The sequence below is a fragment of the Leopardus geoffroyi genome, chromosome C1, assembly GCF_018350155.1.
Source record: "Leopardus geoffroyi isolate Oge1 chromosome C1, O.geoffroyi_Oge1_pat1.0, whole genome shotgun sequence".
NCBI classification, from domain to species: domain Eukaryota; kingdom Metazoa; phylum Chordata; class Mammalia; order Carnivora; family Felidae; genus Leopardus; species Leopardus geoffroyi.
Genome location: NC_059328.1, coordinates 143,904,706 through 145,036,589, shown reverse-complemented (window position 1 = coordinate 145,036,589; position 1,131,884 = coordinate 143,904,706). Strand labels below are relative to the sequence as shown.

Here is a 1,131,884-nt window from a genome sequence, read left to right as displayed (position 1 = left end):
GTTTTTTTATATGATCATTTTGGCAGCTGGGAGGGTGTGAATTTGGTGAGGAGGGACACATGTGGATACAGAAGATTAAGAGACTTGAGTGAGGGAAGTATCAGTGAAGAATGAAAAGTTGACGTATTCAAGGTATATTAAAAGATGAAACTGACAGAAAAGTATCAATTGATTGTCTGGGTGTGGGCTTTAGAAAAAGTGAGGGTATCAGAGCTGACTTCTAGATTTCTACAAGCAATAGATGATGGCAACAAGATTCTGACGTTTACTAAATATGAAACAATGCAAGTTTTGAATTCTATCTTGGGCATTTGAGTTGGAAATTCAAGTTGACTACGTATGTCTAAAATACAGATAGATATAAATTTGAGAGTGATTATCACACTGGCAAACTCAGTGTTCTCTCTTCTCTAGTAACACTCTCGTTTCAGGGAGTATGAATTATTATAGAGATGAGAAAGGGACTGAATTGGGAAGAAAGTAGGAAATGTTTCAGTTGGTACAGGTTTGTTTTTTTTTTTTTTTTTAAGTTAAAGTATGGTCAAGATGTGTTTCTTTTAACTTCGCTCAAGATACTGCATTGCCTGATCTAAGAAAAAGGGGGGGAAAAGATCAATATAGTTTGTAAATAATCCTTCAAAGCATTTTTTTCTTCTTTATTTTTAAGAATGGAAGGGAGGTCACAATGAATAAGCAGTTCCTAGTGGCAGTGAAAATCAATAATAATCTAACTCTAATCATTTCAACAAATGTTTCCCTGGTTTTTATTAAGATATTAATATATCTATATATGTCGATATTATTTATTCTTAATGTTAGAAAAATATGTGCAAATGTTGCCTGACCTATCACGGGAATGGGTTTTCCTGACAATAGGTTTTACTTTCATGAAAACAGTGACTGTGACATCAGAAAGTTATGGATGACTAGAGAACAGTAGTCATCAAAAGTCTTTCAGAAATTATCAACAGTGCTTCTCTGGGAAAAACTGAGTTTCCCAACAAAATGATCGTTCTCTTATGGCTTGGAAGATCTCAGGTATAGACCCTGGAATCACTAATCTTAAAGTTGACAGAGCTGTGAATGCAAGCAATGGTGGATGGCAGTCAAAAACAGGGTGGCTTTCTTTTGGCAAATACATTCTTAAAAGCGATAAAAGATATTGACAGAGTATTGACATAGAAGTAACTGTTGAAAAACAAGATGAAACAAAAAATTGGTTATGACTATTGAAGAAATAATTAGTAATTTGGAGGTTTATTTACCTGTTCTTCTAGGTCAAAAACTTAAGCTGATAGCCATCTATTTTTTTTTAAATCAACTTAGACTTATTCATTGTAATAGAAAAAATTTCAGAGCAATAATGAAAAAGATCCAAGTGACCTCATGCTCACAAATGTAGCAAGCCATTTGACATCCATTTTTACCACTCAAGTTGCATTTTTTAAATAAGAAATCCTTTTTAAATCTTAAGAGTTCACTATAACTACTCAAGAGTTCCCTGTGGAAAGACCTAACCTGTCATTTAATAGGACTCATAGTTTAGGGACATTAACTGCCAACCTATCTCCTTGGCTGTGGGCACTGTGATTGGCAGAAACTCTGTCACAGAGTTGTTAAATATTTTGAATATGTCTCCTGGGCCTACCTAAAGCTATTATTGGCTAAAACCTGGAGGAATAGTTACACCTTATCAAAGAGATTTGGTTAATCCAAAATGATACATGGCATGAAGAGCATTCATATTTAGCTTTGAAATGTATTTTTGTGCTAACATTTGAATGTGTGTCTGATGTTCAGAGAAATTACTTCAAAGAGATTAATGAAGCCATACTGTGAAGACCTGACTCAGGAGAGCTGGGAAATTGTCCAGTGTTCTCTTCATTCTGCTTCCCTGCTGAACTCCTCTTTGACACCCACTCTCTGACACCACAATGAATAGCTAAAATGTCTTTTAGAATAATGTCAGTCTTTATAGAATGAGAAATGAGAGTTTGTGTACCAGACCATACTTTTTTTGGAGCAGCAGACAATTCAGATTAAAAAAATAATAATAACTGTATTTGTTGATTATATCTTTAGTATGCATTTTACTTTCATCCTACCCTTTTCAACCATCCCTGGTGTTCACTTAGAGATCCCAGTGTTTCCAGGACAATTCCAGGAGCTAGGCTCCCCTCCTAGCTTCAGGTGTGGGAATGTGACCATGGCTCAGTACATCCCAATCACTTCACCAGAGTTAAGGAGTTCAGAGCTAAACATTCATGCTAAGCTGGCCCAATAACAGTAAACCTTACAACTGGTGAAGTGTTGCAAATGGATTCCCTTTCCTTAGGTAGATATGAGGTCTACACCTACTGCAGTCATTTTTAATAAAGCCATACAGGAAAAAACACTATGTGAAGACGAACAAGGTTGAGAGATATAGAGTTGGATCCCTCATGATAGATAAAATCATGTCTGAGCCCTGCTTTTCCTCTTCCACCGGTACATGCACTCAACCAAAAGTTTCCTGTATTTGTTTAGTCAACTACAGTGGGCTTTCTGTTATTTGCAATGCAAGGCCTCTTAATTAATGCAGTACTCAACAAACAGGTAATTAGGCTGATTTGGAACTGTCAATTATGTTAAAACATAAATGCTGCCAATTAATATAAAACAAAATTTCACCACAGATTATCACAAGTTGATATACACATACCCACATTGACTTCCCTCTTCGCATAAACACACATATTCACATACACACACAGACACACCAATCTATATTGCCTGCTACATTTTAATTCAGTTGAGCCGTATATTTTCCAAGAATACATGACAAGAAGATAGATATAAAAGGAAATTCTATATTATGAATTAAGGTTCACTTGATCCTAGGAGAGCAGCCTATGAGAAAGCCAAAGTATACCAATTATTGGTATGTTTACCCTCTAAAGTTCCGTAGACTAAGCCTCTGTACTGAAATCAGGAGTAAATGGAATCATTTTGTGCAAAGAAGTATAGAAATGTATACAAATTTTGGTTAGTAGAAGGATAACCAGAAATGGTGTTAGCAGTGAATGAAAATAACAAATCAAATGCAGTGAATTAGACTTGTTTTGCAATTGTAATCATACTGGCATGCCATCACTGTCAATATTTTGAAATATTCAAAAGTAAGAGTCTTATGTCATTTGTAGGTGTTTCTTTTGCTATATTACATAAGTAATAGTATTTTACTTTTCTTTTTTTTTTAATATGAAATTTATTGTCAAATTGGTTTCCATACAACACCCAGTGCTCATCCCAACAGGTGCTCTCCTCAATGCCCATCACCCACCTTCTCCTCCCTTTCATCCCCCCCATCAACGCTCAGTTTATTCTCAGTTTTTAAGAGTCTCTTATGGTTTGGCTCCCTCCCTCTATAACCTTTTTTTTTCTTCCCCTCCCCCATGGCCTTCTGTTAAGTTTCTCAGGATCCACATAAGAGTGAAAACATATGGTATCTGTCTTTATCTGTATGACTTATTTCACTTAGCATAATACTCTCCAGTTCCATCCACGTTACTCCAGAAGGCCATATTTCATTCTTTCTCACTGCCAAGTAGTATTCCATCGTGTATATAAACCACGATTTCTTTATCCATTCATCAGTTTATGGAAAGAGCCTAAATGTACATCAACTGATGAATAGATAATATTTTACTTTTCTGACGTATGTTAGAACCGAAGGCAAAATAAGTCAATAGTCAACAAAGTTACCAAAGTGAAAATGACGCCTTGTCATTTTTTGAAATATGATGGTAAATATAAATATGTAATGAGTCTTTCCTTCCAAATTTTGCTACAGCAGATTCTTTGATCTATAATCCAGGGGTTGTACAAAAACCAATCCACCAGATAAAATACTGTCAATATTACTGGATTCCTTGCACAGAAGTAATTAAAAAAAATTAATAAACAGAGTACCATGCTCAAAGATTGTGTTGTGCTCATTCAAGCCCCATAACTAGGAACTTCCTTTCTCTAAGAAAATTTTTGGAGATTGTTCATTAGCCATGCCCTGTAGTTAGAACAACTGTAGTAAGGCTGTTCCTAAAAGCGCTTGCTGACATTTAACTACCAGGATAAATGGCTTTCCTTGGCACTCTGCTTTCAGCTGCAGAGATGTGTGGGACCAATTGACAGGCTCATCATCAGCAACAACCAAGAATTAGGACTTAGGACACAATGGAAAGAAAAATCTATTCTAGCCACAGCAGCCAGAGAGATGGAAAGAGGAAGTTCAGTGATAGAAGAGGCGGTTTGGGTGGCTTCAGTTGCAGACTATACGATTGAGTTAGCAACTAAATTCTGAAACTCATCAGAACTGAGAAATTTCAAAGTCTTTGCAAATCAACAATTGGTTTTGGTAATGAAACGGTTTTAAAAAAGAAGCTGTCCTTACTCTGTAAATAGGCAAGGGAATAAATGGCCTTACCTATAGATTCTTGACTTCCTATAATTCAAAAAAAGAGGAATTTATTACGTCATGTTATATCATATCATATAAATTTTATATTGATAATCAAATAAATTGTATAATATCGTGAACATTTTTTTCTTTTTGTACATAGGATCAATGTGAGCTGTTTGTCTCTTGGTGTTTCTCTGCTGTGACATAGAGGAAAAATAAGCCCCATTAGCAATTGCTGAAGTGCCAACAGCACTCTATAAAAAGGATCGCAGTTTCTGTATAACAGATATGTCCAAGTGTAGGGAAGATTTCATTCTATTCATGGCTCAATAACCTTGGACATAGGAATATTGCAACCCACTCCCCACTTTCTAGCTTCATGTTCACTCAGCGTTTTTTAAATAATAATGTGACTTCTCACATAACATTCCCTACAGCAGTGAATATAATTATTCCTCTAATTGATTATTAGTCACTTGACATTCATATTTTTTATGCATCAGCTCCTTGTTAGTATATTTAACAGGAGGCTTGTTCCCCACAATCCTATGATCTCTAAATTTAATATCATTTCTAATCCTGAGTAAAGGAGGAAGAGACTTTGAATCAAGGACACCAATCTATGCAGCAAAACATCCATCCCAGGTAGCATCCCATTCTCTTCCTCTGTGCCTTTAGTTTTCTGATGTTCATTACCCTTCCTTCCTATTTACCAAGGAAAAACTCTTATTATTGTTCCAAGTGTCATTTTTGCTAATTCACAATAATTATCCTAAAAAATTGGTGTATAAGAAAATGGTTAATTCTTTTCTAGTAAGATGTGAATAAACAGCAAAGGAGGCAAGGAAAGAATAATGCATATACTAATTCAAAGGAAAGTATATATTTGATAAATAAAATTTTCCATAGTCATAGTAATAAATTGAAATACTATAAAAATTCACAAAACAATGAGAGGAGGGGTTAAAATATGAAAAAATGGAAGCAATGATGGATTTTTTTCAATTTATTGATTTAAATAAGTATATCATAGATCTAAAGGGAAATGAACACACATTTCTAATGGGAGTATATGTTAGTATCAACCTTGTGAGTAGATTTCAAGTAACTTAAAAGTGTTCACACACTTTGGATTGGATATTCAATTGCTCAGATAGCATTCTAAGGAATAATTCTGTATGCAGAAATAAGGTTCATCCACAAAGATATTGAGGCATTGCTTACAACCTAACCAAACTGGTCAAACCCAATGACCTACAATAAGAAAATATTTATGTAAATAATTGGCTCAACTACAAAAATAATGTTTACTAAGATATTGGAATAAAAGAAGATACATTATGTTTTTTTTTTCATTTTTTCATTTTAAGTCCAGTATTGTTAACATAGTATTATATTAGTTTCAGGTATACAATATAGTGATTCAACAGTTTTAAATATATATATATATATATATATATATATATATATATATATGTGTGTGTGTGTGTGTGTGTGTGTGTGTGTATGTGTGTATACATCGCATCTTCTTTATCCATTCATCAATCAATGGACACTTGAGCTGCTTCCATAGTTTGGGATTGTACATAATGCTTTAATAAGCATAGAGGTGAATATATCCCTTTGAATTAGTGTTTTTGTATTCTTTGGGTAAATATCCAGTAGTGCAATCCTAGGATAGTTATATTCTTAACTTTTTGAGGAATCTTTATACTGTCTTCCACAATGGCTACAACAGTTTGCATTCCCACCAACAGTGCATGAGGTTTCCTTTTTCTCTGCATCCTTGTCAACACTTGTTGTTTCTCGAGTTACTGATTTTAGCCATTCTGACAGATTTAAGGTGATATTTCTTTGTGGTTTTGACTTTAATTTCCCTGATGATGAGAGATGGTGAGCATTTTTTCATGTGTCTGTTGGCCACCTGTATGTCTTTTTTGAAGAAATGCCTGTTCATATCTTCTGCCCATTTTTAAATTGGATTATTTGGTTTTTTGGGTGTTAAGTTGTGTAAGTTCTTTATAAATTTTGGAGATCAACCCTGTATTGAATATGTTATTTGGAAATATCTTCTCCTATTCAGTATGTGTTCTTTTAGTTCTGTTGGTTGTTTCCTTTACTGTGCAAAGCTTTTGTTTTGATATAGTCCCAAGAGTTTATTCTTGCTTTTCTTTCCTTTGCTTCAGGAGATATAACTAGAAAGATATTGCTACATCTGATGTCAGAGAAATTACTTCCTGTGCTCTCTTCTAGGATATTTATGGTTTCCTTTCTTACATTTAAGTCCTTAATCCATTGTAGGTTTATTTTTGTGTATGGTGTAAGAAAGCGGTCCAGTTTCATTCTTTTGCCTGTAGCTGTCCAGTTTTCCCAACACCATTTGTTGAAGAGACTTTTTGTCATCATACATTCTTTCCTCCTTTGCCGTAAATTAATCAACCATATAATTGTGGGTTTATTTATGGGCTCTCTATTCTGTTCTATTGATCTATGTGTCTATTTTTGTGCTAGTACCTTAATTTTTTGAGATTACAAGAGTTTTGTAATACAACTTGAAGTTTGAAATTGTGATACCTCCAGTTTTGTTTTTCTTTTTCCAGATTGCATTGACTATTTGGGGTCTTTTGTGGTTCCATACAAATTTTAGGATTGTTTGCTCTAGTTCTGTGAAAAATGCTGTTGGTATTCTGATAGGGATTGCATCAAATCTGTAAATTGCTTTGGGTAGTATAGACATTTTAACAACATCTGTTCTTCCAGTACACAAGCATGGAATATCTTTCAAGTTTTTGGCATTGCCTTCAATTTCTTTCATGAGTGTTTTTATAGTTTTCAGAGTATAGGTCTTTCATCTCTTTGGTCAAGTTTATTCCTAGGTATTTTCTTATTTTTGGTGCAATTGTAAGTAGGGTGAGTTTCTTAATGTCTCTTTCTGCTGCTTCATTACTGTATAGAAATGCAATGGATTTCTGTATATTGATTTTGTGTCTTGTGACCTTACTGAATTCATTTATCAGTTCTTGTAGCTTTTTGGTGGAGTCTTTAGGGTTTTATATATATAGTATCATTCATCTGCCACATTTTTTTAAAATAAATAAAAGGACACAATTTATAGGTGCAATTTAAGTGATACATATCACATAAATTCATATTTAATAAAAGGATTATCTTAAAATATTAATAATATGTATCTTTGGGTGAAATGATTATGATTATGAAATTATTATGGTATTGTTTTACTATTTCTTTTTCCTTCTTTACATTTTCAAAGTTTTTAATAATAAGCTTGCATTTATTTTATAATGGAAAATTGCTTCCTATTGATTTAATATTTAAAAACAGTGATAGTAAAAATGATAATTGTCACTCTAGATAAATTGATTTATGTATAAAAACATCTCTCTTGAGTATTTCTATTAAGCATTTTCAATCTTTGAATCAAATACTTCTTCTCCACTGATTTATTTACTTATCTAAACAATATTTATAGAACACTTACTGTATGCCTAATGCAATGAAATGCTCTGAGAATGCAATGAAATCTAAGATTTTATTCTTCAGAAGATGTTTTCAGTTTATATCATGACACTATTGTAACGTGAGGTTAAAATGGTTGTGGCAACATGGAAATAAATACAGGGCAAATAACTCAGGCTGGGGAAGGAGGTTAGAGACGATTTCCCTGTGCTGAATCTTCATAATTAACGCCTATTAAGTGCTTATAATGGGCCTAACAATGTTCTCCTTACATGTATTAACTTATTTTTTAAGTATAACAATCCTAGTATATTAACTTTGATATAAATTTTATCATACAGATTGTATGGATGAGAAAACTGAAGCAGAGAGAGGTCATAAAGTAATAAGTGACAAAATGGGGATTTGAACCCATAAAGCCTGGTTCCAGAATCCCTAATCTTAGTCACTATACTCATTTGTCAAGTGTGTGTGGTTGACAAAGAGTAACTCCAAACAAAGAGAGAAACAGGTGGAATGGCAAATAGGTAAGGAAACCCAGAAACATAGCTGGTGGGGTAGCTGGATTACAGGACATTAGTTACAGGGTTGGGGGTGCTGGGAGGGAGGTCGGGAAGGTGGCAGGCACCAACTTACCACAGACTCTTGGTGTCACGCTCAAGAGATGAAAATTTATCATGAATCAATGGGGGAATACTTGAAGTGTCTCCCAAACGTGACATAATCAAATATATCTTATACAGATTGCTCTTTTGAGTGAGAAGAATGGATTGAAAGAAATCTAGAAAGAGGGGCGGGTGAGATGGAAGAAAATTTTATGATCTGATTATTTGGATCGACTCATTATCAGCTGGTACTTCTTTTCTTTTTTTTAATTTTTTTTTGTAATCTTTATTTATTTTTGAGGGAGAGACAGAGTGCAAGTGGGGGAGGAACAGAGAGAGGGAGACACAGAATCCAAAGCAGGCTCCAGGCTCTGAGCTAACCGCAAAAAGCCGCACGTGGGGCTCAGACTCACGAACGGCAAGATCATCACCTGAGCTGAAGTTGGATGCTCAACCCAACTGAGCCATCCAGGTACCCCTGGTACCTCTTTTTGAATGTTTGATGATTTTACGTGATTATGTGAAATCTAACTAATATGATATCATATAATTTAAACAACCAGTAATTGAGTATAAAGATGATTATGATTACCACCTTTAAAATTAGACAGAAAAAAAAATATCAGGATATTCATTTTGTAGATGCAGGACTCTTGAATTGGCTTTCTTTACACATTGCACGGAGATTAACCATTTGTTTAGCAAGTCTTTGAGTGAGGAACAGCAGAGAGGTAAGCTGTCTATTTGCTCTGTTGAGATGCAGCTTGTTTTTCTTATATATCCAGGCTTATTTATACAAATAAAAATATTAATAAACCCTGTCTACCTGTATGAGTTTGCTAGGCTGGCCATAACAAATTACCACAGACTGGGTGACTTAAGCAACAGATTTTTTTTTTTTCTCTCAGTTCTGGAGGTTGAAAGGCCAAGTTTAAGATGTCAGCAGTAGGTTTGGTTTCTCTTAAGGCCTTTCTCCTTGGCTTGTAGATGGCCGTCTTTTTCTTGTGCCCTCCCAGGAACTTTTCTGTGTGGGGGCCCACATCCCTAGACTTTTTTTGTTTTTCTTAGAGTGACACTTGTCATATTGAATTGGGGTCTCACCCTTATGACCTCATTTAAACTTAATTACTTCTTTAGAAGCCCTATCTCCAAATACAGTCACATCCTGAGATACCAATGGCCTGGGTTTCAACATTTGAATTTGGGGGAGATAGAATTCATCCTATAACAACAACTGTTCTAATATATTGTACGAAATTACAAGTTAGAAGAGAAGTTAATTATTTATTTTAGTTTCCTAAAATCAATGCAAATAATTATAAAGCCAGGAGAATATATATAATTAAAGAAACGAAGCATGATATTTTTTATTTTTATTGTTTCCCAGCTATATGGAGATATAATTGACAAAAAACTTTGTGTAAGTTTGAAGTGTTCAACATGATCATTTGCTATACATATATATTGTGAACTAATTAGTACAATAAGATTAGTTAACACATCTACCACCTCATGTAATTACCATTTGTTCTTCTACAGTGAGAACATTTAAGATCTGCTATATTTGCAACTCATATAATATTTGAAAAACTAAGTAAAAAATGTCAGATGAAGGCAGGTAAAATATGCGTGTGTGTGTGTGTGTGTGTGTGTGTGTGTGTGTGTGTGTTTTGTCAGGTAGAAAAATTACTTTAAAATAACATCCAAAATAAATTCATCAAGATTTAGGAATAGGGAAAAAAATCTGTTGTAAAGAACCAAAATATAGCCAAATATTTTTCTTAGCGACTAGTCAGAATATTGGAAAATATGTAAGTAGAAATGCATAAATTCAAATTGATAATAACCCAAATCCTGAAGTATGATATAGGGGAGATTTTATAATTTTTGAAGGAAAAAGCCTTTCACATCATCTATTACACCAAAACAAATGATCAGTGAGCATTGCCTACTTGGGAGAAAGCCTAAGCATTGATCACCTAGTTAGTTCAAAATTTTTTTCTCAATCATATTTGTATATCTAGAACAGTTACTCCAGTTGTGAGTTTACTGAAATATAAAGCATTGATTTTTGTTGCTGTCCACATTATCCCCCAAAAAATATGAACATAAAAGAGATGAGGATTAGTTTACTAACATAATGCCACATCCTTAATTCTCTTAAAGTATCATTTTCTTGCAGAGATAATGAGAGAAAAAGAAGTATTTGGAACTAAGAATTGTGTTGGTCACAGTTTTGAAGGATCTAGTTGTCCAGATCAAATTTATCATATTTAATTAGAATAAAAACAGTACCTATTATTTTAACTACTTAACCAAATTATTGTAAGAATTATATAAGATAATGCTTAAATGCCTAACTCAGTGCTTAAAGCTAAATAGGAAGAAGGGCCTTGTCTCCTTCTTTTCCTTCACATTCTCTCTCTCTCTCTCTCTCTCTCTCTCTCCCCACCCCCTTTTTTTTTTAAATCCAAAAACTAGTGGAGGGGTAGTTTTGTATTTTTGGAAACCAGGAATGAGAAAGTCATATCAAAATCCAAAATGATTATTATTTTTGTTATTATCTTAGTTTGCGTGTCTTTTTATTTTTCTTATGGAAGAGCAGCCCTAGTATTTCCTGTAGGCTAAAAATTTGTCTACAATGCAACATTTGTGGGTAAGTAGTAGGAGAGACTTCTTTCAAGAAATATCTACTCTTCAGGCCTGTTGTGTTATTTTCTAGAACTTCACATTGAAGTTCTAGAAAGTCAAACATTGATCTATCTTCTTTATAACAGGAATATCTTTATGAGAGTAGCTTTCATGCTTTTCTCTTTGGTAGCAGAAGGACTTATTAAAACAAGCACTAGTGGCATTTGGAGAAACAAAACAAGGAAAAGCAGAACTACTCTGGTGGAAGCAGACTCAGGAAGCCAGGAGTCCAGAACACCAAGCTAAAATAGCAAATTTGGAATACCATTATCTTATAGAATGGCATGTTTCCCTGTTAGTGAGTTTAGCAATTCATTTTCTGCAAAGACCATAAAAATGACAATTGTAACTGAAATAGACAACTGAAAATAGGGTGTCTTGGGGATTGAGGCCAGTACTAATTGGCCTCAATTCTGAGTCTTGTTTCTGAAATGCTTCTTTTCTATGGCTTGGCTACAGCTACAAGAAGTGTATGGACAGAATTTACTTCTTTTCCAACTAGGCAGCTTTTTCCTAGAATTATTTTATCAGTGTTCCCAGTTGCTCACCAAACCATGTGGTTGTCTATCTCCAAGAAGTACATTTTAAAAAAAATTTTTTAATGTTTATTTATTATTGAGAGACCGAGAGAGACAGAGCATGAACAGGGGAGGGGCAGAGAGGGAGAGACACAGAATCTGAAGCAGGCTCCAGACTCTAGGCTGTCAGCACAGAGCCAGACGCTGGGCTCGAACTGGTGAACCACGAGATCATGACCCTAGCTGAAGTCAGACCCTTAAACGACTGAGCCACCCAGGCACCCCAAGTGGTACATTTTCATTCAGAGACTTATTTAGAAGTATATAATTTATAACTTGCACAGATAAATTATTCAAATAGGGCCACAGGTTTTTCCATGCCTAGGTGGCTCTGGAGTACTTGAACTAAGACATCAACAGCCACCACTTCATTGACTGATTTGAAAATTGTCTACTCAATTATAAGGCATGTAGCCACATCCAGATGTTCATTAGTTATTGCTTATTCAGAGGAGTGGCTATATTGGTCTTCATATATTTTTAGGTTTATTAGAGTGTGAACATATACTGTAATTACAAGACGCAGATGAGCAACCATCTGCACATATCTCTCCTCCTCTCAAGGACTTTCAGATCAAACTGAGTCATATTCCACTGATGAGTTTCCCCTGGATTAAAGCTTGAGAGCACTGTAAATGACAATAATTATGGTGCTGAAAATATGTTTCTTTGGACTGGAAACTTCCTTTTCTGTCTTTTCATGCTTTTAAAATAACTTGGAAAATAAACAATGTCTTGTGTGATATGTTAATAAGCCCCCTTAGGTCAATATTATTAGTTATGTTTCCAATGGACTATTATTGATAAATGAGCAATTTATTTTTAGGTAACAATTTACGGACCATAACTAGCAACCAAAATATCAGATCATAATTCTTAAAGACCTATCTTTATGCAGTTAAGTCACCTCGACACATCATTGTTTTTAATAAAAAGACTCATCCTGTCTCAGCTGTGGTGTGCGTATGTTTTTTGGTATTTTGAGAAATATTTATTGGGAATGTCTACCATAGAAGGGTCCTCTGGTAGTTCTCCAGGTTTTCCTGCCATAGCTTAACGTCCCATGGAACGTTCCAATTCTGTCAGCAATTTTTGCTCATGAAAACAATGAATTCACGAAGCTTATTTGAAACAAGTATTTTTCGATTGTATTTTCCTTTGGAGGAATACACACTCAGAAATATATTATTTCAAAATCATGGAGCAAAATAGTATAGCCATACCTCATTTTATTGAGCTTCTCTTTACTGCATTTTATTGCATTTTTTACGAATGGAAGGTTTGTGGCTACCCGTGTCAAGCAAGTTTATCAGCACCATTTTCCAACAGCATTTGCTCACTTGTGCCTGTGCCACATTTTGGTAATTCTCACAATATTTCAAGCTTTTTTATCATTATATTTATTATGGTGATTCCTGATCAGTGATTACAATTTGCTGAAAGTACAGTTGATGGTTAGCATTTTTTAGCAAGAAAGTATTTCTGAATTAAGGTATCCACATTAGTTTTTATGCTATTGGACACCAAATAGACTATGGCATAGTGTAAATCTAACTCTTACATGCATTGAGAAACCAAAACAATTCATTCAACTCACTTTATTGCAATATCAACTTTGCTGCGGTGGTCTGGAACCAAACCCACAAAAATCTCTGAGGTATACCCATATGACTTTGTGTGGTCTCTTGGAGAGCACCAGCTTTGTTTTTGAATTATAACAAATTAATGGGCTCTGGGGAGATAATTCAGAGAACTATATAACAAGTATGTCCAGTTTAAAAGATTTCATTCCCATCTCAATGTTACATTATTCAGCACATCTATTGCATGTCTAGAATGGGCAGAACACTACTGAATATTTGGCAGATTGAGAAAAAAAATAATATAACATGGTTTGTGATGTCCTGCTTATTAACTAGCAGGGGCAGATATACTTAAAACTGTTAAGAATGGTAAAATGAACTAAGCTGACACCAGAATATAGACTCAAACAATATCTTGGGCAAAGGAAACTGAATAGAAAGGATTGATTATGATTGGGACTTCTCAGATTCTTGTCTACCAAGCAATTCCCCTTCTTGTTTTCTAGTTCAGCTCTTTATATATTTATATTCTTTTTATTTCATTTTTATAAATTAGGTATAGGGAGTCAAGACTCCCATTTAAACTCAGATTTCAGGGGCACCTGGGTGGCTCAGTGGGTTAAGCATCAGACTTCAGCTCAGGTCATGATCTCACAGTTGGTGGGCTTGAGTTGGTGGGTTCGAGCCCCGCATTGGGCTCTGTGCTGACAGCTCAGAGCCTTGAGCCTACTTTGGATTCTGTGTCCCCATCTCTCTCTGCCCCTCCCCTGCTCGCACTCTCTCTCTCGAAAATAAATATTAAAAAAATTTTTTTAATAAAAATAAAAAAATAAACTCAGTCTTCAAATCAAAAAATCAACAAATGACAAACTACTTAGCATGCCCATGGGAATGCAAATTAAATAGAAACAATATATCCCCTCCCAAGAAAAAGGTTGATAAGTTTTGGCAAAAGTAGGGAGAAACTGGGAGTCTCAAACACTGCTGATGTGAGTGTAAATTGAGGGAGGTCAATTCGGCAATGCCTACCAGAATTAAAAATAATCTTGTACTCTTATATAGCAATTCAGCTTCTGTATATTTATCTCAGAAAAACAGCCATATCTAACCACAAAGAAAAATGTGTAAGGGTGCTCAAAGCAACCTTTTTGAAAGAGTAAATGTTAGTAAAATTCACTCACTAAATCTCCATCAGGATGTGAATAGCTAAATTATCCAGGAATGAAATAGATCTAGAGATACTGAAATAGATTTCTAAGATACCCAAATGACAGGTTGTTATGCAAAGTAAAGAAATGTACACTTAGAAATAATATATATCTTTTTTAGAGGTATATACATGTGTATGTAACTACAAAGAAATCATTCTGCTAAAATAGCTTATGAAGAGAAAGGCATTGTTATTAGAGGTAGTTCAGCATTTAGTCATATGTAGAATAAAGCAAAGGATGATCAGAGGTGGAAGGAAAGCAAAGAGACTACGGCCAGACACAGATCTGTGATCCTTAGACCTTGGTTTTAGTTCATGTTGTGTAATTTTTACAGAATTAGAGTGGATTGCCAGTACCTCGATCTTGGATTTGCCCTTCGCTGGTTCTTTCTCATTATAAAAATCTTTAAAGAATATGGGGCCAAACGCAGAAGGGTATCTAATTAGCAAGCTCCAAATTTCTAGCTCATTCCCACAATTCATATCTCTATTGTCTGCTTAAAAGACATTTGCCATTTTTTGTTCCTGATTAATCTATTAGACTTTGAGACTGAAGGCTCCAATAAAACCTCTGGTTTTTCATTGCATTGTAAAACATTTTTTGACCATCTCCTTTGTCTCTTCCTCCATTGGTTGGTGAACTTGCAAACTTGAAATCTTATATTACAAAGAGTCTCACGTATTCAACCCGGTAACTTCTTTTCTTTTTTCCTAACGTTGCCCATTTTGGCAATTTTTCAGCCATATTCACATTAATATTCATGAGAAGGTGGATTAAACTTGAAATTCAGATCAAATACATGTTTTGTGCTATAGCAGAGCTAATAAAAGTTTATGTGAAAAGGACTGTCTTTGCATGACCAAAATAAAGATATTGAGTTTTCCAGAATTTATTTTCTTATTATAATTTTTGTTTCATTTTGCCAAGATATTCAAAAGATTACTTATTTGCAAAATTCATGACATTAATATTTGCTAAGTTTTTCTCTTAAATTCAGTGTTCACATTTGCTTTCTTATTTGATGAATGCAATGTGTTTAATATAGAGGTAGCTTATTAAATATTTGTTAATCTAATGAGTGACAAATGATGTATATTCAAACTGAATCTGCATAAAACAAGAATATAAATATACCAACATTCTAAAATATTAATTGGTAAATTTACTTAATATGACTCTGACTACAATGAAAATAATTGCATCTGATTTAATATATGTGTTTTATCCTCTCTGACAAACTTTATAGCTACATTTTTACCCAAGACCACAATCTTAGTCCATGTGGACTGCCATAACAGAATACTATAAATTGGGTAACTTATAAGCAACAGAAATTGTCACAGTGTCTTGTGAGAGTCTGCTTCCTAGAAGTCCTCTCACTGTGTCCCCACATGGCAGAAGGGATGAAGGAGCGCCTTTGGGCCTCTTATGAAATCACTAACCCCAGTCCTGGGGATTCCACTCTAATGACCTATTCGGCTCCCAAAGACTCCACTTCCTAATATCATGTTGGGGGTTAGAATTTCAACACATGAATTATGAGGGGGGACACAAACATTCAATCTAAAGCAATCATCTTGTTATGCTCATTTTCAATTTAATATGTAGCATTTATAATGGGGGGAATACTACACATTCCTAGAAATAAAGAGTTTGTGTCTGGAAAACTAGTAGTCTGATAAGATCTTAATTCCATGGCAGCCAGGAAGAAAAGCCTGAGGACCCTGAAAACGTCTGATTAAATACAAAAGTACTAAACACCAAAGGGTCTTGTAGGAAGGACACAGAAACAAGGAAAGCTATTGAACAGTGCTCATTCATCCTTTCCACTCTTTTATTTATCTTGGGAACTGGAATGAAACCATGGTAACCACCGTAGTGGGGAAGTGAAACATTATTTATCCAAGTTTATATTTTAATGATTAAATTCATAGACTCTAGAATGTAGCAGAGCAAAATTTAGAGTCCTGTATCTGCTATTACTAGCATATAAACCCGTCTTAGCTCAGACTGCTATAACAAAATATCATATACCAGGTGGCTTAAACGACAGAGACATATTTCTCACAGTTCTGGAGACTGAAAGTTCAAGATCAAAGTACCAGCAGATTTGGTGACAGGTGAGTGTTCTTCACCTGCATCTCAGATGGCTGTCTTCTCACTGTGTCCTCACATTACCTTTCCTCAGTGTGCGCTCCTGGAGAGACAGCTCTCCTGTCTCTTCTTCTTCTTATAAGGGCACTAATCTCATAAGAAGCACTTCGCCCTCATGACCTCATCTAAGCCTAATTACTTTCCAAAGGCCCCGATTCCAAATACCATCACACAGGGGATTAGGGTTTGACATATGAATTTTGGAGGGACACAAACATTCAGTTCATAAAACAAACAGAAGCAATGTAGTTTATCTTTTTAAGTTTCAGTTGTCCTATCTGAAAATCAGGACAATTGTAGTGCCTATCAAAACATTTTTATATTAAATAAGATAACGCACGTAAAACACATATCATCTCCATATATTTTGGCATAACCTATATGTTAACAGTAGACAATGTTATTTTGTAATCATTTACTAGATTGTCTTTTCTTCTGTGAGACAACTGTCAAGTTAATATCCTTTTAATGTTAACTTCAGCTGTAATAACTGGTATTATTTCACTTATCTGTAAAATAGAAAGATGTCTCTTTGCACCCATGCCTATTCATTTGTCTAGATAGATAAGAGACATAGATAGAGATGATAGATTAGATAAATATATAGAATTTCTCTATTGAAAAATCCGTATTTAAAATCCACATGTAAAATATCATTCTTTTATTTTTACTCCAATAGACAAAAAATACCAAGTACCAAGAAAAATGAATGTGCTCGATTGTGGTTTGAATATTGTCTTTGGCCAATCTTTTTACCTGCATTTCTTGACACTCCAAAAACTAGGTTGTGCCTAACCTTTCAATCCCAAAGGAATATTCTGCTCTCAGAATACTAAGAATGGGTGAGGGAACAATGATGAGCTACAAGTACTTGCTTGAATGTAATTTTAAAAGTCAACAAAGCAATCTGAATCATTTTATGTCTGTTATAATTACACACTGGCCTCAGTATATCAGAATATTCAAAGGTCCACACATTCCTGGATGAGAACCTGAGGTTCACTAGCCCGTAGATAAGCCATGCTACAATTTACAATTGGAAGACAGAGCCAATTTAGAAATTACTGAACCAAGTAAAAAGCTGGGTTGCTCAGACATGTCTACAAGGACAAGACATTTGCTGAGAATGCACATTCAAAAAAAAAAAAAAAAAAAAACCAACCAGATAGTTAGAGGAAAAAAGATAAATTTCAAAAGTTACGCCTAAGGCACAGTTGTCATTTTACACTCCACAGTTTTCTTGTGAAGGAAGAATGAAACCTTTTAAAGTGTTATCCAGTTTTGTTTCAGGGTTCTTGGATCTGTTGGCCTAAACGCCCTTCACTGTCAAACATTATGTCAGCATCACATTGTGGCAGAGGTGGCCAAATTTAGAACTATATTGAAAAAGAGAACAATCAAAAAATGTAGCTACTCAAGCCAAAATATCTCTCAGCACTTACTTTTTTTTTTTTGTATTTTTCAATAAAATTAGCCAATGGTGAGTTACTATTACTTTAGAAAAGTCATGATGAATTTTTCAAAATGTGTGGTCACACAAATCAATGGGTGAAATATCAACCAAAAAGGGAATTTAAGTTTCTTATAATCCTTCCTTTTTAAAATAACTCCTGAGGAAGAAGTTCTACAGATCTTCTACATATCCTTATTACAAAACTTACAGAGCCTGGTACCATGTCTGAATGCAAGTTACAGAGTCAAACCACTGTGTGTGCGTGTGTGCGTGTGTGTGTGTGTGTGTGTGAGAGAGAGAGACAGAGAGACAGAGAGAGAGACAGAGACAGAGACAGAGACAGACAAGGGAGAGAGAAGAGAAAGTTACAGTCTGTATTTGTGAGAGTAGCGGTTACGTAGAATGTTCTAGAATCTTTAAACAGGGAAGATGGACAGGAGGAACATCTGAGAGTTTCTTAAAACTTACACTTTTCTTTTTATACTCATAACCCTACACCTTTTATCCATTTCCCTATCTATTAATTATGTGATCAGTATACAATCATCCCATCTAATTCACAGAATTATTGTGAGAATTTTAATTCTATGTGCAAACATATTTTGTGTCAGTGTAACACATTAAATATTATGTCATATTATAATTTTTTAGAAGAGTGTCAGGTTCAGTATGTTTCAGTATGTGCAATTTCCAGTTTACATCAGGAACATTTCATACGAACTCAGTTTTGTACATAACTAATTTGATTATCTGGTATCCTGTTATTGTGGGAGCAGCATGGCAAAGTGGGAAATGTCACGACTATATAGTTAAGACCTACTTATGTTAAAATTGTAGCCCCAATACATTATATGAATCATTCTTTAATCTTAGTTTCTCCTGAATAACAGATTTAATAACATTCATTCATAGGATTAAATATAGTTATGGAAATCCTAGTTTACCACAACGCAGATACTTAATAAATACTAGTTATATCCAATGGTCTATTGAATAAAACATTAGTTGTTTTGAAAAAAACACATAAAATTCCCCTTCTTGGTTAATTTGGTCACTCTTCTTCCAGCTTCTAAATTGAGAAGCAAAAACATCTTGTGGAAAACAAACACTTCACGCCTGATAATTCTAGCAATAATGGACTTCCATTCTGTCACCTCAACTGTGAAATAAAGCCCTTTACCTTAAAATACCAACTATTAGGAATAGAGTTTTAGAACTCTATCTTTCCTCTACTCTGTTGCATTATTGCATTTTTAAGGAAGGAAAAATAACCTTAAATCTCTAAATATTTCTTAAGGATCATAGAATCTTGACAAGAAGTAAAATCAGCATTCGAGAGTACCAGTTTTCATATGCTCCCATTAATTAACTTTAAATTTAAAAAAAAACTATAAAAATCGGTAACTAAATAAAATGTTGTCTTTTTAAAAATGATAAGTACACTAAATTCCTGCTAAACATTGTATTTATAGAATAAGTATTTTAGCTTCAAATAGTGTTATACTTCTAGGACATTCCAAAATAAAAATCAGGTTAAAGTATACTAAATATTGAGAATACTTCAGATCCACGTTTATGAATACTTTTTACAATTTAGTAATCTGTGGAACTGTATATAACAGTGTTTGCAAAAGAAAACCCTGCCAGCAAGATAACTATGATTAGTAAGCTGTGTTTTCTATTACCCAGAGCTCTCCAAAAATTCTCCTGCTGGGATGACATTTGCAAGGTTACTGTACCAAAAAGCATTTCTCCTTTAAAAAAAAAGAATTTTAATATATTTTTACAGATCCAAAAATGAAGATAACAAAAACCTCATTTTTCTATAAATTGGGAGCTTGTACTACATCTCCTAACATGAACATCACACATAATCATAGGAAATGCTTTTAAAATATTTCAGCTGCATATCTAAGTTTAGTTTTGAATTTAAATTCAATTTAAAAACAGAGAAATGTATTTTACCAACAGCATTCACTTAAATAATTTATTGATATAATTAATATTATAAATCACATTAAATTTGGAATCCCAAAATAAACTAAAAGTAGCCACAACATTTCATGTAAATGCTCTATTATTTACTCAAGATTGAAGTTCAGAGTAAGACAACATGTACATCCATTGACCTGTTGTTTGATTAGGCTTATTTTAAGTCCTCTGCTACAAAAGTTAAGGGTTGTTATTCCTGAAAACATGTTCAAATTAGTGATACAGCTTCAGAAGGCAGATTTAAGCTCAGTACAAGATGCAGTTTCTAACAATTGGAACTCTCTGCCCTGGGATGAAATGATTTGGAAACATCCACCAGAGGACTGAACTATCTTTCAAGGATGATCACTAGAGGATCAATGAAGTGACAGGGATTCAGAAGTTCTCTAAGAGGAATTTCATTGCACAGTTGCAGTTTTCCAAATTGAAAATGAAGTGGGGCTAGCTAGACTACTTGTCAAGAGAGGAAGATTGTTTTAAGCAAGAAGAGACCTTATACTTTTTAGTTAAAACAATAATGTCTCGGGGCGCCTGGGTGGCGCAGTCGGTTAAGTGTCCGACTTCAGCCAGGTCACGATCTCGCGGCCCGTGAGTTCGAGCCCCGCGTCGGGCTCTGGGCTGATGGCTCAGAGCCTGGAGCCTGTTTCCGATTCTGTGTCTCCCTCTCTCTCTGCCCCTCCCCCGTTCATGCTCTGTCTCTCTCTGTCCCAAAAATAAAATAAACGTTGAAAAAAAAATTAAAAAAAAAAAACAATAATGTCTCAAAATATTATTTTTTTAGGAAATAATTCACAGTAATACACATATTTCCACTATTGCAAATAGCTATGTAATTTTTTCCCACCTGCTAACACGTATTATAGAGTGTACTATATTTTTATTTTTTCCAGTTAATATATGAGAACTTTTGTAAGGTTTTATCTATTCTTTTTTTTTTTAATATAATTTATTGTCAAGTTAGCTAACACACAGTGTATACAGTATGCTCTTGGCTTCAGGAGTACATCCCCATGAGTCGTCGCTTACATACAACACCCAGTGCTAATCCCAACAAAAAAAAAATTTGATGAAAATGCAACGGTAATGAAAGATAATGATCATGAAGATGGGGATGGTGATGACATCAGTTGACTAAATCTTATACGCCAAGCCCTATTGAAAGTATTGGAGGGTAATTATCTTATTTAATCCTCACAACCCATCTACAGATGGGTTATTTAGGCAAAGAGAGTTTAAATATTTGCTCAAACATAGAACTATTTTGTAGTATAATGAGTGATTACACAGGTAGATTCTCCAGGCTATTATGTCATAATTTTCTAAATAGTAAAAACTTACTGTAGAGGCAAGTACCCAGCAGAGCCTGACATGGGGGAGAATTTCTCATGTCAAATGTTATTTAATTTGTATTTTTCCCTATCTTCTTAGAAGTAAGAATGTATGCATTTCTGTATAACACTTCAGTCTATTAAATGGAAGTAAAAGCTGATTGGGGCACCTGGATGGCTCAGTTGGTCAAGCGTCCAATTCTTGATTTCAGCTCAGGTCATGACCTCACAGTTCATGAGCTCTAGCCCATGTCAGACTGTGCACTGACAGTGCAGAGCCTACTTGGGATTCTTTCTCCCTCTCTCTCTGACACCCCCTGCCCCCCGCTTGTGCTCTGTCTCTAAAATGAAATAAATAAACTTAAAAAAAAAGAGATGATAATCTGCATTCCGTTTTGAGACTCTTCAACTTGACATGTCGGAATTAGAATTACTTTGGCATTCCTAGGAAAAATTCTAGGAATACCTCTGGAGCCTAGGTATTAGCATGCTTAGATGAACCTAGAACTTTTGCCGGGGTAGAAGGGATGGTACTCTGTGTAATAAAGTCTCAAAATCTCACAGGAATAAGGAAAGATTCTTCAACTGAAAACTACACAAGTGGATACCCCCTGAAGGGTGAAAGTGAGGTGCAACAGAGGACTTAGTTCTTATTTGTGTCCAGATGGTAACAATTTGTATGTTTTTTTGTTTTTTGTTTTTTGTTTTATATTATGGTAGTGGAAAGAAAGGCAACTAGGACCAAAGTTTCCAGTGTTGCAGTGAAAGAGTTATTTTAGAACTTATAGCAGACTCAGCTCCAATGTAGCTAGCAGACTTCATGGAGGTAAGATCTGTAATATTTTTCTTTGTCTTCAACAGGATACACTGGAAATTTCAAAGACTAAAAGTATAGAGGAAGATTCTTCCTAATTATTTGGTTTGTTGAAAGAGTAGAAAAGAGAAAGAACATTTATTTGCAAACAATTAGAACCACTTTCATTCTAATAGATAAGTCTTCATTATCTCCCTAATGCATTTAAACTATTCATATCCTGCAATAATGCCCTAAGATTTCAATAATTTGCTTCCATTGATATTACTGAGTCTAGGAAGCTTTGTTTCTGAGTCAGAAATTCCTCCAGTTTCCATATTTCTCTTTTCTTTGCCATCTCCTCTCTGAGCATTTTTTGGCCTCAAAACAAGCCTGGAATTAAACTCACAGCTCCAAAATTAATTCCCAGTTTCTGACTTTTGAGCAATTTCCTAACTTACTCTGACATACTGCTCTGTGGGTTCTTGCCTGGCCTTGAGGGGAAACGGTAGGACTGGAAGAGGTCATGAAGGGAGTGAGTAAAGATAGAAAAGAAAGCTTGGGCTGAAATAATAAAGTACTTGGAGGTCTGGGAGATGAGGAAGAACTGGCAAAACAGACTGTTAAAAGTCAGGAAGGGGTTTAGAGGCAATAAGCCAGAAAAAGGAGATATTGGTCTGAGGCTGAAACAAAGTTATTAATAATGACAAGACCTAGGTGAGTTATAACCATGAGAGTGGGCAGTGGAGAGACCTTGTCTCTAACACGTGGGACATTTAGTAGAGATCCAACTATGGTCATACCTTGATAGTGGATTGAAAACCAGCCTTACAGTAAGGGCTACTCAAGACCCCATTTTTAAAGCTTAAAAACAAGCCTTTGAAGCACACTGAGAAATCCGATAAGAAAGTCCATATACGTGACTGGACTCAGGTCCTTCCAGGGTCTGTTGACTGCCCCCAAAATTTCAAATTTCCTTGGGTAATAATAATTATATGTTGATTTTTCTCTCAATATGTTTGCTTTATTTAAAATAATTAACTGGCATTAATTGCTGTGATCTGCTAAAATTTGGTATTTACTTTGAAGAGCAAAGAAGGGTTTAGTTGGGATGAGAGTGCCATTTTAGGAATGATATGAGCAAGGCTCAAGAAATCACTTAATAAATGTGAATGGTTCTGCCAAGCATGAGGTAAATGAATTGTTTCTGTGTTCCAATGAAATTAAAAAGGCAGTTAATGTCATCTTCAAATCATCTCTGTACTACAACCAATTTGTCATTTTTTTTACCTTTATTTTCTATGCCTTCTTCCCCATTGCAAACACAAAATTTTATCATATACTCCTATAAAATAAAAGCTTAAAATGAAAGTTTAAAGAAGACAAAAACTCAGGGGAAAAAAATGCAATGAGACATCATTATTTAGCAATGATATATATATTTTTAGTATTTATTTATTTTTGAAAGAGAGAGAGAAAGAGAGAAAGAGAGACAGAGAGACAGAGTGTGAGCAGGGTAGGGGCAGAGAGAGAGGGAGACACAGAATCCCAAGCAGGCTCCAGGCTCTGAGCTGTCAACACAGAGCCTGATGTGGGGCTCAAACTCATGAACTGTGAAATCATGACCTGAGCCAAAGTCAGACACTTAACTGACTGAGCCACCCAGGCACCCCAAAACAATTTTATTTATTTATTTATTTATTTATTTATTTATTTATTTATTTTAAATTTATTTAAAATTTAAATTTATTTATTTATTTAAATTTATTTATTTACTTTAAAGTTTATTTATTTTCAGAGAGACAGAGACAGTGCGAGCAGAGAGAGAGGGAGAATCCCAAGCAGGCTCTGTAGCGTCATTGCAGAGCCTGATACAGGGTTTGAACTTACCAAACTGAGGTCATGACCTGAGCTGAAATCAAGAGTCAGATGCTTAACCAACTGAGCCACCCAGGTGCCCCCAATTTAGCAATGATATATTAATGCCCCAGAGAATTCTTTCCATGTAAGTAATTCAATACTTATTATAAGAGGGAAATTTAAAAAATGGATATGTATGTGACATGATACTTCACATAGTTTACCTCTAATATTATTAAATGTTTATCTTTATTTTGTTCCAGAACAAAACCATATCATTTTGATCCAGCAACAACACCATATCTAAAAATTTACAGAAATTTTTTACAGAATGTTATACAAAAATATATTCTCATATATGTGAAATGATGTCAGCACAATGACATTGATGCATTGTTTGTCATGGTAAAATATTAGATAGAATCTAAATCAGTTAAGTAAATTATGTGCAATCACTAATGAAATACTATGGAATACTGTCTAGCAACAAAACAAAATAATGTTAGAAACTGTAGTTATATTGTGAAGTTGAAGTTGATTCAAACACATCTTTTCTCTTGGCTCTGACACAATAATGTATGTATTTTATCTACCACACCAAACACTAATTTCTGAAATACAGTGTATCACTTGGTCATATGAAATTAGTTATATGAAAATTAGTAATTCTGAGGCATCTCCATTAATCAGGTCTTCCCTATAAACATGGTACACTATATACAGTTCCCTTCTGCATTTTAATAACAAATATGATTTTCCTCCCATTCATGTTTGCATTGCTAACTTCTAATTTTATTTTTCTGTTACATTATGTCTGCAAGTAACAAAGTAATGATCTATATGATTTAAAATGATGTAATTTCCCACTTTCTATTATTTAAATCCATTTTTAATGTTTATTTATTTTTGAGAGAGAGAGAGAGAGTGAGCAGGGGAGGGGCATAGAGAGGAGGACAGAGGATCCAAAGCGAGCAGTGAACCCAGTGTGGTGGGGCTTGAACTCAGAGACTGTGAGATCATGATTTGAGCCAAAGTTGTATGCTCAACTGACTGAGCCACTCAGTAGCCTCTATTTAAATCCGTTTTTAAAATGCACCTTTGGGGTCAGGTGTTTTACTGAGAAGGGTCATATTTAAGATCTCCAGGTCCATCAACAATGGATGAAAAAGTGCTCATTTCTCAGAGCATCTCAAAAAGTATTTGTTACTTTTTATAACTTCCCTATTTTCTTTATTCTTGCCATCTGCAACATATTTAAAATTTGAGTAAAATAATACTGGGTATTCTTCTCTGCTAAATCAGAAAGATAAACATTTGTTCAATGTCTTCTAACAGTGAATGTAACAATTTTATTTATTTATTTATTTATTTATTTATTTATTTATTTATTTATTTTGATAATCACCTCTAATTATGATAAACTATATCCGAAAGGTAAAAATATATACATACACTTATATACTCCATAGGCATAATAAACACTTGAAGAGTGGATTCCCAGCTAGCACACCTCAAGACTCTAACAGGGGTCAATTAATAAGCTTGGTGTTGTCACACTTCTTTCTCACAGCTTTAAGGAAAGGAAGGAGCACATGGTGAATCCATTTCAATCAAGAAAGCTTATGTGCAAAAAAAAAAAAAAAAAAAAGATCTGGAAAGAATTAGACCACAAATTGATGTGTGCCCTGGAAGACAAAGGATACATATTGAACATGTATAATGATATTCTTGTTTGTTCTTTTCAAATCGGTTCTTACTACATATTCATATATATCCAACTTACTGAGTAATATATTTTTAAAGTGTTTGATTTTTTTAACCACCCTGTAGGTGATGGGGAGCTAGGAGAGGAAAATCGTGAAAAGGATTTGGTTTCAGACATTTATCTGGCTTAAAAGACAGGAACCTATCAAGCACAATCAATTGCGGGCACAATGTCCCTATTTTATATATGTATTATCTTTCTAAAATGTTTTACAAAAAGTGGCTTCCTGACAGCCTCAGAATCCCAGAAGAACTGGTTATTGCAGCCTGAACTTGTCGAGTCAGAAGTAATACATATAAATCTGTAACCAAATTAGTGACATCGATTCAGACTGGCAGATTGGAAATATCAAAATGGTTTGGGGAAATGTATCTTTTTATTTATGTCCTATATATGGAGCCTAGAATTTGTAACTTGCCTTGGTTTTCAGATGACTTCACTGATAGATATCAATAGTCACGATTCTACGATAGTATAAACTAGGCTGAATTTGTGTTAGCTCTGCAAAGTGTATAAACACTCCATTTAAAAAAAAAACTCCATTTTCAACCACATAAATTTTAGGCTGAGAGCAAGTAGAGGTCTGAATCCCTTCCCAAAGTTATCATAGCATATTTTCTGGCTCTGATTTAAAAGTTGATTTTATTCTTATAAGTAAATATATAAACAAGATCATTAAATCATTAATACATACCAAATATTTTCTTTAAAATGCGTGACATATAAACTTTTTGTATTATAGAAATATTTGAAAATCTGTTTAAAGCTACTGAGGAAGTGAACTTGATAGTGACAAGTGTTCTCTCTCAGTGTTCATCTGTGAGGCAGGGCAATTTCTTTATTGTCAGATAGCTCAGGGATAGGAGAGTTCAGGCTTAGCCTCAAATTGCCCACTGGGGTAGAATGGGTATCTAGAATATTCAACACAGCAGGTGACCTGTTTTTTAATTCTATTCACTATTCAGGCCCAGGGCAGGTTGAAATAGCAGGAGTTAAAGTTCAGGATCCTAGCTCTGAAGGAATCCATTTCTGAAAGGCAAATAGAGGAACACTAAAAGTTTTTGGAACAGAATAGGATGAAAAATAGGATCTGAACCGGGAACTAATGGACACAAGAAAATTCACACTTAGGAACAAGAGGCAGGGGTCAAGCTATCAGAAGAGGCTCTCTCTGAAGGCAATTGAGTTGCAACTCAAGGAATGATGTGGAACTCAGCAGACAGCATTAGGATGTGAAATTCGAAGTAAGAATTATACCAAAATGACACCTGCCTTACACTATGAGATCCAGATAATGCTTAGGAATGAAATACTAAAATCTCAACAAAAGCAAGGAAGGCTAACAAAGAATAAACAGTGCATTATAGCATGGGTTTAAGCCTATCTCCCTCTATAAAGAAAGGATGGATGCCAGTGGTTTGGCAATTAGCCAGAGTTGGAGATGCTTAGCAACTAATGACTGAGTGGCATTATCAAAACCCACCTTCTTTATACCTTTTCAAACATAGGCATTTATGTTCTTACACAAACACACACAACCCTTTATGTCTTTGGGCCAATACAAGCTCAAATAAGAACGTTCATCCCTCTGCAAGATGAATTAGCATTACTCTCAGCCGTCATTGGACCAAATACCAGGTTAAGCAATGGGAACCTCTGTGTTTATCTAGCAATAGCCTCTCCCAATCAGATATGGCAATTTTATACCTTATGTCAATGATGGCAAGCCTGTACCACAATGACCTTTCCCTAGTGATTATTATTTGATCAGAGATGGGCCCATATTTTAGGTGGTCTTATCAGTCTGAAGGGAACAGCTTTTATTTTCATGGTTAAATGAAATAATTATTTCTCTTTCTCTCTTACTCATTCCTCTCTCTCTCTCTCTCTCTCTCTCTCTCTCTCTCTCTCTCTGCCCCACCCCCCGCTTACCCCAAGCATATAACCTCAATTGCTTCTAAGCAACCATTTGGTGTTGAGGAGGGAAGCAAGCCTGAGAAAGGGTTTGAAGTTGAAAATCATTGCAACATTCGACATAACTATTCTCCATATGAAATCAATCTGGATCAGGTTTTTTGTTCATTGCATTCAAAAGCATTTCAACTGAGAATGGTTTTCTTTCTGTTTTTCTTTTTCTTTTTCTTTTTTCTCCCTTTTTTATTTCCTAGTCATCTGACCAGATCAGATAATCCTGATCACAATCTTCTCTCTTTTCTTGATCTACACACGTCCTTCATTGATTTCATCCATTCCCATGGCTGTAATGACTTTCCAAGCATTGACATAGTCATGTCAGAACTCACTACTGAGTAACAAACTCATATTTCCAAATGTCATTAGATGTATCTTCCTGAGTCACCAATAATCTCAAATTTGGCATTCTATTACTGAAATTCTCATCTGTGTTAATAACACTGATTCCTCCACCTACGTTCTCATTATTTATTGTGTTGTTTTCAACCTAACTTGAAACTTCAACATTTCATTATCAACCTCTTTCGAGATCTAATCCAATTAGTAGTACATATGTGCCTTTTTAATTTCCTAAAGTATCCCTGAATTCATTTCTTCTTTGTCCTGTATTATGTAACACTTCAGGCCAGGTTCTTCATCATCTCTCACATGGAGTGTTCTAATCTCGTTTGAACTCCCAGCCATGAATTTATCCTTCCTCCTTCTATTCTTGAGACACAAATGCCAGAGTTTTCCTTCTCAATAAAAAATACAAATAATTCACCCTTTTTTCCCTATAGGAAAATCAAATTGCTCAGCATGTTTTCATCCACAGCTCTTCATGACTACAACCCAGTCCACCTCCCTGGGCTTATTTTCTTCTACTGCCCTTCTTACACACATTTCTAGCTTCTGGTTTAGAAACATTTGGTTTGTATGTCTCACTTTTCTCCAAGCATGACATCTTTCCTCTTGATCCATGTGGTTATACATGTTATACATGTTTCTTTTGCTGCTTCAAGTGTCCTGACCCTAATTCTCTGCCTGGAAAACTGTGGTTTGTTTTTCAACATCCAGCTAATTAACTTCTCTGAAAATCTATCCCTGGGAGCAACCTCAGCTATTGGCCAGAATTAATCTACTCTTGCCATGCTTTCAAATCACATGTTATACATCACTTCTTATGGAGCATTCCCCACGTGATACTATCATTGATGGTTTGGGAGTCTAGACCTACTCTTAAACCATTAGCACTTTAAAAAAAGAGAGAATGCACAATTCGCCTGGGAATCTCTCAGATCAATTAACAAAGGGTCTGGCATATAACGGTATTTCAGCAAAAGTCTGAAGGATGGAAGCTGCAGGCTCTCTCAGGGCTCCACACAATGGAAAACACAACTTTCTCAGGAAAGGTTTAGATTCTGTATGGACCGTAGTTTGTGCTAACTACACTCCTACTCTGTCATCACTCTGTCACCTGGCAATTCTACCTTACCTCCCAAGTTATCCTCAAGGACAAACAACTTGGAAACTCCTCTCCCAGCTAAAAGCTGAAAAAGTACATAGCTATGTCCTAGATCTAAATGAAAGAATAAAGATAATCATGAATTTGTTTATAATAAGCAACCCATCACATCCTGAGGCTGTTATAGGTGAAAAAGTCATGAGAGACACATTGACAAATGTAATGAGGTTTGAATAAAATCATTGGAGAGACGTAAATTGATATAATGCTCTTATTTTTTGTCCCTCTGTTATAGCTCTATTGGGATTTCTTTTCTTTTCTTTTCTTTTCTTTTCTTTTCTTTTCTTTTCTTTCCTTTCTTTCTCTTTCTTTCTTTCTTTCTTTCTTTCTTTCTTTCTTTCTTTCTTTCTTTCTTTCTTTCTTTTTTGCCTGGAGTAAAATCGTTTCTGGGGTAAGGTGGATCTTTTAGCAGAACATGGCAGAGAATGCTGAGCCAAACTTTTCTTGACCCAAACATGGATCACCTCTTAGTAGCCTTCATAAGAAACAGTTCACCATAAGTGCTGTAACACCTTGTGAGACACAATGATACTCTGTTTTCAAGCTTGCTAACAGAGATGATGGTCTGCCGCCGAATACTATGTGTCATATTCCTGAGTGGTTTTGCAATGGTGCTAAATTCTTCTGAAGTGTTGCTTTGCCCTTTCTTGCATGAAGGTCTTGGCACATGGATCAGGAGGCTCTATATAGTTTATCAGAACATAATTATTGAGTTTCATGTAGGCCTGGCACATTCATGAAAATGATGAAATTACCTAGACTGAAATAAAATCCAAATTTTTAACATGAGATAATTCTGAAGTACAGACATGTTCCCAGTTGAATCTAAGGTGAAATAAAGCTGTAAGACTCTGTAGTTTATATGTGGCATATTTATTTATTGTAGTTACATTCTAAGCTTTTTTAGTAAGAAAACAATTGAGAAAATCTAGAATAAGTAGTTCATGAATACATTTAAATGTCCCAAGAATCTTGTGAAGTGAGATACTGCTGTTATACCCATTGTAAAGAAATCGAATTTACGGTCTTAAAGCAATTTGTCCAAGGGCACAAAGCTAGGAATTGGCAGAACAAATAATAAAATCCAGTCTGGCTCTGCAGCCTACATATTTTATCACTATGCAAATTGCCTCTCTATTTAGTGATGTCTAAGGAGAACTATCGGCTTTCTGAAAAAGGTGGAAAAGTTTATTGCACATTGCTGAAGTCAAGATATAATGTCAATTATAAAATCCACTTTATTTTAGCCTTTCATCATGCCATTTGCACTTGTGCATACCCAAGTCATGAATATTCAGGATCATTTACATGTAAATTGTCTTTACCTAGCTTCTGTTAATTTAACACGATTTAATGATTGAGTTGTATATTGGAAAGTAATCTGGAAAATATACAAGAGTTGGGATGCCTGGGTGGCTCAGTCGGTTGGTTGTCTGACTTGGGCTCAGGTCATGATCTCGCAGTCCATGGGTTTGAGCCCCATGTCAGGCTCTGTGCTGACAGCTCAGAGCCTGGAGCCTGCTTCGGATTCTGTGTCTCCCTCTCTCTGCTCCTCCCCCACTCATGCTCTGTCTCTCTCTCTCTCTCTCTCAAAAATAAACAATAAAAAGATTTTTAAAAAAAGAAAATACACAAGAGCAAACACAGCCCTCAATGATTCAAACAGCTAATTTGAATCCTTCCAAAATAATAAGCAAATTATTTAAAGTTATTTTGGAGTCCAACAGAAACCCAACTTAATCAGTATGTCATGGTCAGGTGAACTATACTGCATGGTACAAATGACCCTGCAAGGGAGCAATTTCCATAGAAGAGAGGAGTGGGCTATACAGTCACCCCGGAAGGGAGTCTGCAATTGCTTATGTGAATTAAATCATTTAATTAAAATTATCATTAATGGATCCTAATGACCAGCTTGCCCTATTATTGTGCACGATGAAAAAGAAATTCTGAAAAATAGAAAGTTTCAGCTTAGGAGATATGAATCAAAGCCTGCTAGAGTATCTTCATATCAAGGTAAGAGACACTTGCCAACTCACCATGAGAAGGGATGCTATCCAGTTTTCAACTTCCTATAGGAGCTGAGAAGTAAAATATGTTCAAAAAGCGGAATGAAGTAGATCTCGTAGCAACCAAATTAATCTTTCATTAGCAAATAAAAACCACATATCGTCATCCAATCTTAAAAACTAAATAGTAAAAATCCCAGGAGCTTAAGACATAAAACATACCATTGAAGCTTGAATATCCCATCTATGAGTAAAAAGAAGTTCAGAAATCCAACCATTAGTGCTATCCTTTTCTAATTTATCAAGTTCGGCTTCCACCTTCAGTTAATGTATTTTGGGTGGAAAAAGCTCTTTATGTGAGTCATGCTGAGGAAGAGAATGTAACGTTTATAGGGTAGAAAGCTCCACACAGAAAAAGGAGGAGATGCTAGCAATGGCATTTCCACATCGACACTGCAAGGAAGGCATTCTGCCATAGAAACCGAACTAATTCCAAAGAAGATTAAGGGAAATAGAGACACATTTCAGACCTATTTAATGCATTGTAATCATTCCCCTTTGCTTTGGCTAAACCACCAAAGCAGGCAATCTGGTCTTTTCAAGGAGGAAAGAAAAGGGAAAGAAAAATGAACACACACACACACACACACACACACACACACACACACACAGAAAATCTTAGCTGACATTTTGAATGTAATAGAAAGCATGCCAAATTGTTCAGCAATAGTTTTAAAATTTTATAGTGCCCTCCACCATAAATGCATAATTCAAGGTTAACTTGGTTTATACAATAAGAAGAGACAGTAGAAGGCTCTCTGCTGTGATAGCTTATAGGGGACAGGAGTCAAATGTAATGTGGCAAATAAAAGTTCTGTGCCCCAATATTTTAGAGATTCCCATATTTTGTTAATTAATTTTTCAATGGTATTGCTCTTCAAGTCTTTCTAACATACTACCTGTTCTGTGGTTGACACAGCACCGGAATTAGAATCAGAAAGCATGGGCTTAAGCTGGGCCCTGTTATGTGTCGTCATTTAGCAAAAGTAATGTCACTTCTAAAATGGAAAAAAATAAAACCAAAGTGACATATTTGTGATGAAGATTAAGTGAGGTTGCATGTATGAGACCAACTTGTAAGCACTATATGTTCTACTATAAACTCTAGGTCGTTACTCTACTATGAACTATAAAATGTTAGGCTAATAATAATAATAATAATAATAATAATAATAACTTTTGGCTAGCCATTATTACCTGGACTGATGGCATGGATTTTGTAACATTCAACTTATAATCATAAAGCACTAACTTTCTACATAAGGTGAAATTTTGTACAGAAATATAGGATTCCCTAGATAATATGAAAACAAGATTTTCCAGTTTTAATGCTTGTTCTCTACATATCCTGTTAAAGTGTCTATGACTATACCCAAAAAGCCGAGAAATAGTAGAACTGGAACTAAAGATAAAATTAAAATCGTATGTCAACAGGTAAAGGAATGTTCATCAACTTTATTATTGGTGAAAATTTATTGGGAAACAGAGGCTTGAGTTATGCATGATGTGCTTTATCTTCGGTAAATAAACAAGCCAAAAAAAACTCTCTAAAAACAAACAGAAAAGCATATTCTTGAAGTTCTGAGTGTGGTTTGGGACCATGGGACTAGCAGCATCAGCATCAACTGGGACTTTGTTACAAATACAAATACAGCAAATTACAGGGCCAAACTCAAGGCCCTTACCAACCAGGTGATTTCTATAACCACTGAAATTTGGGAACCACTGGCAAACACACGAAAAAACACAAAGGAAAATATTTTGATTTATGCTTATCCTATGATTTAACTCCAAAAGAAGAATTTGCAATGGCTCAAAACAGATGAGTAGTATTATTCCTACCTTCAGGTGAAAAAATTAAGAAACGGGTCTTAAGAGATTTGACCAACCAGCGCAATCAGGAAAAGTCAGAACTAATGTGTTAATTATTTCACCTTGAAAATTATTTCTTTCTTAACCATTGATATATACCACTTGCCTAGCTTTGAGACCAGTAGTTTGAAAACTACTTTAAGTAAACAGAAAAAAAAAAGGAGGCTTCTTGCTTGCTGTTTTCAAAAACATTGTAAGGGACACGGTCTGGATATTTGTAAGATGTAAACAAAATTAAATGGGAGGAGAGAGACAAAAAAGATGGGTGAAGAAATATGAGTGTGAGAAATCCCAACAGACAGTGGCAGAATCAGATTTACATTAATAAGAGTAGAATAAAGGCAAACAAACTGGGGAGACAGAACAGAATATGAAAGTAAAAGACTTAATGTTGAAACTACAACAGAGAAGATAAAAGACGTGGAATTCTGACAACTGAGATGTAAATAAGAATGGCATTGGTTTTCAAGTAAAATATAAAAGCAGGAAGAGAAGCCCCAATATATGATACAACATGGGGGAAAAAGTCTGGCAATGAGAAAGGACTGAGTATACATATGTGTAGTAATCACAGAATTCTACGTAAAATTGATGATAGGGCACCTGGCTAGCTCAGTCGGCAGAGCATACAACTTTTGGTGACAGGATTGTGAGTTCAAGCCCCACACTGGGTGTGGAGCCTACTTTAAAACCACAGCAGCAAGTGATGATAAAAGACCAATCAAAACATGACATATGATAATTTCATATATTATTCGAATTCCAAAGGTAGAAAACTAAAATTCACAAAGCACCCAGGCTCCAAATCTATACAACATTGGAAATAAATGAAGGCCACCAAAATGAGAACAAACGGAGGCTATTCAGTCAGAGCTTGCTATAATAGTGAGAATCAGCTACCATCACTTGGATTTGCCAGAGACCTAAAGGCCGGCAAGGAAGCGGGAAAACTTTATAGTGAAAAGAGAAAAAAAAAAAAAAAAACAAGAAAAAGAAGAATGCCTCAGATATGCTCTGATTGGAAGTCGATGGCATGAGGAGGTGGGCTAATTAGAAGCAGGGCACCTTGTGTGTTTTATTACGAGAATATACATAGCTTCCTCTGGTGGATCCTGAGTTAGAAGTAGAGGCAAGAATTAGAGAAGCTGGAAGTCATTGACCAACTCCTGACCATGCTAAGCTGTGGTCTGTGGAGGTAGGGCTTTGTCTTCCCAGACCCATTGCCACAGAGGCTGTCGGTCAGAGCTCCACTGTCATGTATAGTTTTACTGTTCATACCAAATGAAGGAAATAGTTAAATTCTCCTGCTTTTACATATAAGCTTGCAGGCAGTAAAAATTTCATTTGGTCACAACCACTTCTGTATTTATTAGACTTGTATAGATGGAATGCATTAAAAGATATTTATAGTATTTCAAATATTAAAAAAAAACTTTCTTGTAGGTTAAAAAATTTAAGCCAATAAAATGTAGAAAAATATATCAGAATATTTAACTGACATCAGATAATGAACAATTTTCAGAGCTTAATAGCAATAGAGGATATCACCAATATCTCTAAGGAAAAGATGAGTAGATTTTACTGCATAAACATTTATGTAAATTGCAATGAAAATGTAATATTAAAATGTACAAATATGAAAATAAAAGATATTTTATTATTTTAATTCTAGTATTGCCAATATACAGTGTGATATTAGTTTCATGCGTACAATATAGTGATTCAACAATTCCATACAACACCCAGTGTTCATTACAAATGCACTCCTTAATCCCCATCACCTATCTCACACATCCCCCCTCTGGTAACCATCAGTTCATTCTCTTTTAGCTAAGAGTTTGTTTCTTGGCTTATCTTTCTCTATTTTTTCCTTTGCTCATTTGTTTTCTTTCTTAAATGCCTTAAATTCCACATATGAGTGAAATCACATGGTATCTGTCTTTTTCTGACTGACTTATTTTGCTTAGCATTGTTTTGGCACATCTTTCCAGTTCATCATCTTATTATTATTTTTTTACTTTGTTTCATACAACATGCACTCTATGAATTTCTGATCTAGTACTGTTGATTTCAAAATGACCCCACACGTGGAGGTCACTGAGAAACTGAAGAAAGAGGCAGACAAGATTGGTAGGTAGGTGGCAGGTATAACAAAGCGAAGGAACTCACAAGGCTTGTCTTGGGCAGCCCCAAGACAAGTTAATCTCTGCACTTGCTCACCAGAATCTTAAAAGTTTATACAGAGGCCTTAACTGAATTCAGTCATATATAGCCTCTGGATGGTCTCAACACCACATTGCTCTCTCAAGGCTGCATCCTTGTAAACAGTTCCCACTGTGGGAACAGTAGGCAGGATGTACATTTCACGGACAAGGGAGACAGTGGGGAGCCTCTGATGGCCTGGGATAGGCTCCTGGGTCAACTGGTGGTCATTTCTTCTCAATTAACTATTACCTACTCCAACAAAGGAATTGTTTTTCTTTTTTTTTTTTTTTATTATTTTTTTTAACGTTTATTCATTTTTGAGAGAGAGAGAGACAGAGACAGAGCATGAGTGGGGGAGGGGCAGAGCGAGAGAGGGAGACACAGAATCTGAAGCAAGCTCCAGGCTCTGAGCTGACAGCACAGAGCCTGATGCGGGGCTCAAACTCATGAATCACGAGATCATGACCTGAGCCGAAGTTGGACACTCAACCAACTGAACCACCCAGGTGCCCAGGAATTGTATTTCGCATAAAAATCATCCCCCTCCACAACCCCCTGCACATCCCATTAAGAAAACAAAACAAAACAAAACAACATAAAAACGTTTTTAAAAGTGGAAGAACCCCTTGATGCTGGTACAGAAAGGAAAACAGGCACACATATCCATTACTTGTGGAAGTGTGAAACTGTACTATCTTTAGCAGGCAATTTAGCAAAATAAATCAAATGTTTATTTGGAAGTATTCTTTGACCTTGTGATGACAGCTACTTCTAAAAATTTACCCCCAGCTGTTCTTCTGAACTTGATTTTTCCATGTACTTTCAGGATATTGATATGGTATCCCAAGATTTACTGGAGGCTATGGAGTAAACATAGTACTTTTCCTGGCTCACATTTTGAGGAGGAAATAAAAGGAACTTCTCATTTTTTCTCAAACAACTTCGTCACATACATATATGCAAATTATCAGTATCCTGGTTTGATGCGGGAGTATTCATTGTTTCCTGACATCAAAAAAGTAGCATTTCCAGGGCACCTGGGTGGATCAATTGGTTATGTGTTCGACTCTTGATTATGGCTCAGGTCATGATCTCACGATTGTGAGATCAAGCCCTGCATCAGGCTCAGTGAGGAGCGTAGAGCCTGGTTGGGATTCTCTCTCTCTCCCTCTCTCTCTCTCTCTCTGTCACTTCACTGCTTGTTCTCTCTTTCTCTCTCAAAATAAATAATAATTAAATTTAAAAATATATCTAAAAATAGCATTTCTATGAGCATAGACTGACAAATATGGAACTTTTGTCTTAGTAAACTCCATAAAATGCAGTCAACACAAATTGGGCTAATCATTACTCTTGGCTTCTTTGAACAAGAAAGCTAGATTATGTGATTTCTCTGTGAGCCCTAAGAGTTCACTGAGATTCATGTTTTTAAATGTGTCAGCAATTTAAAGTTTTTCTCTATATTTTAATTCACCCTTGAAGAAATATACATTCTAATAAATCAGTTAAGCTTCATGTGAATGTTGCAATTAATTAGACTTAGTAACATTTCTCTTTGAGTTACTTATTAACCGCAAACATTTTTTTTTAAGTGGGAGGTCAGTAATTTTAATATCAATTTGTGTCTTTTTAAAATTTTTTTTACATTTATTTATTTTTGAGAAAAAGAGTGAGACAAAGCGTGAGCAGGGAGGGGCAGAGAGTGAAGGAGACACAGAATCTGAAGCAGGGTCCAGGCTCTGAGCAAGTGGTCCACACAGAGCCTGAGGCGGGGCTTGAACCCATGAACTGTGAGATCATGACCTGAGCCAAAGTCAGATGCTCAACCAACTGAACCACCCAGGCGCCCCTGTGTGTCTTTTATATTTTTAATTGTGAATGTAGAGTTGTACGTAAAACCAGCAATTTGATGTGTTACTTAAAAACTCTGATAGATAAGATAGGAAAATGCAATATATAAAATCCTAAATCTCAAGTGTTTATTATTATATTGACCTGAGGCTCCTGATAATGAAGATGACGTAAAAGACCTATGAGAGTGATAGTTCTTTTCAAAACCTTTATGCACCAGAATCCCTTTCATCATGATTCAACAAATACATGTTGTATTGAAGGTTTTGGGTTTTTTTTTTATTATTATTTTCCTTCATTGTCAGTGGAATTAAATTTGAAAGAAATAAATGGCTTAAATATTTATTTTAAAGAAATATTTAATGAAATGGAGAAAACTTGTAAGAACTAGTTCTCTTAGGGAAATCTATGCTAACCTCAAGAGAAAGAATGTTCTGATAGATTTTTTAAACTCTGTTGTATTAAAATTTTTGTTATGGAAGGAGAAATAGCCAAACGTGTGATTATATACCTATTCATGAGCTGTGGCCAATGGTCTAGCTGAATGCTGAGGGACTTGGAACGAATATGAAAAATTGGTGGCAAGAAAATTTGAAATGTGAGGCTCTTGGGTGGCTCAGTCCGTTAAGCGCCAGACTCTTGATTTCAGCTCAGGTCATATCTCAAGTTTAGTGAGATAGAGTCCCACATCAGGCTCTGCACTGACAGCACAAAACCTGCTTGGGATTCACTCTCTCCCTCTCTCTCTGCCCCTCCCCAGCTCATGCACTCTCTCTCTTTTTCTCTCAGAATAAATAAAGTTAAAAAAAAAAAAACAGAAAGAAAGAAAATGCAATATGTGGACAGATCCTTCTGAATGGGCAAAAGATGTGAAGTTATGTGTGTCCCATATGGATACCCACTGTAGGGTAACCTCAGCAGAGGAGGATTTGAATAGTCAGGTGGATAGGTGACTGTCATAAAGGGACAGTATTTTGTTTTACTAAAATAAATATTCTAGATAGAGACTTGCCTTCCCTATGCACGATGCTTCTGCCAAACTACTACCTCTAGACTTACAGAATGCTTTATTCACCATCATGGAATTCCACAGCATTACTTCTGATCAAAGAACTTAACTTGCAGGGAAAAACAAAGACAAAAACAAACAAACAAACAAACAACAACAAAATGTGTCAATGGGCCCATGCTCATGGAATTCACTGGTCTTTAGTTAGAATGGTGGAATGACCTTTGGAAGGCCAGCAGATGCTTTGTAGGACAAGAGCAAAGTTCTCTAGAAGGTTGTATATGCTGTGAATAAGCATCCATTATACGGTGCTTTTTCTCCCATAGCTAGGGTTCACAGAGGTAGAAATGGAAGCAGCACCACTCGCGATTACTTACACCTAGTGACCCACTAGTTCAATTTTTCCTTCTTGTTCTCAGGGCTCCGTGCTCTGCTGGTCCAGAGGTCTTAGTTCCAGAGGGAAAAGTGTTTCGATCAGGAAACACAATGATTCCGCTGAACTAAAAGTTAAGACTGCCACCCATCCACTTTGGGCTCATCAAGCCTCTGAATTAACAAGCAAAGTAGGGAGTTATGGTGCTGGCTGGGGTAGTTGATCATGACTACAAAGGGGAAATTGGACTACTTCTCCACAGTGGAGATAAGGAAGAGTGTGTCTAGAATACAGGAGATCCCTTAGAGCATCTCTTCAAGGCATTTCCATGCCTTGTGATTAAGGCCAATGAAATACTACAACAACCCAATACCGGCAAGATTACTAAAGGCCCAGACCCTGCAAAATGAAGGTTTGGGTCACTCCACACCCATAGAGAACAATTACCAGCTGAGGCAATTGCTAAAGGCAAATGGAATACAGAATGGGCAGAATATGGTAGATATAAATATCAGCTACAATCACATGACCAGCTACAGAACTGAGGACTATAATTGTCTTCAGTAGTTGTTCCTTATTTTGTTATGAATATGTTTGTGTGTATGCATGTTTGATTTATTTCCTCTCTTACTCTCTTATCATGTAACATTAAGATATATTAATTAAAGAATTTAAGTTTGTTAATGTTACATCATAGTATTTAGGTTACAAGATATCATGAAGAAGAGTAAATATGACTCAAGACCTTTACTTCCTCTTCCGGAGAAGCAGTTAGTGTATTTTCAGTTGTATGCAGGATCTTTGCATCTTACAAGGCAGAGTTATTATCTTGTTAATCTATTCATTTGAAGATAAGTATGGTTTAAGGAGTGTGTATCCATGCCAAGTCAACAAGGGGTGATGGTCAAATTGACTGGGCCACATGATGCCCAGAGAGCTGGTTAAATACTGTTTCTGGGCATGTCTGTGAGTAAGGCAGATGGTCCTCCCCAGTGTGGGTGGGCATTATGCAGTCGTCCTGTCCTTTGAGGGCTTGAATAGAACAAAAAAGCAGAGAGAGTTTGAATTCAGTCAGCCTGATTGCCTTTCTGGGACATGGATCTTCTCCTGCCCTGGGCACTTCTGGTTCTCAGGCCTTCGTTCCCAGACTGGAATCTATACCATTAGCTTTTAACTCTCAAGCTTTACAAACCCCTGGCTTTCCTTGGTCTCCAACTTTCACATGGCAGATCATGGGACTTCTCAACCTCTGTAACCATGTGAGTCAATACCTCATACTAAATCTCTTGGTTCTATTTGTCTGAATAACCCTGAGTAATGTACTGTATCTTCAAATATAATAATTGCATGATTCTGATATGTAGAAATTGTATAAGAAAATGGTCAAATCTAAAATTTAAAATAGTTAATTAAAGTTAAAACATCAAAATAAAAAATTTAGTTTTGTTTGTATTTGGGCTACTTTGAAGCCATATTTTATATTAAACACAAAGAATACAGAATATTAAGTTTCTAAAGTAACCATATACAAAAGTAAAAAAAAAATTAAATAAGCTTAATTCTTTAAAGGTTTTAAATTCCTTTCTGCCAAATATATCAGACAAGGTAATAGCCTGACTCCTTAGAAACTGTGAAATATCCCTTGAAGATCCAGATTGCTTTACTACGTTTCAGTAGAGGCAGGCATCTATATACAAATGCTAGTGGATGATAAGTTAGTACAAAAACAAATGGTTTAAGATATTCAATTAACCAGCCCAACAATGTAGAACAAGTATTAAAATAGATTGAATAAATTTCCATGTATCTGATGCTGTGTATCCAACATAGGGCATATACTCTATTGTATAGTGTTAATTCCTATGACATAATATAATGATTATGACTTTTTAAATAGAATTATAATTAACCATACAATATTATAGTAGTTTCAGTTATGAAAGATAGGGATTTGATAATTTTATACATTATGAAATGGTCACCATAGGTCCAGGTCTAGTTATCTTCTGTCACCATACAAAGTTATTATGATGTAATTGACTGTGTTGTCTATGCTGTATATTTAATCTCTGTGACTTACTTTCTAACTGAAATTTTGGCACCTTTAAACCCCTTCACCAATTTTGCTCATACCCTCACACCCCTCCTCTCTGGCAACCACCAATTTGTTCTCTGTAGCTATGGGTCTGTTCTGTTTTGTTTTGTTTGTTTCTTAGATTCTATGTATAAGTGAAATTATACAGTATTTGTCTTTCTCTGACTTATTTCACTTGGCGTAATAACATCTGAGTCTGTCCATGTTTCCCCAATGGCAAGATTTCATTCTTAATTTATGGCTATGTAATATTCCATACACACACACACACACACACACACACACACACACACCACGTTTTCTTATCTATTCATTGGACACTGAGGTTACTCCCATGCCTTGGCTATTGTAAATAATGCTGCAATAAATGTAGAGGTATATATCTTTTCAAACTACTGTTTTTGTTTTCTTTGGATAAATACCCAGAAATGGAATTACTGGATTATAGAGAAGTTCTATTTTTAGTTTTTTGAGGAACCTCCATCCTGTTTTCCACAGTGGCTGCACCAATTTATACTTTACATTCCCACCAACAGCATGTGAGGATTCCCTTTTCTCCACATTCTTGCCAACGCTTGTTATTTTTTATTTTCTGATAGTAGCCATTCTGACTGATATGTGAAGGTATCTCATCAGAGTTCTGATTTGCACTTCCTGATTAGTGAAGATTGAACATTTTTCATGTGTTTTTTGGCCACTTAGAAAATATCTATGCAGGTCCTCTGCCTATTTTTTAATCAGGTTATTTGGGTTTTTTATTAGTAAGTTGCATGTGTTCTTTCTATACTTTGCACATCAACCCCTTATCCAATATAACATTTCAAGTATGTTAAGAAGGATGCATTTATGTATTGTGGGACATATGTGATGTTTATGTCATTCATTAAACAAAAAAATCATTTTTCAGATGTTTTTAGTGTACCAGAACCTGTGGTAAAGAATACAAAAATGAACAAGCTATAACTCCTCCTCTCAAGAATTCTGAGTCTGGTGAGCCCCAAAATAATGAGAACCAAAAGACACAGCTCAAAAAATGTGGACTATGCAAGGTGAATGAGAATCATGGAAAAGAAACTGAGGAAGTGAGGTGCTCTAAGTCTTTCTGTCTGAATGGGATACTAAATGCCTTAGTGTGGTCTGCTATTCTCTGGGTGAGGAACGTGTGTGCGCGCGCGTGCACATGCGTGGGCAAACATGCCCCCAGGCACAGCTGGCGGAATGAGGAAATACCTGCCCATGAGCAGAAGCTATAGAAGCAAAGAAAAGGAGGACACAACAAAAGGCTAGAAATATTCCTTATTTCTTGATACCCACCTGAGAATCACGCTTAGAAATCATAGCTTTGCTTTAATGCACTGAGTTCATGACACTCTGGGACATGACAGATTGATCTTACAAAGGAGCCAATTCATCTTCTATAGATGGGAGGTTTATTTCACACAGAATCATTCAGAGAAGGAAAAGGAAAATTATGCGCTAATATTTATTGAAAACCAAAGAGAATAGAGAGACACGTATTCCAGCACACATTGAGAAATACACTTGAGAACAATTGTACTAGACGCCAATTTGCAGTGTGCTCTAGGGTAAAAATGGGAAAATGGAAATGTTTTTCCAAACCCAAGGTGAAAATGAATACAAAGTGTAATAACACTAATAATATTTGTAAATGAGGCACTCAATTACAGAATATTTTTATACTCTGAATCCTGGTGCTTTTTAATTTTCAGATATAAATTTGGTTAAATTTCTTCTATTTTAAAAATGATTCCCTCTGCTATAATCTTCTTTAATATATAGTAATAGAACAGCTTGAAAGCTTCCTCACAGAAGGTTGCCACAGCAACATCCCTTCAATACGTATGCATGGAATTGGGGGAAGGGGGGTAGAAATGCAGGTGAAATGCAGTGGACTATGGAATGTAATTTAGTCGACTTTCAAGGGAGGAATAAAAAATCCAAGGGAAATGGAGAAAGGGGAAAAGATCAGACTGCAGAACATGCAGACTATTTTAGTCCTGATCACCTCTGTTCTTGTGTCACTGTGAACACACCTCTAGATAACCTAAAAGGAGAGATGCTGCTTCTGAAAGACAGGCAAGGAGAATGGACACAAAGATGATTCTTAAGGTAGGAACAGGGAACACATTATGTCCCAAGGCTGGCCCACAGCCAAACAGAGCCAAAGTGAGGTAGCTACCCAAGAGGGAGGCTCAGCCTACTTTACTCCCAGCTGCCTTCAATGCCAAGTGTGCCTATGTCTTTGCCAATATTTTTATGCTTCTTTACACTCTGAAGAAAAATTGACTTGAATTTAGCTATTTCACCCTCTTCTTGAACACTTTGGTCTTACTGAAAGAAGTTGTTCCTGGCTGAACAAATCCAGTTACACTTAAAAAGAAGGCAGTGTTTGACTTAAATATCAATTCCCTGCTTCTTTGGAGATTCAAAAACAGTCTCGGTACTCAGGTGTCTAATATCAGAGGACATGCTGGGCAACATTCAAATTTCAATACCCATTTTCTCATCTCCTCCCTAGAATTTCCTCCCTGTATAATTTTCCCTTTTTTCTCTATTTATATGGAAATTTACATTAACCTCCCCCTTTTCCTCAGGACCCTGGTAAATAATTTCAATCAATCTAATAGGAAGGGCTAACTTGTATTGAGATACTATTGGCCTACCTAAGCTCTTTATAGGTATTGTCTCATTTCATGCTTATAACCATATCTACTATATGGTCATAATATCTACTATGGGTAGATATTATTCTCATTTATAAGGTTAGAAACCTTAGAAACCTGAGTTTTAAAGGTGTTACATCACTTGAATAGTGTCACACAATTAATATGTGAATGAGCCAGGAATTGATCCTGGCTCAATTGGAGTACTATCTCAAGGTTCACCTCTTTTTTTTTTTTTTTAACTTTTTAACATTTATTTATTTTTGAGAGACAGAGAGAGACAGATCATGAGCAGGGGAGAGGTAGAGAGAGAGGGAGACACAGAATCCGAAGCAGGCTCCAGGCTCTGAGCTGTCAGAACAGAACCCAATGCGGGGCTCGAACCCATGAACTGTGAGATCATGACCTGAGCTGAAGTCAGGTTCAGGTGCTTAACTGACTGAGCCATCCAGACACCTCTCAAGGTTCATCTCTTAGCCATCACATTCACTAACCCACGTAAAACATCTATGATCTGTAACGGCCTCAGTGTGTTTCTTTTCTTTGGAAAACTATTTCCTTTTTTTTTTTTTTTTTTTTTTTTTCAGATAAATCTTTAATGCATCAGTAGAAAGAATCGATTATGAAAGAGATTTCAGATTGGAGTATGTTTGGGCCAATCTCTCAAATTCTACCACACAGTGACTATTCTTTCCACTTTCACTAGCATTTTTGTTTGAGTCTCTGCTCTGTTTCTGTCAGGGAAAACCCCACATTGATATTGGTGCATCTGTCTACCTCAAGAGTCCAACGTCAGGGGTGTAGGCCCTTGAGGCTTTTCTGGGTGACACACTGCTCCCTCTGCTGGACTACGGAGGACACAGACAAAAGCATCTTCAAATCCTAAAGTTTGACAAGGTACATTAACTTTTTTTTTTTTTTTACTATTATTGAGAAATTAGGAGACATAAAGATCACAAGGAATTCAAGGGTATTATGATCTAACACAACTGAAAAATAAGTGATTCCAAAGAGACGTGTCCCTAGCACAGATGTGTCTTCTGTGACCAGGTTTTATTTTTTATCTAGGAGGGACTGCAAAGATATGTTGTTCACACCGGCAGGAGAAGCTGACTATTGTCATCGTGATCTCTTTTGAAGATAGAGCTGGCATCATTATCTTAAATTTCTGCTATTTGTGAACCATTTCTGGTGTGTAGGCTGCACATGCTTTATTCTTCTGGGAATCTTTTATAATCTAGAAATATATCAATGTAAAAAATATGCAATGACAAAGTGAAACAATTCATAGCAAAGATAATCTACATTTACTACAATGCAGACATGATTCTGAATTATGTGCAGTGTAAAAATATGGTAAAAGTATAGTGGTTGAGTCATTTCAAACCTTAAAAGACTTTATATAAATTCAATTAACACAGCAAGATTCACGGTATGTTATTCTTACTAGTCTATTCATCCATTCATCCAACAGACTCTTATACAGTTCTGACTATGTGATAGGGTCAGAGTTGGCCACAGGGAACTTTTTTTTTTTTTAATGTTCTCACAAAAGCAAACACTGGGACAGGGTTTGGTTGTAAGTTGTGTTTCTCTGGGAAGTGATGGCAGGAAGCACTTGGGTAGGGGAAGGGGCAAGTGAGACAGGTAAGTTATGGCAGCCAATGAAGGGTGTGGAATTAAGCCAGCTACTACTGTGGGTAACTAAAATTTAATCATGCTGGTGAATTCTGGAAGGAAGTGTAGAGCACATGCTTCATAGTTTTCCCACCTGAGGACAAGAGGGCTGGACTAGATATATCCCAGCTTTTTTATAAAGTCATCAGTTGAGGGCAGAACCCAGGCCAGACAAAAGAGGTGATTGATTCCTAGGACCTCCACATAAGGCACTGCCCCTAGAGAAAGAACGGGCAAAGAGACATAAGAATAAGTCTCAGGGCGTATAGGTAGGCCATTCACATGTCTGCTGGAGGACACTAGAGTGGTTAGGACACATTAATGGGCCTAGAAAAACTCACAGTTTATGAGAGACAGAGGTCAGGGACAATTGGGGTTGATATGTGTTGACCAGGATTGATCTGAAAAAAGAGAAATACCCTTGAATTATTTGTGATGAGAGGCCAGATAATGAAGTTGAGAAATAAGTCTGTCACTGGAAGTACAAGCAATTAATAAATTAAAGAATACAGGCCTCATCTTCTGAGGAGATAAGACTTAGAGAATCCATGAGAGTCAGAAGAGAGAAGATTCAGTGAAAGATGTTCAGGGAACTGGAAGGGGAGACAATTAAGGACATTTTGAGGGGGGGGGTCACACATAATGTTGAAATAAGTGTACAGAAAAGCATTTTACAAGAATTTCAGTTGCAAAACATACATTTTGGACCACATGCATAGAGAGATATTTAGTGAAGAGTAAATAATGTATATACTTTTCGATAGAATATCATCTGTCTTGTAACATGCTCAGCTGGTCTCTGAAGAATCTGATTTTACTGTGGGTCAGCACTGAGAACACCAGCATTCCTAACCCACATCAAATCACTCACACTTAAAATCTTAGGTTATGGCACTAATATCCATGGAACCTTGTTAAAGCAAAATGCTTTCTATCCTTCATCCACTTCTATGAGTGTTTTCTTACTTGATCACAATTCTTGCTTATAGCACCATAAAGATGCATGGCTGAATCACATTTTCTTAGTGCCTCTTAGGATGCCTTTCACTGAATTATGAATACTTCTTGTATCTTCACATATTATGAAAGATCTGAAATAGTCATATGAAACTTGATTTTATATTTGCTTTGAATTTTTCATTAATGATATTGCTCATTATATGATCAATGCCTGCTTTGAAGACCCATATGAAAAATTTTCTTACTTCAACTGAAGTAATGATACACATTCTCCCCTGTGACAGTAAAATGCTAGACCTTCTTTTGCCAATATTACCCTGGGTAAAAGGAGCTTGGAAAAAAAAAAATAAAAAACATGATACCTGATTTTTTATTTTCATTTACCATATTGGCCATTTGCTGTTTTATTCTGTTATGATTTTCTTTTTTTAAATGTATTTTTGAGAGATAGAGAGACAGGGCATGAGAAGGGGAGGGGCAGAGAGAGAGGGAGACACAGAATCTGAAGCAGGCTCCAGGCTCCGAGCTGTCAGCACAGAGCCCTATGTGGGGCTCAAACTCACAGACTGTGAGATCATGCCCTGAGCCGAAGCCAGATGCTTAACCAACTGAGCCACCCAGGCGCCCCTCAGTTATGATTTTCTAGGTCTATTTTTATTGTTATTATCATTGTGAATTTGTATGTGGCTGAACATCTCATTTTGGAAAAATATACGCAAATAAATTCTAAAGTGAAAATAATTTTTAGAGCAATGTAATTTTTAAAAGAATTACAAAACATGAATGTCCAAAGGGCATATGGCTATACATAGAATGAAGCCGCTTATTTATGCTAACCCCAGGGCAGCAAAAATCACTGTTCTATCTTTGCCACCACATGTCTTTTCATGCTGATATGATTTACAGTCTACAGGGAGTCTATGATATAAATATATCTGCATTTCAACATAATGAAGCAGCTCATTTTCTACCTCCACACACCTAGGAAGAAGACCCAGATTCAGTGAGACTCAATTTGTCACTTTAAATTCATCAATGTATCACATCCTCTGAATAATCCCATGAGGTGGACTGCATTTCATACTAGCTAAGTAAACTTGCTGTTAACAGAAGAGGTCAGGATTCAAACAAATCTGTCTGAATTTAGAACGTTCTTTCTGCCAAACACTTTATTGTGACTTTTGCCTTCCAACTATACAGATAACAGTATGTAAAGAAGAAAAGAGGTGTATATTAATACACTTTCAATGCCTGGTGATTATAAAAGTGTGAAAAGCTTCACAGTGCCAGCATTTGCAGACAATTATTTGTATCAAATCATTAATTGTTTGTGTCATGTAATGTGGCATTTCATTCTTACGTGCTTTTAAAGAATAGTTTATATGTCTCTAAGAGGCTTTTCTTTTAAGCTGTGTCATAGGAAATCATCAAATTTGCACATATGTATTTTCTGTGGAAATGGAGATGAAGTCAGCCAGGTGGATGATTCTAATGGCAAGACTGAGGCCCTTACGACGGGTAGCTGAACTAACTCTATGCTGGCAGAACTAAAAGCAGAAAGATGGATGATGGTAAGAAAGACACACATGTGTGATATAGCAAAGTAGCCATCTAAGAAATGGAGTCAGTACATCTCTCTTTTGCAGCTTGGGCGTAAAGGATGCAAGCTACTGGTCTTCTCTAATTTGCACAGCGGTGTGAAAGAATCAGTGTGTTGTCACTGATGCCGAAAAACAAGGATATCCACTAATAGATGATGTTATCATAAGGAAGGGCTGATGGCTAATGGTAAGGAGTTTCTCCTCTCCAGGTTCACCTGATTTCCTCCATCCTTTCACTGACAGTAAGAGCAGCTTCATAGGCTATGGGTAGTGCAAAAAAACATCACTGAAAGTACTTGCTATAATCATTGGGCGAAGATGCCTGGGGAGAATGCTACCTGTTATTACAGTCAAAACCCTGTTAACAAGATCGATTTTTGCCAAGAGCAAGGCTGAAGTAAGAGCTACATCTCAATGATAGGTCACCCACCCAGTTACGATTACAGGGGTGGTTGGAAAATGTCAAGGAGATGTGTGACATGGGCAGGCGCCTTTTACACCACGGCACTTTTCGCCAGTGTGGTCCTTGTGGTTGTGCACCAGATTCCCATAAGGGTGGTTTTGAAAATTGACCAAATCAGAACCTTTGAGAGCGGCAACCAGAAATCTGCATTTGTCGCAAACAGATCAAGAATTTCAATATTGAAATTGACCATTACTCACTTTAGTTGGGCCATCAGTCTACTCCAGCTTGAAGGGAAAGAAGTAACTTTTCCTTAGTCTCTACCATCAAGTAAAACTGTTACACTAATAAGGATCGTTTATAACGAATGAATACTTCTTTTTCATTGTAAGTGGTTCAAATTTTGAAAATTCTGAAACCTAGATCTCAGGCTGTCAGCTAATTCTCCTTTATTATCAAATTTAAAATACAATAATTCAAATAGTTCACATCAATGTGATAATTGTTGAATAATGTTTTAAATTATTACCAATATTTTAGAAAACATGATGACTAAACCTCTATATCCTTCAAGCCAGAGCTATTGTTTTAACAAATTATCCTTGTCTCCCTTTATACCAAAAAGGATTTTAGTCATTTTTGTGATTGGCTTATCATGGGACTAGCCAGAGAATTCTGCCAGTCTGATTAATATGGTTATGAATAAACCATACCTTTTAATTGTGAGTTCCTGGATGGCTAATTTGGTCACTTGCTCTTTGCAAAGTTCACATAAAAGGAAAATGTGAATTATACAACCTCATTTTCTGAGCAAATATATGTGGCCCATAAGTTAATGGGCATATAATTAAGATAGCTATAGGTAGAATAAGTGATAGTAGAGATGGGTGAAAAACTAAGGGGAAAAGTAAAACAAACAAAAAAAAAATGGATAAACAAAAAGTTGGTGAAGTCTTAGTTTCTTGCAAACACCATAAGGGTGAGTTAATTTTATAGGAAATTGTTTTAACTTCTATATCCCTTGACTAGGATTTGATTCAATAGTGCTACATGAAGATTTCAATATCATTTTTTCATGTGAGTGGTATAAATTAGGAATTCATTTTCTGAAAGAACAAGGCAAACCGAATTGACAGATCATGGTAGGATTTGTAGCTTTTCACAACTAATGACCAATTTGAGTTCTTCATGCTCTTATCAAACAGCCATTTAACAGAATATTAGTACTAGAACACAAATAGCATTAGTGTAACATCAACTTCAGAAACTGTATGATATTTACAATGTATTACTTCTAGCCCAAGCAATTACAATGGACATATAAAACAAGAAATAAAATTTTAAAATATATTTTTTACTTATTTACATACACATTGATTTTTCATGTATATTAATTAAACATCTAATAAATGTGACGGTTTATATAGACACTCATTAAACTGAAGAAAGAAACAATTATTTGATATATGTCATTTATGCGAATTCATGAAAGTCTACATTTGGAAGAATAATCTTTAAGTCTATTTAATTTTACATTTGCTTTGTGCCTACAAATACTAATCCATGTATTCCTCACGCCAGCCTTATGAGTTACACGTAACTCCTGTCATCTCCATTTTTTCATATAAACAAAATCACGATGCAGAAAAGAGCTTACCACACATTGAGTAAGCCATTACATATAAAGATTCAAATGCAGTCTAAAGTTCATGTACTTAATGGCTATGTTCTATGGACTCTGACATGGGACCACTGTTAAGAGGTGAGAATACAGTCATACATATAAATCATTTTCTTGCTATGCTTTTTTGTCTGTATGTATATTTTAATCTGGGTAAGTTACAGACCTGTTGAGAAGCCTTCCTACATATGACAATGACCTAATGACACTTGCATGAACCATTAAAAGCTCTCCACTCTGTTAAGGTTCCAGAAAGCAAATTCAATTTTTTTATTTAATAATTTATATTCTATTTTTTCTATAAAATAGCTTCATTAATGACTATAGATAGTAATAGTGTCTATAATTTATAGAAATCACAGTAGACATTATGGAACTCTGGAGATAAAAATACGATACTGTTATGATTATTCTGAATAAACCAATTTTGAAGATAAAACTCAGAGAAATTAAACACTTTGGGGTTGTTTGCTGTACAATGGGCAGCATTCAATTTCTGTCTGCGAAGGATCTTGGCCTCCCCCCCTCATAGGACCTCAATTTCCTATTGAGGAATGACTCGTCCCCATTTCAGTCATATTGAAGGGAGTGAACAATTGACATTGTGAATGTCATTGGGGCCACATCTTCCCTCTTCTTGGCCAACTGCACCTGTGGCCCACATATATCATAATCTTCACCCTCAAGGGAATTTAATCTTGAGCATCTGAGGTAAGTATGAGAGAATATGAGTTGTCCCAGTGGAACATGGTGGCAGTAGCTGATTATATCTGGTGTCTTATACCTGCAGCTGTCTTAGCTTTGAAACAGTTTCTCTTTTTCTTATTTCTAGCCCTTCAGAAGAATTGCTGGTCTTAGTTTCTACTCCTCAGTCTCTGAGCCTTACGTAGATCCTTACAATAAAACAGGGCTCAGTTAATTAGCTAGAATTGGTTTCGGTTACTTATGACTGTGAGTTGTAACCTATATTTATTGGTTTAATTCAATACATATCTTGCCAACTCCCTGGTTCCTGGTCACACAAACATAAAGCACAGAAAAAGGACTTGAATGAGTCTTTCTCCTTACTTGAATTGTCACACCTTTTCATAAAGGAATCCTGCCTCCCCTATATACACAGTACCTTCACTGTCCTTCACACCCAAACTCTTGCTATATAAACTCTTGGTATACAAAACCCAGAACCCTTTCTCTCCAAGTTATTTATCTAAGTGATCATGATTCAAAATAAAGAAACAAATCAATGGAGAGAGAAAGGGATATATGATGGGGGCATAAACTCATTCTATAATTCATATTACCCATATGGCATAGCAAATGGATAGTTACCAAATAAATATTCTGAATAAGGAGTGACATTTTATATTGAGACTCAGATAACAATTGTAGAATTAAAGACTTATGAAAAATGTAGTGACAGGGTAGTACAATATCCTTTCAAATAGCTTTCATTTCTTTAAAATACATATACCATTCTGTAATAAACATTATATGTAACTGCCTGCATCCTAAGTTCTCCTAGGAAAACTTATGACTCATTACAGAAAACCATCTAAAAACCTATACCCTATGATAAGACTCTCCTGAACCTTAATTACCAACTGGTGCTTTAGAAGTTGCTTTCATGTAAGAACATTAGAAATTTCAATTCCTCAGATTGTGATAAAATAACCTAAATGAGAAATCTATTATGTTAACGGTCAGAGATTGTTCAACTTGCAAGGAATCATAATGATTATTTAGCTTGAAATTCACATATTTATAAATGTAGAAATGGAGGGTCAGGCTGATAAAGTGACTTGTCTAAGATCCAGGGCTTGTTAGTGGCCTTTTCTGACTCTAGGGCTAGTGTTTGCCCTATTATACTACATGTATGGTTGACAAATAACTTCTATTTTGTTTTTGGTTATTATAATGCTTGCTTTTCAAATTATATTCACTAAATTTCATGAAATTTTACAATTCACAAACATGTTTTATTAGGCTCGCTATACCATGTATTGTAAATCATCATGCTTTCAGACATTTAGGGCTTTGGAATGTCCTATTCCACTGAACAAGACCAGGTTACAAAGAAATAGTGTGGGTATATGGAACTATGGAGCAAAGAAGCCTGATGTAAGAAGTAATTCAGAAGCAAAGTAAAATAGGAAAATACTCTAAGCAAAGAGAAAATACATCAGGCTTAAGTCTAAAAGAGAATAATGTGGGTTTCTATTTGACAGGGAGAGGAAATACTCGATGGGAAACATTAAAAAGGAAATGATTCATGGCACTTCACTCGAGTCTTTATACATAAAAGATGTCACTTGTGTTCAGACGAGTGGAGAAGGCCACACCGTAGGGAGGAGTGCAGGAATCATTCTGACATAGCAAAGAATAAGATGACATGGATGAACTCTTTATACCTGTAGGAACCATATTTTAATAATTTAAATAATTTTTCAATACTCTATCAAGTTAATATAAATGACTTTTGACATTCAGAAAAGAAAGACAGCCAGATGTAAAATCTGGGAAAACTAAAGAAGAAAACAATTATTAGAGATGGAAACTCTTTAAATCTACCATCAAATCTTTCCAATAAAGTTTTCTTGTTGTTATAATTACTGAGGACATTGAAGATCCATTTTGTGCTAAATATCAGAACCATACATTTATTAACCAGTGTGGAATTTCACCATAATTTCCTTCTGCCTCTACATATAGACAGGGCTGATGATCTCTAATTGTTTTAATGCTGTATCTCTTTATGAAGCAATGACATTTAGCATAATCATTATAATATTCATTTTCTAACTAGTGTCTCTATACTATAGCTGCTCATCAATTGTAGAAATTTATTAGATCATCCTTATGTTGCTGAACATCAAACATCAATAGTTTGTACAATAGTTACTCTGTGGTTTCTCAGAGACGTGAAAAGGGTGATCACCCCATAATTTAGAGATTTTTGACACTATGACTTACCAGTTTCCCTGCTTTGGTTCTGTTGAAAACTGAAGCTAGCCAGTGCCTGAATCACCAATCATTGTGGTCATAGGCTCCTAAATGCATCATCTGCCCAGGTTCTGGGAAGAATTTCTCAGTGACAGATAAGGCAACACACCACAGTGGCAGTGCCCTATCAAACATGTTATTTCACCTGGTCCTTACATAGACGAAGATGGGTGGGATTTCATTTTGAGATGTGATATAAGCAGTGCCTGGTCAAATGTCAATCATGTAGGCAGCAGACTAGAAAAGTTTGCCACAATGAGTGCCTTCTTTGGGTTCTTCACCCTATTACACCTTTGTCAAATACACTTCTGTTGCTTGAGAGGTGTTATTTTTTTTAATTCCCTAATCTCAGTGAATAAAGATATAGAATTTAGTTTCTTACATTAATCAGAAACGGTTCAGAAGATAGAAGACAAGTACACTTTGATGGAAGAGAGAAGCTTAAAAAATAAAGCTACTAATTGGAGAAAATATGTAGATGAGACTCTCAGCAGTCACAGAACAGCATGAGTGCACTAGATTCTAACAGCAAATGGTTGAACAAGGACCAGTATTGAAATTTGCCAATGTCCTGTTCAAATTCGTGAGACTATGTCCCAATAGGGATTACCTTTAATATCTGATCCTCTCTGCATTCTCCAAATGAGTGACTAACAAATACTGCAAACTCCAAAGTTTGGGCAGATATTAAGGCAAGTTTATGATCCAGATATCATGCTATATAATTAACAAGTGTCAGAATATTCCAGAAGAAACATTCTTCAGGCTTACTGCAGTAGTGAACGCTGCTGGTTGCCTACTTCTAAGACAATTCTTTATGCTCTTGCATCCTCTCAGACAGGACCCTGATTTTGTTCAGGTGTTAGATGGTCATGTGTTTCAGGGGAAGATGAGCCTACGCCAATCATGGTAGTCTCATTACTCTTGCCATTATACTTGATTGGCTTAGTCTGAGAAAATGTTTAAATTCTAGCCAATGAAATATGAAGGCAAGTCTAGTTGATACCACCTAATTCTTATAAAGCGACACAATGTAAAAACCATCAGTTCTTCCATGATATCTGGAACTAAGAATTATCCCAGGACCATGATGGTAGCCAGTCTAAAAAGACAACTCAGTATAATGAGAATGGCAACACAGAAAGATTGAAAGAGAATGTATCCTGGATATTTAACCTCTCAATTAATCAATCTAGTTGTCTTATTTTTTGTATTTATTGGATGGAAATATCTCATTAGAAATAATTGTGTTGGTTTTTTCATTATTTGTAGCTGAGCACATCTTCTCTTTATATAGTAGCCAATTTATAGCATCAATATGGAATTGCAACTCCCTATCTTCTTTAGACTGGAGTGATTTAGATAGATGGAATATAAATTCATGAATAGAAGATATGAATCAGGAGTATGTGAAAAATATGGCTACTTTATGAAGCAGGACCCGCAAACAACATAAATCCATTGCCTGTTAAAAGTAAATGGCTCATTCAAAATTAATTCATCTGTGAAGGAGACAACAAATACTAAATATGGTGACAAAACTAACAGGAAGTAGACATTTCCAACAGAAAACACAGAGCATATTACACCTAGCCTGAAGAAAGTCCACATTCACTATATAAATGGAAGAAAACATTATGGGAGAAAAAAAGAGACAAAGTCAGAGTAATTTTAAGGAGATTTGGAGGAAGTTCTAGTCTACTAAGTGACTGTAATCCTTAGAAGACCTATCCCAGGTGGGTCAGGCAGTAAATTACTTGATTATCACAATCCCAATCCAGCAAGTAGTCTAATCCTGAAGCTTTTTAAACTTTCTTTGCCTCCCTTCTCCTGGCAGATAAGCCTGAGTGGATCATTAGCCCGGCCATTTCCACACCACTGTGATTCTTGACTTCATCTCTATTTCCTGTGTCTATTTCCACTTTCATAATCCAGGCCTTTAACACATCTGACCTAGATCATTTTAAAGATGTCTAATGGAACTTCCCACTGCTAATCTCCACACACTTTCTTACCATTATCTGTCTAAAACACAAATTCAGTAAAGTCAAACCTCCTGCTCAAAAATTATTCACTGACTCTTCACTGAGGGCCTAAAAATTAATGCTCAAGCTCCTTATCACTATTTAAAATATAAAGCTTTCAATTTCATTTCCTACTGTTGCCAGTTACATTAAAAATGTTCACTTTTTTCTCATGAAGTCATGTGCTTTTTGTTCTATTTTTAAAATCAGATACGCTCATACTTACATGCTTTACTTCATTCTGCTTCTTCTTGTATTTCAGGGATAATTTCATATTCAAATTTCTTCTGCCTAGAACCTCTTTAAGTCATCTTTAGGCCTTTCTCAAATACCACATTCCCTATGATATCTTCCCTAACTTCCCCAAGTCAGAAATGTTCTCTCCCACTTCTGTCTTGGTTGTAATGTGTTCATACAATGATACAGCTCTTTTCAAAGTCTGACTACAACATTTTAGTTACATGTGACTGAGAGCTCTTTAAGGTCGGGAATCAGCGACCTTTAGATTCCCACCTTGTTGGATGGGGTTGGTGGTGGAGGAAGAGGTGAGTTTACTAGAGATGTGTACTAACTGCTATCTGTCTCATTGGGTGGAAACTCCCTGCTGTTCAGGCATGAAGGACTAGAGAGAAAAACAACAAAACAAACAAACAAAACACCTTATTAAAGTGTGAGTATAAGGTACAAACTGAAAGGTTTCTGACGGCAACATTATTTTACCTCTAGTATGACAGATTCTATAAAGATTCATGTTATTACAGCACATTGCCTTTTTTTTTTTATTTTATTTTTTTTAAATTTTTTTTTTTCAACGTTTATTTATTTTTGGGACAGAGAGAGACAGAGCATGAACGGGGGAGGGGCAGAGAGAGAGGGAGACACAGAATCGGAAACAGGCTCCAGGCTCTGAGCCATCAGCCCAGAGCCTGACGCGGGGCTCGAACTCCCGGACCGCGAGATCGTGACCTGGCTGAAGTCGGACGCCTAACCGACTGCGCCACCCAGGCACCCCTCACATTGCCTTTTAAATAGAGCAATGTTAGGCAGATTCTCCTGAGTTTGAGCCTGTCGCTCTCTGTATGGTTTAATTACACCCCATTCTTCATTCATGTCTTTTAAAAATATAAATTAGATCCTATCTTTCCCATAAGTCTTTACCATAATATTATTGAAAAACAAAAACCAAAAAAACCTCCTTCCTCCCAAGGCCTACAACATCCTTTTCAATCTGGCCACTGGTGCCTCCCTCTGATTCTCATGTCTCACTTCATTCATCAGGCTTCAAAAATCCAGCCTTTTTTCAATCCCTCATCAAATTCATTCCATGTCCAGGGGTTTAAGTCTTGCAGTTTCCTCTGCCTGGAGACTTCTGAGACCAGCCATTTGCACAGCTGGCTTACTCTCTCACTCATGTCTCAACTCAAATGTATTCTTCCTGACATGGCCTTGCCACAACACAGTAGGTAGTTTTGTTCTGTTTTGTTTTCACTGTCTAAAAATATTTTAATTATTAGTTTGTTTGTATGCCTGCTGTGGGTTTCCTTGGTTAGAATATAAACTCGTTGAGGGCAAGGCAGATTTTGCCTTTCTTGTTTACTGCTGTATCCCCAGCAAAGAACATAGAATATAGTTAAAGATCAATATGTTTTTATTGAATGAATAAAAAGAGAAACAAATGAATAATATTCTTAGAAAGATTTTTGGAGAATTCTCGGGAGGATATGGCCTCAGCATTGCCAGCAGAAGTGCAAGAGTATTTACTCTGAAGTTGTAATGCACTGGACTTTCCAAACCACTTCCTGAATTAGGAACATACTGATGGAGGGCAATTTAGATATGAGGATTTTAAATATATTGAATAGATTTTTCTTTACAGTGTTCAATAGAATCGAGTGTACTGTTTCAGATTCTTTAAAAATATTATGTATTTACCCAGATAACATGATACTCAATGGTGAAAAACTTAGACCTTTTTACCTAAGGTCAGGAACAAGACAAAGACATCCACTCTCACCTCTTTTATTCAACTTAATACCAGAAGTCCTAGCCACAGCAGTCAGACAACAAAAAGAAATAAAAGGCATCCAAATCTGTAAGGAAGAAGTAAAACTTTCACTACCTGTGGATGACATGATACTATATGTAGAAAACCCTAAAGATTCCACCAAAAAACTATTAGAAATGATAATTGAATTCAGTAAGATCACAGGGTATAAATTAATATATAGAAATCTACTGCATTTCTATACACTTTAATAAAATATCAAAAAGAGAAATTAAGAAAATAATACTATTTACAATTCTACCACAAAGAATAAAATAACTAGGAAAAAACTTAACCGAATAGGCAAAGGACCTATACACTGAAAACTATAAAACACTCATGAAAAAATTAAAGATAACACAAAGAAATGGAAAGACATTCCATGTTCATGGATTAGAAGAACAAATATTGTTAAAACATCTGTACTACCCAAAGCAATCTACAGATTTAATGCAATCCCTATCAAAATACCAACAACATTTTTCATAGAGCTAGAAACCTAACATTTGTATGGAACCGCAAAAGACCTAAATAGCCAAAGCAATCTGGAAAAAGAAAAACAAAACTGAAGGTATCACAACTTCAGACTTCAAGTTATATAACAAAACTCTAGTAATCAAAACAGTACGGTACTGACACAAAAATAGACATACAGTTCAATAGAACAGAATAGAGAGCCTGCAAATAAACCCACAATTACATGGTCAATTAATTTTTGACAAAGGAGGCAAGAACATGCAATGGGAAAAAGTTTCTTCAACAAATGATATTGAGAAAACTGGACAGCTACATGCAAAAGAATGAAACTGGACCACTTTCTTACACCATACACAAAAATGAACTCAAAATGGATGAAGGACTTACATGTGAGACAGAAAACCATAAAAATCCTAGAAGAGAGCACAGGAAGTAATTTCTCTGACATTGAACACAGCAACACTTTTCTAGATATATCTCCTGAGGCAAGGGAAAGAAAAACAAAAACAAACTCTTGGAGCTACTTCAAAATAAAAGCTCCTGCACAGGAAAGAAAACAACCAACAAAACTAAAAGAACACCTACTGAATGGGACAAGAGATTCACAAATGACCTATCCAATATAAGGTTAATATCCAAAATCTATAAAGAATTTATAGAACTCAAAATCCCAAAAATGAATTATGCAATTTAAAAATGGGCAGAAGACATGAACAGATGTTTCTCCAAAGAAGACACACAGATGGCCAACAGACACATGGAAAGATGCTCAACATCTCTAATTACCAAGGAGATGCAAATCAAATTCCCAAGGAGATATCACCTTACATCTGTCAGAATGGCTAAAATCAAAAACACAAGAAACAACAAGTGTTGGCAAGAATGTGGAGAAAAACAAATCAAAAACCCTTGTGCACAATTGGTAGGAATTGAGACTGGTACAGCCACTGTGGAAAACAGTATGGAGCTTCCCCCCAAAATGAAAAACCATATAATCCAGTAATTGCACTACTGAGTATTTACCCAAAGAATATGAAAACACTAGTTTGAGGGGATATATACACCTGTATGTTTTTTGGAGGAGTATTTACAATCGCCAAATTTTGGAAGCACCTCAAGTGTCCATCAATTGAGGAATGGGTAAAGACGATGTGGTACATGTATACAGTGGAATATTATTCAACCATAAAAAAGAATGAAATCTTGCCATTTGCCATAACATGAATACAACTAGAGAGTATAACATTAAGTGAAATAAGTCAGTCAGAGAAAGAAAAATACCATATGATTTCACTCAGATATGGAATTTAAGAAACAAAACAATAACAAAAGAAAAGAAAGACAAATCAGACATCAGTCTTTTAACTACAGAAAATAAATTGATGGTTACCGGAGTGGGGAGGTCGGTGGGGGATGGGTGAAATAGGTGAAGAGGATTAAGAGTACACTCATCATTTGGGGCACTCGGGTGGTTCAGTTGGTTGAGCGTTTGGCTTTGGCTTGGGTCATGATCTCACGGTTTGTGAGTTTGAGCCCCGTGTCTGGCTCTGTGCTGACAGCTCAGAGCCTGGAGCCTGTTTCGGATTCTGGGTCTCCCTCTCTCTCTGCTCCTCCCCTGCTTGTGCTCTGTCTCTCTCTTTCTCTCAAAAATAAATAAATAAACATTAAAAAATTTTTGAAAAGAGTACACCTATCATGATGAGCACTGAATTATATATAGAATTAATGAATCACTATACTGCATACCTGAAACTAATGTTAACACTGTATGTTAACTCTCATGGAATTAAAAGAAATATATTTTTTACTTAAAAAATATATTTATTTAATTCTTACATCTTATTACAAACTATGAGAGGGAAAAACCATTCAAATTCTCCAAAAAAAATCATCAGTTTTTGTTTCTTAGCTGCATAATTACCTTTAAGGTAAATTGCATGCATGCTTTGTCTTAAAAGATTTTCTTTAGGCTTTCAACATAGAAATAAATAAGTAGAACATAAAAATTTAAGCACAAGTGTTAAGCTTTTTAATGCTTTCACAGAGAATGGAAACCACATTTAACATGAGATAACCTCTCTGTATTTTTAAAAATAAAGGTGATATTTTATAATCAGTAATTTTCCTTATTTTCTAAGCTACTGGGTTTTTTTTTCATATTATTTATTCTTTCAGTTGTTCTCACAGATCTCCTTCATCTAATGAGTTATGAGACAAACCTGATTTGACCAGTATCTGGCTTTTCAAATTATGTTTTTAGCGGAAGGCAGAATTTCTGGCAGAAAGTTATGCAAGTGTGGAGTCAAAGGTTGGGCTAAGTCTTTCAATTCTTACAACAGCTTCATGCGGCTCATTAAGCCATGCTCAATTGTAACAGATAAAAGATAAAATCCTGGATTTTACTGAAAAACATAATAAGCTCACATCAAAGTGAAAAGGTTAAAAAAATAAGAACATAGTTTCCATAACAGATAGAGTTGAAACTACTCTCCTTTCCCTCTTTAAACATGTTGACTTAGATAACAAGGACATGGGTGGGTTGCTGAATTACTCGAATACTTACAACTATCATTGCTATGTCTTGTTCAAAGCCAGGTATATCTCAGTATTTGAAAGCTGGTTTTATTTTTTTCTTCGAAAGAGGAGGATAGCCATTATTTTAGGAAATTCAAATGATGTAGCCATGTGGAGCTTTAGCTCATGGCCGTAGTCAAGGGACTACTTGAAGTCGCAGTGCCAAGATGGGGGCAAAAATATAAGTTCAAGGGGACAAGAGCAAGATGTTACAAAATTAAATATTTAATTGCCTGGGTACTTAAACCAAGTAATTTGTTGATTTAGTTTTCAAGAATCAGGCTGATCTACCAAGGGCTCGTTTGGACATCATATTGCATATGGACACAAGCATGACTGTATTGCTATGGCCAGGTAAGCATTTCCCGTTGAGCAGTGGAAGTGTTAGAACAGCCAGAGAGATCAGGAATTGGCTGCCGCTCGATGATAGTGGACTATCACAATTCATAAAGATAGCATAAGATACAGTGCACTTGGAAAAGATAGAGAAATAGATTACTTGTGTTAAACTAATTAAACAAAAAGGTCATCAGACCGAATTGACTGCAGTGCTTTGGCGGCCTAGGTAAGCAAACCAAAACCTAACGCTGTAAAGGCTTCAAGTTAAAAAATTCAAAACGGAAGAACAACCAGTTACAGACAACTAGGCTGCTCCAAATCAGGCAAACACGTAAGCTACAGCCATTCAAGTAAGTTCCTTGCTTGGCTCTCCCATCCTATAAGCGTTTCTCCTGAGCTTCTGTAGGTGGAGCGCTCCTAACCACTCCCAAGTTGGCCTGACCAATTAGACTTGATCTTTACTCAATTAAACTCTTAAAAATTTTAATGTGCCTTGTATCTTTTAACACCTGTGAATTAAAAACTGCAGAGGATTCTAATATTCTGGAGAGGGATAAAGAGAAAGGAGGAGGAGGAGGAGGAGGAGGAGGAGGAGGAGGGGGAGGGGGAGGAGGAGGGAGGGGCAGCAGCCATGGCGGTGATGGTGGAGGAGGAGGAAAAGAAAGATACAGAGTTCGCAAACGTTTTTGTTTAAGTGTGAAAAAAACATGAGGATGGAATTTGACTAGAAGTATTTCATCTTCAACCAGAATATGCTGGGAGGAATAAAAAACTGTTCATAAAAATAATTATTGGAGTTTTCCAAAGCACTAAAATTCAAAAACTAGTAGACACTTGTTATAGATTTATGGCTTAGGAAAAAAATAAATAAAAAGGAGGAAACACATATATTATAATATCTATCTCCTTCCTGAAGTCATACTGGGTAATGCCTCCTAATACCCCTAGAGCTGTCAGTGGAATCGTTTTTGGGAACAGAGTTGCTCCTTCTCTTAAACGTTCATATTAACAAGTAAGGTAGCAGTGAAGCCGTTAATCAGAGCTACTATTTATGTATGCTACATACAGAGGAGAATTTGAGCAGCAAGGATCTCCAATTACTTCATCTGAATATTGAGTGAGTTGATCATACTGGGGAAACCTGACAAGACTCTGGGAAAACTGTAAAGAAGAAACACATTGACTTGAAAAATAGCAAAATGCTCTAAAAATATTATTATGGTAAAGACGACATGAAAGATGATGAGATTTCGAAGAGGCACACATATGCAGTCTTCTGAAAATAGCACCATTCAGAGAATCTTAGGATGCTCACAATATCAGGGAAAGAAAAAGAAAAGCCCAAGTATTTTACTACTTGCAGTGTTTTAATCTGAACTTCTGGGGGCTTGCACAAGGGTGGTGCTTCAAGTGTTCTGAGCTTATATTGGAAACCATCTCTTTCTACATGAAAGAGAAAAGTTTTAAATTTGACAAAGCTAATCAAGTCCTGACATATCTCTATTTATACAGATATCAATGTATCTACAAACGTGTTCAATGAAAAGCAGTTCATAGCTATTGTTTTGCAAATTAACACAAAGTTATCCTGCCTCGTGTAATTATTATAGGATTCCCACCATTCTAGGTGCTAGCAAACTGATCACGCATTATTGTCAGTTACCTGCTTTGACCTTTTGTATATAGTTCCAGAGATTGGTGCTTAATATGTGTCTATTAATGGATGCAGGAAAACATAAATGAGTGTGTAAGTAAATTACTGAGTAAATATCAAACCCCTCATCTTTTTGCATTAGAAATAATAGTACCTTAGCTTAAAGTATTCTCTAGGAATTGTCTAACGAAGCCTAGTAACTTGTTTCGTTAGCTCCCAATACATTTTTATCAGTCAGAGGTCACTTGTCTGATTGCTGCTGCTATTTTACAACAAATATTCCATGTCCGTGGTTTGCAAGCCCAGGGTTTTTTCTTTACTCTTTTTCCTTATTTTTTTTTTTTTAATTTTTTTTTTCAACGTTTATTTATTTTTGGAACAGAGAGAGACAGAGCATGAACGGGGGAGGGGCACAGAGAGAGGGAGACACAGAATCGGAAACAGGCTCCAGGCTCTGAGCCATCAGCCCAGAGCCCGACGCGGGGCTCGAACTCACGGACGGCGAGATCGTGACCTGGCTGAAGTCGGACGCTTAACCGACTGTGCCACCCAGGCGCCCCTCTTTTTCCTTATTTTTTAAGTGACAACTGATTAAGAAATCAGTCTCCTGCCTTAGTATGCTAATATCTGATGTATCATAGCCTACTGAATTCTAAAACTGTAATCTGTTCGAGCTCACAAAGAATGTTGTACAATTGAAATTCATTTCAGTTTAAGCTAGTTTAGTTAAATATCAGATTTCCAGTCAATAAGAAGATAGTGAAGATACCTATGGATAAGGATCATTTGCTGCTTTAGAAAAGATCCCAAATCACCATTTCATACATACTCACAAGTATGGCATTGACATCTGCACAATGAAATAAATATATAGATTTCTGCAAGGCCTTTTACCGTTTGCAAGATTTATTTGATTATACTATATCCTGGTAAGGCATTTATACTTTACTAAATTCTTGATATATTCCAGTACCATGTCTTCTTGTTAACAACTATGTTATTAGTTTAGTGTTTGGAGTCTTAATTTGCAGTCTCTGTGAGTGGATGTTGGACTGAAGGAGACAAATAGTCACTGAAGAAATGTAAGTCTGTTTTTAAGTAGACTGACACTAGGTTTGCCAGAAATACCATGTTTAATTATGAAAAGGCAGAGTGCAACTTATAACCCTGCACTTGAACGAGAGAAATAAATGGTGAGATGGAACACGAGTGAATGCATTGCCATGGGTTTATTGGCTTGAAAAGCTGCACCTACTCTGACAGCTGCAATATAAATAAATTTGGAATGCAAAAAAAAGGATGTAATGGGGCATATACAGACAATTTTCTATTCTCATCAATAACTTCCATATTTTAAAAAAAATGTTTCCCTTCTGTTCTTTGGTTAGCCTTTTCTGTTAATTAAAAACACTGTGAGCTTTCCCTTATATAATCAAAGTGTCTATTTCTCTTCTCCCACTTCCTTTGATGCAGATGCCACTCAGAAGGTAGACATATAAATATAAATCTACCTTTCTGCTGATAGGTTTCCTTTGTGTTACACACATGGTAGTAATGACTTTTTAGGTATTTTATTTTCTTTGGCATTTTTCCATTTAAAATGTGAAGCGCTAAGCTAGGAAATGGTAAAAACAAATAGTATAAGAGAGTTTTCACTCTCTCTGTCACCGAAGGTAATCAATACTGAAGTTTGCAGCTCCAATTCTGTGAATACCTTTCTGCCCTAAGCGATGTCTATGGTTCTACAAGCAAATGGTTGGGAACAACAAGTCTGTAAGGGAGGAAATAATAGCTTATTCCTCTACTCATCTAAATTCTCAACTGGGGACTTTGTAACAAAAGACAGATTAACAAGAGAAAAGCATACACATTTATTGACTCTAAGTTTTATATGACAGAAGTCTTCATACGGAAATGATGAATCAAAGCAATGGTTAAACCCAAGTGCTTTTATGCTAGGTGTGATGAAGAGTGGAAAGTTGTGGAAAGATGTGACAGGACAAAGGTGAACTAAGTGTAATGAACTGGGGGGGTGCAATTAGCAAGGCCTGTTCTTTTAGATGCCTTCTCTGTGTCTCTTTGTCTTTGGACATAAGGATGCTCCTTTCCTCTGGGTATAGGAAGGGGGTCTCCCACATGAAGGTTTTTGACTTACTTCTGGGGAAGGTCCACAAACCCTTCCTTCACATGCCATTTCTCAAATTCCTACAGCTTGAAATATATAATATTCCATGGTACCATATTTTGGGGTAGCATATCCTGACCATACTGATTCCCATAAAGCTATTTTTGAATTAAAAATAACAGCAGAAACAACACAACACAACAGCAAACAACACAAACAACATAAAGTCTTCAAACAGACATTCTCAGGCGCAGGGCTGCTGGGATGACCCGAAGAGAGAAATTCTGACCACCCAGGGCTGGATTTACTGTGGGTAATCTCATACCTTCTTATGTTTGCAAAGAGTTGGGTAGGGCAGGGAGAGAACCAACCAAGCTAATGAGGTAAAACTTTGCAATCAAGCTTTCTCAGTAGCTGTGAGAAACCAGCTATTCTGGGATGCAAGTCTGGAGAATCTGAATATCAGAGGTTTTACAGGTTTTTCTGCATCACACTTGGCCACCTAACGGAGAACTGCCTAGAGCATTAGGCTCCAAAATAGGTTTGTCTGTCTGTGGTTATAAGATTGTGAGTTTTCCTTGGGTGGTTAATAGCTCCACAAAGAAACAAGCAAGCCCTTGTCTATACCAGTGTTCCCATAACTATTTATCCCAAATGATTTTTTTTCTCTCTCTCACTTTGTTGCACTCGAGGCAAGAAAATTCAGGGTTGAAGGGCCGAGGAGTACTCACTGAGAGATGTGCTTTGTCTCTGGGGGAAGGCTCAGAGTAAGGGTCTTAAATGGCACTAAGTAAGGAGGCAGGCATGATTTCAAGTAAAATAGCCCATTGAAATTCTTATTTCTGCATTTCTCTCACTGGTAACCCTAGAAGACCATCTGTTGTACAATAAGAGGAAATGATATCTGATCGACAAGGGTGTTGTGAAGATTCAGTAAAACACTGTACATGAAGTACTAGTCCAAATCTTGGCAAATACTATATGCTAAATATGTGCACATTTTCCTCCACCTCTAAATGGCCAAAGCTCCCTCCAAGAGGCAGTTAATTAGGCTCTAACAGGCTACCTGGAGGCCGGCATAGGGGAAGGGTCGGCCAGCTCTCAGAAAAGTCAGAGGCCTGTCCTCAAGAAGTGGATCAAACTAGACAGGCCCAAGATGGTGGGTGCCATGACAGGAAACCACTGATCAAATAAGGAAGAAAAGGCAAGAAATCTTGCTTCCAAGAAATTCCTGCCCCAAGTGATGAATATTCTACCCCCTAGTGAACAACTGTTAATAAAAGGTAGAAACCCACCCCGCAGAGTGTGCAGCTTATACTCGCTCTCTCTGTCTCTGTCTCCCTGTCTCTCTCTCTCTCCACTTGCACCACCCAACCACTGTGTCAGTCTGCCCTTGAATTCTTCCTTGAGAGGAACCTAAGAGCCTCTGGCAAAATCCTGGGGACAGGCTTGGAGGCAGTCTCAGGACCCAGGGGTCTCCCAAGTTCACCCTGCGATACCTCCACATCTTGACTTACTTCTTGAAGTCCAAATTTTACCAAAATAAATCTATGGATTCAGGAGAACAAATGAATCTTCATGGCTCTCCTTGAAATTATCCAGTTAGTCAGGATCAAATCTTCAGATTAGAATATCAACCACACCATATCTCATAACCACCTTTGAAAGAATACTTTGGATTTAATATACAATAGACACTTGGGCAATACTTCTGTATATAATTAAAAAAGGTGTTATTTTACTTAAGAGAGCAGATGAAATTTGAACCTGTTTAAAAAGCAAAGTTCAACTGGGTAAATTTTAATACTTTATTATCTCTATTCAATGATTCATGAATTGGGCAACATTTCACTTAGCAGAAAGAAAGGAGCTCTGAGGAGCTGTACAAAATGAAAGACTTAAGTAGGCAGAAAGGAGCAGGACAAGGAAGTTCTGACAGCAAGAAGAGGATTGATTGTGGTAAGGTCACCTTCCTTTAAGGGACAGCAGGGGTCTATCAGGCAAACTACTTCACTAGTGTTGACCACACATTTTAAATTGACTGACTTAAGACTGTACTCTAAATAGGTAATTAATTTAGGTATTAAGGCTTGGTTTGGTGACATGGGGCTTAGCATAAATGACGCAATTTGAAATATATTGTCTTTTCTTTTAGCAAACCTGAACAACAAACTAGGAGTTTTCATTCTCAGTTTAGCAATTTGCTGAGAAAATTTGATGACTGATGAATTTAAGAAACTTAAATTAACAAAAGTACATCTGTGACCCTCACCACCAATGAAATAAAAAATAATTATAGGTAGACTTTTATTTTATACAATCTCAAATAATTATGGTAAAAAGGACATGCAAACTTATACCTGATTGTTTTTCTAAATGTCTGGAAAATACGTAGAGATTATTCCCACATATTTCACCGGAAAAAACAATAAAACCAATTACACTTTCTAATGCAAAAAAAAACAAAACAAAACCTAAAAAACTCTACAATTTAGCTCCGTAGAAATCTCCCATTGAAGGACAAATGAATTATTATAATAGCCTTTGAAGAAGTAGTTCAAGTCATCCCACCCATATTTAAATATGGGAAATGGAAATTAAACACCCGCATAATTCTAGAATGTTCTAACATGTCTTGAACTCAATAGGTGCCTAGTAACTATTTATTGTCAGATGTGCATGCTTTGACCTTTGAAAATAGAACATACATTTAATTTAGCAAGCTTCATACATAATGCCAAAGCATAATTGTGAATACAGTATGTTTCAAGGGGACAGTAGCCTGGAAAAGTGGGAAAGACCGTGATAAATTACTCCTCAAATAATGTTCTTTTTGAAGACACAATGACCCAGTTAGCAGTGCCACACTTTTTATCATGTCAAGTATATTCCCTCCTCCCCCCAAAATTAACAAGCATGTCTATAAGAAAGAAAATGTCTAAAATATGATGTAGTTATAAATCTAACTTTTTAAATATATTTTTTATTTTTTTGAGAACAGATTGGACCTGGCTACAATTTATAACAGGAGATTTTGGTGTTATTCTGTCTTCCACAGTCACTGAACCCATTGCTTTCCACCATTAGGACACAAGTGGCATGTTTATGCACAAGCCACATGTTTATTTCTAGGATATGAATACAATGAAACCCAACACAGACCTTCTTTTGTCAAAATATCTTAGAAGTTTATCTTCTGTTCTTTGATGATAATCTTTCTGGTAAACCAAGCTATTGTGACAATGGATGCTACCAAGTTTCCAGTTAACCTTCTTATTTTTATACAATGTTCCTGGAAACTCTACCTTTTTGAAAATTATTGGTTTTGGAGGAATATCAGGAATATAAAATATTATGCCTCAGAAAACATGTTTCCCTTTAATTCTTTGAGGTAAAATGTCACCTAAGTACCTGCCGTGTTCACTGTAATCAAATCTGTACCTGAAAGAATGGATATTTTTCTGATTTTCCCTGAGGACCTGGTTTGTGGTCTAGTTATATGAGCTAAGAGTAGAAAAGTGAATAATCTAATACCAGCTGTGGCTCAAGGTCAGTTGCTGTTATAAATCAGTCTTATCAGAAAAAAAAATCAAATTAAAGTAAATTTTTAAAAAATTCGCAGGAAATTTCACAGCTGTCCTCAGACCCTTAAAATATTTCTATTTTATATCCTCTAAAACTATTCCTTTTTTAAAAAAAATCTCCAATAATTACATTAAGGGCTAGGCAGAATACATAAGGCCAAAGAAGCTTTTGGCTTCAAGATATTAATACCATTTACTATTGAAAAATATCTAAAATATAGTTCTAATAAGTCCAGAATGAGAAAGAATTTTAATCTTAGTTTATTATTATAAACAATTTTTATAATGGTTCCACAATTTTTATAATATATATGTTGCTGAAAGTATGTTTGTATTTCAGCATGTATGTTAAATAAGGTAACTTTAGCTACTGTATTAAATAAACCCTGAAATCTCCATAGGTTAATGTTATTAAAGTTTATTGTTTGCTTATTTAAAGTCCAGTTAGAGGCAAAGGCTTAAGAAATACACTTTAGTGATTCAGGAGTTCATATTGATGGAGGCTCTGCCATCTTGAATACATGTCCCTGAAGATCATCTTACATATTGATATCCAATCAGCATGCAGAGAAAGATAGAGTCTGGAGGACAGAATGGGAGACTTTTACCAACCAGGCTTGGTAATCACGTACATCACTTCCATTCACAGTCTATTGCCATAATTCAGTCACCTAACCCTCCCTATAGAGGTAGGCTGGGAAGTAGTCAAAGAAGACAAGAAAGAACAGAAAAACAGTTTTGCTAAATGGCTAACCAGTGTCTTTTGCAGTCCCTGATTCCATTAACATTCCTGTAATCCCATAATTTCAATGTGTCTTCCTTTAAAAATGTTTGATCTCCAGATACATTTCTTAGGCTCATGTAAAAAGCAAACAAAATTGATGTGTAACTAGAGATTAGTGAATATCTTACCAATAGTTCTAATACAATAAAGGAATATTAAATATAATAAGAGGTTATGATAAACAATGAAATAGGTATTTGTTATAAGCACTAGTTTCTGTAAAAGAGAGCTCTCAAGAGAATAAAGATGTAATATATGACGGCACTTAACCACCCAGTGGAATCATTTGTACTTGTTTAGTGTGCCTATCCCTGAGCAGCCACGAGTATTGATCAAGGCTCACATCTACAGCTTCTCCAGATCCTTGCCCTTCATTAATTGGAACCACTTCTTTGTGAGTTTCCTTTGGGTTACATGGTGGGATTTATATTTAGTAAAAGAGTGGTGGAGTTTACAAAACTCTAGCTTTCTTGCCTAAAGTTGGGACAGAATCTGCATTACAGAGTAAGTTCTCATTCCTTGAGGGGTACACAGAAGCTAGACTACACCTGCTAACCAGGGACTAGTACTTCAGCTTCCTCTCTCTTGTCTGGCTCCTCTCATTCCCTTACAGGTTTTGCCTAATATGACTCCCTTAACAAATCTCTTTCATGCACAAAAATCCTCACTTCAGTCTCTGGTTTTAGGAAAACTGACTCAATACAGAAGATAAGTCATTTAAAGTATGTTTTTAAGTCCCTGGCACCTCTAGACATATTTAGTATAGGTAGTGAACCTGCAAAGACTCTGCACTGAAATTCTGGAAAATATGTCTGCATCATCTCTTTACAAATCAGACTTCTCTTGTTTTGCAACTATGCTGAGAGCCTTTGGTTTCCTTTATACTATCAGAAGCACACATGAAAAAGCAGTGAATAAACATAAATTAAAAAAAAATAAAGTTAGAAAATGAAGAAAGTTGACCACAGCAAGCTGATGAACAGAAAACAAGGAATGCAAGGAAATTGATTACCAATAGGAACTATTTCAAGTTAATCCTGAATCAGTAAGTACATATGTAACTGAAGTCAAGTATATTTAATGTCCTAAACATTTTGGCATACACTGAATGATTCTGACCTACACAAGGCTAGGCTACTTTAACAGATCTTTTTTTAATTTGATTATTCAGAAAATTTAAATATACCTTCTATATCCTAGCAATTATTGAAAACAAGAATACTAAAGTGTTACATTTTGCCAAATTAATAGATAGATGTTTTGCAATCAAAAGAAAAATCTCAGGGGCACCTGGGTGACTCAGTCAGTTAAGCATCCAACTTTGGCTCAACTGTCGTGATCTCATGGTTTGTGGGTTTGAGCCCCACATCGGGCTCTGTGCTGACAGCTCAGAGCCTGGAGCCTGCTTCAGATTCTGTCTCCCTCTCTCTCTGCCCCTCCCCCACTCATGCTCTGATTCTCAAAAATAAATAAACATTAAAAATGTAGAAAAAAGAAAAATCTCAGTAGATGTATGTATATGTGGAAATTGACAAGCTGTCAATCATAGCTATATATAAATGTAAAGGGCAAAGAATAATAGATACTATTGAACAATTCTTATCCTTACTCTGTTGGGTATCAAGATCTATTACAGAGCTATAGTGAATAAGAATATCTATATGATAGAGATATTGATGAATGAAAGAAAACAGAGTTCATACACTGAATAATGCTTCTTTCCCCAAATATGTTCAAATCCTAGTCCCTGTGAATGTTACTTTAAATGACAAAAGGGACTTTGCAGATGTGATTAAGGCACAAGCCATCAAAGAGATAAATAATGGAAAGATTTCTTTATGATGAGGGTAAAGGATTTAAGAATCAAGAGAAACACAAAGGGGTCTGCAAGAAAATGTACCACTTATGGGGTATTTAGGTAGCTCAGTCAGTTGAGCATCCCACTCCTGGTTTTGGCCCAGGTCATGAAATCAGGAATTGTGGGTTCAAGCCTCAGGATGAGCTCTGTGCTGACAGCACAGAATCTTCTTGGGACTCTCTCTCCCTCTCTTTTCTGCCCCTCCCCGGCTCTCTCTGTTTCAAAAATAAATAAATAAACATTTTTTAAAACAAGAAAGAAAATGTTTACATGTAATACATCTAATACATGTAGTTGTATTAGGAATTTAAAATTCTCATTATATACTATCAAAGACAAAAACAAACATCATGAATATTCTAAACAATAGTCTAGATCCCAAGTTTCAGTTCATCAAGAAAGATATAACTATGTTAAATTTATGTCTACCTAATAAAACAGCTTCAAAATAAATGAAGCAAATGTTTATAGTAATTAAGGCTAAATAAATATTATATGTTACATTTAAGTTATGTATGTTAATGTAAAATTATATTAATTATACAGTTCTATCAGCCTACAGTTGCATAAGGCTAAAGATAAAATCCATAAATCTACTGGAGAATAACACACACACACACACACACACACACACACACAAATCTGTGAGTACACAAGTGTCAACCATAGAAAGAGTAAACGGATTTGTATATTTTTATGGTGGAATACTATTGATCAAAGGTTCTTTGAACACATGAAATTAAACTAGAAAACAATAATAAAATATGACTAGAGAATCCCATGTTTGTAAGTTTAAAATATAAATACAAATAAATGAATAAATAAAATCATACTGAGAATTTTTAAATATTTTAAACTGAATCACATAAAATGCAAGAGATACAGCTAAAAGATTACTTTGAAGGAAACTTATCAAGCTAAATGTATGTATTAAGGGGCGCCTGGGTGGCGCGGTTGGTTAAGCGTCCGACTTGAGCCAGGTCATGATCTCGCAGTCCGTGAGTTCGAGCCCCGCGTCAGGCTATGGGCTGATGGCTCAGAGCCTGGAGCCTGTTTCAGATTCTGTGTCTCCCTCTCTCTCCCCCTCCCCCGTTCATGCTCTATCTCTCTCTGTCCCAAAAATAAATAAAAAACGTTGAAAAAAAATTAAAAAAAAAATAAATAAATGTATGTATTAAAAGAATAAAATTTTTAAAATTAATATGGCATTCATTCTAAGAACTAGGTGGGAAAATCAGCAAATAAACCCCAAGAAAGTAGAAGGAAGGAAATAATAAAAAATCAAAGTAGAAAATAGGGAAATGGAAACACACATATAATGAAAGATCCACAGACTGATTAAGAAAGGAAAGAGGACACTATAAAACAACTTCACAAATGAAAAACTGTGCGTTATTACAGATACTTCACAGTAAAGATATATAAAACCATTACTATGAACAACATTATACGAAGAACTTAAAAATGTATACAAATAAAAAGATAAATTCCTAAAAAAAAATCCAACTTTTAAAAACTGACTCAAGAAGAAGTAAAAACACTGATGGAATACAGAATTTACCAAACAGTGAGTAGTCACTCTTCTAGTCATTGAATACACGTAGGCAATGCAGTACCAGTAAAAGTTTGTTTCTTTTGGTTAAATGAAACCCGTATGAGTCTGCATTGACAATTCACTTCTTTATATAAACAGTTGTATGTCATCTCAATAAAATACCAGACTTAAATTTCACTGAATATTAACAATAGTTTCTGGGGGGGCATGCTATATTTGCTGCAATTTGGAGGGCTTTTATTTAGTGTTTTAATTTATAAAATAAAATTTTAAAATAATGTTTTGTAAAATGTAACATACTCAATACACTCCATTTTTAGCTCCTAAGTAGTTTATTTGAAAGTTATTTAATAGAGTCCTGAATAAAATTATTTAGCAACCTATGTAATATTTAGCAGCTTGCAATTGTGACAACTTTCTTTCTATGTAGCAAGTTGTTATGCATAATTCCAGAAACCTGAAATTGAGAGTATATTATAGAAACATTTATTCATAGCTGGTGCTTCTAAAATGTAAAGTGATTTTCAAGGAAAATCAGGGACATATTTAGAAAGCCACTACCACATGCATTCACTACACAGTGTCAACGGGTCTTCAGTTTTACAATATTAGTCAACTACCTCAGCTAGAGAATCGTCTCTTACGCAAATGACTCAATTTTCCAAGGCTGGCAGCTATTCTGGGATTTAAAAATAATTTTAGTATTCTGAAAACACCGCTTCTCCTCCCTCTTTTTAGTTAAATGTTATTTCATCATCCAAACCCAGGAATTGGAAAGAAAGTCTTTCTTATGAAATAATAAGTGTATATATAAAGATAAAAGCATAAAAATTAGGTCAACTTTAAAATTGCCCTTTTAATGAATACTAATAATTTCATTTTTCTGTATCTGAATAATAAATGTGATCCTTATCTATGATTTGTTCGATATAAATTTATTTGATTATTTCTTCATTTCTTGAGGGACAAGTTAAATTCCAATGCTATATAACACTTCAAATGCAGTCTTGCACATTGTTCATATAAAAACCCCATCAACAACAACAGCAACCATATAACATAACTAAAACTACAAAGTTTATCACATTTGATTTTTTTTCTTTTTTTCTTTCTTCCTTTCTTTCTTTCTTTCTTTCTTTCTTTCTTTCTTTCTTTCTTTCTTTCTTTCTTTCTTTCATGAAAACCACACACTTGACAGTTTGGAAGATTCCACTGTTATGGTCATCTCCCTTCAGAGACTATGTATCTAGAAAGAAATTCCAATTCTTTAACTTAGAATCATACAATACTAAGCATAAAAATGAAAAGTAAAAGAAGGGATTCCACAAATTAAAAAGAAATACAACCACATTTAAAAACATGTATTTAAAAAAAATTTTAATGTTTATTTATTTTTGAGAGAGAAAGAGCCACAGAACATGAGCAGGGCGGGGGTTGGGGGGGGCAAAGAGAGACAGAGATACAGAATCTGAACTAGGTGCCAGGCTCTGAGCTGTCAGCACAGAGCGTGTCATGGGGCTCGAACTCACAGACTATGAGATCATGACCTGAGCCAAAGTCTGACACTTAACTGCTGAGCCACCCAGGCACCCCTAAAAACATATCTTAATGACTGAAAATGATGACACCATGTGGGGAGAAAACTCCCCTCATTCACTTACTTATGTTTACATAAATTGGCCTAAGCCTTTTGAAGGAAAAATGATCAATATATGTGAAATTAAATATGTGCATTGTCTTTGCCCTAGAAACCTCACTATTTAGAAATCCATAATCCATACAAATAGTCACATGTATACGATAATACAAGAGTGCCCATTGTCATTTTGCTTGTGTAGCAAAACTATAGAATTAACTTAAAAGGTTATTAACAGAAAATGGCATTCGATCATGTTACCATGAAATACTATGCAGCCATTCAATAAAAAAAAAAAAGTTACTTATACAGGAATAAAAATGTGGCTTAATTACATTGTTATGTTTAAAAACTCTCCTTACATTTTATAATCATACATATTGGAGAAATAGAATTATTCACACATTGGAAGGATAAAAAGGATATAAAATTATAAGAAGAAAATACAAACAAAAGAGTAGAGAAGGGTATCAAGTTTTCAGTTTAAATATTGTCTCTGCCTTTGAAGAAATTGATTCTGATAAAACAGCTCTTACTTTTAACTATTTTCTCTCTAACGAGTCATGTAGGAATAGTAGTATGCCCAGGGGAACTGCCTGAGTTACCATTACGTGTAAAGTGCATTGTAGATTAATCTCACGGCATTCTGCTCACTCCTGCCACTTGCATTCACAATTGCTCCCACCATAGGTGAGGTGTCTTACCAATCTTTTGACAGGTCTCCTGCAGCTAAACCCTATTCTAATTGGCCTGTGAGTACAAACTGAAGAATTGAGATAAAATCTATATTATACAAAGAAGTTTCATGAAACAAATTTGCCATCATTTTAAAATGAAAAAAATATGGTGCATAGTACAGATCACATGCTCAATCTAAAGCATCTGAATAAAAAGATTAATATTAATCTCAATTTGACAGTCATTACCATTTATGGCCTTAGGGACATTTTTATTCAAATAAGGTCCAGAGTCATTTCTCCTCATCAGCTGGTTGTGACAGTGGAAAGGAGCACCTCCCCAGTTTCTTTCTTCCCACACAAGAGTACCTGTACAGATATTTCATACAATGGAAAATTGAAGGGAAGGGAATGAGAAGTTTAGGCATATATATTTTCTTTTTATATAATATACATATCTTAAGTCCCCCAGTTTCAAACATGAACAATACTATTTCTAATCTCTCCTATTCACAGGTGCTTCTTTTGACAATTTCCAACTCTCTTGAATATCCAAACCCTCAATCATGTAAAATAATTCAGTGTTCCTTAAATCACTCATTATAATCACGATGAGATGCATGATTAGTCATTGTTATAATGAAAGGGGAAGATGTAAGCAAATATTTATAAATGATAGTCAAGATGTGATCACTCTGGTGAAATTCGTTTTTCCACAAAAGGTGATGAAATAATTATCTCAGTGTTGACAATTTTTTCTTTTGGATATAACACATTAAAAGTAAATATTAAGCTATCAAGATCGCAATTTATTCATCTTATGAGCTTAAACTTTTGCCCATATACCAAAATGTTTCCATATAAAAACTTTCATTTTAAGGTGCTACATATTTATAACAAACAAACAAACAAACAAAATACAACTTTTATCTGTGTGATGTTATTTAATCCTCATAAAAATCCCTTAAATTACGTTATGTAATTTTTACATTGGAGATTAGGAATCTAAAGTTCAGACAGAAAAGAGACCATACACAAGTACTAGAGCACAGATCAATAAAGTAAGGACTTGGGACCTAGATATTCTAGGTTCAAATCCTCTCTACTTCCTATTTATTGGTTGACTTCGTTCAAGTTACTGAAACTCTGTTTTTCAGTTTCCTTATCTATAAAATGGGGTAATGGACATGATAGTACCTTTATCAGAGCCTTATGATGAGGGGTAAATGAGTTTAAATGTTCCTGAAACAGTTCTTGGCATATAGAAAGTATAATATTAGTGTAGGGTATTATTACTTTAAAACTGGCAACTGATTGAGTCCAGACTTGATGTCTTTTGATTTTAAGTTTGGAGTTTGGAGCCAAACAAACCTGGATTCTACTTCTTATCCACTATGCAAAAGCTGTGATTTTGGGGGTGAGTAATTTTCTTCATCAATTGAATGGGAATAAAAATACACACATACATAACAGACTGCTTGTGAGGTTTGTCGATATAAAAAGGAAAACATATAATGTACTACAGAAGGCTGATGTATACCAGCAGGTTAGTAGATTATTCCACTTGCAAGTCCTGAGCAAGTACTTACATGTATCTGTTTATGATATGCTGATTAACAAGTATGTTTATTGAAAGCTTAATGCACACACAGTGCTGAGTTCAATGACTCATTTATTTCTCAAAACAATCCATAAGGTATTATCCTCAATTTACAGATGAGGAAACCAAGACAGAGAAAGTTAGGAAACTTATTCAAGATCATAAAACCAAGTGATGAGATAAGAGCGAGAATCTAAACAGTTGGGTACCAGACCCTGTGCATTCTGCTGCCTCTGAGCATTGCCATATTTAGATGTGATACATAAGGAAACAGTCCTTAATGTGATTACTTTTTTTTTAAAAAGAACGCATAAAAATGCTATCTATTCTGGAAACCTAGGCGTCAAGATTGCCTAAAAATGCTTCCTCCACCAAATATCTAGAAATACTGGAAAAAATGCAACAGTCTCCCAAATTAAGCGATCTGCCCTGAGGCCAAAAATGACAAGGCAGCTGAATGAGTTTTAATCAGTTTCTAGGAGTATGCCGGTCTCCCTGGCTGAGAGACTCGTGACTTAAAAGGCAAGCTGTAAACAAGAGGTGAGGCTTTGGATTCAAGCAAGGTGGAGAGCTGGTATGTCCCACAAAATACTGGATCTCTAAAACATGGGCTAAGGATCCATTCACTGGCTAGCAAAAGGAATGGACTAGGAACACATATTTCCTGGCCACGGCTCTCAGTAGGAAAAGAAAGAAAAAAAAATCTCTGACAATTCATAATCACTGGATTAACATTCATTGGTTTGTTGTGCAGATTTATACTCTGTGTGTTCCAGGAAATCCTAAATAAAGGAATGGTTCAAGAAGTCCAGATTTTAGGGGCGCCTGGGTGGCGCAGTCGATTAAGCGTCCGACTTCAGCCAGGTCACGATCTCGCGGTCCGTGAGTTCGAGCCCCGCGTCAGGCTCTGGGCTGATGGCTCAGAGCCTGGAGCCTGTTTCAGATTCTGTGTCTCCCTCTCTCTCTGCCCCTCCCCCGTTCATGCTCTGTCTCTCTCTGTCCCAAAAATAAATAAACGTTGAAAAAAAAAAAAGAAGTCCAGATTTTAACATGGCAAGGCCCTTAGCTGAGGTAAATGCAAATCATTTCTTAAGAAATTCACCCACGACACAGGGCTCGTAACATTTCCACGGATTAAAATCAGCTGAATATAAGCTCAAAAATCACATTCATAAAATAAATATGCAGTGAACACTATCTCTGAGAGTTGGCAAAAACAACACACATTAGTCCCGCAAGGATTTTGTAAATTTAAATTATAAAATGTGGAATACAAAATAGCATATCAAAGAGAAAGAAAAAGACTGGATTTTTAAAATGCAAATTAATTAATTAAAATGATGAAGTAAATGCTTAAATTATTAATAAGAAAAAAAAAGAACATGACCAAGAAACATGATACAATTTAAAAGTCTAGGCAGATTTGAAAGGACATTAAATAGTACTTCAGGAAATGAATGCAACCATTAAAATAAAATATAACTCCAAGGACAGGTTAAACAGCACAGTTGACACTACTGAATATGGAATTAATGACATAGAAATATGGATCTGAAGATATAACCCCAAATGTAAGATATGGAAAATAAAAAGAGTTCATGCAATGAGAGAGAGTGGCATGGTCTTACAGAGAGGTCTATTTGAGTTCCAGTAGTCTGACTCAGGCTGCAGATTGAGGCTGACTTATTAACAACAAAAGACAAAAGATGGGAAAAATTTTTCCAAGATGCTGTGAAAAAGTCAGCATTAAACGATTACTGAGAATTATGATTTAAATTAAGATAGTCATTGAGATGCAAGAATAAAATACAGACATTTTCATACAAACAAAACTGATTTTATCACTAATAGACTCTACGAAAGGAACTTCTGAAGGATGTCCTTTAGGAATAAAGAAAATGTGAAAATGATCCTGCAGAAATGTCTAGTGCTCAACACAATAATATAAAGAAATGGGAAATATATAGGAAATGTAATAAAAGACTAATTGAATAAAACAATAATAATAATGACAACATCTGTTTGGATAATAAAAGCCAGAAAGGACCATAACCATGGACAACAATAACAGTAAGATAGGAATGAAGGGAAAGATATAAGACATTTTTAAAATTTTGTAGGGGCGCCTGGGTGGCGCAGTTGGTTAAGCGTCCGACTTCAGCCAGGTCACGATCTCGCGGTCCGTGAGTTCGAGCCCTGCGTCAGGCTCTGGGCTGATGGCTCAGAGCCTGGAGCCTGTTTCCGATTCTGTGTCTCCCTCTCTCTCTGCCCTTCCCCCGTTCATGCTCTGTCTCTCTCTGTCCCCCCAAAAATAAATAAACGTTGAAAAAAAAATTAAAAAAAAATAAATAAAATAAAATTTTGTATTATTCAGAAAGAAGGTAGAGATTGATTTCGTATAGACTTCATGAATATGAAAAATGTTTAAAGTAATTATGAGAATACAATATCTGTATAATGTTTAACATCCAAACAGTTATGTTATAGAAAATTTAAGTAATATAAAAAAGGACAAGAGAGAAGGGGGGGAAATGGGGGAAAAAAAACAGGTCTTAGAGAAGGCACAATACAAGTGGTTGAAATAGATCCAAATACCAGTAATCACAATAAATGTGAATAGAATAACACTATTTAGAGGCCAAAGATTGCCTGAATGCAAAAGAAAATCGACTCGCGCATTGTTTTATAAAATTTACTTTAAATAAAACAAAAACCAAAACACAGTTCTTTTACACGTTATAAAAAATAAAAAGAAAAAATACCTGTAAAATAAAACCAAAGAAATGCTGCTCTTGATATATTAATATGAAGCTAAAATAGTTTTTTAGATGCAAAACATTGTCAGGAACCAAAAGAGTCACTACCTTAGGATAAAAGGTTCATTTTATCAAAAGTATTGTACCTTTCTCAACTTAAAAGTGGCCTTAGAAAGCAAATATTCTCCATCAAACAGAGATTTTAACTGTCTTACTAGTTGATAGATGCAGCTGACACAAACATAAAGCAACTTTTTAACAATACGACTTAGCAGCTTGATTTCTCTACCTCCAAAGTAAGAGAATGCATATTTCTCAAGCTTTCATTAATAAACAAAATGTTACATTTTAAGGCATAAAGACAGTCTCAAATATATTTTAGTAATTATTTAATATAAATTAAAATCCTCTAAGTTAGAAAAAAATTTAAAAAATTAGAACAATCAGAAGAAAAATCAACCATATACTTAAAAGTAAAATTAACAAATCACTTCAAAATAACTCACTGGCAAATAAACAAATAAATAAATAAATAATATTTAAAAAAACATAGCATAAATTGAAAAATATAAAGACTTGATAAAGAAAACACTACAAATCAAAATGTAATACAGGCAGCCACAGGAGTTAAAGAAACTTTTGTTTTCTTAAAGTTTTTTTTATGTTAGAAGACAACAAAAATAAATAAATAATGAGCTCAGCTTTTAATGTAAGACATTAGATAACATAGAACAGAACATTTAAAATACGAGCAGAAATTTAAAAAGGAAAACAAAAAGACAAGTTGAACAAGTATTGAGTGGTTTTCTTTAAGTCAACTAAACAAATAAAATAGACCCAAACTTCTGATAAGCATATAAAAAGACAAATTATAGATACAGCATAGGTGGAAGAGAAGTTTGCAATTATTTTTATTCCAAAACAGATGAAATATTTATAAGAAAAATAAAATTAGCAAAACTGACTCCAAAAAATCTGAATATATCTATAACTATTTAAGAAATTAAATCAGATGATAATCTTATATTCCCCCTTATCCACCTCTGAAATAAAAAAGAAACAAAAACTTAAGAATATATGGGGTTTCAGATCCCATTCAAAGAATGAATAATTTCATCTGCATACAAGCTCTTTCACAAAATAGTATATACTGACCCATTTTATGAAGCTTATATAATCTTCATGAAAAAAACAAAAAAAAATTATAATAAAGACAAACTGAAGTTCAGTATTATGAATACAGTGCAAAAATTCTAAATACTAACCCTTTATCTGATACGTCATTTGTAAATATCTTCTCCCATTCTGTCGGGTGCCTTATCAGATAAAGGGTTAGTATCAAAATCTACAAAGAACTAATCAAACTCAACACCCAAAAAACAAATAATCCAGTGAAGAAATGGGCAAAAGACATGAAGAGACACTTCTCTAAAGAAGACATCCAGATGGCCCACCGACACATGAAAAAATGCTCAACATCACTCATCATCAGGGAAATACAAATCAAAACCACAATGAGATACCACCTTACACCTGTCAGAATGGCTGACATTAACAACTCAGGCAAAAACAGATGTTGGCGATGATGCGGAGAAAGAGGATCTCTTTGGCATTGTTGGTGGGAATGCAAGCTGGTGCACCCACTCTGGAAAACAGTATGGAGGTTCCTCAAAAAACTAAAAATAGAACTACCGTATGACCCAGCAATTGCACTACTAGGCATTTATCCATGGGATACAGGTGTGCTGTTTGGAAGGGACACATGCACCTCCATGTTTATAGCAGCACTATCAACTATAGCCAAAGTATGGAAAGAGCCCAAATGTCCATTGATGGATGAATGGATAAAGAAGAGGTGATATATATATATATATATATATATATATATATATATATATACATATATATACACACACACACACACACACACACACACACACACACACACAATGGAGTATTGCTCGACAATCAAAAAGAATGAAATCTTGCCATTTGCAACTACGTGGATGGAACTGGAGGGTATTATGCTAAGTGAAATTAGTCAGAGAAAGACAAAAGTCATATGACTTCACTCATATGAGGACTTTAAGAGACAAAACAGATGAACATAAGGGAAGGGAAACAAAAAATAAAAACACGGAGGGGGACAAAACAGAAGAGACTCATAAATAAGGAGAACAAACTGAGGGTTACTGGAGGAGTTGCAGGAGGGGGGATGAGCTAAATGGGTAAGGGGCACTAAGGAATCTACTCCTGAAATCATTGTTGCACTATATGCTAATTAATTTGGATGTAAATTTAAAAAAAAATAAAAATTAAATTAAAAAGATTATAAATAAATAAGACTGTAAATATCAGCTTTCAATTCAGCCAACTACTGACCTTAGAGCTAATTAAAAAAAAAAAATCGTGGGGCGCCTGGGTGACTCAGTTGGTTAAGCCTCCGACTTTAACTCAGGTCATGATCTTACAGTTGGGTGTGTTAGAGTCCCGAGTCAGCTCTGTGCTGACAGCTCATAGCCTGGAACCTGCTTCAGATTCCATGTTTCCCTCTTTCTCTGCCTCTCCCTCACTCGTGCTCTGTCTCTCTCAAAAATAAATAAACATTAAAAAAATAAAATTAAGAAAAAAAATTCTAAATAAAATACTAGCAACCTGAGTCCTTTAACATATAAAAATAGAGTAGGTCATGAGCAATTTGGGTTTTTACCACTAATGCTAGGATGGCTTAATAATTAAACATTGATTAATATCATTTATCACTTCAACATATTAAAAGACAAAAACATATGACCAGCTCAATAATCATGGGGAAATAATTTTTTAAAGGGAAACACCAATTTATAATAAACATCATTATTACATTAATAACATTTCATCCATGATAAAATGTGTTGGTTGCAGACAGCATGCTCATCAAACATTTCATTTTCTCCTATATTTCCTACGTCCTTTGTAGTAAGGCAGAACCAAATGACTACGTATGCCCAGTGAATTGTGAGTGATCTATGGGCAATTTTCCATTTTTTGTTCCCTGACTTGACCATAAATGTGCCATAGTTCAAAGCAACTTAAATCCCAAAAGAGCTGTCTGGATCTGAAGTAGCATTTGTGTCAATCCAGAAACAAGATGTTGATGTGCTAATTCACTGAAAATTTGGAATTATTTAATAGTGAATCACAGCCTACCCTATCATTAGTCATACAGACAAAAGACTTACAACCAGAATTTACGACACAATAGAAAAAACAAAACTATAAACTATCCAATAGAAAAAATAGGCAAAGGACATAAACAGAGTTCACAAAAGGTGAAATTGAAAAAAAAAAAAAAAAACCTAAACATGAAATAAACATAAAAAAAATACTCAACCTCAATATGGAATGGAAAAGTGCAAAATAACATCATAATGGTTTACAATTTCTTACCAACATATTGACAAAACTTCAAATGTGTGATAATGTTAACTTTTGGCCAAAAAGCAGAGTACCAGGAACTCATATATGGCTGGTGGGTGTGGATTGAGACAAACATTTTAGCAAACAATCTGGCAATATTTTGGAATGTTGAAAGTGCTCATAATTTCAACATATGCTCAAATGGTAGGACCCTCCATAAGCCCTTTCCTGACTCCCCAAACAGTCTGAGGCAAATCTCCTATATTTGCACTAAATTATAGAAACTTGCATTAGAGTATAGCAGACATTAGTTACTTCAGGCTTCCCAGAATCCAAACGTACATTCTCTCTTGGGGAAATACAAGACCTCAACCAGAGAAGGCTTTGTTATCAGTAAATAATAGTCTCACTTTCTCACTAACTTATTTGAGGCTAAGGCAATTATCTTCTTATACTTGTGTCTCAACATCTAGCAGAAAACCTGCATAGTAAGTATGCAAATATGACCATTCAATTTAAAATTGTTGAGTTATTCCTGGGCACCAATTAGATTCTATGCATTGTGGTTCATAAGACATTACATGTAATATCGGCATAGAAACTTAAGAGTGAAACCATTCTAATAGTCTGTATGGTGGTTATTCCTTAGTGAGGAAGTTGTTCAAAGATAAACTCATTCAATGTGCAAGTTTTGGCCTATTTTATAACTCTTACAATTTCTTCTTAATTTATATGGTTTTTCCAAGGTACTATTTTTCTCTACTGGGAACAAATTATTTTTGAACTCCAAGAACCCAAGGTAACTGTCAGGATGTTGTACCTCAGATGCGACAAAAATTCATTTAATTTAGAAATGGAACTAGAAAAAAAAATTCCACAACTTACATATGCGTGAAATGCTTTTCCATCTTATAAACATATATGGCCTTTCCCTGTCACAAGCTTCCTGTGTTCAAATGTCCATGAAACATCTGATAACTTTCTGAATTGTAAATCACAGCGATCTTGCAGAGCCAGGGAAAATTTGCTTGATTTTCTTTTATTTTTTGCATTGTGCAGAGTAGTCCATGGCATATTCAGGGAGATCAATAGAGTTTCGGCTTTGCTTTATACAGCTGGGCAGGTACAGTGGTGACTGAAAGTTCATCTGGGATTTTAATTGAATGTGCTTCTAGAGATGCACCAAAATGGATCAAAATGACTTGCTTTTAATTTCCTTTGGGGGCAACTTGCTGGCATGGGCAATGCCAAATTACCATCTTGCCTCTTTCTCTTCTTTTTGAGTTTGTCCCTTTGAGCAACGCTGTTATAGCTGCTGGTTATGCAATTAGGCATCTCTGTCTGCCTCCCCCTTCAATCTTTTTCTCCTTATTAAGCTAGTAGGAAAATGTTAAGCCCCTAGGCATTTGCATCTATTAATAGGAAGAGAAGATTAACTGTCACTGTTGCATAGATTCATGATTAGTAGACTGCTAGCAGAGTTCTCTTTTATTTCCTCCTTTTTAGTAACAAGAAAGCCATAGGCATCATTGCAACATCATAAAGTGGCTCTGCTGTAGGACCTCTAATCTGGCCCTGATGGAAGATTATTGGCGCTTCATCTTGAATTGCCCATCCACAGGATTAAGACAAAGGAAATGATTAGACTTAGTCCAACATTCTCATTTCATAGAGAAAGTGACAGAGGTCATATGACCTGTCGGAGGGTAGGCAGGTAGGTAATTCATAACAAAGTGAAAACAAATCGAGTATCTAGGCCCCTTGCGATTTTAAGTTATTATACTGAACTTGTTATAGTGCTTATTATTTCAGTACCAGGATTTAACATTTTCCATAAATCAAATACTTAGAAAATTATTTTCTGGGATAATGGGAAAATTTATGAGGAGAATTTCCTGGACAGAATTACTGGAAATGAGCTAACTGTAAAGTCTGATACGAGGAATTCCAAAAGATGTTTTACTTAATTCAAAAACGCTATTTTCTGAATCATCTGACAATTCTCAATTCACATAATTCATCTGGGTCTTAAAAAGGACAATTTTAAGCCATAATTATGTAAGTTAAAAACTAGCAAGCACAGAGAGGTAGTATGTCACATAATGAAGTGATTTTCCAAGGGTGATGCCTGAGCCAATCATCTGGGAACTTGTTAGAAATCGTCAACCTGAAAATAAAGAGCCAAAATGAGAGGCAAAGAAGTGTTTATTTAGGATTAAAGAATTGTAACTTGGGGAGCAAAGATCTAGGTAGAAACTCAGAGTCTCCCACGTGTGAGATGAAAGCAAAGAGGATTTTTATTTTTTTTTTTCTTTTTCAAATTTTTAAAAAATTAATTAATTAATTAATTTCAATATTTATTTATTTTTGAGAGAGAGAGAGAGCAAGCAGGGGAGGGGCAAGGGTGGGGTGTGGTCGAGGATCTGAAACAGGCTCTGTGATGACAGCAGATAGTCTGATGTGGGGCTCAAACTCATGAACCATGAGATCATGACCTGAGTTGAAGTCAGACACTTAACTGACTGAGCCACCCAGGCTCTCCTCTTTTTCAAATTTTTATTTAAATTCTAGTTAGTTAACATATACTGTAATATTGGTTTTAGAAGTAGAATTTACTACTTCATCACTTACATACGAAACCCAGTGCTTATTATAACAAGTGCCCTCCTTAATGCCCATCACCCATTTAGCCCATCTCCACCCACCTTCCTCCATCAACCCTCAGTTCTCTACCATTAACAGTCTGTTATGGGTTGTTTGCCTCCCTCTCTTTCCCCCTTCCCCTTATTCATCTGTTTTGCCTCTTAAATTCCACATATGAGTGAAATCATATGGTATTCATTTTTCTGTGAATGACTTACTTCACTTACCACAATACACTCTAGTTCCATCTGTGTCATTGCAAATGGCAAGAATCCATTCTTTTTTTTTTTTTTTTAATTTTTTTTTTCAACGTTTATTTATTTTTTGGGACAGAGAGAGACAGAGCATGAATGGGGGAGGGGCAGAGAAAGAGGGAGACACAGAATCGGAAACAGGCTCCAGGCTCTGAGCCATCAGCCCAGAGCCCGACGCGGGGCTCGAACTCACGGACCACGAGATCGTGACCTGGCTGAAGTCGGACGCTTAACCGACTGCGCCACCCAGGCGCCCCGAATCCATTCTTTTTGATGAGTGACTAATATTTCATTGGATGTGTATACCACTATTTTATCTATTCATCAGCCAATGGATATGTGGGATCTTTCCATAATTTAGCTATTGTCGGTAATGTTGCTATAAACACTGGGGTGCATGTATCCCTTCATATCTGTATTTTTGTATCCTTTCGAAAAATATCTAGTAGTGCAATTGCTGGGTGGTAGGGTAGTTCTATTTTTAACTTTTTGAGGAACTTCCATAGTGTTTTGCAGATTGGCTGCATCAATTTGCGTTACACCAACAGTGTAAGATGGCTCCCCTTTCTCCACATCTTTGCCAACATCTGTTGTTTCCTGAGTTGTTAATGTTAGCCATTCTGAGAGGGATGTTGTGGTATATCATCATAGTTTTGATTTGTATTTCCCTGATGATTAGTGATGTTGAGCATCTTTTCATGTGTCTGTTGGCCATCTGGATGTCTTCTTTGGAAAAATGTCAGCTCATGTCCTCTGCCCATTTCTTAACCGGGTTATTTGTTTTTGAGCTGTTGAGTTTAAAAAGTGTTTTTTTTTCTTTTTTTAATTAATTTTTTAAAAAATATTTATTTACTTTGATAGAGACAGAGTGTGAGCAGTGGAGGGGCAGAGAGAGAGGGAGGCACAGAATCTAAAGCAGACTCCAGGCTCTTAGCTGCCAGCACAGAACCTGATGCCGAGCTCAAACTCATGAATTGCCAGATCATAACCTGAGCCAAAGTCAGATCCTTAACTGACTGAGCCACCCAGGCACCCCAAGTTGAAAAAGTTCTTTATAGATTTTGGATTCTAACCCTTTATCAGGTATGTCATTTGCAAATATCTTCTCCCAATCCATAGGCTGCCTTTTAGTTTTGTTGATTGTTTCCTTTGCTGTGCAGAAGATTTTTTATCTTGACGAAGCCCCAATTGTTCATTTTGGCTTTTGTTTCCCTTTTTTCTGGTGAGTGTCTAGGAAGAAGTTGGTATGGCCAAGGTCAAAGAGGTTGCTGCCTGTGTTCTCCTCTAGGATTTTGATGGTTTCCTGTCTTACATTAAGGTCTTTCAACCATTTTGAATGCATTTTTGTGTATGGTATAAAAAGTGTTCCAGTTTCATTCTTCTGCATGTTTCTGTCCAGTTTTCCGAACACCATTTGTTGAAGAGACTGTCTGTTTCCCATTGGATATTCTCTTCTGCTTTGTCAAAGATGAGTTTACCATACAGCTATGGGTCCATTTCTGGGTTTTCTATCCTGTTACATTGATCTACGTGTCTGTATTTTGTGCCAGTACCATACTGTCTCAATCAATACAGCTTTGTAATATAACTTGAAGTCTGGAATTGTAATGCCCCTAGCTTTGCTTTACTTTTACAAGATTGCTTTGGCTATTTGAGGTCTTTTGTGGTTCCATACAAATTTTAGCTCTGTGAAGAATGCTGGTGGTATTTTAATAGGGATTGCATTAAATGTGTGGTTTGCTTTGGGTTATATAGACATTTTAACAATGTTTGTTCTTCCAATCCTTGAGCATGGTATGTTTTTCCATTTCTTTGTGTCCTCTTCAATTTCTTTCATAAGTATTCTCTAGTTTTTAGAGTACAGATCTTTTACGTCTTTGGTTAGGTTTATTCCTAGGTATCTTATGATTTTTCATGCAATTGTAAATGGAATTGATTATCTGATTTCTCTTTCTGCTGCTTCATTACTGGTGTATAGAATTGCAACAGATTTCTGTATGTTGATTTTATATTCTTCAGCTTTGCTGAGTTCGTATATTAGTTCTAGCAATTTTTTGGTGGATTCTTTTAAGTTTTCTACACAGAGTATTTCATCGGCAAATAGTGAAAGTTTTACTTCTTCCTTGCCTATTTGGATGCCTTTTATTTCTTTTTGTTGTATGATTGCTGAGGCTAAGACTTCCAGTACTATGTTAAATAGCAATGGTAAAAGTGGAGATCTCTATCTTGTTCCTGACTGTAGAGGAAGAGCTCTCAGTTTTACCCCATCGAGGATGATATTAGCTGTGTGTCTTTCTTATTTGGCTCTTATGATATTGAGGTATGTTCCATCTATATGTACTTTGTTGAGAGTTTGTAACGATATTGGATGTTGTATTTTGTCAAATGCTTTTTCTGCATCTATTGAGAATCATATGGTTCTAATCCTTTCTTTTATTAACGTGGCATACCATGCTGATAGATTTGTGAATATTCAACCAGCCCTGCCGCCCAGGAATAAATCACACTTGATTGTGAATGATTCATTTAATGTATTGTTCGATTTGATTTGCTAGTATCTAGTTGAGAATTTTTTGCATCCATGTTCATTAGGGACATTGGCCTGTAATTCTCCTTTTTAGTGGGGGTCTTTGTCTAATTTTGGAATCAATGTAATGCTGTCCTCCTTGAAGGAGTTTGGAAGTTTTCCTTCCATTTCTATTTTTTTGGAACAATTTGAGAATAGGTACTAACTCGTCTTTAAATGCCTGGTAGAATTCCCCTGGGAAGACATCTGGCCTTAGACTGTTGTTTGTTGGGAGATTTTTGATTACTGATCCAATTTCTTTGCTGGTTTTGAATTTTCTGAAGTTTTCTATGTCTTCCTGTTTCAGTTTTGGTAGTTTGTATGTTTCTAGGAATTTGTCCATTTCTTTCAGATTGCCCACTTTGTGGGCATATAGTTTTTCATAATATTCTCATAATTATTGGTGTTGGTGGTGATCTCTCCTCTTTCATTCATGATTTTATTTATTTGGGTCCTTTCTCTTTTCTTTTTGATAAGTCTGGCTAGGGGGTGGTCAATTTTATTCTTTCAAAGAAACAACTCTCAGTTTCATTGATCAGCTCTATTTGTTTTTCATTTGTTTGTTTCTATATCATTTATTTCTCCTCTAATTTTTATTATTTCCCTTCTGCTAGTTTCATGCTTTATTTGCTGCTACTTTTCTAGCTCCTTTCAGTGTAAGGTCAGATTGTATATTTGAGACTTTTCTTGCTTCTTGAGAGAGCCTATATTGCAATATACTTTCCTCTTGGGACTACCTTTGCTGCATCCCAAAGGCTTTGGACTGTCATATTTTCATTTTCATTTGCTCCCATGTGTTTTTTTTTTAATTTCTTCTTTAATTTCCTGGTTAACCCATTCATTCTTGGTCAGGATGTTCTTTAAGCTCCATGTATTTGGGGGCTTTCCAATATTTTTCTTGTGGTTAACTTCAAGTTTCATAGCGTTATGGTCTGAAAATAGACATGTTATAATCTCGATCTTTTTGTACCTGATGAAAGCTGATTTATGAATCAGTATGTGATCTATTCTGGAGAATGTCCCATGTACACACAGAAAGAATGTATATTCTGCAGTTTTAGGATGGAAAGTTCTGAATATATCTGTTAAGTCCATCTGTCCAATGTGTCATTCAAAGCCATTGCTTCCATTGATTTTCTGCTCAATCTGTCCATAGCTATAGGTGGGGTGTTAAAGTCCCATACAATTATTGTGTTATTTTCAATGAGTTTCTCTATATTTGTTATTAATTGAATTATATATTTGGGTGCTTCAAAGTTGGGGCATAAACATTTATAATTGTTAGACCTTCTTGATAAATAGGCCCTTTAATTATGATATAATGCCCTTCACCATCTCTTGTTACAGTCTTTGTCTTAAAATCTAATTAGTCTGATATAAGTATGGCTACCCAGCTTTCTTTTGATGTCCATTATCATGACAGATTGTTCTCCATCCCCTCACTTTCCATCTGCAGATGTCTTTAGGTCTAAAATGAATCTCTTGTAGGCAGTATATAGATGGGTCTTTTTTTTTTTCTTTAATCCATTCTGATACCATATGTCTTTTGATTAGAGCATTTAGTCTATTTACATTCAGAGTAATTACTGAAAGATATGAATTTAGTGCCATTGTATTACCTTTAAAGTTAATGTTTCTGGTGATGTTCTCTTTTCCTCTCTAGTCTTTGTTGATTTTGGTCTTTTGTTCCCCACTCAAAAAGCTCCTTTTAATATTTCTTGCAGAGATAGTTTAGTAGTAATGAAACTCCTTTAGTTTTTGTCTGGGAAATTCTTTATCTCTCCTTCTATACTGAATGACAGTCTTTGTGAATAAACTATTCTTGGCTGCATATATTTCTCATTCAGCATGTTGAATATATCATGCCACTCCCTTCTGGCCTGCCAAGTTTCTGTTGACAGATCTGCTGTGAACCTGATCTGTCTTCCCTTGTAGGTTAAGGACTTTTTTTTCCCTTGCTGCTTTCGGGATTCTTTCTTTGTGTATTTTGTGAATTTGACTATGATATGTCTTAGGGATGGCCAGCTTTTGTTAAATTTAGTGGGAGCTCCCTGTGCTTCTTGGATTTTGATGTCTGTTTCCTTTCCCAGATTAGGGAAGTTTTCAGTTACAATTTGCTCAAATAAACCTTCCGCCCCCTTTTCTCTTTTCTTCTGGGACTCCTATGGTATAAATGTTACGATGCTTTAAGGAGTTGCTGAGTTCCCTACGTCTATATTTGTGATCCAATACCTCTCTTTCCCTCTTCTTTTCAGCGTCATTATTTTCCATATTTTTTTCTTCTATATCACGGATTCATTTCTCTGATTCGTCTTTCCTCATTGTCATGGCAACCGTTGGACTTGCATCTCTGTTACAGCATTTTTTATTTTGGCCTGCCTAGTTTTTAGTTCTTTTATCTCTGCAGTAAGGGATTCTCTAGTGTCTTCCATGCTTTTTTTCAAGCCCAGCTAGTATTCTTATAATTGTTGTTTTAAATTCTGCTTCAGACATGTTACTTATATCTGTATTGATTAAATTTCTGGCCATTACTTCTTTCTGTTCTTTCTTTTGGGGTGAATTCCTCTGTCTTGTCATCTTATTAGGTCACTGTTTTCTTGTGTAATTGTTAGAAAAGCCTATTATATTCCTGCTCCTGAGAGTAATGGCTATGTTAAGAAGAGGTCCCAAAAAAGGGGGCAGAGGATCCAATATGCACGTGCTATTGTGTTTTGGCTGCTCCTACTCTTAGATCAGTTTTGTGCAGAGTTTCTCCTTGCCTAGTGTGAGAGGTGTTTAAAATTTGTCCACTGTGTGGCAAGTTTTAAGTAGGTATTTTTTGGTCTGCTAATAAGAAGCTAGATGGGAAGAAAGAAGGAAAGGAAGGAAAAGAAGGAAAGGAAGGAAAGGAAGGAAGGAAGGAAGGAAGGAAGGAAGGAAGGAAGAGAAAGAAAGAAAGAAAGAAAGAAAGAAAGAAAGAAAGAAAGAAAGAAAGAAAGAAAGAGAAAAGAAAGAAAAAAAGAAAGATCCTATTTCCCTGAGAGCTCAAGATTTGAAGCACGCTATGATAAGTAGACTTGGTGCATGCAAGGGGTTTGGGCTGCTCTTGTGGGAGTGTGGTCTGCTGCACTGATTCTCAGGTAGACTTGTCCTAGTGGAGATGCACCTACAGGGCACAGGTAGGTGGGGTTGCTGTAAGTGGCTCTGGTCTCCACTGGGGGGCCATTATGTTGCTTACTGAAGTTGGTCATTGCTGATGGGCTTAGAGAAAATAGGGTGATCTCACGCTCTCATCCCTGGATTGGGCAGTTCACGCCCACTAATCTTTAAGGAGCCCTCATAGAAGAGCAAACAAACATCCCTCTTGTGTCCCTGGCTTCTATCAGATCTGCCTTCACTCCATCTGTTTCCAAGCTGTCTGCCTGCCAGGCTGCACAGTACTCCTGTGTTTTCTCTCAGGCGCATGGCTGGGTTTCAAAAAACCAAATTTTATGGACACACATGGCGCAGACCTGTGCTGATCTTCCAGGGGAGGGCCTCGCCATGCTTCTGCCATTTGCCAGATTATCCCAGAAAATCAGTCACATGACCACGGAGTGGTTCAGAGTTTATGGTGAAATGCAGCAAAAAGCCACCACCAAGGTTCGCTGCCCTCAGCTGGTGTCTTTGTTCCTTTGCTAGGGAATGGGGCAGTACATTGGCATCACCAGTTCTTTTGTACCCAGAGAGGCCATGCCACCACTCCTAAATGCACTCCAAACCGGGGAACTATTTCTCCCCATGCAACCTAGGGGATCCTCAGACCACATTGCCCACTTCGGGTGTCTGCCCTCCTTCCCCACAGGAGCACCACTAAGCCTGCCAGGATGACCCTGGTGATGGCATGGACTTCTTAGACTTTGCACTCCACTGCTTATAATAACTGAAAGCAAAGAGGTTTTATGAAGAAAAAGGAAGAGAGACAATTACAGGTGTTGAGGAAAAGGAAAAGCTAAGAGTGTCAACAAATTAAATTAATCTGGGTTATACATTGATTGACTACTGGCTTTATCTTCAGAAAGTCCACAACTATCAGTCTTGTGTTTAGGATGTCTGTTCTTCTGATGACGTCTTAAAAAATTGCTTAGAAACATTCTCATTTTGTCTAGTCCAAAGCTTTGGGCCCAGTTTAAATGGAAACAAATAAGGCAGGTTCTCTGCTGTGGCTGCTCCATTTAAAACTGGCTCAATCTTGGGGCGCTGGGTGGCGCAGTCGGTTAAGCGTCCGACTTCAGCCAGGTCACGATCTCGCGGTCCGTGAGTTCGAGCCCCGTGTCGGGCTCTGGGCTGATGGCTCAGAGCCTGGAGCCTGTTTCCAATTCTGTGTCTCCCTCTCTCTCTGCCCTTCCCCCGTTCATGCTGTGTCTCTCTCTGTCCCAAAAATAAATAAACGTTGAAAAAAAAATAATAAAACTGGCTCAGTCCATGTCAATTCTTCACAAAACACAAATTCTCAGGACATGCTGCCGACCAACTGCATCAGAAATTTTTAGAAAGGCATTTTAACAAGCACTCCAGGTGATTTTGATACATGCTGAAATTGGAAGAACATAGGCAGAATCGTTCAGAGCACTGTCTCTGAGGTCAGTCACTTGGCTTGAATCCCTGCCTGCCACTTAAGTATATGACCTTAGGCAAATCACTTTATCTCTGTTCTTCAGTTTCTTTTGTAAAATGATGAAGGCAACATTAATACTACTTATTTCACAGTGTTGTTATGAACATATATGTAGAGTATGTGCCTGGCACATTATAAGCATTATATACATTATGTATCCTTATTATTAACATATTATCACACTACAACTAATCTAGTGAATTAAGTGATCAGAATTTATCATTAAGAATGGCCTTGAAGAACAAGACTATTAAAAATAATGAACAAAATGATTTTAAAAAGTTCTACTGGGAAGACAAGCCTGAGTTGAAGGACTCACTGGGCTGAGAATGAAGACTGCTTATGGATCTAGAAATTTCTACATATAATTAAGAGGCGTTTGCCATAAAAATGCAACAGAAAACAAGTTCATTGCTTCATGTTTCATCATGAGCTTTCTAAAGAAATGCCTAACTTCTATGAATAACAGGGCTTTGTTTTCCACACAAAAATTCTCAATTGTTTCCACAGTTCTTTGAGAAAACTAAGATGTTTTACCTGTTCCTGTCCTATGATCACTTTATAGGAATTTGTAAAGAAAATATTGAGACATCCTTTGACTACAAAACAAAGGAATGAGGCCTGTCATTTTTTTACTCTTTTGTCTTCCTTGTCCAGTGCTTCTCAAACATGGATGTGCATACAGATCACCTGGGAATCTTGTTTATATGCAGATTTTGATTCACTGGGTCTCCAGTGGGGCCTGAGATCCCACTTTTCTGTCTAGCTTCCAAGACATGCCAATACTTTCGGCCCAATCTTCACACTTTATGTAGCAAGGATTTCTATCACATATGATTATTAATAAATCCTGTTTATTCTTTCTCTACAGACTTTGAATATCATTTCTTTTGTAGCCCACCTGGTAGGGACGGTTAACCTCCCAACCTTGTGTCTGATTTTTAGTCTTCCTCACTACAATTCACACATCTTAACCACTGCCAAAGTCATCACTTCGAAACAGCTTTTAGATCACATTCCCCCTGGGCTCAGAAACTATCAGTAGATCCCCTGCCTAAGATTCATTTACTGGCCATCAACTATATGATGGGATGATCTCTGTTAAATCCTAAGAATACAAAGATTAAAAAACACAGTTTCTATCTCTGATAAGCTCAGACATAACAAAACAATTTTAAAACAATAAGAAAAAGACAATGGTATAAATATATCTATGAGATGTTATAAAAGCATCAGAAAAATGTTTAAGAAGAATTTCTGAATTTTAGTGGATGGATGAGTAGCTTTGAAAATAAAGCCAGGTGAAAATAGGGAAGTTCATGGAAGAAAAGTAGTCAGCAGAACAAGAGCAAAAAGGTAGTGGCGGGATGCTAAATGTTTCAACAAGAGACTCTGGGAAATAAGTGTACATAGTTGGCTCCTTCAAGCAGCTAGGAGCAGACCTCAGCACATCACTTAATAGATGTATGCAGCAGTGTGGAAAGGGGAGCAGGGAACTATAAGTAGTTTGGTGTTACCAGAACATAAAGTATGTCTTTGGCTGCTATTATTCAGGATTTTCCATAATTTAACCAGACTTTTAGATTAACACTTTATGGAGACTTGGGTTAGTCACAAAACCCACTTCCTTAGATTTCAATTTACTCTTAGAGAAATCAAGGGGTAGAATCAGGCAAAGTCTAAAGGACACTGCATCCAACTCGTACGGGTATCATTGAATTTTAGTCATTAATTACCATCATTCACCTTCATATGCTCCATATATGAGTGGTTAGATTTTCTAGACCACCCCCAAAAGGCCTTGTGTTGTTCCTTTCCCAAAATTATGTTGTAGTAGTAGGGATGCCAGATCTTCAGCCAAGCTTACTGTGTCTGATATATAGGAAAAATTACAATTTAAGTCCATTTTCACTATAGCAACCATTGCTACCAAGGCTGGAATTGTAGTCCTTTGGCTGGCTCAGTTAGACTCGAGATACAGAGACAGTAGGGTCAGTTAGTATAACATGGTAGTTTAGCCAGCTCTGGGGCCAGATCGATATTGTTCCACCACTTACAGGTAAGCTATTTGGAATACTTAACAGCTTTGTACCTTTGATTCCTCATTTGGAAAAATAGAGATAATAATTAGACTTGACCTCTGTGAATTTCTGAGAAGATTAGGTTGAATGTGATAAAAGTCCAGTTTAAGTGGCAGAAATATATTGAGTTCTCAGTAAATATTAATGAAATGGTTCATTTTATGTATTAATTTGTCTGGGCCATTGGGAACCCAGATATTTGAATAAACATTATTGCAAGTATATCAATGAGTGTGTTTCTGAATGAGATTAACACTTGAGTCAGTAGACTGAGTAAAGCAGATTGCTCTCCCCAGTATATGTAGGTCTTGAAGGTCTGAATAAACCAAAAGATTAAGTAAGGGAGAATTTGCTCTCCACCTGACTGTCTTCAAGCTGAGACATTGGTTTTCTTCTGCTCTCAGACTCAGACTCGAATTAGGACTTACATCATTGATTCTGCTGGTTCGCAGGCCTTTGGACTCCAATTAGAAATATACCATCTGCTCTCCTGGGTCGAATTGGCAACTGCAGATCTTGGCACTCCTCAGCTTCCATGATCACGTGAGCCAATTCCTTATAAAAATACACACATAGAAGTGTGTGTGTGTGCATGCATACACACACACATACATACACGTCCTATTGGTTCTGTTTCTCTGGAGAACCTTGACTAGTACAATTAGTTATTCTTGTTATTAGAAAGACAGCCCAGAGGGACAAAGATTCAAAGTAATCTAATCAAAAAGTTAGTGGTCAGGGTAAAGGTTGTAGAAGGTCAGATCAGAATCCTAGAAGACTTTTGTTGCTGTGATTAAGGCTTCTCATTTTCCACAGCCTTCTATGCTACATGCTATGGATGATTCTACAGTTTCAAGAATTCAAGATTTATTATTTTAGACCATAAATGTTATTTAGGACTCTTTGGAGTCTGTGCTGGTTATGCAATCCATGTCTCTGCTGTACTAAGAGTGAGGCCTTTGAGGGCTAAGGGGTGGAAAAAATAATTTTCCCTGAAACTCCTGAAGATCCTGTGAAGTCTGGTATATCGGGTACTGGACTGGTGGAGATTTCTGTGTACAGAATCATCCCCCTTTTTCTCTAAGCTTCTCATATTTAAAGCTACTTGTATCATTTTACGTACTGAAGTCTAAACAGAAGATGAGCCCCTCGTAATGATTTGAGCATTCCTTCTCCCCTACTGAAAATAGCTTTCTTTCTCTGAGAATATATCTCTCATGTCCTTTAAGGTCCAGATTCTTCAAAAAGCCTTCTCTATTTATATCAAGTTTTTAAGTAACCTCTGATTCTTCTTAATTCTCAGAGGGTTTCATGGCTAGACACTCAATGGAGGTTTATCATATGCTTCATTATTTCTAAATGTTTTGCAAAGTTCTTAGAACTTAAAAGGCAGAGACACTCTCTGGCATTTGCATGTAATCTGAAAACCATTCCATATGCTAGTTATGTTGGTATTTTCATAAACACTTGATGGTGAAGATGTGATTAGTGGGTTCAGCACTGGGATGAAGTACTATTTTGGGGACAATATCCAAATGGAAGTTCCCTTTCTCAAAAGACAATGAAGATATTGGAGCCAGATATATGTATACTTCCTCTGGAGAAAATAATTTGTGGGTGACCTGATAACTGTTCTCAAATATTGAATGGACTTCCTAGGAAGCTGGGATTGGACTATTTGTGACAGAATATTATATACTGTATTAGTATTATTATTTCCACTTCAAGCTAAGCCAGAAAGCATGATGGCACTTTGGTTACATGTACAAGTTCAGAAAAAGGAAGAAGCCAGTGCATGTGGGAATCAAGTCTACAAGACCTGACTTGTGGTGTAGCCATGCACAAGGGTAGAAAACCCACACTCCACCTAGTCAATATCAAAACACTAATTAATAAGGGTTTTCTCAGAAAGAAGGCAGGACCGAGTCTGGCACTTAACAGCCTCAGTGCCAGTAGCTGTAAAGAGCCAAGGAAGACAAGGCATCATCTGGAAGAAGGTGACAGAAATAAATATTTTATTTCAACCATTTTTGAAGATGTGCTTTCTCACTGTTAAAAATAGTTCTTTGCATATAACAAAGATATAAGAAATTTTATACTTCAAATATTTTCTTATAAAACAAGTCATGCTTTCAAAAGGAAACAAGTACAGGGTTTTCCAATTTGTTCTCTCCATTCTACCCAAGTGACAAACAAGCAAACAGCATAAAGAAGGTAGACAGAACCTCTGAGCATGGAGCAAAGTTTATATACAATTTAAGATCAAGCTAAGGCAGAATCTACAGCAAAGACTTGTACACACAGAGCTGTTGGGAAAATGTTGATACTGATATCACATACTTTGGATATCTTTTAAAAAGTAAACTTCATTTTTGGAACAGTTTTTGATTTAAAGAAAAATTGCAAGAATAATGCAGAGAGTTCATATATACCTATGTTTAGAGTCATTATTCACATTATCTGAGTATATATTTGTTATAATTAAAGACTCAATATTGATATATATTATTAACTAATATCCATACTTTATTCACAGTTCCTTAGTTTTTACCTAATATCCTTTTTTGGCTAAGGTCCTTCCAGGATATTACCTGAGATTTAGTCATCATGGTTCCCTAGACTCCTTTAGGTTATGAGAGTTTCTCAGATTTTCTGTTTTTGAGGGCCTTCACAGTTTTAAGGAATATTAACCACATATTTTGTGAAATATTCTTCAGCTAGTATTTGCCTGGTGTTTTACTCATGATTACTCTGAGGTTATATGTTTTGGGAGGAAAAACACAGAAGCAAGGTGTCATTTACATCACATCACATCAAGGGTACATACTATCAACATGACTATAGGAATTTTTCTAGATGTTCTTTATCAAGTTGAGCAAATTCCCCTCTATTCCTGGTTTGTTGAGAATGTTTATTATTGATTACTTCTGGGTTTTATGAAATTTTTCCCTCCTCAATTGATATAATCATATGATTTTCCTCTTAACCTTGTTGATGTGATAGATTACATTGGTTGATTGATTTTCAAATATTTATCCAGCCTCGCATACCTGAGAAAAATCCCACTTGGTAGTGACATATAATTTATACATTGCATACATTATTGAATTTGATTTGCTAATATTTTGAAGTTTTCTTTAAAAAATCTGTGTTCATGAGAGATATCGGTCTATAGTTTTCTAGTAATATCTTTACTGGTTTTGGTATTAAGATACTGCTGGTCTTACAAAATGAGTTAGCACATGTTCCCTCTGCTTCTTTTTGATGGGAGAGATTGTAGAGAATTGATATCATTCGATCCTTAAATGTATGGTAGAATTCACCAGTGAAACAATCTGGGCCTGTCACTTTCTTTTTTGGAGAATTATCAATTTTTGACTCAATTTCTTTGAGAGATGTAGCCTAATAAAGGAGGTGACTGGGGTGTGAGCTCTGGATTGGTTTGTTTGTACTTGAAAAGCACAATTGCTGACAAGTTGTTTACTATCTCTAGATGTTGGCTAACCTTGGAAAAGGCAGTTCCTCCAGGGTCAGCAAAGGTCCCAGATGTTAAAACATCAGGATACAGGTAATAAAAGACCTGGTTAATACATGGCTCCAGAGACTTCTACTCCAGGTAAACAAAACTTACTTGTAACTCTGAATTCTCCTGTCTCTCCAGATTTCAGAGTGACAGTTTCCCTGCAACTACAGTTCTCTCACGGATCAAAGACAAGTTATTGATTTTCTTTGCTGTGTTCAGCTTTTTCTTGTTGTAAAGAAACAATTGAGGACTTTGAACCTCATTACATGCCAGAACTGAAACCAGAAGTCTTTAACTTATTTTTAATTGTTCTGCTGACTTTAGTTTTATGCCAAACTGAAAATATTGGTAGTAGTTTCCAGATCCAGTACAATCACCTTAAGAAGTTTCTTTTTATGGAATTTTTTGCTCAGCCTAGGAGTGAGATGGGAGGCAATTCATTCATACAGCAGTAGTATGTGCTTTTATTTTGCTTTAAGTGTAAGATTAAAACATACAAAATATTATCTCATGGTTATCTTTTTAGGAAACTATCAGTAAATTATTTTCCTTAACATGTTAGTTATTCAAACATTCCTTAAGTCAGCTAAGAAATAAATTACACAAGGGGCGCCTGGGTGGCTCAGTCGGTTAAGCGTCCGACTTCAGCTCAGGTCACGATCTCGCGGTCCGTGAGTTCAAGCCCCGGGTCGGGCTCTGGGCTGATGGCTCAGAGCCTGGAGCCTGTTTCAGATTCTGTGTCTCCCTCTCTCTCTGCCCCTCCCCCATTCATGCTCTGTCTCTCTCTGTCTCAAAAATAAATAAACGTTAAAAAAAATTAAAAAAAAAAGAAATAAATTACACAAAATTACAATAATCTCTGTAAAGACTGAGATTAAAAATAAAATAAGTGAAGCATAAACAAATGAAGGATAACAAACCAGACTTGTCAAAATAAACAATCAAGTTCATGGTTTCTCAGAATAGTTAGCTAGGGAGTTTAAATTGCCTCTGTGACAGAGTACACTCCTGTTAGTGGCTGGTGTAGTCAAGTGGGGATTCCAGTACCTATTACCATGACTGTTGACAAAATCAATAGAGTTCCTGGCTTGACAATATGTCTTTTTCTTTAGCAACAAATTCTATTCAAATGACAAACTACAGACAGAATATGACCATAGACTATGTTTTGGGTAATACCACTGGGCAGAGAAATTCATTGCCCCATAAAGCATAGAGGTGAGGGTAAAAATCTCCCTAAATTGTCTGTTTACCACAATTGTGTTTCTATATTTTTAACATTGAGCATGGTGAAGTTTTATTACCCACTGTTTGTTTATACCTTGGTTTCATAGCAAATAGCATCATGTCTTGCTAAAGTCCAAATGAATTCACCTGGCTAAGATATTTAATGTTAAGAAAGGGTGAGAAAGAATTAATATTATTAAACTGTTAACATTACCCAAAAATAAACCTATAGACTCAATACAATCCCTACCAAAATTGCAATAAGATTTTTCACAGAACTAGAACAAACAATTCTGAAATATGTATGGAACCACAAAAGACCCCAAACAGGCAAAGCAATATTGAGAAAGAACAAACCTAGAGGCATCACATTGTCTGATTTCAAACTACATTACAAAGCTAAAGCAATCAAAGCAGTATGGTATTGACATAAAAACAAATACATAGATCAATGGAAAAAAAATACAGCTCCCAGAAATGAACCCATGCTTATATGGCCAATTAATTTACAATAAAGGAGGCAAGAATATACAATGGGAAAAGGAAAGTCTCTTCAACAAATAATGTTGGGAAAACTGGACAGCCACATGTAAAAGAATGAAACTAGACCAGTGTCTTACACTATACATGAACATTAACCCAAAGTGGGTTAAAGACTTGAATATAAAACTGGAAATCATAAAACTCCTAGAAGAAAGAAAAGGCAGTAAGATCTTTGACATCACTCTTGGAAATAGTTTTTTGAATCTGAGTCTAAAGGCAATGACAACAAAAACAAAAATAAACAAATGGGACTACATCAAACTAAAAAGCTTCTGTGCAGTAAAGGAAATCACCACTAAAATAAAAAGGAAGCCTTCTGAATGAGAGAGGATTTTCAAATTATATAGCCAATAAATTATTATTAGCCAAAATATAAAAAGAACTCATATATCCTCAAACAAAACAAAACAGAAAAACAATTTGATTAAGAATGGACAGAGGGCCTGAGTAGACATTCTTCTAAAGGAAACATATAGAGACTCAATGGGCACATGAAAAGATGTTCAACATCACTGATCATCAGGGAAATATAAATTGAAACCAAAATGAGTTATCATCTCACACCTGTCAGAATGGCTAGTATCAAAAGGATAAGAAAGAAAAAGTGTTGGCAAAGTTATAGAGTAAAGGGAACACTCTTACATTACTGTTGGGAATGTAAATTGGTGCAGTCACTATAATTACCATATGATCTAGCAATTCCATTTCTGGGTATTTATCTGAAGAAAAAAAAACACTAATTTGGAAAGATATATGCACCCTTGTGTTCTCTGCAGTATTATTCACAGTAGCCAAGATATGAAAACAACAAAAGTGGCCATTGATGGATGAATGGATAAAGATGTGGTGTATCTCTCTGTCTCTCTTTCTCTCTCTCTTGATACTACTCAGCCATTAAAAAGAATGAAACCTTGCCATTTGTGACAGCATGGATAAAAGTTGAGGGTATTATGCTAAGTGAAATAAATCAGACACAGCTAGACAAATACCATGTGGTTTCACTTATATGTGGAATCTAAGATACAAAACTCATACATGCAGAGAGCAGATTGATGGCTGCCACATGGAACAAGTGAATGGGAGTAAGCAAAATGGGAGAAAGAGGTCAAGAGGCACACACTTCCAGTCATAAAATAAATAACTCACGGGAACATAATGTACAACGTGGTGACTATACTCAACAATATCGTATCCCATATTATGTAAATTTATGTAGTGATGGTTGTAACTAGACTTATGGTGGTGATCATTTCCCAGTGTATTCAAATACCAAATCATTATGTTGTGCACCTGAAACTAATATAATATGTCAACGATACCTCAACAAAAAAAGTAGAGTATAATCATACCAATTTTATTTAATTACCATAATGTTCTTGAGAGATAAAAATGTAAATGAATGGTGCATAGAATACTGCCATGTTTTGATTATGTAAGTTGAAATTTTGATGTAGAGTTATTAAACAATTTTCTCAGATGCTAACACTTTACAGAGTACAGCTAATTTTCTTTTTTCTTGTTTTGACTAATCAATGTTACTTTCATAGAATTTTTTAAAGACCCTTGCTGAAATTTTAATGAAGACAGTCCCTAGAAGAGATTAATAAGTCATCAATTGTCTAAAGGTCATTTAAAACAGGCCATTTCTCATAAATATTCACTAAATAATGGAAAATCACCTTTTGAGGGTGAATAGGAAGACAGGTTAAAGTGTAAAAATCATTCTGAGCGTGGCAACTGAGATAGAAAGTCAGATCATAAATGCTGTAAATTTACCTACTGTATGTTAACATAACAAAAGTAACACCAACAATAAATGAGTTCATTTATCTGTTGTTTTCTAGGAAACAACTTCTAGTAAATTTCAAGGTTTCAGAATAACAAACTCAAACTATAATGTGTCTTTAAAAAGGCAGTAAAGGGGAAACTTCTAGAGTGTAACTTCTCCTGGAATTGCTTATTAAAAGAAGATCCTGAAATAAGCAACATTTCTAGACATATTTTAATGGACTTTCTGGTTATACTCTATTTTATTTGACCAATGTACGTAGGAAAAAAAAAACTATGAAATTTATTTTTAGAGGCATAGTTTTAATGCGTTACAATCTAACATAGCTAATTGATTAGCAAAATATTTTTGGTATGTAAGACATAAGGTTTTTCACTGTGTAAGTTAAACACTTGGTACATTTAGTGCATATTCATAGAATATAAAAGTACTCTTAAAAGTTATATTTATATTTTTAAAATAATTATATCCTTCTGTCACCTTACTTTTCTATAAACCATGAAGCTTCTCAAAAGAGTAGTCTTCACACACTGTTTCTATTCATTAAACTCTAATTTGAATTTATTTATAAATTATAGTATTTAATATTATTTAAATATATAAATTATTTTAAAATTAATATTTAAAACACACATATGTCCTGAGACTAACAAAATTATAGATGAATTTGCCCTTTTATTTCTGTACAAGTATAAAACAATGGATGCAGAGATGGGCTAAATGGGTAAAGGGCATTAAGGAATCTGCTCCTGAGGTCATTGCTGCACTATAAGCTAACTAACCTAGATGTAAATTAAAAACAACAACAACAACAACAAAACAATAAAACAATGGATGCATGTGATCATTCATTGTAACATTATTTGTTATAGCAAAAAGAATGAATTAAATGTATATCAATAGGGCACTAATTGAAAATAACTATTTACTTAATTAATTTACTTAATTACCTACACAATGGAACTAAATGCAACTAAAAAAGGACAGAAAATCTGTACACCAATAGGGAGTAATCTATAAAGTACATTTTTAAGTTAAAAAAGGCAAAAAGCTGAACAGTTCACATAGTAGCTGCATTTTCTATAAGAAAGAAGAAATTGTATAAATTGAGTACACAAAACACATGCATATCTGCTTACTTTTGCATAAAGAAGCATTGGAAATATAAACCTAAAGCTAAAGTAGATAACTACATGAGGCAGCGAAAATGTGCTAGAAATAAAAAAGGAAAAGACACTTCTCTGAATAAAAAAATTCTACATAATTTTTACCCTGAGTTATATATATGCTTTATCTATTCAATAATATAAAATTACCTAAAAAGCAAACACTAAAACTTCAAATAGATAGATATAAATGATTCTAGCTATTTATCAGTTTGTTAACATTAACCACAGAGGGAGGGATATTATATCAAGAGATTTTAAAGACTGTATTTTGTACATTCTTGGTAGTATATATGTGAAGGAAGGAGGGAAGGAAGGAAAGAAAGTAGGAAAGAAGGAAGGAAGGAAAGAAGGGCATTAGGAAGGAAGGAAGAAAGGAAAAAAGAGAGGAAGGGAGATCAGCAAAGAAATCTTAAATCTAACTCAATAGGTATAATGTTAGTTATAAATTACCAATGTAATATTCACACCATTCTAATCATACTATAAGATAAAGCAAATAAGTAATTATGTTTATATATTAACATTATTAGGTACTAAGATTCTCAATGAAATAGAAAAGAGATGCAGATATTATATCAAGCACACTAAATAAAAAATATCAATATAAATACATCATGCCTATTAAAAAAATTCCTAGCTCTGTTTGCTGAAAGTAAGTAGAATTATCTCAGTAACAGCTCAATAGTAAGTACCCTTTGTTCCCAAATCTTCGTGTCCAATAACATACCCAGGTAAAAGAAATAAGGGCTTTGTGGAACAATTGCTATTCCAAGTAAAGGGCAGGGAAAATACGGGTGAATTGTGGGACATCTTCTCATATCAGAAAGCAAGAAAAATTTTAAAAATTACTGATGCTGAATCAAATGGACCCTGGAAACAGACTTATCACCAAATTAGGTAAAATATAAACATCTAAATAAATAACATCTGCAATTGATGGTTACACACTGAATACATATAAACCTATAATGAAAATCAAAAAACCAAAAGGAAAAAAAATACATCATTAACCAGGTTGACTATTACAGGAACTCCTTACTCCAAAATTGGAATTAAAGATAAAAAACTAATCATTTGCCCTGCATTTTCATAAGACACTGGAATTCATCCCAGTGGATAATTAAAGTCTCATCATTAGGTAATAATACTAGCTAATAAAACAAGAAAAATGGCAGAATTAGAAAATCACAATTTTGCAACCCTCCATGAAGTAATTAGTTCATATAAGTATCATTAATAGATAATAAAACCATGAGGTAAAAGGTTGATGAAGCAGATATTTGCACATTACCTGACAGATTACTTTCTGAATGCAAAGGAAAAGGTTTTCCAGAGAAATATCTGACTGTGACTACCATAACCTAATGATCAAACCTAACACCACGAGTGGTACTACCTAACGCCCCATGCTTCCTGATATGATGCAGTATGAAATACCCAGCATCATTGATGAAATATTCTTGCCAAAAGTGTATAAAAAACTAATCAAGCCTTTAGTCCTAACTCCAAATGTTCCTAAGTAATTTTGTTATTACATTAAAATCAGTAATCTATAGATGTTTCTATTTTCTACATCCTCTGTAATAACTACAGTTCTTTTTTTTACTGCTTGAGACTATCTGAATATGGACTAATATTCAACAGTTCTTTAATTTCCACTTCCATGGTTACCAGTTAACCGGAATACCCATATTTTCTCTTCTCTGATTTGCTAGTGTGCAAAATCTATTTTTTTATTTGTAGCAGGAATTTTACATAATGTTTGCATTGTTAAGTATATGAAGATAAATTTTCTTAGTCTGTGGTTCTCAACCCTAATTACACAATAGAATAGCTAACGAGGATTTAAAATTTCAATGCTTAGAGTGCAGATTTCATACAATGATTGAAATCTTTTTATTTGCTTGCACAGGCTATTACTGCCCCAATTTTCATACTTTCCTCTTGGCTTTGGACCTTGCCAGTTGTATATTGCTTTTGATCATTATTCCACCCACGCCCATCTTTTTCTCAGATTTCAGGGAAGCATCCACCGAGCGTATTGCTGTGTTTTCTCTCATTTTTGGTGTACACAGCTCTTTACCCTGTTGTTGGGTTATTGGCTTTGGTTACCACAACTAATCCTCTTCAACCTTGCCTATGCACTTTATGTTTCACTGCTATTTTTTCTGATGTTTTGAGGGGAAATGCTAAAATAAACATAGGGCCTTGTTGACCAGGTTCTCTCCATTTTTCAACCTGTCAGCTACCTAGATCATTAAAATCAGTAAGGATTTTCAATTCTTTCCTTATTTATTATTCAGTCAATGAAGTCATAAATACATTTATTCTGCTTTCTACCTGCCACGCACTCTACTGGTTGGAGAATGATGAAACCACCATCTTGCTTCTCACCAGAAAAGGAAACTAAAATCAAAGAACAAAATACCTGTCTTTTAGCTCACAGCTTAATAGGAGAGCCAACCATCACATATTTTCACCAAATGTAAAATTACAACTGTGATAATTATTAATAACTGGATATAAATAAAACTATAATAATATAAAATTTAGATAAATTGATCACTGAGACTAGGAAATCTTTTCTGAGTTATTGATGGTTGAGCTGATACCTAAAAAAAATGATGGTTGAGCTTATGGTTCTTCTGATACCATGGAAGAACTAAGTTTCCTTTTATGTCTACTGTTTTTGAAATACTGTGTGCTACTGTGAAAAATAAAGTATACTGTAGAAATTATGGAAGAATTAGCCAATGTTAAATATTTGATTAACGTTATTTCCTGTGATTAGATCACCAATGATGGAGACAGTCTGTTATCTTTGATTTAATAACACTAGCAGAATCCAAATATTTTAGGATAGATTCTCTCTTGATCATAAATCATTATGTAACAGGAATTAATCATAATTTTCAGTATCTTTCCACCTATAAGTACTTGTGACCTATGCCTTTGAAGAAATACCAGCTTGTTTTCTCTGCTGTGGCTTTTTCCTATCAAAGTATTTCATGCATTGACCTTTTTTTTTTATATACTCTTTGTTAGAAGTACTTTCTAATTAAGGTTCAATGATTGAATACTAAACAAGAAAAAAAATTATTTGAGCTTAGAATTTTCTAGTGAGACTCCTGAGTGAAAATCTTCTTGTAAATACACTAGAGTTAGAGGTCCAATCTATTTAAAAAAAATAGATAATCATAATGATAAGAGAAAAAAATAAACTATGATTCAACCCTTTAACAACAATAAAGATGATATCACTTTTCTACATTAAAATTAGGAATCTAAAGTAAGTGGTAATTACTATTGGATTACTTCCTTTTAGTTAAAACCACTTAATTCATTCATCGATAAAGGTAATAATACAAGGTTTTTAAAGTTTCACATGCTGAGAAAATTCCAAGTTGTGTTATTCTTGCTTAATAAGAATGCTTATTCCCAAAAGTTAATAATTCCCCAAAGTTAAGAATGTTAAATATTGAACATCCAATTACACAAATAACTCAATATTCTATAGTTACAGGCAAAGCATCTATGAAAAAATATTGGAAGAGGGCATCACTCTTCTTAGCACCCAGCTACTGGCAACTAGCCAATATTTTGCAAGCATGACTCTAAACTGACTTTGTGGGGAAGCTTCCTTATTTGTACAAGAAAATGGAAGAACCGGAGATAGTTAACTTGATGTTGCAGTTAAATAAAAATGGAAGAATGGAAATAAATAATAAATCCACTGGAAGAATATAATATATATAATGGGAATTATATATATTAATTATATAATGAGGATTATATTATTAATATATAATATAGATTATATATGTATATGTATATATATATGTATATATGTAATTATAATAATATATATTATATATATACATACATATATACATACACACACACACACACATATATATATACACACATATATATATATATACACACACACACACACACATATATATATATATATATATATATATATATATATATATATAATGAGGATTACAAAGACAACTCAATAGTCAGAAATTCTAGACCTTTACCTTAAAAGCACAAGGGATTTTATTTCAGAGCAATTAACCCTTAAGTATACACAGAACATGTAAATCATTCATCAGTTTCTTTAAATATCCAGTCTACAGTGAGTATAGCTTCAGGTGCATACACACTCTTAGAAAAGGCAACTTCTTCTTACATATATAAATGCATATTATGTAGTCTCATAAATACATATATGTCAGCAAATCATACATAATTTTAAATATTGTAATCTTAGAGTTTTCTTCCCTTTTCCTCCATTGCCCAAAAGAGGAATTTTGACTCATTTGCATTCTGGGATATTCCAAGGCACTAGCATTCTTGATATTAGATCAGCAATTAAAAAAAATCTACTCAATGGAAAATACTATTTTTAGGTGTTATTCAGAGCACATGCTCAAAGCAGGAATGTCTCAGTGTATTTATAATGGATTCATTATTTCTTTTATTTTGCTCTTTTACAAAGTAGATACAATAAACAGCCTTTGTCCAAAATTATTATTTTTGAATTATGGTAAAAATTGCGAAGTCCTCAAAGCTAATCTATCTACCAAAAGGTTTGTTTTGCATAGATGTTCTAACATATACACACAAAAAGAAGATAACTTTATTTCATGTTAATGCACCACTCATAAATCATCAGTCATAACAAAATAGTATAGAAAAATCAACAACTCCATTAAAATAAAACTCTACATGCCATTATATCAAACAAGATTTTCTTCTCTAGCAACAGTTGCATAATTATTTTCACTGAGTCATATCACCATATAGCACATTTGTCTACCATTTTCCTTTTCACTCTTAAAATATTCTGGGTTGGAAAATACTTTCAATATAATATTTTTAATTTCTAACAAAATAATTTCCTTCTTCTAGGAAATGCTTTTGTCAGGGATTTGGCAAGTGCTCCATTGAACTATAAACTCTAATTGCTACCTGAGCACGTAGGCTCCTGTGGCAAGGGACTAGCAGCAAGAAGAGTCACCATTTTGAAATGAGTTATTAACGTTGATCATGAGGAAAAAGTCATGTTGCTATTAAACAGGGAGAATATTTAAGAATATGGTTGGCACCTAAGTGATTAACTTGGGTGCCACTCTTTTCTCCCTTGGTCAATTTGACAGTAAATAGTCTGAGAAAGTCATGGTGACCAAAGACACAGAACTCTCAGAAATGATGGTCAAGACATCAAGAAGACAGGTCCACTGTAATCCTGTAAGAGTTTTCTCAGGCCTTATATGAAGAAATGGATCAGAGTCTCACAAAGATTAGTCTGTAAAGGATGCTGCCTATATCACCTAGACACTCTTTAGAATTAAAAGCCTTGTTATCCCAAATGCTGGGAATATTGCCAACACATATTCCTCACCTATTAGTCCCTTTGGGGGATTGCCTTATATAATAATAGGTGCCTCACCCAAGGCCATTCTTTCTTCTCAAGGCAGACCACAAGAAATGCCTAAATGACATGGTGTAAAGGACCGGCCCTTTTGACCCAACTTGGGGTAGCTCTGAAAGTTTATCCTAGTAAAGTCAGCTGATACTTTGTTAAGACTGTATCTCTCTCTGCCTAATTTTGCTCCCTTTCTTTACCTTCCACAAATGTTTCCCCCTAACAGCACTCCATGAATCCTACTGGCTAAACAAATAAACAAATCAACTATGGAAAACAGAAGAGGATTCAGAGTGTATATTTGAACTCTTTATGGGGGCACCTGGCTGGTTCAGTAGGTAGAGCATGCGACTTTTGATCTTAGGGTTGTGGGTTCAAGACCCACATTGGATGTAGAGATTACTTAAAATAAAATCAACCCCCTTATGAATAAAAACAATTTTTACATTATTTTTGTTTTGCACATGTGCTGTATATGATTGTTCACCTTCATTCCCATAATCCTTCATATATTTGCAATTCAGAGAGAAGAAAGCTAACATTATTTTCCCAGACTCTGTTTTTGCTAGCGTTCTGTATATTGTTTGGTTTCATCCATGGTTGAATAGCCAAGGAAGAGGCCATTGTCCTGGTGAGAAGGAAACCATTCTTCAGAGGCTTCTTGCTGTTGAACAAGGCCAGAAACATTTCAAGCCAGAAGAAAGTACAGAGTTCTGCAGATTTACATGCTCATCATGAGAATAGAGTTACCCTATTAACAGGTGCTTCTTACTGTTTGTACCTTATATAATCCATAACAATGATTCTGAATGGAATAAGATAGCACCCCCAATTATGAGCGGTTTAGGGACTATACACTTAGATTTCTCATATTTCAACCTTAAGATAGTTTTATGAAGTTATTTTCATGTATTTTTATTAATTTAAAAATTGAGACAGAAAGCATTAATAAAATATAGGGCCCCTGGATGGCTCAGTTGGTTAAGCATCCAACTCTTGATTTCAGCTCAGGTCATGATCTCAAGGTTCATGAGTTCAAGCCCTATGTCGGGCTCTGCATTGACAGAGACCTCTCCTCCCTCTCTACCCCTCCCTCACTCACATGCTCTCTATCTTGCTCTCTCTCTCTCACTCAAAATAAATAAATAAACTTCTAAAAATGCATTAATAAAATAGTTTATTTTTCACTTTTCTATCCATCAAATGGAAGACTTATTTTTTTCTCTCATTGCCTGAATAAGAATAGGGAGCCACCACAATTGGTTTTGTCCATATGAAGCAGTGCAACACAACTTTAGAATATAAATTCTCAACCACCGTGCCAAGCTCTCTTCACCAAATTCTACAAAAGTTTCCAGCAGACTTGTTACATGAAATTTTAAGAACTGAAATTAACTTTTTTCTATTTTCTGTATTAGACTTTCTATTTAGAGGAACAGTACACACTTAAAAAAATAATATATATATATGTATATACACACACACACACATATATATGTATATATATATATATACATACATATATATATATACATATATATACATATATACACACACAACTTTAGGTTTTAAAGTATGTATTTCTTGAAGAGCATTGTGATACATCTGGGCATTTTTAAAATAGCTCATATAACATTTCATCTGCCAGGAATCATTTGCTCAGCAGGACAATTCTAACACTTTAGGTGGAAGTGTATGGTTCCTTGGGTAATGTGTATGCTATTATATTTCTGTACTTATTTTACAAACACTGTGGATCTGAAACAGATCTGTATATACAGAGCACATATTTTAGAAAAAAAATGATACACAATTTCAAATAAATAAACGTTCCACTTGCATACACCTACCAATTTCATTACCTTTGTGGCATCCACTTCACATAAAACTCCATGTTGTAATTCATCTATTTAACCTCTCACATAAACATCTCTCCACCCCACCCTACCCCCGCTCACTCCACACTCACTCCCAAACTCCTTCCACAGTAATTATGGCATCTGTTGGCTTCCAGTGTAGTCTACAAAACTGGAAAATATAAAACTGTTCAGAATTAATGGACTACTTGAAAGTGAAGAAGGTGAAGCTCTCCAAGAAGTATGTTTTGATGAATGTTGGTATCAATTACAAAAATACCATCACTGAAATGAATATTTATCCTGAGTCATATATTCTTGGTAAATAGTTTCCAAGAGTATTTTCATTTCAAGAGATAATTTTAGGATGCGGTTTTTTAAATCCTAATTTGCAAAAATTTTTTATGCCAAAGGAAAACCTAGTTTCCTAATACAGCCAAAAAGGCTATAGACAAGAAAAATGTGGTAGATTTCCAGAACCATCATAAGCCAATTAGTTAGATAATGAAAGAAACATGAGATCCCATACACAGAGAGTTAGACATTACAATTATCAGCATTCCTAAAACTAACAAACCTCTGTAGTTAATACAGGTTGAGAGTAATTCTAACATGATACTATTGTCCATCAAATAAAGAGAATAAATAATAGCTTCTTGTATTTCTTTAGCACTTACATGCCCAAACTCTTAACTACAACACTAGACTTCCTAGTTTATTCAGATTTTATATTTGTCTTCTATAACCCTCTGAAGTCTTCAAATCCTTCTGTATCTCATTGGATCCATCCAGAGAAACAGAAACTACTCTAGCATTTCAAACAAAGAGTAGTTAATAGAAGAAAGAACTGGTTACAAAAGTGTTTAAAGGGTCAGGAAATGAAACAGAGAGTAGAATTACCCAGAGCCCATCTCCAAGGCCACTACTGTGTCAGCAGAATGCGGTGGAAATGTCACCAAGTTAGATAAACAAGCAGCTTATCTAAGACCTCAAAAGACAGAGCAACAATGACATGGCTTCTTCTTAGAATTCTACTTAAGTACAAATGCCTCACTTCGGTAGAGCTTAACCACCAAACAGCTGGCAAGAGAGTCTAAGAAACGTAATTTCAGGTTTCTAGCCCATAACACAGGGCAGAGTGAATGAGAAATTGGACTCAGAGACCTATTTAGCACTATTCCTAGAGAGATATTGAATAATTATATTTTAAGGTTTTTTTTTTTTTTTGGAGGGATGATTGATATCTATTAGTATTATATATAAGAAACATGTGCTGTACTGGTGTGGTCATTAGAAGCAGTGTTCTGATAAGAGTATCTGTAGGGTTAGGTTGCTATTAATGGACCCTCAGTATCTTTCACAGCTCATATTTTACACTGGAATAAATCTTACTTATTAAGAACAGCAAATTATGCCACGAGAAAGTGTCTTCCCCATAATAAGCATGCAACTGATCCTAAAATATCTTATCACTGTTAGGTCTGCTAACAGTGCTGTGCTGACACAGGGAACCTGTAATACAAACTGTCAATAGTTCCATGAGGGTCTTCTGTTAGAAGAGTCTTAATTGAAAATAGAGTTTTCGATTGCAGTCCATACATTATTCAGTAGTAGACAATTTCTAAAATGCATAGATAGTTGCTTATGGTACCCTGTATTCTAGATACATGGATTTCCAGATGTTTTTAAATAATATTTAAATTATACAATGTGTGTGTGTGTGTGTGTGTGTGTGTGTGTGCGCACGCGCACGCGTGCGCATGCATGAGTGCGTGTGCATAGGGAGACATGTGTTGGGATAATGTAACACAAAGATCTGAATACTTAGGGATATTAATGTCAAGACTCTAATATGAATGTAATACCTCCTAAGAGAATGCTGGCCAAATAGAAATCTAATCTACATGTATTTTTCTTTACTAGACTGTAAGAGGTCGGAATATAAGACATTTTTTTAAATTGTTGATTGATTTTAGAGGAAATATTTCTAATATTCCAACCCTAAATGTAATGTTTCTTGTATATTTCTGGTCTATCAAGTTTGGACATGTTCTTTGTTTTTCTGGTTTACTGTTTTTAAGTTAGAAATATCTAATAAGTCATATCAAATATATTATTTATCTTTCCTTAATGTTTTTAGTATTTTAATTTATTAAAAGATTTAGGCTTATATGTTGTCTAGTGCTATTCTTACACACTTCTAGGATTACTGGGACATATTGTATTAGTCTGTTTATACTCTGCTGGATTGCATAAACAAAGGTCTATAGGCTATTTGTAATTATTTTTAATTAATTTTGGATGTGATTATTTTGTTTTGTATTTCTATTATTCTTATACTGTTGTATAATCAGGGATATTACTCTTACAGAGTATTAGAAAACTATATTTTTCTGTTTTCTGGGGAAAAATGTATATACGTTAAAACTATGTTACTTGAAGTTGCCTGGGTCTAGTGACTTTAAGGTTAGAAACTAGGATGGAGAGTTAGATTTGGATACTATTTTTTAAATTAGTACAAGATTCAAATCTTCTACTGTTTCATGAGCCAATTTTGGATATTTTCATTTTATGAGATTTACTGCATCCATTAATGAAGTTTTAAATTTACTGGTAAAAGTTTTAATGAAATTTTTATTAAAATGTTTATTTTCCACATATGTGGTTCTAACCCTTTTCTCATGTTTAATATGGTTTCTTAATATCTGTTCCCAAGTATTAGGGACCAAATTGTGCTCTTCCTCAAAATTCATATACTGAGTCCCTAACCCTTATACTTTAGAATGCAGCTGTATCTGGAGATGGAGCCATTGAAGAAGTAAGTAAGTAAAAACAAGGGCTTCAGATTGGGCCCTAATCCAATTGGACTGGTATCCTTATAAGAAGAGAAAATTATGACATACCAGGAGAGAAAGCAGGAAAGCCATCACAGAGAGGAAGGGCCATGTGTGGACACAATGAGGAGACCACCATCTTCAAGCTAAGGAGAAAGGCTTCAGGAAAAAAACCTACCAACACCTTGATTTGTACTTCTAACCTCAAAAACTGAGAAAATAAATTTCTGTTGTTTAATCCACCCAGTCTGTGATATTCTGTTATGGCAGCCCAAAGAGACTAATATATCTGGTATTGATCAGACTTACCGCAAGTTTGCTATTTTATTTTTCCTCTGCCTAAAACCAACTTTTAGTTTTATTAAGTTCATAGTTTTAAATTTATTTTAAGCTATTTCTGTTGTTGCTTTTATTAAGTCTCCTGTATTTTAAAAAGCAACTTATTTCATTTGTTTCTACTTTCTCCAAACTTTCATAATTTTATAAATATATACTTAAGGCTTATTCCAACTGATTCCATCAGTTTACCTATATAGTCCCTTCTTTCTATCTATAGAATCTATAAATTTCTAAAATTTATAATTTCAGTGGAATTTTAAAAATTTGTTTTAATGTTTGCTTATTTTTGAGAGAGAGATTGACAGACAGAATACAAGTGGGTGAGGGGCAGAGAGAGAGGGAGACACAGAATCTGAAGCAGGCTCTAGGCTCTGAGCTGTCAGCACAGAACCCGATGTGAGGCTCGATCTCAATGGACTGCAAGACCATGACCTGAGCCATAGTCGGATGCTTAACCAACTGAGCCACCCAGGCACCCCTGCATTTTTCTTTTTAATCTCAACAGTTATGTATAAGGGGTTTATATAGAAATGGATTTTGTTTGTTTCTTTTTTTTTGCTTTTTGTGACGAATTTCTAGAGTATTGCATTGCATTTACACAACATAGCCCATATAATTTCTAAAGAAATAATATATTCCTTGTTGCTAAAAACATGGCTTATCTTTAAATATTCCATGTGTGTTTTACTCATTCTTTCAACAAACTTTTATTGAGCAACTTTTTTTGTGTGCCAGGCTGTGGAAAAAGCAGGAAATAGCACCATGAATAAGAAACAAGGTCACAGGGATAAAGCTTACATTTGAAATAAGGGAGACAGATAAACAGAAGTAAGCAAATAAAATAATTTCAAGTCATTAACAAAAGTTCTAATAAAAACAAATAAGGGCTTAGATAGAGAATACAAAGCAAGGCCTAATCTAGGTAGGGTGGTCATGGAAATCTTCCCTGAAAAGATGACATTGTCTGAGATTCAAATTAGAGAAAATCTCACCATGAGAAGTTGGTTGTATGTCAGGGGGAAGGTGAAGCCAGGGGCTGTGCAGGGGAGAGCTAGACCTGCCAAGAGGGTTCCTTTCCACTGGTATTGTGACTAACTTACCATTTACTCTAAGGAGGATGGCTTACCGTCTGGTGGCCTAACAGTAACTGTGGTACTGTTCCACCTCTCTGGCTCCAGTACCAACTCTATGAATCTCCTTGTCACAAGATCCATCTTATTTGGAGAATTATATGCATAGATTTAATCTGCAAAATTCTTCATCATAGCCTTTTCTTTTGCTTAGCCTCTACCAGTCCTGATGATGGAATTATTATGTTTCTACCAGAAAAATTCAGCTTTTGGGATTTTCTACATTGGGCTGGCAGAATCCTCAGTTCCTTTGGGTTTCTGTCTCACACTGATAGTATTTGCTTTATAACTTTTTGAATTCCTATCTATTTTGTCTTGTTGATGGAAATTTTCTAGCTGCCTAGTACTGTTGTGAATTTATTCTCATGATCACATTTTTTTCCCCTGTCATTTCATTGGGATTTGGGAAATGACTAGAAGTAAATACACAAGATCAGTCAACTCTATTTGGGGTTGGGGAAGAGAATCATTTTCCCTCCACCCTTCTAGATTCTTAGCTGAGACCACCATGTAATGAAGGATAGATTAACAGGAGAAAAACAAACAAAAGTTTAATAATATTTATACCTCTTGTATACATAAAATATATCCTGGAAAACTGAGTAACTCAAAAATATTTGAAGCTAACATTTTGGAGATGTTACTAACATCTCCAACTAAGGACAAAAGAAGCTGCGGGTGACGGGAAACAGTTATAGGAGGACACCAGGAAAAACACAGTAAACGAGAATAGGTTGTTATGCAGAATAAAAGTTTCTAGAGACTTAGAGTCATTCATCTTTTCCAGGTACAGAGAGGGATACAACTTTACAAACGAAGATCTCCCTTATAAATGAAAACATCTCTTATATAAAGAGGTAATTTCTGCATTTTCAGAGTTTAAGCTGTGTCTGATATTTCTTAAAAATAACCAGCTGTAAATAATCAATATACCAAAGAGGTATATTTAAAATTGTTCTTTTATTATTTATTTGAGAGAGAGAGAGAGAGAGAGAGAGAGAGGTGAAGGGGTAGAGAGAGAAGAGAAAGAACCCAAGCAGTCTTCACGCTCAGTGAGGAACCCACCATGGGGCTTGATCCCATGACCCCAGGATCATGACCTGAGCTGAAATCAAGAGTAAAACACTCAACTCACTGAGCCACACAGGCACCCCACCAAAGGCTTATATTTTAGAGTAGAATTTTCTACTCCAGTTTACATTGGAGTCCTACAATTTATTTCAAAAGTATCCTTTCATATATTTAAAACATGTTCAATGAAGTCCAAAAGCAATTGTGTATGTTTGTGCATTAGTTTGTGAAAATCTTTATGAGTCGTTGTCACCTGCTTTTAGAACTTCATCTTTGGGGCGCCTGGGTGGCGCGGTCGGTTAAGCGTCCGACTTCAGCCAGGTCACGATCTCGCAGTCTGTGAGTTCGAGCCCCGCGTAGGGCTCTGGGCTGATGGCTCAGAGCCTGGAGCCTGTTTCCGATTCTGTGTCTCCCTCTCTCTCTGCCCCTCCCCCGTTCATGCTCTGTCTCTCTCTGTCCCAAAAATAAATAAACGTTGAAAAAAAAATTAAAAAAAAAAAGAACTTCATCTTTATTTCTTCCCATTTCCCCTCATTTTTCTATATTCTTCTGTGCTATTACTATTCATTTTTGTGCATTTCTGTCTATAATATTGTGATTTATCAGAAAAAATACATATTTGGTCATTCAGATGACCAAAATATGCTTCTCACATATATTTGTTCTTGTCCATGGTTTCTGACTTACAGCTCCAAAAACAATTGGTATTTCCTAAGTGACAAAAAGCTTAAAGGTGTCTCATATGTTATTTAATAAGGTGACTTTCAGAAGGCACCTAAGGCTGGGGACTGTGTGCCAAGAGAACCAACCATTGGATTAGAGGGTTGGGACTTTCAGTCTTACCCCCTGACCTCTTGGGAGGGGAGAGGGGATGGAGATTATTAAATCACCAATGGCCAGTGATTTAATCAATTGCTCATATGTGATGAGGCTTCCATAAAAAAACCAAAGACACAGGGTTCAGAGAATTTCCAATTGATGAACAATTTGGAGGTGCTAGGAGAGTGATAAGCCTGGAGAGGGCATGGAAGCTCAGTGCCTTGTTCTCAGACATTGCCCTGTGTATCTCTTCCACCTGGCTGTTCCTGAGTTATATCCTTTTATAATAAGCCAGGGATCTAGTAAGTAAGTAAAATCTCTTTGGAAGTTTCTCTGAGTTCTTTGAGCCACTCTAGCAAATTAACTAAGCCCAAGAGGAGGTGGTGGGAACTTCTCATTTATGGCCAGTCATTTTTAAATCTCATATATGTGTACGGTGATTGATTTAAGTAGGACATGAGTATCTATATGGCTTGTGACTGGCATCTCAAGTGTGACGGGAGGCAGTCTTGTAGGACTGAACCCTTAAACTGTGGAATCTGATTTCATCTCCAGATAGATCAAGTCAGAATTTAGTTGAATTCTTAGGGAAATCCTGTTGGTAGCCAAGAACAGCTTATTGATGGTGTGTGGAACTCTCCACCACACACACACACACACACACACACACACACACACACACACATACACACACACACACATGGAATTGGTAGTAGAACCCATTGGGTATAATGATTAGTATTCCAGTGAATTATTTAATAAATGAATGAATAATGTAGAATAATTTGGTCCCTCTTACATAATGTATATAAACAGAAGAAAAGGAAACCAACATTTACTGTGCCTTTACCAAAACCAAGGCACTTTGTATATATTTTATATAATTACACATTAAAACAACCCAGTCTAGTTATAGCTCTAGTATACTTGTTCACTTACCTAAGATCCCAGAGTTAACAGCTGGTTTAGCCAAATATTGGAACCTGTTTACTGTTTCCAAATCCTTGCTCCTCAAAATCCCCAACAAAACCCCAAATCCATAACAAATGGACAATGTTATACACACAATTTTTAAGAAAAGGATCTGAAACTTCTGAAAAAAAAACTGATGCAGAAAGACTACATTATATTCAGAAAAGGATGAAAGAGGGAGAGAATGGTTAACTACAGAAGGGCATTTCTAATAAACAGGGAAGTTACCACTTACTGCCACTAGTATTATCCCAGAACCTCAATCTCATCCTGTGGTGGTTCACAGGAGAAGACAATGGCTTCAGCATTTGTTGCCATGAGAACACTGATTATATTTGTTTTCTATTTCAAGCTGCAGATTTCTCACTTCAGTGCTTTTAATAGTGACAAAAGAATAATCAGTCCTGTTCATCATTCATCTGTCCTGTGGTATGCTTTGGAAAACATTGGTCAGGATCATATTTGATAAGCTTGGGAAATTGCTTGATTTTTAGCAAAAAAATGCTGTGCAAAATATTAAGTAACATGGCAATAAAATAATATTGAGTAACATAGCAAGTAACAAAGCAATAAATAGTGACGTGTATTTTTAAATTGAGGTAAAATTTACATAAAATGAAGAACAGACCTTAGGTAAACATTTTGATAACTTTTGATTGATGTAACCACCCATTTTCCCATTAAGATATAAAACATTTCCATTACCAGTTACGGCAATAGGTTGATAAGCACGTAAGTGTTCATTAATAGGTACTGGTTATATCAATTATGGCAAAACAGAAAATGTATACTTGTATCTTAATAAAGCATATCTTTGTGTATTAACTTAGAAAGAATTCCATAGTATATTAATTAAGTGAATAAAGGTAATTCCCATACCCTAGGATCAAAATTATTTTTAAATCTCATATATGTGTATGGTGATTGATTTAAGTAGGACATGAGTATCTGTATGTATATTCTCGTAAATATCCAAAAATTGATTTGTTAATGAAACTAATTTCTGGGAAACAATTGAGAATGGAAAGAGAGTAAAGAAGTATCTGTTTCAAACCAACAAATGGCTTTTAAAATAAAGAATAAATAAAAGAAGCAGAAGAGGGAAGCACTCTCTGAGGACCTAGTGGTCCTTTGCAAATTGCCTGCTGTGCATGGCCACGCCATACAGAACTCACTTTGTAGCTTTCTTCAATTTGCTCATTTTTCTGGATAACTTGGGAACTTGTCTGAAATCTCTGGATATGCACTAGACAAATAACTACATAAATAAATTCAAGTACCCAATGGAGACCACCTCTCCAGCTTAGTTCAGGAAAATGGGTAGATAGTACCTGACTCTATTTTACCCTTTACTTAAAAATGGACTTTAAAAGATAGCAGTAGCCCTGGAATCATCTACTAATGAAATATGAAATCTAGGAATCTTATCATCTTCTATTACATCTTAAGCATTGTTGAATGCCCATACTCCTTCCTGTGCTGAAGAGAACTGGTTACTATAACAACCACTGCAGCAGTATTACTAACCACACACACACACACACACACACACACAAAACCCACAACCTCAAACTGACAAATGTTTCTGTGTTCGCAGTTTTATCAGGTAATTTAAAAATAGACAGAAACGTAGTAACAAAGGAAGAAAATGAAAGGGATTTGAAATTAGATATGAATGCAGAAAGCAAGTTTAAACAAAATAGAAGACAGAGAAAACTAAACAGCTAAAGTGGCTTATACCTTGTGCTTCAGGCCATACTGTTCTGCCTTGGGAGGGCAAGACAGCAGTGTTACAATTATATTCAGAGAAGCAAAGTCACAACCTTGCTTTCCAGCTAGCCTCGTGGCTACAGGTGAAATAGGGAGAGATAACCATTGATGCCAGACAAAGCAATGTCTATTTCCAAATATGCACTCTGATTTCATAATAAAGGCTGCTGGTAGTGGTGAGAGCAACTGAAGTACAAATTTGGGAGCTTTTATTTTTACTTGGTATAAAATGGAGGTAACATTTCTCCTCCTTTCCTTATTACTGTGAGTATAAAGTGACGTAGCTCTCTTAGAAAGTGATTTAAAAACAGTTAAGTTTCATAAAATATATGTAATATGTCTAATCAAGGAAATTTAAATAACTAAATATCTGTAATTCATTGACAAGCTGCTATTTGTCATAATGTTTTTACTATTGTCATTTCTCCTTTAACAACAAAAATGTTTATATCTGAGACTCAAACAATATCCTTCTAATTCTTTTCAATCAATTTAAAACTCAGTGAGTTAAAAAATGAAAATAAATTAAAAAGCATATCCAAGAAGGGGTGGATATAGGGAATTTTGAAATAGTCTGAGTCTGAGATTGTAAAATATTTTTTTAGCTAAGTCTCTAAAGAAATAACCTTTATTTAAACTCTCCCTTTATATGTGCATTTGGTAGTCAATCAGTAGCTTTTTGCTTTTCAGAATTTAATTATATTTAAAATACCGTATTCTTGCTATGCTGCTAAACATATTTCCTTCCATATAAGAGCATAATGATCCCAGTTTTGTTTTGTTTTCTTTTGTTTTTAGATAGAGAAAGAGCACACGAGCAGGAGAGAGGGGCAGAGGGAGAGAGAAAGAGAATCTTAAGCAGGCTCCACACTCAGTTCAGAGCCCAGTGTGGGGCTCAATGTGGAATGACATGGGGCTCGACATGGGGCTCAACACAGGGCTCGTCATGGGGCTCGATCCCATAATTCTGGGATACGTATGATCTGAGCCAAAATCAAGAGTCAGCAGCTCAATTGACTGAGCTACCCAGGTGCCCCCCAAAGAGTTAACTCATTTAATGGAGCCATCTTTATGGCTGTGAGAAAGTAAGTATAAAAATAACAATCTCTCATTTTAGCCCAGTTTTTCTGAAACTAAGAAGTAATCAAATTAGCTTGTTTTAAAGAGAAACAAAAAGATATGTGATCAGCTTGTCTCAAATGAGCTCATATATACCAAATCTAAACTGTAACAGTATTTTTATAGCTAACTGATAAATGTTGGTAAGCTTTAACTAAAAAGCTGGATTCTGTTTCTATAAACACCAGACTTACAAAACCCTAGATGATTGTCCTATGTGTTAAAACAGAACACTAGAAAGGAAGGACAGAACATAGCAGTGAGTGTGTGAGTGTGTACCTTTAGAACTAGGGTTTGGTTTTTGTTTGATCAAGTAATATCTATGATTACTTTTATGAATCACCCACCATGCTAACAAAGGCAGAGTCTATAGAAAACTAGGAGAGGAAAGATACACAGTCACAACTTCTCCTCACAGCCTGTGGAATGTCAAATTCTACATCAATAAAGCAGCTTTTCCTGTGGCTATGAAAACCAGAGCGTGTTTCTAGCCTTTAGATTTGATGTACCTTATCTTTATAATAGTACTAAAAAAAATATCAGGCATAATAAATTTCTAATCATTTAAAATCTATATTTATTTTTTCTTCTAATGAAAATTATTTCTGCATCAGGAATTCTCTTAAATTTTGTTGTTGTTTGTTTTAATATTTTGTATGCAGGATTTCAAATCTGCATTTTGTTCTTTGCTTTCACTGTAAAAAAAAATATGGAGAGAGAGATTCTACTAAACTGAGAAAATTTGAGATTCTTATCTAAGATTTGGTCCAATGTTAGCTAGAGACATGACACAATTTCAGATGACATTTTTGAGTAAACTTGATCAGAAGATAAAATTTTTCTGCAAAGGTCCTAAGCCCTTTATCAATTTACCATTATCCGTGGAAAAGTCTAACCTCTGGTCTGGCGTTCAAAGTGCTCTGCTATTCATCACTGTCTCTCTCTTTCATTGTATTTCCTCTTATTCCTTGACACAAATCACTCCAGCAGCCAAATCTGCAAGCTATCCCCCATCCACACCAACGTCTAGGTCTTTGTTCATTTGATTCCTCCTTGGAATTTCCTTTCTGTTTCATTCTGTTTATCTGCACTTAACTAATCCCTCAAAGTCTAGCTCAAGTCCCTTCTTCATGAGGGTTGCCCGTGTACATCAGCCTTGAGTAATCTCTTCCTCATCCAAACCTTAAAATGCCTAATGCGTTTTGCTCATTTGGCACACATTTGCTATTGAACAGTATTTGCCACTTACATGAAGTCCTTGGTCTTTAACCATATTGCACTAAGGCAGTAGGGAAGAAAATAAAAGAAAAAAAAAGAATTCCACAGAAGCTAGCAGGTTTTCTTGAACATAAGAATAGTGATGATAACCAGCTATATTTATGGACTTATCATTGTATTGACTGTGGAGGAAGAGATATAAGTGAGTTTCAATCCAAACTTCACCATTTATTAGCTCTGAAGTTTTGATCAAGTTATGTAATATTCCTAAGACAATATATTAAAGACTTCATAAGTGTTACCTCACTTAAGTTTCAACATAACCTTGCATGACAGCTTCTATTATTAGATCAATTTAAGACTGAAGAAAGTGAAGTCTGGGAAGTTTGTGTAAGGGCCAGAGCTAGTAAAGAAAAGAGGCCAGAATTTCCTTGATTGAGAGCCAGAGCTGTGGTCTTACCCGGAGAGAGACATAAACTTACACAAAAAATAACATGTTGCATATGTCCTTGCTAGCAAAATGGATTTCAGGGTTATTGGGGGATGGCAAGAGGAGATGAACCTTCCTAATTACAATAAGAACCAGTTACATGAATCAAAGGACTTTCTAACATTCACAGGAGGGAACTGTCAAAGGACAACTTCCTATTTGCAGAGCAAAGCTAAAAGCCTGCTGTTCTCCCTTACACTGGTAGGCTGGATACTTTTGGTTAAATTCGCTCCCAAATTTACCCAAATGAGTAAGGACATGACCTGCTAGAGGAGGTCTGACGTCAGCTAGCCATGGTTACAAGGATAGTTTTCTTCAACTACAACTGGGCATTTGAAGTTGAAGCCGGTTTCCAATTAACCATTCAAAATTAAAGCAGAATGTATAAAGGAAGAAAAAGGAAATATCTCAAGCACTTCTGCTTTTTAATAGGTTTGACCTTTTTAAAGTTGAATTTTGTGACAGGCTATGCTGCAAGAAAACTTGGAAGAAACAAAACTGCAAGGTTCTAAAAATATGAAGTACAAATTGTAATTTTAAAAGAGCGTAAGTCACAATTCAGCTCAGATGTCCTAAGTACAAATACCTCTTAATTACCACCCCAATGCTCTCTAAGCCACGCAAATAGACACATATAGACAGTCTTTATCTGCTGCCTCTCCCTGTCTTCACCAATTCCTCTCCTCCTGGCTTCGCTCTCAGATCTATTTTGTCATAACTTCACTCAAGCATTAAGCTGATAGTCATTGGCTACATTCCTCCAGGCTAAAGCTAACACTCTTTTCTAAGTGCTTATACATGTGGATGTCTCATTTCCATTGAGGACCAAAGGCCATCCAGTGGGTTCCAGAGGCCAGTCAAAAATTAGGAAGACCCGGGGCGCCTGGGTGGCGCAGTCGGTTAAGCGTCCGACTTCAGCCAGGTCACGATCTCGCGGTCCGTGAGTTCGAGCCCCGCATCAGGCTCGGGGCTGATGGCTCAGAGCCTGGAGCCTGTTTCCGATTCTGTGTCTCCCTCTCTCTCTGCCCCTCCCCCGTTCATGCTCTGTCTCTCTCTGTCCCAAAAATAAATAAACGTTGAAAAAAAATTAAAAAAAAAATTAGGAAGACCTGTTTTATAGGCTACAGCTTTTCAGAAAACTATAGCAGTTGTAAGATCTTGCCTAAATCACAACTATTCTTGATCTCAGTTCTCTCATTTAGGAAATAAAATTTTTTCTAGATTACAACCAAACATGAAACTCTGATTCTATGCCTGTGAACCTACCTATCCTGCATAGCTTCCACATCTGTAAACTCTTCCTTATCTTCTCTAACATCAGTTTGTGTTTCTTTTCTGGTTACTAGGCACTACCCTCCCCTAAGCTGATTTTCAAGCTTTTTCTGCCCTTCCACTATTTCCAACCCTATTCACTTTCTCTCTGCATTCATTCACTCATGGGATTTCAGCTGTCAATTGTTTGAGACTGAATACCAAATTTCTATCTCCAATTCTGTAACCATCATGTAATATCATTTTTTCCAGGTAACTGATATTAGCCATACAGGTCCTTACAGCAAGGTATTTTCACATCCCTAAGTTCCGGAGTTTCTCAATCTTGGAGTCAATTTATACTCCTTCAGTAGTATTCACAGATAAATCTTATTCTCTCTATAAGCTTTGATATTTGAAATCACCTGCACCATATAATTCAACTGTTGGGTCTGAGAACTGACGCCATTTACATCAATATAGCTGTTTGCTCGAGGAAATATTTTCCCCATAAACATAAGGCTATAACCCAAAGGACAACAGAACAATTTGTTTCAAGAAAAAACAAGTTGTTTTGTACCAGATATGAAATCTTTATATCCAGTAGGATAACCAACACCTATGACTATCAGCCCCTGGAGGAAGCACTGGGTAAGGAAAGGTCTGAAGGTAGAGTCAGAGGATCAGAGGAGGCACCTACCAGTCCATCTGAGAAGCCAGCAACTGAAACCATTGAAGTCAAACTGAGAAGGGTGAGTTGGTAGAGAAGTCTATAGGAAGCTGCTGCCTCTATGGGTCTTTAGCCAGTGGTCTGGTGATGGGCCTGAGGCTGCTGTTAGTCAACAAAATCAGCAGTTGGGTGGAGACCAGACCTGGAGTGGAGGAGAATGAAGAGAAGCTGAAATCTCTTATCACCTGTGTGTCTGTATTGTCACCACATCTAATGATAGAGACCTTCAGGGAGGAGCCACATCACTCCCACTTTCCAAATCTCATGTAAATTTTCCTTTTAGTCAACATAATCCAGAACCATGCAAAGAAGAGGACTAGAGGGGCAAAATAAGTTGGGCCTGTTAAATCAAGAGAAGTTTAAGTGAAGGTAGTTCATCTGAGAACAAAGAGTGGTGGATTAGAGATGGCTGCAAATTCTCAGTTGCTCTCCATAAATACGCAGAAGCTATGTCCCCTCCCCTTGAATCTTGGTTGGGGTTTGAGACACTCTGGTTTGCAGAAGTGAAGCTATGCCTGTTCTTGGCCTATCCTTTAAGAGACTTTGCAGGGATTCTGGTTGACTGGACCCTCAACAGCTTTCTTCCTGGATCCACCCCTGGGTCAGTACTGAGGCCATACTTTACTCCAGATTCTCCTATCTAATGGTCAGGCATGGCAGGGGCACTAACGTAGATCCATTGCTATAATGCTTCAACTTATGACTTTGGCTTGAATATTCCTTATTGGCCTGACAGAAACATTATCGTAACTGTGCTACAATCTCAAATCCCTTTTACCTGACCTTCTTCCTTTCCTCTCCTTCACAGGTGGAAGACCTTCCATGGCTTCCTTTCTATTTATCCTTCACAGACATTTCTCTCAAGAAATGTCTTGCACATCTAACCCCATCTTGTTATCTACTTCTTGGAAGACCTGAATTAATATAACTGGTTTGTTATGAGGCAACAAATAACTGAAACAGTTGGCCATTCTTCCACATTTGTCTAAGACAGACATATCATGTAATGAAATTCTATTCAATAAAGATATTTTTATAAAGTGTTTGATTAAGGGCTATTCATTTATAAATTTTATATAAATCACAAATTAGGGACAAATAGCCTTTGTTCAAGTCAGGCATTCTTTTATTTTTATAATAGGATGTATGTTTTGAAAAGAAATATCACATTCTCATAAAAACCATCTTCAGATTCACGTGCTTACAATGAGCAATCAGCAAATCTTTTCTGAGTGCCTGCTTTCTGAGAGGTATAAAGCCCTGAAGAAAACAAATTGATAAGACAATGATTGTATCTTCAAAGCATGTATTGTACTATGGAGAAAATGAATTGACAATTCTAATCAACAATATCATGAGGTTCACTCCTGGTTAGTCTACTTTCTTTATCTATTCACTACTGGAATAGGCTAGTAATTAACCCCAGAAATGGCTGCATTGGCTAGTGTTTGTAGAAAGAGTGGTGTGTAAAGGAGATAAAGGACCAGCAAAGAGGACAAAAATAAAAACAAAAACAAAAGAGTACTTAAAAAAAAAAAAAACAAAACACTAATTCCAGACTCAGTGAGAATTAGAATCGTTCATGGAAAGAAAAATGGGACTTTCAAGGTAAGCCAGGAATTTTCACACTGGCAGCCTAATTTTATTGTCAAAAATTATCAGCAGAGTGAACTCTATCCTAATATAGGGAACTTGATGCTTAAGGAGCTTGAGAGTCTGGAGCATCAAGGTTCTTTACATGGCAGAGCAAGGATTCAATATTACTCTAATTTGTTTAAACATGGTAACTTGTGGGAATTCAGAGGGTAAGAAAGGAAAGTTGAAGCCATAGCAGCTAGGAAGAAGGAAAACAAAGAAAAAAATTACATTGATAAGAGGTCATTTGAAACCTTCAACATTACAAATTCATATAGAGTGAAAAATCCTATTTCAAGGAGTATGTAACTAAGAAACCACAAAAAAACCCTTAAAAAAGAAAAGACTTTGAAATTCAACATATTTTTTTCTTTTAACTTTCCATTTTCCTTCTAATTCTTGGTTGGTGAAAAGTAGAAAATTTTTTAAATTCCCCAATCAGAACTCTGGGCCACTTTTGAAAGAAAAAGGATTACTAAATCAGGCAAGTTAGCCCAATGAGTTGTTATAACTTAATAATAATGACCCCCTTTATTGAGTGATATGTGTCAGTCAAGGCATTCAATGTACTATCTCATTTAATCTTTCCCAGAGGGTGTAGAGAAAGCACTATTTCTGCCCCATTTTTTAGATGAGGTCTTTGCTCCACAAAGTTAAAATGAAATTACTCAAATTCACACAGCCTGTAAGTAGTGGAGCCAAAGATCAAACCCTGACAGAAGTCTTGTATCTATATCCTTTTATTTATAATTCAACTGATGTTTTAAAATTGTATTTGCTATTTTTTTTTAAATTTATAATCACATGGTTCAAATTACAAATGTTAGTAAGCAATGTTAGATTTCGTTATGTTCTAAAAGAAAGACTATAAGCATACATAAGCAAAAATGCATATATATGTGTATGTATAATTGCTATTTTTAAAACACAAACTATCAGGGTGCCTGGGTGGCTCAGTCCATTAAGTGTCCAACTCTTGGTTTTGGCTCAGGTCATGATCTCCAGCTTCATGGATTTGAGCCCCACATCAGGCCTGCTTGGGATTCTCTCTCTCTCTCTCTCTCTCTCTCTCTCTCTCCTTCTCTATCTGTCCATCCCCCACTTTGTGCTGTCTCTGTCTCTCTCAAAATACATAAATAAATTTTTAAAAAATTAGAAAAGAAGCCCCACCCCCATCACAATGTAGGCTCCTCTACAACATGCTTTTTTTAAGTTACTAATTTTCAATATCAGCTTAGAAGAAACTGCTTTTGTTGTTGTTGTTGTTGCCATTTTTGATGGCTACCTAGTCTTCTTTTATATGGCTGTATCATAATTTGTTAACCAGCCCACTATGGGTTGGGCATTTAGATTGTTCTCAATCATTTGCAGTTACTATCATTAATAACCTTGTATTTACTTCATCTTACATGTCTCCCAAGTTCCTCTTATTCCTATCCATGCTGCTTTTCTGAGATACCTAAATCATTCTTGGTATAACCCCAAGATATTTTTTTAAGTTAGCACATTTTGAGATATGCCAATATGTCAGTGTAGTATTTTCCATCACTTAGGGAAGACTGAACATGAATTTTTACCTCAAAGCATTTGTTAAACCAATAGAACAAGTGGGAGACAATGTTAGAAAAAAAAAGGGTGAACAGGATTGAGGACAATTAGGAGTGACAAACAAGACTAGTCATCAAGAGGTCTTTAATGACTCTTATGTTTTAGCAAGGCTATTCTTCAGAAACTAACCTCTCACAAATGTATATCCCGGCTAATACACTGCATGTGTTTTGCCAGCTAATTCTCTCACCAAATATTTGCCTGATGCCTAGACATACTTTAAAGAGCTCTGGAAGCTATAATAATTAGTCCTAGAGGTTATTTTTTTCTCACCCATATTAATTACTTATTTGGAGAGTCAGTTCATAAAACCGAACAACTATCTTCAGCAAATCAATTCTTTTTTTGAGCTCTCCGGAGGATACTTGTTATATAAACCCACAGTAAAGTTACGAATGATACTATTCTTGTTAATAACAGGGACTTTGGAAATTTTAATGCTTCTATTTTGAAGATATTTACTAAATGTATCTGTTCTCTGAACATTTGCTCCTTCTGGTTCTTTCTTTCTGATTATGCCAATCCCATTCCAATGCATTCTTATCTCACCCCATTAAGGAGAATAAGCTTTATTAAAGCTCTTTAAGGGCAGGTCAGTAGAGTGAAACCCTCAGATATTAAAGTCAGAAGCTTAGAGGATGTTCAATAAATGCTATTGCTGTAATGATGATAAAATGACATTTGCCCAAGATAAGTAGGAATTAAGACAGAGGAGACTCCTTTAGCCTTAGATTGTTCATCTTCTATTAACTCTTGATGATCAGAGGTTGAGCAGTCTCTGATGCTTTAGCATCACTAAGAAAAGGTTCATCATTATATATCTTGGTTTAGAAATCTTCCCCACATACAAATGGTATAATGAAAATATTTCTCATAAAGACTAATTTATATCTAGCTTTTGTTCTCAGTTGAATGATTATGAAGACATTTATTGAGTGAAGCCATAATCAAAGGAAGAAAAGACCAGAAGCTATTTCTAAAGTATAGGTGAACATAGAAAATATATCTTCCTCAAGGAAGCAGTATCATTCAGTTATGAATTCATCGATTAACATTTATTGTGAGCCTACTCTATGCCAGCTATTAGGATAGGAGCTGATGGTGAATAAGGCATGGTTCTTGTTTCTGTCTAGTAGGAGACACATATATAAACAAATTAATGTTATAGAATAGTATGCCTATAGTAGTAGTAGTAAATAAAATTGAAAAACTAAGAGCTGGAATGGTCAATGGGTTTCATCTTATCTATCATTCATCAGAGGTTGCTGTTAGCTTCTATATTTTTTAAGGTGTATTTATTGATTTTTTAGAGATAGTAAGAAAAAGAGCGAGCGAGCATGGGGGAGGGTAGAGAAGGGAATAGAGAGGGAGAGTGAGAAAGGGAGAGAGAGAGAATCCCAAGCAGGCTCCACACTATCAGTGTGGAGCCTGATGTGGGGCTCAAACTCAGGAACCATGAGATCATGACCTGAGCAGAAATCAAGAGTCAGATGCTTAACCAAGTGAGCCACCCACTCAGTCACCCTAGTTGCTGTTAACTTCTAGAGCATGATTTAGAAGCATTTGAAATGGAGTCAGAGATATGATCAGTGATGTCTATGGGATGGAGAAGGTCAGTCTTCACATTGTCTATTTGCTGTCTCTGCTGTTCTGTGTAGCATAGAACAGTTGTACACTGGGTGCCTAGGTGGCTCAGTGGGTTGAGCATCAGACTCTTGATTTCAGCTCAGGTCATGATCCTGGAGTCATGGGATCGAGCCCTAGACGAGGCTCCATGCTGAGTGTGGAGCCTGCTTAAGATTCTTTCTCTCCCTCTGCCCCTCTCCCCTACTTGTGCGCATGCTCTCTCTCTCTTAAAATAATAAAATAAAATTATATATATAGTGGCCTGAGGTTTTAGAAAAGAGTTGACATTTGTGATGAGCCTTGAAAATTGGACCTAACTTTGAAGAAAGTGGTGAAGGGCAGTCAAAGTGAAGGGGAAAGTATGAAGAAAGGCAAAGTTATAAAATAGCTGCAGTATTACATTCAGCACTCCCTATAACTAGAAAGCGGGTTGGAAGAGAAGCCAGGGAGTTACAGGCTAGCGTTCAACAGGAGACAATCATAGGTCCCATTTCATGTAAACTGAGGAGCTGGAACATAATCCACTGGGCCAGTGTTCCTGGGAACTGTAGTTCACAGATCAATCGTATCATATTTTCCAAGATGCTTGTTAAGACAACCAAATCAGAATATCTGGATATGGGGTTAAGAATCTTCATTTTTCACAAGCTTTCTAGATGATTAAAAATTGGGAAACCATTATAGAGTGAAGACCAGACTGTTCTTGGAATTTTCATGCTGAATAGTTAACTCGTGTGTTCACAAATATTTCTCACACTAGAGCAGGCCAGGCTCGTGTTCACTATCAGCACCTGCATCCACAGCCTCTCTGAATCCCCTTCATGGGCCAAGCAAAAGCAGCATTCCAGCTGTTTAATTTTATTTAGTAAGAACCTTCTGTGTAGTGAGCAAATTATAACACTAGAATTTAAGTGAAATTGGAAGTATACAGTTTAATCTGAGCATGTTTTAGTAAATTGGAGAAAAGGGAAAGATTTCATCCTGGTCAGAAACATATTTTCAGCTGTGCCAATAAAAAGCTTTAGCAATGGGCGGGATGGGGGTTACCTGGATGACTCAGTTGGTTGAGCATCAACTCTAGATTTCAGCTCAGATCATGATCTCGTGGTTCTTAAGTCTGAGGCGTGCGTTGGGCTCTGTGCTGAAGGCATGGATTCTGCTTGGGATTCTCTCTGTCCCTCTCTCTCTGCCCCTCCTGCACTCATGCTCTCCCTCTCAAAATAAATGAATTAATAAAAAAAAAAAGAAGCTTTAGCAAGGGAATAACTTGCTGTCATCAGAATGGTCCTGGTCATGGCTAGGTTTGCAACAGTTACCTACTTTCAGCTATGGACTTCTCCTGGTTTATCATAGAAAACAAAGGAAAAAGCTACTGCTATTTAATGAAGCACCCTACTTCACTAAGCGAACTCTTCCTAGTAGGTAAGTAACCCACAAGTAATTGAGATGTGTTCCCTATTTACATGTGTATATAGTATACAATCCAGTAGTTGTTTGTTTTATTTCTTTAAATGCAGGTTTGTAAAATACAACCAGAAATTTCAGATAGAGATAAGAAGATCCTGAGGATTGGGATGTGATTACTCTATACAAATCTTTACTATGCTTGTTATTATTTTATGGTACATGTTATACTCACTACATGGCATTTATCAACACTGGTTCATTCATTCACTTATTTATTCAAAGGATATTTATTGCCACGATGCTAGGTAATGGGGACAATACCTAACATAAAGACTCTCATATGGACTCATGACTATGAAAATAGTTTCAACTATAATAAGTGCTTTGAAGCAAAGTCACATAACACCATGGGACTATCAAATAGGAGAAAAAGAGCACATATTTAGGTGTAGGAAATAAAAACCTTAGAGAATGACCCCTCTGAACTAAAAGTAGTAATTATGAATTGGGAATGTGGGAATTGATTTTAGGTAAAGAGAATTTTATATTTTCAGGCCAGGAAGATGACAAGTTTAGGGAACATAAAATGTGGAGGGACAAGGGAGGAGCGCTTATAATGAGGAGTTATGTCAGGGCTGGCAATGAAGCCTTTCAGCCATGTAAAGTATTTAGGTCTTTGATTCGAGCCCTTGATAAGATCAGTTAACACTTATTAAGTATATACTAAATGGCAGGTTCTGTGTTTATTTTATATGAACAGTTGTAGGATATGCTGTGGTGTTGCCCAGAAAACCACGCTCCTTTCAGGACTGAAATGCTCATTCCCCTGGCTGCTGGGAGTGTTGCCTGCTGACACAAAACCCAGTCCACCCCAAAGTTCCCTTGACCAGAACAGCTGCCTCCTGTAAGATTATGCTCATTCCCTGGGGCAACCCTCACTCCACGACTGGTTAATGCAGGTAAAGGCCTCTCCCCCTCACTCTTGTAAAGTGAAAACATATTTATGAAAATTATGCATTATTCTATTAAATCTTTCACTGAATGAGTTCTTAACAGTCCTTTAGGCTACTGACCTATCAGAGTAAATATTAGCTGAGAAATACAGCATATGTAACATCGTATCAACAGGTATACTACTTTGATTCTGCATATAAAATAAAAATAGTATAATATCAATAAAATAATAATCAGATAATCGAATAAAATGGCTTTTAACATAATTGGTCAAATATGTTGAAGGAGGCAAGCAGATTTGTTGAGATTGCTTTATGCAGTAAACCATTCATAAAACGCCAAATTAAAAAAGATGTTTTTCTATTCTTGGCTATTCTATATCTTTGCATTTGATACTTTTGAGCCTTTCTTAAACTCTGTACCCTTGCTTTCATGGCATTACGTGTACTGGTTTCTCCTCAACCTTTTCTGACTATTCCTTTTCTGTCTCGCCAGGGTTCTGCTCCCTGAGCCCACCCTGCAAGTGTAAGCAGTCACACAACTCAAGCCTCACATCTACTCCTATCACTCGTTTTACTGTACTATTACTCTGACTATTCTCAGAATTTCACCCGTTTTTATGATTTAGCACCTTCCTAAAAGATGAAAAGAGATATTTTAAATCTCTCTTTTTTAATTCCCAACTTACTCCTCTGGCTTAAGATCTCCATCTTCAGGTGTTTGCTGTACAGTTTCAAAGCTGGGTATAAAAACACAAAACAAACGAAAGCAAAAATCCTGAACGGAAATCTTAGATTTTTCCCCAACTTTTTTCTCTATCTCAACTCATGGCTAAATGTATTTGTGGCCTGTGACTCTTCCTCTTAAATATTTCTAAAATCGGTCCATTATTTCAGATACAGCCTCCACTTGGCAAAACAAACAAACAAACAAACAAACAAACACACAACGACAACAAAAAAACCCCAGGTTTTCTTTACCTCTTACTTTTGCCTCTGATCTTACCTCCCTCAGATTCATCTTTCATTCTACTACCAGAGTGATCCAAAGAAAATCCTAATTCAATGTGTCACTTCCCAGCCAAGAATCCTCCAGTGCTTTTTTATTTTCTACATATAAATTCCCAAATCCTTAGGCTGACACATACATTTCTGAAGATATAGCCCCTGATTATCCCTGTAGCAGTAGATCTTATCTTCATTTAAGTGATTCATGGAGCATTCTGTATGGTACTTAGTAGCACACAAAACATATTCAGAAGTGAATTACTAAATGAATGCTAGACATATTGCAATAGATTATCATGGATGACTGGACAAAAAGATCTATAGGCAACAATAAGTGATTGCACAGTGACATAACAACATTGCCAATAGCTAAGCAGTAGTGATGGGTAATAAAACAGCTGATATGGCAATCTGAACACATGTGTTGCACCAATAAGACAATTAATTTGTCCACTGATTGGTATCTGTCTGCTCTAGAACTAGATACAAATAAAACCTCCTAAGAACAATTGGGCAAAATCTTTTGAAAATGAGGTGTTCCATAACACTCTTTCTATTTTAAGAAGTCCTTACCCGTTTTGAATTGGAGACCCCTTCTACAGCAACTAAATGAATGCTAAAGGCACTTTTAGAAGAAAAATATATATGAACCTGCATTCGCAAATGTTTACATAAAATTTCAGTGCATTTACTGAGCTTGACTTAAAAATCCCTGCTATAATCAATCTTTAATACGAATTAAATTTCCCCTATTGTTTGGTTAGGTAAGGTTTAAAGGTTATATCAAGAAAAATTTCAATAGTGTTATATACTCTATTAGAGTAGATGGTAAAACCAAAAGGCAAATGATTGGTTTAAGCATAATAGGTCAATTAAAAATTAGTTTTATTAGTAGTAAAGATTTCTGTTATTAAATTAAGATGTGTATCTATATGCTAACAGTCTCACAGAGGCATGTTGCTGAAGTAGATGCAGACATGATATTTGAACATAGGTCCATCAGTATAGAAACAACTGTGAAAGTCAAAAAACATGGCTATTCACATTTAATCTAAAAAATCCAGATGGTTGTCTCATGCATATGTTAATTTTTAAAATGTATTTTTCTGGACTTTCAGTCTTACTTTTCCCTTTGAATTTCAGACACACACAGAAGCAAAAATACAACAATGCTTTAGCATTACTCGAAGCATTTAATTAAAGAATAAACATTGTCATTCCCTTTTTCAGCCCCATAGGCAAAGATTGCATTATTTAAGGAAAAAAGAATGAAGAGCTGAGCAGTAAGTGAGTGATTCAAAGCTGTATAAACACCCCTCCTGGAGTATTCAGTCAGACTCTTACCCTTCATCAAGCTCAGGATTCAGAGGCAGAATTATATGGACAATTTCCCCATCTTTCCACTCTGCCATCTGTCCTACAGTAACCATTATTTTTCTACAACAATTGCATTGTGGAATCTTCATTAAGGAACAAACCACTACTTGGAACAATTAGGCTGGCATTGAGGCTGTTGGCCCAGCAAAGTACATTATTCACAAAATCCACATGCTCCACATATGTTGGTTCCACTGCAGTCAAAACTGAAAGTCTCTAGTTTTACTCTGATTGAGAGCTGAGAATTAAAGCCTAGTAAGTTGGGTAATTCAAGCCAAATTTCAATTTTAGGTAAGAACTAAGGGTCAAGACCTTTTGAAGTCCTCTTAATTGTGGGCAGCAACTGGATAATCGGATACTTTCACTTTATGTATGTGCTCATTGACCACAGTTCTGTTTAAAGCCTCCCATTTGATTTTTATTCCTTTCCTTTGTACGTTGCTGTCAGCAATTACAGATGTCAGTTGACATAGCTCACAACCACTGAAATGAGTGAGAGATTTTGTGTGTTTGACAATTCAATAATGTCATGCCCTACTAACTCTCCCTAAGAATTGAAATAATTTTAAATGATATGTGTACTAGATAAAAATACCAGATCAGTGTTCTCTTTATTCCTTTGTTCAATAGCATGCAATCAATACCTGCACTAGCACTTATGATCAGTCTGAAGAGCCCAGGAATAAAACTGATGTTTAAGCAATTGGGAGATGGCTGTATTTATTATATTGTTATACAGTAATAGAATCAAAATAGTAGATTTCATCAAGCTACTTTTGTCTTATTTTCAGGCGTACCATTCATTTGCTCTGTTTGCTTCTGTTTGGCAATTAGTGAGAGTAAAACACGTATGACAAAGGTTATTTCCTATACATAAAATTGCCTATAAATTTTTTTTCTTAAAATATTTAAAAATATTTAATCATAACTCTTCATGCTAATGGCTAACAGAAATATCTGGAATATTTTTGGCAGACTCAAAACTAAAGAACACCAGGTCAGCAGAGAGAACAGAAAGTTGATACATGTCATATGTACTACTTTATCATTTATAAATTCCTTTTTGTCTATGCAGAAAGGTAGGGTGTTCTTCTAAATCCATGTAATATTTTAATAGATAGTATAAGGAATTAGGAAGGACGTTTTCCACACTGTATTTGTAAGAGAAGTGGAAATCTTCTGTCAAAGAAAAGTAGTTATGGTTTTATTTGAATAATCCACCAAGTTATTATTTTATTAATAACCATTGTCCCTCCCAGAAATGAAAGCAAAACCCAACACCTTCTCTAATAACCATGCTTTCCCAAGCTTAAATCTAAAATATTGTCAAATGTAGGTAAAATATATTTTATATCCATTAATATGGCTGTTATAAAAATGGAAAATAAGCATTGGTAAAGATGTAGGGAAATCGGAACCCTAGTGCACTGGTAGTGTAAATGTAAAAGGATGCATCCACTTTGGAAAATAATAGGGAAGTTCTTCAAAAAATTAAAAATAGAGTTACAATATAATTCAGCAATTCCACTTCTGGGCATATATTCAAAATAATTGAAATCAGGGGCTAAAGCCTTGTTGATAGCAGCATTATTCATAATAGCCAAAAGTTGGAAGCAACTCAAGTGCCCACCGACAGATGAGTAGATAAACAAAATGTGGTGTATACATACCATGGAATATTATTCAGGCTCAAAAAGGAAGGAAATTCTGACAAATGCTACAACATAGATGAGGCTTGAAGACATTTATGCTAAGTGAAATTAACCAGTCACAAAAGCACAAATAATATATGATTCCACTTGTATGAGGTACCTAAAGTAGCCACATTCATCGAGACTGAAAGTAGAATAATGGTGGCCAGGGACTGGAGGGAGGAGGGATGGAGTGTTATTGTTTAATAAGTATAGAGTTTCAGGGGTGCCTGAGTGGCTCAGTCAGCTAAGCGTCCAAGTCTTGACTTTGGCTCAGGTCATGACCCCAGTACCGTGGGATTGAGCCTTGTGTCAGTCGCGCGCTGAGGCTAGAGCCTGCTTGGGATTCTCTCTCTCTCCCTCTTTCTCTGTCCTTCCCCCACTTTCACTGTCTCTGTCTCTCTCTCTCTAAATAAATAAATAAGTAAATAAATAAGTGAACTTAAAAAAGGAAAAGAAATAAAGCAGTACTAAGTAACTTGAATAGTGTTTTAATTACTTGTATTTCTTAGTTTTCATTAGTGTAGGCAATTAAATAAGTTTCTCCAGCAGGAGTATAAGTCAATAAACAATTCTGTTACATTTAGTATTTTTAAACCAAAGGATGAGTTCATACTCCAAACCTTTAAAAAATTGTACAATAGTTATCATCGTCTTTAAGACCAAATGCCACTAGGATGTTTTTAATCTTTTCAATGTCTACTGTTTATATCATACTCATATTTTTTCAAGGCTCTCTCTGTGCTAAATTTGCAAGGATATTTCATCTCCAACACTCTCCCATTTTCTAATCGTGCTCCTTGTTTCTTTACAATATCCCACTATAGACCATGGGGACATTGACGTCATTTTGCCACACAGGCTGGCTCCTGTATCCGGATATCTCTGTGTTCTAGATCTTTGCTTCTTTTTTCAAATTCTAATGTAAACATAACTTTTCTGTGTCTCGTTTTCTTAAAACCATGTTTTAGTGAAAACTAGCTAATTTGTTTAACTCAAATGCTAATTAGTTTGTAAGACTCCGTGGTACAATGTTATCCATCTTTGGTAAAAAACTAATCTAAGCCTTCTAGGGACAATTAATCTAAAGAAATTTATATTGTGTTTGGGATTTCAGGCACTAATTTTGGGCTTAAAGGAATATTTTTCTTTAGTCAGCTGGTTGTTAGTATCCCTTAATACTTTGCTACTCGATGTGTAGACCTCAGACTTTCAGGTCCCTCCCCTGACCTGATCATAATAATCTGAATTTTGGGACACCAGCGTGGCTCAGTTGGTTAAGCGTCTGACTTTGGCTCAGGTCATGATCTTGCAGCTGGTGAGTTCCAACCCCAAGTTGGACTCTGTTCTGATAGCTCAGAGCCTGGAGCCTGCTTCAGATTCTGTGTCTCCCTCTCTCTCTCTTTGCCCCTTCCTGTCTTGTGGTCAGTCTGTCTTTCTCTCAATATAAATAAACATTTAAATATTTTCAAAAAATAATAATCTGAATTTTAACAAGATTCCTAAGGATTTACGTGAACATTAAAATATTTGGTAAGCACACTTTAAGCCCCATCATACTACTACTTATATAATAATACTATATATAAATACTAAGACCTAATATTTTGGGTGTTACTATGTGCAGGCACCATGATAAGTACATTGTATGTGTTATCTTACTTAACCCTCACGATACCTCTAGAATGTCGGTACTGCTGTTATTGCAATCTTACAGATTGGGTGCAAAACCTGAGAACTTCCATAGTTTGCTTCAGTTCACAGAGCCATTACTTGGGAGAGTTGGGAATTAAACTCAGCCCCACTGAACGCCTAACCATGATAATTTGATCATCTTTTCTGCGTGCAGAAGGGCTTATGCCACTGGGCAAAACATGGAAGTGGTAAGAACATTACCCTGGGATCACTACACCTAGTAGCCGTGGTGGTTGCATCTTCAGGTGGAAATGGCCAAGAAGAGCATTTTATCCATCCGTATCGGGTGAGTAAGGCTCCAAAGCTCATAAATCTAACAAGAAATAATAAGCACACAGGATCTTCTCAGTTCTACTTTTCCCTTTTTCTCTAGGGTCACTTTAGCACCATTATTAGCCATGCAAAATCCATTTCTGGAGACTTGACCTTGCCCTGTTTCCACTTTCTATGTTACCATCTTGGGGGATTTAAAATCAAAGTTTCAGGTATTAAAGATTTCCAAGTATATCAGAAAGTAATTCTACTTGCCTTTTCAAAGAAGTAGTACTGGGAAAATGTTTGACTTGGATAGGAATAGCAGCTTCTTCAGACAAAGACTAACTGGGGAAGCATACAGAAGTGATGGTATGAAATGGAAAACAGAGGGACTCCAAAATTAGTTTATTTTTAATATGAAAATTTCTTTTTTTATATAAAATATAGGATTATTTAAACAATACAGAGATGCTAAAAACAGAAACTGAAACCACTCCCAATCTTGTCCTTACAATTTTACTTTCCAGAAACAAACATTGTTAAGCTAGATGATTAGTCCTTACAGGGTACCTGTCTCCCTATCACATCTATAATTTTATAAAGTTTATTTATTTATTTTTGAAAGAGAGAGAGACAGTACACAAGCAGGGGAGGGGCAGAGAGAGGAGAGAGAGAATCCCAAACAGGCTCTGCACTGCCAGCACAGAACCCGATGCAGGGCTCAAATTCATGAACCGCAAGATCATGATCCGAGTGAAACCCAAGAGTCAGACACAACTGACTGAGCCACCTAGGCGCCTCAATTAATATAATTTTAATTTTCAAAAATTTAGATTATACAAATCATGTTATTTTGTACCATGCACTCATCAACTAATAATAAATTATAAATTTATCTTACTGTCAGGATATGTAGATCTATGTCATTACTTTAGTGGCTGCAGGTAGTCAATTGTACAGAGCCATATTGTAAAAAAAAAACAAATTTTTATGGATAAATATTTTGTGTCATTTTATTTCGTCATTACTGTGTGACAGAGAGTATCCTGAATCCATATCACTGCATACTTACATGAAAATGTGAATATCTTTAAGGATAACTTACTTGGTATACATTTAAGGTATACTTCTACATTGCCAAATTGCTCCTTTTTACTTTCATTTTTATAAGATTTTATTTAAATTCCAGTTAGTTAACATACAGTGTAATATCAGTTTCAGGTGTAGAATTCAGTGATTAAACACTTACATGCAACATCCAGTGCTCATCACAAGTGCCCCTCTTAATACCCATAACCTATTTTACCCATCCCCCTACCCAACACTCCTCTGGTAACCATCAGTTTATACTCCATAGTCAAGAGTCTGTTTTCTCTCCCCACCCCTCCATGTTCATTTATTTTGTTTCTTAAACTCCACATATGAGTGAAATCATATGTATTTGTCTTTTTCTGACTTACTTTGCTTAGCATAAGACTCTCTACCTCCATCCATGTTGTCGCAAATGGCAAGATTTCATTCTTTTTTATGGCTGTGTAATATTTCATTTTATTGGGTATATATATATATACCACAACTTTTTAAATGTTTATTTATTTTGAGAAAGAGAGAGACACAGAGTGCAAGCACATGAGTAGGTGAGGGGCAGAGAGAGAGGGAGAGAGAATTCTAAGCAGGCTTCATGGTGTCAGCACAGAGCCTAGCATGGGGCACTCATAAACCATGGGATCATGACCTGAGCTGAAATCAAGAGTCAGACACTTAACCAACTGAGCCACTCAGACCCTTAGCCAACTAAGCCACCCAGGTTCCCCTATACCACATCTTCTTAATCCATTCATCAGTCAATGGATATTTGGGCTCTTTCCATAATTCGGCTATGGTTGATAATGCTGCTATAAACATCAGGGTGCATGTATGATTTCAAATTAGTATTTTTGTATCCTTTGGATAAATACCTATTAGTGCAATCGCTAGGTTGTGGGTAGTTCTATTTTTAACTTTTGGAGGAAACACCATACTGTTTCCACAGTGGCTGCAACAGTTTGCATTTCCATGAACAGTTAGAGAGTTCCCCTTTCTCTGCATCCTCCTCAACATCTGTTGTTTACTGTGTTAATTTTAGCCATTCTGACTGGTGTGAGGAGGTGATATCTCATTGTAGTTTTGATTTGTATTTCCCCAATGGATGATGAATGATGTTGAGCATCTTTTCATGTGTCTGTTGACCATCTGTATGTCTTTAAAAAAATGTCTATGTCTTCTGCCCATTTCTTCAGTGGATTATTTGTTTCTTGGGTGTTGTGTTTGATAAGTTCTTTATATATTTTGGATCCTAACCCTTTATCAGGCATGTCATTTGCAAATACCTTCTCCCATTCTGAAGGGTTCCTAATTAAATTAGAAAATTTTTATTTCCTAATTTGCTCTTCATGAGCAGGGCAGCTCCCTCAGGGCTCTATTCCAGTCAAGCCCACCAACCTTTAAAACTCCAGGCTTTAAGCTCCATTGGTTGCAAGAACTCACAAAAATCAGGAGGAAGATGGCGGCGTAGGAGGACGCTGGGCTCACCACGCATCCTGCTGATCACTTAGATTACACCTACACCTGCCTAAATAACCCAGAAAACCGCCAGAGGATTAGCAGAACTGAGTCTCCGGAGCCAAGCGCAGACGAGAGACCCACGGAAGAGGGTAGGTAGGGCAGAGAGGCGGTGCGCGCTCCACGGACTGGTGGGAGGGAGCCAGGGCGGAGGGGCGGCCCGCGGTCCAAGCAGAGCCCCTGAGTCTGGCTCGCAAAAGCAGAGGGGCTGGACTGAGTGTGTTCCAACAGCAAGTGCTACTTAGCATCTGGGAGGTCATAAGTTAACAGCTCTGCTCGGAAAGCGGGAAGGCTGGAGGACAAAGGGAGGGAGAGTTGCTGAGCCCTGGGATGACAGAGCTCAGTTTGTTGGGGAACAAAGGTGCTTGCCAGCGCCATCTCCCTCGCCCATCCCCCAGCCAAAATCCCAAAGGGAACCAGTTCCTGCCAGGGAAATTGCTTGCTCCACACAAACACCCAACACTGTGCTTCTGCGGAGCCACCCCTCCGGCAGCGGGTCTGACTCCCTCCCGCTGCCACAGGGCCCCTCCTGAAGTGGATCACCTAAGGAGAAACGAGCTAAGCCTACCCCTCCTGCCCCCGTGCACCTTGCCTACCCACCCCAGCTAATACGCCAGATCCCCAGCATCACAAGCCTGGCAGTGTGCAAGTAGCCCAGACAGGCCACACCACCCCACAGTGAATCCCGCCCCTAGGAGAGGGGAAGAGAAGGCACACACCAGTCTGACTGTGGCCCCTGCGGTGGGCTGGGGGCAGACGTCAGGTCTGACTGCGGCCCCGCCCAGAAACTCCAGTTATACACCACAGCACAGGGGAAGTGCCCTGCAGGTCCGCACCCCTCCAGGGACTATCCAAAATGACCAAACGGAAGAATTCCCCTCAAAAGAATCTCCAGGAAATAACAACAGCTAATGAACTGATCAAAAAGGATTTAAATAATATAACAAAAAGTGAATTTAGAATAATAGTCATAAAATTAATCACTGGGGTTGAAAACAGTATAGAGGACAGCGGAGAATCTCTTGCTACAGAGACCAAGGGACTAAGGAACAGTCAGGAGGAGCTGAAAAACGCTTTAAATGAGATGCAAAATAAAATGGAAACGACGACGGCTCGGATTGAAGAGGCAGAGGAGGGAATAGGTGAACTAGAAGATAAAATTATGGAAAAAGAGGAAGCTGAGAAAAAGAGAGATAAGAAAATCCAGGAGTATGAGGGGAAAATTAGAGAACTAAGTGATGCACTAAAGAGAAATAATATACGCATAATTGATATCCCAGAGGAAGAAGAGAGAGGGAAAGGTGTTGAAGGGGTACCTGAAGAAATAATAGCTGAGAACTTCCCTGAACTGGGGAAGGAAAAAGGCATTGAAATCCAAGAGGCACAGAGAACTCCCTTCAGACGTAACTTGAATCGATCTTCTGCACGACATATCATAGTGAAACTGGCAAAATACAAGGATAAAGAGAAAATTCTGAAAGCAGCAAGGGATAAACGTGCCCTCACATATAAAGGGAGACCTATAAGACTCGTGACTGATCTCTCTTTTGAAACTTGGCAGGCCAGAAAGGATTGGCAAGAGATCTTCAATGTATTGAACAGAAAAATATGCAGCCGAGAATCCTTTATCCAGCAAGTCTGTCATTTAGAACAGAAGGAGAGATAAAGGTCTTCCCAAACAAAAACTGAAGTAATTTGTCACCACTAAACCAGCCCTACAAGAGATCCTAAGGGGGATCCTGTGAGACAAAGTACCAGAGACATTGCTATAAGCATAAAACATACAGACATCACAATGACTCTAAACCCATACTTTCTATAATAACACTGAATGTGAATGGATTAAATGTGCCAACCAAAAGACATAGGGTAGCAGAATGGATAAAAAAAACAAGACCCATCTATTTGCTGTCTACAAGAGACTCATTTTAGATCTGAGGACACCTTTAGATTGAGAGTGAGGGGATGGAGAACTATTTATCATGCTACTGGAAGCCAAAAGAAAGCTGGAGTAGCCATACTTATATCAGACAAACTAGACTTTAAATTAAAGGCTGTAACAAGAGATGAAGAAGGGCATTATATAATAATCACATGGTCTATCCATCAGGAAGAGCTAACAATTATAAATGTCTATGCGCCGAATACCGGAGCCCCCAAATATATAAAACAATTACTCATAAACATAAGCAACCTTATTGATAAGAATGTGGTAATTGCAGGGGACTTTAACACTCCACTTACAGAAATGGATAGATCATCTAGACACACGGTCAATAAAGAAACAAGCACCCTGAATGGTACATTGGATCAGATGGACTTGACAGATATATTTAGAACTCTGCATCCCAAAGCAACAGAATATACTTTCTTCTCGAGTGCACATGGAACATTCTCCAAGATAGATCACATACGGGGTCACAAAACAGCCCTTCATAAGTATACAAGAATTGAAATTATACCATGCGTACTTTCAGACCACAATGGTATGAAGCTTGAAATCAACCACAGGAAAAAGTCTGGAAAACCTCCAAAAGCATGGAGGTTAAAGAACACCCTACTAAAGAATGAGTGGGTCAACCAGGCAATTAGAGAAGAAATTTAAAAATATATGGAAACAAATGAAAATGAAAATACAACAATCCAAACGCTTTGGGATGCAGTGAAGGCAGTCCTGAGAGGAAAATACATTGCAATCCAGGCCTATCTCAAGAAACAAGAAAAATCCCAAATACAAAATCTAACAGCACGCCTAAAGGATATAGAAGCAGAACAGCAAAGGCAGCCTAAACCCAGCAGAAGAAGAGAAATAATAAAGATCAGAGCAGAAATAAACAATATAGAATCTAAAAAAACTGTAGAGCAGATCAACGAAACCAAGAGTTGGTTTTTTTGAAAAAATTAACAAAATTGACAAACCTCTAGCCAGGCTTCTCAAAAAGAAAAGGGAGATGACCCAAATAGATAAAATCATGAATGAAAATGGAATTATGACAACCAATCCCTCAGAGATACAAACAATTATCAGGGGATACTATGAAAAATTATATGCCAACAAATTGGACAACCTGGAAGAAATGGACAAATTCCTAAACACCCACACTCTTCCAAAACTCAATCAGGAGGAAATAGAAAGCTTGAACAGACCCATAACCAGTGAAGAAATTGAATCGGTTATCAAAAATCTCCCAACAAATAAGAGTCCAGGACCAGATGGCTTCCCAGGGGAGTTCTCCCAGACGTTTAAAGCACAGGGGCGCCTGGGTGGCGCAGTCGGTTAAGCGTCCGACTTCAGCCAGGTCACGATCTCGCGGTCCGGGAGTTCGAGGTCCGCGTTGGGCTCTGGGCTGATGGCTCAGAGCCTGGAGCCTGTTTCCGATTCTGTGTCTCCCTCTCTCTCTGCCCCTCCCCTGTTCATGCTCTGTCTCTCTCTGTCCCAAAAATAAATAAACGTTTAAAGCAGAGATAATACCTATCCTTCTCAAGCTATTCCAAGAAATAGAAAGGGAAGGAAAACTTCCAGACTCATTCTATGAAGCCAGTATTACTCTGATTCCTAACCAGACAGAGACCCAGTAAAAAAAGAGAACTACCGGCCAATATCCCTGATGAATATGGATGCAAAAATCCTCAATAAGATACTAGCAAATCGAATTCAACAGCATATAGAAAGAATTATTCACCATGATCAAGTGGGATTCATTCCTGGGATGCAGGGCTGGTTCAACATTCGCAAATCAATCAACGTGCTACATCACATTAATAAAAGAAAAGAGAAGAACCATATGATCCTGTCAATCGATGCAGAAAAGGCCTTTGACAAAATCCAGCACCCTTTCTTAATAAAAACCCTTGAGAAAGTCGGGATAGAAGGAACATACTTAAACATCATAAAAGCCATTTATGAAAAGCCCACAGCTAACATCATACTCAATGGGGAAAAACAGAGCTTTTTCCCTGAGATCAGGAACACGACAGGGATGCCCACTCTCACCGCTGTTGTTTAACATAGTGTTGGAAGTTCTAGCATCAGCAATCAGACAACAAAAGGAAATCAAAGGCATCCAAATTGGCAAAGATGAAATCAAGCTTTCGCTTTTTGCAGATGACATGATATTATACATGGAAAATCCGATAGACTCCACCAAAAGTCTGCTAGAACTGATACATGAATTTAGCAAAGTTGCAGGATACAAAATAAATGTACAGAAATCAGTTGCATTCTTGTACACTAACAGTGAAGCAACAGAAAGACAAATAAAGAAACTGATCCCATTCACAACTGCACCAAGAAGCATACAATACCTAGGAATAAATCTAACCAAAGATGTAAAAGATCTGTATGCTGAAAACTATAGAAAGCTTATGAAAGTAATTGAAGAAGATATAAAGAAATGGAAAGACATTCCATGCTCATGGATTGGAAGAATAAATATTGTCAAAATGTCAATACTACCCAAAGCTACTTACACATTCAATGCAATCCCAATCAAAGTTGCACCAGCATTCTTCTCGAAACTAGAACAAGCAATTCTAAAATTCATATGGAACCACAAAAGGCCCCGAATAGCCAAAGTAATTTTGAAGAAGAAGACCAAAGCAGGAGGCATCACAATCCCAGACTTTAGCCTCTACTACAAAGCTGTAATCATCAAGACAGCATGCTATTGGCACAAAAACAGACACATAGACCAGTGGAATAGAATAGAAACCCCAGAACTAGACCCACAAACATATGGCCAACTAATCTTTGACAAAGCAGGAAAGACTATCCAATGGAAAAAAGACAGTCTCTTTAACAAATGGTGCTGGGAGAACTGGACAGCAACATGCAGAAGGTTGAAACTAGACCACTTTCTCACACCATTCACAAAAATAAACTCAAAATGGATAAAGGACCTGAATGTGAGACAGGAAACCATCAAAACCCTAGAGGAGAAAGCAGGAAAAGACCTCTCTGACCTCAGCCTTAGCAATCTCTTACTCGACACATCCCCAAAAGCAAGGGAATTAAAAGCAAAAATGAATTACTGGGACCTTATGAAGATAAAAAGCTTCTGCACAGCAAAGGAAACAACCAACAAAACTAAAAGGCAACCAACGGAATGGGAAAAGATATTTGCAAATGACATATCGGACAAAGGGCTAGTATCCAAAATCTATAAAGAGCTCACCAAACTCCACACCCGAAAAACAAATAAGCCAGAGACGAAATGGGCAGAAAACATGAATAGACATTCTCCAAAGAAGACATCCGGATGGCCAACAGGCACATGAAAAGATGCTCAACGTCGCTCCTTATCAGGGAAATACAAATCAAAACCACACTCAGGTATCACCTCACGCCAGTCAGAGTGGCCAAAATGAACAAATCAGGAGACTATAGATGCTGGAGAGGATGTGGAGAAACGGGAACCCTCTTGCACTGTTGGTGGGAATGCAAACTGGTGCAGCCACTCTGGAAAACAGTGTGGAGGTTCCTCAGAAAATTAAAAATAGACCTACCCTATGACCCAGCAATAGCACTGCTAGGAATTTACCCAAGGGATACAGGAGTACTGATACATAGGGGCACTTGTACCCCAACGTTTATAGCAGCACTCTCAACAATAGCCAAATTATGGAAAGAGCCTAAATGTCCATCAACTGATGAATGGATAAAGAAATTGTGGTTTAGATACACAATGGAGTACTACATGGCAATGAGAAAGAACGAAATATGGCCCTTTGTAGCAACGTGGACGGAACTGGAGAGTGTGATGCTAAGTGAAATAAGCCATACAGAGAAAGACAGATACCATATGGTTTCAGTCTTATGTGGATCCTGAGAAACTTAACAGAAACCCATGGGGGAGGGGAAGGAAAAAAAAAAAAAAGAGGTTAGAGTGGGAGAGAGTCAAAGCGTAAGAGACTCTTAAAAGCTGAGAACAAACTGAGGGTTGATGGGGGGTGGGAGGGAGGGGAGGGTGGGGGATGGGTATTGAGGAGGGCACATTTTGGGATGAGCACTGGGTGTTGTATGGAAACCAATCTGACAATAAATTTCATATATTGAAAAAAAAAAAGAACTCACAAAAATCAGCCCCTCTCATTTTTCCAGTCTATGGCTTTGGGGAAGTGTTCTCCTTGTGCATTCCCCTATGTGCCCCTTCTCTCTCTCTCTCTCTCTCTCTCTCTCTCTCTCTCTCTCTCTCCCCCCTCTCTCTCTCTCTCTCTCTCCCTCCCTCCCTCCCTCTTTCCCTCCCTCCCCTTCTCCATGACCATAGCTCCCTTTCCTCTGCAATCCAATCCATTTCTCCCTCAAACTATGATCTACACTTTCTATCTTCTTCAATGTGGCTTCTTCTCTCTTTAGTTGTAGAGTTTGATGTGTCAGTCTTCAGGTTGATTTCTGGGGTATTTAGGAAGATTTGATAGTTATCTAGCTGTGTTGGAGGGAAGACCTCTACTCTGTCCCCTTAGCTCTGCCCCCAAACTGCTCTTTTTTAAAAGTGACATCAGTTGACACTCCCATCAACAGTGTAAGAGCCTTCGTATTGGTTACCTCAGACTTTTAAAAATACTACCCATGTGGCAGCTGAAAAGTTATACCTTATTTGGTATTTTTATTTTTTATTTATTTGATTATTAGCAAAATTGAATGCTTTCATATACTTATTGACCTCTTGTATTTCAATTTTTGTAATTTCCTAATGTAATTATTTTTCCTATTTTACATTTGAATGTTCATATTATTATCTGTAGGATTTATTATATATTATGGGTGTTAATGCTTTCCAGAAGTTATACACTTTTCCTAGCTTGTAACTTAACAGTAATAGTATCTCTTATACAGATACTTCAAATTTTAGGAAATAAAATCTATAAAATGTTTATATTATCTTAAAGCTCAAGTTACCATACACTGTAATCCATTTTCATTTCTGGAAAATATCATACATATGTTTGTCAACCAAAAATTAAAAATACATTAAAGTCCAATGGCTTCATGCAATTTTTGGTCATTGTGAGTAGAGTTGGAAAAGTATTTATTTTAGTTTGTCCATTCTTTACTGATTTTTAGGTCATATTAGTGATAACTTCCTAAATTATTTTTGTTGGCAGTCATTTTGGACTGAGTGTCTCAACTGAAACTTATTAAGATCCTAGAGAGTATAAAGTAAATAAATGCAACGTGTACACATATTTCTAACCTGGTGTTCACACTTTTACTGCACTGCACTTTGAACTCTAATACATGTGAGAGATCACTAGTAAAGAAGGTTATTCTTTCAAATGGACTTGGAGATTCAGGAGGATTCTATGCAGTCCTTGTGACAAGAAAAGAGGAATTGTGCCAGGAAGGTCAGTTAAATCTATGGTGATAGATTAGTGGAATGGCAGATATCATGGTCCTGTTGTCTATTCATAAATAGAACAGAATCCAAGGTCAAGCTAGATTCAAAGAATCCTGAAATATTTGCGAAGCCACCTCATTTGTTATTTATTCCCCAAATCTCTTGCTACCAATGATTATTTAAATTACCTAAATTTAGACAACTCTCAGTCAGATAAAGGAGTGTTTCAAGACGGTAGACATTGCAGTTTATCCCGAGAGTATGTTAATAACAACCAAAATGCACATGGTTTTAGAAACAAAATATTTCCCCAGTGGTGCTGGAGCACAGAAGACACCCAAGATGTACATGTGAAGATAGGGAGGATGGCACAGTAGAGAATGCAGAACAGTTACTCCATGGGGCTCTCTGTGTCAGGAAAAAAAAAAATGACAATGGGAACAATTCCCGCCAGAAACAAGACTTAAGACCTGTCGACTGCCTACTCCTCCCCCAGGAGACCAACAGAATAATCTGTGATCAAGCAAGCAAAGTTTACTTAAGTTATTTCAGAAAGAATGAACAATATCTTGACATTTTTAATAGTGTCTCAGAAGAGGGAAATCACATAAAGATATTTATAGGGTTTAGGTTTTGTCTCAGTGGTTTAATTCAGGTCTAATAAAGCTTTTGTTTGATAAGTTAGCTGTTTGCTCAGGTGAGGAAATTATTTGCCTAAATAAATGGATCTTCAGGAATTTCCTGAAGTTATTTATTATTTTACAGCATTGTTGTCTTGGGTAAGAGTTTCCTGGAAGGAATGTTTACATCAAGTTGACACAGGTGATCTCATTTCCAAATCCTGATAATTAAATGCTCAGGATGCAATTAGTCTCAATGCTAAGATTTCTAAAAAAAAAAAAATTACATGGGAAACAAGTCTTTCTGTCTTCTAGCTCATTGTCAGTCCTCACCTCCTAGCCATCCTAATCCTCTACAAGATTCTTGTTAATTGCTGTGGAATAACTTCAGAGACCTGCCAGCACCCCAGAATACTATGCGTTACATGTGGTGATGTCCACATTTATAATTAGACAGGCTTACAAGACAAACAATTGGTTAAGGCATGGCTAAAACTCCTTGAAATGAATGTGTGATCAGCCCATTAACTACCAAGCTTAAAAAGATGAAATAAATGTCTCCTCTGTTTCGAAAGGACGAACAGATATAAGAGAACAGAAGCACTTTACCATCTAAAATCTGGAGGAGATGGACGTTCAAAGTAGAAGCAAAAGATGGGAACAGAACAAATGAGACCAGGGTTCACTATTTTGGTGTAGCTATTGCAGGCCACTTTAGTTCTGTTTGTAATGAATGTGAAGAATTAACTAGGTAGATGAGTAATCTAATTATTATAAAATGCAGGTTTAATCACTGTTAAACTTTCAAAAATAAAATAAATCTTGAGCTTGTCCCTTTTAACTTGTTCAGAAAGTTTTATTTTATCCATTTATTTTTTAATGTTTATTTATTTTTGAGAGAGAGAGAGACAGACAGACACACAGACAGAAAGAGGGAGACACAGAATCTGAAGCAGGCTCCAGGCTCTGAGCTGTCAGCACAGAGTCCTACACAGGGCTTGAACCCATAAGCTGCAAGATCATGATCAGAGAAAGTATTTTAAAATACTGAGTCAGTTTTACCTAACTGTTCACTGGCCAAGTGAATCAAAATACAATACAACCTACTGACACATTTTTAGGATATAGAGACAAGTAATTTTAGTGTATATGATCCAAATCTGGATCCAGATACAAAATATTTACCACCATATATAACGTTTACTGTAATCTCCTGCCTGACCTTTTTTATATGTAAAAAGACACTAAGAATTCTCTGTATGAAGTCAGAGCCATTAGGTGTTAATACCATGTAACTTACTTTGTGAAAAGTACAAAATAAATATGCTGTTTGGGTGTCACTTCTTTTCAGCATATGTTTTATCCTCCTAGAATTACTTGTCTGACAACAGGTGGCCTCCTAAGAATACAGAATGACAGTTTCTCAGTAACTAATCTGTAAACATTTCTTCCTGGAGGACTAGCAATGAAAGTAAACAAGTCACAGTTTTCACATTACCAGATTTGAAGAATAACAGCCAAAATTTAACTATTATATCTAAAGCGATCTTAAGTACTGTTTTTATTATGCATAATTAAGGCAGGAGAATGCCTATATTTTCAAGTATTTACAGATAAATACGTAAACATGGTCATTCTGTTTTGTTAATTACATTTATTAAATGCTATGTATATACACTAATGATTTTGAGATACTGAACATAAATCATTTCTTCCAATCATAGGTATACCCCTCTGGTGCATTAAATTCATATGGAAATTTTTCTGGCACATGAAAAGGATAGGGAAGATGAATATTCTCATTTACTGTAGCGATGATTGATGTTGACATTGACCTCCACTATTTCATGCTCTTTAAAAAACTATGACTAGAATGAGCAAGATTATCATTATAATTTTTAACTTTCAAAATAAGAACTCCACTGTCCAGCATTTTTTGAAAATTAAAGCAATGAATTCATTCTACTTTTTATTAAAAAGAACATGTCAGCTCTATTAACAATTATTAGAGTACTCTCTTCCCATAATCATTAATCTCCTTCCATTTTATATTCTTGAATAGGATACAATTATGTACTCAATAGTCCTTATATAATATTCTGATTTACAAATAATTACAGCATACAAAGAGGTGATTTATTTGTTTCCAAAAACTGAGCTGATATGAAGAGATACAGTTTCACTGTTTCATTACCAGAACCTAAAAACGATATCAACATATATTTTCAACAGATCATTTCTTGCATTTTTTTTTCTGCTGCATTCTTTGATCAAATTTAGGATTTTTAATAGGAGGTAAAAACAAGTCTTCATGTTTGGGAATATTGACTGAAGTAAACAAAGAACAAGATGTGCCCCAAAATGCTCACTTTCTAAAGCATCCTGAAAGGCTAGCACTTTCCACCTCCAGGCTACAGAAAGAAAGGCTGCAAAACACAGAAGGAAGAATGCCTAGAGAAATTTCTTTGCAAAGATTACTCAAGGATCGTCTTCTTTTCCCCACCCTTCTGCTCAGAAAAGGGAGCAGCTTCTGTCTTTATCAATCACGTTGGGTCATGCTCAAGAGAACCCCTTGGAGAACTTAAAAGTTGGGTGTCCACAACAACTGGTATCTTCCTCATATGTAAATAATCGCTAATGGTCAAAGCCTGGCTGGAGCTGTCTCTGTAAGAAGAGAAATGAGAAATCTGCAATGGGAACAAGCCATTCTTTTACCAGCGACAGGGCAGAGGTGCTTCGAGGAGCCAACTATGGCACCTGAAGAACTGAGTTAGAATTCAGTTACCTTGAAAGGAACCCCATGTACAAGGCCTAACCGCATGGCCAAAGTCCATTCAACCAAGAGCATCTTTTGACAACAGAAGCCAAGAGCTGAAGAAGTCATAAGCAGCCAGCTGGAGAAAGGTGTCACCTGAAGAGCAACTCAGCTTTGGGAGGTCACAAATGAGTGGGACTTCTTAGTAGTCACAGAATCACCCCATGAGAAAGGTAGCATTTGGGCATCTCCCGGAGATAACTCCAGAGACAAAATTATTTTATTTTATTTTATTTTATTTTATTTTATTTTATTTTATTTATTTTTTATGAAATTTATTGTCAGATTGGTTCCGTACAACACCCAGTGCTCATCCCAACAGGTGCCCTCCTCAATGCTTATCACCCACCCTCCCCTCCCTCCCACCCCCTATCAACCCTCAGTTTGTTCTCAGTATTTAAGAATCTCTTATGGTTTGCCTCCTTCCCTCTCTGTAACTTTTTCCCCCCTTCCCCTCCCCACTGGTCTTCTGTTGAGTTTCCCAGAATCCACGTATAAGTGAAAACATATGGGAGGAGCCAAGATGGCAGAACAGCATGGAAGCTTTTTGTGTGTCTCACATCCATGAAATACAGCCAGACCAACACTATACCATCCTGCACACCTAGAAAACTGACTGAAGGATTAACACAACAATCTGCACAACATGAACCACAGAATTCAGCAGGTACGGAAGTGCGGAGAGGTGAACTTGGGGAGGGAGAAGCCGCGGCGGGGAGGGAGCCGCTTTTGGGGGCGGAGAGAGGATGGAGATAGAGGGGGAGGATATGGGAAAAGCACCCCTCCCCAAAAGCAGCTGGAGACAAAGTGGAAAATTGGAAAGAGGCGCAGCAACTAAACTAAAAAGGGAGAAAGAAGAAAGGAGAGGGTTTAAATTCCACTAAGACTGTAAACAAGGGGAGCGCAAAGGCTGCAACTCCACAGCTCTATACCTGACGGTGCTCTGGCAGGAAGGGCGAATCCCAGGAACAGAGTGGGGTCCGGGAGGTCCTCGGGCCACACGGGGAAAAGCAGTTCCACTGCTGGGAAAGACATTTGGTAGAGACTGTTGAAGCCACCTCGTCCCAGCAGACCCCAGAGAACTACCACATTCGCTGGTGCTGGAACAAGGTCGTTAAGGGTGAAGCCTCCTGCCAGATGTATGTTGCGATTTTCCATAATCCCTGAATCCCTGCTGCTAAACTATGTCGCGAACTTTTTCTGGGGCGTGCTGGCACCTGGCCGCAGTCTCTGGCCACCAGCAGCAGCAGGGTCCAGCAAGCGTTCCTGGGTGCAGCTGACATTTGGCCATTGCTCTTTCGGCCATTGCTCGGTGAGACCCTCCCGCAAAGGGGCGGAACGGGTCAAAGCCGCAGTCCTTCAGAAGTAAGGAGCGGGGGAAAACAGCCGCATCTGAGACAAAACTTGGGACAGAGGTACTGCCTGGGTCCCGGTCACGGAGAGTGAAAAAGCGGGGAGTGGGCAAGAGCTGAAGACAGAGGACGGGTGCGCAATTGCTGATTGGAGAGAAAAGTTCCTATACTAGAGGTTGAGGATCTGGATGACTCCATTTTCACCCCTCCCACGCATGCGCTTTTGCACCTATGAGCCCTGCAACAATCCACCCCAGTAGGCTAGCAGCGCCATCTAGTGGAGAACGGAGCTGTTACACTGAGCCCCGCCCAACTGGGCCAACCTCCCTCTTCAAGAACACAAGTCTCACCAGATGCTTAGTTTATGAACTATAAAGTGCTTCATAGTCTGACTTCTAGGGGAAAACGAAGTAATTTGAGACCTATTTCAATCTGTTAGCAGGACCATCTATTCAATTCTCTTTATTTTTTCTCTTTTTCACTTCTTTTCTTTTTCTTGAATACAGAAAGAGAAAAAATTCATTTTTATTCTCAATTTCTATTAAATATATTTTTAATTTTTTTACTATATTTTTAATTTTGTGTAAATTTTTTCAAATTCTATTTTACTTCCATCATTTTATTTTAGTCTACTACAGTGTATTCACTTTTTCAAATTTCAAACGATTTGCTTTTTTTTAATTTTTTCTCTTTTTTGTTTCTTTTCTTTTTTCTTAAATACAGAATAAGATTAATATTTATAATTTTTATTAAAAATATTTCTCTTTAATTTTTTCTACTATATTCTTTACTTTTGTGTATATTTTTTTCAAATTCTATTTTACTCCCATCATCTCACTTTAGTCTACTTCAGTGTATTTATTTTTTCAAATTCTCAAACAATTTCCTTTCCCCCCCCTTTTTTCTCTCTAATCTGTCAAACCACTATCAACACCCAGACCAAAACACACCTAGGATCTAGCATCGTTTATTCGATTTGTGTGTGTGTGTGTGTGTGTGTGTGTGTGTGTGTGTTTCACTTTTAATATTTTCTTAATTTTAATTTTTTTAATTTCAATGTTTCTACTTCATTAATTCCTTTTCTCCCTTCAAAATGACAAAACGAAGGAATTCACCCCAAAAGAAAGAGCACGAAGAAATGACAGCCAGGGATTTAACCAACACAGACACAAGCAAGATGTCTGAAACAGAATTTAGAATCACAATAATAAGAATACTAACTGGAGTTGAAAATAGGTTAGAATCCCTTTCTACAGAGATAAAGGAAGTAAAAAATAGCCAGAATGAATTAAAAATGCTATAATTGAGCAGCAATCACAGATGGATGCAGCAGCAGCAAGGATGGATGAGGCAGAACAGGGAATCAGCGATATAGAGGACAAACTTAGAGAATAATGAAGCAGAAAAAAAGAGGGAGATGAAGGCAAAAGAGCACAATTTAAGAATTAGAGAAATCAGGGACTCATTAAAAAAGGAACAACATCAGAATCTTAGGGCTCCCAGAAGAGGAAGAGAGAGAAATAGGGGTAGAAGGGTTATGTGAGCAAATCATAGCAGAAAACTTTCCTAACCTGGGGAAAGAAACAGACATCAAAATCCAGGAAGCACGGAGGACCCACATCAGATTCAACAAAAACTGACCATCCACAAGGCATATCACAGTCAAATTCACAAAATACTCAGGCAAGGAGAGAATCATGAAAGCAGCAAGGGATAAAAAGCCCCTATCCTACAAGGGAAGACAGGTCAGGTTTGCAGCAGACCTATCCACAGAAACTTGGTAGGCCAGAAAGGAGAGGCAGGATATATTCAATGTGCTAAATCAGAAAAATATGCAGCTAAGAATTCTTTATCCAGCAAGACTGTCATTCAAAATAGAAGGAGAGATAAAAAGTTTCCCAGACAAACAAAAATTAAAAGAGTCTGTGACCACTAAACCAGCCCTGCAGGAAATTTTAAGGGGGACTCTCTGAGGGGAGAAAAGATGAAAAAATACATACATATATACATACATACATACATACCAAAAGCACCAAAGATTAGAAAGGACCAGAGAAGAGAACACTACCAGAAACCCCAACTCTACAAGCATCATCATGGCAATAAATTCATATCTTTCAGTACTCACTCTAAACGTCAATGGACTCAATGCTCCAATCAAAAGACATAGGGTAACAGAATGGATAAGAAAACAAGGTCCATCTATATGCTGTTTACAAGAGACCCACTTTAGACCTAAATACACCTTCAGATTGAAAATAAGGGGATGGAGAAACATCTATCATGCTAATGGTCAACAAAAGAAAGCCAGAGTAGCCATATTTATATGAGAAAATCTAGACTTTAAAATAAAGATTGTATCAAGAGATGCAGAAGGGTATTACATCATAATCAAGGGGTCTATCCACAATTGTAAACATTTATGTGCCAAATGTGAGAGCACCCAACTATATAAATCAATTAATCACAAACATAAAGAAACTCATCAATAGTAATACCACAACAGTAGGGGACCTCAACACTCCACTTACAACAATGGACAGATCATCTAATAAAAAAATCAACAAGGAAACAATGACTGTGAAGGACACACTGCACCAGATGGACTTAACAGATACATTCAGAACATTTCTTCCTAAAGCAGCAGAATATACATTCTTCTCAAGCGCACATGGAACATTCTCCAGAATAGACCATATACTGTGACACAAATCAGCCCTAAGTACAAAAAGCTCGAGATCATACTGTGCATATTTTCAGACCACAACGCTATGAAACTTGAAATCGACCACAAGAAAAAATTTGGAAAGGTAACAAATACTTGGAGACTGAAGAACATCCTACTAAAGAATGAATGGGCTAACCAAGAAGTTAAAGAGGAAATTAAAAAGTTCATGGAAGCCAATGAAAATGATAACACCACAACACAAAACCTCTGGGATGCAGCAAAGGTGGTCATAAGAGGAAAGTATGTAGCAATCCAGGCCTTCCTAAAGAAGAAAGAAAGATCTCAGATACTCAACCTAACTTTATGCCTTAAGAAGCTTGAAAAAGAACAGAAAATAAAACCCAAAACCAGCAAAAGACAGGAAATAATAAAGATTAGAGCAGAAATTAATGCTATCAAAACAAAAAAACAGTAGAACAGATCAATGAAACCAGAAGCTGGTTCTTTTTTTTTTTTTTTTTTTTTTTTTTTTTTTTTTTTTTAATTTTTTTTCCAACGTTTTTTATTTATTTTTGGGACAGAGAGAGACAGAGCATGAACGGGGGAGGGGCAGAGAGAGAGGGAGACACAGAATCGGAAACAGGCTCCAGGCTCCGAGCCATCAGCCCAGACCCGACGCGGGGCTCGAACTCACGGACCGCGAGATCGTGACCTGGCTGAAGTCGGACGCTTAACCGACTGCGCCACCCAGGCGCCCCGAGAAGCTGGTTCTTTGAAAGAATTAACAAAATTGATAAACCACTAGCCATTTTGATCAAAAAGAAAAAGGAAAGGACCCAAATAAATGAAATCAAGAATGAAAGAGGAGAGATCACAACCAACACAACACACAAATAATAAGAGAATATTATGAGCAATTATATGCCAATAAAATGGGTAATGTGGAAGAAATGTACAAATTCCTAGAAACATATACACTACCAAAACGGAAACAGAAAAAAATAGAAAATTTGAACAGACCCGTAACCAATAAAGAAATAGAATTAGTAATCAAAAATATCTCAAAAAACAAGAGTCCAGGACCAGATGTCTCTCCAGGGGAATTCTACCAAACATTTAAGGAAGAGTTAACACCCATTCTCTTGAAGCTGTTCCAAAAAGTAGAAATGGAAGGAAAACTTCCAAACTCTTTCTATGAAGCCTCATTACCTTGATTCCAAAACCACTAAAGAGACACCACTAAAAAAGATAATTAAAGACCAATTTCCCTGATTAACATGGATGCAAAAATCTTCAACAAGATCTTAGCCAACTGGATCCAACAATATATTAAAAAAAATTATTCACCATGTCCAAGTGAGATTTATACCTGGGATGCAGGGCTGGTTCAATATCCGCAAAACAATCAATGTGATTCATTACATCAACAAAAGAAAGGACAAGAACCATATGATTCTCTCAATAGATGCAGAGAAAGCATTTGACAAAATACAGCATCCTTTCTTGATAAAAACTCTCAAAAAGTACGGACAGAAGGAGCATACCTTGAGATCATAAAAGCCATATACAAAAGACCCAACGCTAATTCCATCCTCAATGGGGAAAGACTGAGAGCTTTACCCCTAAGGTCAGGAATAAGACTGGGATTTCCACTCTTGCCACTGTTATTCAACATGGTATTGGAAGTCTTAGCTTCTGCAATCAGACAACACAAAGATATAAAAGGCACCCAAATAGTCCAGGAGGAGGTCAAACTTTCACTCTTTGCAGATGACATGATACTCTATATGGAAAACCCAAAATATTCCACCAAAAAACTGTTAGAACTGATTCATGAATTCAGCAAAGTTTCAGGATATAAAGTCAATGCACATAAATTGGTTGCATTCCTGTACACCAACAATGAAGTGACAGAAAGAGAAATCAAGGAATTGATCCCATTTACAATTGCACCAAAAACCATAAAATACCTAGGAATAAACCTAACCAAAGAGGTGAAAAATCTATACACTGAAAACTATAGAAAACTTATGAAAGAAATTGAAGAAGACACACACACACACAAAAGGAAAAAATATTTCATGCTCCTGATAGGAAGAACAAATAGTGTTAAAATGTCAATACTATCCAAAGCAATCTACATATTCAATGCAATCCCGATCAAAGTAACACAAACATTCTTCACAGAACTAAAACAAATAATCCTAAAATTTGTATGGAACCAGAAAAGACCCCAAATAGCTAAAGCAATCTTGAAAAAGAAAACCAAAGCAGGAGGCATCACAATCCCAGACTTCAAGCTGTACTACAAAGCTGTAATCATCAAGACAGTATGGTACTGGCACAAGAACAGACACTCAGATCAATGGAACAGAATAGAGAACCCAGAAACGGACCTACAAACGTATGGACAACTAATCTTTGACAAAGCAGGAAAGAATATCCAATGGAATAAAGACAGTCTCTTCAGCAAGTGGTGCTGGGAAAACTGGACAGCGACATGCAGAAGAATGAACCTAGACCACTTTCTTACACCATACACAAAAATAAGTTCAATATGGATGAAAGACCTCAATGTAAGACAGGAAGCCATCAAAATCCTCGAGGAGAAAACAGGCAAAAACCTCTTTGATCGTGGCCGCAGCAACTTCTTAATACGTCTCTGGAGGCAAGGGAAACAAAAACAAAAATGAACTGTTGGGACCTCATCAAAATAAAAAGCTTGTACACAGCAAAAGAAACAATCAGCCAAACTAAAAGGCAACCGATGGAATGGGAGAAGATATTTGCAAACGACATATCAGATAAAGGACTAGTATCCAAAATCTATAAAGAACTTATCAAACTCAACACCCAAAAAACAAATAATCCAATGAAGAAATGGGCAAAAGACATGAATAGACACTTCTCCAAAGAAGACATCCAGATGGCCAAGAGACACATGAAAAAATGTTCAACATCACTCATCATCAGGGAAATACAAATCAAAATCACAATGAGATACCACCTCACGCCTGTCAGAATGGCTAACATTAGCAACTCAGGCAACAATAGATGTTGGCGAGGATGTGGAGAAAGAAGATCTCATTTGCATTGCTGGTGGGAATGCAAGCTGGTGCAGCCACTCTGGGAAACAGTATGGCAGTGTCTCAAAATATTAAAAATAGAACTACCCTATGACCTAGCAATTGCACTACTAGGTTTTTATCCCAGGGATACAGGTATGCTGTTTCGAAGGGGCACATGTACCCCCATGTTTATAGCAGCACTATCAACAATAGCCAAAGTATGGAAAGAGCCCAAATGTCCATCGATGGATGAATGGATAAATAAGAGGTGGTATATATATACAATAGAATATTCCTTGGCAATCAAAAAGAATGAAATGTTGCCATTTGCAACTCTGTGGATGGAACTAGAGGGTATTATGCTAAGCGAAATTAGTCAGAGAAAGACAAATATCATATGACTTCACTCATATTAGGACTTTAAGACACAGAACAGATGAACACAAGGGAAGGGAAGCAAAAATAATATAAAAACAGGGAGGGGGACAAAACATAAGAGACTCTTAAATGTGAAGAACAAACAGAGCGTTACCGGAGGGATTGTGGGAGGGGAGATGGGCTAAATGGTTAAGGGGCATTAAGGAATCTACTCCTGAAATCATTGTTGCACTATCTGCTAACTAATTTGGATGTAAATTAAAAAATAAAATAAAAAAAATGTTTAATCCTACCAGCACTTTTATTTCCATGGAGAACTTCATTCAGCTCACACATTATCCCACTCTTCATAAATCACTCAGCTACTGACTTCAAACTTCAATGCACTCAATTCAACACTTATTGAGCAACTAGCAAGTGCCAAGGATTGAATTGGGGCTTGAGGGGATTCCAAGATAAATAGAACGTCGCCTCCACCCTCCTGAGGGATCACAGTCCAATAGGGAGGAGAGAAACATACATCAGTAATTGTAAAACAAGGGGTCATGGAGTGCCCAGGTGGGTGCTCAGTCAGTTAAGCATCCAACTCGATTTCAGCTCTGGTCATGATCTCATTGTTCATGAGATCGAGCCCTGCATCAGGCTCTGTGCTGACAGCCTGCTTGGGATTCTCTCCCTCTCTCTCTGCCCCTCATCCATATACACCCTCTCTCTAAAATAAATAAACATTTTTTTAAATAAAATACATAAGTAAAACAAGGGGATCTTTGATGAGTGTTTCTACTATTATGTGTGGAAAGAGAGATGATTCTGACTGTGTGCAAGCATCTAGGAAGACCATTTTCTTTCTTCCATTGATGACTTTTGCAACCTCCTCACAGAAGACTCAATTTTTGCTCACCGTGCTATGACATATTACTAAGTACAACACTTACAGTTGCAAGTACAATAATAATTAGCCTTGGCTTAGTGAGAAAAAGAAATCTTACACACAGAAAATATAGTTTGACGTAGGTGATTTCTAAGTGAGATGCAGTACCTTAAGAATATCATTAAGGACCTGGGCTCTTTCTAACTCTCCACTCTGTCATCTTCAGTACTTGATCTTTAATTATTTAGTTTGTTACTCTCTGGTTGCAAGAGGGCTGCCTCAGCTATAAACATCATTTGCTATCTAATCTATCCAAAGTAAGAAGAAAGGGGTAAGATTTCTCACTGTTTCTTTATAGCAGGGATGAATATCCTGCCCACTAGCAACCCAGGACATTTCTCTTACATCTTCTTTGCCAGTCCTGAGTCATGTTTACACATAAAGGAATTACGTAGCCAAAGGGAAAACAGTCATCTTACTTGTCTTTGAGCAATTACAGATCATTTCCTAAGTCTGTGGAGGGGCCTGCTTTCCCTGAGTCTGTCATTGTCCAAACAAATCTGAAACTGTGTTGACCCAAAAAGGGGAGGAAAACAGAACTGACAACCAAGAGAATCTGCCAGAATATATAACCAAAGTCTCAGCAATTACATCATTACTAAAACTGCACCATCACCAAATGACTTATACTATCACCAAATCTAAAATAATTTTTGCTGATACAAAATCACGGGGCAAAAAAGGTGAAATTGTGGAGGATGAGGAATAGATTCATGGCTCAGTCAGGGGTTCTTGGTGTGTGACATAAAGGCACAAGCACTTTACACACTTGATTCTTAAGCCGCATTCTAAAAGCCTGAGCTGCTTTTAAAAGTACTGATGCCTACTTTCAATACCTTGCTTAAGTGGAATTACGCAGTATTTGTCCTTCTGTGGCTGACTTATTTCATTTAACATAATATTCTCAAAGTTCATCCATAATGTAGCAGGTGACAACAGTTCCTTCTCTTTAGGGGTGAATAACATTTCATTTTGTCTATATACCACATTTTCTAATGGCTTATAATTTTAGTCACGCAGAATGAAAAAGTTCTAGAAGTCCTAGAGATCCGCTGTATAACAATGTGCATGTCGTTAACAATTGTAGTCTTAAAAACTTGTTAACAGGGTAGATTTCGTGCTATATGTTTTTTACCACACACACACACACACACACACACACGTACACACAATTACACACACACACACACACACAATTACACACACACACACACACACACACACACGTAAATGTCTATGTCACTAGAGATACTGATTTAAAAAAAATTTTTTTTCAACGTTTATTCATTTTTGGGACAGAGAGAGACAGAGCATGAACAGGGGAGGCGCAGAGAGAGAGGGAGACACAGAATCGGAAACAGGCTCCAGGCTCTGAGCCATCAGCCCAGAGCCTGACACGGGGCTCGAACTCACGGACCGCGAGATCATGACCTGGCTGAAGTCGGATGCCTAACCGACTGCGCCACCCAGGCGCCCCGAGATACTGATTTTTAGATTTAATTTGTGTGGGCTAGGGCCTGGGATGTTCTTGGTTTGGCTTTTGATTGGTTAGTTGTATATTACCATGACAATTCTAAAGTATAACTGACCAAGATAGTCTCGATGGCTCCCTTAGCTTGACCAAACTTAAAACAGGTTTCTTCCTCACTGTAGGCCTCTGCCCTTCCTTTTCTTAGAGCATTTACTTTAGAAAGCTTGAATTTTTTTTTCCTCTGCTCCTTTGAAATGTATGGAAATCTTTACCTAGCCTGTTGCCAGTTTTATAGACAAGGAAGTATCTTTCTCAAGGACCTGCTTACTACTTTCTGGAATTTAAACATTCACAGAGAAAGTCCCCCACTCAGGAGTAACTCAATGTGCTCATTATACCCCATTGAGGAATATTCCTTCTAATGTCCTCCAGGACTTTTCAACTAAATCACTCCAACCCATAAAAACCCTCCCACCCTTTGTCCCAGTAGAGTTGGCTGTCTACACTTGACCTGTGCTCACCCCTATTGCTAACAATAGTATAGAATGAAATTAACTTCTGTCTTCCGACCGACCAGTGTGACTTTTTTACTTTAGCAATACCACAGTTAAGAGTATCTAAGTGCCTTTAGAAGATCTTTCTTGGGGAGCCTGGGTAGCTTAGTCAGTTAAGTGTCTGACTCTTGATTTAGGCTCAGATCATAATCTCACAGTTTGTGAGTTCAAGTTCCATGTTGGGCTCTGCGTTGACAGTGTGGAGCCGGCTTGGGATTCTCTCTCCCTCTCTCTGCCTTTCCTTGCTCATATGCACATTACATCTCTCTCTCTTTCTGTCTCTCTCTCTCTTAAATAAGCTTAAAAAAATCTTTCTGTCTACTGAACTTCAATAGGGCTTCATTTCCCCAAATGTAAATAGCACTCTCATCATAAAATGACTATAGGGATTAGGTGAGACAGGCACACTTCCTGACCTGGGGTGGGAGAGCACTCGAGAATTTCTTCCCTTGGGAACAATAGTTGCATGGGGATAAGCGTTAGACAAGCTGACCTCCATAGGCTTCAATTTATTTACTGTAAGTCCACAGTGTTACATTTCTCTGTTAATACAACCACCCAAAAATAATTTTGCTTCATATGGACGGCTATGATTAACCAATCTCATCATTACTCAGACTTTAAGAATACAGAGGAGCCAAAGAGCTGGGATAAAGAGTTAATTGATTTTCATTTTAAGTGCTGGAAGCCGAGCTATCCCAGCCTGAGTGGCAGGGCCCGGGCTGTGGACAGATTGGTGACTGCAGGGCGGCCCGCCGATAGTGAAGTTTCTTGTACTCCCGCTTTTAGGTAATTTGGCCTTAAAACTACCTGGGGTATTGTCTGTTGGGGAATTGCTCTGGGCAGGACCCTGGGAAAAGAACCATTAGGGAAAAAAATAAGGTTCTGCAAAAAATTGTGCGGCCTTACATTTAGCCCTCGCCATCCTCTATGGAGACTCCTCTACTTACAGGAAGGATAGCCTCGCACCTTTGCCAGCAAGGAGGGCCTGTAAAGGAGAGACATATGGATTTGAAAGCCCCACTCCGGCAACTAAGGAGTGTATCTCTGGGCACAGGTGACTTCAACCCCTAGGCCCACCCGGCCCCCCGGAGGCATTCCAGATGATGACTGAACCTAGTTGGTTAAGCTACAGAATGGTTCATTGGTTCCTAGGTGCATTGTCTCTCTGAGAATGTATGAGGCATGGGTTTCTAAGGCTTTTTCAGCCCCTTTCTGGCATCTTGGACTGAGGCAAACACTTTGTTCTTCTGGCCTCATGTGGTTAGGAGGTCATGTCCCTGTAACTGTTCCACTTGAGGTGTTGAGAAATGGAGGGCCTTTCACGAGAACAGCAAAGCAAATGCTTTGTAGATTATAGATAAACGCAGATGCATAATGGGATAATGTAAGAAATTAATCTATAATCAAAGGGTATGTGGGAAAGTTAGGGGAAAATCACCATGTTATTTCTTAAAGGTTGTTTATACATAGGAACATTTTCAAAATTAGGTAATGTTAGAAAAACATAGATGACGTATGCTACAAGGAAATCACTAGCATACATAATGCCACGTTTACTGCAATAAATCGGCCAGTTCAATACACTGCTGTTGTCTGTGTCCATTTTTATTTTAGTTTTAGTTTTTATTTTAGTTTTTTATTTTCTAGTTTTTTATTTTAGTTTTGTTTTATTTTCACCGATGCCGTTCTTCCTTCGGGAACCCCTGGTTGCTGGAGCTGGTCTCCGGCATTTAAGGGCAATGAGAAGTGATTATATTCTGGGAGTTACCCCCACAAAGAATATTCAAGTAGGCTGTCTATCTTTTTCATTGTGTCTCTATTCTAACCTTCCTTTATGTCTGAGTACAGAGTTAAATTCTCTCTGTGGACATTACCCTCTATTCCAGCTTGTTTGTTTCCCATCATATTGCTAATGCTGGGCTCTCTTTCTCCTATTGTCTTCTGTTCCTTATTTTCTTCTGTTTTTTTCTTAGCATTTAACTTCATATGTGTGTTTGTTTATACCCCTCTCCTGAGCCTCACACCCTCCCTATGAGAAGGGTAGGCCATATAAACCCCATTATAAATTAATAAACTAAAAGCAGTATTTTTCACAATCTGAGTAGGTAGCCACTGGAAACGGTTGGATGAAATTCCCATGATCTAACTCTAAGCTCAGTGTATTTCTATGTTGTCATGCTAACATATTCTAAAATATGTAATCAATATACCTTTATATTTCCAGCGTTCATGAAAACATCAGGTTAAATATCGACATCCAGGCCCCTAGGGCTTATGTATTATTCTTCCTTAATTAAGCCACCTGCCTGACTGAATTTTTGAACAATGCAAAGACTGCTCGTTACCTGTGTACTGAATGGCATATTTACACTTTTGGGGTATACTTGAAAAAAACTGCTGAATTAGATTAAGAGCTGTAGATGGGCTCTTTGGTGATGCTGTTCCAGCTGCCAGGCTTCCAGATCTCCAGCGTTCGGCCATGGCTGCATGCCCCCACACCATAGCTAGTGCCAGAGTTTCTTCACCTCCGCCTGTCTCTTTGTGTTAGGACTCTGTACCCCAAGCCTGGGCATGTTGAACTATGATAGATATCAGTGCTGGATAAATGTAGTTGTCAGGTAAATGCATCCTTAAGTATAAAACCTTTTAAAGAGATGAGTTTGGTAATGGGCTCACCAGGTCCTATCCAAATGATCTCTTTCATGGCCAAGGCTAATAATGAGAGAGAAAGTTTGCCTTCTGATGTAAATCAAGGCCTCATATGTAGACTTCCGGGATTAAAAATCACAAATGATTTATCCCACCACTGTATAAAGGAATTTTAATACTTAACTAAAAACATTTTTTATTGCCAATATAAGAAAATTTAACCCCCCAAAAAGAAAATTAGGCTTAAAGTCAAAAGTTACTACTAATAATTAAGGATTCAGAAAGTTGCCCAGCTGTTTGTTTAAATTCTGCTTAAAATTGTATCTTTCCTTAATTTGAAAGGCTTTTATATTTTTAAAAATTATGTTTATAGTTTTCAAAATCTAACAATTCATCGAACCTTACATCTAACAACTAACGCTTGTCTTCTTCCCTTTACTATGACTTGAGTGTTACACAATCTGATGGAATGGCAAGAACCTAGCTTGAATTGTGTGGCTCAAGTTTTTCTCCCTGGAAGTAATGGGCAGAATGACTTTTTTTTTTTTCATATATTCTCCAATCTGAGGTTCATTTGGGCTGTCAGTTGTTTTAAAAAGAAATATCTCGGGGCACCTAGGTGGCGCAGTCGGTTAAGCGTCCGACTTCAGCCAGGTCACGATCTCGCGGTCCGTGAGTTCGAGCCCCGCGTCAGGCTCTGGGCTGATGGCTCAGAGCCTGGAGCCTGTTTCCGATTCTGTGTCTCCCTCTCTCTCTGCCCCTCCCCCGTTCATGCTCTATCTCTCTCTGTCCCAAAAATGAATAAACGTTGAAAAAAAAAAAGAAATATCTCATTTTTAAAAATTTTTTAATGTTTATTTTTGAGAGAGAGAGAGAGGCAGAGTGTGAGTGGGGAAGGGGCAGAAAGAGAGGGAGACACAGAATTCAAAGCAGGCTTCAGGCTCTGAGCTTTCAGTGCAGAGCCCAATATGGGGCTCGAACTCATGAGTTATGAGATCACAGTCTAAGCTGAAGTCGGACACTTAACCAACTGAGCCACCCAGATGCCCCTAAAAAGAAATATCTCATGTTAATATCCATCCTCCATTACCATGTCCATTATCTCTTACTGTGAATTATTAACATCAAAATGCCATCTACCTTGTCAAGGACTGAAACAAAGGGACTTTTTGCTTTAGAAGGGGAAGAGATGATATAAAGCTATTTGGATGGCCAGAAAGATGCAGGAAGACAATATTTAGACACCGAACACTAAAGAAGCTCCTAATTCCTATAGGGAAGAAGGAAGGATAAGAGATGGAGAAAAGAGGGTGACAAAGATAAAACTAGTCCATTTTCAGGGTGCCTCTGAAAATTCTTGCTATAGACACTGCAACCTAAGGTAAAAAGACTTTGACTAGTTTAACATAAATCAACAGCCTAACTCACCCTAAGCTAAGTACCAATTTTCTACATTCAAATCTTTCCCTCCGTGTAGCAGGAAGGGATAGGGGAAAAGGACACTGATGACACTGAAACCTGTATGTCCTCCATTCTTCAGTGTCAAGTTAGGGCACCATGTCTGGCATATGTTGACTGTAGAACTGATTGCCCGTGAGTGAGGAATATTGGCCAGATCTGCAGGAACAATTCCCTGGAGACTCTGAAAATTCAGGTCTCAGACAAGAAGGTATGTCTGGAAGTTGGAGAGAACCTTCATTCTCTCCCTGCATGGAAATCAGCACTATCTACAACCTTTACTACCCCATATTGAGAGAAAGACACCATCCTCTGGCATAGGTATTGGCATCCCCATGTAGGTTGTGGTAATGGCAAAATTTCTCCAACAGAATCAGGCAAGACCCAAGGGGGAGTCAAAGCAAAATGGGAAGAAGCCATACTGGCACTGAAGCTGACAGAAAAGATTTTAAGGTATAGGTGAAGTACCCCTTTTGTAGTGTTAGAAACAACATACTTCTCAGTTAAAACTATGACTAAACTACCAATATAAACTGGCAAAAACAAAAACATCCAAAAGCTCATTTTTTCTTGGGAATGGCTTAGATAAATTGATTCTATGGGAGCCAATACTGTCTCTCAGATAACCATGTCTGGACTGGCCATCAAGCTGTTTGCCATTGAAACTATGGGCATAGTACCTAAGGAAGGACCAGGCTGTTCAGGGCTGGTCTTACAGATAAAACACATGAGGCAACTTTAGGTATCACACACATTTCCAATCTTCTTTAAAAGTTCAGAGCCAATCACCAGCCTACTCAGTTTATCCACTTCCTGAGTACCACTGTGAACGCAAACTCATTAACTCTTTCTACCTATAATAAAAGACTGACTTTTTGGGAAAAGCCTGAACATCTTCCTTGATCAGAACTTCATCAAGACTACAATATAGAACTATTAATATTATTGCCAGATAAACCTTTTCTCCAAAAATGAACACAGGTAAATTTTTTACGAAGAGCCCAGGAACCATTTCTCCACCTAATTCAAAACGTGTTCATTCATCAAATGTTTGCAGGAGGCACTTGGTGCCCAAGCACCACAATGGACGAGGGAAACACTGCCGAGCAAAGGGAACGCAGCCACAGCTCTGACTACAATCACAGTTCAGTGGAGGTACTGAGCACGAAGGAAATATGCCCGTTAACCAAACTGTCCTGAAGGAAACAAGATCCCAGCTTGCACTTATAACTAAATTCCTGGCCGTGAGTGAGGATTGGGCAAGAACTCCATAGGTAAGTGACAGGAGACGGGAGAGAGAAGGATTAAAGAAGTTAACCGGACGTAATTAACTCAGCTTTCATTCAAACCAAAGTGACTAACAACACACCAGACTCTGCAGTTTGAAAACAAAAATCCCTGGAGAGAGCTACAGTTTAGCCTTCAGCCACAGTCTGATCTTTATAATCACATGCAGTGTAACAGGACATAGCTACAATAATAGGGTCAAGTAAAATGTTGTTCATGTGGCAGACACAACCTTAGGAATTTTTCTTACAATCGACATTTCAAAAAAAAATTTTTTTAATGTTGATTTCTTTTTGAGAGAGAGAGAGTGTGAACGGGGGAGGGGCAGAGAGAGAGAGAGAGAGAGAGAGAGAGAGAGAGAGAGAGAGGGAATCCCAAGCAGGCCCTGTACTGTCAGCACAGAGCTCAATGGGGGGCTTGAACCTACAAACTGTGAGATCATGACCTGAGCGGAAAACAAGAGTCACTTGACCTACTGAGCCACCCAGGAGCCCCACAACCGACCCTTTTGTATTGAATATGATTTTCCCCTCCAGTTAAGACTATCAGGCTTGCAGTTAAGCCTGGCCTACATGCCCATAGCAATGGTGCCCCCTTGTTCCCTGAAGTTCCATGAGGAACAGCAACTACTATTACCTGTCATCTGTGTCTTCATTACCACGTGATGACAGATATTACCTCATAAGTATGTAATTAAATGTGAAATATTCTTAGCCTTAAAATTCCATTAGTGCTTTCAACATACCACTGTGAAATAGTAGAAAGAGCAATCAGAAAAATGGAAAAGCCTTGAAAAGATGCAGATGTGACTGTGGGGATTTACCATTCATGAAGCTTTAGTCTCCCATCTGTAGCAATATTACTCTGTGATCCCGAGAAAGTCACTTATTCTCAGTCTCCTGAATCTATATTAACAGAAGGGGTTTGTTATTTTGCTCTTCCTCTAGCTTTTAAGGGTAGAATAACACAACCTTGAATGCACCCATCTTCCTTTTCTACTTTGTTCTTCCTAATTTTCAGGAGGGTTTTTTGTTTGTTTGTTTGCTTGCTTGCTTTGTTTTTAATTAATGAAATGTTTCCTTTGGTTTCACAAAATCTTACTCTCCACCCTTGTGAGAAAATCAGGCTATTACATACATGTAGTCACTTGAAGAAAAATAAGGGCAAGTGTGTGAAAACAACTTGAGCTCTAAAAGAATGTAATTGTCATCATTCACCATAACTGAGCACTCATTGTGTGTCAGAACTTTTGTCATTAAATAGTAAACATGGGTTCTCTCATTTGACTTTCAAGATAACCATTTGAAGTAGGTATTATTACTATGGCATTTTACAGAGGGAAAAACTGAGGCTTGGGGAGAATAACTTCTCAAGGGGATACATTTAAGTAAGTGTTAGAACTGGTATATTTTTCTTGAACATGTTCTGAATGATATCCTTACGTAGTATAAATTACGTAACTCTTCATCTATAGCTGGATTTACATTAAAAAAAATTTACCATGCCAAGTTGCAAGGTCAATTCTCTGTAGGTAGCATTCTTCTGTACTTTCACCTTTCCAGGGAATGCAAAGTAATTCAGTTAAAAGTCAATATACCTGTTCCCTAGGTTTTTTGTGTAGCCCTGCCATCTTGGAGGGAATCTCCAGGTAGATAGTCATACTACTCTTAATACACTGATTTGTTTTACTTTCTCCCCCAAAATTCAATCTAGCAGACTCAGGGTATGAAAAATATATATATAAATAAACCAGGAAGAAATTAATTAGTAGTGCCATCCTTTCCAACACTTCTTTGTGTGAAAATCATACAGAATATCCAGGGAGGAATAAAAATAGACCAAAGTCCACACCCAGATCCCTGCCTTTTAAGCACATTTCCTCAAGGGTAGTTGATACCATAGTTTCATCTTGCTAGAGGAAATATTAATAAACCCCTAAGAATATTCTAAATATTAGGACACATTCTCGTCTCATTTTTGTCTCTTTTTGAAAAATGTTTACTCATTTTGAGACACACAGAGAGAGAGAGAGAGAGAGAGAGAGAGAGCGCGCACAATCAGGGGAGGGGCAGAGAGAGAAAATCCCAAGCAGGCTCTGCACTGTCAGTACAGAGCCGGACATGGGACTCCATCCCATGAACCATGTGATCATGACCTGAGCCTAAATCAGGAGTCAGAAGCTCAAATGACTGAATCACTCAGGCGCCCTCTCATTTTTGTCTTTTAAAGACTGAATCCCATGCTCTCCTGTAACTGGAAATCACGAAACTTGGTTTCTGAGTCTGACAATTCAAATCCAAAATTATTTAAAGAACAGAACATAAGGAAACACTTTTCTAATTTGACCTTACACAATTCAGTCCTCAGGGGCTAGAATTTGCAAATTCTATAATCAGAAAATAAGACTCTATACACTAAATCTCTTCAATTGATATGAAATTAGAGAACAGAGGCAAACATTCAGCTAATTTCGACAAAACAGGGGTGTTGGGGTTGGGTAGTTCTGATGGTATTAGCTCAGTAAAAAAATAAAATAAAATAAAAATGATGATTGATATGCTAAATGGGTTACTCATTTACTAACTTCTTAGGTGAGCCTATTATGGACCAGGCTGAGGATTTCTACAAGGGTATTAGTACTTGCTATACACTATCTTCTACTATGGGTTTTCAGAGTAGAGTAATAACAAGGATATGGGCTTCTGGTTAATTTCCAGCTTAGCTTCTTACTATTTATGAGGCATTATACAACATAGTTAGACTGTCTGAGATTCATTTGCCCATCTGTAATACAAGGGCAAATAATATTCACTTATTGTTATAAGCACTAAATAAAGCAATGTGCATCACAGAGAGTGGAAACCTTCTTCCAGATTTCTTTGTGTCTTCGGCAATGCCCAAAATACTGAGATTTACTAACGATTTTTTTCTGAAGATTATCAAATGTCATTTCTGATAATTCACCATTAGAGTTGTCCCCAGACCAATAATTCATAATTGGAACAGTTCCCATTTACAGAATAACAACACCAGCATCATCACCCAAAAGTTTCAATTTATAAGGTCCACACACATGATTTTATAATTTTATGGCCTTCTTTCCAAGGTGCTGTGCAAAGCAGTTAATTGGTGTTCGGCTTTGAGACTCTCTCCTCTGAATTTATTGGCCTGTGAATCATTCCAGATCCCTCATTGTTCTCTACCACTCCAAAGGCTTAACCTGCTTCATCCACTAGGGGCTTTGATTTCAACTAGTTCTGATCTCTTTTTGATAGGGTGCTTCTAAAGTATTGGATTGAAAGGGATTCACCCATTCATTCCATTAATATTTGTGAGGTGCCAGCCACGTATAGGAACTGTTGCTAAGTATGAAAACATTATACGTGACATAAGCTATTGGTTTTGTTTTGTTTGTTTGTTCACTTGTTTGTATCAGGGTTCTACCCAGTATCAACCAAATCATAGCAAGTAAAGCCACTTTGCTACCCTAAAGAATGCCTTATTTTATAAAGATTAATAATGACTCAATCCCAAAGGCCAGTAAGAAAGAGAGAACTTTAAGTTCCTCATTATTTAGGGGATGAAATTTAAAGCAGTAGGCAGAGACTGGAGGTGATAACCCCTTTCCTCACTGCTGCATACTCGAAGCAAAGACATAGTTGAATATGAATCACCCTCCTCAGCAAGCTTTAATTAAACGGCTAATTACATGTGTTGTTCTAGAATAGAACAAAGACAATTAACCCAGCAGATTTTCCACCTAAGACTAATGTGCCTAATATGGATATGCACACACATTTGCAATAAAACAATCCAGAAATCCTTGATCAAATCTGTAGGAAGACTACATAGATATGAAAATGTTTGCTTCCAATTTTGATCAAAGTGAAGTATTTTGGGTTAGAAAAATGTGATTACAAATAAAAGCCTGTGCCAAGTTCATTGATGTTTCCCATTTTAGGGTAAATGAGATGCTTCTTTTTTTTAACCAATATTCTGATTTGTCTTGGGGGAATAAAAGATTTTAAATCATATTCCATGTTGTATGTTCTGGAAGGTCTTACTGCCTACTAATCCCATTGCCATTTCTTAAATATAGTAGAAACTTCTGATAGTAGGTATAGAGCAGTGTTTTAAAAAAATTCCCTTGACCTTTTCATTGTTAGTTCAGGGAAGAATAAGAAATAAAAATGGGTAAGATGGTGTTTTGAGAGCTAAAGAAAGAGATGTTCTTTCTCTCCTCACTTACTGCCCCAGTAAAATATCTGTCAAGAAAGTTAATACCCTTGAAAGGGAGTTTGGTCTTCACTCAATTCTAATCAATATTGGAGAATGGAGGTCTTTGACATGCACTGTTTCCAGCACTCAATATTTCCTAGAGATCATTCTTCATAGTTTGGCTTTTTGAAACTACCTTGTTTTCTTTTTTTTTCTAATCAAGTTACCATCTCTTCTACTTGTTTAAGAGAATTCATGAAAATTTTCTAAATCTAACATAAGTGATATATGTCTTGGATTTTTATTTTTCATGATGTATTATATGACTCATCTTCCATACACCTCTCTTGCTTCCCATTGTATTTCCATGCCTGGTGCCTGGCATGCAGAATAGGCCCTGTTTATTAAATAGACTGATGAATCTCCTTTCCATAGGCATCACCTCCTGTCCCCCAGACAAAGGAACTAAAAATCCTATCAGTGATGTTTACTCCTCGTGAGTTGTGGTAAAATGCATGCTGCATAAGATTGAAATTATTTACCAAAATGAAACTTCAAAAGTTGACTGTGACTATAATCTGTAATGACGGAACTGGCACATTTTCATATATGGTGTGGAATAATCATCAAGAACACTTCTCTAGAGTCACAGTGTTTGGAATGAAATTCTGCCTCCGACACTTCTTACCCATGTGATTTGCGTAGATCGTTTACAAACTATGTGCTTTGCTTTTATCATCTGTGATAACTACCTCATAGAGTTTCAGCAATTTAAATATGATTATCCATATAAAAGGCATTGGGACGGTGTCTGGTCCATAGTAAGTTGTTGTCTACATTACATCTATTCCATCTTATTCTGCCATGGAAGAGTGCTTTCCCACATACACCACTGGCTGCAGCCTGCATAACCACCAAAGGAAAGTAAGAATTGTCTTGACAAGGAAGGATATTGTTCACAGGGGCATTTTATCTCCTGTTTTTAAGACAAAGAAGGAAGATCCCTCTGTGCCCCAGCAACAACACACTAACCAACGCTTGCAACCAACAAGGAACCTCTCCGACCTCGAACTTCTGTTCTTCTCCAATGAACTTTTGCTTAAAACAACCCTTCTTCCCACGTTTCTCATAAAATCTAATAAAAGCTGACCTTCCCTTTGTCTCTCCAGATCTGCCTATGATTCAGTACAGCTTGTATCTCAAATTGTTATTCCCCTGCCATTCCAGAACAAACTCATTTTGCTAGTAAATAACTGCCTGTTTCATTTTGAAGGTTGACAGCTCCAAAAGAAGGTAGCGATGCTTGCCAACCTTACTGTTTTTCTGCCCCCTCAATTTGGAGATAGACAATTTGGGTTCTAGTTCCAACACTGGCACTAATTACTGTAGGCAAAAAAATTTCTGCTGTCTGGGCCTCTTATTTCCTCCTGGGAAAAAGTAAGAGGTTAAATGAAATGATCTCAGCGGTTCATTTCAGCTCTAAAGTTGCATGATTTTTTAAGTTTCCCCTCTTACACTCTCCTCAGAAGGGATTATTTGGACATGATTTTTATAAGCGTCAAAATTAGTAAGTCAAGGGGTGCCTGGGTGGCTCAGTTGGTTAAGTGACCGACTTCGGCTCAGGTCATGATCTCACAGTTCGTGGGTTCTAGCCCCATGTCTGGCTCTGTGCTGACAGCCCAGAGCCTGGAGCCTGCTTCAGATTCTGTATCTCCCTCTCTCTCTGCCCCTCCCCCACTCTCCCTCTGTCTCTCTAAAATAAATAAACATTAAAAAAATTAAAATTAGTAAGTCAAATTTTTACATTTGCTAATAATTGCAACCTTATAGCTATTTTGTTGTAATTTATAAGCAGTAAATACTACCAATTCGTTCAGGGGTAGTAAATAACTATACTTCCCAAATGATTATTTTAATCATCAACATCATCATTATTTATTTCATTAGAATTGAAAAGTGTTGCTTGCACAGCATTTTATATTATATGGTTTTGCTGTTTATTAGAGAAACAAGTGCAACTTATATTTAGGAATCTTAGCATTGGGTGAATCGTTAGTGACACTTTTGCAAGGATTTTGCCCTTCTGTATTTTATTTATTTTATTTTTTATTTTTATTTTGCAGAGAGTGAGAGAGAGCATGCCCATAAGCAGGAGGGGGGCAGAGGGGGAGAGAGACAGAGAGAGAGAAAATCTGAAGCCGTGTGTTAATCCCAAGACTTGGATCATGTCCTGAGCCAAATTCAAGAGTCCCATGCTTAACCAACTAAGCCACCCAGGCTCCCCTGTTCTTTTGCATTTTAGTAACTCTTTTATAATTATTGGAAATTACTAGAGGCAGAAATGAAATTATATTCTTGGAAATACACAAAATGTTTTAGAAATTTCACAATATATGTCCTAAAAACTTTAGCACAGATGAGACTGAACTCTGCCAAGTTTAGGTATGTTGCTTCATTTGGGAGAGAGCATCTCTGCAGAAAATGAAGCCTGTCTTGATGACATATACATCAAGGCTTATTGTGTTTCAGCTACCAATTTGAAAGGAAGTGTTTCAACATTTCCAGGCATCTCATTATTTTCTTACTTTCAATAAGATTCGAAATGACCTTTAGAAACATTTTGAAAAATATTCTCTGATGCAAACTTTGGAGGAAAAAATAATGCCATGAGCAATCAGACACAGCATACTGCTGTCTGCCAGCCATTAATATACCCTACGGATCTACAGCAGGAGGGAGAAGCCTGGAGGATATATTTCCAAACATTTGCAGGGTGAAAGCTGCCCTACTCTAGTGGGTATATTTGTGCAGCTGCTTTGGAAAACATCCCCTTGATAGGGCTCCAGTGAGCAGCTTTTTCAGCAGCTTTTTCTTTTCTTCTGGTCGTTGCTTAATCTCTTAGAGCTGGGTTAAGCATTATTTTCTCTAATTTCTCCCAGACTGCTGCATTCATTCATTAATTTCCCACCCACTAAGCACCAAGGCTCAGGTAGGCTGGAGAACAAAGAGGGCAGGCATCAAACCACAAATACTGTCTTTAAAAGAAAATCATCAGTACAGTTTCTTTTGAGAAAGGGGGTTTTGCAAATGACTTGTGCTGACCACTGCTATGTTAGGAAGCTTGACCCCGGTGGCCCATTACCTATCTCAAGGAAACAGCAAATTTGGAATTCTAAATGAGTTTCCCAAACTCATTTAACCTTGAGATTGTGCTGGTGTTATAGTATATCCCTATGATTCTGAGTTCAGGAGGTAAAAATCACTTATTAACTTAAAAAGACACACAGCCTCACAAATCAATTGCTAGAAGAAATTATCAAAAGGAGATGATAAAAATCTGAATTTGGGGGCTGAAGTCATCATAGTAACTCCTGAAAATTACTAGTTTTAAGTAAGTTTAATTCATAGTTTTAAGATTACTTTTAATATTTACAAAAGCAAACGACTTTTATTCTGCAACACTCTTACAAAACATTAATTTAAAAGCATTTAAAACCAGAAGAGTGTTTTACTTTTTTTCAGTAATTGAATATTAGACATTGGAAAAATATTAGAAATATTGCTGAGTTTGATTCTCACCTCAAGAGCAGCATCCTGCTTATCATAATACTTTGTTTACACTATCGAGTAACATATATATACTATGCCTTAGGATATATAGAAAAAGAAGCAACATGGAATCACACAATTTTCAGGTTTTTTTTTTTTTAATTTTTTTTTTCAACGTTTATTTATTTTGGGGACAGAGAGAGACACAGCATGAACGGGGGAGGGTCAGAGAGAGAGGGAGACACAGAATCGGAAACAGGCTCCAGGCTCTGAGCCATCAGCCCAGAGCCTAACGCGGGGCTCGAACTCACGGACCGCGAGATCGTGACCTGGCTGAAGTCGGACACTTAACCGACTGCGCCACCCAGGCGCCCCAATTTTCAGGTTTTAAAAGAGTTTTAAATTATTTAAAAAACAAAAATAAAAATTGTTTCTTCACCAATAATTGAGCGTTTCTTTTAAAAATCAAAATATACAATGTTTAGAAATTTATAACTATTATGAAAATTGCAAATGTACATAGAAAATGAGAGAATAAACTTCCATGTTCCTATAACCAAGCTTCAATAATTACCAACATGTTATTTTTATTATTTTACCAATAATTTCCTTTATTTTCTGGATCTAGTTAGTTAGATCTACTTATTGAGTATTATATTGAGCATCCCATTGCATTGCATTAAGAGACACATTATATCAGTCCTCTGAATTTAATATTATAAAGATTCATCGATAGATTCCTACAATATCATCCCTTTCTTACATCCCTATCAAATTTTCACTGAAGGATTTTAGCATCTATTAATGTTATTGCCTAGGTATATTATTCCTTTAGTTATTGGACTTACAGGACTTTCTAGTTTAGCAGTCCTCCTGCATTGAATAGCCGTGATTCTTACATAAAGAATCTGAATCAACAATTTGATGACTTAGAAAACCTACTGAAGACAGGGGAATGTTTGATTCCTCCTTTTTGTTAATTCTCAAAATAATTTTGAGTTGGTGCCCTTTCTTAAGGAGACCAACAATTTTTTCTCTGTTCTGTCATTTGTTTTAAGAACGCATGCATTTTAGCATACTTTATGATTTCAGTCCATTGCAACCATAATTTGTGTGTGTGTGTGTGTGTGTGTGTGTGCGTGCATGTGTTCAAGCTATCCTGTCAATGCCAGTGACTCCTGTTTCCTCTTTGATGGATTTCTTGCTTTTAGGTACAGCAGTCTATTTCAAGTTCATCTTGTACATTTCCTGCCCTAGACTCTGAGTCAGCCGTTTTCCCAAGGACCACAGTTCCTTTCACTGGTAAGTTACATTTAGGGATGACACTATGGGCATTAGGAATGCTGCTTGCTTCTAGAACTTTCAGGGCACAGAGCTAGAAGATATACAAATTGTAGAAAAACAATAAATTATGAATTCATGCTGATATTTGGAATTAGCATCATATGGTTTAATGTGTAACACTTTACATGATTTTTAAAATATGTATATTTTTTCTCCTAAAAACTGGGAATCTAGGGACGCCTGGGTGGCGCAGTCGGTTGAGCGTCCGACTTCAGCCAGGTCACGATCTCGCGGTCCGTGAGTTCGAGCCCCGCATCGGGCTCTGGGCTGATGGCTCGGAGCCTGAAGCCTGTTTCCGATTCTGTGTCTCCCTCTCTCTCTGCCCCTCCCCCGTTCATGCTCTGTCTCTCTCTGTCCCAAAAATAAATAAACATTGAAAAAAAATTAAAAAAAAAAAAACAACAAAACTGGGAATCTAAATGATGTTAGCATAATTATATTTGCTTTATCTTATGCTAATATGTATGTGTGTTACATCCAACACAGTTTGTATATGTATATTATATAGTTTCAAAATATAATTATCCACATTGTCATTAAAAATAAGCCTGTCCACGGAGGGCAGTTTACAGTCTGTGTTGTTCTTTTCAGAACTTAGAATACGTACTTCTGCATTTTTGAGTCAAGTATTGTTTTTAAAAGTCATTTCAAATAACTGCTGTACCTGGTTATTCCACCAAGTTTATATTCTAACAGGCTCATTTTTGGTTTCTTCCATTTTAAGGGATTACTTTGGTTTTTCTGTTTGTTTTTATTTTATTTTGGCTTTAAATTAATGAAAAATATTGACAGGATTTCAAAGTCAAAACTATGAACTAAAACACTTTCAGTTTCCAGCTTCATCCTCTTCCCTCCTTATTCTCTCCTTCCCATAGAGTAACCATTTTTCTTACTTTCCAGATTATCTTTCTGCTTAAAAAAAAGTTAGCAAACTCTTCTTAAATGTATTAGGATTTGATCAGTGAAGGAGAACTACTATGAGTGATATAAAGGATTTATTGTAGGGATTAGACATTATGCAATCAAGAACGCTGGTTAAGCTGTCTATGTAAGCCTGGTGCCCCTGGATCTCGTGCTGGGCTTAAAGTCAGCCTGCCCAGCCGTCAGGGAAGGAATGCTGCACATAAAGGGAGGAGAATAGGGACAAACCAGAGCCTCTGAAGAGGTGCTGGAACCTACATCTGTCTCTCATCTGCACTGGCAATGGTGTCTCAGCATCTCCAAGCCTCTGACTCTGATGATGTGGATGACGTGCCCAAGAGCTGGAATGCCTTGCCACAATGTTAGCCCCCCACACCACCAGTATTGGCAGAAGCTGAAGGAGAATCCAGGGGAATTTGAAGGAGCTGCCTGCTGAGCCGCTGCCCTATGCAGAGCCATCACAATGACATAGGCTGTATGAGCTGCAATGGTGCCTGACCTCACATTGATAGAAGTATATGTCTAGCAGCTGATTCCAATCAGTCTTCAAATACCATGCAAATTTCGCTTGTGACCAATCCTAACCTAGAACTATGCATGGAAGAGAACTCTAGAAAACTTAGCTCCAACTAAGCTGACACCATACAAAGCTACCACAGTCCATCCTTTGTCACTCTGTTATCCAATATACATCTCTTTTATTCATACTTAAGTGTCCCCCAAAATTCAATAGCAAAATCATGATTCCATCTAACATAATGCAACTATACCTCATTTAACCAAAAACATACCACCCTCTTCCCAAAAGAGGACACAAAGTTCTTTTACTCATCTTGAATAATGTTCATTCCTCTTCTTGGTGAAGCATGCTTCCCCTTTGGTATTCTATAACTTAAGTACTGACATGGTGCTTCCTACTATTAATACATTAGATGGTAGAGAATGGTAGAGAGTAAGAAAAAGATGGCTTACGTATATATGTAACACATATATGTAAACATATATGTAAACACATATGTTTATGTATGTATATCAATGTGAGGAAGAAATATTCATGACTATCAATTCATTTCTTCAACTTGACAAATGGTCATTACTGATTTTATGATGATCCTCCACTACACATTCCATTTCCGCTATGACCTTGGCAAGCACCTTAACGCATGGTGGTTCCTTGCCTAGGAGGGTGACCTAACTCTTCATTCCTGAAGGTCTGGGCCATTGGAATTGCTCCCTCTATGGATCCATTCTAGTTACCACTGACTTTAGTGACAAGACATGGGGGTTCTCAGAGGCACCTTAAAGGATCTCCTGAATTTAGCTGTACTCTTCCTTACTCTCATAATATAATGACAACCCAATTTTCCCTTGATATTTAGGATCAATCCAACCTATAAGTGTAATAACTCCCTTTTTGCCTATTGGTTCCAATTTAATGATTCATTCCTGTACCCCCTGGTGGAAGCATTTTGCCCTTGTAATCTAAGACTTCCATATCAGCAGAGCCCAATGTTACAGATATAGGAAGCAACTACTATATCCCTGGGGTTATAGACAGAACAGCCACTCCTACTCCCACTCCTTGATTCCCAGATGCATAAATCCTAACTCTGAGAGAAACCATATTATATATTAGTTGTTCATTTAGAATATACACTGCATCCTGGAAAATATACACTCTCACTCCACAAGGTACAGCAAAAAAGCTGGTTCCATTACTGAGTCTTCAAAGGCCAATCCACGCAATATACATGAACTCATTGCTTCATTTGCTGAAAAAGTAGTTTCTTGGTCAGAAGTTTCTTTGTAGAATATCATGAAAGTGAATAAGGCATGTTGTAAATGCAAAGATGGTGATTGTGGAAATATTGTGGGAAGGAAGGGAAATCCACATCTAGAATTAGTGTGTATTCCACTGAAAATAGAGTGCTACTCTATCCATGATGAATCCATGCTACTCTATCCATGATGAATATAGTCAAAAGTAATCAACCTTGTGACTGGCAGAAGTTAATTGCCATTTATAACCTAGTCTTGGAAGTGACATAATTCACTTCCACCATACCTTAATGAGACAGTAAAAAAGTCTCCCGAGTTTCAAAGTGAGATATGTATTTTTATATACTCAACTTCTTGAAGGAGGAGTAGCAGGGTTCAAATGAACATGTTAATGTTGGATAAAAAATAAGTTGAACAATTCTTGGAAAATAGAATATACTATTCTATAAACTGAAGTTTTATTAAGAATAGGTATTTGAGATCACTACAGAGTAATATAGACAGATATTTTTTTATAGCTGCATCATATTCCATTGTGTGATTATACCATAGCTCATTCAACCAGCTCCCTACTGGTAGATATTTTGGTTTGGTATAAAAAATAGGTTTGTTTAACAAAACTAATTGTTACACAAGTAATGCTGTAATGAATAACCTTGTTCAAAAGTCACTCTTTTTTATTTTTTGTGTGTCTTCAGAGTTAAAAGTATGCATTTGTAAATTTTCTATTTTTGCTTTTTAATCCAAATTCAGTGAGAAACAAAACATTCTATTCTTTTCTTGAGATGAGCCACTTTTATTCACAGATTCTTAGAGGGATGCATTTGTGGACTATAAATTAACATTATACAATAAGAACCAAATAATGTCCCAGACATATTTGGAAATTATGGTACATATTACATAACAAAGAAGCAATCATTGAATAGACAGTGTATTAGAATATTCATTATGCAGCATTATGTGGTTTGTACCTTGATGAGAAAGCAAATTAATCCTTCTAGCTTCTCAAACAAGTCCACAAGAAGAAAAAGTCTTTAAAAAATACCATTGATTTAAAAAATACCGTTGACGCCAGCATGAAATTTTTATGACTACATGGGATTCTGCAAAAAACAGTGATCCATGCTGTTTCAGATCTAGTTAAAAGCAGAATTCAATTTTGATCCAACTAAGTCTGTGGGGATTTCCTCTAACATCACACTACAGCTTTCTCTGTGAAAATGAGGTTTTTCTATGATTTAAGTAAAGAAAACTGATTCAGTCTGTCAATCTAAATCCACATGCGCCAATATCATTAAACTTTTCATTGAAAAATACTGTATTTATGTGAGATAATTCAGCTCTAAGAATTGAAACTGATGATTTTCTTTGCTTTTTTTTTACATTCTTAGTCATGTTTTATATTCTTAGTCATTAAGGTGTGAAGTAATCTAAGAAGTTTAAAATACCTGAAGTAGAGCGTACTGTTTTTTTAATTTTCAAAGTAAAAAAAAAATATTTTTAGAGAGAGTGCAGACATGTGAATGGGGAGAGGGAGAGAGGGAGAGAAAGAATCTTAAGCAGGACCCACGCTCAGCACAGAGCCTGACATGGGACTGGATCCCATGACTGGGATCATGACCTGAGCCAAAATCAAGAGCTGGACACTCAACCAGTTGAGCCATCCGGGCACCTCCTGAAGTAGAGGGTTCTTAAGCAGGTATGAAAGGGTGCTGAAAAAATTTTTTTGAAGCTGATGAAAATTCAGAAATTACTATGGAAAAAGAAATGGGGTATTGAGAAAAAGATGAGGGTTCAAGACTCAGGAGACTGGATGTGCCAGGCATATAGGATCAGTGGGTGTGAAGTAAGGGTATATTGTTTGTAGGGGCAGGACAGATAAGATGTGTAACATCTGTACACCAAATGTTGAACTACCCAATGTGACATCCATCAGCCTGTGGTTGCATAAGAAATTTTCGTTAAAAGGGAATTATAGATGGATTTGAAAAGAGATGAGAGCATTCCATGTGGGTTTTGCAGCTCATTACTTCCCTGGCTCCCTTTTACTTTCTCTATCACCTCCTATCCAGATTTCTCTTCCCATGCCTTCTCCTTACATGGTCCCCCAGTTTTATTGCCACTTTTCTCTACTTCTCACTCTACATTAATGCTTTGGAAACTTTGTTATGTATAGTAATAAATATATTTTATATTATGACCCAGAACACAAATCTACTTAATTAAAAAAGTAAAAGTTTTAAGACACAATACTTTCCTCCATTACATTCAATATATGCTCATATTTTGTATTCTATCCAACCCTAACTACTGTATTACTATGTCACACACACACACACACACACACACACACACACACAAACACACTGGTTTCCATCCCCTAGGGTGATATAATATCTAATTTGCATAATTCCTTAAAGTACTTACTGTACATTAATGATTTCCAAATCTAAAACTCCAACCTAGATTTCATTGTTGAAGTCTAGACATGCATATACGTATTTTTATTGGGTATCTTTCTATAGATGTCCTACATGTCTCACAAATCCAACTACCTATCAAACCTTCTCTCTTCTATTTTCCAGCTTAATGAATGGAACCAACATCCACCTTGTCATTGAAAGTAGAAATATGGGAGCTGTGCTAGATGGAGAAAAGAAGTTATTAATTAATGCTTTTTACCTGCAGGTAACAGAAATCTTAAACTGATTTAAACAAGGATATTTATTAGATCATTAAGGTTGGCTTAAATCCTGGCTTACTCTTAAGAGCAGGAAACTTCTTTCCTAGAAACTCACAGAAAAACTCCCCTGGCATCTCACTGACCTGAACTGCCATGCTCATTCCTAAACTAACCACAATGTTTGGGGAAGTGTCAAGTGCTGATTAGCGTTGGCCTCAGTTCATAAACCAATCCATCTGCAAAGATGGATTGGATAACTTATCATGAATATCTACTGAGGTTTCCTTATGTGAACAACTTCTCTCAAAGAATATGAATTATATCCCAGAGTAGCTGTCTGGGAGAAAATTAAAGTTCTTGAAGGAAGAGAGAATGGGGAAACAGTTTCTAGTTAGGCAACCAATAATGCCATTTTCACATGACAAATGTACCCCATCTCTCCCTTCATGCCAACCAACTATGTTTAATCCATCACTTTTCTAGAACATGCTCAAATAGCCCTCCAATCACTCTGAACTGAGGACTCCCGGCAGGCACTTTAAATTCATCAGAGTTATCACTCTCTATTGAAATCTATTTGCTATTCCTGCCCTGAATTCTTCCCTCTACTTCATCCCCATCACCTATTAAGTCATAGAATTTCATCTCTGACACAACCCACAAATCACTCCTAAGTCACAGCTCTATTTCAAGGTCTAATCCTTTCAAGCCTAATCTATTGCAAAAGTCTCAACTTCTCTACTCTATCCCTTCTGGTTTTAAAGAGGTATTTCTAAAATGCAAATAAAACCTCCAAATCTTTATGAGGCATACAGAGCTGTCCATGACCTGGCCCCCTCTTATTCCTGTCCGCCCCCATATAAACTGCAAGCTCCTGGCACAGTAAACCTCATACAGCCCCTTAATTGTACCATCGAAATTTGTATCTTTATGCATTGCATACATTACTTCCTCTGCTCAGACAGTTCTTCCTCTTGACCTACCAACTTTCTCTCACAAAGACATCCCATGGTTCACCAGGATATTCACCTTGCTGTGACAAATTAATAAACCTGATTTTGTTTGACAATGGGCGTGTTTCTCATTGTCTTTGGGCACTGTGCTTTATCAGTATAGAGCAATGCTTCATGGCACAGTCTGGCAGCAGAAACCATCACCTGTCTTAAAGACTGAGGTATAACATCATCTCTATACCTTTAACCTAATATTCAGTGTGAAGAGTTCTAACAGGAGATTTTGGAAAAATGATGACAGGTAGAAAAGATTACTTTTGGCAACAATCCTGTATATAAACTCCTACCAAGCAAATCAAAAGCCATCCTCAGAACCCCTTTCCTTGAGGCACCTGGGTGGCTCAGTTGGTTAAGCATTGACTTTGGCTCAGGTCATGATCTCACAGTTCCTGAGTTCAAGCCCCATGTCTGGCTGCTCTCTGCTGTCAGCACAGAGCCTGCTTCAGATCCTCTGTCCTTCTCTCTCTCTGTCCCTCCCATGCTCTCTCTCGCTCTCTCTCTCTCTCAAAAGTAAATAAACATTAAAAAAAAGTTTTAAAAGAACCCCTTTCCTTATGAAAAGCAGATTGTTACACATGGTTATCAAATGTCTGACCCTTCAAGGAAAGAGTTTCATCGTGTTTCACTTCCAATTCCCCATTTCTTTAATTAAAGTATTTCACAGAATAAGGAGTGAAAGGGACAGATCTCTTCATCTTACCACATTCTCAGAGAGATTTCTCCACTGCAGTGATACGGCAATGTTTCTTATTTCGGCCTGACTGCCCTGGTTATTAATGGAGTCTTGTCCACGTAGACGTTAGAACCACATGAGGTGAGACTTGAATCAAGTGGAAAGCTTGAAAATAACATTGCATACTTCTTAATGTTTCTTAGAGGAAGTTCTGATTGGTGATCATCAGTATTTGTATAAAGGAGGTAGGGAATAGGGGAGAGTATTACAGAGAAAATGTGTGAGTATAAAACAATATTCACGTTTTGGAAGAAAAGGGGGTATGGAAGAATAGGGACAAAGCACACATAAGGTATAGAGCATGGATAAGGATAGCAGTAATTGAAGGCAACTAAAGTGCCTCCATGACTTCCTTAACACTTTTGTTTTTGTGAGTGAGCTTTAAAGGAAGAGGCAAACCTTAAGTGGCATGGGTTGGATTGTGTCTCCCCAAAAAGATATGTTGGAATTCTAAACTCCAGTATCTCAGAATGTGGCCTTATTTAAAATAAGGTATTTCCAGGTATAAGTGAGACAAATGAGGTCATTAGTGGAGGCCATAGTCCTATACAACCAGCCTATGAAAAGGGGAGACAGATAGGCACAGAGAGGACAAAATGAGAGGAGGTGGCCACATGACTGAAATGATACTTCTCTATAAGTGAAGTAACACCAGGGATGCCAGCAAACACCAGAAGCTGGAAGAGTCAAGGAAGGATTCTCCCTAGAGCCTTCAGAAGGAGCCTTGCCCTGCTGACACCTTGATTCCCGGCTTCTAGCTTCCAGAATAGGGACAGAAAAAATTTCTGTTGTTTAAGCTACTCAGTTTTTGGTACTTTGTTACAACAGTTCTAGGAAAATATGGGGTGCCTGGGTGGCTCAGTAGGTTAAGCATCCAACTTTGCTTAGGTCATGATCTCGTGGTTTGTGGGTTCGAGCCCCGCATCGGGCTCTGTGCTGACAGCTCAGAGCCTGAAGCCTGCTGCAGATTCTGTGTCTCCCTCTCTCTCTGCCCCTCCCCGCGGGCATTCTCTCTCTCTCTCTCTCTCTCTCTCTCTCTCTCTCTCTCTCTCTCTCAAAAATAAAACAGTCCTAGGGAAAGAATACACAGAGAAAACATCCTGGAGGCAGCTTGAAAGAGAAAGGTGACCTTGGAAAGCAACCGGGTTAGATCAGCTCTGACAGGAAATCTTCACAGGAAGCCCCGCTGTTCTTCCCACCCCTGCTCTGCTTATCAGAGATGGCAAAAGTGCCTTGAAGCTTTATTTTCTGAAGTTTAGCAGAAGACTGAATTCAGAATACCCAACTTTAAACTCCAAGCCTGGGGGCACCTGGGTGGCTCGGTCGGTTAAACGTCCGACTTCGGCTCAGGTCATGATGTTGCAGTTTGTGAGTTCCAGTCCTCATCAGGCTCTGTGCTGACAGCTCAGAGCCTGGAGCCTGCTTCAGATTCTGTCTCCTTCTCTCTCTGCCCCTCCCCACTTGTGCTCTGTGTCTCTGCCTCTCAAAAATAAATAAATGTAAAAAAAAAATTAAATTCCAAACCTGTTCCATCAAACCAAGGGAAGCATAGCAGATTATTCTTAGGCTGGTTGCAAGCATGTATCTATTGTTGTTTTTTAAAACAAGATCTCTTTACACACATACACAGACACACATGTGCATGCTAATTGATGGGTGGTTTTGAAAGGTTTCTCTTCAATAGAATTTAAGAATATTTTTATAATTTAAGATTTTGTGTATTGGCTTTAGGTCTACATTTTATAACTATTAAAAGTCTTGATTTCACATCTTTATTAGGAAAGCCAGTCACGAAAATACTTGCTTTGGCCTCTGAAGGATTACCTTTGAGGTTTTATTCTTGCTATAACACAGCTACTTTGGTTTCAAGCACTGACTCAATAGCACACCTTTCCCACAGACAATATACTAAATGATATTGTATTACTAGAATATTGCATTTACTCCATTATACTAGACAAAATTACAAAGTTAATATATTCTCAGATGACACGTGAAGGTAAGCAAGGGTGACAATAATGTTGATGTCTTTTCATAATATCATTATTTAACCATCTTACTTATGAAAGCTCCTAGAAAGTGGAAATTGGGTCTATTAAATCATTCACAGAGTATTTAGCTTTAGTTCTCAGAAGATAGGTGCTTAAAAAATTTAAGTGATGAGTATTAATTTTCATATTACTTATGTTATTCACAAGACTATTCATAATTTAAAATTGTGATGAATATTACTTAATATTCATATTACTCATGTTAATCATGTTATTGCTGGTATTATTTGATAATTTAAGTGATGAAAACATTCACTTGATCTAATCAAATACAAAGTGATTTATCTTCTCCAAAGTAAATTTCATCATTGCTTTAATCCATTCATATCTCTTGTCACTCATTGTCCACAACTAAAACACTTAGTTGTGTCTTGATTTTAAAAAGACTTTTTGGGGTGCCTGGGTGGCTCAGTCAGCTAAGTGTTCAACTCTTGACTTCAGCTTAGGTCATGATCTCACAGTTCGTGAGTTTAAGCCCTGCATCAGGCTCTATGCTTACAGCACGGATGCTGCTTGGGATTCTCTCTCTCCCCTATCTCTCTGCCTCTCTCCTCCTTGCGTTCGTGTGCTCTCTGTCTCTCTCTCTCTCAAAATAAATAAACTTAAAAGAAAACTTTTAAAAAGACTTTCTTATTAGATGCTACAGGTTTGGAGAATCTATTTTATGGGAAGCAGAATTATAATGGCTTCCTTTATAATAACCAAGGGCATACTTTAACAGAGGTGAAGGTTTTGGCTATAAACGGGTAGAATTATAGTTTATAATCACTGTACCTTAGATGCTATTTAATAAACACATTTTTACACTTGAAGCCATTACATTTTAAAAGTAGCTAATATAGTCCAAAAGATATTTTTATCTTTATAAAAACTTAAAAAAATCATCTCAATTGAGAGAAATTTTGATATTAAAGCCCACTTTTTTTTTTTTTTTTACTAAAACAGTGAACATTAAAGAAAAAAAGTCACTGTCATTTAGCTTAAACTCTAGGTACATTAATGGTGTGTAAGCATGTCACTTGGGTATATAATAATGTCTGTTTTACATGCTCTTTTTCTTTGGTGTATTGGAAATAAGAGTGGATAGAAAAAACTAATTTCTTTTGTATACCCTCTTAACTCACATACAGTCAGATGACTTGCATAGATTACAGTTTATAAGAAATATATGACATACAGGGCATCTGGGTGGCTCAGCTGGTTAAGTGGCCAACTTTGGCTGAGGTCATGATCTCGTGGTTCATGAGTTCAAGCCCCGCATCAGGCTCTGTGCTGACAGTTCAGAGCCTGGAGCCTACTTCAGATTCTGTGTCTCCCTCCCTTTCTGCCCCTCCCCCGCTCATACTCTATTTCTTTCTTCCTCTCTCTCAAAAATAAACATTAAAAAAAAAGAAATATATGACATGCATTTTATCATTTACACTGTACAAATAAGGAAACAGACCCAGCCAGCTTATGTGATTAGCTAGCATAATCTTATTTTCATGTGCCTAAAACCTAATCTAAACTAGTTTAAGGAAAAAAGGCAGTTATTGATGCATTAGTCAAACAAAAAAAAGGATGAGGATAGGACTGGATTTAGTGATGTTTGGATCTATGACCCCAAACTCTTTAAACTCTTTTTCATTATTCTCTATTCTCTGTATTTTCTTTCAACTCATTTCTGCATGAGGCTGGAGCGCAGGCTCTTTTAGTTGATTCTTAGAGAAAATGAGAATATTTCCCAATAGGTCCAAATACAACACTTAAAAAAAAATTAATTGGCTTAGCTTCTGTCACAGGTCCATTTCTGGAACAATCACCACAGCCAGGAACAGAGAGTTCCATTGGCTCATTCTGAATCATGTGTTTATTCCTGTTGTTTGGGCTTGCTACCTCTTATCAGAAGAGGGTATGAGGTAGGGATGGTCGGTGTAGTTGACCCATGAAAGCAATATTTTTAAGACACTTTCCCAATGCTGCCACTGTCAATTCACTTGGGATCTATCAACTCCAGTGCTGTCCTTTCAAATGCACCACATTATTGTAAAAACACATTTACTATAATTATGGAGGGTTAGGTTAAAATTGAGTCAAACTATATTGAAGAAACATCACAGACATTTTCTTTTGACTATACAGCTTTGACGTAGAGGGGATACTTCTTATTTTCAAGTAATAAAATAAATAGTTGTTATAGTAGGCAGGAAGTCATAAGTCAACATCACAGTAAATGTGTGAGCATTTCTCTCCGTCTACCCATTTCATCACCACCTGAATATTCAAACAGCAGTCTCCTCACAGAGCATCTGTCAGAAACTAGATTTATCTAATTACATGTTAGCTCAAGAGCTTTAATTTGAGAATGATTTTCTAACCATGTTCTCTAACCATGAAATACTAGCATATAAGCATAAGGATTCATGTTACTATATCCTTCTTGTTTTCAGTGCATTTGGGTGAGCAGATCACAATTTTCCTTACATATGCGTGTTATTTTAATTAGAACAATATTTTTTTTACAGAGATTTATAAGAATTTCAGTTTTGCTTCGTTTTTTTTTTTTAAACTTACTTTTCTCAACCGCTTTTTTTGCCTTAATCCCACCTTCCCTTGCCTCAGATCTTGGCAGATTTCCGAAGTGCCAAAAGCACATCATCCTGGTTGGGAAAGGGAGGGGGGCGGGGAATCAGATTGAAACATTCTGCCTGAGTGGAGAACAAAGAATGAGGTGAGTTCTTTTGCTTTACTTGGGTCCCTTACCCTTTCTGAAGCTTATGACTTCATGAGTCAATTTAAACTTAACTGTTAGAAAATGCAAATAGATGCTTTTCACCTTTCTTTCATTTTTGGATAGTGACATTAGACAGTAATCAGGTAATAACTGCTGTTTGACGTTTAATTATGATGCATACTGCAAGTCCACACACACCACACACGCTGCGAACACTTTCTTGCACCAAGTGTTCTTATGCTAGGCTTCCTAGCAAAATTCAGAGCATAAAAGAAAAAGTCAATAAATTTTATCTTCTAAGAGAATCTGGCAGTTGACCAAAACCAAATAGTTTCAGAATCACAAACTGTACCTGTAGTCAAATGTTTCTCACTTAGTGACTTTCTCTGTAAATAGTTTTTTTTTTTTTTTTAATCAGAAAATATTCTAACAAGTCATTATGGGCAAAATAAATGGTTCTAATTTTTAGTCCTTGGTAATAGTTAATGATATTTTTAAGTTCAAGGCTATAGGCAACTTCAGCTTCTCAGGTCAGAACTAATTTATATAATGACTCGTGTATAGGCACATGTACATTAACTTGAGCTTTGCTGATAATTAAGTCTTTTGAAAAACAAAGCAGCAATAACTCTAACAGCATTGGACATCTTTTAAAAATATTTATCTGCAGAACCCAGAATCAGGGATCAGTAGAGCTTATCACAAGGAGTTTTGTATTTCGGTAGCTACTGAGGAACAGCTTAAAATGTTTGCATTCTGGGCTTCTGCAAATCTATGTTGCTTCTTTTCAGAGAAGCTGATCTGAAGGGCTTCTTACATAAAGTTCCTAAATTCCAGAATGAATCTGCTTCAGGGTGCTCTAGTTTAAATCCTATCCCACTGATTGTGGGGCCACAGGGATAAACACAGGGCTTTTAGCTGCTTATTGTGCAAAACAGAAGCTTATTTCCACACACGGTGGGAAAATGAGGGATAAGTATGAAATGCTTGGACATTTCCTAACCATCAAAAGCATGCTTTGTGTCAGCTATTCTTCTAGATCGAGGGATTGACAATGAGCATGCCAGACACAGCATAAACCTGCCCTGTGTATCTTGCGTTTTGTTCAAGAAACACTTACCTGAATCATTGCTAACCCTCCCAAGGGCTCTTCAAGGTATGCCCTGGGTGGGCACGTTGACTGATAAGGACCAGGAGGCTTGCAGCTTTGCAGATGTGTGGCCCACGTGAAATGGCCATATAAGTCACCTGGTTTCAAAATCCGTATTCTTCCTACCACACTCTAATTACAGGGTTAGAAGGTCAGGATGCATTTCAAGGCAAATAAGACTGACCCCTGTGGTTATCTAAACAAGAATAGCTCTTCTGGTGCTTGACTGGTATTGAAATGGATTTCTGACAGGTGCAAGCAACTGTCATTAGATCTTCCAAGTCTTCCCCCTGTACTGCAGTTAACAAGAGCCTCTACTTTCACCTGTTGCCAAAAGTGACATAGTGGTTAGAGCTTCCTGGATTTGCCCAAGGAGGATGGAAAAGAGAAAGTCCTAGTGTAGAGGTAATACCACTTTAGACCTGGGAATATAATAGGGAACAGTCCATCTACTTGCCCACATCCAGAGACTTGTGCACATACATTTTGACCCCAACGAAGGGCACGGCAGGGAAAATTTAACTTTCAGTATTTTTAAAATTTGAAATGTATACATTTATACGATGTATTTTCTTTAAATGCATAAACATACATCTTTAGAAATGTCTAAGTGCAGTTTTCAGAATATGTCTGAAGTCCATTTCAGAAATGTCTAAGGACGCAGTTTTGAGAAATAAATCTTAGATGAGCACCTGGATAGCTCAGTTGGTTGAGCATCTGACTCTTGATTTTGGTTCAGGCCATGATCTTGTTGTCTATGAGGTGGAGCCCCACTTTGGTTTCCATGCTCACAGCATGGAGCCTGCTTCAGACTCTCTCTCTCCCTCTCTCTCTGCCCCTCCCTCGCTAGCACTCCCAAAATAAATAAACTTAAAAAAAAAAACGAAAGAAAGCTTACAAATTACAATCAATTTGTACAAATAAAGTTCGCCTGTGATAGCAACTTTTTTTTTTTTTTTTTTACATTTCAGGTGTTGCCCTGTCATCCTAACATTTCATTATCCTATCACAAAATACAATGCTTCTTTTAGAGGAAAAATGCCCATCGGGGTCACATCAAATTTAATTACTGTAATATTCATATAATTATGCATTTTCTCAAGTTCCAAATTTATTATCTTAAAAATTAACTGTTTTGCAATGAAGAAAGACAGTGTAATCCTTACGGGAGGACATTTAAAAAGTAAAGAGGAAGCTAAAATATCAACACAAAAATAATGAGAAAAATATTCAAGTCCTTCTCTCTCTGCTTCCCCCTTGTCCTCTGCATGTAGGAATATAGTACACCAGTAGAGGGGAGAAAAGATGCAGATTAATTCAATACTCAACAAATATTTGTTGGATGCCTAGTATGTATTAGGCATTGTGTCCTAGATACATGCAATGTATCACAATGATGTTGAGATCCCTGCTCTTTGGTATCTTGTATTCAAGTGGTGGATGCTTGGTAGGGGTGGGAGTTGGAGAGAAAGAGATAATAAGTAAGCATTAAAAAATAATAAATAAGTAAACTAGATAATATGTGAGCAGGTAATAAGTGCTATGGAACAAAAAGGTGAAGCAGGATTACGGACTGGTTCATTTGGCGAGAGAGGGGAGGTAGGCCAATGCATTAAACAAGTGGGAAGGGGAGCCACCTGAAAACATAAGTTGTAATCAACGTGAGAGAATTAGCATGTGGATATCTCAGAGCAGGTATTCCAGGCAGAGGCCCTAAACCAAGAGCATGCCTGGCTTGCTCAAAGAAATGGCAAGGGGAGTGACTGGAATGAAGCAAACAGGATGGGGTAGGAGTAGGAAAGGAGGCCAGAGAGTATACAGGGGTCAAAGCATGCAGTGGCTTTTAGGCTCTTGTGAGGCCACAGTCGTTTATTCTGTGTAAAACAGAAAGCCACTGGGGGGTTTTGAGCAGCGCAGAGGCATACTGGGTTACATCCGGCAGCATCATTCTGGTTCTCTGGTAAGAACAGATGGAAGACGCAAGGGTGTAACCAATTACAAGCGCACTGTGGTAAACACGATGATGACCCTGACAGGCGTGGGGTAGCACAGGTGTCAAGAAGGGGTCGAACCTGGGAAATATTGTGAAGGTGGGATCAACAGGATTTGCTAATTGAGAAGGAGGTACCAAGGACACCAATATTGTTGGACTGAGTCACTGCAGAATGGAGTTGCCACCAATTGAGATGGAAAGATATCTTTGAATTGAACATATTTGTCGGGTAAAGTAAGGACTTCAGTCTCAGACACATAAAGTTTGGTATGCGTATTAGTCATCCAGTGGAGAAGTCCAGTGGAGAGTTGAATTTTAAAGAGTTTGGACCCAGGAGAGACATTTGGTAGACACCAGCCTGTGGCAGGTACCAAAATCCACAGTTCTAGAAGAAATCCCCAAGGGAGCGAGTGTACCTAAGAGAAGATGACCAGGGCACCTGGGTGGCTCAGTTGGTTAAACCTCCTCCAACTCTTGATTTGGGTTCAGGTCATGATCTCATGGTTCGTGGGTTTGAGCCCTGCGTCAGGCTTTGGATTCTCTCTCTCCTTCTTTGTCTGCCCCTCCGCCGCTCGTGCTCTATCTCACAAAATAAATAAGTAAACTTATAAAAAAAAAAATCAGAGACGATGACCAAGGCTTGCATTCTGGAGCGCTCCAATAGTAAGAGAGGAGAGGAAGGAGGAAGGCCTCCCCGGCAGGCGCCGAGAGCACAGGTGCCACTCATCCTTGAGAAGACCGTTTTCAATCGTTTCGACAGGGCCCATCTCTTGGTCTCCGCCTTGGAAAACAAGTTTCCACGTGGTCCGCACGGGGTTCTTGCTGCGCCAGGCTCACGTGTCTCCTTAACAGAAAATTATGAACAGGCGTTTGTGTGTTTATCTAGGTTTCCGCTCCACGAAATTGGTGAAGAGATTTGTCAGCAGAAATTCAGTCGATTCTCTGCCAACTCTTTCCGATGGTAGAAGCTGAGCCTGGTAATATCCTCTGCCACGTGGCAAAACATAATCGTTACGTCAGTAAAGAGGGAGTTATCAGAGGCCAGCAAATAGCTCCTCCACTGAGGACGCAGGAAGGAGCCGCTGTGGAGCAGAAGAGCCCACATTTTGTTGCTACCAGGCGCTGAAGCAAAGCAAAGCAGGTAAGGTACAGGACTACCTGCTTTACTAGGAGCTGCTTTCCTGGTTAGCCTGGTTAGTGCTTGAAATGCAAGGCTGTGCTGCTGGGCAAGAGTAAGAAAACAGAAAGCCGGTTTAACAGAGAGTCCCGCCTGGGTACAGAAAGCCAAGAAGGGACTTCTTAGGGTGCGGGAGACACAAAGTCTAGACGACGTACTTTCCTCTTACTAACATAGAAAACTTTTTGGAAAGTTAATGAGCTATTCATGGTGTTTGCAAATCAATCAGCTTCCGAATCATGCGAACGATATTTTAGGTGAGTTTTCTTCAGAATAAAATAAAATATTAAACTAGCGTTAGAATCCTCCCATCCTCCTCCCTTCTCTCCTCCCTTTTTTTCTTCCTTCTTTCTTTTAGCTTAGCAAATGAAGCGATAACTCTCTCCCTTGAGTCTGTGTGTGACTAGGATTGCAGGGTTGATCCTGGGAGATACTATCCTTGGAAGGGGTAGCCTCTTCACCTTCCCTCCTAACCCTGACAGAAGGTCGTCTAGGATTCCAGTGTCAGAAGCAAGGAATTTGCCATGAGTCACATCAGTCTGAAGAATAATTTTCTTTTTTTAAATGTTTTATTATTTATTTCTGAGAGCGAGAGAGAGCGAGCGAGCAGAGGAGGGGCAGAGAGAGAGGGAGACACAGAAACCGAAACAGGCTCCGAGCTCTGAGCTGTCAGCCCAGAGCTCAATGTGGGGCTGGAAGTCAAGAAATGCAGGATCATGACCTGAGCCGGAGTCGGACGCTTAACCGACTGAGCTACCCAGGCGCCCCAAATTTTCATCATATAATATGAAACGTTTTAGCTTTCCTGTTTCATTTTTATAAACCAGAAAGAAAAAAAATATCAATTTCAAATCATTTTAGAAGAAAAATAAAATGATAAATTCTTCAAATCATGCACATTTTAATGTTTCTATTTTATATATTTTTTGCTGTCAAAATTGTAGGATCACAATATTTTCTTACTGCTAAGAGATATCCATAGGCACTTAATCATTTATTTAAATAATCTACAAAATGGAGCATAAGCATGAAACACTGAACTTGTTTGTTTAAAATGCTAACAATTTTTTTTAAAAAGACAGCATGTAGCAGAAAACTAAATTGGTATTTTTTTAATTCTACAAAAATGTATAAATATTTAAATTTATAGCAAAAGAACAATTATACCGTTTAGTAATGCTTACAATATTTAAAATGTGTAATTCTTTATGCACAAGCTACTTTTATAAATGTTAAAGAACCATGTGCCAAGCATATATCTAAACCATTTTTAAGATTATTTCACGTTAGCTGTGGCTACACTGAACAACAAACAAAAGCTCCAAAAAAATAAAAATCATATAATCATCAAGTTCTTTTTTCACTTGTGCTATTTTTAGTGGAGAGTAGAACTGAAAGCAAGCAGCAGCTTACATTCCTTTTTACACCAAATTAAATGCATGAGGAAGATTTCATTTTTTAAACCATTATAGATCTAGCCTTAATCATCTAATGTTCCACTCTCATTCGAACTCATTAAAAACCTAGTATTAAGTGATTTGTTCTCCCTAACTAAAAACAAAAACAAAATAACTCTATATCATGATGATATTGGTTAACGTAGAAGCGGTCTTTATCTAAAAAGATAGTTAACAAAAGATCTGCCCTTCATCACTAGGATTTCAGAGAGATTTTGTGAACAAATACAATGAAAATTGCCTTTAGAATTTATTGAACAATATAAAAAAAAAGTTGGACACATGCACACAAACTATTTAAAATACGTTGCAGGTGTCCATTCAATGCCTTCAATTCCTACAATAGCTGACACTTAATAGCGCTTTGAATGTGGTATAGTCCTACCAGATGAGTTCATGTGCTGTACAGAAGAGCTCTGATTTTACCTATTCCATACTTTGACATATTGGGGAAAAATAAGAAAAAAAAGCGGTGGGTAGTGACTGAATCCTGGAAAACAAACTGCTTTCAAACTTAATTGAATTTTTTCTGTTCGACTTAATTAGAAATTTATCCAAGATGTGCAGATCTCCACTTTGCAGAGACACAGCTTGTGGACAATGACACATCCGTTAAGATCTTAAATTTCTTACATCTTCCTATTTGTTAAATGAGTATACTCGATGACTTATGAATGCATATAAGTTTTGCCTCCTCTGAGTCTAGGCAGAACATCTATAAATAAGATACAAATAAAATGGTTGTGATTTACATACAGTCATCATTTCTCAAGTGGTAAAAAGCAATGTAGGTGGGCAGCCAATATTTTGAGGTTTACTGAACCAATTCCTACTATTCTCTTAAGTTCCCACTAAGAAAAAAAAAAAGATAACATCATTCCCATTGTTTTATGGTTGTAGTTATTCATTTTCTTTCTCTCTCTTTGCTCCCCCCACCTTTTATTTATTAGGCTTCTTCCAAGAACCATGGCAAAATCGAATTTATGGGTGGTGTTTACTGGAGTCTAGGGAGCTCCACTGGGAAGCAGAGAAATCTCTAGTGATTACCCTGCTGACTTGAAGCCTGCATAGCCTAGAATCTACCGATGCTCACAGTAATAGATCTTCTAATTCTCTGTGCAAGCTATAGGACAATCATTTTTAAGTGGAACATAATTATAAGGAAAACATAAGTGAGGAGAGGGTATGCTCCATTACTTCTTAAGAGGCTTGCTTCCCTGAAACCCATTTTGCCCAATAATGCCAGGATGTTCTGGAATCCTACTGTTTCCTGTTAATTTCTTTATTGTTGCTACAGGTCTTTATTTCCTGTGGTGGTATTTTATAGAACTAAGCTTACTTAAATATGAAAGGTAGTGAGAAGTTATATATCTCTAAGGAATCAATGTACATATCACAAAATATTTAATGAAGACATTTTCTCATTGTTGTGCCCTTTCTACTTTTTTGAGTGCTTTTTAATGGAAGACAATAATAGGTTATATTAACAACGATGAGTCTTGGCAACACCGCTTATGGTTATCTGATCCCTGGGCGAGCCACATTACATATCTGGATGTCAGTCTCATTACCTGTAAATGAAGAAGCGAGGAATAGATCATCTTAAATTCCTCTCAAAGTTACTATGCTTGTGTTTTGTTCATAGACTTGCACCGAGAAAGTAAGTCATAGCTCCTATGAAACCATGAAAATACATGTGATTTTTCAGAGGCTGATACATCTCTACTCTAAGGGGGGGGGGGGGGGGAAACTCCTTCAGGTAGCCATTGAATACAACCAAAAACTAAAAATAAAAATTTTTATCTTAATAAAGCAACTTAAATAATATAGCAGCATGTTTATAATCTGCCATATTTCACTTTCATAAGGCAGGATATTTTACCATAGAGAACAAAATATAGTCCATACTTTAATGTAAAGAATATTAGGAAGAAAATTATCATTTGGAGACAAAGCTATGCAAATCTTGTCTAAATATATTACTAGATTTTATTTTAAAATTTAAAATGCTGTGCAAAAAATATGATACAGTAGCACTTAGCAACTTTAACACACATTTTTCAGTTCATTAATTCAAGAAATATTTAAAGAATACTTACTTTGTGCCCAGAACTATATTAGATGCTGGGGATACCACAGTGAATAAAACTGGCAAAAACTGGACTTAGGGGGTTTATATTCTAGGGTGTGTAATGAGAATGTTGGGGAGTGGGGAGACGTGAAAGGTTAGACAGAAAATAAGGAAGCAAATTTAGTTTGTCAGAGAACACACGGGATTGGGAGGACACGGGGGAGAAGAGTTTGCATTACTGATGAGATATTTGGACAGACACCTAAAGAAAGTGAGGTGAGAGAACTCTGTGGGGCACAGGGAGCCAAACAATAGCAGGGACACTTGCTTGGCAGCCAGAGTGGAGCAAGTAAGGGGGCACTTGAGCAGATGCAGTCAGAAATGAGTGCTCTTGCGGGGGGGGGGGGGTGGAATCAAGCGCGCATGCGTGAGTTCAGAGGTGTAGTTCACCAGGGAACTTGAAGAACACCGTAAGAAGTTTGGTTAGAGAGACATGGAAAGTCCTTGCAGGGTCGTGAGCAGAGAAGTGACCCAACCAAATTTATGTCTAACAAAATCACTATGGCTGTTGTATTTGATAGAGACTGTTAGAGGCAAGGGCTGGGAAATCGGGGAACCAAATTACAACCCTATCACAATTTAAAAAGTTAGAGGTGGTGGCACACCGTGGATGTCGTGGTAAGTCCTTGGTTTCTGGTTATATTTCAGAGATAGAATCAAGGGAACTTGCTGATGGATTAGATGAAAGTTGAAAGAACAGAGAATCAAGTGACTTAAGGTTTTTGATCTGAACATCGGGAAGGTTGGAATTGGCATTCAGTGTGGTGGGGAAAACTTTAGAAGGGGAAGTTTGAAAACATTTGAAATTATCTATTAGTCTAGCCCCACAGATAACATGTATTGTGAATCCAACTGTCATTTTTAGTTTTCTGTACTGCATACAATAAGTATTTTTGTTTAAATTGAGTGTTAGTCATTGTTTTCAGGGTTTTGGTGTTTTATAACATTTTATGCCTTTTTTATTAGACCCTGTGATACAATGTGTTTAAACCATCTGAGTGTTCTTTGAAAATCTTCTGTGGCATGAAATTTACAGTTTTAATTTTTCCTGTATTGTTGCTATATAATGGACTTTCATATGTTAAAAATGCTGCCACAGCGGGTCAAATTCAGTTTCTGTGGAGCAGCTGTATTTTTAAAAATTTGTCATTGTCCACTTTGTAGATAACCTAAGCATTTTTATTGGCAAATCCATAATTGGAACAGATAGCATAAGGAATCCTTGAGTGTTTGAGCTTTTCAAGTTTAAGGAAGAACACAGTGCAGGGACATTTTACTGTATTTTAGTCAAGACAGGAGGCAAAGAGAGCAAAATGGAAAATGTAATTGTTAACTCAGGCTTCGGTTGTCTTGTGAGGACACTATCAATTTAAGGCAGTGGTTCACTGGTTCTTGGGAGTCATAGTTCCTTTGAAGTTTGCTGGAAGCTATAGATTCTTTTCTCAAAACATTATGCCCCAACAGTCAAACTTTTGTTTATAATTTTTGGGAGATCAGGGATTCCAAGACACCGTGAGGTAAGGGGTATGTATGTACACTTGAAGGAGTAAACCTGAAATGCTTCAGGTTGTAGAAATCTTCTTTAGATTTGTACCAGTATACAGCCAAAAGAGAAAGGGATGCTAGCTAAGAAAGTCATACAAGAGTTTACTGGCCTTCAGAAAGTGTCCTCCTTTTCATTATAAAGCTGTGTGTGTGAGTGTGTGTGTGTGTGTGTGTGTGTGTGTGTGTGTGTGTAGAGAGAGAGAGAGAGAGAGAGAGAGAGGCAAAAACAGAGGGTTTATGTGTAGAAAAACTGATTAAAAAATCTCTCTGAGATTTTTAAGATGAGGGCCAGAGATGTAGCATCTGCCACTCCAGAGGATGCTTTCATTTTTCCCCCAAATTTCTTTTAAGCAGCCAAGTGTACTTCTAATGAATAAGATATGTTGAGCAACTCTACGGTCATTTTAAATGGTATCAGATACTAAAACTTACTAGCACAAATCTCAGATAGATTTCCCTTCCTTTTCACGTCTTCTACTCATGGATTTTGAACACAAAGAGTTTTAAGATGGAAAAAGAACATGTGAAGCTAGCCTAGTTATGATTGTGCTCTTGAACTACAGTTTATGGCAAGTGACTTTAAGCAGTTTAATTAGAACAAAAGTTTAATGGATGTTTACTGAGTTCATTCCCCTGATGATGAAAACCTTAGGTACTGTTGCATGGCAATGAAATTCTGATAGTACTGCATTGTTTTTTAAAACATGAAGTTAAAGTGGTAATAGTGACCTAACTAGAATCTTTTTAAATGCAATAGAATTAAAAATTATGGATAATACTCTACCCTTCCCTACAATTCTGTATAGCTTAAGAGACAAGTCATGCTCTAGAGTGAAAAGGGTTTATGTAGTTTATGCGACACAGAGGCAGTGGTTAAGAATTGAGTTTCTGGCATCAACTCTGGGACCAAGATGATGGTTATGCTCAAACTATGTTAGGAGTGATTGCAACCCAAACAGAATATCTTTTAAAATGATTTATTTTTTTTCACCTTAGCTTCACCTTGCCCCCCTCAATGCCTAACTAGTTTCTTCTGATTTCATGCCCTTTAAATTGAACTTTCAAACTCTCCTCTATTCTGTGTAACTGTGATGCTTTTATGAGGACTCTGTGAGAAGTCAATCCAATTTAATTAAGTCATCCAATTTAATTTTTTTCCTACAAAATTTAAACTTATTTTGTAAGATGAATTCACTGCTCAGAAATAATTTCGTGGCCTTGTTGACACAGAAATTCAACATGTTTCCATGAAGGTCCATTAGAAACCGAGTGAGTTTTAAAAACATTTGATACTCTATCCTAATGAAGATATTTCATAAGGCATTTACATTGTTTCTCTTTCAATCACTAGGACAAGAACAAAATTAAAACAAGCCCCTGACTAATCTTGTGAGATGAGGGCAGTAAAGATTTCTTTTTAAAGCAAACACAATTTCTTTTTCAAGTTGTTCTGATGTTTAATAACAGTTTGCTGTTATTTATGTATTTTATGTGCTTCTTTGATCAGATACAAATTTTAGTAGGGAAATAAGCAAACATTCCTAAAAATGAATTATAAACAACTGTATTTTAGAATACTAAAAGGATTTTAAAACTTCCCACTCAGCAAAGTTAATATTTTTCCCTAATTGAAATAATGGAAAAACAAAAGTGTAGACACTTCCACGGCTTTGGGGAAACGATCTTCATGCCCCCAAGGTCATGTTTCTTAGCAGCCATTGTTGGGATCTGCTTCCACTACAGTCCTGCATGGTAGGCACCATTTTGTCTTCTTCGGAAGGTTCATCGAGGCATTGGTTACTGTTAACATGCCTCAAGGTGAGTCTCTGTAAAAGATAACCAATAATCAGTGCAACCTATTTTATCTTGAACTTCACTAGCTCATCAGATTAAATCTCTTTTAAAAACCCCTTATTTTTTTACTGTAAACCCAGTGATCTATATGTTTGTGAATCAAACTGTGCATGTGGCTCTGAATTATTATATAACTTTTAGTGTTACAGTTTCATCATTGTCTAATGCACCTTTATCTGCAGATGGTTAAGGAAATTGGCTGACCTTTATCATGCATTGCCAAGAATTCAGGCTCCTTTGCAAAAAGCCCATTTGTGAGCTCTGAGTTCACTTGAGGGCTGCAAATATTAACATGCTTTCACAAAGCCTTCGTTTTCTTAGGCGTGTGTTCTTCAGTAACCATTTGGTAAACATGCAAAGAGATGTCACAGCTGTGACCCAAATGAACAAAACTGCTAGAGATGTTCCCATTTCAAATACTAAACACACCATAGTATCTGTGCCTATGAGACATTCAGTGTAGAAGAATGATCATCATAGCAACAAAGAACTTGATAGTATGCTCACCATATTTTGGTTTTCATTTTTAAGCATATTAAAAATGTCAGTGCCAAATATAAAAAGGGATGTTATGGTCATATATTTTAAAATCTTATATCTATATTTTACTTTCTGCATAATAATGATTTTCATTAATAAGCATCCTCTCAGTACCTAAATGCTGAAATGTAATTTCAGTAATTGTACCATGTGAACCAGTCATCACATATTTTGTCTTTTGAGTTCACATTTATATAATTTTTTAAGGTTTTATTTATTTTGAGAGAGCGAGAAAGAGAGCATGAGCAGGAGAGGGACAGAGAGAGAAAGAAAGAGGGACAGAGAGAGAGAATCCAAGCATGCCCTGCACTGTCAGCACAGAGGCTGGTGCAGGGCTCAAACTCAGGAACCATGAGATCATGACCTGAGCCAAAACAAGAGTTGGATGCTTAACCAACTAAGCCACCCAGGAGCCCCAAGTTCACATTTATATTTTGAAATCATACTTTTAAACTTTTCAAACATACATTTTAAATCCACATGTTTTATGCATATTGACTTATGCACATAAATTATATAAATTTCTGCTCAGTTTCATGGGCAATGCCTAGAATCCTCTTATATGGAAAAACTCCCAACCTGAAGAAAAGTGTTTGAACATGACAGGTGATTTGCCGGCATATCTTGAAAAAAGCACATATTATACTTTTGTTGCAAATACCAAAATTAAAGGTCGACAAGTCTTTTTGGGGGAAGTGGGGGGTGGATCTTGATATTACATTGAAAGTTGGATTTTAAAAATGTGGAGGGAGCACCTGGGTGGCTCAGTCAATTCAGCACCCAGTTCTTGATTTTGGCTCAGGTCATGATCTCACAGTTCTGAGATTTAGCTGCATAGGGGTCTGTGCTGACTAAGATTCTCTCTGTCCATTCCCCTGTGTGCATACACACCCTCTCTCTCAAAAAAAAAAAAAAAAAAAGAAAAGAAAAACAGGGGGCATGAAATAAAAATGGTGGAGAAACACTGCCTGGACAGTTGTAATTTGTTTGGATTAGGACTGCAAATACCCTGGACTGCACTGTCCTGAGAAGAGATGGGATGGAAAATAGGCTTGTGGGGATGCTTAATAGACAACACGCAGGAAATTAAAAGCACAAGGCTATTAAACGTGAAGAAGATTTCAAGATTGAGGCCTTTGTTGCTCTTTCAATACATGAAATCAAGCTATTTATACTAAAAAGAGAGAGAAAATGAAATGGCAAAATATAGGCAAGAAGATGGATGATGATGCCAGAAGATGGCTTATGATGCTAGAAATTATGCTGTTGGCTAATGAACCAGCAACCAACTTGAAAAACAAAACATTTTTTCTAGAAAATTTTCATTAAAATCAACAAAATATTCTTTATTGTTACTTACCTGAGGTCCTTCGTATATACATGTCCTCGTTCAAAAAAAGCAATTTAGCCTTGATTGCTTCCATTAGATTTTTCTTAAATGTGACTTTAAGGATCAGCTTATCAAGTACATAATGATAATTTACACAATATTAGTATATTTTCCCAAAAAGTATTTTCTTTGAAGGAATTCGTTAATAGTCAAAAGCCACCACTGTAAAGATAACAAAGAACTCACCAAAAACCTCTCCTTTTTAATGTAGTGCAGTAGAAAGACCAGACCTTTTAGGGTCAGGTAGACCTCAGTTTGAATTCCTGTTGCCCCAGTTACCAGCCATGAACACTTGGGCAAGCTGCCAAATCATTCTGAGGACCCGATTCTTTATCAGAAAATGCTTAACTATACATATGAGTATTTAAAAATGCTCTTTTCCCATCTGCTTAACAAATTTAACCTTTATTCACCTATATAACTGTGATTCCCCCCTTAGTGATCTGATAAGGGTAACAATGTTAACATGTTTCTAGGCAACATTAAAAATAACCTCTGAATGATAAACTGCATCTGTATCTGACACGCCGCATTATAAACACCTGATAGGAAACCAAATCCTGGGCATCTCTAAGCACCAAGGCTTGTAGTTTTGCATACTCTTTTGGGTTCCTCAGAGCTGGGCCTATGGAGTGGTTACATACATACGTGTTCAGTGCTTCAAGGGTGGTTGCCACACCACCCTGATATGGCTCTCATCCCTTCACAGAGGGCTGTCACCTGTTGAAGAGCTAGCTCCCCTAAGGCTAGATGAACTGCTGCAGGGTCTGCTGACAGAAGCAAGTCGTGGTTTCTGCCCTAGAATTATGTAAATAAACTTGGGACACTAAGTGTCAAGTTAACTCTAAGAAGACCCCTTTTGGGCATTACACTGCCAGGTAGGCTTTGAAAACAAACTAAGATAATACATGTAAATTACTTTGTACACAAGTTCTCTGTGCAAAACGTCCAAACTTTCCCAGCTTTCTAACACGTCTCGAATGTAGTTCTAATGTAAATAATGCCCCTTGTCTTCACTCGTCTCCATACCCCATTCAGCCTTGTCACTGAGCATTCCAAGCTCCATTGTGTCTTCTACTAACAACTTGAACTGGTTCATTCGAACCAGAATAATGCCCTAACTTCCCATCTGTTCTCATAGGAAGCTATTGCACAATGTAATGTCCTTTATTTACAGGACGATAATCCCCTTAAGATCAAGAACTAGGACATGTTCTTATTTGCACTCTTTATAAGAATTCCATACTGGTTTTTTGACTTAAACTGAATAACGATTCTTTTCATTGCTTACTGAGAAGATATTCACAAATCACACAGGTGATAAAAGGTATAATTTTTAAAAAGCTTTTATTGTATCACTTAGCCAACCACAAAGAAAATCTTAGATATAATTTATGTTATAAACTTACTGAAAATTACATTTTAGTTTTCAAAAATGCATTTCCTTAAAGCTTCAGGTTAAAATAATAAATTCTAGAAAAGCTACCCTAAATCTGCACACAATGGAAGTATCTGAATAAAAAATTAACAAGATTAATTAATTTTAATGTCCCCAAAACAATCCATAGTTTTGGCTATGTTTTTTTAAATTGATTATTTTTAGCTCTAATGCAAAATCTATTATATAAACATGACTATAGTTAGCCTAAGAAAGCTAATATGTCATAATGTATTCCATTAATTATATTTATGCATATATAAATATTTGAAATAAAGTAAAAACTGGAAAATGTCTATTAATAATTGACCAAACACTTCTTAATATAGTCAGCCTCCAAATTAATAAGCCGCTAAAAGTAAAAGACAGAAAAGTAACTCCGTGGAGAAATAGCACATAAAGATTTTTCTTAAGTACATTTTAAAGAATTTCTAGATTTCAATAACAACATAACAAAGAGTAAAATAAATTTAACAGTCTGCAAAACAAATTTACAAGACTTATTAGAGAATGTAATCAGTAGGATTCTCAAAAATATTTCTAAAAACTTCCATTCTTGTATAGTTTCTTAGTAGCCATTTTTGCAAAGGGCTATCATTACATGTTTCCACAGTGGGCTTCTGGGAGCCATCAGCTACTTTGCTTACTGAGAGACAGGACTGGGTGATTATGTGAAGAAGAGTGTGGGTCTGTTTGACAAAGAAAATAATGAATAATGACAAAATCAAGTACAAAGACAGTAATAAATCAATCATTCTTGGCAACATACAATTTCTACTGGGTAAGGATGGAAGGCACACGTCATAATAATTGCATCCATGGAGCTAAGAGCCACATCCTTTTAGATGACTTTAGTATCAACTGTATTAAGTAGGAGCAAATGAAGATAAGACTGGGAAGATGGAGCAGAGCCTGAGATCAGATGTTGAAACATTTTGAGCAAAAGGTTATTTTGGACAGAAAAGGTATATTCTCAATGTTCACTCTAGTGATAAAAATATTTTTTTATAGTGATAAGTGGGTTATTTTGTGAGTAGATATTCAAAATTGTTGAATACCCAGAGTTTTTTCAGTTATGGTTTGTGAGTTCCTCACTCCTTTGCCCTAAACTTGAACAGATGCCAGGGAAGAATCCAGGGGAGAATATATTGATTTAATGCTTTGCTTTACTTTGTACAGTATGGTACTCAAATTGTTTCCACCATGTTTTCATGCAGCTGACCTGTGTTAAAAGTGTTGCACATGTGCATTGCCGAATTCATCTAAATGTCAATTAGCAAGTTAATGAAGAGAGGAAAAAGAAAAGGTCAGCTCCACTTGGGCTCTTAATTTGACCTAATTCTCCAAACACAATTTGTAATTAATTTGTTTCTTGTTTTCAGTCTATTTCCTCCTCAGGAGCATTAGCTGCAGGGAGGCCAGGAACTATAACTATATACATCAAGCCTAGTGCCTGCCCACAGGAGGCTCTTTATAAGTTCTGATTGAAACACTTATGAAAGGCCAATGCAGAAAATAAATTCTGTTAAAATTAAACTACATTTCTTTTGCTGCTTAATGGACACAAATCATTGGATTTTCTATTTCAAGACATAGACTTAGTGTCTATAGTAAAATTGTAGACAAATGATTTATAAATCTACAAAGGATAACGTATATATTATCATATATGATTGTCATATATATAATTTATATTTAAGATTTTATATGTACATGTATGTGTATGTGTATGTATATATATATATATTTAGCCAAACTTGAATTTCCTATCTATACTGTTGAAAATTCCTAAACTTGATAATCCTCTATCTTCAGTGATGTTTCTTTTCATAATAAATTTTTCTTGGTAAATGTCATGTTAACATCAAAGACTTCAGTGTTAGTGATTGTGAATTTCATCTTTTATTAAAACGAAAAATGAATTATAAAGTTTTCCTTGAATTCAAACAAAACAAAACTTGCTTTACCTATTCTCAGGAAATATAACTCCAGAGCATAAATACAGTATAAAATTTTCCATAAAAAATACTATTATAATATTTCCCCTAAAGTGTTTATCACATGAGTGACCATGAAAAACATTCAAAGAACTTTCACTCCTGGTACTTCTGAAAAGCCAGTAAGGGGGTGCCTAAGTGGCTCAGTCAGTTGGGACTCTGACTTCAGCTCAGGTCATGATCTCATGGTTTGTGAGTTCGAGCCCTGTGTTGGGCTCTGTGCTCATAGCTCAGAGCCTGGAGCCTGCTTCGGATTCTGTGTTTCCCCCTCCTCTGCCCCTCCCCTGCTCATGCTCTGTCATGCTTCGTCACTCAATAATGAATAAATGTTAACATTTTTTTAAAGCCATTAAGCCAGAAGAAAAATTAGAAATCTCAAATAATCCCATTGGGATAAAAAAGTATTTTTTATTTAAAAAAACCCAAAAAAACATTGAGTTTTCATTTGTTTGAAAAATAAGTGTAGTTTACTTATTTTTTCTCAGTGTTTCTCAATGATTAATATTTTATGTGTTTTCTAGTTATTTTTAGTGCTCATATTATGCAAATTTATATTCATCTAATGAAATATCCTTCCACTTTATCATGATCTTTCTTATTCTGTATTCAAATAATCTAAAAACATAAGAATTACACAATTTCTACAAAGTAGATTTGCCAAAAATCCTTTCCCTTTTCCATTTGGGGGAGTATCTTTCCAATTTGGAGCTATTATAAATAATGCTTTCATAAACACCTCTGAACATCTCTCTCCACATGTATAGTCACTTATTTAGAAATTATTCTTGAAGTGAAATCACAAGATCAAAAGGTATAAACCTTTTAATACATACTAGCAAAGTTTAAAAAAAATCTACGATACTTGTTTTGTAATAATAGCAGTAGCAGCTAAATTTCTCATGCTTATTATATGCTAGGATACTGCATGGGTGTCAGTCTTACTACATCTACACCAGTGTTGTGTGTTCCATTAAAAACATTTCTTGACACAGACAGGATAGAGAAATAAATATAAGAACACATGTGAAATGATTTTTTTTTATTTACGTATTTCTGATAGCTCTAAATAGCCAATGACAATGAAAGAGAAAGTTAATTTAAATATTTCTCCTGTGCTGATTATTCAAGACCTTGCATAGTTTTATATTAGGTATACTTTTTATTTTCTATGAAAAACTTTTTATTAAGCATATCAGCCCTTATCGTACTTGTTGCAAATGCCTCTCACAACTTTGGAGGACTGTCATGTTAATTCAGTTTTGAAGGTAATGTGACATACAGGCTGACATGAAGCATACTGCCGAATATCTTTCCCTATTGCTTTATTTAAAATATTGGCTGGATGGGGCGCCTGGGTGGCGCAGTCGGTTAAGCATCCGACTTCAGCCAGGTCACGATCTCGCGGTCCGTGAGTTCGAGCCCCGCGTCGGGCTCTGGACTGATGGCTCAGAGCCTGGAGCCTGTTTCCGATTCTGTGTCTCCCTCTCTCTCTGCCCCTCCCCCGTTCATGCTCTGTCTCTCTCTGTCCCAAAAATAAATAAACGTTGAAAAAAAAAAAAATATTGGCTGGAAAACAAGGTAAGATGAACCCTAAGCCAGGATTGGTTTTTGTTTATAACCTTACTTAATCATTTTCCTTTGAAGTATAAAACATTAGTATTTTCTGGGATTTACAAAATTTGAATTATACTATTTAAAGATGTATAAGAAAATAATTCCTGTCTTTAAACATATACATATGTTTTGCTATCTAAGACAGGATGTGTCATGCATGGAGTATCCCTAAATCTACCCTTTTGAAAAGATAATTACCATTGAAAGCCAAGTGACCTCAGACTAAGAAAACGAGTTTAATGACAAAGTAAGAATTATAAAATTAGGTCATACTTTTGCATCTTCTTTATTAGAGAGCACTAAGTGAACAACTTGATAATTTAATGAATGAATAGAAGTGACGGCCTCGTCGGTTAAAGAACCAATCAATCATACAGGCTTCAGTTTAAAAGATTCCTTACTAAAATTTAGTTTAGAAAGTTAAAAATTTTAAATGAAACTCGATTGTTATATATAATAAGCAAAAACAATGTTATATTCAATAGCAAAGGCAGTAAGATTTCCCCTATTGATAAAGTATGAAATAATAATTATTTAAACAGTAATATATAATGAAGTTGTTATTCAAAATATTAAGTATGATCTCCTGACATGGTGAACTGTGTTTCATTAGAACAGAATATGAGTATTCTAAAAAAAAAAATGAGTGTAAATGTTTCAGAAACAAGAACTAAAATTACAATACTAAACTATTGAAATTCCTATTCACTAATTGAGTCTACATACGAAACCACAGCTATGGGTCAATGGGAATGTGGAAAGGTAACACTAGTCAGATATACACAGCCTTCTAAAGGTAAATTGAGTCACTGTTTTTATTAGGAGTGCTACACAGGGAAATGGCTGGGTTGCCATTATAGATTACTTACCTTGAAATTATATTGCCATTTACCTGCTTTCTGATGAAGGTAAAAGGAGGAGGTGTTAGGTAAAGTCTAAATATAAGCTTCTGTGATTTCAGTAAATATCAGTCCAACATATTTTACCTACTGAAAAAAATCCCTTATCTTGTGACTCTGGGAAACATTTGATACAGATGGATATTGAATTCATTTTTTCAGTCAACTTGCTCAGTCACATGAAAAACAAGACTTATTTTTAGCATCATATTTTGCTCCCTTATTTTTTTCTTTGTTGCATAGTGTTTGTTGAGCATAAGTGCTCTGTCCTAAAATTAGATTCTTACACTGTATATAGCTGCTTGAATGTTCAGAAAGAAATGTGATCATATGCGCTTATTGTCAGAAAATGTAAATTTCAAATGCATTGGAACACAACTGCAATGTTCAAATTGAGTATAAGGAAATCTAAGTAGAATAGAATGGATGGGTGACAACTTTATAAAAATAATTTTTAAAATGTTTCAGTGCGATGAAATTTAGATTTTTTTTTCTTTTTTGTTCTAATTCTGTGGCAGTTGCTTTCATAGCACCATAGTGTTCAGGTAATTGATTTAAGAGGTTATAGACCAGGTGAGGATCTTGTAGTTTTGTTGGTGATGCTCAGTTGCCCCCAAACTGAACATGTGTTTAGCCAGGTATAAAGTGATACCGAATTAAATTCATGTCTGTGTTAAAAAAAAATATTAAGAAAGTGAAAAATTCTATGTTTCAAATTAAAGTTGGCCAAAGACATGTATCTATTGCCAACATGTGCTTAGTTTCACTCAAATAAAAGGAGAACCAATTAGATATTAAATTATGAATATGTATAAAGTTCGTAAGCAATTAGACCATACTGACAAAGTGGTTTTATGACTATTCGTCTAAATAGTCTATTGCAGAACATCTTTCCAAATATTAAGGAAAGGAGAAATTCTATGTGAGTAAAATTGGTAAATTTTATTTAACCAATTGATAATTGATGATATTTAATCCCTTTCATTTATAATAATACCCATTTAGCTTATCAGATCAGCATCATTAAAAGCATCAAATTGTTTCTAGTTTTTCAGTGACCTCAAAAGGCAATGTAGGGTAGTGGAAAAATTGCTGGATTCGGTGCCAGAAACCTGGGGTCTAAAACCTAGAGAAACTGTTTTAACACTGTAAGCTTACATTTACTAATATAAAGAATACAAATAATAATAATATCTTACAGGACTACTATTAGAATTTTTTGAGAAAACAGATGAAATCATAGACCCTCTAAATTTCGCTCCCTTCGCTTTTCCCTTCACTCACCCAAGAAGCAAACAAACTGGAGAGGCTCCATGTTTTGAGGTTTTATGATACTGTTTGAATTTTTCTCTGGATTTTCTAATAATTCTCCTATTAATGACTTTTCTAAAATTGAAAGTGCTATGGGAGATGAGGTGATGGAATGTTTCAGTTGTTCACACTGTGAGATTTGCAGTTGTACCAGTCACTAGCTTTCTTCGATTACTATATGAGAATGTCATTTCTGCCCCCATCGCTGGCAGTGTGATCTTTGTGCTTACTTCCTGCCTGATAAAGGCTGAACGAAGAGAACTTTAAGAAAAGTTTCAGCTCTTGTAATCCTGTGAACTCCACCAAGTTTTATTCTGCTTTGATAGTATACCACCCTCAGGTTCCTCAAAGAAAACTAATTTTGCCTTTGATAGCAGTAGATAAATAACTGAATTAAAGAAGCAGCAAGTACCACTTCCTACTTCCCACAGGGTGGATGCCAGAAGACAAGCACTACTTGGCAATGACTCCTCTTTCCCAGCACCTCTCACCCTTTACTCCCTATCCCTCCCCCATCTCTCCTGAAGGCCTGTCATTTTCCAAAGTATATTTATGCCTTTTCTTAACTTTGCAATAATTCCAACAGTTTATAAAAAGACTAAGGAAGATAAGTAGATGTTTGGCCACTGTCTAGACCTTCTCAAACTTTAATATGTATGTAAATGACTTGGGGATTTGTTAAGATGCAGACTCCGATATAGTCTTGTAAAATTCCAAATTTCCAAAAAGTTCCCAGGTGATGTTCCTAGTCTGAGAATCACACTTTGAGTGGTAGGAGTTGGGACTGTTCTGTAGACTAAGTATTAGATTTAAATTTCTTTTTAAAAAAGTCTCTATTCTTCTGACTTTTTTACAAATAAAATCAGTCTTATTTCAAAGCTGAAAATTCCAGAAAGGTGATTCATTATTCCTACAATTATTCTATTATGACCTCTCCATAGTATGATTTATGCACTCATAAATTTGGCAAAAAAAATCTATACTATGACTTAAATATTTTAGACAAGTTGAACATCACGATTTAATTTTAAAAACAAACATAGGGTAAAGTATGTTATATAATTATTACTATGATCAGATCTTTTAAAACCTAAACATTTCTCAATATTTATGGAATATTATAAGCTTTTTTATGTGTGTTCCAGAAATGAAGTTTACATGACACAAAATATTCCAATGCTATAAAAATACTACAGTAGCTAACTACTAGTCATCCAAAATAGTAAATTTACAAAAACTATTTATTTGTCTTAGGTGAAGCAATCTATTTTTTTTCTCTTTTCTTTCAAAATCCCTTAGTATTCAACAGTCTTACTGCTGGCTGATAAAAACGTAAACAAAATATACACCTAAGTACCAATAATATAGTTATTTCAGAAATTAAAGAATCTGAGTTATGACCATAGTAGCCATTGCCCACTCAAAAAATAAGGAAAGTTTGAAGATTAAAAGTGGTACTCTGAAATTCAACACTGCTTTACCTTATCAAAAGTACATATACTCCTTCTCCTTTCCTTATAAATATATATTCTAGATTTCTTAATTTTTAACACCAGGCCAATAAAGTTCTGGGTTCATTGCGAAAACTAAAGAGCAACAGCAACATAAAGTTTTATTTAAAAAAAATGCTACTTGTAGGATTTCTCCTTTATCTGTACATTTATCTGTACTGTACAGAAGGAGAGAGCCAAGGGTCCAGGTTTACCCCCATGTATTATTAAAGGAAGTATCTTCTGCAGTCTTAATATAAAGGGTGGTGATGATGATAGCTCAAGAGAAAAAATGGGGGTCAGACAAAGGTGAACAAGGTACAGAGAAGACAAGTCTGAATAGAACACACTGGTGCATTATCGGAATGATTCAGGATGTTTGCCCTTAATTATGTCACAGAAGAAGAATATTTTATGTCCAAAGAGCTTGATTATATAAATTTTGGAGCCAAATTTTAACCCTACATAATCAATTTCAAATTACATAAAAAATCAGTAAGTTTTCCTGCTAAGAAACTACAACATCATGCAAATTGGAAGGACATTCAAAAAGTTTTTTAAAAGAAGACATTCTTACAATATCAATAATACCAACGACTATAGATTGGTTTTTAAAATGTTACACTTGCAGAGTATTTTAGGCTTAGGTAAAACAGTGCATTTGCGAAATTTGTTTACCTCTAGTGCATTATTTATCTTGCAAGAATAGTTCTTATTTTAAGTCACCAACCATTTAATGAGGAAAATGTAACACGGATGACCCAATTCATTTTGTTAAGCAAAGGGAGCGGAAAGGAACGGAGCTGTTTCAAGGCAACTTCCTTCTGGAGAAGAAAATATTTCTTTTTTATTAGCTCCATCTGATGGTTGATCTGGTTTTTACACACAGCCTGGCTATAAATTCCCAACAGTAATTTTATTGTTTGCTCTCCCTCTCTTCTATCAGAAAGATGTACTACATTGAGGAAATGCTGCTTGGCTGATTATGTACCTAATTAGGTTATCGAATTTTGCAAAGTATTTACCATTATAAAGAGCATTCTTGCTTATCTTATCAGCTTTTTTCTTTTTTCCTTTAAGTTGGGAAGCTGTAAAATTTAAAATTTGAAAATATTGTTGGTATTGTCCTGTAATGCGCATCTTCATATATACCTCTCACCTAAGCGTAGCTGGCCGCTTGCCTAACTTATACGAAGCATGTACATGTGATGACACGTTTTAAGCACATAAAAATGAATTTACTCTCCTTCTTCGTGTTTTACACTAGTGGACTAGTTGGGAAAAAACCTATTTATATGCTGTACCATCCTCATGCTATCAGACAGAGGCGTGCATGCTTGAAATACAGTTCTTCCAATGCAGAAAAAGTAGCTGAGCATTTAAATGTATTTGGAATATATAAATGAGTTTAAGCACTAAATAATAAGTAAATTGAAGAAAATACTGTACCTCCGCATCATATTCCCATAACTGATTTCCTCTCATGTGGTGACATTTTAACATGATTACAGGTCCGCTGAGTCTAGACACATCCAAGCACAAATCATCAGTTCGGATTTCTTTGTCAGCAGTGTAAGAAAACACCTGGGAATATAAAATTCAGCTAATAAAATAATCTTCTTAAAAACAAAAAGAAACCCCACCATATAGCAGATTTCTCTGTGGAAGCATTGATATCAACTTGTGTTTTCAAATAGTGTCTGCCGTGTGATCTTGAGAAAGCTAGTTGACCTCTGAGTCCTTTCCCTCAACTGCAAAATAAGTCCGTGTCATCTGTTTCATAAAGTTTTTGTGAGGCCTCAGTTTAACAAACTAAAATAGTAAATACTTATTATTTGGTGGCACCACATTTCCTGCACTATACTTGTCTCATATATCATACAACCGGTTCAATAAAACAAACTGTGTTAACCATATGGGGCTCAACAAAGGGCACTCCTTATTCTCACCACCATATGACCAGTACCCCAGCTCTATAGAGCTAATGATGTCTGCATAAAGACGTTTAAATCTTTCTTTCCATAGGTACATCATGTAAATTTTATTAAATATTGTCAGTGTGTTTCCAAGGTTGTAGAATTAGCTTCTCCAGAGAGCTCATTAAAGGTAGGCTCTCTGCTTATCTTATACGGTTATAGCTGGGATTGGCTACAATTCTCAAAATATCCAACAAATGTCAAGGTGGATTGTGGATTCATTGTTAGCTAATTTAAACTGATACTATAAGAATCTCTTTTTTTTTAAATTCCTGGTATGAATAATTTATTTATAACATTGATTATTGAAGGTTCATGAGTTAGTAAGTACCTAAATTATAAAAGTTACTTTCTTCTGTTAGCTATGATAAGCATGGTTCAGTGTTTTGTGGGTATTTTTTTTCTTTGCAATGTCAAGAGGGAATATAATAAGGAAGATTATATGAGGATCTTTTAGTTTTCCAATGCAGTCTGATAAAATTGGAGGAAGTCAGCTCTAGAAATCAATTATACACACTGGAGCCCTGGCCTGTAAGCTGAACAAGTTAGTCTTGAAGGGGTTGGCCTCTTCAGCACCGAGACTCAGGACTTCTCTGAAAATCACAAGTGGTAAGAGGAGAATGCAAAGTCAATGATCAGGAAATTCTTCACAAAAGTTTTACATTCTACTCAACAGTATAAAACCTTGAGAAGTATATGAAATTCATTTAATTAAACTATGTAAACTATAGATTTGATGTATGGCACTCAGAAAAAAATTTCCTATATTTTGTACTTTTTAATGCTCACACTTTTAATGGGAATTATGAGTAACCAAGAGAATAAAAGAAATACCTATCAAACATAAGTACTATATCCTTTCCAAACATGGTATTTATTAATACAATATTCAATTTAATACAAACATATTTAATAGCTGAATTTAGTAGGAGACCTTGATTTGAAGGAGGGAAATTTCGGGAGAAATTTCTTTTATCTTTTGTTTTAATGTGAAGTATAATTTTCCACATTGAAGTATTTTCTTTTAGTTGTATACAGATGCCAGTGTAAATGGAAACACCAAAGCATTCACATTTGCCATTAATTTTGTATGAGGAATACAATCACAGCCTGAAAATGATTTTTCCTCAGGTCTCTTATGATAGTTTGGAAACTTTACCACATTCTTTTTTCCTTGATTACTAATTTTAATTCAATCAGTAGCTATCTTAAGTGATTTATACTCAATAAAGATATATTTGTAGAATATATTCTGAGTCTATATACATATAGTACCTGAAATTATGTTTCTTTGGCCTTTGCACTTGAAAAAAAATTAACTGATGTTAAAATGCTTGGTCCACAGATAATTTTTTCCTAAAACTGTATGTAATGTTTTATTTTCTGGCATTAATTTGTTCACAAATCCTAACAATTTATATGATTAATTCATTTTTCATACCTGAGAATCTCATTTTTATGCTTGATTACTATTTTTCTTGAAGTAAGTGGCATACTTTATTACACAGTGGTAAATGGGAGGATGGACTTTTTTTTTAATATGAAATTTATTGTCATCTCCATACAACCTCCAGTGCTCATCCCAACAGGTCCCCTCCTCAATGCCCATCACCCACTTTCCCCTCCCTCGCACCCCCCATACTCTCTGTTTATTCTCAGTTTTTAAGAGTCTCTTATGGTTTGCCTCCCTCCCTAACTTTTTTTTTCCCCCGTCCCATCTCCATGGTCTTCTGTTACGTTTCTCAGAAGCCACATAAGAGTGAAAACATATGGTATCTGTCTTTCTCTGTATGACTTATTTCACTTAGCATAACACTCTCCAGTTCCATCCACATTAGTACAAAAGGCCATATTTCATTCTTTCTCATTGCCAAGTAGTATTCCATTGTGTATATAAACCACAATTTTTTTTTTTATCCATTCATCAGTTGATGGACACTTAGGCTCTTTCCACAATTCGGCTATTGTTGAAAGTGCTGCTATAAACATTGGGGTACAAGTGCCCTATGCATCAGCACTCCTGTATCCCTTGGGTAAATTCCTAGCAGTGCTATTGCTGGGTCATAGGGTAGATCTATTTTTTTAATTTTTTGAGGAACCTCCACACTGTTTTCCAGAGTGGCTGCACCAGTTTGCATTCTCACCAACAGTGCAAGAGGGTTCCCGTTTCTCCACATCCTCTCCACCATCTATAGTCTCCTGATTTGTTCATTTTAGCAACTCTGTCTGACTTGTGTGAGGCGATATCTCAGTGTGGTTTTGATTTTTATTTCCCTGATGAGGAGTGACGTTGAGCATCTTTTCATGTGCCTGTTGGCTATCTGGATGTTTTCTTTAGAGAAGTGTCTATTCATGTTTTCTGCCCATTTATTCACTGGATTATTTGTTTTTTGGGTGTAGAGTTTGGTGAGTTCTTTATAGATTTTGGATACTAGCCCTTTGTCTGATATGTCATTTGCAAATATCTTCTCCCATTGTGTCAGTTGCCTTTTAGTTTTGTTGATTGTTTCCTTGCAGTGCAGAAGCTTTTTATCTTCATCAGGTCCCAATAGTTCATTTTTGCTTTTAATCCCCTTGCCTTTGGAGATGTGTCAAGTAAGAAATTGCTGCGGCTGAGGTCAGAGAGGTTTTTGCCTGCTTTCTCCTCTAGGGTTTTGATGGTTTCCTGTCTCACATTCAGGTCCTTTATCCATTTTGAGTTTATTTTTGTAAATGGTGTAAGAAAGTGGTCTAGGTCATTCTTCTGCATGTTGCTGTCCAGTTCTCCCAGCACCATTTGTTAAAGAGACTGTTTTCCATTGGATATTCTTTCCTGCTTTGTCAAAGATTAGTTGGCCATACATCTGTGGGTCCAATGCTGGAGTCTCTATTCTGTTCGATTGGTCTATGTGTCTGTTTTTGTGCCAGTAGCATGCTGTCTTGATGATTACAGCTTTGTAGTAGAGGCCAAAGTCTGGAATTGTGATGCCTCCTGCTTTGGTCTTCTTCAATATTATTTTGGCTATTCGGGGTCTTTTGTGGTTCCATACAAATTTTAGGATTGCTTGTTCTAGCTTCGAGAAGAATGCTGGTGCAATTTAATTGGGATTGCATTGAATGTGTAGATTGCTTTGAGTAGTATTGACATTTTAATAATATTTATTCTTCTAATCATTGAGCACGGAATGTTTTTCCATTTCTTTGTATCTTCTTCAATTTCCTTCATAAGCTTTCTATAGTTTTCAGCATACAGGTCTTTTACATCTTCAGTTAGGTTTATTCCTACGTATTTATGCTTCTTGGTGCAATCGTGAATGGAATCAGTTTGTTTGTCTTTCTGTTGCTTCATTATTAGTGTATGAAAATGAAACTGATTTCTGTACATTAATTTTGTATCCTGTGACTTTACTGAATTCATGTATCAGTTCTAGTAGACTTTTGGTGGAGTATATTGGGTGTTCCATGTACAATATCATGTCATCTGCAAAAAGTGAAAGCTTGACTTCATCTTTGCCAATTTTGATGCCTTTAATTTCCTTTTGTTGTCTGATTGCTGATGCTAGCACTTCCAACACTATGTTAAACAACAGCAGTGAAAGTGGACATCCCTGTTGTGTTCCTGATCTCGGGGAAAGCTCTCCGTTTTCCCCATTGAGGATGATATTAGCTGTGGGCTTTTCATAAACGGCTTTATGATGTTTAAGTATGTTCCTTCTATCCCGACTTTCTTGAGGGTTTTTATTAACAAAGGCTGAATTTTATCAAATGCTTTTTCTGCATCGATTGACAGGATCATATGGTTCTTTTCTCTTATTAATGTGATGTATCACATTGATTTGCGAATGTTGAACCAGCCCTGCAGCCCAGGAATGAATCCCACTTGATTATGGTGAAGAATTGTTTTTATATGCTGTTGAATTCTATTTGCTAGTATCTTGTTGAGAATTTTTGCATCCATATTCATCAGGGATATTGGCCTGTAGTTCTCTTTTTTTTGCTGGCTCTCTGTCTGGTTTGGGAATCAAAGTAATGCTGTCTTCATAGAATGAGTCTGGAAGTTTTCCTTCTCTTTCTATTTTTTGGAACAGCTTGAGATGGATAGGTATTATCACTGCTTTAAATGTCTGGTAGAATTCCCCAGGGAAGCCATCTGGGCCTGGACTCTTATTTGTTGGGAGATTTTTGATAACTGATTCAATTTCTTCACTGGTTTTGGGTCTGTTCAAGTTTTCTATTTCTTCCTGTTTGAGTTTTGGAAGTGGGTGGGTGCTTAGGAATTTGTCCATTTCTTCCAGGTTGTCCAGTTTGTTGGCATGTAATTTTTCATAGTATTCCCTGATGTTTGTATCTCTGAGGGATTGGTTGTAATAATCCCATTTTCATTCATGATTTTATCTATTTGGGTCCTCTCCTTTTTTTTTTTTTTTTTTTTTTTTTTTTTTTTTTTTTTTGAGAAGCCTGGCTAGAGATTTATCAAATTTGTTGATTTTTTTTTTAAAAAACCAACTCTTAGTTTCATTGATCTTTACAGATTTTTTAGATTCTATATTGTTTATTTCTGCTCTGATCTTTATTATTTCTCTTCTTCTGCTGGGTTTGGGGTGTCTTTGCTGTTCTGCTTCCAGATCCTTTAGGTGTGCTGTTGGATTTTGTATTTGGGATTTTTCTTGTTTCTTGAGATAGGCCTGGATTGCAATGTGTTTTCCTCTCAGGACTGCCTTTGCTGCATCCCAAAGCATTTGGATTGTTGTATTTTCATTTTCATTTGTTTTCATATATTTTTTAATTTCTTCTCTAATTTCCTGGTTGACCCACTCATTCTTTAGTAGGGTGTTCTTTAACCTCCATGCTTTTGGAGGTTTTCCAGACTTTTTTCTGTGGTTGATTTCAAGCTTCATAGCATTGTGGTCTGAAAGTATGCATGGTATGATTTCAATTCTTGTATACTTATGAAGGGCTGTTTTGTGACCCAGTATGTGATCTATCTTGGAGAATGTTCCATGTGCACTCGAGAAGAAAGTATATTCTGTTGCTTTGGGATGCAGAGTTCTAAATATATCTGTCAAGTCCATCTGATCCAAGATATCATTCAGGGCCCTTGTTTCTTTATTGACTGTGTGTCTAGATGATCTATCCATTTCTGTAAGTGGAGTATTAAAGTCCCCTGCAATTACCACATTCTTATCAATAAGGTTTCTTATGTTTGTGATTGTTTTATATATTTGGGGGCTCTCATATTCGGTGCATAGACATTTATAATTGTTAGCCCTTCCTGATGGATAGACCCTGTAATTATTATATAATGCCCTTCTTCATCTCTTGTTACAGCCTTTAATTTAAAGTCTAGTTTGGGGGCTCCTGGGTGCCTCAGTTGGTTGAGTGTCCGACTTCAGCTCGGGTCATGATCTTGCGATCTGTGAGTTCGAGCCCTGCTTCGGGCTCTGTGCTGACAGCTCAATGCCTGGAGCCTCCTTTGGATTCTGTGTCTCCCTCTGTCTCTGTCTCTCCCCTGATCATGCGCTCGCTCTTGCTCTCTCTGTCTCTCTGTCTCTCTGTCTCTCTGTCTCTGTCTCTCTCTGTCTCTGTCTCTCTCTGTGTCTGTCTCTCTCTGTGTCTGTCTCTCTCTGTGTCTCTCTCTGTCTCTCTGTCTCTGTCTCTCTGTCTCTCTGTCTCTCTGTCTCTCTGTCTCTCTGTCTCTCTGTCTCTCTGTCTCTCTCTGTCTCTCTGTCAAAAATAAACATTAAAATTAAAGTCTAGTTTGTCTGATATAAGTATGGCTACTCCAGCTTTCTTTTGACTTCCAGTAGCATGATAGCTAGTTCTCCATCCCCTCACTTTCAATCTGAAGCTGTTCTCAGGTCTAAAATGAGTCTCTTGTAGACAGCAAATAGATAGGTCTTACCCTATGTCTTTTGGTTGGAGCATTTAGTCCATTTACATTCAGTGTTATTATTGAAAGATATGGGTTTAGAGTCATTGTGATGTCTGTAGGTTTCATGCTTGTAGTTATGATTCTGGTACTTTGTGGTCCTTGCAACATTTCACTCACAGAATCCCCCTTAGGATCTCTTGTAGGGCTGGATTAGTGGTGGTGGATTCCTTCAGTTTTTGTTTGTTTGGGGAAACCTTTATCTCCCCTTCTATTCTGAATGACAGATTTGCTGGATAAAGGATTCTCGGCTGCATGTTTTTTCTGTTCATCACATTGAAGATTTCCTGCCATTCCTTTCTGGCCTGCCAAGTTTCAGTAGATAAATCCATCACTAGTCTTATAGGTCTCCCTTTATATGTTAGAGCATGTTTATCCCTAGCTGCTTTCAGAATTTTCTCTTTATCCTTGTATTTTGCCAGTTTCACTATGATATGTCATACAAAAGATCTATTCAAGTTACGTCTGAAGGGAGTTCTTTGTGCCTCTTGGATTTCAATGCCCCTTTCCTTCCTCAGATCAAGGAAGTTCTCTGCTATGATTTGTTCAAGTACACCTTCAGCCCCTTTCTCTCTCTCTTCTTCTGGAATTCCTGATACAGATATTGTTTTGTTTGATTGCATCATTTAGTTGTATAATTCTCCCCTCATACTCCTGGATTTTTTTATCTCTTTTTCTCAGTTTCCTCTTTTTCTATAATTTTATCTTGTAACTCACCTATTTTCTCCTCTGCCTCTTCAATCCATGCTATGGCTGCCTCCATTTTATTTTGCACTTTATTTATAGCATTTTTTAGTTCCTCATGACTATTTCTTAGTCCCTTGATCTCTGTAGCAATAGATTCTCTGCTGTGTTCTATGATTTTTTTTCAAGCCCAGCAATTAATTTTGACTATTCTAAATTCTTGTTCCATTATATTGCTTAAATTGGTTTTGATCAATTCGTTGGCTGTCACTACTTCCTGGAGTTTCTTTTGATGAGAATTCTTCCATTTCATCATTTTGGGTAGTCCCTGTGGTAGCTCCAAACTGCAGGGCACTTCACCTGTGCTGTCTGGAGAAACTTGTGTTGGTGGGTGGGGCCACAGTCAGACCAGATGTCTGTCCCCAGGCCACTGCTGGGGCCACAGTCAGAATGGTGTGTACCTTATCTTCCCCTCTCCCAGGGACAGGACTCATTGTGAAGTGATGTGGCCCCTGTCTCGACTACTTACACACTGCCAGGTTTGTGGTGCTGCTGTGATGGGATCTGGCCTATTAGCCAGGGTGGATCTGCAAGGTGCACAGGGGTGGGAGGGGCAGGCTTAGCTAGCTTTGCTGTCAGTGGTCCCCTGCAGAAGGGGCCCTACAGCACCAGGGTTGGGGTAGGGGAGGGAGGCAGGCCTGTTGGAGGGATGGATCCACAGAAGCACAGCAATGGGCTTTTGCATGGTGAAAGAAAGTTTGGTGATGAGAACTGGTTCCCTTTGGGATTTTGGCTGGGGGATGGGCGAGGGAGATGGCGCTGGCCAGCACATTTGTTCTCTGCTGAGCTGAGCTCTGTCTTCTGGGGCTCAACACCTTTCCCTCCTGGAGTCCTTTTACCCTCCCCACTCTCTGAGCACAGAGCTGTTGACTTTTAACATTCCAGATGTTAAGACCTGCTGGCTGTCAGAACTCACGCAGTCCGGCCCCTCCACTTTTGTCCCTCTGCTTTTGCAAGCCAGACTCGGGGGCTCTGCCTTGCTGGGCGGGCTGCCCCTCCACCACCCTGGCTCCCTCCCGCCAGTCCGTGTAGTACACACTGCCTCTCTGCCCTTCCTACCCTCTTCCGTGGGCATCTTGTCTATGCTTGGCTCCAGAGTCTGTTCTGCTAGTCTTCTGGTGGTTTTCTGGGTTATTTAGGCAGATGTGGGTGGAATCTAAGTGATCAGCAGGACGCGGTGAGCCCAGAGTCCTCCTAAGCTGCCATCTTCCCCTTACTCTACTATGCTTGAGTATTTCTAGGATGGTTTTTATTCTAATAATAAAAAGGTTAGTGTATGTCATGTACATGTCTTTCTTGATTTTATTTGGAAATTATTAGGCTTGATCTCAATTATTTACTCCTTTTTATCTATCCACTTTTTACCCATAATTATCATCTTTGTGCTTTTTCATATCTCCTACTGTAGGATGTTCATGGAATTCACTTTGGGATAGACTAAAATTGCATATGCAAAATACTTTGCAGAGATCCAGGTACCCAGAAAGCAGTCAGTAATTGATATTTAGTGTTAGAGGTCCTCCCAGGTTGTGGCCTTGTATGTGAATTCCTGCCTTGATAGTATGCACAGTACCCAAAGAATTTTTAGGACAGGGTCCAGCAGGTTTTGCTCTTACCTATCTGTGTTGAGCCCTCTGCACGCAGTTCTGAGGAGAGGCTGTAATACCTGAAGACTATCCTGACACTTGCAGCATATATAGTCACCCTTTACTGAATTTCTTACGACTTTGGGGACAATATCCTTAGATTCCTTAGGAAGAAGGTGCTCCTTATGGCTGTTGCCTATTGGCTGTGTCAGTACCCCACATAGGCTCCCTCAGGTGGTATATGTAGCTCCTGGAAGAGTATCTGCCCAATCTGTTCTCCTGCTATAATTAAAACCTTTATTCCTGATTATAAGGTAAGGTATTTAAATCCTGAACACATATGAAGCACATTAACTTAACATCACACATGTTGATGACTTTGAGATCGAGCCCTTCATTAGTGAAGTCTAATTGTATGTTCTTTTACAAAAATTGGACACTATTCCTCCCTTTCTAGTTAAAGCACTGAAATTGCTTTATCATTGGTTATCAGTACTGATTCTTACCAAAACCAGAAGTGAGTTACATAAATACTATATTGAGCATATATTTCCAGTTGCTCTAATGCAGTTTGATTCTAATAACAATTGGTTAAATCAAAGTCTAATCACTTTAAGTTGACTAGAAGCAGAGTAAAATAATCTCAGTGTATTCCCATCCATTATAAAAGAGGAATAAGGAGGAGGTTAACATTAATTGAGCACCTGTTTTAGAAACCATGTATAATATGATTCCTATATATTACATTAAATTTGCCCTTTTGTATCATTGTACAATTGCATTCATGTTCCTAGGCACACCAACTTAACATTATTGCAAAGCATAGTAAGTAGAGCTCTTTACATGAATTGTACAGATGCAATAATTTATGGTGCTTTGAAAATTCTGTTTTGTACGTAATCAGCAAATTTAACACATAACATTATGACCATCTAGCATTACGCATCTTCTTTTGTAGTCTGCTGGTCAAGCTAGCTCTACAAACAGCCACTAAAAAGGCCATTTTTACTCAATTATTTTAAGTTCAGCTATCTTATAAGAAGTGATTGATCCTTTGTTCCATTTTGTGAGCCCTTTTAGTTATTATGCCTTCCAAAACTACTTTGATGACTATAACATTTTAGTTTTTATTGTCTCCTATTACATTAGTTTGCTAGGGCTGCTGTAACAAAGTACTCCACACTAGGTGGTTTTTAATCTCCTCAGAGCACTAGAGGACAGAAGCCCCAGATAAAGGTATCAGCGGGATTGGTTTCTTCTGTGCACCCCTCTCATTTGCTTGTAGATGACTTCTTTTACTTTGTGTCTTCACATGGTCTTCCCTGTGGCTGTGTCCTAGTCACTTCTTATAAAAACAACACTCTTATTAGGGCCCACCCTAATGATCTCATTTAATCTTAATTGCATCCTTAAAGATCCTATATCTCCCAATGTAGTCCTATTCTGAGGTATGGGACTAGGACCTCAACATATGCATTTGAGGTTGGGGAGAGACACGATTCAGCCCCTAAAGCCTATTAACCCCTTAAACTGAAAGAAATAGCATGTCTTTCCCTACCTCTAGATGAAAACTGTAGATTTTTCCACTTGTCTAGGACCCCTAGGGTTCAATTCAGAAAACACAATGGCCTGTTGAATATTACTAGTGAAAATTCTGAATGAAATGTAATCCCAGACCTTCTTCCCTTTTCCTAGGTTGGAAGCCTGCAGTGGGGTAGAACATAGTTGACTCCTTTATCTCACCATTTTAAGAACTTCTTTTCTTTCTTATCTCTCCTGCCCACTCACACATTCCCCCACACTTCTAATTGGTTTTTGATTCCACCAGGGTAGTAGAAAGTATAAGGGGTCTTACCTGAACTGTCCTTGGTAACTCCTTCCTGTTCTCTGGCCTGGCAGAGATTTAAAGCTCCCTCTCCTGAGAGTGTTTAAGGTTCTTTAGAGATTCCCATAGCTAAGCACCTCTTACTGCAGTGCTGAGAAGACAATGCATATTTTATAAGTGGGCCACTTAAAAAAAATGTTTATTTTTGTGAGAGAGAGAGCATAAGCAGGGGAGGGGCAGGGAGAGTGAGGGAGGGAGACACAGAATCAGAAGCAGGCTCCAGGCTCTGAGCTGTCAGCACAGAGCCCGAATCGGGCCTCGAACCCAGGAACGGTGAGATTACAACCTAAGTCGAAGTCAGCCACTTAACTGAGCCACCTAGGTGCCTCAAGTGGGCCACTTTTTATGGCTTGACCAAGGAGGCAAGCTGACTCAGGCGGTGCAGTCACTTCAATTCAGTTGTCACAGGCCAGCTGTACTATGTGTGAGTCAAGTCACAGCCTGCCACATTCCCCAAAAGCATGAAGCGCATAGCAATGAAGCCCTTAAAATAGTGTTCTACATAATGTTCAGGGCACAATGAACTGCAGATTTTTTTCTTTTTTTTTTTTTAATGTTTATTTATTTTTGACAGAGAGAGAAGCAGAGAATGAACAGGGGAGGGGCAGAGAGACAGGGAGACACAGTCTGTAGCAGGCTCCAGGCTCTGAGTTGTCCGCACAGAGCTTGACGCGGGGCTTGAAGTCACAGACCACGAGATCATGACCTGAGCCGAAGTTGGTCGCTTAACCGACTGAGCCACCCAGGCGCCCCAGCAGGATTTTTTTCAAGAATTATTCAGACTTTCAAATTTCAAACCCTGCTTGACCTCATGGGTTGTGCACCCATGAAGCTGCCACCCCTGCCTTGAGTCCTCTCAATAAGGTTTGTCCCTGGAAGCTAGACTCCCACCCCCTCCTCTCTAGAGGGCGGGCAACTACTCCCTCCATAGAAAACCTCAGTCTTCTCCACCCTTTGATGCCTCCTGTCATGGGTTGAATTGTGTCCCCCAAAAGATATGCTGAAGTACTTTCTTGTAAGCACCTCGGAAAGTGAATGTATTTGGAAATAAGGTCATTGCAGATGGAATTAGGTAAGTTACCATGAGATCGTACTGGAGTAGGGTGGACCCTTAATCCAAAATGACTGGTGTCCTTAGGAGAAAACAGAGACATACAGAGAGAAAATGCCTCTGTGATGACGGAGGCAGAGATTGGAGCCAGGTGTTGTCTACAAGCCATGTGGATCGCAGGCAAATACCAGAAGTTAGAGGCAGCAACAGATGATTCTCCCTTACAGGTTTCAGAAGGAATATGGCCTTCCCAACACCTTGATTTCAGACCTGTAGCCTCAAGTATTGAAAGACAATAAATTTCTATTGTTCAAGGCACCCAGTTTGTGATAGTTTGTTAGGACAGCCCTAAGAAACTTATATGCCTCCTTCTATTTCTTATGATGGTTGCAATATGATGGTTGCAAATTTTGCATAGTAAAGTCTGATTTTAGATTTCACATCAGTGGCATCTTGGTGTCTGGGCTGAAAATGGTAACATCCAGTTATACTTTCCGAAAGCATCAATCATTTTTATAATCATTTTTCTATTTAAATACATCTTCATAAAGTGGCTTTTTGCTCTATGAGGTGAATAACCTGCTTTTATTGTAGATTTTATAGAGATCAGATTAATTTCTGTCTCTGAATTGATGTACTCAAATAACTGTAGGAGTAATGCCCAACATATAAAAGATGATAGCCAATTTCAATCTGTTCCTCTCAATCAACATTTTTTTTTTTTTTTAAGAGAAGGTAAGCATTTTCATTATTTCACCTATGCGTATGGTTTGTTCTTGATTTTTCACTTTGGGAAGTATGTTCAAAGGCATTTACTTCATATTTTTTCAAATATCTACAATTAAAACATTTTAACAATTTTCAAGGATTGTTGTGAGAATGATCTAAAGTATTTTTGCATTCATTCTTTATTTCACACAATTAAAGATTGTGTCTATACATACCTTGCTTAAAATGCTAATGTTATACAGATACTTTTTTGAAACTACTTTTATCTTTACCCCTTTGAAAAATTTGAAGTTTGAAAAATTGCAAGCAAATTTTGCTCAGATTTGTAGCATAAGCAGCTGTATGCAAAACCACTCAAGCAACACAAGTTGCAAAAGGAAGTTCACTGTTCTGAGCCAGGGGTTCAGGAGCTAAAACGCCCTCTGGTGGCTCTGTATTGTTACAGTATTTCTTCTAACCTGACGAAATACTTTGTAATACACACACTAATTTTTCTATATTTATATTATGTTTATATGTATTCTGTGTTTAAAGGGTTCATAAGTGTATTTTATTCACCTTTATTATATAGGCTGTGATTTTTCTAGATTTAGTTTTGAATTTGTAAAATACTTTTCCTGCTGAGTCCTCCTATTTACTATAAACGTTCTCAGTTTGAAGGGAGGCTCTGTCACTGTATGCCAAATGCTGCACTTTCTAGATGAAGAAACTAAGCAACAGAGTTACAGGATTCGCACAATTTTCCAGAGCCACTTAGTGACGGAGGTCTTTCCAGACCCCAAATTCATTGCCACTATTCTTTTACTTGAGTACACTACCCCTTAAACCCCCGTCACTTGGTCATTTTGGAAATTTGCACCCTCTGGGAGATGACTTTAGGTATTTCAAGTGTGGTCAATTTGAGAAATCTGTTAAGAATCCAGAAGGATAAATTATTAACATTCCCCCACTAACACACACATATCATAGTAGTTTTCCTCCCCCTCATTCTGTAAAAGTAGCCCAGGAGAATTGTTTAACAATAAAAGACCTTTAGCAATGTGATTTATGTTTCAAAATATCCTCTCAGTGTATGTCACACCATTGTGACATTAGCATGAAGAATGCATACATGGAATTGAATTCCTCAATGGAGCTGCCAAGGAAAGAACCTTTGCTTCTAGACCGGATCTTTTTCTGTCTTAATTGATTATTTCAATTTTCATCTCCAGCCTGTTACCTCAGCGGTCTGTGTGGAAGAGGGTAAGGAGAATAGGTAGCTTCTGGCTGTGTGCTCTTTACTTATCTTACATGCCTAGATGATATCTATGGTCTTTTACAGATTTGATGCTCTAAAACTCTATTACTAAAAACAGAATGTTGGTACATATCTCGTATTCAATATTCCCATCCTCTCTTCAACATCAGCCATGATGCATCAACTCTTTCCCCTTTTACTTTGATGTAACAACTTTATATTTCTGAATTTGTGATCAGCAAGTCACTTCATCCTTCCATCCCTGACTGGGTATGTTTTGATCACTTCATTAGCGCTCTCCTTCCCATTCCACTTTTTCCAGAAAAGGGCAACTCTCCTTAAGGTTTTATTACCTTCTCCACTTTCTTCTTGTAGCACTTTGTAACTACTCTCATCTACTCATCTGCATTGTATTGCAGGTATGGTGTCATTTGCACATATGGTGAGTGGGATGGCACTCAAACAATGGGCTTTGGGAAAATGACACAGACCTGGGTTTGGCCTTCCCTCTACTACTCATCAGAACCACAGTTACTGTGAGCCTTTGTCAGAATCTTGCCTTCCTTATCTGGGAAAAGGGATAAAGATGCCCACTGTTTTCTGGGCTACTTCAGAGGTTGAATGAGGTAATTCATGTAAACTCTAAACACAGTACTTGATGTAAGTAACATTTCAGTACTCGTTGTTATCTGCACAAAATCCAGGCATATAATTCACATTTGATTACATTCTGTCTCACCTCTGTGTTCTATTTTATTTTATATTTCAAATCTTGCTGCCCCAATAACAAATCCTAAGGATGTACTTTTGAACACCTATGGAAACAATTCTAAGAAAAGAATATTTGCCCAATAATTACTTACTCAATTGAAATGAAAACAATTTGTCTTTGGAATCTCTAGTTCACTTTGTGAAAATTAGTGCAGGAGAGTTAAGTAATATAAGCAGGATGCACTAATACAATAACAAAATGTTACATTTCTTTTTTTCTTTGTTTCTATTTTCCTTCTACGTCATTGTTAAATCCTCCCATTTTAGACACTATTGATGTTAAAGTTTATGTATGTTTAATACTTTACTGTCTTGAAGGGGTTTAAAGGAAGGCTTCAAGAAATGTAAAATATAAACATTAGGCTCCAAGTACTCATATTTTAGTATTGTGCTACTGAAGAATATAACTTACAAATTTAAGCCCCATTGGATATCCCACTAGATACGTTTGCATGTGCAGATGTTTTCTATGCCATTGTGGTAGAATTCTCAGATGGCCCCAAGATTCCTATCCTAATACACATGCCCTTTATAAACACCCTTTGCTTGAGTGTGTGTGAGACTCTTCTCTGACAGGAAAGTCACTCTATAACTATATTATGTTATATAAGACCTAGAATTAGAAACCCAAGTGACAGATTTTCCTGCTGCCCTTGAAGATGCACACTGCCTTGTTTTGGAGACAGCCTTGTTTGGGGAACTAGAAGAGCCCCCAGCTGCTGAGAGCAACTCCTGGCACACAGCCAGAAGAAAAACAACACCAAAAACCAATGATGGAAGCTCAGTTCCCCAACTGCAAGGAGCTAAAATCTGCTAATAACCAGGAAGCTTGGAAGGGGGCCCTGAGTCTCCAATGAGTTCTCAGCTCTGGCCAACATCTTGATCTTAGTCCTATGAGACTCTAAGCAAAGAACCAGTCATGTTGCTCCTGAATTATACCTGTAGAACTGTGAGATGATAATTTTGTGTTGTTTTAAGCCACAGAATTTGTAGTATCTTGCTATACAACAATAGAAAACTAATACGGTGACCATTAGGAAAAAGGAAATATATACAAAAATTCGAATTATTCTTACCATGTGAATACCTTCTCCCATGCTATGTCTCTATCATTTAGGTATTTATTTAATTATTCATCCATCTATTTATTCAAATACTTTTGGGCATGTTAAATGCTTCAGGCCTTATCCAAACTATATAGGCTCTTCCTGAAACTGAATTCAAAACCCAAATAATCTAATTGAGTGCCAACATTTTTGTAAGAGATTCCTCCAGTATTCCAGCCTACCTTAAACTCTGTTTTCCATGTTCCCATTGTAATGATTTTCTGTAACAAATTATCTTTCTCTTGATGGTATTCTCTGCTACATTTACCCTGATTATATTATTCCTTATATATTTATTCTCTGAAGAATTTGCCCTCACACATATAAATTGCAAGGAAAGTCAAATGCATTACTGGATGGGGTATTTTCTTTCAGCCATGGGCAATATAATACACACTTTCCCTTTATCACTAGCTCATGGAGTGATACCCTTTATCACTAGTACCATGGAGCACCAAGATATTTGGTCTTTAGGTTCTTACTGACTTATGCCTGCGAATGTAAAATAGACACAACAGCAATAATATATATCATTCATGTGACATCTATATAAACTAGTATATTTGTTTGTGTTTATTAACCAGAAATTCATGGTAAAAGACTTTTGTGCCATCCTTTCTGAATATATTTTTAACTGGTATTTTGAGAATATTTCATATCTTAAAAGGTATTCACTTATTAGGTACTTCTTGAAAGTCTGGTGTATGGAATAATAGATAAAAATGATTGAATATATGAAAAGCCCCGAAAGGCAAATTATGTCGTAGATGGCACAAAGATACATTTATTGTGTATCAGTTACAACTGCCTCTTTTTGTAAAGGTAAACTGTACTTTAGATTGAATTAGACATAATTTTAAAAATAATTTCCAGATTATTATAGCATTTGCACTGAATGCAAATAAAACTAAAATTTTCCAGGTGATTTCAAACTTAAAGTAGTCCTTTTATAATTTATGCCAGTCATCATTGCTGCAAAGATCAGACTCTGTTTAGTTTGCAAGTCAAAGATTCAAGTGTAAGTAGTTTATTACTTAGATGATCCCAGGAAAAACCAGTAAGTGAGTAATGAAGGAAAAGAACTAACAAATGGTACATTACAAATTAATTGTACTATGGATAACTGGAACTTATGCCTTTTGGGATCTCTGCATAGAACAAGCAGTCCCCTCAAAGGGTGAAGAATTTGGGATAATGTATGTTATCTGCCATCAGTTTGCTTGGGATGTGCTTCCGGATGGAAATCCCCAAGAGTGACTAGGTAGGCAAAGCAGGTTCTGGCAGTGAAAACCCTCAGGCAAAGGGACAGAGGTTGTGGCCTTTGGATGTTGGGATGAAAGCAAGTAGAAGGAGAGAAAGTACAGACCACTGGGGAACACCTGCTGTGTGTTAGGCAAGAGGGAAGTCATTTTAAATATATTGCATACCCTAGGTATGATAATCCACATATCATATGTTATATGTTTCTTTAATAACCTTTCAAGGTAAGCATTAGAATTCTTTTATAAATGAGGGGTAAGGGGTTTGAAAGGTTAAATAAATTCCCCTCAGTCACTCACTGTCTTTGATGTACAGCCTATCAGCCCCCAAATCCCATGCTCTTTTCACACACTTAACATTTCCTTCTTTGATAGTTTAAACATTAAGCTCTAGACTGTTCAGATTTCAATATTTTCCCCTAAACTGTCCATTTAATCTCCTATTCATTTTTTTCCAGGATCTCATCCAGAATACCACATTACATTTAGTCATCATGTCATCTTAGCCTACTCAGACAGATGCTCAGACTTCCCTCTTTTTGATGAGTTTGACAGTTTTGAGGAGTATTGGTTAGGTATTTTATACATGTCCCTCAGTTTGGGTTTGTCTAATGTTTATCTCATGATTAGAATGTTTTTGAGAGGAAGACCATGAAGGTGAAGTGCCGTTCTCATCGCATCATATCAGGGGTTCATGGTACCAACATGGCTCACAGCGTAGAGCCTTGATCACTTAGGTAGTATCAGCCATGTTTCTCCACTGTAAACTTACCATCACCACCACTTTCTCTGTTTACTGTTTAAAAGTAAGTCGAGAAGCACAGACCACCTGAAAGGTGGGCAAGAGAGTTAAAGTCTACCTTCTGGAAGGGGGATTCTCTACATAAATTATTTGGAATTCTTCTTTACAGGAGATCTCAGAGATAAATTTTAACATGTCTCTAAAAACTTCAGGCTAAAATTGGGGGCCCTATCTTTATAACAGGTTTATCTGTAACACACTATGACTCCCGTAATAAATCTTCTCTGGGCCACTTGTTTCACCGGCAAGATGAAGGAAAGTTCTCTTTAGTAGATGGAACTATAATGTGACCATTTTTACCACAGAGAAGTGGCATTTGCCCCTAGCTGTGTGTAAGACATGGATTAAACATTGGCCATTGTGAACAATAAAAACCACTGTGATCATTCCTTGGTGTTTCCATGACCATAAAATGCACCTCTGAATTTGAAAGCTTTTTTTTTTTTTTTTTGAAAAAAAATGCCTCAAAAAAAATTCTGCAAATCCCCACGAGATACACAAATTTTACTTCTTAAAAAAAAAATTCTGGGGCACCTGGGTGGCTCAGTCAGTTGAGTGTCCAACTCTTGATTTCAAGTCAGGTCATGATCCCAGGGTTGTGGGATCAAGCCCAGGGTTCAGATGAGCATTGAGCCTGCATGAGATTTTCCTCTCTCTCTGTCTCTCCTGCTGCCTCTCTTCCCTGCCCACACAGTTTCTCTCTAAAAACATACACAAATCTGGGGCGCCTGGGTGGCGCAGTCGGTTAAGCGTCCGACTTCAGCCAGGTCACGATCTCGCGGTCCGGGAGTTCGAGCCCCGCGTCAGGCTCTGGGCTGATGGCTCAGAGCCTGGAGCCTGTTTCCGATTCTGTGTCTCCCTCTCTCTCTGCCCCTCCCCCGTTCATGCTCTGTCTCTCTCTGTCCCAAAAATAAATAAACGTTGAAAAAAAAAAAAATAAAAAAAAAAATAAAAAAATAAAAACATACACAAATCCAAAACCAAACCAAACTGAAACAAAAAATCCCCAAATCTGTTTAGAATGTTAGTAACTAGAAAGTTTGAGTAGAAATATATCTATCTGATAGGTTTTTGTTAGAAGGTTAACATCCTTCATTAGAAACTGGAATGGACACTAGGCTGTTTTTATGGTAACCTACTGAAGCCTTTTTCTCTTGAATGGAAAGGTGTAATTTCTGTATATACTACATTTAGCTTCTTGCTCTATATTGGATCAAGTCCTTTGATACAAGAATAAAAGAAATGAGCTGAAATAAAGGTCTATAGTCTGTCTCTGCTTGTGGTCAAATTATACTTGGGTTCTAAATAACTAGAATAAAAAGCCCTTTTCAGTTTGGCTGCATTCACCATGTCATTTTTAATAACAGAAGTGCATGTCCAAGTATTTTCATGAGGTTGTATTAGAAATAGGTTACAAGCTCTCCTTTGACAACATTTACAGCCTGAAAGCCCTTTGCTCCTTTTGCCCCTTCAAATCAAAATTCCCTTGCTTGACATTTACATTCTATTATCATCTTATCTCCTCTACTTAGAAAACTTAGTTCCACTATACTGGAACTGAAGTTCCAATAGAAGCAGGCTTTCTACTCCATTTGGGCCAATATCTTTGCTGCCCTTCCATATACTCCATTCTTTGTGCTCACTGACAGCTATGAAGCCTTTCAGACCCACTCCTGTTCTTATCTGACCTTCTTAACGCTTCCTCAGGTGTAGCAGTACAAATACTTTTTGTTTCAATGATGATTGTTTTGTATTCCCATCAAGATTGAGTATGGGGATTGTGTACCTATTTACTTATGTTTCATCTCATAAAAAGGTGGAAGTGGATTTCAACAGAATTTTACATAGATATGTAACATACAGATAGTAATAAGAAAAATCCATCCACATAAACATTGGTAATGTTTAAAAGAAAGTATCCAATATAAGGTCAATATATTTTTCCATAGAACGATATTAATGGCCTCTGGATGGATCAGGTATTTGGCAATAAAAGAGAAAAGAAAAACCTATCTTGGGAGACAACCAACCCTTCCTATTACTCCGTGGGGTATAAAATTCTCTCAGGGATACTCATGGAAGGAATCTATGAGATGTAACAAACAGTATCTTCACCAACTTCTTTATACACAAAATGGTTTGAGTTTTAGGTATATTTTTGTATTCCTCTTGGTGCCCATACATTGCTGAGTATATATACAGTGCTCAATGAATTCTTGATTGATAGAGTGTGTTACTTTAAATCATTAGGTTTTGGTTACTGACAGTTCAGAATTTTCACATTGTTCTAATACATTTTCTAAAAACGTTTATTTTCTACATTTTTTTTCTCTAAATTCCAGCCATGTCCCCTGTCATTGGAACAGAGATTTCACAAATCATCTGGACTTGCTGCTCTTACTTGTCTAAAGATAGAGATAAAGACTATTAGAACTGATGAACATCTAGTTCAACCATATCAATTTTACCGTACTAGAAACTGAGGGCAGAAAGGATAAAGAACTTCCATTCAGCCAATGCTATGAAATGGATGTTTGTGTTTCCCCCTCTCCCCAATTGATAATGTGACCCTAGCTGTCAATCTGATGGTATTTGGAGGTGAAGTGTTTGGGGATTAATTAGGGTTAGATGAGGTCTTGAGGGTGGGGCTCCCATAATGGCATTAGTGCCCTTACAGGCAGAGGAAGAGACCAGAGTCAGCTCTCTTTGTGTCATGTGAAGACACAGCCAGAATGCAGCAGTGCAGTGTACCAGCCAGCAAGAGTGTCCCCACAAGAACTTGACTGTGCTGGAACCCTCATCTGGGACTTCCAGCCTTCAGAACTGTGAGAGAATAAATGTCTATTGTCTAAACCAACCAGTCTATGATCTTGTGTTATTGCAGCCTGAGCAGGTTTAGGGTAGTGGACACTCAGGCCTTCTGATGTTATCTTGACATTTTAGCATGGCTGATTCAGATCAGATATAAATAATGCTGTACAGTAAGGTATATGAAAAATATAATGCATTTATGATACTTTTCTATTAGGGTTATTGTGAGAATCAAATTCCAGGCATATTGAAACCATCTGGTAAAGGTCTACCATAGGACTAGTGTTCAATATATAAGAGTTTCCATGCCCATCACTGTCATAGACTGTTGGGACCAAGAATTCATGCCCCATTCTTAAAAAGCTTATAATAATAACTAAACTATCTCATACTGATGATCTGGGCTTTAATTTAGTATAGGATGCAATTAATCTGAAAAAGACATTGAGAAGTACTGTTTTATGCAAAGAAGAAATTACTGGTATACTTCTATTTAAATAGTGATAGGTTTTAATGATGAGAATAAATTATTAACTAGGAAGACAGCACAATAGAGTGAGAAAGAATCATTAAAGGTCCTAAAACCATTAGGACCATTAAAATATGAAAGATATTTTGATATTTTGTCACGATTATGTCTACATTTCTAACAAGGAAAAATATTTGTGGAATATATACTCTGAACAAATAAAATATCTAAAACATTTTGTTTTCTTGCATATCATAGATATGTAAGCTTTTATTTACTTACCTACTTATTTAAAGTTTTTATTTTTTTTGAAAAGATGGAGAAAGTGTGTGCATGAGAGAGAGAGGGAGAGAGAGAAAGAAGAGGAGGAGGAGGAGAAAGAGGAGGAGGAGGGGCAGAAAGACAGGGAGAGAGAGAATCCCAAGCAAGCTCTGTGCTGTCAGTGTGAAGGGTCTCCATCCCATGAACTGTGTGATCATGACCTGAGCTGAAACCAAATCAAGGATGCTTAACTGACTGAACCACCCAGGCACCCCTATGTAAGCTGCATTTAATTGGCTCATCTTCATAATATCTTATATATGATGACTCCTTTTAAAAATTAGTGTTTTAAGTAAAGAATTCTTACAAATCTTGGTGCTGTAAAAAATTATACCTGACATTTTATTTGCCTTGCAGATTTCACGGATTTTTTCTTTTTCCAAACTTTGTTTCTTTTCCTGGCATTGGTTAGTCAAGTATTTGATTATGAATTTCTTTCCTAGTTTTGTTGTTGTTACTGAGGCTTTATTGTACTACATTTTCTTTCCTAAAATAAAAAAAAAAGCTTTCATATTTGAAAGAAAAACAAAGACCTAGAAATTCCCTTTTCTATCACTTCTATAGAATTTAATAACTATGATAGAATTAAGAACACAGTAGGATGAAGAATATCTTAGGTGTAGCAAAGCAAATCAAAATAAGGATGGATTCTGCTTGGCTTCCAGTGAAGACAAAGTGAGCTAGCCAACCCTGTTAATTTGGAAATCATAGACACTGTTACCTTACTTAGAAACTAATAAAATGGCCTTTACTATTAGATTAAGCCAAGATTAAATTTCATCTAAACTGCTTCAAATGGTAATTTTAAATAATTATTTATGTCCTCTGTGAAATTTAGGCATACACATGGAAAAGGGGGGAGAATAGGAGTTCATTTCAAAGGACCTTAATATTCATTATATATAGTAAATTCATGCATTCACACCATTAGTTTTTTTGGTATTAAATGTATGAAAACGTTGGCAGAAAGTTCACCTGAACAAAGAAGCAGCTGAGGGTAATGATTAAGACTCAGGTGTGGACTGAAGAAGAATTATGCACAAGTCAGGAGAAAAGCACTTGAAGATAAAATGGAGAGAGGAATCAGGTTCAGAAGACTGAAACAAGTGTAGAGAGGAGAGCTCTGCTGGCACTTAATGGTTTAATGGAGACAAGCCTATCCTGGTAATGTTAGCGGGAAGCTTGGAGTCTGTCTTGCACTTAACAGGGCTGCGGAGCAGATAAACAGGTGAGCCCAGGGTGAGCCGGGAACAGATGGACCCTGCTAAGATTTTTGTGCTAACAGCCTACCCTTCTCAGTATGAAAAGTTCTTCTGATGGTGTAAGATAAGAGAAGTACTGTGTGTGTGTGCTCACGGGTGTGTGTGTGTGTTGGGGGGGGTGGATTTTATTAAACTAGAGTAGTATTAAGCTTTTCTCATTATGAGAATGTATGATAGTTTAACTTTTCAAGGGAATTTTTAAAAAATATTCTGGGAATCCCGTTAATAAAATGAATACAGATTTACATGAATTATTTCCCTAAGAGCTTAAAATATTTTAACATTTAAGCCCTATAGAAATTTAATTTTAAGTTCTTTAGAGCATAGACTGATATGATACACTATAATTAATCAATAGAATAAATAGTTCTTTTGTCCTGCTGTGTGCACTGACATACTTTGATATCATTTCCTAAGACTGTTATTCCTCTAGGTTTGGTCTGGTGTCCCTCCTTGCTTTTTTCTATTTTTTTTTTTTTTAATTTACATCCAAATTAGTTAGCATATAGGCCAACAATGATTTCAGGAGTAGATTCCTTAGTGCCTCTTACCCATTTAGCCCATCCCCCCTCCCAAAACCCCTCCAGTAGCCCTCAGTTTGTTCTCCTTATTTATGAGTCTCTTCTGTTTTGTCCCGCTCCCTGTTTTTACGTTATTTTTGTTTCCCTTCCCTTATGTTCATCTGTTTTGTCTCTTAAAGTCCTCATGTGAGTGAAGTCATATGATTTTTGTCTTTCTCTGACTAAATTCACTTAGCATAATACCCTCCAGTTCCATCCACGTAGTTGCAAATGGCAAGATTTCATTCTTTTTTTTTTAATTTTTTTAATGTTTATTTATTTTTGAGATAGCATGAACAGGGGAGGGTCAGAGAAAGAGGGAGACACAGAATCTGAAACAGGCTCCAGGCTCTGAGCTGTCAGCACAGAGCCCGACGTGGAGCTCCAGCCCATGGACCGTGAGATCATGACCTGAGCCAAAGTCGGACGCTTAACTGACTGAGCCACCCAGGCGCCCCATGATTTCATTCTTTTTGATTGATGAGTAATATTCCATTGTGTGTGTGTGTGTGTGTGTGTGTGTATATATATACCACATCTCCTTTATCCATTCATCCATCGATGGACATTTGGGCTCTTTCCATACTTTGGCTATTGTTGATAGTGCTGTTATAAACATGAGGATGCATGTGTCCCTTTGAAACAGCACACCTGTATCCCATGGATAAATGCCTAGTGCAATCACTGGGTCATACAGTAGTTCTATTTTTAGTTTTTTGGTCCATACTGTTTTCCAGAGTGGCTGCACCAGCTTGCATTCCCACCAACAATGCAAAAGAGATCCTCTTTCTCTGCATCCTCGCCAACATCTGTTGTTGACTGCGTTAATGTTAGCCTTTCTGACAGGTGTGAGGTGGTATCTCGATGTGGTTTTGATTTGTGTTTCCCTGATAATGAGTGATGTTGAGCATGTTTTCCTGTGTTGGTCGGCCATCTGGATGTCTTCTTTAGAGAAGTGTCTCTTCATGTCTTTTGCCTGTTTTCACTGGATTGTTTTTTGGGTGTTGCGTTTGGTAAGTTCTTTATAGATTTTGGATATGTTCTTTATAGAGTTTGGATATGTCCTTTATATGATATGTCATTTGCAAATATCTTCTCCCATTCTGTTGGTTGCCTTTTAGTTTTGCTGAATGTTTCTTTGTGAAGAAGCTTTTTATTTTGATGAGGTCCCAATAGTTCATTTTTGCTTTTGTTTCCCCTTGCCTCTGGAGACATGTTGAGTAAGAAGTTGCTGCGACCAAGATCAAAGAGGTTTTTGCCGGCTTTCTCCTCAAGGATTTTGATGGTTTCCTGTCTTACATTGAGGTCTTTCATCCATTTTGAGTTTATTTTTGTGTATGGTGTAAGAAAGTGGTCCAGGTTCATTCTGCATGTCGCTGTCCAGTTTTCCCAGCACCACTTGCTGAAGAGACTTTTTTCCATTGGATATGCTTTCCTGCCTTGTCAAAGATTAGTTGCCCATACGTTTGTGGGTCCATTTCTGGGTCCTCTATTCTGTTCCATTAATCTGAGTGTCTGTTCTTGTGCCAGTACCATACTGTCTTGATGATTACAGCTTTGTAGTATAGCTTGAAGTCTGGGATTGTGATGCCTCCTGCTTTGGTTTTCTTTTTCAAGATTGTTTTGGCTATTTGGGGTCTTTTCTGGTTCCATACAAATTTTAGGATTATTTGTTCTAGCTCTGTGAAGAATGCTGGTGTTATTTTGATAGGGATTGCATTGTATATGTAGATTGCTTTGGCTAGTATCGACATTTTAACAATATTTGTTCTTCCTATCCAGGAGCATAGATCTTTTTCCATTTTTTTTTTTGTGTCTTCTTCAATTTCTTTCATAAGCTTTCTATAGTTTTCAGTGTATAGATTTTTCACCTCTTTGGTTATATTTATTCCTAGGTATTTTATGGTTTTTTTGTGCAACTGTAAATGGAATTGATTCCTTGATTTCTTTTTCTGTTGCTTCATTGTTGGTGTATAGGAATGCAAATGATTTCTGTGCATTAGTTTTATATCCTGCAACTTTGCTGAATTCATGAATCAATTATAGCAATATTTTGGTGGAATCTTTTGGGTTTTCCATATAGAGTATCATGTCATCTGCAAAGAGTGAAAGTCTGACCTCCTTCTGGCCAATTTGAATGCGTTTTATTTCTTTGTGTTGTCTGATTGCAGAGGCTAAGTCTTCCAATACTATGTTGAATAACAGTGGCGAGAATGGACATCCCTGTCTTGTTCCTGACCTTAGGGGGAAAGCTCTGAGTTTTTCCCCATTGAGGATGATATTAGCATTGGGTCGTTCATATATGGCTTTTATGATCTCGAGGTATGCTCCTTGTATCCCTACTTTCTTGAGGGTTTTTAGCATCAAGAAAGGATGCTGTATTTTGTCAAATGCTTTCTCTGCATCTATTAAGAGGATCATATGGTTCTTGTCCTTTCTTTTAATGAAGTGATGAATCACGTTAATTGTTTTGTGGATATTGAATCAGCCCTGAATCCCAGGTATGAATCCCGCTTGGTCATGGTGAATAATTTTTTTAATGTATTGTTGGATCCGGTTGGATAATATCTTGAGGATTTTTGCATCCGTGTTCATCGGGGAAATTGTTCTAGAGTTCTCCTTTTTAGTGGGGTCTCTGGTTTTGGAATCAAGGTAATGCTGGCTTCATAGAGTTTGGAAGTTTTCCTTCCATTTCTATTTTTTGGAACAGCTTCAAGAGAATAGGTGTTAATGCTTCTTTAAATGTTTGTTAGAATTCTCCTGAAAAGCCATCTGACCCTGGACTCTTGGGGGGAGATTTTTGATTACTAATTTGATTTCTTTACTGCTTATGGATCTGTTCAAATTTTCTATTTCTTCCTGTTTCAGTTTTGTTAGTGTATATGTTACTAGGAATTTGTCCATTTCTTCCAGATTGCCCATTATATTGGCATATAATTATTCATAATATTCTCTTATTATTTTTATTTCTGTTATGTTGGTTGTGATCTCTCCTCTTTTATTCTTGATTTTATTTATTTGGGTCCTTTTTCTTTTTGATCAAACTGGCTAGTGGTTTGTCAATTTTGTTAACTCGTTCAAAGAACCAGCTTCTGTTTTCATTGATCTGTTTTACTGGTGTTTTTTTTTTTTTTTTTTTTTTGTTTGTTTGTTTTTTTGGTTTCGATAGCATTAATTTCTGCTCTAATCTTTATTATTTCCTGTCTTCTGCTGGTTTTGGGTTTATTTGCTGTTCTTTTTCCAGCTCCTTAAGGTATAAGGTTATTTCTTCTTTAGGAAGGCCTGGGTTGCTATATACTTTTCTCTTATGACCGCCTTTGCCATGTCCCCAAGGTTTTGGGTTGTGGTGATATCATTTTCATTGGCTTCCATGAACTTTTTAATTTCCTCTTTAACTTCTTGGTTAGCCCATTCATTCTTTAGTAGGATGTTCTTCAGTCTCCAAGTATTTGTTACCTTTCCAAATTTTCTCTTGTGTTTGATTTCAAGTTTCATGGTGTTGTGGTCCTAAAATATGTACAGTATGATCATAATCTTTTTGTACTTACTTAGGGCTGATATGTGTCCCAGTATATGGTCTATTCTGGAGAATGTTCCATGTGCGCTGGAGAAGAATGTATATTCTGCTGCTTTAGGATGAAATGTTCTGAATATATCTGTTAAGTCCATCTGGTCCAGTGTGTCATTCAAAGCCATTGTTTCCTTGTTGTTTTTTTGATTAGATGATCTGTCCATTGTTGTGAGTGGGATGTTGAAGTCTCCTACTATTATGGTATTACTATTGATGAGTTTCTTTATGTTTGTGATTGATTTATATATTTGGGGGCTCTCACATTTGGAGCATAAATGTTTACAATTGTTAGGTCTTCTGTGTGGATAGACCCCTTAATTATGATATAATGCCCTTCTGCATCTCTTGATACAGTATTTATTTTAAAGTCTATATTGTCTGATGTAAGTATGGATACTCTGGCTTTGTTTTGTTGACCGTTAGCATGACAGATGGTTCTCCATCCCCTTGTTTTCAATCTGAAGGTGTCTTTAGGTCTAAAGTGGGTCTCTTGTAAACAGCATATAGATGGATCTTGTTTTCTTATCCATTCTGTTACCCTATGTCTTTTGATTGGAGCATTGAGTCCATTGACATTTAGAGTGAGTACTGAAAGATATGAATTTATTGCCATGATGATGCTTGTAGAGTTAGAGTTTCTGGTGGTGTTCTCTGGTCCTTTCTAATCTTTGTTGCTTTTGGTATGTATGTATGTATGTATTTTTTCATCTTTTCTCCCCTCAGAGAGTCCCTTAAAATTTCTTGCAGGGCTGGTTTAGTGGTCACAGACTCTTTTAATTTTTGTTCGTCTGGGAAACTTTTTATCTCTCCTTCACTTTGAATTACAGCCTTGTTGGATAAAGAATTCTTGGCTGCATATTTTTCTGGTTCAGCACACTGAATATAACCTGCCACTACTTTCTGGCCTGCCAAGTTTCTGTGGATAGGTCTGCTGCAAACCTGACCTGTCTTCCCTTGTAGGTTAGGGACTTTTTATCCCTTGCTGCTTTCATGATTCTCTCCTTGCCTGAGTATTTTGTGAATTTGACTATGATATGCCTTGTGGATGGTCAGTTTTTGTTGAATCTAATGGGGGTCCTCTGTGCTTCCTGGATTTTGATGTCTGTGTCTTTCCCCAGGTTAGGAAAGTTTTCCAGTATGATTTTCTCACATAACCCTTCTACCCCTATTTCTCTCTTCCTCTTCTGGGACCCCTATGATTCTGATGTTGTTCCTTTATAAGGAGTCACTGATTTCTCTAATTCTTAAATTGTGCTCTTTTGCTTTCATCTCCTTTTTTTTCTGCTTCATTATTCTCTATAAGTTTGTCCTCTGTATCTCTGATTCTCTGTTCTGCCTCATCCATCCTTGCCGCTGCTGCATCCATCCAGGATTGCAGCTCAGTTATAGCATTTTTAACTCATTCTGGCTGTTTTTTACTTCCTTTATCTCTGCAGAAAGGGATTCTGATCTATTTTCGACTCCAGCTAGTATTCTTATTATTGTGATTCTAAATCCTGGTCCAGACATCTTGCTTGTAGCTGTGTTGGTTAAATCCCTGGCTGTCATTTCTTCGTGCTCTTTCTTTTGGGGTGAATTCGTTCGTTTTGTCATTTTGAAGGAAGAAAAGGATTAATGAGGTAGAAACATTGAAATTTAAAAAATTAAAATTAAGAAAATATTAAAAGTTAAACACACACACACACAAATCGAATAAACGATGCTAGATCCTAGGTGTGTTTTGGTGTGGGTGTTGATAGTGGTTTGACAGATTAGAGAGAAAAAAGGGGGGAGAGTAAAAAACATTGTTTGAGAATTTGAGAAAATGAATACACTGAAGTAGACTAAAATGAGATGATGGGGGTAAAATAGAATTTGAAAAAATATACACAAAAGTAAAGAATATAGTAGAAAAAATGTTTTTAAGAAAAATTAAAAATAAATATGAATCTTTTTCTGTATTTAAGAAAAAAGATGAAAAAGAGAAAAAAGAAAAGGAAATCGTTTGAAATTTGAAAAAGTGAATACACTATAGTAGACTAAAATAAAATGATGGACGTAAAATAGAATTTGAAAAAATTTACATAAAAGCAAGAAAAAATAGTAAAAATATTTTTAATAGAAATTGAATGTAAAAATGAAGTTTTTCTCTTTCTGCATTCAAGAAAAAGAAGAAAACGAAAGAGAAAGGAAAAGAAAAATTAAAAAGGAAATTGAAATTTTGAAAAGGTGAATACACTGAAGTAGACTAAAATAAAATGATGGAAATAAAATAAAATTTGAAAAAAATTTACACAAAAGTAAAAAATACAGTAATAAAAGTTAAAAATATTTTTATTGAAAATTGAAAAAAAATGAATTTTTCTTTATTCAAGAAAAAGAAAAGTGTAAAAAGAAAAAAAAAGGAAAGAAAGAAAATTGAATAGATGAACCTGCTAACAGATTGAAGTAGGACTGAAATTACTTCATTTTACCCTAGAAGTCAGTCTATGTAGCGCTTTATAGTCCATAAACTAAGCCGGCAGTGAGACTTGTGTTCTTGAAGAGCAAAGTTGGCTCAGTTGAGAGGTGCTCAGTGTAACGGCTCTGTTTTTCCGCTAGATGACGCTGCTAGCCTACTGGGGTGGATTGTTGAGGTGCTCATTGGTACGTATGCGCATGCATGGGGGAGGTGAAAAATGTTGTCACCCTGCTACCCAGTCTGTTCTCCGGATCAGCAACTGTGCATCTGTCCACTGTCTTCAGCTTTTGTCCACTCCCCGCTTTTTCACTGTCCGTGACCAAGCCCCAGGCACTACCTCGCTCTGAGTTTTGTCTCAGATGTGGCTGTTTTCCCCGGCCCCTTACTTCTGAAGGACTGTGGCTTTGACCACTGCTGGAGGGTCTCACTGAGCAATGGCCAAAAGAGCAATGGCCGAATGTCAGCTGCATCTAGGGATGCTTGCTGGACCCTGCTGCTGCAGGTGCCCAGAGACCGCGGCCAGGTGCCAGCCCGCCCCAGGAGAAGTTCGTGAGATGGTGTAGCAGCAGCGTTTCAGGGATTATGGAAAATCACAACACACATCTGGCACCAGGTTTCACCCTTAAGGACCTTGCCCCAGCACCAGCAAATGTGGTTGCCTTCTGGGGTCTGCTGGGTATAGGTGGCTTCAACAGTTTCTACCAAATGTCCTTCCAGCAGTGGAACCGCTTTTCCCCCTGTGGCCCGAGAACCTCTGGACCCCACTCTGTTCCTGGGGATTCGCCCTTCCCACCAGAGCACCGCCAGGTATGGAGCTGCAGAGTTGCAGCCTTTGTGTTCCCCTTGTTTACAGTCTTAGTGGAATTTAAACCCTCTCCTTTCTCCTTTCTCCCTTTTTAGTTTAGTCACTGCGGCCGTTTCCAATTTTCCACTTTCTCTCCAGCTACTTTTGGGGAGGGATGTTTTTCCCGTATTTTCATCCCCACCCTCACCCCTCCCCCGCCCCCAGTGTCCATCTTCTCTCTGCCTGCAAAAGCAGTTCCCTACCCTCAGCGGCTTCTCGCTCCCGAAATTCACCTCTCCGTGCCATGTACCTGCTGAATTCTGTGGTTCAGGTTGTGCAGATTGTTGTGTTAATCCTCCAATCAGTTTTCTAGGTGTGTAGGATGGTTTAGTGTTGGTCTGACTGTATTTCATGGACCCTTGCTGCTTTATCAGGATTCACATTAGAAATTTTTATCATTTCCAATACCAGGAATAATTGAATCATTTTGAGGGTGGTTTGTTTTTATATTACTGACACAGTTAATCACATAACCAATTTCATACTTATTAGCTAGAAAGCTCAAAGCCAAAGGTGTGGCTTGTTGAAATGAATGTAGGATTTCAGGAAATTAATTTTAAATATTTTACAGTAAAATAGTAAAAGTATATGCTAGGTTAACTTGCACTGCCAATTTTTTTATAGCTTTTGAAAAAAGTCATGTGATAAGATAGTGATGAGGGAAATAAAGGCAAAAGAAATGTAGCATAAATGAAATCTCCCTACAGCTTGCAGCCCACCTGTAGACACCTGAAACATGCAGTGTGACCTTCCTCAAGGAACTCATGGCTGCCTTACTTCCTTAATGCTTTTGTTTTGCTAAATACTAAAAGTCACCTTATCTTAATAGTAGCTAGCCCCTCAAGGTTCTGAAAGTCTTCCAAATTCCTTAGAAACTTACTTTATCCCTCCTCCCTCCACAAATCTAAAAATTTATAATCAGTCAGTCTTCACAACCTCAGTGCAGCTCTTTCAGCCCATGGGCCTTGTCTCCATGCTTGAATCAAATCACCTTTTTTGCACCAAAGATATCTCCAGAATTCTTTCTTAGCCTTTTGCTCAAGAATCCCATCAGATAGTAACTATCATTATGTAGAGACACAAAAATTAGACTGTAGAAGAAAAGATAAATCTAAGAAAAGGCCAATATTAGGGCTCATTTTTTAGGGAACCTTAAGAAAAAAATTTCACAGTCTCTGAGTAACGAAAGAAAGGGGTTGAACACAACAGATTTGCTATTTGTTTTTATGCCAGGAAACACTCTAGCCAGGCAAACTAGGCAGAATCACATCATATGTTTAAGTTCCTGCAAATTTCCATCAATTCAAGCTTACTAGATGTTCCTTTAATATAAATAATGATGCTCTCTTCTAGGTTGCTATCCAGATCATTTAAACATTTAATGAATGGTTAAGTTCCTTCTTTCCTCTTAGGCTATTTCATTTCAGTTGCAAATTTACCCTGGTGAGTTTTAATTCAATACTTATAAAAATGCAAACTGTAAAGTCAATTCATATCTGTTGAATGAATGTATTCATTACAATCTGTGAGTACATTAGAATAAAATTATTACTAAAATAGTTTTTTAGGAGAGGGTCGTAATAAGGACGTAATAAGGAGTTTATTTACTCTCAAAATTTATTTACTGCCATAAGGTGAGATTCTTTTTAAATATAATCACATTTTAGAGGAGAAGATATTTGAAAGTATTGATAAGACCTAATAATCTCTTCTTTACCTTGGCAGAAAACAAGGTTAAAAAATGACTAGCATAAGCTTCCCTAAAGGCTTGCTACCTTGAAAAATGGCTGTGAATCATTTACTACAATAAATTACATGGAATATTTCCATATGCTTTCTAGCTCTCCCCAGATGAGTGGCTCCAGGGAGAAAAAGAATCATTAGAAATGCATTTGCTAAAATATGAGTATTTTTCCATCATTTTAGATTTTTTGTCTTTAGAAAAATTGAGTACAATATATATGGGGCCTGCTTTTTCCCCCTTTTTTGATTAAAAAGATATTATAATTCAAAGGAAGGAATCACCACTGGATGTTTAAAAATTTTATATTGATATTTGATATTAAAGTACAATGGTTATTTTATAAATATTAATCTAATTTATACCCAATTATATTTTATAAAAATTTTAAATTAAAACTAGTGTCAGATATAATATATGACCAATAAGACTAAGGCCTGTTTGCCAATTTTGATATTGGCTCTTTAAAGATCATATAAATGGGGGTGCCTGGGTGGCTCAGTTGGTTGAGCATCTGGCTTTGGCTCAGGTCATGATCTTGTGGTCTGTGAGTTCGAGCCCCGTGTCAGGCTCTGTGTTGACAGCTCAGAGTGGAGCCTGTTTCAGATTCTGTGTCTCCTTCTCTCGCTGACCCTCCCCCGTTCATGGTCTGTCTCTGTCTCAAAAATAAATAAACGTTAAAAAAAAATTAAAGACGATGCAAATGACATTTAAAATCACCTCATCAAAAAAGAGTAGTAGGGGTGCCTGGGTGGGTGAGTTCAGTGTCAGACTCTTGATTTTGGCTTAGGTTGTGATCTTGGTTCTGCTGACAGCTGGAGCCTGCTTAGGATTCTCTCTCTTCCTCTCTCTCTCCACCCCTCCCCCACTCACATGCTCCTGTGCTTATGTGTGCTCTCTCTCTCTTTCAAGATAAAATTAAAAAAAAAAAAAAAAAAAGTATTTCTACATCAAAAAGAGAAAGCAAAAGACAAACAATGATCGGAATAAATAAGCTGTTTAAAAGTCTGTACATGAAAAAACACCAGAAATAAAATGTCAGGTCAGAAGAATATCTGCAACACATATCACAGAAGGTAATGATCTCAAAGTATTTGTACAACTGGACAAGAGAAACAAGAACTCCCTCAATCAGCAAAGAAAATATAGGCAAAAACATGACTATAATATCTTCAAAGTATTGATGTCCATTTTTAAACTGCTTAAGTGCATTGATAATGTTTGAGATATGATTTCAAATAAGATAAAATGTTTCTCATACTAAATTGGCAAAGTTGAAAAACAACGCAAAAATACAATACCTGTTTAGAGTTCTCCACTCTGACCATAATCCTGGGGGAGTGGAGTTGGAAATCAATACAAATGCAGTGAACATACACTTGATGGGGTGTCGGCCAGATTTAGAATCAAACTGGCTTTACCCCCTAATCATGTTACCAATCTCTCAGGGTTCCCATTAGACTCATGAGTAAAATCAGGAAAGTAACACTATTTCATAGATTGTTGTGGGAATCAAAGGCGGTAACGCATATAAAATGTTTAACTTAGTACCTCTTCCTATTTTAGCTATTAGTCCCATTAAACTGGTAAAACCTTAAAAAGGACAATTTGTCACCATATATAAAGCCTTATAACATTGCATCAGTTTTGACCTATCAAATTTACTTCTAGACACTATTTTTAAAGAAGTGAATATGGATACTCACTAGATTTTTGCTACAAGGTTATTGATGAGCCTGATCTATAATGATAAAAATTCACAAATGGTACTGTGTATTAAATAATATGGGACTGGTTAAATAAATTAGAGCTATACATTAAAAATATGACCTGTTTAGGTTAAGAAGTTATTAGTCAACAGATAGCTGAAAAGAAGCTAATTTTTTTTTGGTTTTAAACAGTGAATATGTCTTAAGTTTGTAAGTGTAGTATGTGGTCAATAGTGTAAGTAGAACACTAACAGTGAATTGAAGATACATGAAAATGCACAGAGCACACACAGAACAGAAAATTATCAGACATATGTCTAGAGTACAAAAAAACTATTAGAACATCAAGGGAGACAAGGCTGGAAAGTCAGATGGCGATGAAATTATGTGGGATTTTGTATATATCATTAGTAAGGAATTTTTACGTTATTCACTGGGCAGTGGAGAATCGCTGGAGATTTTAATCAGATTTTAATTCTAATGTGGTATATAGAGAATGTATGTATGAAATTCCATATGATATATGGAAATAATGAGGTCTTCTGACCACACAGGTGAAAGAAAATACAGACTAGAATAAAGATGTAGACCCTAGTTACAAAGGGTCTTAGAGGTGGGAGTCGAGGGATATCATTTTCATGGAAATACCAGGATTTGGTGGCCAATGAAACTTCAGAAGTGTGTATGCTGGATTTAAATTTTGGGTGCTTATGTGAAAGAGAAGAAAATGGGTACAGTGTGGAACAACTGAGTTTGAGATGCCTGTAGAGATTTCCAGTAATTAATTGGCAACAGATTCCAGAGTTCAGGAGAGAGGTTGGGGATGCAGATATAAATCTGAGTCATTAGCACTGGAGGGGACATGGAACTGCTTCCAGAGAATTAATTTCATCTTTTCAGAAGTATAGAGAAGACAATCCCATAACTTTTTAGTATGTACTTTCTACCAGGAAATTGTTCAGTTTTTCTTTCACTTGTAAAAATTTGTGTTCAAGTTTTAATCAAATTCCTCTTTATTTTCATTCTTTTGAAAGTGTTTAATGACCTCATATTACTTGTTAATGAAAGCATTTCAAGAATAAATAGGAATGGGCTTTCTAATTTATTGTTTGAGATAGAAGATTTTATTAAGGTTCTAAAAGAATACCTCAAGATCAAATGTTGACAGTTGATGTCTTGTTTTTATGGTATTTGGGCTACAAAAACTTCCATGCATTCTTCCATTTACTTGGCTAGTTTTTATTAGGTGCCTACCATATCCCAAGCCCTGCAGGTGCCTAGGGGTGAGAGAATATGCTGGATATTGAGTGTTTAAGACAAATATTTCCAACAACTACTGAAAAGAAGTTTTTCTGATATCTCCAAGAAAATTAAAACCAACAAACAAACAAAAAAAACTGTGCAAGGAGAAATGGTTAAGGGATAGTTGTCAATTAACATAAAGCACCTTCTTTTAGAAATGCAACTGAGTGAGGCATCTGGGTGGCTTAGTTAAGTGACTCTTGATTTCAGCTTAGGTCATGATCTCACAGTTCATGAGTTTGAGCCTTTCATGGGGCTCTGGGCTGTCAGTTTGGAGCCTTCCTCTCTCTCTGTCCCTCCCTCTCATTCTCTCTTTCAAAGGAAATAAACTTAAAAAAAAAATGCAACTGAGTGGAAATGCTAAAAAAATGTTAACATTTGTTATGAATTTTGTGCAAAGCAAGAGTGAGAAATTTGAATATTTTATATGGGTTGGGGCTACTTTTAAAATTTTTAAACTAAATAACCATAAAAATAGATACTGCTTCCATGGTAACATAAGAGAATAACAATAAAAAACAGGGAAGGTAGCTCTGAGAATAAAATCCTAAAATCTGTTCTTTTTTAAAGTCAAAAGTGTAAACATGTTCCTAAATATAGACTAACTAGGATTAATCATCCAAGAAATATTGAGTTCCATCAAAATATAAATCGTAATAGGGTTTTTATGTGATGGTTTAATTTTTTCATAATATACATTAAGGGGCGCCTGGGTGGCGCAGTCGGTTAGGCGTCCGACTTCAGCCAGGTCACGATCTCGCGGTCCGTGAGTTCGAGCCCCGCGTCAGGCTCTGGGCTGATGTCTCAGAGCCTGGAGCCTGTTTCTGATTCTGTGTCTCCCTCTCTCTCTGCCCCTCCCCCATTCATGCTCTGTCTCTCTCTGTCCCAAAAATGAATAAACGTTGAAAATAAAAATTTAAAACAAGAGGCAGTTAATTTTATTAAGCTTAATAATACCATTGAAAGTGTTGTACATTTTATCTTGCCTCTGGCATTAGCCACTGAATGAACACTTTATTTTTTCTAGAGAAAAGAGAAACAATTGAGAACAAATGGAAATAAGAGAATTGATGGCAATAGACCAATATATGTAATGAGTGTCTAGAATATGCCAAGCTAGTATTAGTTATGCAAATTTTACTAATCTGTAGAGGAAAAAAAAAGGGCAAAAGTCTTTTATTCACTTTGTAAATAAAATATTAAAGCTAAAAATTATTTTACCATAAATGACCCAATTAACCAGATCAGAGCAAGGCTCTAAAATGATACTCTTTTATACTCAATAGTTCAATTTTCTCCATTTTAATTATGAAAACAAAAGATATATACAGAAAAATAGGGTAAAAAGTAAAATTTCCCATTCCAATTCATTGTTCTCAGCAGAGGTAATTATATTCCAGATAGATCTCTAAGCATTCTTAACAGATTATATTACATTTATATAAATATAGGTATTATAGATACTTTGAGAAAAATGTTTATATATTTTTCATAAATAGAATCATTCAAAGTAAATCATATTCCAAATTTCTTCCCTTTTCAATTTTCCATGATAATAAATATAGACCTCTCTTACTCCAATGGCTATATAGTATTCTATATTATAGATGCACTGTGATTTCTTTAAACATTCCTGTCTGGGTAAATATTTAGTCATATCCATTGTTCATGTTATAACAAAAAGGGCTCCTATATAGACTTTTTTCTATGTGTATTTGTAGACCTGAATTTATGTAGATGGAAAAATACTGGTTTTAACTTCTATCTTGCCATTAAGTTGGTAATATAGAAACATTAGAATACATGTAGGTATGGGCTTTTTGCTTATTGTTTGTTCACTTTATTAATGAATCCCTAAGATTGGCGTCTTTAGATACTTTTGGTTACTATGACAATAACAACATTTTTTGGCAACGTCTACATAGTTGTTAGGTACCTGCCATATCCCAGGCACTCAGCCAATGGCTGGAGATGAAGACAGGAGTAAGACATAGTCCCTGCCAACAAGAAGATTATGGTAGAGTGGGGTAGCTTATTCCTGCATATTTGAACACTTACAAATGAATAATGTAATTTTTAACATTTATCATCCAGGTGTTTTGTGTCATTTAGAAAAATACAGATATATGACTAGTTATCCTTTTTAATACTATGGCAACTTAAAAAACTTTAGGAGGATTGGGGTGCCTGGGTGGCTCAGTCGGTTGAGCGTCTGACTTCGGCTCCGGTCATGATCTTGCAGTCCATGAGCTTGAGCCCTGCGTTAGGCTCTGTGCTGATAGCTCAGAGCCTGGAGCCTACTTCGGATTCTGTATCTCCCTCTCTCTGCCCCTCCCCCGCTCATGCTCTGTCAAAAATAAATTAAAAAACATTAAAAAAAACTTAGGATAAATCATCTAGGTTATCTTCCTCCTTCATTTTCATCTGCATTAGAATCAGAAGGATGTCGTAAATAGTGTGGCTTTTTGGAATTCTACAGATCATCATGGTCCAGATGATCAGTTGACCTTTTTTCATAAGCTGCTGAAATACATTATGGGAGACACTTCTACATGTCCACTCAGTATCCATGGTAAATGAACTGTATGGAGTAGTCACATGTAAGTGTAGTAAAATATTCAGTGTTTTTGTGCTAGAGGTATTCAAGTAACACGTTTCTGGCCAAAAAGACTTATAGGGAGGTATGTAAAGCCTTTAGGGAGTCTTGTTTTTCCTAATAAAAGGACAATCATGGTTACTGCAGCTCTTCTCTACCCCTATTTCTTCCTGCCTTGAAAGTGGACATGATATCTGGAGTTTCAGCAGCCCTCATGTGACCAGCCAATGATTAAAGGTAACTTTATGGATAGAAGAATGCAAAGATAGAAAGTTTTTGGTTTCTTGACAAAGTCACTGACGACCCAAACAAATGTTAAGAGTTGACTACTTCCAAATTTCTTACTGTCATTTGGGAAAAAATTAAACACTGCACAGTTAGTCCTCTAACAGTTCAACTTTTCCATTTCCAGCTGAATTAATTAGGATTACATTGGTTTTGGTAGTAGAGGCCTCTCACATTCATGGTGAACCAATATACAAGCTGAACTATTTGTGAGTGCTTTGCCATTGTTCTGCCTATATTGTTCCTATTTTGTTTCATAAAGTTACTTTTCCATGCTTTAATTTAGAGACTATGGTTTAAATATTTTCCTGCTTACATTGAAATTTTGGACAATTAGGATTTTAATAAATATTTTTTTTTGGTTTTTAAAAAATTCCTTTTTTAACGTTCTCCATTGAATCACACAGGTCCTATTTGAAGTATAGTGTCAAAACTCAACATGGCTATTGCTTTTTCTCTGTAGATTCTTGACACATTTAACTGCATTACCTCTGTAACCATGATGTGCTGGACAGAATAACTTTTGTTTCCTAATTTTACTCTAATGTACTAAACAAAGAACTCACTGGTGTATATCTCCTCAACTTTTGTAGACAACTTGTCTACTGAGGATTAGCTACTTCAAACTCTATTATAAATCTCTACAAATTCCAAATTCTGTTTCTCAAAATGGCCACAACAGCAGGGCTGCCCCATCTGAAGACTCACAGCTCAGCAGCCTGCACATGCCCACCTTGCAGAGCCACTTTTCAACATTTAAAGAGCATACAAGAAACCTTGTTATAGTCTGACAGGACTCTAATAATTGGACTGCAACACGCAAAAAAAAAAAAAAAAAAAAAAAAAAGCTGTCTTGGACTTTTAATCAAGCATCAATTTTGTTTAAATACTACATTTTTACCTGGTCCAAAGAGCATCTTCAGACACCCAAAGCAAAAATGTAACAGAAGTGCTTACTCATGCATTTAAAAATTTTACTGAACCCCAGAAATTCATAGAAAACACGATATACATTTACAAAAACAATTTAGAATAAGCACCATTGGGAAAACATCATAGTTGAGGGGTTATTTCATACTATTCAGTTAATAACAGAATAAAATGTGGTCCTCATTTGCCCATACATGGTAAATTGAGATAGGTCTAAAATATTTGGCTATCTTCATTAATTGGGATCATTGAAAATGCTGCCCTATTAAATTCTGTAGCGCTTTCTTAAGATACTTAGGGTAATAGGCAAATTAGTTCTTGATTTGAATGCCCATTAATTTCTTAAGCTAAGACTTTATTGTTATTGGCATGTGAGTTCTGATTTACTATGATTGCTTCACAGCAATATTCTCCCCCAAAGATGAAGCTGATAAAAAAAAAGAGTTTACCTGATTTCCTCCCATACCATGACAGTTGAATATACCCACTTTTTCATTTTCCTTGCGGCCCATGTTGTCTAAACACTGGTTGGTTTCAACATTTCTTATCTAAAGGAAACATACAAAAACATGTCAGAAAATCTTCCTGGTGTCATCAAATTGTATATTGATAATAAGATGATACATGTTTGCAAGGAAATTTCTCCAAGAACACAAAATATTTGTCTTTTTCTGTCTAAACTCCTACTTAAGTAAACTTGAACAGCAATGGCATTGTCATTAGCATATAATCAAGAGGCACTCCTTGTTTATAGCATAGTATCAGAGAATGGGGAAATATCTACATATTACAAATTATTCATTCCCAAATCCTTTTAAAATTAGGGCAGTTGCCAAATTCCACTCAAAAATCCATAGTCTATTCTTGAACTCCTGTGGTACCATATGCAAAGGAATTGAAACAAATTGGTTAAATATCAAATTTATGTGTCTTTAGATTGCTTTATTACTAGATATTCCATCATATGTTAATAAAGATTAATTATTGTTTTTCTGTAACTAAAACATATCCATTCATCTTTTTTCATACCTAACGCCAAACTTAATGGAAAAGAGTTGACCTAAGAAGAGCTATTATAAAGCTAAATGGTGATTTCATATTAAAAATCCCTCAAAAACAAGATTAAATTGCCAAGTGCAAGCATAAGATTCTTGGTTTAAACTCAAATACTGCATTAGTTCCATAATTAACATAATGTCAATTTGTCTTTGGGACACATGTAATTACAAAAGCCAATCATTGAGTTTAAAGATGCTAAAATTACTAAATCAAGCACGAACGAATAATTAAAAAGGCATTTACAATAAATGGAATGGGAATGTTTTTAATTTTTCCCTTAGTCTAAACTACAAGTATGTATTTATACTTGTCCACTCTGCTTCCGAAAAGTTCTTAGCTGTGACTCTTACTAGAACCTGCATATCTTACTATTCACTTATACATTATTTGCATACATCTAATTAGTCATCTATGCTTTAGGTACATATTTCTTTCTTCATATTGGCAAATGAATAAGATCACAAACTTCTAAAAAGGATAGATGAGGTTTATATGAATCACTTTTTTGTCTGATGCAGAATGCAAAGGGCAAGTAATGGTTCCTGGAATTGGGAAAAGTGGTGTGATTTGCTTTAAGGCCCCAGTCAGCAATTGAGAATAGTGGGGATTGGAATTCATACTTTGCAAAGGTTGAAAGAGCTGAGCAGAAGTGTCAATGCATTGAGATTCAGAGCAGGATTATAGATCCTTTCATCAAGAACCTGAGCTGCAACACATTAGAAAGATCAGAACACACCATGAATGTTAAAGAGAAAGGACGTAAACTTCAAGAAGCAAAATCATGTTCAAGTTCCACACTGGTAGGTTTAGGGCTGAAATACACTCTTAATCTGATATAGGTTGGTTCAGGCACTGAAGGATACTGAGACTATAAGCGAAGATTAAAGGTTTCAGGACCTGTAGCTTGACAGAATTGAGAAAGGTAACAATTGATAGATGATGTTTATCAGGCTGCCTATGTTGCATATGACCTAATCAACACATGACATAAAGTTTATATTTAAATTCTTTATATCTGACTTTCTTAACATTTCATAAAAGGCAGACTTCTTGAGAAATAATAAAATGCTATATTATTCTTAAAACGTACAGAGTAGTATAATACTATAACCCTTAGAGGAATAAATTGTCACAAAATGATTAATTCACCTTTACATGTAAGCTATGCAATCTGATTCAGAGGACCTCTGCTAGATTCATGATACTTGAATAGATTCTGGTTAATAATTAAAGGGGCAATATGCTGTCATTTATAAAATTTTGTCTTTTTGATGGACAAAAGAAGATTTGAAGCCATATTCAGACCTGTACATACTCTGACAGTAGCATTTTAAAGGGACATATGAGGATGCATATCATCCTACTTTTTGACAAACTAAGCACAGAACTTAAGGATGCTTCCAAAGTATTTTGTCCTCAGTAATTATTATTAACCTATAGCTTATAGACCTATAAGCTTGGTCTGTAACTCCTCTTATGAATGCATTTATCCAACAAATATTATTGAGAGTATGTGTACTTCATGTAAACACCATTGAAGGTGCTGAGGCTACTGAAGTGAATGAAATAAACATAGTCCTCTCCACCTTGAAGCTTATATTTTAAAGAAGAGTTTAATGCACAAATACATTTGTAATAATCAGAAGCTCAAGAACTTCTATGAAGAACACAGGAAGGGTAGAGAAAGTGATGGAAGGAGTACTATTTTAGGGGACTAGGAAGGCCACTCTGAGAAAATGATACTCGAAGATATACCTCAGTAAAGTGAGAATAACCATATTTCCATGTGTGGAGAAGTATTCCAGACAGAGGGAACAGCAAATGTATGCTCTCTGCAGCTGAGAAAAACTGAGTCAAACAACAAGCTTAGCAATGTGGCCAGGGTGCAGTGAACAAGGGGCAGAGGAGAGAGGTATCCAATGCTAAATAAAGTAAGAAATCATTAAGTGTTTAAGCCTGAAGATGACCTATTTATAGCTTTCTCTGGCTGCTGTGAGAACAGATTAGAGGGAGTAAGGAGTAGAGGCAGAGAAACACGTAAGGGGAGTCTTGTCGTCATGCCGGCTAGAGATGGTGGCCGCTTGAAATAGGATAGCGATAGAGGTGGATAGGTCAAACTGGGGATGTTTTTAAGACAGACACAAATAAGATTTGTGATTGAATTGGATATGAGCTATGAGAGGAAAAAAAGACAAGCCGCATTCCAAGGTTTTGCCTGAGCAAATGGACAAATGATGTTTCCCTTTACTGGAAACAATTTTCTGAGTTCTTGCATGTTGATAAATATATATATGGCCTTTATATTTGAAAATCAATTTGGTATATCTGAAATCCTTGGCTCACAATCTATTTCCTTGAGTATCTTTAAAATGTTATGCAATTTACTTCCAGCGTAAATAGTTGCTTTTGAAAAATCTAATGATAATCTGGTTTTCTTTGCCTTATTCTTTTTTACAAATGTCTATTTGCTTGAATGCCAAACTGATCTTTTTCTTTTCTTTAAAGTTCAATAGAGTTACCACTATGCATCTTAATATCATTCATTCTGGATCACTCTTCCAGAAACATAGCATTCCTTTTCAACATGTAGTTTCAATTTTACTTTCAGGAAAGCATTTTCTTAAATTATAGTTAGTAATGTTCATTTTATTCTATTGTTTTGATTTTTCCCATTAGAAAATCCTATTGCTTTGGATCTTCTTGCTTCTCTTCTATATGTGACCTTCTATTAAAAGTGGAATTATTGGGGGTTTCTGGGATTATTGACTTGTGTTGTTTCAAGGTTAGCCTTTGTTTCTAAATGAATTCATTCTTTAATTTCTAATTCTTTACTACATTTCACGCACTCATTTTAAAAGTATTTCTAAGTTTGATTTATAGCATTCTTTTCTACATTTTATCATTATACAATTTATTTTAGTTCATTTTGAAATATTAGGTACACTTTTCCTGTCTATGGGCATAAAGCTTTGGTGTCCATGCATTGTTTGTAGAGAGATCATTCCCCTCCTTGTTATCTTTATTTTTACTGTGGCCATCCTCTTCTAATTATTATTGTTCTTATTATTACATGAATCCAATTCTCCTGACCTTTTAAGAGAGAGGGTTTTATCAGGAGACCATTTCTTTCTTTTCTATTTTTGGGAATCAGCTGGAATCTTTAAACTCTTCTGTTGCCTGATTCCCAAGTCCACACATTCCCATTTAGATGGTGGAGGGTATCACTTGGCCATCTGGGGTTTTAAAATCCCCCAGGTAATTCTAATGTCCAGCAAAGTTTAGCAACTACCATTTTGGAGGGAGTTATGCAGGTTTTTGATGTTAAATGGTGACATTACTATTATAATTAGTCTTCCTTTCTAAAGTAACTTTTTCAGTGGTTCCCATCTGGAAAGCTTTTATAATATGCTTCTGCCTGGCCTTGCCCTCATAGATTCTGATCCAAATGGTCTAGAATAGGGCCAGGAGAGAGCTTAAAGCTCTGCACATAACTTGAGTGTATATTCAGGGTTGAAACCCCTTGCATCAATAGAACATAGTGGAGTACTTGCTAGCTGGAGGACTACCTATTTTGAAGACTCTGGGTGCTGGTGGAGAGAAAAGGAGGTCTTCATAGTAAAGTCGATTCCCTCAGTGCCCAGTGGGAAAGTTGAAGGGCAAATGTTCCCAGCTGTCCCAACTGGGAATGTTGATATAGAAGACCACTTCTAATTAACTTCACAAGTCTGGCTCTCCCGTTCCTGTACTTTTCTGAAAAGTTGAAATAATAGCCTTCTGTTTTTTGAGATCTCCTGGTTCTGTTCATTTCTCCTATTTTCATCTGGATTTTCCATTTCCTTTGTCCTCATTGTCTCTTACCCCTTAATTGGGCTTTATTCCTTGAAGTTTCTTCTAAGAAGGAACTTCAGCTAGTGAGTTTTAAGAAATCACAAGTCTCAGAGTGTGTAAGCCTTTCAGACATTAGAAAGGAGACTTTTCACTGACTTACAAATTGGACTGTATAGAAACACCTCTCCCAGTTTCAGCTACTATTATCAAAGTGGCCTGAGGCAATTTCTCATGAGTATCTGTAAGCACTTTGGGGGTTATCTGGGTCTCATTTCCATCAGACATCCCATTGCTTTCTTTGCTTCCTCCGGCAAAGATTGGAGTATCACATGGTCATGAAATTGACAACTTCTATTTTGGGATTTGTGAGAATACCTGCCACCTAATTTGATAGTGTTTTCTATCAATTTTTTGTTTTGCTATCCAGGATGCTCTGTTTTAATGGGAGAACTCAAAGAGATTCAAACACTGCATCACTGCTGCCACTGTTTATTTTTGGATTTCTAAAATAGACTGATTTGGGGGACTTCATGAAAAGATGCTTGTGCTATTTTTGATAACGTTCTAACTATTCCACAAAATGATTTTGTAGTTTCTAGACATGTAATATTACCTGTCCCTGAGGATATAGCAGGTGCTAAGAAGATATAAAATAGAAGCTCAAGTCAAATCTGATGAAGTTGGCTAGATTTGGGATCTGGACTAGAAACAGATAGGAGTCAGTGGTTTAGGACAGCTGTCAGAATGAGATGAGATGGGGTGACGACCACCACCACTAATACCACTGCCACTGCAATAATAATAATTAGCAATCGTTATAATTATATGTGCTATGTGCTGTTCCAAGCACTTATGTGTAACAGGTAATTTAATATTTACAACCAACCTATTGCCCCCATTTCATAAATGAAAATATTAAGATACAATGAAGTTAAATAATTTGTCCAAATAAGGAATTGAGAGCTATTATAATGACATTGGGAATTGCCCAGTCCTGACCTCCAGATAGGCAAGCAGTATTTATCAGAAAGGAGATGAGAGGAAGGAGCAAGGAAGGATTGAGTTCTAGCTAACCAGAGGTAAAGGGTACAACAGGTCATTCAGACAATGGTGAAGACATATGGAACAAGACACATGAAAGCAGGCTAGGATCAGACCTAGGGGACTAAATCATGAAGACTAGATGCCCCACTGTTGGGCTGAGGTCATGTAAATCATTTCTGGCTATGGCTAGGATGACATTAGATGTAAAAAGGACAGAACACAGAATGGGTATCAATAGCCAACTTAAAAATTGAGAGACAGAGACAGCACCTGGATAGAGACAATATCAAAAGGTTTATGTCACTAGGCTGATACAATCCAGATTAAAAAAAAAAAATCCATGCAGGTTAGTATACATCAGATTATTCTCAAGTCAGTGAACCCAACACTATGGGAATCTGCTTTATTTTCATAAAAATATAAAAATGGCCACCAATGTGTACTGACAGTCCTCATCAAGCAACTCTTACTGTAAATGATAAGGTATTGGCATACAGGAAAGTTCAATCTATGTACCTTATCTTTTGAGATGCAAAAGATGATGTGATTTAGGATGATCCTGTGTGATTTTTAAATCAGAACCTTTCTAAGTGTACCCTGGGGCCTCAAAGAATGTTGTTTAAGCAAAACAGTCAACTTCCGGAAAGACCCTGATGTCATCACTGGTACCATATTACCTGAAAACATTACCAATTACTTGGTATTGCCATTAATTCTGAGAAAAATCTAGGCAGCCAACCACTGATGATCTTCATTCATTAGAAATTCCTTACCGATTCTATTTTATTACCTGTATTCACATAAGAAGAGCAGGCTGGTACTTCTCAGACCTGGAAAATTCTTTTGACTCATTGCTTATGGTATGGGGTATCTGTGAATATGTGGCATAGGGCCAACATAGTTTTAACTTTAATTGTTGTCTGCTTTGAGATTCCTTTGTTTACACATAATCTTTTATTGCTTGGAAACAATTTTTAATGACATAAAATTGGGAGTATTTTTCCCACTTGTGTTTTTGTGTTTGAAATCAGCAAGCCTTTTTCTAAATGTTTCTACTCAGCAGCAGCCATGGTAATGTTCTTACCACTTACATAGTTTGTTCATTAGCTTTTGCTCCCTCTGCTGGATTGTAACAGCAAGCAACAATGAGAACTCTCAGTTCTAGAAAAGAGGCATATACTCCCCCCTCACCCTCATACCTTTGCATTTTGAAACCAATATGTAAAATCCATTCTAAAGATAATAATCTAAACTTAAAATAGTTTTTTGCTTTAATTACTCCAACACATGCTTATCTTTCAATTGCACATTATGTTACTCATTATCATTATTTTACATATGTCAACCGCGTTTGGTTTCTCTTTACTTCTAAAGAAAATAGGCACATTTGCAGTGAATTCCAGTTTAATGTTAATGTTTCCATATTATAATTGCTGTAGTGAATATGCATTTAAGTAGATTTTTCTCTTTACCAAATTGTGCATAAATCAGAAGGATGAGTGCAAAATCTATATATTTAAAAAATCCAAGCTGACTGCTTATGTAGACCTGGGTTTAAAATGCCCCAATTTTAAAATTCTGACTATATGACATATTTATCCCTGTCCACACACATACACTCAATGTAAAGAGCATAGAAAATCAAATAATTTCATTTATTTTGGTGGATAACAAAAGCACACAACAAGAATAGAGAGAATTCAGTAAATGCCTAATTGGCATGTAATTTGTTATGATTGCTTGTGCCAATATCTATTTAAGTAATACAATTAGAATTAGTTCTAGTCTATCAGCAATGTGAAGTAAAAAAATTTTTTTAGGTGATAAACTCACTTTATTCTCAGGTGGGTTACACAACCCAACAGCCTTCAAATTAACATCTGATGAAGGAGTAACATTTTTTTTTTCTGTACATAGGCATGTTCAGTTATCCTGGGTTGAAAATTAGCTACTGGACCCCAAAGAGTTTTAGAAACATAATGATGGGCAGAGAGAATGTGCCCGTTTGTGTAAATCATCTAAAAGGAGGCTTCCTCACTGGTTATCCTATTGAAAGGTCAGGAAGACTGTGGATCTATAAATAGATCTGATTACCAACAGAGGGTAAATCTCTAAGCATGTTAGCCTCTGAGTTCAGCTGTCACTGATTGTACCCTCAATCCCTGAAGCCTAGCAGCTTCACATTTCCTATTTTTAGTTACACAAATTTGCTTTTTAACAATATGTATAGAATATGGTACCAATATGCAACAGCACCCTTAACCAAAGCTGCTATGGTTAAAGGATACAAAAGGAAAAAGAAGTTGTGAGGTCAGGAAGGCAATCCAAACTGCACAGGCTAATGTCTAAATGTCTCTGAAGCAACATGCAAGTGTAAATTATGAGCCCCAAGAGTCAAGTCACTTGGCTACAGAAATCCCTTTCTCCTGATACTCCTGTATTCTATATAGCTCACAATGCATTTTTTCCCCTCAAAATGCTGGCCTGTCATTGGTCCAAAAACTTGAGGTGAGACATACGAGTTTAGAATCTTATTTTTCAATCCTATAGTACTGAAATTGGCCTTTACATTTACAAGATCAGAAACTGACATTCTAAATCTCCATAAGCTAAAGAGCTGGTTAAGAAAGAATTTAATGCTATGAAGAACTCAACTTCCTTCTTCCATTATGATATGCTTCCTGAGCCTAAAAGGCACATGCTTCATTAAGCTATTTAAAGGTTTTAGTTCAAAACAATTGCACAGCTTTTAACTTCCCATTGGGAATTGTATGTAATTCATGGGCTGGATAAAGTAATATTTCAATTACCTGAGTAAGATTCAAACATAAGAAATTAAGACACTGATATCAATAATTTTCCTAATGATTATTTTGGTGATGATACAGGATAATGAGAAACTGAATATCACATTTGCATCTTCCAAAACAGCTAAAAATGTTATAAAGAAAAAATTGACAGGGAAGCATTTATATTCACCAGTACACTGTGATATTAAATAACAGGCTTTGAACAACATTGAAGTTTAAGGAAACTTAAAATTGTTAAATGCTACCAATTTCATTTTAAATTAAGTGATGAGCACCTATGAGAAATATACATATTACAAAGAAATCATTTGTTGTCTTGATAAGTAGCTTAGATATCTGATACCACTCTGAGGCTCCCACTACTTGAAAAAAAAATAACCTTCTTGTATAAGGAAAGACAGCTTTTTACTTTCTTCCAAAAATGGTTAATGGCAGGAGGTAAGAAAGAAAAAGCTTTAAGTAAATGTCTGTTGTCCATTAACAGTTGATCCCAAACTCATTATCAAAATGTCCATCTTAAATTATGTATACATGACTATGCAAAATTGAATTGGGAAGTAGTGCTTGGTAAAATTGTCCTTCTGTTTCCATGGAAACAGATGCTAGATTGCATCTCTTTAAGGCTTGTTTTAAAGTGGAAAACTACAGCACATTAATATCCCACTATCCAAGTTTAAAACTTATTATATCTCATAGGTTTTTGAATTTTGGGGGATTTTGAAGCAGCACTTCATAGCATGCCTATGTACTTCATATAGGGCATCTTTTATTTCTTGGGATTTCTTAACTATTTGTGGGTTTTTTTTTTGTTTTTTTTTTTGCCATATCTCCTGCCCCCATTTTGGTAGAATGGGTTAAGAGTAAAGGGTTTCACTTATTTGACTTTGCATCCTTAGCATGTAACATATAGATTCCAACTCCACCTCTTATTTAATGAAAGCACTTTGAATAAACTGTAGTAATACAAGCTATTTTGTCTTTCTAATTATAAGAAAAAGCAAGCTTTAATGTCAGACTAACATGTATTTGAATCCTGACTTTAATAGGTAGCTCAATGACCTATAGGTGAATCACATAAAACTTCTATATGTCAGTTTCCATTTTAAACGGGGATAATAATAAATCCCAAGTCATGGAGTTGAGATTTTTTTAATAAGAAATTAAATACTTTTTAAATATACATGGAATTGTTATAAGGCATCTAGCGTAGTGTTTGACTAAATGAGACATCAGTAAATGGTAGCTATAATAATTACAATAACTGTTACTACTGATGCTGCTCTACTACTCCTTGCAAGGCATTATGCTAGATGCTTTATATCTCCAATCATCACTATAGCCCTTTATGATTGTCTTCACATTGCTAACAGGCAGCAGAGAGGATACCTAGTGCCATTTGAGTAGTAAGCTATGACTTCAGGATTTAAACCTTCCTCTGCTTGCCTCCAAGGTCTGGGATTTTTTCAATACAACATGCTGCCTTTTCTGGATATGTTTCAAAAACCCAGAAAGGTGCAATCTCTCTCTTTCAACCCATTTCTGCACATTAAAATACGGCCAACTGATCTATCACAGAAGACAGCCAATTCAAAATCAGTAGGTTGTACAAAGGAATTTACCCACACTATATTTTTAGTTTTTTAGCAAGTCAGTTAATTAGGTTTCCTTGATGTAGCACAGGAAACCATAAGATTGGATTTAAAGAGAAATTTTTTAATGTTTATTTTCGAGAGAGAGACAGAGAATGAGCGGGGGAGGGACAGAGAGAGCCAGAGACACAGAACTCGAAGTAAGCTCCAGGCTCTGAGCTGTCAGAACATAGCCCCATGTGGGGCCCAAACCCTCGAACTGCAAGATCATGACCTGAGCCGAAGTGGGACAGTCAACCGACTGAGCCACCCAGGCACCCCATAAAATTGGATTTTTAAAACAGAAGTAAATATCTAGGTTCTGTTTTAGAGCCCTTTCTCAGGAGTCACTCTGGTGGCCCCAGAGAATTTCAAAAAAGTCTCCTTACTCTTATCTGTTTTGTTATATGCCCTGGTGATACCTCATTTTAGAAAAAGTAATCCATATTTACTCATTAGCTGGGTCCACTGACTGCAGCCAGAGAAACACTCTACTACAAGAATGGAAACATGCCCTTCTTCTTAGGGTACTGTCAAGTTCACAATTGTTAAACTTTTCAGTAAAGAAATGAAAGAAAGTATTAGATATTGATGATCTTCAGTAGCATTAGATCATAATAACTAGCATGCAAACAGTGTTTTAGTTTAAAAAGCACTTTTTTTAATGTTTTAAATATAAATCACTGTAACATTAGTACTTACGTGGAAATGTTGCATATTTGAAAAACAATGGCAACAACCTCCCCCCAATAAAAGCCAACAAGAATTAAAAACAACAACACCCTGAGGCACAGGACTATTAACTAGAATGACACTTAGAAACTCATACATTCACTGTTATTTACACATGAATTTTTGCACTACATTATTCAGATTAAGGTTAAATAGATGTAAACTGAAAGATTCTATAAAGAGATATTTACATGGTTAACCAGGAAGAGGAGATTTGACAAATAGTGCCAGGATGTGGCACAGAAAAACAGCCTTTAAAAACCAGTTCAGGTAGGGGTCCACCCAGTTTCAGTGTTTTTTTTCTTCAATCATTTTCTACTTAATCATAAATAAATTACATTTATAGATTAAAGTTACAGATTTTTATTTTCAGCAAATGAACCAAAAAAGTGCTAGATTATATTCTATACATTTCAGATATTCTATTATGATCCAAGAAAATGGCAATTTTAACCGAAGGACAGACCTAATTAATAATTATTTTCCAAGTGCATTGCATCATTGCTGTCAAAATTATTTAATTACAGCCAGTATTAAATTAGTTATGATTCTTAAATCTAATCCCTATTTAGTGGAAAATTACAAATGTGGAACATATAATTCATAAAGGAATGGGTTTTAAGTTTGAGACACTGAATATATGTTTATATAGTCATAATGAAACCAACTATGTATTTCTAAAGATAATAGACATTTTAGAAAACAATGGCACAGGGTCAGTGGTTTTCAGTGGGCCTACACAGTCAACACGATTTAAATTACACTGAGATATTAGTCCTCATGGATGTACAAGGAGACTCTCAGAGGCTACACGATGTGTGATATTACAGTAGACTGAGTACCAAAACAGATGACTCCAGTTAACTTCTATTAGGCCAGACAGTAATGCAATTTACAAAAATATAACTGATGCTAATCTTACTATTTGATTTTGCTTTGGAAAATATATATTTTTAAACATATTACTTATATTAACATGTAATGGATATCATCATCATCCATTTTTTTTTTAAGTGGATTCCATGCCCAGCATGGAGCCCAATGTAGAGCTTGAACTCATGACCTTGAGATCAAGAGTCAGATGCTTAGCCAACTGAGCTACCCAGGTGTCCCCAGATAACATGATTTTTTTAAAAAGAAATTTTCAATGTTTATTTGAGAGTGAGCGAGCGCGTGTGAGCACGAGTGGGGAAGGGTCAGAGAGACAGAGGGAGACACAGAATCCAAAGAAGGCTCCAGACTGAGCTGTCAGCACAGAGCCTGACGTGGGGCTCGAACCCATAAATTGGGAGATCATGACCTGAGCTGAAGTCGGACGCTTAACCGACTGAGCCACGCAGGTGCCCCCAGAAAACATTATTTTTAATGGATTAATAAGTAAGTTTTAAAATTATCAGGTTTAGTTTCAATACATTAAATGTAGATTTTATCCCACTTAAACCAAAGCTCTTAGCGTTCACAATAAATTATAAAAGTGGAAGATCCATATGACCAAAAAGTTTCTGACCTGTTGGTAAATAAATAAGAAAATACTAGTCTTAAACTATCCCTTACTTTTGCAAATCTCAGTGATAAAGACCTTTACAGTCTTTGAGACTATAAGTGACTTGAGAATTTACTTAAAATAGATCTATTTAAAAACGCTTAAACCATTTTATTCATAACATAAAAAAACATTGAGTTCCTTAGAAATTGCTCCATTTGCAAAATATATTTATAACTTAACCAAAATAAATAATTCATACCTCACCAAGTGAGTAATAACGTCTTGGGATCTGGGAGTCCGGATAGATGTTTTCAAGGTACCAAGAAAAGGGCTTACACTTCAGATTTTCTCTTAGTGTTTTCCTGACTGACACATCTCCGTAATCCACTTTGACAACACCTGGAATTTTTCAGAGAAACAGGCAAATCAGTTCTATTTTCGTCTTAGTACTGTTTCACTCTGTTTACTTTGCTATCGGTTTTTTTCCCCCTCTATAATTACAATTCCATCAAATTCAAGTGCATTTGCAGCTGCTACTAAACTGATTTTCTTACTAGCAACAAATTAGTACATGAAATAGGTATCCAAAACAGATTTTCCTTTGGTTATGGCTTTTCAAATGCAAATATTTATTACCAAGTACTTACACTTCTTAGATTGAATAATTAATCAAATAAGTGTAAATTGGTATTAATTTAGCATCTCATAATTAAAGCTTAACTGAGCCGTGTGATAATGTAGCTGCTTCTCTTTATTAAAAATTCCAATCCTCATATTTTCCTAGTGTCTTTTACTCACCACCATAGATTTCATGATAAATTTATATAAATAGGATCCTCACAATGAACACTTGTGTGTTCTAACTTTCTCTCTTCTAGAAATTTTACTCTATCTCAGTCTGCCATAGACCTGATTTTTTATTTTTTTCCTGTATTATTTTATTAATTAATGTAAGCCAGCTTGAATTCTTGGATAAGTTAGTAAATAGATAAGAGGTTAGCATACACAAATGACTTATACTCACATATGTACATTAAAAATGCTTAATTTCACTTCATGTAACAGTATAATATATGAAATTAAAACAAATATTTCCATTGATGGTCATAAAAGATGCTTTCCAACTGAGAATTAAAACCAACAATGCTACTGATTTTTACATAAAAAGAAATCATGGTGGTATTATTCATTACTATCAATATTAAAAATGATTTGAATGAAATAATGATGAGAAGATTACATTTCTTAGATTACTTTGAAAAGGTCTCTGTTTAACCTGTTTCCTTTGAGATGAATAAGCAACCAGACTTGGGTACGCGCGTGTGCGCGCGCACACACACACCCAAAGGGCCCAGTACTTGGTATATACTGTCCCAATTAAACAGCAAAACCTAACAATCCTATAAAATAATGAATAATTGTTTAGACCATCCAAATATCTGTAACTAATGTCATTATTTGAGTCACTGTATTCAAGAGGCAACACTCTTGAAGTTCATTACCTGTTAGTTTCCCCCTTCCCCCACTGTTCTTCAAACATTCTTCAGAATTTTTGTTTTTCCAAAATTAAATGCCTTAGTGTTGTTAGAAAGCATTCTGATGATGCTTAAGCAACCAAACCATTTCCTTTTAAAAGACAATATTGATTTTTCTAGCTGGTGTTTGGATGGAAAACAATAAGGTCTTTGGGCTTTTAAAACAGATAAATATTTGCTTTCAAAATAATTCTATTCAGAACTTCCAATCTGGAGTGTAACCTTTAAAAAAAGAGGCTGGAAAACATTTACAAAACAGATCACTACAAGAATTTCTCTTTGTATTAACTGCTACATGAATTGCAATGACCTAATAAACACTCTTGAAAATCATATATAGAGATGCTATATATAGAGTGGGAGGAGGGCTGGAAGAAAGGGAGACACAGAATCAAGAGAAGGCTTCAGGCTCTGGGCTGACAGAACAGAGCCCACACAGGGCTCAAACTCACGAACCATGAGATCATGGCCTTAGACAAAGTCGGATATTTAACCAACTGAGCCACCCAGGCACCTCTTTCCTAGAAGGCATTTATGAGCAGTTTTCTGATTAAAAAGGAGTTTGAAGATTCATTTACATATGTTTTACATTAGATAAGAGAAAATGTTAATTGCCCACATTAGATTTGGCAAAGATTTGGTTGGTGGAAAATGACAGATGCTATTAGAAGAAGCTAAAACCTTCTCACCTTACCACCTCTAAGCCACCCCTTGGCATTGCCACTACAACATGGGTTTGTCTTAGTCCTAGATAATTACTTTAAATTACTGTTAGAAATGTACCAAAATACTATGGGCTTATGTTAATATTTTGGTGTGGATGGCTTTTTCCCTCTGTTTTTACCCACATAGAAATCAGATACTATGAGGGTCAGTATCCAAAATACATAAAGAACTTACACAACTCAATAGCCAAGAAACAATCCAATTAAAAAACAGGCATAAGACATGAAGAGAGTTCTCCAAAGACCTGCAGATGACCAACAGACATGAAAAGATGTTCATCGTCATTTATCATCAGGGAGATCCAAATCAACATTACAATGAGGTATCGCAAGTGTCAAAAACACAAGAAACAAAAGTGTTGGCAAGGATGGGGAGAAAAAGGAACCCTCTTACACTGTTGGTGGGAATGCAAACTGGTGCACCCATTGTGGAAAACAGTATGGAGCTTCCTCAAAAAATTAAAAATAGAACTACCTTACAATCTACTAATCACACTACTGGGTATCCACCCAAAGAATATGAAAATACTAGGAGGGTACATACACCTCTTTTTTATAGCAGCATTATTTCCAATAGCCAAATTATGAAAGCAGCCAAGTGTCCATCAATAGATGAATATATAGAGAAGAATATATAATATTATTCAGCCATGAAACAGAATGAAATCCTGCCATTTGCAATGACATGGATAGAGCTAGAGAGTATAATGCTAGGCAAAATAAGTCAGAGAAAAACAAATACCATATGATGTATCTCATATGTGGAATTTAAGAAACCAAATGAGCAAAGAAAAAAAGAGAAAGACAAACCAAGAAACAGACTCTTAACTATAGAGAACAAACTGATGGTTACCAGAAGGGAGATTAATGGGGAGTAGGTGAAATAGGTGATGGGGATCAAGGAGTACGTTTGTCATGATGAGCACTGGGTGATGTCTGGAATTGTTGAATCGCTATATATACACCTGAAACCAATATAACACTATGTTAACTATACTGGGAATAAAATAAAACTAAAAATAAAAACAACTATTCATTGAGCCCTAAAAAAAGTGATATGTGAGAGACAGCAGTGGTCACCCAACATTCATGCATTTTTCCACATTTCCAGCCCTTGCAGTTATTAGGCAAGGGTATTGACTAGTCCTGGGCATTAAGCTATTAGGGGAAAGGGATAAATGTCACTTCTTGTCCTAAAGACAGACCAGGTATGACACCCTCTGGCTCTTTTTTCATCTATCACAGGGGCTAAGGAGGCCTTGTACCACAGTGGGTACGGCTACAAGATGGTAAGGCCTTTATTAGCCTGTGTCAATGAGAGACTGTGAAGTGTAGCCTGAATTATCCAGTTCCATGGCTTGAATTGATCCCCCCCTCCCATCATCCTGGGTCATTGCTCTATCTTCTATTCTGCTTACGCATTCTCCACTTGTTTCCCAAACTCTTATCTACAACCCAAACCTCTCTAAAGTACTTTATCCAATTGTTTGCCTAGCAATTTCACTGGGATCTAAATAGGCATCCCAAATTTGATATGTCCAAAATAGTCCTCTTGATTTTCCAGCTTCATTCATCCCTAGGGTTCTCCTTTCAGCAGCTACCACAAATGTCCACCCATTTTCTCAGGGCAAAAACATAAGAGTAATTATCTTTAACTCATACACACACATATTCAGCTCATTAGCAATTCCTATTTGTTCTACACTCAAAATATGTCCTCAGCCCCTCAAAAATCCCCTTTGCCATCCTGGTTGCACAATCTCTCATCTCTTGCCTGAACCAGCATTGAAACAGGCTCCTAAATAGTCCCCCGGGCTTCTATAATTCTCCATCTATGCTTTATTCACTATTGCCTACTCCCTGGACAATACAATTGAAATATAAAGTCATGTCACTATCCTGCCCCAAAGCTTCCAATGATTTTTTTCATTGTGCTAAGAATAATTGACAATATCCCAGCCATTGCCTAAGATCCTTCATGAAATGAGTCTTGATTATCCCTATTACCTAACCATCTGTATTCATTTCACTGTAGCCACAATGGCTTTTTTGTATTATTCTTTCCTTTTCTTCAAACATGCCAAGTTCTTTCCCAGCTCACAGCTTCTACTTGTCCTTTTTCCTGTCTAGTATGGTATTAATCAGGACCCTCCATGAGTTGTCCTTCAGTACACTGAAGTGTCTGCTAAGACTTCACTTCCTCAGAGTCATTTTGACCTTCCTACCTAAATGGATCCCTCCCTCCCATCATCCTGCATCATTGCTCTATCCTCTATTCTGTTTAATCATTCTCCAGGGTACTTATAACTAATTGACATTATATTATATTATTGACATCTTATTATATCCCCAAGAAAAATTTTGTATAAATTACTTAATCTCTTGAAGCCCAGGGTATCCTATCTGATAATGTCTCGTGCGATGCTGTGAATACTATGTAATATATGAAAAGAGCACAGTATGTAGTATAGTATACATTATTGGTATATAATAATTACTGAATACATATTGTATATTTTAATGGATATCTCTTGTTTCTGCATGCCTGACATCCATTCTGCCTTCTGATAAGGGCATTCAAATTCTCTTTGAGCAATCACTTCTCTCTCACTTTCAGTTTGTGTGAATTGATAACCACACCGCTCTTCCCATCTTTCTAGCTCCAACTGGGTACATAAACTAAAGGGATATCACCAGGGAATCTTGTTTAAATGCAGATTCTGATTCAGTTGGTCTGAATGAGGCCTGAGAATCTGCATATCTAATAGGTTCCCAGGTGATGCTGCTGTTGTTCAGGCCAAATCCAAGTAACACCCAAGACAATCAAGGCTTTCCATTTTTCCATCTTACACATAACCCATCATGATGATTGGCTCAGGAATGGACCTATGAACCAGCCAGCCTAATAAAAATATATACTCTGAGAATTTTCTAGGACTATTATGAAGTTGAAGCTCTATTTCCTCTGGAATTGCTAGCTGTAAAGATGATTTAAGCCTGGAATTTCTGAGGCTACCATATAGAGAGTGCCTAAGACAGTGACATAAATACAGGAGTGAAATAAACACATAGATAGAAAAAGAAAGTGAAAAAAAGACAAAAATACAGAACAGAGGCCAAGCCAAGATTAAGTCTGCAGATATTTATTGTGTCCCAACTATATACAAGGTACATTTTCTAGACACTTGGGATATATCAATGAACAAAACAAATTAAAAATATCTTCCTCTATGGAGTTTACATTCTAGGGGAGAGAGACATAAACAGTAATACATTCGAAGGTGATACATGTTATGACAAAAATACACTAGTGTGAGGGAGGAATGTTGTAATAGAATTCATCTTAATATGCTATTATTTTTTTTCAAAGGCAGCTTATAAAAGTTTCAAATTTTTAAAGTAAGTCTTTCAGTGAGACTTGCAGAGACACTGGGGAAGCTCTGACAATTAGATAAAGCTTCATAATAAGTTAAAAAGATTATTTTTATCAACTCATGATTTGTAAGTGTGATTAATAGGTAAATAACAAGTACAGTTTTGTTATCCTTTATTTAATAACCTGTCCTTTGTTCATCATTTTAAAATCTATTTTTTTTTTTTAACGTTTATTTATTTTTGAGACAGAGACAGAGCGTGAACAGGGGAGGGGCAGAGAGAGAGGGAGACACAGAATCTGAAACAGGCTCCAGGCTCTGAGCTGTCAGCACAGAGCCTGACGCGGGGCTCGAACTCACAGACCGTGAGATCATGACCTGAGCTGAAGTCGGACGCTTAACCGACTGAGCCACCCAGGCGCCCCTTAAAATCTATTTCAAGGTAGTATTAAATTTAGATATGTAGAGCAATCATGCTTTAAATTTTTAAATTGATAATAAATTGAAGATCAATAATCTCAGTTAAGTTCTTCCTTAGTAGATGGCTAATAAGCCTATAGTTCTGGTTCCCTATAATCAACGTACCTGATGACAGAATGGCCTGATTATAGGCCAAAGCTTAGAGTTTTATATGCAAGAATATATATTGCAGCACAGCTTAATGTGGAGAGAAGGGGAAATTATTTCCTTCAATCAGGAATATGTAAGTAGATCAATGGTATGTATATCTAATTATCAAAATACTTATATTGAAACAATTAGGTCTATGAGAATATGGAAAAATGTTAATAAAATACAGATAAATTTAAATATATATAAATATTTTTATTGTCATTATAACTAAATAAAACAAATGTGAAACAAAAAACAGAAAAAAAACAGCACATTCCCTTTGCTACTAAAGGAGAGGAAAAAAAAACTTTTAAAAAAATCTTTTTCCTTAAGCACACTTAAAACTATGCAGCTAATCAGTGTTTTTTATGTACAATGATATCATATTAACAATATACTTGTATATTAGACTATTATACATAGTTTCAACTCAATTTTTTAATATACTTTCAAAATTCCTTATTAATAGAAAATCACCTTCTTTCTTTTTTCTTTTTTTTTTTATTTTCTTATTTACTTTGAAACTTTATCAGGAGCTTTATGGATGAAGATCTGCATTTCTTTCTCCTCAAAAGTATTCATAATAAAGAATCATTTTTAAATATTTATTTACTTATTTTGAGAGAGAGAGTGAACACAAGCAGGGGAGAAGCAGAGAGAGAGGGGAGAGAGAATTCTAAACAGTCTCTGTGCTGTCAGCACAGAGCCAGATGTAGGGCTTAAACTCAGGAACTGTGAGATCATGATCTAGGCCAAAACCAAGAGTTGGTCGCTTAACCAACTGAGCCACCCAGGCACCCCTAAAAATAATTTTTAAGCCACTTAGAGATTATTATATTCTAGAGTATTTAAATACTATATTTCAAATTTTTTTTAACTGAAAACTATTCTTTTAAGTCACCATTTTAATTTTTATCTGTTCTTGATATACACACAAATTACTCAGGCTCATAACCACTCACTAGGAAGTTACTGGGTAGAATTACATTAACAGGCTGATGGCACATGCCAGCTAATAATATATAGTGATTATCTATTGAATTTAATATTTCCTATTATTACTGCAATTTTATTTTAATGGAATAAAAATGAGACGATGAATTGTGCAATGATTATAGCTTCTACTGAGAGATATATCACATAGAAGCTGCAAATAAAAGACAACTTCTCAATTTATTTAAGTCTGTCTGATTCCATAGTCAATAGTTTGGGTAGGTCTTGAGGCTACATTTTCTAGGTAATTGCCTCAAACTTCAGTTCAATTTGGTAATAAAAACCTCATTTTCAACTGCTTACTCCCAGATCAAGGAGAATATGGGAAATAAGAAAAGTGAATCTTTGCAATGGCCTTTAAAAATAAAGGTCAATTTAGTATCATTTAAGGCAAATGGACTATAAAATCTATGGTAGGAAAAAGAAATCCAAGTAAGGATGTTCAAGGCAGTGTTTAGGACACTAGAACAGCCAGATTATGTAGTCATCTTCTCCGTATTCTATGGAAAATGCAAAGGAGATATGGAGCCAATAAAAATACCAGTGATCTAGGGGCACCTGGATGGTTCAGTAGGTTAAACGTCTAACTTCAGCTCAGGTCATGATCTCGTGATTCGTGGGTTCGAGACCCATATCAGGGTCTGTTTGGACAGCTCAGAGCCTGGACCCTGCTTTGGATCTGTGTCTCCCTCACTCTCTGCCCCTCCTCGCTCACCCTCTGTCTCTCTTTCTCTCAAAAAATGAATAAACATTAAACAGATTTTTAAAAAATACCACTGATCTACTTGCATGAATTTGTTTTTTATCCCTCAGCAGTAAGGAAAAGTTTGCACACAATTTACATATTGGTCTTTTTAAAACCTCTTAGAGGGGCACCTGGGTGGCTCAGTGGGCTAAGCGCCCAACTTCAGCTCAGGACATGATCTGGTGGTTTGTGAGTTTGAGCATCATGTCGGGCTCTGTGCTGACAGCTCAGAGCCTGGAGCCTGCTTCAGATTCTGTATCTCTCTCTCTCTTTGCCCTTTCTCTGCTCACACTCTGTCTCTCACTCTGTCCAAAATAATATAAAAAACATTTAAAAATTAAAAAAAAAACTTCTTATAGTTATTTGAGATATATTCATTGCAGATAATTCTAAAACATTAATAAATACGAAAAGTAAAATAAAAATCAATTGTAATATGGCTATATTTACCTTATGGTATTGATTTTTCTAGATTTCTATTTATGTATAACTGTAAGATACATTTCTTACAAAAAATGATTCTGTAATATGTATAATGTAATATTAACTTGCAATGTAATTTTTTGCTAAAACAGTATGTCATGATAACTTTTCAGGTCAACTAAACTCTTCTATACCTTCGTTTTTAATGCCTCTGTGGTATTCTATTTTATGAATTAGTAATAACTTAATCCATTTCCTATACTTGGACATTCAAGTTATTTCTAATTTCGGACTTTAAAATCAATGAACATCTTTGCACGTTTTTATCATGTCTTTTATTTCATTAGGATAATTTTTTGGAAGCAATGTATTTTGATAAATTATATGATTTCAAGACATATATGTGTGTGTGTATATATATATATATATATATATATATATATATATATATATGTATATATAAAACTAACCTGCTTTCCAGAAAGGTTGTTCAAATTTACATACCTTCTTACAGTGTAGGAAGCTAATTTCCCTTCCAGAACACTGGCTATTTTAATTTATCCTTTAATTTACCATTTTTTAAATAATGTGAAGGTAAATGGTATTATATTACTATTTAAAATTGATTACTAGTGACTTCTGGGGAAGATGGCAGAAGAGGAGTATGGTAAGCTCACCTCATCCCATAGATACAACTAGATAACACCTACATGACTATAAATAACCCAGAAAACAATGAGAAGACTGGCAGAACAGACTCTCCACAGCTAAATGTACAGAAAAGGCCACATCAAAGAGGTTAGGAAGGCTGGGGAGGAGGTCAGGAGCTAAATAGACCCGTGGGACTGTACACCGGAGGGAGGGATGCCATGGGCACAGGAAGAGAACGAAACAGACCTTCATACCAGGCACCCCAGCCCCAGGGAACTCACATAGGGAAGACAATCCCCATAATATTTGGCTTTGAAAACCAGAGGGGCCTAATTTCATAAGTTCTTACAATTAGGAGGGCTTAATTATAACTTTAAAAATCAGCAGGTTGAGCTATAGCGTAGAAGCAACAAGTTGAAAAATGCCTATTGTATATGAGAGGGAGATTTGTTTGCTAATCTCAAAGCTTATGCTGGAGAGGCAGGGATCCTTGAGAGACTTCTTCAAGAACAAAAGATCTGGCAGGTGCCATTTCTCTCCTCTGGCCCCCAGCCTAGATACACAGGCACCTACAGGAACTAGCATGCCCCCTCCAGCCAGGCCTCAGCTCCAGGCCCCTTCCCACAGCAGACACGTGAAAACTTTCCTAGCACCCCATGCCCTGTACCTGCATTCTCCCATAGACCTATTTTCTCCACTATGCTCTCAGCTAGAGCCCATCCACGGTGGTGCCACAAACCTGGCAGTGTATAAGCAGCCCCAATAGGGGCCAGCATCACTCCAAAGTAACTGCTGCCCTGGGGAGATAGGAAGACAACCACATGCTCCAGTACAACTGCAGTCTCTGCAATGGGCTGGAGGCAGAAATCTGGTCTGACTGCAGGCCCCATGGACCAACAAATACTTCCCAGGAAACAACATAGCAATAGCACCCGACAATTCAGTGCTATTGCATCTCTGGCAAATGCCTAACTTAAACCCAAAGTGGCCCTAGACTGGCCCACTAATAACACAGGGACCAAACCCTGCCCACAACAGGCAAAAAGAGCCATTGCCATATGTGAAAAACCCACAGCCAACATCATAATAGTGAAAAACAGATTTTCCCTGAAGATGAGGAACAAGACAAGGATGCCCACTCTTAACCGCTTTTATTCAACATAGCACTAGAAATCCTGGCCATAGCAATCAGACAAGAAAAGTAAACAAAAATCCATCTAAATTGTAAGGAAGAAGTAAAACTTTCACTATTTGCAGATGACATGATAGTGTGTGTGTGTGTGTGTGTGTGTGTGTGTGTGTATATATATATATATAAAGACTCCATGAAAAAAAAACTACTAGAACTGATAAATAAATTCATAAGGTTGCAGATACAAAATCAATATACAGAAGTGTATTTCATTTCTGTACATTAATAATGAAGCAGCAGAAAAATTAATAAAAGGATCCCAATTAGAATTGTACCCAATATAATAAAATACCTAGGAATAAACTTAAAGGAGGTGAAAGACCTGTGCTCTAAAAATTATAAAACATTGATGAAATTAAAGATGACACAAAGACATGGAAATCAACACTAAAAAATAATTCAATTTTATTTATTGGTTTGCCTTTAAAAAAGGCAAACCAAAATCACAATGAGATGTCACCTCACACTTGTCAGGATGGCTAAAATCGAAAACAGAAGAAACTACAAGTGTTGATGACGATGTGGAGAAAAAGGAACCCTCTTGCACTCTTGGTGGGAACACAAGCTATTGCAGCAACCATAGAAAACAGTATGGAGGTTCCTCAAAAAAATTTAAAGTAGGGGCACCTGGGTAGCTCAGTGGGTTAAGTGTCCAACTTCCGCTCAGGTCATGATCTCACTTCCTTCGTTGGGCTCTGTGCTGACAGCTTGGAGCCTAGAGCTTGCTTCAGACTCTGTGTCTCCCTCTCCCCCTCCCCTGCTCACACTCTGTCTCTCTTGGTCTCTCAAAAATAAACATTAAAAAAATAAAACTGATTACTAGTGAGAATTCTTCTGGCAACCTTGCTAATTTTTTCTTTTCTGAATTGCCTATCCTTCCCCTTTTCTGAGATCTCCATAGAAGTGTTCACTTTTTGATGTTTAAGCACCCCTGATATAAATATATTTGGGGGGTGGGGTGTCCGGGTGGCTCAGTCAGTTAAGAGTCTGACTTCAGCTTAGGTCATGATCTCACCTTTTGTGAGTTTGAGTCCTGCATCTGGCTCCATGCAGACAGTATGAAGCCTGTTTGGGATTCCTTCTCCCTCTCCCTCTCTCTCTCTCTCTCTCTCTCTCTCCCTCCCTCCCTCCCTCCCTCTCTCTGTCCTTCCTCCCACTCATGCACAATCTCACACAAAAAAAGTGAAGTACAGTAAAACATTAGTCTGTAACTTGTTCTGCAAGCATTCTGCAAGATGAGCAAACGTTTCTAATAAATTTTAACTTGATAAACGAGTGGTATCTTGCATCACTTCATAAACACTGAATGTCACAAGATTACAATTGAGCCAATCAGTGGTTCTTCTCTTTCTCTCACTCACTCACTCACTGTGGGATGGTGGGTGATCATCCCTTATGCCAATGCTTAGTCTCAGGCCACAGTGTTTGGCAGAAATCTGATTTTTCAAAACATTGGAAGGTGCCCACAACTGTCACTAGTGTATTTTTTGTCACTTCAGAGCACCCATGGACAGTCCTTTGCTTTTCCATGCAAGAGTAGCTTAGGAATGCTTTGCTTCATTCTAGGTCAGGCTGCCTGCAGATATAGACCCTTTTCCTCTGCTGCCTCATTGCTAGTTATATTACCAGTATATGACAAGAGTTTATTAATACTGTACTGTAGTCAACATCTGTGCGAGCATATATAATGTCCCTCATGCAGAAACAGGTTGAAAAGAAAGGCGGTAAGAAGGAGATAATTACGTTGGAAGTTAAGAAGGGAATCATATAGAAATACAAATGAGGTAGGCGAGTGGCCGAAATTGCAAGGTTTTATAAGAAGTCCTCGTCTGCATCTAATCTGGAGAGGAGGAGAAGATTTTATAAGAAGAAAAAGAGGAATCATTCACTTCAAATGACGTTAGGTATATGTGTAAAATGTGAGAAACAGTGCAAAATTTTATAGAAAAGCACCAACCAAATAAGGCTGTAGCAGTGCGAACGGTGAATCTTTTTAATGACACTGCAATGTCACATTTCTGTGAAATCCTCAAAAGGCAGTAAAAGCAAGTGTCATCGGATAGGTTCCTATTAAAGTTGCACGAAAAGAAAAAGATTCCACTGAGCCAATAGATAGTGATGATTCCATTAGTGATAGTGAAAGTCATACTACATGATAACCCTCCTCTCTCTCGTCTCCCTCACATCAGCCATGAAAGTTTTCAAAGGTAAGTGCAGGTTAATGTGTTTATTTTTCTTTATATTTTGTATTTTCTTTATTATTTTGTATTAAATACTGTAATCATTTTTATATGAATATTTTGGGGTTTTGGAACGAATCATGTGAGTTTCCATTATTTGCTTTGATTATACACATGCTTTGGATTACAAGTATACTTCCAGACTGAATTATGCTCACAAACCAAGATTTTACTCTATACTGGGGACATCTCTTGCAAATATTTAAATTTTCAAGTGCTTATTTTTGCAGTACAAAAAAAAAACTTTCCCTTTGTTTTCTGCCCTTTATATTATGCTTAGAAAGGCCCTTACTATCCTAAGATGTAAAAAATGCCTAGCCATATCTTCTAACATTCTTAAAATTTTTCACTTCATATTTTTTTCATTTAATTATCTGAAATTAATTTTAGTGTATCTCCAACCATGTTCCTTTTGGCTTTTGCTGTTTTTGTTTCTTAGTACATATAGTATACATATTTTTTAAAATGATTCACTTGTCTTTCCTTCAGTTTGCTTTAATTAAGGACACTTAACTAGCTCTGTAATATATCTTATTGCTTGAACCATCTGTAGGCTATCCACTTTTGTAACCTAAATTTTATGTAGGATCAACTTAGTATAATATAGAGCTGGGATTTTATTTTTTAAGTTTGTTTATTTTGCGAGAGAAAGAGGGAGAGAGTGTGTGTGTGCACAAGCAGGGGAAGGGTAAAGAGAGAGGAGAGAGAGAATCCCAAGTAGGCTCCATGCTGCCAGTACAGTAGAGCTATGCTTTTAGATGACATTATTTTGACCACTCTGAAATCTAAACGAGAATTTGCTTTATGATATTGGTTTTCATTAAGGGTAAATTAACAAAAAAACCCTGCATTATGGATAAGCTGAGGTCCTTGAGTATCTCATCACATAACATTGTTTGCTTTGTTTTTAATAAGAAGCCTCAGTAGCAATTTCTTTTATGAATCTAGAAACAGGAAAGGTTGTATTTTTCCTTAACAACTGATATGTTTTTATCCTACAAACACTGATAACTTTATAGCTGATAAGGTAGCTTTCTATATTCTCTCCAGTGTATCATATGAATTTAGAATTTAGGAAGACATCTCAAACCATTCTTGGTTTAGGACAAACATCCATCCATCCAACCACTGATGGTATAGTATGGTTTGGTTCAATATCAGAAGTATTAAAAAAATACAAACAGCATTCTTTAAAGGACTTCATTCTCAAAATTCCACAATAAACACTTTTTTGTATACTTTCTCATTAAGTCTCTATAACTTCTCTATTATGGTGGCTTTGGTTTAAAGATGAAAGTTAAGTAACTTGCTCAAGCTTACTTAGAAAATAGCAGGAGAAGGATTAGAAGTCACTCATACCCATCTAATATTTAACTCCATGCTCTTACAAACCATTCTGCCAATGGGAGCAAAACACTGAAGAAACTTTGAAAAAATCTATACAGAGATATCATTCTCTAGATGGCAGTACAAAACATGGTAATTATCATTCCTTAAAGTATAGAATAGGATCCACTTGGAAAATTCTCCCCGTCTCAACAGATCAATGTGATCCAGGATACTGGACAAACTTGAATTTACAGAGACAAATGATCAGTAATGATATAAGTGGAATTTATTCTACTGATAGGACAATTAAATACAAGCTGGAAAGTTTCAGTGTGCAATTGACTAACCAATGTATTTCTGTAAAGTGCTTCACAAATTGTACATTATTCATCACTAGTTCCATAGAATGCTAGATATAATTGTGTCTTCAGTTCTTGACACATACTATATTATTATATCATCCCTGAAATAGTGATATATTTTATAATCAATGTTATCTTACATTTGCTCCTTGCATCTTACATATGAGAAAAGACAACTGTAGTGTAGGCATGGCTTGACCATGTGCAAACTTGTTTTTCTCTTTGTGGTAAACTAGAAAATTGCAATTTTAGTAATTAATTAATGAGCATTTAAATCAATGAGCATTTAAATACATCCCTATTGCCTGAAAAACTTCCATTTGATACTTCTAGTAAAACTAAGAAAGTGTCAGGGTACCTGGCTTGCTAAGTCAGTAGAACATGCAACTTGATCTCAGGGTTGTGAATTCAAGCCCACGTTGGGTGTTAGAGAATACTTAAAAAAAAATCAAGAAAGTACTAAAATGAAAATTTGCCAAATGGTTGCAGGGACTTGAAAGAAAATCCCAGGGATGACAATGTTTGTAGACATACTACATCACCGATCATCTTGATGGCATTGAGAACAGAGTAGATGGAAAACACGTACATACCAGCAAATCTGACCCAAAAAGTGATTCAAACGAGTCAACCTCAAAATATGAAGTTTCTTGATCAATTTACTTTTCTTATTTAAAAAAAAAATTCTATGTATGTACAAGAATGAGATATGATCAAAAAGCTGTCTGAATTAGTTTGTGTCTTGAAACACTTTAAAAGGGACACAATAATTCTAAGTGATGAGGTTTTACACTATAGTTTAATTGGAACTTTTTATTAGTGGTATATAATAAAATGGTGATCTTTAAATTGATGGCAGCTTAAATTAGATTAAATGCAGTACTTACACATTTATTATCTGGTCATATTTTAATAAAAACAATGAGTTAAACACAGGTAACTTTACTACAGGACTTCTCATAACTTTTCTTATGATGAAGAGTATTAAAGATATCCTAGGGGCGCCTGGGTGGCGCAGTCGGTTAAGCGTCCGACTTCAGCCAGGTCACGATCTCGCGGTCCGGGAGTTCGAGCCCCGCGTCGGGCTCTGGGCTGATGGCTCAGAGCCTGGAGCCTGTTTCCGATTCTGTGTCTCCCTCTCTCTCTGCCCCTCCCCCGTTCATGCTCTGTCTCTCTCTGTCCCAAAAAAAATAAATAAACGAAAAAAAAAATAAATAAATAAAATAAATAAAGATATCCTAACTGGATAATATTTCCCAAACTTATTTGTCCTTTTCCAAAATTTTGAGACAATGCTCCATTGAAAACATTTTGAGAAACACAGCTTTATTGTGTTTTCTATGTCTAAACCAATACATTAGTCATTCACAGGACATAAACTGATATTAGAGAAAAATCTTTGTGGGGAAAAATTCTATATGCTTTTCAAATTTTTTCCATTAGGAAGTTTCCATCTTAAGATTTTAATTAAACCAAGAAAATGGTATGAAATACTTATACATATTTGTTAATGTATTTATGTTCAGTTCTTAGAATAGTATCTGGCATTAATGGACATTCTTTAGATATTAATTGCACTACTCTCTGGCATATGCTCTCTTTTCTCCTGTTCTTCCCATCTCATTCTTTCTCTGCCTCACATATATGTATGTATAAGAAATATGGCTCTATATAATTTGCTTTCATGACTTAAAATGACTATATGTATTAAACATGTTTTGACATATATATATATTATAAATAGACCATGAGAAGATGCTCAAATATACATACATATATACACACGTGTGTATATACATATGTACACATGTATGTGTATGTACACATGTGCACGTGTGTATACATATGCACACATGTATATGCATGTATACATATAAAAGTATGTATGCATGTATACATACACATACACATATGCATGTATACACACACACACACGTTAGAGGGGGGAGAGTGAGTTTATGCAAAGTTTGGTTCCAAAGTGCTACTTGGTCTCATTAATAATTATTAGTATTTATTAAAGTGCATTTTCCTAGTTTGTATTTAGTCAGCACTCTTGTCTGCAGAGCCAATAAGGAAGTCTAATTATGTTTTTGAATTATGGGAAAAAAAGGAAAAAAAAAACCCTAACACGACCCAGAAAAACTAGTGTGAATTGATTATCCCATCTTATTATGGCAAACGATATCTGAGATTATATTACGGGACGTGTTAAAGGCAATATTAAGTACACATAGTCAATTCTTGATTATCAAGTTTAACAGAATGTAAACCTAGGGTATATAATTTTTCTCAGAATGACTTCTATAGCATTAAATATTTCTATTTATGCAGCAAAGGAAAGGAATCCTGATTATATGCAGATATGATTAAAGGAGATTAAGAACACACCAGTGCACTTAAGGAGTGATTCACACTGCCTGAGTTTGAATTCTGTTTTGCTACCTACCAGATGTGTAATTTGGGGCACTATAAGCAACCTCACAAGGCCTCAGTACTTTCCTCTATTAAATGGGCATGATAATAGAACCTCCTTCAAAGTGTTAGTGTGCTTATTCACTGAGTTAACATGTAAAACAAATAATGCATGATACATAGTAAGTGCTCACTAAATGCTACCTGTTATGTTCGTTGTTTTATGGTGGATATGGACTCTGAGGGGCACTTCATTCCCTAATAGAGAGTAGGCTGGTTATTCTCTGAGCCTGTGCACTTGTTGTATATTAGACGAATAAAGTGGGAAATCAACAACTTAACTTTGGCCCAGCTGCCCTTTCAGTGAGAAGTATACCATGAACTGCTTTTAAGACTCCTCAGAATGGCACTACTATGGACACCATTCAAGGTCTCTACCCAAGCATTTTTGTAAACCCAAATTACTAATAAAATGAAGCTGAAGTGCCACACGTCTCTGCACCAGCCACTTTCCCCATCCATATTTGTGCACTGCTGTGATTGTCACACATAAGCCACACAAGAAAAACAAATTCCATAATCATGGTCTTTCAGTGTAGATGATACGCTACTAAGTACAGTATGAGTTAAGATTAAAAAAAAACATTCTAGGAGAACACACTGATTTTATGTTTTGAAAGAAAAATTGCAAAAGTATACTCAGTCTCCATTGTCAACAGATTTCCCCCTTGTTTCCTAAACATACTATAAATGAGTGAGCTGGGAAAGGCTGAAGGAGAGCCATTAGTCACCCCCTGGGACACTGTGCCATTACTGTGGAACAGCCAATGACAAAAATTTCAATAAGCATGAGTTTGACTTATGATGTTGGGAATGGTCGAGTAACATATTACTCCTGGGTTTCCCATGTGCAGTATTTATCTTCTTCCAGCGCTAGTCATGTCAAAGACTTGATGTGGAAAACAACACAAAGTTTATTTATTGCATACATAAGATGCAGTTCACAAACCAGACTTAACATTGGTTGGCATGACAACTTCTCAGCAGTTACTACACAAGAGCAACATTCAGTAATGATGAAAACAGGCCAAGTGTGTCAGCTGTGCTATTGTGATGCTAAAATATCCTTCTACATAATAGTCTAGTACCCCATTATACAGACAATTCTAACATGTCTCTCTTCTTTTTTAGAGCTTTGTATTATTCTTAGGATGTCACTGGGCTAAGTCTATACTACCCTCTAATTGAACGAGGCCTCTGGGTCCATACAGGGGATTGGGCAGCTGAAGGGAAAGGCAGAATGCCAACATCTTGCATCGTTGCATGCTTGCAATGTAGTTTTTTGTTTTCTGGTGAGGATGTGATTTGTCTAGAGGAAACCAAAGCATTCTGAATCACATCATAGCTATGGTATTCAAATACAAACTCTGAAGGATATCAGTATTCTTTAAAATGTAAATGATCTTGCAGATGCTGTTTAGGCTTCTCACGTTATTTCTTCTATCCTCTGACTTTACTTGTTGCCAGCAGGTTAAAACCTCAAAATCAGTGGTCAAAAGACAGAGGAGTAGTTACTGAAAACTGATGGAAAAAAAATTCAAAGCAGTGGAAATTTACTGATTAACAACTGTATAAAATCACAAAATTGTGGCAAAAAATTATTACTGTTTGAGTTACAACTGACCTTTCATGGATGGAAAACGTAGGTAAGGCTCAAAAAGTTGATTAGACCTGTGTGAGGTAGCACAGCTGATAAGAGAGTTTATATCGGAACCCAGGTCTCTTGATTTCCTGGTCAGTGCCCATAATTCTGCTCTTTCACTCAACTTGTTTTCATTGTTTCTCTGTTACATATTGTGCTCGCTGATATGGATGTTGAACAAAAACTATAAATGGTTTCTTCCCTCACAGCCTAATCAGTAATCAAATAACTAACACAAAGAATTTCATAATCTAATGACAAATTGCCATCTTATTATTCCACTTTTTGAATATTTAGATACAAATGAGAAAAATTTCATGTTTAACTACATTCCTGCTGCTGAATTGGAACAATTTTAAAGCAATTTTAACTGATTTTAGTCACATATTAGGATATTTGCTATTGCAGATATTAGTCATTAAGATAGTTCTTTATTAATATTTTCATGGGGCTCAATGATCTTAATCCCTTTCATATTTTTTTATGTAGTCCTTAATCTTGCATTTTTCCCCTTCCTGCCCAGTATTCAGTGTTTACTGAGGTAAGAAGTACTCTACAAAGTAGTGTTACTGATTTCATCACAAGTTTTTAAGAACGTTAAAAATTATATTGTTACCATATAGTATAATTACAGATTTCTGCTTGATGATAAACCAGTGTTTCCTGTTTCAGTATTGCACATAACATAAACACTATTGGACTTAATTCATATCCACTAATTATTAGCATATTAGCATGCTTTTACATTTTAAATGGTTGCTAGGTACTTAATTTTTTAGTGTTTTTTTTTTAATTTTATATATACAACATGAGAATCAAATAGCCTTCTAAGAAACTATGTGGGAAAATATTAGACAATGTCAATAAACCAAATATGAATTTCTTTAACATTATCAACACTATTCATAACTCTATGGTCAACTGATCTTCAACAAAGCAGGAAAGAATATCCAATGGAATAAAGACAGTCTCTTCAACAAATAGTGTTGGGAAAACTGGACAGCAACATGCATAGGAATGAAACTGGATCACTTTCTCATACCATACACAAAAATAAATTCAAAATGGATGAAAGACCTAAATGTGAGACAGGAAACCATCAAAATCCTAGAGGAGAACACAGGCAACAACCTCTTTGACCTTGGCTGTAGCAACTTCTTACTAGACATGTCTTCAGAGGCAAGGGAAACAGAACCAAAAATCAACTATTGGGACTTCATCAAGATAAAAAGCTTCTGCACAGCAAAGGAAATAATCAACAAAACTAAAAGCCTACAGAATGGGAGAAGATATTTGCAAATGACCTATCTGATAAAGGGTTAGTATCCAAAATCTATAAAGAGCTTATCAAACTCAACACCCAAAAAACAACCCAGTTAAGAAATGTGCAGAAGACATGAATAGACATTTTTCTAAAGAAGACATCCGGATGACCACAGACACATGAAAAGATGCTCAACATCACTCATCATCAGGGAAATACAAATCAAAACCACAATTGGATACCATCTTACACCTGTCAGAATGACTAAAATTAACAACTCAGGAAACAAGTGTTGGTGAGAATGTGGAGAAAAGGAGAACCCTCTTACACTGTTGGTGTGAATTGAAACTGGTGCAGCCACCCTGGAAAACAGTATGGAAGTTCCTCAAAAAGTTAAAAATGGAACTACTGAATGACCCAGCAATTGCACTGCTAGGTATTTACCCAAAGGATACAAAAATGCTGATTTGAAGGGGCATATCACCCCAATGTTTATAGCAGCATTGTCTGCAACAGCCAAATTATGGAAAGAGCCCAAATGTCCATCGACTGATGACATGTGTGATGTACACACACACACATACATAAACACACACACAATGGAATATTACTCAGCTATCAAAAAGAATGAAATCTTGCCTATTGCAACAACATGGATGGAGCTACAGTGTGTTATGCTAAATGAAATAAGTCAGAGAAAGACAAATTCCATATAATTTCACTCATATGTGGAATTTAAGGAACAAAACAATTAAAGGGAAGGGAAAAATGAAGAGAGAGGAAAGCAGACCATAAGAGACTCTTAACTATGGAGAACTGAGTGTAGATAGAATGAGGTGGGTGGGGCAATGGGCCAAATCGGTGATGAGTATTAAGGACACTTGTGTTGAGCACTGGGTGCTATGTATAGTTGCTGAATCACTAAATTCTACTCCTGAAACCAGTATTACAGTATGTTACCTAACTAGAATTTAAATAAAAATTTGAAAAAAAATTAATATTACCTATACTAAAGCATATTATGTTAATTTTGATTCATAGCTTCTTCATAACCAAGGTCTCTACTCTTAAATATGGTCAATAGTAACATTAACAAATGGTTAAGATCTTATCAAACCTTGTTAACAAAAATTCAATTTAAGTCTTTCTTAAAAAAGGAGAGGAATCTCCCTGACATTTTACATAGTGTGTTTATTTCATTAGGACATATAATTATTAGTCCTTAGCCAATATGATACATGTGTCATTATACATAAATATAAAAATTTCAACTGTTTTACCAAGAAGGGCCAAAGACATAAAATTTAGATGGCTTTTTAAAAAATAACTGCTGGGGCGCCTGGGTGGCGCAGTCGGTTAGGCGTCCGACTTCAGCCAGGTCACGATCTCACGGTCCGTGAGTTCGAGCCCTGCATCAGGCTCTGGGCTGATGGCTCAGAGCCTGGAGCCTGTTTCCAATTCTGTGTCTCCCTCTCTCTCTGCCCCTCCCCCGTTCATGCTCTGTCTCTCTCTGTCCCAAAAATGAATAAACGTTGAAAAAAAAAATTAAATAAAAAATAACTGCTGATGTGGTTTTGTTTTCTGGTTTAAAAGATCTAGGTATCATTTATTAAGCAGACATTATGTATTTCCAGCCACCTATTACATGTTCTCTGAAATACTATTTTTAGGGTTTAATTTTATACAGGAAAGCTAAATTTTCCTGAGCCTGGGCCTTAAATATAAATATAAAACTACAGTTTATCAAATTTTAAGTGCAGAGAATAGTTTTCTTAATTATGCAAGCCAAAGCAGAAACACCATGATAAAATGGTGCAGATTAATGGTTAATCCTAGGGAAATTTACTTTTGACTTTATAATATAGAAGTTTTAATACATATTTTTGTAATACAAGAAATTGTTGCAGCCAACCTGCCCTCTGCCTTGTTTAACTTAGACAAAATAAAATGCAATTTTTATGCATATGTGAACTATTTCAGATAAGGTGCCTGAACAGAGGAGAAATAATGGTTTTGGTAAGTTTCCTAGAGTTCAGGCTTTTCCTATTAGAAGGATATTCAGAAAGAAGTAATTTTCCCTAACATAAAATATTAATTATACACTTACTCATTAAATCAAGAGAAGAAGCATGGAATTGCACATCACAGATCATAAGGTAGTCAACCAGGGGGTTTCAGTGACATTTATGATAAATGAACAATTCTTAATCTGAACACTGAGTATGTGTATTAGAGCAACCTCCTGCTATGATCCCTGTGAACTTCTTAAATGGGTGTTTAATTTAAATGTGGTGTATTGGGATGGGATTCCCTGCGACAGTTCCCTCGACAGGAAACTGGAGGTAAAATGGTCAGTGGGTCTGAAATTTGAGAAGTCTACTTAGGTTTAAGGGTACTCCTAGATAATGGGGCTTATATGGACATAGTCACAAGGAGGTAGGTTAGGATAACCCAGCTAAAAACATACTATGTCCTCAAAGACCTCTGAGCTTCTCCACCAGCAGGCCACAGTGCCAAGTATAGTCAAATCACTAACTCCTCTCCATGAAGCCTTTCCTAACTACCCTACCTAACCTGGCACAGCTAGTCGGGCCCAGTCCCCTTTCATGACCTACTAATCTCCTTAGCTATATCATTATCAAACATACTATTTATCTTAAGAATGCCTGGCACGTATTAAAAAGTCAATACATGTTTGTTAAGTAAATGAATAAACTATTCAAGTCAGATCAACTAATTCTGTAACTTCTCATTTTTGTTTCATTTGTAAAGTCCCCCTTAAATAATTTAAGGTTAATGCACAGATTAAAATCACAGAGTGATTATTTATTGCTAAATTTAGAATGTCTGGGCTTGATTTTGTTAGAGGAGAAAGTGCAAAGAAAAAGATAATTTCTGCCTGTCTCTCCAATGGCAATAAATTTTCCAATGCAAAAATAAAATAAAAAGTTATTGGTGTCAATTAGCATGGGCTATAGATATGTGATAAAGGTTGGTCATACAAAAGATAATGAACGGAACATACACAATTCAAAATGAGAAAGCTATGGGACTAAAACAGGTCCTCACTAAAGAGAATTACCATCACATCACTCTTTGTAATTTAATATTTGTTGAATATACATATCAAGCTAAAGTATACTTAAATATAAACTACAGTATCTATTATTCTCAGCAAACCATTTCACAGTCTTCAAAAATCCTATTTTAGGGTAGTCTTCAGGTATAAATATAAGGTCATATCTCAACTGGGTAGATTCTAGCATCTAGTATATTCCAGGTTCTGATGCTAAGAATATTCAAGATGAGGTCCATGGCAACCCTAATGAATTGTTGTAGCAAGACTTAAACTTTTTTTTAGATGTGGAATTATATATTCACTAATTCGTAAAGGAAGGAATTTAAAGTCCTAGGGAACTCACCTGGGAACCTTTAGGTATTTATCGTACTTTAGTAGACAAATCAACATTCCTCTGCTTTATTTCTTCAACCAAGTCTTTTGGGACTGTGGAAAACCCACAGATAATAGTGTCCCAGATATCTGAGTTTAAAGTAAAATTTTTTTTTCCTCAGGACTTTAAAATTTTGTCTTATTTGTCAGACAAATAGTTAATGCATACACATAGTTACACATAGACATTAACCTGGAACTTCTAGTTCATTTTCATTCAGTATAAAAGATATTCAGTATGATTTATACATGAATTAGGATTACAAATTCAAGAGACTTCAGTAAGACATAGACACCTACAACTTATGCTGCATGTACTAAGTTTGTTTTAAATAAAAACCTTAAATTCTAATGTTCTTTTTTAAAAAAATCCAACCTTTGATGGGGGATAGATCTTTACCTCTTTGTATTGACTCAGCAAAAGATTATAAAAAAGGAATTATCACATGACTTATCTCAAATTGTGTACATACCCCCTAGTGTAGTTCAGTGTATGCCCCCTAAAAGGACCCCTGCTATTATCTTTGTAATGCAACATTTTGGCACGAAGATATGTCATTGGGCACCTGGGTGGCGTAGTAGATTAAGCATCCAACTCTTGATTTTAGCTCAGTTCATGATCTCCAGGTGAGATTGAGCCCTGCGCTGCGCTCTAGGCAGACAAAGTAGAGCCTGCTTGGGATTCTCTCTCTCCTTGTCTCTCTGCTCCTCCTCAACTCGTGTTCAGGCACACTCTTTCTCTCTCAAAATAAATAAATAAACCTCCAAAAAGTCTTAAAAAAACATGAAAAAAAGTAAACATGAAAAAGAACATGAAAAAAAAAAGTAACATGAACTGAACTGAAACTAGGGTCACTCTAATGGAGTTAGTTTGTGAAATGGCAATTTTTAGAAAAGAAAAAAAGTGAGGTGACTATTTGTATAAATAAGACATTCCATTACTTTCAATCATTTTGATACTCCATGTCAAAGTTATTTTCATTGCAGATTTTCTTAAGAGAACTTTTTTGTTGGATATATTACTGTTTCATAGCATTTTTTAAGGGAAAAGGTGTTATGTATTCCTTTTGACTCCCTTGTGTAACATAAAGGGGGGAGGTTTTGTAAAATCTGGATGTGTTCATTAACAAATAGAGTCTTAAAATGAAATTTAAGAGAATTATGAAACTTCTAAGTGGACATGCCGGGTTGTGCACTGCCATCACCAAAAGAAAATCTAATGTGGAATCATAGTCCTTATTACTCAAAGAATCCAGTAGATGGAAGCCTTTCCCTTTTAAAACTCAAACTGCTTCAAAAGCTTGTGGTTGTATTTGCTATTCCTGATGAGAGAGTAGCTGAAAATAGCTGGGGGGGGGGGGGGGGGGGGCGGTGGTGAGGGAAGCTTGCTCTCTTAAGAGCATATCAGAAAGACCACAATTTACCTGCTTTGTAAGTGGTTTGAAAATTGCATTATCAAAGTCAAGTTGTTTTGACCCCCATGAGGTGAAGGAGAAAGGGAAGAATAAATAAATCGATTGATTCCTGAGGCCAGGCTCTTGGTGGCTAAAGTTTGGTTTGTCTTCCTGCATTAGTGTCCAGGTTCTAGTTGCCCTACCTCAGTGATAAATTCCTTAGGCTAGTGGTTACATCTGTTTCCTTCCATTATGGTTCTTTACTCAGATAAGCGAGGACATCCAGAATTAGGCTCCCCTGGGCCGGGATTTCTCCTGACAGAGGACACTGAAGTGCATGGCCTGGACGTTTCTCTCTGTACCTGTGTATGGTCTCTATCTTTCTCACTCTGCCTTCTTACTAGAATCCTGAGTATTATCTCTGAGGACATCTATAGATTGTTCTCACACTTGACTATCCAGGGAATAAATGCATTCTAAATAATTGATCAGATTTAATTACTAAGCTGAATTAAATCACTATTAGTCTATTAGATTGGTTGTTTAGCTCTCTGTCTCTCAGAAAGATATTCAAAACTAGGATAGTTACAATGTCTGGGTTTGGAGCATTTCACTATACAGTGTAAGCTGAGTATTTTTGTCAGTTCAAATCTCAATATGGAATTAACACTCTGGCAGGAGACCTACACTTTTCTTTAATTCTAAAAGGGGCAGTTGAATGGTGTTTTTCTATGTGTTTACAAGTCAAACTAATGAAACAATTATGTACAATGGCAACCTCTGCTTGTGTAGCTAGGGTACTTGAAGTCAACACTACCTACTTTCCACTGAATTGCATTACAATTAGATAATGGTTCCCGCTCCCTTTGTTACTCAGTTTTGAAGTTTATAGTTAAGCTTTAATTTAGAGCTTTATCTCTAGTAATGGCTCCTAACTGCTCTAACTGCTCATCAGTTTTCCTTGTACTAAGCAGGAGCCATCAGCTCACGTTTCATTGAAAACTCATTTAACCATCTCCCATATGTTTTTAAGGACAACAAAGCAATATACTTAATTAAGATTTGAAAAACAACAGCTACAACAACTTCTTTAGGTTAACAGTATGGAAGCAGTCTTCAACATGCAGAGATCTGGATAAAATATTTGAATGATGTTTGCTGAATACTGGAAATTCGTTGTGTATCTAAATGGCTTACAGTGAAGCAATTAAATAATTTTCCAATTTGCAAAATGAAGAGTTTCATCTCCCAGTCACAGACCTAATTTCTATACTGCACAAGAACCAAGAGAGAAGGAAGCAGGAAAAGGGAGGAGGCCAGAAGTAGAAGAAATATCATTATAACTGGTGAACTGTTTCAGTTGACAAGGTGTGAAGGAGGAACTCACAAAAAGCCTTTGAGGAGTTACTGCATATTTGAACACAACTTTAACCTTACAACATGAGGCCAAAAATAGCACTCACATATATGAAATTTGCCTTAAACAAACCAAACAAAGCACAATACACATAAAATCCACAGAGCTATTAGTATCTTTGTTACTACTCACACCCCATTTAAAAATCTTTAAAAGTCCTTAAAGCAGTATTCCCGCTACACATGTAACTACAGTTAGAAGGTCAAGGCAAAATTTATGCCCAAGATGGACAAGCATTTGTTGTAATCATTCTGTGATCAAAACCGATTTTGTGCTTTTGACTTAGCCAGTTGTAAGATGAAGTAATTTTTTAATTAAACTTTTTAAACGTAGTTTAAATTTTTTAAATGAGTTGTTCATTTATTTTAAAAGCAGGTATAGATTTTATATAAGATTTTGGAGAAAAAGAAAGTCCACTGATGGGGTACTGTGGTCTATCCGTATTGTCTTTGTGATCTTCAACAAAGAAAATATATTTTTGTACATTGCTTTTCTTAGTTGGGGGGATAGACCAGATCTGTACATTATATTCAAGGTTTTTGAATTATTAGAGACATGAACAAAATCAGAGGAGAAAGGGACAGAAAATTCCTGGTGTCATTCAGATTCAAGTCTCAGTTAAATTTTTGAGAATACACATGTCATACTACTTCAATTTTCTCATGTCATTCCTATATTTACTTTGATGACTAAAACAGCTAAGTTCAACGCTTTTTTTTTTCCTGTTTAATTAGTGTGTTTCCTCATACATTATGCCAGATGTCTCAGTCTCTGCATCAGCATCTGGTAATAAATTACAAGTGCTGAAGCTTTATTACAAAATGAGGGATTCTTTTTGCACATTATTCGTTTTTCAAAATGTTTCCATAATTCTAATTGACTTTGCATTAAAATACTTATTAAAATGTTTTGAATTTTTAATATAAAAATATAATTTTCACTTATCTTGGTTCCTAGAAATAGTATCCTTTAAAAAATAATGTTCTTTAAAAAACATTTATATACATATATAAATACATATATGTATATATATGTATATATAATTAAATTGAAAGATCAAATCTCCATCTTTTAACTTATTTTAATGTATTGAAAAGGAAAAAAAGTAAATGGAGTTTATAACATTTTCATTATTTGAGTTCATCTACAAAAGGCATGACTTTTTCTTAAATATAGAGAAATATATGCTCATATGTAAAGTTTCAAATATATGGAAAAGAAAGAAAAAATAATCATAGACAATCCCCACTACCCAGAAATAAGTAAAAGTTATGTTTTATCACATTTTCAATATTTATTTTCTATGTATTTTTCATCTCACTGAAAACATAAAAACACACAGTATTTTACATTTTTGTTTTTGCTTTTATATTTTATCATACTTCCTAAGCAATTTCCTAATGAAAACAGTTTATATATATTTTAATGGGCATATGATAATCTATTTGATGCACCATTATTTACTTAGCCCCTAACTGTTCTTAGATCTTATCCCTGTACAATATTATAAGTAACAGTGTGATAAATACACCTGTGAATAAATATTTGCATGGATTTTGTAATAACCTGTAAACCTCTTTCATAATGGGGCTCCAGGGAGCAAAAATCTTTTTTCTATTGCCTCTAGTTGCTAGGAAAAACTTACAACCACCCAAATACATCAGCAAAAGCAAAGGGAATAGTGAATTCTTCTACACCTTAAGATCTTGAGACCCCTAGGATTATAGTCTGAGCAAGTTCTAGACTCCTCTCTAGATCAAATTCAAGTTAGTTTGACAATAAAATCTCACTCAACTTGATGAATTTTCTAAGTTTTGAATTTTGAATGAATGTGTAAGTTTACACATTCATTTTGTGTAAATCCAAGTAACTTTCCTGTAATCCAAAAAAATGGCTTATTTGGTTTTTGTAAAGCCATTAAGCTTCAGAATCTTCTCAAAGATGTCTGAACTATTCATCAAAAAGTAGCCTTCTATATTCTCCAAGCTTGATGAAAGCATCTCTTCAATTCTACTATATTACAATGATGTATTGAATATGATTTTAGGCAAGAGATTTCCATTTTGTTACTATGTCAGGTGTAAGCACTATGTCAGGTGTAACTTGCTCTCTTAAACTTAGAAAAGCTCTGTATTGAATAAATTGTTCATGCTAATTTAACTAAATATGGGATAGGTGAGTATTTCTAGACATGTCTTCCAAAGCTTTTGATCACAGTGACCCCAAAAGACTAATGCTTCTATGGGAAATACAAATTTAACTAAATCACTAACGTGTATTGAGAACTTTATTAAGAAACATAAAAGATAGAAAAATCATGAACAGTTTATAAAATTGTTTTTGAAAATGAATTTTTTTAAAAAACCTAATGACCTGTTTCATGTTTTCTCCAGTCAGGATCAGACTACAGCTGCAAGTCAGGCAAAATGAATCCCTTCAGTGATAGAAAATAAATATGTCTGCTCCTGCTAATAGAAGATAAGATACCTGAAATTATACAGTTTTTGTCCCTTCTGGCCTCCTCAGGACTTCCTTCTTGCTATTGTTGCTCTTTATCCTGAATTATTAACTTCTCCCTCTCTACTAGATCCTCCTCATTAGAACATAAATATCCTCTAGTATTTCTGATTTTAAAAAAACACAGTCAAAACAATAATGACAATAACAACCACAACAAATACTTTTCTTGCCACTGTCGCCTGTCTTCTTTCACACACACAAAACTTCTAGAAACATTGGACAATAAAAGTGTCTCTCAATACTGGCAGCAAATTAGAATTGCCTGAGGAACTCTTGAAAAATAGTCCAAGCTCCAATCATACTTCTAAGCTCTTTCCTCTACTCCTTTCCTCCCTCCCGGAGGCTCTTGTTTAACTGATTTGATATTAGACTGGTTTAGGATTAGGCACCGGTAATTTTCAAAGTTCCATAGGTGATTCTAAGTTGAAAGGTTGAAAGATGATTGTTTGTATTCCCTGTTTGCAATTCCACACCTCCCATTTTGTTTTCAATCTACTCTAAATTGGTTCCCATCAACACTACTCCATTGAAACTCCAGTAAGGGAGGTCACCAATCACTTCCATGTTACCAGATACAATAGTCACTTTTTGTCCTCAACTTACCTTCTCAGTAGTATCCCTTGAAGGTGACTATTCCCTTCCTGCCAGCTTACTTTTTTTTTTAGCTTCCACAACACCACAATCTTGGTTTTCTTCTATCTCAACAGCCACTTTAGATTCTCTTTGGTGCCTCCTCTCTTGCTAGGCTTCAAAATATTATGTCCCAAAGTTCAATTCTGAGACTTTTTGTTTTAATCTCAACTTTCTCTCTAGGGAATCTCATTTACTCCAATGGATTTAGATACTAGCTATACAGAGATGACTCTCAAATTGTTAATACTACTCCTGACAACTCAAGATTTGTAAATCCAACTGCCTATTTGACATCTGCACTTGAATATCTAGAAGGGCAGCTTAAGAAGTACAAAACAACTCTGGATTCAATTCTACTCAACCTGAAACAGCTCTTTTCCAATTTTCTCCATTTTAGCAAATGGTACCTTCAACCACTCAGTGACTCATAGCTAAAATTCAGAAGATTCTTATTTCTATTTCTCTTACCATGCCCCCTCCCATCCAATCTATTAACAAGCCTGTTGACTCTACTATGGTACACACTAGTGTAGATCACTATGTCACCCTGCTTACCACTGTCCCCATTAAAGCTAGCATGAATTCTCCTTTTGACTGTGAAAGTAGCCTTCAAACTGGTTTTCTTGCTTATACTGTTTCCTCTTATATTAAGTATTCCAAAGAGCCACCATAGTAATTTTTTTAAATGTAAGTCAAATTTTAATATGCTTTACAAACTCTCCAATGAGTTCTATTACCTGGGATAAAATCAAACTCCTTAGAATAGTCTAGAAGACTCTGCATGATCTAGTGCCTCTCTATTGGTCCATCTATATCTTATAGCAATGCCTCCTTCACTAATTAAGCCTTACTGGCTGCTATGGATTGATATGTACTCCCTTCTCTCCTCCCCCACATACTATGTTGAAACTCTAGCCTCCAATGTGACTATATCTAAAGATAGGGCCTTTAGGATGTAATGAAGGTTAAATGAGGTCATAAGAGTGGGTCCCTACTCCAATAGGATTGGTGGCTTTACAAGAGGAGGAAAAAAGAGAGATCTCAGCACACTCACAAAGAAGAGGTCCTGTGAGCACACAGTGGGATGTGGACCACCTACAAGCTAAGAGAAGAGGCCTCAGCATAAATCCTACTTCACTGATACTTTTATCTTGGACTAGTCAGCCTCCAGAACTTTGAGACAAAACATGTCTGGTGTTTAAGCCACCGAGTCTATAGTATTCTGTTATGGCAGAATAAGGAGAACATTCTTTCTTTTCCTCAGAAACATCAAGTGCATCCTTATGGTTTTGCACTTTCTGCCTTGACCACTGTCTCCCAGATCTTTACCTTGTTGCACCTATTCATTGGTTCAGATGCCACTTGCACAGAGAGACATTTCTGAACTATTCAATGTACAGCAGCCATCTCCTCCAGTTGCTCTTACCCTATTTTATTTTCTTCATAGTACTTTGTCTTTGAAATTGTCCTGTTTATTTCCTTGTAAATTATTCATCTACTCCACTAAAGTTAAACTCTGTGAGCACTGGGACTGTATGTGTCCTGCTCACGTAGTATCTCTAGCATTTAGAACAGTACCTAGGTTAATAGAGGCTTGTTGAATGAGTAAATACCTAAAAATCATAAGATAATTTAATAAAGCCAAAGGACTTCTGAAAAAAGAAGACAAATTCCATGATCTGAGAAATACTTAAGTGATTTGAAGGAGCTACTCAAGGTTATTGATACAGTAGTGGCAAACATGCATTGATTAAACAGAGGTCTTTGATTTCCTTCCTCTCCTGAGAGCTGGTATGGACTGGGTGGAAATTTTGCATAGGTATTGTACTGTTTCTTAAATAATTTTCACAAAACCCAGGCACATATGGATTATGATTTCATTTCATTTAAGAATACCAAAGCTCCTATAAGTGAACCTTAACCAAAGTTACAAAGTAAGCAGGATTTAGCCCAGTCTGCTTAAAAATTTGTGCTCTCTCAATGGTGTCATGCTCAAAGTCCCTTTAGATACAACTAGGCACAATGTTATCTGAAAGAAATTTTGTCTCAGGCTTTAAAATTCCCCAAGGACTCTGTCCTAACAGTGTGGAGCCTGCTTGAAATTCCCTCTCTCTAGTTCTCTCTCTGCCCCTCCCCCACTTATGTTCATGAGCGCGCGCTCTCTCTCTTTCTCTCTCTCTCTCTCTCTCTCACACACACACACACACACACACAAATAAATGAACTTAAAAAAAAACAAAAGTTCCCCAAGGAAAACTTTGTCTTGGATAAATTAAATACAATCCACAAGAAAATAAACTTGGTGGCCCTTTGAAGTCTCTACTAGATACTCTGTGATACGGGAACATAATGGAACCTTCACTTGATGAAATGTGGTATAAAACTAGCAAGATGTAACTTGTGAAGGTAGTTAAGGACAATGGTGCCTCTGTAGCATCTTATTGCCACCACCTCTTACTAGCCACCACAAAGTTATGGAGAATTTTCTGGGATGTTACACTGAGGTAATAATGACAGTAGTCAACATTTATTAAGGATTTCCTCTCCCAGGTCCTGTTCCCATAACTATATTATGCAAGTGTTATATCCCCATTTTCAGAATGAGAAAACCGAGACTCAGAAAAATTAACTGTGAGGCCTGCAACAAGGCAACGGCAGAAACAGGATTCAAACATGGGTCTGGCTCCAGAGTTCTGGTTCTCTAGGCCAACTCAGTCCCACTCACTACCTCCCACTAGTCAATTCCTCCAAAGTTAAAACCCAGTCGATTTTTACTCTCCAAGTAAAACATGAACAAGGTAGTATTAGGGAGACATCTGATTGAATATCTTCCATAAAGATTTTCCTTCATCCCATCTAAATAGCACCCACGATTCTTTAAGAGAAAGACTGGCCTGCAGCTGGTCAGCCATCCCTCCCAGAAGGGGCTTTGCTATTATCTCAGTGTTGGTGGGGGATTTCCAAGTTGTGGCCAGCTTTGCCTGAGCAATAGTGACCTTTGCATGGTCTATTCTACTATAGGAACAAGCTCATAGTAAAAATACCAAAAAATATTAATGCAGGATTTTCATTATGAAGTTGTAGTAGCAAGTCTGTGACATCAGAGCCACAAATATTTTTTTTACATATTTTATCCACATTATCTACTGATTTTTTTTAAATCAAAGTGAATTCATTGGAGACATACACACATAGTTTATTCTAAGGGAAAAAAGACCCTACGTTTCAAAGTTCATATTTTACTAAAACCTAATCTTTCCTACCTGTAAGACTGGCCTATTGATTCTTTACAATCTAGCACTATTCATTTTCAACCATAATTCAGAAAATATCGTGAGAATCTCTATTATAATAAATTATTACACCTTACTCTTGAACTTTCTATTCTTCCTCCAGGATTCCCATTTCCCATGACAAATGTTTTCATTCTAACTGCTTTTGTTCCATCACTATTCTACTTTAGACAATTTTTTATCCCTGCTTGTCATCTAAAAATGCTTTTAGATATCTCTACCTTTTCCAGTCTTGCTTTATCAATAGAGAAATTGGCAAGGTCATAAAAACTTAGCCTTATAATTTTGTTCCCTGACAGTGAGAATGATCATACTTAGATCATTTGTGTTTTATCTCTTCATTCATGGTTTACACCACAGTTATCTTATAACCAGGAACTTTCCACACAGTAAAAAGTAGATTCTATTTCTACCCCATTATAACAATTTGAATTTAAAAAAAAGTTTAATTTTATTGCCTTCAAACTCCATCTTTATATGCATATGTTTCTCTTTGATTTCCAGCATATATTTTCTCCTGTTCTTTCAGGATTAAATATTCATTTCTTCAATCTTCTTAACTTATATTTGTAATGGTAATCTCCAAAACCTTGGCATAACTCAGGGTTATACCACTCCAACCATTTATTGAGATTTTACTATATTCTAAGCTCTGTAGTAAAATCTCCTTATGTATACACTAATTCACTTAATGTCCTTTACTATCTTAGAGATAATTTTTTCTCCATTTTCTTTAAAAAGAAACTGAAGATAAAGGATGCAATGTTAACTTTTAATGTGATGTAACTAATAATCAACATAATCTGGATCTAAGGGCAGCCGTTTCTAACTATGCTTTTAACTACTCTATTTTGATTCCTCCAAGGATATGGTCAACAAGTTCTATTTTGTCATAGACCAAATCAACTTTAGACTCTATGATAATACATAGTTTACTTATGGGTAGATTTAAGAAAGATATCCAGTGCCTATGATATCTATATAAATGAAGCTACAAGGCAGTAGCAATGAAACTCCTTCTCACAGTGTCCAACCAGGCATAAGAAAAAGAGTACTCTATGGTATTTCTTGATTTACATCACTCATAATCCAGCCTAATCAGTCCCCATACACTTACTTTCAATGTGTGACCCAGTTTGTTGGGACTCTTGCACCTTTAGTGACATCTTGGAATTGACTCATATATGATCACCTGACTTCAAAGTTGGACTTGCTTTTTCTGTGTAACTATCTTCTCCTTCTATCCTCCCTGTTGACCTTTTTTCATACGTTAATTATTGCTCAACTCCACTCCAGTTTCTATCCATTTCACAGAGAGGGTCTGTTCCGTTTTGTGTCAATTCCTGCCCAGTCCCTTGAGAGGTCACCTTAATTTTCACCTGATAATTTTCATCTAATTAACACTGTTCAGAAGTCTTGACATATTATATCACATTTTGGAAACTAATGCCAGTTTGGAGCAGATATGAACTTGATTTAACAGTTTAACTCTTTGTGGGGTGCCTGGGTGGCTCAGTTGGTTAAGTGTCTGACTTTGGCTCAGGTCATGATCTCGTGGTTCATGAGTTTGAGCCCCACATTGGGCTCTGTGCTGACAGCTCAGAGCCTACAGCCTGCTTTGGATTCTGTGTCTCCTTCTCCTCTCCTCTCCCTCCCCTAATTGTGCGTTCTCTCTCTCTCTCTCTCTCAAAAATAAATAAACATTAAATAAATTAAAAAAAAGTTTAACTCATTGCATTTGATGTCTTATTAGTTCAAAAGAGATGTTCGTCTCTTACATGCACGCATATATACATATAAATACATTTATGTTTATATTCCTATTTCTGTAGACACATGCACATACTCATAGGTATTATTGTGTTTACATATATACATACATAGATTTTCTAAACTATATACATCAAAGACAATTTTGAAAACTTTTTTTTTAAGCACGAATTTTACTATGGCTTCAAACATAATATCGGATTAGTTCATTATTGGTAATTAGGGCATTTTTTGAAAAGGAAGATGAAAAATAAATAGAAGAATAGCCCTAGAACTGATATGCCACTAAATCTTTCCTAATGGCTTTGGCATAAATCAGCGTTAAATGATGTATGTGCACACAATCAGGAAAATATTTAATGTATTATTAATTAAGATTAATTACAGGAATACATCAACAGCCTTTAGTTCTCATCAATGATATTTATTTCTTAAGTACTCTAGTGCAAAACATAAAAGCACTTGATGATTGTCAATAACATTGACTTTATACTAATGGACACAGGGCTAGGTCTCTTCACCAAGCTGGTATTAGGTCAGATTTCTCCAGAGGGAAATATTCATTACTCTTTGCATTGAAGACATCCTTCAGAAGATTTGGCTATCAAGGGGGATTTCCTTTTACAGAGATAGTTCTTTCTATGAAGTAAATAAGACTGTTTAGTCAGTCAATCAATCTAATTACATTTATTGAATATCTAACAGGAAAGAATGGAGGCAATGGAATCCTAAGCTTATGGATGTTTCTACTTACTCTGAATAAGACCAGTGGAGACACATTTCCTTGTTTTAGACAAAATGGCAAGTCTGGGTCCATTTACGGGATGATTGTGTCACACCAGCCCATATTACTTTATGGAATATGCTTTCACATATCGAATCTTACCTTTATTGGGAAAGCTTACTCTTTCAAGAAATTTTGGTATGAATCATTACAATAGTGCACCTGTGAGACTGTGGAACTTTGTGTAACATAAATGGCACATTCTGTGGGGTCAAGTTTTTTAATTCTTTTTTTTTAAATATTGGCATTTTAAAGCAAAAACTGAATATACTTTTGTTTCTATTCTTTATTGGTACCATAGTTATGTTTTCCTGGTTTATCTAAATTTAAGGTTGCAGTTGGGAACAATGTACATAAAAACTGTATCTATCAACTGATTGGATTAGGAGAAAAACATGCCTATTTTTGTTTTCCCAGAGCCTACTGTAGGAACAGACTTGGTGGAAGTGGTTAGTGAAGGGAATAAATGAGTTAACAGAACCATTCAAAAAGAAGAAAGCTGTAGAGAAGAATGTAAAAACCACCCCAACTAAGTGGGATTCTATTTCACATATGTCAAGAAAGGGTTATTGAACTAGATTATCTAGGAGGTGCTAAATTGGCAATTATATTTATGCAGAAAATATAAGAATTATATATATATGTACATAAATTCTTATATAAAATATAAGAGTGTACATGCGTAGAATAACAATACTTAGTCTTAAAAGAAGATGGATTAAAATTTAATTTCTAAAACACAGCATTTCGGGTGAGATCTGATTTCATTGGGCCCAAAGTAGTCTAACTATATTAATTTGTTGTATTTTCCAGTTGCTATCACATCATTTTCACAGTCTTGAAGGAATTCCCCAGAAATGATATGTTCTCCCTTCAACCTTCAAGGCCATTCCACTGTAATCATCAAATTTTGCTGATTTCCCACAGGGGAAGTAATATTGAACAATATGTTAATGCTTTATATGGTTAGGCTAAATGTCTTCTTGCCAACAAGGAGGTTGCATTATGAGGTTCCCAAAACATTAATTAAAAACTGTTTCTATTTTAACTCCATGAGATAAAATTAGAAATGTCTACAATTATAAGAGTTGTAAATTATTTCTTTGTCTCTTAGTGCAATATCACTTGCTTACAAATAGGTATTCTGAGATTATTTGAATTCTATAATGAGAGACAATAGTATCTTATCTCTGTGCAATATAAGAGATTTTGCACTGTATTCCATTCAATACATAACCTGTGTGATCTTTGGCTTATGCAATTTGTAGCTGAAGGATGATGGATTTTAGATGCTCTTTACATCAAAAAATAATTATTGAAAGGTAAATGATTGAGACCATTTCACTTTTTAGATACCTCTCCCCTTAGTTAGTTTCATCTGATGGCTATAAAGGGATTAAAACTTTTATGCCAACCCACTGAGCAGTACTGAAATGTGATTCCTTTGTAGCTGGGATAAAGCACTTGGGTGATATTTTCAGATGAATAAAGACATTGACTTAAAAACACAATTGCATAAACATGATGTGGAAGGCACAGGTCTGGGAAGTCAATTCAACACTTCTATTTAACTCCAGTCTTTATCTTTTATATTTATTCTAAAAGAGCTTCACATAAAAACTCCCTACAGACAAAGAATTTGCCCACATTTAAATTTCAGTCTATAGACATAACCATTTCATTTCATCTTGCTGCTCTTTGCTTTTTTTTTTCATATTTTGGAGTGTGCTTTAATTTTCTTTCATTACTATAATGGGTCAGAGTATGCAGAAAAGTGATTGCAGCAAAATTGAGTTTTTAAGAAAAGGTCGTGCAATTAGCTGATGGATTGACAGAGATAACTATGGTTGGCAAATCCTCACTAGGTCCATCACAGAAATCCATAGAATAAATGATCAGGACATTTACCCAAAAAAAGATAAAACAAATGCCATAGACATAATTCAGAGTGCTGCTCTGAGAAGGCTGGAGGCAAGCCAAAGTTTGAGAACATCTAAGCCGTAACGGGAAGACAAGGTTGATGATGAAAGGGTAGTGTTTCAAACTGGGATGAGCTGGTTGGACAGGCACACATCTGGCTCACCAAACCTTTTTGGGTTTTTGACATAACTAAGGTATTACAGTGCTAGAGAGAGTTACAAAAATCAAACCTGGATTCAGAAAACTTCAGCAAGTCCCAGAGATTAGTAACACTGGATGAGAAAAAACAAACAAACAAAAAACAAAATACAAGCACTGAATGCATTTAAGCCTAGAAAATATTCATGGGTTTAAGTAAATCAGAAATAAAAATAAATGTGGGACAATGATAATTTAAAATCTGCATAATGAAGTTTGATACCTCAAAAACAGACTATAAATTTTACTTGTGATTTAAATCTGTTATGGTGAAAATTCAAACAATGTATTTAATACTTGCAAGACTTTAAAAATTATAGCAAATGAAAAATGTTACACAGCTGGTAAGTATTATACCTAAGATTTGAGCCCAAGACAGTTTGACTCCTTACGTTCTGCTTTGAACCACAGAATTATATGGTCATTCCAAAGAAGATTATAGCCGAAAGAAATACTAGAGACCACCTAGTTACGTTTCAGAAGGGCTGATAACTTAAGCCAAAGTCACATATTTGGTCACTGTCAGAACTGGAACTATAATTTATGTCACACACACACACACACACACACACACACACACTACACAGATACATTGTTCTGTCTGGTGATCTGCAAATATGCCCGTTTGTTGTTACATCCAGCAGTGTTGAACACCTTATGCTCAATAAAATCTTCTTTGAACTTAAATAATAAAAAATAAATAAGATATTATTTTAGGTGTTTTAGTCTGAAAAATACATAGGAAAATTAGACTGTTCAAGGTCTCCTTATCTTCTTTCCCCACCAAATTTCCATGCTCCAATTACTTTATGTAACCCACCCTTCCAAATTAGGTACTGTATTTCTCTTGCTTTATTGAATTCCCTAGCTTTTTCACCAATAACAACTTCACCCTGCTACCCCAACCCTCCAAAGTACAGTTCATCTTTATGGACCAACTCAGATGCCACAACACCCCTGGGATGGAGTAATCTTACTCTCTCCCCTCTGAGTTCTTGGAGCATTGTATGCACACAGTTTGCATAGGACTTAACTTTGCCTGATCGTTATTGCCATCCCACGCCAAACAGTTCCTTGAAAGCAGAAGGTCTGCTTTATGTTTCTTTACATCCCTGGTGTATAGTATACTACTTGGTACAAATTATATACTCAATAAAAGTTTAGTGAGTGGTCTCATCTATGAGAATAGGCTTTCTCTGGGACATCTATCCAGACACAGGTACACTGTTGCAAATCTGTCACTATAAATGGACATGGAATCAGAAGCACAACCCATGATGAACATTTCTAGTGGGAAACCAAAAGCTCACAATCATTTTGAAATATGTTTTGTTTTCTGCCAAAGTAGCACCCTGTACTGGAATAAAACCTAATCTTCTGTATCCCTTCTGACACCTTCCTCTCCTGTCTGGTCTTTCCAAACCTCCAAGATCTACCTAAGAAAAAGAGATGGACAGAGAATTGCTTGTTCCCTTAATGATCAGGAACATGAATGACTGGATGGTTTTTGTGTTCAAGAACAAGCTTGAATAGAGAGCCAATGAACTGTATATGGATTATCATTTTCTTTACATTGTAAGCAACAGCAGTAAACAAGGACATAAATGTTAATGGTTTTCTTTTAGCTGAAGCCATCCCATCAGCACTCTTGCATTCAGAGCAATGATTAAACTACTGTAACATATGCATATGTGAATATTTGCAAACACCCAATCTAGGAGGAAAAGCAGTCGATGTAATACTGTATAACTCAAAGGAACATGATTATCTATCTTTTTTATAAGATTTATTGCCAAGCCTTTTTTTTTTCAGAGATATGCTAAAATTCATTAACTACATTTTCAAAGACACAATATGGTCCCTTCGTATGATATTTATATCTATGCTCATTAAATCATAGTATCTTTTGCAAATGTTTATTTTTGAGATCAAGAGCTGCATTTTCAGTCAGTTCACCTTAACAGATTGCCTTAGACAGCATTCTATCACATTAGGTTTAAGAAAATAGCTGTTCTAACTTACAATCCATTTTACTGGGAAGCAGCAATCTAATTCACATTGATTTTGAATAAACCTTTACATACCCATCTGCTCCATTTTAAGCTGGACTTGTACAAATCAATGCATCAACATGCACTAAGTAATCAATGGGTAAGGAAAATCATTATTTACTGCTCAGTAATAGTGTTTACATTCAAATAAAATATAATAAAATCTATAAGGCCATTTTGGAGGAAGAACAAGTGACCCACGAATCACAAGCAGACTGTCTTCCTTTGAGTAGAGGATCTAAGGAATTTTACCAGAAAAGGAAGTCTCAGTGTAGCCTGATTTTAGCCTTTAAGTACGGAGGTAGTTGTCAACATTTTCATGACCTTTCAATCCTAGGAACTCTCCAGTTGGTGAACTGCAGTTCCAGACACCATGCTCCAGGCAGTAGCCCTCTTTGCTGGATTATGATGAGCTCCAGACCAGATCTGGTCTCTATCCACCTGCTCGCTCTTGGCTCTGATCCCTCATTTTAATTACCCCTCTTGTTTTTTGAACTTGGAGTATATAGTGGGTCTCTCTTGTGTCTGAATCCATTCTCCCTAGTGGATTATAACTTGGACTCATCCCGCTAATTCTCTAATAGGATACCTGGGCTCATTCCAACTCCACCTGAACTCCCTTCTCTGGTCCCACTGGATACCTGATTGCTGCTGTAGTCCCACTGCGAAGGCTGGGGCTGGAAGTCAAGCAACAGCCCCAGAAATAAATGAAATACCTTGTTGTTTTGATTCTCCACACTTTCATAAGGCAGCTCTACAAAGAGCAGGACAGATAAGCCCAGGTTTCTGCCACACAGCATAACCGAACAGATGGGCTGTGATGAAATTGCCCATCAAAATTTGTTTTGTCCTATTTTATTACAGTTATTCAGGCAAGGAATGCAGAATGAAATAAGAAATGGCTGAAAATAGGTTCTCTCTTTAGTAAATTTCAGTGAGGTTAAAAAAAAAAATCATAGTACCATGAATGCAGACCACACATTTCTTTCACTGAAGTTTCTTGTAGACTAAAAGGGCTGGAGATTGTACTTGGCAAGTATGTGAATAGTAAAGCTTGATGTAGAAGACTTGGAATAGCACAAGGAAAATGGCAAGTACCTTGTTCAAAGATCCTGCAGATCTGCGGATCAAATCATCAAATAAAGATAGATTTTGAAAATGGTAAGATTGTAGTCCTAAGAAGGAAAATAATTAAACAAACTAGTAAACAAAATAGCACCTGTTATGAATCTTTCATTTGGTATTGTATAACCTTTCCTATAGTTTGAAGTTATTAAAACCCATGGAAAAGTCAAGTGATTTTGAACTCAAATAATGTTTTAATAGATAAGACCAGAAAATTTAAAGAAAAGCAAACATAGTTTTATGACGCACATAGAATTGGCTTAGAATGAATAAGTGATCTCTCAATCTGCTGATCTTTAACCAAAGTGTCTAGTAAAATGCAACCATGTTTAAAAAAATGTGAGCAAAAAAAAAAAAAAAAAAAAAATTAAAAAAGGGGCGCCTGGGTGGCGCAGTCGGTTAAGCGTCCGACTCCAGCCAGGTCACGATCTCGCGGTCCGTGAGTTTGAGCCCCGCGTCGGGCTCTGGGCTGATGGCTCAGAGCCTGGAGCCTGTTTCCGATTCTGTGTCTCCCTCTCTCTCTGCCCCTCCCCCGTTCATGCTGTGTCTCTCTCTGTTCCAAAAATAAATAAACGTTGAAAAAAAAAATTAAAAAAAAAAAATGTGAGCCAAAAAAAAAAAAAAATTAAAAAAGGGGCGCCTGGGTGGCGCAGTCGGTTAAGCGTCCGACTCCAGCCAGGTCACGATCTCGCGGTCCGTGAGTTTGAGCCCCGCGTCGGGCTCTGGGCTAATGGCTCAGAGCCTGGAGCCTGTTTTCGATTCTGTGTCTCCCTCTCTCTCTGCCCCTCCCCCGTTCGTGCTCTGTCTCTCTCTGTCCCAAAAATAAATAAAAGTTGAAAAAAAAAAATGTGAGCAACTCTGAGTTCACATAATGAAGAGCAGAGAAAAAACTATTTTTGGAAATACCAAAATTCACTTAAAATAATCGCCTTATGACATAAATGGCAGAATTTTCAAATGAGTGATTCACTAAAAGAAATAAGAGGGAAGAAAAATAACATCAAAGATAACTAGATCCCTCTTTCATAGTAACAGAACTTGCTGTTTGGAAGAATAGTCTTCTTGGTTTTAGTGTGTATATGTAGTGCACCATGTAATTAGTGTCAGGGCAAAAAAACCAAGGAGATGATTTCAATAGGTATCCTAGTAAGCAATATGCAAAATATTCACATTCTGTAGAAATATTTATAGTTCATAAGGGCATAGTCCACATAAAGCTCAGCTATGTTCAAAATCTGCTAAGTTAGAACCTCAGGATAGAAGACCAAAGAGCAATTAGAGGTAAATTTAAACAAAGGAGAAAAGTCAAAATGTTAATAGTTTCATTTTATCTAGTAGTAATTTAATCAGTAGCTTATTTTATGAATCCATAAACATAACCAAGCATGATACTGCCATTTTTATCTTCTCTAAGGCACACACTGAAAGATCAATGATATCTATATATTCCTGCCATTGCACCAGCCTAACCTCAAACCTGACTGATAATGATGTGTTAGAGAGTGTCCTGACCACCTCCACTGAATGATCAGCTATCCCTTGACCAATACTCTCATGGCAGTTCAAATAATTGTAGCTTTGGTACAGGTGGAGAACATGGAAGATCTGAGGATTTGAGTAGCTTGCCCAATGTTATAAAGAATATCAAAGTGAAGTCTTCCTTGGACTGTTTTCCACCAAGCACAATGCCTCACAATTACCTCCTGCTAGTGGCTAACCTTAGCTAACCAAATAATTTGCGTTCCTTAAATATCAGAAGCACCCTACTTCCTACACTGAACATGTAGTCAAATAAGAATGAGTAACAGACCTGGGATGCCAAGCCAGACCTTGAACTCTAGGAAGGTTACAAGAACTCACATGGAACATCCTCTCTTCAGTGATAGAAGACAATTTTTTAAAAGTAGTAACAGTAACACAATTTCAAAGATGTGTTATCCAAGATAAAGCATCATCCAAGAGTTCTATATACCATTTCTGACTCTCCCAGAAAGTTAAAAGCTTGAAGGTATCTTAGCAAATCTATAGTTTAATGTGGAGATGAAGCAACTGATCTTGTCTCAGAAGATTATGTACCCAAAACTGTATCACAAGAAAGAAATACAAAGTTAATTAGAAGACAGATCACTTCTTCTAATTCCCTATACTATGTTCTTTTAACATACAGACTGAGTCTCCACACCTCTTTTTTTTTTTTTTTTTTGAGAGAAAGGGTGCAAGTGAGTGGGGGCATGGAGAGAGAATTCCAGGAGGGACAAAGAGAGAGGGGGAAAGGGAAGGCAAGGGGGAGGGGAGGGGAGGGGGAGGGCGGGGAGAGGGAGGGCGAGGGCGAGAGGGGGGAGGGGGAGGGCGAGGGCGAGAGGGGGGGCGAGGGGGAGGGCGAGGGGGAGGGCGAGGGGGAGGGCGAGGGGGAGGGGGAGGGGGAAGGGGAGGGGGAGGGGGAGGGGGAGGGGGAGGGCGAGAGGGAGGGCTCACTGATGTGGGACTGGAGCTCACCTGATGTGGGACTCGAGCTCAGGAACTGTGAGATCATGACCTGAGCAGAAGTCAGATGCTTAACAACTGAGCCACCCAGGCACCCCTATTTCTCTACAATTAACTTCCAGGTTAATAGAAACAGGTCAAATATCCATATTTATATAAACAGGTAGGAAACCAAAAGCTTTTCTTTTCTTCTTCTTTGTTTTTAATTTTTATTTTAGAGAGAGAGAACACAAGCAGGGAAGTGAGGCAGAGGAAAAGAGAATCTCAAGCAGGCTCCATGCCCAGTACGGAGCCAGTAGTGGAACCCGATCCCACGACCCTGGGATCATGACCTGACCAAAATCAAGAGTCCAGTGCTCAACCAAATGAGCCACCAGGCTCCCCCAAAAGCTTTTCTTAAAAAGGTACCTGTGCCCCTAGGGGAAAACATGATTTTTAGGAGATGTGGTAGATACAAATTTAAATCTTAACAGCTATGTATGTATTTAATGTGCATCAATCTGTAATTTCATAGTTGAAGGTTTGGTTAAATTGGTGGATTTGAAATTTATTTAAATAAAGAAAAAGATATAGGTTAGGATATGGCAAAAATAATAAAATATGCAAATAAATTAATTACATGTTTGGGAACTACTGATCTGAAAAAGAATACATTAACATAGAAAATTGAGAAAAGGGGTTGTTTACCAAAAGCTACATCAGTGATTCGGTTTCTTAAGTGGAATAATCTAGTGTGATTAAATGCCTCACCTAAATATGAAATAAGCTAGAATACTCCATGATATTCACCCTATAAAGGTTTTTTTCAAGATAATTTATTTCTCATGCTTTGCTTTATTGCTATATTGATTTCAAGAACTGATTAAGAAGCACTTTTTACATGGGTCTAGATTTCTCATAACTGAAATCCAATCCGAGCAAATTGAAAACTGGCAGTTCCCAGGCTCTTAAGTGAAAATTCAGGATTTTAGAATAGGAGTTTAGAAAATCTGAGTAATACACTAGAGGCACAATTCTTCAAGTGTTTTGTTCCAAAGAGTGCTAAGGAAAAATCTATTTGATAGCAGTTAGATTTAAATTTACTTGATTAATAGCAGAAAGCTAATGGGAAGATCTGTAGAAAACTTTGTTGAAATTAAGGCAAACAGGTTTTAGAAACAATTCTAAGAGGCTTTGCTTACAAATAGTCATAAAACAGTGATCAAAGAGAAATCATTAGAAATCATGTTTAGTAGAGATTTAGTGAACAATATCAGACCTAAATGAAGTCAAATTGAGATATGTGAAACATTTTAATTTTAAAGGGAACTTGATGACAGACAAAAAAAAATTCTGTTCTCAGTAAGAACAAATGGCAATTAAAGATATTGAGAGGAAGAGACAGTGCTGAGATTTTGACTTTCCACTAGCAAGGGAACTTAAATCCTGTCCTTGGTGCACTGGTATCAGGAGGAAAAATGTGACCTCACAGTCCATTATTGAAAACGATTTGACCTCAGAACATAGTGTCTAAAGTTCTAGAACATAATGAAATAGATAATTTTGCTTCAGGAAAGTACTTATTTTATGCCGTCTACTAAACAAAAAGCTGTCCTGTGGATGCTATGAGATTTTACTAGTATGCTTATAAATAAACTCTAGGGTTATCAGCTAAGCATATCAGCAATAATGAAAATGAACTTTTCACAATTCTAGAATCAACTTTTATTGTATGTGTTTTGTGTTTCATATATATGATTTTAAAAAGCAGATGGCTTCTGCAATATGTAACATACATTCTGAGGTGCTATCTACCAACATCTGAAATATGTTTGTTTCCTAAAGATAAATTTTAAACAATGTCAACCAGAGTTGTGATTCGTATCACATGGATTAAGATAAACTACATTTGCCTAAAAAGAAACAGTAATCACATTATCTAAAATAATAGTGTAGGGGCACCTGGGTGGTTTAGTTGGTTAAGTGTCTGACTCTTGGTTTGGGCTCAGGTCATGTATGCTGGCATGGCGGAGTTTGCTTGGGATGTGCTCTTGTGCTCTCTCTCTCTCTCTCCCCCTCACCCTCTGCCCCTTCCCTGCTCATGCTGTCTCTGTCTTCCTCAAAATAAACAAACTTTAATAAAATAATAATAGTAAGTAAGTAAATAAATAAATAAATAGATAAATAAATAAAATAGTGTATGTGGTAGTGAAGAAGGTTCAAAAGATGTGGGGCCCTCATCAATAGTAGCTATGAATAAATGCCAAATACCTATTAGGTGCCAAAATTAAACATGTCTTACAACCACAGGTTCCCCACCAGTTTCATTAAGACTACACTAGATGCTCTTTCAGGCTCAGTAGTGAAAATAACCAACAGAGTCAATAGATTAAGTCCATAGACAACTACTAGGTATCTTAGGGGTTACCAGAATATTGGACAAATAAGAGACAGTGCAGATACACATGGACATTTCAAGAATTGGCATTATACTTGTGAAATCAGTCTTATGTCTCCATTTCTATACAGAAATCATGTTACTTTCAACCTCAAAAGTCTTACATATTTCATTGCTTTAAATTATGTTTAAATAATTGAAATGCACTTTAACTTTAAATTATGTTTGAATAATTGAAATATATCTTATCATTTTTAAAGAATCTCTACCTTCTCTGAAATGTTTGAAACATTGCATTTTCCTAAGATGACCAATCCATTGATGTCAAAACTCTATTTAAACTTTTAGATGTATAGACACTTAAGAAAAATAAAAACTGAGTTATTTTAGAAAAATATTCAGATAAAGTGAATATTTTTTGCCAGCCTCTGCTGTACCTCCCAACAGTGTAAAATAGTCAATTATTTTAAAATGGTTCATTAAAATGATAGGATCTATATTACCCAAAACAGTTTTGAAAAAGAGCCACTTTATTTTTTTTTTAATTTCTTTGATGTTTATTTATTTTTGAGAGAGACAGAGACAGAATGTGAGTGGGTTGGGGCAGAGAGAGAGGGAGGCACAGAATCTGAAACAGGCTGCAGGCTCCAAGCTGTCAGCACAGAGCCTGACGCCGGGCTCGAACTCACGAGCTGAAAGATCATGACCTGAGCCAAAGTCACACGCTTAACTGTCCCACCCAGGTGCCTTGAAAAAGAATCACTTTAAAAGACTTATCTCATTTCAAGACCTATAAAGCTACAGTAATCGAGATACTTTGGTATGCACAAAAGAAGAGACTTACAGATCAGTGGAACAAAATGAGGATTCCAAAAATAAATATACATTTAAATAGATACCTGACTCTCCAGAAAGGTGCCAAAGAAACACAATGAGGAAATGAAAATATTTTCAAAACTCTTGTTGAAATAACTGAGTAACAACACAGGCAAAACAAAACACTCCACCCCTACCTCACTACATACAAAAAATAATTTAAGATTAATCACAGACTTAAACATAAAAGCTAAGCCCATAAAGCTTTTAGAAGTAAACATAGGAAAACAACTCTGACACAGAGGTAGAAAAAGAAGTCTTAGGGTATCATAAAATCACCATGAATAAATTAGAATTCATCAAAAGTTTAAAAATTCTGCTCATCAAAAGACACTATTAAAAATGAATAGGCAAATCAGAGAGAAAATACTTAGAAAAAATATCTGACAAAGGACTTACATACAAGATATATAAAATTCTCCACAAGTCAATAATATAAAAAGACAACTCCATATTAAAAACTGGAAAATATTTGTACAGAACTATTTCAAGTAAGGATATTCAAATGGCCAATAAGCACACAAAAGGTTCTAAACATCATTAGTTACTTGGGAAGTGAAAATTAAAAGGAGATACCACCACAGACACCCCAGAATGGTAAAAATTAATAAGCCTGATAACATCAAATCTCTGTGAAGATGTGGCAACATCTTCATATATTGTTGGTGGGATTATAAAGTGATCTGATTATTTCCCATAAAACTTAAATCTGCAACTATCTCATGACTCAAATTCTGCCTCTAAACATTTATGGAAATTATATGAAAGCAGATGTTCACAAAAAATATTTGTTCATAAATGGCCATAGCATTTTGATTCATAATAGCAAAACAAAACCAAATTGAACTGGAAACCACCCAAGTATTGATTAATAGCATAATTAACTGGTAAACAAAGTGTAGTATATCTGTATAATGGCATTCTATTTTAGCAATAGAAGAGACCACTGATGTATGTAATATCCCAGACAAATCTTTAAAAATGCATAATCAAAGAGGCCTTACATACCATGAGTCTATTGATACGACAGTCTAGGCCAAGCATCAGAGTTGCAGTGGAGTGGCAGCTGATTTCGGGATGATGGGACTGGCGGGTGAAGGGCAAAGGGCAATTTTTGGGGGTGATGGTAATGTACTATATTTTGAGTAGAGTCTTGGGTTACATAGTAGTTAGTATCCATTTGTCAAAACTCAGAAATATGCACTTAAGATATTTATATTTCATTGTAGGTAAATTTCACCTCAAAAAAATGTCTCAACAAATATTGACTTTAGCTGGTGCTATTTAAGTATTTAGTGCTGTTTCAGTATTTAAGTATTAAATATTTAATATTAAGTATGAAATACTTAAATATTTAGTATTTACATAAACTATTACAGTTAAGTATACAGGGGAAGTGTACTAATGTCTGCAATTTGCTTTAAAATGCACTAAAAATAAAATGGATTAATGTGTAAAAGGTTAGGTAGGTTAATAGGTATGTGATAAAGGAAGTATACAATAAAATTTTAATAGCAGAATATAGGTGTTTGGATACACAATTGTTCTTTGTAAAGTTCCATCAACTTTGCTGTATGTTTAAAATTTTTCATAAAATTTTCAAGAAAAAGTATACTATTTTACCTATAGATAAAATAGTAGAAAGCTAACATAACTGATAGTACATTGAAAAATATATACATAGGACACTATATCCCCACAAAATGAAATTATTTAGGGTATTTTACTTCAATATGGAGAATATATAAGGACAGTGTTATCTATCACATGTTAAAATTGGTTTGATGACAGATTAAAAAGCTCTTTTCCTCATCAAACACCACACTTATCAACAAGGTTTTAGAACTTATTTGAATTCTGTAATGACATCCTTAAAAGAAGGTTAGAGGCACCCAGTGATTTCTGCAAACTAAAGCAAGAACAGTATTTTTGTAGTACTTATCCATGCATCTTTGATCACAACTTCTGTGAAATGGTGTCCATACAAAAACTATCTTTCTGTTTCATGTTAAAAGCTTTGAGCTTAATTAAAATATAATCATAATTATTCTTTGCATTTTGAGACTCTCAACAATATTTTTGAGTACTGCTTATAAATCATTAAAACACTTAAACACTTTTAAGTAAAGTGCCCAAGGCACAATGTTTCATTGATGTACGTTATTTCATCTATTTTGAGAAAACTGATGTTCTAAGGGTAATATGAGTTTGCTAATCTCATACAAGAGATATCTCAGAATGAATGAAGTTCAAAAAACCATTTATTTCAGGTTCCTGTTTTTTTTTTCCTTAGGTTCCTATTTTTACCAATAGCCCAGATACAAGCAAACTGAGTGTCCATCAATAGATGAATGGATAAAGATACAGGCACGCACACACTGCCATCACCACACGATGGAATATTACATAGTCATAAAAAGGGTAAGATTGTGGGGCACCCGGGTGGCTCAGTCAGTTAAGCGTTGGACTCTTGATTTTTGGCTCAGGTCATGATCTCATGGTTTGTGAGATCAAGCCCCACATGGGGCTCTGTGCTGACAGCACTGAGTCTGCTTGGGATTCTCTCTCTCTGTATCCTTCTGCTCATTCTCTCTCTCTCTTTCTTTCAAAATAAATAAACAAACATTAAAAAAAGAGATAAGATCGTATCATTTGAGACAACATGGATAGATCTAGAGAGGGTGTTACGCTAAGTGAAATTAGACTGAGAAAGACAAATACCAGATGATTTTACTCATAAGTGGAATCTTAAAAAAATGAATAAACAAACAAAAAGAATCCAACTGATAAATACGGGGAAAAAAACTGATGGTTTCCAGAGGGGAGGGAGGTGGGGAGTTGGGCAAAATGAGTTAAGGGAAGTGGGAGTTACAGCTTTCCAGTTATGGAATGAATCAGGGGAATAAAAGGCACAACATAAGGAATATAGTCAATGATACTGTAAGAGTGATGTATGGAGACAGATGGTAGCTACACTTGTGGTGAGTACAGCATATAAACTTACTGAATCACTATGTTGTGTACTAGAAACTAGTGTAATATTATGTGTCAACTATTCTCAAATGGAAAAATAGATATGAAGATATTTTGCATAATGAAGGCTTAATACACATATACTACTCATTAAGTAGTGCCTGATAATTTTAGTTAATTTGTCAATTCAGTTAATAAAGATTTATTAAGCAGCAACAGTGTGTCAGTCATTGTGCTAAGAAGGATATATTGAATTTATAGGTTTGTACAGAAGGTTACCCATCTTTTCATATTGAACACATAACTAAAGAAGGATTAGTGAATATAACACAAGGTAAGAACATCAAGGCAGACTTCCAAGCATGACTGGAAATTTATCTCTGGGAGTTGGAGAGAGAAGGAAGAAGCTAAGGAGGCTTGCATATTATATCCCTTGATGATGTCAGGACAGCATCTGATAGAATCCCATTTTTTTGTACAAAGAGAAAGCCTAAAGATGGCTTCTCTCGTTTCAGTGTGGTAAATACCACCCTGTCAGAATGAATCTGAAAGTACTTAGTACACGACAAATATATCTTTGGCAATACAACCTGAGTTTGGGAAGAGGGAAGATATGGGGCCAGGTATGGGTGCAAGGCTAGGGTGTATTATTCTGCTTGTAGGTGAGTGAGGACTAACTCTTAAAAGTTGTTTGCAAATTCAAAATCAGTTCACAGAAGTTAAGAATTACATGTTTAATCTTAAATTCCAATTGAGTCTAATTTCTGGTTGGAAAGGATTATGGCAGAGATCCAGACAGGAAGAAAATCATTATCATAGTAACAAACGGAGAGTCCCAGTCATGGAAACCCTAGCATGCAAGTAGAGGAATCCAGACATGAGGGAACTAGAATACAGAAGAAAGAATTGGTATGGAGAGAAAGGCTTAAGAATTCTAACAAGATGAGGGTGGTGGTGTGTGTGGGGGGGCTTGCTTGTTTGATGTCTGGGTGGCTCAGTCACTTTTCTGCCTTTCTGCTGTCATTGCAGAGCCCACTTGGGATCCTCTCTCTCCCTCTCTTTCTGCCCCTCCCCTGCTCTCTTCTTCTCTCTCAAAAATGAATAAACATTAAAAAAATATTTAAAAGAATCTTAACAAGACAGGTTTATTGAATGCTAATTATAGGAGGCATTATGCTAATAGCCTCTACATCCATTATTCAGTTTGAATTGGCAATAAGCCCAATGAAAAATATAGTATATATCCATTATTCAGATGGTAAAATGAAGCTCAAAGAGTTTAAGTCACTTGACAAAAGTCATACAACTAGTAAATGGCTGAGCTGATGTTTGAAATGGGATCACTATTGTGCAAAAGTCATGATCATTCTATAACTTTCTACAAGAAAATTACCCATTCGCCACATAAAAAGGCCCATTCTCCCTCTGTGAGTAATTAGCATTCCAAGTTAGACTCCAGCTTCCAAGGAACCAGAGCAACAAGATCCGTAAGATACTACCAGTAAGACTAATGCTGCTCAGAGAAGCATTGTCCTGTTAGACTCTGCACTTGACTTGCCAAGTTCTCAGAATGCTAAGAGGAGGCTGACTCAACAAGCTTTGGTAGGCAGAGCTGGAGGAGAGTGAGTGGGAACACTGGGTAGGATGTACATTTAAGATTCCTACACTAGTAGGTCCACCAAGGGACCTTAGGTAGTATTGGGAATCATTTCTTACAATGGTTGCCATGGAAGGGGAAAGGAGATGAGTGTGGGCAAGATAGGGGCCATAGAGTTAGGCTGACTCAGATTAAGTTCAAGCTTTTTGTGCCATCACTCCCTACATGGCAGACTTCAAGAAGTTATTTTAACTCAAATTTGCCTCACTTTTCTCATGTGTAAACTGGGAAAAATAAAAGGACCTGCCTCATGGGCTATAAGTTTTAAATGAGATAACGCAATGGACCCCACTCAGATCTGTGTCTGATAACATCAGCAAGTACTGAATAAAGAGCAGCATTTGTTGATTAGAAGGCAATGCAGGTTACTTTTCAGAAGATGGTTATAAGTAAATACCTGTTTCATCTACCTGAGAATTAAAGCCAAGTTTTAGGGAAACCAAGCATGGCACAAATTTAGAGAGAAAGTGGCCCAGACTAGGAGCAGGTTGGGCAGAGCTGTGGAAGGGCAATTGCAATGGCAGGTCTGTGGTTCAGCTGATTGTTAATTAGAGTATAGGCAGGGCAGGCTACTGTAAAAAAAAATGGGGTTAAGGCAGGTACAGTGATACTTGGTGAATCTCTGCTACCCTTGGGCTTCAATTTATTATTAAAAGGGTTAGTGCTAGTTATTTCCTATGCTGTTACAAGGATTGTAACCAATTAAAATTGTGTAACTACACTTCCAAAATTGGAACAATATGGACACTAGCTTTGTATTATCAAACAGCATTGAAAAAGAATTAAAAAATGTTCCTCATGAAACTGAAATGTAGAAAAAAATTCTTATGAAATAATTAGACATTCTGAGAGTTGGTGTATTTAGTAAATAGTTTGTCTCAAAGAAAATCAAGCCCTATGGCAAAGCTTTTATAACCCATGGCTGATTAATATGTGTATTTTACTTTTTCATTTTTATCTACTTATATAAAACTACTTGCTTTATTGATCAAAGTGGTGAGAACCTATATTTTTCCTTGTGATAGAGATGCATGGATCAATACAATCTTATAAGAGATTTATTTGTGTACTGGTGACTGAGTGATCTCATAAAATACAGCTCTGGTCTTTATTGAATTTTTTTTTTCAGTTCAGCTCTAAAAGCTCACAACTGCAAACTCCTACAAGATGCAAGAATATTATAATGCTAACTTAGGCTTCCAAATAAATTTTTCAGATTTAATCTGAGATCTTTCAAAATAATGAAATTATGTTTACGACACCATTTCCAAGAAAGTATTCCATGACTTTGCCATTAATGCTCAGACTGAGTCAGAACTAAACTGTGCTAAGTCATCCCTGTGGCTAAAAGTCCTTCCATGCCTATGTTCTTCATAATAGAGACCAGAGTTCTTTATGTGGCATATGTCAAACTTCATGGAACTGTAAACGTCCCTTCTCTTCAGCTTCCAATCCTGCATCCTCCACCTTCTTCACCTCCAGCTCCTACCCCACACCCATATACATATCTTCTTAATCTTTAGTAATAAACTACTTCTCACTCTCCAGTAATCCAGACCTTAATAATACATACACACACATGCGCGCGCGCGCGCGCACACACACACACACACACACACACTTCCTCTGTCATATTCTTCTTGAAGTGGAATTACTACTTTCTACTGGTCATTTAAGACATGATTCAAGGGGCGCCTGGGTGGCGCAGTCGGTTAAGCGTCTGACTTCAGCCAGGTCACGATCTCGCGGTCCGTGAGTTCGAGCCCCGCGTCGGGCTCTGGGCTGATGGCTCAGAGCCTGGAGCCTGTTTCCAATTCTGTGTCTCCCTCTCTCTCTGCCCCTCCCCCGTTCATGCTCTGTCTCTCTCTGTCCCAAAAATAAATAAACGTTGAAAAAAAAAAATTTAAAAAAGAAAAAAAAAAAAGACATGATTCAAGTGTGAGGCTTTCTGGTAAGTCTTTGCCTGGTCCCGGCTACCTTGTGCCCTCTGCTACATGATACTACTTTCCATTTCTTTACCCACATGTCTCCTAACTTGAATAGAAGCATATGGGGGCTACTGTACTATTTCTATGTTCCTAAAACCAGTATGTTCATTTGCACATAGTAGGGAATCCATGAATATTTAAAAATTTTTTAACGTTTATTTATTTTTGAGACACAGAGTATGAAGCAGGGGATGGCCAGAGAGAGAGGGAGACATAGAATCCGAGGCAGGCTCCAGGCTCTGAGCTGTCAGCACAGGGCCCCACGTGGGGATCAAACCTATGAACTGTGAGATCATGACCTGAGTCAAAGTTGGACACTCAATGGACTAAGCCACCCAGGCACCCCTATTTACGTCATTTAAAAATTATTCATGGGGGCACCTGGGTGGCTCAGTCGGTTGAGCGTCCAACTTTAGCTCAGGTCATGATTTCATTGTGGGTTTGAGCCCAGCATTGAGCCCCATGTCTGGCTCTGCACTGACAGTGCAGAACCTGCTTGGGATTCTCTTCCTCTCCCTCTCTCTCTCTGCCCCTCCCCGACTCATGCTTTGTCTTTCACTTAAAATAAATAAATCAACTTAAAAAAAATTGAAGTGAATAAAAACCACCCTTACTGATGACTCTGAATTAACTTTTTAAATACATTGCTTCTGCTTTATTCTTTTGTCCTTGAATCCCATAAGCTCTAGGTTACTGAATCTCTCTTGCTCTAAGCAGCACCTACGAGATTGGACATCTATTTCTGATCTGCTCATAGTTTAATAAAGCAGAACCCTCAGACTTCCAGCAGACTTGACTGACATGGTCCTCCTTCTGCTTCTCATCCAGAATTGCCATGCTCCGCAGTCAATGAGCAAGCCTCTAAGTTACTGAACACTGGATTCATTTTACATTGTTTGAGGGCTTAGATGGCCACCTAGAAAGTGTCCATAGATTTATGATATTAAGTTTTCCGGGTTGGACATCTTCCAAACTTTAGTTTCTGGATACACCTATCTCCTTCCTTCTTGGCTTCTTTATTGCACCTGTGTCACCCTAGGTTTGGATTGAGGTCTGTTCCCTGATCTTTCCCAATTTGAATGATTCCACACTAAATTAAGCCATAGTGAGCCACATCCTAAAGAGTGGCTTCTGATAGCTTTAATGTTATCTCTAACAGCAGTGCTGCTTGTGAATAATTTGACTTTATACAAAGAAGATTTTGATTTCTTCCACTTTCTAAGGAAAATATCATTAAAAGCATTTATGTTCATCTATATTTTAGTCATGGAGGAGAAAAGTCTGCATGTCGATGCCTTTTGTCAAAAATTCTTTAAACTATTCTACATGGTACATAGATTATCCTTGCAATATTTCCATAAGCAAGATATGATGGTTGTACTTTATCCACATTTCATGAATAGGAAAATTTAACAGGGTAAATCCAGTGACTCATTCCCTCAGTTATGTGTCTGATTATTAATGATAACTAAATGGAGATCCTTGGATCCCTATTTTATGGCTCTCTCCTTGGATTATACAAACCTGTTTACCGATGATTGCCCAAGTGCACATTCTTGGTACTCTCTAGAATTGCATTTGGGTTATAGAACAAGTATGAGTTATGGCATTTTCAAATATTATGGTAATTTCAAATACTTGGATATTTAAGGTATTTTAGTGAATCGGCAACAGAAGTGATCTGGAAATCACAGTATTCATTTCTAAAAATCTAGTGAAAAGTGCAGAAAGGCAGAATTATTAGAAGGGATTCACTAGTCTTTTCATTTCCCTGACCCTTTAAAAAGTTTGGAAAGGCTCTGTTTGATTCTGACTATGCTCTTTCATCCTTAATGCTCACCTCTGAATAACGTGTCAACTCCAGAGAGTGAGACATTCAAGTGCATTTCCAGGACCTTGTAGAATAAAAGTGTCAAGGACTGCTTTGTGAAGGTTTTCCGACTGTCTGGTATAAAATGGTATTGGGACTTCCTCAAATAGATTCCCCTGCTGAGACACACAGCTGGGAAGCAACTCACAACACATCAGAGACAGGCCAGGCCCAAACATGAAATAGATGCTGTGGCTTTGTTATGAATATGGCAGACTTCAGGGTCAAAGCTCCTGTCAGGAGGAAATGCACACTGTTTTTCAAAGGAGCTCTAGTCCATGCTAGGAAACCTCACTTGTGTGGGTGTTTCTTCTCTCTTAACTCTGATTTCTGACTAACAGAAAGTACACTTAAAGAAAGCAAATTTTTAACACTGTGAAACTATTAAATAGTACCAGCACTATTAAACTTGCAGTGAATACATTAAGTGCCTAATCAAGCCAATGTGCTAAAAACAACAATAACAAACTACCTGGGCAGCAATTCCTGAGAGTAACTTCTTTCCACTCTGAAATGGCTGAGAAGTCATTTAAAGTATGAGATAATACACAGTAGTTTGAAGCAGGACTATAGACTGGTTAAGGGCCAAGAGTTTGGAACAAAACCAAGATTATAAGCCTCTACTACTTGACAATTCTGTGACCTTGAGCCTCTGTTTTCTCATCTTTAAAACAGGGATGTCATACAACTCTATAAATTAGTGATCAATACCTAATAAGATTAAGCATAACAAGTCTTGAGTAGGGTACATGTTTCCTAGGAAGGATCGATAATTATTAGCTATTTCTGAATCATTGTTAACATGAATGTACCTGAAGGTAAGGTAAGTGGCCTTCGAAATATCATTCTGGGGATGAGAATATGGACAGAAGCAGTTGGATCTGGATCAGGAAGCCAGGTCCACTAATTTCTAGGACATGATTTTAACACTTAGCCTTTCAGAGACACAGCTGCTTCCCCTCTGAATAAGAATAATATCTACTTCTGAAATTTGTAAATAACATGAAATAAGGTCACAGATGCCGAATGCCTACTGTAGTACTTGACAAGTCCCTTTGACCTTCATGGGAAATCTATGGTTATAATGCTTTAATCTTATAATCTTTTTTTCCATCATTTTAGTTGGGCAAAACCAAAGAAACCAAATATTTCTTTCATGACTCTTCTCTGACAATATATGACCTCTTTTCTGATGATATTAATCTAATTAGTCTAATTCTGTTAACTTCCAATTATGAGCAAAGACAGAGATAAGAGCAAACAAAATATATAAGCAACTGATTGTTAGAGAAAGAACAAATTTGACAATAATTGGCCAAACCATTGGGGAATGAATGATTTACAAAGTTCAGGAGAGAGAGAAAAAAGTTACAAAGAACAATAAATTCAGGTTTCGGTAAATAAATATTTTGGAAGTCCTACCCTCAAACTATGTTACCGAAATAAAAAAAAAGGCATTTGGAAAAAAATGTTATATTTATAACAAACATGAGAGACCAAGGGTTATTTCTTTTGTATAATATGTGCTCACATGAATTGACAAGATACTAAGACTGATAAATAAATGGGCAAAACCAAAAATAGACTTTACAAAAGAAGAAACACAACTATTAAATAAACATAAACCAAGATGTCCAGAATTTTTCTTAATGCAAGCATGTAAACTAAAATACTGAAATAGTAGTAGTCAGCTGTTATGTTAAAATTTAAATTAATAATTACTACTGGTGATGATGTCTAATAAAACTCTAACTTTCTAACATTGAATTTCCTCTACTTTTCAATTTTTTTGATGCAGATTATTCTTGACCTTTTTACATAAAATAGATACAGATATCTATTCATTTTACATAAAATTAATATATAGATATCTATACATTAATTATATCTATTAATATAGATATTATTATATCTATACATCTGTATATCTATATATATATATCTATACATTAATATATCTATTAATACATAGATATCTATACATTATCCATATACATTACATCTATATACGTTACATATACATACGTACATATCTGTATATCTATACATTAATATATCTATTAATTATATCTATTAATATATAAATATCTATATACTAATTTTATGTAAAATTAATATAGATTAATAGATATATCTATTATATAATACATTATATATATTTATATATTTATATATATTTATATATTATATATTTATATATTTACATAAATGTATTTTATAATTAGGTAATAAATATATCTATTATGTATCTAATAGATATATCTATATATCTATATATCTGTATATCTGTATATATCTGTATATCTATACAATATATCTATTAATTCTATCTATTAATATATAGATATCTTTATACATTACATATACATACATATCTGTATATCTATACATTACTATATTAATTATATCTACTAATATATAGATATCTATATATTAATTTTATGTAAAATTAATAGATATAGATATTAGACTAACAGGTTTGGAGTAGTTTACAGAAGTTTTCATACCAGAATGAGACACAGGGAACCCACAGTTCATTGCTATCTATGATGATTACATATTAAATCTTTTTTTGAGAGTGTTTCTGGAAACTAAGTTACATGGGTATTTGATCAAAGTCTAAGAGAAAAGCTATGCATCGGGGAGTAAATGCATGCAGTGTTACATTTAAAAATGGAAAATATAATGTCCACTGTGAATATTTGATATTAAATATGAAACTTAAGAAATGGGAAGAAAGGATGGACAACTGACAAATTAATTATAATTTCTAACATTTCCCTAACATTTTATTTTTTTAAGGCACTGCCATACATGTTTCTCTCATCTAATCCCTTCAAAGATTCTGTAAGATATATATTATTGTGCTTGTGCAGATGGGGATAAAGAGCACTAAAGAGGTTAAATGACTTCCTTCCTCAAGTTCAGAAAGCCAGTTAAAGACTTCAGCCAGGGCTTGAACCTCAATCTCTTGATTAAAGGTTCTCTACTGTCCACTATGCCAGCCTGATGGAATAAGAATTGGTATATGAGCTTCAATGATAAAGAGTAAGTAAACTATCATAGAGATTTTGGACAGAGAATGAGGTGGATAGAGAGAATGACACATACAAATGAAGTTTTCTTAAGTTTTTACTGTTTTGAGAACATTGGATAAAATGTTCTGCCGATTGCTAGATTAACTGCAGTGAAGGCCAGAAGCATTGTTGGAAATTGGAACTTGAATGGCTTTGGAATAAAGAGGAGCATTTGCACCTGACCTTGTGTTAATAGTTACCAGCTCTGAGGCTCTCCATACAAAGTTAATGGAGATCCCAGCAGAGATTGAACTTCCATAATTATTGCAAGTTTGTGTGACTATAGCATTCCTTAGTAGGTCTCAAAAGTGATTTGATTTTAGAGCTATGCTTTGGGTCAAGTATTACTCTCTCTAGAGCTGTGCTATCCACATAATATAAATTCAAATAAAATTAGAAAAGCAGTTCCTTAATCATTCTAGGTACTTTTCAAGTGCTCAATAGGCAATACAGGTAGTAGCTACCATGTTGAACAGTCCAAAATGGTAGAACATTTTTAATTATTGTAGAATATTCTATTGGTAACAAATTTCCTAGAGTCTGGCTACTTCTTTGTGGGGCAGGAGGTCGGGGGGGGGGGACGACTCTCAACTCTGAGAACATGGGAAGTTGCTGAACAATTTGGCAAGCTTGAATTCTTTCTCTAGGGTTGTTCTTGATCTCAGAGGACCATTTGTCTCATGCTCCAGGTGTTTGGGGATTACTTACGTACTTTCCACTTACCAAAGAGTCAGGAAAGAACAGCAAAAGCTAGAAGGAATCACATCAATCAACAGTACTGTTGGGAGTGCAGTGTGTACTTATTTAAAGTATCCTAGAAGAGCTCTATCTCAGGAGATATACAAAAGCTGCTCATGGGAAATTCTACTCTTCTTGACATAATTCCCCAAATAGTAAATCTTCAGGCATTTCCAATTTGAAGCAAAGTTGTACAGTACATGGAGTTTGTTTTTAGCAACAATCAGATATTGTTCTAAGTGTCTCTATCTTTCCATATTTTTAACCACAGTAGGCTTGCAGGCTTTAAGACTTCCTCTCATGGTCCTAGCATTCAGCATGTGATCCTAGGTAACTTCTCAATCTCAAAATTTATCCTGCTTTTATCCCTCCATATGCCATCAAAATACACCTTTCATACTTCTCTCCAGCCAACTGCATTACGAATTCTTGTCTGTATAGTTAATGATGATGTCATAAAAAGAATGCCCAGAAATAAGAGTAGTTGGATTTCATGTGTTTGTAGTAGTTTTACAAGTCTGTATTCTTGAAAGAGAATGAAAATTGGGATAAAAGCACCTGGATTTAGTGCTGTTTCCACCATGTCTTAATCATGTAGCTACAGGCATAGTATTCAACTATCCAACTATATTGACCTGGATTCTTCATATGAGGAATAGAGACAGTAATACCTACAACACATGGTTTTTGCAAAGATTAAATGAGATAATGGATTTGGATATAAATCCATTCTAACAATTTTTCCCCATGATGTCAGATTAATATCTTCACCAGTTTTATTTTATTCCTTTGTGAAAGCATTGATGTCAGCTCAGGGCTGTTTTCTGCAGAAAAATTCAGATGTCCTTTAACACTGTCAGAATGTTATTTGTTAGTCTGAAGATAAAAGGATGACAGTAACGGCAACATAATGGCACATTAACAGTCTTTGTTAGGCCAGACAACAAGCAAAAACTTCTATTTGTGAGCTGTGTTGTAGGAGTTAATTTGCTTTAAGTTTTGCAAATTTACACTATGTAATTATGGAGTTTGCAAACAAAGTCTTTTGTGCTTTAAAAGCAGAAAATTTTAGATCTTAGGTTAATGTTTCTGCCAGATAAAGGGTTTGTAAAGATCATAGAGACAGGATGCATAAAGCCCTTCTTTAGAAATATTCTATCAACTAACGGGTCATAAAATCTACACAGGGGAGAGAAAGTAGTATATATTTGGAGCCATGTTCCTATTTCCAAGCCACTGAGGGGACACTCAAAAACACTGAAGCATTCTGTCTATAAAGAGACAAGTGACAGAATCATATATCTTCTCAAAATGCAAAATGTTCTTCTCAGGGGTTCACTTAGGCCTAGTAAGTCAACAAGAGCAACTCCCTTCCCAGGTTTGAATAACCCGTATTAAAAAAAAAAAAAAATCATAATTATCTTATTTCATGCAGCCAAATCCCAAGGACTTTTCCTTTTCGAACAATACCATTATGAGTGGACCTGTTTCATTGCACACAGTGTTACAATCATGATTTGGGATAGCATATTCAAGATGACCTACAATTTCCAGGACACGGGACAAAAGGCATGTCGGGGAAGGGCACGGCTGTTTGATTGTCAATTGATTTCTTTTTTTTTGGATGTAAATTTCAAAGGTTAGTAATAAACACCAAAGTATTTTTTAATGAAAGCTCTAGTGTTCTTTTTTTTTTTATTTTTTTATTTTTTTAACATTTATTTACTTTTGAGACAGAAAGAGACAGAGCATGAACGGGGGAGGGTCAGAGAGAGAGGGAGACACAGAATCTGAAACAGGCTCCAGGCTCTGAGTGGTCAGAACAGAGCCCAACGTGGGGCTCGAACTCACGGACCATGAGATCATGACCCGAGCTGAAGTCGGTCGCCTAACCGACTGAGCCACCCAGGCGCCCGAAAGCTCTAGTGTTCTAATGTATTGGGTCTATGAGATCACGCCTATTTATACCTCTTTCATAATAAAGTTGCCTATCTGACCATTGGTTTTAAAATTTCTTGAAGTCAAGGAATGTGTCATTTATCATTTATCTCCAGGAGAGTGTCAATTAAAGTCACTTTCTGAAAATAAATTTATGAAGAGTAATATGTGTAATTAACAGATATCACTCAATTCCAGCCCACCCAAAACAAATAGCTTTAATCTTTTCAAGCAGGCAATAGTCTCTAATACTGTATTTAAAAAATCATTTTAATTACCTTTCTCTAAATCTCTGAATATTCTCCAAATCTTTGGCATCTTCTTTGAGAGGACCTGCTGGAGGTGCATACGGCAGGTCAGGTGCTGATACCGCATATATTTAATTCCACATGTTAGGATGACAATAGAGTAAAAGAAATCCCAGACTTAAAAATGAGTTTGTACTCTGATATCTAAGTCAATCTCTCTTACCCTCAACTTTCTTATCTGTAAAATGGGGATAGAAAACTCATACTAAATGTGATAATTTGCAAAGCACTTGGCACACAGCAGAGGCTCAAGACATGGTAATAGGCTCAGTGAGCTTAACTCAGGCAAGTTAAATGTGTGTTCCATAAAAACATGTTTTAAATATCTTTAAAGTTAAAAATCCTAAAGAAAATTCTGTATACATTATAAATGTCTGTATGTATACACACACGATTATATAGTGTGCTTTACTTACATGTAAGTGCATAGAATTGTATAAACCAGTAGTTGTCAAATTTTTCTGTAAAGGTCCAGACGGTACATATTTACAACTACTCAGCTCTGCTATGGTGGTGCTGAAGCAGCCCTAAATAATACATCAACAAATGAGCATGGCTATGTTGTAATAAAACTTTATTTATGGACACTGAAATATGCATTCCATAGAATTTTCAGGACCTAAAGTATTACTCTTGATTTTTTCCCCCAGTCATATAGAAATGTAAAAACAACAACAACAAACAACATTCTTAGCTCACAGGCCATAAAAACAAACAAACAAACAAAAAAGCAGCCAGCAGGCTGGATTTGTCCCATGACCATAGTTTGCCAACTTCTGGTATAAACCAAGTCATGTATACTGAATTTATGGGTGATTTAGGGAATTTTTAAGATTACGTTTACTATACAGTTTTTCTTCCTTATTTGCTAACTTAATAACTCAACCACCTTTTGAGAGGCAAATTGACTGTTATTGTTAGTGTCTTTGAATGGCATTAGATTTGAACTTATTAGATCTCATTTTCTCTACACCTACTCTTGTGGTGAATTCATCCAGTGTTCTGACTTAAAAATCATCTGCAAATTGATGGCTCCCAAATTTATATCTTCAACCTAATTTTTTTCCTGAACTCTAGATTCATATTTCAAAAACCCTATTCAACATCTTCACCTGGATGTCTAAATTTGACCTCAAACTTAATGTGCCCAAAATTAAATTCATAATCTTCCTTCTAAAATTGTTTCTCACATAGTCTTTCTATCCCAATTCATGGCAACTCCTTTCTGTTTGTTCAGGTCAAACACTGAGTCATCCTGATTCTTTTCTCTCTCTTACAACACACTTTCAGTCTACTTGCAAATACTCTTGGCTCTATCTTCAAAAATATATTTTAAATACAATCATTTCATGTCATCTCTATGGTTACCGTCATTATCATCTATCGCTTGAATTATTGCAATAGGTCCCCAACTAGTCCCACTATCTGCCCCTCTCCCCAACTCCTATCTATAGTCTATTCTCAATACAAGATTCAGAGTAATATGTTCCAGTCTCAGCTAGATCATGTCACTTCTGTGTTCAAAACCTTCTGAAATGGCTCAATTTCACTCAGAGAAAATGCCAAGGCCATGCTTTTTCCTACATAATTCACCCATATTCCTCATTTCCTCTTCTCCCCCTCCCCAAACTGCCAACCTCCTCTTCCTCAACTCTTATAGTTATCACCTGCTGCAGCCACAAGGGTCTCCTTGCTGTACTTTAAGCATGACAGGCACACCTCTGTCTGTAATACTGTACCTAAGGCTGTAACATAGGTTTTTACTCAAATGTTACTTTCTCAATGAGGCACTTCCTGATTACTGATTGATTTCATCCCACAAATCTAATCCCAACACTTTGCTGCTTAATTTTTCTCCATCACACTGTCACTGTTTGACAAATACTGCACAATTTAACTATTTAAACCATCCTATCACAATGTAATCTTTATGAGATCAGGGATTTTCATCTGCTTCTTTTCTCACTGCAGTTATCCCTACTAAAGTAGAATGGTACCTGGCAGAGTGGGACTTCAAAATGTATTTATTGAATAATTGAACAGGTTAGTGCTGGAATTATGGGAGATCTTTATTTTTTCCTTTGTGCATGCCCATATTTCCTATTTAGAAAGTAGAACAAACTTTAGATCAAGAGACACAAATGTTGGGCTTTAGTCTTGGATAGGTCACTTTACATCTGTGTGAACTTGAGTAAGTTCAAAAGTCTGTGACCTGAATTTTTATCTGTATGACTAAAATATGATAAAATGGTATATATTACATAATGTGTATATATATGTATATAGGTGTATACATATATATGTATATATAGAATTATATATATACATATATATAATGAAGTAAAAAGATACTCTATGACTGCCTAACATGGATTATTTTGAGGATAAAATATAAGTGTTTTTGAAAATATTTTGTAAACTATTAAATTCTATTCAACACGAGATGATTAGAAAGAGTTTACTATATGTATTTCTACTAATCATTTTAGGATAAGCAATAGACTCAATTATATTCTCATATTTATTTCTGTTCCATAGACTCTATAATCTGAATTTAATGAAGGACTCATTTTGAATCTAAATTCAGGTTGATGGTATATTGATTTTTTTTTTTTCTGCTATGGAAGAAGAAAAGAAGTCTTGAACAAAATTCAATTTTACCATCATCATCAATAAGGTACATCAGGTGACACAGGAACAATAAAAAAATAAATTGGAAAACCATTTTATTAAGTTGAAGTTATTAATGAAACAATGTCAAGCAGCATTAAAAGCCAAATAATTTTCATGCACTGCATTTAAAGAAGATTTGTGTATTACACAGATGAGGAAGGATGAGAAGGAATGAAGGGGTTCAAGGATGATTTGTGGAGTTGCAGCTAGAGGATGAGGGAGCCTTGGTCTCCTAACCAAGTTAGACAGTTGGGGTGATGGAAATCTGCTAAGACATCGACAATGGGATTAACACAATACTATGCTGGCTGGTTTAGGAAGTCTCAACAGGTTCCATTACCTAAAAGCCATATACAATATTCCATTTCTTTCCACATTTATCATTTGAAGAGGGAAATGAGAAAGTTCTTTTCAAATTCAGTTTGGGGGCACCTGGGTGGCTCAGTAGGTTGAGTGTCTGACTCTTGGTTTAGGTCAGGTCATGATTTCACAGTTTGTGAGATTGAGCCCCACTTCATCAAGGATTCTCTTTCTCCCTGCCCTTCCCTCATGCTCATGCATGCTCGCTCTCTCTAAAAAATAAACTTAAAAAGATCAGTTTGCTTAATCATCTAATGTACCTGCAAAATATTCTTGCAATAAACATGAAATATATATTTACAAGGAATGTATTGCAACTGATAGTATGTGTGTATATATATATATATTTTTTTTTTTAATTTTTTTAAGTTTATTTTTTGAGAGACAAAGAGAGAAAGAGAAGGAGAGAATGAGCGGGGTGGGGGGGGAGAGAGAGAGAGAGGGAGGGAGGGAGGGAGGGCGACACAGAATCTGAAGCAGGTTCCACAGGCTCTGAGCTGGCAGCACAGAGCCTGACATGGGGCTGGAACTCAGGAACTGTGAGATTATGACCTGAGCCAAAGTCGGTAGCTTAACCAACCGAGGCACCCAGGTGCCCCTGAAAGTATATTTTTATCTTTCAATAAACTTCTAGTAGATTGAACATAAAAATCCCTTCTAGGGGCACCTGGGTGGCTCAGTCGGTTAAGCACCCTACTTCAGCGCAGGTCATATCTCCCAGTCCATGGGTCTGAGCCCTGCGTGGGGCTCTGTGCTGACATCTCAGAGCCTAGAACCTGCTTCAGATTCTGTCTCCCTCTCTCTGCCTCTCCCCCACTCATGCTCTCTCATAAATTAATAAATGTTAAAAATTTTTTTAAAAATCCCTTCCAGTCATTGGGAAATAAGCCATCGATCTGAGAAACGGTGGTATACACGGAGAGAGAAGGCTCAGGTCCCAAAACTGATTGTCAACGTAGAGTTTTTAGCACTAATAGTGATTCAAATCATTTCTTGGAAATCAGAATTTAAACCAGTAATTGGCAAAAACCTAACAATTTAATACCCACTGTCACTAAAGTGTATATTCATTTCTGTGTGTGAACTGAACACAATTCAAAACTAAAATTCTACCCATGTCCTCACAGCAAATTTTAATCCTTATATTATTTCCAGTCAAACATGTGTGTAAGAACATCTATATTAGAGAAGAAGACCTGCAATTTCTTTCCAAATAATGAGTATATTTCAAACATCCCATTTGGCCAGCATACTTCTTGACTTATTAAGGAGGGTGGTAAGTACTGAACTGTATTAGAATATTAATGCTAGCTTAAAATATGTTTATTATTTTATTGAGTCACTGCAAAAAAAAGGCTATCAATTATCCTCCAAATTAAGATCAAATGATATAATAGTATTGGCTTATTAAAGAGTAAGGCAAGTCTGAAAGCCTAAACAAGTTATTATATATAGAATATACAGAAGATAATGATAGATATACCAACTACATATTAGTTACTCTTGGTTTTGGGACATCTTGTATTAATATACTTTATGGGAAAGCTACATTAGTATGATGCACTTGCAAATTAGTTTCCGAATAGAAGTTAAATGAAAGCAGGGTCTGTGCCTGATTTTGTCCATGACTAAATGCCTAACGTGAGGTAGGTGCTCATAAAATATTTGCCTAATAAATACATAATTTTCACAACCATGTTATCTTTGGTCTAATTCCCTTAGTCCTCATGTGCATTATGCACTTCAGCTCATTCATTAAAACCATCATATGTGATATCAGTTTGTGTTAACCATACCTTTTATTTTCTATATTATGATGCTTTGACATCCAGGACCTTGCTGACCCTGAACGGACTGACCCTCCCAAAGTTAGTTTATTTCTGGATACAGTAAACAACCTACCAGGGAGCATGCCTGCCACACATAAACCAATATGGAGCCCACACCCCCATGACTTCTATAGGACTCTCACAGTTTTATACTGCTCTTCAGTGACCAAATAATCCACTTGTCCTAATCACCCAGGGCTAAGCACCAGATAACAAGGGACAGTCCCTATATACTAGAGCCTGATGGACACATTAAAATAGCCAATCCTAAGCCTGCTCACCCTGCTTTGTTTGTTCCTTTCCATGGAAACTACAGGAGAGGCTCTTGTACACATTGCCTCATTCCCTCTGCCTCCAGACTGACCCCCTGTATTTTTCCCCAAGTGCCCCCCACCCCTATGTCATATCTGTTTCTAGAGATCTGCGAGTATAACAAACTTCTTCCTTTCTGATAGTTGTTTTCATCCCCACATGTTTTATCATACCTGACTAAAACAAATCTCTGGGAAAATGTTTCCTTTCAAATTGTTGGGAAATGAAACATAACTCTACATTTGGAAAAACATGATGAGAGACTTCTCACCTGTGAAGTTAGCACACGTTTTTAAGTTGGTCATTCTGAGTATACTTTGGTGCTAACTTTCCACTTTGGTAAAGCATTTTGGTAACACTTAGACCAATAATGCAATGATTAACTTGTGATAGGAAAACAACAACAACAAAAAAACTAGCTTAAATGCGTGATGGAAGAGAATGATGTTAATAATATACATGACTCTATAACATGTACTATATCTTCTCAGGGAATGTATAATACATTGTTCAAAGACAAATATAAAATGTATAATTCCACATTTATAAGAAAATATGTATTTGGTTATTCATACAACAAAGGCTGGAAGGTTAAACACTGAAATGCTGAATGCGTATCCTGTGCAGTGAGTTTAGGAGTGTTTTACATATTCTTATTTTAAAATTTTAAATATTGGGGCGCCTGGGTGGAGCAGTCGGTTAAGCGTCCGACTTCAGCCAGGTCACGATCTCGCGGTCCGTGAGTTCGAGCCCCGCGTCAGGATCTGGGCTGATGGCTCAGAGCCTGGCGCCTGTTTCCGATTCTGTGTCTCCCTCTCTCTCTGCCCCTCCCCCGTTCATGCTCTGTCTCTCTCTGTCCCAAAAATAAATAAACGTTGAAAAAAAAATTAAAAAAAAAAAATAAAAATAAAATTTTAAATATTAAGAAATAGAGAAATTAAACTACGTACCTATAAATCTAGGTGTAACAGAGGCAAATTGTTTACCATATTAGCTTTAGATCTCTTTTTAAAAAATAAAGCATTACAAACACAACCAAAAGGCCACTTAACCCTCTTCCTTTCCTTCCTCCCCATAATTTAGCTACAAAACAATGATGTTCCACGTAATTTTTTACAGTTTCTGTAGTAAATATGTATATTACTTTGTAATTAGGAAAACCATATTAAATTTATCTGGTGTCGTACTATAACATATCCTCATACTGAGCTAATGTTAATCTACATCACTGTTTTATTTTTTTAAATGGTAGCGTTTCCACTAAAACCTTGACTTTAACTTGCAATACTTATCGTATGGGTCCTAACATTCCTCTAGAGGCTGCCGGGCATACCAGGGATCCTTTGACAGGGATATGTATATATTTCTTTATAGAGAAATATTATAACCATTTAAGATTTATATTCATTTGTTAATAATTAAAAATGGTAGATTCACAAAGTTACTGATTATAATGGTTACTGAAGTAATACTGATTATAAATTTTGCATCAAACTAGAAAAAAAACGGCAATATCCTGAACCAATTAGAACTCTTGCACGAGGGGCGTCTGGGTGCTCAGCCAGTTAAACCCAACTTTGGCTGAGGTCCAAGCTCTGAGTTGGGCTCTGTGCTGACAGCTCAGAGCCTGGAGCCTGGTTCAGATTCTGTGTCTGCCTCTCTCTCTACCCCTATCCCGCCTAGGCTTGGTCTCTCTCACTCTCAAAAATGAATAAATGTTAAAAAAAAAAAAAAAATTAAGAACTCTTGCACCAGGGATTTAGCAGTTAGGTAAACTGAAATTGTTTGCACCAATAAGTCCCACTCCAGGGGAATGACTGTTAACTTGAAGTAATTTCACCATTTCCTTTAGTAATAAATATCAGAACATTAAAATTTGAAACAACTGAATGCCAAGTTATAATTACTGTATCAATAAAATTTAATCAGAATAATAAATTTGACCATTTCAAACTAATGTTATAATTATATTGACACAGACTCTGGTTTTATGAAGTTTGCTTAGACAGAAGAAATTGTCCAAGATCTCCAATTCTAAATTGAATTCTAAAAGCACCCTTTAAACATAACCTCACTTTAAATAAAATGTTCCACCTGTAGAGTAACTTTGTATTCCTTTGGTGCTTAACAGGGGAAGTTCTCCACTTGAAATAAACCCAACTGATGGTTTGAAATTTAAATTGACCCCTGTGGTCTCACAAATGAGCTCAGAGCCAAGAATATCCTTCATCAGAGTGCAGCAGTTCTAACTCAAGTGCATGGGCTCTTACTGCCCAAGTTGACAAAGCTGTCTGGTTTTCCCGATGGTCTTTGGGTTGGCCAGGCGAGGACCACTTTTAAAAGAACACCAAAGGGGCGCCTGGGTGGCGCAGTCGGTTAAGCATCCGACCTCAGCCAGGTCACGATCTCGCAGTCCGTGAGTTCGAGCCCCGCATCAGGCTCTGGGCTGATGGCTCAGAGCCTGGAGCCTGTTTCCGATTCTGTGTCTCCCTCTCTCTCTGCCCCTCCCCCGTTCATGCTCTGTCTCTCTCTGTCCCAAAAATAAATAAACGTTGAAAAAAAAAAAAAATTAAAAAAAAAAAAAAAAGAACATCAAAAAGTTTACGGCTCTTAACTTCACAAACTGCACTTCTTATTTAAAATATTTTTACCACTAGTCATTCCAGTTTGCTCCTCACAATCTGTTCTTTTAATCCGAAACCTAGCAGGAGCTCGCTTAGCCAATTAGACCTCTAGATGTGGTTGGTAGTTCTATATGCAGGAGTCACTCCATTCCGTCTCCTATGTCTCTCCTATCCGCTAGTCAGGCTCTTCAACCCTTTGGTATTATAATGTGTTTGTCATTCATCCTGATAGTTAGATGTTCTTTTATAACCATTATCTATACATTATTCATCTTAGAAGCCTTAAGGCCTCCTAACAAATTAATGCACCACGTAGATAATTAATGAATAGACACTAAAAAGAAATAAATGTAAACTTAAAGGTGATATAAGGAATAAAGGAAGTTGTCAGATCATGAAAAAACTCAGTTCTTTTATTTTACTGTGTATTTCAACATTTTAACTTCTAATGATTTATACTAAGGATGGGCAAAGATTTAGTTCCAAAACATTCATTGCTATGTTGCTTACAACATATTTAAAATGATCTAAAATCCCACTAATTGGAGTTTGAGTAACTTTGATTAATCTATATAATTTAACATAATGCAGTCACAATTAATGAAGTATAAATATAATTTCTGAATGGGAATATGTTCAAGGTATAACGTTAGTTGTTTTCCTTTTTTTTGATCTAGAGATGAGAAAAATATGTACAAAAATGTTCCCAGTATTAGATTTACAGCTATTTCTCATTGTCTTTTTAAAAATATATTTTATTTCTATTTTTGTTGCATAGACATTCATTTTATGATAAAATATGTATTATTAAAAATTATTACATGAAGTGGCTTAATGATTAAAATGATTTTTTTTCTTAGCCAGTTGTTCGAGTGCTGCATTGAATACATAAATGCTTTATCTAGGAAACTTTATTCTTTGTAAGAAATGCAATTATATTTTCAGTTTCAAAATAATGGTGCTCAGCATTTGCCATTTGTTGAACATACTCATTGAAGAAATTTGTAAGTCTCTAATTGCGGGGACACATTTTCTATAAAATTGTTCTACTTTCCCTTGTTATTTCGCATTATAATATTAATTGTGAATTCATTTGAAATAGCAATGAATTCTTTATATCTCTGCTTAACTGTAAAAGAAATGCCAAAAAATGTCTCGAAATATCAGTACTGAGCAATGACTACTAATAGTGGTAAATCAATACCTCCTGCTATTGTAAAGGCAATTAGCACTTTATCCCTTCTCGTAGACAAATTAAAATTATGAATATTTCTCCATGTTAAAGGAAAAAGTGAGTTGTTCTTCCAAATCTGCAAATGGCAGCGGATGCTTCCTTTGAAACTAGCCTTTTGTTTTAACATATGAAACTAATCTAATGTCTTTGCTTGGCTACAAATCATGGAAGATAATATCAGAGAGGCCTTTATCTACAATTGTAGTAACTTGCAAAGCTTCACAGACAGCTGAGTTCATTATGTTGGAACTGCCAATCACATAGGCAGTCATTTATATTGCTTTTGAACTTTCATTGTTATGGTTCCTCGTGGACATTTCTTTTCTCTGCTCTTTCATAGAATATTTAAACATTCCATTCTATATCCTTACAAATGACATTCTAGAAGATCCCCATAAGATTTTCTTTGCCAAAACAGAGGAATAAAATGTTTTTTCATTCCACTAATGTTCAAGATATGAATCCTCAAGCTATTCTCAAATTTTTGAAACCATTATCACTATTATCTGGAGAATTTCTTTTTCTGTCTGCACTTATGAAAAACCATAGGATGCCATAGCCTTCTACACACTATAAGTTCATTATGAATTCCTATAACATCCACCAAAATAATTCACTGATGTCCAAGAAATCAATAAACACCCTTTAAACTGAATTGGAACTAGAAACATTCTCAGCCCTCGAAAAATTGAAGCTGTAAATATGACACAGCACACAATGTTGAGGAATTGATGTGGGTTTTCAGTCCTTATCATCTAACCCTTAAAATCCTTGCACCAGAACTTCTCCTTGGTGTCCCCATTTCAAACAAAGGCAATAACTATCCACTCACTTGTTTGCAGCCTAAAACTTGTGTCATCGTGGGCTCCATTTTCTGAATTTGAAGCTTTTAAACAATCAGTAGTTTGTTATTTGTACCCCCCAAAATATTCCTGGACTTTGTGCACACCTCTCCATTCTCACTACTACACGAGTTTAGGCTATCAACGTTTACCCTTGGTTTAGAACACCACACCTTGTAGTCTCCAACCTCGCCCCACTCCCATCCTTCTACCATATAACAGCCAGAATGATCTCTCGAAATAAAATCAATTCACTTTCCACTTATGTTCTTTGATGGCACCCAGTTGGCCTGTGAGATAAATTCCGTGCTGCCGTGTAACTCTTCCAACCATATCAAATTTCTCACTTTCAGTTCCTGGAAAGCATCGTGCTTTCTCTTAGTTCTCTGCAGTGACAGACTTTAATCTTTCTGTCAGAAAAACTCCATTTTCCCACTAGTCTCCTTTTCCCTGGCTAACTTCAGCTCATCATTCAGGTCTCTGCTTAGAAATCACTGCACTCAGAAAGACTGCTCTGACCTCCTAAAAGTATTTTCCCAAGGCTTCCTCTACGTTCTGTTGTCCATGCTGCCATCCTACATCCTGCTTCGCAACTGCATCCTAGCTGCTTATTTACTTGCCTTTACTTACCTTTATGGGGTAACATTAATGAGAATGGGAATATGTTTTTTTTGTTCAACATTTGTTAAAAAGGGGAGGATGATTCAAGACTTAACAGCAAAAATTATTCATATACATTTCATGACAACTCTAATTTATTGCCAGATGATTAGAACTACCTAATTTTCTTCCAGCTCAGGGCTTCTTCTTAGCCTTATCTTGAGTACCTTAAATAATCATTCAAAAGACATCACACTTCCTTTATATTGTTCCAATTTTTTTCCCCCTCTCCTTTCAGAGGCTGAGATTTTTCTGCCTTCTGTACAAATAAAATCCATTTCTCTCTCACAAGCAAATTTCCTATTAGTTTTATAGCTGGGTCCTTACAGTGCCCAAACACCAAGGACAACAACCTAATAACAGACTCCTTGGACTCTTCTCCATAATGGCCTTTGTTGGAGTAGCTTGCTCTTTCTTACAGCCCTTCCATAAATGTATCCATGTGAATAGAGAGCATTGTTTCAAGTGAAAAAACCCTCGCTTAGCACCAAGTTGAAGCAGCTATACAGCCTTCCATTATTATCAACATTTGTGAAAAATAAGGTCTCTCTGATTCAGAGAGACTGTTTTTCAAGAGTCCATATCATTTTTCAAGAGTCAGTATTTCTTGAGGTCCTACTAAATCTTAGATGCAGCGCTAGGCAGGTCTTGGTAATACAAAAAGGACAAGATTAGTCTCCTAACAATCTTCCTTCTTGGGTGGGGGTGGGGAGGCAGACTCATAAACAGATAATTCCAAAGCACTGTGACATTTTAAATCTAAGTTTTGAGGAATTCTACAGAAGCATGGAGAATGGACTGATTGATTCTGCTCAGGAAGAACCAGGAAAGGGAAAGGTAAGAGGTAGGAAGAGTATGCTTCCAAGAGGACACAGCACACACCTATGTGCTCTGAAAACACGTAAGAATAAATAGATTTATTTTTTAATTTTCTTCTGTTGTCAGGTATTTAAAAAGACCACTAATGAATTTTCTGCATTTGCCTTTAGGCTGAAATATAATTTCATAAATTTCCCCAGTTTCAACAGGCATCTTACCACTTATCTAGCTCTGGGGGGAGGTAAGTACAGGCTGCAGCTATTGACAAGTTTGAACACAAGGAAGCCATCCCAAATCATGTTTTGGTGATATCTTGGTTGCTGGGTGAGCAACTAGATGACTTACGTGAATTATTGTAAGGGCATCCCTTAGCTTGTGTGTTTGGACGCTCTGCATCTAGAAAATTGGGTCCAGTAGAGACTACTACTTTAAAAAAAGACACCTCATTTGCAAACCACAAGTCAGGGTTCTATAGACCATATATCATTCCTTTAATACCTCACTTGGTTAGATACTCAATTTTTCTGAGGCTAGTTAGGGTAGAATTTACTATTCCCATTTTACAGATGAGTTGCTGAGGCTCAGTGTAGGTCAAGGATTTATTAAAACGAGAGAAGTCTTGCAAATACAGGGTTTGAACCATCTGCCATAAAGCATGTGTCTATGTTCCTCATTTCTAGACTTGGCCAAGGTAGAAAACTATCTTTTTATCTCTAACACAACATTCACAGACATATAAAACATTCACATTTTAATCACTTAATAACAACCTCAATACCTTTAATACCTTTAATTTAAACAAAATTTAATACCACCAAACACTAGCTTTTCTCATAGGTCATAATGTCTGAAGCAATTTACATGCTAGACAGTATGGGGTGATTAGACAAATTATAAATTCATAGTGTTCAAATGTGCTTGAATCAATAAACACTACTTTTATTCATCCATCCATTCATTCATTCATTTACTACTTATCTATTTTCCTGTTCACACATAGGGGAGCATTTGCGCCAAGCACTGGGTGAAAATATATGAGTAAATCAACGTGCTCACCCTTGAGAAACTCCTAATTAACTTACAGATATAAAGAAAAACACATAGTTATAAATGCAATTTTAGAGACACGGATGAAGTGCCATGGAAGAAGATTCAGCACAAAGTTAATAGTTGATTAGGATTTTGAAGGCATTTTTCAGATGAATAAAGGATAAGGACATTCTGGGCTAAAATAAGAGTATGTACAAAGATACAGAGGCTAAAATGTGTCTGGACTGTTTGCCAAGTATGAGAAGCATGGTATTTTGAATACTGAGTCCAATAATTAACAACTTCAAATATTTTCCGTAAGATATAATAAATTATATAAGCCACTACTATTTTATTCAAGCCCAAAATAGGTCACAGAGTCAGCACATAGCTGCTGTTTAAATTGTTTAAACCAGTCAAATGCATTTCTTCATTAATGAAGAGCCTTGGGCATTTGCCTCCAGAGCTTTTGTCTCTTTCAGAAATAACACATTTACCCTTCTCTATTTCTGTAGCAAGAAGTAGCTATCGACTTATTCCAAGAGTGAGATGTTTGTGGTTTAAAATAATTTTTTTAATGTTATATTTGAGAGAGAGAGAGAGACAGACAGACAGACACAGACAGACAGAGAGAGAGGGAGACAGAGTCTAAAGCAGGCTCTAGACTGAGCTGTCAGCATAGAGCCCGACACAGGACTTGAACACACCAGCCATGAAATCATGACCTGAGCCAAAATCCGATGCTTGACTGACTGAGCCACCCAAGTGCCCTTGTTTGTGGTTTGAAAGAAAAAAATTAAAGGTATTTCAAATTAATTCCCAGTACTCCAGGGCAGATGATCACATGTTAAGGCTTCCACGTTGTTGATAAAGATAGGCATCATTCAGAGTACAAAACAGAATGCATAAACATTACTTTGTCCTTTGTCAAAATTTGATTATGTCCTCACTTTTTCTAAACTAACTTTTTAGAAGTTTATTTGGATTAAAATTCTAGAGGAGTTGTTATTTGTAAAGAAAATTATATTTTTGAAACAGAAATATAGGAACATTTCTAAGTAAAAAAAAGTGTTTAACAGATTTTTGCTACTATAGATTATTTCAGAGATAATTTTATCCAAATCTTGCCACATACTTTTCTCTCCATTTTCAAAACCTTGCATTATTTTTGTTTATGTATAGCCGATGCCTTGATTGAAGTTTTATCTTACATTTCATTTTAATAAAGAATAGTGTTATAAAGGGAATATTGATGATGACCATTAGTTTTTTATGTCCTCATAATGATAAAATAACAAAGTGCCCAGGCATGTTAATTACTTCAATCCTACTTTTGTCATATTATCTTTTGTCCTTATTACCCTTCCAGCCAAGACAAGGGAAATCATAAATTGTGGAAGAAAAATATTTGTATTGCAATTCCTTTGAATTTACATTACAAAGGGAGGAGGATTTAAAACCAGTGGGAGACATAGTAATGGGAGGAATAAGATTACATTGTTTAAATTTAGGTCATACTGGTTATTATAGGTCATACTTCAGGTCATTTTGTAATTTAAACTTCTGTAATTTCATGTGCGTTATGTTACATAATACAGCTGAACTTAATGCCAAATGGAGGTTAGAATAAGGTGTGAACTTTTGATCCATGTTGTGGTGTGGTCTGAATTAAAAAATTTATATGCCTGTTGAGAGGTATTTCAAGATTTCTGGAAATAAGAGCTGAATGTCCAAATCACTGGTCCCTGGACATACAGAAGCAGAGTAAGCTGGGAATCAGACTAGCTTCACTCTTAGTTGACCATAGCCCAATGTGTTAATAGAGAAAAAAGAAAACAGATGTATACATTAGGGGCATCAGGTTATTAATGTCTAATTTTACCATATTTGCTTTTTGGCCAACAGGTGAGGGAACTTGAGAATTTTATATTCATTCTATTGCCTTTGTGGATATTTCCACCCCCAACTGTGGAGGCAGGCATGGCAAATTTGACTAGGATCAGCCCCAAATACTCACTGAGCATGTTATGCGAATGATTTCCTTGCCCCCACAAGCAGAGACAAAAGCTGTAGTCTCTCCAGTACTTCCTGTTTGCTTGTGGTTAGTGAACTTGTGGTCATTCTTTCTGCATGTTTTAATTTCCTTTGACTGGGTTCCTAGGTAAGATTGCACCTTCTCTGGAATTTTGCTACCAGGATGGGCACATTAGCTCTCCCTGGCTCTAATAAGTAATCTTTGATTCCCATTTAGCTATTTTTTTTCTTGTCTATACACTCCTGGGAAATAATTGCCTAGGATATAAAGGGGTTGGTAGGTCCAGGTATGAGAACTTCACTGTGACTTCTTTTCCCAAAAGTGTGGAGTAATAGATGTCCAGAGAAACCAAACTGGCAAGGCTCAACAACTAAAAAAAACACCTGATACCCATTTTAAAAATATAAATGTGACTATATTAAAAAAAAGAAAAACTGCAATTAATCAACTTCATAGAGATTAAAATTGCAAGTCATAAAATGGGTGAAAATACTTTCAATACTTATAAACAACAAAGAGTAGTACACAGAATACACAAAGAATACCTTAAAATCAATAAGGGGTCAAAAATTAAAAAGTTAACAAGATTATGAACAAGGTTTTAAGAAATATCGATTGATGGTCAACAAATAATTGATGCTCAACCTCATTAACAAGATGACTGCATAGAAAACTGATATGTAAATATCAACTGCATTTATACACCATATTGATAATCAGCAAATTATAAAAATAACATCATTTTCACATTTCCATGTTACACTATTTTAAGCCTGAAAATACCACTGTTGGTGACAGTATTGGAGCAATAAGAACTTTTTGGGCAGTAATACACTGGCACAACAACTTTGGGAAAACACTGGGCTTTCTCTCGGGAAAAAATAATTGAACTTGTTCAATCATTTCACCCTAGGTATATACCTAGTGCTTTTCAAATTTAATAGCCACAGAAGAATATAATAAGATGTAGTTCTGATTCAGTGGATCTAGGGTGGGGCTTTTTTTTTTTTTTTCCAGAGAGAGAGAGAGAGAGAGAGAGAGAGAGAGAGAGAGAGAGATAAAGCACTGGAGCATGAGCTGGGGAGAGGAGCAGAGAGGGAGAGAGAGGGAGAAGGGGGGAGGGAGGGGAGGGGGAGGGGGGAGAATCCTAAGCAGGCTCCACATGCAGCATGGGGGCAGGGGGCGGCATTGCCTACACAGGGCTTGATCCCATGATCTTGGGATCATCACCTAACCCAAAATTAAGCGTTGGATGCTTAACTGACTGAGCGACCCAGGTGCCTCAGAGGGCAGGGCATTTTTAATAAGCTATAAATAATGCTGCTGTTGCTGGTCCGTGAACCACACACTTTCAGTACCATGCCCCAGAGAATCTCTGGTACCTATGCATCAGGAGCCTTGTAAAAGAATGTTCACAGCAGTACCATTTGCAATAAGAGACAGTTGAAGACAACCCAAATATCTATATTTGGTAGCAGGAATAAACACATTATGATATAGTTATATCATAGAATACTATGCAGCAGTGAAAATGTATCAGTATGGGTGAACATTAGAAACATAATATTCAGCAAAAACATACACTCCAGAAGAATACATAAAAAATAGTTCCAGTTGTGTAAAAGATCAAAGACAAGCAAATAAACATGTATGTGGTAAAAACTAGCAAGGAAAGGAAGCAAAAGACTATCACAAAATTCAAAATTTAGGATAGGCAGCAGGATAGCCAAGATGCTGCAATTAAGAAAGGACCCACAGGTGCTCTTAGTACAATCAGTACCTAGTTTGTTTGTTTTTTAATTTTTTTAACATTTATTTATTTTTGAGACACAGAGAGACAGAGCATGAACTGGGGAGGGTCAGAGAGAGAGGGAGACACAGAATCTGAAACAGGCTCCGGGCTCTGAGCTGTCAGCACAGAGCAGGACATGGGGCTCAAACCCATGGACTGTGAAATCATGACCTGAGCCGAAGTCAGACGCTCAACCGACTGAGCCATCCAGGCGCCCCAGTACCTCGTTTTTAAATAGCATGCTGGGTAAAAGGATGTTTGATATTATTGTTTAATCTGCACCTTATCATGCCAGTGCTGGTCTTCATAATTAAAACAAAAAGTATTCTATGCTAATTCTCTAATTATAAATTAAAATAATGTAAATGTAATACAAAAAAGAAAATGGAGGTTAACAAAATTAAAAAAAAAGAGAATCAAAATGCATGGACTATATAACGAATGATCAAATTTGAAGGCAAGACCTAAAAAGAGATTTCAGAAAAGGCAATTCTGCCAAAGTGATATGATCAAATTTACACCTCTCCAGTGCTAATTTGAACTAAAAGACAGACTTTACACATACAGAGGAGTGCATTGTTAGCATCATATCCCTTAAATATCTTAAGGCTTTTGGTAGAACTCACAAATTCTATGTCAACTCTACTCCTATAGCAAGAGTTTAAATTGCAATGAGTTTGCTGATTCAGATCATTTATGTCAGTTCTGGAAACCTATTGAACAGAGACAGGCTTTATATTACTGAAACAAAAGAGTGCTCTCATCCAGTGTTCTCATCCAAATAAAAGTACACTTCATCTCCTCACAGAGTTGGGCCCAAGGACAACTGATAGGAAATTTCTTCAGGAAAGCATCTTAGTTACTTCCCAGCACTGAGCTAGTATTCCACTGCAAATCCCCAACACGGATTATAGCAGAGACAGTTTTAACCAAAAACAAAAACGAAAACACTCAAAGCAGACATTACCAGAACCTCCAAGACTAAAAGAACCTTCAGCTGTGATCCAGCAGACAGTATCAAATTTAAAGCAACAGGGACTCCTGATGGGCATGCCAGAATGACCTCATGGCAAAATATGCCCTTGACGCCTGAAAGATTTAACCTATCGCAGAGAATTGTTGACACTGAATTTTGGATGACAGAGAATATTTTCCAAAAGGAGGATTTTTTTTTTTTGTATTTTCATAGTTGATTTGAAGTCCTTCCTGCTGACAAATGTTGCTTAACGCCAATTCCTGCTTTCTAAGGCTTTAGTCAATGATGCCTTTTGTAGGTAAACAAAGGCATATAGATGCTGACTTACTGAAGGGTAGAGACTAGGATTTCAGCTTCCATCTCATCCAAAAGGAACAGAAAAATTGTCATATAAAAACATATGGCTGTTTTAACAAATATACGCATTGATGTTGCCAGGAATTAAAAGTTTCTGGGGGAAGGGGGATTTTTGAGCTATCTGTAGAGTTGCCAAATGTAGCACATAAAAATATAAGATGTCCAATTTATCAGTATAAATATGTCCCAAGTATCAAATACCACACAGGACACACTTACATTAAAATGCTATTTGTGGGGCGCCTGGGTGGCGCAGTCGGTTAAGCGTCCGACTTCAGCCAGGTCACGATCTCGCGGTCCGTGAGTTTGAGCCCCGCGTAGGGCTCTGGGCTGATGGCTCAGAGCCTGAAGACTGCTTCTGATTCTGTGTCTCCCTCTCTCTCTGCCCCTTCCCTGTTCATGCTCTGTCTCTCTCTGTCTCAAAAATAATAAACGTTAAAAAAAAATTTAAAAAAATAAATAAATAAATAAATAAAATGCTATTTGTTGTTTATCTGATATTCAAATTTGACAGGAAGTCTCATTTGGGGGAAGGGAGCTAGAATCCCTTCTATATGGAGTAATCATAAAGCTTAGTGGTTTGATTTTAGAATTATGGGGCTCAATGTTGGAAAAGCCTGTGCATCTATTTCAGGGGCCAACAAGAAGGCTAACCAGAGAAGACAAAAATGAGCCTGCACAAACTTTAAAGTGCACCAGAGTCACCAGAGATCTTGTCAGAATGTAGATTTTGTTACGGTGGTGTCTCAGGACTATTGTAACAAAGCACCATAGACTGGGGAGAAGTGGGGAATTATAAACAACAGACATTTACTTCTCACAGTTGTGGAGGCTGGAAATCTGAGATCAGGATGCCAGTGTAGTCCCGTTTGGTTGAGAACCCTCTTCCAGGTCGCGGACTGCCAACTTTTTGTTATAGCTTCATGTGGCAGACAGAAGGTGGAAAGACTCTCTGGGTTCCTTTTATAAAGTCACTAATCTCATTCACACGTGCTCCATTCTCAGGACCTAATTATTGCCCTAAGTCCCACCTCCCAATATCATCATATTGGAGGTTAGGATTTCAACATATGAATTGCTAGGGCTCATGAACACTTAGTTCCACAACAGTGGGTCTGGAATGAAGGCTGAGACTGTGCATTTCTGACAAGTACAGGGAATGATACACTGTTGGTACTTGGAACACATGGAATAGAAAGGAGTTACAACAGTGGTTCTCGCTTTACTGACCATTGGAAGCAGCTGGAGGCTTATTAGAAACAGATTCGTGGGCACTGTCCTCAGAGTTTGTTTCTCAATTGCCAGGTGATGCTCATTTGGCTGGTTGGGCCCACGCCACAAGAACCACGGGATTTGAGTTTACCTGCGCAGTTGATCTCTAAATGCCTAAGCTAGTTATACACTAAGTAAAAGTTATGTGCTTATGTATGAAAAAGTAAAGCTAGGCAATATATGTGTAAAAAAGTAAAGAAGGGCAATATATGTGTAACTGCATATAATGAAAAGGAAATGACTCATTTTAAAAATAAGTTACAAAAAGAAGGTTAAAGGGAAATTTTAATTCTTAGACTGTGAAGTGTAAAACTAATGCCAATAATAGCAAGATTTATTGCTTTCAAAACTTCATCTCATTTACTTCTAAATATTCAAGCAAATTTGAGTGTCTGAATTTGGAGGAGTCCAATCTAGTTCTTTTAATGCGGAGGTAGTCAGGTATTCTGGTTACTGATCCTACATTCAAATTTAACAGATAATCTTGGGGCACCCAGATGGCTCGGTTGGCTGAGCGTCTGACTCTTGATTTTGACTCAGGTCATGATCCTGGGGTCGTGGGATTCAGCCCTGCATCAGACTCTGCACTGAGTATGAAGCCTGTTTAGGATTCCCTCTCTCCCTCTGCCCCTCTCCCCTGCTCACATTCATACTCTATCTCTCTCTCTCAAATAAAATTTAAAAAATTTAACAGAAAGTCTTATATTATTATTTTTGGCTTGAATCCCTTTCTATATGTAGTAATCATATTACAGAGCATAATAATTTTAGAATTAAGAGATACAGTGTTGGAAAAACCTGTGTACCTATTACAGGGACCAGAGAGAAACAAGGAAACCAACAAGAGGAGATTAAAAGAGAGAGAGAGAGTTCTTTCAAACTTTAACATGCACAAGAATCACCAGACTCTTGTTATAATGCAGACTCTTAAATACGGAGAACAAACTGTTGGTTGCCAGAGGGGAGGTGAGTGAAGGGTGCATGAAATAGATGACAGAGATTAAGAGGTACAAACGTCCAGCTATAAAATAAGTCATGCATATTAAAAATACAGCACAGGGAATATTGTAGTGACATTGCATGGTGGCAGATGATGACTACACTTATCATGGTAGACACAGCAATGTATAGAATTGTTGAATCAATATTTTGCACACTTGAAATTAACATTGGATATCTATTATATTGCATTAAACAATAAATAAAATGCAGACTCTGATACAGTGGTGTCTTAGCTCAGGCTGTTATAATAAAGTACAATAGACTGGTACTTCAAGCTCACCTTAAATAATCATGTCTCAGATAAAGAGAAAGAGCAAAGCTTTCTGTTCTGGCATGGCCATGAGCCACGAGCTGGTATCTTGCTCTCCTGTGAGGCTGGCCTGGCTCATTTCTCAGGGGTAGCCTCAGAGAGGAGGAGGTTCCTATTCTATTGGCCCAGGATCTCCTGCAGAAGCATCTTTTTTTTTTATTTTCTCACCCAGTCACTTCCACGGGGAGCTAAGATATGTCAGGGCTTGGCTTCACACAGATGAGATTGTGGAGATTCTGACCATAGTGGAACCACCAGTTTCAGGACAGGGAGGGATGGTGACTGGGTCTCTCAGGAATGGCACAGGAATAAAAATGAGGCACACAATTTAATTAGGAGAAACTGTGCCACAAATAAGGTTGGATCTCTTTCTTGGAAACCAACTACTACTTCTGGAGGCCATGTCCAAGGCACTGTGGCAGAGCTGAACTATTCCCACCCACTATTCCGACCTGTAGCCCCAAGTGACCACATTCCTTCCAGGGAGCAGCAAGCTCTAGGAGCATTCAGTTACAAAGGGTGGCCTCATTTTTGCTCTCTCACCAGAACCATTGTATCCATTCCCACCTCTTTGTTTCAGGGTCAGGACCCGCCTGCTACTCTTCCTTACCTTCTCTGCAACCTATTTTCTTCCTTGTGGCCATGATAGTTTAACCCCTTAAATATGGAACTTGAAAGAGCATTGATTGCTTGAGGAAGGCCATGGGCTCCTCATGCAAATCAATTGACTTTATCTCCATAGACCAGAGCTTTGTAAAAGATGCTGGGATGGCATTAGCCAGTCACAGAAAAGCTTTTCAAAATTTGTCATTCAAGTATAGTACAATGTAAAAACATAAATCTTCATGCCCTTCACTGCTCAATAACATCCAATGGACCAAGATCTGATTTTATCTATTAAAAAATAGTACAGCAGGGGTGCCTGCATGGGTGAGTCAGCTAAGCGTCTGAATCTTGACTTTGGCTCAGGTCATGATCCTGTAGAGCACAGAGCCTGCTTAAGATTCTCTCTCTCTCTTCCCCTCTTTCCCTCCCCTGCTTTCACACATGTGCATGCACGTGCTCTCTCTCTTTCTCAAAAAAAAAAAAAAATTAGTAAGGCAGGCACCTGGGTGTCTCAGCTGGTTAAGCCTCCAACTCTTATTTTCTGCTTAGGTCATAATCTCACAGTTTGTGAGTTTGAGCCTCTCATTGGGCTCTGTACTGACAGCTGACAGTGTGGAGCCTGCTTGGGAATCTCTCTCTCCCTCTCTCTCTTCCCACCCCCCCCATGCTCTCTCTCCCTCTCTCAAATAAATAAACTTTAAAAATATTTTTAAAAACAGTAAAGCAAATTTATACCCATTGCATGTGACTTTAAAGTTAGTAAGAACAAGACATAGTTGTACCAACAAATTGGACAACCTAGAAGAAATGGATAACTTCCTTGGAACATTAAACCTCCCAAAACTGAGTCAGGAAGAAACAGAAAATTTGAACAGACTAATTACTATCAATTAAATTGAATTAGTAATTGGAAACCCCCAACAAACAGAAGTCTGGGACCAGATGGCTTCACAGGCAAATTCTACCAAACATTTTAAGAAGAGTTAATACCTATTCTTCTCAAAATTCCAAAAAATAGAAGAGGAAGAAAAGTTTCCAAATTCATACTACGAGGCCAGCATTACCTTGATACCAAAACCAGATAAAAACACTACAAAAAAGGAGAACCACAGATCAATATCTCTGATGAACACAGATGCAAACCCCCTCAACAAAATAGTAGCAAATTGAACCCAACAATACATTAAAAAAATCATTTACCACAATCAAGTGGGATTTATTCCTGGGATGCAAGGTTGGTTCAATATTCACAAATAAATCAATGTGATACATCACATCAATAAGAGAAAGGGTAAAAATTTTATGATCATTTCAATAGACACAGAAAAAGCATTTGACAAAGTACAACATCCATTCGTGATAAAGATCCTCAACAAAGTAGGTTTAGAGAGAACATATCTCAACATAATAAAATCCTTATATGAAAAAAAACACAGTTAACATCATATTCAATGGGTAAAACTGAGAACTTTTCCCCTAAGATGAGGAGCAAGACAAGGATGTCTACCCTTATCATTTTTATTCAATATAGTATGGGAATTCCTAGACTCAGCAACCAAAAAAGAATAAGAAATAAAAAGCAATGGGGCACCTGGGTAGCTCAGTTGATTAAGCATCCAACTCTTGATTTCAGCTCAGGTCATGATCTCATGGTTCGTGAGATCAAGCCCCATGTCAGGCTCCATGCTAACAGTGGGGAGGCTACATGGGATTCTCTCTCTCTCTCTCTCTCTCACCCTGTCCTCCACCTCATTCTCATTCACTCTCTTAAAATAAATAAGTAAACTATAAACAAGAAAAAAAGGAATAAAAGGCATCAAAATTGGTAAGGAAGAAGTGAAATGTTTACTATTTGCAGATGACATGATACTATCTACAGAAAACCATAAAGACTCCACAAAACAAAAACAAAAACAAAAACAACTAAAAGAGCTGATAAATCAGTAAGGTTGAAGGATACAAAATCAATATAGAAATCCTTGCATTTCTATACACTAATAATGAGGTAGCAGAAAAAGAAATTTTAAAAATCTCATTTATTATTGCACCAAAAATAATAAAACATCTATGAATAAACTTAACCAAAGAGGTGAAAGATCTGTACTCTGCACACTATAAAACACTGCTGAAAGAAATTGAAGATGACACAAACAAATCAAAAGATATTCCTTGCTCATGGATTAGAAGAACAAATATTGGTAAAATGCCCATACTATACTCAGCAATCTATAGATTTAATGACATCCCTATCAAAATTCTAACAGCATTTTTCACAGAACTCGAACAAATAATCCTAAAATTTGTATGGAACCACAGAAGATCCCAAAAGGCCAAAACAATTTGAAAAGAAGAACAAAACTGGAGGTATCATAACCCAGATTTCAAGACACTCTACAAAGTGGGAGTAATCAAAACAGTGTGGTACTGACAAAAATAGACACATTGATCAATGTAACAGAATAGAGAACCCAGAAATAAACCCACATTTATATGGTCAATTAATTTTCAACAAAGGAGGTAAGAATGTCGAATAAGAAAAAGATAGTCTCTTCAACAAATGGTGTTGGGAAAACAGGACAGCTACACGTACAAGATGAAACTGGACCACTTTCTTACATCATAAGCAAAAATAAATTCAAAATGGATTAAATACCTAAATGTGAGACCTGAAACCATAAAAATCCTAGAAGACAACACAGGCAATAATTTCTCTGATATCACCTGGACTAACATTTTTCTAGATATATCTCCTGAGGCAAGGGAAACAAAAGGAAAAGTAAACTATTGGGACTATATTCTTCACAGTAAAGGAAACAATCAACAAAATTAAAGACAACCTATTGAGTGGGAGAAGATATTTGGAAATAACATATCTGATAAAGGGTTAGTATCCAAAATATATAAAGAACTAATACAACTCAACCACAAAAAAAATCCATTGAAAATGAACAGTTTTTTTCTTCAAAGAAAACAAAGATGGCCAATAGACACAAGAAAAGATGCTCAACATCACTCATCATAAGAGAAACGCAAATCAGTACCACAATGAGATATAACCTCACACCTGTCAGAATGGTTAACAAACAAAAACACAAGAAAAACAAGTATTGTTGAGAATGTGGAGGAAAAGGAATCCTCATGCACTGTTGGTGAAAATGTAAATTAGTGCAGCCACTGTGGAAAACAGTATGGAGGCTCCTTAAAAAATTAAAAATAAAATTACCATATGAACCAGAAGTCACACTACTTGGTATTTACCCCAAGAATATGAAAACACTAATTCAAAAAGATATATGCACCCCTATGTTTATCACAGCATTGTTTACAATAGCCACATTATGGAAACATCCCAAGTGTCCATCAATAGAGGAATATATAAGGAAAATGGGATTCTCTCTCTCTCTCTCTCTCCCTCTCTCTCTGACCCTCCCCTCCATCTCATTCTCATTCACTCTCTTAAAATAAATAAATAAACTATAAACAAGAAAAAAAGAAATAAAAGGCATCAAAATTGGTAAGGAAGAAGTGAAATGGTGTATACACACACACACACACACACACACACAAAGGAATATTACTCAGCCACAAAAATAATGAAATCTTGTCATTTGCAACAACATGGATGGAGCTAGAGAGTATAATCCTCAGTGAAATAAGTTAGAGAAAGACAAAAATACCATATGATTTCACTTATATGTGGAATTTAAGAAACAACAATAACAACAACAACAAAGAGAAAAAGAGGTAAGCCAAATAACAGACTCTTAACTATAGAGAACAAAGTGATGGTTACCAGAGGGGAGGTGGGTGGGAGGATGAGTGAAGGACATGATTGGGATTTAAGAGTACACTTACTACAATGAGCACTGAGTAATGTATAGACTTGTTGAACTGCTACATTCTATACTTGAAACTAATATAACACTGTGTGTTAACTATACTGGAACTCAAAACAAATCAAAATAAAAACCAAGACATCTTTGAGAATAAAATAAAGACAATAAAATACCTAACAACAATAATAAGATGATAAGGAACAAAAATATTAAAGAACAAATAACTAAAAAAAATACCCCTAGAAACCATTTTCTAAATGATCTTCAAGAGCACCAAAATGCAGAAAAAAATCAATGAGTCTGATTACATCAATATCAAGGATTTCTCACTGAAAGGATGCAGAAAAAATAATACAAAGTATGTGAGAGAAGTTTGGTAGAAGGAAATTAGTTTGGAGCAAGATTTGTCCGTATTATAAAAGGGGATCAAAAGGCACAAACTTCTAGTTACAAAATAAGTAAGTCACAGAGATGAAAAGTACAGCATAGGGAATATAGTCAATAAGATTGTGAAAATGTTGTTTGAAAACAGATGATGATTATACATCATGATGAGCACTGAGTAATACATAGGATTGTTGAAACACTATGTCATACACCTGAAAGGAATACAATGTAGGTTAATTACACTTAAATTAAAGATATGTAAAATAAAAATAATTCTCCATATTGGTTTTGTTATATTATTTTTATTTTTGAATTATGTGAATGTATTACATATTTAAAATAAACATTTAAAATTAAAAAAAAAAAGAAAGCCTTACTTAACGAAACAGCCATGTACAAAGTTAATAGGCACCTGGGAGAAGATACTTGCTGGATTCTGCAAAACCACCTGACAATATTCTGTCACCCAGAAACTTTGCTCCTGGACATAAATCTCGCTCCTCATTCTTGTATAAGTCCATAAGAAAATGTATGTTGTTAGTACCTAGAACAGTGCTGGGCACACAGTAAATATTTGATACTATTTGTTGAGGAAACTAATAAGTTAATGGTGGCAGCAAGTTGGAGCTACTTTGGATAAGCATGTCAGAAAGGACGAAGGGGTGAAATGCAGAGGATTCCCACAATTGAGAGCTTTATAGCACATAGATGTACACTTAGAAACCAGGAATTGGTGTTAAAGTCATAGTGTTTGTGGTATAAAAAGGAGAAAAATAAGGAGATCTGTAACTCAACACCTGGGGCACCTGGGTGGCTCAGTCCATTAGGAGGCCGACTCTTGATTTTGTCTCAGGTCACGATCTCACTTTCATGAGATAGCATTCTGTGATAGGCTCTGTGCTGAGCATGGAGCCTGCTTGGGATTCTGTCTTTCCCTCTCCCTCTGCCCCTCCCTCACTTGCTCTCTATCTCTTTCTCTCACTCAAAAATAAAAATAATAAATAAATAAATAAATAAATAAGCAAACTCACCCTAAACAATGTACATTTTTCAAACAAAACAGTCAAATAAAATACACAAATTAAAGAAATTAAAACGGTTGCTTATGATGGGAGATTAAGGGAATAAATAGGTAGACAGCTAGCAAGCTAGCTAGATAAGCCATAGCCATGAAACAAAAACTATTATTAACTGAACCCTCTTTACTCAAAGTTTAGGGGTGGCCAATCGTGATGATTAAAAATGATCACAAATACTTTGCTACTCCTTCCTAAAAGAGACAGAGCATAAAATCTCTCTTCTTGGTTTTGAGTTTGCATCGATGACTTGCTTCACTAATAGGATGTGGCTGAAGAGGCATGTGGGGATTTCCAGTCTAGCTCATGAGATTGTTTGCAGCTTCTGCTCAGGCTTCTGGAAACATAAAGCTTCCCCTAGCGGTGCCTGGGTGGCTCAGTCAGTTGAGGGTCCGACTTTGGCTCAGGTCATGATCTCATGGCTCGAGTTTTAGCCCCTCCACCAGGTTCTGTGCTGATAGTTCAGAATCTGGAGGCTACTTCAGATTCTGCGTCTCCCTCTCTCTCTCTGCCACTCCCCTGCTCGTGCTCTGTCTCTCAAAATAAGTAAACATTAACAAACACATACATACACATACATACATGCATACATACATAAAGCTTCCCCTAGAGCTTCCTTGATAGTTATTTGAGTACCCTGAGACTACTCTGCTGGAGAGGCCACAGAAAAGCACTTTAGTTGACCATCCTAGGTTAGCCCAGCCTTTTAGCCATCACAGCAAGGTGCCAGATATGCAAGAGAAGCCATCTTGGACTCTCCAGACCAGCCATGCGCCTGCTGAATACGACTGAGTGACTTCAGTCATTGCCATATGAAGCACAGGAATTACTCTGCTGGGACCTGCCTGAATTCCTGACTCACAAAATCATTAGATACAAAAAAAAAAGTTATGTTTTAAGCCACTAAGTTTGGGGATAATTTGTTATGCAGTAACAGAAAATGAGAACAAAGACAAACAAATAACAAAACCTGACTACCACCAACTTTAATGACTAAGAATCAAGGATAAAATTCTGAAGGACTGAAAGGTTAAAGACAAACAATATTGTACACATTCTGAAACCGCTTCCTACCCTGAATCAGAGTACTTCAATCTAAGGATGCCACTAATATCCAGTTATATTTCTACTTAATTGTTCTCCTAGTCTTGAGGGCAAATGTCTTATCCTTTCTGTTTTTGGCTCTTCCCCTCTGTGTCTGGCTCCAATTTAACAGGCCTGAGTCAGAGAAAGATATATACTTCCTTAGTCTATGCTGCTGAATCATCCCATTCATACCTACATAAACAGGTGGCAGAAAATGGTCCCATATTTTAAAATAATTGGAGAAGCTAGTTATGTCATAAGAATGTAGAACGTTAGAGTTGAAATTAGAGATCATCATTTCCAATTGCCAATTTAATAAAAGTATTCAGAGATTGAATATCTCAGAGACTGGGAGATTAAATCACTTTCCCAGAATAAAAAAAATCTACATGTTTAGATCTTAAATCCAAGATTTCTAATCTACCATATTGTCTTTAAAGCTAAAGTTCTAGACATGGGGTTTTGGGCTGCTGTGAATTCCATAAATGGGAACCATACCTTCCATGAATTCCAAATTGGCATGAATAAAGTTGTGTATATATGTATCTAATTGGGAATAGTTTCATATACTTCATCACATTTTCAAAGTGGTTTTTGATCTCTGTCCCAAGCTAGAAAATAATGCCTTGATGAAAGTCAGACATATATTCTTACATAAAAGTATAATTTTATTATGTAAATAATTTTGTCACATCTAATATTTATCAATAACATTTTAAATAACTGTTCTAACAATAACTACATACATACATATATATGTATAAAATATTTAACCCTAGATTTGTATTTCTTTATATTATTTTCTTAAGAAATTTATTATTATTTATAGTTCATTAAGTCCTTAGTATGTCTCAGACACAGTTCCAACATCTTTATTCTTTATCTTATTGATGCTTACAAAAATTGGATCTGTGAGATAAATGAAAATCTTAAAATCTCAAAAATGAAATTCATTGAGATAATTATAAAAATCCCTACTTTATAGATGCAGAAACTAAGGCATAAAAAGCTTACAGGGGTGCCTGGGTGACTCAGGTGGTTAAGTGCCTGACTCCTGATTTCAGCTCAGGTCATGATCTCATGGTTCATGAGATTGAGCCCCACTTTGGACTCTGTGCTAACAGCACAGATCCCGCTTGAGATTCCTTCTCTCCCTCTCTCCCTTCCTCTCTGCCTCTCCCCTGCTCACCCTCTCTCTCTCTCTCTTTCACAAAATAAATAAAATAAACTTGAAAAAAAGATTACATAATTTGTTCTAGGTTATATAGCTATTACTGGATTCTGACTCTACAGGTAAAACATAACAAAGCAAAACAAAAACAAAAACAAAACCTCCTTTCAATGTCAATGTCCCTACTAGTGTGATCTGGGATGGAGTTCAAATTAAATACAGAATCTTGGATGACAGGTTTGTCAGGGAAATATCTGGCTTTTAGTACCAGAATGGCATGGCATCTGAAAGTAGAATAAAAGAGCCTTCTTTAGCCTCTCTGGTCCATGCCTAGGGCAGACTAGACTGGCCTTTGAAAAGATAATTAAGAAACCTGTGGGTCATACAGAATAATACATTAAAAAGAATATTCACCACAGTCAGATGGGATTTATTCCTGGGACGCAAGGATTGTTCAATATTCAACCAATGTAATATCCCACATTAACAAAATGAAAAATAAATCATAAGATAATCTCAATAGATGCAGAAAAAAACATTTGATAAGATTCAACATCCATTCATGATAAAAACTGTCAACAAAATGGGGTTAGAGGGAACATACTTTAACATAATAAAGGCTGTATATGAAAAACCCACAGCTGACATCATACTTAAAGGTGAAAAACAGCTGTCCTTCTAAGGTCAAGAACAAGACAGGATGTCCACTCTTGCCACATTTATTCAACATAATACTGGAAGTCCTAGCCACAGCAATCAGACTAGAAAAAGAAATACGAGGCATCCATATTGGTAAAGAAGAAGTTAAACTCATGATTTCCAGATGACATGACACTATATAGAAAATCCTAAATATTCCACCAAAAAACTACTAGAAGAATAAATGAATTCAGTAAAGTCATAGGGTACAAAATTAATACTCAGAAATTAGCAACGTTTCTATATACTAATGACAAAGTCACAGAAAGAGAAAAAAACAACACCATTTATAAGTGCACCGAGAGAATAAAATACCTAGGAATAAACTTAACCAAAGAAGTGAAAGACTTGTACTCTGAAAACTATAAAACACTGATGAAAGAAACTGAAGATGACACCATGACATGGAAAGATATTCCATGTTCATGGATTAATATTGTCAAATGTCCACATGACCCAAAGCAAGCTACAGATTCAATATAATCCCTATCAAACTACTAATAGCATTTTTTGCAAAACTAGAACAAATAATACTGAAATTTTTATGGAACCACAGAAGATCCCAAGTAGCCAAAGCAATCCTGAGAAAGAAACAAAATTGGAAGTATCACAATTTTAGATTTCAAGATACACTACAAAGCTATAATCAAAACAGTGTGGCTCTGGCGCAAAAACTGACACAGATCAGTGGAACAGAATAGAGAGCCCTACAATAAACCCATGTTTATATGATCGCTTAATCTATGACAAAGCAAGCAAGAATAAACAATGGAGAAAATGCAGTCTTATCAATAAATGGTGCTGGGAAAACTGAACACTTACATGTACAAGAAGAAACTGGATTATTTCCTAATATCATACAAAAAATAAGCTCAAAATGGATTAAAGACGTAAATATGAAACCTGAAACCATAAAATCCTACAAAAGAACACAGACAATAATTTCTCTGACATCAGACATAGCAGCATTTTCCTAGATATGTTTCCTAAAGCAAGGGAAACAAAGGCAAAAATAAACTACTAGGACTACATTAAAATAAAAAGCTTCTGCACAGCAAAGGAAACAGTCAACAAAACAAAAAGACAACCTACTGAGTGGGAGAGATATTTTCAAATGATATATCTAATAAGGATTAATATAAAAAATGTATAAAGAACTCATACATCTCAACACACGCATACAAAAAACCCATTTAAAAATGGGCAGAAAATATGAATGGACATTTTTCCCAAAGAAAACCTATAGGTGGCCAACAGACACATGAAACAATGCTCAACATCACTTATCATAGGGAAATGAAAATCAAAACCACAAAGAGATATTACCTCATGTCTATTAGAAAGGCTAAAACCAAGAAGATAAGAAACAATAAGTTAGTGAAGATGTGGATAAGAAGGAATCCTCATGCACCATTGTGGGAATGTAAATTCGGATAGCCATTGTGAAAAATAGTATTTTCCTCAAAAAATTAAAAATAGAAATATCATATGATCCAATAATTTCTCTATTGGGCATTTACTCAGGGAAAATACAACAGTAACTTGAAAAGATATATGCACCCCTATGTTTATTACAGCATTATTTACAATAGCCAAGACATGAAAACAACCTAAGTACCCTTCAATATACGAATGGATAAAGAAAATGTGGTATATATGCATAATGGAATGTTATAGAATTATAAAAAAGGATGAATTTGTGTTGTTTGAGGCATGGAAGGACCTAGAGGGCATTATGTTATGTAAATAAGCTAGTCAGAAAGAGAAATACCATATGATTCCACTCATACATGGAATCTTTAAAAAAACAAAAAATTTGGAAAGACCACAAATACATGGAGGTTAAAGAACATCCTACTAAAGAATGAATGGGTTAACCAGGAAATTAACGAAGAAATTAAAAAAAAAATACATTGAAGCAAATGAAAATGAAAACATGATAATCCAGAACTTTGAATGCAGCAAAGGCAGCCATAAGAGGGAAGTATATAGCAATACATCAAAAGCAAGACAAGTCTCAATTGTACAACCCACCCTTACACCCAAAAAAGCTAGAAAAGGAATATCAAATAAAGGCTACAGCCAGCAGAAGATAAATAATAAAGATTAGAGTAAAGCTAAATGATATAGAAACAACAACAACAAAGAAACAGTAGAACAGATCAATGGAACTAAGAGCTGGTTATTTGAAGGAAGTAATAAAGCTGATGAACTACTAGCCAGACTTATCAAAAAGAAAATAGAAAGGACACAAATAAATAAAACCATGAATGAAAGAGGAGAAATCACAACCAACACCAAAGAAATACAAACAATTATAGAGAACATTATGAGCAATTGTATGCCAACAAATTGGGCAATCTGGAAGAAATAGATAAATTCCTAGAAACATACAAACTACCAAAACTGAAACAAGAACTAGAAAATTTGCACATACACGTAACCATCAAGGAAATTGAATCAGTAATAAAAAATCTCCCAGCAAACAACAGTACAGGGTCATAGGACTTCTCAGGATAATTCTACCAGACATTTATAGAAGAGTTAATACCCATTCTTCTGAAATTATTCCAAAAACTAGAAATTAAAGGAAAACTTTCAAACTCCTTCTATAAGGCCATCATTACCTTAATTCCAAAACCAGACGAAGACCCCACTAAAAGAAGAATTATGTGCCAATACCCATGATGAACATGGATACAAAAATTCTCAAAAGATACTAGCAAATTGAATCCAACATTACATTAAAAGAATCATTCATCATAATCAAGTGTAATTTATTCCTGGGCTGCAGGAGTAGATCAATATTCACAAATCAATCAATGTGATACACTACATTAATAAAAGAAAAGAACCATATGATCCTCTCGATAGATTCAAAAAAAAAATATTTGACAAAATACAGCATCAATTCTTAATAAAAACCCTCAACAAAGTAGGGATAGAGGGAACATACCTTTACATCATACAGGCCATATACAAAAGACCCACAGCAAATATCCTCAATGGGGAAAAACTGAGAGCTTTTCTTCTATAGTCATGAACAAAACAGCTTGTCCACTCTCACCATTGTTATTTAACATAGTACTGAAAGTCCTAGCTTCAGCAATCAGAAAACAAAAAGAAATAAAAGACATCAGAATTGCAGGGAAGAAGCCAAACTTTCACTATTTGCAGATGACATGATATCCCATGTAGAAAACCTGAAAGACTCCACCCAAAAATTGTTAGAAGTGATATATTCAGTAAAGTCACAAGATATAATATCAATGTACAGAGATGTGTTGCATTTCTATACACCAATAATGAAGCAGCATAAGAAGAAATCAAGGAATCAATCCCATTTACAATTGCCTCAAAACCCATAAGATACCTAGGAATAAACCTAACCAAAGAGGTAAAAAATCTGTATGCTGAAAACTATTGAAAACTTATGAAAGAATTTGAAGGTAACACAAAGAAATGAAAAAAAAAAAACAAAAACATTCCATGCTCATGGATTCGAAGAACAAACATTGTTAAAATATCTACCCAAGCCATCTACGTATTTAATTCAATCCTTATCAAAATACCACAGCATTTTTCCCCGAGCTAAAACAAACAGTCCTAAAATTTGTATGGAACTATGAAAGATCCCAAATAGCCAAAGCAATCTTGAAAAAGAAAAGCAAAGGTAGAGGCATCCCAATTCTGGTCCTCAAGTTATATTACAAAACTGTAGTGATCCAGACAGTATGGTATTGGCACAAAAAACAGATATTGATCCAATAGATCAATGGGACAGAATAGAAAACCCAAAAATAGACCCACAACTATATGGTCAACTAATCTTTGACAAAGCAGAAAAGAATATCCAATGGAAAATGATGGTCTCTTCAACAAATAGTGCTGGAAAAATTGGACAGCAACATGCAGAAGAATGGAACTGGACCACCTTTTTGCACCATACACAAATATAAATTCAAAATGGATGAAAGACTCAAATTTGAGACAGAAAAGCATCAAAATCCTAGAAGCAACCAAAGGCAGCAACCTCTTTGACCTTGGCCATAGCAATTTCTTACTAGACACTTCTTTGGAGGCAAGAAAAACAAAAGCAAAAATCAACTACTGGGATTCTTCAAGATAAACACACACACACACACACACACACACACACACACACACTTCTGCATAGTGAAGGAAACAATCAACAAAACTAAAGACAGCCTACGGAATGGGAGAAGATATTTGCAATGAAGTGGGTGGAACTAGAGTGTATTATTATAACCAAAATAAATCAGTCAGAGAAAGACAAATATCAAATGATTTCACCCATATGTGGAATTTAAGAAACAAAACAGATGAACACAGGGGAAGGGGGAAAAAAGAGAGAGAAGCAAACCATAAGAAACTCTTAACCACAGAGAACAAACTGTGGTGGATGGAAGGGAAGTGGGCAGAGGATGGATAAGTGGGTGATGGGTATTAAGGAGGACACTTGTTGGGATGAGCACTGGCTGTTATATTTAGAATCACTAAATTCTAATCCTGAAACCAATATTACAGTCATGTTAACTAACTATAATTTAAATAAAAATTTGAAACAACAAAAATCAAAAATAAAAAAAAATAAAAACGAAAAGCAGAAGCAGAACAATAAACACAGAGAACAAACTGATTGATGTCAGAGAGGAGGAGGATGGGGATTCAGCAAAATGGGTGAAAAGAAGAAGGAGATATAGGCCTCCAGTTATGGAATGGAAAAGTTACAGGAATTAAAAGAATATAAATAGAGTCAATGAAATTGTAATATCAATGTAATGGGACAAATGGTAGCTGTATTTGTAGTGAACAAAGCATAATGCATCAACTTGTCAAATCATGAAGTCATACACCTGAAACTAATGTAACACTGTGTGTCAACTATACTCAACTAAAAAAAAAGAAAAGAAAACCCATAATCAGAAAAAAAAAAAAACATGTAAGTTTTATGTAAAAAAAAAAAAAAGCTATAAATTTTATGATCCAGCAATTACACTCCCAGGAACATATCAACATTAATGCATTCATATGTTCGTCCAAGGACAAGTACATAAATTCTCAAGACTTTTCACAACAGCCCCAAACTTGGAAACCGCTCAAATGCCCATCAACAAAAAGGGAATCAATATAAAGTATGTTATAGTCACCTAATGGAATTCTACATAACAATAAGAATGGCTGATCTACACAACATTAGGCCCAGCAAAAGAAGCCAGACACAGATGAACACACACTGTAGAGTTCCATTAATGTAAAAGTTAAGAATAGGCAAATCTATGATCTCAGAAGTCAGGATTTATAAAAAGGTAGCAACCAGAAGGAGCACGAGGGGCTCTAGGAGCAAGGGAGGTTAAGCGGCCTTGAAATGATCTGGTTCTTGATCTGGATCCTGGTGACACAGGTGCGTTTGGGGTATGAAAATCCATTGAACTACGTACTTAAAAATAGTGCACTTTTCTGAATTGTGTTGAACTTCAATAAAGAGATAAATCTTTTTTAAAAATTTAAAAAATAAAAAAAGAAAGTTGTGTACAGTGAGAGCGGAGAAAGTGGGCCATAGAAGAAACTAGTACATTTACAAATAAAACACAGCTTTTATCCCACAGCTTCTGTTAGACCCTATATTTGTAATTTTTCTTGCATAGCTACCACCCTCCTCTACTACTCTTTACTGACAGCCATGGGGTAAAAGGCTTCCAAGTACACTGTGGGGTCTGACATAAACGAACATTTCTGGGCAACATTTCTGTTGAACCTACACTCAGAAATTTGCCAAGAAGCCCACACCTCATTGCTTTCCTTCCATGTTTGTCTCTTCATTAATAAAATACAGTGACTCTAAACACAGGAAAGTCCAATGGAAGAAAGTCAAGCACAGTCCACGCAAAATCTTCCTGCATCGTTTTCAGCCAATCAGCATCGGCTTCCAAATGTTCTTATTTTATTTGACAAGGAAGAAATTATATTTTCATTGTCAAAAGTGGAGACTCTAGATTGGTTAACTATTAATTTGAGATGATAAATTATATTCTAATTGTGTACTTTACAGATTTGGCAGGGAAACATCTAACCTCGGTATATAACTTCTCTTGAAAATGTCCAGTTTTCAAATAATGATTCACCATATTCACAGAAATAATTGTTAACTCTGATATTACATGTACTTTCTCAAAAATAGGACCCATGACTATGGAAAATATTTATATTTGGTAACATTTCATCTGATTTATGTGTTTCATTGGTGAACACACAAGCATCAAGATGTCCACTAGCTGTGCAACTATCTGGCACACATAAACATCAGTAAGAGGAAAATATGATTTTGTAATTTGGGGGTTGATAAAATACAAATTACAATAGATTGCACAGGATTTTAATGGAGGGAGTGAGGAGGTGCATGGATATCTGCTATACCTATTCTCTCAAGAAGAAGGATTTCATAATGGTCTGGGATTACAAAATAATTTCATAGGAGAACTTTTGAGCTTTGGAAAGAAGGGTACTAGCATTATATTATTATGGCATGTCTACTTAGTTTTCCAAACTTATAGGAAAATCTATCATTATATTGTAATCTTTTCAATCAAAATGAGAATTTTATATGGCTTTATCTTCCTATTTACTTATTTATTTTTAAATACTTATTTACTTATTTTGAGAAAAAGAGAGAGAGAGAGAGAGAGAGGGAAGGGCAGAGAGAAAAGGGGATAGAATCCAAAGCAGACTCCACGCTCACTGCAGAGCCCATTGCAGGGCTCAATCTCATGACCATCAGATCGTGACCTGAGCCAAAATCAAGAGTCAGACACTTAACCAACTGATCCACCCAGGTGCTCCTACCTTTCAATATATTTAGTAAGGTATTTTATTATTGCCAGGGAAAGTACAATGTATTAAACAGTCAAAAAATCAGATAGAAATAAGTCAGTATCTCCTAAACAATTCTGAATCTAGTAAAATATATATGTTTATGCATATGTATATTTTTCTCATGTGGAGATATATATACATAAATGCACACATATATGCACACATACATTCTATTATGTGGTAAAATATATACTGTTACATCACTATATATATTTCATATATGCATATCAGCACAATTTTTCTTTTATGTCTGGAATAGCCAAGAAATTGAATAAGTTTATATTCTACTGTGTAAATGAAAGTTTAAACTTACTGTATATAAAAAGTGAAAAAAAGTAACCCTACTATAATCAGACATATTAATAGGAAGATGTTGGCAAATACATTATCAAGATGAATCAGAATTCAGTGACATCAGTTTATCTTCAAAGAGATAGCTTTTCAAAAACTAATCATATCTTTGTGGATAGAATTTCAAGGAAGGGAATTTATTTTGGGTGTCAGAGAGGTCACAGAACTAGAGCATTTACTAGAAACTGGTAGTTCAAAAGTCTGAAACACTTAGGGATTTTCTCTAGATTTTGGTAAGGCAAGAATCTGCCGGCATAGAAGTCTTGTCCCGCTCAATGCCATAATGATTGCTATTTCTATCAGTCCACTTAGACCCTTCCAGAGGCAGTCACTTCCACATACAATTTACTCAATACTTTATAAGTAAAATGACTAAATAATTTGTTGTTCAAATCGGGACAGTGTTATGAGTGAAAGGGGACGCTATTAATAATTATGCCCAGATAACAGATATGCACCATGACTGTCCCAAATAAACAAGGACATATAGTCATCCTTTTTCAAGACTTCCTGTACATGGTTGAAAAATTTATTAGAAGTTTTTTTATTTTGAGTTGAAATCTGCTTTTTTTTTCAATTTTAAACCAGGGGCTAATAAATATAATGTGTTTTTATTCATTGATATGAAAGTTTCTCAGATAACGAAATCCAGCCTCTTAACTCAATTCTCATTAAAGTGTCTCTAAAAGACAGACATCTAGGCTCCATTTGAATATTTCCATAGACAAGAAACTCATTGCATTGCAAATCAATTCATTATATTTCTGGAAAGCTTCTTGGTCGAGAACTTAAAATTGTCTGCTTATAATTTCTTATCTTCTGAATCTATACAAATGCCTGAGCTTTTCCACATAATATCCCCTTTTAGTAAAAACATTGCACCCTCTCTTACCTTATTTCTCAATCAAAGCCCCCCCTTCTTTCCACTGTTGTTCATATATCATAGATCGAAGGCTAGGTACATATAGTTACATCTAATTTGGAACGTTCATTTTGATCAATTAAATAACTTATTCAGACACTTGAGATTTATGTTCTTTAATTCCAATAAGAATTTTTTATTGGAAATATAATTAAATTGTGCTGAAAGAATGGAATTTCCTAAATTACTAAGTTGTGAAAAATTCCTAAATTTTCAAATTTTTTTAATTGAGATGTTGTGCCAAAAATGTGCAGTTTATAATACAAAACAGTTTAAAAATTAAAATAATGTCACAATGGAGCTCATTTAGTAACGACAATTCTGACAGAATAACTTTCAGTCATAAGAACACCATCACTGTAATTTCATTTATCTTATTTTCAACAATATACATTAGAAAAGTTTAGCTGCTAGATATATTTTATCGCTATTTCCATGTTTAGAATATGCCTTAATTCAAATTGCTAATATCATGTATTATTTAAAATTTAACTTGCTCAGCCAAACTAACCAAAGATAAATGCTAATCTGAGATCTTCATTGTTTTGTCACTTTAAATCTATTTGTAAAATATAACAATTTCTTGCGGTGTCTGGGTGCCTTAAGCATCCAACTTCGGCTCAGGTCATGATCTCACAGTTAGTGAGTTCAAGTCCCACACTGGGCTCTCTGCTGTCAGCATAGAGTCCTCTTTGGCTCCTCTGTCCCCCTCTCATAGTCCCTCCCCCTCCTCCTCTCTCTAACACTCTTTCTCTCTCTTTCTCAAATATTAACGTTAAAAAAAGAATAATCTCTTAATTTTTGTTCATGTCTCTTGCAATTAAAACATCAATACTTCTATGGGGCACCTGTGTGGCTCAATCAGTTGAGTGTCCAACTTCAGCTCAGGTCATGATCTCATGGTTCATGGGTTCAAGCCCCGTGTTGGGCTCTGTGCTGACAGCTCGGAGCCTGGTGCCTGCTTCTGATTTTGTGTCTCCCTCTCTCTCTGCCCCTCCCCTGCTCGTACTGTCTCTCTCTGTCTCTCAAAAATAAATAAATGTAAAAAAAATTTTTTTAAACATCAATACTTGTAGGCAATTAATACAGAATTACTACTTACCTCATTGATTATGTGTTAATAAATCTATGTGTATGTGTGCAAACGGTCTAAAGTAGAGCTTTCACATCTGGGGACTCATAGATGGTTGTCAATATGGTGGCCACCTGTCTTAAGGCACTGACAACCCCACATTAACTATAACTACTTCATATTAATGCTGCTTCTGGTGAAAACATGCAAGAGGCCTATTTGTTAAATAGGCATCTTACCTGTTCAGAAATTGTTTCTACTTTCCTTTGCAAAACTCTCACCCTGTCTAAATCACCTTTCCATTCTGGCCTAGAACTATTGCCCTACATTCTTTTCTACCAACGATTCGCTGCAAAGCTCTCCTTAACTTATAACCTCATTGAATAAAGATAACTACTAAAAATAGTTTTTATTTTCTAGATAATTTGTGTTAACACGCTAAAGGAGAGCTACTCCCAAAAGACTGTAAGTTATTAGGATGCTAAGGTAATCTATCGTTAGTAGTTGTTTTTTTTTTTTTTAATGTTTATTTATTTTGAGAAAGAGATAGAGAGTGAACAGGGGAGGGGCAGAGAGAGAGGGAGAGAGAGAATCTCAAGCAAGCTCCACACTGTCAACATGGAGCTTGATGCGGGGCTCAAACCCACAAACTGTGAGATCATGACCTGAGCTTAAAACAGAGTCAAAAACTTAACCGACTGAGCCATCTAGGCACCCAATGTCATTAGTATTTAATGTCTGGTAGGCTAGCATGTGGCTAGTTCCTTTTTGTATTGTTTGATTTTTGCCAAGAATTATTTTAAAGAGCCTCAACTTAGCACACTGAGTTTAATCCACATTCTATCATTTTTGGATCTAGAAAAGACTGTGTTTCCTAATTCTCTAAAAGTTATCTTTGACTCTGCTCACTGTCCTAAGAATATATGTAAATAAGTAACTTATTTAAAACAGCTAAAGATGATGATAACATAGAAATCCAGGTAAAGATAATCCACCAGAACACCTAATGCAGGGGACTTAGCCTGAGAGCATTTAAAACAAGAAATCTGCAATTTGAGAAAAAAAAGAAAACTGCAATTTGTAACCATCTGACCGCCAATAACTTTATGTAAATGACTGCTGCTGAGTGTCAGAACGAGCTCTTCAACTGAGGTAAGAATTAGAATCGACATTTAATGTAATTGATTATATAAGTGTTAAGCTGTTCAATTTTAGTTATGCTAAAATTATATAGTAAAATTGGGACACTCTGAAGATCACAAGATGATAGTAGGTATGGGAAAACCTCTGTATGCACCTGAATCATGTTTGATCCATATTTAATGCTCTTACATCAATAAAAACTCTTGGCCAACTTCTGAGAGTAAAAATCCATCCATCTTACACAAGTGTTCTTGATCGTTTACACCAATTTGAAAAACATTGTAATGTCCTATTCTGACTAGTTGAACAAGCTTTAAGGAAATGAAAATTAATCATGAGCATCCAATCTAAATGAGGTAGAATTTACTTACTGGAAACTTCAGAATATTGCAGAAGTTGCACACACACACACACACACACACACACACACACACACACATGCACACACACTGATTAGACTAGGGCTATACATTTTTCATTTAAAGATGAACCAAAAACTAAATGTATGAATAATTTTGATATCTAAATCCTAGGAGGTAGTAATAATTATGTGAATAAATCTATATTAGAGCTTAAGTAATATTTATTCACTCTAGAAATACTTGAAACTACTCAGATTTGGTAATGATAAAATTATTTCAGGGACTAATTATCTGAGTTGTTGATTGGTTAATCAAAGACTCTGAGGGTACAATGATCCACCCTTACTGTTCAAATTCAATATTTTTGTAGCATTCAATAAACATTATTTATATCATCTGTTTATTAACTTTATGGACCATGAATACAATTCAAGATATTTGGAAATAATTACTGTAATGGGAACTGATATAATCATTTAATAGATTTATTTAAAATTTTAACTGTTATAACTGATTAACTAGCTATAGCTGATGTAACTATTGAAGCTAATACTTTTATTTATGTTCCATGGATAAAGATGATAATACTTTGCATAAGGAGAATTATCATATTCTAGCATTCTACTTCCATTTATTTCCCAGAGAGATCACAGATTATTTAAAAAAAAATCCTGCACATTTTACTAACCTCAAACTTAAATCACTCAACAAACATTAGTGGGGTACCTAAAATTTGCCAGTCTGTTTTAACACAAAATAATCTCTAAAGCCATAAAGGTTAAGCCAGCCAGATTTCACTACAACAATTAAATTCTTTTTTAAGATATATTTTTATATACAAAAAAATTACAACATGTGCAGTCTGGGAGAAAATACTTGCAGTGTATATAACATACAAAATATTGGTTACAAAAATACATAAAGATCTATGAATATATAAAAGGGAAAAGATATCCAATAGTAAAGTGAACAAAAGTTATGAATAAAAAGAAGAAATCCAGGTAATAATAAAAAAGATGTTCATACCTAGTAGCAATATGAGAAAAGAAACTAAATATGTATTAATTCTATATGCAAATATAAATAAATATACACATATATATGTGCATACACATATCTATGCAAAAATAAAAGTATTAAAAATCTAAAGTGGTGATATCATATTATAAGTGCTCAAGAACCGTTGGTGGAATAATGGTTACAGTCATTTTGGATGAAAGTTTTGAAAATTTCTACCAAAATACAAATGTACATATTCTTTGATTCACTAAATCTACTTGTATGAATATACCTGGCTAATGATAACAAATATCTAGCACTAATTGAGTGTTTAATGTTGCCAAGCATTGTCCAAAATGCCTTATATATCTAGTTGTCATTTAAGTCTCAAAAATCTTTATGTGGAAGGCCCAATTATTATAATTCTCATTTACAGTAAGGAAACTAAGCACAGATAAGTAAAGTAAATACAGAGAGGGGTAATGTGGAGCCAGGACCTGAAATAATCCAGGTAGTCTGCTACCAACTCTCTTTTAGGTTGCTATGTTGTTTAGACAAATCCTACCAGGTTCAAAAGATACTGCTTCAAGAACGCTTCTGTAACTTATAGTAACACACAACCACAAGCTGACAAATGTTTGTCACTATGGGTATGATTAAATAAGTTTTGATATATCCATGCAGTACAGTATTATTTAGTTGCAAGGTAGAATGATATAATCTTATGTGAATTCTGTGTAAAACATTATAGGACAGACTACATAGTTAAAAGAAAGGAAATTAAAACAGTATCTATTATATAATCTTATTTACTTAATATATGTATATATGTCTATATATGTATACAAATGCATAGGAAAAGGATTTGAAGGATAGGCATCAAATGCTTCACAGAGGATTATTTTGGAGTAGGGGGACACAGCAGTGGTGACTGAAACATATATTTTGCCTCTGACAAATATAATAAGAAAAAATTGAGTTCAATGAACTGTAAAAACAAAACCAACCAACCAATCAACTAACCAAACAACAAATATAGTCTCTTTATTCACACAACTTAGTGGAGGGAAGAAATATTTTAAAAATGCATAAATACTACAACAGGGGAGGCCATTGGAGTTCCCGGGAAAATGCTAATAAACCTTACACATGAATCATGAATGTCGGTGGATGATGATGGCACTTTATGCAGAGGTAAACTCACTCATTAACTCATCAAATACTATTAACTCATCAAATACTATTAACTCATCAAATACTATGTTAGACATATGCAAAACTCTAAAAGCTGGAGGGAACATGTTGAGACTTTAGTTCCACATGGTTGGTGTGTGGAAAGCTAGGGTTGAAAATAGAGGATGAAAGGCTGGGTGAGCATCAGATCTGGCCACATTCCAGATTTTTGACTTTCTGTTAAGTCATTAAAAGTTTGGTAGGTAAGTGAGAGATCAAATGAAATTTAGTTTCAGGAGTGTCCTCGAGCAACATGGTAAAAGTGTGTGAAAAGTGGGCAAAGCTTTGAGGCAGGAGGACCCATCAAGATGGTCAGGAGTTTCTCTGGATTTGAGATGAGTGGAAGAACAAGAATAACTGAACGGATTTGAGAAAACTTAGCAGGTAGAAGGGAAAAGACTTAGAGATTCATTTGATTTTGATGCTTATGAGTGAGAGTAGAAATCAAGGAGAATGTAGGTATCCCTTTTAAATCTTGACAGCATATTCCCCATGTACTAAGCACTTAATTTCATTTTTCATTTAAACTAATTAATTGTGATGATATAGGCAGTTCACTTTTTAAAGGCAAAAGCAACATCTTTTCTATGTTTGTACCCTCCCTACCTGGCACGGTACAGATCAGGAATTTAATAAATACCTACCCAATGAAGACAGAAGCATGAAAATATCATTATTATAAAAGAAACACAAATGAATACCCATAAAATACCAACAATAAAAATTGACCTAGTGTCTTTAATTAATTGTAGCAAGGAAAAACATCTGTCCACCCACAATACCAACAATATTGAGTATAGCCATCATTCCTTTCTTCCACATTTAGCATTTCACAGTATCAACCAGATACATGAATTACGTGCTATTACAATCAAGCATATTAAAATGATTTAGAATTTCCTCCTCCTGATATCCTATGCACTTGGTGAGAACATGGTTGGTGCTGCTGAAGAAGTGTTTATTAATAAAAATACAAAATTCACAGGTGCAAATTTACTTTATGTTCAGAACTGCCGCACTCTTTAGAGATGAATTCATGTTAACCCAACCAAAAACTGATATCCCTGGACTATTATTTAAAAAAACGTGCATGCTGCATATTTTGTGGAGAACATCAAAACCTGTGCTCATGAAATTGGCCTGGAACCACATTTTTATGACTCATAAAAGAAATTAGGACCTACATTCAAAGGGCTGGTTATTAAATATTGTATCTTCAAAAAACCAGCATGCTGAAAAACATTGGTATTTCATAGATAAAAATTTCAAGAGATAGAAAGGAACATACATCTTAAACTTTCATAATGATGCAAAGATGCTTCTAACAAAGGCTGCCTCTGATGAACTGACTTTTCTAAAATATTTTTAAAAGGTTAACAGATAGAGTTAACCTTCAAAATAAGTTCAAGGATGTGTTGCTAAATGTGAGGTTTCTGTTTATCTGGAATACAGATCAAAATGCTACAGAATTGCCAAAGGAAAATAAGCTGTTTTCCCAGTCACATATAAATACCTTTAAAGGTATGTTTGGGGGATCTTTAAATTCTATTTTCAATTTGTGTCTGCTCAAAACAAGAGCACAAGTGGTTCATTAAGAAAAGGAAAACAGAGGCACCTGGGTGGCTCAGTCAGTTGAGCCACCGACTTCAGCTCAGGTCATGATCTCACCATCTGTGAGTTCGGGCCCCACATTGGGCTCTGTGCTGACAGCTCAGCGCCTAGAGTCTGCTTTCAATTCTGTGTCTCCCCCTCTCTCTTCCCCTCTCCCACTAGTGCTCTGTCTCTCTGTCTCTGAAACAGTAATAAACCTTAAAAAAACTAAAAAAAAAAAAAGAAAAGGAAGAACAACTGGAGGTTATATAAGGACAGCTTCTTCTAATCACCATGTCCTTTGATACACAGTTAGAAATCTATCTCCCCCAAAAGAAAATCAATAATTATAGAGCATCCAGCATTTCAAATACATGGTTAGTGTTATGACTACACTGTATTTTAAAGTTCTTAAGCTTTTTACCTGTGACTGATAAGAAAAAAAATGTGGGCATTTATAATGGGTTGCTCTGTGAAGAGTGGTTTCTGCTGACATCACTTCATTTCAAAGGATTTGCTAGGACAATCACATTGCCTCCAGCTGTAACAGCCCAATTACTAGTAAAAACTGCCTCAGACTTTAAGAGCCTACAGGGCTTTAAAAATCAATGATGCTTTAGTATTTGCATCCTCAAAAAGGCAGCCAGAAAGCAAACTAAACAAGTGTTGAAAATGTATTCTTCAACACTATTTCAAAGTATTTCTATTCTTCATTCATATACCCATTTGGGAGACATAATTAGATACAGCCAGCTCTATCAATATTGCCAATGGCTAATGGGCATAGGCTGAGACAATTAGGATGTACAGTAAATATTTTGCAAAAAAAGTCAGATAAAGTAATTCACATACATAGTTATCTATACATCCCATTTTAACTTTAAATTAATGGGGGTCATGAGAAAAATAAAAATCAACATGTGTAAAAGTAGTCATATTTTAAGCTTATGGGCTCTTATTTTATGCTGCTCTATTGCAGAATGTTATTGTTTGCCTAAATCGTGCCTGTTAGACTTTTATATTAGTCCTGGAAGGTAGGATTATATTACTGTGTGTGTCTATAGTTATGGTGTAATCATAATTCCCTAAGAACACGAGTAAACCAATGGAACCTTCTTTTCGGAGAGGAAACTCAGATATATGAAGAGTACCTTTAAGTACCTATAAGTACCTATAAGACATCACAGATATATGAAGAGTACCTTTCATTTCCCTCTTATCAGTGGGTCCTAAATCAGGGGTTAGATCAGGGAAGTGGGTCTTTACTCAGGGGCTAGGTCAGGGAAGGGGGACAAAAGCTTCCAATGTGCTGCAGTTCTTGTGAGGAGTCTGGCACAGATCAGACATCCATGGAGAATTCAGTAGAAAAGAAGAAACAAAAGTGGCTTCCCTTTAAAGTGCATTGGTCATTCCCTTTAGTCATTCATTGGTTCTTCTAATTATTCAACACACAGTTTTTCTAGGACTGTAAAATGACAGGAAAGTTGCTAAACACTGTAACTACACGTCTCTGAACTACTATGGATAAAGAGACAAGTAATAGACAAAGAATAATATGGTACACGGTAATAATGGATTGGCTGTGGTATTAAAACTATAGGGAATACACTTTTGAGAGAGAAAGAATACCCAGTCTTTTCAAGACAGAGCTGAAGCATGAAACCAACCAATAAAACAGGCAATATTTTATAGAGTATATTGGAAGGAAACAAAGTTGTCAGAATTCAATTCATAAAGGTGCAGCACTTAAAGATCACCCTTTGAACAGCTGTGTAAGAGGAGAACAAGATTTTTTTTAATAGAAGCCTTGGGTGTAAAAAATGGGAGTCTCTTCACAAAACATCTTGGGCAAATTAATAGATACATAAAGGTCCTTCTAGAAAGCATTATAACATTTTCCTGAGCCCGCTTATTAAGGAAGTTTTGGAGAATTAGACAGAATTCAATATGAGCTTTTTAGAGTTTTTCATAAATACATGTGTGTGTTTGTGTGCATGTATGTATATCAGAGTAAAGGATGTAAGTCTAAGTGTAGGTGTGCACGCATGGATCTCTCTGCTATCCCCATACACCACCTTCTCTCTTTATAAACTTTCCTTTTACCCAAGGAGATGAAAAACAGAATCCCAACAATTCTGGATGATAGCAAAGAAATCCATGATGTTGATTTTAAGAGTATCAGAAACGATCAGTAATGACTAAAATAGTCATTCACTCAAAAAAGGCTCACCACCATACAAGTGACAGAGTCTTGATTTCCCCAATAAAACACATTTTATCTATTTTTGGATGATCTGAAAGCTGTCTAGGGCTAGAACAGTTTTTGACATCCAACTCTGGTTTCCAGCTTACTTCCTTTCCTTTTTCACTGAGAAGCAATTTATTGTTTTGTGTTTTTGGTTTTTCCTTGTTGCCCATACTACAGCAGGCAGGTTCCATGCTTGGCCACGCTGACAGTCTCAGAGACATACAAAAACGCAAACGTCCTGAAGAAGTTCCTAGATATTTTCAGCATATTCCCCAAATGTCCTTTTCCTGCTTTCCAAAATACCTTTTTGGATTTAAATAAGCCCATTTCATAAGAACAGTAAGCTTCCAAATGATAGCTACGATTTCCAGAATATACAAACAGTCCCTGTTGAGTAACATAAAGTCAATAGTTCCAGAAAGCAAGTGTTCCTTTTTACCGATTAACCTCTAAGGCTTTCATTTCATTACAGTTTGAGAAATGGTTCTACTATTTATCTGCCTTTTTCACTCAATGGGAAATTATACAAAATCTAACACATTGCTTTTTACAAATAATATTCATCATGGGTGACTACAATACACATGGTTGCAATTATTCTCAAATACTTCTATTCCTGAATATAAGTTGTATATAATCACACATGGCACATTTCTTTCTTCCACTACTCCTTTCTTCGTATTTGAGCTTATATATTTCTACAAGTAATGATTTGAGTTCAGAAGGCATTATCAAAAGAAAATGAAAAGGTTATATAAATGTCACCGCCTTGCTACGATTTTTACATGTTCTTGCCAAATGCGACTCTGAATATCTGGACTGGCTTTCTACTGTAAAGAGAAATACATCTATGCGTGAAATAGTGTTCCTGACAATAGCTTCTCGACATGGAAGAGGCTTGAAAATGTGCAAGAAAAATCCTTCACCTAATCACACATTTACACATGCATTGCTCTCATTTTTCTTTTCTATAGTAATACTGGATCTTAATAAGGAAGTTCATACTGCTCATTGTCCCTTTATCTGTAGAAGAAGAATTTTCACAGCCGCATATATACTTTCAGAAATCAGAGCCTGTCAGAACCTAAACTGGTGTTTCCAAACCGTTCAATAGATTATAATGTAGGAGAGAAGATGTAAGCATGAATTTTTGGTATTCTTGTGGGTTACATAATGATGACATTGATGACCACAAGGCCTATGCATAAACTATCAAAATAGAATTTTAAAAAATTATTTTATCAATACAGTTGAATTCCCATTGTATTAATTTATGTTTCTGTCTCTTTGTCTAAACTTTGAGACCTTGAAGGCCCCTATGTCTTCTCCGTGTTTGTATCTTCTCATAATGTCTCATGTTACTTCCTTAGAAAACAACGCAATGTCTCAGAGGTTGTTTTTTTAAATAAGTAATACAGCTATTAGGAAAATTCTAGAAAATTATAAAAATAAAATCATTCATAATTACTCCACTCAGGTATGGGATTTTTTTTCACACTTTATATTTTTCTTCTTTTTTAATGGCTAGTAACATTCTTTAAAACAATTTTTAAATTCTTTATTAAAATATATTTTCCCTTTAAACTCATTTCAAATAAATTTAACAGTAAATGCTATGTTTTATTTTAAAAAATTAAAAAGATATAAGGAAAAGAATAAATTATTCACAATCCTATTATCCAGTGATAGCTTACATTTACTTCTATCTCCATATCTACTTTTTGTAACTAAAGTAGGATAATATTTTAGTATCCTATATTATGCTTTTCTACATATCTATTAATGAGTAATTTACTACATCATTTAATATTCTTTAAAAAGATAAAGTTTTATATCTGTGTAACTTACCATCCTATATCTTTAGGAAATCATTTAGGCAGTAGGGAACATCTCTGTTTAAATGTTAACAAAATTTCTTGCCAACTTATCCAACTTTATTTGGGAAATAAGGAAACAAAGGCTTACTTCTTTTTAAAAAATTTTTTTTCTTAAATCGAGCTGATACATATTAATTAAATTTAGATCTCTCTGCTTACTCCACTTTTCTGGCATAATACTTGTGCCAAGAAAGAAACAAAGAAAAAGGAATATTTAGCCATTTGAGATAAGTATAGTTCTTCTCATTTGAGATGAAAAATGACTTCATAGTACTACCTTCTCAAATACGATTTTCTGTAATATTATGGTCATAAAATACATTTTAGTTAAACTGGTGGAATAGTAGCAATAATGAAACACATATTTAGCATGTTTAATATTTTATTTTTCCCTGCAGATGAAGAAAGATATTAGAATTGTTTACCTGGGGATATGATATAGAAGAAATCTTTAAATTCATCCATCCAAACTTCTGCTAGTCTCCTGTTGTTTTTGTTGATGACATGACCAGTGCCACCAGGGAAAGTGTAAGGAGTTGCCTTCCGAAAAACATGACCAACATGGGAGCAAGTCACAATCTCCAAAGAGCCTCCACATTGCCAAATCTGTGGGAAGAAAGCAATCATATCAAAATCATTGTAAATAATGCAGTAATAATGTCTGACAAGGAACTGAGGCTAACTAAGGCCAGATCTGTAGATCTTATATGGCTCAAGCAAACCTCAGATGGACACAAAATTTAGAACTGGTATACTTAGCTTGGTAAAGGATTCTAATTTAGAAGAGCTTGATATTTGTAAATATTGTAGTGTTGGACTTGTAAGTTTCAATTATTTTTTCATTGCCTTTGTTAAACTACCAAATTTTCAGTTTCTAGTAGTTAACCTAATCGCTACTTAATAGTATTTAGTATCTAAACTCTGCTATGAATTAATGAATTTATTATACATGTTAGATGTCATGGTAAATATCTAAATTTGTTTAAAGCAAAATCAATTATACTCCACTCATTTTACTCCAGTCATTTTATTTTTTTTTATTTATTTTTTTTTCAACGTTTATTTATTTTTGGGACAGAGAGAAACAGAGCATGAACGGATGAGGGGCAGAGAGAGAGGGAGACACAGAATCGGAAACAGGCTCCAGGCTCTGAGCCATCAGCCCAGAGCCTGACGCGGGGCTCGAACTCACGGACCGCGAGATCGTGACCTGGCTGAAGTCGGACGCTTAACCGACTGCGCCACCCAGGCGCCCCTACTCCAGTCATTTTGAATGACTGTCAATTTCAGCTATCATATATTGCCAGTATCTTACACCTTTGGATATATTATTCTTATTAAAATGTGCTAGGACTCCTTTATATCCACTCACCATCTATACATCCTTCAAAATCTATCTCCAAGATCACTTCTTCTAGAAGGTTCTGTAGGGAGGTTTTGTAGTTGTGACTTTGGTACTTTAAACATCCTTTCATGAAGAACTGATTACACTGTCTTGTAAGCAATTGTTTACTTCACTATCTCTTGTTCAAAACTGTAAATTCTTAGAAAACATTTGCCTATATTTCTTGGTGTCCTAGATTTACTGTGCAGTTGAGGCTAATTATTAAGTATCCCTAACACATTTATTTCTATAAAATTACATTATTTAGCTACAGGTTATACTAATAGCATATGTGTATATGCATGCTATCTATAAAATATACTAATATATACACACACACACATATATATATATATATGCACAAACATATATATATATATACACACAAACATAGAACACACACTCGTATGTGTATGTTTATTACATACATGTAATATATTGCATATGTGCTACAGGTTGTTTATCCCAATAAACAAGTCATAGTTATCATTATATATTGGAAGCCTTGTTCTTTTTTTTAATGTTTATTTATTTTTGAGAGAGAAAGGGAGAGGGAATGAGTGGAGGAGGGGCAGAGAGAGAGGGAGAGAGAGAATCCCAAGTAGACTCTGCATTGCCAGTGCAGAGTCCCGTGCGGGGCTTGAACTCATGAACTGTGAGATCATAACCTGAGCCGAAATCAAGAGTTGGATGGTTAACTGACTGAGCCACCCAGGCTTCCCTGAAAGGACTGGGTTTTATATGATAATTAACATTGTTCTTTTAAGGAGAACTGCTTATTTTTGAAAGATAAAGTTTTCTCCAGTTGACCTCTCAAGCAATATTCATCTTAGAAGAGGGCTGTCATTGAGCTCAGGTAGCAGTAGAGACATTCAATTTACCAGAAGATGGAAGATGCTAAATGACAAGTTATATTCATCAACCGGCTTGTACATGTGTTGTACATTGCACTACATGTGCAATCTATTCTTTCTCATTTTCTAACTGTCAAAACACCATAATGCTAACAGGAAAGAAGTTTCAGCCTAACCTAAAATGTAAGAATAAAATATAACTGAAATACAAAAGAAGAATGGAACTCGCTCTTACCCTCAAGACACAGGATAGAGCTTTCTTAAATAATCAAAGTATTTAATTGATTGGTAACTCTCTCATCTTTGTAGCATTAAATGTATAAACCTTCTTGGAATTATGAAATCCTTACACTGTTCTATGCCATTAAAATTGAGGAAGTTGATCCTTCTATCAAAGACAAATCAATACTTGTGTGTCAGTCAACTTTATGCCTAACTCTGTCTTAAGAACTTCACTGGTCTGGTTCTCCCTTTGATTTTTACCTGAGATGTTGATAATTTTGCTCCTTACTACACTATGACTACCTTCATATAATATCTGTTAAAATCTCTTATCTTTTTTCTTTTATGTTTATTTATTTTTTAGAGACAGTGACAGAGCATGATCAGGGAGTGGAATCTGAAGCAGGCTCCAGGCTCTGAGTTCAGCACAGAGCCCCATGTGGGGCTCGAACTCACAAACAAGGAGATCATGACTTGAGCCCATCAGATGCTTAACTGACTGAGCCACTCAGGCACCCCAACCTAAAATCTCTTATCTTTCAAATAGATTCTTAAAGAGATAAACAACTAAAAAGATTACAAACCCAAGGGAAAGTTCTTCCCTTGGTCCAAAGTACCTCATTTCTCTGTTTCCTCTCACTGTAAATTAGCTTCAAATGTTTATTGATATGTGTTGTTTCCCTTCCTCAATTTTCATCCATCTCCCTATGCATAGTGAAATGCTGTTTGTTTTTGCAGCTCCCTCAAAACTGCCACGGTGGAAAACACAAACTTTTCCCTTGATGAATATCTATCGAGCTGACTCCTCTCTTAGATTGTCTTGCTTTCCCTCCCAGTACTTCAATGTTTACATATTTTCACTGTAAATATTTAAATGTTAGCCTCCACCTTCCTTTACTCATTCTCCAGGTGGTCTTATTTACTCCGATGACCTTACATAGGATCTGAATACTCACAAAGTCAACAGTGACATCTCAGCTCAGACCTCTCCTCTGGGATCCAGAGCTGAGTATCCAAACATTTACTGGGTATCTCCTCTTGCGTGTCTCAGATACATCTAAATAAATACGTCTGAAGTGGAACTGCAGATTCATCCTGGCTTTGTCAGCCAGGTCTTACTTTCTTTCTTTTTTTAAATAATTTTTTAAAATGTTTATTTATTTTTGATAGAGAGAGAGACAAACACATAGTGGGGGAGGGGCAGAGAGAGGGAGACTCAGAATCCAAAGCAGGCTCCAGGCTCTGAGCTGTCAGCACAGAGCCCGACGCAGGGCTCAAACTCATGAACTCCTAGATCATGACCTGAGCTGAAATCGGTGCTCAACTAACTGATCCACTGTCTGTCTTTTTAATCATCAATAAATAGTGCCACCACTTACTCATGTGGTCAATCAAAAAAAAAAAAAAAAAAAGGAAAGAAAAGAAAAACTAAATAAAAGAGAAAACAGAAGCCTCTCTCCCTTGCAAACCCTAGAAGTTATTATTGATTTCTCCTTTTTCTATCACTTATATTATTTATTTTTTATTAACATTTTATTTTATTTTTTGAGAGACAGAGAAAAACAGAGTGTGAGCGGGGAAGGGGCAGAGAGAGGGAGACAGAATCCCAAGCAGACTTCAGGCTCTGAGGTGTCAGCACAGAGCCTGACATGGGGCTCAAACTCATGGACAGTGAGATCATGACCTGAGCTGAAGTCAGACGCTTAACCAACTGAGTCACCCAGGCGCGCCCCTTTCAATCACTTATATTTAATCTGTTAACAAATCCTGGCTTTACTATCTATAAACATAATTCTCAGTGTATCCATCTCTCCCTGTCTCTCTGTCACCATCCTTGTCCTAATCACCAACATTTCTTGTGGGTCAATTGCAATGGACTCTTAACTGTCTTGGTGCTCTCACTGGTGCTTCCCATAATTTGTTTTGTACTGAGAAATCAGAGGAGTCTTTTAAAAATTTAATTATTTAATTTTACTTCTGTGTTTAAATACTTTATGGTTTCTTACTGAACTGTGAATATAAACAAAATCCTTTAGGCAGGGCCTCTCAGACCCTACATGAGTCTCTCCCTCTATCAATAAGCAATGGTGATCCTGGCCCTCTGCCATTTCCTAGAATAACAAATCTCATACCCTTGTACACACCGAAGCCTCACCAAGGGCTTTCCCTAAACCTGGAATACAATTCTGTCTGCCCTTCACCTGACTGCCTCTTTCCCACACTTCTCATCTTAGCTAAAACATCACTGCATCAGACAGCTCTTCCCTAATTTCCATATTTACAGGGTCCCAGCCCAGTTATCTTCTGCAATGGCACCTTGTATATTTCCTTCTTGGCTTATCACAATCTGTAATATTTGTATTTGTTTTGCTGTGCATCCCTGCCCCCACCCCCCCCCCCCCAACTAGCCTGTAGACTCTAAAAGGGCAGTGGAGCTATCTGGTCAATGTTGCACCCCTGAGCCAAGCCCAGTGCTTGTTACACAGGAGGTATCATTGCATGTTGGTTGAATGAAAAAATGGATAACTCAAAATTAACTTCCAAAATTAATATTAAAAAAAAGCGTTCCTGGCAGATGATGAGATGAAGTAGACATATTTTGAAGGGGTTTTAAATAGCATTTTTTAAGGAAATACTCTGAGTATCAATCTAAGCAGAGTGGTCAAGTAAAATCAAATGCAATGGTTATTTAACATGTGTTGGGAATTGAGGACGTTCTCTGGGGGTTACAACACAAACAATTAACATTAGACATGGTTGATGGCTTATGAAAAACGAGGTGGCTAAATGATACAATCTTCCTTTTTAACATTATTAAAGTAACCCTTTGGCTGAATTCACATTATCTCTCTCTGAAAAGCATGACTTAGTGAAGTACTCAGGTATTTGTACTGTGACCAGGCCATTGCACAGTGTGCCCCAAGTTCAGAAGAAATAGCATATGCTGTGTTTCACCTGGAGGGAATTTCAGATATTCTCTTCATTGTGCCCTCTCCTGTTCTACAGATTAGGCATGAATGAAGAGCCTCTTTCTTCCTTCAACCAACTTCTATAGGGGAGCTCTATGAGTGAAGAAGAGACGACATTTCACTCCCTGCTAGATACTTGCTGAGCAGTACAATCAGCTGACTACCCTGGTGTTACCAGAAGAACACAGCCCAATGTGGTGAGTGAGTTTGTGGGAAAGCCTCGAGTGTCAGGAAAAGCATGACGCTAATAAAATAGGAAACACTTACGTCCTAGAGAAACCTGAGGTGGTCTGGGACATATTGGACAGCTTATTGTAGCAGAGTTGGTAGGTGCAGTGATACAGTGATCCTGGGAAGGGGTAGTCTTTGGAGACAACCAAACAAGACTTTCGTGGTTCCCAAATGCTATAGATCATGGAATATAGAAGAGGGAAAATGAGCTGTGAAACTAGCAATATGGCAGATCAGCAAGGAGACGTAATATTGGGAAGGGCAGTTGGAGACCACGTAGGGTGAGAAAGAAACTAAGATTTCCCTCTCAAAAGGCCCTTGGAAAACAGAAGGGATAGAAGGTGAAGCTGAGAGCACTTGTGAGAAAACAGTGAAGCTGTGTATACAAGACTCACGGATGGCGGCCCCTAGTAGCAAGTGGGACCACACTGAGCAAGTGGCCATCGTAAAACATGAAATCAGATGAGACCTCACATTTCTCTAGCCCTCCTATTTGACATACCCTGGGGGAGTGGCAACCCGGAATACCCTGCCTTCTCCCTTCCAAGTGCTCATGTCAGCACGGGCCTAGGAAGAGAAGAGAATCTGAGGTATGCCCTGCTTGTGAAATCAAAGCCTGAAACGGAGCATTACTAGTACTTTTAATAAGTGGAAGCGGCTGGAAAGCTCTTGAGTCTGTCCTAAATGACATCAGCATTGGAAAGGGATACTGCTCAGAGCATTTTGCAATGATTGGAGGGAAAAAAATCATTTTAAGTTTGTGCTTCTCTAAATTTAGGCTGTTCAATAAGCCCTGTTGCCTACAAATCAGGGACTGACAATTGTCTTCTGAGTCCACAGTTTACCTGTTAGCAAATACGGATTAGCACTGTAGCTGGGTAAGTGAGGATGCTTTATTTCCACTCTGTCACTTTTGGCCCTACCCTGGTTTGTAGGCTTATTGGTTCTATGCCTTGAATATGTGCACAAAAAGAAGGATACCTAGTTGGAAAATGTTCAAAAATTGAGTTCCGTTAGTTTCTCTCCTTTCCCGCCTCATAGGCAAAGGTAACGATACATGAAAGTGTTGATTTTTTATTATCATGCTAACTTGCAATGAGACTGTGTGCACATGTACAGGCATAATGCAGTAACGGCTGTTGACTTTGAGACACAAAGCAAACTTGCCCCTGACTGTGACTCTCACAGAGGGAGGCAGTTCTTAGGTATATTTAGCAGAGGTAATGGAAGTAGAAGTAACTGTTCCATAACTCAGTGACTACTGGCCCGGGCTTGGCTTGTGAGTCATAGTCTACTGACTCCTGGAATAAAGTGAGAACGTCTTGCATTGCCACTAGTATTTACAAAATGTGTGGATTAACACTTATATTGCATTTCTCAGGTAAAGCCTCTCCTCAAAATTTGCATGAAAATGAAAAGATCAAGGTAAGAATGCATAACGTTATGTATTAGTTAGGCTGATATCTGGTCATAATAACACCCAGTTAGGTAATATAAAGCAAAACACTTAATTGATCAAATGGAGCAAATAGGGGGCGCCTAGGTGACTCAGTGGGTTAAGCATCTGACTCTTGATTTGGGCTCAGGTCATGATCTCACGGTTTGTGAGACTGAGCTCCTCGTTGGGCTCTGTGCTGACAGTGTGGAGGCTGCTTGAGATACTCATGCTTTCTCTCTTTCTCTCTCCCTCTCTCTCTGCCCCTCCCCCACTTGTGCACACGCGTTCACTCTCTCTCTTAAAATAAACAAACACTAAAAAAATATTGACCAAATATTGACCTAAGTACTCTGTATTTAGTAGACACTTCAGTAATGTGAAAGAATTAAGACATAAACAGTTGCCCAGAAAACTACATGATTAAATATTAAAGTAGGAAGAACTCACGTTGAGTGGAGACCCAATGATACCATAATAATTTTCCTTGGTGATTCTTCAATAAATATTTCAGAAAAGGGGAAGAAATGAAGCAAAGAAAAGAAGGAAGGAAAAGTATGACATACTCATTAAGAACTTGGGCTTGGAAGTAAGCAAATAGTTTTCCTAGTGGTTCTGTCACTTACTATCTGTGCATATTTGTAAAACTTATTTAAGTCTTTAAGACCTTAATTTTCCCACTGGAATATAGGCATAATAATAACTACTCCCTAAGACTCAAATAAGATAGTGTATATCAAGCGCTGTGCCTGACACTTCACCTGGGAAGAAGTTAAATGTTATTTGTATATTATTTAGCTTCCATTGTTGTTTAGGGAAACCAATATCTGTAGATAATTTGCTTATTGTTGCTTCTTAAAAAATATTTTCTTTTAAACCTTGGTAAGTTTTGCCTTCATTTTTGCCTTTTATTTGAATTGTAATAGTAACGCCTAAGGATTTAGGTACAGCACAGGGTTTAAAAGAATAGCCAATTAGTTTCCAATTAGAACACTACATTTTGTTCTCTGAAATTATTTTACAGTGTCTGAACAAACAGCATAAACTGAATAAAACATGATGTCTCATCCACACAAGCATGTGATGTCCAAATTACTTTGTATCACTGAGCATATCTGATTGTTATTTTCCAGGCTTCCAACAGATTAATACTTGTGTACTGTATCTCTCTCAAGTAAATTTGACCATGTATGAAATACAAACTGTCCTTTTATCCACAGAGAATTGAAGCCAGCTAGTTACTTGTTTTCTTTCCCAGATATTTTTATGAGTGTCTTTTGATGATGGAAAAGGTTATTAATCAAAATGTAAAATGCCCATTGCTCATTTGATTATCTACTTGAGTTTCTTCCCCCAGCTAGAAGACAATTAACTAACATACATTATTCTTTTCATGTTTTTTGGCACCTACATCAGTGATATTTTAATTAAGGTTCGTAAACTTCATAAGCTCCAACTTTGCAATCTCAGTTCTAGTGCTTCTCCTTCTAATTTTACACCTGTTGTGCCAAATTCATGCAGCTGCTTGTTTTTATACTAATCTTTATGCCCCTGCCCCCAACCCACACACACACTATCTCTGGCACAAAGTCACTGTTTAATATGGCCTTAGTAGCAACCACAATATACCACAGAGGCCACGGAGCACAATAGTTATGATGCTACAGGCTCTAGCTCCTGAGGTCATACCCTAGCCCTGACACTTACTAGCAGGGTGAACTTGGTGACTTCATCCTTCTGTGCTTCAGTTCTCAGGTAAGAACACGAGACTAGCAGAACCAACTGCAGACAGGTTTGTTGTGAGGACTGAGGCAGTTCGGCGCTCGCAAAGATATTTAGCCTTTATGTGAAAAATGGATTGAAATGGAGCAAATAGATTTCTTAAGAGGTTATCTCAGTAATCTAGGGAAGAGATGATAATGACTTGGACCAGAGTGATGATAATGAAAACAGAGGAATATATTAGCTTAAAAAAAAACAACCTTTTTTTAATGTTTACTTATTTTTGAGAGAGAGAGAGAGAGAGAGAGAGAGAGGCAGAGCATGAGCAGGGGAGGGGCAGAAAGAGAGGGAGACACAGAATCCCAAGCAGGCTCCAGGCTCTGAGCTGTCAGCGCAGAGCCTGAGGCGGGGCTTGAACTCACGAACCCCGAGATCATGACCTGAGCCGAAGTCGGACGGTCAACCAACTGAGCCACCCGGGTACCCCTGTAATAACTTGATATAATTTGGGGAATTAAGATTAATAATTAATGTATGTGCTTTCCCTTGTCTATATTTTCCCTATTAGGCCCAACCATACATTTTGTTTTGGGAAATAGTTCTCAACTACCAGATTTCATGGGTCTCAGGTTCCACTGACTCACAGCCGTTCCTCCTCATCACGTCACCCCTTGCAGCTCTCAATTCTATATGGACTGTCATTTTATAAAATGTTCTTATGTGTGTGTCTGTGCATGTATATTTATATGTATGTATGTTTATGTATATATACACTATTTACATATAGTAATCTTATCTCCCCATCCATATTATTATCTCTCTGAGGGGAGTAATACATGTTTCACTTTACGAAATTGAATTCCATCATCACTAGTTTTACTTCATGAAATCAGCATAAGTCACATATAGTAAAAGACAAACAAACAAACAAACAACAACAACAAAACACACACACACAAAAAAAACCCAGAACTTAAATTTACCATTAAATTGGGGCTTACAAGGTTTAAGATGTTTTGCTGATCTTGGTGCTGATATATACTGACATGACTGATTAATCTATTAATAGTGATATAGGGAAATCTAGAAAATTACACAGCATACACAAAACGTGTCTACCGTGAGATGCAATTAGAAACCAAACGTGATTCCTTTTCTCAGTTCTGGCAAAGGGAAAACTGAAATAAAACAATGATTACTCAATTTTCAAACTATTTCATTCTACGTGTATTGTTTGTTGTGAATAATCCCTCTCAGCACTTCAACTCTCCACTTTGTTTATACATATTCAAGTAGACTGATGACAAATCCTTTAATCTTACAACAGAAACAAAGTCTAAAAGAGACTTCAGTGAGATCCTGAAGGCACTATGGTCCTTGATAGGTTAGCACAAACACAAGAGGCACAGAAGTCATTAATCGAAAGGGGCTGGTACAAGGTGTTCAGTAGGCATTTCTATTTACTCTTGACATGAAATTTTCCAGTTATTCCACATAGTTGTTTTGACTGGGGGGAATATCTGCTTTAATTGGTTGGTTTGACTCTTGACCTAGTTTTCACTCCACAGTATAATTGGGGAGATTTATGTGATCTGGAATGGCACTCTAGAGCTGGTATTGTAACATCTCAAGATAAAGACTCTTGTATGCAAGCTGCTGTACGGCCTTTAAGTGTGCACCTGAGTTGCAAGAGATCACAGAGTCAACATGCCCAAGGAATCTACCCACTACTTGATAATTTAATGCTTAAAGCAAAAATAATCATTTTTATGGAAAAGAAAAGAAAGCATCAGATTCGAAATTGGAAAGCTATATTCTTGACTTGAAATAAAAACTGATTATAGAAATTGGAATAAGTCACTTAATCTTGAGAGGCCTCAGAAAACTCACATGTAAAAGAAGAGGAATTGAAGTTGATAATGGCTAAATTTTCTTCCAGATTTCTAGGATTCAGATTGATCCCTTTGTATAGGGTATATGACCACTTTTAGACATCATTTTTAGATAGGAATGACACATCTCCCCAAAATTTTAATCAACATTTCCCTACTTAGGCAAGTTGACTTGACTTTAGCTGTATTAGAAGTACATGCTGTGTAGATATTATTCTTTAAACATGAGAAAGTATGAAAGGGATAACACTAAAAATATTATGAGGCAGTCATTGTGTGTATGTGCATGTTTTGGGAGTGTCCTATTTAAGAAAGGTCATAAATGTTATAAACCAAGGGAAATCACAAAAGTACTTTTCTTCTTTCAGAGAATTTTTCAGGAAATCACTATATATTAGAGTACTGTGAAGATTTTATTTTATTTTCATTTTTTATTTTTTTAATTTATTTTGAGATTGAGAGATAGAGAGAGAGAGAGAGAGAGAGAGAATCTCAAGCAGGGTCCTCACTGTGTCAGCACAGAGCCTGATGCAGGGCTTGATCTCATCAACCATCTGATCATGACCTCAGCTGAAATCAAGAGTTAAATGCTTAACCAACTGAGCCACCCAAGAGCCCCAGAGATTTTATTTTCATATCGGTATTAAATACAGACAATCCTGAATTGAACCTATACTATTTCATATTTCCCATCAATTTGCTACAAAAATATCTAGTTATCAAGTACTTTCCCTTCCAAAGTACTTTTCATCCTTGGACATCCTGAATCTGTGATCTCTTTCCAACCTAGAAATACATTTCATGAAAGCCTCAAATTCAAAATGGACTCTTTTACACCTACTCATTTTCTATAGGACCTAACACATTAATCCTGAAATAAGTCTGCCTTCCTTTCACTCCCCTCCTGCTCCCTTGCACCCTCAACTCTCAAGAGTCATTTGCTAAGTCTTTGGCAAAGCGACAACCCAACCATCTTTTTACTTTGCCTAAGACTTAGCAAATGACTCTTGAGAGTTGGGGGCGGAAGGGAGAGGGAGGGGAGTGAAAGGAAGACAAGGAAGGAGAAAATAGAGAAGAAGAATGGAAGGGTGTGCTTATACTGGGTGTGGCTGGAAGTGGGGGAACTGTTTTGGAATAGAGCTGAGACAGTTTGAATATGAACCAGTGTGCATCAGAGGTAGGGTGAGATGGTAGGGGTTACAAACAGGAGCTTTTTAATCTCATCTCCTGTTCTCCTCATATACAAACACCCATTCCCATCAATTAAGATGCATGGTAGAGATACCTCCAACATATACACACCAACATTTTATAATGTACATTCTACTATCACCTTTTGCCTTCCAATGACTTCCTCTGCCTTGGAGCTGTCTGACCTTCAGAATTATAGCACATGATGGCCACTGTATTTCTCGGTGTCAGGAGAATTGTAACTTGTCATTATTCCACATCTTATCAGGACTGCTGATATTGAAGAAATTCCCAATTCTCCTTTAGATCCTGATTGTGTTATGGCAAATCTTGTATCTTCTGCTTAAATGACATGTATGAGTATAGCAGGCAAGAAATGAAGAACATAAAACAGCCTACCAGATATTGCAAATCCTCCGTAATATAAGGTGGCTCTGCTTAAGAAAATTAGTGTCTAGCTTGTCATATTTATAAAAAAGTATTGCTTTTTATAATAGCATAGATTACTACAAGCAGATTAATTCATAAAAAAAGAGCAAGAGAAATAATATGTGAGACAGTCATACTCTTTTATCTTTCAACTATCAGTTTTAAAGCGTGATAAACACTAGAGGCTTTGGAAGTATTTTCAATGCATTTAAGGGGAATATTAATGAAGACAAAGGTACAATTATTGGAATTTGTGCTTTCCTCATTGTATAATTAATCCTATGAATAAATCTTGAATGTGGAAAAAAACTGTATTTAGATGCAATTTTTGAGAACTGGAGAAAAAGGGTCTGATTTATTAAATGATATTTGGGTCAGATATTTTGCATTTTACCTTGGTGTCCTCCCATGTTGGATGATCTGATTGCCTGTCAGATACTAGTAACATCTGCTGCTTCCAGCCACAGAGCGGCTCCTGGCAGCTGCATGAAGCTGCCCTAGAATCCATGCCAAAACAGTCCTCTTTGAATATCAGTAGACCACCTGGGTACCCAGCTGCAGTGTGTGACAACATCTCCTGCCCTTTTTATGGATGCCAGAGATACTTAAAAAATACTTGAATGGGGTAAGGGAAGAACCTTGGTACCTCAGAAAGAGTTATCCTTCAGTTACTTGATAATCTCCATCTATAAACCATCCACCTCCCTGGTTGCGGCCCCAGGATTTTAGATTAAATGAAATTTCCTGTGTAACTTGTAAAGTCGTCCAATGCTTTTCAAATGTATGGCCCTGAGAAGAGGAAATGACCTCTCCCCTCTCAAGCATTTTCCCTTAGGCCTTGGCTGGTGTCTTTGACAAACAGATAGTAGCCATTAACTTTGTGATAAGCACCATGCTGGGCTCTGGGGCGTAGAGGAAGAATAACCAAGCGTGGCTTTCTGTCTTCAAGTAGCTTGCAGCCCCGTCTAGTTGTGAGTGTTAGTACTGGGCACATTAAAGTCCAGTCATCAATTTGCATTTGACAGTTGAAGAGTAGTCTGTCCTGCCTACAACAAAAGGACTGTTTTAAGAGGCACTTATCCTAACAGTCATCCTTTCATGGACAGGATTTTCTTTTCTTAGTTTTTAGTCAGCTAGAGACATTTTGTCTCTTGTCCTGAGACATTTTTATAGGAAGCTATAAGTTTTGCCTCAGATAAATACTTTCCCTAGGGAGCACATATAAAGCTCTAATGCTATCAGTGGAAAACTATGATTCCCTTCCAAAAATCACCTTACAGGCATCTTTTTCTTTTTTTCTTTTTTTTTGGTCATAAAATGCTTAGTGAGATAAATGTGAAAGATATAAAAATATCCATATTGATGTCACCTCCAGCACTCATTACAAATACCCACAAGACCCACCGTGAAGGAAAATAATACTGTACTTTGACAGTTTTTGATCTTTTAAAAATAAATTGGTAGTAGTCATTGTAGGCTGTATTACACTTCAAAAGGAGAGTGAAGAAGTAAGCCTGAAAATAGTCACGCTTAGCATGTTACTTTGCTCACTTCGTCACAAAAAAAAGAGAGTGCAGGGCAAAGTTTATTTATCCAGATATGATGCTTAAGCACAGTGAAGGTAAGTTTCCAGTCTCTGTTTCATTCGAATTGCAAGATGTTACTGTTTTGACATTTAAAGATTGTTTAATAGGGAACATCAATGCTCGTTCACATGCTTGCTGAAGATGTGTTTAATCCGAAACTTGCTCCTCTTAGCAAAACCTGTTATCGGGACCATCGTCTCTGGAGAGAATTTCTGGCTTTCTACTTTTTTTGAATTCAAGAACAGCTGACCTGACTTTCTATGCATTTCCACCTTGAAACATCTCATATTGCCCTAGTTTCTTCTTTAGGAAAATGAGTCAACTCTCCCTTCCAAAATTAAACCCTGCCTTTGGGATCTTGAACTCAGAATAGGGGAGGACTAGACTAGGAGCAGAAGACATGGGTTTGATGTTCAGCCTTGCCAATTTCTATTTACATGACTTAGTTTCTTTGAAATTTAAAATCATTAGTTAAAGAATAAGACAGTAATGGGACACCTGGGTGGCTCAGTCGGTTAAGCAGCTGACTTCCCACTTCAGCTCAGGTCATGATCTCGCAGCCAGTGAGTTCAGGTCCTGCACTGGGCTCTGTGCTGACAGCTCAGAGCCTGGAGCCTGCTTCAGATTCTGTGTCTCCCTCTCTCTCTCTGCTCCTCCCCCACTCACGCTCCCTCTCTCTCTCTCTCTCTCTCTGTCTCTCAAAGATGAATAAATTTTTTTAAAAAATTAAAAAAAAGAATAAGACAGTAATGGCTACTCATCCACAGTGTTCTGGTACAGACATGGTGGAATAATGAGCACAAAACTTATAAACTAGGAAGTGTTGCACAGACAACTTTTATTATCTCTATAATAATCTTTCAACACCTGCAGGTATGTATCTCATCACTTGTGCCTTCTTTCTTTTTCAATATCACCTACTTTTTCTACTCTTTCCTATAAGCTTACATTTTATTCTACCCCCTAATAAAATAAAAGAATAGTAAATACAAAAGAATTAGTTTGGTCATATTTACCCTTTAAGTTACTATGTGTTTTCTTTCTGATTTGCTGGAAAACTTCTTAAAAAGTTCTTTTCTCTACATGTCTTCACAATCCAATTTTCTTCACATCTTATATTCTAGTATCTTGATTCTATCATCTGCAACTGCTCATAAAGTTTTTTATGAGCTTTCATTATTCTTTCTTACTTCTCTGCAACATTTGACACTGTTGACAATCACCATAACTTTCTAAGTTTTTTTTTGATATATATTTGTTCTTCTCTGACAGCTTTGACTTAGCATTCACTTTCTCTTTTATTCTCCCACCTCTAAATGTAGGTGCTACCTAAGGACATGTCTTGCTCTTCTGCTCTCCCTATTTTCTTTCTTGGCAAACTCATTGATCCTCACATGCTCATTTAATTATAAATTCTGTAAAGCTAACTCTCAAATCTGTCACCTTCCCTATACTTTGCCTCCACACTTGCAACACATTTCCAACTTCTTCAGGTACATCTTCAACTTTCCATGACCTTAAAGAGTCAAGAGTTTCTATTCTGTTCTCAAAATGAGGAAAGAAATCGTGTAGCTCCTGGGGTCTTCTCTAAAGGGCCAGAAAATGATCTGGAGCATGATCAAGGAGCGTGAGTCTTACATCAGTCTTAATCACTATCCAAATACATCATTATAGAATTTCACTTTGCTCTTGAATAATTTATTTATGGATTCTTATATTAACTCAAGAATCCTAAAAGGTCTGATAATTGTTCAAATCCCAATAGCTTTGTTTGACCAGTTAAAAATACAGAATACAAAGTTGATTGGCCAATTAAAATACAGAATTTAGGGGCGCCTGGGTGGCGCAGTCGGTTAGGCGTCCGACTTCAGCCAGGTCACGATCTCGCGGTCCGTGAGTTCGAGCCCCGCGTCGGGCTCTGGGCTGATGGCTCAGAGCCTGGAGCCTGTTTCCGATTCTGTGTCTCCCTCTCTCTCTGCCCCTCCCCCGTTCATGCTCTGTCTCTCTCTGTCCCAAAAATGAATAAACGTTGAAAAAAAAAATTAAAAAAAAAAATAAAATAAAATACAGAATTTAAATATAAACATAAAGAACATGGTTGACCAATTAAATAGAGAAAAAATACAAAATTGGAATTGCATATTGCTGGACTATGAAGTAATGAAATAAATAGAAAAATGTAGTCAAATTTTGGATAATGGAGTAGTTCGTGCAGAAACATATTTTAGCATTCAGACACATAATGATGAGAAGTGCTAATAATTCTACATCAATTTTTTTTAATGTTTATTTTTGAGAGAGGGAGAGAGAGAGCACAACTGGGGGAGGGGGAGAAAGAGGGAGACAGAGTATCTGAAGCGGGTTCTGTGCTGACAGCTGAGAGCCCAGTGTGGGCTCTAACCCACAGGTGGAACCCACGAGCCATGAGATCATGACCTGGGCTGAAGTCGGATGCTTAACAGACTAAGCCATCCTGGTGCCCCTCTACACCAAAATTTTTATTTCAATTTTACCCTATTTGCAGTGTAAACCAGTGGCTACTTTGATTGTAAAGGATTTTAAAATTTTTCAATTCATCAAGTTTGAATTTTTTCAGATGTAGTAAAACTGTTAATTTGGATTTATTTTTAAGGGTCATTTAAAAAATATATTAAAAATCTACAACTACCAAATAAAATAAAATTAAAAAGCTTAATAAAATATAAAAGTATAATAAAAAAGTTTAGTAAAGTTTAAAAACACAAAGATACAACATAAAGTATCAGACTACCTTTCAAATGATACTTAAAACTCACTTTTATTGGTACTTAATACTCAATTTCTGAACAGTTGGATCAAAGTCTTCCCTCAACATTATTTCACACCTTCAAAAGAATCATTCCTAGTATCTAAAATCTGTTATTGCTGAAATCAGTAAGCCTTATTTAAATAAATCTCATAATTGGTTTCCTTTTTTAACTACATTTCTGGTTGACTAGAACAACAGTAAAACGATTGGTAGTCATGTACTTAAGATAGACATCACTAAGTGTGACAGTATAATCATAGCTTAAGACGTTGTACATTTATTGCAGTAGTTACCATAGAGATTTAAATTTAGCTCTTTAATAAAAAGTGCATGAATTCAATTCTGAATGCATTAAGTTTGGCTAGCAAGGTGCACTAGGTTTCTCAACTGAATGCACTTATATAAAAACAACAGTTTTGGAACTCTGTCCTAAAATTTTTTAATGGAGCAAATATGGGCTTATAAAAATAATAGGCTCAATTTCATGAGTTTTTAATGGATACTTCATTAATTGTCACTTGAATCGTAGTTCCGCAAAATACGTATTTCATGATTTAGTTATATGTTATTCATGTAATTTTCAAGAGGGAAAATAAAAGGTGGGGAGACCAGATATTCTAGCCTAAACTTAGGTATGGCTCCAAGCACAAAGCAGGGCCACAGGAATACAGATCTGAGAGCTTGCCAGTTTCTAGCCCCTGTTCCTCTCCTTTCTCCTTGTCTACAAGACAAGACCCTTGGATTTTTAATTTATAGATTCTTCCCTGACTATCCTCCATCACAGAAATCTGTCCTTCTTTTGAACTTGATGCACTTTATATCTGAACTTGCAGACAATACCTAGACCATACTGGACTCTCTAAGAGAGATCAAGAACCACATCTCTTATATATAACAACCACACTGTGTAATGCAGGTCTAAGTTTATAACTATATTTATTGATGGGTAAAATGAGGGTAGGTTGATACCTGGCTGCTACAGAGAGGTAACCTGAAGTATAATACAAACATTACAAAGGGCATTAAAGATAAAACTAAATCTATGGGGGAGAAAACTCCTCATATATTTAACCCATGCTGAGACGTATTATGATCATATATGTGTAAAAGAATTCTACAAAGTGCTATGTAAATGTAAAGCCTCATCAAAAAATAAACACCATTTTTGTTCATTTCTACATCTCTAGTAGCTAGTACAGTGCTTAGTACATAGCAGGTACATATTAACTATTGGCTTAATAAATCAATCAACCAAATATTGTTCTGAGAGACTATTTCTTAATCCTTGAACAAGAAACCTTTCCTTCTCCAAAAGCCTTAGGATATTTATGATCTTATTTGGAATGAGAGAATTCAGCTCATCATTTCATAGTTGTCTAAGGCCTTTTGTATTTACTCCATCTTGCATTCTGCTCTACCTTGAATATTTTCCCTCAGAATAAATACTTGTGCAGCTGGATTCTTGCTGTCAGTTCGGTCTTAGCTAAAATGCCTCCCTAGAAGTCTTCCCTGACCACTCTAACATAGTGCAGGTCTCCACTTCTCATATTATTTTCTTCAGTGCACTTGTCGTTACCTGAAACTAAGGGATTAATTTTCTTTACGGATTTATTGTCTATCATCATCCTCTAGCATAAGATCTAAATTACCATGAGTATATTTTCTGAACTAAGTTCGCACACTTTATTTGAATTTAATGTCAGGTTTATTTCTTTTAATCAAACACAGTATATGTCAATGATTCTTCGAATGTCAATACTAGAAATCTGTTTAGAAGTTATTTACTTTAACTTGCCCTTTCCATGAAGAAAAAATAGAAGCTTAATTTGTAAAATAAATAGTTTAAATCTAATTCACAGCAGCACACATTTAGATACAAAAAGAAAGTTAAACATTTCATTATCAGAATATTTTAGATGCCCTTCAAATGTAAATCAGTAGGATAATTGCCTTACTTCTCAGGACCATTTTTTAATGATTAAGTACACTTAATAGGAGGTGTTAGTAAGCTTAGCCCTAATGAAAGGTGTCAAACTTTTCTGTGCAATACTTCTGAGCAAATTAACATTCTTCATATAGCTCTTTTTACTGCCATAAATTCAAACAGTTAAACTGAGGTCTTTCATAGTTAGGATCAGAAGGATCATAAAGATTTTTATAGTTCATGTGGGTGTGCATATGATATCTGTACATGTTAGCAGAGAAGCGTCAAAAAACAGTCACAGAATTGGGGTGTGTTTCCCAACATTTCAGATATTTGTCTCTAATACTGATTGTTAAGTTTCTCAATGCACTAAAACTCACTGAAAAAGCTAGGTATACCTGGCTTATTGATATATACAGGGAAATTCTGCCTAGAATGTTTGAAATATTCCTGTATTTGTTAAAGAACAATATTGCCAAAGATGCTGTTATCACAGTTTGGAAATCAATAGCTTCTTCTTGGTGTACCTTTATTTCCATTAAACAGTTTAATCCAAGAAGATTGAACAAAACTTAGAGTGATCTTTAAAAAAATATATTTCCAATGTGTATTTCCAAATAAAATTATAAAAATGTAATTCATCTCTGCTTTATACATTTATGGAAACAAAAATGTATTATTTTATATCATTTTAATTCAATTTCTTCCTCTTTCTATGCATTTAATTCCTATCCATGTTCCAGAGTTTCATAATTTCCCACTTCTCTTAATTATCTGAGCCCCAATTCCTTCAGGATGTCTGGTGAGTATCACTCAGCACTCATTTGCAATACAGACATTTATGCTATAAACTTCTTAAATACATACATTTTTTATCACATTATATCCTTCCTTTATAATAACTACTACTAAAGATGCACATTCCGGGTCTTCAGAAATATTTAATTATTCACATTCACCTAGACTTCATAGATAGATAAATAGATAGATAGATAGATAGATAGGTAGATAAATGGATAGAATAGCAAATAGAGTGTAGACAGAATGGGAAAGACATTAGATGAGTGTATTTCCAGGTTGGTAAATATAGTACATGTTTACATTTTCCAAAGAAACACTCACGTGATAAGACTGTGAGAAGTTATGAAAAAGAAGCAGTAAATGTTAGTTCGAGAAGGCTTTAGACTGTGAATGGTACAGACAACACAAAAAAATATTTTTCAAAAAAACACTTTAAGAGATAATTAAGTGACTATTAAAAACAGTCAGGGATTAATAACAAGTTCTGGCATCCCTAAGTCTCCTACAATGCCTTATATTTCTAAAAATATGTCTCCATGTAGTATGTTTGGAAGGTGAAGAATCGTGTCAATGACCATCCAATATAAGTTTATTCTCATATCTGGTTTTGTGTGCCAGAATAGTTTAAATGAAGAGGTATAGCTACCACATCAAAATAACCAAGCCTTAGACTATTACAAGCTTTAAAAGCCAAACAAGTTCTGTTAATGTTTGCTAATATTCTTCTAAAGTTTAATTAATATATAATTTCCTGTTATTCACCTGTTTTTTCTAATGAACTATATGAAATCAGGTATTTGTTGTAATTAACATTCAAAATAAAATTCTAGAACATTTATTTTGAAAAAAATGCGTCCTCTATAGACGGCTTAATTGAATACCATATGGCTCCTACTGACCCAAATGCTTAAACATATATAATAGATGTAATACAGTCTTTAGAAACAATGTCTCAGCTACCTCTTACCTGGAGATATTTTATTTTGTGGTTTTAATTAAATAAAGAATAAAGTGCTTGAATAAAGAGATATGTTTAAACAATGGTTTAGGGTAGAGTGGTTGCCCAGATGCCAGAAGAGCTAATTATAAGCACAGAAGCTAAACATTTTTAGGTTTAAGTTTAAGGTTTATCTTGCACCAAATAGGTAACCAGAGGAAAGTCTGATGGACCAAATAATTATTAATATTGGTTTATAGTCTCTTTAATGAGTCTACATATGAACATGATCTCATTTACGATCTCCTAGCTTTTTTTTAGAAAAGAGGTTATAAGGGTACACATTTTCACTTATGAGATGAATAAGTTCTGTGATCTAACATACAGTATGGTGACTATACTTAATAATGTTATATTACATACTTGAAATTTGGTGAGAGTGGATCTTAACTGTTCTTGTCTCTCTCACACACACACACAAGTGACTATCTTAGGTGATGGATGTGTTCATTAGTTTGATAGTGGTAATCATTTGACAAAATATACTGTCAAATCGTGTTGGAAACTTCAAATATATACAATTTTTATTTGTCAATTATACCTCGACGAAGCTAGGGGAAAAAGAGACTAAGAAATCTCTGTATTAACATGAAGAAAGTGCTTTATTATATTTAAAGGAAAGGGTTCCACAAAATCATGTCCACCAAAATTGTGGACAACACATGAATCTGGTGAGATTAAGTTCACTTAACTGAAATATTTCCATGATAATCCAGTTTCTATGGCCAAATAAACGAACACAGTCAAGTTTTACACACTGATAATCCATTCTGCTCAAATTTGCATGAAGTAAATTTTAAAAAAGGCAGAGTTCTAAAAAATAGATTTTTTGTCTAAAGTGATTTCTAACAAATTATCATAACTGAAATTTTTACTTGTCAATATTTGAATTGTGTGGACATTTCTAGGAAGTTCTTTACTTTCTTTAAATACTTTCAAGAACCTGGATACTATAATCCCCAAAAAGTCTACAAACTTCTTTGTCTCATTTACCATACTTTTCTGTTCAGTAAGAACCTTTGCCTTTCATTTTTCCATTATTTATTATGTCAGCTCTATTTCTTTTCCACTTCATTGCTTGTGCAATTTGGAAATAAATGGATTTCACATCATAAGACATTCCACTTGGTTATATCCTTCAGATAAATATACTGCTGTTTTCATTGTGATTTGGAAGAAAAAGAAAATTGGAGCATTTAAAGAAAATTCCATCCTGCTGATTAAAATGTTGGTTATTGACAAAATAGCTGATATTTTAAGGGTAATGATAATAATAAAATTCATATTTCCATAGTATGGTACAGCTTATTGAAAAGTTCAATAAATCTCTTTTAATCCACACAATTTGCCCTGAAATTATTAGACTCTGATAAACATGGTATTTAAAAGTAACTGGGCTAACATGTAGTGAGAATCTAGACTAAAGTAGAGAGGTCTACAGTTGACTAGATACCATCTATTACATTTTCCCTTCATTTCTTTCTCCTTGGAGGATGTCTGCAGAGTGTGTGTGTGCGTGTTCATATTTTTACAGCTTTATTGAGTATAATTAACATATATTGAACTGTATACATTTAAACTACGTATGCAAAACCATCATAACAATAACGATAAATGAATACATCCATTACCCACCGAAGTTTTCATGTGCCCCCTCCTTCCACTTCTCCTCTCCCATCCCAATAGCCTATTCCTGGACAACTTACCTGCTTTTTGTCACTTGCGGATTAGCTTGAATTTACTAAAATTTTATATGAATTGTCTCATACAGTATGGAATCTATTTGGTCTAGCTTGTTTGATTCAGTGTTAATTATTTCAAAATTCAAAATTTTGTAGGGTGTATCAATAGTTCCTTTATTTTTCTCAGTAGTACTCCATGTATGGATTATCCATAGTTTATCCATTCACCTTTTGATGGACATTTGGATTGTTTCTGGCTTTTGGCTATTGTAAATAAAACTGCTATGAACATTAGTACACATCTCTTTGTATGAACTTATGTTTTCCTTTCCTTTGAGCAATAGCTAAGAGTTGCTTAAGAAAAAGTAAAAACAGGGTGCCTGGGTGGCTCAGTCTGTTGAATGTCTGATTTCGGCTCAGGTCATAATCTCATGGTTCAGCTCAGGTCATATTCTCGTGGTTTGTGAGTTCAAGCCCTGCATCGGGCCCTGTGCTGACAGCTCAGAGCCTGGAGCCTGCTTTGGATCCTGTGTCTCCCTCTCTCTCTCTCTGCCCCTCACCTGCTAATGCTTTGACTCTCTCTCTCTCTCAAAAATAAAAATAAAAGTAAAACATTTAAAAAGAAAAAAAAAAAGTAAAACCGTTTCCCAGTTATTGTACCATTTTACACTCCCAGCTCCATTGCGTGTATAGTTCTTCCAAATTCTCACCAACATGGTCCTTTTTAACTTTTGCAGTTCTAATAGATGCATAGTATTATTTCATTATGGCTTTAATTCCATTTCTCTAATAACATTAAGGATTTTCTCATGTGCTTACCTGTCATCTTTATGCCTGCCTTAGTGAAGTGTCTGTTCAAAGCTTTGAGCCATTTTCTAATTGGGTTTTTTTTTTTTTTTTTAATATTGAGTTTTAAGTGTCTTTTTTTTTTCTGATAAAAGTCTATTATCAGGTATATTATTTGTTGACAATTTCTTCCTATCGAGTGCCTTTTTCTTTCAATGTCCTGATGGTGGCTTTAAAGAGCAAAAGTTTTCACCTTGATGAAGTCCAATGTATCAATTTGTACTTCTATGGGTTGTCTACTCAAAGGTAGAAAAGTTTTTCTCTTATGCTTCCTTTTATAATTTTAGGTTTTATATTTTGAATTAATTTTTAAATAGTGTGAGGTATGGATTTAAGAAATTTTTGTCCACATGGATATCCAGTTGTTCCAGCAATATATATTGACAATACTCCCTTTTTTTACTCATTTGTTTTTATTCTTGTAATGTCTGACAAGTTTTGTGATTTGAGTTTGCAGTTAGTAATAGTTAGGAGTTAGTTAGGAGTTAGTTAGTAGTTTGAGTTAGGAGGTATTATATCCTCTTCAGTTTTCTGGAAGTTTGAGTAGAACTGTTTGTATTTCTGCCCAAAATGCTTGGTAGAATCCACCAGTGAGGTCATCTGACATAGAGTTTCTTTTGTAAAATTTTTTTTTACACCACAAATTTCATTTCTTTCCTTGATACATGGGTATTTGCTTGATTTATGTTTTCTTGTAAGCATTGATAGTTTGAGTCTTTTGTGGAAGTAGTCTATTTTATCGAAGCTGTCAAGTTTGTTGTCATAATATTGTTAATAATATTACTTTATAACACTTTAAATATTTGTAGAATCCATAATGAAGTTAGCTTGCTTATTCTTAATATTGGTATTTTGTGTCTTCTCTCTATTTTTCCTATTAAATTTGGCTAGAAATTTATCAGTTTTATTGATCTTCTCAAGGAAACAGCTTTTTATTTCATTGTTTTCATCTAAACTTTTCCTCTTTTATATTTCGTAATTTTGGCTTCAATCTTTATTATTTCCTTTTTTCTTAGATATTTTGGGTTTACTCTCCTTTTCCCCCCTATTTTATGAATGTGGAATCTGAACTCATTAATTTTAGATCTTATTTTCTTGTTTCTAATATAGATGTTTAATGCTATGAATTCCCTCTAAGTATTGCTTTAGTGGTACCACAAACTTTAATATGCTGTGTTTTCATTTTCATTCAGTTAAAAAATGATTAATTTCACTTTTGACTCCTTTTTTGATCCACAGGCTATTTAGAAGTGTATTGTACCAAAAAACAAATAATCCGATGAAGAAATGGGGAAAAGACATGAACAGAAACTTTTCCAAAGAAGACATCCAGATGGCTAATAGACACATGAAAACATGCTCAACATCACTCATCATCAGGGAAATACAAATCAAAACCACAATGAGATATCACCTTACACTATCAGAATGGCTAAAATTAACAATGCAGGCAACAACCAATGTTGGCGAGGATGTGGAGAAAGGGGAACACTTTTGAGCTGATGGTAGGAATACAAACTGGTGTTGCCACTTTGGAAAACAGTATGGAGGTTCCTCAAAAAATTAAAAATAGAACTACCCTATGATCCAGCAATTACACTACTAGGTATTTATCCAAACGATACAGGAGTATGGATTCAAAGGGGCATATGCACTCCAATGTTCATAGCAGCCACTATTTTTTTTTTCAACGTTTATTCATTTTTGGGACAGAGAGAGACAGAGCATGAACGGGGAAGGGGCAGAGAGAGGGAGACACAGAATCGGAAACAGGCTCCAGGCTCTGAGCCATCAGCCCAGAGCCTGATGCGGGGCTCGAACTCACGGACCGCGAGATCGTGACCTGGCTGAAGTCGGACGCCTAACCGACTGCGCCACCCAGGCGCCCCATAGCAGCCACTATTGACTATAACAAAAGTATGGAAAGAGTCCAAAATGTCCATCAACTGATGAATGGGTAAAGAAGATATGACATATATTTATATACAATGGAATAATACTCGGTGATCAAAAGGAATGAAATCTTGCCATTTGCAACAATGTGAATGGAACTAGAATGTATTATGCTAAGTGAAATAAGTCAGTCAGAGAAAGACAAACATCATATAATTTCACTCATATATGGAATTTAAGATACAAAACAGATGAACATAAGGGAAGGAAGCAAAAATAATATAAAAACAGGAATGGAAACCATAAGAGGCTCTTAAATACAGAGAAGCAACTGAGGATTGCTGGCAGGGTGTTGGGTTGAGTGAGGGGCTTAAGGGGTCAGGGGCATTAAGGAGGACACTTGTTGGGATCAGCACTGGGTGTTATATGTAAGTGATGAATCACTAAGTTCTATTCCTGAAATGATGATTACATTACGTGTTAACTAACTTGGATTTAAATGCTAAATAAATAAATAAATAAATAAATAAAATATAAGGAACTGATACAATTCAACACCCAAAAATCAAATTATCCACTTAAAAACGGGCAGAAGACATGAACAGACCTTTCTCCAACGAAGACATCTAGATGGCCAACACATACATGTCAGGATGCTCAACATTACTGATCATCACGAAAACATAAAGCGAAACTACGATGAGGTGTCACCTCACACCTGTCAGAATGGTTAAAATAAAAAACACACGAAACAACAAGTGTTGTTGGAGGATGTGCATTGTTGCTAGGAATGTAAAGTGGTACAGCCACTGTAAATGCTCCTCAAAAAAATAAATTCAGCAATCACACTACTGGGTATTTACCCCAAAATACAAAAACACTAATTCAAAGGGATACACACACCCCTATGTTTATAGCAGCATTGTTTACGATAGTCAAATTATGGAAGCAACCCAAGTGTCTATTGGCAGATAAATAGATAAAGACCACATTATATATATATATATATATATATATATATATATATATATATATATGAATATTATTCAGGCAAAAAAAAGAAAGAAAGAAATCTTGCCATTTGCAACAACAGAGATGGAGCCACAGAGGATTATGCGAAGCGAAGTAAATTAGCTGGAGAAAGACAAACACCATATGATTTCACTCATATGTGGAATTTAAGAAATAAATAAAGGAAAAAAGAGAGAGGAAGGGAGAGATGGAGGGAGGGAGGGGGGAGAGAGAGAGAGAGAAGGGAAGAGAAACAGACTCCATTGTAGGGAACAAATGGATGGTTACCAGAGGGGAGGTGGGTTGGGAGGTGGGTGAAATAGGTGATGGGGATTAAGGAGGGCACCTGTGGTGATGAGCACTGGGTGATGTATAGAAGTGTTGAATCACTGAATTGTATACCTGAAAAAGTGTATGTTAACTATACTGCAAATAAAATTTTAACCCTTAGTAAAATATTAAAAAAAGACGTGTATTATACAGTTTCCCAATATTTATCTTTCCCCATGCCCCATGAATCACTCTGGCTGGAGAGTACAGGCACTTTTGCTGGTCCTGAGTCAGCACTGGGCAGTGAGGCCTCTAATCTTACTGATGGTTCTTTCCTCAAACTTAGTTGTTTTCTCACACATAGGTACTATCAGTACTCAATGTGTCCTAAGTTCTGTCTGTGCAGCTCTCCTTCCAATATTCTGTCCACCAAATTCTATCCTGCCCAGGTCTCCTCCAGCACTCAGCTTTATCTTCTCAACTCAGGAGTACAGTGGCATCTGCTGAGGTCCTCCTTCTGGCGCTGACATCTAGGCACTTTTTCAAGGCAGTAAGCTGAGGCAAACATAAGGGCTCTCCTTTTTTGTTTCCCATCTCTGAGACCATTGTCCTACGTGATTCGCTGTCCCATGTCATGAAAGTCTTATTTCACACATTTTGTCCATTTTTGATTGATTTAGGTGTGTGTTGAAATCTTACATATTATACCAAGTCTAAATAACATTTTTTTGACTGAAATTTTTATTTAAACTGCTTTATGAACATGGGGAAATAAAGTCTAGGTTCTTAATGCCTGTAGTTATCTCAAAGGATGCTATAGCAGTGTAAAAAAAACAAAAACAAAAACAAAAACAAAGTTTTTTTTTCTTTTTTTCTTTTCTAAAATGTGATCTCTTTTCTGGCCAGAGGAGTTTTAGAAGCACACCTCGACTACCGCTTAGAGCAATAGCACTTTATGTAAGTATTGCATATTCTTGTTTTAAAGGGATTTTCATGTATACTCTCTCATTTGATTATTTGTATTCAAGGCCAGATAATTAAGGTCAAGGTTGTTACTGAGTGATGCTCAGGAGTGTCATGACTTGGTCATGACAGCTGCCACTCGTGACACACTTTATGTGGGGTAAGTAGGGTACTTAGCACTGTATATACAATCTCATTTAATCTTCCCCAAACACATATCAGGAAAGTGCCACAATCTTCCTTTGCCCAGATATAAACAAGCTAAAGCTTAGAAGACAAGCTACCTTGTCCAAATTTATACAGCTGTTAAGTGCTCCAGCCAGCTCTTGAACCCAGGCTGTCTGACTCCCAGACGATTCTTGTAACCCTAGTCTACCTCTCATGGAAGTGGGATGCTCCTCTGGTCACCTTCTTACTCTCTTTTTCCATAACCCCAATTGGTTCCACAATGGTAGATTATCTGATTTTAAAATGAACAAAATACTGTGCACTCTTGGAAATACTGATCCTGTGCTATTGCTCATAAAAGGCAAGGACTTTTGGTGATAATGCTTCTTGGGTGGTACTTATGTTGACATCAGGGATATCATTTAAAGAGAGATGATTCTTTTGGTGGTAAATTCATACCATACTGGGTCCATTTTGCCACCTGTTATTTTTATATATATTCATTTCTGAGTTCTTCCTATCTAAAACTTCAACCCCTACCCATCTCCAATGTTTACCATTTCATATTCCTCTTCCCTTCCTTATTTTTTTTCTCTTTAGCACTCATCACTAATACATTAATATATTTCATTTCTTTTGTTTATTATTTGTCTCCACTAAAATTAAGTGCCATAAGGACATACAGTTTTGTCTGTTTTATTTACAACTGTATCCCGTATAACTAATGAATGGGAACTCAATAAATATAGGTTGAATAAATTAACATGTATGTTTAGACAATATTCTCAGAATTTATCATATTTCAATGACTGTTACATAATGGAGTGGAGGGCAATATATGAGACTAAATTTTCAGAAGAATTAGGAGCTACCTGTACATATTTTCCCATCCATATTTGGATGTCATCTACATAAGAGGCTAAAGCCTGTAGGAGGAAGATAAGATTACTAGATGACACAACCATTTCAGAACTGTGGAGGAAGATCACATTTACCTGTTAGCTTCTCCTAATACTATCAGGTGTTAGGACTGTCAGATTAGGAAGAGATACATCTTAATGGGAAGGTAGTACTATGCTAGTAGCATAGCCACTGGTCTCATAATGGTGGAGTTCAATTCTCAACGACTCTACTTACAAGGTTAGTAAGTATTAGAAGTCACTGTTTTTTTTTTTTATGCCAAAGATGTTTATCTTGACAATTCAAGGAATTCGTCAACCCTTTAAAACTGTATTCAGCCCTATTTTGTGTGAGGGAATGGATGTGTCTTTCTTGGGAAATCTAGAGTTTTCATCAAATTTTCAATATCTCTCAGTACTTTTAATACTCTGGGCATCAAATATCAAGCTATACTGTTATAAGTAAATCCACACAAATATATTCCTTTGGGTTGGCTTGAAATCCTTAAGGCCAGCCCAAATCCTAATATTTTGCAAGTGCTTAATATTTCTATGTTTTTTCCTTGCCCTACCTACATAGACTAGAGCTACAAAACAACACGAGCTTCACTATTATTATAATTACCTTTTCACAACAAAGGTTAAATGATTTGCCTATACTAACATTTCAGAGACCAGAAAACTCATACATACTTTTATAAAAGAAATGATCCACATTTTATTGTCAATAATACTTATGTATCTCTCAAAGAAATGATTCTGTGAAAGAAAGAATCATGCCTTATTCACTTTTGTAGCCTCAGTATCTGAAAAATGAACATACAACATGTTTAATATATGTCAGTTGCATAATGATTGACCTGGATATTAGCTTCAGGCCATCTGAGTTTAAGTACTCAACATATTATCATTTCATTAAGTCACACACCTTTTCATAAAATTAATCTAAAGAGAGTCTCATTCTTTTGCTTATATACTGTCTAGTATTTTCTCTTACCCAATATCTTCCTCAGCTAGAGTACTAATTCTTAAGTGTACATTTACATTCATGTCATAGAAAGAAAAGTAAAACATGAATGAAGAGTCTAATAGAAAGCAAAATATATGTTTTGTTTCTATTGAAAGGATATGGAAACTAAAGACAGTGATGTGTTTTAAAATATTCAAAAAACAGTCACTTATTACCAGAGTCCTCCCATATCCATGGGGGATATGTTCTAAGACCCCCAGTGGATTCCTGAAACCAAGGATGCCACTGAACCATATATGTATATATACTATGTTTTCCTTCTACACATACATGCCTATGATTAAGTTTAATTTAAAAATTAGGCATAGTAAGGGATTAACTCTAATCACTAATAATGATATAGAACAATTATAACAATATACTCTCATAAAAGTTACGTGAATGTGGTCTCTCCCTCTCTCTCTCTGGTAATATTTTATTGTATTCATCCTTCTTCTTGGGATGATGTGAGATGGTAAATGCCTATGTGATGAGATGAAGTGACGTGAATGATATAGGCATTGTGACATATCATTAAGCTACTACTGACCTTCTGACAATATGTCAGAAGGAAGATCATCTGTTTCTTTACTATAGTTGACCACAGGTAACTGAAACCATGGAAAGCAAAACCACAGATATGGGGGAGTTACTGTACTCTATTTCTTAGTAATCTCAACCAACCAATCACAACCAACTTCCTGTGTCATTTTCTAGGAATCTAATCATTCTTAAGGCCACCAGTTGCATTCACTCTGTCCTCCTAGTATCTGCTTTGCCTACCATATTCTCAAATCCCTCTTTTTGGAGCTTTTATATTTCTGTTGTATTTCCTGATCATGTTCTCCTGGTTTCTCATAATACTCCACCAAGTTCCTCCCTAATGCATTTTTCAATTAGTTAGATGAAGAGTATCCATCCAGTAGGTGAACTATGTGATGAAAGTAAGGGGAGTTCCTTGGCAGAGAATCAAGCTTAATGGGTGAGGAGAAAAGATGTGAATAAGAATCTTAGGGGAAAAGGTGGGCAGTAGGATGACAGATAATAGCAATATTGGTATGCTGATTTTGTTTTCCTTATGTGATCCCAGCACAACATCTAAGGCACGTTGGTTAATGAATGGATAAATACTCTCATCACTACATCTCAGGGTAAGAACAAAACTTTTTTTCAGTTTTTGCATACCCACGCTCCCTTTTTCCTTCCTTCCTTTCCTTCTTTCTTTTCTTCCTTCCTTCCTTTTCTTTCTTTTGTTCTTCTTTTATTAACTACCATCTCTTATTTACTGCACTTTGAGAACTACACCAGGTAAAAAGATTGGGTCTCCAAATGTTCCTAAAGGTTGTGTATCATGTGCCTGACGTCAAGAATATATTCCTGAGTATGGTATGAAATCTTGTAGAGCAAATTCTAATCTGACTATAAGTATATAAGCAAATATGGAAACAAGAACAATCCATTAACTAATGGTATTCTCAGACATTTGGCTATAAGAAAGGTTTATAGGCAAAAAATATATAACAAGGCCATTTCTGTGCTCCTAAAATAATCCAGATTATCTGAGATTCACTAAATTCCATATTATATAAATTCAAAGTGATTCTTATTCTCAGATATTGACCTTTCTTACAGAACATCAAATATAGTTCTATTTTGTTAGTGAAAACAAACTTTACTTTCTAAATGAGAAATTAAGTCATAACTCTTGAACTTCATAGATTAATATATCTAAATACTAATAATTCCATTACACAATTTTGGCAAAATCAATACAATGTTTTGAATATTTCATGTTAAATTCTATTAAAGGAAAAAAAACAGTTTTACTAATTTATTTCATTTAAAAATAATAATATATGTGGTTTGAAGAAATCACAGTATCCCAGCATTTATCATTTGTTAGCATGAAGGCACATTTATGTGCCTGTTTCAAATTTCTGAATATAATGAAATTTAAAATTATTCATATACTTCCCAATATCATACATACAAAGGATTAGCTCTTAATTTTCATCTGTTTGGAAGTCATTTAATAAGTAATTTTGCATTATTCAAACTGATTCATCAAATAATAATGTCTATAAATGTGAAATCCAACATGCTACTTGCAGAATTATCCAGAGTTCTTTTGACCACAGGTTATTCTTAAAGGTATTTGAGAATAGCCACAGGAACCATTTGTAAATTCAGGTAACATAGACACTTCCAAGTTTCAGTTCAAAAACACATTCTGATTTTATAGGGTAATGCTTTATTTAAAAAATAAAGCCCTTCTTTATTCAAAACCTGAAAGCCCTGAAGTCTTTATACTATGAATAAAAGAATTATTTTCAAAAACTTTTAAAATAGCTGCAATTTCCAATTTAACAATAAATATTGCATGCAAAAAGACTAGCAGAACTTCAAAATAAGTATTAAAATGACCAACTGATCAGTAATTTGCATCACTTCACAAAAAAAAGATTTGACAGTAAATTACTGGGTCTATATGTGCATGCTACAGCATAGTGTGTTCAGAGTAAAAAAAAAAAAAAATAAAGTAAAATGCAATTACCCTAAAAGACATTTCAAGATTCTCTCCACCCCAGATATCCATTCCTGCATCGTAAGTTCCTATCTCTTCAAAGTAGTTTCTGTCAATAGAAAATAGGCCACCAGCCATAGTAGGGGTCCTAGTTGAAAAAAAACAAAAAGAAAAGAATATCTTTTGAAAACAATGTGTGGAGTTTAATGAGACTGTAGCAAATAGTTCTGAGACATTTTAAATTAAAAAAAAAAAAAAAAAAAAACTAGTACTCAAAAATCTCAAACTGGAAACATAAAACCAAAGAGTAAGAGGTTTTAAAATTATTAAGTAGCATTTTAGTTCACATTTTCTGTAAAACTAAATTTAGGTTAGTCTATGTTTTTCTTATAGGTGATCAAATAATGGAAGGAACACTGGCCACTTAAGAGGCGGGTATGTAAATTCCTTCTGAAAAGCATAGTGAAAAGAAGTTAGGGCTCTTAGCCCTACCCTTAAAGAGATTAACTGGTCATGAAACTACAAGTTGTGATCTTTTGTTGCCTAATTATAAATCATTTTAATATGAATACTAGAAACCTGTGGAAATGGTTTCTCTGTGAAAAGATCTACAGCCTATTTCATATGAAAAATATCAAACGCTATAAAATGTTTATAGGCAATTAAGTATCTAATGGTAATTACATATTTTTTAATGCAAGCTTTACATCTAATTGTTTATTCTTCTTTTTACCCAATTAAAATGATAGAGTTAATCAGATGACCCTAGATAAACATAAATCACATTTGTTATTTAGAGGCTTAGAAGAATATTTGGCACAGATCTTAAAACTTTTTCCTAGGAATAAATGCCTTTTGATTCTCACACTTGAAATTTCTCTACTGAAACTAAGGAGTCAGATGTTCAGTTTTTAAAGGATTAATTAATTATTAATTTTAAAAGATTAATTAAAGTCAATGGCTAATACTACACAAGTCTTCCTATATAACCAGGATGATTCAAACTAAAAAAGAAAATTCTAGTTTTTCACAAATGGACCTATCTACGCTGATGATGATTATTTTTTAATGTTAATTGTAGAAAAGTAGTTTTAAACCTTCATAGTACATTAGAGGCACTGGAAGCACTTTTAAAAAACACGTTTCCATGCTTGGGTATCACTCACACTCCACAGATTCAGATTTAATTGGCCTGGGGTGGGGCCAGACCTTTGATAGTGTGTAAAGTCCGGTGCTGATTCTAATGTGCTGGAAAAAAGGAGAAACACTGTTCTAGGGGGTTTGGACATTCGAGTAGATGGAGATTGTTAAAAAACAAAACAAAACAAAACAAAATAACACAAAACAAAACAAAACAAAACAAAAAAAACAAGTGTTTTCCTTTTCTGGAGATTATATCCTCTTCTGTCACAGGATATGCTCGTGTCCTCTAATTGAACAGTATAGTTCATTGAAAAATACTGTACTTGGATATCTACCATATTGCAAAATTCTCTATTTCTCCCAGTGCTCTCACTGTTTTATACTCAAGCAATTAACTGTCCGTCAGCTGGACTAGCACAGCATCCCTAGTCTCAGAACTATTTTATTACTTCTGGTCTTGCTGTGTTCCTATCATGAACAGAATCACTGACCTTCTGAGATATAATGAGAAACACTAACAGAGCTAAACAGATGGTAATTATGGAGTAGCCATGACCCTCACCTGATTGGGGTTTTGGAACTCTATGGCAATTACTATATAAGGTGTAATAGTGCTACATAGTCTATTTAATGAAAAAAGGAACAAAACTCATTGCAATTATCTTATCATAATGCAACCAAGTGCTTAAGAATGTTAAGTGATGCATTTTTAATGATCAGTTCAGAATGCCTACCCACTTATCTATTTACTAATAAAGTACTAATGCATTTAGCTTAAATACATGCATTGAATTTCATCTCACAGTTGGTCATAGTTCCTATAAATATATGAGAAATGTACAATAAATGACTAAAATAATTTCTATATTTAACCATAAGAATGACTCAAATTTCACTTATGCTTAAAAAGTAACAAAAATAAAAACATAAAATCACAATTACTAAAAAAAAAATCCTGTATTTTCTGAAGACAGATGCTCCTAGAAAGATTTTTTTTTTTTTGTATTTGCAATGTCAGCTCTCTCAAGTAATCTAGAGACTGTGCCTTATATAATATCTATGGTGTTATGTAACATGTTCTGTTCTAAGTTAATCGCTCTGTATTGTCCCTAATGAACTATTTACATATGCCTGTGTGGACTTTAAATGTTTAGGGTGCCTAGAAAATTAAAAATCTATATATCATCTAACCTTATTAATCAATTCAATCCATTTTGGGTGGAAAAATAATCGGCCCAATGACTGTGAATATTACCTACACAGTCAGTAGGTGAAGATGATTTGAGTTAGTAGAAGTAAAGCACTTAGCACAGTTCCCAGCACATAACAAATCGTTGGTAAGGTTAGGTGGTATATCTTTGTCATCATCATTGCTGTTATCGATAATCGTTCAAAGGTCTTGAGAGTCCTTCACTTACGACGTCCCATACACACCCTCATTTTGGATTTCAAAATCATTTGAATCTACTTCAGATCCAAGATGTTGAACTCTGAAATCTGCCTTGCTAAACACAGCTTTCTATTTTTAACCCCCCTATTTCAAGTGTGTGACAGTCACTTTTTATCCTATAATGCTGCTTAGGGTTCCTCTGCTACTCCATCGCCTCACGTAATGACCTGCTTCAGGAATTTTTCCCTTCTCCTCCTCTCAATCTCTCTCCAGGATTTTGCCATGTCAGTGAAAAAATAGCTTAGCCTCCTAAATTCTCTATCCTTCCCTTATCTGACCCAATTCTCTTTTCGTAAATATCAGTGTCTGGGTAAATCTACCCTTGTATTATTCACTTCTGCATCTAGGAACCAGAGACTCACTGAAAGAGTAATAAGATGAGGTCAACTAGTTATACCACAAGTCCAACTTATTGACTCTCTGCTTAGTCTACAACACCTAACAATCCTTTCATCTGTGTTAATCTGTTCACCTGTCTCATTTTTTTTTAACTGACTCTTATCTAAGTCTCAGACTCTCCTCAAAACACTGAAGATTAAGGCAATGCATAAATAAAAAATTTCTTCAGTCATGAAATCTACACTCCCCCAATCTCTACCTCAGTATGTGTATATATCTCCTCATGGCTTTTCCTTCCTCCTGCCTCAGAGGAAACAGTATTTCCTTTCCTCATTGTGAGCTAACGTTTACTCTTTTGCCCTCAGCTGGCTCTTTTCTGACTACACTTTCAGCTACTTGTTCATTGACTATTACATTTATGTTCTATGACTTTGATTTCTAGATTGTCCCCTTGAGCTTACAATACTGTTCAATCAAGTTCTATACTAAACCAAAATAGCCCTTCACTCCATCCTGCTACTCACTGAAATGAGGGAACATATATTATCTATTCCCTTTACTGGTAACCTTATTGAAAGGATGCTTTCTACATACTCCCTCAATTCCTCTTGACCTTCTAACTAGAATCTGGATTCTGTTCCCATCTCTACAGTAACCTCTTTCTAAAAGGGTCCTGCTGATTCTGAACTTGAATAGGCTTTCCTTAAAACGTCCTCCTTTGGAAGCATTTGGATATAATTCAGCAACCTCCCTGAATGAAATGCTTTTCATCTCTGACTCCAACAGCATTCTTCCAGAGAGGTTTTTCCTATTTATTTTATGAATCTTATTGATTTCCCTTCCTCTTCCTTTTCCTTGCTGGTTGTCTCCAGTTCTTAGTTGCATATCTATGACATGAGTGAAATATACAACCATAATAATGTTTTGTAGATGTATGCACTTAATAATTGTCTTCTTTTGTCCCAATATGTAGTCTCCCTAAGAGTCTCTCAATGGAACTTTTCTCTTCCTATATTCCTTACCTGCATAAGTTCATTTGTTTTATGCCTCTTATCGTCATCTTTGTGAGGCAGAGTCCTAATCTGTGTTTCCTTTTCTTGTTTCTTCTTTCTGCATTGTGGTTTTCTAATTCCTTTCTAGATGTTTTCTAAAAAAAACCCCTTTGACTCTGCTCAGGGTATATAAAATAGCACTGAGAATATGCTACCCATTCCATATCTGCTTCTCCTTCATTGTCTTCTATTTCCTTCCAGAATTTCAATACCGAGTGATAAGACCCCTTTTAGCAACATTATTTTCTGTGCCTCATTTAATCATTTCCCAAATACTTCTTTCCACCCCCCACCCCCGAAATATTTTTGACTCTTATCTCTGTTCTCTGCTATCATGGTCACTGTCCAAGTTTAGTCCTCTCATGTCTCTTTTGTTATCTTCTTGCTTCTAGAGTCTGTTGCTTCCAAAATTTATTCTACAAACCATAGCCAGATTAATTTCTCTAAATCAAAACGCCTCTCAAAGTGTCAACCAGATACTTAAATACCTATTTTAAGAAATAAATCCCAGCTCCTATTCTGGCATCAGTGATGTGGTGCCGTCCAAAGGATATCTCCATTCCTTTTAACTATTTCCCTGTATTCCAAGTGTTAAGCTGTTAATAATAAATGCTTCATACTTTCCCACCCTGGTACGTGTGTCCACATCCATTTGCCACTTAAAAAGGATTTTCCTTTTTAAACTCCTCTTGTATGTTCAAATGTGCTCTATTCTTATGCTGAAGGCTGTTATTCCATGCAGTCTGCCCTCAGTACAGCCCTCCTTCTCCAGTCTGGATATAATCTCCCACTTCTGCCTCCTTCGATAGCCCTGTCTTTCTCAAGGCATTGTGTCACTTCTTTTTGAGTATTATATTTACTTCTGTATACATTTTATCACCTCTATACATATAGCTAATATATTGGTTTAATATTATTGGACTATTAATAGATATTTGTTAAATAAGTGAAATAAACAAATAAGCATGTATCCCCATGACCATAATACAATCTATTTGTAAGTTAAAATCATGTGCAATTTTATCTTTGAAATTAAAAAAAAAAATATTCATTCTTCACATCGGCTAAACTGATGAGTAACAAAGATGCTAATTCCAGGATTGTAACATCTAGTAAAAGTTTTGGGATTTGAGTTTGGTAGTATTTTAGAATTAAAGATGCAAAGTTTTGCAACAATGTAGAATATAGGAAAGGACTCCAAAAAGTAAGCATTTGACATGGAAAAATACAGAAGTATTTCACCAGAAGTTGGTAAATTTAAAGAAATTATGACAATACATTTGATCATTCAGTAATGTTAAACCGTGATGCCTGCATTTCCACCAATAAGATGATATAGCCGGTATTCCACACTAGGATAACTATGTGTGTGAGAAGCAGGTAGACCACGGGAGACTCGAGAGGGGACTGAGTTTAGTTTTTAGGAGCTTGGATTATGTATCTAGACTGATTAAGCTCAAAACTCAACCCCACAGTGTGATCTTTGGTAAACTACTTAAACTCTGGGCTCCAATTAATCATCTATAAAATGAGGATGTATGTAACAATGCATGTTACACTCTTAGAATAGTACCAGTACAAAACAAGAACTACATATTTAAATATTAATTTTAATAAGGAAGAGAAAACATCTGTGTTTGGCAAGATTATAATCAGCTCTTTAAGAATTATTTTCCAAGTCTAATTAATTTTTAATAGAATTGTAGTATTTTAGAGCTTTAAAATCCCTACAGATTTGGTCAACCAAATTTAGTTGCAATGTGTTTAAATGACTTGTTTGAGAGTCCCCAGTTAAGTAGTGGTCCAGTTAAGGAAATAATGTTCCTTTCCTTTCCTCTCTCCTTCTCCCTACCTATCTCTCTTGCTCTTTCCCAATTAGTAATCACTCAGTTTATCAATATACGTCATAGAATTTGGCATAGATAATTAGAAACTCACTTTTCCTGATTTCAGCTCCAAAATTATGTACAATGTTATCCTGTGAATTTTAGCACTGCTGTTCAAAGCAATTTCTTTCAAAGTTATTGAAACTTCATTTCTTCTCACTAATTTTTCCCTTTAACATATTAGGATTCTATTAATCTCACTTGGCAAATAAATAACGTCTCTGGGGGAAAAAGTCTAAAGATTTGGGAGACTATAGCTCAGCATCAGGCTGTTATTCACAATGATCAAACAACACAATATCTAGACTGTAAGTGTGTCCCTCTGTGTTAATAACATTTCTCATATACCATATGCCATAATAAAGAGAAATGATAAACACACATATTTTATTATTTACACAAATGTGAAGCATAAATAGCCGAAATATTCACATAATCTCATTTTTTTTAATCATAAAATATAATTTGGTTAACTATTTTGCAGGTTTAGAAACTGAGTTTCCCTCCTTCATTCTTTATTCTACTATCCCCAAAATAGAAAGCAGAAAAGATAGAAAGGAAACAGTAGCATAACTATTATTTTATTAGTGATGAATAACCAGATGTTGAATTTATTTAAAGGTTTTTACAGAGAAATGAAATGGGGTTTAGTGAAATATTGCACGCTGAGGTACTCATTTGAACATGTATTTGGGTAAGAAGATGCAGCTTTTGGTAGAGAAGAGACTATTTAAGCACTCATGCTGGTTTAGACTCTGCACAAGGAAGCATGTTCCATCCTGTACAGCCTATGGAACACAAACAAAGCTATTTTTAAAGGATAAGAATAAAAAAAGAAAATTCTGCTTGATATGGGCAAATGACTCATTTTGCTGCCAAAGATCCATTTACCAACAAGTATTGGAATCAAATACTTTAACTTGTGCTTAAAGACCTATATGCCAGGAAGGGAATAGTTGTTTTTTTTTCCTTTTTTCTTAATCCTTTTTCATAATTTTCACAACCTGATAAAACCCCAAGCTTCCAATTACAATAATTGGTGTAATTTTTTTTATCTTTCCTTTTTCTTTCATTTGTGTTTAGGACGGGTCAAAATAAACAATGGGGCAAGATGTTTTAAATGTTTCAATTAATGCTCGGTTTTCATTTCATCTCAACAGACCACAAGGGAAGTGTGGTAAATTATCTTCTGAACCATTAGGAGGTAATATAATATAAATGTGCTATTTTCTCCAATGAATATAGATTCACATACTCCACCTAAGGTGGATTTTTTTTCTTTCAAAACCAACACATATCATAACTTAACACGAGTAGATGGGAATGTTGAACAATTAGAACATTCCAAAGTTCAACTTTTTCTATCAAAGTCTTTGTTCTTCACATAAATTTGACCCCTCCCTATGTTTTGTGTTAATATCTCCTATTGTAAAGAAGTATCTCACAGTATTTGAGAGTACCTATCTCTGTTTCTTTCCTCCAAAGTAAAAATGTATTTTCATTGCACTGAGAAAATCAAATAGAGAAAATCTAACAGATAAAAATTAAGAAATATATTCTTAACTGTTATTAAATAATAGGAAATATTGTCTTATATTTGGATAACATTTTATAGGATAAAATAAGTGTTTTTTAATTATACTTACTAGAAGAACAATAAATTAGAGTCAGTGATAATTTTTTTGGGGGGGGATTCAAACTGGCAAAAGATATCAAAAATATTAAAATGAATTTCATCTCCCTCGGTTGCATAATTCTAAAAAGACCACAGTATATGCAAAAACTATAGATCAGAAAACATAATTGGCAAAAAATAATGTGTAAAATAACTCTCAATTGTCTTTGCAAAAAATGAAGGAAAATCTAAGTAAATAATTGAGATTCTAGCAGCCACTCCAATTTTTACTTGGAAAAAAATGCCATGGGCAAATACTAATAATATATCAATTTTTTAATATTTAATTTTGAGACACAGAGAGAGAGAGAGAGCCTATGTGAGTGGGGGAAGGGCTGAGAGAGAGATGGACAGAGGATCTGAAATGGGCTCCATGCTGATAGCATCTAGCCCAACACGAGGTTTGAACCCACGACCGTGAGGGGATGACCTGGCTGAAGTCTGACACTCACCTAACTTAGCCCCATAATATATCAATTTTTAAATTGTGGAGACACATATCTGAAAAGAAACACTCTAGAAGGAAATATAACAAAATACTTCTGCTTCTCTATACTTCCAGATACTTGTCACATTTCTTTAGCAATGCATATGTTTGTGATGTATATTATCAGAAATAAATTTTAAATAACTCCTTTCAAATATATTTCTCATTTAATATTTTAGTACGTCATGAGTTAAACAAGAGAGGGAGAATAATTTTCCTTTTATTATTGAAAAGAATGGGTAATTTCCTTATTGGAGTAGCTTTTAAATAAAACCCAGATCTTCCAAAGCCAGCTTCAATGCTTCTTCAATGATACCATTCTAGAAGGTTACAGGAAATAATATATGTGAACATCTTATGAGTTTTTCACAGTAAAGGAACAGTAATTATAATCTGAGAAATTATTAATAATGTTTAATTTATTTGATCTTCTTTATAAACTCCTGATTCCAAATGGGAGAAAAATTAAGCTATAATATCAGACAAATGTTAATAAAAAGGGATATTCAAGTAAGTAAAATATGTAAAGAATAAAACTCATCATTATATCTATGTTTGATTTATTATGATAGCAAATATTAGAAGAAAATCTAAAACTCTTTGTTTTACTTTAGAAAGATATTGAGCATGGTACTCCACGTAAGGATGAAGTCATATTAAGAATATTAATAAGGACAAAATGTAAAAGAGTCCATAAGGCAAGACACAAAAGATAAAGAAAGTTATACAGACTTGATAAATTACTGGTAGTTTTTTTTTTAATGTGTACTTATTTATTTTTGAGAGAGAGAGGCAGAGAGAAAGAGAGAGAGAATCTCAAGCAGGCTCCACACTGTCAGCACAGAGCCCAGTCGGGGCTTGAACTCACAATGACCTGAACCGAAATAAAAAGTCAGACCCTTAACTAACTGAACCACTCAGGCATTCCTCACTGGTAGGTTTTTAATAAATTAATAATCTATTTTAATCAATGAGAGATTAAAGTAGAATCTAATATCTTTATAACTTAATTATTTATTTATTGAGGACTTATTGAGGATTTATGACAGGGCATAAATTAAGAGACTAAAACCATCAATAATATTAAAGCCAGATTCTTTTCCAGAAGCACATAGCACTCTAGCTGTTGACGTAGTCTAACTCCTGTGCATCAACACTCTTGCCACTTAGGCTGGCCTCATTCTCTTGTCTAGCATACACATGGCCAGTGCCAGTGGGCCACATCAGGGCAGAATCAGCCAGATTCATTGTTGTATGTACAGAACCTAGCACAGTGCTCAACAGTGTGACGGCATGTGCATTTGCATATGTAACCTAACTCATTTTAATAGCCTGAAGCATATCACGTTGAAAATTACATGTACTGGAAAAAGGCATGCACCCCCAAACGAATGAAATCATTTGGGAGATTATCTGCACTACCAGATAACTTTTGCTACAGGTTGCCTATTCCATCAGGTAATGCAGATGCATATTCATACTGGGCTAACATGTTTGGTGAGTTTCAAACTCAGGTATTTCTTAGGCAGTAGCTTGGAAGTCAAGGTCACAGATTTGTTTATTTATTTTTATTTTTTTTTAGGTTTATTTATTTATTTAGAGAGAGGGAGGGAGCATGAGCAGCGGAGGGGCAGAGAGAGAAGGGGACAGAGGATTTGGAATGGACTCAGCAAAGAGACCGATGCAGGGCTCAAACTCATGAACGGTGAGATCATGACCTGAGCCGAAGTCAAACACTTAACTGACTGAGCCCCCCAGGCACCCCAAGGTCACAAATTTAAAAGATTTATAGTTGCAATAAGCATATTTCTCTGACTTTTGACTGGGACACAGGTACCAAAACATTTCCTTAAGTATAAGAATGATGACAAATGGACACTGATCCTCAGCCTCTGAGTCAGGAACACACAAAAAATAGAGGTGGGGCACTGGGCTAACCTTTCAGGCCATTTCTAAAGGGTAGCTTCTACTTAACTCCACCGGATGGTGCCAAGTAAGAATACAGGACCATTGTAGCAAGATCTTCTGACTTTTCAAGAATAGCTAAAAATTCATATATTTACTTAGAACATCTCATTTTTAAAACATTGGTATTTTTTTTTAATGTAAAAACTATGTACGCCAAAAAAACACATCTACAAAGCATGTCTGACACATAAGCTCCCCGTTTATGACCTCTAGTGTAACAATTTGATTACCCTATTGTTGCACATATAATTGAGATATTACTGAAAAGTCACATAATAGGACTACTGAAATGTCAAGGACAGTTTACTGATTAAAGAAGACTAAATGTTCAAGATTATGTGTGCTATTATTCCGTACTCATAATTTCACAAATACCAAGTATTTTGCAAACTCCACTTAATATCCAAATGAAAATACCAAAGCCCAGAGGTGACAGTAGAATAATACATATAACCATTATAAACTTTACTTTAAATGTGGTACAACTAAGCTTAAGTCATAAGTTCAAGTTGGTTCTCTATGTATGCAGATGCATGATTGTATTTCTAAATGATGACTAACTAGCCAATTATAGTCACTAGAAAGTTCTGTCATAGCTGACATTTTAAATGAAGCATTCTGCTAAGAAAACTAAAATTTCAACCCCATTTTAATCACTGTAGCTATTCAGAATTCCGTTAATCAAGTAGGAAAAAAAAATGTGTCTTCAACACCTTAGAATGATTTATCTGTTTGTACGAATGTGAGAAAAATGATCACGTCTTCAAGTAATATATTACAAGTACAAAGAAAGTTCACATTACAGCTATGCTGATGAAAATTACCTGCAGGCTGTTACAACACAGCCCATGAATTAATTAACCTTTTGCCATAAAAATTTGGAAACTTCAGCAAAGACTGAGGTTTCTCTGTTTCTCTTATTCCAGCTCTCTCAGCATTTTAGAAAGTGAAATATTGTGCAGTTACTGAGGCAAATAGATAAAATATTCTTAGATTTTTATTGGGTCTCCATGTTATGACAATAAAAGCACACAAATTGTGGTTAAAACATTGCAAGTTGGATGTTTCCTTTTTTGTTTTAATTAATGAAAGATGAAAAATAATGGTCAATTTCTATGTAGATCTTTACCTTTGTGAATGATATCAGTATTTTCTTACTATGAATGTTGGCTACCTCTTAGTTATCTACCTTTTGACTTCGTAAGAAAATAAGTTAAATGAAGCATGTCTTTTGCCAAGGCACTTAAGAAAACAATGAGCACACTCACATATTCTTTAAAATTCATTAAAACATTTTTTAATGTTTATTTATTTTTAAGAGAAAGACAGAGTGTGAGCAGGGGAGGAGCAGAGAGACAGGAAGACACAGAGTCCGAAGCAGTCTCCAGGCTCTGAGCTGTCAGCACAGAGCCCGACACGGGGCTCAAACCCATGAACTACAAGATTATGACCTGTGCTGATGTCGGATGCTCAACCGACTGAGCCACCCAGGTTCCCCTAAACTTCATTTTTTAATGAATAAACACATTATGTTTGAGTGTACTGGCCAAGTATTTTGATAGTTTTCACATGGAATCTGAAGCTGAAAAATCAGCTAACACTAAATGAAACCATGATCTGGGAAAACAGGATTTCTAATAAACAACGGTAAAATGAGCAACTCAAGCTGTTGCTCAAGCTGTTAGGAGCAAGGATCCATAAGACTTGGTGAATGTGGAGATTACAGCAAGACTTGAAGATCACTAAGTTACACTTTAAATATTGACATAATAACTTCATGTCTTCATGCAGTTGTTTGGAGGCACATTTTATTTTTCCCTTCCATGTAGTAATATCTCAAGAGGATTAGCAAGCACAATATTTAACTCTTCTGTAATAAACAGAGCTGTTCTTTTCCATGAGCCAATTCTTAGAGTTAGTTTTAATTCATTAGATAATTAGTCTTGCCAATGGACAAGTCATTTCTTCAGTAGGTTAGGAGACATTCTTGTTTAGATAATGGTTTATACATATCGTTTAGGGGCTTTTCTCTATTGTTCAAACTAAATCATGATTTTCCAAATTCATTTTTTATTATTTTTTTTCTTTTTAATATTTTATTTTTGAGTGAGAGAGAGAGAGAGAGAGAGAGAAACGGAGTGAGTGGGGGATGAGCAGAGAGAGAGGGAAACACAGAATCCAAATCAGGCTCCAAGCTCTGAGCTGTTAGCTCAGAGCCCAACACAGGACTTGAACTCACTAACTGTAAGATCATGACCTGAGCCAAAGTCAGACACTCAACTGACTGAGCCACCCAGGTGCCCCCCAAATTCGTTTTTAAAGAGCTAAATCAGTGAACTCCCTCTACAATATATTGTTAGGAAATCAATTGTTGGTTGAAGATAAGAGGTACACAATAATATAGTAAAATAAGAAGGTGGTAATTTTGTGTTAATAAAGTGAGCAATGCTTATTTAAGCAACTAAAGATGCATATGATATTTCTTATTTTGTATTAAGAGCAAACACATTTATGAATAAATACTTCACGTTAAGTAGCTTTTTAAATTAATTTAGTACAAACAATAAATATTTCATAATCATTAATATATTAAAATTTTCCAACTGGATCTTTCTTTTGTATCTATAAGGAAGACAGCTCTTTGAAGTTGGTAAATTTAGAGTATTTGCCAAAACATTTTTGGTTATTTCAATTTTGAGAATAACTCTATTATAAAGCATACACATTTAGCTAAGATATATATGTACCTGAAGCATCAAGGCTAGCACATATCTATCACATAGAAAATTCACAGTAAATATATTTTGAACATAAGAATATACAAAGTCTCAAGAGAAATTCGGCACTTCTGCCAATAGTTAAATTTGCCTGTGTTAATTTAAACTAAATTTAAATACTGTCATTGATTCTTAGATTATTATGTAAGCGGTGATAATGTAAATGTGTATATGAATAAAAGGTATATGCCTTTAAAAGACTTAAAAATGAGCACAAATTCATAATACTCCTTAATTATAGGAAAACACATGCTATCCTTTGGAAGATATGAGCTACATACCTGACAGGTAATGTTCTATCTCCTTTTCTCCTATCCATTTCTCTTTGGGGAACAGGATACCAACGGAAATTCAGTTTCCAGTTAAAGCCCCCATAAGTCATGTCTGATCCAGCCATATATTCAAAGGTATCATCACTAATCACATCAATGATGGGGCATACAACTGTTTTCCTGCAGAAAAATCAAAACCAGTTTACATATAAATAATAACTTAAACACTACATTAGCTTTTTCAAACTCAGTATAGCTGACTAGTTGAAATTTAATCATCTTGTGACTTTAATATGATTTTATTTTAATTTTATCCTTTCTCTCTGTGGAATCGTTTCCTTTCACTACATCCTCTTTACAGTCTCTACTTCATTCTATCATTTATAATCTAATCAAATGTACTAATTGGTCTTCAAGCTGATTTCCAAATGCATTCTAAAGTACTAACTCAGCAGGATGAACGTGGTCTATTTTTTATAAAACCTCCACCAACACCATGATTAGTAGAGCTGCTTTGATATTATGCATCATTTTAGCTAGGGCCAACTGAAAAACAATAGCATTCAGGAAGTAGAGAGTGGACGATGGCAAATTAGACCTGGTATTTTGAATCTGAAAGGGGATAAGTTAGTTTAAAAAGATAGTTTTAAGAAAAAAATTAAACTTCTTTTCATGGGAAAATACCTGCTGGAAAAAAAACAAATAAAAATCAAGAAACAGAAACAATAAAAATCATGAACATCAGTGTAAGTAAATGTTTCCTCTGAAAGATATTAGGGACTTGACAATTTCTAAGTGTGTCCTTTCTAGATCTTGGAATTTACTGTAAACAATCTGTGTATTTTAAAATAGGGAAAGATAAGCAACTTAAGTTTCTGGCATTTTATGTCATGACCCATTTCTTAAAGTTAAGAGGAAGAGACAGGAGATTTGGTGTTCTCGATGGTGGCTTTTTAGGGTAAGAGACTTTCACCTTGAGAGAAGATTAGATATTCTTTTAATCCATTTTGTGCTTTCCTCAGTCTTCCTCTACTCCTGGCTTATATGTTGCATTATGGGATCAGTCTGTCATCTCTACAGCAGATGTTAAGGTCTACTCAAGTTTGCTTTGCTGGTAGCTAGTTCTGGAAACCAGAGCTTATTTTTCATATTTACTAGGTGGTAAATATACAAATATGCTTTTGAATATCCCATAAATGTGGAAAGCAAATAAATGTTGTCCATTATTTATCCTGCTTCTGTAACACCAGTATCACTAACATTCATTTTATTTTATTTTTTTAACATTTATTCATTTATTTTGAGAGAGAGTGTGCATGTGTGCATGTGAGTGAGGGAGAGGCAGAGAGAAGGTAGGGAGAGAATCCTGAGCAGGCTCCAAACTGTCAGCACAGAGGCCAATGCAGGGCTTGATCCCATGAACTGTGAGATCATGACCTGAGCCGAAATCAAGTGTGGGACATTTAACTGACTGAGCCATCCAGGTGCCCCACTAATGTTCATTTTTCAATTAGGTCTTCTATTCCACACAATTAGCCAAAGCCTAGAGTTCTCTGAAATCAATAGGATTTATCTAGCCTTGGAAACATTTCTTGGTAACTCTGGTCCCTACAAAATCAATACCTTTCTTCATTAAGTTTAATGACTTAATTTTTAGGGAGGCAAAATTAGATCTACTAACTTTGAATAGTTGTGATCGAGTTGTGGCAACTTTAGAACTTATAAGAAGGACAAACATTAGAGTTCACTATATGAAAGTGCAATCTAAACATGTTACATTAAAAAATAAACGATCTATTCTTGATGATATTGAATATTGCATAAAAAATTCAGTAAGCTGAATATGAAACACATGTTTTAAAAAGCAGCAAAATGTATGAAAAGTTGCCAGGAAATGCATTTAAGATGCTCTAAGTTCATTTTACTTTGCCAGTCTCACCCTCCTGTGCATATTGGACAATACACAGACTGGAAAATGTTACTAGCTGTGTACAACACTCAGCTGAATAAAAGGTTCCCACTGCTTTCTTCAACCGCTATGGCCCATTTTACTAACAACCTCCATCTATCTTCCTGGCAAGTACCAAATCCTGATGTAGCTGGACTAGCTCACACTAAGCAGCCCCTGTCTTGGATGTTTAATTAAAAACTTCAACTCTAAGAAGACCTTTCTACTGTAGGTGAAATGACTATGCAAACAAGGTGTCATAAGATGCTTTGTTATTATATCAGAGAGCATTCGACATAGGTGACTTCATTAGGTACTTAAGAATTATAATCATTTATCATCAATGTTTATGAATATCCACAAAAGAAGCTTGTACTTGACCGCATCATCATCAGAAAGAATTGCAGGTAAGTATGAGGGTTCTTAATTTCTATAAAGTATTATTCAAATTTTCGGATTTTACAATTTGTGTATACAGATTGACAACATCGTTTATATAATTAAAATTCTTATAATTTTTTGTATCATGATTTCATTCCAATGGAATGTGTGAGTGTGTGCCTTCATTTTTAAGATCCTCTAGGTGGTTTTGAATAAGACATTGAATAAAGGCAGTGAACTAGTAGAGAGAAGACTGGTCTAGGAATGGGAAGAACTGAACTGTTGTTCCCATCACTTCCAATAACTAACTGGGTCAAGCTCCTTCCTTCTTCATCCTTCCCTATTACTAGGTACACACAAGAACATTTACATTGCCTACCTCATGGGGTGCTTGTGAGGATGAAATCAGGTGTTTTGAAATGTATTTTATAAAATATGGCACCATTTCAGATTGGACTCAGTTTCATCACCTTACAAAATGAATATTCAACACATTTTTTACTGTTTGGATTATTGACTATTTCTTAATCAAATATTCATATTCAGCATGAATAAGCCAAGGTCTTTATTCAGTGGAGGAGGGGTGCTCTTTAAAAGCTAGAAGGGACAGCTGGGTGCCTCAGTTGGTTGAGTGCCGACTTTGGCTCAGGTCCTGATCTCAGGGTTCGTGGGTTCGAGCCCTGCACCAGGCTCTGTGCTGACAGCTCAGAGCCTGGAGCCTGTTTCGGATTCTGTGTCTCCCTCTCTCTCTGCCCCTTCCTGGCTCATGCTCTGTTTTCTTTGTCTCTCAAAAATAAAGAAACGTTAAAAAAAAATTAAAGCTAGAAAATGAATCTCAAAAAGCAATTTACAGAGAAGTTTTGACTGGCACCTGGAACTGTCCTAACAGGCCGAGTCAAAACCCAGGCATATGTAACACATGAATTCTTACCTGTCTTCTTTTATTCTCGCCAGCAAGGGCTCCAGCCATCCTAACGTGCACTCACAGTGTGCATCCAGAAAAGTTATGACCTGCCCTCTTGAAGCAGCTGCTCCTCGAAGGCGGGCACGTATTAGCCCAGAGCGTTCTTCCATTCTAATAATTTTTACTGGCACCTCTAAGTTTTTCACATAATTCTCTAATGTCAACTTGAGAAAATCTGGAATGTGCAATAAGAATTGATAAAGTTTTGAAACTATTTTAAGACATAGCAGAAATACTACTACCCAGATGGAGTTCAGCAAACAGAAATGGTAGCAGACTTCTATCAACATTTTTTTTTTTTTTGGATTAGGTGAAATAGATATGTAGAGATTTTTATCAGTAAATCTGGCAAAGATAAGGACATTATAGGACCTTAATATACCAGACTCTAATTTAGAAGTTGGGCCACATTGACAAACAGAGACTTCTTAATTATAAGTTATTTCACTTTTACCTGCACTTAAAACAAAACAAAACAAAACAAAACAAAACAAAACAAAACACGATAGATGTCCAAAAAGTCATACTAAGGCTCAATCATTTGATTGTTTGAGTTGGGAAAAAAATAAACACTTTTGAAAATTATTTTGGCTGATTTCTTAGGTTGGTATGGACCAAATGGAATCATGGGAGAAACTGAAAGAATTAGTTTCATATTCCTGGAGTTCCAGGTACAGTGATGAAAATTTGACAGCTATCTTTTTGACCATAATAAAGTTTTCTATTAAGAAGGAAAAATAATTATACCTCTTTCACTGGCATCATCTACCAAGATGACCTCAGAGAGCAGATAGCGTGGGGAACGATTTATCACACTGTAAACAGTTCTAAGGAGGGTGCTCCAAGCTTCATTGTGAAACACAATGACTACGCTTGTGTTTGGAAGTTCATCAGGGTAGACCTTTGTCTTGCATCTGGAAAAGAAAGAAGACAGACATGTTAATAAATTCATTTTTCATTCTGATCACTGTAATAAAGAATATCCATGATAACACAACTTTAGACTTGATAGCCCCTTACTAAGGAAACATTTCATGATTATCTAAGATAATTTTCCTTTTTAAAATGCTTTGAGTAATTACTTGGCATTTTGAAAATTAAATATGCATGGTTACTAATATTTTATCTTAATTCCTGTAGGGAGCAAAGCAACATAATTTCCACAAGGCTAAGAAAGCTAAAATAACATTCTGAGACTCTCAGTAGAAGTCTAGGGTACAACAGGGACATATGAATTCATTGACTGGATATAATTTTATTCCTTGTTTAGAAAAAAGATTATCGTATAGCTCAAAAAGTCATAAGAACATGAACAGATATATGTTCCCAGGGTTTTAAAGCATGTAAAACTGAGATTGTTTTTCTGTTCTAAAATCGAGGCATATGTGTTTTCCATTCAGTTTGAGAATGCTATAAACCATGTCTGATTTGAAGGAAAGGTTTAGGGGCTAGATTTACTTTGCAGATTCCCAATTAGTACTCTATAATCAACATGGGAGATGAGGAAAGGGAATAGGCTACCAGCACTTCCCAAAGTGTGATGTGCATAGGAATCACCTAGAGATTTGTTAAAATGCAGATTCAGATTCAGTAAGTCTGGGGTGCAGCCTGAGATTCTGCATTTGTCTTTTAAAAAAACTTCCTGGTGATTCAGATGCTGCCAGTCACACAGACTGGCCATAATTGTCATTACTTTTAGAACTTGATGTTTTGAGAAAAACTTAATTTTTCTTAGAAATCCAAAGAAGCCCAGATTTAAGTATTTGAGCAATCTAAAAAGATACATTTGCACTCTCCCTCTCTCTCTCTCAAAATAAATAAATAAATAAACTTAACAAAGGTTTAAAAGGGGCATCTGAGTGGCTCAGTTGGTTAAGCGTCCGATTCTTGATTTTGGCTCAGGTCACAGTTTCTGAGTTCAAGCCCTGCATCAGGCTCTGTGTTGTCAGTGCCTGTCGCGCTCTCTCTCTCTCTCTCTCTCTCTCTCTCTCTCAAAATAAATAAACTTAAAAAGATACACATGGATAAATGGTATGTGTGGTGCTCTAGTGATCATCCCAAGTTCAACATGTAGATGGTCCTTACTCCAACAACTTGTCAACATTCAGATATTTAAGTCATTGTAATTATAATATTATAAAATTACAAAAGTCATTAAAAATGCCATTTGGTATATGAAATAGGAATGGAAGCTTATTCACCTTAGGTGATTGTTTCATGTAAAATATTCTAAGGAGCTAGGGAATTAAAATCATCCCATAAAATAAAATGAACTCAATACTTCCTGCCACTCCTGAATGATCTAATATGTGACACAAAATAAGCATTGTTAAAATTAGTCTCCTTCACAGGTGAATGAGAAAAATTCAGTAAAATGGGGGAGGTAAGGCATGTAATTAAAGACATACTGATTGTATGTCTATTGAGACTTTAATCATCTTTTAAAATGGTCTAAAATATCATCTATGCAGTGAAGCTTTCTGCAATGTAGTCAGGTAAGAAGGTACTATACCTGAACTATGACATTTTTCTGCATATATTTATTTGGAAATAAATTATCATCCATACTATAGAATATATTGTGTATTGAGGAAAATCAAAATATAATGGGAAAAAGTACTTTGATCTGCAGTCTTCTTTTCCCATTCTGGTGGCAAGATGGAAATGGTTTCTATATGTCTCATCAGCATTTGACTTGGGCATCCAGGAAGCCTATCGCTAAATGAATTCAGAAAGCCATCTTGGTAAATCAGAAATGTTTTCTCCACGATTTTCCTCAAACCTCCATTTTTCTGCCTCAACGAAATAGCATGCTAAGCAAAAAGTATGGTAAAGACCATCATCATCATCATCATCATCATCATCATCAATAAAAAATAAAACTAGAAAATCAGGCTGAAAGCAGTCCAACAGTCAACAATTATTGCTCTAACACAAGGAAAAGTGTTTATCTGTAAGGGCTATCATTGGAAAAACAGTGATTTCTTTTAAGTTAACCTTTTTTTATGTTATATAAGCATATATGTTGTATGTTTTGTACTCTAAATGCCAACAAAGAAAGAATGGATGAGACATTTAGATAAATATAAAAAATATTTTTAATTTTTTTAATATTTATTTTTGAGACAGAAAGAGACAGAGCATGAGCAGGGGATGGGCAGAGAGAGAATGAGACACAGAATCTCAAGCAGGCTCCAAGCTGTCAGCACAAGCCTGACGCAGGGCCTGAAACCACAAACCGTGAGATCATGACCCAAGCCAAAGTCGGACATCTAACCGACTGAGCCACCCAGGTGCCCCTTAAATTTCTTTTGTTTATTTATTTTTCAGAAAGAGAGACATAGTGTGAGTGGGGGAGGGGCAGACAGAGAGGGAGACACAGAATCTGAAGCAGCTCCAGGCGCTGAGCTGTCAGCACAGAGCCCGATGTGGGGTTTGATCCCACAAACCATGAGATCATGACCTGAACTGAAGTTGGACACAACCGACTGAGTCATCCAGGCGCATAGATAAATCTTTTAAAATGAAAAGCATATATTCAAATCCAGCTTCTTAAACTATTTCTATCATGCTTTGTTTTTGTGGTTAAAAATCTAGTCACAAATGTTAATTTCATATTCAATATATGTGACAAAGTTACGATGAACTAATTTACTATTAATGCAACTATTATGTTTACTTAGAGAAAATTTCCACTGTATCATTATTTAACGTAGCATAAAAATAAAATGTCTAATATTTTTATTAATTCTTCCTCTCCTTCCTATTTAAACAACTAAGCAAAGAAAGTTTTGTGTGATAATAAAACAATTTCTAGAATAATAAGGATAATTCTTACGCTATACAAATTAATCATTTTCAATATCAGTTATCCTGTTATCTCAAATGCATAGATGCTTATGAACGGGAGTCATTATTTCCATGGTTTCTACACTGTACCTTTACCATTGCCTGTACTTCATCACATCTATTGTTTCACCTATAGTAAGATACACTATCATTTTGTGTATCCCTAGGAAAGAAAAGCAAGTTATCAATTAAACCGTAGCAGATGCTTTTTTATCATTAGAATCTATTTCAAACCTAAAATAGAGCTTACAGAACAATCCTTTAAACTTATTTGGACATAGATTTCTATCAATATTGTCATGCTTGCTTATGAATCAGTCACACCAGCTTTTTGTGGCTTTGAAGTTTCTTTCATCTAGTCCAACGGTCTCCAGCTTGAGGTTACATTGCTTAACGTATGAGAGGCATATATTTAGCACATATCTCAGTAACAAAATATAAAACAGCTTCATCTTGTGACTCTCTTTCTTGGCACTATAAAGTTGTGCTTTTCAAATTTTAAGGTGCAAAGCAATTAGGTGGGCATCTTGATAAAATGCAAATTCTGATTCCGTAGTTCTGGCATGGGCCCAAGATTCTGCATTTCTAATGAGATCCTGGTGATATTGTCCCTGCTGTTTCCTGGTTGACATACTAAAGAAGCAAGGCTATATAAATCAGTTAGCTGTTGATTAACAAGAAAATACAGAGTTGTGGTCGTTACTCCAACAATAAATATTTTGGTATGAAATTTCATACTTGCCACTGTTCCCTTGCCTTTCTTTGCCCACATTTTTTTTTCCAATATTGAATCAGATTGTAACTTTTCTCAAGATATGTTGAATGACAGTTAACCTCTGCACCTGTAGTACAAACAATGTATGTAGCTTGGATGAAGTACGCCTATGTGAATAGCCATGACCACTTTCGTTTGTACAAGCTTAAGAAATACAACTGCTTATATAACAACTGCCACCTGGTAGACAATGACTGTAACTAACTGTTGACTGTAAAACTCATCCTGATTTCAGACATACAAAACTAAAAAGGTACATCTTAGAACAGGTAAATACAATAATTTTTTTTAATGTTTATTTTTGAGAGAGAGACTGTGAGCGGGACAGGAAGGGAGACAAAGGATCTGAAGCAGGCTCTGTGCTGACAGCAGTGAGCTTGATACAGGACTCCAACACAAGAACATGAGATCATGACCTGACTCAAAGCCGGACACTCAACCAACAGCCACCCAGGGTGCCCCCCAATATTTTTTTGTTTAGCCAAGAAAAGGTACTTAAAGGTTGTTTAGTTTTAGTTTCCTTCTTTTCTAATGCCTTTACATATCTAAGCTGTCAGAGTTTTCAACTCACTGCTTTTATAAGAAATAATTTAAAACAAAACAAAAACAAGAAACCTGTATGATGGAGGTGGGGTAAGTACTTAAATAGATTGGACCTCTCTAAGAACCTCTTCTCCTGAGACATGACAAACGACTTCTTTGTTGGCAAGAATTATTTCACCACTGTCTACCTCAGCTTTTACATCTTTTACATAATAAGATTAAAGTAGGTAATCTGACATGTGCAGCAGACCTTGTTTGGTGTGCACTACACATAAAACCTAGAATCTTCAAATGGTGGATTTGGAAACAACTTTCAAATGTTAACCAGTTCAAGCCTTTGTTTTACAGAGTACAAGCCTCCAGTCACAGAACTGGTTCAGTATTCCACATACTAAAGTAATAAATAATAATAATAATAAATTTTATTATTTAATAATATTAGTAACAGTAATGTTTCTGCCCCATATTATATGCTATATTACATGTTTTAAGTGATATTATTGGTGTGTGCAATATTAAAAAAACATTTGAATTTAAAAATATGCCTTAATCTTACACTCAAGCATATATCTTTAAATCAGAGAAATAGCTATTCCCCTAGAATTATTCGATTAAAACGTTGCATAGAATATCAGTTTTCATTGAGATTAAATAGAGACCAAATATTCTTTTATAAATCTGTCCAATAGAGACATTATTTTTCTTTTATGTAAACATCTAAATGGGATTGGCAAAAGCTGACATTATTGTGGGAATATAATGTATATGTAATTAACTTTGAGAGTAAAAGTGGCAGACGGCAATAGCAATTTTCATCAATTTGAAAGGAATATTTGATGCCCATTTACTCAGATGAAGTTCCTGAAATCTGGTATTCCAGTAAAATCATAAGTTTTATTATAGCAGTGTTTTATATTTATACTATATTATGACATGCTAAATCTATAATACTTGAGAGGAAGTGAAAGATTATTTCTTTTTAATTCTGTAATGATGTATGTATGGTTTTTAATCTTGGTTACATACTGGAATAAACCCATGAGCTACCAAAAAATGCTTACCTATGGGTTTCAACCACAGAGATTCTGATTCTGATTGCCAGGTGCGACGAGATTTTAAAAGTCCCTTGGGGATTTGAATGGGCAGCCAAAGCTAAGAAAGGTTGCCTAAAGTTATTTAACAGAAACACTGTTATTAAATATGTATATGTGTGTGTGTGTGTATGTATATGTACACATATATTTATATATAAATATATGTAAAACCTTTTTATTTACATCAAAATTTTAAAATTAGATGCTTAAGGTTAATATAGCTCTTTTTTGCAGTTATATCAGATGAAATTAATAGGCATTTTTCCTGTAATTGTAAGCACTAGAGTCAAAAAGTCTTCTCCACTTCATTTACAATGTGTTCTGTCACCTGAATGTATACTGATGGTGGTCCAGTCTTCTGTGTACCAGCTGTTGATTTATAAATATATGAGAAATAAATCCAGTTGGTCTTCTTTAGAGAGAATGTGGGTGTAGAATCATATTTCCAATGTCGGGAGCATGGAAATACAATGAAATAGCATACCTATTTACCATCTTTCCCTTGGCTATGCACACATTATAGGAACATAGACCGTTACAATTTGATTTTATCCTTTTCAAAACCATATTGATGTTTTCAGATAAGTTACTGAACACAACATGCCACATCAAAGAAAGAAAAATTGACTATAAGAGGAGAATGTGAAATCACAAAGGATCCGTAATTACACAGTGGTTTAGTTAGACACAATCCATTTAGGACTACAAAGGCTGTCAACATTGTAGTTTGCATGACTTGTTGAATTGCTGCTCAGTGAGTCAGTGGTTACCTTTTACTGCCTCAATCAAGAAGATTAATAATAGTAATTAAAAATAAAGACTTACAATACAAGTCCTCTATATACTTCTTATTTTTAAGAGCTATGGGAATTGCCTTGAACCTTGCAGAATTATGTGTGGTTTCTATGTTTCCCAATCATTAAAATTCATATTCACACAGGGAAATTTCATCATTCGCCAATGCATCCGTGCAAAGAAAACTTGGGCAACAGCAAAGTGATTCTTTCATAACTGAACAGCTTGGGGCCCCAAGTAAAATGAAGCACTTAATTTTGTGTAGGTTTCTATATGTTGATTTATACGTACGTTGTGTTAAACCTTCCAAGAGTAAGTTTCTGTAAGTCATAATTATTGACTAATTTGTTTTTAAAATTCATACGTCCCAAGCACCTTTATTTTAAAATCTGGTTGCACCCTGTATTCATCCTTGGCCTATTTGCTATGAGATCCTCTCCTTGCATCTTCTGTGCTCTTTGAAGTATCGAGTTGGGTGGAGAGGGAGGGTTACTGGGAAATAAGCCTTTCCAAATATCCTATATTTGTTGCCTTCTGTTTTAAATATGTCATAAGGACCTCGGCTAGGAGAGTGTCATGCTGTAGGAAACAGGAACAGAAAGCTAGGAAATTTCTTTCTACATCTCCCACATATCTCAGAGAAGACCACTCAGCCCCCTTCCCTAGCCTCGTACCTCATGTGTGCCTCAATCCTCTTGACATATTATCCTTTTTCACAATATAGCTATTTAATTCAATAGACTCAGAGATTCTTCAAAAGAAGGAAGGTTAATATGACGTATCTCTGCCTTTCCAGAATTTAGTATCCTGCATGTTACAAAATACATTTAATATGGAGGGCTGCTGCATGAAAATTTCACAATGAGGCAGGCTATTGTATGAATTATCAGATCGACTTCTGGATTGTACCTCTGCATTGTTATAATCTGAACTGGAGGTGTAGAAATACCAGTTTTTCTACTTTTTTTTTTCCTTAATCTTCAGTTGGTTTTATTTTTCTAGCTGCTAGAGCCAGGGCAAATGAATGAGCTAGGAATAGGGAAGGGAAAGAGTGTAAGAAAATTGATCTGCACGTCATTGTACTATAATACAGTCCCCTCTAACATAGGTAACATCATTCCTATTTGGAATATGAGAGCAAGCTCTGTGTCTGGAAACCTATGTTTGCCTCCCCCTTCTGCTGTATAGGATCTGTGAGCAAACTCCTCAAATTTTGGTTTTGTCATCACCTAAATCGAAGGAAGACTGCTGTCATTTCTATATTGCAGTACTTTTACAGAAAGCACATGAAATTATAAAGGGATTATGTGAATTCAATCTATTATGCTATTCTTATATTACTAAGCACTGTCTCAAATATTACAGATAAAGTGTCCATAATTGTTTGGGTCAGCTTTTCTGCTGATAGGATTCTGACCATTGCCATGTTCTAATAACATGTCTTTTGTCCTTAGTTTTTCTGGCCAACCTGCCACTTTATCCTTTACTTCCAGTGCCATTTCAATAACAGATCTGGTGTCTAGACTGCCATGGCTTGAGAACTGCTACTTGCTTGTCTAGTGCAGTGGTGTGGAATTCAGGTCCTGCCTCCTTCTCTTTTAGTCTTCTTTAGTCTTCTAAACCATTTATTGCCCTAATCTGAAATTTCTCTGACTGCCTGTGGCTGCCTGCTAATCTTCCTGCTTACTTACCTTAATTTCTGCTTATTATTTTCTGCTGGAAAAACTCTGAGGGAATGTTCTGCCTGCCTGCTGAGATCTCAGCTTTTTGCCTGCTCTTGAATATCCATGAACTAACTATCTAGCAACTTGTGTTCCCCCCTCCTACCCCACTACTTGCTTTACCCTATGGGTTAGTCTGATTATCAAATATCGCATTCCTCAGCCAGGGTTAGGCCATCTCCTCCAGCAGTCAAGCCCTGGTTTAAGAAACATCATAATAAGATAACCAGTACTAAGTGATGAACATTTATTAAACTCTTAATCATGCAGCAGACATTGTACTATATGCTTTATGTTCTCATTTGACCCTGAGAACTGAAACCTCTGCAACCACATAGGTTTGCTATCAGAGCTGTGACAAGGCTATAAACTCATAAATAGCTTGACTGCATGCTTCAAGAGCTTCCAGAAAATAAATGGATACAAACAATAAATTGTTCAAACAATCCCCTTCTAAGGAAAATAGGTTGCTCAGCTGTCTTCTCAGGATCGTACATAACTTAACTAGACAAATGGCTTGCTTATCAATTAACTTCAAGACTCCTCATTGTATCCACCAATCCTAAACTATTACATCACTTAACTTGACCAATCTCGGTAAGATTCCTGCATTGAAAGATCAGTCTTCAACCACTAAAGCCCAGACCTCCAATCTCTGTAAATGTCCACCTTGGCCTCTTCCATGAAAGATGGCTAGGACTGTCTGTCAATGTGGTGGTTATTCTGGTGGCCTTTTATGGAATCGGCAGTTAATTATCTTTATAATATTCCTTATGAATTAGCTATATTGTTATTCCCATTTGATAATGATAAGTCAAGAACCTAGTGTTCAGATCGGTTAAATGCAATAATCTCCCCTTATCCATGGAAGATACCTCCCAAGACCCTTCCAGTGGATGCCTGAAGCCATAGATAATACCACAGCCTGTATATGCTAAGATTTTTTCAACACATACATACCCATGATAAAGTTTAATTTATAAATTAGGCATGATAAGAAGTTAACAATAATAATAAAAATGAATAATTATAATAATATACTGTGATAAAAGTTATGTGAATGCAGTCTCTCTCTCTCTCTAAATATATTATTGTACTATAGTCATCCTTCTTCTTGTGATAATGTGAGATGATAAAATGCCTACCTAATGAGAAGAAGTGAGATGTATGACACAGTTACCATGACCTAGGGTCAAACTACAATTGACCTTCTGATGATATGTCAGAAGGAGGATTATTTGCTTTGGTAACTTAAAGTCAGCGTCAGGTACATGAAGCTAAACCACAGATAAGGGGAGACTCCTATAACTTGCTTCTAAGTTGTGAACTCAGTTTCAAACCTTGGAACTCTGACTTAAAAAGGGGCTATTCTACCTCTTTCCTGAAAGAATAATGTCCTTCCCCCCTTAGGAAAGAAACTGCCTTTGTTAGGGGAAATTCTGAGACAAGGTACCTGGGAAGCAAGTAGGGGCCTGAAGGTATGCATTTCTAGGAAACAAAGGAAATAATTAACTATTTGAAGGAGATGAGAGAAGACCGCTTTGCTCCAGGAGAGTGGGAGCTCCAGGTAGAAAATACTTAAGAAAGTAGTAAAAAGGGACTAGTGAGAGGAAATAGCAATAAAATGATGAGAAGCTAAAGAGTTCAGCAGACTTTCTTCAGGGGTGTGATACCTAGAGGATAGTTTAAAGATGAGTTATGTCTAAAGTTCATATTTGACTACAATGTTGTAATGCACTCCAGCCTCCTCTCCTATTGTCCATTACGTTTACCCTACTCATAAATGCACTGCATTCGTGGTTAAGTGAGTTTGTCTCTATTTTGAGGAAGAGGCCCATTTTGTATCTGGATTATGCTGAGAAGAACAGAGAAACCAGTCACAGAAATAACGATAAAGTAGCAGAGTTCACCCGGAAACTAAACAATTATTGGGAGGGGCTCTGGACTTCCACACATTATTCTTTTGGGGTTTAAGCTAACCTGATCTTGACTTTAACAGACTAGGTACACTCAGTTGACATCTAGTTTATATTAAAAAAAACAAAAACACAAAACTTTATAGGAGATCTAATTTCTATGAAATAAATGGCAATCATACACTACTGTTGGAGTTATTTCTATGATGCTAATAATTAATAAGCAATGTTTTTGTTTTTTCCAGGACATAAAAGTGATAAGCGTACAAGCAAGTTTTATATTCTTTCTATTGTGAAGAATTCTCCTAAATTTTGGAAATCAACTATAATTCAACTCTGTAGCTAAAAGTAAAAAGAATACATTCAAGGAAGTGCTGTGTGTGGCCTTTGGGGTTTTGGAAAATGAATTTATGAGCTTTTTCCCTTTCTGTGATCTCTCAGTATAACTCTCTCATGCTATTGAAAGTATTTAACAATGAAAACAATTCCATGCTTATTGACTATGATAAATACAATTAAAGTGACTTTGCAACAAACTTACTTACTATTGCCATTTTTAGGCTTAAATTCTTACCTTTGTAGTGAAAGTAACACTGATTTTTATATCAATAGACTTGGACTCTAAACCAAGCTTTGCTTGGGCCATCATTTATGTCCAGTCAACTGACCCATGCTGAACCTCACATTTTTCACTTCTCTGAGACAATGAAACCACCATCCACCCAGGTTCAAAGCCAGAAACTCTGATGTTGACATGATGGTGATATGATGACATCACAAGTTACCAATCCTGATGACTCCTACCTCAGTGTCTTTCTTATGCTTCCCTGCTATTGTGCCCTCTCCATAGACCACCGCCTCTCCTTGTTACTGCATAGAGTCAAAACGGTGCATTTATGGAACATTCTTGATCCCCGTAGTATTATCTTCCTCAATGCAGACTAAAATGCAGATCCAAAAACCACCCTTTTCTTCAAATGTTTTTGACATTGCCTTCATTGCCTAACGCTAAAATCTAAAGGCTCCTCTAGATCTGGTTCAGCCCCACTGATGTTACATTCTCTTCTCACTAGGGCATTTAACTCTTAGCAATACTGAACATCTCAAATTTCCTTCAGGAAACAAAGCTTTATCATGCTTTATCTCTTTCTATCTCTATAATTCCTTGTATTTGGACAGCATTCTTTGCTGAAGACATCACACATATTCTAGTAGGGCTCAAGTCACACTTCATATTTTCCCCAGGGATATTTAATTGTTCACTGTCCTAAAATACTGATAAATTTTATACATTTATTCTCCTTTCCTTCTTATATAAATTAGGACTCTGTGCCCAGAAAAAAAGGCACTCCTTCTTCCAGTGAAACATGGCCCCTTGCCAAAATCATTAGCAGAGTGTATCTACTCTTTCAGCTGGGTATCTTTGTGCAGTGCACACACTGGACAACTCTGTAAGGATGCCCTAAGCCTAGAAATTCTTTAATTATCCTGTCCATGAAGACAATTAGTTCTGTTTTGAGAGGCAAAGTTCCATCTTTAGATGGAATTTGGGGTAGAATGAATAGTGGAGCAAAAATTAAGGAGGTAAGTGCATTTTATTTGGCCTCAATGTGGAGAGTTGACATGTATGGAGTCAAGTATGTGGGCTTTGTGATAATTTTTGCTTTGGCTCAGATAATGTTTTCATTTATTTCTAGATTTATTTACTATAAAGCAACATATATCTATATATTTATCTATGCCTGTATCTATCTATCTATCTATCTATTTATACAAATCAACATAAGTTATACTTAATAGGGGTGCCTGCATGGCTCAGTCAGTTGAGCATCTGACTCTTGATTTTGGCTCAAGTCATGATCCTAGGGTCATGAGATTGAACCCCGCATCTGGCTCCATGCTGAGTGTGGAGCCTGCTTGGGATATTCTCTCTTTCTCTCTCTCCCTCTCTCTCTCTTTCTGTCTTCCTTCTTCCCCTCTCCCCCACTCCTGCTCTTTCTCTCAAAAAACAAAAGTTATATTCAATAATATTTAAAATATCCAACAAAATTGAATATCATGGATTTTAACACTAAAGAAATGCTTCAGGGAACTATACTTTGTTTCCTGGCATAAAATTTTAATACCCTATGTTGTATATATTTACAAAACCATTTTAAATCCATGAAAAAAACAAAATTAAGATCAAAGTCCCATGTGTAAAGTAAATGAAGAAATTAAAGCATAGAAACAAAATTGCATTACCTACAAAAATAAAATTTTAAAAATGCCAAATAATAATTGCAAGGTTTAATTTCTGCTAAATTAAGTATCAATTAAAAGACTGTATGCATCATGAATTTCTCTTCTTGTATATTTCTCCACACCTAGTTTTAAGTAAGAAATGAATTTTTTTTTCTTCACATTAGTTTTCAGTGAGTATAGCCATTGTTACTAATGGCAACAATAGGCACATCATTTTAGGGGAAGGGACATTTGTCTGATGTTTCCACATTATTAGATTCAGGTGACCATTTTGGATAAGGACACAGTTGAAGAAAGTGTTGTGCCATTCTTAGTGAATCATAGTATAAGACACATGATGTTGATACGTGCCATTACTAATGTTAACAATGATCACTTGAGTAGGATGGTATCTTCCAAGTTTCTCTAATGTACAGTGTTTTTCTCATTATAATAAATAGCTTGTGAGAAGATAATTTGAGATTTTGTATATTTTTCTTTTTTTTATATATATTTCATCTGCTATTTATGCCATCTACTGATGATTATTGCCTTTAATATAGATCTTTGGCATGCACGTTTTCATACATTTGAAAGTGTATTCTCATGGCAAATTTCTAAAAGTGGAATTGCTGATTCAAAGGTAAATGCACATACAATTTTACTAGATATTGGCAAATCTCTCATTCTAAAGGTTGAACATATTTGCTTTCCTATCATCAATGTTCGACCATTTTTGTTTTCCCATAGATTTGCAGATAGAATGTACTAGCAAACTTTTAAATTTTCACCAGTCTGATAGGTGAGTAAAGATATCTCAAAATAGTTTCAACTTGCATTTTTCCAATTGGGAATGGAGTCACACATCTTTCAATATGTTTAATAGTCTGTATCTATGCGTGTGTGTGTGTGAGTGTGTGTGTGCAAATCACTGTTCTAGTTTTCACCACTTAAATTTTTTTTAAGTTTTTATTTCTCTTTTTTTGAGAGAGAGAGAGAGAGAGAGAGAGAGAGAGAGAGAGAGCTCACAAATGGGGGAGGGGCAGAAGGAGAAAGAGAGAGAAGCAGGCTCTGCACTGTCAGCACAGAGCCCTCATGCAGGGCTCAACTCATGAAACATGTGATTATGACCTGAGACAAAATCAAGGGTTGGACACTTAACCAATTGAGGCACCCAAGCGCCCTTGTCCAGTTTTGTATTGAAGGGCTTTTTTGTTTGTTTGTTTCTTTGCTTATTTGTTTTGCTTTGTGTTCCTTGATCTTTCTGACCTATACATTATAGTGATATAATCCTTTATCAGTGATATATGTTATTATTTCTATTATTTGATATTTCTCTTCTCATTTTACTTATATTTTTGCCATGTAAATTTTATTATATACATGCAAATATTCAATTTTTTTTTCATTGTATCTGCACTATAATTACAGATAGAGAATATCCTTTCACCCAGGTTATGGAGGAAGTCAGCTTTTGTTTTTGTTTTTTGTTTTTTAATTTAGATTGCTGGTCGATATGGTGCTTATTCTTTTGTATGTTGTGCAGCACACATCTAATTACATGTTTTTCCAAATGACTAACTGGTTGTTTTCAGCCTCACTTATTAGCACTAGGACAGTGATCTCAGATGTCACTTTTATCATATTTAAACTTCAATTTATTCTTGTATTTATCTCTATACTTTCTATTTCACTCCACTTATCTGTGTACCCATACCCCACTATCACACTTTTACTTACAGAACATTATACTATGTTTTAATATCTGGTAAGACTAGTAGCTTTTTTCCTTTGCTTACCTAGTTATTCTGGCATGTTTATTCCCCATGTGAGGCCCACTATATCCATCTTATTTTAATGAGTTTCAAAGTATCAATACACTCCGTCATGCCAAACTTTGCAGCATGCTTATTAACTAGAGTTTGAATTTTAATCAATTTTTTCTCTTAAGGTAAAATGTAAATACAATGAAATGCACAAATATTAAATGTAAATTTCCCAAGCTTTGATAAATGCATGCACTCGTATAAGCTAAACTTCTATCAAGTTATGAAACATTATTATAACTGAATAAAATTTCTTCATAAGCAAGTTTTTATCCCAAATCAACCACTTACCTACTTTTTTAAACCATATAATTATGGTTTGTACAGTAAGTGCTCTTTTATATAAGATATTTCATTCTCTCTCTCTCTAAACAGACACACACACACACACACACACACACACACACACACTCAAAAAAAAATGTAAACTCCTCTTTTTACCTAAACAGATTCTGAACAACAACCTTATTACCAAGCATTTTTTAAACTATAATGAATAATTGAAGTCAAAGCCATCTCTATATTTCAACTCCTCCCTTCCCATCATTTATACCTCATAAATGCCCTGAGCCTCAATTGTTATTGCTAAATGTAACATAAAATACCATGCATCAGTGACTGCAAGCAATATCGAAATGTCAAATATATCTATTCTTAATTTCAATGTAATGTTAGTTAAGAGCAGCCATGGCTACTGAAGAATGAGAATCCTGGGTGATAAATACTTTTACCTGTAATAAGATAATTCCTAAATGGTTTATTAAAAATGAAGTAGTGAATTTTAGCATAGTACACCATCTATTCATCTACAATTAGATGAATTAGAGAAATAGTGAATATAGTGATTGCCAAATAGATTTGGTATCTGTCCAGCAGCCTTTGCATGTTGCTGGTAGCTATTCTACTGAGCTGTCTAAAAAATGGTATGTGTCTACATAATTTCATTTAAAAAAATGAATATAATCAAATATACATTTGATTTGAAAAGGACTTATAAAGGGTGCCTGGTGGCTCAGTCAGTTAAGCGTCCGACTTCAGCTCAAGTTATGATCTCACAGTTCATGGGTTCAAGCTCCACGTTGGGCCCTGTGCTGACAGCTAGGAGCCTGGAGCCTGCTTTGGATTCTGTGTCTCCCTCTCTCTCTGCCCCTCTCCTGCTTGCCCTCTGTCTCTCTCCCTCTCTTTCTCTCTCAAAAATAAACATAAAAAAATAATAAAAAAATAAGAATGACTTAAAAATCCCACAAATTGTATATCAGTATAATAGATTTCTCTTTTAAACATTTCAGATTTAAATCTACTTGGTTAAATAACTAAAGGTGGATAGTTTTGTATGCTAAAGAAATTCTAGATACTATCTTCAAATAAACTAACCAAGTGATACAACTTTTGATTTAAAAAATAGAAATCAACTTCTTAAACCAAATAGTTCTCCTCTGCTAAATGTAAAGTCTGGACTAGACCTAACAAAACCCTTAAGTTAGTCTTCTTTATGATTCATTTAATCAGTATATTCTTTTCTTTTGTCCTTAAATTCTTTTGGAATAAAGTGGAAACAAAAAACAAAACTGCCTCTCTTCTGTGCACACCATAGCCCCTACTATTTTGATGATGCTCTCTTACTAATCCAACTTATTCTGTGTTCTCATACTTGCTAAACCAGTCCCTATTTGAAGAGGCAACATATGTACATCAGCTCTTTTCCCTAAGTTCTCTTCCTGAGAGATAATTATGTTGGGTAGATTTAGCTTCGGCTTCCTCATTGCAACCCCTATTTCATTAGTTTCTAGATGGTTTAGACTCCTGGTACCAACATTGGAATTTACTCCCTAGGACAGTTAACCTAATTTCCTTTCTGAAGAATTCAACCCATAGAGACATCCAGCACCATGACATAGGTAGGAGAGATGGAAACGGGTAGAAAAGAGGTAGAAGTGACTGATACAAGGTCTGGAACACAGTAAGGAACGTAGACCCTTAAGAGACCATGATTCTAGGGGTGCCTGGGTGGCGCAGTCGGTTAAGCGTCCGACTTCAGCCAGGTCACGATCTCGCGGTCCGTGAGTTCGAGCCCCGCGTCGGGCTCTGGGCTGATGGCTCAGAGCGTGGAGCCTGTTTCCGATTCTGTGTCTCCCTCTCTCTCTGCCCCTCCCCCGTTCATGCTCTGTCTCTCTCTGTCCCCCCAAAAATAAATAAACATTGAAAAAAAAATAAATAAAAAAAGAGACCATGATTCTTGCCACTATGAGCAATGTTATATGTGGATTTCCCATTTCCTGGTTTTACAGGTTATTTAATATTCACAGAATCACAGATGAGGAAAGTGTCTTAAGACATCTAATACCTTTAATTTTATGGATGAGGAAACTGCATCACAAAGAAGAAACATGGCAAAGGCTCACAAATATGTGGTGGCTGTGCTATCACCAGAATCTAGGTTTTTGAACTCCTTAAACAGAGTGACCTTGCCTCTTCAGTGTGTCCAGGGGCTACTGGGAGAAATTTCCCCATAAAACACAAATGCTTTACACATTTCACGTCTTATGAAGAATATGACAACAGATTAAACAAACAAAAGAAACAGTCCAGGTCAAAGTTCATTCAGTAGTTTACCGAAAATCATGTTGGGGATCAATATAAATACCCGCCCTCTCATTTTTGTATAGTCTATCTTTATCTGATTTTCTTATTATTAAGCCTTCTTTATCTTTCATGAAGTTGGCTGTTTAACGTACACATCACATTTTCATTGAAACAACACAGGAAAAGTGAAATATTTCAACTATTTCAAAAGCCTTTCTCATTGACTAATAATTTATATAATTCCTTGTAGAATTTATTATAGGATCCTTTTAGGAATTTAAATTTTATCTAGATTATCTAGATTTCATTAAGATTTCCTACATAGGATTTATAGATAAAATATCCAATAGCTTCTTTTCTTGGGGGAGGAGGATCAACCTATAAATTGTACAAAGAGAGCAGGCAGGAACAGAATAAAGCTATAGAGAGAATAATTAGTGAAAGAAAAAAATGGTGAGGGTCCCTCAAATGCTAGGAAAAGGCAATCACACATAGCATTTGAAATTTTTCCCAGTATAGCAAACAAAGCTTGAATTGAGACAATAATGGAGAAACTAGTAACTATTATAAAGAAATGTTGTGGTTATTTCATCTTTTGGAGGACTATAGTAGCGTGGCCTCTTGGGAAAGAGGAAAGGCCACTTTGTGCTTTACTTCAAATACTAATAATAAGTAAAACAACGGACTTTCTACAATAAGAGAAAGAAGAGATGTTTTCAGCCAGGGCAAGAATAAACTTCATTTTAATGTCAGTCTTTGTGTTCTAAAAAAAATGTTTTCACATCACGAGAAAGGTTTCAAGAGTAGTGAGTGAATAGAGTTAGTGTCTGAAATCGAATTCCTTTTTCCACATGTTGTAGGAAGGAATAAGTTATCACTGGAATTTGTTACTAGACGCCTCAAATAATATTGCCTTTCATTCTCCAAGGAGAAATTACTGCAGTTGTGATTGTCAAGTTATTACATACTCAAGGTCACTCCTCTCTCGGATGTCAAATGGTACATTATGGATGCCAATTTTAGGGAACCAAATCAACTTAAGCCCAAAGTCAAAGGAAACACCTGCCTGCCCAACAAAACAGTTCAATTAGGTGCAGTATGAAGTCAAGGAATTATTCTCATAAGAATTCTAATTACAATAGATACTGGCTTTAAACACAGTGATGAGAATGATTCACTCTTGATTACTGATGTTACAACTTGCTTTATTAGTGTTATTAACACCAGAATGGTAGAATTCATAAGAAATTCAAATGTAGAATTTCATATGAGATCAAAATTTTAAGAATTTCTACCACAGGGCCATAATGTAAATATGCAAGTTAAAATAGCATTTGATTCTTCAAAGATATACATGGGTGTATTTATGCACAGGCACATGTATGAATATGTGCACATATATTTTTAAAATCTAAAGTGAAGAAATGAATGGAAAAAGAAATTAATTTAAGGTCTTGTAATGTAAAAGAAAGTGACGTTACAATTGCTGAAAGAATGTAAATACTGAAAATTGTGTGATCCCTTTCTTTGGTACCTCATTGAATAAGCAGTTTCTTTTTAGTTCTTTGAGCTTTAAGATTTTTACTAATCCTAATAGTTATTTTCAGTTTCTTATTCTACTTTGTAATCTCTATTGCTTCAAGTTTTCCTGTGTATTAGACATTCAAACTTACACTTATGAGTCATGGATAAAATTTACTCTTGGAACATATGGGAACATCCACTTGTGGGGGGAACTGTTTGGTCAACATGATTTCAGTACCTAATGAAGTAGATGAAGGCAGATGTACCATAAAGCCAAAGAAGATCAAGCATGAGAGCCCACACTACATGGCTCATTCAGTACTCTCAATCTAATTTTATGATCATAAGTTTTATTATTTTTCTTAAAGAAGACCCCAAATGGGTTTAGTTTCCAAGACCCACAAACACAGACGTGCTTGGAAGTTAAGCATGATGTGTATGAGATGTTTCCTTATTCCTCACTTAGCCAGAAATTAGCTTGCTGCTGGCTGAGGACTGTCTTGTCTCTGTCTCAGGCATCTAGAGGCCATATGTGCCCATTGACTGAAGGTTTCATCAAACCACGAGCTCTGCTAAACACTATCACTTCCTAGGTGGAAAGTGATTCTGCCTCAGCAGGAAACAGGGTCTGACCATGGCATATTCATTGCCAGCGACCACAAAACTATGTTGGTATTTTGATAGCTCTAATTCCGAAAGTGCACTCAAGCCAAGGCCATCTGAAAATAGCTTAACTGGAAGCACAACTGGGCCGGTGAGGTGTAGCTTCATCCTAAGCAGAACTGAAGTGTCTTATTTGTAAGAGACATCTGAAGTGATGAAACCAAATTTGAGGCATGCTAGTGATGTTAAGTATACCATTAATGTGACTCCCTACCTGATATTCTCTAGAAAGAATATGGATAGCAAGATTTACATGTAGATAGAGGTTTGGGAAGTGGCATTATTAGAAAGAATGAGAGGGGTGAAGAGGTTAGGAGGCAGGTTTTGGCACCAGATTGCCTAGACTCACACCTTGACTCCACCATTTACTTTCGATGCGACTTTTGGAAAATGATTTAATCACCTTTCCCTTTAATGTCCTTATCTTTAAAATGAAATTTGTTACAACCTCTACCTTATAAGGCTGTTAGATCAGATGAATTGATACATGAAAAGCACTTGGTACAATGCCTGCATGATAGTGAGCATTCAATAAATATTATTTTGTCATTTATTAGTTATTATTTATCACTATTATTAAAGTAGGCTAGAAAACAGATAACAATTAAACATATACTTAGGAGATATTTGCATATTGTTGATTGATTATGATGTGTGGGGAAAGACACAAAGAAGTCTAAGAGGATTCCAGATTCACAAGAATATTATCACTATTATCACTAATAGAGATAAGCAATGCCCAAAGGAACTGGTATGGGAGATGCAAAGAGAAAGATCATGTATCACTTTAGGTTATATGTTGACTCTTACAGATGCAAGAAGATATGGAAAACAAAAGATAAAAATGTTTGACTTTGAAGCTTTAGGGTTACTTAAAGGTTCAGACAGATAATTGGTTCACAGACAACTGTTGACAAAATTTCATCCACTAATAGATGAAAAAATATGACTCAAGAACAGATATTAATGTTCAAGCCATGAGAGGCAAAAGAACTCTTGGAGGAACCTTGGAAAGAACTCAGAGAATTTGGATAAGATTAAAGATAAAGTGATTTCATGAAAGGCATAGCCAGTAGTGACTAGTAAGAGAAAGATTGAAAAGTCTCTGTTGGATTCCCCAATAAGAAGTCCATTCCTCTCTAATCCTACTGAAAGGATTCCAAGAGTCTTGGGTTGACAGACAGATTACACTGGGTAATGTAATAATTTGAAGGTAAGTAAGTAGACAGTCAATTGAAAACTAATTTTTCTAGAATGATGGCTGTTAAGAAAAAGTGAGAAATAGTTCAACCACTGGAGGATTTGGGGTCAAGGTAGGGCATGTTTCTTGTTTGAAGGTTTATTTACCTGTTTTTTTTTGTTTGTTTTTGTTTTTTGTTATATGATAGATGTGATGTGAGAATGTTTATCAGCTGAGGAAATGTAGCGAAGGAGGGTTTGAGGACTGAGAAGGAAATGTGGTTACTGCCACATCTCTGCCTCTGGCTAACGGTGGAATATATAGAGAATCACCTTTCCACATTTTTTGAGTAAAATGAGTAAATGTAATTCTGGGTGAATGCCAACATCCCAGGTGACTATGGAAAGTGAGCTGATGAAACTCATACTATTCTTTGTTTGGGTTCACCGATCTATGTACTTTACCTTTTATTGACTAGCTCTTTTGTGGAATTGTTATTATTTTTATTTTCTGGAATCTAATATCTGATCTGTATCTGATGGGATAATCTGGTGTCCTGGAAACTGAAATGTCCTCCTGGCACCATACCATGTCCTTGATGGATGCTCCCTGTTTCAGTAGATATTCCTGGTCTTCCCTTGCAATATATAACTCCTAGACTCCTAATGCTTGGCTAGGGTCTTATTCTGGATGATTTTGTATATTATCAATGAATTCTAGAGGTGATTAAGTATACACAAATCCCATTCACACAGACTCTTTTGAAAATAAGTCTTAAAATAAGTCTTTTTCTGAGCAGAGCTTTTTTTCACTTTCTACTTTAAATACTTCTATGCGGTTTTAATTTATTGTTATTGTTTTAGTTATTTTAGCCATGAGCATTCAATGTCTCTTAGAATCATGAAAAATGAAAATTATTTTAATCTTAACACTGCATAATTCTCATATTACTGGAATGCTGATTCTTCAGCCAGGGATTTATTTATTTTTTTGCAGGGGATAGATATATCTAAAGCTTTGTATACATAAGGAAATCATCAGAGTGAGCATGGTCTATAAAATTCATGAAGCTAACAACTGACAGAACATGTACATAACATCATTTGATGTCACTGAAGTCAAGAGGTATATAAATTAGAATACAACATATGATACATTAAATTAAAATATAAATGGAAAAATGTTGATAACCTTTCTTCCTACTAATTTAGACAATTATATCTTCCCTTCAAACACACTGAACTGGTTTCCAAATGTACAGCCAGATGTAATCCCCTCCAGGAATAGTACTTTGCTCAGCTTTATGTTTCCAAATAAGAAGTTACGTGTGAGCTATGTACTAAATAGTGAGAATTTCATCACTGGAAATTGAAGTTTACATTTTTACTACATTCTTCAGGCACAGTGTTTATAAGCAGTAAGGGAAATAAGTACATTTTTTTTTAACCCCCAATACTATAAAATGTAAAAGCCTTTTAGGAAGACAGAAGCAACGTGAATAATTTAATTAAAAAAAAGAGAGAAATAAAAATAAATGGAAAATGTTTAATATAGCTACCATCTATGAAGAATTTTAAAGAAAGGAAAACAAATTGGTTTTTTATTTTCTTCTTAATATGTATATGTAAAGACATTGATAATAAAATCTATAGGGGCATCTGGGTGGCTCAGTAGGTTAAGCATCCAACTTAGGGCAGGTCATGGTCTCATGGTTCGTGAGTTCAAGCTCCATGTGGACGCTTGCTTCGGATTCTCTCTGTCTCTCCCTCTCTCTCTCTACCCCTCTCCTGCTCCCATTCTCTCTCTCTCTCTGTCTCAAAATAAACAAATATACTTTAAAAGTATCTATAAAAAGTAGTTCTCCTGAAAGTTCTACCTATACCAAATTGCAATGCATAAAAAACAAAGAAGAAAGAAACCCTATTGTAATATTTTAGATTATCCTCATTTAACTTCATTTTATTAAAGAGTAATATTTGGGGAATTTTAAAAATGGAAACCATTCACATTTCAAATTCATAATATGTTATCATTATCAACAACACAAAAAACAATTAACAAAAAATATTTAGTATAGAGGAAACAGGATCCACAAAACAACTAGGTCTTCACTAACTTCTTTTTTTTTTTTTACTTTTATTTTATTTAACCTAGTATGTCCAAAATATCATTGCTTCATCACAAAATCCATATAAAAATTATTAAGGTATTCTACATTCTTTTTTGTATTTATTTTCTTTTTTATTAAAAAATTTTTTTTTCAACGTTTATTTATTTTTGGGACAGAGAGAGACAGAGCATGAACGGGGGAGGGGCAGAGAGAGAGGGAGACACAGAATCTGAAGCAGGCTCCAGGCTCTGAGCCATCAGCCCAGAGCCTGACGCGGGGCTCGAACACACGGGCCGCGAGATCGTGACCTGGCTGAAGTCGGACACTTAACCGAATGCGCCACCCAGGCGCCCCTTTTGTATTATTTTCAAAATCAGTGTATATTTTACATTTATAGAACATCACAATTGGGATTAGCTATAATTCAAGTGCTAGATAGACTCATGTGAAAAGTGGCTTCTCTATTTCACTAACTTCTTGAAATTTATTAAATGTAAATACTCAAAAGCCAGTACATTTTTAAACCTAGAAAATGATGGATATAGAAATATGTAAGGGAAATGGCTCTCTAATGTTCCATTATGTAATACAAATAGGTTTTTAGTCTATAAGAACAAAGACCCCTCAGTCATACCTTCAGCTGGCAGTTCATAATGATGACATATTCTAAATCTAGTCTTGTATATCAAATTATAAAGGCAAAACACTCTCCCAGTGTGTCTTTAACAAGCAGATCAGAGCACACCCACTTAAAACTTGCCACATTCTGGTCAAGGACCAAATACTGCCCAATGCAGGGATACAACGGACCTAAAGGGTAGAACAGCCAAAACACAATAGCAGAGCTCATATAGTGCACACCAGAGACATTCCTTGAAGCTCCAGGCCTGACCTCTTCTTCATAAAGCCATTATTTTCAGGAGCAGGAACCATTAACTGGCTTTTCTAACACGGAGAAGAAGGCAGAGACTTAGACAAAAGGCCAAGATGAAGGAATTCATTCCAAATGAAAGAACAAGATGAGGTCACAGCCAGAGATGTAAGTGAAACAGATATAAGTAACAGGCCCGATGGAGAATTTAAAGAAACAATCATAAGGATACTCACTGGGCTTGAGAAAAGAATGGAAGACATTAGTGAGACCCTTTCCACAGAAATAAAAGAGTTAAAAAAAGGATCAGTCAGAGATGAAGAATGCAATAAACGAGATTAGAAACAGGCTTGTTGCAATGAACAGCAGGCTGGAAGAAGCAGATACCAAATTAGTGAGAGAAGAATTATGGAACATGAGAATAGACTTAGGGAACTCAGTGACCCCATCAAATATAATAACATCTTCTACTGTCAATACTCTACTTCACTTCTAAGTTCTGATCAACAAATGTGGGATAGTGTTTCAGTGTTAAGCAATTCTGGGACACAGCTGGGTGTCCTACAATTTAACTCAAATCTGAAGTTGGGATCAGATGCCACAGATTAAGGGTTCAGTTCCACAAGACTGCCTACCCCCACTCTCAGATACTAATCACAAGTCCAAGTTGTTATCTGTGCTTCTGACTGATTCACTGTAAACAGGTTCTTTCCACAATGCTCTCCTCAGTTTTGCTCCACAGAACAGTTCACAGAACTGAAGAAAACAGGTTACTTACTGGATTGCCCATTTATTATAAAAGAATATAATTTATGAAAGGCAGGTGGAAGAGATGCTTTGAGCAAGGTATGGGGAAGGAGTATGGAGCTTCCATGCTCTCTCCAGGTGTGCCCCACCCTTTCTGCATCTCTATGTGTTCACCAACAGGGAAGCTTTCTGAACCCTAACCTTTGAGTTTTTATGAAATCATCATTACATAGGCAAGACTGATTAAATCATTGGCCATTGGTGACTGAACTCAATATCCAGCCTCTCTTTTCTCCATGGAGATCAAAGGATAGGGCTGAAATTTGCAACCTTCTCCTCTGTCTAGGTTTGATTTTCCTCTACGTTAACCTCTCTCCACACATGGTTGCAGAATTAGCCACCAGAAATTTTTGACTTATATCTATTACCAAGCTCAGCAATACTTCTGAAAAATATGGCATTTCTTCAAACAACCCAAATTAAAGTTGAGTGAGTGTCGCATAGATCATCTTTAGTCATGTGCCATTCCTGAATCCAATAATGTGGCAGAGTAAAGGGCTGTTCTCAATGACACACCCATCACAAGCCTATCCCTCAGTACAGGAAGTTGATAGCAATTCCACTCCAGTCACATAGACTGATGGTAGGGAAAGGTGGTTTCTCTAATTATGAACTGGAATAATGCTATTTAAATAAAATGGGACTGAGGATGAGAAGCAAAAGCAATAGTACAACAAGCAAGGTCCACATGTTGAATCATTAGGTAGAATGTTTTGGTACACCATGTCATAAATGATGAGGTTTTGAACTAAGGAGATGGAAAATTAGGGTTGGATTCAAGACAAGCTTAGGACAAAAGCAAAGACTGACATCATTTGATGAAGGATTGGCTCTCAGTTTTAGAAGAGTGGAAAGAGAAGGGAGATTTCCTAGTGCCCCATCTTAGTGAATAGTTTGGATCATAGAGCTATTCACAGAGAAAGAATCCTAATTGTGGATTCATAATTGGGATTGATAAATTAAGTAAGGTTATCAGTGGGATAGTCTAGTATGCAGGTGGACCTCAAGAGAGAGATCTGGACAAGTGGAAGTTAAAATTGTTTAATTGAATGGAAAATTAAAGAAAATTTGTGAAGTGAAAAGGGGAAAAAGACTGAGGTCTAGACAGATGGGGAGAAGGGAGACACATGAGAGTGACTATTACTCTAACTCTTCTCAAATAATTATGAACAAATTGGAACATGTGAATCATTTTAGGTAAATATAAAATAAAAGCTAATGGATATTTTTTGGTCTCATCTGTCCTGTTATTTAAAGATGAGCTATCTTGGTGAAACATGATCTTCTTTTCTTTTCTTTTCTTTTCTTTTCTTTTTTCTTTTCTTTTCTTTTCTTTTCTTTCCCCTCCCTCCCTCTCTCTCTCTCCCTTCCTTTTCTTTCTTTTTTTTTTAAATATTTTTTTTTCAACGTTTATTTATTTTTGGGACAGAGAGAGACAGAGCATGAACGGGGGAGGGGCAGAGAGAGAGGGAGACACAGAATCAGAAACAGGCTCCAGGCTCTGAGCCATCAGCCCAGAGCCTGACGCGGGGCTCGAACTCACGGACCGCGAGATCGTGACCTGGCTGAAGTCGGACGCTTAACCGACTGCGCCACCCAGGCGCCCCTCCCTTCCTTTTCTTTCTTTTTTCTTTCTTTCTTTCTTTTTTTTCTTTCTTTCTTTCTTTCTTTCTTTCTTTCTTTCTTTCTTTCTCTCTCTCTCTCTCTCTCTCTCTCTCTCTCTCTCTCTCTCTCTCTTTCAGAAAAGGGCTCCCCAGGTTAAGTTACAGTCACCTTCTCTTCCTGGTTTTTCAACATCCAGATTCTCACCATCAGCCTGTGCCTACTCCACTTCCTTTCTCCCTACTAAGCAACATTACCTTCCTCTCCCCCTCATTCCCCAACCCTCCTAAATATTCTTTTCTATTTTCTAGTCTGGTATCTGCTACATATTTATTTTATTAATTTGAATCCAACTTCATGAAGAGAAGTTATACATTTATACCTGCAACCTTCTTTCTACTCATCTGTCTGCAACATTTACTTTTAAACTAAAAATCATTTGACAACTTCAGCCTCAATATAAAGAAAACTGATTGTTTCTTCACATTTAGGTGCATTGAGCCACACTTTACCTTTATAGCAACTATGACCATTCTTACTCTTTAAAACAAATCTGAAAAGCAATCTTCATTTACTGGCTCGGTCCTTTGATTTCAATACCCAAAATGAACATTACATTTTCTGTATATTGTATGACTATAGAATATTTTGAGACTAACCCTATTTTATTTCTACTATTGTGATAAAACAAGGAGGCCTCAAAATGAAAAAAATCTGGAAAAGAACACATGCAGTTATCAATAATCATTATAATATATTGATTCATCTGCAATCTCCTTGACTATACTCTACTGGAATATTTCTCTAGGCATTTAAATTTTCTCTAGTAGTATTTATCGACTTTACAAAAGAAGAAGAAATGGAGGAGGGAGAGAAAGGGAATATATGTTTAAAATCTTTGCTTGATTGCATGTCTCCAAAATGCTACCCCCTCCCCAAATACTTTGTACCTTTTCAGAGGCAAAAGTCCTTAGAAAACTGCCTGCACTTGCTGTCTCCACTTCTTTCCTTCCCATACGCTTTGAATCTCAATTCAGTCTGACTTCTGAGCCTAACAGTTTAGGAAAATTGCTTTGGAGAGTATTACCAATGATGCATTTTCCCAAATTTAGTGGACATTTTACAAGTCTCACCTTAGTAGATTGCTCAAAGATTACTACTCCTTTCCTGTGGCTTTCTTGCCCTACTCTCTCTCTGGGTTATCCTGTTATCTCTTTAAACATTTCTCCTCAATTTACTTCTCTGGATTGTCTTTCTTGACCTATGCTTAAAAATTTTTCAAGGATCCCTTCAATGCACTTCTCTTCTAATACTTTTACCTTAGGAAATCTCATCTAGGACCGTGGCATTAAATACCACTATATGGTGATGACTCACACCTTTCAATGCCAAGCCCTAATCTCTCCTCTGGGCTATCAACTTGATATATCCACTTGAATACCTCAAAGACATCTCAAAATTAATGTATGTAAAATTGAACTATCAAACTTGCCACTCTCTTAGTTTTCAATATCTCCATAAATGATGCCACATCTATTAATTTATTTAAACCAGAAACCTAGGAGTCATTTCTAATACTGCCCCCACCTTCAGTCTGTCAACTATACACTCTAAATATCCACCTGGTATCTATCACTACACCTTCATAGTTTAAATCACCATAATTTCCAGCAATAGGAAAACAGCTTCCTAAATGGTTTCCCTGCCACCACATTTGCCCAATTCCAAATTTCATAAACCATTCAAATGGTTTTTGTAAAATGAAATTATGATCATATAATTCCCCAGTGTGAAACAATTAAATGGGCTTCATCACACTTGCTTTTTTTAAAAATCTTTTTAAAAACTGTTTGTTTATTTTTGAGAGAGAGAGTGAGCACACGTGAGTGGGCAGGGGCAGAGAGAGAGAGACAGAGGATCCCAAGGGGCTCTACGGTGACAGCAGAGAACCCCATGTGGGACTTGAACTCACGAACCATGAGATCATAATCTGCACTGAAGTCAGATGCTTAATGAACTGAGTCACCCAGGTGCCTGGCCCTCATCATATTTAAATGAAATACAAACGCCTTAACATGGCCCTCTAGACCCTGCACAATGTGGACCATGCCTACCTCTCAAACCTCATTGTCTGACATTCTCTCAAAAACTTATATGTGTAGGGACATTGGCTTTCTTTTTTTATGTTTATTTATTTTGAGAGAGAGAGAGAGAGAGAAAGCAAGGAAGGGAGAAGGAGAGAGAGAATCCCAAGCAGGTTCTGCATAAAGCCTGATGAGGGGCTCTACCTCACTATAATGAGATGATGATCTGCTCCAAAATCAAGACTTGGCCATTTAACCAACTGAGCGAACTAGGCTCCCCAGCACATTCGCTTTCATTCAGTCCCTTAAATGTGCCAAGATCTTTCCAGTTTTAAGTAAGGTTTTTCTCTTTTTTTTTTTAATTTTTTTTTTCAGCGTTTATTTATTTTTGGGACAGAGAGAGACAGAGCATGAACGGGGGAGGAGCAGAGCGAGAGGGAGACACAGAATCGGAAACAGGCTCCAGGCTCTGAGCCATCAGCCCAGAGCCTGACGCGGGGCTCGAACTCCCGGACCGCGAGATCGTGACCTGGCTGAAGTCGGACGCTTAACCGACTGCGCCACCCAGGTGCCCCAAGGTTTTTCTCTTTGATGGGAACTCTATTGGCCAGATCCTAGTCATTCTACTGTCCTCACTTTAAATATACATATTCCCCCAAATGTCATAAATCTGTATTACCTCAAATATATATTTCTCAAAGAAGTGTACCCCTTCACAAATTATTCTATTTCACTCGTCTTTTCCTCCTTTCCAGTTATCACAAATTATAATTACAGGTCCATGGTAGCTTAAAAGTTTATTAGCTATCTTTTTCTAAAATGTAGGCTTTACTAGGGCAGAATCTCTTTTGGATCAATCACATTGTATTCCAAACATCTAATGAACTCTTGGACACGTATGTTCAATAAAGAAATGAATAAGGTGTTACAGTCTAAAATGCATTTTATACTTTATCACCATGGTTTGGTGGCATTTTCCAATAACTAAAAATTCATAAAAAATGGGGAAAGTACAAAAACACATAGAAAAATATATATAAACATTGTTGGGATATGTCATTCAAATATCCAAGGAATTTCAACAAAATTTCTTACATAAACAGGTAGGAAAGTTAAAATACAGAAAGACTGTGTATCATTCTAGTTTAAAAAGTAGGGTAGAAGTCTGCTATAATATCATCCTTTCAGAAGTTTACATTTACTGATTTTGTCACCGTAGACATACAAAGACACTATTGGAACTGAAGATGAATTGAGCACTCTGAGACAATGCTCAAATAATGTACTGGCATGTAGGACAATTTTTGAAAGGTTGGATTTCTTTCTAAAATTTTTACTGGAAATAAACTTTCTAGCAGCATTGGGGACTTAGCATCAGCATTATATAAATGATGGGAGAAGCTTTCAGCTTACTGCTGAAGCAGTAAGAAATGTTACAGCTTAGAAGAAAAAAATCTTTAGCAGGAGATTGTGGACACTCAGTGCAATTCAGTAAAGTGAATTCTAATTTATAGATTTGGTCAAAAGTTATTAACCTAAGGTTCATCCTTTGGGTCCTATTCTCTGAGATCATATGAAAAGAGTTTGTGTTTATTTGCATACTTGCATTTTTCTTGGGAGAAAAGAATTTTAGCTTTCATTAAATACTCCCCCAAGGTTTGTGGCCTAAGAATAGGTCAACAACAACTATAATAACAAACTGCCTGGATCTTAATTAAATTTATGAAGGATTTGGGTATTTTCATTTTTTTCCATTTGAAAACATCATTTACTCCCATTTATTGATATTCTTTTTTTTCTGAACTTTCATAAACTCTTTTCCTTCCTTTTTTTTTCTCTTAGAAAACCATCATTCTTCCTATTTTTGTGGTTATACTCATACATACTGAAGAATGTGACTCTGGGAACTAGGGCAGGCTGGAAGGGACTTGATCAGTGTTTATAAAGTCATGCAGAAAACAGGATATATGGAACTACTTATCAAATCCTTAATCACCATTATTATGGATACCCCTTGCAACACAACGGAGACAAAGTTAGTGGAAATAAAGAGAATTTCTACTTCTTAGTATTCAATCAGCTGACACATTTATGGATCTCGTTAAAAAAAGTATTCATATGGAATTAAAGTACATACAGGTTCAAAGAAATTGGGAAGTCAAAGTGATATGTGACTACGAAAAGCTATGACTAGAGGGCATTTGAAATAATGTAAACATATGACGCTCATCTAAAGTATGACTATGGCTGTTGTAGACATAAATATTCAATGAGCTAGACACACCGATACACAAGTGACTAAAACAGACTAGTGCAGTGCTTCAGATAGAAGATCCCAGGGTAAAGCAGATCTAGTTTGAATCTTGTGTTTCTGTGACTTCACGGCTCCAGGAAACACATTTAACCTTAGCTCTATATTATTGGGAGGATTAAGTATGAAAACATAATAAATGCTCAGTAAGCATTACATAATACTGTTAGACTTGACACATTGTTATGCATTACATTTATAACACTATATATGAAATAATCTTATATTTAGCTTTATATAAATGTAATATATAATTTTATGACACTAAGTGCTATTTTTCTCCTAATAAATAGTCCAAAGCCCAGGAACTAGGTCCACGCTATAAGTAAATATATTACATTTACTGAATAATGTAAGTGTCAGAAACAAAGAAAGAACCAACTATTAATTACTGTGGTATTATTCCCACTCTTTTTACAGCCTTTTATGGGATGATCTTTTAGGTATTAATTCAGTTTTTACCAAGTTCATGATATACCTCCTCTTTCGCCTAATTGGAAACCTAGTAAAAATTGCTAACATCCTTATTTGTTGCTAAGAAAAAAAAAATACCCTCACTATTGTGTAAGTAGAAAAGAGCCAAATTAGTAGTACAGAACTATAGGAAGTAAATCAGAAAATTGTTTTAGAGGGGACACTGAAAAGTCCCATGTCAGCATTACTTATGCTCCCTTAGCCCTAACATCACCTAATACATAATGTGGTCTCTGAGAAGAATTACAATGACTGTGAGAAATGACTGCTCAGTGATCAAGGTTCAGGCCAGGGTGGAGGCGTTACTAATTTCAGCTGGAAATTTCTGGCCTCAAGCTTTCTTTTTCACAGTTTTTTTTTGCTTTTTAATTCAATTTGGTTCTCTTCCTACCCCTTATTCTTGGATTCCTCAGTGTAGTTGATCACCTGGGTTTTATTCAGTCTACACACATTTACTGAGAGCCACATTAACTGTGCCACTGTTATGTGTGATAATTACATACTATGACTACTATTGATAATTATAATAAGACAACAATAATCACAATATAATGCTTTGTGATCACTGACTATTTGTCAGGTATATGTATTAACTCAACCAATCTTGCTATAAAATAATGTGTCCTTCTCATTTTTCTGATGAGGAAAATAAGCCACACAAAATAAGACAAGGTCTCAGAAAACAACAACAACAACAACAACAACAACAACAGCAATAGTCTAGTGGGGACATTTATAATAAATAGATTCGTAATAAAATTGGTTATAGCAATGATAGATAAGTCAACAGGTTATTAAGGGAAGGGCAACAAAAGGATTCAGCAAAGTCAGACAGAAGAACGAGTATGGAGATGAGAAAGAGAAAGGCATATCAGTGTTGCTAGAAAATATGGCAGGAAATAGAGAGTGGTAAGCAAGACACAATGTTGGAAAGGCAGCCAGAAGTTCAATTACTTAGGGGCCATGGATGCCCTTTCAAGGGGTTTAGACTTCATCTCTGTACTTAATGAGCTCATAGTTAATGATTAACAGAGGTTCTTGCTTAGGAAAGTGGTATATTTAGATGATAAATATTTAATCATCTCTCTGGTAGCCATGTAGAAAATGGATTTGATGGAGACAATAGTGGAGAAAAGGAGAGCAGTTAGAAGGTTATTGAAGATATCTAGGTAAGAGATAATAAAGCCCTAGCAAAAAAAAAGACATACTACAAGAGGTAAGGAGGATGAACAGATTTGATAAATATATCCCAGTGGCTGATTCTGCATAGTGAAGTAGCGTCTTTATTAGTGACCTTGGACTTTGCCCTTAACTTCAAAATTTTCTTCCTCTTACAACACTAGACAAATGTGGTCCTAAACTTAGGATGCGTACAAGGTAAATTTCTGTCTCTGAATAAGGAGGCTTACTTAGAACCACAACTTTCACTCAACTAAAGAAAAAATATAAAAGTTTCCAAAAATCAAATCTGCCTTACCATAAATAAAGAGTAAGCATAAAACTCATAAATTTCTCAAACCATGTAAAGCAAAGTTTATAAATAAAATTCAATGCAAGAGAAGACATTTAAAGATAAACTGAATACAACTTAAAGAAAACTAAAGCAATGAATTTTTTCTGATACTAAAGTTGGGCATACTCCAAAACTGTGTCATAAGTAATCCTTAGGTTTTTCAGGCAGTGGAGGTAAAATGGAAAAGAGGTCACTTGATAATTATGCCTTGGGAGGGTTACTGATAAATTAGAGGAACTAACAAAAAGTTACATGACACTTATCTGATTTAACTATTTCATCCCGAAAAAAAAAAAAAAAAAAAGTGATAGAGGCACTCCTAGGAACAGAGTAGCATCATTGGCATAAACACTGTGAGAATTAGAAATAACTACTATTAACAAACAAGGCATGTTAGAAAAAGACAATTACAGCTATAGTAAAATAGAAACAAAATGCAAGTAGGGACGCCTGGGTGGCTCAGTCGGTTAAGCATCTGGCTTCATCTCATGTCATGATCTCATGGCTTGTGACTTGGAGCCCCACATCAAGCTCTGCGTTGACAGCTCAGAGCCTGGAGCCTGCTTTGGATTCTGTGTCCCTCTCTCGCTCAGTCCCTCACCCACTCATGCTCTCTCTCTCTCTCTCCCTCTCTCTTAAGAATAAATAAAACACTAAAAAACATAAAAATGTGAGTCATATATGTAATTCTAAGTTTGAGTTGCCCAATCAAAAAAGTAAAGAGAAATAAGTAAATTAATTTTAATTATATACTTTAATATATCCAAATCATTACATTTCAGTATGTAATCCATTTAAAATTATTATTTAGATAATTTACACTCTTTTTTTTCCTACTGAGTCCACATAGGTACCTTATACTTACAGCACATCTCAGTTTGGACTACTTATATTCCACATGTTCAGGATAATCAAGTGACTAGTGGCTACTATATTAGAGAACACAGGTATAGATCATGTGACACTGCTTTTTTTAGGAGGAAGATAAATCTCTTTTGGAGAAAACTATGAGAATACTATTATTTAGCTACTTATTTAATAAATACTTAGTCATTTTATCCATTCATTTAATAATCAGTGGTAAGCCCTTAACATGTTTAAGGCCCTGTGTCAAGGGGACATCCAGAAGATTTAAAAGGATTCTGTCCACATGGTGATTATAGATTAGAAAGAAGATATCTTTTATGCATCCATCTATCCATTCATCCATCCATCCTTCCAACCATCCATGCATTCAATTTGCAAAGATGGAACATAAGCTGATCACTATGTTATTCTGGAGGGCTAGAATAATATATAAAGAAATAATTTACCATATGGTGCAGTAAATGCTTAGGAGCTAAAGAGAGACTTGTGCAAACCATTAGCTGCCCACAAAGAAGGAAGAACTGACACGAGGTGAACCACCAAATGAATAGTATACCAACCATGAGCAAAGACACAGATCACAAAATAAGATAGTATCTCTGCAACTATTCATAATTTTATGTAATTGGATAGTGGGTTCTTATAGGGGAAGTAGCAGAAAATAAAGGTAGAAATAAAGATGGAGACGAAACTATAAAATGCCTTTAGGCCTTGCTCAGGACTTCTGACTTTATGTTATGGATTTGGGAAACTGTAGAAGTCCAACATCTGATTGACTTAGAAATTTAACTTTGGCAAACTCTGTGCAAGATGAATTGCACCAAGATCAAAATTGAGGAAAGGAGAATCGTTCAAATGTTATCATTGTAACTGAGAGCTTAAAAAAAGAATACATACAAATGTCCTCTTACAATTCAGGTATTAGAATGCAAAGAAGAAAGTCAAGTCAAGAATTCAAATCATCATGCATTAAAATATATTTCTTCATTCAATAAATATTTATTGCATACCTACAAGGCATAAGACACTTTTCCAGGGTGAGGAAAATGATAATAATAAAACAAAAACAGTCTTCTCTTTTACTGTGAACAAATGTTGGTTAAATCAATACATGGTTTAAAACAATGTTATAAGTTCCATGAAACAATTAAATGGGGTAAAGTACTGAGAGAGAGAATGGAGTGATAGAATTATAGTTAAGCTGATTAAAGAAGGTTCTCTGAGGTGGTCAATGCTTGTACTTAAACTTAATTAACAAGGAGTGGGTCAGAAGTCAAGTGCCTCAAAAGAAAGCAAAGAGTAGTGCTCCAGAGGGTATGAATTTTAATGTCCAAAGAACAGAATTATGGCCGTGTGTCTGGATCAAAATGGGTTTCTGGGAATATGATAGTATAAATGTGGCCAAAGAGACGGGTAGTAGCCATATTATTGAAGGCCTATCAGGTAAGGATTTTACATTTTATTTAATGCAATAAGAATCTATTGGAAAATCACTACTGAGGCAGGGACAGTGTCATGCTTAGTTTTTATGAAGTCCCCTTTTGCTATTCTGTGGATAACTGACTGGAGGTAGGCCACAATGGAAATACAAGCAATAGCAGTGGCATATGGTGCCAGTCTAGGAGTCTGATAGAAGTGAATTGATTCAAGATACATTATGGAGTTAAATGAATAAGTGTTTCAGATAGTTGAAATTGGAAGTGGGATACAAATGAAAGAGAAATATCCAGAGAGACTCCTGGAGTTTTCTCCATATCACTGGGTAGAAAGTGTTGTCACACATTTAAGCAGGGAAGACTAGAGGAGGAACAGATGAAGGGGGTCCCCTGGGAAACAAGAGCTAGGGAGAGCCTTCAGGCTTCTAGTGTAAATGACTTTGAAAGAAATTACAGAACTAGGAGGAGGTTTTACAGCAAAAGTAAAATTTCCTTTAAAAAATATATGATATATGATATATATATATATATATGATATATATAAAGCATCATATATAATGTGACTTGAGACATATACTAGTAAAGGAAATTCAGTTATAACTGCCAATCCTGATACCTTGACAGAAAGGCTTTCAACCTTGATAAATTGAGAGCCTCCTACTGCAGAATATTAATAAGTTATTAATCATCCAGATGTTTCACATGAAAACAGAACTGGAAGTTAACAAGGAGGAATATAAAACATTCACATTTATTTGCCCATCATCTTCTGCCAGGGCTGCTCAAGGCAAAAATGGCTGACTGGTTACGAGTACTCGTAATGAATTTCATTATGATGTTTCTCCCTACCCACATTTGGGTTGCAATAAGATTTAAGTTCTGAGATACTTTTGCTTGAGGGTCAGTTACAGCCCCTGAGAATAAAAATACAGACTGGAAAATGTAAGAAATGTATATTTCATTAGCTCATATACAAAATCTATATCAATGGTTTCCAGGCCCCATTTCATAGACAATTACCTAAATTGCATATTAAAAGTCTTTCTTTTTGGTCCTTAGAATTACTACTACAGCAAAACATCCAATGTTAGTTTCAAGATTCTGCACTTTTATTAATTTCCATGGGTGGACCTAATGTCTAGGTAGGCTGAAACCACTGATGGTGCGTAATTGGGATTATTTATACATATACACTTTAAGATATATATCTTAAAGTGCTAAGGAATATTAGCCCATGTGTAATATCCAAAGACAGTAGACTTTAAACAGAAACAAATCTTATTAATCTATTTTTAATAGAATGCCATGGTGGTTAAAAATGGATAGAGTTATGAGAAAATTAATGAATGTTTCAATTTATAAAATCTCTTTAGTGACAGAAGTTTGGACCTTGGTATTGACCATCAGGTAGCCAATAAAATTCCTAAATTTTCTCAGGCTACCAATATGTTACTTTATTGTATGGTTTTAACTTACTCTGGGTTCCTGGACCGTATCTAAAGAAGGAGGATACTGTTAGTCATAATCAATCTGTGAACAGTCCACCTGAAAAGTCTATATTTAAACAACAACGACAAGAACAAAAAAAAAACCCCACTACCTTCTTTCATGCTTATATTAATCCAAAAGCAGAATTGTGTTCTCAAGGACACTCAGTGCAGTTTTCCCTAAAGAAAACAAATATCTTTAATCAGGGAACATACAGTACTTACTATGTGCAGTTAATATACATTATTTCCCTTCAAATTCTAGCTCAAATATTACTTTACTGGCATTTCTCTGCCTACTCTGATCTAATCCCTTCCCATGAAACGCCAAGTTTTCATTTTCTCCACTATAGACACTCCATTAAGACTTTATACATGTCCGCATTATTCTGGCACATAGTTACCTATCTGTTTTCCCTGCAATATAGCTACTTCTCCTGTAGCCAGACATTCAGTAAGTATTTCATAAAAGTATTTTGGATTCAATTAAATCTTGGTGTAAGAAATACTAATGCCAGAGGGTAACTTTTTTCAGTGTAGCTTAGTTGTGAACATGTGATTGTCAAACAACAAATTTTAAATAGCAATAATAAAGTTAGGTGATTCTCTCAGAGTCTTCGAGATGTCAAGGACAAATCACAGAGTGTACCAGTATTCATCAATACAAGCCACCTCAACTGAACAAGAATTTAGGTGAATGGGAAGAGCTGACAGACAAATCAATCTTTTTGGACATATCTGCTCAACTAGATGCCACCTCTGTAAGTGAGAAGCAGAGAATTCTCAAATACACAAGACAAAAACATCTTATGGCAAAAACATCTAGAATGGACTCTTACCATTATCAGAACACAAACGAAGACAAAGGAAGCCTGTGAGAGAAACAGATAACAAAAAATGCTTTAAAAAATGTGGTCTAAAGAAGAACATTATATGGTCTATAATTTTGATTGTCCCTGTATGTTGAAGTGGCAAAATTATCTAAGCCCAATTGGAATAGTTATTTGAGGGGCACAATCCCATGTCACCCTAAATAAAGTTAGAGGGTGATGATACACATGTATGTCACCATCACTAACATCTCTCATCATGACTGCTAATAGGTGTGAGACACTTTTCAATGCCATGCTTCACAAAGCAGGTAACAGATGTGTTGGTCTCAGGGCTTCCTTCCTAAATTGAATTTCTGTCAAGAAAGCAACAGCAACAAATCAGACAAAGCTTCTATGACATGCCAGGATTTCAAAGTGCACCTAGAGAGAATTATTCTCCCACACCGTCATCAACATACATTCACAGAAGACTTTCTGTTGTCTTTATTAACTACCAACATCATCATTTCATCACTGTGAAGTCATTTAGATTACACTATTAATACTTATGACAACTCTTCATAGGCTGCTCATGATTCCATCAGTTAATCAGCTGAACTTGATGATAACAGCTCTCACAAACCAATACGATAATCATATGTGTAAAAAAATACAGATATTATTTATACATTACCCACCCAATAGGAGTACTCACACACACACACACACACACACACACACACACACACACGTATCAAGTGACCTTAAATGTAAGAACTGGTAATATTCCAAAATGTCTTTTTTTAAAGTTCATTTAGTTGTTGTGTAATTGGATTTCATTTTCTTAGAAAGAAAATTATATAAGATGTTAAATTTTCCAGGCTAGCCCCTAAAACTTCTTTTGCTCACAATATAGCTAAAAGATTAAAAAAAATCATCATATATGTTAGCCAAATTTTATAGCAGAGTCTCCATGGGAAAATGCATTTAAAAAAAAAATTAATGTTTATTTTTGAGAGAGAGACAGACCGTGAGCAGGGGAGACAGAGCATGAGTGGGGGAAGGGAAGAGACAGAAGGAAGACACAGAATCCGAAGCAGGCTCCAGGCTCAGCTGTCAGCACAAAGCTGGGCTCAAACTGGGGAGAGCATGACCTGAGCTAAAGTTGGAGGCTTAACCAACTGAGCCACCCAGACGCCCCAGTAACATGCATTTTAATGTAGTATAGTGGCTTTCCTGCCATCCCTCCTGTCATAATGCCCTCCAGATCTCACATTCATATCTTTGGTAGGACCCCCTCCTTATTTACCATCCCCACCCCCATAGTTAAAGCAGCAAGGGCTTTTAATTGGAAGTAAAAGAGATAAGAAAAAGTATGCTTCATGTATAAGTTAAGTAATAATACCTAGACAACTGACTTCAATATGCAAGGACAACATGTAATTCTCCATTCACAGTCCAACATATTTTGATCCCTCAAGTCAGAGCTCAGAGAGATAACAATTTATAGACAGCTTTAATACCTTAATAGGTTTTTTTGAGTTAGTAACCCCCCCTGCCTCCCCACCCTCTACCAAAACAAACAAACAAACAAACAAACAAACAAATGTCTTGCTAGAGGTGCCTGGCTGGTTCAGTTGATTAAACGTTCAACTTTGGCTCAGGTCATGACCTTGTGGTTCCTGAGTTCAAGCCCCAGATGGGGCTCTGTGTTGAGAGCAGACCCACTTCAGATCCTCTGTACCCCCTCTGTCCCTCCTTCACATGCGTGTGCTTGTATGCTCTCTCTCTTAAAAATAAACATTTAAAAAATGTCTTGCTAGTAGAAATAATTTTAAACTGTTGAAGATATGATTTCTGAGGTGTCTATGTGGAATATGAGAACTGTGCATATCTCTTGAGATTCCTGCTTGGCAATTATAAGATCAAGGACATAATGCATATCTGAATAATATATTATGCTTTGAATCCAAGCCTTAATTATTACAAGTCTTAAAAAATTCAAGACAGAGTTCAGATAAAAGATTTCTTACCCTAGGTTCAAAAAGCCCTATCTTTGGATTCCAAAAGAGACACATCCCAAAATTAGATTTAAAAAAATTGCAGACTCTCTGCACGCTAATTGTATTACAATCTCCAGTTTTGTGTCCCTAATCAAATTGTATGATAAAATTATAAGACTGATTATTTTTGTACTAATAAAAACTTCTAACATATACAGAAGCAAAAATTACTCTACTTAGACATATTTTGTTTAGCTTCTACTGTTAACTGTAAAACTCTCTAACTACACTGCCTTATGAGTAAATTACACAAAAGAAAAAAAAATTGAATTAATGAAACCACTGTGATACTGGATAAAGTGTTAAGGTTGAAAGGTGACCAAATCTCAAGCTTTCTGAAGTTTAACACACCCACTCTGCTCTTGTGTTTGATTATAAAGAAAGCATGATGCAGCTTAAAATCTTCCCTAAAAGCAAGGTCAAATTTTCTTTCAAGTTGGCTAGATCCAAAAAATTATTTGCAATTCATTTTAGTTTACTTCTTAGAGTAAAAACACGTCTGCTTTCTTCCTGCATTCAATTTTTTTAGAGTAATCCTATAATAGGTATACAATTCCATTAGCAGTAAAATATTAAAATTTATATATAACACAAATTTAAGAGACCTTAATGGAAGAACAGAATCAGTTTCCTGAACCTAACAGAATGATTATTTTTTTTAATAAAAGCAATGCATTCGAATGATTAAAAAAATACAGAGGAACTAAGCATTAAAAGCCACAATCGCCTGATTAACCTCTCCAATCTGAGTCCAGTTTTACAGATGCGTGAATTTGGAAACTTTTTGTTGTTATTTCTCTAAAGCTATAAACAAGAAACTTTTTTTTTTGAAATTTGAACACATATGGCCATTTTATTGGACTATTTAACATCAACCATTAAAATTCTGCTGTGCTATGTTTTATATCATGCTACTCTTTCCAATATAGCTGGAATACTATCATCAATAACTCTATCAGTTGTATTTGTATATTTGTAAATACCAGATCTAAGTCTCTATTTCTTGTTACATCAACCACAGATAGTGTGTCTTGATTTTCCAGTTTTTTCAGGTAAGCATGTTAACTCCTCAACCTTCCAACTTTTCCCATTTCCATCTTCTCCTTTGTTGCTGTCATTTTACTTTTTATTTTGCCAAGGTTAATAACATTTATTTTCTATTCTGCAGTCTCAGCTGAAAAGGCTATATGCTCAGAAGTATCCCTTAGAACTCACAGTCTCAATCCATAAAGGTGCAGGAAGTTACAATCTTTTTCAGTACCTTCTCTACCTCAATTTCTTCTTTCAAGATAGTAGTCACAGCCTTAAGAGAAAAGTACTGTTATATTTATAACATATTGAAAAAAAATAATGAAATAACTTGAGTATGTTGAAGGGATTTATCCTGAAGAAGATGTTGAAGATTGAGGGGGGGAAAGATTTATGAAGGATATGTTTAAATTTCTAAAAGGCATTCATGTGTAAATAGAATTTCTATATGGCATCAAGGGAATAGGATAGCAACAGAATGATTCATGTTTTGATGTAGGAAGCAGGAAATAATAGAAGCAATCAAAATTAGAACTCACGGGACTTAAATGCAGGCTGAATGACCACTTAGCAAATATATTGCCAAAAGGCATTCAACAGAAAGTTCGTGAAATGACAATTTTAAGAGAATCTAATTATTTGAAATCAGAATACAAAGAGCATCAAAAGAACAGTAACTTCTATTCTGAAAGCCCATATCTGTAATTAAAATGTTACTATTCAAACATGGTTTTATTTGTAAGTATCGCAGAGTGTATATAATGTTATAACTTACCAACAATGACCAGAAGTAGCTTCCTGTACATATCATCCTTGTTTTGAAATACACATTAGTCCTCATATTGACTGAATCAAAGCCTTTAAACTAAATAGAAACTGAGTTTTATTATGCCCTGCTTTTTTATTTCTGTCTTTATGTTACCTCTGAATGTATGATTACCTAAGAAATTCACTGTCCTCTGTCTTCAGTGTGGCTAACACAAGGGGATTAAAAAACAAATGAAGATAAAATATCTACTCTAAAGGATTATAAAATTTAAGAATGAAATTTTCTTTTTCTCCCTTGAAGTGTCATGAGGACTTTTTATGTGGTATGCAATCAAAATTTCAGACAACACAGGATTTGAAAAGGATTTGAAAAGTTCAGAGTTCTCTGACTTTACATATGGTTCAATCTGCATCTCACAATCTGAAAAATCTCATTAGAGAATTTTTTTTCTGAGTATTGTATCCTTTCAAAGACTAGTTTTTCCCTTTCTATCAAAAATAGTTGCACCAACCCCAAGCATTACAATTTTATATTCCAATGTCCAGAAGAAAGATTGTATTTCCCCACAGCTCTCCATGGACAGAGGGAGTTTCTTGCTCAGAAGACACCAACAAATACTTGAAATGTCACATTGTTAAAACTGACTCACAAGCCCAGGCCTGATGAAATTAATGTGGGCAGGAGAAAGGACTTCAAGGATTCAGCCTCTGGCCTGGTTGGTCAATATTACCCCAAAACATCTAGGAATAGGAGCCATACAGTTTTTCAGAGTGAAGTGGGGTCACCATGAAGAGGTGTGGAGTGGCAGGAAGGATGCTCACCAGTGGCAAAATCATTTAACTACAAGAGCTTAACCATGCAGAGTTGGTTTGCATATAACTACTCAAAGGTCTAAAAGTTGAGACAGAGTAATTCATGAAAGCCCCATAGCTGCAACGTTTTCAAAATTTGAAGAGGTTCACGGTTAATTACTACTAAAAGGAACCTATGAGCTATATCCCCTCTACGTGTGGAAAGCCTTGAGCTCTAAACAATGAAAGGATAGATAAAAAGAAAAAAAAAAAAATACCAAAAGCAAAAAAACTCTTTGTCAGGCTGAAGGGTTGGAAATCTGAGAAGTGCTGGAGGCAGAGAAGGATCAGGATGGAATGATGAATGTTGAATTTAAGGTGAAGTATTTTATCTGAATAATTTGAAGTGAGCGGCACCCTTTCAAACTTATGAGGATTATAATTTCTTAGGAATTCTCTGTTTTGTGTGGTTAAGTACTTTCATTGATAATGGATTATCTAATCATGTCTAAAGGAAAGAACCCTAATGGATAAATGGTTGCATTTCTCCCATGGTAAGTTTTTAGAAGGAAATGGAAAAAAGGGGTCCATAGCATTCAAACTTCAAATGCTAAGAACAGCAATTTCAACTAAGAAGGTATGGTAGTGGTCCAATCTGGCGGTTGAAGACAAAAGTCAGGAGAGAGAAAGAAACTTCAGGTGAAAATATTGCTGGTTCCCAGAAACAGTAGTCTATAGAAAGGGATGTGTTTATTCTCAGAAGGATCTGGCTGCCGGGGTGGGGGGGGGGGGGGGTTGTGTGAAACAGGTGATGGGGATTAAGTACTGCACTTGGGATGAGCACCAGGTGCTGTATGGAAGCGTTGAATCACTCTATTGTATACCTGAAACTAATATTACTCTGCATGTTAACCAACTGGAATTTAAAGAAAAACTTAACAAAAAACAAAAACAAAAAAAGATCTGGCCTAAGGACAGCAGTTACAGGAGGCAGTAGCACAGGGCAATACTTAAGAATGTGGTTCTGGAGTGGACTCTTTAAGGTTAAAATACTCAAAATCCTGGCTGTTCCGCTTATAAATTGTGTGACTTTGGACAAGTTGCTTTAATCTCTTTGACTACAGGTCCCTTCCAGGTAAAATGGTGATATTAATAGTTCCTGGTTCATTGAATATTTTTTGTGAGAAAACCATGCAGAGTCCATACATAGAACAGTGTCTGGCTCCCAAAGGACATTTAACAAATCTTCACTAACAATGACACTGACACAGTTCATCTGAGTAGAATGCAGTTTTGCTCTGGAAGGAACAGTGGAAATCTTAGGGAAAACTAAGATACAAAGACATTCAGGTGTCCTATCTGGTTCAAACAGATACAACTAGTTCACCACCAAATGCACAAAAATGAATGTTTCCTCTAAGGAGCTCAACAGGAATCATGATTTCTCTCCTTGTGTACATTTTATTTTCATAGCTAAATTTTGATACCCTTTACTCCTCTTTCCAATTCACTTTTTTTTTTAACTGTATGTGAATGGCACAGAGAGAATTAGTCTTGACATCTTCAGGTAAATGATAACATTGAATAGTGGTCCAGAATCAACAAAACGCATCCCGGCCACTGTTACTATATACTTAGTTTGTAACTATTCATAACTGGTCACCTAATGGATTGATATTGTCTTCTTATAGCTTATAGCAGTTAGTCTTGAACTTGGTTGCATATTAGAAACACCTGTAGAGCATTCTTTTTTAAAGGACCCGTGATGGGACACAGGATATTAGTCCAGGTTGAGGCTCAAGTATCATGATTTTTAAAAATTTTGTTGAGCAGTTCTGGTGAGCAATCTCGAAGCTCTGCCTACACTATCCTACAGTGGTAATAACAGCTAGCACTCCTTGGTTCTTACCAAGTGCCAGGCACGATTCAATGGGGTTTACATGAATTAACACATTTGACTCTCAACTCACCTAATCCTCACAGCTATCCTAAAAGGCAGGCTGTTATTATTACTTCATTTCACAGATGAGGAAACTGAGGCACAGCGAGGGCAAGTAACTTGCCCAAAGCAGCACAGCTAGTAAGAGATGGGGCTGGAATTGAAATCCAGGAATTCTGACTCCAGAGGCGACCTCTTCCCTGTCAATAGTAGAAAGCAAAGCAAACTTTCGACATTTGCTCTCAAGGAATTAGTGGAGGCAAATCAGATGAGGGAAATTATCATTAGTTATTATCTCCATGGCAAAGGGGAATCCTGTGGAGCACTGCTGTGGGAGCTTCTTGGGACAGGGCAGTGTGCTTCTGTCAGACACTGTCAAGATCAGGATTATGATTAATCACAGACCAGGTGTCTGGAGTATATCAGGCTCCTGGAGGAATGTTGCAGAAGGAGAAAACCTTTGACATTAAAGTGACATATAGCCATGGTCATGGTTCTTCAGGAACTAATTGCCTACAGCAGACTGGTCATCTCTTCCAAAGATAGCTTTCCTAATTCTGGAAATGCACCAGAAAGGCACAAGCCTGCATGCTTCCCAGTCTGAGATCATGGGTTCTACTTAAGAATAATGAAAAAGCAGTAAGAGATATCAGTACCATGTAAGTTTTTAGGAGCTAAGAAGCAGTGAATCATATAAATATATACACATAATATTTATGCTCATCTGATTCTGTGCACAAGTTATAAATTATTTACAGATACTGTCAAATAAAATTATTTGCTCTAATTGTTCAGAAATAGCCAGAGACACTTGTGTGCTTATCCTTATCTCAAGGAAAACACACACACGCTTATATTTTGTCGTTCAGAAACACAAGCATACCCACACCACACACAGTGATATGATATTTTATCAAAATGTTTCAATGCATGTGTGATATTTATTCTTTAACTATTTTAATTGATATTTATCAATAGCTTTTCCTCAAGAAATGGAACTTATAGCCAATTTAAAGAACTCAACAAATTTAAACTTTCATTATAACTTGAGTAGTTAATGGAATTAGCAATGAAACATTTTAACCTATGTGTTCCTAAAATATGGAATCTAGCTCTTGGAAACAAATATATTAATATTTAATTCAAGCTGTACCTAAGCCTTAAGTAAATAAGAAAAGAACAACCTTAAAACTTTTAGGATTTATTTAGAAAACTTCTAGGTTCTGCCTTTTACAAAACTTTAAAAAGTATTTCTGAAAATTCTATGTATTTGACATAAACAATTAGAAATTATTTACTAGAAACCTATGAAAAATGGGGTGTCTGGGTGGCTGAGTCAGTTGAGTGTCCAACTTCAGCTCAGGTCATGATCTCACAGTCTGTGAGTTTGAGCCCCGGGTCAGGCTCTGCGCTGACAGCTCAGAGCTTGGAGCCTGCTTTGGATTCTGTGTCTTCCTCTGTCTCCTCCCCTCCCCTGCTCATACTCTGTCCCTGTCTCAAAAATAAATAAAAACATTAAAAAAATAAATAAATAAAAAGAGACCTATGAAAATGGATCTAATTTCTAGCTAAGTATGAGAATGAATGAGAAAGCAGATTTTATAAAGATAAAGGTAAAGTGTTATGCCATGTTCACGCACACAGAAAATGGCAAAACAAGTGATTTTATTTCATATTTCTGTCAAGTACAAACAATTGTGAACACTATATAACTGAAGACAAGCAAAAAAAAAAAAAAAAACCAAACAAAAAACATTAAAAAAGAAGCTGTATCATTGGTCACTTAACCTCCGTAGTTATAAATGTAACCCAAATAAATGTAACCAGTCTTATGGCCCATCTAGGTATCATGTCACATTTCTAAAAAGGATCAATTCACCATCTCACCAAATTGAAAAGTCATTTATTTTTTTATTTTTTTTTTATTTTTTTTAACGTTTATTTATTTTTGAGACAGAGAGAGACAGAGCATGAATGGGGGAGGGTCAGAGAGAGAGGGAGACACAGAATCTGAAACAGGCTCCAGGCTCTGAGCAGTCAGCACAGAGCCCGACGCGGGGCTCAAACTCACGGACCCCGAGATAGTGACCTGAGCAGAAGTCGGACGCCCAACCAACTGAGCCACCCAGGCGCCCCCAAATTGAAAAGTCATTTAAATCTTTACCCAAGGCTCTGGCATGGATAACTCAGGGAGATTACATGCCTATCACACAACAAAATGTTACCTTTCTGCATTTTTCTTCCTGTAGTTGGAGATCTTCAATCTCTCCTATCACTCTCCCCTAAATCTCACCCAACAATGACACTTTTCTTATTCCCAATGCAGCCTTCTCAGATGTTTTTCTTTACAAACAGTAGTTTTTCATCCTTTAAAATCTAGACAAATCTAAACTTAAATCATACTTTGCTCAAGACAAGAAAAGTCAGTAAGCCAGGAAACTAAGTACTGTGTGTGTGTGTGTGTGTGTGTGTGTGTGTGTGTGTGTGTGAACATTTGCTATGGTTCCCACTGGAATGCAAGGAAATTTATCCTTTATAGTCTTAGCATATTGAAAGAGCCTCAATAAAGCAAATATTCTTATCCAATCCTGTCATCATTTCACATCTCTGTGTTTGCCTCTTATTAAAGGGTTCCACAAACCCTTGAGTGAAGACTTTTTTTTAAGGATGTTAACAATGGCAGACCTACATGTGCCCAATGACAGGAGCAAGTGGGTACTGAGCATCCGAAATATGGCTCCTTCAAATTGAGATGCGCTGTAAGTATAACATATACCCCAGATTTTGAAAACTTAATATAACAGTGATATAAAATATATCATCCAGCATATTTTTTAATTAAGTGTTGAAACAACCATATATCTGTATATATTGGGTCAATTAAAACTTATGCTATTATTATTGTTTTCACCTGTTTTCTTTTTACTTCTTAAAAGTGACTCTTAGAAGAAGTAAAATTGTATATTTGCCTTGCATTTGTGGTAGGAATTATATTACTACTGGACAACTCTGTAGACTATTACCATTTTCAGATTTCAGAGGCTGCAATGTAAAGAGATCATGGTTTCTACTAAATAACAGTATTTAGGGTGTTTGCTTAAGTTAATGAGGAAAAAACAAATTGATTTTTTCCTGCATAGCAGATGATCAGAGACAGCTGACCTAGGCTTTGCCCACTCTATAATTTTGAGACCTGGCAGAATTTTTATTGAAAGTAACTTGTTTATATCTACTGGAAGCATTTTTTAGTCAATTTTAAAAACACAGTATTTTCTATCTGTGCTATAATCGTATCTGGTTCTTTTTAACCCAGCACGTTAATCACATAGTGGTAAAATTCTAAGAAGAGCCACATGCCTATTTTCACCTTTTAACTGACTGAAGAGACATATTTTCTTCAGTGGGATATATAGAAAAGCTTAAGTCGGATTCCAGCAACAATTGGTTGGGTCAACAGCTGTAATCACAGTAGACATCAAGTTTTTGAGCCTTGACATGCCAGGCAAAGGGGATCGCTCTACATGAAGGAGGTAATTTCATGCCTGAATAGCCCTGCACTATTAAATCAGAAAATTGAGTTACAGCCCTCTCACATCATGGAACCTGCTGTAAGCAAGCCTGCCTCCAAGGAGCATTTCAGGGAATTTCATCGAGAACAAGACACTGAAAAGAAACACACACAAGGAAACCAAATAAGGTGTCTTACGATCAGATACTCTGGCTTAAAAATCTTTTATTTTCATACCTTTTATAGTTTTGATAACCATTTGTATTTTACATGTGAAAGCTCATGATAGAAAAATTCAAGCAGCACTATTATAGGTATAAGAATGTGAATCTTCTTCTATTTTTTTTTCTGAGGTGAGGCAATTTTTACTGACGTTGGTAAAACAGCTTTTCTTATCACGAAAGCATTCACCCTGCACCCTGCCTCAGCGGAAATGGGTGGCAGCATAAAATGTGGTTACACATATAATATTTATTGACATAGAAGCTGACATCACTCCAGCATTCCAACTCAGTCTATTTTTTTCTAAATAACTTCGAATTTTTATCTCCTGTTTTAGATGTATATGTCCACACTAGATCTTAGCCAAAAGGCCGAGAAGCGATAGATGTATATGTCCTATTTATTTTTGAGAACGTCTTCATTCTCTCTACATGATACTGTTGAAAAGGTCAGAAAGTATAATTACATAAATAAGAAAAACACTTTAATTATCCCAGTTCAAAATGTCTCTGTTACATCACCTCATTCATAACTTTTAATCTTGTGAGATGACAGAATTATTAAATCTGGTTTTCAGATTGTGAAACTGAGGCACATCAGTTTAAACACTGATTCAAGATTATTATACTTAGTAAGTGGAAGAACCAGGTACTTAAAAACTACTTTCAATCTAGGGCAAGGTGTCTAAAAATCAAAGGTCAGTTTGAGTGTAAGATAATGCTTTGTATTTTAAGAATGAAATAAAATGTACTTGTTTTCTCTGTGATGATTTTTGTTTCTGGCATATTAAAGTAAATAAAAATAACAAAAGTAATATCTTACTCCATTTGTTGTATACAAGGACAAATAAAATATTCACCAATCTAATTTAGAAATAGTCTGCTGTTTATCAAATGTTCTTTGCTGTTAGGAGATTAATATGCTTATCTTTCCTGCTCTAACATTAATAAATACTAATTAACTTACATGCAAGGCTTCAGCCAGGCTCATAATCATAGCATCTTTTTATGTTTTGTTTCCCTAGCTGGCAGTCAGCTTAGTATTGGATTTTATTTTTATTCAACATGGATATATTTTGTAACTGTAAATTATAGTAACTTTTAATAGACCTAGTTTTAAAAACCTGTAATAATGAATCTCTACAATGCATACCTTTAGTTTGTCTGCCTAGTAGCCACTCCCTTCTTCAGGGACAATACCATTCTTGATTTGGGGACTGTCATCATCCCATACTCCCTTCATATAGGTCAAGTGGGGACTGCCATGATTCTTAGTTCTTGGTCATTATTTCATGTGGTCTAGACTGTTCATCTGACCAAAGTTGAGCCAGTGAGTCCCTTCCGTGTGATTTTGGGATGTCTGTCCAGAGGAGTCAAGTTACAGTAAAATGAAAATTTGGGAGGCCATATTTTCCAGTATTTGGGGGAAGCTATACAAAAGTGTGAGGAAATGAAGCTAATGCAGAGAGAAGAGCAGAACCAAGAGATAGAAATATGTCTGATTCCAGCTGTATCATTACTCTTTCCTTGGCTTAATTATTCTGTAAAATAAGGAAATTCTTCTCATTGACATTAATAGAAAAAATAATGCACACTATTTGCCTCCTTTTGGTGAGCTAGTTTCTATTACTTATAGCCTAAAGAACCCCAATAAAAATACCATAGGAATGGAGATTTTTATTTTATTTTTAATTGTAATATAAATAAAATTCCATCTTTAATATCTTCAATATATACTGCAATTTAGTTGTACTTCTTTCCTCCACACTCAGTCTTTAATTTCTAAATGTGATCTCACATGGTTGTTCAAATTTGAACCCATATGTCTCGCTGCCCTATAGAGTATCTAGAACTTTTAGTATGATTAAGCCATCATGTACTATAGTAATGATAAAAGATGTATAACCTAAGCATATATGTTCATAGATGTACAACGGGACTTACTAGCCCAAACCTGGATATTTGAAACAGGAAAAATCATGTAAAGAAATGTAGATGCATTACTGCAGTATTTCACAAATGGTTTCCAAGCAAAGCTAAGCTGTTGTTTGCCTTTATTTCAGACTTGACATTTGCACTGATGGTGTAAAATCAATGCTGAGTAAATGCTGGCCACTTCAGCACCAAATTGTGCTAGAGATCATTAAACTACTTCGCTAATATAACTCCCAGTAAAAAGCAATAGAAATACACATCCCAGAAAAAAATAAGCACCATAAAAACAAATACCTTTTAAATATCCTTTGTGATGAAAAGGAAGGAAGCTTGTGATGATTAATTTCATGTAGCACTTTGACTGGGCTAAGTGATGCCCAGATAGCTGGTAAAACATTATTTCTGGGTGTGTCTGTGAAAATTCCACCAATTTGAATTGGTGAATTGAGTAAAGCAGATGCCCCCCCCCCCAGTGTGGGTGAGCATCATCCAATCTTTTGAGGGCCTGAAAAGAACAAAAAAGTCAGAGGAAGGGAAAATTTGCGATCTCTCTGCTAGAGCTGAGATGTCCATCTTATTCTGCCCTTGGAAAACAGCACTCCTAGTTCTTGGGCTTTTGGACTCAAATAGAGACTTATATCATCAGCCTCTACTCCACCCCACCTTCTCAGGCCTTTAGTTTTGGACTGAATTACACCACTGGAATTCTTGTTCTCTATCGTGCACACAGGAGATATATATACACATATATACATATATAAGTGTATATATATATATATATATATATATACACACTTATATAAGTATATATATATACACGTGTGTGTTTATATGTATGTGTGTGCATATATATATATGCACACACAGTAGGAATATATATATATATATATATATATATATATATAACCGGTAGGAATATTGTGCACACATTTTATATATATTTATATATATATTTATATTTATATTTATATATAACTGTGTATGTATATATATGTGTGTATACATATATAAGCGTATATATATATATACACACTTATAAGTATATATATATGTGTTTGTATATATGCACACACAGTACGAATATATATATATATATATAACCAGTAGGAATATTGTGCACACAGGATATATTTATATATGAGTGTGTGTATATATATATGTGTATACATATATAAGCATATATATACATATACACTTATAAGTATATATATGTGTGTTTGTATATATGTATGTGTGTGCACATATATATATATATGCACACACAGTAGGAATATGAATATATATATATATATATATATATATATATATATATATATATTCCTACTGGTTCTCTGGAGAAACCTAATACAATGATAAAGCTCTTGGGCTACATAGACTAATATGCTGGTCATCTAAAGAAAAGCACCCATGAGAATGAGTTGGAAGCTAAACGAGCTACTTGTTTCATGGAATGACATTTTTACCTGAAGGAACAACTAACTGACAGACAAACTATCATTTAACAAGTGGAAAATGCTTGACATTTTCTTGAAAATTAACAAAAATAATCCCGTGTTTTTTTTTCAAGGAAGACAATTGACAGTAGTGGATTTTTATCAATGGTACAAATTCAAGACTTAAAGCAAAATTTACAATTTTAGAAATCTTGAATCCTCCACTTTGAGTTTGAGAGTTTTGTAAAGAGCTTTACAGCTATATTAAAGTTTTCTAATGAGATTGGTTGTGATATTAACTGACGTGACTTTTTTATATAGATCTTTTAAACTGTATGATAGGCAATGAATTAAATTTGGAAGACTAGCAAAATTTAGTAAACAAATATTTTCCAAATGCATAATGAATTATGTTACGAAGTTTCACATGAGTAAAAGATTTTAATAAGGCAGAGTAGAAAGTTCATTGATATGATTTCAGATTCTGTGTTGCAGGTCATCTTTAAGAAACTACCGTTGTGAGGTTTTGGTACAGTATCAAAAAATATCCATAGTGATCTTAACTGACTATTAAAATGCATCCCCCTTTTCCAATTATCCATATCTGTGATGTCTAATAGTCTCCATACACCTACACAAAAGCAACATTCCTGACAGATTGAATGCACAAGCAGATATGAGAATTCAGCAGCTTCCTAAGACTTACATGAGGTCACTACTACTCTTGTTAGTTTCTAAATTTGTAAAATACATTTACTATTCATAAAAGTATTTTATTTAACATATCACAGGGATTTTGTTATTTTAGATGAATCAACAAATATATATTTAAAACTGTTTCAATTTCAAATATGATAAATATAATTTGTTATACTTTATATAAAAAATCTGGGTTCTTCAATAATTTCTAAAATTAAAGTTTGAGAACTCTTGGTTTATCCTCCACACTGACAGTGAGAAAGAAGGATCTTTAATGACCCCAGAATACAACCAACGCCACTGTTAACAAAAAGCAGTCCTTTGAGGCTAAGACAGGTTCTGATCATGGTGTGTAGGATAGGCTGGCAACTTTCAAACATCTAGAAATACTTCCACCATATTCACAAAAAAATTAGTAATTTGTGCTTTTGCCATTTGTTCAACTAGAGATGCGCAGGGGAAACAAAACACTGGATGAGGTTAGTAGTTAAATTACTGTCTAATTTTGGGAGTCAGACAGCCTGAGTTCGAAACTCCATTTCTCAATCTCTTGACTCTGTCAACCTGGACCATTTATTTGACGTTTCTAATAAACCCCTGTTTCTTCATAAGGAAAGACAGCTATGATAGTACCAACCTCAATAGGTTTTAAAAACATTAAATAAACAATGCATATAAAGTATTTAGTACAGTATCCAACATTCAGTAAGAATTCTCTACATATCAGTATTTCAAATTATGTTATCATAACTATTATTAGGTTGCCAGATTAAAAGACTTTCTTAGAGAGGAGAGATAAATAATTACCACTAACCTATGAAGGAAAAAGAGAAAGTCTGAAATGTTCCTAAAGAATACACTTGGCTTAGACATTGAGGGAATATCTAAAATGGGGGAAATACTGCTAATATGAAGTATTTATCTGTAATTCATTTTTTAAAGTAAGAAAAGTCATTGTTTACAATCTCTAAGAGACATGCAAGTGTAGCTTGCTGTTTTCTGGGTCAAATAAAACCTAAATTGCTTCTATTTTTACTTATGAAATTCAGTAACTATTTACAGTGAACTGAAAAAAAAAAAGAGTATGTTTTATAGTTAAAACTTAAAAGGCTGTGTCTCATGTTGTGGAATTTGACCAAACTCAATGCTTTAAAATGCAGTATGGTATTGCTTCATCTTGAAGTTTTAATTTTCCCTTTGGGAAAAGCACACATTCATTTTAAATCAAGTAATAAAACCTAAAATTGTTATTTTACTAAAGTACTTAGCAGACAGGAAATGTTAATGTAAATAGGAAAAATGCTATAAATATGAGCACTAAATAAATGCATTATTACTAGTTTAAAGTCCAAGATTATTTTCTCATCAAGGATAAAATATTTTTCTTTTAAGAATACATTCTTGGGGCCGCTGGGTGGCTCAGTCAGTTCAGCATCCGACTTTGGCTCAGGTCATGATCTCGCTGTCTGTGAGTTCGAGCCCCGCGTCGGGCTCTGTGCTGACAGCTCAGAGCCTGAAGCCTGCTTCGGATTCTGTGTCTCCCTCTCTCTCTGCCCCTCCCCCGCTCATGCTCTGTCTGTCTCTCTCTCTCTCTGTCAAAAATAAATAAACATTAAAAAAAAAGAATACATTCTTATTTCGTTAAACTACATACATCTGGGTTCTGATCTCAGTTCTAAAACCTATTCTATTAAATTCTTTATTGTCCATATAGCTTAGAAAAAATAAAAATGACTCAATATACAGCAATGAAAGATTAATTCAATACAAACGAGTATATCCATTGAACACTTGTTTCATCATTAACATGCTTAGGGAGATCTATGGTTATTGACATTGAAAGACAGCCATGAAATTAAGTACATGGAGCAGATTAAAGAAAAGATGTATCCATAAAATCTGCCTAAGTAACATATAGACGATTGTATAGTTATATACACAGGGTGAGATATCTATATAAGGATATTAGTTTGGAAGGAAAAGTTTGGGAATATGAATAGTAAATTTTAACTATGATTATTGTGGGAGGTGATTTTTAGATTCTTTATCACACAGTTATGATTCTTTCTGGAAATTTTTCCAAAAGGCTTACACTTATAATCAGAATGAAAATAAATCTATTTGCTACAACAAATACATGAAACTATAGAAATGTGTACCTTTCATTAAGAAATTATAAATGTAGGTATTTAAAACCAATATTTATACTGATTTTTGAAACGAGTGTTTCATTAAGTGAGGAAAAGCACTACACACATACCAAAAAAAAAAAAAAAAAAAAGGAAAATGAACTATCAAAACATATTTAACATTCTAGTTATGTTAAAGTAATAGGAGATAAAAGAACAATAATTATATATAATCAGCTTTTATTTTTAATGCCCAGGAAAACAATTTCCATGTTGCTATGAGTCTGCATGTATTTTGAAATAGCTTAAAAGAGTCACTGAACAAAAAGCACAAAACCCTGAAATGATTATGAGAGGGCTACAGATGTCACAAATTATTTTTCAGGCACTAATGCCTTTGATGCCATCTGTATTATGTGTGTTTGGGTTGGTTTAAACAACTTGATGACACCTTCATAAATTGGTATTCGTGCTGAGTATGTGAATCACAGTATGAACTAAGCAGCATATTTCTGCAAATTTTGCTGTGAAATTTGTTTTCAAATCAAGCACATAATAAAATGCACTCTAAGGCAGCTATAGAGAAATGTGTGTCCAAAAACATCTGCCTTCCAAAGTATCTAATTGGATATGCAGTCAAGTAACAAACAGAATTCTGTCAAAGTTAGCTGCAAACATTCTTTAAGATTTTCGTCATGAAAGAGGCCCCAAAACCCAAAACACTGACACGTAAATGTCCTTTCTTGAAAAACTGCTTTGCCTGGATATGAAATCACAGCTGAGTCCTCGTTAAGTTATAAATGTCAGATGAAGGAACCGGCCTTAAAATTAGCATTTAGTATATCTTCATGGCCTATTTCAGAATAAAAAGAACAAATTCAAGACATTTTATTTATTTAACAGTGAATATTAGAAAAGTCCTTTGACAGTCAATCCTTCAATCCTGGAAAAAATAACTCCATTTTAAGGGATTATCTTCCATATTTTACACTTTGGAAAACTTTACGCACATTTATCATTTTTAAATGACTATGAGAAAATCCAGAAGAAGAAGTTGAATCACCTGTGCAATTTACCACCAAATTTCCCTTTTGGTAACTTAATGTAATGGAATCAGACTGAAAAATAACGCTTTCTTTCACATTCATATTCCTTCACCCATTTATACATGTATCCTGAACATTCACTGCATGTTAGGAAAAGAGAGATGAAGAAAATAGAGTCTGTAATTTGTACTCTACAAGAGGAAAACAGATGTGCAAAAAATAACCACGATGAACTGTGTATTAAGTGCTACCACAAAGGTGTATATAGAGTTCTCTGCTGGGCAGTACTTTTTATCAAACCTGGGGTAGAGTTAGGGGTGGAAGGGCTCAGAAAAGGTTTCAAAGCAGGGAGATGATTCTGTTGGCTCATGAAAGTCGACTGAGAGGTTTTCAGGTGGATTTGGTGAGGAAGGGAATTCTAGAAAAGAGAATGGCATGGTAAAAGGGCATGTCAGAAAGAAAACTGAGTGCTCTAAAACTCCAAGTTGGTTCTGAATGTCTGGATCATAAGGCACCTCTGGGGCAGCGGCTGCAGATGAACTTAGAAAGGCTGGCTGAAGGAGTTTTAAATAATGCCAAGGCATTTAGAGTTAGGATGTCAGTGAAAAGTGTTAGGAAGGGAGCCATATGATCATATTTGCATTTAGAAGATAATTCTAGCAGACTTGTGAAAGAAATTGGAGCTGGCTGAATTGGGAAGGAAGTTGACCGCATAGCTGGTGACAAGGAGATAAATTAGGAAGCTATTGCAAACCCTCAGGCAGCAAAAGATGAGGACAGTGCAACTGGAAGAGTGGAGAGAGACTTGGAGAATATGTAATTGACAGAATTTAGGACGTTGTGACTATCTCGGTATGCAGGATGAGCAAGAGGGAAGACACGCAAAATTCTGAGTTACTTTCTCACTTAGCAGCTTCCATGTTTTAAATGGTGTTTCTTCACTCTATATTCAATTTCCCATTTGAAAAGTACCTGTCAAATCTGTCAAATGCAAAAGCAGTCAGAGACGTTTTGGTTAAAAGCTGGTCATGTGAGTACTGGCTATGGAGGCTGGTAGGCCAGTAGACAAGTGCTACTTCCCCATTTAGTTGATTCCATCTCTTGGCGTCACCTGGAGGTGAACCGAGGAGTAAATGAGCTCATCTATGTCAGGCACTTGGCACTGTACCTGGCCCATCTAAAGAATGACCCCAGCTGTGCACAGGAGCAGCAGGAGATATAGTAGCAGTGGCCCTTCACCAAGTGTTGTGGAGAGCAAAGGATTTGAAGTATTGATGGATTAAATGACAATCCTGCTCTTCACTTACTTTTGGATTATTTGAGTGATTAAGGCGTGAGGGCTCAAATTCCTAAAATGGCAACTTGGGCATTGCGGCAAATTGACGTGTCTTGGCCTTTCAAAAGAGAATGGCTACTACTCAGCTGTGGAGCATTATTATGCTAAGAACCTAGTCCAGTGTGGCCAGATCCTTTTTGGTCTGGTGTCTACACCTATATTAAATAGGTTTTATTTTTACAGCAGTTTAAAGTTTACAAAAAAAAAATGAGCATGAAATATACTGTTCTCGTATACCCCCTTTCCCACTCCATTGCCTCTTACCACATAGTTTCCCCTATGTGCAAGATGTTTCTTGTACCAGGGTGGTACATTTGTTGCAACTGCTAAGCCAATGTGTGTGTGTGTGTGTGTGTGTGTGTGTGTGTGTATGTATGTGTGTGTGTATGTATGTGTGTGTGTGTGTATATATATGTGTATATATATATATATATATACATATATATATACACATATATAATTATTAACTAAAGTCCATAGTTTACATTGGTTCACTCTTTCTGCTATACATTCTATGGCTTTTAACAAATGTATAATGACATGTATCTTACAGTATCACGCAGAACAGTTACACTGATTTAAAAATATCCTAAAAAAATATCCTGTGCTCCCCTTTCTTCCCTAACCCCTAACCCCTGACAACAGTGATCTTTTACTGTCTCTATAGTTTTGCCTTTTCCAGAACATCATGCCATTGGAATTATGCAGTCTATAGCCTTTTTCGATTGCCTTCTTTCACTTAACAATAGGCATTTAGGATTCCTCCACACCGTTTGGCGGCTTGAAAGCTCATAATTTTAATTATTGAATAACATTCTATTGTCTGCATGTACCACAAAAACATTGCTTTTTTCTTTCTTTCTCTTTTCATGAGACCAGAATTCTAGATTATTTTAACATGAGGTGTTTCAATATTTAAACACTGGCAACTAATCCAGTTTGTTGTCATTATTGTTTACCACTGTCTGTGTCTGTTCAAAGACAGACCCCTTAGCCACATTCCTCCAAATTATGACTCAATAGATCAGAAGGAGGCTCATGAATTTGTCTATTTAACAGACAGTTCAGACGTTGCTGGTCCCTGGTCTACAGTGTGAGTAACACTGGTTTAGATAATCCAAGCTATAAATGTGGCCTAAGACTTTTTGGATAAAATTAAGTCACTGACATTATTCTTGTGAAGAATTTGTCCTTTGCTTTAATTGATATGTTAAATGAGACATAATGAACGCTATTTCTCAACATTCACATTTTTAAAAGTAATATGAATAGAACAATTATCATAATAGAAACACTATGGAATAAAGTCACATCTCCATAAAGATTGTTTCCCCTTCTCTGTTTTTATGTAGCAGCATTCATACCATTATTCATAAAAGAATTGCATCTCAAAACAAAGTAACTGCTTTTTCATTCTTTTGATACCAGGAGTTCTTAAAATGAGTTATTAAATTATATGTTCCTCTACCAGAACTTGAACAACAACAAAAAAATCCTGGATCATGCTGACTTCCAAGAGGCACATATTCCCACACCCAAAGGGATAGAAGATTTAATACAAAATAAGAAATGGTCTTTCTGTTCCTGTGTGCATGCGTGTGTGTGTGTGTGTGTGTGTGTGTGTGTGTGTGTGTGTGTATAGCCTAAGTAGCACAATCAAAGACTGTTATTATCATTTCGGTCTCTCAGAGGAATCACTAACACGGGACTTCGTATCCTGGTTTCTATTTTCCGAAAGGGGCTTCATGGATACAAATCAGGAGTACATGAGATTACATGGAAAAAATACATATTTTGTTAATTTCCAAATGAGAGACAGCAGTTACTTTAGTTGTATATGTAAGCAGCAAACCCTAGACATATGTAGTACCTGTTACTTTGACACTGATAGCAATCATATTTTTAAGGATATTTTCATAAGCACATCATAGTTGCAGGTACCTAGGATTATCATCTATATTTATCACTATTTTGAAATTATGGTTGGTATCAGAAGTACCTCAAGTTAGAGGTAGGACATACTATTTCAAATTTATTTTAAAGTATTTTAGTGACTGTATTTCAATATACAGTTAGCCCTTGAACAATGTGAGGGTCAGGGTACTGACTCTCTAGCACAGTCAAAAATCCACATATAACATTAAAAAAAATGTTTATTCATTGATTTTGGGAGAGAGAGAGAGAAAGTGAGTTCACCTGTGAGTAGGGAGGGTCAGAGAGAGAGGAGAGAATCCCAGAGAGAATCTGTCAGCACAGAGCCCAAAGAGGGGCTCCAACTTTTGCATGTTATATGTATTACATATTGTACTCTTACAATAAAGTTAGAGCAAATAAACTATTAATAAGGGAATTGTAAGAAAAAAAAACATTTATGATATATCATATTTATTTAAAAAAAATCCACATGTAAGTGGACTCACACAATTCAAACCCATGTTGTTCAAGAGTCAACTGTAAATGGCTTTATTTTCATATTTTGTACATTCTGAAAAGGGGTCCATAGATTTAAGTAGATTTCCTAAGGAGCCCGTGACACTGAAAGTTTAAGAAACTCTACAGAACTTGGTAAAAAACATCTTTCCTGTTACAAATTACCACTAAGGATCCCTTGGGCTTGAATTATTCCATCCAGAATGGTTCTCAGTTCTGTCATCTGACTAGTGCCTCCCATATTCAGGGTCCATATTAGAAATGTGGCCACTCAATGTAAAGACTCAGCTCTTTCTGAATGAACTGCAGGATGTTGAAAGTGTTATGTTATATGATCAATGCAGATCTCTATAAATTGAATTGACCACAGTATTGATCTGGAAAACAGCTGACATGAACAGATTAGCTATGCCACATATACTGATATATTTGCTGCATAACTTAGTTGGTCCAGAAAGTAAAAAAGAAAAAAAAAAAACTAAAAGTAAAATTATTCAAATTATTAGGTAAGCTCCTAATAATTTTTATTTGGTAAGAATATGCAGATCACTTGTCCTTTTCAAAGACTGGAAGACCTGAATTTACAACTTCTCTAATCAAACTAATAAAATGATGGGGAATATTACACACGATTTGCTCAGGAAAAAGATAATGGTTATTATAACTGCATTGAAATGAAATAATATCATCTCATGTTTTCATAAGAACTTATGATAAATCTCTTTTTAATACACAGGGACTTTTTTAATCAAGCATATGGGAAGCAATATAGTTTTATTGACAAGAAGAATCTCCTTATTTCCCCAAGACTAAAAACATTTTCTTATGATAATAAATACGCAGTGAGAAAAATGCAGTGATGATCTATTATAGTCAATAATAACAAATGATGGCAAAAACAAAAACAAAAGTCCCACTTCCACAATTGCTTCAAATTTTCAAAAAACTTCAGCTTTATTTCTGAATGCCAAATCTAAAAAGTTAGTAAAACAAAAGTCAAGTTTCCTATATATCCTTACATAGGGAAACAGATAATATAGGTTTTATCGTCAAGTAAATCTAATAGAAGGCAAACATTTCAACTAGTCTTGCTCGAAAGCTTCCTTTGACTAGAAAAGATTTAGACAACTTAATGTTCATTTTCCAAACTTCATGTGTGTCTATTTCATGCCCATGGAAATGTATGCAACCTTAGAAAATTCTCAGGTTTACCTCCCTAAATTTCTTGTCTAATAATACCTTCCTACACCCCTTACCTCCCATTTCTCAGTCTGTTTTGACTCTGTATATTGGTGCCTGCTTTCAGCGTGGCCCCAGGGATTCTGTGCCTGAGGCTAGGACTGCTTATCCAGGCTCAGTTTGTGGCTGCGAGTACACGACTGGACATCCCCTTCACATGAATACTGGTATTTGATGAAGACTTCGCAGACACTCTCAGGCACTATGTAGCTGGGGCTACTCTTAGACCATCCAATTTATCAATGAAGAGACTGAGATCGTGCAATTGCAATGCATCTTAAATTCTCTTCCAAAGATAACCTGAGAAAATCCTAAATGAGCTAAGTTAAGAAAACATGATGAGCTGAATATGCATTGTAAACCAACTGCAATTAAATTATGGCTACCTAATAATTAAATTAATGCCATAGGCATTAAATTATGCCTATACCTATCTAATTTAAGTTCAAAGAACATTTTTACTTGGAATGGTCATTTGAAAATGACCTTTGAACACCCTCTTTGGGTTGCCCTATTTGACAAACTTAGTTAAAAACAGCTTATCAGGGGGCGCCTGGGTGGCTCAGTAGGTTACAAGTTCAACTCTTGACTTCAGCTCAGGTCATGATCTCATGGTTTGTGAGTTCAAGCCCTGCTTCAGGCTCTATGCTGACAGTGCGGAGCCTGCTTGGGAATCTCCCTCTCTCCCTCTCTCTGCTCCTCCCTCACTGGTGCTGTATTTTTCTCAAAATAAATAAATAAACTTAAAAAAATCAGGTTTTTTTTTAGGAACCCAGATTCATATTTGGTGTTCATACTCAAGGTAAAGTAAAATTGAAACTCACTTGTTTACCTTAACATTGGATGTGTATGTGTGTACATATATTCCATTCTTGTATTAAGCACAAATACCAGGTCTACTAAACAACAAAGTATCAGATGGAAAGTGAGAGGAAAGAATTAATAAGAAACTCATAACAGAGTTATCATAACCCACAATTTACCACCACTTTCACAAATGGATTATATCATTAGTGACTCACAGCAGGCCAGAAGTACAAAACTCTCAAGTGGAATAATCTTGAAATAGCTGATAAAACAAGCTGTGAAGCTGAGAAACAGTTTAGCACTTATGTGTTCATACTTCACTGATGCTTGCCTTAATAAGACATTTAGAGCTTCTATTTTAAAGTCAAGGACCTCAGAGTGTCCAAAGTAGACAGACACTTTAGAGTCAAGAAAACTAGGCTTGGATTCTGCCTGTCTTTTTCAATTATTAACTGTATTGTCCAGGAAAAAATCAACTAATCTCTTGGAATTTCATATCTCCCATCTGTGAAATGGGATTATTATCTGATTTGCCAATCCATGCTCTGTCTTAAAGTTCAATTGAGATATAGTAGGTGAAACTATTTTATATATTGAAAGCATAGACATTTACAGTATAGTCATTATATATACTGTGCTTCAAGTTATAGGGTAATGGTAGCAAGCAAGTGGAATTGACGATAAGTTCCTACAGTAGCGGACAGTGTTAACCCCTTCCCACCCCACCTTGTGAATGAGAATTTTATAACTCGTTAAGAAGTGGTTGGGAATGGAAGACTCTCTGTCTGGGGACATTTGTTGAGAAAACTCCTTCCATGCCCTGTATGTAGTTGTTCAGTCTCAAAAATAGTTCTAATCTCACTTTTTTGAGCTAGGAAAAGGAAATTGACATTGATGAATATGCTGTATTCTTTAAAGATATCTTTTTTTGATAATCAACAACACAACTGAGAAAGGCCAGTCTGGGATAGTTTAAGCCAATTACTCGAGGTCCCACTATTGCTTTTTAGATTTTATTTTTTTTTTAATTTTTTTTCAACGTTTATTTATTTTTGGGACAGAGAGAGACAGAGCATGAATGGGGGAGGGGCAGAGAGAGAGGGAGACACAGAATCGGAAACAGGCTCCAGGCTCTGAGCCATCAGCCCAGAGCCCGACGCGGGGCTCGAACTCATGGACCGCGAGATCGTGACCTGGCTGAAGTCGGACGCTTAACCGACTGCGCCACCCAGGCACCCCGCTTTTTAGATTTTAGAATTGACTGAAGACTTTTCAATCCAAAGCTTTTCCAGCAAACTACAAAAATTCTTCCAGAAGATTCATTTGTTGTAGCACACCTTTCTTTCTATTTACCATCAGTCCTGGATATTTTCATGTTGAAATTTTATTATAGGGTCATTTTATTACTTGCTCATTTGAAGGAAATACAAAATGACATCACAAGGAAAACGTAATAATGCTCGGGTGTTGTTTCAATAATTTAGCATACGTACTTTTGCATGTTTTAGTTCACTTGATTCTTACCACATCTTAAAAGACAGGCCTTATTATCATTATTTCAATATTATACATGAGAGGGGAAGTCTTTGACATTAGCCATGATGCTATGCTGCCTCTCTGGTAGAAGCAATAGAGCTAGGATAACTATGTGATTTATTGTCCATATTGGGCTTTTATTTATTAATAATTAACCAGGTATAGACTTGAGTAAATGAGATACAGTATATGGTTACCATAAACAAAGTGAATAGCATTTCAGGATCCTATCTCCTACCTCTGTCTCATTGATTATAGTCTTGGTGGGCCCATTAGTTAGAAGTACTCTTTCTGTGGTCAAGGACTAGCTCCATGATCCAAGTAAGCCAATAAAAAGGCTGCATTTTGTTTTGTTTTTAAATTTTTTTTTTCAACGTTTATTTATTTTTGGGACAGAGAGAGACAGAGCATGAACGGGGGAGGGGCAGAGAGAGAGGGAGACACAGAATCGGAAACAGGCTCCAGGCTCTGAGCCATCAGCCCAGAGCCCGACGCGGGGCTCGAACTCACGGACCGCGAGATCGTGACCTGGCTGAAGTCGGACGCTTAACTGACTGCGCCACCCAGGCGCCCCTTGTTTTGTTTTTAATTTAAATCTTGGTCTACCTAAAACCCAGGTGAACTTCTTTCACTCCAGAAGCTATGCTCCTGTTTCCTGGGTATCTGGACATGCTCAATTCTTGTGCATTCATACATTTACATATTCTTCCTCTTGAATATTGTGTGTTACCTTACATACTATAAAAATGTTTACTCTTTGGTTATGTTAATTACACAGGGATTCTTTTCCTTGAAACCAAAGAAACATAATTGGCATAAAAATCAACCTAGAGAACTGCTTACATAAGAGCTGCTTATCGCATACAATTAGCATCTCAAAGTTCTTGTAAATCTGAAATAGAGCTAGGATACCAGACCTAGAACACCTCGAACTCTGGGGCTCTCCTTGGGGGTTGGTGTATTAGTTTCTTATGGCTGCTGTCACAAATTAACACAAACATGGTGGTTTAAAACAGCACAAATTTCATTTAAAGCAGAGATAATACCTAACATTCTCAAGCTGTTCCAAAAAATAGAAAGGGAAGGAAAACTTCCAGACCCATTCTATGAAGACAGCATTACTTCGATTTCCAAACCAGACAGAGGCCCAACAAAAAAGAGGACTACAGGCCAATATCCCTGATGAATATGGATGCAAAAATTCTCAACAAGATACTAGCAAATCGAATTCAACAGCATATAAAAAGAATTATTCACCATGATCAAGTGGGATTCATTCCTGGGCGGCAGGGCTGGTTCAATATTCGCAAATCAATCAATGTGATACATTACATTAATAAAAGAAAATATGCGAACCATATGATCCTGTCCATTGATGCAGAAAAAGCACTTGACAAAATTTGTCATCCTTTCTTAATAAAAACCCTTGAGAAAGTCAGAATAGAAGGAACATACTTAAACATAATAAAAGCCATTTATGAAAAGCCCACAGCTAATATCATCCTCAATGGGGAAAACGGAGAGCTTCCCCCTTAGGATCAGGAACACGACAGGGATGTCCACTCTCATTGCTGTTGTTTAACATAGTGTTGGAAGTGCTAGCATCAGCCATCAGACAACAAAAGGGAATTAAAGGCATCAAAATTTGCAAAGATGAAATCAAGCTTTCACTTTTTGCAGATGACATGATACTATACATGAAAAACCCGATAGACTCTGCCAAAAGTCTTCTAGAACTGACACATGAATTCAGCAAGTCACAGGATACAAAATTAATGTACAGATATCAGTTGCATTCTTATACACTAATAATGAAGCAACAGAAAGGTAAATAAAGAAACTGATCCCATTCACAACTGCACCAAGAATCATAAAATGCCTAGGAATAAATCTAACCAAAGATGTAAAAGATCTGTATGCTGAAAACTATAGAAAGCTTATGAAGGAAATTGAAGAAGATACAAAGAAATGGAAAAACATTCTGTGCTCATGGATTGGAAGAATAAATATTGTTAAAATGTCAATTCTACACAAAGCAATCTACACATTCAATGCAATCCCAATCAAATTGCACCAGCATTCTTCTTGAAGCTAGAATAAGCAATCCTAAAGTTTGTATGGAACCACAAAACACCCCAAATAGCCAAAGTAATATTGAAGAAGAAGACCAAAGCAGGAGGCATCATGATCCCAGACTTTAACCTCTACTACAAAGCTGTCATCATCAAGACAGCATGCTATTGGCACAAAAACAGACACATAGACCAATGGAATAGAATAGAGACTCCAGAATTGGACCCACAAAAGTATGGCCAACTAATCTTTGACAAAGCAGGAAAGAATATCCATTGGAAAAAAGACAGTCTCTTTAACAAATAGTGCTGGGAGAACTGGACAGCAACATGCAGAACAATGAAACTAGACCACTTTCTTACACCATTCACAAAAATAAACTCAAAATGGATGAAGGACCTGAATGTGAGACAGGAAACCATCAAAACCCTAGAGGATAAAGCAGGCAAAAACCTCTCTGACCTCAGCCACAGCAATTTCTTACTTGACACATCCCCAAAGGCAAGGGAATTAAAAGCAAAAATGAACTATTGGGACCTCATGAAGATAAAAAGCTTCTGCACAGCAAAGGAAACAATCAACAAAACTAAAAGGCAACCGATGGAATGGGAAAGATATTTGCAAATGACTTATTGGATTAAGGACTAGTATCCAAAATCTATAAAGAACTCACCAAACTCCACACCCAAAAACAAATAATCCAGTGAAGAAATGGGCAGAAGGCACGAATAGACACTTTTCTAAAGAAGACATCCAGATGGCCAACAGGCACATGAAAAGATGCTCAACGTCGCTCCTCATCAGGGAAATACAAATCAAAACTACACTCAGATACCACCTCATGCCAGTCAGAGTGGCTAAAATGAACAAATCAGGAGACTATAGATGCTGGAGAAGATGTGGAGAAATAGGAACCCTCTTGCACTGTTGGTGGGAATGCAAACTGGTGCAGCTGCTCTGGAAAACAGTGTGGAGTTTCCTCAAAAAATTAAAAATAGACCTACCCTATGACCCAGCAGCAGCATTGCTAGGAATTTACCCAAGGGATACAGGAGTGCTGATCCATAGGGGCACTTGTACCCCAATGTTTATAGCAGCACTTTCAACAATACCCAAATTATGGAAAGAGCCTAAATGTCCATCAACTGATGAATGGATAAAGAAGATGTGGTTTATATATACAATGGAATACTACTTGGCAATGAGAAAAAATGAAATCTGGGCATTTGTAGCAATGTGTATGGAACTGGAGAGTGTTATGCTAAGTAAAATAAGTCAGGCAGAGAAAGATACCATGTTTTCACTCATAGGTGGATCGTGAGAAACTCAACAGAAGACCAGGGGGGAGGAGAAGGGGGAAAAAAAGTTACAGAGAGGAAAGGAGGCAAACCATAAGAGACTCTTAAACACAGAGAATAAACTGAGGGTTGATGGGGGTTGGGGGGAGAGGAAAGTGGGTGATGGGCATTGAGGAGGACACTCGGGATGAGCACTGGGTGTTGTATGGAAACCAATTTGACAATAAATTTCATATTAAAAAGAAAAAAACAGCACAAATGCATTCTTTTATAGTTCTGGAAGCCAGAAGTCTAAAAACAGCTTCACTAGGCCAAAGTCCAGGTGTCAGTAGGGCTGATTTCCTCTGCGGACTCCAAGGGGAGACCCCATTTCATTACCATTTCTAGCTTGGAGAGGCTACTGCAGTCCTTGACTTGTGGCCCCTTCTTCTATCTTCAAAGTGCATCATTCCAATCTTGGCTTCCATTGTCACATGGCCTTCTCTCTGACTCTGACTTCTCCTACATCCTTTTAAAGGACCCTCATAATTACACTGGGTCCACCCAAATAATTCAGGATAAACTCCCCATCTCAATATACTTAATCACATCTACAAAGTCCCCATGGTCATATAAGATGATATTCACAAATTCTGGGCATTAAGATGCAAACAGAGGAGGGTTAGGGAAAATGGCATCATTCAGCCTACTAAAGATGGCAATTTATGTACTTGATGAAATGCTATGGAAATAAAGATAGAGTGTTGCAGGAAAAAGCCCCATCCAAAGAGGAAGAAAACTGTTTTCACTTTAAATCTCAAATTATTCTATTTATAAAGAATTTAAAAACATAGTTTTCATAACTGTTTTCTTTTTTTTTTAAATTTTTTTAACGTTTATTTATTTTTGAGACAGAGAGAGACAGAGCATGCATGAACAGGGGAGGGGCAGAGAGAGAGGGAGACAGAGAATCTGAAACAGGCTCCAGGCTCTGAGCTGTCAGCAGAGAGCCCGACGCAGGGCTTGAACTCACGGACCGTGAGATCATGACCTGAGCCAAAGTCGCACGCTTAACCGACCAAGAAACCCAGGTGCCCCGGTAACTGTTTTGTTTTAAATGTCATTTAGTGCACCAAAGTCAAAAGTTTTAAACAAGACTAATTGGAACTCCTGACATGGTATGAACAGATACAAAGTTGGGGGTGAGAGAGTTCTTCAGCGTTAGAGTCTCTCCATATGTATATCATCCCCAGTTGCTTCTTATGAATTTAGTCAGAGCTAAATATTGAGATTCATCGTTAAACATGATGGGTGCTATAAAGGGTTGCCCAGATCCTCATCTAGGAAAAAAGAACTTATCCAAGCTTCTGGAGGACTGTGGACAAATAGCTCCCATCGCAGGTTGGTTTAGAAGACTGCCTAGAATGAAGAGGGCTGCTTTTTTCAAAGCCATGACCCCCCCTAAGGTGTCTGTAACCAATGATTGATCAACCAAAGGGTATGGTGATCTGGCCCACTTATGCCAATCTAGGACAGCTCTGCAGGGGCCTCCCATCCTCAAAACGCCATAGGGTTTGCTGAAGCTTCCATTCAGACTGCAACACAGCATAACACATTGATATGCTGGAACCAGCCAGTACCATCTCAGAGAGCTGACTTGTGCATCTAACTCTTCTCTACTTCATATCCAGTGATATCAAATGGGTAGCTTAAAATCAGCCATAGTGAGAATACTTGTACAACAGAAAAGGACAAACACTATAAATCAGGGCTTAAAAAAATCACTATGATTCCAGAGAACCAGATATTAAACATTTATCCGCAAACCACTGGAATTCTCCCTCTGCCCACTCCTGTTTCCTTCTCTTTCTTCCCAAAGATAATGAACCCAAGAGCAATCCCCAATAAACCTACTGCAAGATAATCTTTCAACCTGCATCACACACACACACACAAAACAATAATATGTAACACGATGCTATATTTTATTTTAATCAAATTCTGAAATAATTTTGAGCCCACTTTAATACTTCCAAACTTATATTTTCAGAACCTCATGAATTGTACAAAGAAGTTTTTTTGAATGTGTAAGACTAAGTTGCTAATACAATGGGCTATCAACTCCAATACTTTAGAATTTTTTCACAAATAAGGGTGTCATTTTATATAACTACAAATTAACAATTAAAATAAAGAAATCAGAGGAAACTGGGTGGCTCAGTCTATTAAGCATCTGACTTGGGCTCAGGTCAAAATCTCACGGTCTGTGATTTGGAGCCCCACATCAGGCTCTGTGTTGACAGCTCAGAGCCTGGAGCCTGCTTCGGATTCTGTGTTTCCCTCTCTCTCTTCCCTTTCCCTGCTCTGTCTGTCTCTCTCTCTCTCTCAAAAATAAACATTAAAATTGTTTTAATAAAAATAAAAAAATTAGAATTGATCCATTACTATTATTTAATCCTCAGATACTATTCTAATTTCACTGATTTCTCTAATAATGCCTTTAGAGCAAAAGCCTTGTTCAAAATTGTGAGTTGCAGGTGATTGTCATATCTCATTAGTTTCCTTCAAACTCAGGTTATCCTTGACTTCTATGACCTTGACATTTTCAAGTTTATAGGTCAGTTTTTTTGTTGTCACTGTTGTTGCATGTCCTTCTGTTTGGATTTGTTTAATGTTTATTATAATTACATTCAAATTATGCATCTCCAGCAGGAATGTCACAGAAGAGCTGCTACACAGTTTCAGGTGGAGCAAGATTTTGATTCATCCCATTGCTAATGGTGTTCACTTTCATCATTTGATTAAGGCAGTGCACTGCATTTTCCCCTTGTAATTAATAAGTATTTTTGTATGAAGGACCTTTGAAACCATTTAAACGTCCCATTGCTCATCAAAATGTCTATTTATATATTCATTTATTCATAACAGTATAGAGTCATGAAATCGTATGTTATTCAGTAGGTTATAGTCCATAATAGCATTAGTTATTTTGATGCAAAATTTTTCCCAAGTTTGTGTAGGTGGAACTCCTTCAACCTGGCTTCTATATCCTCCATCATTCTTTATGTCCTTGCCTTTGTTCTCTGGTACAACAAGATGTTCCAAGATCATCTTATACTATCCTTGTCCCAGGCCAGCAATCAGCCATTTCTCTAAGGAACTATTGTTTCTTTCTTTTAGTAGAGAGTGGTATTAAGAAATCCAGGATACGGGTGGTAGGTATGCTCCCTGTTCTTGGGATGTCATTGTTGCCAAGTCACCCAGCAGCAGTGTGTGTTTGTGTGTGTGTGTGTGCACTTGCACATGCATGCACTCGCACACTTACCTTTTTAAATTTCTCTCTCTCTCTCTCTATACATTAAAATCCCAAAGTGAACATTGACATCCCCAATTCCATCTCAAAAAATATTTCATCCTACTTCTTCCATTTCCATGTTTTTATCTCCGTTTTTTAACAGTAAGAAGGCTGACTTATTTGATCTACCCCCACTGCGTGCAACAAATCTCCCACAATCATCTTCTTTCCCATACAATTGAGCTCTGAAACTCAATACAGAGTGCCGCTCTAGTCTTATGTGTTGTCTCCCCACTCTACTTATCCTCTGACATGTAGCTTTGGACTATTCTGCCACCCAGCAGCCTTCCTTCCACTACCCAGGCTCAAACAACCTTTCCTGGGCCAGCACCTGCATGGAAAACCCATTCACACCACTTAAGTCCAGTTGCTCATGCCGAATGCCTCTCATGCAATGATTCCCTGCACACGTGACTTGGCTTTGAAACCACAAACTGGCCCCCACATGAAAGCACACTTCATCTCACTCAGGCTCTAAAATTCTTTTCTAGGAAGCTCCCCCCTATGATGATGTCTTCTTCATGCCATTCAGGTTCTGACATGCCAGGCCATGCCACCTCCAATGGGATTGCTATCCTAAATTTGCACAGGTTTGTTTTTTTTAATGTTTACTTTTTGAGAAAGAGAGAGAGACAGAGCATGAGCAGGGGGAGGGGCAAAGAGAGGAGGAGACACAGAATCTGAAGCAGGCTCCAGGTTCTGAGCTGTCAGCATAGAGCCCAATGCGGGGCTCGAACTCATGGACTGCGAGACCATGACCTGAGCTGAAGTCAGACGCTTAACTGACTGAGCCACCCAGGGGCCCAAATTTGCAGAGGTTCTGTTACCAGATACAAATCTGCCTTTCTATGAGGACTCTTCACTTACCCAGCTTGGGTTCTGATGCCCGTATGGTTGCCCTCATTGTACTCTATAGGCTCTGATGCCTTGCACTACACAAGGGTGCCTTCTTCATCCTATCTGATCAGCTGACAATGTTCCTCCCCCCACCCCCCGATCAGCCCCACCAATAATGGCTTTTGGACTGACATGTTTAGGAAGAGAAGGGAAATGGGAAGGAGAGGAGAAAAGGCCTTGTGCTTTATTTGCTGTTGTGATCCTCCCCAACAGTTCTTTCAAGAAGAGCCTGTCTTTTCTTTTCAAACTTTCAGACATTTAAACTAATTCCTGAAAACTCTTTAAATATGAAAGGTTCAATTAGTGCTAATATTCCTCTATCAGTCCTAGAAGAATATAATTTTTTAAAGTGCTATGTGTGTATGTTGGAGAAACATATCGTTTGTGTTAAGTTTTCTGACACATAAGGCATTTATTGTGTACTTGTTACTTTTCCTCAGCTAGAATGCAAATTCCACCATGACACAGAACATGTTTAACTCATATTTGCAATCAGAGGATCTGGTACAGTTCCTGGCACCTGGTAGATCCTAACAACATTTCTCAGTGAGTGAGTTACTTGAGTTCCTTTAGATCAGTCTTTCAGAACAAACAGAAAGCTATTTTGTTAGGCTTATCAGACTTTGGGAGAAACTGACTGGCATACCAGACCTAGGTTATGACATCCAAACACCTCACACAGAGCCTGAGATAATAACTATCTTGTGCCCAGAGATTGCAAGAAAAACATGCCTCTGCCCACTACTCTGCTGAGCTCATAATCAAGTAAAAGTCTTCTGCCACCTGTGGAGTATGACCCAATGATATCCTTGCCAGTGAGTTCTTCTAATAGCTTTTTACTTTGTGTAATTTTCTTCTCAGCTTGGAACCCAGATCTTGCTTTAATTTCACTTTCTCTACCAAAAACTACAATCAGTGCCCCTCAGTAGTGGTTGTTTCAGACTCCCTCTTCATCTAAAAGAAAGATCCAGAATATCTCATAAGTTTTCTCACTATAAGGGATTAGAACCATGTATTATATCTTATGCCAGAAAGTTACATTCCAACAATTCTGAATACTCATAAAAACTGAATTAAAAAAGCTCAAATGATTAAATGTAAATATTTATTCATAGCATTCTTAATCATATATTAAAATGATTAAATACCCAAATCAATATTTTGTCCTTTCTAAAGCTGATTTTATGTGCATTTTGGTGAGAAGAAAAAAAGAAAAAGAAAGGAAAGAAACACCAAACTGAAAGGACATTTCCTCAAACAGAATCAGGAAAATTGGATGATTCTTTCCAAATTTATTGATGCCTTTTGTTTTCATAGACAAAGAGGCAAAAACCTCCAAACAAAAATATCAAACTATCAAACTTCTACTACTTAAAGAGCAATATTTTTATTTGATCTTCCTTTCACACTAATACTGATTAAAAGAGAAAAAAATAGAATTCTACTATTTGCATTTGCTTTCCTTCTTCGAGTTCTCTTTTGGAACTCTTTTGAGACAATTGGCACAATTTTCATTTGGTGTGGGATTTTCACTTGGATTTTCAGCGTTTCTTTGTTAATTTATTCAATACATAATTAGTGAGTATAGACTATGTGTTAAATACTTTGGAGACTTCAGAATTGCAATAATGAAAAAAGTAAGTCCCAACTCCTGTCCTCCTTAAACTTAAGATTTATTATAAATAAACTTTTTTGGTTTTTAAAAATAACATGGCTGATTTTTCCAAACCTTTCAATTTTCTCAGTTCTAAATTAGGATATATTCTGTGTGTGTGCATTCAAATTCAAATCCTGTATTTTATATTCAAATTCTAAATTTAAATTACTAGTATTTGAAGCTGACACATTATGTGCTTTCTGTTCCTTATGAATAATTTTTCAATATTAAAATTACATAAAACTTTTGAGTAGATAAATTGAGTAATTCTTTTAACCAAATATGACAGTTCTTTATTTAGTCAATACAGTTTCTATCACCAAACAATGGAACCTATATTTTGTTGTCTGGAATGCCAAGTTAAGGGGTTTTTTTTTATATGTTTTAATGAACTTAAAATATCTTTCATTTGGGTGGCAGGTGCCTCCTGCCTCTATTACTTTTTGTTAAAAATATTTTTAACAAATATTTAAGCCATAAAAATATTGAAATCATAAAAATATTCTGAGTATTTAAGCTATAATTCCAAATATCAACTGCAATTAATGTAATACAGAAATGGAATGTTATATATACTCTATGCACATTCCAGTTACATTTAAGTTATTTATCATCCAATATGTGTGTATATATATAATGCTCTTTATCTTGAGAGAGAGAGAGAGAGAGAGACAGACAGACAGACAGAGAGAGAGAGAGAGAGAGAGAGAGAATGAGCAGGGGAGGGGCAAAGAGAAAGGGAGGAAGAGAATCCAAAGTAGACTCCATGCTCAGTGTAGAGCCCAACGTGGGGCTCAATCTCACAACCATGAGATCATGGCCTGAGTTGAAATCAGTTGCTTAACCAAGTGAGCCACCCAGGAGCCCCTGGACTATTTTTACGATAATTTACCACTATTACCAGATTGGCCTTAAAAATATTGTGAATATCCGGATTCATGACTTCTTTTCCACTAACAATTCTGAACATATTTTTCTGCCTTCTGTGTTGGAACATTAGAATAATCAATACATTGTCTACACTATGTCTGCATAGCTGTCTACTTATTGTATAGGTTACATAAATAAAGAGCCCAGTATTTGTAATTCACTTGTAATTCATTGTAAATGCCTTGCACCATCTCACGTGCAAAGTGGTCCAGTGATCTTCATTAGGCAGAGGTTACATCTTACAAAATCTTCATTTTCAGAAAGAATCTTAGAGCTGAAAGAAATCTCAAATGACATCAAGGTAAATGCTTTTATTTTATAAATGAGAAACAAGACTATATAGAATGTAAATGATATGATATAACTAGATTATGACAGAGGATGATATTTTTAAAATGAATTCTGAACGCTTATATAGTGGTATTTCTTAGACCCCAATTTAAAATAGGTATTTCTATGTGCCCCTACTTAACTTCCACCATTTTCACCAACTTCCCATTGTTATGATCTTGTGCCTAGGGATATTTATACTTACTATCCCTTTTCCTATGATATTTTCAGTGTTGTTACTATGTAGACACCATTCTAAACTTAAGAATATAGCCACACAAAAACCTCCACATGGATGTTTATAGCAACTTTATTCATAATTCCCAAATTTGGAGGCAACCAAGATGTCCTTTAGTGGGTATGTGGATAAATGGACTGTGGCATATCTAGACAATGGAATATTACTCAGTGCTAAAAAGAAATGAGCTATCAAGTCATGAAGAGACATGGAAAAGACTTAAATGCATATTACTAAAAAGAAGGCATTCTGAAAAGGCTACATATGATCATATAGTATGATTCCAACTATAGGACATTTTGGAAGAGCAAAAGTATGAAGAGAGCAAAAACAACCAGTGGTTGCCAAGCATTGTCGCTTGGGGAGGGAGGGTTGAACAGAGCACAGACGATTTGGGGGGTGGTGAAACCACTCTGTATGATATTATAATCGTGGCTATATATCAAAATATATTTGTCTAAACCTGTAGAATTCACAACACCAAGAGTGAATCCTAATATAATCTGTGGGCTTTGGGTGATTATGATGTATCAAAATAGGTTCATCAGTTGAAACAAAAGTTAATGGGAGATGTTGATAATGGGGAACCACGCATGTTTGGGGATACGTGGAATAAGAGAAACCTCTGTACATTACTCTTGATTTTGTTGTAAAACTACCAGTGATCTAAAATTAAAAACTTAAGTGGAACCTGGGTGGCTCAGTTGGTTGAGTGCCAACTTCAGCTCAGGTCATGATCTTACAGTTAGTGTGTTCGAGCCCCACATTGCACTCTGTGTTGACAGCTTGGAGGCCTGGAGCATGTTTCGCATTCTGTATCTCCCTCTCTCTCTGTCCCTCCCCAACTTGTGCTCCGTCTCTCTCTGTCTCTCAAAAATAAACATCAAAAAAAGAAAAGAAAAAGTTACAGCAAAAAGAAAGAAAATTGAAGAAATATACAATCACCCCAGGCATTAAGTATAAAATATAGAACAGCACCAAAAAAAACACAGCCACCCTAACTACTATATGTCAAATGAAAAACTGCCCCAATGATCACACAGCCACCACAGCCTAGGTGTCAAGCAAACAATGGCAGTGACATGAATAGTGAAACACTCATGTATTCAAAGAATTTGTGTTGAGACATAGTTTCATCCTTTCTCATAAATGATTTTGGAAACTCAGCTAACCACTGTAAGTGATGGTGATGACAGTAACTCATCTGATGTTTTGTGTATTGAATGTAATAAACTGTTAAGTGGAAAATATAATTCATGGTAATGGTCATAATAATTGTATATGGGTCACTATAAACACAATAAAGATAGTGTGAAATCTAGTCACATATTTAAAGGTGGAACCAAACTAACACTTTCATCATTATAACTTTATGAAAATAAAACTAATAATTTGCCAACAAATATTCTTTGGCTGCCATTTTTAAGCATAATTAGGATGGGAAACTTGTGTTACTTAACTCTATTTCTTTATTTAACAATGTTCTTTGTAAGACACAAATATTCAATGTACATATAAAAATAAATGAATATTATTTATTAGGAAGACCCTATCACTACCCACTATATCATCAAGAATAAATATGAAAATATGTTAGCTGTGTGGTCTCAGCCGAATTCTCTCGAAAGCATCTGCCATAGCCAGGCTATGACTGAAACATACTCATCTCATGTATACCTCCTGGCTTTCAGCCTCCTTTTCAGGGCTGCATTTTTGTGACACAGTCTATTAAGCACACAGTTGAAGCAATTCACTTCTGTTAAAATCACTCACAGCTGAACTGACTCTCAGACAACCGAAACTGTGTATGAAAGATACTAAATGCCTTTTTAAAAGTTATTATGTTACTTTGGAGTTATACATGACACAAAAATTTTGCAGTTAAATCAATATTTCCCCACATATAAACACTGGTGGTTCTTCCATCAGTACAAATTTCCTTATTAGTTAACTTCTGACAAAAGACCAATTTTTTTTTTCCTTAACTCTATTGTTTTTGTTGGTCTCTGATTCAGAGTATTTATGTTAGGATGGAAAACTGCAACAAAATTTTTCAAAATAAAAAATACACTTGATTCTGTTCTGTTGCTCAGCTTTATCTTTTCTTATAAATGGATCCTCTTGGCTATAACAAGACATTTTTAACAAAAACATTGAAAAAGTGTTGCATAGTTTTTATTCTCAAAGATGTAAAGGTCTTATCTCATCCTATATTTTCTGAATTCTTGGGATGGGATTATCCTTTTCTTCCTTACTCCCCAGCGCTACTCACACCATTATTTACCCACCACCCTCTGGGTTTCTTTATTTGAAATCCACACCATCTGTCTCAGCCACCCACTTAATCATCCCTGTTGTTCTCTCTTGTCCCCGCTCCCACCACAATGCATATCAATTCTGGACTCCCTAAAATGATATCACGGTAGTAGTCACATTTGTATTTCCTCCAGAGTCCACTCCAATCATCTGGTTTGGAAATGCATCTGGCATGAATTTCTAGATGCTTTAAATGCAGACATAGTCATTCTAGTTGAATGCTCATTAATGGTATAGTACACAATCTTTGGACCTTGGGTATATATTCATTGAACAAGGCACACAGGAGCATTCCATAGATATGTATACTTGCTTTTATGATCTCAATCTTCTTACCATTACCCCCTCACTGTTGTATGTACTTTCAGTGTCCTCTGCCCTCTTACAGAACTCAAGTAAGGAATATCAGCAAGAGCACAACTTTGGAGTCAGAGAACCTTGTACAATTTCTGGCCATGTAACTTGTATACTATACTGCCTGAGAACAGATAAATGTGGATAGGTATAATGGGATTAAACAACTAACTTGTTCTTGGAATTTCAGCAAGTCTCAAAACATAAACCAGCTAATGCTGGAAAGATAGCAGAACTCATACAGTGACTATGAATCTCTATCACTCACCCCTAGCTTCTATCAGAGAAGATGAGGAATTTGGAGAAGAGTTCAGTGAAATGAGGGAATCAAAGACATTGGGTATGTGGTGGTATTTCCTACATCTAAGGCAAGGGAGAAAAGTACTTCTTACTTAAGCCAAACCATAGAGACTTAAAAAAATGCATTCTCAGAGGTTGTGACTATATTTAAGAGATCAGGGTCTCACTCTTTGAACAGAGGTTTACTGGTTGTTTAATTTTAACCTGAAATGATGTTTTGGGGCCATCACAGAATGCAATGAAAAAGTACTTGAAGATCTGTGATCTGACTTGCTTGGTGTCTAGAGACATGCAAGGCAGGAAGCATTCTAGAGGAGTCTGTAAGGGCAAGGTGAGATAAAGAAGTCAATGGTCACAGAAGCCCATTTCCATGTTATTTGTGGCATGGGGGCATGAGTTTCTAAGGGCAAGTGGACAAGGTAGAAAGTAGCTGGGCTCACAGCCTCTCAATGGGTTCTGCTCTCCAGAGTTGCCTGCTGAGGCGAGGGAGCCCCAGAAGCAAGTGATTGCATAAGTACATCATCTAAAGCAGGAACTGAATGGGGACACTCAAAGTAGTTAGCTGGGAGTCTTCGGCAATTATCGAGTGAAGAAGTCTTCAAAAGGCAACTCACTAAAAATTAAAATGTGGATGCTTGTCACATGGGAGGGTATAAGGGCCACCCGCTGTTACCCCACACTAGGCTGCATCATTACTATTTGAAAATAAAACTTTTCTATTAGCTTAAAATGATTAGAAAATTGCAGATAAGTCAACCAAAGCCTGGGAAGAGAGATCTAGTGTCATATTTAGAAGAAATTATGGGAGAAATTATGGGAGAAAAGTTCAGCTCAAGCAAAAATGTCTCTTTTTATCTCAGTTTCCTTTATTGTAAATGGGAATAATGCCATTTCCTTCTTAAGCCTAATTTGAACACTGGAGTTGAGGATTAAGGTTAAGAATTTTTGAGCACCCAGCATAGTGATCTGCAGCTACTAGTTTCTTGATAAATGGGAGCTAAAAAAGGACCCCCAACTTTATAGTTAACAATTTGTTAGTCCTCTCTTAGCTATCATTAAATTCCAACTACTTCAATTTTGCGCTGATCTGCTTAGCACAATGTAGTCATTCCCAACAGTGGACAATTTCCAGGGTCCATATTTTCTTACTCTGCTCCAGGCTAACCTTTCCTGTTGGAAAAAGAAAAAACAAGATGACAAAAATGCTAACTTAGCCCAATACAGATCTATATTTCTTTTATCATGTCAGTATCCCTATGAAAGCTGATAACAGCTTTTTTTCTCATTATTTAAAAAAAATTAACGTGTATTTATTTTTGAGACAGACAGAGACAAAGCAGGAGCAGGACAGGGACAGAGATAGAGGGAGACACAGAATCTGAAATATGGTCCAGGCTCTAAGCTGTCAGCACAGAGCCCAATACATGAACCATGAAATCATGACCTGAGCTGAAGTTGGTTGCTTAACTGACTGAGCAACCCAGGCACCCCCAGCTCTTTTTTGAAATCAAAGTCACATCCTGTATATAATATACTCTATATAGTATCAGAATTTAGATAATTATTCATCAATTTATATGTTCCATCAACAAATATTTATTGAGTGCCCGTCATACAATAGAAACTCTTCTTGGGTGCCTGGATGGCTCAGGTGGTTAAACATCTAACTTCATTTTCCTTTTTTTTCATTTTATTAATTTTTTTTTATTATGAAATTTATTGTCAAATTGGTTTCCATACAATGCCCAGTGCTCATCCCAACAGGTGCCCTCCTCGATACCCATCACCCACGCACCCCTCCCTCCCACCACCCATAAACCCTCAGTTTATTCTCAGTTTTTAGGAGTTTCTTATGTTTTGGCTCCCTCCCTCTCTAACCATTTTTTTTCTTCCCTCCCCCATGGTCTTCTGTTAAGTTTCTCAGGATCCACATAAGAGCGAAAACATATGGAATCTGTCCTTCTCTGTATGACTTATTTCACTTAGCATAACACTCTCCAGTTCCATCCATGTTGCGACAAAAGGCCATATTTCATTCTTTCTCATTGCCACGTAGTATTCCATTGTGTATATAAACCACAATTTCTTTATCCATTTGACAGCTGATGGACATTTAGGCTCTTTCCATAATTTAGCTATTGCTGAGAGTGCTGCTATAAACATTGGGGTACAAGTGCCCCTATGCATCAGTACTCCTGTATCCTTTGGGTAAATTCCTAGCAGTGCTACTGCTGGGTCATAGGGTAGGTCTATTTTTAATTTTTTGAGGAAACTCCACACTGTTTTCCAGAGTGGCTGCACTAGTTTGCATTCCCACCAATAGTGCAAGAGCGTTCCTATTTCTCCACATCCTCTCCAGCATGTATAGTCTCCTGTTTTGTTCATTTTAGCCACTCTGACTGGCATGAGGTGATATCTGAGTGTGGTTTTGATTTGTATTTCCCTGATGAGGAGTGTAAACGTCTAACTTCAGCTCAGGTCATGATCTCCCAGTTTGTGGGTTCGAGCCCACATCAGGCTCTGTGCTGACAGCTCAAAGCCTGGAATCTGCTTTAGATTTTGTGTCTCCCCCTCTCTCTGCCCCTCCCCTGCTTGCACTCTGTCTCTCCTGCTTTCTCAAAATAAATAAACAAACAAACAAACATTAAAAAAATGTTTTAAAGAAATTCTTCTTAGAGCAAGGGATAAAGCAGGGAATAAAACCTAGATCTCTGCATTCAGTGAACTTATGTTCCAATGAAGGAATCAGATAATAAAGAAGAAAAATACGTAAAATGTGCTCAACATGAAGTAGCCAGTAGTACAAAGGAGAAAAACAAAGCAGAGAAAAGATATAGAAAGCGTCATATGTGGGTGTAATTTTATATAATGTGTCAAAGAGGACCTCAGAGAGACGACATTTGATTAAAAACATTGAAGAGAAGGGAACAAATCGTGTGGATATTCAGCAAATAAACATACCAGCCAGAGGGAAAAGAAAGTGCAAAAGCCTTGAAGTGGTAGTGTTCTTGGTGTTCATCCATATCTGGAACTGAGAAAGTGGGTGAATACTGACAGAGAACATGCAAGAAGTAATGGAAAGCTACATCATGTAGAGCTTTGTAGGCATTGCAAAGGGTGGGTTTTACACCGAAAGAGATGCAAAGCACTGAAGAGAGGTAAGCAAAGTTGTAGCAAAGAACAAAGTAGAGGTAGGATCACTCTGTTATGCTGTTTTGAGACTGTAACCCTACAGTCGTCCTCTTCCCTTTTACCAAAAGGAAGCAAACAAACAAAAACAAAATAAAAACACTTAGTTGGAGGGGTACCTGGGAGGCTCTGTCAGTTCAGTGTCTGACTCTCGATTTTGGCTCAGGTCAAGTTCCCAGGGTCATGGGATCAAGCCCCATCTTGGACTCTGTATTGAGCTTGGAGGCTGCTTAAGATTCTCTTTCTCTCTCTCCCTCTCCCTCTGCCCCTCTTTCCTGCTCATGCTCTCTCTCTCTCAAAAAAAAAAAAAAAAAAAAAACACTTTCTTACTACAATATTCAGATAAAAATAGTAGTAGCTTGGGCTGAGATGATAGCAGTAGAGATAACAAGAAGAATTAATATTTTGAATTTCCTGAGGCAGCATATGTGGAGTTCAGGAGAAAGAGATTGCTCAAATAAGACTTCAGGGTTTGGCACAAGCAATTAGAAGAATGGAGTTTCCATTTCTTAAGATGATAAACTCCAAGAAACGAGGAGAAAAAAGGAGGTTTTATAGGGACCTCATGTGGCACTGAGTTCTGAACGTGTTAAGTTTCAGATTAGTGTCAGACATTCAAGAGAATAAATCAAGAACACTGTTGGATGTTCAATTCTGGATGTAATGGGAGAGGTCTTGACTGGAGATGGAGATGATATTTAAAATGAAGGGATCTTCTGTGATTACCAAGGGAGTGAATGCTGACAGAAAATAGGCCAGCTCCAAGGATTTATCCTGGGGACATACCGATGTTTGGAGGTTTCGGAGAAGAAAAGGCACCATGAAATAACAAAGAGAAGCAATGGTCACAGAAGTACAAGAAAAATTAGGGCAGCACCAGTGAGTTGGTAGCCAAGTAAAAATTTGTTTCAAAAAAAAAAAAAAAGATAGGAATCAGCTGTATTTTGATGCTAATAGCTCAAGAAACATGAGGACTGAGAACTTACAAGTAAATGGAACAACATAAGAAGCATTAGTGACTTTGGCAGGAGCAGTCTTGCTGGTATTGTGAGAATTAAAATTAACGGAAGTGGGTTTAAGACAAACTGGAGGTGTGGGGTAGTTCAAGGCAGTGACTATAGCCAATTCTTTCAAGAAGATTTTGAAAAGGAAGAAAACAGATATATCTGTAAGGAGAAGTGTTGTCTAAAGGGTATTTTGTTTACATGTTTGTTTTTAAGGAAGAATAAACAGCATGCTTCACTCCTTGTGAGAATAATTCAAGAGAGAAACGGAACTAATGACTGAAGAGGTACACAGAATTGTTGGAATAATGTACTCAGGGATAGCATCTAGGTTGAGATAGATGGGCTAGTTGTCCTTACCAGCATGGACAAGACACTCATAGCAACAGGAGAGAAGGTAGAGGGCTACGAATGCAAGTAAGAAGTAGATGTGATGGTGAGACCAGTGGGGATTTTCTCTATTTGCTTCTGTTTTCTCAATAAAATAGAAAGTAAGATCATAAACTGAGAGGAAGGATGTACTGGAGGTGTGAGGGGAGTGTCAAACTTATGAAATAATAAGTTATAAAGTGGAGGAGAGAATAGACAAGGGAACTGTCCCATGACTGCTGGAGGGCCTGTTTGACGGTAGTGATCATGTGTCAGCACGACTGTCAGCATGATCATAGGAACAGTCCTCAAAATAAACTATTACATTAGATCAGTCTCTTCAACACACTGTATAACATCCTATTTGGTGCATCTCTTCATCTGTTCCTTTCCCTTGGAAACTCCATATTCTTCCTTATAGCTGCATAAGTTCTGCCTATTATTTAAGGGCTAACCCATGGTTCATATTTTCTCTGAAGTTTTTAGTAACACAACTCTCTGTCTTGTCTCTTCCTCTATTTATATTCACTAGTGTTCTCTAGTGACTGAGAACACATACTCAGAGTTATACTGTCTGGATTCAAATGTCAGCTGTATGACTGGTGAAGCTCCTTAACCTCTCTAAGCATGTTTCCCAATCCATGAAACAAATACAACAAAACACAGGATATACTTCAAGGGGCTTTTGTTGGGGAATTCCATGACAAAATGCAGGTAAACTACTTAATGTAACGCCTGCTAAGTAGAAAAAGTTCAACAAATATTGAAAATTAGCTTTAGTTACTATTACCTCATTTCTTAATTCAGGTATATTAATTGATTCACGGGGAAAATCTTTCGTTAATCACTAAGTTACATGACCCCATTAAAGATATGAACTGTGTGCTATATTTGCTTTTAAATTTCTCAGAAAATAGTGGTCAGAAAGGAAAAACTGGATGAGTGTTTACAAAGCCGAATTTTACTTATTAACTTATGTTGTAAAATTTAACTTTATCTTATATAGCACGATGATACAACAGTTATTTTATAATGGATCTTTCCATTTGAATTACTTAGAAAATTAACTAACTCATTAAATATAACAACCTAGCTTCCTGTGATTTTTAGTAAAAATATCTCTATCTATATTTATACCGCATCATTACTTATAAAGAAAAAGACATTAAAAAAAAAAAACAGAAAGAATGCCTTTCCTCAGTAGAAAAATAAATCAAGACATGACAAATGAAGTAAATAAGCATATAGTGGACAATATATTTATACACATATATTTTTTACCCTAAGATCATAACCATTAAATACATATATTCCATGTATTTCAAGTTATTTTTGATGCTTTTTTATTTTTTACAATGTTTTAATATGTTTTAATGCAACAAAATAGCATGGGAATACTAAGGTATTAAATATTAAAATTAGAAATCTGGACACAAATTTTCTCATTTATATAGCAATTATCCTTAAGACAGTATATTGGCTTCAGCAATAAGACTTTGCAAGGTCATGAAAATATTAATTATGATATACAGTGTGAATAATTAATTGCATATCCCAACATCTCCCATGTCAATAAAACGATGACTTAATGTCATATCTGTATTAAACTATATTGACTATGAAATTAGATCTGCCTCAGCAAAATAACACTGGAAGTTGACAATAGAAACAATTTAGGCTTTGCTTAAGGAACTGATATGTATACAGGAAGCATCTGTCCATGGGAAAAAATAGTGAGGAAGAATTTCATACAAAAGTCAAATAATAGGATTATTCTAACAATAGCAGAACTCTGTTTTTTTAGTTGAATCAATCTGCAAATGTTTGTTAAAAGCTATCTTTACTTTTTAAATTAGATACTTTTCATATGGGAAGTTAAAAACCATACATTTTGCCACAAAGTCTACTTTTCAAGGGCCAATTTTAGAAATATTAGAATCTCAAATTTTTTTTAAATTACACTTTACCCAATTATGCTAACACTATACAGATAAATGTAGCATCAGTTTCACAAAGGAGAAATAGAAAATGAGAATATTAATTAGATTTCTCATCTCTGTTCCACATCCTTTCTTTTTAATTTGAGAAATACTACAACTTTCAGATGCTGGCAAAAACTTTGCCTGTACTGGTAACAATAGTTTCCACAATACTTTGGTTTATTTAATGTGCTCATGTGTGGAATTAATTTCATTACCCCGATTAAAATTGGTATTTAGTATGACTCTGTGTGTGTGTGTGTGTGTGTGTGTGTGTGTGTGTGTGTGTAAAATCAGCAATACTACCAAACTCCTAGTCACCTAAATTTGAAACATTAGTCATGTTTTGGTTCCTCTGTTTTCTCTTTTCTTGTATCCAGTCACCAATTCTGAAATAGCATTTCAAAATGTACATAGAATCATCTCTTTTCCCTTCGCCTAATTGGCTTCAGATTTAAAACACACACACACACACACACACACAGATAAAATTGAAAATTCAGTTACATGCCCATCCCTCCTGAAACACTTTTGAATTTGGTGTTTATCTTTCCCCTTCATTTTAATTTATTACTACATATTGCTTTATGTTTCTAAGGCAACTATCCTAGGCAAGCTCCTTATCTAATAATATCTACATGAATATAATAGCCAATAGCAAATCCTATTAAATTCAAGTTTTTCTATCAAATCCTCCACATAAAATGGCAGAAATAGTTCTTCCTAAATATCATTTCCTTCATGTAATGTTTCTCCTCTCACACCTCCTAGTTGCCTACAATGATATGTCTAAACAAAGGCAAAGGCATTGTTTTTAAGATTCTTCATCATCCTCCTTAGGCCAATGATCTGGAATGGATAGTTACAACCTTGCATTCTAATTGGGCTATTTCCTCACATGGCCTCATATACTTAACTGTCTAAACTTTATCATCCTATTCCATTCCTCAATTATCCAAAATCTTTGCATTTTAAAAATGGCTTTTATTTCAAAAAAAAATTTTTTTAGAATAAAATCTACCACATTTTATTGATATGAGCTCTGATTTTTAATAAAGATTACAGAAATAAACATTTCTGCCATAAGTCACATAGAATGACAATGTAAGGTACAAAAAATTAGAAATATAAGAAAATTTTAATAGACATAAAAATGGGTAAATATAAAAATTTTAGTCCCAAAATTATGAAAAATATAAATAAAAGTATAATCACTCTTAAATTATATGATTAAATCATATGATTGGGTTATATGATTAAATTATCTGATTTTTAAAATTAGGATTCACAAAATAAAAGAAAGAAAGGTATTTGTCAATTAGGATATATAAATTCTTAAAAGGATAAATAAAAACAGAGCCAGGGAACATACCCAAGTTGACCTATAATCCATATTCTTAACAAGTACTTTCATTGGCTCTATTCTTAAAAAAAAAAAAAAAAAAAATGGCTTCCTTCTCAATGTGCTTTTATTCTTACACAGAGAGTTATCTTCTTTCTAAGCCTGGTTGCATACATATCCATTTCTATATAGCTAGGATTCAAATACACCACTTATAAAGTTTTCCTTCATTTCACCTCCATACAGTGGTACATCTAAATTCACACTTCTAGGTCCAGTTGACCCCCAAACAACATAGGATTGAAATGTGCGGGTCCACTTATACACAGATTTTTAAAATAAATACAGTACAGTACTATAAATGTATTTTCTCCTCTTGATGTTTTCTTAATAACATCTTTTCTATAGCTCCTGTTACTGTAAGAATGCCATATGTAATACATATAACATATATGTGTTAATAGACAATTAATTTTATTGGTAAGGCTTCTGATCAATAGTAGGCTAGTACTAGTTAAGTTTTTTGGGGAGTCAACAGTTATATGCAGATTTTTGACTGCATGGGGTTTGGTGCCACTAACTCCATGCTGTTCAAGAGTCAGTTATACTAAACTTTTTGGATATTTTCTATTTTTCATGCATAATGTTCTACAATGAAGAACTACCTTTTGGTTTTCATAAGTACACAAGCAGATCTTGATAAATGATGAATATATAAAAATGATTTAAAAATTCATTTTATAGTAAGATGAGGCTGTGTATGAAAACTATATTTGTAACTGTGGGAAGAAAGAATCTATCATTAAAAAATGTTCAAAAAACAAGGTTGGAAGTCTCACACTTCCTGATTTCAAAACTTATTACAAATCTACAGTATTCAAACCGGTCTGTTACTGGCATAAAAGCAGAAATATAGATCAATCGAACACAATAGAAGGCTCAGAAATAACCCCCTACATATACAGTCAAATGGTTTTCAATAAGGGTGCCAAGACAATGCAATGGGGACAGTACAGTCTTTTTAAGAAATTATATTGGTAAAACGATATATCCACATTGGACACTTACCTTATACCATATAGAAAAGTTCACTCAAAATAAATCAAAGACCTAAATACAGAAGCTAAAAGCATAAAACTTCCTTAGAAAAAGAAACATAGGACATTGGATTTAGCAATCATTTCTTGGATATGACATAAAAGCACAGGCAAAAAAAGCAAAAACAGATAGATTATGCCAAAATTTAAAATTTCTGTTTTTGATCAATGGACAAAAGCAACAGAGTGAAAATGCACCCTACGGGAAAAATATATTTGCTAATCACATATCTGTAAGGAGTTAATATCCAAAATATGTAAAGAACTCCTACAACTCAACAGCAAAGAAACGATCTAAAACACAAATGACTTGAATAGATATTTTTTCAAAGAAAATATACAAATGACTGTAAAGCACATGAAATGATGTTCAACATCACTAATAATTAAAAATACAAGATACCATCCTCACCCCTATCTGTTAGGATGGTTAGTCTTAAAAAAAAAGAAAAAGAAAGAAAGAAAAGGAAAGAAAGGAAAAGAGAAAGAACAGAAAAGAAAAGAAAAGAAAAGAAAAGAAAAGAAAACAAAACAAAACAAAACAAAACAGAAAAAAAGTGTTGGCAAAGATATGGAGAAACTGGAACCCTGTGCATTGGTATAGCTGCTATGGTAAACAGTATAGTGTTTCCCCATAAAATTAAAAACTGAATCAGCATGTGACTAAGTAATTCCATTTCTGGGCATATATCCAAGAATTGAAAACAGAACCTTAAAGAGAGTTTGTAAACCCAAGTTCATTGTAGGATTATTCACAGTAGCCAAAAGGTGAGAGTAACCCTCGTGTTCATCAACAGATGAGTGGATAAAGGTGGTATATACTCAAAATGAAATACTATCTAGTCTTAAAAAGTTAGGAAATTCTATCATATGCTATAACATGGATGAACCTTGAGGACATTCAGCTAAGTGAAATAAGCCAGTCATAAAAAGACAAATGCTGTATGATTCCAATTATATGAAGTACCAAGAGTAGTCAAATTCACAGGGACAGAAATTTGAATGGTGATTGCCAGGGGCTAGGGGTAGGAGGAAATATGGAGTAGTCATTTAATGGATATACAGTTTTAATTTTGTAAGGTGAAAAGAATTCTGGAGACTGGGTGCACAACAATGTGAATATATTTACAGAGAAGGAAAAACAAACAAATAAACAAACAAAAAACACTTTTTCTCTCTACCCTCTAGTTTTTAGAACATGAAGCCCACATATTAAATTGACAAATGAAAGAGTAACAGCAGAAAAGGCATATCAATTTTTTTTGATGTTACTATTTTTGGTTTTTATGTGTATGGAGGTCTTCATAGGAAAGTAGTGAGTACCCAAAGAAGTGGTTAAACTTGGGAGTCTATATATCATTTTAAGAAGAGGTGATAAATTGTGGAGAAATGACCTGACAAAAAACAAAACAAAACAAAATGCAACAAGGTATTTGTGTCCCCAGGGGTGATAAGTTGTGGGAAAGCAAACATATGGGAGAAACTAATAGCTGATAAGGGCTAGTTAGTAGGGTTTAGTTTATGCGTAGTCATAGCTATGCAGGAATAGCTCTGACTACAGTGAGAAAGGTTGTTCCTTTCCTGGTTCAAGAGAGAGGGACATCTTGGAAATGGAAATGCATGCTTTGCTTTTAGGCAGAGGGAAGTTGAAGAGAGCTTTTCCTGTATCTGCCTTTTCTCAGCTGCTTTCAACTTAAAATAAGCTTTATGTCAAAGTGGTATTTTACCTTTTGTATGGACTACAAATAAAACATGGAGCAATTTGCAGTTTGGAAAAAAAAAAGTGGTATGGTTTGTGGTGACATATTCTTATCCCCTTCATAACACTACTAAAATGTACACTTAAAAACACTTGATACAGTACCTTTTATACTGTATATATTTTACCATAATTTAAAAAATCCAATGTAATAGTGTCCAAAAATTAAATAAAGGGACTGTTGAGGGGTAGTTCAAGTGTAAATTGGGTTATGCAGCATGCTTTTTGCCTATAGTGGTACACAGATGTGTCCCTGAGAAAATACCTAGAAATGTTTTACTCCACTTTCTTATTTGAAAAGAAAGTTATGGTATAATAATATTAACCCAAAGATAATAATAACACCTATCATCTCCATTTTCATCAAATATATATGTATTGAAGTACATACACAAACACACATAGACAAATATTCTTACACACCGCTTTTAATCTAGGCAGTGAAATTAATTCCACACATGAGCACATTACATAAATCAAATATCATAGAAATTATTATTATTGCCAGAATTTTTGCCAGCATATGAAAGTTATAGTAATTCTCAAATGAAAAAGAAAAGATGTGGAACAGAGATCAGAAATCCAATTAAAATTCTCATTTTCCATTTCTCCTTTGTGCAATCAATGCTACACTTGTCATATTTTAATTCATGGGAAAGGCAATCCATATATATGGGCAGGTACACTTAGGAGATTGAGAACAGAGAAAATATATCCTATGGTGTATTTTTGTTTTATATAGTAAATAAACTTGTCTTTCGAGGGCAACTTATTCAGAATTTGTATGCTGTAGCTCTTCCACTAATAATGCAAGACTGCTAGAGTCTTTTTCTCTTTATCAGCTTGCTTGTGTGCATACGTAAGAAGCAGTTATTTGGTCTAGGATATAAATAGCTGAAATAAATCTCCTATTTCTTCATTTTTTCCCTGATGAAATATATTTAAATGCCAGCTGCATTATAACCTTCAAATAACTCAATGCCAGAACTTGAAGTACTATTAATGTCTGAATACAAGTAAATGCTAAAGAACCTTAGCATTTTGTTTTAATTGCCCATAGCGTTTTTATAAATATTCATCCAATAATTACTGTTAATTTCTTATTCAAAAATAATTGCAGAGTAAAGGGAAAAGCAGACTGCTTAAAAACTTCCCGCATTCAGTCCACAAATGGAGCCCAGGGCATGAGAATTCCACATAATAATAATAATAATAATAATAATAATATCTCACTAGGAACTCAGGGCAATTCTATATATACTTTGTTATTTTTGCAATTATAGGTATGCTCATACAATATCATTAATTAGTTGTTTATGTAAATACACCCCTTTTACCTCCTCACAGTCAGGGGCTGTTATTTATATGCATTTGTTTTGTTCTTAAAGCTAAGCTTATATTAGGTAAATGACAGATTGTTTGATTGGTTGACTGACTTTTTGGCTTAATCAATGAAAGGAAACTGGGGTTTAGAAAATTAATGTCTTGCTCAAGGTCTAATAGTGAGCCATACAGCCAGATCTTAAACTTATGGTTTTGGCTCCAAAGCTACAGATTTTGGCTCCATAGCTGAGATTTTTTTCCATTTACTTGAAGAATATTTCTCCACAGTGGGCTCTTTCTTCTCATATATGTTTTGCATATGATGGAATAGAGTCATGTACCTACCTCAGTGATTATGGTCATAGTCGTGTTCTCTACTTTAGGACAGCCTACAGGCATGAGATAATACTGACTACTGATGCCTAAGCCAACTAAAATATGATTTTTACTGGCATTCATTGAATATGCAATTCAAACACTATTCTCAAAAGTAATGCAAATACATACACACACACACACACACACACACACACACACACACACACACCTATACATTTGCTTAATGATTACTCCTTGGCTTTTGAGTTTTTATGGACTTTTACATAACCATAGATTCATTATATTTCTAGGATTGACTGTTCCAGGCACCCAGTAAATATTTAATATCTCTGTGTATTGGTAAAAAGAAATTATAATATTTATGTTCTTAAAGTCTATTAACTTACTCAAATGTGAATTTCTCAAAGAGGCTTTCCCTCACTTCTCTATTCTCCATACCTTACCATTCTTAGTCTGTTACTGATTGCAAATTCCATGAAGGAGGGACTTAATTTTGTTCACTGCTATATCCCAGGCACAGAGAACAGTATTTGGTGCATATTAATATATTAAGTGCTCAACAAAAGTGCATTTAATGTCTCTAAATGGATTTTTTTATTTGGTAACTCTCTCCAGATATTAACATAAAAATCTTATGTTAAAAAACAAACAAACAAATGACATCCTGAAAAGAGAAATTTTTATCCCTGTTCTTAAATATAAATTACATAAATTTACAAAATCTTAGAACCATAATTGTTTTTTCAATGTTTATTTATTTTTGAAAGAGAGAGAGAGAAAGAGAGAGAGAGACAGAGTGTGACCAGGGGAGGGGTAGAGAGAGGGAGACAAAGAATATGAAGCAGGCTACAGGCTCTGAGCTTTCTGCAGAGCCTGATGTGGGCTTGAACTCACGAAACATGAGACCATGACCTGAGCCAAAGTCGGATGCTAACCAACTGAGCCCCTTAGAACCATGATTATTGAGAAGCATGGTAACAAATCTCTAATGATGACCATTAACATATTAACCTCAATGACGACCATTGAGGAAAATATTCACTTTCCTCAAAATTCTGAATCAGAATTTTATGACATTTCACTTTTTTTGTTGTTAGGAAAGATGGGAAAAAGAGAAAAGGGGGTGATAACAGCTGTCAGTTTATTTATATTTATATAAATATATGTATTTTTATTTATACATAAAAAGTTTTATTTATAAAAAGTTTATTTATATGCATATACAACAAGAATCCCAGAAATGGAGGGACTTCAAGAAAATAAGAAATTTAGTAAGGTCTTCAGTCTTAACTGCACTTAAAATATCCTGTTACCATGATTGTTATTAATACTATCATTTCATTTGCTCAAGTAATTAGAATATATATAAATTTATTATACATTTAATACATTAAATATGTCAAATAAAGAAGTAACTTAATGTAAATATTCAATCACTAGGATTGTATTTTCCAAAACTTAACTCTAATTTGTCCTGATGTTTCATTACAATTACTTCCAAGAAAAAATATTTTCATCTTGTCCCTTCTCTGTGAAAACATGGGATATTTGCTTAATTTTTTTGCTCTGTACATATCTTCAAATATTTGTAGATTGATATTAAGGGTACACACAACATTAAACTTTTAGGATAATCTCTGAATTCAGTCAAGCCAGTTTAAGGGTATATTCTAGTAAAATAGGCTGAGATATTTGAATGAATTCACTGCTTGTGTCATTCAGACACTTTGTAAGTAGATATCAATTCAAGTTTTCCACTAAAATTAAGTTCTTTTTAACAACTATTTCTCAATACCAATTTTGTACACCTTTATATAACTTATCAGTCATCACTTGGCTACTTTAACGTGTTCATATCTTTTTAAGATATAATTATTCAAAAATTGAACTTTAATACCAAAATTAAAAAAAAAAGATATTTTCTACATTAAACAAGTATTGACAGATTTGTACATCTTTTAACTAACAGTTTGGATATCTGATTCATGATGTGTTTTTCAACATTAGTTTTTCCCAGACAGTCACACAATTGAGTCATTCAACATGACTTGCAAATACCTGCAATAAGCCTCCACACATTTGACGATTTGTCTAGAAAGTTTGGATGGCATTTATGTTTTCTTACTGATATCATAAATTATGGTGGCACATAAAATAGAAAAGTATTCTTTTCATTAATATTATTTCACAGACTATTTTAAAAATCTCAAAATTCAAGCACTAATAATCACAGTACACAGGAGGTAGTTCAAGATGGTGACACAAAAGATCCTCAGCTTACTTCTTCCCACAGACACCAAATCTACAGCTACATATAGAACACTTCCCTCTAAAAAAAAAAGACCTGAAAACCAGCTTGTCAGTTTCTCCACAACAAAGGATAATGGAGTTACATTAAGATGGGTAGGAAAGGCAAAGGCCTGGTCTCACCAAAATCCTCACCCCAGCATAGCAACCCACAATCAACAATCCACAATCTGATCATAATCAGATCTCACAAATACAGAGTTTCTCCCTGATGAGCAAGAGGTACATGCTCCACATCAGGCATCCCGGCCTTTAGGACCTGTACTGAAGGGACAAGGCCCCAGAATGGCTGGCTTTGAAAACCAATTGGTGTCCAGGAAACCCAAAGGATGTAGGAAGCTGAGAATCTACACTTAAAGAGATTGCATGTAGACTCATGCACCCAAGACCTGTGCAAAACCAGCAGTTTGAAAATCATGATACCATATGTGAAAGAGATTCATTTGCTAATCTTCAAGTGTCTGCTAGAGAGGCAGGAGCCTGTTGGGACTCTCTGGAGATGGAGATGCCAGTGAGCACCATTTGGGGGATCTCATTCTACTTAGTAGTGTCACTGATTATGGGTGTCATTTTTTTACACTCTCCCTCTATCTTGCTAGTGCCAGAGAGAATGTCCCAACCCTGTACTCTCCATGGCTTTGCTATGGCTGGGAGGTACATCCCACCTCAGTGCTATCCTACAGACCCAATAAAGCTGGCAGGCACGCCCAGGCCCAGCACTACCCACAACACACTAATACTAATGGGAACATAGTGCATGAGCCCCATTGCTCCATTAAAGCTGGCTGGTGTGCCCAGTCCATATAGGGGATACCTCTTGAGTGTTGATCTATGTTGGCTAGGGGAGGTTGCATTTGTGGGCCCTACAGTACTGAAACAATTGAAAAGGCGGTTTTTGGCAGGCTAATAACCCAAGGGCACAACACAGACAGAAGACTGAAACACCTGAATCTTCTGTGAAAAGGCCTACTTGCTTGTCCTGGAATTTTAGTCTGAGGGGCAGACTGCCAGTTCAGCAGATATCTACAGAGGGAATAGAGTTGATCTTAGAGAACAGAGGCCAGGGGATGCCATCTTTGTGTTCTCCAGGGACCTTGCTACAGCTAGCTAGCACCTCCCAGAAAGAAGTTTATACAATCATTAGGAGTTTTGATTTTTGCAAATGTTGCCAAGGAAATACCCCCCAATCTGGAGGCCAGCAGGTTTACAACTGTAGTCCTACAGGACTGTATATATTACCATACTTCAAAAGCTGCTGCCTGAGGGTTTCATTTCCAATCAGCCTGAAAGTAGGGGCTAAGATCCCTCCCTCTGAAACAATGACAGGTTTTGATACAACCTCAAAAACAGGGACCTATCAAGAATAAATCAGGCTATTTAGACAACTCCAAAGGTTCAAGACACAACCAAGAGCTAGGACAAGGTTGAAAGAGAAGATTAATCTACTATATAAAGCCACTCCTTCAAGACTGGAAGAGGTAGGCCTCTCTCCTAATACATGGGCACAAACAATCAAGGAAAATAAAGAAACAGATAAATAAGTTCCAAATAAAAGAACAAGACCTTAGGGAAAAAAAACTTAATGAAAGAAATATAAGAAACTTAACTGATAAAGAGTTCAATGTAATGGTATAAGGATGTTCACTGAACCAGGAGACATAGTGAGAACTTTGACAAAGAGATAGAAAATATAAGAAAGTACTAAACAGAAGTCACAGAGCTGCAGAATGAAATAACTGAACTAAAAGTACATAAGAGTGCTTCAACAACAGACTAGAGGAAGTAGAAAAAGGATTATTGATCTGGAAGACAGGGTAGTGGAACTCACCAAAGCAGAGTAGCAAAAAAAAAATTTAGAAAAGAGAAAGTAGCTTAAGGGACCAATAGGACAACATCAAATAAAACATTTACATCACAGGGGTACCAGAAGGAGAATAAAGAGAGAAAGAGGAAGAAAACTAATCTGAAGAAATAATAGCTGAAAATTTCTCTAACCTGGGGAAGAAACAGACATCCAGATCCAGGAAATCAAATGAGTTCCAAATAAAATGAACTGGAAGAAATCAACACCAGACACATTATAATTAAAATATCAAAAGTTAAAGATAAAAATAAAATCTTAAATCCCACAAGAGAAAAAAGGACTTGATATGTATGAGAGAACCCCTCATAAAATGATCAGCAGACTTTTCACCAGGTACAGGATATACTTAAAAAGCTGAAGGGAAAAACAAAAAACAAAAAAACAAAAAAACTTCCAACCACAAATCCTCTACCCAGCAGGATTACCATTCAGAATTAGTAGAAAGATAGTTTTCCAACAAGCAAAAGCTAAGGGAGTTCCTCACTACTACAGGAGACTTACAAAAAACGTTAAAGGGACTACTTTAAGTTGAAAAGAAAAAACATTAATGAGTAACAAGAAAACATATGAAAGTAAAAATCTTGATGGTATAGGTAAGTATATAGGAAAGGTAGTGGATTAAATTAGTAAAGTTAGCGTGATGGTTAAAAGGCAAAAGCAGTATAAACAACTATAATTAGTTAAGGGATACACAAAATAAAAAGATGCAAATGAAGTTTGCATGAAAATAAAAAGCATGACATGAAAATTAAAATGCATGTGTGGGCTGGCAGTAAAAGTGTAGTTTTAGAATATGTTGAGATGTAATTTGCTGTCAACTTTAAATAGACTATTGATTATATAAGCTGTTATATGTAAGCCTATGGTAATCACAGATCCAAAACCTATAGAAGATACATGAAAGATAATGAGAAAAGAATCTAAGCATAACTTTAAGGAGTCATGAAACCATAGGGAAGAGAGAAAAAGAAGAAAAAAAGGAAGAGAAAGTAACTAAAAAATTACAAGATAGTCAGAAAACAATTAACAAAATGGCAATTAGTACATACCTATCAATAATTATTTTAAATGTAAATGGACTAAATTCTCCAATGGAAAAAAAAAAAACTGGCTGAATGGATTAAAATAAACAAAGAAACAAATAAGACCAACCTATGTGCTGACTACAAGAAACTCACTTCAGATATAAGAACATACACAGGCTGAAAGTGAAGGGATGAAAAAGATGTTTCATGCAAATGGAAACCAAAAGAAAGCTGCAGTACCTATACATAGACAAAATAGATTATTTATTTATTTATTTATTTATTTATTTATTTATTTATTTATATTTTAGAGAGAGAGATACCATAAGCAAGGGAGAGGGGCAGAAGGATAAAGAGAAAGTGAGAGAGAGAATCTTAAACAAGTTCCATGCTCAGCACAGAGCCTGGTGTGGGGCTCAATCCCACCACTCTGGGATCATGACCTGAGCCAAAATCAAGAGGCAGTCACTCAGCTGCCTGAGTCATCCAGGCACCCCCAGACAAAACAGATTTTAAAACAAAGACTATAGTAAAAGACAAACATAATGATAAAGGATCAATCCAACAAGAAGATACAGCAATTTTTAAATACCTATGCACCTAATAAAGAAACACCTAAATATACAGAGCACATATTAACAAACCTAAAGGGAGATTAACAGTAATACAGTAAGAATAGGGTTTTTAGTACCTTACTTATATCAATGGATAGACTGTCCAGACAGAAAATCAATAAAGAAATATTGGCTTTAAACAACCCATTAGGCCAGGTGGACTCTATAAATACAGAACATTCCACCCAAAACAGCAATATACACATTCTTCTCAGAGACAAATGGATAGATATCCAGGATAGATCTTATGTTAGACCACAAAACAAGTCTAAATATATTTAACAAGATTAAAATCATATCAAGCATCTTTTCCAACCACACTGGTTTAAAAGTAGAAATCATTTTTAAGAAGAATACTGAAAAATTTTTTTAAGTATGTGGAGACTTGGGGTGCCTGGGTGGCTCAGTTGTTTAAGTGACCAACTCTTGATTTTAGCTCAGGTCATGATTTCACGGTTTGTGAGATGGAGCCACATGTCAGGCTCCACTCTGAAAGCATGGGGCCTGCTTGAGATTCTCTTTCTCTTTCTCTCTCTCTGTCTCTCCCTCTCTCTCTCTCTCCTTCTTTCTCTGCCCCTCTCCCCTCTCTCAAAATAAATAAACTTTAAACAAATATATGTGCAGATTAAACAACATACTACTAAACAACTAATGTGTAACTGAAGAAATCAAAAGAACTAAAACAAACAAACAAATCCTGGAGGATGGAAATGGAAATACAACATATCAAAATCTACAGGATGCAGCAAAAGCAGTTCTAAAAAGGAAGTTCATAGTGATACAGACCTACCTTAATATATGGAAAATCTCAGTCTAGTTGTACACTAAACAGAACTAAAGAAAGAAGAACAAACAAAGCACAAGGTTAGAACAAGGAAGGAAATAATAAATATCAGAGCAGAAACAAGTGAAATAAAGACTAAAAGGCAGTAGACAATATCACTGAAAGAGTGAGTTCCTTAAAAAGGTAAACAAAATTGATAAACCTTTAGTTAGACTCACCAACAACAACAAAAAGAGAAGACCCAAATAAATAAAACAGAAATGGAAGAGCAAAAGTTACAACTGATACCACAGAAATATAAAGGATCAAAAGAGATTACTATGAACAATGATACACCACCAGACTGGACAACCTAGAAAAGATGAATAAAGTCCTGAAACATACAACCTTCCAAGACTGAATCATGAAGAAAGAGAAAATTTGAACAGATCAATTACCAGTAAGGAGATTGAATTAATAACCAGACCCCCCAACAAATGAAAGTCCAGGATCCAATGGCTTCACCAGTGTTTTCTACCAAACATTCAAAATTTTAATACATATCCTTCTCACACTCTTCCAAAAAAAATTGAAGAGGAATGAATACCTACAAATTTATTTTACAAGGCCAGCATTACCCTAATACAAAAGCCAGACAAGAACACCACAAAAAAGAAAATTATAGGCCAACATCCCCGATGTGCCAAAATGCAAAAATCCTCAACAATTATTAGCAAACCCAATTCAATATTAAAAAGATTATGCATAATGACTAAGTGCGATTTATTCCTGGGACACAAGGATGCTTCAACATCTGCAAATTAATCAATACGACATACCACATTAACAAGACAAGGGATAAAAATCATAGGATCATCTCAATAGATGCAGAAAAAAAAACATTTGACAAAATTAAATATCCATTTAAAATAAAAATTCTCAATAAAGTGGGTATAGAAGGAACATACCTCAACATATTAAAGGCAATATATGACAAGCCCATAGCTAATATACTCAACGGTGAAAAGCTGTTCCTCTATATCAAGAAAATGACAAAAATTTCCACTTTCACCACTTTTAATCCACACAGCACTGCAAGTCCTAACCTGAGCAATTAGAAAAGAAGAAGGAGGAGGAAGAGAAGAGGAGAAAGGAAGAAGGGGGAGGAGTGGGGACGGGGGGAGAGAGGGACGGGGGAAGAGGAGGAGGAGGAATAGGTGAAGGAAGATGCATATATTACCCAAAGTAATCTACAGATTTAATGCAATCCCTATTCAAAATTACAATAGCTTTTTTCACAGAAACAGAACACACAATCCTAAAATTTGTATGGAACCACAAAAGATCCCAAATAGCCAAAGCGATATTTGGAAAAAAGAAATAAGCTGGAGGCATCATGCTCCCTGATTTCACAGTATATTATGAAGTTTTAGTAATCAAACTGTATGGTACTGGCATAAAAACAGACCCAGAGGTCAATAGAACAGAATAGAGAGCCCCCAAATAAACCCACGCATATAGTGGCCAATTAATTTACAACAAAGGAGGCAAGAAAATACATTGAAGAAAAGACAAGTGGTGTTAGAAAAATTGGGCAGACACAAGAAACAGAATGAAATTAGACTACTATCTTACACCATACACACAAATTAACTCAAAGTGGATTAAAAGACTTGAATGTTAAAGCCTGAAACCATAAAACTCTTAGAAGAAAATAGAGGCAGTCAGCTACTTGACATCCATCTTGGTGATGATTTTGTGGTTGTGATTCCTAAGTCAAAAACAAGAAAGGTAAAAATAAACAAGTTGGGACTGTATCAAACTGAAATTTTTCTGTACTGCAAAGAAATCCACAAACAAAATGGAAAGACCACTTACTGAATGTAAGAAAATATTTGAAAATCATATATATGATCAGGGCTTAATATCCAAAATACAACAAATTCATAAACAACAACAACATAACAATCCAATTTAAAAATGAACAGAGGGGCGCCTGGGTGGCGCAGTCGGTTAAGCGTCCGACTTCAGCCAGGTCACGATCTCGCGGTCCGTGGGTTTGAGCCCCGCGTCAGGCTCTGGGCTGATGGCTCAGAGCCTGGAGCCTGTTTCCGATTCTGTGTCTCCCTCTCTCTCTGCCCCTCCCCCGTTCATGCTCTGTCTCTCTCTGTCCCAAAAATAAATAAACGTTGAAAAAAAAATTAAAAAAAAAAATAATAAAAAAAATAAAAATAAAAATGAACAGAGGATATGTACATACATTTTTCCAAAGATGACATACAGATGGCCAACAGGCACCTGAAATATGTCTAATATAACTAATCAATGGAAACCAAACCTCAATGAGATATCACCTCACACCTGTCAGAAAGGCTAATATCAAAAAGACAAGAAATAAGTGTTGACAAAATGTAGAAAAAAAGAGTCTTGTGCACTGTTGGTGGGAATATAAATTGGTGGAGCCATTATCGAAGACAGTATGAAGTTTCCTTAAAATATTAAAGATAGGAATAGCATATGATCCAGCAATTTCTCTACTATTTACCCAAAGAAGACAGAAACACAAATTTGAAGTCACATACGCACCCTCCTTATGTTCATTGAAGCATTATTTGCAATAGCCAAGGTATGGAAATATCCCAAGTTTCCATCAGTGGATAAATGAATAAAGAAGTGGTATATATACAATGGAATACTCAATCATTAAAAAGCATTAAATTTGGCCATTTCCAACAACATGGATGGACCTTAAGGGTATTATGCCAAGTAAAATAAGTCAAATAGAAAAAGAAATATACTGTATGATTTCACCTACAGATAGAATCTTAAAAACAAAAGAAATAAACTGATACAGAGAACAGATTGGTGGCTGCAAGAGGGGAGGAAATTTGGGGGCTGGGAGAAATGGGTGAATTAGGTCAAGAGGTACATACTTCCAGTTACAAAATAAATAAGTCATATAAAATAAATAAATAATGTACAGCATGATGACTATAGTCAATAATACAATGTTGCATATTTGATAGGTGCTGAGAGAGTAAATCTGAAAAGTTTCTCAACACAAGAAAAAAGTTTGTGTGGTGATAGATGTTAACTTGACTTATTATGGTGATCATTACACAATATATACAAATATAAAATCACTATGTTGTACACCTGAAACAAATACAATCTTATACATCAATTATATCTCAACTTAAAAAAAGAGGCTCATGGTGCTTAGAAATTCTTGTAATAAAGATGTATCTAACTCACACACACACACACACACAAAATAAATAAATAAAAACAACCACAGTAAATATTGCATTTTTGTAATATTTACAGTAATCCATTTGAATTTTCCATTTTAAAAAGTTGAATTGTTCTATATTTTAAGGTATAATTACTCAAGCACTTAATTTACTAAGTCATTCATAAAAGAAGAAATGCCATTGGCCACAAATATTTTAAATGATGCTCAATGAACATTTTCCTTCTCCCTTTTTAAAACTGATGGCTCTGTACTAAGGCAGTTGTTACCTTAAGTATCCCAGATCTGATATAAAATTTATGTTCTGATAGTTGAAAATAAAGATTTCATAAAAATTTGAAATACTGTTCAGGTGGTTTTCCTGAAAAGGTATCACCTTTATCCATTTTATTACAACATAGTATATAAAAGAAAGTGAGGAATGCACAATTATTACGGCATAAGCTTAGCATCTAAAATGTTTCAAAATTGTTTAGAAGAATAAACTTATTGTAGGTCTTTAAAAATACAAATGTGTCTATGTACAAATATGCAAATATAGACATAACTACCTATAAAATGCTACAGATCTTTGAAATGCGCAAATGTAATTTTCACATTTTAGTCATTTGTTAGAGACCAAAAATGTGCAAAATATGTACTTATTTATGAGGTTTTTTTTGAGAGAGACAAAAGCATACAAGGATGTCCAAAACCAGTACTTAGCTATAAAATGAACCTTCTGACAGTCCAGCCCGATCATCTCAACAAGATTTGGTTACTTTGGTATTTTCTGAAGTAATTTAGAAAGGAAAAAAAAGAGATATGATAAATATGATAATATCACTATATTACTAATGTAATACAACCCATTATAGGTGGTAAACTTTATTTGCATTAACTGTTATTTTATTCTATATGGAGAAAGTCATTAGATGTCTAAAAGAACAACTTCTGTTTACATAGAAATGTATTCTGCAGCATATTTGTAAACTTGGAGATTTTCTAAAGTCTCAGGACCTATCTTTTCTAAGGACTATATTATTAGGATGACAATACTGCCACTAAATATTCTAATTTTTATTATATCCATTTAAAATTCATTCAACTATCTAGAGCATGACTTACAGTTAATCACAAACAAGTTGAATTTTTCAACATCATCTTGCATGCAGTATTATTATTTCCAAGTGACTTTCTTCCATGGCTGATAACTGAGCATTCTAATTATAAAATAGTACCATAATTCGCTGGAATCCATAATAAATAATGTTAAAAGGTCAAAGAGTCATACTGGCAATTGGCCATTTTTACACTGGAACAGCAAAGCCTATAGTTTTCAAATACAAAGTATAAGACCTTTCTATACAGGCAACCACATAACCTATCAAAAATCCTGTTTACTCAGTATTTGGCAAGATAAAGCAAAACAAAAAAAGCATCTCACGAAGAGAAACCTGTTAGAGTTGTGTCTCCCACGATATCTTTGCAAGTAAAATATTCTGCTCTGCCGGAGAAGAAACTGGTTTATATTTCCCATCATATGCATGCACAGTTCATCCCCGCTACAGCACAGGTATTCAAAAACAGAGTTCTAGAAGTTCTAAGCTACTGTGAGATATGAAGGTTACTAAAAATAAGATTATATAACACATGTAAACTCACCCTTCTAATCTTACATCCGGTAGACTTCTGTTAAGGGCAATCAAATCACTGGCCATAAGGTTAAACTGATTGATTTTAAACAGTTCTTTCATTTTCTCCTGGTCATCTTTAGGAATCAGCACAGCCTTTCCCATTTCTCCCGGCCCTTCTTGGTTTCTCGAAATAACAGCTGTAAGACACACACAGGTACACACACACATACAAACACACAGATAATGAACTGAATAAATAAACTCATGTGTTAATTAGAGTCTGATGTCTATTATTTACGCACTGGCTTAATAATACAATCATCAAGTCTTTATTGCTTACTTACAACCATATACCATACTAATGAAACAACATATTTTAATTCATTATCTCAGTGCTGCACGCTGTCTTTTAAATCTAGACATATTATAAGATCTGACTAATCATTAAGACTTCATAGTTAAGCAATACAAACCACCAAAATTTAAAACTTCTCTGTCATAGTTTTTAATATAAAATTATTAGAGAAGGGATGAACTTGGACACTAAGCAGACCAAACTGAACAAAAGAAAAGAGAACTTTTGAAAATATACCAAGATAAATTTATGTTCACATCCATTTCAATGGTCTGATATCTGACATATCTACTGCCACTACGTCTTTATAAAAGCAACAACATTGATAATCCTTCATCCCAAATGCAATTTGATTTCTCTGTCAAAGCATTTTCAAAAAATAAGAGAACTTTCACAGTGGTGACATATAATTTCAAATGCCAAGTTAGATTAAGACACAATGTGCTCCATAACTGGAACGTCACAAGATTCTGGGCTTGACTGTTTATGAAGAGAACTCAGGGGACACCGGGGAGCTCAGCAGGTTAATTGTCCGAATTCAGCTCAGGTCATGATCTCACGGTTTGTGAGTTCGAGCCCCCATGTTGCGCTCTGTGCTGACAGCTCGGAGACTGGAGCCTGCTTTGTGTTCTGTGTCTCCCTCTCTCTGTCCCTCCCCCATGTACACTCTGTCTCTTTATGTCTCTCAAAAATAAATCAATATTAAAAAGATTATTAAGAGAACTCAGGATTGGGGCGCCTGGGTGGCGCAGTCGGTTAAGCGCCCGACTTCAGCCAGGTCACGATCTCACGGTCCGTGAGTTCGAGCCCCGCATCAGGCTCTGGGCTGATGGCTCAGAGCCTGGAGCCTGTTTCCGATTCTGTGTCTCCCTCTCTCTCTGCCCCTCCCCCGTTCATGCTCTGTCTCTCTCTGTCCCAAAAATAAATAAACGTTGAAAAAAAAAATTAAAAAAAAAAATTATAAAAACTATAAAGGATATAAAGCCTATGAAAATAATTTGTAAATTATAGCCTTTCATAAAAATATAATTCCAAAATAACAGAATAGGTTTGAAATCCAGAGCATAAAGAAACATTTGACTTGACATTCATAGATATAGAATATCAAGCTAGATATTATTAGTACTAATATACAGTTGGGCCACCTAGTTCTCTTTGAAAGGTTATCCTGACTTTGGAATGTCATGAATCAGCCTATAAAAGACACTAGGTATCTCCAAGGACCTTCAGATAGCGGTACCAAGAAGGTGATAAGCCTGAAAATCCTCTTATGTACGGAAAAATAGTAACAACTGGGAAAATTTTAAATGAAAAAGATCCATGCTTCAACCTCAAACTATTTAAAAAGCTGTCATTTAAAGAAAGTTTATAAAAAGCCTCATTCACTTTATGAAGCAAAAATAGAAATGATGGCAGGAATTTTATGAGGAAGCACATTTTATTCAATTTAAGAAATAAAGTTCTGGGGCGCCTGGGTGGCTCAGTCGGTTAAGCGTCCAACTTTGGCTCAGGTCATGATCTCATGGTTCGTGAGTTCAAGCCCCACCTGCGCCAGGCTCTGTGCTGACAGCTCAGAGCCTGGAGCCTGCTTCAGATTCTGTGTCTCCCTCTCTCTCTGCCTCTCTCTTACTTGTGCTCTCTCTCTCTCTCCCTCTTTCTCTCTCTCAAAAATAAATAAAATGTAAAAAAAAAAATTTTTAACGAAAAAAAAGAAATTTCTAACAGTAAAACTTTGCTTTGGGACTTAGTAAGCTTATTATCCCTAAAATCAGATTAAGTTGGTGGAGCTGGTTTTCAGTGAATTTGTGGTCTTTGTGAGATGCTAGACTAGGATAAGTATTGAGGTACCTTCCATTTCTAGGATTTCTTAAGTATTGATTCCACAATATTTGTAATTCTCTCAGGAGTCCTTCTAATTTTCAAGTAAAGAACATAATCATAAATATTATTTTTTTGATAATTTTTGACTTTTGGATACACTAAGGAATGATTTTAAAAGCATAAAATATATCAAAACTACAATAGAGAAAACAAAGTGCCCTATTATTTCACTTCCCTGACATAATCACTGTTAATATATTGGTTCGTATCCTTTTCCTCTCTCTCTCTCTCTGTTGACATAAAGTAGCAAAATATATTACTGTGTCTTTTATTTCGTAATTTTTTTAACGTTTATTTATTATTGAGAGACAGACACAGAGCGTGAGCAGGGGAGGGGTAGAGAGAGGGGGAGACATAGAATCTGAAGTAGGCTCCAGGCTCTGAGCTGTCAGCACAGAGCCCGACACGGGGCTCGAACTCACAAACTGGGAGATCATGACCTGAACCGAAGTCAGTCACTTAACCAACTGAGCCACCCAGGTGCCCCTATTACTGTGCTTTTTCACACACATGGAATAATACTATTAATACTAAAAATTGATTTTTTCAAAGTATTTTTTGCCTTTTGTTCCATGTAGATTGTTCTTCTTCTTCTTAGTGACTATGTTGTATTCCATTCAACCAATCTAAGTTTATTAGGTTGATGGATAATGGGGTTGTTTTTAGTTCTTTACCATTATCAGTGATGCTGCATATTTATAATAACATTGTCATCATTACAAGGAGTAAAAACATCTCTTAAGGTGTTACACACTTTGTTACACAGTTTATAGACATCATTTCATTTAATCCTCAAAGGACAGTGAAATCTAGACATGCTATGTAACTTGCCCAAGGTCACATATCTAGAAAGTAATGGAATGGTAATTTCAACTCAGGTCTGTCTGATTCGGGAGCCAAAGCTCAACACTCACTCAGCAAATAGTTCTGTACATACATTGTTGTATGTTTGTGTTAGTATGCATGCATGGTGCATTTATAAATAAAATTGCTGAGCCAAAGGATATGCAATATTTGGACTTAAACGTGTATTTTCTTTTTTTTTTTTTTAAATTTTTTAACGTTTATTTATTTTTGAGACAGAGAGAGACAGAGCATGAACGGGGGAGGGGCAGAGAGAGAGGGAGACACAGAATCGGAAACAGGCTCCAGGCTGTGAGCCATCAGCCCAGAGCCCGACGCGGGGCTCGAACTCACGGACCCCGAGATCGTGACCTGGCTGAAGTCGGACGCTTAACCGACTGCGCCACCCAGGCGCCCCATTAAACGTGTATTTTCAAATTGACTTCCAAAAAAGTTTTTCCAGTTGGCACTCCCAGTTACAGAAAAATCAGAGCACTGCTTTCTCCATACTGTTGCCAGCACTGTGTAGTATCTATTGTCTTTTCCCCCAATATGATAGGCAAAATATTATATCTTAGTGTTGTTTCAATTTGCATTTCTTTAATAATTCACTGTTTTTGTAATAAAATGTGTATATTTAAATATCATTGTTGTCATCAGTTGTTAGATTATAGCTCATATACGGCCTATCATCTCTGCTTTAGAGAAAGGGCATAAGATTCTCAAAAACAAAAGTGTTTTTTTTTTTTAATTTTTCAATGTAATGCATTGAATACAATATAATACATTATTTTCTTTATCATCATATATATCCAAAGTCTTTGTTTTGTTTCTACCCCTAATACCTTTGGAATTCATTTCTGGCTTAAATATAACTAGGTGCCATTCTACCAGTAAGTTCCAGTTATTCAATTCTATAAGGTAAGGTAACTGACAAGAGAAGAATGAGCATGCACCATTTAAAATTGACTTTTTCTCATAGAAATGATGGCAGTTATGGGAAGAGAGAAGACTTTTTAAACAGTAACATGATATAAATAAATACACACATACACACATGATATTTTAAAAACAGAGTAGAGGGTCACCACGGTGGCTCAGTCGGTTTAGCATCCAACTTTGACTCAGGTCATGATCTCATGGCTCATGAGTTCGAGCCCCACATCAGGCTCTGTGTTGACAGCTCAGAGCTTGGAGCCTGCTTTGGATTCTGTGTCTTCCTCTCTCTCTGTCCCTCGCCTACTCATGCTCTGGCTCTTTCTCCAAAATAAATAAACATTAAAAAAATTAAAAATATATAAAAAAATAAAAACAGAGCAGAGAGCTCAAGGGAAAAACTGAGAAAAATAACATTAAAAGAATCGCTGTTCAAAATAATTTCGTTAAATAAAATTTTGAAAATTCTTCAGAAAATAAAAAAGTGATTTAAAAATTTGAGGTTAAGAATTTCTAGAAATTAAGAAAGCAATTTACAGTTCTTTTAAATGCCCTCTATGTACTCCAACAAAGGTTTATCTCATTGCAGAAAAATGTACCAGGGTCAACATAATGCTCCACATGTAGGAAGCTAGCAGGGTTAACATTTATTCTATGTGGAAAAGACATGGCACTCAGCTACATCTTAGGGCATGAAGATCAAGTTAAGACACACAAAAGTATTTGGGTTTTGCAGTTTATTCAAAGGTGTAGCCATTTGCTTGGCTTAACACTCTGAGGATGACAGCTTTGTCAATGGTAGTTAGAGTAAGTGTGATCATGTTATGGAATTATCATCAATAAAAACAAAATTGTCATAAAGAGTATCCTTATACTTAAAACCAGTTAGCAAGCACATATAATCATTTTCCTTAATTATCCTCATTTTCTTAGTGGAGAATAGAAACAACTTAATGTGTATCGGGTTAAATGTCTCCTCCCTAAAGTTAAACATTTTTCTATAATAGCCTCTAATGAATGCATAGTTGACATTTTATAAAATGTTTTTTTTTTCTTTTCCACGAGCAGACCTACTGGTGTGTTTCACCTCATTTAAGCAAAAATAATGTTAAGTAATTACAATGTCGAACTAGCCTTTTTGTTTTTCTGGGTCTTACTTGGAAGAATGCATCTTGCTAGGAAAAAGAAAAACAATTTTTTCTTCAAATACTGTAAATAGGAAATGGGAAAGATTATGCGATTGAGTATGAGGCTGGTCTGCTGGTCTGCTTTAAAAAGCTACTCCTATTTTTCTTTTCTAACCTGTTAATCTTTCTCTTGTACATAGCTTAAAAAAAAAAGCCACCTACAACCTGACAATATCATGTTCCCCACAGCCAACCTTAAAAAAAAAATCATTGAAGTATTTATTTGACTTTACTGCTCTAACAGGCAAACGCAATACAAAAGGCAACAAAATCTAAATTATGATTTCATGATTGTTAGTCTGAACATGAATGGAAATAACCCAATTCCAAAGCTGGTTTGGACTAGAAAAATAATATGTTGTGCTATAAGTTATTTTATTCCTAATTATATGGTGAAGTGATTAAAAGGTAATAATTAACGTCATTCAAAATGACATTGTAAAGCTTGAAGAAATATAAAAGTAGAATCATTACATATATGTGTGTATATATGTGTGTATATATATATATATATATATATATATATGCATCTTATTTTTTAACATAGTACATACTGCAAAGATTTCAAGGTGATTCACTTTAATCTTAGAATTTGTATTGATAAAGAGGATAACCAAAATATAAAAATATAAATATAAACAAACCAACTGATAAATTTACCAAAAGGAACACTATATATTAATCTCATTGTTGGTTAGGTACATTGTATTATGGATATTTTTTTTTCAATTGTAGAAATGTCCCATTAACAATGAGCATTGTTTATTTGAAAAAAAAGAGAGATAAGACAATCTACATTTTTTCTAAAAAAAAAATACTCAAGTAAGAAAATTTTTAAGTTGATTTTAGACTAATTACTTTATTCTGTTAAAGAACACAGTAATATACAATGTATATTGGTAAAAGTATAATATTGAACCAAAATCTAATGTTATTCCATGTTCCACACTCTCCAGGAAATTACTTCAAATTGTATTTCTATTCTCAAATTTACTCAATTTGTTAATTTTTGTATTTTTGCCTTTAAAAGCTTTCTTTTGGGGAACATTACAGTTTTTCTCTCACTGTTATCACTACAAATCTGTCAATTGTACTCAATTTAAAACCCTGCTTTTTAGTCTCTCTCATCTTAGAATATTTATACTCCATTGCCAGTAAAGCATTTCCTCTAAGATAATGCTTTTTGTCTTGTCAATCATAAATGTTTTTGGGTGGAGTCAGAGAGCAGAATATCAAACCAGCACTGGGACCACAAACCATTTTGCCCTCCACTCAGGGTTCCCTGGGCCATGCTCTTGTGCCAATCTAAAGACCTTGCATTTGTCAAGGGTAATTCTTATTTAGGAACAAGGAACTTTATATCTACTTACTTAGACTCATTTCCATTAGAAATAATAAATTCATATTCTTCAAATATGAATATTATAGTATTGATATTATAACATATAGCTTAATATATATTAAACAACCAAATTCATTCTAATTAATGTATAAATTAATGGCAATTTACTTACTATCTCTTTGAAAAGGAATTACATACAACTTTTACAAATCTGACACATCTCACAGTAACATTTTATTTTTGTTTCTTATCCTAGCCATATGTGGTGTTCTGATTTGTGTCCATTACATTTCAGTAACTAGATGTTTACGCAGCAAGAAAGTTGTAAAAAGCTAGCTCTGACGAGATCAAGTCCAACAGACGGAACTACTGTGTTCTAGGAGGGTGCCTATGTTAGATATTAGTAAGGTAGTATTTTCACCAGCTAGCTAAATGAGAGATCATCTGCAGAACCAAGGGAACACTGATTCCAAAAGTTCACTTATTTTTAAATTAAAAAAAAAACAATAAAAGATAACAAAAGAAAGAAGAAAGATGATAGATATAGACAAAGACTAGAGTTAGAGACAGACAGAGGGAAGTAGGTGGGCACTATGTAAAAACAATGAAACCACTGCTTGGATGATTCACTTTAATCTATGCAGAAACATACTTCTATATTTAAAATAGAATCATTCATGCACACTAAAATTTATCATTCATTTGTCATTATCTTTATTATTTATGATTATTTTTATCATGTGAACCACAATTGTGGGAATCTTTCTAAATAAGCATGTGAACCCATACATTTTCTATTGGCTGCAAAATATGCCATAGCTTGGCTATACAATGATTTATTTAACAGATACCTTTTCATTGAACAGTTATGTTGTTTCTATAATTTCTATTATAAACCATGACTCAACTGGGGCGCCTGGGTGGCGCAGTCGGTTAAGCGTCCGACTTCAGCCAGGTCACGATCTCGCGGCCTGTGAGTTCGAGCCCCGCGTCGGGCTCTGGGCTGATGGCTCAGAGCCTGGAGCCTGTTTCCGATTCTGTGTCTCCCTCTCTCTCTGCCCCTCCCCCATTCATGCTCTGTCTCTCTCTGTCCCAAAAATAAATAAACGTTGAAATTTAAAAAATAAATAAATAAAAAAAATAAAAAATAAACCATGACTCAATTAATATTTTTCCCTAGGCATACATCCTTATAGATCTGTCTGAAAATTTATTTTGAAAAGGTGGCAGGAATTTAATGAAGAAATTACATATTAACCATGCTATATAGGAATTATTCTTTTTATCGTCTCTGAGTTTCCATATATACCTTTGGCCAGGAACTTCCTTCTGTATCTGATGACCAAAATAGTCCCTGTTCATCAGTTCAAACGTTAAGGAAAGATAACTGTTCTCTCCTCTATGATTGTATAGCACTTTTACTTTATTCCATTATCCTTTTATAAAACTACATTACCACTACTTGTTTATATGTTATGGCAGAGAGTCTAACTATTGAGCCCATTTTCTCTCCTGCCTGGACTCACATTCCCCAGTCTCTCCTGCAGTTAAATGTGGTATTGTAACTGAGGATTGAAATGATATGAGTTAAGTCCAAGTGTAGTGTATAAAAACTTCCCATGTGTGATTCTCCATGTTTTCTCTCTCACTATAGCAATTCTGGAAGCCAGAATGTATAAACAGCAGGGCCATCACAGGAAGGCAGTAACATGGGTATGTGAATCACCACTTGGAGGACCACCACTGACTTATCAGGTATATATGTTGCATAATTTATATTTAAAAATCAACTCTATTTTGTAAAAATGTTGGGATTCTGGACCTATTTGATAGTGTTATTTTTATTAATGCATTTTGTTCTTTCCCTTTTATTCTATGAAGACTCATCAATGCATTCTGTTTCAACTCAATGCCTGGTACCTTTCATTCAATCAGTGAGTAATTTGAAAAAAGTAGAATAAAATTTTGAGACAATCTAGTTCTGTGGAAAGACTGATGAACAGAGTAATTAAAATACAGGTTTTCCCCATCTCAGAGATGCACAAACGTTTCCATTATGGTATCTGAAAAATGTAAAACTTCTAGTTTATTTTTTATATTAAAATTTAGTCCTCACTAGTGTTTAGTATTTGGGTTGTATAATTTGTAGAATATAAATAAATTTCTATTCATTAGTACAAGCTCAAAAATTTCTGATAGTGGCACACAATTAAAATGTATGAAGCCTATGTCTTTAAGGGGTTTTAATTATATCACAAGTGAGATCCTAAGCAGATAAAGAAACCACCATTTAAATAAAGTGAACGTTTGATTAATTTATTTTCAATCCCCAATGGTAACTTTTAATAATAGTTTGTATAACTATTACAAATGATTCTCAATGATAACTCAATACAAAGTATGGTTGTTTAAATATCAGCAGCTCTGAGCCTTAAAATCAGGGACCAGAGGTGCCTGAGTGGTTCAGTCAGTTAAGCGACCAGCTCTTGATTTAGGATCAGGTCATGATCTTATGATTCATGTGATTGAACCCCATGTGGAGCTCTGTATTGGGCTCCGTGTTGAAGCAAGCAGCCTGCTTGGGACTCTCTCTCCCTCTCTTCTACCCCTCCCCTCCTCACTCGTGTGTGTGCTCCCTCTCTCTCTTCCAAAGTAAAATAAATAAACTTAAAAAAAATCATGGACCAGTTACTTTGCCTTTCTCATCCACAATTTCCTCTCCTATAGAATATTTAAATAACTTCACGGTGTTGTTTGAATTAATGCTATATGCCAATGCACATAAGTACTACAGTGGACGCCCATAGCATACCTTCCTATAATGTTCTATACAAGAAAATGAAGCAGAGCTTATAAATTATGACTCAAGAAGTCTTTTAAAAATATATATATCCCAAGGAAGGCTATATATTTCCAAAGTTTTACCTACATAGATGATTAAATTAATATTATGTGTTTGTACATGCAGGTGAAAATAAATCTATATTCTCTCTCTCTCTCTCTGTATATATGTACAGGTATATATGTATACATACACACCATAAATACTATAAACTGTGTTATATACAAATAAAACTATGCAGTAATAAAAAATTTTCTGTGCAAAAATATTCAATGATATGAAAGATGTTCATATTATTTGAGAAGATATTCATACTGTTCATATTAAACGAGAAATGAGGAGGGGAGCCTGGGTGGCTCATTTGGTTAAGTGTCCTACTCTTGATTTCAGCTCAAATCATGATCTCACCAGTTTGCCAGTTTGACCCCATATCTGGCTCTGTGCTCACAGTACAGAGCCTGCTTGATATTCTCCCCTCTCTCTCTCTCTCTCTCTCTCTCTTTCTCTCTCTCTCTCTCTCTCTCCCTTTCCCTCTCTTTCCTGCTTGTGCTCTCTCTGTCTCAAAACAAATAAATAAACTTAAAAAATGAGAAAAGAGGATCATGAAGCAATGCTACATAATAACTCATTTCTATAAAAAAGTTAAGTTGCATGATATATATGCACATGTCACCAGTGAAGATTAGCAGTGGTTCATCCCAGGAGCTTTTACATTATTTCTTTAGCATTATCTGTATTTTCTAAATCAGTTCATCACCTCATAAGGTGATTTCAGTCACATATGAATCACAAATCTGTCTTCAGTGAAGACAGACATAACTTGCTATGACATGACAGGTACAAAGGAAAGTCAGTAGATGCTGGGGGCATGAAAACAGAGGGATCCGTGTTGGGCAGAGTTCCTGAAGGAAGGAAAGTTTCTCAATGTAGATAAGATGGCATACAGGTAGAACATTGCCCATAAGGAATTATGTTCTTTTTTTTAGCAAGAAAGTTCTTCACAGGAAGTTTACTATGATTTATAGATAAGGAAAGCATTTAGTAGTTGAGCAAGGACAAGTAGCAATATTCTTGGTTTCTTTTTAGGAAGAAGCAAACTCCTATATTAGCATCAAATGTTTTACTTTTTTTTTTTTTTCACAGTCATCCTTACAAAACATTGTACACATCTATTAAGCCAATTCTATTCTTACATACAGTAAGAAGTTGTTTGGCACATGTTAGTCATAAATGTTTCCTGGAAACAACTGGCCCAGCATTTAAAGTGTTCAGTGTTCACTAAGGTAATAAAATAATGCTGAAATATGAAATTATTTCCTTCTACATTAAGAATGAGCTTCCTCATTAAAAGTATTTAAAAGGCTCTCATCTTGCAATGGCTCTAGTAATAACCTTAGTTTCAGCTTTAAGTAGGAAATCCTATCTTCCTACCTCTGCCTACAGTAACAGCAACAACAAAAAAAATTCTTTGGGAACAAAAGTATCATTTTGGGCTGTCAGCTGCTTTGGGTAGCCTTTGTAAAGGCACATTTTAAGTGGAACAATGATCATTGTAATTTATTATTATTATTATTATTATTATTATTATTATTATTATTATTTTCTTTTAATTGAGAGAGAGTGAGAATGGGGTGAGGCCAGAAGGGGAGAGAGAGAGAATCCTAAGCAGGCTCCATGCTGTGCATGCTCCATCCCACAACCTGGGATCATGACCTGAGCCAAAATCAAGAGTCACATGTTCCACTGACTGAGCCACCCAGGTGACCTAACAATGGTCATTTTAAGAAGCCCCTGACATAGCTCGACATTCAGGATAAATTAAGATACACAGTGATAAGATACACAGTGATAAACTCTTGGCAGTTGATATACCGTCACACATATGATTCATCAAATTTACAAAAATATACCTACTTTACCCACCCACCTCCTACCCAGCATGAAGGGAGAGATAGCTTGAAGTAGGGATCTACACTAACCTGTGAGCAGTAGCTGACAGGTTGGGCTGCTGGTTAAGAGATTTAAAGGAAACTGATTGGAAAGTTGATGACAAGAAGTTCTGGTAAAGTATATGAGTGATCCCCATAAAAAGAGAACAGAATATTGATATTTCTGTACTATGTAATCTCCAGCAAAGGCTTTCAATACAGAGGAGCCTCTCAATAATCAGACATACGAAATTATCTGTCCTGTAGCTGTCAGTGCCTGTTATCACTTAATCCAAGTATTTATTCAACGGAAAAGATACTTAATAGGCCAGGATAACAATAACACAAGGGAATACTATGCTGAGGTTTAACACCATGAACTTCTCACTCAGTTGATATGGTTATGGCCACCCAGCTAACCAATAGCAGAAGACAAGGCAAAGCCATTTATGTGGCACATTCCTGACTAACTGATCTGAGGTTGATTCTACCAGACCCCTTACATCACTATGAGGAAAAATGTTTTTTGTTTTTGGTTTTTGGTTTTTTGGTTTTTTTCGTAGGAACAGACATATCTGGAATGTCTTCTCTGGTCACAGTTCTGTCAGCACCACAACTTGTAGGCATTTAAAACCCTTATTTTCATTGGATTTTGACGTAATCTCACCTCAGACAAGGGGAAGTAATTTGTAACAAAAGAAATATGTCCATGGGCTCACCCAAAACCCATTGGTCTCACCAACTAGAAGCAGCTGACCTGATAGAATGGAATAATCTGCTAAAGACTGCTATAGCATCTTTTGAGAGACAAAATCTTGTGGATTTGGGATGATGTCTGACTGGATGTTATAGACCTTACACCAGTATCAAATGTATGATGTCATCTCTCCTACAGACAGAATGCACTAAGGAAGTAAGAAAGAAAGTTAGAGTGGCCTCTTTCAGCAAATAACTACTTGAAAGGATATTTACTTTCTATCTCTATAACTTCAGGCTTTATAGGTAGAAAGAAGTGCACTAGTTTCCATGGAAGAAATGCTTCCACTAGACAACACAATTTCTGTTAAACTGGAAGTTGAGTATGCCCTCTGGCCATCATAAGATCCTCAAGCTGTTAAATTTATAGGCAGAGAATGGGACTACAATAATGGTTGAGGTGACTGATGTCATTTAACAAGAGGAAATCAGATTGCTACCACACAATTGAGGCAAGAAAAACTATCTCTGGAACCTAGAGGTTTCTCTAGATTGCCTCACTTCTGTAATAGGCTGGGAAACAGAATAATGAAGCAACCCAATCAAGGCAGAACTAATCAAAGGCTCATACCACAGGATCATATCACCAGGTAAAGAATACTACAGACTAGTCACTGACAGAGCTTAGAATTCAACTTGAATGAGTGTAGCTAAAAGAATATATACTTGTTGGGGCACTAATGTGGCTCAGTGTTAAGTGTCCAACTCATGATTTCAAGATTTGTGAGTTCAAACCCCACATTGGGCTCTGCCCTGGCAACATGGAGCCAGCTTGGGATTCTCTCTTTCCCTCTCTGTCCCTCCCTTGCTTGGGCTTTCTATCTCTCTAAAAATAAATAAACATTAAATAAATTAAAAAAAAAAGAATATATAATTGTCATTGAAGTTCTCATGAGTAGCTATGTAAATCATGAGACTATGGAAGATATATTTTATGTCAATTAAAAATTTCTTGGGGCAACTGGGTGGCTCAGTTTGTTAAGCGTCCAACTCTTGATTGCGCCTCAGGTCATGATCTCATCATTCATTAGATAGAGCCCCGTGTTGGGTTTTATGTTGAAAGCATGGAGCCTCTTTGGTCTTTTCTCTCCACTTCTTTCTCTCTGCCCCTCCCTGTTCTCTCTCTCTCAAAATAAATAAACATTAAAAAAAAAAAGAATTTCTGGGGCGCCTGGGTAGCGCAGTCGGTTGAGCGTCCGACTTCAGCCAGGTCATGATCTCGCGGTCCGCGAGTTCGAGCCCCGCGTCAGGCTATGGGCTGATGGCTCAGAGCCTGGAGCCTGTTTCTGATTCTGTGTCTCCCTCTCTCTCTGCCCCTCCCCCATTCATGCTCTGTCTCTCTCTGTCCCAAAAATAAATAAACGTTGGAAAAAAAAAAATTAAAAAAAGATGAGTAGGAGTAGAAAAAATTTCAGTAACATGATTAACAAGGTTGATCCAATAGACATAAAATCCTGTTACTGAAATATTGACATACACATTTTTCTTAAGAACATTTGGAATATTTACAAGTGGATTTGAGGTATCATATACACATACTTCCAATGTAAACATTAATTCATAGTAATAATGAAGAAAAACAGTTTTTAAGTATAAATATTTCTTATATGATTATAATAGAAAATGATGTACAGAAGAGTGAAATGTCAGCAGTAAATATTTGTAGATGGACAAGCCTTTGTACTTTGTTGTACAAAGTATCAAATAGAGATTCAAGGGGCGCCTGGGTGGCGCAGTCGGTTAAGCGTCCGACTTCAGCCAGGTCAAGATCTCGCGGTCCGTGAGTTCGAGCCCCGCGTCGGGCTCTGGGCTGATGGCTCGGAGCCTGGAGCCTGTTTCCGATTCTGTGTCTCCCTCTCTCTCTGCCCCTCCCCCGTTCATGCTCTGTCTCTCTCTGTCCCAAAAATAAATAAACGTCGAAAAAAAAAAATTAAAAAAAAAAAAAAAAAAAGAATTTCTTTCCCTACTTTTTTTGTAGATTATCTTCTGTAAAGAGCACTGAGGTTTGCTAACATTTTAGAATTTGTTTGGGAATATGACTAATCTGCCATCAAATCATGAGCATATGTTGGTGATGGGATTTATGTATCTCTTGCATTAGAGACACATATTTTTCATCTGGAAAAGAGAAGATGCTGAAAATAAAGACAAGTGGAACGCAGGAAATTTTCAATTTGTTCCTGCAGATCCACACTCCACTCTCTTTCTCAAACTAGGCCTGAGGAGGCTGACCTGTATGGACTACATCTGGCCAGTGGGAGGAACCGGTAAGAGTTTGGAGAGTAGCACAAAAATAGAGTCAAGGTATTTATTCCCTTGGTTCTTCCTTGGATAGTAGTCATCAGCTCTGTCTCCTAACCAAAGGCCACAGTCTCTGTAAAGTTGCCCTCTGCAAAGAGGTATTTTTTTATGAATTCCTATAATTCCTTTCTCCCTTTCCATTTAAGGTCTAGGAATAGTGATGAGATGACATAACCTCTGATTTCTAGCCCAGTATACAAACAACCATTCCTTGTTGCTTTATCTAAACTCTGTTGACTCCTTCATAAATGGTTCTTGTATTATACTTTCCATGGCTACTTGCTTGAAGTGTGCCATCTGTTTCCCACTGCTAAAAATTTTTGGAACGTTATGGGAGAGCTGTAGTGGATTTCTACTTACATAATAAAGTTTACAGTTAAAGCACCCTAACAAGCACTTAACCCATCACTTTCTCTGGATTCAATTTTACTTTTCAATTTAACTCTCTAATATGACTTCCTAAAGGTCTTCAACATTTTGGGGGCTATATTCTTCAACCAATTAAAAGTATATGAGCATGTATCTGTAATATATTATGTCTATTTATTGATGATTAATATAGATATTAAAACAAACCAAAAATAGAAAATTTAAAGTAGGGTAAAAAATAAAGAACAATTCTAATATTTTCTTTTCCCACCCAAAGGAAGTATCTTAGGCATCCTTGGGGTGCATTTGGTACATTTTGAAAACGCTGTCAATAAATTGATCATAACATGCATTTCTTCTTGTCTCAAGACATTTTACTCAAAAATTGCTGTTTGTTGACATGGTTGGTTGGTTAGCTGTTATGTAGATACTATTTTATTTTTGGTATTCACCACCTGATGCCAAGCATGGGGTTGACCTTCTTACTTGACTATACTTAATGGTACAATATCAAGAAAAAGAGAAAGTTAATGTATAGGATTTTTTAGGACAAAACTACAAATTAGATTCAAGTCATAGACCTGCTTTTCTGCCTTTCCTGATACCCTTGTCACATTTCATGGAATAAAGTATGTTAAGGTACTATATACGTGGTGTCATAGGAAGGGTTGGGTTGGGCAGAATACAAAAACTGGAAAAGGAAGTTTAGAATGGTGTGGCACACAGAGTGGAATCATAAAAGTACAATTTGCTGTTTTATTCTAAATACTAACAGAATGTATTCTTTGAAGTCAGGTTAAATTACTGCCAGTTTCTATGGATACTAAAAACATCACGAAGTTAATGAAGGTTTTTAAGGTTTACATTTCTGAATGATCAGATGTAACCCTAAAAGAAAGCTTGCATATTTCATCAGTAAACTTATAAAAATGAAATTATGTCAGGTCTTCAATGTAGCCGACAAGTAATGGACCTAAATGGTTACTTGATTTTTAAATCAGATCATCTTCAGAAGCTCCAGCAATAATTTCAAGCCATCAAAATAATTAATAAAATTTGCTACAAGGGGCACCATCATGTGAAATGTAATATTTTGATAATTATTTTTTCATAGACAATATTTCTACTGGAAGAATAAAAAAGTCCAGTGTTCTACCCAAACTAAAAGCTAACCTCAGCCATTGCATATCTAATCACTACCTGCCTCCTACTGCCACCCCTTATGTTTGTGTTTTGGGCATTCCAACATTTTATTGGCCATCTGTATAAACCAGCTGCTGATCTTTGTATTTATTCACAATTACAAATCTTATTGCTTAGTATTAACTTACACTAAGTTTTGAATTTTCTACTGCCTCTGGACATTTTTTGTTAGTTACTAATAAAAGCAACCAGGATATTAATATTGTACTATAATAAAGGATGGCTTTATGTTAACAGAATTCCTGTTAAACATTCTGTTTAACAGAATGTCCTGGCTGAATAATGTAAATATGCCATTAAAGTTTCAGAAATCCATCATATACTACTTTTACCATTTTTAAAGTATCCAAATATTCCAGGAACTCAACCATTCAAAATACCCAAGACCTAAGTCAATACTCATTTTCATAAGTATTTGCTGTCTGTGCCAAAGAAATATGATAATTCTAAAATTTAAATTTTTTCATAAAAATCAAAATACTCAACCAACATATTTTATGTTTACATGAACATAATCTTTCATAAAATTCATCAGAACTACTTTAAATATTATCAAATATACCCTGGCTTTTATTATATAAACCTTGTATTTTTTTAAAGGAAATTTTGGTTACATTACAAGGTCAAAAGCATATTGTAGATGTTTATTCACCTACACAAGCTGCAGATTAAATTAGTGAACCAATATAAAATAACAGGCTGAGGATAAATAACCTCCTCCTTCTTCTTTCTTTATAGTTTCCTCTTAAAATCGTTAACATTCTACCTGACTATATAATAAGTATACATATTGTAATATATATATACTTATATTTATGGAAAAAATTATATAAACATACAAATGCACACATACACACATATATGAATATATACAGATTTTTGTGGTAATATTTAAAATATCATTTTGATACTACTTTTTTCTTTCGTATTTGATTATTTCATCTTCACTTTTTCATAAATACATACAAAAGTGTTTACTTTTTATTATATATGCATTGTTAATTTAAATCCTGTACTACTTAAAACTTATCATGATTAACATTTTTTGATGGAGATTATGCACTTGAACTTCATTTTCAAGGTAACTATGAAACTTTTGAGGAATTTTTCCCATAAACCTGTTTTAATCTGAAGAAAAAAGCAGTTTACTCTGGCATAATTGCCTGCCAATGTTCAGTAATAGATCCAGTTTTCTATAAGAATAAGTAGTTGTATTCACTTTAAGAAACAGATTTAAAATCTCTTTATATTAGGGGTTTTGTCATCCAATAAGTAACTCCATTGCGATTTATGGCTAATAGCTCTTTATTCATACCACTGGGAAGGGACAACTCATTTACTATCTATCATTATGTTGTTATATTTTCACAGTTATATTTACTCTCTTGCATCACTGAACTAATTTGAATTATTTCCTTTCTTATTTCATAGCACACAGAGGTAAAAAGACTCTAGTAATTTCAGAATGAGTTTTTTTTTTAAGTGCAGCTATAAGGTGAGTGTTCTTTTAGAAGTGGCCTTTAAGCTTGCTTATTGATCAAATTTTAGTTCATCTTCCATTGTAGCACAGAAAAAAAAAAAGACAAAGATTTCACTACCCCTTAGATATTATTTCCTTCCAGCTCTATTTATTCACTCTGGCCTCCTTTTTCTTATGTACTGTCCTATTTCATGAGCTCTCCAACAAGAGACCAGTTGATGAAAAGACTGAATCTGGACAGATGCATGTCCATATTGACTTGCATTCATCAAAACGCACATTCCTGCATATCTTATAAAATTATAGATTCACAATATCTCAAGATTGGAAATTTAGGTTTTTTTGCCTGATTGCACAAAAAGTGTTCTGAATAGAGAATTGCTTAGAGCCAGAGTACCTCTCTTTACATTAACTATTTACAAAATAAAGTCGAGTTTAGTGTAAGTCAGTCTTGCAAATCATCCACGATCTTAACAAGTTTCTGATAATTTAAAGAGTAAGCATATGTGTTTCAGGAAAAATAGACTGTTGGGAGAATAGCAAAGTAGAGTAATGTAGTAAAGTTCCTTTTCATATTAAGTATCACATCAAACTAAACAGAATCACACAATAGTAGCAACTTGCCTATTAACTGACATAATTGGTTTATTCAGTGAAAATAAATCAGCGATCCTCAGCTTGAGATGTGGAAGAAGGTACATTATCTCTCTTGTAACAAAGCATCTGAAACCATTATATAAAGCCATTCTGCTCATATGAAAAGATGCTCCTAAGATTTTTAAAGCAAGCTATACATGGAGGTCCAAGGCAAAATTAAAAGTTCAATTTTCACTATAATTATTTAGGGAAACTCCATTCCTATTTGTCATCTGTTAATCACATGGACTAGCAAAAAAGGAAGTGGAGAAAATGGAACCAAACTTTGTCAAATTTAATTGTGCAAGGTTCGATGTGATACACTCCTCAAAGAATACAACTCAGAAATTCTAGATCAATAAAAAAATTTTCACCTTAGAGTTCTTCCATCGCTTCTCATTTTCTCCTCAGCTAATGTAAATTATTGCCATCTTCTCTTTGTCCTGTCAGATGCCAATTCCTTATAAGGGCATTTTGTAGCCTTTTTTCCTACCTGAAGATTATCTAATTCATGAAGATTTTGTTTATCAAGTTGGGGACAGTATTCATGCAACAATTTCCAATTCTATTTTCATGTATATTACATGTTTAGTTATAATTGTTCAGATGTAATTGAATGTTTAACTTATAAAAGTGTTGGATATGATGTAATTGTCTCTTCAGGTTAATTTCAATTCAACAAGTGTTTATTGACTTCTATATGCTAGGCTTTATTTGGGATACTTGGCATATATCAATAGAGAAAAATATTCCTACCCTAGTGCTTCTTACATCTTTTAATATGCATTCCTCAGTTCTGCTTCAACCACCAACAATTTCCATTTCCTTCTATGTTATCTGTTCTTATTAGTACCACTAATAATAGGCACTGTTCTAAGTGTGTTATATATGTAAATTCATGTAATCTGCATAACAAATATATGGGGCGGGCACTATTTCTCATCATCCCAATTTTATGGAAGAGGAAACACAAAAATACAGAAAGCTTAAATAACTTCCATGCTTGCCCAGTTAACAGGTGAAGCCCTGATCAAACACAGGCAGTATAACCTCAGATTTTGTGCTATTTACCTATATGTACATGTATTTGTCCAAAATCTCTCCTGAAAGGTTTATGTACCATTTCTTTTAATGTGGTTACTTTAATTATCTGTTCAGTAGTAATCTAAAACTCAGTTCACAATCTCTGATCTAGCTGTAATTATGCTGTATATTTAAAGTCAATTTAAAGGCATCAAATTCTACTGAATAAGTCTCAGAGCGCAGTAATCTGTTTCTTAACCAATTTAACTTAATTTCATGGTTACTGATTTAAAATTTTCCTCTTTAATACTGAACTGACCATTGTTCACATTAATTCAGAATTCATATCTGTTAAAAATAATTAAATTTTCCCTACAAGTGAGGATATGTTGTATTAAGAGAATAATGTATATATTTTACTAGTCCTTAATGCCATGACTTTTCTGGGCTGTGACAAAGCATAGGCAGTCTACATTTCCAAATATTTTGTCCTGGAAAAAATGATTCTAATAATCATATAATTATTTCTGCAGGAAATATAAAGTACTTAGATAGTGACCTTATTTGCATATTGTTCATTGGACACAGACCTATAACAAACTACAAAAGAGGAAATTTTACTACATCAGATTAAGTAAATCAATTTAATACATAATGACAAAGATACCTGGTTCTTATTCTGGATCCATCGTTTCAGCCTGTAAGCATATTCCTCCTGCCTAGAAACCTGCAAATGGTGGATATGTCTTTTTTTTTTTCTTTTTTATCACATCCATATCATTATTAGATATATAGCTTCCTTATTTTGCATATAAATGAGATTTCCCTCCTCTGGATGATTAAATATAACTTAAGATAATTAAGGGGTTCTAGTTATGCCCATCTTCAAGTAAAAAAGAGAGAGAAATAGAGAAGGAAATCCAGATATGTTACTAATTTTAAGGTTAATTCTTGGCCTTCAGTGTTAAGATATATTTTTCTTTTTTTTCAATTTTTTTTAACATTTATTCATTTTTCAGAGACAGAGAGAGACAGAGGAGACAGTGGAGGAGAGGCAGAGAGAAAGACACAGAATTCCAAGTAGGCTCCAGGCCCCGAGCTGTCAGCATAGAGCCCAATGTGGGGCTCGAACTCACAGACCGTAAGATTATGACCTGAACCACAGTTGGATGTTCAATCGACTGAGCCACCCGGGTGCCCTAAGATACATTTTTCAAAACATCAGTGATGTATTATTTAAATATAATACACTCATTGCATGTGTGCAGTTCAATTTTTGACAAATGTATATACCCTTTAGCCACTATTCCAATCAAAACGCAAAGAATATCCATTATTCTCAAAGTCCCCATGTTTGCTTCCAGTCACACAACTGCTCAGACTTGCTCATATGTCTTCTGTCACTACAGTGTAGATTTGTTTTTATAGCATTTGTATAAATAAAATGATATAGTATGTAGCTCTTTGTGTCTGACTTCTTCCCTTAGCATATTAAGATTCATCTGTATTATTGAATACATCAGTAGTCATTTCTCTTGAGTAAACACCTAGAAATGAAATTGCTGGATTGTACGATGTATATTTTTAACTTTCTAAGAAATTGCAAGGCTTCCTCTAAATCACATTCTTACCAGCTCCAGTTCCTCCACATCCTTGCTATTACTAGATACTGTTATCCATTCTGATTTGGTCCTAAAAATGAGTAGGTAGTGACATCTCATTGTAGCTTTTTTTTGAGGGTAAAAATATTTTAATAGTTTTATTTCGATTTATACATTGTAAGTATTTAGACTAATGCTATAGTGTCTATCTTTGTCATCTTGATCTGTCTGACCAATGTTCAGAGGTGAACTTATACTGAGGCACTGTAGAGGCATTAACAGACAATTCTCTTCAATCCCTTGTACTGTTCTAGAGAGGACTTTATAGAAATATACCTTATGTCAACATGGCAGAAATTGTTTCTCTAGGCTGATATCATAGAGGTTGTCCGAGGTATCTCTGTATGTCAGTTAATCATGGTCCCATGTCTAATTGTTTCGATGTCAGAAGTTTCTGTGAATGTCCCTTCTATTTCCCATGGTCCTTACTTATAACAAGAGATCTTTCTTGCAGAGATATATCAATATACTGATATGCATTTATTTTCTGATATACTTGCTTACTTTTTTTTTTTTATACTTGCTTTCTTTATGTAGGTCCAAGTTTTTGACATGTTATCCCACTCCTTTAAAAGAATTTCTTTCAAATTTCTTAGGATACATGTCTGCAAGCAATAAATTTCCTCAATTACTGTTTGGGAAATGTTTCTTTCTCTTCCACTATTGAATGACAATTTCTTTCAATATAGAATTCTACATTGAGAGTGGTTTGTTTGTTTTGTTTTTTGTTTTTTGGTTTTTTTTTTTAATACTCTATTTGACTCCACTCTCTCCTTGTTTGTGTGGTTTCTGATGAGCAGCTGGCTCTAATTATGGTCATTCCTCTGTAGATAAGGTTACCCCACTCTGGCTGCCTTCAAGATTATTATTTGTCTTCAGTATTCTGCAATTTCAATATGAAATTCCTACATCTGTGTTTTTGATATTTATCTTATTTGTGTTTTCTGAACTTCTGGGATCTGTGATTTGAGGAAATAAATCATATGCCTTCAAATATTTCATCTACTCATTTTCTCTTCTCCTTCTGTTATTCCAATTACATAAATGTTGTGCTTTTTACTTTGTCTCATAGTCTTGGGTGTTTTGTTTTGTTTTGTTTTGTTTCCCTTCTCCAATCTTTTTTCTCTTTGCATTTCAGTTTGGGTAATTTCTGCTACCTTATGTTCAAGTTTGCTGTTCTTTCCTTGGTTAAGTCTGCTGTGAGTACACTGAATGCATTCTTCATTTCTATTACTAGGTTTTTAATATGTAATATTTCTTTTGAATTTTTTCTCATAGTTTCCATATCTCTACTGACATTATCAATCTGGTGGTGCATGTTGCCTACCTTTTCCATTAGATTCTATAATGTATTATCTTAATTATTTTAAATTCCACATCTGATACTTTCAACATCTGAACCATATCTGAATCGGGTTCTGATGATGACTTTGTTGCTTCAGATTATGTTTTATATTGCTTTTTGGCAAGGCTTATAATTTTTTTCCTGAAGGCAAATTTGTATATGACAATAGATACTGAGGTATAGAAGTCTTTACTGTAAGAATTTGTGAGAATCTGGCTAAGAGTTGGTTTATTTGATGTTTACTCTATTCCATTAAAGTTATATATATTAATGTAACTTAGACGTAATGAAATTTATCCTTGTTAAGATTATTTTTGACAAATGTTGACAGCATATAATTACCACCAAATCAAAATATAGACTACTTCCTGATCAATAAGTTTGATTGTGCTCATTTGCAGACAATTAGCTCCTCACATTTCCAGCCCCTGATAGTCATTGTAACTGTCTTATGTTCCTATAATTTTTTTTTTCTTTCCTAGAATTTCAAATTAATAGAATCTCACATCATTCAGGTTTCTGTGTTTTTTGTGTGTCTTTCTTCTTTCACTTAATGTGATGTTTTGAGATTCAGCCATGTTCTTCTGTGCATCAATTTGTTCCCTTTTTATTAAGTAGTATTTCTCAGTAAATATGTACCCAAATTCGTTTAATCTATTCACCAGTAAATGGAAATTTGCTTCCAGTTGTTGCATGCTACAAATAGAGCAGCTGTAAACATTTGTGCAGAGATCTTTGTGTGGATATATATATATATATATATATATATATATATATATATATATAATCTACAATCTTTGTGTGGACATATATATATATATATATATATATATATATATATATAATTAAACATTAAAGAATTAGATTGGTGAAGCATAAGGTAAATATATGACTGAATTCATAAGAAACTACCAAACTTTTTTCCAAAGTGTTTGTATCTTTTCCATCTCTACAACAATTAATATGATTTCTAGTTGCTCTTCATTTTAACCAGAGCTTGGTATTTTCAGTCTTTAGGCTTTAGCCATCCTAGTAGATGTATGTTCTTCTTTTGGATTTAATTTGCATTTCCTTAATGCTATAACATTGAGCATCTGTTTATATGCATATCTGTTATCACATTATCTTCTTTGGTGAAGTGTCTAGTCAAATTTTTTTGCCCATTTGTTTTATTTGGGTAGTTTATTATCTCATTATGGTTATAAGAGTTCTTTATACATTCTGGATAAAATCTATTATAAGCTATATGTTTTGCAAATGTTTTCTGCCACTTTGTGGCATTTTCTTCTTTTGAAAAACAGAACTTAAAATTTTTATGAAGCCCAACTTATCACTGTCTTTTTTCCTTTTATGATTTGCTCATTTGTGTCCTGCCTGATCGATACTTACCTACCCTACGACACTGAAATTTCTCCTATATTTTCTTCTATATGGATAGTCAATTGTTTAGCACCACTTGTTGGAAAGACAATTCTATCTCTACTATATTACCTTGCCAAGGTTGTTTAAAAATCAATTGACCAATAATTGTCTAAAACAATAACAGTAATAGCGTACTGGGCTATATAGCATATAGACAAGTGAAATGAGTGAAAGAAATGTCTGTCATAAGGCTTAGGATGGGGGGAATTAGTAAACTCTGTTAAAAAATTACCTATACTATATGTGAAGCAATAGAACATCATTTTGTAGTATATTTAGATTAGTTTAAAATGTATATATGATTAGAGATGTCAACAACTCTCTTTCAATAACTGGTAGATCTAGCAGGCTGAAAATCAGTAAGGATATAGATGACCTGAACCTGAAATCAGTAGAATATAGAATCCAATGAATCAATCTGATCTAATTAATATTTATAGAATACTCCATCTAATGACAGCAGACTACACATTTTCTCAATCACATGGCAGACTCCACAGGATACACCACATTTGGAGACACAGAATGCACCATAAAAATTTTAAAATAATAAAAAGCATATGAAGTATGTTTTCAGGCCACAATGGAATTACACTGGAAACCAAGATGTATGAAATCTATATGTGGAAATTTATAAAGCTTTGATGAAACAAATCAGACATACAGGAGTAGGAGATATTCTATGTCCATGAATCGGAAGACTCAATACTGGTAAAATATCAATTATTCCCAACTTAATCTATAAACTCAATCAAAATCTCAAATAACATACATTCTACATTTGCAATCTTTCCTATTTATACCTTTCCAATTGTATAGCTAATTCACTTTGTTTGATGATCTACTCAGCAGACAATTATTGATTGTTTCCTGTTGGACAAGCACATATTAGAAAGGAAATGATGAAATTCATTAGAGGTAACTCTCCTGATGGAAGTTCCTACACTTTGCCACCTACAAGATGCATCATTTATCATACTTCCAATGGTCAGGATCACTTGATTTTTTTAGTATCAAGTGGTAGGCTTGCCACATTAGTTTTGTACATTGACGGGAAAGTCAGGGGTGAATGTGCTTTAGGGACTAGCAGAGGCTCCAATAGTATCCACCTTGGTTTGTCACTTTTGGTTTCCTTACCTCATCAATTAACCAAGAATACCCTAGCTAATTTTCAGAAGTTCATTCTAGAGCTGTATTATACAATATGATAGCCACTGGGCACATGTGGGTTTTCTAATTTGAATTAATTGAAATAAAATAAAAATTTAGTCCCTCAGTTGCTATAGCCATATTTCAAATACTCAAGATTCACATGGAGCTAGAGGCTACTGTATTGGACAGTGAGAATTTTAAAACATTTCTATTACTGAAAAAAGTGCCATGAAACAGTACTTTCTGGATTCTCTATACTGGTCAAAATGGACTTTTGTTATCCTGTCAAAGTTCTGTATAAATGTTAAAAAATCCCAGTTTGGGGGGTACCTGGGTGTCTCAGTCGGTTGAGCATCGAACTCTTGATGTTGGCTCAGGTCATGATCCTAGACTGCATGCTGAACATGGAGCCAGCTTAAGATTCATTCATTCATTCGTTCTCTCTCTCTCTCTCCCCACTCACGTTCTCTCTCTCTCTCTCTCCATCTCTCTCTCTCCGTTTCTCTGTCTCTGTCTCTCTCTCTATATATACATACATATATACATATATGTATGTATATATTTATAATCCCAGTTTTGCTAAGATCCTTAATTTCTTTTTAATTTTCTTAATGTTTATTTATTTTTGAGAGAGAGAGAGAGAGAACAAATGGGGGAGGGGCAGAGAGAGAAGGAGACACAGAATCTGAAACAGGCTCCAGGCTCTGAATTGTCAGCCCAGAGTCTGACATGGGGCTTGAACTCCTGAACCATGAGATCATGACCTGAGCTGAAGTCAGACACTTAACTGACTGAGCTACCCAGGTGCCTCTAAGATCCTTAATTTCTCAGCAAAGGTCTAATTCTGAAGAAACTTTCACAAGCTAATGGTTATTAGGCATATTTCATGAAATTTGGAGCACTGCATTATGTGACGAAGGAAGGGTCTCCACGGACTGATTAATAAAGGTTCACATTTCAGGGGCGCCTGGGTGGCGCAGTCGGTTAAGCGTCCGACTTCAGCCAGGTCACGATCTCGTGGTCCGTGAGTTCGAGCCCCGCGTCAGGCTCGGGGCTGATGGCTCAGAGCCTGGAGCCTGTTTCCGATTCTGTGTCTCCCTCTCTGTCTGTCCCTGCCCCGTTCATGCTCTGTCTCTCTCTGTCCCAAAAATAAATAAACGTTGAAAAAAAAAATTAAAAAAAAAATAAAAAAATAAAAAAAATAAATAAAGGTTCACATTTCAGAATATTTCTGGAGAGGTGCGCCTGGGTGGCTCAGTCGGTTAAGTGTCTGACTTCGGCTCAGGACATGATCTCACAGTTTGTGAGTTGGAGTCCTGCATCCAGCTCAGAGCCTGCAGCCTGCCTTGGACTCTGTGTCTCCCTCTCTCTCTACTCCTCCCCCACTCATCTCTGTCTCTCTCAGAAAGAAATATTTCTGGAGAGATATTTCAATAATTGGATGTTGTTAATGAACGGTGTATATTATCTTCCATGTTAGGTTTATCAAGATAAATACAGAAACAGGCCTTTTATTAACTCTGATTTATTTATAACATTTTCTTCTAAGGGGGATCTGTTGCTGGATAGAAAATTAACTTTTCATCCCTCCTACCATCATAGCACATCATTCACCTATAACAGTATTTCTCATATTTTGCATCATTCCAAACGTTTTGTGTTATTGTTTGCTTTTATTTATGTGTCTGTCTCATCCACTAGGTTATGAACTACAAGAAAAAGCCACAGGAGAATACCAAAGCCTATACCAGATTTCCCCATAAAGCCTAGCATATAATGCTTTGTGTGGAGTGAGCACTCAATAAAACTTCACTGAAACAATAACCTGACATTAATTTGAAAACAGAAAATTGTGTAATATGGCAAACTCTTGTGAAAATAAAATCTTCTTAGTGTTGCAAGAAAACAGGATGTGATCTGCTGTGTGCTTTAAGGCTTTAAAAATGATTAATTAATTAATTTATTTATTTACTTTCTTATTTATGCATTTATTTTGAAGATATGGGATATTTCTTCCCCAAATACTCCGTGTCACATTGGCTAGGTTTCCTTGATTGTCTGATTCAGTTGGTTCTCATACTAAGCTATGTCCTGCAATTTAATCTTTGTCATTAATAAAAGTACTACTTTAACCTACAACTGCTAACATTTTGTCCTATTTTTCAATTTTTAGAACTCATTTAGGGAAGAGGGTTGCTACTGATTGGTATTTCTCACAGTCCTTGCCACCAAGGACTTCATAACTGTGCTACTAATTTTGGATTTATCCTGGACAGAATAAGAAGTTATTAATAGTATTTGAACCACATGGTGTAAATATAGTATTTTATAACTAATCAGTAGTGGCATAGGGAATGTTTGTTTATGATGAAAATTGGAAGCAAGAATATCAGTTAAGAAAATATTATAAAAGATGACAAACACTTCTGCGTATACAAGTCCCTGAATCTGTATATACAAGAGATAAGAAGGCTTTGAGAACCAGTTCAGTGTTGAGACTTTTTCTGTTATATTTAACTGAGTTTGAGATTACTATAAACCATTTCAATGTCACTGCCCATAACCAGTTGAAAAGATGGCAAGTGTCTTATGAACCTCTGGTTCACTGCAAGAATATTTGTCTCTTTTCTCCACTCTACTAATTATGCTAGCTCGATATGTTCCAAAAGCAGAAGTCAGAAGGCAAGTGGGCATGTACCTAACTAACACCAGGAACAGGAGCAGGGGGCTAGGGGTGAGAGGAATGAAAACACTATCGAGAACCTGTGATTTGATTTTCTTTGAATATGCTATATAAATTCCACAGGAACACTTGAAATTCTATTTTGATTTGCTTGTCCAAAGCAAATAAATAGTTTAATAAAAGAGATATCTTAAGAATAAACAGAATTCTTCCTTAGTATATATACACTAATAATACATAGAATAGATTATCTGTTCTTAGAGTTGAAAGAAACTTCAAGTTATTATGTTGTCTAGCACCATGTTAAGAAGAAGACATCACCAGCCATGCTTTATAGATATTGTACCTCGGGAGAATAAAACCAATTATTTTAATCTGCATACTTTGTGGTTTGTAGAAGCTGATAAATGCACTTTGAAATGACAATATTCAACTTATAAGGGTTTATGCTTAATGCTTAAACCTTTCACAAGCTACAAAATCAAAAACACATTCAATATTACAAATATTAAAGCCAGTATATTTTAAAATATGTGAATTACTTAATTTCCTATGATTTATTCAGAGGAAATTATACAAATTCTAATTTATCCTATAAATAATCCATGTTGTTCACTTCTTTTTAAGTTTAATAAATAGAACACTTTTGGGTATAACCCACGAATAAATAGAACTGAATAAATACCATTGCATTCTGTTGAGATATTAAGAAAAATGATCCTTTTTTTTCTTTTTCTTCTTGCAGAGAGACCATATGCATTCTGCATAATGAAAGAGATTTGAGGACGAGAATGAATTGGGGGTGGAATGCAAAAATTAGCCTATTTTGGCAATGATTTGAAAGTAAATATTAAATTAAAACTACCAAAATAGGGATTCTTAACCCTTCTTTGCTGCATAGATCCCTTTGGTATTCTAGTGAAGCTCCTGTAGCTCTCTTCAGATTAATGTCTTAATTTTTTAGAGAGAGAGAGAGGGAGAAAGAGGATGCACAAGTGGGGGAGGGGCAGAGGGAGAAGGAAGGAGAGAATATTAAGTAGGTGTCAGGCTCCACACAGGGCTTGATCTCAGGAGCATGAGATCATGACCTGAGCCGAAATCAAGAGTCAGCTGCTTAACCAACTGAGCCAGGCACCCCTAAGATTAATGTTTTAAATAGAGAAAAGATATCGAGTTACAACAGAAACCAACTCTATTAAAATATAAGTAGTCAAATTGTTCTTAGAGATGTGTGATACAGTAGTATGGATTCTTCTCTGCTAACACATTATATAACATGATCTAGTAGCAAATCTAGTATCACCAACATTTAGGAAGTAGTGATGAGACTAAATGATACTTAACAATTTTAGCACATCTAGATAATATGCTGACAGCTGAAGGAATCACAAAAAGAACAGCCACTAAAAAAAATGTCACTGGAACATTAAATTGCTTACATATAAAGAACATAGGTCAGATCTATTAAGTCTTGGGCATTCGCAATAGGCATTCTGACTTCAAAAACATTTCTCACATCCATCAATCATGTATCAGGTAGAGCTGGTAAAGAAATTTATCCTTCATATAAAAGTATATTTTTCTATTAAAACAAAAAACCAGTTGTGCCCAGGTGGCTCAGTTGGTTAATGTCCAACTCTTGGTTTTGGCTCAGGTCATGATCTCAGGGCTTCATGGGTTCAAGCCCCACATGGTGCTCTGTGCTGGCAGTGTTGAGCCTCCTTGGGATTCTCTCTCTCTCCTCTCTCTCTTCCCCTCCCCCATTCATGCTTGCTGGCTTTCTCTCTCTCTCTCTCTCTCTCTCTCTCTCTCTCTGTCTCTCATAATAAATAACTAAACTTTAAAAAAAGTATAAAAAATATTCAGCTTTTAAACTGTACCGAGAGTCAATGAAATAGGCGTAGGTGCTTGGAAATTAACTGATAGGAAACACTGCATAGTGAAAGAAACAGTTAAATGCATTATATTATTTTGAACATAAAATATACTTTATCTTTTCTCCTTAATTTAAGAATAACTTAGTGTTTTATGGATATAGGTTAGGTGAGACTAAAGGCTCTGGAAATAGAAAATATTGAAAGTAAGGCCAAGCAAGAGAGCTAACTGGGAAAAAAAAATAGTTTATATTTAAGCCAAGAGAATGTGTTAAGTGAATAATATTTTCCTTTGAAAGTGAAGTCAGTCTGCCAATTAAATATTGTACATAACTACTCAGTGCCAAGTTAAATATTGAAATGTATTTTGGAGAGACACAAAGAGAAAGAGAGGGAGGGAGGGAGCAAGAGAGAAACAGAGAATCAGAGACAGATAAACAGAGAAAGAGATAAATTGATTACAAAATCATACACCAATTAAAATGAAAAATCTTAATTTTTATTTGAACAGAAACTTATTTCCCCAACCAAATAGGTCTTTAGACAATTTTAAGGAAGAGTTACTGCTGGAAAATAAGTTTTACATATTTGCTATACTATTGTGTCTTAAAACTAATGCCGAATTAATCACAAGAGCCTAAAGCAATAAAGGACGATAAGAATAGATGGTGAAGCTATGCAGCATAACACAAAGACTTTGAGCACAGCAAATAACCTCAGAGGGGAACAGGACATCACCCAAATATTTCCTTTTGTGACTGAACTTTTTGCTCTTCTTCTTGTGAAGGCACTATACTTTGCTACCCTGGAAACTTCCTGGTGGGCTAGTTTTGTTTTTGTTCTTTAATGTTTATTTATTTCTGAGAGAGAGAGAGAGAGAGCGCACAAGTGGGAGAGGAGCAGAGAGAGAGAGGGAGACACAGAATCCAAAGCAGGCTCCAGGCTCTGAGCTGTTAGCACAAAGCCCGACATGGGGCTTGAACCTATGAACTGTGAGATCATGACTTGAGCCAGGGTCGGACGCTTAAACGACTGAGCCACTCAGGTGCCCCACCAGTGGCCTAGTTTTATAGGAACTCCTCTAGCTGGCTTTAATGGGCTGTTCAACAGCACAGAGTTTTACACAAAAGAAATAAGCTTGAAAGAGACAATAATAATAACTTATCCATGCAGAACATGTGCTCAGTTTTCAAGGCACTTTACATTTATGAATGATAAGATGACTCTTTATGCAATATCTTTGAAAATTAAATGCCAAATGCTAAACACCGACAGGCTTTATATGTAGTAAATAGCCACAAAACTACCACATCAAAAGATCTTACTTTTAGCACACCAACAGCAAGTTCCATTTATTGCCTTACATGGCTATATTTACATACTGCTTTTATTCAATTTAACAAGCATCTTGTTGTGTTGGGGGAGGTGGCTAGTACTTAGAACAATACTAGCCTGGGTTTGTGCTATGCTCTTTGATATATTAATTGTATACTGGAGTATATGTATATTAGGCAAGGATATTCGTCATATTATCATAAATGTTCTGACTTGCAAAATGAGGAAGATAACTACCCTATGAAATGTCTGGAACCCCCTTAGATTCAAATGAAATACTGTCTGGCAAAATGCTTTAAACATTACAGGGTATTTGATAAATGATTTTATGTATTTATTTTTATTTAACTGTTTTATATTTAATACGGCATCTCTTCTAAGAAGTCTCCCCTCAACTCCCAGTTTGGACGATTATCCTTCTTTGTGGTACCCTGTCTGTGCAAATGTTTATAAGAATATAAAGCTAATTCATCTTCCTCACCAAACACACACAGAAACTATGCACTATTCATAGAGTATATTAGAACAAAGTATATTAGAGATGCTAAACAAGTACTGAATTGGATTAAGTTAAAATTAATAATTTAAAAAACTGCAGGGTTGGGAAGATATCAGCAGAGTAGGAGGGCCCTACACTTGCCTCGTCGCAGAAATGCAAATACGTGGACTGTGAAATCATCCTAAATGCTCCAGAAGCAACCTGAACACTGTCAGAACAAACTCCACAAGTAAAAGTAAGGAGGAGGCCACACGGAAGAAAGTAGGGAGTGCAGAGATGTAGTTTGGAAGAGAAATGGATCATGGCCAGTGTGGTGGGGAAAGAGTTGAGGTCATGGAGAAGGGTGAGAGACAGACTAACACGTGGGTCCCCATAACAGTTGGCTTGGAAAGTGAGAGAGGGGCTGAATTTCTTGAGTTCTTGCAACAGCAGGACTTTAAGCCTGGCATTCTAAGGGTCATTGTGCTCGGCTCCGGGAGAGCTCAGAGGCATTGGGATTGTACTTGGAGAGAAGGCAAGGCAAACAGCCCACAGGCATACGGCATATACACAGTGATCTGCAGAGTGCCTCTTGCATAGAGTGGGGAGGTTATTTACTCACCCAGGGCCTGTCCCAGAGAGGAAGCATTCACAAACTGACCCCTCTGGGAACAAAGACACTGGCCTGTACCATTTTCCTTCCCCGCCCCTCACCATGAGCACAGAGCCACCTGCAGGAGCCAGCACCATGGCTGTCCAACTTCCTGACACCAAGCCCTTTCCCCACATGCTCCAGGAGAGCTGCCCTTTCCAGTTCTGCTTGACTCAGTCCCAGTGAGACAATCTGCTGCGCCTACCACCTCTCCTAACCCGGGAGTTTTGAGGGGCCTTGCTTCCAGTAGCAGTGGTGGCAGGATGCACCTCATGAGCAGAGCATAACATCCCTAGTTAAAACTTGCTGTGTGGGGCACCTGGGTGGCTCAGCCGGTTGAGCGTCCGACTTCGGCTCGGGTCATGGTCTTGCATTTTGTGAGTTTGAGCCCCTTGTCGGGCTCTGTGCTAACAAACAGCTCAGAGCCTGGAGCCTGCTTCAGATTCTGTATCTCTCTCTCTTTGTCTCTCTCAATCTCTCTCTCTCCCTCTCCCCTGCTCATGCTCTGCCTCTCTCTGTCTCTCAAAAATAAATAAATGTTAAAAACAAACTTTAAAAAAATTGCCACATTCAGGCTAGGGACCAACACTGTCCACAATAGGCAAAGAGAGCCTCTGCAGATAACTGGTCTGAAGGATAAAGTGGCCACAGCACAACAGCAGAGGATACTCGGCGCACACTGGAGACATTCTCTGAAGTGTCAGTTCCTGAGGAACAGGGGACATTACAGGGCAGTACAGGACCTCTTCTTCATATGGGCATTACCCTCTAGAACAGGAGATATAGCTGGCTTTCCTAACATACAGAAAAAGGTATAGAAACTTAGACTAAATGAGAAGGTAGAGGAACTTATCCCAAATGAACAAATAAGACAAAGCCATAGCCAGAGATCTAAGTGAAACACATATAAGTAATAAGCCTGACAGAGAATTTAAAGAAATGATCTTAAAGATGCTTACTGGACTTGAGAAGAGTAGAGGATATCAGTGAGACTCTCAACACAAAGGTAAATAATAACAGAGCAAAGATAAAGGGTTCAATAAACAAAATGAGAAACACATTTAATGGAATGAATAGCAAGCTAGAAGAAGCATTAATGACCTAGAAGACTGAGGACTTCGAAATAACCAAGCTGAACAAAAGACAGAAAACAAGAATTATGCAAAAAGAGAATAGACTTAGGGAACTCAGTGACTCCATAAGAAGTAATAACATTCATATTATAGAAATCCCAGAAGAAGAAGATAAAGAAAAGGGGATAGAAAAATTATTTGAAAAGTAACAGCTGAAAACTTCCCTAATCTGGAGAAGGAAACAGATATCCAGATTCAGAAGGCACAGAGAACCCCCAAGAAAGTCCAAAAGCAGATCCACACCAAGACATATTGTAATTAAAATGGCAAAATGCAGTGAGGAAGAAAACGTTTTAAACGCAGCAATACAAAAGAAGATAATTACATACAAGGGAAACCTTGTAAGACTATCAGCAGATTTTTTAGCAGAAATTTTGCAAACCAGAAGGGAGGGGGCATGATATATTCAAAGTGCTGAAGGGGAAAAATCTGAGGCCAAGAATACCCTATCCAGCAAGGCTATCATTCAGAATAGAAGGAGAGTAAAAGAGTTTCCCAGACAAACAAAAACTAAAGGAGTTCATAACCACTAAACCAGCCCTGTAAGAAATATTAATAGGGGACTTTTTGACTGGAAAGACCAAAAGTAACAGTGTGAAAATAGGAAGCACATAAGTAGTAAAAATAGATACTTCTGTATAAAATCAGCCAAGGAATAACAAAATAAGATGATATAAAATACGACACCATATGTCTAAAACATGGAGAGGAGTAAAGAATGGATTCAAACTTAAATGAACATCAGGTTAATATACACTGCTCTATGCAGAAGATGTTATGTAAAAACCTAGAGGTAGCCACAAATTAAAAACCACTGAAGTATATATACAAAGAATAAAGATAAAGAAATCCAAATATATCACTAAAGTAAATGAGTAACCCATGAGAGAAAGAAAGGATCAGAGAAAAACCTCAAAAACAACCACAAAAAGTAATAAAATGGCAATAAATACATATCTATGAATAATTACTTTGAATGTAAATGAACTAAACATTCCACTCAAAAGACACAGGGTAAGAGAACAGATAAAAAAATAAGACCCATGTTTAAGCTGTCTACAGGAGACTGATTTTAGACATAAAGACACCTACAGATTGAAAGTGAGGGGATGGATGGAGAAACATCTATCAAGCACACAGATGTCAAAAGAAAGCCAGAGTATAAATACTTATTTATACCAGACAAAATAGATTTTAAAACAGACTGTAACAAGAGACAAAGAAGGACACTATGTAATAATACAGTGGACAATCTAACAAGATATAACAAATGTAAATATATGTCCACACAACATGGGAGTACCCAAATACACAAAACAGTTAACAGCAAACATATAAGTAATTAATTTATAGTAATATTATAAGTATAGGGGATTTTCAACACCCCACTTACATCAGCTGACAGATAATCCAATCAGAGAATCAACAAAGAAACAATGGCTTTGAATGTCACATTGGACCGGGTGGATTAACAAATATATTTAGAACATCCCATCCTAAAACAGCACAGTACACATTCTTTTCAGGAATATATAGAACATTCTCCAGAACAGACTGCATATTAGGCCACAAAATAAGTCTCAACAAATTCAGAAAGTTCAAAATAATACCATGCATCTTTTCTGACCAAAACACTAGGAAAGTAGAAATCAACCACAAGAAAAAATCTGTAAAGACCTCAAATATTTGGAAGTTAAATGACACACTACCGAAAAATGAATGGGTCAACCAAGAAATCAAAAAAAGAAATCCAAAAGTACATGGAAACAAATGAAAATTAAAACACAAGAGTCCAAAACCTTTGGGATACAGCAAAGGCAGTTCTAAGAAGAAAGTTTATAGCAATACAGGTCTACTTCAAGAAGAAAAATCTCCAATAAACAACCTAACTTTGTACTTAAATGTGCTAAAAGAAGAAGAACAAACAAAACCCAAAGCCAGTAGAAGGAAGGGAATAATAAAGATTAGAGCAGAAATAAATGATATAGAAACTAAAAAAATAGAACAGATAAGTGGAACCAGGAGCTGATTCTTTGTAAAGAATTCATAAACCTCTTAACAAAAATCATAAACCCCTGGCCAGACTCATAAAAAAAACAAAAAAAAACAAAGAGAAAGGACTCAAATAAAATTAAAATTAAAGAGAAGAAATAGCAACCAACACCACAGAAATACAAACAATTGTAAGAGAATGTTATGAAAAGCTATAGGCCAACAAACTGGACAACCTATAAAAAAATGGATACATTCCTAGAACATATAAACTAGTAAAACTAAAGCATGAAGAAATAGGAAATTTGAATAGACCAATTATGAGCAAGGAGACCAATCAGTAATCCAAAAACTGCCTATGAACAAAAGTCTAGGATCAGATAGTTTCACAGGCGAATTCTACCATACACTTAAAGAAGAGTTAAATACCTATTCTTCTCAAACTATTCCAAAAAATAGAAGAGGAAGAAAAACTTCCAAATTTATCCTATGAGGCCCTGATACCCAAACCAGACAAAGACACCACAAAAAAAGAGAACTACAAGCCAGCATCTTTCATGAACATAGATAGAAAAATCCTCAACAAAATGCTAGCCAACAGAATCCAACAATACATTAAAAAAATCATTCATCATGAACAAACTGAAGTTATTCCTGGGCTGTACGGGAAGATCAACATTCGCAAACTAGTCAATGTGATATATCACATCAATAAGAGAAAGGATAAAAATCATATGATCATTTCAACATATGCAGAAAAAAAGCATTTGACAAAGGACAACATTCATTCATGATAAAACCCCTTAACAAAGTAGATTTAGAGGGAATTACCTCAACATTATAAAGGTCACATGTGAAAAACCCACAGCGAACATCATCCTTAATAGGGGCAAATTGAGAGCTTTCCCCCTAAGCTCAGGAACAACACAAGGATGTCCATTCTCAATACTTTTATTCAACATAAAGTCCTAGCCACAGCAATTAGACATCAAAAAGAAATAAAAGGCATCCAAATTGGTAAGGAGGAAGCAAAACTTTCACTATTTGCAGATGACATAATACTATACTCTATATAGAAAACCCTAAAAATGCCACCAAAACACTACTAGAGCTAATACATGAATTCAGGAAAAGTTGCAGGATACAAAACAAATATGAAGAAATATGTTGCATTTCTATACACTAATAATGAAGCAGCAGAAAAAGACATTAAGAAAAGAATCCCATTTACAATTGTACTACAAATAGTAAAGTAGCTAAGAATAAACCTAACCAAACAGGTAAAAGACCTGTACTCTGAAAACTATAGAACACTCATAAAAGAAACTGAAATGGAGGACACAAAGAAATGGAAAGACATTTCATGCTCATGAATTGGAAGAATGAATATTGTTAAAATGTCGATACTATACAAAGCAATCTACAGATTTAATGCAATCCCTATCAAATACCAACAGCATTTTTCACAGAACTATAACAATCCTTAAGTTTATATGCAACCATGAAGACCCCAAATTGACAAAGCAATTTGGAAAAAAATTAAAAAGCAAAGCTAGAGTTATCACAATTCCAGACTTTGAGTTATATTATTAATCTGTTGTGAACAAAAAAGTAGGGTACAGGCACAAAAACAGACACACATATCAACAGAACAGAATACAAAACCCAGAAATAAACCAGTAATTATGTGGCCAATTAATCTTTGACAAAGCTAGAGGAATATCCAATGGGAAAAAGTCTTTTCAAACAAATGGTGTTGGGAACACTGTATAGCTACATGCAACAGAATGAAACTGGACCACTTTCTGTCACCAAACACAAAAATAAATTGAAAATAGATTAAGGACCTAAATGTGAGACCTGAAACCATAAAAATCCAGGAAAAAAGCACAGGCAGTAATTTCTGTCACATCAGCTATGGCTATATTTTTCTAAATTTCCCTCCTGTGGCAAGAGAATTAAAAGCAAAAATAAACTATCGGGATTACATCAAAATAAAAAGCTCTTGCACAGCGAAGAATGCAATCACCAAAATTAAAAGTCAACCTACTGAATGGGAGAAGATATTTGCAAAATAACGTATCTGATAAAGAATTATTATCCAAGGGGCGCCTGGGTGGCACAGTCGGTTAAGCGTCCGACTTCAGCCAGGTCACGATCTCGCGGTCCGTGAGTTCGAGCCCCGCGTCAGGCTCTGGGCTGATGGCTCGGAGCCTGGAGCCTGTTTCCGATTCTGCATCTCCCTCTCTCTCTGCCCCTCCCCCGTTCATGTTCTGTCTCTCTCTGTCCCAAAAATAAATAAACGTTGAAAAAAAAATTAAAAAAAAAAAAAGAATTAGTATCCAAAATGTATAAAAATGTATACATCTCAACACACCAAAGCCACATAATCCAATTAAAAATGGCAGAAGACATGAATAGACATTTCTCCAAATAAGGCAGACACATGAAAAGATGTCCAACATCACTCATCATCAGGAAAATACAAATCAAAACTGTAGTAAAATATCACCTGCTACCTGTCAGAATGGCGAAAATCAAAACCTCAAGAAACGATAAGTGTTGGTGAGGATGTGGAAAAAAAAGAACGCTCTTGCACTATCGGTGGGAATGCAAACTGGTGCAGCCAGTATGGAAAATAGTATGGAGGTTCCTCAAAAATTAAAATTAGAAGTACCCCAGGGCACCTGGGTGGCTCAGCCGGTTAAGTGTCCCACTTCTGCTCAGGTTATGATCTTGTGGTTCATGAGTTCGAGCCCCTCCTGGGACTCTCTGCTGTCAGCAGAGCTCCCTTCAGTTCTGTCTCCCTCGTTCTGCCCTTCCCCTGCTTGAGCGTGCATGTGTGTACTTCATCTCTCTCTCAAAAATACATAAACATGAAAACAAACAAAAAACATGGGGCACCAGGGTGGCTCAGTTGGTTGAGCGTCTGATTTTGTCTCAGGTCATGATCTACCAGTTCACGGGTTCCAGCCCCACGTCAGGCTCTGTGCTGACAGGTCAGAACCTGGAGCCTGCTTTGGGTTCTGTGTCTCCTCTGTCTCTGCCCTCCCCTGCTCTCTCTCTCTCAAAAATAAATAAAAATATTAAAAATTAATATAACTAAATAAATAAATAAGCACTACCCCTACAATCCAGTAATTGCACTACTGGGTATTTACCCCCCAAATACAAAGATGCTAATTCAGAGGGATACATGCACCCCTATGTTTATAGCAACATTATTTACAACGGCTAAATTATGGACGCAGCCCAAGTACCCATCAATAGATGATGCATAAAGAAGATGCAGCATGGGGCGCCTGGGTGGCTCAGTCAGTTAAGCGTCCGACTTCAGCTCAGGTCACGATCTCGCGGTCCGTGAGTTCAAGCCCTGCGTCGGGCTCTGGGCTGATGGCTCAGAGCCTAGAGCCTGCTTCCGATTCTGTGTCTCCCTCTCTCTCTGTCCCTCCCCCATTCATGCTCTGTCTCTCTCTGTCTCAAAAATAAATAAATGTTAAAAAAATTTTAAAAAAAAGAAGATGCAGTATATATACATAATGCAATATGATTCAGCCATACAAAATAATGAAATCTTGTCATTTACAATGTCATGGATAGAGTCATACATGGAGTATAATGCTAAGCAAGTCAGTCAGAGAAAGACAAATACTATAGGAGTTCACTCATATGGAATTTAAGAAACAAAGCAAATGAGCCAAGAAAAAAAAATAAAAAAGAGACAAACCAAGAAACAGATTCTTAACTATAGAGAAAAAACTGATGGTTCCAAGAGGGGAGGTAGGTGAGGGTTGGATGAAACTAGGTGGTGGGGATTAAGGAGTGCAGTTGTTGTGATAAGCACTAGTTGATGTATGCAATTGTTGAATCACTATATTGTACACCTGAAATTAATGTTAACACTCTATGTTAACAATAGTTGAATTAAATCTTAAAAAAATTAAAAATGCTTAAGGACATTAGTTTTTATTACAGGCAAGCATATTTTGGGGTTTGTCTTAATCTCTTCAATCATTGATATTTTGGTTACAGATATCACTAAAAAAAAGAAAAAGCACAAAAGAAATAGACAAAGGAAAACCCTCTGTCTTCAAATAGTTTATAAAATATACAGTGTAAAACGTATATTCACCATTTACTGTCTATTTCACATCTCATTTTCTTTGTTCATATTATTTTATTTCTTCCACAATTGAGAATCTATTGAGACATAAGTAGGACTATATTATGTTCATTTAATGGGACATGAAATCTGAGCTTTTAAGTACTTGAATTTATATTTAAAATTTTGTACTAACTGCTTTTAAAATAGATGTGTTGAGCACTCTATATTTATTTTTTGAACAAGGAAAGGACACAATCCAAATATTTACTTGGGCATGGCAGACACACTAGTGTCATTTTTCTCTACATGGAGTCCTTCACACCAAAGAAGTACCATCAGCTGCCAACACCCCATAATGTTCCCTGCACTCATCAAATTCCATGCTTCTTATTCACCAAGTACATGTGGTACATTTTTTTCTCATAGAAAATTCGGTGCTCCTTTGCCTGCCCTCACATCATTACCATTGTTAGTGTTGATTATTGAATAAATGATGTTCCTGTGCAACTCTAAATTTCTCTTAGTCTCGATACTGTTAACTAGTCCCTAAGTACATTCCTAGGTATGCTTAAAGCAGCTTATGATTCTAGCAAGAATAATTGTGCATTTTAAGTACTTGGCTATGCCAGTGCAATTCCAATAGTGACAGGTTTCAGTTAATTAAGTTAATTTGAGAAGATATTTTCAGCATTGCAGGAGATACGGCCTACAAGAAGCATGCATTTCAAATTGAGTAGTTGCTTTTAAACTCCAAAAGATCCATATCATAACAGACATTTTGCATATCTCATTTCATCTAGCAAAACACCTTCACAAAAAAGATAGGGCTTTCTAATGCATACAAAATGTCAAACATTCGCCTCAATTTTCCCCTTAATAATTTTAATTAGTTCTTATTTTAGAACCAAATTAGTTTTAAAGAGAGCAGTGTAGAGTAATTCTTATCCGTGTAGATGAGATCTATCAAAAACAACTGCCGTTAACTTGGCTGCGAGTTTAGTTTTTCACAGGAGGACAGACTCATAGGCCTGAGCAGCTGGAACGGAGACTGTCAAAGCACCGACTTGAAACCAATCTGAACAACCGTACACAACCAAATGACAGCATTTTTTGCAGACATGAAGCATGAAATGCCTCCACTGGCAGCAAGATGCTCTACACTTAGCTTTGACAATAGGGTTGCCAGACAGGGCTTCTGCCCACCTGAATTTTGATAATCAATTCTCAGAGTATCATTAAATATCTGATTATTTCAAAGCAGTCCCGTAATCTAAATGAACCATTTAGTTACTGACCATAGAGCCTTTCCTGATTACTTGGTAAGTCTCATCAGGTCATTAATTAGCATCTCAATGAAAATTTAAAATTACCTCAATAGACTGAAAAATAAAAACTTTCGGTTTAACTGCTAAATGTCGTTTTCACACAGATATGACTGTAATTCTGAGGAAAAGAGTTTATTAACATTTTTACAGATGAATTAAATCATTTAAAATGATTTAATACAATGATCTCCTCTTACAAAAGATGTGGAAAAGGACATACACGTTTGGATTAATTGCCTTAAATTCTTCTATTTAAAACTGCTGAAAACATAAGCATAATAATGAAATATAACCAGAAAGTATGATGTAAGCTATAAAAATGATAAAAGGTAACTCATCCCTTTTCTTTAGCATGTTAAAATGCCTAAGAGAGAATACATATATTTATATGATCATTTGCTTCAGCTTGTGAAGATCATTTTGAGTATCTTGAGGTTTTGAACCATTATAATCAATATCTTCTCCAAGTCAACCATATTTTACATATGCAATTAGCATGCTCTTTTGTCTTCATTCTAATCAATGATAAGAGTAGAAGATTAAAAATTGAATGTAGATAATTTAAAATTATCTATATTGATAATATATATTTATACTGAAATAGATAAAGAGAATCAATAGGTACAGGAAAAAATGAACATAAATCAAATATTTTTATGCACTTATAAAAGTATGTAAAATTATATAGGTATTCAAAATAAACCTATCACAATTCAATAAAGTAAAAAAAAAAAAAAAAACGATGGGGCGCCTGGGTGGCACAGTCGGTTAAGTGTCCGACTTCAGCCAGGTCACGATCTCGCGGTCTGTGAGTTCGAGCCCCGCGTCGGGCTCTGGGCTGATGGCTCAGAGCCTGGAGCCTGTTTCCGATTCTGTGTCTCCCTCTCTCTCTGCCCCTCCCCCGTTCATGCTCTGTCTCTCTCTGTCCCAAAAATAAATAAACGTTGAAAAAAAAATAATAATAATAAAAAAAAAAAAACGAAAAAACAAATTAACTTGTTTAAAGTATCATTTAGCATATATGGTATCATCACTATCCCAAAATGGAGATCCTCTTAACAAAAATATTATGAGACTTCACCAAATATCTTGAGCAGTAGACCTCAAATACAACTTTAGCAGTAAAACAGAATTAGTTATTGCATATCATTATAATATTCTACTATAATTTATGCAGTCTAAGACATTTAAAGCAATTTTTAAGGTGACACGAGTAGACTCTTACTGAATTATTCCTTGTCATTCCTGCTAACAATATTGATAATTCTATATTTAATTATTAGTCTACATCAAATAAAAAACCCTAAGCCATTATGCAAAAGCTTCTAATAAAAACATTTGCTGTTTCTTCCTATATCAAAGAAATCTTATCCAATACAGTGGTTTAAATTTGTGAGTGTTACATTTTAGAATTTTCAGATTTAATGCTGATGTATAGAGATTTCTGTTGAGTAATCGTGACATACATATTTATGCAAAATGGAACAAAATTAGGGTCATGTAAGTGAGCAGGATAAATATAAAATATCCTAATTGGGAAAAGTTATTTTTATAAAGGTAAAGGAAATTTGAGTTGAATATCTGGACTGACGTCCTAACTACGAACAATAAATGAATTATGGAACAGCTTCCTGAGACTCTGGAAGAAGCTCAATCACACAGGTTATTTTAAAATAGACTGGGAAAAGTGCTGAAGACACATTTTGTAGGATAGGAAATCTAGGTTTTCAAAAGGATAGAATGAGTAAATTAAGTTAGCTATTTTTTTATGCACTTATATTTTGGGTTTGCATTGATAAAACACATTTTAAATTGCAGGCAGACAGCATTTCTCATCCCCCACCTCAAGTCTGTGTTGCAGAAGCTCTATTCCATACAACAATGCTGAGAGACGGAGGCTTTATGCTTTTGTCTAGCCTTCACTCACAGGTATGGTATACAACAGGTATGACAGGCTGAGAAAACACCTGGTGGGCCAAGAATAGAAGGGCCCTGGTTATATTTGCCCCAAATCACACTATGAGGGCCAAAGTTGTATGCTAGAGGAGGCAAACCAGGAAGAAAAGAAACTACCACCCCCTCCAAATGTCTTGCTGGAGAAGCAGGAGTGTCACCCAAGAAAAGGAGACCAGTGTTCCGCCCTCAGCTATACACTAGTGAGGCACAGAGACTTTGCACAGGAGTTAAGACAGTTCGTAAGAACAGAGAGAGAGTTCCAAAGTTCTCCCCAAAGGGATGACTTTGGAACAGAATATGGGGAAGAATAAAGCCTAAAGATGTTCTCTGTAACAAAGGGGATTTTGGAAGTGAGCATTTAAGAAGAGGCTGGTCACTCCAAGAGAATAGCAAGCTAAAGTATAGACAGTTTACAGTTCACCATAGAGAACCAGGTAAAGAGATAGTCAATAAGAGTCCTCCTGAATTCAGAACAAATCTCAAAGACTAGTCTCTAACGCTATTCGTGCAAAGGAGTCTGAATTTAAGTGGATCAGATTCAGAAACAATTTATATGCCCAGAAGGTTGAAAACAAAGAGCAATCAGGTGGCAACTGGTGTTGAGGAAAAAAAGCAGGTCTGATCCTTTTGTGCAAACTGCCTCCCCAAATTGTTCTGATATTTTATTTTAAAAGAAGCAGTTACCACTACTTTTTAACTGTATGTAGAAATGATTAACTGTGTATATAGCACTTTCCTAGAAAATATGTACAAAATGTTTTTAAAATATGTGGGTTTGAAGGTTAAAGTAGGATTAATGAGCAGAAGGAAATAGTGTCTGAATCTAGTTAAAATTGAAGTTCACAATAGTTTCTTCTTCATGTCTACTAAAGAGGAAACGAGAAAGGAATATGAGAATATAAACACAAGAGAGGAAGGCCATGGTTACATTGGTAAAATCAATTAGAGATTCAAGGCTATTATAAAGAAATACAGAGTACGGGACACAGCACACGGCCACTTGTCTTTACATTTTTCACAGTTTTGTAGTTATCTGTTTATATTTATTTATTTATGATCTACTTCATTCAAAAAGGATAAAAGGCAATTTACAGAAACATTTAAAACTTTCTGATACAAAAACATTGCCGGAAAGTGAAATACAATCAGTAGCATAAAGCCATGGATAAATCCTACAAAAATGCTATAAGATTTAACACAATTGGGATACAGGTTTGGTTCCTTTTTTTTTTCCTTGACAAAAAAATGAGAAAATATGAATAGAGTTTCACATTTTTATTCCAAGAAAAGTATACTGTTGCTCTGAAGGCCAGCCTATTGTTCTAGCACTGAGGTCTGATAGAAACATCTCCCATATGAACTCATTCTGAGAATATTGAGTAATGACAGGAAAATGGAACCCTTATGTAGTGGTATCCTAAATCTAATTGATCAAATCTGAACATTATTGAATTCACACCATTTTTCAATTGCTTTACGGGGTACACAATAAATATATTTGAAGATTACTGACCAAGCTAACATAACCACACTTTAGAGCAATAAAGTCTTTCAACTATTTAGAGTCAGGAAGTGATAAAGGTAGACAAATTAACAGCTAGACTTGGACGACTAAACTCAATGGATTGTAATATCAAATCATAGTACCACTAAAATAAAATTAATTTGAAGGAACTCCAAGATACTTGTGAATGCAAAAGTTAAAAAGATTCCTATAAAAAAGAAGTCTCTGTATAATCAGAATATAATATGTGCTATAAATTCTACAAACAGGTGCCTTCAGTTAATATGCAATATATTTTAAGGCTCAATTATTCAGAGAATTTTTTTAAATAATGTACCATAGCATTTATGTAAGTTTCCATTAATATGAAGAACAGTCTGAAAAATTAGCCTATGAACCAATGGTACATGTGGCATTGTTAGAAAAACATTTATTTTTTCAATAGTCAAGGTTTCTCAGTAATATAAAATCTGCACAGTGTCAACAATCCTCACTTCCTCTCAGACAATAACAATTTATCTTTTTATTTTCCCTCTGAGGAACCTGAATTCACACCTGCAAACATTCAATATAAATAACTACATTCTCTCATGAAAAACCAATAATGATGACACAGTGCATGTGGTGAACTCATTGCATCTATTTCATCACAACCTAGATTTTTTTTTTCATCCAGAAAGATATTTTGGTTTTGTATAAGATATTTTGGTCTTTTATACCTATAAATTCATTTGCTCTTCTTTAGCCAATGTAAGTTCATTTGATCTTCGTTAGCCAATGTAAGTTACTTTCTGGCAAACATCAATCTGCAGGGTCCCTCTATACTATATTTATAAAATTTAAAAGTATAGATTAGTATGCTCTACTTTGGTAAATTTTCAGTTGCCAAGTTTTACTTTAATTATTGGTTTTCTGAAAGTCAATCCATGCTTCAAATATCACCAAAATAAATTCAAAAGTAAATCCTCTGTAGACAGAAAATTACATTATTGGTTAAAAAAAATCAATGTTCTGAATACATTTGAATACAATCAATAGTTTATGCAGATGAATATGTAGAACACTGATTACATTTATAAATCTTTAAGTGCTCATATCTAAAGCTAAGACAAACTAATAATAATATATATATATAAAGAGACTTCTCTATGCAGAGAAAACAATTATCACTACATAAAAAGGAGAAAAGGGTATGGTCAGTTTCATATTATAGCTTGGTATAATGCCATCGAGTGACCATGAGCAAACAATGACAATATAATAACTTCCCAATGTATACAACTAGCATCACTATAAAATTAAACAAGCCAAATTACAAACTACTTAAGAAAATATAATTTTCATGAAAGAATTCTTCATTAAAAGAAATTCAGAAGGTGGGAGATGAACTCCATTTATGCATAAAGCCTAAAATATATTATTATCACATGCAATCCTCAGAGAAGCTCTGTTGTGTGAACCAAAATGAAACTGAGGCTAGTTTAGGTAACTCACCTGACGTCTACATAAAGTAAATAATGGAAGCATAAATCAAATCCAAGACTCTGGGACACTCAAACCTTTAAGACCTTCCTTTACAATACACCTCATCAGATCCCATAGACTCATTCACACACCCTTATCTCTTGAAAGTCACTGAATTTTGAAGGAAGTCCCTGTCTATGTCTCTCCCAATTTGTGAATCTGGATGGTATTATCTCTACAACTAGCTTTGTGAGGCTAGGCTGCATCTGAAAACAGTAAAGGTTCACAGGAGTCATTCTCACACAGCTCTCCTACAGTTTACATTAAACATAATTGAACTGTTTTACTCGGCTATTAGTTCCAATTCACAATTTTCAATTGCCACGATTTCAAACCTAGGCAAAATAATGATAATAATAATAATAATAATAATAATAACAACAACAATAATAAAGAACATTTTTCTTCATCCAAAGAAATGATCTCAATTGGCATTTTTCTTTCATTTAGAGTGTTTTTATCTTTTGAGAATTAGCCCTACCAAATATTTCTATTTCTTGAGTGGGCAGGGGGTGGTGGTGAGTTCGAGAGTGAAGGGGGACTCAGCTCAGCAAAAATGTAAGTATAGATCGACTGTGTGCAATTGGGGTCTCTGGCATTTTCATTACAGAACCTGTTCTGCAGGAACAGGCAGAGGAGCAACAACTAAGTGTGACCTTGAAATTACTAAAAGCAATTAGATTGCCTTAGAGAGCAAAAATAAATAAATAAATAAATAAATAAACAAACAAATAAATAAACAAACAAACAAACAAACAGTGACAGAGAATATAGGAATTTCTTAAGCAATAAATCTGGTATGCATGTCTAATATCAATGCTTGTGATAAAGTACTCAAAATATAAGAGATTTCTAAAAAATTTCAAATATGATGTAACTAATTGGTTTATAATGAGGGGGTAAAAACAAAAGAATGGCATTTAGCATGAAGAAGGAAATCTTTATTATGCACAAAGTTTTTCTTGGTACTGATAGCATTAAATCTCACCTGAACATTAGCAATGAGCTTCCCATTATTTTAGCTAAAATAAATACCTGTGTTATAGGTGGCATGAAAGATAGATTTGTTTTAAACACATGGGTTTTTCAAGCATTTGTGATAGAGGCAAGTGAAAGCATTAGTGTTACTGTAAGCAGTTTTAGAATATAATATGATCTAAGTATATTTAATTAATGTAAGGATTATATTACACTTAACCTAAAATCAATTCCCTGAAATTTAGTGGGCTTACTTTAGAGTTGTTATTACTGTTTTGTGGATTACAACTCAATTTTAAATAGTCCTTTTCCCATTTAAGATATATCAATTTCATTTTTATAAAACTCAGATAGGATTTGTATAGTAGAAACTATGTAAGTCAAGAATCTCATTAACTAGTTCAGCAACAAATTCCCCATGTTAAAAATTAGCTTATTGTAGAGAGAACGTCCAGGAAAACAAATGTATGGAACATAATAACAATAACGTGTAACATTCTTTATTATAATAAAAAGTGACATTTACATATAAAATACTATTTCTGGCCCATTACTGCTTGGGATTCTAAAAACAGCAACCATCAGATAGTGTTTAGGCTAAATTTCTCCAACAGTAAAAACTGAAAAGTGCATTTTCTTTCTTTAGTGTTCTAGAGGCAGCCTCACTCAAACCCTTTCAATATGCCCTCCACTCCCATCAGATGGACAATCTGAAAACACCTGCCCCTTTAGTCCTTAGGTTCAGAATACTGCTCTTCTCCATTCCTGCTGTCCACGGAAACGTCAAGGTTGCGTTATTCATCCTGACACTTAACACTCAGCATTAGCAATCTCCTTTTGTCACTAAAGCCTGTCATCGTCACCCTTTCTCCCACACCATTACTTCTGAAGTCTTCTTCACTTTAGCAGGTACCAAACCAGAATTGCTGTTACTGTCAATGTAATGGGAAATTGCAGGCAGGGATGTCATTAACAGATAAGAGAAGAAACAGGTGCAGCTTCACTACCAGGGGTGCAAGACCTCATGTAAAGGTGAGTCCTAAAAACAGGTATCCACAGATCAGAGAGCAGAAGATGGAAGCAAGATGTCTTTCTCATCTTTCAAGTCCTCCTTCAAAACCACTCAAGGAAGACTGTTCCTTCTCTAGCTCAGAGAGATGACAAACAACAGTGCACTTATTTCTTGAACCAATCTTTGGATATTTATCATTTGTTCCTTTGAGGGAAGGAGCTGTTTGTTACACTTCATCGTATTCGTCATAATAGGTATGCATATAAGGTATGCTCAAAACATAAGTGCCCCTGCTAATTCAGAAAGCAAGAGCATTAAAGAATTGCAGACACCATTATGTTTAACACCCTTAATTTAAAAGTGAGGAAACACAGGTACAAAAAAGTTAATCAAATCAGCAATTAGATCAATTTTCAAGGTTTATGAAATGAAAATGAAGAGATTTTAATAGCATACATAAATTTTAACTGCTCTGGTGCATAAAATGGAGAAAATTTCTTGCTTTGAAGCATCAGGACAAATGCCAGCTCAGTCATGTTTATGACCTCAGGTAAGTTATTTTACTTTAGCTTCATTTTGTACAAGATGAAAATAAAATTTGCATATGTTATGTTATTTATAAAACAAAGAAGGAAATTCATGAAATAAACATATATCATAAAATCAGAATCAAGTTCTTCTTCTTTTTTCTTTTAACTCTCAGACCCATGTATATAAGGAACTCCTAAAAGTTAAAAAGAAGTCTATACCTAGGGAGTCTACCTGGATGGGGAAAAGTACACTGGTTTCTACATTTTAATCTAGAAGCTAGGAAGTAATCACTTAGGCTATCTTAGAAGAAATCTGCCATATTCATAAAGTGCTTAAAGAAATTTTTGGTGTATGAACAGGAAATTGGTTGAAATAGAGCCTTGAGACTAAGAAAACCCAAGGCTCCAGCATACTTCTTTATTGTGGTTCAACCGCAAGTGTCCATTAAAGGTTAGGCTACTTTATATTGTTAAACACAAGACATATTGTCAAAGCACGAATAAGATAAATCAACTGTCATTGACAATGGCCTACATTCAAAGCAAAGTACATTTGGGTCTCTGATAACATTCACATCTGTGAGAAGTTGCTCAATACCATGTGAAAAGTCATTGCAGTGTGAGGTAAAGTGGTATAATTTGAGTGTGGATTACCAATAAAAAGACTCCTGAACTGCAGTGTGTTCAAGATTTACGGCCCGAGTGTTAGGTATGAGTACTTTTGGAATGATAATGCTTCATCCATCATAGTCCATTTTAGTGAGTCGCACTCACTCATGGCAAGGACTAAAACAGAACTGCTGGTGCTGCCACACAGAGCAAAGTGATGGGCAGTGATGTGGATTTTCTGGCAAGAGGACACAAGGACACTCCTTAATCAAAAGTGATACAAGTCACTAGGAGACGGTAAGTCCCGAAGAGATGTAGCTATGGAACACAGAGCAGAAGGTAATCGGGTAAAAGAATATCTGCTCGTGTCTTGGGAAGACAGATCTGTATGCCAATACTGTGGTGGTTTCAAATATGGAAACAACGTCGACGGAAAATGAAAGTGAAAACATCAAGAGAAGGGTGCTAGGGTGGAGATCAGCACCCAGAAAGGAAGGAGAGGCTTATATAGAAGATGAGTCTGCAGGCTTTATAACTTCTATGTGAAGTTTTTACTAAAATCAGCTAGATTACAGAGCTTCCTCAGGTGCATCCAGATAGTGAGGACAGAAAACTTGGTCTATGTGTGAGAAGTCTAGGTGAATCTTGGATACACAATAATATAAAATATAATACCAAATGCTTTAATATAACCACATAGCATGGTGACTTACACTAGAAGCCATGGAAGACATGAAATACTAAACTTTCTTCAAAATCTACTATTTCCTGCCCTCCCTCCCAGAGACTAAATGTGAGGGATCCTGACCTCTGAGTTTTCCCAAGGAACTGCAAAATTTCCAAAAACTGATAAGATGAGCTATTTACTTCAGTTAACATAAGGTCCCAATTTATGAGGAAAAAGAGCTGAAATCATTTTGTTTTGATAACATCATTTGAACAGCCAAAGATTAGAGAGAAATACAGGTGTCTGTAGAATATGGAAGGGTGCTTTGGGTTCTGTATACCCTGGAATTTGGTCAATATTAATATGTCAAGAGAATCCTTAAAAACTGCAAAGTTATAAATCAAGGATACACTCCTCCCCTTGCCACTTCCATGGAGGGATATCATGTTTTTAAATGATCCCACACAAAAACAAAACAAAACAAAACAAAACAAAACAAAACAAAACAAAAACCCAAACATTTGAAATCTTCTTTCCATTGATTCTGGCTCTAGCATTGAATCATATTTACAGATTGATATCCTAGCCCAAATGCCTTTTATTTTTTTTAAGTTAACTTATTAGAGAGAGAGAGAGAGAAGGAAAGAAAGGCAGAGAGAGGAAGAGAGAGAATTCCAAGCAGGCTCTGCACTGACAGCACAGAACCCTACACAGGGCTTGAGATCATAATCTGAGCCGAAATCCAGAGTCAGATGCTTAATGGACTGGGCCTCCTAGGTGCCCTAAGTGCATTTTAACTTTTCCTTATTGCTACTTAACTCTTTCTTCCCTTTATTTTTTTTTTTTCATTAAAAACTAAGGACCCACTTCAACACCTTGGTTATAAAGGTAATGTAATAAATACTTAATCCTTCCTCCTCTTTGTCTTCTCCCCCCCTTCCCCAGCCTCCAGCTTCATTCAATCATCAGGGGGTAAGACTAGAAAGGAGTTGCTATATTCTAGTTTATGTCTGGTGAATTTTTACAAGATGAACAGATGTTGCAAGTAAAGTAGTCAAGTTGCCTACGTAAAAATGTCACAGTATACCTCTTTCCCAGCACCCTTTGTTGAAGTGATATTTGCACAGTGTATCAACTCTATGAAATAAAGAACATTAAGAAATCAAACGGATGAAAGGAGTCCAAAGTATTTGAGTACATTATATCCAAACATATTCAAGTCCAAAATACTAATTACCTATAAAAAACTATATAAACAAAAGGATAAAATGTAATGTTTATTTTGCTCAATATTCTTTCTCAATTTTGTCAATGTTGTTAAAGACTCTAAGATTTTTAAGTTTATTTATTTATTTTGAGAGAACGAGGGAGTACAAGTGGGGGAGGGACAGAGAGAGAGGGAGAGAGAGAATCAAAGCAGGCTCCACACTGTCAGTGCAGAGCCCATCATGGGGCTTGAACCCATGAAACATGAGATCATGATCTGAACCAAAATCAAGAGTCAAACACGTAACCAACAGCCACCCAGGTACCCCTCAATCTAACTTAATTTTACCTCATTTTAACTGTTTATGTTTGATGATATTATTAAAAGGAAACAGTAGTAATCATGTGTAAATTGCTAAAAAGTTATTTTATGTTTTTAAAATTATAATTTTATCAAGTATCTAAATTAAAAAAAGATCATTTCAATGAATGAAAACTACTTACAAAATGCATTCTGTCAAGATTGAAAGATCTGCTTTTATTCTGATCCACAAATATTTATCACCACACTGTTTTGGGAATCCCATAAGAACTTCCTTTTCTAAAAGCTCTTTAATGATATCCCATAACATTCATAATTTTTATCTCTCTAATTACAAATTCATCAATAAACATTCTGGTTATTATGCATTTCTCTATAACCAGAAATCTCTTGATGATTAACTCTATGTATGTTGATTATCTTCTACATCCCTCTATGTAACAATAGAGCTCCCAAAAAATTATTCCCAGGTTTGAATATGTTTATGTATTTCTCAAAGCTATAGCCGTGGGTTGTAATCATTATAGTCACTTAGCAAAAAAATTAATTTGAAATAATAATAACTACACATGTCATGTGCCAGGCACTATTCTAAGCATCTTATAAACATTAATTAACTCATGTAATCCTCAAAACTCCAAAGATAGGTAGTATTGTTTTCCCCCTATTATTATACTTGAGAAAACCGAGGCACAGGGAGGTAATTTTCCTTAGGTCACACAGCAATCTTAAAATTTAAACACTAGCAATTTGGCTCTAGAGTCTGCTCTCTCAACCACTGCATTCACTGCTTTTCTGTGTGAATGCAAACATGTGTTTAGTAACATATTATCATTTATCTCACATATGCCATGTATTTGGTAGTTTGGACAGATAGAAAAGGGAAGGAAATTAGGACCCCTGTCCACAAAAAGTTCATCATATAAATGCATAAAATAAACAGGAAAAACATAAGTACATTTAAATGACCATGAGGCAAAATTACTGTTTTCTGAATCAAGATGTCAACAATAGTAATCAGAGAGATACTTCATCAGTTCTAACATTATTCAGAGATAAGGAAGGATAAAAGAGGAAACTTCAACCAACCTACTTTAACTCTACTTGGATATCTTATAGTTTGCTTGCCTCCTTAAATGGTCTGTCAGTCTGTCTGTCTCTCTATCATCTATCTATCCATCCACCCATCCAGCCAGCCAGCGAGCCAGCCAGCCACCCACCAACAGTTATAGTATGAGAAATATACTTTCATCTCAGAAAGGAAATGTATGAATCTGAAATGAGAAAATCATTTTAATTTTCTCTACTTACAGCACAAATTCAATTCATTAAACATAGATTCTACTGTAACATAAATAGAAGGATTGTACCTGGAGCAAATAAACTAAACAAATAATATTTTATAGATTTGGAGATATTTAGCAAATCAGATGATGGTCAACAAATTAAAATACACTCCTCCAAAAACAGCATTCTACTGGTAAATTTAAATTTCTAATGGTTTAATTTCATTTAGTGACTATTTTATGATTATAACACTGATTATAATAAAAGCTTTTTGGAGAGTATTTGGAAAATACCCAGAATTTTGGAAACAAAAGTCACCCATTTTCCCACAACACAGCTTACAATTTAACTGCTGTTAAATACTTGAAATTTTAAAAAAGTTTAAAAATTGATGTTAAAAACTTATTTATATTTCTTCCTACTTGTTAAAATTGTGATCATCCTCTGTTCAGCAATTTTAGAGGAGTGCCTGGGTGGCTTAGTCAGTTGAGCAACCAACTCTTGATTTCTGCTCAGATCATGATCTTGTGGTTCATGGGTATAAGCCCTACATTGGGCTCTGTGTTGACTGAACAGAGCCTGCTTAGGATTCTCTCTCTCTCTTTTTCTCTCTCTGCTCCTCCTCTACTTGTTCATGCTTATTCTTTCTTTCAAAATAAATAAATATTGTTTAAAAAACTAAAAAAAATAAATAAATTTTATAGACTGCTATTTTCACTCAACACTGAACAATTAATATTTCCTCTGGAATTATATGAAGGCATTTTTTTAAAAAAATTACCATTTAAGATTTCTTCACATAGACCATAATATGCTTAACCTTCATTATTATTTCCAGTTTTTCAATGTTAGAAATAAAGTTGGTAGATAAATAATTAAAAACTATGAGCATTTCCAAAGGATAAATTCCTTGATGTCAATGTTAAAATTATTTATAAAATATTGCCCTATTATTTTAGTTTACTTTCCCTAAACATGTCAATTTAACTATCAGGTATGACAATGCACATTTGACTGCACCTCCATCAAAAATGACTGTTATTTTTTAATCTTTGCCTATTTGGTAGATGTAAATGGTTTCTTATTTTAATCTAAAGTGGTGTTTATTCACAAATAATGTCACAAATAGTATGAAATATATTATTGTTTATCATTATATTTCTTTTGAGCATCACCTGCTTCAGATCCTGTGATCAGTTCTCTATGTGGAATTTATGTGTCACTTAAGTTTTCCAATTTCAAATGTTAGATGAAAACCGATGGGAACCTTGTAAATATAAGTTGTACGGGAACAACTCCTGAGTCTGGTAAACTTATAAGAGTTTATAAACCAAAAATCCCCTAAAGGTTTTTAGTACATGAATTAGCGATGTTGAAATTAATGAGGTTTTGTAGTTTGTATACTCAGTTGCATTTATAAATTCCCCCATGGAGCACACAAAACAATGAGCACCGAATCTCAGGTCAGAAAATCTTGATCCTTTTCATTGTTACAATAATTGATTCTTAGTGTATATTTAGTATTCATTGTACTCTAGCTATTAAAACTTCAGAATTATTATTTGGCTTCCCTTAAGAATATTTATTACTATAAATGGTATCTAAAATGAATGAAAATAGAACAGATTTTCGGGACCATCTTGGGAAACACTACAAATATTAATAATTTTCAATTATAGTATGGAGCAAAGAGGCAAAACCAACTTAGAAATTTACTATGCATTGGAGGTTATTACTAGTCATGTGTTTTGCAGTGAAATCTCTTTTAGTATTTACATGATTAGTATTCTTTACCCAAACTTCCAAAAGCCTTTAATTACTGCCCAGTAGAGCATTTTATAAAATTTGCTTCAAGGTTAACCACTCATCTTGATTTCTTTGACATAGTCCCAGGTTGAAACTAGCCGATGCATTCCATTAGATTTAGCACTTAGAAAAAGTGTCCATGTTTTGACTATAAATTATAGGGCTATTAGGGGCACCTGGGTAGCTCAGTTGGTTAAGCATCCAACTCTTGATTTCAGCTCAGGTCATGATCTCATGGTTTGTGAGTTCAAGCCCCACATCAGGCTCTGTGCTGAAAATGCAGAGCCTGCTTAGGATTCTCTCTCTCCTTCTCTCTCTGCTCCTCCCCTCATTGTGTCTTCTCCCTCTCTCTCTCTCTCTCTCTGTCTCTCAGACTAAACAAATAAACTTAAAAAAATTTTAGGACTATTTATTTACAAAATACTATAAAACGCAAGGTGATTTTTACTGGACATATTTTATTTCCCATCATTGGGCCAGAGCACAGTCCCTGAAACCATAGTTCTTGGGCTTACACTCTGCTCCACCATTTATTAAATCTCTGAGCGTGGATAAGTTACTTAATCTCTGTATCTCAGTTTTCTCATCTGTAAAATGTGGAACATGCCTGTACCTAAAGCGATAGATTTTATTTTTTGCTCCTAAATATTTGCCAAGGCTTCTAATAAGAAAGTTATACTTTCCCTTCCCCATAGAAAGCATGACTGATCCTGTGACCCATGGTAACCATCCACATGGAATTTTCATCCCATTAAGACAGGATTCACCATTTGGATTCTTTTGGTCAAAGCGATGTGAATACCACTTATGCAGAGAAGTTTTAAGAACCACTGTTGGTTAATGAGGCCCCTGGGTGGCTCAGTCGGTTGAATGGCCGACTTCAGCTAAAGTCATGATCTCACGGTTTGTGGGTTCGAGCCCCGTGTCAGGCTCTGTGCTGACAACTCAGAGCCTGGAGCATGCTTTCAATTCTGTGTCTCCCTCTCTCTCTGCCCCTGCCCACTCATGCTCTCTCTCAAAAATAAAATAAACATTAAATTATAATCGAAGAGTATCTATTGCTACATTATTTACAATAGCAAAATGTTGGAAATGTATCTGATTCCCAATAATAGGAATTCATTAAATAAATTATGGTATAGCATACAGTTAAGTTCTACTTAGGAAACTAAAACTGTTGTACAAGAATATTAATAACACCTAAAAATGTTAACTTTATTAATGCATATCATGTGTCTATATCTATGTATCTATATACAGTAATTTCATAAATAATTTAAAATTCAAATATACTAGGTTTCATTTATTGTATGGATGTGGCTGGAAAAAAAAAGGAGAAAAAAAAAAGAAAACTTTCTCATAGCAATGCAGTGCAACAGAAATAGAAAGTACTATGGTGCTGAAAATATTTAGTCTGAGTGTAGAATGTCCAACCCTCTATATGATTTCAGTTTAGTTGATAAGACACATTTCCACAATCTACAAAATGGTGATAGTAGTACCCACCTCATTGGGTTGTATGGAAAGGAAACAAAATCATGAAAGTGAAAACCTGATTATTCTCAATAGATGTTATCATCTTAACACCCACTCAAGAAAAAGAAGAGGTATTACACTGTACCAGTGGCAGATACTTTAGACATCAAGCAAGCAAAAGATTTTTTTTTCAGTTTTTGTGGTTTATCTGCATCTTTTCACCATATAACAAGTTAATGGGAATTTTTTTGTCCTCTCTTTTCCATGTATTTACCCCAGGGACTGTGCCAAATAGCACTACCCCAATTGGTAATAAGAGTCACTAAGTCTTAAGAGCCTCCTTTTAATTGTCCTGTGTAACTGCCATTTTTATTTTTATTTTTTAATGTTTATTTATGTTTAAGAGAGAGAGAGAGAGAGAGAGAAAGAAAGAGAGAAAGAGTGAAAGGGGAGGGGCAGAGAGAGAAGAGAGAATCCTAAGCAGGTTGTGCACTGACACAGGGGCTTGAACTCACAAATCGTGAGATCATGACCTAATCTGAAATCAAGAGTCTATTGCTTCACCGACTGAGCCACTCAGGTGCCCCGCCATTTTTGCTTTTAAGAATAACTTTTTAAAAGACAAAAATGAAACTTTATACAATTGAGATATTCAGAAGAATTGCAGTAGCTCTCAAACCTACAGTCTTAGGATTCTACTCTCTTAAAAATGATTAAGGATCCAAAGAGCATTTTTGTTTGTTTTGGCTATATCTACCAAAAATTACTGTACTACAAATTAATACTATAATTTTTAAAGTTTTTTAATGTAAAATTAATAAACCTAATCTATATTAATATATAAACCATTTTAATGAAAAATAATTATGTTTTCCAAAATCTAGTGAGAAGAGTAATATTTTGTATGTTAAAAAATTCTGGGGGTGCCTGGGTGGTTCAGTCGGTTAAGCGTCTGACTTCGGCTCAGGTCGTGATCTGGCGGTTTGTGAGTTCGAGCCCTGCGTCAGGCTCTGTGCTGACAGATCAGAGCCTGGAGCCTCCTTCAGATTCTGTGTCTCCCTCTCTCTCTCTGCCCCTCCCCTGTTCACACTCTGTCCCTCAGTAATAAACATTAAAAAATTTTTTTTTTGAATTCTGTAATATTCATCCTAATAAAAAGCGAGCTGTATGTTTGTGTCTACTTTTGAGTTCAATCGCTTACAATAGATTATTTTGGTTACATTGTTTCGCTTCACCCATTTATTCAGTTAGAAAAAGGAATAGTATTTTTATGGCATTTTCCTTATCACTGTGAATACGCTGTTTTGATATTACATCAAAACTCAACAAGCAAGAGTTTCTTAAAGGTTATTTGCACTGTGGAACTTGAAGCCACAACAATGAATATTTCATACTCAACTAGGTTAAATTTATTGGTCTATCTTGCACTTTGCAGGTTTTTTAAAGCCATGCATAATTTTGCAACATCATGTAATGTAACATCATGCATGGAAAATACGTGCTCATGGAGTTAAGCGGATATTCCAAATGCTGACACATTTCAGATGACATATAAAAAGCAATATATTTGTTTGTACCATCATGACTATCCTCAGAAAAGGATTCAAGTATCCAGTTCACAGTGATGAATGTAAGTTTTCTAAAATTCTAATTTTCACTTGAAAGTCTGAGTTTTATTATTGGCAATAAATATTGCTTTTGTTTTCCTTGAAGTAAATGATTCACTTCCTATTTCGAGGAAAATGCCTGCCAAGTACCCAACTTTAAAGCCCCATAATTTCTCTGGCAGTCATTCTTCCCATTAAAGTGATGTTCTCTGAAAAAGGTAGCTACTTCAGCTTCCACTCAAACATCTGCACAAGAGCTTTTTCTCCCGACAGTCACTGCATCGACAGTGTCAAGTGGAAGTACTTTGCACTTGCTTCCCATTTCACCATAAAAGATAGAGACTCACTACCTTCATTTTCGCAAAGGCAACAGCACAATTTGCTGTCTCCATTAGTGCACATGAAATGAGCAAAGAATATCTTAGTTTTATCATGAAAAAAAAGTTTTTGTATCATATATGCTCTGAAGAAGTCTCAGAGGGATCTCTAGAGATCCATAGACTGACTGGATGATCACTGACATCAAGCATCGCGTATCCTTACTCCTCTGCGGCAGGTAGGAAATTAGCATACTTTGATCCTTTTAAAAGAAATTTCTCCTGTCTTCGTTTAATTATTTTTTTTTTCTTCCCTGATAACTAGTGAACAATTTCCCAATAAAAAAATCTGGCCTCAGGTTGCAATGTCATCACCACAGGTTGCAAATGGTGAAGTTGAACCCCACCTCCACCTGCTGTAAGGCTCCACAGGGATAAACAGATGAGTAGCTTCAGTCCTCCGTTATTTATGACCGGGCAACAATGTTCTATTGGTTCTGCAAAGCATTTCTTCATCTCTTGGGTGAAAACACTGTGAATGAAGCAGTGTTAAACCAGGAAATATACCTATGGGCTCTGGACAACTGCTAATCATTATGAGAGGCAGGGCAAGGTTGTGATTTTTTGAGCCAAGTCTTGAATACATGGTGATGAAGAGAAAAGGTTGCAATTAGCCCGTCTCTTTGATAGTAAATAACAGACTGTAAGCTACATGTCAGGACTTTCCATCACAAAAATAAACACCAGTCATATATATAAGTCCTATGTTCAAACATAACAATCATGCCCATATTAGATCAAGTACAGTGGATTCTCATTATCTGCAGTAGCCATGTTCTATAAAGTTGCTGTGAACCCTGAATTAACAAATAGTGAACTATTGTTCTCAGGGGAAATACAGAGTTCTATTCCTGCAAGCCTCTGGTCATAACATGTTTGTCACCAAAAACACTATTTGCATCATATAGGTTCATTTGCTAAAGTCCTTTAAAAATAAGCCAGTCACATTAACCTTGAAAATCTGCTTGTCATATAACTCTCTTCCTGGATAACATTCAGCAGACATTTTTAAAGTTCTTCTACAGCATCCTATCCGCAGAACCTGCCTCACCTGCAAGTCTAGCCCAACATTTTCATGTCGTATCACCCTTTGAAATGTGCAAACCCGCCAGCACTAGCTGAGAAAGTTTTAGTATTTTCCTGACCCTGGGTTACGTGGCTGTAAATTTATTTGCTACCGGCTTCACAGCAATGCTATCCACTATGCATTTTATTGGTGATCATCTCATGAACCCACGCGCTTAGCCACTTTCCCATCTTTCTGATGGCTGCATCATTCACTACAGATGTTAGTTTAGCACTTTGCAGAGTGACCTCATGTACAGATCAGCGAATTTCCTCTTCCTTTTTCTGGATGTATCATACTGTTGATTCATTAACACTGAACCCAGGGCCAACATCACCATTACTCATCCTGGAACAAAGCTCATCTAACCCACATATTTACTCCATAAAGCATATCTCAGCCTTCTTACACTTAGGAACGCCAGACAGCACTATGCTCAAGGGCCATTTTCAAAAGTGAAAGTGCCAACAAACCTCACAAAAATGCAAAAAAAAAAAAAAAAAAAAACCCAAAAAACATAGCACTACATAAAGTGCTAAAAGGACACTTATTTACAGCATGAGACAGACTGAAACAGAGCATTACTTTGTTCTCAGATGGCATTTTGTGCATTGGGCAGCTCAAATTTTTGTTCTGTGTATATGCAAGAATGACTGGAAAAGTGCCATTAAGTATTAGATTTGTGATTACAAATACAATTTAGTGAGTAGGTAAACTCACAAACAAAGAATTCATGATTAATGAGGATTGACTGTACCTACACAGTATTTAAAGTTCAAAGGTATTTGGAATTACAAAAATGGTATAAGCAAAACCAAAGAAAAAACTCCAAGTGTATTTTCTTTCTGTAAGTAATAAAAGTGTTCATCTATAAACTCCTGTTTTTTAGGGACATATGATATTGTGGTGGAGTTAAAGGTAGTAAAGTAGCTTGTTACACATGGTGTAACATTAAAAACCCAGAAAGTGTGGACAATTTTAAATATGAGCTCTTCATCCAAATGCCAACAACTCTCAAGATAGGTCCAATTAAAGAAAATAAACTTCAATTATTTCAGTTTTTTAAAAACGTTTATTTACTTTTGAGAGAGAGAGAGGCAGAATGTGATCAGGGGAGGGGTAGAGAGAGGGAGACAAACAATCTCAAGCAGGCTCCAGACTCTGAGCTGTCAACACAGAACCCGACGTGGGGCTTGAACTCACAGACCGTGAGATCATGACCTGAGCCGAAGTCAAACGCTCAACCAACTGAGCTACCCAGGCGCCCCTTCCCCTTATTTCAGTTTTTAGTATTGAATGAAACATGGGTAGAGAAGCCATGATGTTTGAATTAATGAAGATAAAGTGCCAACTTGCAACAAAAAAGTCATAAATCAGAAAACATTTCTGAAGCATTAAATTTTATTTTGAAAATCATTTTTGAAAAATTAGTTTTTCTTTACTGTGACTGATTATAGATGTTTTAGAAAAGGCAAATAAACATAAAAATATAATTTGCAGAAAATCCTTATTCTTGTCCACTTTAAACAATTCATAAGTATGTTAAGATCTCTTTATTGAGGTGCCTGGGTGGCTCAGTCGGTTGAGCATCTGACTTCAGCTCAGGTCATGGTCTTCACGAGTTCGAGCCCCGTGTTGGGCATGCTGCTGTCAGCCCAGAGCCTGCTTTGGATCCTCTGTCTCCCTTTCTCTCTGCCCTTCCCCTGCTTATGCTGTCTCAAAAATAAATAAAGATTAAAAGAATTTTTAAAAAAGATATCTTTATTAAGAGCTAAGTGCCAAAACCTTTCTTATCTCAAACTTGAATATCACAATAGGAAAGAGGAAAGGATAGTAGATTATTATTTTTTTCTCTTTTTGGTGACTTTTAACAGTTTCTTTGTATCTTTTATCAAGTCATTTCATATTCTTTATTAAAGGATGCCAGCCTTTTACTTCATCCATATTACTCTCTTCTATGTCTCCTTTTGATGCTAATTTAGATTAAGCCTTCTTGAGTCAACTATTTTATATGGGATTATCAAAAAATAGAACTATATGATGGTATCATGTTAAGTCTCAGAAATTTAGAAATCATCTTATATAATGAGGTTTCCCTTATTTAGTGACAAAGAAGGAACATGAAAGATCATCCTTTCATTTCTTCCTTACTCCTACACCAAGTAAAGAACTGTTTTGTGATAGGCTCAATAAATGTAGATTTCTAAATTCTTGGATGGCAGCTCAGTTATGAATCCCCTTAAATTTAAAGGTAGAGTAACATATCAAACACCTATAGGAACAGCTCTCATTTATATTCCTTCACTCTCAATAAGGAAAGGTCCAGGATCCTAAATTCTGGGTCAGTCATGTTGCTGGTCTTAATTACGCATTCTAATAAAATTTTCTCAATAATGAGATTTAAGTGTCACAGATTAATCAACGATTTGTTGAATATCTAACATGTGTGGCGAATTGTGCAAACCATCTGAAATAGAAAATGAATGATGCTATATATGTCTCTCAATGGTCATTTTCAAGTTAATTTTTATGTGTAGAAAGAAGGAATCACCATTTTCATTAAAAGATTGCCCTTTCCCCAATATATATGTGTTGATCTATTTCTATACTATACAGTTTATCCTACTGGTTGACTTTTTGATCCTTGAACTAATCCCATACTCTATTAACTTCTTTAACTTTATGAGTCCTGAAATCTGACAGCATGTGTTCTTAAAGAGTATTCTAGCTATACTATGTTCTTTGAATTTCCATGTAAATATTAGAATTTTCTAATGTCCATCAAAATGGAAACAATAGTTGGATATAGATTAGAATAGTAATAAATCTATAGATCAATTATATTCTCCATTTAATTAGGTCTTCACTAAATTCTACAAGTAATATTTTAAAGCATTACTTAAGGAATGCCTCACACATATAGTAAGTTCAAGCTTGGATATTTTATGTTTGCAGGCTATTATAGATGGTATTTTTAAAATTTCATTTTACCATTTTTTTGTCACTAGGGTGTAAAAGTAGAAGTGACTTTTATATATTGACCTGAATCTATAGTTGACCATTCTGGAGCTTTTTTATTCTTTCTGCAGTTATATGCTTTCATTTGGATTTATTTTCCTTCAAGGCAAAGAAATGTCTTTAGCATTTCTGGTAGTGAAAGTTGCTACAGAGTTTTCTTTTTGAAAAAATATTTATTTTTGTTTAAACATATTTGCTTACAAATATTCGTTTAAAATATTTGTTTAAAAAATATTTATTTTGTACAAATTTTTGAAAAACAGAGAGTTAAGTATAGAATTCCTTGTTGACTTTTTTTTCTCTTTTGGCCCTTTAAAGACATCATTTCATGTTTTCTTGCATCTATAAGAAAGAGTCAGTTGTCAGTCTTACTGTTGCTTTTATAAATGTAATGCGTATATTTTACTCTGGGTATTTTCAAGATTTCCTTTTTATCATTAGCTTCCAATATTTGGCTCCATTGAGGCTTGGCCATGTTTTCTTTATATTTACACTGCTTACAGATTGATAAATTTCTTAAATCTGTAGATTGATGTTTTTCATCAGATTTGGAAAAAAAGGCTTATTAGGCACTATTTTTCTAATATTGCTTCTGTCCCCTTCTGTCTCTCTTTTCTTTCTGTGATCTTAATCATTTGTATTTTTATCTCCCTTGGCTGCATGATTATCTCTAACAATATTACTTTCTTTTTCTTCTTCTTTTTAAAAATTTATTTTTAAATGTTATTTAAATTCATATACACTAACATATAATGTAATAATGGTTTCAGAATAGAATTTAGGGATTCATCACTTACATACAATACTCGGTACTCATCCCAAGTGCCCTCCTTAATAGCCATCATCCATTTAGCCCATCCCCCTCAACCCACCTCCCCTCCAGCAATCCTTAGTTTGTTCTCTGTATTTAAGAGTCTCTTATGGTTGGTTTGCCTCCCTCTCTTTGTTTTTTTAATCTTATGCTTCAGGGTGTATGCTTTCCATTAGCCTGATGTGAGTTCACTATTTCTGTCTTCTGCTGTATCTGGATTTCAGTTAATTCTCATCCAATGAAGTTTTAATTTCACAGATTGCATTTTTCAGTTCTAACATGTCCATTTGATGTTTCACACATATTTAAATTTTAAACTGCATCACCACGTGTAAGACAAGTTAGATCAAGTTGGCACTGTTCCATGCTCTATTCCTCTACCAAAGTTTACTGTCTCTTTTGAGTGGCCATCATGTATAATACAACTATACTAAAGGCTATAACTATCTTTGGGTACCTGCAAAACTGTTCCTTCCCTTTGTTTAGGAAGTATAATAACCAACCTTGGCCTTGTGAGCCTACTCTCTAAGCTTCACTATCTCTTACTGGTTTCCTTTAATCCAGCCCACACCTTTGTAAATATTCCCTTTATTTAGCTTTCTCCATTCACTCTTTTTCAGTGTGTTATCTTTTTCTTGCAGGAATCTCGTCTGCAAGATTCATAATACTAATGGGGAAAAAAACTATAAAAAATGTAATGTATTTAAATACTTAAAATATTTTCAAAATAGTATATTACGAAAAATGCAACTTAGAGCAGTGAAATAGTATGAAAAATTAATCATTTTGAAATATCTGTATGGGCTGTTTTACAGATGAAAAATAGATGAAACTAGTTTAATCATGTTAAAAAAGTATCACGTTTCTCAAAAGATTTCTATAGAGTATCTTAACATAATAGTGCATATACAATTTAGTAGGAATTAAATATTTATAAGTGGATACCAAAGGCAATGCCTTAACAACAAAATGGAGTCCACGCTATTTCTGGTCACGTCTTCATATTGTTAATTCTTATCACTTACTTTTATCACTCGCTTGCAGCCAAGGTCAAGACCCTAAAGACTATTCTCACGAAAAGAAGTTGCAAAATTTTAACTTAAGTACAAAACCATGACTATTCTTCCTAGTTTTTCTTTATCTTTCCTCTATTTTTTCTCAAAATATTCTATTTATATTCTATAACCAAATCCACCTGAAAACAACCACTGAATATTAACATCAGCAAGTTAGATAAAAGGGAACGTTTTCTTTCATTGAGTTTATGATAACTCCATCTTTCAGTTGTTCGGTCTCAAAACTTTGCAGTCATCCCTTGATTCCTCTCGGTCTCACAACACAAATCCTATCCATCAACAAAAACTATTAGTTCTGACTTTAAAACATAAAATCTGACTACTTGTCACCTACTCTACTGCTCCACCTTCTCTCACCTAAATTACTATAATAGTCTATTGGTATTATTTATTCTATGTGGCCTCCATCAAAGTTTATTCTTAACACAATGGCCAGGTCATCCCTTTAAATGTAAAACAGACTATGTCACACTTACTCTCAAAACTCTACAATTATTCCTCAAAGTAAAAACCAAAGTCTATAATTGCTTCAAACCCCTGTGTGATCTTGTTCCCATTACCTCTTTAAACTCACTGCCTACTAATTTCCAACAGTTTCCTCTCCTCTAGCCATACTGGCCTCCTTACTGCTCCTCAAAGGCACAAGGCATGATGCCACCTTGACACTAGCTGTTCTCACTGCCCATTGTTATCAACTACCAAATAGCCACAAGACAAACATTTGCTCAATGTCACCGCTTCAGTGAGGCTGAACCATACTTCCAACTTAATATTTGTAAGATGTTCCTCATCCCACCACTTCCTATCCCCCTCTCTTTTCTGACTTTTTCTTGTTCCACAAGGGTCATTGCCTTATAACTTTCTGTATCATTTATGCATTGCACTCATTATTGACGGCCTCCTGTGACTCAAGTGCAATGACTGGCACTAACCAAATTTTCAATAAATATTTATGAAATGAATTGATGAGTTATTCAACAAATGTGTATTGAAATGCCTTCAGAATTGTTGGATACTCTAAAAGTATTTTTTTAATGAAAATTTACTCTGTAGATTAACCACAAAATCGAAATGATATTGAAATAACAGGGGTGCCTGGATGGCTCAATCAATTAGGCGTCCGACTCTTGATTTCGTTCAGATCAAGATCTCACAGTTCATGAGTTCAAGCCCCACATCTGGCTCCTGCTGACAATGCAGAGCCTGCTTGGGATTCTCTCTCTCCTTCTCTCTCTGACCCTCCCACCCTCTTTAAATAAATAAATAAACTTAAAAATAATCATATTATATGATTTTATCACACACAATTTTTTTAAATTTCTGAGTAAATTCTATTAAATATTTCTGCACAAATATTTCTAACATAAAAAAATGAAAGATTTCCTTGTCATTGGTCCCTCTTGTCTCTGTTCTATACTCCCATCTTAGCTCCCAGCTGGATTAGGTGGCCAACTTCTCTTTGCTCCACCATATCACTTGATATATTTAATTGGGGTTATCTGTTAATGTGTCTATTCCACAATTGTTTATGAAACTTCCTAGGCAATGTCTATTATATTCTCCTTGATTTCTCCAGCACTTAAAGTCAGCACTGTGTAAATATTTAAAGAATAACAGGGAGAAAAAAAGAGAATAAGAAAATGCACAGACTTCTGTCAATATACAATTGTTTCAAAAATTTAAAAAAAATTTACAGAAGAACGAATTTTCCTTCTTGCCTTTTTCTTAATGTTTCTTTAGTTTTAAGTAATCAGGTAAAAGAAACCCATACACAAGCCCAGTTAAAAGGATCAGAACTCAATCTAAGACTAAAATATATATTCCTCATTTTTTGTAATGTTTTAGTTTTACATCTAGGTAATTGACTACTTTCAAAATAATATAAATATGCTAACACTTTTACTGTTTTGACACTCTTTATCATCCTTAAAATATCATGAAAAATTTATTAGAGTTTGTAACAAATTCAGGGAATCTAGGCAAAGTGTTTTAAGCAAAGACATATTTAAGTGTTTAACTAAAATTTGAGCTGTTCTTATCATCAGTATCAGCTATAGGCTTGATTCCTAATTCCCATTTATTTAATGATGACTCTACCATCAATAACTTTAAGTACGGCAAGAAGAAAGATTGAAAATTAATTCAAGTACAAAGAACTCAAGGATTTTTTAAGTACTATAAAAAACACCTGATGTATGCATGAATCTAAAGTTATCAGGGCAGTGAAATTGATCAACTAATCTATTAACTATGTCCTAGGATAGGTTGATCAATATCTTGCCTTAGATTAAAAATGGAAGGATGCTATTATGATATTTCTATGATGAATAAGGTAAACCTAGCTATCCAGTCATACTTAAATTATTATAAGAAAACAAAATGTATTGTAGACTGGGGATTTATTTATTTATTTTTTAACAAGTTAGAAGACATATTTGAAGAATGGCAAATTCAACAGAATTATACGGGCTTTGCAGCAACATGTTTTCAATTATCTTTTACATAGAAAAATAATTCTTTTCTTATCTTTTCACATTTGATAATATAAAAAGATGCCCAATTCTAAGAAATAGGAGAAAATCAGCTTAACACATTTTTCTTACCTAAGCTTTTAGCTTTATGGGAGATCAGGAATTCTCACATGAAAAAAAATCCTTTCACGGAATTATAACACAAAGATAAAACTTAATATTGGCCTATTTAACAGTAAAATTTAGATTTCAATTAATCTCTTTTGCCTGAGGGGACAGTCAATACTTGACCCAGTAGATAGATATTATGTATTAAAGTTGGAGAATGGCCATTAGATCACAACCCCATTGCCTTTGTTCTGGTTAGGTCACAAGTCTCCAAAAGGTCTACTTCAAAATAGAGAATGAATTTGAAACTAGAAATTTAACAAAAGTATATTTGTGAGTACAGACACTTGCTTGCCTTACTGCTGTCTTTGTAGTTAGCTCCTTAGTTTTAAAAGTAAATCCCATTTGTTTTTCTCAGACTTTTCTAATTGCATGGAACAGCATCCCTGCTCCTATCCCTAGAGCTTTCTTCCTTAAAATTGCACCTCTAGGATACTTCCTCCAATTAGTCACTCCCATTCTTAAAGCTGAAACTCAATGCAATCTTGTAATTAAGTGCTTATCTCTAACTGTTTTAATGATTATACATTTGTTTTGTCTCCGAAAATGTGTATATGTTACAGAGGCAGGAATATGTTTAAATTACTATGAATGCTGTGGTCAGATAATAAATTCCAGATGGGTAATGAACTGACCAGACACCCATAAAAAAGGCATTGTATTTTCTTCAATCCATACACAACCGTAAGTAATACCATGAAAAATACTGGTTCAATTAAAAAGAAGAAAAGAAAAGTAGCTACGTGTTGGAAAACATGGCTCCAGAGGGAGGACTCCTGCTATGAATAAATGCATCAAAAATATCCTGCCTTCTCATAGGTGGAGCTTCCACTTCCACGTGGGAGCTGTACCTACAAAAGTGAAGTAGCAAAATAAAACATTGTATGATAAAAATCCCTACTTATGAGGGAAATCATACGAGTAGAGAAATAATTATGTGGGATTTACTGAACCAGAGAGTCTAGATCCTTGATCAAACCTCCAATTAATTTTGCCTAAAGAGAGCAATTTGTCATATATATGCAAAGGGTTACAATAGGAGTTCTTTTACTTTTAACAAAGTTATGTCTCACATCATATTTTACCAATATAATTAGAAACTGAGTATGTCACACAGTGCACTGTAATCCTACAGAACATTTAAAGATCATTTTAAGGTGTGCTTATAATTTCTAATTTCTTAGATATTTTATTATGGATATCATGTTCACTTCATAAAGCTTCCTATGAAGAAACTTCCACCAATAAGTTTGTTGTCAGCTTGATCCCCTCCCCCCACATTCAAGTTTCTCTGTTGGCTACTAGTATGCATTCTTCAAATGATGTTATAAATGAAAGAATAAGGCACCCACGCTCCTGTCTGCCAAGAAAGGAGCCAGTAAAGAAAGGGGAAACTACTTTGCGACTATTTGTACCCAGAAAGATAATTTCTGAGGAATTATGCATATGTCTGCCAAGGTTTTAAAATGGAAATAAGCATTACTTTCCTATTTAACATAGGGTTTTTTTTTTTAAGAAAAAACCAAAATATTTCATGAATAAATTTCTTAAACACTGGAATAAGTAATCAGTTGGCAGTTACTTTCATGGCGGAGTTTACAGTCATTTTATCACAAGATCTTCCATCTTTGCTCCTCATGTCGATAGTAGCAGAGTCAGAGAGTGCCACTTCAGAGCATGAAAATAAAAACAATTATTGATGGGGCGCCTGGGTGGCGCAGTCGGTTAAGCCTCCGACTTCAGCCAGGTCACGATCTCGCATTCCGTGAGTTCGAGCCCCGCGTCGGGCTCTGGGCTGATGGCTCAGAGCCTGGAGCCTGTTTCCGATTCTGCATCTCCCTCTCTCTCTGCCCCTCCCCCGTTCATGCTCTGTCTCTCTCTGTCCCAAAAATAAATAAAGGTTGAAAAAAAAATTAAAAAAAAAAAAAAAACAATTATTGGAAAATAACAATGCACTTGTTCAGAAAGCATTCTGGGAAAAAAAATAAGGAAAAAGCCTAAAAACTATTGGGGGGGGGGGGGTAGGGAAACATAAAAAAAGAAAACCAAGAAAAAGAACTAAACCTGTACCATAAAAAGGAAACAATCACATATATGGAAAACTTCCTCGCATCCTATAGATTCAAATGATAAAATATGAAAAGTGAATCCATTTGAAAAAAAAGTTCCATGTCATTTGCAACACATGGATGGATCTAGAGGGTATTATGCTAAGTGAAATCAGTCAGAGAGAGACAAATAGCATATGATTTCACTCATATGTGCGATTTAAGAAATAAAACAGATGAACACACTAAAAAAGAGACAAACAGACTCTTAAGTACAGAGTATTGATGATTACTGATGGAGGTGGGGGTGGATGGGTGAAATAAATGAAGGGGATTAAGGGTACACCTATCATAAGCACTCAGTAATCTATAGAATTTTTGAATCACTACATTGTACACCAGAAACTAATATAACACTGTATGTTAATTACACTGGAATTATTTTGTTTTAAGTTCCATGCAAGAACAATGTATTGTATTCCTATGTAGAGAGAAAATGCAAGGGAGAAAAATATTGAGTATAAAATAAAGAGAAGACGGGGCACCTGCATGGCTCAGTCGGTTAAGTGGCCGACTTCGGCTCAGGTCATGATCTCGGGGTCTGTGAGTTCGAGCCCCGCATCAGGCTCTGTGCTGACAGCTCAGAGCCTGGAGCCTGTTTCAGATTCTGTGTCTCCCTCTCTCTGACCCTCCCCTGTTCATGCTCTGTCTCTCCCTGTCTCAAAAATAAATAAAACGTTAAAAAAAATTAAAAAAAAATAAAATAAAGAGAAGATAAATAAATCAGAATTCCTCAGGCAAAAAAAGTGATAAAAGGAGACAGTTGTGTCCAGAACCTGGCATTTATCTGTAGGTAAAATAATAGGAAATCTCTCAATTCTGTTAAATGCGTTTATCATCATCCAAAACTTAGTGAGACACATGCACTATCAATTTCTAGAAGGAAAGGAAAGTCAGGAAAAGAAATAAAAAAAGGGCATTTACATAAAAAAATGACTCAACACTGGGCTTTCATTCACTGTGGACCCAGATTCAAACTATAGATTTCTTTAAATTCTATTTATTTAAAACGAAGCCACAAAGCCACAAATTACCTAAACCCTTTACTAGTATCCTGTTATCTACAAATATCCACTCCACGGTTTGATACACAATCTAAATGCCCTGATGCAAAAATGCTCAATGTGGTATCTGTCTGAGCTTGGGAGACAAGACAGTCCTATAGAAAGAGAATGTGTTTTAAATAAAAACAAGCTAAATTTATTCAATAATTATGTGCTCAGCACTATTATTTATATTATTTAAATTAATCCTATGGGATAAGAATTATCATTACAACTAATTTGAAAAGCTGTTGTATAAATTAGTTAAGTGATTTGCCCAAGGATGTACCTCCTGTAGGCTGAGGGAGGTGAGAAGAATGTGAACTTAAGCTAAGGCTGAGCTCTTAAACATTAAGCTTCGTGAGCTAAAGAGTTAACCTGGCAACTAACTAGCTATGCAAATTATTTAAACTTTATTAGATATGCCTCAGTTTCCCTTAATCATAAAATTTGCCTCAAATGTTTATAACAATAGCTAAATTCTCTAGGTCTCAAACAGAGACCATTTGAATTAAGGAGTATCAAAGAGTGATTCAGCTTAAGGCAATATGACAACAGGAGATCTTTTCTCTTAAAAAACAAACTTTTTCTTCCTTTTGTCTTCATGTTTATTCAATACATTCACTTGTCTGCAAGGATATGAAAGAATATTTTTCTGCCTGAATCTGTGAGTGTAAAGAAAGAAGCCATGCAAGACACGACTCTTCTTCACTAAATAAGCCACAAAGTGGATGATCAATTGTCATTTTGATCAGCCAAGGCCAGCTTACCTCTTGCAGGCTAATTCAGCCAGCTACCTTGCCCATTTACCATTTGCATCGAAGTAGAAACACCCACTCCCCAATAATGCTTCACCTCTCAGATATCTTAAGATAGAGATATCCGTAACAGGACCTAGATACGGCATCAGTTGTGCTAACATTGGTCTTTACCCTCCAATCTTCTATTTAAACCATAGTTTATTTAACATTATTCATGTAATTCTGGTCCCAAGGTAATCAGAAGTGATATCCTTTTCCCAAAGAATATAAAATACTTAATTATTTTTTTTAATTTTTTTTAACATTTTTATTTATTTTTGAGACAGAGAGAGACAGAGCATGAACAGGGGAGGGGCAGAGAGAGAGGGAGACACAGAATCTGAAGCAAGCTCCAGGCTCTGAGCTGTCAGCCCAGCCCGACGCAGAGCTGGAACCCACAGACAGCGAGATCGTGACCTGAGCTGAAGTCGGACACTCAACAGACTGAGCCACCCAGGCGCCCCTTAATTATTTTTTTAAAGTTAATTTACATTCAATAAAATCCACTGTTTTTGATGTACAGTTCCATGAGCTACAGCCATGTAGCCACCACCCAAATCAAGATATAAAATACTTCCATCACACCAAAGTCACCCTTTTTAATGTATAGCTGTAGCAGTTCTGGAAAACACACACAGCTAATATAATCAAAGACAAACATAATCAAGACATAAAATAGGTCCATCTCCCCAAAAGGTTTCCTTGTGCCCTTTTGTGGAAAATCTTACTTACCCTCTATTTCCTTACCCTGGGAACCACTGATCTGTTTTCTGTTGTTTTCTCCAGATTGTCATATAAAAAGAACCACACAGATTATGGCCCTTTGAGTCTAGTTTTTCTCACTTAGCATAGTGAATCTGAGATTTATTCATGTTGTTGCATTTATCAGTAGTTTGTCACTTTGAACTGCCAAGAACTCTTGCATTGTATGGTTCCACCTGTTTGTTACCCAGTTCCCAGTTGAAAGACACTTTGCAGTGATTATTGTTTGTGGTGATTATGAAAAGAGTTGCTGTAAGTATTTGCATGCAGGTATTTTTTGGTAAACATAAGTTTTCACTTTCCTTGGGTAAATACTCAGTGTGGAATTGCTGGGTCATGTAGTAACTGTAAGTTTACCTTCTAATCAACAAACAGTTTTCCTAAGTGACTATTTCGCATCCCACTAGCAATGTATGGATCAAGTTGCACTGTATGGTACTATCATTTTGTTGCTGTTAATCGCTTTAACAGGTATATATGTTTTTTTTTTTTAATTATTGAGTTTTGAGATTTCTTTATAAAATCTGAATAAAAGAATCTCATCAGGTATATGACTTGGAATTATTTTCTTTCAATTTCTCTCTACAAGGAGTCTGCTTACATTTTCATTCCCTTACAGTGTCTTTTGAAGAGCAGGTATTTTTACTTTGATGAAGGCCAATTAATCACCATTTTTATTTTATGAGCTGTGCTTTGTACTTGTATTTAGGAAACCATTGCCTAATTCAAGGTCACAAAAATTTCTACTATGTTTTCTTCTAAAAGTCTTAGAATTTAACTTTTACATATATATCTGTATATGTATATGTATATCTGAACCATTTTGGAGTGAGTTTTTGGATATAGTGCAAAGTATGGATCAATGCTACATATGGATGGCTAATTGTTCTCAAAGCATTTTTTGAAAATGCTACCTTTCTCTGTGAATTGCTTTTGTATGTTTTTTTGAAAATGAATTAACCATGTATGTGTGTCTAGATCTGGCCTCTGTATGCACTTAATTTCTGAAGGGGACATAGGGAGTAGATGCTGGCAGCACATCTAGATATTGCCAACCAATTATAATTTTTACACATTATTTTAATTTATATTTAAGTTTTTATTTATACACTTCATCCTAGGAGCTTAAGGCACTGTTTTTTTTTTTAATCTTCTGCTTTTCAATACAAAGCAAATAGATTTTTCTTCCAGTTTTTGTATATGGGAAGTCAAAGGCCATAAAAGAAAAAGGCTAAATTGATATAACATAAAATCAAGACCATAAAAGTTTCAAAAGGACTTGAAAGTTTAATAGGAATTAAGATTTATTTAAGAAAATTACTATTTTTGAAAAGGAGGATAGGAAGGAAAAGGAAAGAAAAAGAGAAAGGAGAAAGGACATAATAATGGGAAATGGAAAAAGGAGCAAATATTGAACACTTACTCTTGACATGTACCATATTAGGTGTTTCTGCATATGATATGATTTTTTTTAATCATCAATTCTGATGCAAATGCATTCAACCAGTCTTTAGAAAAGTCAGTCATAGAAGTTAAGATTCTCCTAATTCAAATTCAATCTTATCATATATCTGGAACCAAAAGTTATACTTTTTAAAAAAATTTTTTAATGTTTATTTACTTTTGAGAAAGAGAGAGAGAGAGCTCACGAGTGCACCGGTGGGGGAGGGGCAGAGAGAGAGGGAGACAGAGAATCTTAAGCAGGCTCCAGGCTCTGAGCTGTCAGCACAGAGCTTGATGCGGGGCTCAAACTCCTGAACCACGAGGTCATGACCTGAGCTGAATTCAGATGCTTAATCAACTGAACCACCCAGGCGCCCCAAAATTTATTATTCAGATATCTTTAAGAGACAAGTTCTGTTGGACTTTTAAGTATTCACAGCTGTGGGAAGTTTTGAAGATACTTAGGGGGAAAAAGGACAAAAAAAGAATCGATTCTATAGTTAAGTGTGAACAAAGAAGCCATGTGTCCATTCCTTCAACAGGCATTTAATGAGCACCCAGCACATTAAAGGTCCTGGACTGGATGCTTTAGAAGATAGAGGACTTAAGACCCTCTCCAGCTCTTACACTCACTTACCTCAAGAAGAGAGAAAGGATATATTCAGTAACTGTGATTCAAAAGAAAAAAGAAAGAAATTTAGTAAAAGAAATGGAAATAAAGTGCTCAGGGAGTTTTTAGAAGAGAAAAAAAATTCTAAATGAGAAGATTAGAGAAATTATAGGTGATTTGAACTGGTCCTTCTCAGAATGATAGGAAAAATGGAGCCTGAGGATATGAGGGCAAGCCATCTTAAGGAGAAGCAGCACATAAAATGCATGGAAGAAAGTGGGACATATGTAAGGAGTCGAGGAAAATAGCTAATTGGGTTAAAACATAGAATATATGAAGATAAATTCTGAGAGATCACCTTGGGAAAGTAGACAGGTCAGATAAATGAGTGTTTTGTTGTGCCATTTATTCCTTCGCAAATATTTCCTGTGAGCCTACTATAAGACAGGCACAAGAGCAAGCACTGGCAATAGTAGGCACAAAGAAGACACACAAGGTATCTGCCCTTACGGAGGTTAAAGACTAGAGGCTTAGGAATTAGGACTTTATTTAAGAGGCAATGATGATTAATGAAGATTTTCGAGCAGTCAGGTATTAGCATAACCATGAAAAGAAGTAAAAAAATAAATACAAAAAATGTTTTCTTGCGCATCCTAATGCTGATTTTGCTAAAAAGTGTGGAAACTGAGAAATATATAGTTTTACGAATTAAAAAAAAAATTTCTAAATAAACTTTTGAAAGTTTGGATTAGGGTAGGACAGTACACTGAATGAAATCCTTTGTTCTATAAGGGAATCACACGGTTTGCACATAGACAGCATACAGTGCATATGTTGGAATAGATTTTTTAATATGTTTACCTAGAAAGGAAAATTTATTGTATCTATATACCTAATGACATCCACCCATCCAATGATTCCTGTATCAATGAGTATGTATACTCTATTTAAAGACAAAAGCTTAATAAAACTACTCTTTAATTTGATTCGAATCCTCATTATTAATTAATTGTTAAGAGCTTCAGCTTCAAGAAGAAATGAGATAATTTTTCACCATTTGCTTCTTTCAGTAATTGAGATTTAAACAGGAGTGAAATTTAACAAGTTTTACTCTACAGAATAGAACATTCTGCACATCTGATGTCTCCTTGGCATTATCTTCTGATTTCCACTCAGACAATGTCTGATTCATGAGATGATACGAGAGATATTGTTACTGAGAGTTTGAACTACTGCTGGCTCTTATCTGAGCATCACTCCTCAGTCTGACATGATGCTCCCCAAGTTTCCGAGAGGATATTCTATTCCGGAGTTTATAATATACTGTGTCCTTGGATAGGGGGTCAAATATTGTGTCTGTGGTAGAAAGCAGACTCAAAATACTCAGCCTTTGTTGCTGAAAGAAATGACATGTGATTTCTTCTAAATTTTTCAATAATGTTTTGTTACTTCCTAGTACAATACAATATAAAGAGAGTATTTCTGAAGTGGAGACTATTTTAAAGATGATGAGTGTGTAGGAAAAAGCAATAACAAAAATAATAAGTACTAGAATATTTCACTTTCTGTATATCATATATAGTATATATCATATATATGTCACATATTATATATGTTATATATAATATATAGTTTATGTATACAGTATGTGTTTCTGTATATGTGTGTGTGATATTATGATATTATGAAGCTTCAGAAAGCAAGCAGCAATCTATTCACATATTCCCTCTTTGAGCACCCCACCATATCTGAAACTTAGCTGTTTAAATGTGGATTCATATTTCAATATTATGAATATTCATATATTCAATATTCCTATTTCAATATTTCCCTCCTAAATTGGCTGCTGTGTTTTTCAGCATCAGAAGGAGAGATCCTCAAGGCTTTGTAAAATAAAACAAAAAAATAAACAGAAAGTGGGGAGCAGAGCCACATCACTCTCCAAAACCTCTGATGGTCTTTATCAGTCTTTGGAAGATGCCACCAAGGGGAATGGCACATTGCAATTGGTAACTGAAGTTCATTTCCTCAGCAACAATCTTGAGAAACATTTATCCAGCAGACACCGTGATGGAGCCTAAGGGTACTGGCACTGGAGCCAGAGGATCAGTACAACTTCTGCCACTTTCTGCTCCACCTTGTCCACCCCAAGGCTCACTTCTTCCCCCCACACATGTATCACAGTACTATTACGATTTTTAAAAAATCATTATAGCTAAGTTATACAACTGTTAATTACTGTTACATTTAAAACCCCTTGTTTGTCTCTCTTCTTGATTTCAAATTGGACTCTGTAAGACAAAAAGAATGAAAGTGGAAAAAAAATGGGTTGACAAAATTTCACATCCAATCTTTAGGTGGTATGTTTCAAATAACATATGGACAAAAAGTTACCGGTCAATAATCAATGCTTAATATAACTGAGGAAGGAAAATATATATTTATATAGAACTATACCCTTACGGTGGAAAGACTTGCTAGTATTGGTCAAAGAGAAAAGGTATCCAACAAAATGAAAAGAGATGTTTTAAAAAAATTCTATGACAAAACCTGCAGGGTACCATTTTCAAAGCAGCAACAAAAGAAACTTTTTCTTACAGACTGAATAAGCAATAAAGAGGCAGCACATTCTTTTCCGGCTTGTCACCTTGACAATAAAAGGTTATGTAACTTCCTAGCATGAAAACCTACTATAGTAAATACTAAACATGTGGACATCCCATTAGGCTCTTAAAGTTACTATACTTACAATTTTTTTAATAAGAAAGATATCATCTCTCATTATATCTGGTAAACCTTGAAATCTGGATCCATTTGGTACCTATATCTCTTGACTTTTACATTGTAGTAAGGTATAGATATATATATAGATAGATAGATATAGATAGATAAGCCTATTTCACAGACCAGTATATCAGTAACGATGCACCCCAATTTTCAAGCAGCATAGGACTAATTGTAATTAACTCATTACCAATAGTAATTAACAGGTGCTGATCATTTTGACTGATCCAAAAGCGATGCTAGAGACAAGGTTTAATATAACGTTATACTTTGAGATTCCCATATATACACTGAACTTTTTTTTTAACTTCCTATTAGGTTCTTGAACCACAATAATTTCCCTTTATACTATAATTAGAAGGATGGTATACATTTGACTGGAGTGCCTCTATGGCAATTTAAAAGATTCCCCACATATTTCATCTTTCTACACATTTAACAATGAAATATGACAGCACTTTAATGAATACTTAAATTTCTCTCTCCAACCCCCCCCCCAATACTACTTTAGCCAAAGTGCTCTACAGTACATGAAAAATATCAGGCAGTAATTACTTCCATTGGTGATAACATTTGAGTTAGCTATGATAAGATGTAGCTGTAACTTGTTTCATCCAAATAGAGACCTTCATTAAAATGTATGTGATCAATATTTTAAGTCAATTATACTTTTTCATTGCTACACATTATTATTTCAGAAAAAAAAGACATACCAAGATATTTTGGCCTTATGCCATAATAAATTATGTGTTACATTTCAGTGGACCTGTTTTTTTTTTTTAATTTTATTTATTTATTTTGAGAGACAGAGCATGCAAGCAAGAGAACAGCAGAGAGAAAGGGAGAAAGAGAATCCCAAGCAGGTTCCATGCTGTCAGTGCTGAGCCTGAAACAGGGCTGGAACCCACAAACCATGAGGTCATGACCTGAGCCGAAATCAAGAGTCAGATGCTTAACCAACTGAGCCACCCAGGTGCTCCTCGGCTGACCTGTTTTAATTATATTTTAAAAGAAATCCTATTTTACCAAATCTCAACACTAACAAAATAAATCAAGCATCAGGTTAGCTCGTATAAGAAGCAGGCAATAGAGGGGCGCCTGGGTGACTCAGTCAGTTGGGCATCCGACTTTGGTTCAGGTCATGATCTCATGGTTCATGAGTTTGAGCCCCACATTGGGCTCTGTACTGACAGCTCAGAGCCTGGAGCCTGCTTCAGATTCTTGTCTCCCCCTCTCTTTGTCCCTCCCATGCTCATGCTATCTCTGTCTCAACAATAAATAAACGTTAAAAAAAAAAAGCAGGCAATAGATGAAATATTTTTTTCAAAAAACTTTTGATTTGTCAATCAAGTGTTTTTCAGTAATTCTCAGCTAAAGACAATTTTGTGACCCAGAGGACATCTGGCAAAGCCTGGGGGTATTTTTACATACTAACAATAGATATTAAGAGGGCATGGTGTTAGCTAATAGAATATAATAGATAAAGCCATGGATACCACTAAACATACTGCATGCACAGGATAGCCCTAACCACAAAGAATTATTCAGCCCAAAATATCAACAGAGCTAAGGGTGAGAAATCCTAATTTAAGTTAATATCACAGTAAGGTTCTAAGAGGAATAAGATTAATTCAAAATGATTTTTCAAGTTAGCAAACAATAACCTTTAGGGAAAAAATAATAATAGCTCTGGGGTGCCTGGGTGGCTCAGTCTGATGACTGCCGACTTCAGTTCAGGTCATGATCTCAAGGTTTGTGAGTTCGAGCCCCATGTAGGGCTCTGTGCTGACACCTCAGAGCCTGGAGCCTGCTTCTGCTCCTGTGTCTCCCTCACTCTCTCTGCCCATACCCTGCTCATGCTCTCTCTCTCTCTCCCAAAAATAAAATAAATCTAATAAAAAAAATAGCTTAGATGCAGGGAGTATTTACCATGAACCAGGTGTTATTTTATTGATTATCTTGCTCGGTATTAACCATAGTCCTGCCATTTGTACTCTACATCCATTATTCTATGGATGAGGAAAATGAAACTTTAATATCATTAATTATCATGCTCAGTGTTACCCAGCTTCCAAGAGGCTGAGCCAATGAGTCTGCTCACTCCAGATCATAGACTCTTGACTACATCAATATACTGTCTTCATGTTGATCAGAGAACCTGCTTTCTGATATAGATTTCTAAAAATTGTATTTAATAAGATCTATAAAATCCCCTAATGTATTATTCTCTACTGGAAAATTTCATTCTTGAAGATCAATAAAAGTTCAAGCACACAGATGTCACTAAATCATTATTTATTAATTTATTGAGATTCTCATTTCAGCTTTAGCAAACGTACTCAAAATGTCTACAAAAATGAAAAATGCAACTAAGTGAAACATATCACACTAACAAGAAAATGAGAACAGAAAGCACTTAGCTCTGGTATAATATTACAAGTGTAAATGCAAGTTAGTGGAAGAGAAAGGTTCATTGAATCATCAGAACATCTCATACTCCCAAGTACAGCAAAAATAAGTTATATGCTACCAAAAATTCACTGAGGGAAAAGACAAACTTACTAACTAGAAAGTATAGTATATTAGTTTGCTATATCTGCCATAACAAAACACAACACACTGGGTGGCTTAAATAACAAAAATGTGTTTTTTACACTTCTAGAGGCTGGCAGTCCAAGGTGTGTGCAGGTCTGGTTTTTCCTGTGGCTTCTCTCCTTGGTTTGCCAATGGCTGCCTTCTCCATGTGTCCTCAGATGGCCTTTCCTCTGTGTGTGCATCCCTGGTGTCTCTTCCTCTTCTTATAAGCACACCAGTCAAATTGGATTCGGGCCTTCCTTTGTAGACTCATTTTAAATTAATCACCCCCTTACGGGGTGCCTGGGTGGTTCAGTCGGTTAAGCGTCTGACTTCAGCTCATTTCATGATCTCACAGTCCATGAGTTCGAGCCCCACATCGGGCTCTGTGCTGACAGCTCAGAGCCTGGAGCCTGTTTCAGATTCTGTGTCTCCCTCTCTCTCTGCCCCTCCCCTGCTCATGCTCTCTCTCTGTCTCAAAAATAAATAATAGAAAAAAAAAACATTAAAAAAATTAATTAATTAATCACCTCCTTAAAGACCATATTTCCAAATATGGTATATTCTGAGATACTGGGTTAAGACTTCAACATTAGAATTTGAGAGTCCATAATTCTGCTAAACATATGGCAAGGACAGTTCCTAAGAAGACATGGGCGTAACCCGCCAAGAACTGTTTCATGGAGGACTAAACAAATAGTTTGTCCAATATATATTTTTAAATCTACAAGATAGCTATGAGAACAAATAAAACCATGTCATCCCAAGGCGGCACCACAGTTGCTAAACCTAAAGATAAATGCTCTGCCAGAACAACTCGAAATTTGCTTGTGTCTATAAGCAATGGCTAGTGCTTGGCAATCACAGTCTCATCTGTAGTCCTACAATGCTTTCCCTGCTGTTACTAGACAGACACACAAACAAATAAACGACTTTGATGGCAAAAATACAATGATAGCCAAAGTCTATGGATCATTGTCTATACCAGTGTGAGAAAGAGATAAATGCAATCTCCAGTTCCTTTGCTTTCACTTAGGTTTCTTCTTTGTTTGTTTGTTACTGCTTTTTTTTCTTTTTTTTCTTTTTTCTTTTTGGTTCTAAAGTCACAGTAACATCAGAAGTGCTGCCTTGAATTTAAGGCAGTTGTTCTCACTAGAATCGAAAGCCTGCTTTTCTATGCCTGCCAAGAAAGCAGGGTCATAACTGCAGAACATGTTTTTCTTCCCTCTCCTCTTGAAGCAACACAACTTGCCTCCAGAGCTGTCTGCCTATTCAGCAGGTCAGCAAAAACAAAGAGAAAAAGATGAGAGTAAAGCAGAACAGAAGGAAAAGACCAAATGGAATGAAACAAGGGTCACAGAGCAATATTTTCTTGGACAACACAGCCAAGAGGAAGAAAGATAAGAAGCCTAACATGGTAACAACACAGAACATTTGTTAAGTGTAAACAAATCACTAATACGATTGTCAATTATTTGAACATAAATATCCATTTCATTGTTGTTCTTAGTCTCCTTTATCATGGCTGTTATGCTCCTCTCCCATCTCTTCTAACAACAGCAACTAAAACTTGCTTGAGTTTGACTGTAATACAGTCTCCCCCTTCAATCTCTCCCTGATTAGTTGTACTTCAACAGCTTTTTCATCATGTGATTTCATTCCCTTTTTCTAAAAGGCTCTACAATTTAAAAGCACATCAGCTCTTAATTATTCGACTCCTTCCCTCCATAATTTGGTTTCACCCTACAGGTCCATATCCATCCTTATTATGCATTACTCCAACACACACTGAATTTAATAATACCTGTCTCCTCATTATTCTAAGACCATGTCACTAGTCAGGCCAGAATGTCCTCTCTTCTCCCCTGCACTGACCATAGACATCTCATTTTCTGAAGCTCAGCTAATATCCAATCTATTCCCAAGTGACGGTCTCCAAATAGATAATATTAGAGCCAGGCCTGATTCTCCATCTACCCTCTAGATCTCTTACCCTGTATCTCCCCAAGTTCCCTCACATGAAACATAACTAATATTGAATTCATTATCTCCTCCAAAAAGCTGCTTCAGGCTTCCCTTTAAATACTCAGTTAGCCAAGACAGACCTGAGAATCATCCTTCATTCTCCTTCCTCTTCACCCACCCCCACATCTAATCATTTACTAAACTCTACTGAACTGACCTCTTAAAAGCCTCTGACATCTAGTCCCACTTCTTTCAAACCTTTCCCCTGTTATTCCTGCTTTCCCACCTGGCCCACTGCATTAGGGTCCTCTCTTCCTTGTCATTCCATCCTTTCTCAATGAACCAAACTATAGCTCTGTAACAGGGCAACCAACCCCCATCCTGATCTAGCACCTGGACTGGTGGTCAACCTCTACCCCTCTGAAATCCTCAAGCTAGCAATATCACCATATAACATACTGACCTTAAGTATCTCTGTGCTAAGGCAGCTCTCTATCTGAAATGTCCTTTCTTCCATTTTCCTTTAGATAAATTCCTATACATTCTTTAAAGCAGTTCACATGCACCTATTTGATGAAGTCTCCCTGACTTCACCAGGCAGACTGGGTCATGTCTTCCTCATAATTCTAGAGTATTCTATACAAACTCTGTTTTGCACTGATAATGTTATAATGTAGCCCTTACACATTTTTCCTGTGAGTGCCTATAAGTAATTTGGTTTGGGTCATACATTTTTCATGTATATATTCCCAGAAATTATCAGGTAAATTATTTCACATTTTAAGTAGGTACATGGTAAATGATTGAACATAAAAGGGTTACTTTTCTACTACATGTATAGTACCGTATTAGTTAGAAACATTTTAAAAAAGACAATCCACAGACTATTTTTATAGATGCAAGTATAATTTTGATGTTTTCCTTAAAAGCCTAAAGCATTACTTAATTTCTGAGGCTTAATAAGATTGTAAGCCTTAGTATTTTACGATTTACATTAAAAATAAGTAGAAGTATGTTAACTGCACTAATAAAAATAATATTTTAGTAAAAACAATGGGTTACTACATGTGAAATATTTCACATAAATCCTAGATCACAAGAAAATATACTGCAATTATATGTGATGGGAAACTGATACATGGTAAAATAATATCCATTTATTAGTGAACAACCAGTCTGTAACCAATTCAACAAAAAAGAAAAGCAACATTTTGCTATTTTCAAAGGACTTGTGATAGTCTTTTCATATTTTAATAAAAAATTATTACTTATGTTCAATATTATTTGAAAATGAAGACTTAGTATGTTAGGAAGAAATTCAATAAAACAAGATATTTACTTTGAAAATAGAAAAAAATACTTTTTAAGGCAATATTTTTAAGCGATATCAATTTATATTACACTTGAAGATAATCCAAAAACTTGCACGTAAGTGATAATATGCTTCACAAACACTTTTAGCCACTTTCTCTAGAATATTAACTAGATGTTGAATTTTTTTTTTCCTTTTTAAACTCATAGTCCAATATCTACTTCATCAAAATTATTTTGTCAAGGTAGCTTTCAATTACAGACTTAGTTTTCATACTCTTGAGCTTAGTCTTTTCATAAAATCAATTTATATGTTAACTTCACAAATCTTATTAAATCTTACTTCTAAGACTTGGACATTGTGTCTGTGTTATTAACATCTTTCCCATTCTCTCCATTTACTTATCAATACACACCCACTTCTGTTTTCAAAACTTAATTAAAATCTGATTCCCTACAGAGCTTTATATCTTTAACCAAGTCCAGATCTTGCTCACCTCTTCCCTTTTAAAGTACGTATCAGTCACATATTTGCTCTGATACTTTCACATATATAAATTTCAATTTTCAGCTGGTTTTTGAAAGTAGAACTAGACTTTCCCCTTCTATGCAAAGTAGGTATTCAATAAATATTTTGACTTAATTATTAATATTTATAATTCTCAATTCTCTATTATTTATACTGTAGACATGATTTTCTTTTTTTTTAATTTTTTTAACGTTTATTTATTTTTGAGACAGAGAGAGACAGAGCATGAACGGGGGAGGGACAGAAAGAGAGGGAAACACAGAATCTGAAGCAAGCTCCAGGCTCTGAGCTGTCAGCACAGAGCCCAATGCGGGGCTCGAACTCACAGACCGCAAGATCGTGACCCGAGTTGAAGTCGGACGCTTAACCGACTGAGCCACCCAGGTGCCCCAGTAGACATGATTTTCAATTCATCTTGCTTCACAGTTGGACAGATAGCATTTTATTTTCTTAAAGACTTACATGTTTAGTCACTGTTGACGACTGTTTCTTAGATTTCTTACTTCTGTGTGTGTGTTTATGTGCATGTGTGTATAACATTTAATATCTTTACAGTAAAAGTATGAGAATAGTTTTATGAAAGGTTGATCTTTCAGGGTACCCCAGTTATATACCAGGACAAGGGCTATGTATCACTGACTCTTTGACTCTTTTTTCTCCTTTTCCTTTGCTCATACTATTCCATTTATATACATTTTGCTTTTTGATATCAAATATTGACATAGAGCACAACCCAGAACTTCATAAGTTCTGTGTTCAGTGTGTCAGTCACATCTCTCCCACTATATCAGTTTCTCCCTAGAGCTCATCCATATTGGCCTCTTTACATTTCCTTAAAAGAGCTTGGCCGCTGGGGTGTCTGGCTGGCTCAGTCAGTTGTGTCCATCTCTGGCCCAAGTCAAGATCTCATGGTTTGTGAGTTCAAGCCCTGCATCGTGCTCTCTGCTGTCACTGCCGAGCAGAGTTCTCTTCATATCCTCTGTCTCCCTCTCTCTCTGCCTCTCCCTGACTTGTACTTTCTGTCTCGCTCTCTCAAAAATAAACACTGAAAAAGAAAAAAAGAGCTTGGCTGACATCATCATGGTGCCTTCACACATAAATGTCTCACTAATTTTGTATGATTAACTCAAATCATTCAGATGTTAGCTCAAATGGAGCTTCCTCACAAGTTTTATGAACTTTCATATCAGGTTAAAAATTTTGTTATATACTCACATGTCACTCGAGACTATTCCTTCATAGTACTTACAATTGTTTTTAATTATGTAATTGGTTGATGTCTGTCTCTCCACCCAACTAAGATGAATAGAATTCTCAGAACATAGCAGACACATTATAAATATCTATGAAATTAGTGAAGTCTTCTTGCCTGTAATGCCACGGCACAAGTATTTTTAAATATTCTTCCACTCATGTATTTAACAAATATTCAATGAAAGCCTTATACATATCAGACATAATTATAAGAGCTGAAGTAAAGAAGTGAATAAACAAAGTGACATCACCAAAATAGTGGCATAGGTCAATCCTGATTTTGTGCCAGCTAACATCTATTCAAGAACAAGATACCACTGAGAGAATGCTAGAATGTGGGTTTGAAAGTGAAGCATCTGTGTGCACCTCAGAGACCATGATAGACTGCATTAGAAGGGTAAGAATAGGGGCTACACACTGACCACACTGCCCCTCCCTCAGACCAGCAAATACCATAGGGAGAGATTTCCCTTGAGCTTCTGGTTCCTACAATGGTAAAAGATAACCCAGATGGGACAACCAGCCTCCTCCAGGATGTGGGTCACTGTGGGAGCTCCCACAATGATCTTGCACCATGGGGATCTTACAAGGGAGTCTGTGGGGCCCAGCCACTGGGAATCTGACTGTGAGAGAGAACAGGGGAGGGGCTTGCAACAACCAGCACATGGGTCTTGGCAAACCAAGTTCATACCTGCAATTCCCAACCAGTGGATTTGCTTACCTGCAGTACCAGGTCAAGATGCATTCTGAGCAGGGAATATGGAGGGATGCAGATTTGGAGGATCCTTAAATGAGGAATTTTACCTGACTTAAAGCCCAGTTTGCCCACGCCCAGGCAAGGTGCTGGATCACAGCCTCTTGGAGAGGAGAGAGCATCTTCTCATCTCATCTGAACCAAGGGACTGGCAACAACTTCTGGAAGCTATGCAACTCAGTGGCGCTCCAGCTGAGAGGTGAGCAAGCAGAGCTGATCACCTGCACAGCAAAGCCAGTACCCAGCATGAAGGCTTTTCATAACATACACAGTCAGGAGGATTAATTAATTCAGGACCAAGGTAGAGGATAGCTCCCAAGGCCTCCCAAACACACAGCCTATTTGGGAAATTGAGCATAGCATGGAGAGGCCCCTCCCCTTCCCACACAAGCAAGGAGACTGGGACTTAGCCCAACCTGCTGTGGCTCCCAGCCCCATCTGACCAGAAGGGCTGGTGAAAACACCTGAAAGCTGTGCTGCACACTGGTGCCTTAGCAAAGAGAAGGACAGGCAGAGCCAACAGTTTGTAGAGAAAAGCCAGTGGTGCTGTTAGGACAGCGGACTTGGGGTACAGGTCAGTTTGAATTAAGACAACAAAGCTTCATTGGCTTTAGAGCTGCTTCCCTCACTGCACCCAGGTAGAGAATCTAGTTTGTAGCCCCACTCATCGCTGAATATAGCCTTCATCAAGTCTAACCAGGGACTCTAACCAGAGCACACAGGAAGCTGTGAAGCCCATTTCAACAGCACTATGTACCGTGGCACTTGCAAAAGAGCACAGCCTGTGGCTTCCCTCATCGGCAGAGCAAAACTAGTGGCCTCACCTGAACAAGGAATTCAGTGTACACTTGGTCTGATTCAAGCCTCTCAACAATAAGCTATACAGGCTGTGGGCTCTGACCTGCTGACCTGCCAGTGCTGCATCTGTTACTGAATATAGCACCCAGTCCAACCATCTAGGGAACCTGACCACAAAATTCAGGGAACTGTAGAGCCCATCCTATAGTCTCACATTTATAGGGAACCAAGCCATCTATAAATTCAGCATAATCCTTGTCAAGATTCCAATGACAGTTTTTTTTTCACAAAAGTCGAGAAAAAAAAAAACACTCTTACAAGTGGAACTACAAAAGATCTCAAATAGCTGAAGAAACCCTGAGAAAGAATAATAAAGCAAGAGGTAGTATACTTCCTGATTTCACATTATACTACAAAGCTATCATCATCAAAATGGTATGGTACTGGCATAAAAGGAGACAGAGTAATAAAAAGAATCAAGAGCCAAGAAATAAGCCCAAGCAAGTAATGTGTAACAGAGGTGCCAAGGAGACTCAATGGAGAAAATATGGTCTCTTTAATAAATGTTGTTGGGATAACTAGATATTCACATATAAAAATTGCGTACTACTCACAAAAGTTAACTCCAAATGGATTAAAGAGTTAAATATAAAACAAGAAACCATGAAATTCCTAGAATAAAACATGGGAATAAAGCTCCTTGGCATGGGTCTCAGTAATGATTTTTGGATATAACACCTAAAGCACAAGAAACAAAATCAAACATTTTAATGTGGGACTACATCAAACTAAAAGGCTTCTGCACAGCAAACCAAATCAATAAGGTGAAAAGACAACTTAATAAACTGGGAAAAATATTTTGCAATCATATATTTGATAAGTGGTTAAAGTTATAAATATATAAAGAATTTATACACCTCAATAACAACAACAACAACAACAACAACAACGACAACAACAACAACAACAACAACAACAAAACAACCCAATTAAAAGGCGGGCAAAGGACCTGAACAGACATTTCTACAAAGGAGATTATAGAAACGACCAACAGGTACTTGAAAAGATGGTGGACATAACTAGTCATTATGGAAGTGCAAGTGAAATCACCTCACACCTGTTAGAATGGCCATCACCAAAGAACAAGAGATAACAAATGCTGGAGTGGAGTGGAGGAAAGGAAACCCTATGCGTACTGTGTAAATTTGGTATAGATACTACGAAAAGCAGTGAGAAGGATTCTTTAAATTAAAAATAGAAATACCATATGATCCAGCAATTCCACTTCTTGGAATATATCTAAAGGAAGTGAACACACTAACTTGAGAAGATGTCTACACCCTGATATTCATAGCAACATTGTTTACAATAGCCAAGAGATGGAAATAATCTAAGTGTTCAATGATGGAGGAATGGATAAAGAAGTTGTGATACACATACACACACACACACACACACACACACACACAGAGGAATATTATTCAGCCATAAAAAGAAAGCAAGAGAATCCTCCCATTTGCAACATGTATAGACCTAAAAGGCATTATGCTAAGTGAAATAAGTCAAACATAGGAAGACAAATGCTATATGGTCTCATTTATACATGAAATCTAAAAAACAAAATGAACAAAACAAAATCTCATTGGAAAAGAGATAAAACTTGTAGCTGTCAGATGCAGAGGCAGGGAGAGGGAAATGGAGGAAGATGGTCAAAAGGTACAAACTTCCAATTATAAAATAAGTAAATAAGTACAAGGGGTATAATGCACAACTCTGTAACTATAGCTAACACTGCTGAACAATATATAGGAAAGTTATTAAGAAAGTTATTAAGAAAATAAATCCTGAGCTCTAATCACAAGGAGATTTCTTCTTTTTCTTTTTACTGTATCTACATGAGAAGATGGATATTAGCTTAGTCTATGGTAATCGTTTCACAATACATGTAAATTAACCCATCATGCAGTATGACTTAAACTTATATGGTGATACATGTCAATTTTTTTCAACAAAATAAATAAAATGGTATCTGCTTTCACAGGTCTAACATCACATTGAGGAAAACAAATTAAATAGATAATAGAGAAATTGATAGACATTAAAATTGTATATATATAGTCATAGAAATTGATATATATATATATATATATAGAGAGAGAGAGAGAGAGAGAGATAAAAAAGATGATTTACAGAATGTTGTGTGCTTTCAAAATGATTATGATAATGTCTGGAAGATTGCCTTAGACTGAATAGTCAGGGATCTCCTCTCTGAGGAGGTGACATTTAGGCTGTGACCAAGAAATAAGACTCAATTGATAATGTCATAACATCTAACCCTGTAGTAAGAGTCTGTTAGTTTGTCTACCCCATTGATTGTAAGATCTTTCTTTGAAAGCAGGTTCTTAAATCCTCACTACTTAGAATCATGAGCAGCACATAATAGACACTCAGTACATATTTCTAAGGTGGCTGGAGAAAAAAACAAAACTGTGTGATTAATGGGGCCAATGTCATCATTTCCAATTTACATGCAAGGTAACAGATCCAAAGAAGTGAAATGGTAATGGATATTCAGAGGAGAAGCCAAGTTCTACTTGAGTTCCTCCAGTGCTCTTTCCACCCATTGAATCCCTCCTTCTAAGAGCTATGATATACAGCCAATAAGTTTGCTGCATCAGGTCACAGAGTAGATATATTTAAAGACACAGTTATTGTATAGAACAAATATTGCATATTATGATTTTAATACACCGATAATAAAACATTCCAGTTTATTTTATTTTTGACAAAGAGAGAACATAAGCAGGGCAGGGGCAGAGAGAGAGGGAGACACAGAATCTGAAACAGGCTCCAGGCTCTGAGCTGTCAGCAAAGAGCCCAATGAGGGCCCGAACTCACAAACCACAAGATCATGACCTGAGCTGAAGTTGGCACTTAACCGAATGAGCCACCCAAGAGCCCCAAAAATAAAAAAATAAATTTATCAAACATCTAGTTTATATAACACCATGGAAGGAAACAAACATTATTAATCATAGTGATTATTGTCATGAGGTTTACAAACTAGTCAGGAAGACAAAGGTGAGAAAAACTAACTATAAACCACACTATAAGGTATGAAATTTAAGAGAAACACAGAGGAGGCAGCATTCAAATATTTAAAGGACTGTTCAAGGGTATGGAACAAAAGAAAATACACAGACCTTTTTCCTAGAGTCTAAAAGAAGCTTATAATCCAAGGTAAAAATGCATCTATATGCTATTTAACTGAATAAATTAGGTGTTTCTTGTTAAATTGGCAAAATGATTTTACCTATTCTGAATTTTTCTCTTTTTGTATGACTTTGATTCTTAGAAATCAGGAAAAAGGGGTACCTGGGTGGCTCAGTTGGTTAAGCGTCTGACTTTTGATTTTGGCTCAGGTCATGATCTCACAGTTGGTGAGACTGAGCCCCACATTGGGCTCTGCGCTGACAGCATGGAGCCTGCTTGGGATTTCTCTCTCTCCATCTCTACCTCTCCCCCACTCATGCTCGCTCTCTCTCTCTCTCTTTCTCAAAATAAATAAATAAACATTAAAAAAAGACATCAGGAGAAATAAAATTAGCAGTTGATTTGTGGCTGAACTCAAATAATAGTGAGGGAAACATCATATTTTAGCCAACAGTTTGGTTGGTTTAAAAGATTATACTGAAGCAAAAAGAAAAAGCAGTAAAGCCTATATTTGAATTACATGTGCATTATAAACTTCATCTCCAATATGATGATGGTTGTGAAAGACATTATCAGTTTCCTATATCAATAGTAACTACATACAAATTATGTTTTATACCATAAGAGAAAAATCTATAGTGTCTGTATAAATTCTTATGTCTGTTTTAAAAAATATAATCTAAATATCAACAAGATAAGCCAGGCTGAAGGAACTCTGAACTTCTCATTTGTTAATATGTTTAATGATCATCTTAAAGATTTATATAAATTAACTCATGGTGTACTTCTTCTCTTGTGTATAAATTTAATACTGTGTTTACATTGGTTTTGATCAAGTCTGTAATAGTATTTGCCCAGAAAGAAAACTCAGCACATTTTCTAAGATAAAAAATATAATTAGAAGGCAATGAAAATTTTGCATTTTCTGCCTATCAGACTCCCTCCTTAAAGTTTATATATAATTATCTACATTATATATACTTAAAATATGTTAATATAAATGTATTATTTGTATATTCATAAATATACAGATATATATACAAATATATTATTCTGGCGTCAGAAGCAAGAGCTGAATGCCTAAGAGTAATGATGTACTTATTGTAAAAAAATAAGCAAAATACCGTAGTCTAAAAAATGTCCTAAAGGTTCCTCATTTAAACTAGCTTGAGTAATTTCTACAACAAAACACATTCAGGTGTGGAAGAATACACATTTTATAAAACCCTTCAGAGGCTGTGAAATCTATAAAATAAAGATTTTTATCAAAGAACAAGATAACCACTGAATTTATAATACCAATACATCTGAAATGCATGGTTCAGCTTATAATTGTGTCCTACTCATAATAAATAGTCAAACCAAATGAATATATTCCCATGCCTTAGCTACAGTCCCTTTTTATATGTTTGCTGTTTTTTTCTACTAATGAAGTTTCATATCATCACTTTCTATGTAAACAGATGTTCTCTTTAAAATTACCACACAGTATTATATAGAGGATGCCAGTGTCTTCTGAATAACAATTTTTAGGTTGGAGACAGAAGGCAGAAAAATAAAATATTGATATGTTGATTTAAAATAAGAGTATTTTACTTTTGTCAACATTTTCCTATGTCTTACTGATGCAATCATTTGTTTTTCTCCAGTTGAGTAATTACTAGCACCTGCTGTAAGAGTATTTTGATGCACTAAAAAAATCGGAAAGAATATTCTTCCTGAATAAGCAATATAATCAAACTAATTTTATAATAAATTGTGAATAATGACCATTCCCTATGTGTCAGGCATCATTCAAGAAAATTTAAAGGCATCACCACCATTGATCCTCAAAATAGCTCCAAGAAGCAGGTAGTATGATTACTTTATTTCACCGATGATAGTAAAACACAGAAATTGAAAATCTGCCCAAGATCATACAGCTGACTTGTGGTGGAGCAAAGATCTGAGCCAAAACAATAGGACTTCAGAGCTTATACCTTTATCCATTAGTTTGTAACCTCCCAATAAAAACATTTCTTAATCACAGAATAACTCACTTAATGCACCACCATGTCAATGCCCAACAGGCATCAGAAAAATGCCTTAAATTTAAGTATTTTTGGTTTAAGCTTTAAAGAACTCCAAAATGACCTTCTTGATCTACCATTTTCATGTTTTAGTTGTGCATATTCTGGATTTTCCCCCACCGTCCAAAATACAAATGCATGCATGTGCATGCACACATGTGTCTTTCTTCTGTTTTAGACAGTGATTGAACTGAGACAAGAGCCAGGTATCTACAACACCTACCAAGTATCTGAAAAACACATAACAGCAATATGAATGAATGATTTTCTAATAAACAAATACATGAATGAGTTAACATAAATATATTCTTTAGTAAAATGATTTCAAAAAACATACTTTAGGGGCACCTGGGTGGCTAGTTGGTTAAGCAGTCAACTTCAGCTCAGGTCATGATCTCGTGGTCTTCAAGCCCCACGTCAGGCTCTGTGCTGGCAGCTCAGAGCCTGGAGTCTGCTTCCAATTTGTGTATCCCTCTCTCTGCCCCTCCCCTGCTTGCTCTCTGTCTCACTCTCTCTCAAATAATAAACATTAAATAAAAAACATACTTTATACACATCAAAGGCCAGAAGCAGGCTGTGGATGGCAGTGAATAATTATACCTGAAATCTGTACAGTGCTTAAAGCTTTTAAGATTTACCTTCACACATACCACTTAATTTTCAAAATACCATAGGGACTACATTACTATCTGCACTTTATACATAGGGAAGTAAGTGTTATAAGAAGTTCAGCTAATGCAATATATTCAGAAAATAGCAAATCACTCCTCAAAACCATGTTTTCTGACTCTTACAGTGGGTCCATTTCCATCCCATACACTCCACAAAAAGAACAAGTTATACTTTATTTAATTCATACCCTTTCTTTAACATTGATGTGGTACATCAAATCACCTTAAATTCCTCAAAAAAAAATAACATATACATTGTTTAAATAATAAAAGGTTAATAAAATGGTTTCTTCTTGTAAATACCCAAGCTCTTTGTTTATTAGGTGGTTATACAAACTATGTTTTCTGGAGCAGTGGTTTTCAAACTTCACTGAACATTAGGATCATCCAGGGAGTTGGGGTTTCTTTTGTTTAATCCTAATATCCAGTCTACTCACAGTAAATTTTAAATCAGAACCCCAGGGGCTAGATTCAAGGTATCAGCATTTCTTTAAAACTCCACAAGTGTTTCCAATGTGAAGCTAAATTTGTGGACCATCCTTCAGACTTTACCTAGATTCTTGCAGTGTTTTGTTTAGACCCTTGTTGGATTAGAGGGTAGCTTTTGTTAGTTTGTAGAGGTCAAAGTAACAATCAACACATGATGGTGCAAAGGAAAGTGAAAAAAAAGTTTTAGTTGAAAGAAGAAGGTATGTGAAAAAGTTATGTCTATTTAAACCCTCTAACACACATTCACACCCATATGGACACATGGGCTACTAAGAACATTTTCTTGCTATTACTTGTGTGCATAAATGAGTCAATGATAAGTCAAGGCTGATTTACACTCTAAGAATTGAGTCTGGGATGTATAAACTACCTTGTGGTAAAACAATTATTCTTTCAGAAGCTTTTGTTTGTCATCATTGTATAAATTTTGCATAAGTTAAATAGCATTTACTATGACAATATCTGCAATTCAGAATCTGTGGTTCACATTCAAGGCAATTAGGATATATCAGGTACATCAAGGGATCAATTTTGCTATTTTAGGTATACATAAATATAAACAGAAGGGCTATAATATAAAATATTCTCACTATATGATTAAAAAAAGCCCTCTAGGAAAGTCACCGTTGCTATAGCATTATTCTTAAATTGCACACTAATAGCTGGCAACTTGTATCAGCAGGTGGTACTAAAATCCAATTTGTCTTAATAAATAGTTCTTCAGAATAGATAAATTTACATCTATATTGAGGAAGAAATAACCAATCAGCTCATATCATGGACAAGTTAAAAATACTAGAACAGGAGTGGCTGGGAAGCTCAGTCATTGAGCAACCAACTCTTAATTTCTGCTTGGGGTCATGATGTCATTATTCATGAGTTTGAGCCCCTATAAGTGCAGAGCCCGATGGGATTCTCTCTCCCTCTCTCACTACCTCTCTCCTGCTCTCTCTTTCAAAATAAATAAATAAATAAACAAACAAACAAACAAACAAACTGAAATTAAAAAAAAAATTAAATTACCAGAACAAAGAAATCATCAAAAAGTTAGAAAATAATAGAAAGCCAGGTTTATAAATCTAACAGTAGTGAAGACTTGTTAGGTATCTTCGATATTAGGCATGGAATGAGATCCTTACCTCAAAGAGGATTTTTTGTTCTTCATTTTTCCCTTCCGAAATGCAACTAAGGGTTCAACTTGTATCTGTACTATAATAATGCTAAAATCGCAAAATATGTTCAAGGTATAGATACATTCTAGATTTTGCTGAAAAGTATCTTAGAAAAATGTTTTTTTTTATATTTAGTTAGGATGTGTTCTCATTAAAAACTCATTTATTCAACAAATTATCCAACAAATATTATCAGATATGTACTATGCTCCAAACATTGCTCTAGGCATTAATAAATAACACAGTGATCAAAGCATGTCTGCCCTCATGGATCTAACATCCTGTTTAAACTTAAACCTTAATTAATAGTTTAAACTACTCCAATATTTAAGTTTTCTATTTTAACAAAATTATTATTTAATCATAACAGGCTACATATCTGTTACTTTTCTTACTACTCCTCTATTTGTAATTCAGTGATGGAGAAACAATTTGCAGTGACATTAACCAGTGTAAACAAAATATAATCTAGTTATAGGGCTAATGCTCTAGATTATACTAAAACCCAGGGTCCAAAGGAAAAAAAATAAATTAAAAAAATAAATACGATAAAACCCAGTGTCTATTTGACTTCCAACTGACCACTCTATCAAATGAAAAGAATTAAGCTACAGGTTATTCACATTCATCTCCACGGCAAATAATATACTACTAAAAATTACCACATGCACACACACACGCACATACACCACTGAATAATGAGAATAGAGATATGATGAAGGATGACCAAACCATGAGAAACTTCAGCCATTGACTTTAATTTTATTCTGAAAACTTATTTGTTGGTCATTTCTAAAATATCACACAAATTGAATCATATAGCATGTGGTCTTTTGTGTTTGCCTTCTTTCACTTAGCAAAATATTTGTGATTCATTCATGTTTTTGTGTATATCAATAGTTCATTATTTTTCAGGGCTGAGTGTCCACTGTCTGATTGTACTACAGTTCATTTAACCATTCACTCGTTGAAGGGCATTTTGATCATTTCCACTTTTTTGGTGGTTACAAATAAAGCTGCTAAAAACAATTATGTACAAGAGTTTTCATGAACATAAATTTTTATTTTCTCAGATATATACCTATTAGTGCAATTGCTAGGTTATACAGTAATTGTACGCTGAACTTGATAAGAAACTGACAAACTATTTTCCAAAGTGGCCCATTTTACATTCTCACCAGCAATGTGAGAATTGTTCCCTATTGTTCCATATCCATATTGCCCAGTGGTTTCATATCCTCTTCTGCATCCATTACTGTCAGTCTGTCTTTCTTTTTTGAACTACAATAAAAGGTGTTGTGATATTTCATTGTATTTTTTATTTGCATTTCCTTTAGGATTAAGGAGTTTGAGCATCTCAAATTTACTATCCATATATATTCTTTGGTAAAGAACTTGTTCATCTTTTACTCGTTTGTTTTAATTGGATAAGTTTTCTTATTACTGATGTGTGGGGGTTTTTTACTTATATTTTTAAAATTCAAGTTAGCTAACATACAGTGTAGTACTGGATTTAGGAGTAGAACCCAGTGATTCATTACTTGCGTATAACATCCAGTGCTTATCCCAACAAGTGCTGTCCTTTATGCCCATCACCTATTTAGCCCATCCCCCTACCCACCTCCCTCTAACAACCCCTAGTCCGTTCTGTATTTAAGAGTCTCTTATGGTTTGTCTCTCTCTCATAGTTTTTATCTTATTTTTCCTGGAGGGCCAGGCCCTGGCCAGTATATAACCCCTTTTAACATAGTAGTACTCTCAGGTGCAGGAAACATAACAAGATTTTAAAACATGCTAAAGACAGAAACTTAGCCAAAATGACGAGATGGAGGAATTCTCCCCAAAGGAAGGGTCAAGAAGAAACCACAGCTAGGGATTTGTTCAAGATATAAACAATATACCTCAACAAGAATGTAGAACAACAGTTATAAGACTACTAGATGGGCTTGAAAAAAGCGTAGAAGTCACCAGAGAAACCCTAGCAGCAGCGACCAAAGACCTAAGAACCAGTCAGGGTGAATTTAAAAAATGCTATAACTGAGATGCAAAACAAAGTAGATACAGTGACAGTGAGGATTGAAGAAGCAGAGGAGAGAACAGGTGAAATAGCAGATAAAATTATGGAAAATAATAAAACTGAAAAAAAGAGGGAAGTTACTAGATCATGAGGGGAGACTTAGAAAACTAAGCGGTTCCAAGAAATGAAACAATATCTGTATCATAGAGTCCCAGAAGAAAAGAGTAGGAAAAAAGGGAGTATTTGAACAAATGATAGCTGAGAACTTCCCTAATCTGAGGAAGAAAACAGGCATCCAAGTCCAAGAGGCACAGAGAACTTCCTTCAAAATCAACAAAAACAGGTCAACACACAGCATATTGTATTGAATCTTGGAAAATAAAAGGATAGAGGATTCTGACAGCAGCTAGGGACGAAAGTTACCTAACCTACAAAGGTAGACACAATAAGGTTAGTAGCAGATCTGCCCACTGAAATTTGGCAGGCCAGAAAGGAGCAGTGGGAAATTTTCAATGTGCTGAATATGAAAAATATGCAGCCAAAAATTCTTATCTCATCATTGATTCATAAGAATTCATTATATATCCTGGAAACAAATCTTTTGTTAACAACTGGGAAATAAATTCTCCCAATTTATGGCTTGTCTTTCATTGTGTTAACAGAGTCATCCACAGAGCAACAATTTATTATGATAAAGTTAAATGTATTAATGTTTTCTCTTCTGGATCATGACGTTGGCATAATATCTAACAATTCTTCATTCTTATATTTTCTTGTATGTTTTCCTGGATTTGTACAGTTTGATGTTTTACATTTAGGCCTATAATTATTTTGAGTTGATTTTTGTATAAGGTGTCAGATACGAATCAATGTCGTCCAATTGTTTCCAGTGCTATTTATTGAAAAGATTATCTTTCTCTACTGAATTTCCTTCACACTGTTTAGAAAATTTGACAATATTGGGGTAGGTCTAGTTATGGAATCTATCTTTTCCCCAAAGACCTATTCAGACAGCATTGGTTTCTATGTGGAAAATTCCAATCTATAAAACAACTACTAGAATTACTAAGTGAATTTACTAAGGTCGCAGGCTACAAGGTTGATACAAAACAATAAATTGTATATTCACATACCCTGTTACTAATCTTAAGGGAAAAGCATTTAGCCTTTCATTAATAAATATGATGCTAGTTATTTTAATGTCTTTTCCACATTAAAGGATTATCCATCTATTTCTAAAATTTTCAAAGGTTTATCAGGAATACCCATTAAATTTGTCAGATGTTTTTTTTTCTGCATCTACTGAAATGACATGTGGAATTTCTTCCTTATTCCATTAATATGATGTATTGCTTTGTTTGATTTTGAAATGTTAAATAAGTCTGGGATATTCTGGGTAAACTCACTTGTTCCTGATATAATCTTTTAATATATTGCTGGACTTTTTTTTCTTAAAATTTTGTTGAAGACTTTGGCATCTTCTATCACCTATCATCAGTTGGTAGTTTTTTTGTGTATGTGTGATGTTTATGTTTTGGTTATGATACTAGATAAATTCTGACCTCATAAAATGAATTGGGAGTGTTCTTTTCATAATCTGGAAGACTAGGTAGAATGCATATTATTTCTTCCTTAAGAGTTCAGTAGAATGTATCAGTTAACCCATCTGAGCCTAGAAGTTTTCCTTATCAAATGGTTTTTAACCACAAACACATGTGATCTGTTCTCATAAGTTAAATCTGTCATTTTATGTCTTTCAAGGAATTAGTTTATCTAAATTTTTGAATATATGGTATAGAATAGTAATAATAATATTTGAATACTTTTTTTTTAACATTGTGGGGTATGTAGTGATATGCCCTTTCATTTCCAATTTTGACAGTTCCCTCCATCTCTGTCTTTTTTTCTCCTTTGGTTAGCCCAACTGGGGGCTTGTCAATTTCAGTGTGTGTGTGTGTGTGTGTGTGTGTGTGTGTTCTTTTTTTTTCAAACACCAGCTTTTACCTTAATTTCTCTATTATTAATTTCTGTTTTTTATTGTTACTCTCTATTATTGTTCTAAATTTCATTAGTGTTGCTCTTATGTTTATTATTTTCATCTTTCTGCTTCATATAGATTTAATTTGCTCTTCTGTTTATAGTATCTTAAGGTAGAAAATTAGCTTACTGATTTATATATTTCCTTCTTTTCTAACATAGACATTTAATGCTATGATTTTCCCACTAAGAGTTGTGTTATTTCTATCCCACAAATGTTATCATTTCATATTTTCAATATTAAAGATATTTTCAATTTCTCTAGAAACTTCTGTGGTTTAACTGTTAGTGTGTTTAATTGCCAAAATATGAGGATTTTCCAGATATATTTCTGTTTTATTTTTTAGTTTAATTATTTATGTTCAGAGAACATGTTTTCTATGATTTCTATTCTTTTGAATCTATTAAGTTTATTTTATGACCTAGGATATGGTCTATCATGGTAAATGTTCCATGTGTACTTCAAAAAATGTGTATTTTTCTATTGTTGTATGGACTGTTATATAAATGTTAATTTGGTCAAATTTGGTTGATTATGATGCTAAGGTCCTTTATACTTGTTTATTTCCCTTCCAGTTGTTTTATTAATTATTGAGAGAGGAATACTGCAGGTTTCAATTATAATTCTGGGCTTGTCTATTTATCCTTTCAATTCTATTCACTTTTGTCTCTTACATTTTGAATCAATGTTAAGTATATGCATTTTTTGGATCATTAACTGTTCTTGGAAAATTGACCTCTTACCATTGTTTACTATCCTTCTTTAACCTCATTAATATATTTTATTTGAAATCTTCTGAATTTCTTTAGACAGTTCTCTTTCAAAGTAAAAATAAGAGAAAAGTGAATTTTATTTCTACCTTCATTCATTTCGAGTGTCTTTTTTTTTTCTTTCCATACAATCAGGTTTTATCTAGTATCATATTCCACATCCCAATGGAACCCCTTTAACATTTTTTTTTAAATATTTTTTTTGGGAGAGCACAAGCAGGGAAGGGGCAGTGAGAGGGGGCAGAGGATCGAAGTGGGCTCTAGACTGACAGGCTGATAGCAGAGAGCCTGATGTGGGGCTCAAACTCACAAACCATGAGATGATGACCTGAGCTGAAGTCAGATGCTCAACTGACGAGCCACCCAGGTGCCTCCTTTAACACTTTTTAAAGGGCAATCTGAGGACAATGAATTCTCTCCATTTTTGTTTGCCACAGAACACTTTTCTTTCTCCTTCTCTGTGGTAAATTTTGGTGGGTATCAAAGTTTCAGTTGACAATTGTTTTCTTTCAACATTTTAAGGTTATCACTCCTACATCTTCTGGCTCACTTAGTCTCTGATGAGAAGTCTGCTATATGCGATGTCATTTCCTCTGGATGCTTTCAAGACTTTCTTTTTGTCTTTGTTTGTTATTAGTTTGAATATGATTTGCCTTGTATGTGTTTGTGTGTGTATTAATTGGTTCTCTGAGTGTATTCAAGATGCTTTAATTTCTATCTCACTGCTTTTTTCCTCATTAAATTCTCAACATTTTTCTGATTAAATTTGGACATTCTTTGCCATTATTTCCACAATATTTCTTTGGTCCTGTTTTTTCATCTTCATCTGGGATTACAAATGATAATGTACCATAACTCTTGATGTGTTCTAATTTTTCCATGTGCTTAAACTTTTTTTGCCTCTTTGTTTTTCAGTCTGAGTAATTTCTGTGTACCTACATTCAAGTATAATAATTCTTTCCTCAGCTGTAACAAGCATACTGATGAGCTCATCAAAGGCTTTCCTCATTTCCTTTCTGATGCTTTTCATTACTAACATTTCTGTTTGATTCTTTCTTATGATTTCTAGCTCGCTAAAACTACCCATGTGATGTGCATATTTTTCACTTTTTACATTAGAGTTTTTAAAATAATAATAGTTATTTAAAATTTTCTATCTGATAGTTCCATTATCTGGGTCATTTTTTTTTTTTTTTGAGAGAGAGAGAGAGAGAGAGAAAGCATGAGTGGGGGAGGGGCAGAGAGAGACAGGGAGACACAGGATCCGAAGCAGGCTCCAGGCTCTGAGCTCTCAGCATAGAGCCCAATGTGGGGCTCGAACTCACAAACCATGAAATCATGACCTGAGCTGATATCAGATACTCAACCAAATGAGCCACCCAGGCACCCTTAGGTCTTTTTTTTTTTATATCTTAGCAGTGTGTCCATTTTATTGTCATTTATTTATTGTCATTTATTTGTACCTCATAGATTTTGTTTTTTGAAGCTAAACATCTTGTGTAGGATAATAGAGAATGAGTAAAGAGTTTTTATGTCTTTAAATGAGAATGTCCTTTTGCTAGTGCTGGGTTTCAATCAATCTATTCAGGAGTTCAGCTAGGTTTAGGATTTGCTATTACCAAGGTTACTCTCTGTACCACAGGCTTCAAATTCCTCTGGTATTATCTTGTGTTTAGGATAGGGGCCAGTTGAATAGACAGTTTTTCCTGAATGCTTCTCCACCCTCAACTTTAGATCTTCCCTTTGCTCTGTTCCTCAAAGTAAGTCTCTCTTTACATTCTTTCACTAATCCAGCAGTATTCCACTGTCACTTGTTATTTGAAGTTTTGGCCCGGTTGGTGCAGAATAAGTATGGTGAGTATTTTGTAGCTCTGATTAACTGTCTGTGTTAACTAGACTGTGTGCCCCTGGGTCTAGAGATTGTGGCCTTCTCAGCACTCCAACTTCTTCTTCCAGCTGTAGTTCTGGCAGTAGGAAGTTTTCTTGCCTTGTCTCTAGGGAAAAGAGGGTATTTTTCTGCTACCTTCCCCCAGCTTCACTTGGGGACTTTAATAGTCATAGTTGTTGTTCTTCCACCAGCAGTTTAAGGCCTTTTTTCTACAAAGAAGAAGGAGAGAACGATCCAGATGGTGTTTTCTTCCTTTCCTGGAGTGGCTGCTGTATCCTAAAATAACCTGGTATTAGAGGAGATGCTTTCTGAGGACTCTAACCAACGTGTGCGTACATGTGTGTTTGTGCATGTGCATGCATCCATTGAGAACCATGAAGAAAAGCCTGCTAGTGAATGCAAATTTCCCTTATATCTGCAGTCCCTGGGGGTACTGTATTCTCTTTCTAGCCCACAATGCCTTTATACGTTAGATAAAGAGTTTAGCTAAATTCCTTATTAAATTTATTTTTATTGAACATATCTGACATATAACATTGTATAAATTTAAGGTATACACTTAATGATTTGATACATTTATATGTTGTAATGACTGCCATTGCAACAATAATTAGTATATCTATCTCATCACAAAATTAACATTTTTTTTAGTGGTTGGAATAATTCAGATTTAGTCTGTTAGCAACACTGGTGATTATTCTATAATATCATTGTTTATATTAACTATACTGTGCACTAGAGCCTTAGGACTTATTTACTGCTCACTGCAAGTCAGTACACTTTAACATCTCTCCTATTTTTCCTACCCCAAACTCCTGATAACAATATTTTGCTCTCTGTTTTTATGAATTTGGCATTTCTAGATTCCACAAATAAGCGATATCATACATAACCCCTGACTGGTGGCATCTACCCCAGGCAAACAAGTGCTCATGTCCTGTCTTAAGTTTCCAGTTAGTTGCCTGTCCTATGACCTCAGATCTCTGAGGTGTTCAATATAAATTGTGAATTTTAAGATTTTTCAAGTTTTTCTTGTTATTGTTTTATTTTTGTTGTTGTTGTTACTGTTCTAAAGCTGAGAATGATGCTCCTTCCAGCTTTCTATAGCCTAAGCAGAAAGCAGAAGTCTCTTATTAGTTATTAATCCATATATTGTATCATATTCCTTTATGAAGGCATGGTTATGTCCCATAAAATGCAGCAAAATTAAAAGCTAGGACTAAACTATAAGCAAATTCTAATAAAGATATGTCAGGTTAAATAATAAATAAATTTTATGTACTCTTGGAAAGCCTCAGTTACCCTAAAGAATTGGCTAAACTAATCAGAGAAAAGTTATCTATTATTTATTTTAACACATGGAATATTTTTAAGATGTTAGAAGATTGGAAATGGGCAATTATATTGCCTTCTGTAGAAAAAAGAAAATGAAGGAATAATCCTCTAAATGATAGGGATACCTATCTAAAATTTCATGCTTGGGTATATACTGGTGCATACCATAAAACAAAAAGTCAATTTGTGAGCTCTAATGAAATTACAGGCTATTGAGTAAAAAAAAAAAAAAAAAAAAAAAAAAAAAAAAAATCATCATGCCCTTGTGAAGAATAAACTTATCAGACTAATAAAATTTATTTCCTTAGCAAAACAGCATGGGCAGTGACCTTATATAACTTCTGATTTTGCCCACAATGAAATAATTTTTAAAATCCAGAATGTATTATTTAGGACAATGTCAACATTTCCTTCAGTTAATATCACTGTGTGTATCATAAATGCCTTTACATTCAAGGATGCTCAGCATTACCTAAAAGTTTAACATCCTTCTTTGGCCACAATGCTCTAGAGATGCAGTTATGACCATGTGAAGACCAAGGTTCATTCTGATAACCAAACCCCAAATGTTATATTTTTCTGAGGCAAAGTTGACCAAAAAAGAATCTCTTCCACTCACAAATATTTTGATATATAATATGTAATAAAATGTGAGATATTTTTACAACTAACATTCTGTTTATTTTCTTGCTGTTCTTCATTCAAAATAATGTTAAATTCAAGTTTATGGAAATACCTTTGCCATAAAACTTTTCTGTGGAAATATCTGGAGACATATTCCCAGTTTCTATTTATCTATCCTCCCATGATATTTCCAGATATTACAAAGAATTTATTTTGTACACTTTTTCCTAACATTCGTTTCTTAACACTGGGAATGTTAAGTTTTCTAAACATTAAATCTCAATATCCTTCCTTCTGAGAAAAAAAAGTAGCTCTTTAAAACATTTTTATTTCTCCCAGGAAAGGTTATGCTTAAACAGTTGTAAGCTCATGTCTTCTGCATTATATATCTCACATGTCATTCAAATGACTCCAAACAGAGAACCAGTATTGTTTGGCATCTGAAGGAGGGATCATCGGTGATGATTTTTCTCCAATTAGATATATTCTATTTATTCAACACTGTTCCAACAAATCCCAGGCAACCTTTTATCAAGGATCACTTTTTTTAAGATCAAACATAAAAAATTAGAATCTGCTTACTACAGAAGAATAGATATCAAGCAAGATTTCTACATATTAGACAAGTCTAATGCTGTGCCATTAACATTGCTCATTACAAGAAACATAACACAGAATAGTGGTAAAATAGGACAAATGAAGCAGCCAAAGCAAAACTAGGAACACAGAAAAACTGAGGATTGGGTGAATACCATCACTACCATATGTTGCCAAGAGCTAAAAATTTGTTTAGATAGGTAAAATAGTTTCTGACTCATTTTCTTAGCCTTCTAAATGTTGTTTGATACTGTTAAATTTTCAACTCTATTATTAAACTCTCTACTTTGTTAAATTCAGAAATATCCTGCCTTCTGCTTGTCCTCTAGTTGACCTTTCCTTTTCAGTCTCCTTTGCTATCTTGTCTTCTAAGTGCAGCATAAATGTTTGAGTTCTTGACTCTTTTCCTTTCTTACTCTAGATGCCCACCTGGGCTTACTCATCTATTCTCATGATGAGGCATACTCAACTATATCTCTACTCTAGCTCCAAGATGTCACTTAAGTTCCAGATTTATATCTAGCTTCTATGGACTGAATTGTATTCTACCAAAATTCATATGCTGAAGCCCTAATCCCCAGGGTGAGTAGACTCTGGAGGTAGGGTCTTTAGGAGATAATTAAGATTAAATGAGGTCATTAAAGTTGGATCATAATCTGATGGGATTATGTTCTTCTAAGAAGAGAGAGAGATATTGCTTGCTCTCCCTTCACCATGTGAGGACACAGAGAGAAAGGGGACCAGAATCTGGTCATATTGGCATTCTAATCTTGGACTTCCAACCACCAGAACTATGAGAAAATAAAATTTCTGTTGTTTAAACTACCCAGTTAAGGGTACTTTTTAATTTTAATTTTAATTTATTTATTTTTTAAAAAAATTTACATCCAAGTTAGTTAGCATATTAGTGCAATAATGATTTCAGAAGTAGAATACAGTGATTCATCCCCTACATATAACACCCAGTGCTCATCCCAACAATGAGCATTTTTTTAAATGGCTATCTGAGCTAATACCCTAGATGACTGCTAATAATCTCTACCTGGATATCCACCAGGTATCTCCAGCCAAACATGTCTTGAAAGAAACTCAGTATCTTTCCATTGAACCTGCTCTCTTCTTGTATTCTATATCTTATATAATAGTAGAAGCCAGAAGATTGAGAAAAATTTGAGATTCTCCTTACCCTTCACTTTCTGAATGCTAACTGCTCATCAAACACCATAAATTTTCTTTTCGATACTGCCATAACTTAATCTCTCTCCACTACCAGTGTGGCAATATTAGATCTCATTTCCTACGTGGACTATTTCAGTAGATTTCTCACTTCCAGTAGCTGCCTCGCTTCAAGTTTTACACTTGAGCAATCCATCTTCTGCTATAAAAACAATCAGATGAAAATGCAAATCTACCAAGCTCCCACCCCACTTCAAAACTTTCAGTATTATCCATTGCTTATATAATGTCAAACAAGCCGTCCTCTACCATCATCCGGGTCGTTCTTACATTTCTAATTTATCTCTTGTTTCATATGTACTCTCTTCATTAATTCATATGTCAAGACTCATTTCAGACCCAGTTTCCCCCTCACAAACATTTTTCATCCCCTTTTCTCAAAGAACTGACTGGCCTGAATTTGATGATCCTATTGGTTCTCTTTCACAGTAAGGCTCTCATCTCCTCAAGGTAAGCAAATAAATCTTATTGTATCAAACTTTATTATGTGATAGCACTTATTAAAATTTCTTGAATAAAAGAAAGTATAAAAAGAACCAAAGCTCCAGTGAGGCTCCCATTAATATTCTGCAAATTAAAAAGCAGAATGATTATAAATAGGAAAATAGCTAAACGGTGTTATAGTAAATAAAAAACATCTCCACAAATCATTTTGTTAAATAAAAATATTAGAACATAAAACTGTATAGACTGTTGATCATGGTTCAGTAAGAATTTGTGTGTGTGTGTGCACATGCATGCTGGCATACACAAAAGATTGCCAGATAATATATCAAAACATTAACAGAAGCTACTTTCATATGGTGAATTACGGATAAATTTTATTTTATTTTAGTTAACTATGTGTACTTTTTTTTTTTAATTTTTTTTTCAACGTTTATTTATTTTTGGGACAGAGAGAGACAGAGCATGAACGGGGGAGGGGCAGAGAGAGAGGGAGACACAGAATCGGAAACAGGCTCCAGGCTCTGAGCCATCAGCCCAGAGCCCGACGGGGGGCTCAAACTCACGGACCACGAGATCGTGACCTGGCTGAAGTCGGACGCTTAACCGACTGCGCCACCCAGGCGCCCCATGTGTACTTTTTAAAAATATGACAAACAAAATTATTATTCCTATAGCAAGACAAAATATTAAATGAAATTAAAATGTCTAAAAATATAAACAATCCCTTCGATTTCAAAGCACGAGAGTAGTAAAAGTCTGATTTGATTTATATTTTAGTCACGGTTCTTAAGGTGTAAGAATGAAGCAAAATAAATGAAAAAACAATACGGGTGGACCTCAAGAAAGCCAAGAAAGAATAGGGAGGTGCAATCATGATTCTGGGAACTAAAATCAGGGAATGAAAACAGTGCCGTGACCTGGATCTCTATTTCCCGGCAGAAACCCAGTCTCTTGATCCTGCTCTTCTCCGTACATCTGTTTCCTACAATCTCCCCAACCCCTCTTGTCCCCTCTGGTTTGATTTTCTCTGCTTTTCTATGTACCTAGGCCAATGTGTATAGAACCTTCCATCCTGAGTTTATACCACCTTAGTTTGAATGACCACAGGGAGCAACTTGTATAAATCTCAATTCCACACATTTGACAGAATCTAATTAGCCCAGCCTATATTAGGTGTAGCCAATCAGCTGTGTCCATGCTGCTGAGGCGGGTCCCACAGAATTAGATTTTACAAACGCATTCCTTCTCACATGGTCGTGAGTGGCAGGTTATAGGAGAGAATAAATCCCAAACAAGAAATAACAATCTCATAACAGCAAAAGAAGTAAAAAATATGAAATATTTTTCCCTCATATATTTACTAGGTTCATGAATTTATAATTGAGAATATACCACATGATATTTCAAAAAGAACAATTCTTAGGTTTTCTTTTACCCTTGAGTATCTAAACATAAAAATAGATAGGAACAATAGAATATTGCTAACAAAAATAATTATACATCTTCATACACTGTTTGCTCTTCTGTTTGACTACCTAGGTGTCTGAGTCTCTAAAAATCATTCAGATTTCATTAAACAAATTAGAGAGAGATATAGCAAAGTCCACCAGACATGACATCAGAGGACCTGAGTCTGATTCCAGTTTTTCTGTTTAGTATATATATGACAATTGTAAATCATTTAATTCCTCTGATTGACAGTTTCCACAGTTGCAAAATGGAGAGACTGAAACCTGACATGCTTACTTTTTTGTACCGCTATGAAGGTTAAAGTGGATTAAAGGTACACCAATAAAAAACAAAGTTTGGGGGCAAAAAAATTCAGCAACATAAGTGACAAATGTCAACAAAGAACTTTATTTCCATCTGTACTAAAAATATAAATAAGAGTTTGAAGATAATACTTATCAGAACCGAAGTTCATTTCAGCACTTCAGGAGATAGCTAGATCATGCAATGCCAAACATCCTCCATATCCAGAACCAAAATAAAGTCCACAATATGCATGTCAAGCTTCAGTGGCAAGATATAAACAGAACACATTTCAAAAATAATAAAAGTAATTATTTGTTTAGAGAAGAAAAGTTAACTCTATATTGCAGGGAAGGACTGAAGTTTTGCTTATGCTTGGCAAAGAAATCTGAGTATCTTTGCCCATCAACTAGGGCACATTAATTTTTGTGGGTTCAGACAATAAAAAAGCTGGTCATTACAGTCTTCCCAAATTCCTTGGAAACTATGTAGACTTCTGAATGTTATTATAACAAATAACACTTTAGTAATTTATAAATAACAAAATTTTAAATAAGGACCAAAATAGTGTATCTATTGAGTAATTTCCAAAGACAGAATTCTTGAGTTTATACTGTAATGTCATAGCAATCACTTATTTAATAAGAGAATGGCTTTTGATAGTTTAAAAAAAAATGACTATTGAGTACTTCCATACTCCCTATTCCTACTCATATAGGTAAATTAAAAGTATATGTGGATATAATCTTACTTTGTAGTTAACACTTAGTAACAATCATAATATTTAATAACTTACAATTTCAAAATATAGTCACAAATTTAATATTTGTCAGAGTCAACAGAATCAACAATCTCCTTTTTTTTTTTTTTGAGAGAGAGAGAGAGTGCAAGCAAGGGAGGGGGCAGGGGGAACGAGAGAGAAAGAGAGAGAGAGAAAGAGATGATCTTAAGCAGGCTCCATATTCAGCAAGAAGCCCAATGCTGGGCTCAACCCCACAATCAGATCATGATCTGAGCCGAAATCAAGAATTGGATGCTCAAACGAGTGAGGTACCCAGGCACCCCAACAATTTCCATTTTGTAGATGAAAAAAAAAGATGGTCTCTATATTCCTAGTCCAGTGTTCTCCCTGGAGTACCATGTTACCTACAGATACAGTATTCTTTGTTCTGCCCAAGACCACGGGTTTCTCATTAATCTTTTAATATCAGTATGATAATCCTGCCCAAAAGAATAGGCTCTTTTCGGCCCACATATTTTGCACTTTCTCCAAGTCTCTGCTTGTACTTTCCTACCCACACTTTCAGAAAATTTTATTAATTCCATGTTCTTCCTTCTTAAGCTCCCACGTCTTAAGAAAGAAAAATTTCCCCTTGACTAATAACACTTCCCTTTCAATAATGAGCATCTACATCACACTTTTTAGCATTCAAATACTGATTGCTCATCATTTAAAAGTAAAATTTATTATTGTTATTCAGTTTTCTGGTTGTTTCATATAATTCATTTGTATTATCTGGTTTGCTTGATTTGTCAATTTAAGGGTCTGGCCCAAAGAAAATCTGCCTGATCTCTTTTCAGGAGGCTAATCATCAAAACTAAGTTTCAAAAATTGAATCTGGGGGCACCTCGGTGGCTCAGTTGGTTGAGCACCCAACTCTTCACTTCAGCTCGGGTCATGATCCCAGGGTAATGGGGTCAAGCCCTTCACTGAGTGTGGAGCCTGCTTAAGATTCTGTTAAGATGCTCTCTCTCTCTCCCTCTGCCCCTCTGCCCTGTTCATACTTATTCTCTCACTTGCTCTCTAAAAAAAAAAAAAAAAAAAAAGATGAATCTGTAAAAATTGCCCCCATGCTTATAAATGACTGATCCCGATACTTGAGTATAATCATATATTCAACAAACACACTGAACTTCCATTTTGTTTACTTTGTCCCAGCTTCCAAATATGAAAAGTAAGATCAGACAAGTAAGATGGAGAGGCTGCCATCTAAAATCATTTAGAATGTATTAAATTAATTTACAGTTATAATATTAAGTATTCCCACGCTATCATCAATCAAGGACACATGTTTCTAAAATGGTTCATGTCATTTGGTCAGGTATTTGCCCAGGGTAGAAAACATACAATTATGCACCATTAATATATATATTAAGCCAAAGAATAGCCTAATTTGCTACCATCTGTGTTGGTAAACTGCCTAGAACAAGTAGATACTGATTGTTCAGTATCTGCCGTGTAGCCATAGCACCTACACTTTCACATTTTCACATCAGCATGTAAATAGTTAGGGGTAATTGTTTATTGTTATGTACAATGTTAGGGGACTACAAAGATTTAAAATTTTTAAGAGATAATATAGGATTTCTTTTTCAGGTAGGAGAGTACAAAATCATGGCCCTAACAAGCTAAATATTGGAGGGAAAAAATTGATTGCAATTAGGAACACTCAAAATACCTAAAAGTAAAATCCTCCCTGTAGATATAATCTTATTTTTAATTTAAACTTTTGCTTACTTCTTGCAAGCCTTAGAGGAGCTAGTACAAATGAAGGCGATGTAGTCAGTAATATATATTTCCAAGGGTAAAAAAGGAAAGATAGTTTTTAAAATCCAGAAAAATAGAAGAAAAGTTGCTCACTGAGAGCTGTGTTTTCTCCTGAAGTAAGGGGGGGGGGGCAACCACAAGAGACATCGCTAAGGAAAAGGAGACATAGTGATTCACCAGCCACAATGTACCAGACACCTCTTATGGGTATAAATGATATGGAATCCTACCCATTGATTAGAAATATCCCCTTCAGCAAATGGATTTTCATTGAAAATTCATTAACGAAGCCATGCCTTTGTCTTATCTAGTATTAGGAAGTAACTTATTTTATTTTTTCTAATACTCTCAATCCATGACTTAAAAATAAAACTGCTTAAATCTGCTAAATTAGATTCATTCTAATAGCAATAATTTATATTTTAAGTTACTGTGGCAAATATTAAAGAATTGAAGTACTCAAATTCTGATTTTGGAAAAGCAGTAACTATTAGTCTCCTTTATTTCTTGTGCTGACATGTATAAGGCCTCGTACAATTCCACAGTTAAATAGATATTTACCTATGAAGACTGGACACATATCTACCTGTAGATAGCACGTGTTCTGTTTTGTTTTGATTTTCTATTTCATGTATATGTCAACAAAAGGAAATTATATGTTTTTCTATTAGTTTCTTTAGAGTCACGTAGATATAGGGAACTGTCAGAAAGATAAAAAGTTGCAGGAAAAGCAAAAAACGTAATAGACCTCAAGTAGGAAGAAATCATTATAAGGTCAGATGGAAAAGAAGGTGATATTATGTTGCAACATAACGGATAACCCGTATGTCCTTAAAGGAAAGCTGAGTGATCTGACTTGATTCCCTGTCTCTAGAGACAGAAAGCTTTTGGAGAACTTGCCAACTATAATGAGATTCCAGTAAAGCATAACGAAGTAAATTATAAATTGAGGTTGGGCATCCAGAGGCCAGTATTTGAAGAACATGGGTATAATTGGGAAGTACCAAGGAAGTAGTAGATAGAGGGAAGGAGTAGGTTTGTGAGGGCTCTATCTTTTCATTGAATGTAGAAAGGATTTCCCACTAGCATTAAGTCTAGATGAGGCTATAGTTGATAATGGACTTCCATGACTTCCTCAATACTCTGCATGGTAATAATTTTTGACCCTAGTACATCATACTGCTAGATCAAAGTTGATATCAGGGTGCCAGAGACTGAAGAGGAAGCATTCCTTATACAAAAAAAAAAAAAATCAGAAGCATATAAATGAATAAAGAAAATATTAAAGTTCTCTTCTTTTTCTCCCATCCACCACCTCCTAATCCTACTGTAGCTACTAAAATATTAAATATTAAGAGTCTGGCGAATATTCTTGCATGGCTTTTCCTACATATACAAAATCCTTTTCAATAAAACAAAGAACAAATCATATAGAGTCAATTCTAAAACCATCAGTTCAGAATATGACACTAACACAATTTGGGAACATAATGTTTAGAAATGAAAGGAACTGTTCAAATTACCTAATCAAAACCTTTCATTAGTACTACTGAGGATTCTCACAATTTCCATGGGTCAGGAGTCTAGGCACAGTTTAGCTCTGCCATCTACTCAGAGTCTCATGAGGCTGAAATCAAGGTGTCGGCCAGCCCATGTTCCCTTCTGGAATTTAGTAGGCTCACATGACTGTTGTCAAAATCAGTTCCTTGTAGTTATAGGAATAAGATCTCTGCTTTCTTGCTGGCTGTCAACCAGGGGCGCCTCTCAACTTCTAGAGGCCACAGGGCCCTCTCATACCATAGTTGCTTGGCACTTCAAGGCCAGTAGGAGAATATCTCTCATTAGAAAAGGCTCAGTCATTCTTTTAAGAAATTACCTAATTAGTCAGGCTCACCTAGGTTAACCACCTTTGTGATTAACTCAGAATAATCTGCAAATCCCTCACCTTTGCCATAGCACTGAATCTAATCACTGTATGATATCCCATCATATTTTGAGGACCTCCAACACTTAAGAGGAGGGAAAGATATACAGATATGGGTCACTGAGGGCCATCTCAGAATTCTGCTGACCCCAACATTGGGGCATCATCTTAAAATTCTATCAAACCCCTATACCCAATGTGTAGTTCTTCAGTGCTATCAACTGAAAGCTTGGGTATTTACCTTGGTATGCTCCTTGTTATACTCCATGACTCTGGAAAACCAACAGAAGCTTTGCTTGGCTTCTTAACAAGTAACTCTTACTTGCAAATTGGCAGTTACCAGAAAAATAAATCTGTGCTGAATACTGGCTCCAATCTCTGCTTCCTTCCTTTCCAGGACCCTTGACCCCTCATGTGCTCCCTACCTTGGTAACTATTTAACTTTCAAACACATGTTGGCTGTGGTGTATTTTAAATTTATTTTTATTTTATTTTTAAAAATAGCATCCAGGCTTTCTGGTTGTTTCTATTAGGAATGCTAATCTGCAATAAGCAGGTCCACCATTATTCAAACCCAAAGTCAATTCTCTGGTAGTTTATGAGATTTAATTCACATACAGTGAATTTACCAGATGTAGCACAACAGTAACAAGCTGGCAAGTGGTTTAGTTTGAAAGAAAGTTAACTTCTTTTTTGTCATTAAAATCTGTGCAGCATTAGAAAATAAATTTTAGAAATCAGCTTTTAATGTTAATCATTCTACTTAAATGTAAATTTTATTGATGATACTCTACACCACCAAGGACATTAAGCAAAAATTTTAGTACATGCACCAGAAATGTTATTTTTAAAAATGTCGTCTTCAAAATAATCTATAATTTTCAGGTTATTATTTTTTTAGTAAGTGATCATAATAGAAGCAGCTTCCATTTTGAGGCTTAAATTCATTCAATAAGCTTTGGGAATTAAGAATCTCACAGGGTTATTCTAATGTAAAAATTTTATAGAACAAAATAGATGTTCAGCATAATTACCACCAAATTTGCACCCTTATAGTCTATTAATTAGTAACGTCCAAACATGTGGAAAATGCTTTTCTGAGCCTAATTAATGTACTCATTCTCCTCAAAGTTTTAAACATTCACTAATATCTCTGGTTAACATTATCCACCTTGGTGCTACTCATAATATGGTCCTTGCCCAGGCAGCATTAGCAACACCTGATAGTTTATCCAAAATGAAAATTCTAAAGTACCCTGCTTCTAGACCTACTAAATCAGAATCTCAGGGTTATAGCTAGCAGTCTGTCTTAACAGTCTCTCTAGGTGATTCTTATGCACACTCAAGTGTGACAAGCATTTACCTAGCTCATCTTGAAAGCAATGGGAATTTTGATTTTAACAACAAAACAAATAGATCAAAATACACATGTGAAAATTTCCCCTGATATTTAAGCCTATGTTTGAATTAGTCAACAAACTGTCCCATCAGCAAGGAAGAAGACAATAAACCCATCCCATGTTTGGATAGGCCTCTGGGACTAAGGGCAAAGGGCCAGAGCCTGAATGTACATTCGAATGTTATTTCTCATTTCCACATGATGGTTTGAGGCCATAAATTCCATCATAGCGCAGAAAACTGAACAATAAATCAAAGATACTAGCACTTCAGTCTTGCAGAATATGCAGTGAGGAATTTAAAAGGGGATTTAAAAAAATACAACAGTGGGCACAAGTTTCCACCTTACTTAAAATCACTCAGAATAAAAGCATTAACCTGAAGATAAAATTTATAAACAATAAAAGACATAAGTAATCAAACTTCCCAAACTATAATATTGGACTATCTTGCTTGTAATTCTTCTAGAAGGTAAGATAACTACTGCTTGTATATCAATATCAATATGACTTACACATTTCGCCAACACTTTGAAATTACTTTCAGTAAAACCATGATATAAACTTAAAGTTTAATTATTTAATATGGTTTAAAAAGAAAAAATTCAAAAACTTACAGTATTCACAGAACTTGAAAGCAGAAAAACCTAAGGTCAAAAAGTGAAACATGCACAGAATATGATCTGCTTTCCTCACATTGATGGAATTCTAAAGCCACCTATTACGGAAATCCTATATTAAAAATTACTGAATTTGTTGTTCCATTCTTCCTGAGTTTAAATATACTCTTCAGTGATTACATATTTTCCTAAGACTACAAGCAATAAAATAATATACAAAATGCTGATGTTACTAACCAATCATCTACCTGGTATTTTGCTTATTAGCACCATGTAAAGATTTATTCTCTTTGCAATCAAGGATACATATTTGAAAGATAACTATGCTAAAAGTATTCTCCTCACCAATGGAAAGGTTCTAATACCTGTTCCCCCAAACTTGGTCCTATCAATGATCAGAGCTAACTGAGAGACAGCAGATCAATTTTTGTGGCAGTGAAACCATCAAAGGTTAAGTACTGATCTATGGACCCATGGAGACAGTAGCTGCAAATAAAAACACGGAGTGGTCAATCTACAGTACGTAGTAAGAAAGGCTGACCCCAAATTATTTTAAGTTCCATGTTCTGTCAGAAACTAATCTCTGTCTCTCAATGTACTGGATTTAACTCCATTTTATGAAGTCGGGTCTACAATAAATGGTTTTGTACTTCAGGCAAATTGAATCCTTTATTTGGATACTCCATAGTAAGCTAGTAACCCATAGGACTAGTCCTATGGGAAAAAAATAAAAGATAACAAGACTTTGTATTCAACACAATTTTGAAAAATCAAACTATCAGTAATTAAATAAATGCAAATATTTCTAAGTTGTCCCTAAGCTCCTTGAGAGCAATAGCAATGATTTATTATTATTAATTTACATATAACCCTTCATGGGTTCCAAATGAATATGCAGCTGGTATTTACTTATATATCTGACTCAGCACTAAGTTTAGAAAACTTAATAAAGTAAAATATGCTTTAATTAAAATTAGTTGAGAAATGGGATGCCTGAGTTGCTCACTTGAGTGAGCGCCCTACTCTTGATTTCAGCTCAGGTCATCATCCCAGGGTTGTGGGATCAAACCCCACGTCAGGCTCTGTGCTGAGAGTGGAGCCTGCTTAGAAGTCTCTCTCTCTCTCTCTCTCTCTCTCTGTCTCTCTCTGCCCCTCTCCCTTGCTTGCACACACACATTCTCTAAAATAAATAAATATATACATACATACATGCATAAAATGTGTTAAGAATTGTTTAAACTTCTTTTTTATACCATATAAGCAATCAAAAGTTGATTTACAGATTTTAAACAAGTATCAGTATGAAATTTTAAAATTATTAACTATATAAGTGAACTTTAAAAATAGAAAATTTCTCATATAGATATGCAAATGTTCACAACTAATCTATTTAAAAGCTGATAAACAACTTTTGTATATGCAAATAATTCAAAAGTATCTATACTAAACTAAGGGGTATCCATGGTAATATCCTTTATCATATTTAGAAATATATGAGCTCATGCTACTAAAAATTTCAACTTTCTTAGACAATTTATAATGCTACTATAAAAATAACAAATACTTTTTGAAAATATGAGTTAAATTATAACATTATTTTATAATAATACAAATTTTCCTTATTCTAATTAAGTAATGGTCATGGATGCACAGTGGGCTTATACAGATTTTTTTTTTGAAAAGAGAATAAAAATCATTACCACAAAATGTATTTTTATAGCATACCTTCTAATATGTTAGTGGAATTTGATCATATTGATACTGGCTTCTAGGGAGAATTTGAATGTGGAAGAAATAATTTGTTAATTTTACTACTGTATCTGTTATGATCAATTCAATAAATAATACTAATATTTTAATGTGTTTTATTTAGTAAATGTATAGCCATCTTTAAAAATGTTATGCCATCTATTCAGTGTAAACTGGATATTTAATTTATAGCAAACATCGATAGTTGCTAAAATATCTAATAATTGTACAGTTTGAGGTTTGAATTATCTATATTTTTTGTTGTGTGTTTATAAACTGAGGTTTGAAGTATCTACATTTTTGTTGTGTGTTTATAAACTGACTGTCCATACTTGCTAAGAATTTAAAATATATTAATCATATATATAGCACCTTCTGAATTTCTCAAAATTACTTCACAAAGAAAAGTTTGGACTAAGCTTTCCTAAGCAAGTTAATGCTTCCCTATACTCTATCATGTCTGATTTCACAGTATTATCTTCTCAAAGTAGACATTTGTAAGGTTTTAAGTTTTAATCATGGAAGAAAACTGAGTACTACAGAAAGACATAAGATGTACCCCCCCTCCCAAAAAAAATCATGAAAATTAGTTTACTTCTATCGGCCTCAAGGAAAATAATTAATTTGCCTAATAGGTCTGGGTGATGAGGCAGCACTTAATGCTGTCATGACTTTTCTGCTTTTTTATTCCACCTTCTTTTCTAAAATAGGGGGGAAAAAAGCACAAGTACTATTATGTTTTCCCAGAATAAAATGATAATCTAAGACAATATGTTACAAATGCACTTTGTTTTGAGAAGGGTGATAGCAGGGGATATCCATATTCCAGAACCACCTACCACTATTGCTATGGAAATAGTTCTGTGATCCTAGAAGCCCAAAAACAAATTATACAATCAGATCATTCAGGGTTTGGGTTGAATCCAACTTTATCCATACATGTATTTTTCAATGAATTATATATAAAATGAATAATTGAGTATTAAATTACCTGGTCCTACTCTACTTTAGTTCCAGATATGTGTCCACACAGTAAGGTAGATTGCAACATGCATTCTAAATAGCATTAAAAATTCTTGACATTCACTTCATTTTATTTTCATCGAAGCACAATTTGTGCCTGGATTTTTCCCTTAGAAATTAGTCAAATGAACAAGTGTATACTATCCTAGCACACTAATTATAAACAGGCATATGTGATATTAAGATACATTTAACTATATTAATTACCACTTCATTTCACATTCTTTTACATTGTGCTATCCAGATACTGAAATAAACACAGTGGTTGATGATGAGGGAGCATAACACAAGCTGAGGATAAAGTATAAGCTAGCACCCCGCTCCCCTAGGTGGAATAGGTCTGATATTCCTCAGACACTCCTGGCTACCCAAAAACAAAGAAAAGGTGTTTAAGTGCTTGCCATGGTGATGTGGGAAACTAAGGCAATAAAAAATTAAATTCCCTTACTGCTTACAGCCCACTGACAAGTCCTTGAAACAGGCAGAGTAACCTCCCTCTAGGAGCTCAGCTGCCTCAATGATGACACTGTGCTAGGAGCAAAAGGAAATCTTGGCTTAACATCATCCTGACCCCCCAGGAACCTATAAATATATTTTAACATATAAAAATTCTCTTGGAAACTTCCTTTATCTCAACTGCCCCAAGATATATGCTGGCAATCATGCTCCAAGTTTATGACCCTCCTCCCCCCCACCCCCCCGATATACTATACATCTGAAGGGCCTCACAACTGAGGTTTTACTAAACGGTAATAAATGGCATTTTCCTAAACTAGCCTCTCAAGGTCCTGGAAACCTTGCTTCCAAAATACCTTAGAGAATTACTCTATCCCTGACCCCCTCCCAACCTGAGGGTATATAATCAGTTACCCATCGAAACCCCATTGCAGCTCTTTCTGCCCAAGGGTCCTGTCCCCGTGCTTTAATAAAATCACCTTTTTGAACCAAAGAAGTCTTCAAGAATTCTTTCTTAGCCATCAGCTCTGAGCACCCCCATCATCCCAAACCCAATCAATTGATATTTTAGTTATTTAGAAGATATCATAGATTGAAAGCATAGCATTAAAAAAAAAAAAAAGCACGGCTAATTCATTCAGTTAAAAAATTCAGGACAAAATACTCAGATATTATTATGTCTCTAAAAAGTTTAGTTCCCCCAAACAGGGTAACAATTATCAAATCTCTATTTCATTTATGTGGTTTACTTTTCTATTATACAAACACATTATTGAAGCCATTAGCCTTCCACATTGTTTTTCTTTGTCATTGAGTCCAATCCTGTCCCCACATCTGATCATCTTCAACACACTGATCCAAAGCAGGCCAATAACGTCAGTAACGTCATCACTCTCTTATAAGAAACTGGAAATGGAAGTCTAAAGAGTAACTAATCTCTTAAGGTTAACATGGCCAGGAATGGCAGAAAGAAGAATCCAGTGTAGGTCAAGACATTCCCTTTAACCACTGCACAATAATATCTGTGTTTAATGCTTTATATAATAATTATTTGCTTATAGGTCTATTTCCACCAATAGTTTATGGCATGAACTACACCAAATTAATTCTCTTGTAACATAGCCCCAAAGAGCTTCAATAGCACTTTCTTTGAAGAGAGAAGCCCAGTTTGAGAGAGAAATGCTCAGTGTACTCCTCCCACCATGGACTCCCTTGTGACTTGGACCTCAGGACAAGCTCACCCTTTCTCCTCTGAGTCTTGCCCACATCCTCCAACGCAGCCTCACTTCTCGCAAGCTATCTGATTTGGGTTGACTCTCTCAACTCCTAGATCCTCACTCTATTTATCCAGTCAGACTTCTTCTCAGGCCTCTCTACCCTAAGCTTTCCACTCAGCCAAAAGTCAGGTCCTTCTCACGTTACCTGTCCCATTGCAATCCAGCCCCAGCCAAGGGTTTATTGGAATGAGTTGTAAACTAATCCCAACATCATGAAAGAATTTTTCTGCTCTTCTCCCAGCAGGGCTTCAATTTCTATGAGATTTATGTGATGATTTGTTCTGACTGAGTATCTTGGAGAAGGTTTTGCTGAGGGAAACTCCCAGAGTACTTTTGTTAAAGCTTCCCTGATTCTCTTTGCTCCATTTCCCAAAGGTCAGTAGAACATAAGTCCCCAGAGATCTGAAAATCACAAGTGAATTTAGTCAGAACTCTGGGCACCCATCCCAAATGGAAGTCAATTTGCTAGCTTCAGTTGTTTTCCCCTTCCTACAAAGCATTTGGGCGTTAGGCTAATAGCCAATTTTGTGTTTCAGTCTGCTTATCAAATGTTGAGACAATAACTATCACAATTTGTACACCGGTTTTCTAAAATGTTAGTCTGAACTAGCTCAAAGTTGCAGAAGAAAGTTTTCAGTTCTGCTTTTTTAGCTGTTTGGCTAGGAAAATCTACATTAGATTATTCATTTAGACCTGTTTCTAGCATAGTTTTGGGATGTTTATCATTCCATATTCTCAAACTTACCCTTTTGTTTTATTTTCCAAAGTAACAGATCACCACTATATGTAATGAATGTCATGTCAGACTCTACAACAGATTTTTAAATATGATTAAGTGAGCCTAATTCTCTTATAACAAGGATCTATAAAATTTATCATCCTCCAGTGATTCATTTTCATTTCTGCATTAAGTGTGGAAAGACTTTATTCTAAGAAACTGAAAATGCATATTAGCTACTCATTTATTTATTACAAGTGTGCCTTATACAACAGAGATTTAGGATTCTAACATTGGCAATCCATATAATTAAGTGTGGAAAGTCTTCTAAATACAAATTATCATACAAAGAATACACTGTTGATAAATATATCTTCTCTCTTGCTTTTCTGTGACAACTCTACCTTTGTACACCTTTTTCACTTCTTCATCTTTCATAAATGATAGCTAACTCACACAGAATGCCAACTCCAGTATTTAATAATTGTGTGATCTTGAGCAAGTTATTAACCTATGTGTGCCTATATAGATAAATATATAGATATAGATATAGATAGGCTGGGGGGAGCACCAACCTATAAATAGGTTAAATAAAAATACTGTTCATTGGAAGCCTTCAGTAAATGTTAGTTATTATGCTATCAATGGTCTGTTTCCTTGAGACCTAGAAAGATTAAACTCTGATGTTTTGCTCCATTTCAATGAGCATATTGTGATACATTATTGATCTTTTTGTTTTATCTCTGCAGGCTAATATCATCCTTCTTAGAGTAGAACTAATACCACTGTCCTCTGATAAGTTTATTTACTCCTAGACTTTTCTTTCTCTAAACTTCGTCCAAAATATGTTCTGATATCATACCAACATACCTTAAAACATCACTTCAATCAGTATTTTTCACTTCCTAACACTTCTAACTAAATTCCTAAGACCCATGAGGGCAGGAAAAGGGATATGCATCTTTTTACTGCCGCAGTATTTTGCAATGTGAATAGATGTGAAAAAATGCTTGACAAATCATTCTCTGTGATATTCACTCTCTCTGTAAAACTGCCCTGGGCTTTGCCACACTCATTTACATTTCCTCCCACAATCTACTTTGCTGAAAATATCTTTCCACGTCTTTACAGATATCTAAATTCTAGCCATCAGGTAGCTTCAAAAGGAGGGAGTCCAATTCACTTCATCTCCATGCTACCTTGCAACTACCCCAAAGGGGGAAATTAAATGGGTTGACTTTTATCATCATAATTGGGCAACATACATTTAAAAATTGATACTTTAGAGGAAGGCCAACAAATAGTAAGGCAAATACTAAACATTCTCCGCTCTACTTCTTCCCTTGGCCCTAAAGGATGTGTCCTTTTCAAGCATAGAGGGGTATGATTTGAGATTCAGGATTCCACTTAGAGCTTAAATATGTGATGCAGACCTCTCACTGTACTCTGATTATAGAATACTGAGGGCAAACAAATCAGATAATAGAGTTATCAATAGAACCAAATATACCATTGCAAAGTATTACTTTACCCTGTTTTCAATCATTATGCATTAATCCCTTAGAAAATTCTTAGTAAAGTTATAACAGGAGGGATGCAGGTATTCCAGATGCACGGGTCAAGATGTTTTAAGAATAGCTAGTTGTCACCCCGTAATTACACCTCTATCTATCATTGCAAGCATGTGGCATGACCAGGATTAACCAAATTTGACATAAATTACCCCAGTTTTTAAGATTCAATTTACTTATTTATTTTCTTTTTTTTCTTTTTTCTTTTTTTTCTTTTTTTTTTTTTTTATTTATTTTTGAGACAGAGAGAGACAGAGCATGAACGGGGGAGGGTCAGAGAGAGGGAGACACAGAATCTGAAACAGGCTCCAGGCTCTGAGCTGTCAGCACAGAGCCCGACGCGGGGCTCGAACTCATGGACCGTGAGATCATGATCCGAGATGAAGTCGGCCGCTTAACCGACTGAGCCACCCAGGTGCCCCTTACTTATTTATTTTTAATTTCTAATGTTTGTTTATTTTTGAGAGAGAGAAAGACAGAGAGCAAGTGGCGGAGGAACAGAGAGAGAGACACAGAATCCAAAGCAGGCTCCAGGCCCCAAGCTATCAGCACAGAGCCCAATACGGGGCTGGAACCCACGAACCGTGAGATCATTAGTTGAGCCAAAATCGGACACTTAACCCACTGAGCCACCCAGGCACCCCAAGATTCAGTTTAAATCCAACCTGATGACTCTCTCAGGGATAGGGGATCATTCCTTTTTGCTACCATCTCTGGCATTTACTATTTTTTAGTGAGTATTATTTCCTGATTTATGAATAAATTATACTTCTCTTTCAACCAGTCACCTGAGTTCAGTAAAAAATAAAAAAAGTTAATAAATAAACAACTAAATATTTTTTTTTTAATTTAAAGCTTTTAGTAGTATTAGCACTTTAGGTCTTCACCATTCTTTCAAATTTTTAAATTTTCCTCTAGAACAGGGTAGGTACATTTTACTCAGGAGGATCATTCATATCCTTGCTTCCCACAAACCTAGGATGTCAGCTGACCTAGACATCACTGCCAGTGCTTTACTTCAGGACTACACATATGTTAAATTTCTGGTTCATAGTGCTCCTTCCCATCAAGTTCATAAGGAGCTTCTATGTATTTCTGTAAACCCTGTAATAAAACAACACTTTTTATTTTACCAATCGTTTCTATTTAATTCTGTTGCAGAAAAGGCATTTGACAAATACAGCATCCATTCTTGAGAAAAACCCTCAACAAAGAAGGTATACATGGAACATAACTCAACATCAGAAAAGTCATATACCAAAGACCCACAGCTAATATCACCCTCAGGGGGTGGGAAACAGATCTTTCCTTCTATGGTCAGGAACAAAACAGAGATGTCCCTCACCACTGTTATTTAACATAGTACTTGAAGTACTATGTGCTTCAGCAATGAAGCAACACAAAGAAATAAGAGGCATCCAGAATAGCAAGGAAGAAGTCAAACTTCACTATTTGCAGATGAGATAGATACTCTATGTAGAAAACCCAAAGACTCCACCAAAAAATTGCTAGAACTAACACATGAATTAAGCAAAGTCAGAGGATATAAAATCAATGTGCAGAAATCTGTTGCATTTCTATACACCAATAATGAAGCATCAGAAAAAGAAACCAAGGAATCAATCCCATTTATAATTGTACGAAAAACAATAAGATACCTAGGAATAAATCTGGCCAATGAGGTAAAATATCTGTACTCTGAAAACTATAGAGTACTTATGGAAAAAACTGAAGAGGACACAAAGAAATGGGAAAAATTTTATGCTCATGGATTGGAAGAATAAACATTGTTAAAATGTCTATACTACTCAAAACAATCTATACATTTAACATGATCCCTATCAAAATATCACCAGCATTTTTCACAGTGCTAGAAAAAATAATCCTAAAATTTATATGGAACCACAAGACTCTGAATATCCAAAGCAATCCTGAGAAAGCAAAGCATAGTGGGAGGCATCACAATTCTGGATTTCAAGCTATATTACAAAGCTGTAGTCAGCAAGACAATATGGTACTGGCATAAAAACAGACACATGGATCAATGGAACAAAACAGAAAACCCAGAAATGGACCCACAACTATATGATCAACTAATCTTTGACAAAGCAGGAAAGAATATCCAACAGAGAAAAAGATAGTCTCTTCAACTATGTTGACATGCAGAAGAATGAAAGTGGACCTCTTTCTTCCACCATACACAAAAATAAATTCAAAGTGGATCAAAAACCTAAATGTGAGACAGGAAACCATCAAAATCCTAGAGAAGAACAACAAGTAGCAACCTCTTTGACCTCAGCCGCAACAATTTCTTACTAGACGCGTCTTCGGAGGTAAGGGAAACAAAAGCAAAAATGAACTATTGGGACTTTATGAAGATAAAAAGTTTCTGCACAGTGAAGGAAACAATCAGAAAAACTAAAAAGCAGCCTACAAATGGGAGAAGATATTTGCATATGACGTATCGGATAAAGGGCTAGTATCCAAAATCTATAAAGAATTTATCAAACTCAACACCGAAAAAATAAATAATCCAGCTAAGAAATGGGCAGAAGGCATGAATAGACATTTTTCCAAAGAAGACATCCAGATGACTAATAAACACATGAAAACATGCTCAACATCACTCATCATCAGGAAAATATAAACCAAACCACTATGAGATACCACCTCACACCTGTCAGAATGGCTAAAATTAACAACTCAGGCAACAACAGATGTTGGAGAGGATGTAGAGAAAGGGGGCACTCTTACACTATTGGTGGGAATGCAAACTGGTGCAGCCACTCTGGAAAACAGTATGGAGGTTTCTCAAAAAGTTAAATATAGACCTACTTTATAACCCAGCAATTGCACTACTAGGCATTTAACCAAAGGATACAAAAATACAGTTTGGAAGGAGTACATGCACCCTAATGTTTATAGCAGCATTATCAACAACAAACTATGGAAAGAGCCCAGAAAAAAATATATTACTAGAATATTACTCAGCCATAAAAAGAATAAAATCTTACCATTTGCACTGATGTGACTGGAGCTAGAGTGTATTATGCTAAGCAAAACAAGTCAGTCAGACAAAGACAAAGACCATATGATTTCACTCATATGTGGAATTTAGGAAACAAAAGAGATGAACACATGGGAAGGGGAAAAAAAAGAGAGAGAGGGAAGCAAACCATAAGAGACTTTTAACTAGAGACAGAACAAATCATAGAGTTGGAAGGTTAATGAAGGGAGGTATGTAAGGGTTGGGCTAAATGGGTGATGGGCATTAAGGAGGACACTTGTTATGATGAGCACTGGGTGTTATATGTAAGTGATGAATCACTAAAGTTTATTCCTGAAAACAATATTCCACTGTTTGTTAACCAGAATTTAAATAAAAATGGAAAGAAAAAAATAATTCTGTTGCCAAACATGCATTAGAGTTGGTCAGAAAAACAAATGAATGATTCCATAACATCCTTCTCTTCAAACAATATATTTTCATTGGCTTGATATCAAGTATCCTGAAACTCAGCATGAGTTCCATTTCATCTAATACCATGCCCAGGAAATTAAGGCGCAAATCCTGTTTCTGTGATCATCTATGAGGTCACCTGTTAGCACCTACTTTTGTAGCAAAATTCTTCCAAAGATACTTTACAGAATATAATTCCTATGTCCTGCTCTGGCATAAACTAACATGCCCAAATTTCTTACAATAAGCATAAGAATAGGCTCTAACCTTGGACCATTTAAACGTGTATATACACGTGATCTCTCCAATTAAAGTACAAGATCTTTCAACACAAGGGTTGGGCCTAACAATATTTGCCCCTTAAATGCCTGGACAGATACCTTTTCCTTTTTACGTATTTGTTTTATTTCTGAAGTAGAGGCAGAAAAGTTCCTATTCCCTGAGCCTAGACTAATTTTTAACTATATAACCTAACAACTCTGCTAAGATGAATATGAGCCTCTCAAATATAACAGCCAACACCAAACCCTGGTTTCACAAGAATCACCTTTCCTTCTACTCCCAAACAATTCCACTCCCAATTGGCTTGTCCAATTTTTTTTTTCAACGTTTATTTATTTTTGGGACAGAGAGAGACAGAGCATGAACGGGGGGAGGGGCAGAGAGAGAGGGAGACACAGAATCGGAAACAGGCTCCAGGCTCTGAGCCATCAGCCCAGAGCCTGACGCGGGGCTCGAACTCACGGACCGCGAGATCGTGACCTGGCTGAAGTCGGACGCTTAACTGACTGCGCCACCCAGGCGCCCCAAGGTTTGTCCAATTTTATATAAATGACCTCAGCATTTATACAAAGCTTAAGCCAAAGAGCTGGATTTCATTGTGATTCTTCCCACTCTTTCATCTGTCAGATCCAATCCAATCTATTATCAAGACATGTTCATTCTATGTATAAATGTATCTCAACTCCATGCATTTCTTCCCCTCTCCATTTCCTCCTCCCAAGTTCAAACCACCTTTCTCTCTCCCCTTAGACTACTGCAATAGTCCTCATGTTTCTCTTCATATTTCACTCCAAACTAATTGCCAAATAATATCCATAGTGAGATTTTTTTCCAACGCGAATCTAATTATGTTATTTCCCTCTCATGCCCCTCCTCTTAATGTTCATAGTTTTCAATCTTTCATTACACTTCAGAAAATAAATTCAAGGGGTGCTTGGGTGGCTCAGTTTGTTGGGTGACCAACTTCGGCTCAGGTCATGATCTCACAGTTTGTGGGTTCGAGCCCCACATTGGGCTCTGTGCTGACAGCTCAGAGCCTGGAGCCTGCTTCGGAGTCTGTGTCTCCTTGTCTCTCTGCCTCTCCCCTGCTCACACTCTGTCTCTGTCTCTCTCTCAAAAATAAATAAAACATTAAAAAAGAAAGAAAGAAAGAAAATAAATTCAGTTTTACCAGGACCTAGACCTGTAGCATTATCTGCATTTTGCCTAACTTTCCATAGTAGCCTCTTATAATTCTATTTGGCCTTAATTCCTTGAGCATGCTGTGCTCTTCTTAGAAGCTTCCACAATTAGGGTGTGTTTTACTTTTCAAAACACTATTACAGAACACCGAGTCTTCCACTCTGATGTGAAAATCTAGTTACAGGATGATTGCGACAAACTTGAAATAAAGGGTTTTAGGGGTAGAGAGGTTAAAAATAAATGTCAAGCTACTTTACAATTGTGAGTGTCCATAAATTCAAATTGGAATTCCAAGAGTATATCTCCATGTTAGTGATTTTCAAATGTGTGATTACCAAATCCTGATATTTATATAGTTGATGTTTGTTACATGATCAAACTTATTACTACAGTCCTAGTAACTATTTTATTTTATTTTTTTAAGTAAACTCTCTGCCTAGCGTGGGGCTTGAACTCAAATCCTCATGATCAAGAGTCTCATGCTCTACCGACTGAGCCAGCAGGGACCCCTCTAGTATGTATTGATTATTATAAATCATAACTAATTAAAACTAGAACATCTCATTTGGAAAAGTAACAGTATTTCCCTTTTATTTTAATAACTAATATATATTTTTGAGTATAGAATGTTTTCCCCCTGATTTGGAGGTCCAAAATCAAAAAGAAAATATTTTAAGCCTTAAGTTTATTCTGAAACAAGCCAACCTCCATTTTAACACACATAGCTTTTGATATTTGGAAGCCAACTATTTACTACAAAAAGCAAATATAAGGTAATGACTTAGAAAAGAGGCAAAGTCACAGAGGCATAGTTGTCTTTTTTATTGCCAGAATCAAATAATAGGAGAAAGCCAGCCTCCAGGGGCTCCTGCTCAGTGTTTCAGTACCTCATCAGTGGAAATGCTATCTAGAAATTTCGTATTACTTGTAGATAATTCTTGATAATCTGGCCAAAGGCCAGTTTTAGAACTACCACAAAAGTACAAAAGTGCTCTGACCTAGACAACTGTGCTAAGATCACATAACAATTTACATCAAAGAAACTAAATACAGCCAAAGATTTCCAATAAAAAATGCAGCATTGAAAACCATCACCAAATCCAGCTTTTTAAATAGCATTTTAATAAATAATGAAACAAGGAAATGAATCAGGCAAATTAGGCCTGCAAGTCTTCTGGAGACATTCAGTCAAGCCATGATTTCATGTATTGGCAAGCAGTTGTTGGGGTCAACTCTTCATTTTGCTGAGATACGTGAGAAAAATGAAAATGATGCACATAAAAGTTAATTGTTTTTTCCAGAACTTGTTTATTATTTTGTATGTTGCCCTTCAATATTAAGTAACTACTATGCAAGATACTATGTTTGGTGCTGAAAATACGATAAATAAAATGAAAACCCACTTCCTCCAAGAGCTCCTAGTCCCAAGGAAAATTCATAAATAAACATAATTTTAATGAAAAAAAATTGATATAAAAGAGGAATAGCAAGTAAACAGGAAAGGAATCCCTCACACAAATCAACTACCGATGGAGAGAGTACAGTGTATGTATCAAGGGGAGACTAGGCAGGATGTTGTCCAGAGGACTTCAAAAGAAATTGGCCTTTGAACTAATCATGTAAGGAAAATGAGTTAACCAGGAAGCAAGAGGCATCTTCCTAGGAAAGTGATGCTCTTAGCTGAGAACTGGAAATAATAAGCATATTTAATTATCTAAGAAATGGCATTTAATAAGTCATGAAGACTAAGTAATAATAAAGATAACAGGTAGTACTCATCAAGAGCTTACTATTTACTGTTAAGGGCTACACATGGAGAATTGAATTTAATCTTATGAGGCATACATAATCATTTTTTTTTTTCCATTTTTCAGGTGAAAGACTCTAAGTTCAAACATCAAAGACAGGATTTGGTCTTGAATAGCCAATTGAAAAATTATGCATATTTTATTACAGAAGTCCTTATAGAGAGAGACAATGGAACTAGGTAGAATTAACAGCAGATTCACTACTTCAGAAGATAAGAGCAGTGACCAAGATAGCAATGAACACTATCAAAAATAAAACAGAGGAAAAACACCCTAAAAATATAAACAGAAGCATCAGTGATATGTTAGACTGTAAATTATAGTTACAAAAACCAGATCAGTGTTTTCAGGGATCATGCTGGGGATTACAAAACTATATATACACTTGTCAAAATTCATCATAATGCACCATCAAAATGGTGAATGTAATGGTTTATCAGTCATACTTCAATAAACCTGATTAAAGAAAAAACTGAATAGCGAGAAACTCACCATTTGGCTTTAAAAAAGATTGTGATACATCTCAGAAAAATTAAAGTTTGAATTTATGTAATTCAAATAATGAGATTTAAATATTCTTAAAGGTAATAGTAATATTAAGTATTATTACTAATATATTAGTGTTATAACTAATATTAATGTTAATATTGATAATATTACTAATAATATTTGGGTAATATTAAAGGTAATTGTTTCTCTAAATTTCACTTCTCAGCTATATGTAAATGCTAATTTTTCTGGGTGCCTTTAGTCTATCAAAGTCTTCTCGAGCTAATGTAATACCCTTTATAACACTAGCCTCCAAATACACTTCCAAATATCTAGGTGAAACTATACACAAAGAGGCTGTGTTCTGCATCAGAAATACCGCTGATAAGCCAAGAAGTCAATTACAAAAATAATTTAAGGTTTGCATAAACCTGGCCTCTATCTTTTTTCCTTTCAAATTCCACAAAAATCCTAAGACATAGGAATTCAAAGAAAGCATTACATTATTAGTAATCATCTCCGACCATAATACACTTTAAGAATTAAGTATTTCATTACACTTTTAAAGCTTTAGCTCCTATAAGTAAAAATTAGCATTCAATGGATTTCCTTTAAGAACCATTTTATTGTAAAAAACAAAAATTTAAAATTAAAGATGACAGAATCAAATTTGATAGATCTTTCCTTAAGCTAACCAGTAAAATTTATTGCAGTTCTGTGATACCATTAAATATTACCCATTTTATTCTCACATGATCTTTCCTTTCCTTTAGGAAGAAGCACAATATTTTTTCTAAAGGGAACAAGGTAAGTGACACCGTCTTTCTTGAAATTGCCAGTATGTCTCACTACAAAGGGCACAGAATGAAATATGTTCATTTAGACCATATACACTGCCACATGTTAAATGGGTGTTAAAAATTAAAATAGAATGCCAAAGACATAAAGGGTTGCAATGAAATAAATTACACTCAAATTCTTTCTTATTACTTTATTATGCAAATAAAATCACATTTATTTGTCATATTTAGAAATCAGTGTAAGGGAATGTTTGAAGCCTAAATCTTTCATTTCTGTGAACATAAACCATCCATTGAACACTTCAGCGTATGGTCACAGATCAGCTTTATCAAATAGCCTTAATCAACCCAAAAATTAAATGGAGAAAAGAGGAGGAAGGGAATTAAATTACATTATGGTAAACGCATATTCTAAGTTGTAGTTTCTAAAACCTACATGGTTTATAAATAAATATCTGTATTAGCCTGATTAACAATTAACTTTTACATAGAAATTACCTCTTTTTAAAAGAAAAGAAAAGAAAAAAAGAAAACCATTTCCTCATTTAAAGTTATATTATTTGGAGAAAACATTTCAATGCCATAAATAATTATATGTTTCTAAACTACTATAATAACTTGCATTAGATTTATTTGGAAGTGCTACTCCAGCTCAGAATTGGTAAAGACTAAAAGTAACACTTGTATTTATTTTACATTTTATTTTATTATTTAAAAAAAATTTTTTTAAACATGTATTTATTTTTGAGAGACAGAGAGAGACGGAGCACAAGCTGAGGAGGGGCAGAGAGAGAGGGAGACACAGAATCCGAGGCAGGCTCCAGGCTCTGAGCTGTCAGCACAGAGCCTGATGCAGGGCTCGAACCCACGAAGCATGAGATCATGACCTGAGCCGAAGTCAGACACTAAATGAACCAAGACACCCAGGCACCCCAATATTTATTTTAAAAAACAGTAAAAATTAAAGAAACTATAGCAAATTTCACTACTCACTGTTGATGCCAAATTTCACTATCTACATAAAGAAAATTAGTTTATAAATAAAATAGGCTTATATCAATCAGGATTGCTTTCATGTTTCTGATAAATCCACTTTATAAAATATAGCTAATATTCACCTAAATTATTGCCAAATAGACATAGTTCTCCTTTCAGTAAATTGAGTAAATTTGGTCTTGTTTTTTCTCTTCAAATAACAAAATTTTTCACCATCTTAAATATACTAGTACCTGAAATATTCTCAGCACTCTGGTACAGAAACTACCAAATGTTTTATTGAATACATACTTTTTTTTTCCCTCCAGGCAGATTAAAAACAACTCTTATCTCTTTTGTTTTGTATAAGTTATATTTCTGAGACCATGTACAAATTATTTTGAAAAATGGAATGAAACATAATGTTTGGTGAAGATCATTCAACATATTTCTGAAAGTCCAGGTAGAAGTTATAGCTTCAACATGCCACTTGTTAAAGCAAATACAGAGTGAATCTTAGAATAGTCCCTATATTACCTGCTAAAGGGAGTTAAGCTTCTCAACCACAAAAGGAAGTAGCTATCTTCACTGACAGATGTTATGCAGAAACTAATCTGTCCCTGTCTTCAACATACAAACTTGGTGACAGATGATGGCTTCAACTTAACAACAGAATTTGCAGCTATCAGCAACCTATTTACAGACTTGTAAAGTGAAATGGCACAGGATTTGTATCGCAGTAGAAAATGCTTTGCATACATTTATAACCTCCACATTTTGAAATTCATTTAATCCTTCCACTGAAAACAGATCAATATTTAAATAAACGTAGCAGTATTTACTTACTAAGATGAGCCAAGTACGTTTTAATCCTTGCAAATGGATCATAAAGTTTAATTCCACAGTATAACTTCTCTCTGAGCTTGTCACTTTGATTCTTAAAACGTTTCACTGGCCTAAAATGATCAATGTTGGAACTGTATTTGTTCTTGTGGATTGTAGTGAAATATGAGAAAAAAAACGTTAATTTCTCCCAGCACACATTTGTTACAGCTGAGTGTCAATTTGAAAGAGCACTAGAAAGCTGAAATTAGACCTTTTCAGTTCCTGTAGTACAGGAGCATTCTGTGCATGGTAATTATTTGTCCTTCGTAACAAGAAAAAGGGCAACACTACTCCCTAATCCTGAAAATGCCATTACAGTAATAGACATGATAAAATATACAGTAAATTAATAATAAGACAATAGACAATAGAAAAGGTGACTAGCAGGACAAAATTTATTTCAGGTTATTCCATCTCAAGCAGAGGAATACTGGAAATGGACCATTAGTGTGTGTTCCATGCAACTGGTAAAAATCTGTAAACTGAAAGGATATGATCTGGTACAATGAACTACTGGTCTCAGGTGACAAGGCAAAACTCACAGTATGAAACTGTGGGCTGGAGCGACTTTTGCCCTATTGTTGCTGAAAATGATCTTTCAAATATATCACAGAGATGAAAATAACTTTGCACGAGACCAAATAGTCCTTCCGATCTAATATTTAGTTTCAAAGATAAGTATGAGTAGTTGCCCTATGTGAACTCAGATCCCACCCTATTCCTTAATAATGGATCAGAGAATTTCCATCCATAGATGTAGAGATTTTTAATTTTAAAAATGAATGCTTTTAAAAGTAAAGTATAATTTGAATTGCTGCCAATATAGCTGATAAAATCAGAGCCCCTTTCCTTGAAAAGAAGGTTAAGGGCCTGGTCTCCTATTCCCAAATACCTCCTCAGCACCCGAGATGCCCTGAGGCTCCTTCATGATACCTTAGGACTTGAGAAACAAAGTTTGCAAACCACTGCATGCACCTAAATCCTTTGAAAGCCTACTTCTATTTTCTACTTGCACTTCAAGAAAGGTAAGATGACAAGTTACTTAGGTTTATATGATTACTGCAGAAGTATTTCCCTTCATTTGCTTTATAATGATAGTTTTCGCATTTTAAACTTGCTTCATCGTTCTCTAAGCTTCAGAAATGTGTATTCAGCTACTTACTGAGCATTTTTACATCAACCTCTCAGGGGTATCTCAAGAGCAACCTATCCAAGACTAAACTAATTTTCTTAGCAAAGATGACTATCATCCATGCAATAGCTCAAGCAGGAAACCTGGAACCATCTTAATCACCTCCTTTCTCAGTCATCCCCAATTTCCAACTGTCTCTAAGCTATGCCCACTATTCTTAAATCTTCTGTTCTCAAATCCATCTACTCTCCCTATTCTCCATCTCTGCTGTCACTAAACTGGTTCAAGCTACCATTATGTCACTTTCCAAGCTACTGCAGTAACCTTCCAACAGGTCTTCCCTCTCACCCACTTTTCAGGTTTTCTAATCTATTTTTTTCACATAGCAGTTAATTATGACCTTTGGGTTTCCCTGTTTAAAATCCTTCAGTGGCGTCCCACTGCTTTTAGAATTAAAAGCAATACTCTTACTATAGCCTAGAGCAATTTGACCATACCATTAGCTTCCCTGATCTCTGTCTGCCAGAAATATTAGCATTTTCTCTGTCCTTCAAATCTGGCAATTCCTCCTTGCCCCAGGGCCTTGGCACAGATAAGATCAGGTCACCATTTACATGCTGTCATATCATTTTGGATTGGAAACATTATCATAATTGTAAATCAACATGCAATTCTATTTTTAAAGTTTATGTTCCATGCTGGCTGGACTCTCTGGCTCTCCCTTGTATCCTAGCATATATTATAGTGTCTTGCACAGAACAGAGCTCCAGGAGTATTATCAGTTGAATTACTAAGTGATAATCTGGAATATGGATGAAAATATGGCCTACCTTTCATCTGATTTCATAGACTTTCAACCAGATTTAAAACTTTGAATCCTTTTAGTCTTCTTTCAAGAGGCAGATCAGTCTCATTTTAGATCCTGAAATTGCTTTCCTCTATTTTTTTCAACCTCTTTAATATGGTTGAAGAATGTCTAGAATCATATATACAAAATGTTTTATTTGTATGTATGGTGTCCTGTACAAAGATTCTATTAGAGAATGATTATGATTTGCATTTGTATTTTGAAAGCTATTACTGATTAAAGAGCTCAATTCTTCAATATCCTTTTGAGCATCCAGGCATATCAATGCCTACTGAAATTGACAAACATTACAGAACGTGAGATAGTATAAGAGGAACATGTATTTGGGTCACTAAGTTTTGGCAGAGACCATAATCTTAGATCCCTAACTCCATCTAACAACAGTGAATCTATTTTTAATTTATTCCTGGATATTTAGTTGTAAGTGCCTCTGGTTCACATACAGATATTGATCTGTTCAAAAGCAAGGAAGTCTTTACTGCTACATTAATTTTGGATCCTATGCCCCTTAGCAATCTGGCAAATCATCTAAATAAGTGTGGCTAGCTGAATTACTGACAAGATTCATGAAAATATCCATATTTAAAGATCAAAACTATTGATTTGGGGCAATTTGTTAAAAGTAAATATAAATTAAATAATTTGACTTCAAGAAATTTTGTATGAGCTTCCTTTAGGTACACTAAAGTAACCTAGATTTAAAATAACAAACTAACAATAATATCAATAATAATAGTCACTTCAGAGTGTTCATTACATTCTAAAAACTATGCAACATTGTCTGCAGATATAACTTAATCCTAACGACAAAATTATGAAGTAGGTATTGTTATTATATTACCATTATCCCCATTTCATAGATGAGGAAACTTAGCTAAGATACTTGCTAAAGGTCACCCAAAGCAAGGAAGAAAAGCAGGAATTCACAGTCAGGCTGCCTCAATGAAATCAGAGATGATAATCCAGGCCTAATTCCATAGGGTCTCAGTCATAAAAAAAATGAAGGGAGCGTCTTCAGATTTCCTTTCCTCATTACCATTTTAGAGGAAAAGATGGAAAGTTTCTGACTCTGAGAACCAGCAATGTCAGCAATTAAACAACAGCTTAGGGAGTTTATAGACAATAATCTGTCTTCTTACCTCAGAGAAATTTAGTTTGCATTAAATTCAGTACTCCATTTGTAATGTTCTGGGAAGCGTGGCTATCATCACTTAACAGAACATGTTTGGAAGATCTAAACAATCCATTTACTTAGGCGATGGTTTAAGCATGAATAGTATCCTCAAGGAAGAAGCTTGTACATAAATAGCAATAATTAAAGGCAATATTTTAAAAAATACAATAACCTCCAGGTTTGAGACATCACATTTCTCTAGAGGATTCAGAGGAGACTTCAATAGGTAGAGGTATGCGTAGGAAGAAAAATTAGAATATCAAAAATTAGACTTTACTTCTACATTTTAATATGTATATGAATAACCTGGAAACCTCATTAATATGGAGATTCTGATTCAGTTGATTTGGGTGGAATCTAAGATTCTGCATTTTTGTAAAATGCTCTGAGGTGATGCCAATACTGCTGGCTTAAGGGCCACGCTTTGAGAGACAAGGTGAGTCTAGAAATATAAAACAGTATGAGCAAATCTACAAGGCAGGACAAAATCACACGCATTTTGAAGAGAGTCAGTAGCACCCTTTTCCTGGGGAAACAAGAGATGGGAAGGAATATTTAAGTCATACTATGAAGGGCCTTGAATGACAGCTCACTAGTGTGAGATTTTATTGCAAATATACTACTTGTTTCCAAGGCTTTCTCAAAGAAAAATATCCCCTCAAATTGACCAGGGCAATGTTTAAAAGAACTATAACATAAATGATTAATTTAGTTAAGGCTACCACACCTTCTATTATTAGAAGAATATGTTTTTAAAAATATTCTTTAGATGGAATTATTTCAAGACTTTATTCTAACTAAAGCTCTAATGTATTTTAAATGTACATTCAAATGATTAATTTTTGAAAAGTCTAAATTCACACCACTTTCAATCAAGCATTGAAGATTGCCAATCATATATTTCCATGTTTTTCATTTTTTATCAAAAATGTACTAAAAAATACAAATATCAAATGCTCTGCAGTAATTAATTACTTAATAGTATGGAATTAAATATATGTATTATGTAACTTATTGTAAATTGCCCAATGCAGAAGATTAACAGAAAAGCCTGTTTCTGCAATAAAAGCTAAAATGAACTCCTCTCGTTTTCCAAAATGAGCTATTTCTCATTTATTATTAGTTCCAAATGTTTTATTCATCTTTTATTCACCCAGCTCACATGATTCCAACATAGCCTTTGCTCTTTAGAGCAAAGTTATTTTACTTATTTAACTAAAGCCATACAAATGTTTTTTTTCTGATAAGTCAATGCCTCATTAGCTTAGAAGAAAACTTAGTTTAGGTGTAGGAGACACCCATGTTTTATAAGGCTTGAAACTTACTCATTTTGGAGGATCTCATTACAAAAAATACAAAATTGGAAATGGTTCCTGATCATATCAGACCCCAAAGCTTATGCTCCAATAGCTTCACGGTAAATGAAACTCAGTTTAGTAACTATAGAGCTCATATTTCATTATATTAGATAGTTGATTAATTCATTAATTATCAAATACCTACTATATTCAAAAACCATAGAATAGCCAATACTATTATTCTAGGCACTGAGAATGAAATTTTGAATGAAACACAAAATTTTCATCATCATAGAACATATGTTCTATAGGTGGGAGACACAACAGATCAAGGCAAATCCAGAATACAGAAGATAGGACTATGGAATTAAAATGGGGTAAGGGGACAGAGAATAGCTTAGGAGTAGCTATTTCAGCTGACATGGTCAGGGAAGGTGCAGAATCTGATATTTAAATTGAATCCTTTAATGAAAAGAAACTAGCAGCCAGGCTAACAGGGATTTGTTTTATTTTATTTCATTTTATTTCAGTTTTATCCTCAAAGGGTGAGGAGGTGATCAATAAATATTTGTTGAAATGTTAAATGAATGCATCTGGGAGAAAACATTTTAAGCAGAAAATGCAAAGGCCCTGAGATGAGTGTAACATGTAATTTGAAGGAATGGAAACAAGGCCTGTGAGCAGAAAAAAGTAAGTTATGGAGACGAGGTTAGAGAGAAAAAACGGGTTAGTTCCCTTAAATCCAGGCCAGGTTGCATATTAAATCACCTGACGAGTTTTACAAGCACCAATGCCAAGGTTCTACCAGAGACCAATTGTATCAGCAGAGACGGGGGGGGGGGGGGGGGGGGGGGGGGGGAGTGGTGTTCAAACAGAAGCATTTGTTTCCAGGGCCTCCAATCAATCTGATATGCATCCAGTATTCAAAACCAGTGATCCACAGACTACAAGGCACAGTAAGAATTTGGGTTTGAGTCTATTGCCAAGGTATGCCATGAAAGGGTTATAAGCAGAAGAAAACCAATAATAATGTCATGAAGATGTATATTACCTTGAATTTAAATTCAGGTATATTCATATTACTTTGATTTGAAACTCATTGCGCAAATTCCCCATTTCCCCTACTTAATTTGTGCATTTTTACACAAACAAAAGGAAAACAACAAAGACAGTCAGATGCAAAGTAGAGAATGGTATAAAATATTATCTAAGGGTGATACCCATACAATATACTAATCGAGAATTCTGAAAGTCTCTCACTCATCAAGTAGAAACAAAAAATATTCACTTCTTCATCTAGACTATTTTACATTATAAAGGCCTAGGAATATTAAGCTGTCAAATCAACTTCTTTTTCTTACACATAACTACAATTCCCTAGGACCTTCTGACAAAACAAGTAATAGAAAGTTTGAATCAGTTTTATCTCTAAAATATGAATTCTTATGGTAGATCTCTGATTTCTGGAAAGTAAGGGAGGAAGAATACTTCAGTTGTTCCAAGACTAATTTCCATCCTTCCTCTTCACCACTACCTCCTCCCAATTCTTGATAGTCCTCACCCACATTTTTTTCATAGTAATTAAACCTTCTGGAACACACTGTCCTCCTCACTAGCATGCAACTCCACAGTAATTTTGTCTATTGTGTTAGCTGATTTATCCCAATACTCAGAGAAGCATCTAGCACATAGTAGGTACCCAATAGACATTTACTGAAGGAACAAATGAAAGTAGATGAGGTCATTATTCCCATTTTCAAATTGAAGAAACTGAGGCTTATAATGGCAAATGAATTGTACAAGGTCACATACACCTTTATGAAATGACAAATTTAGGATTAAAATGAAAATCCTTTTCACGCTAATGTCCATGTGTTAACCACTATACACTGAATATTTCGTAAAGCATTTAGGGCTAAGACTAGTATTTTGTGCAGTGGACAGACTAAAGACAACTTCTAGTGCCAGAGTAAGGAGTTATGACTTTGAGCTGCCATTAGTAGGAAGTTATTGAAGGACACTGAGCAGGCAAGTAACAGCATCAAAGTAGTGTTTCATGAAGATTTATCTCCCATCAGTGTGTAGAATAGATTGGAAGGAGAACATCAAGGCAGCAAGACAGTTCAAAGAAAAAAGCACAAGTGAAAGATAATTTCAGGAACTAGTCTAAGTAAAGTCTATATATCATTGGCAACCTCAAATTAGTCTTCAGCTTTGAAATGCAGACCTATTATAAGTTCATTCAACAAATATTTATTGAGGGCACACAATGTTCATAACAGCCATCAATAGACTCTTCCAGACATTTTATGTCAAGTGATCAGATAAGATCATCTATATATAGCCATGTTCATTTCATTCCACTTGGTGGGCATGAGAATAGTACAGACAAGTTACGGATCTTCAAAGAACCACCATAAAGTAAAAGTAGAAGAGGGTATCCAAACTAGATCAAAGTTGATTCATTCACCATGTGTCGGTTCTATACTTGCTCTATGAAAGACCCTGCGGCACATGATTTCCTGAGTCACAGATGGATCTTAAGTCCTAAATACAAAGTGCCCTTAGTAGAACAACAAAAATCCACATAAATAGCTTGAAAATAAGGAGATTATAATGGAAGAAGCTTAGATAAGGTATTATGTAGACTAAGAGGAAAAACATTGGTTACCTTAAGCTTAGATTGCAGAAATCTTCAGTGAATTGTTAATAATTAAACTATAAAATACATTCCACCAGAGAACATCTAAAATAGTGTATTAATGGATTTTGGGTAGTTCTTGGTAAATATCAGTAACTTTTAATGATATTGGGTACAGTAGATATAATGATAGTGATATATTTCAGCAAGAGGTATTACAAAACTCATGAGGCCGAAAACAAGGTTGCAAACTGTATAGGCCCTTTCACAGTTACTATAATTTCTGAACAGGGCACTAGGTTGGAATCCTCAGTAGGTTTACCTTAGCCTCTAGTACTGGTCTAACTTTGATAAGTGATTCATTCTCTTGGATCTCCATTCCCTTTAACAAAACAAAACAAAACAAAACAAAACAAAACAAAACAAAACAAAAAGCTATGGATCACTAACTCCTCCTTTACATATAGAAGTTATATATATTATTTTATTGATTTATAAATTGTATTTATATAAGAATTGACTCAAAAATGTATTCTAGGTCTTTGAAAATTTTCAGAAATTTGAAAATAGTGGGGCTAGATGATTTCTAAGACTGTTACAATCTCTAAAATGCAATAACTATCTTTACATCATTCTTTCATTTGTTCTTTGTCATGTGGGTACCAATTCCAAAATGTCATATACATAAAGTTCTTTCAATGAGGCCATTTCATAGAATACCCTGCATGATCCTTACTAGTAAGTTTTACTCTGTGTACTTACTAAAAAGAGTTCCATGGACAAATTATGACATAGCTTCCAATTCATTTGTAGCTCCATTTGTCATGAGAAGTGAGAACTTCAAATTGTATAATATAAATGATCATTTCAGCAGTCTGCTTATAGAAGTTACTTAAAGTCTGTATATTTTAATATTTCTTAGTTTCTTTTCTAGCATAGGTGACTTTCTAAAATATATATTCATATCTTCAAAGAACTCTAAATATTTTATTCTTATCCTGATATTAAAGTTAGAAAGATTAGAGAAGTGTGTTTGTAGTAGTATCTTGAATCTTGATGAAGATTTCCGAATATCATCTTCAGTATCCTGACAACTACTCTGTGACTTGAGACACTCCATGTCTCACTCTTCCTGTACTTTTATGACTGTGGAACATTTTAAAAAATGGTTATTAGTAGTTGTATTTAAAAAATAGTTACTAGTACTAATAAAACTAGTAGTCTCCTAGGGCAACCATAACAAATTACCACAAACTTAGTGTCTTCAACAGAAATTTATTCTCTCACAGTTCTGGAGGCTAGGAGTCCAAAATCGGGTTGTCAGAGGGCCATGCTCTCTTCAAAGGCTCTAGTGAAGAATCTTTCCTTGCTTCTTCCAGCTTCTGGAAGGAACACCTTGACTTGTGGCAGCATAATTCCAATCTCTGCCTCTATTTTCACATGGTCTCCTTTTCATTTTCATGGTCTCATTTCTGTGTGTCTCTCTCTGGTCACTCTTTCTCTTTTAAGGAAACTAGTCATTGCAACGGGGGTCCAACCTAATCCAGTATGATCTCTTAACTAACTACATCTGCAAGGGTCCCATTTCCAAACACGGTCACATCCAGACATTCTAGGTAGAATTTTTTTTCAGACACTACTCAACCCATAACACCAATTTGTTTGAAGTATTCTACCAATTTGTTGAAATATGAAAAATAGCACCTATTATAATACATACATTTTTATTAATATTATAAAGTTATGTGAAAAAAAATTATGCTTTCAGCTGAGGAAAACCTGTATTTGAAAATTTCATGTTTTCTTTGTATATTGATCATGTTTATGTATTGTTTATGTTCTGATTAGATTATTTTTTAATTTTTTTTTAATGTTTATTTATTTTTGAGACAGAGAGAGACAGAGCATGAACAGGGGAGGAGCAGAGAGAGAGGGAGACACAGAATCTGAAACAGGCTCCAGGCTCTGAGCTGTCAGCACAGAGCCTGACGCGGGGCTCGAACTCACGGACCGTGAGATCATGACCTGAGCCAAAGTCAGACGCTTAACCGACCAAGCCACCCAGGGGCCCCTCTGATTAGATTTTTAGTTAGAGTCTTGAAATGATTCTCTCCAGTAGTACTTTATTTATGGAACAAAAGCTGAATTTTTACTCTACAGATCCCTTTATCATGGTAGCATAAAGCAAGTAATCAGTCAGTATTTCTTGCCTCACTCACACAGCTGATGTGCCAGGCACTTGTAGCCACCAGAATCACAACAGTAAACTATATAGATCAATTTTTTGTTGTCAGCAGGGAGGGAGAAAATAATGTAAATAAGAAAAACATATAATATTTCAGGTGGTAAAAATGCTGCAGGGGAAAACAACACAGAAAAGAAAGATAAGGAGTTCAGGGATAAGAAACAATTTAAATTTTTAAATAGTAGACACAGTGGAGGCCACACTCTATCATATACATTTGAGGAAATGTGCAAAAAATAGGACATGAAGACAATTGGAGAAAGAACATTATTGACAGAAAAGTCAGTAAGTACAAAGGCCCTGAGGTGACATATTCCAAGAATAGCAAAAAAGGCAGGCTGAATGGAGTAGAATGAACTAAGGGAGATTAACAGGACTTTAGCACAGGTGTTACAGAACTTGGTTCTGCCATTTAGGAACTTTCACTTTTACTCTGAGTGACAGAGAGCCAATGATGTAGTTTGGGCATAGGAATCGCATGATTTAGTTTAAGTTTTATTTTATTTTTAAAATTTTTTTTAACATTTATTTATTTTTGAGAGACAGAGCATGAGCAGGGGAGGGGGAAAGAGAGAGAGGGAGACAGAATCTGAAGCAGGCTCCAGGCTCTGAGCTGTTTGTTAGCACAGAGCCCGATGTGGGGCTCAAACTCACAAACTGAGAGATCATGACCTGAGCTGAAGTCGGACGCTCAACCGACTGAGCCACCCAGGTGCCCCTTGATTTAAGTTTTAAAAGAATCACTCTAGCTGGTCTGTTGAGAATACATTATAGGGGAGCAAAGATAGAAGTGGAGAAACTAGTGAATTGGGGAGAAATGTTTGAATTCTGAATACATTTTGAAGGAAGAAGAAAAAGGATCTGCTAAAATGGAATGTGAAAGAAAGAGAAAAGTTAAGGATGACTAAGATATTTAGTTTAAGCAACTAGAATTCTGGGGCCGCTAAAACTGAGGTGGAGAGGACTACAGGTAGGGAAGCTTTAGGTGGAATATCAGAAGTTCAGTTCTGGACTCAGTAAGACTAAGATATCTTTTAGAATCCAATGGACTGTATCAAGTAAGCCTTGGGCATAAATGTCTAAAAATTAGGTGAAAAGTGTGGGATGGATATATAAGTGTAGAGGTTGTAAAATTGTAAGATAGCCTACTAAAGCAAAGAGATCATATTAGATGAGATCACTAAAAGAGTGAGCATAGAGAAAGAATAGATAAATCAAATCTCATTTCCTGGGTGACCTCAACCTTCACAAGTGAGGTGATGAGAAGGAGCTTGTAAAGCAGATTGAGAAGGAGCAGTCAGTGAGATAAAAAATCAGGAGACTGTGATGGCCTTTAAAACAAGAACAAAAGTATTACAAGGAGGTAGAAATGATTAACTGTTATTCATGGTCAAGTAAGATAAAGGTTGAGAATTGGCACTCGGATTTAGCAAGATGAAGACTTCATAAAGTGGTCTTTGTAAAAGCATTTTTGGTGGAGTCATGGTAAAAAGAACCTTACTGGAGTAGCCTGCATTTAATGGATAATTCAAAGACACTAAGTGCCAAAAAATCCTGTCAAGATGATTCTCTCTTAACTTCTCCATAAGGATATCTGAAGCCTTAATGCTATGGCACGTGGTACTCAGAGTGTAGGGCTTGGTATAAAGAGGACAATGAGGTAGCTCTAACGATGAAGATGTTGATAATGCACACGATCCTTCCAATTCCGCAACAGTGCCAAGTTCCTCAAGAACAATTTCTCACCTTCTGGAATCTGATCTTTTGAGATCTAGTTCACAGCTCATATAATAATTGGTAGAATTTGGCATGCTCAGAATGGGTATAACCAATAATGATGTAAATTACAATTGACAGATTAAAAGACAGAAAGAAAACTACAAAAGAACCATACTATATAGCAGCAAATAATAAGGACAGTTATAAATGAGGAACTAATAAAGAAAGACTTTTAATTTTTTATCCCCTTTTTAAAAGACAGAAATGCTTAAACAAATTATGATGTATTAGAATAATGTACAGCCAGTGAAACTGTTTTAGGGAACATTTGATGATGCAGATAAATGTACAAAATACAAATTGAGAGAATTAAAGCAAGATATATGAAACAAAACACAGTAGAATCCCTATTAGAAACATAAAGAAATAAACCAAAACTTTAATTATAATAATCTATATGTGGCTGGCTTGTAGGTGTTTTTTTATATCCTATCTTATATTTTTTACATTGAAAAAAACATTTTTAAATAAATATTATGTTACTATAACCTGAAAGGAGAATTAATCTTCCAGAGAAAGAATCATATATTTAAATGATTTTTAGTAACAATATTTTAAAAGCATTTATACTCAAGGAACAAGGTTTTGTTTTCAGAACTATTAACTTCAGGTGAATGTTGTGCACTAATGTTGTTCTGTAGAGCCTTTTACGTTTCTTAAGGCAAATATTTAATCCTGGAAAGAGAGAAGTGAAATTTTCTCTGGATCACACTTTTTGTTAAATCCAGAATCATGATGAAATCCATATCTCACAACCACAGCACCAATGTTCTTGTCACTAGAATATTTTATTCCCAATATCCCCACTCATTCTACCAATCTAACGGAATCAGTATGACAGACCTCTAAGAAAACACACATAAATGTATCTCCAAACAGTATGAAACAAAAAAGATAAAGTATACTGGTTATAGTAATGCCAAATACAGGTTTTAGATGCATTTTCTGTACATTTCTACAGCCTTATTTTATTTATCATACTTTTTTTATACTTAAATATGGTAAGATTTAAATATTCCCATTAATTAACATAAAAATATAATTCTAAAATATAGAAAAAGAATAGGTCTGTAGCAAGCCTCTCATTTTACAGGTGAAGATAGAGTGATATGAGCAACACACTGAGAGTAGCAAAGCCAAGATTAGAAGTGAAATGTTCTCATTCTCCAGACCAGAGCAGTCTGCAAACTTGTCAAGAGTTTCATCAGATAATATAAAGTTAAATCATCAAAAGAGTTTAGCTCTGGGATATGAATTAGAAGACAAATCAATAGAATCAAATAAACAGACTGACATAAAGACCTTGGTAGATACAAAGATTTTCTATCTAATCTATCTAACGTTCTTTTTAACATTACAAATCAGTGATGAGGGGAAAGATATCTATCACAAGTAACTATAGAAAAAAAATATACCCTCATTCCTACACTAAAATAAAATACATATGGATCAAATCACTTAACGTAAAAAAAAAAAAAGTGTAAAAACAAAAACTAAAAGAATTGGGGATTACAAGGACCTCTCCGTTTATTCCTGAACAGGTTTTTCCTCCAATTGCAGCCCAAAGTTTTATGCTGTTTTTCCTGCCTCATGGAGTTTACTTGTACTGCAAAATGTGTCATAGTATAGAAACAAAATTTTACCACCACCTAGATTGTATCATTGTTGAATATATCTACAGTGACTAATACATCACAGTTTTATTTTTTTTTTTTAATTTATTTATTTTGAGAGAGACAGCAGGAGAGGGACAGAGAGAGAGGATAGAGAGAATCTCAAGCAGGCTCCACACTGTCAATGCAGAGCATGACAGAGGGCTGGAACCCACAAACTGCAAGATCATGACCTAAGCTGAAGTCAAGAGCTGGACAGTCAACCGACTGAGTCACCCAGGTGCCCCTAATATATAACATTTTTAAGCCAACCCTCCATTTATTTTTTTAATTCAAAAATCTGTACAGAAGGCCAGCATATACTTACACTTAGTATTTAATGATAAAATTTACATGTAAGTACAATAAAAACTGAGAACTGTAAAAAAAAATTGTGAGTAGAAAGTACTCTAATTAGCAAATATGTTTTAAATTAAATTATAAATAGTGTGGTGAGATAAGTGTCCTCATACATTGATGATGAGATTTGAAGATTAAAAGGCTTTACAGGAAGTCATCAGAAATATCTATGAAAAGCCTTTTAAAAATATGTATGCCTTGAAAAAAGTATATCCCACAACCAAAAATCTAACCTAAGTATATAATTAGCAACATTTTCAATACTTCAAACTTCCTAAAGATGTTTATAACATTATTTTGTGGTAAAAAAAATACAAGTAATCTATAAAAATTAAAAAGTACTTCATTATGAAAATTATAGTTTATACATATGATAAACTATTATGCAATGGCTAAAATCATGTTTTGAACAAATATTTCATGCAGAACAAAATGCTCATGCTATATTCATCAAAAAATTAAAATATTAAATTTTATTTTATGATGCCAATTTCTGGATGGAATTCCTGGTTATCTTTCTTCTTTATTTTTATTTGTATTTAAAATTTTTTCTACAATATTTATTAATTTTATTATCAGAAAAAAATATTACTATATTTTTAAACATAGTTTTATATTAGATTTCCATTTGCCTTCAAATCCAAATGTCTAGGTGCACCTGGGTGGCTCAGTCAGTTGTGTCCAACTCTTGATTCAGCTCAGGTCATGACCTCATGGTTTGTGGATGGGGCCCCATGTGGGCTCTGCGCTGACAACACAGAGCTTACTTAGGATTCTCTCTCTCTCTCTCTTTCTCTCTCTGTCTGCCCCTCCTCAGTGTGTGTGTGCTCACTCCCTCTCTCTCTCTCTCAAAATACATAAACATGAAAACAAATTAAAAAAAAAAAAACGTCTAGGGTGCCTGGGTGGCTCAGTCGGTTAAGCGTCTGACTTCAGCTCAGGTCATGATCTCACAGTTCGTGAGTTCGAGCCCCGCGTCGGGCTCTGTGCTGACAGCTCAGAGCCTGGAGCCTACTTCACATTCTGCGTCTCCCTCTCTCTCTGCCCCTTCCCTGCTCATGCTGTGTCTCTCTCTGTCTCAAAAATAAATAAACATTAAAAAAAATTTTTTTAAATAAAAAAAATGTCTAAAGAAGATTTGGTTAGTAACATTTTGGATACTTTTCAAGCTACATAATAAATACACCAGTAAGGATAATATGAAATGAATTCTAGAAAGTAAACTCAAGTATTTGAACCCAAGTCATACATATAATAGGAAAATGTATAGGTATATACTGGGGAGTATTACATGAAAATATCATGCTGATTTTGAAAATCCATGCCTTTTTTTATCTTCAAGGAACAAATGTTTCTGGAACAGCTGGGTTTTTATTTTAGGAAAAAAGTAATCTTGACTCTTCTCACATCATACACAAAAATTAACTCAAAGCTTAAAGGCTAAAACTATAAATCTTCTGGGGAAAATACAGATGAAAGTCATCATGGCCTTAGCATAGGCAAAGATTTCTTAGATAGGACACAAAAGGAACCATAAAAGAAATAAAAATGATACACTGGACTTCATCAAAATTAAAAATCTCTGCTCTTTAAAAGATACCATTTTTTTAAAGCAAGCCACAAACAACCCAATTACAAAATAGGCAGAAGAATATGACAGACACTTCATAAAAGAAGACTGGCCAACAAAAACATGACAAGTTATTCAGTATCACTAGTTACCAGGCATGCAAATTAACTCAAATGAGATATTTATCACACGCTTACAAAAATAGCTAAAATTGAAAGCACTGGCTATGAAATGTTGGCCAGGATGTGGAGTAACCAGACCTCTCTTATGTCACTGATGAGAAAAGCAAATAGTTTAACAACCTGAAGAAATAAACTGGCATTATGTCACCAAATTAAAATACGCTTAGCCTGTGACTCAGCACTATCACTCCTTGATATTTACCAGAGTTGTGAAAACATATGTCCACACAAAGATTCTTGTACAAATGCAGCAGCTTTAGTCATAACAGGTATTGAACAAACCCAAATGTCCATCATCAGGCGAAAGGGTAAACAAATTGTAGTGTATGCAAGAAGTAATAGGAGACTTCTCAGCAGTAACGACTGATGCACTCAATAGCATGGATTAATCTTAAAATCCTTATGCTGAGCAAAAGTCACCAGATACACAGGAGCTCATACTGTACATTCCATTGATCAGATGTTCTAGAATAAGCAAAACTAACCAACAGTCACAAAAACCAGATCAGTGGTTGTGTGGCTAGGTCGGAGGAATTAGGGACCTAGCACAGGGAGTGTGAAGGAATTTTTTGGGGGGACATACCTGATTGTGAAGTTGAACCCTGGGATTTCTTTGTCAAAACTCTTTCAACTGGATACTTAAAGTTGAGCATTATATTATACCTCAACAAAATTGATTACAAAAATATTCTTTAACCAAATACTATCCTCATTCATTCCCAAAGCTATATTTACATATACCCTTGATTACTGACTAACCATGGGTCCTGTTGTACAACTTATCCTTGGTAATTTTCCTTTTTGATTGGATTTTTCATTTGTAAAGCTTTCCAATATTACTTTCTAATATTTGTTTTCTGTCATCTCCATTTCCCCTAGCTTCTTTTCACAAATGAATTAAATATACCATATATCTACCTCTTTTTTTTCTCAAAATTCCTTAATCTACTTTTCATAAACATTCCTCTGTGTCCTCTATGTATTGATTCATTCCACATATCTCACATGATACACATGCTCGATCCAGAGAAATACCACATGTCAATATGCAGTGATCTTACATGCCTCTGCATCAGAGACAGTATATATAGTGTAACACAAGACAAATTCTGAAAGAAAAGAGATGGTCCCCCGGCTATAAATATATCATTTGGGTTGTAAAATACACCAATAAAGGATAAAAGAAGTAGTTTGAACCAGGTATGTAAACAACAAAAAATACTTTTGCCGTGATAAGTGAATTATTCCAAATTTCTTAATTATCAACCTAAACTGGATATCCTATAATCATGAGAACACTTGGAAAGTATCAAGCTGATGACACATTCTATTCTTTATTCATTCGATAATTATTCTTTGAGCATCCACAATGAACCAGGTAGTGTTTCAGGTGCTAAGGACAGAAGTGGACAAAACTGATAAAAATTCTGTTTAGCCAATTATCTCTGCTGCAACATAGCTCTTTAGTAAAAATTGTTTCCAATGATTAGAGATAAAATTTGCCAATTCCCATTTTATTGGTGGGTTAATATGCAAATAGTTTTATCTGTCAATCAACTCAAGTCTTTATGGAATTGAAAATTAGATCTTGCCATCAAAAGACAGATAGTGTCTTATTGATACTTTTCTCTTTTTCTTTTTTTTATTTTTATGTCATAAATTCTCTCTCCTCCTGATAGTACAGCATTGATATGCTGACATTTCATTCATACAATTCTGAATTATTTTCTCCCTTTCCTAAACATGAGAACAAGAATGGCTTCTTTATCTCTCTATCCCCAGCTCCGATGCAAATCAAGCATTGAAAGAATTGGCTCAGCTTGTTTAATACTGAATTAGTTAAGATTTGAGTAGAAAACTTATTAAAACTATCTAAATTTGATACTACAAAACATAAAATTTTCTTGTGCCTACCAACGAATTTGCAAAGTGAACAATTTAAATATATGTGTATGTATGTGTGTGTGTGTATATATATATATACACGTATATATATATATATATATATATATACACGTATATATGTATATATATATGTGTGTGTGTGTATATATATATATGACACCATTTCACTCTCTGCTAACCCTCAGCTGATGATCAACATAACTTTCTTTTCCAGAAACCTTCAGTGGTGCCCCATTTCCTAGAAAACAAAGTTAGAAACTTTTTTCTCCAGCACTCAAAGTCCTTTAAAATCTGTCTCCCAACTTTCAATATAAAATCTAGAAATTCCCTTTATGTCTGATTCTGCTTCAATCAATCAATTCACTGTCCTCTTACATCCTCACTTTGAAAACGGCACTTTATTTCCTCCTGTATTCACCCCCTCCCAATTTTCACAAGTCCACATAATTTATATACTTCAAGTCCTCTCCTAGTAATTCATTTGGTATCCTTCTCTCAACAGCCACTACTTTCTATTGCGTAATGTAGTTATTTATATACACATCATGTACGTACATGTCATATCTCCACTAGGCTGCAATTCTTGAAGACAGATGTTTTATTTGACTAAATTCTGTATATTTCTGAGTATCCAGCTCAGTACTTTTAGTGAATAAATGGATGAAAGAATTGTATCAATTGGTCTTATTAAGCTTTGAAAAAAAATTAATGTTTCACTACTGTTCATAAATTTAACTATTCTTTCTAAGACTTCAGAGGCTTAGCCCCAAAGACAAGTGCTGAGGAAAACTGCAACATAAATTAATATACTGTAGAGATTTAATAATTGCAAAATTGCTAAAGTCTGAAATAAGGCAAAGTGCCTGTCAGAATACTTGTCTCTTAAGTATATTAACTAAGACATTTTTTCCCCAAGGTCAGTGGCCACCTCCTTCTATGAACTCTAGAAATACCCCTATTTATGTAAATATTTCATAAATAGCACATAAATGCTATTTATTTGTTTTCCCTAAAAGGAGTCTAGGCACACCTAATTCAGGGACACAGAATACAGTTCAAGGTCCGGGCTCAGAAGTCTGACAAACCAGGTTGTGAGTCCCTTTTTCCTTCGTACCAGTTTTGCAACCTTGGGGAATTCAATTAACCATTTGAGGTCTCAGTTTCACCTATGAAAATGAGGATAATAATGGTACCTTTCCTCAATGCTACACTAAGAATTAATCAAAACTATATATATACATGTAAAATTAAGTTTACTGTGTCAGATAGTAACCTGAAAAAGTACACTCAATAAGAGTTCATTATTATAATTTATTTTAAATTATAAAATAATAGTTCATTATTATAATTTATTTTCATTCCCAACATTGATATATCAATGAGGTCTGGAAGAGAGATCAGAGGGACTTGTGGATAAAGTATAGAAGGCCAAAGAAAATATCAAAGGTCATAATTCTATAAGGCCTATTGATTTTTGAAAACTATTTATAAATCTGATTGAAACCTATCTGGGAAATACATGTTCTCCACTCTAACTGTGTCGATATGTCCTACTTTTTGAACGACTATAAATATTATTGCCTGAGAGCTCCAGCAGTCATCATAATTTATTCAGGGTGATTCCAATACTGACAATGTATTTAATCAATCTCACTTTTCTACCCTGCCCCCAAGAGTTGAAACCATATTTTTATTTTGAAAAAAAAGGAAAATTTGGTGTTAGTTTTAACACTTTACCAGTTTTCAGTTTTCCCTCACACCTGTACACAGGAATTCTTCTTTAAAGCACCAAAGATTAATCAAACATTCACTGTTTAATAAATGATTACATGGATGGGTGTTAATGTAATGAGGAGATCATCTAGAAAGAAATAAAAGACTGAGGCAATAGCCCACTGTCAGGATTCCAAGAGAACAAGGCTACCTGTGATGTCCTTGGATTTATGAGGAAACAAAACAAAACAAAACAAAGCAAAACAAAACAAGTCATTCTCCCAGGCAGAATGAAGGGAAACATGGAAGTATTAAATTGGGGTTACTGGTCAGCAATTCCACTCATTTTCTTCATTTCCCCTAATTCAGAGCAGCAGTGAAAAGGTCTTAAGCGACACAAGGGGTTAACAGCAACTTTGTAAAACCTTAAAATGCCAGATAAGGTGACAGTGTTAGATAAATGACCTGAAAACAGAGGATCCCTAGGAAATATTTTCCTCATTGGAATTTATACATCTTACTAGCCAGGGAGACCTGGCAGGGCCTACAGTGCCTCTGAGAGTAAAGACAAAACACTCAGTTCAAGTTTTCAGAATATGTACTCCATACTGGTATCCAAATGAAAGAATGGTACTAGTACAAACTTATTGATAACAGAGTACTTTATGTAATAAAAGTGTTAATAACCAATACCTTAATAACCAAATCCTATTCTATTGGTTGTGAAAATTCTGGCACTCCCCCTTAAACTCACTCTATATAATAACACACACATACACACACACACACACACACACACACACACACACACACAACACCTCTAACCCTTGTAATTTTCTAAATGATAACAGCACTAGGAGCATCTCTTGTTCTAATATTTGGTCTTTGGTACAAAGCTCCTAAATCTCTTGCAATTTCCTGCGTGATAGAAGTGGTTTCTGTCCTAATAAGGCAACATTTGGTGGCCATCTAAATGGCTCCTGGCTGGGGGCTGGCCACCAGATAGACCAAGCCATGATTAGAAGCCTGGATCTCTCAGCCTCACTTCTATCTTCTGGGAAGGGGAGAGGGGCTAGAGATTGAGTTAATGATTGGTCACTTCTATGAGATGTAGCCTCCATAAAAATCCCAAAAACACGGAGTTCAGAGACTCCTGGGTTGGTAAACACGTCAACCTGACAGGACGTGGCACACACCAAATCCAATGGGGACAGAAGCTCCTTCCTTTGGGACCCTTCTGAACTTTATTCACCCTATGTAGATACATCTCTTCATCTGGTTGTTCGTTCATGCCCTTTATTATATTTTTTATAATAAACCAGTAAATGTAACTAGCCATTTCTCTGATTTCTGTGAGGCACTCTAGCAAATTAGCAAACTTAAAAAGGGAGTCCTAGAAACCCCAATTCACAGCTGGTGGGTCAAAAGTACAGGTGACAGTCTGGGACTTGAGATTGGTGTCTGAAGTGGGAGCAGTCTTATGGGATGAGCCCTTATCTTGTGAGGTCTGATACTCACTCCAGGAGATAGTATCAGGATTACAGGACCCTCAACTAATGTAGACAATAGCTTGGTGTGGAGATAAAGCCCACACATCTGGAACTGTTAGTTGTATTCTATGTGCGAGTAAAAGAAAACACAGGAGTATTTTTCCCATATACTTACGCTGCCTCAGTTTCTTCATATGTAAAAGAATAATGCCTACTTCACAAATATTTTGTTAAAAAATTAATGAGCTAACATCTGTAACTAATGGAGAATAGTTAACAGTTTATAATTACTGTTACTCTGATCATTATTGGCTTATGTGCTTATCTTTGTTTACATACAAGCAACAATTCTTTCTTAGAAACCCCCTCGCTTTAAAAGTTTTTATTTTTACATTCATTTATTTTTGAGAGACAGAGAAAGACAGAGCACAAGTGGGGGAGGGGCAGAGAGAGAACAAGGCATAGAATCCGAGGCAGGCTCCAGGCTCTGAGCTGTAAGCACAGAGCCCAATGCGGGGCTCGAACTCACAGACTGAGATCATGACCTGAGCCAAAGTTGGACGCTTAACCGACTGAGCCACCCAGGTGCCCCAGAAACCCCCTCCCTTTTAAAGTAAATTTCATTTCATTCCCTAAGTATGTGTAATATACTATACACATACCTAAGTATGCATAATATACTAATATCAGGATCCGTAAAGAAAGCTAGGTTCCCCCCTGTCTTGAATATCATAACTTTATATCCTTCCTGTTCTCTGTAATGATAAGAACCCCTCTGGGGTTTCTAAGCAAAATCCATCCATCATGTCACCTCCATATCACTACTTCTCCTCTTGGACCACACATTGTTTGTAGACTGACCAAAAGCTAGATAGTAAAAGAGTTCACTTTTCATATTTTCATTGGGTGGAGGGGGGGAGAGCTATAAACATATAATCATTCATTTAAAGACCAGCATGATTTTTAAAATCATGACTCATATTCACTTCATTTCACAGATGGCAACTGAGGCCCAGAGAGATGAATTAACTTGCCTTCAGATATAGGCTGTTAGTAGTGCAGCCAGGAGTAGGATCCACTATGATAGAGTGCTCAAGCAAACCTGCCACATGACCTCAAATTTGTCCACAATGTATCTAGGTGCACTGCCGCAGCACTGGTCTTTTTAAATGCCTATTCTCTCAAATATCTAATTCTTCCAAATTGGGAGTACCACTAGTTAGTATTCCATGCCATTTAGGAGTTCGAAATATCCTTCAGTGCATTTTAGTTCCAGGTGGCCCCAGGGTGGCATAAAAAGTTAACATCCTCCCCTAACAAGTACTGATGTCACCAAAAAGCAATCCTTTAGAATATAGAAGAAGAAAAAGGATTTATGTGTCTGTATTTAATATTGGAACAGGTCTGCATGTTCCCATAAAGTCCCTGAAATAATCTTTTAATCTTTTTTTTTAAAAAAGCATCATTCAATAATTGATGTTAAAAAATGATAATGCTGACTCAGTAACAAAGATTCAATTATATCCCATATGCCTTATTTAATAAAGAAGAATGTAATCTATTTTAGAAAAAAAGTTTCCATAAAAGTGATGGTTTGATATTGGAGTTTAATAATGTAGCCAACTTCCTACTGAACAATTCCATTTAGTTGCCTAACAGGTGTCTCACATTCACCCTATCTAAAATAAACTCCTGTCTGCTCTCAAATCCTCTCCTCCTACATTTTTCCCTTTGAGGAAACTGGGCCAAACAATGCCCTCAAGAAACCCAAGACTTGTCCTTGACCCTCCCATATCCTACACCTGCCAGAGCCAGTCATGCATCCAGCTCCCATATCTCAAATACCTCTTCATTTTATCTACTTCCGTAACACCTCACCACCATTCCTCTGCTCTAAGTAGGCATCACTGCCTACACAAAATTGATGGAATACTACCACAACTTCGCACCCAACCTCCCTAATGAGACTGTTTCTTCTCCAATCCATTCTCCACAATTGAATCCATACTGAATCCATACGGATCTTTCCATAACATAAAGGAAATCATATCTGCTCTCTTTTAAAGCCATTCATTGAGTTCCCAATTTTTAAATCCATTCACTGGCTCTTACTCATTTGTTATCCATATACTGTAACAAACACATTAAACCCCCATCAAAAACAAATCTAGGGCACTACTAATGCCCCACATTCAGTCAAAATGTTCATCCCCATCTCATGACCCTGTCTCATCCAACACGTGACAATAAACATCCTAAATCCTATTATCATAATTAAACTTGCTCGCTTTATACAGTCTTGTTGCATTTCTACATATTCTTAAAATGCAATTTTTAAAAATTTTTACAGCTTTTCAAACTGTACCATGTTGTTTATCATTTTTGAGGGATAAAACTTACTACTGTATTATCAAAATTCATTCATAGATTCATTGTAAAATATATGTACTATTCTCTTGCATTAATATATCACAATTCATTCATCAGCTTTCCCATTGATGCGTCCATGGGTTATTCTCAGCTTTTACTACTATGAACAGGAGTACTATGAGATATTTCTCTATGTGGAAGAAATTTTCTTAAGTATATGATAATAATTCATGGGTTACATATCAATGTTCAGATTTCAGAAATAAACTTATCTAAAGTTATAAAAAATGTGGAGATGCATAACCTCTAACAATTGGTATTATCAACCTTTTTGATTTTTGCCAACTGAATAGATATAATATGTCGTTGTAGCCTCGGTCTGTGTTTCCCTGATCACAGTTGATGTTAAATATTTCTTCATAAGTTTTTTCTGCTATATGTGTTCCCTTTCTAAGCAGTGTCTCTTCATGGCTGTTGCCTATTTTTTTTCTTATTGGGTTACTTGTACTTTTCTTATTAATAGGATATATATACATATATATATATGCATGTATATATATACATGTATATACACACACATATACACATCTGTATATACATACATACACTTAATTTCTCAGTTGCATGCTCTTTTAACATTTACAGTTTGTAACTTCTCTTTTAAGGCATATTTGAATAAAACAACTTTCTCAATTTTAATATAGTTAAATCTATCAATTATTTCCTTTATGGTCAATGTTATTTGTTTAGTATTTTTAGAATTCTCCCTTAATTCAAAGTCTTATGTCTAAATACTTTTCTGCTAAAAGTTTTAGTTTTATTGTTGACATTAATAAAGCCAAAGTTTGTCTTGGTTTATGACATGAGGTAGGCATCCAATTTCATGCTTTCCACATCAATTACCATTTTATTTTCAGATCCATTTATTGAAAAGCCCTTCTCTCTCCCATTGATCTGCAGTGCTCCTGTCACATTCTGAATGCCCAAACATGCATAAGTCTACTTCTAGAGTGTATGCGATTCCATTAGGCAATTTGTCTACCCATTGTGATCTCTTGTACCAATATTACAGTCTTACTAATCTTATAAGAGTTCTGTATTATCTCATTCAGAATTATCCTGTAATCTCTATTATTTCATAAAAATTTTAGTACCTTCTTCTCTAATTAGCTATTTCCTACTTGCATAATTTAGACTCAGCTTAAATGCCACAGCCTCTGTGAAATGTTATCTAAGAATCTAGACACATTTTCTCTACTGAGAGCATCCCTCTTCCTCATCCTAATGTCCATTGCACACATTATGCTTCATAATCATTTCTAAATTATGTTTTTACAGAGAGAAAGGGAGAGAGAGAGACTAAGAGAGAGGGAGAGAGAAATGTTTACTTTATTATTGACTATAAGTTCCAGATAGTAGGAACCTCAGTTCCTTTATACCACCAGGTCTTAGCAGTTAGTAGATACTTAACAAATATTTTATTTGAGTGATTTCCTCCTTTGGGGCTACTCCCAAAATAACCACTACCCCCACACACATGCCCCACTGGGGACCTGACTCACCTTGAAGAGCAAAGTCTGTCTGGAGCATCATCCAGACTATTCATGCACCTTCACAACATTTAGCAGATAATTGATAAAGGGTTATCATGAACCAATACTTCACTGTATGGTTTATGCACATTATCCTATTTAATTCTCAAGGCAACCCTGTGAAGCAGAATTACTATCTCTCAGGTTCTGATCTGAAGTGAAAACATTAAGATTTTGCCAAGGGATTTGCCAAAGTCATACAACTGGATCAAGGGGGAGGAGACAAGGGCCAGGTTGATGAACAAAATCTGGGTTTAACTATGTGGCAATCTGTACTAACTGTGAACTCAGAAGTCCTGGTGCTTGAAATTTGTCTTCCTTTGTCCATCACTGGGCTTTTCCCTTCTTTTCTTTTTTTTTTGATATAATTGACATAGAACATTATATAAGTTTAAGGTGTACAAAATGTTGACCCAATAGGCACTTAAATAATTGATGAATTGATAAATAAATTAATACGTGTATCTTAAAAATGAATTCATAGTGTATGCCAGTGTCGGGTACTTTAAACCAGTTTAAAATTTAGCACTAAAAGGGATCTGAGAAATCACCTAGTACAAAACCTTGTTTTTTAAATAATGGAGACACCTAAGTCCAAAAGGATCAACACTTTTTTAAGTCAAAAAGACTGTTTCTAACATGTGCAGGACATGAAATTTTGAGGCACATACGCTTTGCACAGCATCATCTGCCTGTAAATAAGTTACTATTTTAAATATGTGGAGAAATTCCTATATAGAGCAATATTCTGAAATAATAAGTAACATTAGAAAATAAAATTAAAACCCTATAGTTTAGTCCCATTTATTCAAGACAAATATTAATGTACAGCATTAACGAAGTCTTAAAAATAAGGAGAATATAGTTTAATTTTACAACTTAAGTATAAGGAAAAATTACTATTTTTGCCTTGCGTCATTAAATTTCACATTTTGAGATTTAAGACTGAGCATTAAGGACTTAAATCAGCAAAGCTGTATTTTTTGGTACTTGCAGAATAAGCTGTCATAGTTTTGCTGAATCAGATTATGACATTTTTTTTTTGTGACCAATCTAGAAGTCTCTATTCAACAAATGACAAAGTGATCATTCCAAACTGATGAGATCCAACAAACCACATTTCCACTTTCAGCCAAGCAGCAGCTCAACTGAGTTAACAAAGAAGCAGAGAAGGAGGATTTTTTTCTGGGATTTTAACCAAAGATCAGCATATCAATCCTCATGTTCATTTATCAAAAACCGATAGACTCATAAAGTTCTCCTCTTTGAATAATTCTAGTATAAAGGCATAAAATATGCATATAAACTACCTAAATGGGTCGAGGCTCAGTCACTTCCAAGGTACTTTCAATTTTTTGTGCTAGGCAAAAACTACACTGAAAGAAACTCATTTCACAAAGAGGAAGATCATCAGAATACCTCCAATTGAGTAAGATCACTGCTACAATCTGATGCAAAAAAACAAAAAAAAAAATGTCCAAAATACTTTTTCACAAAAACTAATTTTTGGAAATGCTCTTCTGTGTTTCCCAAGCCTCATATAACCAACAGTTGCTTATTAACATATTTTTAATTCATAGATGACCTCAAAAATATCTGTAACATTAAAAGCAGACTGTATCTGCTTTTTGCAAATAAATGCAAATCTCAAGCCAGTCATTTAGATTTACTTTTCCAAAAGGTACAAACATTTAATGTTTTTAATTTTTTTAATGTTTTATTTATTTTTGAAGGAGAGAGAGAGACAGAATGAGAGCAGGGGAGGGACAGAGAGAGAGAGAGAGACACACAGAATCTGAAGCAGGCTCCAGGCTCTGAGCTGTCAGTGCAAAGCCAAATGAGGGACTCAAACTCATGAACCGCGAGATCATGACCTAAATGAAAGTTGGATGCTTAACCGACTGAGCCACCCAGGTGCCCCAAAAGGCACAAACATTTCAAATGCAACTGAAGGCTTACTTTTTGTAATAAATAATAAACTGCAGTTTATTCTGCACTAATAAACTGCAGAAAATGAATCCCTACGACTTGACTTAATAAACCACCATGTATAAAAATCTTTACGTTTCTTTATCATTCACTCTTATCCTGTCAATGAAACCGATCCCTAAAGAGGGAAATACTGAGTTAAAGTGATGTTATCCTGTACCTGACATTACCTTTTGCACTTAACACAAGGCAATAATCTGGTTGTTGAATCTGAATCTGGCCATCAACATGTGTTTTGTTTAAAAGTTGTTTGTTTGTTTGTTCATCTGTTTATTGCTTCTGGAAGTCTGGGTGTCATGTGTCCTTGCATTTTGCTACAACCCCCACCATCTTACTTAAGTAGTTGTCCCCCTGTATGTTAGGTGCTTAGCCTCCAAGGGTTTTTGCTTCTGGAGGCCTAAATTTTAAATTCTGTCCAATTGAATGTTCACTAAGTTATTCTTTCCATACAGTCACAGAAAACTGGAATTATGAAATTGGAAGGTACCTTAGAGGTTACCTAACTCTTCTCATTTCTCCCAACAGGACCTGAGGCTGAGAGAAGGAAGTAACTTTCCCCCGGTTAAATGTACATTAATAGTTCTGTCAAAATGCTCTGCTAACGCAAGAGCTGAAAAAAAATCCCTACTTCAAAGTTTCACGTTTTGTCAAGAGTCACCAGAGCTGTCATCTCTGTAAGCAACATTTGCTTCGTAAGCACTTACCCCTGAGTGCAGGTAGCAGGGACCTCTCCTTCTTGTCATCGCATTTGTTACATTCACTGAAGTACAGGAGTAGGAAGACATCAACGAGAACCCACATCAGTGAAGTGGCTAGAACCACCTTGCAGTAAACAAACCTCCTCATGTCTTCCCTTGATTTCTAGTTAACACATAGATCGAAGACAGATGATACAGTGATAAATCCAAGCCACAGGGGTGAACTCCAGGAAAAAAGCAGGATGCATCCCACTATATTAAAAAAGAAGGAAAAGAAATGTCATTATTGCATAGGTTTTTTTAGTATGAAGGGGATAAAACATGAAATACATGATGTATTTAATGTTCCCATATTTATAAGCACTTGACCTTCAAATTCAGAATGAAAAGCCGAAATAAGTGAGAACTGTAAGCAAACCAGGTGGCTAAAACGCTACCAGCTAATCCTAGATCTGTCACTACTCTGCTGGGCACTTGACAACTATTTGATTTTTTCAGGTTGTACTCTTTTCTTAAAAAGCCCTATGATGATATTCTGTAGAGCAGTAGGTTATCAAATAGAGCATCCTTGAATTTACCCTGATTCAGCACTTTTGAGGAGCTAATAACTGCCGAAACAGAAATCATCCCGGGATACAATAAATTAGAGTAACTAAGAACTAGACTTTACACACAGATAGGCCTGTGTCTATTCACCTCCTATCTGCAGGACCCTTTTTTAAAAAGCCTGTTTTCTCAACTATACAATGAGAATAACAATGCCAAACCTAAGATGTGCTATGAGGACTAGCCACAATAATGCTTGTTAAGCATCTTGCAAGACAGATAATTATTAACGTATAAAACAAAATAAAGTCTCAAATTCTCAAAAAGGACCATTGCACAAAATAACTCATCAGTTACTTAACCTTAAAAACTCCATCTGGTCTGCATAGAAAGTATCCACAACAAATGTGTAATTTGGAATGGATAGCATACATTCAAAAAATTATGAGAGGGGAGACAACATATTAGTTTAAAGTGACTTCAGATAACCAAAGCACAAATTCTAAAAGGCATACAGATATGTGCACAATTACCTATTGAGAGGTATTCTAAATAAATGTAGAATTAATACCACAAACATATTTGTTTTATTGACACTATAAAAAGCAATAATTACCTGGTTAATTCATTTACAATAAATTGACAGTTAAGTCATGTACCATAAATATAACAGGCCAAAGATATGTTCATGCCATTTGCTACACTTAATATCAACTGAAGTTTAAAATTTTTGAGGTGAATAAGTAATACAATTTTGAAAGATATTTGAGAAGAACAGCTACAAAATGCAAAGGTACTCAGAATACTTCATAAATATCTGTCTCAAAAACATCAAAGTGCAATTTGCTGAGGCAAATGCTCTTTAAATTAATAGCAGCTGACTTTGCATCATAAAGCAATACAAAGGCTACTGCCTGTAACAACGTATCCAGACTAGCAAGGAATTCAAAATTTACATAAAGTGACAGCTGAAAACATAACAGAGTCTATCTTCACTGTCTACATTAAATTTACATTTATGCAGCATATTTTTTTAAAAAGGTATAAAATGTGCAAGTCTACAGAATATATGATATATGGGGTTTATCTGTTTGCTTATGATTTTTCTGGAAACAAATGTCATGCTAATTATTTACTTTATTTCATTTCAACTTCATTTTCCTGTAAAGTGTATAACTAAATTTTGGAACTCAGCCTCCAAACCTGGTAACAAGTGAAGAATTCCCTGACGCATATTTCCTGTTACTTTATGCATGCATGCTTTACTGAATACAAGGTATGAAACAATTCAAGCTGTCAAATGTTCTGTGTTTCTTGGTCCTATGATGAAGTAGTTCTCTTCAGTTTATTGTAGAAAAAAGTCCCACAGAAAAGTATATATAACACTGATGGTTACCAAATAGCCATCCCCAGATTTAAGATGGGAATATCTTAAAATAAAAGATCCTATCATAAAGATCTTACATGTTATATAAAGATCTATAATGAAAGGCATAAAAGCACCATCCCTGACTCTGTAATAAAATGAAATGATGACTTTGGGTCAGGATTTTGCCTCTCTGTGCTTCATTGTCTTTATTTATAACATATTTCCTGTCCTACTCAGCTCGCAAAATATTGTAAAGGCTTAAGCAAGATAAAGAATGAGAACATTTTTAAAAGAAAATATAAAGAATATTATAATAAAAAATCTGAAATCGCTTAACTTTAAATATTAAAATGTCTAAGATAAGACATTTCCTAATAGGAGCCTAACAGTTAATGTTATTCAGAATTTAATATAAATTTTAGCTGTAATAGAAAGTCAAAATCATATCTTATTGCCATTTCAAGCCTTACTCAAATTATTCTAATTTCATAGCCTGAATGAGCTATATATCAAGTCATTAGCACTGAGAGAAGTCTAATCCCACTATTCTAACTGACAAAACTAAGTTGTTGTGTGATTTTTTTCATTTATATTTCAAGTTTCGAATTCTATCTCTACTTTGAAAACACCTACCTCCACCTTGAAAATGCACTAAATTTTATCATTCATTGAGCCATATCTGCTGGCACTTGCATAATGGTAATCTCATATACTGTATTCCAATACTCTTCATGAGAACAAAACTGATGGGAGCAGAAGGATGGTACAAAACACACAGTAACACTAACCAACATAAGCACAGTTGGTAGCCCAGGTTTATTTAAGAGAATCAGCATCTGTATTATGTTTTTATTCCAGTAAGCTTCTATTTATTTGCAAACACTTCTCAGTTTCTGAAGCCAAATCCAAGTTCTGCAATATCCCTGTCTTGCCAAACCAATGTGGAGCATGACTAACTTGCATAAACTACAGGCTCTTCTATCTGAATACACAGCCCCTTTCCTAATTGTTTCAGTATCTTTTGAGCACAGTTCCTTCTCTCTTTAAAAGTACTTCTCTAGGTGGGAATACTTTTAAGAGAAAGCCATCAGGTACCATCTTGCTAGTCAGATTGCCTTTCTTTTTCTTCTTGCCCACCAATCATGATATCCATCAGATATTCTATGATGCGTTACAGGATTTTTGTCTGAAGATATATACCATCTTCCTATCTTTATCAAAAACATATTTCAAATATAAAACAATCTAGATAAAGCTTAGGAGTTGGTAAATATGTTTTTAAACAAGGAGAAAGAGTTTTTCGTTTTAAAATTCGGAGCTTATCACTTCCATGGAGAGTCTAGTTTAGTTGCTATTAGACATATTTTTATCTGTACTCATTTGTTTTATTTCGTAAAAATTGCATAATAGGTGCAAATTTATTCATTCTATTTTGTGAGGCTATATGTGAGGCTGCCAAAGCATCCTGGGAACTAGTGTAAGACTGCTGGTAGTGCTCCCAGAAGGTTCAGGCACCAACGTACCTCAAATGTTTTAAATAGCTATGCAGGAGCTTCTGTGAGCTGATGACTGGACAAATTTGCAGAACTGGTTTACAGACTAATAAATCTAATGTGTAAGCACTGAAAATAAAATGTGCTGCATTAGCCACAGGTATGATTGACAGGAAGACCGATCTTTGTATGAAGGAAGGTTAAAAATTAAAATGACCTAGAGGGATCTACCCATAGCTTAAACAAAGGATCCACTCTAAAAATCATACCACACTGGAAGATATACCATGAGACAAAGAAGCAAAGATAATGTTAAATGAATGCCTATGGGGGAAAAATGGAAAAGAAGCAAAAAAAGAAAAACAAAAAACAAAACCAAAAGGCCCTCACTGGCATTTAAACCAAGGAAAGTTTGAATATTCATAACATGAAATTTGACTATTAGGAGGCAACCTAGCATGAGATCTAAAATTATATATTGCAGAGTTATAATGCCATGAGTTGGATCTGAGTCCAACACTCACTAATTGTATGGCTTAATTCAAGTTATTTAAATCTTCTGTGCCTCTGTTTTTCTATTCAGAAAATATGAACAATAATAGCTACCTCACAGCCTATGATGAGTATTGAATTAATTAATACATGCAAAACTCTTATAAGAGTGCCTGGAACTTAGGAGGTTCTCAATATACATTACCGATTATTAGTAGTAACAGTAAAATTATTATCAACATGAACATCATCAAGAGAATGAGAAAAAGAGTAAGAATTCTCTGCCTACCTTTCCAGAAGTAGCATATACTCTGTGTGTATTCAGGGTGTCGGGGGACAAGATGAACATCACAAATATATTTAATATTACTATTTATGAGTATTACAAATTACAATATTTTAAATTTAATAATCCAAAATATATTTAGAAGAGTTTCTTTTTTTTTTCTTTTTTTTTTTTTAATATTTCTTCAACGTTTATTTATTTTTGGGACAGAGAGAGACAGAGCATGAACAGGGGAGGGTCAGAGAGAGAGGGAGACACAGAATCGGAAACAGGCTCCAGGCTCTGAGCCATCAGCCCAGAGCCTGACGCGGGGCTCGAACTCCCGGACCGCGAGATCGTGACCTGGCTGAAGTCGGACGCTGAACCGACTGCACCACCCAGGCGCCCCTATTTAGAAGAGTTTCTGACGGAGATGAATTACACAGGATTTTGCAATTGTCAAAACTCGTTGAACTCTACACTTGAGATTCGTGCATTTCATTCTGTGTAAATTACATATATATTTTTAAGGCAAAACAAAATGTTTATGTACCAATCATTTGATTCCCTGATTAATACTTTTCTGACCCCTTTCCTACCATTGTTTTCTCTATGGTAGTGACTTGGGTCTCAGGCTGTTCCTTACAAATACCTTGCCTCTGGGCGTATGCATATGCTATTTTCTCTGTTCACTGATGTGGTTGGTCATGGCTGCCTGCTCTTATTTCCTTCAGATCTTACTTCCCCCTGCTCAAATGTCAAATCTTGGTGAGCTTTCCTATCAACCCATTTAAAATAACACACACAACTTAGTCACTCTGGATTTCTTAACTCATTTAATCTTTCTCGTTTGTACCTCTTACCCCCAAACATATATAAAAAAATTAGTTTTTAAAATTGTTTATTGTCTGTCCCTCCTTATTAAATAGTAAGTTATATGAGAACAATAATTCATATCTCTTATATACCCCCATTCTCCCTCAAATATTTTTACGTTTTTAAAACTCCAGCACTGGTTGTTATGGGCTGAATTTTGCCAAGCCAGAATTTGTATGTGAAGTCCTAATCTCCAAGATTTTAGAATGTGACTGTATTTGGATATACAGTCTTTTAAAAGGTAATTAAGGTAAAATGAGGTCATATGCATTGTCCCTAATCCAAATCATCCTTACAAGAAGAGGCGATTAGGACACAGAGGAGAGACCATGTGAAGACAGAGAAGGCAGCCACCTATATGCCACAGAGAAAGACCTCAGAATGAAATCAGATCTGCTAACACACTGATTTTGGACTTCTACAATCTGTGAGAGAATAAATTTCTGTGTGTAAGCAACCCAATCTGTAATACTTTGTTATGGCAGCCTTATCAATAATACCCAGGTTAAAAATCCAACTCTTCCCTATTCCACTCCTAACACGCAAATAGACGAACATCACCAGAAAGAACCTCCTCAGAATATGCTGCCTGTTCTCATTTTAACTCTATAAATTCACGTCACACTACAAGGAGACTCTCTGTGCTTTGCTGCAATCCTGCAACAGTTCCTACTCAAATCAATCTCCACCTTGCTTGCCTTCCTCAGACGGCCATCTCTGCACTTTTTCCTCTTAGCTTATCATTACACTTCTACACTTAGCAGAGAAGATATAAACAATAAGAAGGGTATTTTGCCTACTGCCATGTTGAATTTATAAATTTTCTTGTTCCTATTTACTGCCAACCCTAAATCTGCAAGTCCCAGGGCTAGAACAGATGACTGTCCTTTTAGGAGGGCAACACCCTCTGCTCTCACATAGGGTTTCACTGATTGCACTTGTCTCTTCTGCATCGTTTTTTCTTCTTTAATAAGTCAATGTTACCAATACGAAGATGCTACATGAATAATACTCTTAAACTAATTTGACCCCACATCCCTCTTCAGTGATTCTTCCAGCACCCTGCTTACCTTTGAAGCAAAACTTCTGGAAAGAATTATGTATAATCACTGTCTATACATCCCATATCCCTAACCTCCTATTCTCTCTTAAACCCAAAAGGCTTTAGCCCCTGCAACTATATGCAAACCTTATTTGATACAGCCAGGGTAATGGTCAAATCCAATGGTCAATCCTCAAGCACCATTTTACATAACTCCTAAACAGCATTTGACATAGCGTGGTCAAAAACCTTGTGCTCTTTTTTGTAAATCTTCTTTATGTCCAGGTGTAGAATTTAATGATTCATCACTTGCATACAATACCCAGTGCTGATCACAAGTGCCCGCCTTAACATCCATCACCTGTTTAACCCATCCCCTGCCCATGTCCCCTTCAGTAACCATCAGTTTGTTCTCTATAGTTAAAAGTCTGCTTGGGGCGCCTGGGTGGCTCAGTCGGTTGAGCGTCCGACTTCGGCTCAGGTCACGATCTCGCGGTCCGTGAGTTCGAGCCCCGCGTCGGGCTCTGGGCTGATGATGGCCCAGAGCCTGGAGCCTGCTTCCGATTCTGTGTCTCCCTCTCTCTCTGACCCTCCCCCGTTCATGCTCTGCCTCTCTCTGTCTCAAAAATAAATAAACGTTAAAAAAGTCTGCTTCTTGGTTTGCCTCTTTTATTTCCCCTTATGTTCATTTGTTTTCTTTCTTAAATTCCACATATGAATGAAATCATACAGTATTTGTCTTTCTCTGATTTATTTTGCTTAGCATAATACTCTGTAGCTCCATCCACATCATTACAAATGGCAAGATTTGTACACATACCACAACTTTTTACCCAATCATCACTCTTTCCATAACTTGGCTAATGTTGATAATGCTGCTACAAACATTGAGGTGAATGTATCCCTTCAAATTAGTATTTTTGTATCCTTTGGGTAAATACCTAGTAGATTAATTGCTGGATTGTAGGGTAGTACTATTTTTAACTTTTTGAGGAACCACCATACTGCTTTCCAGAGTGGCTGCACCAGTTTGCAATCCCACCAACGGTATAAGAGGGTTCCCCTTTCTCCAAATCCTTGACAACACTTGTTTCCCGTGGAACTCTCTTTTCTTTTTTTTTAATTTCTTATTTGATCATGCAGCAAATTCCATTGGCTCTGCTTTCAGATTTGACTCACTTCTTACCAATTCCACTGTTGCCACCAAGCCACCACTCCTAACTCCCTTTTAAAAATACAGCTTTATTGAGATAGAGCATATAGACAATATAATTCACCAATTTAAAGTGTACAATGCAATGGCTTGTAGTACAGTCACAGAGCTATGCACAATTTTAGAACACTTCTGTTACTCCAAAAGAAAACAGTTCCCCTTTGCTATAATCTCCTAATGTTCTCATGGACTCTAGCCCTAGGCAACCACTAATCTAATTTCTGTCTATGTAGAGTTATCCATTCTGAACAGCTCTGTTTGAATATGGCGGTGTTTGGTACAGACACCTAAGTTACCAACCTTCCCAAGTCACAGCCCTACCTGGTCTCAGGTTACAGTGTTGCTGTCTTAGTCCATTCAGCCACCTATGGCCACACCACTGTGGCCCACAAAACTAAACTGGGTCATGTTTTCTTATTTTCAGGCCATCTGCAGTCTGACAATGGTATGTCTTTTGTCACAAAGGCCACCCAACAATGGAATGATAATCATGGTATCAGATGGATTTTCTACACTTCCTACCATTCAAAGTTTTTTGCTGACTGTTGCAATGACGTCCTCAAAAAATGACTGAAAAAAAGATACCTAACCAACCTTCTAATCAACTCCCGGTCCACCCACCTGAGCAAGGCAGTTGGCTTACTAAATTTGGCCTTTCCCCAAAAAGGGGTCTTTTATTGACCACCTACTAATGAAAGGGGTAGGAAATTCCGTAAAACCATTCTGAAAATACGGGATTCCACCCAGTCCATGGCGCTTTTTTTTTTTTTTTTTTTTTTTTTTTTTTGGCCATAGTAAGAACCCCAAGCCAGCCTGACTAATATACCTTTAGGTAACAGCCCAGACAGAAAGGGACTAGAGTATTCAAATTTAATTCTGGGTCATCTTCCTCTTGATCAACATGGTGCCAGAGCACAGGGCAAGAAGCTCTTGGTTGTGTATACTGCTAACTGAATGCCCCTACAGTGGCGCATGTGAGCCAACATGAAGGGAATCTGTAATTTTGTAAAAACATCTTCTTCCTTTTTACATTTAACTCTTCCATATGAAAGGTCTGGATCAGAGTAGGAGATAATTGAAAACAGAGATGCAGCTATATTTATTGAGCTAAGACACACCAAATTTCATGGTTTTCAAGGGAGATTAACAACCTTGACACCTGGGGAGAAAACAGATTGCATTCCAAGAGATGGAGGAAAGGGGTGGGGACAGTTCACGTTCTCCCTGTCACCTCAATCCAGCCTCAGAGCCTGGCAAAATAATCACATGGCCTGCTCGAGTGAACCAGATCTTGTGGCTGGCAGTCTGACTGCTATTTCATTTGTCACCTAAACCTCGATAATTTCTCAAGAGTAGAACTGATTTATAGTCTTTTGTAGGTTTGAATTTTAATATAAGCATGTATTACTTTCAGCATAAAACTATTAACCTAGTTAGAAAAATTTAAGTATTTCTTTAATTTATCCTACAGTTACAATTGAGTGCCTACACAGATGCCATCAATGTGCTTGGCATGAAAGATAAAAGATATAGAAAGACCTAAGCCTTGCCTTCTGGTTTGGGACCCAGTAGGGGAGTCACAGAAGACTATTGGAGTAGAGATAAGAACGGAGATATGTGAAACATTAGGAATGATTCCAATATGTGAAACTCTTTTTAATGTAGTTATTGTATGCAATTATTAATGTGAGACAATGCAGCAAAAAAAAAATGGAATTATTGAGCATAGAGAGATTGAAAGAAGAGTGAAACTCTATATAGAATATTTATAAGGCAGATGCCACTTGTTAAGACAGTCTGTTACACACTGGTCTTTTTAGTCATGATTGGGTATAGGAATATACATTTTATGAAAATGTTACAAATGTCAAAGCCTAAAATATATGTTAATGAGACTTAACAAGCAATAGATTATCATTAAAACATAATGAAATTAAGTCTTCATAAAGAAAGCTTGTAAAAAGTATATATGACCTTCAAAAAGATAATGAAATTCAATAGTTTTAAAAAGTGTATTCGTCAACCTAAAAATTGTTCATCATTTATTTGTTTCAGGTATTTAATGACAGCTCAGTATTCATCTTATAAAATGGCATACCAGTAGTTTAACCTTGTTCATTAATAGTTACCAAGAGGGAAAAACAGAAATCCAAAATGTTCAACTGGATATAAAACCTAGAGATTTAAGACAACAGTAGAGCATTTAGACAGTTCCCAGCAGACATCTGCCAGTGAGCTGGCCATCTTTTGCCATAAATCACATGATTAAAAAGAAAATAAATGTTTCCACTGAGATATCAAATCATTAGAAAACCTTAACCTCAGCTTCCTAGCTGGCCTTAAGGCTTTTCAATTCTTCATAACCAAAGGTGTAAGGAATGAATTACAAGTGTTCTTTATTTGAAATGGGAAGCATACAGAGGCTATTTCTTCTCTAGGCTTTCTTTCCAAAACAGAGGCATTTATTTGTAGAATATAATGAAAAATAATATTAAATTATCTTTAAATCTATATCAGAATCACTCTGCTCCAGCTGGCAATTAGTGGGATACAAAAAAAAAGGGGGGGGAGTCAAAGAAAAGCCCAGAACTCTAGGGCACAAAAGGACCCTAGCAGCACAAAGGAAAAGAAATTTGACCATGGAAAACTCTAGAAAATTGGTTAGAACTTTCTGAAATTTTACCTTAGAGCTATATAAATGTAAATAAAATTTTATTTGCCTGCTTGAATATTTTAATATAGTGAATTTTTAAGCATAATTGATATGTGAAAGAAATGCCCACTCTTTCCAAAAATAACAGGTAAAATATTCAGTCCTCCACTCCAAGGGAAAAGAAAAGTCCGCTGTAATAAAGCTACCATATACTTAGTTATTACTTTGATTTGCAACTTCAGTTTATGTTTTTTTTTTTATTTCCTGCAAGCTTCCTGGCAAAGTTATTAATCATAAATTAAAGGCTTTAAAAGACAGGCAATTAGAGGGAAGACATAAATAAAGAATTAAAAATCAGAATATTGATTAATTAGTCTCCAATTAATTAACAGTAAAGTAAAATTAGTAGATACCCAAAGAATGAAAATTTGTATTCGTATCAGCAAAGCAATCTTGTCTTATCAAATTGCTAAAGAGTGTAACTTGTTAATCAATATAAAGGAATCTAATATAATGGAGTATATAATCCAATAACAGAAAACATAGAAGTATTATAAATTAGGGAAATTTGCCAAAAACACATGATAAAGGGAAAGATATAACTTTTTTCAAGATATAAAAGTTGGGCAGAGATTACCATTAATGTACAAGCAAATGAACAAGCAGACCAAAAACAAAGCAACATTTTCCTTGTCTTCAGGGAAAACTACCTATTAATTCAATTAAGGATTGTGCTAACTGGAGAACTGTACATAAAAAGTAAATACTGGTTTTGACAAAATTATATATTAGCAAAGGTGGGATGAAGTGGGTCCTTTTTTACTTTGTGGGTAATGTAAAATGATAGAAACTTCTTGGGAAAAATGTGGTTTATTAGAAATAAGTATAACTCTATTACCTATTTTCTTAAAAATAATCATATACTTTGAACCAATAATTTCTCTACTGGAAAACTCTCTTTAAAAGCCCTATAGAAGAGAAAACGCTTTATACAGGGAGATGGTATCACATCATTGTTTATTAAAAGGAGTTCAAAATAGATACTAATTGACAGAATATTATGCTGCTGTTAGAAACTTATGCAATTTTGTAATAACATGAAAAACGCTTATATGATACTTGTAAAATTCAACAATTTAACATACACACTTGTTTATAATCACAACTTTTTTTTTTACCTTTTTCTTATAAAAGTACTGGAAAGAACAGAGGCGAATGTGTGGATTTTTTTTCATTCTTCCTATTATTTTTACTAATTTTCAAATTATCCAGAAATAGTATATATTAACTGAATGATGGCAAATATATGTTTTGCCTGAAAGTAAGAAAATTACCACGTAATAGTGATAAAGTATAAAATTCTTAGTGATGTGATATTTGTGCATACGTATACGTGAGTGTATGAGCACACACGGAGCTATGATGAAATGTAACACATAAAGAGAACAGACCCAAAGGACTGTCAAAAGAATTTCACGAAAGACAGTAAGTGAGAAGGAAAAGGAGGGCGGAACTCCCTATTAAAATTAAGCCTGATTTCAGCATTCTGTTTCCAGATTTCTCTTTTTTGTTTCCAAAACTGTCTACTGTTACAGAATCTATGTGACTTTGGAAAGATAAAAGTTAGCCCCCACATAAAATTCTATTAAAACTCTACATTCCTTTCAAGAAACTAGCTAACTTTCCAAACCTGAGTCTCATGCAGGACTCAGGAACTATCTTTTTTTTGGTTGCATTTGTGGTTTTTATTCCAAATAAATACCTCCCCAAAACCATCAGGACCAGTATTTAAAAGCAATGATTGAAATTGGGGAAGACTACTCATTTACTCATTTCTTTTTTTTTTTTCTTTTCAAATTTTTATTTAAATTCTAGTTAATTAACATACAGTGGAATATTGGTTTCAGGAGTAGAATTCAGTGGTCAATCACTTATGTACAATACCCAGTGCTCATCATCATAAGTGCCCTCCTTAATACCCATCAGCCATCTAGCCCATTTCCCACCCACATCCCTCCATCAACCTTCAGTATGTTTTCTATCTTACAGAGCCTTTCATGGTTTGTTTCCCTCTCTCTTTTTCTCTGTCCCATATGTTCATCTGTTTTCTTTCTTAAATTCCACATTTGAGTGAAATCAAATGGTATTTCCCTTTCTATGACTTATTTCACCTAGCATAATACACTCTACAACTACATCATTGGAAGTGGTAAGATTTCATTCTTTGTGATGGCTAATATTCCAATGTGTACATATACTACACATTCTTTATCAATTCATCAGTTGAAGGACATTTGGGCTCTTTCCATAGTTTGCATATTGTTGACAGTGTTGCTGTAAACATTGGGGTGCATGTATCCTTTCAAATCTGTATTTTTGTATTCTTTGGGAAAATACCTAGTAGTAAAATCATTGCATTGTAGGGTAGTGCTATTTTTAACTATCTGAGGAAACTCCATACTATTGTCCAGAGTGGTTGCACCAGTTTGCATTCCGGACACCAGTGCAAGAGGGTTTCTCGCATCCCACCAACACCTTCTGTTTCCTGTGTTGTTAATTTTAGCCACTCTGGTAGGAATGAGGTGGTATCTCATCATGGTTTTGATTTTTAGTTCCCTGATGATGAGTGATATTGAGCATCTTTTCATATGTCTGTCAGCCATGTGTATGTCTTCTCTAGAAAAGTGTCTACACATGTCCTCTGCCCTTTTTATAACTGGATTCTTTGTTTTTGGGGTGTTGAGTTTGAGAAATTTTTTATAGATTTTGGATACTAACCCTTTATCAGATATGTCATTTGCAAATGTCTGCTCCCATTCCTAGGCTACCTTTCAGTTTTGTTGATTGTTTGCTTCATTGTGCAGAAGCTTTTTATCTTGATGAGGTCCCAATCGTTCATTTTTGCTTTTGTTTCCCTTGCCTCTAAAGATGTGCCTAGTAAGAAGTTGCTGCAGCCAAGGTCAGAGAGGTTGCTGCCTGTGTCCTCCTCTGAGGATTTTGGTGGTTTCCTGAAGAAGACTACTCACTTCTAATCACTCTCACTGTTGCAACCTGTATTTCCTCAAATTCAACTAAGAAGAAACAACATGAATGGATTTTATGTTGCTCATGTAAGGAAACTTTAATATATTAAAGACATACCTACTTAAGCCCCAAAAGGCTCTTCCCTTCTATATGATTTAGATTAAAATGGCATACTAAATAAAGTGCCTGAGAACTACAGTGATTGCTGCTACAGAAAAACATGGTCTCCATCAATAGTATCCTGTAATCTGAAAAAAATCATTATTGAGTTAATGACAGAATGATTAGATTCAAAAAGCAAATTACCACGAGCAAAAACTCCCTGTTAAAAGCAAGCACCCATATTATTTGTTTCCACTGAGACAAAAAAATGTAAAAGATGTACTGTACAACAAATATAATCTATCCTATGGTCTGTTTTTAAATGTCTAATCTAAAAATGCTATTGTAAATGACCTTAATTCTCATTTTAATGCAATAATTAAATAATACTAAGTCTCTAGGTCACCAAAAACTCTATGTCCATTTATCACTTTGTGCCAGTCATTGTCAATTAAATCAACTTCTGGAAATATTTTTTTCTTTCAGAATTATTTACCAGAAATGAGCTATGTGGAATATGGTGGGAGGCTGGAGAACAGTGGGGGGCAGGAGAGAAATGATTACCACCCTACTTAATTTTGCCTCAATTGTTAGATATCTTTTCTAGAAATAAGATTTTTGTAGTTTACAATATTGCAGTGAGAAACAATGAGTTATTAATGGACAATTTTTCTTATTACAGTTTATTTGTGAGTCAAAGTTCAAATTCTAAAAGCAAATAGTTCATAAATTTTCTGCAAAGGTTTTATAGTTTTATAGCTCAAATAGCAAAAGTATAATGCTTCAATATCAATAACATCTGGTTCGCCCACGGGAAGATTATACTTTATGTGGCTGGATGGTTATAATGTTTTCTTTTGATTTTGATAATCCTAGTAAATACATTCTAACCACTGATTGACATCCAAACAAATCAGTGAGTGTGCTCCATTACGACATGTCTTATCTATTAATTTCTGCGGAATGAAACATTGTTCAAACTGAGAAAGAAAATGCTAGTATGATTCCTCTGCTGCAAAAAAAAAAAAAAAAATGCAATCAGTATAAAGATGCTCAGATGTCCCACATTCATTCAGAGCTCCACCCCAGCGCAGAACAGTAATCAACATTTTATTTTTCTTTTTGCTCCACATTTCTGGCAGATACCTACAAAGGCAGCAATCTGAATCAATGAAGCCTATTACTGATGCATTGGATCTTTTTACGCCATTTTTAATTCCTGGTTATTCCCACTCTTCTCATTTTATTTAATTATATTTCTCGTTGATCATATTTAAATCTTATTTCTCTTCACCATATTTTTAGATTCATTTTTCACTCATCTCATTTCCTCTCCATAGTCTCCTCCTTTTTTTTTTTTTAACTTATAAAAATCACCTAACCAGGAATTTTCACTTCAATTTGAAATCGGCTCTGCGGGATATATCATCAGATGTTTCTTCCATTCTTTCCCCAACTTTCCAGTTCTTGTCTTCCTTTTCTGTGGAGATGACACCATCTCCCCTGGCTACCCCAAAGTTCCCCCATCATCTCCACTTGCCATTTTACAGAAACTCCTTTTCTCTTATTCCAGGCCTGACTGTATATTCTCAGTTCCTTCTTCATTTCAAACGAAACCAAAATGGTAATTTTAACACCTAAGAAAGACTGTGTTTATAGTCATGGGCCAATCAAGTGCGAGTACTGAGATGCTGAAATAACAGCACAGGTATCACAACAATAAATATTTGTACCAAAGAGACAGAAATACATAAAGTGTTGGGGTGTTTTGTTTTATTTCTTTTTCTCTAAACTTCATCACAATATAGTATGGTTAGGAGTATTACACAGACTTTAAGTCCTCACCTCCACCACCGTTTCATTTGGAGATACTGCAGAGATTAATTTGCCCAGGCTAACCCCAGTTGTTCCCAGGTTTACAAAATGGCAATAAGAACAATACCTGCTTATAAGGGCATGGTAAAGTTACGTACATAGAATGAGAATCAGAGGAAATGGGACACAGTAACTGATCAGTACATGTTAGCTATCACTATTATTGTGATCGATATTATGAACAAAATAATTTGTTAGTACAACTCAAAGAGAAGCATTTAAGATTTATTCAAATAGAAGCTATTTATTTCTCTCATTTGGCAAAGTGAAGTACCTATATGCTTCCAACCCTTTGCTAGATGCGGGACAACTTACTTCACTGAGCTTATAATACAGCAATTCCAGATAAAATCAAAGACCTGTTCGAGATTAAGATTTCTGGGACCAACGCCACTGTTAAGAGTATTGATGCCTTGACTCACTTCCAGTGGCCTGCCTCACGGCCCACGGGCTTTGCTGTTGCCCCGCAGAACTGCTTCCATTACAGTCCTTCACCAAATGAGGCCAGTGTCCACAACACTGGCTCCTCATCTCACTCAGGCCTATCCCAAAGACTTAAATTTGGTGTGAAGGCCCAAGCCTTAATGCTTCAAGGTGTAGACCTTTTACCAGATGTTGTAGCCATTGCTGTGGGGCCAAAGGGAAGAACAGTGATTACTGAACAGAGTTGGGGAAATCCCAGAGTAAAAAAAGATGGTGTGACTGTTGCAAAGTCCACTGACTTAAAAGGTAAATATAAAAATACTGGTGCTAAATTTGTTCAGGATTTTGCCGATAACACAATTGAAGAGGCTGGAGGTGGCACTACTGCTGCTAGTGTCCTGGCACGCTCTATTGCCAAAGAAGTCTTCGAGGAGATTAGCAAAGGTGCTAATCCTATGGAAATCAGGAGAGGTGTCATGTCAGCTGTTAATGCTGCAATTGCTAAACTAAGAAGCAGTCTAAATCCGTGAATACCCCTGAAGAAATTGCTCAGATTGCTATGATTTCTGCAAATTGAGACAAAGGAATTGTCAACATCGTTTCTGATGCAATGAAAAGGTTTGGAAGAAAGGGTGTCATTATAGTAACGGATAGAAAAACACTAAAGGATGAATTAGAAATTACTGAAGGCATGAAGTTTGATCGAGGTTATATTTCTCTAAACTTTGTTAGTACATAAAAAGGCCAGAAATGTAAATTCTAAGATGCCTATGTTGTATTGAGCAAAAAGAAAATTTCCAACGTTCAGTCCATCGTACCTGCTCTTGAAATTGCCAACGCTCATCATAAGCCTTTGGTCATAAGATGCTGAAGATGTTAATGGAGAAGCTCTGAGGATACTGGTTTTGAATAAGCTAAAAGTTGGTCTTCAGGTTGTAGCAAGTCAAAGTTTCAGGTTTTGGTGACAATAGAAAGAACCAGCTTAAAGATGTGGCTGTTACTACTGATGGTGCAGTGTTGGGAGAAGAAGGATTGCCTCTAAATCTTAAAGATGTTCATCCTCACAACTTAGTAAAATTAGGAGAGGTCATCATGACGAAAGATGACAAGGCTCACAATAAAAAACGTATTCAAGAAATCACTGAGCAGTTAGATAGCACAACTAGTGAATATGAAAAGGAAGAACTGAGTGAATATCTGACAAAACTCTCAGATGGAGCAGGTGTGCTGAAGTTTGGTGAGACAAATGATGTTGAAGTGAGTGGAAAGAAGGAATTACAGATGCCCTCAATGCTACACGAGCTGCTGTTGAAGAAGGCACTGTTCTGGGAGAGGGTTGTGCCCTGCTTCAGTGCATTCCAGCCTTGGATTCCATAACTCCAGCTAATGAAGATCAGAAAATTGGTACAGACATTATTAAGAGAATACTCAAAATTCCTGCAATGACCATTTCTGAAAATGCAGGTGTTGAAGGACCATTGATAGTTGTGAAAACTATGCAAAAGTTCCTCAGAAGTTGGTTATAATGCTATGCATGGAGATTTTGTGAATATGGTTGAAAAAGGAATCGCTGATCCAACTATGGTTGTTAAAATTGCTTTACTGAAGGCTGCTGCGGTGGCCTCTCAGTTCACTACAGCGGAAGTTGTGGTCACCGGAATTCCTAAAGTGAAGGACCCTGGAATGGGCAGAATGGGTGGAAGGGGAGGTGGTGTGGGAGGTGGCATGTTCTAATTCCTAAAATAGTGCTTTACCATTATGAATGAACTGTGAGAGGGCACTCAAGGCAGAGGTTCTCAACAATAACTTCAGAAAAGTCAGATGAAGGAAATGACCGGAGAAAAGGCTCGCTGTTATTTAAGAAAATCACTATAACCATCGGTTAACTGGTTTCAGTTGACAACAATATAACGGTTTACTGCAGTCATTGTCCATGCTTCTGGATAATTTATTTTGTATTTTTGAATAAAAAGACATTTGTACATTCCCGATAACCGAGTGTCAGAGCTATGTACCAATGCACCGCTTTCAACTTAAATCACTGAGGCATTTTTACTACCATTCTGTTAAAAGCAGGATTTTGGTGCTTGCAATCACCCCATCACCAGATGAAAAGTTAAGAAACAGCCTTTCTGTAGAGAGTAAGAATAATTGTGTACAAAGTAGAGAAATATCCAATTATGTGACAACTTTTCTGTAAAAAAAATATTTAAAGTTTTAAAAGAGAGTACTGATTTTATTTTTATTTTGTTCTTTATGCATTTCATCACTTTTTTTATACTTTGAAAGATTAAGTTTACTATAAAAAAAATAGGAGTATGCATAAATTTGCTGGTAGACTGATGATCCAGAGGCTCCTGCGGGACACACAGGTGGAGCTGCCAAGGCAGGTGAGTATAAGAAACGAATTTCAGGGGAGGGAAAGCTGGGGAGTCAGCAAACCAGCGTTAACTAAAGCCATGGAAGTTGGACAAATGTGTTCAGTGAGAGTGTGAGTGTAAGGGGAAGAAAAAAGAGGGTGCCACAAAGAACCTTATAGAGTACCAATTTAAAAGAAAGGTAAGCCCACAGGTAAGAATGGGCAAGGGCTATCCGGGGAAGAAAGAAAAACAGAAACAAAAACAGGAGCACACAACATTGTAAATTCCAACAGAAAGATTGTTTTAAAAGAGAGGAAGTGATCAATGGTACAAAGTTATGCCAAGAGATCAAAAACATATGTTCTCTAGACACCCCCAGAACTAATTTTTGTGGCCTTAGAACAACTTCAGACAAACAGAAAAAGCAAGTGCCTGGTATGTTCTGGGGTGAGTGGAGCAGGTTTAAGACTGAGAATATACATATTCTGGGAAACGTCTAGCTATGAGTAGAGACAAGAGTTCCCGGGTAGGTGAAAATGGACTTGGAATAAAGGGAGGATTTGTGCAGGGATGCAGGTTTGTTTATAAGGGGAACGATCCTTTGACATGTCTAATGCCAATGGGAAGAAATCAGGAAATCAGGGGAGAGGAAGAAGGCTAAAGATGCAGAAGAAAGAAAATACTTCTTTGAGTTAGGGCTTTTAGAACATACACAGGTACAAGATCCAGAACATGCATGAAGGCTTTGGCTTAAAGAGGAAGAAGCTTCAGAAGGGAAGAATGAAAGAATGTGTGGGTAGTGGTAAATTAGCAGGAGCTTCCTGGCTCACAGAGGCTGTTTTCCCTGTATGTCAGCAGTTAAGAAAGAAGAAAGGAGAGTAGAGCATAGTAAAGTAGAAAAGCTTTTATATAAAACTGAGGAGAATGGGGGAGCCTGGGTGGCTCAGTTGTTTAAGTGTCCGACTTCAGTTCAGGTCACGATCTCAGGGTTTGTGAGTTCCAGCCCCCTGTTGGGCTCTGTGCTGACTGCTCTGAGCCGGGAGCCTGCTTCAGATTCTGTCTCCCTCTCTCTCTGACCCTCCCCCACTCGCGCTCTCTCTGTCTCTCTCTCTCAAAAGTAAATAAACTTAAAAAAAAAAGAACTGTGGAGAATGGAAGACAGATTTCCAGAAAAATACATAAAAGTTGCATCTCAGAGTGGAGGGCTCAGCTGAGGTCATCATCCCAGATTTTTGCCCCATCTCCTTGGTTGGCAGCACCTCCTCTGATGCCCTCCCAGAGGACTTCGGCACGCCTCCCTCGCTCTTCCTTTTTACTTCTACCTTCCAAGAAGAGGAATAATTCCAGGTGGTGAGGATTTCACGTTGTATTTTCCATCTTTTTTAAAGAAAGTATATCAATTTAAAAGTGAGATTGTTTTCAGCATGACCAAATCAGATATAATACTGTCTGATTCAAATCTCAATGAACTTTTAGTCAGCATGGCTTGAATGTGCTGAAAATGACTTAATGATGATGCATCTTACCAAACCTTTGCACTCATACCTGTAGACACAGCGAGGGAGGAAAACACAGCGAAGGAAGTAGAAACCCCAAGAATTTCACTCTAAACTAGCTGCATGTTGCTAGGAAAAATATTGTTTGTGGTCATGACCAATATGTATAAATGTTCAAGTGGCACTCTTGATTTTTCTGTCTCCCTCCTCCCTTCCTCTCCTTCAGCTGGACCCTTCTGTTTCCAAGATACCTTCTAGTCTGAGTCTTTGCTGCTCAATTGGGTGTCTCCAGTACTGACTGAGGTTGCCTGGCAACATGACCAATAGAACATTCACCAGCCTGTGTGGCAGCTCTATTTTTTGGTTCGCAGGTGGGGGATTTGGATAGAACTGTATGAGGTTTCCGCTTTGCAATTCTGTTTGATTTCAGTGAGCATCTAATGAAGTTTATTACTTACAATATCATTATTATAGTTTATTGCATTATTCAGCATTGTACAGAGGTTTTTATTTGTCATCATAATTGTTAATACTTCCAGCAAATTTATAAGATTGGAACTGTGCTTCAAAATACTTAATTACTTTTTGGAAGCTTATTAGCATAAAGACAAAATTTTTTTTAAATATTAAAAACCAAAAGGTTATTGACAGGGAGAGAAGTACGGGCAACTTCTTGGGATTGGTTCTATATCTTGGTCTGGGTAGTAGTAACACAAGTGTGTAGCTATGTAAAAAGTACAGATATACCAATCTGTATACTTAATATTAGTGCACTTTGCACACTTTAATATACATACAGCATTTTTTGAGAGTTTTAAAAAGTAGTGACAAGATGAATAAATATACATACGCATATAGAAACAGAAGCTATATAAGCTTGATACATTTTAGTTTGGGAATAAAAATAATCCCCAGGCTTTTATCACGGAACATAGTATCTTCTTAAAGACTGGGCATCGCTACTGCATTTAATCACTTTAACAATAGAGACTATTTGGCCATATGGCAACCATGCTTTAACTAATAACTTGCTATTTATAGAAAAGGAGCTTTAACTGTCAATTCAGATGGGCAAATTGAGGAGAGCAGACAGCACTAATAGCCACACACTGCAAAAGATTTGCTATTTGCTTCAGCCACACTGGAACGAAGCGGAATGCCTCAGATACAAAGATCACATCCAGAAATTTATCTCAAGAAGACACTTCATGCACAAAGTCATAGATATGCCTTGCTAGTCTGGTTTCTGAAGTGTCTAAGACCAATAACATCCTACAACGTAATGTGTACAGAAAAATAGATTTGCAAAATGTAACATAAAGTTAAAAAGAGAGGTCTGGGGCACCTGGGTGGCTCAGTCAGCCGAGCATCGGACTCTTTCCCAAAGTGACACACTTTCTCTAAGCAAGCAATCTCCACAACCAGAACTGGAAGCCAGTTTTCTAAATACAACACCATGTTGTTGTTCAGTTACTACCTATTTTTCATTTCAGAACTGGCAAAACTTCACAACAAAGCCAGATCCTGTAAAAATTCAACTTTGATTCGAGTAATTAAGTCTTTATCATTTTATTTGATGATCTTTAGGATGTTTCTTTTGACAAGAGGCTATGTCTGGGGCAAGGAGAACTGCATAGAATCATGGTGCTTTAAAGCTGTCACATAGGTGGTGGAGGTCAGTTCAGCTACCTAACTGCTTTGTCAGCTGACAAAACTGATGTCCAGAGGGTTAGAATGACTTTCACAAGTTTCATAACTTTTAATAGTAGAATTCAAACTGGAAGTCATCTTATCTGTCTCTTGGTTCGACATTACATAAAGTGCTGCTATCAGAAACCTAAATTTTGAGCAATATTTCACTATGGTTCAAAGCATAAAAATGATATATTTAAAGGGTAGAAATGGAGACTCTCAATCCCATCTAAAAGATAAAGCTTCATCCAAGAAAAACAAGGTAAATTGCCTTCCTGCCCTATCAATCAGTATTAGGCTTGGATAAACTCTGTCCTCCCTTAAATAACTGAATCTAATGTTAATATAAGATGAGTAATATAAAACATACTATTTATTGATCCTTTCCTATGTGACAGACCCTTTGCATATATTATCATATTTTATCCTCACCGAAATGTTTTAAGATACTAATTATCATACCCCTTTACAACTGAGAAAGTAGAACAAGTTAGGATAAGAACCTTGGCTCAAGGTCACATAACTAGCAATTTGCAGAGCTGAGATCAGAACCCAGAGATCAACATCTCTGTTTTATGATAGAATCTGTGCATTTTAACGCACATCATCCTGCTTCAGAAATTAGATTACCAGAATGCATTTTGCCCCTCTTCTAATTGCGAGTGAGATTGCTAAGAGCCCACCAAATAGCTATCATCGTCTCCCCTACTAGGGACATATTCAGAGCCATTGTGTGTGCAGCAAAAATACTATGCACATCAGCTACTTTTGCAACAAAGAGTAATGATGCTTAGGTAGAAACTATTGGGTAGAGTTTACACAGAATTTCCTTGAAGAAAGCTAAATCAGCTGGTAGCATGCCCCTTTGCTATTGCAGTATTTTTTTTTTCCATTCTTGCTGCATAGAATACAAATACAACGGATAGCTGTGCTCCAGTAGTCATGATAAACCACTGGAAAACCCTTGAGGATGAAGTCATATGGCCAAGATGGTAGAATAGGACAACAGAAGGAGACTAGATTCTCTAATGAACAAGGTACCACAATCCCAGCTCCACAATGCCAGTGGCCAGAGTTCCTTTTGCAGGAAAAAACTTGAACTTCACCTTATTTAAAACAATGAAATCTTGTTACACATAATCCGTTGAGCTTCAATTGCTCACAAAACAGTGATAGCAACAACTCACTTTTGTGTGGAAATGCTACTGAAGATAGCATTAATTTGAGATTTCTGGCTCCAGTAATTGCCGACTAAGTAATGTAAAGGAAAAAACTCATCTTGCTTTGGAACACTTGAAAAGTTGAGTTAAAATATATGTGAAAAAAATGCAGTTTTGCTTCTAATACTTTGAAAGTCAAAAGCCACCAGAGAATATTGCTCTTACCCTAACAGTAAGAAAAGGCCAGATAATCTACAAAATAATAACTTTTCTTGAGCTCATAAGAGAGCTGGAGTTGCAAGGCAAAGAGATTAACCAAATTTCAAAGGGTAACAGCCATTCTGAGGAGAGACAGGACATATGAGCCTTTTTACCTTTGATAGAACATGAGAGGAACAGGTGCTCATTATGAAAGAAGGTAAGAAGAAAATAGCTAAAATTGTAACAAATACTTGAAGGCCAGAATGGGTCACCAGAACAATATAGACACCCTGGGATCACCCAGACACAAAGGAATATGCATTCATGTGTAAGCATTTTTTTTTTTTTTTCAGACGTCTACCAGCTGCTTAGCAGAAAGACTGAGGTCAAGGCAGGAGACCAGAAAAAGCACTTTGGTGTCACAAAAACACAAAATCTTTTCTGATTCCCCAGACCCTTCTCTAATGCAAAGCAAAACTTAGCCTTTTAGGACACAAAGCAGAGATCTGCTACCACTGGGGGAAGAACAGGAACCTCTTCCACCAAAGAACCCCACAGAGACAAGTAAAAGTTTGGGCGGGCACCATGGGAGGAATGGGCAGGAATGCAGAAACAGCCATTCTCCCAAGTTCCAGATGCGCAAGGCATGTCTAAGGTTAAGACTGGAGGAAAGGAACCCAGGACCCTCCTGCACCCACCAGGAGCACTATTCTTGGTAACAAGCAATAGTGCTCTGCCACTTGGGAGTACAAGGGTGCAACAAGGACTTTGCTACGGAAGCATGGGAGACATCCTAAAAGAGGGAAGGGTAGAGAACAAACAAAAAATCCTCTGGCTCTCTAGGTCCCACAGTAAGCCCAAGAAAGCAGTAGCTCTGCTTCTGGAACGTGACATCTGTGAAAAAAACAATCAATCAATATAAATCATCAGATTAACAAAGTAAAAACAGAAAAATTGGGTGCCTGGGTGGCTCAGTCGGTTGAGCATCCGACTTTGGCTCAGGTCATGATCTTCCAGTCTGTGTGTTAGAGCCCCATGTGGGGCTCTGTGCTGACAGCTCTCGGAGCCTGGAGCCTACTTCAGATTCTGTATCTCTTTCTCTTTCTGCCCCTCCCTGGCTCATGCTCTGTTTCTCTATCTCTCAAAAATAAATAAACATTAAAAAAATTTTTAAATCATTTGATAATCTCAATAGATACAAAGGAAGCATTTGATAAAATGCAAAACCCAGTTATGATTAAAAATCCCAGCAAAACAAGAGAAAAATAAATTTCTCTAATGTATGATATTTATCAAAATTAGTACAGTAAATAGCATTCTTAACAGTAAAATGGTGACAGTATTGCCTTTAACTTGGGAATAAGAGCAGAATTTCCACTCCTCCCACTTCTTTCATTCAGCATTGCTCTGGACATTGCAGCCAATTGAATAAAATATGAAAAAGAAAAGTGTAAAGCTTGAAAAGTATTAAATAATATTATCTTTGATCAGAGAAAACATAGCTCTTTATATAGAAAATCCAAAAGAACCTATTTAAAATATTAGAATTAGGGGCGCCTGGGTGGCGCAGTCGGTTAAGCGTCCGACTTCAGCCAGGTCACGATCTCGCGGTCCGTGAGTTCGAGCCCCGCGTCAGGCTCTGGGCTGATGGCTCAGAGCCTGGAGCCTGTTTCCGATTCTGTGTCTCCCTCTCTCTCTGCCCCTCTCCTGTTCATGCTCTGTCTCTCTCTGTCCCAAAAATAAATAAACGTTGGAAAAAAAAAATTAAAAAAAAAAAATATTAGAATTAATAAGTGAGTTTATGATCTGCTGCAGGCAAGCTCAATATTTAAAAAAAACTATTCAAGGAAGAAAAAGAAAATAAGGTTTTTAAAATCAGATAATATATAAGAATATTTGACTGCATAAAACATCTAGGACAAATTAACTACAATGTACAAGACATATATGATTGAGAGAAATTAAAAAGACCTATATAAATGAAGTATATATACTATGTTCAGAGATGTAAAAAGTCAATATTTTAAGCATACTAAGTCTTTAAAAATATACTTAACAATAGATTGAATGCAATTCCAACTAAAATCCCAACAATTATTTTTTGTGTGTCAAACTTGACAGAGTAATTCTAAAATTTGTATGAAATAAGGCAAGGTCAAGAACCCTGGAATAAAAACATAGTGAGGGAACTTGTTTTAATAGATAATATAAATAATTTAAAAATGACAATAGTTAAAATAGTGGCTTAATTAGAAAGAAGAAATTAATAGCCCAAATAAAAGTAATAGTAGGCCCCCAAAACACAGACATATACAGCACTTAATTTATGATAAAGATGGCATTTGAGAGCAGTGGGCAAAGAGAGGAATTTTCAGCATGATTCTGTAACAACTGGATATCCAGCTGGAAGAAAAAATAGGACTTGACTTCTACCTCAAACCAGCCACAAAAATAAATTTAAAGGAAATGATCTAAATGTAAAGAGGCAAAAATATGATTATAATTAAAATTAGAAACTTTTCCTCATCAAAAACTCCATTAAGAAATTGAGAAAGTTGGGGCATCTGGGTGGCTCAACCTGTTAAGCACCCAACTCTTAATTTCAACTCAGGTTGTAATCTCACAATTCATGAGAGCTGTCAGCACAGAGCCTGCTTGGGATTCTCTCCCTCCCTCTCTCCCTCCCTCCTTCTCTCTGTCTCTTTCTCTCTCCCTGCCCCCCCCAAAAATAAATAAATTAACTTTAAATAAAAGAAAAAAGACATTGAAAAAGCAAGTCGCAGAGAAGAAAAGGTATTTTCAATATGTAATTGAAAGGGGACTCAATTAAAATACAATTAACTTCTGCATATTAACAATAAAAAAAGTAGGCAAGACACTTGAACAGGCAACTTACAGACAATAATATCTATATGGCAATTAAACCGCATAACAAAACCACATATACAATAGGGAAATGTAAACTCTGTTCTCATCAGAATGGCTACAACTAAAAAGACTATACCAAGCATGGATACAGATGAAACAAAGGGAACTCTCATACACTACTGACTATAATGTAATTAGTGTAACTACTTTGGAAAACTGTTTAACAGTATCTACTAAAATCGAAAAGTTGTATTCGATATAACTGAGCAATTTCATCACTAACAGTAATGCATGGATATGTACAGCAAAACATATTTAAAAGAATGTTCATAGCAGCACTATTCATCATTGCCCAAACCCAGAAATAGCTCAAATGTCCATCAACAATACATGGATAAATACTGTAGTATTTTTCTACAATGGCACACTACCTAGCAATGAAAATTAATGAATCACACAAAAACATTAATGAAACTTAGATATATAAATTCAGGAATGCATGTTGTATGACTTACATATATAGATTTAAAAAATCAAGCTAAACTAACATTTTGTATTTAGGGATGCATGATAAAATGTTAAAACTACAATGGACAAGCAAGGAAGTGATTATGAAAGTCATGAAAAAGTTACCCTTATGGAATTGATGGAAGAGGAGTAATGTTTAGAGGCAAACAACAGAATTTTTGAGATGTAGAAAATATTCTATTTCTTTTTTTGTAAGTTTATTTATTTATTTTGAGAGAGAGAGAGAGAGAGAGAGAGAACATCTGTGAGCAGGGGAGGGGCAGAGAGAGAGAGGGAGGGAGAGAATCCCAAGCAGGCTCCATGCTGTCAGTGCACAGCCTGAAAAAGAGGCTCCATCTCACAAATGGTGAGATCATGACCTGAGTTGAAATCAAGATTCAGACACTTAACTGACTGAGCCCCCTGGGTGTTCCAGAAAATGTTCTATTTCTTGATCTGCACAATGAAGTTACATGGGTCTTTGCTTGTAAAGTTCATTGTTTTGTGCTCATAATGCATACAAATTCACAGTAAACACATGCAAAATGTCAATAATTGTGGAATTAAATCTTATAAATTTAAAATTATGATAAATGAGATAGAGTTCCATGAACATAAGTAACATATATTGAGAATTTACTATGTGTCAGGGATCACTGTAAGTGCTTTATCTTTTTTTGTTTGTTTGTTTTTAAATTTTTTAAGTTTATTTATTTATTTTGAGAGACACAGTGATGGCACTAGTAGGAGATGGCCAGAGGCGGCGGGGGGGGGGGGGGAGACAGAGAGAGAGAGAGAGAGAGAGAGAGAATCCCAAGCAATCTCTGTGCTGCCATCACAGAGCCCAATCCAGGGCTTGAACCCATGAACCATGAGATCATGACCTGAGCCAAAACCAAGAGCCAGACACTTAACCAACTGAGCCACCCAAGGGTCCCTGTAGGTGCTTTACCTTATTTAACTTTCACAATTATTCAGAAAACATACTACTTCTCCTATCACATTTCAAAGGTGAAGAAACTGAGGCCAGAGAGCTTACATACTTGACACACGAAAAGTCACACAGCTAAAGTCACGTAGCTAAAATCTCACATTACAAAAGTCACATGGCTAAAGACACCTCATTCTGGGATCTGAACCCATGCAACGGTATGGTTCTGGAGGCCAGGCTTTTAAGCAGCATATTATGCTACTTCTCCAATATAGGAAAAGAGAGATACTCTCTATGTTGGGTGTTAGTTTTTTTCCCTTGTCAAAATTATTGTTTAGTATGATGGTAAACTAACTCTAAAATATTGGTCTTTCATGCACCCAAGATATTTAATCTTTAATTTAGCACTCTATCCTTGTTTCAGTTTAAGCTCTGCTAAGGAAGGAAGACAAATCATATTAAGATGACATATTTACTATTCTAATTTATAATTGAGCAATATCATAAATTACACCGTTCCTGTTGCCCAGCATAGGAATGAATGTATCTAAGAGATTCATCACTAACCATAAGGGATACTTCTCCCTAAAAGTCAGAAGATGTTTCTCCCTACCCCAAAGACTTAACTGAAGAACGGGCAAACCCTGAAGAAAAACAAAACAAAACAAAATAAAACAAAATAAATAAACAAATAACAACTATTTATCTGACTATTGGTAATGTCATTTTCCAGTTCATTCAACCTGGAAATCTCAGTTATTTTTTACAGAAATGATGTGCAGTGGTTACAGATTCTGGAGCTTGACTTAACACGTTCAAGTGTCACCTTGGCTATTTTCTAGATATTTAACCAACAACAATTTACTTGGCTAAATTCTGCCTCAGTTTTCTCTTGTGCAAAATGGGGATGACATCAGTATCTACCTCTCAGAGTTGTCTGATATAAAATTAAATGACAGATATAAGTTATTTAAAACAGAGTCTGTTACACAGCAAATACCACACAAGGGATTCTGGTTATTATTACTCCCTGTCCCCATCTCCTTCAAAGTCTCACCTCCATCTAGTCCTTGTCTCTATTCCCACTGGCTGCTACCTCAGGTCTTACCCTCCACTCTTATTCTTATACTGCTCTATTTTCCTAAAATTTGTTATCGTATCTACAAGTCTTCCAACTGGAATCCACTGTGAAGACACCACCAGGCTAGTATTCAAATAGAAATTTTTGTTCACATGATTGGCCTTCCCAAAATATTCTTTGTTTTTTTTTTCTATTGCCTACCAATTAAATTCAAAGTTCTAAATGTGTTTATCACTATTTCCTACAGCCTAGCCCCAGCCTTAATTTTCCAGTGTTATCTGTTTTGAGACCAACACAGGAAACTTATCCTGCTGCCTAATTAATGTCAAGTACGCCACTTCAATTCTAAGCTCTTTTATGCCATTTCCTTGACTTCTCAGTGAACATTTTCCACCTGCACCAAGATCTAGTGCAAATGCAACCTCCATGATGAAATCTTGAGCGAATGTTGTTCAGAATTAAACCTTTCTTAAATCTCCTCTAATGCTTTATTCTTTTTCAGGTATAGGGACTTGTTTTTTTATTATTTCTCAAATTATTTAAATGGCTTTATCAATTCGCTTACTTTAGGCCATTCTCCTGACACCATATCCTAATACCACATCCTTCGTTTATGCCTGCGCCTATGTTATTTCCTTAAATTGAACACAGAATTTTCTTGAGTCATTTTTGTCTTTCCCTCCTACTTGCTGCTCTAGTACTAAACCAGCATGGTTTCTCATATTAGCAGAGCATGCAATTAATATCTATTGAATGAAGTGAAATATTATCACTAAATGTAATCACTAGCTTTGTTTTTCAGAGACCAAACACGAAAATTGAAAGAAGCAGCATTCTGTAAGTCCTTTATTCTCAAAACCAACAGTAGTGTGAGAACACAGAGTGACCTATTCTCTCTTAGGGCAATAATATTTTAAATACCAGTAAGTTCGAAAATATCCCTCAGGTAAAATGTTGCTGGCAGTTTGTTTCAAGAAGTTATGTGTAAAAGGACTGGGATCAATGGATGATTGAAATGGAAAAAGATGAAGATCACCAAAGAGATGGAAAGGGAAAGTATCAGTGTGGTCAGCGTGGTGTCGTAAGCACGTCCCTCGGTGATGACACACTTTACGAGGACAAATAGGGAGGGCGATAATTAAGTCTATCTAAACTCTTCATTCCATTGCATGAAATGGCAGGAGAACTGCAGGAAAACAGTGTGGTTAGGCATTTCAAATTCTGAGGAGAAGCATAAGATACGGTCTCTGCCTTAGAGAGGGAACTTTTTCACTTTTTAAGTTTTCTTTACACAAGCAGCATTTTTTAAAGGCGATTTGTTTCAGATTGCCAAGTGGTCCTATTAGCAATATGTAACAGCGAGAAACTTAGCATGTCTGATTTCATACTGCTATTTCCTTTGCTGCTGTGATATATAGTTTAGTAATTCCGCTTAGCCCTGTATGTAGGCACGTTACAGCTAAGATCTGCAGAAACTACTCTTTACCCAAAACCTACTTCACCCAGCATATAAGGAAGTACACAAATGATTATTCTATGATTAAGACTTACAGGAATGGCATGACCAGATTCCTGTGCACAAAGATGAACTGAGCAAGGACAAAGAAGTTACATGACCTTTCTTGGATTTCTACAGATATTAGTGACCTTTTGATTCCAACTCCTTCTACCATTCCCTTTTGCTAATGTACAAGCAACTCAAATTCTATGCTGAGGGAAGATGCTTCTCTGGGATGGTAGTCTGCCATTTCCTCAGTTTGCTGTCTTTCTGAATAAAGTCGCTTTCCTTGCCCCAACCCCTTGCCTCTTGACTTACAGCCTGTCCCGTGGGAGCAGAATAAGTTTGGGCTGGGTTACAAAAGAAAGGCAATTATTTATTTTAGTTGAAATTCAATAATCAACTACTTATATACTAAAGAATTCTTATGTATGATCTGAGGTTTGGGAGCAGTGTTTTTATGCAAATAAAAGAAAGTTACATCAACCACAAATTTTCAGTCCTTAACACTCAAGTGAAAAGTATAAAGAAACAGGACTTTAGAATTGGATCAGCCTCAAAGCTTCTTTGCCATGAATGATACATTGAAACTTCCTATTGTGCATTTTCCTCAAACAAAACAATGGGGACAATAACATACCTACCTCATCATATTATTGCTTAGATTAAATGAGATATTGAATGCAAAGTACATGGAATAGAGTAAATACTCAATAAATTTTGCTTCCTTGTCCACATGGCTTCAATGTCCATAAATTGTTTCATAAAGCATCAGATGAGATTATGACCTCAAGTTAATTGACCATCATTTCAACTATTTTCTTTACTTTATATCTGTAAGTTTGTCCTGTCTCTTTCAAAATAAGCATTTCAGACTCTGGAAACACTTCACACTGCCTCTTCTTTTCTCCAAAAAGCACACACGTTTCAGCCTAGATATACAAACAACACACAATAGGATATATATGTGTGCTGATTTTATATACTGTATATTTACATGCTGATTACCTAAATGGTTTGTTTCTTCACTAAAAGTTAAAAGATGTCTACATTTATAAAGAAGGCTGAACTTTAGTTTCTTCTGGCACATGTCAATCAACAGTATTCACTGAGTACTTTTGTGGTGTACTTTATGTAACGTTAGGATGCTTATTAACAAATATACTTAAATTGAATTATCAACTTGCTTTGTACCTGGAATTGTGCTATACTTTACATGTGTTAACACACTACAAACGAAATAGTTCCTAATCTTACATCCATTTTATTTTTTTATATTAAATGTAATTTATTGTCAAATTGTTTTCCATACAACACCCAGTGCTCATCCCAACAGCTGCCCTCCTCAATGCCCATCACCCATTTTCCCTGTCATCCCACCCCCCATCAACCCTCAGTTTGTTCTCAGTATTTAACAGTCTCTTATGGTTTGCCTCCGTCCCTCTCTGTAACTTTTTCCCCCTTCCCCTCCCCCATGGTCTTCTGTTAAGTTTCTCAGAATCCACATATGAGTGAAAACATATGGTATCTGTCTTTCTCTGCCTGACTTATTTCACTTAGCATAATACCCTCCAGTTCCATCTAATCTTACATACATTCTAAAGAAACATTAAGTATTTTTTTTTTGACAGAGAGAAAGAGCAAGCAAGGGAGAGAGGCAGAGGGAGAGGGAGGAGGGAGGGGGAGAGAGAGAGAGAGAGAGAGAGCGAGCAGAGCCAGACATGGGGTTCGATCCCACAAACCTGGGATCATGACCTGAGCCAAAATTGAGAGTCGGACCCTCAACTGACTATGCCACCCAGGTGCCCCGAGACATTAAGTAATTTGTTCAGTCATACAGCTAATAAGTGATAAATCCAGTATTTAAAGCCAGGTGGTCTGAATTCCTAAACATACTCTAGATTACTTTTTTAAAGTAGTTATATTGGGAGACAACATAAAAATATCAATGCTACCATTATTGTTTCTACATTTTTTGGAAATTCTACTTTAGAACTGTCTTCCTAAACATCTCACTTCATCAAACAAGGAATGCAAGCATGTAAAATCCAGGAGTCTGATTCTGTGGTCCCTCCAAACTCTGAAAATAATAACAGGCTTTAATTTCATTTGTTTTTTTTTGTTTTTTTTTTAATGAATGAAAGAAAACTCTTGAAGAACTTCAGAATACTAATTCTAAACCTGTTTTTTTGTTGTTGTTTTTGTTTTTGTTTTTGTTTGTTTGTTTTTATCAAAGATTACCTTAGGTGATTTTTTCAGGACCTACATTTTCATTTATTTCACACCAGTTCAAAGCAGTCCAAGCTTGGGGTGTGTGGGTGGCTCTGTCGGTAAAACATCCCAACTTCGGCTCAGGTTGTGATCTCATGGTTCATGGGTTCGTGCCCCATGTCGGGCTCTGGGCTGACAGCTCAGAGCCTGGAGCCTGCTTCAGATTCTGAGTCTCCCTCTCTCCCTGTCCCTCCCCTTCTCTCTCTCTCTCTCTCAAAAATAAATAAACATTAAAAAAAAATTTTAAAGCATTCCAAGTTGGACTGGAGATTGGAAAGCGTCATTTGACAAGAAAGCAATGACATGATAGACAATACAGAAAAAAATACATTTTCAGAATAATGCTTAAACAAAACAGAAATATAAATAAATTATCAGAACACGTTTAAATTCTTAAATATTCAGCCTCTTAGATAGGTTATTTAACTGTCTACATTAATAGTTGGAGACCATATTTTCTGAAAAGCCTTGGTTCAAAGCCCAGATTCACCACTTTGAAAAGATGTTGAGTAAGGTAGTAAAACTTCTTAGGTCTCAGGTTTATTTATAAAATGAGGATAAAAATAATAATCTTAAAATATTTCAGGGAGAATTATAGGCAACACACATAAGTTACCTGATTCACAGTAAATCTTAATACTGGGCAAATCTTAACACTTAATTTAATACTCTTTTTTAAAATTTCCGTATCAACACTGGTTAATAACACCTGCTTTCTACACTCTACTCAACTTATGATCAAGAGAAAAACATCTCATTTAAATATAAGTGAGAAATATCATGTGCAGGTTATATAAGTAGAACAATAGTAAAATTTGTCATCAGAAATCTTGAATTTATACAACTTAATTCAGACTAGCAAACAGCTCATCAAATTTTTTATCTTTTATATACATTTTGCCTCAATATTCACAAATATCAAGAACCATAAATAGAAATGTGTTCTTTTATGACTGCCAAATTCATTCAGCATGACTGCAATTGAGTGGAAAAATAAAAATACATATTACTTACTGTATGTGGCGTTTGGCAATTTCAAAATGATTTGCAAACATTCATCTTCAAAATACTCCTACAAAATGCATCTGTGAAGAGAAAAAAATCCAAATGAGTAAGCGATTTGCCAAGGTCACAGAAAAACTAATCCAGACCAACAGAAACTTAGACACTACATAAACATACTGAAATAAGGTTTTGCAAAATATAGTTTACACACCTAGGAAAGTATAATGGGCTGACGAACAGAAATATTCCCAACTGTATGCAAATATCCCGTATTTAAGTCAAAGATAATACTCTTAAGAGGTAAGAAGAGTCTGCACATTGACTTCAAGAATATATGTGACAAACACAGCTTACCCAGAACATGGCAGAACAACACAAAAGCAATTCAAAAGCATGATATAACTATAAGTAAATTTAAGTTGGAGACTTGAGGTGCTTATTGAAATAATTCAAGCTTTTTAAAATGTACTTTTGTCTGATATATGAAGATCACTGAGTTAGAAAAGAATTTTGCTTGATTTATCCAGAGAATTGTACCAATTCGCTTTGTAATTGCATTTCGATTCTAATTGAAAACCACACACTGAGAAAAACGCATGCATGCCTTTTGCACACCTTACAAAAATACGCAAACATCCATTTCTTTCTTCTCAGAAGGTCACTACTAAGGGGAAAGTTCATCAGATTCTAGTAATTAAGTTGTTTTAGAGAAGAGGTGTTGGGAAAAGCGCATTAATTTCAAACCTCAAAATATTTTCAGCTTCAATGGATTTTATTCTACTGGGTATAGTGTGTTATAAAAGAAATACCTAAAAGGAAACAAAACCAAACACAACCTGATGACATATGTAACCCTTTAAAGTACAATGTGTTATTTCAGGCAGATCAAACACCCTATGGAGGGTAGAAATAAAAATCCTCTTAAGTAGCAAGCATCGTTAGTGGCATTCTCAGTGACCATCAGAATCTCCGCCCACAGAGATTTGGTTTACAGTACTGAACAGAAATATGAGCTTACTAATGAGGGACGTGTACTTTTTGAGTTCACCAAAACCAAGTGTAATCAAATCAACAGTTTGACAAGCAGAAGAGGCATTCAGAGTTGAAAGTCTCATTTTTCTTCCTCTAGTGAATGGAAGACAAGATGACATGGACCTCTACCTGGCCCAAGAAGGAATGAGTTTACTAATACTCAACACAAAGCTTCTCAAACAAGAGGAGACTAGACAGAGTTAGCAATTTACAGTTAAATGCCAAAAGTGAATGAAGACACTTTTAAGAAGCTATGCATGTTTATAATTTCATTTTTCTAAGTGTAAAACTTAGAGCTTAATAGAAGATACAAATTCAGGTTCACATATAATTTCAAAAGAATTATAAAGTTCCAGCAATTTGCCAGACCTTATATTTCTTCAGATTTTAGCATATTCACCCTCCTAGGCAAGAGAACTGAAGTTAGCGCTAAGCATGGCATTTGCCTAATTTGACACAGCTAAGAGGTGATCCTAGGCTCAGCAAAAGCTTTTCTAACACAGACTCTTCTCACTACAGCACCTGCTAGTCCCTACAACGTATCCAGAATAGAGGGTGCAAACTGGAACATAATAACCAGATCTGGCTTGCTTACTGACATGTTTTGTGTATCCCATGCCATGGTTTTAAAACTATTTATTTATTTATTTATTTATTTATTTATTTATTTATTGTAGGAGATTTCTCATAAGAACCCACATTTCTACCCTCTTTGAAAGAGCAAAGATTTTCTAAGGCTGGGCTCACCGCCTCCAAGAACAGAGAAATGGCTGCCCCTCTTGGATGTGCACACTTTCTACACTCGCCTCTTTCCTACTTTCGCAAGCTGCCTTCTACCCTGTCACGTGCTAGCACTAAAGTATTTTGTTCCTGATCCCTATGTACCAACTACAGTAAGACCTGTTTGCTGTGAAACTGGAGAGGAGGAACTTTCCTTATTTATAGTCAAAAAGCTTATTTCATTACAAGAGGCAATTGGTTATAATGACATTTCATTGGATTCTTATAATCAGGTATTATTGATTATCCTGTTTTATTTTATTTTTTGATTATCTTGTTTTAATCTATACACATGTTTTCAAGTTTCATGGACTTGAATTTCCATTTGTTCAAATATATGTTTGATAATTTTTAAAGATGAGGGAGAAATTTATAAACCCAACTGATTGGGACAAATCAAGGAACGAAATAATCTAAAATAAGGATTACATTTACCATGAACATATCTTCCAGAAAATTACTTCGTAGACTGGCAGGTGTACTATTTGATAAAACAATTGTAATAATAAAGAAAACTTCAATTTAACTAAATAAACTAGATTAAGAGAATACAGACCACTGAAGGTGAAAATCTGCAAACCATAAATTCTGGTTACATCATGACATATTGCAAATAACTTGAAATGTCAATATGTTTTGTATAATGTTTTAAAAAACACAGACCTGAAGTTCTGGGTAGTTGTGGTAATACCAGCCACCTAAATCTGAAACTATTCACACATTCTGCAAAAATATACAGCTAGGGTCCCTGGGTGCTCAGTTGGTTAGGTGTCCAACTCCTAATTTTGGCTCAGGTTATGGCCTCACATATCATGGGATCAAGCCCTGTGTAAGGTTCTGGACTGACAGCACCCAGTCTGCTTGGGATTTTGTCTCCCTGTCTCTCTTCCCCTCCCCTGTTCATGTGTTTTCCCTCTGTCTCCCCCTCTCAAAATAAATAAATAAACATTTAAAAAATGTCAAATTATCTGCAAATAGAAAATTAAACACCAATCTATAACAGAGTTACCTTTCAAACTCAAACTATATGTATTACAGAGATCTAAGAAGTCCAGAAAAATAGTGAGGAAAAGAGGAAAGCAAAGGTCCTAAAAGTGACACAAAACTCACTTTCAGAATGTCTACTAAAACTATAAAAATGTGAAAAACCTATCCAGACATTTTAGAACATGTACACAGAGAAGAAAGAGACAAAAGTATATAAATTTCAAGGTGACAACAATTTTTTTCTGAGGGACAAGTAAGGCATTTAAAAATGATGGGATATGTCAAAAAGACATAGGCCCCAGCTTCAAGAAGTTCTTAATAGTCATATCTGGGACAAGTGGAATATTGAAATACATAATTATCATAGAGAAAAATATTCATTATAGAAAATATAAATAACAGAAGTGAATAAAGTATATAGGGAAGAAGAAAAACCTGTTCCTTTGCCTGGAATGCCACCTAACAAAACGCAGATGTATTGATGGAGTTAGAAAATCACCATTAAGCAAACATGATAGGTAACTGTCAACAAAACACCTGTGGATCAGCAAAACACTCATGGGTAAAAGTATGAGGTTGAGCAAGATATTTCCATAGTCTTAAAGCATCTTCTCACAAACCACTTATTAATTATAATGGGGAAAATAATAACTTCCACAGACACCTGGGTAGCTCAGTAGGTTCAGTGTCCAACTCTTAATTTTGGCTCAGGTCATAATCTCAGTTTGTGGGTTTGAGCACCTCGTCGGGCTCCAGGCTGACAGCATGGGGCCTGCTTGGGATTCTCTCTCTACACCCACCCCCTGCCCCTTCCCTGCTCACTCACTCACTCACTCACTCTCTCTCAAAGTAAGTAAATAAGCTTAAAAAAGGAAAATAAATAAAATAATAACGTTCAATGCAGAAACTTGGCAGAGACCACTGTAACAATCAAAGACAACATCAATAACGGAGCAAATAAACATGATGTGCCTCCAGGTCTGATGCACTGAAAAAGGACACAACATCACTTCTGTGGTACACACATTTGCCAAAAATGCATAACCCGAGTCGATCATTAGGGAACATCAGGCAAGCTCAAAATGAGGAAAGTCTGAAGATATCTTCAAATTCAAAGTCATGAAAGACTGAGAAAATGTTCCAGATTAAAGGATTAAAAGGCATGACAACCAAATGCACATATTACCCTAGATATACTGTTATATAACAGTATTTTGTTGATAATAAATTTCTTAATTCCCATAATTTTACTGTGGTTATGTAAGACAATGTCCTTATTCATAGGAAATACACACTAAAATACTTCAAATAAAGAATCATGGTGTCTGCAACTTATTCTCAAAAGATTCAGGGAAAAAATATATATGCTAAGTATGTTACATGTGTATGTAATATGTTACATCATTTGTTACATATATGTAACATATATGTAATATATGTAACATACAATTGTGTAATTATGCTATATACACACACACATACACACACACATATGGAGAGAGAGCAGGCAGAAATAATAAAGAAAAAGGAGCAAAATATAAACAACTAACAAATCTGGACAAATAGTATTTAGGGTCTTAGGTACAATAATTGCAAATTTTCTATATGTTTGAAAGTATATCAAAATTTTAAATTAGAGAAAAAAGGTAGAAGTAAATAAATGTTTTACATTCATTAGGATATTTTGAGATTACAAAGAAGTGGTCAAACAGATAAATCAATGACATGTTTTCAGATCAAGAAAAAAATTAAGAAGTTAAAAATAAACAGAATCATTGGCCAGGTTTTGGACAGCTAATATGACAAAAATCCATTTTATCTATCTCCCTATATACATCCTCCTGAATTTTACATATTTTATGTTGATATATAATTTATATATTAAATACTCCTATATTTAAAATATAATATTGTTTATTTACAATTTATATATTTGTATTTGCATATTAAATACATAAAATAGAGCAGAATGAAAATAATTTTGGAGTCTAGCTTTGGGTTTTACATAAATAGTACAGAAAATATTATATCCAGCAAAAGTAAAGTTAAATAATGAAATTTTATTAACAAAAAAGATCATCAACAACTAAAGGGAAAAAAATAAAGAAAAAGATTATCAGATAGTATTTAAAGGGTATCAGTATAAGTGGTTATTCCTTATATAGTTGTTTTGGTAAATAAAAAATTACCAAGTTCTTTTTTATAAATTCAGAAAAAAATTAAAAATAAAATCAACCTTAATTCCTTAAACAATGTATTTTATGTATAACTATTCTGTCTTTATTTTCAGACCATTCTTTAAAGAATTATATATACATATTATTTTATAATTAATTTCTCTTTTTACTTGTGAATTTCTTTCTGTAGCAATATCATGCTTTTTATCATTAAAATGCAGAACAATTTTCCTGATCGATATCCCATGCATGCCATTATTTATTTTGTACTTTTTCACATCTGTTACCAAAAATATTAAAAATAAAAACACTGCTGTATACTGTTGTATATATCTTCTGCCAGAGCATGATTGTTTTCTTAGGCTAAAATACATAGAAAGGGAACTGTTAAGTCAAACAGCATGAGGCTGTTGAGACTTGATAATATTTTACTCTATTAATATGTTAATATAGTAAGTTAAATAATATAGCATTCATTAATGTATCAATTATGTTAATAATACTTGACATATTTTATTAATACATATGTGCACAATTTTCATATTTGAACCACACAGTCAGGTTATATTTTATAATCCCTGCGGCCAGGGGTGGTCCTGACATAGTATTTGTTGTCTGTTTATAACTCGACTTGGCCCTAGTTCTTCGTATTGTCATGTCTTGAACTGATTCCACACATTCTTGGTATTATACATATTGAGAAGAACTTTCAAAGAAGTTACCACAAAATTTGACTTGGAATTAAAAAACTGTTTCTATGAGAAAAAAAAAACAGAACATTTTAATTAAATAATTATTTATTTTTGGAGGATTTAACACAATTCCTTCTCTTACAAAGCAACAATCAAGTACTTCATAGGACTTAAAGAAGGAATATAAGTACAAATAGACAAACATGCATTACAGTCTTGTAACTGGATTGTCACATGGCAAGGTGGTAAGGGGAAGTCAGGACTCACTGCAGGGTCCCCTGAATAATCCAAGCAGTTCTTCCGTGTCTCATTTCTAATTACGGAATGGTGTCAGAATGTCTGCATACTGTCATTTTATTTACATGACCTATTACCATTTACATTTACTATACTAAATAGTACCTTTTTTTTTTTTCAAGTGTCATTTTAATTGATGGCTTGCACCAATCTTCAACTTACTGCAGCCACTCTTCTTTCTTCCTGTGTTCACTTTGGATTCTTGCAGCTCCCCTACAGATTTAGCAACTTTCTGGTCTGTAGATTCCATACTTTATATTCTTTTAACTTTAATTCTGGAGATTAATACCAATTTCATTCAATATAAGCACCCATCAACCTTCTAAAGTCTTCGCTGGTCTGCCCTGGCAGGTCACCGAGCCACTGACAATCACAAGTTATGCCTCCCTTCACATGGCATGTGAGACAAAAGCTAAACTTTACCAAAGTGAAGAGTGACGAACTCTTGTTTCCTCTCATATTTAAACCTTGTCATTGTGTCAAAGAATAAAATTAGATTAAATCAGAGTGATTTACTTCTTTCAAAATCATGTTGGTTGTTATTCCCATTTGTTCTGCCCTTTTAGATGTGTGAGCATCAACTGTGTTTTTTATTTATTCCTCTATTTTCCTAGATATCAAAGCACGGTGATTAATCTATAACTTCTAAAGTCATCACTAGTATATTCTCATTCTCTCCCTCTCTCTCCCTCTCCTGATCATTCCCCACTCCCTACACTTTCACGTGGACTTCAAGAACCCTAAGCTAACTCCCTTGCACGATTTCTATTGCAAATACAACTTAATAATCATCCCATGATAATTTCAATCATGAAAAGCATGACAAATCAGAAGCTTCTGAATATTGTACATTATTTCCATGTAATTCTCCTGAAGACCATTAACCAACTGATATGAGTACATAATTCCATATCCAGTCTATACTCCATGGTTAAATGCATAGGTAATGCTTTGACCAACTTCCTGGGAACCTTCGCCCCTTGATTTCTGACAGTGTGTCTACACTGTATAGTCTGTATGCTGTGAAAAATGTTTATCTATCCCTCTTCTGTATTTGCCCAGTTTGGGAGAAGTCAAGACCTTTTCCTAAACCAAGTCAATTCTTGTTTTCCTGTCATTCTTTTTTCGTTGAATGTTCAAGGAACTGGCAAAGTGCCTTTTACCTGTCTCTCCATTCAAAGAGCTTTGAATACCTTCCTCTTCATCACCTGCTGCTGTCTACATGGAGATGAGAAAATTTAGATCCTTTATCCTGTAAATTGAAAGCTAAAACAGTTTTGCTTAACTCACTCCACCCCACTCTCAGCAAACACACAGTAAAGCATGGCATATTTTCTACCCTTTGCTTTAGCATTTTCTAGTTTCTGCAGAAATTTTACCTTTTCCTTTACATATCCCTATCTTTTGACCCATTCCACTTGCATGAAGTTATTCTAAACCAATCAGAGATACAGGCAAAGATCGATGTTCAGAGAATGTCATCAGTGCAATTTATAATATTTACTATCATAAAGATTTAAAAGCATTCAGAGTGTCTAACAATTAGACGTCAACTACATAAGTTGTGGTTTGTGCAGATAATAGAATTCTATGTAGTCACAAAACTCATGTCTCAAATAGTATTTATTTATATGCAGAAATCTAAACTATATTTAAAAGTTTACTTTCTAAAATAATATGAATAAAGGGGCAACTGCATAAATAATTATAAATATATATTTACATATATGTATATAAAATTCAGAAAGATTGACCGACTATATAGCAAAATGTTAATCGTTATCTCTGAATGATGTTAAAATATAAGCAGTATTAATCTTTCATTCTTTTCTTAATGTTGCAAATCTTCTGCAAAAATATACATCATGTTATAATCCAAACAGAAAGAATACTAGTTTACCAAAACTCAGAGGGGACAAAAGCAACTAGGTACATATATAAGAACCAAACGCACAGCTATAAATTAGAAAAAACCTTTGCATTGAAAGAGCTGGAGACCAGCATAGACAAAAGTAGGGCATAATAAGATGCAACCGTCAAAAAGTTAGTAAAACATATTTTAAAATGTGATGCGGCTGGACTTGTCAGGTGCCTCCCCAATATCTATTCTCTCCTTCCTTGGTTATTACGTTCACTTCTATGCCCTTTGGCTTTTGTCTAAAATGTAGATAAAATTGTTAGAACTCTGGGCAGCTGTTTTGAGTGCATAAATCTTCGGCTGGCTACAAGGATCCTAGCCCCCTGGTGACATGACAGAGCCATCTTATCACGCTTGGGTTACCAATATTAAGATTTCATATGTCGTGAGGATAAAATAAATCACTAATTCCTTTAGGCTACGTGGGAGATACACTGGCTACACTTTCTAAGTGATGCTTATCATCTAAGGGTTTTCAGATACGAATAAAGAAAATGTTTCTCTGTGATGAATGTAATGATTATTTGACCAGCATATGTATTACCAAATATTAAGATTCATATGCCAAATAATACTTAAAATGAAGAAGAATTTAAAGGAGTGCAGAGAAGAGAAATGGAAAGAATTAACATTTAGGAAGTTAGGATACCTTAATAATGACTCAAATGAGAAATTTATATTTCATAAAAAGAAATATTGAATAGTTTATATTTAAGTGTGTAAAGGATTTTTAAAATTAAATTCCAAACAGTGAAATAGCATTAATAGTAGCAGAAGAGATTACATTACATATTAAAAATGAATTTCCAGAAACTAAAAATTGTTTACATACTAGTTATTTTTTAAAAAAACAAAGACTCTTTTAAACATCTTTAAATCTACATTTAGAACTGAGGCCTTTCAAATCATGAGATCCAATCAGAAATATGGTATGAATATATGATGAAATTTAGGTAGTGATTGTTAGTTTTATTCTGTATGTTTTATGGTCAATATTTGTGTTTTTCTTCATGCTTTATGTCATTGCTTAAGTGTGTAACATTTGTATTAACTTCTTTTGAGAATTAGTTAAAATTTGTAGAGAATGCATCCTTACCTCAACCACACCATCCAAATACATGGTGTGGCAGGTTGTATCTTCCAAAGATGGTCACAACATCTCCTATCCAGCATGCTCTTCTCTGTGACCCTGACATCCCACCCCTCAAGAGATGAAGGTATAACTTTACCTCCTGGAATCTGAGCAGACTCCATGACTCATTAGACCAAGAAGATATGGTAGAAGAAATACTGTATCATTACTATATGTGGTCTTTCACTGGCCTAGAATCTTCTGTTTTCTGCCCCTTGGAGCCTTCAACTGCCATGTAAAAAGTGAAGGCTACTCTGCCATGTTGAGGAGCAATCAGGCATCAGACATGTAACCAAAGAAACTATATTGGACATCCAGGTCATCTGGCCTTAGAGGACTTCACTCCCAGCCACCACCTGACCGCAACTACATGAGAGAGCCCAAGTGGGGAGCTCCCAGCTGAGCCCAGTCAGTCCACGGAACTATGAGACATTATGAATAAACTGTTGCTTTAAGCCAATAAATTTCAGGACAATCTCTTGCATAGCAATAAGATAACCAAGAAAAAAAATGTGATCATTCTAGAGTCTAAAATCTGGAAGTATGAGGCAATAACCTAACATCTTTTATTTATTTACCTGAAATTACATATATAAACATATACTGACCAGAATGTGAATTGTTTTTATGATAATCTCTCTATTTTTCTGTCTCTGTCTCTACCTTTATCTATGCAAGTTATCTTACTTCCAATTAAAATTATTTCCAATGGTTTTCTGGCTACACACGCGCGCGCGCGCACACACACACACACACACACACACACACACACACAGTGTTTTGGGGCAGTCATTCAGCTTATAAAAAAGAATATATAGCAGAAACCTGAATGACGTTCCCATATGAGGAACTGACAATACAGAAAGCAGTTTAAATTTGGTTTCTGTTCTCCCCCAAAGCATAACTGAAACCAATAAGACCAAGGAGAAAATTTAAAAGGAATCATATTGAAGCTCAGCACAAGGAAAGGTTCTCTTCCTGTGAGAAATGCCAAAACAGAATGGGCTGTCCCAAGAAAGGGCTTAAGGAAGAGTTCGAGAAAAAGTTAAAAATCCATACTTCAGAAATGTGGAAAGAGACCTCAAGTACTGGCTAGTTGCTGAAATTAAATGGTTTTTAAGCACCCTTCTGAATCCATGATTTTGATAAATTTGTGCTGATTACCTTGGAATACACTGCACTAATATTTTTATATCCCCATCATATTCCAGAAAAAGATACCAGGAATGTCGCAAAGATTCATTCAAATAGAGCATCATTAAATTCATAACCCTTTATCCACTGAATCAATATTTAACAATTTCTCAAGACATTTATTGAATGACTAGCTATGTTATGGACTTTGGTAAGCCTCAGGGGAACAATAAGAAATACAATGCCTCTGTTGTGAGGAAGCACATAATTTAAAATGGGAGCAAGATGAGGACACAATTAACTATGATAACATGGCGTAAGTTAGCAACAGCAATAGGCAAAAAGTGTTATGGGAACAGAAAAAAAAAAAGAAAGAACAGAATAACTCTGGCTTGAAGACTTGGAAAAATTCCTTAAAAAAGAAGTATCATTTGATCCTTGGTGTGAGGGGACAGGCAATTCAAAGCTGACAAGCAGTGTGAGCAAAGAAGCTGCCATGGACATCGATGACATATCCAGGTAACACAGAAAGAATCCAGAGAGTCCTGAAAATAGGTTAGGAGGGTTTAAAAGATGAACTGTGAAGCTACAAAGGTCACTTGGGATAGAATTCTATGAATGATCTGGAACGATACACTAAGGGATTTGACATTTACTCTGCAGAGCTTTTGGAGGTTTTACACCCAGGAATGACATGTTCAAAATTGCAGAGAGATTCCTCCATTGACAACGTGGAGAATGCAATGGACTGGACGGTGTGGGGGAGCTTTCTTTAGAGAAGCACGTTAGTCTTGGGTTTAGATTAGGTACAAATTTGACTGAGGGCAGGTAGGGTGACAGGATCACCCCTCAAGATCCTTCTCAACCTGAAACTCTAATTTCTGTCCCTTGCAAAAGAAAAGTGATCCAGACAAATTCTTATACATGACAGAAGTGGCAGAACTCTCAGGCCACAATGGCGAAAATCATAACAATACTGCCATTTCAAACACCCGATGTATTTAACAAGAAGTATATAGGGGCGCCTGGGTGGCTCAGTTGGTTAAGCGTCCACTTTGGCTCAGGTCAGAATCTTGCGGTTTATGAGTTTGAGTCCCACGCTAGGCTCTGTGCTCACAGCTCAGAGCCTGAAGCCCATTTCAGAGTCTGTCTCTCTCTCTCTCTCTCTGCCCCTCCCCACTCATGCGCACGCTCACTTGCTCTCTCAAAAATAAACATTTAAAAAAAAGTATATAAAGTGCACAATCTTGACTGGCTGACAGTGGAATGTGAGAGAAAAAATATCACAAGGAAGATATTAACATAGCACAGTGAGAAGGCATTTTCAACTATCTTACTGGAAAAAAACATAAAAATTTGAGTGACCTAAATCCTTTTTGGTCTGCGTCATTTTCCAAAGTAGCATCTACTGCTTTGGAAGGCCCAGGGGACATATCCTTACATGGCCAATCTAATTAAATGCATGTAGAAAGGACTTAATTGTGTAGGACATTTTGCTAGGTGCAGCACAAAAAGAACTGTGTTGGACTGCCTCCTTGGATTTCATAATCTATCAAAGACTGACAGATGTAGATATACATCTATAATTTATGAAGATGGAAGAAAGGTTTCATTTAACTATAGGAACAGGCAAAAATACATGTACTTACATTGAATGCTTCATGAGCATTGATATGCAGGACAATCCTTGATTAGTCATTTCAAAGAAAAGCACAGCTAAGGGTCAGAGAATAAATATCAGTGACCAGATCTCACTCCAGAGACTTGTTATAAGAAAAAAGGAAATCTCAGCTCTATCTGGCTTTAACAGTGCTAAAAGCCAAGGTCAGTGAAGCAGTCCGAGGCACAACATGCCATAGGACTGCAGGTGCTTAAAGGAAGGAGAAATGGGCCAACCATGACATGGCATCAGTTCTCGGGTACTAGCTCCTTTCCTTTCCTGCTTTCCTTTTCATTGGTGTTGGGCAATTCAACGTGCACATGCAGCCTTGCACAGGGAGATCTATATATGGGTAACAGCAAAAGGTAAGAATTCATAAAACACCTAATAAAGTATGAACCTAGACTGAGAAAGTTAACACATGAAAAAGTTAGAAATTGGGGTGCAGTGTGAATTTTTTTTCCTTTAGACTAATATATAGTGTGTGACATCAGAATCCTTAAGTCCTCTGAATGAGTTGCTTGATGGCAATCAGCCAAGTATATCATCAGATCGCAATTCTTGACATAAAGAACCTCACTGTCCTTTAAGCCCCTGTTCAGTGGTAAATGAACAAATGAGGTGAATGTTTTCCTACAAAATACAGTCATGAATAACATGGTATGAAGACAAGTGGTGAAAAACACAAAGAAGAAAAAGTAAAATTTCTACAAAATACCAATACACAGTAATGTACTCATAAATTGTAAGTTTATAATGTTGATACATAAAGATGATAATTATATTTGTTTATGGCACAAGGCTCTTTCTTGTTAGAACACATGGCCTTATGAAAACATGCAGCTCTATTCTGCAGATGTTCATCTCTGAATAAGAAAATAATCCTCAGAAGCCAGAATGAGAAAATGATCTTTTTAATAGTATGAGACTTCAGGAAGGCAGAAACTTGACAGGAAGCAGTAAGAGCAGATGCAGAGAAAAAGGGATTTTGCCTAGGGGACCCCCAGGGTTTTAGAATTGCAAAAGCACTCAGTAATTGCATGCAGTGAACATGAACCCATTGCTGAAAACTCATTTGTAAGTATGTGCCCCTTAATGAAATTTTGGAAGCACCTGACCTTGCACCATTTATGTGGTGCCTTAAAATAAATGGATCCAAAAACCACTGGCTAGATTTATTAATTATGTACACTGACTGCTTAAGAAGGAGTCATTTCATGCACCAATCAAGGGTACTGCCGTATTAAAATGCAGCAACAGTTTATTGGCCCACAATTGTATATATCGAGTTCTTGTGAGAAATAGCCCTTTGGCTAATTAAAAGTGTATGAGATTTAGGCAGTAATAAAACACAGATGATTATAATACATATTGATTAAATTCACAAAGTAAATTTTATCATGGCAAGTGCTAAGTACATATGTAATATGTACATATAATAAATAGAATGAATATATGAATTAAAAAATAGATGAAACGAAAACATCAGTTAAAAATGACTAAATGTGGTAGTTTTAGGTGTGGTGTATTATTATGGAGAGAAGTGACATATATGTATGTATGTGTGTGTTTGTGTATATGTATATACCATAAGGTATATAAGGTTTTATATATAACCTTATATACAAGGTTTTAAGGTTGGCGAAAAACTCAAAACTGAATTATCAAACAATAAGATCAGTAACTTATATTTAGCTTGAGTGGTACCCAAGCACAAGATGGCAGAGGTCACACTTCAAAACATCCAGGGAACCCATAGAAACGAACACTCAATTTTCAGTAGAAGCCCTTTGGGAAACACACACACACACACACACACACACACACACACACACACACACACGGTAGCCATTAGCCCTGTCCTATGACAGGAAACAGGAAGTACAGGATATATCTTTGATTTAGAGTTAATTAAAACTGCATTGTAAAATCAGTCTTTGCTCTCCTTCCTATACCTTGGTTTTATATTTATAATGATGGGGAATTTTTTTTGTGAGTAACTAACTTCCAAAACACTTGTTAAATAAAATGAAAAGTGATCATAAAGCAAGCTTACAAGGTTAATTATCAGTGGACTATCACACTATAAAGTAATTACAGGTGGTATAGTATCTTGGCCGATAGACACAACACTACAAGAAAACCAACAGTCTGTGACTTAATGTAAACTTTATTGAAAACTGTTAACCTCATACATGGTTCTCACACATCACAGGAGCTATAACTTGATTTTAAATATTTCTCACTTAGAAATTCTTTACAGGGTTGTTGAAGCTGATAATAAAGTTTTCTTTTTCATCAATTTCAAAATATTATTCAGGAGGCACAGAAAACATCATGATGGGAGGAAAAAGGAGTACTAAGCAAATACAAACTGAGGACTTGACATTATTTCTAGGCTGCACTAGAAAACTGTCTGAATCACAATAAGAAAAAATAAGAAAAAATTATTTTAATAATATCATTATTTGTAATGTAAAATGAATTCTTAAACACATAAAACACATACATTGTTTAATAACCTATAAAACCACTTATATAATTAACTCTCACAAAACATAATGTAAGTTAGTCCTTTGTCACTTTTTAAAAATAACTATTCTATTTTACTGAACATGTTTTTGCAGTTAAGGAACTTGTAGGTTACATTAAACAATTAGTTCTGGAACATTTCAACAGTCTGAAAATCATTCCAAAATAAATCAAAAACAGCATGATGCACCATTAGACTCCTATCAGTAGTTTATTAATTTATGTACAATTATCATTTGTTCAAATTACTGTAGAGGAAATGACAAACTATCAGTGTTTAAAACAACACATTTTCTTCATATGATAAGAAAATTGGTATTCAAATATGTCTAAATGGGAAATCAATTACAATTTGCTATTTCAAATTATGTGTTCTTCTAAATTAAAAAAAGAATAGAAAACCTCCAATTACCTTTGATAAAAAAATCATTAAAACAACTAGACATCACATATTGAATATGAAACTCAAAAGCACAAAAAATAATAACATGTCACATCTTTTTCATTCAGGTGCTAAGGCTCAGAAGGCGATACATTTTAAAATTTTTACTATTTTTCGGATTCACACACAAACTAAGCTCTCATCTTTCAATTTCTCTTAGGATCATCCTCCAGAAAACAAAAATAATAACACAGTCAAAGCTGATCAGAAAACTAAAGGGAAAATGGAGGACGACTGCTCAACTTAACTAAGAACACCAAACAAAAATCAGCAGTGACACTGGAATTTTCCAAATAAAGCAAATAGAAGAAGCTTCCCACCCTCTTGCTAAGCTAGATGCACTCTCTGCAAAGCAGCCATTCAGTGTTAAGCACTATGAACAATTTGTACAATATTGATATGATATTCATCATGACGTATTTTTGCCTTCACACATTTACCTTCTCTTCTCTCTTAGATAAAATTTCTAAATATTTTGCTAATACAGTTTAACTGGGTTTCTGTTTTACTTGGCTTCAATCCTATCTTTGACTCCTATTTATTTATTGTCTCTTGGGATCTGATTTTGCAGTTACTCTTTACAATAGCTCTTCCAGGTTTGATCATTTTATTTTGGAAACTGGTTAAGCAGGCCAGATTTACTAGGCACCTGTCATGCTAAATGCCAGTAGAGGACCCTGGAACAGGAGATAGCATTAATAATAGCTAGCATTTGTTGAGGATGTGCTAAATACCAAGAACAATAATTGATACACTACATGCATGCCACCTCAACCCTCATGACGACCTATTAAAATACTTAGGTGGGTGAAAATAAATATCTAGCTCTTACTATTGTGAAAATAAAGTGAGCTAATCCTATGAAAAGTTCTTAAAAGAGAACCTCATGTCCAATTAGAGACCTAGGTTGTATTAGTGTTAGCTATTATTTCTATTACTGTAATTTTTAAGATCAGGTAACTAAATTCCATAGACGCTATGTAACTGTAATTTGCCATTCTGTTAGTAATTGGATGAGTCATAGTTTTTGAACTGTATTTATACAAGCCCCACAGTCAGACTTGTGCCTTTAACCCAACCAAGTTTCATTGCCTCCTCCAAACTTGAATGTCTACATTTTTTCTACCTTCCAATCAAGGGCTAGTTCATATACTTAAATGTTCTAATGAATTGCCAAGAACATTACCTTTAAAAGGGAATTTAACAGACCCTTGATTCATCAAACTAAGTGATGTAACAGGACAAAGCAGCTCTCACTGCACCTATGTCACTGTTCAAAAACCAGATCACTGAGAAAATGGTAAAAGGAGACTGTAATCACAAGATGTCCACAGAAACCAGATATTCACAGCTTTAAAGAATGTCTCATGGTTAATTTGACTTTTCTCACTTCAGAATCCCCTATCCTTCCATACCATAAAAATACTAGATTTTAACATATCAATTAAAAGTAAGGTTCTTTTTTTTCTTAATTTTCCACAGTACATTTTTGTGTTACCTGTGTTCCAAGCTATGGAGGAAAACTAGGAAACTTTCTCTCCGACTCTGTCTCTCTCACTACTACAAATTTTCTTTTGGTTTGCTGAACTGATGTTCATAGTCTGAAGATGCTAAAGCACACACACATATACACATATGCACATGCACACACATATCACACACACACACACACACACACACACACACAATTCTTCCAACAACTAGCAGGTTAGCAATTTCTTGTGAAACACATCTGTGTTCTCACATTCATTAGGAATAGCTACCAACTTTATTTACAGCAACTATTTCTGGTTAGCTATGAAACTAAAATGTTAGCCAAATGATAAGATGCAGGGAGAAATTCAAGAGCAGCTGCCAATCTAAGAAGGCAATATTCTCACATCTGTGTAACAGTGAAATGCCCATCCTTCATCTATCAGTTCTGTGAGTCTGCAGACACATTAGGTAATCACAGTAACTGGTATAATTTAATGACACAGAGGGCTATAAAATTTACCATCTATATCTGGAAACCACTACAAAAAGTTGTTTAAAATTATTGCTTAGTGTCATTAAAATATTTCCTTTTGTCAGGAAAACAGAGGTGGAATGAAGATAAGATCTTTTACAGAAGCTTCTGGTAATGCTCTGCATCTTTACATCAGCAAAAAAAAAAAAAATACATTGTTTTAATTATAAGAAAATAAAGTGTTGCGTAATGAAATAAAAATGCTATTGAAACAACTCTATCTAGGGAGTGATTATTCCAGATTAACAAAACTGTATAAAAGAGTATGATTCTGATTTGAGTGATCAATTCAGTCAGACACAAGGCAAAAACTAAAGTTAAAGGAGAATGAGGACCACTGGTGAAAAGGCAATTACACCTTTAATAAAGAGCTAGAGCAAGCAAGAAGCCTGAGTCAGTCTTAAGAACTATCATACCTAGAAAAATTCATTTCATTCTCCAAGAAAATAATAGGCCTATCTTTGTAAAAAATACACACTAGGATATAGAGTGATACCAGGTATTTGCTCATACCAGTTGCTTTATTTAAAGATAAGGAAACTGAACTTCAGAAAAGTGAAATGGCATGCTACAGACTTTATGAATGGATTTTATCCACACTAGAATCCAGTTCTTCTCTTAGCCCCGTGATCTTTCCAATTCCCTAAGGGATGAATGCTACTGTGCTAGTGCTCAGTTCGGTATTTCTATCTCTTTATATAGTGCAGCCCCCTCCCTCAAGCCCAACCAGTTCCTCTCCCCAGTGAGAACCATAATTAATTGCTTATTACTTCTACAACAGAACTCTTAAATTTGTCCAGACTTTATAAAAAGATTGACTGTCTCTATGAACCAGGGTGATTTAACAGAAGAAACTAACTGGAATTTGTAGAAATCTGAGAGTATGTAACCATTTAAAAGTAGCCACATTTTTATTTTTTTAAATTATTTTTAATGTGTATTTATTTTTGAAGGAGAGAGAGAGAGAGAGAGAGAGAGAGCGAGTGGGGGGAGGGGCAGAGAGAGAGGGAGACCCAGAATCTGAAGCGGGTTCCAGGCTCTGAGCTGTCACCATGGAGCCAGGCGAGGTCCTCCGGCTCATGACCTGTGAAGGTGATGACCTGAGCTGAAGTTGGATGCTTAACCACTGAGCCACCCAGGCACCCCAAAAGCAGCCACATTTTAAAAAAATCAAATCAAAGCATACTTAAACTAAAGAAATGTATCTGAAGTGTTTTGGACATTATCTAAATTATCTCACATGCCACATTCCCCACTTCTCTGTACTCCTCCTCCTAATATATTCATTCTTCCTCCTCTTGGTTTTCTTTCTAACTTTAAAGAATACACCGTCACTGCTATTTCTTGTCATCAACTGTAGACTGTCTCTTCACCCCACTTGGTATTAGGCTAATCTTCCAATCCCTACTATTTCCTGCTGCTTTCTCCAAACCCCATACCAAATGCCCAGCCTCCACCATTTTTATGTGTACTGTAACATTATCATTGCTGATAATGTTTGCATTCTGTTCTGTAGTCGTGATTATCTTCTACATTTCATCTAAATATTGATACTAAAAATTTAGAACAAGTAAACACCATTTATATTTAATTAACATAAAACTATGTTCATTTAAGAGCTAACTAAAGTTCTAGGATTTTTTTTAACTTTTTTTAATGTTTATTTATTTTTGAAAGAGAGAGAGACAGAGTGTGAGCAGGTGAGGGGCAGAGAGAAAGGGAGATACAGAATCTGAAGCACACTCCAGGCTGCCAGCTATCAACACAGAGCCTGACATGGGGCTCGAACCCACAAACCGCGAGATCATGACCTGACCCGAAGTTGGATCCTCAACTGACTGAGCCACCCAGGCACCCCTGTAAAAGTTGTAGGATTATTTTCCTTTCTTGCCTATCCTTTTCTTCTTCCTGGAGATACTACCTTTATTTTTTCCCCTGGCACGATTTTTCTTTTCTTTCCAAACACATCTTGAACAATAAACATTTTATAATGCCTCCTTTTGTCAGAGAGACTCTCACTGACCTAAGCACTCCATTTTTTACACTAATCCTATACCAGACTGGAGCAAACTAAGCTGTTTGCCTTTCAGGATTACTTCATAGCTAGCATGCCGTGTCTTTTCTCTTAATTAGACATTGCTGGAATTGGACTTCAAGTAACTTTGTGAGAAAGGTTAATATTTGTGGAATATAAATTTAGTCTTTGTAGGTCTAAATATTTCTTTATGCTACCCTTGCACTTGATTGACATTTTGAGCAGATATGGAATTTAAGTTGCAAATCACCTTTCTTCAGAAATCTAAGAATTATCTATTAATTCTTGTTTTTATTGAGATATAATTGATATGCAAATTATTCTGGTTTCAGGTGTACAACATAGGGATTCAACATTTGTATACATTGTGAAATGATGACCACGATAAGTCTAGTTACCAACCGTCACCTGCCAAAGTTAACGCAATATTGACTATATTCCCCATGTTGTACATAATATAATATAATATAATATAATATAATATAATATAATGTAATATAATATAATATATTTTGATAGGTATTTATTTATTTTCTAACTGGAAGTTTGTACTTTCTTGACCTCCTGCTTCCTCAATCCCCCTCTCCTCTGGCAACCACCAATCTGTTCTCTATACCTACAAGACTGGATTTTGTTTAGTTTTGTTTCTTAGATTCCATATATAAGTGAAATTATGTGGTATTTGTCTTTCTCTGACTTACATAACAGAATACCCTCAAGGTCCATCCAGGTTGGTTCAAATGGCAAGATTTCACTTTTTGTTATGTCTGAGTAGTATTCTACTGTGTATGTATGTATGTATGTATATATATGTATATATGTATGTATATATGTGTACGCACATACACATCTTTTTCATCCATTCATCCATCAATAGCCACTTAGCCTCTTTCCACATCCATATTTAGGCTATTGTAAATTATACAGCAATAAAAATAGCAGTGCATGTATCTTTTCAAATTAGTGGGTTTTTTTTCTTTGGATAAATACCTGGGAGTGGAATTGCTAGATCAAATGGCATTTCTATTTTTAATATTTTGAAATCCTCTATATTGCTTTCCATAGTAGCTGCACAATTTACTTGCCCACCAACAGTGCACAAGTGTTCCCTTTTTTCCACATTCTCACCAACATTTGATATTTCTTATCCTTTTGAGAATAACCACTCTGATAGGTGTAAGATGAAATCTCCGTATGATTCTGATTTGCATTTCCCTCATGAATAGCGATGTCAAGCATCTTTCCATGTGCTTGCAGTCATCTTCTTCGGAAAAATGGCTATTCAGATCCTCTGCCAATTTTTAATTTTTTTTTTAATGTTTACTTATTTTTGAGACAGAGACAGAGCATGAGCGGGGGAGGGTCAGAGAGAGAGGGAGGCACAGAATCTGAAGCAGGCTCCAGGCTCTGAGCTGTTAGCACAGAGCCCAGCGTGGGGCTCGAACTCACGGACCGTGAGATCATGACCTGAGCCAAAGTCGGACCTTAACCGACTGAGCCACTCAGGCGCCCCAATCCTCTGCCAATTTTTAAATCAGATTGTTTTTGTTATTGAGTTTTAAGTTCTTTATATTTTTTAAATATTAGCTCCTTGGGGCTCAGAGCCTGGAGCCTGTTTCCGATTCTGTGTCTCCCTCTCTCTCTGCCCCTCCCCTGTTCATGCTCTGTCTCTCTCTGTCTCAAAAATAAATAAACGTTTAAAAAAAATAAATAAATAAATAAATATTAGCTCCTTACCAGATATAGGATTTCCAAATATCTTCTCCCACTCAGTAAGTTGCCTTTTTGTTTTGTAGCTTCTTTCCTTAACTGTGCAGAAGCTTTTTAGTTTGATATAGTCCCATATGTTTATTTTTGCATTCGTTTCCCTTGCCTTTGGAGTCAGATCCAAAAAGAGATTGCTAAAGCCAATGTCAAGAAGCTTATTGTCCATATTTTCTTCCTCAAGTTTTATGGCTTCAGGTCTTATGTTAAAGACTTTAATCTGTTTTGAGTTTATTTTTGTACATGGTATAAGATAATGAGGCACCTGTGTGGCTCAGCTGGTTAACCATCTAACTCTTGATTTCAGCTCAGGTCTTGATCTCAGGGTTATAAGTTTAAGCCCTACAACAGGTTCTGCACTGGGCTTGAAGCCTACTTTAAAAAAAAAATAGATAGTAATCCAGTTTCATTCTAATGCATATATCTGTCCAGTTTTCCCAACATCATTTATTAAAAAGAGTGTGCTATCCCTACTGTATATTCTTATCCATTTTATCAAAAATTAATTGACCAAAAATAGGCGGATTTATTTCTAGGTTTTCTATTCTGTTCCACTGATCTGTGTGTATGTTTTTAAGCTAGCATCATGCTATTTTGATTACACAGCTTTATAGAATATTTTGAAATCAGGGAGTATGATACCTCTGGCTCTTTTTTTCTTTATCAAGATTGTTTTTGGCCAGTCAGAATTTTCTGTGCTTCTATATAGATTTTGGAATTATTTGTTCAAGTTTCAAAAAAAAAAGCCATTGCATTTTGATAGGGATTGCATTAAATCTATATTGCTTTTGGTAGTATGGTCATTTTAATATTAATTTAATAGCAATTCTTCTAATCTGTGAGCACAGAATACCTTTCCATTTATTTGTGTGTTCTTCAGTTTCTTTTATACTTACATACTTTTCATGTACCTCCTTCATTGAATTTACTCCAAGGCAATTTATTCTTTCTAACTGGAAGTTTGTACTTTCTTGACCTCCTGCATCCATTTGACTTCCTCAATCCCCCTCTCCTCTGGCAACCACCAATCTGTTACCAATGAGTGTAAGAGGGATTGTTTTCCTGATTTGTCATTCTGATAATTCGTGATTAGTGTACATAACAGATTTTTGTATACTGATTTTCATTCCTGCAACTCTACTGAATTAATTTATTAGATCTAAAAGGCTATTTTAGGTGGAGCCTTTAGGATTTTCCATATATAATACCATATCATCTACAAATAGTAACAGTTTGATGAATTCCTTTCCAACTTGGATGCATCTTACTTCTTTTTGTTGCCTAATTTCTCTGGCTAGGGTTTTCACTACCATGTTGAATAAAAGTGGAGAGACTGGGCATCCTTGTCTTGTTCCTGACCTTAAAGGAAGAGCTTTCAGATTTCCATAGCTGAGTATGATATTAGCTGTGGGTTTGTCATATACGCCCTTTATTATGTTGAGAAATGTTCCCTCTAGACTCACTTTGTTGAGAGTCTCTATCGTAAATGAATCCTGAGATTTATCAAATGTTTTTTCTGCATCTGTTGAGATGATTGTATAGTATTTTGCTTTCATTTTGTTAACATGGTGTATCATTTTGATGGACTGTGGATGTTGAGCCATCCTTGCATACCTGAAATACATCCTATTTGATCATGGGATATGATAATTTTAATGTATTGCTGAATTTGATTTCCTAATATTTCATTGAGGATTTTTGCATCTATGCTCATCAGGAATATTGGCCTCTAATTTTCTTTTTTTATGATGTCCTTGTCTGGTTTTGGTGTCAAGGTAATGTTGGCCTGGTAAAATGAGTTTGGAAGCTTTCCTTTCTCTTGAGTTACTTGGAAGAGTTTGAGAAGGATAGGTACTAAGTCTCTGAATGGTAGAATTCACCACTGAGGCAGTCTGGTCTTGGATTTTTCATATTTGGGAGGTTTTCATTACTATTCAAAATCTTCTTATTAGTGATTTGTCTATTCAGATTTTCTATTTTCTCAAGTTTCATTCTTGGAAGACTGTTGTTTCCAAAAATATATCTTCTTGCTGGATTGACCCCTTTATCATTATGCAATGCTCCCTTTGTCTTTTATTATAGAATGTTTTAAGTCTAATTTATCTGATAAGGGTTTCTTTTTGTTTCCATTTGCAGGGAATATCTTTCTGATCCCTTCACTTTCAGTCTTTGTGTGTATTTACTTCTGAAGTGAGTCTCTTGTAAGCAGCATATAGACTGGTGTTGTTTTCGTTTGTTTCTTGTTGTTGTTTTTAATTATTCTGTCTTTTAATTGGATAATTTAGTCTCTTTTTCTCTCCTCTTTTGTGGCTTGATGATTCCTTAGCTTATGTTTAGTTTTCCTTTTGTATTTTCTTTTGTGTATTTACTATAAGTTCTTGTTTTGTGGTTACCAATGGGTTAACATGTATCATCTTCTGTAAATAATAGTCTATTTTAATTTAATGTCAAGTGAAATTTAAATACATTCCAAAGCTACATTTTTACTCCCCCTGCACATTTTATGTTTTGATATTACACTTTACATCTCTGTATTTTACGTATCCCTTAACTAATTATTGTGGCTTTAGTTAATTTTACTTTTTTTTTTCTTTTAACATTCATACCAGTTTTGCAGAAGTATTTGATCCACTACCTTTCATATATATTTATATTTTCCAGTGAGATTTTTACTTTCTTATGTTTTCTTATTGTTAATTAGTGCCATCTGTTTTCAGCTTAAATCTGTTGATTTAGCAGTGATGAACTCCTGCGACTTTTGCTCCTCTGGAGAACTCTTTAGCTCTCTTTCAGTTCTGAATGATAATCTTGCCAAGTAGAATATTCTTGGTTGGAAGGTTTTTTTTGGGTTTTTTGTTTGTTTGTTTGTTTGTTTGTTTTGTTTGTTTGTTTTGTTTTGTTTTCCTTCAGGACTTTGAATATGTCATGCTACTCCCTTCTGGCTTACAAAATTTCTGTTGAGAAATCTGTTGATACTCCTATGGGGGTTCCCTTGTATGTAATAATTTGTTTAATTCTTGGTGTTGTTAATATTCTCTCTTTAACTTTTGATGTCTTCACAATGTACCTTAGTGTGGATCTCTTTGGATTTTATTTGGAATTCTCTGGGCTTCTTGAACCTGGATATCTCTTTCCTTGCCTAGATTAGGGAAGTTTTCAACCATTATCTTCCAATAAGTTTACTACTCCTTTCTCTCTTCTACTTCTGGGACCCCTAAAAAGCAAATGCTATTCCACTTGCTGTTGTCCCACAGGTCCATAAGTTATCTTTCTTTTCCTTTTTTTTTTTTCTTTTTGCTGCTTTGTCTGGGTGAGTTCTATTATCTTTACTTCCAGTTCATTGATTTGTTCTGCTTTACCAGTCTGCGACTGAATGCATCTAGTATATTTTTCAGTTCAGTTACTGTATTCTTCAGCTCTGTGACTTTTATTTGGTACTATCTTGTATTTTCTACCTTCTTGTTGATGTTTTGTGTTCATCCATTCTTCTCCAGAGCTCAGTAAGCATCTATATGATCATTAATTTGAATTCTTTTTTTTTAATGTTTTATTTATTTTTAAGACAATGCGAGAGACAGAGTGCAAGCAGCGGAGGGGTAGACAGAGGGAGACACAGAATCCGAAGTGGGCTCCAGACTGTGAGGTGTCAGCCCAGATCCTGACACGGGGCTCAAACTCACGAACCGTGAGATCGTGACCTGAGCTGAAGTTGGGACACTTAACCGACTGAGCCACTCAGGCGCACCTAATTTGAATTCTGTATCAGGTAAATTACTTATCTCCATATCATTAAGATCTTTTTCTGAAGTTTTCCCTTATTGTTTTGTTTGGAACATATTTCTCTGTTTCCTCATTTTCCTTGACTCTCTTTTTATATGTATGAGGTGAAACAGCTACCTCTCTGTCTTAAAGGAGTGGCCTTGTGGAGGTGATGAAACTTCTCATTCAACCTTGCCCTAGCTTTTGCTTGTCTCTCAAATCCTTGACCATCTAAATTTGCCTGATTTATTCTTCATATTCCCCCATTTTTGAGGGTGTGGCTAGAGCTGTCAGTGGTCCAAAGGAAGGAATCTCATTTAGCACCTAGTTTCAGATTGACTGGAGAGTCAGACCCTCACACAGCAGCTTTTGAAGTATACAAATACATATAGCCCTGCGGGGCCACAATCATAATTCCTGGTGGTCTCTAGGACAGGAGATCTGGAGGTGTCCCTGGGTGACAATTCCAAAAATCAGGGCTCCAGATGAGTTTATAACTTCTTTTCTGGAAGGCCTTGTCACGCTGTAACAAGGGCAAGAGGGAGTGCAAGGATGGTGTTTCCCTGTTTACATCCCAAGGGAGTGCCTCCTTAATCTATAGACGTGCATGAAGTCTGAGTCATTTCTCTCTCGTTGAAGCTCCAGGCTGAGAGGCCTTTTTCACAGGAAGACTGGGTTTGTGTTTTGGTCTGTTGTCTGTGCAGTGCCCTGAAGGTGGCGGCCTGCCAAGAACTGGCTTTCCAAGTGTTGCATTCCCAAGGAGCTCAGGAATGCCAGTCCCATTGGCCACTAGCATCTCCCCCTTTATAGATTGTATGCATCTGCTGGCTTTAGGAGCATCTGGAGAGGGTAGGGAGTAGGTCATGGTTGCTAACTTCAAAAAGACAGCTAGAAAATGTATGTATGCATGCCCGTGGGCTTTGAAAATATGATGGGAGAGGGCTTTATCTGTACCCCACTGGCTTCAGGCTGGGAGTGGAAGAATGCCATGACCACTCACACTTGCCAGCCTCAGCCAGGGAGCAAGAAAATATCACAACGGCTCAGCTCACTAACTTCAGTTAGTGAGCAGGAGAATCCCACAACAATTCACACTCACCTGCCCCAGCCAGGGAGCAGGGAAATTCTACAACCACTCCCACTGACTTCACACAGCAGCAGGATGGTGCCATGACTGCTAGCCCAAGACTGTCCTAGAGAGGCAGTGGGAGGGCACCATGTATGAGCTTACCCACCTGATGGCAGGGTAGGTGGAAAGTGCAGAACATTTGCCAGCGCCTCTAGTCTGGGGAGAGTTTCAACTGTCCTCTGTCCCTCCAGCAGATGCTTTCAGGTCAGCAAATAAATCTCCTTCACATGTAGTCTAGGTGCTTTTCAGCTGTTTTTTTCCCCTGGGTCTGAGGTGAGGGAGACTATACATGAGCCATTGAACAGGGAAATTTCAGTTTCCTTGGTATTTTGGGTCTCTTGGGCATCAGCCCCACTCACATTTTGGGGCCTTGCACCTCTGGTGTGGACCATGGGAAGCCGGGGTGCCTGATGTGAGACATCAAGTCTTTGCTCCTCCAGGAGAAGTGCTGCATGAGTAAGATCCCTCCCTATCGTGTGTGGCCAGGCCAGGGCGCGGATTTTGTGAAAGACTGTGTCTCTGCCTCTCCTACCCTTCCCAATATGGTTTTTTTATCCTCTGATTTAGAGAAGTTCATCTAGTTTTCAGAATCTTTTCAGAGGGAAATGGTATTCATATGTAACTGAAGATTTGGTGTGTCCACGGAAGGAAGTGAGTTCAGTGTTCTCCTATGCCCCCATCTTGTGGAAATCTCATATTAATTCTTTAACATTTGTTCTAACTATATTTTTAGTTTTCTTACAGAACTCTAAGTAGTAAAAAGTCACACTTCAGGGATGTTCACCATGATTCTTATGTGTTTCTTTTTTTTTCTTTTTGTTTGCACTGTTGAGATATTTTCTTTATCAGAAATTATAAAATGTCTCAAACTATTAATTTGAAAATCTTTAATTTCCATAATGTTTCTTCATTTATTGTGTCTCTTCCATATCATCCTTGTTTTATAAGTATTTTCTTCCATCTCTTCAAGGATTTTAACGTCTTTGCCTTTCTTATGATCTTTTAATTATCTCTTCCCTACAAGGTCATTTTACTGTTAGTGGTTTTTCAATTATCTTGGTCTCTCTTTTCATGTTGCAGACTTTTCTTAGTATTTTTTTTCTTACATTATATTTTAAATGTCTGGTAATCCATGGTTGCTACTTTATATTTAAGAATGAACAGGGCTCCTGGGTGGCTCAGTCAGTTGAGTGTCCAACTCTGGCTCAGGTCATGATCTCACCACTCATGGGTTCAAACCCCGTATCCAGCTCTATGCTGACAGCTCAGAGCCTGGAGCCTGCTTCAGATTCTGTGTCTTTGTCTCTCTCTGCCCCTTCCTCCCTTCCTTTCTTTCTTTCTCTCTCTCTCTCTCTCAAATAAACAGCAAAAATTAAAAAAAAAAGAATGAGGGAACAGAAAATACTGAGTCTTCTGTATTTGAGTGGGTCTTCTTGGTTATAAGACTTTGTTTTAGGATAAGCAACTTGCTGATCATTTAGGCTTGTAGAGTCTAAGTGTCAAAATAAAAGGGACTTTATCCTATGGTTCTAGGATGTGTCCCTAGTTGCCCTTATTGTCCCTCAGCCATGTAAGCAATTTCATTAGTTTGTACTAAGGAGTGTAGTGAGAGGGGTGATGAGAAAAATGTGCTATAGGGACATTTGCCTAAGAAGTAGAATTGGTAAGTAGAAGGTTGGTTATTCCAACTATACATGTTGATTAATTATTTTGTTTCAGACTCAGTGTCTCACCTCTGCTCTTTTTTGTTGGCATGGAACTCAAGCCTTTGGGGGACTGTTCAGGGCACAGTGTCTCCCTCTTCAACTTCAGGCCACTTTCCTATATCTTAGTCAGTTTCCTCTGCCTTGCTTTACTCTATCCAATTTTTAACAGTCTGATATCTTTTTGACCTTTTAACGTTTAAATTAATAAGGTTTCAAGAGGATGTATAATAAATAAAGACATGTCTCCATTCTTCCTCTTCAAATGGATAATCACTTGTTGAAAAGCAATTCCACTGACCTAGAGAAACTACCCTTAAAACATCTAAAATGAATAAAACCCAGGAACAAACAAAACTATTAGACTACTGAAGATCACCAGAGTCATGATAGCAACAATGCTGTCTTGAGTGATTCAAACAAGGTGCCCTGTTGAAATGAATGCAAACTGTACATCTGCACAGGTCTTATGATACCCAGCAATACTACTGATTTCATGTTTTTGAAATGCCTTATACTCTGTCCTTTTTGTGGAGAATGAGAATTAACATTCTCAAAAAAAAAGAGATTTATTAAAGTTCAAAAGTATTTAATGAGATAGTTGCAAGTATATTACATTTGTGAAGGTTATTTTTCCTTACAAAAAGAATGGAAATGATGCATACGTGTTATCCCACTCGAATTAGAATTCTATATAGATAATAAGAATTTGTGCATTGTAAAAGCAAAATGGGCCTATTGTCATCTGCAACGGCAAATGAAGTGTCTCGTAACTAGCAATTCAATGTGTTAATTCAGCTGCACCATCCAATTACCTACGATTCATCTCAACTTAGTGCACAACAATAAAACTCTTAAAAAAATCCGTGACAAAATGCCTGCTCTAGGTTTATCAGATAGGGGAACTACTACCCAAAGTTGGGGAGTGGGAGCCATAGAATATAAATTATTAAAATTGTTCTTCACAATCTATACATTAATATAAAAAATTTTTGACATGAAGTCAATAGCCTAGAGTTAGTAAGAAAACACATATTGGAGGATGTATGAGGAAAATCTGACCAAGAAACAAGAAAGCCATGTGGCAACTGAAGTTGGCATCCCCTCAAATAACACAGCATTCCCTCTGAGCCCTGGGCCGGCCAACTGCCAACTGACCACAGGGCCCAGGCACACAATTCTAAAAGTAGACAGAGGTAATGAGATGTGAATTTAGCATCCCCAGCCTCCTGCTAAATGACCCAGATGCAGAAGCTAGCGCGTCTGTCTCTTACCTACTCAGAACTAACTGATGAAATGAACAGAAGCTCTTTTTTTATTTACTATTCAAGAACAGTAATAATCTAGTCCTGCTACAAGTGGATTTACTAAGCCATAGAAGAAAGACCATTTAAAGTAGAGCGTACCATGAAGAAGAAAGGGAACAAAGGAACAAGGAAAAGATAGGGAAAAGAAAAAGAGTATTGAGAAATAATAAACACATTATTTACTTAAGAAAATACAAAGGCACAGTGACAACCTAGAAGAGATGAGTAACATCTGAACCACGATCAGGGACAGTGTGGCTTCTAACATTTTTTAGGACAAATGACATTTAGTCCCATTTGAGACTGAACTATCAAGATAATCAAAGATTATTGAGGCTTGAGGATTCAGAAAAAAAGAGGTGGAATTCCTGCAAGAAAAAGGGAAAAAAAAAACTGTACTGAATTTTGATACTGGGTTCGTTAGTAATCCCATAAATCCTTCATTTCATTTATAGACTCTGAAAACAGCATTGTTTTAAGTGCAGATCTTTAGTTTAAAAAAAAAAAAAAAACAGGCTGGGGCGCCTGGGTGGCTCAGTCAGTTAACTAGACTCTTGATTTAGTCTCAGATCATGATCTCACAGTTCAGTTTGTGAGATCAAGCCCCACATTGGGTTCTGCTAGCACTGACAGCACAGAGCCTACTTGGGATGTCTCTCTCTGTCCCTCCCAGTCCCTCCCAAAATAAACATTAAAAAAAAAAAAACAGGGGTGCCTGCGTGGCTCAGTTGTTAAGTGTCCAACTCTTGATTTTGGCTCAGGTCATGATGTCACAGTTCGTGAGTTCAAGCCCCAAGTTCAAGCTCCTGCACTGTCAGTGCAGAGCTTACTTGGGATTCTCTCTCTTTCTCTGCCCCTCCCCTGCACACTCGCATTCTCTCTCTCTCTCAAAATAAAAAAATAAACCTTAAAAAAAAAATCCAGGAAGGTGGAGTGACTCATTATTGAAGGTATATAATTGAAATAATTTACATAATCTAATCAACTTTCAGTCAGCCTAAAATGATATTTATTTTTTTTAAAGACTAAAGAAAAATCATTAAAACATTGTCTTAGTGCATTAAACAAAAATAGTAAGCAAGAGAAAGTTGCTGAAAACCAACCAAAGCTTGCAAGTTGAAAATGTATCGTATCAAAGATTAACACATCAGTTTTGTAGATTACTAGTGATTACAAATTAGCAAATATTCCATCCCCAAAAAAACTTAAAACACATGGGGAAAAAAATCCAGAAATTTCAGCAGGACTTCCCCAGTGCTTTCATAAATATGAACATTTCTTAATGTAATTTAAACAATTATTAGCAGTATCACAGGAAAATAAACTATTTCTTATTAGATTAGTTACAGATATAGATCTCAGTTATGAATTGAAGTCTATGTAGAGAAATCTTATTCAGTTATAGATTTAATTTTTTTTTTCTTTCTGCATCACTATGTGTTAGTTTCTTCTCATTTGGGCGGGGAGGGTAGGAGGGAGCAGTGCGTATCTAAGTAGAAACAACAATGTGCTTGGAAGAAATCTACTCCAATTTTTCCATATCCATTGTCTTCTTCATAATTGTCTTTTTAATCCAGTGCCATGACTTCTAAAAGGCAAACATTTTGTCTCCAGCTCTAAAAATCCACCTTGTTGGTCGGGTTTTCTTCCTTCATTTTTAAAGGTAAAACTTACTCAAATAGGAAACAAGACATAGGAATCCGGGCTCCGTTTTCAATTCAGCTATTTCGAACTTTGTGACATAAAGCAAGTTGTTTTATTAATAATTTCATCAAAATAGCATAGTCCTTGTCCTGTCACTTACCAGCTTAGTCTGGGACAACTTACTTAACCTTTCTGTATCTCAATTTCCTTGTCTGTAAAATGGATGTACAATAAAACCCACCTTGGAGGGTTGTTATGATGAAATGAATTAATATATGTAACACTTAGGATAATGTCCAGAACAAAGTAACTTCTTTCTTCTTTAAATAAATAAAAATTAATAAGTTAACCTGAAAAATGATGAGTTAGATTGGTTGTCTAAAACATCACTGTATATCAGAATCATCTGGAAAAGTATTTAAAAAAATAAATTCCGTAAACTCATCAGAGACAAATGAGAATCTGTATGAGTGGGATCTGATAATCTATATTAAAACAAACACAAACACACAAACACTTCGTTAGTTATTTCAATGTAAAGACTGGTTTGTTAACAAGGACAATTTAGGTACATTTCACATACCCCCACCGTCATTTTCTCTCTGATGGCCACAATAGTCACTACCCAAAGAAACTTGCCAGTTAACAGCATCAGTCATTTTTACAAAAGCAGTTAGTTTAGCTTTGGATTTCTCTTTCTTACCTAAAACAAAACTTCTTTGTCCTCACCTAGGCCACCAAAGAAGTAAAAAAGGAACAAAATGATCCCTAAGGCTAGAACACATTGGTTAGTGGGGAAGGACAGAGGAGTAAATTCTTGACACATGTTCCCTTATTTCTGCCAGGCATTCATTCATTCCTTGTCCCAGGACACAGATTGGCACTAGCTAAGTGACAGTGATTTGCAGTTAAATACCACGAAGGAACAAGTCACCCCCAATTCTCTAATCCTTTCAACAAACATTGACACCATAAACTGAGGCTAGAGCGATTGTTAGCATCTTTCCCGGGTCCAAATTTTATTGCCCAGGCCAGTGACTAGTAAGAGAATGGAATAGCTAGCTATAAGTGCTATGTAGGTTTCATGAAGTCATGGATATGACTACCATGCTGGCCTGTGTTCTCTGTATACACAGGGTGCACGGGGTAAATAGGATATTATACTGGTTCAGACTAAGAAGGTTCCTAAGCATCAACTACAGAATATGGTGAAATGAATTACCAGACTGTGATAAAATTTTCATCAGTCTTTGTTAAATTTGAAAATTAAGTGCAATGTAGAAAAATGCACAGGAAGCTAAATATAGTTCTTTTAAGAACTATATTTTGATATTCAGTTCCGCCATCTTAGCTGGTGTTAAAATGCCCGCTCTTTTATAAGGTGATGATGATAGAAGTAGACTTTTTTTTTTTTTAATTTTTTTTTTCCAACGTTTATTTATTTTTGGGACAGAGAGAGACAGAGCATGAACGGGGGGAGGGGCAGAGAGAGAGGGAGACACAGAATCGGAAACAGGCTCCAGGCTCTGAGCCATCAGCCCAGAGCCCGACGCGGGGCTCAAACTCACGGACCGCGAGATCGTGACCTGAGCTGAAGTCGGACGCTCAACCGACTGCGCCACCCAGGCGCCCCAGAAGTAGACTTTTAAAACCATTCTTACCATGCAAAAGAAAATGTTCAATGGAGGCTGGCACTCAATTTTTTAAAAATTTTATTAGTCAGTGAAAATGTCAGACTGAGAACTACTAGTGCACTGGCTTCAGAGACAGAAAAGAACTGATGGGCTCCTTGGCACTAAACCATATTAGCTGTGTGCTTTTGAGTGAGTGAGTCCTTGTTTATACAATGGGGACGGTAATTCTACTTACTCCTCATGTGGCTATGAGGATAAAACGTGGCAAGACCTATCAGATGTTTACGTATCCACAGTACAAGGACAAAGTAAGTATCCAATAATTTTTGCTCTTTTCTCAATTTGTAACTCAATTCACCATTTTTAGCTCCCTCATAAATAAAATCAAATGGCTATACCTCCCCAGAGATTTGTTTCCCAAGTATGTTTTCCCATTTTTCTTTCATCAGAGTAATGGTAGTATTGCATAGGGGTCTTGATAGTCATATAACTCTCATCCTTTCCATCTGAAACTAATTATATAATAAAAATCTGAAGAAGAAATTAAGTCAGTTATTATGCTTCTGATCTACAAGAACACAATCCTCCCCATATGTCAAAATCCATTTTTTTAACAACAACAACAACAAAAAAAGAGGTCCTGTACTTACAATATCAAGGCAACTAATATTAGGCAAGAGATTAAATTGACATTTACTACTATCTCTGAGGTGTAATTTGGATGATTTTGAATGTTCAGGCTTTGCTTTAAATTCTTCTTTCTGTTTACAGTGGCTACTGAGCACATGTATTATGATCACCAAAATGCCAACTAGCAGTTTAATCACACTTCCTATAATGTTCTACAAGAGCTTAAATAAGATTTAAGTGACATCAATGTAGTTTAATGTATCCAACAGAATCCTAATTAATTCCACATCATGTTAAAACACTGATATGCTATATCTTGGACAGTTCCCATCTATCTTAACAGTAAGCAGTTCTTAAAAAAAAAAAAAAAAAGCTAAATACAAAGAAGTCTGAGTATTTAATATGGGCAGTGTTTTATTTTTCTCACATAACTAATTATACAATCACAAATATGTTCATATCTAGGGTGGTAACAGTCACTATTTTCTCTCCATCCCTCTCTATGGGATAGATTTTAATGTTTGTTTATTTTTGAGAGAGAGAGCGCATGTGCACAAACACACAAGCAGGGGAGGGGCAGAGAGAGACAGAGGGAGACAGAGCATTTGAAGCTAACAGCTCAGAGCCTGGCACAGGTCTCGAACCCACAAACCAAACAGTGAGATCGTGACCTGAGCTGAAGTCAGATGGTTAACCAACTAAGCCACTCAAGTGCCCCATAATGTGGAACAACTTTTAACAAGTGATATTTTGCAGCTTGCTTTAGGTCTTTTGTTAACGGTGGAAAATTATAGTAGAGTAAACATTAAGAGAGAACCCAAGAGTTCATAAGGACAATAATTATATGTGCACACTTGAGTGAAGTTGGGCCCATACAGGAAAGGCACATCTCCTTATTTTAACTAACATTTTAGGTGTTAGGACCCAGAAATCTCTTAATAATCTGTAGTCAAAATTTTTCAAAATTACATATTTCAGCTTAAATACATAGTTCCTGAGTGACATAAAGAAAATAAAATTAGAAAACTCATATCTAGGGGCGCCTGGGTGGCGCAGTCGGTTAGGCGTCCGACTTCAGCCAGGTCACGATCTCACGGTCCGTGGGTTCGAGCCCCGCGTCAGGCTCTGGGCTGATGGCTCAGAGCCTGGAGCCTGTTTCCGATTCTGCATCTCCCTCTCTCTCTGCCCCTCCCCCGTTCATGCTCTGTCTCTCTCTGTCCCAAAAATGAATAAACGTTGAAAAAAAAAAAAAGAAAACTCATATCTAAAAATGAATTTCAGCTAATTCATTTACAACGGAATTGGAACATACATTAATCACACAGGTCTCTTTAGCCACCTGTAATTACTTCTTGGTAATCAAGCAACGATACATTAAAAAATATTTTTATGGTATACTACATTGAAAGCATATACACAGGTCTAAATCTGAATCCAGGACAAACAAGTATCAAATGAATAAAGTCTACTTGATTTATATTTTGCTCTAAAAGGTAATTGTTTATAATGCCCTGAATGGATGATCAGCTACTACTGAAATAATGTGTGCATTCATTTTCACTAAGTTATTTGAATTCTCTAAGTATTAAATTTCACAATACAAAGCTGGACTCTTCAAAAACACACATGCCTTCAACTGAATAGCAGACATCCTTAAATAACGTGATTTAAGATAGAAATTGTAAATTGAAGTTTAATCTGTTAAAATGACAACAGGTTTATCAAAGCAGACAGTACCAGATCTTTAAATGTGATTTATGTGTTTGAACATATACTTAGTGTGTATGTGTCCGTGCGAGGATGTGGGGGGTGATATTAAGAAAGGCCATGAAATAGATTGTCAGAGTCAATATGAATGCATATACTTAGTATTGATTTGACGTTTCACATGTGTTTATTCGGATGACAAGAGCAGAAGGAAGAATTGAGAACCAAAAACCAGTTAAAATTCTTTTATAATTAGCCATATGGTCACTCAGATTTCAAAGTAGTGATCCTGTTAGGCCTCATTAGATTTAAGATGTGTACATGTTCCTACTACTGATAGCAATTTAAACCCAAGAAGGTCATATATTAAAAGTCACAGTCAAGAATTTCTTGTTTATTGCAAGAGGTGCCACTTGAGAATACGATGTCTAATAACACCAATAGTTAAAGGACAAAACTGTAGAGATTGTTCATTTTCATAAAGCACAATGAACACTTATCAAAGACATGTGGCATTGTTATTTGTTTCCCATAGTGGACTTTATTCATGCTTTATTCTCAATAATATTCTTTACTTTTACTTGGTGTTATTCCAAAACACCAATATTCTCTTCATTTGTCCAACCAGAAAGAATAAAAATATTCATTTATTGCTTGTTCTCTCACCCTCTCCCTAAAATGCCAAGATTAAAAAGCTGTACAATCTCTATTACATGGAAATGTTCCTGTCAGAACTACTACCTCTGAATGAACAAAAGAAAGAAAGAAAGAAAGAAAGAAAGAAAGAAAGAAAGAAAGAAAGAAAGAAAGCATCACCACTTCTAAAAATCTATAAGCAAAATGAAACATTGTATTTCACTCTGACAAAACTGTTTAACTTAAAATTAATGCCCAGGAAGTTAAAAAGTTAAATGTGTCTCAATATTATCAGTAAGAAATCAGAACCTATCTCAACCAGCAGCAGAATTTCCACCTTCAGTGTGTCCATGCTATTTTTTAAATGCAAAACATTGGGTACAGTATCAAGCCATCTATAAGTAACATTTTTAAAGCAAAACTGCCTTGATCACGCTCCTGTATAATACTCACGGTAAATCCTTAAATTTTTAAAGAGGTGACTACTCTATCATCAAAAAAAAAAAAAAAAAAAAAAAAAAAAAAAAAAACACTGAAAAAAAAAAAAAGAAAAAACAATACTGCAGCTTATGAATTCCTACCAGTACCTTGTATCAGGAGGCACTATATTTCCAGGTACTTTGGCAAATTTTCATATGTATGTAGCATCACACCTCTCATATATATTTGAAGCAGTAAGGAAGCCTATAAATTATTTAAGGTAAGTGAGTCAGTTTGAGAGATCAATTTATAGCCCCCAAATATTTCAAGCTGATAGATCTGCTCTTTATGTTAAAAGAGAAAACTTTTCACTTGTGAAAGACCACAAGAAAGTATTCACTAACAAATGATGTCATGTTCCAGTTTGCTTTCTCATAGAAGATTAAGAGATGCCACCTATCAGAGTCTCTAAAATCCTTTCTTCAATTCTGCAGTGACTTGTTAAAGAACATCAGTCAAGGTAAAGACTTGCAAAGAGAGGCAAATTCAAGAAGTGAATGAGCCAAAAAGGCACTCAGGTTTCAACATGGCTTCTACTAGTAGTCCTCAATTCCCATTCATAAAACACTAAATAAATGAAACGAACAAGAAAAAAAAAAAGAGGCATAATTCAACTTCTTGTATGAAGCTCATTCACATAGCTGGGTGATCAAAGCCTATAATTAGCTGCATGCTAATCACTCAAGGAACAAGTTTTTAATAAGCATTTACTAGTTTTCCCACACTGTGCTAAGGTCTGTGTATCTGAAACTGCATCCGGGTCCACTCTGCACTCCGGAATCCAGAATTAGTCTACACCAGCAACACTGTACTTCCTTTGGAAAGGCTTTCTTTTCTTCCTCCCCAAACCTGATCTCAGACACAGTGCCTCTACTTAAGCAAGCAGCTTAAGCCCTGAAATGGGATGAACATCACACAAACGGAGAATTAAAAGCATTTATTTAAACAAGCAAGAGCAGCCAGAGAAAATCCTCATTGGAGTTGAAGGTGGGCAGGGGCATAAGGAAGAGATGTGGAATCCCAGCTTGTGGCAAACAGTACAGAGAAATGCACATTTCTCATGTTCAAAGCCTGCCTTAGGCTATGAAGATTCTCCAAATCTATCCATTTGTGAAGTCACTCAAACAGGGTTTCAACATAAAGGTTCTAATTCTGAAGGAGAGAAGGAGTTTGTAGAGATTAGGGAAAAGGAAAAATTAATAATGCAATGCAAAAGTCACGATGAGGAAAAAGGAAAGATTGAGTGAAGGCAAGGAGAATGACCTGAGAAGGTGAAAGGTCCAAAATAATATGTCACCAGTAGGTTGACCTTACTTTTCAGTGTTCTCAAACAAGCTGGTTTCTTTAACACTAGAGGGCATGAATGCAAGGAAGCGAGCGCGCACACACACACACACACACACACACACACACGCGTGCGCGCACACACGGGGAGGGGAGCGACCCTGAGCAAAGGCAGCCTTCATATAAAACTAGAGATCTGGGGGCCCAAAGAAAACCCGAGATTTCAGGCGTCTCGGGAAGACAAGTGTCTTTACCCTGTAAATAAAATCACCACGCTGTGTTCCTAGGAAGAGTGACCGCGACCTCTCCCAAGGAAACGGCTCAAGGATTGAGTGTTATGGCAGTTTATGGCAGATAGTCCCCAATGCTCCTCTCCTCCGCTAGCAACACCTTTGCCTCACAAAAGCTCCCACCCTTTCGAGGTTAGTTTTCCCTGGATGCCAAAGCTTTCTGTGTTTGCCTACCGTCTCTTATGTGGCTACCTGTAAAGGCTGGAGGTGTAGACTCTCTACCAGGAAATTCAACTGATCTTAGTCAATTTACGGGTTGAGGGGAGGGACGCACGCCGCTTTCACCGCCAGTAGCCTCAGTGCGCTCCGGCTCTCTGCCGCACAGGGCCCTCGGACCCGGGCAGGGGAGACTGGCCCTTCCTTAAGCCCTTCATTCAGCCCCTCTGCTCCATGCAAACCCACACAAGGGCAACCCCCGCATCCCCTCTGGCTCAGAGCAGCGAGATCTCTGTACCTGGAGGTGCCCAGAAGGTGGGCCGGGGCGTGCTCGACTGGCCGGGGCGCCTCGGGATCCGGAGAACAAGGCAGGAGAGACGAAGGAGGCAGACGGAGACAGGCAGTGAGAGGCAGAGAGAAAACACGCCAAGACGGAGAGACAAGCGTAAGAGACAGGGTAACAGGAATAGAGAGACATCCCAAGACATACAAGGAGGAAAAGAATGGAAGAGAAACAGACCCGGAGGTCGCAGGGGGAGCCAGAGTCAGAGAGAAAGTCAGAGAAAGAAACTGAGTCAGAGACAGAGACTCGCAGAGAGAATGAGGTCGAGGGGCACCGAAAGAGAGAGGCAGAAAGGAAGGAAGACAACCGTCGAGGAAGATACCCAAGCTCTAGTGCGTCCCCGGTGTGAAGCCTAACAGGAGCGTCGCGCACAGCCAGCCCCGGCCGCCCGCAGCTGGTGGGGAGAAAGTTGCCCCCGCCGCCAAGCGCCACCAGGGCGCAGAGGGTGGCCAGCGCCCCGGATCTGAAGCGAGTAGCGGAGAAAGGAGTAGAGAGCTGGTGGCGACAGAAAGTTCCGCGCCTCTCGATCCACCCTCCGCACCTGCAGCAGCCGGCTAGCACGCTCCGAGCTTCCGGGAGGCAGTCTCGCCGGGTCCACGGGCGCCCCTACCCCCCGTCCAGCCCGGGGCGCTGGACGCGGCGACCGACACTCGCTGCGGGACTTTGCGGCACCCACCCGGGCACCCTGGCCACCCGGAGGAGACTCGCCCCAGACAATTACGAGGAAGAGAGGGGGAGCAAGAGAGAGACGGAGACCTGCTATCGTGGCCAAGGATCCCGCGAAGAGGGAACGGCAGTCCACGCACGGGATTCAGCTTCTGACCCAGCCCGGCAGGCGCCCGCCGGCCGCGCCGAACACCGGGTGCGCCGAGCCCGCGCTCACCTGGAACCCGCGCCGGTCCGCGAACGCCGCGCGCAGCCCCGTCTCCCGCCCGCGCCTCTCTCTTCACACTTCCCCTGGAGCAGAGCAAGCCGGCTCCGGCCTGGGCCAGCCCCAGAGAGGCGCCCTCATAGCGCAGCGGCGGGCTAGAGGGCTCCGGGAGCGCCGCGAGAGCGGGCGCCGAGGCCGAGGAGGCACAGGAGACCGAGCGAGGGCTCCTAGCACATTGTCACCTCAGCAGAGCTGCCGCCGCCGCCGCCTGGTCACTTCGCCCCCGGCCCCCGCCCCCCTCCCACCCCAGCCCTCTCCCTCCCAGCCCCTCCTCCTCGCGCGGTCCCTCCCCCTCCCGTAGCCCCAGCCTGGAGGCCTCTCACTGGGCTAGTATCATTTACGTAACCAGCACCCCCCCAGCCCTCCTCCCTCCCCGCTCCCGCTCCTCCCCGGGCTGGGGCGGTGTGCACCGAGCGCGCTCCAGCTGCTCCTGGAGCTACTGCTCCAGCGATGTGCACAAGTCCCGCGATACTTGGCAGGCACGGCCCCCAAGAGCAACTGTGGGGTCGGCTCCTCTCCCCCACAGAGAGCTTCGCGGCCCCTGGCCATCCAGGGTTCCCATGGTGGAAAAGCAGGCTTGCACACACCGTGTTAGCCCAGTGCACCAGCGAGCCTCTTATAGGGGTGCTAGAGGATAGGAGACTGCCCTCGGGGAAAGCTGGGGCAACCCCACCCCCGTCGTAGTCTCTCCAGCAGAGAGATGCTGCGGGGGAGTTGAGGTTTGGAGCCTTGAAGAAGAAAGGACTGACAACAGTTTGGCCTCTTGTCCCTTACAGTTCTTTCACCCTGACAGGATTCTAATGTTCTGGTTGGCGACAGCTGCGTCCAGCCTGCACAGTGTAAGAGATCTGGGAACGCAAAAATGCTTCCTTGCGCTCTTACATTTTTGAGGGAAAGTAAAGAAAAAAAATAAAAAGTGAGGCTTTGAATTCCTTTCTCAGTCAACGTGGTATGGGCTTTAACACACTCATGGACGCACCTTGAAGTGCCGGAATGCTTGCATTTCAAAGTAAAGTTAATGTGAAGTCATTCCTAAGTCAAGTTAATGTATAATGTAAGGGGAAGTCTTTGGTACGAAATGAGTTAAAATGTACATAAGGATCTTAAAACAATGCCTGGCACAAAGCACAGACAAGACTCGGATATTATTAACATCTGATGACTTAGGACCTATCTCTCACTGCCATGTGGGAGGTACTCTTCTAGGAAATTGGCATTGCTGAGTTCAAATCCCCACTTTGCCATTTATTCACTGTTAGCCCTTGGTTACTTTTGGCCCTTGACTTTCATTGGTCTCAGTTTTCTTATTTGTAAGAGAGAGAGTAAAATAGGGGTCCTTTCCTCCTCTCCCTGGGTCACTCACCTGTGGTAGGTCCCTCTTCTTAGTTTATGTGGCAAAACTGGGGGAAGATAAAATAGCTGCTTCAAAAATATTAAGAGCAATGTTGTATATATTATTATTTTTATCTAGTATGTCAATGACACTCTTGACTGTACTCATAGAAGGAAATTTCTAGAAATGTTACATCTTTTCGTGAATCAATTATCATCTAAATTGGTATGATATGTTACACTTAATGTCTTCTCTTACATTGTCCATCCCACCACCCCTTCCAACAATCAATCAAGGAGCATCTACCAGAGGTGATTCTGTGCATGTATGAGGACACAGGATGCCACTCCTAATACCACGGACACTCTGGAATTTCTCTCTATTGCTCCCTCTTGGGAGTTCCAATTCTACCATCAGTCTACTCACCTCTGCATGGCAAACTGAACAAAAAGTATGGATCAGCAAGTAGAAGATTAGGGTTCTAATGCTGGCATAGCCACCTACCAGACATGTGTCCTTTGAAGACATATAATCCCCCATCCTTACATTCTTCATCTCTTAAAAAAGTATAATTCCATTTTGCAACTTTTGTACTAATATTTTAACTAAAGCAAGAAGCATAATTCTGGTGGATAAAGACTGTATGTTGAACAAGATATTTAAGTAGTTTCAAAACATCTCCCTGGGAATTATTAACTTTTGCTTTAACCATTAAACAAAATGCTTTAACCATTAAACAAAATGTTTTAACCATTAAACAAAAAAGCAATAAAAACACCTACAAACACAGTATCTATAAATAAAACATCTATAATTTCTCAAAGTTCTGTGAGTTGTCTGGGTAATTTTCTCCTCTGGCTGGCTTAGTTTGCGGTGGATAGTCTAGTATGGCCTCACTCACATATCTGCTGGTTGGCCAGTTGATTGGGGGCAGGGCTCAGCTGAGAGGGCTCATCTTTGTTCAACCTGCTGTTATTCTTCAGTAGGCTAGCCTTGTTTTCCTGACTAATGGTTCATGCAGGATTCCAAAATGCAACAATGGAGTGCAACCTCCAAGGTAGAGCACTTCAAGATTATGCTTACACATAATCTCCTTCTAGAGGAGCTCCTTCTAGTCTCCTTCTAGAGACTAAATTTGGTAGACATCATCTCCAACCAAGTGATCAAGGTTAAAATCATCAGTAATAGGACCAGGTGAAATCATGAACCTCACGATGTGATGTACGAAAAAGTACACAACGTAATTTGTTTCGTATTTCAGACCAATAATAATAATAATAATTGACTGCAACCATGAGAAAAAGCAAAAGAAAATTCCAACTTGAGGAAAATGCCACAAAACATCTTGTCTGTACTTTTCAAAAATATCATTCTGATGAAAATTAAAGAAAGGCTGGAAAACTATTCCAGACTACAAGAGATTAAAGAGACATGACTACTAAATCCAGTGTCTAATCAAGAATTGGATACTGGACTAGAAAAATATATAGCAACATTACTGGATAATTGGCAAAATAGGAATAAAGTCTATAATATCTAATTTATAGACCTTTTATTTATGTTAAATTGTAATTAATTTTGTATCAATATTAAATGTTTGCCTTTTGATAATTTTACTATAGTTCTATAATGAAATATTTGGGGGTAAGAAAGGCATAAAGCCTGTATTTTATTCACAACTTTTCAGAAATACCTATTGAGAGAGTGATGAAGGAAATGTGACCAACTTTTAACAGTTGGTAAATTTAGATGAAGATTACTAAGGCATTTTTGTAGTAATTTCGAACATTTTTAAAGTTCAAATTCATTTTTAAAATGGGAAGAGAAACATTCTTTGCTTCTCTTACAAAAATAAATGCAATAATTTATGTGACTGAGTGTTAAAAGTAATAAAAATTTATTTTGTAATTTTTTTCAAATAGAAAGCTAGGAATTTATCTTTAATCGGTAAGAGTTATTGAAAGCATTTGTTTAGATAAACAGGATGGTCAATATTGTGCAATTGACCATCTATAAAGCATAAAGTGACTTAGATGGAGAATATACTAAAGACAGAAATATGAGTTCAGCAGATACAACGGACCAACCTGTGATTAACCAAGGCCCAAATTAAAATGGAAAACAAAGGGTGATGTCAGAAGAATAGATGATGGATGATGAACAGATGAATGGATGATGAATAAAAAAGAAAGAAAGAAAGAAAGAAAGAAAGAAAGAAAGAAAGAAAGAAAGAAAGAAAGGAGGGAAGGAAGGAGGGGAGAAGGAAGGAAAAAGGAAGGAAGGCAGGGAAAGAGGGAGGAAGGAAAGAAGGAAGAAAAAGAAGAGACATATTGCTGAAGTTTGATTGTCAGGTTCTGAAAAATTATTAGCAGTGAAGAAGGACAAAAGTGTTACATTACTGTGAGAGTTTAAAATTGGGTGAGTAAGAGAATGGAGATACCATTGTTTAGAGATGCAGGAAACAACTTTGTTTTCTAAAATAAAAAAAACTAAAAACATTTTTTTATAAATTATAATATTTCAGTGGATTCTCACTATTTTTAGGATATAGTCTAAAAGCCCTAACACATCTTACAAAAAGAATATTTATATTCTTGATCGTGCTTATCTCCTGAGTGCAATACAATGAGTTAAGCACTGGAGTAGGTACTAAAAGAAAAACAGGAAAATGAAGATAGCCCTCATGAAACTTAGAGTCTAGCCCTTTATCCAGTGAATATGTATTGAATGTTTACATCATACTCTGGGAATACAACAGTGAGCAAAAAGATAAAGACTATACTTACATGAATGCTACATTTCAGTGTAATATGTCCTAAACAAAAAGAAAATATGTACTTATATCAGGTGGTAATAAATTCTCAGAAGAAAACTGAAAGAGGCTATGAGCTGAGCTTTCCAACAAGTGTATCACAAATGGTTTACAGATATCCCATGATATATTGACCACCTCAACTGCAAAAAGTGGCCAAGTGGAGTTGCCACAATTGCCAGAGTTCACAGACAGGTAGCTTCAGGTCAGAAGCTTATTTAAGGCTCTTTGCAGGATGGCCTGAACAAGTGGAATCTGAGCATGAGTCCCATTCTTTCTGATGGTGACATAAATAAAGAAGTGTCTACATCTAACCATCTACTTTAGCATTCAGCTAAAGACCCAGTGGTTTGCAAAAGCTCATGGAATGATTTGAAGATTTTTATTTTAGGGGCCAAGAAATATTGCATACATTTCAAAATGTAGCCTATTGCATATGGGGAGCAGGGAGCCCGGGCAGAAAACTCTAGTGAGCACAGCTTCAGTTAATGACCCAAAGCTCTAGTAACATAAATATACTATAATTCTGTACCATATGCTGAATTGCTATTTTTGTGTTAGCCACGTCAGCTGCAGATTGACTGCTTTAATAATGATTAAATATTTTTTTCAAATTTAAGCTTTATAGTTATTTTCAATTTGCTGATAAAAATTTAATAGATTTGAAATCTACTTCTAACCACAAAAATTCAAGATCACAACTGATAGGAAAGAAAAATAAAGCTGATATATTCTAAATATCATTTTAGCTGATATAAATGTTTTGTCATAAAAGAAAAAGTGTAAAATCTTTTACACCTACTCTGTGCAAACAAATTTTCCCACCCGTGATGATAATTATTACATCATCATTTAAAATGTCATGATCAGGGGGCGCCTGAGTGGCTCACTCTGTTAAGCATCTGACTTCAGCTCGGGTCATGATCTCAGTTTGTGGGTTTGAGCCTCATATTGGGCTCTGTGCTGACAGCTAGAGCCTGGAAACTGCTTCGGATCCTGTGTCTCCCTCTCTCTCTGCCCCTCCCCTGCTCACTCTCTGTCTCTTTCTCTCTCAAAAATAAATATACATTAAAATTTTTTTTAATTTAAAAATTAAAAAATGTCATGATCAGGAAATATAGCTATTTCAGGTATAAAAATCTGTTATTAAAAAGTTCAGTTCATGGAGGCAAGATCTCATTATTTTTTTAAAGATTTTATTGGGAAGTCTTATATGATTCACTAGACCTTATCTTCTTTAACATATTGTTTTTATAATAATAATTTAATAATATGAGAGCAAAGTAATTAATTTTCAATCAAGCTCTATACTGATATACTCATATTTGCTCTAGTTTATCTCATGATCCATAAAGCCCTGTATCTTTCCTAGCATCTACCACAGTTTCAAATTTATATTTTTCCATATTTGTGTGCTTGATGTCTATTTTCTTCAATATACAGTGGGATACACCAATATAAAGTTTAGGTTTGCAGGACAGTAGTGGAAATGCAAAGTTGTAGCCTCACTCTAAGCACAGTGCCTGTTGTAAAATTCAAATAAATTAATCCAACCATCTATTAACCAATAGCTAAGCCTTGCATTTAAACCTCCCTTTTTTTTCAACTTTCCTTTCCCCACCATACTTTTCTTTTCCTAGTTTTGAATTCTTGATAGGGCAATAATCATTAGTGTCAAAGAATGAGAGGAGACAACTAATTTCAGCCCACCATAACCTTTCAGCACCACGGAGAGCGACATAAGTACCTCTCCCAACCAATTTTGTGGCCATGCCAGCCTGAATAGGCTATTATTTAGCATACATTGACAGGGATAAGTAAATAGGTAGAAAGTAGGGCAACACGTAAAAAATAATAGTAATAACTATGCTACTATTGAGCATTCATAAACAAAGATAAGTAAATAAATGGAAAACAGAACAACGTGGGAAAGCATTGGCATTTACTTAAGGGAATGTGGTTTTGCTGTCACTTAACATCTCTATATCTCCATTAAATCAAAAGGCAAATATGAGGGGCCCTTGGGTGGCTCAGTTAGTTGAGTATCCAACTCTTCATCTCAGTTCAGGTCATGATTTCATGGTTTCTGAGATCAAGCCATGCTTTGGGACTTCACCTAGGATCCTGCATGGGATTCCCTCTCTCTCTCTCTCTCTCTCTCTCTCTGCTCCTCTGCCTCTCATGCTCTAGCACTTGCTCTCTCTCAAAAATAAATAGTTTTTTAACAAGGAAAATATGAAGCAAATGTTAAACATAATCAGAGTTTAAAGTATAAAGCAATTACATATTCACTACCTCACTACTATGTACCCCATATAGATATATCTCTTTTAGAAGGTAAGTCCTTGAAAAGCAGGGGCTGTATTACTGATTTCCAGGACTGAATATAATGTTTATCACATTATAGACACCCATTTATTTAGTAAATATATACATTAAATTTATTATAGATACAGCAAATATCCTGTAAATAATCATCCTGTAAATAATATTTCACTTGCTTATTAAAGCTCATGAATAATCCATTATATTGGTAAAAGTATTTCTACATTTACAAATCTAATTATTTAAAATTTCAATATGAATGCTTATCAAAAATAGCTACATGGCAGGTGAATTTTGTTTTCATATTTTAAAACATAAACACATTTAAACATACTTAAAATACCACCTTCTTGTAATGAAGGATTTTCCAGTGTGTTTTAATTAGTTGTTTGAACCTTTACCCATACTCCAGCATATTAAAAAAATGTAACAACCACAAAAATCCTTTAGTCCACCAATAGCTACTACAGCTGCCTACCCCATCAATGCACAAATGTAAGTCATTGTCTTATAGAGGAAGTAAGATATAAGTAACAAAGAAATTTATCAAAGACACTTATTAAATTTTAACATTTGAAAAGATTCCCAGAATCATACTAAATTGTCCTCCTCAGGGGCTCCTGGGTGGCTCAGTGGGTTGAGAGACCGACTTCTGCTCAGGTCATGATCTCATGGTCCATGAGTTCGAATCCCATGTAGGGCTCTGTGCTGACAGCTCAGAGCCTGGAGCCTGCTTCGGATTCTGTGTCTCCCTCTCTCTCTGTCCCTCCCCCACTCATGCTCTGTCTCTCTCTGCCTCTCAAAAATAAGGAAATGCAATAAAAAAAATTTTAATTGTCCTCCTCAGTCTTATTTTTCTTCAGTTATCCCATTCAAAGAAAATTATTTATGTTGCTATACAATGTATAAAATTATGTATACTGGATAACTTTAAAAAAGCAAACTCATACATTATTCAACGTTTAACAAGGAACAAGAATTAGAAAGTACTAAGTAGAGTGTCACAAATTTTGGTCCTAGACTTTAACTAAATATCTAATTAGAATCTGGAGGAAAAGGAAAGAATCCGTTTCACTTTAAATTTGTCTGCATTGCCAAATTGATGTGATAAGGCAATTTTCTCAACATTAAAGGACAGAAGAATGACTATCATTTACTAGGAGAAGATGGCCACAACTAACTGTGAGGAATTTACAAAACTTAAGTAAATAAATAAAGGGACATATTTTTATTTTGAAAGAATAGAAGCTGATATTATACTACAAATTAAATATAAAAAGAGAACATGCTAGTAGGATTTTTTCATTCATTAGCCTAAAAGGTGTGACAATTCATTAAGTCATAAATACGTAATAATTATTAAGATATCTACAAAGGAGATATATATATATACAACATATATACATAATATATATTATATATATAATACACCTTACATATATGTAGTTCCCTTGAAAAGTAGAAAGCATTTTATAAATGTAAAGTATAATAATAACAAGTAAAAAGTAAAACCTAGCAGATTATTATGAACAAGAAAAATGATAAAACAAGAGACCCCATGATTCTAAACTCAATAGACAGTATCAAGGAAGACATGTTAGGGTAGAGTATATAGTAATGTTTTGAAGTACTATTGCCTTGGAACAGTCATTAGTATAATATAAAAGCAATCAAGGTAATTATCCATAAAGGTATCAATGGTACACTCTCTGAGAAGAATTTAATAAACATGGAATTGGCTTTTCATAATTTATATTCTAGAATTTTAGCAATTTTAGCATAATATATATGAAATGTATGTGTGCATATGTGAGCATATGAGTATGTAAGCAAAATAGACATGTATCAAAGGCCAGTTCTATCACTTAGCAGCTAAGTGACCTTAGGCATGCACCTCTCTGAGAAATAGGCATATTTGGGGTAAAATAATACATAATATACATATATACTATGTACTATTACAGATTTTTTGAGAAATAAAAGATGCAGTATATACAGCTGATTCGTACTAGACACTCAATAAGTGATACTTTCTGTGTTTCCTGTATTGTAAATGCTCTTAATCAATTTTCAAAGATAATTAGGCTTTAAGGTGAACCCAGGAAGATTTCATTTTCCCTGTTATGGGGACAGTTTAGGAAAGGGAAGCAAAGTGATCAACACCAGTTGGCTACATATCAAAAATTCTCTCACTGCTTTCCCCTGCTTCAAGTCTCTAAACTCAATAATGGCCCTAACTTAGAATCGGAGTAAGCATTTGTACTACGAATAGTCACCTAGCCCTAATTCCTCCCCATCATATACACAACCATACATGAGCTCACATGAGCACACAGATTCCCACATTAAAATGTAAGTTCCATGGTCTTTGTCTGCTTTAGTCATAGAAATATCCCAGTAGACAGAACTAAGTGCGTGCCACTTAATAAGGGCCAAATAAATAGCATAAATCATCATATTCTTCTCTCAACAACCCCTACATTCAAGAAAAAAAAAAGGCTTTTTATCAGTCTCTTCACGATCAGCCTTTTTAATAGCCTTCTAAATAGGCAATGAGTGCTCTTCTCTGTAGAGAAGATCATCTTGCCAAAACTACCTACTGAACCCTCCATAAACATTGCACAAAGAAGAAGAAAGGGACACCTGGGTGGCACAGTCGGTTAAGTGTCCAACTGTGGCTCAGTGATCTCAGGGTTGGTGAGTTCCAGCTCCGCATCGGCTTCTGTGCTGATGGCTTGGAGCCTAGAGCCTGCTTCTGATTCTGTGTCTCCCTCTCTCTGCCCCTGCCCCACTCACGCTCTCTCTCCCTCAAAAGTAAATAAATATTTTTTAAAAAAATTTTTTTTAAAGAAGAGGAGGATAGAATTCATCCAATTCAACAAAATAACTCTACCCCATATTCCTAGTTTGGCCTGAACTTTGCTTAGCCAACTCTAGCAACTACAAAGATGCCCTAAACTGCCTAAAATGTGAAAAATGTAGCAAGCTCTTAAGAAAGAACAGAAATAGAAACATGATTGGTTACTCAGGACTCAAAGCACTTTGATAATAACTCTAACATTTTCCAATTCAGAACTTCTCCAAAAAGCATTATGGAAGATAATTTCTATTTTACCACATTTTTTTTTGTCTTTTGTCAGTCCAGTTTCTAGAGTTTCAGAAGAAAGTATAAACTCCTGAATAAATTAATGCATTTGCATGTAATTTTCTCACCTATTATTGAAAAATAGATTATCTAGAACTTTTTCCTACTTTTTTATCTACTTTTAAACTATTGAGTTTTTGTTATCAGTGCCAATGGAAAGAAGAACCAGTTTTATACATATAAATTATGGACTTCACCCCTAATATACCATCCCACAGAACTATCTGAATAGAATTCTAAGCCAATTATTCTATTAATACTGAATAGTATTGCAGCATTTACTACAAGGCTTTTGCAAAGTCTTCCACTAGAAAGTATAGAAGTGATGATCTCTAGATTTTAAAACAAGTACACACTCTTTAAATAGAAACTTATATGGATATTTCAATAACATTTAGAAAGTATTCCCCAATTTGTATTTTATAGCTACTATCTGTGGTTCAGAGCCAATCTATGTGGCTACTCTTCTTCTTTCTTAATGTTAAGCAAAACCTGGACAGTGTTTTATTCATCTACTTGTTTTATCAGTTACTAACCTCTCATATTTTGAGATAAGTATCAAAGGAAAAAAGTGTCAAAAATACCTCTTTGAGGGGTGCCTGGGTGGCTCACTTGGTTGAGCATCTGAGTCTTCATTTCAGCTCAGGTCATGTTCCCAGGTACATGGGATCAGGCTCCATTCTCTGCATGGAGCCTGCTTGAGATTCTCTTGCTCTCTCCCTCTGCCCCTCTCCCCCGCTTGCTTTCACTCTCTCTCCCTCTCTAAAATACAGTTATTTATTTATTTATTTATTTATTTATTTATTTATTTATTTATTTATTTATTTATTTATTTAAAAAATAGCTCACTGGGTGCTAAAAGAGCACTAGTCAGTCTCCTGTTTGTTTCTTCTGTTTCTCAAATTGTCATATTTCAAGACTTGGTACAGAAAACTGAAAGCAATAGATACCAAAAGGTGTGGAACAAGTAAGGAGACACCAAGCTAGAACATTTTGGAGACTTTTCTGTTTATGAAAAATAGACTTGGCTACAAAAAGCAGTAATGAGGGTTAGGAGCAGTGTCCCAGTGACACAATGATTCTAGTAAAAGAAAATCTGTGGATATTTTGTAGATGTGTGTCTTCATGGGTTAAAAACCAAAACTGAACAAAAGAAATTGATCCAATATTAGAAAATCAGCATATTTCTTATTTAAAACCTTGATATCTGGCTTGTCTTAAAAATTAGAAGATATGGAAAAATTGAACCCACTTTATCACATGCAAAATGGAGCTAATTCACTGGACCAAGAAGTTATTATACCTCACATGGATTATTAAAACAGCCTCCTTTTTCTAACCTTGTTTTCCTCAAATCTGGTCTCAAGGAAGTAAACTAATCCCATTAAACCCAAGTTAGATCATATCACTCTTCTGCTCAAAATTCTACACACTTTCACGCCTCATTCAGTGTAAAGGGCAGAGTCCTTACAGTGGACTATCTTTCTGGCCCTCTACCACCCTGCTCTAGACATAGGGGTCTCTTTGCTACTTCTCAAACAGTTCAGGCATGATTATGCCTCAGGACCTTTGCGTTTCCTGTCCCCTTTGCGTATGATGACAGTTGCATCTGGCTGTCTTTCTTCCTTCAAGTTTTGACTTAAATGTTGTGTTTTCAGTGAAAACTAGCCACCCATACAACTGACACACCTTTTTCTCCTTTCCCTAGTTAACTTTCCTCAATAGTTATCACCACATATAGATTTTACTTATATATCTTATTTATTCTGTGTCCCTCTTATAATATCAGCAACTTTATGTCACACATCTTTGTATATTTTACTTCTTCCTATATCCCCTGCTCTAATAATACCATACACATAGTCCTCACTCCATAAACTGCTTTGAATGAATGAATAAGTGATGGAGTATGGTTTTCCCTACTTTGTTAAGGAGGAAAACTAGAAGTTAGACATGTAATTTGTCCAAGATCACATGCCTCAAAGATAAAAAGCAGTCTGTTACCAGGGCTCAACATCCTAAATCTTCAGGTTACAGTATCAAGGAGAGGTAGGCGATTTTTAAAGAATTAGAAAGAACAGTTCTGTGAGGAGGTGCAGAATGTTGCTATGTGAATAAATATGCTAACTCTGTCTTCATTTTCTGCACCATCTGTCTGACCTCTGTAAAAATAAAAGATCATGACTCTTGATTTAAGTGGTGAAAATGGAGAAGAAATCAATCTGTTTATTAGTACTTCGGCTCTCCTGCTTTTCTCATAGAGCCTACTTAGCTCTCCTGCTCTACTTTCCCTGGGTTTGAGTTAGTCGATGCTATAGGGATATTTGTTTGAAATTACAGTGACTTCCATCTTTCCTCCTCTGAAATATCAATTACTTTTTTAAAGTACAGCATAAAGAAAAGTTCACAAATTGCGTGTACATAGCTCTGTGAATTTAACAAAGCGAGTACATCCTGCACCAGTATTAGGCTGGTAAGTATATAGCAACCAGCTGCCCCACCTCAAAACTAAACAAAAGCACCTTGAAAAAACACAATTTCCATGACATAAGTATCTCAGCATGGCCAATTTCAAGCTACCAACTTGATGTCAACTAGCTTGCAAACTTCCAACATTTAACAATCAATTCTTGCAACTTGATGCAAGACAACTGCAACACATCACTAAAACCCAAGAAGCCCTATTGTGTTTTCCACCTAATGGCTACACCCCTCTTCACCAAAGTCAACCAGCATCCCGACTTCCAGCATCTATTTTTGAACTTAATACAAAGGAACAATACACACTCTTTTGCATATGGTTACTTTTCCTCAATTTTGTGTTTATGAAATATATCCCTTTGTTGCAAGAAGTGGTAGGCCACTCATTTTCCGTATAGTAGGTCACGGTATAATTTATATATCTTCTTTAGAGTTGGTAAACATTTGGTTTGTTTCTATTTTTTTTAATGTTTATTTATTTTTGAGAGAGAGAAAGAGCATGAGTGGAGGAGGGGCACAGAGAGAGGGAGACACAGAATCGGAAGCAGGCTCCAGCTGCTGAGCTGTCAGCATACAGCCTGATGTGGGGCTTCAACCCACAAACCATGAGATCATGACCTGAGCCGAAGTTAGATGCTCAACTGACTGAGCCACCCAGGAGGCCCACCTTTGGTTTGTTTCTAATCATTCTTTATTACAGTATATGATTATTATAATCATTGGTTACAATATTGCTATGAAAATCCTTATGCATGTCCTTTGGTGAACATATGTCCTCTGTTTGCACAGAAGTACTCACCACACCCTCTTCATAGGAGAATTGCTAGATCAGGGGATATAGCAGGTTTATTAGAAACTGCCAAAAATGGTTCCAAAGGGACCACTGTTTAGAGTATGTGGGAATTCTAGTTTCTCCACACCTTTTTCTAGGGAAGGGATTTTCAGCCTTTTTAATTGTATGCATACTGATATATCTCATTTGGATTTAAATCTATTTCCCAGATGATTGGTGAGATTGAGCACATTTTTATATGTTTAGTGAACCATTTGGATATTCACTTTTGTGAAGTGGTCAACTTAAGTCTTAGGTTTATTTTTCTTTAGGTTACGTGGTTGATTTGTAGGTCTTTACATATTCCAAATGCTAGACCTTTGTTGATTACAGCTGCTGAAAACATATTTTCCCACTATGGGACCTGCATTTTAATGCTTTTAAGGCAGATCTTGAATGAGAAGAAGTCCTTTGTTTTACAATAATCTAATATATCTATATATCTGTCATTTGTCTAGTTTTGTACCTTCCTACCTATCTACCACAGCTTTGAGATTTAATTCACATGCCTTTCAATTCATCCATTTAAAATATATAACTCAATGGTTTTTAGTATATTGACAGAATTGTGGAACCATCATCATGACAAATTCTGGAACATTTTCACCACCATCAAAATACACCCCATATTTATTTTCAGTGACTTCCCATTTCCCAGAAGGCCGCACCAGTCTTAGGTAACCACACATCTTCTTTCTGCCCCTCCATATTCTTCATTTTTCATATAAATGGAATCATATACTATATAGTATTTTGTGACAGTTTTCTTTCATTTATTATCATGGTCTCAAGGTTCATCCATATGGTATTTTGTATCAATGCTTTATTCTTCTTTAAAGCTGAATAATTTTCCATTGTACAAATACACTACTTTTTTTATTCATCCATTCAACATTTGAGTTTGTTTCCACTTTTTTAACTATTATGAATAATGCTGCTAGGAACATTCATATACACATTTTTGTGTGGACATATGGTTTCCTTTTGCTTGTGTATTTACCTAGGAGTGGAAATACTGAGCCATACAGTAACTCCATGTTTAACATTTTGGGGAACTGCCAGACTGTTTTTCAAAGCAGCTGCACCATTTTACAGTCCTACGAACAATGTATGAGGGTTACAATTTTTCCACATTCTTGACAGTAGTAGTTATTATGTTCTTTTGATTATAGCCATCCTAGTGGGTGTGAAGCGGTATCTTTTTGTGTCTTTGATTTGCATTTCTCTGGTGGCTACTGATGATGAACATTTTTTCATGTGTTTATTAGCATTTGTAACTTTCTTTGGAGAAATGTCTATTCAGGGACTTTGTTCATTTATGTTTTTCCTTTTCTCATTAAAAAAATGTTTATTTATTTTTGAGAGAGAGAGAGAGAAAGAGAGAGAGCATGTAAGGGGGGAGGGGCAGAAAGAGAGGGAGACAGAGAATCCCAAGCAGGCCCCATGCTGCCAGCACAGAGCCCTATGTGGGGCTCATGATCCATGAGATGATGACCCGAGACAAAATCAAGAGTATGACACTTAACTGACAGAACCACCCAGGCAACCCTCCTTTGCCCATTCTTAATCAGATTATTTTTCTTTTTATACTGAGTTCTAAGAGTTCACAAAAACATTTTGAATGTTTAATGCATTCAATGGCTTATTTAAGAGTCCTCTACCCACTCCTAGGTCATGAAGATATTCTCCAATTTTAATCTAGAAGCATTACTGATTTACCTTTGACATCTGGAACTATAATATGTTGGCATTAATATTTATGTAACGGTGTGGGTCAAGATTAACTCTTTCTACATGAGTAAGCAATTTAACATCATTTACTGGGAAAACAATCTATTTTACACTGCTCTTAAATTCCAAATTTGCCACAAATTTATGTTTATATAGATGTAGGAATGTTCCTGGTGTCTAGAAGATCTGTTTCACAGCAATATCACATTGTCAAAATTAATGTACTATGACACTGTTTTGATTTCTGTTATGGAAGTTATCCATTTTCTTCCTATTCTTGGTCTTTTGTATTTGTATATAAATTCAGAATCATTTTATCAATTCTCCCCCAATGTGTATGGTTTTGTTTGAGTTATATTAAAACCATATGTTAATTTTTGGATAATTGAATTTTTAAAAGACTGACTCTCCCTATTTGTTAATGTTATATGCTCCCATTTATCATGTTTCCTTTGCTTTCTTTCAATTATATTTGAAGTTGTCCTTGTAAATATTTTATACTTTTTTCAATACATTATAAGATTTTATTTTATAATATAAATTGTATTTTATATTTATTTTTTAAATTATTTCTAATATATAGAAACACCTTTTATATATTTTCCAGCAATATTGTATCTAGCAACACATGTTTTTTTTTATATTAAATATAACTTATTGTCAAATTGGTGTCCATATAACATCCAGTGCTCATCCCAACAGGTGCCCTCCTCAATGCCCATCACCCACTTTCTCCTATCCCCCACCCCCCTTCAGCCCTCAGTTAGTTCTCAGTATTTAAGAGTCTCTTATGGTTCATCTCCTTCCCTCTCTGCAACTTTTTATTCCCCTTCCCCTCCCCCATGGTCTTCTGTTAAGTTTCTCAGGATCCACATATAAGTGAAGACATATGGTATCTGTCTTTCTCTGCCTGACTTATTTCACTTAGCATAATACCCTCCAGTTCCATCCATGTTGCTGCAAATGACCAGATTTCATTCTTTCTCATTACCAAATAGTATTCCATTGTACATATAAACCACATCTTCTTTATCCACTTGTCAGTTGATGGACATTTAGGCTCTTTCCATAATTTGGCTGTTGTTGAAAGTGCTGTTGTAAACATTGGGGTACTTGTGCCCCTATGCATCAGCACTCTTGTATCCCTTGGGTAAATTCCTAGCAGTGCTATTGCTGGGTCATAGGGTAGATCTATTTTTAATTTTGTGAGGAACCTCCACACTGTTTTCCAGAGTGGCTGCACCAGTTTGCATTCCCACCAACAGGGCAAGAGGGTTCCCATTTCTCCACATCCCCTCCAGCATCTATAGTCTCCTGATTTGTTCATTTTAGCCACTCTGACTGGCGTGAGGTGATATCTCAGTATGGTTTTGATTTGTATTTCTCTGATGAGGAGTGACGTTGAGCATCTTTTCATGTGCCTGTTGGCCATCTGGATGTCTTCTTTAGAGAAGTGTCTATTCATGTTTTCTGCCCATTTCTTCACTGGATTATTTGTTTTTGGGGTGTGGAGTTTCGTGAGTTCTTTATAAATCTTAGATACTGCCCTTTATCCGATATGTCATTTGCAAATATCTTTTCCCATTCCATCTGTTGCCTTTTAGTTTTGTTGTTTCCTTTGCTGTGCAGAAGCTTTTTTATCTTCATGAGGTCCCAATAGTTCATTTTTGCTTCTAATTCCCTTGCCTTTGGAGATGTGTTGAGTAAGAAATTGCTGCAGCTGAGGTCAGAGAGGTTTTTTCCTGCTTTCTCCTCTAGGGTTTTGATGGTTTCCTGTCTCACATTCAAGTCTTCCACCCATTTTGAGTTTATTCTTGTGAACGTTAATTATGTATCTGCAATAATGACAATTGTATAGTATTTCTTTCCAATATTTATGTAGATAGATATAGATTTATTGCAGTATACTTAAAATACAATGAATTCACAGATTTAAATGTAAAATTTGGTGAATTTTGACATATGTATATACTCTTAAAACTATCGTCACAATAAATAATGAACATACCCAGCAGTCCTCAAAATTTCTTCATGTGTTTTTGTAACCACTTCATGAACTTCACACCAACTCCCTTACCATTCCTAGGCAACCATTATTCTGCTTTATGTCAGTACAGATTATATTTTCTAGAATTTTTACATAAATGAACCATACAGTATATATTATTGGTCTGACTTATTTCACACAGCACAATTATTTTGAGATTCATCCATGTTGTTGCATGTATCAATAGTTCATTCATTTTCACTGCTGAGTATTCTATATACATATCACAACTTGTTTACCATTTGTCTGTTGTGGATAGTTGGTTATTTTCATATCTGGGGTCTTACAAATAAAGGTGCTATGAGCATTTGTGTAATCACCATACTCTTTTCCTCAGTAATTACACTATCTTACATTGTGTATCCTGATATTGTTCCATGGAGTGTTCCATAAATTTTAACTAAGCCAAGTCAATTAATAGTGTTCTTGAAGTCTTATACATATTTACTGATATTCCATGAACTTCTAACAATTTTTGTGAGAGGTTTGTTGAAATCTCCAGCTACTTGTAATTTTTCCCATTTCTCCTTTCAGTTCTATGCATTTTTGCTTTATGTATTTTGAACCTCTGAAAATCTTGTTGAATTAAGTACTTTATCTAATATTAATATAACTACTGCAATGTTCTTAATGTTCTTGTGATTAGTATTAGCATTATATTTAAAGTGTCCTTTTTGTTTTTTTCAGAGAGAGAGAGAGAGAGAGAGAGAGAGAGGGCACACACGCAAGTGCTAAAGGGGGAGAGAGAGAATATTAAGCATGATCCATGCCCAACATGAAGCCTGACACAGGGCTCCATGTCATGACCTGAGATCATGACCTGAGCCAAAATCCATAGTGGGTCGCTAAACCGACTAAGCCACCCAGGTGCTCTTAAAGTGTCTTTTTTTTTTTAATTTTTTTTTTCAACGTTTATTTATTTTTGGGACAGAGAGAGACAGAGCATGAACGGGGGAGGGGCAGAGAGAGAGGGAGACACAGAATCGGAAACAGGCTCCAGGCTCTGAGCCATCAGCCCAGAGCCTGACGCGGGGCTCGAACTCCCGGACCGCGAGATCGTGACCTGGCTGAAGTCGGACGCTTAACCGACTGCGCCACCCAGGCGCCCCTTAAAGTGTCTTTTTTGAAGACAGTAAATACTTGGGTCTTTGTTTGTTTGTTATTTCTTTTTTTAAATTTATGCAATTTGTCAGTCTCTGGCTTTAATTGTCCTTAGATCATTGACATTTAAGGTGATTATCGATAGGGTTGGATTTAAATCAACCATCCTACTCTGTTTTCTACTGAATCCATGTCTTCTTTGTTTCCCTTTTCTTCAATTTTTGCCTCTTTTTAGAATGAGTAAATTTATGACTCCATTATATCCTTTTTTTATTATCATTATTATTAGCTGTAACTCCGTGTTGTGTTATTTTGGAACATGGTTTAAGGTTAATAGTGTACCTCTGTAAGTTATCACGGCCTACCTTCAAGTAATATTATATCACTTCACACACAGTATAGACCTTTAAACAATATGCTTCCTTCCTCCTTTCCAGACTTTGTACTATTCTTGTCATAAATTTTATTTCTTCATATGCTAAAATGTCACAATGCATTGTTATTACTTTTGCTTCAAATAGTACATTATCCTAAAAATAAAATTTTAAACTAAGAAAGATTGTCTTTTATACTTATCTCTATGTTTACAAACTTGACTCTCCTCATTCATTTGTGTAGATACAGATTTTTACCTGGCATCATTTTCTTTCTGCCTAAAGGATTTTCATTACCATTTGCTGTACTGGAGATCTGCTGGCAACCAATTCTTGCAGCTTTGCTGTCCTTAAAATTCCTTATTTTAGCTATTTTTGAAAGATAGTTTTTCTTAGATAGGATAAGGACATAGAATTTGAGACTGTGTTTTCCTTTCAGTATTTTAAAGATATTGCTGTACTCTCTTATGGTTTGATTTCCAACAAAAGTAATATTGTCATTTTTAATCTTTGTCCCTCTAAATATAATGTCTTGTTCTCTCGCTAATTCTGAGATTGCCTTTATTACTTATTTTAAGCAATTTGATTATGATAATCTGATGTGTAGTTTTCTTGTATCTTGTCCTTGGGATTGTTGAGATTCTTACAACTATGAGTTTTTAGTTTCCATACGATTTGGTAAATCTGTCATTAAAATTTTCTCATTATTTCCCTCCACACTTACTTAGTATCTCAAGTTATACCAAGGCTTCTTGAAGATGTTCCACATACCCTGGAAGTCTCTACCCACCTTTTTTTCCATCTTTTATTTCCTGTATCATAATTTTACTTTTGGTTCCTATTCTTCAAGTTACTAATATTTTTTTTCTACAATGTCTAACATGCATTTAATCTCATCCTGTGCATTTCTCATCTCAGGAATTTTATTTTCCACCTCTGTAAGTTTTACTTGGTTCTTTTTTATATACATTTGTATCTCCTAATTATGCACAATCTTTCCTCTCTCAATTAAATATATGGAATATTATTATAAAATTTTTTCAGTGTCCATGTCTACTAATTATCATACATGTCTTTTCTGCACCCGTTTCTACTGGTTGATTTTTTACCACATTCTGAATCATATTTTCTGGCTTCTTTCCTGGTAATTTTTGATTGGTTGACAGACATTGTGAATTTTACAGACTGCTAGAATATTTCTATTTCTATAAATTTCCTTGGGCTTTCTTCTAAAAATCAGCTAATTTGTTTGGTAAATGGTTTTTTTGTTGTTGTTTTTGTTTTTGTTGTTTTTAATGCTAGCTTTCAAGCTTTGCTAGGCAGGATCAGACAGCTTTTATTTAGGGCTTTTCTCCCATCACTGAGATTAAACCCCATTCTGATTATTCTAACCAGTGTCCTACTAGTAGACATAGAAACATTCCCAGACCTCTGTGAACTACAAGGATATGCCCTCTATGCTCTGGCCAGATTCAGGTATTTTCTTACACACATGTTTATTAGTTATTTGCTGAATACTCAAAGACCCATTACAGATTTCTAGAGTTCTCTGTACAGCTGTCTACTCTCCAGATCTCTGCCTTGTAAACTTAACCTTGGCTTCCCTGGCCTTCCAGTTCTGTTGCAATCAACTTAGGTAGACTGTTGCAATCCTCTACAGTTTTCCCTCCCCAAATTCTTCTCATATACTGTGGCAATTGTGGGACTCACCTTGTTTGTTTCTCCTTTCTCAGAGATCACTGTCTACCATTGCCCAATAATCATTGTCTGAAAACTATTGTTTTATATACTTTGCCACAAGCAGAATTCTAATCCTTTTATTTTTATTCCCTTTTTCTGTGTCATTTCACTACTAAGTGAAATGCAATACTAGGTTCTATTCATTATTGAGGTTTAAGAGCAGACATTGTAGTCTTGTTCCTATTCTCTAAGGGAAAGCTTTAGATATTTCACTATTATGATTTTTTTGATATAATGCTCTTCTTCAGTTTAAGGTAGTTTCTTCTATTCCTAGTTTTATCATGAATGGATTTTAACTTTTCTCGAATACTTTTTCTGTGTCCATTGAGATGATAATATAGTTTTACTCCCTTATTCTGTTAGTGTGGTGAATTACACTGACTGGTTGTTGAATGTTAAAGTAATTGTACATTCCTGAAATATATCCAACTTGGTCTTACTATAGTATACTTCCATATTTAATTTGTTTTGATTACTAATATTGTATTTAAATATGTTTGCAGATAAACTAATGGGAGAGAATGTCCTGTAATTTTTTTTTTTCCTTACAGTGTTCTGGTCAGATCTTGGGGTCAAGATTTTGCTAGCCCTGGAAAATAAATTTTTCTATTCTCTGAAAGAATTTTCATAATCTTAGTATAATATCTTCCTTATGTATATTGTAAAATTTACCAATGAAGTCCTCTGGGCCTGTAATTTCTTTGGGGAGGTTTTCAAATACAGATTCAATTACTTCAGTAGCTATAAAAACTTCATATTTTTATTTCATAATGTTTCCTTGGGGGTTAGTTTATTTTTTCCTAAGAATTTGTTTACTTCTCTAAGTTTTCATATTTATGGAATAGTTTTTTTAATTATTTTCTCATGTTTTTACTACTCATAAGATCTATAGTGATATTTACCTTTTTTAAAATTCCTGATATTGGCAATTTGTATTTCTTTTCATTTCTAAATAGATAATTTTAACAGATTAATTCCATTAGTATTTTCTAGGAAATAATATTTCACTTTGTTGGTTTTTGCTGTTTCATATCTGTCTTCTAGTCATTAATTTCTATTCTCATATTTATCATTTTTGTATTTCTATGTTGTTTGTATTTAATACAGTTTTATTTCTCTGACTTCTTGAGAGGGAATCAATCTTAGAGATTAATTTTCAGCCTAAAACAATCTAATGGACACCATGACGCCCTGCTTAAACCCTCCTGTAAGCCCCAATGCTGTGTGCTCTTCACCCTGTTTCTATATTTTGTTGCTATTAGTGTGTGGCTATAACCTCCAGAGAATTATCATCAGGAACTAAAACTATCTCACCCATATGGAGATTTGTAAATGACCAGGAACTTAAATCTCCCTTTCATGGCACACAAATTTCCTCAGCTACCTCATACCAGTGCCTCTCAATCATCCAGTTTCAACTTGCAGTTGAAACCTTTCTCAGAGAACTGCCTTTGGATTACCAGAGCAACTTTGATTATTTGGAGAATTTGAAGTGCCTAAGAATTTACATCTTCCCGGAACAGTCAGTTACAAGCTGATCCAGAGACTGAAAAGCTAGGTCTCTTACTTCTAGAAGAGAAGCGTCACACTGACGCGAATGCTTAGTTCTGGAGCTCTCCACAGGATCAAACAGGCTGAGTTTTTACGTGAAATCACATATATCTTGGCTTTTTACATTTCAGCAACCTGATTTCTCCACTCCCTCATCAGTGTCTGTCTGGAGAATTTCCCAATAAATCTTTGATTTAGGGAGTGCTTCCGGGAGAAACAAACTTAAGACATACTATACATTCTCCTACAAGCTCTGCTTTAACTGGATAACACTACTTTGACATATATCTTATTCTTATTACCACTTAGCTGAAAATATCTTTTAACTTTCATTATAATTATATCTTTACCCCTGCATTATTTAGATGTATACTGCTTATATTTCCAAATAGGTAGGAATTTTCACGGTACCTCTTTGTCATTGATCTTTAGCTTATTTCCACTATGATCATAGAAAATATTCTGTATGATTTCATTCTTCTGGAATTTGTTGAGATTTTGGTATCTATTCCATATTTACTCTTTCTTACTTTTGAGTGCAATATCATGTGTGTTGTGTATGCATTTTAAAAGCACATGTACTTGTTAGAACAGAACTATATGAGATTAGAAAAAAAATAAGAGATGTATACTTGTTAACCATGGTATTAAAAGTTTTCTATATTATTTTTTTATCTGTTTGTATAAGTTACTTAAAAACATGTTCAAAATATTTTATTATGTTTGTATATTTGTCTGTTGACTCAAATCTATTGTCTATTGTTTTCTATATAATTTGAGGGGAGGGCAATATTAGATGCATTAAAATTTATAATTGCAGTATGAATAAGCTATCCTGATAGTTCCTTTAATCATTGTGAAATGTGTTACCATGAGGTCTTTGATGAAAATTTGACTACACTGAATTTTACATTAGTTTTTACATGGAATATATTTTTTGGTTCTTTTAAACTTTCATGAACCCTCATATTGAAGATGTTTCTCTTACAAAGGGCATGAGTCATATTTTGCTTTTACATTCATTCTAGAAATCTTTGTTAGAGAGGAAGTGTAATAATGTGGACACCTCTCCGGGTTATCTAATTCTAACCTTTTATTATCTCTGGGTATAAGCCTGTAAATTTATAGACATGCAAATTATGTCTGGTTTGGTGGAGATTCAATTGCCTTCCCTCCTTTCCTATGAAAAATGTTTTGTCAGTATATACATATTCATTTCATCTTTCCTGATTTATAAAAGCGCCTGTTCTTAGGATTCTTTTTTGAAATGGTTATATAATATATGCCAGGTTTACTCATGAGTATGAATTAAATAAACTCTTTACTAAGTGTTTAGTTCTGTATAAGAATTGTGAATTAACTTATTATGAAAATTATTAACATGATCTCCAAGAGAAATTTAGAATACTTACATTTAATGTAATTTCTGCTTAAATTTAAATCTAACATCTTACAGTTTTTTTCTAGTTAACCTCCCAATTTCCTCTTTTCTTATAAATTAGCTTTTTCATCACTTTTTAAACTCTCATTTAGTCATTAATTATGCGCTCATTTATTTTCTTAGTGAATACCTACACACAACAACATTCCTTAGGCATTACAACATGCATTCTATTTCTGTCTCTTCCCTGACAATGTCAGCATTTTGACAACTTTATCTTCCTTAAGTTCTTCCCACCTATTATGTATTATAGTCCTCTATTTGATTTGTACATATATTTAAAACTCTGAAGCAATAATTATAAGTGTTTTGTGAAATATTCATTTGGATTACTCCATATGTTTATCTTTTTCATACATTGTCATTTATTTCTATATTCCTGTTTCATAAGGAATCGTTTTGCTTCTGTCTGAATAACTTTCTTTACTATTTGTTTTTAGTGTCTCTCTGTTGGGAACAAAAGTTTCTAAATTGTTGTTTGTCCAGAGAAGCCTTTACCTTACTTTGTCTTTATTCTTGAAGCATATTTCTACTGGATATAGAATTGTAGGTTGACAATTTTTCTCAGTACTTTAAAGATATCATTTCATTGTCTTATTTTTCCCTTATTTCTGTTAGAAAATAAGTTCCCTATCTTACTGTCTCTTCTTTGATAATAGTATATTTCACCCCAGTTGCTTTTAAGATTTGTGTTTGGTTTATAATCATTTGACAGTGATATACACAAGCAGGATATTTTATACTTATCTGACTTGGGTTTTAAAGAAAATTTTTGAATTTGTGGCTTAATATCTGTATTAATAAGAATTCTCTACAACAAATGGGATGCATGTGTGTATGCATGTGTGTGTGTATGTGTATAGTGGATTTGGCTCATGTAGTGATTTGGAAACTGAGAAGTTCAAGGATCTGTGGTTGGCAAACTGAGACCCAGGAGAGACAATGTGTAGTTCCACTCTGAGTCCAAAGGCTCAAGAATCAGGAGAACTGGTGGTGTAAATTCTAGTCTGAAAGCTGGCAGATGCAAGACCCAAGAAGAGCCAATGTTTCAGTCTCAGTCTGAAAGCCAAAGAAGACCAGTGTTCTAGATCAAGTGGTCAGACAGGAGATCCCCCTTAGAGAACCCTTTTTTTCTATTCAGGCCTTCAATTGACTAGATGAGGCCCACCTTCATTAGGAAGGCAATCTGCTTCACTCAGTCTACTGAATCAAATGTTAGTAACACCCAGAAACACCCTCACACACATAGAGCCATAATAAAATTTGACTTAATTATCTGGGCATTCTGTGACACAATCAAGTTGACACATAAAATTAATGATAATAATATCTGTTGAGTTTTGGATAATATTCCCCACTATTTATTCAAATATTCATTCTGCTCATTCTCTTTCTTCTCCTTCAGAAGATCCCCAGAATACCAATGTTTTATCTTTCTATCATGTCTCAGAATCTCTTTGTTTCTGTATTTTCCATCCTTTTTACTCTATGCTTCAATATAGCTATTTCCTATCAACATATTTTCTAGTTCACTAATCTTCTCTTCTTCTGTGCTTAATTTGAATTAAAAACATGTATGAAATTCTTAATTAAGGCTATTGGGTTTTGTTTCAGTTCTAGAATGCTCAATATATTCTCATATATATATTCCAGTTTCTTGGTGACTTTTCCAATTTTGTTGTATATTTTCTTGGACATTTTAATCTCAGTTAAAAAGTCCATGTATGATTACTCCATATTTGGATTACTTGGTGGACTGTTTTTCTAATTTTAATATTTTTTATTTTGCAGTCTTTTGGAATCCTTGATATTTTTATTTTTTATTGTATGCCAGTCCTGCATATAAAAAAAAACATGAAAGAAAATGAACTCAGGTTCTGGCTGATGTAATCTCTCTCCAGAAAAACAAAACAAAACAAAACAAACAAACAAATAAAAAACATATCTTTGCTTCATGGCAAGCAGTGTGGGTAGCAAAAGATGACCATACAGTTTAGGACTGAGCTGGTTTGAAGTTGTTTTTCAGCCCTTTGTGAGAGCTGGTATACTTCTAATTCACCCTTCCTCTTAGGTTGTGATAATTTCAGGTTCCTAAATGCACATCTTGAGTGTTTTCCAGGACATCTGCTCTTATCAGATACTCCTCGATTCCCAGTATTTGTCTCACCAGCCTCTGATACTGTCAAAAATCTGCTGTTTCTTGTCCAGTAAGTGCCTCTTTTTTTTTAAACTTCTTGGCCTCTCAGTTGCATATGACATGAACTGGCAAATAATTTTAAAAGGAAAAGGGATAAGGAATGCCACGTTTATTTCAATTTACTTCCCTTCCTTCTCACCCTGGCCACCTTGCCAGTTCTCTGATATTGTGGGTCAGATTTTTCAGGGCAGGTTCCATCTTTCCTCGTTGTTCTCAGTGACAATATTGTGCCACAACAAGCTATGTTACCATTATTGGAAATAGAATCTCTCCAAACATCCAGTCTCTCTTTTTTTTTTTTACACCCACTGAATTTTCTTTTGTATAGGAAAGCACATCCCCTAAGATTTCAATTCTTGCCTCATTTGTCTTCTGTTGAATTAACAAGCTTAAATTTTAAACCTGAAATATGTCAACAATGAAGATCATAAACGTTAATACCATCTTTTGTGTACTTTGTGTTGAGAATTATTTTCAACTTTCTAGATCTCAAAAATATATTTCTATAGACACAGACCACTTACTAAACAAGAACCTTGGAATAATTATGTACCTACAGATGTTCTGCTTCAAACTTGAAATTTAACCGTAACACAGATGCTCATGTTATTTTCTCAAAACATAGGCAAATATTGTGTAGTAAAAATTATTAGAGAAAGTGAGGGAGAGTGTAAATACAATGCTGCACATTTTAGGAAATGTCTCAGCTTTGGGGTAAGATGGATACATGCTCAAATCCTGGCTTGACCATTTATTTACCTACCCAACCTAGGATTTAATATCTCTAGTCCTCAGTTTCCTTTTCTGTAAAATGTCTCTGATATTTATATGAGTGTGAAAGTTTAAATGAAGTATGTATAAATATGTAATTCAAAATATCCTTGACTCAATCAATATTACTCACTTATTCATTTTTTTTAAAACAATTTCCCATGCTAAGTAAAAGTAGCTAGAAATACATTAGAATTGTGATGGGATTTTAGGTTTTAAAATTACAAAAGAACAGATTATTTTAAAAAGAATACCTATATATTTTTAAAGGTGAAAATTTTTATATATAAAACAAAATAAACTGTAGCAGAAAATTACTTGAGGTTCAAAAGAATTCTTTCATAGGAAGGAAAATATTAAATAGCTAAAATTCTTACTGTAGAGCCTTTGTACTTAAAAGTTAGGTTAAATGTCAAAAGTAATAGGGTCATAAAACCATATAAAAATTAGAAGTAACTGAAAGTAAACCTTTAAATTGTTACAAGTCTTTAAAACATGTTCCATTATGTAGTACAAAACCCTGCAAATTTAGGGACAATTGAAGTTGTTTTCCAATTCTGAAGTTGTTTTCAGAGAATCATGGCCAGTGTAGAATTGTAAGGGATCTTATTTAAAAGATAAGAATTATCAGATGTAGAAAGGTTAAGTAACTTTCCAAGGTTACACACAAAAAGAGTCTTGAGAAATCACAGATTAAAATCTGTACTGAATACCTTTGATTTACCTCTTCAGTTGCATTCTCCATCCTTCTGCATATTGTGCTGTGGTCTAAAAGACTTCTGGTTGACTTCATCCACTAGGCAGCACTATCAAGAGATTAGAGGGAAGCAGTAGGGTGAGGTGAGGGTATATAGTCCCCCCATTGCCTCCCCAAGGGTAATTCTGGGCTATTTCTCGTTTAAGATTACATTTTCTGCCAGTCAGCCATCACCACGTACCTGTTGAAGCCATTGTTACAAAGCCTCAGAGTACAGCACTATACCTGTGGTTTACCTGTGGCTCTGCCCTTTATCAAGTAAGCATTCCTCAAATTACCCAAATGCATGTGTCATTTATTTATTTATTTATTTATTTATTTATTTATTATTTATTATTTTTTCTGTTTGGACCTTGATGCACATAGAAACCAAACTTTAACTGGGAGCCTAGCCCTTTGTGTTTTGTTAGTCAACATTTTCTCCTCAATATGGTGATCAGATTATTGCTGCTTAGAAAGGTGTTGATTTATTACATACATTATATAGAATGACCCAAGTCCCAAGTATGTTCTTAAGGCCATTCTTGCATAATGTTGCTTATTCCTATTTTTGTCTCTTAAAATGTAGTTTTAAATGTAAAAGCAAATTTACATTTGAAAAAACTTCAGGGTGGGGCGCCTGGGTGGCGCAGTCGGTTAAGCGTCCGACTTCAGCCAGGTCATGATCTCGCGGTCCGTGAGTTCCAGCCCCGCGTCGGGCTCTGGGCTGATGGCTCGGAGCCTGGAGCCTGTTTCCGATTCTGTGTCTCCCTCTCTCTCTGCCCCTCCCCTGTTCATGCTCTGTCTCTCTCTGTCCCAAAAATAAATAAACGTTGAAAAAACTTCAGGGTAACAACAACATAGTACCAAACACTTTCAAAATCCAGAAAAATAATGTATCCAAAACAGCTCAATGAAATGCTATTGCCAATGGATTTATATTAAATTATTTATTGGTTTTATTTGTGTGTTTATTTTTCTATTTGTAATCAAAGTTCCTCAATGCATTGGAGAAAATTTACATAGAAAAAAAGCAAATTAATGAACAAGTAATAGCTATTATGTGCTAACAACATTAATTGGGAGTAGAGAAAACAAGTATAGTCACCTACCAGGAGGACCTTCCTCTGTTCTTAATTCCCACCACTTTTTAAAAGAAATGTTTTAAGTCAGATTATCCCCATTACTTTGTCATCCTCTGGTGGCAATTTAGTTATTTATAGTATTACTTTGTCATGTTTGTGGCAGTACATTTACCAGTACATTTAAAATAGTTTTTTGTTTATTCAACATTTTGAAGTCGTGAGTCTATTAGTTCATGAACACACAATGACTCCTTAGTGGTTTAGGAAACAGAGCCGGTCTAGCATAGACCCCGATTTTCCAGGGTCTAATGTTATCAATGACAAAAAAATAACAATAAATATTTATACTCCAAACAGTTGAGGAAAAGTTCAGCATCGAATGAAGCTGCAAATTATGAGTAGTACAAGGATTTCCAGTTCAGAAATGTAAAATGGTTGATGATTAATTACAATATTTTTCCTTGTCTCGTCACATCAATAAATCCTCCATGTGTTCTTTCACCTTCATTGCTTCCAGGTGTTGAAGCAATAGCTAAAGTAGCATGTTGTTTTCAGAAATCTTTAGGTAATTTGCCAACTGGAAAAGCAAGTCTAGGATTAAAGTCTTTAAAATTATTTTACCCTAACCCAGGATCAGTGGAAAAGATCAATCCATATTGCTTTATTTTATTCAGCACAGCAAGGCAAATTCAATGCTCTTGCTAAATTCACTACTCTAAAAAGAGGCATGGCTAAAATGGACATGTGTTACTTAGCACAGATTAGTCCAATAATCAATCTTAGAGTAGCCACACTGCCTCAAGCCATGTGGAACAAGTGGCCTTATTACCCAACAAAAACTAGGAGTTAATATTTGGTTTCCATAAATCTAAAACTTGTTCTTGAGATTTATATTTAAAATATTTTTATATGACATGAAATGAGAGAACTAAAATAATCATGTAAATATATGTGATAAGTGGATAAATTTCATTCTTCTATTATGAAGTGTAGACTCACTGGGTTTTAACAACACATTTATGAATTCTTAAAGCAATTCAAATTTATGAAATTTCATTGTAAAAAAAATTATAACATTATTTTAAATGGGGAAAAACTCAAATCCCAGTTTACCAGAAACTATGATATTTAAATATTTTGTATAGCATACAACTAAAATATAAAATATTTTGTATAGAACTTCATTCTTTGAATTATTTTCTATTGCTCAAAATATCACCAAAGATTGTATCAGGGCCTTTGAATAAGTAACAACTTTTATAATCTCAAATTAACCGACAACAATGTACATCATTGAGTAATGAACATTCTTATATGTTGAAATTGTATGTATTTTGCATATGAGTTTCCTTGGGACCCCATAGGTAAGATTGCCCATCATGTCCCCATATTCACTAATTCTGTAACAACCAGATTAGTCAATAAGATTATATGCTTGGTTCAGATTGTTCCCAAGAATAGAAATCTACTTGATTAGCTAAGGATAAGAAGACTTTATTACAAGCTTACAGGTGACAAAGATCTAGAACTAAAATGAGAAAATCATCATGAAAAGAGGCAACTCCAGGGATGAGATTCTTTTCCCTTCTCTCTCATGATCTTCTTTTGAGTTTCTACTTTTCTTTGCATGTCTTGTCTGCTCTTCTCTCACTTGACTTACTGCCAACTCACTTACTCTGCTTACTCATACTTTATGGTATTTCAAATGTTTAACTTGAAGATTTGTTTATTCAATTTATTCAATTTGAAAAGCAAATATTTACTAGGCACAGACTATGTTCTAGGTATAGATGGCTTCATTTTGCCATAGCTCCAACTGTCTCACTTTCCATCAGTTTCTTTCCACCTATTATGTGTCTTACACAACCCAAGCCTATTATAGGCCTCTTTATGATTCAAATTTAAGTTCTTCAAAAAGAAAATTGCTCTCTACTACAGAAGTTGTAAATTATGACTCAAAGTTCATTGTAAGCATTCAGATCTGTTTGGTTTCAAGCACATACACTGTTTTCCCCCTCACAGATCTTTAAATAATTGAATTAATTCTGAACATTTAAACATTGGGAAACATTTGCCAAAAGAAAAAAAAAATGTATATATTAATGTCTGCCATCTCTTGCAAAAAGCAGGAGTTCTGGCAATACCAGGCATTTTTTTTTTCTTGGTAACAATTCCTTGAACAAATTAGCTCTAGTCCCCCAGACAGGTTGTGACCACTCCCAGCTGTGTCTCACACTAAGTTGAGATTCTTTTGCCGTTTATCTAAGTCTTTATGCACTGGCTTATTTCAGAGAAGTGCCTCTAAGCAACAGAAAATTAGTGACAGTACTTGTCATTGGAATCTTTCAGTCTTTTACAGTATCTGCCTGACCTCTGGGAGCTTTCCAGTTTGCCCTTCCTGGTCTATCTCATGTTAGCACACCAAGTACATTCTAGCACAGTGGCTGGCCTGTTATTGCGCTTCCCTAGAATAAAGTACACAATCCAGCGATCCTGAAAGTCAGGGGAGCTTTAAAATGGAAAATAGAGCCACAAGAAGCTACAGATTATGCAATTGCCCTTGCAAGATGATGAGGATAGGTTGACCACTATATTAGCCTATTTAATTTATTATAATGAAAACACACTTTAATATGTTTAAGAACAAAATAAAAACTTCCATCAGAAGAAGATTCAACAACTTTTTATCAGTAACACTGCTTAGAAATCATACATTTTTCAGCATGATAATTCTGAAGGCTGAAGGGTACAGCAATCTCATAGTATCCTCAGAAGGGGATCACATGGAATAGAAAGGTTGGTGGCACAGAACCCCTGAGCTCTCATCGTATTTTGAGAGATGCCCAAACAAAATTCCCCAAAAATATTTCTCCCCGGAAAATTGATTTTACAGTCTCTGCTTCTACTCTTCTAAAGCAGGGGTGGTAAACTATAACCCATGGCCCAAACCTGGCCTGCTGTTTTCATCAACAAAGTTTTGTTGGAACATAGCTACACCCATTTGTTTACTATGGTCCAAGCCTGCTCTCACACTACGTAGTCAGATTGAATAACTGTGACAGAGACTGTGTGGCCTGCAGAGTCTAAAATATTTACCATCTGACACTTCACAGAAAACGTTTGCCTCTCCCTGTTCTAAAGAAAGACGTAGCTAGGTACCCAAAATATATTACAAAGTTGCCCTTATAACCCAACTTCTCCTCTGCCTAATATAAATTCTGCTTGAACTCAATTTAACTCTCTTATTTTGACCTTGGTTGAAATGAAGCACTACCACAGAATATCATCAGTAACATTTGTTTGCACTGAAATCTGTTAGCAAACAATCAACTCCGCCTTTCTTCGCTGAAACTCCCAACTTTTATTTTCTGCTAATCATAGTCCCTACATAAGGATTTTTTTTTAATTTCTGTATTTTTGCCTTTATTTATTTTTTAAATATGAAATTTATTGTCAAATTGGTTTCCATACAACAGCCAGTGCTCATCCCAACAGGTGCCCTCCTCAATGCCTACATAAGCATTTGGATCAAATTAAAGACCTTTCACAGCTACATACCTAATTCTCTGAACAACTTAAATCTCATAAAAACCCCACTTGTTTTTAAACTTCTTTCAATCATGGTAAAACTGACCTATCAAGACTCTCATACTGAAAAAAATGAAATTTTCTTTTATACCTTTACAGATCACATCACCAATAACTTTTGTAATTCACCATAAATGGTATTTCCTTGGGAAAGTATTGCCTTTCTTAGTACTGTCTGATGTGATATTTCTTGTGTTAATAGTCTCCATCATGACTTTCCCAATTTTTCCCAGTGAATACATATTATGATACAGACATTTGCCTACATAGTTAGGTTATTCTAGCATTGATGGAGCAAATAGGTTCAATTTATGCCAGTGTCAGCTTTTAACATATAGTCGGGTAGAAACATCTCCAATGATTATTCCCCCAAATATATAACTCTCTTCTTTTATTAACTTTAGGGAAAAAAATAATTACTTAAAATGGAAATTAAAAAAAAAAAGTTTCCCTTTATTCCAGCAATAACCAGCTAGAAAGTGTACTGGAAAGTTACGCCCTGCATACAAACAGCAAAGTATAAAATATTTCACATCTAAATAGAAATTTGTAATATGAACATAGAAATACAACTGTAAAATTCTTCTTAAAAAAAAAAAAAAAACAACTTTAAAAAAGTGAATCAATGGGGATATGATGGCTATTTTTATGTGTCAACTTGACTGGGCCGCGGGGAGCCCATATAGTTGGCCAAACATTATTTTGTGTGTTTTTGTGCGATTGTTTTTGGATGAGATTAACATTGAAATAGACCAAGTAAAGCAAATTGCCTCCTTAATGTGGATGGGACTCAATCAGTTGAAGGGCTGAATAGAACAAAAAGGCTGATAATAATCGCCCAAGTAAAAGAGAATTCTTCCTCACTGATTGACTTGAACTAAAGTAATGGCTCTTTGTGATCTCTAGCCTTCCAGGCTTCAGACAGGAGCTACACCATCAGCTCTCCTGGTTTTCAGGCCTTTGGAGTGTGACTGGAACTAAACCATCAGTTCCCCAGGGTCTTAAACTTGCTGACTCACCTACAGATCTTGGGACTTGCCTGCTTCATAATCATATATAATAATATACAAATACACATCCTATTGATCGATTCTGTTTCTCTGGAGAACTCTGACACATAAAGGGAAGAAATACTATGTTCCAATTTTTAGCCTGAGTCCCACTTATTAAAAAAAAAAAAAAAATCAACCCCGTTAGAATAGGGAGGTATAAAGTTGTTAACTAGGCAACTGAAAAGGTGAAAAGGTAAAAAGAATCACAGAGATAGCAACTTCAGAAACAGTTACCACTCCTAGGGCTGAAGAAATAAAGGGGAGATGCTGGATTTATTAACACTGTGAAGTTTGAGGACAGGGTTTCAAAAAGATGAAACTCAGACCTTTGAGAAAGGGGCACTGGCAGTTGGTGCTGGGGCCTCTGGGGAGATATACAGAAGCCGATTCTGTGGGGGTTGGGAAATCTGCAAACTGGATACAGTCACTGCTACAACTCCTCTACTACATAGGCAGAAGGTATTACTGTTGCCAAAGGGGAGAGGTGTTACTAGGGAGAAGCTCACGGGAACAGAAGTCTACCAGGAGCCCACAGGAAGCAGATGAGAAGGAGAAAGTCCCTTGACCCTCTTTTAGCCTTGCAGCCTCCCTCTAGGACTCCCTATTGGCGGAGTCTGACGCAGAGCAGCTGGCAAGGAGGCAATGTGGCTTTCAGAGATTTGTTTTAGCTCCAGGATCCCAAGGTGGAGCATAGAGGAGTAGGGTTGGGATTGAGAGATAACAAACAGCATAGCAAATGGTACAACTGATGTCCATTTCCCCCAAGTACATTTATAGATATAAATGGGTTGGGGTGGTACAATGATGGTAATTTAAAATATTTTAACTGTCTACATCTAGCCTTAGAAGTCTAATAGAGTTCACCAAGTGAATACGTGCAAAGAAGACATTTTTATTCCTCCTGTCCTATCTGTTCAGCACCCCTGCATCATCAGCTTCTTCCTCCTTATTTTTTTAAGAACATACCTAATTATTCATGCCAAAATTTTATACTTTTATCTCCACCTCTATCCTTAATCCATCCAATTCTAACCCAATCCAATGCTACTACCTACGTGCAAGCCCCTAGCATATCTCCTGGATACGAAATAGCTTTCCTATCTAGTTTCCTTTCTTAAGCTATTGCTCACACTCCCAACTGTCAATTTTTCACAAAATAGTTACAGTGGTTATTTCAAAGTAACAATTAAGTAATGTCATTATCTGCCTTAAAAGTCTCCAAAAGTTTGCCTTAGTTTGGGTTTCCCCAGAGGCAGATCTTCTTTCAGCATAAGCAGGTAAAGATTGGCAGTACAAAGAGTTCACTTGACAGGTAACCCCAAAGAATACTAGTAGGAGACTGGGGATGTAAGATTTAAAAAGGGAGGAAGTCATAAACACTGCATTACCAAGCAAGCTACCACTATAAGCAAGTGGGGATGAATCCCCTGGGGAATTCCAACAGCCAGTGTAGGACACAGGCTTCGTGTTACTCTGGATGGCCAAAGATTCCAGTTCTTGTTAATCATTTTAAGGGGTAGTGGATGGGGACTGTAGGCACTAATTCTGCAGCATATCCAGCTTGCTATTCTTTCAGGTGGAGCAGGCCACAATGGACAGATTGAGTGAACAAGCACTCAGATAAAGAACCATAGACGTTGGTGGCTAGAAATCAGCCCTGAGTGCCTAGAATTGTTAAATTCCAAGAGATTGAAGATGGGACACTGAGAGCTACAAATCAGTGCAACTTTGTATCTCCGTGATCCATTAATCTCTTCCTTAATCTCAAGAAAATGGCTTGCTATATTTTTTACATACATATAGACACACAACAGTAGGAGTCCATTCCTATAATTGATCCCAAAGCTAAAACTGATATATATCTATCACTGCTTCTATAGTCTCTTTAACCTTGGTCAGCATTTCTGCTGGTCTAAGTCAGATATCTTCAGCCTCAGCATTATTAATATTTGGGGACAGATAATTCTTTGGCTATGGGAAATGTCTTGTGCATTGTAGAATGTTAAGCCCAGGCCTCAACTGACTAATGCCAGTAGCATAACTCTTCCTAAGTTGTGATCACAAAAATGTCTCCAGATATTGCCAAATATTCCTAGGATGGTGGGGGGGAACTACCCCCACACTCATGAAGAATCACTGGGTGAATAGCCTACTAGGTCATCATTACCATCTGTCCTTAGGGGCCTAAACCTCTGGTTGTTGTCACGTTGTAGCTCTAATTGCCAAATCATAGCATACAAGAGATAAGACTCCGTGAATTCCCTGAGTTTCAGGCATAACTATGTCTGCTACCATTATATAACACTAGACCTATTTATTCATGGAGATCAGGCTCAATTCTTCTTGCTAGTAAATAATTCCTTACTTTATCAGCAGGTCCACTGGTATGAGGGATTTGTAAGTTACCATGCAGTCCCTGGATTTTAGGTTTCACAGAACTTGATCTGTGTCTCCTGGTAGAAGTCCTTATCATCCCATGCCTGGAACCAAGAACTCTATTCTAAAACAACCTAAAGTTGTACAAGTGAAAAGTAAAAACTAACAGTGAGATACATCACTCCAACTTCTACGTCTCTATTCCCAGACCCAATTATTCTACCCGCTGGAAGACAACACCATATAATAGCCATTGACTCAAAATATATACTGCAACTTGAAAGAGAATGCCCCAACTCCATAAGGCCGGTATTCTAAATACACCCTTGAGGGGCTATCTGTATTAGTTTTCTATAACTGCAAACAACTGACCACAAACTTAGTGGCTGAAAACAACTCCCATTTATTACCTCATGGTTCTGCAGGTTAGAAGTTCAGCATAGCTTGGCTGGGTTCAGGGTATCACAAGACTGACATCAAAGTGTTGGCTGGGCTGCGTTCTTATCTAAGCTCTGGGGGGAAATCCACTGCCAAGTTCATTCAGGTTATTGGCAGAATTTAGTTCCTTGTGGTTTTAGGACTAAAATCTCTGTTCCCTTGCTGAATGTTATCTGGGTGCCACATTCAGCTCGTCAATGGTGTTCACATTCTTTGCCAAGTGGCAGGAACAGTACATCAAATCATTCTGGTACTTTGCATTTCTGACTTTCTCTTCTGTCACCGAAGAGAGAAAACTGTCAGTCTGTGAGGCTTATGCAATTAGCTCCACCCAGATAATCACCCTATCTTAAGATCAACAGATTTGGGATATTAATTACATATACGAAATCCCTTTATAGGAAAACCTAGATTAGTGTTTGATTGAATAACTGGGAGAAGGTATATACATATCAGGGGCTTGGAATCTTGGGGATCCATCTTAGAATTCTATTCCAATGCACTCTCAATCTACCAGCTTCTCCATGATATGGTAGAAGGCAGGAGCAGTGGGTGCTATGGCCATATGCCTATTGTCATACTTCCTTCAAAAAAAACCAAACAAACGAAAAGTGGATTCCTTGGTCCAAGAATGTATCATGCTGGATATCATCCTGATAAATGAAATACTCTGTGAACTTATGAATAGTAATGCTAGCTAAGTCACCGTTGGCATGAAAGGTAAACCCCTATTGATTATATGTATCTATCTAAATAATGAAGAACTGATGGCCCACTATGGGTGGATGTAGTCTGATATAATGAGTTTGTGCTAACTTCTTGTTAACCTGGAAGAATGGGGTCTCAGAGTTTTTCTCTGAGGCTGGTTATATGCTCAGCAGCAACTGGAGTTAGATCAGGCTCGGACACATGCATGTGCTCTATCTGTGTTTCCAGGGCCTCTCCATTTTATGTCCATTGTGCAAGCAATGGAGTGGTTGAGGGTAGAAGCTGGCTGATCTCAGGAGATGGAAGTCATCACCAATTATTTAGTATGGTGGATTATTCCTGGTAGTCATTAATGTAACACAAAAAGATCTGCATATTTTGTGCAGACCATAGATCTACCCACATGCTTCTTTCCCAGACCTCATTTGATTGGGTCTTCAAGGCTTTCTCCTTCTGGTTTCCTGACCAATCAACCAAACTATGTTCAACTAGCTAGAAATCTGTGTATATCCTTAATTTTAACAACTTCTCTTTCCCTTCTAAAGTGATAACTAGGTATCCTGCTCAAAGTTCCACCAACTGGAAGGATTTTCCCCATTGGGGTCTTTAAGGACCACCAGTACCTAGAGCTATAGTGTATTGGTAATCCATTTTAAGCTTTCAGCATCACTAGGAGCCAATTCATCTTTTTTTTCAAAATAGTTTTTTTTTTGAGATATAAAGCATGAACCATACAATTCGCCTGTTTAAAGTGTACAATGCAATGACTTTTAGTATATTCTCAAAGCTGTGCATTTATCATCACAATCCATTTTAGAACATTTTCATTACCCCAAAAAGAAAGCCCTTATCCATCATCCCTAAAACTTTCAGCTGCTCTAGCCCTAGAAAATCACTAATCTGCTTCCTGTCTCTATAGATTTGCCTACCCTGGACATTTCATATAAATTAAATCATAAAATATGTGATTTTTGTGACTGGGTTCTTTCACTTAGCATAATGTTTTCAAGACTCATCTACGTTGTAGCTTGTATTCATTCATACTTAATTTATTTTTAAGACTACTAATATTCCATTTATGGATATATCACATTTTTTCTCTACTCATCAGTTGTTGACATTCGGGCTGTTTTCACTTTTTGGCTACAACAAATGATGGTTCCATGAACATTCAGGTGCAATTTTTGTGTAGGTCAATATACCTTAGAACTTGGCCAAATTTTTCTCCTTCATCAGATGGTCCTATTAAATATTCCATGAAACCCTGCATGTGATTACAGTGAGGGACAGCCATTGGTACAACAGATACCATGAAGCTCTGAACCATCAGCTTAGAACGGATCCCAAATGAAGCACTTCTTTTGTACAGTGGATTGTTGCTGCTCCTACCAGATCTTATAACTTGGTGAATGAAACAACTAGCTTACCATGGAAACTCCAGTTACATAGACATTTGACGTTCTGTCATTGAGACACTCTCTCTACCAAGGCCTAATACCACAGCAGGAGACGCTTTTAGAACAGTGAAGAATTCTCTTCTGCAAAATATGTGACATTGCTCCAGAATCCAAGGAATCTGCTTGGAGAATCTTCTACTGGAGCTCACCTGAGACTCAGCACGCTGCCACTGTTTACCACAGATACTTCTAGAACTCTGGAATTTGCCAGATCACACGGACCAAAAAGCAACACTGCTTACACCACAATCTGAACTTGCCACAAAATTGTCTCTAGCTATAGATCCTACTCAAAACTTGACATCCTTCTGAGTAGCTGGATAAATGGATCAGAGAAATACTTCTATGTGTAACACCAGCAGTGTCTGCTACAGTTTTCTTTGTATTTAAACCTCAAAGCTGAACAATATGTGGCATGGCATGGAAATCACTTCATGAGCTGCCCTTCCTCACCTCAGCTTCTATCACTCTCCTTTTGCTTACCATGACTTTATTACTGCTTCTAGAACGTGCAAAATTTGACCCATCTTCAAGCCTTTATAAATTCTGTGTCTCTGACCAGAATGCTTTGCACATACATCTCCTCAGATTGGCTCCTTTGCAGGAATCATGTCTCTGTTCAAACGCCTCCACATTTTGCTGACTGCCTCTGATGTAGTTCTTCCCTCCATTTACTTCTTGCTTTGAATTCTTTTACATTCTATTTCATTTCTTTATAGAAATTATATTTGAAATTATAGCACATATGTATTCATTCACTTATTTATTTTCTTCCATAAGAATGTAAATTTTACAGAAGCATGGAACTTTCCTGACTGGCTCACTGGTATATGTTTTCCATCTAGCACATAGGCTGAATGAGTGAATGAAGAAAATAGATGAATTGTCATGGACAGTAATTTTATAGAAAGAATCAATTGACATTTTAACTGAATAAATAAACGTATCCTACTGTGTAGGCTTTAAAAACTCAGGTTGGTATTAGAATAAAGAATCTCAGGTGTGAAGTATTTTCTTAATATAAAAGAATAAACCTTTAGCACATTTTAATGGAACACAATAATAGGAGTTGAGGCCTATAACAAAATCTTGCCTTAGGATTTTATGACAAGTAACTATTTGAAGAAATTTTTTCTTGATGCTCCATTATGTTTAGGGCAAAAAATATTCAGAATGGAAACATTCTTAATTTAAGACATGCAGAGTTTTTGACTTTACTTAACCAGACCTGCATACCCCACTTACAGCTATTAACTAAAAGTATTCAGGATTTGCATTTTTGGAGAGTATGAGTCTGAAGAAGTACATCTTAGCGGTATTAAAAATTATCACTTTCTCATTTGGAAGGTTTATTTGAAGATGTATATATCCCTTAACTTGGTTGTTAGGCTCTACTTGAATGGAATGAGATGAAAGTAAATTCTCAATGTTTCCCCAAATGTCCCCAGACACTTCACCTAAGTTTATACACACCAGGTGTATACACAACAAGATGGGTGTACTAACTCTAGGTTGAGGGAAAGATGAGTGAACAGAAAGAGTGTACAAAACCCAATTTTGTTTTTTCACAAGCTCAATAGAAGACAACAGTATCAATAGATTTATAGTGCCCAGAACTGGGACATAGATAACACTATCTATTTTGTACTGCTCAGACTCTCCAAATGAACTCTGTTCCCATTAAGAGATATATCAGCCAAATGTAGCCTATATGTAAGAGAACTGTCAGGCTAGAGAAGGATTTGGAAACAGTGACAGAAGACGGGGCGTGTATCACAAACATCAGGCAAAAGCTTGTGTGGGAGCATGGTAGCTGTCTTTAGTACATAAAGAGCACTTATATATAGAACTAAGAACAATTAATATTTACAGGAAGTTGGATTTTCGTTCACTCTGCGGTGACTCTTTCTGACAAGTACAAGTGTCTTAACGTGATATGAAGAGTCCTGTTCAACTCTTCCCCATCCCCTTTTATGACATTGAATTTTCTACCTCAGACTATGAAAAGAATAAAAAATATATATTTAAGTAATTCAATTTGGCCATTTTATACTATAATGGTAGATATACTACATACACACACACACACACATATATATATATACACATATGTATATATGTGTGTGTATATATATATATATATATATATATATATATATACACACACATTTGTCCTAACATAGAATGTACAACACCAAGAGTGAAACTTAATGCAAACAATGGACTTTGGGTCCAAACATAACAATATTTCAAGGCAGCTTCATCGATTATAACAAAGTGAGCACTCTGATGGGGAATGTTGATAATAGGGAAAGGCATGCATGAGTGAGAGCAGGAAGTATATGAGACATTTCTGTACCTTCCACTCACTTTTGTTAAGACTCTAAAACTGCTCAAAAAAAAAAAAAAGTCTACTGATTTTTGTTTTAATTCAGTTGGGCCAGAATTAGGGATCAAGATTAGAGTTCATAAAGACTGAGTCAGAAGGTCTTTGAAACTGCGCAGAGAGAACATGGAAATGAAAGCAACCAGGGACATTGATTGGTAGAGAGTAAGGGAGAAGAGGTGGTCCTGGCCGGTTTTATTACATTTTGGACAGGGTAAAGAGATTTCAAAGGTGGCTGCAGTATCTCCAGTCCTACAACTTTGGCAATGAGACTTCGTGGCTCCTCAAATCAAGATATGAAGTCTATTTCTGCTTCCCTCCACTTCATCTCTTGCAGCCAGACTGCTTGTGACTTGTTTTAATAAATAAAATGCGGAAGAAGCAATGATGTGTCTGTTCTGAGCCTAGACTTTAAGATGCCTGGCAGCTTCTGTCTTCGCTCATGAAAGGGACCCGCCGTGCTACAAGGAGTTACAGATTAGCCTGCTGGAGAGAGGGCCACAGAGAGTCTGAAGGATGAGATGCCACATGAAAGAGAGAGTTGATGAGGAAGGACCAAAGTGCCAGGAAGCCAACCTTGAATCTTTAGGCCCAGCCCAGCTGCCAGATGAATGCAGCTGAATGAGTGACCCCACTGACTGTATGTAAATTACAGGAACAGCCTTGCTGATTCTTGCCCAAATTCCTGACCTACAGAATTATGGGAAGTGAAAATTATTGTTGTTAAAAGCCCTCAAATTGAGGGGTTATTTGTTCTACATTTATGGACATCTGAAACACTAGGTGTTTATGATCAGAAAATGTTTTGTGTCAGATTGAGATTTCTAGCCACTGGTGATTTTCAAAATACCCTATGCACAGGTTAGGTAAAGGTGGACTAAATGGCCTTTGAGGTTCTTTCTGATACTTAACTACTATAGGAACTTTCTTCCAGGTCCTCTGCTTTTAGGGGGAAAATGAGATAAAGTGTGTTTTCCCCTATAAACCATAACGAGGCTATTACAGACTGACAACTTGTACCCCACCCCCCAAATTCATATGTTGAAGCCCTGCCCCTTAATGTGATGGTATTTGGAGATTTCTTTTGAGAGGTAGTTAAGATTAGATTAGGTCATGAGGTTGAGGCCTTAATGATGAGATTAGTGGCCTTAGAAGAAGAGGAAAAAATATTCCTCTCTCCTTCCCCCTCTCTCTCTTTCCCCTTCCCTTTTTTCCCTTTTTTGGTGTGGTGGGTGGGGTGTTATGGGGTGTGGTGTGGTCGAGTGGGGTGGGGTGGGGTATGGTGGAATGTGGTATTGTGTGTGTGTACCCCAAAGAAAGGCCGTGTAAAAACACAGCCAGAAGTCAGCTATGTGTTACACTCATCCACACCTTCCTACCTCTACTTCAGTAATATTATTCTGCTCATTTGTAATAGACAAGTGTATACTTAGATTCTGAGCCCCTGAAAAAATAGATAAGAGTTCAAAATTCATACACAGCCTCTAATCTAAGTAAGAAATGATAATGCAATGATGGACACAATAAGAATTCAGATTTCTGTAAAAAGTTGATAAGAAATGAAGCATATAGACAAAAAGAAAAAAAGATGAGATAAAGGGAGAAAAATCATTCTGAAATTTTTAATATATTTCAATCTATCAACAATATTGGTGAATAAGATAACACAAAAACTGTATGTCTGTATGTAAAATGGTTTGGAAATTTGTAAGGATACAGAAAACCTGGAGGATCTTTTATAGTCAACATTCCTATAAGATATTACCATTTACATAAGATAAGGAAGGGAATACTTTGTGTGCACAGGGAAGGCAGTATATAAATGTAGAGAGAAATTGCCAGTGTGCTCCAGATAATATCAGAATAGAAAAAGCACTGGGTTTTCTTTGCCTCTACCTCAGATAAGGAAAGAAATAAGGGCACAGTATTAAAGGAAAAGGAATATAAATTAGGGTTGGGTAGGAAAATAATCTGTAAAGATGGACACAGAGAAATAAGCCTTTCCTTCTCTCTATTATGTTTTGGGTGCAAAGTAAATAGGGTAAGAATGGGGTGTAAAAAAACTAAAATTATTGCTTTTGATTATAAAGAAATGGCATAGGGAAACATTTATAATAGTAAGTGAGATTTTCTTATCCTATCCTCACTGGTATTTTGGGACTTTTAGTTTCATTTCTCCTTCTTTACAAGACTTCCATCTTTATCATATTTTTACAAAGAAAAATTGGAGAGATTTGCAAGAAAAACTCAGCAGTGAAGGAAACAAAAATAACTTATGTTTGTATAACTTTGCCTCTTTTGCATCACATAAATACGTAGATAGGTTTACCCTCAATATAGAATGTTCAAAGTGGTTTACTAATGGCAGTCCTACACACTGTATACAACTCAAATGCCCATCAAAAGGAGAGTGCATAGTGGTGCCTGGGTGGCTCGGTCGGTTAAACTTCCCACTCTTGATTTTGGTTCAGGACATGATCTCACAGTATGTGAGTTCGAGCCCCGCATTGGGCTCTGTGCTGACAGTGTGGAGCCTACTTGGATTCTCTCTCTCTCCCTCAGTTCTTCCCCTGTTTGTGCTTTCTCTCTCTCTCTCTCCCTCTCTCAAAATAAATAAATAAACATAAAAAAAGGAGAATGGATATATACATTGAGGGATATTCATACAATGAGATATGACATAACAACAAAAAATAATCTATTGTATTAGTAAAATACAGCTACTTACAGGTATAGTGAAAAACAACACCAACCAAATACAGGTACAAGAAAAAAGATGAATGAAACTCAGATTTATTGAGTAGAAAAAAAAAAAAAAACAAAGACACACAAAAGAGTTCATGCTGTATAATTTCATTTAGAGAAAGTTCAAGAACAGGTGAAATTAACTGATGATGATAGAAACCAGAATAGTGGTTATTTGTTGGAGGTGGGGGTGTACATAAGATGGGGAACAAAGGAATCTGATAGAATCCTAGAAATGTTCTATATCTTGATCAGGGCGGCGATTAAAATAATGCAAACATGTGCAAATAATTGTTAAACTGCCCAATTAAGAGTAATGGACTTTACACACTTTACTATATGTATATTATATCTTAACTTAAAAGGAGATAGCAATTGAAAGTACGTAGAGACTCTGTGGCAAGTGTTAATTCTGAAGAACCCTGGTGTGAGCACTTCAAAAGAAAGACTGTTGTTCCCCAGAGCAGCTGAGCCTGAGAAACAAAAAGAGGTTTGTGTAACTGACAATTGGAAGAATCGTCCTGCATATATTAAGACATCACAGGCAGAGAAAACAAATAGTGGTTTCAATTATGAGCCCTAAATAAAGAGCCACAAGGGTGGAAGTTCCAAATTGTGGGCTTTGGCTTGCAATTTATCTACTTCTCACATGGGCAGCTCTACGTTGCAACTTCTAACAATGGTAGTTGCGGCGATTTATTTGTTCAACAATGGTGAGTAATTCTTCTAAGAAACTCAGAAGAACAGCTAATAAGAAAATATATGTAAAAAGTAATTACCAGGAAAAAGCAGAATACAAATAAGACATGGATAAAGGCAATAAAGATAAAGGCAATAAAGACAGATAATTGCTATGATTACACTTTAAATTTGATTCAGTTTCTCAGCAGCCAGTGAACAGAGGTAAAGCTAATCAGTTTTTTTTAATTCTCATTGTCAGGAAAGAAGACAAATATCAGTCCCCCTAAAGGAAATAAAAGTTGGTCTGGAGTTAAATTTATGTCTAAATCACCCACTGAATCCAACAAGATGGTGAAGTAGAAGTAGAAACATCGTTGAATTGAAATGAAAAGACCAGGATTTTGGTCAAGAACTCATCACTGTGCAGTTAGGTAATTCCAAACTTTATGAACCACAACTTCCCTGTCTTTAAAATCACAATGGGAACACCTGGGTGGCAACCTTGGTGGTTGAGCGTCCAACTCATGATTTCAGATCAGGTCACGATCTCACGGCTTGTGAGTTCAATCCCCACGTCAGGCTCTGTCTGCACTGACAGTGTGGAGCCTGCTTGGGATTCTCTGTGTCCCTGTCTCTCTGCCCCTCCCCCACTCACTCTCTGTCTCTCTCAAAATAAACTTACAAACTAAAATAATAATGATAATAACATTAACAGGTAACACAAATACGCTTGATATGTGCTGGGTGCTGAGTTAATTCAATCCTCACTAAAGCCTTACTAATAAGGGCCCTTATACCCATTTTACTGATGATGGAGTTAGGGGTAAGAGAAGATAAATAACTGGCTCCAAATCAACATGTAGTAAAACAAAGATAATCAATTCTTTTCTAACCTAATTCAGCAAGTGATTATGCAAATCACATGTGATGCTTGGTTAGTCTTACTGAAAGTACTCTGCTGTGTGAAAAATTAAAATTCGCAAGAAACTATTTTGTACCTATTTATAAGCAAAGCATTTTACTAGACAAATTGGAGTCCACAAAAATGCAAATGGTATTCTGTCTTGATTTAATAAAGGATCACCCCTCTCTAAAAGCAACAGCCATGACAGGCCCTCATATAAGAAGGTCTTCCCTTGACTCCACCTATTTGCATGCTTTTCCATTCTGCTGATCTTTTCCACAGCCTCATTATCTTCTTCTTCTTCTTCGGTTCTCACTCCCTAGCCTTCCTTGTTCTGCTTGGTATTAATTGAAATAATGAATGCTATTGTACAATGACAAAGATTTAAGCAAAACAGAACCTAAGGAAGTACCTTCAGAGCACTTTTGGTGAGGGTAAACCACAATAATTATAACTTTATTATATAAAATTTCTTAAAATGCAACATAGATTAGCAATGACTTAATCAGACTAAAGAGAATAAGGAAAACTGAAGACAGTTATACACACATTTTAAATATTTTTTCTTTCTCTGATGTAATCGGAGGGAGTCTTCAGGTCAAAAAGGGGAATTTTCAGCTAAGAAATATTATAGCACATTTGTATGTGAATGGGAATAACTGATTAGAAAGGGAGAAATTGTTGATGCAAAGGAAACAGAAGTTATTTGAAACACAAAAATCCCTGAATAAGCAAGAGGAGATGGGGTCCAATGCATAAATCGAGGGGTTGATCTTTAACAGGTATAGAGATGGGTCATCCATTGTAACAGTGGAGAAAGCAAAATACAAAGGAGCAAGACATAATGTTGGCTGTCTCCAAAACTAATATTTGCTCCTTCATCCCTTCTAACCTAACTCAAATTATGCTAAGATATGCCTAGGATTGATTTACCCCCTTCTATGGACTAACTAACCATATTTAGTTTTGGGCAACAATTGGTTCAGAGGTAGGCATACAATGTAATATACTCAAAGAGATACCAGAGAGAGTTTATTGAAAACTGTGCAGAACTTTTTTCCGCCTTGATTAAAAAGGAGAGACATTCAAGGGGGAAACTCCTGCTCTCCCTGTCTGGGTATATTAGGACATGATGTTGGAGTTGTGACAGCTATCTTACAATCAAGAGGAGCACAGAGGAGCTCCCCCAGACTCTCACGCTTTTGAACTGCAGAATTACCCATCCTGGAAACCACATATCTCTGTTTTTCTTTAATGTGATATTTAAAACCCTATTTTAAAACAGATTTTAGTAGTGTATTTTGCTGTTTGTTGACAAAAGCATCATAACTGGTTCAATTAACAATGGGTGCATGTAGACGGATGCTAAAAGATTTGCTGATAAAAAGAGATGAGTATTCTCTCCCAGGGCCTTCTAGGTTATCAGTGGAGTAAGAATAGCTTTTACTGACTGTGAAGAAAGTGAGAGGGTTTAAGATATTTGAGAAAAGGGAAATATGAAAGTCCTTCTGGTGGGTAGGCAAGTAACTTTACTAGGGAAATATAAGGCATCTTAGCACTCCTGAATGCCCACTGAAGATTAGGGACTATAAATTTAAAGTGCAAAACAGTTAGCATGGTTCTGTTGTTTCTTCAGACACGTTCAGATATTCAGGTGCGTGCGCAGAGTAAGCAGAATGATGAGCTTAATCAGGTTTGACACTTTGCCAGGCAAGTTTTGAAACCACTAGAGGAAGGCAGAGGAGTCAAGGGTCTCTACAAGGGAGTGATTAAAGTGATTAATCATGGAGGCTAGCATGAGTAAAGGAAAAATTGAGAATAAGATAAGGCAGATGACAGTGAAGAATAGTTTGGGTCAAAGGATTGGATATTTCAATGGAGGCAAAAGAATTGTTAGAGAGAAGAAGCTAAAGTGAATTTGAAAGAGAGCATGTAAGTGGTCAGAGTAGGGTACTTATGCATGAGAGTTTTGAGAGGCTAAATATTGGATACATCAATAAAATGGAGGGTAAAGTTACATGGAGTAATAATAGGCATCAAGTTAGAAAGGGAGTGAGCTAGGGACTCATGTTTCACAACCAAAAGAAGAACCTTAAAACCTTGAGATGACAGGAGAACCACCAGATCTAGCCTGAAATCAGGCACTCCAAAAGGACTGTCAATGAAAAAAAGGAAACAGAAAAGAGAAATGAGCTGCAAGTGGTAATGAGAAATAAGGAGAATGATACACACTGCCAGGCCCAATGGTAGTGGGATGTGGCAGAAAAAGAGATTGAGAATACTCCAGGAAAAAGCTAAGTTTTACGAACTTCAGTTTCCTTAACTATAGAATGTTGCTAATATTGACTTTCTAGAGCAGTCCGAGGATAAAATGAGATAACATATAAGACAAGAGAGCTGTCAGCATTATAAATAGAACAAAAAACAGTCATATCCCTGTAACTCACATTTTAGAGTGTCTACCACAGTATTAAATATTGCTCTTTTGGCTATTTGTATTGACTTTTTACTCTGCTCCATGCACTCCTAAGTAGACACTGAAGAGCCAGTGATGAGAAAATTCACCTTTGTGGGGTAGCCTTAAAAGCCTCAAGTTGAGAATTCATTTGAAAATAGTTTCACATTAATAGTTCAGCCAGGCATCTATCAAAAGCATATGCAAAATTAACCAGCAAAAAAACCCCACCTCTAATCCAAGCTTCAAACTGAATTTCCATAATTAAAGATCCAAAAATTATGAACTCATGGTGAAAAAAATTCACAAAATGTACAAGAAATTGATACCATGGACAAATAGAAATACCAGACAGCATAATCTCAAGATCTCAAAACTGGATATTGGAATTATCAGACACATATTTTAAAATAATTATGTATAATATATTTAAAGAAATGTAATAAAATCTTGAAGATATGAGCACAGAACAAGAAACTTTGAGAATACCCAAGTTGATCTGTAAAGCAACCCATGAAAAAGAATGAGAGAATATCTAACATACAAATAATTTCAAGGTTAATGATTATTTTTTAAACTTGGGGATGGGAACACAAATGTTCGCTGTATTATTACTCTTTATAACTTTCATATTTTTATAAATGTTTATAAACACACAATATTTCATATAACCACTAAATAATTATAGGCAACTCTAAAACACATCTCATAGCCATTCAAAAGGATGAAGTTAGAGTAATTAATAGACAATATGTCAAAGACCTATTTTTCAGTGAGAAAAAGTTGTCAGTAATATGTACATCCTGATTGTGTTTCTATAAGGCAAATACATGAAAATTCAATTTATATTTGTAGTTATTACTACATATGTATCTGTATACCTATACATACCTGCCTATCCATCTATCATCTATCTATCTAGTATACATGTAAAAGTTAGAAAAATATCTGGGAGGATTACATTAGTGTTTTACAAGTAATGGCTTACTGTGACAGAGGAGATTGCTAAAAGAAGAAATTCACTTTTTACTTTGTGAGAATACAACATGAGTGGCGCACATTTAATAATGATAATGAATACTCTTATAACAATCACCCAGGTTAAGAATTTTGCCAGCCACCAAGAAGCCTATACATTCCCAGTCCCAATCACATCCCCGTTTCTCCCCACAGGGTACCTACTCTCTTAAGTTTTATGGTAGTCATTTTTATTTGTTTCTTTATAGTTTTATCACAAAAGCGTACATCCCTAGACATCGTAGCTTTGCCCAACTTTAAAACAAAATTTGGTATGATTTTCAGTACCTTTAATCTACAAGTTTCCCCTCCTTTCCTTTTGCCATTACAATTTATCAGTTGAAGAATCTGAGCCATTCGGCCTATACAGTGTTTCACAGTCTGGAATTTGTGGACTTCACACTCATTTGAAAGATCTACGTGTTCCTCTGTTTATTTTTTCCAAATGGACAGGTAAATTCAGAGGTTTAACATGACCCATGTTCAATCTCTTTGACAAGACTATAATGGTACTGATTTTTTTCTTAGATAGGCATATAACACATGGTTGTTGTGTGTGTGTGTGTGTGTGTGTGTGTGCACACGCATGTGCACATGTGTGATGCTGGCAGCTTGATACTCAATGCCTAGATCCATTAATTACTTGGGATCGCAAATTAATGATATTCCAATTCTATAATTTGTTGCTTACTTTTAGTTGAATAATATTACTTTTTAGTTGAAATATTATAATAAAGAGATATTATTTATTTTTCTGTGGTTCAGGATAAATACTTATTTCTCTCCCCCTATTTATCTCTTTTTAAGAGAGCATATTGAAACCATAAAATACCTGGGAATAAATCTAACCAAAAAGGTGAAAAATCTATACACTGAAAACTACAGAAAGCTTATGAAAGAAATCGAAGAAGACAAAAAAAAGTGGAAAAAGATTCCATGCTCCTGGATAGGAAGAAAATATTGTTAAAATGTCAATACTACATAAAATAATCTACATATTCAATGCAATCCCTATCAAAATAACACCAGCATTCTTCACAGAGCTAGAACAAACAATTCTAATATCCGTATGGAACCAGAAAAGACCCCAAATAGCCAAAGCAATCTTGAAAAAGAAACCCAAAGCTGGAGGCATCACAATCCCAGACTTCAAGCTATATTACAAAGCTGTCAAAATCAAGACAGTATGGTACTGGCACAAGAACAGACACTCAGATCAATGGAACAGAATAGAGAACCCAGAAATGGACTCACAACCGTATAGCCAACTAATCTTTGACAAAGCAGGAAAGAATATCCAGTGGAATAAAGACAGTCTCTTCAGCATGTGGTGCTGGAAAAAACTGGACAGCGACATGCAGAAGAATGAACCTGGACCACTTTCTTACACCATACACAAAAATAAGCTCAAAATGGATGAAAGACCTAGATGTAAGACAGGAAGCCATCAAAATCCTTGAGGAGAAAGCAGGCAAAAACCTCTTTGACCTTGGCCACAGCAACTTCTTACTCAACAAGTCTCCAGAGGCAAGGGAAACAAAACAAAAATGAACTGTTGGGACCTCTTCAAAATAAAAAGCTTCTGCACAGCGAAGGAAACAATCAGCAAAACTAAAAGGCAACCAACAGAATGGGAGAAGATACTTGCAAATGACGTATCAGATAAAGGGTTGGTATCCAAAATCTATAAAGAACTTATCAAACTCAACACCCAAAAAATAAATGATCCAGTGAAGAAATGGGCAAAAGACATGAATAGACACTTCTCCAAAGAAGACATCCAGATGGCCAACCGACACATGAAAAAATCTCAACATCACTCATCATCAGGAAATACAAATCAAAACCACAATGAGATACCACCTCACACCTGTCAGAATGGCTAACATTAACAACTCATGCTGGCGAGGATGTGGAGAGAAAGGATCCCTTTTGCACTGCTGGTGGCAATGCAAACTGGTACAGCCACTCTAGAAAACAGTATGGAGGTTCCTCAAAAAATTAAAAACAGAACTGCCCTACAACCAGCAAATGTACTACTTGGCATTTATCCAAGGGATACACGTGTGCTGTTTCGAAGGGGCACATGCACCCCAATGTTTATAGCAATGCTATCAACAATAGCCAAAGTATGGAAAAAGCCCAAATGTCCATCGATGGATGAACGGATAAAGAAGAGGTGGTGTGTGTGTGTTGTATATATATATATATATATATATATATATATACACACACACATATACATATATATACATATATATGTGTGTGTATATATATATATATATATATATATATATATATACACACATACATACACACACACACAATGGAGTATTACTCAGCAATCAAAAAGAATGAAATCTTGCCATTTGCAACTACGTGGATGGAACTGGAGGGTATTATGCTAAGTGAAATTAGAGAAAGACAAATATCATATGACTTCACTCATATGAGGACTTTAAGACACAGAACAGATGAACATAAGGGAAGGGAAGCAAAAATAATATAAAAACATGGAGGGGGACAAAACATAAGAGACTCTTCAATATGGAGAACAAACTGAGGGTTATTGGAGGGGTTGTGGAAGGGGGGATGGTCTAAATGGGTAAGGGGCATTAACGAATCTACTCCTGAAATCATTGTTGCACTATATGCTAACTAATTTGGATGTAAATTAAAAAAATAAAATTAAAAAAAGAGAGCATATTGATGTATTTAAATCAATTTTAATTATCATCCTTATTAAAATATAAATTATCCTGTCTGTTTGGTCAGTGGAATCTTCTTCAAATTGCCTCCTTTTAACAAAACCCAAGTAATCTTTGATAGCTTCATCACCAATTTTTATAACCAGGTGTTCTAGACTTGAACTGCTCTGCCCCGGATCTACTATCAGATATTTTTCTAAGCAGTGCTAATATTTTTTGATGGTAAGTGGTATTTCAAGACTACAACCTGGGTACTAGGTGATATAGATTCTAATTGTTCCTGAGTTGGTCATTGTATCTGAACCCCGGTTTTAAAACTAGGAATGAATACGTGTACACACACACACGCAATACAATATACATATATACACATACTATATATATATATATATATATATACACACGCATATGTCACATATAGATATATAAACTCTTGATTTCATACTTAAACTTCTGTTTCAAATTTAATACATAGGATTTAAAAATTAACCATTTGTATTACATCTGAATCTGCTTTCTTTCTCAAAATGAATCAAAATCCTGGTTTTAAAGACCACTGAGGATTACAGAATTAGCAAATCCATAATTACTCATTTCCCACACATAAGTTTAGAATATCAATAATAATGTCAGCACATGCACTGAGAATTCTCCAAAAATATTTTTGGGTATGTATCCTTCCCATACTTCCTCCCCATTTTTGGTGTTGTGCTACATCCACATGGTCTGAGTATACTATACTCTCTCCTTTTTAATTCTCACTTAGAATTAATTCTACATGTAACTATGTTTAATGTTCATTACTAGTTCTTATGTCAATGTCTCCCTGGTCATCTTGATTGTCTGAATGGTTGCCCTGTAGTAGTCTTCTCAGAAAAGGGAACAATATTCCCTGAGTTTTTACATTTCAACAACACTGTGTTAACTTTATGTGAAAAAGTCTATTTTGCTAGATATAAAATTTGTGGGCACATTTTCATTTCTTGAGTTATTACTCAATTTTCTTTTGGTAAAAATCATTGGTGTGTTAAAGTCTGATGATAATACAGTTTTCTTTATAAGTCACTTGCTGTATTTTGCTATTTTCATATTAAATACAAGGTAAAATTTATAATAATTAATACAAGGATATTTAGTGTACTCTTCCTTTGATTTTTTCCAGAGATTCCCATTATCCATATGTTGACTTTTCTTTTCCTAATTTCTTTTCCTAATAGTTTTCTTTTCCTAATTTAATCTATCTTTTCCCAGTTCTTTTTGATTTTTCTTTTAACCTTCTATTTCATAATTTATATGTTCACATCCATTACATACCATATTTCCTATGTTTTATGACACTTATTTTACATAATTACATATACATTTATATTTTGTATTATGTTCATTTGCTCGTGTTTAATTTTGTCTAATTTTAATCTCTATTCAATATTTTCTCTTAATTTCTTTCACTTATCTTTTAAGCTTTTCTAATACTTATTATAGCTATTCCCTTTGTTTTGTAATATTTTTAGCTCTTCCAGCTTATTTAGAAATAAAATGTAAAATTTTTCATATTTTATATGAACATATCTTTCTAGTGTGCTTTTAACCTCTGTAGATCTCATTCTGCTCCTCACTTTCTTTTTTATTATGTAATATCATATGTGGGACTTGACCTTGTATTTTCTGGTTACTCTTTTACTCTTTTACATGGAATTAGTTACATTTTTTCTTCAAGTCATTTCCAAATCATTTATTCAGAACTTCTTCAGAGAAAAAAAAAATGAAGCATTTGTTTTAAACAATGAAGTAAATGAACTTTTTCTCTTTTTAACTAGTCACTATGTGTTTTGAAAACCAAGGAAGAAAATCAGAACAATCAGATACTGGATTTTCACTTATAACTCTTGTCACCTTCCACCATTCCCTTTGTTGGCAGAGTCTTACTTATATCTGCCCCTTGGTTTTCTTCATATTAACCTAATTTCTATTCCATTGCCACATTCTAAGCCAGACATTCCATTGCTCCTAGTAATGCCATTCCATTGGTTTAAGAAGGTCTAAAGAAGCTCTTGACAAATGGAGATGTGTTCACTCCAGCAGATTGTGTGTTAGGAGGAAGGAAAGTAGGGTAGTTGTTAATTCTATTAGTCAGCTCAGGGGGCTGTAACAAGTACTCTAGACTGGGTAGCTCTAACAACAGAAACTGATTTCTCACCGTTCTAGAGGCTAGGCAGTCCAAGATCAAAATGCAAGTAAGCTAGGCTTCATTCTGAGGACTCTTCTCTTGCTTTGTAAGCTGTTTCCATTTCACTGTGCCCACAAGACCCTTATTTGTAAGCACAGGGAGAGAGGAAAGTCTTTCTCTTCCTCTTTTATGAGTCCACCATTGCTATCGGATTAGGACTCCACCCTGATGACCTCATTTTACCTTGATTATCTCCTTTCAGCTCATCCCCAAAGGCTGTCACTTTGAGGGTTTGAGGGTTAAGATTCAGCCTATGAATTTTACAGGGACACAATTCTATCCATAGCATCAATACAATGAAATAAATTAATTACCTGAAATAAGACAATGAAAATATCCATCTGGATTTGGAACATGGGGAAAGGTAAACAGTATGACACTGCTTAGCCTATTAGGCTAACTAACACTGGTTCTGAGAAAGACCCTATTTTACAGAGGCAGCCTGAAATTACAGACACTGAATTAGGGGGAAACAAGATGTCAGCTAAGCAAGAACCTCCAAATGGTTGTAATGAACACTGAATTTAATTTGTGTTATGGTTGAGAGCACTGACACTCAGGAGAGCAAAGATCACACACCCAGAAAGTAGGAGAATCTGAACTCCCCCTAGAAATATTGTAGGTCAACACCAGTGTTGTTTCTAACACGTTCTTTCTCCCTATGGTGCCATTATAAACCACACAATTTTTCTGAGGGTAGATGTTAAGCCATGAGCCTGAGGTTCTATTTTGAGTGGATTCCATTCACTAGTTTCACGTATCTTGAGCTTTTGGTTTCTGCAATGCTGTGACTAAATGAAATAATCCTGCATAGGAATATGAATTTGTGAAAACTGATTGAACAAAAATGAAAGAATGTTGAAGCTATTTCTCCTCTGCAGGATGAATACTTTAAGTTATAAAAATAACTCAGGCTGTATTATTCTCAGGGATATTTCATGAAATTGGCATCCATATCCACTGATGTTTTAAGAATCGTCAACCTGAAAGGTGACTATAAGAATTAGATGGACTCATAAACAGCAGAGTGAGCAGTGGCTGGAGATTATATAGAACTCTTTTACTCTGTTATGAAGTTTGTAATACAGTGATTGAATCGAATGACATCATTCATCTCCTGTGACTAATACTAGGGTGACTAATAGTAGAGGAAACCAAATATCCTAAAATAAGAGATTAATGTGATTTTCATTAAAATATGTATTTTCTGGCTAATATAGAGAAAGCATAGTAGAAATATTCAGTTTTCTTTTCAGTTTTGATGTAGTATCTGGTTACATATGATTTCTTGAATAAACTCCATGATAATGGTACAATTACTCCATTAACAAATGCTAACATTTAAAGAAAGCCTTGAAGACAGAGACTGTAATAACTATTCATTATTTCTAGGAAAACTTAAGGGCATGTGACATTTTCTCAATCGTGGAAATTGATAACAAAAATATTATCCACATTGTAAGTGACATACCACAGAGAGTCCTCGTATGTATCAATATAAAGGCTGACTAGTGGCTGTAGATGAACATTCCACACAACAAGGTTGACAAAATTACTTATGCTCTTGGGAATCTTAGAGGGTTGGTAGTAGGTAGGGGTTATAAATAGAAAAAAAAAAAAAAAGACATAGGAGACAAAAAAAAAAAAAAAAGAAAAATAAATACTTGAAATCACTCCAGAAGAGATGTGAAGCAAGTGATACTATGCAAACACAATGAATAAGGGAAAAACATATGTATGGGGGAGGGGAGAAAGAGAGGGTGGGAACACGAAATGAAAGAGAAATTAGTTGATAGTGACAGAGAATAGCAAATCACCTTATCAGTCCTCCTAGGCAAGATTATGTTACAGTAACAAACAACCTAAATTTTTAATGTCTAATAAAAACATGCTCATTTTCCCCTCGTATTATGTTCAACATAGGTCATAGGAACAGTTCCTATATGGTACATGCCACTCCCATGGTGAGAAAAAAGACAGAGAGTTTCTGTTTGCAAAGAGCATTGTCATTTTCTCTTTCTATTTTATTGCTAAACTAAATTACACAATCAATTATTTACTGCTGTCTTTATTGTAATTTTATCTTTACTTCACTTCAAAGATTCTTGTCTGAAGGTATAACTGAATCCCACCCGAGTACTAGCCTGTGTTCGCAGGGGAAGGTTTTCAATTCTTTTACAAGGCTCTTGCAGTGACCAAAAAGAATGTTGCTGATGGTCTCTTCAGGGAAATACACTGAGCCTCTGATCTCTACCCATGCTGACTGGAGGTGAAATAGGAAGCAGAGTCATAGGAAATGTCCTAGAGGGATCCTGTGAAATTAAATGTGTTGAGCCAATGTGATTAATTTTTAGGATGGTTAATCTTCTGTAACCTGCATAAAGTGAATGTTATTTTGTCAGTCTAGAGAGTCATTCAAAAAGGACCTTTGGTCAGGTGACAACCGAACACTTTTCAAAGGACCAGGAGCATTGCAGAGTCATTTTTTCTAACTACTTATGGAAACAGAGCTTACCCCTTTCCAATAGTGATTTATAGCCTAATGGCAATGCTTCTGGGCATTTTTCTCTCTCAGATTGAAGCTGGGTGCTAGATGCTTTGACTGTTAAAAAAAAAAAAGTCTTCTGTCAATGGCATATCTAACAGACTTGCCATTAGTCTGTTATTCACCTCTCTTCTGTGTCTGCTGACAAGGTAAGCATTAATTGTGGCTCCAGTGCTAGCTTTCATGTTAATGCTCATCAAATGCATTTTTAACTCTTCCTTTGATAATATAGATCACACAAAATTAAAGCTTGAAACATTTTACTCATCACAAAATGTGACTAAAATGAAATGTTAGAAATAAGTATTTCAATTCATTGCATCAAATAGGTAAGGGAAGAGAATTTTCTGCCTTTAAAGATTTACATTCATTTGCTGAAATTATAATACATAGCTTTTGTTCAGAATGGAAGGGCTGAGTAACTCTAGGCAAGAGAGGAAGGCCTCCTGTTGTTTTTTTTTTAACATGGCACCAAAGAAAATATAGACAAGGCTACGTTCACCTTCGTGAGATACTACACAAACTTGTATTAGAAACAGAAAATTTATAAAACTATATATAAAATGTATAAACCTATAAAAATGTATTTTATATCAGTATCTTCTATGCTTGTTTGGAAACATGCTGGATTTCAAACATTTTATAGTATGATGGGCATTTTCTTCAAATTTCAATGTAAATTGGTGACATAACTTTTGTTAATGATTTATTTTTATAAATCATCATTTGCCATGGAATTAATAATCTAGAACTTCTAATATAAGTTACTCCAATGTGAGCAATTTCAGTGTCACCTGATGGTTTATGGAATATAAACATCAGATTATGCTGAGTTATGACAGATATGATTCATGAAATATTTCATAATGTAGGATCTCAGCATAGATAACTTTTGCTGTGTGTGCGTGTGTGTGTGTGTGTGTGTGTGTGTGTGTGTGTAACACATTGTATTAGGGCGTAAATATTCTGTACTCTATCCTCTTTCCTCTTCTCTATTACACAATAATTGCTGCCCCTATCCTCCCAATCTGTAGCATCCCAGAAGCCTGATCATGGGCAATGTGTCAAGTGGACAATGTGGATGCTGTGCATTGTAATGAGCCCCTTTCTGCATTAAATATTTCATGTATATCAAGTCCCCATCTGCAAAGAATGCCTTCATTGCTAAGATTGCACGTGTGCAAGAAAAACAATTGAAGTGATTATTTGTACTTTTTGATCTGGAATAAGAACACTGTATGCTGAACAAGGACAGGCTCTCTTCTTCCCTGTGCTCTGGTAGAATTTGCTCTGCCAATGCATGCCAGCCAAGGGCATAAGCAGAGGAAAGAACACACGCTTGTAAGAGAGCCCTCCAACCTACATAGCTATTATGAGCGTAATACGTCCACATGTGGTTTAAGTAAATAATTTTGAATTGACTGCCTGTGGGCATAGTTCTTTTGTCCTTGATATAGTAGTTGAATTTAAGAGGCTTAGGGCATTGAAAGTAACCTTTTACATATGGGAAAAAACAAGCAAACAGACCTGATGATAATATGTGAAATAATCTCTTCCAATAATGAATATCCATGACAGGCTCTCTTTGAGGAAACAATTACAACCTGAAATTGGGTGGAATCCAAGAGGAATTTATGCATATTTTATGTAGTAATCATAAAGCAAACTTTCACAGGTTATTTTTACAAGATGTGCTTTGCTCACCAAAACTATAGGAAATGGGACCAAAAGATGCCTAGTTGAATTTGTTTTCCTGAATACATCACCTGTTTTAGGTCCAGTAGGTCATCAGGTAGTTACTGTGATCACTGGCAGGTGTGTATCAGGTCCAAGGTCAAGTAATTCAGCTCACTGTTTCCTCCACTGAGAATAATCCTTTTGGCTTTGATGTTAATAAACAGAGAGCTCATTTTTTACTGCCTCAGTCGAGGAATGTATCCACAAAATTGGCTAATGTGCTATAATTTCTCCAAATTGATTCCATTTTCAGCCAATTTTCCAACCAAACTAAACAGTTCAAATAATGCAGGAACATTATTTTGTCTATAAATTATAATATTATAAATGGGTTGTCAATAGCAAGATAGTGATAAGTGCAGCTCGCTTAAAGAGAAATGAAGACAGACTAACCCAGCGAGGAAAGAGGTTCAAATAAATTTAGGCCACTCACCAGCATCCTCCGATAAAAGTCAAACTTGCTGGGTCTGTTTAGCCTTCTCTTTGTATTTTTCATTTAAATGTTGCCTGTGCTTTGAAACTGTGGTAGGGAACACATGGGACAAACTGTGCTGGAGCATTATTTTATCTATAAATACAGGCTTCCCTTAAAAATAGGAAGAATGAAGCTTTTTACCGTGTTTATCATTGCTTAAATTTATCTTATTTTTGCTTCAAAAAATCTCTGAAATATTGCTTTAATAAAAAGTGTCCTACTATACTTAACAGAGTATATTCTCAGAAGCTCAGCTATCACTCACTGGGTTTCAAAATGTTAAAACACAGTTGTTTTTAGCTTCAGGTTCCTGTATTAAATTACTGTTTATGGTGCTAGCAATCTTTCTGGATAACCGACAATAAGCTAATTGTAAAAGGGAAAAGATTTAGAAGGGAGAGACATTTATGGGAACCACCAGTGAAATTTCCTAAATTGACAACAACATAAAAAGGAAAGGAGCTAAATTATTACCTAATGTTTTCATGTTAAGGTTTTATAATAAATAAAAATTTGTATGTTTTTGAATTTTAGGTGAAATTTAATTTAAAAGTTGATTAGCCTAGATCTTAAGACAGAAAAACAAGTCCTTTTTGACAAATAATTTTTAATTTCAGGATTAGAGCTGTCCATCTGTTTTTTTGGCTTCCACACTGAAGTAGAAGCCAATTTTTTGGTACCGACTACTAAAACAGACACTTCACAGTAAAAAGGACAATCTTCTACCTTCTGAAAATTCAAAGTAATCTAAGAGGTACCAACGATATATATACCATTAATACAATCAAGTTCCTTATAAGAGAAAAATCTATATATACTGTGGGAAATTAAATACCCATGACTGCCAAATTTCTAGAATACTCACTCATCTGTTTAAGATGTGTTTCTGTTTTGTTTGCCTTTTAGGTGTTATACAGATGTAAGAAATATTGTAGGGATAAAATAGAAGGCAATGCTTTCTGCCTTTCATTTTACTTGCCAGGTTAGATTATTAGTCCTTAAATCCAAAGATTTGAATTTTCCTTTGGTACATAACATGGAAGACAGGAAGGCTATTTTCTTGCATGGAAAAGAACCAAGAAAATTAACAAGACCATTATCCAATTTTAGAAGGGTATTTTCTAAAAAAAAGAAAAAAACCTTTCACTTTTATAACTGATTCCACAAGTGAGAAAACAGACAGAAACAGCAGTAGGAAGTACTAAACTTGGCCATGTCATTTGAAGAAGTATCAGTTGAGAAACACTCTACTGTATAAGTAAAGGGTTAAGAAGCTAAGTTTTAGATTGCTGGACATTATGTACAGTTTCTGAAAGATGTTGTGAGTTTGGACTGCAGAGAGAAAGTACTAGAACAATTTTAATTCAAAGAACAATATTTCTTTTTTTTAATGTATAGAACCTATATAAAAAAACCTATAAAATATTACCTCAGAACACCAAAGTGAAATTAAATAAATGGAGAGATCAACTGTGTTTCTACTAGGAATAGCATATATATTATAAAATTGCCAATTCTTCCCAAATTGATTATATAACTTTCTGAAGAGCTATTTGACAATGCAAATCAAGTGCCTTAAGAACATTCTTATCCTCTTGTAGAAATTTCTCTCAAGACAGAGAATGATACAAATAAGCATTTCTACGTGACAGGAAAATTACTTTCATGACCAAGAATAGCAGACTGATTACACAAACTAGGGTATAAAAAGCTTTAGTACATAGCCTTCAAAAATTCTGCATGGAAAATATTTAAAGCTGTTGTAAAAATTTTCTGCATGAATTTTAAGTGATAAAAAATAGGTTACAGTATACTATCAAATGTCATCTCAATACAATTAAAATACTCAAATAAGAAATTACATACAGATATATCGAGAAAAAAACTAGGAAAGATGCAGGTCAAAATTTCATAGGGATTACCAACAGGCAATAGAATTACAACAATTTCTATTTTATAAAAACTAATTTTCCATGGCTTCCAAATATTCTTTCATCGAGTTAATAATTATGAAATATTTCAAACAGAAACATAGAGAAAAGAACACGAATGGCACAACACTCAAATTAGGCATATATTAAGTTTTTGAGATATGGAGTTAGAAATAGTCAACTGTATAGAGAAGGTGTAATAAGGAGACGTGATGAACCAGCACAGAAGGATTCCTCTGAGTAAATGTTACCCATTTGGTAGATGTAAGGCTGGGCCTTGCCAACTAATGAACTGACAGGAAGAGTGGAAACCAGACTGTGATTAAAATGGACCGTCAAAGCAATAAGGAGCAGTGGAGGGGACTGATGAAAGAAGAAAAGTGAGGAAAACGAGTGAAAAAGATTTTTCTGGTATATCTTCTTATCTAGGAAAAGAAACAGAAATTTACTCTCAGGAGGTTCTTTTTTAAATTTTGTTAACTTCAAGATTAGGCCATCTCCTTTCAGTGTCAATATACATGTGTTAGTGGCCACCTTCTAGATCTTTCCTTCCTTGGCTTTCCTACTAGATCCTGTTTCCCACTCTAATCTTTTCCAAAGTTTTATTCTTTCCATGTTGATGTTTTTTGCCATGTATTTTCTACCTCAGAAACACAATGTAGTCTCATGATACACAGTTTTATATATCAGCCTCACTCTTTTATTTTTACTATGATATTGAAATTCATTGTTTTTTTACAAGACAGTGTCTCTTTATAAAATGAACAGAAGAAACATAAATGCCAAGAACAAGGGTGCTAAATAGAAAACAAAAAATGGTACACAGTCTAGATATCTCAATATTTATTTGAATGAAAATAGATTACATCCTTCTATTTTCCCACTGCTAGATTTAAACCCATAAAATACAGCTATGTATTGTTTTATTTTTTTCAGGTTTGTATTTAAATTCTAGTTAGTTAACATATAGTGTACTATTGGTTTCGGGAGTAGAATTAGAGATTCATTACTTACATATAACACCCAGTGCTCATCACAAGTGCCCTCCTTAATACCCATCATCCATTTAGCCCATCCCCCCACCCACCTCCCCTCCACCACCCCTCAGTTTGTTCTCTATAGTTAAGAGTCTCTTATGGTTTGCCTCCTTTTTTCTTCCTTCCCCTATGTTCATCTGTTTTCTTTCTTAAATTCCACATATGCATAAAATCATATGGTATTTGTCTTTCTCTAACTGACTTACTTCACTTAGCACAATGCACTCTAGTTCCATCCACATTGTTGCAAATGGCAAGATTTTATTCTTTTTGTTGTTGTTTTTGTTTTTTGAAGTAGTGTCACTCTTAAACTTCAGGCTCAAATATCCAGGAACTCTTTGGATGAATTCCCTTCCACTTTAACACCAAACTCAACATGTTCATCATTTCTCACTACACACTAAATTCCCTTTCCTAACTTACCCATTTCAAAAGTGCTTCTGTAAGCATTTCTCAAAGCTCAGTTTGGGGGAGGATCATCTTCCAAACTTATTGACCTGGCTGTTGACAGACTTCAAAAGATTCCCTAACAAGCTAGCTCACATGGTTGTTGGTAGGTATGTTAGTTTGCTTAGGGCTGCCCTAAGAAAGTACAACACACCAGGTGGCTCGAACAACAGACTTGATTTTCTCACAGTTCTGGAGGCTGGAAGTCTGAGCCCTGTTGGCAGGGCTGTTTCCTTCTGGGAGCTGTGCAGCACAATCGCTTCCGATCCTCTCTTCTTGGCTTATAGATGGCTATCTTCTACCTTTGTCTTCACCTTCTCTTCCCTCTGTACCTGGGTCCATATTACTCCCTGTCTCTAAGTATAATCACATTCTGAGATATTAGGGTTAGGACTTCAATATATGAATTTGGGGGGGGGGACACAATTCAGCTCATACTAGCACACCTCAGGTTCTTACTGGCTATTGATCATAGATGTCAGTTCCTTGTGTTGTCACCTGCCCACAGGGTACCTCACAATTGGGCAGCTGGCTTCCCTCAGAGTGAGCAGATAAAGGATAAATAAACAAAACAGAGAGCAGCATCTCTTTGTAACCTAATCTTGGAATTATTTGGAATCTTGGAACTATCACTTTGCATATTCTATTCATTCGAAGCAGTTTCTAATCCCAATTATTTATAATCTCTGTAACTGCCATCTCTTTGTCTTCATCCTTGATTACTACTAGGTATTTCTAGGACAACAGAAAATGTCACATCTGGTATCCTATTACATTCAGATTTTATGTTTTTTTTAAATCTCATTTGAAGGCTTCTACAAAATAAATGTCCTATCTTTGGTATTCTTTCCATTTGAAAATTGAGAATATTTGGCTTCGCATTTGGCTGAATTAAAGCCTCCTTTTTAAATGGCAGTTTCCCTAGCCACAGAGAAGGAATCTGCACTCCGGGAAGGAACTGCCTACATATTCTCGCCTGGCATGCCCACCAAAGTTGTATCCTCCACTGCATTGCTATACATCTCAGCTAAAAGGAAAACTAATCAATTCTCTACAGATACGTTGATTGGAATTTTGTGACACCACAGAGTCTATAAGTGCATTTTCTTGAAATGATGGGAGACAGCAGGGTGAGGATGAGGAAAATGAGACAATAGGAAGTCACGCCACATTGCTGAACAACTTTACAGTCTCTGACACCATGATGGTTTTCAGTCCAATATGCCTGACTCTACAAAGTGGCAAAATGTAATATCAAGGCTGTGTGAGGATTCTAGTATTTTATGCAACGAGACTTCAATTTGCTAAAGCAAATGACCAAAAATCCTCAGTCCCTTTACACATGATGTTCACTCTGCCAAGAATGTTCACACCACTGTCATTTCACTGAGCTAACACCCATTGTCTCTCAGGTCCCAGTTTATAGGATTGTCCTTCAGAAATATTCATCTGACCATTTCATATGTTCACTAACAAATTATCATAGGTTTTGTCCTGCTCTGTTATAATTTCATGTTTAGTTATCCATCTTCCTGATTAAACTTTAAGCTCTGAGGAAGCAAGAATAATGTGTCTCTTAGCCATCACTGTATCCCTGGCATCCAATGCAGTGCTTGGCACGTGACAAGACTCATATACTACCACAAGTAAGGGATATTTTGCTCTTCTCAAATTTGAGTGGAAAATAGGCTATCATTTGAATGTATAATTTAAAAAGTCTCCAAGGAACATTAATTGCATGCCCCCAGTGCTTCCCTGAAGTATTTCTCTTAGCAACATCTATAAGGTATTATCTAATTGTTGGTGTTAGGGCTTGACTCTGTAAACATCAAGAAGATAGTGTACATGGGGAGAGCAAAAGATTCTTTTATAGAAGAGTCTGTTAGTGAACGCAAAGATTTATACTTAATCCTAAGGGCCAGAAATATGATTGAAATTGGGAACACAGAACCAAGAGTTGGAGGGTAGGAAGATTTGTGGCAATAAGAGGTTAGGCACAGGTGAGGACTGCCCAGTATGATTACAGTGAATAGCACTGAGAGATCAGTAGCTCACCTTGATCCTTTAAATGACTTTGGTGGTTCAAGAAGTAGGTTAAAGTGAAGTGTAAGAGGAATTAGATTAAGGTCAAATGTGCAGAAAGATAGCTTCAAATGTATAAATCTTAAAAGTCTGTCCAAAAGATTATATTGCCATGGATCGCATGATTTAAGATACATGTTGTATGGAGCCATTATAGAATGGATCACTGGTGTGGAAGAGAAAAAAGCCGGCTACTTTGTTAGAGTATTTTCTGTGTAGTCAGAGAGGTGGGCAGTTCACTAAAGCTACCATTGACACTGATGGTATCTTGCTGAATCCTGCATGGTGTCAGAAGAAGAGAGAATTTTTTCGAAAAATGAATACATTGCATTCGCCACACACGTTAAACTACATGGAAATGAAGCAGACACTGAACAAATGTAAACAGTTCTTAATTTATTCAGACACTACAGGGGCTGGCAAAAAAAAAAGTTGAAAATCTTCTTGTTGTGCTGTGAATGAATATTACTTTTACAACTAATAAAAAACAGAACCAACTGAACTATTGTAATCCAGATGTTTTATGAAAACTGTAGTGTCTAGCAAAACCATCACTCATCAGAAATTACACCTTTTAATGCGAGTCTGGAAATATACATTGCGGCTTAGCCTTCCAGATTATTTTTATAATACAAAAATGGAACACAGTAATGCATTTGGGACTAACATAGACATCCCTGTTCATAACAATATACTGAAATATTAAATGTACTATTTAAAATCTTTCTTCAACTACCATGGTAGTTGAAGTTAAAATAGACGTTATTTGAAATGCATTGTATATTCAATTTTACCAAAGTTTTTATATCTAAGTACTAATAATATGATATGTGCACTTTAAGAAATAAATCGCATTAGTGCATTTTAAAAACCAGACACCAGAGAATCAGATGCAGTGTCTCTTACTTACATATTTAATTTTTAAAATTGTGTCAGTGCCATTGGCTCAGTTTACAGTGAAAGACAACACATTTCTTACACTTTAACTACTAAATAGCATCTTTTCACAGGCTCAGAAAAGAACTCAAACTTTCAAGAAACAGCATCAATGAACATGCATTCTTCACCTCTATGCATAAAATTCTTTACAGAGAAAACAGGAGAAAAAAATTTCATCACCCAATGTATGTGCCCATTTCAAAAGTCACTTAATTTATTGAGTATATACTATACAGTAGGCACTAGGTTAAGAACTCACAAACATTATTTGCCCTTTATAAAACCCTAATAGTACGTTGTCTGAAATTTCATCTGAGGAAGCTGAGTTTAGAGAGGGAACGTAATGGGTCCAGGAGCACATAACTAGTCAATTTTGGAGCTGCGATTTGAGGCTCCATCTGCCTCAAATACTTGCTTTCCTATTCCTATTCTCTTCTGTGTTCTTACTTTGCTATATGGATTAACTTCTGGCTTTCAAAGAAGAGTTAAGGAAAAGATAAAAAATTAATTAAACACTTAGAAATAGAGTTTATAATAAAGATTGAGAAGAGTTGGAATTATTTAGCAAAGAAAATGGGACTAAAAAGTCTTTTAATATGATTATTTTTGTATTAAGTTTCATCTGTTATCAGTCATCAAATACTTGGAAATAGAGTTCAGGAGGTTAGAGAAAAGACCATTTTAATAGACTTTTCCACTGTTTCCAATGTCCTGTTCTCTTCTCCTTTCTTTTTCTTAAAATAAATTCTACCCTCAGTGTGGGGCTTGAACTCATGACCCTGAGCCCTGAGACTAAGAGTCACATGCTCTACTGACAGAGTCAGCCAGCCACCTGTTTCTTCTTGGTTCCACAGCGAGAATTGTGCTCCCATATCTTTTAGGGTCAGGCCTGCCACAGGGCTGCATTGGCCGATGAAATGGGAGTGAGAGAGGAAGGTGTCCGTTCTGTGCATGAACATGCTGAATTGTCTTTGCTCAATTCTCCAGCCCATTTGTTCCTGACATAACTATCAAGGGAGCTCATTTGATATGTTCTGTTGTATTAAGTCACTGACAGGTTATCATTTTATTACCATAGGAATCCTACCCTATCCTAACTGGTACAGATATTATTACTCCTACACAGACTAGGCCACTCTCATATGACCCCATTTCAGGGAAAATATGAATTTTCTCTGATACATATCCTTTAAATATACAAATCATGTTTGAAATTCTGCCATAACGGAGGATACACACTGTTAATAATTACTGTCTTTAAAATGCAAACATTTTTGGAAGGATGATACATAAAAGTGTATCAATCGCCAATGTTTCAATGTATATTAGATAGTTCTAGCTAACAGTAATTCCATGCGAATATTAGGCATGCCTTTCGAATAAGTGCCTGGGCAACGCCAAGTCAGAACAAGGAAGGGAGAATGTGTAAAACAGCTAATAAAAGACTCTAAAAGAGCGATGAAAAGCAGAGTGTTGAAAAGCAGAGTGTTGAAAACCATCAAAAGGTAGTTTCAGCGTCATGCTAAGTGAAGGCAGGGCCCCAAAGGAGATTGTACTACAGATTTTACTGTTTAAAATCTTATACTTTAAAGTGCATGAGAGAAATTACCTAGAGATTGGTTATTTTGTTCATTTTTAAAGTAACATTTTATGTGGTCTCTTTTGATATAGAAAAGTATAAAATGAGTGCTTATTAATGTCCCAGCCCAGGCAACTGCTTTTGACAGGAAAAAGAAACATGTACATAAGTTAAGAATGTTTAAATAGCTTAGAAAATCACAAAACTAAAGCCTTAAGGGCTCCCTCGTCCCAGCCCTCTTTCTTTTTCACCAAACTTAACTGCTGTTATCCATTTTTATATCTTTCCAAAAACTTGTCGTATAACAGCATCTAATGTCATCAGTCCTTCATTCTACACCTTCGTATTATGTAGCTTTCTATGTATTCAATTCTAGATATATAGATGTATTTGTATTTACACAAAAGGTGTCATATCATGCAAATATAATACCTTCATAATAACTATGGAAGGCTTTGCATACCAACACATATCTAATCTTTATAATAGTCGCCAAGAATTTTATTCAGCCAGTATCCTAGTGGAGGACATTGGAGTTGTCTCGCGTCTTGCTGCATAAATAATATTCTTTTTCACATACCTTGTCATTAATTTGCAAATACATCTTAGAGGTAAACTCTTAGACATGGAATTACTACACCTAGTAATTTGTGCATTTTTAATAATTTGGATCGATATTGCCAAAAATATTGCATCAATTTGTAGTTCTACCAACAGTGCATGCATGTGTCTTGCCTCCTCACCCCTTACTTAACTTGAACTGGGTCTCAACGACAAATTTTTTCCACTCTATTAGAGTGTAGCTGACAAATAAAATTTTAAATTATTTTAAATGTAAAACTTCACCAACTTTAAAACCTTCCAAGTCTTGTATACAAAAATTAATGCCTTTCTTTGATTTGCTTTTTTAAATGATGAATGAGATCAAGTGCCTTTCATATTTTTGACACTGTTCTGACTATCAACATAAACAACTTTTTAACAATTTGTTCATAGTATTTTTTAATGTTGATTTTTATAAACAATTTGTTCATAATATTTTTTTTTAATGTTGATTTATTTATTTTTGAGAAGAGACCATGAACGGGCAAGCAGGGGAGGGGCCGAGAGACAATTCCAAGCAGTCTCTGCATTGACAGCACAGAACCTGACAGGAGGCTTGAACCCCTGAACTGTGAGATTATGACCTGAGCTGAAATCAAAAGAGGGACGCTTAACTGAGTGAGGCTCCCAGGCATCCCTGTTATTAATATTTTAATCATGATTTAACGTAATTAATGTGAGTGGGAAGGTTTATTTAGTGTATCAAAAAACATCAGTGAATTTTTATCTAAATCAGTTTTGTTCTATGCTGTATTTTTATGTATATCCTGTTGATGCTATTCATTTATTTGTTTGTTTGTTTGTTTAAATTTACATCCAAGTTAGTTAGCATATAGTGCAACAATGATTTCAGGAGTAGATTCCTTAGTGCCCCTTACCTATTTAGCCTATACCCCACCCCCCCCCCACAACCCCTCCAGTAACCCTCTGTTTGTTCTCCATATTGATTGCTGATTTTTGAGAAGGCAAGAGAGAGAAAAGGGAAATGGAGAAACTGAATGAGCAGGAGGTAAGATGAAGATGATACAGAAGAATGAAAGAGAAATGAAAACAACTAAGGAAGAAAAGAAACCAGTGATAAGGTAAGAAATAGAGAATCATGATGACAATCCTTTATTGCTGCATTTTCCCACAGCCACAGAGAGATGGAAACAAAAGTAGGAGATTTAGTACAAAGGAGAACATGACTTCTGACCTCTTCATGTATTGTGAATTCAAAATATTTGCCAAATTAAAAAAAAATAGCTACCACCTTTGGGGCGCCTGGGTGGCGCAGTCGGTTAAGCGTCCGACTTCAGCCAGGTCACGATCTCGCGGTCTGTGAGTTCGAGCCCCGCGTCAGGCTCTGGGCTGATGGCTCAGAGCCTGGAGCCTGTTTCCGATTCTGTGTCTCCCTCTCTCTCTGCCCCTCCCCCATTCATGCTCTGTCTCTCTCTGTCCCAAAAATAAATAAATGTTGAAAAAAAAATTTAAAAAAAAAAAAGTAAAAAAAAAAAATAATAAAAAAAAATAGCTACCACCTTCTCTTTGCTAAGACCAGGACTAACAGTGAATTCAACATTGACTTGATGCTTCTGAAAATTATTGTAACACCTTTTTTTTTTCTGATATTAAGATTGTAGTCTCTCTGTTCTGGTTTTAGATACAATTCAAAATAAAAGTTCTGTATTAGACATACACAGTGGAATTGGCTTGCCACTACATAAACAAGTGGTAAAATTACTGTAGTCTTAGTTCACTAACTCAGAGAGTAAAATATAACTTTATTTTTCTGTAGTGCCGTTTAATTTTGAGTATGAGCTCTCACTCCAGCTGGATTGAGGATTCTTAAGTCATTTTTAAATGGGTACCCTTGACCATTTACTCATATGTAAATTCCTGAGATTTCAGGTAAAGAGGTAGTGTAGATGGTACAAAATGTGGGTGGGTATAACTGGTCTACCTCACTATTTGTTCTCACTGGCATCCAATGAAATTCAGTCCACAAGTACATGTTCATTGGTCCCTGTTTTGGACCTTAAGCCATTTGGGGATCCATTCCTTTTTCTGTCTTATGCTCCCATTCCTTTCAAGTGTAAGGACATAGGGCAGGACTGCCCAAGGCCTTGTACTACTCCCATGCTACTCCTGAAGTACACAAGAGAAGACCTACTGATCCCGGGCATTGCCATGGTATGGAGAAATTTTGAGAGCCTATCTCAAGCTCCTTTGGCCTAGAAATATTATGTGATAATTTCTGGGCTATTGCCTTAGCATGTAAGCTTGGTAAATAGAGCCACTAAACTTAACATTTAAGCCATTTTCTCCACCTTTACTATCTTCATTCTGTTCCCCCTTACAGTCAAGAAAAATATCTAATATAGGGTAGGAATAGAAGGAGAGGTTGAAGCAGGGATACTTTGCAATATTCGCCATGATATTCCAATACTATTGCTCATAGCTTAAATGTTTATTTATCTGTAGCCTAGGTTGTAAAACTCAAAACCCAAGAATGGACTTCTTGTCTTGTTTCCTTTTCCTTTTATAGTACCATTTCTTCCCTGAAGCAAGGTGCAGAATGCTTAACTGATTGCATGTAAAGATGGTCATAAGTAAAAAGAAACTATGGGAAGAAACACACACGAGTATTAATCACAATACTGTCCTAACACCACTGGTTGGGGCGCCTGGGTGGCGCAGTCGGTTAAGCGTCCGACTTCAGCCAGGTCACGATCTCGCGGTCCGTGAGTTCGAGCCCCACGTCAGGCTCTGGGCTGATGGCTCAGAGCCTGGAGCCTGTTTCCGATTCTGTGTCTGCCTCTCTCTCTGCCCCTCCCCTGTTCATGCTCTGTCTCTCTCTGTCCCAAAAATAAATAAACGTTGAAAAAAAAAAAATTAAAAAAAAAAAAAAACACCACTGGCAACATCCTGAATTTATTTTCCAAACAAGAAGCGAGAACGAAATGTTCAACTGATTTTCAAAGTTTTAAAATTTCTAATCACTGTTGTGCTTAGAGCTTCTGCAAGCACACCCTTTATAGTTGCTTAACTAGGTATCTGGATCATCTCTTACCCTCAAATTTAAGGAAATCCTTAAGGAAAGGATTCCATTAGATCTCCCCAGAAAATGTTCCAGTTTGTAATTCCAGCCATGACCTCTTTCAAAGGCACAACATCTAATTCCTCTCCACTAGCCACCCCTGCCACCACCTCTCATTCTAACAGGTAACAGAGAGACACTGGGAAGTGTCTGGTGCACTGAACAAAGATAATATGAGTGACTTCTTACTGTTTCCTTTAATTTTGGTGAATTTCTACCCCATGCATCTATAATTCCTTGCAGAGTTTTATTTCAGTTTGAAACAGTCTTGATTGTCAACAAATCCCATATTAAAAAAAAAGCCCCTAACATTTGGGTGTACTTATTATAAACCTCTCTTTTCAGTCATTTTGCAGTTATTACAAAATACCAATCAGTATTATTTGAAAAATAATAAAATAAAGCCAAAAAAAGGAAAGAAAGAAAAACAAAAGAAAAACAAACTCCCACAAGTAAATTTAGTTTACTCAGAACAAGCTTAAAGAAGACAGGAAATGATGAAACCACTTTTCACTGTGGGTACTCCATTTTCACTGAGGAAAAACTTGATTCAGACATGTTGACAGGCTAAAAGCAGCCTTGGCCGGTCAGAGGAGAAACTTAGTGCCTTAGTAATCAAAGCGGAGAACTTCTAAAATAGAGAGTCTAGGAAATGTTTCATCTAGGGAAGGCACAAAGCCTGGCTGCACTAAGGTTGAAGCAATTACTGAAATGTCAGGGTTGCACAGCAAAGACAAGCTACTAAGATTCTTATGGAAGGTGACAGGCTTTTTTTTCTTTAACATTCACTTTACAAATGTTTTCAGTAAGCGTGTGCTTCAGAGGTAGTTCAGAAATCTTTGCAATAGATAGCATCAGGAATGAAAGCCATGAGCAATTGAGAAATTGAAAGAAGCTTCTTTTGGATGTTAATGCTTTGCTGGAATTGACATTTTGGAGTTACAAAAAATCATTTAATAGTTGCAGTAAGCACTGAGAATGTTTGTCCTTGGAGAAAGCTAAGAGGGTGCTATGGGGAGGATAAACAGGGGGAAACCTAAAGTGCTGGTTCCCTTGGCATGTTTAATTTTAATTTTTTTTTTTTTAATTTTAGAGAGATAGAGAGTGCTGGAGTTGGGAAGAGGGGCAGAGGGAGAGAGAATCTCAAACAGGCTCCACCCTCTGCATGGAGGTCTATGTGGGGCTCTCTCCCATGACCCTGGAACATGACCTGAGCCAAAATCAAGAGTTAGACACTCAACCGACTGAACCATCTGAGCCACACGTTTTAGTGAAATTTTCAGAGCTTCTCAAACTGAGTTAGAGAAGCAACTCCAGTCTTATACATATGTTTTCAGAAAAGGTACACACCAGCTCTGACAAATAAACTCTCCCCCCTTTTGTACTTTAATTTTCAAAAATTTGTGGATACACACTTCCAAAGTATCTAAACCACTTTCACAAAGGGTACATCAGTGGAAATAGATTTAGTTATTTGTCTTTTACTTAATTTCCACAATAATATTCTCAGCTATGTCAAAATTCTGTGTTAAAAGTGGTTAAACAGGCAGAATAGATTTTCCTTATTTTATTTATTTATTTATTTATTTATTTATTTATTTATTTATTTATTTTTAATGTTTATTTATTTTTGAGATGGAGACAGAGCATGAACAGGGGAGGGGCAGAGAGAGAGGGAGACACAGAATCTGAAACAGGCTCCAGGCTCTAGCTGTCAGCACAGAGCCCAACGCGAGGCTCGAACCCACGAACTATAAGATCATGACCTGAGCCAAAGTCGGATGCTTAACCGACTGAGCCACTCAGGCACCCCAGATTTTCCTTATTTTAATACTAGTCTCTCTACTAAAATTAGTCTTCTCTTGTTTCCTATTTATTTTCTTTCATTTTCAGTTTTGGGGTCACCACCTCATTTGAAGGGTGATTTCATAATTTGTTATGAACAAATTTTCTACTCAATAATTCTAGGTCTTACTAAAGGTAAAAGCATACAGTGGATTAAAAAAGGAACAACAAAAACAACAAAAACCTTCAAACAAATCTTTGAGGAATGTATTTAGTACAAACAATTTCTGGTAACTGTACAGAACTATTCATTCAGTGTTATTCAGTGCATTGCTTTATGTTTGAGACAGGCCATAGAAGCGTGGTATGATTCTTAGTCTTACAGAGATATGTATACAGCTTTTGAATATTTTTAAGGCAGCATAAAATTAAATGTAAGTAGTATAATATAAGCTGTTATGACAAAAAATGTTAAAATTTGTGTCTTTAATCTTAATTGGAAATTATATATTGTGGCCCAGAGTAGGTTTATGTTTGTGAAAAGAGTGAAGAAAGTTTATAGGAAAAAGGGAAGTTATTATTAAGCGAATAGGTTATATGAAAATATGAGTGCTCTCCATTTAGTAAGTTGGAATTTCACCCTTACTAGAAATCTGAAAAGAGGGGGGAATATAGCAACATATGAATAAGGACGTGTGGGGTTACCATGCAACCTCCTTGTTGATTCTGACAATACATTGGAAAACTAAATTTCAAAATGTCTTAATAAATAAATCAATACTTATTTAATAATATTATGTTCAGTGTCAATATTTGACTTGACTTCATTTCTACCAATATATTGTATTCAAATTAATGCCCCAAATCAGATTTAAAAAGTGAAAACACTGGTGGGAATTGCAACGGGTACAGCTACTCCCAAGAACAGTATGGATGTTCCTCAAAAAATTAAAAATAGAGCTACCCTATGACCCAGAAATTGCACTATTAGGTATTTATCCAAAGGATACAAAATGCTAATTTGAAGGGGCACGTGCACCTCAGTATTTATAACAACACTATCATCAATAGCCAAATTATGGAAAGAGACCAGATGTCCATCAAATGATGAATGATAAAGATGTGGTGTGTGTGTGTGTGTGTGTCTATACATTTTAAAATGTCACTTTAGGGGCGCCTGGGTGGCGCAGTCGGTTAAGCGTCCGACTTCAGCCAGGTCACGATCTCGCAGCTCGTGAGTTCGAGCCCCGCGTCGGGCTCTGGGCTGATGGCTCAGAGCCTGGAGCCTGTTTCCAATTCTGTGTCTCCCTCTCTCTCTGCCCCTCCCCCGTTCATGCTCTGTCTCTCTCTGTCCCAAAAATAAATAAACGTTGAAAAAAAAATTTTTTTTAAATGTCACTTTAAAAATGTATTGTTCCTTCTGTGGGTTTCTAATAGCTTTCAGTTAATATTTGGTGAGGAGAAAAAGACAGCCAGATCCAAACCACTTTCTTGAATGAACCTATATTTTCTGTGGAAAAAAAAAAAAAAAAAAAAGAGACTGGGGACTGTGTGTACACACACACACACACACACACACACACACACAATGGAGATATATACAATATATATTACTTGGCAAGCAAAAAGAATGAAATCTTGCCATTTGCAACAATGTGGATAGAAATAGAGGGTATTATGTTAAGTGAAATAAGTCAGTCAGAGAAAGGGAAATACCATGTGATTTCACTCGTATGTTAAGAAACAAAACAGATGATCACAGGGGAAGGGAAGGAAAAATAATATAAAAACAGAGAGGGAGACAAACCATAAAAGACTCTTAAATACAGAGAACAAACTGAGGGTTGCTGGAGGGGAGGTGGTTGGGGGAATGAGTTAAATGGGAGATGGGCATTAAGGAGGGCACTTTTTGAGATGAGCAGTGGGTGTTATAGGTAAGTGATGAATCACTGAATTCTATTCCTGAAACCATTATTACATTATATGTTAACAAACTTTGATTTAAATTAAAAACAAAATGAAAGTACTACAACCTATTTCTAGGTCTCTATAACAACATTAGTAACACATGAGGTGTTCTAAAGAGTGCTGGAACTTCCTCCACTGCCTTTGCCTCTCCCCATCCTCCTCTATTGACTTACAAAAAGGAAAATAATGTTTCATTACCTCTTATCTGACCCATTAAACCAACGTCCCTCTTTGTAAAAGTGCTTTGGATTAATTATTTTTATTTCTATAACAAAGGAACATGATTCAGATGGTTTCCGCTCTCAGGTGATATAGTAGATCATTTGCAATATTGATCAGACTTACAAGACAAGAAATTATTTTTATCTTTTGGTAAATTTTCACATGGATAAGTTCACATATAAAAAAGATGAAAGGAATTTTCCTGTCAAAGGGATAATGGAAACATAGAAGTACAGATTTTATAACTTGATAAATGGTTTGCTGAACCAAGTAAACTCTGCATTCACCTGAAAAGCACTTAAAACTCCTTTTATGTAAGATATAATCAAATTTATATTTTATATTCTATTTTTCTTTATAATTGCAATGGTGCCTTCTACTATTAAACAATATTTTTCTGATTATGAAATTAATTTACATATATCTGAGGAAACTTAGGGAGAAAGGAGAAAAAAAAAAAAAAGAAACAACAACTATAACCCCACCATCCAGTGATATCCATTAAACAAATTTTAGACTTCAGAATTTTTTCTTGATTTGTTTCAAGATAACATTTGTTAAAATTTATTTATACATATTAATGATTTATTCGATTACTTTCTCCATTATAAAATTTTTTTATATATAAAGGCTATAAGTTAGTCTATATAACATAATGGGCATCAGTAGGTATTTCAACAACTTTTCCAAAAATATTTATTTAACATTAAATTAATTCTACCCAATAATGTATAACTAATTATTAATTAATCAAGCATCTATTAATTATACAAACTAATATCAATTATGAATGAATGAATATATATTTGGTGTTCCTGGCTCTGTGTATCCTAAATTACTTTTAGATTTAGGTATACATTAATGGTTAAATTTGGGCTTATAAGAGAGTTAAGATTAGGATCAAGTTTATAATTAGTGTTATACATGGTTTGTTATTAGAATCTGCTCTTAGGTTTTTATTAGATTTAGGTTTTCTAATCCAGTATTGTTTCTAAAAAGTGTATGTGTGTGAATTCACATTAAGTTTTGGAATAGGTTAAGGTTAGTGGAAAGACCATAAACAGTTATTAAACTATCAATAAGATGTGACGTAAGGTCTTCAGAAATCTTCAAATACTCATTTTTTTCAGCAGCCTGTAATGGTGCCACTCACTCTACAAACTTGATTAGACACTCTCTCTAAAGTGTGAAAGTAGCAATACTTTCTCCAGAGAGAAATTAAAATAATCTCTTGTATTATATCTATCTGTTTTTACTTTTCAGATCTCTGAAATTTTTAAATATTGAGGTGGCTGCCTACACGGCATGACCTTAGGGAAACTCAGAATACACTTCTCTTGAAAAGAAAAGGAAAGAGTAAGAAAAAGAAGAGAAATATTTTCTTCCTGATACTAAAATTACTCCAATAAGGGAATCTTATGTTCTATACTACATAAAGCTTAAATACAAATACACTTGATATTAAAAAAAACCTAATTGAATTATATTAAAATGATAAATGATTAATTTGATTTCCAGTGATGTAAAAAGGACAGGTTTGATTGTGACAGAAGTGTTTAATGTGTGAAAGTTACAGGGACTAGGTGAGACAAAATAAATACTTGAAAAAAAAAGTGCAATAGAAATGAAGTCTAAGGCACTCGAGCACATATTTTGTATTTTTGCTGAGGAAGGCCCAGAGAGATTAGATAAAGGACTGATAAATTTCACTGAGCAGTTTGAAGATGCTGGTCTAGAATGGAAGGTCTAGTCAATAGTGAGTCCTAAAATGGCATGTCTAGAAAGCAGGAAAGGATGTTGAAATACATAGAAAATGTTCTTCATCAGGTAGGAAATAAACACATGTCCAACATGTATAGAAATAAGGCATTTGAAGCAAGTTTTGTTTACTTGTATAGTTGTATTTTAAGGGCAATCTTCATGTGTGATTTAAAAGCAAAACCAAGTTTAAATACATTGAACTAATAAAATGTGAGTTACTGGTCTTACTAGGTTCTACCACGAGACAAAAGTAAGGTGAAATCTGTATTTGACTTTACGAGAAAAGTATTGCAACCAAATGTGTCACCTTTACATGATTCCTTTAACAAAGCAAAGCACAGCATGTAAGCCCTTAAATTATAACATTTATTTGCATGGTTTATAAATACATTTTGTCACCAACCATTTTTCTCATTTTGTTCTGAATAAGGCAAAATATTTATTAAAATAATTGGCTTTTCCAAAAAAGATATTAAATTGATCCTTGTAAATTATTCATGTATGTGACCTTATTTATATGATTAGCCTCTGAAGACAAAGTTTTACACGTTAAGCTTAAATGCTATTTAGTTCTCAATCAACTATAAGTACTTAAGAAAGATAAAATATATATTTCTATGACTCCTCCAACTTTACTATATAATCTTATAACTTATTCCTTGGGTTCTTAGATTGAAGATTTTTGAAATTACTTTTTCGACAACCTGCATAAGGGGCATTCTATGTTGGAAATGCAGCAGTGAATGATAGGAAGTAACTTCTTGCAAAATCAGTATGGTAGAAACATTAATCAGGAATAGTCACTTAAGGCTACAGAGAATGTCCATCACTTTATGCTCTACTAAAGACGTAAGTGGGAGACAGGGATTTGGGCATTTAATGAAATTATATTTAAAGGATACTGATAAATATCTTGCCAGGATACCTTTTTAAAATAAGCGACCACAATAAATGTAATCTAGTTAAATAAAGAAATAAAATTTAAATAGTCATCAAACCTAAATTGTTAAAGGTCCAAATTAGAATGCTCTATGGAAAGTTCACAAGTCCATTTCTGGGGAAAATTACGATGTATGTACAGATTCATAATTCTCTTTTATAAAATACCTGGAAGGAAGGAAGGAAGGAAGGAAGGAAGGAAGGAAGGAAGGAAGGAAGGAAGGAAAGAAAGAAAGAAAGAAAGAAAGAAAGAAAGAAAGAAAGAAAGAAAGAAAGATACATCAACACTGAAGCCAGGCAATGGTTCTAGCCTCATATCATAAAATGTAATAAATATTAGCCAGCCATATTTCAATGTGTATTCTTTATTGAACAACAAATTGTATTAAGCACCTTGCATGTTTTCTGGGGATTAGGAGGTAGGAAAGAATGAAGAATGAAGGAAATAAACATAGATCATACACAAACGTCTTATCTAAAGGATAGATTTAAAAACTTTGGGAATCGGAGTAAAATTATATGTAACAGTTTTAAAGGAAAATCTCCCAAAGAGCAGAGCAAAAGATAAGGATATGACAGATATTAGATAGTAACTGATAGATGTAATGGAAAGGCAAAGTAGATTAACATATGGATAACTGATATGATAGAAAAAGAAAACTGAAATACTAAAACAGAAAACCATTCCTAATATAATACAAGATCTCTTTCCTGACTGAATGAAGATCAAATGCACTCATCATAATTCAAAAAAATAATAAAATATGATACTGAGACATAAACTTCAAATCAAACAAATCATCTTAAGAAACCTAGACAGAAGTAGCTCAACACATTGGAAAAATACAGGATATTTGCAGGCTTCTGTGAATCAATATTAAATGACAAAATACAATGTAGTTGGGCTTTTGTTTCTGATGTGGCTAAGATCCCCACTTTTAACAGTTTTAGTAAGCACAGGCACTGAATGGGAAGGTTAAAACTCTGGTAGAAAAATTAGAGTCTTTCTGGTCTTAAGAACAGAGCCACTGGAAAGTCAAAGTGAAATCTTGGAAAAGAGCTAGAAAGGGACTACTCCCAATTCTATGCATGGCCTCTGCTCAAGTTTCTGGTTGAACCTGAACTGCACATATGTAGAGCATTCACAAATTAGCCCAAGTGAGATCCGAGCTGCCACCCAAGAGACAGATATTGGTTACAGTTTGAATTGGACAAAGTTAATAACCATCTGAAACAACACAAAATCTCTCAAGATTTGAACTCAAAAATTCTCTCTGAAGGAATATTATCAGAATGAAGTTCTCCACAGCAAAACATTCATAATATCCAGGATAAAATCCCAAATTACTCAGCATAAATAAGCCAGGAAATTTTTAATAAATCTGGAAAGAAAAGACATACCAAAATGATTCAGAGGTTGGAATTAGTCAAGAAGGATTTAAAAGTAGCCGTTAAGTAAAGAATAGTACGCTACCAACAAAAACAAAAAGTTAAGAATTTTCATTGTAAAAATTTGCATTTACATAACAAAAGTTCTAGAGATGAAAGTGTAATATCTGTGATTAAAAATACATGTGGTGGGTTTAGCAGCAAAATGGAGACAGAAAAGAATCTGAAGTGAATTTCATAACATAGATAATCAGCACCATAGTGAGAAAAAAAAGATAAGTTAAAAGGCAGAAAATGTATTTGAAAATAGTTTCACAAGTGTAGTGAAAAGGTAAATTTAAAGATTCAAGAACCTTAGAGGGGCCCCTAGGTGGCTCAGTCAGTTGGGCATCCGACTTCAGCTCAGGTCATGATCTCGCCGTTCATGAGTTCGAGCCCTGCGTCAGGCTCTGTGCTGACAGCTCAGAGCCTGGAGCTTGCTTCAGATTCTGTGTCTCCCTTTCTCTGCTCCTCCCCCACTCACACTCTGTCTGTCTGTCTGTCTCTCTCTCTCAAAAATAAATAAACCTTAAAAAAATTTAAAAAAAAGAATCTAAGAGAATCCTGAGCAAAAAATATTTTTAAACTTAGACAAAATAGACAATCCTTTGCAAAATACAATTTACCGGAACACAGAAGATGAAACAAAATTCTGAACACTCCTCTATTAAAGAAATTAAATTTTGAACTTGTCAAAAATCTTCCCAACAAATAAAACTCCAAGCACAGGTTAGTTCACTGCTGAATTCTATTAAACATTTAATAAGTGAAAAACACCAACATTATGCAAAATTCTATCAGAAGATAGGGACCAGCGTATACCTACTAGCAAAACCTGACCAACACGTATTATTCCTCAACAAAAACAAAACTGACACCAGTATCCCTCATGACGATGGATGCAATAGTATTTAGCAAAATATAAATAAATCAAAACCAGCAACAATAAAAATGATAATTTGTTATGATCAAGTAGAGTTTATCTCAATTTTAAGTGATAACATTGATAAATCAACATAACTTACTATATTAAAACACTAAAGGTTGAAACATTATAACATCATTTTAGCATTCTAGAACTATTCATGATAAAAATTCTCATAAAACTAGGACTAGAAGAGAACTTTCCAGTATGACAAAGGCATATATGAAAACGTACAAACTAACATCATGCCTAATTATGAACTAGTGTTTTTCTCTAAGGTTGAGGAAGGGCAAAGAGCCCCCTCTCAGACTTGTATTCACTGTTATGGTGGAAATCCTAATCATTGCGGAAGAGCAAAGTAAGAGAAAAGAAAAAAGAAACAGTATCAAGATTAGAAAGGAAGAAACAAAATGTCTCTACTTTCAAATGACAAAATTTACCAGACATTTCCTAAGGCATCCACAAAAACAACTATTATAATTGCTACCCGGGATTTTCAAATGTCAGGTTTCAAGGTTAATTACAGAAGTTGATTATTATATAGTCAAGGCAAAATATTGAAAAATAAAAATTAAACACTGATAAATTCCATTGCCATAGCAACAAAAATATATATGAATAAATTTAAGAAAAGGTGTAAGACCTCTAAATGGCAAACTATAAAACAGTGCTAAGATACATAAGAGGAGATCTAATTTAACTGAGAATAAACCATTTTCACAGTTTGGACTCACTGTTGTAGACAAATAATTTATAGGTTCGATTAAATTAAAGTGTAAATAAAATTTAAAATACAAATGGGGCACCTGATGACTCAGCCGGTTTAGTGACCAACACTGGATTTAAGCTCAGCTCATGATCCTATGTGCCGGTCCTTATCTCAGGGTTTTTGAGTTCGAGCCCCATATCCAGCTCCACACTCAGTGTGGAGCCTGCTTGAGATTCTCTCTCCCTTTCTCTGCCCCTCCCCCACTCTCTCCCTCACACATGCACGTGCTAAGTAAATAAACTTTAAAAAAAATAAATAAAAATTAAAATCTTAGCAGATGTTTATAGAAATTAACAGACTGATTTTGAAATTAATATGAACAGTTAAAGACCCAGGAATATTAAAAGCATTCTAGGAAAAGAACAAAGTTGAAATACTTGCCCTACCTTACTTTAAGATTTCCTATAAAAGTTCAATAATCAAGATAATGAAATACAGTTTAAAAAAAAATTGAAAAATACATCGACAGATTCGCAACAAAACTGAAAAGCATGCCAAATGAAGGAAATCTTACACAAAATAATAAAAATGCAATAATTCCATTTTTGTAGAGTTTTTAAAAACTTAAAACATTCTATATTGATCCAAAAACAAAAAAAAGTTGTTAATTATTACCTCAGAAAATAGGGTTGGGATTAACTTGTGAAAGGCATTAGGGAACTTTCTGGAGTAGGAGTTATAGTCTGTACCTGAAGAGAGGTTTAGGTTATATGGAGGTATCCATGTATCAAAATGTTGCAAATATACAATTAAGATTTGTGCATTTTATTGGATGTAATTTATACATCTATAAGTTAAAATATTAAAACCTGATTAGTGATACACATGTGAAGTATTTGGTGGGAGAAAGGTACTAGTATTTTCAATTTATTTCAAAATCATCAAAAAATGCAATGGATTAATGAATGGATACAAAAATGGATAGATAAATGAATGTGTGATAAAGCAAGAATGGTAAAAACTAATGTAGAACCCAAGTGGTCAGTATTTTGGTGTTCACTGTAAAATTCTTTCAATTTTTCTCTATGATTGAAATGTTCATAATAAAATACTGGGGGGGGGGGGAGGAAGACAATGGAGGAATATCTACAATGTTTTCAGGGTAAAGTAGATCTCTCAAGGATTGTATACTAAGTCAATTAAAACATATATAGGCAATAGATATTCATGTTCAAATATTAAAAAGCAGAGGGCCTAAATTACTTATTTGTCCTGAAAAATCAAGTTGCATGCATAATCCAACCAAAGGAGGAAAAGAAAGAAAAGTTACAGAGCTATCACGTTTATCTACATTTATAATTATATAATAAATTGTAAATGTCACAATAAAAAAAAACATAAACCAACATAAATATGAGAACTATGATAGACTAAAACAAAAATCTCATTGTATGTCATTAAAAAGTCACAGGGGCGGCTGGGTGGCTCAGTCGGTTAAGCGTCCGACTTTGGCTCAGGTCATGATCTCATGGTTTGTGGGTTTGAGCCCCGCATTGGGCTCTGTGCTGACAGCTCAGAGCCTGGAGCCTGCTTTGGATTCTGTGTGTGTCTCTCTCTCTCTCTCTCTGTGCCTCTCCCCCACTTGTGCTCTATCTCTCTCCCTCTCTCAAAAATAAATAAAATGTAAAAATTAAAAAAAAAAAAGTCACAGATGGCACAAATAAAGAGAAAGAAATATAAATTAATTTCTTAAATAATTCATATGAGACACAAGACTTCAGATGCTAATAAATAAAAATAAAATTATATTAGTTTAAGCAGTGATATAACATTTTTAAAATAATAATGAGATTAGCAAACATAAACTATATAACTTTCAAATTGTTGCATTGGAGAAATGGAGGGGGCAGTGTCACTTTCAAGAAAGCATGGATAATACAGAGAGAGGCTTAAATAGAAAAGAGAACTGGTAAAAATAAAATCAGAAAATATAAATTATGATGAAAATAGGAATTTTAAATAGTTGTGATAAAAATAAGAACAATATACTCAAATCATATATTAAAGTCAAAGACTCTTCAGTGATTAATAAATCCCCATAAATGTTCCATATAAGAGAAAAAAGATTCATAAAAATAAATGAATTAAAATATTAACAAAGATACACTGGAAAAATAAAAACCCAAAGCAAAGGAAAAGAAAAGAGATAGAAAGATTAACATCAGATAAAGTTAACCTCAAGATGAAAGGTATTGGGGCGCCTGGGTGGCGCAGTCGGTTAAGCGTCCGACTTCACCCAGGTCACGATCTTGCGGTCCGTGAGTTCGAGCCCCGCGTCGTGCTCTGGGCTGATGGCTCAGAGCCTGGAGCCTGTTTCCGATTCTGTGTCTCCCTCTCTCTCTGACCCTCCCCCGTTCATGCTCTGTCTCTCTCTGTCCCAAAAATAAATAAACGTTGAAAAAAAAATTTTTTTTAAATAATAATAAAAAATAATAATAAAAAAAAAGATGAAAGGTATTAAGTGGGACAATAATGATTAAGATTTGGTTATATTTATGAAATATATAATCCCCATAAACACTACTTATATTTATTTCTATAATAAATACTTACGTAGTATGTATTAGAAACTAGACACTAATTTAAAAACTTTACAATTTAATGCAAACAAACCCATGAAGCAATTATAATTATCTCTATTATGCTGATGAGGAAACCATAGGTTTAAGTACTATAGTAGGTAAATTCTCATAGATCTTTATGTGCTATATAATATTGTATTATAATATGTAAATAAAACCACTAAAATATTAAGGAGAAATTGAAATAGAACTATTACACAAGATTCTGATATATTTTTCTAAGTTTTTAGAAATGATAGATTAACATAAGGAAGAAAATTTGAATATCAAAGAATATTTGAAATCTCATAGATATTTATCAATTTTTTACAATGCAAACAGAAGGTTTGCTTTATTTTCAAAATACATGGAGAATATCCAAAACACTGATAATATGCTAGGTGACCAAAAGATGAAAAAAATCCAAATATATTCCAACATATACATAAAAGCATATTGAAAAGAAACATATGTAAACAAAGATATTGAGTACAAAAAATAAAAATGGAAATTCCCAAAACTAAAAAAATGTAAAAAACACATTTCTATCCATCTCTAGTGTCCTGACTTTCCTGATCCTTTAAAATTATTGTCTTCATGACTGCCTTCCCTCCTCCCTAAGTCTATAAGCTGTTCAGAGTGCATGTCTAGGATGGACGCCTGACTCCGTGTGAGGTGAAGGACCCTGACAGGATAAAGAGGACATCTGTGGTAGAAGGAATCCTACCATGGAATGTTGGATCCCAAATGGGTTCGAGGAGAGCTTTCCACTGGGAGGGTGATGGCAATTATGAGAGTCATAGAAGCAGCCCAGGATAGGTTGTTAGAGGTTGTGGGAGTAAAAAGGGATCCACATAGTCAGGGATGAAGCAATGCATGACAGTGGTCCTGGAATTAGGCTGAAAGTAGTGAGGAGGACATCTACATGGCAGCATGTGGCATCAATGACAGCAATGACAGGTGCTAAGTTGCATTCAAAGAGATTTGAGAAATGGATTTCTCACTGTCAAAAAAGGAAGAGACAAATAGGAGTACCTTGAAAAGTGAAATGTAAAATGAATCCTACAATGTTAGATCAAAATTAGATTATTAGTGTGCAACTAATTTTAAAAGATAGATTGACTGAAATACACATAAAAATGTGGGTATTTGAGTGTGAATATATATATTGTCAATATATACATGTAATCCAAAATTCTGTTTATTGATAGGTCATAGGAGCAGCAATATCCCAATAGCAATAAACATATCTAGTTCCTAGAACTTGGTTTCTAAATACGATTTAACATTGAAAATAACCAAGGTTCCTGGGAGAGAGAACTTTCTGATTCCAGAGTTGAAGATGAGAAAGAACAATGTGAACCCACAACATCTTTTTTTTTTTAATTTTTTTTTTCAACGTTTATTTATTTTTGGGACAGAGAGAGACAGCATGAACGGGGGAGGGGCAGAGAGAGAGGGAGACACAGAATCGGAAACAGGCTCCAGGCTCTGAGCCATCAGCCCAGAGCCCGACGCGGGGCTCGAACTCACGGACCGCGAGATCGTGACCTGGCTGAAGTCGGACGCTTAACCGACTGCGCCACCCAGGCGCCCCATCCCACAACATCTTAAAGATTGATAGGGTATGTCAAAAGGACACAAAAGTTATCTTAAAGGGGTTCCCACTGGCCAACTCAGACAATTTGGACATAAAAATAAATAACGATAGCAGTAGATTAAAACCCAGTGTGCAGAAAATACACTCATAAGTTCGCTCTGATTTAAATGAATGGATGAATAAATGAACTGCAAGAAGAAAACACTAATTTGTGATGGATTGTCAGCTAACAAATATAGAAGAAATGAGGGGAAATGAAAAGCCCATCATTTGAAAACTCAAAACACCAATGGATGCTTGAACTAGTGGGTAAAAAAATTGATAAGGAAGGAGTGTTTAAATAACCTCAAAGCACTTCTCCACAAAATACTTATTTCCAAATCTAAAAAGAATAGTTTACAGTGGAGAAAATTGTCAACCACCAACCTAAATCAAGTGTTCACAGCTAACATCACCAGTAATGGGATAAGTCAAAATCATGTACTACCCGCCAGAAAGCACTAAAATGATCACAGTATCTTCTGTGGTATTTCCTCCCAAAGATTCAAGGCCTGAATCCAATCTTAGGAAAACATCAGACAAATCAGGCTGAGGGACATTATGCAAAGTTACTGCCCTGTCATCTTAAAAAGAGTTTCCAGGGGCACCTGGGTGGCTCAGTCGGTTGAGCAGCAGACTCTTGGTTTTGGCTCAGGTCATGATCTCATGGTTGGTAAGTTGAATCGAAGCCCACACTGGGCTCTGTGCTGACAGTTCAGAGCCTGCTTGGCGTTCTCTCCTTCTCTGTGCCCCTCCCACTCACTCTTTCTCCACATAAATGAACTTTAAAAAAAACGTTCCCAATGAGGAACTAGGAAATTTTTCTAGATGGAAGAAGCCTGAAGAGACATGACAACAGAGTGTGGCACACAATTCTGGATTGGATCCTTTAACTGTGAAGAACATTGTTAGGACAACTGGTAAGGCTTGAGCAGGTCTGTGGAATGTAGGGTAACAACAGCTATCTCACTGTAGTTATTACAAAAGCAAAGTCAATGCCTGTTCTCATCAAGGACATTATTAAGACAACTGGCATCATCACAACATACACACAACAACAACAACAACAACAACAACAACAACAACAACCTATATTTAGAGTTCTTTCCAGTAACACAATTTTGCCAATTTTCAAATTGCAACTTCTTAAAAAGGCATCTTACTCTGTGTGTCACTCAGTAACATACTATGCATATGACAGCTTAATACTTTTGATGCATGACAGCTTGGGGGAAAAAGTCTATTCTCTCTGCAAAACAACTTAAAATAATTTAGATAAAAAAAAACAACAACAATAAAACAGTAAACTCTCAGAACGAAAAATCCAAGTTCTTTTATTTAAAAAAAAACTCAAGGGGCGCCTGGGTGGCTCTGTCGGTTGAGCGTCCGACTTCAGCTCGGGTCATGATCTCACAGTCTGTGAGTTCAAGCCCCGCGTCGGGCTCTGTGCTGACAGCTCAGAGCCCGGGGCCTGTTTCAGATTCTGTGTCTCCCTCTCTCTCTGCCCCTCCCCTGTTCATGCTCTGTCTCTCTCTGTCTCAAAAATAAATGAACGTTAAAAAAATTTTTTTTAAATAAACAAAAACTCAAGTAAGCAAGACTGGCTGTTCTAAATAAAAGCAGGTAGGGTATGCCTATGGATATTAATTAAACTCCCTGAAAATACAAATTCAAAAATACAGTTCAGAACATGACAACAGAACATTCTGTAATGAATCCCTATAGTGGTGACTGTTATGTTTTGTCCTTCAGGTAATATCAAGCAGTGATTTTGTCACTGTGGAGAGCAGCCAGGGAGCTAGAGATACTGATGGTAAATTCATGGTTCAAGTTCACATTACCAGATTCTGAGGGAGATGCAAAAAAAAAAAAAAAAAAAATTAAAGTTAAAGAAAAGACAGATCTGGTCTTGATTATGGCCTTCAATCCAAAATTCAAAAGCTGGTATTTTCAATTAAAAAGCAAAATGCCCACATGTATGGGGAAAAAAAAGAAAAAAAACAGGGAACAACAACCACAGCAACAAAAAACTAAGGCCCAAAAATGTTCAACTCTGATTTAGCTTGACAGAGTATAATTTCCAACCTCAAAAGTAGCACAGAATACAGTTGTATCTAGAGTCACAGCCCAGAGAGGAATGAATGCTACACTTGTCAGCCCCATGGTTGCACCTTTTCCTTTCCTAAAAAGGAAAGCAGCCCAAGTTATTGGGCAGGATCCATTCTTTTGCAGTCAATCAAAACTGGTCTTTAGGATATTAGTACATTTGCATGACATCAACCATTCACAGGGTCTGCCATTTCAATGTGCAAACCTATTCCTGAGCTCTTGCTTCAGATTCCACTCCAAACTTGTTTGCCTACTGTAAATTCAGGAGACCAGATTTGACACAACTGTGTTTTGATAAGCTAAATCAAAGCACTTCCAATTCAGGTTACTGTTTTTGTTTACCCAACTGCAGCTATGATTCTTCTCGGGGAGATTAACACTGGGTTCACACATAAGGGAAAAGGGAAAACAACTGTTTGTGTGAAGGCATGCTAACCATAACACATTATGAAACTGAAAGGCAAAATCCCTTCCTGGTAAAAGTTTTACATGGTAGAGGGAAGAACCCTAAGTACAAAACAAAAAACAAGCACATTTTTGGGGTGTATGCAGAGGTCATCAGAGGCCAGCATAGTTAATTGAGGTACTTGGACGGTAGTTTGTGACACACATGGCTTAAGGGAGTCACAAAACTTAGTCACTCAAACAATATCTACTTGCACAATAAAACATATACCCAACATGGTCCTGAGCTGTGCCTGAGTGCCTAAGACAATCAAGCAACCTGACTGCTTCCCTGAGGAGGAAGAAAGCATACATACTGAAGGGTGGAAAGGGATGGCTCTGAGATGAATTGAAAATGTCAAAGAGAATGCTATTGAATGCAGGGCGGGGGGAACTTTGATGTTTTAAATGGACAGTCTGCTGGAAAGTTCACACTCCTAAGTTACTCAGAATGATTTAACTTACAATAAGTCTCACTCTACACGTTTGCCTGCTATGAAATGAATACTTTGCCACAACATGCCTGCAGTGGCTTCCACTTTAGACCACCACATTATAGCCAACAACCATTTGCTCAATAGCAGTTATAAATGCCTTACACAGACAGGAAGCTACTTTTGAGACTTAATAACACTCCTTCTAAAAGTCTTCACTGAAAAGGGCTGAATTGTACTGTTGCTGGAATTAGCCCTTTTATAGAGAACAGAAAAGAGTTTCCTTAAAGTGATTTTAAGCCCATGATGCAATATGGTAGCATGAATGTGCAAATATGTATGCATGTGGGTGTTGGGTGTGAAAGAGATAATTAGGGAGAGAAGAGTAGTACCCAACTAATCTTATCACTGTGGTCTAAAGAAAATCATTTTACAAATATTAAAATGTTTTTACTTTTAAGGAACTACATATGAATAAAGAAACACAGATCCTGTCTTCTTCAAGTTTACAGAGTAACTTAAGTGGCAGGCTAACCTCACTAGCTCAGTTTATTGCATATTCTAATCTACATCAATGAATACACAATGGATGAAGAGGAAAGATTATCTGCAACCCAACAACATTTATATTTTGTTAAGTAGGAATCCTTTCATTCATTCTAATACAAAGCTTAATCAAACAGGGGGTTGTTTTCCTTGTATTACAGGATACTAAGATGAACAGTAGTTAATGTTGATCCATCTTTCCACTATTCCTCTTTGCCATGTCTACATATTGAATTCCTATCCTTAGGTTTGCTGCCTAATGGTTGCAATATGGCTACTAAAACTCCAAGTAACACAACACCTTAAAAGGTGGAAAGAAAGGGTAGGAGAGTGGCCACAGCTGAGAAGGAACTTATCTTCTGTCTCAGTGCTTTTACTAGGGAGCAAAACATCCCACAAGTCCCAACTGACAAAAATTCCCTTATATTTTTGGCTGATATTGGATCACATGCCCATTCCCAGTATGGACTCCAAAACCACCTTCTGGAAATTCAGAGTCCTCCATCCGTTACCTAAAAAATATTTGCTTTGTTTACTGAAAATGGAGGAAATGCTTAAGGGCAATCATAGTTTCTGCACATGTTTTCATACCCATTTGCACATTCGCCAGTGGTATGGGTTTTTCTCATATGTTCCTAATCATTTGCTGATAGAAAAATATGACTCAGCCATTGCACTCACTTTCAAGCCGAGAAGGTGCTAGGGTAGAGTTTATAATTATATTACAACATAGAAACTGCTCTATCCAAAAATTAAACCCATGACTTCTGCCTCATTAACCCTTTATAATAATCAACTGTGATAATGGCTGCCAAACAAGGTTATAATGTATGAAGTTCTATGTATTTTCATTCAACATTAATGTACACATTCACATGCTCACATGAGTTAGGAAAAGGATTCAAAACCAGTAAATGTGAAATCGACAGATGTTACAAGAGGCTGTTACAATGTCTGTTCCAAAAACTTAGGGATGAATTCTTGAACCCCATTTAATGATCTGCTGTGGACTTAGCATAAGTGAATCTGTTTAAATTCACGTACAAGCCAGTGATAGTTTCACCCCAGTAAAACTTCTAGAATGATGAATTTTCCTGAGATCTACTACTCATTGTTTTTCCCCTATAGAGTATGTCAGATATGTCAAGGACTCTTATATTCCTTTTTTCTAATATGAGAGAAAAGAGTATTCTATTCATTTCAAAAAGAAGCACATGACTATATCACTATTTATTAGCACTGGGAACGTCAATGGATGCTGATGCATATAGCAGTAAAGCACATTACTTAAAACAAACAACAACAAAAAACACAAAATGTTTGTGTGCATTTAGTATCATCACTAGCCAAGAAATTTGTTCTCCAGTTCTTTTTAAAGGGTGTCTTTCTCACAGTGGTATATAGTACCTAAATATTGGAGACAAAATTATGTTAAAATATGAAACTGACAAATATAAACTATTTCCTAACCACAGCCCTTAGCTTGAAATCTTAGTTTAACAGTAAAATTTAATAATTATCTAAAAAATAGATTTAACCAACAAAAATATATTTAGCCTTCTACATGGTAAGCTTCGGATCCTATATTTATATCACTCTGTCAATATAATATACTTCAGTAATACCAAGCTCCACTGTTAGTCAGGTGTGGACCTGAAAAATGAGTAAGCTATTGGGACCAATGAAACTCCATGTTGTTTTGATATTAAACTCAAGCCTCAATCTGCTTCTGCCATGTTTAGATGTAAATAGGCAACCTGGATACATGGAATAATGTGCACCAAATGTACTCCTTTTTTACATAGTAAAAGTTATTAATCGCATTTCCATACTTCATAAAACAGCATCTATACACCCTCCCAGCTTCATATAAACTTTCCAAATTTACAGATTTAAAATCAGAGACAGAGCTAGATGAGATTTGAGATTTGGACTAGTTTTATAATTGAGGACACTCAGGACACCTCTTTATGACTTACTTGCAGTTTGAGAGCAAAGCTAAAACTAAAACTAAATTCTTATAGATCACAGCTTGTTTTGTTTTTTGTTTTTCTTTACAACACAAAATTCAATTCATAAAGGGATCATTATTATTATTTTGGGACTCTTATATGCACTAAAAACATGCTTAAAAGTTAGCAAAATTATTATGTCTAAAATTACAAAACATGAGAGAAATGAAAGAAAACAATAATGGGGGTATAACATGTTCATGAATTGGCTGTCTCAATATTAAATTAGTTAGCTGATCTTTCCATTCAGCGCATACTAATATCCTTGTGAGTTTTTTTTGGTAGATATTAAAAATCAGATTCAAAAGGTTGTATGGAAAGGGAGAGGTCAAGTATATCCAAGGCAAATTGGAAGAACAAAGCTGGATGATTTACCTACCAGAGAACAAAATATTTTATAAGATGTTAAGACAGTATGTTATTGACACCTTTTCATGTTGCGTATCATGAAAAGATGCTCAACATCACTCATCATCAGGGAAATACAAATCAAAACTACATTATCACCTTACACCTGTCAGAATGGCTAAAATTAACAACACAGGAAACAATAGATGTTGATGAGGATATAGAGAAAGGGGAACCCTCTTACATCGTCAGTGGGAACACAAATTGGAGCAGCCCCTCTGGAAAACAGTATGGAGATTCCTCAAAAAGTTAAAAATACAACTATCCTATGACCCAGCAATTGCACTAGTAGGTATTTGCCCAGAGAAGACAAAAATGCTGGTTCAGAAGGGCACATGCATCCCAATGTTTATAGCAGCATTTTATCAACAATAGCCAAATTATGGAAAGAGTCCAAATGACCATCGACTGATGAATGGATAAAGAAGATATGGTGTGCATGTGTGCGTGTACACACACACACACACACACACACACACACACACACACAGGAATATTATTCAGCCATTAAAAAAGAGTGAAATCTTGCCATTTGCAATGATGTGGATGGAGCTACAGCTTATTATGCTAAGCAAAATAAGTCAGAGAAAGACAAATAATATATGTTTTCACTTATATGTGAACCTAAGAAAAAAACAGATGAACATAGGGGAAGGGGAAAAAAGAGACGGGGGGCAAACCATAAGAGACTCTTAGCTATAGAGAACAAACTGAGGGTGGATGGAGGGGAAGTGGATGCAGGATGGGCTAAATGGGTGATGGGCATTAAGGAGGGCATCTGTTGTGATGAGCACTGGATGTTATATATAAGTGATGAATCACTAAATTCTAATCCCAAAACCAATACTGCACTATATGTTAACCAATTAGAATTTAAAAACTTGAAACAAATAAACAAAAAACAGAAGCAAAGAAAGTATGCTATTGGCATAGACAGACAACGGACCTATAGAAGAAAACAGAGTCCATAATATTTTTTAAATTTTGTTATTTGTAAATAGTTGATATGTATATATGTGTAAGGATATATGTACATGCACATATATAACATGGTAAAAATATATTCATCCAATTTATGACAGAGGAACAACACAGTACATGGAGGAAGGATGGTCTTCCCAATAAATGGTGCTAGGTCAAGTGAAATTGGACAAAAATAAATTTTGACTCCCCATCTGTATGAAAATTGATTTCAGAGGGACAGAGATCTAAATATGAAAGGTGACACTATAAAGCTTTTAATGACAAACACAGCAAAATAACTATGTACAGCAACAGGCAAATATCTCTGAAACAGGACACAATAGGCAGTAATCATAAAATTAAAAATAATAAGTTAGACTATACTAAAATTAAGAACTTATGTTTATTGATAGAATTGAGAGAATGAAAAGTCAACCCACCGAAAGGAAAAAGGTATTCATAATGCAAACATCTGACAAAATACTAATATCCAAAATATCTTAAGTAACTCTTATAAAATCAATAAGGAAAGTTCACAAAATCCAAAAGAAAAATGGGGAAAGGTTATTACAGACACTCCATTAAAGAAAATATCCAAATAGCTTTATTATATGCTTACTGCAGAAAAAAAGTGCTCAACTACCTTAGTCAATAGGAAATGTAAGGTAAAACCACAATGTGATACTATTACACACCTACCAGATTGGCTAAAATAAAAAATACAGAAATTACCCAGTGTTAGGCTTGGAGAAACTAGATTTTTCATAGACTGTGTACAAGTGGAAATTGATAGAGCCACTTCAGACTCACACTATCTAATAAAGCTCAACATGTGCCTACACTCTTATCCAGCAACTCCATTCCACTCCAGTTCTAACAGAAATGAATGTTGAATGTCCACAGCAGCACATTTATAATGGTCAAAAACAAAAAAGGAACTACCAAACAGCCATTAACAGTAGAAAGGATAAATTGTGGCCTATTCATGTGTGGAATAATAAATACCACAACAATGAGAATGAATGATGTACAACTATATACAAAACTATGGATAAATATCATAAACCTACTGAGCAAGAGAAGCCAGAAACAATACCTTATAATTCTGTTTATGCAAAACTTCTAAACAGACAAAACCAATCCATTCTATTAGAGATCAGAGTAGTATTTACTCATGACAAATTTAATAATGGCAAAGTAGCAGGATTTAAGATAATTCAAGAAAAATAGATGACTTCAGAATAACCCTAAGTGTGCTCATTTTGCCTATGGGTTTCTGAGAAAAGTAAGCTTTAGAATCTATATCAAATAATTGAAATTCATAGGATAATAAGCTAATGTCATCTAAGACTCAATATTGCTATTTAGAAGTTCTAATTGTGTGATTTCTGGTCAGCAACCAGGACCCCATGAGTTGCGAATAATAATTTTGAACAGAAGTCAGCTACTTAGTATTTGTTTCCTTAACATGGAAAATAAAGGTAAAAAACTTGTGAGTTAAATGCTATGTGTTATTTGTGTACATCTTCAAAATAAAGAAATTTCTTGTGTGACACATAGAATAGGTAAAAGTTTAGGCCTTCTTTATCTGAATGAGTCTTATGTGACCTATCATTGCCTAGGTTGGAGAAACGTTTATTAAAGTTACTTTGCAGGAATTTCATTAAAGTGTGGCTCACTCAGCCATATTTCTTTACAGTCAAATTATGGCTGTATTAGGGGATGGCTAAAGAATAATTAACCTAAAGCATTTATTCCCTATGAAAAAAAAGTAAACTCGCAATTTTTAAAACCTACTGAAGTCATTTCTATGAAAGTTACTAGAGAATTACAAGGCATTGACTTGTATTGATTCCAGTCAATCACTTTAATTGAACCTTCCCAAATGGCTCAAGCTATAATTTAGGAAAACTAATGTATGAAGCCCATGCACATGGAGATCTATATCACATTTGAGTAATTTTTCCACACGTGTGTGTGACTGCATATGTTTCTATGTCTGCTGCTAGTAAAGGACCACAAAAACTATTCCAAACATACATGAAATGTGTTCAGGTTTTCCTCAGAAGTCTTCATTTTAAGATTATGTTGGAATTAAAATCTTCCTCAACAGAATAACAACTCCATACCAATGCAGAAAAGTCATTGTTAAATAAAAAATAGAGGCTCGGTGCATTTCCTAGTAACACTTTACACCAAAAAATTCTTACTAATTAAGATTGACACACTTACACACACAAGATAGTACAAGGAATGTTTTATAATTTACTCCAACCAAACAGGATTGGGGAGACCTTTTAAACATTCAGCATAATGTGAATACTCTGCAGGGTGGAAATTCAAGGAACACCCCTTTTTTCATAGGATTAAAATGTGTAGCACATTAGGAATGCCAATTAAAGTTTCTAATTACATTTTTGGAACCAACTGCCAGTGGCATCCATCTTCCTCAGAAGTAACATCTGTGAAGCTGGCAGCCCGGGACTAGATTTTTGGACACTATGGGGTAGGCTATCATAAGCTTTATGTTTTTTTCCACCCAAAAAATCTCCTTGAACTTTTCTCAACCTTTCATTTAATTTTTGAAAACTTCTCATGGTTTTATCTTATCTTGGAGTTTAAAGGCAGAACAACTACATCTTGGTTATATTAGTTTTTTAAAGAGACTTTGGACAAAAACAGAGCAGACTGATATCTCTTCATGACCAATTACATAGTAAAGAAGCATCTTCTGGTCAATGCCAATTGAGCCCCCAGAAAAAGACTTCTTTAAAAATTTTTCTTTGAGTTTATTTATTTTGAGAAAGAGAGAGAGAGAGAGAGAGGGAGGGCACCTGCACACACAAGTGGGGAGAGGGAAGGAGAGACAGAACCCCAAGTGGGCTCCACACCATCAGCACAGAGCCTGACACGGGGCTCGAACTCACAAACCCTGTGATCATGACCTAAGCTGAAATCAAGAGTTGGACACAACCCACTGTGCCACCCAGGTGTCCCTCCCCCCACCAAAAAAGGTTTTATGCAGGCTAGCCACATCAACACACCATCTAGTGAACTGGAGTAACTACAGATAAGCCCAGTCTCTTTTCATGTGACAGGAATTCAAACATTTGATAACACCTGCAATGGTTAATTTTACCCATCAACTTGACTAAGAAATGCCAAAAAAAAAAAAAAAAAAAAAAGGAACTGTCCAGATAGCTGGTAAAAAACTTAATTTCTGGGTAAGTCTGCAAGGCTGTTCCCCCGAAAGATTAGAGATTAGCATTTGAATCAGTAGACTGGATGAAGAAATAAGGTCCCCTTTCAACCAATGTGAGCGGGCAACATCCAATCTGAGGGCCCACATAGAACAAAAAGGCAAAGGAAGAGGAAGAGCTAATTCTCTCTCTCTTTGAACTGGGACATCAGGGCTTGGATATCAGAGCTTCTGGTTCTCAGGTCTTTGGACTGTGAGACTTACACCAGTACCACCCCCCACCCCCGATTAAGTCCCTACCCCTACTTCACCCCATACCTAGTTCTCAGGGCCTTACTCAACTGAATTACACCATGAGCTTTCCTGGCTCTCCAGTGTGCATACAGCAGACTTCTCAGCCTCCATAACTTTGTGAGTCAATTCCTGTAATAAATCTCCTCTTTTATGTATCTTTAAATATCCTATTGGTTTTGTTCCTCTGGGGAACCCTGAATAATCCAATATCCAAGCCATAATTTCTATCTCAACTTATCATTCCGGTCTTCCCTTTTCCAAGGGAAATATTCTCAGCTTCTTTAAGCCACTGATTAGATAGTTGATGCAATCTTTCTGATAATATCAGCACCGACTGTAAAAACAGAAAACCAATGCTTAGGCTCCCTGATATCATCATCACAGATTCATTGGAATAAAAACAGGGAAGGGGTGCCAGTGGGAGTTAACCTCATCTAGTTCATTGCAACCAACAGACAATCCTTCCTGGAACTAAAGGGTAATCTCCATGGCATTCCTTCCTACATAAAACGTGGAATCCTGGAGTTTAATGAGACATCTAGTGTAAAAACATAAGGTTTAGATAGAGACCTCAAACATCCTGTTCAGGAGCAGCGCATTATGTTTGTCTAGTGCCTTCTGCTTTCAAAACACATTCTTAGTTTAGAAATTAATAGTGTTTATTCCCTTTATGTAATACGTTTTCAGTTTAACCTGGATATTAATGAAAGTAACATATCATGGGAATCTCAAACACCATGTCAGTAAGGCAGTGGGATCAATAGAATCTCAAAATGCATTCTAATCCTGATCAACACAAGACTGTGAGGTCAGCAGAATAAAAGTTATTACTAACAGTACATAGATGAGAAAGCTAGGGTTCATAAAGGTAAAAGAGCTACAAGTTCTCATAACTGGTGAAGAATGGAAACAAATCCTCCCCCAGGATTTCTTCTCATGTCCAATCCTGACCACACTTTGCTGCCTCTTCACATCATGGAGGTATAAGAACGTGCACAGGGCTGTGGGGCAAGATGTAAAGGATACCAAGGACGCCCAGAGCTGCAAACATCGCCTCCATTACTTTTGTGAGCCTTAAACTCCAGAATAGGGATTTATTCTTGTGGCGCTTAAAAGCTTTCTAACTTTTTGGGGCACCTGGGTGGCGCAGTCGGTTAAGCGTCCGACTTCAGCCAGGTCACGATCTCGCGGTCCGTGAGTTCGAGCCCCGCGTCGGGCTCCGGGCTGATGGCTCAGAGCCTGGAGCCTGTTTCCGATTCTGTGTCTCCCTCTCTCTCTGCCCCTCCCCCATTCATGCTCTGTCTCTCTCTGTCCCAAAAATAAATAAACGTTGAAAAAAAAAATTAAAAAAAAAAAAAAAGCTTTCTAACTTTTTAAGAATAACTTGTGAAAATAAAGGAAAAAAAAAACAAACTAAAAACCTTGAACTTTATACCAGAATACCTTTCAGCAGGAAGATGTTAATAGGAGACACTGAAAGACACTCAAGTCCAATTTCACTGTCTCGTTTTTTTGTGTCCTGGTCCTAGGGCTTGATCATTCTTCTGTTTTTGTCCGTGTCCATTTTATTTCATTTTGTATTTGACTCTTAACAACTAGTTTAATCTCTCCATCCTTCATATGATTTCTACCTTATTTTTTAAGCAGCCATTTTAGGTTTGTATTGTGATAGTAATAATAATTAAACTGCATTTGTTTTCAAAATCATTTTCCAAAATGTATGAACTTCTTCAGTTAAAAAAAACAAAACAAAACACAGGGAATCTTATTGACATGCTTAAAGGAAAAGGAGAGGTGAGCAGCATTCTCAGAATTTCAGATGATTCCAGAGCACCAACAGAGGAGAAAGTTTATAGACATCCTGTGGCTTTGAGTAAAAAATTTACTAATGTTGGGACACCTGAGTGGCTCAGTCAGTTAAGCATCCAACTCTTGGTTGCATCTCAGGCATGACCTCACAGTTCGATTTGTGAGTTCAAGCCCCACACTGCTTGGGAATTCTCTCCTTCTCGTTCTGCCCTTCTCCCGCTTGTGCTTTCTCTCTCTCTCTCTCTCTCTCTCTCTCAATAAATAAATAAACATTTAAAAAAATTTACCAGTTTTAAGTTATTTTTATTTCTTGTCTCTACTAGGTTTGATAACTTTGTAAGTAAATCTAGCTGTAAATAATTAATGACCAAGCACTAAATATTGAGAAAGGTTTTACTCAATGCTTAAATAAGACTTCTGGCTGGTTGCTGTACAATCTGTTCAATTTTTACTCAAAGCAAGCCAGTTACCAGACGGCTATTATATTAGCTTTATAGTCATTACAAAATCGTTGGTCTTTAAAAATTCAGCATATTATTAAAATATTAAACATGTGTATCTCTTCCTTTTTTTTCTTGTTATGAAATGTTCTATCAGAGCAGAAAGGATTAAAATTAGTATGTAGAAATTTTAAAATCAGTTGTAAATATTGTATATAGGCACTCAAATTGTGTTTATTTTATGTAGGAGATAATATTGAAATAATTCTTCAAGTTGTATTCTTTCTCCACATCACACCGTGTTCAAGGTTTTTTTTTTTTTTTTCCAGACAAGAAAATTCCAAATAATTTAGGAGCAATACCTGAGAAAGCATCCTACCTAAAAAAACGCATAAATAAGTGTCCTGGAATAGTTTAGAAGTTATTTCTTCTACAGAATCTTAAATCTCTGCTAAAAATGCCACAGCAGTAGCAGAAATTCCACTCCGCTTATTGTCTAAAAGAATACTGAAGCGGAGTGGAATCCGTGCAGAACGGAAGGAGAACTGGTTAATATGCCCTCTTATTTCCCATCAGTGGCAACACTGCTAGCAATTACAACCGACAAACAGCCAGCGGAAGAAAAAAAGGCAAAGCAGAATGTTTATTATCTTGAGAGGTTCATCAGGGAATGTTTTTGTAGCAGGGGAATGAGCAGTGCCACCAGGCAGGGAAACTTCATTGCTTCCAAAGTGTCTCAGAGACACTGAATACAGTTGTTAAAAGCACTTCCTATCCCTTAATTCTCACTCTTACAGATAAAGTGACAAGGGTGTGGTTCAGAGTATGCCAGGTGAGATGCGGGTAAACCAATGGTATTTGGAATAAGTGTTCTTACTAGGATTCGGGATTAATCTCCAAAGGAATAGCATCTCTTTATGAAGAACATGAAAATATTACCCTTCTATTCTATGTTTTGAGTAGGAAGCTTTCTCATCTGTCCGGTTTAATAACAGAGAAGCTGGAAACTGTTTATTTTTTAGCTCACTTTCTATGGAGCTAGAAGAAATTTTAAACTCACAGGTCTGCTAATGAGACTGACATAGCAGTGCTTTTCCAGTGTTAAGTGGGATAGTATTGAAAACTGAGTAAATCATTAGTGAGCCATTAGAAGGTCTCTGGTAGTCATTGTCATGACCCCTAAATTCGGTCATTACACTACCTAGGTCTTTAGTGGACAGCAGTGCCCAATAATGCAACACGTCACTTAGAATTTTTAATCTGAGCTGTGTGCAATTCAGAATGTTTCCTATTCGGGACACCTGAGTGGCTCAGTCAGTTAAGTGTCAGACTCTTGATTTTGGCTCAGGTCATGATCTCACAGTTTGTGAGTTTAAGTCCCACGTTGGGCTCTGCACTGACAGTGTGAAGCCTGCTTGGGATTCATTCTCTTTCTCCCTCTCCCTCTCCCCTCTCCCCTCTCCCTCTCTGCCTCTCCCCTGCTCTCTCTCTCAAAATAAATTTAGAAAAAACATTTAAAAGATATATTTCCTACTCATAAAGACTTAAAAGTTTTTGAACTTCAGAATGAAATGCTAATGGGCCACCTGGGTGGCTCAATCGGTTAAGTGTCTGACTTCCGGCTCAGGTCCTGATCTCACAGCTTGTGAGTTTGAGCCCCGCATTGGGATCTGTGCGGACAGCTTCGGATTTTGTGTCTCCCTCTCTCTCTCTGCCCTAACCCACTTGTTCTCTCTCTCAAAAATAAATAAACATTAAAAAAATTAAAAAGAAAAAAAGAATGAAACATTATGACTGGCTGCCTGGGAGCTACCATTCCCCGTTGAGTGTGCTGTAGAGGTTCTGAAATAGCCCCTGAGACCAAAGCTCCTCCATCCCAATTAAGTTCCATCTTGTTTTTTCTCTGACTCTCACTCGCTTCTTTAGGTAATGGTGGTAGGTCCTGTCACAGGTGAGAAAGCAATCAACTGATATTCAACAGAGCAAGAGTTTTCTTTGCATCTATCTCTCCCATCTCTCCTCAATTCTCAATCCTTAGTTACAACTGAAACACATCGCTGACCTTTCAACAATATGAGAACAAAAGAAATGCTCAGTATCCCAAAGTCCTTTACTCAGAAACCCTTCCCTTGGCTGTTTTCCCTATGTGTGTATAAAATGAAAAAAGTGCCAGCTTGAAATTTTGGCCACTTTCAGCTCTGAAAGCCAATCCGTGAATCACACAAAACACCTAGGAATAGAAAACAGGGCTAAAAGGTAAGCCAAATGAGACAGTGACTTTAGGGTTGAGAGTGTTAATGTAAGATAAGAAAGAGGAATGGGTAGATTAAAGATGGAGGGTCCAGGACTTAGATGGGAAGCCGAAGGAGAAAATATTCTGACACAAGCCTGCTAGAATGCCTTACATCAGCCATTTGCCTCTTAAAAAGTTAACAAGTAACATATGCCAAAGACTAGCGATGGAATTACAGCCTTAATTTATGTATGTTTTCAAAGTACATTGTGTTTAAAGTAATACAAAGCACAGAAACCTGCTGGGAGAAGGCAAGGCTGCAGAGCCATTAGCATCTACCATTTAAAGCTGTTAAAAGGCAGTGCACCAGTCACAGTTGAGAGAGCTGCTGACACACTGCAGTGGAGCTGAGCCAGCTAAAACCCCCCGGGGAGCTCAGGAGACTGGAGGGCTACACAGCCATCAAGCCACCGTCTCTGAGACTCTGTGTATTTCCAAAGACAGTTTGTTCTGGACTTCATTCCCAGATCTAATTACCTCCAAAAGCCATTGGTAGCAATTAACACTTAGTAGGCACACAAAACTTCCCTTGATTACAATTAGCCCTTACAGATCAATTAAAATGGAATTGCACACATCCCAGTGAAGTTAGCAACGGAGCTGCAGGAGCCCAGCCACCATTTACCTCCTGATTTTGAGGTAAACCATTTGGAATTCAGAGCCTTCCTGTTCCTTGCAAGCTGATAGTTCGCTAAGAGCAATGCCCCCCAGAGCCATGGTAGAATAGAATGACACATGTTAGACACTGACAGAGAAGATAACCTTGTCAGACATACATTTTATATTCATGGATAAACTTAAAAAATAAGGAATGTGAAGTCTCCAATTGGCATTTGAAATTTTAATTAGCTCTCAATTAACAACTTAGGGTAATATTTCCTACTAAAAGGTATAAAGGAGGAGACTCGAAGTGAATGAAAAGAGGAGGTAAAAGTATAAAGTAGCATAGTCCTGTTTGTTTCTTGATGATCTAGACCCAGATTAAATACTAAGATAAAATAAATTAGCCTTAAAACACAAACTGTGGGGAACAGGATTTTACCATCTTCACTTTGCATTACTTCATTTAGCTGGTGGGGCTCTCGGGAAGACTGAATAGATACATGAAGTGCCTTTTACTCAGCACTTGATCATTGCCTATTTTCCTCTTCCTTAATTGCAACTCAATTATTTAAGCTTCACAGTTCCAATGTTTCACCACCCCCAAAAAAAAAAAAAAAAAAAAAGTCTATGGCCATGTATGATGAAATAATTGGGTGAGTGAGGGCAGAAATTCATTATTTAAAAACATGGTATCTAGGGTGCCTGGGTAGCTCGGTTGGTTAAGCATCTGACTCTCGATTTTGGCTTGGGTCACGATCTCACAGTCATGAGATTGAGCCCCGCTTCAGGGTCCGCTCAGGACATAGAGCCTGCTTAAGATTCTCCCCACCCCCCCTCCCCGCCCCTTTCCTGCACTCTCTCTCTCTGTCTCTCTCTCTCAAGAAAAAAAAAAAAAAAAAAAAAAAAAAAAAATATATATATATATATATATATATATATATAAATTTATTAAATCTCAGTGAGCTTATTCTTTGAAGGACAAATAAAATGGTAGCTCCTTTCAAAATGCAAGCCATAATTTCTAAAAGTATCATATACAATAGTGTAACTGTCATATTAAAATAATAGAAATGTTGTACATCTAATTGAAGGGCATTTTTAAACTTGCTAGTAAGAATTGGAGGTATAAGAATTGTAGATTATTCTCTGGATCTTTTATATTTTCTAGATATTTTATTTTCACCTGAAGATTCTAAAGAAGGAAACAATTATAATTTCAAATATAATTATCTATCATGTCAAAAAAATCACAAACCACCAATTTTATTTTTAGTGGCCTCAAAAGAACTGATATTTAGAGAGGCAGTAGCTTTTTACCAAAAATTCCAAAAAGACTACTGGGATTATGGTTTTCTTTTGTCCCAGCATCCAAGAAGATTGAATATCCCCATCCCCTTACAGTTAGGTGGGTACTTCTGCCTTGGCAAATAAAATGTGAATAAAATTGAAGCCTTTAACAGTTATAATTCTCTGTGTCCCCTTCTCTGTCACAAAAACCAGTGATAATGCAAAGGACAGACACCACTTAACTTGCATTTCTGAGTAAAGAAAATATGGAGCAGAGCCCACAGTTGTCCTATGATAGACATGTAGCACAAGCCAACAACAGACCTTTATTGCATTGCACCATCATGAATTTGGGTTTATTTGCTACTACTAACTGAACTGCTTTTGATTGGTACAATTGCTTAACCTTTTTGCTAAAAAAAATACCAGTAATTTATTAGAAAACAAAGCTTTAATTTCAAACAGGAATTCAAATAGTGGTTCTGCCACTTTTTAGCTAGGTGACATTGCTAAAATTCTCAACTTCTCTAGACTTCCATCTACTCCTCTATGAAATGAGTATTATGGTAACTACTTCCCAAGGTGGCTGCATGAATTACAGTGAAGAGATACAAAGGACCGGACACAGTTCCTACCATGTCATATTGAGCTATAAAATATGCGGCAGCTTTTACAATAATTATCTCCTTGAGAAGACTATAGCTTCAGCTATTTCAGGTTACTTACAATGACATCAAGTTCTAACTTGAGGCCAGATTTTTTTTTAATGTTTCCACTAATGTAACCCCATGTACACTATGAATGTTATAAAGCTACAGATTTAGGCCAAATTATAATAGCAATTTTTATGAATCCATTTCAGCATCCTGATCTTAGTAATTTTGATAAATGACTCTTTCAAAAACTTGGCTTTAGTAGTGACTGAAAATGGTTCAGAGAGCTGAGTTTAGAGCTGAGTTATTGTACAACAAAGTTCCTGTGGCAAAGCTGGGGAAAATAAAGGCCTTGATATAGTGTTTTAAAGACAGATCTTTTCACTCATGATACAAGTATTTCTTGTCTATTTCTTCAATAACATCAAATCTTGTATCCAAGATTTCCATTCTTAAAGGAAACTAAAAATAAAAAGAGACTAGAAAATAGTGATCTTTTGCAGCATACGATCTCATTGTTCTTGGAAATTTGTACTCTTGGAGATCACTTGATTCTTAAAAGCAATCAAATTCACAACGGCAATAAGAAATGAAATGTATGAACTTGTGAGTGTGACATATATGATTTACCATAACAACTTCACTTAAATACTTCCTGATGTTTATAATCATTTTATTGACAAATTGATAATAGTATTAAAGAACTACACATGGAATAAATGAACCAAGATTGTTGGGTCATTGGATACATACTACTGTCCAGTGGAGAAAAAGCATAAAAAAAAGATAGGCCCTTTAGGAGCTATAATTCAGAAATAAAAATACATATTCCTTCTCCTTCAAAGGTTAATATGTACAGTTCAGATGATAATTATACTAGGGTTCAGAAGAGAAAAAATGATTTAAACCAATTGTTCCTACGAACTCCGAGTGGTCACTGAGACCTTTAAGGGACCCACAAGGTCAAAAGTATTTTCATAATAATAACCAGATATTACTTAGTTTTACTTCCGTTCTGAGTGTATGTTGAATTTCTAGACACTACATAAGGTGTGAGGATAACATCTCTGTGACAGCCAATGGAATGTGTACATTTGTATTTTTGTATTCTAAATGTTCTCAGTTTTAATTACCAATTGGTAAATATGAATAGATAAACCTGTATAAAGTTCTTTGGGTCCTCAAAAAAATTTTTTTTAGGTATGTAAAGGGATCGGGAGAACCACTGATTTACGTTAAAGTAACAGTGCTTCTATTTTTTAAGGTTATTAGCGGATTATTACACCACCTGATGAAACTGAAAGAGTGAATGTAGGATAGGTTCTGAGTTGATTATACATAAAATACAGCCAATACATATCTAACCAGATGCAGAGAATGGGGATGGAGAGAACTGTTTCAACACGCTGAATCCTCTCTAATGCTGCCATCTTTCTCTCTGTTTCTGTGGATTCCCTTCCCTTCTTTATATCGAAAAACTTCTGGAATCCTAATGTCATTTAATGTAGGCAATGGTAATTGGGTTTTTGGTCTACTCGACCAAGAAGAAGTTATGTAACTGCCCCCACTTGCTGGAATTCAAATTCAATCCAGAACTCTCCTGGTACTACATTCAAATCAATAACCTTGGCCTGATAAAAATTTATGCTCCTCCTGTTCTAACATCCATAGTGTCCATACTAACACATATAACCCACATTTTTGCTCATGTGTATATTCTCCTTTCATGTTTGAATTTGTAATTAATCACAAAGGACATGATAGGCTATGACCCTAGTAATAGGTGTGGCAATATTGAGAGGTGGTAAAGAAGCAGCATGAAAATAATTGGCTTCCTACTGAAAGTAACTATCTCAAGTGAACTTGCTCCCAAGCAAGGCAGCCCAGCAGTGAAGAGACAAGGGAGGCTCGGATGCAGGAGCACATACATTGAGGTCTCTTACTATTTCACGTGATAGGGAGAACTTAGATCATATATCTGCATCCAGGTTCAAAAGAAGCTGGGAAGTAAAATTCTGGCTTGATTTGAATTTAAACTGTGAGTATTTCTCCAAATTTGGATGGTGGATGAGAACTACAAATATGACGAAGGTCTCCACAGAATTCTTTGATGTCTTCAGTATTATGAGGAACGATGTGTGTGATGATAAAGATAAAGCATATGGCTTTTTGACTTTGATTAATGGCAATGTTGTAGAAATCAAGAAATTTCTTCTTAAACTCTACAATTTAGATCTTATTTTCCCAACGTTATTCTAAAGATAAAAAAAAACATACAGAATTTCTGGGCAATGATTTTTTGGATCTGACACCAAAACCACAAGCAACAAAAGCATAAATTAACAAGTGAAATTACATCAAACTAAAAAGCTTCAGCACGGCAAAAGAAACAATCAACAAAATGAAAAGGCAATCTACTGAAAAGAAGATATTTGCAAACCCTTTACAAGTGTTTAATATCCAAAATATATAAGGAATTCATACAAATAAATAACAAAAAAGCCCACAAACAATCCAATTTAAAAATGGGCAGAGGAACTGAACAGAAATTTCTCCAAAGAAAATATCCATGGCCAACAGGTACGTGAAAAAGATGCTCAACAGTACTAGTCATCAGAAAAATGCAAATCAAAACCACAATGAGATATCATCTCACACCTGTTAGAATGGCTATCGTAAAGAAGACAACAGATAAGTGTTGGATAGGATGTAGAGAAAAGGGAACCCTTGTGTACTGCTGGTGGGAATGAAAATTTGTTCATCCACTATGGAAAACAATATGGAGGTTCCTCAAAAAATTAAAAATGAATCTAATATATGATCCAGCAATTCCACTTCTGGGTATTTACACACAATGGCATATTATTCAGGCGTAAGAAAGAAGGAAAATCCTGCCATTTGCCACAAGATGGATGGACCACAAGACATTATGCTGAAATAAGTCAGACAAAGAGAGACAAATACTGTATGATACCACTTTTATATGGAGTCTAAAAAAAGCAAACTTGTAGAAGCAGAACAGAATGGTGAGTACCAGGGGTTGCAGGTAGAAGAACTGAGATGTGTGTCAAAGGGTACCAACTTGCAATTAGAAGATGATTAAGTTCCTGATATCTAAGGCATAGCATTGTAACTACTATAATCAACAATACCATATTATATATTTCGAAGTTGCTAAGAGACTAGATCTTAAATGTTCTCACTACAAAAATGAAATGATAATTATGTGGCATGATAGAGGTGTTAGCTGCTGCTACAGTGGGAATCATACTGCCATATGTAAATATATCAGACAGGTCATATGCCCTAAAGTTACACAATGTTATATGCCAATTGTATTTCAATAAAAAAATAGGTAAGAAGTGTTCATACTGAAAGTAGGTAGTTCATTCAGTGTGGAGTAAATAGTAAATGCCAGAGAACTTCATTCTACAACCCATCCTCTTTTCTTCTAGGCTATCTTGGGAAAGAACAAAAATTGCAGCAGAAATTATATTCTGGAAGGGAAGTAAAAAATAAGGACAGTAAAAATGATGGGAAAGGGAGCTAAGAAAAGGGCTCATTCAGCTGGAGATACAGAATATACGTTTAGGAATGTGAAGGTCTATTTCATGATGAATCTGTTCCTACAGGTATGTATTTATGTGCACAACATATGATTTAATGGAAATGATTTTGGAGTGAAACACTGTTCAGCCCATCTCACTAGGTCATTAAATGTTAAGATGATTTGATAACATTTAAATCATCCAATATATTGATCTCTAGTGGAAAAATTATCCCCCACAGTTTCAATTCCAAGACAATTTTGTAGTGTGTTTATAGGGTTTTAATTTTTAAAGAATATTTTTCATAGTTGTCCTAGAGTTGGGATAGTAGTCTTTTGAACACATTTAAATAATCACAGTAAAAGATATAGTCTAAAATAAGAAGCATATATATTTTGCAAAAGCTAATTGAAGAGGGAAATACTATGACAGATGCTATTTTAAATGGATATTTAAGTGGAAGAGAAATCATGCTAAGGAAAAAATCTTACTGCTGCTGTAGTCTACATATTGTTCTCAATACTTTTCTCCCCTCTGTATCCACCCGCTTTGCCATGCTGCTCTCCAGTTTCTCCCACAGGAAGCAGAGGACATTTCCCTGGCCCTGCTGATGTTGGGTTGGGTCATGTGACTTGCTTTGATCATGTAATGTTAGCAGTTACACTAAGATCAAAGACTCGAAATGTGTTTGTGCAGTTGGCTTTGCCTTCTGCTGTTCATTCCTTCCCCTTTAAGAAGAACAGGTTCCAGATAGCTGTTGGTCCAAGGAAAATAAAAGACACGTGGAACAGACCTGGATTTAACGCATAGTTTGGAACCAAGCCGAACAAATGAAGCCTAGATGGGCTGAATGCCAGCCAACTGCAGATGCGTGAGTGAAGAACAAATGGATATTTTTGCATACCACTGAGTTTTATGGTGGTTTGTTATCAGTGACAGTAGCTTCATTATGTTGTTTAATACTGGGACCTCCATCAAAAAACAGAAATGTCTTCCTAAAATCTCCCGGAAATGCTGCCATGGCTCTTATCAACAAGATAGAGTATAGGGCAGATAGTATTATAACCTTTATTTTACAGAGAGAAAACATAGGCTAAAGAAAGTCAAGTGACTCTCCCAAGACTAGTTAGTGGAGGAGTCAGAATTCAAACCCAACTTTTACTCCCAACTCAGTGCTCTCTTCCAAATCCTATTTGTGTTAGATATATGGCGCAAGAACAAATTTCTGCACCAAATCAACATCAGCTGCTGAATCTACACACGGAGCAAAATATTTAGTACAGTCTAATATACTTGGCTGCCTTAAAGAATGCTGAGGTATGCAATGTTCAGTGGTTGACACAACCATTCCAAAATTAACTCAATCGGTATGAATGAGATTATTGAATTTCCCCCACAAGTTTAGCTTTACTGTTAGTGTTTATCATATGACTTGCGAGTGCATCCAAGAACTTATTTGGTGGCAGTCCCCCGGGATATGTTTATTACATTTAAAAATATATATTAGAAAGATAATGCTCTGTTTTCCTGCTGTAGTAAATTCCTTGTGTCGTTAATCTGTGTGAAAATATTTGAGTTTCTATTAACCTAACTGCAAGACATCAGCCCATATTTGCTATCTGACTAGAAATAAGTCATTGGTTCAGATGGCATTTATATTCCAGAAAGGAGGTGGTTGCTGTTAAGAAGCAGAAAAATGAAAATATTATTCTTTCCAAAACAGTTCTCCGAAGTCGCATGCATACGCACACAAAAGCCGCTTTGCCTATTTTATTATAATTGCAGTGAGCTCCAAAGCTTTAAAAAGAGATTTTTTGCTCCTGCACTGAAAACTGAGGTGCATTTGTACACTGAAAGGGAAGTGTATTGTATTCTCAATGAGAAAATTATACTCATGCCATACACTGTGCATTGAAAATTAGAATAAAATTAGAGGTAGTTTTTGAAGGCATTTAAGGAAAAGTTAATATGATGCTCAAATAATGTAGCTGTGCTTTGTGTCAATTGAGTGAATGGCTTACTTTTTTTAACTATAATTTTTAAAAAGTAGAAAAAATCCTACTTAAAATGTCTACAAATTTAATCATAAATTGTTGGAATTGAGCCCAAAAAATGATCCTCTATGAGTCAAACTATTGAGGGATATTTGGGCTTGAACGTTTTGGTAATAAGAAAAAAATGAAAGTTTTGGATAATATAATACATTATATGTAAATGTGAGTTATTTCCTGTGATTCTTATTATATTACTATTTCTATAAGTTGTTTTTCATCAGGAATGAATGTGTTTTTAAGACCCCACATATTGCAAAAGTATAATAAAACATCTGTAGAATTGGAAAAATGGAATATTCCATTCTATGTTAATATTCCAAGGAATACATTTAAGTAATTAGAAACACAGTAATTTCCATCTGGAATGGTCTTCAGAAATAATCAAATCTACTGACTGAGCCAGCCTGGGGAAAGCCAACAAAGGGGGTCAGATTTGGGCAAGAGTCAGTTCAAGCTAAAGATAAAACCAAAGTGCAGGACCACATTAGAGTCAAACCAGGTGGCCCTGGTTGTCTTTCTGTTCATTTTCAGATGGGTGGGAAGAAAGCACTAAAGTCCTGCCTACCCTGGAAGTTTTGTCTAGTAGCTTAGCTAACCTAAGGGTATCTTCCTCATTTCTGTAGAGCTCTGTAGCTCACAACTCTGGCTGCACATTAAAATCACCTGGAGAGCTTTTGAAAAATATGATACCCAGGCACCACGCTTAGAAGCTGGGATTCAACTGTTCTTAGGTAAGGACTAAACAATTGTTAAATCTCCCAGGGTGATTCTAATACGCAGACAGAGTCGAGAATCACTGATAACTAGTCTAAGCCTGGGAAGAAAACAAAGTAAAGTCAAGTATGGTTTTAGCTCATTCATTAATTCATTTGCTCATACAATAGTAATTATTTTAACACTCAATAAAAAGTAAAGCAGCCGATATCTAATAAGTCTTGGCATATGCTAAGCTCTGTGCTAAGAGCTTCACTTGCCACTAAAGCCTTTCACCAATTCCAAAGTAGTTACTATCCTATGAATGAGAAAACAGAGGCTCCGTTTACCCTGGGAGTGTGTGGCAGTGCTGGGACCCAGATCTGCCAGAACCCAGAACCATGCTCTTAATTACTCCCACTTAGTCTCTGAAATATCAATGGCATGCAAAAACTCTGTTGAAAAGCCAAATTCAAGAGAGTTTCATGTCGAGACTACACCATGATGAAGGTAATTTAAATTCCTGGTTCTAATGCTGTATACATTTTGTCCTTTTTGCGTAATTTCAATTTGACAAATGAGGCTAGTTGGGGGCTTGGGAGTAAGGAGGAAGACAGGGGCTCACTTATATCTCTTCCAGGCCTTTTTTTTTAGAGAGAGAGAAAGAGAGATCTCAGGAGCAAAGGGAGGAAGGGAGAGAGAGGGAGAGAGGGAGAGAGGGAGAGAGGGAGAGAGACTTAAGCAAGCTCCATGCTCAGCATAGAGAGCGATGCACAGCTCAATTCCATGACTCTGAGATCATGACCTGAGCCTAAACCAAAAATGGGACACTCAACTGACTAAGCCACCCAGGCACCCTTTCCAGGCCTAACAGATGATGCTGTTGGCTTTAACCACCAGGTTAAATAAAAAAGCTTAGGTTCTCTTAGGCTCTTGATAGTACTTAAAAAAAGAAAAGAAAAGAAAAGAAAAAAGAAAAGAAAAGAAAAGGAAAGGAAAGGAAAGGAAAGGAAAGGAAAGGAAAGGAAAGGAAAGAAGAGAAAAGAAAAGAAAAGAAAAGAAAAGAAAAGAAAAGAAAAGAAAAGAAAAGGAAAGAAAAGAAATAATCAAATCTAATACCTTATTTTACTCTGAAGTAGCCGTGCCAAAGTGATTGAAGTGACTTCACTGCTGCTACTCCATGATGGTAGAATCCACATTGTCTCCATTATCTGATACAGTCTCTAACTAAGCAGTGTACATGCTGGCGTCTATGCACTGTGTGTTTGATAGCTGGTACAAAAGAAAGCACAGGATGCAATTAATTCAATTCTACTTTCAGTGCGGATAGATAAGAATAAACCTAAATAGGACTACAGGAGATAGGCAAAGAGGAAGCAGATTTCGAGCACCATTTAATTGCCCTATAGTTAGGCAAATAGAATTCCTAACTAGAGATGTCCATGATTAAACTAAATAAAATGAAAGCAACTCTTCAAAAATACTAAGAAGACAGGCAGAAGAATGACAGCAAGGAAGGGCGGGAAGAAAGAAAGAAAAAGGAAAGATGAAAAATCTGTTCTAGAAAAATATACACCCTTAGGAAACAAAAGGAAACATATACAAATTTATGCCTTCTAGGAATGTAAAAGGATCGAAAGAATATGAAATGAGAATAAAAGAATAAAGAGGGGCACCTGGGTGGCTCAGTCGGTTAAGTGTCCGGTTAAGAGTCATGAACTCATGGCTCGGGAGTTCCAGCCCTGTGTCAGGTTCTGTACTGACAGCTCGGAGCCTGGAGCCTGCTTCAGATCTATGTCCCTCTCTCGCTCTTCCCCTCCCCTGCTCATGCTCTGTCTCTCTCTCTCCTCTCAAGAATAAATAAACATTAAAAAAAAAAGAATACAGCAAATTAAAGAAAAAAACTTACATCATTAAGAAATAATAAATAAATGAGATGTAGTAAGGAATAGAGTCAGTAAATTGGAAAAATAAATTAAGTTTTTTTAATGAGGAGGAGAAAGAGATGATGTAAAGCATTTTGAAAGTATATATGATGACTATAGAAAACTGATATCATGCTTTAACTCAAACTATCTCAAAGAAACTGTTACTATCAAAATGTTTGACATTATTGAAGCTACAAGTCAGTTCCCAAGCTTCTTGTTCCTTGAGTACCAAAATCACCTAGCTCATCTATTCATTCTCTCCATTGAAACATATCCCTTATGTTTCTAGGATACCCTAAGTCTTACCATTCTCTTATTTCCTGGCCTCCGCTTCTCAGTGTCTTTGTTGGTTCTTCCTCAACTCCCCTACTCCTTACTATTGATATGTCTTAGAGCTCAGTCCTTGCTCTTTTACTTTTTCCCTATCTATGCTCACTTTCCAGGTGATCCCTGGTTTCATGCCTTTAATTACTATCTTATATTTGATGACTTAGAATTATCATCTTAAACTTTACATGTCTAAAAACCAGTTCCCAATATCCTCTCAAATTGATTCCTCTGAAGACTGTGCCATGCAAGTTAACAGCAACTCTATTCTTGCTGTTACTGAGGCCAAAAACTTGAAGTGATCCTTGATTCATTCCTTTTATCATACACTATATCCAGTCCACCAATTAATCCTGTTGACTACATACTCAAAATATGTACAGAAGCTCATCACTTTTCACTACTCGCACTGCTATTACCCTAGTCTAAGCCATTAGTATCTTTCATCTGGATTATGACAATAAATTCCAACTGCTTATCTCCCTGCTGGAGTGACAAATGCAAGTTGATTTTAAAATACAAGTCAGATTATGTCATTCCTACATTTAAAACTCTCGGGTACATTTGCATGTTATTCAGATTAAAAGCCAAAATCCTTATTAGGACTTTTGAATCTCTTTGGGAGCTGACCCACCATTCCCTCTGACTTTATCCCCTGCTGCTCTCCCTCTGTCATTCAGCTCCAGCCACACTGGCATCCTTACTAGTTTTTGAATAGGTCAGATATCTTCCTGCCTCAAGATCTTTGTAATTTATTTTGTCCTTGTTTGGAATATTTCCCCCCAACATATTCACGTGTCATACTCACTAACCTCTAGTTCTCCATTCCTTCTTGATCAGAGAACGTTGTATGTCTGAGGGCTCCTGTGGTTTGTTGGGGTCATATGACTAGTTATAGGCAATGAGGTAAGAGTGACAGTGAGATCATTTCTGGGCTAAGCCCTGCAGGATGCTCTTGTCTTTCTTTCCTCCTGTTATGGTGAATATGAAAACACTGTGTTGATTTGGGGAAGCCACAAAGTTGCAGAATTTATAACTGAAGAAAGCACAGGCAGAAAGCCAAGTAAAGCAGAAAGGACGCTAGGTTTTAAAACCCAAAAGAATTTAATGTAGGAGATCAAATGATTGCGAAGCCAATGTAAGTGCTAGAGGAGCAATAGGCAGAAAAGACCACTGCTAGCTGTGAGGTTCAGAACCACAGTGGTGAAAGAAAGCACCACAGAAGAAAGAAATTGCCGTACTACACTAGAATTGTGAGGAACTAACTCAGAAATCACAGATGCCCTGCAGCAATGGAGGGCTTTTCCTTCAGGGAAACACATAATGGCTTCTGCAAATCCTCACATTTGCCACCAATCTTTGTTATTACATTTAGAAAATGGCTTCTGACTTTTGTCTCCCTCTCAGTTCTTATGAGAGTATGTCTCCTTGGCAAAATGTGGCAGAATTCAGATCCTTAGAGACAAGAGTGTCTGAAACATGTAGAGCCCCCATTTTCGGCCCATCAGAAAAGGAGGCAGATCTACAAAGGGATAAAGTTACCAAGAGAAAAAGTTCTCTACTTTGGTTAATCAGCATCCATATGCTAATCATGTTATCTTTGCATAAAAAATATCTAGAACATGTTTCTGCCTAACATAATGCAATGAACTCTTGCAAAACAAAAATGTGCTTACTTCCTTTCAAAATGGAGACCCAAGTCCTGTCTTCTTTGTGATGATTGTTTCTTCGAATTTAGTTACAACTCACATTTATAAAACTATAATTTAATCTGTATATTAAATCAACAAAAACACTATTCTAATGGCAGGAAGAGAACACCAACTACTAATTTCCTCCTTTCTGAAACTGAAAGTGGTCAGGAGGCCATAAATGATATTTATTTTATCTTCTGTCTTCTACCATATGTTTTGGGTGTCTTTACTTTTCATCCATTATCTCAGCTGGTCATGATTCTCACTTAGTAGACTAAATCAAATCTTTATTCCTAAAGTACTGGAGACTGTAGTGGACCTGTCCATATTTGATTGCTGGGCTGAGAATAGGTAATTTTTCAGGTGTGGAACTAGTATCCTTAGAAAGGCCTGCTTGCAATATTTGTCATCTAGTGCCTGGAAACTTGGACTTGGAGAAAGGTTCCAATCATTTCCTGATAAGAATGGCTCACAGTACCCAACCTGTTTGTACAAACAATGTTGTTTATGCTGAATACTTGCTTTTTTGTGGAAATCTATAATTTTGCTACATGTCTAGAAGGTGCATAAGCAATAAGTCCCCACTAAAAACTCTGGCACTGAGTCTCTGTTGAGCTCTGGTAGATAATATTTCACATGCTGTTACAACTCATTGCTGGAGAAATTAAGTGCATCCTGACTGACTCTACTGGGACAATATTCTTATAAGCTTGTGCCTGGTTTCCCCTGGACTTCATTCTATGTGTCTTTTCTCTTTGTTGATTTTTCTCTGTATCCTTTTGCTGTAATAAATCACATCAGTTAGCACGACTATATGCTGTACTCATGTGTGTTCTCCTAGTGAATCACTGAACCTGATCATTGTCTTGGGGTCCCTATGATGTTGCCGTACCTTTCATTATTTTTGAAAAATATATTTAAAGCTTATTGTCCAATATTAGTATCTTACATAGTCCCTTTAAATGGAAATTAGCTTTGTGAAAATTCTCTTAGCACTCATTATTATGTTTAATTTTTTTACTTGAGAAAATCAAATGCTAAGTGTTTAACTCAATGACGTTTACAAAACAGATCTATCTCAGTTAACAATGCAGTTGTGTCTCAATAAATCCATTGTAAGTCAAAAATGCATTTTATACACTTAACCTACTGAAATTCATAGCTTAGCCTAGCCTACCTGAAATGTGCTCAGAACACTTACAATAACCTATAGTTGGGTGAAATCACCTAACACAAAGCCTATTTTGTAATAAAGTGTCTAATATCTCATGTAATGTATTAAAAACTACTGAAAGGGAAAAAGAAGAATGGTTGTATAGGTTCAGAATGATTGTTAAGTATTAGTAGTTATTTATCCTTGTGATCCTGTGGCTGGCTGGGAGCTCAGGCTGGCTGTCACTGCCCAGTATCAGGAGAGAGTGTCCTACTGTATACCCTACCTCAAGAAAACATCCAAATTCAAAATTCAAAATATGGTTTCAACTGAATGAATATCACTCTTGCACCATCATAACGCTGAAAAAATCTAAGTTGAACCGTTGTAAATCAGGTACCATCTGTATATATGTAACTCACCCATCACAAGATAACATATATTTGTAATACCCCTAAAGATAAACCCTATTTTAACACCACAAATCAGCTGTTTATGTTCTTAAAAGGCATGCATGATAGAGAATGTACCTTTCTGTTTCTGGCTTCTCTTTATATCTATGAGATTCATTGATATAATCCTATGTAGCACTAGTTTTTAAATTTCTGGGGCGCCTGGGTGGCGCAGTCGGTTAAGCGTCCGACTTCAACCAGGTCGTGATCTCGCGGTCCGTGAGTTCGAGCCCCGCGTCGGGCTCTGGGCTGATGGCTCAGAGCCTGGAGCCTGTTTCCGATTCTGTGTCTCCCTCTCTCTCTGCCCCTCCCCCGTTCATGCTCTGTCTCTCTCTGTCCAAAAAATAAATAAACGTTGAAAAAAAAAATTTAAATTTCTGTCAAGAGATCTTAAATTCTCCTTAGGTCACATGTGTATTTTGAGAATAGGCAGAGCAACAGACATAGATGCATGGGATGCTAGAATCACCCACACAAGCAACCCTCTTGTACCTTTAGGAGATGCTGGGGCCAATTTAAGATGCATTTGATCTCGGGCTCCTATATATGCCCAGCTTTATGACATGATAAGCAAGATAATACTCATTGATAACAGACTTCTTTGAACTCCCAGAGCTCAGGAATAAACCTAAATCTGTTTCACAAAAATAACAATTATTACTTGACTAAGGCATGGACTTTTGCCAAACTCAAAGGATGTGTGTTTTGATTCCACTTTTGGGATCTACAAAAGACAACAGACAGCATTTCCAAGAATAATTTCCAAAAATTTCAATTATCATTGGATCTGCTGGGTCAGAAAATTCATATGCAGAACAGGTCACATGTATCCAGGACCAGCTTCAAAGGTTTTTTTCTTGCTCTGGAATACTCTCAAAGCTGGATTAAATACTGAATGGATTGTAGCACACTCAAATATGCTATATATTGATTCTAATATTGAAAAAGTCCCACCAACATTTTAGTGTTGGGAATATAATGTGCAAAATAGTTTGCACTTGGAGGTAATATTACAACATAAGCCTTGGTATTAAATCTCTAGAAATTTCTGAGGTAGTGGCACAAGAGTTTTCTTGAGGCTTAGTATTCTCCACCCTCTAGCACACATGTATCTTACACAAGCACGTAGGAAACCTGTTCATAATTTTTAAACAGTAAAATAACACCAATATAATAGACTGCACATGTGTCCCCAATATATGTGGAATAGCAGGTTGGTCAACGTTGCTGGGTACTAGATGAAGACAAACAATCAGAGGTAAGATGATGAAAGTGTGCTGCTGTCCTGCTAAATGAAAGCAAATTGCTTCTGGTAGTCTTTGCTAATCACTAAAGAGAAAACAGTTTTCGCCAGATCAATAGCTGCATACCAGGAACTAGAGCCTGGGTTGATTCAATCCAACTATAGGAACAATGTCTGAAATAGTGGCACGATTTAAACCAAAACGCAATTATGTTTATGATAAGACATTTTCATTCTCCAAGAATGCATTCGACTTCAGTACTGACCAAAAAGAATCATCATACACATAGCTTTCAAGTCTTTGAAGGTAGAATCAATCTGTGATATTTCCAGGGATGCACTGTTTTTTTTCTTTTTAAAAATTATAATCTACCTAACTACAATGCTCAAAAGTATACTTCTTGATAAATTTCTAAGGCCAAACTCCTCAATCAGCTGCCAGATGAACAGAATAGTACTAGTACTTCCAAAACCTACTTTGTGCTCCCTTCTAGTTACTACCAATCGCATAGGTAACCACTATCCTCACCTCTAAAAATACAGATTAGTTTTCCTTATTTACATAATTTACATAAAAGGAATAAAACAGTGTGTATGCTTATGTATCTTGCTTCTTTTGCTCAATATTGTATTTGTGAGATTGATCCACACTGCCGTGTGGAGTTGTACATCTTTCATTTCCATTAGTGTATAATATTCCATTTTGTAACTACACTACGCCTTATTTAATCAAGCTACTATTAATGCATGTTTGGGCTAATTCCTGTTTTGGCTAATTCAAATAGCATTGCTATTGACATTCTGATACAGGTCTTTGGAGACTATCAGTATACATTTCAGTTGAGTATACACCTAGAAATGGAATTTCTGGCTCATAGGGCATGTATATGTTCAAACTTATTAGACACTGTTAAACATTTTTTCCCAAAGTGGCTGTGCTAACTTTTACTATCACCAGCAGTGTATGGAATTTCTGTTCCATATCCTCACCAACACTTATTTTCTGTCAACTTAATTTATATTCCTTCTGGTGTTTGTACCATATTTCAATAAAAAGTTCACTTAAAAATCTCATTTTAGGGGCGCCTGGGTGGCGCAGTTGGTTAAGCGTCCGACTTCAGCCAGGTCACGATCTCGCGGTCCGGGAGTTCGAGCCCCGCGTCAGGCTCTGGGCTGATGGCTCAGAGCCTGGAGCCTGTTTCCGATTCTGTGTCTCCCTCTCTCTCTGCCCCTCCCCCGTTCATGCTCTGTCTCTCTCTGTCCCAAAAATAAATAAACGTTGAAAAAAAAAAAATTAAAAAAAAAAAAAATAAATAAATCTCATTTTAAAAAATTAAGAAGAGAGTTAAATTATTTAGTGATAATGGTATTCCACCAACTTGTTCAGATCAGTGAACATGATGGCCCCTCAAGACAGTCATGTTCTAGGAAAATTTTCTGCCATCAGAAATAAACTTTTCTGCAAAGAACCAGATAGCAAATATTCTGGGTTTTGTGGGCCAGATAGTCTTTCACAACTACTCAACTCTGCCACCATAGCATGATAGCAGCTAGGGACAACATGTAAATAAATGGATGTGGCTATGTTCCAATAGAACTTTATTTACAAAAACAGGTGGTAGGCCATGATGTGCTGACCCCTACTCTAATTTAAAGTAGTATTCTGAAAAGGATTTGAGAATTTCACTGAGATTAAAAACAACTGTGCAGTAACTTCGGCATATTTTCAACACTGGGAATAATAATATTTACCTAGGTGTCTCCTACCATTATTTTAGTAGATATGAAATCTTCAAAAGTAACCATTAATTTCCATAAGATAGAATGTAAAAGGGTATGTCTAAGGAACATATTGAAAACTTACTTTTCTTCCTACTTCTTAATTTTTGTAACTTTTAAGGGCAATTTGTACTTTCAGGTGTTATCTGAAGGCACTTACCTTTGGAAGCTGAGAGATTCTTCTATATATGCTAAGTCATAATTTGCTTTTGATGGGTTTTGTGTTTTCCACATGGATCCAAGTTATTGCACTAGAGAGTTACTGAAGCTCCAACAGGATCAAAGATTTAATAAATCATTATTAATTTTTATGCAGGTAAAAACCAGTGTACTGATACGGGTGAATGCGAGGCTACGTAAAAAGTTTTTAAGGTAGAAAAGAAATAATTCTGAAGAAGAGGTGAAGATTTCTTCTTTTGACACTACCAACAACGAAATCAAGAAAAAAACAAACAATTTGAGAGAATCAGTGGGGCCAAAATAAATGTGTGTTCTCATAATGTTTCATGCCATTTGTCACCATTCTGCATGGTAGAATGCTTCATAGAGCTGTCTGATACCCAAGTTCAATATTTCAATATGTAACGCAATGTGATTCTCAAGCAGAAAAAAAATAGGTTAATCACCACTTCTGTAGCACTTAGTTGGAATAAAATACTCTGCCTGCCCCTATGAAGCAAGAAGAGTTCACACATAATGATAGTCAGAAGAGGCATAATACAGACACAGTAACTCACAACTGTTATGGAAAAAGGCTAGGAACAATGAACAATGTGAAAACAATATGCAGAAAACCTCACACTGATAATACATATAAATTCACACTAATAATTACCATAACAGATTTGATCATTTTGCTCCCACGAATATCATTTGTGTATTATCTGTGTCAAATTTTAACTTCTTCCAGGATATCTGTAAAATGATGTATAATTTTTCAAATAAGTGCTTTAACTATTTTTCTGGCCTGAGATATGCATGTATTTTCATTCTGAAGAGAAAATATTGAGATAAGACTTCAGAGAGAGCTGCCAATGTCACCAAAAACTCCTACCAGATGATTTCTTTTAATACTGACTTCTGGTTTCTGAAGGAGAGAGGTAGCCGGGTGTGAGGGGTAATTGTTTCTTGTTACACACTTTTATCCATTTATTTGCTTCATTCTACCATCACTAGTTTGAAATGAAAATACAGAACCTCTCAAGAGATATAAAAGCATTTACCATTGAAGATATACAGATCCTAGAAAAAGTAGTTACTCTGAAAAGATTAGAAAGGATGGAAAGTGGCAAGAGATATTTTTACCATTTACTTCAAAGCCTACATAAGCAGATTGTACCTGGAGGCAGAAAGAGCATCCTTGGAGCAGTGGTACAATTTGAGAGGCATCACAAGGCCAAGGACATTTCTCTCACTGGCCTTACTGTTCTATTTATTCCTTCCAATAAAATGCTTTCTTAGATTAGAAACACTGGAGATTCAGGATAAATTAGAATTATAGCAGATATTAGACAATATATAGTACAATTAATTCCCCTCCAAACACTGAAAGTTATTGAGATGAAGATAATTTTGAACTTGATCAAGAGAAATTTCTTAAACTTTCCAATTATGTGCATGCAAACTGTACTTTTGATGAAAACTGCAAGTATTTGCTTTTCTAATTTCCACTAACATTATAACTTATAATGACTGGCCACTCCCTATGTGTTAGACATTTTACTCAGCACTTCACCTGTATTTTATTTGATTCTTCCAATCACTTAATGAAGTTGTGGAAACTGAAGGTTGGGGGGTTATAGGACCTTTAGAAATTTCACACAACTATGGAATCTCATAGCCAAGATCTGAATCCAGGTTTGCTTGTTATCTGAACTTGGGCATCACTAAGTATGCTGTACATCTCGAGCTACATAAAAACCTTTTAAGTAACTAAAACCAAATAATGGAATTTTGTGATTTTTCCTGAAGTATTCTGTTTTGTTTTTTCTTTCTTCCTAACCATTCACCTGGTTTTCGTTAACATCCTTCATTCCATTTGTGGAAAATCTCTTAAGTGTAGAAATTGTAACCAAACACTATAATCCGGATGTGTTCTAATTGATTCAGAATAGAGCAAATCATGCCCTCCCTCTGGCCACTTCATTTCTAATCAAATTGAACAGGACTCTTGTTACTTTAGAACAATTTAGGCTATGGTCTTTAGCCATGGCAACATTTTCTTGTAGGAGTATGTGTGTGTCAGAACCAAGAATAGGACTTAACTTTTTCCCAATTACTTTTCATATTATTATGCACATCAAACAATTTTGACCTGCTAAATATTTCAAGATAACAACTCAGCTGCATGTAACATATGTCACATTATCTAGTAATCTGCAAATTTCATGAGAAAGTCACTTGAGGTTTCATCCTATCATTGACGCAAATGTTAAATATAAATTTCTAAGGAACTACGTTATCAATTTGTATCCATATTTATTTGAGAGCAGGTGTTTTAACTGTCTTTTGAGGATAGAAAAGCATGCATAGTTTGCCCTGATGAATGTGGATAAGCCAAGTACAGTTGGAAATCTGAGCTGGAGTTCAGGAGGGAAGATAAGATGTTGATTGAGGAATGTATACAAAGGTAATAGCTGGGTTACAGAATGGTAAAGGAAGTGAGTATAAAATGAGAGGTAAATGTTACTAGAATATGATAGAAATCTGGGTAATCAGAAGTAACAAGAGAGGTTTAAAGGAAAGAAATTGGAGACCCAAAGACAACAACATTAACACTTTCCACTGTTAAACAAATGCCATAAATATGGCAGAAGAACAAAATAAATAGGAATAAACAATAGTTTATGGGGCATCCGTAGGCAAGTCACCAAACTACGCTTTGATGATCTCAACGTTAATTCTCTAAATAGAAATAGCATACAGTGCATAATACTGTATATGTCATAAAAGTAAACATTCAGGACGATGCTTAGTTGCTAGGGCAGGAATGTGTAATAATCCTACTCAATTGAAAGGGGTCTACACCATCCAAGCCTAGTAGATAGGAGAAAAAGCTTGAGGACTATCAAAGATTATCTCCTAAAACTGGAGGGGTAGTAACTTACTTGTGCATATCTGTGTAGGAACTTCATGTTCTGTGACATTTAAAACCCAGACCATTTTTCTCTTGAATACAAATCTGACACCATAATTTTGGTGTATATCTTCTAAATGTGAACTTTTGGAATGAGTCTCAGATCCCGGCGCATGGCCACTAGATTTCACAGTGGGGAAGATCATGCTGACTGATAAAAAGCATTTTTAGTAGGATGTTGCGAACAGAAAACAGATTGCAGAGTGTCACAGAGTGGGTGATGGAGGAGAAGAATGAGGAAACAGATAGTGAATCAAGAGTACTCAGAGAAGGGACACTGAAGGGAAATTGAAAATGGTGTGATAGCCTGAAGAGAAAACTTTGGTTGTTTGTTTTTCTTTGATTTTTATTTTGTTTTTGTCTTTCTTAATAGTGGGCAGTATGGAGATGAGCATATTTGCAGATTCAAGTGAAGTAGTCAGTACTGAAGAGGAGAATATTAAAGAGAGGAAATTACAGGTTGAAGAACATTCCAGAGATTAGAGGAATGATAACAAGAAAACTACAAAGAAGTAGTAGTTTAGTCTCCCAGATATCTCTAATGTTATGATGACATAATCCAAGGTCACGAGGAGGTCTTTTCAGCACAGAATCTAATATTTGCTTGGTTTTTCTCAGAAAGGTATCATTTATCAAGGAAATTTTATCAATTTATGCCAGTGTAATTCCTGCAGAACTGAGGCTTTGTCCTTATTTCCCCCTCTACAAAGTTTCTCTATCCATGTCAGGTTGGAACGTGTTTTCTAGCTCAATCAAGGATTTACTGCAGTGTGTATGTCCTTAGGGAAATTGGTGGATGTTTGCCATTTTGTGTGAGGACTTGTCTCTATGACCTTGTCTTCCCAGAATCAGAGGCAGGGTCTTGAACTACATCCTTTAAGGTATAAAATAAGAAGTTATCTAGCTTTACTAAAGGCTATTCCTGGTAAACTAATACTAATTGTATCTGGGTTTTATGTACCGTGTACCTCTAATCACTGTTTCAATGGTATGGACCCGTGATGAAAACAGCAGCATGGTAAATTATTCATACACAGCCACATCTCATAGAAGAGACAAATATTATATTGTCCTGAGTGAAAGGCGTTGGCCTAGGAACACACTGAATGTGGGCAAAGTGGGCAGAGAGGTAGAAAAAAATACACCCCATAAAGACAACTAAAATTTTCATGGTCACCCTCACTGACTCTATATGCAGCAGTCTAGAAATGCATTTATTCATGTTTAAATCAGAAGTGATCAAGTTTAAGACTGCCTAATGGACATTCTGTAATTCTCTGAAAGTAGATATGTATTTGTGCAAAGTTTGTGTGCAGAGAGGAATCCATAATTGTATATTCTTACCATTTGCACATTGAGCATATTTCCACTCTTTTATATAAACTCTAATCTTATCATATATATATTTGTACATTGATACCTGCTGTTTACTGTCTTCTACTTTTAAAAATTGTCATCATTTTGTTTCCCTATAGGTAGGGGGTGAAAACCTTTTTTTTTTTTTAATTTTTTTAATTTTTAATTTTTTTTTTTTAATTTCCTTTGAGGTGGTAGAAACAGGCACATTTATTTTCTTTCTATATAGGACAAGAGATAAAACAGCTGTTATCCTTCCACTCTTCATTTGTCACATGACACGACACAACATTTACCCATTTCACAATGCACTCTACTTATCCAATTTTTAAACTTCTCTTCCCATATTTTTTCCTATATTTATTTATTCACTCATCCATTTATTCAACAAATATTTATTGCTTTCTTAATGGAAGATGAAACATGGTCTCCACCCATAGTTTTGTGAGATATGGGTAGAAAAACAGGTGAAAAATGTCCCAAACAATAAAATCTAGGGCAGATGATAAATTCTACAGATAAAGAAAAAACTATGTTATGGACTTCAAAATAACAAAGGATTATACTGGAGAGGATTCATTTTACAGGTATAAAAGTACATCAAGGAAAGTTTAAGCAAGATTCATGAAAGAAACTGAATTTGGACTGAAACTGAGGAATGAAGGGTGGGGGTAGGAGGGTAATGGGGAAAGAAGGCACATGATAGATTTTGCTACATTATATCCTAAATTCAAAGAATGTACATAATAATTTGTGGAATTAAACTGATCTGGAGGTCTGGATTACTGGTAAAACAGTGGTATTATTAGCAGGTTTTTTTTTTTTTTTTTAAAAAGCAGAAGAGAAGATTTATGGGGAAAAAACGACCTTACATTTATTTTTGGATATGTTGTGTTTAAGTTTTGGGAAGGATGATCAGGTGAAGACAATCTCAGAAAAGGACCAGAATTGGACAGATTTGTTAAAACTGAAAATACAAAAAAGTGAATGACATGTATTATGCATAACAAGTGCACATTTCTGGAATGAATTGTGTTTATCTTCTTATTTTCCAAATGAAGAAATTGAGGCAAAGAGATAAGCCATTTAGTGGGTCAATGGTTACAGACAGGAGAAAAACACAAGTTCAGAATTCTCTTCATCAACTATTACAAGTCTCTGAAGTTTTAACAGTCAGGACTTGATCAAAAGAGCAGAATCACTATGAGTATTAGTAGAATTAGAGATCTTTATGGAACTTAGGCTTTATACAGTTGTGAGAGCTGCTTAGACAATTGAGCGTAATGCCATTGCCTCTTCATCTCGTGTTTTCCTAAGGTCAGCAGGGCTGGAATTTGGGAAGGACATGTAAATTTATGTAAGGGTAAGGAAGGAAAAGTTGGAATCTGTGAGGACAAACAGGAACCTCCAAAGATAAACTGGTACCCATGCCTATTTCTCACAACCTCTAATCATGATGATGCAAGTGGTATGCATGATAAGCTGTCCCTCTTCCCTCCACAACTGGTCATGAACCTGGCCCAGAATTTAGAGGAGCTAACAGAAGAGATCCAACAGAAACTGGAAGCTGCTAAAACAACCATTGCACCACACAAACAAGGTGAACCAACTGATTATCAACAATGTGCATGAGCTTCAACAGTACCTGGCTCTGTCCTGACCTACAGAGCATAAAGACATAGCTGCTCCTTCACTTCCACTTTCTAAACTCTGAGTTAATTCCTTTTGTGGTTTATTGGGAAGCATAGAGAAAGGGGATTCGGGGAAATGTAGCTCTAATTTAGCTAAACTGACATAATACAAAGCCACCAGTCTATCCCTTGACAATCTAGCACCATACTTGAATCATCTTAAACCATGTTTTTTGAATTGCACCTAAAACTTCCAAATAAATACAATAGCAAAATTGTGTTTGTACTTAATATGATGCAAATATGCCTAATACAACCAAAAGTGTGCTGGCCCTATCCCCAAAACAGTGTATTAACTCCCTTTATCCATCTTTGGATAACACAAATTCTTCTTCTAGCTGAGTCACTCTCCTCTTTTGGTATCCCTACAGTTTAAATAATGAGATGTAACATTAGCTACTAAGAATACATTCCATATTAATACTGGGACGTGGTAGAGGAAGATAACTGATTCACATTACACATATATATTCACATAAAATAAGGAATATTTACAACTATCGCAGATTCTGGTTTTTGCAACTGATTGTGTGGTTAAGCCAATACTTAGAATTTTCTTCACCTATTCGATGTTTTCTTTGCCTTCGGTAAGCACTTCCATTGGGCGTAAGTTCTTGCCAGGTAGGGTGCCCCTAATCTTCATTTCCTAAAGGTTTGGGTCATCAGGAGTACTGCCTACAGTGGGTCAGGAAGTTGGGAAAGGACCACTAGGAAAATTTTCATTTGTTTGCAGCCAGATGTTGGCAGGGGTAGTAGTAGTGAGCTGCAGGGGCTGGTCATAAAAAGGGTCTACTTATAGGGATAGCAGTTGATGCTGCATTTCAAGGGGCTATCAACCCCACTGACTATCCATGACCTTCCTAGAGAGCAGTCTCAGTAGGGGAGGGAGGTAATATTTTTACATGGTGGTTGGCATCCACCAGAGTGAACATTCTAATAGAACCAGAAAGAAGCAGTATGGTCTTTGATGACCTGGCTTGGGAAGCTGCATGAATCATTGATTCCACTGTTGGTCAAAGCAATCACCAGACTGACCTATTTCAAGGAGAGGGTATATCAACCCTAACTTCTGCTGGAAGAATATTGAAGAACCAGAGACCACATTTTACGAAACTATGAAAATGGTTTGTGATTCCCTTCATATTCTCTACACTTCTGTTTACTTAGACCACACACAGTTTTCCAATTACCTTGTACTTTTTAAAGTATGAACAGAGGTGTTTATATTGTTTTCTCCTCCAAGAACATCCTAAGTTTGTATCTCTATCAAGATTCTGCTATTTTTTGATTCAGCTTTAATTCTAATTCATGTATTTCTTCATTCACTCATTCAACAAATCTTTATTAAGGTTATTGAGATCCCAAAAAAAGCATATCCAAATACCTTTTTCTAGAGGTGAATTTTCCCTTTCTTGAGCCATCAAGTTATTTATTAACCTCTATTTATTACCCTTATCTATTGCCTCCCATTATAACAAGACTTATGTTGTTTTCCTTGCACCCCAATTGTTATGATTTTTTAATACAGTGAATATATGTTTTATTTCCACTCCTATATTTATGGTAGTTTATAAAACACATTTTTTTTTGATAAAATAGCTGGATGGTTGAATGGCTGGCTCGTTTGGACAGATGGATCAATAGATGGGCAGACTCATAGGTGGATGAACTAATAAAGAATATAAATGACTTCATTGTCAGTTATCATAGTAGAAATTAAGATCTCCTTTTAACACTCTGATTATGTAAAAATAAAGTTCAAAAGTAGCTTTGCTTTTTCTAATGTAGTATAAAGTAACACTTAGATGAAATATATTTACCAACAATATAAAGGTTACCTGCTTCAATGACTCCCTTCCTATAACTCTCATCTCTTTCAGGGACATGGGTCAGAAAGACTAGGCTAAAAGATGAAATGAGAAATCTGAGGAAGTTGAAAGTCTATTATGGAAAATAAGTTGAAAAGTGAATTAAGCTAAGCTAGTTGACTGTAGTACCTAGATAAGGAATTTTTTTATCACTTTTTTTGTTGTTGTTGGCTAAATCAATATATACTAGGCGAATGCACATTTTGTGCTTGGTACTAAAAGTGCTCTCGGGGCACCTGGGTGGCATGGTTGGTTAAGTGTCCGACTTTGGCTCAGGTCATGATCTCACAGTCCGTGAGTTCGAGCCCTGCGTCGGGCTCTGTGCTAACAGCTCAGAGCCTGGAGCCTGTTTCAGATTCTGTGTCTCCCTCTCTCTCTGCCCCTCCCCTGTTCATGCTCTGTCTCTCTCTGTCTCAAAAATAAATAAACATTAAAAAAAATTAAAAAATAAATAAAAGTGCTCTCAAAGTTAATGCACACCTACATCTGGACAGGTATACACATGTGTATGTTTTGTGAATGCTGTTTATCTTAGGATCTGCTAATGATGTCTATAAAAATTCAGGTAACTTAATAAATAATATATCTCTTAGAATTAATTTTAAGTATCAGCTAGAATGAATCAGCTCAGGTTAACATGAAAAACAAAACTTTATTCTGCACAACCAAACTTTAAACCTTAAAGTAAATAAGCCAAAAAAAAAAAAACCCTTGAAAATATATGTCCTATTAGTTCAAGACAATGTTATTAACAGCAAATATCTTTAAGCTCCAACAAAATGACCATGTAATTGTATCACCTTTACTGTATTATCATTTCAGGCCCTAGAACATCTCTGCGTGATCACTGAAGGCATCCAATGAACACTTAGAACCAAGGTTCAATGAATCCTTTCATACATAAATGAATGCAGAAATATATGTGTGTTCGGAAAAATTATTTCCTTATGCAGGCAAGCTTGTTTTGTGAAATGTTTGTGTTGTTACTTTCCTTAGAAATGCTTCCTTCAAAGATGAGGTAAAGTCTGTGGCATGAACAATTAGTGATTCCAAATGAGTCAAATTCAAATTAATAATGACTTTGAATTCATCACTACACTTGTGTGTGTGATGAACCACATTGTCTGATTCAGAATTCTACTAAAGAGCCATGCCAGGCCCCTGTTGTTCTGGCTGTTCCTAGGAGAACTCCATACACATGGTAGTATTTAATTCCTCTTGATGATGATTATGACATGTGGTCAGACAATGAAGTTAGGTGACCTTGGACACACATGCCATTTAATTTCCTAGAGTAACACGTCTTAGACATGACTTAAAACCCCAACCTGGGGCTCAAGGAAGAAGTGAGAATTTGAGTGATCTAGTTGAGCTTGCAGAAGACTGTATGCTGTTTTAAACTATCACACCTAATTTAATGCAATTAAGCATGACTGACACTTTCTTTTCAGGAAGGAATTAGAAGCAAACTGGCAATGAGAAAGAATAACTTCCCTTACGCGGAACAGACAGCTCTCCCCAGGGCGAGGTTGAGCTCCCTAACAAGGGCAGGATGTTGACAATGACGGAGAAGCACTCTTATTGTCAGCTGCTGCCATTTACATTATTATCCTAAGCACAATACTGTCCCTCACTCAGTATAGAGTGCAAAAGATTGTTCTTTGGAGGCAATTCTTTAATTTGATGAGAGTTGTTGCAGCCATATTTCAAACTGACATGCAAAATGTCAATCAGTTACTTTCAGGTAATGAAATTGATCTACTGTATTTCTGTGCAGCACACGGAATAGCTTAAAGCTCGGTAAACATTTTCTTTTCACTTTTTTTCTGACATGGCCCAAATTAAATAGTGATTTATTGTCAGCACACTACAAGGAAGCTTATAAACTTAAAGTATATTCTTTCCACATTGGCCTCCTCTTACCCACCTAATGAAAACCTCAAAAAGTCTAGTTTTATAACATTGTAGTTACTGTACCATACCCCTTTGCTGATTTTAATAAGCACATTTTATGCTTCTGTATATATCTATTTTGTATTATCTTTACACTTTTAAAAGTAAAAGTTAATGGCTACTGAAACTTCTCAAATCAGGCAGGTCTATGGAAAATCAAATATTCTGACAAAATTATTACTAGATAGTCAATGCCTTACAGAAAGAGCCATCCTGGAGCTTATTTTTCCTGTTGCTTTGAAAGAGTTCCTTCTCCCCACCCTTTCTGTTGTCCTTGTATCTTCCTTCCACAAGTCTCCCTGGGTGTGTCTGATACACTGACAGGCGAGCTGAGGAGCCCTCAAAAGGGTTGCTATGGGAATGGATGGCTTGAAAGTGCCTACTTAATAGTCTCAGTCTCAGAAATAGTATTGAGTTTTCAGACAAAATGGTAAAAGTCTAGCCCTGCATAGAAAATGAGGGTATCCTCAAGACATTGTCCTTTCCTTTTGCATACCTAATAAACATAATTCTGGCTTTATAAATACTTTGTAAACATTTGCTTCACTTCCTACAAGTAGTAAACTCAGCTCTCTGAACTCATCTCAGATAAAGGATTTAAATAAAGATCTTATAGCAAGGCACTTTGATTATGGAAGATGATTACTATTTGGACAAAAGGAACAAATTATTCACTGCAGTGTATTTGCATGAGAGAACACTCATTATAATTAGATAAACAAATTGTTGGTGAGGGAAATTTGAGTGACAGGATGCTCCCTCCTATGGAAACTATACTTTGTTAAAGTCCACAGAGCAATGTTGTTAGGCTTGACTTCCTGGTTATCAGAGAGATCTAAATAGTCACTACATAAATCAATCTGTCACAGGCTAAGTTCCCTAGGGAGAAGAGATGGAGATTAGTGGGATTAACGTGCAACAGTCTAGTGGACAATACTCTCAGTATAAGCACCTGTGGGGGAACAAAGAAAGCTGAACTGGGCAGATGGAATAGTTGAATTTTGGTAAAGTTGCAATCAAAACCCTGCCAATCATATTGAGAAATCTGGAGCTGGGATGGCCCTTTAGATTTGCCCCAGTTTGGAGCAAAGAGACTAGACATTCCTATCTCTGCATCAACCAGTCATTACATGTGCAATGGCCTCTTGAAATGCCAATGGGTCATGTCCCATGACTTTTCATAACCCAATAACCTTTGGGTCATAATTCAAGAAGCTTTGGGTTATTCAACTCTTTTCATTCAGAGAGAAACTCAGCTAAGAGAAGTTGGCCATCAACACTCCCAGCAGTTGGGTAATGTGTACCATAGTTCTGGAGGTACACAGATCTGGAGGATCTGTGCAAGAATCAAAACATCTACTACTTCAACAAAACTGAGTACACATATCCTTGGCACAGCAATCCTACTTGGGAAAATCTATTATAAAAAAAATAGAGGGAGTAATATGTAAAGAATTATACATAAAAATATATCAACAGTTTTCTAGTGGAAATTTTATAAAGAAATATTAATGTGCTTAAGTAGGTGAATCAAATGCATTACAGTATACACACACTGTGAACAATTATAAATCTATTGAAGAGAAGTTAGATCTATATACACTACTCTGGAAGGACCTTCACAATATATTGCGTATACTATGTAAATGAAAAAAAAAGCTGCAGAAATGTGTTTGGCACAAATATATTTGCATTACCTTTTTTGTAAAAAGCAAGCAAGATTTAAAGTCTGCATTATTCAAGTGGCCATATACGCTTGTATGTTCATGGAGAATAGCATGGATGAATTCATACCAGGGAGTTAATATCAATTATTTACAGGGTTGCTTGGAGACCACTAATTGCTCGTTTGTATTGTTTTTCTTATTATAATTGGTATGCTTTCACTGAAAAAGGAGGGAAATTGAAAAAAGAGATTAATTAAACTGGGGGATTCTATGTGCCTCAGAAGGTATGTTTGAAGAATTTTAAAGCTGACTGTGAATCAAAGAAATTATTTTTTTCCCAGTGTTTGTAACCTTCTTCATGTCCCACTGGTTTTGAGAAGCTGAGCATCCTTTCTCCAGAAAATGTACATAGTCAGATGTCAGATAAAGATAAATATCTATTTAAGTACAACATTAGGGGACATGGATCTCTCAAAAGCAAATTTAATTTTCCCCCATCCTAGTATAACTTTATTGTTTTACAGTTGAAGAAAATAAAGCTCAGGTAGGTTAAGTGAATTTCTCAGGGTCACAAGTATATTATTGGCAAAGCAAGGTTAGATCCCAGGTAACTCTGCCTCCTGTCACATAAATCCAGTACTGGAGATCTGTATTCTTCTAAAGATATTCCCATGAGCACTTTTAAATTTATCCACTTAAACCTATCCCCTTAATTTCTTGTGGTGGATTATACTACTGCTCCCAGGTATTCACTCCCTCCTCTGTAAAATGATTACATATGCTTACATGTTACTGTTTGACCTGCAGAGCCTCCCTATGGAAGAATGCTCCTCCTTCCCACTGTAGATCTTGGCCATGTGACTTGCTTTAGCTAATGGGAGTGATGTGACTATACCCCACCTGGGCAGAAACTTTAAGAACAATTTCAAAAGTAGGCTCTAACTCTTGCTCTTTTCTCTCTGCTTTGAAAATAATAAGTCCCAAATAGGGTCTCCTCCCTTAACCTGGCCGTGTGTTACAAAGGCACACAGAACAGATCCACATCAGTTGAACTACAGCAGCTGGCAGATAACATAAATGAGAAATGGTTTTGTAAACCACAGCCATTCGGGGGTTTGTTATCACAGAAGAGCAAATACTCTGTATCTGCTGCTCCCCCCAACCTTTTTTTATCTCAACAAATGAATGCCATCAACACACTCCACTTAAGCCAAAGTGATCTTTTAAGTATATACATTACATAGTATTAGTTCCTTGCTTAAAACCCTTCCATGGCTGCACATTGCACGTCAAATGACTTCCAAAGTCCTTATGCTGGTTAACAAAACCCTGTGTGATTTGCCTTCACTTCCTACTACTCTCCTCCTTGCTCATGCTGGTCCTTCTCTTCTTCCTCCTCTTAGAATACACCAAATTTGTGCCCTCTGCCTGGCTCCCTGCTAGTCACATTTCTGGTTAGCTTCTTCTTACTAGATCTCCATTCATAGCATCTCAAAGAGAACGTGTAGAACCAACCTAAATAATGTTGTTTTCGATTCTAATTGGTCATTTACTATTATGCTTATTTTCATATATTACAATGTTTATGCACTCAGATAACATTTTTGTTATGTCCTTTAAGGAGCTTACTATAGTGTCTCTTCTACTATACTTAACTGAGCATTTGTCTTGTCCCTCAACTAGACTCAAGGGAAGTTGGATAAGATTTGGGTTTTGAGGAAATAGGTAGAATTTAGATAGGCAAAGAAGATGTGAACAGAACTGCAGAAATGGTAGAGCATTTTACTTATTTTTGTGCTCTCTACAGAATTTGCCATGAGGTCTCCCTCAAAGCAGACATTTAATACATGTTGGTTGAATTAAACTGCAAACCTAAACGCAGATTGGAAAAAAAAAAGCAGAGAGCAATAATTATACTTCCTGGGTTTTCACACAAATGTTTGATTTTTGCAGATATAGACTCTGGCAACTGGAGTTAGGGCCTGGCAGATATATATACCAATACCTGTATAAATGCTACAGTAATTCTGGCTAGAATTGATGGTTGCATTTCCCATCACAACTGCATTTCTGTGCAATAGGAAGTTGTTCATCAAGTCTTGTTGAAATATATATATGAAATGAAATTTTGCAATAGGGCTAGGTCCTTTTCTATTTTGTTACATTGTGGCCTATAGGAAAAAATAGTGTATATTAATACATTAAATTATGATCACTGTATGAGTACAGCATTCTAAATATATTGAAATGACAGATACATACTTTAGAAGGCACAAACATGGGCCAACATATGGGTGTATTTTGGCTTGCATGGCATTTAAAACTTGTTTCAGCAAATATTCAACACTGAAGAAATTTCACAAGTATGGATTTCTGGATTGCCTTGAAAAATAAACAAGATCTGGTAACACTGAACATGCATTCCTATATTGCTATAATTTGCCACTAAAGTGTTTCCCATTTTAGATAAGGCATGTAATCTCTAAATGACTTGCTAAACTTTTATCTGTCTTCTCCGTGAGATTGGGACTCCAACAATACATATACGGTACATGCTATTATATTTAATAACAACAAAATAAGAATTATTTGATAACTTTTAAATATGACAATCAAATAAAAATACTTACTAAAGGTATATGAGAAAAATACTTCAGCGTATGGTTTGCAGAAATATAAATGTTACGGCCAAGACCCTGCTCTAATTGGGGTAGGGGAGTGACTATAATCTGTGCTAAGACTAATATGGTCATATAAAAATATGATTAACCACGTAAGAGAGTCAGAGACAAGTTTACTAATAAATACTACATCTAATCAGTGCTATGGAAGTGCAAGGAGGTAACACCAGGGCGTACGTAATTGGCCACAAGCAGAAGTGGGATGTGATCTTGATTTTTTTTTTAATATGAAATTTATTGTCAAATTGGTTTCCATACAACACCCAGTGCTCATCCCAACAAGTGCCCTCCTCAATGCCCATCACCCCCCCGCCCTGCATGATCTTGATTTTGAAGGAATGGGTGGGATTCAGATACGCAACTGTATTCAGAGGGATGCATTTTCAAGAACAGAGGGTAGTTAGGTCAGATGACAGAATGAAAAGTTTATATAAAACAACAGAAAAGATGTGGCTAGACAAGTTCCAGAAGACAATATTTTGGGAGGTCTTGAATAAGACAGTGTCTATGTTAATTTATATATAATTTTATGTGAAAAGCCTAGAAATACAGCTGCCTGCAAGCATGTTCTTTAAAAATTCACTTCAATCCTAGGCTGCAGAAGGTAGACTTGGGTATATTAATAGATCAGCCTGGATTTTCTACATCAATTGAAGGATGTTGGCAGCAAAATGGAATCAATACCCAAAGCCAGCCAGAGGCTGTATGTAAGGCTCTGAAGGGTACACATGGAAGGGATAATAAGAGCCCAGGCTTGTTATACCATAGTGAAATCTGCCAAGTTGGTCTCAACCATATGCCTAATTGGTTTATGCTATAAGACACTAATTGGAGATTAAAAAAGAAGTTAAACTTGAGAAACTTGGTTGACAGAGCTATTTTATTCTAAAATGTGTAATGAATATAATGTATTCCGGATGTAGAATGCTATCTATGGAAGTAATGTGGCTTGGTAACTGAGTTCAGTCTTTATACTCAAAGAGACATTGTTTCCTGTCTGTACCCTCTCATCTTCTAGCACTTTGACCTTGGCATGTCATACATTTAGCATGTCACACATGTACCTCACATTTTTTTCTTTTTTATATACTTTTAATGTTTACTTATTTTGAGAGAGACAGAGAGAGAGCGAGCCCGCAAGGCAGAGCAGGGGAGGGGAAGAGAGTGAGGGAGAGAGAGAATCCCAAGCAGGTTCTGTGCTGTCAGTGCAGAGCTTGATCTCACAAACCGTGAGATCATGACCTAAGCCAAAATCATGAGTCAGAAGCTTAACCAACTGAGCCACCCGGCACCCCTGTAATTCACATTCGACAACTGTGAAACAGACAAAATTGTTGTCTACTTCATAAGATTATTATGGAATTAACTAGGAGCAATGCATATAAGATGCTTAGTACCATGCATGCCACCTAGGAAAGGTTATTATTTTTACTTCTATTTCAGTATTTCCCTGCCATACTGAATTCTCTTCCCTCTTCTGCTCATTCTGGACAGTGCCATAACACACACTTTTGATCTAACTTTTCCATTCAAAAGCATAATAATTCCCTTCCATTCAAAAACGTAATAATGCCTAAGAATAATATTCTCCTTTCTTTACCTTGGACTTTCCACCTGAAACCTGTCTTTGCTGTGTATTTTTCTAGAACATCCTCATATTACCAAATCGAGCATATTTTTCATTTTCTCAATATGCTGTGTGTTTGCTATGGTAGAGCTGATAACTTCATGGGGATACATCTGAAGGGTCACTATTACCTGCAACCCTACTGCAAGTTTCATGCATCCCTTTTTCATTTTTTCCTCCATTTTCTTCATCATTATCTGGTTATTATCCAGCTGAGGGAGGATCTGGGCTCTTGCCATTGCCTTACTGTTTGTTTTTCTCTCGCACTGCTACGGTAACAAGCCCTTACTTTCTTAAAGCTGGAGTAGCACTTCCTATTCCATTGGCAGACTTTGACCTCACATCTTCAACTTCATTCCAAAGTCTGATTGTTGCCCATTTCAAGAAATTTTGACCCAAGATTTGACATACCTCTTCTCTTTCTCAGCTCTGACATGATTACCTAGCAAGTTGCATTAACATATTCAAAAAACATTCTCCACCATGGTGGAGAATGTTTTTTTTCCTCTGACTTTTTTTCCCTCTGACTAGTGGCTTTAAAATTACCTAGATGATGGGGCATCTGAGTGGCTCATCAGTTAAGTGCCTGACTTTTGATGTCATCTCAGGTCATGATCTTATGGTTAGTGAGTTTAAGCCCCTCATCAGGCTTTGCACTGATGATGTGGAGCCTCTTGGGCTCTCAAAAATAGATAAACTTAAAAAAAAATTACCTAGATGACATTTACAACAAAATTAATACAACTTTATTGCTTATGGAATCATTTGTCTTGAGGGTTAATGGTTAGAAGAACCCTCAAGAACCTTCTATCACTATTCTAACAACAATTCGTTTTCTTTCTCTTGTCTAAGATTCAACAAACATTGAGTGTCTACCACATTCCAGCTATAGTGTGGGTCACAAGAAAAACAGTTTAAACAGGCTCTGTTCTCACGTTACCCACAGTTCTCTGTTTTTAAGCAACTCATACCTAAGTGCAGTATTTTCCGACCTTTTCGATTATATCCATTTAGAATACTTTTTTACATGATGAACACACACACACACACACACACACACACACACACACAAACCCATATATAATGGAAGCACAGGTGGTCAAACATGTAAAAAAGCAATTACAATGCACTGTGACAGTTGCTGTAATTGAAATGTGTGCACACTGTCTAGTTATTGTATTCATCTTATTCTCTAGGATCTGGCAATGCATCTTTTATAGAGTAGGTGCTAAATAAATACATGCAGAATCAATAAACCTGTTGGCAGGATTTTAAAATGAGTTCTTTATTACTAAGACATTTCAAATCTAATTCATAACCTAATTAAAATATTTAATTGGCAAGGCTTAATCGCTAACATTTTTTTCAACATAGTAGGCAATGCCTTCTATTGATAAAGATTAAATGAAATACGGATAGAAAATTTCTATATGTGAAAACACGTTACCTAAAGGACTTAATTCTAGATATCTCTTGAATTATACACCCTGGGTTGTAAATTTGCTCACTTTGTGATATCTACCTTACTCTCACCTCCTGGTTTTCAGCCACCCTTCCCCCTCTCCCAATCACACAAATCATACTACAAGTAAATGAGCATTCATGAAGTATTCTATTAATGGGAGTGAGATTTTTTTTCTTATATAAAGTAACTAAGATTTAGAAGCTGCCAGCTTTTACGTGTCCCAACTTCTATAAAATGTCACATTTCAGTTTCCTCCTGACATAATACACAACTATTCTATTCCCAGATCTTCAAAGCACCGATAATTCTAAATGTCTTTGTGTACCCTGTCCTACCTTCACTTTGGCCATTTTTCCTGATATTTAGGGTAGCAGTTTTCAAATACCTAGCCACAATTCTTATGTTCATGATCTCGATGTATTTATTATTAGTCATAAAAAATCTCTCATTTTAGAGCATTGCAACATCATTTTGACAGCAAAAAAAAAAAAAAAAAAAAAAGCATGACAATCTCTTGAATCAAAGGATCAAAACTGTTAGAGAATACCAAATTTTTTTTTTATTTTTTTTTTAACGTTTATTTATTTTTGAGACAGAGAGAGACAGAGCATGAACGGGGGAGGGTCAGAGAGAGGGAGACACAGAATCTGAAACAGGCTCCAGGCTCTGAGCAGTCAGCACAGAGCCCGACGCGGGCTCGAACTCACATACCGCGAGATCGTGACCTGAGCTGAAGTCGGACGCTTAACCGACTGAGCCATCCAGGCGCCCCATAGAGAATACCAAAATTTAAAAATATAAATGGAAAATGCATCTGTGGAAACTATTTTAGTTAAAAATCAATTGAATACTTTCAAGAATGAGAAAAATATCTGCTCTCTGTTAAATTCATCAACTAACAAACACAAAAATGTTTAATATCTCAAATATTTGGGGAATAGTGAATTACATATGATAAATAATTCAATTCTACAACCTAAATCTGTGCTATTCCTCAAGAGAAATCAGAGCTGTGCTGGCCAATATAGAATTCAAAGAATTTGGGGTAGAAGGCAGTTATTTCAATAATGGGAAAACCTAAAAAAAATAGACACCTCCCAAGAGCACCTACTCTAACTACCCTCATGAAACAGATATATCCTCAAACTGTACTATCGCTTGGTAGAGCAGAGCAGCATAGCTCCATTATTAGGGCATTTGGGAAGGGAGCATGCTCTGAGCAGGCTCTGGATAGCTGAAATATTGAGAAGTGAGAACTTAGCAATGAGCTATGGAGGTAGTAAGGATAGCAGAACTACCATTGTAAAGCAAACTCTTCATCCCAACTCAGCATCCACAGAGATCAAGTATACTAAGACAAGTACTTTTGATGAGCAAAAGTGATGTAAGACATCAAGACAATGCACAAAATATACTCAATATACCCTACTTAAGATAATAGGAAGACAACAGAATTTTCAAGCTCATTAATTACATAACAAAAATTGCAGAACTAAGCCTCCTAGGTAGCCTATTATTATGAAATAAGAAAATAAAAATTACTTCTATGCTTCCACTGTTTAAAAAATCTTCATAGTGTTATTCATTTGATATAAACTCTGTGGGCTCTTCCCCACAAACTTCAGTTAAGTAAGCTTACCTTCATTCTGACAATTTGCAATGGCATTTGTGTCTAATTTTATCTTGTGGGATTCAGCCTATAATGAGGACTGTCAAGGTGCCTTTGAATCCAGATTTACCATTCAACATATTTTCAAATATCATTTATGATATTTTTGGGTATGCTGGTTTGATAAAAATGTATTCTATGTGTCCCTGCAAATAATTTAATATCTTAACAGAGAAATTCTTAGCCATAGATAAAAGAGAATGCTATAATAAATTTCCATGTACTTACCACATATAACTCAGTTTCAACACTTTTCAACCTTTGCTAATTTCATTTTACTTCTTCCCCTACTCACTACCACTATTAACCATTCTACCCATAAATAACTCATATAATATTTGCATAATTTGTATAATATTTCAATAAAACTGGAAAAATCACTCAGTGGACATTTCTAATAAGGCCTTTTCAAAATAACCATGATGACGTTATTATACATATGAAGTTAACAACAATATTTTGTTAATATAATACTTATTCTATGCTAAAATTTCTATATAAAGTTGTTTTTTTTTTCCAAATCAGGATTCAAACGAGATCCATACAATTGCATCTGGTTAATAGGTCTTATAAGTCTTTGAAAATTTATAATATTTCTTCCTTTTCTTTATCATACCAATTATTTATTGAAAAACTGTGTCTTATAATATTTCCCATATTCTCACTTTAGGATTTGGATTTGACTATTATTTATATTGTTTCTCCACCTCTCATATTTTCTCTAAACTCTGAACTAAAGACTTAATCAGAAGTAGGCTTAACTATTAGTGGGAATACAGCACAGGAGATGCCAAGAACATCTTAGCGCATCTTATCAGGAGGCATATAATGTATAATATATAAACATTTAATATGTAAATTGTCCACCTGGACAGTGGGTTCAACTGTTTCAACCTGATTCCTTTAGTTTCTCCATCAATCTTTTGCCTAATGTTTGAGCAGTATTTGATGACCATTGCCTAAATCCATTATCTTATTAAGTGTTGCTAAATAATTTCTCTGTCATCCTTCTTTCAGGTGTTTATTACCTGAAAATCTCTTACAAAGAACTTTTTTTCTCAAAAACTTGGTTACTATGAAATATAGTTCACAAAAAAAAGTCAGAAAAAGTGCTAGGTTGTTTTCCTTATGTATTTTCAAAATAATGAGTAGGTGCCCAATCAACCTCCTGATATGATACTATTTTAAAATATTATCGAAAAAATTATTATTATGAACATATGTATATATATTTTAGGTGTTTTGACACCTTGTGGTCTTGGGGAGGGGGGCATGCTCAAATTGTCTCCTCTTTAGCCACTGGAAACTACTTGAAATCACATCTTTTCTTGTTTTGTTTTTTTTTTTCAATTTTATCTTGATTTCACACAGCATATAATTACATTCATAAGTATTTCAATAAGCAAAAACTTCTAAAATACTTTTCCAAACATAAGCAGAGTATTTAGAGCCAAATAGTTTCTCAATAATTTTTTACCCAAGGTCATGCCTTTCCCAGGGAAGCCAGCATCTGATGACCAAATAAGAAAGGTTTATAAAAGTTCAGCCATTTTGTCCCAGTGTGGGACCCTCCTTTTAAAGGGAAATTCTGTCTTCAAAACTCCCCAGTGGGTTAATGGCAACCTGAATCAGTTTTTCTTCTGTCTAGTCCTGCTTCTTCCTCCTGCCCTGCACGTGTGTTGATTACTAATATATGTGCTGCCAAAGCGAGCATGGTGTTGATTACTAATAAATATATTTCAGCTCAATTGTTATTTTAGCAGCCTCTTCTAGGGAATCCAACCCACAGCACAAATATTCCATGAATTTGGACCTCAAATTACTTGACTACCTGACCCAATTGCAAGGATAATCTCTCAAAATTATATTCTACCTATTGTATTTCCGATCCATAAATTCATAGATAAAATTTAGACTATCTTATTTTTATTAACAATAGCTACACCTAAAATTTTTAAAAAGGAAAAAAATCAATTAACATATGAATTTCTACTGCATCATCATGAATTCTTTGATGACAGAGTATTAATCTGAATATAGCTGTTCCAAATTTTAGAATGACATCAGAATTTCTGCTTCAAATGGTGAAAAATTAGAAGGAATTTCTAAATGCATAGGGGACTAACTACATTTGGAAAAACTGGTGACCTTATTGCATTTTTTTAAACTAATGGCAAGGATGCAAAGGAATGCATATCAATCATAAGTATTGGACTTTCTGCCTTTAAATTTGTTTTATAAAATTATTATCAAGTTCAAGTCAACTGTAAAAAGCTTGTACACCTGTGATACTGGGTTCAGGTATTTGAATGTGCCACAGTATAATAAAACATATTTGTTTAAGCCCTCAGAACTATCACCAACATGAAAAATTCAGGAAATCTAACTTTATACATGACCTATGAGACACATACAACAAAAATTTTATTTATATGTAAACTGGAATAGAATTGACTAAAAAGAGGAAGAAAAGGATTTTGAAATGATGACTACCTGCTTCTATCTTTGGTGCTAACAGTCTTTTTTTGACCATTTGGAACTTCATCAGCTAGATAATATCTGGGAAGATTACAGGTCATTCATGCAGAATGATACCCACTAGTACAAAAAAAATATGCAAATGTTACGTTGAAGTTGGTAGTCAGAAGCAAACATACAAACAGCTGACATGCAAATACCATATCCTCTCCTTTGATAAAAACTGTGTGATCACCACCTAGTACATTTTAGGTAGTGGATGCCATCAACCTAATGGCATTTATTTCTTCTGGTCACTTATCAGGATCCTAGCTTCCTCACACACTCCATTTCTCAACACTTGCTCAAATCTGTTCTCATAAAGGAAAAGTACATTTCAACAGCACCATGGTCAGTGCCAGTGCTCATTACTACGGTCATCATTGTCCTTTCAATGTACAGAATGCTTTCCATTTCAAGATTTTTGTCAACTTAAGAATGAATAAAAGTATTTAAGGGCTGTGTGCAGGTGAACTCAGGATATTCTTGACCAGGGAAAGAGAATGGTATATTGGGGGAATGCTAGACAAAGTATTGTCTATTCTGCCCTGAGCCATTAAAGGATTTTTTCATTCACTCACCATGGCCCTGTTGCAAATGCCAACAGTTGTTCCATCTAATCCGGTATGATCCCTGGCTTCTTTCACACAATTTGTCCTTGCAAATGTTCATTAAAATTTTTTTCTTACCCTGGAAACAGACTCTATCCTATAAATTTGATTCTCACCTCTGGTACCCATCAAGTCTCCAGACTCCTCTTTCATCCTCTTATACCACAGCATTTCTTCCCCCACCCCCCTTTTTCTCTTCCCTCAAATCCTTTGTTATCTCACATCAGACTCTTACTCTGGACATGAGCTCAAAGCAGTCTCAACAATACAATTTTGATTTTAGGACATATGAATGTGCAACACACCCAAGTTTCCATCTTATAATTCTTAAACCTGAAGGGGATACCTACTTTTTGAAAATAGTTTAAACACAGTGCCTCAGTTAAGAAACTTTGTAATGCTAATATTATTATACTTCTAAATTATTTCATTTTGTAGATCTCTTTCCATTAGTTGCTAAACATTTGTTATTGGAATAAATAGTAATTTCATTAGAAATACAGATGCCTCCAAAATCTTAAAATTGTAACCTTCTAGTGAATAATATTTTTCACAAGCTATTAAACTTTTCTTAAAATTACTTATATATGCTTATTTAAAGCAGTGAGAATGTATTATTTTATTTTTATTCGGCCTGTCAGCCAACACCTATTGGGTAGTTCACTGTGTGTAGTGAAGTAGAGGAAGAACAGATAAGGCATCAGAATTCCCGAGTCACATTTTATCTTTACCATTAATTATCATATCCAAAATAGCCTCAATCTACTCCATATTTGTTATTATTATCCACCAAACAGAGACAATGATAACATTTTTCTTGCATACCTCATGAGGCAGGAGTCAAATGTGATCCTGTAAATGTGAACTCATTTTGTAAAGTGTAAAACTCTCTCCACAAATTTAAGATTTTAGTTGCATTTTGTGTAAAAACGCTGAACTGGGTGCTGGTTGCCTAGATACCTAGTGTAACAACAGGTCTCCCTGCCACTCTTTAATGTCTTTTCACTACCTCATTTTTGGGTAGGAAGTAAAAAAGTACACATGAGAAAGGAATGTAGAATTAAGATCCTGTGTAAGTCTTGGAAAGAACATTTGGAAACAAGTGTACTGTGAAACAAGCATTTATCCCACCTATAAAAATGCTTTTCCTAGTCTAGCTGTCCCTGACAACCCCTGGAGTCTTTTTTTTTTTTTTTTTTTTTTTTTTTTTTTTTCAAAATGTGCGGTCTCCAAACTAAGATCATCTTAATTAAGAAATCCTGATGAGTAAAAAACTCTGTATGTACATATGATGATAGATTTAACAAGTCAACGAAAAGTATTGTACTTGCCCAATTTTAATCTTTCTCTACATTAAAAGAAGCACACTATTCTGTCTTAAATCATTTTATCTCAGAATTTTGTCATAACTTAACTGGAATTTTAGTGCTATTAAAGAAAAAAGCTTCTAAAACCAACAAAAAAACCCAGTTAATTGTATACTGGGGAAAAAAAACCTGTCAACTATGCTCCCGAATATTATTATTACAAGACTATGAAATTATACTATTAAAAAAGAAAAAGTCTATTTTGTAAAGGCATATTACATTTAAAAGGCCATTACATTTTAATGTGTAAAATTAAGTATATAACTCAAGCTTTGAGCAAAGACACATCCAGTCTCTTGCTCAGCAGAGACCATTCTACCATGAAGTACACATTTTTCTTCATATTCTTATAGGATGTAATCCAAAGTAACCTTGCCTCTAACTCTTTACGGTTAATTTTTATAAATGTTTTTAATTAGGGAAAATTTTTCACTATAGTGAGGATATAGGAACTTGCCATATGCAGATAGAGTTTTCTGTTATATGAATTTTAAAAGCAGCAGCACAATGACAAATGTTTCAGAGCAGTGTTAAAATAGTACAAATGGGAATATAAGCACAGCAAAGGGATATGTAGGATATTGTGCTGACAGATTTTGCCCTATGGACACATTTGTTCATGAAGCAAAGTGGACAGAAAGAACAATATAAAAAGCTCAAGAAGTGATCTTAATAGTACAAATTAGTGTTATCATTGCCCTAGCCCCAATCTGAATGTAGAATTTTCATATGCTTTGCCTGATCTTGAAAACACGCTTATAATACCATGTTGGATTTTAATGTTTTTAATGTTCATTCATTTATTTTGAGAGGGGGGTGTGGAGGAGAAGTAGAGAGAGAACAAATCCCAAGCAGATCTCACACTGTCAGTGTAGAATCCAACGTGGGGCTCAAACTCACAAACCATGAGATCATGACCTGAGCCAAAATTGAGAGTACGACGCTTAAATAAAAGCCACCCCAGGCACACCCATGTTGGATTTTAATGTAGGGAGAACCTACAGGACTAATGAGACTGAGGGTATAGCCAGTGAGCCACAAAGTAGGCCTAGCTTTGGTGGTGGTTGTGGTGGTGGTGATGGGGCTGTGAGGAAGGGGTGTCAATTTTTACACCTTATGTCTGGAATGGAAGCCAGGACACATAATTCATTACATACAATTTTCCTGCAGCCTGGATAGCAACAATTGCTGGAGAAAAACAAAAATCCGGAGATCCTCCTACTGGTGTTGTTTATTTACAGAGAAATATTTTTTTTTTCTTTCCAGGTCTACTTTTCATGTTTTATTTTCTGTTTTATTAATTCCTGCTCTTAAACTCTGCATATCTCTATTTCTAATTGGTTCTTTCCCTACATTTTTCTGAATTTTTTACTCAAACTTTTTTTAACCATACAATTTAATGTTTGAGAATTTAGGCCTCCTTCACCCCACAAATTACAATAGTATTTAAATTACTAGTAAATTCTAATATTTTTTTATGTTCTATTGTTAAATTTCTTGGCCTAGCAACAGATGTGTACTCCTTAACAAATATATGGTTTTATATAAGTTATAAAGTTCTAATATAAATGCATTTGATTGCAGAACTGGTATGAATTTTGTTGAAACGCACTTTATATCAAGTTCATGAACAATTTTTAAAGGTTTCATTTATACATTAAAATCATATGTGTTTTAATTGTGGGTTGAATTAAGGCAAACTTATTGTTGTGTTGCTCAATAATTGTTGAGTGTCTGTCCTATCAATAATTGACAAATGTTGTGGAAATCTCCTGTATGGTGAATTTCTTTTCCATCCCATAGTCTTATAAAATTCTGCTTATAGGTTTTTGAAGATAGGTTATTAGGTACATACAATTTTAGAATTGCTGTATCTTTCTGGAATTGAAACCTTTCATCATTTTGTAGTGACAATTACTTTTGTTTTTTAGAAATGACTTTTGTTGTTGGCATTTATTTTGTCTGATTAAAATAGCTACTTTTTGTTTAGATAGTATTTGCCTGCTACATATATTTTCATTCTTTCCTTCATAACTTTCCATGTTCTTGTACATTAAATGTTCATTGTAAACAACTTATAAAATCAGAATAAAATGTGTTTTATCACAATTAACATATATATACATACAAACACAAAATAAGACCACCGGAACTTAATAAAAAACTTGAAAACCACTGAAGATTAAAAGTTATTAAAAGGCAACAAGCCTAGGAATGTCTCCTAGAATAGCCAAGAAAATATTAGAAAATAGAGTACTCGCTTTTTATCTGAGAAAGATACATTCCAAGACCCTTCATGGATGCCTGAAACTGTAGATAGTTCCACACTCTACATACACTATGTTTTTCCTATATATAAATACCCATGATAAAGTTTAATTTATAAGTTAGGCAAATAATACATTAATGATAATAAGTAATAACATAATAGAACAATTATAACAATGTACCATAATAAAATTTATGTGAATGTGGTCTTGCTCAAAATATCTTATTGAACTGTATTGACCCTTCTTGTGATGCTATGAGATGATAAAATACCTATGTGACAAGATGAAGTGAGGCGACTGATGCAAACATAGTGACACAGTGTTAAGCTACTACTGACCTGACAATACTCAGGATGAGGATCATCTGCTTCCTTGCTTGACTGGGAATAAGTAAAACCACAGAAAGCAAGACTGCAGAGGAAGGGGGACTGCTGGAATAACAGAGTCAGCGCTTGAAAATCCAGGTTTTAAAGTATAGCGTGAAGATAAAATAATTTAAATAACTTAGTGCCCCCACCAGAATAAACATATAATTAACTGAAGAAAACAGAAAAATCCGAATAAGTATATCTAAAAAAGATCTAAATAAGTATAAAAAAACAATATGTGATTGAAGTGAAATGTTAAGCTCTTTGAAAATATTAAGTAGAATTTTATGATATGAATTTTATTAGTGGGATATTATAAACAATAGTAAGAATATACTAAGATAAATAGGTGGTTAAATAATAGGGCAAGAAATACACAGTCTGATTTGTACTTTTTCTCATGCTATGTTCCCAAAAAGATTTTGCCTTTTTATTTTTTTTATATATTTATTGTTGAGAGAGAGACAGAGAGAGACAGAGCATAAGCGGGGGAGGAGCAGAGCAAGAGAGGGACCCAGAATCTGAAGCAGGCTCCAGGTTCCAACCTGTCAGCACAGAGCCCAATGCGGGGCTCTAACTCATGAACCGTGAGATCACGACCTGATCCAAAGTCCGATGCTTAGCCAACTGAGCCACCCAGGCGCCGCACCCCCCAAAGATTTTAGATTAGAGTGCCAAAAGTAATCATTAAGAAAATAATAGAAGTCAAGGAAAATGTGAGTATTTTCTAAGCATGACAACAAAAGCAGAAAATCATAGGGTATGATAGGGAAAGATAGGATAAAATCAGCGGAGAGGAAAATGTTAGGACCTGAGGTCCCTGGTTGGGAAAAGCACATATTTTAGGACAATGCTGGGAATGGCTGACCACAAGCATACTCCCTCAGGCTTAAGGTTCCTCTTAAGAATGTTAACAGACACCTGGGGCGCTTGGGTGGCTCAGTCTGTTAAGGCTCAGGTCATGATCTTACAGTTTGTGAGTTCCAGCCCTGTGTCAGGCTCTGTGCTGACAGCTCAGAGCCTGGAGCCTGCTGGAGCTTCTGTCTGTCCCTCTCTCTCTCTGCCCATCTTCCGCTAACACTCTGTCTAAAAAGTAAAATAGTAAACATTTAAAAAAAGAATGTTAACAGATACCTATTCCTTTTCCACTTCCTCTAAGCAATTAGACAAAAGACTTAACTAAAAATAAGTAGTATAGTATACCATAAAACGCATGACCCACAATGAATGGTATGGCCATAAACTACCCCTCATATGGAAACAAGCCAATCAAAAAGGAGTGACCAGCCATTTAGAGCTACCTAGCCAATAAGTGTAGAACCTAAGAAACAAGGGAAAAGGAAAGGGGACCCCCAAAACCCTGTAAAACAGTCCCTTGCCTATTGTTGTGGGTATTCACTTTCGAATGCCCCCTCTCTGTAAAGAGAGCTTTCTTACTATTCTTACTTTCTGATGTTATACTCTGATAAACTTTTGCCTGCGGCTCTTTTTCTTTTGTGTCCACCTCTTCATTCTTCGAAGCAGCATGACAACGAATCCCAGGTATTGAGGTTAAAAAAAAAAAAATCCTGCAACAGAGGCACCTGGGTGGCTCAGTTGGTTAAGTGTCCAACTCTCGGGCTCAGATCATGATCCCAGAGTCATGAGATTTGAGCCTCTCTCAAAGTAAATAAATAAACATTAAAAAAAATGAAGCAGACAATCATAAAGGAAACTCACATAAACTATCAGGCTTGCTCTGAGAGCTACACCAGTAAGTATATTCTTTTAACGCACTGTGGCCCCTGTCACAAGTAAACACAGAGCAAGCATTAACACTGAATTAAAAAAAAAAAAAAAAACTGTAACTCTTCCTTCCTGGTTTGGGCAATTCCAAAGAGGGTGGAGAGAATGGGTGAGAATTAGGAAACCATACATATATGAATGTCAAAGTTAGCATTATAGTAATAGTTTTTTTTATAGTTGACATACTATGTTACATTAGTAATGTCACATTACTTTCAGGTGTACAACACAGTGATGCCACATCACTCATCACAAGCATAGCTACCATCTGTCACCACAGAACAATATTACCATTGACTATATTCCGCATCCTGCACCTTTCATCTCTGAGACCTACTCATTCCATTACCGGAGGCCTGTATCTCCCACTTCTCTTCACCCATTTTGTCCATCCCCCACTCCCCTCCCCTCCAGCAACCACCAATTTGCTCTCTGTATGTATAGGTATGTTTCTGCTTTGTTCCTTGTATTTTAGTTTTCATATATAAGTGAAATCATATGGTATTTGCCTTTCTCTGTCTGACTTATTTCATTTAGCATACTACCCATCCATGTTATCACAAATGCAAAGATGTCATTCTTTTTATGGCTCCGTGTGTGTGTGTGTGTGTGACATCTTTATCCATTCATCTATCAGTGAACACTTACATCCATACCTTGGCTATTATAAATACTGCTGCAGTATATGTCGGGTGCATCTATCTTTTCAAAGTAGGCTTTGTTTTCTATGGGTTAATGCCCAGGAATGTAAGTTGGTAGAAAAGATGGAGGTTCTTCACAAAATTAAAAATGGAAATACCATACAAGTTATACTGACTTTTTATCCTCAAATATAGTCAACATTTAAGCTCAGTAGAAACTAATTCTACAATTAACTCTTTATAAAAACAGGGCAGAACACCATGCCCTCTTGGGTGTTTCTCATACCACCTTTTATTCCTGAACTTGGGAGTAGTCCAGTGTCTGAGGATGTGGTAATACCACTTTGACCACCAGGTCTCCACTGGAAGGAACCATCAGGGAATGTTGGTGTTCTCCAAGGTTTGGTTAAGACTGCCTGTCTCCAGCTTCCTCATCTTCAAGAACTAAAGATAAGAGGAAGCCATAGAGATCCTGATGCTCCCTTTAAGACCAATTTCCTTCTCTCAACCTCTGTATCACCATCACTAGGTAATCAGGCCTCCAGAACACGGTATAAGTTAGCAACTACCTCATCTTACCCCTTATAAGCTCTCAAACTTCTTCATCAGTTTCTGTCTTGAAACCATCAGGACAAATCTCACTGTGAAATGTATCCCTGCATATATCATTACTACAAGAAGCTGATAATTCCCAGGTCATCCTTTTTCCTCAAGACTCTAATCCTCAGATTGCCTTGTATATCAACTCTTCTGACTCCTTCTTCTAAACCTGTACTCTGAACTGGTGGTCAGTAATCAGCAAATTCCCCCATATCCTCAAACTCCTTTCTGAACTTTCCATTTCTTGTTTTAACCAAAATCCATTTAAGCCTAATCCTCACAAGTTGGAAATGTTTACCCTCATCCACCTCTTTTATCAAAAGTCCTTGAGATAGAGTGGATTGTTCTTCACTATCACTTTCAGAGCATTCTTTCTCTTCCCTATACTCTCCTACCTTTGCATCTTCTGCCAGAGCAGTCATGGCCACTTCCCCTCACTCCTTAATAATTTTAGTCCCTTGTACACTGCTGTCACTCTTTCCAACAACTCCTCTATTTTTGGTGGTTCCAATGTTCATGTGCATGGGCATTCAAACTCTCAGCCATCCCATTCTTTGAATTCTTTTCTTCTATATATTGAGATGTCCCCCCCCATATCAAACATTCAATCATATTCTTAGAAACCTTGGCATTATCAATTATTATGTTCCCTCCAAAACTGTGATTCCTTGCATCTTGAATTCTTCCACCTAATTCCTTGCCTTCCAACTCATTCCATTTGTTGTTCAACTCCAGTAAAACTTTAATTAAACCAAGATATAGACCTATTGATCCTAACTTCTTTTTCTTTTAAATATTTACGTATTTATTTAAGTAATCTCCACACCCAACATGGGGCTCAAAGTTACAACCCTGAGATCAAGAGTCACATGCTCTTCCAACTGAGCCAGCCAGGTACTCCCATCCCAACTCCTTTTCGTTGGCTCTAACACCAATCATGGTCTTCCTTTCACCCACTGAAAACCATGTACAATCATTATAATCATCTTCTTGTGTTTATCACTGCCTTCACCATTCCTCTTTTTACAACAGTGCCTGACAAAAACACGGTTATCATTAACTCTTCAAATACTCTTTATCTAGGCCTATGCAATTAACCTGACTGGAAAAAACACACAAATGTGTTCTCCAGTTTACATTAACTCCATGACCAATAACCTCGAATGGACTTTTAATATTGCTCAGCAATCCAGCCTTATTGTACAGTTGTTTTATTCACCCACTCTTTTTAAGGGAAAATTCAGACTTTTTTTATTTTCTTCAAATCACCAGAATCTCTAGCCCATATATACTCTTGGCCAGTGATATTTATTCTTATCCCATTGAGAAAACAGACATCAAAAGACAACTTCCAGAAGCTTCCATCACTATTTTTTCATTACTGCCTATTACTACCTATTTATGTGGCCACATAAATTAGGTTTAAGGTTATGATTAGAGTTATTCCACATACTCTGCATTTGCTCTTAGTATAGAAGAACTGTCATTTCCCTGTCCACAACCAACCCTTCACCTGTGTACTAGACTTTGTCTTCTCCTATGCAAAGATCTATTATTCCAGCAATTTGTCTTCCTTTCTCTACTTCATCATTTGCTCATTCTCTGTGATTATTCTCAACAAACAAAAAATACCACAATCTCAATCCTCCTCCAGCTATCATCTCATTTATCTGTTCCCGTTTTATCAAAGTTCCTCAAACATTACTCATATTTAATGTTTAAAATGTCTCTCATTATTCTTTCTCAACTCAAATTCTCTCAAACTATTTCTACCAATTCACTGAAATATCTATTTTTAAAATAACCAATGCATTTAATGGTGCTAAATCCAATGATCAGTCTTCATCTTATATACTTATCAGCAACATTTGACATAATCAATTACTCTATTATTCCCAAAATACTTTCTCCACTTGTGTGACACACTCTCTTGGTTTTCATCTTACCTCATTGGGTTCTCCTTTTCAGTCTCCATTGCTGACAGATTCCCCAATATATCCGTCTATGGACCTCTTCTCTTTCTACACACAAGCCCTTGATAATGTCATGTATCACATTTTACAAGCTATTTTTAAGCCAACAGCTTTTAAAGTTATGTTTCCAGCCTGGATCTGTGTTCAAGACTTGTACGTGCAAACGTTTATTCAGTATCCTCCTTGGAGTAGCTAGCAGGTACCTTAAACTATATATGTCCCAAAATAAAATTTCTGATCTTTCCACCCACTACAAATTTGATCCTGTACCACTATCCCAATAGCAACAAATTTAAACTTCATTTTTTTTATTTAACCATGTTTAAAGTTATTAAGTTTATTTCTTTGCTTCTCTCCCACTTTACGCCAACCAACAGCATTGCTATATACTCCAAAATATATCCATAATCTAACTACTTTTCATTCTTGCTATGGCTACTCCTGATGCCCAGGCAAACATTTTTATCTAGCCTGATTATTTGATAACTATTTACGTGTGTCCCTGCTTTGCCTCCTCTCTTGCCCTCCTACTGCCCATTCTCAGTGGACCACCCAGAATGACTGTGCAACACCCAAATAACTCAGATCATTTCACTCCTCTGTTCAAATCCCTCCAATGATTCCCTATCACAGAGAGCAAGCCAATGTCTTTACAGTGATCTACAAAGCCCCAAATGATCTGCCTATCAGTCTACCCCTCTTATCTTCTCTATTGCTATGACCCTATTTTGCTCCATTTCAATCACTTCCCAAATCTCCAGCCTTTGCTTTCGACCTCCTTCTTCTTGGAATGACCCTGTCAAGGTACCTAGCTTCTTCAAGGAATCACTTGGGTCTCCCTGGCTATCTACATAATATGGCACCCTTCCTCCATGCCTCACACTCCCTAGCCCCCTTAATTCACGTTAGTGTCCTTTATGACATTCACCAATATCTGCTTATTTCATATTTATCATATGCCTTCTCATTCCAGCCTTCAGTGAAACTGTAGCTCTATGACAGCAAGAATTCATGGCTCTGTCTTCTGTATATGACACTTAGTAGGCACTCTGTGAAAGATTATTGAATTCATGAATAAATGAATAAACATAGTATATGACCAATTATTATCAAATGGCACAATCGATCCTGTTCTCTTGTAAGCTTCTATAACACTTAAAGCCTATATCATGTCAGTTAACACCTAATTATAAAGGTTTTTTTCTGTCAATAGTTACCAGTTTCAACTCATATGTAAAGACCATATTTTAAATTTATATTACATTTGCCACTGCACTTTAATTATTTCTCAATTACTGTCAGGTGCTCATAAAATCTTGCATATAGATTAAAATACTCTTTGATAACATGGATCTAAAAGCTCCAGGAAGGAGAATGTAACCAATTTGCTGATATTTCCCTCTCTTACCTCTGCTATTTTAAACAGTGTCCAGTAAAAAGTGATCACATTAGGAAATCTTGAATTCTCAGTTCTACTGTGTCTATGCAAAAGAAACGTGAAGCAAAAGGAGAAAGAAAGGCAGGAGAGGGGAAGCCAAAATTGGACTTCCTCCTGCCTGAGCAGATCTTTTGGATTTACCCTCAGGTATTGTTGTTTAATTACACACCATGTAATAGAAAGCAATATCTTGAGCTTCCTTCTAGTTAGAATACTTAATTCAGTAGGGATGAGGCAATGAGGACTTCAAAGGGAATTAACACATCATATAGATTATACATAAGATACAAGCATTTTAGAAATTCAGCAATTTGGTATATGACCAGAGAAATAATATTACAAGCTTGAATAACCACAATGTTATAATATACAAAGGTAAGAAGGATCCTAAGAGTTTATTTTATGTACTTCAATGTGAAAAGAAGTTTCACCCATTTTGTTGCCTACTCTTGAATTTAATGCACTCCTTGCCCATAAGTGTTACCTTATATCTGACCCGGTAGTTCATCACTATAACTTACACTATCTCCTTGACAGAGATATAGAATACCTCTTCACAGGAACATTTTACTCAAGGACACGTATCAAGTCACCTTTCCACTTCTCTTCTCCAGGCTAAACTATGTCAACCGCTCTTTCCTTCATAGATTCTGCTTTCTGACTGTAATCCCTTCTGTCAGTCCTCTCTATTATTTCTTTCTTTCTTAAATGCCTAGAAATTTAGGGACCAATAGCTGGACACATTATTTCAGAGGGCTTAAATGGTGTGCAATAGGATAGAGAAGCAGTAAGAACCCTGACCTAGGAAGTGAAAAGCCTAAATTCTAGAGTTATTTTATTCTTTATAGTTGCCTTGGACAAAGGACTTACCACCCTGAGTCTTAATGTATCCAAATTTTAAAAACCAGAGAAATACCCCATTTTATCTAAGGGGTCTTTGATTGGGGTAGGAGAATGCGTCATGAAATAGAAAGCATTTTGTAACTATACATTTCCTGCCAACCACAGTCTACGAGGAAATTTTCTCCATGAAAGAAAAGCTACAGGAGGAATTTTTTACACACTAATGTCATTGGAGAAGATCAAATTTCTCTTTCTTAGGAGGGTTTAAAACTATTAAATATGACTTTTTTGAGCCTGTTTAGAAAGGCATATTTAATGTTTTTATAATGCATATTGTGCTCTTCATGTCTTTATTAGATAACGTAATAGGGAGCAGAGGATGACATAAGAAAATAACTAGGTAACTGCCTGTCTTTGTTTAAACTCTTTTTTCATTCAAAATGTGACTACATTTTGACTGTGTAAAATTAAACATAAACGGGTATGTATTCAGCAGGGTGCATGGGGTATTGGACAGAAAAAAGTCTTCTCACATAATGAGTGTTTTGTGCCTGATTTCCTTCGCAGCATGCTAAATATGTAATCACCAAATGTGATACAGAAATGCATGGAGTCTGGGATTTCCTCTTCATAGTCTTCCCCATCACACATCAACACACCTCCACACACACGTGCGCACACGCACACACACACACACACACGCACCTCATATTCACACATTCAGTTTCTTACCAATGTTATTCAAATGAAGCATTTTCTCGTTTCCTTTTTCTCCCTGACTTAAGACATCTGAAATTTAAAAACCCATTTTCTAAAACATAAAATATGATACTAGAAACAAAGCTCCAGAATGATTTGCAAGGCCTTTGAAGCTTACTGACTTATGCAATACAGAAACTACAAAAGCAGTCTACACATATCTCTAGTCAGTACATAAAATTAGTAAAATCTGGGGCAGAACAGACACAGACACAGAACCACAAAATCTTTCCATGGGAGGGAAAAGGAGAGGCACCTCTCCAACTCTGCAAACTTCATCCTTTGGCCAAATACCTTGGTATACATTTTTAAATATCTACATTTCCAACTTCCTGCCCTAGCTTACTTTTAGTGTCATGGAATTTCTTCTAGTCAACTAAATAACAGTTTCCTTTAATCTTGAACGCTGAAAAGGTAAATTGAAAACAACAACCACAAAAAAATTCTACTACGCTGTGGGTAGGCGGTTATAGAAAAAATTCCTCCATATATGTTTCTTTGGTTGCAAATGCCAGGTACTCCCTTCAAACTACCTGAAGTAAAAGAGGTGTATTGTGATAGATATTGTGCTGTTATGACTACCACATGAGGAGCAGTAACAGTTCTCAAGAAAGAACAAGTTTTGGCTGAGCAGATGCCCAGAAATGCATCTACTAAAAGAACTAGACAAGGGAAAATAATAAAGCACGTGTTTTATTCCAAGAGGCTCGCCCCTTTACCTTTTCTTGGAAAGTTCTTTTTCCTCTCTTTGAACATACACTTTCCTCCAAAGTAATTGTCTCCTGCTTCCTAGGCAATCTGCTTTGCAAAATCACTCTTTTTTACCACCTGGTATTTCCCAACTTCAGTTTTCACATTTCCAAACTGGACCTAAAGATGCCTGCCTTCCAGAAGTAAGACAGAGAACCAAAATGAGGCAATACATGAGGAAAAAAAAAATCTCTCATAGTGCTTAGTGTGTAACTTATGCTCAATAAAGATCTTTATTTTTGTTTTTCAATCATTAAGTCATATGTTTTCAATCATTAAATCATATGTTAATGACATAATTTGTCACTTCTCCCAAGGATGTAGAGATGAAGAAGAGATTCTCTAGGAGTAGTGGTTTCATGTATCCACCTCTTGGAGTGAAAAATCATAAAGAACAAGTATAAAAATATCCCAACAATGTATTATCAGAGGATAGTATGAGCTGAATGGACAGCCATAAATTTCTATTACTTTCAACACATTTATATTATTTCCAACAAAAATGCTCTTCCGGGGTGCCTTGGATGGCTCAGTTGGTTGGGCATCTGACTCTTGATTTCGGCTCAGGTCATGATCCCAAGGTCATGGGATTAAGCCCTGCATCAGGCTCCATGCTGAGCATTGGGTCCCGTTTAGGAGTCTCTCTCCCCCTCTACCCCTCTCTCCCACTTGTTCATTGGTTTCTTACCTCTTTCTCTCTCTCTCTCTCTCTCTAATTAAAAAATAAATTAAAAAAATAAAAAATAAAATAAAATAAAAATATTGAATATAAATAAATTTTAAAAACCTGAATATAGGTAGCATACAAGTTATACAAGTTAACAATTTGAGTTTGATCACTTATTTATGATTATTTACTTATTTATGCTCAACATGTGTGTCTTCTGGGTGAAATCATAAACTCAAAATTATGTATGACTCTTTTATTGAAGAATTTTCCCAGTGGTTCTGGACTACTGAGTCCCTGTATAACTTCTGTTTATTTTCCTGACAATTTGTCAATATACCACACAAAGTTATGGAAATTCTTCTACATTGCATCTGACATATTTCCATGAGATGATGGAAAATCATGATCTTTAAGTCAACAGCACTGAAAAAGTAGCTAATTAGATTTTCAAATCTTTAGGGTATGTAAGATTTAAAAGTCAGACATCGGGAATTATTAAAAGGAAAGAGATTGACAGTTCTGTCCACAGACTTTATTGATTACAAAATGATATTTGTAAAACCACAACATCAGAGAAAAAAAAGTACCAAAATATTTTTCTATGAAAAATCCAGAGGGTTTTATATAGGATGCCAAAGAAATATTAAAGGTTTTTATGGAACTACACCATCAAAATTTCAAAGATTAGAGTGTTCTGAAAATAAGCTACGAACACCATACTTACAAATAGATTATGCACTGGACCCATTAGTCAACCTCTTCTTAAAAATATGGCAAAGAGGACCAACTTAAGAAAATGAATCAGGTTATTCACCACCCAATGATGAATATTTCCTGGCAAGGTGGCTAAGAAAGGACTACTGAAGTAGGTAAACAAAGAGAAAACATTTTTTGGAAGAGACTATGGTTTTAGAGTATCTATAAATAACATAAAGTATCCAAACATATTTCTAGTCTCTCTATAATTGAAACATTGTTAAAATCTTGAAGGGGAAAAGACTTAATATCTACTCAAGTTTATTATTATCTGCAATGATGAAAGGAAGTAAATTGAATTTTTTGACACTTTTTGAGAAAATGTCTCATTTTCTTCTGGCTTAAGCACATTTCTCCTAAGAAGAAAATTTTATATTATCAGCTATACAATTTACAAATATGAATTGAACTACATGCAATTTGTGGGGAAGACATAGCTTAAATTTTCTTTTTGTTTATCTATTTTAGAAATTAAAAGTATATTTAGCAATTTCCTTGAAATTTGACTGGACAACTTGATGAGAAGCAAAAGGCATAACCACTCTCAAATCTACATAGCTATTCTATGTCCTGCTGATTTTCTTGCAAGTCTGTAATAAATACGAGTGAAAAGTGCTATTAATGATAAAATCAAAAGCTTTGAAAGAAGTTTCATTAAGCATGAAACTAACACCTGGGAAGAACTCAGCCATCCCCATTAGAAATGTGGAAATAATGAAACATTTTTAGACTTGTTTAGATATTAAGATTTGTAACAAACCTTAATCCAACTTAGTGTTCAAAAACATCCTCCCTCCTTCACCACCAATTCTAATCCTCTTTCATAATTTCTCAATTTTTGTTGCAGCTGAGACATCTGCCTTGTTCAGAAAGTAAGTCTCCTCTCTGTTGTTAAAGCCCAACAACAAAAGACTGCCAGGTGCAAAGCACATATGTGATAGTGGACTTTCATTTAAAATATACAAAGAACTCTTAAAACCGGACAATGGAAAAAAAAAAAATTAAAAACTGAGCAAAATACCTGAACAGACACCTCACAATAAGATGTATAGATAACAAACATATGAAAAGGTGCTCAATATCACATACCACCAGTAGGGAACTGTGAATTAAAACAACAATAATATACCATTCCACATCTACTACACTGGCTAAATTCCCAAACACTGACAACACTACGTGCTGACAAGAGAGCGGAGCAACAGGAACTCACGTGTATTGTTGGTGTGACTGCAAATTAAATGGTACCTTGGAAGAGTTTGGCAGTTTGGGGTTTCTTTGTGTGTGTGCTTTTGTTGTTGTTGTTGTTGTTCTTGTTGTTTACAAAGCTAAATATCCTTGTACCATACTATTCAGCAACCACATTCTGTGGTATTTACCCAAATAAGATGAGAGATTATGCCCACACAAAAACCTTCACAAAATTATTTATTCATAATTTACAAAACTAGAAGCAATAAAAATATCCTTTAGTAGGTGAATAGATATATAAACTGATATACCCAAACAATGGAATATTATTCACTGAGAAAAATAAGTTATCAAGTCATGAAAAGGCTTGATGATCCCTACATGTATATTATTAAGTGAAAGAAATCAGTCTGAAAGGCTACAGGCTGTATGATCAACTGCATGACCTTTTGGAAAAGGCAAAAACAGAAACAGTAAAAAGATCAATGCTTTTCACAGCATGGGATAGAAAGGAAAAACAGGTGGAGCATAGGTGATTTTTAGGGCAGTGGAACTATTCTATATGATAATTAATGGTGGATACAAGACATTATGCCTTTGGCAAAATCCACAGAAGGTGCAATGAAAACAGCGAATCCTAGTGTAACTATGGACTTTAGTCAATAATAATATCCATCTATATTGGTTCATCAATTATAATAAATATCCCACACCAATGCAAGATGCTAGTAATGGGAAAACTGAGTGGAGAGAGTATATGGGAACTCTGTACTTTCTGCTCAGTTTTTCTGTAAACCTGAAACTGCTCTAAAAAAAAAAAAGTCTATTAATTAAAAACAAAAAGTTAAAAGACCACCAGGAAAATACTTGAAGTAAAAAAATAATAGAATTACTATGTTTTTTACAGTCAGAAAAACATAAACTAGAGAACTCTGGGAAATTATCAATTACAAGGACTCAGGAAGGCTTTTAATAGCATTTTGATTTGAGCTTGGTGATTTTTTTCATTTTTTAAAAATATTTATTTATTCTTGAGAGAGAGAGAGAAACAGAGACAGAGTGCAAGTCGGGGAAGGGCAGCAAGAGACTAAGACAAAATCTGAAGCAGGCTTCAGGCTCTGAGCTGTCAGCACAGAGTGTGGTGCGGAGCACGAACTTACAAACCATTAAACCATGGCCTGAGCCAAAATCAAGAATCAGCTGCTTAATGACTGAGCCACCCACACACCTGGAGCTTGATAATTTCAAAGAGGTTCTAGGAAAGAGTTGGGCCAGTTCTGGTTTGAATGTCATCAGAGGCAAGAACAATGGGTATCTTAATAATCTTTAAGAAGTGAGGGATTAAACCTTACTTTACCATTGCCAAAGAAGCAGTAGTTACTGATGTTAGTCAGAGAAGGGGGTTAAGTCATTTTGGTGGTTACAAAAAGGCATGGTGTTTGTATCCCAACCAGATTTAATTACAGTATCATTCAAAATCCTTTCGGATGCAAGCAATTTAAAATTTGCAGGAATAGACTTAAACAGTAGGAAGAAATTATCACTCATAGCAAGATACATTTTGCTATGTATACAAATGTATACAAAATGTATACAAATGTATACAAATGTATACAAATGTATACAAAATGTATACATTTTGCAATTTTAGGTTTGGTAACTGTGAGGTTTCACAACATGATATAGGACCCAGATTCTTCTCATCTTTTCATTCTATAATACTCAGTGTGTTGGGGTTTTTTCCCTATCTTTCAATTTTGTTTTTAAGTTTTTATTTAAATCCAGTTAACATACAGTATAAGTTTCAGGTATATAAACATAGTGATTCAATACTTCCATACATCACAGGTGCTCATCACAACAAGTTCACTCCATAACACCTATTTTACCCATCCCCCCTATCTACCTCCCTCTGGTAACCATCAGTTGCTACTACAGTTAAGAGTCTGTTAGAGGGGCGCCTGGGTGGCTCCGTCGGTTAAGTGTCCGACTTCGGCTTAGGTCACGATCTCACGGTCCGTGAGTTCGAGCCACGCATCGGGCTCTGAGCTGATGGCTCGGAGCCTGGAGCCTGCTTCCGATTCTGTGTCTCCCTCTCTCTCTGACCCTCCCCCGTTCATGCTCTGTCTCTCTCTGTCTCAAAAATAAATAAACGTTAAAAAAAAAAAATTAAAAAAAAAAAAAAAGAGTCTGTTAGAGTGTCTTGATTTATCTTGATTTATCTTTCTTTTTTTCCCGTTGCTTACTTGTTTCTTAAATTCCACATGAGTGAAATCATATGGTATTTTTCTTTGACTTATTTTGCTTAGCATAGCACACTCTAACTCTATCCATGTCATTGCGAGTGGCAAATTTTCATTCTTTTTTATGGCTGAGTAATATGCCATTATGCGTGTGTGTGTATACACATTTTCATATATATGTACATATATGTGTATACACACACACACACACACACACGGATACATAAACCACAGCTTCTTTTTATATGTGTGTATATACCAGATCTTTATCCATTTATCAATCAATGGATATTTGGGCTATTTCCATAATTAGGCTATTGTTGATAATGCTGCTATAAAAATTGGGGTGCATATATCCCTGTGAATTAGTATTTTTGTATTCTTTGGATATACTTAGTAGCATGATTGCTGGATTGTAGGGTAGTTCTATTTAACTTCTTGAGGAACCTCCATACTGTTTTCAGAGTGGCTGCAGCAGTTCGCATTCCTACCAACAGCACAAGAGGGTTCCCTCTTTCTCCAGCTTCACCAAACACCTGTTGTTTCTTGTGTTGATGACTTTACCTAATCTGACAGGTATGAGGTAATATCTCCTTGTAGATTTGATTTGTATTTCCCTGATACGTGATGCTGAGTATCTTTTCATCGGTATGTTGGCCACCTTATAAATTCTTTACATATTTTAGAAACTAACCCTTGATCAGGGTTACCCTGAGACTTTACTGAATTTGTCAGCTTTAGCAGTTTTCTGGTGGATTCTTTCAGGTTTTCTACATAGAGTATCATGTCATCTGCAAATAGTGAAAGCTTTACTTCTTCCTTGCTGATCTGGATGCCTATTATTTCTTTTTGTTATCTAATTGCTGTGGTTAGGACTACATTAGATAGGTTAGGACTACATTCCAGCACTACATTAAATAACAGTGGTGAGAGTGGACATCCCTGTCTTGTTTCAGATTGTAGAGGAATAGCTCTCAGTTTTTCCCCATTGAGGATATTAGTTGTGGGTTTTTCATATACAGCCTTTACGTTGTTGAGATTCGTTACCTCTAAACTTACTTTGTTGAGGGTTTTTATCATGAATGGATACTGTACTTTTGTCAAAAGCTTTGTCTTTATCTATTGAAATGATCATAGAGTTCTTATCATTTCTTTTATTAATCTGATGTTTCACTTTGATTTGTGAGTACTGAACCATCCTTGCAACCCAGGAACAAATCCCACTTGATTGTGATGAATAATTAAAAAAAAATTTTAATGTTTATTTTTTTGAGAGAGAGAGACAGACAGACAGACAGACACAGAGTGAGGGAAGGACAGAGAAGGGGACAGAGGATCCAAAGTGGGCTCTGTGCTAACAGCAGAGAGCCTGATGTGGAGTTCAAACTCACAAACCTCGAGATCATGACCTGAGTTGAAGTCAGACATTTAACTGACTGAGCCGTCCAGGCACCCCATGGTGAATAATTTTTTCTAACGTATTGCTAGATTCAGTTTGCTTGTATTTTGTTGAGGATTTTTGCGTCTATGTTCATCAGAAATATTGACCTATAGTTCTTTTTTTGTAGTGTCTTTATCTGGTTTTAATATCAGGGTAATGTTGGCTTCATAAAAATTAATTTGGAAGCATTCCTTCCATTTCTATTTTTCAGAATGGTTTAAGAAGAATAGGTATTAACTCTTCTTTAAGTGTTTGGTAGAATCCATCTGTGAAGCCATCTGGTCCTGGACTTTTTATTGAGAGTTTTTTGATGACTGATTCAATTTCTTTGCTGGTTATCGATCTGTTCAAGTTTTCTATTTCTTTATGTTTCAGTTTTGGTAAGGTAGGTTTCTAGGAATTTATCCATATCATTTGGCTTGTCCTCTTGCGGTCAAAAGAGGACTATGAGAACCTTCAAGTATGATATCCCCACACAACACTCAAAGACTTTAAAGGAGAAAAAGACTGCATTTCTTCCTTTGTTGCTTTTTATGACTGAGAATAACTTTCCAGCAACTTCTTTTTCCCATATGCATCTTCCTCTATTTGTCATGTTGTTCCTTAATCTGAATTGTCATTATGTGTGTCCCCGACTAAGTTCCCTATGTCTGGCACTAGGTCCAGGAAATATTTTTTCAATTTAGACCAGGAGTACGCAAATGTTTCTTTGAAGAGGGCCACATGGAATCCCTATTGCCTGTTGTATTTTGGTTTTACTCACAACTCTTTAAAATTGTACAGCCATTCTTAGCTTAAGGGCTGTGCAAAAACTAGCTTTCAACAATAATGATGCAAAACGATACAATATTTCATGTTTTATCATGAACACAGTTCAACTGAATAAATATTACTGGGCATTGCTTGTGTGCCAGACATGGAAAATGCCACCATGTTAAAAGTAAGGCAGGTTCCTATTCAAACAATAGGTATTAAACTGAGGAAAAAATTATAGAATCAGAGGAAATCACTGAATATAGCGAATCCTTAGAGTCCAGATCCCTTATGAAAAGAACATAGCATCCAGAAGTGTTATTTTTAAAGCCCATATTCAGAAAAAAATATGTATGTTTTATTTCTCTCTCCCTTTGAATTACTGTGTTGATTATTTTATGTACAAAACTACTCAAAGAGTTCTATGCTCCTATTACAATAACATGTATCTTTGTGTTAGTGTCTTCCTCTTTTCACTTTTCACCTTCTATGTGTCCCATGAATAAGTTTATCCTTCTTTGAGTTGGAAGAATTCCTGTATCTGCAGCTGGGAACCAAATCCTTATGTGAGAATTTGGTAACTGGTGATTGATTATTATTGGGGCAGTTGGGATGGTATCTCCATGGAATACACCTCTTATGAGAGTATAGGTTTCACGCTCTTGAGAAATGTTTTCCCTTTAGAACATCCTCTTCAATTTGCAAAATGGAAGGAGTACATAGAAACTAGTAAGAAGTTGGTGCGTAAACAGGAAAGATTAACGATGCCCTAAATCAGTTTTGGACAACAAACAACTCCAAAAGTTCAGTGGGTGGCTTCCATCAACCTTCATTTAGTTCTCCTCATGTAACATGTATCCTGCAGGGAGGCTGCGGATGCACTGGAACTCATCAGCTCTCCAACATAGTCTCATTCTAGAACCCATTGTGGAGAATAAACTCCTACGGAGGACATTTTGTTTTTATGGCAGAGGCATGAGAAAAGACCAAGATGAACCAAGCCATCATATTTAAAGATTCTCCATTGGTCTCTTCGGGGGGATGGGGCGGGGGGTGGGGAGTAACCAAGAAGGATAACAGGAAAGGGAGAACTTCCCAGACCACGGAGCCAAAATCCATGCAGAACAGTGAACAGGGTTGCAGAGCAGCGGCCCAGTGAAAGATCATTGCCCACTCCAGCACAAGGACTTTTCACAATGTTTTCTCAAAATTCACAAGTGCTGTGACTGTGTGACTTCTCTGAGCTTTAAATTCTCCTGGATGAAGCCACTTTCTCAGCCTGCTTCCCAACGTGGAAATAAAAGTCGGAGGATCAAGGGTTTCGTAATACCTTGAACAGTCACAATGTCTTTGTTTTAGGCTCCTGTTACTTTTGTCAACACAAATTTCTCAAAAACAGCATTATTTAAAACTCAGTTTTATGACAGTCAGCTCCATAAGCAATCACTAGCCCCACAATTCCTGTTGAAAGTAGATTTTTCTCCTGACTTAATTTCAGGTTCTTTGAGTCAGATTTTTGTGGAACTATGCCCTTCTCTTTACCACATTTTGTCCAATGGAAAGAACATCTGAATCCACTCAGAAATCTTAACGCAGAATGTGGCGTGGCCATGTTTAGTATTTACCCTGAGACTGTAGACAAAAGATTTCCTAATTTTATGTCTGATGATGAGAATTGAGAAACCATTCCTTTTTCCAATTCTGCAAGTTCTAGGATTGCTGGGCTCTCCATCTCCTTTCATCTCTACTTTCAGACACACCATTTCTTTTCTGATCTCAGCTTTCTTATGGTGCCTTCTCAAATGCACCTAACAACAAGCAACTCATGCTAGTAATGTACAGTTTTGAAACCTTTCTGCCCAAAGCCATGACCCTTTATTATACATCAACTGCCTTCCAAACTGTCTCAAACAAAAATGTTACAAAATATTTTGCCACCAGGTAATACTTTACATTCCTAGTTTCCAATAACCGTTTCTCTTCCTCCTGGTGTCCCACGAAATCTCTGTCACATATATTTGACGTTTTTGTTACAGCAGCCCACAAGATTTAACAACTATTTCTCAACTGGACATTCTTGCTGCTGTAACAAATAACCCCTTAGCTCAGTGGATTACCTCAGAAAGCATTTTATTTCTCTCACATTACATGCAAACTGTGGTTTGGCAATGACTACTATGTCAGTGTTCAACTCTGCTTGGCTCTGCTGTGAGTCTTCTCGTTCAGTGTGGAGGTGCAGTCCCTGTCTGGGACATGTGGTTTTTATGGAAGAGGGCAAAAGCAAGTGAGATGAATTACAAAATCTCTTTCAAAGCATGCATCCCATTTCTTCATATCCATTGATCAAAATAAAAGGGCAGGGAAGTATTTCCCACCAGAGGGGGGCACCAGGTCACAGGGAATCAGTGGAGAGGAAAGGGAGGAAGGCCATATACCAGAAATATAGTCTAAGACAAATGCTCTACAGCAAGAGGCTCCTTCTAAAATTACGTTTCCTGAATGAGTTACTCCTTGGATCACAATAAAAGCTCTTAAATAGGAGAGAAAGAATCATAATAAGTCCTTACATTTTTTTTTTCCATTTAACTTTGGAATCCTTAGGGATAATGTGTTCAAAGAGTCAACATAGAGTCTGGAATAAGTTAGGTATCTCGTTTCCTTCTTCCAATCTCCGAACAAACTCCCTTGCCCAACCTTTCTACACCGTCCTTATCAGACGAGGTAAAAACATTTTCACGTTTAAAACAAATTTTGGTGCCTGTGATACGCAAGAGTTTTTCCAAATGACTGCCACACAATACTGGCAGGTGTTATGTTTAAGCCAATCTGTTTATTGGCTCCTCAGAGTGTACCATCTCTAAAAACTTCCTATCATTCCTCAGTTGTAAAACAAATACCTGGCTCAATGGATCCTAAATAAAAATTACACTGGTAAAAATGTTTTAAAAGGCAGGCAGGAAATTAATTTTTAATGATATATAAAATTTTATCTCTGATCTTTAAATCATCTCTTGTATTTATCTTGTCCTAGAAATTCAAGTGCTTCTCTTTTATAGGATTTCTCCAAGTCAAACAACATTTTAAATAAACTGAAGCATATTATTCTTTATCACAGCCATATATTTTCATAATAATTATATTTAGTCCTCTTCTCCTTATATAATTTTGCCATTTTTATTTTACTTTAAAGACCTAAAGAATATTTGCCATTATTTAGAAGGAACCTACTTAGGTTCAGCTATTGTTAGAATAAAGGCAGTGTCCTCCTTTGTAGCCCAGTAAACTCCTTTTCACTTGTCCTTGGAAAGCACATTTAAACAGAGTGGCATTTATAAAGATTTGAAAAGATTTGATGCCAAGTGCCATAGTATAGCAAACTTCACCAACACTATAAATTGATACTTCAAAAAGCTAATAGGTCTTTAATAAAGCACATTTACCATTGAGGTAAGTACAGCTAAGTATTCTTATTCTACATTGAGGAAAAGCAAAGTTGAGGAAAGTATAAAGTAATTTGCCCAATGTCAAAGTAGTCAGCTGATCTTGGACTAGGGCCCTAGCAGGTTACATCGAAAAGGAAGATTCTAGAAATTACAAACTACTCACTCATATTACAGCATTTCTACTGCAGGAATAAATAGCCTCCCATCATAGGAACCTATTTCAATGGGGAATGTGTATTTAAATAGCTGAACATCAAAATTAATAAAGAATAATCATATTACCTATATATTTCAAGATATGTATTAAACATAAAAACTAGAAAATTTGGGGTCGCCTGGGTGGCTCAATCGGTTAAGTATCCAACTTTGGCTCAGGTCATGATCTCACAGCTCTGGAGTTCAAGCCCCATGTCGAGCTCTATGCTGACAGTTCAGAGACTGCAGCCTTCGGGTTCTGTGTCTCCATCTCCCTCTGCCCCTCCCCAACTCTCTCTCTCTCTCTCTAAAATAAAATAAACATTAAAAAAAACTAGAAAATTTGTATTATCATAGAACTTACAGGACTTCCCTAAGCTCTTCTATTTTCAACAGGGGTGACCACATCATTCATTTATTCACCAAAAAATCATTCTTAATCCAGGGTACATATGTATTACTTTTATATATATGGTTAAAAATTCTATTGCCACTTGTCTGCCATTTAATGCAATTTTAATATTTGGGATAAAGATCAAAGCAGAATATAGTTTGCCACAAGGTCATTGTGAAAAATTGTAAAGGATGAGACCTCCAGGCACTACCTATTAAAGATAGAACTTCCATTAATAAGATCTTTGTTTTTTATTTTGTGAAAAATTCTGAGCACACATAATAAATAGCGAATACAATTATCAGCAGGGTGATATGGGACACTGTGCTTGCATTTTCCTGAGACATTTGGACTCCTTTTCTAGGAAAATTTATGGAATGTCCATTACCATATCTATTATGTGTATCTCTGGCACCAATAATCATAGCGCCTTGACCCTCTGGCTAGACCATAAATTAAATACACAAATCATCTCTGTTTTACCTCAACCTTGAGATGGCATGCACATTCAATTTTTGAAGAAATGCCATAAAATATGCTTTTGTGGCTATTCCAATGCCTCAGGATTCAAGCAACTACTTTAGCAGATATCAGGAATACCTTAAAATATGACCTTATTCTTACCTCTTAGGTATAAATTTATATGACTCACTTCCCTGTGAAAATCACTTAAGATCTTAGTAAATAAGACCTTTTGATCTCTGTGAAATTTGAATCACTTTTTATACCTAATATCAGTAGAAAATCCACAGTTTGCTCATGGGCAGTGGGGAAGAGAACTATAAAATAGTAATATTTATTTATAATTAACATACTAGGACTTACATATTCATGAAATGCTGTTCTTCAAAGTTGTCCCCTTGAACACCTTAAGTGAATTCCAATGATGTTACCTATTTCAAAAACACCGCAGATATCAGTGTAAATATTCCCCAGTGTGGCCTTCCTTTAGAGTTATACCTTACTTATAATTAAAAATGTTGTGATCCAATGTATTACTCACTTTGCCAAACTAACTTCTAACTGATGTTTTTGCCCAAAAATTAAATGTTACCCTGCACATTTCACTCTATTATGACCCAAAATCAAAGTGTTCAAGAATTGACAGGGATTCCAAAATAGAAAGTCAAAAAAATATTTTGAGAAAATAACAATATAAAATTAGTATAAAAGTAGACATAAAGTCCCAAATAGTCCTTGGCACACTAGTCATCATTCAAGTCGTTGTGCCTGTGTCAGCCAGAGGTTAGAGGTGACCCCAACCCAAAACATCAACTCTATTCTGCTTGAGGACTCTAACCTACTTCTCCCAATGTTCTGGAAAAACTTGCATGCTACTATTTTCTCCATGACATGATGATTATAACAGTGGTAATCATCTCAATAATAATAACAACGCAGGTGTCCGGGTGGCACAGTGGGTTGAGCGACCGACTTCAGCTCAGGTCATGATCTCATGGTTTGTGAGTTTGAGCCCCGCATTGGGCTCTGTGCTGACAGCTCAGAGCCTGAGGCCTGCTTCAGACTCTGTGTCTCCCTCTCTCTGCCTCTCCCCCACTCATATGTTCTCTCTGTCTCAGAAATAAATAAACATTAAAAAATTTTTTTTTAAATAACAATGCATATTTTCAATGGGCTAAGTACTTTCTAAATGCAATACTTCCTTAAACTTCACAATAATCTAATTCTCAGAACAGTCCTATCAAGTAAATATTGTATGAGTTCCATTTTACATGTAATGTCTTCAAAGATAAAATGAGACTTCACTCAAATGCTATTATTGATTTTGCATTGGTCATCTGTCGAGTGGTCTGAGTATTTACATTTAAGATTCACTGTCAAGGAATAATCATCCTTTCATCCAACCTTCACCCCCATGGAGAAGCCACTCAGATAATTCCTGGAATTCCTTCAGTGATTTAACCGTGTCTCAAGGTGGGAAATTCTTGGTTACACACTTTTCTTGTATGAAGATTTAATATTTTTTTATAAAATAAGAATGTCTTAAGGTTTTCCTGAACTAATTTGATCATAAAATCTGTCTCCGTAGAATATATTTTAGGCTTATTATTCAAAAGGAAAGACTTTCTCATCTAATCAAAAGCCCTAGTAAAGCTCATGCCACTCTACATGTGGTGATACATCCAACAGAAAGACCAATGCAAACTTAATATTCAGAAAGTAATGCACATCTTTATGAAACGCGCTCAAGTAGACAGCACAGAGATAATTTCATTGTATTGACATAGAGCACAGCTTCTATAAAACCTCCATGCCCTGCTGTATACTCTGCCAAATCCTTATACTATCTGCTAAAAAATCTATGGCTTTCTTGCCTTCAAAGTGCTATAGAAAAAGTTGAAATCTGCACTGATTATATATCCCTCTTCTACTTCTCCTTCCTGTCAGCTTCCAAATTAATTCTTTCCATAAGTATCTCCCTCTTTGTATCAGAATACTTTCAGCCACAAGTAAACAAATACAAAGTCAAACAAAAGTCACATGGATAATGCAAAACGTATCTTCCTAAATAAGAATAGAGGCAAGGTGAGTTCAGGGCAGTTACTTAGCGGCTCAAAAATGTGAGGCCTTCAGTTTGGTTGTTTTTCAATTTTTGTTCTCTTTTTATGGCAATGAGATGGTTGCAACAACTCCAAATATCACATTCTAACCCTAAAACATCCAAAGCAGGGGAAAAAAAAAAAAAAAAGAAAAAAGACCCTTACGCATGTTCCTTTTTAACAATGAAGAACATTTTCTCAGAACCACCAACTGATATTTTTTTTTTAACGTTTATTTATTTTTGAGACAGAGAGAGACAGAGCATGAACGGGGGAGGGTCAGAGAGAGGGAGACACAGAATCTGAAACAGGCTTCAGGCTCTGAGCTGTCAGCACAGAGCCCGACGCGGGGCTCGAACTCACGGACCGTGAGATCATGACCTGAGCTGAAGTCGGACGCTTAACCGACTGAGACACCCAGGCGCCCCCACCAACTGATATTTTAATGTCCCATTGGTTAGCATTTTGTCATGTACCTATACATCTGCAAGACGGACTATAATTAGCTGATATAATCAAGACTCAAATCATGAGGTTGGAGAGGAGCCTATGAAGTATCTGACAAAATGCTGACCTGTTTAGAAAGAAGAGGCATAAGTTTGAGTAGGAAACCAACAGTAGTTATTATGTGCCCTTTCTATTTATCTTCTCTCTCGCTCTTGCAGTATATATTAGCATTATTCCCATATGGCCCTACAAAATCATCCATAAAAAAATAAAGAAAGCTAAAGTTACAAATAACTATACATTAAATTTTCTATGCCACATATACATCATGGAAAATATTAATGTACAAACATTATGTTATTTGTCATTTTTTTAAGCAATAGATTATTCATCTTTCTGTGGAAATGAATAGACTCTTACAAGATCATTTTTATTGACTGGATTGGCAATTAATTTTGTGACTGCCCAAATCATTAACCATTTGTGTATTCCTGTGAGTGTTCTTTGCCTGTTTTTCTTCACTTACTATTTCCACAATATTTGTAATTATATTACATTTCATTTTTAATATTTAAAAAAATTAATTGAACTATTATTCACACATGGTAAATTAGCTTCAGGTATACAACAGTGATTCAACAATTATATATATTATGAAATGCTTACCATGATAAATGTATTATGTTATTGACTATATTCCCTCTGCTATACTATGTTTTCTTATTTATATAACACCTCTAATATATTACAAATATTAATTTTTATCATATATATTGCAACTACTTTCTCAATTGACTTTTGATTTTTTTTTATGTATTTTTTCACTTTGAAAGGATTATAATTTTCAGGTAGTCAAATCCATCAAGTTTTTTCTGTGAAGACCTAGTTTTCCATGTTACTCTTAAAATGCACTCCCCACCCTAGAGTTATATACAATTTCTTTGTTTCTGTTTTTTTACCTATGGCATACATTAAATGCTTTGACCCTGGAGCTCGTTTATTGAGGTTCAAGTCCCAGTCAGCTACATTTTAGGTATGTTACTTTGTGCAATTAAATCATAAATATTAGGTCAAAAAGAAGTCATTTAGAACCTACAATACTTGGCTATTCTTTTAGTATTTTTATTATGTATTTTATAGGTGAAGTTTTAATTGTTTTGGATTTAATTTGGTATATAGTACAATTTAGGGAGTTAACTTTATATTTTTAATGGTTAACCAGTTGTCTGAAAAACCACTTAATTAAAATAATAATTCTTTTTCTTATTTGACATTTGATCTTTATCAGAACTACATTCCTTATCTAATTTATGCATTACTGGACTATTTTGTCACATTTCTTTGTATTTCCTATATTTTTTCTGTATTTTAATAGTGTGCTTCTTGGTACAAAAAAAATTCTTGAGCCTCACTGTGAACTGTAATCTCTTATAAATTTCCTTTTCCTCTTTTCTCATTGGAAAGGTTTGTCTTGGCATCAACATCTTCTAATATTAATAACACAATTCATATTTCTTACTGTTGACATCTTCCTAGTTTGTTTTCACTTTAATTTACTTTCCCTATGTCTGAAACATTTCATTTAGCTACATTTATGGTAAACGGCCTACAGCTGGGTTTTAGTTTTTGACCCAATCTGTTCGCAAATGTTAAATTAAAATGTTTTCTTTGATGTCGTGTTCTGCATTCCTAATCCTTTACTTTCTTTCCCTTAGTATATTTTTTTTTTCTTTTCTGTGTGTGTTTGTATGTGAATGTTTTAGTATGATACTTTGGATGGTTTCCTTCTGCTTTCACTATATTGCTAACTTTCTATAATATGTTAAAAATCCTATTTATTTATTCATCTACTTTGGTAATATTAACAACTTTCACTAAAAATAATGAGATAGGAGCATATTCTCTGGGACTTTCACCTCACTCCCAGTAGTCAACAACAGACAGCAGACCAGAAGTTTGGCTCTGTTCCCAAACTGTAGCTCAGAACAGCTTTCAAAGTACAGGCAGTATCTCTGATTAGTAGTTAAATCATCACCTCCTTCACCCTAGCACTTCTCCCTAGTTAGGAAGAGTGACCCAAGAGCCAGAAATTAGTATGGCTTAAAGAACTTTTTATTGCACCTGTAGTTACCTCTGGGATTCTCAGATTTTATGTATGTTATGTATACATAGCTTATTATATATAAAAATTATATTTATTATATATTCAAGTATATATATAATTACATTATATTTATATTTGTATATTTTATATTTATTCATATATTTATATTTATAATTTAAATTTATTTATATTTGAGTATATTTTACATATAATTTATATATGTATAAATGTGTGACTACCTCTGGGATTCTCAGAGGTATATATATTTATATGTGTGTATATATATACTATATATTATATATACCTTCATATTTTAAGTACTAAAATAATAGTCTTTAAGTCCCTTCAATCTTATCAAAACATTGTTGCTGTTAAAGCATAAAGCACTATCATTGTGATGGGTACTCAGGTACCATTTTAGAATTTCAGAAGCAATTAAACAAGGCATGTGTGTGAATATGCTTTTAAAAGGAAAACAAAGTATTTTCCTTTCATCTTCTACCTGCTTCAAAATTGCCACATAATGTTCCTTCTTTTTCAATCTATACTCAGTACTGTATCCCACCATGGGTGGGATACAGGACAGAAAAGCTGTGGGATGTAAGATAGAACACTTGTCCTTAGGACTTTTGTTAAGCCTTCAGAGAAATGAAACATCTGTTAAATAGGTTATAGAAGCAGATACAAGCTTAAATACAATTTGTTAGAAGATACTTAAAATGTGATTCATCTGCTATTAATCTCTTGACCTCCTCTGCAGCATGTTGTCACCAAACAGGGAACAATCTAGAAGGCTTTCAGAATCTAACACCTCTGCTGTAAACATTTCAGATTAAAGTCCCTCCAGCTGGTTCAAAGAAGTCCTTAATTCTCCCGGAGGCTGCCTCTCTAGTTCAAGAACAGAAAGAAAGTTGATTGTGGGCTACGGAAGGAAAATAGTTTCAAGGGAGGAAAAACATACATATATATTGGATACAAACAAAAATTTTAGGAAATCTAGCTAAATATATGTGGCTATTCCTTTAATATCAGCTATGCTTTAAAGTACCTCTCGCTATTTGTTCCAGGGAAGTTCTTAGCATCTGAAACAAGAACTCTATATGTAGGAGTTGGGGTAAAAATCTGTTTAGCCTCATTAAAATTAGATAATAGCACTATCCCCTTTCATTTTCATACTTATTTCTGGAAGACCCTCATATGTGCATCTGTTTCATATGCTTGTTTCTCAGTCTGCAATATCATTTTCTAAATTGTGATGAAAATTTCTACAAACATTTCCAAGGAAATTTTTGGATATGTTTAAGAACTATGGAGACCATAGCTACCAAAGTTACAAATAGCTATTTGACAGTTTTATTAATAGCAAATACCACCACCTTTTCCTACTAAAATTACCTTATAGCTGAGTTTGTCAAATTAAAAGAAACAAAGAGAAAACAGAGCCTTGTCTATTTCTAAGCAAATACATACTTACATTCAACTTAGGCTCTGTGTCCAATTTTGTACTTCCTAGGAAAATATGTTCTTATAAAAATGTATGTGATGTTTTATATATATTATTTCAGTTGAAATGAAAGATAATGATAATTTTGTTAGTCTTCCTTTGGTGGTGCTAAGAGTTCTGAATACAAAAGATACTTAATTGGATACTTTCTGCCTTTAGTCATACTTGAACATTTGCAGCAATTTTTTCTTATCATTGGCTTAAACCACAGAATAATCCATTTAATGTGAATTTTCTCTGATAACATATTTAGAAAACAAGACTATACAAACCATGAAGGAAGTCTACTTTACTGTCTGATGTTATCTTTTATTCATCATTGTTTTGTTTCCCCAGTTCTTAGCATGGTTCTTTGCATGTAGAAGGTAGCAATAAATATTACTCAATGATGCAGGAATGGAGCCACCCTTAAATTTATTCCGAAGAGTATGCCTAACCTTTGGTGTCACTCATCAGGTAAGTACTGGACACCTACCATGAGTTAATTTTGAGAATTTAATGGAAAATAAGTCACGGAACATAGGGTCCTAGTGGATGAAAATTTGACAAGCCGCCACAATAACTGCTAATACAGAGATGGTACTGAGTGCTACAGGGGCTGCTGAGAGGCATCTCACACAAGCTCCTAAGAGAAAATGGATATATATACTGAAATATGAAGCATAAGTAGTTATTACTCAGGCAAAGGGAGATGGAGAATAGAAGTTGTTGATGGAAGGCATGGAGATAGAACACATCAGGCAAAAGATACAGTGTGTGAAAAAAAAAACCCAGAGAAAGACATCACTTGGAATTTTTAGAAAACTGTAAGAAGCTCAGTAAGTCTGGAGAATAGAACGTGAGGAGGACAGAAGTGAGACGAGAGACAGCAGAGGTAAACAGGGGCCACATCTCCAACTTTAGGAAGAAATAGAATACCTGGCTCTGGGTCATGTGGCTACTAGTCATGCTACTGTGTTGGTCACTAATCCGAGTTTCACAATGGGTAACTTACTAGGAACATTTGGTTTGTCTTGAGAGTTCAAGGTTATGTCTTCTTGGTCTCCAAAACACAGTGTTAGATTAGGGTGTATTGGATAATTCTGCAGAGAGCCCTCTTAAAGCCTTTACTTCTACTAGTCAGAAATAACCTATAGAAAGAATATCTTCCACAGATTCCCAAGGCTTCAACTGCATGCAGGGCAGTATATATATTTGTTAACCCACTCTTGCTTTGGATCTAATGTGTGCTCACTATCTTGCATGACGCTCCCTCACTATTACTGCTTTTACAGATGGATATGAGAGTGCAAATAGGGGGGCAGGGTGTTGAATATCACCTTGTTTAGAACTTGGCCTCTGACCTCCTCCTCACTATTGCTCTAATTATAAGGGTCCTCATATCAACCCAAGAGACTCTAGTGCCAGAATTTATGAAGTCCATGAATATGAGGGTACTGCATGAAATCTCAGCATGAGTGCAAATTTGGCTCCCTTTTCTCCTCTGAGCCTAATCTTTCAAAGTGATTGGACTCAGAACAATTCGTCAAACATAGCAATAATATTTGCTTACCTTATCCTCAAAACTCTGACCAGCCTTTCTTGCAGACAGTTTTGCTTAAATGTGTGGGAAAAGCCAGTTTATTTTTATACAGAAGTAGAAGCAAGGCCAAGAACTGATAACCAATTTTTTTTTTTAACTCTGGGTAAAAGTAAAGTCTGACACACGTTCACCCACATTGCTAAAATGAAGACAAGAAATGACAAGTGGCTCCAGAGGAATTGATTTTAGACTGTTTAAATCTGGATCAGTCAAGGGAAAAAGTTCTACTAAAAAACTTTCATCAAATATGCCATGCTCTCTCAAAGAACATCCTTATATATTTTTTTTAATTTTTTTTTCAACGTTTATTTATTTTGGGGACAGAGAGAGACAGAGCATGAACGGGGGAGGGGCAGAGAGAGAGGGAGACACAGAATCGGAAACAGGCTCCAGGCTCTGAGCCATCAGCCCAGAGCCTGACACGGGGCTCGAACTCATGGACCACGAGATCGTGACCTGGCTGAAGTCGGACGCTCAACCGACTGCGCCACCCAGGCGCCCCAAGAACATCCTTATATTTAAGAAGTTAAAAAATCATTTTTTTTTCCATGAGAGCTAATAGCTCACTGCAGTATGCTGAAGTAGTGTATAATAATAAAGAAAACAAGACAATTTAGGAGCATATATGATGGCCTTAGATAATTGAAAAGCCTCTATCCATAAAGTCAGATGAGCTTGCTTAGCAAGAGTTTAATTTTGGTCTGGAGTCAAGAAGTGATTACCAGCTCTGTGTTAAAAAAAAAAAAAAAAAAAAGCCTATCTATTACTGCTACCTGAGAGCAAAAAGAATGGGGTCTAGACCAAGCAGAATAGAAGGCTGCCAGAAAGCTATTTGGAATTTCAAGAATGGAGGAAAATGGACCGAGCACATTGAGTTTTTCTTTTCGTGTGCCTTAACGCACCCAGGGTGGACAGAGGGAGGCAGAAAATTATAGTAGAAATCATCCTGTGCAGACAGAATGTGAGAGGACCTGACCTCTGGCCTTGGCTTGGATTCTAACTGCATGATCCTAAGAAAGTCACTTCACTTACCTGAGCCCTATATTCCTCACACATAAAAATGAACAACTGAACTAGATACTCTCTGAGCTCTAGTCTATGAGCTTCAGGAAAATAAAAACTTTGTTTCTTCTTTGCCTCAATAATGAGCCTGGTACACAGTAGGCATCTAATAAGTGCTCCTTGTGCTAATAAAAAAAAAAAAACTATGTTACATTTCTCTTGCTAGAAAAACATCATACATGTATATACTTAGAGGTTAAAATAATTCATAAAAGATACATATTGACAATGTACATTGATTAGAATAACAAATTACATAACCAAGGAAACCACACATACTTTGAAATAAATATTAAGAGTTTCATAGAGATGGCACTTTGACGTAGAATGCAACTAATAAGTATGACCAATACTTTCTAACATATTTTTATGGATACCAGTTACAATAGTGATCTTGTTCAGGAAGGGATACTTGTTTCTACTGAGATTGTAATGATAAAAATGGTCAAAGCCAAATAACTGAAGAATGAAACCAAATCATCGGCTGCAGTGAAGTCTAATTGCAATTCTTTTTATTCTGAAAGTCCTATGTGAATAGGAGAGAGATTGAGAGAGTGATCGGTAAACACAACATTTGCATAAAATTTCCACATGCCTATAATAATCATGCCACTCTCAGGTTACACTGATGCCCCTTTGAAAGAGATGTGGTATGGGGCTAAGTCCTTTGTGACACTCACTACAATCAAAGGGCTAAGGACATAGGGTGATGGCCCCCAAGGCAGTCAGAACACAATTTGGCAGGGGGAGACAATGACAGAAGGAAAGGGAAAACCTTTGGAAATGCTACATCTTCTCTACTTTCTCTAGTTAGTAGTATGTTGACTTCTGGCCATCCATGAAAGAGATTATTAAAGATAAATGTAAAAGGTATCTGTGGGGAAGGGGAAGCTCTCCTAACAATGATAACACAGATAATGATGTATACACATTAAGTTTTCCTATATCCAGAGTTTTAAATGTGGGTGTAGGGGTCCCAGGGCGGCTCAGTCAGTTAAGCGTCCGATTTTGGCTCAGGTCATGATCTCACAATTCATGAATTCGAGCCCCACTTTGGGCTCTGTGCTGACAGCTCAGAACCTGGAGCCTGCTTCAGATTCGGGTCTCCCTCTCTCTCTGCCCCTCTCCCACTCACATTCTGTCTTTCTCTCAACAATGGACAAACATTAAAAAAATTTTTAATGTGTGTCTACAAGCTGAAACAAAACTCTAAAATAACATGGTTCCTTTCTTGACACCTAAGCCTGAGACCATTTTACATGGAGTTTTACCATTTCTACATCATGTATAATCTCACCTCCAACCTTTTGTTTTTAAAATATTAAATCCGCCTAAGGGGAAATTTATTTGCAAATATTCAGTGAAATAAAACACAGGACATCCTTCTCTCTTTGCTCATAAAAGATGTTGAGGAGTAATTATTTTTACAGCAAATATTACAGTAGAGTTTACCAAAAGAGGCTGAAAGTGAAAGAAATACTGAAATTTTTTAGTCTATAAAATGATACTATACCCCATGTATACCAACATAAAAAGAATAGGGTTATGATCACCTTGAGTCAAATAACTATTTTCTTTTTTAAAAAAAAGTTTATTTATTTTTTAGAGAGAAAGAGAGAGCACAAGCAGGGGAGGGACAGAGAGAGACACAGAATCTCAATCAGGCTCCAGGCTCTGAGCTGTCAGCACAGAGTCTGACATGGGGCTCAAACCGATAAACCATGAGATCATGACCTGAACTGAAATTGGACACTTAACTAACTGAGCCACCCAGGTGCCTCTTCACTGTGTCTTTTTTTTTTTTTTCTTTAAACACATTATATACATAAACATGTGACATTTGGGTATCCACTCTAGAATGGACCTAATTCAATTAGAATTAGTCCTGATGTAGGCTGTCAACATATGGCTTCTCTGATTCATAAATTCCTCAAGATCCCAGCTTTTCTCCTCTTGTTTCTAGATCATGAGTAGCTGTCACTCCTAAGTTTACCTGATGTTCCAAAATAGCTTCTTTTGCTTAGTCATTATATCTGTATGGAATGAAAAGAGAAGGATATGTTCCCTCCTAGAAGATACTTCCCAGTACTTATAAATACTTCCTATGTTCCACAGGCCAGAACTTAATGGTAAGATTACACCTGACAGCAGTCAGTCTTACTGTTAGCAGCCATATGTACTTGTAGATATGTAGAATAAAGAAGAAAACTGGAATAACACTTTTATTTTTTAGATGAATGATCAATATATCCTGTTATTAAAGCTACCCAAGACATAATAACCTCATATGGCAACCAAGTTGTGCTGAATACAGACCTATCTTTTAATGATGAACATTTGAACCCATTCTTAAGTTCCTTGACTGGAGGGTGGTATTGATGACATTAAATCCCAGACATCATGCCTCTTGAAAGGTCAGTGTCTTTGGTTCTGCTTATAAAAGAAAACATTCCCCAAAATCCATCTTATAAATGCATTCCATTAATCATAAAGTAAACCAGGTCAGAATTTCAAATTTAGCACAACCACAAAGCCAACCATTTCAAAATTAATAGTCTTCTAACAAAGAATCAGTCCGTTACGTTCAAAAGGGCAATAGGTGTCAAGTTCTATCATAGTATGGTATATCAGCAGTATTTTGTAGAGTTGATTATTTTTTCCAAGAACATTCCTCACTTGTTTTCCATGACTTTATACTCTCCTGGTCATAGTTTTCGCTTATTGGCGTGTGTGTGTACACGCGCGCACACACACACGCACACACACACAAGTATTTTTCTCCCAATCTCTTTTCACCAACTTCTATTGTCATATTCAGTTTATTGTCAGTCTCCCCAAACCAAAATTAAGCACCATGAAAGCAGGGGTTTCAGGCTTCTGTTCACTACATCTTTAGTACCTAGACCAATATTTATAATATAGAAAATGCATAATGTGTTTGCCAAAGAAACTAATGTTGTATCTTTGCATAAAAAGCATAAAACATGACCTGTGTGAACTCCTCATATCTACTGTTCTGTTTGCTAAGCCAGATCCATAGTTAATGGAAATTTGCTGATCTATAAATCCTCATGGTTTGCTCTTTGCCTTTCTTTATTTTTGTTTTATTTATGCAATAGCAACAGATCAGCTGGATACAGATCCACATCAGACTAAACATTTGCTCTTCTGAGAATTTGCCAATGTACGCATTTTAATTGACCTATTACACATGGCTGAATGAATCAAATGATTCACCATGGTTAAGTCCCTTTTGATTACATAGGAATAATGCAGCATTCTAGCACTCTTCCTTGCCTACATATTTAATATTATTTGGTGTATATTCTCTTTCAATTTGCACTCCATCTTCCATTTGGTGGAGCCCTTTTTTTTTTTTTTTCATTTTTCCCAAGAGGTGCATCTTTTGTGTGCCCATATGAGATTAAAACATTATATGAGGCCTAAATACACACAACATTTGCTTCTGTGCGTGCGCTGAAATCATTTTCTGGCATTATAACACACATAAGGTCTATTGTACAACACGCTTTCATTTCATCTATAACCAAACTGAACAGGAGTGACAATGTGGAAATGAAAAGAGTTTACTCCTGTTCAGCTTGAGAAATTGCATCTGACACGAAGTGAAAGGAAATATGTGGGAATGTTGAAACCAGAAAAGAAAAACAGTGAAATTTGTCACAGGAAGAAAAATGTCATTCTTTATACTCCTCTCAAGGAAAAAAATATATATCATGTTTTTTAACAATTAAAAGTGTCAGCATCCTTTGCAAGTTATTTCTTATAGTTTACTTAATAAAGTTTAGGTTTATTAAATTGTATAGTCTCAAATCACTAAAGACAATATTTTCCCATCATTACTGCTATAAACTGCTTCAGGAACATGTAATATTAAAATCATGGCAGGAAAACTCATCAGTGGCTAAGGCACTTAACATAGCTCTCGATTTAGAAATAAATTTCTAACCAATACTGCACTATAAATTGGAAGAACAAAAAAGCTCACAAAAGAAGTAAATTTAAAGATAGTAAGTGTGTCTAAACATGGTGTGGTTGAGACTTACTGTTCTGTTTAGCTTCTTCTTCCCTGGTTAACAATGCCTTCTATTTCTTTCCCAGTACCATCATTTCCCCTTTCACAATCTGTATGTGATTTGACTCCTTTCATGACTCTTATAGTCTGTAGGTTTGTGCTCCCAACATTCACATGTTAAAGACCTAAAGACCTAAACCCTATTAAAATGCTATTTGGAAGACAAGCATCTAGGACATAATTAGGCTTAGATGAGGTCATGAGGGTGGGATCTTTTTAATTTCTTTTTTTTTTTTTTTTTTTTTTTTTTTTTTTTTTAGTTTGGAGAGAGAGAGAGAGCATGAGTGGAGGAGAGGGGCAAAGGGGAAGAGAGAGAAGTGAGAGAGAATACACGCTGAGCATGGAGCCTGACACGGTGCTCAATCCCATGATCCTGGGACTGTGACCTGAGGTGAAATCAGGAGTCCGATGTTCAACCAACTGAGCTACCTGGGCACCCCAGGAGGGGTCTTCCATATGGGATTTTGCCCTTACAAGAGGAGGGAGGAGAAGAAAAAAATCTTTCTCTACCATGTAATGACACGGAGAAAGGGGGGCTGTCTGTACCCTGGCTGTCTGAGCTCCCACCAGAACCCAACCATGCTGGTACCCAGATGTCAGGCTTTACGCCTCCAGAACTGTGAGGAAACAAATTTCTGTACTTTAAGCCACTCGGTCTATGACCTTCATGTGTATTTATGAGTTAGGCCTGGCCCATCTGTGTATTTCATCCTTCTGACCATACTAACTGAATCATGGGGGATTATGTGGCATAACTCAAACCATTAAGAGTGAGATCCAGATATTTTTTTTTAGAATTCCCTCAGCCTTTCTCAGCTGGCCTCACCTGAATCACAACACGGCAAATGGTTTCATGACTGCATTCTCAATTATCCCAGAGACAGCACCTCACTGTTAACGTGCAAAATGCCGAGGAAAAAAAAGTTAATTGTTCGTGTGTGTTGCATCCATTGTCTTGAAACAGTGAGTGTATTAAGGCAGAATTTAAATCTCTCGGATTTAAACTCCAGTCAGGAAAGTCTCCCTTACTGGGGAGTGTGAGATTGGAAGAATGAAAAGCTGGAGCTCCTAGGTGCCCATAGAGCTCGAGGAGGAAGCACACACGCAGTAAGTGCAGAACCAGGGGGTGGAAACGTTGCGCGAACGCAGAGATCACATCATACTGCAACTAGCACCACGCCCATAATATTCAGTTACACAAACCAAACCCTTCCTTCTAGTTTACGCCCATTTGAGATAGATTTTCTCATACTTGCAGCAGAAGTCCTGATTGATATATTTATATGTTTCAGTGGGACTTTGGAAGAAAATCAGATTGTGTTTTATATTTCATTATAAAGTGTTACTTTTAGATAGTGTGAAACAGAAAAATGTTCCACTCCCCAGTCTATCAGAAAGAGACAAGAAGAAAGTGGGAAAGAGAAACACAGGCTGTGCGTTTATAGCATAAACTAAACAAATGCATAAAACACCTCGCTTTGCCCCCTCTCTTTGATTCTGGCTTCTCTTGTTCACACCAGAGAAGGAGAAACATGTTTTCTCATGGCTGGGACAGAATTTATCTAGTCCTCTGTGCCTGAAGGCGTTGGGATGGTAGTGATGTGGAGGTGGGAGTGGGTGAATGTTTACATAAGTTCAGCTGTGCCACCTCATTAAGACGTGTCCATCAGCCCTGTAGCCGCGGATATCATCCAAAGTTGTTGCTACAGCTGCGATGCTTTAGTGACAGCTCTGAGAAGCAGGACAAAGTGATCCATTCAAGAACCTGTTTACAAGTGATTTTGTGAAATGAGAATAAAATCGGGAGACATGTATAAATTATCCTTTCTTAGTCATACCAGTTTAGGAACTAAAAAGAGCAGAGTCATAATAATGAAAATCCAACCTTCGTACTACAGCGTCCAGCCACCCTCAGAGCCTCCCCTAATTATATTCGGGCATCTCCTGAGGGGTTTCACATCTTGATCTTTCACTTCTCAAAATGTGATAATGCATATGGTAAAAGAGTCATGAGGCGTCAGAGAGCAGTAGTGAAGAGGTCTGGCTTTAGGTTCAAATCCCAGCTCTACTATTAACTAGAAGTGTACCCTTGGGTCAATTAGTACAATGGAGAAGATAGCACTTTCCTGATACAAAACGACTCAGTAAGATTTTAAATGTGAGAGGCTTAACACAGTGCCTGGCACATTTACAATGTCAACTGAGATTTCTTAAAATTGCTAATAAAGTCGTATTGACTCCTATCTGAATGTGAAATACTAAGACCACAGAAGACTGAACTTCCTAAGAGCTACTGAAACTGCTACTTAAGAAGTCATTTAGAAGCAAATAAATGAGAACTACCTGGCTGAGCCTAGTCAGAAGTAAAATCGTGAAAGATAAAAAAAATATGTTGTCTTAGTCCACTAAGTTTGAGGTGCTTTAGTAGGAAGCAGTGAATAACTGGACCACTAAGTATTTGTGTTTTCATGGCTAGTGTAAACAGAAAATTTTCCCTTTTTCCTATCTTGTTATTTGCTCACTTGTTCATACAAGAAGACCATTTTTGCATATTATTTATATATCATTTATTTTATACATTAAAATTTTAAGAACCCATTATGTTGAATTTTCTTTTTTTTTTTTTTTTTCTTTTTAGAGAGAGAGCGTGCACACACCAGGGGAGGAGAGGGGCATAGGGAGGAAGGGAAAGGGGGAGAGAGTGGGGGGAGAATCTTAAGCAGGTTCAATGTTTAGCACAGAGCCTGACATGGGGTTTGATCTCACAACCCTGAAATCATGACCTGAGCTGAAATCAAGAGTCAGATATTCAACCAACTGAGCCACCCAGGCACCCCCCTATTATTTTTAATTGATTTTAAGTTACTTTTTAGGTTTCTCATATATGAATTCAAATACCATTTGCAACCTATTTTTATACTACTTATTTTATTTGCATGTCTAATTGTATTGGTCAATACATCTAGAACAAGGTGAAAATACAGTGGCAATATAGGTCTCCTGTTTTATGGCTAATGTCAATGAAAATGCTTCTAGATATCTTACCTGGATTTAAACAAAACCACTGTAAAGAAAGTTCCCTGTATTTTTACTTTACTAAGAGTTTTTAAATAGCTTTTTAAAATATCATGAATAGCTATTCAGGTTTATCAAATTTTCAAAGCATCTTGCTCAGTCATTCTGGAATAATATTTCTGATGAATTATTATTTTCTGTAACATATAATTGGATTTGTTTTGTTACACAATCCGAGAGCCTTTTTCTTAATAGATGATTTCTCTTATTTACATTTAATGCCATAAAAATGGTCGAGTTTAATAATTTTATGTTTTATGTTTTTAGTCTTGTTTTTCCTAATATTTGGTACCTGGTCTATATTATCCCTTTTGAATGTTTTTTTTTTTTTTTTTCCTATCAAAGTACCCAGAAGATTTACAGACTATGCTTAATTTTCTAATAAGTACTATTAACACCTCAAATTATATAATTAAACATTTCTTAATTCATCAACTCTAAAAAATTCTTTAAACATAAAACAATACTGGGGCACCTGGGTGCCTCGGTCGGTTAAGCATCCTACTTCGGCTCAGGCCATGATCTCACCATTCAGGAGTTCGAGCCCCGTGTGAGGCTCTGTTCTGACAGCTCAGAACCTGGAGCTTGCTTCGGATTCTGTGTCTCTCTCTCTCTCTGTCCCTTCTCCACTTGTGCTCTCTCTCTCTCTTAAAAATAAAATAAAAGCATAAAGAAAAATTTTAATGTAAATATATACAAATAAAAATATGCATTTGTATTTTCTTGACTTTCTCATACTCTCTCCATCCCCCAGTATGTCATACTAACTAGCATTTGATATTTTATCTAGACTTATGTCATTTTATATTTCTTATGGATCTAAAATTTATTTATATTATTATTTACTCTTAGATAGTATTTTAGTATTCTTTCTTATAGCTTTATCATTCTACACTCTGATTTTGATTTGCTTCTTGATTGGTTGAGTTTGTAATCAAGTAGTTACCCCAAGTACTCATGGGTGCTATAAACATGAGGTTTTGCATGCTTGGGAATAAATTTGTTCTAAGCTGGATGAGGGCAAAAGGGGTAATTAGTAAAAGGGTTAATCACAGATTCCCTATTGCTTCTAGCTTATGAAACTATTGTGTTTGCATGAAAAGATGCTCAGCATCACTAATCATCAGGAAATGGCAATCAAAACTCTGATGAGAAATTACCTTACACCTGTCAGAACAGCTAGAATCAACAAGACAAGAAATAATAAGTGTTGGTGACAATGTGGAGAAAAGGGAACCCTTGTGCACTGTTGGTGGGAATGCAAACTGGTGCAGCCAGTATGGAGGTTCTTCAAAAAATTAAAAATAAAAACCATATGATCCAGTAATTCCACTACTGAGTATTTACCCAAAGAAAATAAAAACATTAATTTAAAAAAATACATGCCCCCCAACAATGTTCATTGCAGCATTGTTTACAATAGCCACAGTGACAATGTACATGGACCTCAAGCTTATTATGCTAAATGAAAGAAGTCAGAGACAGACCAATGCTGTATGATTTCACTTATATGTGGAATCTAAAACACAAATGAATAAACAAACAGCAGGAAAAGCTCCATAAATACACAGCACTAATGGTTGCCAGAGGAGAGAGGTGTGAGGAGGGGCAAAATGGGTAAAAGAAAGTGGGAGACAGAGGCTTCAGTTATAGAACGAATAGATTATGGGGATAAAAGGTGTAGGGTGGGGAATATAGTTAATAGTACTTAATAGCACTGCATGGTGACAGATGGTAGCTACATTTGTGATCAGCATAGGGTAATGTATAGACTTGTGGAATCACTATGTTGTACACCTGAAACTGATGTAATACTGTGTGTCAATTGTACTTCAAAAAAAAAAAAATCTGCTGTGTTTAAAATTTATACTTAGCAAAACGGTCAGGAGGAAGGTCTGGGAAAAAAATATGTTTTGAACAAACGTTTTTACCTAGAGCACTCTGTTGATACTTTCAATAGGAAATATAGATCTGTAGTTCAGTAGAAAGATCAGATTCAGAAGGTAAAGAAAGGTATTAGAGTTATTACCATACATGGAGTAGTTGAACTTATTGGAAAAGAGAGGATCACCAAAACTAAACATAGATAACTGATAGATTTTTGTGTAATGTGATCACTTAAAAAGGAAATAGAAAAGAAACAATTTACGTGAGGAGATTCGAAAACAGTCAGAGGTAGGGAGAAATTCAGGAGAAATCAGTGTTGTGAAAGCAGAAGATATTTCCCAAAGCAAGGTGTGATCACCCAGAGCACATATGGTAAGTCAGACAGTAAGTTCTAGTATTTTTAATAAAAAAATTAAACCTTTATCGTGTGCCTTTAATCATTGGTAACCTTTATTACAACAGTTTTAGTAGAGTGCTGTGGGCAAAATTCTGATTGTCATGGACACTGTAATTGGAATTAATATCTAGTAAACTGTATGTGAGAAACCAAGGGAGAGTGAAAGAAAACTGAAATATGTAAGCATCAAGGAAAACGTTTTCCACATTCATTTGACTTTTAGATTTCAAAAAATCAGCAAAGTAAAGGTGAACTAGAAATCTGGTTTGGCTGTATGGATTATTAGTTACCCTCATTGATGTAAATTGCCTATCATGGACAGATAATTACCAAGTACAGAATATCTATGATATGTATTGTCAGTATGGGTCAGATTATTTTGTGGAGAGTTATTTAGCTAAAACTAACCCCATTTCATGAAACTTCAGCATTCATGGGCTTGTAGAACATTACTCTGTATGTGATTTTAAAGAAATGGAAAGGCCACTAGCTCCTGGGAGAGTTCTTATTGCAGGAGAGAATGGGTTAGTGACTTACCAAACCCAGTGATTGTATTTTATGTTACATTCTAGTGTAATATTGAGTGGGGAACATTGCATATTAAATCATGGAAACAATTTTTCTAGGAATCCGTGCTGTTAGGGAAAAAGGGTATAAGCCCTTTCGTGTCTTCTCCACCGCCCTGCCACCATGTCCTCTACCCTCACACTTACTCCCCATTTCACTCCACCAGGCAGCAATTGTTCACGAGGATGGCAAACAAACAACATTTTGTTGAGACAGGAAACACCTGGCAAAGAACCTAAACAAAAACAACAGGGTCATGAAAGTTTTTGAGAAAGGGACACTGTTGACACAATAGGCAGAAAGGATTACCTAATCACGTGCTCATAGGATCCATTTCCCCAGCATCTCGAGGTTTTTTGTTGTTGTTTTGTTTATTTTTGAGACAGAGTGAGCGAGAGCACCAGTGGAGAGAGGCAGAGAGAGAGGGAGACAGGATCCAAAGCAGGCTCTGTTCTGACGGCAAACAGCCCTTTGCAGGGCTGGAACTCACCAACCACGAGTTTGGCCTGAGCCAAAGTCAGAGGGCTTAACCGACTGAGAAAACCGGTGCCCTCTAAGTGACTTCTTTTAATCTAATTGAAACATTTATCTTTCTACTTTCAGTTTACAACTTCTATGTATTTTGTAGTTAAAACTTTGCAAGGTTCTTAAAGGCACTTTTGCTTATAGCTGAACTATGTCTACCTTGAGTAGTGTAGGCAACTTTTGGCTGGGTGGTTCTATAATTCAAAGAGAAAATCTAAAACTGGCCATTTACCTTGTTATAATAACACCTGTGCAGTTATACTGATTACTTAACCACCTTGCCTTGTTTTTTCTACCTTATACAGAGAAAGTAATCAAGAGGCCTAAGAACAACAGAGCAACTGTTTTCCTAAATTTGATATTTTGTATTGTTAATTCTTCCACATTTGTTACATTAACATTAGGTGAAATACGAAATTGCCATGCTATATGTCACAAACGGTCAAATCCCGGTAATTTCATGTGCTTCATGCATAAACAATGATAATTTTATTTCCATGAATCTCTTCACACACTCCACTGCATCTGCCCCTCAGTCAGCAGCTCCCCTTCTCCCTTCTTCCATCATGTAAGACCAATTGCTTATTGGGATCTCAGTGTAAGTGATGCTTCCTTTTAGAAGTCTTCCTTGACCTCTTAATCCATTCAGGCTGCTATAAATAAACTACCATAAACTAGGTGGCTTATACATAGCCAACATTTCTTTCTCACAGTTCTGGAGGCTAGGAAGTCCAACTTCATGGAACCAGAACATTCAGCACCTGTGAGAGCCTGCTGCTTCGGTAACACCTACCTTCTCCCTGTGTCCTCACAAAGTAAAAGGGCAGGGGAGCTCTTTGGGGCTTCTTTTTAAGGTCACTAATCCTATTTATGAGGGCTACAAACTCATGGCCTAATCACCTCCTAAAGGCCCCACCTCAAAATTATCATACTGGGGATTACTTTTCAACATATGAATTTTGGGGGGACACAAATATTCAGACCATGGCAACCTCCGTACTAAGTTACCTCTCTCCCCATGGACACTCATGCACACTTCCTTTATAAGAGGTTTCACAGCTGAAATTTTACATTTATAATCGTGATTATTTAATCAATGCCTCTTTTGCTCATCAGACTTTAAGCAACATGAACATAGAAACCATGTTTGTTTTACCCATTTTGTCTCCAGTACCTAGTACTATGCCTGGCATATAGTGTGTGTCAAATAACTGAAAGGTGGAAGAAATGAATAATCTTAAAAATACAATATTTATTTTGTACCCTTTTGTACCCTTATTCAATAAGGGTACTCTAAGGGTACTCTGCACTTAAAATTTATACCCAGTGAAGTTAAAACATAGCATCTAAAAAGCTAAAAGCATCTTATATACTCAAATATCTTAGTACTTAGAAAATGGATGTTTATTTTTCCCATCTGTTTATTCATTATTTCAAGAATATGTAGAGCTAATCTGACTCATTAATGAACAGTGAGTGAATTATAGATAGTGAATTATAGATCCTGTTATCAAAGATACCATTTCTATTGATGTAACCATATTCTTATAAATTTTAAAGTAACTAAATGGTAAAAAGTGATCCCTAAGAATATTGTAATAGAATTTTAGTTCTTAAAGAAAGATTTTTATTTCTTGTAAATTGGATAAATATATTTCTTTTGGCCAAAAACTTTAAATGGTTTTTGGTACCTGAAGTTACTGATGTCTATATAACCAGAGTTTTACTATTACTAATTTATAATCAATTCTAGTAGACTAATTTATAAACACTCTGCTCGGGTACTCAAATAATTCAAAAGCCAATAACATATATAACAGCATAATTATTTACGTGGATAAATAAAGTCCTTTAGAAACCACTATATGCCAGACTAGGCAAATCAGTATTTACTCCGGAGATGGTCATCAATGTAGAACATTAATCAAGCCAAGTGAAAATTGAATGCAATTAATGGCTTAGGAACTACAAATATTCTCTTGACTAAACTGAAAAATGGCTGATTCTGTATTGCATGATAAGCATGCAAAGAAATTGAAAATATTTTGGCAAATACCCAGGAAACTTTGACTACTTTCCCAGATGTTCTAGCTGTTCACTCCAAATAGACTACAAATACTAAAAGGTACATAGAATATAAACTTCTGTCTTCTTACAGAAATTGGCAGCCTTGCCTTGTAAGTGACAGTGGAAAAGAAGACTAAAAATTCCTTCCACAACTCACTTTTAGAAACAATAAAATCTAAATATTTACTGTTTATGAAGAGATCAAGGCCAAAAGAAAGAGAAAAGAAATAAAAGTAACAATAATTATTGTATATTCCACTATGGCAAAAAAAAAAAAAAAATGGGTGGGGCGGGAGAGAGGTAGGAAATCAAAGTAATTTCTGAGGGCACAACCCAGGTCTTTTGTAGGCTTACCGTCTCTCACAAATTAGCAAGGCATCAACATATCTTTGTTGAGTCAATGAATTAATAAATGAATTAATGGCTATTTATCTTTTCTTATTCTTACACACCAGGCTTCTCTCTTATCAAAAGAACATCCAGAATCTTACATCTAATTATTACAGTTTCAGTCCTAATGAATAGTGCAGGTTAAAATAACCAATCACATACCCATACACACACACACACACACACACACACACACACACACAGAAGATAATAAGTTTTAGGTACTAATATTTATTTTTGAATAGAAATATCAACTTTTATTATCCTTTTGGAGATACCTATTTTATGCACACTTGTAGAAAGAATATGAAAAAAGCCAAGGTTAACATTAACAATCCAGCATTTACCAATAAAAGAATGGAGAAAAAATAAATAAATGAAAGAAATGAGGAAAAAAAAAATCAAAGTTACTGATGGTAAACACACTAGAGTAGAAGACTGCCTCAAAATTCTAGGTACTTTGTATTTATTCATTGATTAAATGACTGGCTCAAAACAAGAATTATTTTAAAAATCAAGTGCCACTCTAGAAAAGAGTACTTTCTCAAAATATTTAGTAATACAATCAACATTTATTGGGCAATTCAATGTCCTATACAATGTCCAAATATTGAAGATCCCAACAAAGCATAAGGACATCTCATAACAGGTCATAAACGTGACATAAGATACAAAGACAAAGACATATGAACAATGATCTACAACGCAGAAAGTCAAACACTATAATAAAGAATGTGTAAAGATCTTTAAGGGAGGAGGATATGCATTAGATAAATGAAGGCAAGAGAGGAAGTTTCATTTGGAAATAGCCTTGGAGGATGGATAGGAATTTTAAATATGAACACCAATATCTAATACTTCAAGAGAAAAAAAAGATAAAACAATTCCTTTACACACAACGATTTACTGACTGGAGTATATCATACTGCTGTAACCAATATCACTACTACAATGTACATTTTACTGTTAGTCCTTTCATTAATAGCAATTTTGTGCCCATAGTTGTTCCTTTTTAATCATTTGCCACAAAAAGTCTATACAATGGATTTAATTTTAAAAGGATTTTTACTGAAAGGTTATATTTCCATTTTTATTTTTCTTATAGATCTGGCAAAACTACTTTGATTTTCATAAATTTTCAGAGTTCTAGTCCCAGATGATGCCATTAGAAGCTCCTGAACTTACCCCATGGACACACCAAATCTACACATGGAACCATTCCCTCTGAAAAAAATCCAGAAACTGGCTAAGAGATTTATACATGTTGGATGAACCCACATGGAAAAGGGCAAAAAAAAGGCTGAAACACATTCTCACCATAAACCGCATCCTCACACAGCAACATGCAATCAGGAAGAAACTCTCCAATCTCTCCCAGAGGAATAAAGAGTTTGGACACAACATCTGGGGCCCCAACTTTTAAAATTTCTACCTGCAGGATGGGTTCCCAAAACACTAAGCTCTGAAAGCCAGCTGGGCATGCATCAATGAGACCCACAAGAGCATAGCAAACAAAGACACAATTCTTGGTGGGTTCACAAGAGCTCAGTCAGTCTATCACCCAGGGCATAGCATAGACAGAACAGATAGAAACATCCATCTCCCTATCTTTCTCTGAAAAAGTCCTATTTGCAAACTTTAAAAGTTGCTGCCTAAAGTTCAGGCATCTCATTTAGCACACATCTAGAGACTCTAACCTTTTCTAGAGACTGTGATCCTCTCTAGGAACTGGGAAGCCCAGAGCGTGTCACTTCCATGTTGTCTCTCTGGCCCACAACAGGATACCAGTGTCTCCCTAGAGAGAGCTTCTGCACACATCTGACACACCAGTCTCTGCAGCTGCCACCAGGGAACACACCCTTGATTGCCCGGTTCTGGTAACCAGCAGGGCTTGCATTCACAGGTCCCACACAATTGTAGCAAATGAGAGTTCTTAACAAGCCATTTTCCCAGGGCTCAGTACACAGAGGGCAGACAGGAAGGCCCATCTTCCAGTCTTTCCCTGAAACATACCTATTTGCATAGTTTAAAAGATGCCGCCTGAGGGTCCAGCTTCCAGTTAGTCTACATCTAGGTGCTCACTGAGATACTGCCCACTGGTACATGAACAAGTTCTTGACACACCCCCAACTACTGAGAGCTATTAAGAACAAAGGCAGCTCAGACAATCACCAAGGTTTGAGAGACAACCAAGAGCTTGAACCAGGGAAGAAGTTTCATCTCCTACACAAAACCACTGTCAAGGGGCACCCAGGTGGCTCAGTTAGTTAACATCCGACTTTGGCTCAGGTCATGATCTCACAGTTTGTGAGTTTGAGCCTCACATCAGGCTTTGTGCTGACAGCCCAGAGCCTGGAGACTGCTTCAGATTCTGTGTCTCCCTCTCTCTGCCCGTTGCCCACTCATGATCTGTCTCTTACTCTCTCCAAAATAAATAATAAACATTAAAAAAAAAACACTCTGTCAACACTGGGAGAGGTGACTATTTTTTTTTTAATGTGCAGAAACCATCACAGAGAATCAAATAAGATGAAGAAACAGAGGTATATGCTCCAAACAAAAGAACAAGATAAAGTTCCAGAAACATACCTTAATTAAATGGATAAGTAATTTACTTGATAAAGAGTTCCAAATAATGGTCATAAAATATGCTCACTGAAGTCAGAAAAACAATGCATGAAAAAAAGAGCATTTCAGCTGATAGAAAATATAGGAATGTACCAAACAAAAACAACATAGCTGAAGAAAACAACTGAATTGAAAGATTCAATAGAGGAGTTCAACAATAGACTAGACCAAGTAGAAATAAAGGATTAGTGGATGCAAACAGGGCAGTGGAATTTATCCAGAAAAGGGGAGGGGGGGAAGTGTTATCTTACAAGACATATGGTACAACATCAAGTGGACCAATATTTGCATCATTCGGGTCACAGAAGGAGAAGAGAGAAAGGGGCAGGTAGCTTTTTCAAAGATATAATGGCTGAAAACTTCCCTAACCTGGAGAAACAGATATTCAGAGACAGGAATCCAAAATTCCAAACAAGAAGAATCCAAAAAGAACCACACCAAAGACATTACAATTGACAAACGTTAAAGAGGAGAGAATCTTGAAAGCAGCAAGAGAAAAGGAAAAGCAACTTGTTCATATACATGATAATTGGCAGATTTTTGCAGGTGAAAAGTGAACAGCACAATATATTCAAAAAGAAGAAAGAAAAAATCTGGCAACCAAGAAGATTCTACCCAGCAAAACTGTCCTACAGAATTGAAAGAGAAATAAAAGGTTGTCAGGACAAGCAAAAGCTGAAGGAGTTCATCACCACTGGACCAGCTTTATGAGAAAGGCTAAAGGAACTTCTTTAAGCTGAAACAAAAGGAGGGTAAGTAGTAACAGGAAAATATATAAAAGTATAAATCTTGGGTACAGGTAAATTTGTAGTTGACTTAAAAAAAACTCTAATGTTGTGATGGTGGTGGCTAAATCAATTATAAATCTAGTAAAAGGTTAAAAGATAAAATATTACAAATAACTATACCTACAATAACTTGTTAATGGATTCACAAGCTAAAAAGATGTAAATTGTGACATTAAAACAAGAAATGTGTTTAAGAATTAAGCCAAGGGACGCCTGGGTGGCTGAGTCAGTTAAGCGGCTGACTTCAACTCAGGTCATGAATCACAGTTTGTGAGTTTGAGCCTCTAGTTGGGCTCTGTGCTGACAGGTCAGAGCCTGTAGTCTGCTTCAGATTCCGTGTCTCCCTCTCTCTCTGCCCATCCCCTGCTTGTTCTCTCTCTCTCTCTCTCTCTCTCTCAAAAATAATAAACATTAAAAAAAATTTTATGAGAATGCAAGCTGGTGCAGCCACTCTGGAAAACAGTATGGAGGTTCCTCAAAAAACTAAAAATAGAACTACCCTACGGCCCAGCAATTTCACTACTGGGCATTTATCCAAGGGATACAGGCGTGCTGTTTCGAAGGGACACATGCATCCCCATGTTTATAGTAGCACTATCAACAATAGCCAAAGTATGGAAAGAGCCCAATGTCCATCGATGGATGAATGGATAAAGAAGATTTGGTATACATATATAACAGAGTATTACTCAGCAATCAAAAAGAATGAAATCATGCCATTCGCAACTACATGGATGGAACTGCAGTGTATTATGCTAAGAGAAATTAGTCAGAGAAAGACAAAAATCGTATGACTTCACTCATATGAGGACTTTAAGAGACAAAACAGATGAACATAAGGGAAGGGAAACAAAAATAATATAAAAACAGGGAGGGGGACAAAACAGAAGAGACTCATAAATATGGAGAACAAACTGAGGGTTACTGGAGGGGTTGTGGGAGGGGGGATGGGCTAAATGGTTAAGAGGTACTAAGGAATCTAGTCCTGAAATCATTGTTGCACTATATGCTAACTCATTTGGATGTAAATTTTAAAAAATAAAAAATAAAATTAAAAAAAAATTAAAGAATTAAGCCAAAATTGAGAAGAAATCTGCTAGCTTATCAGATCCTTATACGTTCTCAACTTCGATGTTTTGGACTAATGTAGAGAGTCAAGTTCCTGATTTATTTATTGGTGTAAAATCTGAGATTCAATATCAATGTCTTGGCTTGTTGATATTTGGCACTCTGCTATTAGAGTGACATTTTGTAATTGAGATGAAAACAAACACTTCATTAAATAAATAAAAATCATGAAATGTGCAGGGGGAGAGTAAAGATATAGACCTTGTGTATGTGTTCAAAATTGTTAGCAGCTTAAAATAGACATTTATAAATATGTTTACTATAAGCCACATGGTAACCACAAAGCAAAAACCTATAGTAGAGACACATAAGAGAAAAAGAAAGCAATCTAGGCATACCACCACAGAAAATCCTCAAATCACAAAGGAAGAGAACAAGAGAAAAAGGAAGGAACAAAGGGGGGAAAAAAACCATCCAGGAAATAATGAACAAAATGGCAATAAGTACATACCTATCAATACTTACTTTATCAATACTTACTTTTCCACAAAAGACACAGATTTGTCAAATGGATTTAAAAAATATCCAACTGCATACTACCTACAAGTGAGTCACTTCACTCTAAGGATACACCCAAACTGAAATTTGGGATTTAGAAAGGATTTAGAAAAATACATTCCTCCATATGGAAACCAAAAGAAATCAGGTGTAGCTATACTTCTATCAAACAAAATAGAGTTTAAACCACAGACTAATAGGAGACCAAAAAAAAAGTCATTGTATAATATTAAAGAGATCAATACAACCAGAGCATATAACGTTTATAAAGATTTATGCACCCAATATAGGAGTACCTAAATATATAAAGCAAATACTAACAGACCTAAAGGGAGAGATAGACAGTAATACAATAATAGTAGGGAAGTTCAAAACCCCACTTTCAATGATGGATAGAAAATCCAGAAGGAAACAATAAGAAGGTGTCAGACATAAACTACATGTTAGAACAGATGGACTTAACACATAGTTATAAAACATTCAATCCAACAACAACTATATACACTTTATTCTCAAAAACATTTGGAACAATCTCCACGATAGATCATACATTAGTCCACAAAACAGTCTTAAAAAATTTGAGAGGATTGTATTCATGTCAAGCATCTTGCAACAACCACAATAGTATGAAACTAAAAACCAATTACAAGAAGATAACTGGAAAATTCACAAATACATGGGACTAAATAACATGCTACTGAAAAATCAATATGTCAAAAAGGAAATCAAAAGAGAAATTTAAAAAATTTTATACAACTGAAAATGGAAACACAACACACCAAAAATTATAGGATTCACCATAAAGTTCTAAGAGGAAAGTTTACAACAATAAATGCCTACATTGAAAAAGAAAGAAAGAAAGAAAGAAAGAAAGAAAGAAAGAAAGAAAGAAAGAAAGAAAGGTGTCAAAGAACCTAATTTTACTCCTCAAGGACTAGAAAAATAATTTTAAAAAACCCAAAGCTAGTATGAGAAAATAACAAATCAGAGCAAAAATAAATGAAATAGAGACTGAAAAGACAATAGAAAAGATTAATGAAACAGGTGGCTTGTTTTTTTTTTTTAAGATAGACAAACCTTTAGCTAGTCTCACCGAAGAGAGACAGAACACTAAAACAAAATTAAAAATGGAAAAGAAGACATTACATCTGATACCATAAAAATACAAAGAATCATAAGACACTAGTATGACAATTATGTACCAAGAAATTAGACAACCTAGAAGAAATGGATAAATTCCTGGGAATATAAAACCCACCAACACTGAATTACGAAGTTATAATGCAAAATCCAAAAAGACCAATTACTAGCAAGGAGACAGAATCAGTAATTAAAACCTTTCACAAAGAAAAGTCCAGGACCAGATGCTTCTACCAAACTTTTTAAAAAGAATGGATTCCAACTCTTTTCAAACTCTTCCAAAAAGCAGAAGAGGAGGGAATGTTTCCAAATCCATGTTATGAAACCAGCATTACCCTGATACCAACACAAGGATGCTACAAGAAAAGAAATTACAGGTCAATATCCCTGATAAACATAAATGCAAAATCCTCAACAAAAACTGAATTCAACAGCACATCACATACCGTGACCAACTGGGATTTATTCAAGGGATGCAAGATTAGTTTAACATCTGCAAATCAATCAGTGTGATATAGGAAATATACGTCAATACATTGACAATATTGTCAACAGGAAATTATGTCAATTATATCTCAGTAAAATGGAAAAAATAAATTTCATTCCCTTCTTGTCTGTACAGTCTTTTTTTAAGTTTATTTATTTATTTACTTTGAAAGAGAGAAAGAGAGGGAGTGGGGAGGGGCAGAGAGAGGGAGGTAGGGAGAGAGAATCCCACACAGACTCCTCACTGTCAGCACAGAGCCCAATGTGGGGCTTGAACTCACAAACCATGAGATCATGGCCTGAACATAAGAATCAGGACACTTAACCAACTGAGCCACCCAGACACGCCTGTATTGTTTTTAGAAAACCACAATTTCTTATGTCCCCTCACATCAGTTGTTCACTTAGGTGTAGATTTTTCTGGCAAAAAACTTAACTTCCCATAATGCTTTTCTTGGTTCTCTCACCTGCTGTATAAGCAGATGTACTGGAGTTCCTCAGCTAAAACTGAGTTCCAGGTGGGCCTACTGATTATCCTATCAGTTCTCTAAAGACAGCTGGAAACATGATGGTGTGGTTTATCTCTGGCAGCACTTTTTTTTTTTTTTTTTTTTTGGTCAAATGGATTTTTGTGCTGTTGGAAAGCATCTGTTCAAATTAGCTGATCTAGAAATTGTTGTATCCATGACATTTTCTATAGAATGAAATAATGTACAGAGGACTCAAGTGTATGAAAGATGCCTTACTTTGCAGAAAACTATAGGGTCCACATATATGATTCATTTTCCCTCCATTCTGTGTTTTATGTAACTATGACACCATTTCCCTGAGGAGATAAGAAATACTAAAAATTAAATTTGAGTGTCTGAGCTAAACTGAAACTTATGGGTGCTTTTCCTGGGTGCTCTTGATGGCATGCTTTCTCTATCTCATGAAATCACAAAGAAGAAAGCAGATTATAATTCACCATACTCAAACCAATGGATTATGTAAAAGTCCATAAGGAATGAACAGGGAAACATTCATGCAATTCTACTCCTGGTCTTAAATTATTACCAATTATCTTTGTATTATGCTTACATATCATTTTTATCATGTAGGTGACTTTATAAATTAAAAATTTTTAAATGATTCAAAATACCATTACAAATAGAACAATAGCATATTCCTTTCCCAAAAGGTTTCTCTGAAGACCAATGACTTTCTCTGATTGACCTCACTTCTATTGATAGCTTAACAACACATTTTATAATCACCTTAAACATAAATAGAAAGCCATAAAACTTTGCAAGCAAATAAAACTTTGGGATACTCTACTAAATATCTTCCTTTTTTTTTTCTTTTTCTTTTAGCCCCATGACTCTCGGGAAAAGCCCCTCTGATGCCTTGGTAAGATCTTCCAGTAAATCTGGGATTGACAACACCTAGGATCGATCTTAATTCCTAAACAGGAGAGTAGCACAAAAATCTGTATCACCTAACAAGAGGGATTTTAGGTTTTCCCAGGTTATGAGGTTATACTCTGGGAAAGCTGGAGTTTCCCTGCTCCCTACTCAATAAAAACCAATATGCTAGGGCACATGGGTGGCTCCGTCAGTTGAGTATCTGACCTCAGCTCAGGTCATGATCTCCTGGTTCATGAGTTCAAGCCCTGCATCGGGCTTGTTGCTGTCTGTACAGAGCCTGTTTAATTTCCTTGTCCACCTCTCTCTCTGCCCCTCCCCCCACTCATTCTCTCCCTCTGTCAAAAATAAAACATTTAAATATTAAACAATATGCCTAGGAGAACCTAGGAGATAATAGACCCTTTGTAAGTTTAAGGTTGCTACTTGAGATCGACCAGAATATATTAGACAGAAAACTAGCCCAAGACGAAAAGACTTTTACTCATTGTCTGATTTAATTGTCATGTTAGCAATGAAAGCTGAATTATGTAAGTGCTCATAGCATTTATGTCTTTTTTATATTCTCCTGTATAAATCCATTGTAAATTGCAAAGGACTGTTAACAATTCCAGGAGTAACACCAATGTGTTTCACACACTTGAGCAGTCTTAGTTTTGTGAGAATAATGCCATAAAATATTGCTTACTGACCATTCCTAAAGTCACACAACATTCATTCTGCTCAGCTGACCTAGAGTCCCTGGATCTCTACTATCCCAGAGGTGAAATGGTTCTCATTCTCTGAGACAAAATCACAGTCAACTTTCTCATTTTGTGCTGTCTTTCTAGACTTAAACAGCTAAAGCTATTGGATTTGTGCCTTCAGAATCTTAAGATCTTTATTTCCACTGACAGTCAAGGTCACTGCCAATCAGGCTTCTTCATACAGTTTTGTGAATTTTCAGCACAGAGAGGAGGTTTGACTTAACAAATGGCACATTATCTTTTCTAGGGTAATTTGACTTCCCTATGATCTAATGATATCAACTGTCCTAGGAGGCTATGACAATGACTCTGTACCAAACACGTTGTCTTTGAGTTGATATTACAGCTTATGAATTTAGATTTTAGATCTTATACTGGAATAAGACTTAAGATTAAAATTAGTTTTATATGTGCTATTTTCCTCGAGATTAAATTATTACAATCCAGCATGAATGAAAAACTGTTTTATTGACTCAGTTACAGATTTACCCTTGACGCTTAAACTCAAGAAGTGACATAAAAAAATCATCACATATATTGGTGCCATATATTGGACTATGTTAAAACTGATGGTAAATGTGCAAAGAGAACTATTTTAAAGTTATATTTCTTTAAGAATTTAGAGTTTAAAATGTTTAAAATGATTCTAAGGATACATCAATACTTACAAAATAATATGCATGTGTATAAAATTATATATAAATGTATATACAAATAAACATTTTGATTACAAGCTCTTTGAATAAAAAGGTCTTTTATATATGCTTTTGGATGTATATGTATATGCACAATTATAAATACATATGTATAGAGAGATGGATTGTCATGTTTAGAGTATAAATTTTAGACAACATACATTTGTTGAAAAAAGTAAAATTTTCAGACATGGAAATAAAAGACTTTATATTCATCTTTAAAACATTTTGAATTTTTTCCACAATATTTTGTCCAAGAATGCAGTCTTTTACAAAAGTAATGTGTCTGAACAATAGTGAGTAGCATAAAGCCATCGATCCAATTTTGTCTAAGACTGTTACAAAATTAAGAGTATCTTGTGTGTGTGTGTGTGTGTGTGTGTGTACTATGCACACATACACTCTTAGGCTGTAGTACCCAATAAAGACAACTCAGGGAGAAGGTACTTACAAAAAAAACAAAAAAAAAAAAAAGAAAAGCAAGTCTTTCTCTTTTTGAGAAATACTATATACTAATCTTTTTTTCTGCTTCAGGTAAAGGAAGCAGCTATTCTGTGAGTTAGAAGAGCAAATCAAGGGGACACCTGAGTAGCTCAGTTGGTTAAGCGTCTGACATGGGCTCAGGTCATGAGCTCACAGTTCTTAGGTTTGAGACCCGCATCAGGCTCTGTGCTAACAGCTCAGAACCTGGAGCCTACTTTGGATTCTGTGTCTTCCTCTCTCTCTGCCCCTCTCCTGCTCACGCTCTGTCTCCCTTTTTCAAAAATAAATAACTTTAAAAAAAATAAAAGAAAGAAAGAAAAGAAAACCACAGGTATTCCTTTAATTTACTGGAAGAGCAGTGTTAAGGAAATGTGTCTGCCAAAGAAAGCATGTCTGGCTTGTAAATGAGAAGCAATCCAGCAATGCTTCGACACTGTAGCTTTGAAATTTTAAGACCTTGCTAAGAGGTGTTTTTTGTTTTTTCATTGCAATCTAAAATTTAGGATAAATCAAAGAAAAGGTTAAGTATCATAAGAAAGGTAATGGCACATGCCGTGAATATTCTTTTCTTGTGAAAATTCCTCTAATAATGCCATGTCAAAATACATCAAAGATGGTGTCTTTAGTAAGTAGTTCTGGGGTAACTAATACGCATATGAGGGGTGCAGAAGTATCTTGGCCTTCTACCTCATACCAAACACACAAAAAGTCCATTCTAAATGATTTTCAGATGTAATGTGGAAAGCAAATAAAGGTTTCTTAAACAGCACGTTAAAAACACCAACAATCACCGAAAAAATTGATAATTTTCACTATGTTAAAATTAGTTACTCTGCTTATCAAAAGAGACCATTAAGAACAAAAAGGCAAGCCACACAAAGCAGCTGGGTGGCTCAGTCTGTTAAGCGTTCAACTCTTGATTTCAGTTCAGGTCGTGATCTCACAGTTCATGAGATCGAGCCCCTGCATTGGGCTCTGTGCTGACAGCATGGAGCCTGCTTGGGATTCCCTCTCCCCCTCTCTGTGTCCTTCCCCCCTGCTGTCACACACATGCACTCTCTCAAAATAAATAAACTTAAAATTATAAAAAAGAATAAAAAGGCAAGCCCAATGAGTGGGAGAAAACATTTATACTATATATCCAACAAAGGATTCATGTAAAATTACATTAGAAAACTCAAAATCATCTAAAAAAGGCAATCAAATGAAAAGATGCACAAAAGGCTTGAACAATTTTGAAAAGTGTATATGCAACTATTCAAACATACGAAAAGCTGGGTACTTCTTCAGTTATCAGAGAAATGAAAGTTAAAACCCAAAGAAACATCAGCACACAGACTTCAGAGTGCCTAAAATGAGAAAAATCAAAAATAAGTGTTGACAAAGATATAGAAAAAAGTCAAACCCTCAAGTACTACTTATTTGGCAGCTTCCACTAAAATTGAACATAAGTATAACCTATGGACTAGAATTCCCCTCCACCCAACAGGAATAACATACATATATTTTCCAAAAGACATGTACTAAAATGTTTACAGCAGTACTACTCACAACAGCCCTAAGTCAGAAATTACCCAAATGTTCATCAGGATAAATGAATTGCAGCATATTCACCAAATGAAATACAACAATGAGAATAAATGAGCTATAAACTTCTTTCAATATTACAGATGAATTGCAAGACATGTTGAAAGAAAGATTTAGACTCAAGGAATATACTAATAAGGAATATTTATTCTATTAATATACAATAAACATAAAGAATGATTATATATGTATTAGTAATATTCATTCTTAGTAGTTAATCGTGACTATATTATATATTACTGTATTAGATTATGAAATTGTGAGATTTATCTCAGAACAGCAACAACAATTAAAAAAAAAAACTCATCCTTAATCTAATTAATCTGTGAGGCTACAAGGTCAATTGGTGATCCCGTTGGAGGAATTACGTACTGGCTAGGGGCTAGTATTGTTTAGTATTGTTCCCCTCTTCCCCACTTGAGCTCTGGTTTCGTGGGTACGTTCACCTTTTTGGAAATGTATTGATCTGTACATTTGTAATAGATGCACTTTCAGGCATGTGTATCACAATACAATCAGAATAATGTCATCTCAAAACTGAGTATTTAAAAAAACTGTACTTTTATTCAACAAAGCATAAAAATTCACTGCTATGGAGATGAGTGAATTTTTTAAAAAAACATTATTTCTTTGATAGTCTAGGAATCTAGTACTACTTGATGGCCATGTATCCAAGTAACAGTTTCAGATTCTGATGTTAATAGAAACCTTGATAAAATATTTAAATTTTAATACACAAAATAGCAGATTCAAAGAACTAATGATATTTTTGCCTCACGATACAAGTCAATCTATGCTTAACATGTGAAGTTTAAAGTTAAACTTTCCCTCTATGAGACAGAATCCAAAATTAGAGTTTCAGGCTCAATCTACCATTTGAGAATCTCCTTCAGTAGAGTTAGAGATGTAAACAGCAGAAATAACAGAAATCACCTGGTCAAAATAAGAGGAAACAATTTAATGGAAGCATAAGGAAGCTAAAGTATTTCTCTGTCCTGCATTCCTCAGATACCCAAACCTAATGCTAATTAAACTCCATGACCTTGCATGCTCAGCCTAGTCACAGATCCTGGGGTCAAATAACTAGGAATACTTTTAAAGAATCCTATCCAGGAATTCAGTAGTTTGATAATGCTAAATCCTACTGTTCTTGATATTTCCCTAGGCTAGCATTATTTATCACCAGCTTTTTTGTATATATAACCTATTTTTATAACTAGCTCTTGTCTCTTCTTTGTTAAGCAATTTTGCCTAGTAACCGGGTTCCCATTACTTGGTTTCTGTTTTGAGTGATCTGTCCAGGAATATCCTGATGGTGCCTTGCTTCACATTTCAATACTTCCTGAATGGAAGTCCCACTGTGCTGCTTCTCATTTTTCTCATGACCTGCCTTCTGTGAGATTCTCACTGGATTTGCTTGGTGCTGATAGCCAGCATGTCCTTGGACAGTGACCTATGCCTATTTCCAAGCTCTTCCAAAATCATGCTCTGCCTACAAGCCAAGACATTCGCGTGGCACTCACTTTTCACCAACCTGCATAGCCTTGCCTGAACTACCACAAATACTAGGTTTCAGACTTCTTTTCCAACCGCCTCACCTCACCTGGAAAGACACCCTTAGGAGCCACATTCTGGCATGTGTTATGCATCTGCCTCTCTAGAATCTCAAAATGCTGTTTTCTGGGGTGCATTCCAAATCCAGTGGTTTCTTCACGCCTCTGACTCCCAACCAGTACAAGCCAGTTCCTCTGACAATTCCAGTGAGAAGGCAGCAGAAATCAGAGCAAAATACATTTATTTTTTACTCAGTCAGGCTCGAGATGCAACAAGATAAGAACTGGCCTAGAATTCCCCATCCCTGGCAATGTTTACCAAATCCTGTCCCATTTGAGCATGCATTAGGACACTGAGATGGAACTAAAAGGAAAGACTGAGAAAGCAAAAGAAGAGGCAAGAAAGAAGAGTATGAGATAAAAGGAGGAATATGTTAGAGCAGTTTGTGGACTGCTGTTTCTCATTCATCTGCTATTATTAAGTCTCCTTTGTAGATCACATTACCTCTATAGCCACCTCTCCACTATTTGCTCATTCTGGCCTTGCCCTATTTATCAGTCAATATATATTCATTCATCTTTGCTTTATTTTTTTTTTTCATTTTTTTTTAACTATAAAGAGCAAGCTTTGGCCACCTTAGAACTTAACTTAGCCTTACCCCTAACCACATGAGTTCAAAAATATCATTAATCCCGGGTGGCTCAGTTGGTTAAGCATCTGACTCTTGATTTTAGCTTAGGTCATGATCTCATGGTTTGTAAGTTCAAGCTCCACATTGGGCTCTGTGCTCACAGTGTGGAGCCTGCTTTCGATTTTCTCTCTCCCTCTCTCTCTTTGCCCCTCCTCTGCTCACACACTCTCTCTCAAAATAAACAAACATTTAAATAAAACAGCAAAAGAGATTTTATTAGTAAAGATGTATTTTATTACCTTTGATATCATATAATTAAGAAACATAAAGAAGGCAGAAATACAACTATATTAAAAAGCATCAGTATGGTACATGAAGTCGCAGGTGTCTCCCTTTGCATTTTTTACCTACCAATCTTTATTTGGAATTTGTCTTTTATTTTTGGCTAACATAATTAACAAACCTTATAGAGGGAAATTTTCATTTTAAGTCACAGAAAATTAAATGTGAAATAACTTCAGATTAAATAATCTGTGTGCATATATAGAGAGGCACATATGTATGCATGTGTATGTACATTTGTGTACGTACACACTTAGGTATGCGTAAAATACATATTAGAGATAATAGTATATAATGTATGTAATACATAATAGTATATATTTGACAATATTATATGACAAGTAATATATGACAATTATATTATGACAGTAAATATTATATAATGTACATATAATAATTTATAATGTATATAATATATAATGCATATATTATATTATAATATCTATTATTTATAAACATTAATATATATTTAAAATATTTATGTACAAAATATATAATATATATGTTATGGAGATATAAACATATGCTTTTATCTATACATACACACCCAATTTTAAGTCCCCTAAGCTTTGTTGAAAACTAATCTGGAAGCAAATGACATTACACACAAGATTTGCTAACAATGAAGGAAAAATATCCACCCATTAATTAATGTTAATTTAGAATGCGTATTATCATTTCCCAATGTATTTGGAGAAAAGCCTCTGGATTTAATAGTTTCCAGCACTTATAGAGACCACATAGTCAAGCATTTACCTCCTTGTGATCCCTCTTTCGCTTTCCTTTCCCTTCTCCTCACCCTTCACTTTTTCTTTGTGTAATGTTCTGTGCATTTGTTGTCTATAGATGCCCAACCAATTACCAAAAACATAGCGCCTTAAAACAACACACATCTATTTATCTCACTGTTTCTGTGGGTCAGGAGTCCAGGCATAACAGCTTAGATGTGTTTTCTCCTCAGGCTCTCACAGGTGCTAATCTGAGGGCTCAACTAGGTAAGAATCTGCATCAGGTTGTCAAAAGAATGCACTTATTTGTGGCTGTTCGAAGACGCCCTCATGTGCTAAAGGCAGCCCAGAGCTCCCTGCCAGGTGGCCCTCTCCATAAACAGGGTGTTTGCTTATTCAAGGTCGGCAGAAGAATCTCTGACTCCATTCTGCCACTACAGAGTCATATACAACATTAACTTAATCATAAGAGCAACATCCCATCACCTTTGCAATATAATCTAATCTAATCCAAAGATATGACACACTGGGAGTCAATTTAGGATGTGTCCACACTGTATGATAATACGTTTGGTTAACAATTCCTTTTCAAAGATCACTAGCCAAATTTACCCACACTGCCAACCTTTAGCCTTTAGTACAGACTCCACTAAGTTTATTTTTTAATCAGAAACAATGTTTTTAACTCCAAAAAAGAAATTAATGCTAATATGTTGACCCCACTTAAACGGTATCTCCAAAGAGTCATTTAAATATTTACATCTACTGTTTTCACATGTTTGATTGACAAGCACTTTATAAAATATTGATGTTGTCAGAAAACAGCATGGTTCTCATGAGAGAACCTTGTAATTGTACACTTGATTAGTAACATCTATATACATTGGAAACTTTTCCCTTAAAAGATGAATCTATTTCCTAGCTTTGTCCATTGGAAAGCCCTAAAGCAATGTCAGCCCACTAGCAGAGAATAGTTACAGGACTCATATTATGGTCTTTATTTTTTCCCACCAAAGGGTACTAGTACTCTTTGAAGAAATGGCTGGTACCAGGTCTCAGGCGAGTAGTGTACAAGATAACACTAGGGCACCATGTCTAAAGATTATAGGTGTCAACTTGGTGGGACTCCCACTGTCCTAAATTACATGACATAGAGCATCAAAAAGTATAGACACTGTAATGGATGAGAACACTTGATACAGTAAAATCTGTAAGAAATAATATTTTACAAACTGATTTGATAGTATAAAATTTGCTAGAAAACAACTTACTAGCTTGAAAATTGATCTTCTAATAAAAAATTAAAAGACATCCTTTTTTCTTATTGAAAAACAACAAAGTCAGTTCCTCTTTAGAGAGAGTTATAGCTAATCAACACAGCTAAAGTGGTAAAATTGGAAAATCACCATTTTGCAAATGCTAATTAAATAATGAATACAGACAACAATCCATGGATTCTAAAATTACTAAGTAAAAAGTTTATGGGAATCTTTTAATGGAGGGATCAGGCTGTTAATACTTAAATGTAAGCATTAGTAAAAAGTGAAATGAACATTTTTGTTCTTCCTAATGTGATGCACCAGGAAGTATAGAGCACACCCGATGAGGATGTCTTGTCAAATAACTGAATCCAAATCTAATTATCCATCTATATATTTCTACAATTTTTATAATAAGGGCATAGAGAGACATGGTAAATGATACTAAAAGGAAACAATCAGACAAAGAGGGTGTTGGACTCAATTTCTCCAACTCAACTGTGGTATGGAAAGCAAAAGGATGAGAGATTGTTAAGAGCACAAAGAATATTTAAGAGACATAAAAATCAAAAGATTGTGGCATCCTTCTTGGATTTATACTCAAACCAGCTGTAAAAAGACCTAAGACAATTAGGAAAATTTCAAAATGAATTGGGTATTAAATAGAATTAGGGTATGATTGCTAATTTTGTTAGCTGTAATAATGGTGGTTATATTACAAAATTACAAAAATAAATGACTTTATTCATTAGAGAAGCATACTCATATATTTCTGGGTGAAATATCATAATACCTGGGAGTTGCCTTAATATATTTCTGAAAACAGGGACATATGAGGTAGCTCAGTCAGTTAAGGGTCTAACTCTTAGTTTCAGCTCAGGTCATAATCTATTGGTTCCTGAGATCGAGCCCTGCATCAGGCTCTGTGCCGACACTGCTGAGCCTGCTTGGAATTCTCTCTCTCCCTCTCTCTCTGTCCCTTCCCCACTTGTGCTCTCCCTCTCTCTCTCTCAAAATAAATAAGCTTGAATGTGTGTGTGTACACATACACACTTATATATAACATATATCCATATATACATATATATGTATATACCCTGAAAACAAAGCAATACCTGTGAGATTTTCAGAGTTGCCAATATTCATTCTTATCACCACAAAAATATAATGAAATTTCTGTATGCCAAAATATCCACCTTCCCAGACACACTACCACATCTTATTGGTGTCATTGGCCATTTTTCCTAACTTTTCACATACTGATATTTATAAAATATCCACTGCTTCAGAACACTGCATTTGTCTGTTGGGAAAGAAGCAAAGGCAAAACTGATGATCACCTGACCCTCAAGAGTTTAGGATTTTTCAGTGGAGCTGTAACACACAACTTGAAGAGTACACAACCAGTATATTTTAACAGAAGGTATCTATGTACAGGAACAGTGTAGAATTAATTTCTGATTTGGGGAGGGTCATCACCTGAAGGCAGTTGATTGCTTCTGCACCTGTCTCGGGATTATTGTCAAAAACAATAGAATTAGATGTACACTTATAAATGTCAACCTACAAGGGACCTTGGGTAGGAAAGACAGCAGGGCTCAATTTGCTACTTCAAGTACAAACCACTTTTAGAAACCACAGTAAGGAGGTCAGCAGCGGATGTTTATGATGCCATCTCTAAAATATGTGGGCTACAGCTGGAGGAGCTATTACAAATGACAGAACAACTCTTCATGAGTTGCTGCTGGCTCTGTTTTCAGTGAAGCCCCGTTAGGCCTATCTTCAAATTCTGCCCACTAAGGATATATGGAGCTGCCTCAGGCTCACGCAGAGCAGTAGAAAATAACAGCATCCCCAAACAGTAAACATATGAGGGACTCAGATGTTTGCTAGGTGTTCCTACATTCTAAGTTGGAAGTCTCTCTAAGTGCTATTTGCACTGAGCATTAGGTTATACTTTTATTTATTTAAATATCTGTGCACTTAAACATATTTATGATACCTGTGATCTCTAAGCAAAACCAGAAAAACTCTGCTCTGGTAGAGCTTCTCGTCAGGTGGGGGAACATACTTTCATCAAATATTCACACTAATGAGCATGAGGAACACAAAATCACAAACTGTGATAAGTTTTTTTTTTTTTTTTTTTTTTTTTTTTTTTATGAGTATGTATCAAAGGGATCCTTTAGTTGGCTAGGGATTCCAAAATGGCTTTCCCAGGGAAGGACAATTATCTGAGGTTTGAAGGAAAAAAAAGTATGCTCTGGGAAAAGTTGATATGGCAGAAACTTTTCCAGGCAGAGGTACTGAAGGAGTAAACATGCAGCTACAGGAGGACAGAAGGGCCATAACAGAACTACAAGGAGAATGAGTATAGATGAGCATGAGGTAAGCCTAACGTTTAAAAACTCTGTAGCCACATTAAGGAATTTGGATTTTATTTTAAGAGCAATTGGAAGTCACTGAGGAATATTAAGCAGAGGAGTAACAAGATCAAGTCTCTATTTTAAGAAAATCACTCTAGTTTTAGTATGGAGAATGCACTGTAAAGAAAGTTGAATACATAGAAAGATAGTAAATGGGTGTTGCAAATGTCCAAGCAAGACATTACAGTAAATAAAACAAAGTTTGTGGCAGTGGAGGTGAAGAGAAAGCCTAAGAGACATGTTAAGAAGGCATAACTTGGGAAGGGACTACTTAGGGGACGGGGGAATGGGGCAAGCGATGTAAGGCAGAGGGAGTTGTCAAGGAAACCCCTTATGTGTCTTGTTTGTGCAGTTGGATGGGTGGAGGCCACATTTGTGGAGATTAGAAACATTCAAAGAAAATTAGGCTTAGAGATGTTAGGTCTAAGATAGGTTGAATACAGGACACTTTATTGGAAATGCCAAATGGACAAATGAATGCAAATATATATAGCTCAAAGGAATGTCTAGAAATATGAGAGGCATTAGCCAGATGGTAAATGAGGCCAGAAGCAAAAACAAGATATCCTAAAGGGAGACGGTACAGAGCAGGGCCCTCAGTGAGCTGAATCAAGTCAACAGGGAAGGTTGATTTGATTTTTACCAGCCAAATATTTTCAATTTTTCTGAACTTAAGAATATTTCTATATTACATGCATTTTCCAGTTTAACAATTTTCTCTCTTTTCTACCAGGCCTCTTAGTACATTTGCAATACCTGCTTGCTTTAAAGGCATTTCAGTTTTTGTAACATGGCTGGAGAAAAGAAGAGGATGTAGGGTAGTCTTGAACAATTTCATTACATACTGAACATTTGGGTAGAGACCCATGAAGCCCACAAAAGATATTGAGAAAATGGCTGAAATGCTAAGGGTTAGGACAGAAATCTTTTTTAAAAAGTATTATGTCTTTATGGAAAAATTTATAAAATTCTGAAAATGATTTTTGCTTAAAGATGTATTTTACATTATCTGAACCATGATCGTTATGCACTGTAGAATATTCATTTCAAATTTCATTTTTCTCTGATGTGTTAAGGATATAAAGTCTATACTCTAATGGGGAAATAGACATTTAAATGAAGTATAAATTTCTTTTAACTTACAATGCATCTTACTGTCATTTTTTTCTAATTACAATAGCCTAAATATAATAGAAATTATTTCATTAGGCTATCATATGTAATTCTTCATTCCTACATGGTCCCATTTTGAAAAACTGGGAAGTCATTATATAATTTCCAGCATCACCATCTATAAAAAGAGAATAAGGAATGAAAAATATTGAAAATGTGTGGAAGCACTTAACTGAAAAAAAGTTATTTCACTCTAACTGCAGAAAGAAATATTAGGGTGACAAAGGATCATCATTCATCTGCAACCCTTATAATAAAAATTTATAGTGGCATTTGTCCTTCCACAACAAATTTATTTTCCCCAGCTTTAGGCAAAGGCATTATGCTGTATTTAATGCATTGAATTAATGAGTATTCAAATAAGTTACGTGCTAATAATAATCTTCTTATAATCTTATGCAATTATCATCTTTCTCCTTTAATACTGTAATTGGTTCAACTATACATTAAAAGAAAATTAAATCTGTTCTTAAGAACAATCATTCCGAAGCACCATAACAAAGTGGTTAAGAGCATGCACAGCGCAAGTCCAAACTGCCTAGGTTCAGGCATCAAACATGCTGCTTTCCCACTGTTTGAGTCTCAATAGTTTATGTCTCAGTTTCTCCATATGTAAAATAGGATAATAACACTAACTACCTCATGGAGTTGGTCATGAGAATCAAATTAATCACTGCGAGTGCTTACAGTAATGCCTAGCAGGTAACAAACAATCAGTGTTTGTTACTATTACTTTTGTTATTATTATTTAAAACCAAAGCTTTTGTTTCCCACTCATGAAATTATAATCAAAAGAATACCAAAATATATTTGGGAGATGCTACAGATTGAACGTTTACATCCTCTCAAAATTTATATTTTGAAAACCTAATCCCCAGAGAGATGTTACTTTCAGTTTGGGCCTTGGGAGGTGATTGTATCACAAGGGTGGACCCTTCATGAATGGCATTAGTGCTTTTTTTACAGAGGCTGAAGAGAATGCCCTCTCCCCTTCTACCAAGTGAGAACTGAGCAAAATGTATCAGAAAGCAACTCTTCATCAGACAGTGAATCTCCCTGAGCCTTGATCTTGGACTTCCAGCCTCCAGAAATGTAAGAGATAAATGTCTGTTATTTACAAGCTACCTAGTCTATAATATTTTGTTATAACAGCCCAAAAAGATCAAGAAAGGAGAATACAATCCATTCCACCCATGTAAGCTATAGAAACACACAATCAAATGAAATTTTTGAAAGGCACCACAGACTGTAATCATGTTTTTCACTTACTCAACCAATATTATTGATTATCTACTATGTGTTAGGTGATATTTTGTGTCTGGGGATACACACCAGTCTCTGCCCTAACACAGCTTATATGCAAATGAAGAGATACACATTAAACAAATACTATCTCTGTCGCTCACACACGCATACACACACACAGTCTTTGTCTCTCACGTTCACACACAAACAATAATTTTACATTTTGAAAAAGGATCACAAAAGGAAAGCATAGGATATCATATGGTAGGAGGACTTGACTAGAGCTAAGAATTAACACATGGTGAAAGGTCACTTCAGTCCTCCAAGAAAGTACACAAAAGACAGTCTGTGTATACAGTCGATATGGTATGTGTATATTACCCAATACGTGCACATAAGTACATGCACACAGCATTCCAGGCTTCTGGTTGTGGTAAAAGCCCTTTCTGAGACAATAATACGTGATTCAACATAAAGACTGATTTATAATGTTAGGAACTGTTTTAAACTCCAGATGCATTTCTTTCAAATATGCTTTGGAAAAATGCATCTACAAAGTGCTGAGTTAAGGAGAGAAGAAACTGCATGACAGAGCATAAATAGCTTCTGTCACTATTGCCATTCCCATCTGTGTGGCACCAACTGCCACATTTGAGGCAACTGACCAAGCTTTGTGTTTTCCTTTTAACTTGAGTGTATCACAAAAACTTTGATTTTCAAGTTAGTTCTTGGAAGACACAGTAGCTAGCTCTCATTATCTCCTGTATCCCTCTTCATGTCAAACACCATAAGAAACCCAAGCTGCTTAAGGTATACCTCATCCACTCCCCAATCTGGGAAACCCATGGAGACTCAGTCCATCCTGGGCAGAGCCTCTTGCCTCTTATATCTTCAGCATCTATGGAAGCTCCTTTCACCTGCTTCCCCTGTCTGGAGCTTGACTCTCCCCAAAGGACATTGCTTCACCAGAATACGCTCACCTGAAGCTTCTTTCTTCCCCCACCTGTCATCCCTATATATATATACATATATATATACATATATATATATGTATATATATATATACATATATATATATATATATATACATATATATATATATATATATATATATATATATATATTAGAGACAGAGAAAAACGTGAGCAGGGAAGGGGCAGAGAGATGGAGAGAGAATCTGAAACAGGCTCCAGCCTGTCAGCACAGAGCCCAATGCAGGTCTCAAACTCACAAGCAGTGAGATCATGACCTGAGCCGAAGTCAGATGCTTAACGGACTGAGCCACCCAGGCTCCCCGACCCATCATCCTCTTAATCCTGAAAGTAGGTAGCTGTTATCCTGGCTCCCCATTGCCATTTCCAGATCTTTCCACTTTCTCCTTCCTAAAACCTAGTTTTTTATTTCATCCATTTGAATTCTACCATTAGGCGCGCTTTTCCTAATTCCTTGACAAGGTTCACATTCACTTTCATACCTTCCAGGAATATCCTTATCATACGTCCTGATGATTTTAGCATCCTGCAAACAGTCCAGGCTGTTCATTGATATGGTCTTTTCCAGTGAGCTTTACACCCAATTTCACACACATGATCAATCTAAACTTGGTTTTTACCAATAAACATAACCTCTATAATCTTAGTTTCCAACATGCTACTCACTGGCCATTATTTCCTTCTTTTTCCAATTTTCTCTTTTTAATACACTCCAATCCAAGAATTATTTAACCATGGTTTCCCTACTTCCTAGAAAACCATTTTACGCCATTGCTCTCTCCTTCACTTCAAACATCTTCTTTCTATCATCCTCATTCTCACTGATGAGACTGATTCCAGTTTCATGGAGGAAAAACAAATGCAATTAGACAGAAGACCCTCACCACTTCCCTCCACCTCCACTGCTCACCTGCCTGCATCTGTGTTTATAAACTCTGACTACCCCCCAGAGACTAAGAAGCTGGCCATTCTGGCTCCCTCTCTGTCAGTTTCAATTACCTCGGCGCGTGATCCTGCTTCTTCTCCCCTGCTCTAGAACACCCCCCTTGAAACTGTCCTTTCTCTCTTCTGCACCTTCAATCTGTTCCTCTCTACTGGATCATTCCCAGCAACACATCAATGTGTTAAAATTTCTCTCATTTTAAAAATATTTTCGACCCACATTTCCCTTACTTATTGGTCTGTTTCTCTTCTATCCTTGGTAGCCAACCTCAGAGTTCTGTTACTCTCTTAAAGTCTTCTGCTCTCATTTTGTTCTTGAATCCATTTAAACAGGCATTTGCCCCACAACGCAACTGAAACTTCTCTCTGGTGTCCACAAATAACATCCATGTTGTTAAATCCAGTGATAAATTTTTGGTCATATTTATTTGATCAGAAACATTTCATCCATTGAGATATAACTGATATGTCACATTGTGTAAGTTTATGTTGTACAATAGGATGGTTTGGTGTATGTATATATTGTGAAATGTTCACAATAAAATTAACACATCACCTCACATGGTTATCTCTAGGAGGAAAGGAAGTTGAGAACTTTTAAGATCTCATAGCAACTCTCAAGTAAACAACACAGGTTAGGTTTTTGTTTGTTTGTTTGTTTTTAACTACAGTCACTATGCTGTATTTTAGATCCCCAGAACTTACTCAACTTAAAATGGAAGTCTGTCATCCGGATGGCCAACAGGCACATGAAAAGATGCTCAATGTCACTCCTTACCAGGGAAATACAAATCAAAACCACACTCCAGATATCACCTCACGCCAGTCAGAGTGGCCAAAATGAACAAATCAGGAGACTATAGATGCTGGAGAGGATGTGGAGAAATGGGAACCCTCTTGCACTGTTGGTGGGAATGCAAATTAGTGCAGCCACTCTGGAAAACAGTGTGGAGGTTCCTCAAAAAATTAAAAATAGACCCACCCTATGACCCAGCAATAGCACTGCTAGGAATTTACCCAAGGGATACAGGGGCACTTGTACCCCAATGTTTATAGCAGCACTCTCAACAATAGCCAAATTATGGAAAGAGCCTAAATGTCCATCAACTGATGAATGGATAAAGAAATTGTGGTTTAGATACACAATGGAGTACAACGTGACAATGAGAACAAATGAAATATGGCCCTTTGTAGCAACGTGGATGGAACTGGAGAGTGTGATGCTAAGTGAAATAAGCCATACAGAGAAAGACAGATACCATATGGTTTCACTCTTATGTGGATCCTGAGAAACTTAACAGAAACCCATGGGGGAGGGGAAGAAAAAAAAAAAAAAAAAGGTTAGAGTGGAAGAGAGCCAAAGCATAAGAAACTCTTAAAAACTGAGAACAAACTGAGGGTTGATGGGGGGGGGTGGGAGGAAGGGGAGGGTGGGTGATGGGTATTGAGGAGGGCACCTTTTGGGATGAGCACTGGGTGTTGTATGGAAAACAAATTGACAATAAACTTCATATATTGAAAAAAATGGAAGTCTGTACCTTTTGACAAGCTTCACTCATTTTCACTCATTTCTTGTCAAGAATTTCACTTGTCAATTTCTTGTCAAAATTAGTTAACTATATATGCATGGGTTTATTTCTAGGCTCTTGAATCTGTTTTATCAGCCTATGTGTCTGTTTTTATGCCATTACCATTCTGTTTTGATTACTATAGTTTGGTAATCAGAAAGTGTGGTCCCTCCAGCTATGTTCTTTCTCAAGATTGCATTGGCTATTTGGGGTCTTTTGTGCTTTCATACAAATTTTAAGAGTATTTTTCTATTTCTGTAAAAACTGACATTGGATTTCACTTACCAGCAACATTTGACACGACTGACCATTCTGCCCTGAAGCACTATTTCACTGGGCTCGCAGGATCTTCCACTCTCCTGTTTGTTTTTCTACTACACTGGCCTCTCTTTTTGAGGTTCTGCTGATTCCTCCCCGTCTCCATAAGCATTTCAGAGTGCGGCACACCAGGGCTGAGTTCTCACGCTTCTCTTCTCTGTCTACACTCTGACTTGATTCAGTCAGTTCGTGTCTTTCAAGGCCATCTATATACTGACTCCAAAGCATATATCTACAAAATATAATTATGCTTTGACCTCCAGAGTCATATGTCCAACGACCAGCCTAAGATCATATACTGACACTGAATGGACAAAACTTGATGTGTCCCAAACTTAATTCCTGATATCCTCCTCACAAACTTCCTTATCTCAATAATGAAAACTGCATTTTTTTCAGTGGCTCATCACATTAAAAAATTTTAAGTTATCTTTGATTTCTTTCTCACATCTGATATTCATCAGTGAACACTGTTAGCACAAACTTTAAAATCTATTCAGAATTTTACTCCTTCTTACCAAAACCATGGATACTACTTGGTACAAGCCCTAATCACATCTCTTCTGTATTACAATAGTCTTCTACTCTGTCTCCTTTACCCAGCCTTTGTCTTTCCTTAAGGCTTACTTTGTCTCTCTTTTTATTTTTTAAGTTTATTTATGTATTTAAAGAGAGAGAGAGATGGAGAGTGCAAGCAGGGGAAAGGCAGAAAGAGAGGGAGAGAATTCTAAGCAGGCCCCACCCTGTCAGCACAGAGTCCAACATGGGGCTCAATCCCACGAACTGTGAGATCATGACCTCAGACGAGATCAAGAGTCGGATGCTTAACCAACTGAGCCACCCAGGATCCCCTTCCTTTGTCTCTTTCACAGTCCATTCACAACACTGCATCCAGTATCGTTGTTTTATGTTATCACTTATAGCTCACTACTCCTCGGTCCAAAAGCTCTGTTGGTTTCCGGGGTAAATATAAGATGTACCATGAGACATGCTTTCAATGAGGAAACTGCCTCCCAAATGTCGAGTGTGGTCATCTGACAGCCTCTGTTGTCACTCCCTCAGGATCTACATCAGGTGCAAAAATTGCTTCACCTGCATCTAACAACTAAGCAAAGCAGGTGTAGAAACACCCAGTCATTTGGGCCTGATATAAGACAACTCTGATGAGCTGTGTTTGTTCCGGGATCCCCATTGGCTTGGCCAAGGTTTTGTTGGACATTACAATTTGTCTTCTGCAATTAAAATTACAATATCTTACCCAACAGCCCTCTCTAGACCCTCTCAGCTTTATTTTTCTCCATAGTATTTATTGCTGTCTGGCATACTTTATAATCTACACATTTAATTTTTATCCCTGCCCTGAATAGAATATATTCTCCATGAAGGCAGATCTTTTTGTTCATTGCTGTATCCCCAGTGTCTAGAAAATTGCCAAGACCTGGTAGTCACTTAATAAATATTTGTTAAATGGACTAGTGAATTAAGTCATTTACATACCAATCACACTGTTCAATATATGCAATGACAATGCTGTCATTAAAGATAAAGAATTATATAAATTGTGCAAAGTCAAGGATTATCAATGATAGAAGTATTTGGAGACTGACTTGGATGTAGACAAGGTTCATTACATGTACTAGGCACTTAGGAAGTGCCTGTTGTTAGTGACAGTAATAGTGATGGGCATTATAGTGATGCCTGCTGAATGCTCTAAAGACCAGTGAAGAGTGCTCTGCATACTTGAACAGCTAAATCAAAACTTAGGGGATTCGTAACCAAGACATTTTATACATTGTCAATATGCAAATATGTATGGAAATAACCCAGAACTGAGAAATCACTTTGCTACTAGTTAGCTAGTATCTTGTAGAGCCAGGCTTGTAAATGGTATTCCCAGAAACATGAAGCAGGAAAGCAATGACCTTTCAGTCAAGATTCTTCTCTCTGGTACAAGACCAAGTGCCCATTTGGACCTATCCCATGAAGTCTTTTAACGTTTATTTATTTTTGGGACAGAGAGAGACAGAGCATGAACGGGGGAGGGGCAGAGAGAGAGGGAGATACAGAATCGGAAACAGGCTCCAGGCTCTGAGCCATCAGCCCAGAGCCCGACGTGGGGCTTGAACACACGGACCGCGAGATCGTGACCTGGCTGAAGTCGGACGCTTAACCGACTGTGCCACCCAGGCGCCCCCCCATGAAGTCTTTTAAATATTGCCACGGTCTCTCAGAGGTCAGGCCTTTATTAACTCAGAAGAAAACAAAGCTAGAGAGGTCTTGGAAAAAAAAAAGGGGGGGTTGGAAATGGAAAGTGGGATACCAAGAAAACTCTGTTTAGATACTACCAAATATATTAGTCTTTCTTATTTTAATGTGGTCATCAGCAAAGTCCTGTTAAGAAACGATAGCTACTTCACAAAACAGACCTTGCTATGTAACTAACAACCCCAGAACTTAGTGATTTAAAAACAACAATTATGCATTTGTTCCAGATTCCGTGGGTAGGCAATTTGGACTACGCTCAGACAAACTGGAAAGTTTGTCTATCCTGAGCCCATTGTAGAATTTGGGCCTCCAGCTGAGACAGCCAGGATGGCTAGGAAAGCTGAGGCTGTTCTCACAGTCTCTCTCATGCAGCTAAGCAACTTGAAGAAGGTCACTCTGCCTGTCTCAAGTCCTTGTCAATGGGCTGGCTGTAAGTTATAAGGAGGTTTAGTTTTTTTTCTAGATTTCTTTTTCCTTTGTTCTCCATATCACCTGCAGTGTTCCAAGAAAGCAAGAGTAGAAACTTCAATTGCTCTTGAGGCCCAGGCCTGGAGATCTCACACGTAATTTCTGCCATGTTCTACTGACAAAACAAGCCAAGAGACCATCCCAGTTTTAAGGAGTGGCAAAATGGACTCCACCTCAGGAACTGAGGAATCACAAAGAATTTATTCCTATTTTTCATCTACCACTGACTTATATAATGAAACTGAGTCCTTAAAACCACAATTAAAGAATATGTATAAGGTCTTCAAGTTTTTTGTTTATAGGTCTCCAGCTGCTGAAGCATCTGGCATTTGATATGCTTTTATTTTCTACATTTTTATTGACATAATTCATATACCATAAAATTCACCATTTTAAGGTGTGCATTTGAGTGATTATTAGTATATTCACACAGTTGTGCAACCATCCACCACTATCTAATTTTTATCACCCCAAAGAGAAACCTCATAACCATTAATAGTCACTCCACATTCTCCCCTTCCCACAGCCCCTGGCAACCACTAATCAATTTTCTGTCTCTATGGATTTGCCTTTTCTGGATTTTTTACATAAATTAAATCATGTAATATGTGGCCTTTTGTGTCTGGCTTACCACAATGTTTTCAAAGTTCATCCATATTGTAAAATATATCAGTGTTTTACTCCTTTCTATGGCTGAATATAATATTCTACTGTAGGAATATACTACATTTTATTTATTCATTCATCAATTTATGGACATTTGGGTTGCTTATACTTGAGGCTATTGTGAATGTGCTGTTATGGATATCTATGTACAAATTGTGTGTACATATTTTTAATTCTCTTGGGTATATATCAGAAGTGGAATTATTGGATGTAATATTATATCAAGTATTTTTCACTCTATGGTTGCTTGATTGAAGCATACCAATGTGTTTTATACGTTCTTAAAGATACAAAAGTGGAAACAAAAGTCCACTTTGATACAGGTTTCTGGTAGGGTAGGTCAAATGGAAAGGTTTGGGAGCCCTTTTCCCAGGAAGTTTGAACTCATTCCTATTGTCCAAGATAGTTAAGACAGGACAATTTTCCAGAGGCAGCAGCAGTGATCCCTCACCCATCACCTACATTTGTGTGTTTTACAATAAACAAGGTATTTTCCTTACTGTTCTTTGGGGTTATTAATATATATCATCAGTTGAGGTCATTGACATCCCCTATTGTTTGGAAGCATACCCTTTGCTTCATATTGCCCTATAGTGCCCTATATCTCTTATTTCTCCTATCAATGTGAAATCAAGGTGCTTTATAAACCTTGCTGCATAAGCATGATCCACAGAGTAGTAGCTACGGCACAGGTATCACCTGGGAGCTTCTTAGAAATGTCAAATGTCAGGCCCCATTCTAGATCTACATCATTAAGAACCTACATTTGAACAAGACCCCCGCCCCCATGGATTTGCATGCACATTAAAGTTGGAGAGGCAATGCCCTATAGCAATTTTATCGAGCTCCGATAGAACTTAAAGCTGGAGGCTCAGTCTTCCAAAGTCTACCTATGAGAATAGAGACATTAAATAATATTACCAACAATAAAGAAAACAATTACTGGATGTCAGCTATGTTTCAAGCACTACACCAAGTGCTTTCCAAGAATTTTCTCATTCTATTCTTATGGCAATCAACTACTTTTGTCCTATTTTACAGGTATCAAGATTAGAACTCAGAGAGCTCAAGCTCCTTGCCAATAGTCACAGCTTTTATAAGATCCAGGAGTCAAACTCTCGTTTAGCTGATTCTAGAGTTCAAGCTCCACACCACTACTCTATCTTGCTCAGTAATTTCTGCAAATAATACTCCCATAATCTAATTCATTAAAAAAAAAAAAAAAGAAACAAGATCTATTCTGTATAATATCTAAGCTTCCCTAACTAGTTACATGTGTTCTTATCTATTCATGAGAACACAAGCTTCAGGAAATGAAGGTAGGAATTTTTGTCCTTGTCACTGCTATATCTCCAGTATCTAGAATAGTACCTAGCGAACATTAAGCCTCACTAAATTTGTTGAATGACCAAACTAATTTATACTTCAAAACCCTAACCATAGCTTATTAAAATGAGAGAAATTTCATCTTCATTCATTTTTCATCCAATTTCTCAACCTTGGAATTTACCTGTAATATGAATGCTAATGGCTGGTTTATTGTGGTACTGATGCATTTATCTTCAATGAAAACAGAAGTAATATGGTGTTCTATATGAGCAGTAACACCTCACCATGCCATCTTATCACAGAGCATTTTGACACAGTACAACCTTGAAGGAGCTGTATTGGGGCAAAAAATGTATCTTGTCAGTTGTTGTTTTATTAGGAAACATCAATGTGGAAATGTCAGTGTGGGCCTGGCACATTGGTGCATTTTGCAAAAATTGAAAACGTGCAGAATAGGGACACAATATGCATTGGGAGAAGTTAAGATGTATTACCCAAGGGACTAATAGTGCAGGAAATTCTTGAAACCAAACATTCTACTTCATCCATCTTTCACGTGATTATTTTACAGTGGGACCACTTGTTATTCACCTCCATTCCATTAGGCAACCAAATTACATGCCAACCTAGCTTTATAAATAGAACCCTGAGTAGGTGGGCCATAGCCGAAGGGAAACAAGAGAATACATTCATTTATATAATCTCATCTTTTAGAGGAGAAATTGTCTTATCCATTTATACGTACAGAAATTGTCAGAATTAGTCAGAGAGAGGTAGGAAATGGTACAATTATTCAAAAATATTTAGGAAAACACAGAAGACCCTCATCATTTATTTTATATGATAAAAGGATATAAATCTATATCAGACATGCTGAAAATTACATTGTGGTTATTGAGGCAACATCCACACTGATTTATTGACAAAGTTATTCTGCATCTAATGCTAATACCAATCTTGATCTGCACACAAGTCTTATTGGCATTAATGAGAATATCTTATTTGACTGTGGATGGCAAATGGCTAACTAGGTAATGAGATGAAGGGGACTGCATAATCTTATTTGACACCTGACAAAAAGGGCACACCTGCACAGCCAAAGGGGAGCTGTTCTAATTAATCCTTTCATGAAATTTTACAAACTTGCCTCCAAAACTTCAAAAGCAAGATATTCTTATTGAAATAGAGAAACTCACCTACAGAAACAGCTACATAATTTGTAGGGCCCAGCGCAAAATGAAAATGCAAGGTTTCCTGTTCCAAATCGCTGGAGGGAAGAGGGGAAGAAATGCCATTAAAGGCATTAAAACCTAAAGCTTTTTCCTCTCTTCTGCACTTTGTCTTCCAATTTGTCATGATGATGCGATATTTACTACTTAATTTCATTCTAAGAATGTTAATATTTTAAATCATTAGCGTGAATTTTACCATTTATCTTTGTATGATGAAATGCCAGTTTTAAATGTAATTAACAGAGCATTTAACTCCTATTAGGAACAACTGAGATTAAGACTAATTTTGTGGCTTGTCCCTTAAGAGTGCACAGAGAGGACCAGAAGAGAAAAACTCAAGCCAGATTCAGGAAGAAAATGTCCCCCAACATCAATTTGTATATTCATGGGGCGAGTGCAGACCCTCACAGCTACCAGGAGCTTGGCTCACATCCCAGAGCTAACAGGTGCTGATACCTGACCACAGCTGGGTTCTCCTTCCAGCCAGCCAGGGAAGTTGAGCCAGGCACATCCTCCCCCTAAGGGCTAAGACTCCAACACACCACAACCAAGGCCATTGTAACCTCAGTGCAGGGTACCCACATCGGGTCAGGGTTGGGTGACAAGCTCCTGTGGAGCTGCCAGGCCAGGGTGGGGATGGCTGCCACCAGGTTTCCTCTCCCCAGATGCAAGATTATGACCCCAGTTTTTGCCATACCCACACCCAGGCCCTCTCTGGAGGGCAGGGTAGTAGTGGTGGCCGGTAGGGATGAAGGCAAGGCCAGACGGGGTCCAGGATTCCAGGAGATAAAGAAGTGAGCAACCCAGAACCCATCCATAGGGACTTATGCACTGCGCCAGTCCCATGCCCATAGAATAGTTTTGCTTACTAATGCATCATTTACTATAGAGGCAGCCTGGGCAGGGACTGCTGTTTGCCCTCCAAACCACTTCTTCTATGGTAACAGAACCTTCGCCTTTTAGCTGGGCACAAGGACATTTGGGATAAAGTAGCCATTTTCTAGTCAGCCTTGCAGCTAACTATGAGGGGTGACTAAATAGTGGCTAATGATGTATAAATCAAATCAACATCTGTACCCATCCTTTGCCTCTTTGTCTTTTCTTCTGCTGTACAGAACATGGATAGCATATCTGGAGCTCCAGATGTCGTCTTGAACCTTAAGAACAAGGGCCATACTTCAGGGATGAGTGAGCAGGGAGCTCAAAGGAATTGTGTTCCTCTGGATTTCATGGCACAGAGCCATCTGACCAGCTGTGGACTGCCCACCACCAATCTTAAGGGAAAGACATATATACACACCTAACTTGTTTCAAGTCTTTCTTTTCTGAGTCTCCTTCTCACAGCCAAACTGTAATCCTAAGTACAGCATAAAAAGTATAATCAGGTTTTTATGCTACCTCATTTACCACTGATCCTTGTTGGGGTGATAACTTATCCAATCCCCAGACCTCTTTTCCACCTCTGTTTGCCTTTAAACTACTGAAGAATATTCCTCAATGTTTACATTTTGCCATACCTTTATGTTACTTTATATAACCCAAAATGATCATAAATGATCTTACTAATTTAGGATTCCTGGTAAGAGGTAATAATTGCTTACCACTTAAGAGTAACTACATACTTCAGTTTGGTTCAGTCTCTACCATAACACAGAGATTGAACTCTCAGCTATAGAACACTTCATTCTTGTAACCTAGTAGAAATTGTTCGGAAAAGTTTTCCAAATAAATCCTAAACGATGAGAAGCCTTACTTGAAACATGAGTTGCCATCCAAACTAGACAATCAATGTTGTTAATTTTTCTCATTCAGGTTATTTTTTAAGTGAGCATTTATGAAATGAATTAAAGTGATTTTCCACTCTGTTACTGTTAGAAGGAAACAGTACTACCAAATTGACAAGTATTCAAGCACCCAAATAATTAAACCAACAAAGATTTCATACAATATTTACGTTATGTCCAACCTGGTAAGAATGCTTGTAAATGTTGTAAGTGCCCACTGACATATGAATTGTTAGCAAGGGAGAAAGATCAAAAAGCAATGGAAGAGGGCTGCCTGACTCTTGATTTCAGCTCAGGTCTTGATCTCTGCTTAAGATTCTCTCCCTCTCTCTGCCCCTCTCCCCACTTGTACTCTCTTTAAAACATGCAACAGAAAAGAAACATGGCTACTAGTTAGACTTATTTTTCCCTAGATATTGGGGATTTAGAAAAATATTTAAATATAATCACAGGGTTTTTATTAACTCACGTACCAACATTATATTCAGTGTATATTTCTTAGATCTTACTTTACCAACACTAACTTTGGATTTATGACTCAGAAATCATACATTTCTGTATTTACTTTTTCCATCTTTCTCTGTCTATTGTGCTTATGATCGATCACCAGGCAGAGGAAGATAAAACTGAATATTTATGTGGAACACACGAAAGGACCCTGCTGTGAGCTATTAGCTTAGCGGATGACGTGTGCTCCCAGTTGGAAGCTGAAGGGATGGGAAAAGCTGTTGCAACCCTTTATAAAAAGCATAAAAAGCACCTGTTTGCCTGCTTCATTAAACTTCCCCTAATGAATGCCTCCAGGGAGCAGAACTGGGGAACTTCTTTCCTTTCCTGCTATAAATAGAGAGAGGTATTTAAAAGTTTTCATTTAAATGTTGAGGACTGTTATCTGTAACAATTTGTGAAAATTGTAATTCCCTTCAGGAATATAAATGAGCCAGTACTTGCATGTATTCCTGATGATGACAGACACCAGAAAGATGGTTCCTTGTGCCTAACTGAAACTTTTGTTCTCCTGGAGAATCAAAGTCACAAACATTTTAAGCTTTCTCTACCGAACACTTGGCTGAATAACTACAGCAGAAAAAAACTCAGCTCAGCCACTACCTCTTCTGAGAAACATTAAATATCCAACCTCCCTGACACATAAACATGCACTTTAAGACTCAATGTGTATATTTTTTACTAAAATACTTATCACCCTGTAATATTTGCATTTCCTTTTGCGTCTCTCAGGCAGGACAAGGTCTTATTTTACCCCGAATCTCCAGGCCCCGGAATGTGCCTGCCACAGTGCACACATTCAATCAGTTGAAGTGTGGATCAGCACAATAAACACAAGAATCCTGGTCTTCCATTAACTTCCATGATATTGTTCTTAACCTCTCTGGCCACACCATCTCACTATCCTTTGTAGTCTCCTTTTCCTCAGTTTGTTTTTTTGTTTTGTTTTGTTTTAATGTTTATTTTTGAGAGCAAGAGACAGAGCATGAGTAGGGGAGGGGGAGAGAGAGGGAGACACAGAATCTGAAGCAGACCCCAGGCTCTGAGCTGTCAGCACAGAGCCCAGCGTGGGGTTTGAACTCTTGGACCATGAGATCATGACCTGAGTGGAAGTTGGACTTAACCGACTGAGCCACCCAGGCACCCCATCCTCTGTTTAATATCTAAAGTATGTTCATAAATGTGAGATCTACCTTCACCCTCCCAAACTTTTCACTCAACAATTGATCCTCCTGTGGATGGATGAGGGTGACCTCATCTATAGACTTGTTTTAAAGCAGGGACTTTCATGGGGCGCCTGGGTGGCGCAGTCGGTTAAGCATCCGACTTCAGCCAGGTCACGATCTCGTGGTCCGGGAGTTCGAGCCCCGCATCGGGCTCTGTGCTGACAGCTCAGAGCCTGGAGCCTGTTTCCGATTCTGTGTCTCCCTCTCTCTCTGCCCCTCCCCCGTTCATGCTCTGTCTCTCTCTCTCTGTCCCAAAAATAAATAAACGTTGAAAAAAAAAATTAAAAAAAAAAAAAGCAGGGACTTTCAAATTGCAGTTACAAAGCAATTAATGGTGTGTGGAAAGAAAGTACCAGAACTTCTATCTATGGATGTTTTTCAATCTCAGCCTTTTAAGATTTCTATTAATAATGTACATCACACACAAAATTGTCAAAGTATGTAATGATGTAGTTTGAAGTGCTGGGGTTCGAAGCCAATGGCCAAGAAAGAATTCTTGAGCCATCCTTGGTGCAAAATGGCAGTTTTATTGAAGCACCGGGACAGGACCGATGGGCAGAAAGCAGGATTGTGAGGAGTGACTGATTATATACTTGGGAGCTGGAGAAGGTAAAGGCAAGGGGAGTTTCCAAAAGGATATTCAGATCCTAAGGAAGACTCATTGACTCCTGGAGGCCTAGCAATCTTCAAGCTAATGTTGTTTTACCCTCTAGCAAAGTGCTTAACACTAAGACAGTTGGGAGTTCCTGGAAGAATGTCTTGTCTGCCAGCCTCAAGTATTTGTCAATAGGTTGCAGGTTACAACAAAATTTAATTTTACCTATATTTCCTTCTGTCATTGTTTCCCACATCATGTAAATCATCATATATATATATATATATATATATATATATAAAATTGGTTGCAATTTCAAAACTTCATTAGATATGTATGTTTATTGATGAGGTATAAAATGCAAAATAAAAATCATATGTGCTACCTCTCCAGGTAGTGGGATAAAAGTCATAATCTTCCTTGCCAGATCTGTTCCTCCTGATGCATTCCCCAACTCAGTAAACGACACCAGTATTCACCAGGCACCCAAGAGAGAAGATGCATTGCACCTGCACAATCACTCAGTTACCAAAGAGACCTTGATGCTTTTATCTTCCAAAGAGATTCCTCATGCCCAGACAGCTACAGTCTTAGTTCAGGCTCTTGCCTGGTAGTTGTGAAAGCATTAAACAGGTTTTTCTCTGCCAGAGTGTTCCTTGGAAAATCCAACCAACTACCATTTAAGAATCCTTTAATGATCTCCCAAAGTTCAAGTGCGAGATTAGTGCTCATTTTCATGCCCTACCCATCCCTGCAGCCTCATCTCTCCCTCTCACTCACCAGGGGAGAACTACCTGTATTTTCTTAAACACAGCAGGCAACACACACTTTTGGGAATTCACACTGATTTCTTACTGAATTGTCCTTCACCTACTTTGCCTACTAAATCCTACTTGTCCTTTGAAAAGCAGCTCAATACCAATACCAATGTTATATACTAATTATGTATCAACAAAGCTGGGGTGGGGGGGGCAGTTTGTGTTGTGATTTCTCAGTCAGATCTAGTTAGCTTTCAACCAAATGTGCATAACAATGAATACTGTCAAATCCTTGATCATACTGTTTCATAAAAATATATTTATTCATATTATATATAATGTATTTTATAATTCTTTCATGTTACATATTTTTATTATGTCTTATGTCCATAATTTTATACATATATTTTTTATTTTTATATATTTTTATACATATATATTTATATATATTTATATGTGTATACACATATATATTTATATATATTTATATGTGTACACACATATATATTTATATATTTATATGTGTACACACATATATACTTATATATGTGTATACACATATATATTTATATATATACATATGTATTTATATATATTTATATTTATATATATCTTCAAACTAAAAACCTTTATCACACTATTTAAAAATTTGACTCACATGTCTGTGTGTCTTCCTAAAGTAAAAGTATCCAGAGAATAGAAACATCACTTATTTGATAATTTAAAGTTCTATACTATTATATGCCCAATGTAAAATAATGGAATAAATAAGTGAATGAGTGACAAACTAAAGTGGAAAGGATTATCACAGTCAAAAACAGAAATAACAAGGGTGCCTGGCTGGCTCAGTCCGTTAAACATCCAACTTCTGCTCAGGTCATAGTCTCGTGGTTTGTGGGTTCGAGCCCCACGTCAGGCTCTGGGCTGACAGCTCAGAGCCTGGAGCTGGCTTCAGATTCTGTGTCTCCCTCTCTCTCTGCCCCTCCCCTGCTCACTCTCTGTCTCTCTCTCAAAAATAAATAAACATTTAAAAAATAAATATCAAAACAAATAGCGATAAATAACAAAACAGATGTTTTATTCAGTTTAAAAATGTATGCAATTTATGCCCTTGAACTATATAAACAAGGCAAGGAGCTTAAGTATCCTACTATAACTTTTCCATTAGGAAAATAATCTAAAGTATTTATCACCCACGTTGCATAGTGTCCCTGTGTAAATTAGTTACACTGCTTTAAAATATGCTTGGAACTCTTTCGTAAGAAGCGCTATGCACCCAGTCACCTACAACATATACCAAATATAACATACAAGCATCCTTCACATAGTGGTTTTAGGTATATTTCCTAAATGTCACCGCACTCCTTTAAAAGAAAACAAGCATACTTAAAACTATAGAACAAGATTATACTTGAATCTGTTGTGCACCAAAAGAAAAATTTTGAAGCTATAATGGAAGTCATAAAAGTCCACTAATAAAATGTGCAGTTTAAAAGCAATTTCCATTCAATTATCTCAATGAGTTCATATATACGAACAAAATAACTTAATTGTGATTTACATAATATCTCATCGTCTCTTCTGTCCATATACTTTTGTCTGTGATCACAGGATTATTCAGATTTGATGATTATATTCTAATAATTCCCCCATCAAGATAATAATGTGTCACTACATGTGTTCTTAAACTATTTTGGAAATTATCAAAATAGAAATGGTCTTGAACATGAGCCTTTAATAAGACAAATGATAAGCACCAAGGAAGCAATACCAAGAAAATAGGAGGTGCCACTATACCAATGTTTCAGATTTACATTTATTTTTTAAGCATGGAGATGAAACTCATGCTTGGAACCACTAATGAGTTCTCCTGTCATCAGAAGAAAGAAATGAAGCATTCTTGAGGACAGAGTTCAGATTCATTCAGGTTACATGTTTGCATATACATCTGTAATTTTTCGGGGAAGCTAACAATCCATAGTTCACAGAGCCTGAACTAGAGAAAACAGCTCGGTTCTTTCATCACCAGAAAATTCTGGAGAATTATAAACTTCAAATTACTCTTCTGAGGTCACTAAATTTATCTGCTAATCATCCCAACAAACCAGCATCTCTAAATTTTATTTTTTTTTATATTTTTTAACATTTATTTATTTTTGAGACAGAGAGAGAGCATGAACAGGGGAGGGTCTGAAACAGGCTCCAGGCTCTGAGCTGTCAGCACAGAGCCCGACGCGGGACTCGAACCCATAGACCGCGAGATCATGACCTGAGCCGAAGTCGGAAGCTCAACCGACTGAGCCACCCAGGCGCCCCAACAAATCAGCATCTCAACCAGCCTAAATTGCTTAGTGTCCAACTTATTCTTATAACCTCTTGGGGGAAAAATGCAACAATTCCATTCCTTTAGGTACCTTACTGCCTGAAATAAAATTCATTATACCTATCAAGGTAATTAAAACGTATAATAGCTCAAATATGTTGTTATATGTCATTTTAAAATGAGTGATTTTTTTTCTAGTAAGACAGGTGGATGTCCAGCTCATGCTAACATGATCATGTTTAATCGTTTAATCTAGCATCTGCTGCTTTTGTGGCCAACCCTGTAGGGAGAGAGATTAAAGATGGGCCACATCTGCAGATAGTAATAGCCAATAAAGGCAGTCATACTCCAAAATGCAAAGACCTTCAGGCCACATTATGTGATGCTGGAATGCATTTGTGATGGATCCAGAACACTTTATTCTAGATTCATTTAAGGAATAATACTATCCTTAAAGTGCTAAAACAAACCCCGAATGATCAAATGTAATATAGATTCCAACAGTGCCTTGTTATTCCCTTCAGCTTTGGATACTAGCATTCTGTTTGTAATACAAGATAGAAATAAAAATAGGATTTAGAATTTTTGTCACCTGAAAGGTTTCCCACTCAAGCCTATTGTTGTATATTTTACAGCAAAAAATGACAAATCAAACCATTCTATTGCCAGCTTATTCATCTGAAAAAATTCTATGTGAATAAACCCTGCATACACAGATAAAATACACAGAAAAAGCCCAGGAGGGGGCAACAAACTCACAAAACAGTAATAAAACAATGTTTCTTGCCAGCAGGTGGCGCTGCAATCCATCATTGTTAGCCAATTGGAAATTTAAGAACTACTCGTACTATACTGTTTACTTACCTCTAATTTCTTACTTGAATTTTTCCTGTCTTTTTGGTGAATTATGTCATGCTGTGCCCAACTGTTCAATCATCAAAGAACGGGAAGTAAACTGTTACACCCACAAGACTTATTGATTAACTCTGCTAACAATATCAACAATCAATATTTCATAACAAACATGCTATCAACCCTGTGGGTTATTAAATAAAGCCATTTAACTTTGGAAAATGTCTATCTTAGAGTTCATAAAAAGAACCCTATTTAAATGTGAAAATGTGTGGAATAGCAACACTTTGGTGTAAAATTAGGCTGAATGAGTCTGTAATGGTCTTAGGACCCTTGAACCTAACAGGTTCACCCTTAATCCGATTCATATAGGTCTTAGGAGCAGTTATAGACATAAGCAATCTATCATGTATAGAATGACACGATTAACATAAATTGAAGAAACATAAGTCATTTATTACAAGGATGAAAATCATCTAGCTAACAGATGAATCTTACATACCCTTATGTATCTGAGGCAGAAATCACTAACCAATTACAGAACTATATTTTGCTGAACCAATAAAAGCTTTTTCAATAAGCTCTCACTTCAGAGGAAACCAATTTTCCATTCCTAGTAATAAGAAAAATAAGACCCAGAGTGATGTCACCAACATGACTACCTAAGAGACCAGCCTTCATTTTCCTACAAAGAGCAACAATTGGACAATTGTCAAAAACCAGCTCTGGGAGAGCTCTAGAGTCCACTTAAGAAACTGTAGCAATACAGTAGAACAAAAAAACTGAGAATAGCACACAAGAATAGAAGTAAGACAGCTTCGTTTTGCCTGCATCATCCCAGCTCCCACACTGGCATTGCTTGGTGTGGTCAATGAACTTCCCAGCCAGAAAGAGTTTCCCTTGATGGGAAAGAAAGAGGAAGGTGAGTAGCCAGATTACTTAACCTTTTGGGGCACCACACAAAGGCACTGATTTAGTTTCACCTCATCCAGACTGGCAAACTAAGGCATACAGAGACAACTAGGAATAAGAAAAAAGAGCAGGGGATACCAGCACTAGCCATGCAGCAAAAGTAATCACAGTTCACCATGACCTGTTCTGCATACAAATCCAGCAGCTTTTGCCACTGAAGAAACCAATGGCCAGCTGCTTTCATGGATCCCTTGCAGATTTCGACAGCTTTCACCCCACAGGCATTCACTTCCACTAACACCAGCCTCCTGAGTCTTCACCACCTCCCCGCCTAACTGGAGCCTAGGAACTGAACCTATAGCCATCCCCGTCCTCTGCGGCTATGGCAGCATAAGACACAAGCCTAGACACCCTGGCTCACCCCCACCATTATGCACGTGCTTAGAGCCAGCCCCACTAGCTATGCACTTATATGCCACTGGCCTGACACCTATCACTGGCCTACATTATAATGGGCATGTCCAGGGGAGGTTTATCGCCAGAGGAGTGATTGCCAACACTCAGGGCCTATGAAGCTGCTTATGGGCCAAGATCAGTCTCCGTCTCTGTTAGTGGCCTGCAGTATTGTGCTCACCTGCAGCTAGCCCCACCTACTGCGCACCCGCACATCCCCAACCCAAACCCTACACCAGCCTCCACTGCCACGCATCCCTGGTGAGATGCAGCAAGCACAGGAGTGCATACCAACAGTCAGGGTCCCTGCAGCTGCCAGTGAGTCCATAGTTGGCCCCAGACCTGCAGCTGCCAGTGAGTCCATAGTTGGCCCACCACTATACGAGTGTCTACAACTGACCCTTGCCACTACGCGGGCACCTGCAGCTCACTGTGTGCACACCAGTCTCACAAGAAGAGAGGGAGAAAAGGGTATATCTAAAGAAATAATGGCTAAGGACTTCCTATCCCTAGGGAAAGATTTGGACATCCAAGTACATGACTACAGTAGTTCACCCAAGACTTCAATACAAAATGATGTTCTCTAAGACACGTTATAATGAAACTGTCTAAGATCAAAGACATGGAGAGAGTTCTAAATGCAGGGAGAGAAAAACAATTTCTCTCATTCAAAGAAACTCCCATAAGGTTATAAGCAGATTTCTCAGCACAGACCTTGGCAGGCCAGGAGAGAAAGGGATGATATATTCAAATTGTTGAAAGAAAGAAACTGGCAGCCAAGAATACATTACCCAGAAAGTCTGTCCTTCAGAAATGAAGCTGAGGTAATGACTTTCCCAAGCAAACAAAAGCTGAGGGATTTCATCACCCCTAGACCTGCCTTATAAGGAATGAGGGAGGGGCGCCTGGGTGGCTCAGTTGGTTAAGCATCCAACTTCAGCTCAGGTCATGATCTCATGGTTCATGGGTTCAGGCCACACATCAGGCTCTGCACTGGCAGCTCAGAGCCTGGAGCCTGCTTCACGTTCTGTTTCTCACTCTCTCTCTCTCTCTCTCTCTCTGCCTCTCCCCCACTTGTGCACGTGCGCGCTCTCCCTCTCTCTCAAAAATAAACAAATATTTTAAAAATTAAACAAAAAAAAATAACCAAGAGGAGTTCTTCAAGCTGAAATGCAGGGACATTAATTAGTAACATGTAAACATGAAAATATACAACTCACTGGTAAAGGTAAGCTTAGAGTCAAATTCAGATTACTCTAATACTGTAATAGGGTAGTGTGTTAACTACTTAAATCTACTCAAAAGGTGAAATGTCAGAAATATTTTTTTAACTTTCTTTTTGAGAGAAAGAGAGAGAGAGTATGTGTGAGCACATGCACAAGTGGGGGAGGGGCAGAGAGAGAGGGAGAGAGAAAGAGAATCTCAAGCAGGCTCCACACAGCACGGAGCCCAATGCAGGGCTTGAACTCACAAACCACAAGATCATGACCTTAAGTCAGACGCTTAACTGACTGAGACACACAGATGCCCCTAAAAGATGGAAATATTAAAAATAGCTATAACTATAATAATTTGTTCCCTAATACACGATGGAAGAGATGTAAATTATCTCAAAAACATAAAAGTAGGGAGTGGAAGGGTAGAGATTGTATGCCATTAAAGTTAAAATGTTAGTGTAAAACAGACTCTTATATGTATAATGTATACCAATAAAATATATCAAATAGACTGGATTGATGGATTAAGAAAACAAAAACAAAAAACAGGCCCTAACTACATCCAACCTACAAGATACTCACTTCAGCTTTAAGGACACATACAGCCTCAAAGTAAAGGAATGGAGAAAGAAATTTCATGCAAGCAGAAACCAAAAGAGAATAGGAGTAGCTATACTAATATCAGACAAAATAGACTTTAAGACAAAAATAGTAACAAGAAACAAAGAGAGTCATTATATAAAGCTAAAGGGGTCAATTCAGCAAGAAGATGTATCAAAAATATATGTACACCCAACAGAGAACCTAAACATCTTAAGCAAATACTAACAGATAAGAAAGAAAAAGTAGACAATACAGTAATAGTAGGGGACTTCAAAACCTCACTTTGGTGAATGAATAGATTCCCCTAGCCAGAAAAAAATCAAGAAGGAAACGTTAGAACTTAACCACACTAGATCAAATGGACTTAACAGACATCTCTAAAACATTCCATCCAACAGAAACAGAATATACATTCTTCTCAAATGGACACAGAACATTCTCCAGGATAGATCATATGCTAGGTCACAAAATAGGCCTTAACAAATTTAGGAAGACTCAAGTCCTAGCAAGTATCTTTTTCAACCACAACGGTATGAAACCAGAAATCATACAGGGGACAGTTGGAAAATTCAAAAATATGTACAACTTAAACAACACACTTCTGAACTACCAATGTGTCACGGAAGAAAAATCAAAAGAGAAATCTTAAAAATATATATATTTTTTAAGTTTAGTTTTGAGAGAGCGCACATGAGCAGGGGAGGGACAGAGAAAGAGAGGGAGACAGAGGATCCTAAGTCGGCTCTGCGCTGACAGCAAAGAGCCTGACTCTGGGGTCAAACTCACCAACCTTAAGATCATGACCTGAGCTGAAGTCAGAAGCTCAACCAACTGAACCACCCAGGAGCCTCTAAAAATATCTTGAATCAAAAGAAAATGGAAGTACAATATGCCAAAATTTAGGAGATGTAGCAAGAACAGTTCTAAGAAGGCAGTTCCTAATGGTAAATGCCTACATTAAGAAACAGATGGGTTCAAGATGGCAGTGGTAAGATCCTAAACTTACTCCCACATACAGATACAACAATATATATTAGATATGGATTATTTTCCTCAGGGGGGAAGGAAGCAGAAACCTGAAACAACAGAGCCTCCACAAAAAAAAAAAAAAAAAAAAAAAGCGCTGAGACAGGTAGGAGAGGCACAGAGACACCATCTCACTAAAAACACCCCATCTCAGGTGCAGCAATCCACAGTCAGGAGGGATCTCAAAAATTCAAAAATTTTCCCTGAGGAATGAAGGGTTTATGCTTCACCTCAGGCACCCCAACACTTAGATCCTACATGAGAGAGTGGAGTCCTACAAACACTGGGTTTTGACAACCAACAGGAATTACATCCAGGAAAACTGAAGAACTGTAGGGAAAAGAGAACCTGCTCTTAAAGGGCTCATTCACTTGCCCTGGGACCCAGCACAAAAACACCAATTTGAAAGCACCAATAACGTATGTAAAGGAGATCCACTTAAGTACCTTCCAGAGAAACAGGAAACCATTAGGACTTTCTCCAAGGATGGAGCTATGGGCAGATGCCATATTTGTGACTTTCTACCTTACCAAGGTCCGTTCCTGCAGTACCGTTTTGGAACTATCCCACCTACTTGCTAGAGCTGATGGGTGCGCCCCGCCGAGAACTCCGCAAACCCCAGACTGCAACCACTTTCTCTGGGCCCAGCCTCTGGCCCCCCAGGCAGTTAGTTGCACCTGAGAGAGAGTGCCAGCCCCGCCCACTCCCACTCGCTACCATCTGAGTGTCCACGTGTGAGCTGTTTGCATGTGTATGAGCAAGCATGCACACATGTATAACGGAATATTATCCCACCATGAGAAAGAAGGAAATTCTCACGTTTGGAACAACATGGACAGAACTTTGAGGGCATTACGGTAAGTGAAATAAATCAGAGAAAGACAAATAAGGTATACGTGGAATCTAGAAAAGCTGAACTCCTGGGGGGGGGGGGGAGCTAGAATGGTGGCTACCATGGGCAAGGGGATGGGGAAATGGGGGAGATGTTGGTCAAAGAGTAAAAATTTCCAGTTACAGGATGAATAAGTTCTGGAGATCTAATATGCAGCATAGTGATTATGGTTAATGTTGCAGTATTATATACAGCTTTTAAAACTATAGTTTAAGTTAAAATATTTTGTGGGTTGCTAAGAGAGTAGATGTTAACTACTCTCACCACAAAAAACAAATATGATGGAGGTGTTTGCAAAGTGATTACCACCTTAGTATTAGCTAAGTATTAAGTATATCAAACCAACACATTATTCACCTTAAACTTATACAATGTTATAGGTCCATTATACCTCAATATAGATGGGGGAAAAAGAAAAATGAGGTCCACACATGCTAGTGTTGTTCTAGAAACCATTAAATACTTACAGAGCCAAAGCTAGAATAACAATTTTACCATTTAAAATAATAATCTTCCCCCCAGGCAATCAAAAAGAATGAAATCTTGCCATTTGCCACAACGTGGATGGAACTAGAATGTATTATGATAAATGAAATAAGTCAGAGAAAGACAAATACCATATAATTTCACTCGTGTGTAATTTAACAAAACAGATGAACATTGGTGAAGAGAAGAAAAAATAAGGTAAAAACATAAAGAAGGCAAACTATAGAGACTCTTAAATACAAAGAACTAAAGGTTGCTAAAGGAAAGGGAGGAATGAGTGAATGGGTGATGGGCATTAAGGAAGGTTGTTGGGATGAGCCCAACGAATGATGTAAGTGATGAATCACTAAATTCTACTCCCAACACCATTGTTACACTATATGTCAACTAACTTGGATTTAAATAAAATTTAAAAAAATAATAATCTTTCCACAACACTAGGAACTCCTGCAAACCTTTCATTTTATAGTTTTGGTTAACTAGAATACAAAGAAGTAAAATCCTGCCAGGGATTTTAAAGTAAGTAGGTAGCAGATATGATTCAAACCGATGTGTTGTGACACTTAAAAAGAATATGCTGAGAAAAATACATTATTTCAATTTCAGAAATAGGCCGTTTTCTGTTTATTCATTCAATCCCATTCTCAACAATTGTTATGTGTTCTGTATACATTTCAGGAACCATGCCAGGCATTAAGTATAGCTTGATGAACAAAACAAATATAGTCCTTCCCATCAAGGAGCACACTGCAGACACTAAGATTCTAATTATGATAAGGGCTACAAGAACTAAGATTAAAAAAAAATTACTAAGAGGGTATATTTAGACTGGTTAGTCAGAGAATATGTCCAAATTAAGGAGGAACAAAGCTGGAAAAATGAAAAGAACCAGTCAGAGCAAGAGTACAAGATATGTGTGTTGGGCAGGGGTCAGGAAATGGAGGCAGTGCATTCCAGAAAGAGAAAACATGTGAAGGCCCTAAGGCACTATCATTCTTTCTTGGGGCTGTAATGAGGGTCTTTGTTTCTGTCAAGATTAATTTTTAAAAAATAATTTTTAAAAAATAATTTTTCAATGTTTATTTTTTGAGATAGAGAGGGAGAGAGAGAGAGAGAGAGAGAGAACAGAGCATGAGTGAGGGACAGAGAGAGGGAGACACAGAATCCAAAGCAGGATCAAGGCTCTGAGATGTCAGCACATAGCTCAACGTGGGGCTCGAACTCATGAACTGTGAGATCATGACAGGAGCCGAAGTCGGACGCTTAACCAACTGAGTCACCCAGGCGCCCCAAGAATATTTTTTTTTAAACGATATACTCTCCTCTGTATGTCAAAGCAAGGATTTCATGCTATCCATCGGTCTTATAACCCGTGATGGTACCTGTGATTATTTCATTAAGTTGCTGTGTGCTGTGTGCTCTAGTGCAAATTTAACATTTTCCTTCTTAGTTGAGAAGTACTTTGGGACCGTGCAAATCCGGTTGCCCACTAATTTTAGCATCCACTGATGGATCTTAACTGCAATAGTTATTACTGTAGTATTTGCCTAATGGTTATTTTCTATTCTCCTTTTCCTTTTACATTTATTAATTGAAATTCTACAGTAAGAAAGTGCTATTTTTTATTTATTATTCAATTATTTATTTATTTATTCATTCAATATTTATGTATTCAATTATTTATATGCCTAAGGATTCATGGAGATTTGTTATACCAGCTAAAATTCAATATTGTCATTAGTTATTTTGTTGCTCAAATTATTCCAGCTTTGGCCATTACTTCCTTCACTTTTGTCCACCCTATTGTTTCAACAAACCTTTTTTTTAAAGCATTTCTTTGTTTTCTGGCCCCACAAAGGGTTCTAGGCTCATTTTATATTTTTTTTTATCTGAGCCCTGAAACCAATCACTTCTCCTGGAAGCTGTGGTTTCCTTTTATTGGAGAAGTAATTCTTAACTCAGAGCACATATTAGATTTGCCTGAGGGGTTTGAAACCAGTCAAAATCTATTGAATCTGAACTTCTGAAGACATAGCCTAGACACCTGAATTTTTAAAAAGCCACAGAGTAGGCATATACATTTTTTAAGCATTATTTTTACATGGTTGAGACCTAGTGTTCTAAAAAGTAAGCAAAGTATCTGCTATATCTATGGCCTGATAAAGAATGAAGTTGGAAACATTAAAAAAATTATCCATCCTGCAATTACAAGTCCAATAGAGCTCCTTTTCTGGATGCTCTCTGTCTCTTATCAAGGTCAACCTCTAGTCTCTTCTGACCTAGAATCAAAGCCTGGGCAGAGGAAGATGCTACGAACTTAAGATAAAAGAATAATTACTAAATTAAAAAATCAAGAACTGAGGGGCACCTGGGTGGCTCAGTCGGTTGGGCATCCAACTTCAGCCCAGGTCATGATCTTGCAGTCCATGAGTTCAAGCCCCACCTTGGGCTCTGTGCTGAAAGCTCAGAGCCTGGAGCCTGCTTCAGATTCTGTCTCCCTCTCTCTCTGCCCCTTCCCGCTCACACTCTGTCTCTCTCTCTCTCTCTCTCTCAAAAATAAAATAAAAACATAAAAAATTTTGTTTAATAAAAAATGTTTTAAAAAGAAATAAAGAAATGAGAACTGAGTGAAAGGGAAGGTAAAATTAAACCCTATAGGAGAGAAAGCTGTTTAACTGTGAGGAGAAAACAAAAGAGCCCCAACTGAGTACTGGGTACAAGAGAAAATTGGAAAAGACTAAAGAGAATCTAGAAGTATTTTGGTGGGCCTTGAATTTTATCCTTTGTATTGTTCTTCCATAGATCTGAGTGCAATCTACCCAAAACTATATTCATACTTCTCTTTCCCAACTATTATGATGAAAATTGTCTCTACTCCCATTCAAGGCCAACACTCATCCTCCTCCATCCCCCCAACTGCTGCAAATTCCCCAACTTCTAAGTGACTAGGTCCCTGCCTTAGACCCTTTGCCTCCTTAATCCATTTAGCCAAATGAATCATCCAGTAAAATAATTTTTTCATGCTACAGCTATTTACTGATGATTTACCATACATTAGGCACTGAGAATCCATTGTCCAAAAAAATAAACAACAGCTACATTTAGCAGTTCTAGTCTAAATTGTGCAAAGACGTAGTTGAAATACCATGCCATGAAAGAATATTGGTATGGATCTACTCAGAAGTATCAGAGAGGAATGAGAATTTTGCCCTCAGCCACTCTATTTCAACTCATATCACTTTCTTAGACTAAAGTACAATGGTGTCATAATTATTCTTTCTTTTATGGTCACCCCAACCTCACAGTTCTTTCTGTACACAGTATCCAGAATGATTCCTCAAAAAATAAATTTAATCATGCAATTGCTGTCATGGACTATTGGTAGAATACAGACAAAATTCCTTAACATGTATACCAGGGGGCACAGTGCCTGGCACCTGTCAATCCATCCAGCCTCTTGCTTCCCACCAAAAGGAGATCTCTTAATTTCCCAGACACTCCTTTTCTCTCTCATCTAAGGATCTCTGAATATAAAATACCACTTTGTAGAAAATATCTTCTTTATCCCTTTTGTCCAGGTAACTTCTAACCAGCATTTAACTTAATTTGAGCAGCAAGTTTTCCCTAATTCCCCTAAAGTACATTGGGCACCAGCATTAGGTGGTCCTGTAGGATCATATACTTTATCATTACACCAATCACATTTTATAACTTCCATTCATTACTGACCGGACTTCTTCACCAAAGGAGGTTCTAACTCGTTTGCTTACCACTGTTATCTTAGTGTATATCCAAGTGTTTGGTACATGGGTGTTGCTCAGCAAATATTTGTTCACTAAATATACAATCAGAATGGTTCATTGCTTGCTGATGGCAAAACATAGAGGGGTAAATATTTCTAGGAATTTTGTAGATAGAGGAAGATGTTCATAGCAAAGGGACTAGTGAGTGCAAAGCACAGAAGCCTGAAATAGCCGCACATGTTCAGGAGACTGCCAAGGACCCCCTGCTGTAGGAACAGAGTGAGGCAGGTCGGAAAGTGGGAATATCTGTCTGGAAAGAAAATGGACCAGAATTAGATGGGCTCTATGATCTGTTAAGCAATTTCCCCTTCAGAGTATACCTTATAGGAAGCCACTGAAGGACTTAAACCCCAATAATTTTGCTAATAAAGCAAAAATAGTGAACCATTTTGGGTAAAAATATTCTTTCTCAACATTCAACCTGGAAATGGACCAAAAAGATGGGAAGCTTAATGGATCTTAGGATAATATTTACCAACTAACCATAACACTTAGAAACTCTCAAATCTTCAGAGGGTGATGGGGAGTGAGAAAAGATTTGGACCTTGGAGAAGGCAAGGAGCCACAAGCCAGGAAGGGGAAAGCATTCCATCTGTGTGCTTTTCTTTTCCCACATTGCTCTGGACTGATGACTGACCAGGATTTGGGGGCAGGAAGGTAGTATTCTGCTAGAAGCCTCAGGATCATAGCAGGCATCCAAGAGCATGGTGAGAGTAGCCAACAGAATAAAGAAACAGTGTATGAGTGTTCTTAATCCTGATTCCTTTACAAATCCTTGGGCAATTTCTTTTTTGTTTCAATATATGAAATTCATTGTCAAATTGGTTTCCATACAACACCCAGTGCTCATCCCAAAAGGTGCCCTCCTCAATACCCATCACCCACCCTCCCCTCCCTCCCACCCCCCATCAACCCTCAGTTTGTTCTCAGTTTTTAAGAGTCTCTTATGCTTTGGCTCTCTCCCACTCTAACCTCTTTTTCCTTGGACAATTTCAACATGAGTAGTAGCCCCTTGTTAATAGCAAAGACTGGAGTGGAAATCCTTGTACGTTCTCTGGGAATGGAGTGGTGAAGGATGACGAAGAGAGAGAAAAGGGAGATTTGAATCTGGACTCTAACCCTAGAAATTCTCATCTATGAACCTTATTCCCAACCTCCCAACTCTCCTGGAGTTGCAGAAGCCAGGGCCCAGGCTTCGAAGTTAGTGTTATTAGCAAGAAGAGGCTGTAGGTTTGGCCAGCCACTGCAAAAACCACCTTAACGACTGCAGAGCAGAGAAAGTAAGAACACAAAATCACCATTTATTTTCAAAGATGGGGAAAGATATGAGCAAGATAAAGAAGGAACATGAAGTCTGAGTGCAGCCAATTGGTGTTAGTGGGCTGGAAAAATATATTCATCAAAATAAGGAACTCAGTGGAGGTGTTAAAAAAAAGATTTAATAGGCCTAAAAAATGATTTCATAAGCTGGAAGATTAGGGCAAGGAAGTCCTCAAGAAAGAATGAACAAAAGATAAAAGGTAGGAAATAATGGAGATAAGATATATAAGAATTTAATAAAAATGTCAACCTAAGAATTCTAGAGCAAGAACAAAGAACAAACAGGATTATTTGAAGAAATAATGAAAAAGAATTCCCCAGAATTAGAGAAAATAAAATATCTCAAATTGGAAGTAATGTAATGATATAAATATCCCTTAGAAAACAGAACTTGAAGCAAAGCTTACAGGCCAAAGATTTTTTGGAAACTGCAATTCTAAGGTGGCAAGAGTAGGTGAAAACGGGAAGTGAACCAAAGAAAAAGAGGCAAATACAAGGTGGTATGTTTCCAAGTTCACCATAGCTTTCTGAAGTAAATCACAGCTCTGTGCTCAGTTATATATATTGTACATATACCAGAGAAGCAGTGAGCTCAGGGAATAGGATTTATCTGCCAGCTCTTCCCATTTTCTGTCCTTCATTGGTCAAAGTTTTCCTCACAGGATGTTAACATCCCTGAACCTCTGATTTGTGTTATGTACCCCTCCCCACCCCAACTGCCTACCTTTGTGACTTCTAGAAGCCACTCCCCACACTTCTGGGATTCCCCTGAACTCGAGAAAGTAACGGGAAAACTCATAACCTCCACGAGTCTGGTCAGGCCTACCCTGATCAGTGAAACCAGTGCAGTTGGCATGATTCAAAGCTGTACTGAAGCCATGGCCTTAATCAGGGGAATGTGAGACAGTCATCAGCCTTGGTAGAATCCAGAGTCTGTTACAAAGTGGCCAAAGGCTGGGGACAGGAAAGGTCAAGAAAATCTGGGTAGGTCCACTAACTGGATCTAGTACAAATACCAAACTTAATAAAAGACATTCTCTTCATGACCCCACCCCTCACCCTCTTCAAGTAAAATGTATCCTTTGTTTTAAACCACCAAAGACATTCTCTTTGGTATTTACCCAAAGGAATTGAAAGCTTATGTCCACACAAAAACCTGCATATGGAAGTATATAGCAGCTTTATTCATAATAATTGCCCGAACTTGGGAAAACCAAACTGTCTTTCAGTCGGTAAATGGATAAACTGGTACATCCAGACAATGTAATATTATTTAGTGCTAAAAAGAAATGAGTTATCAACCCATGGAAAGGAGGAAACTTAAATACATGTTATTAAGTGAAATAAGCCAATCTGAAAAGGCTACATACTCTAGGATTCTAATATTCTGGAAAAGGCAAACTATGGAGACAATAAAAAGATCAGTGGTTGCCAGGGACTAGGGGAGAAGGAGGGATGAAAAGGTGTAGCACAAAGGATTTTAAGGGCAGTAAAACTACTCTGTAAGGTACTATAATGGTGAGTTCATGTCAATGTACATTTGTCCAAACCCTCACAAAGTACAATGCCAAAAGTGAACTATGGACTTTGGATGAGAATGATGTGTCAAGGAAGTTTCAGGAGTTGAAGCAAATATATCACTCTGGTGGAGGATGGTAATAGTGGGGGAGGCTATACATGTGTGGGGGAAGAAGGTATATAGAGAATCTGTCCCTTCCAATACACTTTGTTGTGAACCTAAAATTTCTCCAGAATCTATTGAAATGCACACAAGTGCTTCCACGCATGCACATGCATATACATACACACACACACACACACACACACACACACCTGAAATCTTCCAGAGATAAAGAAGATCACTTATAAAGGAAAGCATCACCAAATTTATTAACAACAACACTGGATAAAAGAGGCTAATGGAGTATTCTCTTAATAGCTTTGAAGAAAAAGAATTTTGAACTTAGGTCTTTATGTAGAGTTAAAATTTCCATTGTAAGTTAAATAAATAGGAGGAGGAGCCAAGATGGCAGAACAGCATGGAAGTTTTTAGTGTGTCTTGCGTCCATGAAATACAGCCAGACCAACACTAAGCCATCTTGCAAACCTAAAAAACTGATTAGAGGATTAACACAACAATCTGCACAACCCGAACTACAGAATTCAGCAGGTACACGGTGCAGAGAGGTGAAGGCAGAGGGAGCTGCCTTTGCAGGCAGAGAAAGGACAGAGACTGGGGAGTGGGGGGAGAATGTGGGAAAAGCACCCTTCCCCAAAAGCAGCTGGAGAGAAAGTGGTAAATTGGAAACAGCTGCAGTGACTAAACTGAAAAGGAAGAAAGGAGAAAGGAGAGGGCTTAAATTCCATTAACACTGTAAACAAGGGGAGTGCAGAGTCTGCAACTCAGCAGCTTGAGCAGAGTGGAGTCCAGGAGGTTCTTGGGACACACGGGGAAAAGCAGTTCCACTGCTGGAAGGACATTTGGTAGAGACTGTTGAAGCCACCTGGTCCCAGCAGACCCCAGAGAATGGCCTCATTTGCTGGTACTGGAACAAGGTCGTTAAGGGTGAAGCCTCGTGCCAGATGTGTGTTGTGATTTTTCCATAATCCCTGAAATGCTGCTGCTACACTATCTCATGAACTTTCTCTGGGGCGGGCTGGCACCTGGCTGCAGTCTCGGGGCACTGGCAGCAGCAGGGTCCCACAAGCATTCCTGGGTGCAGCCAGCATTTGGTCATTGCTCCATGAGAAGGGGCAGAATGGGTCAAAGCCACAGTCCTTCAGAAGTAAGGGGCAGGGGAAAACAGCCTCATCACAGAAAAAATTCAGGAGAGAGGTACTGCCTGGAGCTTGGTCACAGACCATGAAGAAGCAGGGAGTGGATGAAAGCCAAAGACAGAGGATGGGTGCACAATTGCTGATCGGGGAGAACAGAGTTCCCATACTAGAAACTGGGTAGCTGGATGGCACCATTTTCACCACTCCTGCACATGCACATACACACTTACAAGCGCCACAACACTCCACCCCAGTAGGCTAGCAGTGCCATCTAGTGGAGAACGGAGCTGTTACACTGAGCCCACCCAACTGGGCCAACCCGAAGACAAGTCTCACCGGCTGCTTGGTTTATGGACTATAAAGTGCTACATAGACTGACTTCTAGGGGAAAACGAAATAATTTCAGTCCTATTTCAATCTGTTAGCACGACCATCTATTCAATTTTATTTTTTCTCTTTTCACTTCTTTTCCTTTTCTTGAATACAGAAAGAGAAAAAATTCATTTCTATTTTCAATTTTTATTAAAAATATTTTTTACTATATTTTTAATTTTGTGTAATTTTTTTCAAATTCTATTTTACTTCCAAATTTTATTTTAGTATACTTCAGTGTATTCACTTTTTCAAATTTTCAAATGATTTTCTTTTTTTCTTTTTCTTTTTTCTCTTTTTATTTCTTTTCCTTTTCTTGAATGCAGAAAGAAAAAAATTCATTTTTACTTTCAATTTATATTAAAATATTTTTTAACTATTTTTTTGCTTTTATGTAAATTTTGTCAAATTCTACTTTACTTCCATCATCTTATTTTAGTCTACTATAGTGTATTCACTTTTTCAAATTTTCAAACTATTTTATTTTTTATCCTCTCTTCTTCATTTTTCTTGAACATAAAGAGAAAAAAAATTCGTTCTATTTTTAATTTTTGTTAAAAGTATTTTTAATTTTTTTCACTATATTATTTTGTGTAAATTTTTTCAAATCTATTTTACTCCCATCATCTCATTTTAGTCTACTTCAGTGTATTCATTTTTTCAATTTCTCAAATGATTTCCTTTTTTTTCCACCCCCCCCCACCTTTTTTCCCCTCTAATCTGTCAAACCACTTTCAACACCTGAACCAAAACACACCTAGGATCTAGCATCATCTATTCGATTTGTGTGTGTGTGTGTGTGTGTGTGTGTGTGTTTAAATTCAATTTTAATTTTTTTAATTGTAATTTCTTTTGATTTCAATTTTTCTAACTAATTCCTTTTCTCCCTTCAAAATGACAAAACAAAAGAACTCACCCCAAAAAAAGAGCACAAAGAAACGACATCCAGGGATTTAACCAACAGAGATACAAGCAAGATGTCTAAACAAGAATTTAGAACCACAATAATAAGAATACCAGCTGGGGCTAAAAACAGATTAGAATCCCTTTCTGCAGAGATAAAAGAAGTAAAAAGTAGCCAGAATGAAATAAAAAATGCTATAACTGAGGTGCAATCACAGATGGATACTGCAGCGGCAAGGATGGATGAGGTAGAACAGAGAATCAGCAATATAGAGGACAAACTTATAAAGAATAATGAAGCAGATAAAAGGAGGGATATGAACACAAAAGAGCACAATTTAAGAATTAGAGAAATGAGAGACTCATTAAAAAGGAACATCAGAATCATAGGGGTCCCAGAAGAGGAAGAGAGAAAAATAGGGGTAGAAAGGTTATGTGAGCAAATCATAGCGGAAAACTTTCCTAACCTGAAGAAAGACACAGACATCAAAATCCAGGAAGCACAGAGGGCTCCCATTAGATTCAACAAAAACCGACCATCTACAAGGCATATCATAGTCAAATTCACAAATTACTCAGGCAAGGAGAGAATCATGAAAGCAGCAGGGGAAAAAAGTCCCTAACCTACAAGGGAAGACAGGTCAGGTTTGCAGCAGACCTATCCACAGAAACTTGGCAGGCCAGAAAGGAGTGGCAGGATATATTCAATGAGCTGAATCAGAAAAATACGCAGCCAAGAATTCTTTAACCAGCAAGGCTGTCATTCAAAATAGAAGAGAAAAATTTCCCAAACAAACAAAAATTACAGGAGTTCGTGACCACTAAATTAGCCCTGAAAGAAATTTTAAGGGGGACTCTCTGAGGGGAGAAAAGATGAAAGAAAGAGAAAAAGCCCAAAAGCAACAAAGACTAGAAAGGACCAGAGAACAGCATCAGAAAGTACAAGCATCATCATGGCAATAAATTCATACCTTTCAGTACTCACTCTAAACGTCAATGGACTCAATGCTCCAATCAAAAGACATAGGGTAACAGAATGGATAAGAAAACAAGATCCATCTATATGCTGTTTACAAGGGACCCACTTTAGACCTAAAGACACCTTCAGATTGAAAACAAAGAGATGGAGAACCATCTATCATGCTAATGGTCAACAAAAGAAAGCTGGAGTAGCCATACTTATATGGACAATCTAGACTTTAAAATAAAATAAACACTGTATCAAGAGATGCAGAAGGGCATTATATGATAATTAAGGGGTCTATCCACCAAGAAGACCCAACAATTGTAAACATTTATGCGCCACATGTGAGAGCACACAAATATATAAATCAATTAATCACAAACATAAACAAACTCATCGATAGTAATACCATAATAGTAGGGGACTTCAACACCCCACTCACAGCAATGGACAGATCATCTAATCAAAAAATCAACAAGGAAACAATGGCTTTGAATGACACACTGGACCACATGGACTTAACAGATATATTCAGAACACTTCATCCTAAAGCAGGGGAATACACATTGTTGTCAAGTGCACATGGAACTTTCTCCAGAATAGATCACATACTGGGACACAAATCAGGACTCAACAAGTACAAAATATTGAGATTATACTGTGTATATTTTCAGACCACAACGCTATGAAATTCAAAATCAACCACAAGAAAAAATTTGGAAAGGTAACAAATACTTGGAGACTGAAGACCATCCTACTAAAGAATGAATGGACTAACCAAGAAGTTAAAAGAGGAAATTAAAAAGTATATGGAAGTCAGTGAAAATGATAACACCATAGCCCAAAAACCTCTCGGATGTTGCAAAGGCGGTCATAAGAGGAAAGTATATAGCAATCCAGGCCTTCCTAAAGAAGGAAGATCTCAGATACACAACCTAACCTTACACCTTAAGGAGCTGGAAAAAGAACAGCAAATAAAACCCCAAACCATCAGAATACAGGAAATAATAAAGATTAGAGCAGAAATTAATGCTATCGAAACCAAAAAAAACAGTAGAACAGATCAATCAAACCAGAAGCTGGTTCTTTGAAAGAATTAACAAAATTGATAAACCACTAGCCAGTTTGATCAAAAAGAAAAAGGAAAGGACCCAAATAAATAAAATCAAGAATGAAAGAGAAGAGATCACAACCTACACAGCAGAAATAAAAATAAGAGAGTATTATGAGCAATTATATGCCAATAAAATGAGCATCTGGAAGAAATGGACAAATTCCTAGAAACATACACTACAAAACTGAAACAGGAAGATACAGAAAATTTGAACAGACCCATCACCAGTAAGGAAATCGAATTAGCAATCAAAAATCTGCAGGAAAACAAGAGTCCAAAGCCAGATGGCTTTCCAGGGGAATTCTATCAAACATTTAAGGAAGAGTTAACACCTACTCTACTCTCTTGAAGCTGCTCCAAAAAATAGAAATGGAAGGAGAACTTCCAAACTCATTCTATGAAGCCAGTATTACCTTGGTTCAAAAACCAGACAGAGACCCCACTAAAAAGGAGAACTATAGACCAATTTCCCTGATGAACATCGATGCAAAAATCCTCATCAAGATACTAGCCAACTGGCTCCAACAATACATTAAAAAAATTATTCACCACACCAAGTGGGATTTATATCTGGGATGTAGGGCTGGTTCAATATCTGCAAAACAATCAGTTTGATTCATCACATCAATAAAAGAAAGGACAAGAACCACATGATCCTCTCAATAGATGCAGAGAACATTTGACAAAATACAATATCCTTTCTTGATAAAAGCCCTCAAAAAAGTAGGGATAGAAGGAGTATACCTCGAGGTCATAAAAGCCATATATGAATGACCCAACGCTAATATCATCCTCACTGGAGGAAAACTGAGAGCTTTCCCCCTAAGGTCAGGAACAAGACAGGGATGTCCACTCTCGCCACTGTTATTCAACATAGTATTGGAAGTCTTAGCCTCTGCAGTCAGACAACATAAAGAAATAAAAGGCATCCAAACTGGTCAGGAGGAGGTCAAACTTTCACTCTTTGCAGATAGCATGATATTCTATATGGAAAACCCAAAAGAATTGATTCATGAATTCAGCAAAATTGTAGGATATAAAAATCAATGCACAGAAATCGGTTGCATTCCTATACACCAACAATGAAGCGACAGAAAGAGAAATCAAGGAATCATTCCCTTTTACAGTTGCATGAAAAACCATAAAATACCTAGGAATAAATCTAACCAAAGAGGTGAAAAAGTCTATACACTGAAAACTACAGAAAGCTTATGAAAGAAATTGAAGAAGACACACAGAAATGGAAAAAGATTCCATGCTCCTGGATAGGAAGAAAAAATATTGTTAAAATGTCAGTACTACCCAAAGCAATCTACATATTCAATTCAATCCCTATCAAAGTAACCCCAGCATTCTTCACAGAGCTAGAACAAACAATCCTAAAATTTTTATGGAACCAGAAAAGACCCCGAATAGCCAAAGCAATCTTGAAAAAGAAACCCAAAGCTGGAGGCATCAAAATTTCAGACTTCAAGCTGTATTACAAAGCTGTAATCATCAAGACAATATGTACTGGCACAAGAACAGACACTCAGATCAATGGAACAGAATAGAGAACCCAGAAACGGACCCACAAACATATGGCCAACTAATCTTTGACAAAGCAGGAAAGAACATCCAATGGAATAAAGACAGTCTTCAGCAAGTGGTGCTGGGAAAACTGGACAGCAACATGCAGAAGAATGAACCTGGACCACTTTCTTACACCATACACAAAAATAAACTCAAAATGGATGAAAGACCTCAATGTAAGACAGGAAGCCATCAAAATCCTCGAGGAGAAAGCAGGCAAAAACCTCTTTGATCTTGGTCGCAGCAACTTCTTATTCAACACGTCTACAGAGGTAAGGGAAACAAAAGCAAAAATGAACTACTGGGACCTCATCAAAATAAAAAGCTTCTACACAGTGAAGGCAACAATCAGCAAAACTAAAAGGCAACTGACAGAATGGGAGAAGATATTTGCAAATGACATATCAGATAAAGGGTTGGTGTCCAAAATCTATAAAGAACTTATCAAACTCAACACCCAGAAAACAAATAATCCAGTGAAGAAATGGGCAAAAGACATGAAGAGACACTTCTCCAAAGACGACATCCAGATGGCCAACCGACACTGAAAAGATGCTCTACATCACTCATCATCAGGGAAATACAAATCAAAACCAAAATGAGACACCACCTTACACCTGTCAGAATGGCTAACATTAACAACTCAGGCGACAACAGATATTGGTGAGGATGCGGAGAAAGAGGATTTCTTTTGCATTGTTGGTGGAAATGCAAACTGGTACAGCCTCTCTAGAAAACAGTATGGAGGTTCCTCAAAAAACTAAAAATAGAACTACCCTACGACTCAGCAATTGCACTACTAGGCATTTATCCAAGGGATACAGGTGTGCTGTTTTGAAGGGACACATGCACCCCCATGTTTATAGCAGCACTATCAACAATAGCCAAAGTATGGAAAGAGCTCAAATGTCCATTGATGGATGAATGGACAAAGAAGAAGTGGTGTGTGTGTGTGCGTGTGTATGTGTGTGTGTGTGTATACACACGCGCACACACACACACAATGGAGCATTACTCAGCAATCAAAAAGAATGAAATCTTGCCATTTGCAACTATGGGGATGGAACTGCAGGGTATATGTTTAGTGAAATTAGTCAGAGAAAGACAAAAATCATATGACTTCACTCATATGAGTACTTTAAGAGACAAAACAGATGAACATAAGGGAAGGGAAACAAAAATAATATAAAAATAGGGAGGGGGACAAAACAGAAGAGACTCATAAATATGGAGAACAAACTGAGGGTTGTGGGAGGGAAATGGGCTAAATGGGTAAGGGGCACTAAGGAATCTACTCCTGAAATCATTGTTGCACTATATGCTAACTCATTTGGATGTAAGTTTAAAAAAATAAAAATAAATAAATAAATAAAAATTTTAAAAATGACTTTGGTAAAACAAAAATAAATAAAAAGTAATAATAAATGTTAAATAAATATATTCTCTGGTGCATGAAGGTTTGGGTAATTTACAAAGTATATTGTGAAAATAAAACATATGATGGCTGCACTCTAGCAAAAAGGAGAGTGTTCATAAGGAAGAAACAGATACAAACAGTCAAAGAGTAACTGAATCAGGTATTTTGTTGTCTGGGTAAATGACCAATGGAAAAATAAATAAATCCAAAACTTAGGTACTAACATGACAAAGAAAGAGGGTAAGAAATAGAGGGGATGGGAGGAAACATGGGGAAGTAATAGGTACATTCATGGTCTTGATTGTGGTGATGATATCATGGACGTGTCATCACTAAACTCCTGGAGTTGTGTACATTAAACAGGTACAACTTTTTACATGTCAACCATACCTTAATAAAGTGTTTTGTTTTGTTTTTTTAAGAGGAGGGTAAGAGCAAGTGACCTAAGGGACATGAAAATTTGCTCAGATTATTTTCTTTTTCACTAGACAGATATTGATAAATTTAGACATTAACAAAGATAAAGTTTTGATCTGAGTAACTTAGGGATAACCACAGATGATACATTTGAAAGTGTGCTCCCAAAGAAACAGAAGAATTTGATTTGTTCAAGATAATGAGGAAGGCAAAAAAAATAGAAAAGGGGAATTATGGAAAATAAAATTCCCTGAATAGGAAGACAAAATTAAGTTCTAGGAGGGAAGCAATTTCAATAAATATCAATCTATAAAAGTAAATAAGATTCAGAAACTCTCAAATTGGAAGAAGGACCAGGAAGATGTTGTCTGTGAGAAATATATTTAACCCAAAAGAATTCAGACTAAACACAAAACGGAAATGTATTTATTCAATTATTTATTTTGATCACTATGAACTGAATGGACATTTTATCCTATAGATTAAAATTCAATACCATGTCTGGGGCTCTGGATTCTATTTTGGATTTTCTCAGAAGATTATAGAAATTTTTTTTAGGTTCGCAAATAACATATGTTGAGAATTATTAATTAATATTACAGAGGCTGCTGCTGAAGAAACCTAATATAAATCATATGGAGACCAAATGTTCAAACAACATTGAAGTCAACTCAGCTGGGCAGAAACCAGTTTTACTCATTCTCTGCCAGGCATCTGTTTTTCTCTACCCAAAGGCAAATTAAAAATGAGTAATAGTTGTAATAATAATAATAATCTTTGCTCCTCAAAGGCAAATTAAAAATGAGTAATCATCATCATCAATCATCACAGCTAACATTTGACTACATGTTCTTAATACATACCAGGTGTTATCTTAAGTCTTTTTAACATGTATTAACTCATTTACTGTGCACAGTAACCCTATGAGACAGATGCTGTTATTCTCCCAATTTTATAGATGAGGAAGTCAAAACACTAAGGCATTAATACCACAGAGTTAGTAAGTAAAGGAACCGTGACTGGAATGTAAACAATTAGGCTCTGGAGCTTATGCTGTTAACCATCATTACATATTGCTGCTGTCAATAAATTTACAAATATTGCTTTTATTCTCATCTGGTGTAAAAAGTCCATAGCCCTCTCAAGTGACGGCTGTTTTTTTCTTCCACAGATTTTGTTCATTATGCCTGAAATTTGTGTAGGTGCTTTTCACCTCCCCACCGCCACACTGTGTCCTCCAAACTACTGCCTTTTCTTCCCTAAAAACCCACTTTGGAAGCTCCAACCATCAGTTTCCACCACATGCTGCTTTGCTTTGAAGGAGTCAACTACAAACTGCAGGGTCCTCCTCCTTTCCTTAATGACTCAGCCCCTGGATCACTGTCATTGACTCCAATACTCATGTGTCCAAGTGGTTTCAGGATCCTTACAGATAATCTGTATGATTCCCTGGACTTTCAGTTCAATTCCTCCACCCCTCAAACACGGTCCCCACCAGATCTCACCCTCTCATATAGTAGGTCACCTAGTGATTACAAATAACTGCATCTCCTCTTATTGTTCCATGAATGAACACTACTTTATTTTTTTTTAATTTAAAAATTTGGAAAAAAAGTATTTTATTATATCAAGCAATTGATTTTGCATCTCCTTCAAAATTTCACATTCAAGCAATAACACAACCTCTGTTTCCAGCACTCTAATTATAGTACCCAGACTCCAATTACTCTTCACCACTGACACCTGATTTATTTTATCTGACCACCTATTCCTGCACCCTCCATCTCCTTCCTGTCTTAGCTTCCCTGTTACCACTGTGACATTACATAGTTCAAATTTATGAACACTTGTGTAGTCACTCAGAAAACTTATGCTCCTACTCAGTTTTCTCGTATGCATTTGATACAAACCCAACCTTTGTAAAAATCAACTCTCTTATTCATTTCATTTACTCTGAACTTCTACTCACACAGCTAAAAGTAGCTAGTGAAAAATATACAACCGTGCTAACTGGCTTGTATTTAATTTCATGACCACTGATTTCATGTGGTCCCAGTGCATTCATTTTCCTTCCCTCCTAAAATTATGATATTCTCTTGCCTCAGACATCAAACACATTCTCCTCTGACTTTCTATTTCATTGAAACAAAAGAAATACAAACGTCCCTCCTCTACACTCAAGGACATTCTTTTAGAAATTCCTCCTTTTGCCCTGCCTCATCAATTTCTTCCTTTCTGCTGGATTATCCCCACGAGCGTGTGAACACACTTTAATAGCTCTGATGAAAAGAGAAAGGGGTGGAGGGCGGGGAGGAAGGGAGATGGGGGGAGATGGGGAGACAGGGAGAGTTTTTTTATCCTTACCTCTGGAATGAGCCTGCTCTGGTCTAACAGCACCCTCCATGTTGCCTGAAACTACAGTGGTCAATTCTTTCTTCTCTCCAGTATTTGACTCCTCACCCTCTCCCGCTTGAAACGTTTTCTTCGGTTGAAATCTGTAACAAGCTTTCTCGTTTGCATCTTGCCTCACTGACCACACTGTTTCTGCTTCCTTTGCTGATACACTCCGCTCCCTACAGCTTCTACACCAGTGCTTTTCAATTCTGGATGATATAAGATCACCTGTTGCCATTTGCAGCAACGTGGATGCACCTGTAGGGTATTATGCTAAGGGAAATACGTCAGAAAAAGACCATATAAAAGACCTTATGAAATACCATATGATTTCACTTATATGTGCAAACAAAAAACAAGCAAAACAGAAACAGATCCATAAACACAGAAAAAATTGTTGGTCACCAGAAGGGAGGGGCTGGGAGATGGGCAAAATGGGTGAAGGGAAGTGGGATGAATACATCACAGGGATAAAAGGTACAGCATGGGGAAGATAGTCAATGGTATTGTAATAGTGTTTTACAGTGACAAATGGGGCTACACTTGTGGTGAGCAGGGCATAACATGTAAACGTGTTGAATCACTATGTTGTATACCTGAAACACTGTGTCAAACATACTTCAATAAAAAAAAAGAATCATCGGGGCGCCTGGGTGGCGCAGTCGGTTAAGCGTCCGACTTCAGCCAGGTCACGATCTCGCGGTCCGTGAGTTCGAGTCCCGCGTCGGGCTCTGGGCTGATGGCTCAGAGCCTGGAGCCTGTTTCCGATTCTGTGTCTCCCTCTCTCTCTGCCCCTCCCCCGTTCATGCTCTGTCTCTCTCTCTGTCCCAAAAATAAAATAAACGTTGAAAAAAAAAAAAAAAAAGAATCATCTAGTGAGCTTTAAAAATGCATTCATGCCCAGGTCTCAGCTATACTAATTAAATCAGACTCTCTGGAGGCAAGGTGAAAGGTTTAGGCAATTTTGTTAAACGTCCCCAGGTGATTCTAATGTGCAGCCAGGATGAAAAGTACTGATGTAAACACAGGAGGGCCCCAGGGCTTGTCTCAGACCTTGAATCTCTTCCATCTGCACTTCTGTAGGTGATCCTATCCAATCTCTCAGTTTCAGATACTCCAACACCTGGTGTCTTCTTAATGTATAGCTTTAGCATAAACCTTTTTCCTGAACTCTGGAATTTTCGTTTGTAACTTCCTGTTGTCACCTACTTTGGGATGGATAACATAGTTTCCAAAGCTAACGTGCCCTCTGCTTTCATCCCCAACTCAGTAACTACCAATTCTATCCTGCCAGCTACATGGACCCACACAGAGTAAATGTTATCTTGGAGTCATCATATATGACTCTCTTTCTTTTGTATCTCATCTTCAAACCGTCAGCCAATTCTGTTTCAAAACAAATCCAGAACCTGATTGCTTATCTCACCACTTTCAATGTTAGGATCTGATTTGAGCCCTTATCTTTTTTCTCTGCATTATTACTATGGTTCCTAACTGGTCTTCTTGCTGCTACCCTTCACCAAGACAGCAGAGTGTTCCTTTTACAGCATTATTTAGATCATGTCACACCACTGCTTAGAATTGTCCAATAGCAACAATCTCTTGAACTCCTGGTATGACACGACTCCGTGCTACTATGTCGACCTCATCTCCTTCCATTCTCTGTTTCTATTTTAGCACATCAGGTATTGTACCGTTCTTGGAGCATGCCAGATACACTCTTGCTTTTGTACTTGGCATTCCATCTGCCTGGATGGAAACTTCTTCTCTCAAGTATCTCCCATGACTCACTCAAATGTCATCTCATCACCCAGGTCTTCCCTTGACCAACCTATGTAAAATAATACTTCCTCAACCTGCATTCAGTATTACCCATCTTTGCTTTATATATGTTTGCTTTTAGTCTCCCCAAATAAAGCACAAACTCCTTGAGGACAAGATCTTTAAGCATGGTTCTTGGCATGTTGTAGGTACTCCGTAATCACTTGCTGAATAGAAGTCAACCTGGGGAGCTAAGGCTTCTGGCCATAGCGTGTGTGGTGCTATTATAAATAATAGAACATCAAAGGACCAGATAAGATTTTTGGAAACAATATATACCTCAGAAACCTTTCCCCTGGCCCCTTTCATTAGGATTATCCCTTTGATTTGGATGGGGAAATGTAATTGGGACAAGACTAAAAAAGATATTGCAATACTGTGGCTTAAAATAAATCATTGTGAGATGTGCATTCTCTGAGTCACCTTTGGGCTGGAACATTTTCTGCTTGCATTTAAATACTCTGTCTCTTTTCTAAATTCCCTGGGACCCCAAAGGGCCACAGCTCCTGAGGATAAATCCTAGCATGGTTACGAAAACATTCATCAGATAAGTAAAGTCAAACAACATAGCGCAAGGTGAAAATGAGATCAAGATATATTTGATAGCAAAATAAGTGTCACTAAAGTCCAAATTCAATTCTGTACCTGAACTAAGCATTTTAATTTACGAGCAGAACACTATCCCCTCTACCTGTCTCCTCCCCCCCACCCTAATGAAATGAAGCTGGACTTCTTGAAAACTTTATATAATCTACAGAGCAAAAAAAAAAAAAAAAAAAGAGAGAGAGAGAGAGAGAGAAAGGCCTTTTGCTGGTCTATTCTGAGAATCTCTTAGGGGCTAAAGCTTTGCATGTTGTAATCCAATCCAAGAGAGGAAGAAAATAGTTGTAACTAATTAATCAAAGTTAGCCAATCCCTTGGCTAAACAAAGATCTCTCTCTCTCTCTCTCTCTCTCTCTCTCTCTCTCATACACACACACACACACACGCACACACACAGAGTTAAATATTGCTTGGTGAAATCTGATACCTCTTATTTACATGTTAGCAATTAAATGACCTTCCATAACAATCCTTTTAACAAATTCCATCTACTCAATTTATTTGCAAAATGTCTTTAAATAGTTTATCCTGGCTTTTTCTGTACTGCCTGTACATTAATCTAACTATTTACAACAGTTTCAAACTCTTAAATATAAGCAAAGGCTATCACTACCTTTATTTTACAACTTTAGGGCAAAATCTTTAAAGACTATAAAAAGAAAAATTCTTTTGAGAGTCACGTAGATATGTGACTACAACATACTGTCTCCTACACGCACTAGATGTCACTGCATGACCTGAAATATTGGCTGTAATTTGATCTGTTTCTTTGCAATCCTTATAGGCAAGATTAACAAAGGTACAAAATAATCTCAAGGTATGGTTCCCAAAAAGCAGGCCCCTTTGTATTTGGTCAATTGCATCCATAAAAATAAAATATTTTTCACAGGCAGAATTGCTCTGCCAGCAATTCTATACATTAAAGTACATACAAAACATTGTAAGTTTTCTTTTCATCATCAATTCCCCCCTCCCCAAATCCTAATATCAAATAGAAATATTTGCAATTGATGAGTAAATAATGGTCTCTCTTTTAAAAGATGCTGGGAGAGACTTGAAAATAAAAATTCCCTAACGGACTTAATGTGTTTCAAATTCAGGATAGTTATAAAGTGCCTCTATGTGTCAAACATCAGTAGGCACCAGGAGATCTACACATGAAGGGGATATAAACAAAGACTGTGGGAATATAGAGGAAGAGGCTCATAAAGGGTTTAGGTAGTGGATATCAGCCCCAAAAGAAACATAGCTGATCTTCATCTGAAAAAAACTCATGTATAAATATACACATTTGAGGTGGTTTATTGCTTGTTCTTCTTTAGCCTAGAGTGATATTTATCAATTATATTCAGTGCTCTCTGAGATGTGAATAGGTGTTCAGCAGATAAGAATTCCATGGTCGAATGAATTTGAAAAACATTTGGGTATTTAAAAAATCAACAGGCTTGTTGTTAATTGCAGAATTCCTCAGTTTCTAATATTTGAATGTGGATTGTAACTCACTAAAAGGGGAATGCAGTACCTTTCGTGTCTTATTTAACAAGTGATACCGTCATAAGGAATACCAGTATCTCACTGAGCAGAGTTCTACTGAAAAGTAGTAGGAAACATGGCAGTGGATGGTAAGAATGTGAAGATTTAATATTTATGGCTTCTAATATTAGATAGATTCAAGAAAGAAAACATGATCTTAATTTTACATAATTATTGGAAATTGATAGATCCGAAAAGACTATCTAAAAAAGCTAAGATCGTTTTTTGGTTTTGATTTTTCCTTTTTATAATTAATTCAATATAAGAACAAACAAGTGTTTTATGCAGTACAATTCAAAACTCACATCAATTATTTAGCTGAAACAAACCAGAAGAAGCATGGAAGAAATTTCATATGCACAGTAAATTTCAAGCTACGCTCCCAGATTTCCTGGCAGTTAAATATTGATTCCCCTCTGCCACTAGGGTGTCCTTCAAAAAGCATTCTCTTAGCCGAAACCATGGTTTATGTGAACTTTTGAGCTAAAGAAAATGGGACAATGCTGTGAAGAATATATTGCAATAGAGGCTGTTAATGAAGCTTGGGGAGAGTCAAACTCTAAAATCTTGTTTGAACACTGGCAGATGATCAGTGCTGGGTATCTTCCATTTGCCCCATTCATCTCTACTCCAAGCCCTTCTCCACCCTGCTTTCTTCTGCTGCAGACTGATTGGTATGGACAACATCAATAGGGCTGCCATAACCTCTGATTTCCAGTCAGTTGAGTCAATGGGAACTTTATCTGGCAAAAGACCAAGAGAAGAAGCAAAGTGAGGTCAGGATATTTGTTTTCCTGGCACTTTCCCTGCAATGTTACTTCACACTAACTTTTCCCTCAGTGAAAGTTCATTGCTTCTCTCAAGTCAGCCTTTGGTAAGTTTTGACCATGGTAGATACACAGAAAAACACCATCACAAACAAGACAAAATCAAAAAATTTCTTATGCCCCTTCTGCAGTCCATCATTCTCCCCTGGCCTCAAGAAATCATTGTTCTGTTTTTTGGTATTATGAATTAGTTTGCATTCTCTCGAATTTTATATAAATAAAACCAAATATATGGACTCTTTGTGTATGGGTTTTTTCACTCAACATTTTGAGATTTGTCCAATTTGTTGTTTGTGGCCGTAGGTTTCTTTATGCTTTTTGTTTTGTTTTCTGAAGGGTTCTGTTATATGCATAGAAAAAAACTTATTTCTGCATTCATATCTTGATGGAAATTAGGATTGTTTTTAGGTTTGGGTTACAATGACTTAAGCAATTCCATATTCTTGGATTAGTCATTTTGTGGACAAACGTTTCATTTGCTTGAGTAAATGCCAAGGAACAAAAGAGATCACTCCTGTAGTAGGTCTAACGTCCAACATTTTAAGAAACTGCCAAACATATTTCTAAAGTAGTTGCACCATGGTTCAGTCCTACCAGTGGGTGTATAAGAGTTCCAGTTGTCCACATCTTCACCAATACTATTTTCCATCTTTTATATTTTAGCCATTATAATGAAGGAAAAGAAAGAAAATGAAAGCCAAAAAATCAATAAAAACAAGTAAAACTGTATCTGTTTTGTGGCATGACTGATTAGGCTGTGTAGTGATACCTCATTGTGATTTTAATTTGCATTTTCCCAACTGAGATGTTGAGAATCGTCTTCCATTGAACATTTTGGTCATTTGAACATTTTTCTTGTGTATATTCAAATTTTTGGTCCATTTTTATTAGGTTTCTTCTGGACTTCTCATTACTGACTCGTAAAAGTATTGCATATATTTTACACATGCATATTTTCTCCCTTTATGTGGCTTACCTTTGCTCAAGGCGTCTTTCAGAGAGTAAGATTTTTGAATTTGGATAAAGTCCAATGTAACATTTTTTTTTCTTTTGTGGCTTATGTTTTTTTTGTGTTTCCAAAGAATTCTTTGCCTGCATCAAGGTCACAAAGATGTTTCTCTGATATTTCCTTTTGGAAACATTTTGATTTTATTTTTTTACATTTAGTTCAATAATCTATTTCTTGTTAGTTTTTTGGTATATTATAAAGTAAGGTTCAATATTTGTTTTCCTTGATACATTTACCCAGTTTCCCAGCAACAACTTTTTGAAAACTTTTCTTTTTCCACTGTGTTGTTCTGGAGCATTCGTTGAAAATCAATTAGCTATATACATATAGGTCTATTTCTAGACTCTCTATTCTGTTCTACTGTTCTTTATGTCTATCCTTTTGCCAATTTCACACATAATATAGTGTATTTCTACTAAATTTGTTCTCCTTTTAAATTGTTTTGAGTATTCTAGGTTGTTTTGATTTCTACATAATGTTTAGAAGCATCTGATCAATTTATATTTTATAAGCGTCTGTGAGAAATTCTTGTTGGAATTGTGTTGAAACATATGTGTGTGTGTGTGTGTGTGTGTGTGTGTATAAAGTTAGATAAAGTGCCATTTTAATAATACTGAGAATTCAAATGCATGAATGTGGCATATCTATCTGTTCATTTACTTAGGCCTTTTTAATGTCTCTCAGTGATATTCATTGCTTTTAAGTAAAGGGATCTTGTTTATCTTTTGTTAAATTATCCCTACATATGGATTGCTGCTAGTACACAAAAATTTGTTTGCTTGCTTTTTATATTAACCCTTGATCCTCTGAAAATTCACTCACTGGTTCTAGTACTTGTTTTTCAAATTCTCTAGTCCTGTAAAACTAAATTCATCAGCCAAGAAATAGTTTTACTCTTTCTTTGTGAACTTTATAACTTTTGTTATTTTTCTTGTTCTATTGCAATAGCCAAAAATGCTAGTACAGTATTGAATAGAAGTCATGAGCATACATGTTTGTCTTGTTCCTAATCATAGGGAAAATGTTCACAAGAGTGTTGACTAAGTTTTTTTTGTAGATGTTGTGTGTTAGAGAAGATACCAACTTAATTTGAGTTTCTGAGAGTTTTTATTAGAAATTGGTGATTTAACACATTATATCAAATATTTTTAATGCATCCCTCAAAATAATATGTTGGTCTCACTTAGTGTATTATCCTGGTGAACCACATTAACATTTTTTAATGCTAAAACAAAGTTTTCTTTCCTGAGATAAATTTTACTTGATCCTTTTCATATATTGTTGACTTTGATTTACTAACATTTTATCAAAGATTTTTTCCATCTGTGTTTATAAGGAATATTAGTCTGCAATGGTTTTGTTTTTGTAATGCCTTGTCACATTTCAGCATTTGGATTATGCTGGCTTCATAAAATGAGTTAGGAAACATTCCCTCTTTACTATCCTTCTATTTGCTGAAAGATTTTGTGTAAGATTGGTTTTATTTCCTCCTTAAATTGTGATAAAATTCACCAGTGAAATCATCTGAAATTTTCTGGGCAAGGTCTTTTGATTTCAAAAATTCACTTTTTGTAGACATAAGCCTAGGAAGATTTTGTGTTTCACATTGTATAAATTTTGGACAAGTTATATTTGTCAAAGAATTTGTCCATTTAAGTTATAGAAATTTTGGAATAAAACTTATTGACAATATTTTATATTTTTTCTTTTAATATTTGTAGGATTTTTTATTTCTAATATTGGTGATTTTTTCCCCTCTCTGTCACTAAAGTAGTAATTATTTTTGCTTGGGGTTTAATTTTGTTGATATCTTCAAAGACCAGATTCTGCATTAAATTTTCCTTCTTTCCATTTCATTGATTTCTGCTCTTAGCTTTATTATCTCCTGACTTCTACTTATTTGGGGCCTATTTTCTCTTATTTTTCTAACTTCTGGTAGAACTGTAGATCATTCATTTGGAGCCCTTCTTTTCTAATAACATTTAATGATTAAAGTGTCCCCCTAAACAGTGCTTTGCTACAATCCCACATATTTTGCTATATGGTTTTCTCATTATCATTCAGTTTGAAATTTTCATTTTCTTTGTGTTTTTTCATTTACTCCTGATTATTTAAAAGTTGGTTGTCAAATTTCCAAATATTTGGAGTTTCCCTAGATGTTTCATTATAACTGAATACTAAGCTATTTTACAGTCAGAAAATGTGTTTTATAATATTTGAGTACTTTCTAAATTTAATGAGACTAGTTTTGGATCCAAACATATGGTCTATCTTAATGAATGTATCACATGCCCTAAAAAAGTATATTCTATACTTATTTATGGGTAGTATTCTATAAATATAAATTGGGTTAAGATGGTTGCAGCTTAATTTTTTTAAGCTTATTTATTTATTTATTTATTTTGAGGGAAAGAGAGCATTAGCAGGGGAGAGCAGAGAGAGAGAAACCCAGACTCCATGCTGTCAGCATGACTCGAACTCACAAACTGAGTAAACATGACCTGAGCCAAAACCCAGACTCAGAGGCTTCATTGAGTCACCCAGGCACTTCAACTGTAGCTTAATTTTTGAGTATTCTAGCTCTGCCACTTGTTCCACGTGTACATGAACATTGTTCTCTTTGTTTCTTTGTTGTTCTCAATTTGTTTTCTATTCCATTCTGGGAAGGGAGATTTGGCTGATTCATCTGAGTTCATGGTCTCAGGCTCTCCTGCCAGTTCCTTTAGTTTTATCTGTGGACCATTTGGACTTACCCATAATTGGATTGTGCAAACCAATCCATAAAGTTTGGGTTTATCTTCTCCAGTTGCTAGACTGAGTTTTTGGATAGGTACCAGCTAGTTGTTTTGATCTTCTCATGTCCTTCTGTCATCCTGTTGCTTTCTTTTACTACTTCCTGCACATGCTAATGCTACATTGGTCTCTAGCTATCAGTGGTTTGTCTTGTATTTTAGGGTTAATGCGGATATTTTGTCACCTTGTTTCATTGTAGATGCTGCCTTTGGGTTAGATTTTCATATTTTAATTGCTTTCTGTTTTCATAGGGGAATTTGATAAAATACATAAACTATTCCACCACCAGCATCATCCTCCCAGAGTTCTTTAAACTCTTAATATTTTTACTTATGTTTTCTCCTTTATATGTAGTATACCATTTGAGTCACTTTTTACGATTAATTTTTAAATTAGAATTGGAACTTAATTTTTCTCCAACCTGTTTTCCTAGCTCCATATATTATAAAATTTATCTTTTGATTTGAACTACTTAATAATATAGAAATAAACATAGTATAGTTTGGATTTGTTTCTGAGTTCTCTGACATGCTTGTCTGGCTTTTTCTTTCATTAGTACTGCACTGTTTTAGTTCTTACAGGGAAAGTCAGTGCTCATTAGGATCCCCTTCAAAACTCTTTCAGATATTTTCACAAGAATTAAAGCAAATCAAATCCCTTTGGGATTTTGACTCATATAACAGTGTACCTTACAAATGAATTTAAATAGAATTAAGATGTTTACATATTAATTACCTCATCCAGGAATGTGATATATTATTTGTTTATTCAAAACTTCCTTTATGTTTTCTAGCAAAGTTTTAAAATTTTCCTCTATAAAGATCCACATTTCTTATGTTTATTTTATGCATGCTTCATGTTTCATTGCTATTGCGAAGTGACTTATTTCTAACATATAATCTATTATTGCTGGGTTAAAGAAAAATTATTATTGCATATTGACCATTCAGCTTTTTTCATTTAAACTCCCAATTAGATAAATTACGATCATATATTATATGACAAATTAATATATAGTATATTTATATATTTTTATATTTTATATTAATAAATACAATATATAATATTCATATTATATATTAATATATGTTAAGATGTATTAATATATATTACAATATATATATCCTTGGTGTATTGTTGGTATTGTCATTCTAAAGTTGGAGTATCAGGGTGAAGACACATCTTCAAAATGCAAAATGTATAAGGAGGCTCTCCACCTTTATTTATGATCTAGCACAATTTATGTAACATGAGATCATTGTTTCTTCAAAGTGTGATTTAGTTCATGAGTAAGATGATTTGGGACCAGTATTTCTCTTGAATAAAATTTTGAATTATTTTTGTAATATAGTACCTGATTTCTAACTTGCCAGGCTTTCTTATTCTTGAGTCAATTTTGATGATTTACATTTATCTAACAAATCAACTACCCTTTAAAACGTATTTTCATAGAATTATACACAATACTTTCTTATAATTTTGAAAACTACTCTAGATCATAGTTTTCTATGGCTGCTATAGTAAATTATAACAAACATGGTGGCTTAAAACAATACAAATTTATTACCTTATAGTCTTAAAGTCCAAAATAGGCCTCACTAGGCTAAAACCAGGGTATTGACAAGATTGTTCTCCTTTCTAGAAGCTTTAATGGAGAATCCATTTCCTTGCCCTTTTCAGCTTCTAGAGGCCATCCACATTCCTTGGCTCCTCCTGTTCCTCCATTTTCAAAGCCAGGAACAGTGATTAGGGTTCTTCTCCTATCTTATCACTCTGACCTCTTCTGCCTCCCTCTTCCCCATTTAAGGACACTTGTGATTATATTTTTCTACCCAGATAAGTCAGGATAATCTCCCTTTCCTAAATTCAACTGGTTAGCAAGTTTAGTTCTATTTGTAACCTGCCCCTTTGCCATGTAAATTAACATAGTCACAGGTTCCAGGGATCAGGACACAAACATATTTTTGAGGAACATCATTCTGCTTTCCCCACTGATCATAAAATTATTCTTTTAATTTTTACAGTAATTACATTGTATTGTGGTAAAAAAATAGGGGGGCTAACGACTTTTTTAATGGTAATGTTGTCAAATGCTATTTATTCAGTTTCTGTTTCTTTTATTATGAGAAATCAATTCATATTTTAGTCTAGATATCTTGACTTATTCATGGAATGGAATTTATTTTGATATATGACATGTAATACAAATCTTAATGAATTTAATTTAATCCAAACAATTTTCCCAGAACCATTTATTCTATAACTCACTCTTTCTCCTATTGATTTGTACTAGTTCTTCTATCTTCTCAAATGCCTAAGCATGCCAGGGTATTTTCTAGGTCATGTGTTCTCTTTTGAATGGAAATTGGCCTATCTTACACCACACATAAAAATACCTCCAACTAGATTGGATACTTAAATGTAAAGCCTGAATTGATTAAACTTTTAGAAAAAAAAACAGAGTCAGTGAGCTCCCTGCCATGGGATCAGAGCAATGATTTTTTTGCAGTTGATACCAAAAGCAAAGGCAACAAAACCAAAAACAAGTGTAACTGCATTAAATTAAAAGTCTTTTGCACAACAAAGGAACTAATCAACAAATGAAAAGACCACTTATGGAATGGGAGAAAACATTTGTAAACAATATATCTGATTAAGGTTTAATACCTAAAATATACAAAGAACTCCTATAACTCAATAGCAAATAAAGAAATGGGCAAAGGACCTGAATAGAGAATTTTCAAAGAAGATATACAAATGACTGATAGGTATGAGACAATGTACTCCATATCACTAATCACCAGGGAAATGCAAATCAAAACCACAATGAGATGTCACCTCATAACTGTTAGGATGGTTATTATCAAAAAGTCAAAAGATAACAAGTGTTGGAAGGATCTGGAGAAAAGGGAATCATTGTACACTGTTAGTAGGAATATAAATTGGTGTAGCCATTATGGAAAACAGTGTGGAATTTCCTGAAAAAATTAAAAATAGAACTACCATATGATCTAGTGATCTCACTTTAGGATATGTGTATCCAAAGGAAGTAAATTCACTACCTGGAAGAAATATCTGCATTCTTATGTTTATTGAAGCATCAAGCACATCATTAAAGACATCATTAATTAATAGGACATTGAGCTGGTTGGTGACTATGGAAGTGAAAGTAGGTCATGTAGTAGCCTAAAAAAAAAAATTTATTTACCAAGCATCACAAAATCTCCACCTGAAGCAGAGTTTTATAGCTCTGGGGTGCTGAGAGACAAGTAGTGCCTAAAAGAACATCCTAGCAAGAAGGACTCAGAGTCTCTGCTTAGTATGATTGAATGTGACATGCTGAATGCAGTAACACTGCACAAAGAAGAGTGGTCATCCCAGAAAAAGAACTCAAGTTCACTGGGTGGAAATGTCTCCTGTGGTCATTTCAGTCAGGTTCACTGTGGGGACAATGGCCTCTATCACAGAAGTGTCCAGCACAACTGAAGAAATGAAAACCAAAATGTGTGTGTTTATGTTCTAGATCCTGTCTTTTTTATTTTATTTATTTTTTTTTCAACGTTTATTTTTGGGACAGAGACAGAGCATGAACGGGGGAGGGGCAGAGAGAGAGGGAGACACAGAATCGGAAACAGGCTCCAGGTTCTGAGCCATCATCCCAGAGCCTGACGCGGGGCTCGAACTCCCGGACCGCGAGATCGTGACCTGGCTGAAGTCGGACGCTTAACCGACTGCGCCACCCAGGCGCCCCTAGATCCTGTCTTGAGTGAATTACAAATCGAAGTTCTAGAAATGAGGAGCAATCTCTGTCAGTGGGCCCCAGGCACCTGTCATATGATTTATTCAATAGCTAAGACACAGGATTCTATACTCTTTAAGGAGTTTTCATTTAACTTAACCTTTAGCGCTGCTGTAGAGATTCTTTCTAAAACACAAATCTGGCTGTTTCAGTCTGTTGCTTAATCCTCTTTCATTTCTCCCCATGGCTTTCAAGTGGAAATCTAAATTCCGTAAGACAATATAAGCAACTTTTCATGGTCTGGCCTCTACAAACTCTTTAATCATTCTCCATCTTGTAGTCAGTACTCTAAAAATACAAGAAGTACTTGCAGATGAAGAAAATAAAATATACCTTTTCTCACACCTTGGTCCATTCAACATGCTTCACCCGGCTAAATCCCCTTCTATTGATCCTTCAAATTAAGTTTAGTATCATGTGCTCATCACCACCCTTCCAACGCCCCAATCTGGATTAGATGCTCTTTACATATCTCCCATAGATTTATCATAATCTACAACAAATGTCTCTGTCAGTCGGCCTTCCCAATTACTGGAGGGCACAGACTGCATCTCTTGGTTCTTATGTTAGTCCTTTCAGGTCGCTATAACAAAAATACCATAGACTGGGTGACTGAAGCAACATTTATTTCTCCTGGTATGTGAGAGGCTGAGAAGACCAAGATCAAGTTGTCAACATATTTAGTGCCTGGTGAGGGTCTGTCCCTGGTTCATAGCCATTTCTTGACATAATCTCAAAGAATGGAAGGAGTGAAAGAGCTCTCTGAGGTCTCTTTCATAGGGGCACTAATTTCATCCATAAGAATAGACCTTTTATGACTTAATCACCTCCCAAGGATTCCACCTCCTAATACCATCACATGAGGGGTTAGGATTTCAACACATGGATTTGGAAGGGGGACACAAACATTCAATCTACAGCAGCTTTATACCCCTAAATGGTATAATCTACACAAAATGGTCCATAAGTGGGAGGGGGCCAAGATGGCAGAACAGCATGGAAGTTTTCTTTGCATCTAGCATCTGTGAAATACAGCCAGATCAACACTAAACCATCCTGCACACTGAGAAAATTGATTTCAGGATTAACACAACAATCTGCACAACCTGAACCACAGAACTCAGCAGGTGCGTGGTGCAGAGAGGTGAACTGGGGGAGAGAGAAGCCGCAGAGGTCAGGGAGCCACTTTTGCATGTGGAGAGAGGACGGAGATGGGGTGGTGGCAGGGAGGATATGGGAAAAGCACCCCCCCCCCAAAGTGTTAGCTGCAGGGACTGGACTAAAAAGGGAAAAAGGAGAGAGGGTTTAAATTTCATTAATACTCTATAAACAGGAGGAGTGCAGTGTCTGAAACTCCACAGCTCAATACCTGTCAGTGCTCTGGTGGGAAGGGCGAATCCCCAGGAGCAGAGTGGGGTCTGGGAAGTTCTCAGGTCACACAGGGAGAAGCGGTTCCACTGCTGGAAAGACATTTGGTAGAGGCTGTGTGGCCACCCGGTCCCAGCAGACCCCAGAGAACAACCACATTTGGTGGTGCTGGAACAAGGTCATTAAGGGTGAAGCCTGGTGCCAGATGTGTGTTGTGATTTTCCATAATCCCTGAAACGCTTCTGCTACACAATCATGTGAACTTTTTTGGGGCAGGCTGGTACCCAGCTGCAGTCTCGGGGCATCTGCAGCAGCAGGGTCCCGTGAACATTCCTGGGTGTGGCCAGCACCCGGCCATTGCTTGGTGAGACTCACCAGCAGGGGGTCAGGACAGGTCAAAGCGGCAGTTCCTCAGAAGTGAGGGGTCGGGAGACACAGCCATATTTGAGATAAAACTTAGGAGGGAGGTGCCACCTGGCAACCTAATGCAACCTAATGGCTTGGTCACAGTGTAAAAGTGAGGAGTGGACAGAAGCCAGAGACAAAGGACGGGTGCACGACTGCTGGTCGGAGAAGGCATAGTTCCAATACTAGAGACTGGGTAGCTGGGTGACGTCATTTTCACCCCTCCTGCACAACGCGTGCCCGCATGCGTTACACTAAGACCCGCCCAACTAAGCCAACCTCGCTTTTCAGGAACACCGCAAATCTCTCCCCCTGCTTAGTTTACAGACTATAAAGTGTTTCATAGTTTGACTTCTAGGGGAAACTGATGTAATTTCAATCATATTTCAGTCTATTCACTGGTTCATCAATTTTCTTTTTTTTCTTCTTTTTTGTTTCTTTTCTTTTTCTTGAATAAAGAGAAAAAAATCTATTTTTATTTTCAATTCTTATTAAAATAATTTTCTTTATTTTTTCTATTATATTTTTTATTTTGTAAATTTTTCATTTTCTATTTTACTTTCGTGATTTCATTTTATTCTATTTCGTTGTATTTATTTTCTCTAATTTTCAAAGTTTTCCTTTCCCACCCCACCCCCCTTTTTTCTCTAATCCTTTCAACAACCAGACCAAAACACACCTAGGATCTAGCATCATTTATTTGATTTGTGTGTGTGTGTGTGTGTGTGTTGTTTTTAATGTTTTAATTTTAATTTTTTTTTGACTCATTAATTCCTTTTCTTCTGCCAAAATGATGAAACAAAGGAATTCACTCCAAAACAGCAGGAAGAAATGACAGCCAGGGACTTAACACAGATACAAACAAGATGTCCGAACCAGAATTTAAATCACAATAATAAGAAAACTAGCTGGGGTTGAAAATAGATTAGAATCCCTTTCTGTGGAGATAAAAGAAGTAAAATCTAGTCAGGATGAAATAAAAAATGCTATAACTGAGCTGCAATCTTAAATGGATGTCATGGTGGCAAGGAAGGATGAGGCACAGCAGCAAATCAGCAGTGTAGAGGGCAAACTTATGGCAAATAATTAAGCATAAAAAAAGAGGGGGACTAAGGCAAAAGAGCATGATTCAAGAATTAGAAAATCAGTGACTCATTAAAAAGGAACAACATCAGAATCATAGGGGTCCCAGAAGACGAAGAGAGAATAATAGGGGTGAAGGGTTATGTGAGCAAATCATAGCAGAATACTTTCCTAACCTGAAGAAAGACACAGACATCAAAATCCAGGAAGCACAGAGGACTCCCATTAGATCCAACAAAAACCGACCATCTACAAGGCATATCATAGTCAAATTCACAAAATACTCAGGCAAGGAGAGAATCATGAAAGCAGCAGGGGAAAAAAAGTCCCTAACCTACAAGGGAAGACAGGTTAGATTTGCAGCAGACCTATCCACAGAAACTTGGCAGGCCAGAAAGGAGTGGCAGGATATAGTCAATGTGCTGAATCAGAAAAATATGCAACCAAGAATTATTTATCCAACAAGGTTGTCATTCAAAATAGGGAGAGAGAAAAATTTCCCAGACAAACAAAAATTATAGGAGTTCGTGACCACTAAATTAGCCCTGAAAGAAATTTTAAGGGGGTCTCTCTGAGGGGAGAAAAGATGAAAGAAAGAAAAAAAGCCCAAAAGCAACAAAGACTAGAAAGGACCAGAGAACAGCATCAGAAAGTACAAGCATCATCATGGCAATAAATTCATACCTTTCAGTACTCACTCTAAACGTCAATGGACTCAATGCTCCAATCAAAAGACATAGGGTAACAGAATGGATAAGAAAACAAGATCCATCTATATGCTGTTTACAAGGGACCCACTTTAGACCTAAAGACACCTTCAGATTGAAAACAAAGAGATGGAGAACCATCTATCATGCTAATGGTCAACAAAAGAAAGCTGGAGTAGCCATACTTATATTGGACAATCTAGACTTTAAAATAAAATAAACACTGTATCAAGAGATGCAGAAGGGCATTATATGATAATTAAGGGGTCTATCCACCAAGAAGACCCAACAATTGTAAACATTTATGCGCCACATGTGAGAGCACACAAATATATAAATCAATCACAAACATAAACAAACTCATCGATAGTAATACCATAATAGTAGGGGACTTCAACACCCCACTCACAGCAATGGACAGATCATCTAATCAAAAAATCAACAAGGAAACAATGGCTTTGAATGACACACTGGACCACATGGACTTAACAGATATATTCAGAACACTTCATCCTAAAGCAGGGGAATACACATTGTTGTCAAGTGCACATGGAACTTTCTCCAGAATAGATCACATACTGGGACACAAATCAGGACTCAACAAGTACAAAATATTGAGATTATACTGTGTATATTTTCAGACCACAACACTATGAAACTTGAAATCAACCACAATAAAAAATTTAGAGTGAAGACAAATACTTGGAGACTAAATAACATCCTACTAAAGAATGAATGTGCTAACCAAGAAGTTAAAGAGGAAATTAAAACGTACATGGAAGCTAATGAAAATGACAACACCACAGCCCAAAACCTCTGGGATGTTGCAAAGGTGGTCATAATAAGGATGTATATAGCAATCCAGGCCTTCCTAAAGGAGGAAGAAAGGTCTCAGATATACAACCTAACCTTATACCTTAAAGAGCTGGAAAAAGAACAGTAAATGAAACCTAAAACCAGCAGAAGACAGGAAATAATAAAGATTAGTGTAGAAAGCAATGCTATTGAAATCAAAAAACAAACAAACAAACAACCAATAAGAAGTAAAACAGATCAATGAAACTAGATGCTGGTTCTTTGAAAGAATTAAAATTGATAAACCACTAGCCAGTTTGATCAAAAAGAGAAAGGAAAGGACCCAAATAAATAAAATCAAGAATGAAAGAGGAGAGATCACAACCAACACAACAGAAATAAAAACAAAAATAAGAGAATATTACGAACAATTATATGCCAATAAAATGAGCATCTGGAAGAAATGGATAAATTCCTAGAAACATATACACTACCAAAACTGAAACAGGAAGAAAGAGAAAATTTGAACAGACCCATAACCAGTAAAGATTTTGAATTAGTAATCAAAAATCTCCCCAAAAATAAGAGCCCAGGGCCAGATGGCTTTCCAGGGGAATTCTACCAAACTTTTAAAGAAGAGTTAACACCTATTCACTTGCAGCTATTCCAAAAAATATAAATGGAAGGAAAACTTCCAAACTCATTCCATGAAGCCAGCATTACCTTGATTCCAAACCCAGACAGAGACCCCACTAAAAAGGAGAACTATAGACCAATTTCCCTGATGAACATCGATGCAAAAATCCTCAACAAGGTATTAGTCAACCGGATCCAACAATATATTAAAAAAATTATTCACCATGACCAAGTGGGATTTATACCTGGGATGCAGGGCTGGTTCCATATCTGCAAAACAATCAGTGTGATTCATCACATCAATAAAAATAAGGACAAGAACCACATGATCCTTGACAAAAAAGCCAACATCCTTTCTTGATAAAAGAAAGTAGGGATAGAAAGGTCATACCTCGAGATCAAAAAAGTCATATATGAAAGACACACCACTAATATTATCCTCAATGTGGAAAAACTTAGAGCTTTTCCCCCAAGGTCAGGAACAAGACAGGGATGTCCACTCTTACCACTGTTATTCAACATAGTATTGGAAGTCTTAGCCTCAGCAATCAGACAGCACAAAGAAATAAATGGCATCCAAATTGGCCAGGAGGAGGTCTAACTCTCCCTCTTCGCAGATGACAGGATACCCTATATGGAAAACCCAAAAGATTCCACCAAAAAACTACCAGAACTGATTCATGAATTCAGCAAAGTGGCAGGATATAAAATCAATGCACAGAAATTGGTTGCATTCCTATACACCAACAATGAAGCGACAGACAGAGAAATCAAGGAATTGATCCCATTTACAGTTGCACCAAAAACCATAAAATACCTAGGAAGAAATCTAACCAAAGAGGTGAAAAATCTATATACTGAAAACTACAGACAGCTTATGAAGATAATTGAAGAAGACACAAAAAAAATGGAAAAAGATCCATGCTCCTGGATAGGAAGAACAAATATTGTTAAAATGTCAATACTACCCAAAGCAATCTACATATTCAATGCAATCCCTATCAAAATAACACCAGCACTCTTCACAGAGCTAGAACAAACAATCCTAAAATTTTTATGGAACCAGAAAAGACCCCGAATAGCCAAGGCGATCTTGAAAAAGAAACCCAAAGCTGGAGGCATCACAATTCCAGACATCAAGCAGTATTACAAAGTTGTAATCATCAAGACAGTATGATACTGGCATAAAAACAGTATGATACTGGCATAAAAACAGACACTCAGATCAATGGAACAGAATAGAGAACCCAGAAACAGACCCACAAACATATGGCCAACTAATCTTTGACAAAGCAGGAAAGAATATCCAATGGAATAAAGACAGTCTCTTCAGCAAGTGGTGCTGGGAAAACTGGACAGTGACATGCAGAAGAATGAACCTGGACCATTTTCTTACACCATACACAAAAATAAACTCAAAATGGATGAAAGACCTCAATGTAAGATACGAAGCCATCAAAATCCTTGAGGAGAAAGCAGGAAAAAACTTCTTTCACCTTGGACACAGCAATTTCTTACTCAACATATCTCCAGAGGCAAGGGAAACAAAAGCAAAAATGAACTACTGGGACCTCATCAAAATAAAAAGCTTCGGCACAGTGAAGGACACAATTAGCAAAACTAAAAGGCAACCGACAGAATGGGAGAAGATATTCACAAATGACATATCAGATAAAGGGTTGGTGTCCAAAATCTATAAAGAACTTATCAAACTCAACACCCAAAAAACAAATAATCCAGTGAAGAAATGGGCAAAAGACGTGAAGAGATACTTCTCCAAAGAAGACATCCAGATGGCCAACCGACACTGAAAAGATGCTCTACATCACTCATCATCAGGGAAATACAAATCAGAACCACAATGAGATACCACCTCACACCTGTTAGAATGGCTAACATGAACAACTCGGGCAACAACAGATGTTGGTGAGGATGCGGAGAAAGAGGATCTCTTTTGCACTGCTGATGGGAATGCAAGCTGGTGCAGCCACTCTGGAAAACAGTATAGAGTTTCCTCAAAAAATTAAAAATAGAACTACCCTACGTCCCAGCAATTATACTACTAGGTATTTATCCAAGGGACACAGGTATGCTGTCTCGAAGGGGCACATGCACCCCAATGTTTAGAGCAGCACTATCAACAATAGCCAAAGTATGGAAAGAGCCCAAATGTCCATCGATGGATGAATGGATAAAGGAGATGTGGCGCATATATATATATATATATATATATATATACAATGGAGTATTACTCAGCAATCAAAAAGAATGAAATCTTGCCATTTGCAACTACGTGGATGGAACTAGAGGGTATTATGCTAAGTGAAATTTGCCAGTCAGAGAAAGACAAATATCATATGACTTCACTCATATGAGGACTTTAAGATACAAAACAGATGAGCATAAAGGAAGGGAAGCAAAAATGATATAAAAACAGGGAGGGGGACAAAACAGAAGAGACTTCAATGTGGAGAACAAACGGAGGGTTACTAAAGGGGCTGTGGGAGGGGGGATGGGCTAAATGGTTAAAGACCTTAAGGAGTCTACTCCTGAAATCATTGTTGCACTACATGCTAACTAACTTAGATATAAATTTTTAAAAAATAAATTAATTAAAAACATGGTCCATAAATGTTTCCTGAATAAATTTACTAATTACTTGTCATAAAAATCTTGGAGGAGGAGAAACGGTTGGTGGATAATGGATTTGAGCAGTGATGTTAGTAGGTAACTTGCCCAATTACATCATCACACTGACTTTTAAAAACATCTTTAAAGATAGATTTGTCAACTGCAGAATCACAGATATGCATATAGTAAACATTGGACTATTTGTTGCCACTCTTATCAGTGTACAAATATAAAAAACACTACCACTCCTGCTCGTTATCTGAAAATAAGTGACCTTCATTGTTTCCCTCCATAGTGTCTACGAATTTGCCAGAGACACATCTCTTCATGAGTTTAAATACACAAGTCTAAATTCAACATGCTATGGGCAAGACTTCTTTTCCTCCTTTGCTTCCAGAATGATTTCTCCTTCATATTTTTATATAAATATTTGAGGGAAACAGCACACACTTGTCCTATAGAAACAGAAGATATAATCATGACTTGGAGTCACTGAGCTGAAGCTGAGAAATTGGAGAAATTGCATCTTTCATGCGTCTTTGCAGCCACCTGCTTCTCCCCATTTTCAGGCTGGTGCAAGTCCTGTTTCTTTAATGTGGGAAGGGATGCACCAGTGACACTAAAGGCTTTATGCAGCTCGGTGCTTTTTCAACTTTAAAATCTAAATCACACAGGCTTTAAAGAGTGGGCAGAAAAATCAGGATGAAATAATGACAAAAATTTCATGGAGGCAAAAATTGTCTATGCTGCACATCTAAAAATAGGATGCTATAGGTCTATAATGTATCATTCTGAAAACTTCTCGGCAAGTTCAGTGGTCAGGGCTTTTTAATCAAACTTGGGGGTGAGTTATTACATGCTTTTCCTGGACCTTTATTTCAACAACAGTAAAAAGGTATTAACAGATGAGAACATAGTGGCTGCTACTCATTGTGTTCTTCCACGTGCCTGTGCACTGACAGAAAGCTCTGACTCAAAGAGGTCACCTATGTGACACAAGGACAGTGTTCACTCTCCTCCTACAGAAAGAAGTCAACAGTCACCAGACGGCATCAGGTCAGAAATCCAGGGAGTCCATTTAAATAAAAGAGGAAGACGCAAGCACTTGGTTTAATTTTTATTGTTTACTGCTGGCTGTTTTTCCTCTGAACTATAACAAAGTCGATGCATCAAAAGATAAATTAGACAGATGCAGTTTTTATACTTTAGAAACTTAAAGTTTAAATATTTTACTAAATATGAATGTTTACACATTATCTGTTGTAAAGAAATCGATACCTGAAATCTCTTATTTCAGTTCTAAACTCTAAAACTTGGTCAGTATTATTATTTACCTATTAGTGGACTGCTTAAGGTAGGGGCAAACTTACCTTGTGCCAAAATAACTTCCAGATAGAGCATTGTGTTAAAGGTAAAGCAATGCCAATATTTTTAAAATGTTTAAAAAATAAAAAATAATATACAAGTATAATTCTGAATGAGGATGAACCTTCTAAGTTTAGAAGCAAAGAAAAAAAATCCCTCCTTAGTCCATAGCTTTCTGAATACATAGCACATACTAGCTTTACTGATGGGAGTGATAACCCAGATAATTTTTTTGGATAGGGTAAGGGGCTAATATGCAAAGCACTTCAGGCTACTTTTCCTTCTGCAGTGAATTCTGGAAGACACTCTTCTTTCTATCTCTCAGACAACTAATTCATTCTTAAAAAAAAACTTTATTGAAGTGCAATTGCTATAGAAAGAACTGTACATGTTTAATGTGTACAATTTGATGAGTTTGGACATATAAAAACACCCATGATACCATCACCACAATCAAAGTAATAGACATATCCACCCCCCTCCACAGTTTTCTTGTGTCCCTTTGTTTTGGTTTTTGGTTTTTGTTTTGTGGTAAGAACACTCAATATGGGATCTATCCTCTTAGCAAATTCCCAAGTGCACATTACCATATTGCTAATTATAGGCACTATGCCTTGCCACAGATACCTAAAATTTACTCATCTCACATAACTGAAATTTTGTAACTATTGAACCACTCATTTTCACCATGCCCGGGTCCCCAGGCAGCTACTATTGTATTTGCTGCTTCCATAGGTTTAACTACTTTAGATACCTTGTATACATATCATATGTGTCCTCTGTGAGTAGCTTATTTCACTTAGTCCAAGTGGGTTTTATGTATTGATAGGGTTGGCTTAACTTTGTATTTCACAGAAATTTTTTTATCTCATTTTGCTTCCTTCGTTATGCTAGGGTTTTACGGCTGACCAAAAGAATGAGAGTTAGATGTGTTTGCCAGTGTGAATGGATGATCAGCCTCCACCATCCGCTGCTCACCATTCTTTTGCAGAATTAACCAGGCAATTTACAAGGTGGATGTGAAAGGTCTCCTGTCGCGGGGGGGGGGGGGGGGGGGGGGGGGGGGGGGGGGGTGAGTACGGGGGTGTTTTTTTCTAAATGTCTTCTGGTAGATGGGTGTATAATCTATATAATCTGAGACTCAGAACAGCTTTCCTGTAGCTGGCACCTAGTGAGGAAGAGAAAGCAATCCTGTCTGATGTTGCATGTAAAATGTAGATGTTGTATTTTATTAGGGAAACGGTTAATTTTATGATAGCAACTCGAGACTGTTTATTAGACGAAAAACTTATGGAAGAGTTTGCAACAATTTCATACCCTGGTTCAATGCCCTGACAGATGTTATGGGAGCATTCTACAAGATTAAGGCAGAGCCAGGTTGGAGTGTACATCCCCAGTGAGCAACCTTCCAAAAGCAGCTGTGTTGGAGACATGTCTGAACCTGTGTCCCTAAGGTGGGTCTTATGTGAAAGAACTTTCTCTGGTAAGGTAATAAATATGTGCTTTCCCCTTTAAAAAAATTAAATAAATAAAGCAATGAAAAAAATCACAGATAAAAATGTCGATGCATGAAAATTCCACATACCCAAGAAGACTACAGCCCAATTTAAAAGGCAAATCAACTGGAAAAATATTTACAAATATTTCATATATGCAGTTAATATATTTGATACAGAAGACTTAATATAAATCAGTAAATCAATACAAATGATAAAATGTCAAATGAGAATTAGACAAAGCACCTGAATCTGAACCTGAAGATTACAAAGTAGGACATACAGTTCCATAACACATAAGTGAAAATATTATCCGTCCACAATGAGAACATGCAATTTCAAACTTGCAATGGTAATTTAATTTTTTCAATCATAATATTTGGTGCTCAAGAACAGCATTTCCTGGGGGACTTGCTAAAAATACAAATTTATAGGATCCATCCCAGACCTACCAGAGCAAAGTCCCAGTGGAAGGATGCAGGAAGCAAGTTAAAAAAAATTCTGATTCAATTGACTTGCAGTAGGACCTGGGAGTCAAAAAGTTGCCATCTCTGTCCTAGGTGATCTCAAGGCAAGCTTGAAAATATTACTCTGAGCAGTGGTTCTCAACCATGGGTGGACTATTGAATCACCTAGGGAAACTTAAGAAATACATATGCTTGGGCCCTGCCCTCAGAGATTATGAATTAATCTTTATGGGTTCCATCTGGATATTAAACATTTTTAACACCTAGTATAGAGGACATGATAAATTGGTATTCATATGCTTTTCAAATGCGAGTGAAGATTGGTTACAACCATTTTTACAAACAATTTTGTTGTGTGTTGATTTTTAAAAAACATAATTTTCAGTAAAAATGGCAATTTTGTAAATTTCCTATCCTTGTAATCTAAATATAGAAGACATTTGTGAACGAAAAATGTTCCTCGTATGTAATTGGTTCAGTAACAGTATTGAGAGTAATGCAACTGCCCAGCTATAGGGTAATTGTTTAATAAACAAGGGTATGTTCACATAATGAAGTGCTATATACTCATAAAAAAATGTGCAAGTAATAATTTTTTAATGTCATGGGAAAATATAGGATTAAAGGGGAAAAGTAAAGTCTAAATTGTATTACCGTATGGTCAAGACAAAGTCAAAATACGCATAGTAAAAACACAGGAAGAAAAGTTGGCTTTTCTAAATACCTAAACGCATATATTTATTCTGGTGGGCTTTTTTTAAATTTTTTTTTCAACGTTTTATTTATTTTTGGGACAGACAGAGACAGAGCATGAATGGGGGAGGGGCAGAGAGAGAGGGAGACACAGAATCGGAAACAGGCTCCAGGCTCTGAGCCATCAGCCCAGAGCCTGATGCGGGGCTCGAACTCACGGACCGCGAGATCGTGACCTGGCTGAAGTCGGACGCCTAACCGACTGCGCCACCCAGGCGCCCCTATTCTGGTGGTTTGATGACATAATTTGCTTATTTCTGTCTTGTTTCTTATGTTCCAGGTGCTGAGTCCGCTGTTATGAATGAACATGAATGCTTACTCTTACTTTTCATATAATGTAACTTACTTTTTAAAAAAGCTTGCCCCCAAAAAGCAAATATCCTTTCTATGTCTGATATGCTTTTTTGAAAAATGTCTACTTAATATTTCTATAATATGCACAAATAGAGAACCAAGGAAAAGGCTTTTGATATTAAAATTGTCTGGTCCTACATCAAGACAATTCAACTTGTAGATCCAATGATTACTGATTACGGATGCCTATCAATATCAGCCTAGAATAGTTTTGTAGAACTTATTACATGCCATAGATATGTCTTCTGGAAAGAATAAACAAGTAAATATATTGTGAAATGCTGAGCATTTAACTTTCTGAAAGTCAAAACCCTTTCCAATGAAGTAGAAGTCACTAGTTAAATAAATGTAACGGTGAGTCCTTCTATGTATCAATTTTTTTTTTATTTAAAGTGTTCCACATCACTATCTATTTTTCTAGAAATTAGTTTTTTCTACACCCACATTTTTAAAGGATTTTTTCCCAAATCTGTAAGATTTTCCTAGGAAATAGGTGAATAACAGAAGTAAAGCTGAGAGAAAAATGTTCATGCAAAGTGCAAAATGGAAAGATAAATAAAAGATTTCTGCAGAAAAGCTCTAGCAGCCTAGTTCCCCTTAATTCTAATAACGATTAATATAATTTTTACCATAGGAGGTTTGTAGTTAATTTTGATCTAAATACTGCAAGCAATTTTATTCAACAAAATCTGAGTGGCACAGGGTGGTGTGGAGGTGAAAAAACAACCACGTTCCCAGAGATCTGAACTAATTGGTGGGAATAGCTATTTTCCTCTTACTCACAATTTTGTGGCTGGTTAGTAGATAACACCAAAAGAAAATAAAGTTATTTCTTTTAAGAATGTGATCTTGAAATCTAAAGGTTTGATGAGATCAAACCTCCCCTGAGCTCCAAGGTTTGATCACTTTTATACTAGCTTCTAACTAAGTAGTCTCAACAAACATACTCAAATTCTGAAAATGTTTCAATTAACATTTTAAGGAATTTTTTTTTGTAACTCAAGTCCTACTATGTGGGACCTTACAAATGTGCTATGTAACTCTATTCGGTTTTGTCACATAGAGAAGGAAGTATCCATCTCTACTCATTCATGCTCAACTTCTCCTAAACATACAATTGTGTGCAAGTTAATATCCCTGGAAGTTGACCTCTGTTCAGTTTTGCTCTTCTAAATTCCTACTACTTGCCTTTACTATTCATTTTAGTATCGCTTTATATTTTCTTAAATTCTTCTGTAACTTTTTCACATATGTGGTATGTTTTATTGTTAAGTACCATCCATATTAACTAAGATAGACTGTACAATGAGATTTAAATAATTTTTTTCAATCAATTAATAATACATTTGTCTAAAGAAGAAATTGTTGGGGCACCTGGGTGGCTCAGTTGTTTAAGTGTCTGACTTCAGGTCAGACTTCAGGTCATGATTTCACAGTTCGTGGGTTCGAGCCCTGCTTCTGGCTCTGTGCTGACAGCTCAGAACCTGGAGCCTGCTTCAGATTCTGCATCTCCCTCTCTCCATCTGCCCTTCCCCCACTCACGCTCTGCCTCTCTCTGTTCTCAAAAATAAATAAATGTTAAAAAAATTTAATAAAAAAAACAAAGGAGAAATTGTTGGGAGTATTCTTCAAGGTTAATGTAATCATGAACACTAGAGCAATAAACCAGGTGAATTAGAGATAAGGCCCGGAAGTCTGGATCTTTAGCTAGTAAACTATCCTTAATATAAAAGTAGCTATTTAGAAGGATCTAAGTTTACTGAGGCAGATATATAATCAAGATCCCAAAATTGAAAACTCTTTAAAAAGGGAGTTCACTCTGCAAGGTGGTCATAAATTAGTAAAAAAACATTAAGGAAATCTCTGAACATGGAATAAATGATGTTTGGGGAGAGAAACATAAGTGGGTTTAACTGGCAATTAGAATAGAATTGATAATGGAGTTGAAAATGGCAAGACAGCTACTATGTTTTAATAGAAATGTAGTAAATGTATTCTATCAAAAGTTTGGGCTGGGCTTCCCATTACTGGTTTCCACCTGTTAATAGTTGAAAGAAAAAATAGGAAGTAAGGAAGAGAGAGGGGGAGGAGGGGAGTGAGGGAGAAAAAAAGAGTAGAAGAGAGAAAAAAAAAACCTCAAGTATTCTTCTAGAGCTTAAGAAACAACTGACAGGTTTATAACATTGCACTGAAACTACCAGCAAAATCACAATGGGCTGAAGCCTCAGTCAGGCCCCTAAAACATCTGTAGCTTTGTTTAAAATGGCTAAGATGAAACACATCAGTTTATGGAAAATGAGGAAGGCTTCCAGCAGTTGGCCAGTGTTCTAGGTGATTGATATTGATGAGCAATAAAACAACTGATCTACTGCCAACGGAGAAAAACATTGCAAGCACATCCAAAAACTCATCTGCAATGAAGATTATAAGGGTGCCCACTCTGACCACCTTCCCACCCTCACCGGAGAGGTGACCCTGCTCCTGGCAACCACTTCCACACAAAGGCCACAGAAGAGCACCTTCTCCCCCTAACCCCTCAAAAATCTCTACAAACATCTTACAAAACCTTTACTCTCTATTCTTCCAATAGCTTCCTTCCTCCTTTTCTTTCCTTCCACTCTCCTTTTTCCTCCTTTCTTTCCCTCCTACCTGCTTTTCTTTCTTCCTAAAATCCACACACACACACACACACCCCTCCCAGATCATCCCTACTCCACCAGAACTCTGTCGCAGGCAAGATGGAATCAAGCACAGGCGGCTGGCCCGCGCTTTAGCAAGCACCATCTGGCACCTGCGATTCATCGCCACTTTCCATCGCCCAGAGGTGAGAGGGGCAGAAGGCAAAGGACGCGCGCGCAGAGATGGTGTGACCCAGTTCTTCGGAAACTTTCAGCTGATCGCAACCCCTCCCCCACCCGAAACTCTTTAATCGTCCATCAAGCCAGAAAAGTACAGTCACTTCTGCCTCGTCTTTGGAGTTGGAAAAGAGGCGAAGCAAGGAAAGCAAGGAAAGCAAGGAAAGGAGGTTCGCCCCTTTGCTTCCCCCATTGCCGAACGGCAGCGGCGCAGAGCCGCGGTGCGGCCGGAAGGGGCCGCTGTTCGCTCAGAGCAGCCACGCCGCTGCTGCCGCCGCCGCCGCACCTCCCACGGCCCCACTGGCCCAGCCCCGCCAAGTTCCAACAGCCCCCAGTCGAGCGAGCGCCGGGAACCAGCACCGCCCCGGCAAGAGCAGACGGCGCTCAGACCAGCCGAGCTGCGGCGTGCCTCGGAAAGGCTCCTGGGAAAGTCCCACGACCCGGGGACTTTGGAAAGGAGAGAGCGAGCAGCCCCGGCGCGCGCAAATCTGCAAGTGAGCGCTCCGCTCCCTACCATTCCTCTCGCAACCCTAGCGCCTTCCCACCCCTCGGACCCGCGCCTCCCCGGGCGCTCGCCGGCTCCCGCGATGAATCCAGCGCTGGACAACCAGACCGATGTGGCGGGCCTGCTCCTGGCCAACAGCAGCGAGGCGCTGGAGCGCGCCGTGCGCTGCTGCACCCAGGCGTCGGTGGTGACCGACGACGGCTTCGCCGAGGGCGGCCCGGACGAGCGCAGCCTGTACATCATGCGCGTGGTACAGATCGCCGTCATGTGTGTGCTCTCGCTCACCGTGGTCTTTGGCATCTTCTTCCTTGGCTGCAACCTCCTCATCAAGTCCGAGGGCATGATCAACTTCCTGGTGAAAGACCGGAGACCGTCTAAGGAAGTGGAGGCGGTGGTCGTGGGGCCCTACTGACCGGCCCTCCCACCTCCGCGACAGCCGCCCCAACGCCTCCCCACCTAGCCAGCCCGGCCGCGCCCCTCACCATCCGAGACTGGGCGAAGCAAACCTGTCGGAGTCAATTATTTCTCTCGACTTTTGCCTTTCGGGATGAAGCGACCCGTTTCTCGCTGGCCCTCTGAAAGCCCCCATTCCTGGCAGTAGGAGGAGAGCGCCCTGACTGGACTCAGCAGCAAGTGGCAAGAAGAGGGCAATTAGGGCGCAGAACTTTGGAAGCTGCCGCTAGCGTGGGATGCGGCGAGACCGACCGGGTCGACGGCCCTCCTCCACCGCAGGTGGGCCAAGCTCTCGGGGCAGGTGGAGAGGGCGGGCAGGGGAGAGACCCAGCGGCACCGATTGCCTGGTGGCCCGAAAAGTGACCGGTGTATACGCCACGCAACAGAACTAATGGGGACACACAAATCAGTGTCAGGATTCGCGCCCATTCTCTCCCGCTCCTCCCAGCCCTGGCGGGAGAGACTATAAATACCTTTGATTGATTGTAACGTGCCGTTTTAAGGGATTTTGTGTTTGTTTGCTTGAATACAAATATTTGATAAGTCCTTTGTTGCCCTAGTGGCCTGTTTGCCTGCCTGGGGTTAGAGTTTTGTTGTCGTGTGAGAAGGGGTAGAGGGAGGGGGAGCCTGCGAATGTGAACTGGGTGATTTGTTTCTTTTATTGAATTTGCAACGGGGGGGGGGGGCGTGGGAGGTTAGGGTGCGGGGGTGGGGAGGTGGTTAACGCCCTAGCTAGTGCCGGGGCGAAGACTTGGAATAGAACTTGTAGCTCGTGACTGCACGGTTTACGCCACAAAAGTGCTCTTGACATTCATGACATAGTTATGAGTTTTTTCTTTCTTTTTTTTTTTCGTATTTAACATTTCCTTAATAAACGCAACATTTAAGTGTTTTGTTCCTGGCTTCCTGGTGGTCATTCTGGGCTCTGGGCAGAAGGGAATGCGTGGTGGTGAGGAGTCAGGTTACAGGCCCAGGGAATTCGCTTTGGAGAGCTGCAATTCAACTCGCGGATCCCGAGGAGGGACGAGGGTGTGGGAAGACGGAGAGGCCTAGGGACTAGTCAGACGTGGCCAAGCCTCGGGCACAGGAGCCATGCTGGAGGCAGCATCCTTTGTTTTCTCTAACAGTTAATATTTTATATTTCATTTAGGCTCAGCTCTCTGAGCCAGGACAGACAACAGGAGGCCCCCGCGGGGAAGATGACACTTCCGTGCAGGGCTCCAGTGAGAACACAGGGTTACACCGCTAATGAAGGGAAGAGATGGTTTGGCCAGCCTTCAGGGAGGGCGTCTTGCCCCTGACCAACGTCAGCAAGAGGGCGTCGGGATGCTGCCGAAGAATCAATAAATAATTAATGAATAAATGTGAGGAAAAGTAGCTGCTAAAGTACATAATGAGGCTAAGTCTCCCTGAGGTAAAACACTGTTACTAAAACATGGCATGCATTGTCTTTGCCATATTGCATTTTCTAGGGAAAAGGCCTGGTTAAAAGGGGAACTCGATCTGCTTTTTTTAAATTTGGAGTTCCCAACCCCAGGCCAGATAAAAAGGTTCAGAGGAGTTAGCCAAGGTCCTGAAGTCCTGGGGGGGGTGGGGGGGTGAGTATTACAACCCAAACTGGGAAGGATGGGCTGGAGTGGAACTACAGATGGTGGGAGGCACATTTAGGACTTAGAAATTGAACAGTGATGGAAAGAAGAGCCTAGAAAACGGTGAATGTGAAAGTAACCCATACAATGCAAGAACTTCAAGCCTAAACTTGATGAGAGGGTTAGAGCAGCTTGTATTCACGCTTGGGGGTTAGGATCCTAAATATTTTCAAAAACATAAAGGATCCTCTACTATACTATACAATGCAAGACTTCACAACAGCAGATACAAGACTGACTAAAATTCAATAAAAATAATGTGTCCCATTTACTCAGGAAGAAGCACAACTGGTGGAAACATGTCCATTGAGTCAAAGATGGGGATCTAAAGGCTTGAGTGTTCTTTAACATCCTACCCCTATTAAGTGTGGATTTCACTCTCAAATCTTGCCAGGAATTATGACTTCAAATGGTTTTTTGAATGCTGGTAGGTTGCAGGCTTGCAAAAAAGGATTGGGAAGTTTTGCCTGCTGTTCCTGTCTTTGCAGCTGGTAAGAGTTTGCTTATTTGTTTTGTTTTTGTTTTTGTTTTTTGTATCTGGGGAGGGGAGCAGAGTCAACATGTAGTTAAGGGTGAGTCATGGAAGACAGTTTACTTTTGCTAATGGATAGGACAGGAAATGGAGGCTTTTTATTTTAGTAGACAGTTTCTGTGGCACCAAGTTAATCTGCTGCCTCCATGTTTCAAAGAGAGAAACAAAACACAGCAACCCGTTCACGCTGGGACAAACCAGATGTTTAAAATTAAACTCGGGTTTCTTTTGTGGCTGCCACATCTGCTGAGGGTTCCGTATTCCTACAAATTTATTAGCCCATCAGTGAATTCAGTGCTCTGGTGGAAATCGATTTGGAATCAAAAACTAATCAGCCAGAGTTTTTAGGAATCCTGCTATGTGTTCTGCTGTGCAAGGAGCATGCTTCTAGCGAGTTTCAGACAGAAAGGTTTCACAGCTACGGGTCCATTTTCGCTTGTTTGTATAGAACAGACATTTCCATTGAAAGCCAAAGTCCTGAAAATTGAAAAAGGGGCCTGCCCAAGCTATTCTGTTCCTACCATCTCCCCTAGCAATACAATTTCCTTCATACTTGTTCCTCTTAATACTACTTTATACCTCTTTCCTCCTCCCTGCAAAAGAAAATTTAGTTTCTCCTTACCTCAACTATCCAAATTTATTCTCTTGCTCCCAGAAATTGTGATTGTCAGACAAACCAGAACGTGCAAAATTTAGTCCTTAGGTAAAAAAAGATATGTGAACAGAGCTATGTAATCCATGATCTATGCATTTACAGGGAAATGCACATAGTCTGAAAATATCATAGCCCTGGGGACCATTTCCTGCCAACAACTCTTCTCCACAGCCCTTAGATCCATTTGTTACTTCGAGAGATGCCAAGTGGTTCTGGTTTTTATAGATGAGGTGATGTGTGCAAGAAGCTTTTTACACTCCGTATTCCCTGATGGCCACACGGCAACCACTTTCTTTTGTCCCACACCACTCCCTGTCTCACCCTACCTTTGGCTCCATCTCTCTCTGATTCTACAAATACATTCAATGAAACTTTTTAATCCTGCCCAGAGTGTATGGAGCATCTATCCTTTCCCACAGTCATGCTGTAAAGGCAAGTGAGTTTTAAAAGTCACTATCTGTTTTGCCTGAGAAAACAGTTTCTGCCTTAAGAGATTGGGAATTGAGAGATGCAAACAGGCAGATTATATCATCCCACACTTAGGTCCACCATTTGGTCGGTAATTAGTGGGAAGTCCTGAGAGAGAGAGACGGCTTTCTGTAAAAGCTTGCTGCTTCGGACACGGTCCATGGGGAGGTATCTTATACTTCCTGAAACCCTTCTGGAAATACAGCAGGAGCAGAGAGAGGTTTTTGTGAGACTCAGCAAGTAGATTAGCAGGGTGGTAACCCCTCTCAGGCTGTGAAGACAACCGCTGATGCCACTGAGGCTGAGTGCCCTCCACCTAAGGGACTTAGCCAATTGTTGATAAATGTTATTTTTCTTAGGATTTTAATATAGACCTTGCCACTCCCTCTGAAAATGTATTAAGAACTTGAGTTCTGGACACCTTGAAGGTGTTTGAGGGAAGTCAAAATATAAAGGTCATCCACCTGTGTTAGGTCTTGTGCTTGATTATTGATTTCTGAGCCATCCTAACTTCTCCTTGGGTCCAGAGTCAGTCCTGTGACTGTGTCTTCCCGCACTAATTTTGAATGGAAAGGGAAAGACATACTGGACTATGATGCAGGAAAGCTTTGTTCCAGTCTCTGAGTAGCTGAGTATCCTCATCCCTGAAATGAAAAAGATGAATTCTATAAGGACATTCCAATTCTATGGTTCTATTGAATTAGCTTGTTTAACATTTCCTTGTCCATTAAGATGTTCCATACATCTCTTTATGAGGTACCTTAGAAATATATTTTATCTTTGCAATCTTGGTCCTTTGCATAGAAATGTTATTGCCCAGAGTCAAGTACTCTTTGACTCATAATGTGTTACTTGCAATAATCAAAGCAAAATTTCAGACACCCAACCAGGCCTGGGTAGACAGCAGTTTATAAACTGACGGAGCACACAGCTGCTGTTCCACATGCAGTTTAGAGCCTTCGTTAGCCTTGGCTTATTATAATTGTCATGGGGGGGGGGGGGGGTTGCAATGCCAGGAAAGGATTCCAGGGTTCAGTTTGTTCTGTAAGACTCAAACCTAGTTTGAAAGCCTGTTGAAGCTGCAAGTCTACAGCAATCCCCAAAACAGGAATCAACAAATCTTTTATCCACCTGCCAAATCCCATTTAGATATGTGCACAATAGCTCAAATGGGATATGTTTTAAAGTCAGTTCCAACAAGAGTAATTGTTTCCTAATCTCTGAATTTAAATGCTCAATGGTTAATTGCTTCCATGGCCAATCTCACAGTCTTCCTTTCCAAATATTTTTGTATTGCTTTAGATTCTTAAAATGTTTCAAAGTCTAGGATCAAATTTATAGCATCAGCTTAGGTTTAAAAATTCTTGGAAGGTACAGTTTAGGAAAAAATAAAGTAGGTAATATTATTAGCAAGTCATGTATCATTTATGGTGATTTTAATAGAATAGTCTAAATTTACTACTTATATTTGAAGAAGTCAAAAGATTTCAGAGGGAGCTTCTACAAGAACTGTTACAAAGATAACTAGATGCACTTTTAAATACTTCTCAGTAAGCTTACCAACAGTGGCTTGCTTCTAACCTAAATAATATATACTCAATGAGAATAAAAAAAAAGCATATACTCATTGATCTACTTATTATTTTTTGAAGGGTGTTTCCATCCCTAGATATACGTAAGAGTTGGCTTGCTGAAATATTTTTTGAGTGGGTAAATGCAGGCACAAAGTGATCAATACATTAAAGGTCAAGCTATCTGTGATAATGCTGGAACAAAACTCTGCCCTGCTCCCATTGTAAAACAAGTTTCCATTATACAGTAATATTTTCGAAACTCACCAGTCAAACAGATAGTGTTTGTCAAGCACTCATGTATACATGGTACATCACAAGTTATTACTGAGACAATGAGATGATTCCTACTCATTTGAGCCGTAAAACACAGGCACAGATAAACACACAGGAGAGAAGGCATGTGAACTACCCCAAAGAGTCAAATAATAAAGAAATTGCTCCTATTTACTATTTCTGGAATTCAGAGTGATATGAATATACATACATATTTACACTATAGCCTCCATGTTGGCACGGTTTATTACAAGGAGAAAATGTTAGTTTTTCTCATCAGATTTTTTTTCATATTTGCCTTCTGCCCTCACCAATTCCTCTTTCATTATATACTCCATCCCTCACCCACATCTAAAGATATACTGCCCTGAAAGAGTCATTGATTTTTATCAGACCAAGACTCCACATGTCTGATTACTTTGGGAAAAGAATCCCTCTGGGATACGGAGTGTCTCTCTTGCTGTATTTATTTTCCTATAAATTGAGCAGGATCATGTAGTTCATATTCTAAATAGTATTGATTAAGGCAGGTGCACGTGCACTTACTCACATACTCCGTCTCCCATATTTTATACTGATGAAACATAGCCATTCTACTGTAGACTATAAGTAAGCATCACATATTCTCCAGCTGTTTTATACTATCTGTTTGCAATAAAATGACGCATAGAAAAGTTGCAATAGTCCCAAAATGTTGAGTGAATAAGATTTATGCAAGGTGCCTAGAGTCTTACAATACATCTCTATCTTGACATATATGTTTCAATCTTCATCTAAGAACTGGAAAGAAAAAAAGAAAACTAAAACCCCAAGGGACAGAAAAGTCAAAGATTATATATTGCACAAGCTTAAAAATCTTTAAATGCTAAGTTAAGAGAAATGAGAAAGGACCCTAAATTTGAAGAAGATCAATGAAAACAAGAAGAACCTATTAAGTCTCTAGAAATTTACAGGTGATTCTGAATTCTCAAAATGGCAACTAGGAAATTGTACATTTAGAAGACTTAAGAAAGGATCAAAGACTACCAGGTGAAAGAGCTAGGCAATGAAAGAAGAATGTGAAAAATTGTTAATTCCTCCTCCATTTCTCTCTCCTCTGCAGAGTCTCGCACTATTGCAAGCATCCTGTTATATATAGCTAGCTCAATTTTCTTATATCCAAAGGTCAAAGAAGCCTTGCCTGATCTTCTTATCTTTATCGTCAATAAATATTTATTATTTAGTATCTAGTATAGGCATGCCTCTGCACTAGCTACTAACTTAGACCTTGGAAGGTGAGTGCAAAGTATCATGGAATTTAAAGAGGCCTTCTGTGATCCCATCCTGTCTTCTGCTTGATTTGTGTCTATGGAGATCTAGTTACATATGAGATACACATACTTGTGACTTTTCCCCTTACAGATGAAGTACTCTCTATTCTCTATAATTAATGTGAAGGCCTGGACTACTCAAACAACTTAATTTGACTTTTTCCCATGCCTTCAGGTAGCATACATAAGGCTCACTGTACATTATATATTCAAGCTCAAGATAAGCATGAATATGGAAGGCCTAAAGAAAGAGCTCCAAATGAATTTCTTGAGGCTACCTATATTTTTCTACAAATTCAGCTTGGGAATACATGTTTTATTCATTTCCCCCACCATGAATTTTCAAGGCCTGAATAATTAACAAAAAGGATCAAGTGTGAAATTCCCTGCCTGACATTTCATAAATGAGCTAAGAAAAGAATGTATCCTTGTTCTGAGTAACATAAATATCTTCTAAATTTACAAAATGTTCAACCCAGAATGCACTACGTTAATTGAGACTCTTTGAGTTGCCATCATCATAAACCCTATTCAAGCGAAGGTTAAGTAAGATGCTGAACTTCCTGACTCAGGGGACTTGCAAGACCAAGGGTACAGCTACTTCAGCTGCACAAGAAGCTGATGTATCATGCCATTCTGATTCTTCCACAATCTCCTTCTTTCAGCAAAGCTCTTCCACCTAGAGAGAGAAGGGGAATAAAAAAAGACCCCCCTCTAAGCCCACACTCACATCTTACCCGTCTAATGACTGTAGCAGAAAAAAACTGTCTTCCTGGGCGAACTCTAGCCCAGTTTGGACCATGTGTTTATCCCTGAACAAATCTCTGTGACTGGGGTGGTTGGAGGAAGCAGGGTGTCCTCGGTCACTGCCATTCCTGTGGTGAGAGGGAGAGAACACAGGGAAGAAGGGTCAGTTCTATTCAACCACAAGCCCCTGAGTCCTCACAAAAGAGATTCGGTCTGTTATCGGAAGAAGCAACAGGGCTGCTGGACATCCTAAAATGATTCTCACCTAGTTCAAAGGAACCAACACCAGCTAGACACTGGTAGAGTCAAGTAATTGGACCTACAGCTCCTGACTCTTAACTTAGTATTCTTTTTTTTTTTTTTTTAATTTTTTTTCAACGTTTATTTATTTTTGGGACAGAGAGAGACAGAGCATGAACGGGGGAGGGGCAGAGAGAGAGGGAGACACAGAATGGGAAACAGGCTCCAAGCTCCGAGCCATCAGCCCAGAGCCCGACGCGGGGCTCGAACTCACGGACCGCGAGATCGTAGACCTGGCCGAAGTTGGACGCTTAACCGACTGCGCCACCCAGGCGCCCCTTAACTTAATATTCTTTTAAAAACCATTTATTCTATCAACTATCTTTCAGCAAGGCTCAGAAGCCTTTTTACATTTCTTTCATGATTCTGTGTCTGTGCTGATGTAGTTGCACAAGCCCTGGGTAGTAGCCTGGATTTCTGGGGCAGGCATTGCCACCACCTGGTACCCCGTGATAGGAATTTCAGCCAGTCGTCGGACATCTCCATTTGTCTATGAAAATGAAATCATTTGCCCACCCTAGGTCTGGCCGGGCAGAAAAATGTCCTTGAGATGGTAAATTTTATGTTAAGAAAATCTTTAATATGATCAATTATTAACAAAATGAACCAAATTTATTTGCTGCAGGACTTCTCTTCTAAGCTTTCTCGCTCTCTATGGGATAGATAAAATATTTAGCGTTTCCAAGTTGATCTGACAAACTCACTTTGATGGACTTTCTTTCATGACCCATCTTCCTTAGAAATGCTGTTTCTCTGTAAGTACATGTGATATTTTTATTGCCTTTCTTTGAATCCTTCTTTATTCTGTTTCTAAATTGTCCCTTATCTGAAATCATCCTAACCCAGAGAGCTGGCCCAGCTTTCTGATCCCACTTTGGGTTATAATTTCTGGGAGTTGGTATTTGGTGTGTAATCTTTTTACACCTTAACATTTGACCATTGGGGGCATACTTCATTACACGGTGGTCTACAAAATCTTGTTCTCACTCTGACACAGTAAAACATGTACTACCCTGATTTACTTGAATTGAGATCTATATCAAGGCCTGCTTGGTTTTTATTTTAAAAGAATGAAATATCTAAGTTTTTTATATCCTCTCAGTGAATAATAATTTTTTTTTAATGTTCTTTTATTAAAGTTCTCTAACATTAAGAAGATTTATAAGTAGAAGCTTTTAGGGATGTCAAGGCAATTAACCGTGGTAAATATAAGATACATCATTTTTAAATAATAATATATAAAGAACCAAATAGTAATATTGAAAATTTGAAAATTTACAATTGAAATGTATTCATTTTATTTTACTTTTATTTTTACTTATTTTTGAGAGAGATAAGGAGAGAAGTAGGGGAGTGAGGAGAGGAATAGGGAGAGGGAGAGGGAGAGAGAGAATCCTAAGAAGTCTCCATGCCCAGTGTGGAGCCCTATGCAGGGCTTGATTTCATGACCATGAGATCATGACCTGAGCTGAACTCAAGAGTCAGTCCCTTAACCTACTGAGCCATCCAGGGCCTCTGTATTCTCCATTTTAAAGGAGAATTTACTAAAATATTCCTTTGGCTTTGGGATAAACATCTACTTCAAAATTAAACCCATATTTACCTTTGTATGAGATTGCACACCTCAAATATTATAATACAGAGATTAAATTTTGCTGAATTCTTTGCATTTGTTAAATGTATTCTAATTCCCCATTCTACAAAGCAAAGACTTTACTGACTATTGAGATAAGGAAAAGCTATTCAAAGGTGGAAACTTCACTCTTTGATATGGAGTTTCATTTCATGCTTAATGTGTTGTGTAGACAAAGAAAATATTAATAATGTTCCATGATTTGATGATTTTTGAGATAAAAATATTTTCAATTTTAATTCAAGGGATTCAGAAAGAGTGCTTAGACATTGGAGAAGTACTATAAAAAAGGTTTTATGACCACCAAGGGCATTGTCTTTTTAGAGCGTGGGTTACCTGTCAGGTATCAGTCGCTTAGGAAAAGTTGAATGAGGGATGCCTGGGTGGCTCAGTTGAGCATCTGACTTTGGCTCAGGTCATGATCTCACAGTTTGTGAGTTTGAGCCCCACATCAGGCTCCATGCTGTCAGCTCAGAGCCTGCTTGGAATTCTCTCTCTCTGCCCCTCCCCACTTGCATTTCTCTCTCTCTCAAAAATGAATAAACATTTAAAAAAGAGAGAGAGAGAGAGAGAGAGGTAAAAAAAGAAAGGTTGAATGAAGTTATAATTTTTTTATATTTCCACGTTTCAATGAAATTATATGCCATAATATTAGGCCATTCTATAAGACTATCTGACTTTTTTCTATCCTATGTTTTCAATTAAGAAATGAAAAGTTATTGTTTTAAGAGAATTTTGTTTCCACACTGATTCCAAAGCATGTAATCACAGCATAATATAGTCCTATTTTCTCTCTTCTCTTCTTCCTATTGTCTTCTAGTTGTATTGTATTATTGACGTAGCGGATTTTCAAGTTCTGTTCATAGAAACTTGGTAGGCATCAAAAAGTTCTTGTCGATTACTGTCGTCATCATCATCATCCATTCATAGCAATGACTAATAGCTGCTAATATTAACCATAGTTGGTACTGTACACATGTTACTTCAAACTCCTTACATCTTTAGAAGTAATATCCCACTCCCACAAATGCGAAAATGGAGGGACTGAGGGTTGGTAGCTATTCCAAGGTCACATAGCTGAAATGTTCTTGCGCTAAGAGGTGAACCCGGATCTGAGACATCACAAACCAAGAGCACCTCCTGAATGTTATCCTGCTAATGCTTCTGGTGTCAGATTGACAGTGGGGCAAGTTTCAACTTTTTCACACACGATGCTGTGTCATTGAAAACTTGTATCCACTCCTACAGCTTGAGTAATGATTTCACATAGAGGAGATGCAAAGCAGTTTATCATTCTGGTAGATCTAGAGTTTGCTAGTAGCAGATGGTTCTAGGAGGTGGGAATGTGGGTTTAGGAGGCAATTCAAATGAGCCTCAACTTGTCCAATTATATAGCCCTCTGACTTGGAAATGAATAGAGATTTTAAAAAACGATTTTCTCCCTGAATTCTATAACCACCAAGGTCTCTAGTGTTCATTTATGTTGCTTAAACAATTTTTTGTTGAAACTCTGCTTACTATATAGTTGTGACTAAATTATTTTATTCTAAAACAGGGCTCATTTGCTTGATGTCAACAAATGTCCTTTAAAGTTATGAGACACTTTTGTACACTAGACTAGCTTACAAAATTATAATTTACTTTATGGAGTCCTTATTACTATTTGTCCCCCTTCTAAGCACTTTTCATGTATTGGATCACACAGTCTTTACAACCATCTTATGAGGTAGTTTCTCTTCTCATTTGTGAGAAAACTGAAGAGCAGAGGGAAAATATATTGACTGACTAAACCTGGAAACTAAAAGATTCTGAGAGACTTGAGCAATGATCTGACTTTAACAAGATAAAATTTAACCTGGGAAAATACAACGTCCTGTCTTGGGTCTAAAACAGCTGTGCACGTATAGAATGGGGAAAATACAGATCACAAATACAAAAGATGTAAGCTGTTTTTCAAAAAGAAGGGCTAGACAAGTCAATGGGATATTGAGATAACCAAAAAAAAGAAAAGAAAAACATTGAACTTAGCCTGCATTGATGGAAGTAGGGGCAGGTATGAGGACAGCTCTATTCTGTTTCTTGATTATTCCAATCTTAGAGTGGTTCTGTCCTAATACCATTTTTTTTTTTTTTTAAGTTGTAAACAAACTCAATGTATTCAAAGAAAGCAACTATACTGGCAAGGGTTCTAAAACCATGTTACATGAAAAACGGTCAAAGGAGTAGGTAGCAGTGTTTACCATTGAAGAAAAGGAGGGGGAAGCCTCAGGAATAACAGAATAGCTGTGCTCCAATATCTGAGGAACTGACATAAACAGGAGGAATTATATGTGTTTAGTATACGCCCAAGTAGGAAAATTGGCAACAGTGAGCAGAGGAAGCCACACACAGAGAGATGTCAACTCTTAACCAGCAAGATTTTTCTAATAGCTGGAGCCTTACAAATGTAAAGTGAACTGCCTTTGGAGAGAGTAAATTCCATTTTTGGATGCCCATTCAGGAGGGATGTTACAAAGGAGATTCAAGAAATAGACTAGATGTTTGAGGTGCCTTCTAGTCCTGTGCTTTCATTATTCTTGACTCTTCCCTTTTGGATAGAAGACTGCAGGCACCTGGCGGGAGGCTTTGCTGTCTGGCCAGAAAGAGCAGCAGCCTGATCAGGGACTTTGGAGTTACAGGGTTTTGGCAGAAGTAGCAAGACCTGGAGTACAAATCAGAAGGCTGAGTCCTCTTTTCTCACTCGGATGCCGGCCTTTTCTTACAACTTGCCCGTTGTGCTAAAATCATCTTCTATTACATCTTGGCCATAAATATTGTTAAGTTTCTGATCTCACTTTTTTTTTTTTTAATTTTTTTTTTCAACGTTTATTTATTTTTGGGACAGAGAGAGACAGAGCATGAACGGGGGAGGGGCAGAGAGAGAGGGAGACACAGAATCGGAAACAGGCTCCAGGCTCTGAGCCATCAGCCCAGAGCCTGACGTGGGGCTCGAACTCACGGACCGCGAGATCGTGACCTGGCTGAAGTTGGACGCTTAACCGACTGCGCCACCCAGGCGCCCCACTGATCTCACTTTTTAGGGCACCACTCTTAATTGGTTTGTCCAGAAGTTACACTCAAAATGACTTTGAAATTATTTTACTGAGGAAGGTGCAGACATAGCCTGTCAGCTTTCTCCAAGTTTAAAGGCTAATTCTTACATTAAGCTCCCTGCCTCTAAAGGAAAATTAAGCTAGCTTGGGGCACATATTTATCCAAAACAAAAGGATCCCTGAGGTATGGACTCACGGATTTAACAGGATTTTGTTTCCTTACTATATAGCTAAAAAGGTGTTAATGGATAAATCATTCTTTCTAATGCAGCATCAGATGTGGTCTCTGTCACACTAAATAATCAGATATAAGAAACATTGCATTTATTCTGGGAAAGAAAACTTAATACCTTGATGTCTCAAGGCTTGAGAACACACACAGAATCCAGGCCTGTAATTATAGCATTGTGTTTCAGAATCTGCATAGCCCTGCAAAGAACACAGTCCCTGATGTGAAGGGTAGGAAGTTTTTGCCAGTGTGCTGTCAGAATTTCAAAGTATCTTTCCACGATACCATAGTCTACCTCCTACGGAAAAAAAATTTAATTAGTTTTCCAACAAGAGTAATGTTTTAGGCTAGATCTTTCCAGATGGGAGAGACATTCCTAGTAGACACACACACACTGGAGACACGAAGACCACCTTTCTGAAAGCAGATTGATTCTGTTCATCCCATTGGAAAGAGAGGATGTAGTAAGTTTCACTGAGAAGGAGACCACTCATACATCCTGAATCAGAATGAGCCCTGTTGGGGCGCCTGGGTGGCTCAGTCAGTTAAGCATCCGACTTTGGCTCAGGTCATGATCTCGCGGTCTGTGAGTTTGAGCCCCGCATCAGGCTTTGTGCCATCAGCTCAGAACCTGAAGCCTGCTTTGGATTCTGTGTTTCCCTTTCTCTGTGCCCCTCCCTGACTCGCACTCTGTCTCTCTCTCTCAAAAATAAACATTTAAAAAAATTAAAAATTAAATAAAAAGTAAAAAAAAAAAAATCAGTCTCTTGGGGAGGGGAGGCGCCTGCATGGTTCAGTGGGTTAAGCATTCGACTTCACCTCAGGTCATGATCTCACAGCTTCTGAGTTCAAGCCCCTAGTTGGGCTCTGTGCTGACAGGTCAGAGCCTGTAGCCTGCTTCGGATTCTGTGTCTCCTTCTCTCTCTGCCCCTCCTCTGCTTGCTCTCTGTCTGTCTCTATCTCTCTCTCTCAAAAATAATAAACATTAAAAAAAAAAATTTTTAAAGAAAATGTTATTCACTTAAAATTGGTAAAATGTCTTCTTAATGGTTTAATGCTTTAAAATAAGAGGAGAAAATTTGTGAAATCATAAGACGCAAGTTGTCTATTTCCCAGGTGACACCGCTCTTAAACTAAACACAACTTACTATTAAAAATACCCTGAGGGGCGCCTGGGTGGCGCAGTCGGTTAAGCGTCCGACTTCAGCCAGGTCACTATCTCGCGGTCCGTGAGTTCGAGCCCCGCGTCAGGCTCTGGGCTGATGGCTCAGAGCCTGGAGCCTGTTTCCGATTCTGTGTCTCCCTCTCTCTCTGCCCCTCCCTCGTTCATGTTCTGTCTCTCTCTGTCCCAAAAATAAATAAACGTTGAAAAAAAAAAATTAAAAAAAAAAAAAAAATACCCTGACCTGGGGCGCCTGGGTGGCGCAGTCGGTTGGGCGTCCGACTTCAGCCAGGTCACGATCTCGCGGTCCGTGAGTTCGAGCCCCACGTCAGGCTCTGGGCTGATGGCTCAGAGCCTGGAGCCTGTTTCCGATTCTGTGTCTCCCTCTCTCTCTGCCCCTCCCCCGTTCATGCTCTGTTCCTCTCTATCCCAAAAATAAATAAACGTTGAAAAAAAAAAAAATACCCTGACCTAATTTCATACAGTCATGTGACCTCACAGTCCTGTATTCCAAAGTCACTGTATTTGGCATTCTCATCTTAGAATCTTGCTTAAATACCCCTTGCTATAATATAATTACATGCTGTGTCCTCAGAGTGGCCTTTATTTTGAAATTCTGCCAGGAACGCCATCATCTGGGTGTTAGAGTTTGATTAAACATAGCCCCAGAGAATGTCTTTCAAAGGATACATTTCACCTGGTTTCCATTTATAAAACACAAAGTAGCATATGCTTTGAAATGACAATAAATCATCTTTAAACTTAGACTTAAAAATAACATACTATTTTGTCTTAAACTCTGATCAGGGAGAAAAATGCTTCCTAGAAGGAATCTTGTGGTTTATCTATGTCATATATCTCTGGGGCCCATGGTAGCACAGTAGTTGGTGGGAGAGGGTCCCAAATGTCTAACTAACATAGACAACTGGTGCTCATGACTTCCTCAGCTCTGCTGAATCTTCAGACCTTAACCAGACTCATTTCTGCTCAGTGTCTGAGCTGATTAGAGAGTATGATAGTGGCTTCCTGGGGACCAGCTGGTGAAATCTTATTGATCTTACAATATCTGGCATGCTCAACACATTGAGAATCTTTGTCCCAAGAACCACAACCTTTCCTCTGAAGCCCACTTATTTGTCTAATCTACACAGATGGCTTCTGTCTAAATGTCTTGGCATATGTGGTAGAGCTGGACTGATCGTTTTACACTGCCACACCTTTCCTCTCTCAGGGAACTGGAACTCTGTTCGGATATGCTCCTAGTAGTTGCTAGGACCATCTAGAATTGTGATGCCACCACACCATTCCATAAAGCATAATGCTGCTTCGAAACTACTACTATTTTGTCCCAACATTTACAGTACATGCTTTGTGTACTCAGGACAGCCAAGCTCAAACTCAAGTTAACCATACTCCTAACCTATTTGGAGGAGTTCTGGATCCCCTCATTTTGGAGTCCACGTTGCCATGGAGTTAGCCCCTCAACTCTGGTCCCTTGTTTCCTATTCCTTTCCCATTCCCCTGATGTGCTATGAAGACCCCCGTATGCTTTCAGCCCAGGTTTTATACGTTATAGCATGCTGAGAGCCATGTCTGTTCAAGTGAAATGTACATTTCTGCTGCTTACTCTACCTGTGTACCCAGTGAGACTGTAGGCAACTAACAAAGTGTTCAACGAGAGGCTAAATGTTCAAACACAGAGGCCAGGAAGATGATTTAAGATGCTGTTTTGGTTCTGAACTTGAGAAACACTGGACGTGGCCACTCCTTTGACACACACTTGAATTTGGGGTGGGTCAGCTAATAAAAGCTCTTAAAAACATTACTCAGATAACATTGCATTGTTCTTCACTATGTAATGCTCCCACAATACTTCAGGGCAAGGTTAAATTACTTTTAAGTTATTTATCATTCTGGACTCACTGGTTCACTCATCTTTCTTATTATGTAGATTAAATCAAGAGTTGATTTTTATGTGGAAGAAATTCCTAGAAGTAAAGAAGGTGAGGTCATAAATGATATTTTTAGAGAAACTTCTTTCCTCAAGATATTTAAAAATAAAAAAGAATCTTCTGTGTAGAAATATTTTATTAAATTTTATATTTAATAAAATAAGTCAGGATAGTGAATCATAAGATTTCTGCAAAACCTTTCTAGTATCCTATGAAAAGATGTAGCTTCTGTTTACATGCCAGTGATTGGGGATTATGGTTTCATGCAACAATATTCTGACTTAGCCTATTTATGAGCCAGGACCATAAGGGATGCTCCATCACTTTCATATTTACAGATAAATATGCCAGCCTCCGTTTTTTGTTTGTTTGTTTGTTTGTTTTTTACTGCAAGACAAGTCTTCTGAACAGTGACAAATATTAAAACCCTTTGGGAGTGGAGGCTCAGTAGTGTGGCTCAGTGAGTCTAATTTGGATTCTATTTCCCTTGATTCTAGGGAATTAGGAAGGTGAGTGTGAAATGACTTTGGTTCCCGACACCAGTTGCATAGATTTATTTCAGTGATTGATTAAAAGATCACATGGTTTTGCTAAGCACTGCAACCCTGTATCAATCTTCAAGAGAGCTGAAACTGCCATTGATTCTGCCCTGCTGTCTTAGGAAGGAAATTCTGAAAGACTGCATCCAGCCGTTAATAGGCATAAGCCGAGTTAATAGTTGCTTCAATTGCTGAGCAGTGGTAGGGCATGAAAAGAAGCAGGTCCAACACATTTCACTGTCTTCTTTAAACAAAAAGTCTTCATCTATTTTATTTGGTGAATTAAATTTAGATGCAGACAATATGAATGATTTTTGCAGCCAAAAATTAAAGGGATACTTACTTTGGAAACATTTAACCTTGAATAACCAATTTGATATTTCTTTTAGGCTACTATTTGATGCATGGGAGTGTATGTCAATTATTTTCTTTGTTATTTTTAATTACAGAAGAAGTGTGTGCCATTGTAAAAAAAATTCATCACAACAAAGGTTTATAAGGAAAAAAGTGAAAATCTCCACCTGCTCCATAAAAATTCTCAGGGGGGTGGGGTAACAATAAGGGTTTTGGATTTAAAGAAAGTGAGAGAAGAGAAAGACAAATACCATATGATTTCACTCATATGTGGAATGTAAGCAACAAAAGAAATGAATAAAGGATAAAGAGACATATCAAGAAACAGATTCTTAACTATAGAGAACACACTGATGGTTCTCAGAAGGGAGGTGGGTGGGGGATGGGTGAAATAGATGATGGGGATTAAGTCGTGCCATTGTTGTGGGACACTCAGTGGTTCAGTGGGTTAAGTATCAGACTTTGGCTGTGGCTCAGGTCATGATCTCACAGCTCCTGTGCTGACAGCTGAGCCCGGAGCCCGCTTTGGGTTTTGTGTCTCTGTCTCTCTCTGTCTCTTCCCTGCTCATGCTCTCTCTCTTTATCTCTCTCTCTCTCTCTCTCTCTCTCTCTCTCAAATAAATAAACATCAGAAAAATTGTTTTAAAAAGGAGCGCACTTGTTGTGATGAACACTGGGTGTTGTATGGAAGTGTTGAGTCACTATATCGTATGCTTGAAACTAATATTACACAATAGGTTAACTATACTGGAATTAAAATAAAAACCTAATAAATAAAAGAAAATGAGACAAGACAGATATCCAGGTAAGGGCAGTTACAAATTTCTCTCTACAAATGCAAGCATACAGAAAATGGTATTTTTCTTTTTCTACAACCACTTAGCATGTTTTTTTAATTTTTTTAAATCTTTTTTAACGTTTATTTATTATTGAGAGACAGAGAGACACAGAGCATGAGCAGGGGAGGGGTAGAGAGAAGGAGAGACACAGAATCTGAAGTAGGCTCCAAGCTGTCAGCACAGAGCCCCACGCGGGGCTCTAACTCACAAACTGTGAGATCATGACCTGAGCCAAAGGCGGTCACCTAAGCAACTGAGCCACCCAGGTGCCCCAACCACTTAGCATGTCGTAGGAGCTCCCATGCTGTTGAATCAGTTCTTCTCCTTGATGAACACCTCACCTCCCTCCTCAGAGTTGGGCACATGGTTGTGACATTACACAGTGCCAAGGTTTCTTGACTCTTGCCCAGGATCCTGGGTGGTAGACTCATCGAGGTCCCTCCCTGCAGAGCCTCTGAAGGTTAGGTCACTTCTGGTATTAAGTTTGTGCTGTCCTTGGACTAATAATGATGAGGGAGTGTAGGGCAAACTGAGGGCAAAATACAGGCTGGCACACCACTCCCCACCCCACCCCAGGTGGAAGATGTGTGATATTCCTGGGACACTCCTAGCTACCCAAGAACAAAGGAAAGGGGTTTAAGTGCTTGCCATGGTAATGTGGGAAACTGAGGCAAATGAAGAATTAAATTCCCTTACTGCCTATAGCCCAATGACAAGTCTTTGAGACCAGCAGAGTGAACTCCTTCTAGGAGCTCAGCTGCCTCAAGGATGACACCATGCTGGGGGCAAAAGGGAATCTTAGCTTAACATTATCCCAACTTTGAGGATCCTGTAAATCTACTTCTTTTATCTCATCTGCCCCAAGATATATGTTGGCAATCATACTCCAAGCCTATGGCCCCCGATATGCATCTGAAGGGTCTCAGGACTGAGGTTTTATTGAATGGTAACAACTGGCACTTTCCCTAGCAACAGCCAGGCCCTCAAGGTCCTGGAAATCTTGTTTCCAAAATTCCTTAGAGACTTACTCAATCCCTGACTCCCTCCTGACCTGAGGGTATATAATGAGTTACCTGTCACAACCCCAGGGCAGCTCTTCCTGCCCATGGGTCCTGTCCCCACGCTTTAACAAAATCACCTTTTTGCACCAAAAACGTCATCAAGAATTGTTTCTCGGCCGTCAGCTCTGGACCCCACGAACCTCCTATCACCCCAAAACTTCATCAATAACAATTGTGAATGTTCCAGGATGTACAAGAATCCTACCATGGTTCCTGCACCACCCTGGAAGTCCTGGCTTTGTGAAGCTGACTCAAACCCATCTACCTAGACACACCACACAGCCACCTCTCTGGAGAGGGACCCTCCTTTCAGTTCTTCAAATCCCCCCGCAGGCTGTCACTGCCCTGCCCTACTCTTATGCTGGCTTTGCCCCAGGATGGCTGAAGGATGGGATTAGGAGTCTCCTCCTCACAAACCCCCTTCTATCAACATCTCATTGTTTACCCCCAACTGTCTTCCTCCTTCCTCTTTGATGACGGAAGTGATGAAGCTGGCATCTTCAAACCTTACTGTGCCTTCCTCCAAATCTCTTTTCCATGCCTGCGTCATTTCCATTTTTTCTGGCAGGGTAAACATGTGAAATTCAAACTCAACTTCTTTTTTCCTCTTCTGTCCACTATGTCATCCATTTTGAGAGGCAAGAAGGAAAGAGAGCAGCTGGTTAGAGGAAGGGTTAAAGCATATAGAAAAAATACAGTGAAGGGTAAATAACTGATAAATAACAAATACTAATATGTGATGAATTAAATATTATTAAATATTTCAAAATATTTTGAAAATTATATGCAGCACATTCTGCCACATAAACAGTGGATTTTCTGTTTCTTTTAATTTTTTTGTAAAAAATAAAATCATGTTAAGTATCTGGAGACAATTCTGCAACTTACTATTTCCCTTAAGTAGTATATTATGGGTGCCCTTCAAGTGTAATTCCTACAAATATGTCCCAATTTTAAAAGCAGCTGCCTAAAATGATGTACCCATGGCTGAAATCAAGCCAGTATGCAGCAGTGTTCTTGGGCTAATTGTTTATGGCCCATGTCCATTCTGACTAAATCATTCTATGTGGTCAACACCAGTGTTGTACTAGGATTTAGTTTTGTGTTTCCTCTTCCTACTATCACCTTTGGATGCACCTTATTAACTGTATAGACACTCAGGTTGTTTCTAATTTTTTTGTGACTTAAACGACATTGCAGTGAACATCTTTGCACATATTTCCACATGCATCGTTATAGTATTTCTAGTGCATAGATAGCTAAAAGTGGAATAATTGGGCTGAAATGTATGAACATTTAAAATCTTCCAAAGGTTTTTTTTTTGTTGTTGTTGTTGTTGTTTTTGTTTTGTTTTGTTTTGTTTTTTACCAATTACACACCTACCAGAAGTATAGGTATGTCCTGTTATCTACACCCTTGCTAGTACTGAATATTATAGATGTTTTAAATTTTCATCAACTTTTTGGTAAAGAATATTAGCTCACTATTTTAATTTTTATTACTTGTATTTCTAGTATGGCAGAGGTTGTGTTTTCAGGACACTTGTACACTTCTTTCTCAAATTTACCTCTCTTCTATTTGTTTGACCTTTTGTTACTGACTTATAGATGCTCTTTGTTAGTAGTAATGATTTTTTGTTATTTTATATATGTGTTAAATATTTTCTCTCAGTATATCACTTACTTATGTGTCTTGCCCCATATAAAAATTTTATATTTCTGAAAAGTCATACCCATTTATCTTTCCTTTTTAACTGTGTTAGTTAGAAAGCCTTCCATTTTGAAATTATTTTATATTTCGTTCTTACATTTAGATCTTTCATGTTTACAGAATTTCTTTGGACATGATGTAAAGTAGAATGTTAACATGCTTTCCCCAAATTATTCCCATAGCTTTTCTTTTTTCTTCTTTTTTTTATTTCAAGTTTTTATTTAAATTTTAATCAGAAATTAACACATATGGTAAAATTGGTTTCAGGTGTAGAATTTAGTGATTCATCACCTACATATGACACCCAGTGTTCATCACAAGTGCCTCCTTAATACCATCATCCATTTAGCCCATCCCCCCACCCCGCTCCCTTCCAGCAATCCTGTTTCTTCTCTATAGTTAAGAGTCTCTTATGGCCCAATATCTTTTCAAAGATATTCAAATCTTATACTATTTCCACAGTGGATTTGAAATGATAATTAGAATATATTCTTCCAAATGAATCCATGTGCCTATTTAAAAAAAAATACCAAACTGCTTAAATTACTATAACTATTTCTTATACTCTGATATGTGTTAGGGCAAGTCAGAATTCATTTTTTCCCCAAATATTCTTGGCAATTCTAGAATATTTTCTCTTAGATTTGAACTTTAGAATTAGTTTTTTAGGATTATACTAAAGTCATAGAACAACTTTTGGGAGTGTCTATATTTTTTTAATGTTTGAAAGCAGCATAAATAAGTTTTCTGGTGCTTGAAGACTGGGACAAAATTCACCATAAAACCATCGGCATCAAGTGTCTTTGGAGATAGAGGTTACCTATGTTTTATTTATTTACTCTTATGTTCTTTTCATCTTATATATTTAAATGTATTTATTTTAATTTTAAAATTGTTATATGTACAATAAATTTTCTTCTGAATATCATGTTTTTGTGATTAGTAGAGTATCCTCACATATTCCATATATTCAGTTTTGTGATTTCATCTATAACTTAAGATTTATTCAGAAATTAATTCATGCATTTTCCAAATGATCTGATAACCTTTCACTATGCTATCTAGTTATTTTACTTTATTTCCACACAATGCAGCTTTAATAATATGTACTTTTAGGAAGTTATTGACACTTCTGTTGACCTTAGCACACGAAGAACTTCTATAAATACCGCAAAGTCATTAGCAAATGATGTGAACTCTCCCTTACTGGTTAATTTCTACTTACTTTGAATATCTTTGAATGTTGTATGTGAGTGTATGTTCCTGTGTGTGTGTGTGTGTGTGTGTGTGTGTATAACCAGTTCTAGGAGTTTTAGGTTAAAGTCTCCTGAAATTATTATTATTTAATTTCTCCTTGTATTTCTGTCAGTTTGTACTATATTTGTGTTGATCTTTTATTATTCAGTATATGCGAATTCACAGCTGCAAAAAGTATTTGGTGGATTGGATCTTAGTCAATATAAACTATTCCTTTTTATTTATAAATAATTTTTCCTTAAGTTCCATTCCATACAACTTTCATATTTCCATCCTTAATTCATCTGGTGGCATCCGCCTGTTACATTTTTTCTGCCTTTTTTCTCTTTTCAATGTATCTTTGTGTTTTGCCATAGTCTTTCTAAACTTCCAAAGTCAGGTTCGTATAAAATTCCAAAGAGACTGATATTAATCTACCACAGTTGTTTTTTCAAACTTTTTTTTTTTTTACCAATTTTCTAATGAGTTTTAAAAAACCCTGACATAATATTTATTTAATATCAAATCTAAACTAGCAGTATTTTATTTGTGGCACAAGATGTAGCATAAGATGGAGGAAGGCAGTAAAGTAGGTAAATCAACAGATATGTACAGTATGACCCTTGATTTTAAGGGGCATATCTCCTTTACAAATAGAAAGAAGAAGGAAATGCCAATAGTATGGAACTTACAATTTGTGTGATATTCAAAGAAGGATGATAATGCTTACTAAAACAGTTGGAGCAAACTTCATGGATCTTTTTAGTAGTATAATAAAGGAATACCATTTTAGTATTTTATAGGAGAATAGCATAAAGAAAAAAACATTCATTGAATTATCCATTTGATTCAACAAACATTTAACAAGCAACTACTTTTTCCAAGAACTGAAATGGGTATTGGGAATACAATAGTGTACAAGAATGGCTCCATGAGGGGCACCTGGGTGGCTCAGTTGGTTGAGCAACTGACTGCAGCTCAGGTCATGAACTCACAGTCTGTGAGTTTGAGTCCCTGTGTGGGGCTCTGTGCTGACAGCTCAGGGCCTGGAGCCTGCTTCAGATTCTGTGTCTCCCTCTCTCTCTCTCTGCACCTCCCCTGCTTGTGCTGTGTCTCTCTCTCACTCTCTGAAAAATAAATAGACATTAAAAAAATTTTTAAGGGCTCCATGAAATGAAGCTTAGTGTTTACCAGGAGACTATATCATCTGAGTAGGTAGAAAATTACTTTCTGTAACCAAGATATGAAGCATGGGATCATCGGCAGCAGGAAAATCAGGTTAAGGGGGCTAGGAAAGGCTTTCCCAAAGTATAAAAATGAAACTGAGGTCAAAAAAAAGAGTAGGATATAACCATGCAAGTGGGTGGGAGAGAGTTTATTAGGAAGAAGGAACAGTGTGTGCAAAGGCCCTGTAGCAGGGGAAATTTAACTTGTTTTGCCTCTCTTTGAAGCAAGAGAAAGGGGTCACATGGCATGGGAAGCAGTGGGAGGTACACTAGAGCTGGTTGAGGTAGGACTTTTAAGTCAGGTTAAAGATTTTGTTCATTGTCTTCAAAGTGACGGGAAATTGCCTGCCCTCAGAGCCCAGCACTAATGCTGTGTCTTCCAGGGCCAGTGTGAATGTCCTGCAGCACCTGAAGGAGCAGCTCAGGCTGGAGGCCAAGGAGAGGATCAAGGCTGAGGGAGCTTCAACAGTACCACTTGCAGAATGCCTGCAAGGATGCCCACCTGGTAGGTGTTCCAGTTGGAAGCAACCTCTTCCCAGAGCCCAGATCCTGGGCTTTTTTCTAAAGGCTGTAGGAAAGAAGTTCATGGAGAAATTCTTTTAAGTGCAAAGTGATAAATAACTGCCTCCAAGTCTCAAGAAAACACTTTTCTACAACCAAATAGCTTTTAGATATTTCAGACCTTTCCTGTGGCCTGGTCCTATAGCCAAAATTCTATAGAAATTGATGAGTTTCTACTGAGATAAGGAAACCGGGTGAAGGAGTAGACTTTAAATAACAATGGCCTGATTCTTTTGGTACAGTGCTTTTATACTTAAGACAAACAAAAATGTTACCACCAAGTACACCCGTTCATAAGCAAATTACTAGTGTTTCTATACCTGGAATATTATGTTTATTTTATTAACTGGATATTTACATACTGGGAAGGAAAAGTTGTTTTTTTTTTTTAACTGAATATTTGTAATTTGTTGTTCCTAAGATTTTTATACCATAACACAATTTGTTATTTTCTTTTTCTCATGAATTTAGTTTCTATACGAGGACAAACGTGAAACTGGGGGAATAATAGACTTTATTAACCAAACGATGTCTTGATTTTTCTAAGTGAGAAGATTGTTTTATTTGTGGCATGAAACACGAGAGCTGTTTCTTAGCAAACTTGTTTGGATAGATTCACATTGTGTTGTGTATTAGATTGCCCCATCCTATGTAAGAAGCAGATTTTTTCCTTATCTTCTCAACCTCCTCTACTTTATAGTTGTGGTTGTATGTAAAAAAACAAAACAACAACTACGTTATTTCATGTCTTTAAAACATGTTAAAAAAATTTTTTTAATGTTTATTTATTTTTGAGAGAGAGAGAGAGAGAGAGAGGGAGAATGCGAGCGGGGGAGGGGCAGAGAGAGAGGGAGACACAGAATCTGAAGCAGACTCCAGGCTCTGAGCTGTCAGCACGGAGCCCAACATGGGGCTCGAACTCACAGACTGCGAGATCATGACCTGAGCCTGTCACACACTTAACCAACTGAACCCCTCAAGTGCCCCTTTAAAAAATGTTTAAATGTGATCTTCAGAACATTGCAAATGATTAAAAACAAAATAATGTGAAATAAAAATAAAAAATAAAGTGATGGGAAACCACTGCCAAAATGTTTAAATAGAGTAAGGATTTGAGTTTACCATGCAGTGGATTGGTTTGATCAGTGTTAGCAGTTTAGGAATATCTCTCTAGCTGAAAGGAATCTCCACGACTCTCCCTCTGCAAAGAATGGATTGGAGGCATTGAGAGAAGCCATGGGGAAAGGAGGTTAGCGCAGGGGTGCAAGTGAGATTTGATAGGTTTGTCTAGAATGGTAGCCATTGAAATGGAAAGAACTATTTGTAGTTGAACAATATTTAGGAGGCAGAATCAATAGTGCTTTAAGATGGATTAGACATATGATGAGGAAAGAAATGGATGTGTCAAGGAATGACTCCAGGGTTTCTGTCTTCTCAACAGGGTGTAGAACAGGGGGAAATCATAAACTTTGCCCTGGTCACGATCACAGTCATTGAGAATGGGTGTACATGCGTGCAAGTAATGACAGTGATACCATTGTGGCAAACAGCTGAAAATGCATCAGGGAGCTGGTGCAATACAAATGAAAATTAAATCAGTTAGGAGGCAGAAAAAGGGTAACTAAAATTCAGGCAGTGATATTTAGAGTCACACACAACTAGTTTTTGTATGACCCCTTGGTGATTTTAAAAAAACACATAATTACCATTCAGACTCTTGGCTTTGTCATTTTAACAGTGTAAAATCGTATGCACTCACAGGGTTCTTGTGAGAGTTAAATGGGATAATGTGGTTGAAGTGTCTAGTTCAATAAGCGCTTAATAACTTTTTTTATTTTTTAAGAGTGAAGGGAGACAGAATGTCCCATTGTCAGCCTGAGCTGCAACCTTGTAATATTGCTCATCATAGTCGCTGTTTCAGATGTTTGGGAAAAGATAGAAGGAGATGAGATGATTTGTCTCCAAAGACCTTTATTAGTGAAGTCTGTTCTCTGAGCACTAGTCCAGCAGGCAAGCAGGCATTTTCCTCACATACTCTATAGTAGCATAAATTTTAGACTGCGATTAAAAAATTATTGACCTGCTTTATGAAAGTTGTCCAAATTGTCTCTTCACAAAACACAGGTGAATTTCCATTCGGTCTGACAACCAAATACATGACGCTCAGGAGGCATGAAAATTCCCAGGCTGTAGCCATTTGTTGACGCCTAGGAAAGAGCCAGCTACTTGGCTATCCTGTGTCAAAATACCCAAGAAAGCAAGCCCTAACCCAAAGTAGGGCAGTAAGACCGGAACATGTAAACTCTATAAAGTGACCATTCTGGGTTCTGACTTCCCATAGAAAATTAGGAGATCTGACAACACCGGATCTGCCATTCAGCTCTCTGGTTCACACATTTCCTACTACTTTCTATTTGGTACCTTACACCTGGTCCTTTGTGTTCACTTATATTAGCTTCCTGGACCCTGCATTCATCCAAGTGCATAACCCAGACATTTCTTTCACTGACATTAGTTGTTAAGCTGTCAGGAGCGAAACCACCTGGGTTCAAATCCTGGCTCTGATAGTTATTATCTAACCACGGAGAGTTATGTAACCTCCCTAACCTTTAGATTTGTTTTAATCTGTAAAATAGGAATATTAATATTTAATTTAAAAGTTGTCATGCAGATTAAAAACATAACATATATAAAGCCCATAGGACAGTACCTAGCAACAGATCAGTGTTCACGGCAAGGTACGAAGGAAGTGGGTAGATACTTCTCTTAGGTGTTCTTCTGAAGGGTTTAGTACATACAAATAAATATCTTCAGGGGTCTGACTATTCTCAGAAAGCCACTCCAAGTAATCACCACACATTCCCTTGAGATTTCCTTAACCAGTGTTTATGAATTACTCAGCCACACATTATCAACACAAAACTTGAGCATTTCTAACCTGTGTTTTCTGTTTTTTTCTCCAGAGGATGGCTCAAATCTAGACTCTGGAAAAGCCTAGATAGGGCCCACTCTAGGACTCCAGAGAAGAGGCCAGCACTTTAATGCAATTTCAGTACTTTTAAGAAGATGTTGGTACTTGCCAACCACCTTCCTATCTTGTTCATTTCATTTAAAGTGTTTTACTCCTATAGTTATGTTCCTTGAGTTAAAACTTTGTCCCTTGCTTGTTAATCCTTCTAAGTTATCATAATATAAATGAGTTAATTGGAATTTTAGAGGTTAAGGAAGAACTACATGTAAGAAGAAAATTCGAGCATCATATAAAACAAAGAAAAGAAACAGAAAAATTTTTCTTCACCCAACCCTTCATTCCTCTCCCCAATATAACCATATTGTCAGCTTTAGGTTATATTCTTCCAAAGAGGAAAAAAAAAAAAATAGGTTTACTCAAACATACATGTGTATGTATTTTTTAATTATAAATGGAATCATACTAAACATGTTTTTCTATAAAACTTTACATGTAAATATATACATATTAATATCTGAATGGCTGCAGTGTATTCCATTGCATGGGATATTACGCACACATAAATCTTTGTAACAAATCCTCTATTGCTGGGCATTACAAATAATGTTACAATGTGAACACACACACATATTTGTGTATCTTGGCATACTTTTCTTTCAAGACATGTTGAAGACCTAAGCTAAGCCAATAGCAGCTGAGATGGCAAAATGGAAGTATAGGACATTGAACATATGGGGAAATAAGAAAGTCTGGAGCAATTTCCAGATTTCTTTTTTGGACAAATGGGTATGTAGGATGATATTCACAGAAGTAAGGAATACCACAGAGTAGAAAGTGGTTTTGGGGAAAGTGGGGTTTGGGGAAATGATGGCTTCAGTTTTTCACAGGTTAAGTTTAAGTTGTCCATGGAGCATCCAACCCAAGCCTTCTTGTAAGTACTTCGATATAATTGCCTGAAATTCAAGAAACAAGTCTTGGCTGCCAAGTTTGTTCTGCAGTAGACTGTGAAAAAGGACAGTGTTGGAAATTAGCAGCCTGGTCAAGGAATCACTTAAAGTAGGATTCTGGATGAGTTAGAAAGAAAGAATACAGTTCCATTATGGCTTGAATGATAATACTTACAAGAGAAAAGGAGACTATATCCACCCCAAAATGACTTACTGCTGTGTAATAGCGATGTATTTCACTTATTAAGCCTAAAATAAACACATTCATATGCTATATATGTTTTTTTTGTCTGATCCACAGCACAGTTAGAGGGGAACTCTGCCGAAAAGAACAGCAAGGGCTGAAATTGCAAACCTAAAGTTATAAAATCCTCACAAAAACTTGTCAGCCAGAGATGGAAACAATGTCTGTTATGGAAGCTTTACCAGAGATGTTGGCCTTCAGGAAATTGTCTTTCAGGTGCTCTCCAACTCTAAGTCTGATTCTGACTAATATAAAGAAGAATTCAAGTGTTTGTTTAGTCGGGAGGCAAGGGCTTATTCCAAAACCAGCCCTGAAGGCAAAGGAATCCACCACTTAGTCTCAGGAACCCTCCATCCAGCTGGCTTCACCAGTTTGTCTATCAAAAACAAGTCACATGTTTCTGCACCTACCCAGTCACCTGGGGCCAGAACTCTAATTGGAATAAGAAGGGAAAGCAGCATTCTAACACTGCCTGGGGACATTCTTTCCCATTTCTTGCACAGCAGACTTATAATGTAGAAAATGAAATTTCCTCCCAAGCTTGGTTTTAGCTCAGAACAAAAACACACAGTACACTTGAATTACAGTAAAATGCTGGTGTGGTAGAACACATCAGAACGCATGGTTTGGATCTGACACTTAACTCTCACCTTCTCTTTCTATACTAGTTAACAGTTGGGAAAATTTCTCTTACTAAAAAGGGACAGAGTCAGTTGAATACACCTTAGTAGTCTCCAACCCAGTGTCATGCACTTGAGGAGAGCAGTTCTTTAAGTATTATTCGATAATGATAATAGGGATGAAAGGCATAATAAAGCTGAAGAAGAAAAGGGTTCTATACATTTGTAAATTTGAACAGATCATTGAACTCAGTGGGTCTTTGTGACAATAGTGTCATGTATGGGTTGGTTGAGAGAGGTTACTGAGGCCAAGCCATTGCTAATTCAAGTATAAGGTAAGAAAATAATCTTATCTGTTTAGATGAAAATGTGAAAGGCGAAGGAAGGAACACTGCATTTGTTAATTAATGCTGATAATTTTAGGTCAAACCATATTTTCTCTGGTTATAGATTATTTTTACAGTTTCAGTTAAATTATTGGTAGAGTAATATTAATCACACAATATTTGTTTTAGTAGAATAAGGCTGAAAATACACAGCAATTGAGAAGAAAGTGCATCACATCACATCTCTGTATTTAGAGGTTTTTGATAAATATTGAAGTATGAAATTGAATTGTATGCAATAAACACTTTATACTTATTATTGAAATCTGTAGAAAATCTTCTCTATGAGACACCTGTCAGGTCTTAATTAAAATCTTATATCATGTTTCCTGTAGCCCTTACTTGAAATATGCTATAGAAAACTCAAGGTCCTGTGGAAAGAAATCATAAGTGAAGGCCATATTCATACAAGTTTCCAGTGGATGTCCATCAAAGCTGCTCCTAGTCAATTGTGACTAGCTACTATTACACAAGAGAGACATTTCAGTGGCCTGTATGATACTATATTACAAGGTCAGCTTCACTCTAATAGAAAATGCTTTGGAAGACTGAACTGATATGAGTTCATCAAAATATAATAGACATCTGCAATCAAAGTCTATCCAGGGAATATTCTGGGCACAATTTAAATTGTGGGGGAAAAATTTTTAACCTAGGGATAGAGGACTCAATTATCTGTGGGAGTCAGAACTCATCACCTAATATATCATCTAAAGGACCATCAGAGATCTTAAAGAAGCAATCAGAGTGACAAAATCAGTGTCTGAGTTCATGATTTCTCTGAGTCTTTCAGTAGTCAATTTTAGCATGGATCATTTGGGTTCCATCATTTTTTAAACTTAAACTGACAGATATTTATAACAAAAAAGTAAGAAGAATCTTTAAACCTGCTGTTTTGCTTTCTTAATGTATATGAGTTATGAGGAAAAAAACAAAAGAGAGACTTTAGTAGAAAGTGGGAAAGAGATTTCGCATTGCCAACGTGTTAAGTCAGAATAGATTGCAAGGAATTTCTAACAATTATTACCTAAAAGACTCACTCTAATTTTTGATAGAATAAGCCTTATTATGCAAAATGTCCTTATAATAGTCAAACTCTATCCAAGAAAGTTGAAACCCTCTAGGTCTTCCCTCCAGAAAGATTTAGTGTAAAAAACTGTTTCACAGATGATTCAATCATTGAGGAACAAACAGAAGAGTAAGGTAACAGAAGGAAGCCATTTCTACCTCAAGGGTAGGAGGGACAATGGCAGGTAATGTTGTCTCTCTGGAGGGAGCCAGAGCCATGGCAGAAACATCTCGGTCAGAACTGGCACCTCAGAGTGAGGGAACAAGTTACAGTGAAGCAGTCACTGCTAGAGAGACACCACAGATGCAGAAGTAAAGGGGCAGAACCAGTCAGACTTCTCTCTTCCGTCTTCTGCCCTTTAATCTTTGGCCAGTGCCTGTCTGTATAAGTCCCCTTGGGCGGCCATAACAAATCATCATAGACTGGGTGGCTTACAAAGCAGCCAGTTTTCTCACAGTTCTGGAGTCCAGAAGTCCAAGATCAGTATTCCTGGTGAGATTCTGGTAGATGGCTGGTAGATGACCACTTTCTTGCTCTCTCTTCACATGGCCTTTCCTCTAAGCCTGGAGAATGAGAGAGAGAGAGAGAAGGAGAGAGGGAGAAAAAACAAGAAAGAGCTCTCCAGTGCCTCCTGCTTATAAAAGACACTAATCCTATCACATCAAGGCCCCACCCTTATGACCTCACTTAACCTTTATTATCTCCTTTGAGGGTCTATCTCCAACCCTAGCTACGTTTGGGTCAGGGCTTCAATTATAAATTTTGAGAAGACACAAACATTCAGTCCATAACACTGCCTTTGACTGAAACACCAATGGGCATGGGACACTGGGGAATGTCCTGAGATACAGAAAAGGTGGATAAGGGGGAATATATCTGAGGGTATTAACCAGTACAATATCCTGAGTATTATATTATTTTACTTTAATTTTTGATTGAACCTAGAGAAAAACAAATAATAGAATTGAACAGACTTAAATATAACTTGGTGAAATATGTATTCTTTAATTATTATAATGGCAGATTACTATATGCCATTTAATTTAATGGCATTTAATAGTTGTGATCAAATTCTTGGCTATGGAAAATGGCTAATTTATCATCAAAAATACTTCCCTCTAAACCTGAAGGTTTATGATCACTGAAGCATTACAGAAATTTTATTTCTAGGTAACAAAAATTTGTCTGCCTGCTGAAAAAAAAAACTGTTATAAGAATAAAATGAAAATAGAATGATATTCTATAAACTGGAAAACACATAAAAATAGGTTGGCTTCAAGATTTCCTTATTAATCCCTCATCCCACTCACTCATATAGTTGCACATGCTGTTGACAAATATAAAACACTAAAATTCCTCACTTAAATAGCACCAAAAAAACCAAAAAAGCCTACTATCATTTACGAAAGGGGTCTTTTATCCCAATCAGTATCCTAAATCTGAGAAGTCACACACAATCCAAGCATGAATGCACAAGTCTCATTTCCAGTGAATATACTGGTTTTGCAAACCTTCATTGGAGAAACTATAATTGCTCTGTCGATCAATCAAGACACTTTTAGGTAAAACTCAACAGATACTGTTTTAGGTAAAAAAGGAGGAATGCAAATGGCTCATCAAAATTAATAATAGTCAGTTCATATAAGGAGCACAATGGCCTTTAAGTGTGGTTTCCTAGAATACAGCGCCTTCCCATTTAACTTCGATCTCAGTGAATAACCCAAGACCTGGCAGTATATGTCAACAGTCTTTAAAAGTTCATATATTTTGATACGTAATTTCATTTCTGGGAATTTAAGGAAGTAAAAAGTCTGGAAAAGATTTACACATAAAGGTGCTCATTAAGTCATTATTTATACTATTACAAATTAGAAATAATCTAACATTTTGGGCAGTATGAGAATGCTTAAAGAAGCCATGCTAGAGATATAATGGACTGCTATATAACCAAAACAAAACAAAACAAAAAACAAACAAAAAAAAACCACAAAAAAAACTATGAATATAAAGAGAACTTGTAACATGAAACAAATAATAAAGGGTACTATTAGAGTAATGTTATATGAAAATCTGGGGGAAAATGAAGCTAATGTTAATAGGGGTTGTTTTTGAGTTTTAGCATGATGAATGTCATTTTCCCCTTTTGTACTTCTCTCTGTAATGCTTATTTTCCACACTGACCATCTAATACTTCAGGGCAAAAAAAAAAAACTTTATGAAAGTAATCATTGTTAGTATCTGACAACTTCATCACCAACCTCTTTGACTTGGCATAGCAGTTCTGGAGGCCAGTGCTATGAGACCTCAGCTACACATTTGGCCAGCTGCTCCCTGCTTCTTAGTGCTGTCCTAGCCTCAACTAAATCCACAGTTATTTTTTGAGAATCTGTTATCTGTTGAGCATTATGTTAATGCAACAGGAAATCCAAAGAAGTATGCCCTGAGGTTCAAGATTTGACAAGGGACACAAATCATATACTTGGAATAAAAATTAGGATACAAAATAGCATTTAATCCAATACTTTGAGCCAGAGACTCAAGCTACTATTGACAGAAGAAAAGTTATCCTATGAAAAACAAAGTTATAATTTTTTTCTTTCACTAATTCAGAAGAATTTTTTGAGTTGTTTTAAAAGGCATAAATATCACTATTTGATAAGGCCATTATTTGTGTTTTTTTCAAATGTATTTGTGGATTTGCCATATTAAAACTCTTCTCCTAGGAGAGCCAGAAGTTGTTGCATTGTTTCTGGGTTTTTTTTTTTAATTTTTTAAATTCTATGTTTAGAGAGAGAGAGAAACAGAAAGAGTACAAGCAGGGAAGAGGGACAGAGGGAGGGGGACAGAGAGAGCGAGGTAGAGAGAGAGGGAGAGAATCTTAAGCAGACTCCATGCTCAGCAAGGAGCCCATCAGGGGCTTGATCCCATGATCCTGGGATCATGACCTCAACCCAAATCAAGACTTGGATGCTCAACCAACTAAACCACCCAGGCCCCCTTATTTTATTTATTTATTTAATTAATTAATTTTTTGAGAGCCAGAAATTGTTAAAGCACATGAAAAATTGTTTTAATTCTTTTAAATTTAGAAAATTAAAGAAAAATTATTTTAGTAAACTCTAACTTGCTTGTTTAGGTATTCGCTAACTTGTTTTTGCAAAGAGTATGTTTCCCTCTATTATAAGAAACAAATTTAACTATTACAATCTGAAAATTTTACTTATAAATTATGTAGAATGGTAACATTTACTTCAAAAACAATTACAAATTTATATAAAAAAGAAAACAAAAGGAAAGTATATTCTATAAGAAAAATTATACAAAGATAAAAGAAAGTTTGCTAAAACCTAATTTGGTATGGGAAATTAATTATTAAAAGTATTGCATATAATTGTCCACTAAATTATGCTTGACATTAAACAAGGGGAGTCAGAAACACCTTATATCATCCATTGCCGCTTTATGTAAACTAGAGAACGCAGTAGATGAGACCCTCATAAAACTACAATTTATTACTTTATAAATGAGAGTAGCAAGTTTGAATCATACTTCAAATTCTCTTAAGTCAATGATGAGACTTTTTTTTTTTTTTACTATTTCCTCTCCTTTTAGAATAAACAGTGAATCTTTTCTCTCATTCCATAAACAAAATTTCTCTAATCACTTCAGTATTTTCTTATAGTTAATACCTGACCCCCCAGTTTGCATTACTCAAAGGAGAGTCCTCTTGTGATACAGAAGGGAGTCTTCAGATGCTCCCTGTGTGTGTGTGTGTGTGTGTGTGTGTGTGTGTGTGTATGTGTGTGATGTATGTTTTGTCTTAAAAAACAAAAAAAACAAAAAAACACATTATGGGAAAATAAACAGATCATTCTATCAAGTGGGATTTTATGAAACTGTCTGATAAATACAATTCTGTTTGATGGTCATTTAACATTTTTCAGAAGGAAAAATTAATCTGGGTAAGGCCGTACTTTGCCTTATTTTTAAATCATAACAGGTGATGATTCATCCTTAGATAAAAATGAAGCAATTAAAATAAACAAAGCCTTGACGGCATGCCTTACTCACCTCCCCCCAAAACAAAACAATGAAAAGTTCTCTGTAAGAAAATGTGGGTCCAGAGAATAAAGTGACAGCAAGATCAGGTAGATGACAAGCAGCAGGGGAGGGTAAGGCAGCTTTGCCAAGCAGTAGTTGAAACTGGAAACCAGTGTGCATTAATCTAAGCCACCCATCAACTTGTAGGATCATTAACCTTGAAGAAATAAATTTACTTCCTGGTCAAATCCTTTCTGAATAGGTGCTCACAATTTAATCAATTTTCAGGACTTTGCTCGGGTCCAGATTAATTTGTGCAGCTCAAAAGTTAATTAAACCTTTTCTTCCAACAAAACAGATTCGTTCCTAACCATTTGATGCTGGCTTATGACCATTTCTCAAAAATGCTCCTGAAAAAAATCCACTGGTGGTAATAGAAACTGAGAATCCTATGGATCCCTCGCATTATTGTTCACATAGGCTTCAGCTGCTGTCCTGTGGCTTTCAGATAAGAGTACTAAGAAATTTTCATGACACACAAGTGTACCATTGACGTCGGTTAGCATTCACTTGGGCAGTCTCAAAAGCAAAGTTGTTGATCTTATGGAAATTGAAAAATCACACATAAAAATTCCTCTGTGATTTTTCCCTTTCATTTCCAGTTACCTTAATGTTTCCCAAACCAGAAGACCAAAAAAGAAACAAAAGAAATAATTAATTATTTAAACATGCTATGCAAGAAGAAAAAAGTAGTTTGAAGTCTGAGTGTTCCTGGAGGTTTAAAATGTTCTTGCATATTTTTATAGCTTCCTAGCAGCTATTCCAGCTGCAGTGCTTGAGGGGGAAATAAATGAAGTCTGCAAGTGTCGTTCAGTATAATGTGATTGTCTTCTGGTTGTAAATCCAACTGTCTTCCGTGATTGTTGAGAAAGCAATAGTGTTATGCATGTAACTCATTAGTTTTTCATAGCCATTGCATAAGGAATATATTCGATATTTAAAATAAAATGGGTGATCCCTTTAAAATATCTCTCTTAGAACTGATAAAGCAAATCTTCCCTATGACTTTGGCAGAAACTGAAAGCTGGAGAAAAACTTCCAGTCCTGTACTACTTGTCTATTCAGTAGTGCTCTTACCTGCAGCAAAAAGTGAGGGGCTAGAATCCCTAACAGAGAACGGAGGATGACTGACGTATATACTGTGTCTTCTTTAATAGGATAAACATGGTCTTGGGAACCAAGGGACAAAATAACCACCATCATCTTTACTTTTGTGTGCAATCTTACTTTGATTCAGGCAGAGTATACATAGACAGTCTCTGTCCCTGCCCTCATATAAACTGCTACCACTTCCAAGCTCAGTGTGAGGACTATCATTTATTGGTTGAAAGACCTCAACACATGGCGTACCTCATCGTTACCTCTGACACATTAAACCTCAAAGCCAAAATAACAGTGAGCTCAGCAGAGAAAATCTGGAGCAATGCTTAAGGCCCACGACATGAAAGAGAGGATAAAAGTAGGTTATTAAGTTAAACTAGGAAATGCTAGGGTTACCTAGTTTAAGTTAATAACATCAATAAAGACTGTCCTAGTAAAATAGAATATTCTTAATTGTATCAAGACTACTAAATTATTGTTCCTCTTCAAAATCCTAAGTGGTTTAATTCTATATAAAAATATGATACCAAGTTGTCAGGATTTAAATAAGCATATTTCATTCATAAAACTTTAAGTGGTTGAGTAAATCAATCAGGGTGACCTTGTATCAAGACAATATAACTATCTTCAGGTGACTTCTCTATGCCCAAGGTCTAAGCTGTTATTGATATATTCAAATGTTTGAAGCAAGGATCATATGATGATAATGGCTACTTAGAGACTCTAATGATCTGTGACTCCCCTGAAAGTATAAGCTAGATTTAGTATCTATCTGTCTACCTGTCTGTCTGCCTATTTACCTGTTTACCTATGTTCCTAGTTTTCATAAGGATCTCAGGAGAATACTATTAGTCCAGAATTTTATGAAACACATATATAAATGGTCAATCATTACAGTATTATATGCTATTTATTTCAATGTCTAATTTTGATGTTACACCAGCAGATATTATAAAGACTAAGATACTATTTCCTTAAAGTAACAGCTATAACTTTTCTCTATATATCATCACATCATCTGCACATACTGACAGTTTTACCTTTTCCTTTCCCGGAAGTTTGGATGAGTATTTACTTATTTATTTATTTAATTTTGTTTTGCTTAATTGCTTTAGCTAGGATTTCCAATACTATGTTGAATAAAAGTGGTAAGAGTTTTATTCATGATCTTAGAGGAAAGACTTTCAGCTTCTCACCTAGTGTGATGGTAACTATGGGCTTGTCCTATATGTCCTTTACTATTGTGGTACCTTCCCCCTTCGTTGATAGTTTTCATCATAAATGAATATTGGTTTTGTTAAATGCTCTTTCTGCATCTAGTGAAGTGATAATATGATTTTTTATTCCTCAGATTGTTAATGTGGTACATCATCCTGACTGATTTGTAGATGTTAAACCATCCTTGCATCCGTGAAATAAACTGATCATGATATATGGTGCTTTAATGTATTGTTAAATTTGGCTGGATAACTTTTTATGGAGGATTTTGCATCTATGTAAATTAGGGATATAAGCCCTCTTTAGAGCATATTAACAGTGACATTGGGGATAGCAGCTCCACGATAGTGACCTCAGTAAGAACATAATAAATGTTACTTAATGCAATTAGGAGTAATAGCAGTCTGGTTCTGTCACTAATTAGTGGGACATCCAGCAAGTCATTTGCCTCTTGTCAACAATGAATGGAGGTTTTGGACTTAAGTAAGTGTTATTCTAACTTTATAGTATGCATACAAACCACCTAAAAAAATAACACTACAAGATAAGGAGGATAAACAGGAGAAGAAGAAATAAAGAGAAGTAAAGGTTAGTAGAAGCCAGGAAACAAATTCAGGAACTGACCTAATTTTAGTTATTTTCTTTGAAAAGCAGAGGAACATAAAATTTGTTAAGACTGGAAATCACATGATTACAAGTAAATTTGAATAATAAAAGGAATATTACTTAAGAAGTGACTTGGAAGTCCATTAGACATTCATTTGAAGGTGAATTTATACCTGTCACAAAAATCCATAAACTGTATGTGTCATTATAAATGATACATTGGGTCCCTTATATATGCCGAGGGTGTGCACAGAAGAACATCAAACCCACTGATAACTCTCCTTTTCAAGACACTGTATTCACTGTCAACCCACTACTTTTTAAAAAAACAAAACAAAATTTAAAATAAAAGAGTTTTAACAAGCTTTCACTATAATATTCAAAAATAATTTTACCCTGCAAAAAAACACAGATTAAAATTGGCTATTCGTTTTGAAAATTATGTCTCTAGTTGTTTCTTGTAAGGCATGCACTCTACGATTTAAAGTATGTGAAAATTTTCTCAAACCTCAATAATCCACATTAGTGTTTCTGTATATAATTACACATCTAATGGGCCCAATCCAAAACTCAAGGTTGAAACAAGACATCTTGTACTGTGAAAAATTAATGATTCACACAATTCCAGGGACTGTGGTTCCTATTAGCAGTATAAGTGCACACAAAGGAATTTCCTGTAAGTTTTCTTATAAACCTATTCTTATATCAGTGTCTCACTCTCCTGGTGAGGATACATTTTATATTTGTTGTGATGACTTACCTTTTTTTTAATATATGAAATCTGCGTGAAACATTTTGACAAAAATAGACAGTTGTAGGGCAAACTGAAGTAATATATGTCAAAAACCTTGAATAAAGGAGGAAAATGTATTTTATAAGTGGAAAATTTCATTATTTTAGCAATAATATGAAATAGAGAAGTTTTAAACTTCAAAGTTACTTAAAAGTTTATTAAATATATTATGACATTCAAAGAGTGCTGAGTTTCAAAAAAGATAAGCAGCACTTCATTTTAATGAAGTCAGTCTATGAAAAAGAAGGCACAAAAAATTATAGTTTTCTTTAGATAAGTACCAACAGTAGGTAAATAAATAAAACTGATATCTTTTTTTTCTGTTTTCATCTAGAAATCTTAGACTAATCTTGCTCTGGGATTTTAACTAATGCTGCTGTTTATTTTTTTGTAAGGTAGCTGATATTGTAGAATAGCATTGCCAAGGTGATAAAAGTATCAGCTACTAAGAGAAAATTCATCATGCTCCTTTTTAAAGTTAGTTTCCTAAATATTTAACATGATATTTTACATATGCCAATTATTTTTGTCAAATTAACATCAAACCTATAAGAAATAAACATTCTATGAAGTTAATTATATGCCTTTGTAATATATAAAAATCACATTAAAAGCTCTTCAAATTCACTGAGTCCACAATAAGTCATTGGACTTGTATTTTTTATACTTGTATGATAAACAAACTAGTAAGGTGTGAGAATCATGACATTAAAAAAAAAAGATATTCTCTGATTTCTTAAAACGAACTTTGTGCTAACAAATCTTTGCTTGCATATTTCATATGTTTTCACAAAGAAAATACGTAGTAATGATTTAAACCTTCAGTCAGACTAAAATCCTTGCAATATAAAACGAAAAACAAGGAGATCAAAGATGGTGGCAGAATAGGAGGACCCTGGGCTCATCTCATCCCATGACACAACTAGATAACTATCAAATCATCCTAAATATCCCAGAAATCAGCTCAAAGACTGACAGAACAAACTTCACAACTAGAGGGACAGAAGAGGCCACATCAAAGAACGTAGGAAGTGCCTAGACATTGCTTAGGGGAGAAAGAATTGGATCCTGGGTGCTGCAGAGGGAGGGAGCCATGGTCAGGAAGAATGGTGATAGAGAGGGGAGCACAAAGGGGAATGCACAAGGAGAACATTTCCCCAATGTCATTGGTTTGGAAAATGAGAGGGGCTGAATTTTGTGAGTTCTTGCAACCAGCAGGGCATAAAGTCTGGAGTTTTGAAGGTCAGCAGGCTTGACTGGAATAGAGCCTAGAGAGCACCACCCTGCTCCTGGAGAGAAGGCAGACAAACAACTCAGAGGGCGGATGATATGGAAACAGAAATCTAAGGAATCCTGGGGCACAAAGTGAAGAAAGCATCCCTAGAAGACAACTTTCTGACTCTACAGAAACAATGGAGCTGGCCAGCACCATTTCCCTCCCCCATCCCCCAACATAAACACAGAGTCACTGGTGGGAGGCAGCGTAGCACTGACACTGGCTGCCCCACTTGCTTAGACCAGTCCTCCCCCACCCCCACCTCCCACTCTGGCAAGATGGTTCTTCTTAGTCAAGCATGCCTCAGTCTCAACACAACAGGACCTTGCCCCAGAAACTAGCACAAACCCCTGCCCACACTATATCTCTAAAGCCTGGAGTTTTAAAGGTCAGCTGACTTGGCTGGGATAGAGCCAGGAGGGCACTGGGCTGCTCTGGAGAGAAGGCAGGCAACAACACAGAGGCAGACAGCATAGACAGCAATTTGAAAAATGTCTGGAGCACACACAGAGAAGATGATTTGCTACCCTAGGAGTGCTTCCCCGAGAAGCAGCCTTTAAGAAGATGACTCTCCTCTCTGGCAACCAAGGAGCTTGCTGGCATCATTTCCCTCCCCCATCACTCAGCATTGACACAGAGGGAAGCAATTCAGCATGGACACTGGCTGCATAACTTGCTTACATCAAGACCAACCCCCTTGTGTCATGGTAAGACTGCCCTTCTCAGCCAAGCTTGCCTCAGTCCCAGTATGTTGGGCCCTTCTTCCAGAAGACCAAGCACAAACCTCTGCCCAGACATGTCTCCTGACCAAACAGTTCTGCAGGGCCTCAGTTCAGGTAGAGTTGGTGTCAGGTCTATTTCACAAGCAGACCAGAGCCCACCTAGTTAAAACTTCCCGCATTCAGGCCAGGGACCAAATACTGCTCACAGTAGGCAATGAGAGCCTCTGCAGATGACTGGCCAGAAGGACAGAGCAGCCAAAACACCATAGAAGAGCACATGCATCACACACCAGAAATAGTCCCTGAAGTGCCGGGTACTGGGCACTATATGACTTCTTCTTCATAAGTCCATTACTTTTGAGAGCCAGAGACATTAACTGGCTTTTCTAACACAGAGAAGAAGGCAGAGGCTTAAACAAAATGCCAAGATGGAGGAATTTATCCTAAATGAAAGAATAAGATAAGACCACAGCCAGAGATCTAAGTGAAACAGGCATAAATAACACAGCTGATGGAGAATTTAAAGCAACGATCATAAAGATACACAATAGGCTTGAGAAAAGAATAGAAGACATCAGGGAGACTTGTATCACGAAGATAAAAGAGTTAAAAAAATCAAAGATGAAGAATGCAATAAATGAGATTGGAAAGAGGCTTAATGCAATGAACAGAAGTCTAGAAGAAGCAGAGGAACGAATTTGTGACCTAGAAGATGAAATAATGCAAAGTAATGAAGCTGAACAAAAGGAAGAAAGAAGAATTATGTAACATGAGAATAGACTTAAAGAACATAATGACTCCATCAAATGTAATAACATTCATATTACAGGAGTCCAAAAGAAGAAGAGAGAGAAAAGGGGACAGAAAATTTATTGTATTGTTTTCTCTTCTACTTCACATTTTGGTTTTTTTTTTTTAAATGTTTATTTATTTTTGAGACAGAGACAGAGCATGAATGGGGGAGGGTCAGAGAGAGAGGGAGACACAGAATCGGAAACAGGTTCCAGGCTCTGAGCTGTCAGCAGAGAGCCCGACGCGGGGCTCGAACTCACAGACCGTGAGATCATGACCTGAGCCGAAGTCGGACGCTTAACCGACTGAGCCACCCAGGCGCCCCACATTTTGGTTTTTGAATCTTGTCTTTTTTTTTCTTAGTTAACATAAAGCATTGCAAAATTTGTTTATCTTTTTGTAATAATTGGCCATTACTTTCAATGTCATATTATTATTTATTCTGGTCTCTATTTTGTTCATTTCTGATTTTTCTTTGTCATTTCCTTCCTCTACTAAATTTCAGCTAAGTTTCTTCTTTTTCTAGTTCCTTGTGATGTAATGTTTTTATTTGAACTTTTTTCTTTTAAATGTTTATTGATTTTGAGAGACAAAAAATAGTCTAATATCTGCAATTTCATATGATTCAATCAATGTATAGGATGTAAATATTTTTTTTTAAGTTTCAAACATCCCAAACTTTTGCCCATCTTCTCCTTCTCGTCTTATCAGGGAATAGATACATATCTTTTTTTCCAAGGCTAACCTCTAACTTTAGATAAAGTTCATTTCCTTTCTCCTTCACCTTTACTTGACTTTGTCTTCTTAGCTAACATCTTATTAATTGTTCTTCTTTTCCCCTAGTCTCATTTCTCCTAACCAATTTAAAGCACTTCTTCGAGAGGTTCATCTTAAACCTTTTTTTCACCATAAACCTGTACAGCTCCTACAGATCTCCACATCATTACATCCCATTGTGACCTCTTCTGTCTTTACTATTCCTAATGGAGGTATTCTTATTACTCTCATGGTTAATATGGACTATTATTCTTTTACTTTTCCTGTGCATATTCTTTGTCACCTCCATTCTATCATAATTTCCATGATACCAACACAAGAGTCATTTATTGTTTAATCTCATCTTGGGACCTAAGTAACCATTCATAGAGTAGGTGCTCAAAAATCTTTAAAAATAAATGCATTTCCAAATGAATTAGAATTTTAAACTTTTCCTTGATATTCTGTAAAAGTAAATTTTGATTTTTAGCAGTACTAGTATTTTACTTCTTGAGACACCTTGGAGTTCAACAAAAGTGAGCAATACTCCTATCATTGATTATCAAACGGAAAGGCAAAAATGTAGTGAAAACATGAGTTTCCAACAAAATTTATTTTAACTTCTTTCTTCAGAATGTTTCCCATTCTATTTATTTATTTTTAATGTTTATTTTTGAGACAGAGAGATAGAGTAATCAGGGTAGGGGCAGAGAGAAAGGGAAACAGAGAATCCCAAGCAGGCTCCACACTGTCAGTACAGAGCCCAATGTGGGGCTCAAACTCACAAGTTTTGAGATCATGATCTGAGCCAAAACCAAGAGTCCGATGCTCAATTGACTGAGCCACCCAGGTACCCCTGTTTGCTATTTTAAACACAAAAATACCTTCACAATGCAGGATACTATATTTAAACATTTTGAATCTGCTGAGACAGAGAAAGGAGGACTAGTTGTTATGAATTGTTTAAGCCTACACAGAATTTTGTTTCAATTCATGACACAGGCTTAACTTAAATTGTGCATGCTCACAAAGTGGATAATACATCCAAAATGTAGGCAAATGGACATCAGACTTGGGTTTACAGGAAGAATTCTAGTAACAAACATAACTTTGAAGATTATAGAACAGATTACTGCTGCATGAACATGGTGTAAATAAAATTACCACTTCAGTTTCTTTTACCAAAAGCTCTCTTAGCATAGTAAAGAACCAGGACTTAACAATCAATGTTAGCTTTAATTTTCAGCACCAGATCTCCAACACACAAAACTCCAGGATCCAGGAGAGCTATTGGTGAAGCTTCCCACCTTAAGTTAGCATAAAATCTGAATCTATATTATTAGCAAAATAAAAATATATGAAAATCAGTGCTCTCTGCTTGACGGAAATTCTGTGTCCAGTGGTCTTTTACTTTCAATATCTTGGTTTCATGCGTTTTCAAGACATGGAGGCTATGAAATTAAGAAAGCATCAACCTAAAACAACAATGATCTAAAAACTCAAAATCTCCAGTGCTGATTAATGGCAACAGACAGACTGGATGGAAGAAATATGAACTGGCTGTGTTTATAAAGCTTTTGACTTTAATGGAATAATGTAATGGTCAAGTTATCATTCATATTTTATCTTCACTCTCACTATTAATACCAAAGATAAACCCATCTAATTTAGACTTAGATCTTATGTGACCTAATAAACAAAGTTGGTGTAATCCAAGGAAATCTAGGGCACCAAGATGAGCTAAGAGTTCTTTTTTTTTTTTTCTGTAACACCATGACCAATTAGAATAATGACTGCTGAAGGAAGATGAGATAGTAAAGCAGAATGACTCAGAAGACAAAAAAGCCAAACTCATATTACTTAATGCCAGTAGAATGTAATGGGAGAAGTATTGATCATAAATGGCCGTCATACTTTTAAACATCTTAAATAATATAAATTTTTATACCATGGGTTAGGGCACTATTTGTCATTCTTATTAAATTATCTTTACTGTCAGGTATACCTGTGCCACTTTTCACATATGTAGCATTAATGAAAACCTACATGTAAATGATGTAAGTGTAATCTGAATAGTTTTCCCATAGACTTAATATGGGATCTCAGATGAGGTTTGTTAAAATTTTTTTTAATGTTTATTTATTTTTGAGAGAGAGACAGAGCATGGGTGGGGGAGGGGCAGAGAGAGAGGGAGACACAGAATCCAAAGCAGGCTCCAGGCTCTGTGCTGTCAGCACAGAACCTGACAAGGGGCTGGAACTCACCAACTGTGAGATCATGACCTGAGCTAAGGTCGGAAGCTTAACCGACTGAGCCACCCAGGCACCCCACAAATGCGTTTCTTTTTTGGTGTGCCAGAGAATGGAGAAGATGTCAAAAGTGAAAACTTCAATATATATTTATATGAGAATTATACCATTATCAACTTCCTGCATATATATATATATATATATATATATATATATATATATATATATACATATATATATATAAAATCACTTAGCACCAAATCCAAATGCGTTTTCCACACTCACTGAAACACTGAAACCCAATAGCTTGATTGTCACATGTAGTTTTCAGTGATCCTATGGAGCCAAAATGTTTAAGTGATCACAGTGTTTCATATATTCTTGGTTTAAATTATGTGATTGCTATATTTTCAATTTATATTTTAAATTGTTTGCTATTTTCATACATTAATTTCTTTGATTTTTTTAGAATATTTATCATTCTCTAGAGCTACTCTTGAACTTTCACATGTTAATAATAATAGCTACAAATGATGACAGTTTTGTTTCTTCCTAATCCTTATAAATGTATTTTTCATGCTTATTTATTTAAAAGAGACTCCAGTATAATGTTGAGCAGAAAACTTAAAGACTCATTCCTGACTATAAGATAATGTTTTAACATTTATTTATGAAGTATCTTGTTTCATGTAAGTAATATTTGGTGATGAACTTTTCAATATAGTAAATAGGGTCTCTTCTATTCCTGTTTGCAGAGTTTGCCATGAATAGGCTCTGAGTATATTGAACAATTTTCCTGCAAGTATTGAGACAATCATGTTTTGAAACTTTTAAATCTATTGTGATAAATTATATGATAGGTATTTTAATGTTGCTAAACCTGCATTCTTAAAAAAAATCCTTTTGTCATAATTTATATATACATAGTTTTGTTATATTTGGTATTACTTTAATTAGGATTTTTGCATCTTGTTTATAAAAGATAATGGCCTGAAATTCTCTTTTATTAATTGTCCTTGTCAGGTTATATCAAGATTTTGCAAATGTTACATTTGCTTTACCAAAACATAAAATTGTGAAGGAGCTTTCTTATTAATTTTTCTTTAAAATGGTGTGAATAAAATAGAGATTATCTAATGCCTGATTGGTGAAATTATCCTACAAATATATTAGGATTCATGTTACTTTTGCTTATTTGGGTGATTTTTGTTTTGTTTTGTTTGCTGTTACTGTTGTTTTTTTTTTTTTTTTTATTGTTGTTGTTTTTCCCAATGGTTAAATTATTAACTGTTGATTTAATGTGTTTTATTTTAATAGCATCATTCTGATTTTCTATTTCTTCTTTAATCTATTCTATGAACTATGTTTTTCTAAGGAACTTATATTTTCAAAATCATTGGCAAAAATGCTACTTTGTAATTGTGGTCTAATTTTCATTATGGCTTCTTTTTTTTGTTTCATCTGCGAGAGATTTGTCTATTTCATTAGTTTCTCTAAAACATTAACTTTGGGTATTGCTTGCCCTCTTTATTGCTTCTTTATTTTCTACTTAAAAACTTTCTGTTCTTCTCCTTACTTTTTTCCTTCCTCTACTGTCTTTGGATGACTTCATTTTTGTTTTTCTATCTGTATAAATTGGAAGCTATGATTTCGAGTTTTTTTTCTTTTCTAATATATGCATTTAAGGCTTTGCTTTCTAATCGTGGCTTCAGGTAAATGCCACGCATTTTAATTTATAGTGTGTGTGTTGTCATTCACGTCTAAATATTTTTTAATTTCCATCACCATTTCTATTTGGAATGCCCCATGAGTTACTTAAATCCAGGAGTTATTTTTTAATTTATTTTATTCCCAAATATATGTTGATTCTTTTTTGCCATGTTTTCCTAATTTTTAATTTTATTGCATTGTAGGCACATGAATGATCAGTATCCTTTATTTAATACCTAAATATGTTGTCATTGGTTAATAGTTCCTTATATGTTTGAAAAAATATACTTTAATTCTTGGGTACAGGTTTCTATATACGTTATCCTGTAACTTCTTTTTATAGATTTTATATATGCTTAAAGTATACATATAATGAATATATATACATAGTCATTTATATATATATATATATAATACATATATATACATATATATATATATATAATACATATATATACATATATATACACTTAATTTGTATATTTTAGATCTGAAAATTGCATAAAGAAGTATGTTAGAATATACCATGATAATTATAGATTTGATTTTAATTTTTTGTAAATCAGTTCATTTTTGCTCCATATATTTGGGGGCAACACTGTTGAATACATATTGGTGAACTGCTCCATTAATTAATTTGGTATAACCTTTTTTTTCCTAAAGAATGCTTTTGGCTTTAAAGTCTATTTTGTTTGATATTACTATAGTGACATCAACTTTCTTTGTTTAGTATTTACCTCAAATATAATTTTCCATTCTTTTACACTCACATTTTTGTGTCTTTTATGCTTTAAGTAGGTCTCTTATAAATAAAACACAAGCAGATGGATTATTTCTTAATCTTCTCTAAGAATTCTTACCATTTAACTTGCAAATTTAGTCAATTTACTTAGAATTTATTTCTATGATTCTTTTAACTTTTTAAGGTTTTAAAAAAACTTTTAAAACTTATTTTAACTTTTATTTTGAGATCATCAGTTATAATATATACCTTTCATTCGATTCCCCTGATGTTAATATCAGCATAGCTACAGTATAATATGTTAATCAGGAAATTGACAGTGATACAAACCATTGACAGTATTCAGTTTTCACAAGTTTTACATGTGCTTGTGTGTGTGTGTGTGTGTGTTTGTACGTATTTAGGTGTATGAAGTTTTATCCCATGTGTGGGTGGTGTAACTACCACCACAATCAAATAGAGAACAGTTTCATCCCCAAAATTCTCATTGTTACCCACACCTATCTCCTTCTCGTTCCCTTGCCTCCCAATTCTTGGAAACCATTAATCCGTTCTCCATTTCTACCATTTTGTCATTTCAAGAACATTATATAAGCGGAATAATAGAATATATATGATTTCTTTGGGTGACTTTATTATTGTTTTTCTATATGTATAAACTGGAAGCTACTCAGCTTCCAATTTCTTCACTCAACAAAATTCATACCCGTAAGAGTCAAACAAGTTGTTGTGTATGTTAATAGTTTTTTCTTTTTATTCCAGTAGCATGGAGACAGTAGACATTCTCACTCAAAAGGAGAGAAAATAATTCTTTCCCTCTATTCTTTATTTAAGCCAATTTCAAGTTCACTTTCCCCATAGTGTCTCTACCAAATCTATTGTCAAGGTCATCAATGACCTCCATATTTCTAAATACAATGATCATTTCTCAGGCTTTATCTTAACTGACCTATCTATATGCAGCATTAAAAGTAGCTGAACACTCCTTCCTTCTTGAAACACTTTCCTCATTTGGTCCCTAGGAGATGACACTGTCTCATTTCCCTACTTATTTCACTAACTGGCCCTTTCTCAGTCTCTGTACTTGTTTCCAGTTGTTGCTATAACAAATCATTGCAAATTTAGTAGTCTAAAGCAATACAAATTTATTATCCTATAGTTCTAGAGGTCAAAAGTCCAACATGGGTTCCCTTGCTACTATCAGGAAGTGAAGCCTTCTGGGGACTCAAGAGAAGAACTGGCTCCTTGCCTTTTCCAGCTTCTAGAGGTTCTTTCATTCCTTGGCTTATGGCCTCTTTCAAAAATCACATCCCTCCAACCTCTGCTTCTGTCATCACATCTCTTTCTCTGATTCTGACCTTCCTACCTCCCTCTCATAAGGACTTTTGTGATCACTTTGGACCCATCAGGATAATCCAGGAAAGATTTCCCCATCTCAAGAGCCTTAATTTAAGTCTACAAAATCTCTTTTGTCATGTAAGGTAAGATATTCACAGGTTTTGGGAAATTGGGATATAGACATCTATGGAAGGCCATTATTCTACTTACCACATTCTTTCTTGCTCACTCTTTCACATCTCTGTAATCTAAACATTGGTCCATTCCAAGAGCTCAATTTTCAGATCTTGTTTTCTTCTGTATCTGCATAGCCCTTAGGTTAGTTGATACGATGGTCCATATAGCTCACATATATCATGGTTTATAAATTCGAAGTATATGTTGATGATGTTCAAATGTGCATGTCCAATCTGGACTTCTCCACTGAACCCCAATTGCATATTTGACAACCTCCACTAGTATTTCAAATGGGCATCTAAAATTCAGTATACCCTAAATGTATTTTTTCATTTATCTTATATCCACAAGCTTATTCTGAGAGTTACTCACCTCATTAATTTAAAATTCCAAGTTTGTTTACTCAAGATGAAACCCGCAACTCTCCTTTAAAGTCTCTTTTTCACAACCTATATTCCAGAAAATCTTATCATTTCTACCTTCAAGATGTGTTCTGAAACAAATTACATTTCTTTATCCCCACTACTAGGCTAGTTGAAGCCACCATGATGTCTTGACTGGACACTGCAATATCCTCATCCCTCTCCCTTTTTGCATCCTTTTTCTCTATGGTTTATACTTAGTGACCTGAATGAAAGTATAAGTCAAATCATTTTACCTCTAGTGACCTTCCCTCACTCAGAGATAAAAGACAAGAAAATTTACAGAGGCCTGCTCGCCCTTTCCTACAGCTTCTCTTTTGTTACCTCTGTGACTCCTTTTCCATTACTTTCTCCTGGGCTGCCTCTATTCCTGCTCCACGAAACTACTTTTCTATCCTTGAATACAACAGGCATGCTCTCCCTGGACAGATTTGTACTTTCTCTCTTCTTTACCTGGCATGCTTTGCCCTGGATGTTGCCCTTGTCATGCTCCATTCCTTTCTATGGGTCTTTGTTAAAATTAGGTCTTCTCAGTAATTTGATCTTTTCTCACCACCCAGAAAAACCTGTGAGATCCATTTCTGCTCTAGCACTTCCTAGCCTTCTGTTCCAGTTTATTTGCCTCCCCAGTACTCATTCTCATGTGATGTATTCAGATACCCATCATTTGCCTAGGTCCCTTCCAAGATCCTATGCCTTATTTTCTATTCTTTCTCTTTAAGACATGGGGCACCTGGGTGGCTCAGTTGCTTGAGCATTTGACTCTAATCTTAGCTCAGGTCTTGATCTCAGGGTTGTGGGTTCAAGTCCCACATTAAGCTCTACACTGGGCAGAGACTGCTTTAAAAAAAAAAAGATAGCCCCCAAAGTACTTAAGCTTAAGGTGATGCAAAACTTGGGTCTGCTCTACTTGTTTATTGCCTGTCTTCCTCTAGACAAGTGTAAGCTCAATGAGGACATGGGTTTTTGTCATTTTGGATTACTGCTGCATCTATATAGCACATAGGAGTACCTGCCATAGTATGTTGTAAATATTTATTCTTTTCGTTTTGTTTTGCTGTTTATTTATTTTTGAGAGAAAGAGAGAGAGAAAGCACAAGCAGGGGAGGGGCATAGAGAGAGAGAGAGAGAGAGAGAGAGAGAGACAGAATCGAAACAGTTTCCAGGCTCTGAGCTGTCAGCACAGAGCCTGATGGAGGGCTCAAACCCATGAACGCGAGATCATGACCTGAGCCGAAGTCGGACACTTAACCAACTAAATCACTCAGGGGCCCCTTTTTTTGTGGTAAATATTTGTTGAATCAATAAAATCAGTAGAAAGCACAAAGAAAAAAACCAATGGATATGAATCTATAAAAGAAATACTTTTATATATTTTTTAAAAGTATCATAAACAGAATTGCATATTATTCAACAATATAGGAAAATATTTGCCACAACTCTGATAGGGAATGCCTTTAACAGGCCAAACAAACAAACAAAAACCCGTGTAAATGGATAAGACAATTTTAATGATTCTATAGGAAGATATGTAAACAGTTATTTGCCAGCTTTAATAAAATGATGCTTTGTGCTCTTGGAATAAAGATTCATGTAGTTTAAAATGGAAGAAGCCAACAACTGATAGCTAAATTATTTTGCTCAGTACTTACTCTTTATTAATATCTTATGTTGGCTCTATTCCAGGATGTCTGGAACAGACCGACGAGACACTATGGACCGCTTTCATAAAACAGAAGCAGTCACAAGGCTTTGGAGTTTGTATTTTTCAAGGAGTTAATAAGTACATTTTTTTATTCTTAATATGATAGTAATTATAGGAGTATTTATTAATGTTGAATAAGAAAATGATTGGTTGTGAATCACAAGCTACAAAACCAGAGGGCTACTTTGTACTGCTGTTTTTAATTATAAACAACATGCATATACTTTTTCTAATATAAGTTCTAATTCCAGTAGAATTTGTGGTAGGGTCATTTATTTATAGCATATGTTCTTGAAACAATTACCTAGGATGGTTAAATATTCTAAAATGGATTATGTGTACACAATTTCAGATCTTTCTGCTTTTCTTTTTTTTTAAACAACATTTACTTCTTTTCTGATTATAAACATAATTCTGTTAATTCACTGTAAAATAAATTATAGTATAGAGGAATATAAAGACGAAACTTTTTCTTATTCTTACCATATAAAGTTTCTATTTTTTTCATATTTAGTTTATAGTAAATTTTAAGCTATATTTTAGCAAAGCTAGGATCTTACCTTAAATACTATTTTGCTTTTTGATTTTGTAATTCAATTTTATATTGTGAGCACTTCTCATATTGTATGTTGCTCAAAAATATAAAAACCCAGTTTTAATTTCATAAATGTGTATTTTATTTAGACGATAAAACTGATCATGTACCCCTATTTTCATATAGACCTAAATGGAACTAAGGTTTAACACAATAGTCTACAAGTAATCAGAATCTAAGGTTTCATTTGGATGAAATCAGAACTAAGGGCCATTTTCATTAAATTGCTTTGCCTGCAATACAAGGAGTCAGGCTGCATAACATGCATCAGTCTGTTCTCTTTGGTAAGTCTGGTTCAGACTTGGATGGCTGCTTATCATAGGTTGTACCCTAATGAGCTTCCCAAAGACAGTGAGATATCATGGCTCAATCAATTGGCATCTTTTTGATGATGGAATCACACACTTCCAGCCCTAGCCTTGGATAGTCCATCTGAATGAGCAAGACTATTTGTGACTTTTCTAATATCTGGAACATATTAACAAGCCAGCAGCCTTTCCAATGACTTCTGGATCTTAAAAAAAAAAAAAAAAAAAAAATTGGGGCGCCTGGGTGGCGCAGTGGGTTAAGCGTCCGACTTCAGCCAGGTCACGATCTCGCGGTCCGGGAGTTCGAGCCCCGCGTCAGGCTCTGTCTGGGCTGATGGCTCAGAGCCTGGAGCCTGCTTCCGATTCTGTGTCTCCCTCTCTCTCTGCCCCTCCCCCGTTCATGCTCTGTCTCTCTCTGTCCCAAAAATAAATAAACATTGAAAAAAAAAAATTTAAGAAAAAAAAATTTAGTAAGCAGAAAATATTATAGAAAGGCCAAATTTACATATTAAGAAATAAAGACCATAAATAATAAAATGCCAGTGCTTTCCAGAAAAGTCTGGAATTTCTTCTACCTGGGACAGCAAAACAATTTAATAGGCTATGTCTTTAAAACTCCTTCCTTGTTCCCAAAGGACATTACCCTCTGCTTACCAGAGTTCAGCTCCCTGATTGACCTAAAACATTTTAAAAAATACACTCATTTGTAAACATCAACAACTAGTCTAAGGAAAATGCCACATTATAACCTTTCAATAGCTACAAACACCAATTCAAAGAATAAGGATGGGAGTGTTATTTTTTTTTTAATTATTTTTTTTAACGTTTATTTATTTTTGAGACAGAGAGAGACAGAGCATGAACGGGGGAGGGTCAGAGAGAGGGAGACACAGAATCTGAAACAGGCTCCCGGCTCTGAGCTGTCAGCACAGGGGCCCGATGCGGGGCTCAAACTCACGGACCTCGAGATCATGACCTGAGCCGAAGTCGGCGCTCAACCGACTGAGCCACCCAGGCGCCCCGGGAGTATTATTTTTAAAGTTAAGAAGGACCCACTGGGTGGGTGGGGAAAAGGATAGTGTACTTTTTAAGCTGTAAAAGTTAGTAAATAGGTTGTTAATTTTGAATCTCTTTCTTCTTAATCTTAAAATTTCATTCCAGTATCATTACACGTGTAATTCCATTCATTTATATACACATCCAGACTCAGAACCATTAGATTGATAAGATTTTTCTTTTAGAAATAACTTGCATGTATCTCATTCAGTAGTTCTTGTCCTGACTTTACCTTTCATTTCTGTGGCAGTTGTAGAGAGTAATTAAAAAAAAAAAAAAAAAAATTCCTACCCTGTTAGTGTTCCTAACACAAATGCCCACCATTTTGTCTAATCCAATTAAAAATGACACTCTGTCACTTTTGAAAATGAAGAAATTAAGAGCTGTTTTAGATTTCTCATATGGTTTATTCCAACAGAGGAATCACTTTAAAGCTTTTTGGCTTTTTTCTCCCACTTTCCCTTATGAATTCATTATTTTTAGAATAGTCACAGAATGTATAGATTTATCCCAAGTATATGATGAAGTTATATTTTTAAACAATCTAAATCAATTGAAAGTAATGTTTAGATACTAAATTATAAGGGATTAGAATTCTCAAAAATGTCTATACTAAAATTCTGAATAAAACATTCATCATTCACTCACATATAAGCAGTGTTAGCCAAAATACATGCAATTGCTCAGAAAATTACAATTTCTTAATACTTATTTGTCTTAATGCACTTGGTTTTTTTTTTTTTTGTCTTTTTTTTTTAATGTTTATTTATTTTTGAGACAGAGAGAGACAGAGCATGAACAGGGGAGGGTCAGAGAGAGGGAGACACACAATTGGAAGCAGGCACCAGGCTCTGAGCCATCAGCCCAGAGCCGGACGCGGGGCTCGAACCCACGGACCGTGAGATCGTGACCTGAGTCGAAGTCAGACGCTTAACCGACTGAGCCACCCAGGTGCCCCTTAATGCACTTGTTTTTAAAGACCAATACTGCTCACCAATTTTCCAACCAAAGACTAACTTCTGATATTTTAAGTATTTAGGGATCTGAAAGAATGTGCTTCTATGTCAGGTAGACTCAATAAAGGCAGTTATATAACTGAAATTTCTACCACTCATGTTTAAAAATTGCAATTTATTGTCTACCAGTCAATGGATGAAATTAGTCAATGTCCAAACAGTCAGTATATATGTATGTAGAATATGCTTATATGTATATATGTATAAATATATACACACACATGTATTCTGAATATGTGGATTTTGCTTTGGAAGACAGAAATTAAAGTGTAATAAGAATACTCTATATGGCAGTGTAGTGGACATTAACTATTACATCTGCCTGAAACTCCCTGAGGTAGACAGCTTCTCCCCTCTGCTGTCTCTGCCTAAGAGGCTAACCTGTGTGAAAGGCATCAACAGATTCCTGTGCCCTTGGGCTTCCATGTTGTTTTAGCCAATGGGGAGTTCTGACAGGATATGGGAGGGAAGGTATGGAAGGTGTATATATCCCAGTTCTTTCCCATGAGGTTGCCTTGGGCTGGCCATGTCCCTGAACAGAAGGTTACTGTTACTCTGAAGGCAGCCTGGGCTACCCAACTATCTCATTCTGGGCTCTAGTAAACTCTCTCTCCTCTCATCCTTAACAGTCTACAGATAGGGCTAGCCCAGTTCTACGCATAATCCCTTAGAGTTCTACAACTTGCCCACATTTTTGTGGTTAGCCACTTTTTATAGAAACCTTTCTTATCATCATTTGTGTGGGCCATGTGATTTCTGTTGAAGTCCTATTAATCTCCTTTTCAAGAATTACTCCTCTCCTGGAAAATATCCTCACGCCCATATTAATACATTAACTCACCCACTGCCACAGTTGACTGGGTATGAAAAAAACACCAGAACTAAGATGAGAACTAGAAATTTGGAAACAAAACTAAGAAATCACAACTCAGTCTATTACTTTGAGCAGAAGAAATGTCAACCTTAAGCTTTTGATGAGTACAAGCACTCAGCCCTGAGGGAATGGGAAGGAAGCCAGTGTATGGACGAGAGGTGCAAGATCTTTAGTTTCCAAATCCCTGATTCCAGGTATTCCTGACACCAAGCTTAATTCTACCCCATGGCTTCTGAGATGTGCCAATGTGTTCTCACGACTGCCTCCCTTTGACTTCACACCTAGTTTAAGATGGGCTTCTGCTACTTGGAACAAAAGATCCCACATATTGCCAGCACTGTGCTTAATGGTTTCACATTAAATTCTCATTTTTAGCTCTTGACTCCACAAAAGCCTGTCAGGGAAGGTATCAGTATTTTCCTTTATAAGACAAAAACTAAGGCTCAAAGAGGCTCAGGAACATATTCAAGATCACACAGCTAAGTAAATGACAGAGCTGAGATTTGCACCCAAAATTACAAATCCAAGGTACATTAAATACATTCTTTTTTTTAAAAAATTAATGTTTATTTATTATTGAGAGACAGAGAGAGAGAGAGAGAGAGAGAGAGAGCATGAGCATGAGAGGGGCAGGGAGAGGGGGAGACACAGAATCTGAAGCAGGCTCCAGACTCCAAGCTGTCAGCACAGAGTCCAATGCAGGGCTTGAACTCACAAACCATGAGATCATGACCTGAGCCAAAGTTGGATGCTTAACTGACTGAGCCACCCAGGCACCCCTAAATACATTCTTTACAGCAAAATTTTATTGGTTTTGGAGAGGCAAAAAGATGTATTTCCACCATGTTTAATCAGAAGTTGAGTTAACTTTCAAATATGCAAATCTGTCATGACACTCTTTGCTGAAGAATATTTCAGTGGCTATTACTACTGTTCCAACATAAGGTAGAATGACTGGCATGATCCAGCCCCTGCCTGCCTCTCCCACTTCATCTCACGCATCTTCAGTTCACTGACTCTGTATTCCAGCCAGCCTGAAGTTGTTCGAGTTCTTTAAAAGCACTATGAGCTCCCTGTCACTCTCTCAGGCATACATTTCTTTCTTTACCTGGGTAACTTTTTCTAATCTTATCTTAGCCATAATTTCCTAAAGGAATACATTACACCTTCCACATCTTACCAGGTCTAGGTCAGGTACCACTCCTGTGTGCTCCTGTATTGCCTGGGCTTCCTGTGTCACTTCCCTAATTCACTGCAATGTATCCTAGGCTCCTATGGGCAAGGTCACATCTCCCTATTGTACCCACTGTACTGAGCCCAGTGCCTGGTGTGGAACAGGTATTCAATAATTATTTATTAAATGAGTGAATGACTTTACTCTCTTACTCTGAATGTATTCCCTCTCATTTAAAAAAAAAATGTTTTTCAATGTTTTCAATGTTTTTCAATGTTTTCAAATGCTTTTCAATCAAATTCTAGAATTTAAAATATCTCTAGTGCTAAAACTACATAATCAATACACGATTTTTATTGTTTACTCTCCATTCCCCACCTATGTTTTATTCAAAATACTTGGAATTTTAATTGAAATTATTATTAATATTTTTACATGTCCACACAGCTTTAGAAATCCTTTAACAAGAGACTTACTATCATACCAAAAATTGTTTAATCCAATTATTAAACTTTATAAGTTTTACAAGTTTTATCATTATTGTTTTTTGTCTTGTGTCTTCCTCTTTTCCTTTGTCTCTATTAAATTGATTGTTCCATTGATTTTGGCCTATAAAACAAATTTTTCCAAAACTCATTGCACATTTGAAAAGGTCTCTGTTGTACCCTGTTAAAAACAGGACAATAGGCCCAATATAAAGTCACTTATGCTACATGCTTTATCCCCAAACCAAAACAATTTATTTACAGTTTTGGCTCTCCCGGAATGGAATCTGAAACCAGTCAATCAAGAAGTACCCAATCATCACTTTTTGGTTAGGTAATTTGCCTAACCAAATAGGTAAACCTAATAGACCCCTGCTATCTCCTAAAGGAAAGTGACCTTGTAATAACAAACCCACTTTTTGGTCTCATATAACTTCCTTGTTCCTGCCCCCTTCTGCCTATAAAAGGCTTTCATTTTGTATAGCTCCTTAGACCACCTTTCTGCTAGATTGGATGTTGCCTGATTCAAATCAATTTTCACTCAAATACACTCTTAAAATTCTTAATTTGCCTCACTTTATCTTTTTTCTTTCTTTATATAGAGAGAGCATAAGCAGGGGAGAGGGGCAGAGGGGGAGAGAGAGAGAGAGAGAGAGAGAGAGAGAGAGAGAGAGAGAATCTTAAGCAGGCTCCATGCTCAGCTCAGCATGGAACCCGATGTGGGGCTCAATCCCACGACCCTGGGATCATGACCTGAGCCAAAATCAAAGAGTTAGACACTCAACCAATTAAAACACCCAGGCGCCCCCTCAGTTTATCTTTTAACAACCCTTACTTTTTAATACTATCTGAGTATAGAATTCTAGATTCAGAAGCATTTCCATTCAAAACTTTGAAGGGTTTGACCCAGATTTTCTCCTCGTATTCCGAGTTATATATGACACTAAAACCAGTGTGATTCTCTGTTTTATAAATAATCTAATTTTTCTCTCTAGAAATTTTCAGGATTTTCCTTTCTCCTTGGAGTTCATAACTTTTACCAAGATATATCCAGGTTTGGATCAGTATTCTTTACATATGCTTGGCATATTGCATGAGTCTCACATCCAAAGGTGTGTGCATGTGTGCTCAGTTCAAGAAATATTTTTTTTATTAATTTGCTTTTCAATTTTTGTTCTTAATCATTCTCCCAAATTCTTTTTTATTTTTTACTCTGGGAAATTTCCTTCAGATCATTGATAGTCTTAGCTCTGTCCATTCCATCAGTTCTGCCTGTGTTGTGTTTATTTCAGCAAGTACAAATTGTACTCTTGTATGAAAAGAGTACAAATTAATGTGTTTGTACTCTTCCTTGCTCTCTAATTACCTGCTTTTCATGGCCGTTGGTTCTTGTTCTTATGAATACAATATTTTCTTGAAGTTCTCTGAATTTACTAATTTTTGAAAATTATCTTTAACCTTTTGTGTTATCTTTGCTTTTTGTGGTTATTTGACTTGTTGATTATGATCTCTTTCAGGCTGTTAGTTTTTCCCAAACATTATATGATCTGTGGTTACTGATTCATATTTATAAATGAAATAATAAGTTCATTGATTTAACTAGCTAGCATGAGTTTCCCCAGAACTTGCCTGTATCATTTTCATAAAGGCTAGTTCCTAGCCTAAGAGGGCCGACTGTGGGCTCAGGGCTTTTGGGTAAATGGGGTGGGCATAACACCATCAGATGGATTCCCTTTAGGGTACATGGTGAGAACAAGCCAGGACCCTTTTGATTGTCAAAATAAGGAAGTATTTACTAAGGATGGAAGGTTATAGACTTAACCCTTACTCTGTACTTTCCACTTCCTTCTTTCCATTCTTCTTTCCATACTTGTTCATGGTGTTTATTTTCTGCTTTGTGGTGTTGTTCTAGCTTGCTCATATGCTGTTTACTCTAAATGTAGCTCATTTAGTCAGCAATTACAAACAGGTGTTTTCAGTGCATCCTCCCCCTCCCCACCCTATCCCCTTAGTTTCCCATAATGGTAAACAGAAAATCAGCTCCCTGGCCTGGAATTCCTTCTGATATGAGCCACATTCTCTTCTTAACTCCACAGTACATGTTATAGCCCTCTGTCTCTGAAACATGGTCACCTATCCTAGTGACCCTTTTCCTGGCAAGCCTATGGGTTCTCTCACAGCTAGTCCTAACTTCCACTGGGGGCTCCCTAGAAGCCAATGGTAATTTGGGTTCTCTGCCACTACTGCTCAGACAGACACAGTCTGCTTTATTGCATAACTCCAGGTGGGTACCATTCTTTTTTTTTTTTTTTTTTTACTGTAAATAATGGCTTTGGATGCCATGATACCTGATCTACTGTCCCTTCCATTCTTGTGGTTTGGGATGTCTTTGCAAGTCCCCACTTCAAAAATTTTAAATAAAATCCACTCATAAGCCTTACTCCCGAATCTTCCCATTACTAGCATAATTTTGATGCTGAGTCTGGAGAGACACAAAACCTTTAGAGACAGGCGGACTCAAAGTGGGATATCACTCAAGAATCAAAGTAGAGGGGCGCCTGGGTGGCGCAGTCGGTTAAGCGTCCGACTTCAGCCAGGTCACGATCTCGCGGTCCGTGAGTTCGAGCCCCGCGTCAGGCTCTGGGCTGATGGCTCAGAGCCTGGAGCCTGTTTCCGATTCTGTGTCTCCCTCTCTCTCTGCCCCTCCCCCGTTCATGCTCTGTCTCTCTCTGTCCCAAAAATAAATAAACGTTGAAAAAAAAAAAAAAAGAATCAAAGTAGATATCATTTAAATACATTTAAGAATTGTAGCCCTGCAGGTGAAAAAAAAAACATGAAAAAAAATCCAGACCAAGATCAAGCAAAATAAGATTTGGATCTGATCAAGTGGTGAAGCTGCTTAGATGGGAAGTGCAAAACTACATCAGATTTCATAAATAACTAAGGTGTGATTTGAGTCCAGCAGATATGGGCTGTGAAGTAACTATGTTTGAAGATCATGAACTAGTATACATGAGGTCTCTAAATGTAACACACATGTGAAAAATAGCCCAAGACCCCTAATGCTCCTGACATATCACCTGAGATAACTAATGTTCCACATTTCCTGAGGAAGGAAGGAAGGAAGGAAGGAAGGAAGGAAGGAAGGAAGAAAGAAAGAAAGAAAGAAATTATTAATATACAACCTCAGTCAGCTGAGAATTTCACCCTAAATTCACTTGAGAAGGTAACCCCAACTACTTGGAATAGTTTAATTATTTTTATAGTGACTGCCTTACCCTTGAGGAGATTTAGAATTAAATATAGCTGTAGGTATCAGACTTCAGCATGCATCAGAATGACCTGTAGGTCTTATTAAGACACAAATTGCTGAATCTCATGACAATGTCAGATTCAGGAGGTCTGGGATGGGGTCTGACAATTCTTATTTCTAATAGTTGCCTAGGTGATGCTGGTGCTTCTAGTTCTGGGACCGCATTTTAAGAACTGAAGAACAGAAATGAAAGTGAAAATAAAACTCATAATGTTATATTTTCTGTTAGATTTGGGAATAGCCTCTATACACTTATTATTTTAATTGCTTATAATCTTTTTTTTTTCAACGTTTTTTTATTTATTTTTGGGACAGAGAGAGACAGAGCATGAACAGGGGAGGGGCAGAGAGAGAGGGAGACACAGAATCGGAAACAGGCTCCAGGCTCTGAGCCATCAGCCCAGAGCCTGACGCGGGGCTCGAACTCACGGACCGCGAGATCGTGACCTGGCTGAAGTCGGACGCTTAACCGACTGCGCCACCCAGGCGCCCCTTATAATCTTTAAGAGTATTTAGAACATTAGAGCAGCTAAAAATCATCTTTATGTTTCCAATTTAAATATGCAATTGAGTTATTGATTTAGACTTAAGAGTTTTAGGTTGAGAGGTACAAGAGTGTGTGAACAAGTGTGAAAACAGTATTAGAATATTTAAAAGATTTTAAGTTGTTATAATCTAATTACTAAGATACATATATATTTAATTCATGAGATTCACAAGATGTGTTTTGGCACTTGGGAAGGTTTGCTTGTTGGACGAAGTACTTAAAAACAAATATACTAAATATGTACATGCGGTTTAGAGTGCTTAAAAGAATTTAATTAACCAAGTTGTAAAATCTCCCCCAAAGATGATGTTAAAATTTGCTATACTAATGAACATGTAGTAAATAAACTCATAAGATTTGTAATTTGGACTTTAAAGTATAAGGAAGAACTAGATTTACTTTGAAATATCAATGAAGCAAGTAATAGTTTAAAAAGAGAAGCTTCTGGATGACTTTCCCTGTGTATAAAAGTCATCATCAAGGATGCCCCTAAATTACAAGGGAAACCCTTTTGTGTTCCCATCTTCTTCCCTCTTCCAGTACTATCCATGCATATAGCTGATTCTAACATTTTCTTTCCACCTTCTTCCCCCACTTCCTACCTCAAGAATCAGAGACGGAAGTACTCATTCTATTGGTTTACATCACCTATCAATCTTATCTTCCTTATACCTGAGACCTTATGAGGAGATCAAATACTGGCCAGTTTGGATCTTTCTTTGCTGATCTGTGTCAAACATTGTTAGCTCCCCCAGGGGCAATTCATAGTTTTAAGATTTGAGATGGGGAAAAGTTAAAGTATCAAAACTATGCTGGGTAATCAGTATCACATACCACCACCCTGTTTTGCAAGCATAATTAGTATGTCCCATGTTTCCTCAGTTTGTAACACCAAGATAATCGTATTTATACTAGTCCTTCAAAATACCATGTTTCCCTGTCCTCTCCTTGTCCAGCAGAAATTCCAGTATCTTCTTAAGGTTTTGATTTTCAACTATTTCTGAGAATCCGTGCCTATAAATCATTGCTAGTGACTCTCAGTACTCATTGGAAGAGTAGGGATTTAGGTACTCGCCTTGAGGTTGGACTTCAAAACAATAGCATCAGTGATAATTGTGTGGGAAACTGATCAGCACCAGTTAACTGGTGAGGACAACCCTACAGACCCTGTCAAAGTGAGGGAGAATCCTCTCTTCCTCTGTGTTGTACAAAGTCAAGGTGTGTCCTTCAGCAAGCTGCAGAAGCCCCAAAGTGTTGTAGGTCACCTGTATGTAAAAAAAGCACTTGAGAAAATGCACACGTGAACCATTTCCCCTAGGGAGCACGCATGCAGTCAGACACAATGGTGGGTCCTGGTGTCTGCTCTACATGGAATCAAAAACCGCCATTCCTTTACAATCCTTAAACTTTACATCTCAATATTCACACAGGTTCAGACTCCTTATGACTATGCAGAAATTGTTGTCCTTTAACCTGTATACAGTCGGCAGCCACTCCCATCTCTAGCAGATGTATTTTTATATATAAAATTTATTGGGGAGTCAGGTTTACAGTCCTTTTTTGCCCCCCAGAGAATCTTATCTGTCTTACGTGTAACCTATGGGATACAAAACAACAATTAGGGGAAAGGACAAAACAAACTCTGCCTACTGATAGTATGCAAGCACCGAAACGCACATGGATATGGTACAGGAAATGTGACACCTACATCATCCAGAGCCAACAGAGGCTGTGCTCTAGAAATGATATCACAGCTAAGATGAGCATTATACATATATGTGAGTTTTTGGTTTGTTTGAGTTATATTCTTTTTTTTTTCTTTTCAAATTTGTATTTAAATACCATATAGGCAATATTGGTTTGAGGAGCAGAATTCAGGGATTCATCACTTACATGCAACACTGAGGGCTGAACATAAAAAGTTCCCTCCTTAATACTCATCCTCCATCTAACCCATCCCCCACCCACCTCCCTCCATCAACCTTCAATTTGTTCTCTACCTTTAGGGGTCTCTTATGGTTTGCTTCTCTGTCTCTTTTTTCTATTTCTTCCCCCTCCCATATGTTCATATGTTTTGTCACTTAAATTCCACATATGAGTGAGGTCGTGTGGTATTTGTCTTTCTCTGACTGACTTATTCCACTTATCATAATACACTCTAGCTCCATTCACATTATTGCAAATGGCAAGATACTGTTCTTTTTGATGGCTGAGCAATGTTCTAGTGTGTGTTTGTGGGGGGGGGGGTATGTGTGCGTGTGTGTGTGTGTGAGACAGAGAGAGAGAGAGAGAGAGAGAGAGAGAGAGAGAGAGAGAGAGAGAGATACTATATTTTGTCAAATGTTTTTCCAGAGTGGCTGCACCAGTTTGCATTCCCACCAACAGTGTAAGATAGTTCTCCTTTTCTCCACATCCTCACCAACATCTATTGTTTCCTGTGTTGTTAATTTTAGCCATTCTGACAGGTGTGAGGTGGTATCTCATTGTGGTTTTGATTTGTATTTCCCTGATGATGAGTGATATTAAGCATCTTTTCATGTGTCTGTTAGCCATCTGGATGTCTCCTTTGGAAAACTGTATTCATGCCCTCTGCCCATTTTTTAACTGGATTATTTGGTTTTTTGGATGTTGAGTTTGACAAGTTCTTTATAGATTTTGGATACTAACCCTTTAATAGATAATGTCATTTGAAAATATCTTCTCCCATTCTATAGGCTGCCTTTTAGTTTTGTTGATTATTTCCTTCACTGTTCACAAGCATTTTATCTAGATGAAGTCCCAAAAGTTTTTGTTTGGTTTTGTTTTCCCTGCCTCAGGTAACTTGGCTAGTAAGAAGTTGCTGTCGCTGAGATCAGAGAGTTGCTACCTGTTTTCTCCTCTAGTATTCTGATGGTTTCCTGTCTCAAGCTTAGGTGTTTCAACAATTTTGAATTTATTTTTGTGTATGGTGTAAGAAAGTGGTCTAGTTTCATTCTTTTGCATGATGCTGTCCAATTTTCCCAGCACCATTTGTTGAAGAGACTGTCATTTGCCCAACATTTAGTCTTTCCAGTTTTGTTGAAGATGAGTTGACTATATAGTTGTGGACCCATTTCTGGGTTTTCTTTTCTGTTCCATTGATCTATGTGTATGTTTTTGTGCCAGTTCCATACTGTCTTGATGATTACAGCTTTCTAATACAGTTTGAAGTCTGGAATCGTGATGCCTCCAGCTTTTCCTTTCTCAGTTTTCAGGATAACTTTGGTTATTCAGGATCTTTTGTGGTTCCATACAAATTTTAGGTTTGTTCTAGCTCTGTGAAAAATGCTGGTGGTATTTTGATAAGGATGGCATTGAATATGTAGATTGCTTTGGGTAGTATAGACATTTTAACAATGTTTGTTCTTCCAGTCCATGATTATGGAATGTCTTTCCATTTACTTGTATCCTCTTAAACGTCTTTCATAAGTGTTCTATAGTTTACAGGGTACAGATCTTTTGCTTCTTTGGTTACGTTTATTCCTAGGTAATCTTATGGTTTTGGTGCAACTGTAAATGAGATCTATTCTTTGATTTCTTTCCTGCCACTTCATTGTTGGTGTATAGAACAACAGATTTCTGTATGCTGATTTTTTATCCTGCAACATTGCTGAATTCATGTCTTAGTTCTAGCAATTTATGTTGGAGTCTTTCAGGTTTTCTACATAGAGTATCATGTTTTCTTCAGAGAGTGAAAGTCTGACTTCTTCCTTGCCAATTTGGATGCAATTTATCTAATTGCTGAGGCTAGGACTTCCAGTACTATGTTAATTGTTGTCTAATTGCTGAGTCTAGGACTTCCAGTACTATGTTAAATAGTAATGGTAAGAGTGGACATCCCTGTCTTGGTCCTGACAATAGAAGAAAAACTCTCAACTTTTCCTCATTGAGGATATTAGCTGTGGGTCTTTTTTATATGGCCTTTATGATGTTGAAGTATGTTCTATCTACCCCTACTTTGTTGAGAGTTTTTATCACAAATGGGTACTATATTTTGTCAAATGTTTTTTCTGCATCTATCAACAGGATCATAAGGTTCTTACCCTTTCTTTTATTAATGTGGTATATCATGTTGATTGATTTGAGAAAGTGAACCACCCCGGCAGCCCAGAAATAAATCCCACTTGATTGTGGTGAATGTACTTCTAATGTACTGTTGGATTCAATTTGCTAGTATCTTGTTGAGAATTTTTGCATCCATGTTCATCAGGGATATTGGCCTGTAATTCTCCTTTATAGTAGGGTCTTTGTCTGCTTTGGGGATCCATGGTAGAAGGAGTTTAGAAGTTTTCCTTCTATTTTTTGGAACAGTTTGAGAAGAATATGTATTAACTCTTCTTTAAATGTCTGGCAGAATTTCCCTGGGAAGCCATCTGGCCATGGACTTTTGTTTGTTGGGAGACTTTTTATTACTGATTCAATTTCTTTACTGGTTATAGGTCTGTTCAAACTTTCTATTTCTTCCTGTTTCACTTTATGTAGTTTCTATGTTTCCAGGAATTTTTCCATTTATTCATAATTGCCTAGTTTGTTGGCATATAACTTTTCATAATATTCTCTTAGGATTATTTGTATTTCTGTGGTGTTGATTGTGATCGCTCCTCTTTAATTTGTGATTTTACTTATTTAGGTACTTTCTCTTTTCTTTTTGATAAGTCTGGCATAGGGTTTATCAATTTTATTAATGCTTGCAAAGAACCTGCTCTGGGTTTTGTTGATCTGTTCTACTGTGTGTGTTTTTTGTTTGTTTGTTTGTTTCTATATTTTTTATTTCTGCTCTAATCTTTATTATTTCCCTTCTTCTGCTGGCTTTAGGCTTTATTTGCTGTTCTTTTTCTAGCTCCTTTAGGGGTAGGATTAGTTTGTGTATTTGGGACTTTTTTTACTTCTTGAGTTAGGCATGTATTGCAACATGCTTCCCTCTTAGGACTGCCTTTGCTGCATCCCAGAGGTTTAGGACTATTGGGTTTTCATTTTCATTTGCTTCCATGTACTTTTTAATTTCTACTTTAACTTTCTAGCTAACCCATTTATTTTTTAGTAGGCTGTTCTTTAACCTCCATGTATTGGTATTCTTTCCACATTCTTTCTTGTGGTTAACTTCAAGTTTCATAGTGTTGTGGTTTGAAAATATGCATGGTATGATCTTGATCTCTTTGTACTTGTTAAGGGCTGATTTGTGACCCTGTACATGATCTATTCTGGAGAATGTCCCATGTGCACAAGAAAAAAAAAATGTATATTCTGGTACTTTAGGATGAAATGTTCTGAATATATCTGATATGTCCATTTGGCCTAGTATGTTGTTCAAAGCCATTTTTATTTGTTGAATTTCTGCTTAGATGATCTGTCCATTGTTGTGAGTGTAGTATTAAAGTCTCTTATTGTATTATTATCAATGAGTTTCTTTGTTTGTTATTAATTGACTTATATATTTGGGTGTACAAGTTGGGGGCATAAATATTTACAATTGTTAGATCTTGATGGATAGTCCCCCTAATTATAATATAATGCTTTTCTTCAACTCTTGTTACAGTCTTTGTTTTAAAGTCTAGTTTGTTTGATATAGATATGGTTACTTAAGCTTTCTTTTGATATCCATTAGCATGATAGATGATTTTCTATCACTTCACGTTCAATCTGCAGGTGTCTTTAGGTCTAAAGTGAATCTCTTGCAGGCAGCATAAAGATGGATCTTGTTTTTGTTTTTTTTAACCATTCTGATATGCTATGCCTTTTGATTGGCTCATTTTGTCCATTTACATATGGAATGATTATTGAAAGATATGAATTTACTGACATTGTGTTACCTGTAAAGTTGGTGTTTCTGGTGATGCTCTCTGTTCTCTTCTGGTCTTTCTTGCTTTGGTCTTACTCCCCTCTAGAAGAGTCCTCTTTAATGTGTCTTACAGAATTGGTTTAGTGGTCACAAACTCCTTTAACACTTTTCTCTCCTTGTAGATTGGATGACAGCTTTGCTGGATAAAGTATTCTTGGCTGCATATTTTTCCCATTCAATATGTTGAATATGGTCTGCCAAGTTTCTGTGAACAGATTTGCTGTGAACCTGATGTGTCTTCCCTTGCAGGTTAAGGACATTTTTCTCTTGCTGCTTTCAAAATTCTTTCCTTGTCTTTGTATTTTGTGAATTTGACTGTGATATGTTTAGGTAATGGCCAGCTTTTGTTGAATTTGATGAAAGTTGTCTGTGCTTTTGGATTTCAATGTCTGTTTCTTTCCCCAGGTTAAACAAATTTTCAACTATAATTTGCTCAAATAAGCCTTGGGCTCCTTTTTTTTTTCTTCATCTTCTGGGACTCCTATGATACAAATGTTATTACATTTTAAGAGGTTGCTGAGTTTCCCAAGTCCATCTGTATGATCCAAAACCTTTCTTTCCCTCTTCTTTTCCACTTATTTTCCAAAATTGTATCCTTTATACAACTGATTCATTCTTCTGATTTGTCCATCGTCATTGTTATGGAATCCATTCAGGTTTGCATCTCAGTTATAGCATTTTTAACTTCAGCCTGACTAAATTTTAGCTCTTTGATCTCTGCAGTAAAGGATTCTGTAGTGTCTTCCATACTTTTGTCAAGCCCAGCTAGTAATCCTTATAATTGTTTTAAATTCTACATCAGAGATCTTACTTAGATCTGTATTGATTAAATCCCTGGCTGTAATTTCTACTTCCTGTTCTTTCTTTTGGGGTGAAATCCTCCCTCTTGTCATTTTGTCCAGAAAAAAAAAAAACAAAAACAAAAACTAGATCCTAGATGTGTTTTGGCCTGCTTGTTAAAAGAAGTTAGATCCAAAAATACACATTATATGTATAGTAAAACATCATTTAAAAATTAAAAATTAAAACATAATTAAAAAAATAAAAAGGAAACTAGATCCTATTTCCCTTAGATTTGAAATTTTGTAGCCCTTAACTATCGGTAGATTTGGGTTACAGGAGTGGTTTGTGCTGTTTGCTGGGGGAGAGGCCTGTTTCTGTCATTCTCAGGCCCACTTGCCCTAGTGGAGATACCCCAGTAGAGTGCAGTGGGGCAGGGCTTTGTGTAGCAACTCTGTTCTCCACTTGGAACTGTTTAGCTCACTGAGGTCGGTCACTGCTGGTGGGCAAGGAGTGAAAATAGCTTCTGCCTGCTTTCTCATCTCTGGAGCAGGGAACTCGTGCCTGCCATTCCTCAGGAAGTCTACACAGATGAGCAAACAATCACCTCTCATGTGTCCCTGGCTTCCATCAGATCCCCACTTGTACCCTGACTGTGACCAAGCTGTCTGCCTTCCAGGCAGCATATCCTTCTGTATTTTATCTCAGGCATGGCTGTGTTTCAAAACTCTAAACTTCAGAGACCCATAGTGCAGCCCCTATGCTGAGCCTCTGTAGGAGGGTCTCACTGCACTGTGGTCGGTGTTGGCTGGTCCCAGAAAATGGTTGTGCAACCACACGCAGTTCAGGGTTTATGGTAAACCACAGAACAAAGCCAGCACCAAGGTTTGCTGCCTTCAACTAGCATCTTTGTTCCTATGCTGGTGAATGGGGCAGCTCAATGGCACCCACCGGGTCTTTTGCCCCTGGAAAGGTCGTATCACCTGTACCAAATTCACTCTAAGCAGGGGAGTGGTTGCTCCCATGCTGTTAATTCCCAGGTCTCTACCCTCCATCCCCATCAGAGCACTACCAGGTGCTGACCTCTGAAACTTCAGATTCTGTGCTCTGCTCTTTATAAAAAAAACAAAAACTTGAAGTATTCAAACCCTCTCCTTTTTTTCCCACTCCATGGTTTTGGGGAAGTTTTTCCTGTGAAATCCCCTGCATGTGCTGTCACTCTTTTTTCCACTTTCTCTCTTTCCCCCTTCTCAAATGGTTGGGCTCCCTCCTCTCTGAAACTCCCACAACTCTTTTCTCCCCCAGATCAACTGTCTGCAAGGTGGTTGTTTTTTTTTTGTTTGTAGACCTGAAGCTTTGTTTTCTCAGTTCACAGATTAATTTACTGGGTGTTCAGAATGATTGGATGTTTATCTAGCTGTTTACAAGGGAGGAGGCAAGCTTAGGGCCACCCTACTCCTCAGCCATCTTAACCAACCCCCCATATGTGAATATTTTTATAAAACATTTCACTTTTCCATAGGAAAATTAATCTCATCTTTAAAGCTATAGACTAAAGATACTTTGGTATTTAATCAGTTTTGTCTCTAAATTTATTTTTAAATATGCACACCTTGTGTATTTATTAACCAATATTTTTTTTCCTTAATCACCAATACCAAAGACACAAGAATTGTAGAAATTGATCCTGAGATGCTGTTCCTGACATAGTTACAAAAACTGATCATTCATCCATAGGTGCTAAATTTATTATCAGAGATACAATATGGATTAATAGTTTATTATAATTTTACTTGATAATAGCGAATTGAGAAATACCATTCAAACATTTTTGTTTTTCTAATGGCAAGAACATATATCTTGAAAAATCACAAGTAGGTATATCAATTAGAATGCTTTTTTATCTGCAAGTAATAGAAAACACAACTTATTTAAATAAGGATATTGATTGTTATATAACAAAAGTCCAGAGGCATGGCAGGCTTCAGGACTACTTGACTTATGGCTCTATTTGTTATTATGATCTCTTGTTCATTTTTTTTTTTTTTTTTGCTTTCACAAATACATGCCATCTTTGTCCAAAGGCTAAATGCCCTTGCTTTCCTGAGATGGTTGCCACCAACAACTGGGGTTATGTGTGCCTCTGTTCAGGAAGAACAGTAGAAAAAACATTATCTCTTAAAAACCTTGAAGTTCTCTCTCATAAACCTTGAAAAAAAAACGTTGAAACCTAGAAAAATAATTCTCTCTTAAAACCCTTGAAATTAGGGGAGCCTGGGTGCTCCCCTAACCCTTGAAACCCTTGAAATTAGGGGAGCCTCAATTGGTTAAGTGTCTGATTTCAGCTCAGGTCATGATCTCACGGTTCATGAGTTCAAGCCCCATGTCAGGCTCTGTGTTGACAGCTCAGAGCCTACAGCCTGCTTTGGATTCTGTGTCTACCTCTCTCTCTCTGCCCCTCTCCCCCCCTCCCATTCTCTCTCTCTCTCTCTCTCTCTCTCTCTCTCTCTCCCCCCCCACCCCCAACAAAATAAGCATTTAATTTTTTTTTTTAACTTGAAATTAAATCTTCCCATCAGTCAGCTGGAACCAATTTAAGTCACTAGCCCAGCCCTCGGCTGACACAAGCCAGGGTTTTGCTGTGCACCAATGAGTCTAAATCTGTGTTCATTAAAACTTCCCTAATGGCAGGAAAGATTTGCTGTGTTTGCTAAAAACACATATTTATGAGACCCCAACTCAGATCTACTGAATCAGAATTTCAAAAGAAGAGTCTGATAATCTATATATTTAACAAGATTCTCAGGTGAGTCTTACAAACCAGGAAATTTTGGAATCTACAACTGGAGTTGGGATGAGGTCAGCCCTCTGAGTCATACAGGAGACCTGCAGACACTTCAACAGATTGGAGTTCTGTTACCATGGAGGAAGACAGAATAGACCCCATATATCAACCAGCAGTAGCAACTAGAGTGGCTAATTTTATCTTCTTAGCTCTTTATTCCGAGCTCCTCCACCTTGGTGGTATCTTTCCTTCTCTATCTCCACAGGCACTCCTTCCCTTCCCACTGCAAAGCATGATTTCTCATAGTAATTCCAATTATGGGTGCCAGGCTGGAAGCATCTACTGAAAATATTGGAACTTAAGGGTCATTATCTGGTGAGAGATATTTTTCTCTGGACTTCCTCTATACTCTAAAATATCAGCACACAGGTCATGGTCTATTTGACCTCCATGAAAGGGCAGTTCACCTCATGACATACAATCCTGCCCTGGAGAGTTCTTATATGTTGTATTGATTCTTCCATGCCCTGTCTTATGTCACAGAGCCTTTCACCTGTCATTAATAAAATATGTAAGGTCTTTTGAGGTTGAACATGTATCTTATGTAAAATGCACTGTTTTGACGACACACTCAGGAGACACAAAAATAAAGATCCCGCAGCCAGAAATGAGAAACGCCCATTTCACTCTCTAACAGTTTTAAGGGCATTTCTCATTAGAGCAGATGCTGGTTATAATGCCATTCGTTGGATGTTATATACAACTAACTGTAAGCTTCTAGAAGAAGCAATCGTTAAGCCCGTCATTACTTTCTAGATGTGCATCAGAGGATGACAACAGGTGACACAATCAACCTCCAACTCACTCTCCTGTTACCCAGGTCATAGCTTCTCATCATTTCCCATCATTATTCCTCATCATACTCACACTCAACACATGGTACAGTGGGAACAAACTTCCCTAGCATCGTTCAGTATGAGGAGCCTCTCTTACCCAGCCACTCAGTGGGGCAGATGGTGCAAAAGGCTACAAAGGTCAACAATAAAAAACAAATCTGATGTTCCTAACAAACTGAAACGCTCTTCACATTTTCCATAAAGGGACAAAAAATCATCTAGCTTTCTGTGAAAATTGCTATTTGACCCAGAAAAATGGCTGCATATTTAATATCTCCAGATAGAGCATCTGCTTTATTATTCATTGTTGTGTGGCTCTTATACAATTCACTGTACAGTTACCTTATTCATCTTTGTACAAAATTAATTCTCTGACTGAAGCTCTAGACCATTCTTATGGCAATATTTTCTTATGTTTGCTGGTTATTTTATAGTTATCACCTCAAGTAGAAAACATACTGTAACATATGTTTGTAGAAAAAAAAATGAGTTGGTGTGTAACTGAGGAAGTTTTCCCTAATTAATACTATGTTTTTTTGCATAATCTTTGACCAGCAACAATGGACTTTTGTGAACTGGACTAGCTATTTACTATTGTCCCTATTCCCAACTTACTTATCTCTCTTTCCTTGCTAACAGGCAAACTCAATGGTAAAATGTTTGTGTTTTTAATTTTCCTAAAATGAAAACTCTATTGGGAAGGAATTTTCTCTTATTTTGTTCATGCATTTCTTCTGTGTCTAGAAGAGCACCACCTGCTCAAAACACATATAATTAAATCAATCACCTCCATTTCCTGTCCAACCACACTGCCATTGCTTTAATGCCATTATAGTCCATTACAGGGGTCAGCAAATTGCAGCCTGTGGCTCAGATATAGCCTGCTGCCTGATTCTGTAAATAAAGTTGCATTTAAACAGAGCCACACCCATTTGTTTACATAAGATTTATGACTGTTTTCACACTACAATAGCAGAGTTGAATCTTTGTGATGAAGACACTGTCTACCACAAAGCCTAAAATATTTACTATCTGATTTTTCATAGAAAATGTTTGCCAAGCCCTAGACAATTGTAATAGTTTATTTATAATCTTTTCACCCAGGTCCATCACCTCTTTTCTTACACACTCATACCCCAGTGCCTTCTCCACTGACCTCAAAGAAATTGTTCTAAAATACATATATGAATTTGTCAATTCTCTGACTCCTTCCCTGAAGTATTCATCAGCTGACCCTTTTTTTGATATGCATATGTATTTTCTTAATATTCAAGCTAAAAAACCTTTCACAATGAAGCTTCAAGCCCACTCTCCTATACATCCATAAATACACATCTCCAACCATATTGTAATCTTACATTCTTTCTATTATAGAAACTTTTGAGAGCTGGCACTGTTAGAATGAATAAAGGATTAAAAGAATAAAAGGAAAAAGGCTGAAAGAGAGAGTTTCTGGAAATAAGATGAAATAGAGTGGGAAAGATATCCAAATGAGATAGATCCCTAGATATCCATCCATGAAGGTCTATATATTGAGGTTTTATGCATTCATTGGTAAAAGGGATTATAATAGCTAGATTAGGAATGTCACTTGATCTGTTACCCCAGCTTCCCCTACCTATTCTGTACAACTTTGACTCCATGTGGTAGGCAGAATTCTAAGATGACCCCCAAATACTCATTCCTTGGTGTCCACACCTTGTATAATCCCCTGCCTTTAAGTGTGAATGGAGCTCATGAGTATGATAGGATAGTCAGTCTCTTGACTAAATTACATTATATGGCAAATGGTGATGAGATAGTCATTTTGTGATTACCTTCATTTCTATAAGACTCCTTCTAGCAAACTGGAGAATGATTGGAAGTTCGAGAGCACCTAAGAAGGGGACCCTGGAACAAGGACCTAGGAGTGCCTTCTAGGAGCTGAGAGTGGTCCTTGGCTAAGAGCCAGCAAGACAACAAGGCCCTCAGTCATACAATTGCAAGGAAATTTATTCTGCCAAGAAACCGATGGAGCTTGGAAGTCTGTCTTTCCCCAGTTGAGCCTCCAGGTGAGGATGCAGATGGTCAACACATTCATTTCAGCCTTGTGAGATCTTGAGCAGAGGACACAGCTAAAATATGCCAGAATACTGACTCACTGAACCTCTGAACTAAGAAATATCTGTTGTTCTAAGCCTTTATGTTTGTGGTCATTTGTTATGCAGCCATAGAAAACTAATATATCATATTAATGGGATAAAAGAAAATTATTTAAAGTTTTCTTAAGTGTTGGAAAGACATATTTATTTGGAATGGCAGTGACTATCTTTTGATCACTGCAATTAGAACATCCTATGGACAGTTCTTGGGTTATCAAGTATCAGACCCTTTATGATGAGAATATCCCAACAAAGTTCATTATCAGTCTCTGTAAGTGTAAAGTGGTCAACTGGTATTTTGAGCCAGGGAAGTGAGGATGGATTAATGTATTTGTGTAGTTTGGATTAGATACATTCTTGAGTCCAATTTTCCTCAGAGTCAACTGGACAATTAAGCAAGTGGTTTAGATAATTGCAAGAGCCCAGTTTAAATTCTTTCAATGCCAAGGTTAAAAATAGTATTGGGGTGCCTGGGTGGTTCAGTTAGTTGGACATCTGGCTTCAGCTCAGGTCATGACAATACATTTCATGAGTTCAAGCCCCACATTGGACTCTGTGCTGACAGCTCAGAGCCTGGAACCTATTTCGGATTCTAAGCCTCCCTCCCTCTCTGCCCCTCTACCATTCATGCTCTGTTTGTCTCTGCCTCTCAAATATAAATTAAAAAAAAAAAACATTAAAAATACTATTAAGTTAAATGGTAAAATCTACAAAGGGAAGAAAATTCTGACCTTGAAGTATAAATTTACAGGTTGTTGTATCAGTCAGGAAAATATATGTTATATTGTAGTAATGTACAATCTCTGACTCATACTTTACAAAAATAAAAATTTAATTCCTGATCAAATGCTATGTCCATCATTTTTTTGGCTAGAGCTCTGCTCTAAAGTCTCCATTCCTCCACTTTCACATTTTCTGAGACATGAAAGAGAATTTGGCAAATTATGCACTCGCCGTTGAAGCTCCTGCTTAGAACAAACACAGACACGTGTCACTTCTGTTCACATTTCATTCGTTAAAACAAGTCATGTGGCTTACATTAGTCAGGGTTCTTCAGAGAATAAAATCAACAGGGTGTGTGTGTGTGTGTGTGTGTGTGTGTGTGCGCGCGCGCGCATGTGTGTGTGTGTGTAGAGGCTGATTTACTTTAAGAAGTTGGCTCACATGATTGCGGAGGCTGGCAAGTCCGAAATCTGCAAGGTAGGCTGGCAGGCTGGAAAGAGTTGATGTTGCAACTCAAGTCCAAAGGCAGTTTGCTAGCATAATTCCCTCTTCTTCTGGGGAGGTCAGTCTTCTTTCTTATGACCTTCAGTTGTTTGGACAAGGCCCACCACATTATGTAGGATAATCTACCTTACTCAAAGTCTACTGATTTAAATGTTAATCTCATCTGAAAAATATCTTCACAGAAACAACTACAATAGTGTTTTGGCCAAATACCTGGGTACTATGACCTAGCGAAATTGATACACTAAACTAACCACCACATGGCCATCCCTACCTTCTAAGAAAGTAAGGAACTACAATGCTACCATAGGTTTGGTAGATAAGGAGGCAGAAATATTTGGTGAACAGCACTAAAGAAAAATGCAACCAACCAAAGAAACTAGAGAGACCTGCTTTGCCATGTATCTATTTCCCTGAGCAGGACAAAAAAACAAAACAAACAAAACAAAACAAAACAAAACAAAAACTAGACACTGATGAATCAGCTATTGGGACTAAAACTAAATTAAGATTAAATGTGAGAAGCTGAAGAGATTTCAGCATAGTATGTATACACCAGCCACAAGGACAGATGCAGCTCTGAGCTTCGTGATTACCTGGCACAAGTTTTGTTTCAAGATCTCAAGAAGTGATTTAATTGGGGAGAGAGAGGGCAGACAGATTGGGATTCAGAGGGCTATGGAATATTTACATTCAGAGATTCACAAGGTACACCTATCTTCATAGCTCCTGCTTAACTGGTAAAGTCCCATCAACATCTTTCTGTAAGAAATTATAAAGATATTTAAACAATTAGTTTAGTCTGCTTTGAGATGAAAATAAATGTCCTCCTGCACTTTTGTTTTACAGGAGGAAAATTATGTCTTAGGTGTTAAAATGTCAAAGGTTTTTTTTTTTATTATTGTTAGATTTCTTTTTCTTAGTAAAAAGTTTGAAGATGAAAATTTTAAACACTTCAAAAATCTCACAGCTTTTAAAAAGGTGAAAGACAAAATGTGTATAATGCTATTAAGTTAGGTTACTTGTAAAATTTATAAAAATACTAAAATAATGTTTAAGTTATCTCATGGTAAAACTATAGCATATATCTAATTTATATATTATAAATATATACAAAATATATACTCAATATATGATTAAATACTATATATATATATATTTTTTTTTAAAGGATAAGCGTAGGTTTATAATCATAACTCTCTCATTTAGTTGGAAGACATAGGGCTTGGAATTATGATTCTCCATATCAAAGTAGTTTTAAAATAACCATATTTTATACCAATATGAATATACTGAAAACAACATAACTATCCTCCTTAATAAAACCTGCAAGTGAAAAGGCACAGACACGAACTCTAAGTATAAAAAAAAAATGTCTGCAATTTCTTACAGGTGGGAGTCATATTGCATTGAGTGAGGTCATACTCTATTATAAGTTTAGGAAATTCATTCTTGGAGGAGATAATGCTGTTTGGAAAAAGGACTTGATTGCAAGACCCCTATCACAAAGCTTATTTTTATGTTTCAAATCCAAAGTTATAAATTAGAGAAACATTCTACCTATCTACATTATTGCCAGTAGAGATGTCTTACAATGTCTCTTATCTCATGATATTCCTTAAAAGTCTACCCTAGCTGCCCTAACCTGGTCTTAGGAATAAGTGAACCCTAAATAAAGAAGCAATCATTACCAGAGTAACAGTGCGTCAGCTAAACTGCTACAGGTTCTACCAGAGGTGTGTCCACCTCTCCGTGTGTGGGATGAGCTACTATCAACTTGCTCCTAGATTCCCGAAGTTACCTCTGTACTGCAATTCCTGCTGCCACCCTTGTCACCAGAAGGTCAAAAGGTCATTTCTCAAGAGAACATTCAGAGTGATACTACTTTAAAAAAATAGATCATGTCATTCCTGTGCTCAAAACCCTCCAACAGCCTCCCGTTTCCCTCAGAATAAAAGCCCACGTCTTTGAAACCACCTACAAAATCTTTTATCTCTATAACACCTCTAGTCCTTTGGCCTAGAATGCTCTTCCCCAGATGTAAGAATGGCAAAGGCCCTCACCAACTTGAGCTCTTTGCTTAAATGTCACCAGCTTAATAAAAAACCCAGCTCTCATCAACCTATTTAAAATTGCCCCCGATCCTGATTGTCTTAATCCCCTTGTTCTGTTCCACTTTTTCTTTTTTTCTATAATACAATTTTTATTTATACTAGAATTTTTCCATAATATTTTTTCTATAAAACTTATCATCATCTGATGTATTGTGTAATGTTATTATGTATTATGTTTCTCATCTTCCCCTACCTTCAACTTTTTGTTAGAATCTAAGCCCAAAAACATTGGCCCTGTAAGTGATTACAACTCACTAGAACAGTACCTACACAAAGCAAGCACTCAAAAATATGTATCGGATGAAAAAAATGACTCCAGTAACTGGTGAATGGGCAGAGATTCAGAAAGTTACTGGTAGGAAGAAATATTAATACTAATGTAAAATTATAAGCAATACTAATAAATAATCTAATGCTAATATTATTCACCGCTTTCTGATCTGGACTCTAGTCTAACCAGAGTCTATCTATAGAGAATAAGAAGTCTGTAACTAATTTTGCTGTGATGTAGAGTAAATTTTGACATTTGTGGGGAACCTTATCATCCCCAAAGTGTTTTTCTTTTTATTTGTTCACATAATACCATTTTTTTTTGTGGCAAGAACATTTATTATCTACTCTCAACAACTTTCAAGTATATAATACAAAATTATTAACTATATTATCATGCTGTACATTAGATTTGCAGAACTTACTAATCTTATAACTGGAAGTTTGTATCCATTGACCAATATCTCCCCATTTCCTCAACCCCCAGTCCATGGTAACCACCACTCCACTCTCTGCAGTAGAGATACAGTAAAATTCTAACAACTAGGGAATATGGGTGAAGGGTATGTGGAAGTTCTTTTTTTTTTAATTTTTAAATTTGAATTCCAGTATAGTTAACATTCATTGTTATATTAGCTTCAGGTGTATAATATAGTGATTTGATAATTCTGTACATTTCTCAGTGCTCATCCAGTTAAGTGTACTCTTAATCTCTCTCTCCTATTTCACCCATCCCCCCCCCCAACTCCCCTCTGGTAACCACCAGTTTTCTCTATAGTTAAGACTGTATTTTTTGGTTTGTCTCTTTTATTGTTTGTTCATTTGTTTGGTTTCATAAATTTCATATGAGTAAAATACTATGGTACTTTTCCTTTCTTGACTTATTTCATTTAGCATTATACTCTCTAGATCCATCCATGTTGTTGCAAATGCAATATTTTATTTTATTGTATTTTGAGAAAGATAGAGAAAGCGAGTACATCTGCGGGCACATGGGGGAGGGACAGAGGGAGAAAGAATCCCAAGCAGGCCCCATGCCTAGCGCAGAAGCCTGATGCAGGGCTTGGACTCACAAACCATGAGATCATGACCTGAGCCAAAATCAAAAGCAGACACTTAACTGACTGGCCACCCAGGTGCCCAAGACTTTATTTTCATGGCTGAGTAATATTCCATTGTATACATACCATATCTTCTTTATCCACTCATCTGTTAGATTTAGTGTTTTCATATTCTTTGGGTAAATATTCGAAGTGTTTTATAAGCACTATTATTCTTACACAATAAACTTGTGAAGTAAAAATTATGATTTCAAAAAAATATTATGACTTCACTTTAAGGATTCAGAAATGGAGTTTTACAACGTAATTTTCAGAAACTGAATTTAAGAAATTTATCTAAGAATAAACAAGCCCAGGTATTTTGTTCCTGGTCTAGAGCCCTCTCCAATATGCCCTCTACCAAGTGCTGACATGAAGAGAGTCCTATTTATACAAGTTGGTTCAGAACCCTTCCACCATCACCAAAGCCAAGTTGTATAGGACCCTTTTTCTCACATTTGTATTTTATAAACTGGAAAATGGATTTTCAGGGCCTTCTTTCTTCCTTCCTTCCAGATGTCCTGATGTTAATTTTTGTTCATCCTGATGACATCAAAGTACAAAATGTGTTGTAATAGTGGTCCAGTGTAACTGGTGATCTATGTGATCTGCGCTGGATCCTTTGCACTTTGGGAGCTGAATTCTCAGTTTGGAGTCACTGGATATGAATGCAGGTTTTGAGTCTACATGTGTGGGCCTTTCTTTCTTTTGAGTTTCTGGCCCAGGAAACCCATTCCCCAGTTTTATCTCCCTTCCATCCCATGCTGTTTGCATGTAAATTTTCTCCTGGGCATAGCAAGACAAACAAACTATCACAAATGAGAGTATTCCAATTTAAAGCTTATAGGTCCCAGGGCACCTGGTTGGCTCAGTCGGTTAAGTGCCCAGCTTCAGCTCAGGTCATGATCTCACTGCTAATGAGTTCAAGCCCCACGTCAGGCTCTGTGCTGACAGCTCAGAGCCTGGAGCCTGCTTCAGATTCTGTCTCCATCTCTCTCCCCCTCCTCCATTCATGCTCTGTTTCTCTCTCACTCAAATATAAATAAAAAAAAAACATTAAAAAAAAACTTATATGCCCCAATGCATAACTCAAATATCAGCAGAACACTTTAGCTCCCAAATTGGCTGTGCTGCACATAAACATTATACAAACTAGTAACAGAAAAGACATAGTTTGAGTCAGTTTTGTATGGAGATTCTTATGCTGGTATTAGCAAAGTAATAACTACACCAATGTAGGCAGAAGTTAAGCCAGTATTCCTCAGAGCATATGATAAACTCTGTTGACATGAGCCATGTTACCAAGGACTAATACACTGCAGATCTAACACACTTTATTATGGTCAGGAATTTTCATTGTGGTCCCTGGGGAAATTCCCAGAAAACCTACATGAAGGGCTACTTTATCCAAGTAGATGACCACCTTAATGGTTCAAAAGCAAAAAAAACAAAAAACAAAAAACACAAAAAAAACCCAAAAAGCAAACAAAAAAAAAAAAACAAAAACAAAAAAAACCCCCAAAAAAACAAAACAAACAAAAACCCTATGCATACCATGGTTAGAAAAAAGTATCAAAATACCAAAGCAAAGAAAACTACATTGCTACAGTCACTCCTTCTGGGTTTCTAAGTCTTAGTTATATCAGAAAAATTACCCTGAACTAGAAGTCAGGGGCCAGAATTCTATTCCTGGCTTTTCAATTAAACCCCACTGACCAAAACCTGGGAGATCCCTGTTCCTTCATTGTATAAGGAGATTGGACTAGAAGACTGCAAAGATTCCTTCAAACTCTAAAATACAATTAATTTATGCTCTAGCTAATTCATGGTTAATCTTTCCTTGCTAGGCTTCTGGAAGTTCTAATAAAGATTTTCCATGTATCAAGAATGTGCCATACGCCCAAAATCCTGATCATGAGCCCAACACCAGACACCAAACTAAATGCTTCCATGCAAGTCGTGCCCTCAGTCCTGTGAGGCCAGGACACTCTGCTATGCAACTGACATAACTGCGGCTCAGGAGAAACTTGCCTAAGGCATATGTGACTCGCAGGCAGCTTCCCTTTCTTTATTCCTTCTACACACACGCACGGCCTCTCATAACCAACAGCTTCTCATGACCACTGGAGATTTTTAGAGCCCAATGTGAAAACACTGCCATCATGTATTTAGACTAACAAATGAAGCTGAGAATGTGGAGCTAAGGCAAACTTAGAGTTCATGTTTCAGCCCCTAATTTTATAGATATGGATAATGACATCTATGGAAGTTTAAGACATTCAGACATGACAAATCAAGGACTAGAGTCCGTATTTCCCTCCTTCCATCCTTCCTTCCTTCCTTCCTTCCTTCCTTCCTTCCTTCCTTCCTTCCTTCCTTCCTTCCTTTCATTCCACAATTCCCAAAGTAACGATATGGTATGACATGAATATTAGAAAAGATTATTATGTGCTATAAATATTTCTTCTCAGGGGCTACCTGATGGCTCTTTCTGAATACTTCTTTTACCATGCCTTCTTTTTCTTTACTGATTTAGACATGACTATCCATATACCACATTCAAATTGGAAGAATATGGGCTTTTTTTGGTCAGGTGCTTTTAATTACTCCATTTCACTTCTTAAAAACTCATCTCTTTGTACATATGGATAAAGGGAATAGTTGAAATTTACAGCCATGGAGACATAAAACTTAAAAGTTTTAGCTACTATTTAAAAGTTGTGGGGCGCCTGGGTGGCTCAGTCGGTTAAGCGGCCGACTTCGGCTCAGGTCATGATCTCGCGGTCCGTGAGTTCAAGCCCTGCATCGGGCTCTGTGCTGACAGCTCAGAGCCTGGAGCCTGTTTCAGATTCTGTGTCTCCCTCTCTCTCTGACCCTCCTCCATTCATGCTCTCTGTCTCAAAAATAAAATAAAACATTAAAAAAAATTAAAAAAAAAAAAGTTGTGTTGGGTGACTTTTTATTCACGTGAGTAAAAATAAACATTTTTTTTCTGCATCTCAAACAGCTCTGAACATCTCAGAGGCTGAAAATAAATTCATGAATTGCTAATAATGAATACATTTACCAATAATACTTGATGTCTGCTCGTCTAAAAAGAAAGAAAATACATTGATATCTTAAGCAGTGAAAATAAATCCCCTTTAAAATAAAGTTAGTCAAATGAAATCAAAACAAAGCAGCAGACAGATATGCAATAATTAGAAGCCTAGCTGCAAGGACACTAAGCAGGGAATGGGGGCATATTTTACATGAAAGTACCCATTGGTAGCAAAGTGAATAAGCACCTATGTATTACCTAGTTATGTGCGTGTGTGTGTGTGTGTGTGTGTGTGTGTGTTTGTGTGTGTGTTTGCATTTATTTATGTGTATTACACTTGTTGCAAACTCCTATTCTGCCTTACTATTTAAGTTGATCATCAGGGGATAAACATAACTTTGGATATTATTTAAATCTATTTAGAAATCAAAATAACTAGAAGGAGAACTGTATAGAGTCATATCATTCTGTCCTCTCATTGCATTAAAAAAAAGTGGTTCCCTTTTAAAGATTACCTTTCACGTCTGTTCTTTCAATACACATCTTTACTGCTAGTCTCTAGAATAAAGACCCAGAGCTAAATGCTATCAGGTAATGATTAGTACAATCATTTTTCTTTTTTCTTCTCCAGATCAAAATTTCTGAAACTGGATTGTTGACAGTGAAATGTTTTAGGGAGAGAAGGACAAGAGTGTATTTTTTTAAAATTTTCTCAGCACTGTAAACCTGAGCTAGTTTCTTGACATTATTATTATTATTATTATTATTATTATCATCATTATCATTATTATTATTTTACCTGAAGCTTTCCAGGCTTGGGTGGGGATGAGGGTATAGGTTCAGGGGACAGGCAAGTACATAGATCTTAACATATATCCCTAGAGACCTGGCCACTGATACTTGTGGAGATGAAGTGCTATGTCCAAGGAGAAGTGCAATTATATTAAATATATATGGAGTGGGCACGATGCCTGCCCCCTGAGCCTTGTTAGAACTGATGAATCTAACAGTTTCCAAACTGAAAGCAGAAGCTTGAGCAAATGGGATAAGCATACCCCTTCCCACTTCCCCTTGGGTTGCCTTCTCTATCTGTAATATTCTCCCCTTTCTTTACCTCCAAGCCTATCAGATTCCACATCCACCACAAAGCCACCTTTGCATATTCTAGCTTCCACCAGCATCTCATTTCTAAAGCTCACCAAATCCTGAAAAGTACATTAGCACTTTACCAACTTGCTTTTATCTTTTATTTTTCTTCATTGCTTTGTCTTATCCTTTTTTAAAGCCCATTTTGCCTATCTGGGTATGTGGTAACTCTCTTTCTAGAGATCCTATTTTTACTACACCCTGTAAAACACTCCACACATACTAGATATTTAATGAGTAATTAATAAGTTGCTATCTGAGACATTTTTAAGAAAGAGCATAATAATGGAGTAACACCTAGATATGCTTGAAACTTTATATTCTGGGGTAACAATAATTATAGAAGCCCTTCCCAGTCCATCAAACAGTTTCAACTCTCTTGTACCACCACTGAGGCAAAGCTTTTCCTTTGGATACTTCTGAGCATTCTCCCTCAGAATCCTATAGCAAGGGGTGCCTGGGTGGCTCAGTTGGTTAAGCATCCAACTTTGGCTCAGATCAGGATCTCACAGCTCATGGGTTTGAGCCCCACATCAGGCTCTGTACTGACAGCTCAGAGCCTGGAGCCTGCTTCAGATTTTGTGTCTCCCTCTCTCTCTGCCCCTTCCCTGTTCACACTCTGTCTCTCTCTCCTTAAAAAATAAATAAACATTACATTTTTAATAAATAAATTAATAAATTAATTAATAAAAGAATCCTATGGCAAAACAGGAAAGGAAAAATAAAATGGGTAAGGGAAGGGAATAGACTCAAGAACTGTAAAATAGGCATTATTATTTAATTTAATTCAACAAAAAAATTCTTGCAATGTATATATTTGATATCCATACTTCACAGGTTGAGTCTCAGAGGAGTTTTGATCAAAGGTAAGGCAGAGCTGGCATGCACAGACAGAGTTGACTAGCTAGCTTCTTAGTTCAGAACCCCAAGAGGTTAGTTCTCACGGACAGGGGAGCAAAAGGGAAGGGGAGAACAAGAATTAGCCAAGGGGTTACATGCATTGGGAGGGAGGGTATTATAAAACCATCTTACATGATTTTGATATAAGCTTGGAGCTCTGATGACCCTTGGCTCTCTGATGACCCTTGTCCACTCTTGGTACAGTCTACTCTTGGACTATTCCTCTTGGAGAAAGGAAAGAGAAATCTACTAGAGAATTTTATGGGGGAGACTACGGTCTCTTTCAATAGACTAGAGAATCTCCAATTCACAACTATGCAAGGAAAATATCAATGCTTTTTGTTTCCCTAAACATTTGCTCATTCTCTTTAATACTGTTTCCCCACTTAACTATAAAGAGACTTACATATGAGCTACCCAACTGCAATGGCCCTTAGTTCAAGTCAACTAGCTTAAGATGAATTTTCTCCTGCTTACTAAGAGAAGGGTTCACTGTTTTGTTGTCATGTCAATTCAGCAGAAAATTCCCCTTCATGTTTAGAAGTTATTCAAATCTCCTAAAAATCTAGCACATGTGGAACACTAAATACTGAATTTAGAACTTTGAAATAAACAGACAAACCTCCTTTCAGGATAGAATGGTATTGTGACACTAATTCTTTAGAAAGTAAAAGTTCCCATAATCAAGATATTTTATCACTGTATAGAGGTAGTCATTTGCTTCCATATGATAGGATACAAGGTACACATTAAGAGTGGATTTTATGTTTTTTAAGAGTGGATTTTAAACATATTTATTTACCATTGAATATATATATATATATATACATATATATATACATATATATATATATACATATATATATATACATATATATATACACACACACACATATAAATACATAAGTATATATATGTATAGTAAAGTAGACAACATGAATGCCAGTGATCCATTTATGTTTTTTGTTTCGTATGTATGGCTCATTTCTCCTCAGAAATTCTTCAAAGTCTGTGGTCATACCTTATATATTTTTTGCATGCTTTACAATATCTGGGTAACTTTCAGATAGGACATAGTCATGCCTCAACCGTAAACTTAATAATTAATTTTTGAATTGATTCGAAGATAAACAGACATTGACCTCTTTCCAATATATTTAAAAATGTGAAACAAAACTGTCTTCAAAGCAGAGGTTGGTTGTAAGGTAACAGCCCATCAGCTAGATAGAGTGGGTCAGAAATGTGTTTTCTTTGGACGAGATATTGTGTTTTACAGTTTTTGGAAAATTTACTTTTAAAAAACAAGAAATTTTAAATAAAGTCCAGATTTTTGTTTTTCTTAAAAAAATTTTTTTTAATGTTCTAATTATTTTTGAGACAGAGAGAGACAGAGCGTGAGCAGGGGAGGGGTAGAGAGAGAGGGAGACACAGAATCCGAAGCAGGCTCCAGGTTCTGACCTGCCAACACAGAGCTCGACCCTGGGCTGGAACTCACAAACCGCGAGATCATGACCTGAGCCAAAGTTGGACGCCTAACCGACTGAGCCACCCAGGCGCCCCAAGATTTTTGTTTTTCTTTGCAAAACTGGAATATCTGGCAAGATTAGAACTTAATTTCATTATGGCAACAATCAGCTGGAGTAGTATCCCCTTTGAACAAGGACACCCTCTCTGATTTTCTGCAGTCTACAGCCCCCTGTTGTCCTGCGCCCAGCTTGCTTCACTCATTTATATTACCTGCCAGATTAAGAATCCCTGCTTCAGAGAATAACTCATTTCTTCAGCACTTGAATAACATGTAGTTTTTAAAATGTTACCTGCTTTCAGGTACCTCTTTCTTACCCAGAAAGAGCCTACAAGGGTGAAGTTTTGCAAAGAAATAGATTGTCTTCAGATTTCATTTCGTCACAGTAATTAATCACTTACCTGTTCAATGACACAGTCAGTTCCACAGTAATGAAGATCTTGTAAACAGAGAATTACCACACAGAATCAATGCTATTTGCTATTGACTGGGGTGGGGGGGGGGAGGGGGAAGAAGAAGAACAAGAACAAAAACCACCACCAAATGTGAAATACTTTTTCCATAAAAATGTGTCTGGTAATTTACAAATAAAGAAACAGAAAAAGAGTGTTTGATGTCTAAATTCTCTCATAATTAACTTTCTAAAAGATCTCCTGGTAAAAATTCAAAACTTCTTTCAAGTCCATATCTTATTTTTTATATTCACCCACTTTCACTCCTTTAATCCACTGTACCAGTTCAAACACCACATAGCCCATAACAATACATTCTGTATCTCCTTCCCAATGAGTCTTAATATCTTCTATCTTACAAAGAATTGTAGTTCATTTGGTTTTTCTGCCACTCATCAGGGGCTCATATGAGTTCTAAACATGATGTTTTGGTAATGTCCTCCTCTCATTAATATCGTAGCACATCTTAACTGCAAATTGGAGGCTTTACTGAACAATCAATCAGGGAACACATGTACTCTGAGAGTATACATGTTATCATGACAGTTTAGATGAATTCAATAAAAACAAACCAATTAAGCAACTTTAAAAAGGCAATGCACAAAGGCAATGACAAACCTGAAAACATGCCCTATTTTTCTTTCTTCAACCCCAATATAAGCTGCTTCTTTAGCAACACAGTGTTTAGACTGTTTTCAGGTACCAATTTAGTTTATGGCATAAATCAATTCCCAGTCTGATTCAAGATCGTGCTGCTATATAATTAACTTTAGTTAATTTTTTAACCACTCTCAAGACCAATGAAAGAGAGTTTCTCATTTAGGAAATAAATTCAACTGAAGTCACTGCATTAAATATGGATATTTCAGAGTGGCAATATTTGGAATGACTGCACAAAACCCTCTTAGGGTTATGTGTATGTATGTGTCATGCTTACACATTTCGGTAAGCTCAACAAATAGGCTCTCTGAGTTGTTTCCTTAGCGATGGTTACTAAGCGCTTTGGAAGATATTAAAATTTCCTACCATCTTAATATAATATGTACTGTACTTTTTTTCCCAGAGATCTCGTTATTTTTACAAGGTAAAATCATTTAATTCAAATTTGCTTCAAAGTAAAGCACAGTGTGTAGTTTATGAATTTGCTACTGAAAGAACGTGGCTATGTGAACCAGTTTCTTAAATATATTAAAATATAAACAGCTACAGAAATTAATTTCAAAACTGGTTCTTTAATGATTCCTATAATCATAGTATATCTATAAGTGCTTTCGACAGGCAAAGATTTTTAATAGGATTAAACAGAAAATTCAGCTTGATTCTACCTAGAGTTTGTAACTATTGCTTTTTACTAATAATCCATTACACTTCCAATTTTCATTTGATCATTGATTTTTCAGTCTGCCACACACTTACATTATGCACAATTTTAACATATGAGTAAAATTTCATTTGGATTCACACAGAAGCGTAAGTATATTTACTGCCTAGCATTTCAGACCTGCCCTTAATTTATACATTATTCAGCACTCAATGTTACACTTTTATTATATGCTCGGTAAAAAATAAGTCGAAGCAAAATAACTGAAGGAAGAAAATTTACTCTGTTGCTAAGTAAAAATGATTTGGTCTTGAGGGAGGTGGATAATACAAAGGAAGGCAGGGGCAGGGAGGAAAAGGTTTCCATCAAGAGACCATCCCTAACAGACAGAGTTCTTTATTAGCCTTGCTGACAATCACCCCATTTGTTAGGCAGTTCAGTCTTGATTATTGGCATTGCTTGTTTCTAGATACTTGCGAACATTGAGTTTTCCTTTTTTTCTTTTTTTTTGGCATGAGATTTGGCATTATTTTCCTTGCACACGACATTAACATTGACATAAAATGATTAGAGCCCTTTGAATAACTGTTTTGTTTCTGCCAAAAAAAAAAAAAGTTTCACAGATAACAGCATAAATGCAGGAGGATTGGCTGTTTCCTATTTAATATTGATTTCAACTGGATACTTAATAAAGTTTACACAACAGTCCAATAAAATGTTAATTCCTAAAATTCACATTCCTAGACATTTGTAAGGTTGCCTGGGCTCCTGTGTGTTCTAGTTAAATTTTTTTTTTAATGTTTATTTAGTTTTGAGAGAGACAGAGCAGGAGTGGGGGAGGGGCAGAGAGAGGGGGGCACAGAATCTGAAACAAGCTCCAGGCTCTGAGCTGTCAGACAGGGCCTGACGCGGGGCTCGAACTCACAAACTATGAGATCATGACCTGAGCTGAAGTCGGACGCCCAACCTACTGAGCCACCCAGGCGCCCCTAATTTTTTTTTCTATCATTATGTAAACAACTCACTATTACTTTCAGATCATGTGTTCTATCTCACCCCACTTGCTTTGTAACTTACTGCAGTCTGGATGACCCCACTACCACTGCTCTGAAACTTGCTTTCTTGAGTAATCAAAAAAATTTTTTTAATGTTTATGTATTTTTGAGAGAGAAAGAGAGAGAGAGAGAGAGAGAGAGAGAGAGAGAGAGAGAGAATGAGTGGGGGAGGGGCAGAGAGAGAGAGGGAGACACAGAATGTGAAAATGTGAAGCAGGCTCCAGGCTCTGAGCCATCAGCACAGAGCCTGATGCAGGGCTTAAACTCCTGAACCTTGAGATCATGACCTGAGCCAAAGTCAGATGCTTAACTGACTGAGCTACCCAGGTGCCCCCTTTCTTGAGTAATTTAAATTATTGGGTTTTTATCTGGCATCACTTCTCTGTAAAACTCTCTTCTGGGTTCTGTGACGTCACACTGCCCTGGCTTGCCTGCTACTTCTCTGACCAGTCTTCCCATGCTTTCACTAGATCCTTTTCCTTTCTTTGCACATTTAAAAGTAGTAATTCTCCAAGGTACTGCCACAAAGCTTCTCTCTGTAATATGGCTCTATATAGTCTCATTGTCACCCATTGATTCAAGTTATATATGTATATAGATGAATCTCAGCTTACACCTACTGGCACTTAGATTCCGGATCCATATTTCCAGTTTATATTACACACAAAGAACCTGAATTCCATGGGCAAGATATCCATAATGAAATTCATTATCTCTACCTCCTTCCTCCTTTGTTGCTTTCTCTTTCTGATTAATGACATCATCATTTTAAAAAATATCTGTGTCAGGGGTGCCTGAGTGGATCAGTGGGGTTAAGCGTCTGATTCTTGATTTCGGCTCAGTTTATAATCTCACAGTTGGTGGGATGGAGCTTGGCGTCAGGCTCTGTGCTGACAGTGCGGAGCCTGATTGGAATTCTCTCTCTCTCCTTCTATCTCTCTGCCCCTCCTCTGCTCACACACACTCTCTCTCAAAATAAATAAACATTTAACAAATAAAAATAACCTGTGGTAAATATGAATAGGGTTCACCAGTATTTCTGGTTCTCTTGTCTTTCTGGGAACAAAGAAGATGCCATTTCTACACTCCCTTAGGTTAGGCATGGCCATGTGACATAGCTAGAAAAAAATCCTTTGTTGTTTTTAGCCATTGAAATTTGGGGACTGTTTATTATTAAAGTATAACTGAGTCCACTCTGACTACTGTTGGATTTCTCAAATATGAAATCTGATGTCACAGAATTAGTCAGGAATAACTTTAGGTATACGTAACAAAAAAAAAAAAATTACTATGTGAGTGACAAAAAGATACTTTTACCTTTATTTCTGTGTCAGGTGAAAGGTTTCCAGAAGCCAGCTTTCCCAGGCTGCCCTGCCTTCTCTGGAGATTCACTCCTACTGTCCTGCCCCTCACAGGCAGGAGTACCTGTAGCACTTGGCTTTCACTCCATAGTACAGGACGGCTTGGAGGCACCACAGCACATTCCATCCACATCTCAGCACCTGGAAGGAAGATACGGGAGAGGGAAACATTTCTCTTTTAATGAGAATTTCTAGACATTGCACTTAGGCCTCACAGGCCTGAATTTAATCCCATGGCCACGCCCAGCTATGGATATTTGAAAACACAACCTTTTCACCAGGTGGGAATGTGTCCAGCTAAAGTTCTGTCCGATGTTATGAAATAAGAAAAAGAATAAATGTTGAAAGATAACTAGCAATCTCAGCCGCAGTGATGTCTGGCTTTAATATTGACTTCGTCCTTTGCATCATCAAAGTTTATTAATCCCACCTCCTAAATGTCTCTCAGTTCTGACTCTTCCTTTCACACTAATGACACTCTGGAAGTAGTTTTCACTAGGACTATTGTAACCACTTGATAACCGACTTTTCTGCCTTTTTTCCCTCCTTTCTTGTGAGTATCAGAAGATCTCAATGTTCAGTGGTTCATGCAGCCAGAAGAGTTACTAGACTATACAATCAATATTATATAATCTTTTACTCCCTCATTGTGCATTCTTTGATGATTCCTCATTAGCCATAAACTGTAGTTTAAATTCCTTAACATGACATTCAAGACCCTCCATTGTTAATTTGGTCAGGATATTCCCTTATACCATCATTTCCCATTATGCAATCAATGTACATTCACATATACTGCTCCTTTATGGCATCACTCTTCTTCTTAGGGGTAGGTGGAGCGAGCCTGACTCACCTATATTTAATCATTGTTCTCATCTTTCTAGCACTGGTTGAAAGATCTCTCCTCCTCTAGGAAGACTTTCCATATCCTCCAGGGCATTTGCATTGTTCTTTATTCCTTCCTCTACAATAATTTTACTTATATTTCTTTTAAGTATTCAGCCTTATATACATGTATGTGTGTGTGTGTGTATACTCTCTCTCTCTCTCTCTCTCTCTCTCTCTCTCTCTCTCTCTATATATATATATATATATATATATATATATATCTCCTCATTGAATCATAAGATTTTTGAATGTAAGGAAATGATTTTTGGATGAGTATATATATAGGAGATTCTGTGCCACAGAGATAATATTGTATCCTTGCAATAAATATCAACAATGTTTCCCTTAGTTCTTTTGTGCCATTAACTACAGTTAGGTAAGACAATATCAGCTCTAAATCAGATTCCCAACTTCCTCCTGGACCTGTCATCATTTATCTTAAATATCCTTCAAGACCTAATTAGGAGTCCTAATCAGAGTAAATGAAACAATGTTGTCATATTAACTGCTTTATTTAGAATACAAAGAGGTCTGATTGCTACCTAATCAGCCAGATTAGCACCTAATAAAATGTATTTCCCTAAAGGAGCCTCTTTAAATATTGATTTATAATTGCCCGATCTCTACATTAAATCAACCAGTGGGTTCTTCTTAGAAAACCTAGGCTTAAATGGTCTTCTACCCTTTTAAAAATAAGCACAGTGGTATTAGAAATAAAAATACTGTCTAGATCATAGACTTGCTTGGGTATTATGAGCCAAGTGTACTGGACATGTATAAGTGTATATTATTTTAAAAGCAAAATTATTTGGCCATTATTAAAATTAAATTTATGAACTAGTGAGGTCTTTCAAAATGAACCTAGATCTCTTTTTTTCTTTTAAATAAAAAAGATCTCCATGAATAATCACATCTAAGGATAGAGGGATCCTTCCAGCATCTCCTTTCTTTGAGCTACTATTAGGAATTATACCCACTCCAGGCTCTAGGGGTGTGTCCTGTCTGGCCACAATTCATTTAGTGAGGTCAGGACTTGCTACAACACTTTTGAGCCCTTGATGGACTATAGCCAACAGGCTAAGGAAAGAATCCCTGAAAGATAGAGTGGAAGACTAATTAACGTGTGCTTGTAATCTGCCAACATTCTGGATTTTTCAGCACATGTACCAGCAGGTTCTTTCTATTGTTTATGTCAGTATGAATTGTCTTCCTAATTATTGAATTACCCAAATCAGAGGTCAAGGGTCACAGAGACCTGCTTCACCTCTGCCACTGTACCATCATCTTATTTTTCAAGGCTTTCAAGGGAAAATCAGATGCTTTCAAAACATAATCTGAGTAATTTTCTAATGGGGAAAAAAAACATTATTTAAATGTCGGTCTGTGGAAACATTTAAGGATGAACTCTGTTGGACAATTTGTATACACTCTAGAAGAGAGGCAGTGATTGTGAATAAAGCACCTTGAACTGAAGTGGTCCACAGAAGCTACTCTCTCAGCTACTTCATCCTTATTGATCCAGCTGTCTTTCACAGCTAGTGTTTTCATACTGATATCACAAACTATATGTTCCAGAACAGTGAAGTATGAGCTTATTTTCCAGCAATAATTTGTTAAAGGCTGAAGAACTGGCATTTACTAAAAAGAAAAAAAAAAAGTAACTTATTCACTTTGTTATTTACCCTTCTGAGAACATTGCTTCTGTATAATACATTAAGAATATGCTTCAAAAAACAGCTTATAAATGAAAGGTCAACATACTGAAGCAAATCATCTAATTACTCCATATCACAGAATAAGAAACATTTTAATTTCCATATTTTATCCCTGGATTTGAATCATTCTGAGACTGTCAAGATTAATGCAAAGTTCATTTGACCAAAGAAAATGGCAAAAAAGAAGTGATTTAAACATTTTAAAGTTCTTTTAATAAATTATGTCTTTTGCTGAGAGAGTACAGTCTAATTTAATATTATATTTAAATATTTAGTTACCTTCTGAAAAATGTTTCAGACAAATAAATTGCTCTAGTTAATAATACAGTAATGTATACTTGATAGTTGCTGAGAGTAACTCAAACCTTCTCACCACACCCACATGCAAGTTACATGCGTGAGGTGATGGATGTGTTAGTTATCTTGATCTTAGAAATCATTCTATGTGTGTGTGTGCATCTATATAATGATATTGTACACTTTCAATATATACAATTACATTTGTCAATTACTCCTTAATAAAGTTGGAAAAAAGAATTTTTATGCATCTTTTTGTCTAGTTCTTGATCTTTGTCATTAATTTATTTTCTGTGTGCCTATAAACACATGAGATTTTTTTTTATATTTGTTTTCAAGGGTTTTTTTAAAAGATTATTTATTTTGAGAAAGAGAGAGAGCACATGTATACAAGCAAGGAAGGGGCAGAGAGAGAGAGAGAGAGAGCATGTGTATGCAAGCAAGGAAGGGGAAGAGAGAGAGAGAGAGAGAGAGAGAGAGAATCCTAAGTAGGCTCCTCACTGTCAGCACAGGAGCCTGACACCAGGCCCTATCTGACAAACCATGAGATTACAAACTGAGCTGAAATCAAGAGTCATACACTCAACCAACTGAGCCACCCAGGCACCCCATAAATTCATGTTTTAATTATCAGTCACTGTATTTGTTGTTGGGCTGCCATTACAAAATACCACATACTGGCTGTCATTAAAAAAAAAAAAAAAAGAAAAGAAAAAAAAAAAGGAAATTTACTTTTCCCCCATCCAGAGGATGGAAGTCCAAAATTATGGTGCCGGCAGGGTTAGATACTTTGAAGGCCTCTCTCCCTGGCTTCCAGATGGCCACTCTCTTGCTACTTTTTATATTTGTTCCTATGTGTGTGGGTATTCCTGGTGTCTCTTCCTCATCTTGTAAAGACCCCAGTGCCACTGGATTAGGGCCCTACTTTAAGCCTTGTTTTAAGTTAAGCGCCTCTTTGAAGATTTAATCTCCAAATACATTCACATTCTGAGGTGCTGGGGTTTGGGACTTCAACATGAATTTTGAAGAGACATAATTCAGCCCATAACAGTTATGTTGCTTTCTTTTTGGATATAAAATATATAAGTAACAAATATTTTTATACCATCCTATTTTGATTGCTAAAATAGGGCGTGAGGCATGTCCCAATCGCTACTCCTGCCAGGAAGAAAGTGTCTGATTTGAAGAGAGCATTTAATCAATATTTGTTGAATAAATGAATGACTGGATCTAACACATAGTCATATTTTGTAAATTAGTATGTATATGCTTCTCAAATGCAACTTCATCAAAACTGAATTCATCCCTTTCTCACAAATCCTTGCTTGTTCCATCCACTGCCCCAGCCAGAATCCTTCACCTTTTCCTCTGTCTTCCTCTCCCCACCCGTTAGTCACCAACTCTTGCAGATGCTATATGAGTTCATTGCTTCTAATAATATTCATGTATCAGAACTCTCCACTTCATAGCCCTCTGCCGCATGATATGGAATGACATGTAAGTCCTCAAGTCAACCATGCACTTTGTCTCTTTTAATCTTTACCTTATGTTCATTCCTTAATCTAGAATTTCTTCCCATATATCTTTCACCTTTATTTGCAACTATCAAAATCCCTTTTGAATCTGGGGACTCAGTTAAAGGGTCACCTCCTGCTTAAAGTTTCTGTTGAACACAGCATCTGAGTGCTTCTTCTATTTTTCTCTTACCAGAGTCTGGTTAAAGGAAAACTTGGAAAAATTATAACCACTACAAACATGAAGATAACTCAATAAAATGGGTGGGTTCAAAATTAAAGTAGTCATATCAAGAACCAGTAGGCTTCCTATGTGTAAATCAAAACCTGCTACAGGTTATAATGGAAGGAGACAACATTTGCAATAACAACTGTGTAAAATATCTAGGATAATAGGAACTGTAAAAAATCTCTCCAAAGAAAACTCTAAAAAACCAGTGAGAAATACAAATGAGGACTGGAACAAGTTGAAAGAGTACTACATTCATGAGTAAGTGGACTCATAAAGATTTCACCTATTCCTAATCTATACATTTTATATTTGTCCAATAAAAACACCAGTATTATATTTTTAACTTGATAAGCAGATTCTAAAAGTCAAACAGAAAATAGACAAGTAAAAATAGCCACAAAAATTGTAAGAAAATGAGTAATAACTCATTTCTAATATCGCAAGAAACATATGAATCATAGCTCTGAAGCCATAAGAGAAGCTTTTTGTGCCTGGAACAGCCATGGCTCATGGTCCCAAGAAACATATGAAGCATACAGCAGCTCTAAAGCATCGGATGCTAGATTAACTGGTGTGTCTGTTCCTCATCCAAATACATACAAATCTCCATAGGCTGAGATAATGTCTCCCTCTCATTATTTTCCTAAGGATCAGGCTTATGTGTGCCCTAACAGAAGATGAAGTAAAGAAGATAAGCCTGTAGTGTTTCATTAAGATAGGCAGCAAGGTCCAAACTGATATAACCTACCTCCTGGTTTTATGGATGTCAAAAGCAGTGGCATTTAGACATCTTGGTGTCTAACCCGTGACACCAAGAGTCACTTTACTATTCATGGTATTCCATCTGAGGAAACCAAGTACAGGTTGTGCAAAGTGAGAAAGATCCTTGTGGAAACAAAAGGAATCCCTCATCCGATGACCGCTGATGCTTGCACAATCCACTACCCTAATACCCTCATCAAGGCGAATGACACTATTCATACTGATGTGGAGACTTGGAAGTTTACTACTTTCATCAAGTTTGACACTGGTAATCTGTATATGGTGACTGAAGGTGTTAACGTAGGAAGAATTGGTGTGACCACCAACAGAGAGCGACACACTGGTTCTTTCAGTGTAGTTCATGTCAAAGATGCCAGTGGCAACAGCTTTGCCAACCAGCTCTCCCACATTTTCATTATTCACAAAGGAAATAAACAATAGGTTTCTCTTCCCTTTGGAAAGGCACCTGCCTCACCAATGCTGGAGAGAGAGACAAGACACGGGCAGCCAAACAGAGCAGTGGGTGAAATGGTTTCTTGGTGACGTGATTGGAAGTCTTTATACTTAAAGATAATACAGCATGAAAAACAGTGGTAAAAGGAAACATGGGACACTTTATAGAATACTTGTGTGAAAATGGCCTTTAAAACTATGAAAAACTCCTGAAATCAGTTAATAAAATGTTGATAAACCAAGTTCATCTACGTATCAATTCCACTATAGTCAATGTCTCAGATAGAAAAAATTAGTTTGCCCAAAGTGAGTGATTTGAAAAGTGTTGAATGAAAGGACAAAGCTAAGTGTAGGATTATAAGGAAAACACTAGAGTTGGTGCATTGTCTAAGAACTGGTATTAGCAAGACAGATCATCTCCTTCAAGCCTAAAGAGGTGAGGGCAGAAGCAGTTACTGGACTCAGATGAAGTTTTGTTTAAGAGAGCTGGCTGGCAGAACATAATCCTGCAAGAATACAGACACCCTTCAGGGACTAAGGATAGAGGGAGGAAACCAGGGCTATGCATATCCTGCCTCTGCTCTCCTCCCTTCCTTTACTCTTCTGTGCCAGTACCCCTAATTGGTGGAACTTAACCAGGATCTATCAGTCAGCCCATAGAATTCACTCTCTTGAGGCATAAAAGCTCAAAAAAATATATAGTAACTACAATTAGAATAGATGGGCTGGGGTGTGTGGGTGGCTCAGTCAGTTAAGCCTCCGACTTCGGCTCAGGTCATGATCTTGCAGTCTGTGAGTTCCAGCCCCGTGTCCAACTTTGTGCTGACAGCTCAAAGCCTGGAATCTGCTTCGGATTCTGTGTCTCCCTCTCTCTCTGCCCTTTCCCCACACTTGCTCTCTCTCTCTCTCTCTCTCTCTCTCTCTCAAAAATAAACAAACATTAAAAAAAAAAGAGATGGGCTTATTACATTGGACACAGCAAAGATCATCCTGAATTAGAATATAAACCACTGTAAAATACTAGATTGAAGCACAGAGAGAAAAAAAAAATGAATGAAAATCAGAAAAGAGCAAGAGTTATATTGTATGTCAAATATTAAAACTTCTAACAGAAAAAGAGGTTAGGGAGTATATGACAGAAGCAATATTTGACGACAGACTGTCCAAGAATTTTCAAAAATTAATGAATTTTTGAACAAATGATGTTGGAAAAACTGGATAACCTCACTGCAAAAGAATGAAGTTGAACTTTTACTTTATGCCGATACCATGTCCAAAAAATTAACTCAAAATGGATCGAAAGCCTAAATATAAGACCTGAAGCTGTAACACTCTTGAAGCAAACATAGGGAAAAAGCTTTGTGACATTAGATTTGGCAGTGATATCTTGGATGTGACACAAAAAGCAGAAAGCAACAAAAGAAAAACATATAAATTGGACTACATCAAAATTAAAAACTCTGTACATCAAAAGACATAGTCAACAGAATCAGAGGCAACCCGAAAAATGGGGAAATATCTGCAAGTCATATATCTGATAAAGGGTTAACATCCAGAATAAAGAACTCCTACAACTTGACAAAAAACCAAGACAACATAAACAACTCAATTTAAATATGGCCAAAAGGCTTCCATAGACATTTCTCTAAAGGAGATATACAAATGAATAACAAGCACATGAAATGATGCTCAAAACAGCAAATCATTAGGGAAATGCAAATTAAAACCACAGCGAGATGCCGCTTCACACCTATTAGGATGGTTATTATCGAAAACACAGAAAATAACAAGTGTTGGCAAGGATGTGGAGAAATTGGAATCCCTGTTAGTGGGAATACAAAATGGTTCAGCTGCTGTGGAAAATGGCATGGCAGTTCCTCAAAAATTAAAAATAGAATTATCATATGATCTAGCAATTCTACTTCCAAAATAATTGAAAACAGAGTCTTAAACAGATACTTGTATACCCACTTTCATAGTAGAACGATTCACAACAACTAAAAGGAGAAAGCAACCCAAGTGTCCATTGACAGATGAATGGTTAAATAAAATGTGGTATATACACACAATGAATATTATTCAGCCTTAAAAATCAGGAAATTCTGATATGCTACAACATGGATAAACCTTGAAGGCATTATCCTAAGTGAAATAGGCCAGTCACAAAAGGACAAATACTGTATGATTTCATTAAATGAGATACCTAGAGTAATCAAACTCATAGAAAACAGAATTGTGGTAGGCAGGGGCGGGGAGAAGGAGGATATGGGGAATTATTGTTAAATGGATATGGAGTTTCAGTTTGGAATGATGAAAAAGATTTGGAGATGGATGGTAGTGATGGCTGTACAACAATGTGAATGTAATTAAATGCCTCTAAACTGTACATTTAAAATGGTTAAAATGGCAAATGGCCATTGCTAAAACATACAGTTTTATAAAGAAGTAAATTCTCCACAATTTGGCCTGTGCAATCTCAATCAAAATTGTATGCAGGGATGATCAGGCTAGGGGAAAGGCAAACAACTAAGGGTAGGTAGCAGATGGGGCTGAGTGCATTTGAGGAGGCACAGAAAATGAATCTTGTATTTTGAGGAAAATAAAAATTAAGTTTTGCAATTTACACTTTTTATCATAGTGTGTAGTATGTAGTAGGAGCTTGATATCACTTTTTTAAATAATCAAAAATATTTTTACTAAATATAATTTGCTTTTCTTAGTCAAAGGGATGTCACATTTGTGTGTCTTACAACCAAATTTTCTCTCTTGTTCCAGTTATTTCCATCACCCAGGAAGTAAAGATTGTCTACAAACAATAAAACACAAACACACACACATACACATACAACCCAATAGAAAAATGGAGAAAGACTATTAACTGACAATTCACAAGAGAAAAAGAGAATGAGTAATACTCATATGAAAGCCTTATCAACCTCAGACATAAAATTAAATGGCTTGAATTAAAATGTTCATTTATTTTTACTGCCTTATACAACTCCACGAAAATAGAAAAGAGAGCCACAGTCAATGAATGATATCCATAAATATTTGCAAGATATATTGTTGAAAGTGGACGTAAGTATGGTTATTGACATAAAAGAGTAAAAGGAATTTAAGACCCAATACCAGCACAGAGGATGTCTATAACAGAGCACACTAATTTACCAAGTAAAAACCATAAAGGCTCAGGATAGAAGCAGCATTTATTTCCAGAGATGAAAGATGGGATGGAAAGTACAGTGGCTAATTTAAAGTGAGCATAAAATGGAGTTAAAACCAAAGTCTCTTCTGCTTCCCTGCCAACTCCTTGTGAGGAAACCAGAAGCCTTGTCCTACAATAAATTGAACTATAGAAGCTCTAGATTCAGAGAAACTGGTCAATTGAAAGTGGGTGTGAGGCATTGCAATACAAAGAAGATGTTAAGCGAAATTTTACCCATTAAATAATGAAACACTCCCCCTACCCTAGTCTTATTTCCCAGCTCATTTGAATAGAATGTTTACAGCCAGGCATTTATCAGCACATCCTAAGTCATTAAACTGAATGGTTCTTCCCAAGAGAAATTGAAGAGCCCGAGGTAAGCTCAACAAATATTGGCATGTGGGTCTTCCAACAAAACAGAGAAGCACTGCCCTGTCATCCTGAAGTGAACCTCACTAGTGGATAAGCCTCACCAAAACACACAGAAGTTTCAGTAAGCTTTTTGGAGCCTAAAACTATTGAGTCTTCTAATCCATGGACATTGTGTATCTTTCAATTTATTTATTATTATTTCTTTTGTCAACCTTTCATATTTTTCACCTTATATATTACTTTTTTTCCTTCAGATTTATTTCCCAATGTTAAATGTGTTGATGCAATCATAAACAGTACTGTTTTAACAATTGCATATTATATGTAAGTGATGAGCCATGGGAATCTACCCCAAAAACTAACAGCACACTTTACACACTATATGTTCACCAATTTGACAATAAATTATATTTTAAAATATTAAAAAAAATTATAAAAAAGGATAAAGCTTAAAATAAATAAACAAACCCACAAAAAACAATTGCATATTATAATTGCTTACTGCTAATTTATAGAAATATAATTAATTTTTTGGTGTTGACTTTGTATACTGCAACCTGGATAAGCGGATTTATTAGTTGTAGGAGCTTTTTGAGATTTTCCAAACAAACAATTGTGTTATCTGAAAATAGTTATTTCTTCGTTTCTGACCTATATGCTTTTAATTTTTTCCTTGCCTTATTACATTGGATAAATTTTGTAGTATAATATTAAATTGGAGTAGTGAAAAATGACATCCATGCCTTGCTACAGATCTTAGAGAGATAGTATTCAGTCTTTCACTAATAAGTATGGTGTTATGTGTAGGCTTTTGGATATGCCCTTTATTAGGATAAGTTACCTTTTACTCCTAGTTTGCTGAAAGTTTGTATCATAAATGGATATTTAATTTTATTGAATGCTTTTTTCTACATATATTAAAATGATCTTTTTCTTTTTTCTACTTTTTATTAAAATTTTTTAATGTTTTATTTATTTTTGAGAGAGAGACAGAATACAAGCAGGGGAGGGGCAGAGATAGAGGGAGACACAGAATCCTCTGAGCTGTCAGCACAGAGCCCAATGCAGGGCTTGAACTCGTGAGCCGCAAGATCATGACCTGAGTCGAAGTTGGATGCTTAACTGACTGGGTCATCCAGGCTCCCCACAATGATCTTTTTTCTATTTGGTCTGTTAATATCATGCATTATATTGATTGGTTTTGTAATAGGTAAGCTTTGCTTTTCTGGAATAAAACCAAGTTGGTCATAATATTCTTTGTGTACATTGTTGGATTTGATTTGCTAAGTTATGTTTTGTTCTGGGTTTGTTTTTGTTTTTGTTTTTTTTTTGTTTTTAGAATTTTTGTGTCTCTGTCCATGAAGGTATGTAGTTTTCTTTTTTTTTTTTTGCAATACTTTTTTATGATTTTACTATTAGGATAGTGCTGGTCTCACAAACTAAGTTAGAAAATATTCTCTCTTTTTATATTTTCTAGAAGAGATTTTGTTTGTTATTATTTATTCTTTAAATGTTTAGTAGTATTCATCAATGAATCTGAGTCTGTTGTTTGTGTGTGTGTGTGTGTGTGTGTGTGTGTGTGTGCATGTGTAAGATTTTTAACTATAAAATCAATTTATTTAAGAGGTATTGAATTATTTAGGTTGTTTCTTCTTGAGTAAATTTTGGTAGTTTGTATCTTTTGAGGAATTGGCTCATTTTATTTATAGTGTCAAATTTATGGGCATAAGACGGTTTGTATCATCTTTTTATTGAACTTGTAATTTATTGCTGGGTAACAAATTACACTAAAAATTAGAGAGCAGAGCTTAAACCATAAAACATTTGTTTCCTCGCAGTTTCCATGGTTTGGAAACCCATGGATCAAAGAAAGAACCTGACTCACCTAGATGTCTCTGGCTCATGATCTCTTATAAGGTTGCAGTTAAACTGTTTGCCAGGCAATGGTTTCATCTGAACTCAATCTGGGGGATGGGGAACCACTTCACTCAGGTTGTTGTTAGCAGGTCTCAGTCTCTTGCCCTGTGGGCCTCTACAAAGCTGTGTCACAACATGGTTTCTGGAGTTCCCAAGGAGAAGCACTACAGGAAAAAGCAAGTGAGAGAGCCCAAGGTGAAAGTCAAAGTCATTTAAAGCCTAATCCCAGGAGAGATAGTCCATTATTTATAGAATGATCTATCCATTAGAAGCAAGTCAGTAAGTCCAGTTTACAGTCAAAGGGAGAGTATTGCATAAGAGCATGAATACCAAGAGCTACTCATCACTGTGAGCCATTGGGGGCCTGCATTATACACTTAACCTTTTAAAGTCTGTGGAAATTATAGTGATATCTCTTCCTCCATTTTTGATACTGGTGATTTATGTCCTTTCTTATTTTCTTGGACATTCTAACTAGAGATTGATACCAATATTATTGATATTTTCAAAGAAACAATTTTTGGTTTCATTGACTGTCTCTACTGTTTGTCTGTTTTCAATTTCATCGACATCTGATTTTACATTTATCATTTCCTTCTGTTTATTTTCTCTTTTTACTGCTCTATTCTGGTAGAAGCTTGGATACTCATTTTAGAATTTTCTTCCTTTCTAATATGAGCTTTTAACCATGTAATTTTTCCTCTAAGAATAGCTAATAGGTACAGAGTTTTGATATTATGTGTTTTTTTTTTTCATTTGGTTCAAAATATGTTTTCTTTTTTTTAATTTTCTTAATGTTTATTTATTTTTAAAAGAGAGAGAGCAGAAGCTGGGGTGGGGGGGTGGGGGGGAGGTAGGAAGAGAGAGGAAGATACAGAATTCAAAGCAGACTGCAGGCTCTGAGCTGTCAGCACAGACAGCTGTGTTCCAACACAGGGCTGGAACCCACAAACATGAGATCATGACCTGAGCTGAAGTCAGATGCTCAATCACCTGAGCCATCCAGGTGCCCCATGGTTCAAAATATGTTTTCATTTCCCTTGACACTCTTCTTTGTCACATAAGTTCTACAAAGTATGTTGCTTAATATCCCAATATTTGGGGATTTCCCCGATATCTATTATTGATTTCTAGTTTAATTCTGTTTGGTCCAAAAGCATACTGTGTAGGATTTTTTTTTTAATTTGTTGAGGTTTCTCTTTTGACCTAGCACATGCTCTGTTTTGGTGAATATTCCACTTACATTGAAAATAAAGTAATGTTATTTTTCTTGAGGGACCATTTCCTGTATGTTAGAAGTAGTTGGTTTACAGTGTTGTTTAGATCATCTGTATCCTTACAGACTTTCTATCTACTCTGTTCAATAAATTACTGAGAGAAGTGGAGGTGTTCAGCTATAATTGTGGATTCATCTATTTCTCCTTTCAGTTTTTTTCTATATATTTTGAAGCTCTGTTGTTAGTATATACACATTTAAAACTGCCCTCTTGACAACCATACCCTTTATCATCATGTAATGACCCTCTTTATTTTTACTAGTAATTATTCTAAAGTTTACTTTGTCAGGGGCGCCTGGGTGGCGCAGTCGGTTAAGCGTCCGACTTCAGCCAGGTCACGATCTCGCGGTCCGTGAGTTCGAGCCCCGCGTCAGGCTCTGGGCTGATGGCTCAGAGCCTGGAGCCTGTTTCCGATTCTGTGTCTCCCTCTCTCTCTGCCCCTCCCCCGTTCATGCTCTGTCTCTCTCTGTCCCAAAAATAAATAAAACGTTGAAAAAAAAAATTTAAAGTTTACTTTGTCTAATATTAATATACCCCAGCTTTCTATTGGAAGGTGTTTGCATGATATCTATTCCATCATTCATTTACTTTTAACCTATAGATTTTTATATTAAAAAATGGTTTCACATAGACATCTTATGATTTTGTGGTTTTTTTAATCCAATTTGACAATCTCTGTTTTACCTGGTATGTTTATTAGGCCATTCACATTTAGGTCATTATTGATATAGTTGCAATAAAATCTACCATATTGCTAGCTGTTTTTGTTTATCTATTCTTTTTTTCTTCTTCTGCCTTCTCATGCTAATCACCAATGTTTAATAGTTTTATTATTAGTTAACCATTAATTTATTATTTATATGTCTTTAAAAATATCTTATGGTTGGGACACCTGGGTGACTCTGTTGGTTAAGTGTCTGACTTTGGCTCAGGTCATGATCTCACAGTTCACCAGTTTAAGTCCCACGTGGGGCTCCAGCTCAGAGCCTGGAGCCTGCTATGGATTCTGTGTCTCCCTCTCTCTCTGTTCCTCCCCCACTCACACTCTCTCTCTCTCAAAAATTAATAAAGATTAAAAAATATATAAAACATTTTATGGTTGCTCTAAGGTTTGCAATATACAGCTATATTAGTTTCCTATTGATGCTGTAACATATTATCACAAATGTAGTAGTTTAGTTCAGTACAAATTTGTTATCTGCTTGTCAGAAGTCCAAACTCAGTCTTTTGGATTAAAGTCAAGATGTTGACAAAGCTTGTTCCCTCTGGAGGCTCCAGGAGAAAATCTGTTTACTTGCCTTTTTCAGGTGGTAGAGGCACACTGCATTCCTTGTTTATAGTCCTATCTAATCCATTCCTTGTATTCCTCATTTCCTTGTATACATTCAGTTTTTCTCTGATATATTAGTTCTGCCTAAACATTTATCATTTCTTGTAGAACAAATATGCTGACAATGAATTTCCTAGGTTCTTTTTTGGGAATTTTCTTAAATTTTTCTTTCATTTTGAAATTTATGTTCACTGGGTATAAAATTTTGGTTTGACAGGTGTTTTTCTGTTTGTTTGTTTTCCAAGAACTTTAGAGATGTCTCCTGCTTCCTAGCTTATATGATTTCTGAAAAGAAGTTTTCCATAAATATTATCTCTGTTCCTCTGTAAAAAATGGTAATTTTTTCTCTGGCTGAGTTCTAGATTTTCTCTTGGTTTTTTGTTTTCAACAGTTTGAATATGATATACCTTAAGGTGGGAGGTGTTGTATGATGGGATTAATCCTGTTTGGTCTCTGAATTTCTGGATCTGTGACTTAGAGTCTGCCATTAATCTTGGAAAATTTTGCTCATTACTTCTTCAAATATTTCTTCTGCTCATTTCCTTTCTTATTGCCTGGCATTCCTAATATACTTATGTTAACATGTTTAATATTGTCCCATATCTCTTAATATCCTATTTCTGCGTCTCTTTTTTCTCTTTGTATTGCATTTTGGATAATTTCTGTTGTCCTGTCTTCAAGTTTACTGATTCTCTCCCCATGCCAAATGTGCTGATGAGTCTTTTAAAGAAATTCTTTATCACTGTGGTTTTCATTTACAGCATTTCAATTTGATTCATTTTTATAATTTTCGTGTCCATGCTGCAATTATCTATCTGATCTTGCATGTTTTCTGCCTCTTTCATTAGCATCTTTAATATATAAATCACAGTCATTTTAAATTCCCTGTCAGGTAGTTCCAACATCTGTGTCATATCTGAATTTGATCCCAATGATTGTTTTGTCTCTTCTGAGTGTGTCTTTTCCTGCCTTTTCATAAGGTCTCATAATTTTTTGTTGAAAGCTGGATGTCAGTGTTGCATTCTGTCCAGTGAGGTAAGTGAGTGCTTATATCTCCTCTCTCTCTCAGGTACTGTTTCTCTTTATATTTTGGCCAGTTGTTCACCATGTATTCAATGCATATGGAAAAAAAGTTGAAATTAAAGTATATCTGGCTCCTTTTTCTTGAAATGCTGGGATTGCTGCTCCTTCTTGATCTCTATATCCTGGGGCAGAACTGGAAAAATTGCTTGATCCTTCAATTATATGTTGATATCACTTTAAGTAAAAAATTAAAAATTAACAGATCCTTAAGGGTAATAGTTTCATGAAATATAAATTAAAACAATCATTTCATACTTAGCACATTGACAAAAATTAAAAGTGTTGCTTTTAATTAATTTTTTTTAATTCACTGCAAATGAGAGTATGATTTGGTAAAATCATTCTGGAAAGCAACTGGCAATATTCATTAAAATTGCAAAAATGTACACCTTTTGATCTAGCAATTTTAGTTTTAGATAAATATACCAGAGTATTTCTTATACATGTGCACAGGATGCTTGTATTGTGGTAACATTTTATAAAATAGACATCATTAAAAATGCCCATCAATAAAGAAATAGAGAGGGGCGCCTGGGTGGCTCAGTCGCTTAGGTGGCGGACTTCAGCCCAGGTCACAATCTCATGGTTTGTGAGTTCAAGCCCCACACTGGGCTCTGTGCTGACAGCTCAGAACCTGGAGACTGCTTCAGATTCTGTGTCTCCCTCTCTCTCTCTGTCCCTTCCCCACTCTAACTCTGTCTCTCCCTGTCTCAAAAATAAACATTAAAAAAAAGAAATAGAGAAATTGACTTTTTTTAATGCAATGGAATACTATACACATTGAAATAAGTGAACTAATATACATGCATTAAAACAGATAAATCTCAAAATCAAAGTTCAGTTAAATTAGCAGATTACAAAAGGATATGTATACTATACCATTCAGATAACGCTGGAAAACATCTGAAACAATTCTTTTTATTCCTTATGGTTTATGTATATGTTTAAAAAGTATAAGCACATACCTAGGAACAAGTTGCAGCAGCCACAGAACAGTGATAATCTCTGGTGGTAAAAAATGGAGGAAGGTAGAAATACAGAAGAAGTTATTTAGATGTATATGAGATGTTTCCTTTTTTAAAAACATACAGTCTTATTCCCTTCAGGTGGCTATAACAAAACACAACAGACTAGTTAGCTTACAAATAATAGAAACATATTTCTCATAGTTCTGGAGGCCAGAACTCCAAGATCATGCTTCCAGCATGGTTGTGTTCCAGTGTAAGTCCACGTCCTGGTTCATAGCCAGCACCTTCTCATTGTGCCTTCACTTGGTGGAAAGGGTGAGGGATCTCTGTGAGGTCTCTTTTTTAAGAACACTAATCCCATTCACGAGGGCTCTTCTCTCATGACTTAAAAACTTCCCAAAAGTTCTACCTTCTAATACCATCATCTTTAGGGGTTAGGGTTTCAACATATGATTTTTGGGGAAACACAAACATTCAGATCATAGCATATATGAAGCAACATCTGGTAAATATGGGTTATGGGCACATGAGTGCCCACTATATATTTTTCTGCACATTTGAAATATTTCATAATTAAACATTTTAAAAGGAATCTTGTCATTATTGGTCCCATGTGAATTATTCTGGTTCAGTTAGAAATAATTTATTTCCAACTACTTGGACCTACCATAGATAATAGCTGCCCATACCAACGGTTTTTCAAACAGTTTAGTGAAAATTAAAGTGGAAATTTTAAGACTCACTAGTATACAAAAGTCATCATTAATGTATATACCTCCCACCAACTACAGATTAGGTATAGACAATGTTAGTCTTTAGTTGTGATATTCACTGCCATCCGTCACCACCATGAATGGCTGAAATGGTTCTCTAAATAGTGGCGGTGGTTCCACATTACCTTCTGCTAGTGGTGCCCTTAGGCTTCTGTAACCTTTATATTGATATTATCCTGGTCAATTCAGAAAGGTTTATTTATTTATTTTTTTTTAAAAATTTTTTTTTTTCAACGTTTATTTATTTTTGGGACAGAGAGAGACAGAGCATGAACGGGGGAGGGGCAGAGAGAGAGGGAGACACAGAATCGGAAACAGGCTCCAGGCTCTGAGCCATCAGCCCAGAACCTGACGCGGGGCTCGAACTCACGGACCGCGAGATCGTGACCTGGCTGAAGTCAGACGCTTAACCGACTGCGCCACCCAGGCGCCCCTATTCAGAAAGGTTTAAAGTGAAAAGATATCTCTATCAGATTTATATTTAATTTTTTTTTTAATTTTTCAAACATTTCATCATAGTGCATGTTCCTAACACTAGACTTAGGTAGCAGTACACGTCAAAGAAAGATAAAAATGTGGAGATGCAACAGGATCAAAAGCTATTTCTAAAGGTCTTTTTCACAGGGTAGTTCTATTTTTAACTTTTTGCGGAATCCTCCATGCTGTTTTCCAGAGTGGCTGCACCAGTTTGCATTCCCACCAACAGTATAGGAGGGTTCCCCTTTCTCTGCATCTTTGCCAACATCTGTTGTTTCCCGTGCTATTAATTTTGGCCATTATGACAGGTGTGAGGTGATATCTCATTGCAGTTTTGATTTGTATTTCCCTGATGATGAGTGATTCTGAGCATTCTGTCACGCGTCTGTTAGCCATCTGTATGTCTTTGGGAAAATGTCTATTCATGTCTTCTGCCCATTTCTTAACTCCAGCAATTGCATTTCTAGATATTTACCCAAAGGATACAAAAATAGTAACTTGAAGGGATACATATGCCATGATATAGCAGCATTATCAACAATAGCCACATTATGGAAAGAGCTCAAATGTCCATTGACCGATATACCACATTATATACATACATACTTACACACACACACACACACACACACACACACACACACACATACATATATACACATATGTGTGTGTGTGTGTGTGTGTGTGGAATTTAAGAAATAAAACAGATGAACATAGGGGAAAAAAGAGAGAGAGAGATAAAAATCATAAAACAGACTCTTAATGATAGAGAAGAAAGTCAGATTGTTGGATGGGAGGTGGGCAGGGAGATGGATTACATGGGTGATAGGTACTGGAGTGTCTGGGTGGCTCAGACAGTTAAGCATCTGACTCTTGATTTCAGCTCAGGTCATGATCTCATAGTTTGTGAGATTGAGCCCCACATTGGGCTCTGAACTGGCAGCAGAGAGCCTGCTTGGGATTCTCTTTCCCTTCCTCTCTGTCTGCTCCCCTCCCAAAATAAATAAACATTAAAAAAATAGGTGATAGGTATCAAGGAGGGCACTTGTTGTGATGAGCACTGGGTGTTATATGTAAGTGGTGAATCACTAAATTCCACTCCTGAAAGTAATATTAAACTATATGTTAACCAACTGGAATTTAAATAAAAACTTGAAACAAACAAACAAAAAAATAAATAAAGGTCTTTCTCATAGAACTTTTAAGTAGCCTGCAGAACTACAAGCAGCAGGGTACGTTCCATTTACATTAGGAAACCTCATTTCTTGGTTCATATAAATTCTTAAGCATCTCTGGCTATATGTGCATATATAAATAATCAATTCAATCATAAACAAGATGTATGTCCCTGAGTGCCTCTTGCTAGGATGTACAGTGATACCACATTATAGGGATTTAACATGACAGTACAAAAATGATGTACATCAAGTAAACTAACGGTGGATAAGACTTAATTGCCATTAAAATTAGATAATGGGAAGATAATTAGAACCAATATCTGCCACTTTCAAATGCATCAGTTCGACAAATACACCTACTAATATGTAATGTCTTTTTGATGCTATTAGTACTAATAAGGGCTAGTGTAATAAACCCTAAGCAGAGGAAAAATGGAGAATTGAGTTTGGAGTGGCTACAGATAGTTCAAGGTTCTGCTTCCATCCCTATCTTTTAATATTTACAGAAGTGGCATATAAGAAGTTTCTAGGCAAGCAAGCTTTACAAACACCTCACAAAAAACAAAGAACCATCAGAACAGCTTCCTGCCCCAAATTGCTTCTGATCGTCTTATTTCAAAATCTCATAATTCCATTATTTAGTACACAGGCTAGTAGAATTTTTTGTAAATGTTTCAGTCTTGCTAATTTAGAAAAAGCTTCAAATTTAATTATAATCCTTTATTAACATAGAACATTAGCATTTTAATCAGTATAAATTGGTAATAGAATGTAATAAAGAATAGTAAAGTTGAAATAAACACCTTCAGTAATCAGATTAAATCTGAATTACTTGCTGAGATATAGTGCTTAAGTCTGAATGATTTTCCCATTAAATATGCTCCCAATTCTGAATCAAGATGACATCTTTATGAAATGGCAAGTATTCAATTAAACTATTATCTATTGTTGCATGCATCAAATTCCAACCCAACAGGGATATACCTACACAGAAAAAAAGAGGATAAATATCCATTCTCTACAATGATCAAATTAATTGGAATTTTCTAGATCTCTACCTCTCTCTGTATTCTGTATTCATGGTTTCTCTGTTCTCCATCTATCTAATTTGGGGAGTGAAAGCACACACCATAAACATATGTGCAAATAGCTTATTTATATCTAGGAAACTGAATCATGCATTAATTTAAAAAAATATTTAATGATAAGAAAATTAGAATGAGCTTTAAGCATAAGAGATTTTACTCACTTGTATCCAATTAGTACATTGGTCATAATGGACAGTCTCTCATTTCAGCAGCTCTGTGTGATAAAACACAAATCAATCATTAATGAACAATTCTTGGTTGATTTCTTGTCATGTATTCCTCACTGAGAGGCATACTTTGGAAAACACAAATTCTCAGACACAGCCTGTCTACCCTTAAGACTTACTACCTTGAAACAAAAGTGAACTTCCCATTCCACTGAAAGACATTTCCAGAAAGACAAAACCACATGAACATGTAGGGAGAGTATCTCTGACCTATGATAACGCCAAAGTTTAGTCATTGCTCTCAGGGATACAATGTGTATCTATGTCACTTCTTTATTATCTATGGTCTTCAAATCTTTTTCTGAATTTCTGGTGAAATGATATATAATTTCTGTACTGCAAAGCTAACTAATCTAATCATTAGGTTAGCTAAATTGAAAGTGAGTTATATATTATGCTACCAAACTGCTTTAGGCACTTTGCAAATATTATTCCATTCAATTCTCAAAATGAAAGTGTGAATTAAATTTTAATATCCATCATCTACAAAATACTTAGAGAAGCAAACCTATCAATCCTTCTGACTGCTAAGAAGTGGCAAAGCTAGAATTCAGAGCCACGTGTCTTAACTCCAAAATTCATTCTTTTACTCTTTTATGTTCTTTTACAGGGGAAAGGCTATAATTTGTAAGAAGAGTGATAATGTAATATTTGATTTTGAAAGGATATGTATAAATAATTCATTGAGCACTTACTATGAGTCAGGCAATCTTCTGAAAACTTCGGAAGAAAACTTTGGGACTCATTTGATCCCCATGAAGTCTTTGTAGGCACTACAATTTCCCTCGTGTCACACATCAAGAAATGAATGCTTTGAGAGGCCCAGTAAATTGTCTAGGGTCACAGAGCTAGTACAGAATGTTCCAGATTTACATGCTGTGTGATTAGGGAACGCAAACTGTAGCACCTAGATGAAACTTAGATCAGGCACAGCTTTATAAAACCACACCATTTTTGATCCATTGTTTTCATATTCATGTATGAAGTAGAGAGTACCTGTTCTTTAATTATTGCTTTATACAAGACACTATACCATATGCTGGGTTCACAAAGAGAAAAATGCCAAAATGTCTATGTTCAGAGAGATTGTGTTAAATTGAAGGAAAATAACATGTTTACAATGTTCTGTCACAGACATTATACAGAGATTAATTATGGGTGGGTGCCTAATCCATAATGAAGAAATAGAGAAATATGAGCTGAGTCTTGTACAAATACAGCGTATTTTTTCAAAGCATCTTCTCTTCATAAAACTCTTTTTGATATACTTATAATATTTGTATTACTTTTGTTTCAGAATCCTTAGATTTGATAACATTTTTAGGAGGAAAAGTTCTTCCACATTATTTTTGCCAAATTAACTGACAAGTCTAGCTAAATTATTAGCCTGTTTTCACATTCCCCATGAAAAAAAATCAATAAAGTTTTCTTTTACTCTGCCGAACAATGTGATATTTGGTGTGGGCTGTGTTGATGAGAGCAACCTATTTATTCTTCTCTAGAGGATGCTCTTGATTTGATAGATTGGGAATTGAGAAATTCAATATATTTGGACATTTTGGTTCAGAAAGCACCTGGCTAAACTGTTCTCTGTACTTCTGTTGAAGCAGTTGAAACATTGGCTTTTATTTTGAGTCCTAACCCACGCATCTTGGCATAAGGATGGGTCCTACTGAAAAGCTATTCCTATCAATTAACGTTAGAAATTAACAATCTTGGGCATCTTGAAATGTCAAGTGTAATCCTTGAGAAGAATGATATGGATAGAAAAACATGCTTTTGTTATAAATACAAACTGAACTGGCTAAAATCTTGAGTGAAATTTTTCTTGATTAACTGGGCATATTATACAAGGGCAATAAATGGGACTGGACCAAAACACGACAGGTCGGTCCAATTCACCAGAGGCAAGTAAAATGTGACAAGCCCTGTTGCTGCCAATCTTACATACAGTGAGTCATCACTGACTTATAGCTGATTTTCAATTTTTTTTAATGTTTGTCTATTTCTGAGAGAAAGAGCACAAGTGGGGCAGGGGCAGAGAGAGGGAGACACAGAATCCAAAGCAGACTCCAGGGGTTGAGCTGCCAGCACAGAGCCCGACCTGGAGCTTGAACTTATGAGCCATGAGATCATGACCTGAGCCAAAGTTGGACACTTAACCGACTGAGCCACCCGGGTGCTTCGATAGCTGCTTTTCAGATCATCATTGACTTTATAGCTGCGGTCATGCAATAGCCTTCAAAAGGTTTCTCACATACTTGCCATAGTTGCACACTACTGTTTGGCATCTCATTGTTACCTTAATGCACACATAATCTTCCTCTCTCCAAAAGTAAAATCCAACCCTTCAGTTAATTAGTTATTAGGGCATGGAATAATGTTCCACTGTGAGTTAAAAGGCCAACCTGCAGCCAGCATACCAATAAATCACTTTAACATTGTCTAGCCCTGACAAGATGGTCCAGGATTAAAGAGAGACCTCTGTAATGGCTATAAAAAGAAAAATGGCCCCCACTCCTTCGAGAACTTACCATTTAGGTGGTGTTTGCTCAAATTCTGGTACTTCCAGTGAATTAGTCAAACTATTTCAAACCAAAAGATTTTTTTTAAAGTAAAAGACTTAATTTTTTTTGTTCCTTTTTTCCTTATTATTTAATGACTTGTTTTCTAAAGAAATCAGTTAAATAATGAGGTAAAACACACACACATTACTTAGTTCAAATAACTTTAAAGTTTATTTTATTTTGAGAGAGAGAGAGAGGGAGAGAGAGAGCATGTGCAAGCAGGGCAGGGGCAGTGAGAGAAGGAGAGAGAAAATCCCAAGCAGGCTCAGCACTGACAGTGTGGAGCCCAATGCAGGTCTCAATCTCATGAACTGTAAGATCATGACCTTAGCTGAAATCAAGAGTAGGTTGCTTAAATAACTGAGCCACTCAGGTGCCCCTCAAGTAACTTCAATTAGTACAGTCACACACACCAGCTAATAACCTTAAAAATATGTTGAGTCCTTTTTCCTTTCTTTCATTCTAACTTGTGGACATATTAACATTGACGGTGCTTATCTAGTCTTTCCAGAGAATTTTTCTTAAAAGGATGAAGTCTACCACACCTGAAAATACACAAATCATTTGAAAAATTTATTTTTCTGCTGATTTTTAGCAGAAGATTACAAAATTGGGGCAATATGTTTTACACTGAGACACAGGACTATGTTTCTTCCTTTAAATTAAGAAAACTAAATCAAAGAAGATTTTCTCATTCTGCTTCAGAACATAAATAGAAACTCCGAAAACAAGCTATACGAATAAGCTATTTCTTCTTAATGTGGGTGACATCACCACCATTACCATTAATCTATTATAAATCTATATTACACTTGCACCGTCTAGGTTAGAGATGGTTCCTGCTGCCAAGTAGCTCAAGTATGGTTGAGGTAAGGTCTAATAAAAACTGATGATGATCAGATAAGTGAATGAGTACCCTGTGATACACGTGGTTATGAAAAAAATACTTAGGAAGATGTTCCTGAAGAGAGGTAATGTGAGGCAGGCAGCTTGTTACAAGCAAAGAAAGCTTGCAAAGGAAACTATTTTAAACATCTTGTGTATCCTTCAATTTTGCTTATTATTTTATTTTATTTTTTTTTTTTTAATTTTTTTTTTTCAACGTTTATTTATTTTTGGGACAGAGAGAGACAGAGCATGAACGGGGGAGGGGCAGAGAGAGAGGGAGACACAGAATCGGAAACAGGCTCCAGGCTCTGAGCCATCAGCCCAGAGCCCGACGCGGGGCTCGAACTCACAGACCGCGAGATCGTGACCTGGCTGAAGTCGGACGCTTAACCGACTGCGCCACCCAGGCGCCCCATATTATTTTATTTTTTAAAATAAATATTTCTGATTTTGGAAGAAACGCATGGTTATGACATAAGAGTTAGGCTGCATCGGAGAGGATAAAAATTACAATACAATGACATGTAATTCAACCATTTGCAGATTGCATGGGATAAACACCAGAGGAGAGAGGAAGAGCCAGCCCTAGGGAAGGGTCTGTACACCAGTCAGGCCAGAGAAGAGAAGGCCAGTAGGTAGTGTGGAACGGAGGTGCAGGGATGTGAATGAGGACTCACCATGACGCTATTGGTACTTTAAGAATTTTGAGAAGATCGCCATGTTTTGGTTAAATTTTCTGTCTAAATCTCCTCTCACTTGGAAAAATACATACAGGTTTTTAGTTCATTAAGTTTAGCTGGACTCTATGGTTAATCGCCCCCCTCCAGCACTGACAGGGCATGATTTGTGTGGGATCAAAGCCAGAGAAGTTGGCAAATAGGAATATCCTGCATCCACAGCATATTTCTTTGACATGGTGTTTCTTTGTAGGGAGTACCAGAGCAGTTAAAATTCATTTAGCTAATTTAGGCAAATTTAATTTAAGGCAGACTTGGAAGGATTCTACCTTGGCCGTATAGAAGAGCAAAGAGCTCTGAGTACATTTTCAGAAATGCAGCTTCACTCAACATTGTTCCTGGGACTCTGCTGCCATCTTTAAGAGCTATCAGTTAGTATTTGTCTTCCTCTGGCTCTTCTTTCCCTTTTGTATAGGTAAGACAAACGACAAACACCAATTCTAAGCACTGTCTTGAATATTTTCCTCATTGAAGCCATAGTGATGCACATTTTTCTAGACAATGGATTAATTTGAAATTTGTAGAAATATTGCCTTAATAACAACAGGCACTACAGGATAGAAAAATGATAAAATTGACTCATTGTACCAACAAAACTTGCATGCCCATCACATAATCAAATGCATCCTTTATGCTCCATGACTAATCAGAGGCATCTTTATTCTTTCTTTTTTTAATGTTTATTTTTCAGAGACAGAGAGACAAGAGTGTGAGCAGGGGAGAGTCAGAGAGAGAGACACACAGAATCTGAAGCAGGCTCCAGGCTCCAAGGTGTCAGCACAGAACCCGACACAGGGCTCCAACTCATGAACTGCGAGATCATGACCTGAACAGAAGTGGGATGCTTAACTGCTTACCAGCCTGAGCCACCCAGGCGCCCAAGGCATCTTTATTCTTATTTAAAAAGAGAAAATGCATGATTCCAGGTGCTCAGTCTTTTTTTTTTTTTTAATGAACTTTCCCCTTTGAAGATAGTACTCTGAAGATGATGTAGGGAGCTGATAAATGTGTGACCTATGAAGCTCCATATTTCTTCTTGACAATCCATTAGGTGGGATCTAAGGCCTAAGAGTCTGAAATGCACTTATCATGAGTATTCTACTAACTGTAACAATGGCTTGAATATTTAGAGTTTTAAGATCATGTTTTGTCATCTTCTACAAAGAAATAACACTAATTAGAATGATACACAGTAGAAGCTTCCAGAAGAATATCAGGTCAATGCAGATCCTGTCCTCAGGAGGCCTGTTCAAATCCCCTAAGCTTTGCTCCACTGGCTCCTATCTGATATGAAAGACTGCTGTATGCTCAGAACAGGACAATAATTAAATCCCAATGCTTTTAGCTGCAGTGATTAAAAATTAAGAGTGCTTTTATGTCTATCATGTTAAAATAAGCAAGGCTTACATATATGAATTTTAATGTGTTCCTTTAAATCCAAAAACATGCAACAGACTATATCCATTTCATTTTAAAGTCATGTGCCATAGAAAAACCGGGACACCCTATGTATTTTTGGAAAATACATTTTATTTCCTATCCATAGTTTCATGCTTTAGTTTATCTATATAAATTATATCATGCTTTAGTTTATTTATATTACAAATATTTATTCTACAGAATTCATTTGCCACATTGTTAAAAGCAAACTTTCAAGAAGAAAGCCTGTCATTTTCTAAAGAGAAAAAGGGGGAAGCCTTATGAATACAAATTCATTTCTGAGTACAACTGCTCTCAAAACGAAATGAATTTCACAAAGTATGCCTTAGAATTCATCATTTTAAGTCACCTAGGTTGGTTTACATATTAATCCACTTCCCCAGCCTCTCTCTTTGTGACCTGGCAGACTTCAGTTATGCACAATGGCATACAGACAGTCTGCTGAAAGGTCTGTTCTTTTAAAATGTCACTCCTCGCTCGGGAATATGTTTTATTAAGGGTAATGGGAAACGTGCAGGTCCGGTGGTGAATTTGCTTTTCCTTCCTCAGATGAAATTTGAACACAGACTTAATAGGGAAATTTGTCATTAAATTATAACAGCAGGGTGGGTTGGGGTGGATGTCAGCCTCCACCCCAGAGGACTCTAGCCTAAATTCTTGGGGAGGTTGGCCATCATATCCCCCGGTGGCTACCGTCTGAGGCCGAGAATCACATGGTCAAGATTAAGCGTTGCTTCAGAAAAATCTAATTAATAGGCTCAGGAGGGAAGTTTGCAGGACACCATAATAGAAAAATCTGTTTTAAAGCAAAAATAATGATGCATCAACACGACTCATATTGCAAGCTTTCATATAGATAATAATATGCAGGTCAAACCATTTGAAGGAAAGCATAATGACTACTGAAAGTCAAAGCCTACAGTAGCATAGATTGCCTAAAAGGTGGGTGTTTGTCTCCCCACTCCAACCTGAGACCTAAATGAAGATTCCTCTTATCGTACTAAAAACCTTCCATGGGTATTATGTGAGCCCTAATGAATTTGTATAACTCCTATTTCCTCTACTGTATGACATGACTCCAGGATGGGAAGGAATTAGACTTCGGAGTGCTTCAACACTGTGTTGGATTCCAACTGTGCACTTAGTATACTAACAAGTGCTGGCTTCATGGGTGTTGGACTTAATGAAGTTTCATGAACGTTAGCCTTTTTTTATGAACTCTTCCCTTCTGAAGCAAAGTCTCAGAAGAGGGTCCTCTGTATGGATTTCAGTGCTATCTCTGAACTTGTGATCTGTTAAGCAAAATCTAAGGGGACAAAGGCATATGTGCCAGGGCTTTGGAGCCTGGGTTCCCTCTTTCCTGGGGCTGGTTCTCAGCTGCCTGCTCCCTCTTCCCCTAGGATCCTAAGCTTCACTCAGGCTGCTCCTCTTAGCCCTGCCCAGCGACCACTCCTGTCTTTTGCCCCTTGTGGGGCCTGGGCAGGGGAGAGTCAGGTTAGGTTTGCATACTCAGTGCAACTAGCTGCAGAATAAGGCTCTGGACACCTGATAGAATCTGCATGTATCATTTGAGCACCCTCATACCCAAGTGAGAGTCACAGTTCACAGCTGTCACTATGACAGCTTGAGACAGAGACTGCAAAAGAAAAGGGAAAGCTTTTTTTTAACAAGGGGCCCACATTTTTATATTGCACTTGGCCCCACAAATTATATAGCTAGCCTTAGCAGGATGTTTTTGTGCAAAACCATGTATACTTTATAAGCCATAGCTTTCTCATCTAGAGAGTAGGAATGACAATAACACTTATAACAGAGTTATAACGGGGATGATTTTTTTTTTTAATGCAAGTAAGGGCTTCACATAGATGCTGATGCACTGAAAGAGGACTAACATCAGTTATTAGTTTCAAAAGTTAGAAAATGAACAAAAGTATGCTTTGACTTCACTTGCTTTGTGAACAACAGAATAAAGCATAAGACAAATGTAATTCAGAATATCTCAGAAAATCTAGGGTCTATATTAAGAACAATTTGGCCCATAATTTCTTAAAGTTCAAACACCAGATTAAAATGCATATATTTTCAGCATTACTAAAGGTCTTGGCATTTAAAGAAAAACCAAGAGAATCTTTCATTTAAAAAAAGAGAACAATTTATTAAATGCGGAAAATATTGGGAAACAGGATCTATTAAGGAACAATTACTGGAATGTCACTCACTGTGTCTGGGGACCACATGGAGAGATACAAAGGCTGTAGATTTAGGATGTCCAGCCTCAAAGCATGGCCAGTGCAGCCCTGGGTTACCTCCTACTAAATCCCAGAATTCATTTCATACTCTATCCCACCCTAATAATGATTTCTTATCTAGAGCAAAACTCCTTTGCCCACCCCTCCCCCACCAGAGAGCACATCAAACTCCTGAGAGGCACTCAGAATAAACCAGACCCCCAGGTAAGGCATTATCCAGCAGCAAAATTTGCAACCTTCTGGTTCACAGAGCTCTGGCCCCTCCCTGTCTCTTGGCCATGGGCCCTTTGGGGACACTCTCAGGGCAAATTCAATAGCCAAATCCCCAGGAGAGGGAAGCTATGATTCATTTTTTAGACTATTGTCACTATTGCTAGACTATGATAGAAGATGGAATCACTTGTTACTAATGCCCACCTTCTACATAAAACTCACAGAAAAGATTTTTACTTGCCTACAGTGTTATGAAAGCAAAAGAAAAACAAAACAGAGGTATGACATAAAATACATCTGAAATTAAAAAGAATAAACCAAATATTCAGAAATAATTTTCCTCAAAGTGAATCCCATTGGAATGAATATCTTCAGTCATGGTGTTTTCAGATCTATTGTATTTACCTTTGTTATATTTCTGTGTTCTGCCTAATTTGTAAATGTACATCTCTTCAGATTTTTAAGCTCTTGAAAAACAAGTATCAGTTCTAGTTGATCACTGTACCTCCTATATCAGCTTCTCGATGAACACTTGATACATGTATAATGTAGATTAATGCTTGTATACTTGAACTGTTACTCCTTAAGACTTTTCATTATCAACAATGTTAAAAATAAAATAGCTCCCACATTCAGTTGATTAATGTTAATCATAAGTAAAGCTTTCTTACAGTTTAATGTTATCTAAACTTTGATATTCATTAGCCCACTTTTGTAAGTTCAATTTCTTTCTTTGAAGGGCAGCATGGTATAGAGCACTGGATCTCAAACTATGATCCCCAGATGAGCATCATCAGTGTCACTCAGGTATGACAAGTAAGGAATGTAAATTCTGGGGTCCCAGCCCGGACCCACTGAATCACAAGTTCTAGACTGAGGTTCAGAAATCTGTGTCTTGACAAGTCCTTCGTGGGATTTTTATGCACACTGAAGTTTGAGGACCACTAGTATAGAGGAAGAAACAAAGTATGGCAAGATGGCCTGAGTTCTAGTCCTAGTCCACACCTGGTTTTATGGATTTGTGTATTTAACCTCTTTAAGATCCATTTCCTTTTATGCGAAATTAAGTATAACAATGCCTATTTCATGGGTTTGCCATAAAGATTATGTAAGATAATATCTGCTAGGAGACTGACATCAACATTCAATAAATGGCAATCATTGCCAGAGGATGGTTCATTTTGAAAGGTTTATCTTATACCTCTTCACAAATGCCTAATCCTCTCTGTTCATCTCTCTCAAGACTTTCCAGCAGCTAATGTATAATTCCAAGTTGAAATTCAGAAACAATAGTTATTAACAGCTTTCTTATTTGGAAACAGTGTCCCTGATACAATTCGCTCTTTGCAACTAGAGAAGCTGTTAGAGTCTGTTTGTTAAGTACTAAGCAAACACTCCTTTTCACAGCGTATCAGTGATTAGCTCCACTAGATTTTGCATATGACACAAATTAGGCATTTAAAATGGATAAGCCATTCCCAGCAAAATCCAAATAGTGGTAAGCGATGAATAAAACTGAACACTCTAGATAAAGAATACCTGGGTTTTGTCAGCAAGACCAGGAGTAAAATCTACCCTGAATACTTACCTTCTAATTGGTTCCTCTGTTAGAAAACAAATCTCTAGTCTACTGTCTATAAGACTGACAGGAAAAAGGTTAAAAAAAAAAGTTTTGGAAAGGGCCACTTCCCTGGCAAGCCTACCTGCTATTATACTGTTACAGAGCTGAACCTTCCCCAAGGCATTAATTACCAGAAATGACCACCTGGAGACTGGGTGGGGGGGGCCCCCTTTGTTCAGGGTCTCGGGTTGCACAGCTCTGTGATGAAAACCCTTGCCATCTGTGATAACCACCAGCCGCCAGCAGCAGCAAGTTAATGAGATCAAATCATTCCCCATGCACTTTAACCTGTCTGGGTGAGACAAAGACTCAGCAAAGAGAATATGTCATTAAATCTAATTCAGACTTCTGGAGTTTGGACTTTTGTTTTCATCAATAAAATAAATGTTTAAATCTAAAGCCATTTGCAGGAACAGAAGCAATGAAACATTGACTTATTACTTTCTAG

General features: G+C 36.1%; 2 protein-coding genes, 3 long non-coding RNA genes and 2 pseudogenes across 8 annotated transcripts; 6 read left to right on the top strand and 1 right to left on the bottom strand.

Moving 5' to 3' along the window:
* The first annotated feature begins 931 nt into the window (after nt 1–931).
* LOC123596756 lies at nt 932–22,159 on the top strand. The gene is made up of 3 exons (XR_006711850.1): nt 932–1,038; nt 5,028–5,083; nt 22,075–22,159. It is a non-coding gene; the product is annotated as an uncharacterized LOC123596756 (long non-coding RNA).
* A 175,148-nt stretch (nt 22,160–197,307) lies between these two features.
* Nucleotides 197,308–742,320, bottom strand: GALNT13 (polypeptide N-acetylgalactosaminyltransferase 13). Of its 4 annotated transcripts, none has more exons than XM_045479868.1 (14): nt 742,222–742,320; nt 704,056–704,126; nt 671,610–671,855; nt 517,047–517,215; nt 418,220–418,386; nt 417,440–417,647; nt 414,189–414,359; nt 401,161–401,278; nt 369,866–370,046; nt 261,621–261,760; nt 249,224–249,322; nt 210,329–210,463; nt 206,049–206,078; nt 201,461–202,257 (listed from the first exon to the last, which is right to left on the bottom strand). In XM_045479868.1, exons 3-14 carry the CDS (start codon nt 671,749–671,751, stop codon nt 202,072–202,074), a joined length of 1,746 nt encoding a protein of 581 aa, XP_045335824.1. In that variant the 5' UTR covers nt 671,752–671,855; nt 704,056–704,126; nt 742,222–742,320; the 3' UTR covers nt 201,461–202,071. The 4 variants fall into 4 exon arrangements, with proteins under 4 accessions (XP_045335826.1, XP_045335824.1, XP_045335823.1 ...); XM_045479867.1 differs by lacking the exon at nt 742,222–742,320 and adding an exon at nt 742,095–742,203; XM_045479870.1 differs by lacking the exons at nt 201,461–202,257; nt 206,049–206,078; nt 742,222–742,320 and adding exons at nt 197,308–198,172; nt 742,095–742,203.
* LOC123598939 lies at nt 332,685–351,834 on the top strand. The gene is made up of 4 exons (XR_006712885.1): nt 332,685–332,696; nt 342,705–342,708; nt 346,298–346,301; nt 351,716–351,834. It is a non-coding gene; the product is annotated as an uncharacterized LOC123598939 (long non-coding RNA).
* LOC123598941 lies at nt 363,410–369,914 on the top strand. The gene is made up of 2 exons (XR_006712886.1): nt 363,410–363,686; nt 369,839–369,914. It is a non-coding gene; the product is annotated as an uncharacterized LOC123598941 (long non-coding RNA).
* LOC123596889 lies at nt 679,164–688,982 on the top strand (annotated as a pseudogene).
* A 272,474-nt stretch (nt 742,321–1,014,794) lies between the features above and the next one.
* RPRM (reprimo, TP53 dependent G2 arrest mediator homolog) lies at nt 1,014,795–1,016,126 on the top strand. The gene has a single exon (XM_045479866.1). It carries the CDS (start codon nt 1,015,210–1,015,212, stop codon nt 1,015,537–1,015,539), a length of 330 nt encoding a protein of 109 aa, XP_045335822.1. The 5' UTR covers nt 1,014,795–1,015,209; the 3' UTR covers nt 1,015,540–1,016,126.
* A 90,987-nt stretch (nt 1,016,127–1,107,113) lies between these two features.
* On the top strand, nt 1,107,114–1,107,931 carry LOC123596754 (annotated as a pseudogene).
* Nucleotides 1,107,932–1,131,884: the final 23,953 nt, after the last annotated feature.

Bases quoted from the DNA above. Each gene is read 5' to 3' on its own strand.
- RPRM (XM_045479866.1), top strand. From the start codon at position 1,015,210: ATGAATCCAGCGCTGGACAACCAGACCGATGTGGCGGGCCTGCTCCTG.
- GALNT13 (XM_045479868.1), bottom strand. From the start codon at position 671,751: ATGAGGAGGTTTGTTTACTGCAAGGTGGTTCTAGCCACTTCACTGATG. The intron at 417,648-418,219 runs GTATAATTATTT...TGCACATTCCAG, and splicing joins AGATGATGCCAGTGAAAGAG to ATTTTCTCAAGTTGACATTA. The intron at 210,464-249,223 runs GTAAACTCTTTT...TTATATTCCCAG, and splicing joins ATGGTATGGGAGGAAATCAG to GTGTTTTCTTACACTGCTGA.